This window comes from Macaca fascicularis, chromosome 1, assembly GCF_037993035.2.
Source record: "Macaca fascicularis isolate 582-1 chromosome 1, T2T-MFA8v1.1".
NCBI classification, from domain to species: Eukaryota; Metazoa; Chordata; class Mammalia; order Primates; family Cercopithecidae; genus Macaca; species Macaca fascicularis.
The window spans coordinates 35,613,988-36,752,491 of record NC_088375.1 but is presented as its reverse complement, the minus strand read 5'-3'; the positions used below and the strand labels follow the sequence as shown (position 1 = coordinate 36,752,491).

At 40.3% G+C, this 1,138,504-nt stretch overlaps 8 protein-coding genes, 9 long non-coding RNA genes and 6 pseudogenes across 69 annotated transcripts in view; 10 read left to right on the top strand and 13 right to left on the bottom strand.

Annotated features, from left to right (window-relative positions):
• Positions 1 to 11,322: 11,322 nt before the first annotated feature.
• On the top strand, positions 11,323 to 132,927 carry ABL2 (ABL proto-oncogene 2, non-receptor tyrosine kinase). Of its 9 annotated transcripts, none has more exons than XM_005540110.5 (13): positions 11,323 to 11,747; positions 104,956 to 105,018; positions 106,861 to 107,031; positions 112,134 to 112,429; positions 116,905 to 117,177; positions 118,504 to 118,588; positions 120,334 to 120,511; positions 121,589 to 121,773; positions 125,168 to 125,320; positions 127,797 to 127,886; positions 130,043 to 130,216; positions 131,088 to 131,321; positions 131,631 to 132,927. In XM_005540110.5, exons 1-13 carry the CDS (start codon positions 11,591 to 11,593, stop codon positions 132,809 to 132,811), a joined length of 3,240 nt encoding a protein of 1,079 aa, XP_005540167.1. In that variant the 5' UTR covers positions 11,323 to 11,590; the 3' UTR covers positions 132,812 to 132,927. The 9 variants fall into 9 exon arrangements, with proteins under 9 accessions (XP_005540167.1, XP_005540168.1, XP_005540164.1 ...); XM_065531268.2 differs by lacking the exon at positions 11,323 to 11,747 and adding an exon at positions 98,454 to 98,595; XM_005540111.5 differs by lacking the exon at positions 104,956 to 105,018.
• LOC102118504 (UDP-GalNAc:beta-1,3-N-acetylgalactosaminyltransferase 1-like) lies at positions 18,549 to 19,846 on the bottom strand (annotated as a pseudogene).
• Positions 55,752 to 56,609, bottom strand: LOC102118886 (protein SET pseudogene; annotated as a pseudogene).
• Positions 132,928 to 143,844: 10,917 nt separating the features above from the next.
• TOR3A (torsin family 3 member A) lies at positions 143,845 to 158,034 on the bottom strand. 2 transcript variants are annotated; one of them, XR_012428013.1, is made up of 7 exons: positions 157,703 to 158,034; positions 157,046 to 157,159; positions 153,951 to 154,216; positions 151,795 to 151,973; positions 145,987 to 146,151; positions 145,634 to 145,758; positions 143,845 to 144,879 (listed from the first exon to the last, which is right to left on the bottom strand). XR_012428013.1 is itself a non-coding variant. In XM_005540105.5 (6 exons), the coding sequence occupies exons 1-6, from the start codon at positions 157,974 to 157,976 to the stop codon at positions 144,629 to 144,631; spliced, it is 1,209 nt and encodes a 402-aa protein (XP_005540162.3). In that variant the 5' UTR covers positions 157,977 to 158,034; the 3' UTR covers positions 143,845 to 144,628. The 2 variants fall into 2 exon arrangements, 1 of the variants encoding a protein (XP_005540162.3); XM_005540105.5 differs by lacking the exon at positions 145,987 to 146,151.
• On the bottom strand, positions 147,776 to 149,038 carry LOC135967715 (uncharacterized). Its single transcript, XR_012428038.1, has 3 exons — positions 148,941 to 149,038; positions 148,048 to 148,157; positions 147,776 to 147,941 (listed from the first exon to the last, which is right to left on the bottom strand). It is a non-coding gene; the product is annotated as an uncharacterized lncRNA (long non-coding RNA).
• A 5,561-nt stretch (positions 158,035 to 163,595) lies between the features above and the next one.
• FAM20B (FAM20B glycosaminoglycan xylosylkinase) lies at positions 163,596 to 212,892 on the bottom strand. Of its 4 annotated transcripts, none has more exons than XM_045393324.2 (8): positions 212,836 to 212,892; positions 195,415 to 195,924; positions 189,321 to 189,407; positions 185,091 to 185,200; positions 175,635 to 175,806; positions 175,235 to 175,426; positions 172,883 to 172,942; positions 163,596 to 168,154 (listed from the first exon to the last, which is right to left on the bottom strand). In XM_045393324.2, exons 2-8 carry the CDS (start codon positions 195,789 to 195,791, stop codon positions 167,923 to 167,925), a joined length of 1,230 nt encoding a protein of 409 aa, XP_045249259.1. In that variant the 5' UTR covers positions 195,792 to 195,924; positions 212,836 to 212,892; the 3' UTR covers positions 163,596 to 167,922. The 4 variants fall into 4 exon arrangements, with proteins under 4 accessions (XP_045249259.1, XP_045249250.1, XP_073880822.1 ...); XM_045393315.2 differs by lacking the exon at positions 212,836 to 212,892 and adding an exon at positions 212,600 to 212,827; XM_074024721.1 differs by lacking the exons at positions 185,091 to 185,200; positions 189,321 to 189,407; positions 195,415 to 195,924; positions 212,836 to 212,892 and adding an exon at positions 180,934 to 181,052.
• LOC107128956 (small ribosomal subunit protein eS26 pseudogene) lies at positions 201,940 to 202,332 on the top strand (annotated as a pseudogene).
• An 80,315-nt stretch (positions 212,893 to 293,207) lies between the features above and the next one.
• Positions 293,208 to 298,651, top strand: LOC135967589 (uncharacterized). Its single transcript, XR_010581751.2, has 2 exons — positions 293,208 to 293,318; positions 294,065 to 298,651. It is a non-coding gene; the product is annotated as an uncharacterized lncRNA (long non-coding RNA).
• An 11,355-nt stretch (positions 298,652 to 310,006) lies between these two features.
• Positions 310,007 to 514,137, bottom strand: RALGPS2 (Ral GEF with PH domain and SH3 binding motif 2). 13 transcript variants are annotated; one of them, XM_065530848.2, is made up of 20 exons: positions 513,361 to 514,137; positions 443,596 to 443,735; positions 437,904 to 438,008; positions 436,820 to 436,870; positions 415,831 to 415,914; positions 412,404 to 412,493; positions 403,352 to 403,444; positions 391,527 to 391,653; positions 352,915 to 353,052; positions 351,590 to 351,680; positions 346,968 to 347,035; positions 345,287 to 345,422; positions 344,376 to 344,527; positions 341,106 to 341,160; positions 338,562 to 338,639; positions 336,869 to 336,974; positions 334,061 to 334,153; positions 329,666 to 329,771; positions 324,671 to 324,762; positions 310,007 to 315,520 (listed from the first exon to the last, which is right to left on the bottom strand). In XM_065530848.2, the coding sequence occupies exons 2-20, from the start codon at positions 443,650 to 443,652 to the stop codon at positions 315,491 to 315,493; spliced, it is 1,752 nt and encodes a 583-aa protein (XP_065386920.1). In that variant the 5' UTR covers positions 443,653 to 443,735; positions 513,361 to 514,137; the 3' UTR covers positions 310,007 to 315,490. The 13 variants fall into 13 exon arrangements, with proteins under 13 accessions (XP_065386920.1, XP_005540155.1, XP_045249181.1 ...); XM_005540098.4 differs by lacking the exon at positions 513,361 to 514,137 and adding an exon at positions 496,029 to 496,181; XM_045393246.2 differs by lacking the exon at positions 513,361 to 514,137 and adding an exon at positions 495,643 to 495,711.
• ANGPTL1 (angiopoietin like 1) lies at positions 359,871 to 380,061 on the top strand. Its single transcript, XM_005540096.4, has 5 exons — positions 359,871 to 360,207; positions 365,155 to 366,003; positions 376,916 to 377,109; positions 377,758 to 378,028; positions 379,379 to 380,061. Exons 2-5 carry the CDS (start codon positions 365,181 to 365,183, stop codon positions 379,564 to 379,566), a joined length of 1,476 nt encoding a protein of 491 aa, XP_005540153.1. The 5' UTR covers positions 359,871 to 360,207; positions 365,155 to 365,180; the 3' UTR covers positions 379,567 to 380,061.
• Positions 473,078 to 474,290, top strand: LOC102115539 (tyrosine-protein phosphatase non-receptor type 2 pseudogene; annotated as a pseudogene).
• On the top strand, positions 495,070 to 497,514 carry LOC135967563 (uncharacterized; annotated as a pseudogene).
• A 307-nt stretch (positions 514,138 to 514,444) lies between the features above and the next one.
• On the bottom strand, positions 514,445 to 515,601 carry LOC141409116 (uncharacterized). The gene is made up of 2 exons (XR_012427829.1): positions 515,467 to 515,601; positions 514,445 to 514,664 (listed from the first exon to the last, which is right to left on the bottom strand). It is a non-coding gene; the product is annotated as an uncharacterized lncRNA (long non-coding RNA).
• A 53,612-nt stretch (positions 515,602 to 569,213) lies between these two features.
• On the bottom strand, positions 569,214 to 678,290 carry LOC102114766 (uncharacterized). Its single transcript, XR_010581621.2, has 3 exons — positions 678,159 to 678,290; positions 673,885 to 673,954; positions 569,214 to 569,761 (listed from the first exon to the last, which is right to left on the bottom strand). It is a non-coding gene; the product is annotated as an uncharacterized lncRNA (long non-coding RNA).
• Positions 678,291 to 695,906: 17,616 nt separating this feature from the next.
• On the bottom strand, positions 695,907 to 708,721 carry TEX35 (testis expressed 35). Of its 4 annotated transcripts, XM_045393227.3 has the most exons (9): positions 708,021 to 708,721; positions 707,054 to 707,212; positions 706,486 to 706,554; positions 705,349 to 705,405; positions 704,595 to 704,654; positions 700,535 to 700,599; positions 700,100 to 700,298; positions 699,729 to 699,772; positions 695,907 to 698,666 (listed from the first exon to the last, which is right to left on the bottom strand). In XM_045393227.3, exons 1-9 carry the CDS (start codon positions 708,057 to 708,059, stop codon positions 698,561 to 698,563), a joined length of 798 nt encoding a protein of 265 aa, XP_045249162.1. In that variant the 5' UTR covers positions 708,060 to 708,721; the 3' UTR covers positions 695,907 to 698,560. The 4 variants fall into 4 exon arrangements, with proteins under 4 accessions (XP_045249162.1, XP_065386765.1, XP_073882391.1 ...); XM_065530693.2 differs by having other exon boundaries at positions 695,907 to 699,772; positions 707,162 to 707,212; positions 707,997 to 708,721; XM_074026290.1 differs by lacking the exons at positions 707,054 to 707,212; positions 708,021 to 708,721 and adding an exon at positions 706,684 to 706,879 and having other exon boundaries at positions 695,907 to 700,298.
• Positions 708,722 to 722,374: 13,653 nt separating this feature from the next.
• Positions 722,375 to 1,111,678, bottom strand: RASAL2 (RAS protein activator like 2). 21 transcript variants are annotated; one of them, XM_005540081.5, is made up of 19 exons: positions 1,111,079 to 1,111,678; positions 922,460 to 922,587; positions 908,800 to 908,926; positions 832,284 to 832,390; positions 800,459 to 800,568; positions 781,449 to 781,602; positions 779,413 to 779,511; positions 777,813 to 778,367; positions 775,388 to 775,532; positions 769,373 to 769,517; positions 768,468 to 768,704; positions 766,495 to 766,696; positions 764,248 to 764,447; positions 762,606 to 763,467; positions 756,403 to 756,537; positions 754,377 to 754,579; positions 753,076 to 753,163; positions 749,769 to 749,799; positions 741,596 to 747,414 (listed from the first exon to the last, which is right to left on the bottom strand). In XM_005540081.5, exons 1-19 carry the CDS (start codon positions 1,111,278 to 1,111,280, stop codon positions 747,272 to 747,274), a joined length of 3,873 nt encoding a protein of 1,290 aa, XP_005540138.1. In that variant the 5' UTR covers positions 1,111,281 to 1,111,678; the 3' UTR covers positions 741,596 to 747,271. The 21 variants fall into 21 exon arrangements, with proteins under 21 accessions (XP_065386338.1, XP_005540138.1, XP_073878821.1 ...); XM_074022720.1 differs by having other exon boundaries at positions 764,248 to 764,426; XM_065530266.1 differs by lacking the exons at positions 741,596 to 747,414; positions 749,769 to 749,799; positions 1,111,079 to 1,111,678 and adding exons at positions 722,375 to 722,952; positions 957,688 to 958,380.
• Positions 725,564 to 726,265, top strand: LOC141409082 (putative C-type lectin domain family 20 member A; annotated as a pseudogene).
• On the top strand, positions 726,801 to 741,845 carry CLEC20A (C-type lectin domain containing 20A). Its single transcript, XM_074027053.1, has 8 exons — positions 726,801 to 727,149; positions 728,058 to 728,123; positions 730,191 to 730,556; positions 732,002 to 732,075; positions 733,289 to 734,132; positions 737,284 to 737,388; positions 738,165 to 738,250; positions 740,839 to 741,845. Exons 1-8 carry the CDS (start codon positions 726,801 to 726,803, stop codon positions 740,917 to 740,919), a joined length of 1,971 nt encoding a protein of 656 aa, XP_073883154.1. The 3' UTR covers positions 740,920 to 741,845.
• On the top strand, positions 777,432 to 800,798 carry LOC123573685 (uncharacterized). 5 transcript variants are annotated; one of them, XR_006698420.2, is made up of 5 exons: positions 777,432 to 777,498; positions 779,130 to 779,196; positions 783,976 to 784,091; positions 791,000 to 791,908; positions 800,443 to 800,798. It is a non-coding gene; the product is annotated as an uncharacterized lncRNA (long non-coding RNA). The 5 variants fall into 5 exon arrangements; XR_012427520.1 differs by lacking the exon at positions 791,000 to 791,908; XR_010581560.1 differs by lacking the exons at positions 783,976 to 784,091; positions 791,000 to 791,908; positions 800,443 to 800,798 and adding exons at positions 780,721 to 780,798; positions 781,459 to 783,374.
• On the top strand, positions 784,098 to 786,460 carry LOC135967441 (uncharacterized). The gene is made up of 2 exons (XR_010581584.1): positions 784,098 to 784,255; positions 784,365 to 786,460. It is a non-coding gene; the product is annotated as an uncharacterized lncRNA (long non-coding RNA).
• On the bottom strand, positions 867,188 to 878,962 carry LOC135967436 (uncharacterized). Its single transcript, XR_010581574.2, has 2 exons — positions 878,161 to 878,962; positions 867,188 to 878,130 (listed from the first exon to the last, which is right to left on the bottom strand). It is a non-coding gene; the product is annotated as an uncharacterized lncRNA (long non-coding RNA).
• LOC135967446 (uncharacterized) lies at positions 1,043,790 to 1,057,246 on the bottom strand. Its single transcript, XR_010581587.2, has 2 exons — positions 1,055,779 to 1,057,246; positions 1,043,790 to 1,044,629 (listed from the first exon to the last, which is right to left on the bottom strand). It is a non-coding gene; the product is annotated as an uncharacterized lncRNA (long non-coding RNA).
• Positions 1,111,679 to 1,129,676: 17,998 nt separating the features above from the next.
• Positions 1,129,677 to 1,138,504, bottom strand: part of LOC135967385 (uncharacterized) — a 16,569-nt gene continuing 7,741 nt past the window's right edge. The window contains exons 2-3 of one of the 2 annotated variants that reach the window (XR_010581466.2): positions 1,131,091 to 1,131,214; positions 1,129,677 to 1,130,375 (exon numbers count right to left, since the gene is read on the bottom strand). This is a non-coding gene — a long non-coding RNA (uncharacterized lncRNA). Of the gene's footprint in view, positions 1,130,376 to 1,131,090; positions 1,136,933 to 1,138,504 lie in introns of those variants that run through there. The other variant, XR_012427142.1, reaches the window with a different exon arrangement.

The following is a 1,138,504-nucleotide window of genomic DNA, read 5'->3' as shown; positions in this document are numbered from 1 at the left end:
GTCTCTCAACACTGTAGCGTTGGGGATTAAGTTTACAACACATAAGCTTTAGGGGACACATTCAAATCACAGCATTCTGCCCCTGGCCCTCCAAATTCATGTTTTTCTCACAATGCAAAATACATTCTTTCCATCCCAATAGTCCCCAACATCTAACTTTTTCCAGCATCAACTCAAAAATCCAAAGTCCAGAGTCTCTTCTAAATCAATATGAGTGGGACTCAAGGCAAGATTGGTCCTGAGGTAAATTCCTCTCCCATTGTGAGCCTGTGAAATTAAAAAACTAAGTGTTTTCAAAATACACTTCAAAATACATTTGTTTGCCAAATACAGGCATAGAATAAACATTCCCCTTCCAAACTGGAGAAATGGGCAAGAAGAAAGGGGTAACTGGTCCCAAGTAAGTCCAGAATCCAACAGGGAAAGCAACATTAATTATTAAAGCTGGGGAATAATCTCCTTTGACTCTATGTCCTGCATCCAGGGCACATGGAGGCAAGGGTTGGGCTCCCAAGGCCTCGGGCGGTAACGCTCATGTATTGGAGTCTCGTACCTGCAGGTTCTCTAATCTGCAATTGCGTACTGGCTCTACAGTCCTTGGGTTTCAAAAAAATTACCTGAAACTTTTTTTTAAATCCGAAGTCCCTAAGACCTAGGAAGAATTTACTGTTGTTGTTTCTGTGACTCAAGGTATCACGTGATAGACTGTAGAAAGTGTGACTGTTGGTGGCTGGGCGCAGTGGTTTATGCCTGTAATCCCAGCACTTTGTGAGGCTGAGGTGGGCGGATCACTTGGAGGTCAGGAGTTCAAGACCAGCCTGGCCAACGTGGTGAAACCCCATCTCTACTAAAAATACAAAAATTAGCAGGGTGTGGTGGCACGTGCCTTGTAATCCCAGCTACTCTGGAGGCTGAGGCACAAGAATCACTTGAACCCGGGAGGTGGAGGTTGCAGTGAGCCGAGATCGTGCCACTGTACTTCAGCCTGAGCAACAGAGTGAGACTCCATCTCAAAAAAAAAAAGAAAAAAAAAAAAAGAAAGTGTGACTGTTGGTAGGACCTGTCAGAATCAGCTCTCTATTATGAGGGGCCGACTCATCTATCATCAAATTTCCCCTTTTGTTTGCTAACAAGACATTTAGTTGCAACCTCAGAATCAGGAGATATAAATGTATTCAGTTTCATAGAGCAATCAAGGAATGCGTGCTAATCCATGTTAGTTTTTGTGATATGCCCAAATCAATTCACCAGCAACTGTTTCAGACTGAGCATTGGTGTCTTTTGAGGAGATGCAAAAGTTTTTCATTGATGCAGAAGTACTTACCTTTCTCATTCTGGACTTGTGAGATTTAGTCTCCAAGTTAGTACTTTCACTGGCCAACTCCAAATTATTTCCTGCAAATTGTGTGGTATGCTGTTTTGGTTATTTGCCTCTTACATCCTGTTTTATGGGCCCTTCTATCTATATTGCATTAAAACGGCACAGTAGCTTAGTCTTGTTTTGCAATGATATCAAGGTAATGCTGGCATACGTATTGTAATTGTTCTTTTTCGTTATTTGAACTTTTAGAAAACATGGTCACAATATTAAAAGTTAAACTAGTACTATCCTGATACAAAACACAATCGTTAATCCACAGGCAAAGTCAAAGACAGAATATTACAAAACACAAAAATAACCCACCTAAACTGCATCCCTTGGAGTAAGGCAACAATGGAAGGTCTGTTCTTGTGAACTGCTAATCAGAGTGACCAACATCAGCCTGGGGAACTGAGCGGGGAGCAGCAACCAGCGACTACAGAATTTATGTCTAATCTACTTGACACTAACGACAGTGTTGCTTTCAGCCTCTATTTTGGGGGACATCACAAGGCTTTTGCCTGGGACTTTTCCTGTTGCTGGCAAGGGGCTTCCCAGGACCTGGGATTTTCATGCTCGGCCACTCCTTTCACATAATTGCCTTTCTCACTCTATTCAGGTGCTCACACAAGATTGTTGCTCTGTGGGGACGCTCTATTCAGCCTACTTGGACTCTAACGTTTCTTCCTCCTGGCTGACTGTCCTCCCAACATGGATTCTCCTTTACCCTGTCTGGGCTGTCCCTCTATAAGTATAGTGCTTAATACACAAACAAGTCACAAGGCCAGTACAGATTCAAAGGGTTTAAAGTGTGGGGATATAGATTTTACCTCTTGACAAAAAGACCAGCAAGGCCAGGCGTGGGTGACAGTGCAAGACTCCATCTCAAAAAAAAAAAACCAGCAAAATATTATGGCCATGTTTTCAACCTGCCACAGGGCTTTAATGTTTTTTTGTGTGTGTTTTTTTCGAGACAGAGTTTTGCTTTTGTTGCCCAGGCTGGGGTGCAATGGTGCGATCTCAGCTTACTGCAACCTCTACCTCCCGGGTTCAAGCGATTCTCCTGCCTCAGCTTCCCAAGTAGCTAGGATTATGCGCATGCACCACCACACCTGGATAATTTTGTATTTTTTAGTAGAGACGGGGTTTCACCATGTTGGTCAGGCTGGCCTTGAACTACCGACCTCAAGTGATCCACCTGCCTCGGCCTCCCAAAGTGCTAGGATTACAGGCGTGAGCCACCATGCCTGGCCTTTAATTTTTTTTTTTTTAAATAATTAACTAGCTATATGGCTTTGGGTTATGACAAAAGCGTAGATTCTTAGAAACAGACGGGACCAGGCCAATCTTAAGTCCCACTACTTAATACATTTCCTCTGCCCTCTGCCACCCCCAGCTCCTCTTCTTTTCCCATGTGATGAGATGTTCCTGGATAAGCTCATCAAGCCTCTGTGCCCTGCTTAGGCTGTTTCCTCTCACTTGAAAGCCAGTACCTCCTCCCCCTGCCCCATCTTTTTATTGAAGTATAGTGTTCATACAGAAAAGTGCATATGCTTACCCACTAAATATGTACAATTATTATGTTCCAATTAAAAATAATTTTAACAGAAAAGTATTTATGTGTGTACATTTGACCCCTGAACAACACGGGTTTGAACTCCAAGGGTGTAGTTATATGTAGAGTTTTTAAATCAAAGGCTGATGGCTTCAAGGGATGTGAAATATGCACATACATAAGTTAACTTTTTGTATAGGAGGGTTCTGCAGGGCGCGCTGGGCAACTTGAGTATGCACGAATTTTGGTATACATGAGGGGTTCTAGAACCAATCCTTCATGTATACAGAGGGACAACTGTATATATATGTGTGTGTGTGTGTATATATATATGCATGCATACACACACATATAGAAATCACATAAAATATATATCTCTCTCATAAGTTTACTGCTTGACAGATTTTGCAAAGTGAACACTTCAGGTCATTAGCATCTGAAAGCAGAACATTACCAATACCTCAGAAGCCCTATTCATGTCTGTGTCTAAATTTCTTCGTTTTAAAAGGGCACCAGTTATATTGGATGACTTCACTTTAACTCGATTACTTCTGTAAAGACCCTATTTCCAAAGAAGTTAACTTTCTGTGGTACTAGGAGTTAGGGCTTCAACTCCTAGTTTTTGGGGAACACAATTCAACCCATCGAATAGGTCATGTTAGAATTCAAGACATCCGAGATTTGATGAAATCATGTTTATAATCCATTTTTTGCTTAAGCTAGTTTGAGCTGATTATCTGGTATAATCACAATGTAACCAATACAATCAATACAAATGCTCTGGTGCAACCATGTTTGCCTAATGCGAATTACTTACACATAATTAGTAAACTGGAGAACGGTGTCAGTAGAACAAGTAACTTGTGTTACTTCACTTGGACTTTTCTCAGCATGTTAATGTTTTGAAGTGATATGTAATAAACATCCTCACAATCAGAGAAAGCTTTTAGCAATTTATGAAGACTTAAAAAAAACATAACTGAACCCTGCAGAAGTGCCGACTTTATCGTGAATACAAGTGCCTCCCTTCAGTGTATAAGCAACTAGTTTGGTGGCTTCAGGAACCACCAAACTTTCTACTGAGCTCTTTAGAAAGCTGCCAAGAGCAGATGAAGAAGGTGCAAAGACAATGTCCTGTGTTCTCCTTTTAGAGGGTTTTCCAGACCTTCCTCAGGATCCTAGTTTCCTCTCCACTTCGTAAGTGCATCTCTTGTGACTCTGCTTTCTGCCAAAAACGGCAAGCTAAATTTGTTTCTCAATGTTCCCTAAAAGGCAGTGCTCTTCCCATTTTTCTGAGGTAACTCCTACTTATCTCTTACCTCTTCCCCTTTGCCTGCCCCTGGGAGAAGTTCCACATCTTCTCAATTACCTTACCTTCAAACAGTTATGTCTTTCCACAGCAACCCCTTATCCCCCATCAACACTTATTACATGTTATTGTAATTACTTGTTTATGGCTGTTTTCCTCACTAGAGCATAAGCAGGTTGGTCTTAATCACCAGTGTATCTCCAGTAACTAGCACAGTGCCTGGAATACAGAAAGTACTCATTAAATATGAATTAAATCTGCTGGGCATGGTGGCTCATGCCTGTAATCCCAGCACTTTGGGAGGCAGAGGTGAGAAGATCACTCGAGGCCAGGAGTTCAAGACCAGCCTGTCCAACATGGTGAAACCCCATCTCTACTAAAAATACAAAAAATTTAGCCGGGTGTGTTGGTGGGCGCCTGTAATCCCAGCTACTCAGGAGGCTGAGGCAGGAGAATCACTTGAACCTGGGAGGCGGAGGTTTCAGTGAGCTGATATGGTGTCACTGTGCTCTACCTTGGGCCACAGAGCCAGACTCCATCTCAAATAATAATAATAATTAAATAAAATAGAATGTTAGAAATCTCAATTTTCTATCTTTTGATAATTTGGTTGTAGTAATTTGCTAAGGCTGCCATAACAAAGTACCACAGACTGGGTGGCTTAGACAATAGAAGTTTATTTTGTTACAGTTCTGGAAGCTGGACGTCCAAGATCAAGGTTGGTTTCTCCTGAGATCTCTCCTTGGTTTGTAGATGGCCACCTTCTCCCTGTGTCTTCGCAAGGTCTTCCCTCTGTGTGTGTCTGTGTCTAGATTTCCTCTTCTTATAAGGACACCAGTCCTATTGGATTAGGGATCATCCTAATGGACTCATTTTAACTTGGTCACTTCTTTAAAGACCCTATCTCCAAAGACAGTTACATTCTGAGGTACTGCAGGTTAGGACTTCAATATTTGAATTTTGTGGTAGGGGGACCCAATTCAGATCATAAGGGCCTTACGGAGGAGAGCTGAGGCACTCCAACCGGCAGCAGCACCAACGGCCAGACGTGTGCATTCAGTCATCATGCCCCTTCTAGCCCAGCCAATGCTATTATATGAACCAAGGTAAGTTCAGCAGAACTGTCCAGCCAATCCATAGAATTGTAAGAAGTAATAAATCACTCCTGTTTTAAGCCACTAGATTTTGAGGGATGTTTTGTTATGCAGCAATAGAGAACTGAAACAACACATCTCACATAAATAATAAACTAGGCCCAGGACCACTGCACTACTACAGTTAGTGATAGGCTACATGTTAAATGGATTGTTTAGTCAGCTATTTCATTACCTTTGAAAGGGAAATGAGTACTAATTTATTAATTTTAAATGAATAGATATTATTGCTACTGGTAACATTTATACAGCACTTGGCCAATTGTTTGAAGTAGTCTCTTAATAATTTATAAGGTTTTAAGGTTTTTTAAATCAAAGAAATGTTGCATCATACACTCTTGGGGCTAAAAGGAACAAGAGGTCATTTAATCTGTCTCCCTACTTTCAAAGAGAATGACTAATTCGGTGCCAGCCACATAAAAATTTTCTAACTCCTCCTCCCCCTCATTATCTCATCCAAAAAGACTTTTACAGTGTCAATCTGTAAATGGAACTGTATTTGGCACTGTACAGGTCTTTAAAGATTTAATGCAACAAAGCAGAGACAAATCACATAAACAAAGTCCAAAGAACTGCATACATAAACCGTTTAAGAAAAATGCTGGCCAGGCAGCAGTGGCTCACACCTGTAATCCCAGCACTGTGGGAGGCTGAGGCGGCTGGATCACGAGGTGAGGAGTTCAAGACCAGCCTGGCCAAGATGGTGAAACCTTGTGTCTACTAAAAATACAAAAATTAGCAGGGTGTGGTGGTGCATGCCTGTAATCCCAGCTACTCAGGAGGCTGAGGCAGAAGAATTGCTTGAACTTGGGAGGTGGAGGTTGCCGTGAGCCGAGATCATGCCACTGCACTACAGCCTGGGTGACAGAGTGAGACTCCACCTCAAAAAACAAAAAAAAAAAAGAAAAAGAAAAATGTTATACATAAAATTGCAACAAAATTTTTTTCTCTCAGTTTATCTACATAAACATTTTCAGCCCAAGTAAATATAAATAGATAAACATAACTATATAAGCATATGCATATATTCAGGAAAATAAAAGATTTGGGGAAACATGATAGCTTTCAAATATGTGAAGGACTTCATGTGGAATGAAGATTAGATTTGTTCTGTGTAGCTACATGGTAGAATTAGAACTGGGGTGAAACAGGTGGAAGTTTCAGGGGAACATTTTTCAGTTTATCTTTAGGAAGAATGTTTTAATAATTAGAACCCTTTGAAAGAAATGGATACCCTCACTGGAATTACTGCAGAGAGGATTCCAGGAGATTAGCCTAGATGACCTCTAAGTTTCTTTCCAACTCTGACACTTGAGTCATGTGTCATAACAAAACATATCTGAGGGATATAGAGAAAGGTAAGTGAATTTTACAACAAAAGAATTGTTACCAACTGTGGTTGTTTAAGGCCTGTACTGAGTAGAGTCCAAGGAAACTGTTAGGTCTGTATTGATAAGTCTGAGGTTCTCTTATCAAGGAGGCAGGATCTGAATAGAATACTGAAGGGGACAGGAGAATCCTGTAAGGGAGTCACCCGAGACTTTTACTAGGGAGAATATAATTACTGCAAAAGTCATAGCTAAAAGGGATACATCTCAGAAATAGGCTAATTGGATAAAGCATGTATGCCTGCCATAGGAGGGGTGGAGGTTGGAGGAACAGGAGACGGAAGAACATTAGGCAATTATAATCCAGGTTATCCTGGAAAATAACTTCGAAACACTAGGTGAAATGTCTATTTTATTTGAAACAGAGACTCCCTCTGTCACCCAGGCTGGGGGGTGCAGTGTCGCAGTCTCCTCTCACTGCAACTTCTGCCTCCTGGGCTCAAGCAATTCTCCTGCCTCAGGCTCCGGAGTAGCTGGGATTATAGACGTGTGCCTCCAAGCTCAGCTAGTTTTTGCACCATGTTGGCCTGGCTGGTCTCAAACTCCTGACCTCAAGTGATCCGCCCACCTTGGTCTTCCAAAGTGCTGGGATTACAGACATGAGCCACTGTGCCCGGCCTGTTAGGTGAAAATTTTAGACTTAGACTTTGTACATAATGAAGGAGAGGAAGAATGTGGTCAAAGCTACGAGAGAAGTAGTTTCTGTTGAGTGAGTTGCTTGGTGCTAAAGGTAAGGAGTCTCTAGGAAGAAAGGGCTAGTAGCAGGAGAAACCAGCACAGCGATGACTTGAGCCTAAGCTAACACTGTGTCTTACATAATGCTGTTTATACAGATGAAGAGGTAGATATGAGAGACACTGTAAAACCGTAAAAAGTATGGCAATAGCCTAGAAACACAGACCGGTGAAGTCAGGGATTAGTGAGGCATTACAGCTCCTTCCTTCTGGAAAGAGTGGTATTGCTCCTGTAATAAGGATGATGAGGATGAAGAATATCTGTGTCTTCAGCACGCCTTGTTGCTGTTGGTGATGTGTCTGATCTTTTATGCTGGCCTCTGGCCATTGCTCACATAAGGCTGTCCCTGTGCTATGTGCACCATCTCTGCTACTTTCTTTCCCTGATTTCGGCCCCTGCCTGGAGCTCTCAGCTCTCTCAATTCAGTCTAAAACAGAATATTTGGGATTATTTTGGATGTTGAGTTGTTGTGGCAGTAACCGCTGCTTATGGTAATGAACCTTAGGTAATTCTCAGGCAAGTCACTTTGGCTTGCTTATACTGAGGTGAAATAGTTTCCTGTACCTAATTAACCAAGTCTCTCTAGTCTATTTCCCTACTCTCCCTATTCTGAAAGTTCTCTTCACTTTAAAAATGAAAGAGTAGAGCTGGGCACCATGGCTCACACCTATAATCCTAGCACTTTGGGAGGCTGAGGTGGGTGGATTGCCTGAGCTCAGGAGTTCGAGAACAGCCTGAGCAACAACAGTGAAACCCTATCTCTACTAAAATACAAAAAAGTAGCCAGGCGTGGCGGCGTGTGCCTGTAGTCCCAGCTACTCGGGAGGCTGAGGCAGGAGAATTGCTTGAACCTGGGAGGCAGAGGTTGCAGTGAGCAGAGATGGCGCCACTGTACTCCAGCCTGAGACTCTGTTTCCAAAAAAAAAGAAAGAGTAGAAAACGCTGGCAAGATAATGGATGTAAACTAAGTTTCCACTTACATAGTTGCTTTAGTCTATATAGGATCTTAAGAATCAACGGTAGAGGAAATCTTCATATGTAAAACAAAGGTATTATGTAATACTTCACGTATACTTTGAAGGTGTTACCCAGGTAGGTATGACGAATAAAGGGATTATATGATTCTACAAGTTTTTATTGGTTGGCTGGTGTTTTTGTTTTTAGTTATATACAGGGTGGCAGGTAGAGGGGGCTCACCTGAATAAATACTTTATAATTTGTCCCATGATCTAAGTATATATACATATATATATATAATTTGAAAAAGTTAGGCTTGTAAAACCTAAAATCATTATGTTTTTTGTATTAATAGTATATGCATATATGACACTAGTTATATGCCAAATGTTGTTTTAAGTACTGTATATATCTATAGACTAATTTAATTTTCACAATATTCCTATAAGGTAGATACTGTTTGTTATCATCATCAGTTTACAGGTAATGTACTGAGACACAAAAAGGTTATGTGCTTTGCCCAGATCAAATAGTTCATAAGTATCAGGGCCGAGTGATGAACCCAAGCAGTCTGGCTTCAGAGTCCCTGCCCTTAGCCACTGCACTCTACTACAGGCTGAGCATCCCTTATCAGAAATGTTCAGACCACAAGTGTTTCAGATTTGCGAATATTTACATACACATAATGAGATATCTTGGGGATGCGACCCAAGTCTAAACACAAAATTCATTTATGTTTCATATATACCTTTATAGACATAGCTTGAATGTAATTTAATACAATATTTAAAAAATTTTGTGCATGAAACAAAGTTATGTTAAGTACTTATGTGTGAAATGTTCCACCTATGGCGTCATATTGGTGCTCAAAAAATTTTGAATTTTGCAGCATTTTGGATTTTGGATTTTCAGATTTGAGATGGTGAACCCATATATTCACCTATTTTTTTTTTTTTTTTTTTTTGAAACGGAGTCTTGCTCTGTCACCCAGGCTGGAGTGCAGTGGCCGGATCTCAGCTCACTGCAAGCTCCGCCTCCCGGGTTTACGCCATTCTCCTGCCTCAGCCTCCCGAGTAGCTGGGACTACAGGCGCCCGCCACCTCGCCCGGCTAGTTTTTTTGTATTTTTTAGTAGAGACGGGGTTTCACCTTGTTAGCCGGGATCGTCTCTCGATCTCCTGGCCTCGTGATCCGCCCGTCTCGGCCTCCCAAAGTGCTGGGATTACAGGCTTGAGCCACCGCGCCCGGCCATATTCACCTATTTTTATATAGTATGCATGAATTAGCAGAGAAACCAAACCATTACCCCCAAATTAAAATTTTCTCCCATGATGAAAATCAAACAGTGAACCAAATTCTGGCTCTGTGACATCTTTATCCCTTGTGAATGAATTTTTTTCAGTAGTTGCAAACACTGGGAATTAGAAGAAAAGAAAGGTATTTTAAACACAGGGAAATTTTAATCCAAATGGAAAATTCATATTTTATCCAGTGTTTACACATAGTGTTTCCGGAAGTTCCCATTTTGGAGGTAATTTCAGTTATTTCTGGCCACACCCTGGATGGCAATGGAATAATTTCATAGTGCTTTTATAACAGGCAATATCTACGTCAGTGGATGGTTCATCTAAGTTCAACCTGGTTCAGGAAAGATATGCAAAGGAGAGCTCCATCCACCTCCTCTCCCAACCCTACCTTTCCAGTGGTTGTTTTGTTCCTTCTTTGCAGTGGCTCCCGTCCTGTCTAATTTAAGCAAAATTTCAGTGTTTTTTTTTTTTTTTTTTTACCTCCATTAACTTATACTTTTCATAAAGCAAATTGGGAAGCCAAAAGAATAACAGGAGAATGATCGAGCTTTTTGAGAATTAAAAAATTTGAATTAACATTAAGATGCAAGTAAGCACCGTGGGAGAGGGGCATGGCGAGTCAATTGTATATAGTATACGTGTGTGTATAAAACACTTCTTTCCTGCCTCATTCACCCTCTTTAGACCGCATAAGCTAACATGAGTAAGTTCTGACTCAGAAACAGGGTCAAAGATGTATATTTTTTCTCCTTTGTCATCAAAAGAAGACCTGACCACGTGCACAGTGTATAAAGGATGCCAGTGGGAAGATTAACTTTACTGTCAGGCATTGTAAGGGAAACAGAAACTCACATGTGGTGAGATAGGAGTTCAAGAGGAATTCATGGTAATATAATATGAGGAATGGGGCTACAATTGCGTCCCCAATGAGACTATAGAAGGCACACAATCCAGGCGAGTGCGATTTAACATCATGAAATAATCTCCAAAAATTAAAATCAAATAAGGTAGCATTTTACTCTCTTCTTGTAAATTTTATACCATTTTAATTTTTACTGGAGGCCTGCTGCTGACAAGGGTATTTAAAGGGATCCCCCTGGGCATTTCAGAGATCCTCAACTGGATGGCAAGGACCAAATAAATGCCTTGTGCTTTTCTGCCCCACCTGTGCCTGCACCTGAGGGGCGCACGCGGGGGCACTCAGCCCTCGACTCACTGATTTGACAGGTGGAAGTGGGATGGGGAAGGCCGGAGACCGACCAACCCCAAAGGCAGTAGCGTGTGGAGCCGAACGTGGGAGGGGGTCGGCTGAGGCGGATTGAGGGGTGGGATGCCGAGGTGCGGCGACAGGACTCGGAGGACGAAAGACTGCAGCAGCGGTGGTCGCCAACTGAGGTGGGCACTGGGGGACCCACCCTGCGAAGAGGCGGGGGCGGGGGCGCGGCGCGGCAAGGCGGGGCGGCAGCCGGGAAGCCCTCCTTCCCAGCGGCGGAGGTGACTGGCGGGCGGGGGGCGGGGGGCGGGAGACGCTCTGTCCCACGCTTTCCCAGCGCTCGGTGGTTTAAAGATGGCGGCGGCGGCAGCGGCGGCGTTTGGGGCGCGGAGCCGCGGGAGGAGGAGGGAAAAGCAGAATCTGTGAGTCGCCTGGAGGCAGTGCGGCGGCTGCCGTGAGGAGTCCGGGTGCGGAGCCGCCGGCGCCCCAGCCTCTCAGGGCCAGGGTCTGGGCTGGGAGGGAGAGGCCGGAGCAGCGCCAGGAGCCCGAGGCCGGAGTCGAGGAGGAATGTGACCAGGGGTCGGCGGGGGCGCGGGAGTACGCGAGAGCAGGGATGGGGCAGCAGGTGGGCCGCGTCGGGGAGGCTCCGGGGCTCCAGCAGCCTCAGCCCCGCGGGATCCGGGGCAGCAGTGCAGCCAGGCCCTCCGGCCGCAGGCGGGACCCGGCGGGGCGCACCACAGAGACCGGCTTCAATATCTTCACCCAGCATGGTGAGTGTGTCCGGGAGCCGGCGTGAGGGCGTGCGGGAGGCCGGGGGTGGGGTCGGGGCGGGGTGGGTGACGGACGGGCTGCCCGGGGGGTCGGGGGTGGAGGGTGCCTGAGAGTGGGGGCGGAATCTGCTGCCATCTGGTTCAGTCCTGGGAGGCGAGTCACACCCCTCCCCCCTCGCGTCTCCAGCTTGGCTGGCAGATCCCGGGGGCGGAGAAGGAAAGAGAAGTGGGCTTGGGGACCCTGGATGGTCTGTCCTCTACTCTGGGACGGGACTATGCGGCTGGAGAAAGAGAGTGAATGGCAGCTTCAGGAGAGGGAAGGATGAAGGGCAGTATGAGCTCAGTCCCAGAGGTGGGAGCATAAACCCGTCGTTAGTGAAGGGGAAATGGGTTGTGTCCTAAGGGACTGGGAAATAGGAACCGAATTTCAGGAGATTGTGGCGTAGAAGGTAATGTGTTTACGTCAGGTGATGAGCAGTGTCACGATAGTGAACTGTGGAGTGCCCAGAAATGCCTTTCTGTAGGAAAGATGAAGGTAGCATCTCATCACTTTTGACATGCTTTTGTGGTTTGTTTTGTTTTGTATTTCGTTTTTACTAGAAGTGAAAGGCTTTGCCAAAGCCTCTGTACTATGCTTCAGAGTAGGACACACAATTCTGAGATTGCTGGCAAGGGTTAGAGGTTGGTGGGCATGGTTAGGACTTCAGTCAGTATTTTTCCCCTTCGTAGTGTGTGTGTGTTCGCGTGCCCATATACATACTTACATGTATGTGTGCTCCCTGTAGTCTGAAACCTATTATTTTGATCTCATTGTCAATGTATTTTTAGAATAGTTGTCTCCAAACTGTTGTTGTTTTTTTTTTTTTTTTGAGACAGAGTCTCGCTTTAGTGCGCATTATGGAGTGCAATGGCGGGACCTCGGCTCACTGCAGTCTCCGCCTCCCGGATTCAAGTGATTCTCCTGCCTCCCGAGTAGCTGGGACTGCAGGTGCGCACCACCACGCCTGGCTAATTTTTGTATTTTTGGTAGAGACGGGGTTTTGTCATGTTGGCCAGGCTGGTCTCGAACTCCTGACCTCAGGTGATCCGCCTGCCTTGGCCTCCCAAAGTGCTGGGATTACGGGTGTGGGCCACCTTTCCTTGCCGCAACTCTTTTTTTTTTTTTTTTGAGACAGAGTCTCATTCTGTCACCCAGGCTGGAGTGCAGTGGCACGATCTTGGCCCACTGCAACCTCCGCCTCCCAGGTTCAAGTGATTCTCCTGCCTCAGCCTCCTGAGTAGCTGGGATTACAGGCGCCCGCCACCATGCCTGGCTAATGTTTTGTATTTTTAGTAGAGATGGGGTTTCACTATGTTGGCTAGGCTGGTGTGGAACGCCTGACTCATGATCCACCCGCCTCAGTCTCCCAAAGTGCTGGGATTACAGGCATGAGCCACTGCGCCTGGCCACATGTCTCCTATTAAAGATGTGCTTGAGTGTCTCTTTCAGGTATATGAACACTTTGTGAAGGTGATATATGAGCTAATCTTTATTAAAATGACTTCCTAAAACATAGGATGGAAGAATGGATTAGTAGTTTACAGGGAAGAAATCATCCAAGTAAGCTTCACTTTGTGGGAAGTGTTACTATGCATTAAACTTGGCCTAGTAGGCAGTGATGATCCTCCTCCTCTACTATCTTATTCGGTATATAAGATTTTCCAAGAAAGAGGAAGTAGTGAAGAATGGAATAGGAAGACATTTTGAGGATTTGGATCCATGGAGAGGGAGAACAGGTTGGGCAGAAGAAACAACTTGAGCAAGAACATGGGAATAGATATAATTTGATGATAGGATAGTGAGGAGACATCTGTCAGGAATGAAGCATCATTATGAGTTGGAAGAAAAAGATCATAGAGCAAAAATTGGAAGAGTCGAGTTCTGGTTCTGGCTCCACCTGGCTGGGTGATTTTAGTCACCATCTTTGGGTTTCTTTATCTGTAAAGTGAGGAGGTTGGACTGGATGATCTCTAAGATACTTTCTGATTTTAAGATTTTATGATTCTAATTAAGAAGCAGTAGAAAGAAAATTTTGATAGGCTGGATGGGACTGGGTTATGGAAAATCTGGCAGAGAAGTTTATATTCGTTTACCTGCTTGGCTAGTCTTCACCTGAAAGACTGGCCTTGAGTGGTGGCAGTGGAAATAGGAGGAGTAATTTCAAGGGGCCTTTCATTCATTCAACAAACAAGGGGTTTTTTTGAGCACCTATTACATACTAGGTTGTGGGAATGTTGCTGTGAACATAACAGAGTCCCTGCCCTTTGGAACTTAAAGGACTTTATGATTTGATAGAGGATGAAAGAAGAGAGATCACTTTGGAGTATTTGTTAAGGGCATGAACTCTGGACCCATTTTTCCTGGATTTGAAACCTTGCTTGGCTGCTTATGAGCTTTGTGACCTGGGACAAGTTATTTAACTTTTTTGTGCCTTGGACTCTTCATTTGTAAAGTGGTGATAATAATAGTATCTAGTATTAAATGAATAGTGGCTGGGCACGTAGTATGAGCTAAATGTGTGCTAGCTGCTGCCATTACTAATACTACTGTTATTATTAAAAATAGGGATAATTCAGCTGGGTGCGATGGCTCATGCCTGTAATCCCAGCACTGTGGGAGGCCGAGGTGGGTGGATCACGAGGTCGGGAGTTTGAGACCAGCCTGAGCAACATGGTGAAACCTTGTCTGTACTAAAAATACAAAAATTAGTTGGGCATGGTGACACGTGCCTGTAGTACTAGCCACTCAGGAGATTGAGACAGGAGAATCACTTGAACCCGGGAGGCAGAGGTTGCAGTGAGCCAAGATCGTGCCACTGCACTCCAGCCTGGGCGACACAGCAAGACTCTGTCTCAAAAAAAAAAAAAAAAAAAAAATAGGGATAATTCAAAGATGACACCAGGATTCAGAACCTGGCTAACTGGAATGATGATGATTCTATTGACAAGTTTGGAAGTTAGAAGCTGATTGAAAAAATGGGAATAGGGCAAGTTTATTGCCAAAGACTAGTATGAAAAGAAAGGAATTAGCAAATAATATAGGAAACAAAGATGAAGTGAGTACTGTTTTTTAGACAGATGAGTTTTAAAACTTTTTTTCTGTAGATCATAGTTTCTTAACCTTGCCGGCATTGTTATTTTGGGTTGGCTAATTCTGTGTTGTGGGGGGCCGTCTTGTGCATTGTAGGATGTTTAGCAGCATCCCTGGACTCTACCCACTAGATGCCAGTAGCACCCTCTTTTTGCCCCTTACTTGTCACAAGTAAAAATGCCTACAGACATTGTTCAATCTCTTGGGGGGAGTGGAATTGCCCCTAGTTGAGGACACCACTTAGAAATGTGATAGATTCTGAACTGAATGAATGAATGAACTAGATTCATAAGCTTCTCAGTGGATGTATCATTTGACATTAACATGGTAAATCTAGATGCTCGAATCTAGTGTACAAATTACTGTCTTGAGTTTGCAGTATTAAGGTATTAGCACATAATTTCATATATGAACGTTAGGTCTGTTAGACTCCTGAGGTTTTTTTTGTAGGTTTTAATGTAAGCCAAATAATACATTTAGTTAATCAGTAAAAAGGTACATGCATTATGGAAATGGTTTGTCAGAGTCCAGGACTTTTCTTTCTTTAGCTAAAATGGTCATTTTTCATTGTTAATAATATGTGGGTAAGCTGTGGTGATAATTGGCCTTGCCAAAAGTGATTTTTGTGAATATACTTTAGAAGGAACAAAATAGGGCCGTTTTTGGTATGAAAGGAGTGAGTGCTGTGTGACTTTTCTGAGCTCTGCTATTTTTTTTTTTTTGTAAACACTTACTTTTATTTATGTTTTATTTTAGAGAAAAGTCTTGCTCTGCCACCCAGGCTGGAGTGCTGTGCTGCGATCATAGATCACTGCAGCCTTAAACTCCTGGACTCAAGTAATCCTCCTGCCTCAGCCTCCCGAGGAGCTGAGACTACAGGCACATGCTACCACACCTGGGTAATTTTTTGTATTTTTTTTTTTTTTTTTTTTGTAGAGACGGAGGTCTCACTATGTTGCTCAGCTGTTCTCAAACTCCTAGGCTCAAGTGATACTCTGCCTCAGCCTCCCAAAATACTGGGATTATAGGTGTGAGCCACCGCGAGAGGCAAGCTCTGCCATTAAACCTTTTTGGTGAGCTGATGTTTTGTGACTAATAATCTAGGGTTGAATACTTACTTGTCTGTATCACATATATCTTTTAACAGTTGAATGATTTTACTTCAGCTTCCGTCTCTCATTTTCTAAAAATTCTATTAAAATTTAACATTAGGCTGGGCACAGTGGCTCACACCTGTAATCCCAGCACTTTGGGAGGCTGATGTGGGTGGATCACCTGAGGTCAGGAGTTCGAGATCAGCCTGGCCAACATGGTGAAACCCCGCCTCTACTAAAAAAATACAAAAATTAGCCAGGTGTGGTGGCGGGCACCTGTAATCCCAGCTACTTGGGAGGCTGAGGCAGGAGAACCCCCTGAACTCAGGAGGCAGGGTTTGCAGTGAGCCGAGATCGTGCCACTGCACTCCAGCCTGGGCGACAGAGCAAGACTCCCTCTCTAATAAAACAAACAAACAAACAAACAAAAAACCTTAAATTATGAAGTTTGGAATAACAAAAATTTTTCCTTAAACTCATTATTTTAAGTGATCTGATTTATTTATTTATTTATTTTATTTTGGATCTGTGTTTTTTTTGTTTTTTTTGTTTTTTTTTTTGTAGTGAGGTAGGGTCTCACTCTGTTGCCCAAGCTGGAGTGCATTGGCGAGATAATGGCTCACTGCAGCCTGGGACCTCCCAGGCTCAAGTGATCCTGTCACCTCTCAGCCTCCTGAATACCTGGGACTGTAGGTGTGTGCCACCATGCCTTTCTCTCTCTGTCTCTTTTTTTTTTTGGTAGAGAGAGAGTTTTGCCATGTTGCCCATGCTGGTTTTGAACTCCTGGGCTCAAGTGATCTGCCTGCCTTGCACTCCCAAAGTTCTGGGATTACAGGTGTGAGCCACCACACCCGGCCAGTAGTTCATGTGGAATGAAGGCTGTCAGCACCCCAGGTTGAAAACGATACTATGGAAAGGACAGGAAGGCTGTTGCAAGGGAATTTTAATTATGGTGACTTAATATAAGAACTAAACTTCATTTTTTATTTTTATTTATTTTTATTTTTTTCTTGAGCACCAATCCTGAAGACTAAACTTTTAAAAATAAGTCAGCTGTTAGATTTTTATTAACCTCCAAATCTGTGTAAGTTATAGATGTGTAGTGGGGGTCCGTATTTTTAGCAAAGTAGTAAGTTGTAATACAGATTCTGTTATCGTAGCCCAGTTGGCAGTAAAATTCCAAGTAAAGTGATGAAGTCTGAAGTTTCTCCATAAGGGTCTTCAGCCTGCTTTATTCAATAGTTTATTTATTTACTTAGGTGGGTTTTTTTTTTTTTTTTTTTTTTTTTGAGACAGGATCTTGCTCTGTTGCCCAGGCTGGAGTGCTGTGGTGTGATGATAGCTCACTGTAGCCTCAAACTCCTGGCTGAAGCCATTCCTGACTCAGCCTTCTGGGAAGTTGGGACTATAGGTGTGTGCCACCATGCCTGGCTAACTTTTAAATTTTTCTGTAGAGACGGGATTTTGCTGTACTGCCCAGGCTGGTCTTGAATTCCTAGGCTCAAATGATTCTCCCACCTTGGCCTCCCAAAGTGCTGGGATTACAGGCATGAGGCCCTGCATCTGGGGCCTCATTTCTTTTTTTTTTTTTTTTTGAGAGGGAGCCTTGCTGTGTCTTCCAGCCTGGAGTGCAGTGGCGTGATCTTGGCTCACTGCAACCTCCACCTCCTGGATTCAAGCAATTCTCCTGCCTCAGCCTCCGGAGTAGCCGGGATTACAGGCAGCTACCACCACGCCCGGCTAATTTTTGTGTTTTATTAGAGATGGGGTTTCACCATGTTGGTCAGGCTTGTCTTGAACTCCTGGCCTCGAATGATCCACCCCCCTCAGCCTCTCAAAGTGTTGGGATTACAGGCGTAAGCCACTGTGCCTGGCCTTTGTTGTTGTTGTTGTTGTTGTTGTTTTAAAGGTATTTAATTCCTCTGAATATCATCTTTAAAGGACCTGACTTGATTTTTGTCAAAATAAATCATAAGATGTAACCAGTCTGTGGGTTCTTCATGAGTTTCAGGCCAGGCGCGGTGGCTCACACTGGTAATCCCAGTACTTTGGGAGGCTGAGGCGGGCGGATGACAAGGTCAGGAGATCAAGACCATTCTGGCCAACATGGTGAAACCCTGTCTCTACTAAAAATACAAAAATTAGCTGAACGTGGTGGCGTGCACCTGTAATCCCACCTATTCAGGAGGCTGAGAGGCAGGAGAATCACTTGAACCTGGGAGGCAGAGGTTGCAGTGAGCCGAGATCGTGTTACTGCACTCCACCCTGGGCAATGAGCAAAAATCCCGTCTCAAAAAAAAAGTTAGACAGGCATGGTGGCGGGCACCTGTAATCCCAGCTACTCGGGAGGCTGAGGCTGGAGAATCACTTGAACCCGGGGGGCAGAGGTTGCACTGAGCTGAGATGACACCACTGCACTCCAGCCTGGGGGACAGGGCGAGACTCCATATCAAAAAAAAAAAAGAGTTAAGTGTAAGGCAGTAAGTACACTGACCTCCCCATGAATTTTTCACGGCACAAACTTTAACACTTTCTGCAGAGTATCCTGTTCGTCTAGGCTTTTCATAGAATGTGAAGTTAATGGCATGTGATGTTACTTAGCGTAATCTGCTAAAAAGTGATCGTCTGCTTGGAAGAAAAGCTGTGGGCTGCAATCACACATCCAAATTGACAGACATCTGAATGGATTCTATATAAAAAGAAAAGATTTGTGTCTTCTGGAATATGAATGTCCACTTTTAATAAATTCAAACAGATCCTGACATAAACATCATGGATTTTACGTGACCCATGATTTCATGGATTCTTGGCACCAAATCTCTGGGCATTGTATAACCCAACCCACTGCAGTAGGGAGGAAACAGCTTGAAAGGACACTCCTGGTAGGAAATATGGGTTTTTTTTTTTTTGGCGGGTAAAATCCTCTATGGGAATAATTATCAATTAGAGGATAACCTGTGAAAAACTTCTCTGAGTGGTTTAAGTTTAAAAGATTTTACACTGAATTGCCAGTATTGATGAAAACATAAGTGTCTGTCTTCATGATGTAGTTGACAATGGGGCAAAACTCAGTTACCCACCTGAATGCCATAATAGGTTGTTTTTGTGGTTTGTTTGAGACGGAGTCTTGCTCTGTCACCCAGGCTGGAGTGCAGTGGTGCGATCGCAGCTCACTGCAACCTGTCTCCTGGGTTCAAGCGATTCTCCGGCCTCCGCCACCCAAGTAGCTGGGATTACAGGCACATGTCATCACGCCTGGCTAATTTTTGTGTTTTCAGTACAGATGGATTTTCACCTTATTGGCCCGGCTGGTCTCAAACTCCTGGCCTCAAGTAATTCACCCTTCTTGACCTCCCAACGTGCTGGGACTACAGATGTGAGCCACTGTGCCCAGCCAGTCTTTAAGGTCAGGTTTTTGTATGTGTCTAAAAACTCTTGTTGGATTACGTCACCATAAAGAAGATGTTAATCCGCTGAGGACAGTGCTAACAGTTTGTCTTCTCTTTTAGCCTGTTGGCCTAATAAGAAAAATGTAAGAACCTCATATCCCCATCGAGACTTTTTTCACCCCAAGGAACTCTAATGGCCTGTCTGACTTTCACATCTGAGGGGTGGGAGGTCACTAGGATAACCAGAATTGGATTTTGATGAGAGCACTTTGAATGCTCTCAAAGTGTGAAGTAAAAGCCTCATCTGTAAATTGGCTCATACTTGTAAAAGTACGTCCAGTCTACACATTCTGTCACATTGTAGTGGGGAAGACTGAGAGGTACCACATCAGGAGGAGAGTCAGGAGCGGCAGTGGCAGGAGACCCCATGTGAGAGATCTCAGTGGGAAGGGCAGTCTGGAGAGCCAGGGCCATCCATAGCAGCTCGGAAGCTTGTGAACTGCAAGTTCTTCTTGACTGATTTCTTCTGAGTGAAAAGACCTTCAGTTTCACCAGTTGAACATTCAGCAGTATGTAGTTGTCAAAACTAATGCTACTAAAAACCAGACTTTCAGATTGGCTTAAACTTCTGCCATATACGGCTTATAAAACACACACCTGTAGAATTTCAGAAGAGATTAAAGCACAAGCTGAAGTTTGTTTTCTGCATTCCATGCTTTAGTCAAAACACTCAAGATTTGCTGTGAACTACTCCATAAATAGAAAAAAAGACATGGTTTGGTAATTTCTTCCTTGGTAGTAGATTTTCCTGACAAAGCAACCACCTCCTAAACAAGGCACTCTCCTGTGTAGCACACACCCAGCTCACAAGTGGCAGGCAGCTGGTGCTCAACCTGCTTTAAACAGAAAACAAAAACCAAACCAGAAAAACCAGCATCCCCCCACCATTGTATGTTTTTGTTCTTCTTTGCTTCAGTCTCTTTCAAAATAGGGAATGATGATAATATTTGTGTAGTTTTTAAAGCTTTTGAAGACCTTTATGTCTTTCATCTCTTTTGACCTTTACAAATACTCTGAAATAGGTGAAGCAGGTATTAATCTTCCCATTTTGTAGATGAAGAGGAGTTTAGAAAATTAAGTGACTTCTTGAGGTCACATAGCTGTTAAAGGATAGACCTGGGACTGATAGTTTTGTCTCCAAGTCTTGCCATAGTGTAGAGATTTAGAGAATGTGGGTTTTAAAATCAGTTATAATTGGATATAAATCCTGCTTTGTGTCTGACATTGGTACATGGTTTATCCCTCACAACAGGTTGTTGCAATAATTAAATGATAAAATTGTACGAGACTCTTAAGGAAGTGCCAGGTACTGTGGTGCTCAATAAATATCAGTTTTATTGTCATTATTTACCTCAAGATGATTGTGAAGATTATATGAGTTGAATGTGAAAATGTTTTGTAAACCTAAGCACTGCCATTGTTACTGCGATGGCATGCCAAAGCGTAGAATTGCCTTAGCATTTATATTTATTACTTTATTTTCTCTTCTTATTAAGTTACTCTTATTAGAGGATTTTCAGAAAGCAGTAAAAGGTAAGGGAATTTTGGGGATCTGAAATCACAGGAGAATCTGAAATCACTTTAGGTCTACCTTCCTTGTAAGGTAAGTCATACCTTCTCTAGACCATTTATTTGTCTTTGTCTTAGGGATTGGGTGTCAGTATATGTAGTGCATGGTTCTTACAGACATCTTTTTCTTCCATCAAATAACTTAAACCAGAAACACTGGCAAATGCAAATTTAAAGTTGATAGAGACTTCATTCTAAGTTGGCCCATTTGTTTGCTGGTTAATAGTTAATGACTTTTTTTTTTTTTTTTTTTTTTTTTTTATTTCTTCAGCAGATTTATTTTGAAGAGGCATAACCTACAAGAGAAATCATAATATTGTAACCAAAGCAATTGTACCTTATGCCTGAGCAGATTTAAAGGCTTTCTATAAAGATCCCAGAGATTTGTAAAGACTGACAATATAATCAATAGTTTTATTATTTAACTAATCAGTAAACCTACTTTCCAAGGCTATAAATTCTTAGGAAGTTCTTGAGTGCTGAAATGTAGTCCCAGGGTAGTCTGCCTTAATGTGATGTGTACAGCTCTGCCTCCAGCAGAAGAAAATGAATTCAAGTAACGGATGAATAAACCAGCTATATTGCAATTTAAAACTAATGTCGTGATAATGACTGGTCATTGGTTAATGACTTTTTAAAATGACTTTGTTGTAACCTTCTTTATCTGACATCCTTTAAGACCTTTTTTTTTTCTTCTCTGTTTTCTTCTTTTGTTCTCTTCTTTTTTTCTTTTACCTCTGGATGTAAAGTTTCTTCTTAAAAGCTTGTTTAGGACAGGCATGGTAGCTCACGCCTGTAATCCCAGCATTTTGGGAGGCCGAAGCAGGTGAATTGCTTTAAGCTCAGGAGTTCAAGACCAGCCTGGGCAACATGGCGAAACCTTGTCTCTACAAAAAATACAAAACCTAGCCAGGTATGCTAGTGTACACCTGTAGTTCCAGCTACTGGGGAGGCTAAGGTGAGAGGATCACTTGAGGCCAGGAGGTTGAGGCTGCAGTGAACCATAATCATGTCACTGCACTCCAGCCTGGGTGACAGAATGAGAACCTGTCTCAAAAAGAAAAAAACTTGTTTAGTACGATTATCTTCTTGAAGTTGTGAGTCAAATGGGCTTTTTCTTAATATGGCACTGCATATATAGAGACTTCAAAATACTTCAGAACCTTTTCAATGTTAACAAATGTCTTCTGGACTAGGTAAATATGTAGCTACTTCAAATCATATAGGACAGTTCTGAAACTTGAGTGTGGAGAGCTTGTAAAAGCAGATTGCTGGGTCCCACCTCCAGGTTTTCTGATTTAGGGCTGAGGAGGAGCTCAATAATATGCATTTCTGGCAAATTTTCAGGTGTTATAGGTGCTGCTGGCTGGGGACCATGCTTTGAGAATCCCCTGGTCATGTGAGATTAAGAAGAGTACTTGGCCTGGCATGGTGGCTCACACCTGTAATCCCAGCACTTTGGGAGGCCAAGGCAGGCGGATCACAATGTCAGGAGATCAAGACCATCTTGGGCAACATGGTGAAACCCCATCTCTACTAAAAATACAAAAATTAACCGGGTGTGGCAGCATGTGCCTGTAGTCCCAGCTACTCGGGTGGTTGAGGCAGGAGAACTGCTTGAACCAGAGAGGCAGAGGCTGCAGTGGGCTGCAATCACACATACCACTACATACACTACGAGATCATACCACTACACTCCAGCCTGGGCAACAGAGCAAGACTCTGTCTTGAAAGAAAAAAAAGAAGAGTACTTGATCAGAGGTGATTCAATGACTGTCAGAAAACAGGATGTAATGTACTCTCTTCAAAACTAGTTCAGAAATTCATTTGTTCCTAGCCTGTTAGTGTCCACATGCAAGTCACCACAGTCTTACACCATTTTTTTGGTGGTTTATCTTTATAAGTTCATACATTAGAGGTCTCTTGAGAGACACATTTTTGAAAGAATCTGGAGTTACCAGGGAAAGGGGAAGTAGGAAACAGTTCTGCTGATTCATTCTTGAGCAGATTGGGCTTCAGTTCCTGGAAGAATTAGGTAATGAAATAATTGGCATTTATTGAGGGCTGTGTGCCAGTCATGTTCTAAGTACTCAATATCTGTTTTTTCTTTTAAAACTCGTAAAACCCTAGTTGCTCAAATTAAAAAATATTAGAGACCAAAGAAGATGGGATGTCTATTTGTGATTCTATAGTTTTGGTATATGATGGTACCTAGTTATCTTTTAGAATATGTGTGTTTGTAGTTATACATATGTATGTATACATACACAAAGATTTTTAGGCATTTTTTACCCTATCCGTATTGACCAGTGATGAGGTTTTCAGACTGGTAGGCCAGGGTTAGATTGTATGTGGCTATGGGTTGAGTCTTAGATATATATGATGGTCTAATGAAGGAGAGGTAGGCACTCACCGTACCATTTGGAATCTCGTGGTAATGTTGAACTACTGTCTTAATCTTTAGGCCTAGTGTTACTAATATTTCATTTTATTTTATTTTTGAGACGGAGTCTTGCTCTGTTGCCGAGGCTGGAGTGCAATGGCGTGATCGAGGCTCACTGCAACCTCCACCCCCCGGGTTCAAGTGATTCTCCTGCCTGAGCCTCCTGAGTAGCTGGGACCACAGGCGTGCGCCATCACACCTGGCTAATTTTTGTATTTTTAGTAGAGATAGGGTTTCACCATGTTGGCCAGGCTAGTCTCGAACTCCTGATCTCAGATGACTCATCCACCTTGGCATCCCAAAGTGCTGGGATTACAGATTACAAGTGTGAGCCACCGCACCCAGCTGAGCCACACGCCGAGTGGCCTTTTTTTTTTTTTTGAGACGGAGTCTGGCTCTGTCACCCAGGCTGGAGTGCAATGGTGCTATCTTGGCTCACTGCAATCTCGGCCTCTTGGGTTCAGCCTCGATCTCCTGAGTTCAAGCGATTTTCCTTCCTCAGCCTCCCACAGAGGTGGGATTACAGGTGCGTGCCACCATGCCTGGCTAATTTTTGTATTTTTAGTAGGGACAGGGTTTCACCCCATTGACCAGGCTGGTCTTGAGCTCCTGACCTCAAGTGAGCCACCCGCCTTGGCCTCCCAAAGTGTTGGCATTACAGGCGTGAGCCACCGCACCTGGCCTCCAATGATCTCATATTAGAATCTATGTAACTGGCCAGGCGAGGTGGCTCATGCCTGTAATCCCCAGCACTCTGGGATGCCGAGGCAGGTGGATCATGAGGTCAGGCCTTCAAGACCAGCCTGACCAATGTGGTGAAACCCCGTCTCTACTAAAAATACAAAAATTAGCTGGGTGTGGTGGTGCACGCCTGTAGTTGCAGCTACTCAGGAGGCTGAGGCAGAAGAATTGCTTGAACCTGGGAGGTGGAGGTTGCAGGCCCAGATCACACCACTGCACTCCAGCCAAAAAAAGAAGAATCTATGTAACCACATAATATATTTAGCTTATTATTGCAATATGCAACTTATAAAGACCTTTTCCCCCAAGTAATATGGCAGGAGAATTTAAAAAAAATTTTAGCTTAACACTCCAGAGCATTTTCTGTTTTTTTATTCATTTATTCTATACTAATTGCCTATGTTGATGGCTCTGAGAGAATTTTTAGATACAATTTAGACAGAACTGCTATCTAAAAGATTGTTGCTGATCAAATAGATGTTGATGAACATCCTTACGAAACAACTAAAAAGAGATTTGTGTGTCTGTGTTTGTGAGGATTTTTTGTGCAAAAACTCTTGGTTACCAATCATTGCCTTTTTGGATTGAGTGCATAATTTCAGTATGTAAATTTGTTGTCATTATACTAATTAAAACATTCTGTAAGTATTTTCATATGAAATTCACTCAAATAAATGCATGGATAAATACACATTAAATATATTACTATCCAAAGTTTAAACTTAGTTGCTTAAAAATATAAAAACAACACTGAGCCTTTTTCCCACTTTGCTTGTTGCTGTAAATGTGCTGATTCTGCTGTGATAGAACTGCCGGCTTCTCCATAGTGAACTCTGCCAGCATTGGCTTTTGATCCAGCAGAACACTAAAGCTGGGCAGGCCCAGGCCATTTGTATTCTCGGGTTTGCTTTCTAGGGAGAAGTGTTCAGAAACCTTTCACTTCATGCGGATAAGGTCAAAGAAAATGTTCTGGAGCTTAGTATAATATGTAATATGTACACATGCAATTTTGTTAACATGTTTTTCTCTGTGTGCTAATTCCAGCAAATTAAAATAACAATACTGAGTTAGGACTGAAGATTACCACTTAGCATTTTGTTTCTAGGTAATTACTAAGAAAACATTAAAAAAAAAACCTGACAATACTAAGAAGTACAATCTGTATCACTCATCTGTTCCTTATAGGAAAGAAAGGTTGATACACAAAAGTTTTTGTTACAGTAGCCTTCTTTTACTTATTTTGAAATTGGCATTTTTCTTTTCTTCTTCTTCTTTTTTTTTTTTTTTTTTTTTTGACACAGAGTCTCACTCTGTTGCCTAGGCTGGAGTGCGGTGGCACAATCTCAGCTCACTACAACCTCTGCCTCTGAGTAGCTGGGATTATAGGCGTGCGCCACCACGCCCGGCTGATTTTTGTATTTTTAGTAAAGAAAGGGTTATGCCATATTGTCCAGGCTGGTTTCAGACTCCAGGCCTCAAGTGATCCACCTGCCTTCGCCTCCTAAAGTTCTGGGATTACAGGCATGAGCCACAGCGCCTGGCCATGCATTTTTCAATTACATAAAAATATACAAAGGTATCTCAAGGTTAAAAAAATAATAATTCAGAAGCATATAGACTAGACATGAAAGTACCCTTTGACATTCTTGGCCCAATACATATTCTCTTTTTAGAAGAAACTACCGTTTGTGGTTTGATAGGTGTTTTCCACACCCAGCCATTTCAGAACTTTCTATATATTTACATATATATGAGTATATATATTAATACTTCTCTTGCTGTTTCATAAATGGCATTATACTGTATGAATTTTCTCCCCAGTTTTTTTCTTTTTTTCTCGTAGACCGAGTCTTGTTCTGTCGCCCAGGCTGGAGTGCAGTGGTACGATCTCTGCTCGTTGCAACGTCCACCTCCTGGGTTCAAGCGATTCTCCTGCCTCAGCCTCCCGAGCAGCTGGGACTATAGACATGTGCCACCACACCTGGCTAATTTTTGTAATTTTAGTAGAGAAGGGATTTCACCATGTTAGCCAGGCTGGTCTCAAACACCTGATCTCAGGCAATCTGCCCACCGCGGTCTCCCCAAGTGCTGGGATTACGGGCATGAGCCACCATGCCGGACCCCCAGTTTTTGTGTGTGTGTTTGTCTGGAAGATCTTTCTATTCCAGTGTTTGTAGATTACTCATCCTTTTTGACAGCTTTATAGTGTCCCATCCTCTAGCCATATATTTAACCACTTTCTTACTGATGAATACTTGTTTATAAGATTATTTAAATCTTCTCCATCTTTCCTGTGTTTTTTCTTTATATTTGTAATTTGAATCCATCCGAAGGGTATATATATTTGAGCCTGGAACCAACTTAATGTTTTTCCATCGTATTAATTTATGCATAGGCCATCAGTTCTCCACAGATTTGAAAAGCCATATTTATCATATATTATATTCTCATATATATATAGGTTGTTTTAAAACTCTATTGTTCCATTGATCTTTGTCTCCTCCTGCACATTGTTAATATACTATTTTAATTATTGTAAGCTTGTATAGTGTATATGTATATCTGATTAGTTCCCCAATCATGTTGTTGTTCTTAAAATTTTATTTAGATGTTGCATCTTTTTTTTTTTTTTTTTTGAGATGGAGTCTCGCTCTATCACCCAGGCTGGAGTGCAGTGGCGCCATGTCAGCTCACTGGAAGCTCCGCCTCCCAGGTTCATGCCATTCTCCTGCCTCAGCCTCCCAAGTAGCTGGGACTACAGGTGCCTGCCATGCCTGGCTAATTTTTTTGTATTTTCAGTAGAGATGGGGTTCACCGTGTTAGCCAGGATGGTGTCGATCTACTTACCTCGTGATCCACCCGCCTCGGACTCCCAAAGTGCTGGGATTATAGGCGTGAGCCACCACACCTGGCTTAGATGTTGCATCGTATATCTTCCAAAGATCTTTAGGATTATGTTGTTAAGATTTAGGAGATTTTGATGGTCATTATGTCAAATTATAGGTTAATTTTTCATTATTGTGTTCTTATGGCCAAGAACATGACATCCCTTTGCCAGTCCAGGCAAATATTTTTTTGCCCCTCAGTAAAAGATTTTTCATTTTCTTCATCCTGTTTTTGGACATTACTTGGTAGGTTTATTAGTGGACATTTTATGATTTTTGTTTTAAGTGTAATCTTTCCTAATTGCTTATTGCTAACATATAGGAAGCCTTGATTTTGTATGTCCATCTTGAGTCTAGGTTTGGTTGCCTTACTTGTATTGCATCTAATAACTTTGTACTGATATTTTTATTTTCTTGAAACTGATATTTCTAGAGAGTTTTGTTTTGTTTTGTTTAAGAGATAGAGTCTTACTCTGTCACCCAGGCTGGAGTACAGTAGCATGATCATAGCTCCCTGCAGCCTCCTGGGCTCAAGCAATCCTCCTGCCTACAGCATGCCAAGGTACTGGGATTACAGGTGTGAGCCACCATGCCTGAACTCTTTTTAGTTATTTTTACCACAATAATACATGCAGGCAGTTTTAGAAGTCAAAGAATATGACAAGGTTTAAAATGGAAAAAAAAATTAGCAGCACCTGTCCATTTCCTCCCTATGTTGGTACTGTCCAGGATGGCAGCTAGTAGCCACTGTGGCTCTTTGAGCACTTGAAATGTCCTTTGTCCTAACTGAGAAGTATTGGCCAGAAGTGGTGACTCATGCCTGTAATCCTAGCAGTTTGGAAGGCTGAGGTGGGAGGATCACCTGAGCCCAGGAGTTTGAGACCAGCCTGGGCAATATAGTGAGACCCTTTCTGTATTTAAAAATAAATAAATACAAATAAGCTAATTGAGAAGTACTGTAATAAAATACACATTGTGTTTCAAAAACTCAGTATGGAAAAAATGAATATAAAGTACTGCATTAATTTTTTTATATTGATTACATGTTTTAAATAATATTTTAGATAACAGACTAATATATATTAAAATTAATTTTTTGAATTTAAATTTTTGATGTAGTTATTAGAAAAGGTAAAATGGCATTTGCAGCTTGCATTATATTTCTTTCTTTTTTTTTTTTTTTTTTTTTTTTTTGAGACTGAGTCTGGCTCTGTCGCCCAGGCTGGAGTGCAGTGGCCGGATCTCAGCTCACTGCAAGCTCCGCCTCCCGGGTTCCCGCCATTCTTCTGCCTCAGCCTCCGGAGTAGCTGGGACCACAGGCACCCGCCACCTCGCCCGGCTAGTTTTTTGTATTTTTTAGTAGAGACGGGGTTTCACCGTGTTAGCCAGGATGGTCTCGATCTCCTGACCTTGTGATCCGCCCGTCTCAGCCTCCCAAAGTGCTGGGATTACAGGCTTGAGCCACCGTGCCCGGCTTTTTTTTTTTTTTTTTTGAGACGGAGTTTCACCTTGTTGCCCAGGCTGGATTGCGATAGTGTGATCTTGGCTCACCACAACCTCTGCCTCCCGGATTCAAGCGATTCTCCTGCCTCAGCCTCCCGAGTAGCTGGGATTACAGGCATGCACCACCACGCCTGGCTAATTTTGTATTTTTGGTAGAGACGGGGTTTCTCCATGTTGGTCAGGCTGGTCTTGAGCTCCGGACCTCAGGTGATCCTCTTGCCTCGGCCTCCCAAAGTGCTTGGAGTACAGGCATGAGCCACCGCGCCCAGCCAGCTTGCGTTGTATTTCCCCTTTTTTTTTTTGAGATGGAGTTTTGCCCTTGTTGCTCAGGCTGGAGTGCAATGGCGCGATCTTGGCTCACCAGAACCTCTGCCTCCCGAGTTCAAGCAATTCTCCTGCCTCAGCCTCCCGAGTAGCTGGGATTACAGGCATATGCCACCATGCCTGGCTAATTTTGTATTTTTAGTAGAGACAGGGTTTCTCCATGTTGGTCAGGCTGGTCTCAAACTCCTGACTTCAGGTGATCCACCCGCTTTGGCCTCCCAAAGTGCTGTGATTACAGGCATGAGCCACCATGCCCTGCCCAACTTGCATTATATTTCTAATGAACAGTGCTGCTTTAGATGGTAAGCCCTGTGAGAACAGGAACTTGGTCTTGTTCACCCCTGTAGTCCCTGTACCTTTAATGGTGCCAGTCACTCAGTAGTATTTAAATGAATTGATATATTCAGCAAGTAGGATGATATGGTTTGGCTCTGTGTCCCCACCCAAATCTCACCTTGAATTGTAATAATCCCCACGTGTCAAGGGTGGGACCAGGTGGAGATAATTAAATCATGGAGGCAGTTTCTCCCATGCTGTTCTCCTGATGGTGAGTTCTCACCAGGTCTGATAGTTTTATAAGGGGCTTTCCTACTTCACTTGGCTATTGTCTCTCCTGCTGCCCTGTGAAGAGGTGCTGTCTGCCATGATTTTAAGTTTCTTGAGGCCTCCCCAGCCATGTAGAACTGGGAGTCAATTAAACCTCTTTCCTTTATAAATTATCCAGTCTCTGGTATTTCTTCATAGCAGCGTGAGAATGGACAAATACATAGGGAGAGAGTATTTTCTTCATTGTACACTCAGAGATATTGTACCTGGCATGTTACAATGCAGATTTTATTCCACGGAGGTGTTTGAACCAATCTGAATTTTCTTTGCAGTTATTGATTGGTAAACAGTTATTTTAATTTTAATTTTTTTTTGAGAGGGAGTCTTGCTCTGTCACGCAGGCTGTGGTGCCATCTTGGCTCACTGCAACCTCCATCACCCAGGTTCACAGTGTTGAACCGGCTGGTCTCGAACTTCTGACCTCAATTGATCCACTCGCCTCGGCCTTCCAAAGTGCTAGGATTACAGGTGTGAGCCACCATACCTGGCCTAAATTTGGTTTTATTCTCCAGTATATATTTTTCCTTTGATTACTGTATTTTTAGTTTAATTGCACTTATAAACATTTTATTTTTATTTTTATTTTTTGAGACAGGATCTCACTCTGTTGCTAAGGCTGGGGTGCAGTGGTACAGGCTTACTGCAGCCTTGTTCTCCTAGGCTCAAGTGGTTCTCCCACTTCAGCCCCCTGAATAGCTGAGACTATAGGCACATACCACCCCACCTGGTTAAATTAAAAAAATATTTTTTTAGGGATTGCATCTCCTTTGTTGCCCAGGTATGTCTCAAACTCCTGGGCTCAAAGCAATTCTCCCACCTCAGCCTCCCAAAGTGCTGGGATAACAGATGTGAGCCACCAGGTCCAGCCTAATTGCACTTTTAAGTCTTAGACTGGAAACTTCTTGAAGTCCCATCTTTATCACTATATGTCTTGTTTTCTGTTTTATTTTGTTCTTTCATTAACCCTGCTATTTGGAAAAATTCTAATGCTTTTATAAGTTCTTTGGTCTAATTGTTTCAAGTCTTCTGTTTTCTGAAATTATTAACTATCTTTAAAGAGAAAAGTCATCTTGGCTATATGCTGTGGTTGTCAAGGTGGCGTCAGCTCTGAGCAAATATTTTTCCAAGCTTCCAAGCTTGAATATTCTTAAGTCTGAGGTCATGCTCATCTGTTTATATTTAAATATCTGGCAGTATATGGAATACTTTTATTTTTGTTTATTTATTTATTTTTTTTGAGACAGTCTTGCTCTGTTGCCCAGGCTGGAGTGCAGTGGTATGATCTCGGCTTACTGCAGCCTCCACCTCCCAGGTTCGAGCAATTCTCCTGCCTTAGCCTCCCGAGTAGCTGGGATTACAGGTGCCCGCCACTACGCCCGGCTCATTTTTTTTGTATTTTGTTGTAGAGGTGGGGTTTCACTGCATTAGCCAGGATGGTCTCGATCTCCTGACCTCGTGATCCGCCTACCTTGGCCTCCCAAAGTGCTGGGATTACAGGCATGTGCCACCACACCTGGCGAAATATTTTTATCCTTTAAAACTTTTCCTCTTAAAGGTTTTTTTTTTTTTTTTTTTTTTTTTTCGGTGAGATAAAGTCTTGCTCTGTCACTGCTAGAGTGCAGGTGACACGATCTGAGCTCACTGCAACCTCCACCTCCCGTGTTCAAGCGATTCTCCTGCCTCAGCCTACCATGTAGCTAGGTTTATAGGTGTGTACCACCACGCCCAGCTAATTTTTGTATTTTTGGTAGAGACAGGCTTCACCATATTGGCCAGGCTGGTCTCGAACTCCTGACCTCAGGTGATCTGTCCACCTCAGCCTCTCAAAGTGCTGGGATTATAGGTGTGAGCCACCATGCCTGGCCGGTGTTGCTTTTTAAAATCATTTTGTTTCTCATTTCAAGTATTTGCTTTTAACATATTTCTGTCCTGGTACAGTGGCTCATGCCACTTTAGGAGGCTAAGGGGGAAGATCGCTTGAGGCAGGAGTTTGAGACCATCCTGGGCAACATAGCAAGACCCCTGTCTTTAAAGATAAAATTAAAAGTTAGCTGTGTGCCTGTAGTCCTAGCTACTAGGGAGGCCGAGGTGGGAGGATTGCTTGACCCCAAGAGTTTGAGGTTACAGTGAGGTATGATTGTGCCACTGCACTCCAGTCTGGGTGGCAGAGTGAGACCCTGTCTCTAAAAACAAAAATAAAAAAAATGTTTCTTATTACTTGAAATCTTTGGCTGCAGTTTAAGAGCTGGCCATTTTGGGTCATTTCTCTGAATCTCTGAATTTCTCTGAATCTCCTGCTGGTTTGGTTTTCTTTTTCCTGAGAGTGAGTATTTGTATGAGGGTGTTGGTTGTTTTTAAGATAAAATTTTTGATTTTGGTAGCTAGAGAGACATAGGTATGAAAATTTAGAACTAGAAGAGACTGTAGAAGTCATATATTCTAATACACTTGAATTACAGATGGGTCAATGATACTTGGGTAGTTGAAACAAGTTGATTATGGACCCATAGCTTAACAGTAAATGTATGAGGAGAAAAAGTAGTATCTTTTCCTCATCCATTGCTAGGTTCATGGCTGAGACCACTACGGCAAAGGACAGATTAATGAGAAGAACATACAGGTTTATTTAAGTTTTATGTGACATGGAGCCTTCAGAAATGAAGACCCAAATAAACAGGGAAACTTGTGTGTTTTTATGGTTAGGTTTGATGGAGAGTGGACAGTGTGTAGAAGTCTGATCGGACAAAGGGAGAATGATCTAATGATAATAACCTAGGGGGAACTTAGCAAGGCTTGTTTGGTCAGATTGTTCTCAATGTCCCTGTGTCTTCAGAGAGAAGGACATTCCTTTCCTCTGAGTAAAGGGAGGGTACCTCTGGAATCGAGGGTCTTATAACCTGCTTCCGAGAAGATCAGGTAATTGTTGTATGGTCTGCTTCAGCGGAGAGGGGCTGGAGAAGGTCAGAGAGACCTCTTCGCTTCTGCTGGTTCCTCAAATGCCAAGGTGCTGTATTTTGGACTAGTGTGCCCTAAACCCAGTCTTAGAGCACAGAACGACTAGAATCTAACCCATTTTTCTAGATTTAGTTTCTAGTTATTTTTTGTTAGTGTCTATTTTTCGCTTTTGGTAGTATTATTACATTGTTTATTGAGCATTTATGTGCCAACATTTCTGTAAACTTTATCTCATTTAATTCTTAGCTGATAAATGATGAAAACAGTTTTTAGAACGAGGCATGTATAACTCCAGAAGTTACACTCTTAACCATTGTGCTTTAGTGGTAGAATGGTTTAGGGACTGGGTGCTTGTGTGTCAGACACTATCCTGCTATTTCATTTAATTCTCAGAACTGCTCTAAGAGCTGAACATACTCTCTGGCTTTACAGACAAGGACATTTGGCTAAGAGAGATTGTCTTCTGCCTTCAGGCCACACAGCTAGTAGGTTGCAGAGCTTGATTATAAGTTTTGTGGTTTCCCAATTCTCTGCTGCATCTAAGGGGAGATATCCCACATTGATATTCCAGTCCAAAGCCTTCATGATAATATGATAAGAGAAATCAAATATATACATGCAGCCATAAAAAAGAACAAAATAATGGCCTTTGCAGCAACATGGATGCAGCTGGAGGCCATTATCCTAAGTGAATTAATACAGGAACAGAAAACCAAATACCCCATGTTCTCACTACAAGTGGGAGCTGAGCATTGAGTACAAATGGACATAAAGATGGGAATAATAGACACTGGGAACTACTAGAGGGGAAAGAATGGGAGCAGCAAGGGTTGAAAAACCTGTTGGGCACTGTGCTTACTACTTGGGTGACAGGATTATTCGTACCCCAAACCTTAGTGATGCACAATTTACCCATGTGACAAATCTGCACATGTACACCCTGAACTTAAAAGTTGAAAAAATATATATAACATATACAATTCACTTTATTAAGGGTTAATATAACTGATTTATTTTGAGACTAGTCTTCGTGTACTATTTTTGTGCCTTTCTCAGATATTTTGTAGACATGAGTCTGAAGTAAATATTTCTAAAGGCAAAGTAGGTAACTGCTATTACTAGAAAAATACTTATTCAAAAAAAAAAGGATATTTAAGAGATTATTAGAATGATTTTCCTGACCTAGTTTTCTTACACTAATAATTCGTGAAGCATTTAATAAATTTTCTGATTGTTTTCAGTGACAACATTAGAGATGTAATCATTTATAAGCATGCTGTTAATAGCATGGACTCTGGTGACAGTCCATTTGGGTTTAGATCCTGTGTTAAATTTCTGATTTTGGTAGCTTGACATAGGTATAAAAAAATTTACAACCTGAAGAGACCTTAGAAATAATGTATTCCTGGGCAAGTTATTCATTCTCTATGTGTCTCTTTTCTCACCAGTAAAATAGGTATGCTAATAATACCTACCTCATAGAGTTGTGAGAATTAAGGAATTATTACATGTAAAATTATCAGGGAGTGCATGATGAATCTTAAGTACTCAAAAAGTGATAGCCATTATTGCTTTTTAAACATTAATTTTTAACATTTTTATTGGTTGACATAGGTTTCAGACAATTGTAAATAAATTTAAAAACAATCTAAAAAATGTTGAGGCTGAGATAATTTTGAGACCTTAATACAGGGTAGTATATTGTGTCAGACTTGTTCTGTGCCTAGGGTTTATTAGCAGATTTCTGTGCTTCTGGACTTATAATGTATAGTTGTTTTTTGCTTTAATACTAACATTCTGATTGGGTATGTCCAGCACTTCACTTAGGTAAATCACAATCTTTCCTCTCTCACAAATGACGCTTTGAAATGATCCTAAAATAGCTTCTTATTCAGATAGATAGAACAGCTAGTGGTAGAGGCCCTAAAAAGAAGAAGAAGAAGAAGAAAAAAAGGAATGGAGAATCAGAGGAGCTAACTTCAGAAGGTAATGGAAGGGACTGTTGTTATATGGGCATACTGGAGATCACGACACTTCATGGACAGGCATCATTGTACAGCTGTGCCTGATGGAAACTGGAGCTGGCAAGCTATTAGAAATTAAGACTGCATATTCTGTCTCTCTCAGGAACTGCAAGGTTTGGCATTTCTTTTTCGCTCTGTACATCTGTTCAGTTTTCCTTTCTTCCAGCTGGCTTTTTCAGTTTCAGCTTGTATGTGGAGTGTAATGGCTGCTCTGCTCCTTTATCAAGAGAATTCTCAATCTATTATTTCGGCATTTATCCCTGCTGCTAAATGGCTCAGTCTTTTTAAAAAAATTTAAATGATTTGTTTGTTTATTGAAGGGTCAGTACATTTATGTGGTCCAAAATTCAAAAGATGCAGTTTGAAGTCTTCCTTCCACTCCTTTTCCTCAGCCACCCAAATTTTGGCAATCCAAATCACCAGTTCCTTGTGTATACTTTCAGAGATATATTATGCATATGTACCTGTATCCATGTATATTCTCCCTATTCTTTTTTTTCCCCCTAGATCAATGGATGCTATTATGTAGCTTATGTTGGAAATTCTTTCATGTCAGTAAATAAAAAACTTGCTTTTATTATTTTTTTTAAATGGATGCATGGTGTTTCATTATGTGGATGAATTATATAATTATTTTGTTTTCAATTTTTGCTGTTGTAAACAGTGTCCTAGTACAAACCCTGATATGTGTCATTTTAGACATGTGCTAGTATGGCTGTTGAATAGATGCTTTGAATTTGGAATTGCTTATGGAAAGAGGATGGGGATTTCAGAATAACTATGTATTGAATAAGCTTTTATCCACCTTTTTGTATGCTAAATCCTGTGTGCATTTGATTCTATTTCTGCACTTTATGTTCTCTTAATTTGCTTGTCAAATAATGTGCTGATATCACACTGTTTTAATTGTACTTTTATAATGTACATGTATACATTATAATGTATAATGGTAGTTAAGGGTATAGACTTGAACTAAACTGCCTAGCTTTGAGTCTTGTCTTTACCACTTTCTTAGCTGTGTGACCTTGGGCATGTTATTCAACATCCCTGTAATTCAATGTCCTTATTTGTAAAATAGAGATGATAATGATACCTATCTAATAGAGGGCTGATGCAAGGATTAAATGAGTTAAGCTATATAAAGTGCTTAGAAAAGTGCTTAGCATGTAGTTGGTGCTGTATAAGTATTAGGTCTTTATTTTTTTGCTGTTATCGGCAGGGCTAGTTCCTCTTCATTGCTATTTTTTTCAGAATATTCCTGGCTGTTGTTGTTTACTTATATTCTATTTTAACTTTAGAATCAGTTGGTCTGTGTAATCAGGATAGACTAGGTGGTAAGTTAGTACCCACAATAACAATCCCCCTTACCCGCCCTCCCTCATCTCAATGGATTAACATATCCAAAGTTCGTCACTTGTAATACATGTCCCATATGGATCAGGAGGTGGGTCTTACCCCCTCAGACCCCCCGAAGGAGGTGGGAGGTGGGCTATGCCCATTTTTTGTCACCCAGAGACCCAGGCTGACAAGAGTCTTCAACCATCTTTCTAGAAAGCTGGCAGTTACCATTGCAGAGAGAAACAGTGCTGAGTCAAGTACTGGTGGAAACTTTAAAAGCCAGAAGGGATGTATATCACTTCCTTTTATATCTCACTGGCCAAAGCAAGTCATATGGCCTCATGTAATGCCGGGGGTCATGGAGAAAGTGCAGTTTTGTTATGTGCCTGGGAGGGCAGCTGGAAATATTTGATGAAGAGTTGTAATGGGCCGGGCGCGGTGGTTTATGCCTGTAATCCCAGCACTTCGGGAGGCTAAGGTGGGCAGATCACGAGGTCGAAAGTTTGAGACCAGCCTGACCAACATGGTGAAACCCCTTCTGTACTAAAAATATTAAAAATTAGCTGGGCATGGTGGTACGCACTTGTAATCCCAGCTACTCAGGAGGCTGAGGCAGGAGAATCTCTTGAACCCAGGAGGTGGCGGTTGCAGTGAGCCAAGATTGCGCCACTGCACTCCAGCCTGGGTGACAGAGTGAGACTCAGTCTCAAAAAAAAAAAAAGAGTTGTAAGGACTTTGCTCTGCTGGTTGCTAAATATTTGGGTCACCTGTTATGTTACATGCAGCACTCAGTCCCTTCCTTAGAGACACTACTCATGTTTCTATCTAGTAACTACATTTATCTGAAACTCTAGAATAAGTGATGTTCAGAGTCTATTAATCAGATTCAGAGGAGGTTTCTCTTGGTCCAGACAACTGTGAATGAAACAAAGAAGTTATCAGTTGGTCTAAAAGAATCATCTTAGTTTTTTTGTTTGTTTGTTTTTTTGTTTTGTTTTGTTTTTTGAGACAGGGTCTTGCTCTGTCACCCAGATTGGAGTGCAGTGGCGCGATCTTGGCTCACTGCACTCTGCCTCTCAGGTTCAAGCGATTCTCAAGCCTTAGCCTCCCGAGTAGCTGGGATTGCAGGCATGCGCCACCACGTCCGGTTAATTTTTGTATTTTTTAGTAGAGGGGGGGTTTTGCCATTTTGGCCAGGCTGGTCTTGAACTCCTGGCCTCAAGTGATCTGCCCGCCTAGGCCTCCCAAAGTGCTAGGATTACAGGTGTGAGCCACCAGACCCAGCTCATCTTAGTATTTTTTTAGGTTCCTTGCTGGGTGGTAGGAGTAGAGATGCAGAGGGAACTTTCACTTTTAACTCTACATATATCTGTGTTATTTGAATTTTTTTTTGCAGTGAGCAGATAGTATGTAAAAGGAAATATTTTGCCGGGGGTGGTGGCTTATGCCTGTAATCCCAGCCCTTTGGGAGGCCGAGGCAGGTGGATCACCTGAGGTCAGGAGTTCGAGACCAGTCTGGCCAACATGACAAAACCCCATCTCTACTAAAAATACAAAAATTAGCTGGGCATGGTAATGCCCACCTGTAATCCCAGCTACTTGGGAGGCTGAGGTAGGAGAATTGCTTGAACCTGGGAGGTGGAGGTTGCAGTGAGCTGAGATCGGGCCCCTGTACTCTAGCCTGGGCGACAGAGCAAGACTCCATCTCTAAATAAATAAATTAAGTAAATAAATATGTAAATGGAAATATTTTAAAAGCCTAAAATATTTAATCCTCAAATCAGCTCTTTCTATTAGATAGGTATCATTATCATCTCCATTTTACAAATAAGGACATTGAATTACTGGGATATTAAGTAACGTGTGCAAGGCCACACAGCCAAGGAAGTGGTAAAGACAAGAGTCAAAGCTAGGCAGTTTAGCTAAGGTGTACTCCCTTAACCACCATGCTATGCTGCCTGTTATAAAAATACAGTATTTAAAACAGTGTGATACTGGCACGTAGTTTGACAAAAGAATTCTCTTATCCCAATTCCATACTAAATGAAATAATGTATAGTATGTGGGGCCAGAGCTGGAACATGAGACCTGAGACCTAACTCTAACCTCTTGCCTACCAAGATGTCTTTCTTAATGCATGGGCTTCTGTGAATAGCTTGTAACAATAAAAATAGAGGGTTTTTTTTTTTCTTATTTGCAATGAACATAGCAATAAAAAAAGACTGTTTACCTTGAGAAGAATGATCTTTGGGATAATAATACTTGAAAGTGAGGGATGATCCAGGAAAGTTACCTGGAGAGGATGACCTCAGTGAGAGGGAAGTCTGTACTGATAGGGAAGGTGATGGTACATACTAACTGGTTTCCAATTTGAAGATCTTTTCTGGAGTACTTAGTTGTATTTTATTTATTTTGATCACTGAGTTTTAAGGAAACAGCTTACAAAGGCAACAGAAGAGAGGAAAACATTCTTTGTGCAAGTATAAAATGTTTATTAAAACACAGATTTTGTTTTGTCTTTAGGAAAAAGAAAATATAAGCCATTTATTTACTACATTCTTTACTTCTCTGATAGGAAATGAAAAAAATAATTTTTTCTTTTTACAAATGCAGTATGTTTTGTTACGGGAAAAAAATAAGCAAAAACTGAAACAAACAAACCCCATATCCACTTTCCTACTGGGAGACAACAATCTAATAATAAAGTTCTGGGGTGTGTATCCTTTTAAAGCCTCTTTCATGTGTATCATTTTGTATTGCTAACCAAAACATATACAAGGCAATTTTTTGTTGTCATTTTTCTGAATCTTCTGAACTGGAGATCTTAAATTGAAGGAGAAAGGGTTTTTGGTGGTTGGTTTTTGTTTTTATCTCTTTTTAGAACTTACTTCACATTTATTTCTTTTCACACTATTTAACATCCAGTACTTTTGCCTTACAGTTTTTATTGTTATTTGTTTCCTCTGTTAGATTCAGTTCCTTGAAGGCGTCTGTATTCTTCATTCTGTTGAGCTCATATTAAGTTTACATAAGGACAGGACATATGTTAACAGAAGTGATTATAGGGGGAAAAGGCAGTTATTTCAGGGTACAGATCAATCACTAATTCACTTACAATCCAGTGCTACTTAATTTGCTGGTGTAACCAAAAACTAAGGAAGTACACATTTGTATACAGGTATTTAAGCTCCTTTCCTATTTTTAAGCTGAGATAAAGTATTCTTGTGATGTTTTTTCTGTGACCCGTTGAATAGAACATACTCAGTCTAAGGTACTGTTAACTATTGAAAACAAAAATGTGTAGGAGGACAGCAAGGTTAATTCCTTTTAAAATGTCGTGAGTTAATTTCTTTTAAGAAGAGGGAAGCGTGGGTTTCCTGTCTAGTTTTTAGGTGGTGATTTTTAAAAGAATGGCACTTCCATAGTGTTAGCAGCTAATCTGCAGATGTGCATATTAATTGGTAATAAGCAGAAGTAAGAGCCACGTTTTTCTTTTCTTTGCTAAAAAAGTATTAATAGTTACCGATTCTGTTACAGTATAGAAGACCAATAATGATATATATGTTAAATTGTATCAAATGATATTTATCCCAGTGTGCTAAGATTAATTTTTTTTTTTTACCATCTTTAAATCTTAAAAGAATTTTTCTCATAGGTATTCTACTTAAGTATAGACAAATAATTTGACCATCCCATAGTGTATCCACCGTATTTGTGGCTTGTAAAAGTTTTAAAAGTTGGGCGTAAGTAGCTGATAAATTACAAAAAAGATACAAATTTCAGTAAGGTAATTTTAATTAAAATGACAGGAAATGGGGGTGCATTTTGAATAGAAAAACACAGAACTCCAAAAACAAGACAAAAAACCATGTTATTTCCAAAGAGAACATCTCAGTTGTGCAGAAAGAATTAACATAGCAGGCCTGATTGAGACTGATAATCCTTAGCGAGGTCTGCTTCCAAAGTTGACCCTTGGCTGGCATCTAGGAACTTGGATTTGGGGAGGTTTCCTACCATTTCCAGAACCAAAAGGAGTGGCCCATTGTGCCTAAGCTGTTTGTATAAACAATGTGGTTTACACAGAACACCTTTCTGTCTGGGAGTCTGGAATTTTGCTGTGTAGTAGGCAGAGGGTGTTTATGTGATCAACCCCTAAGCAGAACCTTGGAGACAGCATTTTACACATGTTGTTATAACTCATTGCTGGAGGAAGTAAGTGTGTCTTGTGTGACTCCACTGGGAGAAGACTTTTGGGCACTTGGGCCTGGTTTTCTCTGGACATTGCCTCATGCACCTTTTTCCTTTGCTGATTTTGCTTTATATCCCTTTGCTATGATAAAGCACAGCCATGAGTACAACTATGTGCTGAGTTTTCTGAGTCCTAGTGAATCATCCAATCTGAGGGTGTTCTTGAAGACTCCCCACACAATAGTGGATCAGATAAGTTTATAATTGGAATCTACCATGTGCATGCAAAATCTCTACAAGGAAGTTCTCAATGGGAAGGTATCATTTTTTGGGTTTAAGTTGTGCCCAAATAGGGTAGGAGATAGAATATGTGAAACTAAAATTAAGTTTGGGATCTGAAGGAGAGAAAAAAAGGCTCTTAATTTGTGACTGACAAACTTCTGTTTAACTTCTGTTTAACTTTTATCTTTGTGAAACTATATCTTGGTGTCTAGCTATCTGATAAGGTTCTGTACTGTATAGAAATATATTATTCAGGAAGGAGAACTGAAAGTGAGACAACGTAAATGTAACTCAAGAAAGCATTGTGGGCCGGGCACTGTGGCCCATGCCTGTAATCACAGTACTTTGGGAGGCTGAGGTAGGTAGATCACCTGAGTTCAAGGTCAGGAGTTCAAGACCAGTCTGGCCAACATGGCAAAACCTCATGTCTACTAAAAATATAAAAATTATCCAGGTGGAGTGGTGTGCGCCTATAATCCTAACTACTTGGGAGGCTGAGGCACAATAATCTCTTGAACCTGGGAGAACGAGGTTGCAGTGAGCCGAGATTGCCACCACTGCACTCCAGCCTGGGAGACAGAGGGAGACTCCGTCTAAAAAAAAAAAAAAAGAAAAAAAGGCATTGGGGGCCAGGTGCAGTGCACTGCTCATGCTTGTAATCCTAGCACTTTGGGAGGCTGAGGCAGGAGGATCGCTTGAGCCCAGGAGTTTGAGACCAGCTTAGGCAACACAGTGAGACCCTGACTCTACCAAAAATTAAATGTTGGCTGGCATGGAGGTACATGTCTGTAGTCCTAGCTACTCGGGAGGCTGAGGTGAGAGGATTGCTTGAGCCCAGAAGTTCAAGGCTGCAGTGAGCTGTGATCATTGCCACTGCACTCTAGCCTGGGTGACAGAGAGAGACCCTGTGTCCAAAAAAAAAAAAAAAAAGAAAGCATTGTGATGTAGAAAGTGCATGGATTTTGGAACTAGATAGGTTTGTGTTAAAATTATGGTATTAACTGTGTGATTGTTTGAACTAATTATTTCTTCATTTATAAAATGAGGATAATGCCTGTTGCATAGAGTGGTTTGAGAATTAAATTAGATAATGTATATAAAACTTCTACCACTACATCTTTCATATAATAACTCAAAATGTTAAGAGTACATTTTCTGTGAAGATGTAGAGAGATTGGAGAAGTTTAAAGGGGGAGAAAAAGAGAGAAGGTAAAGTTTGTGTTTCTCTTCTTCTGTTTGTTGTTTGATGTGAGGTTGCATAGGAAAATTAGTAGGAGAGAAGAAACATTAAGTTAGAGAATGGAATTTTAAATGGACCTCCACAGTCACCCACTGAGACTTTGTACAGTTTAAGAACTAGGAATATCATAAGTACAAAGTCATTAAGAGGATGGGAGAGGCATGGAAACTGTTTCCATACCTTTACAGTGAGGCTGTCATGAATTATTGACACCTGTGTGTTAGTAGGTTTCAGTAACTGATTTAAACACATCCAATCTCTATTCCCTCATCACGAATGCTTCCAGATAATAATGGGATAATTTGCCAGGCACGGTGGCTCATACCTGTAATCCCAGCACTTTGGGAGGCCGAGGCGGAAGGATCACCTGAGGTCAGGATTTCGAGACCAGCCTGGCATGGCGAAACCCCCATCTCTACTTATAATGCAAACATTAGCTGGGCATGGTGGTGCATGCCTGTAATCCCAGCTACTAGGGGGGCTGAGGCAGGAGAATTGCTTGGACCTGGGAGGTGGAGTTTGCAGTGAGCAGAGATTGTGCCACTGCACTCCAGCTTGGGCAACAGAGCAAGACTCCATCTTAAAAAAAAAAAAAAAAAAAGGATAATTTGGATAATTTTATAGACATGATACCCTATTACCATTCCTAGAGTTCATGTTGAGAAAAGATAGTGGCATCTTGAAACAGATTGTGTGATTCTGGCATATGTGGCCTTTTTTTTTTTTGGAGACGGAATCTTGCTCTGTTGCCCAGGCTGGAGTACAGTGGCATGATCTTGGCTCACTGCAGCCTCTTACCCCGGGTTCCAGCGATTCTCTTGCCTCAGCCTCCTGGGTAGCTGGGATTACAGGCGCCTGACACCATGCCTGGCTAATTCTTGTATTTTTAGTTGAGACGGGGGTTTCACCATGTTGACCAGGCTGGTCTCAATCTCCTGACCTCAGGTGATCCGCCCACCTCGACCTCCCAAAGTGCTGGGATTACAGGCGTGAGCCACTGTGCCCGGCCTAGGTGGGTTTTTTAAAAATAACTTTTAAAATCTTGAAATAGTTTCAGGTTTACAGAAAAGTTGCAAGAATAGCACAAACAAGTCTCATGTACTTTTTGCCTAGATTCCCTAATTGTCAACATTTTGTCTCATTTATTTTATCGTATTCTCTCCCTTTTTACCTTTCCTTCTTTTTCCTTTTCTTTTAAACTAGGAGTATGTATCAAAATCACCTGGAAAACTTTTTTTTTGACGCAGGGTTTCACTCTGTCATCCAGGCTGGAGTGCAGTGGCGTGGCATAGCTCGTTGCAGCTTTGACCCCCTCAGGCTCAGGTGACCCTCCCACTTCAGCCTGTCACGTAGCCGGGACTATAGGCGTGTGCCACTGTGCCCAGCTAATTTTTGTATTTTTAGTAGAGACATGGTTTCACCATGTTTCCCAGGCTTGTCTCAAATTGCTGGGCTCAAGTGATCTGCCCACTTCAGCCTCCTAAAGTGCTAGGATTACAGGTGTGAGCCACTGTACCCAGCAGAAAACTTTTTTTTTTTTTTTTTTGGAGACAGTTTTGCTCTCGTCACCCAGGCTGGAATGCAATGGTGTGATCTTGGCTCACTGCAACCTCTACCTCCTGGGTTTAAACAATTCTTCTGTCTCAGCTTCCCAATTAGCTGGGACTACAGGCACATACCACCACGCCTGGCTAATTTTTGTATTTTTAGTAGAGAAGGGGTTTCGCCATATTGATCAAGGTAGTCTCAAACTCCTGACCTCAGGGGATCCACCCTCCCTGGACTCCCAAAGTGCTGGGATTTCAAGTGTGAGCCACTTTGCCTGGCCTTTTTTGTTTTTTAAATGTGTGTTTTTTTTAACCAAGCAGGTGTATTCTGGAGGAAAACCAGACACCCTTCCTGCTTAAGAATTAGTTAACTATAATGTATTGGTGAGTTGAGTTTATAGTCTTTTGGTGGGGGTAAAAGGGCCCTCAAAATCATAGCAGGTTTAGTTGTACGGCCTTGAAGAGTATTTGATTTACTCTTTAGCTTTTTCAATATATATATATTTTTTTTATTATCCCTTGGGTGCCATTGTTGCTATTGAGAAACTGTTGGTATAATTGTCCTTACTGTAGACAATCTGTCATTTCTATCTGGTGGTTAAAATTTTTTTGTCTTTAGTGTCTTGCATTTTCACTGGAAAGTGACTAGGTATAGATTTCTTTTCCTACTAGCAATTCTTTGTGCTTCCAGAAACTATAGCAGTTTTTGGAAAAGTCTCAGCAATTATATCTTCAAATATTGCCTCTTTCTCATTTTTCTTTTCTTTCCCTCTTGAATGGTATTTAGATATGTTGGACATTCTATTCTGTCCTCATGTTGCATAACTTCTGTTTGATATATTCAATTTTTGTATCACCATGCTACATTTTGTGTATTCACAGTCCTCTTTAGCTGATCTAATCTGATATTCATCCATTGAACTAATTTCAATTATTGTGTCTTTTATTTCTGCAGGTTCTGTTTGATTCTCTGTAAAATCTGATCTTATTAAAAAATGGTGGTAAAATACATATAACATAAAATGTACCGTTTTAACCATTTGAAATTTTTTTTTTTTTTTTGACTGAGTTTTGCTCTTGCTACCCAGGCTGGATTGCAGTGGTGCGATCTTGGCTCACTACAACCTCTACCTCCTGGGTTCAAGCGATTCTCCTGCCTCAGCCTCCCGAGTAGCTGGGATTATAGGCACCTGCTACCACACCCGGCTAATTTTTGTATTTCTAGTAGAGATAGGGTTTCGCCATATTGGCCAGGCTGGTCTCAAACTCCTGGCCTCAAGTGATCCGCCCACCTCGGCTTCCTGAAGTGCTGGGATTACAAGTGTGAGCCATCGCTCTTTTCATATTGTTGTGTAACCATACATGACCACCGTCCATCTCCAGAACTCTTTTCTTCTTCCGCACTGAAGCTCTGCATCTGTTAAACTATAATTCACCGTTTGCCCTTTTCCTCCAGCCCTTGGCAACCACATTTTACTTTCTGCCTTTATGAGTCTGATTACTCTAGGTTCCTCATATAAATGGAATCATACAGTATTTGCCCTTTTGTCACTGGCTCATTTCATTTAACTTAATGTCTTCAAGGTACATCCGTGTTGTAATGTGTGTGAGAATTTCTTTTTCTTTTTTTTTTTTTTTTTTTTTGAGACGGAGTCTTGCTCTGTCACCCAGGCTGGAGTGCAGTGGCCGGATCTCAGCTCACTGCAAGCTCCGCCTCCCGGGTTTACGCCATTCTCCTGCCTCAGCCTCCCGAGTAGCTGGGACTACAGGCGCCCGCCACCGCGCCCGGCTAGTTTTTTGTATTTTTAGTAGAGACGGGGTTTCACTGTGTTAGCCAGGATGGTCTCGATCTCCTGACCTCGTGATCCGCCCGCCTCGGCCTCCCAAAGTGCTGGGATTACAGGCTTGAGCCACCGCGCCCGGCCTTTTTTTTTTTTTTTTAAGGCTGAATGATATTTAATGGTGTGTACCTAGCCCATTTTCTTTATCCACTCATCTCTTTGTGGACTACTTTGGTTGCTTCCACCTTTTGGCTGTTGTGACTGATGCTGCAGTAAACATGGACATGCAAGTATCTCTGAGTTCCTGCTTTCAATTCTTTTGAATATATATACAGAAGTGGAATTGTTGGATCATACAGTAATTCTATGTTTAATTTTTCTGAGGAATCACTATACTGTCTTCCATAGTGGCTTTACCATTTTATATTCCCACCAGTAATGCACAAGGGTTCCAGTTTCTCCATACCCTCACCAACATTTGTTATTTTCTTTGTTTTATAATGCCATATTCTTCTTACTATCATTGCCTTCTTTTTTTCTTTAGGCATATTAAACACAACATATTTGTTGCTGAGTAACCAGTTATCCCCAAATTTAGCAGCTTAAAACAAACAACTTTTATTCTGAGTGTTAGAAATCTGAGAGTGTCTTAGCTGGGTGTTTCTAGCTCAGGGTTTCTCACAAGGTTCCAGTCATACTGCTAGCTGGAGCCCTTGTATTCTTCAGTGGATTTTAATTATTTGCAGAAATATGAAGTGTTTTGTGTGTTGAGTTTTAATTTGTGTGTAAATAGAATGTTGATACCTTAAAAATGGTTTTTTAGAAATCTTTATTCCATGTTAGCATAAATTATATATGTAAAAAAAAAAAAATCATTTTCAAGCCTCCTGGCTTGAAACCCCTGGCTCTTTAGAAAGCACTCTGCTTAATGTTCGTGATTTGATTGTTGACATTTAGTTCAGTGAAGTAGTTTAATTTCCATAAAAACTTCCTTTGCCTTAAGTTATGTCATTAGGAAACTATTAAGGATGATTGGTTTTTCAATTACTAAATTCATGCTCATGTAACAAGATTCTTGAAAGAGGTTATTATATTTGAAACACTGGAAATGGTATTTGCCAAAAAAAAATGTGTTTCTACCTTGCAGGACCTTCATTGTAGTCAAAATTATGAAATTTATAAAAACTAATGTTAACTCTGTTTTGACTATAGGAAAAAAGTTATTTAGGTGAGATTATAAAAAAGTGAATTTATTATGACAAGAGTTTGATTTAGTAAGACAAGAAACTGTTCCTCACCAGTCCACTAGGGGATACTCCAGTACTTAGGAAGAAAATCCAGTTTCTGCTGTAACTTAAAAATTAGGCCAGGATCGAGACCATCCTGGCTAACAAGGTGAAACCCCGTCTTTACTAAAAAACATACAAAAAATTAGCCAGGCCACGTGGTGGTGGGCGTCTGTAGTCCCAGCTACTCGGGAGGCTGAGGCAGGAGAATGGCGTGAACCTGGGAGGTGGAGCTTGCAGTGAGTTGAGATTGCGCCACTGCACTCCAGTCTGGGCGACTGAGTGAGACTCCATCTAAAAAAAAAAACAAAAAACAACAAAAACAGGTCAGGCATGGTGGTTCACACCTGTAATCCCAGCACTTTGGGAGGCCAAGGCGGGCGGATCACTTGAGGTCAGGAGTTCGAGAGTAGCTTGGTGAACATGGTGAAACCCCGTCTCTACTAAAAATACAAAAAATTAGCCGGGTGTGGTGGCAGGCACCTGTAATCCCAGCTATTTGGGAGCCTGAGGCAGGATAATTGCTTGAACCCAGGAGATGGAGGTTGCCAGTGAGTCAAGATCGCGCCGTTACACTCCAGCCTGGGTGACAGAACGAGACTCTGTCTCAAAAAAGAAACAAATAAACAAAAAAATTAAATCTCACTTGCTTACCTGGAAAAAAAAAAAAAAGCAGACATTTAGGGCTGGTTTGAGTTACTGATTTGACGATAATATTCACCTTTAGAAAGAGCCAACTACATTTTTTAAGTTTAGAAATTTTGTATGATTTCATTGGCCACTTTTTCTGGTAGTGTTGCCTCAAATTGACTTCTTTGAGTACTTTAGAAAAACTGATTATTATATTTTTTTCTTGATACATGAAAATTATGGATCCCTTTTTTTTTTTTTTTTGCAAGTTGTGCCCTTTTTTGGAAATTCAGAAAGGCTGATATTTGGTGTGAGTTTGTTATAATTTTCTCTATCATACCATGTATGCTGTTTAAATGTTTATCTAAGAAAAGTATGAAATATGATACGACCTTTAATACAGACAACAACACAGAAGATAATTCCTTCAGTTACCAAAAATATTTTAAGAGTTTAATGTTATCTTGATTTCTTTCTAGTAATTTAAGTAGTACTTCAAATAGACATAATGCAGTGTGACTTAACGCTTTAAAGAAAAATATGTAAAAAATTCTGTACTTGAAATAGCAAAATTTTAAGAAAATAATTCAGGCTCTTGTATTTATTAGGAAGAAGTTATCAGACTTAATGTTTCAGAACATACTTTGATTAACCAAAATTTATTGATTTACTTTTCCTAACCTAGTTTTAAAATTTTTTCTATGTGATATGATTGTACAATTTTTCTGCATGCCATGTGTTTCATTCTTTTATGTCTAGCACATAAGTAATTAAAGGTTAAGTGAATTGTCAGATTTAACTCAACCTGCTTGAGTTAATGTACTTGATTTTTCTGGTGCTTACAAGTACAACAAATGGGTGAAGTTGTGTGCCCTTATGACAACATGACTTGGAAAATGGAAATTCAGGCAGTGTGGGACAAGAACAGGGATATTTTATTTGTCCAGTGAAAATAAAAGTGGTCTAGGATTTATTGAGAGTTTGTTGTAATTCGAGCTTGAGTGATAATTTTATAGGATGTTATGGAGATAACAGTGTTGGTGGAACGGTTGCATTTGACATTCTTTTTTTTTTTTTTTGGAAACGGAGGCTTGCTCTGTTGCCCAGACTGGAGTACAGTGGCACTATATCTCGGCTCACTGCATCCTCCGCCTCCCGGGTTCACCCCATTCTCCTGCCTCAGCCTCCTGAGGAGTTGGGACTACAGGCGTCTGCTGCCACGCCTGGCTAATTTTTAAAATATTTTTAGTAGAGACGGGGTTTCACCATGTTAGCCAGGATTGTCTTGATGTCCTGACCTTGTGATCCATGCGCCTCGGCCTCCCAGAGTGCTGGGATTACAGGTGTGAGCCACCGCGCCTGGCCACATTTGACATTCTCTTATCATATTTTTTGGTTTGTCTCTGTCTCCCTAATGAAATGAAATAGGAAACAGCTAGAGAGTGGTGGGATATTAGTAGTTGTGCATTTGGATAGATTGACTAGCATGCTCAAGATGCCAGCTGTATCTACCTTTGGGAGAGTGAGAGCCAAGGTATTCCTGTGGATTGTTTTTCATAGCTAAATCTATAACTACTGAGTATAGGGATTGTTTTTCATAACTAAATCTATAACTACTGAGTATAGAGTCTCTGCTATATACAGTGACTAACCAAGGAGTGAAATATGATTGGTTCAAATATTTTGTTATATTTTGACTATAGGGGAATGGTAAAATGTCACAAAGTATCAGTTACTCTTCTACTTTATACTTTGTTTGCAATTAAATGTATTTTTCTTTTTTTTTTTTGAGATGGAGTCTCACTCAGTCGCCCAGGCTGGAGTGCAGTGCCCGGATATCAGCTCACTGCAAGCTCCGCCTCCCGGGTTCACACCATTCTCCTGCCTCAGCCTCCCGAGTAGCTGGGACTACAGGCGCCCGCCACCTCGCCTGGCTAGTTTTTTGTATTTTTTAGTAGAGATGGGGTTTCACCGGGTTAGCCAGGATGGGTATTTTTCTTAAAGAGAATATAAAAGCAAAAGAAAAACCATTTGTAATGCTTTTGCTTAGGTCCAACCTTAATTTGTATATGACAGTTTCCAGTTGTCAGATTTTCTGTCTCATTTCAGTTGAGTTAGTAATTGCTCCATCTGTCATTTAATAGGACACAGACTGTTTCTTAGTAATTTTTTGAAAACTCTGTAGTGATTTTTAAAAATCTTAACAGAGTGTTGATTATTTAAATGATAGCAGAATATGTGTATGTAATAGTGATTTCAGAGGCTGGGCACGGTGGCTCGTGTCTGTAATCCCAGCACTTTGGGAGGCCGAGGTGGGTGGATATCACCTGAGATCAGGAGTTCGAGACCAGCCTGGACAACATGGTGAAACCCTGTCTCTACTAAAAATACAAAAAATTAGCCAGGCGTGGTGGCACATGCCTGTAATCCCACCTACTTGGCAGGATGAGGCAGGAGAATTGCTTGAACCCAGGAGACAGAGGTTGCAGTGAGCCGAGATTGCGCCTTTGCATTCCAGCCTGGGCGTTAAGAGCGAAACTCCATCTCAAACGAACAAAAAACGGATTTCATACAGAAAGGTTAAGGTTCTCATACTATCATAGAACATCTAATAATTTAATGCAGAAGAGTTGGAAAAGTATCCAGCCTTATTTGATTTTGAAAGTTAAGTGCAATCGTCTATTACCTTATAGCTGGCAGAAATCAGTGCTTATTCTTTCTAACTTTGGGTTTATAATCCTCATCCTTTGTGATATAGTGAGAATTATAAAGTACTGGGAAGACCATTAGTCTATTATTGGTCCATGAAGGATTTCATTACTGTCATCATTCTGGGTTTTCTTTTCTGAAAGTGACCTTCTTCCTGTGGCCTTGGCAGTTGAGAGGACCACTGTTTTCAAGAGAACTGGGAGTGGCTTCCTATCTAAATAGGGACTAGCTGTGGTTAGAAGGGGAAGTGAGAAGTGGCTGGATTGCTGCTTCTACTTTTTCCTACTCAACCCTTCTTCCGCCCAACTGTATTACCAGGCCTAGGACCTTAAATTCTGGATATAATGGACCATATCCTGGAATATTTTGTTATGGGAACTTTGGTGACAGAGTTTCTTATAACAGTGAAACTTTATGTGATATTGTGAAATATATATTTGGTCTTTATTCTGTTTCCTGGCCAAAAAAAAAAACCTCCTAAAATTCTAGGACTCTCCCTAGTGATTAGAGCGTCTTTTGTATGCTAATGAGATGACTGGAGGCTGGGGACCCCTAGATAGCTTCAGGATGGGGACTGGTCATCTGAAAGACTGAGGAGAGGCTGATAGAAGGTCGGGACTTCAGCACTCCTCACCCCCCCATCCCACCCCCACCCCCACATCTCTGTGGAGGGGAGAGAGGCTGAAAGTTAACCTCATCAACAATGGCCAGTGATTTAATCAACTATGCCTATGTAATGAAGCCTTCACAAAACCTGAAAGTACTGGGTTCAGAGAGCTTTGGAAGAGCTGAACACATGGAAGTTACTGAAGGACTGCGCTCAGCCACTCTTCTCCCACACCTTGCTCTGTGTCTTTTTATTTGGCTGTTCATCTGTATCCTTTGTAATATCCTTTATAATAAATCAGTAAACGTATGTAAAGTGTTTCCCTGAGTTCTGTGAGCCACTCTTGCAAATTAATCTAACCAAGGAAGGGGTTGTGGAAACCCCAGTTTATTGCCAATCAATCAGAAATGGCATCTGAAGTCTAGGACAGTCATGTGGGCCTGAGCCCTGGACTTGTGGAATCTGACACTATCTCTAGGTAGATAGAATTAGAATTGAGTTAAATTGTAAGACACCCAGCTTGTGCGCTGCTTGCTTGGTGTGTGGAGGAAATAACCCCACACATCTGGTGTCAAATATTGTGCTGAGTGGTGAGAGTAGGCAAAAACACTTGGGGATTTTGTTTTTCCTATCCTCAGACTCCACTTACTGTTTGGTGGCTGTGTCACCCTTTATGAATGAACAGATGAATGTAGGTAAGGACTTCCTACTGACAAGGCGATTGCTAATTAAGATGTAATATGATACAAAAGTAGGGAACATTTAAGAAAGTAACATTTAACTTCTTGTGCTTTGAGAAATTCCCGGAGAGTCTTATTAAAATACCCTAGAACAGGGCTGGGCGTGGTGGCTCACGCCTGTAACCCCAGCACTTTGGGAGGCCAAGGTGGGCGGATCACCTGAAGTCAGGAGTTTGAGACCAGCTTGGCCAACATGGTGAAAACCCATCTCTATTAAAAATACAAAATTAGCTGGCTGTGGTGGTGCATACCTGTATTCCCAGCTACTCGGGAGGCTGAGACAGGAGAATCACTTGAACCTGGGAAACGAAGGTTGCAGTGAGCCCAGATCACACCATTGCACTCCAGCCTGGGCAACAAGAGTGAAACTCTGTGTCAAAACAACAACAACAACAAAAAGCACCAGAAAACAACATGAAGATTGTCATGTTTTGGCCATTAGTGTTCCATATCCTGAGAATGCAGAATTAAATTGGAAAGTTAACGTAATTCAGTCATTGTTATAACCTGTTAAATTAACATGTTGCATTTTGTTTAATTTTGAAAAATTAACTCATTAATATAGTTCAAGATTTAAGGGGTATACATTTAATCTCCCTGTATTTCTCTCCCTTTATCCTCTTCTTTAGAGGCAATCAATATTCTCAGCTTAAATATGCTTCTAACATTTATTATTTAAAGGACTTCTTTGGTGGGTATGAATAAGTAAAGTTGATAACATGGATTCTAGAGTCAGACATTTTAAATTTTCATCTGCTCAACAGTTATTGAGCACCTACGAGGTAGTTTTTTGGCACTGGAAATAACAGCACTGAACAAATCACAGCCTTCATGGAAATTACATTATAGTGGGTGGAAGCAGGTGCTAACTAAATATTGATTTACTATATAATGAGATGATGAGTGGTAGGGAGGAAGATAGTACTGGGTAAAGGGAGAGAGAGTGATATAGAAGTGCTGTTTTATTTTTTATTTTATTTTATTTTTTTGAGAAAGAGTCTTCCTCTGTTGTCCAGGCTGGAGTGTGGTGGTGTGATCTCGGCTTACTGCAACCTCCACCTCCCGGGTTCAAACAATTCTCCTGCCTCAGCCCCCTGAATAGCTGGGATTACAGGCGTGTGCCACCACGCCCCACTATTTTTTTTTTTTTTTTTTTTGCATTTTTAGTAGAGATGGGGTTTTGCCATATTGGCCAGGCTGTTCTCCAACTCCTGCCCTTTGGTGATCCACCCATCTTGGCTTCCCACAGTGCTAGGATTACAGGCCTGTGTCACCATGCCCAGTGAATGTGCTGTTTTAGATTAGATGGCTGGGGAAAGCCTCTGATGGGGTAACATTGAGCAGATAATTACTGTCTGAAAGAGTCAAACTTGTGACTTTTGAGATAAAAACGTTTCAGGAAGAGGACCATTGAGGACAAAAGTCTGGAGACTGTATTTACAGTAGAGATGTATATCCTTCCAGAATGGCGGAAGAGGCTAGACTGGCTGGAGAGGAAAGCTGAAGGAGAATGGTAGGGGATAATATATAAGAGAAAAAAGAAAGTAAAAGAATTGTGTGGGAGTAGTGTTGGGGATTGCTGATGACTGGTTATGTAGGGTTTGTATACCATAATAAGGAAGGAGGATTTTATTCTGAGTGGGATGGGAATCTTTTGGAGAGTTTAGATTTATAGGGTTCAGTCTAGCTGCTTTGTGGAGAGTAAACTCTGGGGGGCAAGGGTGAAAGCAGAGAGATTAGTTATGACTCTGAAATAGCCATAGAGTGTACTAGCCAACACTATACTAGATACAGTGAGCTTTATCAAATTTAGTTAGTATTATTTTTCCCCTAGATTTGATTTTTACCTCTTGAGGAATGGAGGTAAGAAGTAAAAATGAATTCATAATGAACATTTATATTTGTAAATGATAACTTTAGGAATTATAGTTAAAACTCTGGAGGGATTCAAATTTGTACAGATCCCATATTTCAAGAAATATGGTAAAATTCCCCAAAGAAACTCCAATACCTTTTATAGTTATATTATAGCATACAATAATTTTTTTTCTTAGGCCTTCCAAAAAAGGGCTGTGTTGCACAGTTTTGACAAATTAAATATTGGGTGCTATTTTTTCCTCTCCATTTTGACTAGATGACATTTTGAATTTGAAACTTCCTTGGTTTCTCCAATGTATATCAAAGTGCTAGAAAGTATTTAAAAGGCAAAATCCTTAGACTTTAAGCAACCTAGTTGCTAGTGATGAAAATAAATGGAATATAAAAATGTCAACTTGGAAAATTTAAACTGACAGAATAATATGTTTGAATTTGCTGGCAAACCTGCTACATCTGGTATTGCAGAAAGGAGGTGGAACATGGGAAATCTGAAATTTGAGGATCTCAGAACTCCTAATACCTACTGGGTGAATGAAGTCCCTTGAGTCAGAAATGAAATCACATGTAAGAGAGACAGAGAGACCAGACATGGTAAAGATGTAGAAAATGGAAAACCAAAGTGGACACTGCAAAGTATGCTAAAATATAAATGGTAATGGGGCCGGGCGTGGTGGCTCACAATGGTAATCCCAGCACTTTGTGGGGGCAGGCAGATCACTTGCAGTCAGGAGTTCGAGACCAGCCTGGCCAACATGGCGTAGCCCAGTCTCTACTAAAAATACAAAAATTAGCCAGGCATGGTGGCATGCACCTGTGGTGCCAGCTGCTTGGGAGGCTGAGGCCCAATAATTGCTTGAACCTGGCAGGCGGAGGTTGCAGTGAGCCTAGGTTGCGCCACTGCACTCCAGTCTGGGTGACAGAATGAGACTCTGTAAATAAATAAATAAATAGTATTGGAAGCAGAAGAGAAATGGGAAATGAAAGTTAAAGGGAAAGCCCGCCATATTGACAATACTTTAAATAAATATTTGCTGGATCCAGTCAGGTTTAAGAAAGAAGTTGAGGCCAGGCGTGGTGGCTCACCCCTTTAATCCCAACACTTTGGGAGGCTGAGGCGGGTGGATCATCTGAGGTCAGGAATTTGAGACCAGCCTGAGCAACATGGTGAAACCCCGTCTCTACTAAAAATACAAAAAAAAATTAGCTGGGCATGGTGGTGGGCACCTGTAATCCCAGCTACTTGGGAGGCTGAGGCAGGAGAGTCGCTTGAACTCAGGAAGCGGAGATTTCAGTGAGCCAAGATCATGCCATTGCACTCCCACCTGGGCAACAAGAGTGAAACTCCGTCTCAAAAAAACAAAAAAACAAAAAAGTTGAAATGGCTGGTAAACCCATGCACACATGCTCAAAAAGAATTGTGAAATAAGTTCCAAGGCTTGTATATATTATTCATTAAGTAGTTGTAGCCCAGAAGAGGGCATTGCTGATTTTTTTATTTTATTTTTTTTAAGACAGAGTCTCCCTCTGTCACCCAGGCTGGAGTGCAGTGGTGCGATCTCGCCTCACTGTAACTTCTGCCTCCCAGGTTCAAGCAATTCTCCTGCCTCAGCCTCCTGAGTAGCTGGGATTATAGACATGCCCCACCATACCCAGCTAATTTTTTTGTATTTTTAGTAGAGACAGGGTTTCATCATGTTGTCCGGGCTGGTCTCAAACTCCTGGCCTTAAGTGATCTCCCCACCTGGGGCTCCCAAAGTACTGGGATTACAGGTGTGAGCTACTGCACCTGGCCCATTGCTAATTTTCTCTACTCTCAATTTCTATTAATTTGGTTTGCTTGTCTAGGCTTCCTAAAATAGGACTTATAAAAGTAGCTATTAAGTATTTCAAGTTAATGGTTTAGAAGATAATTTTTTAAATTAAAAAAATAGTATTACAGAAGTAACTTTATCCAGGGAAAGCATTGTATATTCTTATTATTAAATTCTCATTATATCTCTTCATGAGTTTTTATTATTGCTAATAAAATAATGTATGTACAGCTACCTCTTTTAGTTAAAAACAATATAATGCTACCTTTAACTCAAACTTATGTACTTTTAATTTCTATTTAAAATAAGAAAATGTAATATGACATACCTCACTTTGGGTCATGGAATCATAAGATGTTTGAGCTGAAAAGTTTTTTCCATTGTGAACACATTTAGTTTTGTAGCAAAGCAACTTATACAAAGCAACTTGTACACTTTTAACTTTTAAAACTGAGCATCATCTTTCCAGTGAAACAAGAAGAAAAATTTTTAAAATAAACAGGATGAAAATTACAATAGAGAATGTCAATTCCAAATAAGATACTACAGGTTTTGCTGATTCTTCCATTGAGTGGCAGGGCTCAAGTCATCATTAGGAGAGAATTTATTTTAAAAGTATTACCTTAAACTGCAAGGATGTGTGTCAGACATCTCAATTTAACATGCCAAAAGAGAAGCCATGTTGTCAAAATGCCCGCTTAACCCACCCAACCATCTCAAATCCACCCTTTGCTGACCTTCTCTAACCCCAGTTTTTAGAGTTTTCTTTCCCCTTTTTAAATAAGAGAAAGTAGACAGATGCATATTGGTAAATGCTAACTGTCCATATTCACATAGAGACACAGTGTACTCTCTGAGTCCAGTATACAGAAAAAGGAGGAAAGGAACTAGAATTCTGTGCCCTACCACACAGGGGCCTAGCACCCTCCAGGTTCCAGAAGAGTGAAGGGAGCAGGTTTTTCTTTTTTCCAACAGAGCTCGGTGGTGGTGATTCCATACAGTTTTTGTTCAGACAGGAAGGGATAAAAATGAATTTGGAACAGAAAGGGGTAGAGACTCTTATCCCATAATATTCTGCTCAAAGTATTTACCCCCCAAATAAGTTGAGAACCATGGTGTAGAGAAAAGAGACCTCAAGAGCAGGGCAAGTGAGCCCCAAGAGGGGCAAAAAAATAAAGACTGCAACTTGCTCCCAGGGACTGGAGAAAATTTTAAAAAGGAAGGTTGAATCCATCAATGTTCTATTAGTCATCTTCTCCTTCATCCTACTATCATTCCTCCCCTTCATCATCATCATCATCTTCTTCCTCATCCCCTTCCTCAGTATCTTCTAATCCTCTTCCTCCTCCTCCTTCTTCTCCTCCTCTTCCTCTTCTCCTTCTCCTCGTTCATCGTCCATATCGGGAACCAAGTAGTACTGTAATGGGATGGGACAAATGTCATCTTTGATTACCTTTCCTAACTCATCAGCACCCGCATCAGAATGGTCAGTAAACCAGGTGAAGAAGCTCTCTGGTGCCTCATGCTGCCTCTTCCTGCTGGCTTTATTCTGTGTTTGACTTGAATGTTTCATCACATCCTTTCCAGATTCCATTTGATTTCAGTGGACTTTGAAGATGGAATACCACTCTCATTCAGATGAAATTCTTTGAAGAGAACTTTATTTTCAAAGGAAGGATTTTCATCAAACTAAAAGTCTATTCTGTAACCTGACTTAGTATCTTCAAATTCTGTCACTTCAGCTTTGGTCAGATAATGCAGTCCCTCTTCGTCCTTCTCCCTAAGCAGCGCAGACACTTGAGGATGGTTGACAAACGTTATAACCCCAAAACTTGGAATTTTGGCGATAAATTCTCACCTCTTCTGAAAAAAATGGTTGACAGTTTATTTTCTGTTCTGCTTTCAAAATCTCCTCCCTCAGTTCATTAAGCCTGTTTATTTCATTTTGTACTTCATCAGTATGTTCAGTTGCTTCCTGCTGTTCTTTTTCTCTTCTTCGGCAAGTCTAGAGAGGCTGATGATGTCTCTTCCAGTCTCAGAACAGGAGATGGTCTTGGTTTCTTCTTTTGAGGCGGGAGTGGAGACTGGCATTTAGGGGCCATGCTGCTAGGAAAGTTCGAGAATCAGACCACAAGTCTCCTTGCTCGTCAGGAGGAAGCTCAGAAAACTCTGAAATAATTTTAGAGTGATCTTTTCCCCTGCTCCCTAATTTTACAGATGAAGAAATGGAAACACAGTAAAATTCCCATATCTAGTTATGGCAGAGAAAAGACCAGAACTTTGGTCTTCTGGCTTCTGGTTTAGTGCTCTACGTTTTAACTTACGTTTGTATTATACTTTTTTTTTTTTTTTTTTTTTTGAGACGGAGTCTTGCTCTGTCGTCCGGGCTGGAGTGCAGTGGCCGGATCTCAGCTCACTGCAAGCTCCGCCTCCCGGGTTTACGCCGTTCTCCTGCCTCAGCCTCCCGTGTAGCTGGGACTACAGGCGCCCGCCACCTCGCCCAGCTAGTTTTTTGTATTTTTTAGTAGAGACGGGGTTTCACCGTGTTAGCCAGGACGGTCTCGATCTCCTGACCTCGTGATCCGCCTGTCTCGGCCTCCCAAAGTGCTGGGATTACAGGCTTGAGCCACCGCGCCCGGCCTACTTTTTTTTTTTTTTTTTTTATCATTTCAGTTTTACATGAACAAAGACAGGAATTATCTTTTTTTGTTAGATTGTTGCTTTGTGATTAATTGACCTGAGGTGAGTGCTTTATGCATACATAGAAAGATGCACTCTTCTTGTTGAGAAGGTTAACAGCCTTGTGACTGTCTTCCTTTAAGTGAAAATCAACCTGTACTTTCTAGGGATACATATTTATTTAAACTTTCTAATGTTTTTGTGGTTGTTATAAATTTAAGTGGTACAAGTACAGTTTTGTTACGTCGTGGTGAAGTCTGGGCTTTTAGTGGGACCATCACCTGAATAATATAAGTCATACACATTAAGTAATTTCTCATCCCTCACCTCCCGCCCCGCCCTCTGAGTCTCCAGTGTCCTATTCTACACGTTATGTCCATGTGTACACATTATTTAGCTTCCACTTGTGAGAACATGCAGTTCTCTATTTGGGAGGCTGAGTAGGAGATCATTTGAGCCCAGGAGATCGAGGCTGCAGTTAGTCGTGATCTTGCCACTGCACTCTGGCCTGGGTGACAGAGTGAGACACTGTCTCAAAAAAAAAAAAAACAAACTTAGTTATTTGTTAAATCAAGAGCCCCAGTGATTCTTACCAGCAATACTATGACAGTCCACTTCCAGTTTTCTGTACCTCAAAAAAAAAAAAAACTGATATCCTAAAATATTCCTAATATCCTAATATATTCCATAAATCAGATATCCTACAAAGCCAAACTGGTGTTCTTGTTAAAATTAATAAGTCTATAAGCTGTTAACCAAAAAAGTTTCCACTAACACTGCATACTTAACTCTCCTAAATAAATTTAAATATGCAAAATGTTAAATCAAAATAATAAAACAATAAACACAACCATAAAGCAGGCAATTAAGATTAAAAGGTTTATGAATGTCTATCAAAGGATAAACGGATAAAGAAAATGTAATATCTGTATACAGTGGAATACTATTCAGCTATAAAAATGAACGAAATCATGTCTGTTTTGGCAACATGGGTGGAACTGGAAGCCATTATCTTAAGTGAAACAGCTCAGAAACAGAAAGTCAAATACCCTGGAAGATCCTCTCTGATTACTTTAATTTTCTAAGCCAGGTCATTGGCTTAGTAAGAAAGGAAGCTATTAGGAGTTTGAAAAGAGAGGAGAGCATATAATTGTCTAGAAAAGTGGGAAAGCGAATGGACTAGAGAAATATAGTATGATCACCAGGCAGTGTTAAGGGCTCATTTGAGGCTAAAGGTTCTGAGTTAAAAGTGAGGCCAGTCAGCTTGGTTTTGTGCTTTTTTTCTCCAGCCGCCTTCACTTTAGGAGTAGGAGAATAGTTGAATTTACCTGGCTTGTGGTTCTGCAAAGTGAGTATGTCCAAGTGATAGAGGAGCAAGTGATTGTAATGATGGACCATGGAACTTAAGCTGGTAAGGAGAGGAGAGGACTTCACAGGATGAGGAACAGTGAAAAGATGGTTTGAAGATAGGCCAGGTGCGGTGGCTTACGCCTGTAATCACAGGACTTTGGGAGGCTGAGGCAGGCGGATCACAAGGTCAGGAGATCAAGACCATCCTGGTCAACATAGTGAAACCTCATCTCTACTAAAAATACAAAAGAATAAAAAAATAAAAAATAAAAATTAGCCGGGCATGGTGGCACATGCCTATAGTCCCAGCTACTTGGGAGGTTGAGGCAGGAGAATTGCTTGAACCCGGGAGGCAGAAGTTGCAGTGAGCCGAGATCACGCCGTTGCATTCCAACCCGGGCGACAGAGTGAGACTCTGTCTCAAAAATAAAAATAAAATAAAAATTAAGAAAAGATAGTTCAAAGATAGTGGTCAGTAGATGGGAGATCTGGTGGGGTCGCAAGATTATATTAATTTATGTATTAGAAAGGATGAGCTGGAAATATAAAACGGTATTCAAAAAGAGTTGCATGAAATTGAGATTATTGAGTGGGTGCATTAGAGTGTGCTGATTTAGGGTTACATTTGAGTGTGCTGATTTAGGGTTACATTTAGCTCTTTGCTTTTCACAGCAACACCATGATATAGATGGTGTAAGCATCATTAATCTTGTTTCATAGATGAGAAAACTGAAGCTCAGAGAGGTTGGGCAGTTTTCCCAAGGTCACAAAGCTGCTGATAGGTTAGCTATTTAGGACTCAGACCCCATTACTCTGATTCTCAGTGCTCACTCCTCTACCATACTGTATCAGTTTTCTGAAAGTTAGTAACTTATTTCCCTATCTTTACACCTAGATTGCAATCTCAAGTCAAAACTTTTGACAAATATACATTTCCAAAATTATTTTCCTCTTCAGAAATCTTCAGACTCTTAATCTTAGGGCAGTGTTGGAGGGGTTTACTGCCACTATTTTTACCTAGCTGATCTTATTGAAAACACACATGTATTAGAGGCTTAAATATGACAGTTTTGTTTAGACTGCCTTTCATAATGGGGCTTAAGGTGGGTGGAGGATGGAACAAAGAGGAATGTACTGTTCTTTCAGCAGCATGCCTGGACAGACAGCTGTACTGTTAGAATGTGTCCAAATCCACGTGCATTCTTTTTGGTGGCAGTTTGCACCATTGCAAGTCTCAAGGATAGTTGGTTATTGGATGTTGTCCATTTGGGACATGATTCTCTTCTCTCCCCCAGTGAAATAATTATCACACTTTTTGCATTTTTGCACATTTAGCTTTGTGGTAGGGGGCGGACTTGGAAGAATTCTTTAAATGTGAAGGAAGAATGGGGGAATTATTATTAAATATACTCTGAACTGATCTTTATCATTTAAATGACAGAATAGAAAAATGTTTCACCTAAATTTCAGACAGTTTTTTTCTTTTAAAAAATTATTTTAAATTGTGATAAAATACACACAACATAAAATTTACTTTGTTATCAGATGTTTTAATATCCTCTAGTATTATTTTGTTGGTATAATATTCTGTTTAAAGTATGAATAGTTCCCTGGTGGTGACCCTTATGCACCTTGACCACAGGAACTCTCTTTCTTCTCTGTTACTTTTCTGTTTCCTACCTACTACTGGTACTGGACCTTTTTATTCCACTAGTGAAGTCTGATGATAGAACATGGGGGGAGAGAGGTGGTAGGCCTTAGCAGCAGAGTCTCATGCAGTATCTGTGAAACATGGGGCATATCAGCTCCTTCCTCTCCTCTGGAGCCTTCATGGCAGCTCCTCAGAGGGAACGTATAAGAAAGCCTGAGTCAGGGAGTATACAACTCTGATCTTCTTGCTTCCTTGCTTACTAGCTTTTATTGATTTCTTACCATCTTTAGAGTGAGGTCCAAACTCCTTAACAGAGCATCCAAGGCTTTCATAATTTGATGCATTCCCAATCTCATACATGCTCCTGAGGCTGTAGCCATGCTAAAGTACAGGTGGGCCTGTAAATATGGCCTGTCTCTGGCATACAGTAGTTGGTCCAGAAGTATTTCCTTTTTTTTTTTTTTTTTTTTTGAGACAGGGTCTCGCTCTGTCACCCAGGCTGGAGTGCAGTACTCAGGCTGGAGTGCATGGCTCACTGCAGCCTCAACCTCCACCTCCGTAGGCTCAAGTGATCCTCCCACCTCAGCCTCCCAGGTAGCTGGGACTACAGGCGTGTGCCACCACACCTGGCTAATTTTTATTTTTATTTTTGTATTTTTAGGAGAGACAAGGTTTCACCATGTTGTGCAGGCTGGTCTTGAACCCCTGACCTCAAGCCATCCTCCTGCTTCGGCCTCCCAAAGTCCTGGGATTACAAGCATAAGCCACTATGCCCAGCCAAGAAATATTTCTTGAATGAATGAATATAGTATTAATACATATCACAGTTGTACTATTTTATATGCTAACCTGCTTTTATTCAATGGCTAGTTCTTGAGTTTCCTTTAAGACTCAGGCCAAGAATCCTCTTTCAAGAGGCCTTCTCTGCTTTTGTCTATACTAGTAGACACTCTTGCTGTATGATACCAGAAACATTCAGGCCATATCTCTGTATTATAATAGCTGATTTACTTTTTTGTTTTTCCCATATTAGTACATGAGGTTCTTGAGGGCCAGGGACCATGTCTTACTTATCTTAGTAACCCCTGATTCTGGGCCTGTTCTTCCTAGGTACTTTCTATTACAAAAAAATAGATAAGATAGCTGTTGCTCTTGGTTCCTAATATTTACATTATATAATGTTATATATTGAATATCCCTGGCTTTTAAATTTTATTTTCTTGCCTTTTCAAGGTCCAAATTGCTTAGACACTTGACTTGTGAAATAGTCAGTATTCCAATGAGTATAAATCATGATAGTCATAATTAGTATAATGTGATTGCCTATTATGGGATTGGGACGTTGGGTAGGAAGCTTAGAATTGCAGAGTTAATCCTCATGTGGAGGAATTATCTGAGCACTTTAAATAATTGGACAACATTATATAAGCCTTACCCTTCTAGGTCTGAGTTTTGCACATTTTAAACTGGTGACTCATTAAATTGTATTCCTACTTAGGATGTAACTATGGTTAATGTAGTCGTGTTTCCTAATTTCCACTGTTTTATCAATGCTCCTTTTCTTTTATACTCTGACGTCAAAAGTTATGTAATCTGGGTATTCCTCAGATTTAGTGATTTAGTCAGTGGGTATTAACATTATTTGTTCCTATAAGAAGGCTTTATTTTAGATATTCTTCTCTTTCTTGAGACAACATCTTGCTCTGTCACCCAGGCTGGAGTGCAGTGGCGTGATCGTGGCTCCTCAGCTCACTGCAACCTCCACCTCCCGGTTCAAGCAATTCTTCTACTTCAGCCTCCTGAGTAGCTGGGATTACAGGCACGTGCCGCCCCCGCCCCACCCCACCCACCACACCCAGCTAATGTTTGTATTTTTAGTAGAGACGGAGTTTTACCATGTTGGCCAGGCTTGTCTCGAAACTCCTGGCCTCAAGTGATCCACCTGCCTTGGCCTCCCAAAGTGCTGGGATTACAGGCAGGAGCCACCATGCCCGCCCTGTGTTCTTACTTTTTAAAGTCCAGATCTTTGTTTTGCCTTAAGTTTTTATTCTCTGTGTTCCTAATTTTAGTTATAAGGTCATTTAGTTGAAACAGTGAACAAGGACACTATAAGCTTACTAAAAATGCCTTGGATTTTTGGAGCATGAATGTGCGTACTCTAAAGATTTCTTACACAAACAATTTTTTTTTTTTTTGAGGCACAATCTTTCTCTGTCACCCAGTCTGGAATGCAGTGGCGGGATCTCGGCTCACTGCAACCTCCACCTCCCAGGTTCAAGCAAGGAATCCTCTTACCTTAGCCTCTCAAGTAGCTGAGACTGCAGGTGCATGCTACCACACCCAGCACAGACAGGGTTTCACCTAGTACAGACAGGGTTTCACCGTGTTGGCCAGGCTGGTCTGGAACTCCTTATCTCAAGTGATCTACACGCCTCAGCCTCCCAAAGTGCTGGGATTACAGGCATGAGCTGCTGCATCTGGCCAGTACAAGCTTTAATATAGTTGTTACTTTCAGTAGAATTTTGGCATGTTGGAATTTGAACCTTTTATTACCAAAATTTGTGTATTCCATTTTATGTAATTATATCCCTGCAGAAATATTAGTGTAGGCATATTTACATAGCACCTTAAATACATAGCAGAATGTTTTACACATACAATGAGTAGGGAGACCAGAGTCTTGGATCCCATATTGTGGGTATTCTATTAGAAGTCTATCATGCCCAAATGGACCATAATTCATTAAGGAAAAGAAGTTTTAATAGCAGTTTTTCCCTTGATTACTGATGACTGAGGTATGAGAAAGTTCTTATTCTCCAACCAGAAAGCTACTTTTATACTGGTTTCATAACCTCTTAATAAGTAGTCTCTCTAACTTTGCAGAAAAGGACTGTCCACTTTTTATTCTTAAGTATTTTAAAAGTTGATTTTGGCGCCTGTGGTTTCCCAGATAGTCCCTAAAATGCTAGATTTACAAAAGAGGTAACTGTTTTACCACCCCCAATTAAATGAATTAATTGCAGTTAAATCCCAGGTTCCTTAATCTACTGTTTCTTGAAGTTTTATTGGATAAGGAAGGAAATAGTAGTAACAACTGACTGCCCTTCTGAATTCTGCTGTTAGTCCCAGGGCAAGATGCTCCCAGAAACAGTCTCCCTGAGGATGACTGTAGTTGAAGGGGGATGGTATGCCACGACTATTCTTGGAACTTGTCTTGGCTGTTTCTGTGCCTCTTTGGCAGAGGCCAGAAGGGCTGGGTTGAATCTCGGGGCATCTTTGGAATAATCAGGATGCTTAGTGTAGAAGCCTGGCTTGCAACTAGGGTTCAGTGGTCTGATAGTGTTTGTTGGCTTGTTTTTTGTTTATTTCTCATATTGTTTTTAATCCCTGTTCTCCTTGTCAGAAATAGGAACCTACAACTCACTTGCTCATCTCTCCTAGGCTAGGGTGTTAAATCTTCCTCTTCTATTGATTCATTCACTCTCTTAAGTATTAGACATCAAAAGCAAAATTTTATTTCTTAAAAAGTATACCTGTTTATAGTTATCTTAGGATAAGAAAATGTAACGACTCTCATCTGTGCATGTTGGCTCACGCCTGTAATCCCAGCACTTTGGGAGGCCGAGGTGGGCGGATCACCTGAGGTCAGGAGTTCGAGACCAGCCAGACCAACATGGTGAAACCCCATCTCTACTAAAAATACAAAAATTAGCCAGGCATGGTGGCAAGCACCTGTAGTCCCAGCTACTTGGGAGGCTGAGGCAGGAGAATTGCTTGAACCTGGGAGGCGGAGGTTGCAGTGAGCCAAGATCACACCACTGTACTCCAGCCTGGGTGACAGAATGAGAATCTGTCTGAAGGAAAAGAAAAAAAAGAATATGTAACAGCAGTAAAAACAAATAGTGACTGCTGCTAATAAAAGCCTTATTATTTTTGTTTTCTTGAATAGCACTTGAATATGCCAGATATTTGCCTTCAGCTCCCAAGGTGAGATAATCTTAAATAGAACTTTATAACAACCTTTTATACATATATTTTAAAAGGAGTGATTGATTTTGATCAATTTCTTAGAAACTTTTTAAAAAAAATTTTTGTGGGTACATAATCGGTGTATATATTTATAGGGTATAGAGGATATTTTGATACAGGAATACAGTGTGTAATAGGGTATCCTATTAAACATTGGGAAAGTAGGGTATCTATCACCTCAGGCATTTATTCTTTGTGTCGCAAACAATCCAGTTATACTCTTTTAGTTATTTCAAAATATATGATTAAATTATTAACTAGAGTCACCCTGTTGTGCTATCAAATACTAGATCTTATTCTGTTTTTCTGTACCCATTAACCATCCCCCCTGCCCCCCAACTAATGAACTTGTGACTGTAGAGACTGTGGCAAGAATGTGTCTACTTGGCCAGGTGTGGTGGCTCACACCTGTAATCCCAGCGCTTTGGGGGGCCAAGGCAGGCGGGTCACTTGAGGTCAGGAGTTGAGAGACTAGCCTGGCCAACATGGTGAAACCCTGTCTCTACTAAAAATACAAAAATTAGCTGGGCGTGGTGGCTCACACCTGTAATCCCAGTTACTTGGGAGGCTGAGGCAGGAGAATTGCTTGAGCCCGGGAGATAGAGGTTGTAGTGAGTCGAGATTGTGCCACTGCACTCCAGCCTTGGTGACAAAGTGAGACTCTGTCTCAAAAAAAAAAAAAAAAAAGAATGTGTCTACTTGTCTAGCATGCAGTCTCTTTTGTTAATTTGCTTCATCATTCCCTTTCATCAGCCTTTAGACTCACCGCCTAGGGCATGAGCTCACATTCTCATTTATTAGACTTACAAGACAGTGGCATGCCAGACAGTAGTAAAACCTCCCTAGGATATCTGTCTGCTAAGAGACTAAAATTAAGAGCTAGATATTTTCTCCCTTAAGGACATCCATTTAAGGAGAGTGGTTCCCCCACTATCCTACCCCGAAAGTAGCTCATTTATTTCATTTAGGTAACTCAGACTTGTCTGTTGTAATATTCTAATTAAGCCTTCAGATGTTAACTAAGCTTTTATTATTGTGAAACATTCTTGGCAGTGGAAGTCTGGTCTCTGCTAGTTCCAAGTGACTGGTGGTGGCTTTTCTGTCCTGGGCAGGGCAGGGAACAGAGGACCCATTCAAGGGGACCAGGGAAAAGGGTAAAGTTGCTGGCTGAACAACTATCAGCCTGGTCTAACATCTTGCCTCTCTTTCTCTCTCTGTCATTGACATCTTATTGCTCTTGTGGCTATGTTTGGTACCTTACCTAGTTCTGCTAAAAACATAACTAACTCATATCTTTTCTCCTGTTTTTGAAATAAAAAGTGCTCTAAGAAATTTCAGCTGGACATGGTGGCTCATGCTTGTAATCCTAGTACTTTTGGGAGGGTGAAGCAAAAGGATTGCTTGAGGCCAGGAGTTCAGGATCAGCCTGGGCAACATAGCAAGACCTAGTCTGTATTTTAAAATATATTTTTTTAAAAATGAAAAACTCCATGGGGGAAAGGTACTAAAAGGTCAGGGGATAGGCACCCTTTTATATTTCTCTACTTTGTCCTTTTTGCTTAGAACCAATAGATTTTTTTTTTTTTTTTTTTTTTTTGAGACAGAGTCTCTATTCCGTCACCCAGGCTGGAGTACAGTGGCACGATCTGGCCTCACTACAACCTCCACTTCCCAAGTTCAAGTGATTCTCCTGCCTCAACCTTCTGAGTACCTGGGATTACAGGTGTGCGCCACCACTTTGAGGTCTCAAGCTCCTGACCTCAAGTGATCCACCCGCCTCAACCTCCCAAAGGGCTGGGATTATAGGCATAAGCCACTGTGCTCAGCCCCAATAGAAAATTTGAGGAGTATAAAAAAGTTGTAGAAGGTTTTAAGACTGTGCCAGGGCTGAAGTAATATGAAGTAATAGTCATTCATATGTATATACATATATATACATATGTGTATACATGTGTGTATACACACACATATATATATTTCAAAGTATTAGGCTCCCACGTAGCTGGGATTACAGGCATGTGCCACCATGCCTGGCTAATTTTTTGTATTTTTAGTAGAGACGGGGTTTTTCCATGTTGGTCAGGCTAGTCTCGAACTCTGGATCTCAGGTGATCTGCCTGCCTCGGCCTCCCAAAGTGCTGGGATTACAGGCGTGAGCCACCGCGCCCCAGCCTTACCAATGTATTTGAAACCATTTTCTTTTCTTTCTTTTTTCTTTTCTTTTTTTTCTTTTCTTTTTTTTTTCTTTTTTTTTTTTTTTTGCTCTTTTGCCCAGGCTGGAGTGCAGTGACATGATCTCGGCTCATTGCAGCCTCTCACTCCTGGGTTCAAGTGATTCTCCTGACTCAGTCTCCTGAGTAGCTGGGACTACACGGGCCAGGATGGTCTCGATTTCCTGACCTCATGATCCTCCCACCTCGGCCTCCCGAAGTGCTGGGATTACAGGCGTGAGCCACTGCACCTGGCCAGAAGCCATTTTCTTTTTCTTGCAAGTGGCAATATCATACATACTTCAGGGTTTTCTTGAGAGGGTAGGTGGCATTGTAATTATTCCTTTAAAACATTTTTATGTTTTGTTTTCATATAGTCACATCCAGTCAGTGTTCAAATCTCATTCTTTTTCAGCTTTTTAAATTAATATCCAGGTAAGATCTATACATCACAATGATACATTTAATAATTGTTATAATACTTAATAATATGTCCAATGGAATTGATCCATTATCTTAATTCTCTTTTGGTCTGTAGATTCTCTGCCTAAAATAATTAGCTTGGTATTGTTTGGAGCAAAGTAAATTGTTATTCTAAAAAGCTATCAAAAGCCTTTCTGGCTGGGCATGTTGGCTCACGCCTGTAATCCCAGCACTTTGGGAGGCCAAGGTGGGCGAATCATGAGGTCAGGAGATCTAGACCATCGTGGCCGACACGGTGAAACCCCCTCTCTACCAAAAATACGAAAGTTAGCTGAGTGTGGTGGCGCATGCCTGTAATCCCAGCTACTGGAGAGGCTGAGGCAGGAGAATTGCTTGAGCCAGAGAGACGGAGGTTGCAGTTAGTGCACTCCAACCTGGTGACAGTGGAGTCTCAAAAAAATAAATAAATAAAATAAAATCACAGCCTTTCTAACTTTAATAGTTTGTGACTAAGTTATTCTAATTGTATGAGCTATTTCCTAAAACATACTTTCAAAATACTTCTTGATAGTTTTGGAAGAATGTATGTGGAATGAAGACTTTTCTGTTAACTTACGGTTTTTGTTTTTGTTTTTGTTTTGAGGCCGAGTTTCACTCTTGTCGCCCCGGCTGGAGTGTAATGCCACGATCTCCGCTCACTACAACCTCTGCCTCCCAGGTTCCAGCGATTCTCCTGCCTCAGCCTCCCGAGTAGCTGGGACTACAGGCACCCGCCACCAAGCCCAGCTAATTTTTGTATTTTTAGTAAAGACAGTGTTTCGCCATGTTGGCCAGGCTAGTCTCGAACTCCTGGCCTCAAGTGATCCATCCGCCTCGGCCTCTCAAAGTGCTGGGATTACAAGCGTGAGCCACTGTGCCTGGCCGAACTTATGATTTTTAATAGTTTATACATATTCAGATAGGGCTTACTGAATCCATATTTTACAGTGCAAAGTACCACATAATATTCTGGGTGGACATTTGTCTAACCCTGTTAATTTAGTATCTTCAGAAGAGATTTGCCACTTTTAGACCATATGTATTTATAAGAGGGATAGAATAGGCTTTCTTGCATAATTTGAGGAATACCAGCAGTGTCTCTTTGCCTACTTGTTAATGCCTAAAATTCTCTTTTTCGGGGAAGTTGCTTTTATTTTTAACTCTGTATCCTATTAAGATATAAATATTTCTATGGTCAGGGAGATTAACAACCATTTTTTGTGCATTAACATCTTAGTACAAGTTATTTATCAGATTATCTTTAAATTCTAAAGCTCTAGAGTACAGACCTTGCCCTGGATGAATGAACACCCTCAACTTTTAGCTCCTATGTAGGTAAAATAAATTGAATTCATTCTCTTTCTCCTGTTACCACTCAGCAATCAAAGATAAAGTCACTTCAGTCTTTAGATTGAAAAAGATTTAGGACAATGTGCATACACATATACATTTGCGTATGTGTATATACAGAGAGTGGTAGAGGTATCATGAAGGGTTAATAGATAGTAGGACAAATTCAGCAAGAGATCAGTAAAGGAGGGTGCCTGCCAATCAAGGCCTACTTTATAATCTTCCCTGGGGCAAGACCTAATTAAGGAATTTCCTTTTCTTGAAGTGTAGCATATTACCAACTTTTAATTCTAGTCTTTCGTGTTTGAAAATGCTGATAATCTGTTATTTAAGATTTTTAAAGTAAATTTATTTGCTTTGTACTTTACGGTGAATTATTTTGGGCTCTAGCTCTGTGACTACCTTCAGTAAGGACAAATGTATTTATTTGTGGTATATATTGGGATTTTTTTCCCCTTTTGTTCTTGGGGAAATATTCTAATGAAGAAGAAACATCTTTGACCAGTGGTTAAATGGTGGTTAGGTTTGAGTTTTTTTCTCCCATCAATGATTTTATTCTTTTTCAAAAATGAAGAAATAAATTAGGCAAGAGTTTCCTGGATACATGAAAACATGGACATGAAAAGTCAGGCTAGTTGTGGTGGCTCATGTCTGTAATCCCAGCAGTGGAAGGCCAAGGCGGGAGATTGCTTAAGGCAAAGGGTTTGGACAACAGAGTGAGACCCCATCTCTACAAAAAAAACAAAATAATTAGCTGGGCATGGTGGCAAGTGCCTATAGTCCCAACTACTTGGGAGGCTGGGTTGGGAGGATTGCTCGAGCCTCGGAGTTTGAGGCTGCAGTAAGCCATGATCGTGCCACTGTACTCCAACCTGAGCTGTGATGGTGCTACTGCACTGAAGCCTGGGTGACAGTGAGACCCTGTCTCTTTAAAAGAAAGTCATTCTTTGAGGTTTCACAGAGTTCCTCACAGAATTTTATTTATATTTCTTTATACCTACATGTAGCATAATTACATACTATATTTCATAGCAGTGTAAAATCAACTTCTTCTAGCAAAATCTCTAATGCAGATATTAAGCTCCTTGAGAGTTGTCTCTGTATCTTTTGGTTTTGTATTCCGATTAGTATCTAGCTAACAGTAACATCCTGCTATAAGTGGGGTATAAAATGTGGCATATTGTTATTAATAGGTTAGGGAAATCATCAGTGTGATTTTGCACAGATGGCCAGTAGTTATAGAGACAATCACCAGTTGTATCAGAACTTCAGCCTCCTGGTTAGAATAGTTGCTCAGAGTTTTTTCAGTGAATGAGGATTTCTGTTTTTATTAATTATGCTAATACAAATTATTTAAGTTCCCGCTTTTCACTTAATTGTTATTCTCATATACAACTATGTTGGGGATTATTATTATTTTTTTAAGAAAGGTATTATTGCCAGACAAGGTGGCTCACGCCTGTGATCCCAACACTTTGCTCAGGAGTTTGAGAGTAGCCTGGCCAACATGGTGAAACCCTGTCTCTACTGAAAATACAAAAATTAGGCCAGGCGCAGTGGCTCATGCCTGTAATCCCAGCATTTTGGGAGGCTGATGCGGGCAGATCGCCTGAGGTCAGGAGTTTGAGACCAGACTGGCCAACATGGTGAAACCCTCTCCTACTAAAAATACAAAAATTAGCTGGGCGTGGTGGTGGGCGCCTGTAATCCCAGCCACTCAGGAGGCTGAAGCAGGAGAATTGCTTGAACCCTGGAGATGGAGGTTGCAGTGACCTGAGATTGTGCCACTGCACTCCAGCGTGGGTGACAGAGCGAGACTCCATCTCTAAATAAGTAAATAAATACAAATACAAAAATTAGCCGGGCATGGTGATACGGGCCTGTAATCCGAGCTACTCGGGAGGCTGAGGCGGGAGAATCGCTTTAACACGGGAGGTGGAGGTTACAGTGAGCCTAGATTGTGCCACTGCACTCCAGCCTGGGTGACAGAGTAAGACTGTGACTAAAAAAAAAAAAAGCATTCTTTAATGTTTGGTTACAATGACTAAACTAATCTTTCTTTGTTACCAGACTGCCATGGTTTGATTATGTCCCCCAAAGCTTGCGTGTTGGAAACTTAATTGCTATTGAAAAAGTAGTGGGAGGTGGGATCTTTAAGAGGTTATTAGGTCATGAGGGTGGAGCCTTCATGAATGGATTAATCTCGTTATGGGGGAGTGGGTTAGTTATTTCGGGAGTTGGCTCCAAATAAAAGTGTGAGTACTGTTGAGTATGCTTTCTCACCATAAGATGCCTCCTGCCATGGGTTGACCTTCACCAGATGTTGGTGCTATGCCCTTGGACTCCTAGTCTCTAGAACTGTGAGCCAAATAAGCGTGGGTTTTTTTTTTTTTGGTTATTTTTTGAGACAGAATCTCTCTGTCACCCAGGCTGGTGTGCAGTGTGGTGATGATAGCTCACTGCAGCCTTAAAATCCTGGACTCAAGCTCCTCCCACCTCAGCCTCCTGAGTAGATGGGACTATAGGCACAGGTTACTGTGCCCAGCCAAATTTTTAATGTTTTGTAGAGATGAGATCTCACTTTTTTGTTGTTCAGGCTGGTCTTAAACTCCTGGCCTCAACTCAGCCTCCCAAAGTATTGGGATTACAAGCATGAGCCATTGTGTCAGCCCTATATTCTTTAAAAATTACCCAATCTGTGGCATGATGTTATTGCAGCGAAAATGGATAAAGACATAGGCTTTTCTGTAGAGTTGGATAGAGTTAAAATGTTGTTCTTAAATAATTCAACAAGAACTACGTCAGCTTATTTCCTGTATTTGACTTTCCCCACTTATGTTTCTCATACCTGTTTAATGTCTCCTAGTCTTAACTGTTACTGTTTCCCATAGTGGTGGTAAGCCTGGTGAAAGACTAGTAAAACCCCATTTTTGGGCAAAAGGGTTTACTCCTGTTTGTGTTACACTGACATTTCATTTCTATTTTATGATTTTCATTTCTAAATCTCAACTCTCTGAAAGAATTAGGCAAGCAGAAAATGGGAGAAAATTCTAAATCTGGGGTCTTTTTAATACTCTCCAATATTACTAACCATTTCTGTCTAAAGATGCAGGTAGTATCCAGATGAAATTAGACTATATCATTCTCTGTGAATATTGTGGAGAAATGCAAGTCTTGACTGCAAGGCACTGTGAGTTGCTTATCGAATATTTTTGGCATTATTGATATTACTAAATGAACTAGAATTTCATTGAAAATTTAAAGCCTTAGAAATTGGACTACGAAGTCACGCTAGTTAGTGTCATATAGTGGTGTTCTTCATACTTTTTTGTTCACATACTTCCTAAAAGAGCTTCTGAAAGCTATGTATGTGGGAAGAGGATGTGACTCTAAAGAGATAGCACGAGGGACATGTATCTACTTTGTGTCCTGTATAAGCAGGTGGTGAGTCCATAAATCTGTACATGTATTAAAATTCATAGAACAGTACACAAAAAGAAAGAAAATAGCTATCTTCTCTGTTGCACGTGCTTTGCAAGAGCATCTAAGAGCTTTGGGTGACATCTAAAACCTTTTTCACTACAACTTTTAAAAAGTGCTAATTCTATCATTTTTGGTGTGTTATAAATACAGTCAGTCCTTCACATGTCCAGGTTCTGCATCTTGGTTGGATTCAACCAAGCACAGATTGAGAATATTTGAGGGAAAAAAAACAATAAAAAGTAAACAGGAAAAAAATAACAAATACAGTATAACAACTATTTATGTAGAATCTACATTGTATTAGATATTATCAGTAATCTAGAGATGATTAAAAGTATACCAGAAGATGTGCATAGGTTATGTGCAAATACCATGCTATTTTATATAAAGAACTTAAAGATCTGTGGATTTTGGTATCTGCTAGGGTCCCTGTGGAAACTGTGGTACAGTTGTAATGACATTTTAAAATGAAACTACTTCAGCATTATTTTAACTGTATCCAGGAACCTGATATTGCAGGAATTTGTTACTTACCATTATCCATTTAAAAATATACATGAACAAGCTCTTCTTTAACAGCTGAAAGTTGTAACTTATCCCTGTTTTCATTTGGATTTGTATTTCTCTTTTAATTTTGTTGTCGTTGTTGTTGTTGTTGTTTGTTTGTTTGTTTTTGAGATGGAGTCTTGCTCTGTCACCCATGCTGGAGTGCAGTGGCACAATCTCGGCTCAATGCAACCTCTGCCTCCCGGGTTAAAGTTTCTCCTGTGTCAGTCTCCCGAGTAGCTGGAATTACAGGTGCCTGCCACCACACCCCTCAGAGTTTTGTATTTTTTGGTAGAGACTGAGTTTCGCCATGTTGGCCAGTCTGATCTCGAACTCCTGGCCTCAAGTGATCTGCCCACTTCGGTGCCCGGCCTGTATTTATTTCTGTTTTTAAAAAAATGTTTAATTGTTACATATTTTTACATTTCTTGGGTATATGTGATTATTACATGCATAGAATGAGTAATGATTAAATCAGAGTATTTGGGGTGTCCCTCACCTTAGGTATTTATCATTTCTATATGTTGGGAACATTTCATATCCTCTCTTTTAGCTACCTAGAAATGTGAAATACGTTGTTGGTAACTGTAGTCACTCCACTCTGTTATTGAACATTAGAACTTTTAACCTTCTTACAGTAAGTTTATACCCATTAACTAATCTGTCTTCATTCCCACCTCCCACTCTTTACAGCCATCTACAATTTTATATTCTCGCTCCGTGAGATCAACCCTCACATAAAAGTGAGAACATGTGGTATTTGTCTTTTTGTGCCTGGCTTATTTCACTTAACATAATGACCCTCAGTTCCATCCATGTTGCTGCAGATGACATGATTTCATTCTTTTTTTATGGCCAAATAGATTTCCCTTGTGCATATGTGGTATGTACACCATATTTTCTCTATCCATTCGTTGATTTATAGACACTTAGGTTAATTCCATATCTTTCCTGTTATGTATAATGCTGAAACAAACATGTGAATGCAGGTAGTCTTTTGATATATGAATTTCTTTTCCTTTGGATTAATACCTAGTAGTGGGATTGCAGGAACGTATGGTAGTTCTGTTTTTAATTTTTCGAGAAATCTCCAACTGTTTTTCATAGTAGCTGTACTAATTTACATTCCCGCCAACAGCATATGAGAGTTCCCTTTTCTCTGCATTCTTACCAGCATCTGTTATTTTTTGTCTTTCTAATAGCAGCCATTCCAAGTGGGGTAATGTAATATTTCATTGTGGTTTTGATTTGCATTTTCCTGATGGTTAGTGATATAGGACATTTTTTCTTTTTCTCTTTCTTCTTTTTTTTTTTGAGATGAAGTCTCATTCTGTCGCCCAGGCTGGAGTGCAGTGGCTCGATTTTGGCTCACTGCAACCTCCACCTTCCAGGTTTAAGCGATTCTCCTGCCTCAGCCTCCAGAGTAGCTGGGATTACAGGCAGGCACCACGATGCCCGGCTCATTTTTGTATTTAGTAGAGACGGATTTCACCATGTTAGTCAGGCTGGTCTCGAACTCCTGACCTCGTGATCCACCTGCTTTGGCCTCCCAAAGTGCTGGAATTACAGACATGAGCCATCGCGCCCTGCCAAGAGCATTTTTTCGTATACCTGTTAGCTATTTGAGAAATGTCTATCCATGTCCTTTTTCACTTTTTTAATGAGTTTTTTGTTTTGTTTTGTTTTTGTTTTTAAGTATTGAGTTGAATTCTTTGTATATTTTGGGTATTAGTTCCTTGTAAGATGAATAGTTTGCAAATATTTTCTCCCATTCAACAGGTTGTCGCTTAACTCTGTTGATTGTTCCCTTTGCTGTGCAGAAGCTTTTTGGCTTAATGTAGCTCCATTTGTCTATTTTTGTTTTTGCTGTCTGTGTTTTTGAGGTCTTAGCTATAAAATCTTTGCCTAGATCAATGTCCTGAAGCATTTTTCCTATGTTTTCTTCTAGTAGTTTTCTAGTGTCAGGTCTTACGTTTAAAAGTCTTGAATCTGGGCCAGGTGTGCTGGCTCACGCCTGTAACCCCAGCACTTAGGGAGGCCGAGGTGGGCAGATCACCTGAGGTCAGGAGTTCAAGACTAATCTGGCCAACATGGTAAAACCCCGGCTCTACTATAAATACAAAAAATTAGCTGGGCATGGTAGCACGTGCCTGTAATCCCAGCTACTTGGGAGGCTGAGGCAGGATAATCGCTTGAACCCAGGAGGCAGAGGTTGCAGTGAGTCGAGGTCACACCACTACACTCCAGCCTGTGCAACAAGAGCGAAACTCAGTCTGGGGGGGAAAAAAAAAGTCTTGTATCCGGCTGGGATTATATACTGAGGTAGAAAATCATGATTTAGCTATTATCTCAATGATCTAGTGTGTATTGTGTGTGTTTTTGTATTTCCCTGGCATAACTGTCCCCTCCCCCATGATCCAGAAAAGTAAAAGTATGTATTTATCCAGAAGAAGCACTCTTGTAAATTGCTACTGTTATGCTAATGGCTTCTCATTGCCAACAAAATAAATCTGAACTTTGTAGTGTGACATTCAAGGCTGTCTGAGATCTGGTCCTTGCTTACCTCTCCTACGTTCATATTCTTAGCATATCATTTCATGTACACATACCCTCAGCACAAAAAACAAATGGAAAATCTGGGGCTGTACTAGTTTTTTCTTTAATTTCCAAAACGTATTATGGAGTTTTGTTGTCGTCAGTCACCCTTTACCTGGAATGCCTTCTTCCTCATTCACTTTACCTGCTTCAAATGGTTGATATAAAAATGACTTGCTGGTGCCTTTAAACTGGAGATGGTACATGGAGACACAGATCTTATCCTTCCAGTTTGCTGGTATATACCTGGTTCTTGTTACAGTAGTTGGCACACGGTGGATGTTCACTAAATATTTGAATAATTAATATATTGATAAATTATTATTGATAGTTACGCATTTATAACTTTTACATGCTGTGTCGTAATGTCTACACCTCATCTCATCATGTAGCTATTATCATCTCACATCATCACTGGAAGAAGGGTGAGTACAGTGCAAGATACATTTGAGACATAGATCACATTCACCTAACTTCTACAATATAAATGGTAATTATTATATTTATTCTATTTTATTGTTAATCTCTTGCCTTACCTAATTTATGAATTAAACTTTATCATAGGCTTATTTATGTAGGAAAAAAGCATAGTATATATAGGGTTTGGTCCTATCCAACGTTTCAGGAATCCACTGGGGATCTTGGAATGTATCTCATGAGAGCAGGGGGAGACTACTCTACACAGATACATTCGTATATATTTCATGCCCAGAAACTATAGTGTATGAGTAAGCAGTTGTTGCATGCTTCCATAGTCTCAGGGAAACAGCTGACTGCTTGGGTTACAAAGGATTGTATTGTAGATCTTTAGGAATGATCTAGTTTTATTTGCAAGTCCCTCCTCAGGAATGTCAGCTCTGAACTTGAAGTCACTGTACCAGGTGCTAGCAACATTGACTTTGGGAATTCCATTAGGGAAAGAGGATTGGCACATTCCTTTCATCCCTTAGATATTTCATTATCTTTTGCCTAAATAACATAGGCAGTGGTGTTTTTCTGAAGATGTGAAGATCTTGGAATGCCGAATTCCACGTATTTTATGTGTTTAGGAAGGACCTTTCACCTAAACTTTTGTTACAATTCTGAGCAGAAGGTAATTATATCTAAAATAAGTGTGGAAATTTAAAATTCAAGGGAAGCTGCAAAATTCTCATATGTAGTTATTATTGCAATTTAGTGTCCTGTGATAATGACATTCATGACATGACTTTATTATTTACATATAACTGGCATGAAAATGTGCTTCAACACATTTTCTGCTTTTTTTCTCTTAATGTAAAAAATAATCACACAGTAAAATGGATTTTGTTGGTTTATTGTATGGTTCTATGAATTTTAACACATGTAAAATTTGTATAACCCCACAAATAGCGGAACAGTTTCGTCACCCCAAAAGACTGTCTCACGCTTTCCCTCTGTAGTCACATATTACCCCCCATTTAATCCTTGGCAGCCACCGATGTGTTCTCCATCACTGGAGTTTTGTCTTTCAGCAGTGTCATATAGCTCGAATCATATAGTATGAGACCTTTTGAGATTGGCTTCTGTGGGAGACTCAGCATAATGCCTTTGAGATTCATCCAACTTGTGTCTATCAATACTTCATTCCTTTGTATTGTTGAGTGGTATTCCATAGTATGGATGTACCACACTTTGTTTATCCCTTCATTCATTGAAGGGCATTTAAGTTGTTTCCAGTTTGGGATAATTTTCTTTTCTTTTTTTGTTTTTTGAGACAGAGTCTCACTTTGTCATCCAGACTGGAGTGCAGTGGCGCAATCACAGCTCACTGCAACCTCTGCCTCCTGGGTTCAAGCGATTCTCCTGCCTCAGCCTCTCAAGTCACTGGGATTACAGGTGCCTGCCACAATGCCCAGCTAATTTTTGTATTTTTAGTAGAGACAGGGTTTCACCATGTTGGCCAGGCTGGTCTCGAACTCCTGACCCCAAGTGATCCACCCGCCTCAGCCTCCCAGAGTGTTGGAGTTACAGATGTTAACCGCTGCGCCTGGCCCAGTTTGAGACAATTTTCAATAGAGCTGCCATAAACATTTGTGTTCAGGTTTTTGTGTGAACTTAAGTTTCCATTTCTCCAGTGTAAATACTCAAAAATGGGTTTGCCAGGTCATATGGTAAGTGTTTGACTTTATAACAAACTGCCCAACTGCTTTCCAGGGTGGCTACACCATTTTGTATTCCCCTCAGCAACATATAAGAGTTCCAGTTGTTCTGCTTGCTTGTCAGCACTTGATGTCAGTATTTTCTGTCTTAGCCATTCCAATAGGCATATAGTGGTGTCTCATTGTGGTTTTAATTTGTATTTTCTTAATGGCTGTTGAACATCTTTTCATGTGCTTATTTGCTATTTGTATAAGCTTTTTGTTGAAATGTCTGTTCAAGTTCTCTTCTGGTTTTTTAATGGGTTGTTTTCTTAGAGCCTCAACTCATTTTTGCTTGGGCTTTGCACCAACAGTAATGTTTCTTGTTACCATTGCTTTTCTTGTTTTCTTTCCTTTCCACTCCATCCCATAGGACTCTCTTTGATATTTTTTTCTTATTAAAAAGACAATATTGCAGGACTTCAGAGACAGACTGTTGGCTAGGTTTTAAATGCAGGTTCTGCTATAATTCACCTTGTGATCTCAGACAAGTTAATTACTTGATAGGATTATTATAAGAATTAGATAAACTTAAATGATGTATATGAAGCGCTTGACATATAGCTGTATTTAAACCTTTCTTTTTTCTCTCAGTTCTTATCTCAAGAGTCCATTCCCTATAATACTAGTTTTCTGAGATGCTTAGTGAAAAGAATATCTGTGAGAAAAGAAATCTGAGATATGTTACATGCTCTAGCTATCTTTTGGGTTTTTTTTTTTTAGACAGAGTCTCTCTCTGTTGCTCAGGCTGGAATGCAGTGGCATGATCTCGGCTCACTGCAACCTCTCCCTCCTGGGTTCAAGCAATTCTCCTGCCTCAGCCTCCCAGGTAGCTGCGATTACAGACATACATCACCATGCCCGGCTAATTTTTTTGTATTTTTAGTAGAGAAGGGATTTCACCATATTGGTCTGGCTGGTCTTGAGCTCCTGACCTCAGGTGATCTGCCTGCCTTGGCCTCCCAAAGTGCTAGGATTACAGGTGTGAGCCACCACGCCCTGCCTCTAGCTATCTTTTGGATGGTTTCTAGGAATGTGAATGTATTAATGGCTTTTATAAGTTAGCCATTTCTTTATTGTTGGACTTGTTACATTCAGCATTTTCCAATGTTATTTGACTGTGGAACACTTGTGACATCTATTTAGCCTACTTTTATGGAACACACTTTGGAAATCCTGACTCATTCAGCATGTGTGTTAGTCTATTTTGTGTTGTTATAACAGAATACCTGAGACTGGGTAATTTATAATGAACAGAAGTTCAATTCTCAGAGTTCTGGAGGCTGGGAGGTCCAAGATCAAGGGGCTGGCATCTGTCTTGCTGCATCATGGCAGGAGACATCACCTGGTGGAAGGGCAAAGAGAGGGAGAAAGAGAGCACGAGGGGTAGAACTCTCAGCCTCAAGCTATTTTATGCTGCCATTAATCCATTTATGAGAGTAGAACCCTCATGTCCTAAACACCTCCCATTAGGCCCCATCTCCCAACCCTGTTGCATTGAGGATCAAGTTTCTAACATACAAGCTTTGGGGAACATATTCAAACCACAGCAGCATGTTACCTCAGTATGGCACCTGATAAGTACTCGTTATTTCTTTATTGAGAGAGGGTCTTGCTCTGTCATACAGGCTGGAGTACATTAGCACAGTCTCAGCTAACTGCAGCCTTGACCTCCCAGGCTCAAGAAGTCCTCCTGTCTCAGCCTCTAAAGTAGTTTGGACCACAGGCACGCGCCACCACGCCTAGCTAATTTTGTTCATTTTTTGTAGAGATGAGGTCTCACTATGTTTCCCAGGCTGGTCATAAACTCCGGAGATTTTCCCCCCTTGGTCTCCCAAAGTGCCAGGATTACAGGTGTGAGCCACCACACCTGGCCAGGTACTCAGTATTTATCAAACATATTAATGCATGATATCATTTAGTTTTTAAATCTGTTTTTCCTTTTTTTTTTTCTTTTCTTTTGAGGCAGGGTCTCACTGTTATCCAGGCTAGTCTTGAACTCCTGAGCTCAAGTGATCCTCCTGCCTGAGCCTCCCAAGGAGCTGAAATTACAGATGTGCACCATTGTGCCAGGCTTAAATCTTGTAAATAAGCTTTCAAAAATACTGTAATTCATACCTTGAGATGGGTATGTAGCTTATCAAGCCTTTTGCTTTTTTTAAAGAAAAAAATGTTCTCTGTTAATGACCCTTTATCCCTATTTGTATAGGAAGTTCTAGGCATTTTGGTCCCTAGACTGCTAGCATCAGTATCACCTCTGAATGATATTAGAAATGCAGGCTGGGCATGGTGGCTCACACCTGTAATCCCAGCACTTTGGGAGGCTGAGGTGGGAGTATTGCTTGAGGCCAGGTGTTTGAGACCAGCCTTTGCAACAGAGACCCTGTCTCTACAAAAAAAAGAAAAAACTAGCCAGGTGTGGTGGCTTGTGCTTATAATGATATCTCATTGTGGTTTTAATTTGTATTTTCTTTCTTTTTTTTTTTAAGACGGAGTCTCGCTCTGCCGCCCAGGCTGGAATGCAGTGGCCGGATCTCAGCTCACTGCAAGCTCTGCCTCCTGGGTTTACGCCATTCTCCTGCCTCAGCCTCCCAAGTAGCTGGGACTACAGGCGCCCGCCAGGTCGCCCGGCTAGTTTTTTGTATTTTTTAGTAGGGACGGGGTTTCACCGTGTTAGCCAGGATGGTCTCAATCTCCTGACCTCGTGATCCGCCTGTCTCGGCCTCCCAAAGTGCTGGGATTACAGGCTTGAGCCACCGCCCCGGCTATATTTTCTTAATGGCTGTTGAGCATCTTTTTATGACCCCCCACTTCCCCCCTACCTCACCACACAGAATTATTTGGCTCCAAATGTCAATAGTGTTGTGATTGAAAAACTCTGGATTAAATGATTACATTTGGAAAATTGTAAATCATCGTATATGGTACATAATGTTTGTTTTATTATTAAGAATATAACTAAGATATTTTTAAAAGACTCATATCTCAGTATGTCAAACATGAATTTTTATCATAAAATATAGCATATAAGGAAGATGAAGGAAATTGGAGCAAATCTGTACAATCTTGGACAAGTTATTTACCTGATAGGATTAGTATGAGAATTAGATAATTTAGATATGTATTAATTATATACATACTAATCTAATAATTATATACTTATATTTGTTCCAAAAGTTTGGAATTCCAACTTAAGTGGCATTTTGATATATAGGAATGATGTAGAAGTATATACTTTAAAAAAAGGTTTTATTTTTTATTTTAAAATGTATTTTATTTTTAGAGATGGGGGTCTCACTGTGTTGCCCAGGCTGGTCTTGAACTCCTGGCCTCGGGTGATCCTCCTACCTCAGCCTCCCAAATAATTGGGATTGCAGATGTAAGCCACCACCCCTGGCTGAAGTAGATACTTAATATTTATGAGTATTAATAGTTGTATGAATATTATGTAAGTTATATATAAGTATGGTATATAAGATATATATATATAAAAATACAAGTTATATATGTTTTTGTTTTGGTTTTTGAGGTGGAGTCTCACTCTGTCACCCAGGCTGGAGTGCAGTGGTGCCATCTTGGCTCACTGTAACCTCTGCCTCCCGGGTTCAAGCAATTCTCCTGCCTCAGCCTCCCCTGTAGCTGGGTCTACAGGTGCATGCCATCACACCCTGCTAATTTTTGTATTTTTAGTAGAGACGGGGTTTCACCATGTTGGCCAGGCCAGTCTCGAACTCCTGACCTCGGTTCATACGCCTGCCTTGGCCTCCCAAAGTGCTAGGATTACAGGCATGAGGCCCCACACCCAGCCTATATGTGTTATATAGGTTATATATACAAGTTATACATGTAAGTATGCAAGTATTTTTATAAGACATTATTTTGTATTAATATAAGCAGTTTCAGAAAAGCGTGTACTTCATTACATCATTTAAACCCATATTATTTGAGAGATTAACAAAATTCTGTATTAATCTATATTGGTCAAGTATAAATCAGTGTAGCAGCCCATGGCTATTAATCAGAATTTTAGGAAGTCTTCAAGGTAATGATAGTTTCAAAAACAACCAAGAATGACACATTTTGAAGTGACAGGCTACCATATTTTCTAGCTCTTTCTTAAACAGATGTATCTCTTAAATTCATGGTCAGAAAATCAACAAATCAGCAGAACCAGAAATCCCATCATAAACAGCTGTTGCTGATAGTTTATGGAATGATGTCAGTATATTTGAGCCAGTATGCTGACTAGGAGTACTTATTCCTTCACCAGCAAGCTGTGATAATCTTCATGTGTTCTGTGACTATTTTACTATGTGTTACATTGCTTGTGGAGCAGTAGTGTAGACCCTCTTTATGAATTGGAAAACTGATTGACCTTAGACCACAGGTTCTAAGGATTACAGATTAAAGAGATTAACTGTACTTAGAGCATGTATTTTATTCACATTAAATTGAATCTAGGTTACATCCAAGTATCCAGTGCAGTCTTATAGTTAGAAAAGGCAGAAACTTCATTGTTAAGGTCTGAAGATAAGGTCTGGTATATACTCCTACCTAATCTTTTCATCTTCATCAATAAAATAAACCAACATTTATAGAGCCCTTGTTTTTATTTTGTTTTATGATCTTTAGTTGTAATTATGCCTTTAATTGTTATGTCATTTCTGTTAGAGTTAGTATTGTTATACTGTTCACTTTTAGATGAGGAAACTGAAGAAATGATCTTAACTTGATCACAGATGTAGTAAGTGGTAGAATTAGGATTCAGACCCAGGGAATCTGGCTCTAGCATCTGTGTTCTTAACTACCATGCTCTACTGCTGATTTATACTCATATAACAGCTGCCATGCAGCTATTATAATTAAATGAATTTCATATTGCCTCACACTTTACATGTGTTAGGTACTCAATAAATGGGAGATGATATTATTATATTCTCATTAAGCACAACTGGAAAGAGTTTTACAAGGCATGACTCTTAACCATCTCTTTAAAAACTAGAAATTACATATTCAAATCAGGACTGTATGCTTTAAATTTTTTCCCACATAATAAGAGTACGGGCTATATTGAGATAATGATTTTTTTCTGTTAATATGCCATACTATATATCGATTTCCATATGTTGAACTAACCTTGCACTCTAGGGACAAATCATAGTTGGTATAGCAAATAATCTTATTAACCTGCTAGATTTGGTTTGCTAGTATTAAATAATTTATTGAGGACTTTTGCATCTGTATTCATAAGGAATATTGTTCTTTTTGTGTGTGTGTGTGTGCTACCCTTGTCTGGCTTTATCTTTTCTTAAATTCATTCTTCACTATCCACTCCCTCATCATGGAAAAGGCTGTTAGTCACTCATTTCTAGCCTTAGGTTGGAGGCCGTTTCACTGCATTAAGTGCAGAGAGACAATCAGGTGGTTGTGGGGGTCCCTTAAACTTTCTGGTTTTGATAGTCCAAGACAATTGATCTGTGAAACAGGAGGCAGAATTCCAAATCCTATTCCAGAATTGTATTTCTACACCTTACCACATGGTCTGTTCATCTGCAAAATGGGATAATATAACCTTTTTAGCAGAGTTAACATGAGGATTCATGGTAATATATGTAAAGCACCTGGTTTATATAACCAAGTTTTCAACACCTGTTATGTGTTATTTCTCTCCCATTCTGTATCTTCTAAATTGCTCTTGGATATGGTGGTGCTCAAAAGTCCAGAATTTAATTTTTCCTGTTGTGGAGTTAGTATCTCATTGCTTTTCTCTACCTTTTGCCTGTTCTTTCCTGTCCCCAATCCTAGTCCTCACAATCTGGCTAAGTGTTCAGGAAGAAATCTGATGTCTGATTTATATCCTTTCCTAGACTCTCCTGTAATCTCCTTTTATTTGTGAACACCATATTCCGCCCTTCTGCCATCAAGATAGAATCAGTGGAAATCTAGCAAAACTGAAAAAGAAAATTGAAATGAGCCATAGTTTTGAGATGGTTTAAATACACAAAGTCATTCCTCTTTTAGCCTGGGCCCAGCTATCCTGGTGAAGAAATGCTAGTAGCTCCTACGCTTAAAGAGTCTGTAATTTGGGCCAGGTGCAGTGCCTCATGCCTGTTATCCCAGCACTTTGGGAGACTGATGCAGGAAGATCGCTTGAGGCCAGGAGTTTGAGGCTGCAGTGAGCCTTGATTGCACCATTGCACTCCAGCCTGGACAACAGAGGCAGACTCTGTCTAAAAAAAAAAAAAGATTGTCTTTTGGATAACTTTAAAGGGTCTTTCCTTCCTACCTGATCAATGGACTAGTGCACTGGAAAGACGTTACAGGTTAAGTATCCCTTATTTGAAATGCTTGGGACCAAAAATGTTTCGAATTTTGGATGTGTTTCAGATTTTGGAATATTTGCATGCCAGTTCAGTATCCCTATTTTTTTTTTTTTTTTTTTTTTTTTTTTGGAGACAGAGTCTTCCTCTGTCACCCAGCCTGGAGTGCAGTGACATGATATTGGCTTACTGCAACCTCTGCCTCCTGGGTTCAAGTGATTTTTCCTGCCTCAGCCTCCCGAGTAGCTGAGATTACAGGCACACGCCATCATGCCCAGCTAAGTTTTTGTATTTTTAGTAGAGACTAGGGTTTCACCATGTTGGCCAGGCTGGTCTCAAACTCTTGACCTCACGTGATCTGCTTGCCTCAGCCTCCCGAAGTTCTGGGATTATAGGCGTGACCGTGCCCAGACAGTATCCCTAATTTGAATATCGAAAATCCTAAATGCTACAGTGAACATTTTCCTTGAGTGTCATGTTCACAGAAAGATTTTGGAGCATTTTAGGTTTTTGGATTAAGAATACTCAACCTGTATTGGTAGTGGTGGTGGAGTTAAAGCAGAGTTTTTGCTGCCTCATGATTTTTACCTCTTCATAAATTAAGCCAGTGATAACAGTGAATTTTATTATGCGTCATTCACTGTTTGATACTGACAGAGCATATTTATTTATTTATTTAGAGACAGAATCTCACTCTGTTGCCCAAGCTGGAGTGCAGTGGTGCCATCTCGGCTCACTGCAGCCTCTGTTTCCCTGGTTCACGCAGTTCTCCTGTGTCAACTTTCCAAGTGACTTGGACTACAGGTGCCGCCACCATGCCCAGCTAATTTTTTTGTGTTTTTAATAGAGACAGGGTTTCGTCATTTTGACTAGGATGGTCTTTGAACTCCTAGCCTCAAGTGATCCATCCTCCTTGGCTCCCAAAGTGCTGGGATTACAGGTGTGAGCCACTGTGCCTGGCCTCGTAGAGTTTTATTAACTAAAATATGTAATGAAAATTTTCCAGTGCTTTTGTAACTTTTGTGATAGTCTTGCTTGAAGCTGGAGAAAAATGGTGTTCAGCAGTGAAAGCACAGGGACCGAATCCTGAGCATGCTTTTATAGATTATTTGAGCAACAACAAAACTATATTAGTGTGTCCTAAACCAAAATTTTGTAATTTGAAGTATGGTTTTTTCCTTCTTACTTCTAACACTCATTCTGTATGGACGATCAGAATTCTATTGTTTTGGGTAGCCAGTAGCTGCTGAAATAAGAGTAGTGAATAGGTGCTTTGTTTCTCTTGGTTAAGGCAATTTGAATTCAGCCAGCAGGAGATGGCTTGCAGCCATTACCCAAATATATATAGGGAGTGTATATACATATAGACATACCTCTTCTTAAATATTGGAGAACTAGCTCTGCAGGTCTGAAACAAGAAGAACCTGTTTTGTGTTTGTTTGTTTTTTTTTTTTTTTTTTTTTTTGAGACGGAGTCTTCACTCTGTCGCCCAGGCTGGAGTGCAGTGGCACCATCTCGGCTCACTGCAAGCTCCGCCTCCCGGGTTCGCGCCATTCTCCTGCCTCAGCCTCCGGAGTAGCTGGGACTACAGGCGCCCGCCACCGCGCCCGGCTAATTTTTTGTATTTTAGTAGAGACGGGGTTTCACCGTGTTAGCCAGGATGGTCTCGATCTACTGACCTCGTGATCTGCCCGTCTCGGCCTCCCAAAGTGCAGGGATTACAGGCGTGAGCCACCGCGCCCGGCCTTGTTTTTGTTTTTAACATCATATGAAAAGCTTGTGCCGGGCGCGGTGGCTCAAGCCTGTAATCCCAGCACTTTGGGAGGCCGAGACGGGCGGATCACGAGGTCAGGAGATCGAGAGACGATCCCCGCTAACACGGTGAAACCCCGTCTCTACTAAAAAATACAAAAAAATAGCCGGGCGAGGTGGCGGGCGCCTGTAGTCCCAGCTACTCGGGAGGCTGAGGCAGGAGAATGGCGTAAACCCGGGAGGCGGAGCTTGCAGTGAGCTGAGATCCGGCCACTGCACTCCAGCCTGGGTGACAGAGCAAGACTCCGTCTCAAAAAAAAAAAAAAAAAAAAAAAAAAAAAAGAAAAGCTTGTTACATTAGTACATTATCTACAGTGCGGCAACAGGTGTGCTGAAAGAATAAGGTTAGGGAAACTTTATAAGAAATATTTCCTAATGAATACCCACACACACATTGTCTTTTTTGGTGAGATGTTTGTGAGGTGAGCCATATATTGGGGAAGATATTTGTTCAGCTCATCCTTTTTTTGAGGAGAAACCAAAGGGAAGGACACTGTCTATTCAATTTTTGGTCCAAATAAGGTACTTCCAAGAAGGAAATTGTCCAGTCATACTAGAGAGAAAGTTACATTTTTTTTGGATGGATTCTAAGTTCTGGCATGAGCTGTATAAATTTTTTTTTTTTTTTTTTTAATTGAGGTGGAGTCTCGCTCTGTCTCCCAGACTGGAGTGCAGTCAGTGGCCCGATCTTGGCTCATTGCAACCTCCTCCACCTGGGTTCAAGTGATTCTCATGCCTCAGCCTCCCAAGTAGCTGGGACTAAAGGCGCATGCCACCACGCCTGGCTAATTTTTTTGTATTTTTAATAGAGACAGGGTTTCGCCACATTGGCCAGGCTGGTCTCAAACTCCTGATCTCAGGTAATCTGCCTGCCTCGGCCTCCCAAAGTGCTGGGATTACAGGTGTGAGCCACTGCGCCCGGCCGAGCTGTATAAATTTTAAAAGCTGTTTTCTGAGTCATTGTGTATCCACTTTGGAAAAATTTGTGATTACTTTGTTGCTGGGAGTAAATGGCAGACATTTCCAGTTTCCTTTGATGAAATGGATTGTTTCGTAAGCACATGCACATCATTCCGATTAGTCTCTAAGGTTTAACTCTTAAATGTCATCACATGTATAGGCAGATGAATCAAGATCAGCCCACTTTGGGGCCTGGCTGTTTTCAAAGTCTTCACCAGAAGATAAGAAAAGGAGTTTTTCAGTTCTTTTTGTACCACTCTCTATTGCACTAGAGAGGCAGCCTGGTATAGTGAAAAGAGCGTGGGCTTTGGAATTAGAAAAGACCTAGGGTTTCGAATCCTGGTTTCACCAACTAGCTCTGGGACTTAAACAAGTTAATTGACATTTCCAAGTATTTGTAAGTTATGATAATAATGCCTGTCTTTCAGGACAAGACTGTAGGTAATGATGTTATAAATTACAGTATATCAAAAGTACTTGGGGCTGCTATGTGCAAGGTACAGTGATTAAATACAGAGGAAAATCCGTGATTATACTGTCAAATGCTAACAGCTGTTTAAAGATGAGTCTTTCCCAAATGTGAATACTGTAATAATTATCTGAGAACAACTATACCTTTAATAAGGCAAATAATAATCTAATAAATAATGAGAAGTGATGCTATTAAGGAGATGATATTAAGAGGTTCTTTTGGCCAGAACACAAGAATTCCTATGTTCTACCCTAGGTCAGTCCTTCAGCCAGTATTCTGTTTCAAGAATGAAATCTGCACATGGTACTAAGCAAGGCAGAATTACACTTTCTGTCATCATCATCAGCAGTAGGTTTGGCCTCAAGCCCCAGTGAAGAAACATAATTGGTTAGGACCGAATTGGAGATCTTACCTTTCTAGTTGCATGAAAGGGCCATACTTCTAATAAGAGGCAGGAGGAAAACACAGTAGACACAATATGTGGCTCAGTCAGTTTCCGAATATAATAAATTATAGCAAGTCCTCTATTTCCTTGAGGATAGAGTCGAAAGACAAGATCCTGATTGTTCCTTGTGAGAAGAATGAAGAGCTGGGTGAGGAGAGAGGAGATGTGGAACATCTCTTTCATAGAGACCAACACATAATTAAGTGTAACATTTAAAAACTAAAAACTCATTGGAATAAATTTCTGAAGTATTTAAACTTCGAAAACTTTGCTATTTGACTTGGGGAACTTGTGGGGATTATTTATACTTTTGGGCAGTTGCTTTTTGGCCATAATGTGATAGATGAATGTTGTAGCAGTTCAGGCAAGGAAATAATGAGCTGAATTAAGATAGTGGTACAAAATGAAGAGGAACGGATGGATTTGAGAGACATTTAAGAGGTATGATTCATAGGATATACTTATAGAGCGAATTAGGGAAGAAAGAGGACTCTAGAATGATCTTGATGTTTCTGGGTTGGATGCCTGGATATGCCATTAGCAACAAAACACACACATGTACATGTGCGTAAAACAGAAGAGAAACAAACCAGGAGTAGGATCAAAATGGATTTTTGTTGCCTTTAGGATATCCGAAAGTACCTACTTATCCATAGGCTATAGGAATCAAGCAATCTGTTAATCAGGAAAGTGTTCTGGGCTGGTGACATTTGGGAGCTATGGTAGGTTGAAAAGTATCCCCTCAAAAGATCCATGTCCTAATCCGTGGAACCTATGAATGTTACCTCTCATGGCAAAAATAAAGTTGGGGGTGGGGGAAATTTGTGGTCTTTACATGTGATAGGGAGCTTATCCTGGATTATTGAGTTGAACCCTAAATGCTGCCATCACGTATGACAGAGGGAGATTTCACACATGCATAGGAGAAGGCAATGTGAACCTGGAACAGCGAGAGATTTGAAGATCCTGGCCTTGACGATTGGAGGGATTACAAGCCAAAGAATATTGGCAGCCACTAGAAGCTGGAAGGGGAAAGAAATGGATTCTCCTTGGAGTCTCCCACTGACACCTTTATTTTGTCCCAGTGTTGCTCATTTCAGACTTCTGGCCTCCCAAACTATGAGAGAATGCATTTCTGTCGGGTTAAGCCATCTAGTATATGGTTATAGCAGCTGCAGAAAACTAATACAGGAACCAGTAGCCTAGAGTTTATAATTAAAAGAATTGGGTGTGAATGACTTCACCTAGGGAGGATGCATGAAATGAACAGGAAAGAGTAATGAGGTTAGAAATTTCTGTTATCCGGCACCATCCAGAAATGTATTCTTCTGGATTAGAAAGTATTTCAGAAGTTGAGTATAAAATCTTATAATTATTGCCACTCTTCTCATTGATAAAAATGTTTTTGAATGCTAATAACTTCTTTTGTTTTCTGTAAAATGTTGAGCGATGTTTAGTACTTCTGAATTTGTATCCTTAATGGAAATACCTCACTTACATTCTAGTCTTGTTCTGGCAACTCTTTCTTTGATATCTGGGTGTTACTTTATATTCATTTTGCTCCAAACCAGAGATTTAATATTTGTTTCCTTTCCTATATTCTTTATTTCCAGATAATTATCAAATCCCTTCTCCAAAAGATTTTTTGAATCTGTCTGTTCTCCATTCTGTGGCCAGGCCTTTATCATCACACTTTAATTTTCTGCAGCAGATTTTTAGTTATTCTCTGCAACTTCAGGTGGTTTCTGAGAAGTCTTATAGATCAGTATTGTTTAAATAGCACATTGTGCTACTACTACTCACAAACCTAGAATGATTCCTTGTTGCTTACTGTGATAAGTCTGAATTCTTTGGTCTGAATGTCAAGAAAATGTCATTTGGCCCACATATATTTCACCTTATTTACTTACACACACACACGCACGTACGCACACAAACACATGCAGTCATCTCTAATCAGGCCAAATTCATCGTGCAAAAAACTCAGTGAGCTGGATTAAGGAATGTACCACCTGAGCTCCTCTTCAGGGAGTTGGTTTCTGAAGGTTCACAGGAAATGTAACAAGATGAAGAAATGATTTACTAAAAATACTCTCAGAGAAAGTATGTAGCTTTGGGAAATATTTTCATAAGCAGTTTGGGCTAGTGTGTGGACCACCAAAGGACATGCCAAACTGACACTTGAGATCAGTAATTCTGATTAACTGCAGGGCTTTTAGCTGAGTCAAGACTCCAAGTTAGGGACAAAGGTGAATTCTTCAGAACCGGAGCAGAGGTATAATGTAAACTTGAGGCTTCTCCCTGAGTAAATGTTGAACACACATTGGTATTGGTTTGAAGAAGTATTAATTATTAGCCTACCCAGGTTTCCACATCTTGATCTGGCCTTGAATTTGGACTACCTTTCCCCACTATGTCTTTGTTTATATTGTTTTTTTCTGCTTAGAAAAATGTGTTCTTCCTTTATCTGTAATAGAAGACTTAGAATCCAGCAGGTTGATGTCTATGGTTATATAATCAGAAAAGGCTCCTACTCTAGCAGGAGGAAATGCATCCTGTTTGAACCTTAAAGTGTATGGTTTGGATAGGTATAGAGCATGCATTTTCAACGGGGGTGATAACAACTTAGATATTTACAATGGTTTGTGATACTCCAAAGCTCAATGCTACGCTAAAAAATTTTTATCGTTTCAGCATTTAATTTCTCTTGTTAGGGAGAAATTGAATTAAAATCAATGAATTATATTTACTTAAATTTAATTTTATTCCATAGAGTAATGGTTATGAAAAAAAAAAAAGTTGAGAAACATTGATGTAGAAAAAGAGAAAAATGCTGTTATAGCTTTCACTTTTTGTGGCAAGAAGTCTCACGTACTGAAGTTTTAAAATGAGTTAATCCTTTTTTTTGTCAATTATTAGCAAAGCACTTTGCTGACTTCATTGGAAGCATTCATTCTGTACCTATAGAAACTTGAGAAAAAAATACATAAAAACAGGGTGTATAAATTATAGTAAATATAGTATAGAGGATGTCCCATATTAGTATAACAATTGCTATTTTAGGCAATGGGTGCTTTGAGCTTAGGCAAAGGAGGAGATTACTTGATCTAAAATGACCAGAGGTCAGGTTCAAGGAGAATCTAGGAACTGAAACTATACCTTGAAAGAAATACAGGATTTGAATACACAGAGGGGGAGAATAAGCATAGTTGTGATTAAAACACCATCTTGATTTTTTGTGAATGTGAGTGTATGAGAGGTAGGGAACTATCCTCTTTAACTATAGTCATACCTTGGAGATATTGCAAGTTTGGTTTCACACCACTGCAGTGAAGTGAGTAGCACCATAAAATGAGTCAAACAATTTTTTTTGTTTGTTTCCCAGTGCATATAAAAGTCGTGTTTGTGCTACACTGTGGTCTACCAAGTATGTAATTAGCATTATATCTATTAAAAAAGGACATGCCTTAATTGAAAAATACTTTATTGCTAAAAAATGCTGATGATCATCTAAGACTTTAGCAAGTTGTTTTTTTGGTGGAAGGCCTGGCCCCAACATTGATGGCTGCTGAGATTGGGGTGGTGGTTGCTAAAAGTTGGGAAGTTGGGGTGGCTGTGGCAATTTCTTAAAATAAGACAACAATGAAGTTTACCAAATCCATTGACATTTTCTTTCATGAACGATTTCTCTGTAGAATGCAGTGCTTTTTGATAGCATTTTACCTACAGTAGAACTTCTTTGAAAATTAGAGTCAATCCTCTCAAATCCTGCTGCTGTGAACTAAGTTTATGTAATAGTCTAAATTCTTTGTCATAATTCAACAGTATTCCCAGCATCTTCACCAGGAGTAGATTCCATCTCACGAAACCACTTTCTCTGCCCACTCACAAGAAGCCACTCCTCATCCGTTCAGGTTTTGTCATGAGATTGCAACAATTGAGTCACATCTTCAGACTCCACTTGTAATTCTAGTTCTCTTGTCTTTTCCACCACATCTGCAGTGACTTTCTCCCCTGGAGTCTTGAACTCCTCAAAGTTACGCATGAGGATTGGAATCAACTTATTCCAAACTCCTCTTAATGTTGCTATTTTGACCTCTTCCCATGAATGATGAATGCTCTTAATGGCATCTAGAATGGTAGATCCTTTCTAAAAGATTCTCAATTTATTTTAACAGATCCATCAGAGAACTCATTATGGCAGCTATTACTGTACAAAATGTTTTGTTTCATTTTTGAAATGGGGTCTTGCTTTGCTGCCCAGGCTGGAGTGCAGTGTACCATGACTCACTGCAGTTTTGACCTCCTGGACTCAAGTGATCCTCCCACCTCAGCCTCCCTAATAGTTGGGACTACAGGTGTGCACCACCATGCCTGGATAATTTAAAAAAAAAAAAAAATTTTTTTTTTTGGTGTAGATGGGGTCTCATTATGTTGCCCAAGCTGGTCTTGAACTCCTGGCCTAAAGCAGCCCTCCCACCCCAGCCTCCCAAAGTACTGGGATTGCAGGCATGAGACACCATGCCTGGCCCAAAATGTATTTCCTAAGTAATAAGACTTGAAAGTTGAAATTACTCCTTGATTTATGGACTGCAGAATGGATGTCATGTTCACAGGCATGAAAACAACGTTTCATTAAATGTACCAGGTGACCAAGTGCGTTATCAATGAGCAGTAATATTTGGAAAGGAATCTTTTTTATTCTAAGCTGTAGGTCTCAACAGTGGGCTTAAAATATTCACTAAACCATGCTGTACATGGATGTGCTCTTATCCAGGCTTCGTTGTTCCATTTATAGAGCATAAGTGGAGTAGATTTAGTGTAACTCTTAAAGGTCCTAAGATTTTCAAAATGGTAAATGAGCACTGACTTCAGTTTAAAGTCACCAGCAACATTCACCGCTAACCAGAGAATCAACCTGTCCTTTGAAGCTAGACATTCTCCTCTCTAGCTATGAAAGTCCTAGATGTCATCTTATTCCAATTGAAGGATGTTTCATCTACACTGAAAATCTGTAGTTTAGTGTGGCCACATTCATCAGTGATCTTAGCTGGATTTTCTTATTTGCTGCAGCTTCTAAATCAGCACTTGCTGCTTCACCTTGTACTTTTGTGTTAAGGAGATGGCTTCTTTTCCTCAAATCTCATGAAACAACCTCTGCTAGCTTCAAACTTTTCTTCTGCAGCTTCCTTACCTCTCAGCCTTCACAGAATTGAAGAGAGTTGGGGCCTTGCTTTGGATTAGGCTTTGGTTTAAGGCAATATTGTGACTGGTTTGCAAACCACTCAGATTCTCCATTATCAGCAATAAGGCTGTTGTTTCACTTTCTTAACATGTTTGGGTTTACTAGAGTAGCACTTTTAATTTTCTTCAGGAACTTTTCCTTTGCATTCACAACTTGGCTAACTTGTACGAGAGACATCGTTTTTTAGCCTATCTCAACTTTTGACATTCTTGCCCACTGAACTTATTCCTTTCTACTTTTTGGTTTAAAGTTAGAGACATGCAACTCTTCCTTTCACTGGAACACTTAGAGGCCATTATAAATTGGTCTAATTTCTTTTCTTTTTTACTTTTTTTTTTTTTCCCAAGACGGAGTCTTGCTCTGTTGCCTAGGTTGGAGCGCGGTGCAGTGATCTCAGCTCACTGCAACCTCTGCCTCCCAGATTCAAGCAATTCTACTGCCTCAGCCTCCTGAGTAGCTGGGATTACAGGTATGTGCCACCACGCCCAGCTCATTTTTGTATTTTCAGTAGAAATGGGGTTTCACCATGTTGGCCAGGCTGGTCTCGAACTCCTGACCTTGTGATCTGTCCACCTCAGCCTCCCAAAGTGCTGAGATTACAGGTGTGAGCCACTGCGCCCAGTTTTGGCCTAATTTTAATATTGTTGTGTCTCAGGGAGTAGGGAGGCTTGAGGAGAGGGAGTGAGACAGGGAAACAGCTGATCAGTGGAGTGGTCATGATTAATTTTACTGTCTCATATGGTGCAGTTTGTGGCACCCCAAAACAATGACAGTAGTCAAAGGTCACTGATCACAGATCACCATAATAAATATGATAACAATGAAAAAATTTGAAATATTGTGAGAATTACCACAAGGTGACACAGAAACATGAAGTGAGCACTTGATGGAAAAATGGTGCTGGCCAGGTGCGGTGGTTCACACCTGTAATACCAGCACTTTGGGAGGCCGAAGTGGGCAGATCGCTTTGAGCTAGGAGTTCGAGACCAGCCTGGTCTCGAATGTGGTGAAGCCACTTCTCTACAAAAAAATACAAAAATTAGCCGGGGGTGGTGGCCCACGCATGTGGTCCCAGCTACTCAGGAGGCTAAGGCTGGAGGATTGCTTGAACCTGAGAGGTGGAGGTTGCAGTGAGCTGAGATCACACCACTGCACTCCAGCCTGGGCAATAGAGTGAGACTTTGTCTCAAAAAAAAAAAAAAAAAGAAAAAGAAAAAAGAAAAGAAAAATGGTGCTGATAGACTTGCTCAATGCAGGGTTGCCACAAACCTTCAATTTGTGAAAAACACAGCATCTGCAAAGCACAGTAAAGCAAAGAATAATAAAACAACATGTACTTATACTATTATTGACTAACCTAAAGAGAGTTAGTCTTGCAAAAGTTGAGGCCCCTCTATTGCTTTTTTAAAAAGAGTTTATAGATTTGGAGGGTACAAGTGCAGTTCTTCCATGGGCATATTGTCTAGTGGTGAAGTCTGGGCTTCTAGTATAACCATCACCTGAATAGCATACATGACATGGGACCCAATAGGTAGTATTCCACCTTTTACAGTCTCCAAAATATATTATTCCATTCTGTAGGTCCATGTGTACCCATTGTTTAGCTCCCACTTACAATGAGAACATAGGGGTTTTGGCTTTCTGGTTTTGAGTCATTTCACTTAGGGTGATGACCTCTAGTTCCAACCGTGTTGCTGCAAAATACGTGATTTTATTCTTCTTTATGGCTAAGTAGTATTCTGTGGTATATCTGTACCATATTTTAAAAAATCCAGTCATCTATTGATGGGCACTTAGGTTAATTCCATGATTTTACTATTGTGAATAGTGCTGCAATAAATACATGGAGTGCAAGTGTCTTTTTGATAGAATGATTTCTTTTCCTTTGGGTAGATATCCAGTAGTGGGATTGCTGGAAATATAGTTCTACTTGTAGTTCTTTGAGAAATCTCTATATTTTCCATAGAGGTTGTGCTAACTTACATTTCCACCAACAGTAAATAAGTGTTCCCTTTCCTCTGCATCCTTGCCAACATCTGTTGGTTTTTTGTTTTTGTTTTTTTTAAATAATGGCCATTTTGACTGGTGCAAAATTATATCTTACTGTGGTTTTAATTTGCATTTCTTTGATTAGTGATTTGACCATTTATTCGTATGTTTGTAAGCCACTTATATGTCGTCTTTTGGAAAATGTCTGTTCATGATCTTTGCCTACTTTTTTTACTTTTTTTTTTTTTTTTTTTTTTTAAAGACAGGATCTGGCTCTGTCATGTGGGCTGGAGTGCAGTGGCGTGATCTTGGCTCATTACAGCCTCAACCTCCCAGGCTCAGGCCATCTCTGGGCTGATAAGAGTCTATAGTTGTCACCAGTAAAGGAGAATTTGTATCCTGTCTTTAGGTAGAAAAGCAAGAGGATATGGGGAGATTTTCCCCTATTCATTACTTTAGGCTCAAAAATAATTTTTATGTCAGAGACATATTTTGGGGTGATATATCTTTTTCCTTTCCTTTTTCCTCATGGCAGAAGGCAAAGGAGAAGCAGGCACCTTCCTCACAGGGTGGCAGGATTTAGTGAGTACAAGCAGAGGAAATGCCAGATGTTTATAAAAATCATCACATCTTGTGAGACTCACTATCACGAGAACAGCATGGGGGAAAATGCCCCCATGATCCGATTACCTCCGCCTGGTCCCGCCCTTGACACGTAGGGATTTATGGGGATTACAATTCAACATGAGATTTTGGGTAGGGACACAGCCAAACCATATCACTTGGGTCTCAAACCCAAGATATCTCATTATATATATGCAGATATTCCAAAATCTGAAAAAATTTAAAACCTGAAACACTTCAGGTCTCAAGCGTTTTGGATAAGGTATACTCAACCTGTACTACTGCTGCTTCTGAGTGAATTACATGGCCATCTACCCAGTTACAGTAAAGCCTAAAACCTGGCAGCCTTTGTTTATTTTCTCCTCCTCTCTTATGTTATATCCAAGTAATCTTTAAGCCCTATTGATTCCCTCTTCAAACCATATCGTTAAGTACTTCCACTTTTCTTTGTCTCCACTGCCACCATCCTGTTCTTAGCTGACATGATCCCATTGCTGAACTTCTGCATAGTTTTCTGCTTCTCATTTGGTTCTCAATGTAAGTCATTTTTTTTTTTTTCATGTAATAATGGTCTTTTAAAAAATGGAAATCAGCAGCCTGGCCAACATGGCAAAACCCCGTCTCTACTAAAAATACAAAACTTAGCCAGGCATGGTGGTGCACACCTTGTAATCCCAGCTACTCAGGAGGCTGAGGCAGGACAATCACTTGAACCTGGGAGGTAGAGGGTGCAGTGAGCCAAGATCATGCCACTGTACTCCAGCCTGGGAGACAGAGCAAGACCCTGTCTGAAAAAAAAAAAAAAAGATCAGACCATGTGGCCACCCTGCTTAAAACTGGTCACTGGATTTCCATTGTACTTGGAATAGAATCCTAAATCCTTAAGCACTTGATTTGGCCAGCCCCTGTCTACCTTACTTTGTTTCATGCTCATCTTCTGACTTCCTTAACAGTAGCCACACTTCTTATTTCCTGTACATACCAGGTTCTTTTCCTACCTCAGGGTTTTTGCATTGCACTTGCTACATTCTCTACTCAGAATGCCCCTGCTCGTCCTCATCTTTGCTTAGATTCTTCTTTTGCTTCTGGCCTTAGTTTGTCACGTTCGTTAAAGTAATGCACTTTCCTACCTCAACCTATTAGAGATTTGAAAAAACTCTTAATTCTCTTTTGAAAAGTACTTATTTTTAAGTAAAAATACGTTGTTAACGTAATGGGTTTATTGTTATTTTAGAATTAATATATATTCAAATTTCTCAGTAAAAATTTCAGGTTTAATTTCAAATGTGGTAAATACTGATAGCTATAACAAACAAAAGGCCTTTGGAAACCTTAATAATTTTAATTTTTAATTATGACAAAGTATCACAGAATTTACTATTTTAACTATTCCTAGATGTACAGTCCAGTAGGATTAAATATATTCATAATGTTACATAGCTACCCATTTGCAGAACTAGACTTCCAGAACTAGAAAAATTCTAAATATTTCATGTAAGTAGAATTATATAATATTTGCCTTGATATGTCTTGCTTATTTCACTTAGCATCATATTTTCAAGGCCCATGTACATTGTAACATATATCAAAATTTCATTCTTTTTATGGCTAAGTAATATTTCATTATATGTATAGGCCACCTTTTGTTTATCCATTTATCTCCTCTTTATTCCAAATTATGATATAAGTAATTGAAAATGTAACTACTAATTATTGGTAATTTAAATAGAAGATTTATTGATTAAATAGTAAATCATATAGTATAGAGTCTACATATGGATGTTGAAGGTCCTTTCCCATACATTTTTTTCTATAATCTGGAGAATGAGATATTCAATGTGGTATTTGAAATTCTTAGTCATAATTGTGGTTACCTTTAGTCATCTAACTCTTTATTTGTCCCTTGATGTTGAAAGTACTGGCTTTATAAAAGGATAATTTTATTGAAAACATAAGCTTTGTTATTTTAAATAGTTAATAATTACCTACATTAAAGTTATTCTTTCTCTAATAAGGTTAAGTTACCATTTTATTTTTCAATTTTCTCTAAGGCTGTTTCAGTCCTGTCATCCTATTATCTTACCCTGTTACTTTTATTGACCTAGAACGGGCTGGTGCATATTAGGTGTTTAATAAATATTTATTGAGTGAATGAGTTCTCAGTTACACAATTAAACACTCTTTTTTTTTTGAGACAGAGTCTCACACTGTCGCCCAGGCTGGAGTGCAGTGGCGCGATCTCGACTCACTGCAAGCTCCACCTCCTGGGTTCACGCCATTCTCCTGCCTCAGCCTCCCAAGTAGCTGGGACTACAGGTGCCCACCACCATACCCGGCTGATTTTTTGTATTTTTAGTAGAGACAGGGTTTCACCGTGTTAGCCAGGATAGTCTGGATCTCCTGACCTCATGATCCACATGCCTCCGCCTCCCAAAGTGCCGGGAGTACAGACGTGAGCCGCGGTGCCCGGCCTACACTCTTTAATGTTATTTATGTAGATCATACATTAAAGTCATCTATTATTTGTAGGTTTTGCTAGTTTAATTCTCACAAAGTACTATCATTTTTAGGTTTTTAAATTTTATTTAGCTTTGTTCCTGTTTATTAACAAAGATTGGACTTTTTACTTTAAAAACTTTTAACACAGGCTGGGCATGGTGGCTCACGCCTGTAATCCCAGCATTTTGGGGGGCCGAGGCAGGTGGATCACGAGGTCAGGAGTTTGAGACCAGCCTAGCCAACATAGTGAAACCCCGTCTCTTCTAAAAATACAAAAAACTGGGCGTGGTGGCGGGCACCTGTAATCCCAGCTACCTGGGAGGCTGAGGCAGGAGAATTACTTGAACCCGGGAGGTGGAGATTGCAGTGAGCCGAGATCACGCCACTGCACTCTAGCCTGGGCGACAGAGCGAGACTCTGTCTCAAAAAAAAAATAAATAAATAAAAATAAAAATAAATAAATAAACTTTTAACACTCAAAAGTTTTCAACACTGTATTGCTATGTTTTTAACCTTTATTACACTGTAGAGCCAAATTATTAGCAAAAGCAGTTATTTCTTGGCTTCTGTGCTCGTGAATCAGATCACAGCTATTTCTTTGACTTTGGCTTTGTGGTTTCTTGAACTATTTAAGTGATGTAAAGATGAGTCTTGTTAGGCGTTTCCTTTCTTTTAAAAGTGTATTTCATGTTTTATTGTAAACAGGTTTTCTCCAAGGAAACTTTTCTCTATAATCTCACCTCATCATTTCCCTATAAAATAGAGATATATTAATTTCTACATTATTTTATTATTAGGCTGTTTGTTGTACATATGTATGTTGGTTTTTATTTTACTTCTATTTTAAAAGTATTCCCAGAGATTTTGAAGTAACTCCATTCTGACTCAGTCTTTTGTGGATTACTGGAAATGTTCCTTTAGGTCACTCTCCACCCACTTTGGGAATTGTGAATGCTCTACCATTTTATTGGTTCCCTCTGGCCACTGAGTACATGAGTAAATGTCACATGCATGTGGTATTGCTTGTCAGAGAATGGAATTCTAAGACTTCCTCTTTACACAGAACAGTTTAACTTTTGTGCTTCTGGGCGGAGGTATGGTCCTTGGGACAGTTCTCCTTCCACCTAATAGTTATGGCAGAGATCAGGACACTTCACTTTGCTGCCTGTGCACTGAGGCCTCAGAGTCTACTCTACCCGACATGACAGGTATGGTTCAGAGTTGATAGTTTCGGGGAGGCTTGATAACCACATTAATCAAGTGTGAATGAAGATTTCAAAAAAATTCATCTTACCTACTACTGTTTTTTGTCTTCATTCTTGGTCAGTGAAAGTTTGTGTGGTTTCTTGGGGGAATATCTCATAGTAGGATCTCAATAAATACTTACTGAATGGAAGAATGTATGGATAATATGTAATATTTTGTAATAGTAAGATACAGATGGGAAGAACTTAAGCTATATTGAAAACTGTTGAATAATTTACCTTACATAATTTTTAAAAGAAGTTATTAAAACTTATTAGCTTCTTAGAGAATATACAGTCAGATAAAATAGAATTCTGACAAGATAAATGTTTATAAAATACTTGAAAATGCCTAAACTGAAAATTTTTAATATTAATTTCTCCAATTACTACCTGACAAATTTCTAATTAAACTGATAAAAGTTATTGAATGACTAATTGGTGAAAAGTGTTTTTAATACAATTAAACATTAAGCTTAGGAATTTTCTCAGTTTGAGTTTTATTATTTTGGGTTTTAACTTTTTTAATCATGATAATTTACTTTGTACAAGTGGCTATTCTGTTTTGCTTTATTTTTGTTGTAGCCTGCAAATGTAGCAATAGAAAAAAAAATGCCTTTTCTTAATTGTGATAATATATTTCTGTTACCTAGGTTCTTTACATGAGTGAAAATCAGTCTTCTTTTATCCCATCTTAAGTCTCTGATCTACCTCTATAGCAGTGAATAATGGAAGATTAGTTAACTTGATATCTAAGTTACCTAATTTATAGTAGTCATTTCATTTTGTTCAAAAATAAACCATTCCCAGCCCACACACTTGCATTTGGGTGTGTACAGTACATCTGAATCATCCAGGCATGTCTGTCTTAATCAATGAGGAAAGTGACATAGACTATAGCTACTGGGTAACACTGTGACACTTACTTGCTCTTCCCACAGGCTTTTGTTTTCTTTTGTTTTTGCCTTTATCCCTTGTTCCCCCTCATTTAGTTCCTTTACTCTTTATGATTCAAAATATGTTCCTTCTTAGCTTCAGAAAAATGTTAGGATGTTTTTCTCTTTGGAAAAGTTTTCCTTTTGTTTGGTGCTAATGGGTAGAATGGTGTTTAAGTGGATATCCTGTGCAGACAGATTGTGCAGGAAATTGACCCTAAGTTTGAGAACAAAAGAGGAGTGGGAAGAAGGAAGAAGGGAAGGAAATAAGATCTTTTGACTCAACCTAAAAGACTGTAAAACCAGAGATGGGAAGAAGGGAAATGGGGAATAAAAAGGATTATTTTCTAAGTTGTGGTTCTTTTAGTACTTTGGCCTCAAAAATTACTTTTATCCTACAGTTATTACTTTGCATATTTCAGAAATATAATATTGTTTGGCCTGTATATGTCTTTTAAATTTACATAAAATTGTGCTGTAGGTCTCATTCTGTTTTCTCCTTTTGTCAGATAACACAACTTTCAGGAAGCTGACTTGTCTTTAAGAGTCCTCTTTTGGATTCAGAGTTCCCCCTTATTATAAACATGTCCTTGAGTATTGACAGTCTGTCACTCGACTGTCATCAGTGCAGAATTCCTATTAATCTAATTTTTTTTTTTAAAGCAGGGTTTTGTTCCGTTGCCCAGATCAGAGTGCAATGGTGTGATCTTGGCTCACTGCAGCCTCAACCTCCCAGGCTCAGGCAATCCTACCTCAGCCTCCTGGGTAGCTGGGACTACAGTTGTGTGCCAGTATGCCCAGCCAATATTTAATGGTTTTTTTTTTTCCTTTTTTTGAGACTGAGTCTTGCTTTGTCACCCAAGTTGGACTGCAGCAGTCTGATCTCAGCTCGCTGCAGCCTCCGCCTCCCGGGTTCAAGCAATTCTCCTGCCTCAGCCTCCCGAGTAGTTGGCATTACAGGCTCCTGTCACCACGCCCAGTCAGGGTTTTGCCATGTTGGCCAGGCTGGTCTCGAACTCCTGACCTCAGGTGATCCACCTCGGCCTCCCAAAGTGCTGGGATTACAGGTGCGAGTCACCATACCCGGCCCAATTTTTAAATTTTTTATAGTGATGAAGTCTCATGATGTTGCCCAGGCTGGTCTTGAACTCCTGGCCTCAAGCGATCCTCCCACCTTGGCTTCTCAAAGTGCTGAGTTTATAGGCATGAGCTACTGTGCCTGGCCTGTGTTCATCCAGTTTAAATGTTTATCTAATTTTAAGTCTGAAACCTTGCCTGACTCTAGAGTTTTGTTTTATATTCTGTCCTTTCAGAGCGTCCTCTGTGAGTGAGTATGTTTACATAGTTCATTCATTCAGCAAATCTTTTTTGAGAGCCTGTTATATGTAGGCACTGTTCTGGAGTCACTGTTCAGTGAACAAAACAGACAAAAATCCTAGTCCTCATAAAACTTACATTTTAGCAGGGAGACTTAGATACATGAATATAATAATAAATAAGTAAATTACACGATATGTTTGGTGGTAGTAAGAGGTATGGAGGTAAAATAAATCAGGAAAGGAGTCAGTGGGGGATGTGAGAGTGTTATCAAGAATAGATGTACTTTAAAACAGAATAATCAGAGAATGCCATAACAAGAAGGTAACATTTGGTGAAATGTCATGGGGAAGAGTGTTTTAGGCAGAAGGAGAAGCCAGTGCAAAGGTCCTGAGGCAGAAGTGTGCCTGCTTTGTTCAAGCAGTAGCATTGATGTCAGTGGCCAGAATGAGGTGGAAGAATAGTAGCAGGAGATGCTGGGCAAGACCAGTTGTGAAGGACTTTGCAGGGCCTTTAAGGATTTTAGCTTTTACTATAAAATGGGGAGCCTTTGAAGAGTCTTGAACGGAGGAGTAGCAATCTGACTTATGCTCTGACAGATGGCTGGTATGTTGAGAATAAACAGTAGGGAACAAGCATGGAAGCATGGAAATCAGGAGTCTAGTGAAATAATCTCCTCAGTGGTTCCAACCTTTTTGGCACCAGGGACCAGTTTCATGGAAGTCAGTTTTTTCACAGACTGGGGTGGGGAGCAGTGGTTTCACATGAAACTGTTCCACCTCAGATCATCAGGCATTAGATTATCCTAAGGAGCATTCAACCTAGATGCCTTGCATGAGCAGTTCACAGTAGGTTTCGGCTCCTGTGAGAATCAAATGCCTCCACTAATCTGCCGGGAGGTGCAGCTCAGGAGGTAATGCTTGCTGGCCCACTGCTCACTTGCTGCTGCGTGGCCCTGTTCCTAACAGGCCACAGACCAATACCTGTCTGTGGCCCAGGGGTTGGGGACCTCTTATCTAGATGATGGTGGTCATGAAGTGGTACTGAATGAGAAGTGGTTAGATTCTGGGTATATTTTTGAAGGCAGTGCCAATAGAATTTCTGAATGGATTGGATGTCGTATGTGAGAGCAAGAAAGGAGACATAAAGGATTCCATGGTTTTTGGCCTCAGCATTTGAAAAGATGGAATTGTCATTAACTGAAATGAGGAATTCTGTAAGAGAAACAAATTTTGAGGGAAGCATGGATGATAGTTTTGCATATTGAGTCCCAGTGGTGTTATTAGTGATTTCTCATCTTTATACTCTGAAGCCCAGCACAGTGCCTTGCATGTGGTAGTCACTCAAATTGCTAGGGGCTTCTTTTTCCCCAGTAAACATTTAAAATAGTTAAACAGGCTGGCCGTGGTGGCTGGTGCTTGTAATCCCAGTACTTTGGGAGGCTGAGACAGGTGGATCGCTTGAGCTCAGGAGTTTGAGACCAGCCTGGACATGGCGAGACCTTGTCTCAATAATAATAATAATAAAACAATATCTGACAGCCATTGGAAAACTCTCCTAAACTGGCAACATTTTGGAGCTTGTAAAGCCCCCTGGGTCATTCTCCGGGGCTGTATTCAAAGTAACTGAATTATCAGCATGACTAATATCCAGGCAGGGGGCAGGTTTCATAGTGAGATTTAATGCTGTGTGCTTAAAACACCCCAGCTGTTTTCAGAAATACAAGAAATCTTAAGTTGCACTGTGGATTCCCTGAGTGTCCATCCTGAGAGCTTGGGCTGTTCCAGATGCAGCAGGCGCTGACATGGGAGGAACTGGTACCACCTGACACCAGAGGGGTTCATGGAGGCGTCAGTTTAATTAATCATTCTTCTTAAACTTGCTGTTGATGTAAGGCACCTGGTCCAGAATTGGCCTCCAGTCACTGACCCACACCAGCCCCACAGTGCCCATGGCGCCCCTTATGTCCACTGTGGGAATCCAGTTCTTGGCCAGCTCCTGGTTGTGTGAGCCCAGGAAGCTGCTCAATATTGCATTACCGTCCTCACCCTCCGGGTGATCAAATTACTGTTTTGTAAACTTTAATATACTGAGTTTCACAAAGTAAGGTATAACTATATGACATTTGCTGGTTTTGTCCTGATAGAGGTTAAGAGTTGGCTTCTGCTTATTACTATTTCTAACTTGGTCGTTGATAGTACCAAAGTTCTTTTTACTGTTGAGTTTTTATCTTATAATTTCAAACAAGGGGAACTTTTCCTGTACTACAAAGAATTAAATATACTTAAACTGTTTGATAATCATTAAACAGAGTATTTATAAAACATTGTAATGTGTTACCAGTGTCACTGGCAAAAAAAAAATATATATATATATATTATAATATATATATAAGTGTGGATTATGGAGTGTTCAGTAATAGATGCTAATAAATATGGATATTTTCTGTACTTTCTTGGCATTTTTTTCACTTAATAAAGGATTGGCATTGTATAGCCCAGTGGAAATTCTGCTAGAGTAGATAGTTTTTGCATTGGAATAAAGACCTATATGATACATGCAACCAGTTTGAAGAATGTTTTTTGCAATATGGATTTTTGTTGATTTGATCATCCCAAATTGGCTATAGTGAATACAGCTGTTCCCGTTCACTATAATTCTGTATTTAAATTAGGAACAACATAACTACTTTAACTCTTCATGATGTCAGAACATTTCTTTAAGTTTATCATAGTGTTCTTAATGTAAAACAAAATTGAATTAACTGGAATTTTAAATATATATTCTTTTAGAGAGGGGAATATGAAACTCTGAAACTGTTTGGAGAATTACAGAACCAAACTACAACAGGAATTTCTGTGTGTATATCATGTAGAAGTTATGAAGCCTTTTTTTTTTTTTTTTTTTTAAAGACAGGGTTTTACTCTGTTACCCAGGCTGGAGTACGGTGGCAATCTCAGCTCACTGTAACCTCCACCTCCCGGGCTCAAGCAGTTCTCCTGCCTCACCCTTCTAGGTAGCTGGAATTATAGGCACGTGCCACCAGACCTGGCTAATTTTTCTATTTTTAGTAGAGATGGGGTTTTTCACCATGTTGGTCAGGCTGGTCTCAAACTCCTGACCTCAGGTGATCCACCCTCCCTCCCCGGTCTCCCAAAGTGCTGGGATTACAGGCCTGAGCCACCGCGCCTGGCCAAAGCCAATTTTAAAGCATTGTTTAATGTGATTTTAAGATTAAGATACATCTTGTTTCCTGTCACTTATATGTTTGTGTAATTTGGGCATTTGTTTAGCTAACAGTTATTAAACACATATTATGTAACTCTTGGTAGGAAAAGAATACCATTCCAGATACAAGGAGCATGTTATGGTGTTTGGGGAACAAACATACGTAGAATGTATTATTAATACAGAGATAAAGGTAGAGTATTAAGGCAGCAACTGTGATGCTTTTGACATCACAGAGAGAAGGTGCAGTATCCCCCATTATCCACAGTTTTGCCTTATGCAGTTTCAGTTACTGGCACTCCACCCCAGTCTGAAAGTATTAAGATATTTTGAGGGAAAAAGAGAGATACCACATTCACATATATTTTATTACAATATATTATAATTGTTCTGTTTTATTATTGTTGATCTCTTACTGAGCCTAATTTATAAATTAAATTGTATCATGGTTATGTATGTATAGGAAAAACGTAGTATATAGTGAGTTTGGTACTATTCTGATTTTAATCATCCACTGTGGGTCTTGAAACATATTCCTCATGGATAAGGGGAACTACTATAAATTGGAGCTGAGTATTACAAGTAGAAATCAACCAGTCAAAAGAAAAGTGGGGTGACCAGTTAGTCTGGACTGTGTGAACCAAAGCCAGAAGGTGAGAAGCAACATGGTGTATATTAAAGTTTACAATCTGAGGTATGGAGTGGGGAGAGGCAAAGCTGGAGGAGTAGGTGGAGATCTGATCATGAAAGGCCTTTGAAGGCCATGAAAAGGAGACTTTAGCTTGATGTTAAACTATTGAAGAGGCTTAAGAAAAGTGATGTGGTCAATTTTTTTCTTAAATAGATCACTTTGCCAGCTGTGTGGAGGATGGATTTGAGGGAGACAAGACTGGAGGCAGTAGTCCAGGTGAGAGATGTTGAGATGTTGTGGATTTGAACTAAGGCATTGGCAGTAGAGATGGAGAACAGGGAATGGATCTGAAAATAAATGGAACCACAAATTCAAGTTTTTTCCTGTCATATATGATAAAACCGTTTTTATATTAAAAATAAGTTGGCCTGGCTGGGTGTTGGCTCACGCCTGTAATCCCAGCACTTTGGGAGGCCAAGGCGGGAGGATCACAAGGTCAGGTTCAAGACCAGCCTGGCCAACATGGTGAAATCTCATCTCTACTAAAAATACAATACTTAGCTGGACTTGGTGGCATGCACCTGTAATCCCAGCTACTCGGGAGGCTGAGGCAATAGAATTGCTTGAACCTGGGAGACAAAGGTTGCAGTGAGCAGAGATTGCACCAGTGCATTCCAGGCTGGGCAACAAAACAGGACTCCATCGCAGTGGGGGAGTGGGGGGTTGGGAGGTGGGCATGGGTGGGGAATAAGTCGGCTGGGTGCAGTGGCTCACACCTGTAATCCCAGCACTTTGGGAAGCCGAGGCGGGTGAATCACCTGAGATCAGGAGTTCGAGATCAGCCTGGCCAACGTGGTAAAACCCTGTCTCTACTAAAAATACAAGAAAATTAGTTGGGTGTGGTGGCGGGTGCCTGTAATCCCAGCTACTTGGGAGGCTGAGGCAGGAGAATCACCTGAACTCGGGAGGCGGGGGTTTCAGTGAGCCGAGATAATGCCATTGCACTCCAGCCTGGGCAACAAAAGTGAAACTCCATCTCAGAAATAATAATAATAATAATAATAATAATAATAATAATAATAGGAGGAAGAGAGACATAAAAATGTTGTTATATGACATAGACATTTGGATAGTTTGCCTTTGTAGACAGGCACTAAAAACAGTCTGATCAAGAAAATCGATACTGGAAAAACTGTGTTTTTTGTGTAATCGATCTGGGCCGTGAGAAACAGGTGATCTTTAAGATGGTATAGGGATCACCTGTGCTATGTACTATAAATAAATTTAGAAACTGTAAAGTCTTGAGAAAAAAACAGGTCATAAAAGGCTTGGACCACATTGAGTAGAAACTCAATAAATGCCCGATGATAGTAATATTTTCTAGGCTGTTCAATTAAGTTATTGATACTTACAAAAAAATCACTGCTCAGGAAAACAAAATAGTGTTTAAAAATGTCATTCAGGCTGGGTGCTGTCATGTTTCTTTTGTTTTTTTTTTTTTTTTAAACAAAAGAAGATTATTTTTCGCCATGTTGGCCAAAACAAGATTATTTTTCTAAAAGCACTTTTTAAATAATTTTTTCTATACTTAGAGGGCCTGGATTTATACAATATTACCTAATTCTGAAAAATAATCCCTGTTGTCTTTTCTACAGTTTGTTTTTTGTGGAGAGAGAAAGGGAATAAGGGTAGTTTGGGTGGACTTGTAAGAAACTTATAATCATTTCTTCCTTAAAACTACAACCACCACTATAACAAAATATCCTATATGTTTTATAAAGTTAGTAACCATTTCTCTTTGAGATTCTTTTTTCCATTTTGAGAAAACTGCGTTTCCTATTAGTTTATGTCTGATTTTGGTGAGTGCCTATAAATCACGGCTAAACTCTCATTTTGTGGTCTTTTCTCTGACTACCTTGTTACATTTTTAACAAGTAAATTGCTTCCTCATGCTTAGGAGAGACAGTGCCTATTTGCTCATTCTTCATAACACTTTATACTGTGCAGTTCTTTCCTACTCTGGAGCCAGCAGCTGAAATACTATGTATATACTGAATTCAAACAAATGTTTTGCTGTTGAACTCACCATGAATTCTCTTCCCTTCTTATGTCTTTCAGAAGCTTTGCATCGTCCCTATGGTTGTGATGTTGAACCCCAGGCACTAAATGAAGCTATCAGGTGGAGCTCCAAGGAGAACTTGCTCGGAGCCACCGAGAGTGACCCTAATCTCTTTGTTGCACTTTATGATTTTGTAGCAAGTGGTGATAACACACTCAGCATCACTAAAGGTGAGGTTTCTATGTAACATGCTTTCACTTTTCAGTTTTCATTATTGATTAAGAGATAAAGGGGCCTGGCCAGGCTCGATGGCTCACACCTATAATTCCAGCACTTTGGGAGACCGAGGCGGGCGGATCACCTGAGATCAGGAGTTTGACACCAGCCTAGTCAACATTGCGAAACCCTGTCTCTAATAAAAATATGAAAAAAATTCGTTGGGCATGGTAGCACATGCCTGTAGTCCCAGCTACTCGGGAGGCTGAGGCATGAGAATTGCTTGAACTTGGGAGTCAGAGGTTGCAGTGAGCTGAGATCACACCACTGCACTCCAGCCTGGGTGACAGAGTGAGACTCCATCTCAAAAAAAAAAAAATCCTGAAATACATTTTTCCCCCCCCAGCAGTGGTTTTCATACATTCAAAAGGCAAGAATAAGCTTAGGCAGACTAGCAAATCAGTTCAGGTACACAAGGATAATGTCCCCATAATCCTATTTCTTTATCATAAAAGTTACTTTTTTTGCCCTTGCCCTCGCTTGCTCTCTCTCTCTCTCCTCTCTCTCTCTCACACACACACACAAAATCAATAATGGTTGATTTTATTTGGTCATGTTCTTAATCCTATTTCTTTATCATAAAAGTTACTTTTTTTGCTCTTGCCCTCGCTCTCTCTCTCTCTCTCTCTCTCTCTCTCTCTCATACACACACACACACACACACACACACACACACACACACACACGCAAAATCAATAATGGTTGATTTTATTTTATTTGGTCATGTTCTTAATGTTCCATTTTATAAGAATTTACCACGGAAATAAACTACCACTCTCTTGAATTACTATAATGGAAATCAAATAAACCTTTCCTACCATTCCTTTCACTGATCTATATAAACACAAACAATAGACATTTATGTTGTCTAGGCCAGTGCTACTCAGAAATGGTCCACAACAAGGTAAGATGCTTATGCCAGAATGTGAAACACTAGACTACTATCTTCATGCAGAAAGCCTTGCTCCAAAGGGTTAAAACTGAACTAAATAATAAATAGCGTGCTTAGTGATGTAGTTGGTTTACATTTGGTTGCAGTTCTTAATCTCACTGTGGACTAGTAATGAATGAACAGTCCTCACATATAGACAGTCAAGTTCACAGACAACATTCTGAGTAGCAGTGAGGTCTGGCAACATGGCTCATCTTAGCCACAGTTCAATTAGAATAGGTGTGGCCAGGCACGGTGGCTCACGCCTGTAATCTAGCACTTTGGGAAGCCGAGGCTTTCGGAATCTCTGAGCTCAGGAATTCGAGACCAGCCTGGGCAACACGGTGAAACCCCGTCTCTACTAAAATACAAAAGACATTAGCCATGTGTGGCGGCGTGTGCCTGTAGTCCCAGCTACTCGGGAGGCTGAGGCAGGAGAATTGAACCCAGGAGGCCGAGGTTGCATTGAGCTGAGATGGTGCCACTGCACTCCAGCCTGGGCGACAGAACGAGATGCCATCTCTTAAAAAAATAAAAACAAAAGAATAGGTGTATAGTGAGTCTAGCCTTCGTGGTAGTTGCATTTGTTGGCCAACTGTATATAGAACAGAATTAAAAGTAAAAGTGCATTATCTCCTAGTGTCAGTTTTACTTACTGCTTTTGGACAGTTTTGGGGACAGGATGATATATGTTATGTATGTAGGGGTTGTGTTTATGCAGTCGTAGGAAAATTTTATGTAAAGTTTGAGGATAGAACAAAATATATCAAAGAATTTTTTTTTTTTTTTCTTTGAGATGGAGTCTCACTCCGTTGCCCAGACTGGAGTGCAGTGGTGCTATCTCGGCTCACTGCAAGCTCTGCCTCCCGGGTTCAAGCGATTCTGCTGCCTCAGCCTCTTGAGTAGCTGGGATTACAGGCGTGCACCACCACACCCGGTTAATTTTTGTATTTTTAGTAGACAGGGTTTCTCCCATGTTGGTCAGGATGGCCTCGAACTCCTGACCTGTAATCCGCCTGCTTCAGCTTCCCAAAGTGCTGGGATTACAGGTGTGAGCCACCACACCCAGCCAGAAAGTTAATATTGTGTGGTAGTCTCTTTGGGCTACAGTATACTTGATTTTACCTTTACTGATTCTTCACTGGAGAAATTTGTGAAGTGATGACTCGGAAATTCTTTCATAGGAACGTTTTCCTGTTGTTTTTTCAAGATAGCCCAGTCATCAAGGAAACATTGATAAAGAAAGACTGTTGAGGCGGGGCGCGGTGGCTCACGCCTGTAATCCCAGCACTTTGGGAGGCCGAGGCAGGTGGATCACAAGGTCAGGAGATCGAGACCACGGTGAAACCCCGTCTCTACTAAAAATACAAAAAATTAGCCGGGCGCGGTGGCGGGCGCCTGTAGTCCCAGCTACTCGGGAGGCTGAGGCAGGAGAATGGCGTAAACCCAGGAGGTGGAGCTTGCAGTGAGCCGAGATCGCGCCACTGCACTCCAGCCTGGGCGACAGAGCGAGACTCCGTCTCAAAAAACAAAAAACAAAAAAACAAAAAAAAAGAATGTTGATTCTTCAGTTATCAGTTATGACTGGCCTTTATCTTATGACCAACAGTGGTTTCTTTTAAAATCCACAGAATGCCAAATTTTTATATCTGGTTCTCACTAATTTAAAATGATGTCATGCTAAAGCTGTTTTATTATTTTAAAAGACAAGAAAATATATTTTAAAAATAAAGCAACACTTTAGTTTTTGATTGAAAATGATATTTTGCTTGAATTTTTTTTTTTTTTTTTAATTCTACCAGCCAAACACGGTGGCTCATGCCTGTAATCTCAGCACTTTGGGAGGTTGAGGCTGGAGGATTGCTTGAGCCCAGGAGTTCAAAACCAGCCTAGTCAATGTAGTGAGACCCCTGTCTTTACAAAATTTTAAAAATTAGCCAGGTGCAGTGGCATGCATCTGTAGACCCAGGTACTTGGGGGGCTGAGGTCTTAGGATCACTTGAGCCTGAGAAATTGAGGTTACAGTGATCTGTGTTTGCACTGCTGCACTGCTACGTGGCGACAGAGGGAGACCTGTTTCAAGACAAACAAAAAAGTTCTCCCTAGGATTGCTCTGTCAGTTTGGCCAATGTTTGAATCCGTACTAGTCATCCCCCTGTCATTTTCCATGGTAGTCAAAACTTCCAGGGTAGAAAAATTTTCCTGATAACTGAAAAAAAAAGAGAACAACAAACAAAAAATCCTGGGGTCTTTGACTGTATCTTCATTATGATAGCCTGTCATTACCAATTCTTTTTAAGGAAGCAACAATATTTTTAAAATGTATATAGATATATATACAAAGTAGTTACAGGCTTTATTTTTAGTTCATGTGGACTAATAGAGAAAAGCTACAGAGCAACAGGTTTTCTTCAGTTTTTCCAGCAGGATTTTTTTTTTCTTCCTGTAAATATGATTGGCGAGTATTTATCTGTGCCCTTACGCATATCCACTGCTACACCAGACTCCTATCTGTATATATGTATATTTTATGTACCCATAGGTGTATATATGTACGTATACTCGTGTTTTTTCCTCATTATCTCATATCCACGTGTCTAAGGTGAGATGGTGTCTAATAGAAAGTTATTCTATGGAAACATTTCTGAAGGCCACTGAAAAAGGACAGATGGTTATAAGGATAATTATTTTGAGTTTTCCTAAAAACTTTTCCCTGATACTTCTGGCTGTGTGCTTCTTTTTTTTTTTTTTTTTTTTTTTTTTTTTTTGGCAGCCACTCTCGGTCGCCCAGGTTGGAGTACAGTGGTGCAATCTTGGCTCACTGCAACCTTAGCTTCCTGGGTTCAAGCGATTCTCCTGCCTCAGCCTCCCAAGTAGCTGGGATTATAGGCATGCGCCACCACGCCTGGCTAATTTTTTGTATTTTTGGTAGAGACAGAGTTTCGCCATGTCGGCCAGGCTAGTCTCGAACTCCTGACCTTAGGTGATCCGCCTCTCTCGACCTCCCAAAGTGCTGGGATTACAGGCGTGAGACACCATGCTCAGCCATGGCCATGTACTTTTGATTGACTTCGCTGCTTTCTACTTTCTGACACTGAAGAAGTAGATGTGAATGCTATAGGAAGGGTTGCATCTCTTAGAGATAAGAACCTGAGGTACTATAAGGATTCTTTAGATTAACATTTATTTATCACTAGTGATATTTCTTTCACTGTCTCTGTTTTGCCAAAGAAACCTAATTTGTGCTGCAAGTATCGGGGCAAGTTATATGTTGAAGTCTGAGCTTGATGTTCCCAATTTTGATGAAAAAATTAAGAACGTTGAAGTTGACGGCAAAGATACACTGAGTGACTCGGGTTTTGGTTTCCAACTTTAAGAGTGAGCTTGCCATTCCACGCACTGATTTTAGTGTGGAATGGAAAGGAGTGATTCATTCTTTGTGGGAACTAGGAAGGAAATAAGAAAACTATAGCTATTTTTAAACTTGTATTCTGGAAGGGGTTGTGTTTTGGGAGTCCTAACTGCCCATTCCCTCACCCCACTGAACAGTTTTCTCGCTGAAAACTCTGTGGTCTGTGTTTTTTTGTTTGTTTGTTCATTTTTTGTTTTTGTTTTTGTTTTACATCAGTGGTTTTGTTGCCTTGGTGCCAAGTGAAATTTAGAAGTCACTTTGTATCTCACATGTCTTATCCCTAATCCTTGATGGTTGTTAACATTGAATCATATATAAGATACATTCCTTGATAAACTGTTTTCAGGGAAAGTGAATTTTCTTCTTTTGAAGAGTGAGCACTGTATCCTTTTCCAGCCATTTTAATAACCTGTCTGCCATACATAGAGTTTCCTAAGGGTATTTTTTAAGTTGTATATAGACTTTTAAAACCCTGTAGTAAATGCCAGAAAACCATTTCCGACCATGCTTGTGTGGTTAAGCTAAAAGTTAAAGAGAGCAATCAGGATATAATGAACAGCCAAGTTTGTTTTCATTATTTAAAAACAAATTTGGCATAAAAGTTCAAGATTCTTTTTTTTTTTTTAATGAGTTTAAAGTTTGACAATACACTGCTTCAGTTAAAATAAAGTCTTAACATCGTTTCTTTCATCCTGTGATGACCTTATGGCTAGGTGAAAAGCTACGAGTTCTTGGTTACAACCAGAATGGTGAGTGGAGTGAAGTTCGCTCTAAGAATGGGCAGGGCTGGGTGCCAAGCAACTACATCACCCCAGTGAACAGCCTGGAAAAACACTCCTGGTACCATGGACCTGTGTCACGCAGTGCAGCTGAGTATCTGCTCAGCAGTCTCATCAATGGCAGCTTCCTGGTGCGAGAAAGTGAGAGTAGCCCTGGGCAGCTGTCCATCTCGCTCAGGTACGAGGGACGTGTGTATCACTACAGGATTAACACCACTGCAGATGGCAAGGTAAGACTCGCTGGTCAGCACCTTTAAGCATGGACTGGCTGCTTTGTGAAATAATATTCAACGTGACTGAAGTGAAGTAATAGGTTTTATGTCTGACATGAAATAAAATATTCACTAGCTTTGTGAGTTTGGGCTTTTTGGCATGTTAGAGCTTGTTCTCTTGAAAAGAATATGGTAATAGAAATTTAAAAAACAGTATTATATTAATATTTTAAAGATAAGCTAGATTTGAAGGTGAAGAATGAAGGGAACTGCTGTATAAGTTAGCTGTTCTAATAATCAGTACACAAATACACACCCAGTGCACTGGTATAGAATTTATCAGTTAACATTGTATCATTGAAAATTAGAATATGGGGGCCGAGACGGGCGGATCACGAGGTCAGCAGATCGAGACCATCCTGGCTAACACGGTGAAACCCCGCCTCTACTAAAAAATACAAAAAACTAGCCGGGCGAGGTGGCGGGTGCCTGTAGTCCCAGCTACTTGGGAGGCTGAGGCAGGAGAATGGCGTGAACCTGGGAGGCGCAGCTTGCAGTGAGCTGAGATCCGGCCACTGCACTCCAGCCTGGGCGACAGAGCGAGATTCCGTCTCAACAAAAAAAAAAAAAAAAAAAAAAAAAGAAAATTAGAATAATATCTACCAGAAAGTTCACAGAGTAAGAGACTTTTGAGCCTGGTGTCGATCACTAATGTATATTAACTGAAACAGATCATTCAGTCATTGAACAGTTTGTATATTGGGAACACCAGCCATGTTAATTAGGTAGAATGGGTTTGTTACAGTGTGTTTATACATTATAAACTACAGAACATGAGCTTATGTCTGTTGCTTTTTTGTTGTGCAGTAAATTTAGGTTGAATTATTTCTTGTGTTCTCCTCTATGTGATAGGCATGCTGTGGGGGAAGCAAAGGCTTTGGAGCAAGCAGTTCTGATTGTGACCTTACATAAGTCTCAGTTTCCCTGTCTGTAATTAGCTCCCACTTTATTGGGTTGTTGTAAGGATTAAATGAAGTAATTTCTGTAAGACATAATGACTGATACGAAGTAGGAAGTAAGTAAATTTTTAGTTTTCTTTCACTTTTGCACCACCATATAGACATAGTATGTTTCCTCTTGGCCAAACAGAACAGAATCAGATGTGTAGTAATGTAAGAGTGACTCAGCAGTTCTAGTTATTTACCTAATAGAAATGAGTGCATATGTATGCCAGAAGACATGTATAGGAATGTTCATAGCAGCATTGCTTCTGATAGCCAAAACCTAGAAACACCCACAGATCTAACAGCAGTAGAATGGGTTAATAAATTGTGGTATATTCATAAAATGCAATTTCATTCAACAACAGAACTGAACACAGTACTGCTACACACAACACCATCAGGTAAAACTGTGGCCCTCCAGCCATCTGCTTTTTCTTGTAAATAACATTTTATTGGAATATAGCCACTCTCATTTGTTCATGTATTGTCTATGGTTTCTATTACTAGGCAGCGCTGAGTGGTTCTGACAGACACACTATGGCCACAGCCTAAAATATTTATTATCTGGCCCTTATGAAGAGTTTGCTGGCCCCTACTGTAGATGAATATCAGCTGACTCAACTTCAGCAAAGTTGAAGGATTAGTATTAGCTGGGGGATGAGAATGTGGGGAGTGGGAAGGACTCCTAATAGGTATGAGATGATGAGAATGTTCTAGAGTTAGTGGTGATGGTTGGACAACTTTGAGAATATGCTAAAACCACTAAATTGTATACCTTAAAATGATGAATATTATGGTATGTGAAATATAATGCAAGTTTAAAAAATTTTAAAGTTTAAATTTTAAAATTTTTAAGTTGGGTGGAAGAAAATAGACGTAATACATACTGTGTGATTCTGTTTGTATATAGTTCAGAAGCAGAGGCCAGGCACAGTGGCTCACACCTGTAATCCCAGCACTTTGGGAAGCTGAGACGGGCCTCATCACTGGAGGTCAGGAGGTCAGGAGACCAGCCTGGCCAACACGATGAAACCCCATCTCTACTACAAATACAAAAATTAGCCTGACATGGTGGCGCACGCCTGTAATCCCAGTTACTCAGTTACTCAGGAGGCTGAGGCAGGAGAACTGGTTGAACCCGGGAGGCGGAGGTTGCAGTGAGCCAGGATCGTGCCACTGCACTCCAGCCTGGGCAACAGAGTGAGACTCTGTCTCAAAAAAAAAAAAGGAAGCAGAAGCTAATCTAAGGTGTTAGAAGTCAGCATAGTGGCTATCTTTGCAAGGGTAAATAGCTGGAGAGCATAAGGGAGGCTTCTGGGGTGCTGGTCATGTTATAATTCTTGGTGTGGGTGACGTTTACATGGGTGAGTTTACTTTGTAAAAATTATAAATTTTCCATTTATGAATTTTATGAATACTTTTATGTATACACTAAAACAAAAGCTTCTTTCTTTGTTTGTTTGTTTTTGTTTTGAGACGGAGTCTCGCTCTGTTGCCCAGGCTGGAGTGCAGTGGCGCGATCTTGGCTCACTGCAAGCTCTGCCTCCCGCGTTCACGCCATTCTCCTGCCTCAGCCTCCTGAGTAGCTGGGACTACAGGCACCCACCACCATGCCTGGCTAATTTTTTGTATTTTTAGTAGAGATGGCGTTTCACCGTGTTAACCAGGATGGTCTCGATCTCCTGACCTCGTGATCTGCCTGCCTTGGCCTCCCAAAGTGTTGGGATTACAGGCGTGAGCCACCGTGCCCGGCCAAAAGTGTCTTTAAAAAAAATAAATAACAGGTTAGGCGTGGTGGCTCATGCCTGTAATCCCAACACTTGGGGAGGCCAAGGTGGGTGGATCACTTGAACCCAGGAGTTCAAGACCAGCCTGAGGAACATAGTGAAACCTCGTCTCTACAAAAAATTTTAAAAATGAACTGGCCATGGTGGTATATGTCTGTGGTCCTAGCTACCCGGGAAGCTGAGGCAGGAGGATCACCTGAACCTGGGAGGTCAAGGCTGCAGTGAGTCATGATTATGTCACTGCCCCCCCAGGCTGGGCAATTCAGTGAGATCCTTATTTCTCAAAAATAAAAATTAAAGCTCCCTTGGGAGAGAAGGCCAGAGAATTCCCTCTTACTTTATATTTCTTATTGCTTAGCAAATTAACTATGTTGTAAGCAATTCTGTGAAATCCAATGTGGCTTTTTTTGTTTTTTGTTTTTTAAGACGGAGTCTTGCTCTGTCACCCAGGCTAGAATGCAGTGACATGATCTCAGCTCACTGCAACCTCTGCCTCCCAGGTTCAAGCAATCCTTCCACCTTAGCCTCCCAAGTAGCTGGGACTACAGGTGCACACCACCACGCCTAGCTAATTTTTGTATTTTTAGTAGAGAGGGGGTTTCACCATAATGGCCAGGCTGGTCTCAACTCTTGACCTCAAGTGACCCGCCAGCCTCAGCCTCCCAAAGTGCTGGCCACTGGTAAATTGTGGCTCTTTCTTTAATGGCCTAGACACTCAAATGTACATCGTAATTAAAATTATGAAATATTTGAATACTCTTACCAAAAACATCTAAATCAGTGGTTTTCAAGTTATGTTCTTTACAAGAGGAAGGTGATATTTTGTAAATTTTTACAAAAGACCAAGTCCTTGCTTGCTTACTTTGATCAGGGCATCTCTTCTTTACCTATCTTCTGTAGTTGAGTCCACAGTCTTGTGGCTTAAAAATATTTGAAGACTGGCCGGGCGCGGTGGCTCACACCTGTAATCCCAGCAATTTGGGAGACTGGGGCAGACAGATCACTTGAGGTTAGGAGTCCCTGACCAGCCTGGCTAACATGGTGAAACCCTGTCTTTACTAAAAATACAAAGAAAAAAATTAGCCAGGCGTGGTGGCGCATGCCTGTAATCCCAGGTACTTGGGAGGTTGAGGCAGAAGAATTACTTGAACCCGGGAGGTAGAGGTTGCAGTGAGCTGAGGTTGTGACACTGCACTCCAGCCTGGGCAACAGAGTGAGACTCTGTCTCAAAAAAAAAAAAACAAACCATATATATATATATATGAAAATACATATATATATGAAAAAATATATATATTTGAAGACCAATGAGCTTGATGATCCAGAGAGAGATCTTGGAAGGTTTTCCCCAAGACTAATTTAGGAAGAATAGGAAAGGCAGATTAAGTAAGATTAAACTGAAGTTCTATGTTTACCCTTGCAGTCATCATTTAACTTTTAAATTTACCTCAATTAAGATAAACTTTTGCTGGGTATAGTGACCCAGTCTGTAATCTCAGCACCTTGGCAGGCCCAGGCAGAAGGATTGCTTGAGGCTGGCGTTTGAGACCTCCCTGGGCAATATAGTGAGACCCTGTCTGCAGAAAAAAAAAATTTTTTTTTAAAGATAGCCTCCTATCTTCAGGCCAGTGAAATATGGGCTTTAAAAAAACAATTCTTAATCTCTTTTCAAGTTGTTTAGCTTTTCTGCTTTTCTTACCAGGTATATGTGACTGCTGAGAGCCGCTTCAGCACCTTGGCAGAGCTTGTACACCATCACTCCACAGTGGCTGATGGGCTGGTGACAACATTACACTACCCAGCACCCAAGTGTAATAAGCCTACGGTCTATGGTGTGTCCCCCATCCACGACAAATGGGAAATGGAACGAACGGATATTACCATGAAGCACAAACTTGGGGGCGGTCAGTATGGAGAGGTTTACGTTGGCGTCTGGAAGAAATACAGCCTTACAGTTGCTGTGAAAACATTGAAGGTGGGTTGCTGAGAATTACAGTTTTCAGGCATCTTTTTCTTTTGTGCTCAATCACTTGGAAATATGAGCATGCTCTTCTTTAACTTTGGAACACTTTCCACCCACTGGTGCCAAGCACATCAGCAAATTGTGATGATTAACCCTAGTGCCATTGCTGACAATGCAGAGGTAGATTATTCACTGCAATGCAATGAAACCCACATGTGGGAAAGGTCTGTCTCTGGAGGCTGTTGATGTAGATCTTAGTGGGAGGTTAGAAGCAAATTAAAAGTTATAAAAGCAAAATAAGCTCTTTTGCTTCCTGAGATCGACCCCTGCTGGACAGAATTCTATGTGCCTTGTCTGAGAATCATGGGCCTCTTTCTTGTTCTGTCCTTCCTCTCCCTTGTTGTTGTTCCTCCTGTCTCTTTGCAGTTAGAGCACTTCTTAACATTCACAGAAATCTTTTTCCTGGTACTACTATATGTCTCCTTTAAACCTCCCAGTATCAAATTATAAGGTTTTCACTCACTTGATTGTCCCAGACCCTCAGTAACTGTCTCTAGTATATCACTCATAAGGGCTATTCTTCAGCTAATAAGTAGTAGTCAGTTCTGTTTCTTAAGCATATTCTGAGTGTAAAGCAATATATAAGGCCTTGCTCTCTAAGAAGATTATGATCTAATCAAGAAGATAAGTATGTAAGCAGCTAAGTGCTAGGTCTCCTCATTCAAAGCCTGAGATATCTGAAGAAATAAATTGTGAGAGAACTGAAGTATCCAATACAGGGCTCCTGTGTTTCAGTTGATTATAGGACATGATTGCTGAATTTTGCTTCTCCTGCTAATTTTTACTCCAGGACATTTTTCTTTCTAAGTTGGACTTCTTAAAATAATAATCATTTCGGCTGGGTGTGGTGGCTTATGCCTGTAGTCCCAGCAATTTGGGAAGCCCAGGCGGGCCGATCACCTGAGGTCAGGAGACCATCCTGGCCAACATGGCAAAACCCCGTCTCTACTAAAAATACAGAAAGTAGCCAGGCATGGTGGTGCATGCCTGTAATCCCAGCTACTTGGGAGGCTGAGCCAGGAGAATCGCTTGAACCCAGGAGGCAGAGGTTGCAGTGAGATCGTACCACTTCACCCCAACCTGGGTAACAGAGTGAGACCCTGTCTCAAAAAAATAAATTGAAATAAAAATTATTTCTTGTAATATGCTAAAATATTCAAAAGATACTTCTTTTTACTGTTAAAGCTGAAGCTTTAGGATTGTGAGATGAATCAAATGATTTTAAGTTGGGGGTTTGTCCCTCTCGTTTTCTTCTTTCTTACCTTTCCCTTTTTCCAGGAAGATACCATGGAGGTAGAAGAGTTCCTAAAAGAAGCTGCAGTAATGAAGGAAATCAAGCATCCTAATCTGGTACAACTTTTAGGTGAGGAACCTTGCCTGAACCATAGATATCCTCCAAAAATGCTTGTCCTGTAACCCCTTCTTATCTCCAAATGCCCTCTTTTTTTTTTTTTTTAGAGACAGGGTCTCACTCTGTTGTCCAGGCTGCTGTTGAAGTGATTTTCCCATGTGGGCCTTTCAGTATGTTGGAATTACAGGCATGAGCCACCATGCCCAGCCTTCCCCCGCTCCCCCAGCCCCAAAGCTTTCTTTTCAGTCACCATGGTGGAAGCTGCAGGTTTAAATCCACTTCCATAAGTACTTATTTTAATCAGTAGGTTCCATGTTTTAAAATGGCCCAAGAAGCAGTGGCCTGATTGATTTTAGTATATAAAACTGCTCAGTTTGTACTAATTGCCCCAGATTCAAAGTTCAGAAGTGTTCAAAATGGTACTGAACCAAAAACTCATGAAATGTTTTTGCAAAATAAAGAGACATTGAAGGACTGTTGAAGCAAATTAAAAACTGTGACCACACCCATCAGTTTACCTTTACAAGCAGGAAATGCTGTACTATGTTAGATTGGCTTCTCACTGTTCAGGTCACAAAGAACTCTTTTACTAAGCTCTTTTACTTTTTAAAAATAGGGCCAGATTTTTTTTTTTTTTTTGGATGGGGGTGTTTTTTGTTGTGGTTTTTTTTTTTTTTTTTTTTTTTTTTTTTTGATATAGAGTCTTACTCTGTCACCCTGGCTGGAGTGCAGTGGCATGATCCTGGCTCACTGCAACCTCTGCCTCCCAGGTTCAAGCTATTCTCGTGCCTCAACGTGCATCACCACACCCAGCTAATTTTTGTAGTAGAGACAGGATTTTGCTATGTTGGCCAGTCAAGTCTTGAACTGCTGGTCTCAAGCGATCTGTCTGCCTCAGCCTCCCAAAGTGCTAGGATTACAGGCGTGAACCACTGCACCCGACCTCTTGTTGGTTTTTTATAAGGAATCTGCCATATATCAGTGAATTCCTTGACTATGGAAACAATGAAAATCATTTTACAAAGCAGTATTACAGGTGGGGCTCACATAGTCTTCAGCATGTGCACAATTGCTATTACTTTTGAGTAAGTATTGTTAGCCTGCAGTTGAGGAGGAGAATCAAAAGTGTACAAAAGTCTGGACATGTTGGTTTTCTTGGCCCCTTATAGAATTAATACAAGCACGCTGCTTTTGCTCAAACAGACAAATACTCAGAGGCATATGAATTCCCAGAGAACAGGCCAGGCGCGGTGGCTCAAGCCTGTAATCCCAGCACTTTGGGAGGCCGAGGCGGGCGGATCACTAGGTCAGGAGATCGAGACCATCCTGGCTAACACGGTGAAACCCCGTCTCTACTAAAAAATACAAAAAACTAGCCGGGCGAGGTGGTGGGCACCTGTAGTCCCAGCTACTCAGGAGGCTGAGACAGGAGAATGGCCCGAACCCGGGAGGCGGAGCTTGCAGTGAGCTGAGATCCGGCCACTGCACTCCAGCCTGGGCGACAGAGCGAGACTCCGTCTCAAAAAAAAAAAAAAAAAAAAAAAAGAATTCCCAGAGAACAATATAGTGGAAGCAAGGACTCCCATATAAACCAGCTTCTTAATTTTTGCTTATTAATTTCAGAGAATGTGGTGGTAAAAAGGGAAAAGATTACTGCCGAACTAGACCTGAAAAATTGTCAAATTATTCTTGACGAAAGTGGTTTGAAGTGTTTGAATGTACATTAACAAAAACAAGCACTATTCTTCAATTTTTAGGTGTCTGTACTTTGGAGCCACCATTTTACATTGTGACTGAATACATGCCATATGGGAATTTGCTGGATTACCTCCGAGAATGCAACCGAGAAGAGGTGACTGCAGTTGTGCTTCTCTACATGGCCACTCAGATTTCTTCTGCAATGGAGTACTTAGAGAAGAAGAATTTCATCCATAGGTGTGTAAAACTTACCTCTGACTAACCATGAAGCCATCCTGCTTGACATGCAGATAAAAGGAAGAATGTGAGAACCTTCCCAGAAAATTTCGGATGATTCAAGAAAGTAATTTCGTATTTCACAGGGCCCATTATAATGTCACTTCTAACTTGTAAACAAACGTACTGTACTCTGATTAAAGTATTAATAAGGGGCCTTTGCTGTTCTCAAAACTGAGAACTCTCTTTGGGAAAAAAAAAAAAATTACAATAGTGATGGGGTCTTGCTATGTTGACCAGGCTAGTCTCAAACTACCAGCCTCAAGTGATCTTCCCATCTTAGCCTTCCGAAGTGCTGGGATTATAGGTGTGGGCCACCATGCCTGGCCAGAGAGCTCTCTTTATTTTGCCCAGCACTGTATCCAAGATCCTTTTTCACCATCTAGTGGCTTTTTTTTTTCCCCTTCTTGAGACAGTCTGGCTCCATCGCCCAGGCTGGAATGCAGTGATGCAATCTTAGCTTGCTGCACTCTCTGCCTCCTGGGCTCAAGCCATCCTCCCACCTCAGCCTCCTGAGTGGCTGGGACTATAGGAATGTGCCACCATGCCCGGCTAAGTGTTTTTGTTTTGTTTTGTTTTGTTTTTTTGTTTTTTTTGTAGACAGGGTTTCCCCATGTTGCCCGGGCTGGTCCTGCACTCTTGAGCTCAGGAGATACACCCACCTTGGCCTCCCAAAGTGCTAGGATTACAAGCATGAGCCACCACACCTGGCCTAGTGGCTGAGTGTTTAAAATAGTTTTCTGCCTTAGTAAATAACTTAAAGTCTTGTAGAAAAGCATCTATTGCTCACCTATCCCAGTGTACTTATAAATAGGGACCCATTTTATAAAGCCTGCTTTATTCTGCTTCTTGATGAGTGCTCTACAGTGATATATCATTAGTGGGCTTTCTAAGATGTTAGTGATTGTCGGAAAATACTACCATATTTGTCAGCACTTACTTAACTCTGCCTGTAACACAAAGAACCAAGAATAGAGTGTTCACGACCATTTTCCTCACCGTCTGAATGGAATCACATTAGGGTTCTCTTTCCCACAGAGATCTTGCAGCTCGTAACTGCCTAGTGGGAGAAAACCATGTGGTAAAAGTGGCTGACTTTGGCTTAAGTAGATTGATGACTGGAGACACTTATACTGCTCATGCTGGAGCCAAATTTCCTATTAAGTGGACAGCACCAGAGAGTCTTGCCTACAATACCTTCTCAATTAAATCTGACGTCTGGGGTAAGGTTGAAAGGGACTTTTTTTGGTGTCATTTTATTTTTTTTTTAAATGTCTTGATTCTTTAGAGCTTCTCTTACGATGTTCAGTGTCCTCTACCTTTACCTGCCATTCTTCTTCAGTTATTCAGCAAGTATTTGTTAAATACCTCCTAGCTGCCAGGACTGTGCTAAGAACTTTGCATAAACAGAAGTATAGGCCTGGTGTGGTGGCTCACGTTTGTAATTACAGCACTTTGGGCCGAGATGGGCAGATCACTTGAGGTCAACAGTTCGAGACCAGCCTGGCCAACATGGTGAACTCCCATCTCTACTAACTACAAAAATTAGCCAGGCGTGGTGGCACATACCAGTAATCCCAGCTATTCAGGAGGCTGAAGGCTGAGGCAGGGGAATTGCTTGAACCAGGAAGGCAGAGGTTGCAGTGAGACAAGATGGCGCCACTGCACTCCAGCCTGGGCAATAGAGCGAGACTCTGTCTCAAAAAAAAAAAAAAAAAAAAAAAAGTGTAAAGAACAAAGTTTAGGGCCAGGCACAGTGGCTCATGCCTGTCATCCCAGCAGTTTGGGAGGCCGAGGCAGGTGGATCACCTGAGGTCGGGAGTTCAAGACCAGCCAGACCAACATGGAAAAACCCCGTCTCTACTAAACATACAAAATTAGCTGGGTGTGGTGACGCATGCCTGTAATCCCAGCTACTCAGGAGGCTGAGGCAGGAGAATCACTTGAACCCAGAAGGTGGAGGTTGTGGTGAGCCGAGATCACACCATTGTACTCCAGCCTGGGCAACAAGAACAAATCTCCGTCTCAAACAAAAAAGAGGGAGAGAAAGTAAGTTAGTTTTAAAAAAGAAGTCCCTGCCTTCAGAGAGCTCACAGTCTAGATCTCATATTACATTGGAGTGCTGATAATCCTCTCTGTAAAGCATCTTATTTCCACATTAGGTTTGTTTTGTTTTGTTTGTTTGTTTGTTTGTTTTTGAGATGGAGCCTTGCTCTGTTGTCCAGGCTGGAGTGCAGTGGCACAATCTTAGCTCGCTGCAACCTCCATCTCTCGGGTTGAAGTGATTCTCCTGCCTTAGCCTCCAGAGTTGCTGGGACTACAGGCATGCATCACCATGCCCAGCTCATTTTTGTCATTATAGTAGAGATGAGGTTTTGCCATGTTGGCCAGGCTGGTCTCGAACTCCTGACCTCAAATGATCCACCTGCCTTGGCCTCCCGAAGTGTTGGGATTACAAGCATGAGCCGTTGTGCCCAGCCTCACATTAGGTTTTGTCACTCATTTGCAGAGTACTGTGACACAGAGCTTTGTTTTTTTTTCAAGGGAAGCGTGATGAGGTTTCTATTGGGGGAACCCGCCCCCAGTATTTCACCGTAGATTCTTTCTATTTTCCGTAAGTGTTGGCCGGCTGAGAAATAAAGAGAAAGTGTACGAAGAGAGGAATTTTACAGCCGGGCTTCCAGGGGTGACATCACATATCGGTAGGATGGTGATTCCCATCTGAGCTGCAAAACCAGCAGGTTTTATTAAGGATTTCAAAAGGGGAGGGAGTGAGAGAACAGGGAGTAGGTCACAAGATCACATGCTTCAAAGTGCAAAAAGGAGAACAAAGATCACATGCTTCTGAGGAAACAGGACAAGGGCAAATCAGAAACTCCTGATAAGGGTCCAACAAAGATCACAAGGCAAAGGTCAAAAGCAAAGATCACAAAGCAAAGGGCAAAGTAGAATTACTGATAAGGGTCTATGTTCAGCGGTGCACGTATTGTCTTTATAAACATCTTAACAGAAAACAGGGTTCGAGAGCAGAGAACTGGTCTGACCTCAAATTTACCAGGGTGGGTTTTTTCCCACTCTAGTAAGCCTGAGGGTACTGCAGGAGACCAGGGCGTATTTCAGTCCTTATCTCAACTGCATAAGACAGATACTCACCGAGTGGCCGTTTATAGACTTCCCCGCAGGAATTCATTCCTTTCCCAGAATATTAATCCTTGCTAGGAAAAGAGTTTAGCAATATCTTCCCTGCTTGCATGTCCATTTATAGGCTCTCTGCAAGAAGAAAAATATGACTCTATTCTGCCCGACCCCGCAGGCAGTCAGACCTTATAGTTGTCTTCCCTTGTTCCCTAAAATCGCTGTTACTCTGTTTTTTTGCAAGGTGCACTGATTTCATATTGTTCAAACACACATGTTTTACGATCGGTTTGTACAGTTAACACGATAGTGGTCCTGAGGTGACGTACATCCTCAGCTTACGAAGATAACAGGATTAAGAGATTATTAAAGACAGGCATAAGAAATTATAAAAGCATTAATTTTGGGAACTGATAAATGTCCATATTAAAATGAAATCTTCACAATTTATGTTCCTCTGCCGCGGCTCCAGCCGGTCCCTCCATTTGGGGTCCCTGACTTCCTGCAACAGGTTTCATCTAGAATTTGTCTTAACTGATCTGGTTTCTACTGCTCTGAGAAGTAATATGACTTGGCTTCATAGACTGAAAAATCTGGAAATTTGGATTGTGGACCAATAGAAATAGTCATAGGATTCTAAGTCACTTTTAACTAGAAATCTCAAACTCAAATAACTGTGACAAAAATCAAATTTTTTTCTGCTCTGAATTTTATCTGATTTTAAATGAATCTGTTTTTATTTTACTCCTCTTATATTAGCTGACTTTAAAACTATTATACTTATTAGATACAATGGTTCTCCCTTATCCTCAGGAGAATACATTCTAAGACCCCCCTTGGAAGCCTGAAGCCAAGGATAGTGTCAAGCCCTGGGTATATAATCTTTATTTGATCTGATAACCGAGAGGTCTTCTCAGTGACTAAGGGGTGGGTAGCATCTATGTTGTGGATATGTTGAGTAAAAGGATGATTTGCGTGTGAGGTGGGAAGAAGAAGCATGGCTTGAGATTTCATCATGCAACTCAGGGCAGCATGCAATTTAAAACTTTAGAATTTATTTCTGGAATTTTCTATTTAATATTTTTGGCCCTTGGATGACTGTGAGTAGCTGAAACTATGGGAAGTGAAACCATGGCATAAGGGGTGACTACTGTATATCAAAAACTTTTCTAAGAATAGTTGAATTATGCCTCAGACTTCTTAAATGGTCATAGTTTATTTTCCCTCATTATAGTAAAGGAAAGCTAAATAAAAATTGGGAAATTTAAATAAAACTGTCTTGAGATTATCTGTAGCATTCCTGTTGCAAATATTTTAGAAGGACAAGCCGTGCTGTAAGAATTGATGAGTATATTATATATTAATGTTGTTGTAGTAGTATGTGAACGTTGCCTAAAATTTGAAAGAGAATCACCTGATTATCTAAAATAAAAAATAAATCGGAGAAGAAACACTAAGTGCTTATTTTAATTCCTTATGCAGCTTTTGGGGTACTGTTGTGGGAAATTGCTACCTATGGAATGTCACCGTATCCAGGTATTGACCTGTCTCAGGTCTATGACCTACTAGAAAAAGGATATCGAATGGAACAGCCTGAGGGATGCCCCCCTAAGGTTTATGAACTTATGAGAGCATGTGAGTATTTTTGCATGTTTTAATTTTGAAGGCATAAGCTAGCAGTTCAGAATAGTTAACAAAATTAGAAATATTTCTCCTCTCAGTGTTGTTAGATTGAATCCAGCCTCATGACATTTAAAGAATTTATCATTGATCAGGCAGTTGTCATATCATATACCATTGAATCTTACTGGAATCCTAAGCATAGTTGTTATGGCCTAAATATTGACCCAGTTTCTCAGAGACATTTGCATATTTAATAAGATAAGAAATTGAGTTTAGAGATTAAGGTGGGGAGGACTGTTTTCAACTAGATAAAAATGGTTGCTAAAGACTATGAAGAATGCATAAAAATAACCTCTGTGGTGGATAAACAGAAGCATCTGATTGCTTGCAGATGAAAAGGTAGGAAAGTGAGTAGTGAATTAAATTGCAAGGTTTGTTTGTTTGCTTGTTTGTTTTTGTTGGTGTTATTTTTGAAACAGTCTTGCTTTGTTGCCCAGACTGGAGTGCAGTGACACGATTTTGGCTCACTGAAACCTCTACCTCCTGGGTTCAAGTGATTCTCGTGCCTCAGCCCCTGAGTAGCTGGAACCACAGGCACACACACCATGCCCAGCTAATTTTACTTTTTTTTTTTTGAGACGGAGTCTCGCTATGTTGCCCATGCTGGAGTGCAGTGGTGCAGTCTCTGCAACCTCCGACCCCCTGGTTCAAGCGATTCTCCTGCCTCAGCCTCCCAAGTAGCTGGGATTACAGGCGCCTACCACCATGCCTGGCTAATTTTTGTATTTTGGGTAGAGATGGGGTTTTACCATGTTGGCCAGGCTGGTCTCGAACTCCTGACCTCAAGTGATGCACCTGCCTTAGCCTCCCAAAGTGCTGGGATTATAGGTGTGAGCCACCACGCCCGGCCTAATTTTTGTATTTTTAGTAGAGTCAAGGTTTCACCATGTTGACCAGGGTAGTCTCAAACTCTTGGTCTCAACTAATCTGTCCACCTTAGTCTTCCAAAATGCTGGGATTACAGGTGTGGGCCACCGGGCCTGGACCCAATTGCAGTTGTGTTTAAACGTAAGTCTGTGTTCTTTCCTCATTGAACATTGACGTTCTCTGTTGCACTTTGTCAAAAATGAACTCTGAGCTCCTCCTTTTTGATATCCTTTTATATTTCTGAATATATACAGTTGATTATTTGTATGGTTAGGCTGAGTTTGAAGACAGGTTTTACTTCTGTTATTTTCAAGTGGAAGAAAACTTGCCATTTTCTAAACCATCTCCCTGTTTCTCCTCATCCTTTTAGTAGAGGGAATAGGAGCTGAGGCTAAATTGAAGCCCCAGCCTTAGAAAGTGGGTTCATGGCCAGGTGTGGTGGCTCACACCTATAATTCTAGCAGTTTGGGAGGCCGAAGTGAGCAGATTGCTTGAGCTCAGGAGTTCAAAAGCAACCTGAGCAATGTGGCAAAATCCTGTCTATATAAAAAAATACAGTAGTTTGAGATTGCTGTGTGCGCTCACTTTGGCTGGGCGCAGTGGCTCATGCCTGTAATCCCAGCACTTTGGGAGGCTGAGGTGAGTGGATCGCCTGAGGTCAGGAGTTTGAGACCAGCATGGCCAACATGGCGAAACCCCCGTCTCTACTAAAAATATAAAAATTAACCGGACGTGGTGGCATGTGCCTGTAGCCCCAGCTACTCTGGAGGCTGAGGCTGGAGAATCACTTGAACCCAGGAGGCGGAGGTTGCAGTGAGCTGAGATTACGCCACTGCACTCCAGCCTGGGTGACAGAGTAAGACTCCGTCTCAAAAAAAAAAAAAAAAAAATATTATCCAGGTGTGGTGTTGCACACCCATAGTCCCAGCTACTTGGGGAGCTGAGGCAGGAGGATTGTTTGAACCCAGGAGGTCAAGGCTGCAGTGAGCCGAGATCGTGCCACTGCACTCCAGCTGGGTGACAAAGCAAGACCCTGTCTCAAAGAAAAAGGAAAAAGGAATTTAGAAAGTGGGTTCAGGCCGGGCGCGGTGGCTCAAGCCTGTAATCCCAGCACTTTGGGAGGCCGAGACGGGTGGATCACGAGGTCAGGAGATCGAGACCGTCCTGGCTAACATGGTGAAACCCCGTCTCTACTAAAAAAAAAATACAAAAAAACTAGCCAGGCGATGTGGCGGACGCCTGTAGTCCCAGCTACTCGGGAGGCTGAGGCAGGAGAATGGCGTGAACCCGGGAGGCGAAGCTTGCAGTGAGCTGAGATCCGGCCACTGCACTCCAGCCTGGGCGACAGAGTGAGACTCCGTCTCAAAAAAAAAAAAAAAAAAAAAAAAAAAAGAAAGTGGGTTCATTATACCTCTGAGTCTAGAGCTATGTTGCTATCATTGTGAACATGCTGTAACTCTAATAAGTATACATCATGATGCATAGACCTCGTTATTAGATATACCACTGGATATTGAACTTCTGCAAGGAGTTTTTAATATTTTCTTCTTCTGTTACACAGGCTGGAAGTGGAGCCCTGCCGATAGGCCCTCTTTTGCTGAAACACACCAAGCTTTTGAAACCATGTTCCATGACTCCAGCATTTCTGAAGGTGAGAATCTGTTGGATTTACTGTTGGTGACTAGTTCTGGGTAGTGGTGGTGGTGGCGATAATGGTAATTACATTTAAAAAATGATCAACTTTTGTAGTTTTGGACTCTGTTTCATGGTATTGAATTAATTTTTGACCTTTATTATTGCTATGTTGCTATTTTGCTATTTTCAGTGCATCTTTGTGTCTCAAAAAATTGAAATTATATTTTAATTAGAAATTTATTCAGCCTCCCTATCAGTAACCTTAGTAAGTGTGGTAGCTCTTTAAGCATCAATACTTAGAATGTAGGGAAGAAAAAAGGAAAAAATAAGTGTAAACTACATCTACAAAGCAGAACCAAGTTGTAAAAACGATAACCAGACATTCCATTTCTGGAAATAGATCTTAAGGAAATAATTAAGAATATAAACAAAGATTTAACTACAAGGACATTGCATCAAAGTATAGTTTATAATAGTGAGAAATTATGAACAACTGAAATATCTACTGGACTGTAAATTATTACATCCATATAGCTGAATATTTAAAATGATATTCATATATGTGTGTGTGTGTGTGTGTATATGCACACATTTTTTTTTTTTGAGACAGAGTCTCACTCTATCGCCTAGGCTGGAGTGCAGTGGTGTGATGTCGGCTCACTGCAGTCTTCGTCTCTCAGGTTCAAGCAATTCTCATGCTTCAGCCTCCCGAGTAGCTGGGATGGCAGGCGCCTGCTACCACACCTGGCTAATTTTTGTATTTTCAGTAGAGATGGGGTTTTGCCATGTCGGCTAGGCTGATCTCGAACTCCTGACCTTAAGTGATCCACCCTCCTCTGCCTCCCAAAGTGCTGGGATTACAGGTGTGAGCCCCAGCTCCCGGCCTTCTTGGATATATTGACATGGAAAGGAGTTAAAGGTTAACTTAGTAAATGAGGATATCCAGATGTCCAATAACCGTGCTCAACATTACTCATCATAGAGAAATACAAAATAAAACCACAATGAGATACCAATCCACGGCCTACCAGAAAGGCTTAAATTAAAATCAGACTGGCCTGGCACAGTGCTTCACGCCTGTAATCCCAGCACTTTGGGAGGCCTAGGTGGATGGATCACTTGAGGTCAGCAGTTGGAGACTAGCCTGGCCAACATGGTGAAACCCTGTCTGTACTAAAAATACAAAAACTAGCCAAGCATGGTGGGTGCCTGTAATCCCAGATACTTGGGAGGCTGAGGCAGGAGAGTCACTTGAACCCGGAAGATGGAGGTTGCAGTGAGCTGAGATCGCACTGCTGCACTCTAGCCGGGGCGACAGAACAAGACTCCCTGTCAAAAAAAAAGACTGGGCACTGTGGCTCACACCTGTAATCCCAGCACTTTGGGAGGCTGAGGCAAGCAGATCACAAGTTCAGGAGTTCAAGACCAGCCTGGCCAACATGGTGAAACCCCATCTCTACTAAAAATACAAAGAATAACTGGGTGTGGTGGCTTGCTTCTGTAATCCCAGCTATTCAGGAGGCTGAGGCAGGAGAATCATTTGAACCTGGGAGGCAGAAGTTGCAATGAGCCGAGATCACGCCATTGCACTCCAGCCTGGGCAGCAGGGTGAGACTCCATCTCCCAAAAAAAAAAAAAAAAAATCAAGCCAAAAATAATAACATCAAATTTTAGCAAGCATGCAGAGTAAACACAGCTTTCATGTGAAATAGTATTGCCATTGGGGGACAGGTTGGCAGGGCCTAATAAACCTGAATGCACATATACCCTGTGATCCACCAGTTCTCCTACGTTGTGCCGATCAGACGTGCATAACATTGTGAACCAAAAGACACATAGCAGGATGATGCTAGCAACGTATTCATAGTAACTCCAAACTGGAAACAACCTAAACATCCATCAGGAGGAGAACGGGCGGATTGTGGTATATTCACACATTGGCATGTTGCACAGCAATGAGAACCGCTGCCACATATAGCAGCATGGACAAATCTACAGAGACGGTACTGGGCGAAGGAAGCCAGACAAAAGAGTACATACTTTGTGATTCCGTGTATGTATTTTAGTACTCTACTTGCCAGTTCTTTCTCAGTTGTGTGCCTTTTCTGAAAAGAACTCCCTTTTTCTGTTATGAAATTGTACTTTTTATTGGTCCCCTTATCTTCCTCACAGAGGTAGCTGAGGAGCTTGGGAGAGCCGCCTCCTCGTCATCTGTTGTTCCGTACCTGCCCCGGCTACCTATACTTCCTTCCAAGACTCGGACACTGAAGAAACAGGTGGAGAACAAGGAGAACATTGAAGGGGCACAGGATGCCACAGAAAATTCTGCTTCCAGTTTAGCACCAGGTATGGGTCTCTCGGCAGGTAGAATCAAAATAGAAACTGCTTTGTTGAAAGAAGCATGGAGTATGAGGCTTTTATGTTCACTTTCATGCCCGTCTTCCTGGAGGGAAGCATGGCGTCTCTTTTACCCACCCACAAAGCCCTTGGCTCCGCATTGCCAGTGTTGGTCGTCCTGATCTTTCCATCCAACATACAACTCTGGCTCCAGTTTCATCTCCTTAACCCTGGGTTCCCAAGTAGGTATCATCTTTACAGTTCCATCAAAAACTTCGCTGAACCTGATAGAGGAGAAGAGGTTGTGGGTGGTTTTTAAAGAAAGGATGAGTGTTGAGGTAATAACCGGCGGGTTATCTCCTCCCTGGCTTTTTTTTTTTCTTTTATTTTGAGATGGAGTCTCACTCTGTCGCCCAGGCTGGAGTGCAGTGGCCGGATCTTGGCTCATTGCAAGCTCCGCCTCCTGGGTTCACGCCATTCTCCTGCCTCAAACTCCCGAGTAGCTGGGACTACAAGTGCCCGCCACCACGCCCAGCTAATTTTTTGTATTTTTAGTAGAGATGGGGTTTCACCGTGTTAGCCAGGATGGTCTTGATCTCTTGACCTCCTGATCCTCCTGCCTTGGCCTCCCAAAGTGCTAGGATTACAGGCGTGAGCCGCCGTGCCCGGCCCCCTGTCTCCCCTGATTTTTAAAACTCATATCACGTTTGGAACACCAGTCACTGTGAAATGATAATGTATTTATTATTTATCTCTGAGTCCTGCCAACACCTGACACTTGATAAATGCTGACAAAACTCTTATAATGCTGCCTCGGTAATTCAAATGTGATAGATTCACTTCTTGTCTTTTAAGTTACTGATCGGCCATTTCTTGTCAGGGTTCGTCAGAGGTGCACAGGCCTCCAGTGGATCCCCAGCACTGCCTCGAAAGCAAAGAGACAAGTCACCCAGCAGCCTCTTGGAAGATGCCAAAGAGACATGCTTCACCAGGGATAGGAAGGGGGGCTTCTTCAGCTCCTTCATGAAAAAGAGAAATGCTCCCACACCCCCCAAACGCAGCAGCTCCTTCCGAGAAATGGAGAATCAGCCCCATAAGAAATACGAACTCACGGGTAACTTCTCATCTGTTGCTTCTCTACAGCATGCTGATGGGTTCTCTTTCACTCCTGCCCAGCAAGAGGCGAATCTGGTGCCACCCAAGTGCTATGGGGGGAGCTTTGCACAGAGGAACCTCTGTAATGACGACGGTGGTGGGGGTGGGGGCAGTGGCACTGCTGGGGGTGGGTGGTCTGGCATCACAGGCTTCTTTACACCACGCTTAATCAAAAAGACACTGGGCTTACGAGCAGGTAAACCCACAGCCAGTGATGACACTTCCAAGCCTTTTCCAAGGTCAAACTCTACATCTTCCATGTCCTCAGGGCTTCCAGAGCAGGATAGGATGGCAATGACCCTTCCCAGGAACTGCCAGAGGTCCAAACTCCAGCTGGAAAGGACAGTGTCCACCTCTTCTCAGCCAGAAGAGAATGTGGACAGGGCCAATGACATGCTTCCAAAAAAATCAGAGGAAGGTGCTGCTCCAAGCAGGGAGAGACCAAAAGCCAAGTTATTGCCCAGAGGAGCCACAGCTCTTCCTCTCAGAACGCCCTCTGGGGATCTAGCCATTACAGAGAAGGACCCTCCAGGGGTGGGAGTGGCTGGAGTGGCAGCTGCCCCCAAGGGCAAAGAGAAGAATGGTGGGGCACGACTTGGGATGGCTGGAGTTCTAGAGGATGGAGAGCAGCCAGGCTGGCCTTCTCCAGCCAAGGCTGCCCCCGTCCTCCCAACCACTCACAACCACAAAGTGCCAGTCCTTATCTCACCCACTCTGAAACACACTCCAGCTGACGTGCAGCTCATTGGCACAGACTCTCAGGGGAATAAATTCAAGCTCTTATCTGAGCATCAGGTCACATCCTCTGGAGACAAGGACCGACCCCGACGGGTAAAACCAAAGTGTGCCCCACCCCCACCACCAGTGATGAGACTACTGCAGCATCCGTCCATCTGCTCAGACCCTACAGAAGAGCCGACTGCCCCGACTGCAGGACAGTCCACGTCAGAAACACAGGAAGGAGGAAAGAAGGCAGCTCTGGGTGCAGTGCCCGTCGGTGGGAAAGCTGGGAGGCCAGTGATGCCTCCACCTCAAGTGCCTCTGCCCACATCGTCCATCTCGCCAGCCAAAATGGCCAACGGCACAGCAGGTACTAAAGTGGCTCTGAGAAAAACCAAACAGGCCGCTGAGAAAATCTCAGCAGACAAAATCAGCAAAGAGGCCCTGCTGGAATGTGCTGACCTACTGTCCAGTGCAATCACGGAACCTGTGCCCAACAGCCAGCTGGTAGACACTGGACACCAGCTGCTCGACTACTGCTCAGGCTATGTGGACTGCATCCCTCAGACTCGCAACAAATTTGCCTTCCGAGAGGCTGTGAGCAAACTGGAGCTAAGCCTGCAGGAGCTCCAGGTGTCTTCAGCGGCTGCTGGTGTGCCCGGGGCAAACCCCGTCCTTAATAACTTACTGTCATGTGTACAGGAAATCAGTGATGTGGTGCAGAGGTAGCCACTGTTAGCCTGGTGGGAAAGTGCACACATTTCTGAGGGGAGAGGGAAAGGGACTTGTTTTCCTGTGTTCTTGTTTTCAGAAAATGAAAGACTCATACTTGAGTGTGTTTATGTGAAGTACCTCAGATCCCTGAGTTCTCACGTTTACAGTTTCATCTCAAAAATAAGAAGCAAACCACATAAGTATAGGAGAGGTAAATTAAGTGGGGGCGAGGCAGTCGTGGACAGGGTTGGAAACTGCACTGGAAAATAGGGAACATGTGTATGTCATAAGGAAGGCAATGCAGCCCATCCCTACCTGGGATGCTGGGAGGTGCTAGGCAGGGCTGCTCTCAGCAAGACCGCAGCAGCTGCACCCAGACCTGGGGCTCTGGTAGGTACCAATGGTGATTATGCTCCAATTTACCTAATGAATTTGGTGGGACAGAAGAAAGGAAAGCTGGGAATATACCCAGAGAAATTTTTGTTCAGGACTGTTGGAAGCAGATGTTAGCCTTGCTTGCTTCCACAAGGCCATTGCTGCTGTAATAAGAACTGCAAATCAGAGCACTACAACACAAAACTGGGAAATGTGGCCCTACCTGAATGCCTCTGTCCTGTTTTCCGCTGGTGTATTAGTGCAGGAAGTAAAGAATGCTGGAAAGTTGAAGCAGGGGATTGAAAACCTTCTGAAATCTTACACAGATTAGCAGAAGTCACTTCTCCCAGTCTGGTATATTATTTCATAATGGACCAGGATCGGCTTCCTGCTTGTTGGTGGCTATCTGTAAACCATAAGTACAGGGGTCTCCCTAGTGGTTCTTCTCTGTCTTTTGCTGGGCAGGCTGTCTTCCTTTATTCCTGGTAGCATTCAGAACATTAACCAGTGTTGATTTTGAAAATAGTAGTCCCTGCAGATTCTCACAAGGGAATGAATCCTGTTGGGATACAGTTCCCCTGCATACTGACACACTGGCCAAGGACTTGAGCAGCTGTGTATTTTTCTTTATTAACTAAAATACCAGGGAGATGGTCTTTTCTTGAAACCCGGTGGCCTGTGACTGAGAGGAAAAGCTGGCTTGGTCCTAATGGCTGTTTCTCTACCTTTCCCCTCCCTTATCACCTTGAGCCCAATCTAGGTAGAGAATAGGGAGAGGCATTCTCCTCTGTGTGGATTTGAAGTGAATCACCCCCATGTTATTCTCATGTGCTTTTCTTCTCTCACATATTCCTCCCTACCCCCCACCCAATCATTGTGCTTATTTGTACAGATCTTATTGGGAATATTCTTTATTTATTTTGTCATTTCACTTCTATTTTAAGAATGCATAATTGAAGAGTAGTCATTTTCAGGGAGCACCAGTTAGACCCTGGGAACCTAATGACTTAATCCTTAAATATGTTTTGCCCTTGAAAAATAGGCCTTTTCCTTCCCTACTTAGTTATAATTGTGGAAGCTAATTAGGATGGCATGGAAGTGAATCTAATGAGTTAGGTATTATTAATGTTCTTGGTATTGGGTCTAATTCCAATTACTGCTTCATTCTCTTTTTAGAGCTTTATGAATACTTCCCCCATCCTCCCCAAGGAGAGCTCAATACACACGTATTTTTATTTTGTTCTCTCAAAGGAATATTAGCTTAGGAAGATAGGAATTCAACATTGAGCAGTGAGTTTTCTTCCTGGCTCTGTCACTGATACAGTGTCAAACCACAGCCCCATCTCTTAATCTGTTCAATTAAGGTAATAGTGCATGTTCTCAAGGGTGTTGCAAATAAGTGTACAGCTGTCCCTTTGAGAGCCTCTCTGGAAAGCTCTTTCAGTGCAGTGTTGTCATGCTGAATGGTTTTTCATTCTCTTATTTGCTGAGTAGAAAATATTAATGAAATTAAGAATTGCTGCGATTATATTAATTGGGCTGGAATACTAAGGGGGAAACTATGTTTTGAATTGAGTTTGGCATTTTTGACCAAGAACAAAGTTGAGTTTTCACTGGAAAGAAAGGAAACCTTGATTCTTACCATTGCTGCTCCAAAGGAGGCCCAGGTTAAGAAGATTAGAGGAGACAAGCGGTGCTGGGCATTCCTGGCAGGTGTTGGGTGATCCCCGCAGTACGTCGCCTGCAGCTGCAGCACAGGCAGCTAGTGATCAGGTTCATCTCCTCGTAGAGGTTGGAAGAGAACTCAGATGTGAAAACCAGCCGTCCTTTTCCCACCTTCTTTCCTGCCATTCTCGCTCATCATACTTGTCCATAAACTTGAAGAACTCGTTTTAGCAGTTAGCCTTTTAAGGTCGAGGATGGGAAAGCTAAAACTTCAGAATATTATTATGCTGCTTTTTAGGTTTATCCCTGTTGTTGTGGGATGCAAGTTAAGGGATTATAATTGTTTTTCAGGGTTTTTTTGTTCTTTGTTTTTTAAGCAAGGGCTCTATTTTCCCTTGAGAGTTCTGGAAATAAGCCTTGGAGAAACACTACTGAGTGTATGTAGGCTCCCTGGTTTTCTCGCCCAACAACAATCTGAAGGGTAGGGGTGGGGGCTGTGTCTTACTCAGGGGCAGCACCTAGCTCTGTCTTGCCTACAGTGGGTGCACAATACATAAATGGAATTGATTTTTGTCAACACTGTCGAGTGGCATTGACTGTTGGAGCACACCCCATCCACATGATGCTTGAACTATGTAACTTCAGGGGTTGAGGGCTCAAGGTTCAGGTTAAAGAGGCACTGTCAACTTACTGTACAAGCATAATTTAGGTTTTTCCTTTTTCTACTTGAAAAGGACCAGCTTAAACACAAACCCTTATGTAAATTAAAAGGTTTGAATCCAAAGCAGAGAAAACTGCTTCTAGAAACTAAAAGTGTAGTTTAATTTTAGCTATTCTAAAAGCAGTGAGAAAAGGCCCACGTACAAGGCATTGACAATTTTCTAACGTGGTTATGCTGTGTATCTGGATGCACAGATTGTGTATTGGGCTGCCACTGCTTGATTCCTTTCATGTACAGATAATATTATTTCAGTTTAGATTTCCTACTTTAAAATGCCGTGATTTGTGTTGAATACATCTTGATTGTGCTTTACCTAAAGTATTTTCTTAAAAGGCTTTGTGTAAAATTTAAATGTATATATTTTCCTGTAGACTTCCATCATGATTTTCAGAGATTAGCCTTAAAAAATTTGGCCCTAAGAAACTCATTCAGTGTTTTTCTAGATGACCTCTGTACGTAGAGGTCGTTACAATGGAGACCCTTTACCAGCAGCATTTTAGGATTTAAATTAGTTGGAGAGTTTCTTAGGATTCAACTGAAAGTTGGCCAGTAAAATATTTCCCAGGTAATAAAGCATGCTGACTTTGCGAAGGCACTGCCCATTTTTGTTTAACTAAAGTCATGGAGATTTTGAGTTTAAAGGATGCAGTATAGATAGTGGTTTAGTGTTTAGGCTCTAATGCCGGCCTAAAAGGCAAGTCATTTAACCTTGGGAGCCTCAGTTTCCTCATTGTAAAACAGGGATAATAATAGTAACTACCTCAGGGTTGTTGTAAGGATTAAATGAGATGATATTTGTAAGATACTTAGCTCAAGTGCCTGGCACACAATGAGCACACTCTATAAATGTTAAACTGCTACTACTATTATTAACACCCAGTCTAGGGATGCACAGCAGGATCCCCTAGGGGGAAAAAAAAACCAAACTGACGGAATAGCCCCACTCCACAGAATTCCCAGTGGACTGGGGTCTCGGCCAGTGTATTCTCCAGTGATCTCACCAGGTGTTTCAAACACCCACTGCTATCTGAAAACTATTAGTACCCCAACCCTTTTCTTTATAGATTAAGAAACTAGCAGAAGATGGTTCAGTAACTTGCCCATTGTCTCAACAGTTAATTAGTGGCAGAGCCAGGACTAGAATTCAAGTCTCTTGACTTTATGGTTGTGGGGTCTTTCCACCATACCTGCTGCCATGTGAGACACTGCAAAAAAGTGGCTCAGAATGACAATCAGCCTGTGTGGTGTTGCACACTTTGTAAAGCACATGCTCCTGACACTCTGACCTTAAGGGATTTGAATGTGGAGTAATGGGGACACGAGCAAAGCAAGCACTCAGTAGAATTCAGTCATTTAAACAATCATATGGGGTCATTCTTTTGGACAGACCTCAGCAACACAGCAATGTGCACTTTGTAGTAAAGAAAACCAACTTGAGTTGTTAAAAAACCTAGTTAGTCCTACATTCCTTTTTCTTAAAAAAAACTTTATTGTTCACATTGTTTTAATAACTATGAGATAATGTATATGAGAGCACTTTGAGAAAATATCAACTGTAATATAACTATAAGGTGGTAGTATTGTCTGTTTAAAAGATAACAGTTGATTCAATGTGGATGGACCCTGTGGGGGACCTGAAAATGCAGATATGTAAGAATCACCTCTGTCCTGTATCACAGTTAGAAATATGAAACTGCTTAACGAATATGAGCAGGTGTAGCAAGTGTTTTGCTAAAGTTGTAGTTCAGAGCTGAATTACTTCAGGGAACTAGGGACCAACTTTTTGGTTTAATTCCGATCTTTAAAAAGTAAGAATGTGTACTCACTCCAGAACACAGAAGCTCTTCCAGGGACCTTGACTCAAGAAGGATGAGGCCCTCTTCTCCATTTGTCCACTATATGCTTGGCCATTTATCCTAAATGTGGTGGGAGCAGACTTGTTATCTGTTATGTTGACAGTGTCTTTTTTAACCTATGTCCTGCATAGTTTTGTTAGGTTTACAGGGGGAAGTGGATGGCCATAAAACCAGTGCACTCTGGGAATTACTTTTCTAGGATTTCCTACCAGTTATAAATGACATTGACATTTGTCATCTATCTTTTTTTTTCTTTTTCTAAAAAGAGTAGCTGAATTTAATTCACCTATAAAATACTTGAAAGGAAATTGCATTGGTGGCCACTTTTGAATGATAGTTACATTTCATGATGACCCCTCCTGCTCCCTTCCATTTTGCTACTGATGTCATTGTTATTATCAGGCTGTGCCCCTACCAGGAGTTCATATTGGGTTGACGGGGTTATCTATATTTTTGTTCTTGATTTTTGAGTTTCATCGTCTTGCATTAAATTGTTCCCCCTGGATTTGGGGTTCATCTCTGTGCCCTAAGGATCTGCTATGACCAATCCTCTTTTTGTAGGTGGGTCTCTGGCTTAAGTATTGATAGGCTTCAGCGGTTTGTATCTCTGTCTTAGCTTATATCAAGCCAGTAGTAGCTCACTTCCTTTGTAAATGCCTACTTCAGTCTGGAATCCGTAGGAGTATGTGAGAACTTCTGAAACGTCTCCCACTCTTTAACAGTCAGGATATCTATATCATTTGGATAGAGTTCCGGTTTTTCAACTACTAGACTTTTGCAAGGCTTGCTTCCCGCCCCGCCCCCGCCCCAGCAAGCCAGTAGTAATCGTTATTGTTACTTGCTCTGTTCAGCACAACTGTGGTTCACTTGAACTTCACTGTCATTCCCTGTGCTCCTCTCTTACTGGGAAGTATGGGTAGGATTCAGGGCTGTGGGCGGGCTGCGCCTGCTCCAGAGCACTCACCCCCAGACTCCTAGTCCAGCCTGTCTTTTGGGAAGTTTATTGCAATGTCCACAAGGATGAATTTCTGCTTTTCATGCCACCTCTGTGAGGTATGTATTCTATCTTGAGTATGTACAAGATGATACCTTTTGGCCGGGCTTGGTGGCTCATGCCTATAATCCCAGCACTTTGGGAGACCAAGATGGTCAGATCACTTGAGGTCAGGAGTTTGAGACCAGCCTGGCCAACATGGCGAAACCCCATCTCTACTAAAAATGTAAAAATTAGCCAGGTATGGTAGTACACACTAATCCCAGTTACTCCCGAGGCTGACGCAGAAGAATTGCTTGAACCCAGGAGGCGGAGGTTGCAGTGAGCTGAGATTGCGCCGCTGCACTCCAGCCTAAGTGACAGAGTGAGACACATCAAGAAAAAACAAAAACAAGATGATACCTTCATTTCTGACTCAATATCCTAGATCCAAAGGACAGGAAATTAGGGAAGACTTCACCCTGTGGGATCAGGATAAAAAGATCCCATACTCCTCCCCAGGTAAGGAGGCCTTGTGGCAGATCATGATTGAAAGCTGACTTGGAATGGCAGAAACTGCTGAGAGGCCACCCTTGGAGATTTGTGCCTTCAAAGATAGATTTCATGAGTCTTACAGAGGAAAAACTCGTCAGCTGGGTTGATTTTGCATGATTATTGAACGAGAACTGGTAGACACGAGCTTCTCAGGTGGCAGTGGCCAGAGCCTACATCTGTGAGAATCCCCCACTTGAAGTGGTTTCCTGAGAGTGCTCACTCAGCAATGGCTGCGTTTCTCAAGCCCACCTGTGAGGCCTCACTGGACCCTTCCCTCCAAGTGCACTTACTTCTTCATCCCCATGTACATCTCTAACTTTGAAATTGTTTACCTCTCCTAGAAAAATCTTACCTTTTACCCTGAGCAGAGTAGCAAAGCCCTGTTCACTCAGAGGGAGCAGCTGGCATGTTGAAGGGGAAAGGCCAGGCACAGCATTGTCCTCAGACCACCCCATATCTGGAGCAGAATTGTGATACATGTCATCTGTGTCTGTTCTGGAAGATTCTTTGTTCATCATTGTACTCGCATCAGCAGATTTTCAGGGTCCTCCTTGTCATTCCAGGCTACTGAGCTGAACCCTTAGAAGCTGGGGTCTCCGAGCATGCTAAGTAACCTTTTAGGACACGCTGGAGGCAAACTGTGGAATGCTAGCAGGCTTTATGAAAGGAAGTATAGGGAGTTTGTGTAGTCGGAACTTGCTTAGATTTGCTTCTGAATCTCAGAGCGGGAGTTTTAAATCATGTAATTAGGCACCATCAACTTTAGCTGGAGAATGGGACTTAAATGTTCACATGTATGTATACTTAATTTTCAGCAATTATAGCACAACAAAAAATATGCAAATTTATTGTTTTAGAAGGTATTGCAGGACTAGGAACGCTTTAGGGTCATCAACAGTAAACCTCAGATACTGTTCTGCATGATTCAGAAGTACCATACCAGGTATTGTGAGTGGCAAGAAGGCCAGGAGACAGAGATGCTTCTGGTAGATGAAGGCCAGAGAAACCAGCTCTCCTCCATTTGACAGCAATTTTTCACTGTGGCCACTTGGACTCCATTATGTTTTGAGAGGAATTTATTGAGATCTTGAGAAATCACCATGATTAGGATGATTGTCAATTAGTATTCAGAAACTAGAAAGGAACAATGAGATACTCATTGTTCTTTAGGGCATATGTTTGAAAACCCTTTCATCTCAGATCTGTATAGCTGGTCTGCGTTTGTGTCCGTAGTGCACGTGCACTGCCGTCGTGCCCATTTAAGAACGGGGGAGTAAGTAAAAGAGGAATCACTCAGATCTTTCCTTGGGTGAACAGCGGTGGTGTGGTTGGTGTGTTGACTGTGAACAGGCTGACTTAGCTGTTGATGCATACTCAGAACCCCCATCTCCTCCCAGACTCTGCACTTTTCCTTCTCTGCAGTCTGATTCTCTAATGACTGTCACTGGACAAACCCCAGTTTTATGCTTGCTTAGTAAAAATAAGTTTAAACATTTCATGGTGGTTGACAGAGCTTTGTCCCAAAACATGCGGATTCAGATTCTTTAAAACTCGTTGAACATTTATACCAAAGGTCCCGCCCTGCAGGTGTGTATGTGGTGCACAGAGAGTGGGGTTTGGAGCATCGGGCACTGTGTGCATTGCTAAGGGGACATAGTGAGACAACGTGGGACTTTAACTAAAAACACATCAGTCGTGGGCCACGCTACCAGTGTTGTCAGGTATTTGTTCTTCATTGTTGTTGTAATATATTTTCTGTTGTTTTTCTAATTTAATTCTCTCCCTCTGTTGTCTGACTGTGAACTGCTAACAGTGTTAAACTTGATGTAAATAAATGAGGCCCTTGAAAGGGACTGCTCTCTCTGTCTTCTCACAAGGTTTGCCAAGTTGTGTTTTGTTTTAAATAAAGGTTGCAATATTTTATTGGCAAAGTAGGCTGGAGATTGGAGTGTTTATCCCATGATTTCAGTTGACAGGGAATCTAAGCAGCGTTTCTTTCTCTCTACGTAATACGGATGTCTGTAAAGTAAAGAAGCTGCTTTTAGCAAGCAGCCCTCTGGCACATTCTTTAGAATGTCCTCTGTGGGGGTGAATACTCATCCGTTGATGGATTACATTTTTGGAAGTGAACAAAAGGCATCATCTGGAGTCCAGGCTGCTGTGCATAAGGTGAGTAATGTGTTTGTATGTGTGTCTTCAACATGAAGCGACTGTCAAGTGAAATTTAATTCTCTCAAAATCCATTCTGAGGACAACTCCAAGTAAGTTCTAAGTGTTTTGAGTCAATGTAGCATTTATAGAGTGGGTGTAGAACCCCACAGGATAACGTTCCATTCTGGTTGATGTGGTCTTCAGTTTTTTATGAATGAGTTACTGCTTTTAGAAGTAACCTTAACTAGGTATGGGTAGAATATACACAAGTTGTGCATACATGAGGCCCAATTAAACTGGCTGGTAAGCAGCAGTTTATACACCTCCTCACATTCCACCTTCAGTCCTTTTCTCCCACTCATTTTTGGTTGTCTAGAAAGTCTTGTTTTTAGAATCTTCCAAGAATCTCTCAATGTGATTTAACTTACAATTTTTTTTTTTTTTTTTTGAGATGGAGTTTCCTTTCGTTGCCCAGGCTGGAGTGCAGTGGCATGATCTCGGCTCACTGCAACCTCTGCCTCCCGGGTTCAAGCAGTTCTGCTGCCTCAGCCTCCCAAGTAGCTGGGACTACAGGTGCGTGCTACCATGCCCAGCTAATTTTTGTAGTTTTAGTAGAGACAGGCTTTCACCATATTGGCCAGGCTGATCTCGAACTCCTGACCTCAAGTGATCCACCCACCTCGGCCTTCCACAGTGCTGGGATGAGTTCGCCCACTGCCTAGACAGAGCCAGTTTATCAAGACAGAAGAATTGCGATGGTGAAAGAATAATTCACGCAGAGCTGGCTGTGCCAGAGACCGGAGTTTTATTATTACCCAAATCAGTCTCTCAGAAAATGGGGGGGGTCAGAGTTTTTAAGGATAATTTGGTGAGTAAAATCATGGAGAATCGAAGCTGTTCTCTTCTGCTGAGTCAGTTCCTAGGTGGGGGCCACAGAACTGGTTGGCAGGTCCAGGTGGGGCCATCTGGTTGTTAGAAATGAAAAACCTGGAAAGACATCAAAAAGGCCAATCTTAGGTTCACAATAGTGACATTAACCTTCAAGAGTAATTGGGGAAGTTGCAAATCTTATGACCTCCAGAATAATGGCTGGTAAGAATTCCAGTTCCTCTCATCTTGGCTTAGTGGCCTTTCATTTGTTTTACAAGAACGGTTTAGCCTTTTTGGGAAGGGCTATTTAAACAAACTATACACAAAAATCCTTCCCAAAGCTAGTTTGGCCTATGCCCAGGAATGAACAAGGACAGTTTAGAGGTTAGCAACAAGATGGGGTCAGGTCTGATATGTCACTCATAGTTTTCTCAGTTTATGATTTTTGCAAAAGCGGTTTCATAGGCACTTTATAAAAATGAACTCATGTCATCCAGCGACCCTATGAGGTAGGTACGGTTATGCTGGAGTGGACACGGAGGCTAAACTGCTTTCCCGTGGCCTCACAGTGGTAAGTGGTGAAACCATGGCTCCAGCCCTGGCAGTCTGGCTCCAGAGAATGTGTTTGGAACCACTATATTCTGCTGCTTGTCCTGGTTCCCCAGGTGGGAGGTTCAGATCCTCTGTTTATGACGCCAAACACAGCTGGCCAGTGCTGGAACGGATGCCACCTGTTCTGTCTCTGAGACTTACCCTTTAACAAGTGTGTTCAGTGCGTTTAGAGCCTGGTGTGCAGTAGCATCGGGTGGCTTGCATCTTCTGGGATGCTCGAGACGGAAAACCTGTAAGTAGCTAACACTGGCTCCATCCGATTGTATAGTTAGGCTGAGTCCACTTTTATCCCTTGAGTGGTATGAAACTAAAACCCTTTTATTTCATTGATTTGAATATTTGAGTACCTAATGTGGCTCAGGGTAGGTACTTTCTAACCTTGAGGCAGTTGAGTAAATGAGCACAATAAACTGTTCAATGTGGAAGAGACAGAAGTGTTTCATTTGATAAGAACTAAAGGGGAGAGGGTTGAGGAAGGCTTTTTGTTTTTTGAGATGTAGTTTCACTTGTCACCCAGGCTGGAGTGCAATGGTGCGATCTCAGACCATTGCACCCACCACCTCCTGGGCTCAAGTGATTCTCCTGCCTCAGCCTCCCGCGTAGCTGCGACTATAGGCTCATGCCACCACACCTGGTTAATTTTTTTTAATAGAGACGGGGTTTCACCAGCTTTGCCAGGCTGGTCTTGAACTCCTGATGTCAGGTAATCTGTGAGGAAGGCTTAAATTAAGAAAGGACACGAGATGATAAAAGAAAGAAAAGGCTAGGCACAGTGGCTCATGCCTGTAAGCCCAATACTTTGGGAGGCTGAGGCAGGAAGATAGCTCAGGAGTTCCAGACCAGCCTGGGCAACATAGTGAGCCCCTGACTGTGTGTGTGTGTGTGTGTGTGTGTGTAATATGTAAAAAACAGGGAAGAAGGAAGGGGAAAGGCACATAATGAACACTTTGTTTAGGCACAATGCTACATGTCTACACGGTGCCATTTAATCCTCAAAAATGACTGCTTTTCTTTTTACAGCTGAGAGTACAGGAGTGAACATTTTCACATGTAAGAGCAATGTGCTGTGGAAGCCTCTTCAGTAGGAGGTTGGCATGACTTGGTTCCACCGATGCGGTCCCAAAGCAAATTGACTAGATGGGCAGACCAGCCACATACCCTGCTAGCTCCATGTGTGCCAGCATCTACCCTGTCTCTGCCAGGCCTTACCAGGATTATCAGGTTTGAAATTTTGCTAGATCTCAGAAACAGTAAGAAAGTAGGCCAAGGATTTTAGAAAAATCAAAAATTTTAATCTTTACATTAACACGTCAAGACCCCCAATTGTCTTTGAAAAGATTCCCCCCTCCCCCACCAAAATCTGTAGACCATAAGTCTTGGCCTACACTGACCTGATTTGTAAAACACCTTCCTCTGTGTACTTTTCCCTTCAGCCTCAGGCTCTTGGCTGATTGCTCACAACAGAAGCAGCCCGGCTTTCCTCTGGGAGTCCCAATTTGAAAGCCCACCAGCCCGTAAACCTAGAGTGTACTCGCCACTCCTGGGTCACAGAACTTCGTTCTCCCCAGCTCTCTAACCCAAGGACTCTACAGCCTTTGAGGCCCAACACCCAAGCTCTTCCTTGCAGAAGAGCTGAGATGCTAAGGAGACCATCTGGAGTGTCATAATAAGCCTTTGGGATTTGCTGAGCTCCCACACGCCTGTCTTCAACCACCTGGCCCACTTTCTTCAACCACATTCCACTTTGGAATGCGTGTCTTTAAGGCACCAAGTGATCTTAAGAATGGGGTCTGTTTTTGAATCCAGCAATCCAAGTTCCTATCTCGGTGGAACCCCCCAAAAAAAAAAAAAAAAAGAAAAGGAAAAAAAAGAAAAAGGATTGGCTCAGCTTCTAATGTAAGGCCTGCCTTTTACACACCAGTTGTGTGTTAGTGACTGCTGGATGCCAGTCCACAGCCCCTCAAACAGCTCACAGTCCCAAACAGGGTGCTCCTACAGGTCCCAGGGTCCCGTTAGTGGAAGAAAGGGAGCTCCAGGAAGTCTTCCTCTAGCCTTCATGACAGGAAGTAGTTAATCCTCTGGGAAATAGACTTGCAGCCCTGGGAAGAAAAGAGTCGTTCCTCCTTGGGGACATACACCATCATCTGGGCAATTTCATCCAGTGTCTCTTCTGTATACAGGAGCTCCTGGCTCAGGAAGGCATCCCGTGCACACAGCCTCACGTGACGGTACTCCAGTGGCAGGAAGGGGATGAAGGAGTCAATCAGGTTTTCCTTCACAAGACGGCTGTGGCCAAAGCCATTGTCTGAAATCAAGACCAAAGTTACATGGAGTCTGACCTAGGACTGAACTTAGCTGGAATTTAGAGGGGGGTGGGGGGTTGCTGTTTGTTTCTTTTAAACAGGGGCTTGCTCAACCAGGCTGGAGTACAGTGGTGTGATCTGGGCTCCTTGCAGCCTCCACCTCCTGGGTTCAAGGGATCCTCCCATCTCAGCCTGTGAGTAACTGGGACCACAGGCGCACACCACACCTGGCTGTTTTTTGTATTTTTTGGAGAGAGGGTTTCACCATGTTGGCCATGCTGGTCTAGATCTCCTGGACTCAAGTTAGCCGCCCGCCTCAGCCTTCCAAAGTGCTGGGACTACAGGTGTGAGCCACCGCACCTGGCCCCAACTGGAGTTTTAAGGTGCCCCCAAACTGAAGGGCGGGGTGAGGTGGGCTCTCTTCTCTCAACTCTAGGAGTGCTGTCTGCAGTGTGTGTCAAGAACTCTACAGCTGTGTCTCCTTTAGGTAAAGTCTTGAAGTGAGACTCAGAGTCTCAGGCTTCAGAGACCACTGCGCCTGTTGTTGGGGCCCGTGCAAACTCCTCTTCCAAGTATTTCCAGAAAAGGAGCTCAGGCACGTTTCTTGTGCCTACCCAAGGTTGACAATGTGAGATGATTATGGGCTGCCCTCTGTGTTCCCAAGTACCCTATCTACCTCATAAACACACATTCCAACAAACAAACTAATTATCACCAGCTGTGGCTCACCAGAGGCATACTGAGTCACTTACTTACCTGTGGTCTCCACAATCTCTGCCTGGAGGTGGGGCTCCAGGTGTTCCATCGTAATTTCTTCCCGGGACCATCCAGCCTTGAGCAACTTTAGGACCACCTCATTGATTATATCGCCCCTGAGATTACTGAAAGAGACAAGAGCTTGTTAACCCATTTCTTTATATTTAGCTTCCATATGTGTTATCTCACCGCTGAAACCAATGCATTGGTGCCTGGAAGAATACAGGCTGAGGGGCGTGGACCTCTCTCTTCCAGGAGACCTTGTCACAACCTCACAACCTAAAGGTCTGCACAGAAGACACTGTCCAGCTTTGCCACCCATTCTCTCTTGTTCCCTTTTGACGCACACTTACTGAGACTGTGCTAAGTGCAGGGAGCATGAAGATGGTAAGATGTGGTTCTTTACTTCTGTGTGGTCTGAGGGGCATCCGTGTATTCGGTTCCAGGACAGTGTGGCAAGCGCTAATGGAGGAGTGAGTGAGTTCTAAGGAGAAGGCTTCAGAGGGAGGACGAGGCTTCTGAGCAAATAAAGAACAATTAGTGACCATCAGACACTCGACAAGGAAGGGATGTGTCCAGGCCTGGGTGCGCCAGAGGAGCATAGGCATGAAAGGTTGGCCAAGGCTAGGGTGAGAAGGCCTTTGTCTGCCATGTACATGGACTTGAGCTTATGGACCATGGAGAAGGGATGGAAAGAAGGATTTAAGAATTAGTTATGGAGGCACAATTGAAAAACCCTGTAACTGATAGATGTGAGAAGTGAAAGGAGGTCATGAAACAACAAGTGTTAGCCTCAAGCTGCTTGCTGTCCCCCTTAACAGAGGTGGAACATGGAAGGGTAGAGATGAAAGCCTGGTTTTACACACATTTGAGTGTTTTTTGCTTGCCTGTGATCTCTCTCAGGTTGTGCTATCACTGGGCAACTAGAATTACAGGTGTGAAGCACAGAAAGCAATTTGGGTTAGAGACAGGAGGGAGAAAGGGGATAGAGAGAGAAGAGCAACCGTAGAGCCACCAGCAGGGAAGCTGGGACAGAGGTGGTGGAGACGTGGACCTCCTCCGTCCTCCCCAGCCCAGGCGTACTTCTCCCCCACCTCACTGAGCTGTCCTCCCTCCCTGGGCTGCAGCCTCTGCCAGCTCCACCAGCTCCTGAAACCGAGGCCTTGCCCAGCTCCACATCAGTGCACTCGCACTTCCCTGTGCTTTCTCTCTCTTTGGAGACGGAGTCTCATTGTGTCACCCAGATTGGAGTACAGTGGTGTGATTTTGGTTCACTGCAGCCTCAACCTCCCCAGGCTCAGCTAATCCTCTCACCTCAACCTCCTAAGTAGCTGAGACTGCAGGTACATGCCACTCTACCCAGATTTGTTTTTTTTTTTTTTTTTCTTGAGACGGAGTTTCACTCTTGTTGCCCAGGCTGGAGTGCAGTGGCATGATCTCAGCTCACAGCAGCCTCTGCCTCCTGGATTCAAGAGATTCTCCTGTCTCAGCCTCCCAAGTAGCTGGGATTACAGGCACGTGCCACAATGCCCAGCTAATTTTTGTATTTTTAGTAGAGACAGGGTTTCACCATATTGGCCAGGCTGGTCTTGAACTCCTGCCCTCAGCTGATCTGCTCGCCTCAGCCTCCCAAAGTGCTGGGATGACAGGTGTGCCTGGTGCTATTTAAAAAATTTTTTTTTTGTAGAGACAAGGTCTCACTATGTTCCTCAGGCTGGTCTCGAACTCCTAGGCTCAAGTGATCCTCCTACCTCAGCCCCCCTTGCGTTTTCCTCAGGTCCAGTAGAATGAGGTAGGGTAAAGGACAGGGAAGGCAGGTGGCAGGTTAAGGTGTGGGGAACCAGTATCTCCATCTCTTTCCCTCCTTACCCGGCTCTGAAAGCCCCCATGACACCCACCAGTATATTAACTCACATCTTTGCTCATTTAGCCTGTGACCACACCCTGTTGTTCCATGGGGGCTCCTGGGAAGTGAGGGGAGCTGTGTGGTTCTCTCCCTCCCTGCCTCCGCCATTGGGTAGACGCTAAAGCTGGGCAGGCATCCTTCCCTGCCATGCAGGTAAGCCCGGACTGCCAAGTTGTCCAACTGGGTGCCTCATCGTAGGGGGAGGTGCCAATGTGTTTTTCACAACCAGAATTTACCAGGGGTTGAGAGCTCCCAGCTGGAGGAGCCCGGCAGGAACAAGGGCCATCTGCAGTGCTTGCTCAAGGTCAGTTGCTCAGCCAGGCCTCCCCCGAGAAGCAGCTCACAACCCTCTTCCACTTGCCGACACTGCCGCTGCTGCAGGAAGGCCTTCCAGGCACATACCTGTGCACACAGGAGCAGCCACCATTGCGTAAGCTGAGGTAAGAGTCTGCTGCCAGGGTGTTGGCCCATCCTGCATTCCCCACAGGAGGCAGGTAGCACTGTTTACCTTGGCAGAGGCTGAAGGCAGGATCTGGGATGCTGTGAAACCCCACAGTGATACTCCCTCACCCCAGCCCAGGGGCACGGACTCCAGGGCCGTCTCCATCCTGTAAGGTGCTGATGCGGGTAAAGAGAGGTCCCATCACATGGGGCAGGAAGCTGGGCCTATTTATTTCTGTAACCCCAGTGCTTTGCACATATCAGGCACACGGCCTTTAGTAAATAAAGGGACATCTCTGCACATGTGTCTGCACCATCTCCACCCTTCTCAAGCTCTCCTGTTTTGTCTCACAGCCAAAGTCCCTTTTCTTCCACCACTTTACAGGCTTTAATCTCACCCACCGACCCATAACCTGGGGCCCCTCTCTATGCGCCACCCCTCCCGTCTTCAGGGTCGCCACTCCAGCACCAGCGTTCTACCTTCAGACAGACTGTCTTCCCGGAGCACCTCCATCCCCTTCCACAGCCACCTGCCTCACTGGGAAGTCTGGAGGAGCCAGAAGGCACCTCTCTCAACCAGCCCTCTCCCCTGCCTCCAGCCCCTGCCAGGGCTGCTCTCACCAGCCTTATCCCTAAGACCCCAAAGGAAGGGGACTTAAGGCCTCACCAGAGAGAACTGGTGGTTACTGGTAACAAACCCCATGCTAACTGCTCTGTCTTTCCTAAAGAACAGACATAGACTCGATCATCTCTTTGAGCCTTAGTGTCCTCATTTATAAAGTAAGGACTGGACCAATCTAAGCTGTCCTCTCGTTAGTCAACAGGCAGCCAACAGACACGGGGCTGGGGCGCAAGGCCCACGACTCCACGAATAATTTCTATTTGTGTAGTTCTATAATTTTTCAAAGTCCTTTCTTTCCTTTTCCTGACAACAGCACAAAGGAAACAGGCTTTAACTACCCTAGTCACTTTGCAGCTCCCATGAGAACAGGGCAGCAGCTCCGATCGCAGAGTTCCACGTTCCTGTCCTGCCGTGTGAGCCCATTCTTGCAGCCTTCTATATTTGGCAGAAGTGGGCGAAGTAATGTTACTTTTCTGATGCCCAGCCACCGGCCCCGATTCCCTGGCCCGGATGAAGGACAGGCTCTGAGCACCACACTCAACTCCCTGCTTCAGCTCCCACCTCCTCTCTCCTGCCACCAGGGGGAGGCCAGCAAAACCACTGGCGACTCACTTCAAATGGCAGGTTTAGGATTTATTTCAGAATTAAACTGCTGCTCTTCCTACAGTGTGACTTGGTCACTCTAGCAGTTTGAATCAGCTGTGCTTTTCTCTCATGCCCTAGAATCCTTATTACAAGGGATGATTAATTGAAGCTCATTATAGAGATCAAGTCCAGAAACTCCAATATCAACACAGTGTCTCCTCCCAGCCATCGCCGGACTACCTGAGAACCTCAGAGGTTGAGAGGCTGCCACCCTGGACAGCCTGGGGATAGACTATGTCAGCCCAGCCCTCGGCTGGAGGGGGACCTCTGGCTCGTAAAGGCTGGGCACAGGCCCACACCAGAGCCACTAGAACCCAAGGCCACATCTTTTTAATCTGTCCTTTACATTCTTGTCAGTTACACATCCTCCTCCCTGGAGCTCAAAGGCTCCTAGGAGACCTCCCCACCCTGCTGTGGCATGGAGGAGTCTGGCAGACGGCTTTCCCGCAGGCCCCGCCCCATGCCGCCCACAATCACGTGGCCTCGGACAGTCCACCGAGGCTGGGTCACGGGGAGAAAGGCCAGGCGGCTGGTGAGGGGCTGGAGGGTGCTGCCGTCGGGTCGACGGCCAAAATACTACAAAGGCTAACATTTGCCTAGAGACTGCAAGGTCACCGGGTCCCATTAGGCAATCATGGCCCAGGTGAGGTTTTCCAAGCTGAGAAGTGGGTGGGAGAGTCTGTGTGGCTGGCACCACCTGAAGCCAGGAGACCCCTGACGGGGAAAGGGAGGAGGAAGACACTCAGTGCAAGAGAGATCCCTGTGGAAGCGAAAGGGAGGCCCGAGGCTGGGTCACCACGCTTCGCTCCGTGCCGTGGGAAGGACTGGCTTCCACATCGGTGGTTCAGAGGGTCCCCTGACTCCCCAACCCAGGGCTCAAGGGGAGAAACCACAGAGCACCCAGGTGACTCCTCTGTTTGGGCTCATATGCATGTTGCAGCCTCCACCTGACTCCCTATAACAGGAGGAGAGGTGAGCCCAGCTGCCTCCGAAGGTGGGAAATAAACAGTACAGAACGTGGGGATAAAAACTAATTAGAAGAATGTACTGTCCTCACCTCCTGGTTCTGGGCACTCAAATCATGCAAGAGAGCTCTCTCTTAAAAGCCACCCTGGGCGCCCCGCTCCCCTCCCACTTCGCAATGCATTCTAAGTCTCCACAGCTTCACCTACAGACCAGGAGGGCTGCCTGCCACCACACAGAAATCCCAAGTCAGCAATGGTTTAAACCTGTTTCACTTTTTTGAGACAGAGTTTCTCTCGTTGCCCAGGTTAGAGTGCAATGGCATGGTCTCAGCTCACTGCAACCTCTGCCTCCCAGGTTCAGGTGATTCTCCTGCCTCAGCCTCCCTAGTAGCTGGGATTCCAGGCGCCTGCCACTACACCCAGCTAATTTTTGTATTTTTAGTAGAAACAGGCTGGTCTCGAACTCCTGACCTCAGGTGATCCACCCGCCTCAGCCTCCCAAAGTGCTGGGATTATAGGTGTGAGCCACCGCACCTGGCCCGTTTCAGTTCTTCTTGTGAATCCACACTGAAACAAGATGTGCCCTCCACAGCTCACCCCTTCACCCCTCCACACTCCCCAAGCTAGGATGAAAATCAGCATCTCCCCACCAACTTCCCCATCCTCACAAAGTGCACCCTGCAGCTTGGGAAAACCCCCCAGCAAGCAAGTGCTGGCCTGGGGAAGGCGAGGCCGGAGTGGAGTTGGGAAGAAAGCACTTGGTTTGACTCCTACCGAGGCTCGAGCTATTGTGAAGCCTTCGAATTGGGTCAACAAGGACCCAAACTCAACTTGTAACAGACGCAGGACTCCCCCAGTTGGAGCCTCTGCAAAAAGATGAGGTTGGACAAGTTATTTCTAAGTTGTCTTCCCGCAAAGACATGTCAACAAAAGTACAGGACCCACAGTGCCGTGATTCAGTGACTGGGTCGTGCGTGGCAGTGTCACAACTGAACTACAGGTACTCAGAGGAAGCATGGGTTTCTCTCAACCCGTATGCCCTGGATTTTAAGCCAGTAATGACTTCTCATGATTGGAGCAGAAATAGACCTTCCAAGGCTGGAGGAAGAAATGGCCATGTTGGACTTGATGGGAGACTATGCCGTTCTCTAATCAGGCTTGCCTTGGGAATTTGTTTCAAAAAATCTGTCACCCAGATTGGAGTGCAGTGGCCCGATCTCAGCTCACTGCAACCCCCACCTCCTGGGTTCAAGCGATTCTCCCACCTCAGCCTCCCGAATATCTAGGACCACACGTCACCACGCCCAGCTAATTTTTGTACTTTTTGTAGAGATAGGGTTTCGCTGTGTTGCCCAGGCTGGTCTTGAACTCCTGGACTCAAGGGACCCGGCCACCTTGGCCTCCCAAAGTGCTGGGATTACAGGTGTGAGCCATCACAGCTGGCTGCTGCTTTCTGTACCAGAGTTTGTGCTGTTTTTTCTTGAGGAAAAGGTTCTGAACCTGGGGGCGTGTGGAAGCCTCCACTGCCAGCTAGTATCTTCCCCTCCCCCAGCCCTCCTGACTGCTGTTCCCCAGAACCCACCTGAGAAACAGAAAGATAGTCCACGTAAACTCGGCCCTGTGGCCCTCAGGGGCCCGGCGTTCTAAGTGTGGCTCAAGCACCTCCAGCAGCCCTGGGTGTAGCTTCTCAGCCTCATCGAAGATGAACAGGGTCTGGTGGCAGAGCTGCTGCGTCTCCCGGATCTGGCCCATCAGCTGCTCCTGCATGGGATATAGGGAGCAGCTGGGGAACTGGCGACTCCTTCCGCCTCTGGCCTTGAGGGCGTGGTTTCCCCTGGGCATGTGCAATGGACTCCTTGGGGCTGGGTTTCACCCCCTCGAACCTATCAAATCCAAGCTCTGGGGGAAGGCCTAGGACATTTGCATCTGACCAGCTCTCAGGTGATTCTCAAGCACCCTGAGGGTTGAAAGCTAAACAAGGTGAAGCCAGCCTGGGGACTAGGAAAGAGCCTAGAAAGGAGTGGGGAGAAGCCCTTCTGCCCTTGAGAAGGGGCCCCTGCTCCAGCCCTGCTTTCTCCTCTCCAGGACTAGGTCCCATCCCCGAGCTAATAATGTCCACACTGCCTGCAAAATTTCATTACTTCTACAACAAAAAAATCCAGGCGCAACTTCCCTGTTTAAGCTCGGGGTCTATTCCCAGGGGGTGGGTAGGAGTTGGGCTTTAACACAGGGGTGATGGGCAAGAAGAGGCTCATGTGCCTAGAGGCAGTCACAGTCCCCTGCCCTGAACTCCCGGGTGCACAGCGCCCACGGGCACCCTGGCTGGGCCGAGATCTCAGGGGGGAAGTCTGCTGAAGGACTCACTGGGCCCAACCAACATCCGACTTCGCTCCTGCAAGGGGCTGCGGAGGGTTCTTTGTCCCAGGCAAGATAGTAAACCTTCAAGTGAAAAGATGGTTCTTTGCAATGTTCATCAAAATGGGCAGGGAATATATTATTCAGGCCCAGCTCCCACCCCAGAGCCCACACTCCTGTCTACTGGGTGCACCTGTGTGGGGGAAAGTGTGAGGTGTAGGGCTGTGCACATGCCAGTTTTCAGAGCGGGGAAGCTGGGGCTGCAGCAGTTTTGCCACAGTCTAAGCCAAATAGTTCTTCCTGGAGAGGCCAGCTCAGCCTGCCCCTGCCCTCCAAAGCCATATGGAAACTGCCAGGAGACGTGGGCAGTCCCTGTCCTCAGACACTGACATAATCTTCCCAGGTGAACACATTCCAGATATCAGAACAGAAAGCCAAAGACAGGTGCAGTCATTTCTGTCCGGCTCTTCTGGTATGTTTTCAATACTACATGGCTGAATTAGTAGAAGAAACCCAAACGGCAGAACAGCCAAGGAAATTTCTGTCCATCCACTTGCTGTTATATAATAAGCCGACACGGGAAGACGTGGAAAATCATATAAGATAGGATAGGCCTGTTTTTTTTTTTTTGAGACGGAGTCTCACTCTGTCGTGCAGTGGTGCGATCTCGGCTCACTGCAAGCTCCAACCCCTGGGTTCACGCCATTCTCCTGCCTCAGCCTCCCCAGCAGCTGGGACTACAGGCGCCCGCCACCACGCCCGGCTAATTTTTTGTATTTTTAGTAGAGACGGGGTTTCACCATCTTAGCCAGGATGGTCTCGATCTTCTGACCTTGTGATCTGCCCACCTCAGCCTCCCAAAGTGTTGGGATTACAGGCGTGAGCCACTGCGCCCGGCCAATAGGCCTGTTTTTTAAAAAGGCAGGATATGCCACTCTCTGTCCAATGTAGTTACAATGACAGCCTGGGGAAACGTTCCGCACCAAAGGCAGCACATAAAATGCTAACTCTCCTTAGTTGACAAGGGTGTGCCCATGTGGACAGTCCGATAGTTTTTGCTTTTCTCTGTTCTACACTGCCTGTGACATTTCAATACTTCTACAACAAAAATCAACATGCAGCGTCCCTGCTTAAGTGCAGCGTCCAGCCTCTCGAGTGTGACTATTCGGGGGACAGAGCAGTGGGGGGGTTTGGAACACCAGTCCCCACCAGATGCTCAGGGCCTCCGTGAGGAGTGGACCGAGTGAGTGGCTCTGTCACAGGTTCTGCCACCTGTCCCCACCTCCCCAGGCTTCTCCAGAGCCCACTTCCTTGCAAGGAAGGGCTGGCAGAAGGGTCTTCCTCCCAGCACAGAGGCCTCACCCCAGCCCTGGTCGGCCTCACCTTGTACAGGTCCACATATTTGCGGTGAGGAAAGTGGAACGTGGCGATGAACATCCTGACACAGTCACTCATCAGCCCATCCCGATACAGGTTCTCCACCAGCATCCGTGCCACGAAGTTCTTGCCTGTGCCAGACCAGCCGTGGAACGACAGAGCAAGGGCCTTGTCTGGCTGGGGCGTCTCTAAGTAGCCCCTCACTGTTCTTAGGACCAGCTGCCGGACCAAATGCTGGCCATGCAGCCGCACGTTCAGGTCCCACTCTAAGCCTAAGGACGAGAAAGAGGCAGTCACAGCAAAAGGCACACAGAGGCGCATCCACCACAGCAGCCAGCAGCCCGGAAACCAAGCAACTCTGAATCTCTCTTGGTTGGGATCAGTTACTTCTCCTGTTTGGCATAATAAGCAGACAGAAGGCAGACTTTGTAGCAGAAGGGATGCAAGGACTACTTTCTTTCCTTTTTCTTTTTTGAGAGGAAGTCTTGCTCTGTCACCCAGGCTAGAGTGCAGTGGTGCAATCTCGGCTCTGCCTCCCTGGTTCAAGCGATTCTCCTGCCTCAGTCTCCTGAATGGCTGGGATTACAGGTGCCCGCCACCATGCCCGGCTAACTTTTGTATTTTTAGTAGAGATGGGGTTCACCGTGTTGGCTAGGCTGGTCTGGAACTCCTGACCTCGTGATCCACCCGCCTCGTCCTCCCGAAGTGCTGGGATTACAGGCGTGAACCACCATGCCTGGCCTCAAGGACTACTTTTTGAAGAGTTTGGGAAATAAAGATGGGACTTAGGGAGACAGAGGAATCACCCTTCCTGAAGATCCTGCACATACCCAGAGCAGTTGGCACAGACCTGTCTGGGGAGGAATCCTGTCCCCCATGTCCTGAGGCTGCTCCCATCCCTTGGTTTCAGGGCTCCCTGTTTCATGCAGAAGCTTGATTTTATTCATTCTCATTCAATTCAGCCGACACTTGTTGAGAGCAGCTCCAGTGTGCAAAGCCCTCTGCTAGGCCTAACTTCCTCTCAGACCTGAGGTTGTAGGATTTGGAGATGGGGCTACCAGGAGCCACAGTGGAGGCAGGGAGGGTGTGCTGCCAGCTGTGGGTGAGCACTCCAAATCCAGGATCAATTGGTTGAACACCTCAAGCCAGCCCAGAGCGTGTATTCTGGAGCCTTGGGAGGTCAAGGTCTATGATAAAACGTTGAGGGTATCACACATTGCTCCAAAAGTAGTAGTGACATAGAAGAAAATTAACATTTGCTGTTTTCTCTGTATTCAGAACTGGGCTAAGTGTTTTACATTTAGTCTTCACAATTCTGCAAGGCAGGCATTATTATTCCCATTTAAAGCTGAAGAAACTGGCTGGGCGAGGTGGCTCACGCCTGTAATCCCAGCACTTTGGGAGGCCGAGGTGGGTGGATCACCTGAGGTCAGGAGTTCGAGATCAGCCTGGTCAATGTGGCAAAACCCCATCTCTACTAAAAATACAAAAATGAGCCAAGCATGGTGGCGTGCGCCTATAATCCCAGCTACTTGGGAGGCTGAGGGAAGAGAATAGCTTGAACCTGGGAGGCGGAGGTTGCAGTGAGCCGAGATCACGCCACCGCACTCCAGCCTGGGTGACAGAGACTGACTTGGTCTCAAAATAAATAAATAAATAAAATAAAATACAGCTGAGGAAATGGACACTTGGGAAGGACTCTGCCAGCAAGGAAGAGGCAAGACTAGGAATCCAGTGGAGGAGTCTCTGATTCCCCGGCCGCAACAATTTGGATATCCAGGCCTTTGTCGAACAGGCATGTTGAGGGCAGAACGTAGTTGAGGGCAGAAAGTAACTCGCTAATTGCCACCTAGGGTCTTATCCAAGTCAGCAGTGATCCAAATTCAGACTTCCTGACCTGTATGTACTCCTATCTTCTGTCCTGAGCCAGACTGTGTCCCTAAAAACACTGTGTTATTGGCATTTTGGCCAATTAAGTGACCTAAATATCTAAGGTGGGCCTCATTTATGGAGACTGAAGGAGCTGGGATCAGAACTCTGGGTAAGAAATTGCTCCTGGGGAAAAGAGAGGAAGCTTTTGCAAATGTCTGAATAGGTTTCAGAACATGGGGCCAAAGATGACCTTGTGAGAGTGAAAATGCAAATCAACTGCAATATGCAAATCAAGTCACCCAAACTAATTAGAAAATACTGGTTGCCGGGTGCAGTGGCTCACACCTGTAATCCCAGCACTTTGGGAGGCCGAGGTGGGCAGATCACAAGGTCAGGAGTTCAAGACCAGCCTGGCCAACATGGTGAAACCACGTCTCTACTAAAACTACAGAAATTAGCCGGACGTGGTGGTGGGCACCTGTAATCCCAGCTACTCGGGAGGCTGAGGCAGGAAAATTGCTTGAACCCGGGAGGCAGAGGGTGCAGTAAGCTGAGATCGCACCACTGCACTCCAGTGTGGATGCAAAGCAAGACTCTGTCTCAAAAAAAAAAGAAAGGGACACTTGTAATCATAACCCAGAATTTCTGATCAGTTCTCTCACTGGATAGTTCCAGCCCCTCTGAGAGGTCCCTGTTTCTGTTTAGAGTGAAACAAGGTGCTCTGGGCCTGACTCTCCTAGAGATCAAAGGAGATGTTGGATTATGAGTTAATCCCTTTGAAACTCTTAGCACAGTGCCTGGTATGTATAACAGATATTAGGTATTCTCTTCTCCTTGGAAACGCTCTCAGGGATGCGGGAGGACATGGTGGGGGTAGCTGACAAATGAGCAGAGGAAAACCTGTTTAGACAGGGGACACACGGTGGTAATGATGGGCCTGTTCCCTCCTCCCAGCTTAGCTGAGTGTGATGTGTTCATGGCATTCCCATGGATCCTCAAGATGCACGAAACAGCTCAGTTTGCCTGGGCTATTAAGCTAGAGGCTAAAAAGGGGCTTCCCTGACTCTCAAGCATTTGGTACTCCTTCAAAACCTCAGACTGTGGCAGAAGTTCCTGCTTGTGGGGAGGTTGGACAGGATGACGAAAGGTCCCTTGCATCTAACCATTTCCCCTGGACTGCGTCCCCTCCCCACAGATCCCTAGTCCCTTGAAGCCATGCGAGGTCCAACCTGTAAAGTTGTTGGAGATTCTGCAATCCCCACCGGGGCAGCAGTCTTGGAAGCTGCAGTACCACGTGGTCAGGAGATCCAAGTACCGCTGGCCCAACAGGGAAAGGCGCCAGCCTGGAAAAGGAAGAGCTGTGAGACCGAGAGGAGACCATCCGGAGCTCGACAGTGATGCGGCAACGTTGCCACACAATTTGTCAGGGACAGAGCGACACCCAGAACTCAGATTCCAACTGCCAGCCCCAGCTCAGCCCACTGTCGGTCCTCAAGCCCTGCGTCCAAAAGCAGCAAGGGAGACGGCAGTCACCAGGCATGTCCACAGCGGACGCTGTCAAGAGCAGCACCTTCGAATAACGCCAGGGTGGGCTGGGAGACGGCACAGGCGGTGCAAGCGAGTCTGGAAAGCGCGGGGATGAGGGGCGGCAGGGGACGGGCAGCCAGGCCGCAGGGGGCGGCACCGGGGATGCGAGTGGGGCCGGAGCGGTGATGGGGCTCCCTGCTCCGCGGAGGCTGCCCCCGCCTACAGCCGGTACCGGCGGCTGAGCGGAGCAGAACTGCGGGCCCTGACGTCGCCCGGGGGCAGGAGCGAGGCGACCACAGCCGCGCCCGGATCGCACTCTGCTCCGCAGCGAACGGCGGGCCGCGGGGACGGGGTCTTACCCAGGGGCCTCGCGGCTGCCTCCTCGTCCTCGTCACAGTCGTCCGGCCACACCTGGCAGCTGAAGAGCGTCCAGTACCGCTTGGAGAGGGCGCCGGCCGCCCTGAGCTGCTCCTGCAGGCGCTGGAAGCCCGGCCAGGCCCAGGCCGAGCCCGGCTCGTCGGTTCCCTCCCACGGCCTGGAGGTGCCGCGGGGCTCAGGCGCGCCCGGGAGCAGCAGCAGCAACAGCAGCAACAGGAGAAAGAGCCAAAGCTGGCGCCACGAGCCGCGAAGCATGGCCGGCCCCAAGCTGCGGGACCTTCTGGCTGCCGGCCTAGCCAGGCTCCCTTAAGCCGGGGGCTGTCGGGCGGGGACCGCACTTCCGAGGCGGGAGTGAACCCGGGATTGGTGTTGCTCTGGCGACCGGCGGGCCGGGCTGAGTGCGCACTGGCAGCCTCCGTACACGTGACCCAGGCGGGAACCCGAAACCCTGGCGGGGGTCCTGAGAGGCAGTCCGGAGACTGACTTCAGGCAAGGTGCAACTAAATGGCTTCCTGGAAGCAGTTTATTCTGGGTCGTGATTGTGGTTGCAAAGGTGAAATCAGGCTTTGAAATGGCCACTGTCAATCACTCGGCTAGGACTTTCGGACGGACCTGGTGGCCCATCAGAGGCCTACCGAATAAGGACACTCCTGCTCTGCCTCGCGTTTGCAGATCAACTTCTCGCCAACCTGTTAGAGGAAGCCGGGACACCGTCTCAGCCAGGAGCATTAGGCAGGCCAGGAGAGTCAGCTGAGTGAAGAGGCCCTGGAAAGAAGGGCGCAGCTGGGTGCCTGTCTGGCCGAGGTTGCCCTGGCTCCTCCGCAGAGGGAAATGAAACCGCAGCAAAACACCAGCAGGTTTCCACAGTTTGGGAGTCCACGAAAAGCAAGAGGAAGCTGATTGACGGGCCCCAGTCTGGAAGTGTTTGGATTTTGGAAACCCCCCGAGTCACGGGTAAATCATAAGGCGTCATGTCAATGTAATTATATCTCATAAAAAGGTGAAGTACTGTGTGCACTTTCTTGACTAGGTTTGCAACTTTCAAGTGCTGGGGCTGAGTAGCCCATCCGACACCACTGGCAAAAGACTACAGGCCTCTTTCCCTCAGCGCTCTATTCTCCATAGCGAGCAGCTTGGAACAAGGCTGTTAGATTTCAGAAGAGCTTAATGCATTGTTTAAAATCACCTGGCTTACTTCAGCCAATGGCCAAAAAGCCATCTTGTCTTAGGAGAAAACTGCTGTCTAGAGAGATCAGAGGACTTGGCTAATGTCGTCATGTTTAGTGGCTTTGAGGGTGGGCCCTCCAGACAGCAAGGTGAATCTGAGCACCATGTGTCACAAATGTCACAGGCAACTTGACTCATCTCTTCACCCCCGTCTCTTAGATCACACCCAGTGCCAGGTCTGCTCCATTCTCAGCAGCACACCAAATTTGCGCCTTTCATTCAAACAGCTACAGAAACTAGACAAGCACCTTTGCTGGACACAAGGTTGAGATGAAAAGTAAAATGTTCGTAGTGTCTCAGCCATTCGGTGTGATGTCAAAAACTTTTCAGAGAAGCAGCCATGGCACCAGCCCAGCACTGTGTACATTAAGCTTGTGGAGTCCACCAGAGACAATTAACAGCACATACACCACAGTGCTTACTGGAAAACCAAACAAATTAGGCCGGGTGCGGTGGCTTAGGCTTGTAATCCTAGTACTTTAGAAGGCCGAGGAGGGCGGATCACCCGAAATCAGGAGTTCGAGACCAGCCTGGCCAACATGGCGAAACCCAGTCTCTACTAAAAATACAAAAATTAGCGGAGTGTGATGGCGCGCATCTGTAATCCCCGCTACTCAGGAGGCTAAGGCAGGAGAATGGCTTGAATCCAGGGCGCGGAGGTTGCAGTGAGCCAAGATCGTGCCACTGCACTCCAGCCTGGGTGACAGCACAAGACTCCATCTCAAAAAAAAAAAAAATTAACTCACTCAACAAATGTCGCTTCAGTCTGAATGGCAGTCTATCATAGTGATTACCATTTTCTATTTGTGCAACCCTGTGTGTTACTGAACGGTCCCACGCCTGTTTCCTCACCTATAAAAAGGGATAATAAAATAGTCCCCTCATAGGGCTGCTGTGAAGATTAAATGAGCTCATTCAATGAGCACATCATCAACACTCAATATGTGGCCACTTTTATTTTTGTATCTACCCAGCCCTGGAGGAGGCTCTGGGTGGTCTACACAGGAGGTGAGGATGGCTTTAGTTAATACTGGTGAAGTTTATAAGTGAATTTATGGTGAAAAAATTAATAGTAACAATTGTTTATTAAAACAATCCAAGTTTTAAGATTTTGTGGAAACAATTATCTTTGCTTGGAACTTTCGTGTAGGGCTACCTCCTCATTTCTGAGATGTTCTGACTTGGATTTAGCATCCCATGGTAAATAAAGTAGGTTAGCTGGGAAGTTCTTCGACAACCGACTTGATTTCAAGACATTTTTATTATTTATTTATTTAGAGACGGAGTCCTGCTCTGTCACCCAGGCTGGAGTGCAGTGGTGCAATCTTGGCTCACTGCAAGCTCTGTCTCCCTGGTGCAAGCGATTCTTCTGCCTCAGCCTCCTGAGTAGCTGGGATTACAGGCGTTCAGCACCACGCCCCGCTAATTTTTTTTTTTTTTCCTGTATTTTTAGTAGAGACGGGGTTTTGCCATGTTGGCCAGGCTGGTGTTGAACTCCTGGCCTCAAGTGATCTGCCCGCCTCAGCCTCCCAAAGTGTTGGGATTACAGGCGTGAGCCACCACGCCCGGCTGACATTTTTCGCTATAAAAAAAAAAAAAAAAAGAAGTAAACAGTTTTTCACCAGTCAGTCCCGTGTAGAAACAATAAATCCAAACACCAGTTTCTAGACAAGTCTCTTGAGTATTTCAATAAATACTCCTTTTGGTCTCAGGGCTTGAAGGCTGTGCTCATTTTAAAGGTCTGGGAGCAGTATCGTGGATGATGGGGACATCTAGAGACTGTTGGGAAAACTACAGACAGCTATGATTCTTTAGCAAGCATTACGGTGCTACTCAAGAGTGGTTCCAGAACCCCAGCACTGGCATCACCCAGGAGAGCTTGACAGAAATGCAGAATCTCAGGCCTCAGACATACTGAATCAAAACCTGCACTTTTAAAGTCTTTCTGTGCAGGGAGCCGTGGCTCATGCCTGTAATCCCAGCACTTTGGGAGGCTGAGGCAGGAGGGTCGCTTGAAGCCAGAGTTTGAGATCAGCCTGGGCAATAAGGCTAGATCCCTTGTCTCTCTACCAAAAATAAAAATAAAAAATAAGCTGCATGTGGTGGTGCACGCCTGTAATCCTAGCTACTTGAGAGGCTGAGGGAGGAGGATTGCTTGAGCTCAGGAGTTTGAGACTGCCAATGAGCTATGATTGTGCCATTGTACTCCAGCCTGCAACGGAGCAAGACTGTCAATCCAAAAAAAAAAAAAAAAAGCCTAAGGCCAAATTGGCACACAACACCTTTATTGATATCATCTGAGTATGACCTAGCCTTACAATAGACATCTTCCCAACCCCGCCGAAGGCAGTCAGAACCATCTGCCTTGGAAACACTCTGGGTCAAAAGCAAGTCTCGGCCGGGCACGGTGACTCATGCCTGTAATCCCAGCACTTTGGGAGGCTGAGGCACTTGAGGTCAAGCACTTGAGACCAATCAGCCTGACCAATATGGAGAAACCCCGTCTCTACTAAAAATATAAAAATTAGCCAGGCGTGGTGGCACGTGACTGTCGTCCCAGCTACTTGGGAGGCTGAGGCAGGAGAATTGCTTGAACCTGGGAAGCGGAGGTTGCAGTGAGCTAAGACCGCGCCATTGCACTCCAGCCTGGGTGTTGGAGCGAGATTCGGTCTCAAAAACAACAAAACAAAAGCAAGTCTCCATATTTAAATAACCCTGCATGAGAAACAAACATTACAGGAATGTTTCCCAGCTCATCTATGTTCCTTTAACATCTATACAGCACTCCAGGTGGACTGAGAATGTCCTTAAGAGACAGGGCACACACACATTTCCTAGAACAATGAGAAACCCCTGAAACAGTATTTCTGGTGACCCAGGTACTGAAAGTACAGGCCCAGAAGGCCCTGTATTCACTAAGCAAATAGTTCTGCATTTCCGGAGTCAGGGGTTCTATACACACCTCTTGTCAAGCCTGGCCTGGATCAATCTCCACTTTTTCAATGTAGGTCCTGCCTAATCCAACCCCTCCCAATCCCCACCTCCATGATCCTCTCCTGTTTCTTATTCTCACTGCAATTAATTTATATAATTCCTGAGGGACTTGGTGCGTGGCAAGCAGTTTTTTTTTCTGCCAGGTCTAGACTGCAGGCTCTTTGAGGGAAAAAGACAGTCACTATCACGTCAGTAGTATACCACAGCTCACCGCACAATGGCCCAAAGATCTACTGACAACAGACCAAACATCTCACAAACTGTGATTTAATACCATTATTCCTTGGGGCTTATACCTTACAAAACCCTACCCATGGAAATCCAGTGGTTATGACCATTCCTATTTTACAAAATGAAGGCTGCTAAAAATCAGTCTCATAAGCAAACATACTAGGTAAAATTACCCAGTAACAGAGCCCTACACTCCCTACTCCCAGCTACCTTTTTCAAGCTCTAATACCAGTTGTTCTGATATGCTTGAGAAGCAAATGAATCCTGAACTCTAGCCTGGAAAAGAATTTGTATGTGGTGAGTCAGTGAGACACACAGACCAGGCTCTACTAGCCTCCCACATGTATTCACACACAAATGACAAAAACTATCACAAATATGCTGCAAATAAAACTTTTTTTTTTTTTTTTTTGAGAGAGAGTTTCCCTCGTCGCCCAGGCTGAAGTGCAACGGCACGATCTTGGCTCACTGCAACCTCCGCTTCCCGGGTTCAAGCGATTCTCCTGCCTCAGCCTCTGAGTAGCTGGGATTATGGGCGCTTGCCATCACGCCCAGCTTTTTTTGTTGTTGTTGTTGAGACTGAGATTCGGTCTCAAAAACAACAAAACAAAAGCAAGTCTCCATATTTAAATAACCCTGCATGAGAAACAAACATTACAGGAATGTTTCTCAGCTCATCTGTTTCGCTCTTATTGCCCAGGCTGGAGTGCAATCACGCAATCTCAGCTCACCGCAACCTCCACTTCCCGGGTTCAAGCAAGTCTCCTGCCTCGGCCTCCCGAGTAGCTGTGATTACAGGCATGCGCCACCATGCCCAGCTAATTCTGTATTTTTAGTAGAGAAGGGGTTTCACCATGTTGGCTGGGCTGGTCTCAAACTCCTGACCTCAGGTGACCCACAGGCCTCAGCCTCCAAAAGTGCTGGGATTAAAGACGTGAGCCACGGCGCCTGGCCCAATAAAAATCTTAAGAGCTTTGTTCAGTTATCTGGTTGAGGTTTATGATGCTGGATTCCATCTGAAAAGTTAAAAATCTAGGTGTCCTAAGAATTACTATTAGGGCAACTGGCCTTCTCTTCCTACCTTTTTTGTAGTATGCTGACAAGTGCTTCAGGATTCATAATCCTTTACCTCTAAGGAAGCTGCAAAAATGGAATTAACTATTAAATATATAAAAAGCACCTAAGAATGATCCCATGAAAAATTTTGGTACAGTTACAATCTAGTATGAACCGTTTGAAGACTGGTGAGGAAATCTGCAGGTCTAATCCACCAGGTACTATGAAACAATCCCTGTGGAAGTTTAAGTGGTCACAAAAGATGTAATCTTCTTCTGTCCCCTAACAAAACAGGAAGGAAACTGAAATAGGAACCACTGGAAATATCCTGAAGGGAGAAAGAGGAGGAAAAGATCAGACATCATATTTATTAAAATCTTTATTCATTTTCTTTTTTCAGAATTGAAACCCATAGAACACATTAGAAATTTAGATGCATATCTGTCTTGTTTGGTATCTTACCAAGTACAATCTCTGTGCAACAGCTCTGAGAGGAAATCCTTGGCAGATCAAAAGACAGGGTAGTGGCTCCCACACTTTCCATTTAAGCAAATAAATTAGCTTCCGAGTAAGTTGTTCCCAGTTTCACCCAACATTTTGTGTTTATGAGAAACACCTTAGTTCCTAAAAACCTGTGGTAGTCCAGTACCCAGTCCCTCCTACCTTGTCACCACCCAGACTTGAGGAATTGAAGGGAAAAAAACTGGCCTTCCCCTGTAGAATGAGTTTCCCAAAGACAGGTTTGCCTGGCTCACTAGTAGGCCTGGCCTGTGCTGGCACACTAGAGCTGCTCAGTAGGTATTTGCTGATGAATAGTCTTTATGTTAATTAGGGTCCACTCTCAGAGACTGAGAACCTTTCACTAGCTGCAAGCCCTTCAGCAATTTAAGTCAGTGTTCCCCTTTGTTAAAATAAATATGTTTTTCTTGCTAGAATACATATACGACTATATACATTACATATACCTTTACTCATGTTTCCTGAAGCTCAAACTCACAGGATGAGGCATATAAGATAGCTTACTGACGATGCTGTTTTATCATCATTGAGGTGTGGCCATTTACTGGTCAAAGAATACACGGGTGAAGAAGAAGAAAGGCTGAAGAAATATGGCGGATGGAAAGGGAAGGAAAGGCAAAAGCATTTTCTTTTTTTAGAAAAAAAAGATGGATTTCTTTGGAAGACAATGCTGGCTTTGGATGACATTGAAAAATTGCCATGTATAGGATTCATCTTTCCCAAAATAATATGCAATTAATGTACCTGAATTCTTCCATTTCCTTCTTAAATTTCATTTGACATATTAATCCTGAGTGCAAACAGGGGGCAATGCCTTATTAATACATTCTTGAATAATACTCTGAGCAAATCAGATCCTATGAATTTGTTTTACACAGAAAATTATTTACACCTCCCCCAAACCCACAATGCAGCCTCATATTAAAGAAAGTTTTATAACAAAACCTTTACACTCAAATTTATCCATTCAAACTTTAGAATAAACATTTTGTAACAAGTGGGAAGAGGGCAGGAAATGGCCATGAGTTCGGATTTTCCTAGTTTTGTAGTATTAAAATGTCTCCACGTCTACCTTTGGATGTTTGGTAGGCATACCTTACAGCTGATCCAAACCCTGCAACGACTTGATTGTAACAGCCTTAGATTCTAATAGAGAAAGTAGGACAGTGTGACAACACTTAAAAAAAAATCCACCTCCTTTTTTTTCTTCTTTTTTTTAAGACAGAGACAATTCTTCTGCCTCAGCCTCCCGAGTAGCTGGGACTACAGGCGTATGCCACCATGCCCTGCTAATTTTTGCATTTTCAGTAGAGACAGGGTCTCACCATGTTGGTCAGGCTGGTCTCGAACTCCTGGCCTCAGGTGATCTGCCCAACTCGGCCTCCCAAAGTGCTGGAATGACAGGCATGAGTCACTGCACCCGGCCCCGACCTATTCTTTCAAACAGTGTTTGAAATTTTAGCGCTTTCTGAATTTTAGAGCTGTAAGTTTATGGTTGGTTTTCTCCAAGATTTGCCTAAACATACTTTTCCAGCTTACTGAAATCCTGACTTAGAACAAAAATTTATATTCTCAGTGCCATGTCACACCACTCTATTAGCTCAATTCTAACTTTATGGATTAGAGTTCTAAATTTTATGGATGAAAATTCTAAATTTATGATCAGAATGCCTTTTAAGATCACGAGTCTGAAAACAGATGCGAATAAAATGAAATGATATATTTTCTGCAAATGCTTTCAAGAAAGGATTGAGACATTTTCTTTCCTGCCTGCTTTTTTCCTTAGCAGAATCTCTGCCTTCAGTGTTATGAAGTTCCTAGTTTCAGACTTCTTATTCATTTCAGTGTGGCATACTAAAGGCATCATGTATTTGAAAGACCACAAATCCATAACAGTTCAACTAACCTTTACAGGGAGAGCAGAGCTGATATCTTTCTATTGTCTCCTCCCAGCTGGCTCCTGGAAGCTTGTGGGTGAGCACTAACCAAGGTATTCTCATACTGAGCTATGAATTTCCCTGGACACACAACAGTGAGTAGCCTTAAAACTGAAATCAATGCCTCCTTTGGTTAACACGAATTCTGTGTTTTGTGCTAGTCTCTGTCTTCTTAAATTCAATACACCCTTTTTATAACCCAGCCCATTGTTCTCTTCATCTCAAAATGTATATAAAATGTACAAAAGTTTCCTAATTTCATGCTATTTAAAAATAGTTACAGGTTACTCAGTTATCTTTCAATGCAAGAAAACTGGGCATAAATTCTAAAGCTGTTTTTGAGAGTGGGTGCCTAAAACTAGTTTCCAATGGCTGGCATTAAATGTATTCAACCACACTGTTTAAATATTCGCCTCTGCTTGACAGGAATGAAAAGCTGGAACGCACCTTGACAAGATGCAGGAGCAAAGCACATAGCTCTGAGTCCACAGGTGAGCGGGCACATCAGCCCTGTCTTCCTTTGCCCCTGTGTTCTACTGCAACTACTTACACGTCGACATCACTTTGCCAGAACACAAAATGAAAACTGTGCTTTACAACCTGAAATTTGAGAGTGCTAAGAGGAGAAAGAAGCATAATATAACATCATGGGTTCAGAACTCCAGACAAGACTGAATGATGGAATTAGCATTTGACATAAATCAAAATCTTAAGGCTCTTCCTTTTAACCTCCTCAATTTCAAGGCTCAGAAGGCTTAAAATCTTGGCTGGGTATGGTGGCTCATGCCTGTAATCCCAGTACTTTGGGAGGCCGAGGCAGGTGGATCACCTGAGGCCCGGAGTTTGAGATCAGCCTGGCCAACAAGGTGAAACCCTGTCTCTACTAAAAATATAAAAATCAGCTGGGCGTGGTGGTGGGCACCTGTAATCCCAGCTACTCTGGAGGCTGAAGCAAGAGAATCGCTTGAACCCAGGAGGCAGAGGTTGCAGTGAGCCGAGATCATGCAACTGCACTCTAGCCTGGGCAACAGAGTGTGTCTTGGTCCCAAAAAAAAAAAAAAAAAAAAAAAGAAGGCGGCGGCTTAAAATCTTTGTTTCCAGTCTTCCGTGGCCCCAAATCACAAGATAAGTCCAGTCCAGCCACCAGTAAGGTATACACTCTCACCTGTAGGAGTGTCCCTTTCTTAGGAGAAAGGGGCAAAAAGGTTGCTGATCTCTTGGGAACAGCAGCTTCAGTGACAAAATACCCTAAAGGCAGAGGTGGAAATTCATTTCAGAAGAGGAATGAGGATGACAGAGACCACAGGCTACCTGTTATTCAAGGTATTATTTCAGTTTGCTTTGTTAATTTGGGAAGGACTGCTTTCGGCAAAAGGGGAAAAAATTAGTCTCCTTAGAGAATCATGCTTAGATTGTAATAGCATTTTCTCCAGACAACTTTTTGGTTAATTGGGATACAACTATGAGAATGCAGAATTTACTTAGGTGCAAAGTCATGTTTGCTTTTTACACACCTTAAGATCCTAAATACAAGGGAACCTGTTTTTCAATTTCAATCATCTGCCCGATTCTGGTTCCACCAGTGGGTCTCTCTCTCTTCTTCCCTCCTCTAAGATCATCAAAACAATACTACCCAATGGCTTAAAAGCCCAAACACCTTTCTGTTTTTGTCCTTCCCTCCAATTCTGTCTGAAACATGTATCTCCTCCAACAGAGTGTGCTATTTTGGCTTGATGGAATGCAAGGTTTTATTTGCTGCCACTCTGTAGGACAGTAAGCATTCTGATTTAACTAGTTCTGGTTAAAAAAAAAAAAAAAAAAAGACACAAGAGATTGCAAAGTGTTTCCACAAAATCCACAGGCGGGAGAAAGGACTGCAAGGTTCAATTCAAAACACATGCTCCAGAGCCAACCCCAGTATTCGTCTATCCAAATGTCACACCTGTTTGTCCTTTGGCATGGGAATTAAGACTGACCAACTGTGATGCCCAGTGCTAAAATGGGCAATTGCCGAGGAGGTCAGAAGGCGATTCAGCAGGAATGTCTCTATGCTCTGAAACTTGTGGTCTTTGCTTTAGTTTCCACTACAGAAAACACCAAAGACATCCAAGGCCACCCTGTCCCCTGTCACCAGAACTTGCTGCTGGCCACTTCCAATCCATCTCATACCATTTGGAATTGATTGTGCTGTTTCTCTATCTTTGTAAAAAGAAGTTTCACTTATTTTGTGTCGAGAATTACAAGTGTGAGAGAGGCATCCTGTCTTCCACCAGTACTGTGTCCACCCCAAACTGGTCGGTACACTGCTTCACAGTGGCCAGGACACTCAGGAGCCGCTGATCCACGGCGTCCAGATGAGGATCAGAGAGCACTGGGGAGATGGGGTCATGGGCCATGGCAGATTTTAAGGCAGACTTTAGCACACCATTCTTTAGGTAGTTCAGTCTGTTCCAGGTAGAAACCCGAATGCTGGAAGAAAAAGTTATAGAACAAGTTACTTAAAACCTCTCATTATCAAACGGAATTTGAAAGCCTGCTAGGCAGACAAAAGTAAAAAAAAATTAGGTAAAATACTTTAAATCATTTTTGTTTTAGAATTACCACTACATAATGAGTAAGCAACATTACATGTTTTGATATTGTTTCTGTGTAACTAATCAGAGATATGTACAGAGATTTACACACATGTTCACCACAGTGCTGTTTGTAACAGGAAAAATGTTAAACAATCTGAACGTCTAATGATTGGGAAATAGTTAAATTATGGTTCATCCATTGAAAGGAATACCATGCAGCCGTTAAAAACAATTTTGAAAATTTAGTGGAATGGGAAATGCCTATGGTATGATGCTGGGTGGGGGGAAAAGGTTGGAGGAAAACCCTGTTTCACTTCAAATCTGTAGGAAAACAAAATACACACACACGGATTGGAATGAAGTACACTACAATGTTAACAAGAGGATGTATCCTTAGACGTTAATGGGTACTATAAGCTTCCTTCTTCTTGTGTTTCTGAAGTCTAAAACAATTTCTCCTACGAAAAAATTATTTTAAGGATACCTATCTGCCTTAATTATTTCACCAACTGCTACCGTTTGAATGTCTGTCCCCTCCAAAATACATGTTGAAATTGCCATTGTAACAGTATCAAGGTGGAGTCTTTAAGAGGTCATTAGGCCATGAGTGCTCTGCCCTCATGGGTGGAACTAATGTTGCTATGAAAAGGCAAGTTCAAGGCCTGGAGAGGTGGCTCATGCCTGTAATCCCAACACTATGGGAGGCCGAGGTGGGCCCTGAGATTGGGAGTTCGAGACCAGCCTGGCCAACATGGTAAAACCCCATCTCTACTAAAAATGCAAAAATTAGCTGGGCATGGTGGCACGTGCCTTTAATCCCAGCTACTTGGGAGGCTGAGGCACGAGAATCATTTGAACCTGGGAGGTAGAGGTTGCAGTGAGCTGAGATTGCGCCACTGCACTCCAGCCTGGGCAACAGAGTGAGACTCCATCTCAAAAAAAAAAAAAAAAAAGGCGAGTTCAGCCCCTTGTTGCCCTCTCTCTTTGCCCTTTTGCCTTCTGCCATGTGACATGACAACACAGCAAGAAGTCCCTTGTCAGATGCTGGCACCTTGATATTTAACGTTCCAGCCTCCAGAACTGTGAACCAATAAATTTCTGTTCATTATAAATTACCCAGTCTGGCCAGGTGTGGTGGCTCATGCCTGTAATCCCAGCACTCTGGGAGGCCCAAGGGGGCAGATCACTTGAGGTCAGGAGTTCGAGACCAGCCTGGGCCACATGGTGAAACCCCATCTCTACTACAAATACAAAAATTACCCAGGCATGGTGGTGAACGCCTGTAATCCCAGCTACTTGGGAGGCTGAGACAAGAGAATCACTTGAACCTGGGAGGTGGAGGTTGCAGTGAGCCGAGATCGCGCCACCGCACTCCAGCCTGGGCGACAGAGCAAGACTCCCTCTCAAAATAAGATAAAATAAAATAAAACAAGTTACCCAGTCTGTGGTATCCTGTTATAGCAGCACAAAACAAACAAGACACCAACTATAGAGTATCTTTTATTTATCTGAGAAGAAAAGTTCTTAGCTCTCTGTGGGCAAAGTAGGAATTACTAGGTACGCAGAAATGTTTGATTCTGTAAAAGGCAGCCTGTTGTGCAACAATTTAAAAGCTAAGGAAGACTGTTGCATAAAGCATGCATGGAAGGGACAAACAGGCACAGACGGAGTACAGTTATTTTTTATTCTGAAATATATTACAAATGCCCAGAGCATCAGAGCTTCCTCTGTGACTAAGTTATCACATTATTTCCTCTCAGCTCCAAATTCACTCTTCAAAATATGCTCTGCTGGCCAGGCACAGTGGCTCACGTCTGTAATCCCAACACTTTGGGAGGCCATGGTGGGCAGATCACCTGAGGTCAGGAGTTCCAGACCAGCCCCACCAACATGGTGAAACCCCATCTCTACTAAAAACACAAAAAATTAGCTGGGCGTGGTGGCGGGCACCTGTAATCCCAGCTACTCAGGAGGCTGAGGCAGGAGAATCACCCGAACCCAGGAGACGGAGATTGCAGTGAGCCGAGATCATGCCACTGTACTCCAGCCCGGGCGACAGAGCGAGACTCCATCTCAAAAAACCAAACAAAACCAAAATGTGCTCTGCTACAACGGATGGGATTCATTTAAGCATCTTTCCCCTAAAGCTTTCTCACTAGAGGGCGCTAAGGGCACACTGCAAGGGGAAGGGGCTCTCCAAATGCTTCTGTGGGTCGATAGTGGTGTTGGGGAGGCACAGAGGTCATCCAGTGAAGCCCTGTCTAGCCACATTCCCAGAAAGTGTGGGTCCTTGGTGACCCCAAGCCTTAGCCTGGCCTGGGGATAACTCTCCTGAGGCCCTCTCAACATGGAAACCAGAGATTTGAAGGTCATCTGCTCACCCTGGCCCCAATTCCCTCTGAAGGCCCACATGTGTGCCTCACCTGCAGCACGGAAGGTTCCTACTGGATTCTCTCTCTCCCTCTGCATGTCATGACACCAGCTATGGCTTGAATGTACACCCAGCCTGCACTCTGGAGAATTGCTTCTGGCTTGTTCAGCACCTGCAAACTAGCAAACTTCTCTGCTATCTGGTGGGTTGAGCTAAACCTTCTCCACTGAAGTCCAAACTCCAGTCATTGGGAGGGGATCCCCTTCCAAGTTTGTCCTTCCTTGGGTACTCTCCCTCAGCCCTAGTTTTCTTTTACAGTCACTCCTGTTATTGGAATTTAATAATTCTTTATATTGGGTTGGGCTCAGTGGCTCACGCCTGTAATGCCAGCACTTTGGGAGGCCAAGGCGGGCAGAGCACAAGGTCAGGAGTTCTAGACCAGCCTGGCCAACATGGTGAAACCCCGTCTCTAATAAAAATACAAAAATTAGCCAGGTGTGGTGACAGGCACCTGTAATCCCAGCTACTTGGGAGGCTGACTCAGGAGAATAGCTTGAACACGGGAGGTGGAGGTTGCAGTGAGCCGAGATCGCTCCACTGTACTCCAGCCTGGGTGACACAGCAAGACTCCGTCTCAAAAAAAAAAAAAAAAAAAACAAGTATTTATATTAAACACCTCTGTTTAACACACTGTGTCTTTTTTATCTCCTGATTGAACCAGACTGATAAAACTACCACAAAAACATCTTCAAAGACAAACGCACAATTCTTGATTGTATATATCACTAGTTCCCATCATTAATAAAGACAATTAAGGACTGCCTGGGTAAACTGTTACTTTCTACAGAATTTTGTTGTTATTTAAAAAAAGAAAGAAGAGAAAGAGACTAGTTGCTAGGGCAGTCTTATGTGATATGATGTTGCTGGGAGCTGACCAGTATTAAGTGGTGCTTTTGAACTTGCTTTTCTATGAAGCTAAGCAAGGTGAATCCCAGCTGATTCTTCATGTGCATGCTCTAAAATTACACCAGGATGGTCGGGCGCGGTGGTTCACACCTGTAATCCTAGCACTTTGGAAGGCTGAGGCAGGTGGATCACTTGAGGTCAGTAGTTCCAGATCAGCCTGGCCAACATAGTGAAACCCATCTCTACTGCAAATACAAAAATTAGCTGGGTTTGGTGGCAGGTGCCTGTAGTCCCAGCTACTCGGGAGGCTGAGGCACAAGAATTGCTTGAACCCGAGAGGCAGAGGTTGCCATAAGCTGAGATTGCGCCGCGGCACTCCCACCTGGGTGACAGACGCAGACGCTGTCTCAAATTTTAAAAATAATAATAATAAAAAAATAAAATAATTTCAGGAATGATGAAAAGAAGCTTCTTAGACTTTAGCTCATTTTCTTGACTCGTTTTTCAATTTCTCTGTTCCCGGTTTTTTTAAAAAACCAATTACTATTTATTTTCTATTTTTGTGAGACAGAGTCTCACTCAGTCATCCAGACTGGAGTGCAATGGCGCAATCTCGGCTCACTGCAACCTCCGCCTCCCAGGTTCAAGCAATTCTCCTGTCTCAGCCTCCTAAGTAGCTGGAATACTGGTGCCTGCCACCATGCCCGGCTCATTTTTGTATTTTTATTAGAGATGGGGTTTCGTCATGTTGGCCAGGCTGGTCTCGAACTCCTGACCTCAGGTGATCCACTCACCTCGGCCTCCCAAATTCCTGGAATTACAGGAGTGAGTCACTGTGCCTGGCCAAAATCAATTATTATTTATGGAAAAAGTTACTTTTGGTTTAATTTCAAACTGAAATATGCGAACCCCAGGTGGTATGTGATGGGTGAGTGAGAGGACTTGAAACCACAAGGTAACCAGGTGTAGTAACCAGGGATGCAGATTTTACTCAGTTTGTTTTTTGTTGTTTTTTTTTTTTGGCGGTGGGGTGGGTGATTATATTCTGCTATTAAACCAAACATAGACATGTATTACTGAATACATACACTCTTCTATTCATACAAAATTTGAGATGAATTCTGAGCTGTGGGTTATCTGCCTTCACTTTTCCCTGATATCCCATTTCAGGATCTCCAGAGGTTCATATCCCATTTCAGGATCTCCAGAGGTTCTAGGTTGGAGAAGTATGAAAAGCACGGCTCAGGCATCAGAAAGTCTGAGGGCCAAGAAAATGTTTGTACTGTTACCTGAGCCTGGAAAGGAAGGCAATGCAGGCACATGTATTTGCTATGCACAACTTACATGCAACACTGATAGAGAGGGGCAAGAATGCTTCTTTCATCCAGCGAGGGGTTCCCAAAGCTGAAAATTAAATTAAAACTTAGTGAATTCGGTGGAAGTACCATTCTTAGCATCAAAGCAATAGCAAATTCTATATGAAACTCAACTGTGATCCTAGATAATTTCACGCTCCAGCAGCTCAAATCACTTAAATTGAAAACAAGCGGGGCATGACCAATTAGACACAGGATCCCTAACAGCCTGTACTAAAATATCTGACAACAAATATACTCATTTACAAGGGACCTTTTCCTGCCAAGATATTAGAAGGTACTGGAGCATAATTATGGCAAACACAGTGTGGAGTTCACAGACCAAAGGGAGAACTTGAAGACCCCTAAGCCTGCAAAGGTTTTAAGGACCAGAGAGAGAAATAAAGGCCATTTATATTAGATTCCCACAAACAAGCAGATGACCACTACTTGTAAAAAGAAGTCACACTTGTTCTACTCCCAAATTACCAATATCCTATTCCCTACAAGTAAGTATATGTACCGATTCAAATTGGAAAAACTGTTCACAGAGGCTGAGGAAACTGATTCACAGCGGATGCAAAAATTACCTTAGCAGCAATTCAGAGTTAGAAAAGGAGAACTGATTCTAGAAAACTGTCAACCTTTCCCTCTTTCCAGAGGTTCACCTTAATAGCTGGAGTCTGGTAGTTCTTAGTACAGTGTAGGTCCTCCAGTAATTCAAGGCAAAGGCAACTGCTATTGTCTGAATGTTTGTGTCCCCCTCAAATTCATAATCCCTGGTGTAACAGTCCAACAGTATTAAGAGGTAGGGCCTTTGGGAGATGATTAAGCCATGAGGGAAGAGCCCACATCAACGGGTTTAGTGCCCTTATAAATGAGGTCAGAGGGAGCATGTTCACCTCTTCTGCCATATGAGGACACATAGAAGGCACCATCTGAGGAACAGGCCTTCACCAGACACTGAATCTGCTGGCACCTTCATCTTAAGAGTTCTCAGCCTCTGAAACTAAGCAATACATTTCCAATGCTTATGAATTACCCAGTCCAAGGGATTTTGTATAGCAGCCTGAATGGACAAAGCAACTATTTTGATATATACCAAATAACAAATATCATGTGTATCACAGGATGAGTGCTATGTGCTTTGCTGTAATGGGGTAGAGGGAGAGGCAGTGTTTGCTGGTCTTTCATTTTCTGTGGTCGTCACCATCTTTCGCGAAGCACAAGGCGCCTGGTGTTCAGTATAAGATGGTGGCATCATTAGCAAATGCTGCCCAAGCACTCTGCTGAGGAGCCATGTCTTAGCTTATTTCCAACAACCAATGTTAACAGTAGTGACCTAGGGCCTGGAAAATTCTGTACTCCAAGGAAGCATTCTATTTAGTAAGTATTTATTAAATGCAACTAAAAGGGTGGCACTACGCCTGTAATCCCAGCACTTTGAGAAGCCGAGGCGAGTGGAGCACTTGAGGTCAGGAGTTCAAGACCAGCCTAGCCAACATGGTGAAACCCCGTCTCTACTAAAAATACAAAATTAGCGGGTGCCTGTAGTCCCAGCTACTCAGGAGACTGAGGCTGGAGAATCGCTTGAACCCAGGAGGCAGAGGTTGCAGTGAGCTGAGATTGTGCCACTGCACTCCAGCCTGGGCAACAGAGCAAGATTCCACCTCAAAAAAAATTTTTTTAAAAAGTGTGGCACTAAAGTGGCCACCATGGAGAATGCAGAATATGAAATGGAAATACAATGTGCTCTCCAAATAGCTCAGGCCTAAAAAAATAAGGACATTCTATTTATTCAAAATGAATAAACTTTTCTTATTCAAGATAAAAGTAACTTGTCGTTATATATAAAATCCACACTAGGCAACAGCTCTTCTTCCCATGATAGCAAAAGTATGGGCCTAGACTAACATAAAAATAGCAAAACATCCTATCAAATAAATTAATTTTTTAATTGCAGGAACCTTTGGATAGAATAAATTTAATAACAAATTACACTCCATTACATCTGTATCTCTCAAGTTTCTAAACACCAAATATCATAGCCAAGAAAGAATGATGTAGGTAGTAACAAATGAATGACCCTGGTTTCCAGTTGTCTGAGAAGAGGCTCATAGAGTCTTAGACTCCTTGGAAAGAATTGCTTTTCCATTTTTTGAAGTACTGAGATCCCTGAGAGTAGAGAGAACGACAGGTACCAATAGCAAAGACTCCAAGTGGAAAAAGAAGGACGCCACCTATCAACTGTATTCTGGATGTTCTCCAGGATGCTCTGGAAAATGCCCTTCTTTCATACACAGAAACCCCTCCCTGACAAGGACAGTCCTGCTGGTCTCACCTTTTGGCATTATCAAGAAGGATGAGCATACTAGCGCCTTCATCATCTTGAAAGCTCTCATAGTGATGGCGGTCAGCATTGCCAATCAGGTAATCAAAGACAGCTGTGTCAATGATGTCCAAGAGGCGCGGGCCAGAGTCATAAGGGGATGTTTTCTTCACAGCATCACAGTAGCTCTCGTCATACTCCCACCTGGAGACAAGCAGCATCACCAGCACTGAGTGTCAACACTGTACCTGGCACTGTTACATACAAAGAGAAGACAGAGTTCCTACCTACTGGGTTTGCCCCTGACTCCACAGTTCTTTTTACTCTTGGACAGAAGTGCTGGTTCCTTTACAGAATTGGCACCTGGCTAGGCAAAGGGGAGAATTAAGTAATGGCTCATAGGAGCATTTACCTGGCCAATTTGCCTTCTCGGTAAGTCCTGCCCCATGGGTGACGGTGTTTCTGCAGAGGCCACACATCTGGAAGCCAAAGTGTGACAGATCCCTCCATTGTGTCTCCATCAGCACAAGCTGGTTCTGTTTCTCGGCAGTAATAGCACTTCCCATAAAAACAAGTATTGTTTCCTACAGGACAGAAAGGAGCCAAATACACTTAAGGAAATAATGAAGACTCCAAATTCTCTCCCAAATAATGCAGAACAGAGTAGCTAAGTAAATAGGCATGGTGAAAACAAAGACCCTGAGTTTACTATATTTCAAACATTTATTTTCCTGGATAGGTAATAAAAAAAGCACACAGTATAAAAAAAATTCAAAAAGTACAAAAGGATATACACCCAAAAGCAAGTTGCCCTTGCCTCCTGTATCCTTTCTACCCAGTCTCTCTCTCTGGCATCAACTACCATCACCAGGATCCTTCAAATTCACTTTGTTTGTTTTGAGACGGGGTCTGGCTTTGTCATCCAAGCTGGAGTGCAGTGGCGTGATCTCAGCTCATTGCAACCTCTGCCTCTGGGGCTCAAGACATCCTTCCATCTCAGCCTCCTGAGTAGCTGGAACTATAGGTGTATGCCTCCATGCCCAGCTAATTTTTTATTTTTCTGGTAGAGATGGGGTTTTGCCATGTTGGCCAGGCTGGGCTCAAATTCCTGGACTCAAGTGATCTGCCCACCTCAGCCTCTCAAAATGCTGGGATTATAGGCATGAGCCACCATGTCCGGCCTCTAAACTCACTAATTTTCCTTTTTTTTTTTTTTTTTTTTTTTGAGACTGAGTCTTGCTCTGTCACCCAGGCTGGAGTGCAATGGCACAATCTTGACTCACTGCAACCTCCGCCTCCCAGGTTCAAGCAAGTCTCCCATCTCAGCCTCCTGAGTAGCTGGTATTACAGGCACATGCCACCACGCTTGGCTAATTTTTGTATTTTCAGTAGAGACATGGTTTCACCAATTGGCCAGGCTGGTCTCGAACTCCTGACCTCAGGTGATCCACCCACCTTGGCCTCCCAAAGTGCTGGGATTACAGGTGTGAGCTACCGCGCCTGGCCTGAACTCAACTTTAATTAAAGGAAAGTAACGTCCTCCTCTTCTTCATTAGGACTGAGATCTTGGCCAGAGTGCCCAGGGGAAGGCAAAAAGGTCAGGTACTAGGCCAAGTGTGGCCAAGAGTTTGGTTACATAGAGGGGGAGGTATAGAGGAAGGGGGGAAGTTGAGCAAATAAGTAGACAGACTGAGTGTAACAGTAACCAGGCTTCTCACCAGTGGAGAAGAGAGTTAAACATACAGAAAGAGAGAAAGCCAGGATAAATCCTGCAGTGGTGAATTAGAATTGGAAATACTAGTTTGAATTGATGGGTTTTTTGTTTGTTTGTTTTTTGTTTTGTTTTTTTTGAGATGGAGTCTCTCTCTCTTGCCCAGGCTGGAGTGCAGTGGCGTGATCTCGGCTCACTGAAACCTCTGCCTCCTGGGTTCAAGCAATTCTCCAGCCTCAGCCTCCCGAGTAGCTGGGACTACAGTCGCATGCCACCACGCCAGCTAATTTTTGTATTTTTATTAGAGATGGGGTTTCACCATATTGGACAGGCTGGTCTCGGAACTCCTGACCTCATGATCCACCCGCCTCAGCCTCCCAGAGTGCTGGGATTACAGGCATGAGCCACTGTGCCAGGCCTGAATTGATGGGTTTAATACACAGATACAGAAAAAGATACGCCTGTATCCTTTTAATGTGAAGAAATAGCTGACTTCAGGCCTGGGTTAGAGAAAGTACAAGATGAGCCTGGACCACAGCATTATGCTAGTTGCAAGAAAGTGCTTGGAGAATGATGGGACCATTCTAAAATGACACAGGAACTAGTTTGTAGAGGTTCCCACTGGCCAAATGTGGAACAGTTTAAGCATCTGAATAATTATAAATGGTAATAAATTGTAGCTCATAGTGAGTTCATGGTGATATAAATAAACACATGAATGTGTGGAGGCGGGGGAGTTCTACCCTTCAACGGAATGACAACTAATAGGTCTAGAAGCAATGATAGAATGAAAAAAATCATTTGAAGGCCAGGAACTGTGGCTTACATCTGTAATCTCAGCACTTTGGGAGGCCGAGGGAGAAGGATCACTTGAGACCAGCCTGGACAACACAATGAAACCGTCTCTATAAAAATAAAAGTAAAAACATTAGCCAGGCATGGTGGCGCACGCCTGTAGTCAAAGCCACTCAGGAGGCTGAGGTAGAAGGATTGCTTGAGAGCAGGAGGTTGAGGCTGCAGTGGGCCATGATCGTGCCACTGTACTCCAGCCTGGGTGACAGAGACTCTGTCTCAAAAAAAATAAAAATACAAAAATTATCATTTGGTGATACTGCTGAGAGAGAGCATTAAAAAAAAAAAATCACCATTTGGCAACTATCATAATAAGTGAACTCCTGATCACTTGAGGTCAGGAATTTGAGACCAGCCTGGCCAACATGGTGAAACCCCGTCTCTACTAAAAATACAAAATTAGCCGGGAGTAGTGGTATGCACCTGTAATTCCAACTACTCGGAAGGCTGAGGCAGGAGAATTGCTGGAACCTGAGAGGCAAAGGTTGCAGTGAGCTGAGATTGTGCCACTGCACTCCAGCCTGAGTGACAGAGCATCTCGGGGGAAAAAAAAAAAAAATTTGAGAGAGAGTATTTACATCTCATGTCACAGAAGACTATCCGCCCTACGGATGAACTCCTATACAGCGATAAGACCAATGACACAGCAGAAAATGAGCAAAGGATATGCAAAGACAGTTAATAGAAAATACAAATAGCTCTCAAACAAAAAGATGCTACATATGAAATACACAAAATCAAAAGTTTAATAACATATTGTTGGTGAAGCTAGGAGAAAGAGTCACTCTCATATATTTCTATGGGAATATAAACTGGTTAAACATCTATATAGGATAATGTGGCCACACCTATCGCCCTTTGACGTAGCACTCCCATTTCTAGAAATGCTTGCTCATGTGTGAAATAATACGTATGGGGGTTCCCCAACCATTTTGGCACCAGGGACTGGTTTTGTGGAAGACAATTTTCCACAGACAGGGGTTGGGGGCTGGGTGGCAATGGTTTCAGGATGAAACTGCTCCATGTCAGATCATCAGGTATTAGATTCTCATAAGGAACGCGCAGCCTAGATCCTTCACATGCGCAGTTCACAATAGGGCTTGTGCTCCTATGAGAATATAATGCCGCCACTGATCTGACAAGGAGCTGGTGCTGAGGCGGTAATGCTTGCTCACCCCTCACCTCATGCTGTGCGGCCCAGTTCCTACCATGACACAGACTGGTACTATTCCGCAGCCCAGGGGTTGGGGACCCCTGACATATATACAAGGTAATTCTGGGCAACACTGGTTGTAAAAACAAAATACCGGAACAACATATAAGTCCAATAAAATTCTGGTTATATGAATTATGGTAAACCCAAATAATGAAACACTTTGTAGTGTAAAACAACAAGCTCATTGTACATGATACAGATTTCTAGGATGTATTCAGTAAAAAGAGTAAGATGCAAAAGTATGCAAAGTGGGCCATATGTTGTATAAAATGGTAGAGATAGATAAAAATATATATTCATACACAAAAAGACATAAGGAAATTACTAATTAGAGGTTGCCACTCAGAGAAAGGGGAAGGAACTGGACGGACAAGAAAATTTTTCATTGAATTTCACAGAATTTTTTTTTTTTTTTTTTTTTTTGAGATACAATCTTGCTCTGTCTCCCAGGGTAGAGTGCAGTGGCATGATCTTGGCTCACTGCAACCTCTGCTTCCCGAGTTCAAGTGATTTTCCTGCATCAGCCTCCCAAGTAGCTGGGATTACAGACGAGCACCACCACACCTGGCTAATTTCTGTATTTTCAGTAGAGACGAAGTTTCACTATGTTGGCCAGGCTGGTCTCAAACTCCTGGCCTCATGTGATCCTCCTGCCTCAGCCTCCCAAAGTGCTGGAGTTAAAGGCGTGAGCCACCACACCCGGCCTGAATTTCCCTGAATTTTGAATTGTGTGAATCCATTACTGATTCAAAAAAAATTCAAAGCCCTAAAACAAACAAAATATTGCCTGGTATAGGAAACCTGTTTCCTACAGGATAAAATACAAACTCTTGAGTTTGGTAAATAAGAATCTTCATAACTGGAAGGGAGAATGTGGAGTCTGAGGTCAGGTTCCTGGGGTTAACATTTAGACTAGTTTAATCATGAGATTGCAAGACTCTGGGCATGTAATTTAGTCTCTCTAAGCAACTTCTGTAAAATGGAGACAACAATACTACCTCCTCCACCACTAGGTTGTGAAGAGTAAATGAGGCAATCCATGGCGGCAATGCTTAGCACAGTGCCTGACATATTGTCAGACACCAATTGATGCCAGCTACTTATTTTTAATAACATGGTTCAATCTACCTTTCCAGAGTTCAATATCCCCATTTCAGTGCCATGAACTGAGGCTTTGAATCTCTATTTCCTGGATTGCCAAACTTTTAAAAACTGGTCTTCTGACCACCTCAGTCTCCATGCTCTCCTTGGGTGAACTACCAACTGTGACAATAAAATATGTGGCTTCAGCCAAGCCTTTTCTCCTAAACTGTAGGCTTTAGCTCCTAAATGATTAGTCTACACTTACTCCTGGATGTTCCTGTCAAGGAAACAAAATATCCAAAATTAAATTCATTATCTTTCTCTGCTCCACCTCCCTAAATATGCTCCTCTCCCTACATTCCTAAAATAGTTAACAGCTCCACTAATCACTTGTCATCCAATCCAGAAACCTAGGAGTCATTCTTAATTTTTTATTCTCTCTCAATTGCTCTCCCAGCCCAAATGTTCACCAAATTCTTTCCATTCCAATTCTTGAATAGCTCTTAAATCTTTCTATTCCCTGTCCCTGCTTTAGTTCTCTTATTACATATGATTTCACAGCACTTCCAGAGTGCTCTCAGCTCTTCATTCTCCCCTTCCCAATGCACCCTTGACAATGCTGCCACAATTTGCTCTTGAAATTCATATCTGATTTTTCCATATTCGAACTCTTTTAATGGCTTTCTAGTGCCTAAAGAGAAAGTCTCAACTCCTAAGCATGGTACACAGGCCCTCCAGTGACACTGTCCTGACCAGCTGTCTTCCTCACTGGCCAGCCCCACATATCCTTTCCTTCAGCTAAACAGCACAGTCTCCTGAGCTTGTTGCTTTTCTCTCATTGCTCCTCACCTCTGTCCATGCTCTGTCCTCTTCCTGGAACAGGGTCAACTCATAGGGCCTGTAAGCTCGATGGGAAAAAAATTACATCTTTATTTTCACTAACTTCTACTAAAAATTAGCATCTCCTTCTATTATGATGGCAGGGAGCAAACCGTCATGGGACTTTGTCTCTACAAGAAATCACAGATTTTTCATATCATACTAGCATTGTTGCAGATAATCTCAAAATACTGTTTATAATCATAGTTTGAAATCACAATAGTGACTAATCTCTGATAGAGCTTATTTAATGTGTTAAACAACAAAGCACATATTACTGTATCTAAACTTGCTTTTTAAAATTTTTGATACTGAAATTATACTTCAATATTATTGGTTTCATTTATAAATCTATGTATTTTAATTTATGTATGTATTTAAAACCTTTATTTTTAGAAAGGATCCATAAGCTTCTCCAGACTGCCAAAGGTATCTATAGCACAAAAAATGTTAAATACAAACCCAAAATATTCTTTCCCACTGTATCTACCTAAGGGACTGCTATTTTCCCTTTAAGACTTGGTTAAAATATCACCTTCACTAATTAACTGTCATCCTGGCCATAACTTCTAGGCCATCTCCCTATTCCCACTCCCACTCCCACCACCACAGTCCACAGACTCTTTGTACATGTCTGGCTCCCCATTAGACAAAGATCCTTGAAGATAGGAAGGTCATTCAGTTTTGCATATTCAGCACTTAGCTCAGCGCCTGTCAAACAGAAGTGAAATAAAGTTGTACTGAATAAATAAAGACTATAAACTAATGAAAGATTTTAGAGTCTTAAAATCTGAGTTTGGATCCTGGCTAACAATTAGTAGTTTTGTGACTTTGGGAAAGTCATTAGCCACTTCTAAGCCTCCACTCTTAGGTATAAAATGTGGGCAACACCTCACCTACTTATTGCATGCTATCATCAAAAGGATCAGATAAAGTAACAGTGTGAACATACTTGTGTAGGTTGCTGGGGCTACATAGATTTTAGTTATTCTTGTATTATATACCAACTTACTTAATATTATTATATCAACTTACTTAATAATACATTTTAAAAATTGCAACAAGAGAATGAAATGACAAGTTATACATTTGAAGAAAATATTTTCTTTCTTTTTTTTTTTTTTTTTTGAGACAGAGTCTCACTCTGTCACCCAGGCTGGAGTTACAGTGGCATGATCTCAGCTCACTGCAACCTCTGCGTCCTGGGTTCAAGCAATTCTCCTGCCTCAGCCTCCCGAGTAGCTGGGATTACAGGTGTGTGTCACCATGCCCAGCTAATTTTTGTGTTTTTAGTAGAGACAGGGTTTCACCATATTGGCCAGGCTGGTCTCGAACTCCTGACCTCAAGTGATCTGCCCACCTCGGCCTCCCAAAGTGCTGGGATTACAGGCATGAGCCACCATGTCCAGCTGGAGAAGTATTTTCAAAAGACATATCTGACAAAGGACTGTTAGCCATACTATAGGAAGAACGCCTAAAACTTGACAGTAAGAAAACGACCAACCTAACTTAAATATGAGCCAAAGACCTTAACAGACACCTCAACAAAGATATACAGATGACAGATAAACATATGAAAAGATGCTCTACATTATATGTCATCAGGGAGATGCAAACTAAAACAATGAGATACACCTATTAGAATAGTCAAAATCCAAAATATGACATCAAATGCTGCCAAGGATGAGGAGCAACAGGAACTCTCACTCTCTGCTGGTGGGAATGCAAAATGGTACAGCCACTTTGGAAGACAGTTTGGCAGTTTCTTACAAAACTAAATGTACTCTTTTTTTTTTTTTTTTTTTTGAGACGGAGTCTTTGCTCTGTAGCCCGGACTGGAGTGCAGTGGCCGGATCTCAGCTCACTGCAAGCTCCGCCTCCCGGGTTTGCGCCATTCTCCTGCCTCAGCCTCCGGAGTAGCTGGGACTACAGGCGCCCGCCACCTCGCCCGGCTAGTTTTTTGTATTTTTAGTAGAGACGGGGTTTCACCGTGTTAGCCAGGATGGTCTCGATCTCCTGACCTCGTGATCCGCCCGTCTCGGCCTCCCAAAGTGCTGGGATTACAGGCTTGAGCCACCGCGCCCGGCCTAATGTACTCTTAATATAATCCAGAAATCACACTCCTTGGTATTTACCCAAAAGAGCTAAAAACTTATGTCAATACAGAAAGCTATACACAGATGTTTATGGCAGCTTTACTCACAATTACCCAAACATGGAAGCAACCAAGATGCCATTCAATAGGTAAATGGATAAACTGTGGTATATCAGACAATGGAACATTAGTCAGCAATAACAAGAAATGAGAAATCAAACCATGAAAAGACATGGAGGAACCTTAAATGTATATTATTAAGTGAAAGAAACCACTCTGAAAAAGCTATATACTGTGATTCAACTATGTAACATTCTCGAAAAGGCAAAATTATGCAGACAGTAAAAAGATCAGTAGTTGCAAGCGGATTGGAGAGAGGGGTGGAGAATGATAAGTAGAACACAGAGGATTTTTAGACCAGTGAAAATACTCTGTGTGATACTATAATGATGTATACATGTCATTAAACATTTGTCCAAACCCACAGAATGTGCAACACCAAGAGTGAACCCGAATGTAAACTATGGACTCTGGGTGATTATGATGTGTCAACGTGGGCTCATCAATTTTAACAACTGTACCACTGTGATGTGGGATGTTGATAATGGGGGAAACTATGCGTGTGAGGGGCAGGGGTTATTTGGGAAATCTCTGCACCTTCCTCTCAGTTTTGCTGTGAACCTAAAGCTGCTCTAAAAACAATAAAGTCTTAAAAACACAACAATAACAACAAGGTGATGCTGAGGTCAGATGATTATTAAAAACTTCACCTCCAGTCAAATCCCTCTACCCGCCCTATTACTTTCCAGTCTTTATGCCCTTGTTCTCATTAATATTCCCATTATTTTGCCAATGCCCTTTCCTCTTTGCTGCCTTGGTAACTCATACTGGTTCTTCAATACTCAGTTCAAGTGTTAATAACCTCCTCTACAAACCCTCTGCTTTTCCCTTCCCCACACTTCATACAATGTATGAGTTAACCATACATGAGCCTTTGAAGAGCAGGTACCCTGACTTATTCTTCTTGGACTCTTTCCCTCAATCCCAGCACCCACCAGGAATTCATGTTTGCTAAGCATAAAATTGAACAACCAAAGGTAATTAGAAAATATCTGATACAATATCTAACACTGTATGCTTTCGGTTATCTATAAGAAAAGTACAGCCCAAGCCTTATAAGTTGAAATTCTGAATGATGAATCTGTCATAAGTCCTTTAAATATTCAGTTTTTCCTCATTTTAAATGTGAATCCACTCACTCTAGCAAAAAGCAAGGTGAAGTTCATCTTGCAATGTCTGTTTCAACAGTCACACCCTAATGCAGAGCACTGTATCACTGAAAAAGAGTCAAGGTGAAGAGGTGGAAACAAGAAACCACAGCCCTTTTGGATTCTTCCCATTCTCATCTTGCTCACAAGAACAGGAGTGAGAATTTTAGCTCAGGTCTCTTACCTCAGAGTTAAGATAATGGAAAACAGAGGCCAGGGGCAACATAGCCAGTTCCAGGCACGATGAGTTATAGGTTAACCCTTGAAGAAGTAGTAGGCCTATTGACCTTCCAGGTCCAAATACAACCTTACAAAAGAATTTCTGAGCCTCCCAAAGAGTTGCCTTAAGATTTCCTCAATTCTAAGGAGATGGAGACAGTTTCCAAGAAAACATATATATACACATATGTAAAAACAACTGAGCCAATGATATACAAACAATAACCAATTTAGGCCAAATTCTGAGTTTGAGACTTAATAGCTCTAAGAGAAAGCAGAAGGAAATAATCACCTGCTTTCACTATCACTAAATTACCTCACTTCCTATGTCACAGACAACACAAGAGTACACAGGAAAATTTCAATTTCCTGCCATCTCCTTTAGACTCATTTTCCCAAATAACGTGAGAGCTGGTTGTCTGATTTGCTTTTGTATTCCCTTAAGTTCTTTAATTCCTAAAAGTCAGAAACCAGCTTGCTCAACAATGCCCCATTTTAACTTCTTAATCACTCCCCTATATAAATGTCCTCTACAATCTTCTTACCTACAGTTAGGAAGGTGCTCAACAGCTGCTCCGTGGCAACAGGTTTAATCTCTGTCCGAAGATTAACAAATCTGCCAACCACCAAGGGGGCTCGGCGGAAACCCAGAATCCTGGTTTGGAAGATTGAAAAATAGAAGAGAAAAATCTTAGGGGATGTTTTTTAAATAACAGTCTTAAAAATTATAGTTCATCACGTCAAATGTGTAAAGGGTTTTAGCTAGTAGGTAAATCTAATTTTTTAGAGGCACATATTTTTAGGAATTTAATGTCAAGGTGTGTGTAATTTAATATACACTTCAGTAAAAAGAATAAGACAAATCTGATAAAATGTGAACAACTGTTAAATCTACAGAGTGGGTATATGGGCTCATTATACTATTCTTTCTACTTTTGTAGGTTAGAAATTTTTTCATAATAAAAATTAAAAATATATTTTAGGAAAGCATTAGAAAAAAAATGGAACCCAAACTCACATATGGGTTCAAATCTTTAAATAAAACAGCACATTGATTAAAAAAAAAAAAAAAAAGCAGACTGATCTAAAAGGATAAACCCACAGAGCAAATTAAATAAATAATTTGAAGATACCTCTAATAATCTAAAAGGTTGAAAACAATAATTTATTTTAAAAAATGAAATTTCCTGGCTAAAAAAATACACTAACTGACCAAAAGTTGGAGAGGCAGAATTTGGAACACACAGAAAATTTATAATGAAGAAAATAAAAATCACCTATAATTCCACAACCCCAAAATAATTACAGGTACTGACATTTTGGCATATCAGCATGTTTTCCCTTTAAGTGTGGGTATATAAACACACACTCACACTTATGTATACACATACAATTGAGATTACATCGTAAGCAGTTTTATATCTTGCTTTTTACTCATCATTGTATCATGAACCTTTTCCCAGTCATTTGAAAGCCTTTACAAATGGGTATTGTTTAGGGCTTCTGATTCTGTCCTAAACCCAGTCTTAGAAAAACCACAAAGGCAAGTCAACAGATTTGTCAAAATAACATAGAAATCCAGAGATCCCCCCTGAGGTAAGGAAAGGTGGTTAAATCTGACTGTAATGAAGAAATAGCAACCCAAAGCAAAAAAGTATCAGGATCCACAAATGAAAAAGGTTGGGAAGCGTTTTTTTTGTGTGTGTGTTTGTTTGGTTGGTTGGCTGGTTAGTTGGTTTTTGAGTCTCACTCTGTTGCCCAGGCCGGAGTGCAGTGGCATGATCATAGCTCCCTGCAGCCTGGAACTCCTGGGCTCAAGTGATCCTCTCACCTTAGCCTCCCTGTTAGCCAGGACTACAAACACATGCCTAGATTGGGAAGTATTTTTTTCTCCCCATTGAAAATTGCCAAGCCCAAGAACAACAGCCAGTTTAGCATTGAAGGGCAATGTTACTGTAGCACTTGAGGCTGGCTACAGTGACACTTAACAAAAGTGACAGGAGGATTGGCAAGAGAACATCTTTCAGACTTTGAGGTAGGGAAGGACTTTTAAATACAAGACTCCCAAAGCACAAGTCACAAACTGAAACATTATAGTTAGTTAACATCAAAAGTACACAAGTACTCTAAGTTAACAAATAGGTGTCCTGCTGTGAAAAGACAAACTTTGCCAGTAATGGGGAAATACAAAATAACAATGAAATATCACTTTACATATATATCAACAAAACTTACTGTGTTGGGTAATACAAAACACTGGTACAGAAATGAGGAATTTTATGCCTGTTGGTGTCCAACAAACAGGATGGAGGGGTTGGGGATGAAGAAAAGAGGCAAACAGATAAGGTGTTGGAAAGCCTGATTCTAGTGTGCCATTAAGTGAGGAGTAGGATTTATCCAACTGTACACCACTAGGTCTTAAAAGGGGCAGCAAAAATTCATGGTATTGTACACATGTATCTAAGCTTTTCCATATCAATAGATGTTTAGGTTACAACCAGTTTTTCACTACTGAAAATGCTACAGCTAAGACTGTTGTATATATATCTTTGAGTTTTGTATTCTTTCTCTAGGGTACTTCCTAGAAATGTCTTAGATATGTGTATAAAAAAGCAGTTATTTGTTCAAACAATATAAACATTCCTTAATGTTGATACATTTATCCTTAATTTTGATATACAATGCTAGGGTTCTTAACAAAAAGACTGAAACAATTAACAATGCCATAAGCAGCATATGAATCTCAATGTATTCCTCCCAATAAAGTATTATCTTTTTTTTAAGCTTTGCCATTTTCAACAGGTAAAAACAGTATCTCAACTGAATTTTAAAAAATTTCTGGTGAGGATGTACTTCCCCCTGCCCCCACATATTTATTAGCAATTGATAGTGTTTGTGCTCTTAACCCATTTTCTAACAGAGTTTTAACATACATATATAGATTTGTATAAATACATATTAAGGCTATTAATACTCAGATTATATTAGATTCAAGTGTTTTCTCCGTTTGTTGTTTGCTTTTAAATTTTGTTTGCTGTTTCTTATGTTCATTATTTTATTTAGTCAAGACTATTGAATTTGTGATTTTTATGTTACTGCTTTTATGTTTACAAAATCCTAATTCAGAAAAAGACAAACATTTCATCTTTTTTTTTTTTCTGGTTTCCTTATAAATTCATTTTTAGGCTAAGCGTGGTGACTCATACCTGTAATCCCAGCACTTTGGGAGGCTGAGGTGGGCGGATCACCTCAGGTCAGGAGGTCCAGACCAGCCTGACCAACATGGTGAAACCCCGTGTCTACTAAAAATACAAAAAATTAGCTGGGTGTGGTGGCATGTACCTGTAGTCCCAGCTACTCCGTAGGCTGAGAAAGGAGAATCGCTTGAACCCGGGAGGTGGAGGTTGCAGTAAGCCAAGATCAGGCTATTGCACTCCAATCTGGAGGACAGAGTGAGACTCTGTCTCAAAAAATTTATTTATTTATTATTTTATTTTATTTTATTGAGACAGCGTCCCACTCTGTTGCTCAGGCTGGAGTGCAATGGTGTAATCACATCTCACTGCAGCCTTGATCTCCCAGGCTCAGGCAATCCTTCCTCCTCAGCCTCCCCACTAGTTGAAACTACAGGCACACACCACCACACTCAGCTAATTTTTGTATTTTTTTTTAGTAGAAACGGGGCTTTACCATGTTGACCAAGCTGGTCTGGAACTCCTGGGCTCAAGTGATTCACCCACCTCAGCCTCCTAAAGTGTTGGGATTACAAGCATGAGCCACTGCATCAGTCATAAATTAATTTTTTAAAACAAATATTGTGAGCAATTTCTTTTAAAGTTGGCCAATATGGCCTGATGAAAGAGCTGGTCAGCAGAGTAACTGGGATACCAGACAGTTCAGCTGCAAGGTTCCTGACTAGTAACCTGCTGGGAAAAAAAAAAAAAAAAAATAGAGTTTTCCTAATTAACTTACAAACTTATAATTCACATCTATTTTCTTTCTTTCTTTTTTTTTTTTAAAGACAGAGTCTCACTCTGTCACCCACGCTGGAGTGCAGTGGCACGATCTTGGCTCACTGCAACCTCTGCCTCCCAGGTTCAAGCGATTCTCCTGCCGCAGCCTCCCAAGTAGCTGGGACTACAGGTGCCTGTCACCACGCCCAGCTAATTCTGTGTATTTTAGTAGAGACAGGGTTTCACCATGTTGCCCAGGCTGGTCTCGAACTCCTGAGCTCATGCAATCTGCCCACCTTGGCCTCCCAAAGTGCTGGGATTACAGGTGTGAGCCACTGCGCCCGGCTCTTTCCTTTTGTAATTATTCTGGTTTTTGAAGCTGTGCATAGTTTGTATAAAGAACAATAAAACTCATAATATATTTCATGCTATATGTTTCCAGCACATGGGGATAAGTCAGCATTACTTACTTAAAACAAATACATAACAAAACAACAGGACGGCTAGGCCCAATTAATGACTAGTTCAATTCAGATATTTAAGTTCAAAGTTTATTTACCAAGAATATCTTCACTGATGATAATAACAGAGCAGGCCAGAAATGAAATGACCTAAAGAAGCACGGAATTAAAATACTTTAGTATTCCCAGTGCCAACCAAATTATGAGACTCATACAAGTGTAATGGAACTAGTCAATTAGCTATCTAAAAGGGGTAACAAGTTACTTATTAGTGTTGCATCCTTTTGAAGGAGTCCATGAGTCCTCTTCAAGATATTTGAAAGTAAACAAAATGAACATAACCTGCTGTGACCATACGTACCTGTCCAAGTGAAAGGCTGCTACCTCTGCATTGTGTCTATCATAACCGGCATATGGTTCCCCTTCCACCACATAGTCTCGGCTATACCTGCAAAGTGAATGGGAAGCACAGATGTATACATGGATTACACCAGTAACAGGTGACAGCACAAGTGGTAGAATACGAGCTTTAGCAAGCCTGATTCTGCTATAGTCACCTTCTCTGTCAACCCTGAGAACAACTGTGGATTAGCATGAATTGCCGGTAGATGGAGTGAAGATGAGGTAGAGAAGGAAACTAGAATTCTCTATCTACGTCAGCAATCATTCTAAGAACAAAACACGGAAGATGTCATTTTGCCCCACTAAAGGGCTTTTGATGTAGTTTAAGTACAGATACAAGGTAGTTTTCTAGAAGACAAGGACTGTCTTTGTACCACCAGCACACTGTTATTAAGCACATAGTTGGTGCTTAATAAATGTCTACTAAAACGTTTATTAGACTGACCTGAAGAAATGAAGAAAAACGTGTAATTAAAACTTTTGCTGGCCAGGCACGGTGGCTCACACCTGTAATCCCAGCACTTTGGCAGGCCAAGGTGGGTGGATCACTTGAGGTCGGTAGTTCAAGACCAGCCTGGCCAACATGGTGAAACCCTGTCTCTACTAAAAAATACCAAAATTACCCGGGTGTGGTGGTGAATGCCTGTAATCCCAGCTGCTCAGGAGGCTGAGTCAGGAGAATCGCTTGAACCTGGGAGGCAGAGGTTGCAGTGAGCCGAGACTGTGCCACTGCACTCCAGCATGGGCAACGGAGTGAGGCTCTGTCTCAAAAAACAAAAAACTTTTGCTTACCAGAATGGCTGTGGCAAAGCTTATAAGAGAAATTTAAATTTGGGGGAAAATGGTCTGATATAACTCAATCTTTATTAATGGGAAGGTAATGGTGCTTTTGAAAAAAGTTGTTTGAATAACCATTCTTGTTCTTTTTTTTAAGTTTATGATGTACAAGGAGTCCTGGACTGGCAGTGGGAAGTGGGTATGGCTGCCATTACTTGACTGGGTAAGCTTGAGCAAAACTTTTCTCTTCTCTGGGTCTCAGATTCCTTATTTACAATATTAGGGACTGGACTAAGAAGTAATTTCTAAGGTCTCTTTCCTCTTAAACTGCATTCTGATGATTTTCTATCATATGCATGACATAAGCAAAGGATAATGAAGACTGGCATATTTCTTTCTACTAATCATTTTAAAAGATAGAATTTAAATGTGTTAATTGGGAAGAAAAAAAGCACTTAATTCACCTATGTTCTCTACTGGTCTCCTGCATTTCCCGAATCTAAAGGAGACCTTTTAGACTTTACAATGGACCTATGAAATAGAAATCAATTGAGACTGATATGGAGAAGAAAAGTTCCACTAAGGATAGTTGGCTCTCCCATGCTAAAACAGCAATAGGGAAGTGGAAAACAGTATAAAAGGCAGTGAACCTCAACTTAAATGACCTTAGAATATACAGTGAAATCATCTCCACAAAACATATCTTCAAGGTAAAATGATGAAGCATTTGTTAGAAGACAGCCACGTTGATCACCATCTGGTTGCACACCAGTTTCTTCTTAGCATGGTCAATATACCCAAATGTATTTGTTTGTTTGTTCCTAGTGCAAAGGATTACTTAGGAATAATTTTTTAAAAGGTTTATATTAGCTACCTCTAAATTAAAAGTCAAATTTGAAATACCACTGCAGCAAAAAGCTGACACTATTCAGGTACTGTTCTCTCTACTACAGCTGTAGGCTATCCTTGAATACTTTATTTTTAGTACTCCAGGGCAGCCACAGGAAGGTATGTGGTGAAGTGCAGTACGTTCCTTTCAGTGAAACATTAGAGAGCTTTCCAATCCATCTAAAGGCTGCTCGGAGTAAAATGCAAAAGCTTAGAGAAATACAGGAATTTCGGGAGTGGGCAGGAGAGGAAAAGACGGCGGGAAGAGAAAAGGAGTAAGAATCAAAAGAACTACATTGAAGTCAGGCCTGAATCCTTAGCACATGTTTTGGTTATGTGAAATACGGAACTCTGGATGTCATTTTTCTCACCTGTAAAATGGACAGTTGAACTAGCTGATCTCCAAGGTCCCTTTTAGTACTTCCTAAGATTACTCATTCACTTCTACGTAGCCGCTCCTAGGCCCCTGCCTTCTTGTTCTTTTTCCAACATAACTGCCGTTTTTGCCTGTGAAAATCAATTACTTCTAGAATGGAAATAGCTACATTAAAAAAAAAAAAATTACCCTTACTTACAATGTAAGGCAAAATGTGTAAATAAAAGTGTCACTGTATTCCTATATATATCATCTACCTATGCTGTACGCAACTTGTATCCCTGAGAGTAGGACATGGATAACCAGGCTCCAGAAATGTTAAAACCACAAGTGGCTATTAGAGAAAGGACTTAGATTCTCCTCTTACCAGAGAGTGATCCATCTTAAGCCACTGACAGAGCAGCAAAATTCATACAGTAACTGCCAATAAATCATTCCTATCCTTCTGCTGAAGGACGTCAGAGTCTGACCAAGGACATTAATCTGCACTTACACCAGGACAAAATAGCCTCTGAAGCCCTAGGGGTCAGAACAGCATTTTGCTGGGTGTTTAGGGACTAGAGTCAATTTCTGCAAGCACTTAAACTTACACCCACTTTCCCCAGCCTGCGATAGTTGCTAATATAAAGCAGCACAAGTCAGTATGTACACCGACTAAGAAAGTTAACACCTATGGCAGGGGCCGAAAAAAACCTTGCTGAGTTGGAGAGGAGAGTGCCCTGGAGCTGGGAGTGGACACAGGCTGTTTAGGAGATGATGGGGGAGCACGGGGCCAGAGTTTGACAGAAACAAAGAGCAAAGGTAGGATAATGCTGAGCAGAGAGAGGGAGACCAGACAGTCAGGGGCTTGACCTTAGGCTGTGGAGGCTGGGTTTTGTCTGGTGGGCAATGGGAAGTCCCTGGATGGTTTAAAGCTGGGGAACAAAGTGATAATATGAATCTTCTGGGGAAGAACGGAAGTGGTTTCCAGGATGGTCTGGAGGAGGGAGGTAATGAGAAGGCTGCAGTGGTAGTAAGAGATATAAGATGAAGCAAGAAGTGACTAAGGTTATGCATTTATCTGTTGCTACCTCCCCTACTCATCAGTCTGGCCTCTCCTCCCTCCACTTACATCTTGTCCGAACATTTCAAGCCTATCCTGCAAAGTACCTGGTTTAACACTGCACACTCTTGGGAATATCTGTCTTCTAACACACTTCCTGCTGTCCCATCTCCCCTTCAATTCCCTAGTGTACAAGTGGTGGGTGTGACGAGGATCTCTTTTTTTTTTTTTTTTTTTTTTTGAGACAAGAGTTTCGCTCTTGTTGCCCACGCTGGAGTGCAAATGGCACGATCTCAGCTCACTACAACTTCTGCCTCCTGGGTTCAAACGAATCTTCTGCCTCAGCCTCCAGAGTAGCTGGCATTACAGGCACGCGCCTGGCGAATTTTTTGTATTTTTAGTAGAAATGGGGTTTCAGCATGTTAGCCAGGCTGGTCTCGAACTCCTGACCTCAGGGGATCCACCCACCTCGGTCTCCCAAAGTGCTGGGATTACAGGTGTGAGCCCCTGCATCCAGCTGGATCTCCTCTTATTTAAACACAAAATGCTCACAACTCATCTCTTTATTTTATTTTATATTTTTGAGATGGAGTTTTGCTCCTGTTGCCCAGGCTGCAGTGCAATGGCGCAATCTCGGCTCACTGCAACCTCTGCCTCCCAGGTTCAAGTCATTCTCCTGCCTCAGCCTCCTGAGTAGCTAGGATTACAGGCACACACCAAACGACCGGCTAACTTTTTGTATTTTTAGTAGAGATGGGGTTTCGCCATGTTGGCCAGGCTGGTCTCAAACTCCTGACCTCAAGTGATCCGCCCACCTCAGCCTCCCAAAGTGCTGGGATTACAGGTGTGAGCCAGTGTGCCTGACCATCTCTTTATATGCAAATTTTTTTTTATCTTTAGTTTGCCTTTTTCCATCACTCCGTTTATGCTGCTAATCTCTCAGGCCAAGAAGTCAAAGACTATACTTCAAAGCTAAATGTGATTTTTGATGATGGGTGCTCCACGTCATCACTTATGGGAAACAAACAAACTTAAGTGAATTCCATGTGTGTGGCAGAATACAAGCTGCTTACAACTCTAACAAATCTGGGTTCAAACTTCCGTACCACTGATTAATGTGAAATGACCTTGTCAAGTTAGTTACACTCTCTAAACCTCAGTTTCTTATTCTGAAAAAAGAACTGAAACTGTACACAAAGGTTAAACCTTCCTATAAGGGTTTAAAGGATTAACAGATACAAAAGTACTTAGTGTAATCCCTGGCAAATAGTGTGCGTTAAACAGAAATTAGATCCCAGGCCCACATAACCACTTTTTTTTTGAGACAGGGTCTCACTCTGTCACCCAGGCTGGAGGGCAGTGGCATGAGCACGGCTTGTTGCGGCCTCAAACTCTTGTACTCAAGCAATCTTCCTGCCCTCCCACCTCGGCCTTCCAAGTAGCTGAGACTACAGGTGCACACCACCACACCTGGCTAATTTTTTATTTTTTATAGAGATGGAGTCTCATTACGTTGCCCAGGAGTGATCCACCCACCTCAGCCTCCCAAAGTGCTGGGATTACAGGCATGAGCCACCAAGCCCAGTCCCAATCAAATTTTTATTCTCTGAAAGTCTACCACATTTTTTAACTTTCCTAATTTCCACATCACTGACATATATTTCTCAGTTCCAGACCAATAGTGATCCCTTCGATTTCTGGGCTCCCTATACATTCATGCTCTGACTGCCTTTTATTTACTAATAGTTGGGTAAGAAAGGGAGTTGAACTTTGTACATCTTTTCCGTACATTTATTCTGCCACTCCAGAAAGAAATCTAAAGTCATGTTATAATTTTTTCAAAAGTTCTACTGAGGAATTAAAATAATGTTTAGTACACAAAAGATTTCAGACATTACAAACTTTGGGAATATTCATTGGTAACTAACTCCTGGCAAAAGAATACAAATCACCATCATGATGTTAACCTAATTCAGATTCATACACTCAGAAAACGTTTTTAGAAAATTAACTATACCCTCCAAGCTGTCTTGTGTAGAGAAATAAATAAATAAATAAATAAAAATAATTATGTCACAGAATTGTCACACAAATTATCTCTGTAGATCCCTAGGAAGTCCAAAGGGATCATGAACAACATACATATTTAGTTACTAAGGTAACTAAAATGGCCCAATTCTTTACTTAAAACAGGTGAAAGAAACAATGAGAGATGTATAGAATAGCTGTGGTCTGAAACACTGACACCAAACCCTGGTGAGGATGTGGAGCAACAGGAACTCTCATGCATTGCTGGTAGAAACACAAAATGGTATAGCTACTTTGGAAGATAGTTTAGCAGTTTTTTACAAAATGAAACGTACTCTTACCATGTGGTCCAGCAATTATGCTTCTGGTATCTATCCAAATGAGTTGAAAATTTATGTTCACACAAAAACCTGCACATGGATGTTTATAGCAGCTTAATTCACAATTGCCCCAAACTTGGAAGCAACCAAGATGTCGTTCAGTAAGTGAATGGATAATTAAGCTGTGGTACATCTAGACAATGGAATATTATTCAGTGATAAAAACAAATGAACTATCATGCCACAAAAAGATATGTAAAAATCTTAAATGCACTTTACTAAGTGAAAGAAGCCAATGTGAAAGGGCTTACATACTGTGATTGCAACTATATGACATTCAGGAAAAGGCAAAACTACGGAGACAGTAAAAAGACCAGTGAGTTACCAGGTGTTCCGGGGCAGAGAGGGAAAAATGAGTAGGTAGGACACAGGAAAACTATTCTGTATGATACTATAAACACAGATTCATGTTAAGTGCTAGAAAAGACTTTAGAGATCTAGTCTACCCCTCTTATTTTACTGAAGAGACTTCCAAGAGAAGATGATAAAATAAATCTTATATAAATCCCAAGTTAAATCAATCAACCAACTAGCACATGCAGTTTCCCAGATGAAAACTTACCGCTTAGGTTTGAAAACAACTTTCTGTCCTCCTTCAAGTATCAGTAAGGCTTTCAGCTGTGTCCCTTTATAACCCACATCAGCTTTAATGATTTTCTTGGTGGCCATGGCATGCATGATTGCCCCCAGCTCTGGTGTCTCTTCAGGGTACACTTCCCGGGGAACCACCCACTGGGCTGCAATCTCCCAGGGAGACTGCAAGGTATGGTCCAGCTTGGGCGCCAGCTCCACCCGCAAGCCAGTCATCATTCGGTGAAAGGCCCTCTGGTCCTCCCGGTTGGCAGCTGATGTATCTAAGTTGTCAATCAGGAAAACTTTGGTGAAGATAAAAATGACAAGGAGAATTGCTAACAGCACGACTCGCTGCTTTAGCTTCATGTTGACCTCTTTTCCTTCTCCCCTGACCCACTCTTGCTCACTTATTAAGGAGAGCTGGTGGTGATGGTTAGCAAGAAGATACCATGATTATACACATTGGTCCATTTCTTCACTGATGCACCTTCCACAGTTCCTGCAAGCCCAAATACAAAGCAAAATTTGATCAAAAATTCTGTCCTTCCACCACTGAATCTTTTGCAAGCCTCTAATACATGACTCACCCTTTTAGGCTTGCTAACCTTGAGCTCAAGAAGGTTCAATAATTTAAAATTAACTAGTCTGGAGAGGGACCTAAAGATGGCAGCAGCGGCCCATCTGGAGCAGCTGCTGCAAAGAAGCCAGCTGCAGTGGGAGAGGCATGGCCAGGGCTGCACACTCCATGGAGCTGGCAGGAGCTGGGAACAGGCGGGAGCCCTGCCCTCTTCCAAGTTGTTGGAGCACGGGCCCCACGCTCCTGGGTGCAGCTGCAGCCCCCAGCCACAGCTACACCCACAGGCTCAGAAATGCCACTCCTGCTGCCTGGCCTCTCCCCACTCCCAGCACCCACTCTGGGGTGGAGCAAAATTGTGGCTGAGCCCAGGTGATGCTGTGACCTGGCCAGGTGTACATGTGGTTGGGGCAGTGCTGATACACCAGGCCCCTGCTGTCTCAGCCCACTCTGGACTTTGGGGACCAATGAGCATGGGAGGGAGGCCAAGGGAGGAATGAGGCCGGTTCAGTGTAGGCCTGCAGGCATCCCTTGCTATGAACAGCCTGGGCACTGTGGATGACATGAACGGTGGCAGGAGGCAGGCTCCTGGGCGGAAAGGGGTGCGTTTCCGGTGAAGCCCCATCTTCAAGCCAGGGACGGCCTGAGGCATGGGGGCTAGGCTGTCAGTTCTGGTTAAGAGTCCACAGACCAGAGTGAGAACTTATGGTGCTTTTTCTGGGCCCACCCATGGCCACCCATGGCCAATCAGCACACACTGCCTCTCTTCTGAGCTCATAAAAACCCTGGACTCAGCCAGACTCAAACAGATGTTGGGACAACCTGCATGCAAAAGGGATCTACCCACTGTGGGTCTCCTCTCCACTGAGAGCTAGACACTCATCAGAACGACATGGCTGCAGAAAGAACTACCCACTTTGGGTCTCCAGAGAGCTGTTCTATTGCTCAATGAAGCTCCTCTCCAGTATGCTCACCCCCCAGTTGTCTGCATACTTCATTCTTTCTGGGCATGGGACAAGAACTCAGGACCTACCAAATGGCGGGACTGAAAGAGCTGTAACGCAAACAGGGCTGAAACACCCCCTCTGCTCACCATGTGGTAGGCAATCAGAAAGAGAGAAGAGCTGGGGCCCTTTGGGGAGCTCAGACCTAGGGTCTCCCCAAGCCAGGGCTGTGACGCCCTCTTTGGAGTTCTGAAGTTCCTGGTGTCTCCAAGTTTCTGGATGCCCCCATGTTCCCCTTGTCCGGACGTGGGCACCCGCAGCAGAAGCTGCATGTGATACTCTGGTCCAGCTGCAGCCTCACACAGAACCGGCAGCTGTGCTTATGCCTGGAAATGGCTACCCCACCACAGCAGCCAGAGTGCCTGGCTGTGTGCAGTGGCCAGACACCGTGCTAGCTTGTCCACACACCCTTCGCTGCTCTGCACCTGGCTTGCCCTTGGCAGGTATGGGATCCAGGCTGGTAGTACAAGCTGAGCACAGCCTGCAAGACTGAGTGGGCAGAATGAGCCCAGTGGGCACGAGCACTATTCAGGCAGAAGGTGCCGCGGCCATGGCCACAGAGGTTTCTCACTGGCAAAATGACACCCCAAGGATCCCATGACACTAATAAGCAAGCACTACATATACTGAAAATTTTAAAGCAAATATTTCTATTTTAATTGGAATGCAAGCCATCTAGGAGCCATGAGGTTGGCTACACGTGCCTAATAACCAAAACAATGAGAAAAAAAAACACAACAAAAACAAAAGAGCAAGCTATACATAATTGTTTAACTCTCATTTTTTTTAACTTTCAAAATCCATCAAGGATTTTTGCATATCCCAAACCACCAGTATTTGGTAACTTTCCAATTCTCATTCTGGTAAGACAACAATTCCTAAAAATGCCAGAGGGTGCAGAGGAGAGTAATAGCTGTCTCTGAGTCCAAGTACTCAGCGATCCTGGACGTGTCATATCCGTTGCTCATGTATTTAAATACAACCCCAGACACATATTTCTACTTAGTCCTTCACCAATTATTTTTCAAAATTAAAATACCTGCAAACCATTGATAATCAAAACTGTGTACTTTAAGTAAAAGGAAAAAATATTCCCATACCATCTAGCTATTAGCAGAATATAACCAGAAAACTAATAAAACCTGGTACTATGGCAACACTACTACATCTGGAATGGTCAGGCACATAACAAGGATATTCATGTCACAGACATAAAGAAGTGCTCCTTTTAGCATGGGGCTGACCACACTCTGGGCAATTGTTAAGTTAAAAGACTCCAAATACAAGATTTTTGCAACGGTGTCAAGAACATACAATTCTGTCTCATTTGCATCCTGAGAGGTTGCTTTCTCCTCCATAAGGCCATTTAAAAACATGCACAGGCTTGCTCTGCTCTGTGCCTACAGACAGCACAGCACTGAGGTAAGACAAAGATGACAAGAAGATAACAGGATGTTGCTTCACTCTCCAATTCATTTAACAACTCAAACCATTAATCCAAAAAATAAAAGCAATACAAAAAAATAGAGCAAATGATTCAGGCTGAGACACTCCCCCTTAAACATGATACTGCTCCCCTAATAACAGCTGGAAACATAATCAAAAGCAGCCCATCAGAGCAACAATGTATTCTAAAGGCAACACCTTGCAGTGAGCCAGCTGAATGAAGTTTATTCTCAGTGATTAACCACTCCTTTTCTGTTCATTTCATGAAGGAAGCAGAAAGTGAGAGTTAATTTCAAATTCCAATTATCCCCCGCCACCTGTTTTGTTTCATCATCATCTCCCAGGGTAGGCAACACTATTAGCTGAAACAAAGGCAATTCAAGTGCATCTAAAATGTAATTGTGATGGTATCAAGTTTGGTGTGGAACTCAGTAAAACAGTTCCCTGTGATTACTGATAACAGCAGTGCAAGCAGAGAAGATTTCAGAGATTTTTGCTAGTTCTAATGCAACCTAAACCACACAACTTTTTCAAGTACTTGTTCAACGGTACACTTCTCGGGTTGCAGAGATAAAAGGCAATATGGAAATCTAGTTGTATTGACAATCATTTCCTCAGCACCTCCAGATGCAACTAGCTACAAATGCAATACAATTCTGGCACAAAGGGGTCAGCTTAATAGGCTTTTACTTTCTATAGAACATCCTTCAGGACTAAAGTCTGGTTAACCCATAAATTTTTTTTTTCTTTTTTTTTGAGATGGAGTTTGGCTTTTGTTGCCCAGGCTGGAATGCAATAGTGCAATCTTGGCTCATCACAACCTCTGCCTCCCGGGTTCAAGTGATTCTCCTGCCTCAGCCTCCCAAGTAGCTGGGATTACAGGCATGCGCCACCACGCCTGGCTAATTTTGTATTTTTAGTAGAGACAGGGTTTCTCCATGTTGATCAAGCTGGTCTTGAACTCCCGATCTCAGGTGATCTGCCCGCCTCGGCCTCCCAAAGTGCTGGGATTACAGGCATGAACCACTGCGCCCGGCCAACCCATAAACTTTTAATGGTATTGCTCATTCATTTAGAATGAAGAAAATCCTCCCCCTCATGCTATATAAATATATCCAAACATTTTGCACAAACGTTAGAGCTGTGGTTTTTTTGTTTTGTTTTTAATCATCGATGCAATAAGAAGTTCTAACAGCTCCAAAATTCAGATAAGGAAAACAGTCCAATTCCACAATCCAAGTTTGTCCTTTTAAGTTTTGAAATTTATTTCAAAACTTCTCCTTTTGAAGAGGCCTCAGAAGAACACATTCATCAATTCAGGGCCACAAACAATTCACTCAATCAGGTTAGAAATTTACATTAAGGGAACTGGCTGGGGGCAGTGCCTCATGCCTGTAATCCCAACACTTTGGGAGGCCAAGGCAGGGGGATCACCTAAGGTCAGGAGTTCAAGACCAGTCTGGACAACACAAAAATTAGCTGGGCGTGGTGGTGAGCACCTGTAATCCCAGCTACTCAAGAGGCTGAGGCAGGAGACAATCGCTTGAACCTGGGAGGCAGAGGTTGCAGTGAGCTGAGACAGTGCCACTGCACTCCTGCCTGGGTGACAGAGCAACGTTCTGTCTCACAAAATACATAAATAAATAAATAAATAAATAAATAAATAAATAAAAAGAAAGAAATCAAGCAAGCAAGCAAGAAAGAGATTTATATTAAGGGAACTGAAGGGTTCAATTGTATTATTTCACTACTTCTGCAGAGTCTAAGTGAGGGCAGCTTAAAAAAAAAGTGACTAAACAAGTGTTCATGTTTGTGATTATAGTCACCACATCCTGGTAGAATGAGTAACAGTGCAATTTGTCATTGTTCTTTATAACCATCTTTCATTTCCACAGCCACCAACTTCAGTGCTCATCACCTTCCTTTGGACCACAGAAAGAACTGATGCCTGAGCCTCCAGGTTCTCCAATCCAGCCTAAATAATGCAGCCAAAATCATTTTTCAAATCACTCAACGACCTCTGATTCTAGATTCCTTGGCAAGGCATTAAAGCTGTATCCTAAATAGCTTCCAATCTAGACATCAATCCCATTGTTCCTCTTCTCAGCTTTAGCCATAAGGGATCAACTGAACATGCCGTGGTCCTCCTCTTGATGTGTAGGTGCCCTTTGGTTCTGTCATTCCTTACACTGTAGTCCCTCAAAATTCCTCTTTCTCTTACCCTTTCTTCCAATCTCCTCCTCATAAAGTCTAAGCCTCCTTTTAAGGCTTATCTCCAAGGCCATCTCTAAGACAATTTTTGGTCCCTCCTCACACTCTTAAAGTCACTTCTCCCTCCTTTCGGCCAGTACTTAACTACATTTGGCCTTGTATAATAGCTTATTGTATATAGTTCTTAATTCTCCTTTCAGAATCTTGGCTCCTTAGAATGATCCCCTTCACTCCTTTATATGTGAGAGAGGAGAAAGTATCCAAGACAGGGTTTTCACGACATATAATCTTTCCTTTTTAATTTGGGACAAGGAGCATACTATATTCTGCAAACTGGACTTTTCCAAAGATTCCGCATTTCAGACACTAAGGAAATAAAAGCAAATTCACTGTGTATATTCAAACTATTCACAAAAACCTCACTAACATTCCCAGAAGAATGTGCCTGCTCTATATCACACCCTCAGCTCCTCCGATAAATGCTTCAAACAGTGCAACAATGTCCAGTTATATTACGGTCATTTATTTTAATGTTTCTGTTATGCAGAACAGAAACTACCTCAAAGAACAAATAAACTCAAGGTAATAACATAACTTTAAAAGTGTTAAATATAAAAAAGGCAGTACAAATGGCATAACTGTAAATAGTTTTCACATGAAAAGCTGGCATAAACTCCCAACCTGGAGTTCTGGAAAGCAGACCTTTATAAGGAATTTTCCTACTGAACCCTGGTTTCAGCCTTAGCGCCATCAGCTACATGAGGCTTGCTACGGAGGCTAATTTACTTATTTACTTTCTTTTTTTATTTTGAAACAGAGTCTCGCTCTATCGCCCAGGCTAGAGTGCAGTGGTGCTATCTCGGCTCACTGCAACCTCCACCTCCTGGGTTCAAGCAATTGTCCTGCCTCAGCCTCCCAAGTAGCTGGGATTACAGGTGTGAGCCACCACACCCGGCTAAGTTTCGTATTTTTAGTAGAGACGGCGTTTTGCCATGTTGGGCAGGCTGGTCTTGAACTCCTGACCTCAAGTGATCTGCCCACCTCGGCCCCCCAAAGTGCTGGGATTATAGGTGTGAGCCACCACACCCAGCTGGCTAATTCACTTTCATTCTACACACACACACACACACACACACACACTCATCTCATTTGATAAATATTGTATAAGGGCAAACTTAAGACTATTAATAAAGTTGTTTTCTGAGAAGAGATATAGATTCCACAGAAAAAAAGTGAGGTCTTAATGTAAAGTCTTCTTTCAAGAATCTCCTCTCCGGTCCATGCCTCCAAGATGACAAAGAAAATAAGGAACAAAGATCATGTCAAAAACGGCCACAGCCATGTGCAACCTATTTGCTGCATGAACTGTGCCTGATGTGTGCCCAAGGACAAGGCCATTAAGAAATTCATCATTCAAAATACAGTGGAGGCCACAGCAGTCAGGGACATTTCTGAAGAAGCGTCTTTGATGCCTGTATGCTTCCCAAGCTGTTTGTGAAGCTACTTTACTGTTTGAGTTGTGCAATTCACAGCAAAGTAATCAGGAATCAATCTCATGAAGCCCACAAGGACCGAACACCTCTACCTGGATTTAGACCTGTGGGTTCTGCCCCACAACCCCCACCAAAGCCTGTGTAAGGAGCTGAGTCCTTAAAGACTGAAGACAGACCATTCTCTGGAGAAAAATAAAATGGAAATTGTACTTAAAAAAAATCTGGCTGATGGTGGAGGAACATTTACAGAAAAGCATGTTGGTGTGGGGGTCTACAGATCATGTGATAAATCTCAATGTATGTGGCTGCTGAGGAACATGAGAACACCTGGCCTTAACACTTACTACCTTACTAGAGAGTCCTACAAGCCACCAATGAGATTCCAAGCCTTATTAGAAGTATCCCCTTGAATTGCCCTTTGATTAAGTGACAAGCTCACAATACTACCTCTGAGGTCATAGAGAAGAAATAAATACCAACCTCTGCTCATAGCAACTAAAAGTGAAAGCTATGGTAAAAGTAAACGTAAGTTTCACTTTTTGTGTTTCTAATTTAACGATCAAATGAGGTTCTTATGATTTAAGCAGAATGTAACATGCCTTGTAAACATAAAGCACCACAAGGGAAATGTTCGATAAGAATGTTTCAAGCAGAAGACTAATAACAAAGGAGATCTGAGGCAAAGGGGTGGGATTTCCTAACTGGTATAGAATTATATTTATGCACACAATCTCTTTGCCCTTGATCCTGAGTAGGAACCACAAGGATCTTTTTACAAAATTCTTTGGTAATTGTGGGTTTCAGTAAAACTCTGAAGGTTTGGTGAGTATAGGAGGTAAGACTTGAATTTAAGTTTTTTGTTGACTGTCTAGAAAGACAGACACTAACAATTTCTTCTATCAAGAGGTGGAGTCAGGGCCAAACACGCTGGTTTACACCTGTAATCCTAGCACTTTGGGAGGCTGAGGCAGAAGGATTGCTTGAGCCCAGGAATTCAAGACCAGCCTGGGTAACACAGCAAGATGCTGTCTCTATTATTTAAAAAAAAAAAAAAAAAAAAAGAGAGAGAGAGACAGAGAGAGAGGTGGAGTCTGTTTTTCCTCCCTGTGAATCTGGGCTGGCTTTGTAACTTGCTCTGACAACAGAATGTTGTGGAAGTGACTGCGTGCCAGTTCTGGGCCTTGGCCTTAAGAGATCTGGCAGCTTCTACTTTCACGGGATCTAGCTACCATGTAAAGAAGCTCAAGCTAAGACTACCAAATGACAAGTGATCTATATGGAGAGAGAGGTCCAGCCAACCCTTGGCTATCCTGGGCACCCCAGCTGAAGTGCCAGACATGAAGATGACACTTGCAAGGACATTCCAGTCCCAGTTGTGGTCTGGCAGAATATAGTCACTGTTGTGACCCCAGCCTATATGATGTGAGCAGGAACATGTGAGACCAGATGACCTATAAAATTATAAGAAATAATAGGCCAGGCACGGTGGCTCACACCTGTACTCCCAGTACTCTGGGTGGGAGGCCAAGGTGAGCAGATCACCTGAGGTCAGGAGTTTGAGACCAGCCTGGCCAACATGGTGAAACCCCATCTCCACTAAAATACAAAAAATGAGCCAGGCATGGTGGCTCACGCCTGTAGCCCCAGCTACTCGAGAGGCTGAGGCAGGAGAATCGCTTGAACCCAGGAGGCGGAGGTTGCAGTGAGTCAACATCATGCCATTGCACTCCAGCCTGGTGACAGAGCAAGAGTCTGTCAAAGAGAGGAAAGGGGAGGAGAGGGGAGGGCAGGGGAGGGCAGGGGAGGGCAGGGGAGGGGAGGGGAGGGGAGGGGAGGGGAGGAGAACGAACAAATCATTGTCTTAAGCCACTATTATTTTGAGGTAGTCCGTAAAACCCAACATTCTCACATCTCTTCTGCCCCCATCAACTCCTTTTGGGGATACTAAAAATACCAGGGGAGAAGACATAGGGAAATAAATTATGTGACTAAAAACAATTATCTCAGGGAGGGGGTAATCACTAAATTAACCATTAAGTACAAATAAAAATTGATTTGATATATTGTTAGGTCATATTTGTAAATGATTATTAATGGCTTCTGAGGAGCGATATACTTGTTATAAAAGTCATATGTCATTTATATTTTTCTGTCTTCATTGTGTATATTTAGAAAGATACATAATTAACAAAGTCTCTTAAAGGCACCACAAGAAGAAATATATTCTCAACTGGATCATTTACTAAAATCCACTTGCATACTTCAGAGCCCTACTTAGACTTAAAGCACAGAGCAATCAAGGCTAACCTGACACATTCACACATCGACAAAAGTCTGGTTTATAAAGCCTAACTTCTATACTTCGGCCAAAGCATAAATAGCAAAAATCACATCTTTAAGTGCAAAAAAGGTTAGACACACACACACTTTTACCGTGGACTGTCTGGTATACTGTCCTTTTGATTTTTAACTAGCAGTGACAGTAGGGTACTGTGCATATTATTATTAGCTGTTACGAATTTACATCCCCTGTTCCCTAGAAATAAATGTAGTCTCTCCTGACGGTTAGTGGCAGTGATAAGTAAAATTAACAGCATTCAAAAATCTTTTAGTATTGTGTGACAGTCAAGATGTCCAGAAAGTCAAAACCTCCAATATAAAACAGCATTAAGTGTTTATTATCTCAGTAAATGCTGAGTACCCTGGGAAAACCAGCCCACTCCTGCTTTGCTGCCTGCCACAACAGCACGCTATTCTTCCTTTCATCTTCACATGAGGGTCTTCAACTAAAAATAAAAACTAATACCAAGTAATAGCATTAATCAGTTTCTACAGATATGTTTTCTTCCTTTCTCTGCTAATTCTCCATTCAAGAAATAGCTTCTTAATTCACCTTTTTATTTTAAATATAAGCTTTCTGTAGCAGAGGGGTTAAAAGCATGTCCTCTGGATTCAGAATGCTGGATGCTTCCTTTACCACCTAATGCGGGTCTTGGGAAAGAGATTTAACTTCTGACCTCTCTGGGTCTCAGTTTCTGCATATAAAAAAAAAAAAAAAAAAAAAAAAAGAAACAAGAATACTATTACCTAACTCACAGGGTTGTTAAAAATGAATGAGCTGGCCGGGCGCGGTGGCTCAAGCCTGTAATCCCAGCACTTTGGGAGGCAGAGACGGGCGGATCACGAGGTTAGGAGATCGAGACCATCCTGGCTAATACAGTGAAACCCCGTCTCTACTAAAAAAAAAATACAAAAAACTAGCCGGGCGAGGTGGCGGGCGCCTGTAGTCCCAGCTACTCGGGAGGCTGAGGCAGGAGAATGGCGCAAACCCGGGAGGCGGAGCTTGCAGTGAGCTGAGATCCGGCCACTGCACTCCAGCCTGGGTGACAAAGCGAGACTCTGTCTCAACAAAAAAAAAAAAAAAAAAAAAAAAAGAATGAGCCAGCTACTCGGGAGGCTGAGGTTGCAGTGAGCCAAGATCATGCCACTGCACTCCAGCCTGGGCGACAGAGCAAGATCCTGTCTCAAAAAAAAAAAAAAAAAGATTGAGATCTCTACATGTATTGTGCTAAGATTAGTGCCTGGATGACCCACAGCAATCACTTGTTAGTCATTATCACCACACCAAAACACAAAGATGACCTCCTGAGAGGAGAAAAATGACAAAGAAAACCCTCATTGGAATCAATACACCATAATGTTGTCTTCTTGGTTACATAGTGAGGGGCCAAATCCACATATTGCATTACTAAGAGTTTAGTAGTAATTAGTAGTCTTGTATTTCTGAACCAAATCCTTGCCTAAATTTGAGAAGTAGATAAGACTATGCAAATAGATATCTTCAGAGTGAGTGTCATGCAAAGCAGAAGACTGGGAGGCTGTCACTAATTTGGCCAACCTGTTTCTCTTCTCTACAAAGTTCAATTCTACCACATTCAATGTAACTGAAACAGATGGGAAGCATGAACTTTTCCCATTTCACAAAAAAAGGCTAAAATAGAATGCCTTTCACAACTGTTTTCAGTTTGGAAAATTAGTTCTGTGTTTTAAAGATGACAGCTTTTCATGTGCTAAAGCCCTTAAGATAAGCCTTAAGAGTAATTTAAGAGTACAGGTATACAAAATCTAATTCTCACATAATCCAAATTGGTCCAAGTGTCAGGTTTTCCTTACTGTTTTCACTTCCATTTAAACATTTATTTACATCTGTAAACTCAGAATCCCTTATGTGAAATTCTCTAACAAGTTCCCTCTGAAGGAAGGAAACTAAGACCATCACCAGGCATTAATGAAGCATTAAGGTAGTCTTTCTTGCTAGATGTGAAAGTACAAATGAAATAGGCAGTAACTGAATAATTTCAATAAGTAAACTGAAAAAAAATAAATCCCTGCAACCTGTCCCATTTAAATCTTGATTTAGGGCAACGCTCTTCCGTGAAAAATGAAAAGAAAAAAACTTTAGCTCATACTGCTGGCAAGTTCTGTTCTAAAAAACCCACACACACAGTAATCTTGACACTACGTGGAAATGAGTAACAATTTGCATTTTCCTTTAAATAAACCAGGTATAATGAAACTTCCCAAGTTCCAGGTATTTCACAGCTCAACTGTCAGTATAGAACCACCATTTAAGGCTAGATCATAGAAGGTAATTCCTGCATAGTGCTGAAATACAGAATTACAAATAAAACAACATTTTCCTTCAGCTTTTCATATGCCTTCCATCTTTAGTGTTCAATTCATTACAGTTCTTGGAAAACCACATAAACTTTATACAACAATAGACCTCGCATTTTTAGCCTTATATTCTATGGTATGTCAAGCTGACAGCCCACACAGATCACTTTCAGAAACAGTAGAACCTCAAACAGATCTGTGCTGAAATTACAGCTAGGTGGCTCCAGGCAAGATCCCTCTGTTATAATATGAACACACATACACACACACATTTTTTTTTTTTTGGCACATCTGTCTCTTTTAATATACTGTGAGTTTTTTGAGGATGGGATAGATTTTATTCATGTTTTGTACTTCCAAGTAACTTAGCACAGTGCAGGGCCTGTAAGAGGTATCTGATAAGTGTTTGTGGAATAAAAGGAGAGAAGGGCAAGGGAGAAAGACCTTTAGGGTTATAAGAATTTCTTCTAAACTGGCAACTCTCTGGTTTAAAGACTGCCTCTTTCAGAGACATGGGGAAATAAGTCCTACAATGAATTCGGGTATACAGTATATAAAAGATGCAGAAATATCGAATATGTATACCAATTATATGCACTCAATTTAAAGTTGCCACCTTCTGTATATCCTGCTTCCACCTTTCAAGAACACCGCTACTGCCAACCTGGTTCCTATTATTGGCTGGGATTGAGAGTAAGGACAATTTGGAAATGCTAAAAGGAAGAAAGGAGGTTGTCTAACACACTGCCCAAGGATGATACAAGACAGGACTGAAATCAGATCTTCAAGTATTATTGGCAGTGCTTTCCAAAACAAGAATGCACACGAGTAAGTACTTTCATATTATTTTGGTTTTTTTCTACAGAAAGAACTACAGGAACATAAATGCACCTATACAGAGCACAAGTTCACAATCTACACCAACGATAAGAAACAAACAAAAAAGGTCTCTGGGCAACAAAAACAGTGGTTACAAAGTTCATACCCTAATACTCAGAGAAGAAAAGGTAGAACATAACTAAGCCTATTTAGCTGCTTTACGTTCAATGTCAGGAAGCTCCTACTCCACAGATAAGAAGCTGCAAATTTATTTTAATTTTTTATTTTAATTTTTTTTTCATTTTTTTATTATTATTATACTTTAAGTTCTAGGGTACATGTGCATAACGTGCAGGTTTGTTACATATGTATACTTGTGCCATGTTGCTGTGCTGCACCCATCAACTCGTCAGCACCCATCAACTCATCAGCACCCATCAACTCATCATTTACATCAGGTATAACTCCCAATGCAATCCCTCCCCCCTCCCCCCTCCCCTCTCCCCATGATAGGCCCCAGTGTGTGATGTTCCCCTTCCCCAGTCCAAGTGATCTCATTGTTCAGTTCCCACCTATGAGTGAGAACATGCGGTGTTTGGTTTTCTGTTCTTGTGATAGTTTGCTAGAAGCTGCAAATTTAAAAGAGGGCAGCAGGGATACTAACAGTAGCAAAAGAGCAGCTTTCCACCACCGAAAGAAGACACAGACTGACAACTGAATCCTACTCAAGTAGATTCAATAATTCAAAAACCAGAGAGGACAACCTACATTTTAAAATAATCTCAGAGCCTCACTCAACTACTGCCAGTCTGCTAGTAACAATAACCAAAGCATATAATACATTGTAAAACATTTTTCCACAAAAGGTATAACTAAAAAAAATTTTGGCATATAATACCTTATTTCCCAACAACATTAGGTAAATGAGGCATTGCTATGTATATAAAGCGGAAAGTTAACATTTGAGAGCATGGAATGATAGACTTCACTGCCTCCCTCTGTACTTGGTTCTGTCCTCTTTACACATTCATAATTTCATATTCCTTGACCTGCCTTTATAACATGCCCAAGTTAGCACCCTCTTCTCTAAAGGGGTTATCTTGCCAGAAAGTACAGACCTTAAACATTTACCAAAGTTCAAGGTCTCTTTTCTGCATCAGCTTACATTTTTCTTATCTCGTACTGGGATGACAGATGCACCCCCCAGATTCTTTACATCGGAGATAGGCATTTCTTCTCTTGTTTTTGATAAGAAAGACCAAATCAGAAGTGAGATCTTTGCATGATGTTCTCTTCTAGGCAGCTCGAGCAGTCATGTTGACATTATAAGTTAGTCAGGAGCTCGTTTCAATAGCAAAGTAAGCTTCTGTTCTGCAGCGCAGGCCTATGTTAATAAATTCATTAGTACTTGGGGTTACAGCGACAGCTGAAGGAAAACAGGAAGATATATGTAGGTGTAGAAGAAGGAACTGCTGGAGAAGTACTCTAAGAAGGGAAAACTCCCCTCTTCCACCTTCAAAATAAGGGACAAGGGCAGTCAGGTCAATGCTATTGGCATGCCCATTACCAAGAGCTCTAAGTTCTATTAATGCAAAAACACTGGCTATCAATCCAACTGCCCAATTAGCCTAGCCAGAACAGACTGCAGGAGCAAGGTTGTGAAACTGCACCTGACTGGAACCTGCACAGGCTACTCCCAGGCTGCAGGTGGCTTAGAACACCATATAATCACAGAAGCAAATAACACACCTCTACAGCATGTTTTGAACAGTAATCTGAAACACATTTTCTAGGCTTTTTTTCTTTTGACAAAAAGAGGAACTAAACAATTTAGTATGTACATTAGAATATTTCCCCTTCCCTCATACTGTTGTCCATTTATTCATTCAACTGACAAATATTTATTGTACACCTTCTACATATAGGCACTGTCAGGTGCAGAGAGAAAAATACACAGATACACAGATTACTGTAACAATTACAACCAACTGCAGGGCCTCATTGTAACTGTGCTCCGCATCCCAATCCACAAAACCACCCGGCACGTAGTCCCAGAAGGACCTGACATTCAGATTCGGAAGACAGTCTACTTTTTTTTTTTTTTTGGTTGTTTTTTGGTTCACACCTGTAATCCCAGCACTTTGGGAGGCCGAGGCAGGCGGATCATGGTCAAGAGATCGAGACCATCCTGGCCAATACGGCGAAACCCCGCCTCTACTAAAAATACAAAAATTAGCTGTGCGTGGTGGTGCACACCTGTAGTCCCAGCTACTCAGGAGGCTGAGGTAGAAGAATCGCTTGAACCCAGGAGGCAGAGGTTGCAGTGAGCCAAGATTGCATCACTGCACTCCAGCCTGGTGACAGAGCGAGACTCCGTCTCAAAAAACAACCAAAAAAACAAAGCAGACTGTCTTCTGAATCTGAATGTCAGGTCCTTCTGGGACTACGTGCCGGGTGGTTTTGTGGATTGGGATGGGGAGCACAGTTACAATGAGGCCCTGCAGTTGGTTGTAATTGTTACAGTAATCTGTGTATCTGTGTATTTTTCTCTCTGCACCTGACAGTGCCTGTATGTAGAAGGTGTACAATAAATATTTGTCAGTTGAATGAATAAACGGACAACAGTATGAGGGAAGGGGAAATATTCTAATGTACATACTAAATTGTTTAGTTCCTTTGTCAAAAAAAAAAAAAAAAGCCTAGAAAATGTGTTTCAGATTACTGTTCAAAACATGCTGTAGAGGTGTGTTATTTGCTTCTGTGATTATATGGTGTTCTAAGCCACCTGCAGCCTGGGAGTAGCCTGTGTAGGTTCCAGTCAGGTGCAGCTTCACAACCTTGCTCCTGCAGTCTGTTCTGGCTAGGCTAATTGGGCAGTTGGATTGATAGCCAGTGTTTTTGCATTAATAGAAGTATCTGGCTTTAGGGTTTTACACCAATGAAATGACAGACACACAAAGTGTAGGAAGCTGAAGTCTGCCCTGAAAGTAAAGGAACAGAAAATTTCATTTAGGAATTTAAAATTCAGAAGAGATAAGAAGCAGAAACTTTAAGGCTGTGTGAAAGGGCTGGAATCTACAAATGGAAATCGAGAGAATGAACTAAAAGTCAAGAAATTATCAATTTAACATAATTCCATGATATAAAAGATCATAAAAATAAAGATGATAGAAACAGTGATTTCTTTTTCTCTAATCTTAAGAACCAAAAAGAAAAGCAGGGCATGTGTTTTCTAGCTTCCATTAATTCACCAAAACATAGCTATTGTTCTGCTAGTTCTAGAGAAACGAATAGCGCGTACCAATGTCACATTTTCACCAGCCAGAAAAGAAATGCTGTGAACTCCAAGACGTCTTGATCATATTTATGATCCATATTTATCACTGCACTTTATCATCAGTGGGGCTGAGAGTCTGAATTATTACACTTGTGTGTGCCTTTTTAATTCTCCTTTGATAAGCAATTTCAAATGGGAAAGGGACTCCTGCTGACTGATTCCATTGTACGGTTCTAGAGGCCAAAGTCCAACATCTTTGCAAACTTTAGAAAAGTTATTAATAGAAAACACTGATTTTAAATCTCCCTGAGATTGGCTATGAGTCTGGGCAAATAATTTAGCATCTTCACCATTTGTACCTCAGTTTCGCAAAGACAGTCGTGATAACAAATCCTATTTGAGGAACTGCTCTAAGCTTAGCTCAAAGATCCTGCATAAACTCAAATGTTTGTAATACATAAGCACACTGAGATCCCTAACCAGATTTTTAGAAATCAACGCCAGTGAAATTTATGCAAGAATTTACAATGCAAGAAGGATAGGCGTGGCTAATAAACGGCAATCTTAACTTGTACCAGATTATAGATTTATAAAGTCCTACAATTTAAAGGCTAAAGGCTAAAAAAACCCCACATTCCTACTTCACTTCCAAGTGAGAAATCAAACCTCCAGAGGGAAGCTGGCTGGGTGGGGAAGATGCTGATATCTGGCACTAGACCCAAGTCGCAATACCAAGCAACTCTCATTTTCCCAAATTAGAAACTCCTTATCCATCCCAATGATGGTATGGCCTTTAAAAGGACTAATAATTCCATAAAGACTAACCAAGCCCTGTTACCCCTACTTTCCCTCCAATTCATCCTTCTACCCCTTGTCTTCCTATCCGGAGACTGGCAGGTTAACAGAAGTCAGATTAGAATGAATCTCTTATCAGAACCCACAATCAAGGACGCAGCTCGACAACTATTCACATTCATCATTAAGGGCAACGTATCGGTCCGCTCTTAATCGCGGGGCCGTCACACCCGGAAATGAAATCTCAAGCGCAGCCCACTGAGGGCTAACATAGCATTCCCTAAGTTGTGCCCTTCTGCGAGCGCCCGGCGCACGACCCCAAGAGACCGCGGGCCCCGGGTACGGTTGCCCCGCCTCCCGCCTCCGGCCTGCAGGTCACTCGCGCTTCCCGGCCACGAGGCGGGCCCAGCAAAGACCCCGTGAGGGCGCGTTCCCTGGGCTGTCGCAACGGGCGCTCCGGGAAACACAAGAGAGACACCGGGGCCAATCGCCTCTGGGGACCGCGGAAGGGGACGAGAGACGGTCACTAGAAGGACCCCTGGCAGCCTGAGGCGGCCCCAGGTGGGGCCCGCGCCTCAGGTGGGCCAGGGAGGTGGCGGCCGAGGCCGCGTCCCTTCAGCCGCGACCGCAGGCAGCGACGCGCGGCCCGAGCTGGTCTCCCAGGAAGCCTCGGGCCCTCGCCCGGGACCCGCCCGCGGCCACTTGGGGACGGCTCAGGGCACCGGTGCCCGGCCCCTCAGGGAGGCGCCCCGCCCCCAGGCGGCCCCAGCCCAGCGCGCGCCACGCACCGCGCCCCGCCCGCGTGCCGGTCCGCATTTTCCCGCCCGCCGCGCCGGGGGCGGGGGTCGCGCGCCCTCCCCCGCCCCCAAGCCACTCACCTGTCGGGCCCTAGGCTCGCTCCATGGCCGCCCGCGCGGTGCGGTGCGGCGCGGGCCCGGCCGCCCCCGCCGCCTCCGGGGAGGGGCAGCCCCACGCCGCGCTCACCGCCCCCAGCCGCCGCCGCCACTGCGGCTCCCGCCCACCCCCGGCCCGGCCATTCCCAGGCCACCTCTCCCCGCGCAGAGCGGCAGTCCCACACCCACCCCCCGCCTCCGCGGCCCCCGACTGTTGGTACCGTCCTAGCGTAATGCCTGCCCCGCGGCCAATCCCAGCGCTCGCTCGGCGCGGCCCCGCCCCTGCCCCAGTAGGCGGCCCCTACCGGACCCGCGCCGGACGGCCCCCCTTAACCTCTTCCGTACCAGGCCCGTCCGCTTAACTCCCTCGGCGCCGGCGCCGGTGCCGGTCTCTACACCTCTCGGCCGCGCCGCCCCGCCCGCTTACATAAACTGGCCTCTCGCTTCTCACTTCCTTCGCTCTTTCTTTTTTCTTTTCCTTTATTTGTCCTCCATCCCCCTCACCCCATCTTTGCTTTTTCTTTCCTGCTTTTCTTGGGTAGGTAGGCAGCCAGGCAGCAGGACTGGAGAGTTGCGGTCCCCTAGGTCAGCTTCTGTTTGTGAGAAGCATTTTCCTTCCTCCTGTTGCTTTTTTAATTTGCCTTGACTTCTGCTCGGAGCTTCTGCCTATCTAAATGTATCCCCCGCCTCTTTTGCCCAGAAAAAGGCTAGCCTTCCCACTGAGTGCAAATGGCTCTTCCTTCGGACCAGAGCAGAGCGTCCTGCTACATACTTTCAGGAGTATCTCACAAAATTATGATTCATTTACTGTAATATTAGTTGTTTTACATCTGTCTTTTGCTAAGGACCGTAAGCCCCATGAGGACAGGTCAGTCGCCCCTGGGTCGCCAATGCCCGACCGCAGTGCACCCAGTGGGCGCGGATAAATGGTGTGAATGAAAGATTCTCCCTTCCATTTGTTTGCTTTCCGCTGACTTTATACAGAGCGCCACTGTGTCCATCCATTTATTCACCATGTACTAAAGCGCAAACTTAGTGTGACTGACCCTGAAATATAATGCAGATTACTCCATGGAATAAGATGCGTGAGGGGGAAAGACTGAGCTGACACCTTTTTCTTCAGGCCACATAGTTCATTTAATCAGTAAGGTGTACTGAACAGAATTCTTTCTTACTGGCTGTATGATATCGGATGTGCCAGTTAACTTTGCTGAGCATCAGTTTCCTTAACTGGAAAATGGGAGTTAATAACTTCACAGGGTTATTGTGAGGATTAAGTTAGGAAATGTGAGGGGAAAGTACTCTAAGATTGTTGTGTAGGATTAGCTGTTATTCATCTGTGTATTTACTGAGCATTTACTATCAGGAGATCCTAGAGAAATAATTGGGCTTGACACCCGCTCCAGACAATGTAGTTAGGGAGGCAGTATCCATCTCTGCAGGGGGCGTACAGTCAAATGCAGAAGGCTTTGTATCAGCCTTTTGCTGCGTGTAGTTGAAAAGGTTTGGAGGTTTAGAGGTCGTTTTCTGGCCAGGGAATATATAATTCTTGGGAAAATGAGCTGGGTGATAATGAGAATCTACCTTATTTCTCTGCACAGGAAGATCGGTCTGCCTGCAGTTGGCTAATATCCCTGAACCTTGCTCACTACATCAGGAGATCATAAAGCAAAAGGGTAAATCAACAGTTCCTTTAAGACACTTTACTCAAAAGGATTCTCCTTTCTTGCCTGTAACTCTGACAAGGACAGTGAGGGTGAATGTCACTGTTCAGGAAAAGGCCAGCTTATCCTGCAGCCTCAGCTCCCTGGGCGGATGATCCCTTCTGTCTTTAAGGATTTTCAGGTGGGGCAGGGGGCAGTCATTGCCTCTCCAAGCATCCCACTTCAGTGCTTAATTTCGCATCATCTATCCATCCCACCTACTGCAGGACAGATACACTTCCTCCTTTTCTGTCCTCGGAGAAGGAGAGCCATGGGTTCAGGGCCTCTCTGTGAAAGGCTTTCAGACGACAAAATTGTTCTGCCCCCAAGTTTTCCCTTCTCCGTGCTGCATTACCCAGACCCTTCTCGAGTATATGCATAGCACCAGCACCGTACCTGACACTCCACAATGTCAGTTTCTGCCCTCTCCCCCTGTACTGGGTTATTTTCCAACCAATCAACAGTCAATATATTCTAAGTATTATGAGGGATGCAATCACTTAAGAAAGGCATTTACATGACTAGCACACAGGAAGCAGCTGCAAGGAATAGGGACACTTAATGCAGCACAGACTCTGTGATCACTGAAAGAATCACAGTCCAGGAAAACAGTGTGGGCTGGTATTGAGGTGAGCAAAAAAAAAAAAAAAATATGGGTAGGAGAAGAGAGGAATAATATGAACCAAAGTTAGGCAGTGCTCTGTGAACTTACAGCTGCCATCTTCAGCAGATAGGCATGACAGGAGAATTGTTCATTTGTTTGTTTATTCATTCATTCGCTGATGCATACATTCATTCATTTAATGAATGTCTACCAAATGCCAGGCACTGAGTTACCAGACCATGCAAAGATGAAGAAAGCCTGGTTCCCATTCTTGAGAAGCTGGCAGGAACCCCAGTTAAGGAGGTCTGAGCACTTTGTCAAAACTCCTGTGTTGCTCCTTTTACCACTCATACGATGTATGGTTCTACGTGTCTTTATCTAATCTCCTCTTCATCTTTCTTCCTTGTTCCCAAACTGCAAGGATTTTTAAAGACATACACTATTTCATTTTTATTCCCACTTGTAGAGTGCCTCATACAAAGTACCTTCTCCACATTGATGTGTTGAAGCTTATTGAGTTAAATACCAGAGCAGGAATTTGGCTGTCCCCCTCCAGCCAAGGGTGGTAGGCATCCTTAGCAGAAGGAAGGATAGTAGCCCCAATGTGGAACCCCAATCTTGGAATTAGCCTCAGTGTGGAACCCACCAGAAGCTTGTCTGTGGCCTGCAGAATTCAATAGGAACACCTGTGCTTGGCATTTACTGCCATAGTCACCTTTTCAGGCCCATTTTCTGCTAATTCCTTATCCTCCACCCTAAGGGGCTCACTTGCTCGCCTTTCCCTGCCCTTATGGTTGTGATCACATTGATTCTTCCTCCAGGAAATCCACCTCACTCCCACCAGTAAAAATGTTATACAGCTTTCAGTGCTTCTTGTTCATGAAGCCTTTCATAGCCTTCCCAACTGCACATGCTTTCCTTGGCTTCTGAGACCCAGCACTTTATTTGTAACTGTCTTGCAGTGGGGTGTATTGAAGTCTTTGGGGATCTGTCTGACCCCGTTCCCTGGGTTGTATTGACATCTGCGTCTTCTGTAACACTAACACGGCACATGGCCCATGGTAGCCATGCAATGCTTGAAAGGAAAGTTTGAGAACAGGTACTGCAGAGCAGGGAATTGAGCCCCAGAGACTTGTTTCTTGGTCCCTTCATCATTGTAAGCATTTTCCTTAAACTGTTTCAGAACTTCCAAGTCTCTGCCAATGTGTCAAGCCCTAGGACTCCAATAACAGTCCAGCAATCCCAAGTTAGAAGGAGGATATTGTCTCAAGGTGCTTTTGCATACACGAAGGCAAAATACACACGCATGCATGCACACACAGTTTCTTTTAACCTAGGTAATACAGCTATCATGATGGATCCCTCTGAAACTAATTAAGTTAATTCTACATCAAGCAAGTTGAGAGGAGCCCTAGGAAAGCTCACGCTTTCCAAGGTTCCAAGGTGCCAGGAGCCTGGGGTGTGACAGGGAAGGCTAGTGAGTAAAGGAGCACATGTATCTCTTTGTTTCCTTCCAGGAGCATGTGCCCTGCCTCAGCTGCTTCCCAGGCAGGTTTGTTCTCTGCACTGGGCTGTCTGTGGACAGCTGCTTCTGCATTTCTTTCCCAATGGGGCAAACTCCTTTCTTTCATTTTGCCACCAGCTCTGCAGAGCTATTCCCAGCCCGCCTCTTGCTTATAGCAACGGACTGCCCACTTACCCCATCACGTGGCACCCCTGTCAATGCCATCTGAGCAAACAACTCACATCCCAGGGACAGCATCATGAGCCACATACATACACAGGCACACCCAGCTTCTCTGCTGAGACATTCGGGCTGCGGATTCTGAAAGTGGTGGGAATCTTTCGGTTATTTTTTCACTCTAGCAATATTATTTTTAAGAAAAGCTTTATTGAGATATACATACCACAAAACTCACTTGCTTAAAATATACTCAATGTCTTTTAGTATATTTACAGAGTTGAGCAACCGTTAACATAATCTAATTTTAGCACATTTTCATCACTCCCAAAAGTAATACGGGTTGTTTTCTCTTTTATTCTGAAAATATATTTACCTAATTTTGTTCTTTAAATCTGCACAGTAAAAGCAAAAGAAAAATACATTAATGGATATGTTAGATTTCTAGAGTTAGTAAGAAATGCAGAGAAGTTGTGGCTCTCAAAGCTGTGTTTCACTTAACTGTCATGTATGGCTATAGAAATTTGTTTAACTACCCCAAAATGTACACTTTTTTGTGGTATATATGCTTCAGTAAATGTCCAGGGCCACATCTTTGACATTTTCCAGTTTGTTGTGAATTTCTCTAATGCCACATATGACTCTTCAAGGGATTGGGTGGAGACAATACTGCAAATTCCGCATTGCTAATTCCCACAAGGCAATACTTTTGTAATATGCCTAGGATGGTACCACAGGCATATTGGTATTTAATACACATTGTTTTGTTGTTGTGATGGAAGCTCTTTAATGTTTATTGACTCAATTCAATGCACGAAGTAATTGCAGCCACATGGAAGTTCTGGGTTCCTCAGACTTCTCTTTGAGACCCTGCTTGGAAAGCCAGGAAGCTTCTACCATCCATGGATAATGCGGTAAGGAGTTCAGCAGAAGGCTGTCTGAGCCTCTCTCATGGCTGGCTGAGGGATGTGCTAGAAGACAGTTCTCAGCCTGGCTGCAGAGGAGCTTTTTTTTTTTTTTTTTTTTTCTGACAAAGTCTCCCTCTGTCGCCCAGGCCGGAGTGCAGAGGCGCAATCTCAGCTCACTGCAACCTCTGCCTCCTGAGTTCAAGAGATTCTCCTGCCTCAGCCTCCTGAGTAGCTAGGACTACGGGCGCGTGCCACCATGCCTGGCTAATTTTTGTATTTTTAGTAGAGATGGGGTTTTGCCACATTGGCCAGGCTGTCCTCAAACTCCTGACTTCAAGTGATCCTCCTGCCTTGGCCTCCCAAAGTGCTGGGATTACAGGCTTGAGCCACTGTGCCCAGCCCAGAGGAGCTTTTTAAATAGCTCTATGCCTGTCCCCATCTGCAAAGATTTGAATTTAATAGTCTTGTGGTGAGATCCTAGCAAGAATATTTTTTAAAACCTCCAGTTTATTCTAAGTTGCAACCAAGGCTGAGAACCACTGTCCTGCTAGTGACTAAGCCAGGGCCATGTTAATAGGTTGAATCATGTGAAATTGTCATCTTTATAGGGCAAAGTTGAACATGGACAATTTTATATAGTTCAATCTAATATACAGGCAATTGGGTTTTATTCTCAAGGCAAGATAGCTTGGTCTTTTTGGTAACCTTCTATAGGAAGCCAGCCATTTCTCTCCAAGTGCTTATCCTGCTGTGAGCAAGCATGAGAAAGATGTGACAAGAAAGTCAGTGCTCTGTTGCTCAATATGCCGCCCCTTGGTGGACCAGACCCCCTACATCTTTCCTTCCAGTGGGGCTTAGACATATAGAAGCCTGTGGCTGTCAGGCATGAAGGGAAATGAGCAAAGCAGGCCAAAGGTGAGGCAACCAGAAGGATTGAGGGAACATGACGTACCAGAGAGCCTGATCCCTCCTTCAAAGGCATTTACATTTCTGTGTGTGTGTGTGTGTGTGTGTGTGTGTGTGTGTGTGTACACACACATACACAGAGCAGGCCAAATCATAGACATCTATGGGTTGAAATCTAGTCTTCAGTCCTACAGTTTGTGATCCTCTCCTGGAAGGTAGATGTTTGTGGCACAGGGAGGTGACCCAGAACAGAGGAGGACAAGGTACTCAACACAGTGGGACTATAAGCCCAGAGAGAAAGAACCAGTACCTCACTGATGCCTGCTATACCCCTCCGGGCCCATGGGTGAAATGGTGAGGTATGGCATGTAGGTAGGGAGATCCCTCAGGCAAGGGAATACAGGGGACCACTGAAGGGAATGTGCTAGGATTTTCAGAGATGTTAGCAAAGCTTTGGAAGAAATGGTAATACCAGGCTGGTATTTCACCATGGCAATGCACAAGAAAGGGTCTCGGCCTGGCACGGTAGCTCACGCCTGTAATCCAAGCACTTATGGAGACCGAGGTGGGCAGATCACCTGAGATCGGGAGTTCGAGACCAGCCTGACCAACATGGAGAAACCCTGTCTCTACTAAAAATACAAAATTAGCTGGGCATGGTGGTGCAAGCCTGTAATCCTAGGTACTTGGGAGGCTGAGGCAGGAGAATCACTTGAACCCAGGAGGCAGAGGTTGAGGTAGGCCAAAATCGCACCATTGCACTCCAGTCTGCGCAACAAGAGCAAAACTACATAACTCCATCAATAAAAAGAAAGAGAGAAAGAGAGAGAGAGAGAAAAAGGGGGAGGGAGAGAGAGAGAGAAAGAAAGAGAAAGAAAAAAGAAAGGAGAAAGAAAGAAAGAAAAAGGGTCTCACTTAATGTGACCACTACTCATCCTACCAAAACCATCAGTTGTCTTAGACTCATCTTTCTCACCCCCACCTCTGATTAGCATGAAGTTCTGCTGACTATGGCTGCTAGAGACTTCGCAATCCACCTCCTTCCTTCCAGCCATCCAACCACTGCTCATATTCAGGCACCATTTTCTCCCCATTGGATTATGACAACGGTTAATTTTATGTGTCAACTTGATTGGGCCATGTAATGCCCAGATAAATATCATTTCCAGATATATCTGTTAGGGTGTTTCTGGAAAAGATTAGCATTTGAATTGGTGAACTGAGTCAAGCAGATGGCCCTCCCCAGTGTGGGTGGACTGTATCCAATCTGTTCAGGGTATAAACAGAACAAAAAGGTAGAAGAAGGTTGAATTTGGTCTCTGACTACTTTAGCTGGGATGTGGGTCTTCCCCTGCCCTTGCTACCCCTGCTTCTCAGGCCTTCAGATCTGGACTGGAATCTATACCATTGGCCATCTGGCTGTCAGGTTATACCACCAGCTTTCCTGGGTCCCCAGCTTGCAGTCAGCAGATTGTGGGACTTCTTAACTTCCATATTCACATGAGCCAATACCTTCTTATAAGTCCCTTTCTAGAGAGATGTATATATATAGATCCTATTGGTTCTGTTTCTCTAGAGAACCTTGACTGATACAGATTTCATGCTATGGACTGAGTGTTTGTGTCCCTACAAACTCATAACTTAATGGTATATGATGAACAACTTCTATATTATTACATATTTTTACTATAACATTTTCTTAAATCACAACATTTTTCAAAGATCTTTGGGGCCAGGCATGGTGGCTGATGCCTGCAGTCCCAGCACTTTGGGAGGCCGAGGCAGGCGGATCACCTGAGGTCAGGAGTTTGAGGCCAACCTGGCCAACATAGTGAAACTCTGTCTCTACTAAAAATAAAAAAATTAGCCGGGCGTGATGGCGGGCACCCGTAATCCTAGCCACTCGGGAGGCTGAGGCATGAAAATTGCTTGAACCTGGGAGGCGGAGTTTGCAGTGAGCTGAGATCGCACCATTGCACTCCAGCCTGGGCAACAGAGTGAAACTCCATTTCAAAAAAAAAAGATCTTTGGTATTCCATGCTGAGGTTATACTGAAGTTTGTTTAGCCTGTTCCTTGTAAGTTAGACATTTAGGCTGCTTGCATTGAGAATTTTTTAATAAAGGTCATGGGGCAGACATGCATAACAGAGATGGCGGTGATCTCCCAGGACCCAGGCACATGTGACACAGAGGGAACTTGTTATGGATACAGCACAGTTCCACTCCAAAGGCTCCTGGAGAATCCATAAGCAGCTGGAATTCTCCTCTTTGATGATTCATCCAGATGTCAAGGGCAGAACACCCTCTGGCCTTCTTAGCTAGCTGCCTGCTCATCAGTGGCTTATCCAAGAAAAGGCAAAGTTCATTATCTTTCACACGTCTGCAGTTTTTCATTTTTCTCCTTTCTCCTCTTTCCCCACTTCTTATTTTGGCTCTGATGTATGAACTAAAGCTGTTATTGGTTTCCCCTGTATACAAGTAAATGGTGCCCTAATAATTAACCCTGTGTCTTTGAATTATTCTTTGATACTATTATACACAGTCTTTCTGTGCTCATTCTTGTAGCTAAATGGTGTGCTTATTCAGGACCGTGTTCTATGGCACTAACTTCTGGTGGATGCTGTGTGACTGTATTGGCCCATTTGACTCCAGCCCATAATGTGAAGGAAGGCAGTTTTCAGCATCACAGGTTATAAAATGCACCAAAGAATGACATAATGATACAAATAAATATAGAATGCTCAATGAAAAGCTAAGTACTGGAGAAACTTACAAGGAAAATGAAAATAATTCCAGCCCTTCAGGTCTTACCTTCCTCCATACACAAACACAGACTGGCAATTCACAAGTAAATGCAAGGTTTTCAACATCCAACAGTTTGTAGTCATGAAGAAAAAAGTCAAAAGTAAAACACTCCATACAGTGCCTTTCCTTGTCCTTTTTAAAACTCAAAAGAGGCACAAGCAACAACATTCTCCTTCTGAGTTGAAACCAACAGGAGCTGAGGCTGTCCTGGGACAGTGGTCCTTTTATGAACTGGGAGCGAAGACTGGGCTTATTCACAGGACTTGTGGGGCAGTTGGACCATACCCTTTCTGGGCTGCTTGCCAGTGTGTGGTTTGGGCTGGGCCTTGATGGGACTGCTGACCTCCAGAGGGCAACATGAGGTGTGCTTTTGAACCAGCCTTCCTTCGGGGAAGCTTTAATGTCAAGTATGAGATGTGGCTCTTGATAGATTTTCAATCCTCATTTCCTGAGCTGCTGCTGTGTGCTGGGCATGGGGACAATAAGGACACCTTGCTGGCCTGTGCAGGATCCCAGTCCAGTGGGGAGATTGACACATAGGCCCAGAATCACAGTAAAATCTTTTCATGCCATCATTTGTATAACAGACATCTACTGGTCAGCTCTTTATACCAGCTCCACGATTCCAAAAGAAGAAGGGTTTCGTAGAGGCTATCTGGTTGGAAAGGGGTAGCTAGGGCACTAGATGGAAGCAGTTTTTTCATAGATTATACACTGCAGGCTATAAATATAGCAAAATTTTCCAAAGGTGTTTTTATTCATATACATATGATTAAAAAAATGTTTCTCAGTTTCCATGTCATTACATATATTGCCACACTCTAAAATGGGTTTTTCTTATTTGATTATTACTTGGGGTGGTAGGGGAGGCACTAATAGACATAATAGATAGTAAGAGGCAGTACATTCTCCCTAAATGACTCCTCAGGCTGCATTAAGTACAGAGGATGCCATCTAACACTGCCTCGAAGCAAGCAGGGGCTTGCCATGCAGGAGGGGAGTCAGCAAGCAAATGCAAAATGCAGTACAACTTAGCAAGTGTTGCTCATTCATCTGCTTAATGGCTCATTCTTTTAGTGTTTATTGAGTGCCTACTGCAGCCAGCTACAGTGCTGGGCCCTGAGGGTGCTCATTCTCGGAACTCACAGGGCAGTGAGATCCTAGGAGAAGGGTTGCATGATAAAACACAGGTGGTCCCATTAAATTTGAATTTCAAGAACAATTTTTTGGTGTAAGTTTGTCCTATGCAATGTTTTTATTTGCTAAGTCTCACAACCCTACCAAGGCGAGACCATATAGAATGCAGAATGCTCACGGCCGGGCTCGGTGCCTCACGCCTGTAATCCCAGCACTTTGGGAGGCTGAGGTGGGTGGATCACCTGAGTTCAGGAGTTTGAGACCATCCTGGCCCACATAGTGAAACACTGTCTCCACTAAAAATACAAAAATTAGCCTGGTGTAGTGGCGCACACCTGTAATCCCAGCTACTTGGAAAGCTGAGGCAGGAGGATCACTTGAACCTGGGAGGCAGAGGTTGCAGCGAGCCGAGATCACGCCACTGCACTCCAGTTTAAAAAAATTAACCTGGCGTGGTGGCATGCACCTGTAGTCCCAGCTGCTTGGGAGGCTGAAGTGGGAGAATTGATTGAACCTGGGAGGTGGAGGTTGCAGTAAGCCGAGATCACACTACGCGCTCTAGCGTGGGTGACAGAGCAAGACCCTGTCTCAAAAACAAAACAAACAAACAAAAAAGAATGCAGAGTGCTCAGTACACAGAGGATGAGGAGGAATTCCTCAGGTATCTGCTTACGTGGCATGCCCTCAGCAAGGCTGCCATGAGCATCTTATCATTCTGTAGTCCTTTACCTTAATCATTCTGAAATTATATAGGATGATAAGGAAGGATTATCAGCCTTGCCCGGGTGAATGTACTCCCCAAGAGCAGGGTCCTTATCTGTCCTAATTCCCAGCACATAGGTGGGGCATAACTACTTGTGGAATGAATGAATGTTCCTGGGGCAGATGGATGGCATGGTGGTCAGGAAAGGCTTCACAGAGAGGTGGATTGGAGTAGGGCCTAAAGAAAATGAGGGGTTTACTAGGTGGACAGAGGGGAGGGAGGGACACTCCAGGCAGAGGGATCAGTGTAAGCAGAGACATGGAGGAATGGAAGAGCCAGTGGCAGGATTGTTTTTTTTTTTTTTTTTTTTAGAGACAGTGTCTTGCTCTGTCACCCAGGCTGGAGTGCAATGATGTAATCTCGGCTCACTGCAACTTCCACCTCCCAGGTTTGAGTAATTCTGCTGCCTCAGCCTCCTGAGTAGCTGAGACTACAGGCATGTGCCACCATGCCCAGGTAATTTTTGTATTTTTGGTAGAGAGGGGGTTTCACCATGTTGGCCAGGATGGTCTTAAACTCCTGACCTCAGGTGATCCACCTGCCTTGGCCTTCCAAAGTGCTGGGATTACAGGCATGAGCCACCGTGCCCGGCCCCAAGTGACCAGGTTTTATAGGAGTGCTGGGGATGTGTCTGGGAAGCAGTAGGGATCAGGGAAAACGGCAAGGGCCTGACCAGGTTCTTGTGAGCCTGCCTAGGTGAGGGAACCAAGTGGGTTTTAGGAGGAGGGGAATTGAAGAGGTGTGGGGTCAGAGCAGAGAGGGCAACCCAGAAGCTATCCGCCTAGCAATGGTCTGGGCAAGAGGGGCTGAAGGTCTGAAGCAGGCGGGGATGGTGAGAGTGAGGAGATCATTTGTGGGTATTTAGGAGAAAGAATCAGTAGGACTTGGGTGTAGAAAGTTCTACAAGCCAAGGTAACAGATACTGCCACATTTGGGGGAGAAAGGATGACATTCCAGGAGGGCAGGGGCAAAGCCCTGGGAGAGAGAAAGGAGTTCTGAGCTCAGCAAGCAGCATGTGCATACAGGCTGAGGCGCAATGGGCATGACCCTGTGGGGGCATGGCGGGTACTGTATGATCCAGGGTGACCCTGAAGGCCCTGTTCCGTAATTCCCTCTATGTGGATTCATAGCAGCTCATGGCCCTGGCCCCACCAGCTGGGAGGAGCTGTGGGTTATGGGTAAGAAGGATCTAGTGGGTGATAAGTTATCTTGTGTGCCCCCAGAGGGACTCTTCACTGGCTTGATGTCAGCAAATTCTTCCTTGGGGAGTTGTGGCAGCTCCAGCTATTTCCGAGTGGTAAGGTCCAAAGATTAAAAGGCGAACACACAAGAATGGACAGTGAGCTAATGGCATTTCATAGGACGGTGGTCATTCCAAAGCCACGTGAACAGTAGGATAAGTAATTAAGCTCATGAATGTCTGCCCTCAACTAGGTCTTATCCTAGTTCTCAAAGGCCTCTGCCATCTTCTCTTCCTGCTCGCTCTTGGAGGAAGGATGGCCAGAGCCCATGACAGGGAGCAGAGTTTTGTTCTGGGTTGTGTGTGGTTGATGGCTTTCTTTTCTTTCTTTTTTTTTTTTTTTGCTTTTATTTGAAAATGACGGGGTTTTTTTGGTTTTTGGTTTTGGGTTTGTGTGTGTGAGACAGAATCTCACCCTGTCACCCAGGCTGGAGTGTAGTGAAACGATCTTGGCTCGCTGCAGCCTCCACCTCCCCGGTTCAAGCAATTCTCCTGCCTCAGCCTCCCAAGTAGCTGGGACTGCAGGCACCCACCACCATGCCTGGCTAATTTTTGAATTTTTAGTAGAGATGGGGTTTTGGAGTTTCACAATGTTGGCCAGGTTGTTCTCGAACTCCTGACCTCAGGTGATCCGCCTGCCTGGGCCTCCCAAAGTGCTGGGATTATGGGCTTCAGCCACCATGTCCAGCCAAATTTTACCTGAAAAATGTTTTATTTGCATAAAGTAAAATTAACTTTTTGATATACACTGCATGCATTTTTCACAGGTATAGATTTTTGTAACCATCACCTCAGGCAAGATACAGAACAATTCTAACACCCTAAAGATTTCTCTCATGCTGCTTCTTTGTATTCAGACCTTCCCCCATTCCTAAACTCTGGCAACTACTGATCTGCATTCTGTTCTTATATGTTTTTGTCTTTTTCAGAATGTCATAAAAATGGAATCATATAGTATGTAACCTTTTGAGACTGGGTTTTCACTCAGCATAATGCATTTGAGATTCAGGCATGTTGTTGCATATATCAGTAGTCCATTCTTATTTATTTATTTATTTATTTTTTGAGATGGAGTCTCGCTCTGTCGCCTAGGCTGGAGTGCAGTGGTGCGATCTTGGCTCACTGCAAGCTCTGCCTCCCTGGTTCATGCCATTCTCCCACCTCAGCCTCCCAAGTAGCTGGGACTACAGGTGCCTGCCACCACGCCCGGCTAATTTTTTTGTGTTTTTAGTAGAGAAGGGGTTTCACCGTGTTAGCCAAGATGGTCTCGATCTCCTGACCTTGTGATCTGCCCGCCTTGGCCTCCCAAAGTGCTGGGATTACAGGTGTGAGCCACCGCGCCCGGCCCCAAGTCCATTCTTTTTCTTTGCTAAGTGATATTTTATTGTATAGATGTAACAGTTGTTTCAAAGACATTTGGGTTGTGGCCAGTTTTTGACAAGTATGAGCAATGCTGGCATAAATATTTATATACAGGCTTTCATGTCAAATAAGTTTTTCTTTCTCTAGGATAAATACCTAAAAGTGGATTGTTGGGTCAAATGGTAGGTGAAGGTTTAACTTTTTAAGAAAATGCCTGTTTTCTAGAAAAGCTATACCATTTTTCATATGAGAGGGCAGAATTTTGCCAATCTTCCTTTCATTTATTCCTTCTCTTTCTTTCCTTCTTTCCTTTCTTCCTTTGTTTCTTCTTTCTTTCTTTTAAACTTACATTTTTATTGAAGTGTAACTCACATGCCCTCTTAAATGCACTATCTTAAGTGTGTGACTAAGATATTTTTACATGTATATACATCAATGTAACCACCACCCAGGTACAGAACATTTCCAGCACCTCGTCCTAGTTCATACTTCACAATCTTGCAAAGGATTGCCGTCCTGACTTCAACCACCATAGATTGGTGTTGCCTATTTAGAACTTCAGGTAAACGGGATCATACATTTGAGATCATGCATTTGAGATTCAGACATGTTGTTGCATATATCAGTAGTCCATTCTTATTTATTTATAAAAAATAAATAATATATGTATATTTATTAAATATATATTAAATATTAAATATTTATATTAATATAAATTAAATATTACTATTAGATATATTAAATAGACATATTTATTTATAAATAAATACTATAAATAAATATGCTCTTGTGACTGGCCTCTCTTAACTCTACATTATGGGAAATTCATCCAGGCTGATGTGTGCTGCAACATCTCATTCTTTTCTTTATTGCTGAGTTGTGTTGCATTGTATGAATATGCCTCAATATATTTATTCACTCTCCTGGGATAGACATTTGGGTTGAGTCCAATTTTTGGCTATTAGGAATAAAGCTGCTGTGAACATTCTTTTCTGGATGTTTCAACATGTTTTTGGTGGACACAGCTCTCATTTCTGTTGGGTGTATTCCCAGGAGTGAAACTGCTGGGTATGTTTGGATACCGCCGAGCAGTTTACCAAGTGATTGGCCAATTTACAGTCCCAGCAGGCAATGGATTAGATATACAGTTGCACTGCATCCCAACACTTGGTATTGTGAGTCTTTTTCATTTGGGCTATTCTGGTGGAAGTCTAATGGTTTCTCATTGCGGTTTTAATTTTTATTTTCATATGTCAGATAACTAATGCTGTTGAACATCTTTGTATATGTTTCTTGGCCAGTTGAATGTCCTCTTTGGTGAGGTGCCTGTTTAAACCTGTAGCCTGTTTTTATTTATTTATTTTTTTGAGATGGAGTCTCACCCTGTTGCCCAGGCTGGAGTACAAAGGCGTGATCTCGGCTCACTGCAACCTCCACCTCCTGGGTTCAAACGATTCTCCTGCCTCAGCCTTCCAAGTAGCTGGGATTACAGGCGCGCACCACCATAACCAGCTAATTTTTGTATTTTTAGTAGAGGCAGGGTTTCACCATGTTGGCCGGGCTGGTTTTGAACCCCTGACCCCGTGATCCACCTGCCTTGGCCTCCGAAAGTGCTGGGATTACAGGAATGAGCCACCACGCCTGGCCTAAACCTGTAGTCTATTTTTTGATTGAGTTATCTGTGTGGACCTTTCTTTTTTTTTTTCCTCCCACTTCAGCTTCTGAGTAGCTGGGACCACAGGCATGTGCCACCATGCTAATTTTTTGAATTTTTGGTAGAGATGGGGTTTCATCATGTTGCCCAGGCTGGTCTCAAACTTCTGAGCTCAAGTGATCCTCCTGCCTTAGCCTTCCAAAGTGCTGAGATTACAAGTGTGAGTCACTGCACCTGACTAGTATTGACCTTTCTTTGTAGAAGAATGGAGGCCATATAAAGCATCTAACTTATCTGATGATCATCTCAGAAAGAAAATTAGCATTGGCCCAGCGGCAAAAATTGCTTTTGGGGATGTGAGTGAGGGCAAGGGATGGGAGAGCAGTCCTCTCAGAAACCTTGCTTACAGGCCTAGAGTCCTGCAGTGTGGCCAAGGCAGTTCTGGGTAGTTGGCCCACCCACCTCAAAGGCCCTGACACCCCTTTTCCCATTCCTGGCCTTTTTCACAAGTCTCTTTGGTAAATATTGGGAGACTGGGCGTCCTGGGAAGCAAACCTCACCTCCTCTTGCCCCTGGGCCTGTGACCATATCTGTCTTTTTAAGTTACATCTCTATCCCTTGTCTTTTGGGATGTAGCCTAATTATTTTTTAAAAAATTTACTGGAGGAATATATTTACACAAAAGTTTAAAAGTCATAAGCTTATAGATTAATAAATTATCACAAAGTGAACACACCCATGTAACAGCCATCCAAGCCAAGAAATGTTAACATTACCAGCATCCCGGAAATTCGGACCTAACCCTCCCAATCTATCTTCTTTGGCTTTCTCGAAGGTGACCTCTATCCTGGCTTTTAAAAGCAACATAGATGACTTTTGCCTGTTTTTGAACTTTGTATAAATGGCTATGTAAACGGATTCATGCCGCTGTGTTTTTCTCCTATCTGGCTTTTTTACTGAACATGATGCTTAGGAAAGCTGTGCACAGAGTAGCATGTGGTTGTAGACGATGTATCCTTCTTTTTTTTTTGAGACAGAGTCTTGCTCTGTCACCCAGGCTGGAGTGCAGTGATGCCATCTCGGCTTACTGCAACCTCTGTCTCCCAGGTCCAAGTGATTCTCCTGCTTCAGCCTCCCCCAGTAGCTGGGATTACAGGCATGGGCCACCATGCCCAGCTAATTTTTTTTGTATTTTTAGTAGAGATGGGGTTTCGCCATGTTGGCCAGGCTGGTCTCGAACTCCTGACCTCAAATGATCCGCCCACCTCAGCCTCCCAAAGTGCTGGGATTACAGCTGTGAGCCGCTGTGCGCAGTCCATTTATCCTTCTTGCTTAGAGTACTCCCTTGTGTAAATACACCACAGTGTTGTTATCCATCCCACTCTTGCTGGACATGTGGGTTGTTTTCAGTTTTGGTTGTGACCAAAAGTGTTATGATGAACCTTCTTATACATGTCTTTTAATGCACATGTGCACAAACTTTACTTATATACCTGGGCGTGGAATTGCTGGCTGATAAGGTATATGTGTGTCCGGTGTAGTGAATACTGTCAAAGATTTGTCCAGAGTAGCTGTACCACCTTACGCTCTCAGCAGCAGCACATGACAGTTCCTGGTGCTCCTTGAGCTATCGTCAGTTTTCAAATTTTAGCTGTTCTGGTGGGAATCATTGCTTTTAACCATTCCAGTTGTGACAACTAGTGGAAGGAGGGGCCAGAACTCCCACCCAGTTCCACAGACAAGGTTTCCCGAAGGTGAGGGTGGGTATATTTCAAGAGCCAGCCCCTTGGTCCACTTCTCCTTGATCTTCTCCCTGCCATTCAGAAGTCGTGAGATGTTCAACTTCACTTAGGTTAAATACAATTTAGTAATTCCACTTGCCAATCAGCAGGGACCTTGAAATTCCAATTTAATTTATAAATTAAGCACAAGTACAAGCAATATGGCTAAATAGGTTGGAGTCAGAGGTTGGCAGGCTCTCTTAAGCCTTTTAAAATGAGAGACAATATATAATTCATATTTAAATGGGCCCAACACAGTGACTGGGACATAATAGATGCTCCGTGTTAGTTTTCATTAGTAAAAATCGCATCTTAGATTATCCTGGAAGGGAAATGATAGTTGCTTGAAATAACTGTAGCCCTGGTCTTACAAATGTCACTAATGGCTGTCCCCAGGACATGCCATTCAGACACTCATCTCCGGGCCCTCCTCCCTTTCTAGCTTCAGGAACAAGGATCAACAAAGGCTATGGAGAAGGAGATGTTGCTGCCTGTGGATTCTGGTTGGAAGGCTCAGAGGGCGTGTGTGTGGTCGTGTATGTGCATCTGTGTTTCTGTCCACACTCACATATATACACACACCCTATTTAGGGTGGGGCAAATCAGACCGTCTGCTCCCCTTCACTCCCCCAAAAGCTTTTCCTTCACCATTTCAGCATTGCACATTATCTCTTGAGATAGTTTTCCTTTTCTGTCCCTGTGTAGCAGTGTAGCAGCGGGCAAAGTGTATTTTTAGTAGAGGTAGGGTGTCACCATGTTACAATTCCAGTGCTGCCAAAGCATAGCTATGTGAACCCGGCCAAGTTGTTAAATCTCTCTTAGCCTCTGTTTCCTCCTCTGCAAAACGGTCTAATGCTAGTGGTCATTACACTGTTCTGAGGACTAACAGAGTAGGGCATGTGATTAAAGTCAGCCACTGTTGTGGTGCTTATTGTTAGAGCGGCTGCCCTGCTTCCGGCTTTGCCTGTTGAGAGTTGCTGTTTAGAGAGGGGAGTGTTGGAGTGAAGCATCCTCTCTTAGAGGTGGACACTCTGTGCATCCTGTTTCAGAAATTCTGCACGTGTTCATTTGTTTAGCAAGAACATAGCATTCCTTTTTGGCTGGGCGCAGTGGCTCACACCTGTAATCCCAACACTTTGGGAGGCTGAGGTGGGTGAATCATTTGGGGTCAGGAGTTTGAGACCAGCAAGGTCAACATAGTGAAACTGTCTCTACTAAAAATATAAAAAGGCCTATAATCCCAGCTAGTTGGGAGGCTGAGGTGGGAGAATCTCTTGATCCCGGGAGGTAGAGGTTGCAGTGAGCCAAGATTGTACCGCTGCACTCCAGCCTGGGTGACAGAGTGAGACTCTATCTCAAAAAAAAAAAAAAAAAAGTGTGTGTATATATATATTTATCATTCTCCCCATTGGAATATAAGCTGTATGAGGTTAGGGATTTTGCCTATCTTACTTACTGCTATATTCCCAATGCCTAGAACAGTGCTAGATACATATTGAGGGTTCAATAAATGTTTGTGGAATGAATGGCTATTGCTTGAAAGGCACCAGTCTGTTACTGCTCATAGAGTTGAAGTCAATAACCCTGGATGGGAGTGGAAGGAACATGGCTGGGAGCTAGATGAGCAAGTAAGGTCCAGGGAGCAAAAGGGGACAAGAGATCTCTGGATGCAGCAGTCTCTGGAAGACAGGATGGGGTAGCTGGCAAAGAAGACCTCATAGGCACATCTGCTAGGTCCCAGGCAGATGAAATCTCCAACGTGTAGTTCACACCTAGTGATCAATCCTCCTTCAAGCCCCAGGGTCTTTCCTCACTGCTAAAAACAGCCTGACCCAAACAACAGGAGCCTCTCTTGGCTCTGCTTATTTCGCTGAAGTCTGCTTTGCCCACCTAAAATCAAGCCCTAACCAACCAGAGTCTAGATGCAATTAAACTTCCTCTTAATGGAAAGATGGGGAGGGTCTCTTTCTCCAAGGTCTGGATTTAGCAGAGAGAAGAAAATGTACAAAATCCCATTAATGACCAAGACTTCATGGAGGGCACCAGATGTGAGCTGTGGTTGACTTCCCACAGAAAACAATGAAGTGAAAATTTCCCTCATTACTGAAGCTTCAATTTCCCTGAAGTTTGGGAGAATAAGGGAGTTATTAAATATTAACACAGTAGCCTGGATAGTAATGATAACATGGATATGAGTGAGCTCAATTATTTGTTCTAGCTTGGAGGCAAAGCAAAAATCAACGCCATTCCAAGTGCATTCATCTCTTTCATTGATTTTTTTTTTTTTTTTTGAGACGGAGTCTCACTCTGTCGCCCAGGCTAGAGTGCAGTGGCCGGATCTCAGCTCACTGCAAGCTTCGCCTCCCGGGTTCACGCCATTCTCCTGCCTCAGCCTCCCGAGTAGCTGGGACTACAGGCGTCCGCCACATCGCCCGGCTAGTTTTTTTGTATTTTTTTTTAGTAGAGACGGGGTTTCACCATGTTAGCCAGGATGGTCTCGATCTCCTGACCTCGTGATCCACCCGTCTCGGCCTCCCAAAGTGCTGGGATTACAGGCTTGAGCCACCGCGCCCGGCCTCATTGATTTTTTAAACATTGACTCGGCACCTCCTTTGCATTAGACACTGTGCTAGGGACCTGGCATAGAGAAATGAGTAAGACTGAACACAAGGTCATCAGTAGGTGAGTTTTACCAGTCTGGGTCAGGGATGTGCCATCAAAGAACGCCATCACAGTTTTTTTTTTTTTTTTTTGAGACGGAATCTCGTTCTGTCGCCCAGGTTGGTGTGCAGTGGCACGATCTTGGCTCACTGCAACCTCAGCCTCCCAGGTTCAAGTGATTCTCATTCCTCAGCCTCCTGAGTAGCTGGGATTACAGGCGTGTGCCATCTTGCCCAGCTAATTTTTGTATTTTTAGTAGAGATGGGGTTTCGCCATCTTGGCCAGGCTGGCCTTGAATTCCTGACCTCAGGTGATCTGCCTGCCTCGGCCTCCCAAAATGCTAGGATTACAGGCGTGAGCCATCATACCCAGCCTACATCACCTTTCTTATTGTCAGCCTCAGAAATTTTGATCTTGCCATGATGCGGCTGTATTCCCTTCACGCAGTGGCTGTCCTGACTCTGAAACCCACTTTGATTTTCTGATTCTGTTTAGAGCTCCAACCTCTGGTCCTGCTTCTTATTTCTTTCTTTATTTTTTTTGAGACAGAGTCTTGTTCTCTTGTCCAGGCTGGGATGCAGTGGCGCAATCTTGGCACACTGCAACCTCCGCCTCCCGGGGCTCAAGCAATTCTCCTGTCTCAGCCTCCTAAGTAACTGGGATTACAGGTGCCCGCTACCACGCCCAGCTAATTTTTGTATTTTTATTAGAGATGGAGTTTCACCATGTTGGCCAGGCTGGTCTTGAACTCCTGACCGCAGGTGATCCACCTGCTTCAGCCTCCCAAAGTGCTGGGATTACAGGTGTGAGCCACCGCGCCCGGTCCTGCTTCTGAGGATAACGAGAACTGAAAGCTTGTTAGGGGAACCAGGTGAGCCCCTCTTTTGGTTTTCTCAAGCTTCTCTCTCACTTACATGAAAGAAGCTTCTCTGGTGAACAACCTTGCTAAGTGAACACACTGTGTCTCCTTTGAGGTTGCTCTTCCCACTCTATTTCTCATGCCTGTGAATGTTCATCCCTGTTTATCCCATTGTTCAGGCCAGAAAACCCAGGCGGTATTCCTTTCTCCCTGCCACCTGCTGCTGGTTGTCACCCAGAGATCTCAGAATGTTAAAGCAGTACTGGGTCTGAGCAGATGTGTGTGGGCAGTGGAGCAGAGAAGGGCTCATTCTCAACTCCTGAGGTCCCTGGGGTTGCCTCAGACTGTCACTAGACTGACACCCCGGGTCCTACAAAGTCAGCTCTTTAGCCTCCAGCCCTGAGTTACCCCTTTAGTCCCATTGGGGTGGGGCCTAGATATCTCACCATCCCGCCCACTTCCCTGTTCTCTCCCCTTTCTTTTGAGGTATCCCTGCACAAAACAAGCAACACCCTTCCCCACCCTCCCAAAACCCACTTCTGCCTCATTCATGTGGCCAGTATACACAGGCTTCCATTCATATAATCTCATGCAAGTAACTACTTTGGAGAAGTAGTCTCCAGCGTTGCAGGCAAAGCTGAAGCTTAGACAATGAACTGATATTTGGTGATCGAATGAATGACTCTCTATTTTCAACACCTTTGGATCACATACCCATTCACCCTTCTCCCCTATACACGGCAGAGTTCCAGTGTCTAAATCTGCTTTCTTCTTAACGATTTAAATGGATTCTCTCATGTGACACTGAATCTTTCTTGGGACACAGTGACCTTTACAGAGGATTCCGGGAGCAAATGCAGCACAGCTCTACATAAGGCGAAACAATATGCGTTGTTTTTTTTTTGACATGTATTTTCAGTGATTTGCTTCTTTTCTGCTAACTAATGTAACCTGGCAGGATTTTCATTCAATCATTCAACAAAAATATGTTGAGAATTTACTCTGTGCCAATCACTGTGCTAGGGGCTGGTGTACAAAAATGAACAAAACACAGTTCAATCTCAGCCCTTGAAAAACTCTACACTGACGAGGCAGCGCGATAAGTGCTGTAGGGCGGGGGCGGACAGGGACAGTCGCCTAAGGAGGTACATGGGAGAGGCACTTATCTCAGGCTTTATTTTTTTAAGCTTTTTATTCTGGCTAGGTATGGTGGCTAACTCCTGTAATCCCAGTACTTTGGGAGGCCAAGGTGGGAGGACTGCCTGAGCCCAGGAACTCAAGGCAACTTGGGCAACATAGCAAGAGCCTATCTCTATTAAAAACTTTTTTTAAAAAGTTTTTTATTTTGAAAACTTCCAAACAAATACAAATATTGAGAGGACAGTACAATGAGCTCTCATGTGTTCATCACCCAGCTTCAATGACAATCAAAATGATTGATATTTTGCCATTTTTGTTTCATGTACCTGCTGCCATATATTTTCTTGAGTATTTTAAGACAAATCCCAGCTATCTTATCATTTTATCCATTTCTATTTCCTTTTTTTTTTGAGAGGGTCTCACTCTGTCACCCAGTCGGGAATTCAGTGGCGCAATCACAGCTCACTGCAGCCTTGATCGCCCCAGCTCTGGTGATCCTCTCACCTCAGCCCCCTGAGTAGCTGGGACTACAGGCATGCACCACTACACCCAGCTACTTTTTGTATTTTTTGTAGAGGCAGGATCTCACTATGTTGCCCAAGCTGGTCTCAAACTCCTGGGCTCAAGCGATCCTTGGCCTCCCAAAGTGCTGGGATTACAGGTGTGAACTACTGTGCCTGGCCCGTTTCACCCATTTCTTTCTTTTTTTTTTTTTTTTTTTGAGACAGAGTCTCGCCCTGTTGCCCAGGCTGGAGTACGGTGGTGTCATCTTGGCTCACTGCAGCTTCCGCCTCTCAGGTTTAAGCGATTCTTGTGCCTTAGCCTCCCAAGTAGCTGGGATTACAGGTGTGCACCACCACGCCTGGCTAATTTTTGTATTTTTAGTAGAGATGGGGTTTTTGCCATGTTGCCCAGGCTGGATTCAAACTCCTGACCTCAGGTGATCTGCCTGCCTTGGTCTCCCAAAGTGCTGAGATTATAGGTGTGAACCACTGTGCCTGGTCCCATTTCGCCCATTTCTATTTGCATCTCTAACAGATGAGACATCCCCTAATCAGTCTCAAAGGGGTCAGGAGTACTTCATGGAGGCAGAAGCACCTAAACTGAGGCCTGGAGAGGAAGTAGGCTTGTCAACCAGGTGAAAGATACAGGAGGGGGGCTTAGGGAAGAAGGGGAAAAGTTTCAGATCAAAGGAAGTTTGGCTGTGGTCAAAGGTGAGGGGAACGTGGTGTGTTTAGCACCTCGTTACTCACCTATGGTCTGTGGACCTGGAAGATTCATACCACCTGGGAGCTTCTTACAGCTTCAGAACCTGCAGCCCCAAACCAGGTTGGTGAAATGGAATCTGTATTTTATCAAAAGCCCCTGGTGATTAGTTTACCAATCAAGGTCCTCCAGATCTGAGAGGCTGGCTGTTTAGGGAACTGCCTATAATCTCAGCATTTGGGGAGGCCAAGGCATGGAACCAAGGCTGAAGTTCCATGTCACAGGAGGGAAGAATGGCAAGTGATGTGGTGAGAGCAAGGGGTGAGGTTAGGAGGCCTGCGACGCCAAGACACACATACCATTTTTATCCTGAGACCAGAGAAGAGTTGCTCAGTTTTGAGCAGTGGGTGATGGGATCCAATTTGCCTTGAGGCCATGGCTCTGCTACAGCAGGGGGAGTGGATTGAGCTGGGGGAGATGGGAACAAGTTAGGCTTTAGTTCCCTTAGAAGCTGCAGGTTGCACTTTGGAGCCCAGCGGCCATGGTGTATTTTTATCATGTTCAAACTCCAGCTTGGCTTTTCACACACTGAGTGGCTGTGACTTAAGACACAGCTATTTAACTTTTCTGAGCCTCTCCTTCCTCATTTGTCCTAGGCATGGCACCTTCTTTTCATGAGTCCTCAATCACAGCGTCAACAAAAAAAATGAATGTCCAGAACAGAATCTGATTTTGATGTGTTAGGAATTCAGATGGAATCAGAAATGCTACAACTGACTGACTCTATACCGACTCCTCTTCCTAGCCCAGATAGCAGAACTCAGGCCCCTTTCCTTCCACACAGCTGTGTGGTCAGAGAAAGAGCCCAGAATTGGGGCTTAGGAGTCCAGCTTCTAGAAAATTCAGCTCAGTGCTCCACCTAACCTGAAATCTCCGCCGAAAAGCAGCTCCACTCTCCAGCCCTCCAAGTCCGTTCCATACCTGCCTGCCTGCCTCTGCTTGGGCTGTCTCCTGCACCTGAAGTGCACGTGTGCATGCGCGTGTTTACTCCACATTATGTTTGGGACACTGTGCTCAGTGTTTTGGTTGAGTGAGAAACACTCCTTCTCACCCCGTCAAAATCCATCCTGCCCTTTGAGCTCATCTCCTACACGGGTTACCCATCTGAGCTCAAATGGCCTATGAAGTCATAGCCTAGTAATTGCACAGAGTTGAGAGCAACTGGTGGGGACATTTCGCCAGGGGAGAACGAGTCAGCAGGCCATGATGGGGCCAGGTCCTCTCCCCAGGGTCTTGTGAGGTGAGCAGGGACAGAGAAAGGTCAAAGGACCGTGCTGGGGCCTTTCCTCTCTCCCTGTGCTGCACCTCCAAATATGGCCACACGGGGTCAGCATCCTTTCATGCTTGAGTTGGTAAAAGTGGGGCAGGACAGCCCTGCTCCACCCCACCGCTCTCTCTGCGGGGTCTTTCTGCAGAGTTGGAGCTAATTGTACAAAAACTTCCCCGAGGCTGGGAGCAATGTAATCTTTTAGGCCAGAATGACCCAAGGTCAGGGTGAAGAAGAGCAGGAGATTGTTTTCACAGTCATGTGGTTTCACTGAGAGGGGCCCCCAGAGCCCTGCTTGGATGCCCGGCACAGGCCGGCTCAGAGCTCTCTGGCTCATTAGTAAGCACTCATTCGGGCAGACGGCTGGGGAGGCGGGAAGACCAGGCACAGCAGGGAAGACGTCTGAATTACGCACGCTTAAGTCTCTCAGGAACATTCAGGGGTCCCAATCCGCAGCAGACTATTCCTGCTGGTCCCGTTTTTTGTTTTTGTTTTTGTTTTGGAGATGGGGTATTGCTCTGTCACCCAGGCTGGGGTGCAGTGGGATGATCGCAGCTCACTGCAGCCTCGGCTTCCCGGCCTCAAGCTGCTCTCAGCCTCCCGAGTAGCTGGGACTGTAGGCATGTGCCACCATGCCTGGGTTTTTAAAAACTATTTTTTGAGATAGGGTCTCGCTCCGTCGCCCAAGCTGAAGTGCAGTGGCACCATCTTGGCTCACTGCAACCTCCACCTCCCGGGTTGAATCAAGCAATTCTCCTGCCACAGCCTCCTGGGTATCTGGGATTATAGCTGTGCGCCACCACGCCCTGCTCATTTTTGTATTTTTAGTAGATATGGAGATACGGGGTTTCACCATGTTGGCCAGGCTGGTCACAAACTCCTGATCTCAAGCGATCCTCCCACCTCGGCCTCCCAAAGTGCTGGGATCACAGGTGTGAGCCACCGCGCCCGGCCCCACGCCGGGCTTTTTAAAAGTTTTTCTAGAGGCAAGGTTTCCCTATGTTGCCCAGGCTGGTCTTGAACTCCTGGGCTCAAGCAATCCTCCTGCCTTGGCCTCCCAAAATGCTGAGATTATAGGCATGAACCACTGGGTCTGCTCACCGGTCCTGTTTTTAAAGTCTACAGCGGACTCAGCCTCAAGTACTGCTGCTGGTGGTTGAGACCTCAGCCCAGGCCACAAGGGCCTGGGGCTCGCCCTTCACAGGAGGGTGGTGGGTACTGACACAATGGCCAACCACCCTGTCGGGCAGGACTTTGCTGGGGGAAAAGTCCCCGGAGGTCTAATCCAGCAAGTGCCTGTCTCACTAGCTCACACACCCTCCTGCTCCCCAGAGGAGCCAAGAGTCCCTCAGCCTTAAGTTGGTGATGGCTCTCAGGCCTGAGGTGAGGGCTGGGTTGGGGACTTTGGGGAAGAGCGGGTTAGGGACCCCGGGGGCTGCTGAGGGCTGAGAATATCTGCTGGTATAAATCTCTGGGCCCCACGCCAGAGTCCAGGCACAGATCCAGTTTTGTGAATCTGAAGCTTATATAATTTGGAGATCTCTTCAAGAAAAATAACATAAAATAAAAAAATACAAAATTGAGTATAAAAGTAAATATTTAGAATGAGAAAACAGATGACATCAAGTTATAAATTTTTAAAGGCTGACAAATACCACAAACATCACAAAATCCAGCAAATTCACATTTTTATTAACTGATACACTTCTATAATATTTTTCCATGTGCTTTTGGCTGCCTACTCTTTGATGACCACTTCAAATGCCAACACTTTCGTAGTGCCATTTTCTATAGAAATAATAGAAAGATAATTTAGTGTTTTTTCCAGCACAGTTGACCAAAAATTTCTGTAATATTGCTATAAGTTTATGCTTAACTCAAGAATTTGATACATTCTATTTTTTCAATCCCAACAAATAAAAAAAAAAGTATGATGTGTTTATAATTGTATTCGCAGCAGTGTTAAGAATAGTTACAAAAGGTCAGGTGTGGTGGCTCACACCTGTAATCCCAGCGCTTTGGGAAGCCGAGGCGGGCAGATCACCTGAGGTCTGGAGTTCGAGACCAGCCCGACCAACAAAGAAAAACCCTGTATCTACTAAAAATACAAAAAACTATCCAGGCGTGGTGGTGTATGCCTGTAACCCCAACTACTCAGGAGGCTGAGGCAGGAGAATTGCTTGAACCCAGGAGGCAGAGGTTGCACTGAGCTGAGATTGCACCATTGCACTCCAGCCTGGGCAACAACAGTGAAACTCCGTCTCAGGAAAAAAAATTAAAAGGCCAGGCACAATGGCTCATGCCTGTAATCCCAGCACTTCGGGAGGCCAAGGAGGGCAGATCACGAGATCAAGAGATCAAGACCATCCTGGCCAACATGGTGAAAACCCATCTCTACTAAAAATACAAAAATTAGCTAGGCATGGTGGCATGCGCTTGTAGTCCCAGCTACTCAGGAGGCTGAGGCAGGGTAACTGCTTGAACCCGAGAGGTGGAGGTTGCAGTGAGCTGAGATTCCGTCACTGCACTGGCAACAGAGGGAGACTCCATCTCAAAAAAAAAAAGAAAAAAAAAGAAAAAAAATCACGGCAAGGGAGAGTATCCTGGAAGAAGAAAATGTTGACTAGACATCAGTGAGAATCGAACCCTGCCTTTTACATTTACCATAGCTGAAATAATTTTCTACAAACTAGCTTCCAACTCCATATGTTTTCAACATTCTTTCTGTTCCACTTCCCACCGACTTTCGGTGCCAGGTGTTGAAAGTCACATTTATATTTCGATAGGAACTTTGGTATGAAGTCAACACAGTAGACAACAGAGATGCCCCTAGAAGCCATTCCTTCACTGAGGGAGGGGTGCTGCTAGAAACTATACTTGAAAGTGATTGCAAATCACGTAAGTAAACGTACTCTCAACTCAATTTCTCCTTAGATAGAGACTAAAAATGCCCACAGCCACTCCAAATACCACCCGACAAGAAAGGAAGTGTGACCGAGGGATGTCAGGGAGGGCGAAGACTGTAGTCTTAATATATATATATATATTTTTTTGAGGCGAGTCTTGCTCTGTCGTCCAGGCTCGAGGGCAGTGGCTTGATCTCTGCTCACTGCAACCTCTGCCTTCTGGGTTCAAGCGATTCTCCTGCCTCAGCCTCCCAAGTAGCTGGGATTACAGGTGCCCACCATCTCACACAGCTGATTTTTGTAGTTTTAGTAGAGACAGGGTTTCGCCATGTTGGCCAGGTCTCGAACTCCTGACCTCAGGTGATCTGCCTGCCTCGGCCTCCCAAAGTGCTGGGATTACTTACAGTTGTGAGCCACCACACCTGGCCTGTAATCTTAATTTTTTATTTTTATTTTTTTAGAGATGGGTGGCTCACTAGGTTGTCCAGGCTGATCCTGAACTCATGGCCTCAAGTGAGCCCCCAGGCTCAGCCTCCTGAGTGGCTGTAGTTGGATTGTGGTTAATATATCTCACTTTTCCAAATTTTACAAATTTTAAACAAATGTCTAGGGGCCTCTCCCAGGAACTTGGAAGGGTCCTTGCAAGCGAGGGGTGCTGAGGCTTAAGTTTCATTAGTTTCATGCCAAATCTCCCCCTGCCTGGGACCCATGATTCTTCCCTCCCTTTTCCCCTTCCTCCCTCCTGCAGAAATTGCCTGCTTTCTTTGCTCTCTGCTTCCCAACTCCTGTTGCTTCTGGTGTAGGAGTTTCTTCCCTTTCCAGACAGAAGGCAGAGCAGGTCTCAGTCCGCAGCCTCTCTGGGGCTCTGCCCTTCCTTCCAGTAAACGTACCGTCCGTCTAAGCTTTCCGCTGATTTGACGACTAGGACAGCAGAGAGGGAATAGAACGGATTCTTCTAACGTGCCTTTACCTTCTTCTTTCTACTTGGGTGCCACAGAGTGACAAAGTCACACATAGATGTAAGTGACACACTGTTAACTGTGACCCAAGGGCTGACGTGAGTCCTAATATTTCAGAGGAAAACAGATCTGAGATCTCCTGGGAAATAATACAGGGTTACATCGTGCCTGGGCGGCTGTGGGTGTGTGGGGGCCAGGGGACTTCTAACACGCAGCAACCAGGGCCTAACCCACTGCTTTCGCTGCTCCCATGCACGTTCCCATTTATGATATTATTTTATTTAACAAGATTCTTCCTATAGCAATCAGGCAAAGATCATGGCCTAGTGTTCCCATGCATGGATTTCTTCTGGGCGTTTTTTTTTTTTGGAAATCATATATTTTTTCAAATCCCAAAACCTGAGAAAAGTGAATTTGATAAAACAGGCAAAAGGATGATAATTCTATGAGCACTGAAGTTTAATCAACATAGAGAAATTTCCAATTTGAAGGACTCCATTGACATCAAGTCAAAATTCAGAGCAGGAAAATGCTGACAACTCCAAATTGAAGGTTAAGGTGGACGTTATTGGGAATGGGCACAGGAATGCATAGGAGAGACATGGTCACCATATAATCTCGCTTATGTGTAGCTGTTGCAATATTATGAGTGCATGTTTGTGGCTCTACTTGGTGCTATGAGTTATTGTTGCAAATAAAATAATATTAATAGGTTTATGTACTTTTTATACACAGTTTTAACAAATCCTATGAGTGGAGTTCCAAGAAATAACAAGTTTTGAAAACAAATATAATTTCCTAAATTGGCAATTTCAAAGCATGCTTCTGTGTAGTTCTGTTCACTTTACTAGAAGATTCGAACATTGCATTATTCAGTACAGGCATACCTTGTTTTATGGCACTTTGCAGAAATATTGCACTGGTTTCAAATTGAAGGTTTGTGGTAACCCTGCATTGAGCAAATCTATTGGTGCCATTTTTCCAACAGCATGTTGATCACTTTTTGTCTCTGTGTCACATTTTGGTAATTCTTGCAATATTTCAAATTTTTTATTATTATTTTATCTGTTATGGTGATCTGTGAGCAGTGATTTTTGATGTTATCAGTGTGATTTTTTGTTGCTGGTTTTGTTTATTTTTTAGAGACAGCCTTGTTATATTGCCCAGGCTGGCCTTGAACTCCTGGGCTCAAGCAATCCTCCTGCCTCAGCTTCTCAAGTAGCTGGGACTATAGGCACACACCACAGTGCCTGGCTTTGGTATAATTGTTTTGAAGCTCCACAAACTGCATCCATACAAGATGGTGAACTTAATTGATAGACGTTGTATGTGTTCTGACTGCTCCACCCACCAGCCATTCCCCCATCTTTCTCTCTCTGTGCCTCCCTCCTCCCTCCTTGGACCTATTCCCCAAGACACAGCAATACTGAAATTAGGCCAATTAATAACCTTACAATGACCTCTAAGTGTATGAGTGGAAGGAAGAGTCACACATCTCTCACTTTAAATCCAAAGCTAGGAATGATTAAGCATAGTGAGGAAAGCAGGTCAAAAGCTGAGATAGGCTGAAACTTAGGTCTCTTGTGCCACACTGGTAGCCAAGTTGTAAGTGCAAAGGAACGGTTCTTTTTTTTTTTTTTTTTTTTGAGACGGAGTCTCACTCTGTCGCCCAGGCTGGAGTGCAGTGGCCGGATCTCAGCTCACTGCAAGCTCCGCCTCCCGGGTTTACGTCATTCTCCTGCCTCAGCCTCCCGAGTAGCTGGGACTACAGGCGCCCGCCACCTCGCCCGGCTAGTTTTTTGTATTTTTTAGTAGAGACGGGGTTTCGCCGGATTAGCCAGGATGGTCTCGATCTCCTGACCTTGTGATCCGCCCGTCTCGGCCTCCCAAAGTGCTGGGATTACAGGCTTGAGCCACCGCGCCCGGCCTAAAGGAACGGTTCTTAAAAGAAATTAAAAGTGCTATTCCAGTGACCATACAAATGATTAAAAAGCAAAACAGCCCTATTGCCGATATGGAGAAAGTTTGACTGGTCTGCACAGAAGATCAAACCAGCCACAACATTCCCTTAACTCAAAGCCTAATCCAGAGCAAGACTCTAACTCTCTTCAGTTCTATGAAGGCTAAGAGAGGTGAGGAAGCTGCAGAACAGTACTTGGAAGCAGAGATTGGTTCATGAGGTTTCAAAGGCCATCTCCATCACATAAGAATTCAAGGTGAAGCAGCAGGTGCTGATTTAGAAGTTGCAGCAAGTTATCCAGAAGATCCAGCTAAGATCACTGATGAAGGTGGCTACACTAAACACATTTGCAATGTAGGTTAAATAGCCTCTTTTTAGAAAAAGATGCCATCAGGGACTTTTATAGCTAGATAAGTCAATGCCTGGCTTCAAAGCTTCAAAGGACAGGCTGACTCTCTTCTTTAGGGCTAATGCCCCTGATGACTTAAAGTTGAAGCCAAGGCTCATTTGCCTTTCTAAAAATCCTAGTGCTGGCCCAGCGCTGTGGCTCATACCTGTAATCCTAGCACTTTGGGAGGCCAAGGTGGGCGGATCACGAGGTCAGGGGATTGAGACCATCCTGGCTAACATGGTGAAACCCCGTCTCTACTAAAAATACAAAAAAATTAGCTGGGCATGGTGGCAGGCGTCTGTAGTCCCAGCTACTCGGGAGGCTGAGGCAGGAGAATGGTGTGAACCTTAGAGGCAGAGTTTGCAGTGAGCCGAGATCATGCCACTGCACTCCAGCCTGGGCTAGAGAGCCAGACTCCATCTCAAAAAAAAAAAAAAAAAAAAAAAAAAGAAAGAAAGAAAATCTGAGTGTCCTTAAGAGTTGCTAAATCTACTCTGCTTGTGCTCTATAAATGGAACAGATGGAGCCCATCTGTTTACAGTATGGTGTACTGAATATTTTAAGCCCACTGTTGAGACCTACTGCTCAGAAAAAGATTCCTTTCAAAATATTACTGCCCACTGACAATGCACTTAAGAACTCTGATGGAGATGCACAAGGAGTAATGTTGCTTTCACACTCTGCAGTCCATAAATCAAGGATTAATTTCAACTTTCAAGTCTTGCTATTTAAAAAATACATTTTGTAAGGCCATAGCTTTTGTAAGGCCATAGTCCCAGATAGTAATTTCTCTGATGGATCTGGACAAAGTAAACTGAAAACCTTCTGGAAAAGATCCACCATTCTAAGATGCTGTTAATAACATTTGCAGGCCAGGCATGGTGGCTCACCCTTGCAATCCCAGCACTTTGGGAGGCTGAGGCAGGAGGATCACTTGAGTCCGGGAGTTTGAGACTGGCCTGGGCAACACGGCAAGACTCTGTCTCTATAAAAAATTTAAAAATTAGCTGGGCATCGTGGTGAGCACCTGTAATCCTAGCTACTCAGGAGGTCGAGGCGGGAAGATTGCTTGAGCCCAGGAGTTTGAGGCTGCAGTGAGCTATGATCATACCACTGCACTCCAGCCTGGGCAACAGAGCGAGACATTGTCTCAAAAAAGAAAAAAGGTGTCAACTTCTAAGAACAAAGATAAGTGATGTCAACAACTGTTTCGAAGACAAAATGGAGTAAGTAGAGGAAGCCTGTGAGACGCAAGGAAGCAGAGGCAGGTGCCATCTCCCTCAGAAGGCAGAGGAGAGGGCAGGAAGGGGTGAAGTCTGTATAAGGTACAGTCAGAGCCCACCTCTCCTCCCCTCACCCCTTGTGGGATGTAGGAAGTTCATTCTCTGGAGAAACAGGACAGACAGACAGACCTGGATTCCAGGGAACTAAGCCCAGCAGAGGGAGGAGAAAAGCGTGCACTGAAATCAAGGCAATAGAGTGAAAGTCCCCATCCTGTGTCCTGAGACCCCAGGGACCCTCTTTCACCCAGTTCTGAGCAGCCCAGCTGCTACTTTCCAGTGGGAGATCAGAGGATTCTCTGGAAAAACTGGCCAGCCCAGGAGAAAAGACCTATAGCTACTAAAACTGGATTCTCCCAACAAAATAGGTAGGTCTCGGTCTGGCCACTCTGTAGAGAAGCCCAGCAGCCCTTGTGCCTTGTCCCCATGCTCAGAGCAGCCCCACTCAACCACCTGGATAGCCTGGGGTCACCAGAGGAGAAGAAAGTCACTGGTAAGCAAACAGCAAACTTCCTGTGTTCAGATTTTAGGGAAAATGTTCAGAAATCACTTTATTGATAACAACCACCCGTTGCTGCAGCAGTAGGAGAATATGTAGAATTATTCTTATGTGAGAGGGGCATGTGCTGAGTTTTGAAAACCATGCTTTTTATGAAAAAAACATCGCTTTGAATCATTAATATTTTATTTTGCTGTCGATTTATGATTATTATAATTATTTAAACAAAATTTCACAAATTTGGTGACTAGTTCAAGAGTAGGAGTGTTTAGGCTGGGCGCAGTGGCTCACACCTGTAATTGCAGCACTTTGGGAGGCCAAGGAGGCGGATCACCTGAGGTCAGGAGTTTGAGACCAGCCTGGCCAACATGGCAAAACCCTGTCTCTACTAAAAATACAAAAATCAGCCGGGCATGGTGGCAGGCACCTGTAATGCCAGCTGTTCTGGAGGCTGAGGCAGGAGAATCGTTTGAACCCGGGAGGCGGAGGTTGCGGTGAGCTGAGACTGTGCCATTGCACTCCAGCCTGGGCGACAAGAGTGAGACTCCGTCTCAAAAAAACAAAAAAACAAAAAACAAAACAAAACAAACAAAAAACAAAAGGAGTGCTTATAATGTGTTTCTTATATTAAAAACAAATTTTAATTCAAATGAAGTTTCTTACTATTCTTTGGGTGTCAGGCGATCCAAAGAACAGAAAATATAGTGTATAGGAAAATGCAATCTGATTTGGAATTTAAAATTCTACACTAATGAATTTACCCAGCAAAGCACTTTACTGAAAAGAAAACCTCTATTTTCTTCTTAAAGAGGAGCATGTATTTTTATTATCCTTTTTTTTTTTTTTTTTTCCCGAGACAGGGTCTCACTCTGTTACCCAGGCTGGAGTGCAGTGGTGTGATCATAGCTCACTGCAGCCTTGAACTCCTGAGCTCTAGTGATCCTCCCATGTCTACCTCTTGAATACCTGGGACTACAGGTATGCATCATCATGCCCAGCTAATTTTTTCACTTTTAGAAGACATAGGGTCTTGCTGTGTTGCCTAGGCTGGTCTTGAACTGACCTCAAGTGATCCTCCTGCCTCAGCCTCCCAAAGTGCTGGGATTACAAGCGTGAGTGACTGCGCCCACCCAGGGAGGTTTATTTTTGTGTACTTTTTGTTTTGTTTTGTTTGGCTTATGTATTTTTTTTTTTATCCGTACCAGACAGCCTCCAACGTTCAAGAGAGGGCCCAAAGCAAATGCACAAATAACATCACTGCAAAGGAGTTCAGGAAACAAAGATAATGTAAGGTACAGAAAAAAACTTTAAAACAGTTGTCATCATCCTCTGAAAGATAAGATCCATAAAATAAAGATGCTTCTTTTTTTTTTTTAAATAGGAACACCCAGAGAACAAGTCACTCTTGGAAATGAAAAACATGATAGTCACAATAAATTTAGTGAGAGAGTTGGAATACAAAATTCATGGAACTCTCCAAAGAAGTAAAACAAAAAGAGATGGAAAATAAGAAAGGTCAAATATCATACTTAAGAAGTTTCAGTGGGAGAGACCAGAGAAAACTGAGGAGAGATTATCAATAAACTACTATAAAAAACATTTTCAGCACTGAGGCCATAAATCAATAGTTTGAAGGAGCCACAGAATACCCAACAAGAATGATGAAAACAGACTCTCACCAAGGCACTGAATCTTGAATTGTCAGAGTATCAAGAATAAAGAGATGATCCCAGTAGCCAGGGGTGTAGAGAAAAGAAGTCACATACTGAGATCAGTAATGGGATGAGGTTTCTCACCTGCAGCACTGGCAGGTAGAAGACCTTCAAAGTTACAGGGAATGTCTTCCTCCAATTCAATCCCAGCCAAACTTGGAAATCTCATTATTATTATTATTATTGAGACAGGGTCTCACTATGTTGCTTAGGCTGGTCTCAAACTCCTGGCCTCAAGTGATTCTCCCGCCTCAGCCTCCCAAAGTGCTGGAATTACAGGCGTGAGCTACTGAGCCTGGCCTAAACTTGAAATCTTATAAAGACAGACTAAAGGCATTTTCAGACATGTAAGACTTTAAAACGATTTTCAACCCCCCAACCCTTTTCTCAGGAAACTACTGGAACAGGAGCTCCGCCAAAATGCAGGGGTAAACCAAGAAAGAGAAAGACGGGGAGACAAGCAGCTCAGGAGAGGGATGAAAATCTCCAGAATAAGGTCGAGGGGAAGTTCTGAGATGGCAGCTCTGAGCTCTCAGAGCCAGATAAGAGCAGGAGGCTGTGGCTGGGGGAGGGATATCTCAGAGGAAAAAAGGGGTCCATTACCTGGCCATCTAATTACACGGAGGGGTGAGGGGGCAGTTCTGAGAAAAATGAGTGATGGGTACATAGAAAAGAAAGCAAACAAAAAAGGCAATTATGTGTTGTCTTTCAAAATTATTGATTATATTGTTTGTTCTTATAGATTTAGGGGTACAAGTGTAGTTGTGTTACATGGAAATATTGCCTGATTGTATAGTCTGGGTTTTAGTGTACTCATCACTCAGATAGTGTACGTCGTACTCAATAGGTAATATTTCATCCCTCACCCGCCTCCTCACCCTCCCACTTTTCGGAGTCTCCGGTGTCTATGATTCACTTTGTATGGCTATGTGTACACATTGTTTAGCTCCCACGTATAAGTGAGAACATGTGGTTTTTGACTTTCTGTTTCTGAGTCATTTCACTTAGGATAACAGCCTCCAGGTCCATCCATGTTGCTGCAAAAGACATGGTTTTATTCTTTTTATAGCTGAGTAGTATTCCATGGTGTATCTATATCACATTTTAGGATCCAATCATCTGTTGATGAACACTTAGGTTGATTCCATGATTTTGTTATTAGAAATAGTGCTGCAATAAACATAGTGCAGGTGGCTTTTGGATAAAATGATTTATTTTCCTTTGAGAAAGATATCCAGTAGTGGGACTGGTGGATCAAAGGGTAGTTCCCTTTTTAGTTCTTTGAGAAATCTCCATACTATTTTCCAGAGAGACTGTACTAATTTACATCCTACCAACAGTGTATAAGTGTTCCCTTTTCTCTGCATCTCTTCTCTTTTTTTTTTTTTTTTGAGACGGAGTCTCGCTTTGTCACCCAGGCTGGAGTGCAGTGGCATGATCTCAGCTTACTGCAAGCTCTGCCTCCCGGGTTCAGGCCATTCTCCTGCCTCAGCCTCCTGTGTAGCTGGGACTACAGGTGCTCGCCACCACACCTGGCTAATTTTTTTGTATTTTTAGTAGAGATGGGGTTTCACCGTGTTAGCCAGGATGGTCTTGATCTCCTGACCTCGTGATCCGGCCGCCTCGGCCTCCCAAAGTGCTGGGATTACAGGCGTGAGCCATCGCGCCCGGCCTTCTATGCATCTTTGCCAACACCTGTTGTTTAACAATGGAAAAAAAAAAAAAGGCAATTCTGAATATGGGGGTAGGGTAGAGGTGAGGACTCTGTATAGGAAAGAAAATATAATCTGACATCACAAGACTCAGCTAGGAACAGTGTTTACTTAGCAATAATACAAATACTGAATCTTGATTTTTATATATTGCCATACAACTTACTGTGAGATGGAAGAGTGGAAGTGTGTGCATGTGTGTGGGAGACAGGGGAGGTTGGTGTAAGAGATAAATCCCAACTGGGTGTGGTGGCTCACCCCTGTAATTCAGCACTTTGGGAGGCTGAGGCAGGAGGATTACTTGAGCTCAGGAGTTTGAGTCCAGCCTGGGTAACATACGGCTACCAAAAATTTAAAAATTAGCCAGGCATGGTGGCATGTGCCTGTTGTCCCAGCTACTTGGGAGGCTGAGATAGGAGGATTGCTTGAGCCCAGGAAGTCGAGGTTGCAGTGAGCCATGATTGCACCACTGCACTCCAGCCTGGGCAACAGAGCAAGACTCTGTCTCAAAAAAAAAAAAAAAAAAAAAAAAGGAGAGCGAGAAAGATAAATTAAATCCTTATCTTTTATGGTGGAAGTCAATAAAGTCTGCAATGAAAAATAGATCAGAGCCTTTAAATATGAAGGCAAATTTTGAAAATAGATACATAATCATCATACAAGTTTCTGGGGTACATGTCCTATTTTGATACATGTATACAAGGTGTAATGAACAATCAAGCCAAAGTAATTGGAATATCTACTACCTCAAACATATATCATTTCCTTGTGTTGGGAACATTTTAAATATTTTCTTCTAGTTGTTTTGAAATTTACAACAAATTATTTTTAACTATATTCACCCCAGTGTGCTATTAAACACTAGGACTTAGTTTTTCTTTTTTTTTTTCTTTCTTTTTTTTTTTTTTGAGACGGAGTCTCGCTCTGCCGCCCAGGCTGGAGTGCAGTGGCCAGATCTCGGCTCACTGCAAGCTCTGCCTCCCGGGTTCACGCCATTCTCCTGCCTCAGCCTCCTGAGTAGCTGGGACTACAGGCGCCCGCCACCTCGCCCGGCTAGTTTTTTGTATTTTTTTTTTTAGTAGAGACGGGGTTTCACCGTGTCAGCCAGGATGGTCTCGATCTCCTGACCTCGTGATCCACCCGTCTCGGCCTCCCAAAGTGCTGGGATTACAGGCTTGAGCCACCGCGCCCGGCCTAGAACTTAGTTTTTCTATGTAACTGTATGTTTGCACCCATTAGCCAACATCTCTTTATCTCCCCATCCTTCTCAGTCACTAGTATTTATCATTCTACTCTCTACCTCCATGAGATCAGTGTTCTTAGCTCCCACATATGAGTGAGAACATGTGATATTTGCTTTTCCGTTCCTGGCTTATTTCACTTAACAGAATGTCTTCCAGTTCCATCCCTGTTGCTAAAAGTGACAGGATTTCACTTTTTATGGCCGAATAGTATTTCACTGTGTATATAAGCCACATTTTCTTTATCTGTTCATCCACTGATGGACACTTAGGACGGTTTCATATTGTCAGTATTGTGAATAATGCTGTAATAAACATAGGGGTGCAGGTACCCCTTCAACATACTGATTTTCTTTCCTTTGGATAAATACCCAGTAGCAGGACTGCTGAACGAATCATAAGGTGGTTCTATTTTTAGTTTTTTCAGAAACCTCTGTACTGTGTTCTGTAATGGCTGCACTACTTCGCGTTCCCATTAACAGCGTATGAGTTCCCTTTTCTCTGCATTCTCATCAGCATTTGTTAACTTTTGCCTTTTTGGTAAGAGCCCGTATTAGGCCATTTTACATTGCTATAATGCCAGTAATTTATATTGCTGGCTGGGTAATTTATAAAGAAAAGAGGTTTAATTGGCTCACAGATCTGCAGGCTGTACAGGAAGCATGGCGCTGGCATCTGTTCCTGGTGAGGGCCTCAAGAAGCTTAAAATCATGGTGGAAGGTGAAGAGAACATACCTGTATCAGAAGGTGAGAGCAGGAGCAAGTGAGAGAGGGAGGAGGTAACACACACTTTTAAACAACTAGATCTTGCATGAACTCAGAGCAAGAACTCACTCATCACCAAAGGGACTGAGCCATTCATGAGGCATATTCCCCCATGATCCAAACACGTGCCATCAGGCCCCACTCCAACACTGGTGATCGCATTTCAACGTGAGATTTGGAGGGGACAAATATCCAAACCATATTGTAGCATTCTAACTGGTGTGAGATATCTAATTGTGGTTTGCATTTCCTTGATGATCAGTGATATTAAGTGTGCTTTTGAGGTGGAGTCTCACTCTGTCACCTAGGCAGTGGCGTGATCTCTGCTCCCTGCAACCTCTGCCTCCCAGGTTCAAGCAATCCTCCCACCTCAGTCTCCCGAGTAGCTGGGATTACAGGTGTGCACCACCATGTCCAGCTAATTTTTGTATTTTTAGTAGAGATGGGGTCTCACCATGTTGGCCAGGCTGGTCACAAACTCCTGACTTCAGATGATCTGCCCGCCTCGTCCTCCCAAAGTGCTGGGATTACAGGTGTGAGCCACTGCACCTGGTTGATATTGAGCATTTTTTCATATTCAATAGTATTCATCAGTAGTATGATGCCTCCTGCTATTCAATATATATTCTTTGGTCATTTGTATATTTTATTTTGAGGAATGTGTATAATTCTAGATTCTTTGTCCATTTTTAGTGTTTTTGTTTTTGGTGTTGAGTTCCTGGTATATTCTAGATGTTACCCCTTGTGAAATGAGTAGTTTGCACGTATTTTCCCCCATTCTGTAGGTTGTCTCTTCACTCTCTTGATTGTTTCCTTTGTTGGGGGAAGCTTTTTACTTTAATATAGTCCCATTTGTCTATTTTCTTTGGCTGCACTTTTGAAACCTTAGACATAAAATCTTTGCTTAGACCAATGGGCTGAAGCATATTTTCCTTATGTTTTCTTCTAGCATTTTTATAGTTTTGGGTCTTACTTTTAAGTCTTTAATCCATTTTGAGTTGATTTTTGTATATGGTGAGAATAGGGGCCTAGTTTCATTCTTCTGCATGTGGATATCCAGTTTCTCAGCACCATTTATTGAAGAAGGTGTCCTTTTCCCAATGCATGTTCTTGGTGCCTTTGTCAAAAATTAGTTGTCTTTAAATATGTGGATTTCTGGATTCTCTATTCTGTTCCATTGTTCTATGTGTCTGTTTTTATACCAACACTATGCTGTTCTGGTTACTCTAACTCTATAGCTTTGTCGTGTATTTTGAAGTCAGGTAGTATGATGCCTCCTGCTATTTTTTTTATATATATATCGCTTTAGCTATTTAGGGTCTTTTGTGGTTCCATATGTATTTTAGGATTGTTTTTCTATTCCCGTGAAGAATGTCATTGGTATTTTGATAGGGATTACATTGAACCCATAAATTGCTTTAGTCATTTTGATAACATTAATTTTTCTAATCCCTGAGCATGGGATGGATTTTCATTTGTTTGTGTTTTCTTCCGTTTCTTTTATCAGTGTTTTGTAGTTTTAATTGTGAAGGTCTTTTGCATCCTTGGTTAAGTTTATTCCTTTTATTTTTTTAGCTGTTGTAAATGCAGTTCATTTCTTGATTTTTCAGTTCATTTATTATTGCAGTATAGAAACACTACGGATTTTTATATGTTTATTTTGTATCCTGCAACTTTACTGGATTTGTTTATCAGTTATAACAGTTTTTGGTGGAGTCTAGGCTTTTCTATATATAAGGTCATGCCATCTGCAATAAGGGACAATTTGATTTTCTCTTTCCAAATTTGGACGTCCTTTCTTTTTCTTCCTAGTTGCTCTGGCTAAGACTTCCAGTATTACGTTAAATAGGGGTGGTGAAAGTGGACTTCCTTGTCTTGTTCCAGTTTTTAGAGGAAGGGGTTTCAACCTTTCTCTATTTAGTATGATGTTAGTTGTGGGTTTGTCATATATAGCCTTTATTATATTGAAGTGTGTTCCTTCTGCGCCTAATTTGTTGAGAATTTTATCATGAAGGAACGTTAAATTTTATCACATGCTATTTCTGTGTCTATTGAGATGATTATATGGTTTTTATCCTTCATTCTGTTAATGTGATGCATCATATTTATTGCTTTGCATATGTTGAAACATCCTTGCATCCTTGGGATAAGTCCCATTTCATCATGGTGTATTATCTTTTTGATGTGCTATTGAATTTGACTTGGCAGTATTTTGTTAAAAAGTTTGAATTTATGTTCATAAAGGATGGTGGCCTGAAGTTTTCTTTTGTTGTTGTTGTATTCTTATCTGGTTTTGGTATCAGGGCAATGCTGGCCTCATAGAATGAGTTAGGAAGAATTCCCTCCTCTTCACTTTTTGGAATAGCTTGAGAAGAATTGGTGTTAAATCTGTTTAAAAAGATTGGTAGGCTGAGTGCAGTGGCTCAGATCTGTAGTCCCAGCATTTTGGGAGGTTGAGGTGGGAGGGTTGCTTGAGGCCAGGAGCTGGAGACCAGCCTGGGCAACATAACAAGACCCTGTAGCTACAAAAAAATAATTAGCTGGGCATGATGGTATGCACCTATAGTCCTAGTGACTCAGGAGGCTGACGTGGGAGAATCACTTGAGCCTGAGTTTGAGGCTGCAGTGAGTTATGATCACACCACTGCACTCCAGACTGAGTGACAGAGTGAGACCATGTCTCTAAAAAAATTTAATTAAAATTGGTAGAATTTTGCAATAAAGCTATCTGGTCCTGGGATTTTTTTGCTGGGAAACTTTTTATTACTGATTCAATCTCATTACTTGTTATTGGTCTTTTCAGTTCTATTTCTTCCTGGTGCAATTTTGATAGGTTATATGTGTCTAGGAATTTATCCATGTCCTCTAGGTTTTCTAATTTGTTAGCATATAATTTTTCATAGTAGTCTCTAAAGATCTTTTGTATTATTATTTTTCTTTTTGAGACAGAGTTTTGCTCTGTCACCCAGACTAGAGTGCAGTGGTACAATCTTGACTCACTGCAACCTCTGCCTCCTGGGTTCAAGTGATTCTCGTGCCTCAGCCTCCCAAGTAGCTGGGATTACAGGCGCCTGCCACCATACTCGGCCAATTTGTTGTATTTTTAGTAGAGACAGGGATTCACCATGTTGGCTGGACTGGTCACAAACTCCTGACCTCAAGTGATCCTCCCAAAGTGCTGGGATTACAGGCACGAGCCACAGCACCTGGCCGATCTTTTGTATTTCTGTGATATCAGTTGTAATGTCTCCTTTTTCATTTCTAATTTTATTTATTTGGGTCTTCTTTTTTTCTTGGTTAGTTTAGTAATTTATTGATTTTGTTTATATTTTCAAATAACCAACTTTTTCATTTTTTGATCCTTTGTATTCTTTTTTAGCATCTATTTCATTTAGTTCTGTTCTGATCTTTATTTCCTTTCTTCTACTAACTTTGGGGTTGGTTTATTCTTGCTTTTCTAGTTCCTTGAGGTGCATCACTAGGTTCATTATTTGAAAGTTTTCTACTTTTTTGGATGTAGGTGTTTATTGCTATAAATTTCCCTTTGAGTACTGTTTTTGCTGTATCACATAAGTTTTGGTATGTTGTATTTCCATTTTCATTTGTTTCAAGAAATGTTTTTATTTCCTTTTTAATTTCTTCTTTGACTCAGTGGTTGTTTAGGAGCATGTTGTTTAATTTTCATGTATTTGCATGGTTTCCAAAGTTAAAAGTGGAGTGTTAAAGTTACCAATTATCATTGTATGGGGGGTCTGTCTCTTCCTTGAGTTCTAATATTATTTTATATATCTGGGTGCTTCAGTGTTGGGTACATATGTATTTACAATTGTTATTTCCTTTTGTTGAATCGATCCCTTTATCATTATATAATGACCTTCTTTGTTTCCTTTTAGAGCTTTTGACTTGAAGTTTGTTTTATCTGATAAAAGTGTGGTTACTTGGCCGGGCGCGGTGGCTCAAGCCTGTAATCCCAGCACTTTGGGAGGCCGAGACGGGCGGATCACGAGGTCAGGAGATCGAGACCATCCTGGCTAACACGGTGAAACCCCGTCTCTACTAAAAATACAAAAAACTAGCCGGGCGAGGTGGCGGGCGCCTGTAGTCCCAGCTACTCCGGAGGCTGAGGCAGGAGAATGGCATAAACCTGGGAGGCGGAGCTTGCAGTGAGCTGAGATCCGGCCACTGCACTCCAGCCCGGGCTACAGAGCAAGACTCCGTCTCAAAAAAAAAAAAAAAAAAAAAAAAAAGTGTGGTTACTCCTGTTTGGTTTTGGTTTCCATTTATGTAGAATGCCTTTTTCCATCCCTTTGCTTTCAACCTATGTGTGGCTTTTCAGGAGAAGTGAGTTTCTTGTAGGCAACATATAGTTGGGCCTTTTTTTTAAAAAAAAAACACACCCTATTCAGTCACTCTGTGTCTTCTAATTGGATAATTAAGTCCATTTGCATTCAGTATTATTATTGACAGGTAAGGATTTGCTACTACCATTTTGTTACTTGTTTCCTGGTAGTATATTTTAATTCCCTGTTTTTTCAGTGAATCTATTACAGGTTTTTGCTTTATAGTTACCATAAGGCTTAGCTTTAGCTGTAGTAAATTATTTTAAAGGCTTATCTTTAGCTATAATAAATTATTAAGATGACATCTTAATTTTGATTGCAAAAAAAGAGAGAAAAAAAAGATACTTACCTCCATTCCCCTCTGCGTTTTGATTTTTTGTTGTCAATTTGAGTCTTTTTATATTGTCTCTCTTAACAAATTGTAGTTATTCTTTTTGACAGGTGTATCTTTTAGTGTTCACACTAAAGATATGAGTGGCTTACATACCACAATTACTAAATTACTATATTATTCTGAATTTGTGTATGTACATACTTTCTTTTCTTTTCTTTTTCTTTTTCTTTTTCTTTTTTTTTGAGACAGAGTCTTGCTCTGTCACCCAGGCTGGAGTGCAGTGGTGCGATCTTGGCTCACCGCAACCTCTGCCTCCCGGGTTCAAATGATTCTTGCATCTCAGCTTCCCTAGTAGCTGGGATTACAGATGCCCGCCACCATACCTGGCTAATTTGAGTAGAGACGGGGTTTCACTATGTTGGCCAGGCTGGTCTTAAACTCTTGAACTCAAGTGATCCACCCACCTCAGACTCCCAAAGTGCTGGGATTACAGGCTTGAGCCACTGAGCCTGACTATATATGTACTTTTGCCAGTGAGTTTTATATCTTCAAATGCTTTCTTTTTGCATATTAGCATCCTTTTATTTCAGATGGAAGAACTCCTTTTTCACATATCTTGTAAGACAGGTCTGGTGGTGATAAATTCCTTCAGCTTTTGTTTGCCTGAGCAAGTCTTTATCTCTCCTTCGTGTTTGAAAGATAGCTTTACTGGATACAGTATTCTCATTTGTAATTTTTTTTTTCTTCATCACTTTGACTATGGCATCCCACTCTCTCCTGGCCTCTAAGATTTCCACTGAGAAGTTCACTATTAGATGTACTGGAGAATTTTTTTTTCTTTCCTTTTTTTTTTTTTTTTTGACAGTCTTGCTTATTATACTCCAGGCTGGAGTATAATGGTGTGATCTCTGCTCACTGCAACCTCCACCTCCCAGGTTCAAGCTCTTCTCCCTTCCTCAGCCTCCTGAGTAGCTAGGATTACAGGCACCAGCCACCATGCCCAGCTAATTTTTGTATTGTTCAGCAGAGACGGAGTTTTGCCATGTCGGCCAGGCTGGTCTTGAACTCCTGACCTCAGGTGATCCTCTGACCTCAGCCTCCCAAAGTGCTGGGATTACAGGTGTCAGCCACTGCACCTGGTCTGGAACTTCTTTATGTTATTTGTTTCTTTTTTCTTGCCCCTTTTAGGATCCTCTTTTTCTTGTTGAACTGTGAAAATCTGATTTGTATATGCCTTGGGGTAGTCTATTTGGGTTCAATCTGCTTGGTGCTCTTTGACCGTCCTGTAACTGGATATTAACAACTTTCTTTAGGTTTGGAAAGTTTTCTGATATATTTTTTTTCTTCTCCCCACTCCATGATATTATTTCTTTGAATAAACTTTCTACCCCTTTTTCTGTCTCTACTCCCTCTTTAAGGTCAATGACTCTCACATTTGCTCTTTTGAAGCTATTTTTTAATTCTTGTGTTTTTCCTTTTTCTCCTCTGTGTATTTTCAAATAGCCTGATTCTTTCTTCTGTTTGATCAGTTCTTCTACTGAAGATGTCAAATGCATTTTTTACTTGATCTGTCATATTATATTTTTCAGGTCCAGGATTTCTATTTATTTTCAAATTTTCAATCTTTTTGTTAAATTTCTCTGATAAATTTCTGAATTGTTTTTCTGTGTCTGTGTGTGTGTTTAAGTTGACTGAACTTCCTCAAAACAGCTATTTTGAATTCCTTGGCTGAGAGGTCACACATCTCCATCTCTCCAGGGTCATTACTGGTACTTTATTTAGTCGATTTAGTGAGGCCATATTTTCTGAATGTTTTTGATGCCTGTGTACATTCATCAATATCTGGGCATTGATGAAGTAGATACTTATTCCAGTCTTCACTGTCAGGCCTTGTTTGCATCTGTTCTTCAGGGAGCCTTCCAGTAATTCAAAAGGGACCACCTGTTGAGTTCACTAAATCTGTGGTCAATGCAGCCACTTTGCGGTAGAGGGGGCCCTAATCCAAGGTTCACTGTGAGTCTTGCAAACTCCAAGATCGCCAACCCTGATGTACTTCTGGAAAATCGGAGATAGTTCCCTGAGTTTCCACACTAAGGTCCTTGCTCACCTCCCTCTTTACCCCAAGTGGAGGGATTCTGTCTCTGCTGTGCACTGTCTAGAATTGGGGGAGGGCTGACATGGACATATCCATGGCCTCTGCAGCTGGCACTGTGCTAGGTCATACCAAAGCCTACAGTCTCCCTGACCAGTGCAGTATCAGGGCTAGCTCAATGCCTGCAGCTGCTACTGCCTTAATACTGCTGATACTTATTCAAAGGCCAAGGTCACTTTGGTCAGCTGGTAGTGAAGCAGGCTGGGACTTGGGTTTTTCCTGCCAGGGTGATGGATTCCCTTCTGTCCCAGGACAAGTCTAGAAGTATGTCCAGGTACGGGTTCAGCCCTGTATTTTGTTTCACTGTGGCAAAACTGGCACTAGATTCATAGGCAAAGTCTCCTGTACTCTTCTTTCTTCCCAAGTAGAGGGAGTCTCTCTGAACTGCACTGCCTGGAGCTGGGAGAAGGGTGATATGGGCACTCCTGTGGCAGCCACCACTGATGTCATACTGTGTCTGGAATTTATTCCTTCTTGTGGGTTCTTGGTCTCGCTGACTTCAAGAATGAAGCCATGGACCTTCGCAGTGAGTGTTACAGCTCTTAAGGATGGTGTGTCCGGAGTTTGTTCCTTCAGATGTTCAGATGTGTCCAGAGTTTCTTCCTTCCGATGGGTTTGTGGTCTCACTGACTTCAGGAGTGAAGCTGTAGACCCTCACGGTGAGTGTTACAGCTCTTAAAGGTGGCACGTCCGGAGTTGTTTGTTCTTCCCAGTGGGTTTGTGGTCTCACTGACTTCAGGAATGAAGCCGCAGACCCTCGCGGTGAGTGTTACAGCTCATAAAGGTAGTGCGGACCCAAAGAGTGAGCAGCAGCAAGATTTATTGTGAAGAGTGAAAGAACAATGCTTCCATAGCACGCAAGGGGACTCCAGCAGGTTGCCGCTGCTGGCTGAGGTGGCCAGCATTTTTTTATTCCCTTATTTGGCACCACCCACATCCTGCTGATTGGTCCATTTTACAGAGTACTGATTGGTGCATTTACAATCCTTTAGCTAGATACGGAGTGCTGATTGGTGCATTTACAATCCGTTAACTAGACACAGAGCACTGATTGGTGCATTTACAAACCTTTAGCTAGACAGAAAAGTTATCCAAGTCCCCACACGACCCAGGAAGTACAGCTGGCTTCACCTCTCAATACTGGCTCACTTTTCAACCCATGGCCTCTCAGATCAGCACAGTACTGGGTCTCATCCAAGGACCAAGGTTTCTAAAGCCTGCCTGCCAGCCACTGAAGTTTATTTGGGGCCTGATGCCACTTTAGTTTCCTGGTGATGAAGTGGACAGGGACTCTGGCTCCTCCTGCCTGGGCGGTATACTCCCCTCTGGCCTGGGCTAGGTCTAAATTCTCCCTCTGTGGGCCCCAGCCTGGAATTTCAGGCTGCAGTAGCTCTGTATGGAGCTTTGTTCCACTGTGGTGGGGCTGGCACTAAGTTCTAATTCGAAGTTCCACACTCACTTCCTTTTCTCTTCCCCAAGCAGGCACTTTCTGTCTCCTACCATCCTGACTGGGGTTGGGGTAGGGATGGTTTAGGCAATGTGAGACTGTCCTTCCTACCTTCTCCAATGCATCTGTTTGGAAGGTGCTTTTTTGTGTGGATGGTTGCTCAATTTGATGTTCCTGCAGAGGGACAATTACTGGGAGATTCTATTCAGCCACCTTGCTTTGCCCCTTGATAGGATTTGGCTCTGTGCCCCCACCCAAATCTCATCTTGAATTATACTCCCATAATTCCCACATGTTGTGGGAGGGAGCTGGTAGAAGATAACTGAATCATGGGGGCTGCTTCTCCTATACTGTTCTCATGGTGGTGAATAAGTCTCATGAGATCTGATGGTTTTATGAGGGGAAACCCCTTTTGCTTGGCTCTCATTTTCTCTCTTGCCACCACCATGTAAGAAGTGCCTTTTACCTTCTGCTATGATTGTGAGGCCTCCCTGGCCATGTGGAACTGTGAATGCATTAAACCTCTATTTTTTGTAAATTGTCCAGTTTCAGGTATGTCTTTGGCAGCAGCATGAAAACAGACTAATACACCCCTCTCCAAGGTAAATTTTTACAAATAGTTAAAACTAAAAATAGGTTGCCCTTGAGATTGGAGCTCAGAGCTGGATAAGAGTGACAAAGGACTGTTGTTCTAAGCCTTGAAGTACTATTTAACTTTATTATTATGCAAATAATATTAATGCAATTGATATGTATTAATTATACTAAAAACAAAAATTAATGCAATTCTCCAAAATTTTGCCCCCTTCAATTTTATACTTTATACTGGAATCATGAATCCAGTTTATCATGAATCTAAGGAAGTTTCAAGTCCCCTGAAACCCACCAGAGTTCCCGAAGACAGCCCCTTTACTCTCCTGAGAGAGAGAAAGTTAGCCACTAGCTCACCAGTGGGTCAAGTTTGGGGCTTATTCCCCCACTTTTCTTCTAAATTGCTGGGCTCCTGCCAGACTTGGTTCTTTACTGCATCAAATCAGCAAACCCTAAATCTCCTGCCTGCTCCCCACCCTAATAATGCAGTTCAGCCAAACTGACTTTGCAGGAAGACTCATTAAACTGGAGAAACCTACAAAGTGGCGGGGTCGGGGGGAGGGTAGAAACACACACACACCTCGGACCACAAGCATCTTCGATTGCTTTTGTCTCTGGAGACAGCAGAATGGACGGGCTGCCCTGGGAGACTGAGCAGATGGGAAACCCATTACGGATGTGAGCTTTAGAGGAAGAAGGACATTTGGAGACCCATACACTTCGGGAGTTTGGGGGTATTCATGTGTTGCCTGGAAACCAGAGACCAAATAGGAAACAGGAAACCCCAGGAGAGAGAGGCTGAAATATTTCGGCATCATTTCCAGAGGTGAAGGCTGCTCTCCAATGCCTGAGGGCGGCTCTGGTCCTTATTTCTCCTCCAGCCTCAGATCATCAGAACTCCTTCCCCCTCATCCCTCCTTACCCCTCAATCTCACTTTGCACCTCTTAGAGTACAATGTACAAAGATTGTTGGAGCCCGTAGACACACACACACACACACACACACGAAGCTGCAAAGCCATTTTCTGGCACTGATTTCTGATGAAACTGAGAGTCTAACAGAAATATCGACTCACACCTCCAGGTTTCCTGCAGCTGAGGCAGCTGCCTGTGTGGAGCATCGACTTACCACTTCCATTTGTGTGACCTGGGTGAGGCTGGGTCTGTCTGAGTCCATCCCAGAATCAGCAGCTGGAGCTGATTGTGGCCAAGCCTAGAGAATTCTCAGGGCACAAAGGAGTCCGGAGCATAAAACCTGAGTGACCTCCACCCTGGGGCCCCTGCTGAACACGACAACTGTGTCTTTCTCTGCTACAGAAACAGGCCTGAAAAAATGCATCTCCTTCCATACACCTTGCTGGTCCCTGGCACTCATGCTTGGTCTCTCTACTGTATCCCTCTCTCTGTCACTCCAAACCCATATGGAACCCCACTCCCTCTCTATCTAAAGACCTCCGCAGGGGCTCCAGTTTTTTTGTGCTCACCCCTCCTCCTCCACACCCCATAGCTTTTTTTTTTTTTTTTTGAGATGGAGTTTTTGCTCTTGTCACCCAGGCTGGAGTGCAGTGGCACGATCTTGGCTCACTGCAACCTCCGCCTCCTGGGTTCAAGTGATTCTCCTGCCTCAGCCTCCCAAGTAACTGGGATTACAGGCACTCGCCACCATGCCTGGCTAATTTTTGTACTTTTAGTAGAGACGGGGTTTCGCCATGTTGGCCAGGCTGGTCTCAAACTCCTGACCTCAGGTGATCTGCCCATCTCGGCCTCCCAAAGTGTTGGGATTACAGGTGTGAGCCACTGCACCTGGCCCCCTGTAGCTCTCTGACTGTATTTCTCATTTGGCACAAGTGTCTGCACACTGCATATTTGGGGCGTGTGTATGGTATGAATTTCAAGCATCAGTAGGCCTTGATTTCTGTCATCGATTAGAGTTGGGGCGACCTAGATTCTCTTAGCCTCAGTTTCTTCATCTAGAAAAATGTGAACAATTCTTTCCTCTCAGTGGTGCTATGAGGATTAGGAGGTATAAAATATCTGGGTCTTGAATAAACTCTTCTCCAAAGAAGATATACAAATAGTTAACAAGTACAAGAAAAAAATGCTCAATATTATTCATCATTAGGGAGATGAAAATTAAAACCACAATAAGATACCACTTTACACTTACAAGAATGGCTATAATAATAAAACACGAAAAACAGTGTTAACAAGGATATGGACAGATTGGAACATTTGTACATTGCTGGTGGGAACGTAAAATGGTGCAGCATGTGTGGGAAACAGTTTGGCACTTCATTAAAAAGTTAAGCATCAGCCAGACGTGGGTGGCTCACGCCTGTAATCCCAGCACTCTGGGAGGCCGAGGCAGGCGGATCATGCGAGGTTAGGGGTTCGAGACCAGACTGGACAACACAGGGAAATACCATCTCTACAACAATTTTTTAAAAAATTAGCCAGGTGTGGTGGCACATGCCTGTGGTCCCAGCTACTTGGGAGACTGAGGGAGGAGGATCACCTGAGTCCAGGAGGCCAAGGCTGCAGTGGGCCATGATCTGGCCACTGCACTCCAGCCTGGGCTACAGACAGACCCTGTCTAGAAAAAAAAAAAAAAAGGAGCATCAGATTATCATATAACCCAGCAATTCTGCTCCTAGAATACCCCAAAGAATCAAAAACAGGTATTCAAACAAAAACTTGTACATGAATGTTCAAAGCAGCGTTATTCACAATAGCCCAAAGGTGGAAACAATCCAAATGTCTATCAGCGGTTAATGGATAAATTCAATGTGGCCTAGTCATACCAGGTAATATTATTCAGCCAAGAAGGAAGTACTGATCCATGCTACAACATGGATGAGCTTATGCCAAGCAAAGAAGTTAGAAACAAAATGTCAAATATTGTCTGGTTCTACTTATATGAAATACATAGAATAGGTAAATCCATAGAAACAGAGAGCATATTAGTGGTTGACAGGGACTGAGGGGAGAGGGAGAGAGGGGAATGATTGTTTAATGTGTACAGGGTTTCTCCTTGAGGTGATGAAAATGTTTTGGAACTAGATGGAAGTGATGGTTACACAACAGTGTGAATGTATGAAATGCCACTAAATTATATACTTTAAAATGATTAACTTTACATGAATTTCACCTCAATTTTTAACAGTCCCCACCACAGGCCCGTGTTTGATGATGAATAAAGATCTTTGGGTTGGGCATGGTGGCTCATGCCTGTAAACCCAGCATTTTGGGAGGCTGAGGAGGGCGGATCACTTGAGGTCAGGAGTTTGAGACCAGCCTGGCCAACATGATAAAACCCCATCTCTACTAAAAATACAAAAAATCAGCTGAACATGATTGCACACACCTGTAATCCCAGCTACTCGGGAGGCTGAGGAAGGAGAATCGCTTGAACCCGGGAGGTGGAGGTTGCAGTGAGCCAAGATCACACCACTGCACTCCTGTCTGAGCGACAGAGCGAGACTCTGTCTCAAAACAACGACAACGACAACAAAAATCTTTGGTTCTTGAAGTTAGCTGCACATAGGAGTCACCAGTTAATACTGATGTCTGGGTCTTACACCCAAATATTCTGATTTCATTGGCCTGAGCAGTGACCTGAACATGCAGATTTGTGAAAGCTTTCTTCCCCGCTGATCCTAATGTGCAACAAAGTCTGGGAACCCCCACCTTAGAGCATTCCCACCAGGCAGATGTGAGAGGAGAATGGAAACAGAGCTCAGTTTCTCTCAGGCTTGTAGAAACAATGGTGCTAGCATCTGTACACTTGAATGCTTAGAGGCGTGTGTGTGCATGTGTGTGTGTTAGAGGGGGGTTTTGGTTTCTACCTTGCAGGCCAGGCCCTCTTGGTACCAAGAGGTTTAGTTGGTAAGACTGAGGCTTCAACATTCTCATCTCCTAAAGGCCTTGAAGACCAGAGACTTACAATTTCTGCCCAGGTTCCAGGCCCTTACCTTCCAGACATCCCACCTGGCCTTCCAGGAGCAAGCCAGCTGCCAGGATCACCCATAGCCCTGCATCTTCCTTTCTGTTTCCACCTAGCTGGGCACCTCTCCTCCCAGCTTTCAGGCTTGCTGAGGGCTCCTGGCCAGCTGGAAGGGGCGCACTGGCTGCCCTAGCACAGATTGTGCGTCCTTGTATCTCACATGGGCAGGGACTGACCTTTTACTCGAGCGTGTGAATGTGAAGACAGTGAAAAGCTACATCTGTCTGTGAACACATGAAAGTCTACCCCAGGCCTCTGGAGTGTGGGGTGACTGAGTGGAGTATACCCATGGCCACTTGTCTATGTGGATGAGGGTCACTGAAGGCTGCCAGGCTCGGCCATAAAAACTTCTGCCTTGGAGGAGTCCCACGTATTTCCTACGTAAGTCACCTGTGGAGCCAACCCCAAAAGGCTGGATTAAACCAGAGGAGGTGGGGTGTCTAATTCTTCTGGAAGCAGAGTATTGGAAAATTCTCAATATGCTTTTCAAATGGCTCCTTCTGGGGGCAGCTACTCTAGACTTAATCCTGACCAAGCACAAAAAATCAGAAAGTGCTGATGGCAGATCTTGTGAGGAGGTGACTATGCCCTCTTAGTGTCCATGAAAACCAGAGTGCACAGCCCAGATTCAAAGGCAGGAGACTATCCAAGGGTGCGCAGACTGCAGGGGCAGGCCATTGGGCCACCTTGTTGTCCAGCTGCCATGCTCAGCATTCATTTCCAGAACTGCCGCTTGTCAGCTCTTCCATGCCCCTCTCCGCACGTCTCTGGCCACCCAATCTCCCCCTCTCCCAGAGTTCCTTGTGTTGCCAAGTAGCACAACCATCCAGTCCCCTGATAGTGAACCAGAGTCCCTTTCACCCCACTCTCCCTCCCCTGCTCCCACCCCCACACATTCCATCGCAGAAAGTCCTGCTTCTTCCCCATCCTAAGTACCTCCACTCTTCCCCAACCCACCATCATGGTTTCACTCTAGGCCACCATCATCCCATGCATGGGCTACCACAGGACCCCCCTTTAACTAACTAGGCTCCTGGACTGGCCCTGCCAGCACATCCCACACCCACTCCAGAGTGAGTGAGCCACGGAGTGACTGGGCCCTGTCCTCCCCTGCCTACCATCCCCTGCGGGCTCCCTGAGTCTTCCACAGGGTCCTGGCCAAGCTCCTGAGTGTGGTACAGCAGGTCACTGCCTCCCAGGGCCATTCCCTGACCACCCAATCCAAAGGGGCTCCCAGGTGTGCCCCATTGCAGGGCTGAGGGATTTTTGTTGTTGTTTTAAGAGACAGGGTCTTGCTCTTTCACCCAGGCTGGAGTGCAGTGGTACAATCACGGTTCACTGCAGTCTTGACCTCCTGGGCTCAAATGATCCACCTACCTCAGCCTCCCAAGTAGCTAGGACTACAAGTAAGCACTACCATGCCTGGCTAGTTTTGTATGTTTTTGTAGAGACAGGGTTTTGCCATGTTGCCCAGGCTGGTCTCGAGCTCACGGGCTCAAGTGACCCTCCTGCCTTGGTCTCCCAAAGTGCTGGGAATATAGGTGTGAGCCACTATTTTCTCCATAGAATTTCTCCTTACTATTTTCTTATGTATTTGTCTCCCTCCACCTTGACACCTCTTCTTGTTTCTGCTTCTGTGGTGTATTTTTCACACCTGTAGTTATTTACTTGTCTTCTCTTTACTTACATTGAACTTTTATGGAATTACTGATACTTGACTTTTAGATCTAAAAAAAAAAAAAAAAAAAAAAAGCAATTTCAGGAGATTCTGCCCAATGGATTTTGGGTGACTTTGTTGTGTCTTGATGTTCTGAGCACTTGGCACTGGATTTTAACTAGTCAGTCCCACGCACTAAGCCTTAGGACAGGACTTCAGAAAGTCCAGAGGAAAGGAAGGCGTGACTCCAGAGACAAAGATAAGAAATGTGAGGAGAAAAGGGAGTGCCCAGAGGACACCAGCAATGACCTCCATGAAGGAGAGGGACATGTTTAAATAAACACAACACTTCTTAGAGAGCTCTTAGTGCAAAAGAACCTGCATCAGTCCTAGGACCGGGGACAGAGAAGCAAAGACAAGCTCATGAGGACAAGAACTTTCAAAAACAGTGTCAGAAAAGCTAAAGCTGAGCTTTGCAAAAACAAGTGTTTTTGTTTGATTATTTTCTGTATTGGTGGTGTTGTCTATTCATTCCTATTGCTGTGAAAACACATTACCACAGACTTAGAGGCTTAAAACATCACAGATGTATAATCTCATGGCTCTGAGGTCAGAAGGCTGACATGGGTCTCACTGGACTGAAAATCAAGCTGTCACCATAACTGCATCCCTTCCTTCTGGAGGCTCTAAGGGAGAATCTGTTCCCTTGAATTTCCCAGCTTTCTAGAAGTTGCCCATGTGCCTTGGCTGGGCCCCTTCCTCGCATTCTTGTAGCCAGAAATGTTGGGCCATGTCTTTCCACTCTGCCATCTCTTGGGCTCTCCCTCTTCTGTTTCCCTCTCCTGCTTTTCTTTCCTTTTGAGATAGGGTCTTGCTCTCTTGCCCAGGGTAGAGCACAGTAGCATGATCTTGGCTCACTGCAGCCTTCGCTTCCCAGGCTCAAAAGATTCTTGTGCCTCAGCCTCCCACATAGCTGGGATTACAGGTGCGTCTGGCTAATTTTTCTATTTTTAGTAGAGATGGGGTTTCACCATGTTGGCCAGGCTGGTCTCGAATTCCTTACCTCAAGTGATCTGCCTGTCTTGGCCTCCCAAAGTGCTGGGATTACAGGTGTGAGTCACCACGCCTGGCCCCCTCTCCCACTTATAAGGACCCTTGTGATAGGATCCACCAGAATAACCCAAGCCACCATCCCTATTTTAAGGGCAGCCGATTAGCAACTTTAATTCTCTCTGTGTTCCTTAATTCTATCTATATCTTCTTTGCTATGTAATATAACACATTCATTCGTGGATTCTGGAGATGAGGACGCAACTTCTTTAGGAAGCCTTTCTATCACAGTTTTGTTTGGAAGAAGATTAATATGAAAGATGAATAAGAAAGGGTAGACCTGCTGCTTTGGGAAGGTGGGAAATCTTAGCAGATGAGTGCTTTGTATTTCTCATGACCCTGTTTGTTGTATATATGTGTGTACACAGGGCCTCTCCTACTAGACATTAGGCTCCTGAGGGGTAGTGACTGCCTTGTTCATTTTTGTATCAGCATCTAGCATAGTGCCTGGCATGTTGTAGGTGCTTAACAAACATTTGTGGAGGGAAAGAAGGAAGGAGAGAAGGAAGAAGGGGAGAGAGAGGGAAGGAAGGAATTAAGTTGACTGTTGGTCATCTCTTCCCATATGAAGGGGTTGTGATCATTTATATTGTTGTGTAACAAGCCACTCCAACATTTAGTAGCTTAAAGCAATAATCATTGTATTTTCTCATGATTCTGTGGGTTAAGGATTCAGGCAGGGCTCAGCTGGGTGGCTCTTCTTCTCCATGTTATTGGCTGGGGCCATTTACTTGGCTGTATTTAGCTGGTGGCTTGGCTGGCCTGGAAGGTCAAGAAGGATTCATCTGTATGTCTGATGCTTCAGTGCTCCAGCAGGTGGCATCTCCCCCTCCATGTGGCTTGAACTTCCTCTCAGATTGATGGTCATGGGATGGTTAGATTTCTTACCTCACAGCATGTTTTCAAGAGAGAGCATTTCAACTGACAAAGACTTGCAAGAAGCTGTGAATCTCTTAAGGCCCAGTCTCAGAAGTTACATGATGCCATTTCCACTAAGTTCTTTCGGTCAAAACTGGTCACAGGGCCAGCCCAGATTCACAGACTCACTGGAAGCAGTAACTCAGGTTCTCTGGGGGTGCTCCTAGTGGCTGTGTGATGCAGTGAAACAATCCTAAACTTTAGAGGCAGGAAACCTGGTTTAAATCTCGCCCCCCTCACTTACCAGGTGTCACATCACCTAGCTGCTCGAGATGAGGATAACAGCATCACCTCTTTCAGAGCACTATTGTGAGCCTCGAGTGAGATAATGCATTTGAAAGTGCTCTACAAAGGCCAGGCCAGTTATTATGAGTGGCAGAACTAGACACTGGGCCAGACATCTAACCCACGTCCTTCTCATCCCTTCCCACTATCCTTAGGAAGAAGCAATAAATACGTATTCATTGAGGGCCAGTGGACACAGGCCACCCTCTCTGTGGAGGGATTCTTTCTCATCCTAAATAAGCTGCAGGTTATGACATTGCCTTGTAACTCAGTAGGTCTTGGGCTTCTGTTGCTGAGGACAGGGAATAGGGTTTCCAGGAGAAAGTGGAGTTTTTTTGTTTTTGCTAGGGGAGGTGTCTGATTTAAATCCAGGCAGGAAATAAGAGCAGCAAGAAACATTTCTTTTCAAAAGGCTTTAAACTAACAATGTCCTTACCCTGCAACATCCCCCAGCCACTCCTTACCCATGAGTAGCACAGAATAAATCCTGACCCCACAGCCATTGCATATTTGCCCAAGACTGTGGCTACAGACAGCCCAGCGTGGAGAGGCCAGCAAGGCTGACCAAGTGCCAGCCATTTCAGGTTTAACAAACAAACCTGCCGCAGAGAATTGGGTCATGTGTGTTCTTACCACAGAGGGTGACTGAACGGCCATTTCTCTCCTAACTGGTCTCCAAGCTTCCCCTGTAGTCTGTTCTCCACACAGCAACCAGTTATCCTTTTAAATCTTAAGTCAGGGCCGGATGCAGTGGCTCACACCTATAATCCCAGAACTTTGGGAGGCTGAGGCAGGTGGATCACGAGGTCAGGAGTTTGAGACCAGCCTGGCCAACATGATGAAACCCTGTCTCTACTAAAAATACAAAAAATTAGCCAGGCATGGTGGCGCATGCCTCTAATCCCAGCTACTTGGGAGGCTGAGGCAGGAGAATCACTTGAACCCAGGAGGTGGAGGTTGCAGTGAGAGGAGATGGTGCCACTGCACTCCAGTCTGGGTGACAGCATGAGACTCCATCTCAAAAAAAAAAAAAAAATCTTAAGTTAGAACTCTCCAGTGGCCCTTCAGCACATCAGGGTAGAAGCCCACATCCTCAGCTATGAAGCCCTGCTGGGCCTGGCCTCTCTCTCACTCTCAAATGCTCACCTTTCCTCCCTCCCTCACTCCCCTCGTGGAACACACCAGGCTTTGGGTTTTGCATAGGCTGTCCCCCACATCTAGAACACTCTTCCTCCAGATATCGGTGTGGCTCACCCTCTCACTTCCTTCAAGTCTTTGCTCAAATTTCACCTTCTCAATGCGGCCCACTCTGACCATCCTATTTAAAATTGTAGCCTAGGGCGGGCATGATGGCTCATGGCTATAATCCCAGCACTTTGGGAGGCCGAGGCGGGAAGATCACTTGAGGTCAGTGGTTTGAGACCAGCCTGGCCAACATGGGGATACCCCGTCTCTACTAAAAATATAAAAATTAGCTGGCTGTGGTGATGCACACCTGTAATCCCAGCTACGTGGGAGGCTGAGGCATGTGAATTGCTAGAACCCAGGAGGAGAGGTTGCAGTGAGCCAAGATCATGTTATTACACTCTAGCCTGGGTCTCACGACAGAGTGAGACTCTGTGTCAAAAATAAATAAATAAAATAAAATTGCAGCCTTTAACTTATTACCTTTATTGTCTTTCTCCCTTCACTAGAAGGTAAGCTCTATGAGGGCAGGGAGTCTGTTTTGTTCACTGATGTATCTCAAAGCGTCTAGAGCAGTTGCTGATTTGTGGTGCTCCCTGAAGTTCTCTGCTGCTATTTCCAGTATTCCCCTTTCTGGGCACATGGCAAAATTACACTCTCCCTACTCCTCTAAGACAGCCACATGATTTGGTTTGGTTCCTGAACTGAAAATTAAAGTAACTTGGCACTTCCAGCAGGAATGTTTAAGAACCAATGTGTGACTTGCTCCAACTCCCCCTTTGTCCTGTTATTGATGGGTGATGCCTCCCCGGGTGGTGGGACTTTGTCAGCCCTCATCCCTCAGTGAGGAGCAGGTGGAACAGAGCCCCTGGAATCGGAGATGGACAGAGAGCATTGGCAAGAAAGGGGCTTTGCTGGCCAGGCATGGTGGCTCACACCTGTAATCCCAGCACTTTGGGAGGCCGAGGAGGGTGGATCGTCTGAGATCAGGAGTTTAAGACCAGCCTGGCCAACATAGTGAAACCCTGTCTCAACTAGAAAATACAAAAAAATTAGCTGGGAGTGGTGGTGGGTACCTGTAATCCCAGCTACTTCGGGAGGCTGAGGCCGAAGAATCACTTGAACCTGGGAGGCGGAGGTTGCCATGAGACGAGATTGCGCCACTGTACTCCAGCCTGGGCAACAAGAGCGAAACTCTGTCTTAAAACAAAAAGAAGCCGGGCGCGGTGGCTCAAGCCTGTAATCCCAGCACTTTGGGAGGCTGAGGCGGGCGGATCACAAGGTCAGGAGATCGAGACCACAGTGAAACCCCGTCTCTACTAAAAAAATACAAAAAAAAAATTAGCCGGGCGCGGTGGCGGGCGCCTGTAGTCCCAGCTACTCAGGAGGCTGAGGCAGGAGAATGGCGGGAACCCGGGAGGCGGAGCTTGCAGTGAGCCGAGATCGCGCCACTGCACTCCAGCCTGGGCAACAGCGTGAGACTCCGTCTCAAAAAAAACAAAAAGAAACAGGGACTTTGCTGCTGTCAGTTACTGAGATAGTGGGGATGTTTGTTATTACAGAATAACCTAGCTCATCCTGATGCAGTAGGCCCTCAATTAATATTTAATAAATTGACAATGAATCCTTTTGTAGTCCTTATAAAATCCTGAGTTAAAAGAGCCCACTCTAGGGGTGTGTGTGTGTGTGTGTGTGTGTGTGTGTATTTATATATATATAAATTTATATATATATATATAAATAAAATAAATGATAATAATTATGGCTATTTTTTGAGTGGCAAGCACTTAAAATTTTGCAAGTCACGGATCTAAGTATTTATCATTTACTTCCCCACTTAATTCTCTCAATAACCCTATGACATAAGCGCTATTATCATTTCCATTTTTCAGATGAGGAAACTGAGGCCCAGAGAGGTTAGGAAAGAGGTTGGTGTCAGACCCACTGGACTCCACTTGAATTTAATGAACATTCTGGAGCTCACAGTGGGTGAACCCAGGCAAGCAGCCCCCAGGGGGCCGCAGTTGAGCTGTGCCACCTGGCCAGTGGAATACCTGTGGTCACCATTTCCTCTGCCAATCGATGTGCAGCCCCTGGGTGGAGAGCAAGCAGAGGTGTGGGCCTAGTTTCAGGGAGGCGGAAGGCACTTGGCTAACCTGGCATGTGGGGTGATGGGTCACCTGGATGCCTCGTGTCTGGTTACCATCTTAGGATGTTTTAAGTGCTTTGGCTTCCAGTAAAATTTCCCCAAAATGTACTTTTGGGGGAAAAAACACCCAATCAGAAAAAAAAAAAAATCCAACCCCATTCTTGCCCTTTAATTTTTAAATCCATGTGTATTCTTTGGGAAAATTCAGTCCATATGTTTCTCAGTCTTTTATACATTGAAATGTTTCCTAGGGAGTATTTGACTTCCAGAAGCCTCCGAACCTCCCCCCACTTTCCTGTCCCTGTCTTCTGCATTGCCCCATCTCTCCCAACACTTTCAAAACAGGAATTCACATCCTGGCAAAGGCAAACTGTGGGGGAAGCGCTCGGGCTATACTCGAAGAAGTCTGAAGCCTGAATGACCCTGGGCCACTGAGATGCCCAAAGGAGCATCCCCCAGGGCCTGTCACCTCCGAGCCTCACAGCAAGTCAGGCAGGACGCTCTCATCCTTCCCGCGTGTGTCCACTCCACTCCCCGCACACTGCTTTTGGAACAATGGATGCCGGAGTTAGGACAGCCAGAAAGTACAAAGATGCATGTGAAACCAGATGGGGAGTCACATTTTGTTGGGGGCTGGATCCTGGGCGCATGAGAGTCTCACAGCTCTGCCCACTCCTGATGGTGGCTCTTCCTGAGTGAGGGCTGGGTGGCAGGGGACCTGTGTGCAGTGCAGCAGGTCTGAAGTGCAGGCTGCACTGGGGCTTTAAGCCAAGCTGCAGGAGGTGGAAGTCATAATAATTATTAATGCTTGCCATTTGTGTAGCACTTCATAGTTTAAAAAATGCTGTCAGCAGTGTGATGTAGCCAGTTGTTTTGGGGCCAGAAAACTTTGATTTGGATTATTTGTCCTAGCTGTGCAACCTGGACAAATCGTCTCATCTGTCTGAGCCTCAATTTATTCCGCTGTGAAATGGGAACGATAACAACTCCCGCCTCATATGTTAGCTGTGAGTCTCCCGAGGAAACGTCCGTGAACACCCTTTCAAGCTGTGAAGTGCTAACAGCTAAGGTGCTGCTGCGGAGGTGACGCCGCCACTCACTCAGTCTCAAACCTTGATGTGCAAGGGCATGACCTACTTAAGGATGACACATGAACTTTCAACTTTCCATTCTTTATTTTAATCTAAAAAGAAAACAGATGGTACCACTGTCTGACTTCTTGGGTGCTCCCCATGGTCAAAACTATGTGTGGGTCTCCAGATTCTGGACGCCAGGGCCCATTTCCAGGAGGCACCACGGAGCCTCCTTGGGGAGAGCTTGTCCTAAGGGAAGAAGGCAGGGCATGGGTGTCTGATAGAGAAGGGTGGCTTTGAGTGCCTCTGGGGAATCAGACCAAGAGACAAAAAGGATGGAATGGCTTCCGTGGGTGCTCCCTGAGCCCCCAGGAGCACAGGGCAGCTGAGCAGAGGCTCACATAAAGAGGCTGTATTGGTCCATTTTCATGCTGCTAATAAAGATATATCTGAGACTGGGCAATTTACAAATGAAAGAGGTTTAATGAACTCACAGCTCCACGTGGCTGGGGAGGCCTCACAATCATGGCAGAAGGTGAAAGGCACATTTCACATGGCAGTGGATGAGAGAAGAATGACCCCCAAGCAAAAAAGGTTCCCCGTATAAAACCATCAGATCTCGTGAGAGTTATTCACTACCACAAGAACAGTATGGGGGAAACGGCCCCCATGATTCAGTTATGTCCCACTGGCTCCCTCCCACAACATGAGGGAATTGTGAAAGCTACAATTCAAGATGAGATTTGGGTGGGGACGCAGAGCCAAACCACATCAGAAGTCTAGTATGGAGACGCCTCAGCAGCCCACCCACAGTGGCCCTGTGTCCCTCCCTGGGCTCGGTGGTAGACGACTTTGCAGGGAATGGAAGGAGGCACAGCAGGGGTGGGGCGGGCGCCACAGTACTGTCCCGACATGCATTGACACAACCTGAGGACTCTGAGGATAATGGGGTATTGATGTGGGCATCCCATAACAGCAGGTAGAGGCAGACTGGGAAGCAGTGTTGATCCTGCGACAGTGACTTTATTTGGCTCAGGAGCATGTGTGTGGGAAATTGGGTCCCCAAGACAGAGCTCGAGAGCCTTAGCATGGCACATGGGGTGTGGCCGGGTCCCTGTCTGTGCCTCCCCCGGCGGCATCCTGGTCCTGCCTCTTACAGCTCTGTGTCTTTGCCCAGTCTGCTCCTTGGCCTGAAGGTTCTCCTCCTGGAAACTGCCCCTGGCGACACACACATGAACACATGGTACACGTGGGGTGCAGCCTTCCACGTGTACTGCTGGCCTTTTCCGATCCTTTGCTAAAATGCACCCCCTGCCTCCAGCGAGCCACCTTCCAGCCCAGCACCAACAACTACACCTGGATGCTTGACAGCAGGCCTTGTGTCCAACTCCTCTCTTTCCCTCAGGGCCCAGCACAGTGCTTGATAAATACTGGTGCAAAGCATGTATAAAAATGAATTAATAGGTGGAGAGGATGAGGGACTCACCCAGGATTCAGACCAAGATGAAAGATGAAAATCCACATCTTCTGAAGCAACAGCATTTCTGTGCTCTCGCCCTTCTAGCTGCCTCCGGGGCTCCTGTGGAGGGATGACGGCCTGGGACACACGGCCCCACGAGCCCTGTTTGCAGCCAGCACTCTCATTTGGCCTGGGGTGGCCAGGACAGCAGTCACCCAACCTGCATCACTCCAGCCAGGGCCTGCCTGCCCGCTGCAGGGGCCTTAGCTTTGCAAGCTGCCCTGGGCATCCCTGGCCATCCCTGGCCACTCCTGGCTTTGATTCTACTCAAGGTTCTCAGCGGACGTCTTTCTGAGCAGGAATGAAAGTCTGACAAGACTGAGGAAGCGGCAGCCAATCCAATGCAGGCCTCCTGAGGAGCTGCCTCCAGCTGAGAGGCGTTTTTGCTGCACATTAAGATCACCTGGGGAGCTTTGAAACCCACCAATGCCCAGGCTCCCCCCACTTTATCAATTATGTCAGACTCTCTGGGGGTAGGACGCAGGCATCAGTCTTTACAACTCCCCAGGTGACTCCAATGTGTAACTAAATTTGAAAAAAGATGATCTAGGGAACGTTAAAGAAATACCCATGTCCTGGTCTCACCCCTAAATTAGGCTGTCTCTGAGCTGGGCGTGGTGGCCCATGCCCGCAATCTCAGCTACTCACAGGAGGCTGAGGTGGGAGGCTCACTTAAACCCAGGAGTCCGAGTCCAGCCTGGGCAACATAGTGAGGCCCCTGTTTCAGAAAATAAAAGATTTAAAAATGTTATGCTCTTGCTGGATGTCTGACCATCATTTCCTGTGGTTTTAACAGGTCTCCAGGTGATCCCAATGTGTAGATGAGGCAAGAACCGCCCATCAAGCCTGAAGCATTCATTGTGCCAATGGAATCTGCAGCCCAGAGAGATCGAGGCCCTTGCCTGAGGGCATGTACTACACGGAGAGACCAGGCCATGAGCTCAGCTCCAGGGTCCTGGATCCTAATCCAAGGTTCTTCCTGTCACAAGGCAGAGGACACACATGGGGACTCCTCGCTACTCATTTCAGTTTAGGTGTTGGGTTGCCACATTTAGTATAAAGAGGTTGCAAAGCCACTCTTGATCAGAGAGCTTACACAGGGTAACCTATCTGCTCCCCTCGACTTTTATCAAACCCAAGGGCAAATCCTTTGGAGAGATATTACCCAACTCTGGGAACAGAGTTAGAGTTCTTGTGGCATGACTACTGACACAGATGGTGATGTTAAAATGCAAACTTACACTGGGTAAAACTGGAAGAAAGAACAATTCCCAGAGGAATTTTCTGGGCTGCACACACCCTGGGGTCTCCTGGAACCTGCCTGAGGTTTCTAGTGTCTTTTTTTTTTTTGAGACGGAGTTTCGCTTGTCGCCCAGGCTGGAGTGCAGTGGTGTGATCTCAGCTCACTGCAACCTCTGCCTACTAGGTTCAAGCAATTCTCCCGCCCCAGCCTCCGGAGTAGCTGGGATTACAGCTGCCTGTCACCACGCCCAGCTAATTTTTGTATTTTTAGTAAAGACGAGTTTTTGCCGTGTTGGCCAGGCTATTATCGAACTCCTGACCTCAGGTGATCCTCCCACCTCAGCCTCCCAAAGTGCTGGGATTACAGGCATGAGCCACTGTGCCTGGGCTCTAGTGTCTTTTGTCCTGATTCATAGCACTTTTTTCTGTCCTTCCTGCCATGTGGTTCAGTGGGAGCATCGTGGACTTGGAACAGGCTGCCTGGGTTTCCTGCCACCTCCACCAAAAATAGGTGTGAAAGCCAACATGTATTGCCATGTGCAGGCACTGTACTTGCAGATCCATGACCTCTCTTCACACACACGAGAATTAATACTCAGGTAGGGATCATTAAATGCCCATTTCATAGATGAGAAAACTAAGATTAATAGTTTGCTCCAGGTTACCTGGGTAGTGATAGAGCTGGGATCTCAGCTGAGGATGCAAAGTCCATGCTTTCTCCCCTAAAGCACCCCGAACCCCAGCATGGGTCCTACCCAGACAAAATCCTCCTTGTCTTTTTTTGTTGTTGTTTGTTTTGAGACAGTCTCTCTCTGTCACCCAGGCTGGAATGCAGTGGCATGACCTCAGCTTACTGCAACCTCCGCCTGCCGGATTCAAGTGATTCTTCTGCCTCCGCCTCCCGAGTAGCTGGGATTACAGGCACCTGCCACCACGCCTGGCTAATTTTTTGTATTTTTAGTAGAGAGGGGTTTCCATGTTGGCCAGGCTGGTCTCAAACTCCTGACCTCAGGTGATCCGCCTGCCTTGGCCTCCCAAAGTGCTGGGATAACAGGCGTGAGCCACCACGACTGGTATCTTTTTTTTTTTTTTTAAGACAGAGTCTCGTTGTGTTGCTCAGGCTGGAGTGCAATGGTGCCATCTTGGCTCACTGCAACCTCTGCCTCCTGGATTCCAGCGATTCTGTGCCTCAGCCTCCTGAGTAGCTGGGACCACAGGCACACGCAACCACACTTGGCTAATTTTTGTCTTTTTAGTCAAGACAGGGTTTTGCCATATTGGCTAGGCTGGTCTCGAACTTCTGGCCTCGAGTGATCCTCCTGCCTTGGCCTCCCAAAGCGCTGGGATTACAGGCAGGAACCACCATGCCTGGCCCCTCCTTGTCTTTTGAGACCTCAGTGACTCGCTTCCTGACCTTTTAACCCACACTGTAGCCTGGATTGAGCCTGGTCTGTCTGTCTGTTCCATGGAATGGGGCAACAGGGGATTGGGTACCATCTCTAACTAACTCTTGACTGCTGGGCATCTGGCCCATAAGGGTAGCCCAGAAAAGTGTGGTGCCTTCTATGACCACCTGGGCCCCCGGTGCCTGAATTCTCCGCCCTGTGAGGGCACAAGCCTGGTGCTGAGGCAGCAGAGACTTTGCTCCACTCTGCCCTGTCCAAGACCTCATCTCCTAGAGTTTCCTCTTAAATTTAAGAGGTCTCCTTCCCAGGAGGCTTCTTTCAGATCCAAATATACAGTCAGGGGAAGGTAACTCCAAGCCATGATCATCTTGACATGAACTTACTTGGAAGAGGATGGAGGACTGGCACTTTTATTTTTATGTGACATTTTTATTATTAACATAACTTTGCAATAACATTAAAGGAATTTAAAAGCATGCCGTGCATAACCCCTTCTACTCCTCTTACACAATTGTTTTCATTTATCTGTGCCCCTTTCTAACTTTAGTAGGAGAAATACACATTTTTTACTTATTTCTAATCACAGTGTTTATAAACAATTTTATATTCTGCTTATTTTACTTAGGACCAGCTTATAAATGTGTTTTTAGACGCTCGTCTTCATGTTGATCCATTCTAACATCTGTAGAGTCTTCCATAACATTTTTATGCTGTAGTTAAATTGTTCCTCAATAGTTGAAGATCGAGGCTCATCTTATAAATAATTTTGTGATGAACATCTTTGTACATACATCTTTCTTTTTAGGGGGAGTTATTTCTTTTTTTTTTTTTTTGAGACAGAGTCTCGCTCTGTTGCCCAGGCTGGAGTGCAGTGGCCGGATCTTGGCTCACTGCAAGCTCCGCCTCCCGGGTTTACTCCATTCTCCTGCCTCAGCCTCCCGAGTAGCTGGGACTACAGGCACCTGCCACCTCGCCCGGCTAGTTTTTTGTATTTTTTAGTAGAGACGGGGTTTCACCGGGTTAGCTAGGATGGTCTCGATCTGCTGACCTCGTGATCTGCCCGTCTCGGCCTCCCAAAGTGCTGGGATTACAGGCTTGAGCCACTGCGCCCGGCCAGGAGTTATTTCTTTAGGTATGTTTTGGAGGGGCAGAGAGGCCAGGACTGGTGAGGAGCTGTGAGATTGGAAGGGGTGTGTGAGGAGGAATGGAAGGTCGAGGAAGGGAAGGAAGAGAAACATTTGCTCACACAGAAGCTTCCCAACCACCACCTGACAGGCAGTTACCCGCACCAGACATCACTAGGAACTTCTGTGCCATCTCTGGCTCTGAAAACCTTTGCCCTCTTCTCTGCCTACATTTATAAAAGTTGGCCATGAGGAAAGACCTCACCTGTGAACCCTACTTATTTAGAGCACAAGGCTGCAGAGCAGTGCATGCATCTATGTGTGCTTGAAGAAGAGAACAGAGGCTGGGTGCAATGGCTCACATCTATAATCCCAGCAGTCGGTATGCCAAGGCAGGTGGATTGCTTGAGTCCATGAATTTGAGAACAGCCGGGGCAACATGGTGAAACCCCATCTCTACATAAAATAAAAAATTAGCCAAGCGTGGTGGTGCTACTCGGGAGGCTGAGGTGGGAGGCTAGCTTGGGCCCAGGCGGTTGAGGCTGGAGTGAGCAGAGCTTGTACCACTGCACGCCAGCCTGGAGAATGGAAGGAAGCATGAGCTGGTCTTGTTTTCCTTGTGAAGGTTGGGCTGAGGATGGAATGTAATACACGCAGAAATGCCGGCTTAGACCTATTAAGGAAGTACCCTGTGCTGGATGCTAAGTGCTTTGTGTAAATGATCTCACTGCATGCTCCCACGCGGCGAGGCAGGTGTCGCACATCCTCTCCAGGCGCTGGTCGGTGGTGATCACAAGGTTTAATCCACATATGTCTGACTTACTTCACTTCCAAGCCCAAGTGGCAAGGAAGACTTAAGTCATTTCCCAACAACTTCGGGAGGCAGCTGGAACTCTAACCCACACCCCCACCCAGGCTGGAAGAGAGGCTGTGCTGTCAGTGGCGCAGGGTGGCGGTGAGGTGGCAGGCAGAAGTGCCTGGGAGAACTGAGGAAGGCAGCGGCGAAGTTGGCTAGAGGATGTTCTCTAAACGCCGAAGAGGAATTTCTCATCCTTCCAGTTGGGGCCGTAATTGTTAACGCACATGTTCTGTGCCTGTGTCCTGTGTCAGAAGCTGCTGGAAGGCAGGGTCCGGTCTCATTCTACCGTGGTCCTGAGTGGTGACCAGGACCCCGTTACTGTGGGCTGGAAGCAACGGTGGCCGGTCTCTGCTGCGAGGACAGGTGGGGTCCCAGGTGGGTCAGGAAATGGTAAGGGCACCCCCAGTAGGGGAGAGAGTATGAGCTCAGGCTGGGGGAGGGGAACGGGGCCAGGAGGAGATGGAACTCTCGAGGTTGGGTCCCTCCTGGGGAAAGGTGAGAATGAAGGCTGGGAACAGGGCCCCTGAGCGAGCTTTTGGCCTCCGGAAAGATCCTTCTCCAGGTCTGATTTTCTCTGGCTCAGAGCCGAGAACAGCGATGGCCCGAGGCGGCTGATTACATTTGGCACTTTCTTGCAATCAGGGAAGGGGAAGAAATAACCCAATGCTAGATTAGGTAAACAACCAGGATCCAAGTCGCCACGTCCAGACCCTGAGTGAAAACAGGCTGCAGTTCAAACAGCACTTCCAGATGAGCACAGTCTTGCGGATGCTCCGAGGGAGGGAGGCGGTGGTGCCTTCTCTGCGGGTGGGGCCCAGATGCAGCCCTGGCCAAGGCAGAGTCTTGGGGGGCAGGTGGTGCTCGGGCCAGACCAGTCCCACAGCACCCCCACAGCACCCCCACAGCACCCCCACGGCACCCCCACAGCACCCCCACGGCACCACCACAGCACCCCCACAGCACCCCCAAAATTGCTGCATGGGAGGTGGGAGAAGATCTTTCCTCTGCAAACCCTCCTCTATTCCTCACCCCTGCTGTCCCTCCAGAGACTCCAGAACCTACCAGGAAATGCTGGGAGGCAGAGACCATCTTCTGGAATGGCCAGGGCTTGTTCTAGAAGCCTCTGTGGCCTTGGTTCTGGGTCCCCAACACCCTTGCCTTGTTCTCCAGAGCTGGCAGTGGGGAGACATGGTCAGCCCTCTCTCTGGGTCCCACCTCCTGGGCTGTTTGCTAATTTGAGTTGGAACTCTGGTGTTAAGTAAAAACACCAGTGATTCCTGGCAAGGACTCACACAAAATGAGAATGAGAAGTGCCTCCAAGTCTTCCCAAGCCATGTAAGCAAACAACTCAAGCTGTTGACGGCCTCTGGAGAATACTCCTTGGCAACAGACAGTCCAAACCACCTGCCTGGGCTTGGGAGCTTCCTCTGCCTGTGGTTCGTGTTAGACATCCCAGCCCATGCATCCGACAGACCGCTGGATATTTCCATCTGAATGGAGACACCTCAAGCTCAAGGTCAAAACCAAGCTGACTCCAGGCCCCTCAGGTGTCTGTGTCTCCACTCTGTTCTCTCCCTGGGCTGGCACCTCCTTCCACCTGGAGACTAGGGCCAGGCACATGGGATGCACCTTGACCTCCTCTGTCCAGACACCAAATAATGCCCAGCTCCATGCCATCCTCTCCACCTCCACTGCTGCATCCCTGGTTCAAGGCTCTCGTTCTGAATGGCTGCAGCCCACTCTTGAGTGACCTTCCTGCTTCTCTGTCCTGACCTCTGTCCTGTCCTCCAGCCTTGACCCAGCTACAGGGGAGTCCCTGCCAAATGCAAAGTTGATCATGCATCCACCCCCACTCCCATAGAATATACACCAGAGAAAGCAGTTGAAAACCAAATCCTTGTAGGGCAGCCTTCTTACAAGAGTCAAGTGGTGGCACAGTTTCTGCTAGTCAGAAAATAATCTCTGCCCGGCTTCCTTCCCCTGACAGGAAGGGATGGGGAGAAAAGGTGAGGGCTGAATTTATGGCTTATTGTGTAGGTCTGCATGGAGAAGGTCTTAGTGGCCTCTGAAGGCTCATACTGTGAGAAACGTGGGTGGAACCCGCCAGGCACGCTGTGTGAAATTGGAAAGAGTAGCATGAACACAACCTTACAAGAAAATATTTTTCTGTCTCCGTTACCACCAAAGCAGCACGCTTACCCCGTTTCCCCACCTCCCCTGCTCTACCTCACATGCACCCAGCACTCAGATTGTGATCTTTCTCCATTAAAAGGAACCAGGATTATTTGGAGGAGAGCTGATTCCATATCTTGAAGCAGGAAACAATCAGAATGGGTCTGGAACGTCTTATTGCCAGGAGGTGAGGATGTTTTTAGGAAGTCAGGTGCAGCACTGCCAGGACAAAGGAGTCAAACCAAGGGTGCTCCGGAGCCACGCCTTGACATTTGAACATTAATTGGAACAGGTTGAGCTAAAGACAGACTGGATTCATTACAATCCTCAAAAATCTTTAAGTGTACAGAGAAGCGGTTGGAGATTAAAAGGAGGGTGGATCTAATGGAATATGTTCATTTGTATTGACTTTTTTTTTTTTTTGAGACACAGTCTCGCTCTGTTGCCCAGGCTGGAGTGCAGTGGTACCGTCTCGGCTCACAGCAACCTCCGCCTCCCAGGTTCAAGCGATTCTTCTGCCTCAGCCTCCCAAGTAGCTGGGATCACAGGCATGCACCACCACGCCCAGCTAAATTTTGTATTTTTAGTAGAGATGGGGTTTCACCATGTTTCCCAGGCTGGTCTCGAACTCCTGGCCTCAGGTGATCCGCCTGCCTTGGCCTCCCAAAGTGCTGGGGTACAGGCTTGAGCCCCCGTGCCCGGCTGTGTATTGACTTTTATAAGTAGGGCATTTCCTATGAGCAGGTCTTTTGTTTGTTCTGTTAATTGCGTATTTGTATATGAAGATAGATATGTGTCTGTCTCTGCTGTGTAAGCGGGAAAGAAGAAATGCAGGGAACTCTGAGTCAGCCAATTTGGGGAAAACTAGGCACTGTCCCAGGACAGTGTTTCTCAGCCTGGGGGTCACACATAACAACTGGGTAAAGAAGGGTCCCTCATGTGTTCCCAAGGGGCCTGGAGAGAAGCACAAACTTCATAGACTCCATGCCTCCTCCCTCAGCGGATGAAACTTCACGACGGCCCCTACAAGTCATTATACAACACCAGTGAGGACACACACGTTTTTAATAATCTAACGGTCCAGGTCACCAATATATCATGATGACAGGGCAATGGACTGTGTAATGCTGCCAAGTGAGATGTGAACTCATCTCATTCCAGGGGGAAAATTCAATGTTGCAAAACCCAAACACCTTTCCAAAAGGTGTGGACTTTAAACGTCTTAATGAAGTAACAAGGTTTAATGATGAAAAGGGAGCTCCCCTTATTTGAATCGTCTTGGACTTCGCAACCCAGCCTCATATCCTCACCCAGAATCAACTGTTCAACCACCCAGACTCTGCAATCCCAGCAGTTTGAAGTGGTTCTTTTTCTTCTTCTTGTGGTCTGGTAAGATTGTTAAAAACCCTAGGAAGGTAAAAATAGTACTTGGTAAAAATCACTGAAATCCTAGGAAGGTGTCAAAATTGGCACCCCAGGAAGGTGTGGAACTTAGGATAAAAAAGCGAAATCCACTGTATTAGCACTTTTATAACAGGCTTTGCTGTAAGGGTATTAAACAGTTCAGAATCATGACTTTTTCTGAGTTTTATATATTTAATACCTTTAGAGTATATAACTTCTTAAGAGGAGCTGCTCTTTATGAATTTAATTAAATGTTTGGTTGGAGGTGTTTGCTTAACTTTGCAATCAAGCTAAATATTTGTGAAAATGCAATTTGCTAAATGCATGATTTTTTTTAATGGGACAGGGTCTCACTCTGTCACCCTGGCTGGAGTGCTATCATGTGACCATGGGTCACTGCAGACTCAACCTTCCGGGCTCAAGTGATCCTGCCACCTCAATCTCCTGAGTAGCTGGGACCACAGCCTTGTGCCACCACATCTGGCTAACTGTTTTTTGGTTTTTAAAGAGATGATGTCTTGGCTGGGCACGGTGCCTCATGCCTGTAATCCCAGCACTTTGGGAGGCCGAGGCGGGTGGATCACTTGAGGCCAGGAGTTTGAGACCGGCTTGGCCAATGTGATGAAACCCTGTCTCTATTAAAAACACAAAAATTAGCTGGGCATGGTGGTGCATGCTTGTAGTCCCAGCTACTCAGGAGGCTGAAGCACGAGAATTGCTTAAACCTGGAAGGTGGAGGTTGCAGCGAGCTGAGATTGTGCCAATAAACTCCAGCCTGGGCAACAGAGCGAGACTCTGTCTCGAAAAAATAAATAAATAAAATAAAAAATAAAAAAGAGATGAGGTCTTTTTATATTGCCCAGGCTGGTCTCAAACTCCTGGACTCAAGGGATCCTTCTGCCTTAGCCTCCCAAGTACTATACTGGGATTGCAAATGTGAACCACCACACCTGGTCATGATTGTTTTTTTTTCCCCTGAGATGGAGTCTCGCTCTGTCGCCCAGGCTGGAGCACGATCTCGGCTCACTGCAACCTCCGCGTCTCAGGTTCAAATGATTCTTCTGCCTCAGCCTTCCAAGTAGCTGGGACTACAGGCATGCACCACCACACCTGGCTAATTTTTGTATTTTTAGTAGAGACAGGGTTCCACTATAGTGGCCAGGCTGGTCTCAATCTCCTGACCTCGTGATCCACCCGCCTCAGCCTCCCAAAGTGCTGGGATTACAGGTGTGAGCCACCACACCTGGCCAATTTTGTTTTTTAATATACTTTATTTTGTAGTATATTACATATATATATAGTATATAATATACGTAGTATATTACAGTATATGTTAGGTTCACAGCAAAATTGAGCAGAAAGTACAGAGGATTCCCATGTATGCCCTGCCCTCACACACGATCTCCTCCACTGTCAACTTCCCAAATCACAGTGGTACTTATACTGACACAGGATCATCACCCAGAGTCCACAGTTTACATTACCATTCACTCTTGGTGCTGTACATTCGATGGGTTTGGGAAAATGTATAATCACATGTATCCACTATTATAGTATCATATAGAATAATTTCACTGCCCTAAAAATCCTCTGTGCTCCGTCTATTCATCCTCCCCTCGCCCCTAGTCCCTGGCAACCACTGTTCTTTTCTTTTTTTTTTTTTTTTTGAGACAGAGTCTTGCTCTGTTGTCTAGACTGGAGTGCAGTGGTGCGATCTTGGCTCACTGCAAGCTCCACCTCCTGGGTCCACACCATTCTCCTGCCTCAGCCTCCCAAGTAGCTGGGACTACAGGTGCCCACCACCACGCCAGGCTATTTTTTTTGTATTTTTAGTAGAGACGGGGTCTCACCGTGTCAGCCAGGATGGTCTCGAACTCCTGACCTCGTGATCCGCCCGCCTCGGCCTCCCAAAGTGCTGGGATTACAGGCGTAAGCCACCGTGCCCGGTCACCACTGTTCTTTTTACTCTCTCCATAGTTTTGCCTTTTCCAGAATGTCCTATCATTGGAACGATTCAGTATATGGGCTTTGCAGATTGGCTTCTTTTACTTAGCGATACGCATTTCAGTCTTCTCCATGCCTTTTCATGGCTTGACAGCTCATTTGTTTTTATTATTATTATTATTATTATTATTTTTTTTTTTTTTGAGACAGAGTCTCGGTCTGTCGCCCAGGCTGGAGCGCAGTGGTGCAATCTCGGCTCACTGCAAGCTCCGCCTCCCGGGTTCACGCCATTCTCCTGCCTCAGCCTCCCGAGTAGCTGGGACTACAGGCGCCCGCCACCGTGCCCGGCTAATTTTTTCTATTTTTAGTAGAGACGGGGTTTCACCATGGTCTCGATCTACTGACCTTGTGATCCACCCACCTCGGCCTCCCAAAGTGCTGGGATTACAGGAGTGAGCCACGGCGCCCGGCCAGCTCATTTGTTTTTATCACTAAATAATATTTCATTGTCTGCGTATACCACAGTTTAGCCATTCATTTACTGAAGGACATCTTGACTGATTCCAAGTTTTGGCAATTATGAATAAAGCTGCTGTAAACATCTGTGTGCAGTTTTTGTTTTTTTTTTTAAATGGACATTAATTTGCAATTCATTTGGGTACATACCAAGAGGCACGATTGCTGGGTCATACGGAAAGAGGATGTTTAGTTTTATAGGAACTGCCAAAGTGTCTCCCAATGTGGCCGTACCATTCTGCATTCCCACCAGCAATGAATGAGAGTTCCTGTTGCTCCTCATCCTTGCCAGCATTTGGCGTTTTGGATTTTGGCCATTCTAATAGGTGTGAAGTGGGACCTTGTTTGAAATACATGTACTAGCTATGTAGTGTGTGACTATTTAGAGCAATGTTCATAGTTTAAGGAGTGATGATTGTTAAAAATGCTTAAGATTAATAATGGGCATTAAGCCAGGTATAAACAGTAGTTGGTTTTCCTCTCCATGCCCAGGAATTCTACAGATTTGCAGCACCTTGAATATGACAGGAACAGTGCAGGACTGTGTGCGGGTGGAGGTGGCTAGGGACCACATTCTCTCCATGGTAGACTAGCAGTATTTTGAGGGGAGGGTCAAGGGAAGATGGGTCAATCAAGATTGGAGAGGGTGGACACAGGACTCGGGGCGGGGGTGGCTAGGGAGGGCCGCATTGCTCTCCATGATGGTCTAGAAGTATTTTGAGGGGAGTGTCAAGGAGAAAAGGGTCAATCAAGGTTGGAGAGCATGGGGGAAAGAGCAATATGGCAGAAGATCAAAGCCCAGGATTGTGTCAATGGCCAAGGAAAAATTTAATAGGGTGGTTTAGTATTTTGTTTGATGTGATTAGCATTGCTGTGATGTGAACCTTCTTTTGTTTTAATAAGTTGGCTACACTATAAACGCCTTACGTGAGTGGTTTTATGAAACTCCAGGAAAAATGTCCATGCCTGCATCCATGAGGGACAGAAAGAAGGAACAGCCATGGGCAGGGGGAGGTGAGTGAGACTGAGACACTTGGGGCAACAGCCTGAAGTGACTTCATTAATGTGGTTTCCCTCCCTCCAAGGACTGCTTAGGGATGGTGTGCCAAGGAAGTGGGTGAAAAGGTAACAGGTGACATATGATGCAGGCGTGTTCGAGCCAGCCCTTATCAGCTTGCAAGTTGATTGTTAAATTTGCAGGAATTTTTGTGAGCTGGACATCAAACCATTGGTAGAGTGAAGCCAACCACGATGGGAGGTATTCTAATATTTACACCAGAGACACTGGTACAAACATTACAAATCACCACTCACTGCCCCCACCCCTGCCCACAGCTTGTTAAACATTGACCAGCGCACCACCACGTATGAGGCCATTTTTTTTCTTTTTTGTCCTCCCTTTTTAGAGACAGGGTCTTGCTCTGTCACCCAGGCTGGAGTACAGTGGCTCAATCATAGCTCACTGTAGCCTCAAACTCCTTGTCTCAAGCATTCCTCCCACCTCAGCCTCCTGAGTAGCTAGGACTACAGGTGTGTGCCACCACACCTCACTAATTTAAAACATTTTTTTTTTGTAGAGATGGGGTCTTGCTATGTTGCCCAGGCTGGTCTTGAACTCCTGGCCTCAAGCAATCCTCCAACCTCGGCCTCCCAAAGTGCTGGGACTACAGGCATGAGCCACTGCACCCAACCATTAGTCCATTTCTGATCTTGCTGCCGTCCTCTTTCCAGGCTCATTTTGTGTTACTTCCTGTTTTCACTCTGATGCCAAAGCAGTCACAGTTTCTACCTCCTGGTCTTCTGCAAATGCACTGCACTTACCCTGGCTCCTTTCCAGTTTTCAACTCAAATATCACCTCCTGGGGCTGCTGCCAGCACAGACAGTGCTTGAACACCTTAGGAAAAGGTGTCTGACCCCATGGGGCCCCTCCTTGCGCTCCCCTCCCATCCTCTCCCCTACAGTTTGAGGCCCTTGAGTTGGGCCTGCACATTCACTCCTTCTGAATGAGGAGAGCCTGGTGTGGGCCGCACCCTCTCAGCTTCTGCAGAACTAACCTCTCCTGGTGGTGTCGTGCCTCAGGGACAGCCATGGTGGGACCAAGTGGCGGCTGATGCCATCTTTGAAGTTAGAGGGAACAGTCTGCAGAGCTTCCCTGGATGAGGCGAGGTGAGGGGCAGCAGGGGGTGCATGCGGATGACAGGGAGTGAAAGAGAAGACCCCTCATGTGCTGAGGCCTGAAGCCCCGCTCTGGTGTGGCAGGATTCCTGGCCTGAGCCTGCCTCTGCTAGGGAGGGAGGAACAAATATCCCAGTGTGAACTGGTCCCCAGGGCTCTGGGATGGCTCCAAGGTGTCCCTGCATCAGGTCACGCTGTCTCTGGACCACCCTCTGTCTGCTGTTGCTCCCGGTCAGAGCCATTTTCTGACTTGTCAGCAGGACTGGAAATGGCGACTTGAATGAAAAATGCAAGCCGCAGGGAGAATTTTTAGGGCTGCAGAGAGAACTGCTCTCGCGGCTTTTACAAGGCTCTCTTTTCCCAAAGACGGCGCCATTCCAGAGCATTTAAAACTTGTCCCTGCCCTCAGCTCCGCCAATTCCTGTTAGAAGGGAGGGGAGGGAAGATGAAGAGAAAAACAGGGGAAGACGCCTGCTGAGTCAGCCCTGGGAACCGAAAGACGAGCCGGCCCCTGCACGCCCTGCCTCCCCTCGGTTCACCAAGGACAGGCAGCAGTCAGGAGGGGCTGCCAGAGACTGTGCCCTCTCACCCGCTGCCTTACTCGGAGCAGCGCCCATCACAAACCCTATTGACTTTAGAATGCTGTGTGTTGTTTAAAAATTCGTTTGACACAAGCCAGTCTTCCTCAGGGTGGTCGTTGTCGCCACCCCCAGCAGGAGAGTGCTTTGGGAACCGAGAGAGTAAGCGCAGCAGAGAGGAGTAAGCAGCAGAGAGGAGTCCTGCCCAGGCGCCTGGCCTGCCCTGGGCCTGGTTGGGATGCGTGCTTCAGTTACCTTACCTCTCTGGTTTCAGATTCCCCTCTGAGTGGCCAAGATTTCTTTTCCTGGAAAGCCGAGCACCTGTTTTTCCCGAGCCTCTGGTGCCCGAGCCATCACCACTGCTTTCCTGGGAACCACTCCAGGGTGGTTGACTTGGTACCTTGCAGAAACCCTTTTGCTCAAAAAACACCTACCTCTGAGCCAGGCGTGCCTGCCAGGAGAGACCTGGGAATATGAAATTCCTTAGCAGGTTTGCTCTGAGGTTGAAAGCAACTAAATGGCTGACTGCGATCATGTGGAGCTTCTTGTCCTTCTGACCTGAGAAACTCAAGCATCACGTATTTTCTTGTGTTTTCTTTCTCCCTTTTCTGCTTATGACTAAAATAGGTGCTAAAATAGGCCACCGTCCTGCTGCCTCCATCGAAACACACTATGGCTCTAAGACGAAAAGATGCAACTCTTTTTATGACTCGTGGACCTGGGGTCATCCCTCAGTGCTTATTGTGCTCTTGACATAAATGATGACCCTGCAAACAGCTACTGGTGCTTCCTGTAGGCCAGCATTGTGTTAAGCAATGTACAGGCACCATCTTATTTAATCGTTTCAACTACCTGGTGAGGAAGGGAAGTATTATTTTTACCATCATTTTCTAGGTGAGAAAAGCAAGCCTCAGAAAGTTACGAAGTTGATCACACAGCTCATATGCAGTGGTGTTGGAATGTAGACTCAAATATTTCTACAATACTGCCTTCCTGTGACTTGTAAATTCAGTCCAGTTGTGAAGTGCAAAGTCTTGCTTGGACTGGTGATATGGTTTGGCTCTCTGTCCTTACCCAAATCTCACCTTGAACTGTAGTAATCGCCACGTGTCATGGGGGGACCCGGTGGGAGGTGACTGAATCATGGAAGCGGGTTTTTCCTGTGCTGTTCTCATCATAGTGAATAAGTCTCACGAGATATGATGGTTTTACAAAGGGGAGTTCCCCTACACATGCGCTCTTGCCTGCTGCCATATGAGACTATAAGACGTGTCTTGCTACCCCTTTGGCTTGCACCGTGATTGTGAGGCCTCCCGAGCCATGTAAAACTGAGTTGGTTAAACCCCTTTCCTTTATAAATTACCCAGTTTTGGGTATGTCTTTGTTAGCAGCATGAGAACAGATTAATATAACTGGTCTTTGGACAATAGACAAACTATAACACCAGCCCTCTTTTTTTTTTTCTTCTTTTTTCTTTTTTTTTTTTTTTTGAGATGGAGTCTTATTTGTTGCTCAGGCTGGAGTACAGTGGCGCAATCTCGGCTCACTGCAACCTGCACCTCCCAGGTTCAAGCAATTCTCCTGCCTCGGCTTCCCGAGTAGCTGGGATTACAGGCGCCCACCACCACGCCCAGCTAATTTTTGTATTTTTAGTAGAGACGGGGTTTCACCCTGTTGACCAGGCTAGTCTCAAACTCCTGGCCTCAAGTGATCCACTTGCCTCGGCCTCCCAAAGTGCTGGGATTACAGGTGTGAGCTACCACGCTTGGCCTAATCCTCTTTTAAGAAAGTAGAAAATCTCATCCCTAGACAATCTCTGTCAATACATTATTAAAAGGTAAAATCAGTGTAAGTTTACAGTTGCTGACAGACATTGAACTTCTTTGGCCTGGGTTTTTCTTTCCAAGCTGTGTTTTCCCCCTTCCATGTTGTACCCAGGCAGTATGATGATGCACCATCTGAAGTCGATGTTATCGTAGTCAACACAGAGAGACTATTAGCAATTTCATGTGATTCAACGTAATCACAGATATTGCAACTTGAGAAGGAAGCCTTTACTATCTTTACCACTCCATCTCCCCAATCCCTCAAGCAGTAACTCTTCCTGCCCCAATTTTACCCTCACTTCAAGTTCTAGCTAAAATAATGCCACCTCCTCCGAGAAGCTGTTCCTGAATTCTCAACTGGAAACAGTCTTTCCAGAACTTCCATAGCTCCTGATTTGTACGTCTCCTCACTATCTTCTGGACATCTTGGTTGGTTGTGTATATGTGTGCATGCTTTTGCCTGGTCAAGGAGCCATGTCTAATTTTTGTTTTTTCTTTTTTGAGATGGAATTTCACTCTTGTTGCCCAGGTTGGAGTGCAAAGGTGCAATCTCAGCTCAAAGCAACCTCCATCTCCTGGGTTCAAGCTATTCTCCTGCCTCAGCCTCTGGAGTAGCTGGGATTACAGGCGCCCACCACCACACCTGGCTAATTTTTTGTACTTTAAGTAGAGATGGGGTTTCACCATGTTGGCCAGGCCAGTCTCAAACTCCTGACCTCAGGTGATCTGCCTGCCTTGGCCTCCCAGAGTGCTGGGATTATAGGTGTGTGCCACCATGCCTGGCCAGCCATGTCTAATTTGTCCCTATCCGATCAGCTTTTAGCATAATATCTGGCACATGGTAGCTGCTGGTTAAGAGTTTACTGAGCTCAGCTGTGTGACTTTCTGCTCTTGTGGTGGCAGTGTCTATCCCGGGGCTTCACACTGTAGCTGTAGGATAATCTGAACAGAAAATGGGGAATGGGGGGTAGTCCTCCCAATCTCTCCCACCCCCACCCCCGTGCCCTCCTGGGAAATGGGTGGCAAAGGTGCACCTCTGGCCCTGCTTGGGTGGCGAGTAGCCAGGGAGCCCTCTCTGAGTGAGATTGAATGAAAGACTCAGGTGAGGATGACTTTAGATGTGCCAGGGACAGGGCGCTTTTAATGTCATTCTACCCCAGAGAAACATCTCCCGAATCTGGCTGATTGACAGAGCCACAGCCACAATTTCAGTCCCTGCCTCATGTACCGTCTCAGGAAGTGGTCTGCTGGCGGGTGAGTTGGAAGGTGGGGGCTCTGCATTTTCCCCACTGACTACATTCTGGAAAGGATCCCCTGGCAGCCCTTCCCTCCCAGGCTTGATTAAAATGGAAGGGATTAGTGAATTTGTGTTTCCTCCAGAGAGGCGAAATCCACACAAACTGAGTCGGCTTCGTCTCTAGAAAATGTTCATGGTAGAAGACTGCATGCTCTTGAGTAGCTCATCTCAAGAGCTGTGGTTTCCTCTTTGTATCTCCTGGCTTAAAAGCATGACAGGAAAAGGGGGAAGCCAGGATTTGAAGTAGCTGACAATATCCATCTCTTTGTGGGCAACTCCCCAGTGCAGACTCCAGATCCAGTGCAGTGGAGCCATCACATGGGACACATGGGGCATGGGGGAGAACACAGGCAGAGATGGAGGGTTGCCGGGTCTTCCAGGCACCAGCTGTGTGACCTGGGCAGCAGGACCCCTCCAGGTCACGCTGCACCTCACTTTCACCACCTCTCTTGTCTGCCAGCCTCAAGTGAGAATGCAGATGGCGCAGGCAATACTGCTGAAAACAATTTCAGGGGCACAAAACCCAACCGCAAACACACATAAGAAAGTACTTAGAAAAATCATAACGAGCTGCATGAATGTAAAGAATCAATATTGTCGACTCAGTCTTTAACTCGCTTACTGAATGGTTAGGAGATGCTAGGCAGTATGGGCAGTGCCTGGACACAGATGGAAGCTCCTGGCCCTCGAGGAAGTCAGACGGCAGTGGGGAGACAGACAAAGACAAGAGGAATCACCAAGGCTAAGCAAAGACCCAGGCGTGAAAGCATGCGGGAGCACGCAAGAGACTGTGTGTTGAGGAGCAGGTAAAGCGGCAGGGGTGACCCAGGGGTGACCCGGGGGTGACCCAGGGGTGAAAACAGCATGGGGAAGGCAAGGGCTTCCAAGCACGGGAGCAGCACAGGCAAAGGCCCTGTGTCAGGGAGACAATGATGCCTGTGGGGGCCTCCAGCTGTCACTCATGGTGGGTGGGAGGGCACAGGGCAAGGGCTGCAAGGCCAGAGCCTGTGAAGGTGGGCAGGGTCAGATCATGGAGGGCCTTGGAAGCCATGCAAGTTGCTCCAGTGTGCTCTGGAAACGAGGAGGCCGCTGCAGGTTTTTATTTGTATTTATGTATTTTGGAGGCAGTCTTTCTGTGCCGCCCAGGCTGGAGTGAAGTGGCGCGATCTCACTGCAACCTCTGCCTCCTGGGTTCAAGCAATTCTCATGCCTCAGCCTCCTGAATAGCTGGGATTAGGCGTGCACCACCATGCCCGGCTAATTTATTTTTGTATTTTTAGTAGAAACGGGGTTTCACCATGTTGCCGTGGCTGGTCTTAAACTCCTGATCTCAGGCAATTGGCCCACCTTAGCCTCCTAACGTGCGGGGTTAGAGGCGTGAGCCACTGCGCCCAGACCCCTGCAGGTTTTTAACAGGCACGTGGCAGGAGCGCACGTGGGGTTCACGGAAGATCCCTGTGACTGCAGTGTGCCCACATGGAGGCGGAGAGCCTGCTGAGGAGCCAGCCTAGCCCCATCGGTAGGAAGCAAGGTAGTGGAAAGCCAAACTGAGATGCAGTGGGCGTGGCACCTGTGTGAACAGCAGTCAGGAAATTTAAGTGTGAAGGAAGCTGCATGTGGAGACTTGGTAAGTAATTGGATGAATGGGTTTAGGGAAGGTAGGAGGCTGGGATGCCTGTGGGACATGGGCTGGTGAGAACCTGGTGCTATTTTCAGAACTGGGGATGCAGGGGGAGAGTCAGGTTAGGGAGGGAGATGAAGAGTTCTGTTTTGAGTATCCTGAACTAACTTCCTTTTAAGTGGAAAATAGCATTTCCCCTGCTTTATACTATTAATTTGTTTCATTGCAATGTCCTTTGCTGCAAAAAAGGACATTGCAATGAAACAAATTAATAGTATAAATTCAGGACATCCAGAAAAATGTATCAGTGAATAAAACTTTTTCAGAACACCCAGAAAAATACATAAGTGAATAAAAATTCTTAATTCTGTTACTTGGAGATAGTCAATTAACATATTGGTGACTGTTCTTCCAAATCTTTTTTCTCTGCACATGTAATTTTAAAAAACATAATTAGGGGCCGGGTGTGGTGGCTCACACCTGTAATCCCAGCACTTTGGGAGGCTGAGGCAGGTGGATCACCTGAGGTCAGGAGTTCAACACCAGCCTGGGCAAAATGGTGAAATGCTGTCTCTACTAAAAATACAACAATTAGCTGGGCGTGGTGGTGTGCGCCTGTAATCTCAGCTACTAGGGAGGCTGAGGCAGGAGAATTGCTTGAACCCGGGAGGTAGAGGTTTCAGTGAGCTGAGATTGTGCCATTTCACTCCAGCCTGGGTGACAAGAGTGAAACTGCATCTCAAAAAACAAACAAACAAAAAACAAAACACATAATTAGGATAGAGTATAATATCTTAAAAAACTTTTGGTGCTCAGGTGTACCCTAGATCAATACAATCAGAGTCGCTGGGGGATGCGGACCAGGCCTCAGTGTTTTTAAAGCTGTCCAGATGATTGTCTGTGCAGTCAGGGTCGAGCACCAGCCCCTTAGAGATGAGGCAGTACAAGGAAGGAGGGCACAGACAGCCTGTGTCGATTCCATGCTGCTTCTGCCTTCCTCCACGCTTTCCTTCAGAAAGGAACCAAAATCTATGCAGTAACAAGAGTCATTGACCCTAGGCATTGTAGACTTCTATGCAATAGAATCAGACCCAGTCATGATTCAAAGACTTGAGGAAAAGGCAGGACTTTTGGATAATCTTCTCAAGCCCAGTGGAGGCTTTGCCTTGGGTGATGGATGGTGAGGAGCCACGTCAGTGGTTGAGTCATTGCATTAACACTTCCAGGCTCAGGCTTTCTAGCTGGCCATTGGAACTGAGGATGTCATTAGTCTCTTAGCAAGGTTAACTTTGGGTAATATGAAGAAAAGGGATTATAAACTCTTGGAATCAGCATTCAGCTTCTTAGAGAAAGAAAAAGAAGGCGAAGAGGAAAAAGAGTGCCTCTGATTCGCATTAGAGCTTCGAGTCCAAGAATTGTAAACATGTGTAGGCTGCCAAATCTCACTCTAAATATATTCCAATGATCTCATGTTTTCATATGCAGTGGAATAAAAAGAGGCATTTTTATTCATCTCGGATGACAGCATCTTGAGCTTTTATGGGAGTGTTGTAGGAGTATTAATTTAACCAAGAGCTGCAATCAATATTTCAACCATTCAGAGTCACCGCAACAGGCACATTAGACACTGAATGACAATCATCTTGTCATTGCAAGTTGGACCCTCAAAAGTGTTCCCAAATATCAACGGCAAATCCCCCACCCCAGGGGGAGAATCCCCCCTCAAAGATCCTCCGAGGAGAGCCAAGACAGGCACTGGAGAGAGCAGCGCACATATTTCGAGGTGATTAACATTTCGGTTTTGGCCTCCTCATCTGCAAGGGCTTCGTCTGTTACTCGTTTTCTCTTTGGCCAAAGAGACCACATCCAGTGTCCCGAAGGAGAAGTCTGGAAATTTTTCGGAAAGCCCTTTTAGGAGAAGCCCAGTGAGAGGACAAGTAAAGCTCCATTCCTTTTATGGCCAAGATCTCACAGTGTGAGACACAAAAAAGAGCAAGAGCAAGAGCAAGAGAGTGGAGAGCACGTTCTCTCTGATCCTCTGCTCCCGGGACTGTGGAGCTCACACAGTCTCCCACCTTGAGCTGAACAGAGTTGACACAAACACCAGGGACCCTTTCAGTGGCCCCTGGGGTGACGGGAGGGTCCAGCACCCCACTTTCCCTCACCCCCGGGGTTAGCCTTCACTCCGCTCTGGCATCTTCGTCCCAGCCCTGCGAGCACATAAATCAAGCAGCAGGGTAGCTCGGAAACATGACGAATACCTTGGCTGGCTCCTGCTTGAAAAGACAAGGGGGAGAGAAGAGGGATTCTAAAGTAACCCAGCCTTGGCTGGAAACGCGGCCAGAATTTAGTGTTCCTGGAGCTGGCCCCAGCTGCTCAGACAGGAGCTGCCAGGGGAGCCTTCCCTGGGGGCAGCCCCAGCCCTCCACGCTCTGGAGGAGGAAAAAGCTTTGGTGTCTGTCAAGAACATTATTCAAAAATTCTTGGACACTTCTAAGCCCTTGCTGTGAGCATGGAGACGGGGGGGCTGAGGGAAGCTTTGCCTAGGCTGGGATGGCCCTTGGGTTTAGCCCCAGGTTTGTGTGCTGCTGTATTCATGGATACTGCCCCAGAGGTGGGTGTGATGCCTGTGTGTGCATGTGCATGTATGTAGGGGACCGGTGAGGTCAGAGAGCCCACTTAAGGACATGGCTTTAAGTACACGGCCAGCTTTCAGTCTGGGGGCCTGCGAGTGTTGCGGCTGTTGGCGTCTCCCTTTCTCTGTTTCCTAGTTCCATAGCTCCCAGTGGCTCTGGTCTCTCCATTCATTCTTTTCAGTGGGGCAGGGCCCTGTTGGAATGACTCTTCAAGAGTCTGCTCTGCCCACCCTGCCCAGGGCCTCCCAGCAGCAAAAGCCAAGGGTTCTAGGAATTGCCCTCCTGCCTCCTCTGTCTGCCGGGCCCACTGCAGGGGCTCCTGAGTGTCCTGGCTCTCCCGTGAGGTGCCACAGGGGCAGGACCGCACAAGGGACTAGTTCAGCCTTCAAGGAGCTTCAGTGTAGAGATTCTCTTTGTTTTGTTCTTGAGGGTCATGAAGAGATCATTCCAATTGCCACCGACAAGAGATTCTAGGAGGCACCTGAACAGCGGAGGCCACGGAGAGGCTGCTTCCGCACAGAACTCTGTAGGGATGAGGCCTCAGGTGCGACGGGCTCTGAGCACAGGAGCATTACAGGCTCAGAAGGGCTGCCTCCCTAAAAAACATTAATCGCATTAAAATATTCACTGCCCTCTCCAAAATCTCAACACTTAAAAGCATTTTTTATGTTTCTTTTCTTTTTTTCATTTATTTATTTATTATTATTATTATTTTTTTTTTAAGGGAAGAAGCACCATGGGGACTCTCACTGCGAAGAAGACAGACCATTATCACCACTCCTCCCCTCTGTTTCCCCAAAGCCCCCTCCTGACCCCAGCGTCAATCTTCCACGCTGGCTGGTAATTAGCTTTCCTCAGGGCAGGGGCGGATCACCAACTCAGGCCTCCATCCAGGGGTTTCCTGTCACCAAAGTTGCACTAATGCAAATCCATTTTTCATTAGGAGAAAATAAAACTCACAAGTGACATCAACTGAAAAATGTTCTTTGAGAGCAAGTTATTTCCATTTAAAGCTAAGCACATGACAGCTGGTGACTTTTAATGGAAAGTAAAATTTGCTGGGCTGAATTACTATCAAACCACTTGAGAATTTGTTTTTAATTTTCCTTTTTGGAGAAAGGCAGTGTTCTGGAGTCCAGCAGAGCAGATGAGGAATGGAAAGGTCTGGTCTCGTCTCTAATTGCGGCCTCAAAAGACCCTGGACAATCCTCAGTAAAGTCATGTCCCAAGATTTAGTTACATTAATTTTCTTTACTCTGTACTTGAAACTCATTTAATAAGCTGGTTAGAAAACAAACTTTCTGTACCACCTTTCATTTGGGCCCCCAAAACCAAAAGTTGTATGTATACCGAAAACTATCCACATTTTCCCCACTTAATTGAAAATATCTGGTACAGCAGAACCTGGTGGGCATTTGCTATGGATTGAATGTGCCCCTGCCATTCACATACTGAAGCCCTCACTCGCAGTGTGATGATATTTATTAGGCGGCGGGGCCTCTGGTAGATTTAAATGAGAGCATGAACGTGGGGTCTCCATTTCTGGATTAGTATCCTTATAAGAAGAGGATGAGACCAGAGCTCACTCTCCCCACCACGTGAGGACACAGTGAGAAGGTGGCTGTCTGCAAGCCAAGAAAAGAGCCCTCACCCAAACAGAATCTGCTGGTATCTTGATGTTGGATTTTCCAGCCTCCAGGACTGTGAGAAATAAATGTGTGTTGTTTAAACCACCCAGTCTATGGTATTTTGTTATAGTAGCTGGGGCTGACTACAACAGAAGTGGGCTAGAAGGAACTCTGTTATCATGAGCTCCAGGGATGAGCTGTCTATACACTTGTGCTGCACCAGACATGAAAGAGGAGTGGTGTGGAACTTGCTGTTCTGTGCAACCTGTTTCAGAGCAATATAAATTCAGTTCTCTTGTCTTCCAGAATCTTCTAGCACTTCTGGAATCTATAACATATGTCCATATGGATAATAGCACCTCTGGAATTTGGGGACAAGGTCAAAGGGTGTCAGGATTTGAAGGGGAAGCCATAAGAATCTTCACAATATAAATTGAGATTAAACACGTGCAGATGCAACCCATCCTTGGGGTGGTTTTGCAAACGCATTGCTGAGGATTTCATGGTTTGCTACATCAAGATTAGATACCCAAAGTTTGTTGGAAGATTAAATTACAAAAAGTAATGACAAGGTAAGATGTAATAAGTCATGTGATTTGATGAGAATTAAAGGCATGAAAGAGTCTGTAAAGAGCCTAGAAGAAGAGAGGTGAAGAGTAAGAGTCCAGCTGGTGTTTCCCCAGGGGGGTCAGGAAAAGGTAAAAACATTCCAGACTCTGCCACAATCTGAGCCACATACCCTTGAAGACTTCTTTTACCCTGATTCCCGTTTAACAAGCAATTTTCTAAATGCAAGTTCAGTTTTCCTGGTACACAGCAGAAAGGGGTCCCCTGCATAGTAATTAGAAAGGAGTGTCTCTGGTTGTACATTACTTCAACTGGCATGCCAGTTTTCCCATCAGTCTACTACGGGAGTTTGGTTGGCAAGAGTCCATTCCTTGAGGCCTGGTCAACATTGTGTGGGCTGATTACAACATGGGGTTTCTGAAACTTCAAAGTTAAGGGCTAGATCTGGACCCAGGCCTCTACCAAGCCACAGATGCCCTTTGAGGCTCCGCCTGATCAGGTAGCCAGTCATGGAACATCATCATGTGGCAACTCCACACCCATAGCTATCACGGCTGCCACTTGCAAACACGTTACTTTGTATGTATTTTGTTTTTCTTAAACAACTCCTTCCTCCCATTTCTCCTCCCTCAAATTGTGGGATTTTCTGCTGCAGGGTCTTGTCTCTCCTCTTTCATACATTAATGTGTAAGAACTTGACCACAGGGCCACTCAATATATTGAATGACTTTGTTGGCAAAGATACTTGAAAAGATGATAGGTGCAAATATAATTTATTTATTTTCTTTGGAATCCAGCTGTAAAATACATAGTTAAAATAGAAGCTAAAATGTTCTGTTGTTTGATCTCAGTTTCTATCTAAACTGAATTGACTCTCCATTCCATCGTACTTGCTTAGAGACAGACGAGAAACTCCTGTCACCATGCCTTTCCGTACTCTGTCCTATGGCTTTGCTTCCATTTAATCTGTCCTCCACTTGCCATTAAGATGTTATTTGGGACTGGTCAGAGCTTGCACCTGTTTTAGTTTATTCCCAATTATATAGTTATAGGTAATCATTATAGCCAGTTCTCCATTATGGAACTACAAACCTCTCAATCATCCTATAACAAAAATTTGCTGGACTGGAAAGTCATGGTAACAGGCCAGGCACGATGGCACACACCTGTAGTCCCTGCACTCGAGTGGCTGAGGTGAGAGGATTACTTGAGCCTCGGAGTTCATGTCTGCAGTAAGCTACAATCGTGCCTGTGAATAGCCATGGCACTCCAGCCGGTGCAACAGAGCGAGGCTTCGTCTCATAAAAAACACATTGAAAAAGGAAACTCACAGTAACAGAGCAGCAGGCTTACCATGTGGTCTCAGCAGCCCTGGGAGAAGGAGTGTATGCAGGAAATAAGGAGCTTCAGCCAGGGGCACGAGAGGCAGAATGTTGGCTGCAGTGATGGCTAGATGTGTGAGTGTGGGTAAGGCCCTTCAACCGAGACTGTTTCCTTATTTACAACAATGCAGGTATCCATCCCTATCTCATGGGACTGGTGAGGGTGACGTAACACGACATGTGTCAAATCCACAGCACGCTGTCTGGCATGGATAGAGCAGTTAAATGTTAGTTCCTCCTCTCTTTCGATGTTCAGGACATACAGGGATGGGATGAGGGAGCTCTTGTGTGAAGGCCCTTCCAGTATTCCCAGGACTTGACCTCTATGGAAGGGATCCAAAAGCATCCTAAATTCCTATCCAGGGGCTCTGCTATAGCTTGGCTCCAAGATATCATAGTATAAACACAAAGGGGAAGAAAAGTCTGTCTGTACCATTTATAGAATAAGAAACTATGAAGTCATGCTTCACCGTCAGATGGAAACAACTTCTGGCTCTTTTTTAAGGAAGTTGCGTATGTCCAACTTACCTGGCAAGGATCCCCAGAGAGACAGCACACTTCAAACTTGCTTGATTTCACCTTCAGCTATCTGCTGGCGTCTAATGTTTCACAGAGAAAGAGGAGAATAGCCACTCTCAATAGCGGGTCCCAGCTGACCAAGGGTGCAGAATATTCATACTGGCGGTTCCCATCTGCTGAGCGGTTACAAGCGCCAGGCCCTGTGCTTTGCGTCTTCCATGCATGATCTTATTCAACCTCACAATAAACTTAGGAAGGAGGAGCTTTCTCATGCTGTTTTTGCAGACAAGGAAATACACTTGGGAGGGTAAGTGTGGTGGACAGGAAGAGTCGAGTGATGTGGGCAGCTGAACATGGAGGGAGAGGGGGCCAGAGTCCCACTCTTCTCCAAGAAGGGTGCTGTGTCATCAGTGAGGGCCAACGCATCCACTGGCAGACCAGTTAATCAGCATTACTAGTCCTACTGCCTAGCAGAGGGCAGGGCTCCTGGGCAAGGAGACAGAGGAGCCTTCATCCTTCAAAATGCCTCTCACTCGTTTCCTACCTGTGATCCCACTTTGGGAGAGACGCTTGCTCTCTCTCTCCTGAAACATAGCTGCTTCCTGCCTGGTCTCCCAGCTTCCATTCTCTAACTCCTCCTTCTGGCACTTAAAGTCCTGAGCAATTTGGCTCCAACCTACTTTTCCAACTTTATGTGTTCCCCCACTTCTCAATGTGAGCTCTTCCCAGCCTCAACTGTATACTTCCAGTTCTTGCTTGCAATTCTTCTCCTCTGGTCCTAAATCCTACCCACCCACGAACTCTCCTCTTCCACTTGGCCTTCCCCGGCCTCTCAGGGCCACAGTGTTTCTCCTGAATGTGAAGAACTTTCCTAGTGTAGCATGTGCGTCCAGCACATTTACGCAATTCAGGATTGCTCGTGTTAACCACTCTGTTTTGTGTTTGTAGTGAAGCTGTAAAACTCCAGGGACCAGATGCAGCACAATGGAAGGCCTACTGGGAGGCTCTGTCCCGGGAACAGACGTTGGAAAAGAAAAAAAAAAAAAAAGGTTATATTTCCATGTTGACAGCACACGGATTTCTTCAGCTGAAAACTGTCATTAGCAAGGAAAATTAAAGTAGGAAGCTGCTGGGTTGTTCTTTCTTTGAGTTTCATAATAAATCACAAAGTCATTTGTGGAGCTTTTGTGCGGCTGGTTCTGGGCACCAAAATTGCAAGTTACAGCTCTGAAAGCCAGTGTCCACCAGGGCCGGGAATCAGACCAGAGTTTGAATCCTGGCTCCACCTCCTTACTGGATGACTGCAGGCAAATTCTTCAGCCTCTCCAAGTTCTCTGGTTGTAATTCATGAAGAAGTATCTCTACTGCATAGCGTTGTTATAAAGAATAAATTAGACACAATGTATAAAATAAGCTTAGAATCAAGACATTAGAACCAATGACTATATGATGAATTGAACTGACTGACTTTCACAAAATGTGTTGGGAGCTTAGAATGGTATTGGTAGGAATGTAGTGAGGACCTGAGGTGGGGTGAACAGGAGAACAGCTGCCTGGTTGCCTTTGCTTAGGATGAGTTTGGGCTCTGGGTGCAGGGATTAGGTGATGGGGAGGTAGTTGCCACTGGACAGGGAAATGTGTTACTTCTTCCCAGCAGCCTCAGGGGACACTCTCCTCACTGACTGTGAGATCCCCTTGGTCAGGGACTGCCTCCCCTTCCCCAGAACCTAGCACAGACCAGAAGTTCAGCACATACTGGTTTTCACTGAACATTCCCAATTACTTACTTTCCAAGAATAAAAGAAGCAGCTCTTTCTAGACTGACTTGCTAAGCAAAAAATGGATAATTAAGATGTTGCAAGGAAGTCGCTGGCAAAAGTCCAAGGAGCTGCTTTTCTTAAACCCTGCACGGAGGTGCAGGGGGTGACATATTTTGACAGCTATTACATAGCTCAGGGCAGATGGAAGAACAACAAGCACAAAAGAGAACTTGACTTTGGCTTTGGCCAAAGAGAACTTTTGGCTTTGTTTGGCAACTGTTTACTGGATACCATAGTAGCATGCCTTGCCCTAGTGTGGTGTGAAAGCTGCCCCTCAGCCAGTGGAGAACGAAAATACTTGAGTAAAAGCCTAATTATTTAAAAATACATCAAAACAAAAGCAAAGAGGGAAACAATCTGGCTTCAATGTTTATGAGATTCCAGAGTCTCTGAAGAAGCTGGTACTGCTAAGGAAGGGAAGACAGGGCCCCAAGGGGGCTGAGGGCGTGGCTGCGTCCCCAGGGCCTGCTGAGAGGACCAAACTGACCCCAAGAGGCAGTGTGTCAGCCTCACAGCTGACTTGAGCACCAGCAGGGCCCTGGATCTGGTTTACCAAAGTAAAGGAAGGAAACGTTCCCTTTCCAGCAGAGCTGTGGGGTTCGGGACAGAGGCGGGTCAGGACCCTCCGAGATGGAAGGATACTGCGTTGCTTTGCCAGTGAACTCTGGTTTGGTTTGGGGGTATTTCATCTTTAAGGACTGTGAAGGTCCCATTTGTTCCCTGCTTTAATAAAAAATAACACAAGAAACAGGTGTTTCTCTCCCTTATTTTGAGACCACTAATCAATACCATCTGATCATAGTTTTAAAAATTAATAAATTGGGCTACACAAGCAGAAATGTATTTTTTAAGCTATATTATTACTTACCAGCACATGTAAAAGTCTTAAAGGTGGCTGATTTTTCCCCCTTTCTTCTTCTTCTTTTTCCCTCCTTCTCTCCTCCCTCCCTCTCCTCTCTCCCTTCTTTTTCTCCTTTCTCTCCTTTTTTCTTCTTCCCCATCTTTCTCCCATTTTTCTTTTTCCTCTTTCTTGAAAGCCCAGAGAAGTAAAGCTCTTCTAGGGTTAGTTCAGCAGCACAAGAAAATAATTATGGGCCTAGGTTCTTTCCATCTCTCCCTTCTGTTCTCTGAGGACCAGCTTTGCTCAAGGGCCAGCCTTATCTTGGTCATAAGATGGGATGCCCAGTTCTAGGCATCACATGACAACACCTGGGTTGGTAAAGAAACATCAGTCAGAAGACCCCACTATAGTGGGGTGCCTCATGCCTGTGATTCAGCACTTTGGGAGGCTGAGGCGGGTGGATCATCTGAGGTCAGGAGTTTGAGACCAGCCTGATCAACATGGTGAAACCTCGTCTCTACTAAAAATACAAAAATTAGCCAGGCATGGTGGTGCATGCCTGTAATCTCAGCTACCCAGGAGGCTGAGGCACAAGAATCACTTGAACCTGGGAGGTGGAGGATGCAGTGAGCAGAGATTCTGCCATTGCACTCCAGCCGGGGCAACAAGAGTGAAACACGGTCTCAAAAAAAAAAAAAAAGGCTATAGTGAGTGGTGGGGACTATATAGTGAACTGGAGGAAATGGCCCTATTTAATGCATTCAAATACAAAACAATTTTTTCTTTCTGTAGTTTCAAAATATTTTGTTATTGTTAGGGAGGGGGAAAGAGAATTATGGATGTTTTCAAATAATCCTTTTGCGAGTAACTACAAAAGGTTTTGCGAGTAACTACCGCTGCAAGCAGTCAAAACATTGTTAATGTTCCAATTTTGCAGAAGTCAGCATGGAAATTCAGGGGAGGTTAGGTGATCCGCCCCAGATGGAACTGTTAGAAGAAAGGGGTCCTGATCCAGACCCCAAGAGAGGGCTCTTGGATCTTGGGCAAGGAAGAATTCAGGGCCAGTCCATAGAGTAAAGTGAAAAGAAGTTTACTAAGAAAGTAGAGGAATAAAAGAATGGTTACACCACAGACAGAGCAGCCTCAACGGTTGCTGGTTGCCCAGTTTTATGGTTATTTCTTGGTGATATGCTAAACAAGGGGTGGATTATTCATTATTCATGCATCCCCTCTTTAGACCATGTACAGTAACTCCCTAACGCTGCCATGGTATTTGTAAACTGTCATGGCGCTGGTGAGACTGTAGCAGTGAGGATGACCAGAGGTCACTGTCATTGCCATCTTGCTTTTGGTGGGTTTTGGCCAGCTTTTTTACTACAACCTGTTTTATAAGCCAGGTCTTTACGGCCTACTATATCTTGTGCCAACCCCCTATCTCATCCTGCGACTTAGAATGCCTTAACCGTCTGGGAATGCAGCTGCCCAGTAGGTCTGTCTCATTTTACCCAGCCCCTGTTCAAGATGGAGTTGCTCCGGTTCAAACACCTCTGACGGAATGGGAGGAAAGGCATTGTCAGCCCCAGGCTCTCTCTGCTGCTTCATGGCTGCTCAGGAAACTCGTTGCTGCCCAGGTGTGAGCTCTACCTCCTTTGCAAGATCCTGAGCTTCCTAAGGGTTGGGTGGTGTCTTCTTTTTTGCCCTTTAATCCTCCAACTCATATAATCATGATATTGAAGGGGCCCCATTCACATTCACGCATAGCTCAGGATGGACCCTCTGATGCTTCCCTTTCTAATCCCATTTTTAATTTCTGCATTTTAATAAGGCCTCCAGGGATTCTGTTGCCCCCTAAAGTTTGAGAACCACTGTCCTAAAGGCTCTGTAATGCTTATAGACCAACAATCTAAATATTGGTTCTCAACCTGAGCTAGATACTCAAGTCACCTGGGGGAGCTTTCAAAAATTACTAATGCCTGGATCCTGGCCTGGCCTCCCACCCACAGATTCTGATAGAACTGGTCTGGTGTGCGGCCTGAGAACTGGGACTTTTAAAAACTCCCTAGGTGATTCTAAATTGCAGCCAAACTTAAGAACCACTGATCTAAATAAAATATGAAGGGAGACAATGCACTGTAAATGAAAGATTAAGTAGAAATCCAAAAGTGAGACACACACTGACAAAAAAAGAAAAAAAAAAAAGGCTAACATGAAAGATTCAACTCTAACAATAGAAGTATAAGGGAAGAGAGAGTATCTGGTTTAGGCACTACTGGAGGTATTTCCCTTCCATATTTAAAGGAGCCTGGAAAGCTCGTGACCTCCTTCAGGAACAGGTGTATGTACTGATGGTTTCTAAATTCTTGTCGGTTAGTGTTACTGGAAAAATCCTCTTCACTGCTTCAAAATGCACAGCTCAGTATGTTATGAAACACTCTCATCATTTGATATGTTCTCTTAACTGTCCTTTTCCCTTTCCTGTGAGTTGAGAGAGAGGGAGTGGGTAAAATAAGCTTGTGCTGTAACAGGGAACCGCTTGTCACTTTCAAACAATAGTAAGATGTGGCCCTGGGAGTCCCATGACTGCAGAAGCCCTCCTGCTACCAGTCAGCTCAAAGAACAAAGAGCACTTGGAGACTACTTTAACCAACATGAACACAGAATAAAAGGCTCTTTTTAGAGAACAAAAAACATAGAGACAGAAATGAGTTCTCCTTTAAGAGGGGAATCAGTTTTAAGTAAAAGCAAGGAAGCATATAGAATCTGTTACTCAAGTGTAGTATTTTGATTTGGAATGAGACAGAATTTCATTAACTGTACCCCAGCAAGTTAGTCCAGAATCAGAGGTCTCAATTCAAATTGCACCAGGCCATATCTGGATATTTTCTTAGGCTGTCTAACTCAAAGATCCAGGGAGATACAATCACCCTCAAAAGTGTAGTCATTTCTCTTTTAAAACGGAAATTCTAACCCTATGTTTTCGCGGTTAAAATTTGTTAAAACATGATTTAGGTTACGTAAAGTCATAAAACATGGCTACTAGAGGACTTACAGCTGGCAGGGGGCTCACTGATTGTACCTATTGTTAATTGCTTACAAATCTCCAGGTTTTTCTTCTAACTCAATTAAAAAATGTCCACTTTTCACATTAAAATCTCATAGTCGTCTCTGGCAGTAAAAATGACGGCCTGCTTGTTTGTCTTTCTCCCACAACAGCTTAACACAGATGCCAATGGTTTCTGAAAAGCTTGGGTCTGACCATCAGGCAATAATAAAGCAAATTCAGCAGCTGTTACTTTCGGTTTAACTTGGGCTGTGGGCAAGTCAGGTGCAAATTTTAGTGTGTAGCAGGCCCTGGCCTCAGATTCTGATTTGGCTGGTGGGGTGGCATTCAGAAGTCTGCATTTTATACAAGGCCCTCCAGCGATCTAACCCATGTGGCTAAAATACTCCTCTTAATAATCAACAATAGGCTGGGCGCAGTGGCTCATGCGTGTAATCCTGGCACTTTGGAAAGCCAAGGCGGGAGGATCACTTGAGGCCAAGATCAGTCTGGGCAACATGGCAACTCCCTGTCTCTATAAAAACAAAACAAAACAAAATAAGGCCGGTGCAGTGACTCACGCCTGTACTTCAACACTTTGGGAGGTCGAGGCGGGTGGATCACTTGAGGCCAGGAGTTTGAGACCAGTTTGGCCAACATGGTGAAACCCTGTCTCTACTAAAAATGCAAAAATTAGGTGGGCATGGTAGCGTACACCTGTAATCCCAGCTACTCAGGAGGCCGAGGCACGAGAATCGCTTGAACCCAGGAGATGAAGGTTTCACTGAGCCAAGATAGCGCCACTGCAGTGCAGCCTGGGCGACAGAACGAGACTCTGTCTCAAAACAAAAACCCAAACAACTGCACCCCCTCCCCGTCACCCCCCAAAAAACCCCAAACAATAAATGGGAATTTTTATTTATTTATTTTTTATTTTTTAGACTCACTCTGTCACCCAGGCTGGAGTGCAGTGGTGCCATCTTGACTCACTGCAACCTCTGCCTCCCGGGTTCAAGCGATTCTCCTGCTTCAGCCTCCCGAGTAGCTGGGATTACAGGTGCCTGCCACTACACTTGGTTAATTTTTGTATTTTTAGTAGAGATGGGGTTTCACCATGCTGGAAAGGCTGGTATCAAACTCCTGACCTCAGGTGATCTGCCCACCTCAGCCTCCCAAAGTGCTGGGATTACAGGTGTGAGACACCGCACCCGACCACGGGAATTGTTCTATAGGTAGCTTTCTTTATGTTTTTCTCTCCTTGCTAGTTTGTTCATAAGGAATATGCCTCATTTATTTCTATATTCGATATACAGGTGAAGATACTCCTTAGTTCACTGTGACTTAATTCATAGGTAACTGCAAAGACCTGACTCTTGTGACTAGTTTTATAACTGTTTTGTAACTGTTCCATGTAGAATTTCCCCCCATTCCTAATCTCACTCCCAGTGCCTGATTCCAAGAGCAGCTAGCACGTTACAGCGTAACAATGACACTAACTCTCCCCCCAGTGACCAAGTGTTTCCTATGCACTAGCCCTGCTCTAGCGCTTGAGATTTATCAGCTAAGTTTAGCCTTACAACTCTATGACATGGGTTCTGACACTGCGCACATTTTACTGATGAGGAAATTGAGAGATGAAGTCACCTGCTCCAGGTCCTGCCACTAGTTAAGTGACAGAACCAGGCAGTTGAATTCTGGCATCAGAATCCTTATTCCTGTGCTCTATACACATACACGATTTCCCTAATACTGCCCAGATGTTCTTTGGCATGGCCTCACCAGTTTATACCCTCACCTGAGTGCATTGAGGATTCCAGTTTCCCCCAAACCATAACCGGTATTATCTGGCTATTTTTCACCAATTTGATAGAACATATATAACATGACAGCTCTCACCTTGCACTTCTCTACTAGTGAGGTTGAGTATTTTTTTCATGATTTAGACTTCCCTTTATAAATAGTCTGTTCATATCCGTTTGCCCATTTTCCCTCATTTTATTTTGCAAAAATGTCCTGTATCTTCTTGACATTAATATTTTGCTCTTATAAACTCCAAAAGTTTTCTTCCAAATTTTCACCAGTCTGTTAACTTTGTGTTGTCAATTGAACAGAAACCCTGTTTTTGTATTTACGGAAGGGCTTTGAGGGATTTAAGTTCTTTCCCACCCAGGTTCACAGAGATTTCCTTTCACTGTCTTTGTAGCTTTACCTTTAACAATCCAATCAGGTCTTTAAATTTCTCCACATCCTCACCAAATACCAGTTTACTTATTTTTTGATAGTAGCCATCCCAATGGGTGGGATGTGGTATCTCACTGTACCCTTGATTTGCATTTCCCTAATTATTACTGATACTTAAGCATTTTTAAAAATGTATTTATTGGCAGTCTTCTTCAGAGAAATGTGTATTCAAGTTCTCTGCCCATTTCTGAATTATTTCTGTTGCTGAGTTTCAGTTCTCTATACATTCTGGGTATTAATCCCTTATCAGCTAGATGATTTGCATATGCCTTCTCCCGTTCTGTGGGTGGCTTTCTTACTGTTTATATTGTCCATGACACACATCTTAAATTTTCATTAAGTCCAATTTGTTGCCTGTGCCTTTAGTGTCATATCTATAAAGTCACTGCCAATTTCAATGATGTGAAGCTTTTGCCCTATGTCATCTTCAGTAAGACTTATAGACCCAGGTCTTACATTAAGGTCTTTGATTCATTTTGAGTTAATTTTTGTATACAGTGTTAGGTAAGCATCCAACTTCATTCTTTTGCATGTGGATATACAGTTCCCCAGCGCCATTTGAAAAGACTCCTTTCCTTATGGGTGTCTTGGCACCCTGTCAAAAATCATTTGACCATATATGCGAGGGTTTATTTCTAGGCTCTCTACTCTATCCTGTAGGTTTATGTTTTTACGCTAGTACCACAGTACTTTGATTACTGTAGCTTTGTAGTAAGTTTTGAAATCAGAAAATAAGTCTTTCAGCTTTGTTCTTTTTAAAGATGTTTTGGTTATTAGGTGTTCCTTGAGATTCCATATGAATTTTAGAATGGGGTTTTCTATTTTTCTATTTCTGTAGAAAACACTATAATAGGGATTGCATTGAATCTATACATCGATTTGGGTAGTACTGACATCTTAACAATATTGTCTTTCAATCCAGGAGCAGGCGATATGTTTCCATTTATTTGCCTTTAATTTTTTTTGGCAATGTTTTACAGTTTTCATTGCACAAATATTTTACCTCTTTGGTTAAGTTAGTTCCTATTTTATTCTTTTTGATGCTACGGAATTTTGTAATTTTCAGATAGCTCATTGTTAGCATATAGAAATGTGACTGACTTTTGTGTTGACTTTGTATCCTGCTACTTTGCTGGGTTCATTTATTTGTTCTAATAGTGTGTATGTGTAATCTTTAGGGTTTTCTACATATACAATCATATCATCTGTGAACAGAGATAATTTTATCTTTCCCTTTCCAATTATGGCTAGAACTTCCAGTACCATGTTCAATAGAAGTGGTGAAAGTGTACATTCTTGCTTTGTTCCTGATCTCAGAGGAAAAGCTTTCAGTCTTTCACCATTCAGTGTATTTGCTGTGGGTTTTCCATATATGGCTTTTATTATGTTGAGGTAGAATCTATTAGTTTGTTGTTATTATTTTTTTAATCATGAAAGGGTGTTGAATTTTGTCAAACACTTTTTCTGCATCCCCTGAGATTTTTTTCCTTCATTCTGTTAATATGGTGTATTACATTGATTTTCATGTTGAACCATCCTTGCATTTCAGGAATAAATCCCACTCAGTCATGTTACATAATCCTTGTAATATGCTGCTGAAAGTAAAACTATAGTGTTTTGTTAAGTATTTCTGCATAAATTGCTCATAATAGATATTGGTCTGTGGTTTTCTTGCAGTGTCTGTGTCTGACTTTGGTATCAGGATAATGCTAGCCTCATAGAATAAATTAGGAAGTGTTCCCTCAGCTTTAATTTTTTGCAAAAATTTTAGAAGGATTGGTACTAATTTGTCTTTAAATGTTTTATCATTCACCATGAAGCCATCAGGTTCATGGTCTTTCTTTTTTGGGAGGTTTCTGATTACTGATCTATAAGCTCCTTACTAGTTATAGGTCTCTTCAGATGTTCTTTGTGATTTTATCTTGGTACATTTTGAGTTTCTGGAAATTTGTCCATTTTCTAGGTTATTCAATTTGTTGGCATATATTTGTTCTAAGTACTCTCTTATAATCATTTTTACAGCTAATTCGACCAAATAAAAAATAATGTAACCACTGCATCACAAGTCTATGTGGAGTAAGGACTATTATTTTTATGCTTTTAGCTCTGACAGCACTAGAGTATATGTTAAGGGTCTTAGATTGGGCAAAGGTTTGAGGAAAGTGAAAAATCAACCTTCAGAGCCTGAGACTGAAAGAAACTAGGCTAGGATTACAGGAATTGAGTCAAAGACAGATGTTTTTATTAAATTTGGAGATGGGAATTTGATAGGTGAGACATGCATTTTTTACTCTATAGTTATTCTGTAATTGAACTTTTTATAATGTGGATATAACACTATTCTAAGAACAAAAAGTAAATAGCTTCTGGTTTAATTAAAGCTCAGATTAGTCAAATAAACAATGCAGCCTGACATATTGATAACCTATTTTGTCCTACTGCTATTGGGGTTATCTTTTCAGACTTGGAATAATCACACAGAGGTAGACAAACGTATCTGCAGGTCTGCACTATTTAGAATGTCCCCTAAAATCTATTTTAGGTTGAAACATGTAGCTTTTAACTCAACAAATACTTGAAGAATAACACATTATGGTCCAGGCCATGAATATATTCCCATTCTATTAATTTATCCCCTCTGGCCAGTAGGTTAAACTTCTGTAAGAAAGGTTAACTTCCAGGGAAAAGTTAACTGAACTCTTTCCTACAACCAAGCTCAATATATTCAACTTATGAGATACAGTAAGTCACTCACATAGAGCAGGATTTCACAACCTTGGCATTATTGACATTTTGGAACAGATAATTCTTTGTTGGGGGGTAGCCTGTACACCGTAGGATGTTTAGCAGCATCCCTTACCTCTCTACCTACTAGATGCCAGAAGAACCCTCTCCCAGTTGTGACAACCAAAAATGTCTGTCGACACTGACAAGTATCTCCTAGGGGACAAAATCACTTCCAGTTGAGAATCAGTTACATAGAGTAAGAAAATTAATTACACGCAGATACTCTAAATTTTGCAATATCCCTGTGACCCACTATTTTATTTAGTTTTGACTGGTAAGTGGTGGCTGAGAGCAAATGCCACTTATTTTCTGCCTAAGACTATAAACATACTTTACAAGAAAAAGGAGAAATTTAAGTGGATGGTTGGCCTAAAAATACAATAAAGATTATACTTGGGCTACACTAGAACATACTTGGGGTTCATTCTAGAGCTGTGTTATATTCTGAGGTTTTCTGAGGAGACTGGGTAATTAAGTTCTTTGGCATTCTACCACTGTTTCTAATCCAATATTGTACTGGAGTCCTAGCCAAAGAAGGGTAAAACAAGAAAAAAAGGTACAAAGATTGGAAAGGAAGACACAACTATTCTTATTTGCCGCTAATATAATTCCAACAGATCTCTGGACAAACCATTATAACTAGGTAAGGGAGTTCAACAAAGTTGCTAGATGTAAGGATCAACATAAAGACCAATGACATTCCTATACACAATAATCAATGAGGAAATGTAACAAAAACGTCGTATTCACAATAGAAAGAAAAACTAACTTACTTAGACATGAACTAATAAAAAATGTTAAGAGACTACTCGGGAGAAAACTGTAAAGCACTACTGAAGGACATTAAAAACCCTAAATAAATGGAGAGACATGTTTACAGATGAAAGGAGTAAATTTTTCAAAACTGTTAATTCTCAAATTAACCTATAAATCCAAAGTAATTTCAATAAAAATAACAACAGTGTTTTCATGGAGCATAACAAACTGATCCCAGAATTTACAGCAAAGACAAAATCAAGAAGAGCTAAGGTAATTTTGAAGAACATACAATTAGCTCACCAGATACCAACTTATACAGCTACATAGTAATGAAGAAAATATGGTATTGGTTGGGACAAACAACTATTGAAATAGGAAAGGGGACCTAGGAAATTCTGCATACATGGGAAACTGACGTATGACAAAGGTGGTACTAGATGAGGTAACGACAGGTTGGCCCCATCAAAGAAGTGTCATTCTCCTCTTTTGGTGCAAGCAAAGGGACAGTGAGAATTTTCAAAGGGCACTATGGAGGTGAGAAAACTGCTGAAAACTGAATTACGGTTTGCCAAAATATTGGGCTTGTCTTGGATGGGGGTTCCTAAACCATGCAGTGGCTAAGCTAAAGTGGAATCCTCAAGCATAACTAATACCCAGCCAAAAGCCTACAGCAGACTCCACACAGGTGTTTCTGTACCTCTTCCAATTTAAAGCTCCATGGGTTGGAAGATGGATTGTTTTCAGAAATGGTAAAAAGAAAAAAAAATGTTATGTATTAGCAAAGAGAGCCTCTTTGGGGACTACTGCTATCGTATCACATACTCAGAGTGGGAGATGTAGTTGGAAATGTTCTGCCCTTACTCTCTATTCCCCACAACCCCATTTGTCCACATGCGAGGTGGCACATTCTTTTCTTGGGCTAGAGAAGAGTAACTAAAGTTTTTTCAGAACTTTCCCTGTACCAACAATAGCCTTGCTGACTACCTTAGAAAGGGGAAAAAATCAACTTAAAGTTTATTTGCACCTTAAAAGTTAATGATAAAAATGCAAATACAGTAACAGAAACATCCTCACACAATCTATGATTTTAAGTAATTTATTTCAATAGAAATATTTCAGAAAACTGTACTTAAATTCATTTTAAGTTAGCTTATGCAGACACACTGAAGATCGCACACTCACATTTGCACATTAAAAAGAAACAAAAAGTGAGAGAGGAACCAAGCTGCACATCACTCAAGGAGGTCATAGTGCAATCGAGTGCTTCATCATTAGAGTACCTCAAGTTAATTGGGATAAAGAATAAAAATGGCTTGTGTTTTCAGATATATTATTATCACTGGGTACCTGTCCCTACAGATGTTTGATCTCCTTTAGATTATATTGTGAACCAGTTCCCCACCCCTTCCCCACACACGTGTACTTCGGTAGGATGTAAAACAATGAATTTGTCAATAATCAAGGTACAGAAACTCTTGAGAGTCTGCTGACTTATTATCAGCTGTTTCACCATAACTATTAAGTTAGTAATGACTGGACTATATATATGTGAGTAGTTCTAGTAGGTCATATCTTCAGGGGAAACAATATTTGTTATCTGGTATCTAAAGCACGGCTAATATTTATGAAGTTTCTGCTTTTCTATTAAGACAAAAAAGAGCCCAATCCCGAAACACTGTAATTATGTATTCTTTTAATCCCACCATCACTTCTGTAGTACAAATGGCCAGGGTCAAAATTCAAATTCTGCTAACAATCCTCAAGGACCAGTTAACTCTTTCACTTGGCTTGAATGACTACTTGCCTACTGTAGAACATACTAGCCCTTTAAAAAAATGTGAAAAGAACATCTTGACTCAAGTTAACATCCGGTAGCTCCAGGTCTCCCAATAATCTGAGAGAAGAAAAATATTTCCAAGCTTTGCTTTCACTGAGAAAACTAGCTTAATCTCTTAACTTTCTTTTAATTTATATAAGATATTTTTACTTTCTTGCATATTTTCAAGAAAATAATAACTGGCAGGTTAAGTGACTACTTGTTTGTTTTGAGTGTTACTTAAATGCAAAAATAAATGGAAATAAATCTCATTTCTGGCCAAAGGGATTTTTATTACAAGATTTCAGTACATTTAACAAAACTCAAGTATTTCTGGTTGTATCTTATTCTTTTAGGGCTTTTCCAAAAGGCCTTACAATTAAATGTATGCTCAAAACATCAACAACAAAATAAAACCGAACTTGGCTGAAGAGTGCTCTTCAAATTCGTTTTTAAGAGTGCTTATCTACAGGTTGACTGGGGTGGGTTTATTTTTAATCTTCTACTCTAAAAGGACAGAAGCAGGGTGGGAGCTTGTTTAAAAAGACTCAAAAACCAAGGAGGACTGAAACAATTACCTACAGAGGTTTCTGTAAAGACTTTGTTAGACTTGGGGTGAGAAAGATTAAGCTGGTGGAGAGAGGGATAGCACACACTCCTGAAATAAGAGGAGCAAGAGGGCACGTGATTATTGTCATACTTGATGCCCTAAAATTGCTCTTCAAATAATAAGGCACTGACCAAATTTTCTCCCCACTAAAACTTGAGACAAAGGTGTAATCAAATTGCTTTCAATAAGCAAAAGAGTTTTTATGCCTGGAACTCTTTCATTAGAACCCTCCAAATTGGGGGAAAAAAATGTCATTTTAGACACAAGCCATTTTTAGTGGAGCAAAATCAAAGGTACTTAAATCATTTTGAAAAGGTTCACATGGAAAGTAATTCATCATCAATGCAATAAAATAGCAATATTTGTATCTCAAAGCTTAGAAAAAACAGAATACTACTCTGGCTGCAAAATCATATATTTACTATGTTTGAAAGAAATAATACAAAAGAGAGAAAATAAAAGCAAACCCTAAAAGGTCACTAAAGAAGTCAGACCAACCTCATCACTTGCTTTGTATCATCTCATGCAACAGCAGTATTATTATTCCACCTGGACACAGTTAAACTCATCTTCATTTTCAAAAAGGGATCCAATTATTTCAAAAGCCTTTGAAGCAGAGGATTTACTTTATTAAAGATTATCTTCTGTTAGGCAACACTGGTACCCCTTGTTTGCAGAAGATGATTACGTGGTGGTTTAAAAACTGGTTGTAAAGGAATGTGCCTCAAAAAAACAGGAAGGAAATCAATACTAGATCTATTCATTTAAAAAGCCAATGGATTAAACCTGTTACTATTGATTTTCGATTAGTATGATGCCCTATAGTTTTGTTTTCAGTAGTAAAGGTATACAGCTTACAATTTAACTTCAAAAAGAAATAAAAGACTTATGCTCAAGTCATTTGGCCAAAAGATCAACAGGTTGCTCTTTGAGGGCCCCAGTTTAAGCTCATAAGGAGTCTGTAAACATGTTTTCCATTCTTTTTTCCTCCTGTACCAATAGTGCTTCCTAGGCTCCTCATAAATCTTCTAGAAGAGGAATAAAGCCACTTACACAAACTTTGCAGTTATAAACACCCTGACTTTTGATATACATTAAGAACCAATACCAACACAGTCCACATAGAAGGTAGTGCAATAGTTACCTGGCATTTTCCACACAGAAAAAATATTTGAAATTGAAGCACATGCCCAGGGAGAAAAAAATACTGAAATTCAAATTGTTTGGATCCCTTTTTGTAATGTTTACCCAAATAATATTTACATAGTGAAGAAAACAAAATAGGAAGGTGTGTTTGATCAGTTCTTGTTCAATTCTTACTGTCTGGAGGTAAAAATCATATTCTGAAAAACAGCAGAGCCTGAACAGAGTGGGCATGAGGCCAAAAACAGTGCTCTGGAAGGTCATTCTGTAGTTATTTTCACAGGCTGTATAACATGCCAATCATTATGCTTATCATAAACAGGCTTAAATTTAAATTACAACTGAATTTCTAATGAGTTCTTCTTGGCTAACGGCGAAACAAATGACCTTAATGCTGATGAACATTTTGAGCTTTTGAGTCACTTATTTACAATTGAGGGTAGGCTTAATAAGAAGATTCATCTTCCCACGAATGAACTATCTAAATATTTAATATATTTTGGTAACATATTTTCTTTGAATTATTATCAGTTATTATTTGGTGAATTATAGATAAAAAATTCACCTACACTATTTTAACTCACTTTTCTGTTCTCAATTTACTTCAAATGCTAAAATAATCTTAAAAAGCAATGCCTAATTTTTTGAATGAATAAATTTTAAAGACAGAAAAACAACAATGACTTCTTCACTGTTAAGAAATTTAGTCAGTCCGAGGCCACAAGTCTATCTACAAACTATTAACCAAATTTGAACACTATATTATTCAAAGCAAGCATCCATTAATATTTAGAGCTGAAAATATCAAACACATCTTCCAGCTTAGCTCTCTCCCTTTGGCAAAACTATGTGATGTCAGGCTCTGACTTCCAACTGCATATTTCCCCAGATATGGTTAACCTACAATATGTCTACGTTAGCTTATTTATGACAAACAAATGAAATAAAAAAAAATCCACAGGGTTCTCATTCACAATACTTTTTAAAAAAGCACATACACTGTTAAAAACACTATTTCTGAAGAGAAATAAACAAATTAAGAAATTAAAAAAAAATGCAAAACAAAAGTAAGATGTGCAAGGTCTACGTAGTAATACTGCTGGCTAAGCAGGTGGTGGCTTTCTATTACCCAACATGGGTTAAGCTTAGAGCATTAATTGAAAAATCATTCAGCAGAGGAAACTTTTGCCCTCTCCAGCCTACGTCACTAACCCCCAGAAATAATGGTATTTCTGCTATACAAGAAGCATATTTGAACTCTTAACATCTTTTCCAAACGTAAAACTAAATTAAAAAACTTAACACTCAAAAAAAGCTCTTCTCTTTTCCTTTGGATGGATTTTAAGCTATTTATTGTATAAGCAATATTTTCGATTGAAGTTTCATGGACTCAAGGGCAAAATACTTATAATAAAAAAGTATACAATTCTCTAAGAATATGAATGTGAGAAATTTTATGTGAAGCCCAAAGTAACAGATGTCTATTAGTAGATATCGGTCACAAAGCATTACCTTACTCTGGGCCACTGCTAAAATTTATTATGTCTCAAGAGTTTATAACATTCAACACATAGCCTTTGTTTGAGTGTCATTGTTCATTAAAATTCTAAGGCATCTCACCTTCAAACTTTTTTTTAAAATAATTTGACATTTACTTTAGAAATTAAATGCATTATTGCATAGAAGAGTTCTCATAAAACTGCTTGGTCAACTACTGACAAAATGTGGCTTCAAGTCAGAGACCTACTACAGTAAATTTTCAGAAAAATGTTTTGGTATGTTTATGGTAAATCACACAAGAAGTATAAAGTTTAGATACTCAAAATTTCCAGAATCTGACATTTTCACCTTTATCCCTCTTAAAATTATTCTGTATGTCTTATAACAAAATACATACGTACATCTATATGTGTTACCTTTTAAACAAATATGATCCTGTATCTCATATTGAACAAGAAGAGAAAATGAATAATAAAAAAATAACTGGCATTATGCACATTAAACACTGTAAAGAAAATATCCTGACAAAATATCAATGTGTCTTGATGATAAAAACCACCTGTGACTGGGAGAAGGGAAAATCCAATTAACTTGGGAAAAGATCTAATTATTGTAAAATCTCAGAAAATTTAGGTTGGGATTATAGTTTTTTACTTAAGCAGATCCGTGGTCCAACAATGAATTCATATAGAAAGCTAAACTTTAACCCTAGTTAGAAAAAACCATGTTTTCTGGAACCTACTTAAAAAAAAGTGTCTGGCAAATGAACACTCAGCCTTTGTACCTCCTGCAGGAAATAATGTTCCCCTTACAGTACTACATTTCAGAAGTTTAGTGTTTAAAAAATTCTCCCCTCATCCAAAACAAAACAAACACCCCCACCCAATCTCAAACAAACCCAACAACTCACATGACTAACACTTCTCATTCCTACACTCTCGCTGTGAGAAAGCCAGTGAGGCTGCAGACTACTAGAGGGAGAACAAACCTTGCAGGTGGGCTGCTGGTACAATCCCTGCTAAGTCTCTTCACCTCGGTTCAAAACCAGCTCCTGATGGAATCCGCAAGAATACGTTTTTCCTTTTTAAAGTATATCTAAAAAAGGCAATTCCCCCCTCTAAAATTATTACAAAGTTAAAAGAAATGCAAATTAGCTACGATCTATTCCAAGCACAGCACCGCCAGAAGATTCACACACACTATTTGGTGTTTCATGTTGGTTTTCCTTTCATTCTTTTAAGGCAGTGGTTTCCACAGGTCAGTTCTGAGATAAGAAGCATGGTTCATGGCAGTTTGTTCTGCAACTCCAATTTGTTCTCTGGGAATATCTCAATTCATTCCCTGAAATTAGTGCTTTTTTGGTTCAGAATTCCAAAGACTGAGACAGAGCCGCTGGGCTCTTCCTGGCACAGGATGGTTTATAGCTGGCGCTCTTTTATCAGGTCCCCATGCTCACATAGAAGCAATAGTTCACCTCTCTTTTTTTTTCTCAGGCTTCTACTCAAAAGTCATCAAGTTTGTAGGAACCTAAAAAATATAAGCATTAAAAACTGAGTTTAAAAGTTGTTTTTCAAAGGAGTATTTCTTATCTTTCCTTGTTATTTAGGCAAGCCTAAATCTTTCCACTTAAGTATCTTTTAAAAGGAACTTGATATAAGGAGCTTCAATAGTTTATGAATAATTAACATGCTAGAACATTTTCAAGAGAAACCACTGCAATGAGTTAATAGTCTTTCTAGTAAAATGACATCTATACAGGAGAAGGGGCAGAGACAGTATCTTTCTTGTCTAACACGGGGGCTCAGTATACGTTTACTGAGTGAATAAACGAATAGAGCAAGACTATGACTCTGGTAGGGTGAGATTCCATACACTTGTCATTATTTATTTTCTCATTACATATTACAAAAATTCCTAGGTGCACATTTTTAAAATCAGCAAAAATAATTTTATAACAAACATTACTAAGAATTTATTTGTAAAATCATGATGAAAGTAAGTACAGAAGAACAAAATTCCTTATTAGAGTTTCACTAGTTAAAACAAATCCTCAAAACCAGTTTTCCAAAGTTGTACTGGTAGAGGTATTCACATGTCAGTGGTCTTTTCTGTCCTTAAGACAGTTGAACAGCTCTCACACTTTAGCAACCTCTCTCTGAAACCTATTATACGCAAAAACATGAATATCTTACAAGTGGCAGCTTCTGAATAAAAAATTATGTTGGACAGTATAATCATAACTGAATTATAAATCAAATACAACACAAATGTTCAAGTGCTTAAAGTACACATTTTCAGGCCTGATTATAAAAAACTCAAATTTGGCCGGGCACGGTGGCTCACGCCTGTAATCCCAGCACTTTGGGAGGCTGAGGCAGACAGATCACTTGAGGTCAGGAGTTCAAGACCAGCCTGGCCAACATGGTGAAACCCCATCTCTATTGAAAATACAAAAATTAGCTGGGCGTGTGGCGAGTGCCTGTAATCCCACCTACTCAGGAGGCTGAGGCAGGAGAACGGCTTGAACCTGGGAGGCAGACGTTGCAGTGAACCAAGATCACATCATTGTACTCTAGGCTGTGCAACAAGAGTGAAACTCTGTCTCAAAAAAAAACAGAAAACAAAAAACAAAAAACTCATATTTAAGTAAAGTAAAGGTTCATTTCTTTTTAAGTTGCCTGAATGTGGTTTAAGGTATTTTGCATTTGAGTCAGAGTTTTCTACTAAAACTTTCACAGGTTCTACTTATAAATTTGCCACTGTTCTAATTCTTTTAAGTATAGAAACAAACATTTATACACATCTGGTTGACTTGTTCCACAGAAATACTCACTAATACAGTAAAAGAAATTGAACCTTTAAGCTGGTATATGTATATATTATCTATATTCATCTTGGAATCTGAGATTTAAAAAAAGAGAGAGTCTTAATACCCTAAATTACATTTAAAGAAAATGTATAGAAATGAAGTGAATTCTGAAAGGCTTAGTCTAGACAAAGCCAGATCTGTTTCTTTCAATCTGCCCCAGACACTAACTTGACAAGGCAAAAAAATAATTTTTGCTCTATGGCATTTCATGTTCTTTATGGAGGTTGCTAAAAATGGTACCAAATACTGCTATTAGTGTTTCATATATATTTGAAACAATAAAAATTATGAGAGAACAAAGCCCATTCCAACAATATTTAAAAAAAACGGCCTTGGGATCGGGACAAGATGGCCAACTAGACATAGCCGGGAAGAGTTTCTCCCACCAAGAGAGATCTGAGTATCTAGTAGACCAGCATACTCCAAGCCTATCTTCTGAGAGGATGCACTGAGAGTGGGTGGAGAGATGATGCAGAACCAGGGTTGAAAAGCAAAGAAGCTAGGAACCCTGCACAGGGTTATGGAGTGCTGGGACTCATTCCTGAATAGCTCCTAAGGAAGGGGTGAGTAAAGTAACTGTGGAATGGCCCACTCTCACCACAAACCGCTGGGATCCTAGTGGCAGGAGATCCCATGATCCTCCGGGATATTTGAGTTACCAGAGAGAACTGCCTGGAGAGCTGGCAGAGACAGAGCTTAGGTCTACATGGAGCACAGGGGGTATGGTGTGGGGAAAGCTGCAAAGGAACATGGCCATAGGTGCCCACCCACCAAGGCCCTTCATACTCCTCCAGGTAGCTCTGACCTTTGTTAACTATCATATTTGGAGAGAGCAGAGCTGTCTTTCCCATGAGACTAGGGTGAGTCTGAGCTGCATGTCCTGTTGTCTGCTGGCCCCTCCCAAGGTCCCTGTTCGGCCACTCCCATGAGAGCAGGCACACAGTGTAGCTTCCACTATTCTGTTGGAATGCTTTTGCAGGTGACTGTCACCACAGTGCTTTTACCAGTGGCCCCCACTAACCTACCAGAACACTTTCACTAGTGACCCCTGAGGAAGTGCTTTTGCCAGTAACCCCTGATGGAGAGGTTTTGCCAGTAGCCTGGGAGCACCTTGGTCCACCCAGTGCAGCTGGTGGTTGACCTCAAGAGGCCAGAGGAAAAAGCCAGCGGCCTGGTCCCAGCCCCTTGGGAGTTACAGCACACAGCCCAGGAGTGCCAAGCTGAACCTTGGCTCTCTGAAGGCATCCAGAAAAGAAGTCAATTGACTATACCCAACTTAGACCACAGTCGAACCCTGAAGGGAAATAAAGAACATAAGAACAAATACCACCACCCAAAAGTCAGCAACTTCAAAGGATAAAGGAACATCAGCTCTCACAGATGAGGAAGAACCAATGCAAGAACTCTAGCAACTCTAAAAACCACAGTGTCTTCTTACCTTCAGACAACTACAATAGCTTCCCAGCAATGGTTCTTAACCAGACTGAAATGACTGAAATGACAGACATAGGATTTAGAATCTGAATAGCAAGGAAACTCAGTGAGATACAGGAGCAAGTGAAACCCAATTTAAGGAAAACAGTAAAACAATCCAAGAGTTGAAAGACAACACAGCCATTTTAAGAAAGAACCAAACTGAACTGCTGGAATTAAAAAATTCACTCTAGGAATTTCTTTTTCTTTTCTTTCCTTCTTCTTTTTTTTTTTTTTTTTGAGATGGAGTCTTGCTCTGTTGCCCAGGTTGGAGTGCACTGGCATGATATCGGCTCATTGCAACCTCTGCCTCCCAGGTTCAAGCGATTCTCCTGTCTCAGCCTCCCTGGTGGCTGGGACTACAGTAGTGGCTGGGACTACAGGTGTGCACCAACGTGCCCGGTTAATTTTTTTATTTTTAGTAGAGACGGGGTTTCACCATATTGGCCAGGCTGGTCCCGAACTCCTGACCTCAAGTGATCTGCCTGCCTCAGCCTCCCAAAGTGCTAGGATTACAGGCGAGAGCCACAGCGCCCAGCCTAGGAATTTCATAATACAATTGGAAGCATTAACAACAGAATAGACCAAACCAAGGAAAGAATCTCAGAACTCGAAGAGTACTCCTTCAAATTAACAGAGACCACAATAAAGAAAAAAGTTTTAAAAATAAGCAAAATCTTTGATAAATAGGGGATTATGTAAAGAGACTAAACCTATGACTCACTGGTGTTACTGCAAGAAAAGGAGAGAGAGTAAGCAACCTGGAAAACGTATTTGAGGAAACAGTCCACAAAAATTATCCCAATCTTGCTACAGAAGTTGATGTGCAAACTCAAGAAATTCATAGACTCCCCACAAGATACTATACAAGATGACCATCCCTAAAACACTTAATCATCAGATTCTCCAAGGTCAATGCAAAAGAAAAAAATCTTAAATGGAGCTTGAGAAAAGGGGCAGTAAAGGGAACCGCATCAGGTTAACAGTGGACCTTTCAGTAGAAACCTTACAAGCCAGAAGAGGCTGGGGACCTATTTTTAAGCATCCTTAAAGAAAAGAAATTCCAACCAAAAATTTCATATCCCACCAAACTAAGCTTCATATGTGAAGGAGATAGAAAATCCTTTTCAGACAAGCAAAGACTAAGGAATTCACTATCATCAGACTTGCCTTACAAGAGGTCCTTTAAGGAGTGCTACTTGTGGAAATGAAAGAAAAATAACTGCCACCACAAAAACACACTTAAGCATATAGTCCACTGACACTATAAAGCAACTATACAATGAAGTCTACATAACAAGCAGCTAACAACATGATGACAGGATTAAATCCTCACACATCAATAGTAACCTTGAATGTAAATGGGCTAAAAAGGCAAAGTGGCAAGCTGGACAAAGAAGCAAGACCCAACTGTCTGTTTTCTTCAAGAGAACCATCTCACATGTAACAACATACAGAGGCTCAAAGTAAAGGTATGGAGAAAGACTTATCAAGCAATGGAAAACAAAAAAGAACAAGGGTTGCTAGTCCTATATTAGATAAAACAGATTATAAACTAACAATGGTCAAAAAGGACAAAGAAGGGCATTACATAATGACGAAGGGTTCAATTCATCTAGAAGACTAAACTATGCTAAAGATATATGTACCCAACATTGGAGCATCTAGATTTAGAAAACAAGTTCTTAGAGACCTACTTAGATAACTACACAATGGAAGACTTCAACACCCCACTGATAGTGTCAGGCAGATCACCGAGGCAGAAAACTAACAAAAATGTTCTGGACTTAAGCTCAATATTTAACAAACTAGATCCAATAGACATCTACAGAATACTTCATTCAACAACACAAGAATATACATTCTTCTCATTGGCACAAGACACATTCTCTAAGATTAACCACATGCTTAGCCATAAAACAAGTGCCAACATAGTCAAAAAAATCGAAATCATACCAACCATACCCTCACACTACAGTACAATAAAACTACAAATCAATACCAAGAAGGTTTCTTAAAACCATAGAATTATATGGTACTTAACTTTCTTCCAAATGACTTTTGGGTAAAGAATGAAATTATGAGAGAAATCAAAAAACGATTTAAAACTAAGGAAAACAGAGACACAACATACCAGACTTAATACCTATGTCAAGAAGTTAGAAAGAGCTCAAATTAACAACCTAACATCACACCTGGAGGAACCAGAAAAACAAAAGGAAACCAACCCCACAGCTAGCAGAAAAAAAGAACCAAAATCAGAGCAGAAGTGAATGAAATTGAGATGCAAAAATGCATACGAAAGAGCAATGAAACCAAAAGTTGGTTCTTTAAAAGAAAAAACAAGATCGATAGACTGGTAGCAAGATTAACAAAGAAAGTAAGAGAAAAGATCCAAATAATCACAATCAGAAATTACAAAGGCGACATACAATTGACTCCACAGAAATACAAAAAATCCTCAGACTAACACTTATATGCACACAAACTAGAAAACCTAAAAGAAATGGATAAATTCCTGGAAACACACAACCTCTGAAGATTGAATGAGGAAGAAACTGAATCCCTAAAAAGACCAATAATGAGTTCCAAAACTGAATCAGTAATAAACAACCTACCAACCCAAAAAAGCCTTGGACTAGACAGATTTCACAGTTGAATTCTACTAGATGTACAAAAAAGAGGTAGTACCAATCCTACTGAAAACATTCTGAAAAATCGAGAAAGAAAAGACTCCTCCCTAACTCATTCCATGAAGCCAACATCATTCTGATACCAAAAACTAGCAGAGACACAATGAAAAAAATAGAACTGCAGGTCAATATACTTGAAGAACACAGACACAAAAATCCTCAACAAAATATTAGCAAGCTGAATCCAGTAGCATATCAGAAAGTTAATTCACCACAATCAAGTAGACTTTACTCCTGAGATGCAAGGTTGGTTCCCAGATGCAAATCAATAAATGTGATTCACCACATAAACAGAATTAAAAATAGAAAACCATATGATCATCTCAAAAGACGCAAAAAAGGCTTCTGATAAAATTCAACACCCTTTCATGTTAAAAGCCCTCAACAAATTAGGCACTGAAAGAACATATCTCAAAATAGTAAAAGTCATCTATGGCAAACCCACAGCAACATCATTCTGAACGGGCAAAAGCTGGAAGAATTCCCTTATAGAACTGGAACAAGGATGCCCACTTTCACCACTCCTATTCAACCTAGTACTTACTGGAGGTCCCAGCCAGAGCAATCAGACAAGAGAAATAAAAGGCGTTCAAATAGAAAGAGGAAGTCAAACCATCTCTCTTCAGACTATATGATGTTATATCTAGAAAACCCCAGTCTCTGCCCCCAAAGCTCCTAGATCTGATGAACAACTTCAGCAAACTCTCAGTATACAAAATCAATGTACAAAAATCAAGAGCATTTCTATACACCAGTAACATTCAAACTGAGAGCCAAATCAAGAACACAATTCCATTTACAATAGCCACAAAAAGAAAAAAGTACCTAGGGATACAGCTAATCAAGGAGGTGAAAGATCTCTACTATGAGAATTACAAAACATTGCTCAAAGTAATCAGAGATGACACAAACAAAGGGAAAAGTATTCCATGCTCATGGATTGGAAGAATCAATACTGTTAAATGTCCATATTGTCCAAAGCAATCTACAGATTCAATGCTATTCCTATTAAACTACCAACGACATTCTTCAAAGAATTAGAAAAAAACATTCTAAAATTCATATGGAACAACGACAACAACAAAAACAAACAAACAAAACAAAACAAAACAAAACAAAAAAAGGCCCAAATAGCCAAAGCAATTCTAAGTAAAAAGAACAAAGCTGGAGGCATTATACTACCTGATTTCAAACTATACTACAAGGCTACAGTAACCAAAAAATAGCATGGTACTGGTACAAAAACAGATACCAATGGAACAGGATAGAATCAATGGAACAGGATAGAGAGACCAGAAATAATGCCTCACACCTACCACCATCTGATCTTTGACAAAGCTGACAAAAACAAGCAATGGTGAAAAGACTCCCTATTCAACATACTGCTGGGATAACTGGATAGCCATATACAGAAGATTAAAACTGGATCCCTTCTTTATACTGTACATAAAAATCAACTCAAAATGGATTAAAGACTTAGATGCAAAACCTAAAACTATAAAAACCCTGAAAGATAACCTAGGACACACCATTCTGGACACAGGCCCTGGCAAAGATTTCATGATGAAGACTCCAAAAGCAGTTGCAACAAAAACAAACCCTGACAAACAGGACCTAATTAGCGAGCTTCTGCACAGCAAAAGAAACTATCAGCAGAATAAACCAACATTCCTAGAGAAGGGGAGAAAATATTTTCAAACTATGTATCTGAAAAAGGTCTAATATCTAGAATCTATAAGGAACTTAAACAAATTTACAGGCAAAAGACAACTCCATTAAAAAGTGGGCAAAGGACATGAACAGACACTTCTCAAGAGAAGAAATACACATGGCCAACAAGCATTTGAAAAATGCCCAATATCACTAATTGCCAGAGAAATGCAAATTAAAACTGCAATGAGATACCATCTCACACCACTCAGAATAGCTAAGTCAAAAAATAACAGATGTTGGCAAGGTTGCAGAGAAAAGGGAATGCTTATACACTTGGTAGGAATGTAAGTTCAGCCACCGTGGAAAGCAGTTTGGACATTTCTCAAAGATCTTAAAACAACTACCATTCAACCCAGCAATTCCATTACTGAGCATATACTCAAAGGAAAATAAATTGTTCTACCAAAAAGACACATGTATGTTCATCCCAGCAGTACACACTATATAGTAAAGACATGGAATCAACTTAGGTGCCCATCAACAGTGGATTGGATAAAGAAATTGTGGTACATATATGCTATGGAGTACTACACAGTGATTTTTAAAAAACAGTGAAATCATGTCCTTGGCAGCAACATGAATGCAGTTGGAGGCCACTAAGTGAAATAATGCAGGAACAGAAAACCAAATACTGCATGTTCTCACTTATAAGTGGGAGCTAAATACACCTAGACACAAAGATGGGAACAATCGACGCTGAGCATTACCAGAGCGGGGAGGGTGGGAGAGGGGTGACGGTTGAAAAACCAGTGGGTACCCTGCTCGCTACCTGGGTGATGGGATCATTTATACACCAAACCTCAGTGACACGCAGTATACCCATGTAACAAACTTGCACAAGTACCCTCTGAACCCAAAAGTCAAAAAACAAACAAAAAGAATGGATTTAAAGGATGAAGAAAGTTTGAATCCACCATTTTTTATTTGTGTGACCCATGTAGGTCATTTTGTATGGCGGAGCCTTAGTTTAAATGATCAAGAAAAGGTAATAACTTACATCTTGATATGACACGGTGAAAAATACTTCTGTAAGCTTTCTAAGCTGATATAGTGCATCATATTCAGTATTACTTACTGATAAAGCTAACTATGTACTTCTGTATTACCAATATGCTAAGTCAATGATTTTCAAATATATTTAACAAACAACTGGTTCCACAAGTCTACATAAATTTCTGTAAATGCGGCTATGTTTTTTATGTCTGCTCTACCAATCTGTGGTTCAACTTTAACTGTGCAACAAGGTTTGGGGAAAACAACACAATGGATTCCTGCTCTTCTGCAGCTGAAAGCCTTTCAATTAGACCATTTTTGTTTCAGTAAAATAAAAGCAAATAAAATCCAAATGGTTTTTGGTTTCACTACCACCACAGAAACCCACATCAATTTGTCAACAGATCAAATAAAGATGAATTTGAATAATTTTTATTAATTTAATATGCCATCTAATTTTTATCCTTTAGAGAACTATACTCTTGACTACTATACTGCCTACCTTTCTCTGCTTTGAACACACCTTAAGCTTGTTCCAGTTTCAGGCTCCCTGTACTTGCTCTTCCCTTAAACAGTACTCTGCTCTCCTCTTCTTATAGCTCATTCCTTCTTGTGGTTCATGTCAGTACCATCTCCTCAGGGAGATTTTTATGTTATCAAAAGTTGTCTGTACTCCCATTGCTCTGCATCACATACTTCTATTTTGTTTTCTTTATATAGTTCTGACTGTTTGATATTTTGTTACTTGTTTGATGATTATTGTCTAGCTCCTCACTAAAATGTAGACCTTCATGTCTTATTAACTGTAGTCAACAAGAATAAAATCACCACCATTCTCCTAGTTAACTCAGAACTAGTTTGTTTATTTCTCTTGGAACTCTTTTACATATATTCCCAAATTATGGACTATTCTGAGAATTAAGGAGAAATGCTTACCTGTTGTTTGTTACTTTGGCAGGCTGCACTCAAATGCTTAAACCATAGCATTGCATTCATTCTATTGCCAGCTTGAAACTTGTATGAATTTCCTAAAATTATCCAAAACAAGGGGGAAATAATAAAAATGTAAGGACAATGACACATAATACTTATGCCAGATATTAATGAACAAATTAAACATGACTAGAGTTTTCAGTTTTAGAATTCTATTCACTTAACACCTCCATTTTATTGTATTTCCTATTTTTATTGTATTTCCAATACAATAAAGAATTCTTGATGCAACACATTTACATGCTATCATATATTCAGAAAGTCACTTTTGCTGCTTATGAATTAGAAGAAATAATTTTGTCTCCTTAAATGTTCTTAAGAATAAAATACACCTAAATAAAATAACTGTGTGGCATCTCAAATCTGTGTGGATAAGACTGCAGAATATTGGTTCTGAATACTTACTACTTAGATATCTAAATAATAGATTTTTTTTTTTTTTTTTTTTTTTTTTTTTTTGTGATGGAGTCTCGCTCTGTCACCCAGGCTGAGTACAGTGGCGTGATCTCAGCTCACTGCAACCTCTGCCTCCCAGTTTTAAGAGATTCTTGTGCCTCAGCCTCCCAAGAAGCTGGGATTACAGGTGTGCACCACGATGCCTAGCGAAGTTTTCTGTATTTTTAGTAGAGACGGAGTTTCACCATGTTGGCCAGGCTGGTCTTGAATTCTTGACTTCAAGTGATCTGCCTGCCTTGGCCTCCCAAAGTGCTGGGATTTACAGGCATGAGTCCTCACACCCACATCCGGCCTAAATATTAGTAGATGTTAAGTTTTAACATGCCAAAATGCTTCAACATGTTTAACACTTAAACACTCGCTATTTAGTATAATTAAGGATTAGTCATATAACATTGATAGACTATGCTTTTAGTCTTTAGTTATAAGACATTTGTCAAGGTTATTACAGATTTCCAGTTCTGCTGAGGGCCCTTGGGGAAAGTCTACGAGGCAACTTTTTCTCTTTTAAGAAATTAGAAATTCATTTGAGCTGTCCGTATTTAGTAGTTCCTATATTGACTTTAATTCAAGACTGACATATAATGAGGATATTTTAAATGGTTACATGTATTAAGGTGAGGAAGCAATAAGTTGAGAAAAGAAAGGATCCATGTACTATAGGCTGCTCTAAATTAAGCTTTATTTCCTTTTTTCACTGACCTAAGTTCTTTTTTTTTTTTTTTTTTTTTTTTGAGATGGAGTCTCGCTCTGTCACCCAGGCTGGAGTGCAGTGGCTGGATCTCAGCTCACTGCAAGCTCCGCCTCCCAGGTTTACGCCATTCTCCGGCCTCAGCCTCCCGAGTAGCTGGGACTACAGGCGCCCGCCACCTCGCCCGGCTAGTTTTTTGTATTTCTTAATAGAGACGGGGTTTCACCGTGTTAGCCAGGATGGTCTCGATCTCCTGACCTCGTGATCCGCCCGTCTCGGCCTCCCAAAGTGCTGGGATTACAGGCTTGAGCCACCGCGCCCGGCCAGTTCTTTTTATTTCACAATTTTTGCTGAATTCTATTCTTTCCTTAATAACTGTATTCAATGGCTCAAGAACCTAACTATATTTAAGCATTATTCAGCTTTTCCTTGAGACTCTAACACTCAAATAACTTTTTCACTTTCCGAAGTAATTGTTTCTTCACCAAATGTTTAATTAGTCAAGTAACATTGTTACACTTGCTGAACTCAGACACAGACATTAGGTCAATGTGAAAAGAAGGCATATCTACAATTAATCTGGTCACAGCTACAATTTACATACTCACTCCTCCCCTGCAAAAAACCATTAGTACAGATAGACCTCATAAAATTTTGGCTACCTGAAGTAGTTCTATTAGGCAAGCTAAGAAAAACGGAAGAAAACAAAGAATCTGTTAACTAAATCCAATGAAAATGCTCTCATCTTAAAATTTAATTTCATTAATTATGCCTTTGACATGGGAAGAAGGCTGGGGTTTTGAATTCAAAATTTTGAGTAGGCTTTTATACACCAACAGCAACCAAACAGAGAATCAAATCAAGAACTCAAAGCTTTTTATAATAGCTACAAAATAAAACAAAAAAACCACTTAGGAATATACCTAACAAAGGAGTCGAAAGAGCTCTACAAGGAAACTACAAAACACTGCTGAGAAAAATCACTGATGACACAAACAAATGGAAACACATCCCATGCTCATGGATGGATAGAATCAATATTGTGAAAATGACCATACTGCCAAAAGCAATCTACAAATTCAATGCAATAGCCATCAAAATATCCCTATCATTCTTCACAGAATTAGAAAAAACAATTCTAAAATTCATATACAACCAAAAAAGAGCCCACCACAGTCGAAGCAAGATGAAGCAAAAAGAACAAATCTGGAGGCATCACATTACCTGATTTCAAACTATACTATAAGTCCATAGTCACCAAAACAGCATGGTACTGGTATGAAACTAGGCACATAGACCAATGGAATAACATAGAGAACTCAGAAGTAAACCCAAATACTTACAGCCAACTAATCTTCAACAAAGCAAACAAAAACATAAAGTGGGGAAAGGACACCCTTTTTAACTAATGGTGCTGGGATAACTGGCTAGCCGCATGTAGGAGAATGAAACTGGATCCTTATCTCTCACCTTATACAAAAATCAACTCAAGATGAATTAAGGACTTAAATCTAAGACCTGAAACTATAAAAATTCTAGACAACAACATTGGAGAAACCCTTCTAGACACTGGCTTAGGCAAGGATTTCATGACCAAGAACCCAAAAACAAATGCAATAGAAACAAAGATAAATAGTTGGGACCTACTTAAACTAAAGAGCTTTTGCATAGAAAAAGGAACAGTCAGCAGAGTAAACAGACAACCCACAGAGTGGGAGAAAATCTTCACAATCTATACATCTGACAAAGGACTAATAACCAGAATCTACAATGAACTCAAACAAATCAGTAAGAAAAAAACCAGTCCCACCGAGAAGTGGACTAAGGACATGAATAGACAATTCTCAAAAGAAGATATACAAATGGCCAACAAACAAATGAAAAAATGCTCAACATCACTAATGATCAGGGAAATGCAAATCAAAACTACAATGCAATACTACTTTACTCCTGCAAGAATGGCCATAATCAAAAAAATCAAAAAACAGTAGATGTTGGCACGGATGCGGTAAACATGCAACACTTCTACACTGCTGGTGGGAATGTAAACTAGTACAGCCACTATGGAATACAGTGTGGAGATTCCTCAAGGAACTAAAAGGAGAACTACCATTTGATCTAGCAATCTCACTACTGAGTATCCACTCAGAGGAAAAGAAGTCATTATATGAAAAAGATACGTGCATGCGCATGTTTATAGCAGCACAATTCACAATTGAAAAATCGTGGAACCAAGCCAAATGTCCATCAATTGACGAGTGGATAAAGAAACTGTGGTATATGTATGTCACAGAATACTACGCAGCCATAAGCAGGAATGAATTAATAGCATTTCCAGTGACCTGGATGAGATTGAAGACTATTATTCTAAGTGAAGTAATTGAGGAATGGAAAACCAAACATCATATGTTCTCACTGATATGTGGGAGCTAAGTTATGAGGATGCAAAAGCATAAGAATGATACAATGGACTTTTGGGACTTGGGGGGGAAAGTGGGAAGGGGGACAAATGATAAAAGACTACAAACAGAGTGCAGTGTATGCTGCTCGGGTGATGGGTGCACCAAAATCTCACAAATCACCACTAAAAAACTTATTCATGTAACCAAATACCACCTGTACCCCAACAACTTATGGGAAAAAAATGTTGAGTAGGGTGTATTTATTCTGTAAATCAATCTACTTAATCTAAAAACAAGACATTTTGGTATTATTATTTTTTCCTGCCTCCAATATATTTGCTTACTTGTTTACTTAAAACACTGAAACATCACAAAAGTGGGATATCTGTTGATACAAAATAGCATCTGAACAGAGGTCAAAATATAGTTGTGAAGTCAATAAAAGGTAACATAATATAGTATTCCAGTTGTGAGCTACTGAAAGTATCTTCTTTCTGGTACTGGTCAACTGCTAGCAGTTATGATGTAAGAAAAGCAACCACTTGAGGATATTTTCTGATGAGCTTTGTGGTATCCACTACAGTCACAGGTAGAGTAAGGATGTACGATGTGATTCTACATGGCCCATCCTCCAATTTCTCATATCTACTTTATAAACTCCAATGGTCAATAGCCAGTTATTTTATTCATAAGTGTCTCTCTACATACTGTATGTAAAATATTATAATTAACTTGGAAAGTAATCTGAGCCAAATATATTCAGAAAGTCACTGTTTTGTTGCTTATGGATTAAAATAAGTAATTTTGTTTTTAAATATTCTTTAGAATAAAATACATCTAAATAAATACAGTAATTGTGTGGCATCTCTAGATCTGTGTGGATAAGACTGCACAATATTGGTTCTGAATAATTAAAAGTGATAGAATAAATATTTAAAGGAAAACTGCCACTTTCAGAACTTAAGAATAATAATCCATTTCAAGGTATTGATGAAGGAAGGAGTATGGACTATATGGCAAGTCTCTAAAAATTTGAAGTAACAGTGGGGTTATATATTCTCAAATTCCCTCCCTCCTTTCCTAGTTAGGTCTCTAGGGATTAGCTGGGCTTTCTGATTTTCAAGCATATGCCCATGTAGCAAAGAAAATAAGCTCCAAAAATACTATTAAAATACATAATGGGACAAAAGTATTTCCCAATAGATAAAACTATACAAACACTTTCCCTCTTGAGTATTCCAGTGAAACTAGGTTTTGGCTCATCAAGTTCTTCATGTATGCATAAAACATTCTATATAGACATATATACATACACACATACATACATACATATACACAAACACATATATACATGCAGTATCATAAGCCCCAGTTATTCTAACAATTCACCTTTCTCAGAGTCAGTCAGCAGGAAGAGATCAGGATGTTCAGGGTCATCAGCCATCATCACCATCCATCCTACCACAGATACGTTCTTATTGGATGTTGATTTGAACTGAGAGAAAAAAAGATAATTAGTGGAAACAGAAAATTTATGGCTTATTCTAAGCAAAACTTCGGTGTTAGGGAGTGTATTTTCAGTTTCTCCTAATGAAAGATGAGATTTGTGACTTCATGCTGGGTCTTGGTCAGCCTGGGTCCTTTCACTGCTAAATTTCATCCTAGGCATGCCTTCTTCAGATAATCTCCTACTTTCCAGACCTTCCCAGCTTCAACTCTTCATCAAAACCTAACTGCTCTATTCTCCATTCCCAGAGAGCATAATATGTTTGTGAATATGATATATTAATCTGTTGTTTTTTTCTGAATTACTGTACTACTCCTTATAGGAAGGACATTTGCATTTTAGTAGCTATGTTATCTTAAATCTGATGATGTAACAAATCAGAGAGTTCTTTTTTTTTTGAGACAGTTTCACTCTGTTGCCCAGGCTGTGGTGCAGTGGTGTGATCTCAGCTCACTGCAACCAGGTAATTCTTAATGACAATACTCTTACTTGCATTTTTCAAAAAAGAGGGGTATTCTTAGCATGTCTATTACTTTTGTAGTTAACTATTCTTTTGTTATTATTATTTTAGCTACAACTTCCTTTTTTTTTAAATCCTGAGAAAGGGCAGTTATAAAAGAAGAACAGGTTGGCTTAAGCTAGTGCTTAAGAACATGTATGTGAAGCCATTCAGGTACTGTTTAAAAATGAAGCAGTGCATTGTATAAGGAAGTGTACATGGTAAAACACTAAAAAATAAGGTGACAATTAACAAGAAATTCAGGACAGTGATAGGCTGTCGATATGGTTGACAGGAAAGAAGTGGATGCCTCCGGGAAGGCTGTGATAGTTCTAGTAACGTTCTGTTTCTCACACCGGGTGGAGAGTATACAAGTGTTCATTTTATTATGCTTTAAAATGTACATGTACACTACCTATCTTTTGTATGTATGATATGCTTCACGATTAAAGGAAATGGGAAAAAGAATGAACATGGCACATTTATAACAACATGAAATTGAAATATGAAAGCTAAAGAAATCAATAAGTTTTAGTACTGGGAAGAATGAAATTGGCCCTACCACAGGACTGTTGATTTGACAGCTCATAATGTACTTCAACATGAATAGTATGATCTTCTAATATTCTTTTCCTAAGCCTAAAAACCTCTACCTCAATTCCTTTTTTCAAAAAATAAAAAGTAACTCAAGCAACATAAACTGCTTCAGAAACAGGGATGAAACTAGAGTGCAAATGCCCCTTGACCACCCGCTGAATCCCATCACATTCCCTAGACATAATCATCACTTGAGGTGACAACCTCCAGACCTTATTCTATGCATTTATTTTATCAGAGGCTTGTGTCATTGTTGCTGCTGGTTTTTACCTATTAATGGGGGATATATTTACTCTCTGACTTGTGTTTTTCACCTATCAGTAACCATTTCCTTATTGATGAGTATTTTGGATATTTCCAGATTTCTGTTGTCATAAATATTATAGAAATGTTCTTCTACAGATAATCTTTGTGCACTTGTTCAAACATTTCTGTAGGACAGATTCTCAGATGAGGAATTTCTGGTTATTATCAAGCTAAATACTGACTAGGACTGGCCACCATAAAAACAATACCAATTTAGATTTCTACCAGCCATGGATGACAGTCTGTTTCCCCATATCATGACCAATGCTATATCATCAATCCTTTAAATTTTTGTCTAATGGCAAGAAAGTGTCTCCCTTAATTTGCATTTTTAAATAGTTAGTGAGGTTGATCACCCTACCCACACAAACTCCGTTCTTCATAGGCAAAAAAAATATATACTTTATAGAATACTAAAATAGGGTATACGGACTTCCATATGTCCCACTTCTGCGTTTATATACATACATGAACAGGTATATTTTAATCTATGATTTTTTTTCTCCTCCAGCTTTTTATTTTGAAAAAATTCAAACTGTATAGAAGTTGAGAATGCCACGATTAGCCATATATCCTTAATCTACATTTTTGTATTTGTTTGATCTCTCTGAACATTCAAATGCAAATTGCAGCTATCATAACATTGAACCCTAAATATTTCAATGTGTCTTTTAATAACAAGAATATATTCCTATACAATCACAACATAATTATCATTTCTAAGAAACTGGACAACCATATAAAGTCCATATTACATTTTCTTACATTGTTCCAATAATAACCTGTATAGCTTTTCAAATTTTTTCTCCAATATAACTCCAGGATTCAACTAAAACATACACTGCATTTAGTTGTCAAGTCTCCTTTAATCTAGAACAGTCCTCCTGTCCCCCTGCCCTTACTCCACCTGCCAAGTTTTGGTCTTTTTAAGAATCTAGGCCAGCTGTCTCTTAGAATGTCCCACAATTTGGATTTGATTATTTCCTCGTAAGATTCAGGTTAAATTATTTTGGCAAAAATACAATATAGGTGGTGTTATGTTTAAATAGTGATTTTAATCCTTTGTCTGTTGCTTACATATAGCAGATATTTTCCTCCAATCTATTTGTATTTTAACTTTATTTGAAAATAATTAAAATTTTTTTCTTCCATTTAGTTCTGTGCCATATCTTTTCTATCTCAAAATTAATACTACAGATCTAGACCTGTCTCTATACACTCTATCCTGTTCTTCAAATTTATTCTTTAATTATATTTTAATTTAATTAGAAAAGATGAGAAATGTAGTCAATTTCCTTGGTACTCAATAAGATTTTCTCCCAACACACTATGCTTTAATTTCCAAACATTTTGCATACATTACCGATCAGAAACCTCATATAATTAAAAACCCAAACTATAACATAATAGTAACTTTTTATGCATAAGCAACAATGCAAAGCATAAAACAATATTTAACATATCCATTAGATGACAAATTCAGTTATAACTTCTTTAATTTGGACTTTTTCTAATTGAAACTAAGAAAAAACAAAAACCCCAAAAACCACTTTATTTTGAATAATGACTTTTCTATAATAGTCAGCTAAGTGAAATCTAGCCAGCAAGACCTCAGTGTGGCTATGTGAAAAGTTACTTTCTACATCTGAAGATAAAGGATTTAACTGAACTGAATGAATCCAACTTTTTTCTCCCTTTGAGAACAGCAGTACTAACTCTACAAATTGTTTCAGCAAAACTAATCTGTGTAAATGTTGTAGGGTATATAGGCATTATTGTCAATTTGACCAGAATACAAAAAATATTCACAGTAGAAATCTCCATGATCATTCACTCAAGTCCTTTATCTCAATGCAAGAGCTATCTAAACAATTATATAATAATAGTGAGCAAAAAACTAGTACTTAAGAATACATATGATCCCACTGAGGTACAGTTAAAAAATGAAACCATGAATTAATTAGGGAAACATATATGCTAACACTCTGAAGAAAAGCAAGACAATGAGTCATGATGGTCAGGAGAGTGGCAGGTGGTGGGTATGGTTGATAAAGAAAGGCAATGCTATCTTATGGTACTTCCCACATTCATTTAAACCAAAAATGTTCTTTTCTATACCTCCGGTTTGATTAAAGGGCTAAAACTGTGAGAATAAAGAAGAGTTTCTCTGAATTACTCTGAATTACTCTTAACCAAATTACAGTATCATTTGGTTAAGTTTTAAGTAGAAAAAGGACATAGATTTTTCTTCACTGGCTTACCTTTCCTCAGTAGGATAAACCACTTAATTTTTCTCCCCAAAAATATGTGACTTAGAAGTAAAATTCCTCTCAAATTTTATTAATGCAACATAGAAAATCATTCTTCCTTTCAAAGATTCTATGTAAAAACAAACAGCATGAAAAGAGATTTATAGGAAAATTCTACAGGGTGAAAAAAAGGCTTCTTTTAAGTAATCTGAAGCACAAGAAAGTGACTGAAGTAACTGTTGTAACTGATCATTCCTCTTCATTGTTGGGAAGAATCACTAAACCAGAGACTGAGGTGGAAAGAACTTTAGATGTTGGCCCCACATTTCCACATTTTGCTGGTTAGGAAAGGAAATTCCAAGGCAATAGTTTTGAACAATATTGAACAGGAAACCCAGATCTGAGAAAGCTTTGGTGACAAGATAGATAAGCTTAATGTGCAGTTTTGACATCTGCAATGGAAAAATGGTATTCAAAAAAGAAATAAATGTAAAAACTTTTGGACTAGAAGATAGGAAAAAACAAGAGCAAACCCCAAAAACCTTTGTATCCCATTAGGACTGCTTTCTTTAGAACCATGAACAGTCTGTGAAACCATGCTAAAAATGTAGAGAACAAATACTTACATGTTTTCGTTCTGTAGCCTTTAGAGATTTGGCAGCATAGTAAAAAAGCTGTGTCCCACACAAAGCTGCCCAATATTTTGTCCAAGATGCTACCTGGATAGGACAAACACATGAATATACTATTAAAATGCTCCTGGTTTCTTAGATTCTTTACATTCTAAGTGCCAATGATCAAGTCCACTTCACTTCAACCAAAGGACTAACCTCAGAGTTGAGCTGTATCACTTCTGAAATCTTAATACCAAATACTCCTGTCACTTCCATCTAACTACCTACCTGTTTGCAGATCCACATACTCAGTCTTTCTTCCAGCTACAATAAAATAGTTAACCCCGATTCTATCTAAAGACAAACTCAACTCTCTTTTTATGCCCTAGATTCCAACTATCTCCAAGAAGTTTGCTTTTGCAATTAACTCCACTGCTTCTCAATCTCTCTCCCTCTACCATCCTTATACAAATGAACCTTAAAATCCCTTTAAAATCCCTCCTTTGACCTATCTCCTTACACCCCAGACACCAACCAATTTCTCTGCTCCTTTTCACAGTGTAACTTCTTGCAAGGGAGTCTCTAAATCTTGCCTCTACTTCTGTTTTGCCCATTTTCTACTCAACTCACTTCATTTGGCTTTTGGGTCATCAAGGTCACTGATGATTGTTAATTTTAGCAAAGCCTCCGTCCTCATCATAGCCAGCCTCTTAGCAGCATCTGACCCAGCTGGCCACTCTTTCGTTTCTGAAGTATTGTAACTGCTAGGCTTCTGGGATAACAGTTCCTTAATTTTCCTTTATACTCTTCTTTGTGGGAGACCTTCAACGCTACAGAGCCCCATCTCCAACCCTGTTTTCTTCTCTAGCTATACTTTCTTCTTAATCTATCATCCAGATCCATATTTCAAATACTATCTATCTGTATGCTAATGACTCCCAAATCTCTCTCCCTGCCACCTCTCTGCTAACCTCATGATCCACACTGTTTCAAGAGCCACAATGACATCTCCACTTGAATGTTTAATAAGCATATCAAACTGAACTTGGCCAAGACTGACCTGCCCCCTATTTCAATAAATGTCCCCAACATCCACCCACCTCAGTCCCCAAACCTAGAAGTTATCTTTGTTTTCATGCTTTCTCTTATACATCACACTTAATTTATCATCAAACAACTCCAGCTTTTGCCTCCTACCTGATCTCCTCCACCTTCCCCAATTTCAATGGGGAAACTGAAATGCGTAAACTATACAAGCCTTCTTGTCTCCTGAACTCTAGATAGTCACACAGCTAACTTACCTACCTCATTCAGATCTCAGCTCAAATGTTTTGCCACGGTGGCATCCCTCCTTGTTCCATCATTCTGTATCCTATGACCTTATTTTAAAGCCTTATTCTCTATTTCTCCTCACTGGAATGTAATCCAGGAGGAAGACACTTTGCCTCACCTTGTTCACTGCTCTATTTCTAGCATTCAGCACACAAAAGGTATGGTAATGCTTCAACTGACATGCAATTCTGTGTTCATTAGCCTGTCTAAGAGATTCCTGATTTGTATGTGCCTTTGGCTTACTGTGATATAAGCAGCAAAGTAAGATTACTTATATGAAGCCCCCATTTCTTCAAAAGCTTTAAGTGTGAATATATATCAAAGGTTTTATATTTCAAATTTGAGAAAGGGAAAAAAATTGTTCCTTAGTAGTCAAACTACTATGCTGGTGTTCAGGAAGAATAAACTTCTTTGGTACATATTAAGAGCTCAGTTCCACCAGTCTTCCTTTTTTTCCCCCCAATATACTTATGGTTTGGAAAGCATTTTATATTTGTGTTCTATTTTATGTAGAAAACAAAACTGTATTACAGGCATTTAAATAAAATGATAAAGCATAATCAAATTCCAGTTTTTAGGGTTGTTACTTTTTATTTTCTACTTTACCTAAACTTAATACTAAAACACTTCTTCATGATATACTTTCAGGGTTTTCTAAGAAATAATTTTGTATAAGAACTATAACGGGGGTAAAAAAAAGTACAGGATTTAAGCACCCTTAACACATGATTTAACAGAAATCTATATGGCACATATAATAACACTTTATGTTAAGAAAACATGGTAAAGCAAATGTGTACAATAGTTTCCCTCTTATCTGTGGTTTCAGTTACCCACAGGCAACGATAGTTTAAAAAAATTTTTGGAAAATATGAGAAGTAAACAACTCATAGATTTTAAAATCACGTGTTGTTCTGAGTAATACAGTTCTAATCTGTCCTTCTGTGGACACAATCATCCCTTTCTTTGTCCAGCATCTCCACACTATATGTGTTACCCTTGTAGCCCACTCCCTACTGCTTCCTTAAGTGAAAAGAAAAGTTCTTGGCTTAAGGAAAGAAAAATTAGACGCTAAGGTTGCTGAGATCCATGGTAAGAACAAATTTTCTATGTGTGAAATTACGTAAAGAAGGAAAAAGAAATTCATGCTAGTTTTGCTATTGCATCTCAAACTGCAAAAGTTATGGCCACTGTGTGGGGTTAAGTGCTTAGTTAAGACAGAAAAGGTATTATATTTGCAGATGGAAGATATGAACAGAAACATGTTCCAAATGATGGTAATGTGGTTTGGTACTATCTGAGGTTTCAGTAATCCCCTGAGGGTCTTGAAATGGATGACCCAAGGATAAGCGGGGAGGACCTTATTTAATATTATTTCAAGTCTACTATAATCAGGCTTTATTTTAATTGTTCTAGCACTTTACAGAGTCTTATATACATTTGTATATTTTTAGAGGTGTATTAAAATATCATATGATGAAATCTTACTGTAGGCTTTTTGCCTTCTTTTAACAAAGTTTTTCTCCTGAGAACACCTTGAATAGTAACAGCTCCTGGATATAAATGTACTGCCAAATCTTCTGATTCTGCAGAACTATAATGATGAAGAAAAGAACACATAAGAGCTTTTGTCTATAATAGTCATTAATTAGGTACTTAAAAAAATGTAATTATTCTTAATTTTAAAACTTTGTTACTTTATTCAGAGCTGAGGCGACACTGACAATTTTAAAGGTTTATTAATCTTGAAATTTATAAGCTGTCACAAAAAGTTGATTAGAAAGTTATTAAAGTCAGCAGATGGTTAAAAAACACACTTTATTACATATTTGAACAAGTATAATTTAGAAAGAATGCAGTAATTCACTTAGTAAATATTAAATTAAAAATTTAAGATTTATTTTCTTCTTAACATGCCACACTGCAACACTCTTGTAACCTTATTTTCCCCATAGAAACTTTAAGTCCTGGTAGGAAAAATGAGGATTCTATTTGTTAAAAGCATTTAAGTATAATAAAACTGAAAATAAAAAGAGAAGCTCAAAAAGAAAAAAAGAAAACTCATGCTTAATTTAATTCTAAAATAGCAGAAAGTAATAAAGTCAATAATAATATATTTTAAAAACTAGCTTTCTGCAATACATTTTAATAACATTTAAATGGTGTCAATGGTAATTTGCTCTCCACGAAAGGAAAAAACTCAAACCCCAAGATTTCCTTTTCATGTATCTTTAAAAAAAAAATCACAAAATAACCAACACTTTAATATCTTTCCCTAATTGATTTAAGGTCCAATGTTTAATACAATAATTAATGATTTCTACATGAGCCAATTAAACATACATGCTGATAAAAATGTCACTGGTGACTTGACATAAGCTGCAGAATTCCTATAAGAGCAATGAAAACTAAAGTTTGCCAGTTTATTCCTTTGGGATTATTTAGGTGTCTTCAAAGTGACTTAAGAACCTATAAACCAGTAGAAATTTCATGCTAGAGCTATTTATATTCAGGGAGGTATATGCAGGGAGATAAGACACCATCAAACTGATGTAAAGTTTGCTTCTGAAGTTTAGTATTTTGTTGTATTATGAATTGATTACCCACCACCACTAAACCCCACGTTCCCAATCAATACACCACCCTTATCTGCCTCCACAGCTAATAACAGTCCAAAAGAGACCTGGTTTAACTAGATGAACAACTGAACAAATATGAATTTAAATATACAAATGATTATTTTATGAAACAGACTTGTCTACATTCAGGACCTGTAGTTTATCTGAAAAACTTTTTAAAAAGACAAATCAAATGTAAATTTATTAGCAAAGTAAATGCTTTGATTACAACTTATGAATAAATAAGCAGATTTTTATATTGTTCATTCAAAAACTATCAGCATTAGAAAGACCTGTGCAGTTTAAAGGCTACCAACTTGGAAGCATTTTAAAATATGTAACATTAAGATGCAAGTTTTGGCAATTAGCTCTGTGGATCAGAAAGAATAGTTGAAATTTATCTTCACATTAGATCTCGGAAAGAAAGTTTTTCTGGGTAATTTGTTTAGTTTTTAAATCAATTAGTTGAGAAAGAAGAGAAATAATGTCAGACCACACCCATGTAAGCCAATCACCAACACCATAAGGGAGTTCTGTGACCCCTGAATGCAGGGGAATTGTACCTGCTGGCCTTCATGTGACTTCGATAGCCATTTCGTGCCACTCTTGTCACCGGGCCGAGAGAATGGTATAATCTGTTCCTGTTGGATTCCATTATAAATTGTATGTATTACATATACTTTTATTCACACAGCCATTATCAATACCTAGAACAGTATAATAGTTTCTTCTTGTAATATAGCTTTCTAAATCTTACAAAAGGATAGTATGTGTGATTGTTCCTCTTTCTTTTTTAAAGCATGCAGCATAGATTTAAAAAATTTTTTTCTTCTACTGTTGACTCTAGAAATACTTAGAGGTATTTAGTACACATCATATATTTATATATATATTCACTTTCACAAATCTGCTAAAAGAATTAAAGAGCTATTTATAGCCAAATAATAAAAAAAAACCTGAAAAATACTTCAAATTTGCTTACATTTCTATACCACTTCTTGGATTCCAGTTTAAATATGATGCCCGGATTTATATAAGTAATTCATTTTTATTATATGTCCCTATGAAGACACCTAAAAACAATGTGGCTTGTAAACTTAAAACTCATGAGGAAAACTTTATTTTCCTCTTTATCCTTTATAGTAAATAAAACTAATAAAAGAAATGAACTGAGTAATATAGGCATTATTTCTACATTAACTGACAAAGCCAATAAATGATAAAAATGATGAGTTAATAATTATCCAAAATGGTACATAATAGTTAAAAACAAAAAAAATAAAAACAGACACATAAAAATACTGATACTTCTTTGCCTAGGAAAACCCGAAAGTAGCACTGTTGATAAATGATATTTTGAAGAAAAAGCATTATTTTAGCAACTTGTATTTGATGTCTATCTAGAAAATAAGAACAGAAAATGGTATGTTAACATTCAGAGTACATTTTTCAACTTCACTATCCATGAGTAGTACTTTAAATCTTAGTTCTTTATTCACTTTCTATTATTTCATGTCTGAATCTTGCTGGGCAGCATTCATTTCACTGTTCTCAAAACGTTCCAAGAGCCCACTAATTTAAACTTGGAATAAGAAAAGTAGATTTTTTAGCCACAAATGTCTGCAAAGCAAAACATCTGTTATAAAGGAAAAAAATTGTTTTGAGATGTGAAGGTAACATCATTAAATACTGTCTTCATAAGTAACCTGTTGGGATGAGAACAGATTATTTAACACACCACCATTCTGGTTACTCATAAGTCAAGCAATCTAAAAAACAATTTGGTTAATCAATATTTTTTAAATATAAAGATTACAATATACTCTATAATCAACTTCTGATGGTATTACATTCTTTCTAGAGGGAAAGACAATTTGAACAAATTCAGACAACATATCAAAGGCAATTCTTGTGTTTTTCACATTTCAGGCAAACCCAAATGAATAGATCAAAAGTAAAGGTTGGAAGGAAAATAATACAAAAATAAATAAAAATAATTTGTTTTTACTTATTATTATCTCACAAAACAAAGAGAACAAAAGTTGGGAACGCTGATAATTAGAGTAGAAAGGATTCAAAGTACTTTGCAATGTAGAACTTATAAACAAAATCTTAACCACATAATAGTGAGAAATCTTTATGAAGTCACATAAAAAGGAAGGATCTATTTTTCCAATTAAACAGCATGAAATTTATGATTTCAAATAAAATTTGATTTAAACTTGTTTTCTAAAATTGTGACTGATAAGGAGTTAGGCAAATAAACATTTTCAACTTCAGTATTAATATGACATTTAACATTCAATCTAAATGACCCTCTTTTTGAGTAATGAATACAGGTATTTTTAGAAACTTACTTAGTTCATATACAAAAGGGGAGCAATTATTTTGGTCAAGAGCCAAATATCTTATGAGTCTGAAATGGCAGAACTGAAATGGTCAGTGAAAACATAAGAATCCTAATGGACATTTAATAAATAATTATTTGCCTTGTTCAGTCACATTCTTCAGATCTTATATGTACTTAGACCTCAATATAGCATGATATAGCAGACGATAGCTTTAACAGCTTAAAGCAACAAAGGAAGGAGAAGGGAGCACAACTTACAGTATTTCAGTATGAAAGTGTACTCTGAAAATTTTGAGTTTATGACAGTTTAAATTCAAACCTCAACTTGCTTTACTTGTATAGTTTAAAATTTATTAAATCATTTTGTCTTTGACAAAGTAGCAGAGAATAAAGTTGACTCTTCCACTAAATGCCTTAAAATTACTTAAATGAACCAGAACTTAAGGAAATAATCTTTTGAATACCTAAGCAGGTTACTTGTCGATGACTGGTTATTATTTTTAAGCTATAATTTTAAATGTATTAAAATTCAAATACATGTGTCATCCCACCAAATAAACATTTAGAGATAAGACTATCATTCATTCTCATTACTTACATATCGAAACTTAAATATCAACTTCTAATTTCTTTTACCAGTAGAAAACTTAATCGCTTACAGATATGTAGTAAATATTATCTCTTAATTTTGTATTATCACATTATTTAACCCAGACAAAATAAACTCAAAGTAGTTCAAATGGACAATTTATCTTACCTTTCAAAAGCAGGCCATGAGGTCTCTTCACTTAGTTCAGAACCATCACTGCTACCTAAAATGAAAAGTTATTCTAGTTTTTAAACATCAGAATTATCTCTCTTAGTTTGCATTTCACAATTTAAAAATAAATTAATGAACCTATGCTCATAAAATGACAATCACATTGTGGGTGAACATATCCACATATTAATTCTTTATTCTAATATTACTGCTGTATTTTGCAATATATTGGAATGCAGTTGACACGACAACCTAAAATAACAAAATAGCATAAAACATTTTTGCTTGCCTACTTGTAGCTGAAATTCATTATGTCAATAAACAATTTTTCCTACCATTAGTGAAAATAAAATAACACAAAGTTTCTTATTAGATTTGTCATAATTTAGGACCAATATAATTATAAAATCCTTGGAGATTCATGGCACACTTCTTTCTCTTGTATCAAAGTCCATTACTACCCTAAGTATAAAAAGCCTAATGAAATCCAATTCTTTGTCTCTAGAGACAAAGTTAAAGAGGATGGAATCTCTAAATTTAAAAAACCAAAAACTGGCGCTATAAAAATGTAACAATTTTCTCTTTGGCCAAAAGATCAGTTAAAATAAAATGGTCTTCAAACAGAATGTTTAAAATTAGCTAGAGGGGAAAAAAAAAACAACAAAAAAACTATGGGGAATGAATTCAGAGTCCAAAACAGCTTAGTTGACTTAAATGTTACTTTAAAGATAATTCTGGCTCTCAATAAAATTAGGATGACTAATAGGTCAAGTTAAATTGTCTATCAGACAGGGTTCTAAGAAGAGAGACTATTTTACAAGCAGGATTCTGAAAGACTCAAATTCTAATGCTGTAAGGTAAGCATCAGATACCTGTAATGGATGCTGTAAGGTATCCATTAGACTCATCTCTCTTAGAGACGATGGATTAATACCCTTCTACGGGTTTGCAATGGCACTAGTTATGTACCATCCTTGGATAAACTGAGATAACAATCACTGAAATAATCTTCTGTATTGTATGGTTCAGAAGAAGAACCAGAGGTAACCTGTGCTGGTGGTGGGGTTTTGTACATTATCTACAATATCTTTTGATTTGTGGCACTATGTGGTAAAGACTGAAAATTTAAGCATAATTAGTATAACTTATTTGTAGAAAATGTAAGCATGAAGCTCAGAGTTAATCTGCTTCCCTTAGTTAGCTACGTGAGACTACTCAAGATTATCTAGGATAGATATCACATTAGAAAATGTTTGAAGCCATTGTTCTAAGCACTGGTTAATTTTCCCACAGTATTTTCAAAGCCTTCACTGAAGATTAATATTGCATGTAAAAGTTAAAGCTAAGAAAAAAAAAAACTCTTGTGTATGTTAATACCTATCATCTTATGGTAATAGACTTACTCTTTTTATCATATTGTTAAAGCTTTAAAACAAAAATCCTCGAAAGTAAATGCCTATGTGTAATGTTCTTAATTTACAAACTAGGATGCAACGATCTTTTACCGTTGACCTACTTAGCCTTAGAATAATTAAAAAATAAACACAAATGCAAAAATCTGCTCTAAAAGAGAAAAGTCTCCACACTGAAATGCTAACTATAACTCAATAAAATAACTAAACAACAATCTTGTGGTAACCAAAAGGACATCTATGAAAAGTAAAAGCTATAAACTATAGAATAATTCTCACTATAACACTTATGATGAGCAAGAATAAAATATTACATACTTGAGAGTTGTAATTTTAAAAATTACTTTGTGCTTTAAGTGGCATGCCAAATTCTTATGTGTAGAAAATTTTTGACTGAAAAAAGGTTCTTTCCTTTGCAAAATTATTCTTCAGACTGAAATTAATATTTGCATATAGGCACTCAGAACATTAATAAGAGGTATTTCAGGTGACAAACTTGTCTTTTAAAAAAATTTTATCATTTATTCACTTGCATTTTTATATAAAAAGGGGACTATCAGAATAAACAACTGCTGAATGGTAATGGAGAGCTCTGAAATAATGATTCCTGTGCCTCAGCATCCTAAGTAGCTGGGATTACAGGCATGCACTATTACACCCCAATGATTTTTGTATTTTTAGTAGAGATGGGGTTTTGCCATGTTGGCCAGGCTCATTTTAAACTCCTGACCTCAAGAGATCTGCCCATCTGGGACTCCCAAAGTGCTGGGATTACAGGCGTGAGCCACCCTGCCCCGGCCTGTATGAATAATTTCTAATTGTAAAAAGAAATAATGTTCATCTAGAAGACTCAAAAATTAAAAGTTTAGGAAGTAAAAACAAATCCCTCTCTTAATCTCACATCCCTTTCTAATATGGTCCCAATTTTCTGCTCTTCTTCACATTAGCTATTTCTGTTTCCTCACCTCTCATTTTCAAATCTACTCCAAACCAGGCCTTGCCCTGACACTTCCATGAAGCAACTCTTACCAAGGTCACCAATGACTTTTATTTTGCCAAATCACCTCCGTCAATTCCCTGTTCTCATCTTAGCTCTCTTTTTTTGCATTTGATATTCACACATTCAGTACTTTCCTCCTCCTTGAGATACTTCATCTACTGGGCTTTTGTTTTTTTCCCCCTACTTCATTGATCTCTCTTTTTTAGTTTCCTTTGATGACCCATCCTTCATTTAAAAAATAATCAGACTTCTAAATGTGAGAATGTTTTCTTATTTATGTACACTCTCTCTTTAGGTACCCTCAACCAATCATGGCTTATAAATATGCTACCTCTCATATATCTTCAGACCTGACCTTAACCCTCTGAGCTCCAGATTCATATATTCAGCAACCTACCTGACATCTCCATAGGGACTAAACATGTCCAAAACAGAACTGATTCCCCAAATTCAGTCCCCCTTCACAAACACTTCACTGCCCACAGATTACTCTGTCTTCTCTACCTTGGTAATAGCATCATCATCTAATTATTATGCTTGTTTAACCCAAATAGCCTGAAGTCATCCTTAACTCCACACTCTTCCTCCTCCCCATATTCAAATCACATGCAGTTAACTAATTCAACCAGTCCATATGTTCTTTTTCCACCTTCTTCAAATGCTTCCCCTTCTGGAGTTAAAAACAGCAAGCACTTTTAAAATCATTACAAATTATTAACTTCATCCTGTATTTAACTGCTACTTTGTTTTCTAACCAAATTTTCTCTATGTGTGGTGGGGTTTTTTTCCAGTCAAGTTTTGTTAACATTTTTATTTAATGTTAAATTACAACCCTCTCAGAGAAGTATTTCTCACCTATTGATATTCCACTAGAAAGAGTAGAACTTTCAGCTTGGCCTCGAGATGGCGCATGGGGCTCCATGACGCTATCATCTAACAGATGTCTTGGCCCTGCATTTGGAAATGTTGCACTCTTAAATTCTGCGGTGTTCATTTTATGAATGAAACTGGAAACAAAGAGAAAAAAAAGTCATATCTTTTATTATTGTTACTAATTTAAAAACTGCTCTTTATATAAAGATTTAGGACATAAAAGATTTACCTGCTAACTGTCATACTCAGATCTTACCATAAAAGCCTCAAATGAACAGTTCAGGGAAAATGTTTTAGGAAACCTGGCCATATCTATCTATATAATTAGAGCATATTTTAAAATAATTTCATTTTGAGCCTCATGTCTATTAAAAAAATTGTTTCCACATTCACTTTTGGAGAACGGTTATTAAATTTCCAGAGAAATCATGGCAAAAGTGAACATGTGTCCCCATTTTGAAAAAACAATATACTGCAAAACTAATGAAGCTAAACAAAAGGTCAGTTTTCTTTATATTTAGGAATAAAGAAAATAATTTTTACAGCTGTCACTTTTGACATTTTGGTTAAGACAGTGACTGTCTTGATATAAAGGTTATAATTTTTTTAAAAAGTTATATTGCTATCCTGATTTTATTTATGATGGCCCTCTGTAATGTTCATGTATAGTCCCCAAATATAAATGCATTGTTGACAAAATCCCATTTCCAAATTCAGGTAAAGTAAGAAATAAACGCTTTTAGGCAAATAAGACATTTTACTGAATCAGAAAACGGCTATTAAGAAAAAAGAAAACTATTCAAGGGTACCATTTTCTACTGAACTAATAAATAGACAATAAATTCAATTATAAACAATTTAAAAATTTGAAAGATAAAATTAAAAATGCTGACTTATAACCCAAGCTATGGCACTTCCTGTGTCCATGTGGAATCAGATTCCGAGGGGATGGTGGTGTCTGTGGGAGCAAGGCTCCTTCAGCTGCCACACTTTTTCGTCCACTCTGTGGAGATGCTCCTACTTCAGGACCTAAGGGTTAAATTTAAACAGATTTTCAAATGATTACTTTATTTTTCAATCCCTGATATAAAATACTAAATGTGGTTCAAATTTTGAGATAGTACTGATGTTAGTTCTATTTCATTGACTTGAAGATGAGAAATATATTCTAAGTCCTAAAACACAAAATCCCAAACCATACAAAATCCATTAACTTTTATCTTAGTTATACTAAGTAGAGGCAGTGTAAATATTTTCTCCATTTACATAGGAAGAAGCAGAATTAGAATAGACTAGCTTTCACATCACAGACAAAATCTGGACTAAACACCCAGGTCTTCTGAGTCCTAGGTTCACTGCTCTTTTAATTTTACACATTACTTCTTTACTCCTAGTTTCAACTTCCTCTTAGATAAAGAATGTGTCGGGTAGGTCAAACACTCAAATTAGAAATTAAATCTATACCGACACTGTTCAGGCTTATGGGAATAAATAATAGAATATTATGAAAGAACAAAACAGCACTTTAAGAATAAAAAGAAAAGCAAATTTAAGAAATTTAAACTGCAGTGTTTTTTCTGCTTGGAATATTCTTCCCCATAGATATTGTCATGGTTTGTTTCTTCACTTCTTCACATCTTATTAGATTAGCTGTCAAATATTTTTAGAATATACATGAAACTTAGCGCGAAGGCCTATATTGGGAATTTAAAAAAGGTACCTATCAGGGATTTCTTAAATAATGACAATTTTATGTTTTTTAAGAAATTACTTGTGGTATATGCATAATATCCCCGTTATAATGTAACAGGTAAAGTAAGGAACTATGATTTTTATATTAAAGTGAACATTTGAAAAAATTATGCCACTAAAATTGACTTCTATAATTATTCAAATTAGCAGACTTTCCCATTAGACCACAGAAATTTCTAGTGTAATCAACCTTCATTGCCCAGGACAGTGCATTCTTAATTAAAAATGAATATTCATAACTACTTATCTATTATTTTCCATCTCTTGTATCTATCTATTTTCCTTGATTACGTAGCATATTTGTTTGTACGCTACTGACAAACTATAGCAACCTTTTTCTTTTTTTTTGAGATGGAGTCTCGCTCTGTCGCCCAGGCTGGAGAGCAGTGGCATGATCTCGGCTCATTGCAAGCTCTGCCTCCTGGGTTCACACCATTCTCCTGCCTCAGTCTCCTAAGCAGCTGCTACTACAGGCGTCTGCCACCACGCCCGGCTAATTTTTTTGTATTTTTTTGTGTGTGTTTTTTTAGTAGAGGCAGGGTTTCACCGTGTTAGCCAGGATGGTCTCGATCTCCTGACCTCATGATCCGCCCGCCTTGGCCTCCCAAAGAGCTGGGATTATTACAGGTGTGAGCCATGGAGCCCGGCCAGCAACTTTTAAATTTAAAAAGAAAAAAAAAAAAACCCAGAAAGGACTTTAATATCAAAATAAATTTTACATGCAGTATAAGAAGTACGAAATTTTTATTTACTTTGGAGTATATTCTTCCTTATTAGGTTATCTGATTTAGATTTGGTAACAAGAGAAAACTATGTACTGACCTACTAAATCTTCTCTGGAAGCAGCAGAACGTGGGGTGCTCGTCCCTGGTTCTATCTTTAATGAAAGCCTGAATTTTAAAAAGACAAAATACATACAATGATTAACATTTGACAAAATAAGATTAAAGTTGTGTATTTTCTCACAAAAAAACTAAAAACATTTTTATGAAATAATCTGACCTATATATTTTTCTTCAAGAGCAATCTTCTTCTTTTTAAGAGACAGGGAATCTCACTTAAGCCTCAAACTCGTGGGCTCAAGTGATCCTTCCACCTTGGCCTCCCCAAGTGCTGGGATTACAGGCATGAGCCACCAAGCCTGGCCAAGGGCAATTTTTAATTAAGATGTTAAGTCTCTTATCTCTTTCATACAAAGCTGATCTTATGGTTATTCTAGGAAATATTAGGAAGGGACAATATATTAAAAAGTTGTATTTAAAAACACAAAAATCTCCCCCAGTTACCCCAAAGTTGCCAAACCATGGAACACATTTAAAGATACTTGATGAATGACTAAATGATGATTCAACTTAGAGCTTACACTGATACCTGACACTTGATTCAGAAACTTTCATATGTATTATTAAATATATTATGCAAATTATTTCTAAAAACACCTTATTTAAAACTAACCATCTAACAAACCAGCTGACAAAACTCTTCAAAAGAAAGATCTACACAAATAAAAAGGTTGTTTGGAAAATTTCTAATAAGTTCCTGTCCTAAGTCAGAGTTTATTATTTGGTACTTAAGTTCCATTTAGGATAATATGTCCAGTTCTGAGTTTCACAGTGAAAGAGATCATGATTTCTATCAGTGGAAGCTATTTCAGAAAATAGGACACTAAAGTAGTTGTAGAAAATGCTTTGATATGATACATGAAGCCTAATATTGCTGAGTCTGTCTGAAATTTAATAAAAACTGTTTAGTATTCTACTAAAATTTTAAAATTGCACAATACAAATGGCATTTATAATGATAAACAAATCTACTGTAAGTTCTTATTAATTATATTCCAGTTATTTGATAATATAAAATGCATATGTTGAATAAATGATTAACCAGACTCTTTTCTCTTTTTATGAAAATGTTTAATTATTTAGGCTACAAACTATACTGCATTCATTCATTGGACAAGTATTTACTGAACACCTGTATTGGGCACTGTGCTCAGAACTGGAATATAACAGAGATTACGGCAGACGCGGTATGCCCATCCTTCTGAAGCTTACAGTCTAGTGGATGAAAGAAAAGTAGTAAATGAAATAACTACCATTTCCCAACGACACCAACATAGAAAGGGAAAGAAAGGGAGCTTATTGGGCGAATCACACTGCTATTGGTAGCAGCTAGAAACTGACAGCAATATAAAAAGTAGAAGCATCTTTAAAAAGCACTGAAGGCTAGTCTGAGTGCCAGCTGCTTACAACATCGTCAAAGCACCACATAATAAGAGAGATGCTGATTCATTAAGAAAAGATATGTTCAGTATTAAAATAAAAACCAGAAAAATTTTCATCCTGATCAAAAGACATGTAATTTGTAATATCTATACTGGCTGCCTATGTAGATCAAGTTGCCCAAAATAGACCTTTTGTAAGTGACATGCCATTTCTATTTACAAATTTTTCATCATAAAAGGCATTTTTTTCTAACAAAATGTTTTCTTTTAATTTTTTCTAATAATTTTAATGACATCTTAAAATGCTCTATTCTTCATACACACTAAATTATTAGGCTTATGCAACAAACACACTGCATTTTTAGAAAAATCATCTGTCAGCTGGATGTGGTGGCTCACGCCTGTAATCCTAGCACTTTGGGAGGCTGAAGCGGGTGGATCATCTGAGGTCAGGAGTTCAAGATCAGCCTGGCCAACATAGTGAAACCCCATCTCTACTAAAAATACACAAATTAGCCAGGCATGATGGTGGGCACCTGTAATCCCAGCTACTCGGGAGGCTGAGGCAGAAGAATCACTTGAACCCGGTGGGGTGGAGGTTGCAGTGAGCTGAGATCGCACCACTGCCCTGCCCTCCAAACTGGGAAACAGAGTGAAATTCCGTCTCCAAAAAAAAAAAAAAAAAAAAGGAAAAGGAAAAGAAAAACAATGTCTTCTCTAAGTCCCGTATGATGTTCCAATAACATCAAATGACTCATCGTTCCTCATGCAAAGACACTGTTTCTCATCCCATTCCTTTGATCATTCCATTCCCCAGCATGCTTTTCCTCACCCTTCACGTGGGACTAACTCCTACTCACCTGTTAAGATTCAGCCTCAGATGACGCTGTCTCCTGAAGCTGTTTGTATTTCCCTTCTTTTTAGTTTTCCTATGAAAATCTGGGTTAGGTCCCCCCACTTACCTATGTTTCCACAGCATCCTTGGCATATTTTTATTATAGTACTGTTTGAAATGTCTTATAATCATCTGTTTTGCGGATGTATCTTACATGAGACTGAGCTTCTTGAGGGCAAGAACAGTATCTTATTTTTATAATCCCAGCAACTAGCACAGTAACTGGCCTATAACAAAACCTTAGTAAATATCTGTCAATGTAATGGAAGGGCTGCTCTGGTTCTAGCTCCTCATGAAAACAAAAATCAGTATAATAGTATCAGTTTTCCTACAAAAATGAAGGCACTATATGATATGTCAGTTTATAGAATGTCGGAACTACTTCGTGGCTTCACTGGCTAAGTCTACCCTTTTAGCAAAGTAAAAACTAGCTTTAATAAATACTGTATTATAATTTTACAGTAGTCACAAAAAATTTGCCATCCTCTATAAAAATTGCGCAAAATTTTCTTAGATTTTACTTCAATCTAATAAACTTTAAATTCTTTTAAATTCAGTAAGTTTCTTGAGCCAGATAAATATCTAATAGCTACTTACTCACATTTTGAATTTTAAGATATCTGTTCTACACCTCACTGGACAAAACTTAAGTATTTACTAGGCATGAGTTCTATGTCAGTAATTAGAGAGAAGGGAAAAATAGTGGTAAGTATAAGACACAGACCATCGAACTTGAAAAACTTACAACCCAGGGCAACAGATTTGTGAACAACTCCAGCCTTAAAAAGCTTTTTCATTGACTTTACACATTTTCAAGTAAGTAACCACGTAGAAACTTTTTGTAGAATAAAAATTGGTACAGAAATATAAAGTGTTGACATTATGGTGTGAGAGAAAAGATGGTAATAAATGCATTTTCAAACATTAGTAAAATTTTAGATGCATTTAGAAAAATTATTCCTAGATGTTTTCCAGAATTTCTACAGCCATTTACTGGGACTAATTCTGTTCTACAAAAATTTTTTAAAATTGTCAAAATCTGGAACAAGGAAGTTAATAATCATTACCAAAGGAAGACAAAAAAAATTTCTATGTAATGCATTAACATTGAAAAATAATCTAGTCTTTTACTTTGATAAATTTTTGAAACATGACCTTTTATTGGAAAAAATATTTGTGAAAGTGCAAAATTCAATTTGAAAGCTTGGAAACAACTGGGATAATAAAGCTAAGTAAACTTTTTAAACAAAGTAACAAATGAAGCTAAAAGAAAAGTGACAAACTTCAAGAGAAATAAGCTCTTTATCCTCCCACCTTAAAAAAAAAAAATCCCAGCAGTTATGATGTAAAGTATATCAATAAAAGACGAAAAGGTTAATAATTTAAAAATTTCCTCTCCCATCTTTGGGAAGTACTGTGGATATAAGGAGATAAAAATGAGATAAAAATGGATATCAGCTATTTTAAAAGTGATTTCAAACAATCTTTTTTTTTTTTTTTTTTTTTTTGAGATGGAGTTTTGCTCTTTTTGCCCAGGCTGGAGTGCAATGGTGCACTCTCGGCTCACTGCAACCTCTGCCTCCTGGGTTCTAGTGATTCTCCTGCCTCAGCCTCCCAAGTAGCTGGGATTACAGGCATGCACCACCATGCCTGGCTAATTTTGTATTTTTAGTACAGACAGTGTTTCACTATATTGGCCAGGCTGGTCTCGAACTCCCGACCTCAAGTGATCCACCTGCCTCGGCCTCCCAAAGTGCTGGGATTACAGGTGTGAGTCATTGTGCCCCACTGTGCCCGGCCTCAAAAATCTTTAACAAAGAACTTGCTATAATATAGAGAAAAGGATAAGTGTGGTGCTACATTGGAGAAATGTCTCTTCTCCAGAGAGAAGATGGACCAGTAGTCTCCCAATCCGCAAAAACAATTAAAAACAAACAATGATGTGTCAATAATTAGCATTAAGCAGTAATTTTTCTATTTTAAAAAGTTTCACTAATTTTTCTGTCTATTAAAAGATAAATTCTGTAAGGATTCAATGATTGAATATGGGGGAAAAGAAGAAATTTAAATTAGAACTATCAAACGTTAGCTCTCTACAAACAGAGATAAAAATATTAAAAAGAACAGATGAGGTATTTGTATATTGGCTCAATCATAACAAGTGACTAAAAAGTAATACATGTTAGTATCTTTACTGCTATAAACCTACCACTGGATTAGGCCTTTGTATGGTACCATGTAGGATTTAGATGTTTAAATACATAGGGATAGAAAGGTGGAGGACAGGACAAAGTTATACAAACCACTTTTGAAGATCCAACCTACTTGTAATTATCGTCTTCCACAAATTTTTGTAGTTCTTCTATATATTGAACGGAGTTCAGATATTTTTGGACATGAGGCAACATGGGAATATCTAGGCAAAAGGTGATAAATAATTATCTGATAAAGCACATCTTAACCAGAACTTTAAAAATTAAGCTGAAAATAACTTAAAGGTAAATTAAGGCCGCATGGCAGCAAAATTTAAATTAACTCTAGAAGGACATTACTGAGATAAACTTTAATTGAAACTGAAGGTAATTTAGAAAATTACAGTTGCATACTGTTTGTCTAGATTTTTTTTTTAGTAGTTCCAATTATAAAGTCCCATATATTTGAGAAATTTCATAGAAAAAGATCAGGAACTATTCTAAACTAAACAGAAGAGGTGAAGGCAGTTATTTTTCTTTTAAAGAAACCTGGTTCCCATTTATAAATATGGTTTATCTCCTCCCCTTATAAGTCTCAAGCAAGATTAATTTAACAACGCAACTTGATGCTATGTTTAAAATATTGAGAAAAGGACAAAATAAGGAATTATTTGATTTAACTTTCAGTAAGATTCTATCTCCACACAGATAGTTTTAGGAAGTTTTTGAGGTTTTCTAAAAAGTACAGATGCATGAAGTAAAAGTTAGCTTTAAGATAAATTCACTTGAAGTAATCATATAATGTAAAACTCAGTTTTTTAACCCATAAAAATTACGTATTAACAGCCTAACTTTATTCCCTATCAAACTGGAAGTATCTAAACATAAAAAAAAAAAAAAAAAAAAAAAGTCCTTTCTCATCATTTGGGCTTATGTGGCTGTTTCTATATTTGTCATTCCATAAAATACACATTGGGCGAAAATTGGTTATTTACTCGATAATCTGACTCAAGAAAGTTGGTCAACTGTCACGAAGATCAAGGGTCTCAGCTAAACTTTCCTAATTGAAAGCTGTAAGAATGATTTACATAACAGATCAGGGAGATCAAATGAGATAATAGAAAATGACTTTGTCAACTATAAAGGGCCAAATAGCTGTGAGGTAGTAATATTAAATAGTGTCCTTGTGCTGTGAGAAAGTTGCTGTAAAATAGCAGAAAAGCAAAATATAAAAATAAAAATTTTAAATATTAAATACTTAAATTCTTAAAAGCAAGATCTTAAACAGGATGCTACGTACTAAATGGCAAAATAAAACAAGCATTATTTTCCTTTATGTTAGAATGGAAATAAGAAATTGATGTCCCCTGCTGTGTGAAAAGTATCATCAATGTGTGTAAATAAATCACTGGAATTACAGCAATGTTAATGGCTAGGCATTATCCCCCAGAAACTTACCATATTCACAAGACTGTTGTAAATCAGAAATTATTCGAAGGATATTATTCATTAAATTTGATCTCTGCTCATTTTCTAGAATGCTGCCAGTTGATGGGTATGCTGAATCAATGTATGTTAAATCTGACAAATAGATACCTGAAACAAAATGAGATAAATGTTTTCTTAGTTGTAGCTTGGGAGACTATGACAAAGAAAAGAGGAGAAAAGGTTGTTTATAGATATATTCCACGTATGCCACATTTAAAATATATTGCTATTAATACACTGAAGCCTCGGTAACATATGGTTACTGGGGTCTAGCTTTCCATACAGTTGGGGTCAGACATACACCAATTTTTTGTAATAATATGCTATTTTGTAAATGTCTTCTTGTGATTTCATTTTCTTTTCTTTTTTTTTTTTTTTTGAGATGGAGTCTCGCTCTGTAGGCCAGGCTGGAGTGCAGTGGCTGGATCTCAGCTCACTGCAAGCTCCGCCTCCCGGGTTTACGCCATTCTCCTGCCTCAGCCTCCCGAGTAGCTGGAACTACAGGCGCCCGCCACCTCACCAGGCTAGTTTTCTGTATTTTTTTTTTAGTAGAGATGGGGTTTCACCGTGTTAGCCAGGATGGTTTCGATCTGCTGACCTCGTGATCCGCCCGTCTCGGCCTCCCAAAGTGCTGGGATTACAGGCTTGAGCCACCGCGCCTGGCCTGATTTCATTTTCAAGTATAGTTTGAGGCTAGAGTTAGAAACCCCAGCACATATGGGAATTAATGGAAACGAGCTGAGTTCTTCAATTGGCTCTGCCTCTGACTAGTTTCATAATGGAGAGTTATTTTAAACTCAGAACCTCAGATTTAAAACCTATACAAGCATCCATTTTCCAAGGTGTGTTACAACTTGAAGATATTAATTTAGCCAGCAGCCCAGCCACTGCCTGACATAGGGAAATTATTTAATATTTGTTTTATACTCTCTTGCCTTGGGTTGATAACTATCATTTGAGTCTTAACTACTTTGAAAATTATCTCAATCTGGTAGAAATGTTTTACATTTTAAAGATCAACAAATGAATTTCTGAAAGGGTTCATGTGACTACAAATTGAAGTTAACTATTTCTTACCCTCCATGCTCTTTGCACCAACAAAAATAACACATCCTCTAAAATTTGGTTGTACTAGTCCTTAACATGAAAGGTCACTTATTTAGGATTATTTCTGGAGAGTTCACAATGCACATGTGAAATGTATTAGACAACTATAGCTGGAGATTAAAGAAAAACATACTTTCCTACTTTTACCCTATTACTTCATGTTCACGAACTCTCAGGGTAAATGCAACCAAAATGACATACCCACTGCCTTCTAAATAAACCCTGTTTTTACTCAGCTTTTTCTTATACCTTAAATGTTTTCTAGACTTATCTCTGCCTATCCAAATCTTATATTTTGCTTATCTAATTCAGTGTCAAGATTCTCTAGTTTTCTCACAGATTCCAAGAAAGGAATTCAGACACTGTCTAGTCTAATCCTCTCCTTTTAGAGATGAAGAACCTGAAATATATAGATGGTAAAGGGACGTGTCTAATGCCATACAACCTGTTAGTGACAGAGTTGGATCTCAGATGTTTCACTTATAGCCCAATTAAAAAAAAATTACTTATATTCTGTTTAAAAATCATACATTATCTGTGCATACTATTCACGTAATGACCTTTGTGACTTCAAAATCTCATTATTTAAGTTTTTTTTTTTTTAACATTTATATCTTATCTATTCAAGACTGCAAACTCATTTAAGGCAGTTGCTCTATCTTGCACTCCAAGAGAAAGAAAATCTTGTGCAATGTTTTGACGATAGGTGTTTAACATAAAAGGTTGGCATGGCAATCTTTTTATTCATCCTAGTATCATTCATTTTCCACTCAGTAAATATTTACAGTATTCTTTAAGTCACCTATCGTTCTTTTTTTCTTTAGATAACCTTAACTTTATTTCCCTATGACTCCAAATGAATCTGAGGTTCCAAATGAAGCTGAGGTTCTTCCCACTTTGTCCAATCTCAGAGGAAGAAGAATCCCTGTCTTCTTCCCAAATCTCAATTGTAATTTTGAATGCAATCATTGCTGCCTCCTTCCAGACAACCACTGTTGCCTCTACTATCATTCACCCCTACTGGCTCCTTTCCCAGAGTCAATATACACATTTTTTTTAATCATTTTTTTTTTAAATCATTTTTCCCCCCCAAGACAGAGTCTTGCTCTGTCAAAGGCTGGAATGCAGTGGCGCGATCTTGGCTCACTGCAACCTCTGCCTTCTGGGTTCAAGTGATTCTCGTGCCTCAGCTACCCGAGTAGCTGGGATTACAGGCATGCACAACCATGCCTGGTTAGTTTTTGCATTTTTAGTAGAGACGGGTTTCACCATGTTGGCCAGGCTGGTCTCGAACTCCTGGTCTCAAGTGATCCACACGCCTCAGCCTCCCAAAGTGCTAGGATTACAGGCACGAGTCACTGCACCTGGCCCAATACACATGTTTAAATCTCCCCTACTTATAAAACAAAATCTAAGCAACTCTTCCTTCAAATCTGATCCCACTCCTCAAGATAACATCCTTGTTCTCCCTTCAACACACACCTTAGAAGAGAAACATAGAATAGTACACTTATTTTATTCTTTACTTTATTTTTAATGTAATATTTGATACACATAAAAGTTTTTATGTGTCAGGAAAATTGTGAAAAACTTTGAGATTGGGGGAAAAAAAAAGATTCCTGGGTATCTTGTCTCCAGTACATCCGTTTGGTTCTTCTGAGTTATTTCACAACTCTGCACAGCTGTTGAAAACTGGTAATAAAAATTATTGTTCATAAACATGCCAAAGAATTATGTCCAGTGGGATCTAATGAATGTTGACTTATGTTGACCAATTTTGCAACTATTTGTAAATTTACTTCAGCATTCCTGATTGCATATGAGTGTTACTTTGAATTCACCCTTGACATATTTTTGATTCCCTTATAAATTTAATAATTTAAATGAAAATTCTGACACATATTCATTTCATATTTGTGTGAGAATCGTGATTTCACAAAAATTATTGCTGGGAACGGTGGCTCACGCCTGTAATCTCAGCACTTCAGGAGGCTAGGTGGGCGGACTGCTTGAGCCCAAGAATTTAAGACCAGTCTGGGCAACACGGTGAGATCCCGCTCCTAAGAAAAAATTATCAACATATGTGACACCTGTTGTTATCAAACAATATAATAAACACTTGTGAAAGACCAGTCAACTTATGACTACAACATCCCTAAGGAGAACTAAAAGATTCCTCGAAGAAATGGCATGGAGATGTTGGCATAGGTACATCAATAACAGCAATAAAAGATATATAAAAGTAGCACAGAAAAGCTTAAAGAGGAGTTTCATAAAAATTCTGTGCAAAAAAAAGTCATTCCTTGCTGATGGGATCAGAGAAAGCTTCAAGAAAGAAGTGGGATTTGAGCGGGGTACTAATGTGCCAGTTCTTGCCATTCTTCCATCCTATCATTAAACTCAGATGACAACTCACCTGTACTAGACTGTGCTGTCCAATATAACCACTTGCCACATGTAATTACTGTTTCGTGTGTGTATTCTGAATTGAGATGTATTTGAATATAAAACAGACAAGATTTTGAAGAGTTAATATGAAAAATTAATGTAAAATATCCATTAACTTTATTGGTTACATGTTAATATTTTCATATGTTGGGGTAAATACTACTTTAAAAAAGAACTACGACTTCATCAATACTGTTGTATCTATCTGTATGTTCCTTCTCTACTGCATCTCCTTGCTTCCTGTCCAGAAGTAATCACTACCCTGAACCTCATTTTTTCCCCAGACATCTGTCTGTATTCCTTCTTTTGCCTATTTTTGAGCTTTAAAAATCATATTTTAATGTATATGTGGATTAAATAATAGTATTTGTAATGTCAGAAAAGTGCCTAGTACGGGAGCCTAAGGCAGAAGAATGGTGTGAACCTGGGAGGCAGAGCTTATAGTGAGCCGAGATCGTGCCACTGCACTCCAGCCTGGGTGACAGGGCGAGATTCCGTCTCAAAAAAAAAAAAGAAAAGTGTCTAGTACATACTAAGTCACTTATAAGCATTTATTAAATAAAATTTTAAAATATGCATTTATTTATACTTATAAGCATTTATTAAATAAAATTTAAAAATATGGTCTTCTGTGGTTGCTTTGTCTATTTTGTTTCTAAGACTTATCCAAGCTGTTAAATGCCGCTGTAATTCCTTATAATGAGAACAAGCTAATGTGTGACTATTTTACAATTAACTCATTCATTTTATTTGATAGACTTTTGAATTACTCCCATCCCACCTCCAACCATGTTGCTACAGACATTCTTATACACATTTCCCAGCACACATGTACAAAATTTCTTCAGGATATATAGACACGCCTAGGAGCAAAACTGCCAAATGCTAAAGTATATTAATATTCAACTTTACAAGATGGTGTCACATTATTTTTCAAAGCTATTATCAATTCACACTCCCACTGATGGTATATAAGCTTCTGCTGACCCACATTTGTGCTAACAATTGGTATTATCAATCTCAATTTTGTCAATCTTCTGTATAAAATGGTATCTCTCTGTGTCTTAATTTTTATTTCCTTGATTAGTAATCCGTTTAAACATTTATATTTCTATGTAATAAATGTTTCTGTCCATTTTTTCTTTTGGGTTGTCTTTTTCTTATGGATTTCTAATTTCTTGATGTTTTGTGGACACTAATTTGTCAGTTAAATTTTATCCAGTCACCCTTCAACACACTAAATAATCTGAAATCTGTATCTATCACCTATTTTGGCAATGGCATTAACAACTGTCTCATTCTAAGTCTTAAAACAGCTCTCTTGGTCTCCCCTCCTTATGTAATCTCTCTGCAGTATTGTAACCATTCTCTTCTAGTTCCCAGGTTTTCCCCACCTTGAACTTTCCTATCTTTCCTCTAAGCCCTCACCATTCTTCTTTTTCCTCATGTTTCTTGAAAGCTGGTTTCCTGGAAATTGGTATCATGGTCTGTCATTAATCTTCCCTTACATTCTACATGTACTTTCTCTAGTATCTTAGTTCCATAGCTTTAGCTACTACCTAATTGCTGATGACTTTTGAATCTCTCTATATAACTGAGATCCTGACTTTCATTTCCAATTTAACATATCTAGCCATAATTTGTCCCTAAATACCTGTCATTCCAATTTCCTACCCTGGTTAGTGATATTACTAAGTGCTGAAGTTAGAAAGCTCCAAACTGCTGAAATTTAAAAGCTCAGGAAGAATTTACTATCTCTTATTTTTCCCAGATTTAAACCATTAGTGACTACAACATAATTACCGAATGCTCAAGAAATGATACATAATATAAATCAGAGGCCAGAAGCTGGCAGCACATCTGTCCCAATGTTTTTTAAAATCAGGAAGTATTACAGGAAAAATCTAAATGGCTCTTTTTTCCTGAATAATGGGAAGATCTGGCAACACTGTCTCATAATCCTTCATGGCCACAGGTACAGCTGAGAAGGTGCAGGCAGATCCCTTTAAATTAACCAAAAGGATGCCAACTTGCCATAAACTTCATTTCTCTCCAGTATCTTATTACTGATTTACTTCACTGATTTCTATTACCTGCTCCATTCTTCTTGTGAGCATTTGCCTTTCTAGGCCCTTGTGTTTGCAACCTCTGATATACCTATATATGGCACAGGAATTCAAAGAAATGACTCTGTGAAAGAGGTAGAAAATAAGCTCAGACTTTAAATAAACGATGTGGATCAACAGTGTGGCCTAACAGAAAGAGAAAAACAGCACAAGCTATAGCAATAAGGAAGGGACGTACAGAAAGCCCAAAAGTTTTATCTAAAAGCAGCTTACAGCAACTAGGTAATCAATGACAGACAGTGTGGCATAATGCTTTGGCATTAGATTCAAATTCCAGTTCCACTACTTAGTACTTAAGTGCTAAGTTAAGTTACTTAAGCCTAAATTTGTGTTTCTTCAGCTACTGAGTTACTTAACATTTCTTCAATTAATGAAATACAATAGTATAGTTGTACTCAACACTTACTAATTTCTTCCAACACCCTATTTTCATAGCAGAAGAACCTTGCCAGAGGCAGGTAAAGTGATTTGTCTAAGTTCACATAGCTAGTGGAGAGTCAGAGCTTCCTTGTTTTTTACTTAGTTCAGGGTTATGTTTGTTTTTAAACCACACCACATCAATTAATAAGAATGACCTTATACAGAGAAGAGAGGTCATTTTGTAGAATAGGAGGATATGACATTATGTAACATCAGAATTTTAATATTTAAAAGTATTAAGTATCTGAAAGAATTTCACTCACGTTTGGTAATTATATATAAAAGCTGTTTCATCTTAAGATACATTACACAGTAAGACATAACATACTATAACAACATCAAGTTTCTTGTAAGTTTAAAACCTTCATTAGCAACTTAATAAGTAAAATGTTTACAAATTCTTCTAGGCTATAAAGAGTATTACATTACTTAGGTGGCTGCCTCCTGACAAAGTCTAGCTCTTGTTCTTTGTTAACAAAAACCAAACTCATCAGCCTGCAACTATTTCTAAGTGAAGTTGAGCACTATTTTTTTTCGGTATTCAACTTAAAAGATCTCTGGCCAGCAGACTAAAATGTTTGTTTTATAATTGCCCGCTGAACTATGATAGTTTGTTTCCAGATGGTGCCCTTCCTTCAACCTGCACACAATCTCTCCTTGTTTGAAACTATTCAACCTCCTGCTGATCCCACCCCCCTATTTAAGGCTACAAAGAGGAAATCCTAAGGAGGAGATTCCCGCCCCCAGTCTCCAGCAATTTTTGGTGATGTAATATGTGGGCTGAACTTGAGTCTACTGAGAAAGAGGGAATCACTATTCAGGGGTACTGTATATACAATCTGGGTCAGCTGCAGCTGGTTACTGCATTTCTCCATGTGGCAGACAGAGCAAAGCCACAACGCTTTCTCTGCTGGATTAAAGACGGCCCACAGACCCGAACTTCTACTATACTACTTAAAATTACACAGGTGGCTCGTCAAATTCAATTGATTAGTATTGTAAAAGGAAAAAGAAGTTCCTTCTTACAGCTTGGATTCAACGGTTCAAAACAAAAATGCAGCTGCCATTAAAGTCACAGATGAACAAACTTCTACACTGATTTTTAAAATCAAGAATAAGGGCAGCAAGTTTCTGGATTCACTGTATCAACAGATACAAAAAGGTATTTAATATTTCTTTCATTTATAAATATTATGTATAGTAAATGCATAACTATTTTATATTTGTAGTAGAAATTTCAGAATCTTTTACTAAACAAAGACCTTTAGAATATACTAGTTTATCTTATCTGAAAAAGGTTTTATCTTGCAACTTGACATAAAAACATTAAGTACTGTGCGATGGTTAATGCATTATTTGAGGTTCAATTTAATGATATTTAGTGTATATGATTACAGACTGATACATGCATCCCATGCTGGGTTTCTGAAAACAAGTGCTTTAGTGACAGTAGAAAGACATTTTAACAAGTAACAGATTAAATGTATAAGGTTTATAGCACAATGATTAAAAACAAAGGAATACAAACTAAATAGTCATGAACGCAATTAGTTTCTCTTCTTGCAGCTACAGTGTGTGTGCTGAAGACATACATGAACTGTTGGATTTCTCAGAGTGTAGTCATAAAACAAAGCTAAGATATAAAAATAGTTGAAAGTCTTTGCAACAAAATCTCAATTACAGTATAACCAAATATTAACCAGAAATTCTTGTACAGATTTAAGAGTAATCTATGGCATTTCTTGTTCCAACTCAAAATTTTAAATAGCTTTCCAGGCTTACATGTAACAGTAATTTAATTTGGATGACAGAAATTAACTTGCTACAAATGGAATTACGTGGAAAAGCGAAGTTATTGATATACACATAAAAGCATTATGTAAGTAGTCAGTATTAACAACAGAAAATAAGAACCCAGAAGATGTAATTAATTAAATACATGACTAAAAGGCTAGAAATATGTAATATTTTTAGATAGAAATAATTTTGTTAAGCACACATAAGAGGTTTCCTTCAATATTCTATCTGGGAGCTTTTTTTACATGCATTATAAAAACTATTAAAGATAAAATTACTCGTTACCAATAGTATGCCTTAAACCAAAGACACTTACGTTTGTTAGATCTGGGGCTCCTCTGGCCTTGTAAAAATTAAAGATATTAATGGTTAAGAATCTTGAACAAGCAAATAATGGTAAAGCTAAAATTTTTTCCAACTTTGCTTTCGTGTCCTTTCCTTAAAGATTTAAAACTGTATAAATACTGGCAGGATTTCTGTTAAACACACATTTTACAAGAAATTCTAACAAAATTCCCAAGCAATAGTGGATCTGAAATACTGTCATCTCTCTTTTTTATTGTTACATGCTATGGAAAGTGCAGGACTTTATTAAGCCTCAGTTCTTACTGACACTGTCTTAAGGCAAGCATTTAATCTGAACCCCAAATCACACAGATAACTATTTATCCTTTTCTTAAATATATCCAGGCGATTAGATTGTTTTCAAGTCTCTTCCCAGAACATATTTCACAATCTAGAAATTCTTTATCTAACATATCCTGAATGCTTCATAAATTTAACTTCGTTGCCTCATGTTGTTTTCAGTGCATGACACAGCCAGTTAAATGCCTCTATGAGTTTACCATCTGAAAGGAGGCAAATCTTGACTTTCGTTTCTTGTCTCTACTAGCTGGCAATATAGCAACTATGAAGAGAAATGCTACTAATAAAATTAACCCAATGCATAGAAGACCTTTTTTTCTCTTTTAAAAATAACTAAGTAAAGACTTAGATTTAAACATAAGTATTCTATAACTAATTTATAACATTCTCTTGGGGCCTAGGAAAATTTTAACATATACAGCAAGTTTTATGAGGTAACACAGATTTATGGATCTTTCGCTTCAAAACAGAATATATGTGAGAAAATATTAAATAAGAGAATGTTTTTAGAAAACATAACAGTAAATGTATTTTTAAAACCAGTTCTTTACTCCTGACGTAGCTAGTCTACTACTTAAGAAATGTGGCTCCTTGCCCTGCTTTAAGTGACAGTGAAGCCAATATTTTTGTATTATTAAAAAAATTGTATTTATTTAAAAAATAAACTTTTAGTTGCCTCCTTTAAATGCTAATTTAGATCACTTTTTCTTGTGGTAAACAGTGATTTATCTTATGATTTAATCTTATAGGAACCACAATGAGCCAAGGCAGAATACACACAAGGAAGCTGCTTTTATTTTAATTTAGATTAGCATTTTGGTGTTTTTTGTTCTTCAATGACAATACTGATGCTAAGTCCTAACAGCAGTCTTGGATGATGAACTTTTAGCTGTTCTATAAAAATCTGTGTCTGGTATTAATACGAGCTGTTCAATCAGAATATTACTAATAAAATTCTATTTGTTTTAGAGTTTTATATTACTTCCTGCATTCTCCCTGCTTTGGTAGTTTATTTCATAGCAAATATTATTTAAGTAAAATAATTTTCTGATCTAAGAGTTTCCATTCTAGTATTAAAACGAACGGACTTTAGCAGTAGGTAAGTTAAATTAAATATATAGGAAAAATGATACACATGTGCCCAGGAGCATGACAGCTTTTGTTGTCTTGTCCCTAGTTTTTTAAATAACCCATATCTAAATTCCACGAATCTGGAGATATAATAAATATTTTATCGGTTTTTGGTATAGGTAACATATATAGTAAAAGTCTATTTTTAAAAATAAAATAGATGACTGTTTCTGTCTGAATTTTCTATATACGTCAGAAAGCAAGTTATGAAAACATAAAAAGCTAAAAAAAAACCCACGTGTGCTTTGGCTATCAGTCAGCAAAAGAAGGCCTCGATAGAAATACAGATTGTTATGGCCTCCCTATCTTTTGTTTTCATTCCCTCTCTTGTTGGTAAAATAATAATAATTCTCCATACTCCATCCATATTTGCCTTATTTTCATTATCTACCCGTTTTGAAGACACTATTCAACTGAAAAATACCAAAAACAAAAGAACATGGTTTTAGAAAGTGAAAGTAGCAGTAGTCTTCATGACGATAGCAGAAAAGTCTATATTTCATTGACATGACCTTTGTTTTTGGGAGGGGTCCATAATCATAGGTTAGATATATAACTACCAGCTGACAAAGTACATATGGAGGGAAAGACACTGCAGCAGAAAAGTCTGAGATGTAAAAAATGATTTGGCAGAACTTGGACACAAATTCTACCAAAAATTATCCATAAACACTTTTGTATAATTAAGTAACCAGTCAATGAAAATGGATATAAACCAGGAAAAGGCTGTGAAAAACAAGAAACATAAACTTAAGACTCCTCTGTGGTTATGATATGACTAGGGTAAAAATCACAGGTTTAGAAAAGTTAGGAGTAGAAGGTTTGAATCCCATTTGAGTGATTTAGCTTCTCAAGGATTTTACTCCTTTATAAAATGATACAGCATTACTTCAGTGTTGTAAATGCAAATAGTTAACATGTGTTAAGCTACATAAATATAAGGGTTTGAAAACATGAACTCTGAAGTCCTCAGCCGGGATTCAAATTCTCGCTCCATCACTATGAACCTGTGTGACTCTTGATAATAAGGTGCTTAACTTTTGGATGCCAAGTTTTCCATCTGAAAGTGGGGATCATAATAATCTACTTCATAGGGTTGTGGCGATAAGTAAAACATGAAAATGGCTTAAAACAGTGCCTAACACTGAACAAGCACTCAATAAACATTAATTACTGTTATTGTTGTGTTGTTATTAATAACAGGCATAAACGACTTAGGAGTTGGTTTCTTAAATCAAGAAACAGGTACTTATGTGGAAATTTGGACAGAAAAGCTCTGTCTTAGGGTATCCACTGCCATCCTTCAAAAATGGCAGATAGGTATCAAATTCGCAAGAGTGAAAAGGTGGCCTGTAATAGACCAGCTCGTTAGTAGATCTGATGGAGTGAACATACCTTACCCATTCTACTGCTGCTACTTTTGTGGGAGGTAACTAAAGAGAAAGGAAAAAGTATTGGCTCTTGAAACTGTTACCTCAGAAGAATTTGTACTATAAAGAAGTATTTCTCATCTGCTACAGCAAAAATGAAACATTCCAAGCACATATTTTAGTATATGTGCTGCTGCTATAAATACTGACTATGGGCCAGAGAACCCGATCTAGACCTAGTTCTAATCCTTGTGTGGCCTTAGCCTTCAACATGCAGAGTACAAATAGGTTCTTGAATGACAGGGTCTCTAAGGCGTTTCCAACTCTGACATTCATATTCAATTACAGATATGTTTCTTTCCTTGGTAATGTACGTAGAAAATTACTAACATTGTACTAAAATACAGTTCAGTAGAACTTCTGTTAGAAGAACAAATCTGCTGAATCATCTATAAGCTTAGAGTACATATAATTATGGTTCAGGAAATATAATTACCCACAATGACTGTGAGCATTCTATCATTCTAAAACCTGTCACTAATCCCAAAAGGAGATGCTATAAAAATAAAAAGCATATGATGCTAAAACTATCTGGGTTTAGATTTGTCTAAAATCTTTAACTTTATTGAACATTTTAATGAAGAAGACATAATTTATTACAGAGGACCAATTTAATTGGAATTGCATGGTATGAATCTAAAACATTGGCTAGTAAAGTCACCTGGTAATTGTAATACTGGTTAGACAAGAATGTTTTAATTAATGCCTTACAAACACTGTGTACCATTTTCATAGTCTTAAGGTAGTGAGCTTTTTAAAGGTAAGAAAGCTATCTTATCAGGGTCTCAAAAGCCTCAACAGCACTAGCAATGTACCTTTGCACAGAGTGGACACTGACCAAAATCTGCTCAATAAACTGGGGAACAAAAAGCATTACAATAAGGTGATAGCTGAAAGAGCTATTCTCTGAAACCTAATTTTTAAACAAATGCCAAAGTACTACAACTTAATATTAAAATTAAGAAATTAATAAAGTTAATTCTAGCCTAATTTATTAACACCAATATTCAGTTTTCCCTCAGATAGTTTTTAATATTACTGACTTTAATGTAGATTAACATGAATTCTTTTTGCTTTTTCCCCTTCACTGATTTGTTTTTCAAAAGACATCATTTTACAACCTCATTTCAAAATGAAGGCTTTTACCTGGACCCTAGGTGTGCTATTCTTCCTACTAGTGGACGTTGGACATTGCAGAGGTGGACAATTCAAAATTAAAAAAATAAACCAGAGAAGATACCCTCGCGCCACAGATGGTAAAGAGGAAGCAAAGAAATGTGCATACACATTCCTGGTACCTGAACAAAGAATAACAGGGCCAATCTGTGTCAACACCAAAGGGCAAGATGCAAGTACCATTAAAGACATGATCACCAGGATGGACCTTGAAAACCTGAAGGATGTGCTCTCCAGGCAGAAGCGGGAGATAGATGTTCTGCAACTGGTGGTGGATGTAGATGGAAACATTGTGAATGAGGTAAAGCTGCTGAGAAAGGAAAGCCGTAACATGAACTCTCGTGTTACTCAACTCTACATGCAACTATTACATGAGATTATCCGTAAGAGGGATAATTCACTTGAACTTTCCCAATTGGAAAACAAAATCCTCAATGTCACCACAGAAATGTTGAAGATGGCAACAAGGTACAGGGAACTAGAGGTGAAATATGCTTCCTTGACAGATCTTGTCAATAACCAATCTGTGATGATCACTTTGTTGGAAGAACAGTGCTTGAGGATATTTTCCCGACAAGACACCCATGTGTCTCCCCCACTTGTCCAGGTGGTGCCACAACATATTCCTAACAGCCATCAGTATACTCCTGGTCTGCTGGGAGGTAACGAGATTCAGAGGGATCCAGGTTATCCCAGAGATTTAATGCCACCACCTGATCTGGCAACTTCTCCCACCAAAAGCCCTTTCAAGATACCACCGGTAACTTTCATCAATGAAGGTGAGTAAACTCTTACTGTAAAACGTGGGAGTATGAGGTTAATATTTTTATGCTTTATCAAACAATGCTCATAATAAATGCTTATTCTTCATTTTGTGATGTTATTATACATGTACATTAAAATTTCTATTTTTGTTTTTTATTAATATAATCAAGAATTGAACTTAAATACATCTCCTCTTCCAGCTCTGAATTTCTAGAAGGTTATAAAAACTTAGTGTACTCTGTGAAAAAAAACAGTCTTCCATCCAAATTCTTATAATTGAGGGGCTACTATTCTTGAATAAATCCATGTTCCCCTCCGAACCACTCCTGTGCGCCATAACCATCCTATCAGCTTCTAGCTGGGTCGTCGCTGCTACCCAACAATTCTTTTATTTACCTCCTGCTGCTTGTACCATCATCTTCTTCAAAAGAAATACGTAAAATTTTGCTTTCACTCTCTTCAAGCTGTAATCACACCTCATTATCTTCACTCTCAGCAGATGACTCATCTACTACCATACTGAGTAAGTCTAATCAGGTCCTGAGTTTTGTTCTTTCTTATCTTGAAAGCATCTGTACAAAAGCCATACCTCTTGCCCTCAGCCTCAAGAAGAAAAGGTATCGCTCCTATTTCCAAGGCTAAACAATTAGTACTGCGTATACTAAGAAACATAAATGTTCATTACTATAAAAAAAAACTATTGCATTGATCATGCATGATTCCAAACTCCACTTTTAAATTTCATTTCTTTCTCTCTTCATGCATTCAACATCAGTCACTGATCTAGCTGTCCAGAAAGCAAAGATGAATAATTCATCTTTGTTTCAGTTTACTAAACCCACTGCTAACTTTCTGATATTTATTTTACACTTGTATCCATTTTCTTATAACTCATTCCCCAGAATCCTTTACAAGCTGATTTGCTTCCTAAGAGTGGAAGGGAAAACCCAAATGCCCCAAAGCAATGAGTAAATAAATTGCAGCTCATTCACTCATTGAAAAGGCAGGTCATAAAACACATACTATGAAATAATTTTAAACAGTAACAATAAAAACAAAGAATAAAACTAGAAAGAAATATATCACGAAGTGGTTTCATCTCTATAAGTGAATACCACTTGGCTGTTCACAGCCCTGCTTTCCTGGCCTTCTCCATTTTAATATTCTTCCTTCCTTCCTATTTCTTTAAGTCCTTCACTGGCATCTTCTTCCTTCTATGCCTTAAAGTCTTTCTTCAAGATACTCTACTTTAGAATATTTGGCTTCAAGTATCACCACTGCTCAGATGATTCCTGAATGGAGCTCTCCCTCCTGATTTAACCAAAGCTAGATGTTAGCATTTGGATATTTCACCATTACCTCAAATGCTACTTTTGAGGTATGTTATTGAACATGCTCAAATGTTCATATGTTCATATTGAACATATTCAAATGTTATTGAAACACCTTCTTTCAGCTTATCTGTCAATTTAGCAGATCTCAAGGCTTAACTCAAATAATACCTTTGATGTTATGACTTCCCAGATTCAAACAAACATACCTAGGTGGCTCTTTCCCCAAATCACTGACTATTTCTTAAACATGTTTTCTATATGATATTACATTGAAGTTAGTTATTGATACGTCTGTCTACTTGTTGGTCTGAATGCTTCTGGAAGATAGTTAACTGTCTTTTCACCACTTGATCTCAACATCTCTGTTTTGGTTAATGTTGTCACCCCTTTCCAAATGAGGTTGGCTCATCTTTGACACTTCCCCAGCTGCCCCATACATAGGCCACTGAATTCTACCCAGGTCTCCTTTTTGGTCTCCTGTGTGCATGTCCCTCATTTCTATTCAGACCCGGAACTCTCGTTTACATTCAAATGATCCACAGCAGCAGCCAGAAGGCAGAGACTCCATAGGCTACCAGCTGTGTGATCTTCAGGGAAAGAAAATTATCTGTGCCTCAATTTCCTTACCTGTGAAATGGGAATAACAGTATTTACCTCGTAAGATTTAACAATTGAAGAGTGCTTAGAACAGTGCCTGGCACTCAAATGTTAGTTCTTACTATGAACTGTATAATAGCTTGCCAACTGGTGTAACTCTGTTTTCTCTCTCCATCAAAATATATTTACATTGCCAGCAGATCCATCTTCTTAAACTACTTACATATCTGCTTTCTGCAAACAGAAAAAGTCCAATTTGCTTAGTCTGGCTAAGTATAATGTCCTCCTAAAGACTCAAGCCTACTTTCCTAGTGGACCTTCCACTAGTTTCCTTCACAAAAACCATCTGTTCCAATAAAATAAATCCACTCATTTTCCCCTAAATATTTTCCAAGCTTTCGGCCTACTCAAAGAATAAGGTTCAAGCCAAACCAACCATCCATCCATCCAACCAACCAAATAAATAAAATGCAACTCCTCCTTGAGGCCCTTGTTGACTCCCACAGGTTTGAAGTGATTGTTCCTCTCCATGAATACCTCTACTCTCTGTAACACATGTAAGACATTATGTATAGTCCCTCTTGAATTATCAGTTATCTTTACATACACTCAGCATACATCTAACTAAGATGCTTTTCAACTATATTATAAGCTCCTTCCTGGTAGATGGTTACTGTGTCTTATCTCATACTTATCTGCAGTTGCTAAATATGTGTTAGCTGATTTGGTAACATTTTTATAGAGCTTCTTAAAATTGTCATTCCAAAGACCCTCATGAAAGTAATATGTTATATCATACTGGATTTGTTCATTTTATACTGTTCTAAGTTACAGTAGCAATAGGCCAGAGTATCATTAAATTAGGTAAATAATGATCATTATTAATATCCTCGCTGGGCATGGTGGCTCATACCTGTAATCTCAATACTTTGGGAGGCTGAAGCAGATGGGATCACTTGAGGTCAGGAGTTTGAGACCATCCTGGCCAACATGGTGAAACCCTGTCACTACTAAAAATACAAAAATTAGTTTGGCGTGGTGGCGTGTGCCTGTAATCTCAGCTATTCAGGAGGCTGAGGCAGGAGAATCACTTGAACCTGGGGGGCGGAGGTTGTAGTGAGCTGAGATCGTACCACTGCACTCCAGCCTGGGCGACAGAGTGAGACTCAAACAACAACAACAACAAACAAACAAACCTCAACCCCTTTGATTTCCAAAGGAAAATGCGGTGTATTAAGTGATCCACTGGGTACAGAAATGAAAAACAGAAAATTGCTTTTGATATCCTTTAAAAAATTTTGTTTTATGTAAGCTTTTATATAATTTATCAGTAGTTTGTATATGTAAGTTATAAACAAACATAATTGAGCTGTGTGAATTTTTTTTAACTGATGAGGTATACGATTAAGTAAGTATGAAGACAACTGCCAAGGAGTATTCTACGTGATCCCTGAAGCCTGAGTGGATGGCATAACCAATTCTAGCAGAAATCATTATTCACATTTTTAAACACTGACAAACTTTTCTAAGAAAATGTTTATACAAAATGAAACATACCAATTCTATGTTTTATTATACACTGAGCATTAGTAAAAAAAAAACCCACTAATGCTACAGAATTAAACCTCATGTTACGGATTTAGTATGTCAAAAGTCCTCTTAAACACATTTTGTTTTAATGAAAAAATGGTGAACTTATTCCCAATAAACCTTTCTTTAATGCAAAAATTAAGGGCATGTAACTTTTTTCTGTTATTCATTATTTGTTTTATGTAAACATTAACTTTTTACTTATTTTACTCTATAAATGTTGATCTCTTAAATTCAAAGGCATAATTTGCTACACCATAAGAATTACTACACTAATTAGTACATTAATGAACACATAAGGGAAAGAGCATGGAATTAAGAACCACTGGTTCCACCATTACCTTTGTTATGTAACCTTGGGTAAGTCACTGCCAGTTTGTGTTTTCTCATGTGTCCAATGAGAGTGCTGGACTGGATTATTCTAATATCCTTTTCAAATTCTAATATTGTGTGATTCTTACTAAATTAAATTACTACAAGCAACAACAAATAGGCTAGCTATTTTCTTTACATAATGTGCTCAATTATTCACTTATGTTATTTTTACGTCTCTCTGGAAAAAGATGTCTCAGGCTGTTAAGGTGCTTGCACAAAAAGGGTAAAGATGGATGGCTACTGGTGTACTTATGTATGCTCTGGCACCAAGAAATTCCTATTACTGTACTTTACATGTAGGTACGTGGTCATTCTAAAGTCTCTACGTGCATAAGGTGAAAATAAACAACAATGTATATTTTAAGAGGTGTTTAGCCAGTTACAAAAGATAAACACTGTATGATTCTACTTATATGAAGTACTTAGAGTGGTCAAATTCATAGACAGAAAGTAGAATTGTGGTTGCCAGAGGTTATGGGGAGGGTGAATGGGGAGTTGTTTAATGGTTAATAGTTACAGTTTTGCAAGATGAAGAGTTCTGGAGAAGGATGGTGGTGATGGCTGTACAATATAAATGTTCTTAATGCCAATAAACTGTACATTTAAAAATGGTGAAGATGGTAAATTATTATGCATATCACATTTTATAAAAGGTGTTATGACCATCTTTTATTTTCTTTAAAAATGGTTATAAGAAAAATTTACCTCAAAAAAACCCATGAATTTATAAAACATAGTATTTAGATAAAAAAACATTTTTCAAACACATTACCTTCTTCTCTACCTTAAAAACAAAATGTTTGAGAATGTAATAATCAGCCTGACAAGCTGCAATCAATGAAATTCTTGACTGTTAATGTTATTTGGTGCCTGCATTTTGGGTTAGTCTTTTATAAAATAAAACATTACTCTTTTACAAATAGCATATTTATAAAAATAAGTTTATTCTTTGTAGGAGAGCTGAGTGGAGAAAGTTCCTTCACCATGCGTAAAAGCATAGATCTGAATATCAGTAAACTTGGATTCTGGCAAAGCTTTCTGGGGTTCAGTAGCCTCTTTTGTAAATAAATTGTTGTGATGATTAAACGAGGGGGTGCAGGTAGAAGTGTTTTGTGTATGATCTGGCATGGTTTGACCACCGTTAATTATTACATATGTTATACACTTCCCTTTATGTGTCTTTCCTTGTCATATTAGGTTTATGAGGACATAAATGGTAAGCTTAAAAAATTAAAACTTTGTAGTGGCGGGCGCCTGTAATCCCAGCTACTTGGGAGGCTGAGGCAGGAGAATCGCTTGAACTTGGGAGGCGGAGGTTGCAGTGAGCCGAGATCACGACACTGCACTTCAACCTGGCGACAGAGTGAGACTCCGTCTCAAAAACAAACAAACAAACAAACAAACAAACAAACAAAAAAAGTTAAACTTGGAAAGTAGTCATTAGAAACTAAAAATATGCTTTTTAGTGGTAGGGTTATTTTAAATCACCAAATATTTACATTTTTCAAATTATTTATAATGCTTCTTAACATACCTTTTAGGTATAATTGGTTTCAGTGGAATACTTATACTAACATTTAATACAAAACAAACAAAACAAAAAAACTAGTTAAGCCAAGGTGCTGTTGGAAAATGACTGTATTAGCCAGTTATGAGAAAATAATTGATAAATTCTTTAATAATTAAAAAAATAAAAGTTTGGTTTGCTAAATACAGTTTAAACATACAGATTAATAAATTAGGTAATTCATATTATTACAGAAAGACCCTACTGTCACTTTAGAAAGTATTTGTCTCAAACGTCCCACTCCAGAAATGTTGAATATATTTATCTGAAAGTTAATGCACAACCCAACTGAAAAGTTTACTTCTCAAAAGATCCTACTTGGTAACCAATAATTTGAAAGCTCTGAATTGGTTTACTGTTTCTCTTGTCACAAAAAGGATTCTCTTTGTAATTTTATAATTAAAAAGTTCTTTTTACAGAAAAAGAACACATATGTTACAGATGGCTCCCAGTAAAGCTGCTATTCAAAGTATGAAATCCTTTTTTCTTTTTTAACTCGCTGTTCTATTCAAGATATGGGTTCTTAATAAATACGTCTTGGGAAATAATGTGGCATGACTGGTCAACATTTTTCTTTCTGTAAATCAGAGGTATTAATACGGTTTCATTAGCCCTATGTAAACTTTAATCCTCACATAAACTGAGGAACAGAGAGACTGGTTCTTCAAATTCAATGTACAGAATTCCAGCTGCCTGCTTTGAGAAGACTCTTGCAAAAAAAAGTTAATACTATGCTTAGTTTAAAAGAAAGGTAATTCCACTTTATACCTTTTGAATCACCATGAACAAATTCCTGATTCACATATCGATCAATTTATTTCTGAAAATATGCAAACCTTTAAACTAAATCTGGCTTCTCAAGAATAAAGCTTAAAATTTTCTATTTGTCATTTAACAATTTCTATCAAGCAATGTTTTTTATGGTACAGAAAAAGCAGTGAAAACATTTAAGATAGGGACAATAGATAAGTCTAATTTTAGGGCAGAAAGTAAATAGGATTTGCAAGTAATAATGAGAAAATATTTCTGCTAGGATCAACAACATACACTGGACTAGGACAGGTTAATGGTATGTTTATAAACACAAATAAATATTGAATTCTGATATTTAATATCTTTACTGAGGAGAAAAAAGTAGCTTTATGCACTGCTAAATTTTATTCATATGTTCTGGAAAAGAACTTCAACTACATTTTCCTAAGTCTAGCAGATATCCAACTGTAAACACAAAGCCCACTGCAAAAAATGGGTTGAAAATTAAAGCTGAAGGTGATCTTAAATTTGCATAATTGAAGTCTTATCAAATCAAAGCTGGATTCAGAAAACTCAGAACTCTCCATTTGGCTTTAAACAGCTGAATGTCTATTAAATAGCAGAAAATGAGTATAGCTCTATGGAACAAATGATACTTGACAAATATTCTGTCAACATTCAGAACACTGATGTTTCTAAATATTCTGCAGCAAAGCAAATAATCTAATAAAAGTCCAACCTTTGAATATATACTTAAATGTAAACTGTCAAAACTATACTCAAATGAATGCATAGTAAACATTTATGAAAATGATATTCATAGAATAAGCAATACAAAGATAACATTTACAGAATATGCAAATTTATAAAATGAGATAAATATTTATATGTTGTAACAAAACTACTTTCATGTGTGCATTAACTATAATACTAACAGGTTTTAAAGTAAGAGCGATGCTCCTTAGAGATCTCAGCTAGTTCTTAGACTTTGCTACCACATGCCCTACATAACTCCATCAAAGTACTTGTCATATTATAGTGGAATTCTCTCTTTCTTGCGACTTCTCCCACCCTGCACTTGACTCTAAGGTTGTTTCTTTATCCCTTGAGCCTAAAACAGTCCTTAGCCTATAGTAGATGCAGAAAGGACATTTCTTGAAAGAATAATGCAGAATTAAGGGAATTCTGGGAACCACGCCTACTAGGAATCACGTAGTTTTGTAACTACATATCTGAATTTCTAAGGGGGCTCAAACTGTGAATACACACTGAAAGATAAAGTCCTTGTCTATGAATACTGTAAGTAAACAAATATACTACCTGCATTACATGAAATAATCTAAGAATGAACCTGGCAGTCATAATTCACTTTTCCTTCCATCTCACTCCCACATAAGAAATTAAAATTCTGTAAATTTCATCTTTTCTGAAATACAAGCTCTTTACCCTTCTTCCTACTTGACTACAATGCATGTTTCCTATAATGTGAAGTAGCCCATATGTGACCAGTGAAAAGGAGAATAGTGGTAGCAAAACAGAGAGGTTATATTGGTTTACATGGGATTTTTTCCAAACATATTAATGTTTTGTGCCACAGGTAACTGCAGCTGAATATAAATTATGTTAATAGCTAAAATTAGCTACTATTTTTAATGCATGTATTTGCAGAACATGAGGTTTTTCAGTAATATTTATCTGCAGTAGAAATGACTGTACATTCATCTTTGGTGAGCTATATTAAATTTATTAAATAAGCAGATATTAAATAAGCTACTTAAATTATTAAATAAGCTACAATTATGTGTTAAGATGAGGAATAAAAGAGAAATGAAAGAACAGACAATTACCGATGATGACTACTTTGTTAGGTATAGTGTTAAGGGCTCTGAATACTTTCACTAAGTTGAGTCTATCCCAGGAACACAAGGTTGGTTTAACATTCAAAATACAATCAATGTAAAGGCTGGGTGGAGTGGCTCATGCCTGTAATCCCAACACTTTGGGAGGCTGAAGTCAGAGGATCACTTGAGACCAGGAGTTCAAGACCAGCCTGGGAAATATACCAAGACCCCATTTCTCCAGAAAAAAAAAAAAAACAAAATTAGCCAGGCATGGTGGCACGTGCCTGTAGTCCTAGGTACTTGGGAGGCTGAGGTGGGAGGATCACTTGAGCCCAGGAGTTTGAGGCTGTGGTGAGCTATGATTATACCACTGCGCTCCAGCCTGGGCAACAGACTCCAAAAAAACAAAACCCAAAACCACATATATACATGTGTGTGTGTGTGTGTGTGTGTGTGTGTGTGTATATATATATATCTGGCAAAGTATAAATAACACATTTCTCAAAATTTCAATAATCCTCTTATCCTTATAGTACAGAAATTCTTATAAGAACTTTACTTAACTCTCACATATTTCTAGTAAAATATAAAATTTGACAATAAGAATTTTTATACATTCTTTGTTCTAATATACATATTTTATATATTTTCTTCTAATATATACACTTTTTTGTTCTAATATTGATTAGATATAATATACATAATATATATGTATATTCAATGTAATTCGTGTACTAACAACAAAAAGAAAAACCCTATCATCATCTCAGTAGGCAGATAAAAAGCCTTTGATTCCTGTGATGTATCTAGTTAGAAAAGAAATTAAAAAAGAAAAAAAGATTTTAAAAGCCTTTGAAAAAATCCAAAATCCATTCATGATAAAAACTCAGCAAACTTGACTGAAAGGACAGTAATTTTAAAGTAGTGGTTATAGCTATTTTCAATATCTTAAAGGAAAATCCGTTTATAATGAATGCAAGATAGGGCATCTCAAAAGAGCAATAAAAACTATGAAAAAAAGAATCAAACTGAAACTCTAGAACTAAAAAATACAATACTTAAATATAACCCAAGAAAGACACCATAAATAAGGCTTTCCAGTTTCTCTAATTTTTACTAGTCTATTTATGGACATTGCATTATAATTTTTAAAAATTTAAGACAGAAAAATATCAATGAACTATAATAAACATGTGGACTAGAGAAACTGATGTCCTCTTGATTTTTGTGTGTAGTTTTCAGTTTCCTTGTATTTAAAATGAGTAATTTAATTAACAAAAAATTATGGACAGTTTCCTAAGGGTTTAAACACTGATGACATGAAGTCAAAAAAAAAAAAAAAAAAAAAAAAAAAGAAAAAAGTCTCTGTCCTCAAGGAATAATCTACAAGGAAGAGCTCGTAGTCTCTAAGAACCCCTTCTATTGTTGTAGTTGTGGAACTACCCAATGAGATTAATTCTATCCCAATAAGACCCAAAAGGAATACCGAACATATCTGGCAAAGTACAGATAACACATTTCTCAAAATTTCAACAATCTTATTAACCTTATAGTACAGAAATTCTTGTAAGGACTTTACTTGACTGAACTCTCACATATTTCTAGTAAAATATAAAATTTGACAATCAGAATTTTTATACATTTTTTGTTCTAAGAGATCTTTAGGGTAATTCTTTTTTCTAAATCCGTTAATATATTTTGCATGTTTATAAAAAAGGCTTGAAACACTGGAGAAGGATGAAACTAAAGAATATTCACTAGATCCAAAAATGTGGAAATCGCAAGTTCAAGAGTCAGAAACCCTAAAAGCAATTTCACAAAATTTGTAAAATTTGAAGAAATTATAAGTGGATTAAAAATGGAAAATACCTAAAACTATGAAATAACATGAGGGCAAATGCATGCAACACAGCAGTTCAGAGCAGAGACTCTGGGATTAGATAGGGATTTATGTCTAGGGTTTACCATTTTCTATGACCCATGACCTTAATTAATTGTTCTATCTCTAGAACATCTATAAAGTATCACCAGATAACTGTAGGTTAAATGAGAAAACTAGTATTAGTCATATAGATTGATACAACTCTTTAGATAGGCATTTATGCTAACATTCCTGAAATGTGTTCTCATGGGCTGTTAGTAAGTGTTGTTGGGGGAAATTTAAGATTCTATGAGTTTGGGCATCTGGTTTATTTCAGGGCTTCTCAGTCTTTAATATGTAAATGCACATTGAGAATTTCCAAAAGGGAAACATAATATTTTGCATTTCTAAAACTTATTTGACTGACCCCATTTGCAATGAGTATCTCAAGGTACTAGTATGTTCCACTGAAATCAAATTTCCAAAACTGTGACTTGGGTACTATGTAGGACTATGAATAAATTGATATCCTCTAATCCAATAGATTGATCCCTCAGCATTTTTATAATATTAAAAAGTGAATTCAATAAGAATGAAGACACTTTGTGCAGTGTTTTTATAATAGCAAAAATCGTAAGACCTCAATGTCCAATGATAGAGAGATAAAAATATATCAATGTCAAGGACTATTATGCAGCCAGAATGGAGACTACAGCTGCATGAAAATGTTAAGACAATCCAATTTTCTACGTGTATTAGGATTATAACAATATAAAATATATATATATATATGGACAAAGAAAAGAACAGATGAAAACAAAACAAATTAATGTTCCAGATAGAACTGGAGTCACCCTTTTATTTAGTTTATATTTTATAATATTCTATATATGATAGACAGTGGTTAACTGTAAACAAAGACACAAAGGTAAGAATCTTGATTAAAAACTTTTAATACGTCTCTTCTCATATTAAGTTTGCTGATAATAAATGATATTTAAATTATAGGACCATTCAAAGACTGTCAGCAAGCAAAAGAAGCTGGGCATTCGGTCAGTGGGATTTATATGATTAAACCTGAAAACAGCAATGGACCAATGCAGTTATGGTGTGAAAACAGTTTGGATCCTGGGGGTTGGACTGTTATTCAGAAAAGAACAGATGGCTCTGTCAACTTCTTCAGAAATTGGGAAAATTATAAGGTAAATCAGTGATGCAGTCCTAAGGGAGGTAAAACAAACCCATTCTTGCAATAATGCAAGAAACAAGATGCTATGCAATAAATAAGATACACAGTTAAAAATAACTATCCATATGTTTTTTCATTATCTACATCTGTCAAAAAAATGATTCTCATCTCTAGTTTTAAAGTGAAAATTAAATTATAAAAAGAAAACAGAAGATATACTTTAAAATGATCCCTTTCAGTTTGGATGACTTATACTTACTACTTTACAAAAATTACTATTAGGAAAGAAATGTTGGGCTCTTTAAATGAACATGAGAGAGACCAGGAACCCTTTTTAAGGATCTGGGTAGTATACTAGCTAATATTTTTAGTAGCTATGGATAAATTTTATTCTCATTTGCCTTTGTCTTAATTTGTAGGATTTGAAGCTAGGTCTGCAAATGATTACTGACACATTAGAAGCAAAAAAAAAAAAAAAAAAAAAAAAAAAAAACAGAATGACAATGTGTGGCTTATAAACCTCAAGTGACCAACTAAAATGGAAGCTCACATTATCACTTAAATGGCCAATATCTTTATGCTATTGAATGTTTAACACTTATCTATAAAAATGTTTACTATATACTTATTTATGCACTCATGTTTCTTCACTTATTAACAGAAAGGGTTTGGAAACATTGACGGAGAATATTGGCTTGGACTGGAAAATATCTATATGCTTAGCAATCAAGATAATTACAAGTTACTGATTGAATTAGAAGACTGGAGTGATAAAAAAGTCTATGCAGAATACAGCAGCTTTCGTCTGGAACCCGAAAGTGAATTCTATAGACTGCGCCTGGGAACTTACCAGGGAAATGCAGGGGATTCTATGATGTGGCATAATGGTAAACAATTCACCACACTGGACAGAGACAAAGATATGTATGCAGGTAAGTATGAAAAACTTTCATTCTTTGTAGAATAATCATCTTCTATACATTAAATAGAATCTACTAATATATATGCTACTAAAGTCTTTTCAAAAAGGTCAGTTTTGGTCACTGTAACAGGAAGTATAACCTACTGAAAGAAATAGCTTTTAAGATCTCTTCTATAAGGCAATCCCAAAGTGTGATCTATGTGAAAAACAAAGTTCTAGGAAAAAAACACAAAGCAAAACAGAAACACATTCATCTGGAAATAAAGTGCAAGTGCCTACAATTCATAACAACTTAACACCTACCATGTGCCAGGCACTGTTGTAGGTGCTAGGGATATAACAGTGAATAAAGTTCCTGCCCTTTGGAGCTTACTCACTGGAGGAGAGACAAAACAATTTGTTAGGTGGCAATAAGTACTCTCAAAAATAAAACTGAGTAAGAAAATAGAAAGTGGTGGGCAGCAAGGCCTGGGATGGGGGCTATTTTATATGGGTTCGCCAGGAAAAGCTACTGTGAGGAAGTAACATTTGAATAAAGACTCGCAAGGAGTGAAGGATGCAAGCCATCTGGATACATGGTGTAAGAGCATTTCTTTGAGGGGGAAAACCAAGATGACTGTAACATGTGGCACAGGAATAACAAAAAAGCTTGATTCAAAGGGGAAATTAGTATTTTCATTAGAAAGAAACAACTAGACCATCCACATAATTTCAAATTTAGTTTTCATATGCTTTTGACTTTTTAACCCAGCTTTCTGGTCCTGATAAACAGATTCTCCCCCAACAATTCTCCCCTATCCCTGCCCCAAACTGGTTTTTCTCTCCAGCTGTATTTTGGCAAACAGCACACAGGTCTTTATTTTAACCAATTTCACACTGGTAAACAAGAAAAGAAGAGAGATATGACCATAACTTATGTCTTATTTACAGAAACCCATTTGACTGCTGGTTTTATTTTACTTTGTATTATTTTTTGCTATTTTATTTTGAAAATTCAGTTTTCCTCAGACTTTTACCTTCTTCTGTATCTTTCCTTCCCAATTTCTTCCTCTGTAACTCTTTCACATATAAACACTGCTTGCATCTACTCTGCTACCTAGAAAATTAAATCCCCCTTTTTAAAAAAAGGCACATTTTAAGCAAGCAAAGAGCAAGATTTAAAAAAAGGCAATTCAAGTAATCTTTCAAGTAGTTGATGCAACAGCAATAAAAAAAGTGAAGACATTTAAAACTGCTAAGATAAAGGTAACTGGAATTAGTAAGGGAAGTTCAAATTAAAGGCAGAATAAGTTTTTGATGATTGCAGAGTACCACACCTAGAAGAAACTTTTACGTTTATATCTATATTTTTTCCTCAAAGGAAACTGCGCCCACTTTCATAAAGGAGGCTGGTGGTACAATGCCTGTGCACATTCTAACCTAAATGGAGTATGGTACAGAGGAGGCCATTACAGAAGCAAGCACCAAGATGGAATTTTCTGGGCCGAATACAGAGGCGGGTCATACTCCTTAAGAGCAGTTCAGATGATGATCAAGCCTATTGACTGAAGAGAGACACTCGCCAATTTAAATGACACAGAACTTTGTACTTTTCAGTTCTTAAAAATGTAAATGTTACATGTATATTACCTGGCACAATTTATTTCTACACATAAAGTTTTTAAAATGAATTTTACCTTAACTATAAAAGGGGAACCTATAAATGTAGTTTCATCTGTTGTCAATTACTGCAGAAAATTATGTGTTTCCACGTCCTAGTTATTTTAAAAATTATGTTGACTAAATACAGTTTGTTTCCTAAAATGTAAATATTTGCAAATCTTAGCTATATTTTAAAACATAACTAAATAACATGTTCAAGATCCTTAACAATTTATTTAAAATCTAAGATTGCTCTAACTTCTAGTGAAAAAAATATTTTTAAAATTTCAGCCAAATAATGCATTTTATTTATAAAAATATAGACAGAAAATTAGAGAGAAACCTCTAGTTTTGCCAATAGAAAATACTTCTTCCATTGAATAAAAGCTATTTCAAACTGAATTTGTGCCTTTCACATGGAATGATTAAATCTGAATTCTTAACAACATATCCTATGCTGATTTTCCCAAAACAACATGACCCATAGTATTAAATACATATCATTTTTAAAAATAAAAACCCCCCACAAATAATGCATGCATTATTTAAATGGTCAATTTATAAAGACAAATCTATGAATGAATTTCTCAGTTTTCTCATATTTCTTCATATGATATGCTGAACACCAAAATCTCCAGAAATGCATTTTATGTAGTTTTAAAATCAGCAAAATATTAGTATTACAAAAATGCAGAATATTTAGTGTGCTACAGATCTGAATTATAATTCTAATTTATTACTACTTTTTTTCTAATTTACTGATCTTACTATTATAAAGAAAACAAACCCCATCCTATCTGCAATTCAAATCAGAAAGTTTGGACAGCTTTCCAAGTATTAGTGCATACTTTGAACAGGTGGGACTAAAATTCAAGGAATTGGCTGTTTTCCCAATACTGAGAATTCAACAGCTCCAGAGCAGAAGCCACAGGGGCATAGCTAGTCCAAACTGCTAATTTCATTTTACAGTGTGTGTAAAGCTTAGTCTCACAGTGTCTCTGCAATCAACAACTTTACTAGTGACTTTCTGGAACAATTTCCTTCCAGAAACATATTTACTGCTTAGAGGTGACTTTTCCTTAATTTATTTGTGAAGTTAAAATTTTAAAGATATCTCATGAAACTTTTGCTTAAGCAAAAAGAAAATCTTGAATTGAAATGTGTGAGGCAAACTATGCATGGGAATGGTTTAATGTGAAGATAATCATTTGAACAACTCAAGTCCCTCAACATGACCAATGTTTTTCATCTGCCACATTTCAAAATAAAACTTTTGGTGAAACAAATTAAACAAAATATCCAAACCTCATAGTGGCATTATTCTTTGTTTTACCTGTGGTCCTCTTAAACTGGTTTTTCAGTCCCTCTCCTCTTCCTCCAGAACCGAAGAATCTGTAATAAGATTCCTGGAAGGAACTGGGCATCTAACTGCTATACCAAATCTTAAGTGAATAAAACTGTACCAAGGCATCTCAGTTATTGAAAGCACTATATCATTTCATTTAAACACCCAAAACTTTATCAAAGACAAGTCTTACAGAATTTTCACAGAAGAACATTATTAAAACTAGAATGTGAAAGTCAACACACAACCTTGGAAAACTAGGCTGAATGCTAAACTGCCTTAGCCAATGGGCCCATTCTGCTCTCCTTCAGAGAGCTGATTTATTTTACTCTGAAGTTCCTAGACAGCATAATAACTTGGGCAACTAAGTTTCTTGAGAGAAGAAAATAAGAAGTGGTATTATATGATAGTTAGCTCAGGTTCTGAAGTCAGAACTGCTTGGGTCCCTGGCCCAGCTCTACTACTTGCTAGTTGTGTTACCTTGAGCAATTTATAAACTCCTGGCTCAGCTTTCCTGGCTATAAAATGGAGTATAATATCTAGCTCATGTGGTTTTTGTGACGATCAAATAAATGAGTTGATACAGGTAAAACATTAAGAATAATGCTTGACACATGTAAGTACTCAGTAGATTTAAACTATCATATTATTACTACTCATCTACGTACTTTCTGCAATACAAATCATAGCACCTTGCATAGAGTATGTGATTAACAAATGTGTTTTAAAAACAATATCCGGGCTGGGCGCAGTGGCTTACGCCTGTAATCCCAAGACTTTGGGAGGCCGAGGCAGGTGGATCACTTGAGTTCAGGAGTTCGAGACCAGCCTGGCCAACATGGTAAAACCCCATCTCTACTGAAAACACAAAAATTAGCCAGGTGTGGCACGTGCCTGTAATCCCAGCTACTCGGGAGGCTGAGGCAGGAGAATTGCTTGCAGTGGGCTGAGATTACGCCTCTGCACTCAAGCCTGGGGGATACAGTGAGACTCCTTCTCAAAAAAACAAGACAAAACAAAACAATATCCAAGTTTTTGGATATGAAATTACATTGATACATTATCTTCACTTGCAAATCTAACAGAGCCATGCCAGCTGTTACATCAGGCAAGTAAGCGGCTGGACTACAAATAAAAAGAAACTCTTCTTAGAGACATAGTATGAACTTCAGCCTAAAGACAGTCTTGCGAAAGACCAGGTTAGCTCATTTGTGTGATAGGCAGGGTCCAAGAGCTATCTACTTTGCAGGTCATCTAGGAATAAAGATGGGTTTGCCTTATCTTTGGCAAGATTGAACAACCTTCCCTTAGAGCTGGTTTATAGAAGGATTCTTTTTTAAATTTTTCTGTCTTTTTTTTTTTTAAGACAGGGTCCCACTATGTCACCCAGGTTGGAGTGCAGTGGCACGATCTTAGCTCACTGTAACCTCGAACTCCTGGGCTCAAGCAATCCTCCTACCTTAGCCTCCTGAGTAGCTGGGACTACAGGAGCATGCCACCATGCCCAGCTAATTTTTGTATTTTCTTTGTAGAGATGGGGTCTCACTATGTTGCCCAGGCTGGTCTCAAACTCCTGGCCTCAAGTGATTCTCCCACCTTGGCCTCCCTAAGCACTGGGATTACAGGTGTGAGCCACTATGTCTAGTCAAGAAAGGTTTTTTATATTGTTACTGTTAATAAGTTAATGAATTTTATCCTACAATAGATTTAGACTCTATTCTGGACTAAATGGGAGGCCATGATTGCCTAGAACACTTGACCTCTCTGAAGCAGATTTTAAAAGTTTGAGATTTTGGAAAATGCCAAAATTAGATAGCAACTTGAAATTTGGTAGACACCTACAAATACACTATCTCTGGGCTTCATGCCTGGTAGTATAAAGATCAATTTTCATTCTGTTGTTTATTTAACTCTGAGTCATGATAGGAGAGTGCTATTCTCTTAGCATTGTATTTTTTAGGGCTCCTGCTGGTAATATAAGAAGAATAAACCTTCTGCAATCATAAAAACATTTCAAATAACTTATAAATCTGTCCTAAAATAATATGGTTTACATGTATTTAACTTAATCTTTGTAGTAAGTTAAAGATTATACCCTAACAAGTTTTTAGTCTTTTTATTCTAGTGTCTGTGAAAGATAACCAAGTAAGAAAAGAATGATTCCACTTACAATGCTATGACCTTGCCCTGAAAAAAAGGCCATCTTATCTTAAACTAGCTCACTTTTCAGTTTTTTTTTTCTTCTTGACACAGAGTTTTGCTCTTGTTGCACAGGCTGAAGTGCAATGGCACGATCTTGGCTCACTGCAACCTCCGCCTCCCGGGTTCAAGCTATTCTCCTGCCTCAGCCTCCCCAGTAGCTGGGATTACAGGTGTTTGCCACCACACCCAGCTAATTTTTGTATTTTCAGTAGAGATGGCATTTCACCATGTTGGCCAGGCTAGTCTCGAACTCCTGACCTCAGGTGATCCGCCTGCCTTGGCCTTCCAAAGTGCTGGGATTAGAGGCATGAGTCACCATGCCCAGCCACTTTTTAGTTTTATCAGTGGAGTTAACTGGTATCAAATTATAATTCCATACATAATTATAGGAAAGACTGATGAACTCAAAATTTTAACCTAAACACAGATACCCCAAATTTTAATGTAATCCATCATGCTTTCTTTGAGCTGTGAATGAAATGCATATCTTTATAGCAAGTCAATTTAATCTCCTTTGTCTCAGTTTTTTCACCCGTAAAATACAAATAATATCATTTACTTTATAAAACTGCTGTTACGTATTAATCTATATAAAGTACAGTGTCAGCTATATAGGCCTAAGTGTTGAATAAATGTTACTGAAATTATTATTTTCCTGCCAAAGCTTGCTTAAAAAAATTACAAAACTGAAATATTCAGAGTTGGAAACACCACTGGCAAAACTGTTGTTAGGGGGGAATCTGATTCCATTTACAATTAGCATGCAGATCTGTATAGCTGCTATTCTTATTTTTTTAGAAAGACAAGGCACTTAAAGAAAACACTATGAACATGGGGATGAAATTAACACAACCCCACCCCCAGCTCTTTTATTTCAGAAGTCTTTGGTCTAAAGTAAACTTCAGAAAACATATCAACAAAGAACTTAGAAGAATTTTAAATATATAAAAGAGTGAGGGTACAAAAATATATATAAATGAAGTAATGGAAAATGGGGATGTAATTCTGGCTACAGAAAAGGGGCTAGCTGCCATGTGGTCAGAGCTTATTCTCAAATCCAAAAGAAATTCAGTGAAGATGCTTTACTGCTGTTTCAGCATACAATATATAACAACATATAATTAAAAGAATAGGGTAATCTATAATGTATGTTACTGACAAATCAAATTAAAGAAAGAAAAATGGAATAAAACTTAAAAAATTAAAAGCCAATGACATTTTTTGATCATTAGGCATTTTTGAGATCAGTGTCAAAGCCTCACATATTGAAGAAAAATTATATCAAAGGAGAGGAAAAATCTCCTTTTAATTCCTACAGATGAGCAAAAAGACTTGGACTTTGTTGAAATGATCTGAATAGAAATATGAATTAAAAACTCTTATTTTTGAAAATATTTTTACATGAGTTAGAAATTTCTAAAACTAAATAACTATATTCTACTGAATATTTAACAATTCAATCTATGCAAAAACGACTGAAAACCAAATCGGTAAGATTCTTATCATGTTAGATACGCTTTAAAAATGTCATTAACTATGATGAGGACACTACTAAGAACGTAAGGCACAAGGCAATGATATGCATCTCTACCAGGATATAGAAAAGAGGAGAGATCATTCATGAGGTAATGATATCCTGGACCTTTGTTATTACAGAGGTATTAAGTTCTATAAAGGCAGGGACAAAGCCCATTGTAATCTCCTGCTATATATTTAGCAACAAGCACAGTGCTAAGTAAATACTAGGTGCCAGCTGAGGCACCAAAAACAAAACAAAATAACAACAACAAAAAAAATCAGGGGTGGGTAAGGAGTTGAGTTGATCCATGCAAATACGCCACACAAATACATTTATTGTTTAAACAGAAATTAAATCAAAATTACTGAAACAATGGGAAGAGCCAGAAAGGGATAATTAGTTGAACCAAAAAACATTTATTATATGACTACTTTTGTTCTAGATGCTATAAGGATAAACCCTTAAACCAAGACAAATAGGGGCTTACATTCTGTTGAGGAGGAGACAGATTAATGAAAATATCATAAATAGGGTGCTTTGCAGAGAGCAGTAGGCTAGGAACACTATATTACAGAGGGTTATAAGAACAGCATTTCTCTTCTAACAAAAAAGTCCTATTATGAAAACCTGACATATTAAATTAAAAATTAAATGGGGAAGGGGAAGGAGAAATCTCTCTCCAATAGGAAAACCGAGTCATATCTAGATCCATCAAAAGAGTATATTCTACAGAGGGCTAGAGATTTTACAAAAACTTTTCTGTTACATTCTGCTTCTACTTAATAGGAAACAGTATAGAGTACTGCAACAATTTACTGATTTCCATGGTTCAAAAAATACGTTTTTTTTTTTTTTTTTTTGAGATGGAGTCTTGCTCTGTCACCCAAGCTGGAGTGCCACGGTGTGATCTCGGCTCAATGCAGCCTCCACCTCCTGGGTTCAAGCAATTCTCCTGCTTCAGCCTCCTGAGTAGCTGGGAGTACAGGCATGTGCCACCACACCCAGCTAATTTTTTGCATTTTTTAGTAGAGACATGGTTTTGCCATGTTGGCCAGGCTGGTCTTGAACTCCTGACCTCAGGTGATCCACCTGCCTCAGCCTCCCAAAGTGCTGGGATTACAGGCATAAACCACCGCAACTAGCCAAAATATGCTTTCTTGGTCGAGCTACTACATCTTTGTAGTACATAAAGTAGAAATGTGGCTTAGAAAAGGCACATTAAAGAATATTTATCATGTTTCATACAACTAAATTATTTTTTTCACAATCTTCTAGTTTTCTCTCATCAGCAAAATAAAACTCCCCATGCCAAATTCTTCAACAAGCCCCTTAAGACTGTTCTCCAACGACAAGAACAAATAAGGGTTGTTAATGACTTTCAGATTTAAAAGCAATAATTCTCCTATAAAGCAATTTTTTCCTTGAGATTTGCCAACTATTCCTCTCTAGACACATTATATCCTTATTCTAAGAATTTTTCACGATATTGTCCAAGCTGACTAATTTTTCCCTTGAATGCAAACCAACAGAAGAGACAATTTTTTAAGGGATGATGTGTTGAGAGCCAAGAAAACATTTCTACTTCTTATAATTTAATCCACATTGAACTACAGATAAATTTGGTGGTATCAAAATAAGAGTTCTGTCAGCATATAGGCCTCTACCCCCTTTTATAAGCTTCACAAAAATTGGTAGCTTTTGGTTCTCATTTTTAGGGGAGAAAAAACTATTAGTTTGGACCATATCCCTCATGTTAAGAAATCATTAGCTGTTACCTTTTTTCTATGCACTTTCATTCTTTCATTGATATATTCTTTCCATAAGAACCTCTGCAGACATAATGAATAAAGCATAGCATTATGCAAACTCTGTATACTTGAAGAGGAATAGTTAAATGAAGCTACCAATATGCATAATGAGTATTATCTTTTAATTGTCTTTAGGGCAACTTCTAACCTATCAAATGCACAGCATTTATAAATGCTGAAGTTTTTGTCAACTGTACTAAGCCTAGCTTCACACAAATAGAAAAGGATTCTGAAATCAAGACAAATTAAATTTAAAAATTACAAGCAAATTAATTTTAAATTAGAAAACAATATAAAAAAGTAAATATTAACAAGATATAAACTACTGTTAAATCTTCATTCTTCAGTATACTTCAGTACTGAAGATAAGCAATAAAAAAACCCGTATGTAGATGATGTAAATCAAGCAGTAAAAAAGTTGTAAAACAGATTTGTGTCACATTTTCTTAGGAAAACTATGTATATTTTAATAGATTAAATACATTTAATCTCAAGGTTTGCTATAAGGCAAAGCGGTCATTACATTAAAAGGATGATTTTCATACCGGAAACGAACTGAATCATAAAAACTCATCTGATAAATGTTTCATTTTCCATTCCCATGTCTACCAAATATTTATGCCAAGGAGTCCCCAATAATCTCACAATCAAGATGCTTCTGCACATACCCAGATAGGGATGAACTATATGAAGAATACCAATATCTAAAATTATGCACATTCTATAGTGTATGTTCTCTTTTAATGTCTTAATTTCCTTCCGTTTTTTTTCCCTTTTGATTTCTAATTCTTGGATAACCCTCAGACACATGCATTTTACTAGTGAATATGAGAAGCAGAGGAGGAGGAAGGAGAAATGCATTAAAACACCAGGCTGTAGTGTGGTACCGCAGTGTTAATAATACTACACTCACTTGTCACTGGTAGAGTAAGCTATAGGAAATAAGATGGGGATCAAGTTTGGGGGAAGGAGGAGAGATGATGAATTCCCTTCTGCACATGTTGAATGTAAGATACCTGTAGATTTTTCTCACTTAGTATCTAAAAATGTTAGAAGGCCCCAGGGATTAAGTAGATAGCTAAGATACAAAGATAGATATAAAATATACAATGATATACAAAGTTAGACAGATTTAGTCTAGATTTGGAAGATCAGGGAATATATATAAAACACCTGATGAGATCACTCCGATTGTATAGAGTAAGAAAAGAAGTGGACTGGCTGAGCCCAGTGGCTCACACCTGTAATTCCAGCACTTTGGGAGGCTGAAGTGGGAAGACTGCTTGAGGCCAGGAGTTTGAGATCAGCCTGGGCAACATGGCGAGACCCCATGTCGACAAAAAATTTTTTTAAATTAGCCGTGCTTGGTGGTACACACCTGTAGTCTCAGCGACTCCAGAGGCTGAGGTGGGAGGATTGCTTGAGCCCAGGAGTTTGAAGCTGCAGTGAGCTGACTGTGCCACTGCACTCCAGCCTGGATGACAGAGTCTCCAAAAAACAAAAACAAAAACAAAAACAAAGAAAAGTGGACTGACACCTCTCAAGAATACATTTAAGAGATGAAGCTAGAGTAAGAGCAGCCAATAAAACAAAAGCCAGAAACGCAGAAGGGAAGCCAAGAAAGACTGGTGCTACTTGGGGAGAATTTCAAGGAGAAATAACTGACACCAAGTCTCACACAATTAAGATGGGGCTTGAGAAACACCTATTAAATGTTTCAACCAGGAAGTCACTGGTGACAGGAAAATTTCTAGAGAGTAAAGATGGAGAAAAAGGAGACAAGAAGAATAGGATACTTTTAAATTAGCTTAATTATAAAGTGAAGCAGAACTACATGGCAAGAGTGAAACATAAGATCCTGCATCATGAGAACATATAAAATGAAAGAGAACTGAAAAAAGAAGGAGTCATTGGAGATGACAGGAAAAATCGAAGATACAGGAAAAACAATGCTTGTAATATTTTCTCCAGATTAACATCTGTACCTCAACATTTTCCTCATTTGCTTTAACCCACAGGTATGATTACTTTTTGTTTCAGGTACCAGGGCTGAGAAAGAAGAGGTATATTCTCCAATAGAAAACCTTTCCTGATTCCACTGAACTCCAACTTGGCTAGTGCTTTCTTCCCCAACTTTCTGTGTGTGTGTGCATGAGAGTGCCTGAGTGTACCTAAGCACATATACAGATGCACACAGCTTCAATCCTGTACTGATGTCTCCACTGTGGAAAAATGTCAAGAAGGTCCAAGAGTACAAGAAGTTCCCCAACTAGAAATGACAGCATAAGGATTCCTATTATTTTATTTTCTCATTTTGAAAGGAAAATAATCTTAATTCTTTTCCAGAAGATATAAATTATGAAATTTAGTTCGAGAAAAACATATTTCAATGAGAAAAGGAAAGCAATCATAAAATTGGTAAATTTTAAAATGAGAGCTCAGCAGGTATAATTGGAGCTCTCTAGGTTAAGACTTCAGAATGCAGACCTGTCAGTAACTAGGTCTTAGGACTATGAGCCAGGTCTTCCATCTTTCTGGATCTTGGTTTTCTCGATATTAAAATAAGTTAATTAGAAGACATCACTACAGCTGGGTGTGATCACTCATGCCTATAATCCTGGCACTTTGGGAGGCTGAGGTGGGCGGATCACTTGAGGTCAGGGAATCAAGACTAGACTGGCCAACATAGCAAAACCCCCTCTCTACTAAAAATACGAAAATTAGCTGGGTGTGGTGGTGCACGCCTGTAATCCCAGTTACATGGGAGGCTGAGGCAGCAGAATCACTTGAACCCAGGAGGTGGAGGTGGCAGTAAGCTGAGACCGTGCCACTGCAATCCAGCCTGGACAACAAGAGTGAGACTGGGTCGCAAAAAAAAAAAAAAAAAAAAAAAGAAAGAAGATACCACAATGCTCTCATCCAGCCTTAAGAAGAACATGATTCTAGTCCTATGCATGCTATTTCTTTTTTTTGTTTGTTTTCTGAGACAGAGTCTTGCTCTGTCGCCCAGGCTGGAGTGCAGTGGCACGATCTCGGCTCACCACAAGCTCCGCCTCCTGGGTTCACGCCATTCTCCTGCTTCAGCCTCCCAAGTAGCTGGGACTACAGGTGCCTGCCACCACGTCTGGCTAATTTTTTTTTGTATTTTTAGTAGAGACGGGGTTTCACCATGGTCTCGATCTCCTGACCTGGTGATCCACCTGCCTTGGCCTCCCAAAGTGCTGGGATCACAGGCGTGAGCCACCGCGACCGGCCTATGCATGCTATTTCTAGGTAGAGAACAAGGCTCAAAGAAGAAAATTCAATGACTTGAAAAATTAGGACTGTAGAGTCACTGTGGAATTGAGGATTGCCAATTCTCAGTCTAAATATTCTTCACACTATAAAAAGTATACATTCTTCTGAATTGTGAAGGCATTATTTTTGAAAATATTCCCTATTCCTTCTCTCCTTGAATTATATTTGCAAGCATGGGCACAGCCAAGGCTATGGTAAAACACAGAGCACCACACTAGGTGTGGTGGCTCATGCCTATAATCCCAGCACTTTGGGAGGCTGAGACGGGCGAATCACTTGAGGCCAGGAGTTCAAGACCAGCCTGGCCAACATGGCAAAACCCCATCTCTATTAGAAATACAAAAATTAGCTGGGTGTGGTGGTGCACGCCTGTAATCCCAGTTACTTGGGAGGCTGAAGCAGGAGAATCACTTGAACGTGGAAGGCAGAGGCTGCAGTGAACAGAGATCGCACGTCTGTGCTCCAGCCTGGGAAACAGAGCGAGACTGTCTCAAAAAACAAACAAAACAAAACAAAGAATGACAGCAACAACACAAAAATGTAAAGCGCATACAGAATGTCTTTCTCCTAATAGTCAGCTTAGAGCCTCTCTGATAAGAGTCATGCTTACTATGGTCCTAAGTTATTTACCAAAGAAACAGGATAAAATATTCTGGGATGCAGTGGCCATTAACTCTACTGTGCTTAGGGGTATTCTGCCTTCAACACAAGGTACACAATAGGTCCCCATTCTCTGCAATCCTAGGGTGTCCCACAATATTCTAAAGAGTTAAACTCTTCTCTGGGAAAGTAAGGTTGACGTTCTATAGTAGCTAAATGGGCATGTATCAACTGCCTTTGTCTCTTCTTTGTCTTCTAGTCACTGAGACTGTAAAGACTTCAAGGTGACACTGTAATCACTCTCAGAAATAGCTATCTTGAAATTCAGTGTAATTTCATAAAACACAAAATCTGGGGGAGGACCAGAAAACACCAAATCTTCATCATTTGATTACTCTCTACATAGGATCAAATCATTTCATTTTAATATATACTAGGTATGTATCATATATTTTCCTTATGCCTGATTTACGTATCTATTTAAAAGAACAATTTATTTGGGTCTTCTTTTCATTCAAACACCTAACAAAGCATTATTCCTATTTCGTTAAAAATAATCTTACAATGTTATTGGTTAAATACTTCTTGAACTTATAAGCTGTCAGATATATAATAAAGAGATAAATTCTTAATTAGACGAGATGCGAAATACAGAACTGTCTCAGCACGAAGCTAAATTGCGACAGCGAATCAACTCATTTCATTCTGGTAAACAATACCAATATGCATTGAGCCTACTTCAGAATTCACACTAAAATATCTCCTCACTATATATAAGGACTTTGATCAATTTCCTTAATGTATTAAACATCATTACAAACTATTATATTCTTTAAAAGCATTACTAAAACAGTTAAAAAATATTGTTTTACTATATGGTCCTACTCTAAGAAAACATAATAGACTATGAAAAACCTTTAGGGCAAAAGACTAATATGAAAATACATTCCAGGTAACAGGGTAACAACTATCTTTAGTCAAATTTTTTCAGCTTACCAAAGGATACAAACATTTAAAAAATACCTTGAATTTCACATAAATTACTGATTAAGGAAGAGGAACAACTAGAAACAAAAAACACAGTGACATAACTCACCTAAATAGGGAATGCAAGGTGTCATCTTTAAGCTACTTATATAGTCTCTGAGTCTTTTGTAGTTATCTTCTTTACTCATTACATATTCTAATTTTTCAAAGGTAGTTTTGTCTTTTCGACTTAATAACTAAAAAACAAACAGAAAAACCTAAGTTATTTACAAATCTCATTTTGTTGTAGCAAAGACCTGAACTGAAGTTGCATTTACTGTGAATATGGATTTTAATTTCAAAGTTATATCTTCTTTAATTATATCTTTGTAGTATATAAATAAAACAAAATCAGATTCGTCTATTAATCCAAATTCATTATTCGTATGTTCATAAAATTAAGTAAAAAATTATAACATTTTCATGTTTACTATTTTAAAGTAATCAATTTTTATTAATCACCTTCCTAATTTTAGAAAATTATGCATTCATATTTAGCTCAAATGTCCAAGTATTTTAATGAACTGTCCCTTGCCACCTCAAAGATAAAGATCATTCTTGCATAATCATTAAGAAATAAACACCAAATTTTGTGATTAACCCTTTTTCTTGATAAATCTAGTCATGGCTAGTCCTAATAACTTTAAAATCCTGTAATTCCTTACATTTTTTGATTTCTGACATTTTCTTCTCTTTGATCAGTGCTATATAACATACAGCATAACTAAAAGATACTGTTATAAGACACTTGAGAGGTAGATTTGTAGTAAGTGCCCTATGAGATCAATGTAAATAATCAAGGGGAGTTAAAAAAAAAAGCAGTCAGTCACTCACAATGGTGTTCACTAAAAGGTTCAGGAAATAGTTTTTCAAATCATTCCAAAGACTGAAAAAATTATTTTTTTTATTTAAACATATGAAGTTTCCATTTCATTACTAAATAAGATTTCACTTTATTTCATATTAAAATATTGGTGTTGTTTTACAGCCTGCAAAACATTTCCACCTATATAAGTCTCATCTACTTTTCCTATGAGATTAACAAAAGAGTATGAGTATTAATTTAGAAATGAGGAGACTGAGATCACAAGGTTAGCAAGTAGTGGAATACAATACTCTCTCTTACTCACTCACTCACAAAGATGTATGTCCTTGTTTTTCAGGGTCTTATAGTCTGGTTTTGGAGATAAGAGTATTCTGACACCTAATCCACTACTCTTTCTAGTATTATAAGTAGTACAGTTGGGATCTATTGTTCAGAGGCTCAAAGATGCAGATTATCTTCAGATAATCTGTATTAGAAAAATGTTTCAACAGTATTGCTCCCTCTTCAAAATACAATGTCAAGGGGTCCTTTGCTTTAATGTTTTAGATGGATATTCCACGGTCTAAAACAGTGGTTTTACAATTTTCTCTTACTTCACTTTTAACATACTTGATTAGCAGCCTCAAGATTAGGTGCAAATGTTTGCTTGTTGCCTGTAAATCTAACTAGCTCTTTCCCACTTAAGGAAGTATTTGGATATGTAAAATATAGCTATGTGACACAGGGATAATGATAAACCTGCCTTTTTTTTTTCCCAAGTCAATCATTCAACAACTTTGGCACAATATCAGGAGAAACAAATTACTTGGAACTCGTAACTAATCTTGCCACAGCTGAAACACAGAACTGTTGTAACAAACTATATGGTCTAACACATAAAAAATAACATGATTTTGTAATTTTCATAATAAATCAATAATCAGATAAATAGAATTCAATCCGAGCTGTAGTAGGAGAGACTTGTTTCCAGAAGACTAGAGGAAGAATATGTATGTAAAGAACTCATTAGATGTTAATATAGGTATTTCCTGAGTGATAGCTCAGAAACTCTATTAACTGAGAAGTCTTGATTTTCTTTCTTCTTTTCAAATTTTCTTTTGATGTTTATAATGTTATCTTTATAAAGTCACTTTCTATATCTTCCCTTCCAAAAAATGCTGAGGGCAGGGGGGGACAAAACACTTCACAGTATTCTAACTCCACATGTCCTTGGCACCAAGAGCATGACAAATGCGGGCAAGGCTCTTCACACTTTCATTGGTATTAACGAAATAGGAGACACACAGAATTCTAGATGTTCCTGACCAGATATCTGACACCACCTTACCACCACAATCTGTTTTGGGGGAAAACCTAGATGAATGCCTGCTCATGTCAGTCACCCCAGGAAACACAAACTCCCAGATTATTCCTCATCACCTTGATTTGTATCTTCACACAATATGTATGAATGTGTGTATCTGCATAAATGAATACTTCATCTTAGACCTGGGGTGCAGATTAATTATAATCTTTTGTTTGTGACACTCAATTATCATTAGAGCCTGGTATGGCTTTGTTAAACGGATTTAAACTTTATAACGAATACACATGACTCACCTTCCATCCAATTGCCTTGACTGCCTTTAAGAGGTAACCAGTAACCACTACTCTGAATGTTCTGTTTATCATTCCCCTCAAATTTTATTTCATTTTTGGCAAATTTTATTCCCTTTTAACTTTTATTTCATTTTTAGTCTTTGGCAATTACTTTGTTCATTAACATTGTGATATTAAAGCTTCATCCATGAAGTTGTGGGAAGCCATAGTTCATTCATTTTCACTGCTTCTATGTGTATCCTCTCCTCTCCAAAATACTTTTATGATGTTAATTTTTCTACTTTTTTTTCTTTTTTCTTTGTTAGAGTTCTTTATATATTTTGGATACAAATTCTTGTGTTGGACACATTCTAGTTGGACAACTGTTGTATGTATCTCCCCCCCACTGCATCCTCTTTACAATTTTAAGATATCTTTTGATGAACAGAAATTCTTAATTTAACATGACAAAATTTATTATCTTTTCTTTCATTGTTGGAGCTTTCTGTATCTTATCTAAAAAATCCTTACTTATCCCAAGCCAGAAATCTATTCAGCCAAACCAGAGAGATATTCACATATATTTTTCCTTCTAAAAAACTGAAGTTTTTCATTTCACATTTAAGCCCTTGAGTCATAAGGATTTTTGTAAATGGTGTAAGGGGCCTGATTTCATTTTTTTTCCCCAAACTGGTGACCAATTTTGCAGCTCCAATTATTAAACAGTCCCTCATTTCTTCAACTTACAATGCCATCTCTGTCATACACATATCAGAATTCTGTAAAAACAAGGAGGTATTTCTGGGTTCTTCATTCTGTTTCATTGGTAGATACGTCTAAAACTGCAAGAATCATACACTGTCCAAAGAATATAGTATATCCTGACATCTGTTAGGGCAAATGCTTATGTCCCCAACTCCCATTGTCTTCTTCAGCTATTCCTGAACCTTTGAATTTCCATATACACTTTACAATCAATCTTCCACCAGCAGTACTGAGGTATAATTGACAAATTTAAATTGCATATACTTGAGGTGTACATGTTTTAATACATATATATATAAAATGAAATTATTATCAAGCTATCATGCTAATTCACATATCCATCATCTCACAAAGTTAGTTAGTTCTTATGTATTTGTATGGTAAGAACATTTAAGATTCACTCTCTCATGTCTCACTCTCTTGAGACATGGTGGCTCAAGCTTGTAATCCTAGCACTACAGGAGGCCAAGGCAGGCAGATCACTTGAGGTCAGGAGTTTGAGACCAGCCTGGCCAACAAGGCAAAACACTGCCTCTACTAAAAATATAAAAATTAGCTGGGCAAGATGGTGGGCGCCTGTAATCCCAGCTACTCAGGAGGCTGAGGCAGGAGAATCGCTTGAGCCGGGAGGTGGAGAATGCAGTGAGCCAAGATTGCGCCACCTCACTACAGCCTGGGTGATAGAGCGAGACTCCATCTCAAAAAAATAAAAATTAAAAAAAAAAATAAGTAAATAATAAAATAAAAAAAGATCCACTCTCTTAGAAAAATTCAAGCATACAATATAGTCTTATTAACTACAGTCAACTACAGTCCTCATGCTGTACATTAGATCTCCAGAACTTATTCTCTCTCCATTAGTGGGTTCCTAACCTATTTGGCACCAGCGACTAGTTTTGTGGAAGACAATCTTTCCATGAACATGAATGGGGAAAGGTTTTGGGATGAAACTGTTCCACCTCAGATCATCAGGCATTAGATTCTCAGTAGGAGCACACAACCTAGATCCTTCACATGCGCAGTTCACAAATAGGGTTCACGCACCTATGAGAATCTAATGCTGCCGATGATCTGACAGGAGACAGACCTCATGCAGTAATGCTCACTTGCCTGCTGCCCACCTTCTGCTGTGGCCTGGTTCCTAACAGACCACGGACCAGTACTGGTCAGCAGCCCGGGGTTTGGTTACCCCTGTTCTAGATAACCAAAGCTTTGTACCTACTGACCCAACATTTCCCCTGCACCTCAGCAACCATTCTTCTACTTTTTGCTTCTATGAGTTCAGTTAAGATTTCACAGATAAGTGAAACTGTACAGTAGCATTTGTCTTTCTGTATCTAGCTTATTTCACTGAGGATAATGATCTCCAAATTCATCCATGCTGCTGTAAACGTAAGGCTGAATAGTATTCCATTGTGTATATAAACCACATTTTCTTTATCCATTCATCTGCTAACGGACATTTAGGTTGGTTCCATATTTTGGCTATTGTGAATAATACTGCAATGAACATAGGAGTGCAGATATCTCTTTGACACATCAATTTCAATTTCTCTGGATACATACTCAGAAATGGGATTGCTGGATCATGTAATTGTTCTATTATTATTTTTGGGGGAATCTCCATACTATTTTCCATGACTGTACCAATTTACATTCCCACCAACACTGTACAAGAGTTCCCTTTTCTCCACATCTTTACCAATACTTGTAAGTTATCTTTTGGCTTTTTGATAATAGCTATTCTAACAGGTGTGAGATCATGTATTATGTGGTTTTGATTTGCATTGCCCTGATGATTAGTGATGTTGAGCACCTTTTCATGTACCTGTGGGACATGTGTATGTCTTCTTTTGAGAAATGTATTCAGATCCTTTGCCCATTTTTTAATTGGGTTTTTTTTTGTTATCACATTGTCTGAGCTCCTTATACAGTCATGTGCTGCATAAAGACTTGTCAGTCAAGAACAAACTGCATACACAACAGTGGTCCCATAAGATTATAATACTGTACTTTTTACTGTGCCTTTTCCATGTTTAAATATACAAATACCACCGTGTTATAACTACCTACTCAGCACAGTAACACGGTGTACAGGCTTGTAGTCTAGAAGCAATAGGCTGTACCATATAGCCTAGGTGTATTGTAGGCTATGCCATCTGGGTTTGTGTGATTACACTCTATGATGTTTGAACAACAAAAAGGGCATCAAACAACACATTTCTCAGAAAGTATCCTCAGCGTTAAGCCATATATGACTGTATTTTGTATATTAATCCCTTATCAGATGTATTGTTTGCAAATATCTTCTCCCATTCCATAAACTGTCTTCTTTGCTGTACAAAAGCTTTTTAGTTTGATGCAATCCCATTTGTATATTTTTGCTTTCATTACCTGTACTTTTGGGGTCATAGCCAAAAAATTGTTGTCCAGATCCAATGTCAAGAAGCTTTTCCCCTGTGTTTTCTTCCAGTAGTTTTACAGTTTTAGGCCTCATGTTTAAGTACTAAATATGTTTTGAGTTCATTTTTGCAGATGGTATGAGGTAAGGGTCCAGTTTCATTCTTTTGCATGTGGACATCCAGTTTTTCTGACACAATTTATTGAAGAAACTATCATTTCCCCATTGTGTGTTCTTGTTATCTTTGTTGAAGATCAATTGACTGCAAATGTGTGTATTATTTTTGGGCTCTTTATTTTGCTCCATTGGTCTACAAGTCTATTTTTTGCTAACCATAATATTGTGATTACTATAGCTTTACAGTGTATTTTTAAAATCAGAGAGTATGATGTCTCTAGTTTTGCTGTTGCTCAAGATTGCTTTGGCTATTCTGAGATTTTTGTGATTACACGTGAATTTTAGAACTGTTTTTTCTATTTCTGTGATAAATGTCATGGAAATTTTGATAGTGACTGTACTGAATCTGTAGATTTATTTGGGCTGTATGGACATTTTAACAATATGAATTCTTCCAATGCACAAACACAGGATACCCTTCCATTTATTTGTATCTTATTCAATTTCTTTCATTAATGTTTTATAGTTTTCTGTGTATAGATTTTTCACCTCCTTGGTTAAACTTAATTTTTCAGATAGTTCGTTATTAATGTAAAGGAATGAAACTGATTTTTGTATGTTGATTTTATATCTTGGAATGTTACTAAATTCACTTATTTAGTAACATTCAGTTTATTTTACAGTTCCAAAAACTGGTTAGAACTCCAATAGTTCTATCCACGAACACGGGCTATTGCTCCCTCTATTTAGTTCTTTTTTAATGACTTCCTGTAAAGTTTTATAACTTTCTGCATATAGGTCTTACATATTTTATTCCACTTATTGTTTGATATTTTGTTTCTTTTGTTGATATTGTAAATGATGTCCTTTTAAATAATATTTGTTGTTTCAAATATAACCGATTTTGTATTGTTCACATATTCAACCACTTTAAGTAAACTATTTTTTAAAAACTGTGGTAAAATATATACATAACATACAATTAACCATTTTCAGGTGGCCATTTCAAGGATATCACCAACATCCATATTCAAAACTTTTTCATCTTCTCAAAATGAAACTCCATATTCATTAAATAATAACTCCCAAATCCCATTTCTCCCCATCCCTGGCAACCACCAATCTAGATTCTGTCTGTATGAATTTGATTACTCTAGGTACCTCATCTAAGTAGAATTACAGGAATTATACAGTATTTGTTCTTTTGTATCTGGCTTATTTCACTTAGCATAATGTCTGAAGGTTTTTTTTTTTTTTTTTTGAGACGGAGTCTCGCTCTGTCGCCCAGGCTGGAGTGCAGTGGCCAGATCTCAGCTCACTGCAAGCTCCGCCTCCCGGGTTCCCGCCATTCTCCTGCCTCAGCCTCCCGAGTAGCTGGGACCACAGGCACCGCCACCTCGCCCGGCTAATTTTTTGTGTTTATAGTAGAGACGGGGTTTCGCCGTGTTAGCCAGGATGGTCTCAATCTCCTGACCTTGTGATCCGCCTGTCTCGGCCTCCCAAAGTGCTGGGATTACAGGCTTGAGCCACCGCGCCCGGCCCATGTCTGAAGGTTTATTCATGGTGCAGCATGTATCAGAATTTCATTGCTTTTTAAGAGAGATGAATATTCCATTGTATGTATATACTACATTTTGTCTATTCATTCATCCACTGATAGACGTTTGGGTTGCTTCTACCTTTTGACTACTGTGAATAAGGATGTTACGAACATTAAAACATATACAATAACAATTGTATGTTGAATACAACAGTGAAATTGAGCATCCTTTTCCTTGATGTTAAAGAAAATGCTCCTAATATTTTCCCTATATAGAATGTTGTTGTCTTTTTGGTACATTCTCTTTACCGGTTAAAACAAAACAAAATCATCCCAAACCTTTCCAACTGTATCCTCTTGAATTCATCGTCCATCCTCTGCAAAATCCCCATCCTTAACATTTTCTGTAAGCATTCCCTTCCTTTTCTTATAAACCTTGTAACATATGCCTGGAGGTAGGTTAGGTGTAATCTTTGCTCCTTACTCTTCACAATTTCTTCCAGCTCATTATCTCACCCTGCTCCCTAAAATCCTCCAGCTTCTCTTAAGGTGAAGGCACTAGGGTCAGTGCTGTCCAATAGAATTTTGTGCGATGGTGAAAATCTATGCCTGTGCGGTCCAACATGATAGCCACTAGCCACATGTGACTACTGAGCACTTGCAATGTGGCCAGTATGATCAAGGAAATAAATTTTTAATTTTATTTAATTTTAGTGATTTAAGTTTAATAGCCACATGTAGCTAATGGCTATCATATTAAACAAGAGAACCCTAGATTACAACACTTAATGTTACTGTCATTTATAGATCTATAAGTCATCTTTCCCCTGTATCTTAAAGATTTTGGTAGTTGGAGAAAAAAAAATCCATGAACCGAAATTATTCTTATCATAAATCTTGGTGATTGCCATTTCATGGAGATAATACTCCCAATATTCTGGTTTCTTAGTTTCTGGACTTCTGCTCCAACGATCTTATCTTCTACCACCCTTAGCTTTCACTCCCTTTCTCATTCTGAATCCAGTGATTATTTGACTCCACTGTGGCTTTCAAACCAGTGACCAGCCTACCTTTTCACTGTTCATTATCTCCCTCCTTTTACTTGGTTTAGTTTCTTTGTCTGTCAATAAAACAACTCATATTTTCTGTCTTTCACCTCTTGTGCTACCCTTAACCCCTCTGGTATAAAAGCCTCAAAAAATCCCAACTCTGGTTAAACACAACTCTTGGCACTATTGAAAGCTTATGCTGAATATCTGAACCTGGCTGGAGAATACATAACTCTGCTGACTGGTTTTACTTTAAAGATACATAAGATCTATCAAACCTATTAGGTTTTCTTAGTTAATGGACTCTCACACTCTACAGATGACTTTTATATCCTCTCCTCTTTCTTCAAACCTCCAACACCTCTCCCATAACATTCTCAACTAAAGACCTTGCTTTTTTATGTCTGAGGAAACAAAACAATCAGTAGAACTTCTAAGAACCCCATCACAAAATCTACCAACTTACTTGCATCTGTAACTAAATGTGTTCCCTTCCCTGCTGTTAAAATGGATAAATTCTTTTTATTTTTGAGACAGAGCTCTGTCACCCAGGCTGGAGTGCAGTCACGCGATCTCGGCTCACTGCAAACTCCACCTCCCAGGTTCATACCATTCTCCCGCCTCAGCCTCCCGAGTAGCTGGGACTTCAGGGGCCCGCCACCACGCAGGGCTAATTTTTTTGTATTTTTGGTAGAGACGGGGTTTCACCATGTTAGGCAGGATGGTCTCCATCTCCTGACCTCGTGATCTTCCCGACTCGGCCTCCCAAAGTGCTGGGATTACAGGGGTGACCCACCGCACCCGGCCTAAAATGGATAACCTCTTACTGATACACTAGAGTACTATATCTAATTCTCTTTCATCTAATCAAGCGTATCACTGGTGTAATCCCTCATTCTCTTGTCATTTTTTTCATTCTACTAGATTATTGCCACCAACATAAAACATATTGCCATTGATGCCATTTCCAAAAACAAAACAAAATACCACAAATCTTTGGTCTCACATTCCCTTCCAGATACCATATTTCTCTACAAACCACACTGCAGCCCTCTACAGTAAAATTCCTCAAGAGCATTCTCTATACTTGCTGTCCCACTTCTTCACCACCATTCTCTCAACTCCAGTCAGTTTTTCACCCCACTTCTCTACTGAAATCACTCTTCCTGAGGTCACTAATCCTTTCCAATTATCAGGTCATCAAAAACTTTGTGCCTTATTTGAATTATTAGTAGCATTTGACAAAGGTGATCAATCTTTACTGAAACATTTTCTTTACTTGACTGAAAAATGTGTCCTACCCGTAATTTCCTTTGTTGATTCCTCCTCATTTTTCCAATCTCTACTTGGGAATCCTGGAGGCTCCCAGGGCTTTTCATCTATGCGCCCTCTTTAGATGATTACCATCTAGCTTCAAATAGTTTACACTGATCATTATAACAATCTTTCTCTAGCCCCAACCACTCCCTTAAACTTGTACATCTAACTCTGACCTTACAGTTCACATGGATGTTTACTAGCCAACTCAAACACAGTATGTGTAAAATAGAACTCCAGCCCACAATGGTCCTTCTCTATACCTCTCCGAATATGAGTAAACAGCACCTCCATTATCTGATTCATGCTACCTCTTTGAAATAATCTCCTACCACCGGGTACCTTCCTAGCTTATTCTACTGTCAACACTGACCACTCTGCCATTTGAATGTATCTGGGCCTTTTACTTGTTATTACCTCTACTTGGAACTCTCTTCTCCCAGATATCCAAATAAATGGTTTCCTCAATTCCTCCAGGTCTCTACTGAACTGTCATTTATCAAAGATTCTCTTACCATGTTACATAACAGTACTGTCCTGCCTTCCTTTCTATTTTTCTTCAGAGCATTTATCGCTATTTAAGTCATTTATTTATTTGCAATTTACTTTTCCCCAGCAGAATGTTAGCTGTATGAGAATCGAACATTGTCTAGATCATTCACTACTGTATGTCAAGCAATTACAGAGTGCATAGCACAATATGAAATATTTTAAAATAAAAACCATCAAAAGTTTTATTCAGATAAATAATGAAGCTGTTACCAAATAACAAGTATTATTTTCCATGCAAATACATAAGGGAAGCAATGAAAATATCTTCAAGGAAAATAAAAATTAACTTCAGAAAAATGTACCTCATTACCAAACCAAATCATAAATAGAAGTATAGGACTGGGTGTAATGGTTCATGCCTGTAATCCCAGCACTCTGGCTAAGGCGGGAGGACCGCTTGAGGTCAGGTGTTTGAAAACAGCCTGGACAACACAGTGAGACCCCATCACTATAAAAACTTTTTAAAAAATTAGTCTGGCACGGTGGCATGTGCCTGTAGTCCAGTTACTTGGGAGGCTGAGGCTGGAGGATCCTCCGAGCCCAGGAGTTGGAGGCTGCAGTAAGCTATGATCATGCTACACTCCAGCCTGGGTACAAAAAATAAAAATAGAATTTTTTTTCCACAGAGTATAACTCTTTTCCCTAAAACTTTAAAGATATAATTCATAACTGTATATTTATAATCATTTCCATTCCTCCACGAAATTCAAATTTTAAGAAAAGACAATAAGGCCATAATTACTAAAAAGAATTTTTAAAGAAAACTCTTCACACTCAGGTGTTTCTATAAAAAAGAAAAAAGAAATATAAAAAGGATCACAAGCTTTTCCATACTAATGTTTTTCCAATATAGAAATCTACACTGGTTTTCATGAGAAACATCTGTCTCTTCAGATACTATAAAAAGCAAAAGCAGCCCTTTGTTAATTAAAAACAGTTATATTTTAGTAATAAAAAAATATTTTAAAAAGTCAATCATGATTTTAGCACAGGACCTTAAAAACACATTGATCCTTTGTACAAAATGTAATAGATTCTAAACAAAATCATCGCTCTTTAACATTTAAGAATAGTACTGAATATAAATAAATTTAATTGAATATAAAATTTTATTTATATAAAATCTAAATGAAAAATACCTGAAAAGATTGAGTACAGTATCATGTTACTCAAATATGAAAATACACAAATTTGCAGAGGTCAAAATTCATACTCTGATCTTGTATAAGTAATAGAACCAAATATGATTAACATAACAGTATCAGCATGTGCAGCAACAGCACATAATTCCATGTTAATCATCAAGTTTTCCATTATTCCTAAGGAAAAAACTTAAGATTAATAATGGAAATTGAAATCAGTAAATTTTTTTTGAAACCTATGATTTAGATATTCCTCAAACTTTCCAAAAGCATAATCTTTATGATTAAATGCAATTTTTTTTGTATTTATACCTTCCCATCAGCTGAATATTAAACACTATGTTGTCAAAGATACTGAAAGTGTTCCAACAAAAATGATTCTCTAAGGAGCAAAAACCAAGCACCAAACTGCACCCCAAAATTACCTTACACCCAGTGCACTGCTTAAGGAAAAAAAATGTAGGTATCAAAGAATAGAGTACAAAGCAATTTAAAAATCCTTATCGATTATCATTATATTAACCTTAATAAGAATTACAAAGGAAATGAATACATCTTTCCTTTCCATAGGAAATCTAACCTTTCATTAACTAAAGAATATTACTCACCGCCCATGTTTTAGTCAACCTGAAAATTGGGGCACTCTGTAAGCCAGAAACCACTGCCATAAGTGCATGAAGGTTATTCAGCTCATACAGTTTCTGAAGATTAAAAAAAAAATGGGGGAGAGGGATGAAAAAGAAACAACATGAATACAAGAAAAATTTAGACTAACAAGTACAATCTTGGCAACTGGTAGTGTTAAGCATATACTACCTTCATTACTAAGATCTGTCTTTAGAGTACCCACTATGTTTACACTAAGTTGCTTTGGTGCACAACAGAACTTACATGTTCTACTGTGGCACTGTCCCCAAGCTCTGGGAATAAATCTACCTCTAGCTGAGTAATATATTAAGAAAACCAAGGTTATGTCTCATTATCAAGTTTACATGGTATGATCACAAAAGCTGGTTTCTAGTAAACAGTCTCCCTTATACTGAACTATTACTAAGCCTCTGCTTTATGTTTCAAGTTTCAAGAAAGGGTCAACATCCAGGATTCTGATTTGGTTTCCCATCCAGTACTCCCATTATTCCACGGCAAGGGTGAAACCTGCCTTTCACAGTACAGTCCTCCTCAATTTTCTGCTTCCTCCTACCCAAATTCCCAGATCCTTTTTCCCTCATTCATGCTGAGACACTGATTTTACAGTCTGCATGCAGAAAACTCCTACCTAACACTAGTTCCCAGTACTTTCCCATGAGATCTGCACATTTATTGCTGATTTCCCAGATTTTTAAATACTACCTGACGCTTACATCCCGCAAGTCCTGTCTAAAAATTAGTCATTTTACAACTGTCCTAATCCTACTACCAGGTAAGTCCCAGGTCTAGAAAATGCTGCGGATAGAGCATTTAATTGAAAGCCCGAAGAAAACAAAATAAATTAATAACACAAAACATAATATAAATCTTCACACAAGGTTATACAATCTAACTGGGAAACCATTCAACGGATGTATTTTAATCATTTATTATACTAGGCACCATATTACACAGCATATACAAAAATGAAAAAGACCTATCAAGAAGCTTCAGTCTAGTGAGACAGACATGAAAACAAATACAAATCCAATTTGCATATTTCTAGAACAAAAGTATATACAGCGTTCTATAAATAAAAGTATATGTAGGGTTCTACAGAATAATCAGCCTCTAACTTTGAGAGATTCTGATTTCCAGAAATGACACTTGAGAGTGAGGGGCTATGAGAAAGAGGGACTACAATACACAAAAAGCACAAAGCCATGAAGGTGTCTGGAAGCTGAGTATCAGAAGTATCAGAGTATCAGAAGAAGAGAACAGAAAGGGCCATTTTTACATGTGAAGCCTCTTTAGAGGCTAGACTTACTTTCATGAGCAGTAAGAACTCCAGTGGAGGATCTGGAGAATTTTAAAATTTGAGAATGATATAACTGAATGCCAGGCATCAGTTCACAACCCTTTATCTGCAATTCTGAGATCTCAAACCTGAAAAGTCAAAGTTTTGTTTATTTGGTAAGTGTGGTCTCAAGTTCACTAGGCGGGAAAATCTAACCTGATGTGAGGCTAATGACAGACTTTACTGATCTCACTTAAGGTGAATAATTACATGTTTTGCTCCAAAAATATTAAATGTGTTTGATTTCAAGGTAATACATAAGCAGGAGGTGGAGGTGATTGCAATGAAAATGCCACAGATGGTATATGAACTACATACACCACCTTTCTAAAATCTGGAAAAAAAAGTGTATTCCTAAATATATCTGGCCCCAAATGCTTTGGGTAAGATATTATGGATGTGTACTACATTTTTGAAAGATCAGGGAGCAGAAGGTGGCATATACAGAAAGGGAATCAGTTCAGAGACTACAGTGAGAGATGATGAGAAGGATCTGACACGTCAGTGTCAGCGGAGTTGAAGAGGGGGAATGGATTCAAAATTTAGTAAAGGCTACATACCAGAAGTCTGGCAAATTAGACACCTTGACCTACTCTTCCAATGAAAATAATTAGAACACTGGGTAAGATATGAAATACATCTTATGAAAATTCATTGTAAAGCTAGCAATAAAATTAAGAATACTTAGGACCCTAAAACTAAGAGAAGGAGAATCCAGAGATGTAAGCTGAACACCAAAGCTGACAATCCCTTGGAGGACATACGAAAATCTGGTTAGCTTTCCAAGCTTCAGGGGACACATTGCCCAGGGCCTGCCTAACCTGTGGTGGGGGTTCCAATAAGAGACTCTCATTGCCTAAAGCAGAGACACTGAAGGACTCATAGCCTGAGTGTAAGGGCAGGAGAGAAATAATCCTCACCCACCATCAAGAGACTGCCAGGCAACAATGCCTGTTGTGAACCTTAGTGCTAAGTGAAGAGGGGAGGGGTATTATGGAAGTTTATAGCCCAAATAACTACTTCATAGTAAGAATAAACAGAGGCCGGGCGTGGTGACTCACACTTGTAATCCCAGCACTTCCGGAGGCTGAGGAAGGTGGACTGCTTGAGCCCAGGAGTTCAAGACCAGCCTGGGCAACATGGCAAAACCTTGTCTCTACAAAAAAAAACAAAAAAAAACAAAAAACCACGGAAATTAACCAGGTACGTGGTGGCACGTGCCTGTAGTCCCAGCTACTCAGGAGGCTGAGATGGGAGGACTGCTTAAGCCCAGGAGTCAGAGGTTGCGATGAACCGTGATTGTGCCACTGTACTCCAGCCTGGGCGACCCAGGAAGACCCTGTCTCAAAAAAAAAAAAAAAAAAACAAACAAAAAAAACGATAAAAACCTCATGCTGAATAGTAGCTTCTGCTACTAGTAGCAGATGTAGAACATGAGAAACCATTGCTAAAGCCATAACGGCAAGAAAACAAAATAGATAAACTTAGAAAGAAAACCATTTTATTAAAAACACTGGAGAGTTGTGGACACAAAGAACACAAATAACTAAATTCCAAAGTAAAAAAACAACAACAGCCTTTAAACAGTTTTTTTCCCCCTGAGGGCATATGCTGAATCTCTACAAGGCTAGGCAAAGATGAAGCCTCCAATAGGCAGATTTTGCTAAAGTAAGAAGAAACCAGTGCTTTTACAACCTTGTGGGCTGGTATAACAGACTAGAATCCGCAGGAGTTTCAAACCTAGAGTTGGCTCTGTGTCCACTGATTCACTCCTAACGGAACTTTCTTTACTGTGTGTCAGTGCTGGAGGCTGACAGCTGGGTTAGAAAGCAGAGAGGGATCTCTGGGACTTAGATCCCAGGGTCCTACTAGAGCAAGAGGCCTGTACCACACAAAGTACAGATTTCGCCCTGAGTCATTTGTGACCAGAGATGACTTGAAACTATCTAAAGCTAAAACTCAACCCTATCCACTTCAATTCCTAATGGGATCAGAAAAATCAGTTTCTCTCTTTTTTTTCTTTTTTGAGACGTGGTCTCGCTCTGTTGCCCAGGCTGGAGTGCAGTGGCATGATCTCGGCTCACTGCAACCTCCGCCTACCAGGTTCAAGTGATTCTCCTGCCTCAGCCTCCCGCGTAGCTGGGACTACAGGTGAGCTCCACCATGCATGGCTAATTTTTGTATTTTTAGTAGAGACAAGGTTTCACTATGTTGACCAGCTGGTCTCGAACTCCTGACCTCAGGTGATCTGCCTGACTTGGCCTCCCAGGGTGATAGGATTACAAGCGTGAGCCACCACGCCCAGCCAGAAAAATCAGCTTCTCATTCTCGTTCCCCCACAGAGGACTGGGCTTAAACACCCTGGGAGAAGAAAGTATTTACTCCAGTCTCTACCATTCTTTTAGATATAATGTTTAAAGGTAGAAAAGTCAGAAAGGAAGAAGTCAAATCTGCCTTTATTTTCCGATAACATGATTGCATATGTAGTACCAAACAATTAGAAAATGAGACGGAAAAACATTTACAATAATATCAGAACACTGGCTGTCTACTAGAAATAATGATATGCAATATGCAAGAGTGCTTCACTGAAAATAAAGTACTGCCGAGAAAAATTTAAAAAAACTTAAACAGAGGTATATCATGTTTGTGGATTGAAAGTCTTAATATTGTTATCAGTTCTTCCCAAAGTGATCTATAAGTTCAATAAAACCTCAATCAAAAATGCAAGCAGGCCATGTTGCAGAAATTGATAAGCTACTTCTAAAATTTCTACAGATATAAAATGGAGATAGCATAGACAAGACAATCTTGAAGAAGAAAAAAAAATTAGAACATTATCAGATTTCAAGGCTTACTACAAAGCTATAGTAATTAAGACAAAGAGATATTGGAATAAGAACAGACAAATAAATCAACGGAACAGAAATATACCTACACATATTTGATCAAGTAATTTCCAACCAAAATGTCAAAGCAGTTAAACAGACAAAAGAATGGAATTAGCACAATTAGATATATATATATATTTTTTAAATTGAGATGGAGTCTCTGTTGCCCAGGCTGGAGTGCAGTGGTGTGATCTTGGCTCACCACAACCTCTGCCTCCCGGGTTCAAGTGATTCTCCTGCCTCAGTGTGGGTGACAGGAGCAAAACTCCATCTCCAAAAAAAACCATTTCAAACTATAATACTTCTAGGAGTGATCAAAGGAAAATGTCTTTATGACCCTGGATTAGGAAAGGATTTATTAAACAAGACACAAAAAACACTAACCACAAAGACAAAAATAACAAATTGGACCTTGTCAACACTGAACAGTTCTGCTCACTAACCAAAAGACAGCATTAAGAAAATAAAAAGGCAAGTCATAGACTGGGAAAAAATACATATTTCTGAAAAGGGTTTGTATTCAGAATACATTAAAAAAAATCCCTACAACTTGATAAGACAAACAATCCTATTAAAAATATGGGCAAAAGATTTGGAAAGGATAGTATCACAAAACAAAATATCCGAATGCTCCACATACATATGAAAAGATACTCAATCATGACTATAATCAGAAAAATACAAATTAAAACCACAATAAGATACTACTACACACCCAAAAGAAAGGCCAAATTTAAAAAAAAAATTAAACACCAAGTACTGGCAAGATGTGTGGAGACTCTTATTGCTGACTGAAATTTAAAGTGGTAAAACCAACAGGGTTATGTTGGAAAATAACAATATTTGGCAGTTTCTAATAAAGTTAAAACATATTCCTAATCTATAACCCAGCAAGTCCACCATTCCTAGGTATAATACAAGAAAACTCAATGCATATTCCACAAAAATGTTCATAACAGCTTTATTCATAAAAGCCAAAGTAAAAACAAATGTTCATTAATAAGAAAATGATATACTGTGGAATATCCATACACTGGAAATCTACTTAGCAATAAAAGAATTATAGATAACATGCAACGTGGATGAATCTCAACAACATGGTAAGCAAGAGTAGCCAACCACAAGCAACAGCTTTCTGTAGGATCCCACTTATATAAACTCCCAGAACAGCGTTCATCTATACTGTGGCAGTGGGGTGTGTTGGCGGGGCAGTACGGAGAAAATGTTGTTTGGGCAAGTGCTTGAAGGAACTTTGTTGTAACATGAAAGGGCCTTATGAGAAATGGGCCCTTACCAGACACTGAATCTGCTGACACCTTGACATTGGACTTAATCCTCACAGTTCTCTAGAATGTTTGTTGTTTATAAATGTTTTTTACAAGCCACCTAGTTTATGGTATTTGTGTTATAGCAGCCAGAACAGACCAAGACAGAAATTAAGGATCAGTAAATCTGACTACTAAAATTAAGAACATGTAAATCAGAAAATATGAAAAAATTGATAAGACAAGCCACAAATAGGAAGATACATGCAAAGCTTATGAGAACTGGCATCTAGTTATATAAAGAACTCCTATAAAAATCAATAAAAGACTTCCAGGTACGGTGGCTCATGCCTGTAATCCCAGCACTTTGGGAGGCCGAGGTGGGCGGATCACCTGAGGTCAGGAGTTCAAGACCAGCCCGGCCAATATGGCAAAACCCCGTCCTACTAAAAAAATATATATATATATACAAAAATTAACTGGGCATGGTGGTGTGAGCCTGTAATCCCAGCTACTTGGGAGGCTGAGGCTGGAGAATCACATGAACCCAGGAGGTGGAGGTGCAGTGAACCAAGATTGCACCACTGCACTATAGCCTAGGTGACAGAGTGAGACTCCATCTCAAAAAAACAAAAACAAAAAACCACACACACACACACACACACACACACACACACACACACACAAAATAAAAGACCAATACCAAAACAGAAAACTGCTGAAAGATCTTAAACAGACCTTTCAAGAGAGAAAACCTAAATGGCCAACATAAAAAAAGATGTTTACTCCTACTGGATTCAATGAAAGGCAATTAAAACTAAAACGAGATACATTTCACAACCACCAGAATTGGCAACAATGAAAAATTTTGACAATATCAGATGGTGACATGGATGTAGAGCAACAGGCATCTTCATACATTGCTAGTGAGCATATATAAATGTAACCAGTTTGGAGGTTATCTATAACAAAGCTAAAGAGATGAGGGGCCGGGTACAGTAGCTTGCACTTGTAATCCCAGCACTTTGGGAGCCCAACATGGGAGGATCACTTGAGCACAGGAGTTCAAGACCAGCCTGGGCAACATAATGAGACCTTGTCTCTACAAAACAACAACAACAACAAAACAGAAATTAGCCAGGGGTGGTGGCATATGCCTGTAATCCCAACTACTTGGGAGGCTGAGGTGGGAAGACTGCCTGGGCCCAGGAGGTCAAGGATGCAGTGAGTTGGGATTACACCACTGGCCTTCAGCCCAGGAGACAGAACAAGATCCTGTCTAAACAAAAGAGAGAGAGCCTCAGTAATTTCACTGCTAGTACAAACTCTGTATTTTAGGGCATCAATCGTCACATAAGCACCAAGAGACCCATACAAGAATGCTTATGGCAGCAGGGTTTATAATAGCAAAAATCTGGAAATAACCCAAAGTACACTGAATAACCTGTGATATGTACAAATAGGATACTCTATAACAGAGCTACTCCCAAAACCATTAAGTAACGCTGCTGAGTTATGAAAGTACAAAAGTAAATATAGAATAATTCAATTTAAACAAAATCCAAAAGCATGTATTTGCAACAATATATAATTCAGAAACATACATACTGTAAAAGAAAAACGAAATTCAAGGCAATGGTTCCCACTGTAGTAGAAGGGAAGGAGGTGGCATATGAAGAGGCATATGAAAATTTCCAGTGGTCAGTGGGTGCATGGGTATCCACATTATCATTCTTTTGATACTTTAAATATTCTTATATTCTTTTGTATGTATGTGATGGTAAGTTTGATGTGTCAACTTGGCTAGACTATTAGTATCAGTTATTTAACCAAACCCTAATCTAGGTGTTGCCATAAAGATATTTTGTAGATGCGGTTAATATCTACTATCAGTAGATTGTACAATAGACCTGTACAATCAGGAGGCAGAGTTTGCAGTGAGCCGAGATCCCGCCACTGCACTCCAGCCTGGGCCACAGAGTGCAACTCCATCTCCAAAAAAAAAAAAAAAAAAAAAAGTATTTATCTAACATATCATCACAAAGAATTTTAAAAAAATATTTTGACACTTTTGCAAAATATCAAAATTGTAGAAGGCTAGCTCTGCCACCTAGTGCCATAGAATGTTAGAACACAATTGCTCCCATGTTCTTAAGGAAAATAGGAAACAGTTATGACTCATAATAATTGTAAACATGGTACCCTCATTTTATTCTGCCTTCTTTCATTCACAGGTGAGGAAAGTTATGTATTTATTACAAGAGTAACGAATGAACGTGGCTACAATTACCATACTTCTTAGAGAACTTTAAAGGAAACCAAAAATATCCTAAAATATACTTCTTTGACATATTTTGAGATGGCTATTCAGAGGGCCTACAGACAGAAATAGCCCTGAAAAGTTGCCTTTTGTAGAGAAGATTCGCATTTGTAGAATCTACATTGGTGAAATGAACAGCTAGGCTTTCTCTGAGCATCCTCTCCCTTGTCCAGATCTAGGAAAGATTAACTCAACCATAGGCTAACCCCAACTACTCTTTCTGAGGGTAGCTCTGAGATTATCTGAGATATTTCCTTGAGGTATCTGTCTTTGCTTAATATGTTTTTCTCCCTTTGCTCTCCCATAACCTGTAACGCCACCTCTCCCAGAGCTCAGGGAAACTTGGTCTCAGGACTTTGTTCTCTGGGCTCATCCATTTTCCCTGAAAATCACTTACTCTTAAGTACCTCCTCCCCAAAAACTCTCCTCTCCCCAGTGAAGAAGATATTTAAGCATCAACCATTTGGCCCTGCTTTGAGTTTATACTTTGTATGACTCCTATGCACACGTAATAAATCTGCTATGCTTTTCTCTCATTAACCTGTCTTTTGTTAAAAGGCTGCCAGCCTTGACCCTTTAAGAAGAGCTCACTCCCCCTTTCTGCCCCTACAACTAAATTCAGAGTTGTTACAAGTTTTAATAAAATCTTGGTATCCTTTGTAGAATATCCTGTATCACCCTTCTAATTTCCAACTACCTTTGAAATCCATGCTCTATTTCTCTTGCTGTATTTATTATCTATGTCACACAATAACTGTTCAGTTAACAATGTGGCAACATCACATATACCATTCTCTTAAAAATAAAGTCTTATTCTTCACATGGTTCACTTCGGAAGTGAAGTAGTATTCTCCTACTTAATCCTTATGGCTTTCCTCATCACCTGCAGAATAGTCCAGTATTTTATAAATATCATACTTTACCATAATCCAATCTTTTTCTACTTATTCAGTAAAACAGATGACATAATTCAGTTACTCAGAGAGTAGGAGGAAGAATATAAAAGAAAGGGTAGGAAAACAGGAAGAATAAAGAAAAAGGCAGAGAAAGTAGGCAACCAATTTAAAAAAATTGACTTATATAAATGAACCTTATTTTTCCAGTATCAGTAAACAGTGAATAAAGCATCATGAATATTTATTCACTTACAAACATTTATGAATGGTTGAACTCAAAAATAAAAACACAAGTTTTTCTTACCTTAGCAGTTTTAATATAGTGGCTCAAAACTTCTGCTCTAATTTTTAATGTTTGAGCATGAAGAATCTCTCTAACAACCCAAAAGCTTACCTGTAAATAAAAATTTTAGATAACTATCACTATGATTTTTAATTTGTAAGGTTTTTTTTGCTGTATTCTAAAAATTTTTGGCAGAATTAGGTAGGCTCTAAAATTAAACATTGTAAAAGATGCTACTTATAGCAGGTTCTTCTGTGGCTGTGTAATTCTACATGACCGTTTATTTAGATTGAGTAGAATCATAAGTGAAGATTCCCAAGTAGGGTTTTCTTGGTGTAAATAAAACAAAATATCAAAAGAAAAAAATATATATCTAAGTTAACATTCTAACATTAAAACTGCATTTCAAAAATTTTGTAATGCTTTCAAATAAAACCATCTTGATTTAAAAAATAATTAAAACTAATTTATTAGAAGGCAGATTAGATATAATATTAAAATACTCTACTCTGAACAGTTTGCTTATTATATGATACAATATGTCCACGTAATACACTTTAATTCACGTACTATGAAAACAAAGTCAAAGCACTGTAAGTTGGTTCACTTATACAAATCTAAATACAGAATATAGTTCGAAATTATTGTGCAAAAAATAATGCCACCGCCTCATATTTCTTCACATTTTTAATGAGAAATATTTCAGATTTTACTTGCAATTTTCATCTGTAAACAAATGTCATTATGTATTTTACATATATTTTACAAATATATATGTAAATATAAAGTATACATATTTTACAAAGTCACCTTAATACTTGTTACTGTACTTAGGCTACTAATAGTAATAATCCTCCCCAATTCTAACAAGGTTTACTCTGAAAAAAAAAAAAAAAGTTATGCTATGGGAATCTTAATAACCTTAGCAAATATCAACTATTCAAATCTATTCAAATCTCAAATCTATTCAAATATCAAATATATTCAAATATCAACTATTCAAATTTAGATTTGAATATCAACTATTCAAATTCAAATCTAAAGCGCATGTTCACCAACTTTAATTTAACTTTAATTAAGTTCACCAACTTAATTAAATTTAACATCAGGCAAATTTTAAGACAAATATTATGGTGATTTGTTTTGTTCTGGAGACAGAGTCTTGTTCTGTTGCCCAGGCTGGAGTGTAGTTGGGTGATCTCGGCTAACTGCAACCTTTGCCTCCCAGGCTCAAGTGATTCTCCTGCTTTAGCCTCCTAAGTAGCTGAGACCACAGGTGTGAGCCACCATGCCCAGCCAATTTCTGTATTTTTTTTACTTGAGACAGGGTTTTGCCATGTTGCCCAAGCTGGTCTCAAACTCCTGAGCTCAAGTGATCCACCAGCCTCTGCCTCCCAAAGTGCTGGGATTACAGGCATGAGCCACTACACCTGGCCAACACGATTTGTTGTTTTTTTTTTTTGTTTTTTTTTTTAAGACAAGGTCTCAGTATGTTGTCCAAGCTGGTCTTGAACTCTTGGGCTCAAGTTCTCCTGTCTCAGCCCCCCAGCAGCTGGAACTACAGGCACTTGCCACTGCACCTGGCTTAGACAATTTGTCTATGGTGCTTTTAAGCATACATTCTTTGTCACTCTCTCATCCAAAGTTAGGACGTGTATCACTTCTTACTGAATCTGGGCAAGCTTGTGACTGCTTTGATGAAGAAAGTATTAGTGAAAGTGACACTGACTTCCAGGACGAGGTCATAAAAGACCATGCAGCTTCCTGCCTTGATTGCTGGAACATTCTCTTGGAGAGCCCTAAGCTACTATGTAATAAATCCAGCCACCCTGAGACCCCTATACTGGAAGGCTAAGTGTACATGCTCCCCAAATGACAGTCTGTTAAAGCCAACCACATTTAAGAACGCTGACCCAGAGTAACTAACACCAAGACACGGTTTCATAAAATTACTGGACTCATAAGAAAAAATATTTTTGCTATAAGCCCCTAAAATTGCTGGGTTACATATCACAAACTTCTTTTTTTTAAAATGTATTTCTGAACGGGAAGAAAAATAAAGGATTTCTTCTAGAGATCAAAAAATAAGGAAATAAAAGCAAAGCAGTGGTTATAAGAGTGGGTACTGTAGCTGCCCGTGGAGGATTTCCTATCTCAGTGACATAGGGGCTTGGGAATTAATGCTCCTTCAAAGACATAATACAAGGCCTCACACCTCTCCACTCCTCCGTTTCTATCTAATGCTACTCAAAGGTCTATAATCTCAGTGAAAAGGTAGACTAAAACAATTCACTTATTTTTCAATTCCCTTGAAAAAGGGAGACAACATACAAGTGCATCTATAATAATGTAGGCTCTGGGTGGTCAAAAGAAAAAAAGAAAAACTCTTTCATAAGAATTTGTAGACTGGGCATGGTGGCTTATGCTTACAATCACAGTGCCTTGAGAGGCTGAGGCAGGAGGATCGCTTGAGGCCAGGAGTTCGAGACCAGCTTGGGCAACATAGTGAGACCTCATCTCCACAAAATAATCTTTTTAAATTAGTCTGGCATGGTGGTGCATGCCTGTAGTCCTAGCTCCCTGAAAGGCTGAGTCAAGAGGACTGGTTGAGCCCAAGAATTTGAGGTTGCAGTGAGCTATGACTGCACCACTGTACTCCAGTTTGGGTGACAGATAGAAGCCCTGTCTCTAAAAAAAGAAAAAATTAATTTAACTTTAAAAGAAGAATTTGTTAACTATAGGCTGCCTTTAACTGGATTTGGTATCTAAATTTTTACTACAGAGAAGTACAAAGATGCCCCAAGCACAACAATAAACATAAAAAAACAGTCTCAGGTCTGCGACAGCCCTGGTTATGAGCAAAAGCAAACAAAGAGCCTCTTAGAATATGTATTCCCTCAATTGAGGCAGCAGCAAAATTCTCATGGATAAAGCTTAAACAGACACGAGCTTTCAAGCCAAAGATACAAAATCCATTATATATCTTTGAAAAAACCACTTTAAGAATGAGCAGAAATATAGTAGTATCCCAAGAAGTTCCAATAATAACACAGAAACTACATTGAAAATTTATAAATTTTAAAAATAAAATAAAAATAAGAAAAGAGCATGGCTGGTGTAAAAGCATACAGATTTGAAACAGATAAAACACACCTAAAGACAATCAGTGAACTGAAATGTAGATCTAAGGAAATCACTCAGAATGGAGGACAAAAACAAAGAAAATATGTAAGGTAAGAGACAAGGAGGAAAGAACGTCAAGTTCCAATAAATTTTCAACAGGAATTACAGAGAAAAAAAAAACAGAGATCATGCACAGAGACAATACTTGAGAGATACTGGCTGAAAATATTCCAGAACTGATGTAAAAAGTTAAATTATTTCTTAAGGAAAAAGTGTATCTTGAGGAACTAAATTTCAGATACAGCATCAAAATTTATAAACTCACATGATTGAATCTTCTTGTGAAGGCAACTGCATTTGGTGCAGAACTGTACTTTTCTTTTTTATTCCATCCACAACTTGAAAGCTCCTGGAAAATTAAGGTGAAAATTAAATATTAGTAATAGTCCAGTTTTCTTGGCAGATTAAGGCTTTCAAAACATTAAAGACAGTTTGTGTTCTTTTCTAGAATCACTTTATTTAATGGGAACATACATAATATTATATCCATTCAGTTAAATCACAGAAGCAAATTTGATTAGCAGGACGTAAGAGAGCACAATGACTGAAAACATAGGCAAATTTACATTCCACAGGCAGAATACTGGCGGATTCTTCTCTGAAAAGATTTGAATCCCAAGAGGAAAAGATTCACAGATGAAGATGAGCATCCCACAACATACAGTGAAAACTACTAGTTGTCAAGCTCCATTCAGTCGCCCAGAGCTCCCAATCAGTTTTCTAGTATCTCACTCTTTGAGCTAACAGTCAATCACTCCAAACATTTGAAGAAACCTTTAATAAAACGGATCATGATCCCCCAAAGTGCCTGTTGACAGAATACGAAGGGCCCACAAACTTGTATAAAAAAATTAAAATTCATTTTACACTAACCTCTAACTGAAATAAGACAGTTCTTTTAGTTATAAATGTAGGCTACAGATTACAGTGGTATTGGCAATGCATGTGATGTAGTTACCAATCAAAATCACTGCTATTTTCGTATCACATTACAGTTGATGCAGATACCTTAAAAATACAATTTACACTCATCACTACTTCAAAGTTATGGTAGTTGTTTTATTTGAGACAGGGTCTTCCTCTGTTGCCCAGACTGGAGTATATTGGTAGGATTACAGTTCGCTACAGCTTCAATCTCCCTGGCTCAAGCAATTCTTCCACCTCAGCCTTCCAAGTAGCTGGGGCTAAATGTGTGTACCACCATACTCGATTAATTTTGTTTTTATTTTTGTAGAGACAGGGTCTCACTACGTTGGCCAGACTGGTTTGGAAGTCCTATGCTGAAGCAATTCTCCTGCCTCAGCCTCTCAAAGTACTGATTACAGGCATGAATCATCACACCCAGATATGGTAGTATTTAAGACTGGCCTCTAGATTTTACTACATTAACAAAGAAGCACATGCATTGCTGTATAACAGCTTTAAAAAATATTTTGATGAGTATATTTTAATAGAACTGATTTCCTTTTAAAGAAGGGCTAGCGTTTCATAGGCTTCAGTCTGCCGGATGGGCCCAAGGTCCGAAACAGGTTAACAAACCTCTATAATACAACAATAGCCACGGAGAGAGAGAAACCACAAGAAAAAAGAAAAAGAACTCTGAGGAAATAGAGTTAGGGCAGAAAACAGAAGTCGAGTTAGGGCAGGGAACAAAGAAAACTGAGAAAAGAAGCCAAAACCATATAATTATTATTTTTTAATATATGAAAAAAGACATTGTACCCATTAAGCAAAAACAGGAGGATATATAAAAAGAAATATACAGAGAACAAAATAGAGCTTTTAGAAATAAAAAATACAGGATAAATTTGAAAGTCAGTAGAAGAGTTGTGAAATAAAGGTGACTAAATCTTTTAAACAAAAAGTTAATGATAGCAGTAAAATGTTTTTATGCTAATTTGAAGACCGTAAGAGTCAACATCTGAATAACAGGAATTTTAAGAGGAAACAGAGAAAACTGAGCAGAGATTCAAACACAAAACAACAAAAATAGCACATATAGGAAAAAAGGTATCAGAAGGCATCAGATGTCTTAATAGCAGCACTGGAAGTTAAAAGACAACTGAAGCAATGCCTTCAATTTTGAAGAATTCAATTTTCTAGAATTCTATATCCAACACGAATATCAATTAAGTTTGACAGTAGACTACAGAAATTTTTAGACATGAACATCTCAGAGAATGTGCCTTCTATGTACCTACTCTCAGAGAACTAGTAGAGTATGTGTTCTATCATAACAAACTAGCAAAGAAAAAGGAAGATATGAGACCCAGGAAACTGAAGAGCCAATATAGAAAAAAAAAATATTGGGAATCCTCTGATTAACAGCAATGGGAGATCCTGGGGCAAAGCTACAAGCAGACCTTTAAGAAGAAGAGTCAAGAAAGGAGCAAGAAGATAGAAATTCCAACAGACATCTGTCTCTGAAAGTGAAAAAAAAAAAAAAAAATTCCTTATGTGTTTGGAAATATTAAGAAGAGACATTCAGTACATTCACTTGTGGCAAAAATTTAGTGATGGATACGAAGAAAACTAAAGTACATTTTAGCTCAAAGAAAACAAAACTTGAGTAAATCATCACAGTTTAATTGTAAAGAATATAGTTAGTTAAAACTATGATATAACTGTATGCGCAAAAGAAGGAGAAGTGAATTATATAAATGGGGAGGAGAGAATATAAGACAGTGAAATCATCTTCTATAGTAAAGAGTCAATGTATCATACTTAAAATAGAAAAATCAAGGAAAAGTAAAGATTTAGATATATTATGTGAAAAACAGACATAAATTCCTCGGAGGAGAAACAGCTAAGAGATCTGGATGGGAGTGGGGCTCCAGGATCGAGGTTGGAAAGATGAGAATAACTGAGTTAGGGTTTTGCTATATTTTGTTCTCTTATGCAAATATTTGACTTCTTAAACATGGTACATGCCTAACTTCAATAAAATCTTAACATAGAAACCAAAAACAAACAAAAGAAAAAACAAAAAACAAATAGATTGAGTCAGGGGAAGATTGAGGAAACAGTTAAGATGATACTATGGTCCTTCAAGAAAAAGGTAATGTTCCTCAACCAGGGCACTGTCAGTGGATATGGAAAAAAATGATAGCGATTCAAGACATTCTGGAGGCAGACAGGACTTCGTCAAGAATTGGACTCATGTGATGTAAGCTAAAAACGAAGTCTGCAGAAGTACTAAGATTTCAGGTTTCTTCCTTGAGCAACTGAGATAGGGAATACTGAGAGGAGAGATGACAATTATTTCTACATAGTAGATAAGGAGCGACTGCTCTGGAGATAAAAACTGCCTTTTTAAGTCTTAAAATTAGATCGTATCTTTCAAGCTTGAAATTTCTGAAAGAAATAATGAAATGATAAAAAGAATTCTATAGTAAAAATAAAAATTTCTGGATATTCAATTAGCCTAGCTATATGATCATTTTATGTTATCTCCCTGTAAAAGAAGAAAACAATTGGTAGTCAAAATTATATTCACACAAAAAGGATATGATGACAATGATACTGAAAACATCAAACTGCTAGAAACATTTTTGTTCTTTCCAAAATCACAGCTTACACACACAACTACATAAAGATGTCATATTTTAGGATAAATGTCCTAAGATGAAATCCCTAAATAACTGAATCTGTTTTTAGCCAATTACTATAGTTACGAAATTTATATTAATGCTATAATCAAAGTGTCTATCAAATTAAACTTATCAAACCACTTGAAGTAGCCGTTTGACAAAGAAGTCAAACTCAATTATAGACCTTTACACAAAAGGCTAATTTCATTTTCCTATTGTAAGTAATGCTATAATTACAATTAATATCCTTGCACCTTTTCTGACATTTCTGATCATGTCTCAAAAATATAGTCCTAAAAGAAATCACGAGGTCACAGCGTATGAACCTTTTCAAGGCTTTGCTACCTGTCAAACTGCCCTCCTGAAACTGAATCATTTACACTCCCACGGAAATGAATGTAAGTTTCACAACAGTCTTATCAAAATGAGATATTTAGTTGACCCTTGAACAACATGGGTTTGAGCTGTGTGGGTCCACTCACACATAGATTTTTTTCAAAAAATATTTTGGAAATTTTGTCTTGAAAACTTGCTACAATTTGAAAAAAACTTGCAGACAAACCGCATGGCTTGGAAATATCGAAAAATTAAGAAAAAGCTAGGGATGGCATGAATGTATAAAATACTAGTCTATTGTATCATTTACTGCCATAAAATACACACAGATGTATTATAAAAAGTTAACATTTATCAAAATTTATGCACACCAACAGACCTTACATGCTGCCATATGCAGTCCAGAGAAATGTAACATACACAAAGGTGCAATATTAAACCATAACTGCATAAAACTAACTGTAGTACATACTGTTCTACTATAATAATTTTGTAACCACCTCATGTTGCTCTTATAGTGAGTTCAAGTGTTGAGAGTATTCCCTTAAAACACCCTGTGATGACACTACTCATATCCACATGAGCAGTTCCTATTGCCAGTACATTTTGTTATCACAGTAAAATGTGATCTCTCACAGTCTTCATGTTATTTTTCATCATGTTTAGTGCAATATCCTAAACCTTGAATAACACCACGGGACCCATAAGAAGTACCACTAGAGATGCTGGAAGTGTTCCTAAGAAGCAAAGGAAAGTCATGACATTACGAGAACAAGTTGAATTGCTTGATATGTACATAAACTGAGGTCCTGCTGCCATTTCAGTCAATACATCTTATAAACAGACTATGTAAACTTATGATATACAATACAGTACTGTAAATGTATTTTTCCTAATAACATTTTCTTTTTTCTAGCTTACTTTAAGATTATATAATACATATAACATACAAAATATGTGTTAATCGACTGTTTATGTTATCAATAAGGCTTCCAGTCAATGGTAGGCTAGGAGTGGCTGAGTTTTATGTGCAAATTTTCGACTTCTGGGAGGTTGGTGTTTCTAACTCCAGAGACATTGAAGGGTAAAGTGTAGTTCTGATTATTGTTGTATTAGATAGGCTAGTGATGTAACATTGTTTCATGAATCAGTTTCAGAACTGATTCAGAACTGATTCTGATACAGAAACTACCATCTATTATGAGGTTCAAAAACACCTTGTCTTGTTTCTAATTATAAGCTTCTTTAGAATGGAAGGCTTCAAATGGAATTTTAACCCAGCTGCTTCCAAAGAATTTGACTACACACCTCTCCCTCCCTCCCTCCCTCCATCCCTTCTACCCATCAAGTCATCTTTTGTTAATTCCTCTGGTGTGGTGTTTATCAGCTCTTGAATTTTTCCAAGATCCGTATCTTGAAACTTGTAGCTCCCTACCTTCTTTGCTATATCCACAATCTCTTTCATGATTTCCTTTCAGTCACCTTCCAACAGTTTTCTTCAAATGACAAAGCATTTATTCCATTAAATTAAAGATGCAGAAATGTTCTAAGAATTGGATGGACTTTCCAAAACCTCTTGGCATTTATTTGAAGAGTCAGAAAAGTATTACAAAATTTTTTAATGTAAAAATGAAGCCACAATCCACCATACTTTTGTCTGGCTTCCTTATTTATCATGATAAATTATAATGATGAAATAGGATCAAATGGGTTGATATGTATAAAGCCTTTAGATTGGCACATAATAATCTCTGTATTAGTGTTAACTATTATTATTATTATTATTATTGCTACTATTAAGACATCTGTTTTCAGGATTGGAAGGACTTTTAAAACATAGTAGATTAAATTACATAGCAAAGTATACGTACTGGCTACCTTAAAAAAATAAACAACAAAAAAGACCCACATATACACATAAAGAAGATTGGGAAGGCTGGGCACAGTGGCCCACGCCTGTAATCCTAACACTTTGGGAGGCTGAGGTGGGTGGATCACTTGAGGTCAGGAGTTCAAGACCAGCCTGACCAACATGGTAAATCCCATCTCTACTAAAAATACAAAAATTAGCTGGGCTCAGTGGCACATGCCTGTAACTCAGCTACTTGGGAGGCTAAGGCAGGAGAATCACTTGAACCCAGGAGGTGGAGGTTAAAGATTGGGAAGATGTTTATATACGTTTTCTTTGGGGTTTATAGGTGATTCACAGCCCCCTCTCTACCCTTATTTTCTCTCTACTTCACATCAAACAACTTTAGTCTCAAATTGGGGAAATTAAGTCAACCATATATAGAAAGAGTAGTAAATACAGTTGACCCTCAAACAACTCAGGGGTTAGGGGCACTGACCCTCCAAGCAGTTGAAAACCCATATCTAACTTTTAAAATTATGCACATATAACATTTGACTCCCCCAAAACCACTAATAGCCTACTGTTGACCAGTCTTACTGAAAACATCAACAGGTGATTAACACGTATTTTGCATGTGATATGTATAACACACTATATTTTTACAATAAAGTAAGCTAGAGAAAATAAAATGTTATTAAGAAAATCATAAGGAAGAGAATTTACTATTAAGTGGAAGTGGATCATCATTAAGGTCTTTATTATTGCATCTTCATGGTATATAGGCTGAAGGGGTTGGTCTTGTTGTTTCAGTGGTGGCAGAGGTGAAAAGAAGGCCAGAAAGGCAGGGACGCTTGGCATAACTTTACAAAAACATATGTAATTTAGGTCTGACTTTTTTTGCTTTTTCTATTTCTCTAAAGATGTTCCCATATGGTACCGTACAATCTTTCTTCCGCAGTTTCCTTTAGTTTCAGTGCCCGTATCATAGAAGGGTCCATGTTGTTAAAGAAGTCAAACGCAGTCTTGAATCACTGGAACTCTTCTGCTGGACTGTCTAATGTCAGTTTGTTTTCTGGTGCTGCTTTTTCTACATCTTCCTCATCATCTGGCACTGGTTCGAAGTGTTCATCTCCATCAAGTCATCTTTTGTTAATTCCTCTGGTATGGTCTTTATTAGCTCTTGAATTTCTCCAAGATCCATATCTTGAAACTCTCAGCTCCCTACATTTTTTTGCCATATCTACAATCTCTTTCATGATTTCTTTGACTGGCTCTATCATAAAACCAGTGAATTCACATGTAACATCTAGACATAGTTTTCTCCAGCTATTTATTGTTTTGGGCTTCATGGCTTTTTCTTTAACAATGATGGCATCTTCAATAGTGCAATCCTTTTAGACTTTGATGATGTTCTATAACGGTTTTCTTCCATATCACTGACAATCCTTTTCATAAAGTATTGTGTGTAATGAGCCTTTGGTGTTGAACTCATGGGGCTCTGGGTGGCCAGGGGCATTGTTCAGAATCAAAAGAACTTTAAAAGGCAGTCCCTTACTAGCAAGGTTCTTCCTGGCTTCAGAGACAAAGCATCAATGGAACCAATCCAGAAAAGGGGTTCTCATTTTCCAGGCTTTCTTATTGCACATCCAAAGACTGGCAGCTGGTGTTTACCTTTTCCCTTCAAGACTCAGGGTTTAGCAGCTTTATAGGTAAGGGCAGTCCTGATCATAAACCCAACCGCAATTGCACAAAACAGTAGAGTTAGCCTATCCCCATCTGCCTTAAATTGTGGTGCTTGCCTCTCTTTCTTGCTAATATATGTCCTTTGTGGCATTTTTTTTTCCAGAGTAGGGCACTTTCATCTGTATTAAAAACTTGTTTGGACTGGGCGCAGTGGCTTGTAATCCCAGCACTTAAGGAGGCCGAGGCAGACGGATCATGAGGTCAGGAGTTCGAGACCAGCCTGACCAACATGGTGAAACCCAGTCTCTACTAAAAATACAAAAAATTAGCCAAGCATGGTGATGCATGCCTGTAATCCCAGCTACTTGGGAGTCTGAAGCAGGAAAATCACTTGAACCCGGGAGGTGGAGGTTACAGGGAGCAGAGATTGCACCACTGCACTCCAGCTTGAGCAACAGAGCAAGACTCCATCTCAGAACAACAACAACAACAAAAACTCGTTCAAGCAGATACTCATTCTCCTTAATGATTTTCTCAATGGTGTCTGGGAGCCTGTCTGCTGCTGCTTGGTAGGCAGAAGCTGCTTCTCCTGTTATGTTGACATTTTTTAAGCAAAACTTCTTTCTAAAATTATCAAACTATCCTTTGCTGGCATTAAATTCTCCAGCTTTAGATCCTTAATCTTCCTTTTAAGTTGTCATATAATGACTTTGCTTTTTCTTGAATCATATTCGAGTCTATGGGTATACTTTCTCATAGCAATCCTGGACCCATTTAAAAAGCTGCATTTTCAATACAAGATAAAAGACACAATATTTCACAAAAAGTGTGGGATTTCCATACCTGCTGGTGTATGAAAAGTGATGATTTCACAAATTTCCTTTTTTTTTTTTTTTTTTAAAACAATGGTCCTTACATAGGATTCATTTATCTTGAAATGGCAGACAACTGCAGCTGCAGACCTCAATCTATGGTACATACCAAGCAATTCAACTCATTCTTGTAATGTCGTAACTTGTCTCTGCTTCTCAGAAGCACTTCCAGCATCATTAATGGTACTTCTTATGGGTCTCATGGTGTTATCCAAGGTTTAGGATATTACACCAAATACAGTGAGAGATCACATTTTACTGTGATAACGCAATTTACTGGAGCGAGAAACTGCTCATGTGGAGATGATTAGCATCATCATTTTCAGCAGATACTCTCAACAGATACTCTCAACTTGAGCTCACTGTAACAGCAACACGAGGTGGTTACAAAACTACTATAACAGATCTGTATGGACTACAGTTAATTTTATGCAGTTATGATTTAATACTGCATCTTTATGTTTGTTAATATTTCTCTCGATCACATATGGCAGAACACAAGGTCTTTGTGTAAGTCTTGATAAATATTCACTTTTCTTAATTCATTTGGATATATTTTATGGTAGTAAAAGATAAAACAGACTAGTATCTACATGTATTTTACACAGTCATGCCATCCCCTTTTCTTAATTTTTTGATACTTCTAAGCTATGTAGTAAGTTTTTTACAAATTGTTGCAAATCTTCAAGACAAAATTTCCAAAATATTTATTGAAAAAAATCTGTGTATGAGTGGATTCTCACAGTTCAACAAGATGAAGAACAGATTTGTGGCTGCCAGGGTTAAGGGTGGTGAGGAGTAGGGGAGGAGTAATGGGATGGGTGTGACTATAAAGAGGTAGCACAGGGAGAGATCTTTGTGGTAATGCAATAGTTCTGTATCTTGACTGAGGTAGTGGTTAGACAAATCTATATATATGACAAAAATCACAGAATTATACAGACATGTATTATAAAAATATCAATTTCCTGGTTTTGATATTGTACTATAGTTATATAAGATGTAACTGCTGAGGAAAACTGAATGAAGAGTAAGTAAATGGGACTTTTCTGGACTATTTTTGTAACTTCATATGAGCCTCTAATTATCTCTGTAATATTTTGTTGCAACTTCTTGTAAATCTATTATCTCAAAATAAAAAGTTTAAAAACGGCAATAAAAAAAACTACATAATGAATTATGAAGCTAAAATTACATTGGGACTCCAAGAACTAACCCACTACTTTCTTCTTAAACTGTGACATACATTTATGGTTACCTGGCATTAAAGGAATTTTGCCCTGCCCCACCTCTACCTCTCAAGAGCTGCTAAATTTATCTGTGATTTAAAAAAAAAAAAATTGCTTTTCCCTTTGTCTTTATCTCTTTCCATTTCAGATTCTAAGATCTTCCTCCAAGTCACACTAGAATACAATCCAGGAAATAAATTACACCACAGGTGTCATCTTGTATATTGACAGTTCAGCCTGGTCAAGAGTTAGTCTATACTAAACTATCTCCTATGAACATCAAAAGGTTGAAGTAAACTCAGCAACTCAAAGGATGCTTTTTTCAAGGGTCTGACTTAGGAATAAAACTATTTTGTGTATACTATGTAAATAAGCCTCCATTTTAGCGAAGGCTAAATTAAATTTAGCAGTCCTGACTCCCCTTAAAATTTGTTCCAATGGATTTAACTTGCAATTTTAAAATCACGTAGTAAAGAGAAATTTTCCAATAGTAAATAATATATAAAGGCAATTTCTTAACAGTCATTAAAAGTGTATTTGAAAGAATATTCATTGATTAAACTATGAAACTACTAAGCCAAATTGTCACTTGCATTTATTTTGGAAGCACAGGGAGGGCAAACTCCCATGACTGATGACCACCTACCCTATGAAAGAATTACTGAATTCACAGGAGTCACAGCTTCCTTAAATCTTGTAGGTTTGTTCTGCAAAGAAATTATTGATCTAAATTTCATCTTGTAGGTTCCAATACTCTTAAAAGGAATGTTCTAAGGGTGATGTTGTAGGGATACCTACAGATAGAAGAGAGAAAAGGCCAATATAGACTAGCATGTAGATAGAGATTGAGGGAAGAAAAGAAAAAGCGATGAAATCTGTAAATGACTGGAGGTAGGGAGGGCAATGGGGCTGAGAGATCCTAACAAAGAGAGGATAATTATTGCTGAGACATCTCTGTGCTCAAAAGAGGACAGCTTTAGAGGAATACGGTATATCCATTAGCATTCTGCCTAATATGGTTGGTTATCTACAAAGAAGTCTCAGTCACACATGAAGTGCTCACTACTATTCCTATACCTTAACCCACAAAATAAACTTTAAAACTAACTCCTAGGTATTAAGATATAAAAAAAAAACTCTTCTATTTTCTAATGTACTCACATCCTCTTTTCTCTTCCTTCCTCTCAATATGTTAAAGCTGCCCACATAATGAGATCACAGATACAGGCAGGAGCTTTCTTTTACTATCAGTGATGTCATATACACCTACACTACCAAACACTTTTCTTCTCTACCTTCCTTAATCCTAATCTAAGCCTTACCTTACTATATATTAAAGAAGTTCATACTGATGAATAGCAGTAATACAAACTGACAAAACAGCTGCAACTTGCTTTTAACAGAGCAATTAGTTTATTCTGGTCTATATCGCAGAACAATTTCAAGTCTACAAGTCTTCTTTGCTTTCTTGAAATCTCTCTATTTATGAATTGTTTATATTTTAATTTTAAAGCAAATGATTAATTTTCATTGAAACAAGGATAGAATTATGATATTTCTGATGCTGCAACTTTGGATGTTTCCAAGATTATATTACCTTGACATACACTAAAAGGTTTGCACTAGAAGCTTTTTATATATACTGTCAGAAATATCTCAAATGTTAAATTTTTCGAAATATTTTAATAAGATACCGGCCAGGTGTGGGGGCTACACCTGTAATCCAGCACTTTGGGAGGCTGAGGTGGGTGGATCACCTTAGGTCAGGTGTTCGAGACAAGCCTGGCCAACATGGTGAAACCCTGTCTCTACTAAAAATACAAAAATTAGCCAGGTGTGGTGGTGCACGCCTGTAATCCCAGCTACTCAAGAGGCTGAGGCATGAGAATCACTTGAACTCGGGAGGCAGAGGTTGCAGTGAGCCAAGATCGCACCACTGCACTCCAGTCTGGGGGACAGAGTAAGACTGTCTCAAAAAACAAACAAACAAACAAAAAAAACCACCAAGAAATATGTTAATTAATAAGATTCAGAATTATCTATTATGTTCTTTCCCTCATTTAACCAACATTCTTCCTTGATCCCTAGTGATCCCAGTTATATAGAGGGACTTATTATTCTTTGTATTTAATGTCTGTTTGTTGATATAATCTAAATGACTGACTTAATGTATTAATCTGTGAGAATAAATAAAGTATAAAACTTTTTTTTTGTTGTTTTGTTTTGTTTTTCAGACAGTCTCACTCCATCACCCAGGCTGGACTGCAATGGCACAACCTCGGCTCACTGCAACCTCCACCTTCCTGGTTCAAGCGATTCTTGTGTGTCAGTCACCTGAGTAGCTGGAATTACAGGCATGTACCACCATGCCTGGCTAAGTTTTGTATTTTTAGTAGAGATGGGGCTTTTCCATGTTGGCCAGGCTGGTCTTGAACTCCTAGCCTCAAGTGATCCACCTGTTTCTGCCTTCCAATGTGCTGAGATTACAGGCGTGAGCCACCACGCCCAGCCTAAAACTTTCTTCTTTGAATGCTCTGTATGTCAGACTTTCAGGTACAGCCTGTCACCTTATGAATACTTGATTACCTCATAAAAGAGGCAAACATTACCTAATTAATAACTACAGCACAAATTTCAAGCACAGTTGATCCCCTACTTAATACTTACCAAAAGCACCAGAGAATTGCTACTGGAAAGAAAACCAGACTGCAAACCACCTTTTTGTCATAACTCACCCTGTGCTTAGTAAAGAGAGTTCATTCTGAAGAGAAACCCTATTAGTGTAATCAATGTAGCAATGCCTTCTGGAGAAATACAAGCTTTATAGAACATCAGAGAATTTATAACAGACAAAAATATAAAACAAAAATCCTATAAATGTAGTAACATGGAAAAACCTTCAGAATACAGTCAATGCTTCTGCAACATGAAAGAACTCACACTGGAGAGAAGCCCTATAAATAAATGTGTAAGAGCCTTCTAAAAGAAAACAAACCTTCATGATCTAAGCCAGGTGTGGTAGCTCACACCTGCAATCCCAGCACTTTGGGAGGCTAAGGCAGATTACTTTAGGTGAGGAGTTTGAGACCAATCTGACCCAAATGGTGAAACCCTGTCTCTACCAAAAAATACAAAAATTAGCTGGGGTGTGGTGGCATGTGCCTGTAGTCCCAGCTTTTCCGGAGGCTGAAGCATGACAATCACCTGAACCCAGGAGGCAGAGGTTGCAGTGAACCCATATCACATCACTGCTCCCCAGCCTGGGTGACAGTGTGAGATCATGTCTCAAAAAAAGAAAAGGGAAAAGGAAAGGGAAAGGGAAAGAGAAGGGAAAAGAAAACAAACCTTCATGATCAAAAGAGAAATCATATTGAGGAGAACTATGTATATAAGAAACGTGGAAAAACTTTAGTAAGTGCTGAGCTTTGACTGAATACCAGAAATCATACTAGAAATTAATGAAACTACAGAATCCTTTGGCAAAACTTCTGCCCTACTCAGCACTGGAAAATTCATACTAGAGAAGAAACCTGAAAACACAGTCTAAATTATGGGAAGAACAAACCTTTCTGTAGAAAGGATGCTATTTTATAAAAGTCACATTGGGTGGATAACAGACTTTTGCAAAAATGACTCCAAAATGATAAACAATGGAAGATCATATGCCTACAGGCTATATAGTATGAAGTTTCGAAATGGTCATTTATCAATCTCTAATAGTAAACAGGTGAGAAGGTATTATTCTAAGGCACTAGAGATACCAGTGAATGGAATAGTCAAAGATTCCTGCCCACATGGAATTTATATTCTTGAAAGGGGATGACAAACCCCAATGTGTACGTGCTTGACTTGTGACAGCCCCCCAATCTTTATCACCTATTAAGACTCCTGGGCTGGGCATGGTGGCTGACGCCTGTAATACCAGCACTGTGGGAGGATCACTTGAGCTCAGGAGTTCAAGACCAGTCTGGGCAATATTGTGAGACCTTATCTCTTTAAAAAAAACAAAAAAAAAAACAAAAAAACAAAAAAAACAAAAACACTTCTGTAGTTTTTATCGACATTCTTATTTATTAAAGTCTTATAACTATTAACTGCAGCTGAACTCTGAAACTACCCACTTCCAGGAATTTCTCAGAGATCTATAAAGTATTTTAAAGATCAACCAGTCTAAATATCCTTTATTTAGATTTTTTAAAAATTTCAAGGCCAAAGACAAGAAATAGATTGTATTAGCAGCATAATTTATAAATGGCAAAGCTGAAACAAAAATACAAGTCTTCTGGCTCCTTGCTCTTATGGTTTGGCTACTAAAAAACTATCTTCTGTAATTTAAAGGGCTGTTAAATAAATTTTAAAATAAGTGAAAGTATGTAATTAAGGATTTATTGAGCACCCATTCAGAGAGCTGTGTGCTGGACACTGATTTTAAAAGGGGGGAGGGGCAGCAGCAAAATATATGGCAATTTGTCTTCAGAACTGCTTTAAACTAAAAAAGAAAAGAAGGAAAGTGAGAGAGCAACTGTGTGAAAGTAAGAGTTGCAAGGGTATATTAATAGTGGTTGAATGTAGATGATGGAACTTTTCCCCTTCTTTATAATCACTATAATTACAGTTTACAATCACAACCGTGTTACTGTATTTTCTCCCCACCACTAAGAGACTACATATCGAGAGGAAGGAGGAACAGTAAAAACCAAGGTTTTGTGGGAAAGAGATCAGTATCCATAGAAGTATCCAAATTTGATCATGCTCCTTGGGCCAATGGGCAAATGGAATGTCTTAGGATTTCTGTAGCACCAGCATGGAAACAGCAGGGCACAGTATTGAGGCCAGAGTGGAGAGGGAGCTGTCATCATATATATAACTGACTGAGCTGAGACCAATCTCAGTCCCGACAACCACAGACAGACACTAAAGAATACTCCTATTTCTAGAGCCAATGAGCTGCAGCCTTGTAATATCATTTTATTCTTTCAATAAACAACCTTCAGAGTTGACAGGAGAAAAGAAGGGGAGAAAATTTAGGAGATAAAGTTAATGGGAGATACTGGAGAACAGGAGAAGAAGGATAGAGAAAGAAGTGGAAAGGCTGAATTTTAGGTTTCTCACTTGTATTAAAAATGGATGGTTCAGAGCACTCAGACAGAGAACCTTAAAAAACATAACAAAATGTGAGTGAACATTTTTTTCTATGTAATTAGATTCCTACTAAGTAGTTTTTAAAATGACTGGTAAAGTTTTATGGTGAATTCTTTTCCTTGGTAAACATATTTTGCCTTTCGTCTCTATCATTACACAAAAAACTAAAAAATAAAGTACCAAAACCTGTTTTCTTGTTCTTCAATCTGAGGTAATTTCAAGTGTGTTACAGAATTGGAGAAAAACCAGGTTTAGCATTATGTTTGCTTCAGATCTGCTTTTAAAGATGTGATTTTACTTATCCAGTATTTTACCAATGACTAAGGACAATCTTTATACAAAGAAAAGTAATTTTTAACACTTCAGAAATAAGACAGTTTCTACAGTGAAATAAAAGACTTGGAATTTTTCTTTTATTCCCCTGAGCAATTCTGAATATATAGTACAACAGACATTGTAGGTGAGCAGCTTTATTTCTGAGCAAACAACTGTATTTCTTATAGTTGCCCTATAGTTTCTTCTTCCAAGAATGAGTATAGGTAGAACACGTTTAGCTAAATTCTGCTTGACACGCAAGAGTTGAAAATGCAGAATTCCATAAACTAGTAAGAATTACCAGGTCCTGCTTAGGAAATTAAATCAGGAGTGGGAGATATATATTATACGTAACTCAGAAATTGCCTACATTATAGAAAGCTGAGACTTGCGAGGTTCAATCACCAATCTGCAACTAAAATCACTATACCACATAGTTGGATTCAGTATCTATATTCTTCAAAATTGAAATTTAGTTCATATTTTAATAAAAATAAACCATCACCTAAAATAATGTTCCATGTGGAAACCCATAAAAATGAGCATTGATTTAAATAGTTTTCAGCCTGGTGTGCTGGCTCACACTGGTAATCCTAGCACTTTGGGAAGCCGAGGCGGGGGATCGCTTGAGCCCAGGCATTCAAGACCAGCCTGGGCAATGTAGTAAGACCTTGTCTCTACCCCTCCCACCAAAAAATAAGAAAAAAGAAAAAGAAAAAATTAGGCAGGTATGGTGGTGCATGCCTGTAGTCTTAGTTACTTGGCAGGCTGAGGTGGGAAAACCACTTGAGCCCAGGAGATCAAGGATGCAGTGGGCCGTAATCATGCCACTGCAATCCCACCTGGGCAACACAGTGAGACTCTGTCTCAAAAAACAAAAACAAAAACAAAATACACTGAAGATCTTGTAAACGGTTTTATAAAGTGTATGTATAGTTTTAATAAAAATTTATATACAATGATATATGAAGTAGAGACTTCAATATTGATATAATGGACAGAAACATAAAATTAATTTACTAGTTATAGACTCAGTTATAATCTTTGCATAATATCTGAGGTTTAATTTTGATTTAACAATAAGAATTCCTTTATCCCCCAGTGAAGGTAATATTCTAATGTATACTATATAAAGAGACAGACATCATTTTCATCATTTTATATTAATAAAGATTAATACACTAAACTGGCTGACATCATGGGTTAAACAACCTATTTTTAACTTATCAGTAGCAAGAGTTTTGACATAATAAACGGTATCTGTACAATCATTTTGGAAAACAAATTAGCAGTAGTTGATAAATTTAAAGATGCTCTATAATCCAGTGATTAATGCACTAAAGTGTATATATCAACATAGATGCTAATCAACAATGTTGACCATCAAAAGCATGCTAAAAAGACCAAAACAATACAACACCATCTACATAAAATATTTAAAACTGCAATAGCATGTGTTAAGGGATACCTATACTTAAAGAAAAAATATAACTAAATAGACAGGAATGATATAGACCAATACTGGATGGTGGTTACCTTGGTGGGAGAATGCAGAAGGCCTTTATTAGTACTGGTTAGGTACAAGGAATTTACCTTATTATTTACTATGCTTTGTTATATGTCTTTAATATATCATACTAAATTTCAAAAACATTTTTCTGCCAGATAACAAAGGCTTTTTTCTACTGGCCAGATTTAATACACTCCTAGTGTTCACATGAGACTAATACATTAAGAATATTTTGGCTGGGCACAGTGGCTCACACCTGTAATCCCAGCACTTTGGGAGGCCAAGGCAGGAGATCACTTGAGCCTTGGAGTTTGAGACCAGCCTGGGCAGCATAACGAGACCTTGTCTCTAAAAAAATTAAAATAAAAAATTAGCCAGGCATGGTGGCACGTGTGTATGGTCCCAGCTACTTGGGAGGCTGAGGTGGGAGGATTGTTTGGGCCTGGGAGGTCCTGGATGCAGTGAGGCGTCATTGCGCCACTGCACTACAACCTGGGGAATAGAGCCAGACTCTGTCTCCAAAATAAAAAAACTAAAAGTATTTTGGTGCTACATCATTTCTTCCAATAGTTACTGCTGTCAATTTTTAAAAACACTCTCTCATTGGGCAGACGTTTACTAAATACTATGTTCATCCTCTCATTCTAAATATTGAGCTTCCACTACGTGCCAGTCAGATAAAACAGTAAGCAAAAATTGTCAGTCTCTGCCCTCACGTAGCTCAAGATCTAGTGGAGAGGCAAGCAAATCAAGTATCTGTATTCACTCTCTTGATAATCTCACCCACACTTTTAAATACCACCTCTACGCTGACATGTCCATATTTCTAGACTGGATTGGAAATATATACCAGTATACATTCCCTAACTCAACATTCTCCTTGGCTGTCTAACAGGCATGTTAAAGTAAGTATGTCCAAAGCCAAACTCCTGCTCTTGCCTCAAAATCTGTTCCTCTAGCCTTTCTCCACAAGGGTGCATTGTACATTATATTTTATATGAATAGCAGCCCCAGGAGTTGTATAGGACAACAATAATAATTTTTTATCCCAGAGAATATCAACTACATGCATCTGGCTTCAGGCCAAAAACCTTGGGGTCATCCTAGACTCGTTTCACATACAATGTCTGGCAACTTCTCATTTATCTCTTCCATTCCCACCCTGATCTAAGCCACCTTCATCTCTCACGTGGTCTCCCTGATTCAGTCCTTGGTACCACCTCTTCTTCCCCTATGCTCACTTTGCCACATACCCTAGTCAGCAGTCCGAAAGAGCTACTTAAGGCGGGGCGCAGTGGCTCACACCTGTAATCCTAGCATTTGGGGAGGCCAACGTGGGTGGATCACTTGAGGCCAGAAGTTTGAGACCAGCCTGGCCAACATGGTGAAACCCTGTCTCTACTAAAAATACAAAAATTAGCTGGGCATGGTGGCACGCACCTGGAGTCCTAGCTACTAGGGAGGCTGAGGTAGGATAATCACTTGAACCCGGGAGGCGGAGGGTGCAGTAAGCTGCACACCACTGCACTCCAGCCTGGGTGACAGAGCAAGATTGTCAAAAAAAAAAAAAAAAAAAAAAAGGAAAGAAAAAAAAAGAGTGACTTAAAACCTAACGCAGAAAATGTCACTATCTGCTCACAATGCTCTAATGGCTTCCCATCTTTTTCACAATGGTGTTCAGGGCCCTACAACATCTAGCTCTCACCCTACCTCTCATCTTGTGGTACATTCCCTCCCTTGCTTACTCACTGTAGCTCACTGGCCTTTGCCCTGGCTTTCCCTTTGCCTGGAATACTATTTCCCCAAACACCCATATGGCTTGCTCTCTCACTCACCTCCTTTAGGTCTTAACGCAGATGTCATCTTCTCAGTAAGGTCTTCCTGATCATCCTATCTAAAGTTGCAACTCCCACTACCCTCACACTTCCTATTCTCTTCTCTCTCTGTTTTTCATGACACTGTATAGCTAACCTCACTCAAATATCAGATCCATGAGGGCAGGAATTTTAGTGTTTGCTTACTACTATACCTTCTAAACTAAACTAGATTTTTACAATAGAATATAACAGGCATACAATAGGCATCCAGTAAATATTTGTTAAATCACAACACAAATGTAAAATTGCAATTGACAAGTCCAGTGAAAAAGCAGAGTGCTAGGTGACCCTGTAGAAAGACAAAAAGCTTACCCGAGAAAGTCAAACTAGAGCTGAGAACTGACAGATGAGTAGGAGTTAATTAGGATGTGCACAGGTTCAGCAGTGAGAGGGGCTAAAGGAAGGCTGGTATACCTTAGACCAGAAAGAGATAGGAAAGATGCAAGATGGAGTTGCAGAAGGTAGAAAAAGGTAAAACTGTGAAGAGATCTGTAAACCATATTAAGATGGTTCTTATCCTCAGAGAAACAGGAAGCCAAAGAAGTGTTTTAAGCAGAGCGATCATATGAACAGATTCAACAGATGCTGAAAAGATTACCATGGCTACTGGATAAAAAAGCATTTCGAGGGGTCAAAGTAAATGCAGGTAGATCAAGTAACAGGTCACTGCAATAACTCACTTGAGAGAAGATGGTATTTCACTTTGGGGTGTTGGGAGTAGAGACAGACTGGATAGATAAGATACTTAGGAGGCTAAAAAAAAATCAATGGGATAAAATAAAAGGAGTGAAGGTCAAGGGAATTTTAAGGTTTATTTCTAAGTTTCACAAAGTACTATCAGATGCCGCAAGGGAATACAAAGTTCCCATAGACGTGAAGTCTATGTCTTCAAGTAGTATTATCTGGATCTTCAATGCTCCTAGCCACCAATGGCTACTCCAAATAAAGATGTACTAATTGTTGTATATGTTGGATTTGAAAGCTTAGTGGAGAAAAAAGAATGTAAGATATCTCAGTAATTTTTTACACTGATTACAAGTTGAAACGATAATATTTTCTATGTAGGTTACATAAAATCATTAAAATCAATTTCACCTTTCTTTTTACCTTATAATGTGGCTACCAGAAGACACAGTTATACAAATGGTTTATACTATATTTCTACTAGACAGCACTGATCTCATCAGCAATACAACTGTTGCAGTTCATTCAAAAGGAAAAAAATACACCTAAGGAGAAGACACGTGAATTTTAGGTCAAAATACAATTTGTATAAAGAATTTCAATTTTTTGATTGTTTTTCAGGGAGGTGAAGAAATAAATATTTCTGGTTTTTTTTTTTTTTTGCCATTTAAATACAAAAGTCATTTTCTATTTGTGCTTTATTTATAGAATATATTGTTCTTCTATTGCTAATCCAATGGTTCTATTTAGAAAGCCCTCTGTGGTATGGGGGAAAAGTTAGGAAAACACAGAATTGTGGAAATGATGGGAACTAAGAGATCATTGAGGCCTACCCCTTCATTTATAGGTACCAAACTTGAGATACCAAGACAGTAAGTAACTTACTTGAAAATCACAGGACTAATACGATTTAAATCATGTAGGACATAAATGGAAACTTATAGTCATTACAGTGTTCAGGGCCACTACAGACTTGTAAATATCACAATGAATACACTATATTTTGTTACCAAAAGAACTAAAAATGTATCTATTTTATAGTAGTGAATTTCAGGATTATCAATGACTTTGTTTGGAATACAAAATCACATTGAAATACTAGATAAGAGGTTAAAAAAAAATCAGATTTGAGAGTCTGAAACCCAGTTCCACCACTTAGTTGTGTACCAAAGACAATGATCACTGTTTCCTCATCAGTAAAACAGAGATACCATCATACTCAGGATGTGAAAATGATAGGAACACTATACACACACCCCCACCCAATGCTTATAGTGGACAGATGTATAATGCCAGTCCCTTTGTTTTCATTAGAAACAAATGATGTGTTTCTTGATCCTTTCTCTTCTCTCCAAAATGTCAATGTAGTCATATTATTAAGTCACAAAATAAAGATGTAAGGGAAAAGATTACTAGAGTTAGTGGTGAAACCCAGTTTCAAATTTCCATCTCCCCATTAAAAAGCTTCAAAGTAATAGGTAAATCATTCAGCTTCCCTAAGTCTATTTCCTTTAGTAAGTAATGGAGCCAAATCAATCAAAATGATTCAAATACAGCTGACCTGTAAACAACACATGGGTCTACTTATACACATATTTTCTTCCACCTCTACCACCCCTGAGATAGCAGAACAAATCTCTCTTCCTCCTCAGCCTACTAGATGTGAGGATAATGAGGACAAAGCCTTTTATGATGATCCGCTTCCACTTAATGAATAGTAAATACATTCTCTCTTCCTTATGATTTTCTTAGTAACATTTTCTCTCTAGTTTATTGTAAGAACCGAGTAATTAATACATATAACATAGAAAATATGCATTAGTTGATTGTTTATGTTACCAGTAAGGCTTTTGGTCAACAGCAGGCTATTTGAAATTAAGTTTGTGGGGAATCAAGTTATAGAAAGAGTTTTCACTGAGCAAGGGTCAGTGCTCCCAACCTCCACTTTGTTCAAGGGTCAAGTATAGGCCCATCTATGACTCAATAATGTACTGCTATGAATGCTACATGGGTTTCTGAGGCCCAAATAGTATGTAGATAAGTTACAACACAAGCTTTAAACATTTTAAAATAAATATGAAGTATAATTTGACATTTCTAATACACATTAATTTGAGATTGATCGTTTTCTATATTTAAAAGGAACATTCTCAAAACTACTTACATCTGGTTGAATAGCTTTAAATACTGGAACATCCATTAATGTTATCTGACCCTGAAATATAAAGTGAAAATGATAATTTCTTCTTTGGAATCCAATACCATAACACGTAACCTAAATTAAAATTATATTCTATACTAAAATATTACCGAATACTCAATTTTATAAGGGCTTATGGAAAATAAAATTTAGCCCCTGTACCATTAAATAGAATTATTTCTAATTATCTCATGGCTATCTGTATTTTCTTGGAAGATAAATTGTGTAAAGTTAAAAAATAAAAATAATTTTAAAAATTTGGACAGTCACATTAAATTATAATCAAAAAATAAAAACCAGGTAAGTTCATGCAGCAGTGTTCTTGTTATGATGATTAAATTACAGCTCCTCAAACAGTGGTATAAAATCAGGTATTACTAAAAAGGTTTTCTTCCTAACTTAAAAAGAATATAATGAAACTACACTAAAGCCAACATTATATCTAAGAGCTTTATATGCTATGGACCTATCCCACTTATGGCTACAGACATAAAACAAAATTCAACACTGTCAAGGAATAATATGCTATGACCAAGCACAGTTTATCTCTGGAATGCAGGAACGGTTTAACATTAGGAAATCAATATATTCTGTTAACAAATTAAAGGAGAATGAGAAAACAAATTTATATTAAGAAACAAATGTTTTTCTAGATACCTTTCATCCAACAACACCTTCACATTTCATTTTTCAATTTTTTAATTAAAAAAAAACCGTAAAAATGTTTCTTAGATATGTCAATAAAATATAGTTGGCTTAGAGAAATGGTATAGAGGGATGAAAGCAATTACCATAATGGTAAATACATATTGCTACTTAGCAAATTGAAGTGTAACTTATAAAGCTGTCCTTAAAAAAAATGTACAGCTTTTCTTACTTTTCCCACTTCATCCCTCTGTTTGCTCCACAGCTGTACCATCTTTCCCAATAATTCCCATATCCAGCTTTTTAAAAGCCATCTCTTTTGCTGGACCTACAAATTCTAACTCAATAGCACCAACATGTAAATTATGTGCAAAACTGGAGAAGGCAGAGGTAGGAGGCTTACCGCATATTCTTCTGGTGTAACCTTAAGAACATCAAATACCACAGCATCAAAGCTTTTCTTCAACTCAGAACCTTTGTCACTTAAGGATTCAGAGCTGCTACTTTTCTGTTAAAGTGAAAGAAAATGCAGCCTTTTTAATCCTGTCTCACATTCAAGTGACAGAAACTAGACTGGCCTTAAAAACTGAGAAAACAAAACAGAAGGTTAACAAATGCTGCAGAAAAGCTGAGCAGAATATGCTGCTTAGTTGTTAGAGTACCAGATAAAGGGTTGGACAACTTGAAATCTAAAACTGTGACTTTCAATTTTTAGGTTCTTGAATGAGTTATTTTCTTGTGTGTCAGTTTCCTCATCCTGACAACCTATCATTTCCTATAGAAATAAATGATTTTTAACTAGTTCAATGATTCTCAAATAAGGTAAAGGGAAGTCAGGGGAGAAGGCTATACACCTATTTAAAATTTTTAAAACTAATTTTTAGTAAGAAAAAGACAAATTAGCTTTATAACATAAGTCATCAGAAAATATTCAGAATGCTGTTAATTACAGAGTTACACATAATCCATTCTTAGTTATGTGATCTGTCTGTGATAGTACAATTAATACTATTCTACCTATTATATTACAAATTTAAGTTTTCCCTGCTTAAAAATTACTGTTTCAAGTTTGAATATGCTGTGGCTATAGGCAGAATGAATGGTGGATTTTGGCCCTGAAAATCTTATTACTGTTAAAAATTTTCCACTTCGTCTGTGCCATGACATAATAATATATTCTGTATCAGTTGGCTAAATTCAGAGGAACATCAATATGAGAATATTTAGATCAGGCTCTTTTAAATGGTAGGAGGATATGAGGCTACAGGTAACAGCAAAAAAATTAACCAAAGTTTCAATTAGCACAGTACACAGATCAACCTACTAGCTATTATATATTAGTTTTAAGCACTTGTCATTATGCCTCATTTTTGCTTTTCCTCTCTTTTAGTAGCAGCTAAATACTAAATATCGAGCCATGATCATTACAAAGAAAGGGATCTGTCATTAACTTTGAAAAATTCTCAACTATTATTACTTCAAATATTTCTTCTGCTTCTTTCTCCTGTCCTTCTGGTGTTCCCATTATGCATATGCTACACCTTTCGTCACTGTCCCACAGTCCTGGGCTATTCTGTTCCTTTTTTTTTTCATTCTATTTTCTCTTTGCATTTCAGTTTGGGAAGTTTTACTGACATGTCTTCCAGCTCACTGATTCTTTCCTTGGCTGTCTACTGGTCACCAGTCTACTGGTACTGGTTAGCTCACCAAAGGCATTCTTCATTTTTGTCACAGTGCTTTTGAATTCTAGTATTTCTTTTCGATTCTTAATAGTTTCAATATCCCTGTCTATATTATCCATTTGTTCTCGCATGTTATACGCTTTTTTTCATTAGAGCCTTTGGCATATTAATGACAGTTATTTTAACTCCCAGTCTGATAATTGCGAAATCTCTGCCATATGAGAGTGGTTCTGTTGCTTGATTTATCTCTTCAAATTGTGTTTTTTTCCTTGCCTTTTAGCATGGCTTGTAATTTTTTGTTGAAAGCTAGAAATGGTACATTGGGTAATAGGAACTCAGGTTGAATAGGCCTTTACTACTGTTAAGGGTTTATTTTTTATCATGCTAGGCATTATACTGTGCTTATAATTTGGTATTGTTATAGGTGTCTGAGTCTTCAATTTCCTCTAGTATCCTTATTTTTTTATCCTCTGTTGTCTTTGGGTTTCCCTAGAAATCCCTTCTTAGTTTCAGCCTTGCAGCCTTCAGCTGAAATCTTAGTATTATACAGAAGCCCTGCTGATGTGGTGGGGGTAGGCAGAGTATGTGTGTGTATTTGAGGGGTTGCTGGGGAGAGAGTGTCCTATAGTCCTATTATTCGGTTTTAGTCTTTCACTGAGTGTGTCCCCAGACTGTGAACTTCACAAATGATTCTCTGTCCCCCTGGCTCTGCTTAGGTGAGACAGGAAGTCTGGAAGGGCTTGAAGTTGAGGCTTTTTCCTCTCCCAAGTGAGTTAGGCTCTGGTGAAGTAGTTCCCCTTGAGGGCAGGTGGAGAACAGAATGCTCTGGGCATATTTCAATATGTTTACTTTCTATCTGGGTGTATTTCAAAATGGCTATTTCTTTCCTCCCCCTGCTAGAAGCAGAAGGGAATTTTTTTCTGTCTTTACTGTGAGAAGCTTGTGGGCATCTTAGAGGTAATAAAAATCAGAAAAGTAGAGGGTGAGAAGAAGCCAAGACTGGACCCCCAAGGAGTTTTTAACTCTCAAGCTAGTCCACACACAGTATCCAGCAGTTCATCAATTAGGGTTTACGTGGCTCCACTGACTTCTGCTCCTGTAAGCTGTGATTCTCTATTTGCCTATCTCTCCAGGTTTCAGGGCATCACTGTTAAATGTGCTCTGTGATAGCAATTCTCTGATAGAGCTAAGAGGAGTTATTGATTTTCAGTTTAGCTTTTTTCCCATTGTGAGGACAGGAGTGAATTCTAAGCTCTTTATAAATCCAAGCAGAAACCTGAATTCCAGTGAATGAATCCAAGCAGAAACTTCAATAAAGCAGAAACCTCATAAATAAAATGGAGTTTCACTTCTTGTGTTTAATCTCTGTAACTATGACTAGTTTATAGTATGTCAACAATATTATTTTATGTCCCAAAACTAATACAAAATTTTATTCATAATGTTAAGTATTCAAATAGACATCAGTTAAGCAGTATACACTAATCCAATAGCTGTCCAAATAACTAGATGCATTCTGTCAGGTGAACACATGAATCATAAACATAAATCAGTAATTTTCTCCAAGTTTTTAACTCAGCCAAGTTAGTAAATCATCATGACAATTTTATTGCTTATCAAAAAGAATGAACACTTCTCTTTTTTCCTTCTTAATGCCATTAGAGGCTTAAAAAATTACTAGTGTGCATTTTGACGTGCTTCCCTAATACCAGTAATAAATTGGTAATGATAAGACACAATGCAATAATGTTCACCAGGAGAACAGCAGTAATTCATTCAAGGCATGACTCAAAAACTACTGATACTTCTAAATGTCTGAAAACAAGTTCACTGTAATTCTCCTACTAACAGAAACTTCAAACACAGGTTAAATATAAAAGGTAATGAGAAAGGATAAGTCAGCCAACCAAGATAAAGTATTTTATCCATTCTGTAAACTTATCACTTCTATAAGAAATTTGTACTTTGATGTTACTAGATCTGTATTTTAAGAGAAGGTGGAAAAATACAAAATTTTAATTTTATTTTCTTGCCACAATAAATGGACAATTTAAAGGGTGGTAAGTAATTTAAGTAATTCATTCTTACTTTACATCTGCTAATTATACTACTCTGAAGCCTGGTGTAATTAATTCACTTTTAGTAAAGTCAACAGAATTGTTTGTACAAGTGAATGACCTATTTTATTTAACAAATATTTGTATTCTGCTTCCTATGATACTAGAACAGGTATTTCTGAATAGTTAAAAATATACACATATATACACATATGTAACATATTCAAGAAATATGGTTACAAATATATGAAGAAAACAAACATATATTACAAACATATATATAAATATAATCCTATTGTTGTAAATATAAAAAAGCTATGTATAAATTTATGGAAAAAATTATAGAAAGAGATTTTTCTAAGTGACAGTTTTAAAAATAGGAAAGCTCCCATCTGTTTAAGGGATTAGGAAAAGCTTTATTAAAAGCATAGCATTTGAAATATGTTTGAAAGACAAAATGTTTTGTGTGTGCAGTGATGGGGAGGGGACACACCAGAATTGGAAGAAAAATTCCAGCTAGAAAAATTGGTATAGGCAAAGTTATGACAGAAGAAGGAAAATGTAATGGTTTATACAGACACCAGCAAATGTAGTATTCTCTCATTAGACTATAAAGTTTCAAGTAGAGGACGAGTAGGGATTAAATCCAAAAATTTGGGGCCATTTTGAAGAAAGTCTTGAATAAAAGGCCGAGTGACCATTTGAATTTAATTAGTAGGCAATGAGGAACCACAGACAGTTTTGGGAAAAGATAAAGTTTAAGAGTTGTATTTTAAGAATACTAATCTTAAATTTCAGTCAAAGGACCAGAAACAACAGAAAATCTAAGTGCAATACCAAATATAAGGCCATGGCACTAATCTAGACAAGAAATAATAAATGACCAAGCTAAGATGGTAGTACAGTAACAGAAATAAGGAGAAAAGTACTGGATCCCAGAGATAAAGCACAGTGGACAGGCTCTAAGATAGCTGCTGAAGATCTCTATCTCTTGGTATTCTCACCCCTGTGTGATCCTCTCCCCTTGAGTGTGGGCAGAACCTGTGACTTGTTTCTAATCAGCAGAATATGGAAAATGAGATGAGATGTCACTTCCATGAATACATTATATAAGATTGTAACTTCCGTCTTGCTAGTGGACTCTCTCTGCTATGATGAGACAATGGTTGTGGTGGGCAAAACAAAGTTAATTAACAACACATTGGCTGGGCGCGGTGGCTCATGTCTGTAATCCCAGGACTCTGGGAGGCCAAGGCAGGTGGACCACCTGATGTCAAAAGTTCAAGACCAGCCTGACCAACATGATAAAAACCCCATCTCAACTAAAAATACAAAACTTAGCCAGGTGTGGTGGCAAGCGCCTGTAATCCCAGCTACTGGGGAGGCTGAGGCAGGAGAATTGCTTGAACCCGGGAGGCAGAGGTTGCAGAAGGCCAAGATCGTACCACTGCACTCCAGCCTGGGCGACAAAAGCAAAACTCTGTCTCAAACCCCCCCACAAAAAAACCACACATCTAAAGATTTAAACTTAGATGGCTATGGAAATGTGATGCTATTAATGTAAGTTAGATAAAAGGCTTGGACTATTTTCTTTACAGTTGTGGAGCAGAACAGTAATAAGAAACTTGATATTGTGGACATTACAAATGTCTGGTCTATCAAAAATGCTTAATAAAATTCATGAGGGAAGCCAGGACTAGAGATAAAAATAAATAATCTACATAAGAAAAACAATGGAAACCACAGACTTAGAATATTTTCAGTGATATCAAGGCCTAAGTAACTGGCTGGGGCAAAATGGAGCCCATTTTGGAATGGAGTTGAGGCTATTAAGGAACTTTGAGGTCAAGGTGTTAAAGGGTCATAAACATTATTCTCTTCCAATATACTAAGAGAAAAAGAAAGAAGAAATATAGAAGCCAGATGCTAAAGTTACTAAGGAAAGCAGGCAAGTTCTCTAGATCTATACACAAAGAAAAATAAGAAAAAAGTTGGGGCAAAAATACAATCATAATATATTCACTAGAGGTGTGAGCATCTAGTTCAGTCTTCACATCTTCATCTTAAATGCTAAACTTTAACCCAAGAACCAAATGTTTCTTTTAAAAATAAAGAGTTTTGAGTTACCATTATTTGCCATTATTTTTCAAGTATCTTAAGTAGATAAGGATTAAGTATATCTATGATGCACAGCAAACATATGAATCACTAAAGTAAAAGTTAAAATATGTGTACTTCTGCACATGTACTTCTGCACTAAATGCACTTCTGATTTAAGTATGTGAACAAACATAATGCTTGAAAACTTAGAAAGCCAGGTAAGAAAGTTTATACCTAAGCTTCTTAAGTATCTTACCTCAGAAGCAGTAGCTGCAATATTGACATTGCTTGCCTGCCCGTTCATTAGGTCCATGCTTTCCTCATCAGTCCCTGACCTTATGTTAACAGCAACAGAGGACTGACTGCCTCATGTCCAAGGCCACAAATACATTATTCCTGTAAAAAATAAAAAAGTTAAACAAATGTCCTCCCTCGAAGTTTAAGAAAACAACTCTATGCCTACCACCATGACAAGAAACAAAATATTTCAACTTCACTAAACTCTATTATTTTAGCTCAGCCACTAAATCCAGATTGAGGACAATCTTGTATGCTCTTTTCAAACAACTAGAAACACCAAATAAACAGTATTCAATAGATGTTACTGTTATGTTCTTCATAAGCAAATCAAAAGCATAACTTTTCACTAAGTGGTTATTGTGAGGGAAAAAAATCAAATGTACAACTTTTTTAAAGTAAATAAAATGTGTAAAAAAAAAAAAAACGCATGGCAAAGTAACACATACCACAACACAATAAATTTTTAGTGATCCAAATGACACCCGTAAATCAACAATACTGAATACGCTTAGGGAAGATACATCATACCCACATAATAAAGAAACACAGAACTTCTGAGGACACAGGGCAAATAAGGAGCCAAGAGCAAGTTTCAAGCCATCAAAATTCTAGTCAAATACTCTTTCCACAACACAGATTTTCTACTTTACTGGAAGTCAGAGTACTTACTTCAAGTTCTAATATCTTTCCATAAATAACTTGCCATATAAACTGAGTAGGTAACTTTACCTCCCTAGGTTAGAATTTCTTCCTCTCTGTAAAATGACAGCGGTAAATGAACTTTAAGATCCCTTTTCAACTTTAAAGATCTATGATGTATTTCATAAGAGAAATGTTAAGTGTCTATAAATTAGGTACTCTATGTTATATTCACTTTAAAAGCTGAGTTTTAAATGTCAATAATAATTACTTCAATGCTAAGTTTCCCTTCTCTGGAGAAGCAATATAGGATATAGTGATTTAAAAGTACAAATTTTGGAACCACATTACCTCTGTGTAAACCCAGGAAATTTTAACTTTTCTGTACTCAGTTTTCTCATCTATAAAATAGGGATAATAAGTACCTACACTTCATAGAGTTGTGGTGAAGAGAAATGAGATAATATACACAAAACACCTAAAACAGTGTGGGTACTAGTAAATATGCTATTAATATGATGCAATGAAGATGCAGATGCTACTACCTACTTAATCCCCATAAGGCTTAAATTCAACAGAGTCTCTTAAATAAAAAAGAAAAGACAACACCTTAGAAATATATCTTTGGGAAGCAATTGTTGCTGAGTATCACTAAAAATCCTAATTGCAAACACAATGAATGAGAATGGCTAAGATCTGTTTCCTAGATGTAGTAAAACATGCTCTTGGTTTTGAAATGCTTAAAAATTATTACTAATGATAGCAGCCTTCAGTCACATCTTGAATTTATCTTAATTTATTCAGATACAGCCTAGGCACCTGCTAAGAGCAGAACATTGCGCTAGAATTTTTTAAATAGAAATATATTCAAAATCATGAAGTTTTAAAACCATTTAACAGCACCCACTTAGAAAATCAATGTGAAAATGAATAAACTATAAAACAATTTCCTCCTACCTAAACTATCTCATTCTATAAGCTTCATTATCCTTATATTATTAAGAATCAACTTATATTTATACTGCTATACAACAAAACCAGCTTGATAATCCAGCTTCTCTGAACAGAGTCTCTCAGTTTGCAAGATATTTTTCAAATTATTTCATTTCACTCCAGTTTCTAGGCAAGATTAAGTATAACATGAATTTATAAATCAGGGGTGCCCCCTAGTGCTAAGAAAAAGACTTTAATAGTTAAAGGAGTTATATCTTTAACTTACTTTACATATCAAAATATACAATTTATTACTATTACTTAAAAAAAGGTAATACAGACCAGGAACAATATTAAAATATTTGTAAACTATAAGCATGAAGAATCACGTTTTCTCTTTTTTTTTTTTTTTTTGAGACAGAATTTTGCTTGTTGCCCAGGCTGGCATGCAATGGCATGATCTCAGCTCACTGCAACATCCGCCTCCCAGGTTCAAGCAATTCTCCTGCCTCAGCCTCCTGAATAGCTGGGATTATAGGCACAAGCCACCACACCCAGCTAATTTTGGATATTTTTAATAGAGACAGGGTTTCACCATGTTGGCCAGGCTGGTCTCAAACTCCTGACCTCAGGTGATCTGCCAGCCTTGGCCTCCCAAAGTGCTGGGATTACAGACCTGAGCCACTGCACCTGGCCTTCTCTGCTTTTAAAATAAAATGTCACTCATATATTTCATGAAAATTAAGGTTATAATGAAATCCATTACATATTTTAAAATACAGCAAAGCATACCTTAAAGAATATAAACTCTTCATAACTACTTACAAATGTACATGTCAATAGTATTTAATAATGTTGAAGAGTAACAGAGAGGCTTATATGATATTACAAAAATACTACAAGTGCTAAAAGAGATACAGGTTTATTATTTTAGTATGTGCCTCAAAGACTTTTCTATACTTTGCACCCAGAAAAGCTCACATTAAATATACCAAATATATGCTTTAATATTTTATTTACTTTTGTTAGCGTTATAAATGACAAGATCTTTCAACATGACTACCAACATCACAACAGCCATTTTTTAAAGAGATGGTGTCTTGCTCTGTCGCGCGGGCTGGAGCACGTAGCACAATCTTAGCTCACTGCAGCCTCCAATTCCTGGGGTCAAGCAATTCTCCCACCACCTCAGCTTTCTGAGTAGCTGGGACTTCAGGTGTGCAACACCATGCCAGGCTAATTTTTTACATTTTTTAAGAGACAGGGTATCACTATTACATCGCCATCTATAAAATAGCAGACATTATTTCTCAAAGTGTAAAGAAAAGTTTAAAAATAGGCTGGTGCAGTGGCTCACGCCTGTAATCCCAGCACTTTGGGAAGCCAAGACAGGTGGATCACCTGAGGTCAGGAGTTCGAGACCAGCCTGGCCAACATGGTGAAACTCCATCTCTATTAAAAATACAAAAAATTAGCCGGGTGTGGTGGACCGCGCCTGTAATCCCAGCTTCTTGGGAGGCTGAGGTAGGAGAATCGCTTGAACCCGGGAGGTGGAGGTTGCAGTGAGCCGAGATTGCATCACTGCACTCCAGCCTGGGAGACAGAGCGAGACTCTGTCTCAAAAAAGAGTTTAAAAATAACAAAGTTACTTCATTCATTTGAGTTAAAATTGTTTTGCCTTCAGTCAATAAAAAGAGATCCTACATCTAAGTCTTCCAGATATAATTTTGTCAAATTTGAACTAAACTATGAAAGTACTGGCAGATTCATTTGTAAACTGTCCCACATCTACATAGAGAGGTTATATTTCCATATACCTAAACAGCTTGAAACTAAACAACTTGTGGGGGAAGACAGACTTTCAAATGATTAAATATTAAAGGGAGAAAAATCTATAAAATAATGCATTTAAAGGTTACGCTTTATCTCCTGTATAGAAAGTTCACTCAAGATAATTTGCTAAGTAATCCTAATAGACAAGAGCTGAGATCTCCTAAGATACCTGACCCAAAATATGAATATAGGTTAACTAGAAATTCAGGTAATAGAAAAGAAGTTCCAAATAAAAAGATAAACTGTGCTCCAAATATTTTGTGTTTTTGTTTTTGGTGGGTATGAAGGTATTTTGGCCAGATGCTCTACTCAAAAGACTACCCCATAAAAGTTCACTTAACTCATAATAGTCTGTATTTGCAATAAGACAAACAAAAAAACTAACATCCAGATACAATATTAGCAGTTAAAGCATGAAAACAACCCAAGTGAATCAGAAATAGGTTTAAATATTTGACAAAAGTGTGCTACTGTGGACCTAGAAATGGTCAGAGAAAGGAATATAGCACATTAGTATGGAACAGCAGAACAGAAAAACAACATGGTAGTGCTGATGGCATAAGACAGACATCGAGATTTCATGGTTGGAGGCTCTTGGGTGGAAGAGATTCCCTAAGCCCTAGGGGATAGCCATTAAGGATCTCTTGTACCTGAATGTGAGGCTAAACTGAACATCACAGAATAATCTATAGGCAAAGGACTGCTACACAATGGAAAACTATGCAGCCATTAAAATACTGTAATACTTACTGACACATGAAAAATATTTATAATATACTGCTATATAAATGAAGCAATTTACCAAACAGTATGTAAGGTATAATCCTTTTTGGTAATCATTATTATAACATAAAGAAGAGAGATGCACCAACATACACTAAAATGTGGTTATCGCTAGGTTCATAAGACAATTTTTCCCTAACTTTAGCTTACCTGTATATTTTTTAATTTCCTACAAAGACATTAATTAGAAAAAAGTAAAAGAACAAAAACAGTTTTTTCCTCACAGACTGCTTATTAGTTACAAGAAAAAAAAAATAAGTAACTATACTGTGAAGAACTGGACAATCCCTTAACTGTGTAGATCAAAATTATTATCACCAATGGGGAAAAGAGAGACATCATGTGCCTCCGGATGTGATGATACTCTGGGAAGGACACAACATAACTGACAAGAAGTTAAGCTGGGAACCCATAACTGAAATCTAATCTCAAGGACATGGACAAATCTCATCTGAGGAACATTTGATAAATATATTCTACAAAAAACGCGACTGTTATGAGAAAGGCCGAGGAACTATTACAATTTAAAGGAAATGCAAGAGATACGGCAACTAAAGGTCCTGTATTGGATGGTAGTAAATGCTTTAACAGATATTATTGGTAATTCACAAAATTGAAATATAGACTGTATATTACTGTATCAATTTCCTACATGTGACAATTTCCTGTAGTTATTAATACATAAAAGGAGGCTGGGCGCAGTGGCTCATGCCCGTAATCCCAGCACTTTGGGAGGCCGAGGCAGTTGGATCACCTGAGATCAGGAGTTCGAGACCAGCCTGGCCAACATGGTGAAACCCTGTCTCTACGAAAAATACAAAATTTAGCTGGGCATGGTGGCAGGCGCCTGTAATCCCAGCTACTCCAGAGGCTGAGGCAGGAGAATAGCTTGAACCTGGGAGCAGGAGGTTGCAGTGAACCAAGATCGTGCCATTGCACTCCACCCTGGGCAACAAGAGCAAAACTACGTCTCAAAAAAAAAAAAAAATTACATAAAAGAACACCTTTGTTTTTAAGAAACACAGAAATACTAAGAGGTAAAAGGGTGGCCAGGCCTGGTGGCTCACACCTGTAATCCCAGCACTTTGGGAGGCTGCAGTGGGTGGATCACCTGAGGTTAGGAGTTCGAGACCTGCCTGGCCAACATGGTGAAACCCTGTCTCTACTAAAAATACAAAAATTAGCCAGGCCTGGTGGCGGGTGCCTATTGGACCAGCTACTCGGGAGCCTGAGGACGCAGTGAGCCAAGATCACTGCACTCCAGCCTGGGCGACAGAGCGCGACTCTATCTCAAAAAAAAAAAAAAAAAGGAAAAGAAAAGAAAAGAAAAAAAAAGGTATGAAGTATGCAAACTAATCTTAAATATTTCAGGAAAACAGTATGTATATGTGTGACAGAGAAAATAAAGTGAATATAAAGATAATGTGGCATCGTTTTTCCCCCAACATGGTTGATTAGAGGCTTTTAGCATGCATCAGCCACTTGGAAATATCAGAATAGTGCATAAAGATCAACTGCGGGCTTCGCATGGTGGCTCAAGTCTGTAATTCCAGCACTTGGGGAGGCCGAGATGGGTGGATTGCTTCGCTTGAGTTTAGGAGTTCAAGACCAGCCCGGCTGACACGGTAAAATCCCATCCCTAAAAATACAAACAAAAAATCAGCCCGGCATGGTGAGGCGCACCTGTAGTCCTACCTACTTATGACACTGAAGCAGAAGACTCACCTGAGCCTGTGAGGCCGAGGTTGCAGTGAGCTGTGATCATGTCACAGCACTCCAGCCTAGGCAAGAAAGTAAGACCTTCTCTCAAAAAAAAAAAAAAAAAAAAAAAAAAAAAAAAAAAAAGGCAATCGACTCTGTAAGCTTTAATTCAGGAAGGAAAACAGAAACCCAGTGGAATCATAAACGACACCCAGATCCCGGGAAGGAGAACAGAGGCTGATAAAAGTAAGTGAGGCCCCAGTATTCAAGAAAGGCAGAGAGCCTCCCTTTGTGACACCTTTTCCCTGGGGATCTGAGCAACCCAAGCCAAGGAACAGAACATTGCTGCTCCTAATCCCTGAAGCTAACTGGGGTGTTGGAACTGTGCTTTCCTCCAATGCAGGCCCTGGATGGCGGGGAGAGCTGCTACAGCTGCACTTTCTCCTGGACAATGAGACTTGCGGCCAGGGCCAGCTTGATGACCTGAAACCAGTCTCTGTATATTACTGCTGGGTGCCCCAGCATGCTCTCCTAAGATCATGGTGCAGCAGGGCCCTCTCCACTCCACCCCAGGCATAAATCTAGGCATTCAGAACACCCAGTTGCCTGGACCAGCAGCCTGTGCCACCCTACCCTTCATGGACATTGATCATGGTGCAGCAGGGCCCTCTCTGCTCCATAACCAGGCAGATCTCCAGGTATTCAGAGCATCCCTTTACATGGATCAGCAGGCTGAACCACCCTACCCTTTCTGTGCATAGATTATGGTGCAGTAGGGCCCTCTCTGCTTCACACTTAGGCAGATCTCCAAACATATGGAGCACGTGCTTGCATGGACTAGCAGCCTGAATCACCCCATCCTTCCTGCACATGGTGGGTCCTCTCCACTTCATGTCCAGGCAGATCTCCAGGCATTCAAAGCACCCACTTGCCTGCTTTGGCAGCCTGACCTGCCCCACCCTTTCTGGGTATATATCGTGGTGCAGCAGGGCCTCTCTGCTCTATGCCCAGGAAGATCTCCAGGCATTCAAAGCATCTGTTTGCTAGGATTGGTAGCCTGAACAGCCCCACCATTCCTGTGCAGAGATCCAGGTGCAGGGGGTCCCCATCTCTGCTTCATATCCAGGCAGATCTCCAGGCATTTGGAGCACCTGCTCATCTGGAACAGCAGAGTGAGCCACCCTACCATTCCTGTGCAGAGATCCTGGTGCATGGGGGGCTATCTCTGCTCCACGCCCAGGCCCCAGGCATATCTCCAAGCATGTGGAAAATCCACTCTCCTGGATTATGAGTGTCGGCCGCCCCTATCTATGTGCAGAGAACTTGGGGTCAAGGAGGTTTCTCAGCTCCATACTTGGACACACTTCTGGACATTTGGTGGCCACCCACTGGATTCTCCTTTGGCCTTGGTTCTTGTGCCTGCCACTGGGGGAACTGTAGGTGAACCTGCTTGGTCCAGCCCTGCCCACCTTCCACCTCTCCTCACACCTCCCCAGGGCTGAGGAGGGAGCACAGACCACTGTTTACTCCACAAATCAGCCCACTGCCTGAGGCAACAGACAACATCTCCCAGTAAACAAAGATCAAGTGTACACCGAGCCACTTTGGCCACAGATAGCGCTTACCCGTAAGCGCCCTCTACTGGCTGATAGGCAGAACTGCATATCCCAATTAAAAATCTGCCAATAGAAGTGCTTATGGTTATAGAAGCAAAGTCAAGACCCTATCCAGCATTCTTTATAGTCACACCCCCTAGGGAGTGGGGAAAGAGAAGGAAGAAAAAATCAATAATATCACAGAGAAAGAAAAAAAAATTCTGCCTGCACAAAAATAATTACAAAAATTAGAAGTGCCAATGTCTCCAGATGAGAAGGAACCAGTACAAGAATTCTGCACCATGAAAAATCTGAATACAGTGACACCACCAAAGGATCACAAAAGCTCTCCAGCAATGGTCCCTAACCAAAATGGAAACTCAGAAATGACAGATAAAGAATTCAAAGCATGGACTGCAAGGAAGCTCAATAAGATCCAAGACAAGGTCAAGTATCAACACAAAGAAACTTCTAAGGCAATCTAGGAAATAAAGGAAGAGATAAACATCTTAAAAAGAAATCAGGCCAGATACAGTAGCTCACATCTATAATCCCAGCACTTTAGGAGACTGAGGTGGGGGAATCGCTATGAGCCCAGGAGTTCAAAACAGCTTCTGGCCCATAGTTGTGCTCTGAGGGAACTCAGCTGGATGGCACAGCCTCCCGTTATCCCAGAAAGCTCCTACGCAGCAGGACAGGCATCCCCACCCACCTCTGCTACTGGTAGCCAGGCAAGTTGCACCTGCTACAGCTTCCAGCCCAGTGGTCCTACTTCAGCCTGAATCTGTTGAGGAGCACAGCCTCCTGCCTTCCTGGAAACACCCAGATGACAGAGTGGTCAACTCCACCCACTCCTGGCCTGGCCTTTTGCAGTCAGACAGACCATACCTGCAACAGGTAGCGGGACTACCCAGGAGTCTCGCTTCTGCCTGAATTCTATAGGCAGGGACAACACTGTGATTCCTGGGGAGTACATGAAGAGCAGAATAGGGCTTACCCGGCAAGGATACAGCCTTTGCATGAGGCAGCCCCATGGACCAGAACATCCAATAAAAGAAATGCAGGCATAGAGGCAGTAAACAGAGGGGGCTCCTCCACAAGAGGAGACTAGACTCAAAGTCAGTCGACTGAACCCACCTTACACCATAATCAAACCCCCAAGGGCATCCAAGAAGATAAAAGCCAAAAAAAAAAAAAAAAAAAAAAAAAGCCAAAGGACAGCAACTGCAGAGACTGAAGAAATATCAGCCCGCATGGATAAGAAATAATTAGTACAAAAAACTCCAGAAACTCAAAAGGCCAGACTGTCCTGTCTTCTTAACCCCAACTACATTAGTTCCCCAGCAATTATTCATAACCTGGCTGAAATGACAGAAATAGAACTCAGAATATGTACAGGATGAAGATAATTGACATTCAGGAAATAGTCAAAGCCCAATCGAAAAATTCTAAGAAATACAATAAAACAATACAGGAGATAAAAGATGAAATGGTCATTTTAAGAAAGAACCAAACTGAGCTGATGGAAATGAAAAACTCACTTCAAGAATTTCAGAATACAATCACAAGTCTTAACAGCAAAATCAACCAAGATGAGAAAAGAATTTCAGAGCTCAAAGACCTGCTTTCCAAAATAACTCAGACAAAAACAAAACAAAAAAAAACAATAAATATGTGATTATGTAAAGACAGCAACTCTACGACTCACTGGCATCCCTGAAAGGGAGAAAAAACAGGCAACTTGGAAAACATTTCAAGATATTGTCTGTGAAAATTTCCTCAACCTCACTAAAGAGATCAACATTCAAATTCAGGAAATGCAGAGAATCCCTGAAAAATACTACACAAGAAGACCAACCCCCAGACACACAGTCATCAGATTCTCCAAGGTCAAAATGAAAGAAACCATGTTAAAGGCAGCCAGAGAGAGCAGGTAGGTCACCTACCAAGGGAACCCCATCAGGCTAATGGCTGTACTTTGAGCGGAAAACCTACAAGCCATAAGAGATTATGGGCCTATGTATTGGTTAGTTCTCACACTGCTATAAAGACACACTAACTGGGTGTGGTGGCTTACACCTGTAATCCCAGCACTTTGGGAGGCTGAGGTGGGCAGATCACTTGAGGTCAGCAGTTCGAGACCAGCCTGGCCAACACGGTGAAACCCTGTCTCTACTAAAAGTGCAAGAAAAAAAAAATTAGCCAGGCGTGGTAGTGGACACCTGTAATTCCAGCTACTCAGGAGGCTGAGGTAGGAAAATCGCTTGAGCCCAGGAGGTGGTTGTGCAATGAGCTGAGATTGTGCCACTGAACTCCAGCCTGGGCGACAGAGCAAGACTCCGTCTCAAAAAAAAAAAAAAAAAAAAAAAAGACATACCTGAGACTGGGTAATTTATAAAGAAAAGACGTTTAATCAGCTCTGATTCTACAGGCTGCACAGGCTTCTGCTTCTGGGGAGGCCTCAGGACACTTACAATCATAGCAGAAGGCAAATGGGAAGCAAGCATATCTTCACATGGCCAGCAGGAGAGAGAAAGCACAAAGTAGGGATCTGGTTGTTTTACACTGTCAAACAACCAGATCTCATGAGAACTCTATCATGAGACAGCACTAGGGGGATGGTCCTAAAGCATCAGAAACCACCCCCAAGATCCAATCACCTCCCACCAGGCCCCACCACCAACACTGGGGGTTACAATTCAACATGAGATTTGGGTGGGGACACAGAGCCAAACCATATCAGCCTATATTCAGCATTCTTAAAGAAAAAAATTTCTAACCAAGAACTTCATATGTAGCCAAACTAAACTTCATAAGCGAAGAAGAAATAATATCCTTTTCAGAAAAGCAAATGCTAAGGGATTTCGTTACCACCAGATCTGTCTTACAAAAAGTCCTGAAGGCAGTGCTAAACATGGAAAGGAAAGACAGTTACTGGCCACTATAAAAATACACTTAAGTACACAGGCTAGTAACACTATAAAGGCACCACACAAGTCTGCATAACCACCAGCTGGCAACATGACAAAAGGAAATAATCCACACATCTCAATACTTACCTTGAATGTAAATGAACTAAATGCTCCAATTAAAAGGCACAGAGTAGCAAACTGGATAAAGAAGCAAGACCTAACTATATGCTGTCTTCAAGAGACCCATCTCAAATGCAATGGCGCCCACAAGCTCCAAGTAAAAGGATGGAGAAAAATGTACCAAGCAAACAGAAAACAGAAAAAAGCAGAGGTTGCTATTCTAATTTCAGACAAAACAGACTTTAAACAAAGATTAAAAAAAAAAAAGATTAAAAAAAGGGCATTACATAATGGTAAAGGGCTCAGTTCAACAAGACCTAATTATACTAAATACATACACACCCAAAACCGGAGCAGCCAGATCCATAAAGCAAGTTCTTAGAGACCTATGAAGAGACACAGACAAACACACAATAATAGTGGGAGATTTCAACACCTCACTGACAATAGGCAGATCATTCAGGACCTGAACTCAACACTTGATCAAATAGACCTAACAGACATTTACAGAACATTCCACATAAAGACAAGAGAATATATATTCTTCTCATCTGAACAAGGCACATACTTTAAAATCAACCCACAATCGGACATAACACAATCCTCATTACATTAAAAAAAAAAAAAACAAACCCCAAATCATACAAAGCATACTCTCATACCACAGTGTAATTAAAACAGAAATCAATACTAAAGAAATTCAGTCGAAACTGTATAATTACATGAAAATTAAGCAATCTGTTCTTGAATGACTTAGGGGTAAATAATGAAATTAAGGCAGAAATTAAGAAATTCTTTCAAACTAATGAGAACAAAGTACGAAGGTACAAAAATCAGTAGCATTCCTCTACACCAACATCCAAACTGAGAGCCAAAGCAAAAATGTAATCCTATTCACAATAGCCACAAAAAGAATTTAAAAACTAGGAATACAGCTAACTAGAGAGGTTTACTATCTTTACAATGAAGATTATAAAACACTGCTCAAAGAAACAGAGAGGACACAAACAAATGTAAAAGCATTCCATGTTCATGGCTAGGAAGACTCAATATTGTTGGCCAATGGCCACACTGCCCAAAGCAATCTAAAGATTCAATGGTATTACTATCAAACTACCAATGACATTCTTCACAGGATTAGAAAAAACTATTTTAAAATTCATGCGGAACCTCAAAAGAGCCCAAATAGTGAAGGCAAACCTAAGCAAAAAGAACAAAGCAGGAAGCACCACATTACTCAACTTCAAATTATACCACAAAACTACAGTAACCAAAACAGCACAATACTTTTACAAAAACAGGCACACAAACCAATGGAACAGAACAGAGAGCACAGAAATAAGGCCATACACTTACAATCTGATCTTTGACAAAGCTGACAAAAACAAGCAATGGGGAAAAGACTCCCTATTCAATAAATGGTGATGGGGTAAGTAGATAACCATATGCAGAAGACTGCAACTGTACCCCTTCCTTACACCATATACAAATACAAAAATCAACTCGAGATGGAGTAAAGACTTAAAGGTAAAACTTAAAACCATAAAAACCCTGGAATGATAACCTAGGAAATATCATTCTGGACATAGGCCCTGGCAAAGATACCACAACAAAGACTCCAAAAGCAATTGCAACAAAAACTGACAAATGAGACCCAATTAAACTAAAGAGCTTCTGCACAGCAAAAGAAACTATCAGAGTAATTAGATACCCTAGAAAATGGAAGACAATATTTTCAAACTACACAACTGAAAAATATCTAATATCTAGAATCTATAAGGAACTTACACAAATTTACAAGCAAAATACAACCCCATTAAAAAGTGGGCAAAGGACATGAACAGATACTTCTCAGAAGACCTAAACATGGGTAATAAGTATATGAAAAAATGCCCAACATCACTAATCATTAGAGAAAAGCAAATCAAAACCATAATGAGATAGCATCTCACACCAGTCAGAATGGCTATCATTAAAAAGTCAAGAAATAACAGATGCCAGCAAGGCTGTAGAGAACTGGGAATGTTTATACACTGCTGGTGGGAATGTAAATTATTCAGCCACTGTGGAAAGCAACTTAGCAATTTCTCAGAGATCCCAAAGCAGAACTGCCATTCAACCCACAATTCCACTATTTGGTATATACCCAAAAGAACATAAATTGTTCCAACACAAAGACATATGCACATGTATGTTCACTGCAGCACTACTTGCAATTGCAAAGACATGGAATCAACCTAAATGCCTACTAACAGTAGAATGAATAAAGAAAATATGGCACATATACATCATGGAATACTACACAGTCATAGAAAAGAGTGACATCATGTCCTTTGCAAAAACATGGATGGAGCTGGAGGCCATTATCCTAAGCGAACACAGGAACAGAAAACAAAATATTGCATATTCTCACTTATAAATGGGAGTTAAACACTGAGTACAGTGGGTACAAAGAGGGGAACGACGACACCAGGGCCTACTTGAGGGTGGAGGGTGGAAGAAGAGTATTGAGAAACTACCTACTGGGTACTATGCTTATTACCTGGGCAACAAAACAAATCTTTACACCAAACCCCTCAAAACACAATTGACCTACATAACAAACCTGCATACATACCCCTGAACCCAAAATAAAATAAAATTTAAAAAGCAATCAGAGCTTCTGGAATTAAAGAACTTAAGAAATTTAAAAACAGGAGGCCAAGGCGGGTGGATCATTTGAGGTCAGGAGTTTGAGACCTGCCTGGCCAACATGGTGAGACCCCATCTTTACTAAAAATACAAAAATTAGTCAGGCATGATGGCATGTGCCTGTAATCCCAGCTACTTGGGAGGCTGAGGCAGGAGAATCACTTGAACCTGGGAGGCAGAGGTTGCAGTAAGCCACGATTGCACCATTACACTCCAGAATGGGCAAAAGAGCAAGACTCTGCCTAGAAAACAAACAAACAAAGCACAATTGAAAGCTTTATCAATAAACTGAACCAAAGAGAAGAACGAATTTCAGAGCTTAGAGACCAGAGTCCCAAACAAACCCGGTCACGCAAAAATAAAGCAAAAAGAATTTTTTAAAACAAATAAAGGTGGGCCGGGTGTGGTGGCTCATGTTTGTAATCCCAGCACCTTGGAAGGCCGAGGTAGGCAGATCACTTGAGGCCAGGAGATCGAGACCAGCCTGGCAAACATGGCTGAAACACTGTCTCTACTAAAAACACAAAAATTAGCCAGGCATGGTGGCACATATCTGTAATGTCAGCTACCTGGGAGGCTGAGCCACAAGAATCGCTTGAACCTGGGAGGCAAAGGTTGCAGTTAGCCCAGATTGTGCCACTGCACTACAGCCTAGGTGACAGAGCAAGACTTTCAAAAAAAAAAAAAAAAAACCAATAAAGTCTTTGAGAAATATGGGAGTATGTAAACTGACCAAACCTACTGGCACTCCTGAAAGAGACAGAGAAGAAGAAAACCACCTGGAAAATATATTTGAGAAAAATAATTCAAGAAAATTTCCCTAATCTTGCTAAAGAGATAAATATCCAGGTACAAGAAATCCAGAGCACCTGTGAGACACTATCCAAAAAGAACATCACCAAGGCATATCATCACCAGACTGTCGAAGGTCAATGCTAAGGAAATAATCTTAGAGACAAATAGGGAAACAGGTCAGATCACGTACAAAAGGAACCCCATCAGTCTAACAGCAGAGTTCTCAAGATACAGAGTGGCACACTGGATAAGAAAAACAAGACCCGGCCAGGCGCGGTGGCTCACGTCTGTAATCCCAGCACTTTAGGAGGCCAAGGCAGGCAGATTACGAGGTCAGGAGATCGAGATCATCCTGGCTAACACAGTGAAACCCCGTCTCTACTAAAGAATACAAAAAATTAGCCAGGCGTAGTGGCAAGTGCCTATAGTCCCAGCTACTCAGGAGGCTGAGGCAGGAGAATGGCGTGAACCCAGGAGGCAGAGGTTGCAGTGAGCCGAGATTGCGCCACTGCACTCCAGCCTGGGTGACAGAGCAAGACTCTGTCTCAAAAAACAAAACAAAACAAAACAAAACAAACAAAAAGAAAAGACTCATCCATCTGCTGTCTTCAAGAGACCTATCTCACATCTAATGACACCCATAGGCTCAAAGTAAAGAGCTGGAGAAAGATCATGCAAAGGGAACACAAAAAAGAGCAGGGGTTACTATTCTTATATCACAGAAAACAGACTTTAAGCCAAAAACAGTAAAAAAAAGACAAGGGCATTACAAAGTGACAAAATATTCAATTCAACAAGACTTAACTGTCCTAAATATATACACACTCAAAATTAGAGCACCCAGATTCATAAAACAAGTACCTTTAAACCTAAGAAAAGACTTAGCCACACAAGTAGTAGTGGGAAACTTCAACATCCCCATGACAACATTAGATCATTGAGGCAAAAACCTAAAAAATTATGGACTTACATTTGACACAGACCAACTGGACCTAACAGACACACACAGAATACTCCATCAACCATATGTTCCAGAACAGGACAAGGATGCCCACTATCACCACTGTTATTCAACACAGTACTGGAAGTCCTAGCTAGTGCAATCAGACAAGAGAAAGAAAGAAAAAGCATTCAACTTGGAAAGGAAGAAGGCTAATTATCCTTGTTTACAGATAATATTATCTTATTTTTGGAAAAACCTAAAGACTCCACCAAAAAACTATTAGGACTGATAAACATTCAGTAAAGTTGCAGGGTGTAAAATGAACATACAAAAATCAGTAGCATTTCTATATGCTAACAGTAAACAATCTGAAAAAGAAATTTTAAAAAGTTATCCCATTTATAAGAACCACAAATAAAATTAAATACATAGGAAGTAACTTAACCAAAGAAGTAAAAGATGTCTACAATGAAACTATAAAACACTGATGAAAGAAATTGAGGAGGATGCCAAAAAAAATGGAAAGATATTCCATGTTAACTGACTCAAAGAATCAATATTTTTAACTTGTACACACTAACTAATTTACAGATTCCAGGCAATGCAATTCCCTATCAACATACCAATAATATTCTTCATGGAAATAGAAAAAACAATCCTAAAATTTATATGGAACCACAGAAGACACAGAATAGCTAAAGCAATCCTGGGGGACGGGGAAAAGAAAGAACAAAACTGAGGAATCCTATTACTTGACTTCAAATTATACTACAGAGCTACAGTAACCAAAATAGCTTGGTACTGGCATAAAAACATACAAATAGACCAACTGCACAGAACAGAGAATCCAGAAACAAATCCATACACCTACAGTGAACTCATTTTCAACAAAGGTGCCAAGAACATTCATTGGCAATGGGGAAAGGATAGGGCTGGGAAAACTAGCTATCCATGTGCAGAAGAATGGAACTAGACCCCTAAGTCTCACCTTATACAAAAATCAAACCAAAATGGATTACAGACTTAAATCGAAGACCTCAAACTATGAAACTACTACAAGAAAACACTTGGAAAACCCTCCAGGGCATTGGTCTGGGAGAAAATCTATTGATTAACACCCCATAAGCACAGGCAATTAAAATAAAAATGGACAAATAGAATCGTATCAAGTTAAAAAGCTTTTGCACAGCAAAGGAAACAATCAACAAAGAGAAGACTCACAGAATGGAAGAAAATATTTGCAGCCTACCCATCTGACAAGGGATTAATAACTAGAACATATAAGGAGCTCAAACAACTCTACAGAAAAAAAAAAATCTAATAATCTGATTTTTTTTAATGGGCAAAAGATCTGAATAGACATTTCTCAAAAGAAAACATATAAATGGTAAAGAGGCATATGAAAAAGTTCTCAACATCACTGTAAGTGTCCATCAACAGATGAATGAATGGATAAAGAAAATATTATACATATACATCATGGAGTACTATTCAGCCATAAAAAGACTGAGATCCTGTCATTTACAACAACATGGATGGAACTGGAGGTCATTATGTTAAGTGAAATAAGCCAGACACAGAAAGATAAACACTTTATGTTCTCACTTATTTGTGGGAGCTAAAAATCAAAACAATTGAACTCATGGAGATAGAGAGTAGAAGGATGGTTACCAGAGGCTGAGAAGGGCAGTTGAGGGGATGAGGGCAGGGGGTGGGGGGGTGCGTAAGGAAATGACAGATAATGGGTATAAAAAGAAAGAATGAGTAAGATCTAGTATTTGATAGCACTACAGGGTGACTATAGTCAGTAATAATTTAATTGTACATTTTAAAATAACTAAAAGAGTATAATTGGATTGCTTGTACAAAGGATAAATGCTTGAGGGGATGGATACCCCATTTACCATGATGTGATTATTACTCACTGTATGCCTCCATCTAAATAGCTCATGTACTGCCTAAATGTATACACCTACTATATACCTCCAAAAATTAAAAATTAAAAGAATCAATGAAACCAAAAGTTGGTTCTTTGAAAGGTTATATGAGATTGACAGACCACCAGATAGATAAACTTAGAAGAAATGAGATCCAAATAAGCACAACCAGAATTGACAAAAGTGACATTACAACCAATTCCACAGAAATACAAAAGATCCTCAAAGACTATTATGAACACCTGTACACACACAAACTAAAAAATCTAGAGAAAATGGAATTCCTGGAAATTCCTGGAAAATCACAACCCCCCCAAGACTGAATTAGAAAGAAACGGAAACCCTAAACACACCAATATCAAATTCTAAAACTGAATAATAAAAAACCTACCAACCTAAAAAGGCCCTAGACCAGATGGATTCACAAATTTTACCAGACATACAAAGAAAAACTGGTAACAGTCTTCCCGAAACTACTCCAAAAAAATCAAGGAGGGGGGACTCCTCCCTAACTCATTCTATGAAGCCAGCATCACCTTGATACCAAAACCGGGCAAAAACACAACAAAACAAGTAAACTACAGGCCAATATCCCTGATGAACATAGACGTAAAAATCTTCAACACACTACTAGCAGTACACCAAAAAGTTAATTCGCCATGATTAAGCAGGCTTCATTCTTGTGATGCAAGGTTGGTTCCACATATGCAAATCAATAAATGTGATTCACCACATAAACAGAATTAAAAATAAAAACCCCACGATCATCTCAATAGATACAGAATAAGCTTTTGATAAAATCCAACATCCCTTATGATAAAAACCCTCAAAAAAACTAGGCATCAAAGGAACATACCTAAGAGCCATCTATGGCAAACCCACAGCCAATCATACTGAACAGACAAAAGCTAAAAGTGTTCCCCTTGACAGGTGGAACAAGACAAGGATACCCACTCTCACTTACATAGTACTGGAAGTCCTTGTCAGAACAATCGCACAGGAGAAAGAAATAAAAGGCATCCAAATAGGAAAAAAAGAAGTCCAACTAGCTCTCTTCACTGACCATGTGATTCTATACCTAGAAAACCCTAAAGACTGCAAAAGGGATCCTACAACTGATAAATGACTTCAGTAAAGTTTCAAGATACAAAGTCAATATACAAAAATCATAACATTTCCATACACCAATAACGTTCAAGATGAGAGCCAAATCAAGAACACAATTCCATTTTCGATAGAATCAACAACAACAAAATACCTAGGAATACACAGAAACAAACAAATACCAAGGAGGTGAAAGATCTCTACAAAAACTACGAAACACTGCTGAAAGAAATCACCTGACGCAAACAAATGGGTAAGCATTCCATGCTGCTGGTTTGAAAGAATCCAAAAAATTAAGAAGGAGGGACTCCTCCCTAAACTCATTCTATGAAGTCAGCATCACCTTGATACCAAAACCTGGCGAAAACACAACAAAACAACTAAACTACAGGCCAAATAGCCTGTGGTAAATAAACGACATGGCCAAATTAAAATGGCCACATTGCTCAAAGCAATCTGCAGATTCAACACTATTTCTATAAAGCTACAAACATCATTTTTCACAGAACCAGAAAAAAACTATTCTAAAATTCACATGGAACAACAACAAAAATCCAAAAACACAAAGCAATCCTAAGCAAAAAGAACAAAGTGTGATGCATCACACACCTGAGTTCAAACTATACCATAACACTACCGTAGGTAACCAAAACAGCACGGTACTAGTACAAAACAGACATATAGACCAATGGAACATAATGGAGAACCCATAAATAAAACCAACAGCTACAGCCATCTGATCCTGTATAAAGCTGACAAAAATGAGCAATTGGAAAAGTCTTCCTATTTAATAAATAGTGCTGGGATAGCTGGCTAGCCATATGCAGAACAATGAAATTGTACCCCTACCTTTCACCATATACAAAAATTAACAAGATGGATTTAAAGATTTAAATGTAAAACCTAAAATTATAAGAATCCTAGAAAAAAAATCTAGGAAACGCCATTCTGGACATGTGCCTTGTGAAATAACTTAACGACTAAGTCCTCAAAAGCAAATGTAACAAAAACAAAAATTGACAACTGGGACCTAATTAAACTAAGAGCTCTTCCACAAGAAAACAATCAACAGGGTCAACAGATAACCTATAGAATGGGAGAAAATACTGACTGACTACGCATCTGACAAAGGTCTAATATTCAAAATTTATAAGGAATGTAAACAATTGAACAAGCAAAAAAAAAAAAAGGGCAAAAGATACAAACAGACACTTCCTAAAAGAAGACATACAAGTGGCCAACAAACATATGAAAAAAATGTTCAACATCACTAATCATTAGAGAAATGTAAATCAAAACCACAATCAGATACCATCTTACACCAGTGAGAACAGGTATTATTAAAAAGTCAAGAAATAACAGATGTTGGAGGCTATGGAGAAAAGGGAAGGCTTATACACTGTTGGTGGGGATGTTAATAGTTCAGCCACTATGGAAAGCAGTTTGGAAATTTCTCATATAAGTTAAAATAGAACTACCATTTGACACAGCAACCCCATTACTGGGTAAAACATTCAAAAGAAAATAAATTGTTCTTACCAAAAGACACATGCACTCATATGTTCATCACAGCACTATTCACAATAGCAAAGACATACAGAATCAAGCTAGGTACCCATCAATGGTGGACTAGATAAAGAAAATGTGGTCCATGTACACCACGGAATATTATGCAGCCATAAAAAAAGAAGGAAATCATGTCCTTTGCAGCAACATGGATGCAGCTAGAGGCCATTATCCTCAGCAAATTAACACAGGAACAAAAAAGCAAATACTGCCATGTTCTCACTTATAAGTGGGAGCTAATCAATGGGTACTCGTGGACATAAAGATGGCAATGATACTGGGCACTACTAGAAGGAGGAGTGAGGGAAAGGGGGAAGGGTTGAAAAACTAACTACTGGGTACTATGCTCACTACCAAGGTGATGGGATCAATCATACCCCAAACCTCAGCATCACACAATATACCCCAGGAACAAATCTACTACACATATACCCCACGAATCTAAAATAAAAACTGAAATTAAAAAAGAAAAAATCACACACACATTGGAAAAAAATAAAAAGAAAAAAGGAAATGTGACAAAATGTTAAAAACTGGTGAGCTGGCCAGGCACAGTGGCTCATGCCTGTAATCTCAGCATTTTAGGAGGCCAAGACAGGCACATCACCTGAGGTCAGGAGCTCAAGACCAGCCTGGCCAACAAGGGGAAACCCCATCTCTACTAAAAACACAAAAATCAGCCAGGCATGGTGGCATATGCCTGTAGTTTCAGCTACGAGGGAGGCTGAGGCAGGATAATCACTTGAACCTGGGAGGCACAAGTAGATATGCACCACTGCACTCCAGCCTAGGCAACAGAGTGAGACTTTGTCTCACAACAAACAAACAAACAAACAAACAAAAACTGGTAAATTTAGGTAGAAGGTATATAGGAGTTCTCTTATTATTTTGAATAACTTTATATGTCAACTTGACTGAACCACATGGTGCCCAGACATCTGGTCAAACACTATTCTGGGTGTGTCTGTGAAGGTATTTCTGGATTAGATAAAAATTTGAATTAGTAGATTGAGTAAGGCAGATTGTCCACCCAATGTGGCAGAACTCATCTGCTGAGAGTATGAATAGAACAAAAAGGCTGAACGAGTGCTTTAACTGAACACTGGTGTTTTCCTCCCTTTGGACTCAAGACTGAAACATCAAAACTCTTCTCAGGTCTAGAACCTACTGGCTTCTGGACTAGAACTTATACCACTGTCAGGCCTTCACACTCAGTCAGGAATTACATATTAATTATTTTGGGTCTCCAGCGTACCAATGGCATATCTTGGGACTTCTCAGCCTCCAGGATCATGTGAGCCAATTCCTTATAGTATATATAAGAAAGTATGTAGTATGTGTAATTAATTATGTAGTATGTGTAATAAATAAGGATTATGTATATAAAATAAAATATATATACACATCCTATTCATTCTGTTTCTCTGGAGAACCCTAACACACTATTATTTTAACTTTATTATTAGTTTGAAATTATTTAAAAATAAAAAGGGAGGGAAACTGTAAATTCTCCCAAGTTATACAGAAGCTCCTCAACTTAAAAACCTTCCACCTGCAGGCTGGGCACGGTGGCTCACGCCTGTAATCCCAGCACTTTGGGAGGCCAAGACGGGCGGATCACGAGGTCAGGAGATCAAGACCGTACTGGCTAACATGGTGAAACCCCGTCTCTACTAAAAATACAAAAAATTAGCCAGGCATGGTGGCAGGTGCCTGTAGTCCCAGCTACTCGGGAGGCTGAGGCAGGAGAATGGCATGAACCCGGGAGGCGGAGGTTGCAGTGAGCCAAGATTGCGCCACTGCACTCCAGCCTGGGCAACAGAGCGAGACTCCGTCGAAAAAAAAAAAAAAAAAAACAAACAAACCTTCAACCTGCAAATTTTCATAGAAACCAACAAAGCTGCACACCCAATAAACAGCACAACTCTAATGCAGGTACTGTTAAAACTGAAGTGTTTTATGGTCTTTTCCTCCTGTTTAAAGCATTTGGTACATAAGTATCTCTAACTCCACTCCATAATAAAACGGAGACGCCTGGTCCCCAACATTTTTGTTTGATAGTATTATGGTGAACGTTATGCTACAACATAAATTTTAAAAGAAAAAGTACAATTGTTACCACCAACAGATGGCGTTAGTGATCACTTGTTTAGCGTCAATCTGGACTTGAGACAAAATAAGCTGAAGAACAGCTTTTTGGACCTAAGCTCATATATCCATAAATATTTTTGCCTCGTGCTAATAATACAGATGAATATTATTTAGGAGATGGAAGATATCTTAGAGATCTCAACTTAGGGTGCATTTCAAACCCCAGGTCTTTTAATGCTTGCCTCGTCTCAGGGCCCACGTCCCAGCCCTGAATACCATAGAGAATTATGGCTGTAGGAATTCATTGTAAAGTGATGAGAAAGTGTTGTATCTTTCAAATGTGTAAGAATGAAAGAATATGAAGGCAGAAAAAAAAAGGACAAATTTGCTAACCCACTGCTTTGTTCCAATCCTGATTTTACAAAAGACAACACCAATCCAATGCCAAGGTCATGTGATCTTGCCAAGGCCACATAACCAATTAATGGCACAGGTAGATCTTAAATTCAAGTCTTCCGTTTGCTAATCCTTGGCACTTTCCGTCAGCCCTTCTTGAATGTTTAAATGCTATGGAAATGTGTGAGTGGCCGGGTGTAAAATAACTGGTTTCTCTCCTTCTTCATTTCTGATAAAAGTTTTTTAGTTGAGTAAGATGACAAAGGAAACAGTATGTACAAAGGAACAGTGAAATCCCTTCTCATATTCAGTGGACTGCCAGTAGTTCAAGTACAGTACAGAGGGCAAATGCAAACGGAGGTGGGAAGCATCAGGAAGTGAGTCTGAAGAAATAAAGGGCAATGTTTGTGACAATAATAGGAAAGCCTGGACTGTACACAATGAAAAGGTAGAGTCCATATTAATGGACTATTAAATTATATCTTACAAATTCCATTCAGATGGATATACACAGAAACAGAAAGAGAGACAGAAAAAGAGAGAGACCATACTGAATTCAGAAGTCTCAACAAATGGATACCTAAGCAATGACTTCAACTACAATAGACCCTTGGTATAAGTTTATGAAGTATTTTTTCCAAGACAACTTGAAAGATTTCCAAATTGGAGAATACTACTATGGCATATAAAACATTAAAGTATAATTATTTTTTAACTCCTACAGACCTTTAATAATTCTAAGAAGATTTAAATAATTTATACTTATTCACATTACTATGTAAACTGTAAAGGTGACTCATATGAATCATGAATTAAAGCCATCACGAAATGTTACATTTTATTCTTTAATTTACTCTAAATTCTTCCTTCTACAGCTATTGCTTTTTGCTTCTCTTTGATCACCAGCAGTAGGAGTTGGCTCCAGCTGTAGAAAGATAGTGCTGGCAACAAAAGTTACTATGGCCAGGCCACATGGCTCACACCTGTAATCTCAGCACTTTGGGAGAGGGAAGTGGGAGCGCCACTTGAGCCCAGGAGTTCAAGACCAGCCTAGGCCACAAAGCGAGACCTCCATCTCTACAAAAAAAAAGAAAAAATTAAAAATTAGCTGGGCATGGTGGTTCATGCCTATAGTCCTATAGTCCCAGTTACTTGGAAGGCTGGGGTGAGAGAACTGCTTCAGCTTGGGATTGGTCAAGGCTGCAGTGGGCCAAGACTGCACCACTGCACGCCAGCCTGGGCAACAGAGTGAGACCCTGTCTCAAAAACAAAAAAACAAAAATTACTACACAAATAGTACAGATTAGCAAATCACATTGAGATTTACCCACTCGGTAGTAGACTAGGACCAATCTGGGCTCAGCAAATTACAAACTATCATATGCCATGCATCCTCCCTGTCATTCATGGAATACTGAGAACCCACAATTATAAGTGTTAATTTGTGAAAGCCAGGAATCTATTCTATCAGCAACTGACTACGAAAAAAAAAGTTTTTTGCTCTAATAGTAAAGATCCCTCTGGTCTTTTAAAAGTAACAATACCTATAACAACATAAATATTTGCATAGTGACTTGTAGCTTACCCACACAGTTTAATTTCACCAGAAGGATTTCAAGAAATGTTCTAGTAAATTTATGACCTAGTTTTTCAGCACAACATTTTTATTAAGAACTGAGAGTACCAGGTCTCTGAACATACACTTACTCCTTCCTGCATAAGTTCCAGAAGCCACCCAATGACCAGAAGAAGGGAATTTCCTGTATAAGTATTGAGGTGTTACAGAGATTCAAACACTGCTCGTCATTTATTCTAACACCCCTCCAAGATAAATATTATTTATCAATAATGTAATCAATTTAAGAAACTGATAATCAGTTTAGAAAAGGAGGCGTAGAGAGGTTCAGAAGGTTATGGAATAGTGTTCTCTCTCAAGAAGAGCAAATAAAGCTTTCCAATAAACCTTCCTTCCATCTTCCTCCCCAATCCAAAAAAAGGTGTCCCTATTTGTTTCATTTGCTAGAATTTCTTCATATTTACTTCTGTCTGCCAAGGAAGAGATGTCAGGAATATCTTCACAGAGAATCTGATATCTGAGATGAGTCTTAACAAGTAGAAAATGGGCATATGGAAGGGAAATTTATGGTAAGGGCAATCCTGGCACAAGGAAATGCTATTTGCAAAGCCACAAGAATGGAAGAAATTGCCACAACGGAGGAATGTTGGTTCTTTGTAGAAAAAAGCACAACGGGTTGGGGAGGTGGAGTGCATGGGGTGTGTGTGTGTGTGTGTGTGTGTGTGTGTGTGTGTGTGTGAACATGGAAGATAAACTACAAAGATAGACTCTAGCCAGCTCATGAAGCACTTACGACAGCATGGAAAGAAATGCACTTTAATGTAAATCAAGATTTCCTAACTAAGAGACATGCATAATACTTTAGGGCCATACATTGCCCAATTCCCCCGAAGTATGAAAACTGTGTACATGAACACACACAAAAATAAACTCATTTTCCTGGGTCCATAGCTATTAGTGATTTTCAAAGGGACTCAGGAATAAAAAGCAGTTAAGAACCAGTGCTCTGGGCGACTGGGAGTCCCTGCATAATTATAGACAGAGAAGTGTACCACAATACTTTTATTTTAGAAAGGTAACTTAGGTAACATTTGTGGACATTGATGAATTTGAGAACCTTAAATGCAGAAGGAGCAATAAGGAGGTTTATTATCCTACTGCAGCCAAGAAATTATAAATACGAACATTAAAAAACCTAATTCCAGAGACTTTTCAAAGTAAAAGTGCCTGAATTCATCAACCAGCTGCATGCAGACTGTGAGAGAGAAAAAAGCTAAGGTTGCCTTATTCTACTTCTTAAAGTTCACGTCATTCACTTATTACATACCATCATCAGTAAAAGCCATTACACACAGCACAGTAGCTGCAAGTGAAAGGGTGCCACTCTCTTTTATTTGCAATAAGCCACCACTGGAAAATTAAGCAGAAAATGTCAAATATCCCAAAGAGGAAACACTGGTGGCCTAGAACAGCGTTTGGCAAACTGGCCCACAAGCTAAATCCAGCCCCATTTTTGTAAATAAAATTTTAACAGAACACAGCCACTCATCCATTTATGTGTTGTCTATGGCTGCTTTCAAACTACAAAGGCAGAACTGAATAGCTGCAACAGAGACTTGCATGGCCTGCAAAGCATAGATTATTTACTCTTTGGGCCTTTAGAGGTTTGCCAACCTCTCACCTAGAACAAAAATGGATAGATTCTACTTCAGAAAGTACTGTTTTGTTTGTTTGTTTATTTATTTATTTATTTTTGAGACGGAGTCTCACTCTGTCACCAAGGCTGGTGTACAGTGGCGTGATATTGGCTCACTGCAACCTCAACCTCAGGCTCAAGAGATCCTCCTGCCTCAGCCCTCCACGTAGCTGGGACTACAGGTGTGTGCCACCATGCTCGGCTAATTTGTGTGTGTGTGTGTGTGTGTGTGTGTGTTGTTGTTGTTGTTTTTGTAGGGATGGGGTTTTGCCACACTGCCCAGCCTGGTCTTGAACTCCCGAGCTCAGGCAATCCGCTTGCCTCAGCCTTCCAAAGTGCTGGAATTGCAGGCGTGAGCCACTGCACCCAGCCAGAAAGCATTGCTTTAGTGCAATAGATGTAAGTAATATGCAAAGTAAGGTACTCTCTACCTCTGTGCATGGATCAAATCCAGTCATATAGCCATCAGTCTTCTGGAGCAGCTGTAGATAACTGCAAGAGCAGCAAGCTACTTCTAAGATCCTCATCAAAATGAACTTACAAAATCCCAAGTATTACTCCGTTTAGAAAAATACCACTCCTCAAACACAACATATTAGGGGCCAACGTTTCAAACCAATCCAAATCATTGTCCTTCCCCCTATTCTTCCATTCATATCTACCTTCTCTCTCCTCAAGGTTCTCTTTTAAAATGGAAAAAGAAGAAAATACTAAAGATCCAAGGGTTATCGGTAAAACTGCTAAAGTTAGATCTAAGAACCAGGATCTTGGCCTATTTATGGAACACTGGAAAAAAAGCTGGCTAGGTAGGCATTCAAAATTAATAAATCTTAAATCTAAATTTCAGATGTTGAATAGCCACCAATTATTTTTTAAAAAACTAATTTTTAGTCTATCAATTAAAATTAAGCTCTACTGGTGGCCTCTATCAGACTAGGTTGGGGAATGAGGTGTACAAGTGGTAATATTTCAACATCTTTTTTCAAAGGATATGAAAACAAGTACTGCAACACATCCAAATAGAACTCCAGGTGGCTACGCAAAAATAATTATTTCATGAATCAAAGAGTCTCATGAACACATCATCCACACATCCCCAAAGGCCTAATACACAATTTTCTTTTTTTTTTTTTTTTTTTTTTTGAGACGGAGTCTCACTCTGTCGCCCAGGCTGGAGTGCAGTGGCCGGATCTCAGCTCACTGCAAGCTCCGCCTCCCGGGTTTACGTCATTCTCCTGCCTCAGCCTCCCGAGTAGCTGGGACTACAGGCGCCCGCCACCTTGCCCGGCTAGTTTTTTGTATTTTTTAGTAGAGACGGGGTTTCACCGGATTAGCCAGGATGGTCTCGATCTCCTGACCTTGTGATCCGCCCGTCTCGGCCTCCCAAAGTGCTGGGATTACAGGCTTGAGCCACCGCGCCCGGCCACAATTTTCTTAAAAGGTTTTTGTTTAGCAACTTGTTTTGGCAGTAACATATTCAACACATGAACATGTAATAACACATGATTAAATAATAAACAACTAAAATTGACTTTAGATACTCCAAATCAGGGTTTCTCAACCTTGGCACTGCTAACATCTGGAACTAGATAATTCTTTGTTGAGGAGGACTTTGCTGTGCATTGCAGGCTGTGTGGAAGTATCTCTGGCCTCTACCCAGTGGATTCCAGTAACAGTTGTGAAATCAAATGTCTCCAAGACAACAGTCTCCAGCTGAAAACCACTACTCCAAAGGAATTTTATTTCTTAATGATTTCTAAAAACAAAATTTCTTTCAACTTTTTCTGCTTTGTATATATTAAAGTATATGAAAAATGAAGTAATGATGCATGTGATAGTTAATACTGTCAACTTGATTGGATTGAAGGATTCAAAGTATTGATTCTGGGTGTGTCTGTGAGCGTGTTGTGAGCGTGTTGCCAAAAGAGATTAACATTTGAGACAGTGGGCTGGGAAAAGCAGACCCACCCTTAATCCAGGTGGGCACAATCTAGTCGGCTGCCAGTGTGGCTGGAACATAAGCAGGCAGAAAAATGTGAAGAAGAGACTGGCCTAGCCTCCTAGCCTACACCTTTCTCCCATGCTGGAGGCTTCCCACCCTCAAACATCAGACTCCAAGTTCTTCAGTTTTGGAACTCAAACTGGCTCTCCTTGCTCCTCAGCCTGCAGACAGCCTATTGTGGGACCTGGTGATCCTGTGAGTTAATACTTAATAAACTCCTCTTAATATATATATATCTATTCCATTAGTTCAGTCCCTCTAGAGAACACTAATGCATGTTATATAAAGTTTGTAATCAATCTTTTATCATTTTCTATCTGTAGTAAATCTTTATTGCACATATATATATATATATATATATATATATTTTTTTTTTTTTTAAGATAAAGTTTTTGCTCTGTTGCCCTGGCTGGAGTGCAATGGCGTGATCTCGGCTCACTGCAACCTCTGCTTCCTGGGATCAAGTGATTCTCCTGCCTCAGTCTCCCGAGTAGCTGGAATTACAGGCACCAGCTAATTTTTGTATTTTCAGTAAAGACAAGGATTCACCATGTTGGCCACACTGGTCTCAAACTCTGGACCTCCGGTGATCCACCCACCTTGGCCTCCCAAAGTGCTAGGATTATTAGGCTTGAGCCACTGCACTCAGCCTGCATGAATTTAAAAATTTTTAAAAACAGATTTGGTCCAAAAACAAAAGCTAAATTTTAGTCTATCAATTAAGTGATAGACTAAATGGGTTGTTGGTGGTGTGTACCTGTAAGCAAGAGGACAGCTTGAGCCCAGGAGTTCAACACTAGCCTAGGCAACATAGCAAGACTCCATCCCTATCAATGTAAAACAAACAAACAAACAAACAAAAAACAACAAAAAACCTTTATTTATATATATAGGTTACATGTAATAAATTATATAGTTCAAACTATATATATAGTATACACCTATGAAAAATCAAGATAGGGAACATACTTAGTCACCACCAAAGTGCCTACCTTCTTTTTTTTTTTTTTTTTTTTTTGAGATGGAGTCTTGCTCTGTCACCCAGGCTGGAATGCAGTGGTGCCATCTCGGCTCACTACAACCTCCGCCTCCTGTTCAAGCGATTCTCCTGCCTCAGCCTCCTGAGTAGCTGGGATTACAGGTGTCTGCCACCACAACTGGCTGATTTTTGTATTTTTAGTAGAGATGGGGTTTCACTATGTTGACCAGGCTGGTCTTGAACTCCCGACCTCAGGTGATCCACCTGCCTCAGCCTCCCAAACTGCTGGGATTACAGGTGTGAGTCACCGTGCCCAGCCAGTGCCTGCCTTCTTTTGCTCTGCATAATTATTTTGAGATTCATCCCTGTTGTTGTGACTATCAATAAATAGTTCATTCATTTATATTGCTAAATAGTATAGTTACATCACAATTTGTTTATCCATTTTTTCCAGTTTGTGACTATCATAAATAAAGCTGCTGTGAACGTTAGTGCACGAGTCTTTTCAGTAAATACCTAGGAGTGGAACTGCTGGTAGGTGTACGTTAAGGTTTTTTTGTTTGTTTGTTTGTTTGTTTTTTGAGATAGAGTCTTACTCTGTCGCCCAGGCTGGAGTGTAGTGGCGCAATCTTGGCTCACCACAACCTCCGCCTCCCGGGTTCAAGGTATTATCCTGCCTCAGCCTCCCGAGTAGCTGGGATTACAGGCATATGCCATGATGCCTGGCTAATTTTTATATTTTCAGCAGAGACAGGGTTTCACCATGTTGGCCAGGCTGGTCTTGAACTCCTGACCTCAGGTGATCCACCTGCCTCAGCCTCCCAAAGTGCTGGGATTACAGGCGTGAGACATGGTGCCCGGCCTGTATGTTAACATTTTAAGAAACAACCAAACTGTCTCCTAAAGTAGTTGAACTGTTTTACAGTCCTAACAGCAAAGTATAGAGTCCTAGTCTTTCACATCTTTGCTAACACTTGGTATGGTCAGTCTTTCAGGTAAGCAGTGCTAGTTCACTGATTTTAGTTCCCATTTCTTTAGTGACTATTAACATGATAATTAATATAATACAGGCTCTCCGTGGATCGTGCGGGGCCTGAGCCTCTCTGCTGGCGCAGGTTCTGCTCACACCAGCTCGCTCCTGCTGCCATGCCCACCACCATTGAGCGGGAGTTAAAGGAGTTGGATGCTCAGCATCGCTGGCAGCCGCTGTACTTGATGATCACAGTTGTGTTAAACTGCAAAATGCTGAGAATGATCATATTAATGCCAGCTTAGTTGACATAGAAGAAGCACAAAGAAGTTACATCTTAACACAGGGTCCACTTCCTAACACATGCTGCCATTTCTGGCTTATGGTTTGGCAGCAGAAGACCAAAGCAGTTGTCATGCTGAACCACATTGTGAAAAAAGAATCAGTTAAACATGCACAGTACTGGCCAACAGATGACCAAGAGATGCTGTAAAGAAACAGGATTCAATGTGAAGCTCTTGTCAGAAGATATGAAGTCATATTATACAGTACATCTACTACAATTAGAAAATATCAACAGTGGTGAAACCAGAACAATATCTCACTTTCATTATACTACCTGGCCAGATTTTGGAGTCCCTAAATCACCAGCTTCATTTCTCAATTTCTTGTTTAAAGTGAGAAAATCTGGCTCATTGAACCTTGACCACGGGCCTGCAGTGATCCACTGTAGTGCAGGCATTGGGCACTCCGGCATCTTCTCTCTGGTAGACACTTGTCTTGTTTTGATGGAAAAAGGAGACGATATTTACATTAAACAAGTGTTACTGAACATGAGAAAATACCGAATGGGTCTTATCTCAGACCCCAGATCAACTGAGATTCTCATACATGGCTATAATATAAGGAGCAAATGTATAAAGGGAGATTCTAGTATACAGAAATGATGGAAAGAACTTTCTAAGAAGACTTATCTCGTAGCTTTTGATCATTCACCAAACAAAATAATGACTGAAAAATACAATGGGAACAGAATAGGTCTAGAAGAATAAAAACTGACAGGTGACTGATGTACAGGCCTTTCTTCTAACATGCAAGATACAATGGAGGAGAACAATGAGAGCGCTCTACGGAAATGTATTCGAGAGGAAAGAAAGGCCACCACAGCTCAGAAGGTGCAGCAGATGAAACAGAGGCTAAATGAGAATGAACGAAAAAGAAAAAGGCCAAGATTGACAGACACCTAATATTTATGACTTGAGAATATTCTGCAGCTATAAATTTTGAACCACTGATGTGCAAAGCAATACCTGAAGCCCACTCTGGAAACTAAAGTGAGGCTTGCTAACCCTCTAGATTGCCTCACAGTTGTTTGTTTACAAAGTAAACTTTACATCTAGGGGATGAAGAGCACCCACCAGCATAAGACTTTGCAGAACCTTTAATGTGATGTGTTGTGAAGTGTTTATAATATGTGTATGAAACGCAGAAAGACATACAAGAAACAAATTAGGAAAGATTACTTTGTATTGTACTGCCATTCCTACTGTATTTTTATACTTTTTGGCAGCATTAAATACTATTGTTAAATAAAAATATATATATATAAAGACTAAACATCTTTTCATATACTTAGCATATCTTCTGTGGTGAGGTATCTATCAAATATTTTGCAAATTTTAAAAAATTGGATTGTTGGTGTTTAGTTGAGAGTTCATTAGTATATATTCTATATACAAGGTCTTAATCACACATTTGATTTGCAAGTATTTTCTCCTATCCTGCAGCCTGTCTTTTCATTCTCTTAAGAATTCTTTTTTCAGCTGGGCATGGTGGCTCACACCTGTAATCCCAGCACTTTGGGAGTCTGAGGTGGGTGGATCACCTGAGGTCAGGAGTTTGAGACCAGCCTGGCCAACATAGTGAAACCCCATCTCTACTAAAAATACAAAAATTAGCCAGGTGTGGTGGGTGGCACATGCCTGTAGTCCCAGCTACTTGGGAAGCTGAGGCAGAATTGCTTGAACCCAGGAAGTGAAAGTTGCAGTGAACCAAGATCACACCACTGCAGTCCAGCCTGGGTGACAGAAAGAATCTCAAAAAAAACAAAACAAAAAAAAAAAGAATTCCCCTTGGAAGAGCACATTTTCAATTTGATTTAAAAAAATCATTTTATCAATGTGCTATTTTATGGATCATGCTTTTGGTGTTATAACTAAAAATTTTGCCTGACTCAAAATAAAGATTTTGTCCTAATTTTGCCAAAAGTTTGTAATTTTAGGCTTTACCATTTAGGTCTTTGATTCATTTTGAGTTCATTTTCACAAACAGTGCAAGATACAGACTGAAGTTCATTTGTTTGCATTTGGATATCCAATTGTGCCAGCATTATTTGTTGAATAGACTATCCTTTCTCTGCTGAACTGCCTTTGCACCTTGTCAAAATTCAGTTGTCCATTTATGTACTGGCTTACTGCTGGATTCTGCTCTGTTCCATAGATCTATTTTGCCATTCTTATACAAATACAACATTGTTTTGACCACTATAGATTTATAATAAATTGTGATGTTAGATAGCATTAGACCTCCAACTTTGTTCTTCTTTTTTCAAAGCTGTTTTGGCTATTCTACGTCCTTTACGTTTCCACATGAATTTCAGAATCAGCTTGTCAATTTCTATCCCCCTGCCCCAAAAAAAGCCTGCTAGCATTTTCATTGGAATCGCATTGATCAATTTAGGGATAATTGTCATCTTAGCAACAATGAGTCTTCTCACCCATAAACGAAGAATATCTCCCCACTTATCTAAGTCTTCTTTACTTTCTTTCTACAATGCTGTGTAGTTTACAGTATTTCATATCTGATACTATTATCAATGGTACTGCTTTTTATCACATTTCAATTTCTAACTGCTCATTGCTAAATAAATACAATTGATATTTATAGACTGACTCTGTAATCCACAACTTTATTAAATTCACTTAGTCCCAAAAATTTTGCAGCAAGTTCCATCAGATTTTCTACAAACAATCATGTCGTCTACAAAGAAGATACTTTACTTCCTCCTTTCCAATCTGGATGCCTTTTCTTTTCTTTTTTTTTTTGAGATGGAGTCTCACTTTCTCGCCCCGGCTGGAGTACAGTGGTGCGCCCTCCCAGTTTCAACTGATCCTCCTGCCTCACCCTCCTGAATACCTGGGATTACAGGCACCCGCCACCATGCTGGGTTAATTTTTTTGTATTTTTAGTAGAGATGGGGTTTCACCATGTTGGCCAGGACGGTCTCGAACTCCTGAACTCAAGTGATCCACCCCTGCTCTCCAGCCTCTCTAAGTGTTGGCATTATAGGCGTGAGCCAGCACACCCAGTCTATTTATTTTTCTTGACTGTATTGGCTGCAATGCAACTCCAGCACACTGTGAAACAGAAGTGGTGAGAGTAGCCATCTGTTTTGTTGCTGGTCTTAGGGAAAAATCATTCAGTCTTTCACCATTAAATATGATGCCACCTACAGTTTTTTTAGAGACATCCTTCACTGGGCTGAAGAAGTTCCTTTCTAATCCTAGTTTTCTCAAAGTGACTACCCAGAATGAAGGTTAGATTATCAAATGCTTGCCTCCCCTGTCCCCAATTTTCTGAGATGATCATATAGTTTTTCTTTTTTACTTATTGTAGTGAATTACAATGATTGCGCTTTTTAAATGTTAAACCAACTTTGCATTTCTGAAATAAACCCCAGTTAATTATGATGTATTTTTAAATAAACTGTTACATTCAATTTGTTAAAATATGGTTAGAACTTTTTTATGTATGCTCATGTGAGATATTTCTGTGTAATCTTCTTGTCTCATAATGTCTATCTAGTTTGAGTAAGAAAGTAATGCTACGCTCACAAAGTACGTGAGGAAGTATTTCTTCTTCTGCAATTTTCTGGAAGTGTTTATATAGAACTGGTCTTAATTCTTCCTTAAACGTTTAACAGAATTTACTTGTGAAGTCATCTGGGTCTGAAGTTATTTATTTATTTATTTTTTGGTGTGGAAATACTGTAATCACAAATTCAATTTCTTTAACAGATACAGGGTTATTTCAGGTTGTCTATTCTTGAGTGAAGCTTGGTAGTATGTGTCTTTCAAAAAATTTGTCCAATTCATCTCTGTTTTAAAATGTATAGGCATAAGGTTATTCACAGTATTCCTGTTACCCTTTTATATCTGTAGACTCTGTAATGATGCCACTTCTGTCATTCCTGATTTCAATCAGTATAGCTAGAGCTTCATCAATTTTATCGATGTTGCCACAGAACAAATTTTTTAACTTAAATTGGTTCTGTGGCAACACCAATAAAATCAATTTTCATTGATTTTTGTCTAATTAGTAGAAAGTTTAAAAACAATAATTTCCACACTGATCTTTATCATTTCCTTTACTGTAATTGCTTTCATTTTACATCAAAATCATTTTCATTGATTCTTTCTAATGAGGAGAAAGTTAAACAATAATAATATCCACACTGATCTTTAGTATTCCCTTTCCTGTAATTAGTTTAATCTGCTTTTCCTCTAATGCCTTAAGGTAGAAAATGTAAGTGAATGATTTGAGATCTTCTTTTCTTATGTAGGCATTCAGGGCTATAAATTCTGTCTGAGTTCTACTTCAATAGTATCCCACAAATTCTTTTTTACTTACTTATTCTGTTAAGAGACAGGGTCTCACTCTGTTGCCCCAAGCTGCAGTGGCGTAATCATAGTTCACTGGCCTCAATTTCCTGGGCTCAAGTGATTCTCCTTTCCAGTAGCTAGGACTACAGGTATATGTCACCATGCCTGGCTAATTTTTAAATTTTTTTTTTTTGTAAAGACAGGGTTTTGCTATGTTGCCCAACCTGGCCTTGAACTCCTGGCCATAAATGATCCTCCCACTTCAGACTCCCAAAGTGTTGGGATTACAGGCATGAGCCACCACAACCAGTACCACAAATTCTGATACGTTGTTTTCATCTTGATTCAGTTCAAAAGACTTTATAATCTCCCTTTTGATCTCTTCCTTGAACCATAAATTATTTTAAATTCTGTTGTTTAGTTTCCAAAGACTAGATTTTCCCCCATTTTGTTAACAGTTTCAAATTGAATTACACTGTGATCAGAGAACATCGTCTGAAGGATCTCAATCCTTTTAAATTATTGAGACTTTTTTGTGGCCCAAAATATAGACCATCATGAAAAATGTTCTGTAGATATTTGAGTAAACTGAGCATAATCTGTTATCGTCGGGTGGAGATTCTCCAAATATTAATTGAGTTAAATTGGCTGACAGTATTGTTTAAGCCTACTATATATACCTATGATTTTCTGTCCGCTTATTATATCATTTATTGAAAGAAGAGTAAGTATCCAACTCAAATTGGGGATATGACAATTTCTCCTTTGAATACTATCAGTTTTTGTTTAAAGTATTTTGAAATTCTGATATTAAGGGCATAAATGTTTAGAACTATTACATCCTCTTGATTAACTGTCCTCTTTATCATTTTATAATGGCATCCTTTATCCCTGGAAATACTCTTTGCTTGGGTCTTGTCGGATATTAATACAGCCACATAATGCTCTTTTGACTATTACAAGCATGGTGTATCTTTTTCCATCTTTTACTTTTAGCTTATTTGTGTCTTAATATTTAAAGTAGGCTTCTTGCAGGCAGGAGATGGTTAACTCTTGTTTTCTTATCCAATGTCACCATTTCTGCTGCTTTTTTTTTTTTTCCTTTGACAGAATCTCACTCTGTTGCCAGGCTGGAGTGCAGTGGCACGATCTCGGCTCACTGCCACCTCCATCTCCCAGGATCAAGCAATTCTCCTCCCTCGGCCTCCTGAGTAGCTGGGACTACAGGCATGCGTCACCATGTCCGGCTTATTTTTGTATTTTTAGTAGAGACAGGGTCTCACCATGTTGGCCAGGATGGTCTCAATCTCCTGATCTCATGATCTGCCCACCTCAGCCTCCCAAAATGTTGGGATTACAGGCATGAGCCACTGCGCCCAGCCCATTTCTGCTTCTTAATGTGTTTAGGTGTTCTAGATTTTATAGGTTTAAGTCTATTATATTTTGCTATCTGCTTCATATTTGTCCCATTTTTTTCTCTTTTTATGCGTTCTTCTGAATAAATAAGTGTAGTTTCTAATTCCATTTTATCTCCTTTGTTGGCTTCTTAGCTACAACTCATTGTTTCACAGAATTGTGTTAGGATTTATAGTAAACCTTTAACTTTTCCTTCAGATGATATACCACTTCATGTACAGTACAGGAACGTTACCAAGTATCACATCTTGCCCACCTAAGTTTCTAGACTTGCAGTATACTACGTCTTTGTCAAAATGGGAGAGAAGCAAGTACTAGAAAAACATAAAAGAAATAGTAACAACAAACTGAGACCTCCTCCTTAACTTCTTTTAAAAAGGAAGAATTGAAAAGGAATTAGATATTTAAAAATTAAAACTCTGTAACTGAACCACCTGGGTTTGAATTCTATTTCTGTCCCTTACATATTGTATAACCTTGGGCAAGTTGGTTAGCCTCTCTGTGCCTTAGTTTCTACATCTTTACAATGAAGGTAACAGAAACATCCAATGAGTTAATACAGGTAAAATGCTTAGAACACCAAGCATCTATTAAATGCTGAATATATTATTATTCACACTGTTTAAGACAGTATTTTCTAACTCCTTATACCTTATCTTGTTTACCCAGCCCCCACTCACACAAGATTACTCTGCTCTAAGTGAATCAGCAAGGAGATTAACTATAGTTAGACTCTTTTAGTTGCAAAAAAAATCAAATTACCTCAAATATCATTACATATATGATACTACTTATTGAACATTTGTTATACGCTTAGCATTGTTCTAAGCTTTCCGTGTGTCATTCTCACTTAATCCTCACATCAATCCAGTGAGAAAAGGCATTGTTATGATGCTCATTTTACAGATGAGAAAGATTTGAGACAGAGAGGTTAAGCAGTTTGTCCAAGGTTGCAGGGGCTGGTAAAACAGCCAGAATTCTAATGTCAAATGTCTAACACCAAAGCCTACAATCTTTCCTAGGGGTGGGGAGGAATGAATGTAGTCTCAAGAAGGGCAGGAGCCACAGAAGTACTAAAGGAAGAACAGCATCTACAGTGCCAGAAACTAGAATCTTCACTCTCGTGTTGTGTGCCTCTCTCTCAAACCACATGGTTTCTCTCAGAATTTTGCACTTCTCTCAGCACATATGCCCTACTCTTTTATAGTTACCAAATGGCTTCCTCATCTCCTTTATCATTTCTGTAATTCATAGCTTCTGTTTACATCTACTTTCCATTCCTTTAAACTTTAGTTTTACAGGACTCTACACCAACACATCTTTCCAGCTTCAGCTCCCATGGCTCGATAGCAAATTAACTCCATGTTTTCTATAACTGACTATAAATTTTCCCAACCAGACAATCTTGGGTTTTTAGGTGGCTGATGAATTAGCAGCCCTTAGGTCAAATGCCCACTGCTGGATCAATCCACTGCAATACAGTTTTATATGGTTAAAAAAAAATTGCTATTGAGGTCTGTTCTTCTGCAATGTACTGTAGAAAAAGCAGATTTCCTCCAAAGGAACTGTGGGCAAGCCAGAATTATAAATTACATACCTAGGATACTGGCTCAGATAAATCACTACTACTCTGGGACTCAAAAGTCTTGCCAGGATTTCTAATCTACTTAGTTATAGTAATTAAGTAGTTATAAATACAAATTTTGGTTGTTACTAAGGGAATCATATAATTCACAGCATCACACAAGACATGAAATACAGGTCCAGTGACTATTAAGTCAAAGGTTGCCATACTCCATCAAGAGTACCACAACCGAGGAGGAAAACCCACTATCGTCTATTATTTCAAATACTGTTCAGGGTCAGAAGTAGTATCAATGACCCTATTCATCCTTACAGCTGTATCTATTAGGCCGTATTGGAATCAAGCAGATGAGGGGGCTAGGTTTGTTAACTTGATTCCTACAGCCAGTTCAGCTGTCCAAACTGTTTAGATAAACAAGTGCAGCACAGATGGCTTCATTAGTACTGCTTGTTCCCTTAAGTCCAAACCTTCAAAGTGGTATCTTTAAAAACCTTTTGGCAATGAGTTCTATCTGTCACCTTTTGGCTCTCTTGAAGAAAGGAAATAGAGTGACATGCTAAGCTACTGAAAAACAATATGTACTATCATTTCAATTCTAATTTCCCCTGCTTCATTTCTAAGGACTGAATATTTAGTCCTACCGCATCAAATGTACTGTATTTCCCGCCACATTCCAAACAAATCCTTCAATCCAAATCGTGCCAACAAAACCTAGTTCTTGCTGCCACATCTCGAGTCATGCTGTTTCAATAATCAGTACGTTCTTTCCACCTAAATGAAACACATTCCTTAAGGACCACTCCTCCTGTCCTCATTGAGCCTCTTCTTCTGTGAACTGCTAATGCTCTTCAATCTGACACAAAACAACATATTGTTTTATGTTATTTACTGTGGTTTCACATGTAAGACTGCCTCTCACCAAGAAGACATGAACAACAATACTTCCATGATAACACTCTCAAGTACTGTGCTTACAAGAAAACATTAAAAAATGCCAGTGACCAAAACAAGCAAGTCAGAAGTAGTTTCTTATCTGTAAGATATTCTCAAAATGTTTCTCTTTAAGTAGACTTATTCCTGTCCCTCTAGCTTTAAGAGATAGGATCTAAACTACACAAACATACAAAAATATATCAGCATATCAAAATTGCAAAAAAAAAAAAAAAAACCTTACTAATCACCCACCTACAAACCCCTAAATTATCTATGAATATTTCAGCACACACACAAAACTGTAGCTTAAGAAAAGCAACAGAAAACATACAGATTTGTCATGTAAGCTAATTCCAGAAGGCAAAAAAATGTTCTAGACAAATCCTGGAAATCTAAATCAGGACTGGAAGAGGTATACAAATAATTTACTCCAGTAACCCTAGAGATCTAGAATAACCACAGATGCAACAGAATCTGGGCTATAATTACATTTGATATTCAAAATTCTGAAAGAAAGAGTAAAAGAAATCCTTACAATGATCCTATGAGAAGGCACTATTACACCCATTTACAAATAAAAAACCTGAATGTTAAGTAACTTGCCCAGATTCATACAGACTTTCATCAAAGAATTATAACCATTGCCTATCCTTAAAAAATGTATTTAATTTTAACTTAGTAAACTATATGACTGATCCCAAGAACATGTAGATACTCATTAGAAATTTAAGGAAACATAAAATTCAAATTTAGTTTTGACGTTCACATTCCTTACAATGCAAATTTAAGACATACATCTATTAGCTGACCTTCGTGGCTCACACTTGTAATCCTAGCACTCTGGGAGGCCAAGGCGGGTAGACTGCCTAAGCTCAGGAGTTCGAGACCAGCCTGGGTAACATGGTGAAACCCTGTCTCTACTAAAATACAAAAAATTAGCCGGGCATGGCAGCATGCGCCTGTAATCCCAGCTACTTGGGAGGCTGAGACAGGAGAATCGCTTGAACCTGGGAGGTGGATGTTGCAGTGAGCCAAGATCGTGCCACTGCACTCCAGCGTGGGCGATGGAGTGAGACTCCATCTCAAAAATATATATATATATTCATCTATTAGAAAATAAAACTGATAATTTTTGACTAGACCCAACCAAAATCCAAAGGCATATTGTTTTCCTCGCCAGCTCATTTGAGCATATCACTACTTGTTCTAAAATCATTAATGTGGCCAAGCGTGGTGGCTCACGCTGTAATCCCAGCATTCTGGGAGGCTGAGGCAGGAGGATCACTTGAGCCCAGGAGTTTAAAACCAGCCTAGGCAACATAGTAGAGATTATGTCTCTACAAAAGACAAAAAAAAATTAGCCAGGTTTGGTGGTGTGCACCCATAGTCACAGCTACTTGGGAGGCTGAGGCAGGAGGATCACTTGAGCCTGGGAGGTCAAGGCTGCAGTGAGCTGTGATCATGCTATTGGATTCCAGTCTGGGTGACAGAGTAAGACTCTGTCTCAAAAGAAAAAAAAAATCATTAATATCATTTAACTTTTTGACAACTGTTTAACCATCTGGGTAAAAAGACAAAAATTAGATCCTACATTAAAATAAGATGAATTAAAAATGAAAAATATTTAAGCCATAAAAATACTAGAAGTAAACACAGGTGAATTTTAAAATATATTTTGACAAAGGAAAAGCTTTCTAGGACTCACAATAGAAACAGAAACAAGAGATTGATCATCTGGTTAAAGGTGGCACTGGCCAGATGCAGTGGCTCACGCCTGTAATCCCAGCACTTTGGGAGGCTGAGATGGGTGGATCACGAGGTCAGGAGTTCAAGACCAGCCTGGCCAAGATGGTGAAACCCCGTCTCTACTAAAAATACAAAAAAATTAGCTAGGCGTGGTGACGGGCACCTGCAATCCCAGCTACTCGGGAGGCTGAGGCAGAGAATTGCTTGAACCTGGGAGGTGGAGGTTGCAGTGAGCCGAGATCATGCCACCACCATTCCTGCCTGGGCGACAGAGCAAGACTTTGTCTCAAAAAAAAAAAAAAGGCGCAAGACAGTGAAATACATGTATTTCATCAATTCTTAGATGTGCATTTTCTTACCTTTTAAAATCTCTGAAATTAGGATTAGGATGCCTCTTAAAATCGAATGCCATTTCTTATTTTTAGATGTACATAAATAGTGCATCTTGCAACTGAAGCCATTTTAGATTCAATGAAATACAGTAAGTTGGGTGACAAAAGATAAAACAGGGAAAAGTAAAACAAGAGACAAAGAGCCAATATTTTTAATACATAAAGACTTCTTACACATTAATGTGAACTAGTAGGGTGCTTCAACTGCATTGATTAATTTCTTAAGTTAGGGATTAACTGTATTATTCTTCATATGCTTTTGGTTTTGTTTTTTAAAACAGGGTCTCCCTCTGTTGCCCAGGCTGAAGTGCAGTGGCTCGATCATGGCCACTGCAGCCTTGACCTCCCGGACTTTAATTCTCTAGCCTCGGCCTCCTGAGTAGCTGGGACTACAGACACACACCACCTTGCCTGGCTAATATTTTTGTAGAGACAGGGTTTCACCACATTGCCCAGGCTGGTCTTAAACTTCTGGGCTCAAGCAATCCGCCTACCTTGGCCTCCCAAAGTGCTGAGATTACAGCTGTGAGCCACCGCGCCTGACTCTATACACTTTTTTGCATAACTATTTCATTAAAAGACTTTTAAAAGATTGAACAAAAAGAATGGGTAGGATGTGAAGAGAAAACTGGAGAAAGTAGTATAATATCACACATGTGAAAACAGTACTTTCATTGAAAATGTTTAAAATGCAAATCAAGTGCAGTGGCTCACATCTTTAATCCCAGCACTTTGGGAGGCCAAGGTGGCTGGATCACTTGAGGTCAGGAGTTCAAGAATAGCCTGGCCAATAAGGTGAAGCTCTGACTCTACTGAAAATACAAAAATTAGCCAGGCATGGTGGCGGACACCTGTAATCCCAGCTACCTGGGAGGCTGAGGCAGGAGAATTGCTTGAACCCAGGAGGCGGAGGCTGCAGTGAGCCGAGATCACCACAGCACTCCAGGCTGGGCCACAGAGTGAGACTGTCTCAAAAAAAAAAAAAAAAAAACACACACAAATTAAAAGAATTAGAGAGCACTTATTACATAACACATCAACACATATAGATTTTTAAAGCTAACTGCCAAGTGAGTAAGAGCATAGAGAAACAAACATGCACACCATAAGCGAGTATGCAAACATCTTTAACCTCCAAATAACTTTCTTTTTAGGAATTCATCAAAAGGAAACCTATAAAAAAAAGATATTACAGGAAGAGCTATAAAAAAAAGATGTTAACTCTATCACTGTTAATACTATCTAAAAGAAACAACCTAAATGCTCATCAAGAGTTTAAATGATGATACAGATGATACATTCACACAATACAATGCCACCATTAAAAATGATAGTAGAGAGAAACTACCTTTGAATGCAACATAATTATCCCCAGAAGTATACAAATACTTTTGATGTAAGTACAATATTTTGCTTATTTTTATTTTTTATGGTTTCATTTGTTTTACTTTTGAGACATACAAACATAATGTACATATCTAAGGTATTCTGTGTGATGAATTTTACCATGTAGACACCCACGTAACCACCAATCAAATATGGTAAAACCCCGCCTCTACTAAAAAAAAAAAAAAAAAGGCTGGGCGCGGTGGCTCAAGCCTGTAATCCCAGCACTTTGGGAGGCCGAGGTGGGTGGATCACGAGGTCAGGAGATCGAGGCCATCCTGGCTAACATGGTGAAACCCCGTCTCTACTAAAAATACAAAAAAAAACAAAAAAAAAACAAAAAAAAAACTAGCCGGGCATGGTGGCAGGCGCCTGTAGTCCCAGCTACTCGGAGGCTGAGGCAGGAGAATGGCGTGAACCCGGAAGGCGGAGCTTGCAGTGAGCCGAGATCGCGCCACTGCACTCCAGCCTGGGCGACACAGCGAGACTCCGTCTCAAAAAAAAAAAAAAAAAGCTGGGCATGGTGGCGTACGCCTACAATCCCAACTACTCAGGACGCTAAGGCAGGAGAACTGCTTGACCCGGGAGGCGGAGGTTGCAGTGAGCTGAGATCACGCCACTGCACTCCAGCCCGGGCTACAGTCTCAAAAAAAAAAAAAAAAAAAAGAAAAGAAAAGAAAAGAAAACATAGACATTTCCAGCACTCTAGAAGATTCCTCTTTGTTGTCCCTCTTACCCTTCTAGCCCCAACTCCTAAACACCATGCTCATGCTTCTATCACCACACATGAGTTTGACCTTGCCCTAAACTTTATGTAAATGAAGACATGAAATAACTACTTCTATTAATTATTAATCTACTATTTTAATTCTATTAATTAATCTACTATTAGGCATCCTAATTTCAGTATGACTTCCTGAAGTACATACTCTTTTGTGTCTGGTTTCTTTTGCTCACCATTTTATCTGTGATATTCACCCATGTTTGCTGAGTACAGCCACAGTTCATTCTTTTCCACTACTGTACAGTGTTACACTATAAGGCTATACCACAAATTATTTATCCCATTTTTTTGTTGTTGCTGACAGACTGGGAGTGATGACGAAGTTGCTATGGACATGCCCTGTTTGCTATGGCTTTGGCGGTTTCATAACTTATTTTTATTTTATTGCCTCTTAATTTCATTTTAACTACTTCTATTAATAAAATAAAAAGGATCAAACAACTAGAAAAAATAAAGAAAAAAAGATCTGCTATCCCACCACACAGACAACTACTCTTAACATTTTTAACATTTATAGTTTACATAACTGAGATCTTGCTATACATGCTATTTTTTTTTATAAATCAACTCCTTTAGTTATTTTCTCCCTTTTTTCTCTCCCTCTCCCTATTTTAGACCAACAAGAAAATGAACATTTATGGCCGGGCGCGGTGGCTCAAGCCTGTAATCCCAGCACTTTGGGAGGCTGAGACGGGCGAATCACGAGGTCAGGAGATCGAGACCATCCTGGCTAACACGGTGAAACCCCGTCTCTACTAAAAAATACAAAAAAAACTAGCCGGGCGAGGTGGTAGGCGCCTGTAGTCCCAGCTACTCGGGAGGCTGAGGCAGGAGAATGGCGTAAACCCGGGAGGCGGAGCTTGCAGTGAGCTGAGATCCGGCCACTGCACTCCAGCCTGGGCGACAGAGCGAGACTCTGTCTCAAAAAAAAAAATAAAAAAGAAAGAAAATGAACATTTACATTTAGTGTGCAACATTTTCCACCTTACAAAATCGTCTAAACACATACAGACATAAAGGTTTCGGAGTTATTTGCTTCATACAAATACTTGGTATATCCCTCTTCATCTTGCTCTTCTCAAATATTATGGCAACACCGTCACATCACTGATTATTTTTCCTACCTTTAACAGCTTTGCTGAGATATAATTCACATACCATACAATTCACCCATTGAAAATGTACAAGTCAATGGTTTCTAGCATATTCACAGATGTACAACCATCAACACAGTCAATTTTAGAACATTTTCATCATCTCAGAAAGAAATCCATGCCCTTTAGCTACCACCCCCTTACCCCTGCTACTGGCCTAAGACAATAATCTGTTTTCTACCTCTATCTGCTGTTCTAGGAGAGGAACTACTGGGTCATATGGCAACTCTATGTTAAATCATTTGAAGAAATGCCTCATGGTCTTCCAAAGAAGCTACATCCATTTACATTCCCACGAGTGTATGAGGATCCCAACTTCTTAATATCCTTGCCTACACTTATTATCTAACTTTTTCATTCAAGTCAGCCCAGTGGTGTCAAGTGGTATCTCACTGTGGTTTTGATTTCATTTTCCTGATAGCTAATAACGTCAAGCATCTTTTCATGTGCTTATTGGCCACTTGTTTATCTTTGAGAAATTTCTATTCAGCTCCTTTGCCTGATTTTAAACTGAGTTGTCTTTTTATTACTGAGTTATAAGAGCGTTTATACATTCTGACTATAAGTTTCTTGTTACATACAACTTGCAAATATTTTCTCCAATTCTGTGTATTGTCTTTTCACATTCTTGATGGCATCCTTTGGAGCACAAAAAATTTAATTTTCAAGTTCAATTTACCTCTTGTTTGCTTTGTTGCTCCTGCTTTTGGTGTCATATATAAGAATCCTTCACCTATTCCAAGGTCATAAGGATTTACCCCTATGTTTTCTTCTGATGCACATATATACTGATTTCTATTAGGTCTATGCCTAGACATGAAATTGGTGTATCACAGAGCACATACAGATACAGTTTTAGGCAAATGCTGCCAAAGAATTTTCCAAAGTGGCTGCACCAATTTTCAAACCCACTTGAAATGTATAAAGGTTCCAAATGCTCTACATTCTTGTCAACACTTTGTATTTCAGATTTTTTAATTAACACCATTCTGGTGGGTATGTAGTGGTATCATATTATAGTTTTAATGTACAGTTTTCTGAAAATTATGTATCAGTACTTTTTAACCTTGGCCATCTGAACAATTCATTTTCTAAAAAGCCTGTTCCAGTCTTTCGCCCATTTGTTTTAAAGCTGGGTTGTCTGAATTCTTTTGTATTGATTTGCATACTTTTAAATATACTCTATATACAAGTCCTCTGACAGATATAAGTATTGCAAACACCTCTTCCAGTGTGCTACTTGCCTTTTTTTCCTCTTAATAGTATTCTTTAATGAACAGACGTTCTTATTTAACGAAATACAGTCTTTTCTGGTTAGTACTTTTTGCATCCTGGTTTAAAAAGCCTTTGCCTCCAAGAGGGTCATACAGATAATTTTCCATGTCTTGTTTTAGAAATTTTCATATTAAATCTATAGCTCCTTCAAGGAGCAAAGAAATCTCTATTTACAGAACTATTTCTGATAATGGGGGGAAAAAAGAAAGCTTCACAACTGATTTCATGAAGTCAGCGTAATTTTGAATTCAAAATACACCCATATAAACCTCACTGATAAATGTAGATCTTAAAGAACTCTAAGACACCAGCAAGTCAAATTCAGCAGTGTGGGTGAAAAAATGCACCACAGCTAAATATGGTTTAACTCAGGAATGCAAAGATGGTTCAACAGGAGATAATCTATTAATGTAATACATCCTATTAACAGATTAATGGAAAAGATGATCATCTCTACCTGCAAAGAAAAAGCACCTGAAGAATTCAACACTTTTCTTTTAAAAAAAAAAAAAAAAAAAAAAAAAAAAAAAAACTCTTAGAAAACTAGTATGACAAAGCATATCTACCAAAAGTCTTAAGTTATTTATCAAAACTAATATTAAGGCATTATAATTAATGATGAAACGTTAAAGGTACTCCTATTAAAATCAGGAATGTGGCTGAACACAGTGGCTCACACCTGTAATCCCAGCACTTTGGGAGGCCAACGCGGGCGGATCATGAGGTCAGGAGATCAAGACCATCCTGGCTAACATGGTAAAACCGTCTCTACTTAAAAAACAAAAAATTAGCTGAGTGTGGTGGCACGGGCCGGTAGTTCCAGCTACTTGGGAGGCTGAGACAGGAGAATTGCCTAAACCCAGGAGGCAGAGGTTGCAGTGAGCTGAGATCACACCACTGCACTCCAGCCTAGGCAACAGAGTGAGACTTCATCTCAAAAAAAAAAAAAAAAAAAAAAAAAAAAATCAGGAACAAAAAATTCAGAATCATGTATCTCAAGGGAGCCCTTACTACTGCCTGGCAATCATACTCTACCTCTTCTATTCACTTTTTTACTTTTTGACAAATGGCTATGTCATGTATTATTCCTTCTCAAACCTCTAATACTTATTCCCATTCTTCCTTACTCTCAGATGATGAGCTTGGTCTCTATACACAAAGGTAAACTGAAACACTCATGAGAATGTTCTCAAGCTACCACCATGATGTGTCTATCCATATACTTGTCTTTTCTCCTATTTCTATAGTAACTCTTGCTACTCCTGGTAAAGCAAAGGCTAATCCTTTTGCTTGTACAAGATCAGGTGTCAGCAAACCACAGTCCACACTGCTTATGTCTGCTTTCATTTGACAACAGCAAAGCTGAGTAGCAGTAATGGATTGTATTGCCCAAAATGCCTAAAATACTATCTAACCTTCAAAGAAAAAGTCTGCTGACCTCTAAACGAGATCATATCTCCTCTCCATATAATCATGAACGCTGCTGGTTGCAAGTGCTCACTAAATTCAGTGCAGAAGAAATAAAGTAAAATCCCTACAAGATACATAAAATATCAGGGACATATCAGACATACTGAAGACAAAAGATCTTAGGGCCAGATCACGTATGAAGCATGAAGATTTTGAATGGCATAAGACTTTTCAACAACCACTTCAAACTAGAAAATCAGGCCAGACATGGTGGCTCACACCTGTAATCCCAGTACTCTGAGAGGCCAAGGTAGGTGGATCACTTGAGTCAGGAGTTTGAGACTCGTCTGGCCAACATGGTGAAATGCCCTCTCTACTAAAAATACAAAAATTAGCCTGGTGTGGTGGCGTACGCTTGTAATCCCAGCTACCTGGGAGGCTGAGGCAGGAAGATCACTTGAACCCATGAGGCAGAGGGTGCACTGAGCCAAGATCACATCACTGCACTCCAGCCTGGGGGACAGAGGAGACTCTGTCTCAAAAACACAAAAACCAAAACAACTAGAAAATTATAATCATCTGTTAAATTTGGAGAGAAAATGATTTTTACCTTGGAATTCTATACCTATCCCTGCCACATTATCAACCAGGTGTCAAGGCAGAAGGAAAATATTTTCAGCAATACACACATCTCAAAAATTTTACCTCTTCATATACTCTTTCTTGAAAGTTACCAAAGGATGCATTTCACTAAAACAAAGGAGTAAATCAAGAAAGTGGAGGACATGGATCCAGAGATCACAGGCTCCAACACAGAAAATGGCAAAAAGAATTCTCAGAATCAGCTGGTGCAGTGGCTCACGCCTGCAATCCCAGCACTCTGGGAGCCCGAGGTGGGTGAATCACTGGAGGTTGGGAGTTCGAGACCAGCCTGACCAACATGGAGAAACCTGTCTCTACTAAAAATACAAAACTAGCCAGGTGTGGTGGCGCATGCCTGTAACCCCAGCTACTTGTGAGGCTGAGGCAGGAGAACTGCTTGAACCCGGGAAGGAGAGGTTGTGGTGAGCTGAGATCATGCCATTGCACTCCAGCCTGGGCAACAAGAGCAAAACTCTGTCTCCAAAAAAAAAAAAAAAAAAAAAGAATTCTCAGAATCATGATGAAGGGAAGTCACAAGTATAGCTACACAGAATAAGTGGTGGGCAAAGTGCAGATTTGAGCAAGAAGATAAGAGAGCTCAAGAAGAATTTCATTCTTTTTTAAAAAACTGAGTGGTCAATTAATTACCTGATGTGTTTGATGATATTGGGACACTTTGTAGAAAAAAAATCAGAGACAAATAGGAAACTAAGAAATAAAAAGAAAAAAATCAACTCCAAGAAATATAATCATAGTACACTGTAAGGTTCCACTGTAAACATATTTACAAAGTCATAATAATGTAAACAAACACTGATTTAATCAAAAGCATGACTATATTTGGAAGACAGTGGGAAAGAAATTTCAAGGTGGCACAAGAATCCTAAAGCATAGACTCATCTACCACAGAAGAAAGCCAAGAGATAACATCTAAAATTGAAAAACAGGGCCAGGCATGGTGGCTCACACCTGTAATCCCTGCACGTAGGGAGGCCGGGGAGAGCAGGTCAAGAGTTGAGGTCAGGAGTTCGCAGCCTGGCCAACATGGTGAAACCCCATCTCTACTAAAAATACAAAAATTAGCCAGGCGTGGTGGCACATGCCTGTAATCTCAGCTACCTGGGAAGCTGAGGCAGGAGAATCAGTTGAACCCAAGAAGCGGAGGCTGCAGTATGCCAAGATCATGCCACTGCACTTCAGCCTGGGCGACAGAGCAATACTCCATCTCAAAAAATAAATAAATGAAATTGAAAAACAAACAGTAAAAGTATATCATTTTTAAGTTATGTAAATAAATATCAGAAGAAGCACCTATGGATGCTCTGAGAGCAGGACACAGGAGGGAAAGTCATAAAGAGATGAGACAGAGGACTGGAGTTTTAATTACAGGTTATCTGAGTACCTGGCTTGGGGCCAGAAAAATTCAGATTTCAAATCTTGTTGAATTTCAGATTTTGTCAGATTTTGGAAGACTTGCATTGCCAGTTGGGCATCCCAAATCCAAATATTTAAAACTCAAAATGCTCCAATGAACATTTTCTTTGAGAGTCATGCTGGCACTCAAAAAGTTTAACATTTTGGATTTCAGATTTTTAGATTCGGGATGCTCAACCTGTATAACCCTTGTAGTACAATTTTCTTTTTAACTGCACAGCTGTATAAGTCAAATATTAATTTTTTTAAAAAAGGGAACAAAACCAGGGGTCCTTTGTTATTCATAACAATTAATACCCCACAAATATCTGAGCATCACTATGTGTCAGATACTTTTCTAGGTGCTAGGAAGACAACAGTGGACAAAATAAGCCCTTGCTCTCATGAAGCTTACAATCAGAGAGGGAGGCAGATAATAAACAAATGTATGTTCTAATGTCAGATAAAGCAATGATGTAAAAATAAATAAATAAAGCAAGGCAAAGGCACAGAGTACGATGGGGGATGCTATTTAATACGGTTTTCAGAAAAGACTTCTTCCAGAACAACAAAAGGAAATCAAACTAAAGAAAATCTGTTCTGAAAAAAAAAAAGGTCATGTAAGTGAAATAACAGAAAACTATCAATTAAATTCAAGATGAGAGATTCAAGTCTTTCACACTCCAAAATAATGTATTATTCAAAAGCCAGAACCAAAAGTTTCTCTGTAATGAAATAAACTGCCAAGCCTCCTCAAGCTAAGTCATATGAACACTGCTATATCCACATATCTGTATGTCTATATAGATCCTTCCCATATCCCTAACTAGGTACTTAGTAAAGTAACTATGTAAATTTATATTCAAACTTTTTTCTTTCCATAGAATAGGTAAATGTAACACATTTTAAATTCCAGTGTTTTATTTCTATTATGTAGTTAAAAGTTTTCCTAAATCAAAAGCTCAAGACATTAAATCAAAAAAGATTCCACATTAATTCCACGGTACTAAAATTTATCACACCCAATCTTTATTCTCTCACTAAAAAGGAAACAACAGGAAATTTAAGACACATTTAAAGAAACAATTTATAGGGTAATGCAATACATTCATTTTCCTCTCCAAGGAACCTCAGGCTGGGGTAGTTTCAAGCTATTTGAATTATCTTTCATTGAAAATCAACTTAAAAAAAAGTAGTCAGATTAAAGTGACAATTTTATTCCAAATACAGGCATTACACAATATCTCATATTCAAAAAATGGATACATTTCAACATATCTTATTCTCAAACCGTGTATCATTAAAATTAAAAGTAAACCCAAACTATGTGTCTATTTTACACAGCAAAAAAAAAAAAAAAAAAAAAAAAAGCATGCTTTGGGAGAAAATAAATGGGTTTAAGTTTAACTCACAAAAGAAAACAAATTTGATTAAATAAATTTCAATTAATAGTTTAAGGTTTAAAAGTTATTTTAAAAATTTCTGGAAAACCAGATTGTCAAGGAATTGGTTCACTCATAGCCAGCCAGAAAGAAAACGGTGATATTTTAAATTTTTAGACCAAAAAAAAATTTAGATTCCCTTATAAATAAGTGCCAAGAGAGAATATTTTCAGCAAACATTTCATTTAACTACATAAACCAAAAGAATAAGGCTGTCTAACCACATGTAAACTATGCATCATCTGACTTCAGGTAGAATATTTATCTTTGGTATACTTGGTAACCAGAAACCCAAAGTATATAAACATAGGCATATTTGTCAATGCTTTTGTTCTCCAGGCAATAATTCCCACTATCCTCAGAAAGAGAAAAACAATATCCTTAACCAAAAAGTTATCAGAGGAGTTTCTACTTCTTAAACTTTTAAACTAACATTTTTGCCCACTTATTATTAAACTCCATCAGGGCACAGACCTGTCTCTTCCCCTGTTGTGTCCCCAACCTCTAGGGGACTAACTGGCACCAAGTAGGTACCCAATAAATACGTGCAGAATGAACTGAGCCTCTGGAAAAAGCGTAAGTGTTTTAAGTTGCAATAGGACAATTTCACCTATATAGCCATCATTCACTACACTCAACTCTAATGACGTAATAAAAAGACTCGTACCAGGTATTTAAAAACACACACACAAATATATTACTCACATATGTATCTGACTCACAAAGCCAGTTTTTCAGTTATATTTTCTCTCAGGAAAATTTGTTGTATTCTTTCGAGTATTACATATAAATATTAGAAAAGCATGTTGTGTCCTGACAAATGCAAGTGTTATCTTCAAATTTATGTTGCAATCTGAAAAAAATCTAGGCAAACTAAACAGTATTTCCAGGGTCCTGCCCCAAAGTATTACTAAAAGTCAAATTCCTTAATTCAATGAAAAGTGAAATAAGGCACAGTGGCTCACGCCTGTAGTCCCAGCTCCTTGGGAGCCTGAAGCGGGAGGATCGCTTGAGCTCAGGAGTTTGAGACTAGCCTCAGCCAAATAAGGAGAATCTACCTTAAAAGAAAAAAAAAAAAAAAAAAAAAAAGTGGAATATAATGGAAAAAATGTACATCTTACCGTTTAAAAACTATGCCGAATTTTAAAAAGAAAAAATGAACTAGGCTTAAAATACACTGAAATTATTTATCCCAAATGGCATTAATGCCTTTACATCTTGATATTTAGATCTGCCTAAAAAGACCTTTGAAGCTACATGATAAACTTCATGCCTACAAAGCTTGAGTTAGAGGTTATCTTTGTTAAAATAATACTGTTTGGATATTTAGTTCTGGAAGTTTCCTCATAATTCTAAAGTAAGATATTTAGCAGTAAGAGTAATACACTTATATGTACGATTCTATAGCACTTGTTCTATAGCACTTGTACAAGCATAATTATATTGAGTGGAACAGGCTTTATAAGCAAGCTATGATCTAACAGCAATACTCTGCAAACACGGACTGAAAAGTTTCCTAACATTCTGATGGTCATCTTCAAAGAAACCTGAACAGGAATCTATCTAATGGTCGATACAGAAAAATACCCAAGACAACTCACAAACACTGGTAAGAAAACAAGGCTCTCTATAGCAACTAAAGTGCTGGGGAAAAAAAATCCAGGGAGCATAAACGATAAAGCTCAATTAACTGCTGCCTGTAGGTTTCTACTTTATGGTCTTAAATACACACTAGGCATTAGGTATTTCTTTTAGAGCTTTTTTTTTCTTTTTAACAGAAATTTAGTATTTCAATTGCCCCTCCTCCACAGCTAACATCAGTGCCCTTTCTTCCTCCTCCCTTACCCCTCCCAGCTCAAACAAATTAACATTTGTACTAGGTACCTCCTATCAGCTCGCAGCTTCTTCCCAAACACGCCCACGTACACTGAAACTGGCCTGCGTCTACAAAACACACAGCTACAGGAAAAGAGCTTGGGCGGGGGGGGGGAGCTGGGGGGGGGGAATAATTCGCTCCGCACAGGTTTACGGCTATTTTCCAGAAATTAGCTCCTCGCTCATGGCTCGCGTTTCTTCCAAATCACCTCCAAAGCACGGTGTTTATGAGCCTACCTAATCCGATACTGCAATGGAATTCCGGATATTTGCAGATAGATCTCCCGGCTTTGCAAGTGTTTGATGAGATACGTTCCGAATCTCCTTTTTTCTAGAGCCCGGTTCCTGGCTGTACAGCAAGCCGACCTGAGGCTGCGGCCCCTGCCCCACACCCGGGCCGCGCGACCGGCCCGAGGCCAGCGCAGGACGCAGCCCCTCCGGGGCCGGGGCTGGCGGAGCAGCTTGGGCTGCGGGCCGCTCTGCAACAGGTCACCCTGACCGCGAGTCCGCGGGTTCGCGGGCAGCCAACTCTGCGGCCAGGCTTCTGGGCGCAGCCGCCGGGGCCAGGGGAGGGGGTGTGGCCCGGCTTCTGCTGGTCCTGGCTCCGAGGTCCGGGATCCGGCTCACCTGAAGGGAGGCTGACGCGCCGCTGGGCGTCAGAACAGCGCGGGTGGAGGCTGGGGGCTTCCGCCACCCAAGAGGGAGAGCGAGGCGGGTTCAAGGGGTCGCCGCGCCCCCGGCTTCAGGACGGCGCCCCCAAGCGGGGACCCCACAACCGCTCCGACTCTGAGAACCCGCGACCGAGGAAGGCGCGCCCCCCAGCGCCCCTCTACCTCAGCCCCAGCTCCGCAACCCGCTCCCTGCGCGCAGGGAGAGCAGCCCCGGGGCCCGCGGCCGGCAGAGCCACACTCCGCAGCGCCGCCGCCGCCGCCATTCCCCGCGCCGCCCGGGGGGCGCCGCGCACCCACCCTCCCTCCCTCCCCCGCATCGCCCCGCGGCCTGAGCCCACCGACCTGTGCAGCCGCGGCTGTCGCCTCAGAGGATGGAAAGACGACGCCGGCCTCACGCTTCGCCGCCACGGCCGCCGCCTAGAGTAACGCTCGCCGACCCGAACAGTCACCGTCTCTCATTCAGCGCCCGCAGCCGCCGCCGCCGCTGCTGCCGCCGCTCGGGGGAGGAGAGTGAGCTGGAACCACCCCGTCCGCGCCAGGGGTGGGGGAAGAGAGCGGACCTGGCGAGGGCGCGCGCCAAGCGGGCGGGGCGGAGCCGCGCGCGCGCGCGCGCGCACCAACGGAGCGCGCTCGCGGGGCCCCTGAGCGCTGCAGCCGTCAGGGTCTTAACCTCGCGCTTCCCGCCCGCAGCTTTTCGGCCCAGCGGAGCCCAACTGCCGCCGGGGATCGGTGTCCGCAGCGCGCGCAGCCAGCCGCAACCCCCACCGCCCGGCGCCTGCTGAAAGAAGCGGCTCCCACCGGCCAAAGAAGGGGGCGGGAAGGGGTGGGAGGATGGACAGGTGGGGCGTCCGCCACCGCCTGGCCACCCGCTCCCGGCACGCGGCCCTCTGTGAAATCCGCGGTGATGTCTGTGGCCTTCAGCGCCCGGCTCTTCACCTTTAAGGCCAAAGTCTGGAAGCACTTGGCCCAAAGATCAAATATTCAGCCCACGCCAGCGGTGTTTTTAGAAATCACTGCGGACAAATGAGGGGGCTCCAGATGTGGCGAGTCACCCCACTGCCCTAGATAGGGTCATAAATTATGGTGATCAGTATCCTCACACATTAAGATTCGGGAGGTGTTAGAAGTAGGCCTTTGTAGATGTCACGCAGGGTCCTACCCTTGACTTAAGGGGCAAATGACAGAAATTGGGCGGAAAGGTGTTTCAGAGAGTGTACTAAATGGGTGGCCTACTTAAAACTAGCACCATTTGATGCAGTGACTGTTAACGGAAGGTTTTAAGTGAGCCGCCTTTGTATCTGCTGTCATTAGACCATTTGGAAATGGATAATTATTTGATGATCTGCAGTTCTTTCTCTAGGCAATGTGCAGTAGAATATGGAAAGAATACTATGTACCAGCATTAAGTGTAAAACATTTCAGGACCAATAATTCACTATTCCCATTTGGTTTCTTTCCTCCCTTTAATAACCGCTAAACAGAACTGATTAATCTTGAACGTTGAAGAATGCTAATTATTTCCTCCTTTGATTGCTTTGTGTCATAGCCCTTTTACTCTAGTTGGGGAAGCAAGAATGCCCTTCAACCCCCTTCTCTCAAATAGGCTTACTTCTTTAAAGCACCCCAACGCAAAGTTAAGTCAAAAAGAGAAACAGCAAGGATAGGCAACAAAGTTCATAGTGTTTCATTTTTATTCCATTTTACTTTCAAAGAAAGTCTTGAATCATGACGAAATCACTAGAAGAAGTAGAGCAATCAAAAGAAGAAAAAAAGCGTTCCCCCGCCACCAATATTTCAAATGACAAGAGTCCAAAAAAGAAAAGAAAAAGGAAGATGATTGGTAAAAAGGAGGGAAATGCATTATGTATACAGAAAGTATTCCCGTAGATGTTAGTTGCTTCAAGTCCCAAATAAACAACAACAAACTGAATTAGCACTTCAGTTTGTTGGAGGACAAACCCCTTCCAGTTATTGAGTTGGGTAAATGTCTAGTCTTTTAAAAGTGTGACTAAGAGATTAAGGAAAATGTTATTGGCTATATGCCAACAATAATACATACAACATACATACCATTATCACACATAATTAAGTGCTCTTGAGAAATAGGAAAACTGAGGAATGGAACTCTTATGTTGTTAAATGTCATACAATTACTTGAAACTTGAATTAGGGTTTCATAGATATAAATAAGCCAGGGTCCCTACATCTGCCAATAATTTTCACAGCTTATTGTAAAAGCAGTGAAGTTTTCACTTGGACTTTGAAAAGAAAAAACCATGTGACTCATGAGCAAGGCCATGGATATACTAAATTCTTATGCCTACTGAATTCGAGTTTGAATAATTAGCCCAAATCTCTTTCTCACGTTGATAACTTATAAAACAATACTTTTATTAACCTTAAGAGTTGTGTTAAGTTCAAATTTGTGAACTTGGTAAGATTAAGAATTTGTATATAGGCCGGGCATGATGGCTCACACTTGTAAGCCCAACACTTTGGGAGGCTGAGGCGGGTGGATCACCTGAGGTCAGGAGTTCGAGCCCAGCCTGACCAACATGGTGAAGCTGGTCTCTACTAAAAATACAAAAAAATTAGCCGGGCTTGGTGGTTGGCGCCTGTAATTCCAGCTATTCAGGAGGCTGAGGCAGGGGAATCACTTGAACCCGGGAGGCAGAGGTTGCAGTGAGCCAAGATTGCGCCACTACACTCCAGCCTGGGCAACAGACAGAGATCCTACCTCAAAAGAATAAAAGAAGTTGTATATAAAAATATAGAAAAAGGCCGGGCACAGTGGCTCAAGCCTGTAATCCCAGCACTTTGGGAGGCCAAGACGGGCGGATCACGAGGTCAGGAGATCAAGACCATCCTGGCTAACGCGGTGAAACCCCGTCTCTACTAAAAAATACAAAAAATCTAGCCGGGCAAGGTGGCAGGCGCCTGTAGTCCCAGCTACTCGGGAGGCTGAGGCAGGAGAATGGTGTAAATCCAGGAGGCGGAGCTTGCAGTGAGCTGAGATCCGGCCACTGCACTCCAGCCTGGGCGACAGAGCGAGACTCCCTCTCAAAAAATATATATGTATAGAAAAAAATATAGAAAAAAGTTTGTCCTCAATCTCTCTTATAAAATAAGTGTCCCTTCCCATTCATTGATAAATGAAAGCAGTGGCTTTTCACACCAAATTTTCTTTACCAGAGCACTTTTATCACAATTAAATTCTGTGCATTGCTTTATGGATTCCAATTGCTTTTGCCAAAATACAAGAAATATGCAAAGTCTTAGTATAACAAAAAGTACTAATGTATAAAATAGAAATGCCATTATGTAAAATAGAAATCAATAAGAATTGAATATGCTTAAAAGTCATTTCAGAGGAATCACCATTATGTAATAGTTTTATTACTATCCATCAAAATTATTTCCAAGGGGCAAGCCAAGGAACTAATTTAGATATAGAACAAACAGTTCAAAGAGACCACCACTGCAATAAACCAATCAACAACACAATTCATTACAGCTGTCAAAACAAAATCAAACTGGCATGGTAAGAAAGCTTATTTTTTCAGTAATACCTAATTCTATTACAACCAAAAGAATTTCAGTAATAACATATACCTTTGTTATTTCTCTAACCTTTAATCTCTTTTTTCAAATATATATAGTTGCTGGACATTTTGAAGAAATGTGTTGGTTGTGTTTACGATATCACAATTTAAAATATAGTCAAAGTTAGCATTCCCAAAATTCACCTTGTGGGAAAGGACGCGTAAGGGAACTTCCAAGGGCTAGACAGACATTTTCCAGAAAACTGACACTACAGTAGAAGGAGAGCCTGCCGTAATTCCCAATCAAGAGAGATACGTCACAAGTCTCCAGATACCAACAACAAAGATAATCAACAGTCCGTTCAAATCTGAGCAGCATATTAATTTTACAGTTTACATTTACAGTGAAGTTGCATCTCACAGGGCAACTCTATGTGGGGTGTTGAGCAGCAGGGATTTATTTGCTTAATAATCGTTAATGTTTTCCTAGAATAATTCTTCAAAAGGCCGGAAAGTATATAAATGTTTGCATACACTTATGCTTTTCAATATTAACTTTAAAGATAGTTTTAGTAGGCCGGGAGCGGTGACTCACGCCTGTAATCCCAGCACTTTGGGAGGCCAAGGCGGGCAGATCACGAGGTCAGGAGATTGAGACCATCCTGGCTAACATAGTGAAACCCTGTCTCTACTAAAAATACAAAAAAAAAAAAAAATTTAACTGGGCATGGTGGTGGGCGCCTGTAGTCCCAGCTACTCGGAGAATCGCTTGAACCTGGGAGGCAGAGCTTTGCAGTGAGCCAAGATCGTGCCACTGCACTCCAGCCTGGGCGACAGAGCAAGACTCCGTCTCAAAAAAAAAAAAGATAGTTTTAGTAATGACTTGTTTATCTGACAGTATTAGGAAAGGGGGCAGTAAGGGATTGGATATAATTAGATATTCTAAATAACAGATTTTCATCTTGAAGTACTAGAAACAATTTAAACCATTTTTATTTATTTTTCCTGAAATATCACCAACTCTGTCTTAAAGTAATAAAACACAGTACAGTTGTCTTGGTATCCACAGGAACTTCCAGGATACCCAAATCCATGGATGTTCAAGTCCCTGATATAAAATGGCAGAGTAGGCCAGGTGCAGTGGCTCATGCCTGTAATCCCAGCACTTTGAGAGGCCGAGGTGGGCAGATCACGAGATCAAGAAATCGAGACCAGCCTGGCCAACATGGTGAAACTCTGCCTCTACTAAAAATACAAAAATTAGCTGGGCATGGTAGCGGGCACCTGTAGTCCCAGCTACTGGGGAGGCTGAGGCAGGAGAATCGCTTGAACCCAGGAGGCAGACATTGCAGTGAGCCGAGATCGCACCACCGCACTCCAGCCTGGCAACAGAGCGAGACTCTGTCTCAAAAAAAAATAAATACATAAAATGGCAGAGTTATTTGCATATAACCTGTGCGTATCCTCCCGTATACTTCAAATCATCTCTAGATTACTCATAATCTCGAATACAATGTAAGTGCTATGTAAATCATTGTTAAACCATATTTTTAAATTTATATTATTTTTTATTGTTGCATTGTTATTTTTAATTTTTTTCCCTAATATTTTCCATCTATGGATGTGGAACCCATTGACATGGAAGGCCAACTGTATAGCTGAACCTATTTCTGATAGCCTAGAGTTACCTCAGGAATAGGTAAAGATAAAAAACAAAGCTATAGTACCAAGATATCTTCAGGAGCCAACAAGTACTGTACTTGGTACTCTTCACCATACGCTAAGTAATCACAGCCTTCTATGTTCCTGCATTCTTCTGAGTCTAATGGATTTGGTGGCCCTCATAATTGATCTTTCTGCTGTGCCTTCTTGGTCTTGCCTCTGTTGCTACAGACTAGCTCTGCAAACACATTTCACACACACACACCTCCCCTTGAATTGTCTTATGTTAGAGTGGGCTGGGAAACTAAATAACCAATGTTTAAAAATGCATATAAGGCCAGGCACGGTGGGTCATGCCCGTAATCCCAGCACTTTGGGAGGCCAAGGTGGGCGGATCACCTGAGGTCAGGAGTTTGAGACCAGCCTGGCCAACATGATGAAATCGTCTCTACTAAAAATACAAAAAATTAGCCAGGCAAGGTGGTGGGCGCCTGTAATCCCAGCTACTCAGGAGGCTAATGCAGGAGAATCAGTTGAACCCGAGAAGTGGAGGTTGCAGTCAGCCGAGATCTTGCCACTGCACTCTAGCCTGGGCAACAAAAGCAAAACTCCATCTCAAAATATATAAATAAATAAGCATATAAAATAAGAAAAGGCTAAAACAACTCTGATATTTTGGGAGCATTTACTTAGTGTAAAGACCTTTCACTTGCTTTGATATTTTCATCTGTATTTTGGATCATTACATTTACCAGATAACTTTTTTTCCAGATAAGTGAATTACTACTATATTCTACTTCCTTTATAACATTTTTAGGCATTATTCTTTACATTTAATGAATGAAAGGAAAGGATTTTGGATGAGTGTTCATCTCTATAGTTTTCTTTTTATATATTCTGCATGTTAAAATAGGTTAGAAATTTTTTTAAAAACAGGAATTCATAAATGCATACCAATAATTAATTGATAAAACAAATGAAGCAAAAGGAAATACTCTTGCTTATGGTAGAGTGTTGAGAGATTGCTGAAGTTAGAAAATCATCATTTTGCAACCAGTTAGGGCAAAGATTGGGTAAGGCAAAAACCATCTTATATCTAAACATAGGAAGACATGTTGATGAGGAACAAGATATTTGCATGATCTTACAGTATTTTTCCATAGACTTCTTACTAGTTGCAAGGAAAGGAGTAATTATACACTGGATAAATTGGACAAAACCCTCACCAGGTGATCAAAATTAACATCACTGATGAGGGACAGATGGACATCATTTGCCTCCAGATGTGATTCCCCGAAGACACAGCATCTAATGAGGAAATGAGGAATCCAATGAGGAAATACCAGACAAATCCCAAGTGAGGAACGTTTTGTTTTGTTTTTTAAAAGGGGTAGGGTGCTGTATCCTTCAAAGATGTCACTGTCATAAAAGACAAAGGCTGTGAAAATATTCCAGCTGAAGAGCCATGACAGCTAAACGTAATATGAGATACTAGACTGGATTCTTTCCTGGAGGAGGAAGAAAATGCTATATAGGACACTATTCAGTTAATTAGAAAACTGATGGTAGACTGATTAGATAAAAATATTTCATCAATGTTAAAGTCACTGAAACTGGTAACTGTGCTGTGGTTATGTCTCTATTCTGAGATAATATATACTAAAGTATTTCAGAATAAAGGGCCAGGACGTAGGTATGGTTCTAAAAAAAAAATACACACATATATAGTGACAGAGAAAACAGAAATGATAAAAAGGTAAAATGTTAATAATAGGCGACTCTGGGTAAACAGTAGATATTCTTTGCAGTCTTTCTATAATTTTGAAATTAGTTCAAAATAGAACGGTTTATTTAAGGTTACAGTTTTAAAGAAGCAGGAGGAGCAGAAGTAAGCAATCCATAGACTATAACATCAGAATAATTTTAAATGACCACCTTACTGCAAGATCCCATATGCTTTCTGAAGTTGTTGACTGCTTCCATGAAATTGCCTCATCTTTCAGGTTAAAATTAGAGAGACAAGATGTCTTATAATTGAGGAGGCATCTTATTCACCTTTTCATTTTATAAATAAGGGAACTGAGGCTTAGAGATTCAAGAGACTGGCTCAAAGCCCCTTAACCAGTTATGACAGAGGACAATCTTGATTCTACTTCTACCTCTACAACTGCTAAGCTGCTACGGCCAGTTTCTATCACTTTCTCTCTTTTCTCCTTCCTGACTTTGCGTTTCCTAATAGCTTTGTACTGTCTTCTTTCTATGATTATACAAGGAACCTATATGTGGCCTTACTCTTTGAACTATCACTGCTCCACTGGTAATTCTTACCCAGGCTTCTGTAGCACATCCCTCATTGCCCCTATGATGTCTACATTAGGACATTTCATCATCAGTTCAACCTCTACAGGTTCAAACTGAAAAAAACCATGGAAGAAAAAATTGTAACGGCTAAGAAAATCTATTCATCCTTACCAATAATCAAAGAAATGCACATTAAAACAAGATTTGTTTTGCCTAATAGCTTGCCCAATTAATAAGATTTGTAATATTTTGTTCTAGCAAGGATATGGGCTACAGACTCTTTCATACCCTGGTTAGTGTAAATAAGCATATCTCTTTCATGGACAATTTGCCAAAATCAATGAAAAACATAAATGTACATAGACTTTGACCCAGCAATTTCACACATAGGTATTTGTCTTACAAAAATACTGTGATACTGTTCAAAGAGACATACAAGACTGTTCATTAAGCATTGTAATAGCAAAAATTGGAATATTATATGTCCATCAACAAGCGAGTCAGTAAATACAAAATCACAGTATTTTTTTACAATGAAAAGATAGCTCTATATGAACCAATATTGGAAAAAAAGTTGAAGAGAAATATGCATACTATGATTTCATTTCCTTTTATGTACATAGAAATCAGCCTAGAAAGCTATACAACAGATTATTACAAGATAATAGAATTGGGGGATGGAGAAGAGGACTTTCATTTTCTACTTTATACATTTCTATTGTTTGTTGTTGTTGGAGGGTTTTGTTGCTACAAGCATGTATATCTTCTATAAAAACAACAAAGGTGTTGCTTTCTTTTTTTTTTTTTTTTTTTTTTGAGACGGAGTCTCGCTCTGTCGCCCAGGCTGGAGTGCAGTGGCGCGATCTTGGCTCACTGCAAGCTCCGCCTCCCGGGTTCACGCCATTCTCCTGCCTCAGCCTCCCGAGTAGCTGGGACTACAGGCGCCCACAACCGCGCCCGGCTAATTTTTTGTATTTTTAGTAGAGACGGGGTTTCACCGTGGTCTCGATCTCCTGACCTTGTGATCCGCCCACCTCGGCCTCCCAAAGTGCTGGGATTACAGGCGTGAGCCACCGCGCCCGGCCGTTGCTTTCTTTTTAAACTGAAAATATTTAATTCCTTAATCATCATCCCCTCCAACATCACTGTTTCCATTATTTCTTTTCTCTCTCAGGCTTTAAAATGACCTTTAACTCTTTTTCTCTCCTTCGTCATGTATCCATTTAATCCGGATTCTTGTAAAAAAATTTTACTGCAATTATTAGCACCAACCACATATGTAGAAAGGTAATTCTAATTGATCTCTTAGATTTAGCTACTCCTCACACCTTTCTTTTCACACACCTTTTCCTACACCACTATTTTCATTGTGTCACACGTCTTCCTCATCCCCCTCACTTCCCAATTCAAAAATCCCCAGCTGTTGCTTTTGATTTAGTAAGGTGATATCTAGGGACTAACGTAAGCCCAGTCTCCCCTACTAATTCACCTCATCACCACTCTACACACTAGCCAAACCATTCTTTTATGTATTCAATAAGCGAACACTTACTCTCTGATCACCAAATACCCTCCTACTCCTATCATTTCACCCCAGTGCACCTTTTCCATACCCTTTCTGTCTGTCTGTTCTAAGACTTTCTTTAGGATCTGACTTAAGACCCACCTCTACTCCTTCCAAGAGGATGTGCTGATTGACACATCTATTTCACACTGACATCTCCTTTCTCCAAACTCCTGTTGAGGTTTTCACTGGCATCCTGTCTCACTTTGGCAATTTATTATGTAATGCCTTACAGTTTTGTCAAAGTGTGAACTTCTCATATCCCCCAACAGACTGTAAATTCCTGGAAAGCACGATCCCTGATTTTTTCCCTGGATTCATTTTTGCTGAGCATTTACAATAGACACACAACACATTAGATGCCTCACTTATGTCACCTTATTTAGTTCTCACAACAACCTTGAAAGGTAGATATTTTTGCCACATTTTGGTATTGGGACAAGGTTAAATGACTTGTCCAAGGTCATGCTGCTAGGAAATGGCAAAGTTAGTTATCAGATCCAAGCAGACCAATTCACAGTCTCTATGCTCTATTGCCTCCCTATAAAACTGCGTTTCCCATGTATTCATCAGTTAACAACACAATGTCACAGATGTCAATGAGGCTTGGAAGATACTCATTGAATATAATATGCTTTGTGCTAACAATCAGCAATCCAACATGTGCTACCCGGTACATATCTAATACAGGTTTAGTATTTTCTATAATTTAGTCCTGTTATAGACACTTATTCAAGAGCTCCGCAGAGTAAAACTAGTTTCAAAATCTTAATACTTTTAGAATAATGGGAAAGTTAAATTGGAAAAAAATGGCATTAGGTCCAATTCCTTATTTTGTCCACCCAAGTGAATTAAAAATATATGTTTCAGGAGATAATTTTCTACCATAATAGCACAGTAATAAAGTTAGTTATCACATTACAGATGGGAAAGGCTTACTGCATAACCACTGAGTCTACTTCCCTGGAGAGACGCAATTCTATCTGTGGTTTCACATTCCAGAAAGAAATATTCTTACTCCTTCTGGAAATTAGTAACATAAGCATTTTTAAGTACTTATGTTAGATCAACCAGTAAATTTTATATAATTTTTACTACATTTAATTGAGACTTCACTCAGCAAGAAAGACTTTCTTAATTATGATACAATCCAACATATACAGGTTTGATATTAATTGTTGAGTGCTGGCAATTGTATTTGTCACTAAAAGGCACTATATCTATAACAGAGTAGTTATTAATTAAGATTATTAGACTTGGGAAAGTATAACTGGTAATAAAATTAGTTACAAATTGACTTTCAAACTACAACTCTAGTTAGAAAACATGACTTCAAAAATAAAAACAGCGTGATATGTTAGTCATTTTTCAAAAAATTGGTACGAATATACTGATATGTATTACACTATAAATGTTAACAGTATACACATTGAACCTAAAATAAAATCACTTTAAAACTAATGCGTTTTAGGACTGAGTTACATCTAAACATAAATACCCACAAAGACATACTTATATTTCAGTACTTTCTGTTCCTATCAATGTTATTAATTTTGAAATATACCCACAACAGAGGCAGTGCTTCTGGCAGATAAAAACCAAATTTACTGACCACCTTCTATACTTGGTAAATTGAATATACATGTTTATCCATGCTACCTCCCAAAATTTCCCTAAAATTATAATAAAGAACAAAAAGAATGGAAGAGATGGAAACAAATGCTAAATTTTGGAAGACAGAGAAAAAGACAAATAGTAATTGAGTTAGTAAACCAGAGAAAAATGAAATCCACTGCCTATAGAGGTGAAAGGCAAAAATAAGCCAGCTGATCTGCACAGCAGAACTTTGGAAATTTTGGGAATTGGAGACACCAGATACTAAGGAAAATGGGGATGAGAAGTCCCTCTAAAAACAATATTGGATAAAAGTCTGTAAAAAGAACAGTTGCAGCCTCCGTATTTGTACCACACCATCTCCACCCCAAAGGGAGAATGCACTTTTGCTCTGTGGAGATTTAAACCGGAGAGATTGAGGAGATGTATCCGACTCTTAATTATGAGCAAGCAGTGAAGGACCACCAAACATTTTAGGAAAGTCTCTCACATGCTAGGCAAAGAGCATCTCCCAGTCCCAACCAACACCCACCCCCACACCAGCCCCGAACATACCTGCCCCCTCCGGAAAACAAAAGGCAGAAATAGAAATTTTTTTAAGTTTAATTAATATCTATGGAAAGATACAACATTGCATTCATTAACATTGCATTCAAATAAGGCTACGATGCTATGAAAAACTTACAATCAAAGAACAGAAAAAGGCTCTTACAAATTATAAATATAATAGCTAACATAAAGATGTTAACAGGAAGTTGGAAAGTAAATTGAAGTTTCCCAGAGAGTAAAAGACTCTAGGTCAGGCATGGTGGCTCAAAGCCTGTAATCCCAGCACTTTGGGAGGCCTAGGTAGGAGGACTGCTTGAGCCCAGGAGTTCGAGACCAGCCTGGGCAACAAAGTGAGAAGCTGTCTCTACAAAAAAAAAATACAAAGATTAGCCAGGTGTGGTCGCGTGTGCTTGTGGTCCCAACCACTTGGGAGACCGAAGCGAGATCACTTGAGCCTGGGAGGTTGAGGCTGCGGTGAGCTATGACTATACCACTGCATTCCAGCCTGGGCCACAGAGTGAGATCTTGTCTCTAAACAAACAAACAAAAAACTCCAGACCTAACCATATTGTAACTCTACACTGAGCTAAGAATGTAGGCAAATCAGTGCTTTATAAACTGCTGATGGGAAAGAAATTGGTAAAATTTCTACTGAGGACAGTTTGGCAATTTCTCTCAAAAAAAGTTACAAATTCCATTTCTAGGAATTTTATCCTCATTTGTGTTTAAAAAGAGGTATATGCAAAGACAGTAAAAGACTAAATATACTTAATGTCATCAATAGGAGACTGTTCAAAAAATTACATTACACCCATACACTGGAATGCTGTGCAGCCATTTTAAAAATGAGGTTGCTCTAGATGACCTGCATGGAATGATTTCTAAGGCATACTGGAAAAAGCAAGATATGGAACTTTGTGCTTAAATAAGAGAGCACATTTCTAGAAGAATACACCTGAGTTGACAATGATGATTACCTCCGACAAGGGGAACTGAGGGCTGGGGCATGGGTAAGAGGGAGACTAAGTTTTCAATGTTTGCCCTTTTGTATCTTTTTAATTTTGTATCTATTTTTTAAAACTATTTTTAATCTATAGGGTTAATGCTTCCATTTATCTTCATTAAAATGTATTCATCTCTAATCAAAATAAGGTTTATAACTCTCATCTGATTTATTCCTAAATCCTTTAGGATCTTTTGGTTAAAGCGTCCAAAATTAGAGCCTGAACTATAATAACCAATACCCTTGAATTGAACATGGCATCTTATTATAATCAATTAAGGTATACTGTCCTCTTTTTGGTTTTAATTATATGGCAATACTGATAACTGGTGATCCTATTTTATCATAGTCATTGTGCATGTACCTCTTGTCCTACACTTCTGCCATGACCTATAGCCTCTAGTAAAATGGTGGTCCTGAGTGACTGTGAACCTGTACATGCCTCCCTTGACCTGCAAAGGTGATGGAGGACCTAGGCCAAGCTCAATCTTCCTGCCTCTTCCGGAAATTTGGAAAAGGGTCACTGAGAAACAGTCAGTTAGCCTTGGAGCCAAACCACAAGGTTATGTAGTGCTCAATTAATGGCAGAAAAGACACAAGTAAACAGAGAAAGAAAGCCAGTCTCCAGAGAGAAGTACAAGGCTGATGAGGGACAGAAACCACATGAGAGATGATTCCTGTCTTTCCAATTCCAGACCCATTGGCCTTTTTTTGCTTGTATATCCTGGTGCTTGTCTGCTATGTCTGTTTCTTCAGCTGGTGCGAGTAGTTTTCTATTCCTTGTGCCAAACCATTCCCTCCCTCCTTCCCTCCTCCCTTCCTCCCTTCCTTCCTTCCTTCTGTTGCTCAGGCTGCAGTGGAGTAGCATGATCATGGCTCACTGCAGCCTTGACCTGCTGGACTCAGGTGATCCTCCCACCTCAGTCTCCTGAGTAGCTGCGGCTACAGATGCGTACCACCACACCCAGCTAATTATGATACAGAGTCCTTCTTTTTCTTTCTCTTTCTTTCTTTTTCTTTCTTTCCTTTCTTTCTTCTTTTTTTCTTTTTCTTTCTCTTTTCTTTCTCTTTCTCTTTTTTCTTCTTTCCTTCCCTCCCTCCCTTTCTCCCTTCCTCCCTCCCTTCCTTCTTCCCTTCCTTCTCTCTCCCTCCCTCCTTCCCTCTCTCCTCTTCTTTCTTTCCTTCCTTCCTTCCTTCCTTCTTTCAAATGGGGTCTTGCTGTGTTGCTCAGGCTGCAGTGCAGTGGCATGATCATGGCTCACTGTGGCCTTGACCTGCTGGGCTCAGGTGATCCTCCCACCTCAGTCTCCTGAGTAGCTGGGGCTACAGACGCGCACCACCACACCCAGCTAATTATGATACAGAGTCCTTTTTCTTTCTCTTCTTTCTATTTCTTTCTTCTTTCTCTTTTCTTTTTCTTTCTTTTCTTTCTCTTTCTCTTTTTTTCCTCCTTCTTTCCTTCCCTCCCTCCCTTTCTCCCTTCCTTCTCTCCCTCCCTCCCCTTCTTTCTCTTTCTTTCTTTCTTTCAAATGGGGTCTTGCTCTGTTGCTCAGGCTTGTGCAGTGGCATGATCATGGCTCACTGCGGTCTTGACTTGCTGGGCTCAGGTGATCCTCCCACCTCAGTCTCCTGAGTAGCTGGGGCTACAGACACGCACCACCACACCCAGCTAATTAAAAAAATTTTTGTACAGAAGGATGCCACTGTGTTGCCCAGGCTGATCTTGAACTCCTGGGCTCAAGCAATCCTCCTGCCTTGACTTCCCCAAGGGCTAAGATGTAGACTATTTTCCAGCCTCCTTATTAAAGACTGGTCTTTTATTTATTAATACTTCTCAATATTTATCCCAGTAGAAATAATATAATAATGGGAGCATGGTGATGTGGAAGTTAGTCATCGTTCTCCCAGTAAACCACAGTAAACAACTCAACCTTGCTTTCTGTATCCAGTTTCTTTTACTTTAAAATTAGGATGAGAACATTTGCCTTACCTTCTTTATAACTTTAGTCTGAGGATTAAATTATATTACAAAAGCAAAGATAACTTTGAAAAGTGTTTTAAGGCTGGGCACTTTGGGAGGCTGAGGCAGGCAGATCACTTGAGGTCAGGAGTTCAAGACCAGCCAGGTCAACATGATGAAACCCCATCTTTACTAAAAATACAAAAATTAGCCGGGCATGGTGGCAGCCACCTGTAATCCCAGCTACCTGGGAGGCTGAGGCAGAAGAATTTTTTGAGCCTGGGAGGTGGAGGTTGCAGTGAGCTGAGATCACACCATTGTACTGCAGCCTGAGCGACAAAGCCAGACTCTGTCTCAAAAAAAAAAAAAAAAAAAAGTTAAAAAATATCAGGTATTATAAGTAGTATTATGGTTATGTGTCATAATATCAATTTCAGAGCACTTCCTGAAATCAATGAAGTTAATTTGAGTGTTTGGTGTTAACTTGAAGTTGTAAGACCTGCAGGGTCTTAGTTGTCTCCATTTTCTTTCCTTTGTTTCCAAATTGCTGACCTGTATCAATACATCAATGTGCAGGCTGGGCTGTGTTTGCCTAGTTCCAGATTTGTCCCTCAACACTATCTTTCAGACACCTTCCAATTCTCTGCTTCCCCAACCCCTGGCTAGCCTTGTCCTACCCTTGTCCTACCCATGTCCAGGTCAGGCTCCTGGAAAATGAAGCGGGCCCACCTTGTCTGGAAAGGGAATTCAAACAAACTTACCTGGGTAGCACTTAATCAACCCACCCCATTCTCTCCTGAGTTGTTCACATGATAAACCCATGTCAGACTCCAAACTCGCATTGTAAAATCTCACTCTCCTGCCACATCTCTGCAATATCTTAGAGAGACAGCCACTTCATCATATCGGATCAATTAATCATCTTTCAACATCTATCCCCCTTCAGGAAGGACAAAACTCCATCCCATCCTTCTTACAAACATGTGCTCTTTTCTGACTTCTTTTCCTTGGATATTTATTTCAATTTGATATTACCTGAATACATCTATTTCCCATTATGCAGGGCACCAGTATGATTTTCTCAGGTTTCATACAACCCCCTAGCGACAGCCAAATGGATGCTTAAGCTACAAATGAGTTAGGTTTCAAATGAGATATGAATCCTACTCAATTAACTGTATAAAATTTGTTATATAACCAGCAAACAGAAGTTTAAGTCTAAAAATAGTATTCAAGATCTAGGACAAGAGGTGGAGACAAAAATCAGGAAGAATATGAAATCCTCAGGAAAAGAAATAATTAAACTACTAGGTTAGTATTTGTTTTCTACAGAAAAACTTCCAACATAACCCATGCTATAGTGGAATTTAGAACATACCCATAAGAAAGTAAGTTTCCTCCCTGAATGTCATCAGGAAGAAACTAAAAGTGTAAACTTGGAAACTGCAGCATGCTAAAAATCTCTCTTCACATGGAAAAAAAGAATGTGTTATAATAGAAAAAATTATAAAAAGAGGAGTCTGGAAAAATAATTGTCTGGACACAAAAGTGATCATATAGTTAATACAAATATTCTTAGAGTGGAAAATGTCAATCTTTCTGACTCATACCAAACAATGTCTTGATATACAATCTATTCCTAAAATGAATCTCTCTACCAGGAATGGTGAGGGGTGGAGATGGAGAGAGGAGAGTCAGGGGTTTTACGGATGATCAGTTCTGTTGTTTAGCTATGTAATCTAATAAATTCTTATTCTGATTCATTTCTTGCTCATTTAATGAGAGTCTCATCAGCCTCTGAGCAGCCTGATTAAATTTTTCATCCTGCAAAGCCAAGGTAGAACTAATCCCAATAGCTATTGTACCCCATGAGGCCCTTCCTAAAGGACTAGATTCCCCTCATGTTCCTCATGTTCATTGTTACATTTGGCATCTGGGCTCCTTTGTGCACGAAAGACTAACCCATTTTTTAAGTGTGCTTATCATTGTGTTGCCAGTTGGCACTGCCCTTCCAGGGCACTCTCTGTCTTGTATTTCATTAATGTATAACTTCTTATAATAGACTATAAGTTCCTTGAGGATAAAGGTGCCTTCGAATTTGTAGTCCTTTATTACCACCATCCCAATGTCTTGCACAGAGAAAATTTTCACTAAAAGGTTTTCATACATAACAAATCAAGGTGAACAATACTGATAATGCACAAGTCACTTTACCAAAGTCCTCAAATTAAAATTTCCACAATCATAAACCACGATTCCTTCAAAATCCAGGTCATGGCTCACTTTCTCCAGAAAACATTCTCTTTTATCCCTTGTTTCCTTAATTCTTATTCTTGATTTTTATTAGGGATATAACAGTGTATACCTTGATTAAAGAAGCTGTTTTTAATGTTATACATGTTTCTTTTTTTCTCTTTCTTTCTTTTTTTTTTTTTTGACAGAGTCTCACTCTGTCACCCAGGCTGGAGTGCAGTGATGTGATCTCGGCTCACTGCAACCTCCACCTCCCAGGTGCAAGCTATTTTCCTGCCTCAGCCTCCTGAGTAGCTGGAATTACAGGTGCACACCACCACTCCCAGCTAATTTTTGTATTTTTAGTAGAGTCGATGTTTTGCCATATTGGCCATGCTGGTCTTGAACTCCTGACCTCAGTGATCCACCCGCCTAATCTTCTCAAAGTGCTGGGATTACAGGCATGAGCCACCGTGCCCGGCCTGCTGTACCTGTTTTAAAGACATATTATAAGCAGATGCTTTCTCTTCCCAGTTAGTTTCTAAGTATTTTTGAAAGTAAGGAACCATATCTTCAATTTCCTCACACCATTCATACACGATTCTGCATACAGTTTTAACTAATATTTATCCAGTGCTTTCCAGGTGCCAGGTGGTTTTTAAACACTTCCTATGGATTTAATCATTCAACCCTCATGGCAACGCTACAGTACTAGACATAAGTAACTAACTCAAGGTCACACAAACAGAAAGTGGCAGCACCAGGATTTGATCTCAGGCAATGTTGCTCTAGGGCCCCTTGTCTTAACCACTCTACTGCCTCCTAAACAAAAAAACATTAATATAAATCTGCTTTATTGCCCTGTAGACAGAAAACATTACAGTGGCTTCAGGAACAATTGGTTTAATCTAAAAAGTTTATTAAAGCCATGCTTTTTGGTAAATGGTGGTTTGTGCTGTAGTCAGACAGAAGAGATTTTTCTGCTGCTTTTGTTTCTCTCTTTGCTCCTTTTATTATTTATACTGCTAAAATAGCTGCCTTACTACCATAATGTGGTTCTGTTTTTCATGGAAAAGCTTGCATTACCACCAAGTTATCCATAACGCCACAACTTCTTGGCAGGTTGGTCATTTCTGACACTTGTGTATGTCTCAGAATGTCAGTCCCAAGGCCCCTTGCTGCTCCTGCCTCACATACAACAGCAACAACAGATTTACCTGAGGGTGGGTCTCAGCTCTGCTACTTACCAGCTGTGGAACCTTTTTTCTTTTTTCTTTTTTTAGTTGGAATCTGCTCTGTTTCCCAGACTGAAGTGCAGTGGTACGATCTCGGCTCACTGCAATCTCTGCCTCCTGGGTTCAAGCGATGCTCCTGCCTCAGCCTCCCAAGTAGCTGGGATTACAGGCGCGCACCACCACAGCTGGCTGATTTTTGTATTTTTAGTAGAGATGGGGTTTCACCATGTTGACCAGGCTGGTCTCGAACTCCTGACCTCATGTGATCCGCCCACCTTGGCCTCCCAAATTGCTGGGATTACGGGCGTGAGCCACCGCGCCCAGCCCCAGCTGTGGAGACTTGGGCAAATCATTGAAATCGTCTTCACCTCAGTTCTTCATCAGACAAACAAGGACAATAAAATCTTCATGAGAATGTTACTGTGAGGTTCAGAGATGATGTAGGGAAAGTAACTAGCACAGCCTCTGGCATACAGTAGGTGCTGAATTAACAGTAGTTGTTATTATTCTCTTAGCAATTCATACAGGTATTGCTGCACAAGAATGATCAACATAGAGCTGTTCTTAAAGATCTGCCCACTCACTGAGCCTCCTGTTACTGTAGCTTTTTTGTTGTGTTGTTGTTAAAACTGCTTGGATTATAAATCTCACAGATTCTTGTACCCCATTAATCAGTGAAAGGATATAGTGTCTTTATGGATTTGCATATTATTGCTTTAGATCCCAGTTACTCCAGAGAATTTTCTGCAAGGCAGCTGGTCATTTCACCTTCCTTGGTTAGCCCCACAGCTGTCAAATAGAGAGAACAATGACATCATTGATTTGGGATGTTTCTTGCAAGTAAAGAATAATAAATTAAAATTTTCCTATCACTCTCCTAATGCAAAGTTGTCTATAACTGTGTCTCATAAGTCCTTAATAATTTTTTTTTTTTTTTTTTTTTTTGAGACAGAGTCTCACTCTGTCACCCAGGCTGGAGTGCAGTGGTGTGATCTGGGCTCACTGCAACCTCCGCCGCCCGGGTTCAAGCGATTCTCCTGCCTCAGCCTCCCTGGTTAGCTGGGATTACAGGCATGTGCCACCACGACCCGGCTAATTTTTGTATTTTTAGTAGAGATGGGGTTTCACCATGTTGGTCAGGCTGGTCTCAAACTCCTGACCTCAGGTGATCCACCTGCCTCTGCCTCCCAAAGTGTTGGGATTACAGGCATGAGCCACCACACCTGGCCAGATCCTTAATACTCTGAACAATTCAGGGCAGATTGTACAAATCCATCTCTGTCAATGAGGAATTATGATTTGGGTTGTTGCAATACCTAAAAGGAAAAAGACAACAAGTTATTGACAGTATGATCGATTTTAAGATTAAGCAGTGTCAAACAAAATAATCTTGCATTTGGAGGAGACTTGAAGATCTCCCCATTTTCCTCCCTTCTTCCACCTCCTCCTACTTGATATTTGGATTCCTTTATAAAGAATGACAAAATGTCATTCAGCCTCTGCTTCACCCCCACCATGCAGCTCATGAAGACAAGACAGCTTGCAATTACCAATCTCTAGTTGGCCAATGCTGTTCATAAATTCAGATTGTTATCTTTTTAAAAGTAAGCATTTCAGTGGCATATTATGCTCTTTAGCCCATTAAATGCACATCGCTATTCTTATTTCATTGAACATCATTAGTTATGAAGGTAAAGCTAGTAAATTAGGGTTGTAGAGACCTGGGGACCTGGGCTGTAGCTGGAGTTGTGTCACTAGTACAGACAAGTCAACCACAGCAAGCTCCAGTTTATTCAATTGTGAAATGCTGGCTCTCCGTCTGACCTGCCCAGCTGCAACCTCCCCGCTCAGCAGACGGCAGGCCCCAACTTACAAATGGATCTTGTTCCAAAAGACCATGGAAGCTTGTTATTTGGAACTCAGAAACTATTTTCCTGTTGGAACAACATCATAAATGACGGCTGGGATCTCAGGTTTGTCCACAGCAATCTACTTCATTCATAAAGGTAGTTAAATTATGATATCATTCCAAGGGTAAGAGGGATGAAAAAGAATTTCTTTTTCCCTTTCTGGATGCAAGTCAACACTAGAAAAAACTTTGAAATATGTGCTGTTTACCTGGGCACCTTCCTACTTCCATTCCTTTTCCTGTCTTCCATCTTCTTAATGTCCTTTAGGGACCCAAAGGCTCCAACCCACACCTGTTTCACTCTACAAAGTTACTAACTTGCTCTCTCCTCTCCATTTCCACCCCACCATTCTACTGCTCTTCCACCCCCATCTTCCATCTATAACCCCGCTGGTCTTCACCCTACCCCCACCTTATCCTCCCATCCAACTTCCACTCCTTCAGTGAAGCTGTCCTCAGCTAGATTAGGAAGAAGGAAATCTGATTTAAATGATCTGTAAATACCTAAGCTTAATAAGAGCTGACACTTACATAGTACTTCCTGTGTGCCTGGCACTATTTTAAGCATGTATCAACTCTCTAGATTCTCAACAACCCTGTGAGAGAGGTGTTATTATCTACATACCACAAATGAGGAAACTGAGGCACAGAGAGGTTAAGTGACTTGCCCAAGGTCATAACGCTATAGTCCGTGGTAGAGGTGGTATTTGAATCCATGCAGTCTGATACTGGAGCCGGTGATCTGATGCTCATTTTAAAGAAGCCTATTTTCTTCTTTAAAATGAAATGCTTAACCCAACTGAGTCTCTACATCTTAAGCAGCATAACAGAGAAGTGAAAAACATTTAAGTAGTGTCAGAGAAGATATTCTGGGACAGGCAGGCACAAGGCCAGAGTGAAAAATGAGAATGTGGCCAGGCGCAGTGGCTCACGCCTGTAATCCTAGCACTTTGGGAGGCCGAGGCGGGCGGATCACGAGGTCAGGAGTTTGAGACCAGCCTGGCCAACATGGTGAAACCCCATCTCTACTAAAAACATAAAATAATTAGCTGGGCATGGTGGCAGGCGCCTGTAATCTCAGCTACTTGGGAGGCTGAGGCAGGAGAATCACTTGAACCTGGGAAGGTGGAGGTTGCAATGAGCTGAGATGGCACCACTGCACTCCAGTCTGGGCAACAAGAGCGAGACTCCGTCTCAGGGGAAAAAAAAATGAGAATGCTTTGCAGTGCTCAATTAGGTGATGAAAACGAATAAATGGTGGCTTTACCATTGGTGGTTTAGATTGGACTCTTTCCTCACAGGCACAACCTATAGGAATGTTCTTCCTATTCACAGAAAAAAAGTTATCTCCTGTGTTTCTTGATTCTCCCATTCTACCTTTCTCTTCCCAGTTTTGAAATAGATACAAGAAAAGGTTGACATTTCTCATAAGAGACCTATAATACAGGCAGCAGTGTCAGTGCCAATAGTAAATGGAAATCAGACCGGGTGCCTTGGTGTGCTGAGGCTCTCTCTGTGGCAACCAGAGAGCATGTATCCTCTCTAGAGAGACAACAGCTTCTCAGACCCAGGTGTTTTTTGGTAGGCAGGCAAGCAGACAATTTCACTCCAGAGCCTGGGCTCTTAACTGCTGTGTTATCCTGCCTGGGTTCAAGTCACACTTGGACAATGTTTTTAACATACTTCATTGTAAATGTATTGACTTTCACAGTTAATGGTTACATCTGTGAACAAATTAGAAAGATGTCTGTACTTATTACAACTCCTTCAGTTGCAAGTGCCATGAACCAGTTCAAATTATCTGTAAAACACACACGTGTATTGGGATGTAAGGACACAATGTCAGACATGAACTAAATCTAGGGACCCAAGCAATATAATTAAGCCCCCTCTTTCCATCTTTCAGATCTTCTGTTGGTGTGTAGATCTCATCTATTTCTACAGATGAGAAGATAGCACCCCAGAAACACATCCTTCCAGCCCATAAATCTCAAAATGAGGACAGGCTTCCACCCCAACTCCAGTTGAAAAGTACCAGTGGAGGACTTTGACTGGCTCATTTGGGGTTGTGTGTCCACCCCTGAGCCAATCACTTGACCTGAGGAGCCGGATTTCTTTGATTAGCCAGGTCTAGTTTATTTACTTGTCACCATGATTTGGGGAGTAGGTGGCAGAGTACTGTGACTGATAACCCCGCCATGCTCTAATAAAATTGGAAGGCTTTGGTCAATCAAAACTATAGCTGTCTACTATAATGTTCAATGTTATCTCTAGCTGGAAAATTAGGGAAATTAAAGAGACAAATAATAGCTTACATTGGATAACTCAAAAAGCCAGAACCAGCTTTAGGATAAACACTTTGTGTACTTAGTGTATGCCTTACTGGCTATGACAAATGTCTAAATAAAAAGTGAAAAATTCATTCAGTCAGAAAGAAGTTTCAAAATATTTATTTTGGTGTCTTACAAAAATATAGGTAATTAGTCGACTGACTCTTTTTTAAAAATCTGGATGTTTTAATACTATATAAACCCAATTTAATGCCATTTAGAATCTAGAACAAGTAACCCTGAATCATAATTACATGATTTAAAAAAATTGGATTTTAATAGGTAATTTATGGTCTTGCCATATCATGTTTCCACTCAACAAGCTAGAGCTAAACCAGAGAACTAATGTAAGATAGAAGGGAGAAACTGCATTGCCATTACATTTCCATAATAGAGTTGAACAAAGAACTAAAATCAAGATATGCTTTATTTAAAAATTTGAAAATCGGCCGGGCGCGGTGGCTCAAGCCTGTAATCCCAGCACTTTGGGAGGCCGAGACGGGCGGATCACGAGGTCAGGAGATCGAGACCATCCTGGCTAACACAATGAAACCCCGTCTCCACTAAAAATACAAAAAAATTAGCCGGGCGTGGTGGCGGCGCCTGTAGTCCCAGCTACTCGGGAGGCTGAGGCAGGAGAATGGCGGGAACCCGGGAGGCGGAGCTTGCAGTGAGCCGAGATCGCGCCACTGCACTCCAGCCTGGGCGACAGAGTGAGACTCCGCCTCAAAAAAAAAAAAAAAAAAAAAAAAAAAAAAAAAAAAAAAAAAAAAAAAAAAATTTGAAAATCATTGAAGTCTTTGTAAGTCTTTGCTATAATTTCCCACCACATTTAATTGGTATTTTGTGCAATGAAATACAAAAATGTCAAGGGAATTTTCTCTTCAAAGTTAATGCCTTGTCTGTTTCTCTTTCAGCATATTCACTATCAACAGAGTGTGCTAAAATCTCCAAATTCTCGGTTGTGATATGCTATGCAAGAGTAAAATAAACATTTAATTTTATATTGTTAAGTCAGACTTATTTCCCTACTTGTTAACAAAGTAAACTTATTGAAGTTATACCATGAGCCAGGCCTTCATGCTAAGCATTGTACACATATAACTCTTTTAATCCTCACCACAATCTTAAGAGAAAGAAACCATTTTACAGGTGAAGAAACAGGCATTGCTGTAATCCTTAAAACAATCATCTGAGGTAGATAACATTTTAGTCCTCTACACTGATGAGGAAACTAAGGCTCAGAGTGGTTATGAAAATTACCCAAGTTCACAGAGCTAATAAGGGATAAAACTGAGATTTGAACCCAAGCAGTCTGGGTTCAAATTTCAGTTTTGGCCAGGCATGGTGGCTCACGCTTGTAACCCCAGCACTTTGGGAGGCCGAGGTGGGTGGATCACTTGAGGTCAGGAATTTGAGACCAGCCTGGCCAACATGGTGAAACCCCATCTCTACTAACAATACAAAAATTAGCTTGGCGTGGTGGTGCACTCCTGAAATCCTAGCTACTTGAGAGGCTGAGGCAGAAGAATCACTTGAATCCAGGAGGCAGAGGTTGCAGTGAGCTAAGATTGTGCCACTGCACTCCAGCCTGGGCAACACAGCGAGACTCTGCCTCAGAAAAATAAAATAAAATAATAAAAATAAAAATCTCAGTTTTATCCCTTATTAGCTTGATTTTGTGCTTACACTCTTAATCACTATTGTTTTACTTCTTCCAATTGCTTAATAGTTAGTATATATAATATCAAATATACAACCTATAACTGTTGGTAGTTAATGCTTAACCATAAAACATGTGTTAAACCTTGTTTTAGGATATCCTTGGTCAAATTCTTCTCTATAGATCTGTAGTTACCACAGCACCACTCTTCCCATTTCTCTTTTTGGAAAAAAAAAAGTGGAAATAACTAATAGTAACAATTACTGTTTTCAAGTAAAATACGCCAAGATCTGTGTGTACTTTTCTCAAAAAGACGAATTTCACAATATTGCAATAATACAACATGGAATGCTTACATGTGCCTGTGGAAAAAAAACTCTATGACCCAACTTGTGTCAGTTTCTTGTTTAATATTACAATAAAGAGCAGAGAAGGATCTGCTCATTAGGTCATTTGGACCCACCTCCAAATAGAATTAAGACTGGGACCTCTCCATAACTAATCATTTTTGCACCAAAAAGAAGGTCTCACTCCCTTTCCATTTGAAGCAGCTGTTTGTGGGCAAAAATTCTTGTGTCTTGCATAACTCCCTTTCCAAAAAGTAAATGTGGCACATCCAGGATTGCTTGCATATATAAAAGTGAGGGGTGGTGGAGGGGAGGGCGACAGGGAGAAAAAGTACCACAGGCAGCAGCTAAAATCTTTGCGACTTTGTAGAATTTGTTCAGACTTCTTTTGTGACAAGATTGCAGCCTGAAAGGGCCCCACCTGGAATGACAATTGGTTCCAGGGAAGCCTTCTTAATGATTAATCAAAGCACCTTAAATCCGTGGGTCTTCCTACCTTTTAATGTTTTACCTATATTTCTGTTAAGAGTGAAGTTTCAAGTTAGAAACAGTGTTGGTTTCATGTTGGGATAGTTGAAATTCAGAACATTTGAAGCAGTACAGGCAAATAATTCTTATTCTTTTAAATGAAACTATAATATTTTAAAGTATAAAATTTTAAAAACATTTCATAAAACTAGTAAAAATTGTATGTGATTTATTTTAAAATTGGCATGATTTGTTTGATAAGTGCATCAGTATACTTCAAATAGTATATAACTATGTCCAAATATATATCAAATATGATATAGTCAAGTCATATCATAAAACTATTCTAATTTTGGTAAATTGTCACCTGATTCTAGTTTATAAAATATTTAATATGTGTTCTCTTTTATTAGCAAGAAATAAACTTACTTAACCTTATGATGAAAACTGTATGTCAACTTAAATATGTGCAAAAGAACACATTTTTCAAAATTCTTATATAATGTGCATAAGCTACAAAGCTTGAAGATCACAGCTCTACAGAATAAAATCCTGACTTCCAAAACCCTTTATAATCTGACCCCCTACTACCTCTTCAATTTTGGTCTCTTTCACATCTTTGTGTGAGGTTTTAAAAAATCTTAGGCAAGATAAATGCAAATTTAAAAAATCATATTTACATATCTCGTGTAACTGCAGAACAGCAAAGTGAAAGAGATCTCAAAAAAAGATGGGGGGCGGGACACATTATCTTCAAAGGAATGAAAATTAGACTAAACAGCAACAGTGAAAGTCAGAAGGTGGTAAATCGTATCTTCACTGGGTTGAGAGAAAATAATCTTCAACCTAAAATTGTGTAGCCAGAAAAAAATCTTTCCAGAATTTGAGTTTGCCAATTTAATGGGGAAAATTCTAAAGAATATATTTCAAGCAAAAGTAACAATTTCAAATGGAAAGCCTGAGATGCAAGAAGAAATGAGCAAAAATGTGATAAATATGTGAGTAAACATAAATCTAAACTACATACAACAATAACAACACCCTATGGGGTTCAAAACCAATAAAGAATAAGTGCAATAAGTGCCCATCTACAATAACATGTAAGTCAAGGGATAAATAGAAATAGAATGTTCAAATGTTCTTATGTTATTTAAGAGAGAAATAAAGGTATTGATAAATGTTAGACTTTGATGCAGACTAAAATGTCTTAGTCACTAAAATATTAAGATTAGAGTGTATAACTTTCTAATTATTATAAGAAAGAACAGATGGAAGGAGAAAGATATATTCAATCAGTCTAAAAAAGGGCCAGAAAAGATAGAAAAAAACACAGTGGAAGAAAAAACAAGACAAATAGCACAAAATAAGATGGTAGAACTAAGCCAAAGATAGCCACAATTAATATAGGTTATTACTATATAATTATATTATGCCAGATAACATATTTATTGATTCTCTTCATATAGTCCAACTAAATTACTAATAAATATCAAGGAGATAACTAGTAAAAACGCACCCATTTGAAAATTAACAAACACATTTTGAAATAGCTCAGAAAGCAAAGACAATAATGAAAACGAGAAAATATTTGTAATTGAATCATAATGAAAATACTGCAGCAGTACTCAGAGAAAAGAAGAAAGTTTGAAAGTTAATGAGCTAAACACACAGCTAAAGCAGCACAGATCCAAAGAAAGTAGAAAAAAGAAATAATTCAGTTAAGAAAGCATAAACTAATAGGAAAACTATATTAGATAAAATCGACAAAGTCAAAGTTTTCTGAAAAGATGAGCAAAATGGACAGAATTCTGGTAACTTATCAAGAAAAAGAAAAGAGAACATCAATAAACAATATTGGGAATGAAAAAGGGTTCATGTTGTAGACATTGCGGACACTAAAAGGTGAGAGAATACCCTGAACAACGAACATGTCAAGAGATTTGAAAACTTCGGTAAAATGGAAACCTTTCTTGGAGAGTATAACTTAAAACTTCCTCAAGAAGATATAAGAAACTAAGTCTACTATTTTAAAAAATAAAAAATACTTAGAAATCTTCCAATGAAACCAAACTAAAGCAAACATATACCATCACCACTACCTCCACCAGTTTTGCTGCCAAACATTCAAGGAACACATCACTCCAATATTTAAAAACTTATTCTAGGCTGGGCTTGGTGGCTCACACTGTAATACCAGCACTTTGAGAGGCTAAGGCGGGTGGATCACGAGGTCAGGAGTTGGAGACCAGTCTGGCCAATATGGTGAAACTCCGTCTCTACTAAAAAATACAAAAATTAGCTGGGCGCGGTGGCACGTGCCTGTAATCCCAGCTACTCGGGAGGCGGGGGCAGGAGAATTGCCAGAACCCAGGAGGCAGAGGTTGCAGTGAGCCAAGATCATGCCAACGCACTCCAGCCTAGGCGACAGAGCGAGACTCCGTTTAAAAAAAAACTTATTCTATATTATAGCAAAGGAGAAAATAATTTATAATGTTTGGCTAACATACCCTTGGAATCAAAACTAGTAAGGACAGAACAAGAAATAAAAAGCTCAGTCTCAATTATGAACACAGTGGCAAAAATATAATACCAAGCTAATTATTCATAACTGACTCCAGCAGGTTGAATTTACCCCGAAATATAAGATACCTTAACATTAGGAAATTGATTAATATAATTCACCACATCAACAGATAAAATGAGAATAATCACATGATTATTATAAAAAATAAAGAAAAAGATTTGGCTAAAATTCAGTGTTCATCCATGATAATAATTTCAGCAAGTCAAGAAAACAGACTATGTTATCGTTTAGAAAAAACATGTGAAGTATTTTATTTCTCCTCGCATCAAGAGGTCCACTCAATTTTTGTTCCCCTTGAAAGTGAGCTTTCCTAGTGATTTCCTTTGACCAACAGAATACAATGGAAGTCACCTGTGTGATTTCTGAGTCTAGGCTTTGAGAGGTCTGTGGCTTCAACTCTACTTAGAAGCCCTAAACTAGCTGGGCGTGGTGGCTTACGTCTGTAATCCCAGCACTTTGGGAGGCCAAGGCGGGTGGATCACCTGAGGTCAGGAGTTCGAGACCAGCCTGGCCAACATGGTGAAACTCTGTCTCTACTAAAAAAAAAAAAAATACAAAAATTAGCCAGGTGTAGTGGTGGGCACCTGTAATCCCAGCTATTTGAGAGGCTGAGGCAGGAGCATTGCTTAAACTCGGGAGGTGGAGGTTGCAGTGAGCCGAAATCATGCCATTGCACTCCAGCCTGGGTGACAGAGCAAGACCTCATCTCGAAAAAAAAAATAAATAAAAAGGCATGAAAAATAAAGCTCATGACATCCTCATCTCAGACTCCCAGCCTGCAAAACTGTGAGAAATAAATGTCTATTGTTTAAGCCAAAAAAAAAGCTTACAAATAAACGTAACAACAGAAGTATATTATATCAAAAATTGTTTTTAAGTTTATTGAAATCATTAAAGATGGCCTATAAAAATGGAAAGACATACTATTTTACATTTTAGAAGTCTCAATTTTATAAGCATGTAAGTTCTACCCAAATTGTTCTAAAAATTCCATGTAATTTCAATCAAAATGACAACACAGGGTTTTGTTTTTTTCTTTTGGAATTTAATAAGCTAATTTAAGAATATATATACAGGAACAAGTGGCCAAGAACAGTCTGAAGAAAAACATAGTTGGAGGTAGGGCAGGAGTAACTGCCTTATGAGACAGCAAGACTTACTATGAAGCCAAAGTAATTAGGAGTGTGGTATTAGTTCAGGAATAGACAAATTGGCCAATAAAATGGAATAAAGAACCTATATACAGACCTACATAGATGTGAAAAACTGAATTATATCAGCACTGTCAGTGCTGGGAAGTCAATGTGGTATTAGGACAATTGTTTACCCATAAGGAAATAATTAATTTGGACCTCTACCTTATACTGTACCCCACCTCCCTAATCAATTCCAGGTGGATTATATATTTAAAAGTAAAAGGCAAAACTATAAAACTTTTAGAAAATAATAGAGGATAGGCTAGGCGCGGTGGCTCACACCTTTAATCCCATCACTTTGGGAGGCTGAGGTAGGTGGATCACTTGAGGTCAGGAGTTCAAAACCAGCCTGGCTAACATGGCGAAAACTTGTCTCTACTTAAAATACAAAAATTTGCCGGGAGTGGTGGCAAACACCTGTAATCCCAGCTACTCGGGAGGCTGAGACAAGAGAATCGCTTGAACCCAGGAGGGGGAGGCTGCAGTGAGCTGAGATCATGCCACTGCACTCCAGCCTGGGTGACAGACTGAGACTTTGTCTCAAAAAATAAATAAATACATAAATAAGTAATGTCTTCACAATCTCAGTGTAGTGAAGAATTTCTTGAACCAGACTTTAAAATCACAAACTCAAAAGAAAAATGTTAATATTTTTAATTACATATATATATTTAAAACCCTGGTCATTAAAGACAAGCCACAAACTTGGAGAACAAATCTGTAAAACATAATGGCAAATAATTTTTAACCAGAATGTAAACAACCCTTACAAAGCTTGATATAAAAAAGGGAAAAACATTAGAATAGGAACTTCACAAAAGAAACCTGAATGCTCAGTAAAAACATGTAAAGATGCTTAACTTTTTTTGTAATCAGGAAGATGAAAGTTAAGATTACAATGTGACACTGCTATGAAACCAGTTTGACTACAACTAAAAATACAATAATATTAAGTGTTGACAAGTATATTGAGCAACAGGAAGAAACTCTCATAAACAACCAATAAGCATGTAAATTGGAACAATAATTTTAGAAAACTATTAGTATTATCTAATAAGGTTGAAGAGGATGTATCTTATAACCTAGCAATTCCACTGCTAGATAAATATTAATACCTCAGAGAAACTTACACGTGTACTAGGAGACACGCACAAGAAAGATCAGAGCAGCATGATTTGCAAAAGCCAAAACCAAGAAACAACCTAAGTGTTTATCAATAGTAAAATGGATAAATCAACAGTGGTATATTTCATAAAACAAAGTACCATACAGTAGTGAAAATTAATGAATTACAAATATATGCATGAATCTGAGGAACATGATTTTGGTAAAAGAGCAGGTCACACATGAATACCAACTGCATGATCTCATTTGTAGAAAGTTCAAATACATGCAAAAGTAAACAATATAGTGTTTAGGGATAAAAACTACAAAGGAAAGTAAAGGAATGTTCTTTACAAAATTTGGGACAGTCCTTGCCTCTGAGGGGGAAAGGAAGAGGAAGTACAGGGAGGAGTTCACAGGTTAAATTTTAGTTTTTAAACTTGAAGGTAGAAGGTTGGGTGAAGGATAACTATCTTATCTGTCAATCTATCTATCTATCTTTTTTTTTTTTTTTTTTTTTTTTTTTTTGAGATGGAGTCTGGCTCTGTCGCCTAGGCTGGAATGCAGTGGTGCAATGTCGGCTCACTGCAACCTCTGCCTGCTGGGTTCAAGCGATTCTCCTGCCTCAGCCTCCCAAGTAGCCGGGATTACAGGCATGCGTCACCACACCCGGCTAATTTTTGTATTTTTAGTGAAGACAGGATTTCACTATGTTGGCCAGGCTGGTCTTGAACTCCTGACCTCAGGTGATCCACTGCCTTGCATTCCAAAGTGTTAAGATTATAGCCGTGAGCCACTGTGCCCAGCCCAATCTGCCAATCTATCTATCTATCTAGTCTATCAGTCTATCCTATATCTATCTATCTATCTATCTATCTATCTATCTATCTATCCCTTTTACGGTTAGTATTCTCTTCAATCCACTCAATATTTACTAAAGATTTAGTCAAGTGTTCAAAAATACCCTCACATTTAATCAGGATGACCTGAGGTCATCCTCAGTTGCATCAAGTCATCCTGATTAAACAAATCTCTGTGTTTGTTTGCAACTAACAAAGCCTAAACTAACCAGTTGTGGTGGACTTTGCAAAAAGAAGGTCTTGGAAAGAGAATGATCTGATCTGCTTAGCCTCTCTAAAAGGAATGCAGCCAGACTTAGTGGTACGCGCCTGTAGTCCCAGCTACTCAGAATGCTGAGTTAAGAGGATCCCTTGAGACCTGGAGTTCAAAGTGTAGTGCACTATAATGGCACCAGTGAATATTCACTACCCTCCAACCTGGGCAACAAAGTGAGACCCCATGTCTTCAAAAAAATAAACAAACAGGTTGGGAGCGAAAGCTCGTGCCTGTATTCCCAGCACTTGAGGGCCAAGGCAGGTGGACTGCTTGGGCCCAGGAGTTTGAGGCCAGCCTGGGCAACATGGCAAACCCCATCTTTACAAAAAATACAAAAATTAACTGGATGTGGTGGCGCATGCCTGCAGTCTCAGCTACTCTGGAGGCTGAAGTGAGAGGGTCCTTGAGCCTGGGAGGCAGAGGTTGCAACGAACTGAGATCGTGCCACTGCGCTCCAGCCTAGGCGACAAAGTGAGACCCTGTCTCAAAAAATTAATAGGCTGGCTGCAGTGGCTCATGCCTGTAATCCCAGCACTTTGGGAGGCTGAGGCAGGCAGATCACTTGAGGCCAGGAGTTCAAGACCAGCCTGGCCAATATGGCAAAACCCTGTTTCTACTGAAAATACAAACATTAGCCAGCCATGGCAGTGTGCTCTTGCAATCCCAGCTACTTGGGAGGCTGAGGCATGATCAGGAGGCTGAGCTGGGTGTGGTGGCTCACATCTGTAATCCCAGCACTTTGGAAGGCCGAGACGGGTGGATCACTTGAGATCCGGAGTTTGAGACTAGCCTGGCCAAAATGGTGGAACCCTGTCTCTACTAAAAATACAAAAATTAGACAGGCATGATGGCAGGCACCTGTAATCTCAGCTACTTGAGAGGCTGAGGTAGGGGAATCGCTTGAACCTGGGAGGCAGAGGTTGCAGTGAGCTGAGATTGTACCATTGCACTCCTGGACAACAGAGCAAGACTCCATCCAAAAAAAAAAAAAAAAGAAAAGAAAAGAAGTCTGAGGCAGGAGAATCGTTTGAGCTCAGGAGGCAGAGCTTGCAATGAGCCAAGATCATGTCACTGAACTCCAGCCTGGGAGACAGAGGGGAAACTGTCTCAAAAATTAAAAAAAATAAATAAATAAGTAAATAAATACAAATAAAAAATAAACAAATCAAAGGAATGCAGAGAGCAAGAATTTGGCAGTGTCTGTCAAATCTCACCACACACACACCATTTTATATTCTACTCCCATAATACCTTCTACCTCATTCCATTCATATTAATTTGTATTTTCCATATTTTTCACTTCTCTGTATTTTGAGTGGGTTCCTAGTTTCTCTCAATGGGAGAAAGTACATCTTCCATTGCAGCATTCCTGGGACTGGGGATTTTTCCCAGGCAAAATTTACCAGCAATAGAGTTAAAGCCTCCTCTTTGGTTTTGTAAAAATCTCAAGGCCCTTGAAGAGAATTATGAAGAGTGTCCTAGAGGAAAGAGAAGAGGGCAAATACTTTTTTTTCTTTCTTTCTTTCTTTTTTTTTTTTTTAACTTTCGGAGAGAAATGGTAATTCTCTCCAGAAATTCCCCTGGATGGAGAACAGAGGAGCCACGGGGAATGTCACATCGCTCAGCAGCAGTTTCCGGGAAGCAGCAGGAGAGGCTGGCTGCATGTTGTATCTAAGGGCGAGGATCTCAGCACCAGGGGCCCAGCCTCAGCAAAGATTCCTTGACCTGAGCACTGGGCTGTGGAAGGAGAATGCTGCTGGCTTTTAAGTGACCATAGGCTGGGTCCATGACATCATTGCCATTTTCAATTTATAGAGAGAGAACTGGAAGCTAATTCAGTCTTCTAGTTTGGCTGATCCAAAAAACCCAAAAAATTAAATTATTGATGACAGGGGTGCACAAAATACTTAACTTTTCACACAAATATATTCATAGTTTATAATACTGCAATACAAATACATAGATTCTAGTAAGTTCTACTCTTCCTCATTCTCATCAAGAAAAAAAAATCGTGACACGTTTATAATTGTATGTATTGGATAACCGTATGTATTACATAATTTCTTCCTGATGGCAGAAAACTCGCAATTTGAACAGGCATTCAAGATTACTGAAATTTCTACTTGCAACATTACATATGTGAAGGCTAGAAGGGTTTCCCACAGATTAGCTTCTGACTCTACATTTCAAATCTTCTCTTTTGTTCCACTTACCTTCAATGCTAACAGGACATGTTCATGTCGCAATCTGGCTTTCTGACCATTGAGATCCTTGGGTCTCAATACCAGGTGAGCTGTCTCAGTGGCAGCAGAAGCATTCCCCAAAGGCATTCTGACATGGGGAAGTCAGCCCTCTAAACCCCAACATAATGTAGCTCCAGCTCACCTTCTCATTTGCCAGATCCCCAAAATGCTTGAGATACTTCAATGCCACCCTACTCAAGAGGAAGTGTGACCGAGGAAGTCAGCACACAAAGAGACAGTAGTCTTAACCAACTGCATGTAAAATATCTTACTTTTGCAAATCTTACAAAAAGTATGAATGTATGAACGTATTATCAAGGCCCCTCCAACAGCCTTGAAAAGGTCCTTGTAAGCGAGGGCCATGAAACTTAAGCTTTAATGGCCCAGTAAATCTCCTAGTGGGCTTGTAAATGTTCACTGAATGAGTAAATGAATCAAATGTGAAGCACTTGTAGCCTAGAACTTTTTGTAGGGTAGAAATTCTTCATCTTATCCTATCTATCAGGGCCTGGATATGATGTCTTTTACTAATTCCATGCTCCTCAAATCTTCTGAATAAAAAAAATTTCCCCAGGTACCTTGATATAGGAGAGGTGGTGCCTAGACAGCAGGCCTGAGCATCCCAGTTGTGAAGAAAGTACATCTCCCATTGCAAATAGATAAGTTGTCAATCTGGATTGAATATCAGACTATCAGGAGTTTGGGAGTTTGGTTTTTGCAGTTGGGTCCTGAGAACGTGACACTTCTGAGCATCCCGACAAAACTGAGTTTCAGAATTTACCAAGCCAATGTGCCTACATGGAAATGCGGCACCCAGTGTACTGCCACCCGAAAAGCCAGGTCACTGCAGCTAGGTTGGCCTTTCGTAGGGAGATGCATCTAACTCAACAAGCATATGGCAAAACTGCCACTTTGAAGACTCAAAATAATATTCAAATTGGGTGAGAATTATAGATTAACTGGATTTTATACAGGAGGATCTTAAAAAGGAGGGGTTGCTCTTTTGCCACTGCCTTTCCACACTTTAAAAATAATTAATGCTTGGCTGGGCGTGGTGGCTCATGCCTGTAATCCCAGCACTTTGGGAGGCCAACACCAGCAGATCACTTGAGGACTGGAGTTAGAGACCAGCCCGACCAACATGGTAAAACTCCTGCCTCTGTAATCCCAGCTACTCCAGAGGCTGAGGCAGGAGAATTGCTTGAACCCAGGAGGCAGAGGTTGCAGTGAGCTAAGATTGCACTCCAGCCTGGGTGACAGAGTGAGATGAGACCCCGTCTCAAAATACATGCATACATACATATATACATAATGCTGTTTTCTTTTCTTTTCTTTTTTGAGACAGAGTCTTTCTCTGTCACCCAGGCTGGAGTGCAATGGTGTGATCTCGGCTCACTGCAACCTCCACCTCCCAGGTTCAAACAATTTTCCTGCCTCAGCCTCCCAAGTAGCTAGGATTGCAGGTGCCCGCCACCATGCCCGGCTAAATTTTGTATTTTTAGTAGAGATGGGTTTCGCCATGTTGGCCAGGCTGGTCTCGAACTCCTGATCTCAGGTGATGCACCCACTCCGGCCTCCCAGAGTGTTGGGATTACAGGGTGCCACTGTGCCCAGCCCACAATTCTGTTTTCATAATAACTAAAAATTATTTTAAAAATTTACTGGCCGGGCGCGGTGGCTCACGCCTGTAATTCCAGCACTTTGGGAGACCGAGGCAGGTGGATCACAAGGTCAGGAGGTTGAGACCATCCTGGTAAACACGGTGAAACCTCATTTCTACTAAAAATACAAAAAATTAGCTGGGCATGGTGGCGGGTGCCTGTAGTCCCAGCTACTCAGGAGGCTGAGGCAGGAGAATGGTGTGAACCCGGGAGGCAGAGGTTGCACTGAGCCAAGATCGCGCCACTGCACTCCAGCCTGGGCAACAGAGCCAGACTTTGTCTAAAAAAAGAAAAAAAAAAAAAAAAATTTACTTGCCAGTGTGTGCGGCCAGAATTTTTTTTTCTTTTTTTCTTTTTTCAGCTATGGGACAAGCAGTTCTTAAACCCGCTGGGAGAAAACAGAAGAACAGAAACCTCTAAGCAATTGCTTTAAAACTGCACAGGGACGCATCAGCTATTGTTTCGAGATCATGGTCAAATTCTTCACGCCTTCAAGCTTTAACTTTTGGGGAAAGAGAAAAGGACTGTGGTTACATTCACCATGTAACAGCAGATCCCATATTCTTATGGAAGTTTTAGAACTGGAAGTTGAGAGATCATTGAATCATCCAATTCCGTCATCTTACAGACAAGAAACCACGTACCTACAGTAAATTACTCCTGCAAGGTCACATGGCTATGATAGGCATGTGGACTCTGGAACGGGCTTAGGATATTATTTTAGCCCAAGAAATCCAGAATCGACCATCACAGAGCCTGTAAAAGAAGATATATGGTGAGCCAGCCGCTGTCCCGGATTGTTTGCAGAAAGGCACTCAGATCCCCAACAGCTCTGCCAAATTAACAGCTGGTAACAGTTGGAAGCAACTGTCAGTTCTAGAATTTTGAGCTTACGAAAATCTTGTAATTAATGACATTAGGGAACCGTTGCTCCTCCTGGTCCCATCCATCATTCACTGGACGGTGACTGGGACCACCAGCTGTCGCATACAAACTTATTCCTAGCTAGAACAGAAACTGGATTTGGAAGACGATAAAACCAGTATCAACCAAGGGCAGATTGGCATTTAGAAGAAAAGTCCGCAGAAGAGGTTAACCTTGTGTTTTGAAAGAAGGGATAGGAAAAGAAGAAAAAGAAAGTATGGCAATATAAGCTGACAAGGCCCAACTACATATCTCCTTGGGGAAAAAAGTGACAATAAAAGGAAACGATAATGGAATATCTCTGGCAGGAAAAGTAAGGAAGGAACTGATAATTGCCTCCCAGGAGGGAAACCAAGTGTTAGGAGTTTGGGCATGGAAAAGACTTGACTGAATTACCTTTCATACATTTAGACTTTTGAATCATACATTTTTAACCTTTTTTTTTTTTCAATGTAACTTTTAAAAAGAAAATAACAAGGGAATATTTCTTAAGATTATAGTGGTTTTAAAACAATCCTTGTGAAGGAAGAATAGGATCAGTTCAATAAAATCCAGACTTAACCTGACTCTTTTGAAGAGATTCAGAGACAGCGTGGCCAAGGGTGTGCTGCCTTAGGCCTGGTGCAGGAACAGCTGGCTTCGACTGGAGCATTACATTCTGATAGAAGGCCAATGCACATTCCTCATTCTTCTCTAATATTGCTTGCTGTAATACCTCTCTGAAACTAAATATTTCCTTTTTTGGAGAAGGATTAAATATAGGCAGAATCCTATTTTAACAACTATCATCACACTGTCCGGTTCAATATAACAAAGTTTCTTTCCTAGCCAACAGTTCATACTAGCATGGTTTTGTTTATATTTGTTGGTATGCATAGAGGCAACAGTAAAGGATTTTATACACACACACATGCATGTATATATTTTCTTGAGAAATTATATATATACATACATTTTATGCATGTATGTGTATATATACAGATGAAAATATTCAGAGACACAGCATTATCAGGACTCAGAACTACAGAGGTGGTGTCAAATAGGATATAAAGTAGTTAATGTGTTATGTAGGATGTAGCAGCAGAGGTGAGTGTGTAGCACAGAAAAACACAGCATTCAAGAAGCAGTATAGCATAGCAATTTAAGGCATGGACTCTGGAGTCAGGCTACATATGAATCCCAGTTTTACAACTTGATTAGCAATGCAACTTTTAGCAAGTCATTTACCCCCTTTGTGACTCAGTGTTAGCATCTGTAAAATGGGGCTAATGATAGCATAAGTCTCAAAGTCTTATTACAAAGATTAGTTAATAGATAAGATGTCTGGAATAGTGATTGGTCACATGGTAAGAACTACCATAAATAAGTATTAGCTATTGTCATTCTACAAAGAAAAATTTGGTAATGTGGACCATGCCACATTCCCTTTGGCCCCTAAATAGATTTTTTTTTTTTTTTTTTTTTGAGACAGAGTCTTGTTCTGTTGCCCAGGCTGGAGTACAATGGCACGGTCTGGGTTCACTGCAACCTCCACCTCCTGGGTTCAAGTAATCCTCCTGCCTCAGCCTCCCAAGTAGCTGGGATTACAGGTGCCTGCCACCATGTCCAGCTAATTTTTGTATTTTTAGTAGAAACAGGGTTTCCCCATCTTGGTCACGCTGGTCTCAAACTCCCGACCTCAGGTGATCCATCCATCTCGGTCTCCCAAAGTGCTGGGATTACAGGCATGGGCCACCGTGCCCAGCCCCCTAGATAAATATTATCACCCATGTGCGAGGATACATTTTAACAGTCTCATCATGACCTGGGTGAAATAGTCCTCAAGACAATCCACTCCCTCTCTCTTAGTTCCATGCTCACCCAGCAGTTGTCTTGATTACTAATCCAGCTTTCCAATTTTCTACCCCTAGGAAAGGGAATGTTCTGAATGAGATGCAGGTCATCTATCTCCTGCACAGGGTCTTCTCCACTGAAAAATGAAAGCACTGGCATTTTCTGATTTACATGTCCATCTCATGTGAGTGTTCTACTGAATCTGCACCTCTGGGAATACACTCAGAAAGTCTAGTTTATGGACCTGCCCAAACTGAGGTCCAGAATCTGGACCTTGGTAAAGTTACCGAGGAAATGCCAACCCAGAGGCCTCTTGGGGGTGCATGAGCTGTGTTCTTCCCCAGGAAAGACCTCTGGTGCTCTTACTTCATCGCTGATGGCAACCACTCAACATGGTTGCAAAACATGGTGGTTACTTTGCTTAGAAATTTTTTTTTAACAGTACTTATGTATAGTAATTCTTCTGAAAATCTGCAATTTGTTAAATACACATGTCAAAATTAAACTAAGCAAAGAGTTGGTAATTCTGTTTTTTGAAAGCTAAAGCAGAAACAGAAGGGACTTTGAACTTTTTATAGAAAAGGAACAAGTCAAAAGTATATTCTGAAATATACTTTCTATTTTCTCCTGCAAGCTCCTGGGTGTTTAGGGTTTGCGTTCCCAAATGATTTGTAAAATAGGTAGTTTTCTGGTGACAGTTGTTGGAATTGGGATGATCAAAATTCCAGTACAGTTTCAAGTTCAGACATAACAGCAATACATTCAGGTCCAGGCTCATTAGAAAGCCTCTGTGGCCTGCCATAGTCAATCTCATCTACAATAGTAGGTTGTGTTCTGGGAACCTGGTAAGCAGGTCACTGACGAACTGGAGTCTGTCCAAAGGCAGGCAACTCCAGGGAAGAACCATCTCACACATATCAGTCGGGATATTTTCAGTCGCAAGTAACAAAACACTAGACTCAAACTGGGCTAAGCAAAACAGTTTGTTGACTTGTAGTTGAAATCACATAATTCTGAAGTAGAATTGAATTCAAACAAGGCCTTTCTGGGAGTTCACATGATACAAGAAGTACTCAGATTTTTCTCTCCATCTCTCCACCTGCTTTCTGAATATTGGTGCCTTTTTCAGGTAGGCTCTTCCCTTTGTGGTCCAAGATAAATGTCAGCAATTCCCAAGGTTCCATGCATCCTCATCTTCATCTCACACTTTAAACTAGCATTTCTAGTTCAACTCCCGAGATTTGTTCTGATTGGACTAGTGTAGGTCAAACGCCCACCCCCTGAACACATCTCTGTGGCCAGGAAAGAGGAGCGTTAGCCTAAGTCATACACTCCACCCTTGGAGCAGGGGCAGCGTCAGCTTCTCCAGAACCAGATGGAGCCCCATTCAGAAATCAGGAGCTATTGGGTAAGGGAAGAAAAAAATAAATGCTGCAAGAGGTAACCAATAAAGGTATGTGCTTCATTACATGAGGAACATTTGAAGGAATAGTGTCCTTAGCTTAAAGATGAATAGACATGAAAAGGACAAGGTAGTTTAACATTTGAAAGTGTCATTTGGAGGAAGTGTTAGATTTACTCTGTGTAATTCTAGTACTGACGGTTATGGGGATGCAGATTTTGATTAAATTTAAGTAATTCACCCACAAGGGAAAAAAATACATTCATAACAAAAGGGCATATAATGAAACTTGAAAATCTTTCTCCTTCTTTCCTTTCCTTTCCTGTGTCTCACCTTCCTCCATCTCTACTCTCCAGAGATAGCCTGTATGAGCTGTTTAATGAAAACCTTTCTTAAGATTAGAGTTACCCATAAGGACTTGGCTATGTCTTCAAGTATTGATTGCCCCATTGTCTCAGATAGGATATTTTAAAGATTTCTACTTTAGGTGGAACATGGACCAAGTCACTATAAGTAACTATAAGATACTAGTACTCCATGTTTGAGGCAGCACGATTTAAAGATGAGCTGAGACAATTTAAGGGGGAATTCCTGCTTATAAAAAGGTAAGAAAAATTTGAGACATTCAAGAGTAAATGTTGTTTGTTGATGGAACAAAAGAACTGTGAAATCCCCTTTCCCTAAAACCAAAGCAATGATGGCAGTTGGAATGAGTAAGGTAAGGAGCATAAATAACCAGGTAGGAGGATGAATGAAATTGAGGTGAGTAGACATGAAGTTCAGTCCAGTCAAAAAGTACCTGAGGCCAGGTGAGGTGGCTCACACCTGTAATCCCAGCACTTTGGGAGGCTAAGGTGGGAGGATCACTTGAGCTCAGGAGTTTGAGACCAGCCTGGGCAATATGCCAAAACCCCATCTCTACAAAAACAAACAAACAACCAAAAAAAAATTAGCCAGGTGTAGTGGCTTGTGCCTGCAGTCCCAGATACTCAGGAGGCTGAGACAGGAGAATCGCTTAAGTGTGGGAGGCGGAGGTTGCAGTGAGCCAAGATCGTGCCACTGCACTCCAGCCTGGGTGACAGGAGTGAAACCCTGTCTCAAATAAATAAATAAATAAATAAAACAAATAAAAAATTTTTTAAAAAAAAGCACCTTGAACCAGATCACAGAGGCAGGAATTAGCAGAAAACTCAGGAGAAGCAACAACACTCACACAGATGGCCAAAGCCCCTCTGGCCTATGAAAAGGCTGGTTTGACTGAAAGTTATTCGGGATCTTTCCTTTACACATGAATAATTAAACATATCCCATGTATATTCTGAGCTAAAGTAGAAAGAGCAGAAAATTACTTAACTTTCTCAAAATTATTTCACAGCTGAACTTGTTCCAATTTACTCCTAATATGTTCATGAAATAGTAGTGGTTGTAATTTAATGTTTCCAGTGTGATCAGAATCAGAAGCAAACAAAATATTCTAAATTTGCTCTTTCGTAGACCGTAAGAGTAACAGAAATGAGATTATGTCTTGCAGGCCTAGTAAATAAGTAAACCTTAAATATATAAATAAATAAATAAATAAATAACATTCATGAGGGGTTGACTCTGTTTCACATTCAATACATCTATCTAGCATTCAACACATCTGATTTAATGAAAATTTCAGAAAACCCTATGAAGTTATTATTATCTCTATTTCACAGATGAAAAATGAGGCCTGGAAAAGTTAAATAACGTTAAATAATCACGCAGCTAATAAGTAGTGGAAACAGGCCAGGCGTGGTGGCTCACGCCTGTAATCCCAGCACTTTGGGAGGCTGGGGCTGGTGGATCACCTGAGGTCAGGAGTTCAAGACCAGCCTGGCCAACATTGCAAACCCCGTCTCTGCTAAAAATACAAAAAATAGCCAGATGTGGCGGCGGGTACCTGTAATTCCAGCTACTCAGGAGGCTGAGGCAGGAGAATCGCTTGAACCCAGGAGGTGGGTGTTGCAGTGAGCCGAGATCGCGCCATTGCACTCTAGCCTGGGCGACAGAGTGAGGCTCCATCTCAAAAAAAAAAAAAAAAAAAAAAAGTACTGGAACCAGAATTGGGACCCAGTTCTATCTGACTAAATCCATATCCTTTCCATATCCCCCTGCCTTTATGTATGTGAATGTATAGACAGAGAATGTTCATGACTCTACATGGTCGAATATCATGCATGTGTACAGAGCAATCTCAAAACAGAAGTTTTTAGTTCTTTCTAAAAACAAACAAATTTATCCAGGGGAGAAGATCATCATAAAGACATAAACATGCCTACTGGATTTTCAAAGGCTCCTGTAAGTTCTTTAGTACTTAGATATCTGGACTGCAAAATAGTCTTATTTTTTTCCTTTTGTTGTGGATTTATTTTTCAAGGAGTTGTATAGCAATGACACATTGGATTGTTATTTCTGAGGCTTGTTTTGAAATATGTATTGAAGTCTTATGAACTCTGCAGTTCCTGTGGTCACACATTTTTTCTTAATGACTGTTAAATGATGTGTTTTTTTCAAAAACTCTAAGAGAGTATGACCTTTACCCAACAGGTTTCAATTTTCAAAAAGTATTTCTTTACTTTTACAGTAAGCTAGATATTTCTTTTCATTTCCCTAGTTTCCCATTCACTTTAGCAGACTTTCATGTGCTCAGCCTCTATGCTAAGGCCTGTGAGGGCTTCAAAAGGAGGACACATGGATTGGTTAAGTTTTCTAGTATCAGCTCCTCAGAGAGCCTGGCCTTCACCACCCAAGCAGACACCCTCCCCCATGCCCACCCTCATCATTCTCTTAATAAGTTACGCTTTTCATCTCTTCGTTTCTTCTCACAATCTGTAATTGTTTAGTTTATCTACTTGTTTATTGACTGTTGTCCTCACATACTTTTTTTTTTTTTTTTTTTTTTGACGCAGAGTCTTGCTCTGTCACCCAGGCTGGTATGCAGTGATGCGATCTCGGCTCACTCTATCTCCCAGGTTCAAGCGGTTCTCCTGCCTTGACCTCCTGAGTAGCTGGGATTACAGGCATGCGCAACCACACTCAGTTAATTTTTTTTTTGTATTTTTAGTAGAGACAGGGTTTCTCCATGTTGGCCAGGCTGGTTTCAAGCTCCCAGCCTCAGGTGATCTGCTCGCCTCAGCCTCCCAAAGTGTTGGGATTACAGGCATGAGCCACCACGCCCGGCCGACATGACACAAGTTCTGAGAGGGCAGAGATCTCGTCTGTCTTCCTCACTGCTGTGTCCCCCAGCAACTTAGCACAGTACTTGGCACAGAAAGCGCTGAATAAAAATTGTTGAATGACCGAATGAGTAAATGGATGCCTCCAGAACCTAGCAATGTCTACCACATGGTAGGCGCTCCATGAACCTTTTCTCATAATGAATGAAGTCATCAAGAAAGGAGACAGGATTTGACCTGGTCCTATAGAGAGGCATTCAACCTTTTGTCTGTACAGAACAGGCATTTTTTTTTTTTTTCTGGCAAATGCTCCTTAAAACCATGTGGGGGCTACTAATCATGAAGTACTTCAGAGGTACGGCACATGCTCAGGTTGAGTTAATCAGTGTTCTTCTTTCCTCTGGGCACATTGACTGGTCCCTGGAAAGGCACAAAGTCCCACCCAGGTCATTCAGTGTCTTTTTACCACTTATCTTCAAACTTAAGCAGAAGAAAGATATTCCTTTTTTCTCTAGTCAGAGAGCTGCAAGGATATGTGCCCAAGGCAGCTATGTCTTCAAGGTTGGTCTGAGAGGATGATGCCAACAGGCAGAAATTCAAAGGCAGGGGATGGTAAGTGAGCCCCAGTGACCAAGGGCCAGAGAACACGTCTTTTTCAAGGCTTAACTGTTCAGCTTCAAATCTATGAGTGAATCTTGTGTCTTATCGTAAATAACCTCCCTAAAAAACAAAAAGCTAAGTGGTTAGGTTGAATCTGAGAATCTCAAGTAATAAAAATATGGGTAGGGAGACAGGAGTAGGGATGGGCTTTTGGACAAAAGCACAAAGGTTAGATTAAATATGATTTTTAGGAAAGTTCATAATGAAACACTTAAATGATAGATGTTTATGACCTTCAGCCAATGTATATTACTGCTATCTCTAGTATGACCCTCATTTATACAGTTAGCTTTTTCCATTAAAATAGGAAATGGAATGTGATGACATAAGGAAATACTTAGGATATAAAACTAAGTGGGAAAAGATAGATATGTATACAGATACAGCTAGAATACAACTATATAGAGGACAAAGATGCAGTAAAATTGCAGAGTCATGGATTTTGATTTGAATTCAGTTTCAATTTACTAGGGTGTGAACTTCAGCATATTAATATCTTTCAGCTTTTATTTTTCTAATCTGTAAATTAGGGATAATATTTCTGAGGCTTTTTGAGAGATAAAATGAAATATAGTATGTAAAACCCCTAGCACAGTGCCTGGCATTTAATAGATGTTAGTGTTCCATCCTGTTAAAAAATAGTAAAACTCGCTGCCTTGAAAACTAGAAGACCTAAGTCTAAATGTTAACAGTACTTGTGTTTAGATTCACCCAACAAATGTTTATTGAAGGCCAACAAGGTACAGGCACTAGGGATAAAACAGTGAACAAAGTGGACAAAGTCCTTGACCTCATGGAGCCTAAATTCTGGGTAGGGATATAGACAATGAACAAAGACATAAATTAAACAGGGATTCACACATCCTGAAGTGCTGAAGATCAGAAGAAGCCGGCATTTGTGTATGTGGAGGTGGTAGTGCAACAAGTTTAAACCAGATGTCCTGAAAAGCCTCACCAAGAAAGTGATATTTGAGCAAAGACTTGAAGGTGAAGGATGGTAGGACTACAGATACTTTTCCTTTTTTCCTATATCTACTTTTCTGATTTTTAAAATGAGCATTTACATGTTATTGTCTTTAATTTCTTATTTTGAAAAAGGGTTTAACTTTTTCTAGTCTTATTAAGGTATAATTGAAAAATAAAAATTGTATATCTCTAAGATGTACAATGTGATGATTTTATCCACATAATAAAGATTTGAAAATATATATATGTTTTTATATGTATACATACACAGTGAAATGATTACCACAATCAAGCTGATTAACATATCCATTACCTCACATTGTCACCTGTGGTGAGAACACTTAAGATCTATGCACACAGCAAATTTCAAGTATACAGTAGGTCAGGTGTGGTGGTTCACGCCTGTAATTCCAGCACTTTGGGAGGCTGAGGCGGGCGGATCACTTGAGGTCAGGAGTTTGAGACCAGCCTGGCCAACATGGTGAAACCCCATTTACTAAAAATACAAAAATTAACTGGGTGTGGTGGAGCATGCCTGTAGTCCCAGGTACTCGGGAGGCTGAGGTGGGAGAATCACTTGAGCCCGGGAGGCAGAGGTTGCAATGAACTGAGTTTGTGCCACTGCACTCCAGCCTGGGTTATGGAGCAAGACTCCATCTCAAAAAAAAAAAAAAAAAAAAAAAGGATGCAATAGTCACCATGCTGTATGTAAATTCCCAGGATTTATTAATCTTAGAACTGAAAGTTTGTACCTTTTGGTTAACATCTCCCTCCACAACCCTTCCCCCTCACCTCAGCCCCCTGGCAACCACCATTCTACTCTCTGCTTCTATGAGTTTGACTTGTTTAGATTCCACATATAAGTGAGATAATATTTGTCTTTCTATATCTGGCTTAATTCACTCAGCATAATCTCCTCCAGGTTAAAGCCTGTTATCAAAAATCGTGGGATCTTCCTCCTTTTTCATGGCTGAATGATATTCCAATACGTGTGTGTGTGTCTGTGTGTGTGTGTGCACATGTGTGTATGTATAACATTTTGTTTATCCATTCATCTGTTGGCAGACCCTTGAATTATTTCCATATCTTGGCTATTGTGAATAATGCTCAATGAGAATGGGAGTGCAGATACAGCTTGAACATACCTTATCTGAAATGTTTGGGGCCAGAAATGTTTTGGATTTCAGATTTTGAACTATTTCCAGATTATGAGATATCTTAGGGATGGGAGCCAAGTCTAAACACAAAGTTCATTTATGTTTCATATATACATTATACACATAGCCTGAAGGTAATTTTATGCACTATTTTAAATAATTTTGTGCACGAAACAAAATTTGTGTACACTGAACCATCAGAAAGCACAGGTGTCACGATCTCAGCCACCCATGTGGACAATCTGTGGTTGTTTGGCATCATCATCATCCTTGACTGAATTTATATGCTACTAATAAGCAATCATTTCCTCAGACTTATTCACACATAAGTACTTAACAATAAAAAATGTGACATATCATTAATACAGTGAAAAAATAATGTGTTCAGGGTAACTAAGCAGCACAGTGGCATCACCAGAATACCCGTATCAGCTGTGAAACAATGACAATGACAAACAAAGCAAATGTTTTTGCTTCTCTGTCTACAATGCTGCGTTTCAAAAATTACAACTGTACATTGTATTTATTTCTCTCTCCCTTCCTTCCTTCCTTCTCTCCCTTCCTTCTTTCTTTCTTTTCTTTCTTTTTCACAGAGTTTTGCTCTTGTTGCTCAGGCTGGAGTATAATGGCGCGATCTCAGCTCACCGCAACCTCTGCCTCCCAGGTTCAAGTGATTCTCCTGCATCAGCCTCCCAAGTAGCTGGGACTTTTTATTTTTAGTAGATATGGGGTTTCTCCATGTTGGTCAGGTCTCAAACTCCCGACCTCAGGTAATCCACCCGCCTTGGCCTCCCAAAGTGTTGGGATTACAGGCGTGAGCCACCACGCCTAGCCTGTATTTCTTTTTTTTAGGTGAGAAGAAACATCAAAAGAAGTTGAAGGACCAGGAAGTGGGTCCTCTAGGGATGAGGGGGCATCTGCTGGCTTTTTAAAGTGTTTCCTCCAGATTGGTCTGCTTCATTAACCACGGTTTTTGTCTTAGAAGTCTCTCTTGATTTTATAAACAGACATTATTTCTTGTTCAATTATGAATGCACACTGCTCAAATCCTTCAATAAGCTCATCACACATTTCCACCATGTCATCTGTAGGCACTTTCTCTGCAGTGTTAGTAACATCATCTTTATCATCACTATGATCACAATCACCTTGATTCAGAATCATTTTCACTATTTTACCATAAATCTGTGAATGAACAACTGGAGCCTCAGTATTGATGTTAAAAACGTCTTCAATATTCACTTCTTCCAGCTTACTTAGAGACTCCAAAGGTATATGTTTTGCATATGTAAGGAGGTCGGGCATCATTTTATTCTCACTTGACATATGGAATTCTTTAGAGTCACCATCTTGTTCATCATCATCACTGAACATAGTTGCAGGACACAGGTTATGCCAGGCCAGTGGCTTTAGTCACTGTGTGCCAAGCATTGCAAAAGCATATATAGCATATATAGCTAAACTCCTTTTGAAAACTTTCCACACCCACACCTCTGTCCACTGCTCTTAGCACGCTGTTGAAGAAAGTGTTTTTATATTTACTCTTACCTAAGAATTTCCTGGTCATGTGGTTGAAATAATGGAGTCACATTTGGGGGAAAGTACATGGCGTAAACTTTATTTTTGACGAGAATTTCAGCTGGAGGATGAGAATGAGCATAATAGTTGTCAAGGAATAATGAAATCTTCCAATTGCCATCCAGTCCAGCTTCCCTGCAGTGAACACATGCCACTGATACAAATTGTTTGTGAAATCAATCAGAAAAGATATCCCTGGTGATCCATGCCTTTTTGTTAATATAATCACAGATTGGTATAAAATTCACTTTTTGGAAACAGTGAGGATGCAAGCTTTTCCCTACCTCAGCAACTTTACACTTATGTAACTTATGCATACCTGCTGCATTGGAACATCCCAGCATAGTTATTCTGTCCTTGACATTCTTCTTAATTCCTGTAGGAGCTGTCTCATTCTCAGTGGTCAGTGTCTTTCTGGGGCAACAATGCCAAAATAGCGATGTCTCATTAGCATTGTTGCTACAGTTTGGATGTTTGTCCCCTCCAAATCTTATGTTGAAGTTTGATCACCAGTGTTGGAGGTGGGAACTAATGGAAGCTGTTTGAGTCAGGCAGTGTGGGGCGGGGGTTTGCAGATCCCTCATAAATAGATTCATGGCTTCCCTGAGGGGAAAAGGCATGAGTGAGTTCTCACTGTACTATAGAGCTGATTGTTAAAAAGAGCCTGGGACCTCCCCCACCCCTGCTTCTTCTCTTGCCTTGTGATTTCTGCACAAGCTGGCTCTCACTTCACTTTCCACCATGAGGGGAAGCAATCTGAGGACCTCATCAGAAGCAGATGTTGGCACCGTATTTTTTGTACAGCCTGAAGACCCATGAGCCAAATAAACCTCTTTACTCTGTAAATTCCCCAGCCTCAGGTATTCCTTTATAGCAACACAAAATGGACTTAGACAATTACAAGCTTGTTCTGGCATCAGATTTTCATCAGTGATGACCTTGACAAATTCATCAATGAATTTCTCTACTGCTTTGTGATCAGCAGATGCTTTACCACAAAATATCTTCAAAAATTTAATACCACATCTTTTTAAAAATTTCTGCAACCAGCCTATTGAATATTCACAGCTCCCTCCAATTTTCAGTTCATTGTTGATAGATCTTTGCTTGTTTCATGATCAGCATACCATTAAGTAGCATGTGTTCACTGCAATGCTGACAGATCCACTCTTTCAATACATAATCGAGATCTTCATTTTTAGCTTTATGCTTTTCTATTTTTCATAACTTCTATTTACTACTTTAAGCATAGAACTTCAATAATTTATCCTTCTGTTTCTTCAGGTCATATATGGTGGCCATGCCAACACAATACTCTTCTATAAGACATTTCACACTTACACTGCTGTCCAGTTTCTCCAATAGCTTGACTTTCTTTCTTTCTTTCTTTCTTTTTTTTTTTTTTGAAGCAGAGTCTCCCTCTGTCGCTCAGACTGGAGTGTGCAGTGGTGCGATCTCTGCTCACTGCAACCTTCACCTCCCAGGTTCAAGCAATCCTCCCCTCTCAGCCTCCCAAGTAGCTAGGATTACATGTGTGCACCACCATGCCTGGACACTTTTTTTTTTTTTTGGATTTTTAGTAGAAACATCATTTCACCATGTTGGCCAGGCTGGTCTTGAACTCCTAACTTCAAGTGATCTGCCCACCTCAGCCTCCCAAAGTGCTAGGATTATAGGTGTGAGCTACTGTGCCTGGCCTGCAACCTCCTCCTCCCAGGCTCAAGCCATCCTCCCACCTCAGCTTCCTACCACCATGACTTATTAATTTTTGTAATTTTTTTTTTTGATAGTCTTGCTCTGTCACCCAGGCTGGAGTACAGTGGTATGATCTTGGCTCACTGCAACCTCCACCTCCCAGGTTCAAGTGATTCTCCTACCTCAGCCTCCCGAGTAGCTGGGACTACATCACATACACAGTTAATTTGATGGACTAACTAGTGGAAAAGTTAGTCCATTTCAAGTTAACTTTGTGTGTGATGTAAGATAAGGGTCCAATTTCATTATTTTACATTAGAAAATTCAGTTTTCCCAAGGCCATTTATTGAAGAGATAATCCATTCCCTATTATGTATTCTTAGTGCCCTTATCAAAGATTCGTTGACTATATATGCATGGAGTTTTTCCTGGGCTCTCTATTGGTCTGTGTGTCTGTTTTTATGCCATTGCCATATTGTTTTGATTACTATAGCTTCGTAATATTATTTAAAATCAAGAAATGTGTGCCTCTACCTTTGTTCTTCTTATTCAAAATTGCTTTGGCCATTCAGGGTCTTTTGTGGTTCCACATAAATATTCAGACAGTTTTTTTCTATTTCTGTGAAAAACATCATTGGAATTTTCATTGGGATTGCATTGAATCTATTGAGTACTTTGGGTAGTATGGCTATCTTAACAATATGAATTCTTCCAGTTCATGAACACAGAATATCTTTCCGTTTTATTTGTGTCTTCTTTCATTTCTGTCATCAGTGTTATAATTTTCTGCGTACAAATCTTACACCTCCTTGGTTTAAGTATTTTATTCTTTCTCATGCTATTGTAAATGGGATTGTTTTCTTCTTTTTCAGATAGTTTGTTATTAGTGTATAGAAATGCAACTGATTTTTGTATGATGATTTTCTATCCTGGAACTTTACTGAATTTTAAAATTATTTCCAACAGTTTTTTTTTGGAGGAGTTTTATGGTATCCTACATATAAGATCATGTCATCCACAAATGGAGACAATTTCACTTCTTCCTTTCCTATTTGGATGACTGTTACTCCTTTTTCTTGCTTAATTGCTCTGGCTAGGACTTCCAGTACTATGTTAGATAGAAGTAATGACAGTGGGCATGCTTGTCTTGTTCTTGATATTAGAAAGGAAGCTATCAGTTTTCCACCAGTGAATATGATGTTACCTGTGTGTTTGTAATATATGACCTTTATTACATTGACATACATTCCTTCTATACCTAATTTGTAGAGAATTTTTATCATAAAAGGATGTTAAATGCTTTTTCTGCATCAATTGAAATGATCATATGATTTTTACCTTAACCCTGTTAATGTGGTTTATTACATTTATTGATTTGTGTATGCTGAACCATCCATGCATACCAATGATAAATTCCACTTGATCATAGTGTATGCTCCTTTTAATGTGCTGTTGAATTCAGCCAGTTAATATATATTTTTTTTAATTTAAATTTTTTTGAGACAGAGTTTCACTCCATCACCCAGGCTGGAGTGCCACTGTGCAATCTCAGCTCACTGCAACCTCCACCTCCCAGGTTTAAGCGATTCTTGTGTCTCAGCCTCCTAAGTAGCTGGGACTACAGGCATGTATCACCACGCCCAGCCAATTTTTGTTTTGTTTTGTTTTGTTTTGCTTCTTGAAACAGTCTTGCTCTGCCATCCAGGCTGAAATGTAGTGATGCAATCTCAGCTCACTGCAGCCTCTGCCTCCTGGGCTCAAGCTATTCTCATGCCTCAGCCTCCCAAGTAGCTGGGATTACAGGTGTGCACCATCACACCCAGCTAACTTTTGTATTTCTAGTAGAGACATAGTTTTATCATATTGGCCAGGCTAGTCTCGAACTCCTGACTTCAGGTGATCCACCCGCCTCGGCCTCCCAAAGTGCTGGGATTACAAGTGGGAGTCATCGTGCCTGGCCCAATGTTTGTATTTTCAGTAAAGACAGGGTTTCACCATGTTGGCCAGGCTGGTCTAAACTCCTGGCCTCAAGTGTTTATCTGCCCACCTTGGCATCCCCAAGTGAGCCACTGTGCCCGGCCTCAGCCTGCAAAAATTTTATTGAGAATTTTTCCACCTATGTTCAGTATTAGCCTGTAAGTTTCTTTTCTTTTAGTGTTCTTTTTTTTTTTTTTTTGAGACGGAGTCTGGCTCTGTCGCCCAGGCTGGAGTGCAGTGGCGCGATCTCGGCTCACTGCAAGCTCTGCCTCCCGGGTTCACGCCATTCTCCTGCCTCAGCCTCCCGAGTAGCTGGGACTACAGGCGCCCACAACCGCGCCTGGCTAATTTTTTGTATTTTTTTTAGTAGAGACAGGGTTTCACCGTGGTCTCGATCTCCTGACCTTGTGATCCGCCCGCCTCGGCCTCCCAAAGTGCTGGGATTACAGGCGTGAGCCACCGCGCCCGGCCCTTTTAGTGTTCTTATCTAACTTTGATGCAAGGTTAATACCAGCCTTGTAAAATGAGTTTGTAAATGTTCCTCCCTCTTAATTTTTTTTTTAGAAAAGTTTTAGAAGAATTGGTGTTTATTCTTTTCTGTTTGGTAGAATCCACCTAATCTTTTGTATTTTTGTGGTATCAGTTGTAACTATTCCTTTGTCATTTCTGATTGTAATTTTTTGGGTCATCTTTCTTTTTTCTTGGTTAGTTTACTAAAGGTTTGTCAATTTTGTTTATCTTTTTAAAAAACCAACTCTTAGTTTCTTTGATCTTTTAAATTGTCTTTCTGTTCTCTATGTCATTTACTTCCGCTCTAATTTTTGTTATTTTTCTCCCTTCTGCTAACTTTGGGCTTAGTTTGTCTTTTTTTTTTTTTTTTTTGAGACAGAGTCTCACTCTATTGCCCAGTCTAGAGTGAAGTGGCACAATCTCAGCTCACTGCAGCCTCTGCCTTCTGGCTTCAAGGAATTCTCCTGCCTCAGCCTCCTGAGCGTGCCTGTCACCAGGCCTGGCTGATTTTTGTATTTTTAGTAGGGATGGGGTTTCACCATGTTGGCCAGGCTGGTCTCGAACTCCTGACCTCAAGTGATCTGCCTGCCTCGACCTCCCAAACTGCTGAGGTTATAGGCATGAGCCACTGCACCTGGCTCTGAGATCTTTCTTTTTAAAATTTAGGTATTTATCTCTATAAATTCCTCTGTTAGAACTGCTTTTGTTGCATCCCGTATGTTTGGTATGTTATGTTTCTATTTCTGTTTGTTTGAAGATAGTTTTTTATTTCTTCTTTGACCCATTGGTTGTTCAAGAGCATGTTGTTTAATTTTTATTAATACTATTTGTGAATTTTCCAATTTTCCCTTTGTTATTAATTTATAGTTTTATATTATTGATTTCAGGAAAGATACTTGATATGATTTCAGTCTTCTTTAATTTGTTAAGACTTGTGCTATGGCTTAATATATGATCTATCCTAGAGAATGCTCCATTGCTCTTGAGAGGAATGTGAATTCTGCTGCTGTTGAGTGAAATGTTCCATGTGTGTATGTTAGGCCCATTTGGTTTATAGTATTATTCAAGTCTACTGTTTCCTTATTGATTTTTTGTATGAATGATCTATCCATTGTTGAAAGTGGCATATGGCCAGGCATGGTGGCTCATGCCTATAATCCCAGCACTTTGGGAGGCCGAGGCAAGCAGATGACCTGAGGTCAGGAATTTGAGACCAGCCTGGCCAACATGGTGAAACCCTGTCTCTACTAAAAATACCAAAATTAGCTGGGCATGCTGGCACAATTCTGTAATCCCAGCTACTCAGGAGGCTGAGGCATGAGAATCACTTGAATTCAGGAGGCCGAGTTTGTAGTGAGCTGAGATCGCGCCACTACACTCCAGCCTGGGTGACAGAGCAAGACTCTGTCTCAAAATTAAAAAAAAAAAAAAAAAAAAAAAAAAGCGGCATATTGAATTCTCCTATTATTGTATTGCTATTTTTCTCTTTAGTCTTGTTAATATTTCCTTTATATGTTTAGTTTCTCTGACATTGGGTGCATATATATTTGTAACTTTTATATTCTCTTGATGAATTGACTCCTTTATCATAGTATAATGACCTTCTTGGTTTCTTGTGACAGATTTTGACTGAAAGTCTGTTTTGGCTGATATAAATATAGCCACTTCTGCTCTCCTGTGGTTACTATTTGCAAAGAATATATGTTCCCATCCATTCACTTTTAGCCTATGTAGGCTAAAGTGAGTCTACTGTAGTCAGTATCTTATTCGATCTTGTTTTATTTTTTAATTTTCTTAATTTTTTATTTTTTGAGATGGAGTTTGCTCTTGTTGCCCAGGCTGGAGTACAATGGCGCGATCTCAGCTCACTGCAACCTCCGCCTCCCAGGTTCAATCCATTCTCCTGCCTCAGTCTCCTGAGTAGCTGGGATTACAGGCATGCACCACCACACCCAACTAACTTTGTACTTTTAGTAGAGATGGGGTTTCTCCATGTTGGTCAGGCTAGTCTCGAACTCCTGACTTCAGGTTATCCGCCCGCCTTGGCCTACCAAAGTGCTAGGATTACAGCCGTAAGCCATTGCGCCTGGCCTTGTTTTATTTTTAAAATCTATTCAACCACTCTGTGTCTTTTGATTGCAGAATTTAAACCATTTATATTTAAAGTAATTCTTGATAGGTAAAGACTTACTATTGCCATTTGTTAATTGTTTTCTGACAGCTTTGTAATTCCTTTGTTTCTTCCTTTCTCTCTTATTGTCTTTCTTTGTGATTTAATTTTTTGGTAGTGCTATGTTTTGATTTTGTACCCTTTTATCCATTATGTATCTGCTAGATTTTTTTCTTTTTGGTTGCCATGAGGATTACATAAAATATTTTATAGTTATAATGGTCTATTTTAACCTGATAACAAATTAACTTCAATTGCATACAAATACTTTACATTTTTACTTCTCTTCCACCTTGCATTTTATGCTGCTGATGTCACATTTAACATCATTTTATTGTGTCTATTAACAAATTATTATAACTATAGTTATTTTAAATATTTTTGTCTTTTTTTTTTTTCTGAGTCAGATTTTCACTCTTGTTGCCCAGGCTGGAGTGCAGTGGTGCGATCTTGGCTCACTACAACCTCTGCCTCCCGAGTTCAAGTGATTCTCGGGCCTCAGCCTCCTGAGTAGCTGGGATTACAGGCATGTGCTGCCATGCCTGACTAATTTTTTGTATTTTTAGTAGAGATGGGGTTTCACCATGTTGGCCAGGCTAGTCTTGAACTCCTGACCTCAGGTGATCTGCCTGCCTCGGCCTCCCAAAGTGCTGAGATTACAGGCATGAGCCACTGTGCCTGGCTATATTTTTGTCTTTTAACTTTTATACTAGAAGTGAAAATGATTTACCTACTGCTATTATAGTATTAGAGTATTCTGAACTTGACTATGTATTTACCTTTACCAGTGACTTTTGTGCTTTCATATATTTTTATGTTGCTACTTAGCATCCTTTTGTTTCAACTTGCAGAACTCCCTTTAGCATTTTTTGTTAAAGGATGGCTTTTCTGGGATTAGTATTTTGGTTGGCAGGGTTTTTTTTTTTTTCATTTTATTTCGTTTTTGGTTTTTTAAGCACTTTGAATATATCTGCTGAGAAATCTAGGATAGCCTAATTGAGGTCCCGTGTATGTGAAGAGTTTCTCTTGCTGCTTTCAAAATTTTCTCTGTGTTTGATTTTTGATGATTTGACCATGTGTCTTGGACTAGCCTTCTTTGGATTGATCTTGCTTGGGAATTTTGAGCTTTCACGAGTCTTGATATCCACTTCCCTCCCAAGATTTGGGAACTTTTCAGCCACTATTGTTTTAAATAAGATTTCTACTCCTTTCTCTTTTTCTCTTCTTCTGGGACTTGCATAATGCACACATTTATTCAATGGTGTCTCATGTGTCTTATATTCTTTTGTCACTTTTTAAATTTGTTTTTCCTTTTTATTCCTCTAATTGGCTCTGGTCCGAAGTGTCTCCTCAAGGGTCTACAGTTGGATCCTCAGACAGAGAGCCTGTTACTAGGTGAATAGATACGTGTGGCTCCCTTCAGGTCTCTGGTAGGACTCCTACTAGGTCACTGGGATGGGTCCCTAGACAGGCGGTGATGGCTCCAAATGTTAGCTGAGAGGGGCTGGAACTGAGTCACATGGCTGTTTCAGGATCCACAGCTGTGACTGAGGTCTAATCTATCTAGGGACTTGACAAGAGAAAGTCTTTATCTGCTTTTACTGGCAGAAGTGACTGCACCTTCAAACGCGCAGATATAAATGCAAGGCTACATGAATCATGAAGAAACAGGCAAAATGACACCATCAAAGGAAACTAATAAAGATCCAATAACTAATCCCCAAAGCAGGCTGGAGCTGGGTCACAGGGCTGCTTCAGGACCTGCAGTTGAACTGAAGTCAGTGGGACTGCCTCCAGGGGGACTGCCCTGGAAAGACAGCTCCTGAACAATGGCTGAGAGGGACTGAAGCTGGGTCATGGACTGCTTTAGGGTTCATAGTCAGGACCTAGGTCAGCCAGCCTGTTATCTGAGGCATGGGCAGGGGTGTCTCCTCCTAAGTCCCTTGATGGATGGTGCTGGTGGGGAGGACCTAGGCCAAATAGGGCTGTATCTCAGTCCATTGGCAGATGGGGCTATTTCTGGGTTTATAACGAGGATCATGGTCAGTGAATCTTCCACCTGGACATGGGCCTGCCTTCTTAAAATGGCTTACCTAGGTCTTGGGCTCCACCTGAGCAACCTCCTACGTAGATCCCAAAGCTCTCACAAAGACACTTTTGTCTGTGGATGGCTGCCAAATTATTGTTGCTATGGGGGGATATGAGCAGGGACCTCCTATTCAACCATTTTGCTGGCATCATTCTACAAATTGATTATTTTTTTGAGACTGAGTCTCCCACTGTCGCCCAGGCTGGAGTGCAACGGCACGATCTCGGCTCACTGCAACATCTGCCTCCCAGGTCCAAGCGATTTTGCTGACTCAGCCTCCCGAGTAGCTGGGACTACAGGCATGCACCACCACGCCTGGCTAATTTTTTGTATTTTTAGTAAGACAGGGTTTCACTATGTTGGCCAGGCTGGTCTCAAACTCCTGACCTTGTGATCCACCTGCCTTGGCCTCCCAAAGTGCTGGGATTACAGGCATGAGCCACTTCACCTGGCCAAACTGATTTTTAGATTTAAAAAATACAAATGAGGCGGCTGGGCACAGTGGCTCATGCTTGTAATCCCAGCACTCTGGGAGGCTGAGGTGGGCAGATCACCTGAGGTCAGGAGTTCAAGACCAGCCTGGCCAACATGGTGAAACCCCATCTCTACTAAACATACAAAAATTAGCCCGGTGTGGTGGCAAACGCCTGTAATCCCAGGTACTCGGGAGGCTGAGGCAAGAGAATCGCTTGAACTCAGGAGGCAGAGGTTGCAGTGAGCTGAGATTGTGCCATTGCATTCCAACCTGGGGGACAAGGGCAAGAGTTCATCTCAAAAAAACAAAAAACAAAAAAAAATACATATATGAAAACCAAAACAATTGTATTAAAAGCATGTATTATTATAACTAATTTACTAATGGTTCCTAGCTCTAAAAAATGTTTTTCTTTACACTATTCTGAAAACATCATAATATTCCTAGAAGGCAAGTAATATTTTATGCCTGTTTTACAAATGTAAAATGAATTTCCTCAAGGTCATACAATTAGTAAATGTTAGAATGGATTCTAGAGTTCAGACTTTCATGCCACAGATCCCATGTTCTCGGGTAAATTCATACTTCTTACGGTCCCTATACACAGAATCATTTATCTTCTCCCAAAATTTACCTATTCAGCTATACCTTCAGAGGCAGTACTCAATTTTAACAATGTAACAGTTATTTATTACAGCCACTGGAGTGAGAACTACAACAATATAATAGTCCCTACACATATGGGAATCTACGTAAATTTTTTTGAGTGGGGTTGTATTATTTAAAAGGCCATATAGAAATGACCTTAACGTGCTATTTAGTATGATGCTTTTTAAATGGTACCCTATTCCAAATGTTTTCTACTAAAATGTTTTCCCTAGAATGAAAATTGAAAACAAGAGGGCACTAACATCTATCAGTGTCATGTTCTGGGATGATGTGAAAATAGCCATTGTGCTCGTTGGCACTTTTTTACAAAAGTGAGAGTTAGAAAATGTACCTTGAGCTTGTTAGATGTGAGGGAGTAAATGAGATATTCCATTTTTCTAAGAGCCTAATCCCCACTAGGTATTTCTCATCCTGACTTCCTTTATAATTTTTCTGCTCATTTCTGTGACCATTTTAACTCAAACCCAGAATTTATGTTTCAATACAGAATCAAAACATACAAATAAACTAAATACAACGGTGCACTACAACTAAAATATACAGTTATAATAAAATATCCTCATAAAAATATTGGCTTCGAGTTGTTAGAATTAACTTTGTGGTTTTCAACAAAAACACACTTTTTCTATTTGTTAGACAAATCCTGAAAGTATCTGAGTCTTTGAAATAGCAGTACTAAAACAAAGTAAGAATGACCTCTTGTTCCTGTTATTCAACACCACCAACACTACAACCAAAAAAAAAGAAAGAAAAAAAGAAAAAGAAAAGAAAGAGAGAGAATAAGAAAAAAGAAAATTTCTTAGCTGAGAACCAAAATATTTGCCTCAAGAAGACTGCAGTATTTTCACAGAACACGACACAAAGCAGATGTTCAATACCTGTTAGTTGAATCTTCATTTGAATCCAAATCTGAACGGATGGTAGAAAATTTGTGAACTGTAGCACTCATCAATTCTGCCATTTACACAACCTCTTTTGTGACTATTTCCTCAACTGATAAGACTTCATTGATTTAGGTATTAAACCCAATAGAACACTGTTTTTCAATTAAGCACTCAATATATTCGTAGCCTCATATATGTTTTAGAAGATTTGTCTTAATTAGCTTCCCTTTAAATCTCTCTTTTCCTCTCAAACCTCAGACAAGAGTCAGAGTCAGGGTGGAAGCTTTTTCAGGTCAGGATCTATTTATAAAGGGCATGGTGTGTTTAAACTTGTGTCATTGTCAAAACTTGTAGGAAAATGTTCAAATATTTAAAAAGCAAACTAGATCATTTGAAGGGCAAAGAGAAATAGCTTTGATCCATAGATTTTACCAAGAACTATTTGCATGTTGTATTTTGCAGAGCCTGCACATTTATCTGCAGATTATGAAATGTTTTGTGAACACTAAAGCAGAAAACTCCCCAAAGTAGACAATCTTCTGTCTTCCCTTGTTACAACTTCTCTAAGCTGTGATTCTTGTTTCTGTGCTCTTTAGATGTCAGCAGTGGTAAGAATAGACTCTTTACATGGAGGGAGGAGGATCTGACTGAGAACAGGAGAAGCGGCACATGCCATGCTACCCAAAGGGCAGTTTCTGTCTCTCCCCTTCCTTCCTTCCTTCCTTCCTTCCCTCCCTCCTTCCTTCCTTCCTTCCTTCCTTCCTTCCTTCCTTCCTTCCTTCCTTCCTTCCTTCCTTCCTTCCTCCTTCCTTCCTTCCTCCCTTCCTCCCTTCCTCCCTCCCTCCCTCTCTCAATCTTTCTCTCTTTCTTCTTCTTCTTCTTCTTTTTTTTTTTTTGAGATGGATCTCACACTGTTGCCCAGGCTAAAGCTCGGTGGCATGATCTCGGCTCACTGCAACCTGCGCCTCCTGGGTTCAAGCACTTCTCCCACATCAGCCTCCCGAATAGCTGGAATTACAGGCCTGCACCACCATGCCCGGCTAATTTTTCTATTTTTAGTGGAGATGGGGTTTTGCCACGTTGGCCAGGCTGGTCTTTAACTTCTGACTTTAAGTGATCTGCCCACCTTGGCCTCCCAAAGTGCTGGGATTCCTGGGATTACAGGCATGAGCCACTGCACTTGGCTGATGACTCCACTTTTTAAATCTCTTTTTTAAAAGAAAAAAAAATTGAGCTCAACTGCATGAAATCCACTTTTTAAATCTCTGTGGAAGTAAGAGTAAGAATACCTATGGGGAAAATCATGGCAGGAAAGGTTAAAACCAAAGGGGCTACTTCCCTTCATCTCTCCACCAAAAACTAAAAACTTCAACAACACTTGAATCAACGGGCTTTGAAATTGACTGATCCTCCATCAGTTCTTTGGGTGAGAAATTGGTCTGGGCCATTTCCTTAGTAGAGTAGATCTACTAAGTTATTTCAAATACAGCAACAATCCAGGACTAGCCCATGTTAGATGACTGTGGCTTTTATAAACTTATTTTGTGTGTGGTAAAATATGCATATCATAGCATTTCCTATTTTAATAATTTTTAAGCATACAAGTCAGTGGCATTAATTACATTCATAACAAGTTCATTTAACATATCTTAGTTGAGTGTACGATATAGGGCATGCATACTGTCTGATCTTAAAAACAAAGGTCCCTGGTTTCTTGAAACTTTCTTCATTCTAGCAGAGAGAGGCAGAAAACGAATAGTAAACCTAATAAATAAATAGATTAGGTGGCATGTTAGTAGGTGCCAAAGGCTATGGTTAGGTCCTGGGGCACAGCGTGCCCATTGTCTGAAGGCTTCTGCATCTTTCAAACAGGCCAGAGACCATTGCTTATCTTCTACCTCCAAAGTCCCACTTTCAAAGACTATTAGTGAACTTGGAGAGTTCACTGGTGTATTAGTAGTTCGTTTTCATGCTGCTAATAAAGACATACCCAAAACTGGGAACAAAAAGAGGTTTAACTGGACTTAACAGTTCCACATGGCTGGGGAGGCCTCAGAATCACGGCGCGGGGTGAAACGCACTTCTTCCACCGCGGCAGCAACACAGAAATGAGCAAGCAGCAAAAGCGGAAGCCCCTGATAAACCCATCAGATCTCGTGAGACTTATTCACTATCAAGAGAATAGCACGGGAAAGACCAGCCCCCATGATTCAATTACCTCCCCCGGAGTCCCTCCCACAACACTGGGGGATTCTGGGAGATGCAATCGAAGTTGAGATTTGAATGGGGACACAGCCAAACCGTATCAACTGGTTACCTGACTAATTAATAAAGAAAATGTGTTCCTTTGAACTGATCTATACGATAACTAAATATACAACAAACGCTGATGGCAGTTGCGGCTGTCAGTTAAAAAGTGTAAAGGTTCTTGCTACACATAGTGTGTTTTCCCCAGACAATAGTCTTCACTTAGAGAATAAATGTGAAGACACATTATTTAAACAGAAAGCCATGCTTTTTTCCACCAATAATGTGATTTTTTAATAAAAGAATTATATAGAAATATATACGTTTTGAAAATTCTGTCACCTCAAAACCTAAAGTAGCCAAGGACAGAAGAGATGAGGAATGCAGTGATTTATTATACTCTGCAATGACAATGGAAAAGGGATTTTGAAATGCTTTCTTTTGTCAAGTGCAATGATTCCTATAATATATTGAGCTTCTGCTTAGGCTCTTTCAGGTAGCAAGGAACACATATACTGTAACAGAAGTTTATTATAAGCACATATGTGGAAAGGAAATAATAAGCACATGATTATGAAACTAGACCACACCTTGATCATGATCAAAATTAACATTACCAATGCAGGACAGATGGACATTTGTGCCTCCAGTTGTGATACTTCAAAAAGGACACAACATCACTAATGTAGTATTCCAACCAGAAATGCATAACCTGGGAGAATATCAGGTAATATCAAGTTGAGGGATGGTCAGTAAAGTATCTGACTTGATTTCTTTAAAAATGGCAATGTTATGAAAGACATAACATTGAAAGGCTGAGCAACAGTTCCAGATTAAAGGAGACTGAAGAGTAGCATGACCAACTCTTCACCCGTTCACCTAGGACTGAGTAGTTTCCCAGGATGCAGGACTTTCAGTGCTAAACTGGAGAAGGTCTGGGCAAACAGGGTTATTCTGAATTGATGACTTGATCACCCTGCTGAGGAGACATAATCATTAAATGCAATATGTAAAACATGTGATCCTGGACTGGATCATGGATTGGAGTGAAAAAAAAAAACCACGCTACAAGTACATTATTGGGATAATTCACAGAATTAGAATATCAACTTAATATATGGTGAAGTATACAAAAGATAAAACTTACCATTTTAACTATTTGTAGATGTACAGCTCAGTGGCATTAAATGCATTCACAATATTGTACAACCATCATCACCATCCATCTCTAGAACGTTTTCATCTTTCCATACATGAACTCTATACCTGTCAAATAATAACTCCCCATTTTCTCCTCCTCCCAGCTCCTGGTCACCACCATTCTACTTTCTGTCTCTAGGAGTTTGCCTATTCTAGGTATCTCATGTAGGTGAAATCATATAGTATTTGTCCTTTTATATCCAGTTTATTTCACTTAGCGTAATATTTTCAAGGTCTCTTTATGTTATAGCTTGTGCCAGAATTCCATTCCTTTTTAAGGCTGAATCATTTTCCATTGTATGTACGTATCACTTTTTTTTTTTTTTTTTTGAGATGAAATCTCACTCTGTCATCCAGGCTGGAGTGCAGTGGCATGATCATGGCTCACTGCAACCTCCACCTCCCAGGTTCAAGTGATTCTCCTGCCTCAGCCTCCTGAGTAGCTGGGATTACAGGTGCTCGCCATCACACCTGGCTCATTTTTGTATTTTTAGTAGAGATGGGGTTTCACCATGTTGGCCAGGCTAGTTTTGAACTCCTGACCTCAGGTGATCTGCCTGCCTCGGCCTTCCAAAGTGCTGGGATTACAGGCGTGAGCCACTGCACCTGGCTACATTTTGTTCATTCAGTCATCTGTTGATGAACATTTGGGTTGTTTCTACCTTTTGGCTGTTGTGAATATTGCTGCTATGAACATTGGTGTAGAAATGTGGGGTTTAACTTTGAAGTATTATATCAATGTAAAATTTCCTGAATTGGAGCTGTGTACCATGACTGTGTAAGAAAATATCTAAGGAAATACACACTGAAATATTAAGAGAAAAAGTGATACATGCATCCTAGTCTCAAATGCTTCAGCAAAAAAACGAGAAAGAGAAAGAAAATGTGGCAAAATGTTAAAAATTGGTGAATCTGGGTAAAGGGTATGAGTACTTTGCAATATTCTTGCAACTTTGCAACTTTTCTGTAACTTAATTTTTGTTTAAGTACAAGAGAAAGGAAGGAAGCAAGGGAGAAATTTAATTTATGATATACGGGCCTTGTGGAGAAAGAAGAATCTATGAAAAGCTGGTCCTCACAGAGGATGCAATGTCATCAGGGGAATGATGCAATGTCATCGGGAAAGATAACGTAGTATTCATCACAGCTTACTTGGGTATCTTGTCCCTATGAACAGAAGTTGGCGACTATACCTATTTCTAGTGCTCTGCTCTTTCAGTTTCCCAACTACTCTCTGCTTCTGCCGCTACCAACCATTCTCCATCCTGTCCTCTCTTCCTCTTGTCTTCAGCTTGCTCATAGCTTCTATTTTCTTACGGCTTCTACTGCCTCTTCTCTGTGCATGTGTTGACTGCTGCTGCCATATTCCTCCAATCCGGGCAGTTGTTGTGGTATACAGCGTGACAACCTTTGCATAGGAGGGCTGCAACCATGTAACATAAGTGTCTTGCTTGGCCAGTCTAGTCCAACTAAAAGACTATGGTTGGAGCACTAGGTGTGGTTTAGTGAGTTGGTGGTGAGAAAAAGCAAAACTCCAAATCTCCCCTGAGGCATTGTGACCCATGTTTGATTAACCTTGGAAATGTAAGGAAAAAAATAGAAACTGTGTATATGAAAGTTCAGTAGAATTGGAGGAGATAAGATTTCACCGTAGTTTTGGAGAACATTTTAAGGTTGAGTATTGGAAAAATTTGTCTCTCTCTCCCTCCCTCACTTCATTCCTTCCTTTTTCCCCTTATTTCCTTCCACAAAAGTTCATTATGTACAAGGCATTATCATAGAGGCCATGGGGAATCTAAATTGTGTAAGATGTGGTCCCGGCTACAAGAAGCTTATAATCTAGGGTAGTGTATTTTAAACTACAGGCTGCAACCCATTAGTGATTAGTAGATTGTGAAATCAAATCGGTGCATCTGACCAGCGTTTAAAAACACTGAAATTCAATAGAAAGCTCTTACAGTCCATCACACTTAGTCATGGTAAATATTGTTGAATGAATGTTTTTATAGGTGTGTATATGTGTACACAGGATTGTGATATAAAATGTATTTCTGCTGTGGGTTATAGAAAAAATAGTCTGAAAGCCATTGATCCAGTAGACCTTAAGCCTATAGCTTCAGTTATCATCCCAGTGCTGATTTCTATCTCCAGCCTAGAACTTCTTCCTGCTCCACACACGGCTTTTCAACTCCCAGCTGGACATCTCAAACTAAACATATCCCAAATTGCCCATATCATCTTCCTCCCTAAAATGTTTCCGTTCCCTACATTGAATGTTGGTTAACAACATCCACATCCATCTGGTCATTCAGGACAGAAGCCTGAGAGGTATCTAAAGTGTCTTCTTGTGCGCCTTCTCCACTCATTCTTCACGTTCAATTGGCCAATCTGCCTCTCCTCTCTATCCTTATTAGCACGTTTTGGTTTAGGACCTGTATAATTTATCTCCTAGTTTCCAGCCATAGCTTATTTACTGGTCTCCTTTTCTTCAGTCTTGTTTCCTAACTCCTGTCCAACAAGTCTGTGTCCTACACTTATTCTCAAGTAATCTTTTAAAAATGCTGAGGTGAGTCCGGTGCACTGGCTCACACCTATAAGCCCAGCACTTTGGGAGGTTGAGGCAGGAGGATCACTTGAGCCCAGGAGTTTGAGGCCAGCCTGGGCAACATAGTGAGACCTTGTCTCTACAAATAATATTATTTTAAAATATTAGCCAGGCATGGTGGTGGTTATGTGCCTGTGGTACCAGCTATGCATAAGGCTAAGGCAAAAGGATCGCCTAAGCCCAGGAGGGCTGTGATTGTGGCACAGTACTCCAGCCTAGGCAACAGAGTGAGACCCTGTCTCAATCTAAAAAAAAAAAAAAAAAAAAAAAAAAAAAATGCTAACATGACATTTTTTTCTGGTTGAAAAGTCTTTGATGGTTCCCCACTGCTTTGAGAAAAAATGTCCAAACATGAGAGCCAACATCTTTCTTGATCTACTTTTGCTGCCTTCATCAGCCTCAGTGCCTCATCCTCTCTTAGCCTTACCCCTGATTCTAGTGGTACCAACTAGCTCAGGTGCTCTCATATTTCAGGGACTTTGACTCCTGCCTTGAATGTGCTTGCTTTGTTTCTTCACCTGTGTCTAAATCTTACCCCTCTTTCCCAGCACAGCTCTAACGTCACCTGGTCTTGGGACCCTTTCTGACTGCCCTCCAAGGTTCTCCTTGCATCCTAAGCACTCTGCTGTTCTAGCTAATGGCGTGGTCACTGTTGTTTGGGTTGTCTTGATTATGACCTAGTTGCTAGCAAGGACTCTGTTTTGGTCATCTTTATAAAACAAGCAACTAGCCCAGTACTTGACACACTAGGCACTGACCAAACATCTGTTGAAAAAATGAATGAAGATGAAATCTCTCAACAGTTCACTCCTTGATTATAATGATAGTATCAAAAAAATGTTAAATAATTCTTGACAATACTGTTGTTTTCAAAAGTCTTTAGAACTAGAGAGTGACTGCTTGGCTAGATGTGCTTTGTCTCTTTCTGTTTCTATCAGTCCTTTTTCCACCATCCCCTTCTCTGTCTAGTTCCTATGAGACTAAGAGAACATTGCCATCTGCTTATAGGAAACATCCAGGAATTCTCCCACCAACAGATTCCTGTTAAAAAACACACACACAACCAGAAAAGACAAGAAAAGAAGACAAGAATGCAATGTGCATTGTGTTTATTTTATCTTAAACCCACTTTGTTGTTCTTATTGTCTATCTGTATTGTGTTCTAGGCCTTAGGGAAGGATGTCAGGTCCTTTCGTTGCTTACTTTGGATGTAAACATGCCCGGAAGCAGCGGGCCTGGTCCAGAGTGACTTTGAAGGAAACTTTCAGTCCAGACCCCATAATGCAGGGTCCCAAAGTCACCATATGAATTCATTTGCCCCCACAGAACTATCTCAGTTTCCTCTTTATTCTAGGCACTGGGGATATAGTGACAAAGAAAATGTGGCCCCTGTCTGGAGAAGAAAGGGATCATTTGTTTTTTTCCTTTGTATATTCTTCGTTGTCCTGGACTTTTGTTTTCTCAGTGTTTTTTTCTTGACATAAGTGAGAGGTAGCCATTTCTAAGTAATACAGCATTTTTTTTTCTTTTTTTTTTTTTTTACAAAGGGTTCCACCTCTATGTGACCAGGCAGAGCTTGTGTGTGTGTGTGTGTGTGTGTGTGTGTGTGTGTGTGTGTGTGAGAGAGAGAGAGAGAGAGAGAGAGAGAGAGAGAGACCCAGTCTCACTCTGTCACCCAGGCTGAAGTGCAGTGGCGTAATCTTGGTTCACTGCAACCTCCATCTCCCGGGCTCAAGCGATTCTTGTGCCTCAGCCTCCCTAGTAGCTGGGACTACAGGCATGCGCCACCATGCCTGGCTAATTTTTTGAATTTTTAGTTGAGACGGGTTTTCACTATGTTGGCCAGGCTGGTCTCGAACTCCTGACTTCAAGTGATCTGCCTGGCTTAGCCTCCCAAAGTGTTGGGATTACAGGCATGAGCCACTGCGCCCGCCCGACAGAGCTATTCTTATTGCAAAAGTTTGGAGTCCAGAAATGAGAGCCCCAAGGCTTACTATACTACTTATCCAAAATAAACAGATGTGGAGGGAAAATGTTCTCTGGAGTTTTTTCATATGTAACATGGGTGTGATGTTATCTCCTTCACATATGAAGACTCACTGAGCACCCAGCAGAGAGGTGGGTACCCAGGGATGTAACATCTGCTAGATGTAAGCCTTCTTCCTAGTGCATCAGAAAATAGGAGGGACTGAGGCCAGCGTAGAGGAAGGTAGCACATCCCAGTGTTCCCATCACCCATGGTGATGCTGTGGTGTATGACACAGTAGGAGGCACAATGGAGGCATTTTCTTTTTTCAAATGCAATAACTGGCCTAGTTACAAGCTTGGGAATAAAGTCAATGCTGAAGCACTCTTTAAAATGTTGCTTTGGTGATACATAATGAGATGCCTTTCTCTTCTTTGAGGAGAGGTGGAAGCCAGGGTTTAACCATCCAATTAGTCACTTGATCTTAATAGAAAAAAAAATGAGTGGGTCTTTTGGGATTTGCTGTGCTTATCTAGGTCATTTCCAGCTTCTAGTCACAGTAAATCCATTCTACACAGCTGGAACATTAGCAACATCTGGATTTCTCAAAAGGTCATGTGTGTGCATCATTAGAGCAAGACTACAAAGTATCACTTTGAATCATAATGAATATTCCACTTCCAAAAGCAAGGATGATTTTAAGGCAGCTGCAGTAGAACTAAGGAGGCGATTTACTTGAAATTCAATTGTGATCACTTTTTGGTGATTAAAAACCTAACATTTTCCCAACAATATCTCCAACGTGCTTTCAGAAAGCCCCCCAGTGCCATGCCTTCATACAAGAACCAATACTTAACTGCATTCTATAGCAGCAAACAATTATTTCTAACCAGTGCATATGTGAGGTCCTCCTGACTGGGCCCATTCTCAGATTCAGCTGTGAACTCTAAGCTTATGAGACATATTCCAGGAGCAAAGGGGCTTCTCCTTGGGATTTCTACTTACACTGTGGGGAAATCTAATTGTAGCACCCTTTATCTGTTCCCAAGATACTTTCCCTGAGTATTGTGCCGGCAGGAGAACACTCCTTTATTCCCAGCTTCAGTCACGACATGACACCACACTCATCCTTGACACCTTGACACCCCACTGGAAAATGTCACGTCCCCATCAAATAACTCCTCTATGTGACACATTCAACATTTGCTCGGATCTGACCCTTTTTAACCTATTCAACCTCAGTTCCTTTTTGCATCTGTCATTCCTCTGCCTCTATTAGATCAGTTTATTTTTATTGCCACACGAATCTTGGGGTTTCCCCCACCTACCTTATGCTAGGCCCTTTCTTCCTTTTTTTTGCCTGCGCAAATATTTCCAGCCCTTCCAAAGCCCCAAATAGAATCTTTGTTTTGTTTTTGCTTTTTGTTGTTGTTGTTGTTGTTTTGTTTTTAGTGTACCAATACTCATTATTCTTCTGATTCCCAAAACCCCTTTGTTATTAATAGTTGATACCCATTCCTCATTTGTTCTTTCATTCTTGCAACAAATATTTGCTAAGAACCCACTATTAGTGATATAGTTTGGATATTTGTCCCTGACTCACTCTCATGTTGGATTGTAATCCCCAGTGCTGGAGGTGGGACCTGGTGGGAGGTGTTTGGGTCATGTGGGCAGATCCCTTATGGACTGGTGCTGTCTTCATGATAGTGAGTGAGTTCTTATGAGATCTGGTAATTTAAAAGTGTGTGGCAACTGCCCTACTCTCTCTCTTGCACCTGGTCCCACCATGTGAGACACCTGCTTCCCCTTCACCTTCTGCCACGATTGTGAGCTTCCTGAGGCCTCCCTGGAAGTCAAGCAGATGCCAGCACCAGTCTTCCTATAAAGGCTGCAGAACCATAAGCCAATTAAACCTTTTTTCTTCTAAATTACCTAGTCTCATGTATTTCTTTATAGCAACACAAAAACAACCTAATACAGTTAGTGACCATTCTAGAACTCAGGATGCTATGGTGAGTAAGACAGTCTTTGCCCTCTTAGAGATTTTATTCTAGTATGACAGACAGATAATCAGGCAGTAAATAAATAAGTAGTATAACAGACTGAGACAAATGTTGTGAGAAAAAATTAAAAGGCAGGGTAAGGGATAGTGTGTGACCACAGGAATAAGACCATTTTCCATATGGTGATAGGGAAAGGCCTCTTTGAGGAGGAGACACTTGTGTTTGAGGAGAGACTTAAATCGTGAGAAGAAATCAACCATAAGCTGGCCGAGCGCGGCAGCTCACACCTGTAATCCCCGCACTTTGGGAGGCCAAGGTGGGCAGATAACCTGAGGTCAGGAGTTCAAGACCAGCCTGGCCAACATGGTAAAACCCCATCTCTCCTAAAAATACAAAAATTAACTGGGCATGGTGGCAGGCGCCTGTAATCCCAGCTACTCGGGAGTCTGAGGCAGGAGAATGGCTTGAACCCGGGAGGCGGAGGTTGCAGTAAGCTGAGATTGTGCCATTGCAGTCCAGCCTGGGCAACAGAGCAAGACTCTGTCTCAAAAAGAAAAAAAAAAAAAAAAGAAAAGACAAGAAATCAACCATAAGCTAACCCAAGAGAAGAAAGGGAAAGGGAACAGGAAGTGAAGTCCCTGAGGCAGGAGTGTTCTAGAAAGATGAGGGGTGTTCTAGGAGAACAACAAGAAGGCTAACATGGGCAGAGTGTAGTACGAGATGAAGATGCATGGGAGGCAGAAGTGAGAACCTGCAGGGCTTTGAGGGAGAGAAGAATCAAGTGCAACTCCTTAGGGTGGGTGCCGTGGCTCATGCCTGTAATCCCAGAACTTTGGGAGACCAAGACAGGTGGATCACTTGAGGCCAGGAGTTCAAGACCAGCCTGGCCATCATGGCAAAACCCTGTCTCTGCTAAAAATACAAAAATTAGCTGGGCAAGGTGGCACATGCCTGTAATCCAGCTACTTGGGAGACGGAGGCAGGCGAATTGCTTGAACTCAGGAGGCAGAGGTTGCAGTGAGCCAAGGTTGTGCCACTACACTCCTGCCTGGGCAACAAAATGAGACACTGTCTCAAAAACAAAACAAAGAGCAACTTCTTAATGTTAAGTCTAAGTGCCTGGATAGATGATGTTACCACGTCCTGGTAGGGAAAGCTTGGGGAAGGAAGTGAATGCAAATTTGCATGGGGTTATTGAATCTGGAAACAAGAATTCCTTTTTGGACATGTGAAGTTTGAGAGCCCTTGAGACATCCAAGTGTAGCTGTTGGGTAGACAGTGGGATATGTAAGACTCTGAAGCCCAAGGAGCCATCAGGCTAGAGATACAAGCTGGGCATTCACTTAAGCTTAGGGATGGGAATGTAAATTGAGAAGAGGCCAGAACCCCAGAGCCCACCAACGTTTAAAGGTTAGGAAGGAGGAGCTAGAAGGAAACTCCAAACATGTGGCCCTCGAGGTATCCCACATATTCAGACACATCCATGGTGGTGTGTGGCGTGCTAATAGTTTCACGTGCGCTGGACTTACCATGAAAACCAAGGCTGCAAACTTCCTGAGACCGCTCATATTTCTCCATGAGAGCAGGGCTAAAGGTCCAAAGTGTTTTATTGGTGTATAGTCTTGGCACAGTCCCTGTTGACCATGTATTTCTTAGAGCAAGGAGTGTACACTGCCAGGCTATTGAGGGAAATGTGGCTACTTCCTTTCTCAAGAACTGTATCTTTGAGTTAGTTAAGAATTCTCAGACTTACTTTACTGGCAGTGAACTGGTGCACAGAGAGATTAACTGATTTATGCCAGGCCCAAACTGAGTCAACAGCCATCCCGAGGCCACACTGCAGTGTTGATTAAATTATGGACTAAGGATTGCCAGCATCTCAGCCACCTGGAGTGCTGCTTTAAAAAAAAAAAAAAAAAAGGCCAGGAGCGGTGGCTCACGCCTGTAATCTCAGCACTTTGGGAGGGCCGAGGCGGGCAGATCACGAAGTCAGGAGATTGAGACCATCCTGGCTAACATGGTGAAACCCTGTCTCTACTAAAAATACAAAAAAATTAGCTGGGCATGGTGGTGGGTGCCTGTAGTCCCAGCTACTCAGGAGGCTGAGGCAGGAGAATGGCATGAACCCAGGAGGTGGAGGTTGCAGTGAGCCGAGATTGCGCCACTGCACTCCAGGCTGGGAAACAGAGCGAGACTCCATCTTAAAAAAAAAAAAAAAAAAAAAAAAAAAAAAAAAAAGGCTAACATATATGGGTTATCTATTAAGTGCTTTACAAATGGCAACTCTTAATCCTCCAAACAACTCCATGCAAGAGGCGTATTATCACCAATTTACAGAGGAGGAAACAGACATGAGAGAGTTCCATAGGTAGCAAAGGGGCAGAATAGTCTAGTTCCACGCTCCCAACCACAATGCCATACAGCTTGCTGAAACAGAATCTCTGGAAACGGGACACAGGAGTGGTCTGTATTTAGAAACATTTCTGGGGGCATTTTTGCGTACTGTATATGAAATCTTGAGAACCGAAGTTTCACTGGATCTCCAGTTTGTTCTTTGAAGCTCAGGAAAACCTTAACATTTGCTCTACTATTTTTTTTTAACATCTCTAAGTATCCATGTTTAAGTAAATGTATTAGTTTCAGACTATTCTTGGTAGTATTTTGTTAAACATAGGTACAACTTACTGCACAGTTTGTCATTTCAAGAGGTAAAGCATATGACTGCACATGAAACCGGCTGGCATTGTCTAATATGTTGACAACAATTACCTAACAATTATTGACATTGTTGCATCCTACTGTCAACAGGAATAACGTGTCTCTTTTTCCCTGTGTTTATGACTGGACACATGTGCCTACTGAGATCCATAAACAGTAGTGAAATAAATCAATCCTATGGCCAGTGCAGTAGCATGCATGACTCCATGGTGGCAGTTTGCCTTGCTGGCTGAGAGGAGGTGGTACTCTGACACGTCTCGGCTCTGCACTCCTCAGCCTAGTAAAGATACGGCCTTTTGATGCATGGGATGTCCCAGAGAGCTCAGACATTATTGTCTGCCGACCTTTGTGGATGGTCTCAAGAACTTATGGGGTGGAAGGGAAATGAAGTCATATAAGTATTTAAAAAAAAGAAAGAAAATAAATAAGTCCAGTTCTCATTTGAAAAATAGACACATGTTGAATATCCAAGGCCTTTAGATCACAGGAGATAACATTAAACAAACTCCTTTCTGTTAACAAGAAATTGTGTTTTACTGTCACAGATCTCCACCCAGATTGGCCCTTGAATTTGCATTATTCACACAGTGAGACTGGTTTCACCTGTTTGCAATTGTTTAACTATTAGTCATCAGTTCAGAGGTTGCTTAAGCTGATTTCGCCAGCAGTTTATCTTATATACATTTTATTTATTTATATATTTATATATTTTTGAGACAAGAGTCTCAATCTGTCGCCCAGGCTGGAGTGCAGTGGCACCATCTTGGTCACTGTAACCTCCAGCTCCCAGGTTCAAGCAATTCTCCTGCCTCAGCCTCCCAAGTAGCTGGGATTACAGGTGTGCACCACCATGCCAGGCTAATTTTTTTTTTTTGGTACTTTTGTAGTAGAGACGGGGTTTCACCACATCAGCTAGTCTGGTCTCTAACTCCTGACCTCAGGTGATCTGCCTGCCTCGGCCTCCAAAAGTGCTGGGATAACAGGCATGAGCCACTGCACCTGGTCCTTATACACATTTAAAAATTACACATTAGAAATCAACAAAGGTGACACACCTGTTATATATTGTCAAAGGAGAAAAAAGATCTAAAAACAATTTGGAAGAGAAGTGAGGCCATTACACCAGGGAGAACTAACATCTTAGTCTTTTTTATGAAAAGAAAGAAAAATAAATATATGGGGTGGAGGATTTGTTATCAGGTTTAGAAACAAGAAAGAAAGAAAGAAAGAAAGAGAAAGAAAGAAAGAAAGAAAGAAAGAAAGAAAGAAAGAAAGAAAGAAAGAGAGAGATACCCAATTAAGTTTGAATTTCAGATAAACAAGGAATAATTTCTTAGTATAAGTATGTCCCTTAGTATAAGTATATCCCTGAGATATACTTATGGTGAAAAATTATTTACTATTTATCTGAAATTCAAATTTAAGTGAGTGTCCTGTATTCTCTCTGGCAACCCTACTTAAGTAGTGCCTTTTTAATCTAAGTTTGAAAAAAATCCTTTTAGAAAACAGATGTCTTCAGGAAACTGGGTCATGGATTCAACAGCATAAATACTTGCCAATTACGTTGCACAGTGTCATGGGATTATATATTTATTAAATATAAATAAACTAGCAATAATAGTGACTGAAACTTACTTTGATTTGAAAACCCATCCATTTTATTTATCTTTTTTTTTTTTTTTTTTTTTTTTTGAGACAAAGTTTTGCTCTGTTTCCCAGGCTGGGGTGCAGTGAAGCGGTCTCAGTTCACTGCAACTTCTACCTCCCTGACTCGTGCAATTCTCCTGCCTCAGCTTCCTGAGTAGCTGGGATTACAGGTGCCACCACCACACCTGCCTAATTTTTGTATTTTTAGTAGAGAGGGGGTTTCACCATGTCGGCCAGGCTGGTCTTGAACTCCTGACCTCAGGTGATCCAACACCTGAGATAAACTGACTGGGCTTCTGCTCCCTGCAACAAAAGGAGCCTGATTACTACAGCTCTGTACCTTCAGGTAAATAAAACAACTCAGATTCTCAAGTTGGAATCTTTACCATCCTAATTTGAGAAGCAATAAAGAATCAAATCACCAGACAATATGTACTCACAGTTATCAAATACTGCCTTTACAGAGCTATTAGTTGCCTTAGGGAAACAAGGCAAAAAGTCATTAAGTGGGTGAAATGTTTGCATTTCTGTTCACATCTGCTGCAAAGAGCTGACACTAGTTTAAAACCTATAGACTGGAAGCAAACTGCTTTCCAGTTTGAGTATTATCTGTTATTCAGCTATTAGCAACATTGTTTTTTCTTTTTTTTTTACTTTACAAGAAATTTAAATAAAACTTTCTTTACCCTGAGTGGATTTCACGTTTGGGTCAACACTGGCCTTTTATTACCTACATAGTCCTCAAAGAGCAGCAATTAATTTCAAGTGTCTGAGGAGGAAATGAGTTCTCACAATTATATTTTGAAAGTGTTTTTGAAATTATCCATGGTATATTAAGGGAGATTTATCTGCTGGCTAATGGAAATTTAAACCTAGCATTCAAGAGAGAGGTTAGGACTATAGGTATAGAGACTGGGAAGTCATTGGCATATAGGTGATAATTAAAGCTGGAGGTAATTAAAACAAGTGGGAAGGGGGATTGTGTACAGTGAAAAGACAAGAAGACAAAGGTTACTATCTAGGGACTTTTCCCCAAATCCACCATCATCAGATTCACTTGTGGAACCTGTTGTTCTCAGGTCCTACCTTGGACCTATTGAGCCTAGAAGGTTGAGGCAAGGGAGACCCCAGGAGTCTGCATTTTGAAAAAGCATCTTAGGTGATCCTTATGCAACCCCACAGAGCCAAGGGTATATTTGCCTCAGTCAAAAAAAAGGATATCAAAAAAAGAAACGTATGAGTTGCCTCCTGGATGGTGGCTGCTGTTGGTTAAAGCTACATTTGCACATCTATCAGTGGTTCCTGGCACACAGGACTCAAGAACTGCAATATTCTTGAGGCCACTGGGACCTCCAAACATCAGAAATTAGTTAAAAATACTTAAATGGAATTGGTCACAGCCTTGGTTCCTTGTCCCTGCACTGAACTCTCCCATCACCCTACTATGAACCACCTAGAGTATACAAGGATCATTTGTGAATTGCCATAGTGGATTCTTCTGGGGATTTCTTGGTAGGGTTTTTTCCTTGACTTAGTCACAGCAGTGGGTTGAAGGTAGAGGATCCGAGGTGGTGGCCAACTCAGAGGCTATGTAAAGTACAAGAACATGACTCAACAATGAGTGATACATTGTCACTAAGTGCCCTGTGCCCAGCTTGGCCTTTGTACCAAGGCCTCCTCTGTGCCCTCTGCCAGTAGGTTGAGGAAGCCATAATCATACAGGCCAGAACTCAAGCACTATGAGAGATTTGGGAGTACTGGCAGGCCATAGACCTCTGAACCCAAAGTTACCTTTCTAGAGGTTTGTGAGGGGGATTGCACTGGCCATTGGCCACTGGGGCTGCCTGAAAGTTCCAGAATGTGGCCCCAGATGCACTCCAGGGGGTTGGGAAGGTATGCCTGGAGGGTTTATTTGAAGAGGGCAAGCTGTGTGCCACCAGAAAGAATAACTTATGCCTAACAGCTGCAACTGGCCTGGCACAGACCAGGAGGCAATGAGTCAGGTCAAACCAGTTCTAATAGTGCTTGCTTCCAGTGGTGCTTGGCAGTCAATCCTATAAGATGCTTTGATCTTTTTAACTGGTGACTATTTCGTAAAGAACTATTTTTATAATATATGGTATTTTTGCTTAAGTAATTTCATCTTCAGCTCACGATGAATTTGAAGAAGTGACTTTCCACAGAACTGGATGTTGCTCAGGAGTGACAGGTTGCTAACATGTAGGAGTGGGGTGGAGTTTCTTGGCGTGGAGCATGTTTCTGTAGGGGATTGATTATGGGTAGCTGTGAAGATCCTAGAATTGCTATAAATGTATATGGGGTTATTTTGAAATAAAAATGCTTATAACTTGTTGTCAGCATTGAACAATTGGGGCTGTTAAGTGCAAGTTTACATCATTGGGATAAAATGTATATGTTCTCTCCCTTTACCCTCCCAAGGGAGCAGATGTAAATCTTACCTGAAGAGTAACTTGCACTTTCCTTCTGGAGGGCGGGGTAAGCAAGCCTTGGGCAGCTTTACTGTGAGCCTTGGTAATAGCTATTTCATATATTGTGAGGGGCAGCTGCTTCAAACGGTTTTGCCTTCAGAGAAAAGCACCGGAGACAGACAATAAAGCATGAAGTGGGTGTGTGTGCAAGCACGCTTACAAATGTGGCACGCATAAATGTTTATGCTTATTTCTCCTTGTTATACACACTCATTGTAAATATTTCCAAGATCATAGAAATATAAACCCATCTTTTACAGACAAGCAGGATTAACAGCTTAAATATTCTTGAAATTTTAGATACACAATCACATGGATGATCAAGAAACTGCTCTCCATAAAAGGTTAGGGATCATACAAATCCCTGGGAAAACACATTTCCTGTGGGAGGGATGAGATAAATGCTTGTAATAAGATGTATTAACCATCCTCAGAGACAGATCCAAACAGGCAAAAATCAACAGCAAACTGGGATGCGACTGCTGGGGTAGCTAGACGTCACCCTTGTATGCACACCAGAAGCCAAGAGATTTACCGAGCTCCCAGATGCAGGCACATCCTTCCTTTCTTTAAATCCGATTTTCTTGCCATCTGTTCCTTTACTCCAGCCTTGGCTGTAAACAAAGTTTATGCACAGCGATGCGTTGTGTTGCCAGGCAGCTCTCCTCGCTCCTCTGCAGCAAAGTCAGTTCTGGAGTGAAATCTGTGGGCTTCATTATCCATTTTCTCTAATAATATAAATTGTGAGAGAATAGAAATTGGTCTTATAAATTGGATTTTCAACTTCATTTGGGGAACATGGTATGACACACACTGTCTGGTTTTGAAAATTCTGTAAGGAAACATCTAAATGAGTTGGGAGGATTTAAGTCATAGAAAAGGATTTCCCTGGCCCTCAAGAACGGTAAGGACATTGTGAAGGGGGCAGTCTCAAGGGCCACAGTAAATCGGTCAAGGAGAAACTGACGCAGCAGCTGCAGTGCGAAGGAACTTGCTGCCTCCAAGGTTGCAATTTGACATGGGGCGGGGTACGTGGCGGGGTGGAGGCAGGAGGAGTGCAAGATGACTTAGAGATGTGTGTCTAGGAAGTGAGCTGGTGGCCCTGAGAATGTACTAGCAGCTGTGAGGAGGGATTAGCTGACCTTTGGCCTCAAGCTATATAATATTTATCATGCACTCTTCCTGGGAGAAGCTTGGAGCGGGACACATCTTTGAATGGATTCGGTTAATCCTTTTACTGTCCTATGAGTAATTAGAGAAGTAGAGAGAAGCAAACAGAAAAAAAAATTCCACATTTAAAGGGGTCACTGCCATGGCAAAGCAGAAAATAACATTCACTCTGCTAAGCAACAACAGGAAAAGTCAACCTTGTGATCCTTGCCCACCGATTCTCAGAGTCCAGGCAGTGGCAGAAGCGGGCAGAATTCCCTCAGAGTGTGCATTCTGATCACCGCGGGTAACTGTTCATTCAGTCCCCACCATGGTGGGGGAAAGGGACTTGCCTGTTAGCTTTTGCCATTGCAGCTGGGACTGATGACATATAGGGATGATTAAGCAAAGAGGTGAATACATTGAGCATAATGAGAGTCACATTTCTTGCTGTCAGAAGGGAATTATAAATACTGAAAGAGGAATGGCTTGAACAAGCCCTGTGCTATTAGATTGGAAGAAGAGGAATCAATGTGAACTCATAGCTTTATGTAGACATTGACGTAGATGTTGATGTAGGCACCAATGTGTGCAGATGTTTATGTGTGTGTGCATATTCCCTGATCTGTGATTTTGCTTTCCTCAATTTCAGTTACCTGAGGTCAGCCTTGGTCCAAAAACATTACATGGACAATTCTGGAAATAAACAATTCATGAGTTTTAAATTGTGTGCCATCCTGCTCTGTCCTGCCTAGGATTTGAATCCTCCCTTTGTTCAACATACCCACGCTGTCTACGCTCCTGCCATTATTCACTTAGTAGCTGTGTTGGTTTTCAGACCAACTGTCAGGTCTCACAGTGCTTGTGTTGAAGTAACCCTCATTTTACTTAATAATAACCCCAAAGCACAAGAGTAGCAATGCTGGCAGTTGGGATATGCCAAAGAGAAGCTATAAAGTGCTTTTAAGTAAAAAGGTGAAAGTTCTCCTTAATAAGGAAAGAGAAAATTATATGCCGAGATTGCTGAGATCCACAGTAAGAACGAATCTTCCATCTGTGAAATTGTGAAAAAGGAAAAAGAAACTGCTAGTTTTGCTATCACACCTCAAACTGCAAAAGTTACAGCCACGTTGTTTAGTTATGATGGAGAAGGCATTACATTTGTGGATGGAGGACGCGGGCAGAAGTGCGTTCTAACAGCAATCGGGTTGGGTACTATTCACAGTTTCAGGCAACTACTGGGGGTTTGGAACCCATTTCCCACAGATAAGGAGGGACTACTGTATACACACAGAGATACATATACACATACATGTATATACTTATAAAATATGTAAATAGATATATACATATATATTTCCTAGTTCTGTGTGCTGTGAGGGCTGGAGGGAAAACACCTGGTAGCGATGAGCACCCCTAGCTTGCAGGGCTTGGCTTCTAAATATTATTCTCCATTTAAAGGAACCAGGGTTCCTTAGAGAAATGGTTGACTCTAGGGCTGACGTACATAAAATGAAAGATGAGACAGGGACATCTTGTACTACAAAGTAAGGAAATGTCCAAAGCATGGTAGGGACATATCAAAAGGTCACAAGATCTGCCTTAAAAGAGTTCCCAATGGGCCGGGCTCGGTGCCTCACGCCTGTAATCCCAGCACTTTGGGAGGCCGAGGTAGGTGGATCACGAGGTCAGGAGTTTGAGAACAATCTGGCCAATATGGTGAAATCCCATCTCTACTAAAAAATACAAAAATTAACTGGGCGTGGTGGTGCACACCTGTAGTCCCAGCTTCTTGGGAGGCTGAGGCAGGAGAATCGCTTGAACCTGGGAGGCGGAGGTTGCAGTGAGCTGAGATCGCGCCACTGCACTCCAGCCTGGGTGACAGAGTGAGACTCTGTCTCAAAAAAAAAAAAAAAAAAAAAAAAAAAAGAGCTCCCGATGGTCAGGTCTGGGCAATTTGAGTATCTGAACAAATGATAGTTACCTATTTTTAACTCTTTGAATAAAATAGGAATCTGTGAATCTACATTGATTAAAAAAATGCATAAATGGAGAAGAAAGGAAAGCTCTATCTGATAATGGAAGCCTTAAGGTGTCTCCTCATGAAATACTTAGGGATGACTCAGTGGAGATACCCATGAGACACTATCTTTACCAAAACCAGTGATAGGACAATTTGGCATAATATGCCTCCTGATAGATGCACTGAGAAGGGCAAGGCATTGCTTCTGAGGTGCTCTTGCTACAAACGCATAAATCACGAGGAAACGTCAGACACACCCACCTTGCGGGGCATTCTACAAAGTACGTACTTCAAAAAAATGTCAAGGTTGTGAAAGATAAAGAAAAACTGAGCAATTGTTCCAAAGTGAAGGAGATTAAAGAGAAATTATAACTATAAAAAGCCTGTACCTGTACAAGATATTATTGCAACAACAGGGGAAATTTGAATGGGGTCTGTGAATTATGTGGTAAAGCTGGATCAATGTTAATGTTCTGGTTTGTTCATTGTCAATGTTAATTGATGGTCTGAATGTGTAAGAAAATGTCCTTGTTTACAGGAAATACACACTGAAGGATTAAAGGGTAAGTAAGGGGGCATCATGTCTGTGACTTTTTCTGTCAAGTGGTCCAGGAAAAAACAAAAACAACTTTAATGCTTGTGTGTGTTTATTAGAAAGAATAAGGCAGATGTGATTAAATGGTCACAATTGGTAATCTGGGTGAGCACTAGTGCTTGGAGTACTTGGAGCTCCAAGTACTATTTTTACAATTTTTCTATGACTTTTAAATTTTGAGAAAAAAAAAAAAAAGGCTGGGTGTGGTAGCTCACGCCTGTAATCCCAGCACTTTGGGAGGCCAGGGCGGGTGAATCACCTGAGGTCAGGAGTTCGAGACCACCCTGGCCAACAGGCTGGTTAGTGAAACCCCGTCTCTACTAAAAATACCAAAATTAGCTAGGCTTGGTGGTGGGCACCTGTAACCCCAACTACTCAGGAGGCTGAGGCAGGAGAATTGCTTGAATCTGGGAGGTGGAGTTTGCAGTAAGCTGAGACAGTGCCATTGCAACTCCAGCCTGGGTGACAAGAGTGAAACTCCGTCTCAATAAATAAATAAATGCATAAATAATAAATAAATTAAAACAGAAAAAACTATCTACTATGAATCTCTATGTACACGGACCACGGTGAATCAAACTGAGCAGTTCAATTCAAATCAAGCCCAGTGATTACAAAGTAACAGTTAAGTTTAAGGTACTATGCTGCTTTACAAGACTCAATCCCTGCCCTCAGGTTACTCACAGAGGGTAAGGAGAACACAGTGAAACAGCGTAGGGTGGGAAATGGGATGGGAGTGCTAGACAAATAACACCAATAGTAAAACTGCTGCAGACATTCAAAGGAGCCAGAAACCTTCCTAGAGGAGGTGGTGCTTGCAGAGGTCCTGGATGGGATTTGGGCAAGATTGGTGGTTCTTTTCAGCAGAGAATCACAGGATTTAGGCATTTCTGAGACTTCTGTCTCTCTTTTCTTCTCCATCAGCATGCAGGCTGGTCTGTTTCTCACCTCCACACTCTTGCTCCTACTGCTGCTTCTGCCTGGAATGTGGGCAGTTAGTGAGCTTGTAGGATCCATTGCATCCGTTTTTCAAGACTTAGCTCATGCCTTTTGCTCTGGATTTTCTGATAAGCTCACTCCCCTCCAGAAACAAAAGTCCTTTTCTCCCTTGTACCTCTACTGTTTTTAGTGCATGTATCGCTCCACACGTGGCTCTTTATGGCACTGGTCAGTTCATCCGTGCATCCCTCCCAGCCTGCAGTCTCCTTGTCGGCTTTGTATGTTTCTATCTCCAGTGTCTGGCCATAGTGGAGGCTCAAAAATTGTTAAAAATAATCAAATTAACCTAAGACTTCCCCAAACCATATTTCTTTCCTTTCTTTCCATTTTTACTCCTAGGCTAACCAAAGGCTTCCTTCCTTCCCTCTTTCCCTCCTTCCTCTTTCCCTCCCTCCCTCCCTCCCTCCCTCCTTCCTTCCTTCCTCCTTCCTTCCTCCTCCTTCCTTCCTTCCTTCCTTCCTTCCTTCCTTCCTTCCTTCCTTCCTTCCTTCCTTCTCTCCCTCTCTCCCTCCCTCCCTCTTTCTTTCTCTGTTTCTCTCTTTCTTTCTTTCTTTTTTTTGAGATGGAGTCTTGCTCTGTTGCCCGGACTGGAGTACAGTGGCATGATTTCGGCTCACTGCAAACTCCGCCTCCCAAGGTTCAAGCAATTCTCCTGCCTCAGCCTCCCAAGTAGCTGCAACTACAGGCGCCCACCACCATGCCTGGCTAATTTTTTGTATTTTTAGTCGAGATCGGTTTTTGCCATGTTGGCCAGTCTGGTCTCAAACTCCTGGCCCCAGGTGATCTGCCAGCCTCGGCCTCCCAAAGTGCTGGGATTACAGGCATAAGTCATGGCGCCCGGCCTCTAAAGGTTTTCTTTACTAAATAAAATTGAATAAAGTACATGAGCTTTTAAATTTCAAATAGTGCGAATCTAAATTTAGGGAAGAATATTTTCTTCTCTACCCTGAGACCACCAGTGAAGGTAGAGGGAAAGATGGACTAGCATGTCCAGCATGTTAGTAATACCAACAAGATCTGCCATAGCAGTGTCTTACATTCTTGGTTTATTAATGATCCAGTGACTAACCCACACAGAAATATGCGAGCTACTCTTTGGGGTTACAGTAGGGAAGACACCATAATGACCACAGCTGAGCGTAAGATTTCCCAAACAAAACTGTGTTAACCGCTGGTGCTCAGGAGCTTCTTACATCAAAGTAGGATATTTATATAAGGCCAACAGACCTCCTATCCACAATATTATTATTACAGTAATAATTAGCAATTGCCAACATTCCTACAAGCACCCTTCATCCAGGCACCCTAAGCACCCAACAAATGTCACAAACTCTGTTTGCATAGATGCCACCTGACCTGTCTGTGGAATGAGGCAGCATGTGGAGGCAGAAACAGCTGCTACCCCTGAGCCCTGGCCTATTACTGAGGCTCTAGTTACAAAGCCAAATGCCTCCTCTCCTTCCCTCTCCATGGTAATTGCAGTTTGAGGTTTGAAAGAACATCTTTTGTGAGTCAATTTATTTTCCACCTCTTACTATACACCAAGTATGAGATTGCTGTCTGCTTAGGAGCTGTAAGCCATCAATCTGCTGAAGAATGTTGAGGGATTTCTAAGTGGAAAAGTTTCTCCTTGCTGTAGTTAACAAGTAAGTGATAAAGCTTTCCTTTGTCTTCTGTCTTCAACAAATTTTAAACATTTGTTCCTGCCGAGTGTTGCTTCACCCTTGAGAGAGCAGCCTCCTCACCCCATAGGCAAGGTGGCAGCTGTTGGAAGAGTTTTCAACACCAGATTATTTTAAGGCATTTGTAAAGTGGGTGAAAACTAACTCTAGTGAAAAAAGAAAAGCCCTTAAAATAAACTTTTAGAAATAAATCAGAATAACATTCAAGCCCTGCAGCACAGCTGGCTCCTCCAAAACCTAGAATTTTACTTGTTACGCAGAAGCATTTGCAAAATTCCATCCTGAAAACCATGTTATGGGCCATTCTTAAAAAAGTATAATACCAATCATTTTCATATGCTCTTCAGCAGAGTGACATCTGACCAATAGCAGGACAGCAAAAAGACTACTGTAATTACAGTTCCTGGTTTCAGCAGCTTCACTCTGAGACGATAAAACAAAAAAAGCTCATTGGCATATGTTGCATAATTTCTAAGTGTGTACTAGTGGTAAATACCAGCTTGATTCCATATCTTGTTGACATGGCCTTAAGGCAAATTTAAAAACAAAACAGTTTTCATTTCTACACATAATAGAGTACAGCATATTTCTCTGTCTTATACGACCATTCACTGACACTGCGTCATACGATTGAGTAAAAGTAAATGAAGATGCTTACAACTCCCACTGCTACATGTGCAGAGTCATTCACCATCAGCCCAGCCTCATGAAGCCCATAAGAAGAGGGTAGTGCTTCTTACCCTCCATCAACAGATGAAGGCCCACAGAAGATGCATGGCAGCCAGTCCTGCAGCAGGATTCTCATGGTCCTAAATTTAGCCCATTGAGTCATGACATCTCTCCCGGTGGGGTATTATGGCTTTAAAAATGATTGTTCATGCAGCAAATCGTTATGATAAACAATCTAATAATTCATGATGAAGGAACTAGAAATTCAGGCTAGCAACAAGTGTGTGACAGCTTGAATTTTCACCAGCTGTATTCCTTGGCCTCTGGCCAGGATAGCATCTGACCTTTAAGCTAACCAAGCACGTGGGTATTGCTTATCAGCACTCAGAACCAAAAAACTGCTGTGGTACTTTAGAGATACAGAATTTCATTAGAGAGGGAAAAGGGTGAAGAAAACGTTTTGAAATGGACTTATTTCTTCTTAGATATGGCTCTGAGGGTGAAAAGCATCAATACTATTAATGTTGATTAATAGTATTTGTTGAGTACTTAATTATGAGTCTATCCCTGTATATAGATTCTGTGGAGAGTCAGAAAGGGTTAAGATATAGTTTTTAAGCTCAAAGATGTTCTACGTAGTTGTGGAGAATATGAACACAGAAGATGCAGTCTGAACAGCTGGCAAACTTTGGTCTATGGGTGAAATCCAGCTGGCCACCTGTTTTAGTTGCAGATCATGGGCTAAGAATAGTTTATTTTTAAATGATTGGAAAAAATCAAAAGAAGAACACGTTTTATGACATGTGAAAATTACATGAAATTCAAATTTCAATGTCCACAAATAAGATTTTATTGGCACATAGCCACATTCACTGATTTAGTGGTTGTCTATGGCTGCTTTCATGCTACAGTGGGCACAAGAGTGGCGTAATTGTGACAGAGACCATATGGGCCACAAAACCTAAAATATTTACAATCTAGTCCTTGACAGCAAAAGTTTGCTGACCCTTGAGTTAGGTAATACTCTAATGGTGCTAAGGGGGGTGATTTGGAGCCAGTTGAAGAACCAGAGGACTTCCACAAAGGAAGAAATGACTTTGAGTGAGAATAAAACTTCAAGGTTGAAGTACGTCCAAATGGAGCTTAAAGGATAAAGACATTGAGTATCATGGTGAGGGGGGAAGGGCAGCCAGATGTGGCCTGGCAGCTTGACTCCACTGCTGAGTGCAATGTGACCTCAGAAAGTTCTTTGACTTTTCTATATCTCAGTTTCCTCAGCTGTTGAGTGAAAATAATAATATCTACCTCCCAGGGCTGTTGTAAAACTCACAGCCAGATTTCATATGCAAAGCAGTTAGCACATTGCCTGGTATGGAGCTAGTGTGTCATAAATATTAGCTGTCAATAATAGTGACTGCAATTCATTCTCACACTTAGTATCTATTAATAAAAACAAGTCTACATTTCACATAAACAGTAAGCCTCTTAGGGGTTATTAGTGAATAAACTTTTAAAATATTTCTCATAAGATGAATTTGTGCCATTGAATTTTATGAAGTTATTTAAAATGGTGTCGTAAAAGAAGAATAGCACAGGAAAATATTCCCAGGGTATTCTGTGAAAAGAAAAACAAAACTATGTTATGAATAATCCCCTCAATTTAAGATATTAGAGTGAGAACAACAACAAAAGCATACCCCCTTCCTGATAGGCATTGTTTTACAGCACACTAAAGCACACTGTCTTATTGTGGTCACTTCAGTTTTAGAAGCCCAGAAATATTATTTTGCCAGTGTATCCAGATTTGAAACCCTCTATGAGAATCTGGTGAAAGCTATTGCCCCCTCTCCTTGATAAATGCACACTGCAAGGGCACACTCACACTTTTGCACGTAATCTTAGGGCTTAATGGATCCCTTGAAGCCTGCCCTTGGTTTACAGGTTAAGAACTCCTGCTTCAGTTGCTCATTCTTACAAAACCCACACGATATTGATATACGAACCAGAATGCCAAATTACTAATTTATGAAGAAGAAATAATGTCAAATGGACTAAAATCCTGGCATTGGCCGATCCGCTCATTATCTTGCTATGCAAAAGCTACACAGATCGCCAAAGCACAATTAAAAGTGAGGATGGAATCATAGAGAAGGGAATTCAAGAATGGTCTTAATGGCTCTTGTCGCCAAGCTATGATAGTCCGATGGATCTGTCTCCGCTGTCGAGGTAACTCTTGCCAAGGATGCTGGAACAGCCAGTCCAGGCTCTTTCCTGTGAACAATCCTTGATGTCTGTACTCTGTGCTTGCAGATGCAGTGAAGGCTAACTCCTTCTGTTATCACTCTTCCCAAAGAAAGTTACAATGGAAAGAGTAGAACCCCGGGTTTAGACATGCTAATTTCCTCATGCTATACCTAGGCTCTTCCATTAGGAAATGTCAGCCACATACACATTCCAGTTTAAGGCGGGTTAGTTGTGTTGATCTTTCATAATTTCCTTCTCAGAAGGGATCTTTATCTTCAACTTTAGGAGGCACCTTACTGTCCCCCCACCTCTTCACTTTCTCTAGTCCATCCTGACTGCTGTGCCTACACCCTATTAACCTCAACAGAAAAGGCATCAAGTTCAAGAGGCCAAAGAAGAGACACAGAGCCAGAAATGAGATCTGTGGAGGTTTTACTAGGGGGTGACATACAAGGGAGAGAGTCCAGTGGTGGACAAGATAACCCCAGGGCCCAGTGGGGGCAGACTAGGCAGAAGAACCAAAACCGCTTGCAAAAGGCATGCAATTTAGGTAGTGTTTTCACTCAGCACCCTTTCCCTAACAACCTGCACCTGGCACACCCTTTCCCTAACAACCTGCACCTGGCACACCCTTTCCCTAACAACCTCCACCTGGCAACCTTCATCAACCCAAAGTTGGGGCCTCCATCTCCTGTAGAGCCTGTTTCATGGGACGGAACGATGGTTGGGACAAGGGCAGGCAGGGCTCAGATGCTCCTCATAGACAACGAATGAATCCTCGAGTTGGCCACACCTGGATTCTCTAGCTTAGAACACAAATTCGATGCATCCGCCATACAGGGTCATTCTAAGGGTGTGCTTAAGTTATTGCTGTCAGGTGTCTTTACCCTACATGGACCAAAAAGGAAGAAAAGAATCCCTAGTGTTTCCTTCCTTCTCCCCTTCTTTCTATCCTCCCCTTCCCTCCTTTTATTTTGAGGTATTTCAAAAACCTTTTATTTTGCAATAGTGTAAGACATAAGTTTTTGTTTTGTTTTGTTTTGTTTTTTGTTTGTTTGTTTTTTTGAGATGGAGTTTCGCTCTTGTCGCCCAGGCTAGAATACAGTGGTGCAATCTCAGCTCACTGCAACCTCTGCCTCCTGGGGTTCAAGCGATTCTCCTGCCTCAGCCTCCCGTGTAGCTGGGATTACAGGTGCCTGCCTCCACGCCTGGCTAATTTTTGTATTTTTAGTAGAGACAGGGTTTCACCATTTTGGCCAGGCTGGTCTCAAATACCTGACCTCAGGTGATCCACCCTCCTTGGCCTCCCAAAGTACTGGGATTACAGGCATGAGCCACAGCCCTCAACCAAGACATAAATTTTAGCCAGACACGGTGGCTCACGCCTGTAATCCCAGCACTTTGGGAGGCCGAGGTGGGTGAATCACGAGGTCAGGAGATCGAGACCATCGTGGCTAACACAGTGAAACCCCGTCTCTACTAAAAATACAAAAAATTAGCTGGGCGTGGTGGCGAGCGCCTGTAGTCCCAGCTACTCAGGAGGCTGAGGCAGGAGAATGACGTGAACCCGGGAGGTGGAGCTTGCAGTGAGCTGAGATTGCACCACTGCACTCCAGCCTGGGAGACTGAGCGAGATTCCGTCTCAAAAAAAAAAAAAAAAAAAAAAAAGACGTAAATTTTAAACGTAGTAGTTTTCTTCCTTTATCTCTTTCAAATGACTTTTATTTTAAAGAAGTTCAAGATTTACAAGAAGTCTTAAAAATAGTATAGAAGGTTCTCGTGTATACTTCACCCAGCTTCCCCCAGTGAAAATAATTCACATAACATAGTACAGGTTCAAAACCACATTACAATGGTATGATATTCACTCAGGTACAGACGATACAGATTTTACTAGTTTTCACATTCACCGTGTGTGTGTGTTGGAGGGGGCATTCTATGATATTTTAGCACATGTGTAGAATGAGAAACCAACTCCACAATCAAGACATGAAACTTCCTTATGTTATTCCTGAATAACCAGTGATTTTCTTTATATACTCTATTCTCAGTGTTATAATAGAAATCTTAGTTCAGCCAACTTATACAAATAAACTCACGGACAATAGTTGTGACGTCATCAACCTCCTTCTCTGGTAAACATATTTAATATGACCAAGGCCTCAATAGCAATTTTTAGACTCTAATTATCTTGGGCTTTATTTCTGAATCTCAATATTTTTTGTCACTTGGCAAAAAATTTTAAATGTATATTCTTGCTATTGTGTAAAAACAGTCTAGAAAAGGTTAGGATTTCTTTAGAAAATATTTTCAAAAAGGTTAGGATTTCTGACCACAGTTTCTTTAACTATAGTGGCATAATAAAAAAAAAAATTCTAAGGTAAATTTTGTGTGACGTGTTGGTGTATATCTTCTTTAACCTTACACTTGTTTTGTTTTTTCCCTAAACTTGTTTCCTCTGGCCTCCGAGGTTTTCTATATACATGTCCTTTGTGCTAACTTTTTACCTTAATGAGTTTCATGTGGGCACATTTGGGACCAATGTACGCTTATGGAAAATACCACCTGAGGTTGCACTCTTGCGAAATCTATTTTTGAGGAGTTCAGTTTCCTGGCAAATCTTCTGAGCTGTATACTGTTGTTTGCCTCAGAGTTTACATAAATACCTTTGCATGACCATTCCCTGAGATAGTTAAAAATCATACTGATGAGCTAAGTATTTTAAATAAATAGATAATGACACATGTGTATATTGAGTGTACACATCATAAACGACTACTCAAGGTAACTGTAGAGAATAAAAGTGACATTCAACCCAGGAAAACATAGCTGAAACATTCTCAGTGACCTCATTGAATCTTAGAGTAAAAAAACTGGAAGTGGATCAAAGATTAGAGGATACTTGTCTTATGTCTTAGGGAGGAGAAGTAACCCACAATTGCTGGCAGGAATGTAAAATGACAAAGCCACTTTGGAAAGCAGTTTGGCAGTTTACAGTTGAAAGTTAAATATGAAATGGCCTGGCAATTCCACTCCCAAATTTCCTAAGAGAAATGAAAACATATGACCACAAAAAGACTAACATGAGAATGTTCGTAGCAGTGTTATTAATAATCACCAAAAGCTGGAAACAGCCTAAATGTCCATCAGCTGGTAAATCGTACATAAAATGTGCTATACTCACATGATGGAATACTACTCAGAAACGGAAAAGGAATAAAGTACTGGCACACGCTATGTGATGGATGAACCTCAAAAACATTACGCTCAGTAAAAGAAGTTAGACACAAGAGACCACATATTGTATGATTCCATTTGCATGAAATATCTGGAAAAGGCACATTTATAAGACAGACAGTGATAGTGATTGCCTGGGGCTAGGGATGGGAATAGGGATGAGGGCATATGGGATCTTACAGGGAAGATGAAAATGTTCTAAGACTGGTTTAAAGAGATGGCTGTGCCATTTGGTAAAGTAAAAATAAGTGAATTGTACAATCGAAATGGAAAATATACTTTGATAATGCTGTTTTAAAAAAGAAAGTGATGCATATCTTTCTGGAATCAGCAAGCTCTCTAAGGGCCCTTAGAAACCCTGCACATGATAAGGGATTTTTCAGATCTCAACAAATCACTCTCTGGGTGTCAGCTATCTTCACAGTCTTTCTCTCTTTAGAAGGTGTTCTTCCCTTCTAGTTTCTGGCTTGGGGCTGGAAAAGGTTTATAGTTCTGGCTAGTACTTGAGAGAAAGGACCAGCACTTTTGTTTCCTATTCCACCTTCTGCGTCTTGGAATGGGAAGGGCCAATTCTGCAGGCTCCTGATGGAAAAATCTTCCTGGTAGCAAGACAAGCTTATTTTTAAGTCCGTTGTGGGGTAAACCCGGCCTGAGGAATGGGAAAGCGCTGAGTGGAGGCCTGAGGAGTGAGTGCTCTGGAGACCTAAGGGAAGGAAGGGGCTGGTTTGGGGCCTACAAGTTTCCCTTTGGGAGGAGCCCAGGGGGTGCGGTGGGCACCCAGACCTAGGGAGAAATCTCACACTGTGATGAGAATCTGCCCATCTTACCCAGGGACTTTTGTTACTGTCAATGGTCCTGTCTCATCTAGGACAGGCTTAAGACAACAAGGCCAGAGGAAGCGAGGTTGATGAGCAGGGGACATGCGTAGCAGTGTAGACCAGGAGAGGAGCCCAGAAAGCAGAGATCCAGTCACAATGCCCAGCAGTGTCCGGAAGAGGATAACTGGACTAGGAATGTATATTGTGCGCACATGGGACTGTTTATATATTCATATATATCACTTTTAAGCTCTGTGTTCTTGAGCAAATTACTTACCTTCTCTGTATCAGTTATCTATGACTATGTCTATTTCAAAGTATACATATGCTACATCATTAGTATCCTAAAACTTAGTGACTTACAACAATAGTTCTGTAGTTGCTGACTATGGTTCTTCCACTGTCCTTTTCTAAGTGGCTGCACACTCAGGAAAAGGGGAGGGGCTGAGATGTTGAGCCAGCTGGGCTTCTGTCACCATGTGCTTCTTTTTAGTCATCAGTTTGATCTGGGGTTCTTTTCTTTTCTTTTTTTGTTTTCTGCAACAGAGTCTCGCTCTTTTGCCCAGGCTGGAGTGCAGTAGTGAGATCTCGGCTCACTGCAACCTCCACCTCCTGGGTTCAAGCGATTCCCCTGCCTCAGCCTCCTGAGTAGCTGGGATTATAGGCACCCACCACCAGGCCTGGCTAATTTTTTGTAATTTTAGTAGAGATGGGGTTTCACCATGTTGGCCAGGCTGGTCTTGAATTCCTGTCCTCAAGTGATCTGCCCACCTCAGCCTCCCAAAGTGCTGGGATTACAGGCGTGAGCCACCATGCCTGGCCCTGGTCCAGGATTCTTAAATGGTGTCTAGCTTCCAAAAGGAAGAATTGATCAAACCACCGCTTAAGTCATGTTTGCTGATGTGCCATTGGCCAAAGCAAATCACCCGGGTAACCCAGGAATCAATGTAGGAGGGGGCTGCATGAGGATGTGAATTCTAGGAGGCCTGATTCATCTGGGGACTATCAGCATAATAGTCCATCACACTTCCCAAGCCTCAGCTTCTTCGTCTGTAAAATGGGGATATAATACTAGTTTATTAGGCTTCTTATGGAGAATAAATGAGGTAATGTAAGTAAAGCATCTATCACAATGTCTGGCCTTTAGTATTGATGACTGCCTTTTCATTATCATTAACATTGGTATTATGTGACTACTATATTTTCTCCTCAGTGTTTATCAGAGGCAGATGTGAGAGTGAAAACTGGAGGGCCTGATCTAATCTAGGAAGTCTGGGAAAAGCTTTTCGAGAAAATGGTATTTGAACTGAGATCTGATAGATACATTAAAAGTTTCAGCAGTTTGGGAGGCAGAGGCGGGCAGATCGCGAGGTCAGGAGAACGAGACCATCCTGGCTAACATGGTGAAACCTCATCTCTAGTAAAAATACAAGAAAATTAACCAGGCGTGGTGGTGGGCGCCTGCGGTCCCACCTACTTGGGAGACTGAGGCGGGAGAATGGCGTGAACCCATGAGGCGGAGCTTGCAGTGAGCCGAGATCGTGCCACTGCACTGCAGCCTGGGTGACAGAGCAAGACTCCATCTCAAAAAAAAAAAAAAGTTTCCTAGGCTAAAGGGATCAGTGGGGAAGAGCATTCTAGGTAAGGGAAAAGTGTATGCAAAGGCCCTGCGGTTGGGGTAGTATGTGGCGACTGCCAGTCATGAAAACAGATGATTATATTAAATACAATGCTAGCACTGCAAATCTAGAGCTATTCCCGGGGCATTATGAGCAGGCCCACATTTAACATCTGCAGGGCCCAGGGCAAGAGTATAAAGAGAGGCCCATGGACTATATGTCTAAGTATTTAAAAGTTATAAGCCAAGCTAATGAACTATCAATGAACTATGTCCTCTCCTCCCACCTTGTCAGATAATCAGATATATCCCTAGCTCAGCCCCTTGGGGCTTTCCCACCTCTAGCTCCATCCTGTTCCACAGAGTCAGGTGCATGTGGACTCCTGGGACCGCAGATCCAAGCTCTCTGGCAGCAAATGGTTTTTGCCTGGTCCCTCTTCATTCCCCCCGGAGCGTGTTCACCAGCAGCGTGGTCCACTTTTAGGATGGACCTACAGAAGAGGGCTCTGGGCTTTTTAAGGAGGGTATTCTGGGATGTTGGGTACCTAGAATATCGTCCGAAAGAGAAGGCCTCTGGGCGGGCACTATTTGTCCTGTAAGGAGGGGTCAGTCAAAAAGAGGGTCAGAGGGAGGCCCCCTAAAATCACAGGACCCAAAGCAGAACAATACTGTTTATTGGTTATGGGAACCCAGGGAAAATAATCGAGGCCAGTGAAAGGAAGGCAGGGCGAAGAAAGGATTCCTGGAGGTAGAAATGTTTGAACCCAATATATTCCTGCAGAGGAAGCATCTGTTGCAAAACCGAAGTACATGACATAATAAATCTAATGTTCCTCGAAATCAAATATGAAATATTACAACCAGGTAGCAGCTGTTTTAGCTTTGGTTAAGAAGGTATTTCTCTTTTAACCACTTCGTTTGGCAAGATTACCATGTTCTGATAGACTGCGGTTTCCGTTGAGATGTCGCTCTACCAGGCTCAAATATGGCTTGGTAGAGAGCAGTTAGAGGTCCATGTACTCATTTCTAAGTTATCAGGAGGATAAGAAAAAAAATTTTTTTTTTTTTTTTTTGAGACAAGGTCTCACTCTGTCACGCAGGCCAGAGTGCAGAGGCACGATCACGGCTCACTTCAGCTTCCATCTCCTGGGGTCAAGTGAGCCTCCCACCTCAGCCTCCCGAGTAGCTGGGACTACAGGTGAGTGTCACCATGCCCAGCTAATTTTTAAATTTTTTGTAGAGATGGAGTCTCCCTATGTTGCACAGGCTGGTCTCCAATTCCTGGGCTCAAGCGATCCTCCCACCTCAGCCTCCCTAGTCTGCACCACCACGCCTGGCTACTTTTATTTATTTATTTATTTTAGTAGAGACAAGGTCTCACTACATTGCTCAGGATGTGAAAGATATTCTTAACTCAAGCGCTACACTATGAAAACCTTTTTTCTGAGATGGAGTCTTGCTCTGTTGCCCAGGTTGGAGTGCGGTGGTGCGATCTTTGCTTACTGCAACTTCCACCTCCCGGGCTCAAGTGATTCTCCTGCCTCAGCCTCCTGAATAGCTGGGATTACAGGTGCCTGCCACCATGCCTGGCTAATTTTTGTATTTTTAGTAGAGACAGGATTTCACCATGTTGGCGAGGCTGGTCTCGAACTCCTGATCTCAAATGATCCGCCCGCCTTGACCTCCCAAAGTGTTGGTATTACAGGTGTGAGCCACCGCGCCCGGCTGAAAACTTTTTAATGGCTCACACGATTAGGTCTAATGCAGTCCTTGGTGTGGAATACCCATTGGCTAAGGGTGGGGTGGGAGAGAAGATGGTTGAGATAATATAGATTGGAATGCAGAAATGGCAGCATTGGCACCCTTGTTTTCCTTCAAATTCTGACTGCTGTCAGTGAGGCAGTCGTTCCATTGTCCCTCCTTTCCTCCCTTATGTCAGGATAGCGGTCCTTTATATTTCAGGACTACAATACTTGACAGACGGAAGGATTTGTTCTCGTATGTATTTATTTATTTTACTGTGAAAATGCTAATCGTGCATTTGTTTGTGGAAGTCCAAGGGAAGGGAGGGAAATGTAAGCTATGGTGGAAAGATTAAATGCACTAAAGAAAGCCAGGAAACCTTGTATTTTTAAATATATCTATCTTGGTCATTTGGCCCAGGGGGAAATAGCAATGTCAGGAATGAACTACTAATTACCAGCAACATCCCAGAAGAGAGACTGAGAGAGTCCATGCTGGGAGGGGCGTGGGGCAAAGGCATGTGACCCTTGAGCTGAGAAGTCTCCTCCGCAGCTTAGTCCAAGAGCCCTCGCAAGAAAAGGGCAGCTTCCCAGGGAATTTCCTCCTAATTCTTCTTGCCCCATCCAAGTCCCATCAAGAAGGGGACGATATAAAGATAGATGAGGCCAAACATCTGGAATGGAGAAGGAAAGAGAAAAAAAAAAAAAAACCCAGAGCTTGGCAGTTTGGAAGACTGCGGGACTGTGGGTGGGGAGGCGAAGTAGAGGGGAAAGTCATACATAGATATTCAATTTTCGGAGAATTTCATGGTATCATTACTGTATTATCCATAGTGAATTTTACTGAGTGCTTACTATGTTTCCAGCGGTGTGAAAGCTTACAAGTCTCGGCTCTATGGGGAATATACACAACACCCTATGAAGAAAGTGCTATTATTAGCCCATTTTACTGGTGAAAACAAACAGGCTTAAAGAGGGTGGGTTCAGGGTAGTAGGGAAGATGATGGGGTTCATTCTAGGACATGGTGACTTTCAAGGGACATCAGTTCTAAGAGGGAATCCTGGCTGGGTGCAATGACTCATGCCTGTAATCTCAACACTTTGGGAGGCTGAGGTGGGAGGAATGCTCAAGGCCAGGAGTTCGAGACCATCCTTGGCAACATAGCCAGACCCTCATCTCTATGAAAATTTTCTTAACTTCATGTCTAAAACACCAAAAGCAACGGCAGCAAAAGCCAAAATTGACAAATGGGATCTAATTAAACTAAAGAGCTTCTGCACAGCAAAAGAAACTACCATCAGAGTCAACAGGCAACCTACAGAATGGGAGAAAATTTTTGCAATCTACTCATCTGACAAAGGGCTAATATCCAGAACCTACAAAGAACTCAAACAAATTTACAAGAAAAAAACAAACAGCCCCATCAAAAAGTGGGCAAAGGATATGAACAGACATTTCTCAAAAGAAGACATTCATACAGCCAACAGACACATGAAAAAATGCTCATCATCACTGGCCATCAGAGAAATGCAAATGAAAACCACAATGAGATACCATCTCACACCAGTTAGAATGGCGATCATTAAAAAGTCAGGAAACAACAGGTGCTGGAGAGGATGTGGAGAAATAGGAACACTTTTACACTGTTGGTGGGATTGTAAACTAGTTCAACCATTATGGAAAACAGTATGGCGATTCCTCAAGGATCTAGAACTAGATGTACCATATGACCCAGCCATCCCATTACTGGGTATATACCCAAAGGATTATAAATCATGCTGCTATAAAGACACATGCACATGTATGTTTATTGCGGCACTATTCACAATAGCAAAGACTTGGAATCAACCCCAATGTCCATCAGTGACAGACTGGATTAAGAAAATGTGGCACATATACACCATGGAATACTATGCAGCCATAAAAAAGGATGAGTTTGTGTCCTTTGTAGGGACATGGATGCAGCTGGAAACCATCATTCTTAGCAAACTATCACAAGAACAGAAAACCAAACACCACATGTTCTCACTCATAGGTGGGAACTGAACAATGAGATCACTTGGACTCAGGAAGGGGAACATCACACACCGGGGCCTATCATGGGGAGGGGGGAGGGGGGAGGGGGGAGGGGGGAGGGGGGAGGGATTGCATTGGGAGTTATACCTGATGTAAATGACGAGTTGATGGGTGCTGACGAGTTGATGGGTGCAGCACAGCAACATGGCACAAGTATACATATGTAACAAACCTGCACATTATGCACATGTACCCTAGAACTTAAAGTATAAAAAAAAAAAAAAATCACTAGGTTACAGTGGCTTGTGCCTGTAGTTCCAGCTTCTCAGGAGGCTGAGGTGGGAGGATCTCTTGAGCCTAGGAGTTTGAGGCTGCAGCGAGCTATGACTGCACCACTGCACTCCAGCCTGGGCGACTGAGTGTGACCCTGCCTCTCAATAAATAAATAAATAAGTACACAAACAAACAAACATAAAAGTAGATCTCCAGGATAGTAAAAAAATTAGAAATTGAAGTTGGAGGATGATGCGGGAGGGGTTACAGTCAGGGAAAGGAAGGACATAGTGCATATAGATTTGCACTAAATAGCCTTTTGCATTTCTCGAGTTTTGAATCATATAGGTGTATTGTTTAAGAAATTAAAATGTACAAATAAAAAAATCGGAAATTAAAGTTAAGGAATGTTCAGAACTAAAAAAGTAGGTTTGGGAGTCAGGTGGTGTTGAAGATGAGGGAGTAGGTGTGATGGGAACCTCTAAGAACCAGGGCACAGTGGCAATCCAATCACCAAGATGGGAGAGATTTTGTTTGTTTTTGTTTTTAATCAGCCAATCAGAAGCAAGCTTAATACTCTGTTGGGCCACAGCTTAGACTCTTAACAGACAAGAGTTGGCTGAGTTTGTAGAATGATTTAGAAGGTACTGGGAGAGACTCTCACCACCCGAGTAATCCAGGAAACATTTATCCTGCAGAGAAGTCTGAGGTAAACCTTTCTATAGCTAGTAATAGAAACATGCCAGAGTGATTCACAGCCTTATTTCCTCCTAGAAGCAACTGGCTCAAGCATTTTAGTAAGAAGCCAAGGCAGATAAGCCACTGCATGGAACTTAATTATGCATCACTCGGTTTCTTTAATGTTTCCTTAGCTAAGTAGGGTTATTAAATGTTCTACATTTAATCTGTACCTATTGCAAGCAGAGGTTGAGTCTGAATGCCCAGGAGAACTGTTCCTCCAAAGTTCCAGCACTCCTGGTTTCCTGGCCAGCCCTTTGTCAGCACCAAATAAATGATGAATGACTTGGGGGAAGGCTGTCCTTTTTGGGAATCGGTTGTCTTCAGCAGGAGAGACAAATGAGAACCACAGAACATTAAGGCTAAAGGGACCTTAGTAATCAACTAGGGCAGCGGTTCTCAAACTTGAGCATACATCAGGATCTTTTGAAGGGCTTGTTAAAACATGGGCTCTATTCCCAGTATCTGATTCAGGTCTGGGGTGGGACATGTGCATTTGCATTTCTAACAACTTCCCAGATGATGCTGTTTTAGAAGCACCACACTTTGAAGACCACTGAGCCAATGCAAATGAAAAACTGAGGCCCAGAGAGTTTAAATCACTTGTCCTTGATGCCCCAGCTAGTAATGCTGGAACTAGAATTTCAATTTCCCTCCCTTTCCCTCATCCTTAAATACTTTAATGTGTATTTCCTTTTTTTTTTTTTTTTTTTTTTTTGAGACAGAGTCTCGCTCTGTCACCCAGGCTGGAGTGCAGTGGCCGGATCTCAGCTCACTACAAGCTCTGCCTCCCAGGTTTACGCCATTCTCCTGCCTCAGCCTCCCAAATAGCTGGGACTACAGGCGCCCGCCACCTCGCCCGGCTAGTTTTTTGTATTTTTAGTAGAGACAGGGTTTCACCGTGTTAGCCAGGCTGGTCTCGATCTCCTGACCTCGTGATCCGCCCGTCTCGGCCTCCCATAGTGCTGGGATTACAGGCTTGAGCCACCGTGCCCAGCCTAATGTGTATTTCCTAAAAGCAAGAACACTTTCTTTCATAACCACAGTACAGTTATAATATCAGGAAATTAACATTAAAACAACACTATTAACTAATCTACAGACCTTATTCAAATTTTGTCAATTATCCCACTAATGTCCTTTATCTGGCCCAAGATCCAATTCAGATTCAAACAGATGTAGTTGTCATGTCTCTTCAGTTTCCTTTCATCTGGAATAACTCCTCTGTCTTTCTTTGTCTTTTAGGACCTTAACACTTTGGAAGAGTATTGGTCAGTCATTTTGAAGAACAGCCCTAGATTTGGGTTTGTTGGAGTTTTCTTGTGGTTAAATTCAAGTTCTGTGTCTTTAGCATAGACACAGCACAGTACAGCCATGGTGTAGTGTCCTTCTCAGGGCATGATATCAGGAGGCACATGAGGTTGCTAGAATCCGACTGTAAGGAAAAGTTTTCCCTTTGCCCCCATTCATTCATTCATTCATTCATGTTAGCATGGGCTCCTGGGTTTTATTTTCTTTTATTTCATTTTTTTGGACACAGAGTCTTGCTCTGTTTCTCAGGCTGGAGTGCAGTGGTGCGATCTTGATTCACTGCAACCTCTGCCTCCTGGGTTCAAGCAATTCTCATACCTCAGCCTCCTGAGTAGCTGGCACTACAGGCGCACACCACCATGCCCAGTTAATTTTTTGTATTTTAGTAGAGACAGGGCTTCACCATGTTGCTCAGGCTGGTCTCGAACTCTTGAGCTCAGGCAATCGGCCTGCCTTAGCCTCCCAAAGTGCTAGGATTATAAGCGTGAGCTTCTGCGCCCAGCCCTGGATTCTTTTTGTAAAAAATTCTAGAATTCATATCTCTTGCTACCCAAGTCAGTTCTTTTCCCACTATATGACCCTGCTGCTAATACCATTATTTCAGAGATGATTTATTAGTTTATCACATTCATTCAAAATTGACATATTTCAAAACATGTTGTACATGATATCATGTGTATATTTATACAGGTTTCATTTGTTGATTAAAATAATTAGTTTTAAAAATGGATTAAATACTATAACAAAACTATCTAATAGAAATATCATGCAAGTTGTAAATTAGAGCCACATGTATAGTCTTCTTTTTTTTTTTTTTTTTTTTGAAACGGAGTTTTGCTCTTGTTGCCCAGGTTGGAGTGTAGTGGCATGATCTTGGCTCACTGCAACCTCCATCTCCCAGGTTCAAGCAATTCTCCTGTCTCAGTCTCCAGAGCAGCTGGGACTACAGGCATGCACCACCAGGCCCAGCAAATTTTTGTATTTCTGGTAGAGATGGGGTTTCACCATATGGTCCAGGCTGGTCTCAAACTCTGGGGCTCAAGTGATCCACCCGCCTTGGCCTCCCAAAGTGCTGGGATTACAGGTGTGAGCCACCACACCCGTCCCACATGTGTAGTCTTACATTTCTTCAGCCCATAAACTTTATGGTGTTCTCCCCTTGCCAGTGCAGGTTCCAAGCTATAGCCAAGGAATCCCAGAAGTCTTAAGGGGTACTAGAACAATTGCTCTGGGTGATATTTTCCGGGGTTATAATAACAGTCTGAAAATCTGCCTTAAAGCCATTGTGTTCATCATCTTCATTCTCTTTAGGCCTGTGTGTGCTGAGTCTAACCACGCTCATGCTGTGGTGCTTAAGCTAAGGGAGGACCCCACCTCAAGGTCAGATCATGGGAGAAGGGGCCAGCAGAGCTGGCCATGACCAAACCTAGATTTCTATGAAGGGGGGGGGAAAAAAGAGCTGCCTTAGTTGACAAACTCTCTCTGTGATTGTCCTCTCCCTCCATTGTCCCTGGGATACAGGAAGAGGGACACTTGACTTGCATTGGTGTTTGGTTGTATGAGTCCAAAGGAGAATACCAGCTCACAAGTAAATATTTGCCATTTTTGGCTACTAATTACATTATATGATGAGAAAAGCCCAAACATTTACCACATTCTTGATTTCATTATCATGCCATTGTGCAAGAAAAATAAATCAGCTATTTAGCAGAAGCAAGATGTGACTTAAAAAAAAAGAAAACCCAAACACAGTTTGCTTCTTAGAAACATACATTGTTGACTCAGAATCATAAAGAAATTAAAATGTCATTGGGTTCCATACACCTCTTTGTCCTCTAAGATGCATTCTGAGGGAACTTCCTCTCAGGATTTAGCCACTTATGACCAATATTAGAATTAATTGCGAATAAGACACCAAATCAAGCAGTTTGAAATACCTAATGAAGTGGTTCTTACATTAGTATGATACTGTCCCACAATGGGGTATTTGACAGAAGTTTTTTTTTTTTTTCCTGGTTGTCACAATCAGTAAGGTGGGATGCTATGGGCATTTAATAGACAGGGGCCACTATGTGAAATGTCCTGCCAGGGATGGGACAGTTCCATAGAGCATGACTTGCTGTGCCTAAAAGGCCAACAACATCCTGTGGAGATATAACCAAAGGGTTCCCCCAAGAATTTAGAATTGGACTAAGATTCCAACCCAGTATAACTGCTCTCTTGAACTGGAGAGCTGTGTCTCCAGGAGATGTTAGGAACTATTGGCCGTGGCCATTATTTAGTTTGGGGGTTGGAAAGAGAACCAATCTGCAGTGAGAGATGACTGATACAGATAAGTAAAAAGAGATAGGGAAAAGTGACCAAATGAGACTGTTGCCCACATTCTCATTCAAGTCCCTGGTTCTTCTTGCAGATTCAGGAGAATCTGCAATCCTGCTGTTGGTTTCTGTGACACCTTGTTGCTTGCAAACAAGAGTTCTTACTTTGGAGAGACTCACTTCTGCACTGCCATCTTCTGCCACATGGACTGAGCAACAGAAAGAGCCAGTCTGCAGAGGGAAAAAGAAAAGCCAAGAGAAGAAGAGAGGCAGCACTGGGTGCTGCCTACAAGCCTTAAGGTCTGGTCAGTTTCTGAGGCCCAGCCATCTCTGGACCAATCAAACTTGGCCTGAGAGGTCAGTCCTAAGAAGCAGGTCTTTCCAGAAACTGCATTGTGATTTGATGGGGAAGTGGGCGGGGGGCAGTTCCAGAAGAGGAGGAGATGCTGGGCAACAAATTTCAGAATAATTCTCTGCATCTCCAGTTAGGAATTTGGCCCAGACTGAGATGGGAGTTTGGCCCAGACTAATCCCTGGAAGGGATTACTGTGAGATCACTCACTGAGGTCAGGGGATGAAGCCATTTTAGCATAGGCCTGACTGCCAGGGGGTTGCATCTGTGAATTAGAGGTCAGTTAAGGAAATATCTGTGAGCTGAAAGTAAGAAAGTCACTTTCTTTAAAAGGAAAACAAAAAATCAAACCCTTCACATTCAAGAGAAAACATGACTTGGTATATTAGCCTTGCTTTCTTCATTAGCTTTTATCCGCTTGAGCAGTGTACTCCAGTTTGTGTTGAAGATAGTAGGTTTCATTTCCATTACTATTGTAACTTGATGAGATAAAGCCGAAAGCGGTTTAGTGGTGTGTTTCTGTGGGCTAGTGCTTAATTGCACGGTTATAGCTTCTTTAACTACAAAGGAAGATTAGAGAGGGAAAAAACAATTCCAAGAAATTTTGGTTTTGCTAGTCAGCAAATCATTTAACAATGACGAGGACATGGCTTCAGAATAGGTGGTTTCCATTTTTACCTGCCATTTACAGGCAGTGAGCCTGGACAGGTGAAGGAAGTGTGGTGGATGACATCGTGTTCTGCTCATAGACACTGGCATGGCTTGGGCTGTAGTAGCTGAGTTTTTCCTTGCAAGGCCTCTGTCCCACTCTTGCTTTACTTGGATTTCAAAGAGGATGCTGGGCTTTCGACAGTTAATGACTAGAACTTTTATCACTGATGGTGCCCTAGGTACTTCTCCACCCATCATTCCCTTAACAGAGTCCTCTCATCTCTACATCTTCAGAATTTTCTGACTTAAAACATGAATTATTTAAAAATTTTATCTCAATTTCAGGAATGAAAATATTTCTTAAAGCAAAAATTAGGCTGGGCGCAGTGGCTCATGCCTGTAAATCCCAGCACTTCGGGAGGCTGAGGTGGGTGGATTGCCTGAGGTCAGGAGTTCAAGACCAGCCTGACCAATATGGTGAAACTTCGTCTCTACTAAAAATACAAAAATTGGCCAGGCATGGTGGCAGGCGCCTGTAGTCTCAGCTTGGGAGGCTGAGGTAGGAGAATCGCTTGAACCTGGGAGGCAGAGGTTGCAGCGAGCCGAGATCGTGCCACTGCACTCCAGCCTGGGTGACAGAGCGAGACTCTGTCTCAAAAAAAAAAGCAAAACTCAAGTCTTGTGAAATACTCATCTGATTAAACCCCTACAGCTTGCTAAAGGCAGCTGTTTCCCATGTTAAGATGTTTCCGGCCAGGCGCAGTGGCTCACGCCTGTAATCCCAGCACTTTGGGAGGCCGAGACGGGCGGATCATGAGGTCAGGAGATCGAGACCATCCTGGCTAACACGGTGAAACCCCGTCTCTACTAAAAAAATACAAAAAAAAAAAAACAAAAAAAAAAAACTAGCCGGGCGTGGTGGCGGGTGCCTGTAGTCCCAGCTACTCGGGAGGCTGAGGCAGGAGAATGGCATAAACCCGGGAGGCAGAACTTGCAGTGAGCTAAGATCCGGCCACTGCACTCCAGCCTGGGCGACAGAGCGAGACTCTGTCTCAAAAAAAAAAAAAAAAAAAAAAAGATGTCTCCAACAACAGAATGTCATCAACTCAGTCGTCCTTCTTCTTTCTTTTTTCCTTTCAGTCGTCCTCGTTCTTTTTTTTTGTCAAGACAGAGTCTGATTCGTCGTCCAGGTTGGAGTGCAGTGGTGCGATCTCAGCTCATTGCAACTTCTACTTCCCAGATTCAGGTGATTCTCATGCCTCAGCCTCCCAAGTAACTGGGATTACAGGCATGCACCACCACACCCAGGTAATTTTTGTGTGTGTGTGTGTGTGTATTTTTAGTAGAGACAGGGTTTTGCCAAGTTGGCCAGGCTGGTCTTGAACTCCTGTCCTCAAGTGATCTGCTTACCTCAGCCTCTCAAAGTGCTAGGATTACAGGTGTGAGCCACCATGCCCAGCCATCCTTGTTATTCAACCCTACCACACTTTAAAATCTCTGACAGGGAGTAAGTAGTTACCTGACACATGGTAGGCAATCAGTAACTATTAGTTTAATTGAATTGAAGCAAAGCCTGAGCTCTAATCCTATCTGTGTCATTAGCTACGAGAGTGAGCTGGGCCTTGCCTTTTGCAATTGTTATAGGAGAAGACTGAAGGACTATCTTATCTCTAAGGTCTCTTGTAAATCTAAAATCTATGAGGAGTAAAATGTTTTGTAGTGCAGTTAGTTTTCAGAGCCATTTCTCAAGGTCTATGTCTAACTTTTGAGAATTCGTTGCACTCCCGACCCCATACCAGCCCCTGGTTCACTCATTACATGCAACAGCAGTCTTCCCTCTGACCCTTGTATAGACCAAGTTCTCCTGCCTCTCTGAGCAAGAGAATTTCCTCTTGCTGTTTCCCCTGTCTGGGCTGCTATCCTCTTTGCACTTTACAAAGTTGGTTGCTTTTCATTACTGGGGCCGTAGCTGAAATGTCAGCTCTTTAGAAGCCTTATCTAGAGTAAGCATTTCTCCCAGCCTGACGCTCCCCGTGACCTCATCCTATTTATTTTTCTATAGTGCTTAATATATAGCTATATATATATATAGCTATATAGCTTATAATATATAGCTATCTTCTATGTTTGCTGGCTCATTATTACCCTCCGCCGATAGACTACAAGTTCCACAAAAGCAGGGAATTGTCCATATTCTTTTTCACTACATCTTCAGAATCAGACTTTGGGAAGCCACAGAATACCTTTTCTGAAATAGAAAAGTCTGCTTCTTCCTCTGAGAACACCCAGCCCCTTGCTGGACATTGGTTTGGTGAGCCAGACATGGCCTGGATTTCAACCACTCCTTGCCCCCTGACCAGGTACCCTTGTTCAGTGAACAACCTATACAACTGTATACACTCTCCCTGCCCAACACTACACAAGGTGCCTGGCAGAATATAGAAACATAATATTAGTTGGATGAATAAATCAACTTTATTGAGGTATAATTTATAATACCTACAATGAAATGCACCATTTTAACTGTTCGGTTCAATAAGTTTTGACAAATGCACACACCCAGGTAACCACCGCTATAATCAAGATATAGAAATTCCATTAACACCAAAACCTCCCCTGTGCCCTTTTGCAGTTGTCTTTCCTCCCACACTCCTGCTCCCTGGCTTCAAGCAATCATGGAATCATTTAATTCTAGTTATATCTCACCTCTTCCCAAAAGAATTTTAAAATGGCCTTAAAATGGAATAAATATATCAAAATCAATAAAAAAGACGGAAAATTAGGAGAAAGCAAGATGAAGAGGAGAAAGGCAGACATCCCAACCCATAGGGTCGATAGAGCTTCTGTGACTGAGCTTGAAGGTTGGGGCTTGGCTGCAGCCTCCTTAAAACCAACATAAAGAGGGAAAAGTGGTGCTTAAATGACCAACTGAGAGGAGGAAGCTATTCCTCACATAGATGATCAGATAGAAGTTTCTGGAAGATGCTCTGCACTGTGTCCTGGATGACTATTTCATAGCAAATGCAGCAGGAATATTCATTTGTCTGTTTTGTCTGCACAATCGTCTATAAACATTTCTATAGCAAATATTAAAGTTTCTGCCCTAAAAAAGATTATCTCAACTGGGCTTTTCAAAGAAGTGGGAGAGTAAACAATTCAAAGTTATCTTCTCTAGCAAGGGTCTGGAACTTGGGAATTACTCCCTTATGGGCAGAGGCATTTGCTTTGAAACCCAGGTGAGCATGTGGGAGGTTAATGTTCAGTTATGAAACTTAAAAGGGCCTGGACAGGATCCCTGTCTAGATCAAAGGCCTCCCCATCCTGCCTGGAGGCTGGCTGTCAGGGTGGGGGAGGTGTCTGAGGAAAAGCCAGGATTATCCTTAGGATCCAGTTTCGGAGCTGGGCCAACATGAGCCAGGGCTCCGTTGAGATGCCAAATTTCCACATAGTAGAACATTAAAAGTAACACTTTTAATATGAAAGTGGGCAAGTGTTGACAGCTTCCCACTTCAGCCATAGAAATTTCTTTGTAATGTCCTTGGAGGACTTAGTTCTCTCTCTCTTTTTTTTTTTTTTTGAGACCAAGTCTAGCTCTTTTGCCCAGGCTGGAGTGTAGTGGCGCAATCTTGGCTCACTGCAACCTCTGCCTCCTGAGTTCAAGCGATTTTCCTGCCTCAGTCTCCCAAGTAGCTGGTATTACAGGTGCCCGCCCACCACCATGCCCAGCTATTTTTTGTATTTTTAGTAGAGATGGGATTTCACTGTGTTGGTCAGGCTGGTCTTGAACTCCTGACCTCGTGATCTGCCCACCTCAGCCAAAGTGCTGGGATTACAAGCATGAGCCACCAGGCCTGGCCGGAAGACTAAGTTCTAAGCTGTGTCTCCCTTGCCCATTGATGGGTTAGAGAGGTCCTGGAACTAATGGCCCCTTCCCTATTGGATTCTGAGTCCATGGAGAAATAAGACAAAATGGTAAGGCAGATGGGACCAAAATACATCTGATGTTGGGAAATGTGGCTTGTGTCTGTGGGCAAGTGAGTTTCCTGGGTCTGAGCCCCAGAATTAACCTTTCCTACCTTGTCATTGGCAATGCCCGGGCAGCACAGGCTTCTGTAAGAAGTAGGACAAGAATGAACTGAGAACATGTGGTCCCTGGTGGAAACATGCTCCCAAAGGGGTGAGGAGAGAACGAGAGAGAGAGAGAGAGAGAGAGAGAGAAGTGAGGGCTGGGCAACCCTGTCATTTCACCTTCCAAACCCCCTAAACCTTCCAGCCAGGGGAGGCATTTCCCTTCCCCTGGACTACCAGAACAATTTATTCCCTGTGTGTCTAGTGGGATGAAATCGACACAAAAGCACCATTAGAAGGATTGAAGGCATGTCATTAACATGTTTGATAATGTTGGCAGCAGCCTACCGTAAACAGTAATTTTTGTGTAACATTTTTGGTTGTTGAAGTTAAACTCTTCTTTCTGAAAATGGATAAATGCCAACACTATTCTCTTCTGTCTGCTTTTTGATAATAAAACTATACCTGCTATTAATTATGGCAGGGGGTGGGTCTATGCTATTTAAAAGTGGTATAAGCCATTAACATCTACATCAAAAGAAACAAGGGGCTGGGCATGGTGGCTCACAGCTGTAATCCCAGCACTTTGGGAGGCCAAGGCGGGAGGATCATTTGAGCCCAGGAATTTGAGACCAGCCTGGGCAACAAAGTGAGACCCCATCTCTATAAAAAATACAAAAAGTCGGGCATGGTGGGATGTGCTTGTAGTCCCAGCTACTCAGAAGGCTGACCTAGGATTGCTTGAGCTGTGGGAAGTTAAAGCTGCAGCGAGCTGTGATGGTGACACTGCACTCCAGCCTAAGCATCAGAGAAAGACTCTGTCTCAAAAAAAAGGAAAAGAGTGGATGGCCCAAAAGCACCCTTATTTTACATTGCCTAACACTCATCTGGTCCTTCAAAGTCCTTCTTCCACACCCTGATTCAGTGGTTGGTATTATAAACAAGATTTTGCAAGAGCCTTAAAAACAGTGATCTCGATATGCTCCTGTTGCTTGGTCTGCAGTTGGGAGACCGAGGTCAATGGTATGCTGGCAAACGCATAAAAATTAGCTAGCTCTCTGAAATAAAGTCCTGATTTACAGCCTTTTCTTTCCTTTTTTTTTTTTCTTTTCTTTTTTTTTTTTTTTTTTTTTTGAGACAGTGTCTCACTCCGTCACCCAGGCTGGAGTGCAGTAATGCGATCTCAGCTCACTGCAACCTCTGCCTCCCAGGTTCAAGCAGTTCTCCTGCCTCAGCCTCCCGAGTAGCTGGGACTACAGGTACCCACCACCAGGCCGGCTAAATTTTGTATTTTTAGTAGACACATGGTTTCTCCATGTTGGCCATGGTTAGTCTCGAACTCCTAACCTCAAGTGATCCGCCCGCCTCAGCCTCCCAAAGTGCTGGATTACAGACGTGAGCCACCGCGCCCAGCTGATTTACAGTCTTTTCAATTTCCAATTTCTGTGGGGCAAACACTCTCTCCATGGCTGATTTCATGCTACCAATGTGATGTTACTAAATGCAGAGTTGGGTAGAAAAACACAAGAGCACACTATTTTATGTTGTTTCTGCCATACAGATACAATAGGCCTAAATAATCTCAAGATAATAGGTATTAGATATTAATAAAATATTAGTAAATAAAATATTGATAAAATAGAAAGTTACACATTTTATGCATTTATTACATTTGTTTTTAATATAATTTAGTTGTAAGCATATTTAATTTCATTGTGAATAATGATTATTTTTTAACAACCAGTTTGCAAAATTCCCAAAAATTTAAAGATCAGTTCTCATGAGCTAGTTAAGTGGTTCCAGCACTTCGCTGGTTCTGGTTAACCTAATGAAGAGTCAAAGAAAGATCAATTTCTCTATGAGGATAAAAAGCACCAATTGGTGGTCAATACTGCAAAGTCAACCTTGGACAGAGCCCCAAACCTACCATTTTTTAGGAACAGAGCTTAATGTTTTTTTTTTTTTTTTTGAGGCGGAGTCTCGCTCTGTAGCCCGGGCTGGAGTGCAGTGGCCGGATCTCAGCTCACTGCAAGCTCCGCCTCCCAGGTTTACGCCATTCTCCTGCCTCAGCCTCCCGAGTAGCTGGGACTACAGGCGCCCGCCACCTTGCCCGGCTAGTTTTTTTTGTATTTTTTAGTAGAGACGGGGTTTCACGGTGTTCGCCAGGATGGTCTCGATCTGCTGACCTCGTGATCCACCCGTCTCGGCCTCCCAAAGTGCTGGGATTACAGGCTTGAGCCACCGCGCCCGGCCAGAGCTTAATGTTTTTGATGGTCTACCCAGCAAACTTAAGAGGTCTACAATTTTGAGAAAGCAGAGAATTTTCCCTTTGAAAAAAGGAGATAAATTGTACTTTGAGTCAATCTAGAGCAAGCTTGTCCAACCCGTGGTGACTGCAATGGCTTTGGATGTGGCCCAACATGAGTTCCTAAACTTTCTTACAACATTATGAGATTTTTTGTGATTTATTTTTATATTTATTTATTTATTTATTTTTACCTCGTCAGCTATCGTTAGTGTTACTGTATTTCATGTGTGGCCCCAGACAATGCTCCTTCCTATGTGGCCCAGGGAAGCCAAATGATTGAACACCCCTGAGAGGGAGGAGCAATTTGACAAGGATTAGAGCCCATCGGTTAGAACACATTGACAATTTAGGCCAGGCATGGTGGCTCACGCCTGTAACCACAGCACTTTGGGAGGCTGAGGTGGGTGGATCACTTGAAGCCAAGAATTCAACACCAGCCTAGCCAACATGGTGAAACCCCATATCTCCAAAAAAACAAAAACTAGCTGGGCTTGGTGGAATGCACCTGTAACGCCAGCTACTAGGGAGGCTGAGGCAGGAGAATCGCTTGAACCTGTGAGGCAGAGGCTGCAGCGAGCTGAGATTGGGGCACTGCACTCCGGCCTGGGTAACAGAGTGAGTGAGACTCCGTCTCAAAAACAAAACAAAAACAGAAAGAACACACTGACAATTTTGATGACACACATTTTAACATTTTGATGTCAAATGTGGGTCGTGAGCTTTCTGCATTTGTGCAGCATTTCATCAGGAGTGTCGTGGCTGCAGGGGCCATCGAGGACCTGCTGTGATGCTGAGGGGTGAGGCAATGAGGGCCCATGCAGGGAGGCGGGTGGGTGACTAGGAAGGAAAGGCCAAGGCGGTGACGCAACAGACCCTCTACTAGGCAGAGCATCAGTCACCTCCTCACACACACAAATCTGGAAATCTGTTCATGAATTTGAAAGGAGACTTCCCCCCCCAAAGATATTCAGCAAATGGAGATGATGGTACCAGAACAACAAATATGCATTTCTTTCTTCTTTTAAAAAAGAAACACAATGATGTTGCCTCTGACATGTCTCTGTGTAGAGTGAGGAGAGGAGTGTGTCTGAAGTCACACACCTCTGAGCAGTTTTTCTCCCTTGGACAAATCACTAAACTTCTCCAGCCCAACTCCTCCTCTGGTATGAGTGACTATCCAATGTGTGCGAAAGGCCAATGCGTGTGTCCAATGTGTGTGAGTGTTCAATGTGTATGAAAGTACCTCACAAACACTAATGCACTAGCCACCCTTTAAAACTAATATGCTGCCTTTGCAAGTAAATTTCCCTGTCTTTTTAAACATCCTTGTTGCCAGCGTCTACTGGACTGTGAAACGGGAAATTGCCTCGTGCCCCCACTCTGTTCGCTCACTACCACCCCCGTGGAGAACGACCATTTCTCTGAGAGGCCGTTTCCTCATCTCCAAAAGGGAAGCCTGGACAGTTGGTTGCCATTAACATTAGAAACCTCCTTCACGCCTCTCTTTTTGCTCTCTTACTGACAGCTTTATCTGTGCTTTGACCTAAAAGCTAACTGATTTTTTTATGCATCTGTGAGGTATCATGTCTTATCAGAGGGCATCTTCAGAGAAGTGACATTTCCATCTGTTTTCACACCTTGGTGGGTGGGTGAACAAGGGATAGTTCTGTTTCCCCCTTCAGGTTTCTGAACCAAATCCATGAAAACAAACAAAAAAAGATCACAAATCAGAGCGAGTTGTAAATCACTGAATGTCCTGAAAAGTGACCTGTGGTTCTTCGTCACTTAGTCTGTTTACTAAGTTCAAGGTCTGATGTGGTCTGGATGTTTGTCCCCTCCAGATCTCATGCTGAAATGTGACCTCCAGTGTTGGAGGTGGGGCCCAGTGGGAGGTGTTGGATCATGTGGGTGGATCCCTCGTGAATGGCTTGGTGCCCTCCCCATGGTAATGAGTGAGTTGCTGCTCTGTTAGCTCACTTGAGAGCTGGTTGTTGGTAGAGGAGCCCGGCGCCTCCTCCTCTCTCTCTCTCGCCATGTGATACACTGTCTCTCCCTTTACCTTCTGCCATGATTGTAAGCTTCCTGAGGCCTCCCCACAAGCCAAGCAGATACTGCTGCCATGCTTTTACAGCCTCCAGAACTGTGAGCCAAATAAACCTCTTTTCTTTATAAATTACCCAGCCTCAGGTATTCCTTTATAGCAATGCAAATGAACCAATACAAGATCATTTTGGGTGTAGCAGAACATCACGCTGTTTTTTCAGTCCTAGGACAGCAAGTGAGTGCAAAGCATATGTTCTAGTTAGGTTTTACACCCCTAGGGCTCCAACATGAATTCAATATGTATGTTCTGATTCATTCACATTCTACTCATTAAATAACCATTTGATATCTAAGAAGTCTTCAAGTTTTAATGAAAAATCTCTTCAAAGTGTTCTTTTCTTTGAATCCAGCAGTCATATTTTCCATTATTAAGAATAAGAATTAATAATGGTCCATAGAGTTTGTGTATATTTGAAACATTGCCAGCCAGAATCCCGTGTTTCTCAACTTCAGGGTTCCTTCAAAACATCTAATCACATAATCATAATTTTTAAAAATATTTATACATGGTGTCTGTGTGTGTCAACCATGGGCATGTGCCAGCAATTGTGCTAGGCACTTTGCATTGTCACTAACATTTATAACAATGGTCGAAGGAAGGTATTACTTCTTTCATTAACAGGCAAGGAAGCCGAGGCTCAGAAGGTTTTATGACTTGCCCAAGGCCAGAGCTGACAAGTCAAAAAACAATTCTATTGAACTCTCTCTATTTGAATCCCCTTAGTTAATTTTCTTTAATTTAGAAAATATTTATCAAGTGCTTGTATGTGCCGGGTGCTATCCCAAGCCTGAAGAGAAAATCTTGAGGGGCTCCCAGTGAAAATTCTCTCATTTTTATCCTTCAACATGTGATTGGAGATGGCAGGTAAAAAGGAGTTTCTGAGGTTGTATCAATTAGGGTGTATTTGATTGCAAGTAACAGGAAACCCAACTCAAACTGCCTCTAGTTATCTGCTAATATCCATTTTCTTTTTCTACTAGGAGCACAATCTCCAAGGTTTAGCCAGTCATGTGGCCTCCCAGAATAAAGACATTTCTCAGCCTCATCTGAAGCTAGGTGTGGCCGTGTAATTACGTCCTAGCATACAAGCAGAAATGCTATATGTCTCTTCTGGGAAGGATCATTTCCTTTTCTCCTTCTTGCTGACTGGATTTGGGTGTGAAGGCTGGAGTTGGAGAAGCCATCTTGGACGGGGGGAATACATTGTGTTAATGTATCTGACAGAGCTACCAGACAGAAGGTATGCTCCCCCTGGACATTTTTTTTGGCCTGGGAAATAAATAAAACCTAAACTTGTTGAAGCCACTCTTGTTTGGGGTTTCTGGTTACTTGCAACTGAACCTGATCCTAACTCATACACTGCTCACATAGCTGGAAGTGCAGAGGTAGGGTGGGCTCCGTGTTGGTTTGACTTGGCAGCTCGGTCTTTGTTCTGCTTTTGGTGTCAGTCTCATTTTAATACTGCCTTTCTCTCATGGGACAAGATGGCTGCTAACAAAAAGATAGTTAGTACATGCTTCCTTATCAATTTTCAGAGAGAGAGAGAGAGAGAATCATGTCTAGAAGCCCTCATAAAAATGATGAAGCTCCTTCCCCAGAAGCCCTCTGACATCTTGCTTTTCATCGCCCTGAATTAGGTCAAATGTAGCCAGGGGATTGCCATGACTGATTGGTTTAGTTCTGACAGAACCAATCACCGTGGCAAGGGAATCAGACTTACATAAATTGACTTGGACTAATCAGGGTCCACCCCTGGAGGTGGAATAGTCTGTCTTCCTTCCTTCCTTCCTTCCTTCCTTCCTTCCTTCCTTCCTTCCTTCCTTCCTTCCTTCCTTCCTTCCTTCCTTCCTTTTTCTTTCTTCCTTTCTTCCTTTCTTTCCTTTCTTTCCTTTCTCTCTCTCTCTCTCTCTCTCTCTTTTGTTACTTTTTTTGAGACAGTCTCGCTGTGTCACCCAGGCTGGAGTGCAATGGTACAATCTCGGCTCACTGCAACCTCCGCCTCCTGGGTTCAAGCAATTCTTCCACCTTAGCCTCCTGAGTAGCTGGGATTACAAGCATGCACCACTATGCCCAGCTAATTTTTGTATTTTTAGTAGAGATGGTTTCGCCATGTTGGCCAGGCTGGTCTCAAACTCCTGGCCTCAAGTGATCCGCCCACCTCAGCCTCCCAAAGTGTTGGAATTACAGGCATGAGCCACGGCACCCAGCTGGATAATCTTTCTTTTTAAATTCAGGATAACAGACGAATTTAGGGTCAGTATAGTTAATCCTTGGCATCAGTGAATTTAACCTTCCCAGTTTGCACTGCTTTGAAAGACTCCAGTGGTCTACAACGGTGAAGGGGTGGTACAACACCTTCCTTCTGTGGGTGCTAAGAGGATTCAATGACATACATTGTCCCTCTATTTCAGGAACTAGAGACTGGGGGACTAGGAAGAGTCATTTTACTGGTGAGTCCCCAGACTGGTGCCATGCAGTCCCCAGATAAATGAACCCCTTAGAAATGAGCAGAGTCGTCAGTACTACCTTCTCCCAGGCTAGTGTGTCTTAGGGAGGGCTGCTACCTGAGAATTTCTCCTCCAGCCCCCACCCACCTCTGCTCCAAGGCTGCTTGAGGTGTCTATAATTTCTGGAAGCTTTATTCTTCAGGGTCAAGACATCTTCTTGCCAGAAAGTCCCCAATAACCTGGGAGGAGCAACATATTAAACCCAGCAGAGGCCGGGCGCAGTGGCTCACGCCTGTAATCCCAGCACTTTGGGAGACCGAGGCGGGCGGATCACGAGGTCAGGAGATCGAGACCACCCTGACCAACACGGTGAAACCCCATCTCCACTAAAAATACAAAAATTAGCCGGCGTGGTGGCGGGCACCTGTAGTCCCAGCTACTCGGGAGGCTGAGGCAGGAGAATGGCGTGAACCTGGGACGCGGAGCTTGCAGTGAGCCAAGATCGTGCCACTGCACTCCAACCTGGGCGACAGAGCGAGACTCCATCTCAAATAAAAATAAAAATAAACCCAGCAGAAATGTATTGATTACTAAAATTAGAAAATTAGGAAAATTGGAAAAATTATAAAATTAAAAACCCCTCTTACTCATCCCCGCCATTTTCTCTACCATTACAAACAATGGGCCAGTGGGCAGTCAGGGTGTCGTCATAGAAAAGAACAAGTTCCCTGTTCAGGCTAATCAGAAAGGGCAGGATGGGATATCACGGGGGGGGCCCTAAGTCCCTGCTGAGGATAGAAGGCAGGGATAATAGGCATGATCACAAAGTGGAGATCATGGAGACATTAAAGTCAAATTCAGTGATTTAATAATTTAGCCCTGGGCTAGCCCCACGTAATCTATGCTGAGTGACAACATTGCTATCATTTGATTCCATGGCTATTGATAGACAACAGCTCTATTACTTCCCTTCTTGGATACACCAGTGGTTTCCAGCATCTTTGAAACTTTGTTTCTTGCTCATCCATCTGGCCTGTGGCATGCCCACATGGCTGAGTACACAGCCTTGTTAAAATGATAAGACTCCATCAATCTCCCCAAAATGGAAAAAACCAAACCAAACCAAACAAAAAAACAGAAGAAGAACATTCATTCAGCACAGAAATCATGTCAGAGGAGTGAGGCCAGAAACACTGGCCCAAAATAGGATTAGAGGGAGCTAAGTTGCAGTGGAAAGCAAAAGGTCTTTCTTACTTTCAACCAATTCTAGAAGCAACTTTTACAATGAACATCTTTTTCTCTAGTAAATTTATGTGGGCACTATTTTTCAGTACACCATCCATTCATTAGCTTATTTAAGCTTATCACTTATATCAATGAGATATGTTGGATATTTAATCTCAAACTGTCAGGATCCAATTTATTCTTCTGAAGGGCCATTTCTGAAGTTCTTTTGAAGTGTCTTATTTCACCTTTACCCCAGTATTTCTCCAAGTGTCATCCCTGGACTATTCATATACAAATCACATAACAGGAGAAAGAATAATGGTGGTGGTGGTGGTGAGTATTAAAAATGCAGCTGAGGGCCGGGCGCGGTGGCTCAAGCCTGTAATCCCAGCACTTTGGGAGGCCGAGACGGGCGGATCACAAGGTCAGGAGATCGAGACCATCCTGGCTAACCCGGTGAAACCCCGTCTCTACTAAAAAATACAAAAAACTAGCCGGGCGAGGTGCGGGCGCCTGTAGTCCCAGCTACTCCGGAGGCTGAGGCAGGAGAATGGCGTGAACCCGGAAGGCGGAGCTTGCAGTGAGCTGAAATCCGGCCACTGCACTCCAGCCTGGGTGACAGAGCGAGACTCCGTCTCAAAAAAAAAAAAAAAAAAAAAAAAAAAAAAATGCAGCTGAGGCGGGCGGATCACTTGAGGTCAGGAGTTTGAGACCTGCCTGGCCAACATGGCAAAACCCTGTATCTACTAAAAACAAAAATTAGCCAGGTGTGGTGGTGCGTGCCTGTAATCCCAGCTACTCAGGAGACTGAGGCACGAGAATTGCTTGAACCTGGGAGGCAGAGGTTGCAGTGGGCTGAGATCGTGCCCCTGCATGACAGCCTAGGTGACAGAGTGAGACTCTGTCCCAAACAAAATAAAAACCAGATGTCTGGGCTCTACCTGGAACCTACTAAATTAGACTCTGTGGAAGTAGAGCCTGGAAGTGAACATTGAAAACCAGCAAGTCATGTGATTTTAATGTACTTCAAGGTTTAAGCACATTGACTCCTGTACAGTGCCAATAATAGTAATACCTTAGAGCTTATAGGGCTCCATGCTTTACAAAGACTTTTGTGTAACATCTCATTTGAGCCTCACCATAACCCTCAGGGAAGAATATCAGAACAGGTAGTATCATTCCATTTATGAAGACCACAGCTGTATGCTATCCAGTAACTTTTGTGAGGTCACACACAATAAAATGGGGTAGGCTGGACTGCATCTCAGGTCTTGTAGCATCAACGTTGGTGCTCCTGCCATTACCCTGGATGATACTGACATTCCAATTTACTAAATAAGAAATCCAAATTCAGGTCGTGCGCGGTGGCTCACGCTTGTAATCCCAGTAGTTTGGGAGGCCGAGGCAGGTGGATCACTTGAGGCCAGGAGTTGGAGACCAGCCTGGCCAACATGGTGAAACCCTGTCTCTACTAAAAATACAAAACTTGGCTGGATGTGGTGGTGTGCACCTCTGGTCCCAGCTACTCAGGAGGTTGAGGCAGGAGAAGCCCTTGAACCTGGGAGGTGGAGGCTGCAGTGAGCTGCTGAGATCACACTACTGCACTCCAGCCTGGGCAACAGAGCGAGACTCCGTCTCAAAAAAAAAAAAAAAAAAAGAAAACAAAGAAAAGAAAATCCAAATTCAGGCCACTGTCTTAAGGGAAAGACAACAGACATAGAGCACCCACAGGAAGGAGCACATTTTGTGGCAAGAGAAAACACGGTAAAAACTTGGAAGACATCAATAACCAGCATACTTACTGCCATTAGTGGCCTAATAATAATGCTGAATTTGTTCAAACTACAATTATAATCAATTACATATTTACTATATATTTAGATTTAGAATGGTTGACTCAATGAACTTGAGCAGGAATGATCAAGTTTTTACCATAGTGAACCATGTGATCAGAAATTCAATTAAGTGAATGCCACCTTAGTTTACTTTTAAGAATGACAGTGTTGGACGGGTACGGTGGCTGTACGCCCGTAATCCCAGCACTTTGGGAGGCTGAGGTGGGCGGATCACCTGAAGTCAGGAGTTCAAGAGCAGCCCGGCCAACTTGGTGAAACCCTGTCTCTACTAAAAATACAAAAAAATTAAAAAATAAATAAAAAATAAAAAATTAGCTGGGCATGGTAGCAGGCGCCTGTAATCTCAGCTACTTGGGAGGCTGAGGCAGGAGAATGGCTTGAACCTGGAGGGAGAAGTTGCAGTAAGCCAAGGTCATGCCACTTGCACTCCAGCCTGGGTGACAGAGCAAGACTCATCTCAAAAAATAAACAAACAAAAAACCAAACAAAAAAAGGAATGACAGTGTTAAATGAGAATCCATGTAACTCAAACCTGAGTCAAGGACATAGGAGGAATTGATACCTACTGTCCTTTTGTCAGAAATCCATAAGTCCCAGTTTCATTTTGAATTTTAGTGGAAGTAAATCTGAGGAACTCAAAATTATCTCATGAATTATGATTCAGTTCAGTTAGAATTATTAGCTAATCCAAGCCTGTTAAAGAGACACACACTGGTGATTAGTTTTGCAAACACAGTGTCAGGCAAATGAATAGTCCCTGAGGAACCCCTAGTTATAAGATACACCTGTTTTCCTCCTCTAACTCTCAGTGGCCACACCGTGGAGGCAGATGGGTCCCATTTAGCCTTGGACCCTTCTTCGCCAGCCATTGGATTTACATCATAATGCTGTGGAGACCCAGGTGATGTGTTGGGTCCCATCTGGAACTGCTAGTTAGGCCTTGCCTCATAGCTAGAGATTGCAAGGACAGCCATCTTGTGGCCTAATCCAACATGAATAGCCAGTTCAGAAACATCAGAGAGGCCCGACCCCTCTCTGGAATGGCTTCAGGAAGCCATCTCTGGTTAAGACACTGCATAAACTGAATAAGTCCTTTGTTAACTCAGACTCCGCATAAATTTTTATGTCACACTTGGTGAAAAATGCAGATTACACTACTGGGCTTATACCACTGTAATGAAGACATCTGGCTAATGGGCCCTTGGGGATTTATTATAGTCAGTCCTGAGTTAGAATGAATCCAAGCTGTTTGGGCGCAACCTGGCTACACTACATGATTATATTTCTGTAAGTGCTGGTTAGCCTGTGTGTTTTTCCATGACCCCATTTGTCTAATTTCCTCTGTTTTTATTTTTATTATTTTGATACCCAGATATTTATCTTTCTCTACCACTGAGATAAAGAATAGCTTGGTTTTCAAAATAGTTTGTGGTTAATCATTTTTTGGTCGTCTGGATTTGCTGAAATGTATGATGTGCGTAATCGGTATAGTGTTTCACGGCACTTGAGGTGCAATAAATATTACTTTGTTTTTCTGGCTCATCAAATTCATCTCCAGTATTCTCTGAGCCCAAGAGCAGTCATCTGGGGAGGGGTCCTCCCTCTCTATCACCCCTCTCTTTAGTTGTCCCAGGCTTCCAGGGCTTACTCAGTCTAGGAGGATGGGAAGAAAAGCCCCTGTCATTAATCCATTTGGTCACTGCAGAAGATGCTCTCACCCAAGCCTGCATGGGCCTCTGATGGCTGGGAGCCCTGCAGCTATACTTGCTCCTCACTAGACCAGACAGCTGCTCCTGAGCCAAGGAGTTGGAGGTCCAGCTTCAACAACATCCACACAGCCATCCGCCATTCAAGGTCCTATCAGCTCCCGGGCACTGTCTCTCCCCAATTCTAAATGCCTCATGGCCCTGGTCCTACCTCCACCCTCAGCCTTCTCCTGCCTGGAACCAGTGCTCCCAAGACTTGGTCCTTAAGCACCAAACGTGTCTCTTGGGAGCGGGGGACATAAAAACACTGAAGCTGGCTGCCTTCTCCGAGGTTAGGGAAGAATTCCCTTCAGTTCAATCCACAGCAACAACAATAAAACCTCCACAAAACCAAAAACCACACAAAAAAGGACACAACACTAGATAATTTCTCAACAATCCACTCTAAGTAGGATATATATGGCTATAATTCTTCCTGAGTTTTCTCTACAATTTTACTTAACTAATGTTTCTTTTTTCCATTTTTGTTTTGTTTTGTTTGTTTTTTGAGACGAAGTCTTGCTCTTGCGGCCCAGGCTGGAGTGCAATGGCGTGATCTCGGCTCACTCCAACCACTGCCTCCCGGGTTCATGCCACTCTCCTGAGTAGCTGGGAATACAGGTGCCCGCCACCATGCCTGGCTAATTTTTGTACTTTTTTTTTTTTTTTTTTTTTTTGTAATTTTGTACCTTTAGTAGGGGTTTCACCATGTTGGCCAGACTGATCTCCAACTCCTGACCTCAGGTGATCCGCCCACTCGGCCTTCCAAAGTGCTGGGATTACAGGCATGAGCCACTGCACCTGGCCTCTTTTTTCCATTGTTATACTGCTTATGTTCCTCCCGCCCCTCTCCCTATATATTTTCAACTGAAGCAGTTGAATCTATTTCTGGAATACTCATTTTATTCAATTAGTGATTTTTTTTCTTCTCCCCGTTTTGAAGTTGATACCGTACAATTTTCATGAAGATTTAGTTGTTACAGGTTTCAATAATAGGGTCTACCAAAACTGAAAAAACAAAAAAAGAGATTTTGTTATTCTTTACAGCTCTTTTGGACTAATTTCACATTATTTGTCAAGTTGTATAAATGATCTTCGGGAACTTTAATTGCATTAAATTCACTCATTTAAGATATGTTATCTTTACTGTATCCTTTTCTCAACCAGAAGCAGAGTAAATGACTGCCATTTTTTAATGTCTCCCTTTGTGTTTCCTATTATGGTGTTTTACATTTCTTAGAATAAGATAGTTTCTTCATTCCAAGTTGAGTCAATACTGAAGAATGTATGTTGTTTTATTACTGTTCTAGAATGGAATCTTTTTGTGTGTGTATCACCAGTACAAAGAACAACACCAAATTTTGTGGAGTTAGCCTGTACTCCAGAGCTCCTCATCTCCTCTCGCCTCTTGGGCTTCATAAATACATAATAATATCATCTCTCAACACTACTTTCTTCCTTTCCTGTGTAGCTCCCTCCATTTGCCCTTCTCCGACATTACTGTCAGCATTGCAGTACTGTGCTAAGTGTAATGATGGCAGAGGCAGACTGGCTTTGTTTCTACTTTGAAGGGATTCTCTATTTTATATAATACTGGATTTTAGCTTTAGTTTCTTTATGAAAGAAACTTTAACAGAGAAACTCTCCTTGTTCAAATATTTAGTTTTCAAAAAGAATAGTTGTTGAATTGGTTTGAATAATTTTTTGGTAGCTGTTGTGATAATGAAGTTATTTTACAAATTTATCATATTAGCATGATAATTTAAAACCTATCACTTGAATAGATATGCGGACAATACGGTAATATCTGGACTTGACTCACAACTCAAAGCAAAACAAAACAAAACAAAACAAAACAAAACAAAAACAAAGAAGCCAGCAAGTAAACAAACCAATTAGTAGCTCAGAAAAGCCCATACTTCTTTATGAAAGAAGCACAGTTTATTTAGGAGTGTTTCTTTCCTTTAGGAGGCCCACCACTGGCAGTCTTTGAAATGTGCTCAGTGGTTTACCCAGACCACTTTTTTTTGTTTTGTTTTGTTTTTTTGAGACAGTGTTTCACTCTGCCGCCCAGGCTGGAGTGCAGTAGTGGGATCTCGGCTCACTGCAACCTCCAACTTCGGCCTCCCAGGTTCAAGCGATTCTCCTGCCTCAGCCTCCCGAGTAGCTGGAATTACAGGCATGCACCACCACACCCGGCTAATTTTTGTGTTTTTAGTGGGCACAGGGTTTCACCACGTTGGCCAGGCTGGTCTCAAACTCCTGACCTCAAGTGATCCGCCCACTTCAGCCTCCCAAAGTGCTAGGATTACAAGTATGAGCCACCGCACTTGGCCCAGACTACTTCTTACCCCTGTCTCCTGGACAATGTGAAGGCGCCTTTGCAAAATTATGACTAAGACAGTGGAAGGGATCTAACCTAACCGATTCCATCTTGCTTCTAAGCTCCAAGCTGTCTTTGTTCATTCCTGGGCGTAGGCTGAACTAACTTTGGGAGAAAGTTGGCAGTTTATAATTTAACAAAGACGGTAACAGCCCTTTCCCAAAGCAGACCTCCTTCTTGCCTGGGGACTAGATTAACATTAGCCACAAGATTAGAAATAATGGTTTAGGAGTCATGTAGCTGGAGGCTACAAGACTCTGACCCTCCCTAAACTGCTCCTAAGATCAGTGCTTGAGATATTTTGCAGACCTAGCTTTGATGGATCAACTGGCACCACCCGGATCGATAAACTGGCTCATCTAATCTTGTGGCCCCCACCCAGGAACTGACTCAGTTCGAGAAGACAGCTTCCACTCCCTGTGATTTCATCCCTGACCAGTCAGCACTCCTGGCTCACTGGCTCCCCTACCTACCAAGTTATCCTTAAAAGCTTTACTCCCGAAATGCTCGGGAGACTGATTTGAGTAATAATAAAACTCTGGTCTCCTGCACAGCCGGCTCTGCGTGAGTTACTCTTTCTCTATTGCAATTCCTGTCTTGATGAACGAGCTCTGTCTAGGCAGCAGGAAAGGTGAACCCCTTGGGCGGTTGCAAGTGTATGTGCATCGGAACAAATACCAGAGGAAAAACATCAAATTGTTTTTGGGTAATTCCTATTTTTAGCTGGGTAATTCTCATTTTTACCATTATACTCTTCTTTTTTTTTTCTTTTAGACAGGGTCTCACTCTGTTGCCAAGGCTGAGTTCAATGGTGCAATCATGGCTCATGGCAGCCTCAATCTCCCAGCTCAAGCAATCCTCTGACCTCAGCCTCCTGAGTATCTGGGATCACAGGTGTGCACCACCATGCCCAGATACTTTTTATATTTTGTGTAGAGACAAGGGTCTCACTATGCTGCCCAGGCTGGTCTCAAACTCTTAGACTCAAGCGATCCTCCTGCCTCAGCCTCCCAAAGTGCTGAGATTATAGGCATGAGCCACCATGCCTTGCCTATTATACACTTCTACGTCTTCTAAATAGTCTACCATAAAATTGTATTAATTTTAAGTGAGAGCAATAAATGTTTTTTAATTATAAAAAGTATATATTCTCGTGGTCAAATAGCCAAATAGTATTCTTCCAGAATTTTTCTATGCATATAGAAGTATAATTTCACTTAAAAAAAAAAACCACACAAATAAAGGCAGGCTGCGCATATTGTTCTCCACCTTGTTTTTTCACTTGCAATGTCTTGGTCATACTTTCATATTAAAACCTCTGTATCTACTTCATTCTTTATAGCAGTTGCAGGGGATTCCATTGAATGGTTGTATCATGACTGACTTAGCAAATCCATTTTTCAGATGTATTTAAGATGCTTTGAGGTGTTTTGCTATTATAAATACACTATGTATCCTTATACATTGCACATACATTTTATTATATATGAACAATACCTAGCAATGAAATTACTAGGTGAAAGGGCACGTATATTTACAACTTTGGTAGGTATTGCCAAACTGCCTTCACCTTCAGTAACTATGGGTTAAAATTTTTTTTTAACCTTTGCCAGTTGAATATATGTAAAAATAAGGGATTCTTTTACAAAATACTTATAAAGAAAAATGTTCCATCATTGAGCAATACAAAGTATGTATTTCAACAGTCCAAAATACATCAGATAATTATACAATTCTTTTAGCCAAGATTGTGAAACTCAGGGTTGTAATATTTTCTGAGTATACATTTATGAAAAACTACTGTTTATTGTTAATTGTTAGTGTGTATCTAGTAATGAAAGCCCAGCCCTATTTATAGTAGAACATGAGAGTTATCTTATGACCTAAAATTGCTATAATTCATGGTACGAGGCAGTCACTAAAATTTTCATCCCTGTGATTGAATAACCCAAAAGAATGCGCCATGGTTGCAAAGCATAGTTGAAAAGAAGGAAGATTTTCAGAGGGAGCCATTCTCAGGGCTGGGGCTGAAGCCTGACCACTGTCCACAGGACAGATGAGCACAGAATACACTTTTTAAGATTAGCACCACAATGCTTATGTAGTCTGATAGTCAGTCTTTTCTCCACCACTCAGTATCATATCATGAGCATTTTTCTATGTCATTAGTCAATAGTAAAAATATTTTTTCGCCGGGCACAGTGGCTCATGCCTGTAATCCCTGCACTTTGAGAGGCCAAGGCGGGAGGATCACCTGAGGTCAGGAGTTTGAGATCAGCCTGGGTAACACGGTGAAACCCCGTCACTACTAAAAATACAAAATTAGCCGGGCGTGGTGGCACATGCCTATAATCCCAGCTACTCGGGAGGCTGAGGCAGGAGAATCGCTTGAACCTGGGAGGCGGAGGATGCGGTGAGCCGAGATCACATCATTGCACTCCAGCCTGGGCAACAAGGGTAAATCTCCATCTCACCAAAATAAATAAATAACAATAAAATGTCCGGCATTATTCAATCTTTCTCTATATTATAATTCAAGGCAGTTTTAGCTTAAGCTTTCCATTGTTGGGTAGCCCAGTGCCCTGGAATAAGAATAGACTTCAGAATTAGACTTCAGAATCTATGTTCAAGTCATGCTTCTGCCAGTTAGTTATGTGATCTTAGGCAAGTTGCATAACCAGACTGAACCACATTTTCGTCTTCAGTAATCTGGGTAAAATAAAAGCCAGCTCTCCCCCACACTACGATACTGTGAAGATTGGAGGAAGTATCACAGGCAAAGTGCTTTTTTTTTTTTTTCTGAGACAGAGTCTTTCTCTGTCACCCAAGCTGGAGTTCAGTGGCATGATCTTTGCTCACTGCAGCCTCTGCCTCCTAGATTCAAGCAATTCTCACATCTCGGCCTCCTGAGAAGCTGGGACTACAGGTGTACGCCACCACACCCAGCTAATTTGTTGTATTTTCATAGAGATAGGGTTTCACCATGTTGGCCAACCTGGTCTCAACCTCAGGTAATCTACCCGCCTCGGCCTCCCAAAGTGCTGAATTTACAGGCGTGAAAGCACAGTGCCCGGCCGCAAAGTGCTTTTTGCATTGCTAAGTAGTAAGAAGTGACTCATTGCTTTAACTTAGGTCTGCTGACTCCCCCTTCTCCTTACTTGAGTGATTGAGGTCCTCTAAGAGGAACCCCCTCTTGAGCAGTGAAGACCAGACTTTTAATCTGTCACTTAAAGACTGTCACAGTCTGAACCAAACTTAGGCCTGTCTGCTGATCCCGGTATCTTGCCACCATTTCAGTCCATTTCTTGCACTTTCACATACAAGCATAATTTTCAGTACCTTGCTGATATTGCCATTTGCCCTTTATTTTCCCTTATGCCTGGCCCAGTGCCAACTTCCCTGTGAGGACTTCCCTGACACGGAAGACTACTATGGTTTCCTCCTCTGGGCTCACACAGCCCTTGGTCTCTATTGCTGACCTACACATGGTTATCACATATTTCAAGAATCCCTTGACTCTCGGGGCATAGTTATCACCCTTTTAGGTTGTCTGCTAATCCTATGGCTCTTCTCTATTTTTTTTTCAAGACTTGCCTCTTATGCAGCAACCCTATTTGGCCACAGCTGATGGACAAGGGTGAGCCCCTGGGCCAATAAGATTCTCTCTTCAGGGACTTTAGAACTGACAACCAGGATGCTGGTCAGTATCACTGGAAGTGAGAACATGGCCTTCAGGAGTTGACTCAGCCTTTGTGAAGTGCCCATTTTTGGCCCACCCAGGTACACAGAGGTAGAGAATGTTGTCTGCCAAGGAGGTCCAAAAGCAATGAACAGACACCAGAAGCCACGTAACCCAGTGAGAGAGAATGACTGAAAGAAAGCACCTTGGTACCTGAGACCTTTCTAATTCAGGGTTCGAGTGCTTGAGAGGCCCAGCTATAGTTTTGGCAGCTTTGGGCTCTGTGAACTATCCCTGTATAAATAAATGTCTCCCTTTTGCTTAAGAAAGATGGACATCATAAAATCATGTGAATGTTCAGTAATAGAGACACATCCGAAGTTTCATGGGGCACCTGGAGGTGAGGGAAAGTAGTCAGGAATGGCTTCCTGTAGAAGGTGATGTTGGTTGGACCAGTAGGGAGGGCACTTCAGACAGCGGGAACAGCATAAGCAATGCTGGGAGCTGCAAGCAGTTCAGTGTTGCTAGCACATAAAGGCATGGACTGGCCAGGAGTGAGGCTGGCCAGGGAGGGTGGTGGCCAGGGGCCCAGTCAGGGAGCATCTTGGGTGCCACGGGAAGGAGGCTGGACTTTATCCTGCAGGTCAGGGGTTCTCAACCATGTCTGTACATTAGGATTTCCTGGGGAATTTTAAAAAGAAATACGGTTGCTTTCTCCCATCCAGTCCACTTAACTCAGAATCTCTGGGGATGGAAGCAGGAACTGATTTTTTTTTTTTTTAAGTGCTCACGTGATTCTAATGAGCAGATAGGGTGGAGAACCTGACAGGATGCCTTGAAGGGGTTTAAGTGAGATACAAACATTTTTTTTGTTTTTTTTTTTTTAGACGAAGTTTCGCTCTTGTTGCCCAGGCTGGAGCACAATGGCGTGATCTCGGCTCACTGCAAACTCTGCCTCCGGGGTTCAAGCAATTATCCTGCCTCAGCCTCCCAATTAGCTGGGATTATAGGCACCCACCACCATGCCCAGCTAATTTTTGTATATTTAGTAGAGACGGGGTTTCACCATGTTGGCCAGGCTGGTCTTGAACTTCTGACCTCAGGTGATCCGCCCACCTCGGCCTCCCAAAGTGCTGGGATTAGAGGTTTGAGCCACCGTGCCTGGCCCACAAACATGGTTTTAGAAAGATCACCATAGATGCTAGACTTTGAGGATGAGACGGAAGGCAGGGCGACTGTGGGCAAACTGCTGCAGTGTGTGGGGAGATGCTGAAGAGAACCTGAAATAGGACAGAATGAAGGGGAAGTTTGCAAACACTATTTAGGAGATAAAATAGTTTTCAGTTTAAGATTTGGTGACTGGAGAGAGAGGAAAAGTAGTCAGGGTTGCCCTGAGGGTCCTAGCTTGGGTGACTAAAATTGCCCCAGGCAGCACTCACCAAGGGTTAGCTGTGGATGTGTGGAATACGAGGCGAGGCGGTGCCTGGTAAAGATCAGGCAGCTGACTAGACCTAAGGTGGAAACAAATTTCAGTTTCACGGCTCATTGAGTGTTGTCATCTATTTTTATCATTTATTGAGGAGAGCCTCCAAAAAAAAGGTCACTTTTGTAGGTTACAAGGTGTTATGGGTGTTGAAAGCAGAGTGAGCCCCACCCCAGACCACCTCCTGAGACAGGGTGTGATGTGTGTCTCCAAGTGCCTTGAAGTCAGGTGACTTCTCAGAGAGGTCTAAAATTAGCAGAGCAGCTGTGCTTAGTGGGTGGCAACACCTCAGCTCACTAGGCCAAGAATGGGGCCTTCCTGCCATGGGCTCTGTTGTGTGAGTAGGTCAGGAATTAAAGCAAGAATCTGTTTCTCTGGAGAATTTCCCCAGGAGCTGCATGTAGTGCCAGTGTGCTCAAAGAGAAGAGAAAATGTCTTCTGTTGCCAGGTGGAAGGGAAAGAACAGGGAGGGGTATATTGGAAAGAAGCTTCATAGAAGGGCTGACTTATAAGAACGTTCACTGTGGAAATGATGCCCTTAATGACAGGTGAGGAGTGCAGAGGAGCTCGCATTGGGGAGTCAGTTCTGACAATGGGAAACCTGCCGTGGGCTGTGTTTTGCACAGAAGAATGCTGTGCGGGTGCTTTTTTTTTTTTTTTTTTTTTTTTTTTTTTTTTTTTTGGAGAGGGAGTCCCTGCTCTGTCTCTCAGGCTGGAGTGAACTGGCGCCATCTCAGTTCACTACAAGCTCCGCCTCCCGGGTTCATGGCATTCTCCTGCCTCAGCCTCCCGAGTAGCTGGGACTACAGGTGCCCGCCACCACGCCTGGCTAATTTTTTTTTCTTTTTCTTTTTTTTTTTTTTTTTTTAGTAGAGGTGGGGTTTCACTGTGTTAGCCAGGATGGTCTCAATCTCCTGACCTCATGATCTGCCTGCCTTACCCTCCCAAAGTGCTGGGATTACAGGCGTGAGCCACCGCGCCTGGCCTGTAGATGCTTTCTTATTGTGGGTTTTCCCTCTCGGGGGTGGTTCAACCTGGCCCCCAGATCAGGCCTCTGCTGCCAACTCTGTCAACCCAAGAGATTCGGGGAGGGGGCCAGGCGGGCAGGTAGAAGTAGAGGGAGAGGAATCTCTTCATCACGTTTTTTTTTTTTAAACCCAGTATAGATGTATATAACATATTAAGCATACATTTTAATAGTTTTATATAAAAACTAACCCTCAAGACATATAAAAGCCTGGAGAGGAGATTGGAGGGGAAGGGTAGTAAATGACACAATATTTCGTTGTGGTTCCATTAGGTTGGAGTCTCCCTTCCTTGAGTTTTGCCTACTGATTATTCTACACACACAGGAACAATGACTGAGAAAATGAAAAAATGGCAAGATATAGGACTCACTACCTAACTGAAAAATTAAACTGTAGGGGTATTATATATCCAGGAGTATTAATTTATATGGCATTTATCTGGGGATTTTTTTCCTACAAAATACCACCATAATCCCAGATGATACCAGAAGATATTTAATAGCAAGATTAAAAAATTAATCTTAACATGTCCTTTATGTTAATGCCCTCCATTTGCACAAGGAATCCCCAATCTCCATCCAGAGATCCCAGCTATCTCCATAACCACGGGAAGTTGGTGAGATTGCCTGGAGCAGCCGCTGTGAAAGGCAGGGAGAAGTACAAAAGGAGGAAGCAGATGGGATGCTCCTAGAGCACCTACGGACTGAAAAGGAAGACTTCTGGGCTGGGTCTCAGGGATCATGTTGAGTTCAAGGAAAGAAACTCCCCAAGAAGCTGTGTCCGTTTGGCCTGTATGGGAGCAGATGTGCATTATCTTGGCCAAGCTGCTTCTCTGAGCTCCGAAAGACTTGCTTTGCTTGAGATAGTCTCTTTTGGCCGGGTGCAGTGGCTCACACCTATAATCCCAGCACTTTGGGAGGCCAAGGTGGGTGGATCACAAGGTCAAGAGATCCAGACCATCCTGGCCAACATGGTGAAACCCTGTCTTTACTAAAAATACAAAAAAATTAGCTGGGCATAGTGGCACATGCCTGTAGTCCCAGCTACTTGGGAGGCTGAGGCAGGAGAATCACTTGAACCCGGGAGGTGGAGGTTGCGGTAAGCCGAGATTGTGCCACTGCACTCCAGCCTGGTGACAGAGTGAGACTCCATCTCAAAAAAAAAAAAAAAAAAAAAAAAAAAAAGCAAAGAAAGAAAGAGTCTCTTTTGTAATCTTGGTTGTGTTTTCTAGTGAGTTCTTGGATGCATTTAGGAGGTGCTTCCATAACTAGGAGACCAAGAGGGCAGCAATTCACTCATGAGGGAGGGCAGAGAGAGTCCCAGAGAGGAGGGAAAACTGCAGATGGAGCTGAGTGCTAGAGGCAAGAACTCAAAGAGAAAGAGGGGACAGATGAGATTGACGATGCCATGCAACCCCTCCTTTCAAAGCTGAGTATTTAACATTGTTGAATAATCAGCATTCAACACTTTTATTTTATAACTGGTAAAGACCTTTATAATCCTCCAGTGGCCAAGAAGACCCACTGGGCCAGTCTGCTTTGTGACTCTCCCTCATATCTAATGAAATGGGCAAGGCACTCCCAGAGACAGGTCCTGGGCCCTTGGGTCAGGTATCTGCCCCTGCTTTTGAACTTCTTTTTGCCTCCTTCAGTCCTCTGCCCCTTATAGCCAGGCTTCAGGGTGTAGTGAATGTCCATGTGGTTGCTTATACCTCAAAGCTGCTTCTGGACAGCCTGAACCAATCTCGCGCTATTCAAGAAGTAAAAGAGAAGGATTTCCAACTATACACCTGGCTTTGTGAATCGTCTATGGGAGCTATTTATTAGGAGCCTCCACAGAAAAACCTATTTCCCACTGTTATATATGCTCACTTTTCATCCATTCAGATGTAGAGGCTAAAATGTAAAACCTAATATAAACTCAAAAAGGAGGTATACAAGCATTTCTGCATCTATCACTTGCAATGCTCTTTTTACCTGGACAAATCAAGAGCGAACCTGTTCTTATTTGAGGTCACAGGAATGGCATATCTTTTGTGGCATTTCAGGCTCAGCTTATGGAGAGTTTCTTGAAGTGGTGAACCAGGATGTTTAGGTGATAACTTGCAAAAGGGATGAGTGAAGTAACTACAATGAAGACTGACGATCTAAATTCAGGATTCCATTCTTGTTCCTATATGGTTGAACATTTGGAGACACTCCCAGGATCTCCATTTGTTTCTCCATAACTTTAAAAGAAACCAACATTTATTAACTAGTTCTATGCACCATGCTGAATGCTTTATATAGATATATGTGCAGAATTTAGTCCTCAAAACAATTCTGTGAGATAGGTGTGGGTAGCCCCATTTTACAGATGAGGACTCCCGGAGCCCCTGAGAGGTTAAGTAACTCGCCCAAAGTCTGAGTGCTGGTGAGTGGTGGGTCTAAGATTTTAAACCAGCTCATCGGATGCCAAGTCCACATACTTTATGCATGTTACCTTTTGGGGAAGAACTAATGCCTCTTTTTGTAAGGTTTGAGAGAACAAATAAGAAAGTACATATTAAAAGCTTTGAGAGTTGGGAATCAAGGTATTGTAAGCCTTAGATTCTTAAGTATGGTGAAAAGAAAATTGAAAGGGATCAGTTAAAATCTCACAAGATCAAAATGTATTGCTCAGGGACTCTCAACATTAGAAATTGTAAGTAGAAACATGGATCTCAGCCTTTTTATCCACAGGTAAGAGGCTGAAGAGGCTCAGTTTTGCTGCAGATTCCAAACTGATGAATGTGTGTGATGGCTTTCCAAGTGAGAAGAGCTCTCTGAGTCTTGAAAAAATGGTTTATGACCACAATTTAAAGGAGGACTATTCGTGAAGGAAATATGGACTTTCAACTGTTTAAAACAGATTTTAAGAAAGAAACCATGACTGTTTTACAAAAGTCTTATGTGATGGACAGAGATAGCCATGTTAGTTTCCATTTTCTGCGGAAAGGGGGTATCTCTTTTTTTTTTTTTTTTTTTTTTTTTTTTTTTTTTTTTTTTTTTTTGAGACGGAGTCTCGCTCTGTCGCCCAGGCTGGAGTGCAGTGGCCGGATCTCCGCTCACTGCAAGCTCCGCCTCCCGGGTTTACGCCATTCTCCCGCCTCAGCCTCCCGAGTAGCTGAGACTACAGGCGCCCGCCACCTCGCCCGGCTAGTTTTATGTACTTCTTTTTAGTAGAGACGGGGTTTCACCGTGTTAGCCAGGATGGTCTCGATCTCCTGACCTCGTGATCCGCCCGTCTCGGCCTCCCAAAGTGCTGGGATTACAGGCGTGAGCCACCGCGCCCGGCCATAAAGGGGGTATCTCAATTAATTCAAATCAATCCGACAGTCCTCAGGGTTTGGAGACCTCTGTCATTCTTCAGATTTAGCCAGGCCATGGTATAACATGTACATGCCTTAGATGTCTTAAGAAAGTCATGTCACTCCAGAGAAAATGTGAACACCTCACAGAAGCTCTGGGGACAGTCCACTGACTTCAATTATTTTGGAAAGAAAGTGAAAGCTCGGGAGTGGTCTTTGAGTTGTGACACCCCTCCTTGCATTTGCAGGGACTGGCCTCAGATCAACCTAGGCTCTCTGGATAAGCTGGCTTCAGAGCATTTGGTTCTGAAGTGATCTAAACAAAGACATATTTTTTATGGCTATTCTAAAAAGATAACTGGAGCCGAGCATGGTGGCTCACGCCTGTAATCCCAGCACCTTGGGAGGCTGAGGCAGGCAGATCACCTGAGCTCAGGAGTTTGAGACCAGCCCGGCCAACATGGTGAAACCCTGTCTCTACTAAAAATACAAAAATTAACCGAGTGTGGTGGCAGATGCCTGTAATCCCAGCTACTCAGGAGGCTGAGGCAAGAGAATCACTTGGACCGGAAGGCAGAGGTTGCAGTGAGCTGAGATCGCGCCACTGTACTTGAGCCTGGGCGACAAAGCAAGACTCCGCCTCAAAATAAATAGATAGATAAACAGATAGCTAGCTAGCCAGCTAGCTATCTGGTCTACCCTGTCCTCTGATGTTAGATGCCACAGAAATAGAGAAAATGCGATGTCTTCTTTTCACTGTCTAACTCTGTTGGATAACAAGATTTTCCTGTTTGACTGTGTTTTTCATGTTGTTAACTCCACATGTAGAATATGTCAGAGCCATGAAGGTGTTTGGCTGAGAATCTTGGAGGCTGGGGTTGTAAACTGAATGTGTAGCCTCCTTCTATGGGAGAAGGAGTATTCACAGAATGTGAGTGCTGAGTGTGGGAGATAATTTGAGGTAGGCAGCGTCTGAAATAGTTCCTGACAACCCAGTGTGATGACTCACACTTTGGGAGGCCGAGGCAGGAGTTTGAGACCAGCCTCGGCAACATCATCAGACCCCATCTCGACAAAATAAAATAAAATAAATTAGCTTTGCATAGTGGCACATGCCTGTATCCTAGCTAGACTGAGGCAGGAGGATTGCTTGAGCCAGGAGTTCGAGGCTGCAGGGAGCTACGATTGCATCCCTGGACTCTGGCCTGGGCAACAGAGTGAGACCCTGTCTCTTAAAAAAAAAATTACATTAAAATTGAAATGAATAAAATCATAAACAAAATAGCTCCTGATGATTTCCGCCTTCTAGTATTCATGCTCTTGTGCAGTTGCCTATAGCCTCCCTGGGGTATGGGCTAGGCTTAGTGAGTCAATTCTAATGAACAGAATATGGCAAATGTGATGGGATATCACTTTTTAATGTATTTATTTATTTTGAGATAGAGTCTTGCTCTGTCAGTCAGACTGGAGTGCAGTAGTGCAATCACAGCTCACTGCAGCTTTGAAATCCTGGTCTCAAGCCGTCTTTCTGCCTCAGCCTCCTGAGTAGCTAGAACTACAGGCATGTGCCACCACAATGTGCTAATTTTTTATTCTAGGAGAGATGGGGTCTCACTATGTTGCCCAGGCTGGTCTGAAACTCCTCGGCTCAAGTGATCTTCCTATCTTCTCCTTCCAAAGTGCTGGGATTATAGGCGTAAGCCACTGAGCCTGGCCAGAATGTTACTTTCCTGACCAGATTACATGTAGACTCTGACTTCTGTCTTGCTTGCCCTCTCCTATTCTATATCTTTGATCTTCTGTAGTTTGAATATGATATGCCCAGGTATAGTTTTGGGATTTTTTTGCTTGTTTTTGCATTTGTCCTTCTTGGTGTTCTCTAAGCTTCCTGGATTTGTCGCTTGGTGTCTGACATTGTTTCGTGGAAATTCTTAGTCATTGTTTCAAATAATTCTTCTGTACTTTTTCTCTTTCTTCTCTTTCTGGTATTCTCACTGTGCATGTGTTATATCTTTTGTTGTTTTCCACCAGTACTTGGATATTCTGTTTTTGTTTTGTTTTGTTTCCAGTCTGTCTTCTCTTTGCTTTTCAGTTTTGGAGATTTCTATTGATGTAACCTCAAGCTCAGAAATTCCTCACCCATGTCCAGTCTACTATTAAGACCTTCAAAGGCATTCTGCGTCTCCCTTAGTAGTTTTGATCTCTAGCATTTCTTTTAGGTTCTGTCTTAGGATTTTCATCTCTCTGCTTACATTGCTCAACTGTTCTTGCATGCTGTCTGCTTTCTCCATTAGAGCCTTTAATAGACTGATCATAGATATTTTAAATTCCCATTCTGATAATTCCAACATCTCTGCCATATTTGGTTCTAATGCTTGCTTTGTCTCTCTAAACTGTATTTTTTGACTTTTAGTATGACTTGTAATTTTTTCTTGTTAGCTGGTCATGGTGTACTGGGTAAAAGGAACTGCTTTAAACAGACCTCTAGTAATGGAGGGGTGAAGTGAGGAAGGCATTCTGTGAACCTGTGATTAGTCTCAGCCTCTTAGTGAGTCTGTGCCTCTGAACTCACACGTACTTCTCAGTCCTTCGTCTCCTCCCCACCTTAGGTGGGACAGGATGGCTAGAGTTGCTGGAGTGGGGTATTTCCCTCCCCCAGGTCGGGTAGGCTGTGATAAAATCTCAGGGGCTTAGGCTCTGGTTGAATAGTTTCTCCTGAGGGAAGGCCTTGTTAAGAACAGGATGCTCTGTGCTTTTCAAAATGGTTCCTTTCCCCCTCCCTTTGCCAGAAGCATGAGGGCATTTTTCTCTGATATTTAATGTGAGAACCTGGTCAAGATTTTGCAGGTAAATTTCACGAAAGTGTGGATGGAGCCCCCCTTATGTCTGGGTCCCCCTGGAGTCTTTTTACTCTCAGACTTGTCCACACGGAGCCAAAAGTAATTCATCATTTACAGTCTGGATTTTTCTACCTTGGCACTAGTTCGCACGGAGATTTCTGCTCATGAATTTCTGCTCTGGTAGGTAAGTTGTGATTCTCTGTATCCATCTGTCTGTCTCTCCAATTTTGGGGCAGTGGTTGTCCCTGGGACCTCACTTCTCTTAGAGTTCTAAGAAGAGTTGATTATTCAGTTTGTTCAGCTTTTTGCTTGTTGTTCGGGGGCAGTGGCATCTCCCAAGCTTCCAAGTACCAGAAACCAGAAGTGTCTCTTGCTAGCTCAATTGAAGCCTGTCGCCATGTTATGAGCTGCCCTATGGAGAGACCCAGATATCGAGAAACTGAGGGAGGCCTCTAGCCAACAGCCAGCAAGGAACTGAGGCCCTTATTCCAACTGAGACCCTTAATCTGGGTCTCTGAGAGGGATTGAATTCTGCCTAACAATCACTTGGGTGAGCTAGAAAGTTGGTCCTGCCAGGTGGAGCCCTGAGCGATCATGGCCCCAGCTGACGCCTCCACTGTAGCCTCAGGGAGACTCTGACATAGGGGGTTTGGCCACACAGTGCCTGGGTTGCTAACTACAGACTTCACGAGATCATCAAAGTTCTTTGTTTCAAGCTGCTAAGCTTTGAGTTAATTTGTCTGTCTTTTAAGATAATGAATATTTCATCCAGTCCAATTTCTGTATTCTCAGAGAGCTGATAGAGACCTGGAGAATGTCAGTCCTTTTCCTACGCTCTCACACACTTGGACCAGATTTGAAGCCAGGCCCCTGAATTTCCTGGCCTGGGCCCTCCCATCTCTTTGAATGCCCTTCTGCAATTTGACATTACATAGATTTGCCTGGCATGGTTTTGTTTCAACTCCCTTTAAGCGAGCTCACACTTTTTCCTAATAGAATATCGATATCTCCATTTCTACCTGGCCAGGAAGAGGACAGGGCAGAGTGTGCAAGCCTGATCTCCAAGCCACTCTGCTCCTCCCTGGCTCCCAGGCTCCTTCTCCCGATCGATCCCCATTCCAGGTACTGGGCTTGGTCTTCTGCTCTGAAAGGCCCTGAAATTGCCAAATCTCCATGGACAGTAGATTCGAGTGTTTTCCAGCCTTTCTCTGTCCTCCTACCATGTAGAGCTTTCTTCTCCTGTTAATCCTTAGTGGAAATGAACAGCAGCCTCTCCTGATCCCCATTCTTCTCAAGTCACGTATGTTATGTGCCTTCCTTTAGCCCTGAGTCCTCTGAGGAGAGGCTATGGAGGCGGCTCTGGGATGGAGAGGACAGTCCCAGAGGCACAGATTTCAATGTCCAGGCTGAGGATAAGAGGAGGATGGGGTAGGGTGAGCCTAAGTGAAGCTGGGCGCAGAGGGTGTGGCTGGGCCTGGGAGAGACTTGGCCTGAGGGAAGCCAGTGGCCCAGGCAGAGGTGGAGAAAAATAGGGAATATGTGCGGGGTAAGAGGAAGGGCTGGAGTTGTCAAATGTGCATAGGAGCAATGGTTTGAGGGTCAAAACCAGGCTGCTGGGCAGGAGTTGTTTGAAGCATGGAAGCAGGGCAGCAACCAGCTTTAAAAAAGGGCAAGGCTAGATGGGGGACCAGGAACTTAGGCCTCAAACACAGGTATCAGCTGCAAGTAGCTTGATGAAGCTTGATACTAAAGCAGCTATCTGCCCGGTGGCCTGTTCGCTTCTACTTACAGCACGAACCAAACTTCAGGCACGGACGTCCTTCATTTTCAGTGATTTTCCACCCCATATCAAGTTCCCTCACTCAGAATAAGGAAGAAGCAGGGTCGGGGTTGTTCGCCTTTCATCCTCCACAGACTGGCTCCTCAGCGGTCTGTGGGGTGAGAGTGAGGGGCCTGGCTGAGGTGGTGGTGGGTTGTGGTGTCATGGGCTGCACACTTTCCATGTCTCCTGGCACAGCTGTGTCCGATCATGACAAGGAAAGAGAGAGGAGGTGCCCATATGTTTGGCTGCTTCGGGATTTTGGGGAGCTGTGACTGATGAAGCCAAGAGGACAGTAGCTCCTTAAGATGCCAGATGAATCCACAGAAAACTCATTTGACCCCAGAGAGGTTGGCAAGCAGGAGAGACCATCTACATCTTCCTGCCAGCTGGTGGATGTTCCAACTAATTTATAGACCATTTTACAACCTGCTTTTTTTTTTTTTTTCCTGAGATGGAGTCTCACTCTGTCGCCCAGGCTGGAGTGCAATGGTGTGAGCTCGGCTCACTGTAACCTCCACCTCCGAGTTCAAGTGATTCTACAGCCTCAGCCTCCCGAGTAGCTGGGATTACAGGCACCTGCCACCACGCCTGGCAATTTTTTTTTTTTTTTTTTTTTTTTTTTTTTTTTGTCTTTTTAGTAGAGACGGGGTTTCACCATCTTGGCCAGGCTGGTCTTGAACTCCTGATCTCGTGATCCACCCACCTCGGCCTCCCAAAGTGCTGGGATTACAAGCGTGAGCCACCGTGCCCGACAATTTTTCAGCCTCTTGTTACTGAAGTGATCCTTGTGTGGAACAGAGCAGAAGTCACAAAATGATACAGTGTAATATTGTGAACTATAGGTCTTTGTCCTGTTTTCTGACAAACAGCTCCCTAAACTTTAAGAATAAGGGTTTTTACAATAAGAGTGTCTTTCAGCCGGGCATAGTGGTTCATGCCTATAATCCCAGCACTTTGGGAGGCCAAGGCGGGTGATCACTTGAGGCCAGGAGTTCGAGACCAGCCTGGCCAACATGGTGAAACCCCATCTCTACAAAAAATACAAAAATCAGCGTGGTGGCATGCACCTGTAATCCCAGCTACTTGGGAGGCTGAGGCAGGAGAATCGCTTGAACCCAGGAGGTGGAGGTTCCAGTGAGCTGAGATCGCGCCACTGCACTCCAGCCTGGGTGACAGAGCCAGACTCAGTCTCAAAGAAAAAAAAAAAAGGGCCAGGTGCGGTGGCTCAGGCCTGTAATCCCAACACTTTGGGAGGCCGAGGTGGGCAGATCATGAGGTCCTGAGATTGAGACCATCCTGGCTAACACGGTGAAACCCCATCTCTACTAAAAATACAAAAAATTAGCTGGGCATAGTGGTGGGCACCTGTAGTTCCAGCTGCTCGGGAGGCTGAGACAGGAGAATGGTGTGAATCCGGAAGGCGGAGCTTGCAGTGAGTGGAGGCAACAGAGGGAGACTACGTCTCAAAAAAAAAAAAAAAAAAGTGTATCTTTTGTATGCTAATGAAATGACTGGTAGCTGGCAGACCCTTGGTAGCTTCAGGATGGGGGCTCGTCACTAGAAAGACCAAGACAGGATAAGAGGTATGGGACTTTCAATACCCCCCTCTTCCAACTTCCAGGCAGGAAAGAGGGCCTGAAGGTTAAGTTGATCACCAGTGGCCAATGATGTAATCAATCATGTCTATGCAATGAATCCGCCATAAGCACCCAAAAGGAAGGGGTTCAGAGAGCTTCCGATTGCTGGACACATGGATGTTCCTGGAGTGTGGTGTGTCCAGAGAGGGCATGGAAGCTCTGTGTCCCTTCCCCACACTTTGTTCTATGCAACTCTATCTGGCCGTTCATTTCTATCCTTTATCATATGCTTTATTAATAAACCAGTAAATGTAAGTAGCGTGTTTCCCCGAGTTCTGTCAGCCACTCTTGCAAATTAATTGAGCCTGAGGAGAAGGTTGTGGGAACCCTGGCTTATGGCTGGTTGATCAGAAGCACGGGTCACAACCTGGGTCTTGTGATTGGCATCTGAAGTGGGGACAGTCTTATGGGACCGAGCCCCAAACCTGTGGGATCTGATGCTGTCTGCAGGTACACGGTGTCAGAATTGAATTAGAGGTGGTTAGCGTCTGCTGGAGAATTGCTCTGTATGTGGGACATCCCCTCCCGAATCTGGCATCAGAAGTGTTGTGTTGAGTGGTAAGAATGGAGAAGGAAAAAGCACTTTGGGGTTTTTTCCTCTCTTTAGGCAGCCTAGTGGGTCCTACCCTTGGACAAAAGTATTTGACCCAGCTCACTACTTACAAAAATAAAAATAAAGCCATTTAAAAATCAGGATACTTAGTTCAGATTTCTGGTTTTCCTGGCTGCATTGGGCCTCATTTCCTTATGATATAATATCAAGTGCTGGCACTGAGGTGGGTGGCCTCCTTCGGGATGAAGCAAGCACTCCCTCTAGTCCAGGACTCCATGGCCCTTAGGCACATGGCAGATGCATAGCACTTGAACCCTACCTGTTTCTTCCATTCACTTTCTCTTCCTTGCCCCTGTAGACAGCTGAGATTTTAGCCCATGCAACTGAAGAACAAACCTTGCCCAGAAGAGGATATAGACATCACACTACAAAAACCAAAATTCCTATACTTAAAATACATTTTTAAACACCTGGGAAAGGATTTTCATATTTCTCCCTAATTACATGTCTGCTCCATTTTATTCTTTCTTCTCATTGCACTTTCAAGAGCTCTTGTAATAGAAATTGCCTGAAAGAGACAACTGGGCTTATATAATTAGCATAACAATATTGGTCAAGATAAATTAGCTTTGCATAAACATGTAATGATCAGAGGGAACCATTTCTCATTAACTAAAAGAAGTCATACAAGGTAGATTGTGTCAAGAGATGCTAGTTTGGTCAAAAGTAATCTGCTCTGATTAAGATACAAATAAACTAGCTGAATTATAACAAGAGAGCTGCTGCTAAACTCACTGTTGATTTCATGAGACAAAGGAGTGGAGGCTACTGTTGATGATTCCTGAGAGTCACATCCAAGAAGAGGCAGAGTAACTTCCATCTACCGACAAGTTATTAGCTATTCAAATGAAGTTTCCTAAATTCAATAGATACAGTGGATGTTTTGCTTCTGCCCTGCATGTTTTTCAATATGCCCCTTATGTGATTGCACTTAACTAGCCTGATACAAAGCAAATCCCCACATATACTTCTCAATATATTCTAACTGAACTTGAAAATGTGCTTCTCGAAAAGATGACTCGGGGAACAGTGAATTCTAGTTTCTAGTTTGGCTTAACTGCTATTTTGCTCTATAAAATTGAACAGGTGATTTCCTTTCTGGGTCCTCATTTTTCAAGTCTCTCACTCTGCAGGAATCATGAAAACAAGTGCTTGAGCTCTAGGACTTCACAGAGGCCTTTTTTATTAAGGCAAAGACATAGGGAAGAGAGGCTCTGAGGGTAGGCGGCCTGGAAATCCCTTTGAGTATTGAGCTATTGCAGTCACATCTGCCTCGGAGTACTCTCCTGGATGTCACAAGGGGTTTTGGTTTTTGGAGAGTCACATGAGGAAAGGGAGTTAGCTTTAAAAAGCAGGTAAGCTGGGCATGGTGGCTCACGCCTGTAATCTCAATACTTTGGGAGGCTGAGGCAGGTGGATCACTTGAGGTCAGGAGTTTGAGACCAGCCTGGCCAATATGACAAAACCCCACCTCTATTAGAAATACAAAAATTATCCAGGTGCCGTGGCGCATGCCTGTAGTCCCAGCTACTTGGGAGGCCGAGGCACAAGAATCACTTAAACCCGGGAGACAGAGGTTGCAGTTCTTCTTACACAACTCTGCCTCCTGGCCCACAGTGATGGACCCACGGTCGGGAATGGACCACACAGTGGGCCAGCTATAGAGCCTGAGACTGGGTAAGGGATGGACATCTGACCCAAGTAGGGACAGTGCAGTGCGTGCTTGGAATTGATGACCTAGGGACCAGAGAGCAGTGCTCATTGTCTCTTTGTGGTGGGGTTAGCAGCTCTGAAGTCATCGGGATGGCATTTCCCGCCAGGTGGAGGAAGCTGGTCTGTAGTTGAAGAACTGATACCCACACCCAGAGCTGCAGAGAGAGGGTGCATAACAGCAGCATGCCAGATCCATTTCCAGCTCTTCTGAACTGAGATCACGCCACTGCACTCCAGCCTGGGCAACAGAATGGGACTCTGTCTCAAAAAAAATTAATTAATTTTTAAAAATAAATAAAAATCAGGTAAATTCCAAAAATCTTAGGTAATGAAGCAGAAGAAAAGAACATGGATCAGTACAGTGTTTCTAATGAGAATGAGGAAGTAGGTTTAAAAAGGATTTAACCATAAAACTACAACTTAATTATTCAAACATATATTCTATGGCAGTCTCTATGGATGGGCAACTGGTTCTATGGCATGACTGGGGAGTACCAGCAAACTGACTCTCTTAGGAAAGGAATCGAATCCATTTCCACTTGCTATTACAGTAGTGTCCTGCGTTAATTTAATCAACAGACATAATGAACCTACTACAATGCAGGGACCCAGCCTAATACATGTTAATAACTGACCAATGCCGTACTCTCAATATGAGGTTTCTTCTATTTAATGTGTCTCCTATCTGCCTACCACTGGGACTGAAGTCTTATTAAAAATGAATTTGAAGTTGTATATGTGCGTGAGATGGACAAGCAAAGTGAAAACAGAACATCTTTGTGTATGTGAGGACCTCCAAGACAATGATGCAAGTTGCAGGCTTATGCTCATATCACCCTCATTTTGCTGGCGTGCAATATGTCGTCTCTCTAACCTCACCCCAAATAGCTGTTTTTAAATTTGGTTTTGTTTCTAATGTAACACAAGGTTTTTTTCCCTTCTTTAGAAGATATCAGGCACTATATGCATCACGGGATGTGGGAGACATTAAAATCCTAGCATTTGCCCCTACAAATTCCTCTTATTTTCTCCCATTCCCAGTGTGAACATTTCCTTCCAACTCAGCCAAAGGTGAAATGCTCAGTTCTTTATTGTTTTCTTTTAAATAATCCATACTTGGTGAGGTAGGCAGTTTTTGGAAAAAAACAAGGAAAGAACTCAAACAAGGAGAAGACTTATTTTTATAGATTTGTTAGTGCGGGACAATCATGCTGGAGCTTGGGCAGGACTGAGCTGCTGAGGGAAGATCGACCACAGGGACCAGGGGAACCCCCTGGACGCCACCCAATGTCCAAGGCGGGAAGGAAGAGTCATTAGCCTGCCTTGCCCCTGGGAGATGAGTGCCAAAGCCAGTTTAGCTGCAGACAGGAGGGTTGTTTCTTCCTCCTCTTCCTTCTCTTCTTCTTAAAACAACCTTTTCCTGACCAAGGACTCAGACAGGGTGGAACATGTTTTCTCTCTTCTGGTTAGAAAAACAAATACCAGTGCTGCACCTCTGGCTTCTCTTTTCTGGTTCATCACAGAGGCCCGTATCTGCCTTGCTTGAGGAGGAGAGAAACTACCATGCCAAAGGCCCTTCATCACCTGGTTGCATTTCCCAGTCTAATTCTGTTTCTAGGATAGCCGTCCCCGTCCCCAGGCCTTGGTAGGGAAACACCTCACTTCAAAGCATGGAACTTTGAATGTTGCTGACCCCCAGGACTTGCACTGTATCACTCTGGGGGTATTTTCTTTGAATACAATCCAGTCTCAGATTCCCACATCCCAAGAAGCTGCTCTCTGTCTGATGGAACATTCTGCTGCTGTTCACTGTGAGCCTGTCTTATTTTGTTCTTTTCATTATGGAATGTTTTCATCAGGGGCCTATGAGTTGAAAAGGCTTCATGCTGAGTAAAAGGGTGGCTTTGTCTTTCCCCCTTTCCTGACCTCTGTCAGGAGTTCTTTCTGGGCTCCACAGAAGACATAATGGGAGAAATGCTGAGAGCTGTACTGATGGAATATTGGGATTTGCAAAGAAATTCCTGTTGAGGCTGCCTGGTTGTATTAAAATGTCATCTCTATTTTGGATGTGACTAGCTTGTTTAGTTAATGCTAGAGGGGAAAACAGAATTTGTTCTCGAGGGAGAGAAGCAGAAGGAGGAAACAGGCATACAGACAACTGACAATGTTCCAGCCACTTTGTCACAAATAGCTAAATCCACCGTTATTAGGATCCAAAGAATATCACTCAATTTGAGTCCCATCAGCATGATGCTGGGCTCCAGCAAGGTGGCCATAAGCCTCCTCAATATAGAGATCAAATGCAAAATTCATTCTGTAACTCAGATTCTTAGGAAGAGAAGTATGTTTCTTAACATTTGTTATTAATTATGTCTCAGGCACTGGGCTTGCTGCTTTGTGTTATTTAATTGAATCCTCACAACAGCTTCATGCAAGGCATAATACCTACGCATGGATGGATTTATTTATTTTTATTTCATTCACATGACTTATTTTTTTTATTATTATTATACTTTAAGTTCTAGGGTACATGTGCACAACATGCAGGTTTGATACATAGGTATATATGTGCCGTGTTGGTTTGGTGCGCCCATCAACTCATCATTTACATTAAGTATTTCTCCTAATGCTATCCCTCCCCGCTCCCCTGCCCCCAACAACAGGCCCCAGTGTGTGATGTTCCCTGCCTTGTATCCAAATGATCTCATTGTTCAATTCCCACTTATGAGTGAGAACATGTGGTGTTTGGTTTTCTATCCTTGTAATAATTTGCTGAGAATGATGGTTTCCAGCTTCATCCATGTCCCTGCAAAGGACATGAACTCATCCTTTTTTTATGGCTGTATAGTATTCCATGGTGTATATGTGCCACATTTTCTTAATCCAGTCTATCATTGATGGACATTTGGGTTGGTTCCAAGACTTTGCTATTGTAAATAGTGCCGCAATAAACGTATGTGTGCATGTGTCTTTAATGCAGCATGATTTATAATCCTTTGGGTATATATCCAGTAATGGGATTGCGGGGTCAAATGGTATTTCTAGTTCTAGATCCTTGAGGGATCGCCACGCTGTCTTCCACAATGGTTGAACTAGTTTACACTCCCACCAAAAGTATAAAAGCATTCCTGTTTCTCCACATCCTCTCCAGCATCTGTTGTTTCCCAGCTTTTTAATGATTGCCATTCTCACCGGTGTGAGACAGTATCTCATTGTGGTTTTGACTGGCATTTCTCTAATGATCGGTGATGTTGAGCTTTTTTTTCATATGTTTGTTGACTATATAAATGTCTTCTTTTGAGAAGTGTCTGTTCATATCCTTTGCCCACTTTTTGATGGAGTTTTTTTTTTTTTTTTCCTTGTAAACTTGTTTGAGTTCTTTGTAGATTCTGGATATTAGCCCTTTGTCAGATGGGTAGATTGCAAAAATTTTCTCCCATTCTGTAGGTTGCCTGTTCACTGTGATGGTAGTTTCTTTTGCCGTGCAGAAGCTCTTTAGTTTAATTAGATCCCATTTGTCTATTTTGGCTTTTGCTGCCCTTGCTTTTGGTGTTTTAGTCATCATGTGACTCGTGTTCTTACTGAATCGGGCTGCTACTTAAATGTGTCCTTTGACAAGGCTTTCCTGAGCCCCGGACCCATAACCACAGTGCCTGTCATTCTCTGTCTTATTCAAATAGCCCCTTTGATACTGTTACTGTCTGGATGAATTCCTTATTCCAATTTGTTAATTCTCTCTTCAACTATGTTTAGTCTAGAATCTAACCCACTGAGTGGCCCCCTGCCCCCTGTCAGTGGCTGCGTTTTTCTTCTCTGTGGTTTTTAATTTTTAAAACTACCTGTGCTTATTTTATTTCTGCCTGATTTGGTGGCATATATCTCTTTTAAGGATGTAATTTCTTTACCCATCTCTTCAAGGATTTTAAATATACATATTTTCAAGTCTTTTTAACATTTAAAATTTTGTGTCTTTCTAGAAAAACTCATATTGCAATTATTGATTTTATTAGCTATCTTTCTTGGTGTAAGATTTCCTCATGTGTTTTAAGATCGAGTTTCTAAGGTCATCATGGGCAGAAGGTTTACCGCTGCCTCTCTATTTTTTTTCTCTCTCTGTGTGCATCCTCTTTATGGGGCTGTGCTTGAGTCCACTCTAGGCACTAAGCTACACTCCAGGCAGTGGTTGGCAACAGATTTCCTGGCCTCCTCTCCCTAGCCAGGAAAACCCTGCCCTGGCTTCTGGGTGCACACCCTGAGCATGGCTCTGGTTCCCCTGCTTCATGTGGAGCCCTTTTATCCTGTGGAGCCTATCCACCCGCAGAAGTCAAATTCACATCTGCTATTACCTACTCTGAGATTTAGAGCTCAGCAGGTCCTCTACTCATTGTTTTGCATTTTGAGTCTGTTCCAGGTCCATGGACATGCGTATCTCACTTTGGGGGCATGGATATGACTTTTAAATCATCTTTTATATGTTATGTTATCACTGCTGTGTGTTGGTGCAGAGGGAGCTTCAAAGCAGTCACTTACAATGCCATCAAATTAGATGAACAAAGGCTAGAAACTAGGAAAAATATTTATAGTGGGCTGGTGCTGAGGGTTGAAAAGTGGACAATTATGTATAGGTTGAAAGAACAATTAACCTGAAGAATTTCTGAGTTCAAATATCATGGGTGAGTCTATGTGCAGGAACCTCAGTTATTAAAATGGAAAGAAAAACCATAAAACTGGAGTTGGGTTGAAAGTCCACAATTTCTCAGGTCTTCCCTTCTTTCCCAAATTCCCTCTCTCTTACCACCTTACATATTGGTAATTACCCCTAGGGTGACTAACCATTCTAGTTTACCTAGGACTGTCCTAGTTTTAGAACTGTAAGTCCTGTTCCCTAGGAAAGCTCTCAGTCTTAGGCAAGCCCAAACCCAGGTAGTTCAAGTAGCCTCTCTGTTAGCAGAAGGATAGATTGTACCTTGGTCAAGGATGAGTAGAGAGGTAAAAAATGAATTATGTGTGGGAAAATCTATGGAACAAGATAAAGGGAACATCATCCCAAAAACTCAGAGGAAGAACATATCTCTGAAAATGTTTGACTGCAGGAACAGAAGATTTGGAGAAATGTGTGACATCCTTAATAGACAAAAAAAAAAAAAAAAAAAAATTAACAGAAACCCAAAGAAACACCTAATCATCCCTGTTTGACATTATCTCATATGCAGAAAAACATAGAGTCTACTAAAAAACTCTTACAACTGATAAATTCAGCAGAGTTGCAGGATACAAAATCAACATACAAAAAGCAGTAGCATTTTTTAAACACAAACAACAAACTAGTTGAAAAAGAACTCAAGAAGGCAATCCCATTTATAATAGCTATGAAAAAGAAAACCTAGGAATAAATTTAACCAAGGAGGCAAAAGACCTCTACAAAGGAAACTACAAAACACTGATGAAAGAAATTGAAGAGGATACAAACAAATGGAAGGACATCTCGTGCTCATGAACCAAATGAATTAATATTGTTAAAATGACAATACTACGACAAGCAATCTACAGATGCAATGTAATTCTTATCAAAATACCAATGTCATTTTTCACAGAATTAGAAAAAACACTCCTAAAATTTGTATGGAATCAAAAAAGAACTCTATAGTCAAAGCAATCCCTGAGCAAAAAGAACAAAACTGGAAGCATCACACTACCTGACTTCAAAATATTACAAGGCTCTAGTAACCAAAGGAGCATGGTATTGGTGTAAAAACAGACACATTGACTAATGAAACAGAATAAGGAATCCAGAAATTAATACATGTATTTACAGCCAACTCATTTTTGACAAAGGTGCCAAGAACACTCACTGGGGAAAGGATAGTCTCTTCAATAAATAGTTCTGGAAAGACTGGATGTTCGTATGCCGAAGAATGAAACTAGACCTCCCATCTCTCACATTATATAAAAATCAATTCGAAATGATAAAAGATTTAAATGTTAGACCCAAAACAATAAAACTACTAGGAGAAAACACAGGGGAAACACTTCAGGGCATTGGTCTGGGAAAAGATTTATAAATAAGACCTCAAAAGCACAGGCAACAAAAGCAAAAATTTTAAAATGGGATTATCTTCCACACAGCAAAGGAAACAATCAACAGAATGAAAAGACAACCTGCATAATGGGAGAAAATATTTACAAACTACTGGTTCCACAGGGGATTAATATCCAGAATATGCAAGGAACTCAAACATCTCAGCAGAAAAAAAAAATCTGATTAAAAATGGGCAAATGAACTGAACAGACATTTCTCAATAGAAGACATACAAATGGCCAACAAATATATGAAAAAATGCTCAACATCACTAATCGTCAGGGAAATGCAAATCAAAACCACAATGAGGTGTCATCTCACTCCAGTTAGACTGGCTATTATCAAAAAGACAAAAAATGACAATGACTGGTAAGGATGAGGAGAAAAGGGAACTCTTATACACTGTTAGGTTTTTTGTTTGTTTGCTTTGTGAGGAACCCCCATAATATTCTCCATAGTGGCTGTATTAACTTACATTCCCACCAACAGTGTATAAGAGGAATGTAAATTAATACAGCCACTATGGAAAACGATATGGGGGTTCCTCCAAAAACAAACAAACAAAAAACAACTACAAAGAGAACTACTGGTAGTCAATCTAACAATCCCACTACTGGGCATTTATCCAAGAGCAAGGATATCAGTATTTTGAAGAAGTAGCTGCACCCCTATGTTTATTGCACTTTTTACAATAGCCAAGATATGGAATCAACTTAGGTGTCCAGCAACAGATGAATGGATAAAGAAAATGTGGTATATATCTACACAAGGGAATACTATTCAGCCATAAAAAAGAATGAAATCTTGTCATTTGCAGCAACATAGAACTGGAAGACATGTTAAATGAAATAGTCCAGGAATAGAAAGTTAAACACTACATGTTCTCACTCATATGTGGAAGCTAAAAAAAAAAAAAAAAGGTGATTTCATAGAAGGAAAAAGTAGAACAGAATCCTAGAGGCTGGTAAGGGTAGGAGGAAGGGAGAGACAGGGAGAGATTTATTAAAGAATACAGAATCACAGATAGAGAGGAGGAATAAGTTCTAGTGTTCTATACCACTGTTGAATGACCATATTTAACAATAATGTATAGTTTCAAATAGCTAGAAAGAGGATACTGAATGTTTCCAACACAAAGAAATAATAAATGTTTGAGATGATGAATATGCTAATTACCCCGACTTGATTACTACACATTATATGTATAAAAACACCACTACGTACTCCATGAATATGTAGTTATTATGTGTCAAATTTTAAAAATTAAATTTTTAAAAAGAATGAACCATAGGACTTTTGAGTGCCTTTAACTTCTGAGTGTGTATCAGGGAGCAGGACTGCACTCGATGCTGGAGTTGGGCGATGGCTAAAACATAGCTCCTGACCATCAGGGGCTCCCAGTGCAATGATCCCATTCCAACGTCATGACTTATTCCAAATTGAATTCTAACCATGAGCTATGATGTCATGAGGTCCTACTGTATTTAAAAGTGGTTTTCAGACATAGTCATTCTATTTTGGGAAAAAATTAAATTACCATCTCCTAAGTAAGTAAATGGAGCAGAGAGTGCACAGAGAAATAGAAGCCGATGAATGTTTTCTTGAGCTCTGTGGTGTTTGATGAAAGATAACCCTTCATCGTTTAGAAGACACATTTCTTCTTGCTTATAGGGAAGTGATGGAAGGTGCCCAGGAAGAGAGGTAAAGGAATGACAATGAAGGCTGCTCTATCCAGCATTCATCTCTTGGGTTGAGCTGTGAGCTCCATGAGAACTCAGATGAATTGACTTTGCATCGGCACAGGAACCTGTCAGGGAAGCTCACCATGGTTTCTGATGTTAACAACTCTTGATCCAAGCCTGCCCAGTTTCCTACTTCCAGTCTTCCCTGGCCCTCCTCTGAAGATGGAAACTAAGCCAACAGGCTGAGAACTTCCTATCCTCTCTTCCTATCTCCAAGGAAATAGCAGCTCACAGCAGAAGAGTGCAGGGGGGCAGGGAACAGTTATTTCTCAAGTCATTAATACAGTTCTTCTTACACGACTCTGCCTCCTGGCCCATAGTGATGGACCCACGGTCGGGAATGGACCACACAGTGGGCCAGCTATAGAGCCTGAGACTGGGTAAGGGATGGACATCTGACCCAAGTAGGGACAGTGCAGTGCGTGCTTGGAATTGATGACCTAGGGACCAGAGAGCAGTGCTCATTGTCTCTTTGTGGCGGGGTTAGCAGCTCTGAAGTCATCGGGATGGCATTTCCCGCCAGGTGGAGGAAGCTGGTCTGTAGTTGAAGAACTGATACCCACACCCAGAGCTGCAGAGAGAGGGTGCATAACAGCAGCATGCCAGATCTATTTCCAGCTCTTCTGAGGTGCAGCCACACCTTGACCTTCCCGCAGTCCTCTTAGCCTTCCAAATACATTTACCTTTGAGTGTAAATGAATTTAAGGTAGGTATTGACATTTATAACCAAAAAATATATACATACTAATTGTTATACCCCTTTATGTGTTTTGGTTTGTTTTTGTTTGTTTGTTTTGAGACAGAGTCTCATTCTGTTGCTCAGGCTGGAGTGCAGTGGCGCGACCTCAGCTCACTGCAACCTCCACCTCCTGGGTTCAAGCGATTCTCCTGCCTTAGCCTCCCAAATAGCTGGGATTACAGGTGCCCGCCACCACGTCTGGCTAATTTTTATATGCTTGGTAGAGATGGGGTTTCACCATGTTGGCCAGGCTGGTCTCAAACTCCTGACCTCAAGTGATACACTCTCCTTGGCCTCCCAAAGTGCTAGGATTATAGGTATGAGCCACCACACCCAGCCCCCCAAAAGTTACTTTTTTCTGATTATAAAAATGATGCTCATTTAAAAAACTTTTCAAACAATATTGAAAGTATCATATATAAAGTAAAAATTACTACCCTCCCACCCACCAGCCATAGGCATTGCCAGCTAATATTTTTCCAGGCACTTTTTTCTTTTGAAAGATAGATAAATAATTTTAAAAGAGTGAGTACATGCAATTTTGTAACACATCATTTCATTTAATCATATGTTTTAGCCGGGTGCCATTGCTTACGCCTGTAATCCCAGCACTTTGGGAGGCCAAGGTGGGCGGATCACGAGGTCAAGAGATCGAGACCATCCTGGCCAACATGGTGAAACCCCGTCTCTACTAAAAAATACAAAAAATTAACTGGGCATGGTGGCGTGTGCCTGTAGTCCCAGCTACTCAGGAGGCTGAGGCAGGAGAATCGCTTGAAACCGGAAGGCAGAGGTTGCAGTGAGCCAAGATAGCGCCACTGCACTCCAGCCTGGGCAACAAGAGCGAAACTCCATCTCAGAGAAAAAAAAAAAAAAAGTTTTACATATCTTTATAGAATAATACTTACAAATTTATATTTTTAAAATAGATACATGATATTTTATGGTATTAAGGCACTCTGATTTACTCAGTCAGCCCCCTTTGTTCGACATTTAGGTTATTTCAATAATTTCACTATGAAAAAGAACACAACAGGCCAGGGATGGTGGCTGACGCCTGTAATTCCAGCACTTTGGGAGGCCAAGGTAGATGGATCACTTGAGGTCAGGAGTTCAAGACCAGCCTGGCCAACATGGTGAAACCCTGTCTCTACTAAAAATACAAAAAATTAGCTGGGCATGGTGGTGCACACCTGTAGTCCCAGCTACTCAGGAGGCTGAGGCAGAAGAATCACTTGAACCCAGGAGGCAGAGGTGGCAGTGAGCCAAGATCGCACCACTGTACTCCAGCCTGGGTGACAGAGCAAGACTCTGTCTCAAACAATTAATTAGTTAATAAATCTTTAAAGAAGAGCACAACAATGAACATCCTTATATGTACATTTTGTAACATTTGATTATCTCTTTAGAGAACATTTCTGATTTCTTTAATACTGTTGTTTGCCTTACGGAACAACTTTTGGTACCTCCTCCTGGGGCCGGTCCTATCAGTTTCATGCATGCCCTCTTGATTCACTGCCTCATTCTTTCACACTAGCAATGAATATTCACTGAGAGTATATTATGTGCCAGCCACTCTACTAGGTTTTGGGGAAATGTGGATAAGTTTTGGGTTTTATCCTAAGGATGAAGGAGAAACTAGTGTCTATTGAACTCTGACTCTGTGCCAAGCACTATAGAGGATTCTCTATCTCATTTATTCTCCATTAAAAACAAGAACAACCCTGAGCAGCAGACAGTACTATCTCTCTGTATAAGTGAGGAAAAAGGAGATCAGAAAGCTTGAGTAGCTTGTCCAAGATCATATAGTTAGTAAGTACAAAGCTGGGATTTGAACCCAGGTCTGTGTGATTTTTTTGTGTCACACACAGTTTACAAAGAGAGATGTGAAAATGAATAACAAAAGTCAAGTCATACGTGCTTTATAAAATCTGAACAAAGGGATTTATTTAGGCCCATCAGCCGTGATGATCAGAGAGGCCGACTTCAGACAAGTCTTTTCTCTGTAGCAGGCAGCTTTTTAACAGTCCAGGATAAAAAGACAAAACCAAACATTAAATGATTTGCCCTGACTCTTCACAGCGCCAGGAGACCCTCAATAAGCCAGAATATTTGCTGGCCGGGAAGCTAGGGAAAGGTAGGAGGCTGTTTCTAAACAGCTCAGGGAAGCCAAAACCAGCAAAGATTGGAATAGCATTTAGGGAGCAGGCAGAGCCATATAGAAAGAAGAGACTGGAGGAAAAGGACAAACTGTTGGGAGGTCCTAGGACTCAGGCTGGTGGGAGTGACACCCTGAATGGCCTTGCACTATGAACAGGTGATGTGCCAACATAGGCCAACCCGTAGGGTGAGTGTGCATCTCATTGGAGGCCAGGTTGGGAGGAGCCTGGAAGCACTGCTTACCAGGCACTGGGCTGCAGCAGCTGATGAAGCTTGGGTGGGCTGAGTCAGTCCGCTGAGGGCTTTAGATTTGCCTGGACAAGATTCACGGAGTTGACCAGGCAGCATCCCATGAAGTCAGTCCAGGAAGAACGTCCCCAAATTGACAGCCCTCAGCTCTTCCTTTCCACATCTAAGAAAGAACCTGAAGTGCGGAGCATGCGCTTGCTGGGAGTTCACTGGGAAATGGCCACACCCACGGGGCTGGTGTCTCCACTCCTTTCCTTGCTTGTACTTGTTCCTTGTGTTATAGCTGAGCACTCCCCACTCCCCAGTGTAGGGATCATGGCAGAGTGTAGTGACTTGCCAACTTACTTTAACCCTCCTTTTTCTTTTTTTTTAACAAACAAAGTCTTATATACTAAAATTTTTAATATATAAGGCAAGTAAGATTGTAGCTGCTCTCATCTGAGTGATCAGGAAAGCCAGTATCCTTTCCCTCTCTGAAGATGTTCTGTTGTGTACACAGTTTAAATATCACTGACATAGGACCAGGTGTGGTGGCTCATGCTTGTAATCCCAACGCTTTGGGAGGCCGAGATAGGAGGATCACTTGAAGCCAGGAGTTCGAGACCAACCTGGCCAACACAGTGAAACCCCATCTCTACTAAAAATAGAGAAAATTAGCTAGGCATGGTGGTGCATGCCTGTAATCCCAGCTACTTAGGAGGCTGAGGCATGAGAATCACTTGAACCTGGGAGGCGGAGGTTGCAGTGAGCTGAGATTGCACTACTGTACTCCAGCCTGGGCGATAGAGTGAGACTTCATCTGAAAAAAGAAAAAAAAAGAAGGAAGGAAAGAAGGAAGGAAGAAAGGAAGGAAGGAAGGAAGGAAGGAAGGAGAGAGAGAAAGAGAGAAACAGAGAGAGAGAGAGAAAGAAGGAAAGAAAGAAAGAAAGAAAGAAAGAAAGAAAGAAAGAAAGAAAGAAAGAAAGAAAGAAAGAAAAGAAAGAAAGAAAGAGAAAGAAAGAAAGAGAAAGAAATAAATCTGACATCACTGGAAGAGCCCAGAATTTAAAGTTAGAACACTCAGGTTCTAATCCCAGCTCTGCCATGTAAAAAGAGTGTGGCTTTCAGGAAGTCATTTAGCCTCTCATAGACTATTTTTTCATCTGTGAAATGAAGATAATTCTTGTCTACTTCAGATGTGGTTGTGAACATCAAGCACAAACGTGTTGGGAAAGCAGCTGTAAAATGCCACATAAATGTGAAATATTCCTTTCCTTGGCTTTTCCACGTTGGCATAGCCCCATGTCTTCTCCACATCCAGGGGCTAGGGGACAAAGCCATGCCATTTGGGACCAAACAGTATGATCCACTCGCTTTTCTGGTTTCCAAAGAGAGATGGTCATTTGAAGGTATCTTTCCTTGGGTTTTTCTCCTCCACGTTGTCATTCCTGGATTGCCCTTTTCACTTTTCTCTGCCAGTCAGACGCATTCTGTGTCTCAGTCCACCGCATCCAGAGACCCAAATCTGCTGCCCACAAGAGCACTCACCTGGGTCGTAGTCTCTTCCACACAGGTGCTCCTTGTGTGCCAGCTGATTATTGTTTAGATTTTATAACTCTCTGGAAAATCCATCTTAGCAGAGAATAACAAGGTCATTTCCTCTACTTCTCCAAGCTTACCCCAGGTCCATACAAAAGAAAAGCACCAACTCTCTTCTCTGGGTTGCATCAGGGAAACTGTTATTTCTAGCAGTTCTCCTATTGTTCAGTGCTTTATGTTGCAGCATTATACGTGGAAAAAATATCCGAGAGAGTGACAGTGTACTCCTTCCTCTTGAGGCCAGAGATGTTAGGAATGAACATGGTGTTGGTAGGGAAACTGGTTTAATTCTGGGATTCAACAGAGAGGACCATGTCAATTCCTCACGGTCCTGGGCAGACTTAAATAACGGTCTTAATGTGGAGGTGGTTTTGTACATTCTGGTGCCTGTGCTGTTCCCAGCTTTTCCACCAGCAGCCCACACTGCTGAGGGTTGCCTTCTATAGTAGTCCCCTCTTAGCCTCAGTTGCACTTTCTATGGTTTCAGTTACCCATGGTCAACCATGGTCTGCAAATAGGTGAATACGATACAATTAGATGTTTTGAGACAGAAAGAGCCCCCATTCACATAACTCATTACAGCATAGCATTATAATTGTTCTATTTTATTATTAGTTGTTGTTATCAATCTCTTACTGTGTCTAATTTGTAAATTAAACTTCATCATGGGTATATATGCATAGGGAGAAACAGTATATATAGGGTTTGGTACTACCCAAGGTTTCAGGCATCTACTGAGGATCTTGGATGTCATACAATACAGTAGTCCCCCTTTGAATGAAGTGAAGACTACTTAAAATAAGGGAGGACTACTGTATTGCACAGCACTAAGGGTAGGAAACCGACGAGAGTGGCATGAGTTGTATCTCCACATTCCCAGCTATATATACCACCTATAGACCAAAGGCATGTGGGTCTGGGTATTGTGTTAAATGGGATAGACTTTGATTTCTGGGTAGGATCTCAACTGGTGTTATTGTGATATCTACTAGTAGAATGGTTTCAGGCCTGTGACATCAATAGTCCCCCCCTTAAGAGAGAGCCAGTGGGCTCACCTGAAGAGCCAATGGTTTTGATGACCCATTGTGGGCAGAACAGGAATTGGACTTCATTTGATTGACTGATTGATTGATTGAGAAAGGGGTCTTGCTCTGTTGACCAGGCTGGTCTTGAACTCTTGGCCTCAAGTTATCCTCCTGCCTCAGACTCCCAAAGTGCTAGGATTACAGGTGTGAACTACCGTGCCTGGCCAGAAATCGGACTTCAAATGGGGGCAACCAATCTGCCACACATCATACAGACTAATAGAGTTTAATTTAGTGGCTGCTTACTCAGAAGGGATTTATTTCTTCTTTTCCCATCTGTTTGGATATTTCCTATAGGTTAGAGTCCATCTGACTTTAGTGGAACTGTGGAGACTCTTGCTGGAACTGTGCAGCGCATCTTTGCATTTTCTTTTGAGTGACATAGTCCAGTGAAGAGGAAGAATAAATGAGGTGAAAGGAGAGAGGCCACTAGCAGGGAACTCTAGATTTCCTGGCAGCAAGATCTGCTCCTCTTGCCAGAGGGGCACTTGGGGCTTTACTGTTTGGCCTCTTCGCACTGCTCATATCTGTTTCTTGATATTCCTCAAAAATGTACCAGTCGCTCTAAGGCCAGACATCACGACTCTGCATTCTTTCAGGGAGTGACATAGAAAGAGAGGCTTCTTTTTCTCTCCTATTCTCTTCACTCCTGCAACCCAACCCTGTATCTTTCCATCGTGCCAAGGAAGCATCACACACACTGCTCCATAGCCCCTACTCCATAGTCCTCACAGGCAGGGCCTCCTGTCCTCCCATCTGCCTGGCATCACTCAGTGCACAGGTCCCAGTGGGGCATCCTGATGCCTGGGCTCACTAGCTTTCAAGTAGAAGACCCAAGAGAACTCACTGGGAAATGGGTGTAAAATATGTTTGGTGCCCAAATTAACATTTCATTCTGGTTATGCACCATCAAAGGGCCAGAGAGCAGATGGGATAATTAAAATCTCAAGACAATTGGTTCTAACTTCCTTCCCCATTAGACCTTTCACCAGTGCAATTAATTTCCCCATTTTTCTCCTTTTATTTTCTTTAATCAACCTCTGTTTAGGGAGCTAATGAACCATGACAAGAACAAAAGGCCGGCAGCCAAGAGGAGGGGGAAACAGGAGCTGGCAGACGGGACCGGACCGCGGCTCCTAAGCTGGTTGTTTCCCTTCTCAAAGGCGCAAGTAAGTGTCGCTGCCCTTTACTCTGCTCAAAACTTTAGGCCTCCTCTGCGAGGCTGCTCCCCTCCATGGGACCCACCCACAAGGGTAGAAATGCAGAAAGCAAGGCTTTGCCTCTAGGGTGGGAGGGGAGGGAGGAGCTGGTTGCCAAGGGAACAAGGAATCCCTTTTGAGAGTCTAGGATGTTCTCAGCCTCAGAACTGGCTAGTGAGCTGGCCAAACATGCAAATCCCCACAGGTGCAGGATGTAAAAGAGAAGTGGCCCTGGGCGAGGCTGCAGGGGCAGCTGGCCGCGCATTTTGCATATGCTCGTATGAAGCTAAAGTTAGGCTCCGGTTCACCCCAGGTGTAGGGGCCACATTTAGCTATTCCTCACCATTGAGCCAGGGGCTTGCCGCATTATTTGGCTAGGGCAGGGTCTGGCTTGCCCTCTGAGTCCTGAATTGGGTACTGGGCCATTGCTGTATTCCGGTAAGGTTAAGGTAATCACAACTACTCTTTCCCTTCCCCAAACCAAGTCTGAACATCATCAATTTAACACCTAAAATGGACTTGAAGGATTATCTCCATCCCAGAGCTAAGACATCACCAAGATTACATAGTAGCAGACCCCAGTCTGGTTTGCTCACAGACTTCGCCTGTACCATTTCTGCTAACCAGTCTTCTACAGCATCACTTGCTCTGCTTGGCACCCCTTCCAGCCTCTGACCCCTAGAAGGGCCTTCCTTTTTGTGGCCCAGCCTCATCCCCATACCTGATACTCAGCTTCTCTGGCCTCCCATTTTTCTATCTTCTTTGGCCACAGTTTGAATTCTTATTCCAATGAGCTGCCTTGAGCCACGTGGCTTACTCCTAGGACCTCACCCAGTTCCCCGTGTGTGCAGGGCCCAGGGGTCTGGAGGAGGGAGAGGGTGTCGATCAGAGACTGGCACGGGGAGAGGAGGTGTAGGCTGTTAGTGCTGAGGGGATGCCTGTGCCCCTCAGGTCTTGTTTCTTCCTCCACCAGCTGCCCCCTCCTCCCAGAAGTGGGATCTGAGCCACCCCTGGGGTCCAGGCCAGGAACAAAGGCCCTGTGTGCCACACTCCAGGGCATCTGTGTTGTGCTAAAGGCATGATGCCCTCTTTCTTTTTTCTTTTATAAAGAGTTCAGGATGTGCCCTGCGGAGGAGGGATGGGGAGGGAATGGTGATGGTCAGAGGATGTGAAGCATCCAGTTAGGGCCGGAAATGGCCATGTGTCAGTGGGTGTCGGGGCGGGTGAAGTCTTTAGTGATCTCTGAGACCTTGTGCTAGTGGGGTAGGATGGGAGGATGGAGTAGGGAGAGATGAGGCCTCCTACCCCATCTTTACGTTGGGCAGCCACCCAGTCCCGGTGAGGAAGAGCACATTCCTGTTTTTGGTTCTGGAGCTTAAGGGCTGTTCTCTTATCAGGAGAAAGCTGTAGATTCTAATGCTTCCAAATCAGAGACAGAGGCTGGCTGTGACTGGATTCTGGTCACTAGAATCACAGTGAGGAAGGCTGAAGCCTGTGGCGGGGAAGTGTCTGGGAAATCATTGCCTGTAATCCTCCTGGGCTATTTTTTTTACATGGTGGTTTTTCCTAGTTCGTTGACAGTGATGACAACAGAGCTGGCCACCTTGCTGAGTACGCTGGATGGCACACAGTGACAACAAATGACACAGAAGCCTCTATTCTCAAGGACTCGAGGAATTAAATATCTGATGGAGAAGAGAAGACAGGACCCAGGCACAAACAGCGCAATCTGTAGGAACAAATACAAGAATCACATACTCCACAGCCCCATGAACGGTGGACATAGATAGCAAAGGGCTCCCCAGCAGCCCTGGCAGGCGCGTACACAGCCACAGCTATGCGGGCCCTTAGGTCAGCTCTCTCAGATGATCTGAAACCACTTCAGTCTGTCTGAAGCTCTCATGAACATTTCCGGTTAAATATTGTTTTCAATAATTTATTCTGGAGATGTTCGCTCCCCTGGGAATCACTTTGCAGCACATCCCCTCCAGAGACCAGCTGCAGACATCAGGCGCCAGGATAGAAGAGTCACTCTGTGTAGACAGTGGACCAGGAATAAGGTTGCCTCCAAAAAATAATAGCTGACATCCACCCCACCCTCCGCTCTTCAATCAAGCCAGTCAGGCAATGAACCTTTTCACACCTGAAGGATGATTTTTGCTTTTGTCTGATTCTGCTGTATTAAAGGAAACAAGTGTTGAGAAAGGTACAAAAGAAAACTGCGGCCTTTCCCTGATTCACTGGGAACAGGCATAGAGGAGATTTTCTTCTTAGGGAAGTCGAAGTGGGAGAACGGAATCGGGGGTTCTGTTCCCTGGTTAGCTCTTTGTTCTGGGGGGCTGTCCTATGCATTGCAGGATGTTTAGCAGCCCGCCAGCCTCTGTGACTATGCACTTTCTCTGCTTGTGACCATTAACAGTGTCTCCTGACACTGCCCAAAATCTCCCTGTGGGCAGTATCACCTGCAGCTGAGAGTCAGTGCCACAGATTAAAGGGGATGGAGTCCCAGGCAGCACCAGAGATGCCCCCGGCAACCTGCTTTGGAAAGGGTTCGACTCCTGAAATAGAAACAAACCCCAGGAGTGTCTGTAGGTCACGAAATTCAGCATGGCTAAAATTTGAGTGTTGCACACTGCTTTCTCAAGAAAAAAAAGTGGGTGATTTCCAGTGTTGACATAAACGACTTTTATAAAGCTTGCTAGTTGGATGTACACAAACATAAAATTGGGTGTACATCCCTTGTACGTTTTCTACAACTACAAAATCAAAATAAGTTCATGATTTGACAAATCAAATATAAAACCAATAAAACTCAAGTTAACATTAATTTAATGAGACAGATAGTGTGATTTTGTGGAGTCAAATTGCCCCCTTGCTTGGTAACTGAGGCACCAAGTTAGTTCTCCGAGCGGGGCATGCCTTACACCTGCATTGTCTCACGACTTAAATCTCATGTAGCATCGTCTCTTCAAACTCCTATGGAAACACTGGTTGTGGGCCTTCTGTGAGCTCACTTGGCAAATACATACTCTACTCACTAAGGCCACCTGTGTTTTCTTCTGATTGGCAATTAACAGTTGACAACTGGCAATTAAAATAGCGCATCTAGGTTGCATTGTGATTGTGAACACGGAGCAAGGCTGGCACTGTACACTCAAAGGTGGACATAGGGAGGACCCCAAATATGCTTATATTCTTTAGAGTCTTGTCCAAATGAAAAGAACTTTACATTTTAAAAATGGCAGAGTTCCAACAGAGAACTCCCAGTAATATGTTAAGAGACTCTCAGAGGAGCAGATCCAGTCTGGGCCTCTCTACAGATGAGAAACCAAGCCTAGAGAATTGCCTGGGGAGAGAGATGCAGAAGAGCAGAGCTGGCTGGGAAGCAGCCCTCGCCTGGGAGCCGGTGCTCCTTCCTCTCCTCTGGCTGTCCTTCCAGCACAACACTGCAGAATTCGGATGCACAGCCGTGCATAGATTTGGCTTGTTGTTTTAAATGTTCATTCAACTGAATTGAATACTTAAAGTTCACTTTTTAAAGGTACTAAATTGAATTAGGGAGTTTCTTTTTTTAGACTTTGATCTTTTAGTATTTAGTAGTATGACTAGAAAGCATCGTGCATGTGTATGTATGTGTGCGTGGAACATAACGTACATCCACAAACTATGGATATAAAGATCCAGTTCAGTGAATGGTGATGAAGTAAAAACCCATGAAACCACAGCCAGGTCAAGAAATAGAACACTTCCAGAGTGCGGAAGTCTCAGAGTAAGCTTGGTCACAATTCTTTTTCTCCTCTAAAAGTAACCACCATCCTCACTTTTATTATAACAGTTTCCTTACTTTTCTCTAGAGTTTTACTATCTCTATGTGCATCCCTAAACAATGTAGTTTAGCTTTGCCCATTTATAAGCTTTATATCAATGGACCCTGACTCTGAGTATTTGTGTCTTGCTTCTTTTCTTCAACATTATATTTATTAACTCCAACCATGCTGTTGTAAGTGGCTCTAATTCTTATGCTTTCTATGACAGGCCAGCATTTGGTTTGGTTCCAGCTTGGGGCTATTACAAACATTGCTTCTCTACACATTCTTGTATACATCCTGGTCCACCGCATCTGCACGTACACCTGCCTCAGTGGCATTTTCCCACATCAGAATTTCTCCACTTGTGAATAGTGCGTGTGAATCTTTAACCTTAGTAGAGAATGGCAACTATTTTCCAAAACTTTGCTTCAATTTAAACTCCCAAAAGCAGGCTGGGTGCGGTGACCACACCTGTAATCTCAGCACTTTGGGAGGCTGAGGTGGGAGGATTGATTGAGCCCAGGAATTCAAGGCCAGCTTGAACACTACAGTGGGACCCCATGTCTACAAAAAAAGAAAAAAAATAGCTGGGTGTGGTGGTACATGCCTGTAGTCCCAGCTACTTGGAAGGTGGAGGCTGCAGTGAGCCGTGATCGTGCCACCACACTCCAGCCTGGGTGACAGAGCAAGACCCTGACTCAAAAAATAAATAAAAACAAACTCCCAACAGCAGCAGTTCTCACTATATTCCATCCTCAATAGCACTTGTTATTGTCAAACTTTAAAACTTCAGCTGATCAGGTGGCTGGGTAGTGAGTAACATTTCACTGTGAGTTTAATTTGCATTTCCCTGATTACTAAACAAAACCAAGCATCTTTTACTATGTTAACTGGCCACATGAATTTCCTGTTATGTGCCTCTTTAAATCTTTTGACATCTTTCTATTGCCAAATTTAAATTTCCTTTGTAAATAAATTTCATATTCATTAAAATTACATTTGACAGAAAAGTATGTCAGTCTTCCAGGGTACCTCTGCACACCTGAGAACTGTATATAGCTAAAGGTAAAATGTCTAAGATCTGTAAGCTTATAAAAGCGATTTTTTTTTTTACTATAAGTCATTGAAAAGATTATAACAATAGTTCACAGAAAAACACGCATTTAGATCCTTTTTTCTTATCTCTATTTTCAAATCTAACATCCTTTTATTGAATTTGTCCCCTCGTTTCCCTATACTTTCATAGAGAACAAACATACTCCTATATATCACAGTCCTTTGTTAAAATCAAGTGCAACTAAGGTTATTTATTATTCTATTCTGTACTTCTCATGCTGTGTGCGACATGCATTGTTAGGAGTTAGCTAAATGTCAATAATAAAGTAGTGACACTATTGTATATATGACCTTTGCAGCTGAGATAATATTAAGTAAAATATAAACGGCTACAATAGTTATATATATCTAATAAAAATAAATAAACAGCTCACCCAAGCCTGACATTTAGCTTTTGCTCACCTTATCTCCTTTAGACATTTGGGTATGAGCTCACTGGCAAAGAGTGAAGCCCATATAATCTACCATTAAATAAATTATTCAGTAATCTGTGATGTCCTGGTAACATGAGAATCCCCTATTTAAAAAAAAATAGCTGCACTGCTTACAGAGGCACATGTCTGCTATTTATAGTCTTTATGGAAGTTGCTTTGCTAGCAAATCCAACTAGAACTCCCCGGAAATCTACAAGGATTGATGTTTATTGCAGGGTTATTACACTAAGCTATTTTGCACACGTGTAGGTGAGTGATGCACACACATGCAGAGGACCAGCGGAGAAAGCCCAAGCAGGTATGAGGTATTTGTTAGCTCTGCCTCATTTTCCTCTTAACACTCAGGAAACTCAAATAGGGACAAAGTAACTACAGGTCACCCACAGATCCAGTGATATGTATTCCTGACTGTATCCAGGCAACTGGGTTCCTACTTTTTTCTAAGAAGACATGTTAGTTTTCTGCTAACAATGTCAGATTTCTCTCACAGACAAAGCAGACCCAGGGACACTGAGTCCCCCTTTTTACTTCCCCTTTTCCCCCAGGTGCGAGCATGATGTCCTGAAGACAGGAGGGGACGTGGGTTGCAGGGAGTCAAGGAATCAGGAGGCAGGTTGCAGATCAGAGTGGGGCAGATGGCCTACATGAATTCTCATTCTGGGAGGGCTGGAAAAGAAACAGCCAGGTTAGCTGGGCACAGTGGCTCACACCTGTAATTCCAGCACTTTAGGAGGTCAAGATGGGCAGATCACTTGAGGCAGGAGTTTGAGACCAGCCTGGCCAACACAGTAAAACCCCATATCTACTAAAAATACAAAAATTAGCCGGGCATGATATTGTGCGCCTGTAATTCCAACTACTTGGGAGACTGAGACACAAGAATCGCCTGAACCCAGGAGGTGGAGGTGGAGGTTGCAGTGAGCCGAGATGGTGCCACTGCACTCCAGCCTGGGTGACTGAGACTGTGTCTCAACAACAAAAAAAGAAAGAAACAGCCAGGGGTCTATTTTTTCATAGTCTTAATTAATTTTTTGATTAGAAATATATTTTATAAATATAGAAACATAATTGGTATGTGGATGAAGCAATTCTCTTTATAACAGGCCTAGAATAGCCAATTAACTCCATTTTCATGAAGTATATGTTGTGTTAACTTTTGAGCTGACAATTATCAAAAAGGTTTCATCAAGTGAAACTTGACATCAAGTCATGCGTCAAAAGTACGCATAGACAGAATTCTTGGCATACTGAAAAAGTATGGACAGGCAAGTGAAATGAAATTATGTGAAATACTACTTGGATTTTTCTAACATGTTACACAGTTATTCAGTAATTAAAATGTTTCTGAAAAATAAAAATATAAAAGCTGCACAAATATTAACAAAAGTTGAAAAGTACAGATCATTTTTAAAATTAAATAACTTCAATGAAATTTTGCTACACACCTATCAGAAAGGTTAAAATTTAAAATAGTGACCATATCAATTGCTGATAAGGATGCAGAAAAACTGAATCACTCATACATTGCTGGTGGGTATAGCCACTCTAGAGAACATTTTGGAAGTTTCTTATAAAACTAAACATGCAATTACCATAAACCCCAGCAATTTCACTCTTGGGTACTTATCCCAGAAACATAAAAACATATTTTATGTTCACACAAAACCCTATATACAAATGTTCACAGCAGCATTATTTATAATAGGCCCTGGAAACAACCCAGATGTCTCAGTGGGCAAATGGTTAAACAAACTAGTGCATCTAGACGTTGGACTACTACCCAGCAATAAAAAGGGAGCAAACCATGGATACACACAAAAACCTGGATGGATTTCAAGTGAAAAAGCCAATCCCAAAGAATTATGTATGTTATGAATTTATTTGCATAACGTTCTTGAAACCACAAAATTAGTGTGAGAGAGTATAGCTTAGTGATTGGCAGGGGTTAGGGCCAGGGGGTGGAGGAGGAAAGGAAAGGGCAATAGATTATGTTACAAAAAGGCAACATGAGAGATGGTGATTGATATACAAACCTCCACATGTGATAAAATGGCATAGAATTAAATACACATGCACGTGCACACACACACACACACACAGGAGTACATGTAAGACAGGAGGGAAATCTGATCAAGATCTGTGGATTGTACCATCAATTTCCTGGTTGTAATACTGCACATACTAGAGTTTTGTAAGATGTTACCATTGGAAGGAAACTGGATAAAAGACACATTGTATCTCTCTGTATTATTTCTTACAACCCGATGTGAATCTATAATTACCTCTATTTAATTAAATTTTAAAAAGTTAAATGGAATCTAGTATTCTCGTGATATATCTGTTAACCTTGTACAGAAAAAGAACCCAGGTATGTAGTCAAAGAAAGAGCAGTGGGGAAGCCTGAAAAAAGTTCAAAGTGCAGGATAAAGGCAGAGCTGGAGCTGTTCCTGTACCTGTGGTGTGTATGGGGCGCCGGGGAGAGAAGGTATCAGCACAGGTCATTTTTTAGGGTGCCAGGCAGGGTTGAGGAGGGAGTTCTTAGCAGTAGAAACTCACTGTGTGCTAACAGCAGTGAGGAGAGTCCTAGCAGCAAGGGTGGAAACAGATAGGCGGCTTCCTATGGGTGCCCAAGGTCCAACCATGAGATTTTTTAACTCAGAAACCCAAACATACACCATTTGATAAAGCTAAAATTACTTTAGCTGCTGGAAGCAAATCTGTATTTTTTTGTGATCGACTCAAACCACAGACAGAGCAGTGGATTGTCTTTGGGTAGGTGTGAATGGGGCTGTATTAGTCGCCAGAGTTTCAATTGTGCTTCTGTTTAGTTATCAAACTGCAATTCCATTGATACCCCCTCTTGAGTGTCTCCTCTGTGAGCAACATGAAAAGAACCTCTACTTAAATAGAAAACTTGTCCTGAATTTGGAACTACAACATGCCCTTACTTATTCAGGACTCAATTAACTCAGCTTGAGGATAATCCATGGTGAAGAAAAATAAGAGCTGACAAAGAAAAGAAATGGGTGAGTCAAGACAGGCACTGGGGTCTCTTCCCACAGACCTTGGGTAGGTTCAGTGGAACCTTGAGGCCTGGGTTTAACTGGGCCTAACCCCACCCCAGGGATGTATGGGGGTAAAAGGGACTAACACTAACCTCCTGACTGGTTGGAAGGGCCTGGGAGTCTGGGAGATTAGTGGGAAAAACAAACAAAAGGTACTTACAGTCCCACTCAACACAGCAACTTTTTTTTTTTTTTTTTTTTTTTTTTTTTTTTTGAGACGGAGTCTCGCTCTGTCGCCCAGGCTGGAGTGCAGTGGCCGGATCTCAGCTCACTGCAAGCTCCGCCTCCCGGGTTCACACCATTCTCCTGCCTCAGCCTCCCGAGTAGCTGGGACTACAGGCGCCTGCCACCTCGCCCGGCTAGTTTTTTGTATTTTTTAGTAGAGACGGGGTTTCACCGTGTTAGCCAGGATGGTCTCGATCTTCTGACCTCGTGATCTGCCCGTCTCGGCCTCCCAAAGTGCTGGGATTACAGGCTTGAGCCACCGCGCCCGACCCACAGCAACTTTTAATACTGGTTTCTTAATGGCAATTCACAGCCTTGACCTAACTGGTTCCTTAATCCTGCTCCAGTATACAAGCAAGTTCTACAGTGTTTGTTCCTTAATAGCTCTCTTTCTGATTATCTAGCATTTTGGTTCATTTGCTGACCTTCAGACATTTATTGTTGTCCTGGTTGTTTAAAGGGCACTTTACTTAGGTATCTAAATTGGCTTCTTCTACATGTTTTCAGCTTAAACATTTAGGTCTATTTTTTGTCACTCCTCCTGGTGGCCCACCAGGGTAAGATAGATGGTTTGGGGCAACTAAGGGGGAAAGGATGAGCTCTGGGGCCAGACAGATCTGCACTAGCAGCTACATGACCTCAGAGTTCTTTACCTTCTCTGAACCTCAGTTTCCTGTTGTGCAAGGCAAAGGGATTTAGGGTCAGGTTTTATTTATTTATTTAGAGATAGAGTCTTGTCTGTCACCAGGCTGGAGTGCAGTGGCACAATCTCGGCTCACTGCAACCTCTGCCTCCCGGGTTCAAGTGATTCTCCTGCCTCAGCCTCCCGAGTAGCTGGGACTACAGGCACATGCTACCATGCCCAGTTAATTTTTTTGTATTTTTAGTAGAGACGGGGTTTCACCATGTTGGCCAGGATGGTCTCAATCTCCTGACCTCGTGATCCACCTGTCTTGGCCTCCCAAAGTGCTGGATTACAGGCGTGAGCCACCGCGCCCGGCCAGGCTGCCTGATTTTAATCCTAGCATCACTACCTATGGTGATTTATGCTCAGGTACAGGATTTAGGGTCAGGCTGCCTGATTTTAATCCTAGCACCACTACCTACTGCTTGGATGTCCTTGGGTAAATTACTGAACTTCTCTAAACCTCAGTTTCTTCACCTGTAAGATGAAGGCAGCAGAGACAGCTAGCTTCCCTCATTCCTTGGTTAAAAAAACCCTTCATTTTTAGTTGCACACATGGTCTCTAAATAAAGGCCACATTTTTCAATCTTTCTGAAAAGCAGAAAGACAACACCAAGGCAAAGTTGTCGACTACCTGGCTTCATGTTGAAGGCATGCCCCAACACTCACTCGGAGCCCTTGGCAAAGACTGGGAGACTTGCTGGCTCCAGTTGTTTAAGAAAAATCTCTGTTCATCATCAGCTGACCATTAAACTAACTGAGCAGGGACTTCAGTGGCCTCGCCTGACAAAGAAAACAGAGTTCAGAAGAGTAAATAAACAAACGAACAAAAACAACAGCACCATCAAAACAAACCTGGGGAGGGTGGAGAATCTGATTTCCAGAGTTGCCACATTATATTATTTAAAATGTCTAGTTTGGGCAGAGCATGGTGGCTTATGCCTATAACCCTAGCACTTTGGGAGGCAGAGGCTCACTGCAACCTCTGTGCTTTGGGTTCAAGCAATTCTTGTGCCTCAGCTTCCGAGCAGATGGGATTATAGGTGCCCGCCACCATGCCCAGCTAATTTCTGTATTTTTAGTAGAGACAGGGTTTCACCATATTGGCCAGACTGGTCTCAAACTCCTGACCTCAGGTGATCCTCCTGCCTTGGCCTCCCAAAGTGCTGGGGATTACAGGCATGAGCCACTGTGCCTGGCCCAGTTATTTTAAATATATTCAAATATATATTTGAAAACCATGTCTAAAAAACTGAAGGAAAACATCTCTAAAGAACCTGGCTAGGTGCAATGGCTCACGCCTGTAATCCCAGCACTTTTGAGAGGCTGAGGCAGGTGGACCACTTGAGGTCAGGAGTTCAAGAACAGCCTGGCCAACATGGTGAACCCTGTTTCTACTAAAAATACAAAAATTGGCTGAGCGCAGTGGCTCATGCCTGTAATCCCAGCACTTTGGGAGGCCGAGGTGGGGAGATCACAAGGTCAGGAGTTCAAGACCAGCCTGTCCAATATGGTGAAACCCCGTCTCTACCAAAAAATACAAAAATTAGCCAGTTGTGGTGGCACGCACCTATAATCCCAGCTACTCAGGAGGCTGAGGCAGGAGAATCACCTGAACCCAGGAGTTGGAGGTCGCAGTGAGCTGAGATCACACCACTGCACTCCAGCCTGGGTGACAGAGCGAGACTCCGTCTCAAAAAAAAAAAAAAAAAAAGATACATAATTTATTTTTAAAAATCAATTAGAAATCCTGGCATTAACATACAAAATTCGCAAGAGGAACATCAGGAAAGGTGTGAGCAGGAAGAAGAAAGAATTAGGAAACTTGAAGATAGGCCAACTGTGGTTATCCAATCTCAGAAACAGAAAGAAAAAGAATGAAGGAAAATGAACAGATCCTCAAAGACTTGTGTGGGACACCATCAAGTGTTAATATGCATAACTGAAGTACCAGAAAGAGGCAAGGAAGACAAAGGGGGGAAAAAAGTACTTGAAGACATAAGGACTCAATACTTAACAGATTTGATGAAAAACATGAATTTACACATCCACGAAGCTCAACAAACTCCAAGTGGAATAAATTTAAAATATCCACAACTAGACACTTCAAAATCAAACTGTCAAAAGCCATAGACAAAGAATCTTGAAAACAGCAAAAAAAAAAAGTAACTCATCACATACATAGGATCCTCAAGATTAACACTTAAACGCTCCAATTAAAAGACAGATATTGGCAGAATGAATTTTAAAAATCATAGAACTATATGTTCTTTGTAAGGGACAATGTAGATTCAAAGACAGAAACAGTCTGAAAGCAAAAGAAGGGAAAAAGATACACCATATAAACAATAACCAAAAGAGAACTGGAATAGAAATACTAACATCAGATAAAAAATACAAATAAATTATACTATATTATGCTAATATGTGACAAATTTTTTCCTAGAGAAAAAAAAGGAAATTTTATGATAAAAGAGTCAATCAAAAAAATTTCAAATATATATGCACTTCTCAACAGAGTTCCAAAATATATGAAGAAAAAAATGACAGAATTGAAAAGTTAAATAGGCCGGGCGCGGTGGCTCACGCCTGTGATCCCAGCACTTTGGGAGGCCGAGACGGGCGGATCACGAGGTCAGGAGATCGAGACCATCCTGGCTAACACAGTGAAACCCCGTCTCTACTAAAAAATACAAAAAACTAGCCGGGCGAGGTGGCGGGCGCCTGTAGTCCCAGCTACTCGGGAGGCTGAGGCAGGAGAATGGCGTAGACCCGGGAGGCGGAGATTGCAGTGAGCTGAGATCCGGCCACTGCACTCCAGCCTGGGCGACAGAGCGAGACTCCGTCTCAAAAAAAAAAAAAAGAAAGAAAAGTTAAATAAACAATTCAACAATAGTAGTTGAAGATTTCAATATCCCACTTTCAATGATAAATATAAAAACTAAGTAGAAGATCCACAAGGAAACAGAAGATTTGAATAACACTACAAGCCAATTAGATGTGACAGATATCCACAGAAAACTCCACACGACACCAGCAAAATACACATTCTTTTCTTTTTTTTTCTTTTTCTTTCTTTTTTTTGGCTAGGCTGGTCTCGAACTCCTGACCTCAGGATTCACCCACCTTGGCCTCCCAAAGTGCTGGGATTACAGGCGTGAGCCACCGTACCTGGTCTACATATTCTTTTCAAATGTGCATGAATCTTTCACAGGATGGACCCTGTATTAGGCCAGAAAACAACTCTCTAATTTTAAGAGGACTGAAATCATACAAAGTATGTCCTCTAACCACAGTGGAAGTAGAAATCAACAACAGAAGAAAATGTGGGAAATTCACAAATATGTAGAAATTAGACAACCGATAGGTCAAATAAGAAATAAGAGATATTAGCAAAGTCTTTGATATGAATGAAAACAAAACACATCATACCAAATCTTATGGGATGCAACAAAAACAGTGTTTACAGGGGAAAATTATAGCTGTAAATGCCTATATTAAAAGGGAAAAAAGATCTCAAATCAATGACCCAACCTTCCACTTTAAGAAATTAGAAAAGAAGAGCAAATTAAATCCAAAGCAAGCCAAAGGAAGAAAGTAATAAAGGTGAATAGAAATAAATGAAATGGGGGAGAAAAAAATAGAAAAAAAAAATCAACAAACCTAAAAGTTAGTTCTTCAAAAAAGTAAAAAAATTGACAAAACTTTAGCTACACTGTCCAAAAAAAAAAAAATCCAGAAAACTCAATTATTAAAATCAGAGATGAAAGAGGGGACATTGCACTGAACTTAGAGAAATAGAAAGGATTATAAGGGAATACTATGAACAATTGTATTCCAACAAATTAGATAACCTAGGCTGGGCACAGTGGCTCATGCCTATAATCCCAGCACTTTGGGAGCCTGAGGCAGGCAGATTACATGAGGTCAGGAGTTTGACACCAGCCTGGCCAATATGATGAAACCCTGTCTCTACTAAAAATACAAAAATTGGCTGGGCATGGTGGAGCATGCCTATAATCCCAGCTATTCGGGAGGCTGAGGCAGAATAATCACTTGAACCCGGGAGGTGGAGGTTGCAGTGAGCCAAGATCACGCTACTATATTCCAACCTGGGCCACAGAGCAAGACTCTGTCTCAAAAAATAAATAAATAAAATAAAAAATTAGATAACCTAAACAAACTGAACACATTTTTAGAAAGACACAGACTATCGGCCGGGCGCGGTGGCTCAAGCCTGTAATCCCAGCACTTTGGGAGGCTGAGGCGGGCGGATCACAAGGTCAGGAGATCGAGACCACAGTGAAACCCCGTCTCTACTAAAAAAAAATACAAAAATTAGCCGGGCGCGGTGGCGGGCGCCTGTAGTCCCAGCTACTCAGGAGGCTGAGGCAGGAGAATGGCGGGAACCCGGGAGGCGGAGCTTGCAGTGAGCCGAGATCGCGCCACTGCACTCCAGCCTGGGCAACAGCGTGAGACTCCGTCTCAAAAAAAAAAAAAAAAAAAAAAAAAGAAAGACACAGACTATCAAAGCTGACTCAAGAGGAAATAGAAAAAATCTAAGCCAGGCACAATGGTCTGTGCCAGTAATCTCAGCAATTTTGGAGGCTAAGGTGGGAGGAATGATTGAGCCCAGAAGTTCAAGACCAGCCTGAGAAACATAGCAAGACTCCGTCTCTAAAAAGAATTATTATTATTATTATTATTATTATTTTTTTTTTTTTTTTGCCAGGTACAGTGGCTTACGCCTATAATCCTAGTATTTTGAGAGGTGGAGGCAGGCAGATCACCTGAGGTCAGGAGTTCCAGACCAGCCTGTCCAACATGGTGAAACCCCATCTCTACTAAAAATACACAAATTTTCCAGGCATGGTGGTGTATGCCTGTAATCCCAGCTACCTGGGAGGCTGAGGCAGGAAAATTGCTGGAACCCAGTAGGTGGAGGGTGCAGTGAGCCAAGACCATGCCACTACACTCCAGCCTGGGTGACAGAGCGAGACTCTGTCCCAAACACAAAGAGAGAGAGAGAGAGAGAGAGAGAAAGGAAGGAAGGAAGGAAGGGAGGGAGGGAGGGAGGGAGGGAGGGAGGGTGGGAGGGAGGGAGGGAGGGTGGGAGGGAGGGAGGGAAGAGAAGAGAAAGAAAGAAAGGGAGAAAGAAAGAGAGAGAGAGAGACAGACAGAAAGAGAGACAGAAAGAAGGAAAGAAAGAAAAAGAAAGAAAGAGAAAGAAAGAAAGAAAGAAAGAAAGAAAGAAAGAAAGAAAGAAAGAAAGAAAGAAAGAAAGGAAGGAAGGAGCAAGGAAGGAAGAAAGGAGCAAGGAAGGAAGAAAGGAAGGAAGGAAGGCAAAGAAAGAAGAAAGAAAAGAAAGACTAATCAGACCTATAACAAGAGAGTGAATTATTAATCAAAAATCTTCCCACAAAGAAAAGCCCTGGATCAGATGGTTTTATTGGTAAATGCTACCAAACGTTTGTAGAAGAATTAGAAACAATCCTACACAAACTCTTTCAAAAATAAACAGAAGAGAAGGGAACACTCCTAATTCATTCTATGAGAACAGTAGTACCCTGATACCAAAGGCAGAAAAAGACATCACAAGAAAACCACATGACCAATATCCCCCATAAATATAAAAGCAAAAATTCTCAACAAAATACTAGTAAACTGAATCCAGCAACATATAAAAAAAGGTTATATTACTAACTACTCCATAGAGTTGCTGTGATAAGCGAGTTAGTAGATGCATAGGGGCTGCCCATAGGAAGTGCTCCATAAATGTTGATTTCTTCTTCCTGTTTTCTCATGAATGGATGTGCCAGGAAGTACTATGTTCACCAATATCTGGATTCCCTCTTTTATGTATAGTTGATCTCATTACTCATGGATCTGTATTTGTGAATTCACCTACTTGTTAAAATTTATTTGTAATTCTGAAATCAATACTCATGTTCCTTTCTTGGTCATTTATAGGCATGTGCAGAGTGATGGAAAAATCTGTGTTGCCTGACAAACAGCTGTCAGTGAAACAAGGCTATATTTTGCCTTATTTTTTTAGTTCTCATATTACAAACAAGTATCCTTTTTGGGGACCTATTCAGTGACAAACTTTTTACTTTTTTTTCTTTCTGCTGGTTATTTCAGTTTCCCAGATGTAATGCCATAATGCTGATGTTTGTAAGCACAAAAAGCCTATGATGTGCCTCATGGAGAAAATACAGGTATTAGATAAGCTTTGTTTAGGCATGAATTATAGTGCTTTTGGCCATGAGTTCAATGTTAAGGAATCAACAATATGTATTTAAAAAATAAGACGTCTTTAAATAGACACACATAAAACAAGGTTATATATTGATTAGGTGTGTCCAGGGGCTTATAGGAACCTAACCCTGTATTTCCCTTAGGAGCAATGGTTCAATATTCTCTAAGTCAGTGTTCATAACAACTTTGTAAAACATAACTACCACACATAATGAGAATTGGCTGTACATGTACCTGCTGTGATAGATTAAAACACGTGGTGACAACATTTGCAACCCCTCCATTAAAAGACTATTTCCCCATACCTTCAATCTGGGCCGGCCTGTGACTAGCCTTGACCAATAAAATATGGCAGAGTTTTGTGCAATTTTTGGAGTCTGGATCTCACAGCTTTTGCCTTTGTCCTCTTGGAACACTGTCCTGAGATCATGATGTAAGGAAGTGAGCTGAGACCGCCCACTGGAGGATGAGAAGCCACACGGGGAAGAACCAACACACCCCAGCCAACAGCCAGAAACAATCGCTACACATGTGAATGAGGACCATCTTGGACTTTCCAGCACAATCCTCCAACTACATACAGCTGTATGAATAAGCACAGTCCAAACCAGCAAAAGAGTTGCCCAGCTGACAGATCACTTGAGGTCAGGAGTTTGAGACTAGCCTGGCCAACAGGTTGAAACCCTGTCTCTACTAAAAATACAAAAAATTAGCCAGGCATGGTGGCAGGCACCTGTAATCCCAGCTACTTGGGAGGCGGAGGCAGGATAATTGCTTGAACCCTGGAGGCGGAGATTTCAGTGAGCCGAGATCGTGCCAGTGCACTCCAGACTGGGCAACAGAACCAGATCCTGTCTTGGACAAAAAAAAAAAAAAAACAGAGTTGCCCAGCTGAATCACAGAACCATGAGAAGTAATAAACTGTGTTGTTTTGGGGTGGTTTGTTTTACAGGAATCAATAACTGGTATACCTACCTGCTTGGAGTTCAGTATGGCTACGGGACTTGCTTTTGCAAATTAAATATTACACATGTTGCTTCCAGGTGGAAGCATGTAATTGCTCTTCCCCTACTGTGGCAATCAAGGAAGGGTATTTTGATAAAGAAAAGCTGTGAGATCGAATGGTGTGCTAAGTCATCATGCAAGAACAGTTGCCCTGGATAGCAGCCACCCAAACCCAAAAGCAGACCAGGGTGAGCTATGAATAAACTATCGTATAAATCCTAAGATTTGGGGGATGTTTGTTACTGTGGCATATCTAGCCCATTTTGACTACCAGAACTGGAGATTTTAATAGATATTTTTTCTTTTACTTTCTTTCCTTCTTTTTGTTTTTGCTTTTGTTTCTGTTTTTGTTTTTGTTTTGAGCCAGGGTCTTGCACTGTCACCCAGGCTGGAATGCAGTGGTGCGATCTTGGCTCACTGCAACCTCCACCTCCCAGATGCAAGCACTTCTCCCACGACAGCCTCCCAGGTAGCTGGTGCTACAGGTGCCACCATGCCTGGCTAATTTTTGTGTTTTTAGTAGAGACAGCGTTTCACCATGTTGACCAGGCTGGTCTGGAACTCCTGGCCTCAAATGATCTGCCCATCTCAGCCTCCTAGAGTGCTGGGATTACAGGCATGAACCACTGCGCCTGGCCTAATAGACATTTCCTATGCTAAGGTTTTTTCCTACTCACACAAGAATTTCTAGACCTATCTGGAAAAAGGAAAAAAATGCTTGAATGTAGACTGACAGGTCAATGCCAGGCTGGGTGTCTGGGATTAATTACAAATATTCATCTGCCCCTTTGCATCCATTCATTTCACATATATTTGTTAGTGTCCTTACCGGTTAATTGTACAGAAGATGCTCTTGGACCACCCTGGTGATAATCTGATAGCCCTTTGCAGAACAAAGAGGTGATCCTGAACCAGGTCAGTGGATATAGCGTGCAGAAAACAGAACACCAGTCAGCTGACCTTGCTGTCTTTGCTGAGCTGTGTCCCATTATCACAGTCAAGTTCACCTTACAGCTCAATTGGCATGCAACAATTTTCTCACATGTCAAATGAAATAAGAAAATGTGTCCTGAGATCTAAATGGTAGCTGATTAAAAAACAAACAAAAAGGACCTAGTTACTTTTACAGACAGGGCCCTGCAAGGGGGCAGACACTAGTTAGGTTTTACAAATTTTAATGCCTGAGATGTTTCTACACAGCATGCCCTTAGCTTAACAACACGAGACTGATTTAACACAAACAGGGAGATCTTTGCTGAGAAAATAGGCATGGACTTTGGTCTTGCTGTCAAAGATGGAAGTGCCCCTTGGCACATATAGAGACAGAAGGCAGATTTATATGTGCAACCGGACAGGGCTGAGGGGATTAAATTACACTTAGCAGCTTCGGTACCCATTTGGACTCACGGTGAATGGCATTTTTGTTCTACATTGCTGTCATTATTCTCAGCTGCTTCAGATTGGTGTCAATCAGCATTAGAAATTACACCACTGAAGACTCAGGTATTTCTGACTTTCCTTCTCATTCATTTTACCAAGTGGGAATTGTTCATGATCTTTTCTGCAGAACAATAGCTTCCTTCCTATGGCTGCAGTCCAAGCCTCTGTAACAGTGTAATTCATTTTCCAGAACTGCTTGGTCCACAGTTTCCATTGACTGTGGTCACAGACTTTTCCCTTCCCCAGCTACTCCTTTTTCTACAATTCGGGATTTTGTGGCTCAAACTTTGGGACACTGACAAGGACTCAACTGGAGCCAGACCAGAAGAAATGGATTTGAATCTGAATTAAAAGAGGAGTGATTTAAAAGATGTGAAGGACAACTTTTTTTTTTTTTTTTTGAGATGGAGTTTCATTCTGTCACCCGGGCTGGAGTACAGTGGTACACTTTTGGCTCACTGCAGCCTCTGCCTCCTGGGTTCAAGTAATTTTCCTGCCTCAGCCTCCCGAGTAGCTGGGATTTCAGGTGCTCACCACCACATCCGGCTAATTTTTGTATTTTTAGTAGAGATGGGGTTTTATCATGTTGGCCAGGCTGGTCTCAAACTCCTGACCTCAGGTGATCTGCCTGCCTTGGCCTCCCAAAGTGCTGGGATTATAGGCATGAGCCATGAAGGAGGACATCTTGATAAACATGTATCTTCAGATTAGGAGATTGGTGCCTCTTCCCCAGTGAAATCTGTGGTGTGTGACCTGCATATGACCAGGAGCACTCAGCTGCTCCCTACCTTCATCTCAAGCCCAACCAGTTACCTCCCACTGCTACCCCATCAGTGCCAAACGCACCCGTTAGTAACATTAATTTGACAGAGGCTTGCATGGGGAAACAGGGACGAGGAAAGGTGAATGAATGCATATCACATGGCCACCTTCCATCCTGTTCATCATCTCCTCCTCTGAAGTTCCTCTCCACAGTCTCCTTTTCTGCCTCTCCAGCCCCGGCTCACTCCACTCCCATCCCCCGGTTCCGCTCTCAAAATCTCATCAACTCATACGCCCCTCAGACAACCAGAAACCACTGAACAGCATTCACCAAACGAAAGCCCTGTGGGTGCTGAGTGCGACCCTTATGCCCCTGGGGATGCAGGTACCCCACCACAAGGGAACCTCCAAAATAGGAGGTCAAGTGAGGAGCTACCCTGGGCCTTTCTTCTGCTCTGAACTCTGGAGCAGGCCCTCAGCATCCCAAGGCCCCCTCAACCCCGCTTGGAAACATCGGGTTGGGCCTCCACTGGGCCTCGGGTTAGTCCCTGATGGCTGCGTGGTTCTGCGACTGACTTTCTCAGTGAGTTAAACAAATAGCGTTACTGAGAACACAAGCAGCTGTCAGAAGGCAGGACGCTTTCCCTGGAGAGAAAAGTGCTTATGAAAACCAAGAATAAAGGGAACAGTGACAAGCCAAAAAGAATGGCAACGGTGTTGAATAGAAAGTACTTGGAACTAGAAGACACAATTTCTTGTTGCAGATGGCTTCAGGGTGGCTGTCCTGGGCCCGGAGGAAATCATTCAGGTTTTGTGAACCTTTGCTTCCAATTTAAAAATGGAGATGCCTCTTTCTACCTCATGGGGTCACTGTGAGGCTAACATGAGGCGCTGCCTAGGAAAGGAGGATAAGGGGGATAAGGGGAAACAGGGCTTAGCAACATGAGGGAGCCGACATGTACTTCCGTTCAGCCTGAACCTAGAGCCTCTAGGATACAGTTAGACCAGCTTTTCCCCTGCAACAAGTGTTTACAGTTCCCGACATGTTGCTACTTGTGAGGAGCTTACTCATTGCTTCAAAAGAAAGCTCCTTTTATTGTGAAATTTTTGCCCTTGCAAATCATTATAGCTAAAAAAAATAGAGGCCAGGAGTGGTGGCTCACCCCTGTAATCCCAGCACTTTGGGAGGCTGAGGCCGGCAGATCACCTGAGGTCAGGAGTTCGAGACCAGCCTGGCCAACATGGTGAAACCCAGTCTCCACTAAAAATACAAAAATTAGCTGGGCGTGGTGGCGGGCACCTGTAATCCCAGCTACTCCAGAGGCTGAGGCAGGAGAATCGCTTAAACCTGGGAGGCAGAGGTTGCAGTGAGCCAAGATTGTGCCACTGCACTCCAGCCCTCCAGCCTGGGCAACAAAGCAAGACTCCATCTCAAAAAAAAAAAAAAAGAGAAGAATCCCTGATATGTCAAAATTCTCCCTAGTATAGTCCCAAGGCAAAATAGTTCAAGGGACAGATGAGCTTCAGGGAGCAAAAGGAACCAGAACTGGATTTGAATTTGGGGCCAGAAAACTGGTGGGAAACTTTCTGGAAACACAGCTGAGGGTCAGAGCCCAAGAGGGGCCAAGAAAGAAGCCAAGAGTATCTCAAGAAGGCTGGTGGGGGGCGGCGGCAGGAAGGAAGGGGGAAGCATAACAGCCTCTCACTTTGTAGAGCACAGCAGAGTTTTAAAGGTGCCTGTGCATTGGTTATTTCCTTGAACTCTCAGGTGAATCCCATGTTGTATTACTTTGACCCTCATGGAATTGCCATATTGGCTCAGAGAGTTAAGTGACTTGCACAAGGTCACACACAGTAAGTATTAAGAGCGTGGCAGAGAGATGAGGTCTGGTAGTTTGTAAAGTGAAGAAGTCTGAATTTTTTCCCCCACAACTTCTCAAAGACTTTTCTTTTTACTGTCATATGTTGCTGAGTACAGACGCCAGCCTAGAGAAAGAAGTTGTAAATGGCATTTGGAGGTCTGGTGGAGCTGGGGTTTCAGTGGGATGGCAAAAAGGTAACCACCTTTTTCACCCCTAACTCCCTGTTTATCACTGAACAAAACCCAGTTGATTAGCAAGTTTAGGAACAAGTTTGTCTCCTTGTGGGAGGCCTCTCTGAGCCAATATGGCAATTTCGTGAGGGTCAACATAATATGTACCAAACAGGATTCTTGTGAAAATTCAAGGAAATAACCAATGCACAGCATTTTTAACATTCTGGTGTGCTCTATGAGGTGAGAGGCTGTTATTATGATTCCCTCTCTCTTCCTGTCACCCCACCCACCATCCAGGCTCCTTGGTCCCACATGTCCTCCAGCCTTGGCCGCTGCTACCATCCCCCCTGCACTTCACTCCTGGGAGGACACCGGGCTTCTGTATGTTTCTATTGTGCCTGACGCCAGGCCAGCCCTGAATGAGTGCGACAGGCATGAGGTGTGTCTACTCGGGGAGACAAGGCAGCAGAACCTCAGGGGGATTAACGCCCCGCAGAGAGACCTGTGACCAGTGACAGACAGGAGACAGCAAACAGCCTTCAGACATTCCTTTTCTCTCCTCTCCCACTCCGAGGTGTGGGAGATGGGTCCATGTGGCCTGTCTGGAAGGCTGCAGGGTATATTTTCTCCCATCCCTCCCGTCCAAGTACTAACCAGACCTGATCCTGCTTAGCTTCTGAGATCAGACGAGATCAGGCATGTTCAGGGTGGTATTGCTGTGGACAGGGTGTATTTTCTTGTAAAGCTGTTCCCAGCTTGGTAATACCCCTTCCTTCCCTCTTGCGGCCTTGGTATTGCCCCTCCCAGTTAAGCCTTAACACAGAAACTTTGCCTCAGGGACTTTTTTTTTTCTAGAGAGTCTAGGTTAAGACAATCACTTTGACCCAAATTCTCATTTCCTACCCAGTCTGTGGAAAGATCTGTCATCTTCATGAACACGAAGTCTTTGGACTCAAAGCACAGGACCCCGTCCCTTGGTGAGGCCTGCAGCCACGGTGAGGACGGATGGATGACATTTGCAAGAATGCCATTCTGTGCAAAGCTACCAGACGCTTTGGCTGAAGATGGAGGCAGGAGAAGAAAAATTTCTCAGGTGAAGTTCACTGGGTAAAATGGTTTTCTCAGGCCCAGGGGTGCCACTCACGGTGATATGGACTTCTTTAATACAAAAGGGTCAACTTTGTAAGAAAATAGCAACTTAAATCAAAATCTCTAAAAGTAGGGAGCCATTTATATCCAGAAATTATTCACATCTATAAAAAGATTGGCCGGGCACAGTGGCTCATGCCTGTAATCCCAGCACTTTGGGAGGCCGAGGCGGGCGGATCACGATGTCAGGAGATCGAGACCTGGCTAACACAGTGAAACCCCATCTCTACTAAAAATGCAAAAAATTAGCCAGGTATGGTGGCGCATGCCTGTAGTCCCAGCTACTAGGGAGGCTGAGGCAGAAGAATGGCGTGAACCCGGGAGACGGAGCTTGCAGTGAGCTAAGATCATGCCACTGCACTCCGGCTTGGGTCACAGAACAAGACTCCATCTCAAAAAAAAAAAAAAAAAATTAATGCTACCCCTATTTAATAACAGATAAAAAAGAAAAATAACTTCTACATGGTACATGACAGTCCATTGTGTAAATCATTTTAAAAGAAGAAGAGGCCAGGTGCCTCTCTTCTACCCACCACATCTCACAGCAGGACAGGAAGGAAAAGGAATTTGTCTGCTGGCTCTTTGCTGTCTCCTGGGCAAAGTCTCCTAGCATTCCCAAAGTGCTAGGATTACAGGCGTGAGCATCGCTTGAGCCCAGGAGTTTAAGACCAGCCAGGACAACATGATGAAACCCCATCTCCACAAAAAATACAAAAATTAGCCAGGAGTGGTGTGTGTCCCTGTAGTCCCTCCACTTGAAGACCTCCACTTGAGCCTGGAAGGTTAAGGCTGCAGTGATCCATGATCACACCACTGCACTCCAGCCTGGGTGATGGAGTGAGAGTGAGACTCTGTATCCAAAACAGACAGACAGACAGACAGAAAAACCCACAAGAAGAAGAAGAAGAAAAATGTCCATGTGGAGTCCAGGCATTTACAAATTCCATAAAGGGGAGGGCTCTGGAAATGTCAGGTGTAGTTACCACTAAATGGGTTTGGGTTAAAAGGCAATCCTTTGGGATCAGCCACCATTTCCACTCTCTGTCCTCCTCCAGGAATCTGTCACACCTGACATTTGGTAACTTTATCAGCTGGGGCCATGGAGAAGTTGTGTTTGGGACTAGGGTGCATCTGTAACCTGAGCATTCCCAGGGAGTGGCCCTGGCTTGTCCCCAGGCTGAGAGCTGCTATCAGGAAAGCAGGGCCAGCTGGTGCCAGCTGGAGGAGAGGGAGCCCAGGACCTCTCCCCTACATGTGTGAAGAGCCGCAGATCCCGTGGACGCCAGCTCCCAGAAAAGCAGGTGCTGGTCAGGAGGTGCCCCCGCGGGCAGCCTCTTCCCTGCGCTCCTCCTTTTCTCCCCACCCAGCCAGGGCCCATCCTCATAAGCTCGCTCCCTGTTCTCTCCCTGGAATCCAGCTTCTCTTCCTCTCTATGGTGGTGGCTGCTTCAGCCAGGCCTTTGCCAACTCTCACCCACAATCCAAGTTCCATACTGATGTGGCCACCAGCTTAGCTTCTCTCTAGTCCAGTGTTTGATAAGGTCTGCCAACTGTCAGAATCATGAGGTGAGCGGGCAAGTACACAGGCTTAAAATGCAAATTCTCAGGCCCTGCCCTGGCCTAGCGAATGAGAATTTCCAGGCAGGGCACAGGAACCTTTACCTTCAACCAGCTGTCTAGGAGATTCTGCTGCAGGCTAATCATTCTTTCCTTGGCTGCCATCTACTTTTATGTAAACATAGATGGGCTCATATCACCCCCTTGCTTTAGGTAGCTGGGGTGGGGATGGGATGGGCTGCTTGTGTCCAGATGTGCCAGATGAACTGGTGGGGTTGAGCCACCCCGTCTCTTTACTAAGAGCCGGAGATGCTGCCTGACCTGAGAAATAATTCGTCTTAAGAGACAGGGCAGGCTGGACCTCGTGACGAGGATCAGCCCCAGGAAGGGCCAGTGCTTGGCACTAACTCGGCCCTTGGTTAGAGCCAAATAGATACCTGGCCCTAATTTACTACTCCTAAAGACAGAGGGAGTCATAAGTAAAATCTGGACGTACGATTGCACTAAACATTGCTTAATGCACTCACGTACGCACATGCAATCACGTGCAGCAGCACTTTTTAGAGGCCCCTTTAGGAAAGCATTTCTCCCACTTCCACACAGGGTGACTCTGGCCCCCCGAGGACTCTGTGTGTTGGGATGCCTGGCTGGAGAAGGTAAAGACCAGCGCTAAAGGGCAGCAATGCCTGCCAACCAGGACCTCACCACTTTAAAATGAAGGCTTTCTCCCCTCCCATAGCTAACCCCTACCTGTCAATTTAGCTTCATCAACCCCCTCCCCAAGCAGGCACCCTGATTTCCAGTCATTCCAAACCAAATGATTCCCCTGTATCCCCTGCATGGGATTAGGCTACAAACTTCAGTGGCAGAACAATTCGTGGTTAAGGAACTTAAACCCTTATGGAGAAAAACAGACAGTTGGGAGTTGAGACAAGAGATAAGCTAGAAAAACTTCTGTAAACACTCATATAACCAGGACACCACACAGAATAAAGACAACGTTTGTGATATTTGCTCATTTTATTAATTTCCATTAGAATTTGTAGACAGTGGAATCTTCCTTCCCTGTATTTTAAAGGAAATGCTTGTCAATGAATTTTGCTTTGCCCCTGTATTATAAACACGAAGGTACTGTCCTTGATTTTTAAACTCAGAATGGTTAGCTGTTGCCGTGTTCACAGGTCCCACAGCTGCAGTGTCACCTGGGGAAATGGTAACTTGGATGTTTGCACAGAAAACATGGAGTTGTCCTCTTGCCAGAGGCACAGAGTCCTTTTTGCTTCTGGTCTTTGGGCCAAAGCTTGCACCATCTCTGCCTCCGCCATCTCTGATCCCACCACAGTTAGTTCCAAGGCCAGAGGCAGCTCCCTGTAACTTCCGCAGAAGCATCTAATGGACAAGACTTCAGCCTGTACTCATCTCTGTGGAAGGAGGCGGATGCCACGACTGCTCACCCTTTTCACTCACCTTATTCTCATCTTCCTATAATCTGGTCCCCACAGAGTAGTCAGAGTAATAATTGGAAAGTATAAATCAGTCTTATCATGTCCCTACTTAAGATCTTCCAATGACTTCCCATTCTCCTTGGAAGAGAATCCAAGCATTTGGCCATGCCTAAACGGCCCACATGGCCTGACCTCTGTGACTTCTTCATCTTCCTCTCCTACTTTTCTTCCTCTTCTCTAGCTCAGTGATATTGGCACCCTCTTGCTCCTCTTCCAGCACATCAGGGTCCTTCCTGCCCCAGGGCCTTTGTACTTGCTCCGTCTGGAGTGTCCTCCCCACCTGGTGCTTCCCATCGCTGGCTCCTTCCCAGGTCAGATGTCCTGACCTCAGAGAGGCCTTCCCTAACCACCTCTTTAAACAGCCCCTTTTCTTCTCTCACACTTAATCTCTTTACCTTGCTTTATTTTCTCAGCACAAATCGCCATCTGCAACTCTTGCAATTGTTTATCTATGTGTTTACAGACTGTCTCCTCTGACTAGAATGTCAACTCCCAGAGGCCAGGAACCTGCTCTCCTTGTTCATGGGTGTGTCCCCAGGACCCAGCCCAGTGCCTGGCACACAATTAGCACTCAACAAGGGCATACTGTAAACAAATGTATCCAGACCTTGAGGTGAGGTGGCTTAGGAAGGCTGGGCCTTGGAAGTGGCACATGCACCTGGAGGCACTTGGATTGATGAGATTACCAGACCTTGTGGCTTGGACAGGTGAGCAACACTTCCTGGTGAAGGTGCAAGCATAGCCACCAATAGTGGGGGCTCTCCTCTGTCACCTTTCCAATCTCTTGTCTCCTTCTAATCCATATCTGATTCCCATTCTCCACCTTTCTCAGAATATTTTCTCATTCAAACCTATTTTCTTCACCTTTTTGGTTTTATGATGTCATGATGTCATTCATATAATTTAGAATATGCCATTACTTTACTTGCAGTTGGGAAAGCTACTAGATCCTAAACTGCCTTCTAATACAGAGAGAGAGTCACTTTCAATATTGCCAAAAGTTAGAGGCACTTTTCTTTTTGGCTATTTATGAGCCTTGTACAATGACTAGTTAGATGAGTTTACTGTAAAATATCTTTAAAAGGATAAAATATACTTATATGATTCCTTTATGAAACAGCTCACAAATCATGTAAAAATGAACTGTTTCAGGGAAAATAAGCTGGCACTTAGATCCTTAACCAATTTTCTTTTGTGTTTGCATACACGTCTGTCTGCGATATTATAAACTTCACTCAATTGCCCTCCCGCAACATCAGATTCTTAATTAAATGAACACCACTGCTACAATTCTCTGATAAATAAAATAGCATTTCCACATGAATTAAAAATGCCAACTTGTTAATAGCGTCCCCGAGGTTTTGTTACAAAATCATCACTCTTTTTTGTCATTGTTCAGGCATAAAAAGACCATGTTACAATCTGGAAATAAGAATGTTCTTCAGGCAATTGATTCTCAAGTGCAGACTTAATATTCCATAAGACAGCTCTCCCCCTCATTCCTATTATAATACATGACAACAGTTAATTGCTTAGAAACGTTTCTCTTATTGTTTCATTTTATTGAAACTCACCAAATTCAGATGAGCTGGAAGAGGAAGCTGGCCTGAACTGATTTGAGAAGTTACATTAAAAAATACTGGGTAGCAAACTTCTTAGAGGTGGACAGCCTGTTGTACCTGTCTTTGCTTTCCTAGCATTTAGCTAGGTAATTCGGGCAAGGCACTTGGAGGCCTTCATTTTCCTTCTCTATAAAATGGTCACAATCCTAGGCCTGTTGTGAAGACTAAATGCTTGGAACTGAGGAACTAGCATGTAATAAACATCTCACAAATGTTACCGGCTTAAAACGACTCAGTAATTATTATCTGCCACCCAGGCTGGAGGGCAGTGGCTGATCTCGGCTCACTAATCTCTGCCTCCCAGGTTCAAGCAGTTCTCCTGCCTCAGCCTCCCAAGTAGCTGGGATTACAGGCACATGCTACCACACCCAGCTAATTTTTGTATTTTTAGTAGAGACGGGGTTTCACCATGTTGGCCAGGCTGTCTCGAACTCCTGACCTCAGGTGATCCACCCACCTTGGCCTCCCAAGGTGCTGGGATTACAGGCGTGAGCCACCGTGCCTGGCTTTCAACAACTTAAAATGCTCCCCAAGACTTTCCAAGAAGAGATCCTTTTCCAAGAAGAGATCATCCTTCAAAGAATGGATGATTCATTTATAATTCACAGCCCCACTTGCATACCAACAATTATTCTGGTTAAGCCCTTTAAAGAGCTGATTTCTTAATTAAACCTAATATTCCCTTTGCACTTGTTTGTCCTTCGAATTTTCTTAGTAAATAGTTTCTTTTAAGCAGTGCAGACGAACGCTCCAATCTAGCCTAACCAAGTACATTTACTCATATATTAAATGAGTGGCATCTACAAGAATGATGCTATGCTGTTTTTTGTTGTTGTTGCTATTTTTGTTTGTTTGTTTGTTTTGAGATGGAGTCTCGCTCTGTCTCCAGGCTGGAGTGCAGTGGCACCATCTCAGCTCACTACAAACTCCACCTCTTGGGTTCAAGCGATTCTTCTGCCTCAGCCTCCCCAGTAGCTGGGACTACAGGCGCAGCTAATTTTTGTATTTATGCTGTTTTAAAGCAATAGAACAATACCAAGAATGGTCACCACAAATAATGCACACTTGTTTTTGAGGAGGAACCTAGGTATATTCAGTTCGATGTCAGCCGCCTTCCTCTCCTAATCACCCCCCTTTGCCTTATACTCCCTTGTTTAAATTAACGCATTCTTGGAATAGAGTCTTTTAATTCATTACAGGGACCTGCAGTTTGCACTTTGTTTTTCATAATTTATCCAGAAAGTCCTCATGGTTTTGTTTTTAAGCTTAGCTAGGCATTTCATTATTTTGGTGACTTGTTTCTTGGCACCACATAGGTGACAGCAAGATGATAATTAAACAGGGCTTTGAGGGATTGAGTGGGCCAAGACATACCCAGGCTGCCTGGAACATGTGTGGGGCCTGGAACAAGAGACCCAACAGAAGCCCACATTCCTTATGCTGGGAGGCATCTCCTCACCCCTGCCACTCCAGCCAGGTGACCTCTGCCCACCAGGGGCCTCCAGCACTGCCACCGTCTGCTGGCATTACCTTTTATATCCTGCAGAGGAACACGAGGCTGGGGAGTCCAGTTCAAATGCAGAATTTGTGGCCTCTCTGGAACTCCACACTAAATGTAGTGGCACAAGGTGATAGTCCCTGGTGCCCAGCCTATAGCCCAGCCCCCTTCTCTTCCCACCAGGCTCCGGTGCCATGAAAGCTCTTCCATACAGGCATGTGGACACCCCAGCTCCACAGCAGAGCTCTGTCAGAACCCTGCAAATAGCTGCGCCTTGACCATTCCAATGAAACAGGAGTGGGCACAATGCTGTGGTTTGAATGTCCAAAACTCATGCTGAAACTGACTCCCCAGTGCAACAGTATTAAGAGGTGGGGCCTTTAGGGAGTGATTAGCACCTTATAAAAGGGATTGAGGGAGTGAGTTTGGACACTTTCTGCCCTTCTGTCTTTTCTGTCATTCGAGAACATACATTCATCCCTTTTGGAAGATCCAGCACTGAGGCACCATTTTGGTTTTTTGTTTGTCTTTCGAGACAGTCTTGCTCTGTTGCCCAGGCTGGAGTGCAGTGGTGCAATCTTGGCTCACTGAAAACTCTGTCTCCCGGGTTCAAGCAATTCTCCTGCCTCAGCCTCCCAAGTAGCTGGAATTACAGGCATGCATCACCATGCTCGGCTTATTTTTTGTATTTTTAGTAGCGATGAGGTTTTGCCATGTTGGCCAGCCTGGTCTCAGGCTCCTGACTTCAGGTGATCTGCCCGCCTCAGCCTCCCAAAGTGCTGGGATTATAGGTATCAGCCACCATGCCCAGCCCCAAGGCACCATTTTGGAAGCAGAGAGCAGCCCTCGCCAGACACCAAACCAGCTGGTGCCTTGATCTTGGATTTCCCAGCCTCCAGAACTGTGAGAAATAAATGTCTATTGTTTATACATTTTCCAGTCTCAGGTATTCTGTTATAGCAGCAGGCTAAGACCATTCCATGGAAATACAGGTGTGCACACCGACAACACAGTCCACCCAGGGCGGACAAACCCAGCAAGCGACTCATGAAGCCCTAGCTATGCAGAGAATGTTCTAGAAGGATGGCCTATGGGCTTGGCCCTTGAAATTGCTGTCCCAAGGCTGGGATTCCTCTTACCTGGGTCTGAAGGCAATGCCTACTAGGTCTGTTCATTCTTCTCATTGAAAAAGCAGCTCCTGCCCCCAATCTGTGTGGTGAAGAAGGGAGTGCAGTCAAATGTAAGAGGGTGGGTTATTTAAAACACTATGGTATATTCTCTACATTAGAAAAACCTCAGATGGGCTGGGTGCAGTGGCTCACGCTTATAATCTCAGCACTTTGGGAGGCCGAGTTGGGTGGATCACTTGAGGTCAGGAATTCAAGACCAGCCTGGCCAATAGGGTAAAACCTGGTCTCTACTAAAAATACCAAAATTAGCCAGGCATGGTGGCATGCGCCTGTAGTCCCAGCTACTCGGGAGGCTCAGGCAGAATTGCTTGAACCAGGGAAGCAGAGGTTGCATTGAGCCGATATCACACCGTTAGACTTCAGCCTGGGTATCGCAGCAAGACTCCGTCGCCAAAAAAAAAAAAAAAAACCCGAAGAAGAAGAAAAACCTCAGATGACATCAGTGAACAGAGAAAGCTGAGATTCTAGTGTTGCTCGTGAGCTTACCTCGAGGAGGCCGGACCGAAACCAGGTCTCAAATGCAGTAGGGATATGCATCTGCTGTTTTTTAAAAATATTTTTTAAAGTATATTTTTAAAATACAGACAGGGTCTCACTTTGTTCCTCAGGCTGGTATCAAACTCCTGACCTCAAGCAATCCTCCTGCCTCCTCCTCCCAAACTGCTGTCATTACAGGGATGAGCCACTGTGCCCAGCCCATTGTAGTTTTTATTAGAATTTATGATAAACTTTTCATTTCATGGCATTGTCAATTATATCAGGTATTTTCTTGGTCATTTTTTCTTTAAGTTTTTGTCTGGAAACCTGCTCTGGGGAGACCTCAGTTTTCTGCCCCCCTGCTTTGTGTGTGGCCCTCCAACTAAAGACAAGCCCCTTAAAGATCACCACTCCCATGACTTGCCTCTACCACAGGTACTTGAACGGCTTCTAAAACTTTTAGATCATCTCTGCCATATTCAAGGGCCATGGAAGTTTCAGAAGTTTCCAAAGCAAAATGTTTTGTCTGAAACAAGTTGCTTTGGACTTTACACGATACAGGCACTTTCCTCTGGGCCCCATAATTGTCCCCTCAGTCATTTGCTTGGTGTTATGACATGTAACAAATCAGAGTGCGAAGGCCTTAGTTTTCTCTTTGTCAGCATTCTGGGATGCCCTGGGGGTAACAGGAAATGCACCCACAGGTCCATGCAGCTGTCTTGTAGGTACTTTTCTTACCTGTGGGCCAGATCCTGTCCTATGTAATGTTGATGTTTGTAACTGTAGAGTTTATTTTTTGGTTTAGGGCACGAAATAATTGGCTTAAGACCACCAGAATTGAAGCAGAGAAGGTGGGGACACATTTCTTGGCCCTTTGATGAACGAACTGAAGATCACTGTTCTGGCTTTCCAACTGCAGAAGCTGCGATGTGGCGGGAAGAGTTGGGACTGTGCAGCCGGGCTAGCTCTCCCATGTCCCTCGTCCACCCTTCATTGCCCACTCACTTGCCGAGAGCTGCTGAGGTTGAAGCACCCAGGATATCCAGGTGGGCCACATTCGGCGGGGCATTGTGACTTGGCACCAAGTCTTTCAGCCTCCCTCCATCTCACTTTCTTTACCTGCAAATAACAACACCGCAGACCCCTCACAAGCAGAACTGGTTCAGCTGGTGCTTGGTAGGTAGTCAAAATCAACCTTCAAGAGTCGGTGTCCTGGAGCTCAGCAGCTGTCCCGGGCCTGGAAGATGGGGCGTGCTCCTGCTCCGTCTCCTTGTGTGGTTCTGGAGTGGGGGATCTGCACAGCCTGTGGGGTCCCCAGAGAGCCTGGGGCTGCTGCAGAGCAAGTTCTCTGTTGTTGGCAAATAAAGCCACAGCAGAGATGACTCCAGTAAGTTGAGCACCCTCTGAACAAAGAAGGAAATGTATTCTCTTTCCCGAGGCCTATTAAATATCGGAAAAAACACTGCCAGATTTAACTTCAAAATATAATTTTTCCAGTATGGCTGGAGTGCACTCCCCGGCCATCCAGAGGCTTCTAAATGCACTGGGGGCTCAGTTACGACCCTCACCAAGTTGTCTCGTCTCGTCTCGCCTGGAACCCACTGGCCCTCACAGAGTTGAGAGAATATTCATTTTCTTGAACTCTTAAGGACAGTTTCTCGCTTGCCATGATTCCACGGAACTGGGCAGCCCGCATCTCAGAGATAGGAAGTCAGAGAAATTCTATACATAGGCTACATTTGCTGAGAAGACAAAGAGACTATTTTCCATTTCTCACTTCTCTCTCAAAGTGCAAAAACAACGGGCCAGTCTGGCCTAGTCACTGCTTTCTGTCTCTGAAGTGTTCCAGGCGCCAGCACCAGCCTTCCTCTTCATTAATGTTCCATGATGACTCCTTCCAGGTGCTGGGGATCCAGCCCACGGGGTTATTAGAGGGCAGACACCAACAGGGAAGGTGTTGTTGACTCACCCTCACAAATATCATTCCTTACATTGTCAGGGCAATTACAAAACACGACTTTAAAAAATGCAATAATAAAATATCCAACTGAAGACTTTCAGTATAATTAATCCGCCAACTTTATATTTTGAGAAGGTCGAGAGCCGTGAGGGAGAATAAACCTTAGAGAAATGCATTGTTTTTAAGTTCTTTCAATAAAGACATGTAGGCATTTTCTAATGTTTTTCCCAAAAAGAACATCTACCCCTCTAATTCCACAAGAGCTATAAAGAATTAAAGAAATTGTGATTAACAGCCCTGCATCTGGAGCTCATGAAGCTCAGAGGATTGGGAATGAAGTGGCAAGTTTAGGTTCGAATCAGAACTTCTGGATTTAAGAAAACAAACCAGGCCAGGCGCAGTGGCTCACAGCTGTAATCCCAGCACTTTGGGAGGCCGAGGCGGGAGGATCACCTGAGGTCAGGAGCTGGAGACCAGCCTGCCCAACATGAGAAACCCTGTCTCTACTAAGAATAAAAAAATTAGCCAGGCATGGTGGTGCACGCCTGTTAATCCCCACTACTTGGGAGTTTGAGGAAGGAGAATCGTTTGAACCTGGGAAGCAGAGGTTGCAGTGAGCCGAGATGGAGCCACTGCACCTCCAGCCTGGGCCACAGAGCAAGACTCTGTCTCAAACAAACAAACAAACAACAACAAAATGCAAATTCTGGCCGGGCATGGCGGCTCATATCTGTAATGCCAGCACCTTGGGAGGCCAAGGTAGCGTATCACTTGAGGTCAGGAGTTCAAGACCAGCCTGGCCAACATGGTGAAACCCCGTCTCTACTAAAAATACAAAAATTAGCCAGGTGTGGTGTTGTGCACCTGTAGTCCCAGCTACTCGGAAGGCTGAGGCAGGAGAATCGCCTGAACCTGGGTGACAGAGGTTGCGGTGAGCACAGATTGTGCCACTGCACCCCAACCTGAGTGACAGAGTGACTCCATTAAAAAACACACACACACACACACACACACACGCAGATTGCAGATTCCTGGGCCCCATCCTCGCCTTTCTGAATTGGAGCCTTTCACCCTTTAAGAATGAGAGGGTGAAATCTGCATGTCATACAGATAGCCCAGGGTCTATTAATCTGATGTTGCTCCCCAGCTCCCTCCAACACCATCAGAGGGTGCACGGATTAGGCCACTGCCGAGTGCAGAGAAGGATCCTAGGTGCCGCGTGGCTGTGCCAAAGCAGCAGAAACAGGTGGTGTGCCTTAAGATGCATGCTCCAAAGCTGTCCGCAAGGCCTCTGGTACAAGCTTCCAGGTCTGCGTCTCGGTTTCCCCGACAGTGTCCATGCGACACTGTCACCAGTTTCTCCTCTCACAGGCAGAAAATTAAATTCGGATTGAGCAAATGATTCCCTGCCCGGGTGTGGAAGAAGGGTCAAGTCCTAAGTATGGAGAGAGCGCCGGCTCCTGCCAGGATCCGCGAAGCTCGGGAGGAGAGGCCAAGCCACCAGGCACCCGGAGGGATAGGAGGCGGCGGGAGGGCGGAGCCCAGTGCCTGCAGGCCGGGCGCTCCACGCCTCCCCTCCCCCTGCACACCCTATTCCCCTCCGGTTGCCCCGCCCGGGGAAGCCCCCTCCCACACCCGCCCGTCAGCATCTGCACGAGAGCCGCGAGCCCTGGCCGCAGAGCTCGGGGTGGGCCGCTCACCCCATACGGCGGCCGCAGCCCGGCCCTGACCACGGGCCGCCTGAGCCCTCCGTTCGCTCGGCGCGAGCGCCGCCACCCGCCCTTACCCCCATCCAGTCCGAGGCCAGCCCCGTAAGCTCCGAGCCTGCTCCGTGAGAAGCCTTTTCCCCAGGAGGAGAGTTACTGGAAAGCAAGAGGAAGCCGAGGAGAGGCGGCGGCTGCAGCGCGCGGGGCCGGGCGGGGGCGCGGGGGCGTCCGGCCACGGACTGGGCAGCGCGGTGTCCCCTCAGCCCGGGACACGGCGCGGCGCCAGCGCCACCCAGCGGACACAGCGGGAATTGCGCTCCCTCCCTACCCGGGGCTCCGGACACAGACCAAGAACGATGACTGCAGCTGAATAAACGCTCGGGACGAGGCCGCTATCGTCCTTCTGCCGGGAGTGAGTCAAATCTCAGCAAAAGAAGAAACAGCCTTGGCCGTAATTCCAAGAGTGCTGATGAAGACGGTGACATCTGACATTTCAATGGCACTTACCATTTCCCCCGGTGTGCGCTTTCCGGGCCAGTGGAGCGCTGCGCCGCTGGTGCAGGACCTGGAGGTCTGCAGGACTGTGACCAGTCGGAGTCTCGGAGTCCTGGGTTAAACATCAGTCGGGAGCATTAGTTCATTCCCTGAGCTCCCCTTGCCCTTCACCCTTCGGTCCCTGCCCCGCCCCTTGCCTGCAGCCCGGGTGGCTCTCCCGGGGCCCTCGTGGCCCCTCTCTCCCAGCCCTCCAAATGGTGAAGGGTTGTTTCCGCTGGTGACTTCCACCTGTGGGAGCAGAGAAAGGAAGCGGGGCAGGGGAGAAGGGGAAGGCCAGGCGATTCCCCTCCTTGCGCTGCAAGCCGGGTGGCAATAGAACACCTGCAGCCCTCCCCGGCGCCCTGCGAATAGGTGGGAGTGGGAATGCCACCAGGGCAGAGCCCCTCCAGCTGGCTGGGGTCTGCACCTCCTCGCCAGCCCGGCCACCGCAAAACGGTGCTCACCTCCCTGCTGAAGTGTAGGAGCCTCTTGGAGCACCACTTGTAGAAAATCAAGTCCCTGGAAAGAAGCAAAATTAATCCGTTTGTTTCTCTATTTATTTTTGCTTCCCCACACCCAGTATTCACTTCATCCAAGGCTGCCCAGTGTCACCTCCCACCCAGAGGAATCTCCCCTCTCCACCCCAGGCCAACACCTCTGCCTTCAGCCGTGGCCTCCACTCTGGCATTACTCTGGGCAGAGGGCTCAGGAGGGCTCAAGGAGGACCAATGACATTCAGAGTGGCCAGAGTAAAGGGAGGGAGGGGAAGTGGTGGACGAGGCATGCAGAGGGCACGGGGTGGGGGCTCTCAGCATAGCAAGGGCTGTGATGGGCTTGAGTCTGACAGGGGAGCAATGACCTGACCTAGGGTTTTGAAAGATCACTTTGACTGCCACCTGGACAGCTGGTGTGGGGAGGAGGGCCATGGTAGATGCAGGGGGAGCAGTTAGGAGACCACCACAAGTGACCATGCGGCTCAGGCGAGTCTGGCGGCAATAGAGATGGGGAGAGGAGGTCAGATTTGGGATCTGTATCTGAAGGTGGAATGGACAGGAATTGCTGGTGGGCTTGGGTGTGGTGCATGAGGGAAAGAGAAATAAGCATCATTCTTAGGATTTGTCCTGAGCAACTGGAAGAATAAGAACAACAGTGGCTAATACGGTTAGCCAGGCGCTCCTCTAAACACTTCACATAAACTGTTTAGATGTCAACACTCCTATGAACTAGGCGTTAGTACTTCCCACATTTTACAGAAGAGGCAATTGAGGCCCAGAGAGTTCAATCAGTTTGCATAAAGTCCCACCGTTAGCAAATGGAAAAGCTGGGATTTGGACCCAGCGCTTCACCACTGCACACTTCCCCAGCTTTACAGAAAGAAGAATGCTGTGAACTGAGCTAGATGAGCCCCGGGGGAGGAATGGGGTTTTTCCGTGGGGGTGTGAATCAAGAGTTCTAGTTGGAATGAATTCAGGCTGAGGTGCCTTTTAAACATCCAAGTAGAGATATTTAGCTCAGCAGATGGATGTATGACTCAGGCCCTGGTGGCAAGGGGGAGCATTTGGGGCTGGCGTGTTTAGCATGGAGAGGAGACAGGAGAATAGGACAGAAGGCTAGGAAGTGGGATTAAGTGCCGTGCATGAATGGATGAGGACAGAAATGGATATTTTAGAGCATCCTGACAAGCCCTGGAGTGTCGGGTGAGGAGAGTGTTTAGGAGATATTGTTCTAGAGCAGTGCTTGCTTTTGTTTGAGGATTCAATAAAGTCTCTCACCTTGTTCCAGAAAAAGTACCTGTGCACACATGCAACATTTTGCATACAATTTCAGGGTGTCTGTGAGTCCCCAGAGGATATGCATGGGCCATTCTATTTCTATCAAATCTCACTTCACCCACCAGCCACAATCAAATTTCACTGCATCTCACAAGTCCTGACCAGACCTCTGATGTATCACCCCACCCTCTCTGTCCGCATGAGATAGGAGCTGCACTCCTCTGGAGGGTCTGAATCCAGACGGTTTTGAATTGAGACAGTTTTGAATGTCTATGTAGAACACAGCTCGCCCCGCAGGTATTGCCTGTGTACATGTCTCATTTGGATATGGTTCTCCTGAGGAATAAGAGGATGAACCCACAAAGTCTTTTGCTCTCTTATTCACCTGGGAGGTGATGTTATTCATCTATTTCCTAGGTTTATTTGTTTGTTTGTTTTCGTTGTTTTTTTTTTTTTTTTTTTTTTGGCGTTTTTTGTTTTTATGTTTTGAGACGAAGTCTTGCTCTGTTGCCCAGGCTGGAGTGCAAGTGGCATGATCTCAGCTCACTGCAACCCCTGCCTCCCGGGTTCAAGCAATTCTCCTGCCTCAGCCTCCCAAGTAACCGGGATTACAGGTGTGCACCACCACACCTGGCTAATTTTTGTATTTTTAGTGGAGACCGGGTTTCACCATGTCGGCCAGGCTGGTCTCGAACTCCTGACCTCAAGTGATCCACCTTCCTCAGCTCCCCATAGTGCTGGGATTATAGGCATGAGCCACTGTGCCTGGCCTTATTTCCTAGGTTTAAAGACAAAACTAGCTCATTCCATTGTTTCCATCAACATAATTTCTTCCCCAGTATATAATGGGCATTTGTTGCTATTGTTTTGTTTGTTTTGGCTGTCCACCTTCCAGCACCCATTCTATTTGGGAGGATTCCCCAGTGACTCTTGGCCGGAATCCATCAGCCTCTCTGGAAATGGAAGGAATGGAAGGAACCAGGTGTCCCTCTTGTCCCCGACCCCTGCAGAGCTCGCAGCCTTTCTATCCTGCCCAGCCTAGTGGGCAGCCTAGGTTTGAAGGCTCAGGTGCAGGGACAGAAGAGAACTTATTTTTGGCCATGGCAGCTAGGCCAGGAGTTCATCTGTGAGAGTAGCATCCCGTGTCCTGTGGCAGCAGTCCTGGCCATGGTATCCTAACCACAGTGTGTCCACGGCTTGGCCTCGCCTGCATCTCCTGCTGCCAGCCTACCTTGATACCTACCCATTTTCCCCATGCGGTTCTCCAGCCTTCCGACTGATTAGTTCTGCACGTGTCCCCATGTTCATTGCCTGCACGAGTCAGCCAGGTCAGCTCTGTCGCTTCCACCAAGACCTCTCGCTGCAGTGGCTGTGCTGAGCTTGCAGCTGACGCCTTGCTCTGCTCTACAGTGTCAGTGCTTGGGATTCTTCTTCTGTTTGGGTTCCCTGAAGGTGGGATTCCTGGCCTATAGAAGCATTGCTGTGTGCCACATGCCAGATCCTTGCAGTTGCCTGTGAAGCTCAGAGCCCTCCATATTGAGGGAGGAAAGCTTCCCTTCCAGCAAAGTCTCCTGACTTCCAGCAAAGTCTCGTGACTTCCAGCAAAGTCTCGTGACTTCCAGCGAAAGCGACTATGCGGCAGCCAGACCAATTACAGAGGTCACAACAACCACCCCTGTCCCAGTGACAATCCTGTGATTTTCTTGGCTCAAAATGAAGTTTGACAAGTCTTGTTTTATACTCTTGTCATCACTGGGATTTCTTCTGACTTTACAAGACCAACAGGAATTGGAGTCAGACTCACGGGAGCCTGAGAGCCTCCCCATCCCACACCGCTGTGGAAGCCATGCCTGGGTGGGGCCAGGGCCGCAGAGGGGGAAGCTGGGAGTGGCTGGGCAAGGATAGAGGCAGCTCAGCTTCCCCTAAGACTGGGGTGGCCTGAGGGGCCCCCTGCACTATGCTGGAACATACCATCCTTTCCAAGAAAGGAAAACGGCAGCTTCTGACTCGTGACTGTGTCCTCCTGCAGACAAGTACACAGCTTATCCCCTCAGAGTGTCTGAGTGCTGAGCTCACATCTCGTGGTGGGATGTGCAGCCATGTCGCTGCTCCATCCCATGGGCATGGCGGTGATTCTGTTAGTGCATACTCTTTAGGGTCCTTTATGGTTAATAAAACATTGAACCACTTCCATACTGGTTGGTAAACAGCCGCTGCCCTGAGCCACCCCCACCCCCAACTCAGTGGCCACCTGCCCATCATTTTCCTGGTCCTTTCCCAGGACTGTACCCACAACCCAGCAGCTAAGGGTCGTACCTGGCACAGGTTCTGGTGGGTCAGGGCCCGTGGTTAAGTATTGGGGGGTATCACCCTACCCACGAGTGTTCTCAGCACGCACTCAATCCTGCCTCTTCTCTGGTCCCCACACACTCAGCCACCCTGTAGCACCTCTTCCCACCACCAAATTAATATCATGCTCATCCTTCTCACCTCATCCTAGCCACACCTCCTTCAGGAAACAGTCCTGAGTTCATAGCCCCTGCACCTCCCCCTCACCCCCAGAGCACTCCGCCTCCTACAGATTGTACTTCCCAAATATGTCTCTCTCAAAGCTCTTTATGAGTCTTCAATATCTCCTTGGCTGGCTGGCCAACTGATTGGTTACAGAGCCTTGCCTTCTCATTGCCTGGTAGCAGATAAGTGAGGCCGGGACTCTGGGGCCAGAGGCAGAGAGGCAGAGGTCCCAGGACACACCTGAGAAGGCCGCCTGAGAAGGGAAGTTTCTGAAAGAGGCCAAGGAAGAGGGACCCCAATGCTGGGGCGCTGTGAGCAGTGCTGGGCTGGTCAGTGGTCAGAACAGATAAAGCTGGTGGGGCTCAGGCAAAGAGGTCAAAGTGCGGGTCACACCTGGAGCAGAAGGAGGGCATGACGCAAGGCCAGCTCAGCCACAAACCCCGTGTTGGGTGCAGGTGCCTTCCCTCTGGGCCAAGATGGCCTGGAAGTGACCGGCCCCTGCTGGACAGGCAAAAGGTTAAGCAACACTCATCCCAGCTTCGAGCTGTCCCTCCCACCCACCTGAGTGTCAAGGAAGTTGCAGGGAGGGAGGCCTTGCTCTGTGCCACAGCTAATACCTGAGAATAGAATTTGGGAAACTTGAATCACAGCTTCCCATAATGTGTTGCGATTGCTTAGAAACTGCGTGTCTCCCTTCCCCCAGTTGCCAGGGATCAGTGGCTCCTGACGCGTTTGCTTTAAATCTCTCTGTTCCCTGCCAATTAGCCAGTTTGACTTTCTGCTGTGGCAGGGATGAAAGTCACTATTCAGCGCTAGACACGGATCCTGGGGGAGGAATCTCATTGCCGTGGAGATGGAATCTGGGCTTGGCACTGCCTGTTTAGCTGCTGGGTGTTATTTTGGGTTGACTCACAGCCCAGCATGAAGCAGGAGGCCAATCTTCGTGCACCCCACAACTTTTCCCTCCCCAGCTTTATCCAGACTGTCTTCTGCTGACCAGCTGTTTATCCTTGTACTTGATATGCGCTTGCCAAAGCCTGCAGCAAAGGAGCCCACAGCTCAGTCCAAAGCAGCCAACCTTCAGCCTACTAGGATCTTAGCCACACCCCAGACTCCCAGAGAGAAGTGACTCACGTTGGACACAGTGGCTTCAAATGACCTCAGGTGACTCACAGCAAACAGACTAAAGGTGACACCCAGTGTCTCACCTATCAACTCAATTTGTCATTTACCCAGCCATGGCTACCACCCTTTCCCAGCTCATTCACCCAGCTGTTTTTAAATATGGGCACACCAGCTTAAATCCCAACCTTGCCTGTCCTAACACCACAAGTCTCAACTCTGGCTGCAGGTTAGACTCACCTGGGGAACATTCGAAACCACTGAAACCCCAGGACTCCCTCCTGCAGAGATCTCATGTAATTGGTCCAGGGTGGGCCTGGGCATCCGTATGTTTTCAGAGCTCCCCAGGTGGGATTTTTATTTGTTTGTTTTGTAGAGATGGTGTTTCCCCATCTTGACCAGCCTGGTCTCAAACTCCTGAGTTTAAGCAATCCACCCACCTCAGCCTCCCAAAGTGCTGGGATCACAGGCGTGCGCCACCGTGCCCAGCCCCCAGGTGGTTTTAATGTTCAATGATCCCGAGAACCAGGGCTCTGCCATCCAATTCTGTGAGGGAGGAGGATGCTGGACAGATATGCTATTTTCATATCCAATTCAGTCACCAGCACATCTGCAGCCTGGCTCATCCCTTCAGTAGAGGACCTTCTGGTATGAACACTTGCTCATTTCTGACCCAAAATCTTCCATAAATTTTTCTGTATCCAACTCTTTATCCTTGGGTTTTAGTGATCTGTAAGTTGCTGCTTAATTTTCTGGACTAGGAATTGAGAGTCTTAGCTGGTGAAACACACATTACCAAAAAACCTAGTTATGGAAAAACTGGCTGAGATGAGAAAGATCTTGTTCTTACATAATTATGGATTCTCAATCTGTTTCATTTTGTTTGTATTTGTTTCTCTGGAGAAATACTTTGTTATACATCACATATATTTTTTGATCTATATATATCTTTGTTTTAGCTTTATTAACTTTGGAGACTTGAATATACACAAAAGTAGACAGGACAGTATCATGAACTACTACAAACCTACCCGCTCCCCTGCACCAACAATGGCTAAACCAGCCCCTTCCCCACACCCATCAGTTTACTCCATCTTCTATTATTTTCAAACAGCGATCATACTATTTCATCTGTGAATGTTTTAGCAGATCACTTGAAAAGAACTTCCTGTGTATCCTAACCACCGTTCTACTACACAGCAAAACTAATTAGCAATTAATTCCTAGAATTTAAATTTCCCAGTTGTCTCAGAACTGTGCTATGTGAATTATTAAAAAGAATTTGAGCCAGGCACAGTGGCTCATGCCTGTAATCCCAGCACTTTGGGAGGCCAAGGCAGGTGGATCACCTGAGGTCAGGAGTTCGAGACCAGCCTGGCCAACAGGGTGAAACCCCGTCTCTACTAAAAATACAAAAATTAGCTGGGCGTGGTGGTAAGTGCCTGTAATCGCAGTTACCTGGGAGGCTGAGGCAGGAGAATCACTTGAATGCGGAAGGCAGAGGTTGCCGTGAGCCGAGATGGCACCATTGCACTCCAGCCTGGGCAACAAGAGTAAAACTCTGTCTCAAAAAAAAAAAAAAAAAAAAAGAATTTGAATCAGGGTACAGATAAGATGCAGATGTTAAAACTGGCTGACATAGGTTACCCCTCCAATTTTTTTTTTTTTTTTTTTTTTTTGAGATAGAGTCTTGCACTGTTGCCTAGGCTAGAGTGTAATGACTTGATCTCGGCTCACTGCAGCCACCACCTCCCGGGTTCCAGTGATTCTCCTGCCTCAGCTTCCCAGGTAACTGGGATTACAGGTGCTCACCACCACGCCTGGCTAATTTTTGTATTTTTAGTAGAGACGGGGTTTCACCCTGTTGGCCAGGCTGGTCTCGAACTCCTGACCTCAGGTGATCCACCCACTTTGGCCTCCCAGTGTTCTAGGATTACAGGTGTGAGCCACCGTGCCTGGCCTCCATGTTCCATTTTTGAGGAACTGCCAAACTGTTTTCCAAAGCAGTGTCACCATTTGACATATTCAGTTTGGTGAGTTTTTACACATAGTACACACCCATATCCCCGTCATGAGATCAGGAATAGGGCATCGGCACTCTAGAATCCTCCCTGTCATCCTTGCACTCTAAAGGTAACCCTATTTTGACTTCTCTCACTCTGGATTAATTCTGATGGGCGGCATTAAGAGGTGATCCGAGGAATGCTTCCACTGGAGAATGCAGCATTAGCAAAGGCACAATGGCTGAGGCAGGGCAACCCCAGCTTTACATTCTGCAGGACAGAGACCCAGATTCTCCTGTGGTCCCACAGAGGCCTGGTGAGCAGGCAGTTCTCCTCTTCCCCTGCCCCGCTTCCTGCACAGCCAGCAGAACTTTTCAAAGGAACAGCAAGCAGGTGGGCTTCTTAATTGGGATCCCCTGGGAGGCAGAGGAGGGGAACCACGTGCACGATGACTAAGTTTCTTCCTAGTGGAGGACTTTAGCATGCAGTGCCATGGGGAAACCTGGCTTGCGGTGAGAAAGGAATCTGTCCTTGCATGGCCCTAGCACAGCTGTCCTCCCCGGGTATGTTAGGCTCTGCTCACCTCCTACCGCAGGCTCTTTAGGAAAGACCCAGGCCCCCGGAGCCCAGCCCACAGCCGCTGAGGCAGGACTTTCTGAGCAAGGCTCCTGACCGCAGGGAACTGCTGTGTGGGCAATTTGGCAGCACAGCCATCTGTTCTGTGGGGCAAAATGCTGGAGAACCAGCTGGAGAACCGTGCTACCCAGGGAGGGCTCTCAGGTGGTGGCCCCTGGAGAGTCAGGCCTGCCGCGCCCATTACCTGGAGGCCTTTCTCCCAGCTCAGCAGTTCTCTGGCTTCCAGCCTTTTCCCTGAACTGACCTTCTCTCTCTGGCCTCACCCAAGCACATATGCAGAATGACACTGAAATCACTCAAACTGCTAGAGATATTTACCCGATCTGAAAACCCCCTACCTTTCCATCCCAGCCCCTAACTCTCAGAAGTTGCTCCTGCCAGCTCCTTTAAGAGATTGTGAGAGCACCACCCCCTACCCACCCCTGCTGGTACTCAGGCCTTGCTTCCAAATACCATCCTCAGCACAGCCTGAAATTGTCAATCCCCTCCAGCCCACTGCCTGGGAACTTACCAATTAGAGGTTAATTTGGGTACTCATTAAAAGATGCAAACAGGCTGCGTATAATGGCTCACTTGAGCTCAAAAGGGAGGATCACTTGAGCTCAAAAGGGATTGGAGACTGGCCAGGGCAACATAGTGAGATCTCCGTCTCTACAATAAAAAATATTTTTAAATTAGCTGGGCTTGTGCTTGTAGCCCCAGCTACTCAGGAGGCTGAGGCAGGAGGATCACTTGAACCCAGGAGGTTGAGGCAGCAGTGAGCCATGATTGTGTCACTGCATTCTCGCCAGGGCAACAGAGCAAGACCCTGTTTCTACAAAAACATTTGTTTCAGTCAAAAAAAAAAAAAAAAAAAGATGTGCAAACGTCCCTGAGAGGGCTGGTCTGTCACATATCAGGGTGCTTTCTTTTAACAGACTGAGCTCTACTAACACCGAGCTGGGAAGAGCAGCAGCTGCAGACACACGGGGGCTTTGGGGCACGTCACACAATGCTGTGCTCTGCAGAGATAAGTCCTGGATCCGGGTCTAGAAAGGGAAACAGGATGATGCCAAAACCAAACCTTTTATGGTTCGGTATTTTGCATACACCAGGGCCGGGTGCAGTGGCTTCGCCTGCAATCCTGCGCTTTGGCTGAGGCTTGAGGCAGGAGGATCACTTGAGGCCAGGAGTTTGAGACCAACCTGGACAACATAGTGAGACCCTGTTTCTACAAAAACATTAAAAATTAGCCAGGTAGGTTGGCATGCACCTGTAGTCTCAACTACTCAGTACTATTTTTTTACTTAGGAGGAAAAATAATGAAATAATCATAAATATATATACAACAATGGGATTGAAACCCAGCTTCTCTTCCTCTCCAGTCCTCTCGCTCCTACTTGTCTTCCTTTCTCTCTCTTCTTCTCCACACTGTCCTTCCCCTATTCCTTTTGTCTGACCCTAGAACAGAAAATAGTCTCATTCCATTTTCTCTCAAGATGTAAAAAGGTGTTTTTTGTTTTGTTTTGTTTTTGTTTTTGCGGGGGAGGGGGGTGCCGCCAGCCTTGGAATCTAACCATTGTCACAGCATGATTTTAGGGAAAAACATTTCTTCCAGCGCTGTACCTGGCTCATTGCAAACAAATGCTAGTTAAGAAAATAAATGAATGAAGTCCCTTTATTGTGAGTTCCAAATACCGGATTTGGGGTGTCCTTCTGGAACTGATCCCTCTGTGAGGGGCCACTGGCTTTCCTGTAGGCACAGATCAGCAGTGCCAGTCTTCCTGAGTTCCCTGAAAATTCCAAACACGAAGCCATGGTGGGACCGCGTGGGACGCAGGGTCTAGACTTCCAGTCTGGTCTCATTTTCTTGTTTGCATCCTTGCCGCTTTTCCTTCTGGAGAGTTCAGTGGGCAGGGACCGATGGGGCCACAGCGCCCTCTGCTGGCGAGTTCTCACAGTCGACTTTTGCCTGCCCGAGTTTATACATACAGCGCCGTTGGATTTGGAGGGTTTGGGGCAGGCTGGGAACGGGGATTTCTGGTTTTATTCCAGGTCCACTCCTTAGTGAATGTCAAGACCAAAGGTGGCTCCTGGTAATAAAATGAGTGTCAGGGTGGCTCCCAGGCATTAATAACCTACAGGAGAGTAGGTTTTGCTTTTGTTTTAACAGCCTTCCTGGTCCAAGTGCCTGAGAAGTGTCGAGTGGAAATGGCTTCTCGCCCAGGCTCAGCGCTGTACCTCTGATGTCAAACTGACTGTCTGCCTGCTGCTCCCTACGTGAACGGGGAGCGTTTTCTCCAACAGCCCTGTCCACGACAGGCCTGGCTGCCACAGAGGCAGGGGCTGAGCCTTCCTTATGTACACGAAATGTGGCCCTTCCACAGAGGCCCGCGGGCAGCTGAAGAGGAAGCCTAAAGCCTCACTACCTGCAGCAGGCCCTTTTCAGCCTTTCAGGATTGCAACAGCAGATAGGGGAGCGCGCCCAGGTGGGGCAGGGAGCGGTAATGGCAGGGGAATAATCCCCAGGCTGTGGGCAGCCCCTTGTTCAGAGCGAGGCCCCCTGTTTTCTATACAGCAGACCCCATTGCTTATAGTGGTGACTTCAGTGCGTCCTGGGCTCACCCAGGAAGTATTGTGAAAATGCAGATTCTGATTCAGTAGGTCTGGGATGGAGCCTGAGATGCTGCATCTCCCACAGGCTCCCAGGCAGTGCTGATGCTGCCGGGCCGGGGACCACATCGAGAGGAGCCAGAGTGTCGAGGAAACAGGTTCTGAAGTCAGAATGCTAGGATTCGAATTTCAGCTCTGTCACTTATCCTGTGACCTTGGACAGATTATGTTCATTACCTTCTCACTGAGTCTGTTTCATCCTGTATAAAATGGCAAGAATGACAGTTTCAGTGGCTTCATAGAATGACAGAGGGACTTCACAGGTTATCATAAGTATAAAATGAAATAAATAGCCAGGCATGGTGGCTCACGCCTGTAATCCCAGCACTTTGGGAGGCCGAGGCAGACGGATCACAAGGTCAGGAGTTCAAGACCAACCTGGCCAACATGGTGAAACCCTGTCTCTACTAAAAATACAAAAATTAGCTGGGTGTGGTGGTGGGCACCTGTAATCCCAGCTACTCGGGAGGCTGAGGCAGGAGAACTGCTTGAACCCAGGAGGTGGAGGTTGCAGTGAGCAGAGATCACACCACTGTACTCCAGCCTGGGTGACAGAGCAAGACTCTGTCTTGAAAGAAAAAAAAAATGAAATAAATAATATTGGAAAAGCTCTTAGCCCAGAACCCTCAGTGCCCAGTAGGTGGTAAGTCTCTTGACATCCATGTGGCCTTTCGACCAGCTGCTTATCGATCTCCTGCTATGTGCCTGGCACTGTTCTGGGACCTGGGATATAGCAGTGACAGAAACAAAATCTCCACGCTCAAAAAGCTTACATTCTCGTAGAAAAACACAGACAATAAACAAGTACGTAAACTGTATAGTATGTGAGTTGGTGATGAGTGTGCTGGAGAGGAAAATAAAGCAGAGTAAGAAAGATAAGGAATGCTGGGTCTGGGGGCCACTGAGAAGGTAACTTGGAGGCGAGGGAGCTGGCCGGCTGGAAGGCTGAGAATTCTAGTGGTGGTGGTGGCAGGGTGGTGAGACGGAGGCAGTATTTGTAAGTGCAGAGGCCCTGAGGCAAGAGGGTATGTGCTGTGTTTGAAGAAAAACAAAGAAACCAGCATGACTAGAAAGTGCAAGTGAAATATTGTACAGGGTTAGGGATGGGGAAGGCAGCAGGGCAGATCCTGTAGGGCTTTGTGAACCACTGATTTTGCATTTTGCTCTGTGAGAGGTGGGAAAACACTGGAAAGTTCTGAGCTGAAGAGTGACGTGTTCTAACTTACGTTTTCAAAGGACAGCTTCAGCTTGCTGAGACTAGACTGTGGCAAGTTAGGGTAGCACCCCTTGGGAAGGTGGGTGGGCAGCCCGTTGCCATGGAATTGGGGGATCCTCAGAGCTGCTGAGTTTAAGAGAGATGGATCTGGGTTCCAGTCAGAAGGGTTGGATGCCTGAGCCCATCCTCAGCCACCTTCTGGACTGGCCTGTGGCCTGTGACCCGGGAGAAGGAATGCTGTATAAGTGGGCACTGGGCCAGGGCCATGGCAGCGATGGGATGGATGACACAGTCTGGCCTCCACCTGGGCCTCCCCTCTTCATTGCTTCCAGATGATTCACCCTCATGTTTCTCTGATGACCGCATGAGTCAGGGCCTGGGGCTGTGCACCTGTTACCTGTGGGAGGGCTGGGGTGAGCCAACTGCACCTCACTCTGTTGTCATTGGTCACCAGGTTGACAGGAGTGAGATGCTGTGTTACAAGGGACCCACCCCGTCCTCTAGAATAGCCAGTCCTGATCCCCACACCACTCACATTTTCCTATTGTTTGATTTCCTGCCTCCTCTCAAAATAGCTGTAGGTCATTTGTTTATTTTTTAAGGTAGATCAAAATTCATTTCATTGCAGGCCTGGCCATGATGAGTGTTAATCAATGTGTCAGGAAACTGGGTCTGTGAACTGAAGGCCTTTCATCCAGGAAAGGCAACTCTGACCTCATGGTTACTGTTGACACAGCAGTCTTTTAAAAATCTAATTCCTCCATAGATACTCATTGAATTCTCACAACACTCCTATTTAGATGTTATCACCCCCACATTCTGGAGGAAAAGGCTGAGTCTCAGAGAGGCTAAGTGACTCATCTGCAGCATCCACCAATTTGTATCTGGATCTGGCTGGCTGCGACCTCTGAGCTCCTCCTATCTCACCTGCTGTCTCTGAAAGAGCTGCTGGCCCCGGAGGGCCACAGGGCAAAGGGAGCAAAGTGCTGGGCCGGGAGCCAGAAAACCTGGGCTGTGGTCCTGGCCTGGCCACAGCGGAGGGTGCCTCGCCACACGCCTCTGGACCTCAAACCCCTCACCTGTAAATGGAAGAGATTGATCGGACCATCTCCAAGATTTCTTCTGTGTGGCCTTAGTTAAGGCTTGTTTGGTGATAACAGAAGCCCACTCTGCCTAAACAGGAATGGGTGATACAGTCCAGAGGCCAGGGAGTCCCTCAGAGCTAAGGTGGGAGCTACAACTGGACCAAGAGGGCCTGGGACCCAGAGAGTTTTGGCTCTTGCAGACCCCTCTCCGGACTGCAGGGCCTTTCTCTCCACTCCTCCACCTGATTCTTCTCTTTCTGCGAACTGGTTTTCTCTTCCAAGAGATCAGCTTTTTCTGCATCTTCAGCTAATGGTGGCAGACGGCAACCCAGCTCCCAGTTACACATCTTCAGCTCTGGGGCCAACTGAGCTCTCCCCAGATTCCACTTCCAAACCCCCAGGGAAAGGAATCCAGCTGGGCGAGCTGGGTTGGGCGTCCACCCCGGTCCAGTCAACCGGCTCCTGATTCTGTCCAGGAGGGCAGGGTCCCAGAGCACAGAAGTAGGGGCCTGGGTCAGGGAGATGCCCCCCATGGCTCTGTACACAGGACAGGAATCGTATTTTTAGGAAAAGAGACAAAGTTAAGTATCATTCTGTTCCAGAGGAGGTGACATTGAGACCTACGAAGAAAGCACAAGCTTGCCAGTAAAGCTGGCCTGCGCGCAGTGTCCGCAGGAACGTCTGGTGGTGGCTCCCTGCAGGTCTCTCCCCAGGGGCACAGGAAACAGCTTTTTGACAGCCAGGCAACCCTGTCCCTGAAACTCACACAGCTGTCCTGTCACCTGTGAGTTGGGTGATGTGGGAGTGGGGCATGAGGGAGCTTGGGAAAGGTCAAGGGATGGGGACAGCAGAGACCACTGCCACCAGTCCTCAGCACTGAACTAGAGCTGCATCATCATTTCCATAAAGGAGATAGTGCCTCAGCAGATCGTGGCAGCTCGGTTTCCCTGATGACCTTGCTTCTGTTCTTAAAACTGGCACCTCCGTAGGCTGGGAGGCAGCCTTGCTCATCCCATCCGCCAGCCTGGCACAGACACGGTGACGTATGTATATTTCCAGACATGATCTGGGATGGACCCTGGATAGTATGGAGAATTTTCTTGGGATCTCCCCCAAACCTGCACAGTCCCGGAGGGCTCCATGTGACAGGAGACCCCTGTTGGCTCCCAGGGACCCTCGGGGATGTCCACAGTCCCAAGGCCACAGAGCCAAGAGGGCAGGAGTGGGTCAGGAGAGCCAACACGTGAATACCTCAGGCTAGGCAACAAGAGTTCAACCAAAAAATACTTCCTCAGCCCCTGCCAAGTGCAGGGCTCTGACTTCCATGCTAAGGATGAAGGTGAAGACAGCATAAGCTCTGCCTCTAGAAACTGACAATCTGCACGGAGAGGAAAGGCATACATGGGCTGGAACAGTAAGGTGGGAAACGCCTCTACCCGGCTGAGTGACCTAGTCCTTGGGTCCCTGAGGAGATGTTAGAGCAGAGGGCAGTGCAGCGGGGATGATGGGAGATTCCTGGAGCTCAGAGAAGAAGGAGAGTGAAGGTATGGACATGGGAATGTGAAGGGCACATTTGGGACCCTAGAGTATAGGGTTTACAGATAGGAACAGGGGGAGAAAAGGCGAAAAATAATATAAGAAATGCAAGGCCTTGAACGGCAGGTTAAAGAGTGTGTCTGTTATCCCATCAGTAATCAGCCCTGGGGGTGGTTTTTGAGCAAGAGGGTGAGTTGCAGAGTAAAGCAGTAGTTCGGGAGGAAATCTCTGGAAGTGGCGTGGACAATGGATTCCAGGCTGTGACAAGAAACTCCTGGAGTCGAGGGCACTGGGTCAGAAGCTACTGGACATAGCTCAGGACCCAGACACTAAGATTAGAGTGTGTATGGGAGAGGGGGAATTCAGGAATAAACACGGGAAATGGTTAAAGGCTCCATGGGACCTGGTTGCTCATTTGCTGTGGACGATGGAGAAGATGTAAAGCTCTAATGACTAACGTGGGACCAAGGGCAGAAGAAGGGCATGCTCTCCACAGCCACGCAGCCATCAGGTGGCAGGGGCAGGGCGCAATCGATGGATTCTGCACAGTCTCTGCCCTTAAGGAACTCACATTCTCTTTTTTCATCCTCAGCTCTTCAGGAAAGGCCCTAAGAAGCCATCAAAGATACGTCATGGAGGAAGCCATCGAGGAAACTTTGTAACCGGCACTTTACCTATATTCTCAGAAATCCTCAAAATAACCAAAGGAGCTCTGGGACCAGCTGCTCAGGGCAGGGGACTCTGAGCTCCACAGCACTCCAGGTTTCCTCCAGGGATATCTAGTCCAGGGCACCAAGTGGACAGGCAAACAGACAGGCTGGTGAAAGCCCTGTGGGGGGTGAGGTCCAGCCTTTGGCCAGAAATCAGCCGGTGCTCTAGCTATCAGAGAACTGAGCAAGGACAAGGACTCCCGTCAGCAAATCAGGCAGAGAAGGGTTTGGGGACACGGGGGAGTTTGGTTTTGGCTGTGTTGAAGTTGACAGGATGATGAGGCCCTGAAACAACAGGTAGATCCAAGCTTGGGTGACAGGTCAGGGCTTGAGTCCAAGGCTTGGGGTCGCCTGCCAGGGACCGTGATTTGAGGCCACTGTTCAAGTTCATGCTTTTTTTTTTTTTTTAAAGACAGAGTCTCACTCTGTCACCCAGGCTGCAGTGCAGTGGTGCAATCTCGGCTGACCGCAACCTCCGCTTTCCGGGTTCAAGTGATTCTCCTGCCTCAGCCTCCCGAGTAGCTGGGATTACAGGCGCCCACCACCAGGCCCAGCTAATTTTTGTATTTTTAGTAGAGATGGGGTTTCTCCATGTTGGTCAGGCTGGTCTCAAACTCCTGACCTCAAGTGATCCGCCTGCCTCGGCCTCCCAAAGTGCTGGGATTACAGGCATGAGACACTGCAGTCAGCCAAGTTCATGGTGCTTTAGAGCAAAGTTGACATTTGTACCTCTTAAACAAATTTACATTGCCTTCTCAACCAGTTTATCTGGGAGGAATAACAAGCTGCCATGTGAATACTGATGAGAAAGGAGGTGGGAGAGGCATTTGATCATCAGTCAAGTTATGATTATGGACACCCAATCAAGAAAGAAACGTGAAGTCAGTGTTCCTGAACATGAAGAACAAGACCAGGGCTTGGGTTTTGGAGTCACATGGACTTTTTTTTGTTCCAGCTCATTTGTCTTTTTGCCCATTAATAAATTAATCTAGACTCTAGATTCCAGAGCCAGTTTGATCTCTTTCAGGAGGGCCTGTGTCAGTTTGGCTCTGACCTTCTGATCCTGAGGGTTGGTACTAAGTGCTACATACTCATTCACTGAGCAGTGTGTTAATTCTAGGGTTGCTGTGTTGAGCGAGACAGACTCGATTTCTACCTTCCAACTCTAAGAAGCAAGTGAAGTAGGTCCCTAGAAAAATGTCAAGTAATTCAGGGAAAACCCTAGGGGTCATCCATATTGAGAATGGAGGCAGATGCTGTTGTCTGAAAGTTTATGTCCCTCAGAACTTGTATGCTGAACCCTAACCTCCAAGGGGATGGATGGTATTAGAGGTGGGGGATTGGGTCATGATGGCAGCGCCCTCATGAATGGAATTAGTGCTCCTTATAAAAGAGAGATCTCTTCCCCTTCTACCATGTGAAGACACAGTGAGCCAGGAAATGCCTGCATTAGAAAGCAAATCTGTCAGTGCCTTGAGCTTGAACTTTACAGCCTGCAGGACTGTGAGAAATAAATGTCTGTAGTTTTTAAGCCACTCCGTTTATGATATTTTGATTTAGCAACCCAAACTACTAAGACAATGGAGGAATAGTAGCCAAGAGAGATACAAAAGAAGTTAGGGGTAGAAGAACAGGAGTCAAGGAAGCTGGGGAATTCAAGGAAGATGGATTACTCACCAGGGTCAAAAGCAGGAACTCAATCAGAAGAACAAGAGCTGCAGAAGAGTCAATAGAATTGGCTGTCAGGAGGTGACCAGCTTCCTTTAGGGGAGCAGCTTCAAGAGAAAAGCAGGCAGAGGACAGATGTTCAGGGCTAAGCAGAGTGGGCATGGGGAGGCAGGCAGGCCTTTCGTACACTCCTCAGTGAAGAGGAAGCAGCGTAACCCACCGGGTGCTGTGGACTAAGGTAAGTGTTTAAATATAGGGAAGCATGGACAGAGGGCAACTGGGAAAATGGCTTTTACTTAGATTATTTTAAAGAACAATCTGGACTACCAACAGGAGAATAGAAAAATAGATTATGAGGTAGACACAAGATAGAAACTTCATGGCAGTTAAAAAATAATGAATTACTGCTATATACAAACAATATGCATGAGTTGTACAACTTTGAGCAAAATAATACATAACATATGATTCCATTTATGTCAGCTTTAAGAACAGGCAAAATAACACATAATGGTAGAGATTAGAATAATAGTAACCTGGACATGGGGCAGATGTGAGCTGGGAAGAGGGGCTGGAAGTGTTCTAGAACAATTCCAGTCATGTATCTGTATATAAAAATTCACCAAGTTGCACATTTGTGCGCATAACCATATAAATCTCAATGTTTCAAGTCTTTAAAACAATGAACAGGAGATAGACACATTCTTATCTCTTGCGGAGTAACAAATTACCTCAAGACTTAGCAACTTAAAAACAACAAGCATTTATTATTTCATGGCTGCTGCAGGCCAGGTGTCTAGGAGAAGCTTCACTGAGCGGTTCTGGCTCAGGATCTTCTCAGGCAGTTGCAGGCAAGAGGTCAGCCAGGGTTGCCATCATCTGAAGGCTCTACTGGGGCTGGAGGATTCACTTCCAAGTCAAATGGCTCACTCAAATGGCTAATGGCAGGAGGCCTCAATTTCTTGCCATGTAGCCTTCTTCACAGGATTGCTTGGGCATCCTTACAACATGGCAGCCAGCTTCACCCAGAATGAGTGTCCAAAAGAGAGCAAGATGGAAACCACCATGTCTTCTATGACTTAATCTCAGAAGTAATACACATCACTTCTGCCACGTTCCATTCGTTAGAAGCAAGTCACTCTGTCTAGCCCACAGTTAAGAGGAGAGGAATTGGGTTCCTCTTGAAGGAAAGAGTATAAAAGGAGTATTAAATAATTTGTGGGCCTAGTTTAAAACCACCACAGCACAGAACTGAATAGTGTAGTGTTCCCAAGTGTTTGGAGGCTTGATAGTCAAGGGACAGGGTCTGGGAAGTCCCCTTTGATGGGCAGAATAACATCCTGCAAAGATGTCCATGTTGTAAGTCCCTGAACCTGTGAATATGTTATGTTCCATGGCCAAGGGGAATTAGGGTTGCTAATTGGTTAACCTTAAAATAAAAAGATTAGTTCAGATTATCCAGGTGGGCTCAGTGTAATCACAAGGGTCCTTAAACGTGGAAGCAAGAGGCAGAAGAGTCAGTGTCAGAGTGATGAGGCACGAGAAAGATCCCACGGCCATTGTTGGCCTTGAAGATGGGAGGGATCATCAGCCAAGGAAGGCAGGTGGCCTCCAGAAGGCAGGAAAGGCCAGGAGCAGATTTTCCCCTAGAGCTTCCAGAAGGAATGCCGTTGTGCTGTCACCTTGATTTGAGCCTAATAAGATCCACGTTAGGCCCATTTCTTGTTGTCTTAAGCCATTAAATTTGTGGTGATCTGTGACAGCAGCAATAGGGAACTAATACAGAGCTCTGCCCACCCTTCTCCTTTTCCCCATTTCTGATCCATTTCTGCTTTCATCACATGCTTATGATTATTGTACTTATTTCTACACTGTCCATATTGTTATTCTGCATGTTTGCTGTCTCACCTTTAAAGCTATAAGCTCCTTGTAAACAAGGCCTACATGTGTTTTGAGTTTTGTTTTTTAGATGTTTATCTGAAGCACCAAATACATTGCTCATCAATTTGCAGCTATTAAGAACCTGACCTGGAGAAAAGGGAATATTTGTCCACTGTTGGTGGGAATGTACAGCCACTATGGAGAACAGTTTGGGGGTTGTTCCTCAAGAAACTAAAAATTGAGCTACCATAGATCCAGCAGTCCCACTGCTGTGGATATACCTACAAGAAAGAAAATCAGCATATTGAAGAGATAGCTGCACTCCCACGTTTGTTGCATCACCTTTCACAATAGCCAAGATTCGGAAGCAACCTAAGTGTCCATCAACAGATGAATGAGGAAAATATCATACACACACAGAATGGAGGACTATTCAGCCATAAAAAGAATGAACTCCTGTCATTTGCAACGATGTGGATGGAACTGGAGATCATTATGTTTAGTGAAATAAGCCAGGCACAGAAAGACAAACATCACATGTTCTCACTTATTTGTGGGATCTGAAAATGAAAACAATGAAACTCCTGGATACAAAGAGTAGAAGGATGGCTACCAGAGGCTGAGAAGGGTAGTGGGGGGCTTGGGGGCAAGGTAGGGATGGTTAAGGGGAAAAAAAGATAGAATAAGACCTACTATTTAACAGCACTACAGGGTGACTACAGTCAATAACTGTACATTTCAAATAACTTACAGAGTAATTGGATTGTTTGTAACTCAAAGGATAAATGCTTGAAGGGATGGATACCCCATTCTCCATGGCATGCTTGTTTCACCTTGCATGCCTTTGTCAAAATATTTCATGTACCCCATAAATATATACACTTACTATGAACCCACAAAATTAACTATAATAATAAAATTCCAAAAAAAAAAGAACTTGGCCAGTTATTTATTAGATGGTAGAAGCAGCCAGCTTAGCGAAGAGATGAAACAAGGAGGAACTGGTGTGAAATAAAATATGAAATCCCATAATTCCTCCTCCTTCAAATTGAAGCCAAAGAATCACACCGAGGGCAGGATAGTTTCTGAAACACTGTTTGCTCTGTATCTTCTTTACTCTCATTTCAAGCTGGCAGTTAAGCTTCACCTTCCCTCAGTCTGGGACTTTGGGGCAGGCGCAGCGTGGCCCACAGAAGGTTGGGTGGTCACTGGCTCCTCTCCACCTTTGTAAAGGCCTGAGGCCTCTGAAGGAAGGTTCCCTTTGGGGGTGGAGGGAGGGAGAGGAAACCTTCAAGGGGGTGAGAAGGGTGGATCTCCAGAACCCAAGAAAGCCACCCAGTTCCTATGAGCAGCAGGGACCTGAGTCCTGCTTGGTGACAAGACCTCAGAGGGGTGTGGTGCAGGCAGAACTCAAGGCCGAGGGGTTCCCTGCATCACCCAAGACACCCAGGCCCCATGCACAGGTGGAAGCTGATTACGTGGAGGGAGCGAGTGGGCGGGCCAGGCAGCAGGGTCTCTCCTGAGACCACACAGACTGATGTCTGCTATCATCAGGGGCCCTCCCCATGCTCTGACCTGGGACCTTTGCAGACCCAGGTAGAATGGAGGGAGCTGGTGGTTGGGAGGACCCTAAGATGACTAAGATGGAATTTCCCACCAATCCATCAGGAAGCAGGGGGAAGTGTTGGAGTCTGAAATACCCTGATACAGAACCAAAAAGAATCGACCTCCACATACTCGAGTTTTGGACTGGAACTCAAAACCATGACATCCCCTTTGGCTTTGAATGAAGGCTTTTAATCTCCAATGGAGGCCTGGGGTTGGGGTGGTATTTAAGAGGACAAGAAGCCCTGACTGTGCAGCTTAAGGAGCGGGGAGGTGATGAACCGGACCTGCTGGTAGGTTCTGCGGCTGCGCTAGGTTGGAAACATATTCGATGTCACTGGGGTTGAGGTACAGATAAATCACAAGGCAGCTCCAGAAGCCAAGGGTGAAAAGGGTGCCCAGACTTGGTGTGAATATTTCCCGCTGGATGGGGAGAAAGGGCAGGACCTGAGGCAAGGTCAGTTCCGCCGCTGGTGGTGCACCCTCCCCACCGTGGGAGCCCCGGGCAGCAGCCTCTAGGCTGGGCGACCCAAGTCCTCCTTCCTGGTGCCACATCCTCTACGACTGAGTGTGCTGGGTGGCAGCGTCTGCTAACAGTCCCTACTCCCTGCGTAACCTCAGGAGGGGTGTGATGTGAATGCGGCTGGGAGCACATGGCCTTGGGCAAAACAAGGCACCCAACTGAGACAAGGCACATCTCGTATGGCTCTACCTACCCCTGATTGTAGTTGTTCTTTAGAGCACACAACAAACATTTCTCCTGCAGAGGACAGAAGCGGTACAAGAAAGATCAGTTTCCCCTGGTCCAAGGAAGGCAGCCTGCGAGGAACCTCATCTGCCCTTGCTAAAGGGAAGGACAGAGTAAGAGGGTGGAGCCGGCGGGCAGGCGCATCCAGGGGCAAGTGCTGCACGGTCACAGCTAAGGAGGCGCCACCGGCATAGAAGGCAAGGCAGGTCAGGGAGGGCGCAGGCTCGGGCGCACCCAGAAGTCCCTTCACTATGATACAGCACAAGCTCGGGGAAGTCACCAGGGAGCAGGAGCCAGGGGCCTGGCGCCAGTGCTGGGCTCGGGCAGGGCTTCACTTACACAGCAGGGCCCGCACTCATGAAGGGGATCCAGTGAGCCCTGTTTTTTTTGTGGTGCCATCGTCTTCTTGTGAAGAGCACAGGGTGCTCCATTGGCTCCACCCGCTCCATCCATTTTCTTGGGCCTGAGCTGTGGTTCTCTGTGAGTCTTTCCCATCAGCCTGAGTTCCTGCTGTTCCTTTGGTGCTCTTCTAAGGGGGCTGGGGGAGGAGGGCCAGGGAGGGGCGGAGAGTTGGGGAGACATTTTCCAACATGACAAGGAGATAACCAGTACACAGGTGGCCGTGGAAGGCCTTGACTCCAAGTCACAGGGGCAGTAGGAGCCAAGACAATTCCTCCAAGAGTCTGGGTGTCCTCTGAACCCAAAAGGGATTCAACAAAGGGAAGGGAGGAGACCCTTTAGGGATGAGGAGAGACGAGTGCAGGTTACACTTACAGCTTATAGTTCTTCTGTGTATTTATTAAAATGTCCATCTTCTCATCCATATCTTTCTGCATTTCCTTCAAGAGAGAATTCAGAACTAGCATCTGCGTTTTGAAGGGCTTTGGAAATACCTTCCTCCCGCCTCTCTGCAAACCATTCTGCGTCTTACTTCCTCAAGAATCCTCGCTAGACTTGGGTGAGGTGGCTTTTGGAGTGTTCATGACATATACAGCTTCTCCCCTTCCTCATCCCCATTCCCCAATGAGACAAAAGCACAGGCAGAGACATTAGGGGACTTTCCGAAGTCTTTAGGTGAGCCAGAGGCCAGCTACTGTTTTACCTGATCTCACACTTTCGATAAAACCAATGCTTGTCTTGGTTTGATGCCTATAAAATGATGGAACCAAGAAGACCAATCTTGTGACCCCAAAGACACTTTGCAATGTTTTGACCCTTGCCATGCACCCAGATCCTACGTATTTGTGTTTGCTTCATCTTTTACCTAATTCCTGGCAAAGATGGTCAACAACAAGTAAAACTGACAGCAGCTAAAGGGATACATCACATGTATTATTCACTCAGAACAGAAAGAATAATACAATTTTGACAAAGTTTTGATCTATAAAATTCGACCTGGGTAAATCGAATGGAAATAGTGGACATTCTAAGATGGTAGAAGCCATAATTGACAATATTTGTTACAGACAAAAACAGGTTTGAGTTGTCATAAAATAGAAATAAAAGGAATTTATTCCAATAAAATAATTTTCATTAAAAATGAAAGATTTGGTAACAGTTTAATTGATGTACGATAGAAAATTGATCAAGAAATCACACTGTCTGCATAGAGATGATTTTATAAAATACCTTCTTGAAAAGCATTTTTAAATGTTAATACAAATTTGAATAAAATATTTGTATTCATAGAGTCAAAATATCCTTGAAGTCAATGTCCCCTAGGTCCAAAACATCAGAGTCAAAATGTCCCATATTCTTACATGTTTCACCAACATGTACCCCTTCAAAATCATCATGTTCCAAACCGATTTCATTTTCCCAAGCTAGCTCTATCTCCCCACTGGCATTGTCATTGTCACCACTTTCTTCTAATCATCCAGATTAAAATTTGGTGTCATCACAGATGCTTGCCTCTCGAGACTTCAGTCTCCGTACTGAATCGGTCACCAGGAACTGTTATTTTTCCTTCAGTGCATCTTTCAGATTTATCTTTTCCTTCTTTCCCTACACCTGGTCCAGCTCTGGTGTTGCTACTGCCAGGCATCTCCACCTGCTCCCCGGGCCCCGCCCAGGCAGCCTTGCGAACAAACACCTGCTGGGCTAAGCTTTTTGAAGTGCTGCTCCCAGCATGTTCTTTGATTAAGAATCTCCAGAGGCCTCTTGCTGCTCACAGAACCAAGTCCTAGCTTGTCTGCGTGTCTTTCAAAAGCCATCATTACCTACAGCCTTTGTGCCCATTCATTTTTTTCCCCTCAGTTTCCCCCAGTGGTCCCACTTCATGACTGATCCCGTGCTGACCACCATATACAATAGCTCCTCCTGCCTCCTGCCCTGCTCAAGCTGTTCCCCTGCCTGAAATCGCCTCCTTTATGCCTTTCCATACCCAGCCTCCCCACCAACAAAACACTTACTTTGTTTGGATTTTAACAGAGAAATAATTAATGCATGTCCTTTGTAGAAAATTTGGACAACACAGAGGGATATAAAAGTATGAATATTCTCATCCAGAAATAACTGCTATGAACCCCTTTGGTATATTTTTTTCCAGTCTTTTTTCCGTATATTTACTTACTTTTTTTTTTTTTTTTAACCTAGCTGAGATCAGCCTATGTATATTACTTGCATCTTGTTTTTTTAGTTCTCATTATAAATATTCTTTCTAAACATTTTCTTTAATAGTTCCTAACTTTTATTATATAAATATTTCATAATTTATTTGGCTATTCCCCTACTGTTGAAAATTGAGGTTGTTTCCAAATTTTTATTATTACAAATAATCCTGTGATGAACGTCTTTTTATGTATACCCATGATGGCATTTCTGATTATTCTCTTTTTTTTTTTTTTTTTTGAGACGGAGTCTCGCTGTGTCGCCCAGGCTGAAGTGCAGTGGCGCGATCTCGGCTCACTGCAAGCTCCGCCTCCCGGGTTCACGCCATTCTCCTGCCTCAGCCTCCCGAGTAGCTGGGACTAGAGGCGCCCACAACCGCGCCCGGCTAATTTTTTGTATTTTTAGTAGAGACGGGGTTTCACCGTGGTCTCGATCTCCTGACCTTGTGATCCGCCCGCCTCAGCCTCCCAAAGTGCTGGGATTACAGGCGTGAGCCACCGCGCCCGGCCCTGATTATTCTCATAGGTTAAATTCTGAGAAGTGAAATTGATAAATCAAGAGGTTGATTTTTTTATGTCTAGTATCTAACAATGTTCCAGTTTTGTACAAATTTGCACTCTAATTAACAGCATAAGAGCATTTATGTCTTGTACTATAATTGTCATAAATTAAAAATTTGCTTATTTGAGTGTAACAATAATTGTTCATTTGCATGTATTTAATTATGAGGTCAGGCCTTCGTTAATATGTTTATTGCTTTTTAGTTATATTCTCTTCTGTGGATTGTCTGTTCACACTCTTGTCTATTTTCCTACTTAGTTCTTATTGATTTGTGTGAACTTTACATGTTATGGATAAAAACCTTTTTTCTGTGCTTACATTTGTGGAAATATGTTCCCCCCAAACTGTTTTTTTAATTCTGTAAATATAAATGATTTTTGTGTCATAATTCTTTTAAAAAATCTTACATAGCTAAATATATCAATATTTCCTTTGTAATTGCTTCCATTGTATTTATATTTAGAACTTCCATTTACATATTTACTTAAAATTTCTTCTTATTGGTTTTTATTATTTAAAATCACTTCATAGACTATTTAACTTTACAGTGTTACGTGGCTTAAGGTTTTCCTTCATATAGTCAAACAATGTTTCTAATATTAATACCTAATCCTTTCCTTCTCACTAACATCAAAAAATCACCTTTATCATATTGTAAATTCTATAGAGCTGTGGTTCTCAACCTTGAGTATACACTGGAATCACCTGGGCAACTAAAAACCACTGGTGCCTGGACCTCATTCTAAGAGCTTTGACTTAATTGTTATGAGGTGTAGCCTGGACATGGGGAGGGTGTAGGTGAAAGCCTTTCCAGGTGATTCTAATGTGTAGCCAAGGTTAGTAACTGCTGCTAAAGTGTTTAGGACCTGGGTCTCATCCACGGGCAAGCATCTGAATCAAAACGGAGTTTTAAGCAACTCCGGCCCACCCTGGAGATGTTTATTCAGTTCCTCCGGGAAAGGGTGTCAGTAAATAGAGTTTTAAAATTCTCACAACTGATTCTCATTACATCCCAGGCAGAGAGGCTGTTGAGGCGTTATCTATCCCATTTCATTCATGTGTTTGGTTATCCTTGGACTGATTTAATAACTTTGTTTTTATAGTGAATTTTGATATCTGGTAAGGCTAGTGTCCCCTTACAGCTCTTGAAAAATGGGTACCTATTTGCTTTTGCCAGTTCATGCTTCTACATCAGTGCCTCTCAATCTTTCCCCTGGGAACTTGTCTAAAATACAAGGGCCCAGCACCATCTGAACATGAGCCCAGGCTCTGTTTTATTAGTGTTCCAGGCGATTCTGAAACACACCACATGTTGTGAATCACTGCTCTAGAATCTAGTTCATCCTAGTAATTTTTTGAGTTAAAAAAGAATCTTATTGGGCTCTTGATGAGATTTGCATTAAGCTTCCGATGCAGTCTTCAAGGCTTGAGACTTACTTTCTCTGTAAGGACTTCGCTGCTTACTCCAACTCTCATTCAGTTCTCACGCCTCTAAGCCCCTAACTAGCAAACAACCAATTAAGTATTTGGCTTGCAATTCTGTCTTGCAATGGAATTTGGGACTACTAGCAGATAATAAGCTCCTGGACGGCAGGGTCTGCTGGTATCTCTTCCACAGTTTCCAGTATGACTGGTCCATGGAAGGCACTCAAGTAATGCTTACCTTCATAATTTCCACAAATTCGTGAAGTTTATCAAAATCCTTGTCCATTAGATCCTTTATCTAACAAGGAAGAAAGGCATGGCTTGACAAAGCACAGAGCGTGTTATTGAGGTTAGTTGTGGCGTCTTTGGGGCATTTTAAGCAAAGGGCAGCAGCTGCTCCTCTGGCATGGACTAATAACGGCCTGTTAGAGTCACTTTCTTCTCAAGGAGTCTGTGAAGGGACTAGGGTGCAAGCACCATCAAGTCAGCACCGCCACCAGCCTTGGCACCGCTTAGATCTGGCTACTGCAAGGCTGCATGTGGAGCTCAGACCACAGCTTCAATTACACTTTCTTGCTTGATTATTCCCTTTTTTCCTAAGGATGCTACAGGTGTTGGTTGTATCATAGAAATGAGAGGGTTCCTGCTTTGCAACTTGCTCGGGGGAGGCGCATAAGGAAGACGGGGTTGGTCCCTGACTACCCCTAAATTCACTTTCCAAATCAGCCCCTCTCACTCAACTTCATCACTAAGGTGACGTCACCCACCCTTATCAAAGGGACACTTTAGGGAGTCCTCAGTCACTCAAAAATTGGGTTTAGGCATCAAACAAGTAAGAAGTGAATAACCTAACACTGAAGCTCTCTGGGTATTAGGACTGAGTTACATTTTTCCATGCAATTCCTGCTTTCCTTCACTATTCAAAGTTAAGGATTGCATTTTTCCTGAAGCTACACTTTTCCTCCATGATATGGAAGGCCTCATCTCGTTACCTGTTTTATCTCCTCCATTTTCTCCTTGAGCTCTTCTCTCACTTCCCTGAGTTCATTCTGAGGAAATAAAATGGAGAAGAGAAGGAGGAAAGAAAGACCTAGGATGGAGGGGAAACTGTCAACAGGAGGAAAGAAAAGATCCCGGGGCATTGTCAGAGAAAAGCTTCCAACAGGGAGGAAACAAAGGATGTTGTTGAGACAATAGGATAGACCAGGTGCACTGGCTCACACCTGTAATCCCACCACTTTGGGAGGCCAAGGCTGGGGGATCCCTCGAAACAAGGAGTTTGAGACCAGCCTGGGCAACATTGCGAGACCCCCCCATCTCAAAATTAATTAATTAATTAATGTTTTAAAAAGACTATAAGTGGGACCTACAGGCATCATGTCTCTGCCAAAAAATGCACAGCCTGAATCTCATCATGAGGAATCCAACAGACAAAGCCAAATTGAGTGTTATCCCACAATGTAAGTGATCTGTAATCTGTAAAAATGTCAATGTCCCTAGACCAGGTGTGGTGGCTCAAACCTGTAATCCCAGCACTTCAGGAGGCCAAGGCCGACAGATCAGCTGAGGTCAGGAGTTCGAAACCAACATGGTGAAACCCCATGTCTACTAAAAATACAAAAATCAGCCAGGCGTGGGGGCAGGTGCCTATAGTCCCAGAAAGTTGGGAGGCTGAGGCAGGAGAACTGCTTGAACCTGGGAGGCAGAGGCTGCAGTGAGCCGAGATCGCACCACTGCACTCCAGCCTGGGTGACAGAGGGAGACCCTGTCTCAAAAAATAAAATAAAAATAAATAAATGTCAGTGTCCCCAAAGACAAAGAACTGTTCTGTTCCAGATTATCGAAAAGACACCTGGTAACTAGAGGCAATGTGTGATCCTGGATCAGACCCTGGACCAGAAAACGTCTCCTTTCTGTTGTCAGGAAATACACGTGTGGGACAACTGGTGAAATTAGAACAAAGGCTATAGATGAGTCTTGTCTCTGAGTTAACTTCCAGATTTCGGTAATTGCACTGTGCCTACATAAGAGGATATTCTTGTATTTAGGAAATAGGCACTGAGGACTTGGAGAAAACTTACTCTCAAGTGGTTCGGAGTATAGACATGCCTCCGAGTTCACGCACTCACCTTTAGGTCCTGTGTCACTCCTGCTTTGGTAAACCGCCCTTCTTGTTTGACTGCTTTGTAATCAAATGTCTGCGGATTGAAACAGGAACACAGACTGTTGGGAATTGCAGAGGGGGTGGAAGTGCAGAGGCAGAAGAGATCCCCCGTGTTTCTGTTCCTCCCTTATGGTTAGGGCAAGGGGAAAGCTGGGGGCCCCACCTGTGCAGAAGGTTCCTCTCTCCTCTTCCCTCTTTCAGCTCATCTGGTTCCACTCCCCTGCTGGCCCACAGGGCCTCGGCTCCTTTTGTCCCAGGCTCATTCCTACCTTGGGCCTCAGTGCATGCTGCCTCCTCTGCCTAGAAGGCTCTTACTCTGCCTTTGCAAGGCCAGCGTCTTGTCCTTCAGCTCTCAGCTCAAAGGAAGGCCTTTCCCTACCACCCACTTTACGGCAGCCACTAGCCACACCTCCTGTCTTAATTCCCAGAAGAGCAGGTGACACTGCTGAATGAGTCCTGGTTCATTTATGCATCTGATTGGTTACAGTGTGAAGTTCTATGAGAGCAAGAACTCTCAGTGCATCCCCCAGCACCTGGCACAGGTCTTGGCCACTAGGATCAGCAAATGACCCCTGACTCCAGGTCACTTCCCCATGGATCTCAGGCCTGGCTGCTGGCATGGCCTCAAAAGAGCTTCTTACTTTGGTCGGCTCTGGCTTCAATTCCAGGCAAACTGCCTTGTAGTTCTTGCTCTGCCAAAAGAGGAGACTGGGATTCAGCCTGGCAGGCATCAGGACTGGGGAGGAGAACATCTGGCCCTTGCACGGGAACGCTGCAGCCCCGCCCCCCTCCCCGGCACCCCCACCCCACCATGCAACCCTGCCTGCCCAACTGGCTTGAGCTCAGGCTCACAGACCCCGCAGCACCCGGATCCGATTCCTGACAACTCACATCTTGTGGTGCTGTCCTCTTCCTATGGGCGTGTGTCTGCCTGTTTCGCAGGCAGCCCTGTCCCTGCTGGAGGGGCCAGCGTGGAGACAGCACTTTAGGACAACTAGAAGCAAGCCCCAGAGTGTTGTTTCCAGAGCAAGGGCTTCGGCCACGGGCAGATTTGCGCTCTAATCTCAGCTGACCTCTCTACCAGCTCTGTCATTTTGGGTGAGTTGCTTAGCCTCTCTGAGCCCCCATTTCCTCATCTATAAAATCGAGGTGATGATCATACTTATCTAATAAGGTTATTGTGAGCCTTAGCCTTGCTGGTTAGATGCGGGCCTGGCAGGCCTGGCCTGGGCCATGGTACCATGAGTGCTCCCTCGGCAGTGCTCCTCGTCCCCAGAGGGAGGCAGCAGAGGCCTCTGTCCTTCCCACCCCAGGGCCAGGGATTAATCTCACACCCTGTCCAGACAGAGAGGCTGCTTTATGCTCAGAACAGAGAAAAAAAACAAAAAAAACAAAAACCAGAGATTCATGGGAGTGTTCTCTGTATCCCCTGCCCTGCCACCATCTCCATTCAGTAGGAGCTCAGAGAGGACCCACACTGTCCAGCCATGTCTCTTTTACCAGATGTGTTTTCTTCAGTTCTGCCCTCTTGGCCGACATGATGGAGGAGGCCAGGGTGTTCTTCAACTCCCCACAATAGCCCCCGGGACCAGGCCACTGTCCTAAGCAACATACAGGTCAAGGTGAGGGCAGGGTGACCACCCCTTTGTGTACGGAACAGCTGAGGTCACAATGCCCAGGACCCACATGGTGGTCCAGAGTGTCACCACAGCTTCAGGCCTGGGGGGTTTTGGCCACTGAGATGAGGGGCTCAGGCCAGGTTTCAGAGTCCCACCAGGCCTCCCTCTTGCAACAGGAAGAAAGTCCACACTGAGGGGGACCATAGCCTGCTACGGCTGAAGTGCAAGGCACATGTCAGAAGCAGAGGCTCCTTCTGCAGCAGGACTCACCTACTTACTCAGAGGGACATCCTCCAGGGACAGCCACCTCCTCCTCTGAGCGCACAGCCATGTCCTCTGCTGTGCACTCCTCATGCGAATGGACCCCACCTCGGACTGGAAGCCACCTTGGGTTGGCGGATGCCCTGAAGTCGCTCTGGTTCAACGTGCATGCACTGTTTGACTTAACCTGGGATACTCTGTATGAGGTGGGGTAGCCAATCTCAGCAGGACGGTTTCTGATGCCTCTGCCCTCACACTGCCCCTGTCCCACAACCACCCCCCGAGCCCTGCCCACCTAAAAAGTCTATTTTCCTTGTTCTTCTATCATCCTGGAAGAGAGCTGGGACAGAAGCTAAAGATAAGAAGCTTTTGGGGCAAATAAAGAAGAATACTAAAGAAAAGGCCATTCTGAGGGTAGCCATAGTTTGTGCTAAAGTAGACAGTCAGGGGAACATGTCACCCCATGGGATAAAAAATCACTGGGGATCTGGATTGGTGAAATTGATTTCTCTTTCCTCTTATCACTGGGCATTCACTTCCTTCTTCCCTCTCATTTCAGCTGCTAGTTGCACAGAAAAGGCCAGCATGGACATCTGAGGACAGACAGCACAGGAGTACAGGAACTAATGCAAATTGCATGTGAATGACATCTCCACACAGGCCGCTACTGATCACACTCACCCTCCCGTTTCACGTGCCTGCTTGGGCCTATCCTTCCTGGAGGCTGCTGGCACCTCTGGAGCCACTGCAGCGCTTCTGATGCATTTCCTCGGTGGTGATTTCCCAGCCCCGACACTGGTGACAGCTGTGGGTCTTACTCCACCGCAGCCAGAGGAGAATGTGTCTGCCACTGCATCAGGGGAAGGAGAGGGAGTTGGGGGTGGTCACCAGCTTCCCAGGCCTCACTTTCCCCACTTATAAATGAGGGGCTGGAACTTTTCAGTTTCCTTGGACCGTTTAATTCAGCCCTCCCAGATCTGATGGCTTTGTGGTAGGAATGCCCTTTCTCCAAGGGAATTACAGCGAAAACAACTGACTCCACCTCAACATCCACCAGCCCCGTGAAAATGGGCACCACCTCCTTCTGCTAGTTTTGGCTTGGGGGCCTCCTGGACCTGCAGCAGAGCTTCCCTTGCATGGCTGAGCAGTTGTTAAATGAGCTGCCTTCTAGCCAAGCATAGGATATGAGCCCACTGGCCTATCTATTAGGAAAGAAGGTCTAAGAGAAATCAGTGTCTCAATGCAAAACCACTTTATAAAGCAAAAAATTATCTATGTATGTACACACGGTATTATCACTTGGGCAGAATTTTAACTACAGACCCACAGCTCTGGGCTTGTGCCTTCTCACAGCGTTTACTATTTATGTTTTCAAACATTGTACACCATTGTTTTATCAATATGTTCTGGAGGGACTGGGGAAATCCATGCGGCGATCCTGAATAATGATTATTTACTTATCAAGAGACAGGATCTTGCTCTTCCTCCCAGCCTGGAATGCAGTGGTATGATCATGGCTTATTGCCGTCTTGAACTCCTGGGCTCAAGAAATTCTCCTGCCTCAGCATCCTGTGTAGCTGGGACCACAGGCATGCATCACCCCACTCCCAGCTAATTTTTAAAAATTTTGGGGGATACAAGGTCTCACTATGTTGCCCAGGCTGGTCTCGAACTCCTGAGCTCAAGGGATCTTCCCACTTCGGCCTCCCAGAGCCACCATGCCCAGTCTGAATAATGATTCTCATATTCTTGCAAGAAGCTTTTGCACCTGCAAGAGAAACTAGGTTGAAGCAGTGTTGCAGTGTTGGTATTGCTGTGGTGTAACTTTGTTCTAGGTAAGCCATAGGACGTTCTTACTTGAAGAATGCCAGACACGCTTTTCCTAATCTCCCTTCAGAGCAAAACCCATCTGTACCAGGGCAAGCAGCGTAGAGCCCACTGCTGTTCCATCAGAGTTTGGGGGAAAAGGAATATTCACAACAGACAGAAAGAAGAAGCCACCTGTCTCTGTTCTCCAAGTTGATATCATTTGGGTTTCATTTTCTTTACCAGGGTCCTGCTTTGTTTTCAGTTTTATGGATACAGTGTTGTGTGGGGAGGGTGCGGTCGGGGGGAATTTTAAAATGGTCTTAGGCCTCTGAGTTTGGCCTCCTGTGATTCTGGGTCTGGCCCATGATGAGGTCCTGGCTCAGCCACTCCCCACGTCAAGGCCCAGAGAACATGAAGAGAACGTCACGTGTGCCGAAGGGCCTATTTGACCACCAGGGGACCAATGTTCTAAAGCCCTTTGATTAGGGTGGAACATTTCATAAAGACCCAGAATCCCACAGGCTTTGCTGTCCAGCCAAACTCAAACAGACACGGCTCAATACATGTGACCTAGACGACTCACACTTAGAATGCCCTGGCTCTTCACATCCCAACGGACTGCAGTATCTGGGTGGCTGCCCTCAGCCAGAGAGGATCTCTGGCTCGCAGCCCCGAGAGAACCTCTTACATACCATTTTTAGAGATCTCACATGATTGATTCCTGTGTTGTCCTACTTGACTGATTTGTAGACACCTTGGAAAGCTTTACTCTGTGCAGGGTAGAGATAGCTTTTATCATTGGCACACTGATTACTACGCAATTTCTGATCATTTTTATCATAGTGTATCAGACCTTGGCTAGAATCATAATCCTATTATGTTGTTTCTTTGGAAAACTTATATCCAGTTTTTATCATATGAACTTCCCGGTACCTCCATTTCAGGAACAAAACAACATAACAGTCTGAACAGATCATTGTAAATCTCCGGCTATTTCAATACAGCCAATGACAAGTGAAAATTCTGAGCAAATGTATTGTGGAAGGATCTTATCTTCTGTAAGTTCACCATGAACTTACAGAAGATAAGCATGGCACATGCTTGCCAGGGCCTCCCAAGACCCAGGGGAACCTGTTACTCTTCCCACAACCAACCATCACAGGGCACCTGCCGTGTGAGATAAAGCCAACACCGCCAGCCAGCAGAGGCTCTCCCTGCTCCTGCCAAACAGGGCTCCTGAGGCCTCCTTACTTAGCCGGTTCCCTTTACCCTCTTTGGATGGAACCCAAAGAGAGTATGGCGATGATTTCACGCCTGTCTCTCTCAGCTTCCCTGCTGGAAGGTGCTCTGCAGTTGCAATTCCCTCCCCTAATAGCCTCCTCTCCATCTCTGACAGCTTCAAATTCCCATCCATCACCGAAACAATCAAACTGAGTGGCACAGTAGCCTCTTGGGACTTGCCTTGTTGGGGGACTGTACTTCACACGGGGTCCATGGAGAGTGGAACGTCTCAGATGGGAGGGCTCCTTGGGTTAGTCCTGGGAATAGACCTCATCTCTCCCACTCACATTCCTTTGGCTGGAACATAATCGCAAGGCCGTATCTCACTGCAAAAAGGCTGGGAAATATGGCCAGTTTCTCCCAAGAATAAGAGGAGACAGGCTGATGGGGCAGGTAGCTAATCTCGGCCATGCTTTCCTGACACATTGCGTCTTCCTTATTCTACTCTAACATGTCTCCTCATAAAACAACTTGATTTAGAGTTCTTCCACTCTTAGGGTAAAAGGGAGGTAGCTTACAAGGTCCAAAAGGGAAGCCAGTAGCTGCATGTGGTGGTGCATGCCTGTGGTCCCAGCTACTTCAGAGGCTTAGGTGGAAGGATCACTTGAGCCCAGGAGGTCAAGGCTGCAGTGAGCTAGGATCACACCACTGCACTCCAGCCTGGGCAACAGAATGAGACCCTGTCTAACTAAAAAAAAAAAAACAGGAAACTTACATTGGACACTCAAACAGAATGAAATCTCCCAGCAAATGTGAACTGGAAGAGTTAGGATTAGGGTTAGGGACTTGCTTCTGTGTCACCCGAATGACCAGTGGGCTGGAGCATTGAGACAGAGACTGGAATAATGATCCTGTTTGTCCAGGGCTTTCCCGTGCAATAGTTCCAGTATATCTCAGTCTCAGTCTAAGCCAGTCTCATTTTGTGGAAGGCCCTGCAAACCTCCCTCCCCACCACAGGCTTCTCCCCTCCTGCGGCACGGAATGTGGGTCTGGTCTACACTTCCCTTGCTGTTCTAAGCCCTCTGAGTAGCACTGAGGCCCAACCAAGTTGCCTCAGCTTTGCCGGCCCCTTCCTGGGGGTTGTGCCCTGCTGCTGTCCTCTTGGCTGAGAATCCATAATCTGCTTCAGCTGAACCTTTGTGTCCAGCCCCGTGAAGCCATCTGAACTTGATTCCTGCCCGGAGATGCCAAATGCTGGGCCCCACCCACCAAACATGGCAATGACTCAGATTGAGCCAAGTCTTTCAGAACCTGGAGATACTGACTGCTGATTGGCATCCGGTGGGGTCAGCCTGGCCATTGACTCTTTTACATCTGGTTTACATCTGGTTTCCCTCCTTCCCTTGAACGTTCTGCCCCAGAGGTCATTAGGACCTCAGAGCTGAGCCTATGTGAAGATTGGCCCAAGAAGTTTGAATCTTCTTCTCTTGGTAGGGGTTTGGGCCTGGGCTGGAGACAGAGCATCTTTTTTTTTTTTTTTTTTATTTGAGACAGAGTTTCACTCTTTTTACCCAGGCTGGAGTGCAGTGGCGTGATCTCAACTCACTGCAACTTCCACCTGCCAGGTTCAAGCTATTCTCCTGCTTCAGCCTCCCAAGTAGCTAGGATTACAGGAGCCCACCACTACGCCTGGCTAATTTTTTTGTATTTTTAGTACAGACAGAGTTTTACCATGTTGGCCAAACTGGTCACAAACTCCTGACCTCAGGTGATTCGCCCACATTGGCCTCCCAAAGTACTGAGATTATAAGCATGAGCCACCGCACCTGGCCTAGAGCATCTCTTACCTGGGGCTGTGGGGTGGTAAAAGTGAGGAAACTTGTAAAGCCAAGAGTCACGTAGAGAGCTGAGGTCAATGTACTAAAGAAAACTGGTTAAATGTGTCTCCAGAGGGGCCAAAGGCAGACCCTGAGAGCGCTGGTGAAGAGACTCAGGGGAGACGAGAGAAGTGAGGGAACTGATGCTGGCATAGACATGGCCAGCCTGGGAGGTTCTCATCGGTGACTGAGGGGTGAGTAGGGAGAATCCAGGTACATTTAAAGACGAAGAATTAAGCAGCTTCCGAGGGGATTTGATCCTTTCTTCTTGTTGCATCACTGAGCCCCATGTAGGGCTGTGGAAGAGGCGTAAGTGACATTACTCTTCTGGGTGGCAGCATGTATGAAAATTGCCCTCTAGGGAAAGACAACTTGAATTGAATCGAACACTAGAGTAAGCTGCACTCATTTGCCAAATCCCCTAAACACACATGTGAATTTATTTTTATCTAATTATTGATTAAACCCCATTGATCCCCTTCTTGATCTCCTTCTTCGAGGGATCCCCCATCCCTCGAAAGACCATGATGATCATCCAGAGAAACCCAGCCAGAGAAACACGGATCCTGGCGCCTGCCTGGCTCTCAGCCCCACAGCTCGCCGGCAGGCCCAGGCTCCGGGCCAGGCTGGTCTCAGCAAGCAGCTCTAGTTCAACATGCAGGTGACGCCACACCCATTCCCCTGTTCATTCAGCACAGGCTTCCTGAGCATTTACCTTGCACCGAGCACTCTGCAAGGCACCAGAGGCACACGGGTAATTAAGACACGGTGCTGGCTTCTGGGAACTCACCATCCATGAGGCTCACAGAGGCATCATTGGACCATTTTTAGCACAAGATGGTGTGATGCTTGTGGTAGGCCCAGGGAACTGAGGGAGCCCAGAGGAGGGCACAGCCCAGCTATTGGGGCTGGGTCTCTGCCATGTTCATCTGGACCTCATTCCTGGCCTGGTGAGCTTCCCAATACCCTAGCTCCCTTAAATCCTAGCTCCTCTAAATCCTAGCTCCCCTAAATCCTAGCTCCCCTAAATCCCAGCTCCTCTAAATCCCAGCTCCTCTGAATCCTAGCTCCTCTAAATCCTAGCTCCCCTAAATCCTAACTCCTCTAAATCCTAATTCTTCTAAATCCTAACTCCTCTAAATCCTAATTCTTCTAAATCCTAGCTCCTCTAAATCCTAGCTCCTCTAAATCCTAGCTCCCCTAAATCCTAGCTCCCCTGAATCCTAGCTCCCCTAAATCCTAACTACCCTAAATCCCAGCTCCTCTAAATTCTAGCTCCCCTAAATCCCAGCTCCCCTAAATCCCAGCTCCTCTAAATCCCAGCTCCCCTAAATCCCAGCTCCTCTAAATCCCAGCTCCCCCAAATCCTAGATCCCCTCAATCCTAGCTCCTGTGAATTCTAGTTCCCCTAAATCCTAACTCCCCTAAATCCTAGCTCCTCTAAATCCTAGCTCCCCTAAATCCCAGATCCCCTAAATCCTAGCTCCCCTGAATCCTAGCTCCCCTAAATCCTAACTGCCCTAAATCCCAGCTCCTCTAAATCCTAGCTCCCCTAAATCCCAGCTCCCCTAAATCCTAGCTCCCCTAAATCCTAGCTCCTCTGAATCCTAGCTCCCTTAAATCCTAACTCCTCTAAATCCTAGTTCCCCTAGATCCTAACTCCTCTAAATCCCAGCTTCCCTAAATCCTAACTCCTCTAAATCCCAGCTCCTCTAAATCCTAGCTCCCCTAGATCCTGACTCCTCTAAATCCTAGCTCCCCTAGATCCTAGCTTCTCTGAATCCCAGCTTCTCTGAATCCATTGCAGGAGCCAGGCTGGGCCACTGAATGCCAGGCTTTGCCAGTGCCAGCCCCTGCCTGAGCCTCTGAAGATGGCACACCCCCTCCGCTCATTACGGGGAGCTCCTGTCCACGCTGAGCCCTGGGGGGCAGTGTGCACTTGTCGTATCAAATGGCTCTTCCTTCCGGCAGAGACTGCTCACCTGTCCCAGCAGGCATGCTGCATACCAAATCAGGCCTCTGTCTGCTCCACTGGCCCAAGCGCACCTTTGCCTGGCCTTGTCACTGCACACAGCAGTTTGGATGGGACGGAAATCTACACATCCTCTAAGATTGTTGAACAAGAAGGTGTTCGCTGAGCTGTGTGTGTGTCAGACTGCTGTTTCACCACATGGGGGTCTGGGCAGCTAACATATTTTTGTTTTTGGAGGTCTTATCGTTCCTGCCTCAGGAAATGATGGGCTTTCATAAACACAGCAGCCCTTGGATTCCGAGTATTGTCTCCTTCAGCTCTCAGTGCTCAGAGAATAAGAAAAATGGGAGCCGGCTGGGCACAGTGGGTCACACCTATAATCCCAGCACTTTGGGAGGCCAAGGTGGGTCACCTGAGGACAGGAGTTTGAGACCAGCCTGGCCAACATGGTGAAACCCCATCTCTCCTAAAAATACAAAAATTAGCTGGGCATGGTGGCATGCACCTGTAAACCAGCTACTCAGGAGGCTGAGGCAGGAGAATGGCTTGAACCCAGCAGGCGGAGGTTGCAGTGGGCCGCGATTGTACCACTACACTCCAGCCTGGGCAACAGAGCGAAACTCTGTCTAAAAAAAGAAAGAAACAAAAAAAGAGAAATGGGGGCCACAGAAGTCCACATGAAGGACACTGTGCAGTGCCGGCCTGGCCTCCGTGAGACTCCTCTCACTGACGCAGTGACCTTACCTGGCCTTCCTCCTGCTGCTCCTCCGGACATCCCACTGTGCCTCCCACTTGACCCGTCGCTTCATCTCCTGAGCAGAGCGCATCTCCTCCCTCAGCTGTGGCACTCACGGCCCGGCCTCAGGGTAGCTGACCACCGGGTGGACTACAGGACCCTCCTCTGCTGACCCTCCTTCCTGGGCAGTCCGAGCAGCAGCTCCGGGGCTCCCAGGCACCTCCACTCAGACCCTGTCCCCTGGCTGTTGGGATGCCAGCTCCTCTCTTCCTCCCTTTGTCCTTGCAGTTCCCCCAGCCCCATGGCTCCTGATACCAAGGCAAAGTCTCCCAGAAGGACATTTCTCTCTCCGGGCTCAGCGATAGGAATGGGCGCATTCAAAAGGCCCCACCTCCTCCTGCTTTCATTCATGGTGCTTCCTCCCCTGGCACCTGGCTCATATGAGGGTATTTGTCCAAACCTCACCCCCCACACTTTTTTCCAGGATGAAATATCCCGTTTTTCAGATTCCCTTGAGCAGCCCTCAGCCATAGCTGCGCCCACCATGGTCCCTCCTGAGCTCACTCTCAGACGTTCTCTCGAGTGCAAACCCCAGCTCCAGGTACGGCCCCTCCCGGGGAAGCCCCCAGCCCCGCCTCTGCAGCCTCCTACCGCCCCTCAGTGCGTTTCCATAGCTTGGCTCACGCCAAATGAGAGAGCAGCTTAGGGGCCAGGGACACATGACACCATTTCCTTGTGGAAGGGCGGATGGCTCAGGCTTAAAGAGATGCTGATCTGTGCCGTTGCTTGATGAGGAGCTTGGGCTTGCATCCTCTGGTTCAGTGTGTTTCGGTGGCCCTGCCAGTCTTCTTGCTTGTGGCTCCCTAGAGTCAATGGTTTGTCTGCTGGGATACAGGGAACCACTGTCATAAACCACGTAGTGGCTTGAGCAAGCATTGTGTGTGTGTGTGTGTGTGTGTGTGTGTGTGTGTTTCTTGGAGACAGAGTCTCGCTCTGTCGCCCAGGCTGGAGTGTGGTGACATGATTTCAGCTCACTGCAGCCTCCGCCTCCCGGGTTCAAGAAATTCTCCTGCCCCAGCCTCCCAACTAGCTGGGACTACAGATGCACACCACCACACCTGGCAGTTTTTTGTATTTTAGTAGGGATGGGGTTTCACCGTGTTGCCCAGGCTGGTCTCGAACTTCTAATCTCAGGCAATCTGCCTGCCTCCGCCTCCCAAAGTGCTGAGATTACAGGCATGAGTCACCACACCTGGCCTTGTGTGTGTTTATTTAACCCACATGACTACCCTAAGAAGTAAACACTGCTGCTCTTCCCATTTTGCAGGTGAGGAAACTGTTTAACTCAGAGGCTAACTTTTCTGAAGTCACAGCTCAATGGGGGAGGCATGGCTACACAGCCAGCACGTTTGCCCTGCACCCCAGACTCTCCCCGGAGGGGCACATACCCTCTGCCTTCCTTGCCTGGGGAGTAGAGGAGTGGACTGTGTTGACCGCTGCACCCTGTGACAGCATTTCCCACTTGACATTTGTAAAATTGTGGCTTAAAAAAATGAGTAAGTAGACACGATCCCTGCTTTCCCAGGCCATGCCCCGCTGCAGGAGGGTCGCCTGCACAGTGCAGACGGAGGGACTCCATTCTTTCCCCCTGATGACTCAGCTGCCCTGAGGTGGGGCCTGGAATAGCAGCCTTGAGAAATGAGCCTGGGCTGTAACATCACACAGCCCTGCTCTAAACTCCAGGTCCTTGCCATACCAGTTACATGGCCTTGGGCAGGTTTCTTAACCTCTCTGAACTTGTGTCCTCACTTGTAAAATGGGATATTATACAGTACCTACCTCATAGGGTTTTAACATTTTATTTATTAGAATTAAAAAAGGCAAAGTATGTAAAGGGTGTGGCACACGCACCTTGTGAACCGTAACTGCCCCCACAGGCCCCTAGCTCTTGAGGATGATAGCGTCCAGTCCTCACTCCTGTGCCAGGATCTCTCAGGGTAGGAAGTCCACTTAGCAGAGACACCAGTGATTCCCTTTTTGAATGGCTCCACTCCCACACCCAGGGCTCTGGGCCCAGTTCAGAAGTATGTTGGGGTGGGAGTTGGGGGGTGGAGGAGGCTTCAGGGACAGGTGTTCATGTGGCAGTCCCTGCATTGTCCCTGAAGCCAGCTTTTTCAGAGGCACCCATCACATGTGGCATGTACCCAACCCATCCCCTCCTTCCCCCTTCATGACTACTTGAAATAAATAAAACATTGAGAGGAAAGTAATCATGTATCTACAAAGCTATTGGATGAAATACTTGCTGAAGAAAATTACATGAAGCAGAACAGAAAAGACCAAAACAGTTATATAAAACAAAAGGAATTTAGCAATTTGAAAGGCAGGAGGATCAGAATCAGAGATAATATACATATTAAGTTAATGGGAAGAAAAATAGTCAAATGAGGTAAGTAATATTAACTCAATATTTGGTTGTAAAGGAATCAAGTAGAATTGTTTGCATTTAAGACTAGTTATTAAAACAGCACTTAAACCAGGGGAAGGGAGTGGAATAAATGAAAGATACAAGCAGCAGTAGCTCAGAAGGCAAGAGTGCACCCTTCCTCTCCCTCCCCAACCGGCAAAAAGGGCTCTTCAGGTTGAAGGAAGCAGGGCTGGCTGCCCAGTACCGAGTGCTTGCCCCTAGGGAGCGCCCAAGAACAGAGGCTCTTGCCAAGGAATCCAAGTGTCCCAGAAATACCCCAGTGACCTGCCCCAGCTGCTCCCCCTGCTTTCCCTGCCAGCATAGGGATTTAGAGAAGAACTTTTCCCTCGGGCAGAAATGGCCCCACGAGGCACAGGTGACTTCACGGGTCATGTCCAAATCCACACAATCATCAGCAGTAAATCATTTTTATCCAACCATTCATTCAGTCAACATATACCGACTGCCCCTCCTTGCCAGGCACTGCAACCCACACTTACAACAGAGGATGTGGAAATAGATTTGGGTTATAAGCCGAATAAACAGTTCAGAGCAGGGAGCAGGAATAAAGGGAATGAGCTCCCCACCGCAGACACCCTACCTTTCAGGGTGGGCAGGAGCTCCTAAGAGCTGCCCCTCCATCCAACGGGACATGGCCTGTGGCTCTGCAGTGTCCACAAAATGAACAAAGTGCAGACGAGCTTGGGGTCCAGCGGTCCTTGAGGATGATCGCAGCCCACGCAGCTGACAGAGGCTTCTGAGGACACAGGTGCTGTCCCTGTACTGCCCTCAGAGCACAGTCCTGGTCTCCAGTTCACAGTGCCTCCCACAGGGAGAGGAGAAAACCTTCCTTTCTCTGAAGAAGTGGAAGGAAGGCTAGCTGAGCCTCTTCTATGGGTCTGGGATGAGGTTGAGTGCTTTATAGACATGAGGCAGGATAAGCTTGTTAGCTAGTGATTTGTGTTTTTCCCCAGAGCCCTAGGCAGGAGTAGGACCTCAGAAAGGAGCAGCCGTGTAGGGGTCCCAGATTCTCAGAACATCCTCCGTCACTGGGGTGGCTCATCCGTGGCAGAGCTGGCTGACCTGAAGTGACCCTAAGGACTGGAAATGGGTGTCTCAGTGGTGAGCAGTGCAGACAGGCCCAAGGCAAGACCCAGGCTCTTGTTCTTTCTCTACAGTCTGTGAGTGTGTGTGTAAGACAGTGTGTGTCAGGGGAACAGTCCTGAAAAAAGAGGGGCTCTAATTTCTTCCTTGCTTGGCAGGGTGAGCGCTCAGAATGAAAGCTAAGTTGCTTTACTTGTTACCAAGGTAGCAGAATAACTGGGATTCTCATACACTGGGGTAGGAGTAGAAAATGAGACAGCCACTCTAGAAAAGAAAGTGTTTCCTGCCCACTGGAGTTTGTAAAGTGCATCATAATCATAGCAAAGAATCCTCACGATACCATAACGCCATTGTCAAATAGCTATGATGACTCTCATCTTGTAGACGAAGAATCGAGGCTCAGAGAAAATCACTGACGCTGGCCACAGGGCTGTTTCTACTGTGCCTGCTCCAATGGTTGGCAGCGGTACTGCGGCCACGGCACACAACTTTAGCAAGAGCACTGTGGGAAACACAGCTCCCACGTTGGGAATGCAGATCTGGTGGTTCTGGGAGAAATGTGTGGACTGTAGGAAAGTGAAAGTTGTCTGTCTATAAAGAAGGGTTCCTTGAGCCTGGGTAAAAATGGCATTCCCATGTTAGGGGATAGGAAAAGAGCTGCTGGGAGTTTCCCTGAACCGTTTGGCTTCCTGTAGCTCATGCAAACCAAGTGTTTGTTCCTGGGCCGCTTAGGAAGCCTGCTCCTCCCTCACTCTTGGTTCCTTTGACCCTTGCCTAGATTTCCTGGCACAGCCACCAGTGAAACTCACATCCCGGGAGCCAGGGCTGCCCTCCCCCGCCCTCACCATTGGCCCTCTGTGTCTCATCCAAGCCATCGCCTTCATTCGTGTATTTAAGGTCTCTATGTACCAGGCAGAACACTGCGTAGGAGCTGCGATCCAAAGAGAATAATCATAGCAAATGCTACTGTAGTAGTCAGGGTTCCCTAGAGGGACAGGACTAATAGGATAGATGTATACATAAAGGGGAGTTTATTAAGGAGTATTGACTCACACGGTCACAAGGTGAGGTCCCACAATAGGTCGTCTGCAAGCTGAGGAAAAAGGAGGCCAGTCCAAATCCTAAAGCTGAAGAACTTGGAGTCCAGTGTTCGAGGGCAGGAGGCACCCAGCACGGGAGAACGACGCGGGTTGAGGCTAAGCCAGTCTAGTTTTCCACGTTCTTCTGCCTGCTTTTATTCTGGCCGTGCTGGCAGCTGATTAGATTGTGCCTACCCAGATTGAGGGTGGCTCTGCCTTTCCCAGTTCCACTGACTCAAATGTCAGTCTCCTCTGGCAGCACCCTCACAGACACAGCCAGGATCAATACTTTGTATCCTTCAATACAGTCAAGTTGACACTAATGATAACCATAACGCTTGTCATTTACTGAAAGGTTTTGTTGGGCTTGTGAGGGGCGAGTGCTTTGTGACTTTGGCACAGTCCCTGCTCTCAAGGAGCTCACAGTCAGGAAGGAAAGAAACGCAGGTGGAATTTCAGCCTGGAGTTCCTGTGCTGCCCTCAGGGAGTGCTGGGCCTGAGCTGGCGTGAGGCTGCAGGGCCCTTCCTGGAGAGACTTGAGGGAGACGCCTGGGGGAGTGGCTCAATGGAAAGGTCGCTGGCAGGGCGGCATCTTCCACGTCAGGATTGTCAGGTTCTCTTCTGTCCCCAGAGAGTGGTCCTGGGAGGCCCTGGCCCAAGCAGGACCTGCTTCTGGGAGGAAGTCATTCAAGGCCACTGCTGCACAAGGGAAACTGTGGCAGGACATTTTTGTGGCTGCATGAACAATTTCTCCCCTCTTTCCCTTTTGCCCATTCAGAGGGGCCGTTTGCCCTTCCATCAGGGAAGGGTGAGAAGGGGTGGAGTGCAGGAAAAAAGAGCCTTCCAGACTGTGTTTCCGAAAGCTTTGCCCTTAGGGCAACAGAGAGGGTCTTGCCCTGTCTCCCGGGCTGGAGGGCAGTGGTACAATCACAACTCACTGCAGCCTCAACCTCCCAGGCTCAAGCGATCCTCCTACCTCAGCCTCCTGACTAGCTGAGACTACAGACGTGTGCCACCATGCCCAGCTAATTTTTAATTTTTGTACAGATGGAGTCTCACTATGTTGCCCAGGCTGGTCTCAAATTCCTGGGCACAAGCGATCCTTCTGCCTTGGTTTCTCAAAGTGCTGGGACTATAGGTGCCTGCCACTGTGCCGGCCCAGTCCTGTGCTTAATTTTGGAGCCAGAGCCTCGATGGGGCGTGGGGGTCTCTGACCGTGCAGAAGCAGAATTGTTGGGGCCATCACCTCCCAACCTCATGCTTTTCAGTGTCCTAAGCTTGAATTGCTGTCTCACCACTGCCTGCGGGGTAGTCCTGAGCAGGCTGTTTCACTTCTCCGAGCCACAGTCTCTCCCCTGGGAACCAGGGAAAATGGCAGCCTCTCCCTCATGTGGTTGCTGTGAGGAGGGGTAGGAGGTGAGTCTAGCAAAGCGTGGTCCACAATTTCCAGCTCCTTCTCCCTCCTCACCTCCTTCTTCCCCTTCCTTCCTTTCTGCCCCTTGCTTCTCTGACCCTGAGGACGCAGGGGTCAAGCCTCACCCTGCCCTCTGCTTCCCTACTCCCTTTCTCCCCCAGCAGCCAGCCCCAAGGATGCGTTCCTTCCGTCCCCGATCTGCTTATTAATTACCAGATCCATGTTGCCTTCCATCTAAGTTGCAGGAGGACCTCTGAAGATGCTCTGAAAAATCAACTGGCAAAAGGCAGATTAATTGGAGGAAAATCATACAAATTTATTTAACATGTGTCCCCAGGAGCCTTCAGAAGGCAGACCCAAAGATAGAGGGAGAAATTGTTCATTTTTGTGCTTAGGTTCATCAAAGTGTGGGCAGCTGTGTAGAAACATGATTGGACAAAGGGTCTGATCTAATGTGAATAGACTGAGTGGGGAAACCCGGCCAGGCCTGTCTGTCTAGTTTCTTCTCGGTCTCTCTGAGCATGAAGTCCTTCCTTCTGGGCGTGGAGCAGGGTCCTCTCTGGAATGGGGGTTTCATGACCTACAGTCAAACGATGATCCCTTCAGATCATTTCTTTACAGCCAGTTTCTGCACAGCAAGGCAAGGGTAAGTTAGAGTAATGTTTTTAGGTTTTATGGCTGACTTGGGGAAAAGGGGTTCTAGTTCCTATGACTGGCTTTGGGGAGAGTGGGGCTGAGAGACAGGAAAGCAGGAGAAGGTCAGAGAAAAACTTTTGCTTCTGAGGCCTTCATTTTCGGACACCGTTTTCTGAGTCCCCACACAGGCCTCTCTTCCGCATCCTCCAGGCTGCAGCTCCAGCACCTCACACCCTGCTGGCAGCAACAGACACTGGATAAGTATTTGTTTAGTAAAATCCAGCAGTTTGGGTTGCAAAGAGGAACAGAGTAAAGAGCAAGGAATAAAAGGCCAGAAGGTCAGACGCAGCCTCTGCCACAGTCCCCGCCAGCTCCGGGGCTTGTCCCGTGCCCAGCCAACACCCAGTCATCGCCCAGCCAGTGCCCAGCCATGCTGCCCCAGGCGCTGCTGCTCTCCTTCTGTGCAGCAGGTGAGGCCCCCGGCCTGGAGGAGGGTGCCTGGCTCCATGCTCCCCAGGGCTGGAGGCTGAGGGAAGGCGGCACTCCCCTGAAGTTCCCAGATTTCCAGGTTGGAGGGGAGGCAAGGTAGAAAGAAATGAATACTTTTCAACCCTCAGAACAGGGGTGGGAAGGGAGCTTCGCCCTCATCACCCCTGACCAGACAGTACTCAGTCAGCACCCAGAAGGCAGCAGTCAGAAACAATGCGGCTCCAGCAGCTTCCATTCTAGCGGGGCTAAGACATTCCTCAAGGAGACGGCCTCGCAGGCCACTTCAGAAGCGTGTGTGATGCAGGGAAGAACATCACCAGGGTGTGGACAGGGACGGGCATTGTGGGGGTCTGTGGACCAGGGGGCGGCAAGGGTTCTCGGAGGAAGGGAGCCATGGGTGAGTCTGAGGGAGAGAAGGAGCCGCCAAGACAGCCAGGAAAAGCCCTGGCTGGGAGGGTGGCGGCTGCTGATGCGGGTGGGAGGGGAGGGCGAAGGGCCCCATGGCTGCGGCCCAGGTGGCAGTGGGCGGTCAGGTCTTAGGCCCTCTGGCTGCAGAGCGGGGGTGTGTGGGGACTGCCGAGGGCAGAGGGGCCTCGGGCCAGGTGTCGGCGGCACGCAGAGAAGGGCGAAGTTCAAGGCAATGGAACTGACTAGAGGCCACAGAGAGACAGAGGTTGCCACCAGGGCTCCCGGGTGGGGCTGGAGAGGCCGGTGGGAGGGGCACCCTGCATGGCGCTGGGGGGCGGGGGTGGACACCGCCCTCAAATCAATTATGTGGGCCACAGCCAGTCATTAAACAAAAAAATAAGCAGAATGCTTTTCTCAGCGACAGGAAGCATCCTCCGCTGTGGTGGGTGTGAGGAGCTGGTTCTCCTTGGCAAGTGCCTCCTCAGCTCTGGCCCCTGGCTTTGCTGCCACGGCCTGTGCCCAGCTCCTCATTCTCATTCTCCTCTCCTGGGGCATCTAGCTTGAAGGGTTCCTTGTGTCCCGGACCTCCAAGGTCCTAGCACCAAGCCTTTCATTCCTCTCTGCCTCCCTCCACAGGCAGACCCAGGGCAGAGCAGAGCAGCCTGGACCAACCACATTTACTGGGACCATGGAGTCAAGGAAGGAAGGAACACAGATCTTGGGGCTTAGGGTGGCTTCCTGGGAGACGTTTGATTTGCTCATTAGTTCCTCCCTCCCCTTCCTTCCTTCTTTCCTTCCTTCCTTCCTTCCTCCCTCCCTCCCTCCCCACCTCCCTTCCTTCCTTCCTTTCTTTCTTCCTTCCTTCCTGTCTTCCTCTCTCCCTTCTGTCTTCCTTCCTTTCTTCCTCTCTCCCTTCTCCCTTCCTTCCTTCCTGTCTTCCTCTCTCCCTTCTCCCTTCCTTCCTTCCTGTCTTCCTCTCTCCCTTCTCCCTTCCTTCCTTCCTTCCTTCCTGTCTTCCTCTCTCCCTTCTCCCTTCCTTCCTTCCTTCCTGTCTTCCTCTCTCCCTTCTGTCTTCCTTCCTTCCTTTCTTCCTCTTTCCCTTTCTTCCTTCCTTCTTTGCTTCCTTCCTTCCTTCCTGTCTTCCTCTCTCCCTTCTGTCTTCTTTCTTCCTTTCTTCCTCTCTCCCTTCTCCCTTCCTTCTTTCTTTCCTTCCTTCCTTCCTTCGTCTTCGTCTCTCCCTCCTCCCTCCCTCCCTTCCTCCCTCCCTTCTTTCCTTCCTTCCTTCCTTCCTTCCTTCCTTCCTTCCTTCCTTCCTTCCTTCCTTCCTTCCTTCCTTCCTTCCCTCTTTTTCAATACATTGAGCCCTTGTGGTCAGCATTGTGCTTGGCCCTAGGAATATAATGATGAATACGGCTCGTTCTTTGCTCCTAAATTGCCTATACCAGGTGGTACAGATAGACAAACAAAAAGGTCTCTTCCCTGAAAGCTTTTAAAAAATTCTGATGCTAGTCCCAGCGGCAGATCTTTGCTCTAGGGTGGGTCTGGAAATTGGTGTATTTGAAAAGCTCCCTAGGTGATTCCAGGGTGCAGCTCTGGTTATGGGTCCCCGATGGAGGGGCAGTGCCCTGCCATGGATATGGGCCTGGAGCTGGGAGCCTGCCCAGGGTTCTTGAGTCTGGGCTGTATTCCTTCCCACTGGGTGGCCTTGGCTATGCCTCTTTAACTCTCTGTGACTTGGTTCCTTCATTTGTAAAACAGGCAGAGTGATGCCTTAGGCAGCTGGAAGAATCCCGTGAGCTGATGGCATATGGCGGGTACTCAGCAAGCTTTGTCTGTCGTTATCAAGCACTGACAAAGGTGCACTGCAGCATATAGGAAAGGCATCTCACCTTTTCTGTAGAAAGGATGGGGCAGAAGGGTGAGGAGTTAGCTGGGCAAAGGGACTGGGGAGATGAGGGAATGGGAGAATAGGAATTGTGGGTTGAGGGAGCTGGAGGAGGTGGCTGGCTCTTCAAGAACAAGAGAACAGCTCATGCCAAGGCTGGGAGGTAGAGCTGGATATGACTGATGGGCCAGCGACAAAGCACAGAGTGGGCAGGAAGAGGCTGGGAAGTCCCACCAGGGTGTGGCTGAAAGCTCTTTGAGGGCTAGGGGCTGGGCTGGGGACAGCCGTGCTGTGACAGCCTCTCCTGCTCCAGCCCTGCAGCTGGTGAGCAGTAAGAGGGACTTGGTTCTGGTGAAGGAGGCACTGAGCTGGTACGACGCCCAGCAGCACTGCCGGCTGCACTACACAGACCTTGCTGACCTGCGGCCAAGTGACCTGTTGAATCTCTACTCCCTCATGACCAGCACCCAGGCTTGGATTGGCCTCTTCTTCGACGCAAGTACTTCTGGCCTGAGATGGTCCAGCGGCTCCACCTACACAGCCCTGGAGTGGGTTCAGACGCTGCCCGAATTCGGGGTGGGCATCTGTGCCACGCTGTACACTCGGCTGAAATTCCCCTCCATAGGGGCCAACTCCTGCACAGCCCAGAATCCCTTCTTCTGCTACTATGGTGTGTTCACATTCATATTTCAGGCTTGGTCTTCCCCCTAGGGGCCTCGCTCTGTTGCCCAGGCTGGAGAGCAGTGGCGGGATCATAGCTCACTGTAACCTCCAACCCCCGGACTCAAGTGATTCTCCTGCCCCAGGCTCCTGAGCAGCTGGGACTACAGGTGCCTGCCACCACACCTGGCTAATTAAAAAACAAACAAACAAACAAACAAACAAACTTAATAGAGACAGGGTCTCACTATGTTGTCCAGGCTGGTCTCAAATTCTTGCCTTCAAGTGATCCTCCTGCCTCAAGTCTCCCAAAGTGCTGGGATTATAGGCATGAGCCATTGGGCCTGGCCCAGGGTTGCTTTTCAATAGCAAGTGATGGGGCAGGGAGAGAGAGAGAGAGAAGCACCCTTTCAGAGGATAACTGGTCATGACTTTACTGTTTTTGCAACATCACTTTCTCTCTGTGGCCTCTGTTTCTATTTCCTCTGCATACCTACTCTGAACACCCCATTAGAAAAAATGGGTGTAAGTCAGGATAGAATAAAAATAAAATCTGGAAAATTCCTTTCTTGCCAGTTAAGGATTTGGAGGAAGGAGAAAAAGAAAGGGAGCCAAGAGGGAAAGACAGGCTGGGGTTCGGGGGATGCATGTGTACCTATGCAGAAGCAAGAGCAGAATTCAGTGTCTCCTTCTCAGAAAGCACAGGTGGATGGTTAGGGTCTCAGAGCTGGGCAGGAGGGGAGCAGCCGTCCTCTGGGAGATCCCCTGCTTCCCGCTAAGTGGGGAGTGGGAGCCAACTCCTCGGGCATCGTTGCGGGAAATCCACCATCGGTACGCCATGCGCAAGGCTCCAGCTGTTGGAGAACAGCAGCCGCCTCCTTGTGTTCCACCGGGCCCCTCTCTGTCCCGGCTACCAGTGCCTCTGACTCCTGTCTTGTTGCTGTTGGGCAGATCATACGTGGGCTGGTTGTGGCATGCACAGCACTTGCCCGGTAAGAGTGTCACTTCCTGCTTTTCCCTCTGTCGGCCACGGCTCAATCCAACTCTGTGCCATCCTCACCTCTCAAATAGGGTTATGGAGGACCAACCTCACATATGCCCAACACAGCCACATGGCGCCTGCCCCGGGACCTTGAGAAGTAGCAAGTGGTGGCTGCCTAGATTTAAATGCTGGGTTCCCAAGGGAGCAAAGAGATTCCCACGGGTGGTAAGTGTGCCTCGGACCAGGAGGCCTGCAAAGGGAGGGGTGTGCCTATGGAGTTGTCCCCTGCTCCCCACACTGTCCCCACACTCCACCAAGATGGGTCCTGACCCCTCACCTCTCTCCAGTTCTGCACCTCTGCTGCTAGCACATGGGGTCAAGTCAGCGCTGTCTCTCCTCTGGGTCTGCCCTTGCCCCCTAAAGTCTGTTCTCTACACAGAGTGAGCTTTTAAAAAGGTTAATCAGATCACTTCCCTGTAAACAAAAGAATCAGTAGGCCCTGACAGCACTTAGAATCCTGTCCTTCTTTAGCCATCGGGCCTCGCCTCCCCTCTTTGGCCTCATCTCCTACTCCTGCCCCAGCCACATGACTTCCTTCGGCTCCTTCTCACTGCAGAAGCTTTGCTGTGCTCTGCTTGGGCAGCTCCTCCCACCTCTCTGCAAGATTTGCTCCCTCTCATATTCTCTTCAAGAGCAAGGACTCTGCTTGTCTTATTTCTGTCATTTTTCCCAGGGCGTAGAATAGCGTCTGCGACCCAGTAGGTGCCTAGTATGTATTGAATGGATTGAATCAATGTAGAAAGGGATGGACGAGCCTGTCTGCCCCCGAGCTAGGTTTTCCCAGCGGTAACTGGGCAGCTCCTGCCTGCAGAGGATCCTGGGCCTCCCCGTAACTCATGGTCTGTTTCTGTTTTACAGACCCTGACGTCGGGCACCTCATCTCCACGAAGCCCTCTGTCGGCCTGACCACCTCTCCAAAGCCAGGTACACACCTGCTCCCCATTCCCTTTTCTGGGAATTTGGCTTGTTTTGCCTTGGACCTCTCCATCAGGACCAACCAGCAGGATCCCCACCCCCAGGGCCCCTCTGTTCCCCTGACTCCTGCCTGGCTGTCCAGGAGGGATTTCCAGGCTTTGCTGTCCCCTGACTGAACCCCACGGAGACAGTCATTGTCTTTATTTTTATTTTTTATTTTTTTAAGACATGGATGGTCTTACTCTGTCTCCCAGCCTGGTGTGCAGTGGCACACTCACAGCTCACTCAACATTCCTGGAGGGTGATCCTCCTGCCTCAGCCTCCTGAATAGCTGGGACTACAGGCACATGCCACCATGCCCAGCTAAGTTTTTGTATTTTTAGTAGAGATGGGGTTTTGTCATATTGCTCAGGCTGGTCTCGAACTCCTGGGCTCTAGCGATCCACCTGCCTTGGCCTCCCAAAATGCTGAGATTACAGGTATGAACCACACAGCTGGCCATTGTCTTTATTATTCTGATGGGCCCAGAGGGGAGGGTGACTGGCTCAAAGTCTCCAATCAGAGACTGAAATCAGAGAGTGGATGAGCCCTTGGTTGCAGCCCAGCTGTCACTCTGGGGTTGGGGACTGGGTGGTTTCTCTTCACAGCCCAAGTACTTGCTCATCCATCTGGGGGTGGGGGCGGCTTCTCTGAAATAGTCCCCTCCGGTATTACTGCCTTGGTATCTTTTAAAAAGTTTCGTCCTATCTGATACGGATAAGTTCTATGACAGAGGCGATATACTCACTCACTCTGCTCTGAGGAGTGGCTTTTCTGCATGGTATGGAGTACAGAGTTGTAGAGTGAAGATGGCGTGGGCTTCCCATGTTCGAATCTCTAGTATGGCCCGAGTTCGGGCAGGTTGTCGCCTCCCTCAGCCTCCTTCTCATCTGTGAACTGAGGTTAATGACACCAACTTCTCAGGATAGTAGTGGGGTTTTCAAAGATGACACAGGCCACATGCATAGCTCAGGGCTGGCACATACAAGGGGTTTAATCAAGAGTAACTTTAAAACATCAGTTGAGATAGGGAAAGTGTTAGGGAAATTGGAGGCAAATCTTGATGGGCTTAGGTGAAAGGCCCATGTCCAAGTTTGGGAGGCTCCATTTGAATCTGAGGATGTGACTCCCGTCTCGGCAAACAGGAGTGTTTCCTCTTCTGGGCCCCCAGAATCAATGCCTCAGGCCGAGTCCCAGTCACTCATATCGTTTCCAATCTTCCATTGTCTGGAATCTCAGATGTGTGGGCTCATGTGCTGCAAGATGGGACAGGCCCGGCGAGGAGCTGGGTAGGCTGGGCTTGTCCTACCTCAGGACCTGGCCCAGTCCAGCCTCGGGCAGGGACTGGCAGAGGTGGCTGTGGGAGGCCGGCATCTCAGTCTGTCCGGCTCCCCTGGAAGGCAAGGCCACTGAACCTGCTCCGCCTCCTGTCTACCGGGCCCGTGCCTCCAGGCTGGCCTCTTCTCCCTGGCTCTCCAGGCACGGTGAGCCTAGGAAGATCACACTCTTCCTCTAGTCTGCTCAGTCCTGAATTCGCCTGAGAGCCAGTGGGGGCAGGCACAACCCCTAGAAATCATACTCGAGGGTGACCCCAAACCAAGATTATTCTGTCTTCCTCATAATCTCCCCCGAAATGGTCACTACCATCTTGCCAAGTGCTTACTATTAATATATCACTGTGCTAAACCATTTGTATATGTGATTTCATGTAATCCTGACCTTAGGTACTATTATTACCCCATTGTATAGATGAAGAAATTAAGACTTAAACTGAACTTGTGAGGCCATATAACTACACGAACTCTTAAGCCCTGCTTTCCCTAATGTCTTCCTCACCTGCCGCTATATCTCATCCATTCTTCCTACTTGGTATTTAGTCTACCTATAAAATTGTTGTTGTTTTGATCAAACCTAACACTCAAGGACGAGGGACAAGGGCCCATGTCAGACCAGAATTCTATCCCTAAGGATGATGAGGGCTGGGCTGTCAGAGACCCAGACCCTCAGGCCTGTGAGCTCCACATTCTCTGACCCCAGCTGTGGTCCAGATTGGTGGTCAGACCTTCACGCGATTTGACCAAGTGATGACATGGTCCTCGGCCCTGCTGTACTGCCGCAGCCACCACACGGACCTGGCCGACCTGCAGATGGTGACAGACAAGACAGGCAAGGAGGCTTTGAGATCCATCATGAGTGAGACTGAAGCCTGGATTGGCCTCTACCTCAATGCGAACTCTGGATCTCTGAGCTGGTCCAGTGACCTGGGGGCCAGCATCCCCTCCTGGCTGCAGGTGCCGATGATGGTGAGAGGACTGTGCGCAGCTCTCGGCATCTATATGACCTACTCCCCAAGAGTGTACTCAGTGAACTGCTCTTCCCCGCTGCCCTTCATCTGCTTCTATGGTGAGTGAGAGTCTGCTCTTGCTGGCCCTCGGCCCACTGAGGGTAAAACGAGGTGGGAAATGGGTTTATTTGGCAGCAGGTGATATTGAGGATAGTTCCAAGGAAGCACTTCTAGACTCTGAGGGAAACTGAGTTCTGGAGCAGGCTCCTGAGAACCTTGCATTATAAACTTGTGAGGAAGTTGTATTATTTTAATTCTGGGGATCTTTAAATAATGGAACAGACTTCATCCAGGCTGAGGGCACTGGCAATTAGCAAGAACAATTCATTATTGGACAATGAAGTTAAAAGTCTGAGCTTTGGAATCAGACAGTTTACCACTTGCTAGAAATAAGGTGGGCAGCATCTTGGAGCTTCCTTCTCCTTATCTGGGAAACCTATTGAACAAAATGAATTGATGGCACCCACCTTATAGGATGGCTTTGAGGGCTGAGTGAGAAAGTGAATGTAAGGCGTAGAGTAGAAACCCTGGCACAGAGTGGGCCCCTGGTGGATGGGAGCCACTGTCATTGTTCTGTCCCTGTGAATGCATGGGAGCCCAAGCCTGCCTGGCACCCGCATCCTGTGTGATGGGCGTCCTTCTGCCTTGCTCTTTCCTTCTCTCCTTTCCCCTTCCCCCACCTCTCTTTTTTTGTAAGTTTTATTGAGCTATAGTTCCCATCTTAAAATTTACTTTTAATTTTTAAATTAATTAATTAATTAATTAATTTTTGAGACAGAGTCTCACTCTGTCTCCCTGGTTGGAGTGCAGTGGCATGATCTCAGCTCACTGCAACCTCCACCTCCTGGGTTCAGGCAATTATCATGCCTCAGCGTCCTGAGTAGCTGGGATTACAGGTGCCGGCCACCACGCCTGGCTAATTTTTATATTTTTAGTAGAGATGGGGTTTCACCGTGTTGGCCAGGCTGGTCTTGAACTCCTGACCTCAGGTGATCCACCCGCCTTGGACTCCCAAGGTGTTGGGATTGCAGGCTCACGTGAGCCACTGCATCTGGCCAAAATTTACCTTTTTAAAGGGTACAATGCAGTGGCTTTTAATACATTCATCACTAATCTAATTGTAGGACATTTTCATCACCCCCCACCCCAAAGAAACCCCTTACCTGGTAGCAGTCACCCCCTCCCCTCCCCGGCAATCACAGACCTACTTTCTGTTTCTGTGGATTTGCTTGTTCTTGGCTGTTTCTTTTTGTGTTTTGGATTTGATGAGACACATGATCCTTATCCATAAAGACACTCTTCCTCTCTGAGGGGCTGCTTGCTGTGAGGATTGGAGATGTGTCTCCTGCAGGGATTGGCACATGGCAGGTGTGCAACAACTGTGCCCTCCTGAGTTTGGCTACCATGATGGGTAACCAAATGCGGGGCCATCAGAGCCTGGGGTGGCTGCTCACCTGCTGGGTGTTGCAGACTCTGCCCTCACACTCACTCTGTTTTCTTGCAGACCCCTCCACTGGACACCGGGCATCAGCAGAGTTGCCTCCACTCTTCCGCACTTCCCCAACTTCCCCAACAGAAGTGACAGAGGAAACAACTTCCAGGCCAGGCAGAGGTGTTTTGAGCCTGTCCTTGGCTGGATCTGGGTCTTCAGGGTCTGGGGAAGTGGCAAGGGTGGCTTGCAGGCTGCATAGGCCCCTCCTAGAAGGGCCAGTGAATGCCTAGAAAAGGGGTGAGCTAAGGGGGCAGCAGTCAAGGGCCACTTATACAGACGGGAGTTTCCCTCTGCTTCCCACCCTGCTGGTCCAGCCAGGGATGGGGGAAGGAGGACTGGGCCACATCAAACTCCCTTTTCTTGGAATTGGGCCACTGAATTTGCAGCTCCAGGGCCAAGAGACCCAGGAGAGGCTGTACAGTCTCTCAGGTGAGAGGATGAGATCCTGGCTTGGGAGACCGAGGGGAAGACACCCGAGCAGTACTCCTGAGGAGGAATCCTCAGAGAGGTCCTGAGGCTCAGCATCAGAGGGAGGCACTGCAAAGTCCCTCCGAATTGCAGGCTCCTCTGCAGGGAGAGGATGAGGGATGAGCTGTTGTCATTATGTGTGGGGAGGTGGCTGGGAAGGACAGTGACCGCATTCCTATAGCACTTTAAAATTCCTGAAACATCTTCACAGCTATTACCTCATTTTACTTCCCAAGAGTTCTGAGGCTAACTAGAATAATTGAGGGCAAAATCACCGTTTTCCTGGCCTTCTTACAGATTCCTGTGTCACACAAAGGGATTATTGCCTTTTTTGAGCACACAGAGAAGTGAGGGCACTTGATCAAGGTCGAGCAGAGCCTCGTTCATTCACTCGTTAAAAAGTGTGGATGGAATCTTGTGCTAGCTCAGGCACAGCCACCAGGCAAGATTTTGGGGAGGGAAGGCTTGTTCTGAAGCTTCTCACCGCCAGCTGGGAAGAGGCTGGTGCTTGGTATAGTCACAGGTGTGGTGGGGACACTGAGAAGGGGAGCATCCCGCCCCTATAATTGTCCAGAGGATTTCCCGGAGGAGGTGACTTTATAACCATCGGAAGGATGAGGAGGATTTAACTTGCAGTGTTGTGGGGTGCGGGGCTGGGTGAGGACTGCAGGTGGAAGGAGCTGCAGGTGGGGTGGGGACAGTCAGCACTGGAGAGTGTGGGAGCCCAGATCCTGCCGGCCGGGCCCTCTGTGAGTCGCCAGGGACCTCACCCTGAAAGCGATAGAGCCCAGGCCGGCCGTGGTCAGATTTGGGTCAGAAGCTGGGTGACAGCCTGTCTTCTTCTCATCTAAGTCTATCCTGGCACCTGCCTGGCTGCCCCAGGCTCACCGGCCACCTGGGCCGCGCTATGGGGTTCAGGAAGCCCTCCCTGCTCGCCCCTGTCTGCACTGGGTTGGGCAAGGCCAGGCACGGAAGAGGCACAGGCCCGGGGAGACACCGCGCGACGCCACTCGTCACTCGTCGGCGCCCTCGGCTTTGGGAGGGGTCCTGGGCGCAGCGGACCCCACAGAAGTCTTCTCTCCGGCCCTAGGGACCAGCACCGGCCTCGTGGGCGCCTCGCGGGGCCCGGCTTCAGCCGCGCGGCTCACGCAGAGGGGCAGCCTGGAGCCCCGCGAGCCCGGCCCCCGCACCCCCTACCCGCGCACTTCCGCCTCCGCGGGCTCCGCGGCCCTCCAGCCCCAGGGGGCGGTGACATCCGGCCCTCCAGACAATCTCGCGGCCCCGGGGAGCACCTTGGTTCCCGGGGAAAGACCCAGGAAGCCGGCGGTCACTGTCCAGAATGGGTCTTCGCACCCCGCACCCTCGGCGACCCAGCCCCCCAGCCCTGCTGCGGCCTCTTGGGGGAGCCTCTCTGTCCCCCAGGAAGTAGCTGCGACTCTTCTGGCCTCTGCTTCGAGCCCCACGCTCGACTCCACCCGCGATGCCCCAGCTACTCCCAGGATAGCAGCACCCCCTGGGTCTGCCACATCCAGCCGGACCAAAGAAAGCATTTCGGACTCATTTGGCTCAGGCAGCCCAGCTGTGCCCCAAAGGACAACTGCACCCCCTGACTCTGCAGCCCTGAGTCAAAACACCCGCCCGGAGGCAGCTGGGAGCTCGCCAGAGACCCAAACAGGTGCCTGTACGCGTTGCTGTAAATTAGGACCTCCATCCCAGGCAGGCCCAAGCACCTCGGCGAGTTCCTCTTTTGGGGCAACCAGGCCTGCTTCCATGCATAGGGTGCAGGCCAGGGAGTTGAGGATGAGAGGTGGAGTGTGGTGTGGGGGCGTTGTGTGCTGGGACACAGTCTCCCACTCCGGCTGCATTCCGGCGCATTCTACAGGGGTCCTGTCTGGCCAGAGCCAGCTCACTGTCTCGTCCTCCCTGGGTAATTTAGGATGGAGATGGAGGTGAAGTGGGGTGATCTGGGGGAGAAATAATCCATTTTGGTTCTAAAAGCGAGTCTGACAGTCAAGAGTGGGAATATATTGGCTCCAGTACCTACTGTGTGGTCTTACGCAATTTTCCTAACTTCTCTGAACCTTATTTTTCTCATCTCTCAGTGCCTGGCATCTGGCAGACACTCAATAAATGGTAGTTATTACCATTTTAATCTCAGTTCTCTAGTGAAATGTTTAGTGAATCATTCCTTCTCCCACCTCTCTCCTTACCTTAATATATGGGGCTGGCCTCATTCTCATTTTATTAATTATAAATGATTACAATTATGAATTATTGAGATTGCAGAATCTCACAGGGCAGGGGCTGTTCTGTATTTCTTTGTATCTCTCTGGGGACTAGGATAGTGCACATTGGTAGATAATTTAATTTGACAATAATTTCCTGAGTACTTGTTTTGAAGAAGGCATTGAACTGTGGATACCAAGATGAGCAGGGCTGTTTCCTGTTTTTAGAAGCACATGGTCTCCTAGGAACTAATGGAGACCGTCAGGACAGTTTGGAAAGTGCTGCACCAGAAGTGTGAACCAAGAGCTGTGGCAGGAAAACAATTCATTTCATTCTGCCTGGAAGGTGGTAATAGGATAGAAGGTGTAACAATGGAGGATTTCATCTGGCAGAAAAGTATAGAAAGTTCTTCCTGGCAGAAGGAACAGCATGTGTAAAGACAGATGTCAAACTGTATGGTTTGCTAGGGAATGACAAGCAGTTTGATGTGACTGGTGTAGGCCACATATTGGGGAAGGGAGTGGTAGGGGATGAGGAGAAAGGGGTACACTGGGGGCAAAATCTGAAGGAGTTGATCCCCCAGCCAATGGAGCCATCAGAGGTTTACAGCAGGTGAGCAAAATGCTCAGATCTGCATTTCCAGAAGCAAGGTGCTTAGGATGATGTAGGACAATGCTTATATTAGGGTGCTAAGGGAAAAAAGCATTATCAACATTATGTACATAATACAGTCACAACAAGGCTGAAAGGAAATGTCAATGCTTAGGAATCAAGTCTGGAAGAAGATGTGTGACAATGTTAACAGTGACTATATTCAGGGGATGAAAATACGGATGTTCCCTCCTCTTCTGTGTTTCTGAATTTTACACATTTATCACTTTATTAAAGAAATTAATGATGCTTTGGGTGGGGAAAGAGGCCTTTGAAGGCACAGCCAGTCAGAAAAGGAGAAACAGGAAACGTGTATGTGGGGAAATAATATTGCACAGTCTGGGTAGGTGGAACCGAGGCCTGCTGTGGAGCACTGGAGTGGGAAGGGACATGACAGGGAATTGATTTTACATTGTTCACGAGTGACGTTAACTGAAGTACCAATACAAATACATTTTTAAAAATGCTCAGCTTTGTTCACTGAATCACACAAATGCAAAATTTATAAAGATGGTTACTTTTTATTGCTTTTTGTTTTGTTTTTGTTTTTAGAGACAAGGTCTCACTCTGTTGCCCAGGCTGGAGAGCAGTGGCATGATCATAGCTCACTGCAGCCTTGAACTCCTGGGTTCAAGCGATCCTCCTACCTCAGCCTCCCAAGTAGCTAGAACTATATGCATACACCACCATGCCTGGCAATTTTTTTTTTAAAGACAGGATCTCGTTATGTTGCACAGCTGGCCTTGAACTCCTGGCCTCAAGTGATCATCCTGCCTCACCCTCCCAGTGTTGAGATTACAGGTGTGAGATTACAGGTATCCAAAAGATGCAGTTTTAAAATTTATTTTTGTACTTACCAGTGTAGCAAAGATTTGAAAGGTGATAATGCTGAGAATGTGGGAAAAACAGTGATCTTGGCACAGTAGGTATGCCGACTGGGGCTATTACTCTGGTATCAGAATTTGTGTCAGTTTTAACATGTGCATAATCTTTCATACAGAAATTCTACCTTTGGAAATTGATTAAGGAAATAATAATATGAGGTACACACATACATATGCACCCTCCACACACACAGCTGCTTGTTGCCGCATTGTTTATTACAGTGCAAAGGTGGAAACAATGTCATGTCCACTGAAAGCAGATTGGTTACATAAGTTATGGTACATTCAGTGAAATACTACTAAGCAGCCTTTAAAGCAAACAAGAGAGATCTTTACACATTCAAATTAACAAATTCGTGAGTGTGAAGGACCTTCTACAGCAAAGTGTTAATCATGGGTGTCCCTGGGTTGGGGAGGGGATAAATTTGCTTAAATGTTTTACAATAATATATTCCAAATAAAAGGATTATTTCCATACTTGAAAGAATAAAAAGACATCTGCAAGGCACTGACAGGACTTTGGTGACTGAACATGAGAGCAGGTGAGACGGAGCAAGGGAGCCACTGAGGACACCAGGGTCTCTGGCTGGAGCGCCTCCGGGCATGGCCAGCCATACAGGAAGAGAGGGGGTGCTGGGGGAGAGCCTACACTTGGTTTGGGATAGAGATGGCGATGTTCAGGGTCCCTGGGTGCCATGGTGGGGGCTTTGTGTAGCTGGCAGACAAAATAAGGACATTAGGCCCTTTGGAGCATAGGCTACTGAACAAAAAAAAATTTGATGAGGAAAAACCTCCTAACATTGCCCAAGCCCCACAGATCCTGCTGCCAGGGGTGCTTTCTGAAAGATGATAGTGTAGCAGCTCAAGTGCTGGGTTACAAGAGCCTGTGGGGGTGAGTCAGGGATTGGCAGGAATTGAGCTTCCCACATCGCTGGCTTCTGCAGCAACTGTGTGCCTAGTAGTGGCTGTCCTTTCCTGCCTTTTAGCTCAGGGGCAATCACCAGCATCAGGCCACCTTACTCCTGGCTGTATTTGCAATAAATCTTCTATTTTCCTTTCCTGTAGCTGTGACCAGTGTAGGGAGTGGCACTGATAGAAGAGATACAGCCGCTGCCACAGAGGCCCAACATCTGAGTTCAGAATCTAAAAAAACATCAGCACAAAAATCAGGTAACTGCTTCTGTCTACCAAGTTCCTACTCTTACCAGAGGAGCAGTTAAATCTCGACAGTCACTCCTTGGCACAGGGCCCTTGAGACCTTTTCATGAAAGACAACACGAAATGTTGGGAATAGGGATAGGAATAAAGAGGTGGATTCTAGTTTATGCTCCGTGACTATTATGAAAATTTAGGGGACAAGTCTCTGAATTTCTATTTCTCTTCTGCGAAGGGGATGTGGAAAAAACGACCTTGCCTATACCATAGGGTTGTTGTGAGCACCCAATGAGATAATTATAAACTTCATAAACAATAAAATATAATGCACATACAGTCTTATTTTGAGATTGTAGTTCCTGTAATGATTATGGATGGCTCATGGGCAAAGGCTGAATTTATTTAAAGAGTCAGAGAACTTCTTTAGAATTTTCTGTGGTGGGGAGCTCAAGGAGAGGTGAGTATTTCCAGGATGGTGTGGAGTATCCACTTACTGGATTAAAATAAGGAGAAAAATACAGAGGAAACAAAAAAGAAAATAATTGCCTGACGGGTAGCCAGGCTGTGGAAGAGCCTGCATTACCCAAAGCCATGGGACTCTTTCTTCAGCCACTAATTGGTTGGTCCTAATTGTCGCTAAGCATTCTTCTGCTCAGCAGTTTCTTTCTTCTTTTTGAAATCCCAAATCGGCATGTAGCATCTATGGTGTCCACTGGGTACTCCTGACTGCTAAGAGCTTGAAATGGCAATAGGATAATATTCCCCCGAACAGGCAGCACCTTCTTTTCCAGGGCACCCTTTTGGAATCCTGAAAGCAGACTTTACCATCTCAACTCTGATGGACCCAGAAGAGATGAAAGACCAATTTCTGAGACAGGTGAGACTTCTGCCCACTCTTCTAATTCTGATCAGTCAGATGATTTGACATTGCAAGACAATCTTAAAAAGCCAATATATTAAGGTGGAAAACCTGTGGAATATGACCTCATCTTGCTCCACTGCCATCACTTTGGCTCATGGTCACAAGTTGGTTATGTGGCACGATCTTTTTGGATCTTTTCTTACCCTCTCCAATGTCTTTCCTAAGCTTTTTTTTTTTTTTTTTTTTTTTTTGGTCAAGACAGCACAGAAGGATCTGAGTTTGGGTCTTAGTTTTGCCCTTATCCATTGTGTAGCTTTGGCCAACTTAGTCTTTCTGAGCCTCAGTTTCCTCATGAAACAGGAATGATAATGTCTAACTCATATGGTTGGTGTTATGATTAAATGATATATTCCATATAAAGTGCTTAGCCAATAATCTGACACATAGTTGGTGCTCAATAAACCTTAGCTATTTTGAGTCAGGGTCTTGTTTTGTCCACCTTGGCTGCAGTGCAATGGTGCGATTATAGCTCACTGAAACCTCAAACTCCTGGGCTCAAGCAGTCCTCCTGCCTTAGTCTCTCAAAGGGCTGGGATTATAAGCGTGAGCCACTATGCCTGGCCGGCTATTATTATTATCAACATTATCACTGTAGTGTTCTGAATATATACTTATTCCAGACTTTTTTGGTTCTTAGAAACTATTGTGCCATGGGAGACTGTGAAGAGGAAGAATTGTTCCTAAATACTAAGAGAAAAGCTTCAAGCTGGTTTTTAAACATGGTCTAAGGACACATTTCTCAATTATATCAGATAATAACCACAGGATATCAGTGCTAGAGAGTACCCTATAGACTATTTAGCCACAATCTTAATTTTACAGAAAAGGAAACATTGGCATTTATCTGTTAGTTCATTGCAATTTATTCATAGGCCAAACAAATATCACCCTGGCAATTCATTCTAGAATTTCACAAAATCAAGTTTCTAGAAAGACCAGCAATATGTGTGTGTGAGTATATAATGTATATGTGTTTATTATAAATTTTACTGATATAAAGAATGTATAGCACACAATTTACAAATTATAATAAAATATACAATACTCTTTATTGTAATTTCATAGAACCAACTGAATCTTACAAAATACTCATGATTTTGGAAAATTCACATGAGCACATGACTGCATGCTTGCCAGGAGTGGAGGGGGGACTGGAGAGCTTTCAGTACATTTTGCTACTGAAAGGACAAGTACGAATGGTGTAATTTAGCATCTGATAACTTTCAAGTAATAAGACTTCAGTGCTGAATATTAGGTCAGAAAAGTTAAGAACCTTTTTTTTTTTTTTTTGGTAGGGGTTGGTAAGGTAGGCAAAGGAACTTTGAGTTCTCTATGTTGTTTACTTTTTTTTTTTTGAGACGGAGTCTCCCTCTGTCGCCCAGGCTGGAGTGCAGTGGTACGATCTTGGCTCACTACAAGCTCCGTCTCCCGGGTTCACGCCATCCTCCTGCCTCAGCCTCCCGAGCAGCTGGGACTACAGGTGCCCGCCACCACACCCGGCTAATTTTTTGTATTTTTAGTAAAGACGGGGTTTCACCCTGTTAGCCAGGATCTCCTGACCTCATGATCCGCCTGCCTTGGCCTCCTAAAGTGCTGGGATTATAGGCATGAGCCACCGCGCGCGGCCTGTTGTTTACTCTTTAAAAGTCAAATGTAGCATATTTGATTCTGGCCTGGGTCCTTCAGCACTCCTCAAGGGTATACTCATTGAAGCTTCTGACACCAAACTAGAAGCCATCTACCTTCTGCTTTAAATTGAAGCCAGTGGGGAAACTGAGGTCAAAATAGGGAATTCCGTCTTCTGGTCAGCTTTGTCAGAATGTATCTATTCCGTAAATGGGATGACCATGTTAATGGAGAGAATTTCTACATCACAGACTTAAAGGACGGCTTGGTGGGGACAAGGCGTATGTGGGGGAAGGCTGAGTATATATTGTCAGTTTTAGTAGAATTTTAAATTCCAAATAGAAGGTAAGGAAACACCTGTAACCAGCTTACCCTAGTTTCAGGATTGGGGACAGAAAACATTTTCAGACACCTACACACAGTGCTCACAGCTTGATTTGGACTAGTGGTTCTTACCCCCTGGCTCTTCGGAATCCTCTGGCAAGGTTAAAAAGAAAAAAGAAAGAAAGAAAGAAAAAAAAAAGCCGAGCCTGGTCCAATCCTTAGAGAGATTCTATTTAATTGTTCAATGGTGGAGCTCAGGAGGTACTCCTGTTTTTTTTTTTTTGTTTTTTATTTTTTATTTTTTAACTCCCCAGTGATTCTGATGAATAATCAGGATTGAAAACCACTAATGTAGTCATCTGTTTTAGTGTTCTGTCATTAAATATATATATATATTTTTTGCTAACAAAATTGAGTTATATATTTTCCTACTGGTAAAATGCTAATAAAAAAAGTCAGGCAGCTGGAGGGAGGCTAAAAACAATTACGGGGTATGGATATGCATAAAGCGTATATGGATGGATAGTTTATGGCTAAGAGGACCATGAGGTAAAAAGACCGCATCAACACTTTCTCTCTTTTTGATGTTTCAGATCCAGGAAGTCTTAAAGCTTACATTAGGTCACGAACAATTCAGACTGAAATGGGTCAGCTTCGAAGTGAACAAAAAATAGCACAGTTCTATGGATATGCGGTTTCCCTTTCATGAAATCTTCTCTGGATTTTGAGTAAATTTTAATTTTGTAATCCCTAGTAGAACAAGATTAGGAAGAACTCGAGATGTGCCAAAAAGCATAGAACTACAACTAACACAAAATAAGACTACACATGAAACCTGCATCCCTGGATTTTACAGAATGAAACAGGGATGCAGGAGAAGATGAGTGTATTTGGGAACAATAATCTTGGGAATGACAAATGAACTTCTATTAAGAATTTAAAATAAAAAACCTGAACCAAACACCAAAAATCCTGAAAACAAACTCCATTAATTTAACTAGAAAATTACAAGAGGATGGTAGCGGTCTAGGAAGCTAAGTGGGGCTACACTTCCTAATAAACCAAAGGAAACTTTACCTGTCACAAGTTATTAAAGAGATTTCAAATTCTGCAGAATTTGAAAGTAACAATTTTATCACAATACATGTTAATGCTAGTTATTTTTCCTAAATTGAAATCTTACTACATGGAAGTTGGAAAATTCTAAGACAGACTGTTCTTAATGTTAAAATATATTTTCAGAATAATATTCTGGCATACATTTCCTTTCTTGTTTCTCTCCAAGTGTCCTGGTCACCCAGGTGCACGCTAGAAGACAGCAATATGTCAAATATAGTAGCAACTTTAGTCTGAAATGTTTAAAGTTAAAGTTTATTTATATTCTTTGTAGGAATATCAATAAAAGACCTCAAATGTATCTATATCTGTACATGTACAAGAACCGTCAAAAATTATTCACAGAACAAAAATAAATCTTCTTTAGAACAAACCCAGGTAATGAAATGCAGATATGGATCTCACATACGGAACAATCTAAATGCTACTAGCACAAAAATATGGCTTTAAAAATAAAATAAAATCTTGGGTTTTGTTTTTCTAAGGTGTATTTCTCTTTCTTGAAATAAAAAATAAATTATTTAGAGCTATCATTGTAAAATAGTTGTGTGTTAACACACTCTTATTAAGGCCCTGGAGATGAAAAACAAAATCAAATTTAGAATGTAAATTCCTCGCCGGTGTAACTCAGGTTAATGTGTTGCTGTCTGCTTAAGTTAATATAACTAGGAAATGTCTAAGCACCAGTCAAAATTTAACCTAATTTACTATTTAACTTTTCTGAAGGTGGTCATTGAGTCAATTAGTATTTAACCTTTTGTTGAACTGGGAAATTGAAATGTTTCCCTTGAAAATTTGGAAATCACATAAAATGATATTTACACATAAATATCTGTACCCCCACAAAGATGATGGAGGTCCGTAAAACACAACTTCTGTGGAAATCTCTCTACAACAACAAATAAATCTGGTTTTAAGTCTCAAACTAAAAAAAAACCAAAAACTTTCTAGGGTCAAATGAGGGTATTTAAGTGGAAGATAGAACTGAGTAGGAAATGAAAATGCATGCTGAAATGCAGGCAAAGACTACCGCTTTCCTTTCCTCGGGAGCTCACTGCATTTCCCAAGTCTTGCTGTGTTGGTTACTCAAGCACTTGAGGCTTAACTGATCAGGAACTGAAACTACTTATTTCTGGACCCTACTCTCAGATCAGTGATATTCAACTTTATTTCTATGATTCCCCATGGTATCAATGATATCTAGGGTTCTTGAGACAATGCCAAACCAAGTCAATTTCAAGTCACTTTAACTTATATATACATATAACACATATACTACATTTTTAAGGATGATAGAATGACTGTCATAAAATCTAAAAAACGAGAGCACAAAATCTGAAAATCTCAAAGTTTGGGAATCATTGCTCAATAAAATGGATTAACATTCAGAAAAAGGAAGCGCCAGGAATTCTGTTTTGTGTGGGTGTGTGCATGTGTTGTCTACAGAGACTGCCTTTCTATGTATCTATGTATTTTAAGAGTGGGCAAGGGATATAAATCTTCCTGTTTCCTGGAAACTCTGGGCTACTGAGAAGGCTCTGCTTATGCATTCATTCCCTTATGGGTCATGTCTCTTCCTCAGGTTCTTTCACTCCTCCTAAGATGTTTATTCTATCTCATGCAAATTTCATCACTTTTGTCCTTCCTAAACCCAAGAGTGTACATAATTGGGTCATGACAATGAGAATGCTTCTAGAACTAGTAACAATCATTCAAACATGAAAAGAGACTCTAAATAGAAATTCAACACTCCAACACTTCTTGCTTTTAAGAAACTAAATCCTTCAACTGACGTATTGAAAAAACAAAGTATCTCAAATTATCGGCCCCCAGGTAAGGGGTAGGAAGGCAACTATTTACTGCTCTATTTACTGCTGGGGTAAGCAGGAGATTTCACTATTAGACTTGAAAAAGGGAAGGGGAATGGAGAAGGGAGCCCTTTTGGCTTTCCACAGTTGATAGGAGAAGGTGGCCTCCAAAGGTGTAGCTGAAAATGCAGTGAAGCTGTGGCATGTGGCTGTTGGGTTTGGCCCTGTGACAAGTCTAGCCTGGTGTCAAGCATGTGTGGGGCTCAAGGTCACAATGGAGTAGACTGATGGGACTGAGGTAATGCTGAAGAGGGTTCCTTTCCCACGCTCAGTCCCATAACCAGCCTTCTCAGGAACTCCAAGCTAGAGATGACTAAAACTAACCCTTGATGGAAGGGGAAACAAATATGAATGCAAACTCACTTGATGGCAGTAATTTTGCTCTGGGACTACTCTGTTCTCAATCTGGTGTACCTCTGAGAACACAGTGAAAGCCAGGGTCTACAGAACCACAGACGCATAAACAAAGGCCCTGGGTAGACTAAGATCTGAAAAGCTGTACTTCCAAAGTCAAGCTCATTCTTAAGGGCATATAGTTAATGCTCATAGCAGTCTTAGGTAATCTTTCTTTTTCTTTCATAGTCTTAACACCATCACAGAGAAACACAGAAGCAGACCAGTCAGAGAAAGCTAATTCTGACCAACTTGATACCATATGAAAAAAAGCAAAAAGCTATAGCAGCATGATTACCTCACTTTACCACATTTTTCTTACCGTTAGACTGCCATAAATCCAAACAGTACCTTGGTGATAGTGCTTGGAACACGGTAAGTGCTCAAGTGCTTGTTATAGTTACCTAGTTATAATCTCTCCTCTGACATGGCTTTTATTGCAGAGACTCAGGGAATATGAGGACCTGATGGAAATGTGACTCTTTTTGCTGCTTCAGCTCAGATTGCTTATTGCTTCAGTAATATAAAAGGGGAACATGAAGCTCTTTTCTGACTCCTACCAACACTGTCCTCATTAATGGTCAAGTCTGTTGTCAGCTTGACATGCACTTTACAAGCACTTCACCTGAATTCCAAATTCCACTCAACCCTCATCTATCCTGCGACCCACAATGTGGTATTGTTTTGAGGGAAACAGGAAGTGCAAGACATTGCTATCTTAATCTATTTGCCCCTCTTCAGCCTTGTACCTCCTCCCAGCAAAACAAAGTTATTTGAACTGAGGGAAAGCCAATTAAGAAATAGCTCCATAAAAATTATCACCTGTTGGTGGCTTCTCTTCTTAAAAAATCCTTCAGAGTAAGTTCTACAGATTGCAGCATTCTCTAAAGAAATACTGAGAAAAATGTTTGGACAGGAGCAGGCTCACAGGATAACCTAACATTTAACATCTGTCAACAACTCTGAACTTTTAGTTTACCTGTAATGCTCTTACTATTATTATTTTTTGCTATTTCTTCTTCATTCAAGATAACCTGCTAGTAGAAGGCTGCATAATCTGTCCAAATGTTTTGGGCATTAAATCTTCCAGTGAAGACAGCCCTCTAAGGAGCTCCCATAATGCTAATAAGATACATTCTATCCATCAAAAGCACATTTGATTTTTTTTTTTGGGCTTCTCTCAATTCCCAATATAGGTAATTTTATCAGCCCTCTGTAATCCATAATCAGCACTTAAGAGCTTCCAAACCTCAATGGCAAGACATCACCCACATTACATACTTAAGGCCAATGAAACTGACAATTCTCTTACCAGGTTTTCTGTGGCACAACTGAAGGCTTTTACAAAGAATGAATTAAACATGGCTTGAGCTGAGAATAGCCAGAAACAATAACAGATCTATGCTTACATCCCTCCTCCTTCAACAAAGGACACTACACTTTGCAAGTTAGCTCTTTTTCCTAATAAAGTAAGTGATTTTGACCACAGTGTGCCCTCCGCTTGGAGAGAAGGTGTAAGAATTTGCAAAACAAATACCAAAGGTGAAGAAAATGTAAAAGTGCCAAAACAGCTGGATATAAAGTGTGCAGATCAGATAAACACAGTGAGAAACTCCCATTTTAGATCTCTGTCTGGCAGAAACAGGGATTGCTATGAAATAAACAGTTTTAAAAGGTTGTGGCTTATGTGGCCATGGTGAGGTTGCTGAAACATAAAGTCCAACACAAAGATCCACCTGAGAGAGGGCAGAGATCAAGAGGTTGGAATGCAAGCCTGGGACTCGGTGAAAAGGAGGGCTTGGTGTCTGTCGGCATCACTCAAAAGAGGGCACTATACATGTTCCCTTATAAATAATCTGTTATGGGGAAACACTCACTTGATGCATATGGCTCCCTCAGGTCCTTTTTTTTCCATCCCCTTTTTCTAGAAAAAAAAATTCTTTAAAGCTTGTAATTTAAAATCAACATCAACTTATTCGAGAAACATTGTTGCTTTCTCAATATAAAACAACTGCTTAGATCTTGCTTAAAGAGGTTCAGGACCCTTTTAACATTATATCTGAACAGCATAGAAGGCATGAACTTTTCCTATTTGTGCAGTTATATGTACATATGTATGAATATATATGTGTATATATATTTGTATATATAATGTCTGTTTAACATGTAACACGCCATACTTCTGGTAATCAAGGTTGCATTCAAGATGATATTTCACACCTTTGGAAAAAAGGAAATGAATTCATTTCCATGACTTTTTCTGTTCTATAATAATAAGGCTATAGATGACAAGTGTTGAAACTGGGTCATTATTGTCAGATCTACCAGCATGGGAATAACAATTGGAATGTGCCATCCTGACACTTTCAATTTTTTTCTTTTTCTTTTTTTAAACATGAGCAATCATCACTTTTAAGAGAGTGATGCTTCAAATTTGGATTTCCTTTCTTTATTGAGGGGATAAGGGGAAGAAGCACTTTAAAAGTTAAAGATGGAGATAAAATTACCCCCCATAGATTTGCTAGTACAATGGATAAAGTCTTTATCCCAAACAAAAATTATAACGTAACACACAGAAAAAAATTTTAATAGGAAATATTCAGAGATTCCAGCTATGGTATGGTTAGCCCTTTTCTGTATGGAAGAAAGGGTGTTGATTTGGATGGCTTATGGACAGCTATTTAAATAACCTCTCCAGGGGAGAGTAAACCCTGTTGGTGACGACGGCTCCCACCATGGGGAGGAAAGCGCAGTGAATGTGTGAAGATGAAGATGGTACGTGGAGAGACAAATATTTATAGCTTTGTAAACTCTAAAGAGGAAAAAGAACACCCTTTATTACCATTGGGGTTAAAAAAAAAGCCCCTATCTAAAAGAGAAGATTCCCATCTGCTGTAGACAGAGGAAATAAACATATTGACAGGAGTTCCATCGAAATTACTCCTAAAGTCCAGTTTTGATGCAACAGCTTTTGTCTGTGTCCTCTGAAACAGTGAATCCCCAAATCAGATTAGCTTCCAACCAGAACCAGTCTTGGTTGATCAGTGGAATAAATTATTGTTTTGTATGGATCTTGGTATTTGCATGTTTTCTGAAAGGACAAGGGGGCCAGAGTGGGGTTTTTAAACTAGTAGATGAATCCCTGAAAAATTCCTTCTCACAATGTCCTATTGCACTCCATGTGCTTCTATCAGATAGATGCTTGGTCTCTACCTACTGAACCTACAGGCTCGTGTCTCACTCACACAACAGTTCCTACTTTACTTCCTCTAACAACTGCAGTGCTTTCAACAAGAGGAAAACAATAATAAAAATAGCAATAATCAAAAAGGTAATCTACATTATTAACTTCCTTTTGGTATATTACAGTGATATTTTCTGTACATGGCCCAGAACTAAGTTCCCTATGTACATAGAGATGTGGGGGAAAAGCATTGACCTCGGAAGTCACTGCCTTATGCCCTGAAAGACAAGGTTCCTTTCTTCATTCAAGAGTTTCTCACCACATTGCCATTGTGAAGTAGCAACATTCTGTAAACCTGGAGGGGCTAGGTAAAGGTCTGGGGATAGGAGAGTGGATCAGTTTCCTTCTGTCTCCTTCCACAGTCTGTCTATTCACAAAGCCCATCAGCAGCTGCTGTTTTTGAATTCACCATTCTCCGTGATGGAAAGCTTGGTGGGGTTGGTGGGGGAGATGCCATTGCGGACCTGCATGCTGTACCGCTCCTTCACTTGGGTCAGCGCGCTCATCAGTCTGGTGTTGGCTGAATCCAGGGACACGATCCGTTTTTCCTACAACACACCAATCATGCCTTTATTCAGGCTATAGGCAGGAGGTAACACGCTTTCTTTACTGAGTGACTAGTCCAGTGCTTTCTCTCAAACAGCCGTATGCATGGTGCTTCCCAAATGGAACGTCTCTGCCTCTTTCTCCACACTGGTCAGGTTCAGCTTCCCCTGAGCCCAATGGGTCTGTTTATTTTTTGTCTCTCTCTCTCTCTTTTTCTTTCAGCATAGCAGGGCTTTTTATTAAAAATCTCTTGGGACATTAGACTTTCATGTAAAAGTGATACCATGTGTTACTTGAGACTATGCAACAGAGGTATCAAGCTGCCTTACTTACTATACTAAGTGCTTTAGGTCAAAATTGAAACATGGAAATTAGGTGGCAAAGAAAGAAGCACCAGAGGTTTCATTTCGTAGAGGAGAAGAGCATGTGATCTATGGGTTCTTAGCCCCCAAACAGGGTATATCAGTCACATTTGGAAAGAATTCACATTGTGCTCAAAATTAAAACAATACATGGTGGCAGTGTAGAGTCACCAACAAGGTGAGGATGCAACAGCAAGAGGGGAAAAAAGCAGCCAAAAAGCTCAGACCAAGGAGTTACTTGAATATGGGGAGGGAGATGTGGCCGAAAAGGGAATGCCATCAACATAACACATGAGAACAAACAGAGAACACAGGCTCCTAGACCCATTCCAGCTCAGAGTTACTCCAGGAGGGCTGCCCAATACGGAGATTGCTTTCATTTTACTTTTGAGTCTCTGAAAAAAAATGCTTTAGAAACAATATTTGGAAACCAAGCATTGGTGAATATACACACACAAAAACCAAGGGGGAAAAAAGAGGGAAAAAAATAGGCAGTCTAACTAAAGGAAGTAGGACTACCTAAAATTTTTTTATAAAATCATTTAACCAAAACATTATCAGTCTGATAAAGATTAGGTTAGAAGAGATACCCTAATCTTAGCTTCAGCAGCTCAGTAAATCATTCCAGAACCTTTCTAACATGAAGTCTATAGTTTTCAGAAAACAACACAGGAAACAGTCTTTACCTATGCCTGTAAAATTAAAAAGAAAATAGCATATGGGGAATACCTCCAAAGCCAAAAGGAGCTTTACTACCTTAGGGGTCTTTTAAATTGACCCTGAGAAAAGCATGGTAAAGTTTAGTCATGGTAAAGTTCACAGAGGAGGTAGCAGGGCTGAGGGCTGGTGCTGCTCCTTGCTATTAAAACAGCAGCTACCCAGGGCTGTCACGTAGTGCTACACTTTGGGACACATGCTACTGGGAGCAAGAAGAGTGAAGACCATGGCCCTGGGGGAAAATCTAGGTAAAATCACATACCACCTGGCATCAAATAATACTTCCCTTTACTCTCCTGCTTTCTGGGGGCAGGAAAGCAGGATCTGTAAGGTAGCAGTGCTGGTGGTCACAGTTTCAAAGTATATTAAAAAAAAGAAACAACAACAAACTAGCTCTTGCTTGTCATTATCACTTAAAAAAAAAATCTTTCTTTCCCTGATGGAGAACTCAAGTGGTAAGATATACAAAATCAGCATTATTAATGACCCCATGCATCTGGTATAAAATGCTTTTCATTTTGGGAAAGTAATTCATTTTAAGGATAGGCAAAACTAAAGGAAAGAGCTGCAAGGCTTCTAAAAAATAATAATTAAAAAAATTATAACCAAAGAAGTTTACTGGGATAACAAATACAGATCTTTGAAAAGCCAATAGGTAAGAACCGGCCAGTGAATACTAGAAAACAAGAGGTAAGAGCTAAATATGATATTCCCCCCTCCCTACCCGCATTATTAGGAATGATCTCTAAACTGAGTAACTGATAATTTCTTGAATGATTAAAGAAAAGATATTTCAGAATTGGGATAAATTATAAGGCCTCAATACTAAGGAAATTAGGATTCTCCAGGGTTCATCCAAAAATAAATCATTCATGAAAAACTTGATTTTTAAAGGGTCAAAAAGAAGGCTAAGAATGACTGTAATTACTTATTGCCTAAAAAGGTAACAACTGAAGACAAACAGCCCCACTACTAAACAGCAGAAGGTTTCCACATAAAGAAGCTCCCTTTGTATTTCCCCCTATTGCCAACCACTCAAAATAAAACAAAATAGTTAAAAAAAATCAAATAGAGACTTATGAAAGTCAAGTTCAGTTGGCAAAAGATGCTCGGATATTTCAATTCTGCCTGGATTGTAAGGGAAAGCAATCTAGTCCACACCTGACAGGAAGGATTTCCATGTGGGGAGTGGCAGGAGCTGGAATGTGTAGGAGGCCAGTGCACTGGACCAGGGCTGGGAACTGCTCAGCTAGAGAACGGACGCGGGGTTTACTTGCCTGTTTGAATAATCTCATCTCCATTTATGACCTGTAATTTAACACAGCGGAGATATCACTTGCAACAGTAACTAGGCAGCTGCTTTGCTTCTCATAGGAGGAAGCCCTTCTCTGTTCTCCACCTGAGTCACATAGAGAGATCCTGGGAGCCACAGTGTCTCCTCATGCTCAGGGGTGAAAGGTAGCACATTCTCTGGTCTGATATTTAAGAAATGGATCCTTATTATCACCACTAGGATCCCTATGGCCCCTAAGCTACAAGGTCCAGGATAGGTGCTTCTGCCACTCACCAAAAGGAGGGCTCATCCTTTTGCAGTTCCTGTTAGAAAGCGGCTGATGCAGGCCTGTGCCTTGTAGCATGAAATAAGAAGAGGCAGACCTTGAATTCAGGGACAAGATTTTCCTGGTGGGAGCACAGGGCTGCTGACAGAGATGAAAACCAGTTTACTGGGCACCTGTCTGGTAGTGTTTTGGGAAGTGTTGACCTAAGAGTTACTTCTCTGGGAAGCTTTCACACCAAACATGTCTTCATTCTATTAAATGATGCCAGAAGGGCTGCTCTGCTCCATCATTCACTTAAGAGAGAAGATTTATCCTTACAAAAGAAAGGATCTGATACAAAAGTCATTCATTACAAAGAATGCCAAAAGATGTTTAAAGTCATTTGTTATAATAAGATTTTAATGTATCAATAAGCCAACAGTTGGAGTTGAGAAACCTTCCTTTTAAGGACATTATAATTTTTAAAAATTTAACTATAGTATTTAGGATTTGTGCTATGCATGGTGCAGAGGTTTTCCAAATATAGTTTAGCGAATTCTCCCAACTATTCTCTAGGGATCCACAGTGGGTTTCTGGTAGAATAATTTATTATATAGTAATATCTGTGTTTGGGTAGGTAATTTATTATATTTAACCAATCATAGTATGATTTGATTCATTAGTTGAGAGTGGTCCTTGCTGTTGAGTGGTCAGTGGAAGCAGCTGGATATTCATCTATGAAAGGTGCCTTGATTCTACCAAAATAGTCCAGAGAACCAAACCATTTCAAAACCACTGCCTTGAAGTATGGACGCAAAATATTAACTAGCTTAGCCAGACGACCAGTCTGACAGTGACTGATGGTTTGAGGATAACATTTCTCCCATTCCTGCACATGACCCCCTCCTGGTTAACTGAGAGACAGTCCTTACTTCCCAGAGCATTTGAGTCCTAATAAATCAGATTCCCTCCCTGGCTTTTACCTCCTATGCCTAGCAGGTGACTTCTGCTTTGTACCCAGTCGCCTAGCCCTAATATAAAATTAGGGGGTGGGATAGAAATCTTCAGGAGCTAATCATGAGGCTGTCCTGTCAGCCCGTGTACAGAACCACAGCTGTGGCACACCCAAGCTCCCTCTGCTTAAGACTATTTTTTTTTTTTTTTCCAAGACAGGGTCTCACTTTGTCGCTCAGGCTGGAGTGCACTGGTGCAAATACGGCTCACCACATTTTGACCTCCTGGGCTCAAGCTATCCTCCCACCTCAGCCCCCCAAGTAGCTGGGACTACAGGCATGAGCCACCATGACTGACTAATTTTTGCATTTTTTGTAGAGATGGGTCTCACCATGTTACCCAGGCTGGTCTCGAAATCCTGAGCTCAAGCAATCTGCCTGCCTCAGCCTCCCAAAGTGCTGGGATTACAGGCATCAACCACCTTGCCTGGCCAAGAATGATACTTTTAAACCAGCTGAAATTATTTAAAAAGTATTTTATTGCTTAGCACTAACATCTCTCCTTGTGTGGTTATTGATAGAACTTTTCTTGCTTTATATTGCTATACTGAAATTTCCAAAGTGAAAACCTACCAACATTAGTTTTCCTGACTCAATTGCCTTATTTATCCAGGCAGTTTTTCTTAAGTCTCTGGGATGAATTTTTATAGTGTGAATAGTGAGACGGCCTAGTCTCCACTACCCTTACCTCACCTACCCTGGGGGCATCTAGAAAGATTTCTTTCAAAGGACCAAGTAAGATAATTACTACAGACCTTTCTTCTGATTCTCAGCATGTCTAAGTATCCAGAAACAATAGAGTTCAAGAATCCAAAATATTTTAAGGAACTGTGCTGATTGAGACAGCATCCTCACAACTCTCACCTGACTTCCAAGTCTACTGTGTTTAAAGAAGTGTGAGGCCCATGAAGCATTCTTTCCATGACTGCGCTTTCAGCCTCACTCTCAATTTTGTTGAAAAATAAACCCCATTCCACATGGACTCTGTAAGGAATCTAGACTGTTAAGTACATGTTTAAGCATACGGGGGGCTCTAAAATATGTTGATTACTAGCTGATACCTAGAGAAGGGAGTAGGCTATCTATGCATCAAATCCTTGCTCTCATTTTTTATTTCACAGCTTAGGGTTATGATATGGCATTTAAGGTTGAAAAATGCAAACCTAGATTGGCTATCTTCAGGGAAGCAACACATTCAGTGGCTAGATCAGCCACTATCAAAACTATCAAAACTGTACCTGCTTTTTGTTATTTGCTTCACCATAAGAAATACAACCATATTTTGCAATGATAAAATAAAAAGGAGTTAGAAACATTTCTTGCCTCCTGGATTTTGTTCTAATCATTGACATGTCCCTATGAGGTGCTCTTGGCAGCCTTTATCTCATTGGTGTCACAGGTGTGAGCTACAGTGAGCAGAAGCCTAGGTTCTGATTTCAACAACCTTTTCTTTTTTTAAAGTTTTATCAAAAGATGCTCTCTAAGCACAGCACCAACAAAGAAGAGCGGCCAAGCACATTCCAAGCAGCAATGCCAAACCCTAAACCAAAACAACAACAAGGAAAGGTACCTTTTTACAACCTTGTCTTTCCCTGGCAATTCCATTACTGTCTGGGGCAAAAGGTTGATGGCAGTGGACGTGACTGACAAGACCATGAACAGCACAGCCAAGCAATGGTCAGTGGAGGTCACAAGCCAGACACATGCAGTGCACTTTTCACAACTACCCCCTTAGAAAATGCCCTCCTTTCCATAAGGAAAGAAGCAAACCACATCATGCACTAGGTTGAGATTTGTCAAGCAACTGCACTAAACACGCTAATACTTTGCTGAGTAAACAGACTTCTCACCAGTGAAAGAAAGGAAAAGTAATGGAGGTCACATAGACACTCATTTAATCTTCAAAACGTAATGTCCAGAACTTTTCAATGACCCATTTTCTGGTACCTGCCTTGGCATTTGCAAGGGTGTGAAGTCAGGAAATAATAGTTATTATAAACAAGTGCCTTCTATTAGATTCAAAGCCTGCTTACCTGTGCATCAATTATTTTCTGCTTTGCATCAATAACTGCTTGCATCTCAGCATGATCCTTCTTCAGTTCTTCTTCCACAGCCATTAGCCTAGAATGTGGCAGGGAGGAAATATCAACATCTTCAAAGAGAGGGCTAACTAGTGTAGAGAACAGGAAAACTCAATATCCTCTGCCCTTCTTAATAAGACACCTGCAACCATCTTTTCTTTCTTCTCTGCCACCTTGGAATAAGACATCTAAGGTCAATTTTTCTCCTTGTGCCTGGATCCCACACATTTTCATCTCCTTTGGAACAGTAATCCCATAATCATTTCCTCCCTCATCTCTCTCAGATTCCTTCCTGAGCACAATTTATTTCATCTTAAAATATCAAATCAACAAAAACCAAACAACCCTCTCTTAATCTCAAGTTACCCTATACCTGGCCCACTTTCTCTTCCCTTGCACAGCTAAGTTTCCTCAATGAGTACTCTATACGTAGTATGTCTAGCTTGTTTCCTGTCCACCATTCACATCTTAACTCATTGATGTTTAATTCTGCCAGTCTACCCAAACACCTCTCAGTAAGATGGTCAAATTACCTCCACACTATTTAAACAACAAACAGTTCTGTTTACTTGACTTGTCCATAGCATTTTACAAATATTGAGGCATAGTGGTTATGAGCATGGAATCTGGAGTCCGGGGTTCAAATCCTGGTGCATCACTAACTATGTGACCTTGGGCAAGTGACTTAATGAATTTGTTGCCTGTTTCTTTATTTGTAAAACGAGAATAATAATGCGTAGGTGGAGGCTGTGATAAAGATTAAACAAACTATTATGTGTAAAGTGCTTAGAAAGGTGTGTGTCCCATGGTGAGTGCTATACAAGTGTTTGGTAAACTTTACCCTCCCTTTTTCTCCCTTGGCATCTGCAGCACTCTCAAAAGAGGTCCTCTGGCCCCAAAGATATTCCATAAAATTCCTTTCCATATTTCTGGACTCATTTTGAAAGATTAATTTAGTCTTGGGCATTGGATATTTACATTTTTAAAACCCAGTTCTCTAAGATTTCTCAAGTAAATCACCAAGTTTTAGTTTTTTCTAATTGTTATGGTTAAAGAAAAACAGATTACCTTCATAGGAAGTGCCCAAGGTCTCATATTTAGGATATTTTAAGAGATACAGTCAATCATCACATTTGTACTCAGTACAACAAGGATAAAAATAGCTTTTGCTGCCATTCCTTCAAGGTTCTGTGGATCATCTCAATTCTTTGTCTCCCTAACTAGCCCACATCTGCTGCCAGGTGATGTCTAACCTGCTGATGATGCTTTTCATCTGGCTGTCCTTCTCTTCCTGCTGTCTTCGGAGCCGCTCCTCGCTGTCCTCCAGTCGGGCCTTGTATTCCAGCAGCAGCTTCTGCATCTGCTGCTCCTGCACCAGCAAGCGGCGTTCATATTCCTCCAGTCGCCGGCTGGACACTCTCAGGCGCTCCTTCAGTTTAGTAATTTCTTGTTCATACTAGGGCAGACGAGGCAAGGAGAGAAAAACTGGAGTTACACTGCTTTTAGAAATCAATGATTTTCTTTTCTTTCCTTTTTTTTTTTTTCTTTTTTTAACAAAAGAAACCCTAAGCAGTGTAGCTACATGCTGGCTGTGCTGTCATTCCCTATACTGTTCTTAATATTCTTTAAAATTATCAACTGGCATAAATGTTAATGGAGCATTGCCTTCCTTACTAAAATTACATTTTAAATCTTAACTTGGCATTCCAAATTCTACATATGTATGTATCTCTCTCTACACTAGGCTACCATTGGTATAAGCCACATCCAATCTGTGATGGTATCAAATGAGAGAGGAAAAAAAAATAGATGAAGTACTTAAAAGTCTGACAAATCACTTAAAATAAGCCAAAAGTCAGTTGTCCATAAGAGAAAAAGATTCTGTGTCATCATCTGCACTGTAGGATCTCTGACGTGTTGTAGCTCATCAGACTGCCATTCCTTTGTTCTACTAGAATCACCCCTTTAGAGAACAAGCAACATTTCTATAATGTTAACCCTCTAAATCAATAAATAGACTTTCATGGCAGAGGTTATTGCTGCTTTCTTCCCAACTATAAAAGTGTAAAATATTCCAGTCACAGCACTAAACAAAGGCCTACATGTTCTCTAGGGCCAATTAATATTGCTTCTTGGCCCATTTTCATAATATGACTCACCTGCCCAATTTTGTACTGCCTGCTGGAACATACATGTCTGTGTTCTAAGAAGCTTCACATAAATTCAGTGACTCCATTAGTTACATGGCCCTTTCCTGTACTGTAGTTGCTGTGGCTGGGGTTTGAGTACACTGGAATCATCATGCTGATAAAAAGAAGCTAATTGTCTGGTTGTCAATTAAATAATACAATTCTATATATGATGTCAAGGTTCTTGTTTGATAACCCCTTTTCTCCTTGTCAACTTTTCTTTAAAAAACAAAAACAGGCCGGGCGCGGTGGCTCAAGCCTGTAATCCCAGCACTTTGGGAGGCCGAGGCGGGTGGATCACGAGGTCAGGAGATCGAGACTATCCTGGCTAACATGGTGAAACCCCGTCTCTACTAAAAATACAAAAACTAGCCGGGCGTGGTGGCGGGCGCCTGTAGTCTCAGCTACTTGGGAGGCTGAGGCGGGAGAATGGCATGAACCCGGGAGGCGGAGCTTGCAGTGAGCCGAGATCACGCCACTGCACTCCAGCCTGGGAGACACAGCGAGACTCCGTCTCAAAAAAAAAAAAAAAAAAAAAAACAACAACAACAACAACAACAACAAAAACAACAAAATCTAAACAACAGATAATATCCTTTTAACAATCATCTATAGAGTTATACTTTCTTTATCCAGAAAAGGCAAAAACAAACAAACAAACAAACAAAAAAACGAAAACAAAACAAACTAAACTAAAATCAAAACCAAATTGTTACCAAGATTAAAAAAAAAGTCTTCCCCTAGGGTGATTTTGTCCTTGGGTGAAGACCAACAAGTTTATGGAAACATGAAATATTTACCTAAAATGACTAGAAATGAATAGCAGAGTGTTCTCTAGATTAAGGCATCTACATTAAAAATAAAAATAGTAGCTGCCACCCCCCAGCAAGATGAACATTTTCCACGTATATTCACACACACACATCCACACACACCATGGACCTATTTTACATAGATATGTGTAGGATGATTAACATAAGGGGTAGAGGTGAAGATGGGGGTGGGAGGAGTTTATGTTCTTAGCTAGATAATCCTTTTAGAGGCCTGCCATTTTGGGATCAGTAAGTCAATGAAGCAGACTAGGTTCTACCTTCTCAGCATGCTTGGCTTCATCTTGATTTTGCTCAGTTTCTTCCACATCCTCTTCATACTGCCCATTGTTCAGAACCCAGGCTGCTGTCCTCTCTACTGGGGACATTGTGGCAGAGTCCACAGGTGACTGAACCTGCATCAGAAACAGTTATTAGCATTTCCCCTAACAGCTCACCCATGTGCTATGTTTCACAAACAGCTATTCTTGGAAGATGTTAACTGTGATCTCTCAGTTTTCTAATTAATGCTCTTAGCTTTAAGTATTATTTTACTAATGCCAAGGCTAGGGGTAGGGAAAGAGAATATACATTTATATAAGTGCAAACCATTCTGAATAGAAAGTTGTATATAACATATCCAAAAGGCATCCTTATTCTCCCTCTAAAGAAAGTCAAAGCCTTAAAATTGTTAATTTGCCCAGTGGTGCAAATACTGGTAGGTAACAAATTGCCTGCTGAAATTAATAAATGACCTCTACCATAAAAGTCTATTGATGATAAAATAACAGGAAGAAAGCATAACCTGATGGTCAAAACATCTGTTTAGCCTAGACACAATCAGAAACCAAAAAACTGATTAGTGCTAAACAAACTCACAAAGTGCCCATTTATAATCAGAATGGCAAATATTAGGTTGGTGCAAAAGTAATTATGGGTTAAATGGCAAAACCCACAATTACTTTTGCACCAATCTACTTAGTTTTCATATTAATGATTTAGAGAAAAAGAAGGACAAGTGATGCTGGTTATCTTTACAGAACACTGACTTCATGATGGATTAAGACCACTCAAAGGTCCTTATACTGGAAAATTTCTTGAATACAGGATCAAAACGATGGATACTGGGTAGTCTATTTTCCTAATCTACTGAATAGAGATACCAACACTGTCACTACCACCTATCTCGATCATCTCATAGGGAGCTGTGAGGATAAGACAATATATATGAAAACTCTTTGGAAACTTCAGAGTGCTACAGAGAGGTTAGATGTCAGTCATTACTATATTTATGTTTCAAAAACTGGCACTAGATATTACAATTTATATTAGGCTACTGAACATTAGTACTTTCCCCACAAACAATGATGGAAACACACAATTTTTTCCCCATCTGTCCTGCCTCAGAAAGAGAGAGTAAGCTACAGAGAGAGTGCAAAACTTGGCATGTGAGTTAGCCTTTTATAATTAAATAGAGGGATTTGCATTTTGAGGACCAGAATTCTATAATTTCATAATTGAAGGGCATTTTCTCTCCCATCACAGCTATTACATCTTAAGGATCTTTATATCATTCTGAAATAGAACTCAGTTAAACTCTAAATAAATATTTTAAAAGAAGGGGTATTTTGATAAACTGGAGAGTGAGGAAGACCAGATTAAAAAACTGACTGCAGAGACTAAAAGGTTATCAGAGATGGGTTGGGAGAGACTTTAAAACTTGCACATGCAAAAGTAACACAGGGACATTTCTTAAAGATGTGAAGAAGGATCTGGTTTAGCTGATTTACAGATTACTGATATATATCAATAAAAATAGCTTCATGTCTGAGGATGGATGTGCACAGTTTATATAAATAGACATGCACACACTAAGCAATTGTGAATGAACTTCTAGAAATTTCTACTATTTTATTGGTCAAATCTTATTTTCAGCCACTTCCTAATATATCCTAGCACTTTCCTTGGCATACAGTAGGTGGTCAAAATAATAAAAATAAAAGTGACAAAATAGATCAATCCTAACTATTCCTTCTATTAATGATAAAGTCTTCACAAAATTGTAAAAAGGCTAGAAATATTGAATAAATAAAAAATAGTTATTGTGCTGGATTGAAAGGAAACAGAGGTGATTTTTGTTTCATGATTTTTTTTTGTTGTAATATGTTCTTCAAATGAAAAAACTATATACTATCTTTTATATATTCTTGGTCTTATAAGTGTTGCTCTTATTTTCCAATTAGTCAATCTAATGGGCATCATATCATACAGTTCTTTTAAATGATACTGACTAGTTAAATGCACAACAGATACTCAATAAAATATTATTCATTTATTATTCTGGATTATCTTTAGAATTAATTACTAAAATATAATTTATTACTAAGAGAATATTCTCTGTTTTTCCCCTAATCCTTTGGAAGGGCACCAAAGGATTCTTTTCAATGATTGTTCCATCTCCTTATAAGCCGGATAAACAGCAAAAAATATCTCTAGTTTATAGTCCAAGAAATTGAGGGAGGAGGTAAGTGGTTCAGATCCCATCTTGCCTAGGAATAGCCTTAGAAAGAGAATTTATATCCACTTTCAACATGATCATCAAAGATAACGAAACAAAAACAACAAAATCTAAACAACAGATAATATCCTTTTAACAATCATCTATAGAGCTATACAGCAGGAATTCCCATTAGGAATATCTTCCCTTTGAGATAAAGCTGCATAGGGTCTCCCTGGAAAAACAGTAATGCTTTAGGGCAAAAGAGCCTGACGCAGCAGTTTCACTGAGACTACAATTAGTCACAGCCTGGCTATGCTGAGGCCAGTTCCTTGGTCCTTGCTAGTATTTACTAGATATAAACAAGACCAATTGGTTTCAGCTTCAGAGTGTGAAATAGTCGGATTCCTATAAACGAATTTCTGCTATCAATACCAAAGAAAGGGCTGATTAAATTAATCCATAAACTTTGGGAGTTCTTGAAGAGGTTGGTTAGGAGACAGCTCAACAAATCCAAATGTGAAAACTGCAGCATCATATTAATAGACTTGTCAATTATCTATTTTAAAAGGTCTCTTCAAATTCAAATTTCTAAGATTAGGGTACATGATAAATCTGAATGACTCATATATTATACAAAAAGTCTATTATTTGTACAAAGTACATGATACATAAAAAACAAAATAGAGAGGAAAATAAGAAAAAAGCAATCCAAACAGAGGCTGAAATGGGTTAAAAAATTAAGACAGTTTCTTGAAAAAAAATTTATCTGTAAATTTTTTCACCAGGATTTTATTTCCTTCCTACTCATTAGACGTAGAAGACCGAAGCCAGTTACTGTGCAGACAATGGCCACTACTTTTTGCTGAGATATAAATGGAATTTGCAGGCACAAAGCTACTGATAATTACAGCCACCTACAGAACAATCCCCACAAAGAAATCCTCTAGTTTCTGGGAGAGAATTCCCCAACACAATTTGCAATTAAAATATGTAAAGGAATTTGCCTTAAAAATGTGCTGATTATATAGAACTTCAGAGGCTTCATGGGAGTGAGATGAACAAAGCAAGTAAGAAACAGAAAGATAAGAAATAAAAAACTATGCCAGGCGTGGTGGCTCATGCCTGTAATCCCAGCACTTTGGGAGGCCAAGGCAGGTGGATCACTTGAGGTCAGGAGTTCGAGACCAAGCTGGCCAATGTGGTGAAACTCTGCCACTACTAAAAATACAAAAATTAGCCAGGCGTAGGGGCGGGCACCTGTAATCCCAGCTACTCAGGAGGCTGAGACAGGAGAATTGCTTGAACCCGGGAGGCGGAGGTTACAGTGAGCTGAGATCGCACCACTGCACTCCAGCCTAGGCAACAGAGCAAGACTCTGTTTTGAAAAAAAACAAAAAACAAAAAACTAACGATGTAAGTTCAAAACAATGAACCAAAAGCCAGTGTAGGAAAAAAAAAAAGAAACTTGAACAATCAAAATAAAGTGATTTATGCTTCAACTGATATGACAGTGGCACCACCAGCAAAAGTATAAACTAAGATTAATATTCAAAGCTGTACCTGGACATCTCACTGTGCCTGTACCCCACTTCATGCCAAAAAATATATATGTGACTCATTAATGGCTGTGACACAAAAACTAATTTTTATATTGGTTGTTTGGAGACTGTATGCATTTCCCACCTCCCATCCATCCAGGCAGTCCTCTATTTATAACCCACAGAAACATTTATTATGTGCTTATGTGATAGCTATTACATTTTCCTAAAGAAAAAATGTTATAAATGACAATTGGCTCCAGATGACCACAAAAAAGGCTATGTAATTTATAATATTAATAAACAATCAGCCTGAGTCATGGGCCTTCATGGAGTCACAGAGGACTCCATGATACAGAAGGAAAGGGTAAGCAGAATAAAAAAAAGAATCTTTATTTTCCTTTTCTGTACAGGGCTGGGCCCAAGCACACTTTTGAAAAGCAGGTGGAGGACACTTTTCCTGTCCTGTCCCTCTCTGCCAGATCTCATGCCCTTCACTAACCTTATCTTCAGTGCCCTTGTGCTGCTTTAAGTCCCTGAGTAGATATGTGCTTCTACACAGTATTCTGATTTCTAAAATTATGTATTTTTCCTTTCTCCACCCAATGAACACCTTAATTTTCTGAAAGTAGTTGATCTCAACTAGAGTCTAGCACAAAAGTGATGGGAGGAAACTACTTCACAATAAGGTGGGCATGACTGATAGCCTCCTAACACATACATTTTATGTTTATATATACACACACATTTATGTATAAAAAATACATATGATACATATAAAAGATACGTATTTTTCCTTTTCTTCAAATACAAATGCTTACTAAATCAAATCTTTGGGAAATATAACAAAATAAAAATGAAAAATTTAAGACTGTAGAAAAACTTTATTACTCAGTAAAAAATGACCAAGTAGGAGGTTTAGCCCAGGAAGTCTGCTTCCAGAAACAGTTTGTTAGTCATGCTTTTCATCCCTTCTTCTATTTCTGTATCCAAGGATTCTATAAATAATCCAATTAAAAAAATCAAAGTAGGTGTAAGGGGCTCTGATCATAGCAGACTGGAGGCAGACGCAGCCATATCAGTAAGTGCCTAAACTGTAAAAATGCAAATATATTACAGATACAAATTAGGATTTTATTGCAGTCTCCCTCCCCAGTTATTTTGCTGCATAAAAGGATTTGTCATAGAACTCTTTTAATCTCAAACTTTCTAGTACTATCATTAGGTTTCAAAAAAAATTCAATTAACACAATGCTTTTTCAGGAGAAAAATCTTTTTAGATGAAAGATATAAAAAGATATATATTATATATATGAAAAATTACATGAATGTGTATATATATATTTAACAGTAGTTTGTTTCAAAGGGAAAAATATGTATTGATGCTTCAAAATGTAATATGTAAGGAAGAAATGATTAATTTCTGGGCAAAGCTTTTTATTTGTCAAGAAAAAAATCAGAAAATCTTATATTATGATTGGATGTGATGTTAGCTGGGCTTGTCCATGTAAATAGAAATGTAAGGGATCTGCAAATGTTCAGAATACTTCCTTTTCCACCTGTGCTTCTATCTTTTTTTTTTTTTTTTTTTTTTTTTTTTTTGAGACGGAGTCTCGCTCTGTCTCCCGGGCTGGAGTTGCAGTGGCCGGATCTCAGCTCACTGCAAGCTCCGCCTTCCGGGTTCACGCCATTCTCCTGCCTCAGCCTCCCGAGTAGCTGGGACTACAGGCGCCGCCACCTCGCCCGGCTAGTTTTTTGTATTTTTTAGTAGAGACGGGGTTTCACCATGTTCACCAGGATGGTCTCGATCTCCTGACCTCGTGATCCACCCGTCTCGGCCTCCCAAAGTGCTGGGATTACAGGCTTGAGCCACCGCGCCCGGCCCTGTGCTTCTATCTTTTTAATCTTTCCTTTACCTTGACTCTCTATGTGTTCAAGTGTTTATTTTTCTAGCCATTTCCAGGAAAAGGCACATGGGACTTTGTATTTCCAGAGAGAGTTGAGGGATGGAATGGAGAGCAGTCACATTAAACTCTTGGCTCAGAATGCAAACCTTTATTCTGGAAGCTTAAGAAAAAAAATTAAGAGGGATTAATTTTCAGATTCCCAAAATAATAGTTGGTTTTGCCTACAGATTTTAAGTATCTAATTATTCATTCAACATCACCGATTTGTTCTAAGTGTAAACTGAGGTAGTAGCTCTGCTGCTTGAAGAGAAGGGGGCCCCTGCGTGTTTGTTAGACTTTTAAGGGTAATGAGTCAAACTTCATTCTGCAGTCTCACTTAGGCAGAAGCTTCCCCAAATTTTCCTTTCCTCTTTCCATTTAAAGGTTGCTTTTAAGTGGAAATATTGTTAACAATAGGATTTCCCAATGATTTACGTATAAAGAACCAAAGAAACAGATGGACCAAGTAGAAGCCACGCCCCTTCAGCACTCGTGCCTACCTGCTGTGTCTGTTGTCTCTGGATTGCTCTCACTTTGGGAACAGGGCTCTCTCTGGAGGAAGAGGACTGCTGCCGGGACCGGCTCCCATTCTGCACAGGTTCGGCCACCAGGGCTGCGGACGCCACTGACATGCTCCCGGTGCTACGTAAGGAAGCACTATGTGGCAGGGATGGTGGGGCTTTGGCTCGGGCACCTAACCCACCCTGGTCCACTTTTCGGATCTGGGCCTGCCCAGTACTATTTTGTCGTGGCAAAGCAAGAGGTATGTGTCTGTCTGGCACAGTGTGCCGCCTGGAGAAGTCCTCACTCTGAGTGCTACGTTTAGTGAAATCTTCCATGCTGCTATTGCTGGGTCCACTAAGCTTGAAGTCTTCACTGTTACTTTGGCTTCTGGAACTGGCAGTGCTTAGGTTCTCCAAACTGGAATCTATAGAGGCCTTTGGCATTGCTGGAATTGGGTTATTGAGGTGATAGACAGGGTTCTGGAATGACAAGGGCTGAAGGCCACCTGGCTGGTTCAAGGCTGGGTGCAGGGGCCTTCTCACTTGGGGTGCACTTTGGGGAGTGCTCTGGGTTTCCCGCAGCTGTTTGATGCTGGCCACCTGGGTTATGGAAAGCTGGCTTCCGGTCAAGCGTATAGGCACATCAAGCATGACAGATGCATGCTCCACTTGAGCAGCATGAGTGTCCTGGAGGTCCATGAGGGAGACGCTCCGACCATTAGGAAGGCTACTTTCCCTTTCATCCTTTTCAGAATAAGTCATGCTCTGAGAGGAGGCTTGCTGAACCAGCAATAATGTTTTCCCTCTGAAGTAGCTGTCTGTGTTGTCCTGGCTTGGAGATTTTAGTTTATGCAAATCACTGTAGAAAAGGAAAGGACACTTAATTTCTCTTGAGACAACTTCAACATGGCTAAGATGCCTCAATTCAGGCATGTGAACTCCTCTGAAGGTTCTTATGTGGATACATACATTTCTTTGGAAACTCAGATTTTATATAATTAGGGAATTATTACAATTGTTAGAATAAAATCCAGCATTTTTACTTTTTCCCCAAAAGTAGAGAATAACACTGTAGATACCAACCCATCACTGTCTTCAGTTTTAACCAGGATTCCAATAATTTCCTAGTTAGGTTTTAAACCTTCCTGAAATATTCCAATTCATACTTACTTATCTAAACCTTCAAGAGAAGTTCTAAGTACACAACTGCAAGGTCCCTGCTAAAGGCACAAATCTTGCCAATCCATAACACAGTCTAAGCATCAACATTGTATCTACCTGTCCAGCTGACATAGCCAGCTATAAAATGGTTTTCACCGAGGTTCTCCATGGTTTTTGAATGCTATAACGTATAGAAACATGAATTTCATAAAGCCTTTGGTCTTCCACTAAGCAAGACAGAAATTTTAAAAATATGCTGGGGAATATATTATAACTCTCTATACTACCATTCTAGAAAATAAGTTATCCCAGATCTTGTGCATTATAATGACAAATAATTGAACTGCTCTCAGGTCAGATGAGTCTTCAATTGCTCATAATTTTAAACTTGTAAATTCAAAAAACAGGTTGAATATACTTCTGCTAAATCTGAACATTATATTTCTCTGAGATATTGGTCACGTCCTCTCTTTCATACCTGTCAGTGGGGTCTTCAAATATTTTCTGCAGCCCAGAGGAGAGGCTTCCACTGACATTTGGACTGGAGTTATGTTCAGTGAAGCGTCTCAGTTGCTGTTGTATTGGCGTAGGATTAGTCAATGACTTGGTAATATCAGCAAGAACACGAGGGAGAGGCCCCAATTTTGCCACGGTCGCCTGTAGGAAGGAATTTTCACCCTAATTGGATAATAAGCATTGCGACATCCACCATAGATTGTTTTTGGCACAACGATGGCCATTGATGGAGGGGTGCAGGTTGGAGGGAAGGGTAGGTATTTGCATATGGGAGTGGCAGGTTCATAATGCATTGTTATGGAGCAGCAGAACCATGGCGTCGAGATGAATGGAGGAGGCGAAACAGGGTGCAGCAGACATCGAGGAAAGAAAGGAAATTGAAATCAGGATTATGCAAATAAAAATTAAAAGACATGCTCAAAACTACCAAACTAATGCCATTCCAACTAAAATAGACATGCGAAGCAAACTAAATCTCTGGGAGGCTAGTAGATCAAGGTGGGGGAGGGTAGAGGAAGAACCAAATTCCTTCTAACCAAAAGAACTTCAAGACCAGAGGATCAGCTAGTATGATAAACTTTCAAAGAAAAGGGATCATGTGAGAAAAGAAATGCATGCCAACATATAAGAAGGTGCTGCATTCAGGAATCCAGAGTACTGCAGGGCACACAGATGATACTGCCATCCACTATCCCAGTCAATCTCGGGAATCCCGACCCACTGCCAACTGAGTTTCCATCAGAAAGACAATTTTTGTTGTTAATTTAACAATAAAATCAGGTAAACTTTCTCTATGAGATATGTCTAGATGTATTCCTGGTTCCCAGGACCAAACACAGATTAAAAAGGAGAAAGTGTATTTACACAGCAAAGTGCGTTAAAAAGACCTTGATCCTGAATAAACCAAGCCCATTTCACAGGAAAACTGAACCTGCATCCCACTGAGATGCAGTTATTCAACAAAGACTAACTCTTTAATACTTGCTTTATCCATTTCAATCATTTTTTTCTTTAGGGAATTCTTACTCTCATGGGGTCTTAGGGGTCCCCTTCAACTGTCAGTCAGTTTGACATAGCTGCCTTTGGGTCTCTGCCTTCTCAACAATCAACAGACTCTTTTACCCTACTCAAACAGGTATAGATGCCACCAATGCCTTTACTTGCTCAACAATGTTGGGCTATGATTCATATGAAAAGGATTTACCTTTGGCATAGTTGCAACTTAAAACTCTAGCTAGCATTTCTAAAAGTGAAAAAAGGTCCTCGAGAATAAGGAAGAGTTTACTGTTTCCCAAATGTTTTAAGCATTGGAGGACACACTACCACTTATGTTTCCTCAGCAAAATGGCCTTTGTTAATACGTTTTATTCCCCTTCAAATTTTACTGGTATATCACTTTTATTGATAGGAAAATAGAGGAAAACAAATCATTATCACAGAAAAATAACTGTCTTTTGAAGTTATTCTAACATACCACCACACATATTTATAAAATGCCTGTAGCAAACAAAAACATCAATAAATAATTATTGTAATAAGCCTAGCCAAAGTCTATTAGACTATTTTTTACTACCAAATCTATTCCTTTTTGTTAAATTCCATAAGGAAGAAAATGATTGGCATGGTGTATATTTACTTATTAATACGGTACATAATAAAATTCTTAGCAAACAAATGATTAAAAATAATTGTTTTCTGTATTCTTAATTCACATCTGTAAAGAAAAAAACAGTGATTTTTAGCACTAATAATTATATGAAACTCTATGACTTGTATAGTAAAAAAATTTGTTTCATGGGTAAAGTTACTTAAAACATGATAAACCTAGTACTTTCTTAGCTAAATCTATACTTTTATTAGAAGTTACTATATGAGGTTTCATCTTATCCTGTTAGACATGCATAAGGCTGTATATACCAATATATTAGTTTCTAATAAAGTTTTCAGATATGCACTCTGTATATATAAATTTAGAGAAATATACTCCATTAATTCAGATAAATATTAAAAACATATATTAATAATGTCATGGTTTTCTAGAATTTCATGGTTGTCGGTCCCATATGTTACTCAGAAATGATGACCACTCTCAGATTTCTAGGGTAAAAGGTTGCTTTCAATTAGCAGAAAGAGTGAGTGCTATCACTCCATAGGTACTTTCCAGAATTCAGGTACATTAAAGTCTCTATCTTCCGTCAACCTACTTTACCTTATCAAGTTGGGAAACTACTTCCCACAGTAAGGAATGCAAAACTGAAAGCTCTCGGCCCAGATCAATGTAACCATCAAAGCCTGGGGTGTTTGAGATGGTGTCTGGATTAGAGATCTCCAAAAGAAAGCGCTTCATTCCACCCCATTCATGTTCTAAAAAATCATTCATGAATGCCATGTATTCCTCTTTGTTACCAAACCTGAAGTAGAGGATGAGAAAATGAGAAAGAACATATTCAAGAGAGAGATGATCATTTTGCTTTGACTTTACACAGAATTATGACATTTTTTTTTAATTTTGTGGAGGGAATGACTAATTTATTATCTATAAGTAATAAATGCTATAACATACTTTCTTAATATCACTTTAATATTCCAATGCTTTGAATAGCTTTCTATTCTCTAAAGGGTAAAGCCAAACCTCTTTTTTTTTTTTTTTTACTTCTGGTATTTGAATTTCTCTGTAATATAGGCCTCACTTACCTACCAAATGCTCACCAGTACAAACCTTCAATACTGCTAGTTTCTTCAAAGTCTCCCAAATATATTATACATTTTTGTCTTCTCCAAGCTTTTGCCCATGCTATTTACTTGCACTAGAGAAAAACTTCTTTCCTTTGCCTATCTAGATTCTACCTATCTTCAGGGCCTAGTTTAAGTCCATAAAACCTGTTCCAAAATAAAATATAAATATTTTTTAGCTCAAATATGGATAAATATGTGTATTTCTGCATTGGCTTATATATAAATTATACAAAATTAAAATAGTACACCTCTAAAAAGCCACTATTTATACTAGAAAACAATCTGCTCGTTTTTTTCTTCTTCAATACATTGCTAATAGAAACTTGTTTTTAAGCATCAATATTGAATAAATCTTGGTCAATTTTGTAAATGTGAATTCCTTCCCAGACATTTCTTTAACTTATTTTCTATAAATTATAAAAATAACATAAACTTACTGAAAAAAGTTTGAAACAATGAAAAGTAGAAAGAAAAAAGTGTGGATGTCTCATTCAAGCTACCCAAATATATCTGCTGTTTATATTTTAGTACATTTCCTTCCCAACTGTTTTCTCCTAATTTTCTTTTGAAAAATTTTAAACCTACAGAAAAGTTGAAAGAATATACAATGAATACCCATATGCCTTTCATCTACATTAACCAACTGTTATTTTTGCCAAGTTTGCTTTCACACCCTCTCTTTCTATACAGATTTTTTTTTTTTCCTTTCTGGAACCATTTTAAACCAAGTTGCAGACATCACCTCTAAATAGTTTAGTGTCCATTTCTTCAGAATAAGGAATATCTCTTACATAAACCAATGCCATTATCACACTAAAACTTTTAAAAACACTATTCACGAATTATCTTATCTACAGTCTATATTTAAATTCCACTCATTGCCCCCAAAAGGACATATATTTTTTCCAACTTAAGATCCAAATAAGTTTCAAGTACTGCATTCGATCTCTTTTAATCTAGAACAGCCCCCCTCCATCTTTTGCATTTTTCATAAAATTGTCTTTTTTGAAGTGGTCAGGATAATTGTCTTAAGACAATGTAACCACATAATTTGTCTTTTCTTCCCAACTTTTTTTATAGTTAGATTCATATTGCTGGGGTAACAGTATACATACCACTTTTTATTCTGCCCTTTTTTTCCCTACTAAAGCATTTTTATCAGCACTTTTAATTTAATTTTCTCTTAATGCTCTATATTATTGGATAGTCTTTGTAAGCAGCTTGTAGTACCTGCAAATATTCCATTGAATGCATGTATCATAGGTTACTTAACCACTCCTCTACGAAGTGATTATTTAACTTGTTTCCAATTTTTTGCTATATTTATTAATATCACAGTGAAAATCTGGTAACATGAGTGATGAGGTTCCCAACCCTCATCCAAATTTTAGGCTTCGAGTATTTTTTAAACTGTGTTTTTAAAGTGGTTACAATAGTATCACCTACTTGGCAAAGTTGGCCAGGTTCTGAATGACCTTGGCAATAAGAGTTAGAGTCCGAGATGTGCGGTCATCAGGATACTCCTGCATAAGGTTGAAAAGACTGGGAGACATAATGGCTGGACACAAAAAACGGAGAAATAATGAGGCACTGATGAGCCTCTCGCTGATGTCTTGCTTGCCACGGTTCAGGCACTGCTGCTTCCATGATGCAAACACTTCTTTCAACTCACGAGGGAAAACACTAGGGAAGGAAAAAAGTACCAAAACCTCTAAACACAGTACCAGAACCCAAAGCACAAGTGATTCCACCCTGATCCAACATATCTCTGCTTAAGAGTCAGGCTGTGAGGAGGACCTAGTAGAAATTCTGGGATGAGGTTTTACCTGATTCATGGCTGAGAGGCGGTGGAAAAATTCACAGAGGCCAGATGGAGACTGGAAACCCAAGGCTACAAAACTCTGGATTAGTTTAAATTTAGTTTTGCAAAGTGGGAAAATGGCATGAGGCTCCTGACTAAACCATCTGGTTTAGTATAACTCACCATAGTCTCTCTAAAGACTGTTCATCAAAAATCTTCCAAAGTTTCACCAATTGCTAGAGTTAGTGCAATGATCAAAATTCATGAACACATCTGTTCAACACTAGTAAATATTTTAGAAATAAAAAGAAATACTTTTGGTATTAGAGGCTATAGTACTAATATTCTGGGGAGAGATTATATTTATGTAGATAGCCAGTTAAAAAGTACTTCTGCTTACAATGGAGATTTCAATTTTAGATGGGACTGTATTCGGGAAACTTTCAATTTCTCTCCAAGACCCTCCCCTTTGGTTGTAAAATAATTGTTAACATTGTGATGACTTTTACATGAAAAGATGTTCCACAGGCAGAGGATGAGATAAGCTCACCAGTAAGAGTTGATGATCTTGCAGAAAGCCAGCTCACAGCACATTTTCAGGTTGCTCTGATGGTCTATCAGTTCACTAGATGAACATTTGCTGGGATCCACTTCACAGTTCTCATCTGACTCATACAAAGCTTTGATAAACTCCCCTATTAGAAGAGAGAAGATGAAAATATAGCTATAAACAGTGTCTTCCTGAATATAATAAAAGGACTTATGATTTCTGTCCTAAAATGTATAATGGGGAATTCTTTTCTAGATCTGACAGGGAGGGCACAAAAGATGGCCCATGAAGCCTCATTGCTTTGGAACCCAAGAGTTGTCACATCCTACATACCATGTTTATTTTTCTTATCCTGGAAGTGGAATAACAGCAATCACTAACATCATCGTCATAGTATTTATAAAAATGGTAATGATACTACTAAAAAAATGTATTAAACTAAATATATGTTTAATTAGTCATAAACTCGTTATTTGTTTTAAGGCTCGCTCTACTTAGGGGACTATTATTGTTATTGCAGAAGAACAAATGACCCAAGCTTGATTGAATAGTCCACTGAAGGTTTTAAGTGCTAATGTTGGTGCCAAATACAGATGCAAGTAAGGTTCTCTATGCTTACCTCTTGTAACGGAGACAGTCATTCAACACTGCACAATATTACAGCAGATCTCCTTACATAATCTGTATATGCTTTTCCATATAAATTTAGTTTAGAAGCCCTGTTCATATGGCCTATGTTCTAGAAAGATACACCCACTATTCCCTGAAAGAACAAATTCCTACCTTACCTGTTTATCCTCTAGTACACACCATAGCTTGTATATCTTCGACTACTTCGTATTTCATATTGTTTGTGTTTGTTTCATTTCTAGGATGAATACCTTTGGAGATTAGGTACTAGGTTTTATTCATGTTCAAATCTTGACTCTTCTGAATAGCTCCCAAAATGTTACAGGTGCTCAATAAATATTTATCAGAGATGGCAGTATGTATTCTTGGTTTTTTATAGGTCTTTATGAAAGAGGAGTGGATCTTTCAAAGATTCTCCTAAATATGCGTTTATTACTTGAGGTTCAGGCTAGTTATAACAGACTTCATGAAAGTGAACAATAATGCCTGCAAAACTAAGTAGCAGCAGCAGCAGCAGAAAGAGCATTTCTATCAAAGCAGTTAGTTTTTAGATAAATGAAAGCTTTTAAAAATACCTGTGACAGGGGATGAGAAGTGATAATTTTGAGGAAAAATGCTTAGAGAACAGGAAACAATGTGGTATACAGAAAGGAAAGTGGTGCACAGAAAAATTAAAGGCACTGAGGTCAGACACACTGACTGTGGGCCTTGGAAAAGTCACTTAATTAGTCTGAGTTTCAGCTGTCTTATTTGTAAAACAGTGTTAATAGTAAACATCCTGCAGAGCTGTGGTGAAGAACAGACATAATGCATGGAAAGCATGTAATATGGCACCTGGCTCTTAGTAGGAGCACCATACAAAAAGTATTTTAATGTAAAAATCATGCAACTTTTGAATAATTTTTTGTCAAGTGAAATGGCCAAAACTAATAAGAGGCTTTTAAAAATGTTACCAATTCTCACAAGATATGTATTCAATATGTTCTCTATGTCTCCTGAGCTATGTTTCCACAAATGAACTTCATTTAAAGAGTACCTAAATTTAAAACTAAGAAATCAGTGTCAAATATCCCATGTAAAAACTGGCCAAACTCTACACCTGTATCCTAAATATTCTGTTTAGTGACTTCTTTTAGGTTATATGTATTCAAGGGAAAAATACTAATATTAATAAAAAACATGAATATTAACAATATTTTTAATTCTTCAAGAAAAGCGCCAGATAGATAACTCCAGGGACCAGAAGTAAATTAATTGTCTATAGTACCAGCATAAAAAGTTTTTGTCCCTGATTATTACATATTTAAAATGCTCCAAAATAGAAAAATAATACTTTAACTGTTGAAACAATAACCAGTGTTTGAACATGTAGAATGTACCATATTGAAAGGAGAGGCTTTTATTGATTTGTAACTAGAAGGTGCTTAACTGATCAAAATTACCAAGAGAGATTAAAAAACCCACTTGTTTGCCTTCTTGCATTTGAAAAAAACCAGAGCCAAAGGGGGTGCTTGTTATGTTGTTTACATGTTAAGTTTGTGCCCAGAATGTTCTATGACGTATTTTCTATGTAAATCATTAAGTCATTATTATCTAGCATAAAAATTACACATGTAGGAATAAGTCAACAAGGATGGACATATTACTGCTGAAAGGAATTTGCCTCCATTGCTAAAAGTGGAAATCAGGTCTTCTCAGGGCTTTCTTTTGTATATCTCACAGATAGTATTTCCTGTGTGTCACAGGATACCAAGGTGCAATCTGATTTCAAATGGAAAGGTAAAATAGGATAACAGATGGAAGATTTAAGTCTAAACAATGCAGAGTCTGTGCAGAAAGAGTAACGCTTTAATTAAGATAAGGACTGGCTAAGAAGCAGACAGATATTGTACAATATTACTGGCACCTTTTAAAATCAATTCTCTCTGAAAATTCTTCAAGCAGTCTGGAAACAGCATCTATTTTCTGCCCAAAGTATATGAAATATAGCAAAACTTTAATGAGAAGACAATACAGCCCCTGTCCTGAAGAAGCTTACCAATTAATTCTGTTTATGCTCTTAGAAGCAGCAGCCATTTTTACTACTGTGGCCCTTGCTCTTGGATTATAAATATTATTACAGAGATTTCTGAGGGGTTACTTGAATTTCTTCCCATATCCACTGAATTAATTTTCATGCCTCATTGAGCCTATCGGCCATTTAATCATTCACTGTCCTATCAAAGGACTGGTACCCACTTTTCGTTTTGGAAATTATTTCATTCAGAAATTCTGTTTAGCAGACTGAATTTTCAAATACGAATATTTGATTTCAAAGAAGCAGGTAGTCAATAAATATTCACTCCTATCTCCATAGAATGGAGAATACGGTTTGAGATGCTTTTTTGTTTTTTGGTGGACTTTTATAACAAAACACAAATCATTAAAGCAAATCATGAGATATAATTTATGACTGTAATAAGCTCTTTATGTAAATGACACTATAAACTTCTTTGTACTTTTCTTAAGCTCTTTATACCATTCTTAATGTCTATATGATTAGAGAAAAAATATGACGATAAACAGGAAGACAAAAAATCTACTTCAGAGCAGAAACTAATTGTAGTAGCTACTATAATGTGTCTGCTTCATGTAAACACACTGATCCTGTTTCTTGAATGGCGACTCACTCTATTCCTTACAGCCTGGCTCCTCTCCTCCTGAAACCAGTGTGAGCGACCAGCAGTGATATTTAAAGTGCCAAATGCAATATCCATTCTTTTTCTTTACCTTCCATAATTTTCTATTGATGCTTTCTTCTCTATTGGTGTCTAGGACTCAGTATTTTCCTGTTTTCTTTCTTTTTGGATGCTCTCTCTTTCTCTGATCACTTCTCTGATTCCTCTTCTTCATTCTACACCATAAACCCAGGTGCACTCTAAGATCTATCCTTGGCCCGGTTCTCTTCCTGCTCTGGTAATCTTGCAGCTTCATTTAACCTCTCCACGTCCGTAAATTAGTCTCAAATTTCCAACAGCCAGCTAGACAGGTATCTTAGATTTCCTATCTAAAACCCCTGAGATTTCCTACTAGAACTTCAAATTGAATATATATGTAATTTCCCCTGTTTCACGCCTACTACTTCTGTGGTTTCTATTCCTGTTAAGAATCTAGTCATCCCCCTAGTCACTCACAAAACCCCACAATTCTCTGTAATATTTGTTCCCTCCTTCCTTCCTACAAACTGAAAAATTTGCCAAGTTCCATCAGTTCAACCTTACTATTTCTCATATCCATCTTCTTCTCTATTCTTACTTGCGTGATTACCCTCATTCAGAGTCTCATTCTTTCTTATTACAATGGCTTTTTTTTTTTTTTTGAGAAGGAGTTTTGCTCTTGTCTCCCAGGCTGGAGTGCAATGGCATAATCTTGGCTTACGGCAACCTCCACCTCTCTGGTTCAAGCAATTCTTCTGCCTCAGCCTCTTTAGTAGTTGGAATTACAGGTGCCCACCACCATGCCTGGCTAATTTTTGTATTTTTAGTAGAGATGGGGTTTCAGCATGTTGGCCAGGCTGGTCTCGAACTCCTGACCTTGGGTGATCCGCCTACCTTGGCCTCCTAAAGTGTTGGGATTACAAGCGTGAGCCACCGCACCCAGCCTACAATGGCTTCTTAATTGATTGGCTTTCAGTAGGCTTTCTTCACCTTTTTTTTAAAGACAAGGTCTTTCTCTGTCACCCAGGCTGGAGGGCAGTGATGTGAACATAGCTCACTGCAGCCTCGAACTCCTGGGCTCAAGCAATCCTCTTACCTTGGCCTCCCAAGTAGCTGGGACTACAGACGTGAGCCACCATGCCTGGATACAACTCGTCTTAGTCTGCTAAGTTAATTCCACTGAAAACACCCTGCTCAAAACTTTCAGTGGCTCTCCAATGATTACTGTAAACTTTAAATCTTCACCCAGGCATTTGAGGTATTCACAAACTGGTTCTAATTATTGTTTAATCTTTTTGTTTATTGTTCACATGTTTCTTTCATGTCTTTTTCTAGCTAAATGGTTTTATTCCACACATTCCTGGTTCTGTTTCACCTCTATGTCTTTTTGTTCATGTGTCCTTTTCCCCATGCTACTTCTTATCTTATCTGCTCTTGCTCAATGTCTATTTTTAACCTTTCTATTCTTCAAACTACATACTAACATAAATGCATTTCACACAGAAAGTTTGACAATTCTATCAGCTGGATTCAATTTTTAAAAATTCTTTGCAAGAACACAGAATGTCTCTTTTTGAGACATTTACTATTACTATTTACACTTACTATTTACAAATAGTAATTTACACTATTGCAAACTCCTTGAGGGTAAAAATCTCTCCAATCATTCAACATATTTTTACTTTCTACTCTTGATAGTCACACGTGGCTGTTGAGCATTAGAAATGGTTTATGCAAATTAAAATGTGTGATACATGTGAAATACACACTGATTTTCAAAAAGAATAAAAAAGTAAAACACCTAATTAATAACTTTTATTCTTTTAAGCCATTAAATAGTATTTGGATATACTGGGTCAAACGAATTATGTTATCAATTTCACCTGTTTCTCTTCATCCTTTTTAATACTGTGACTACTAGAAAATTTAAAATTACTCAAAAAATAAAAATAAATAAAATTACTCACACATGGGTCATATTATATTTCTATTGGACAGTGCTGCTCAACAGTCTGTGCAGGTAGTGGGGATATGGAGGTAAAACAAAGGGCTAGTTTCTTCAAGGAACTCACATCTGCTCTATCGGGATGTATATTAAAGTGACCAGCACAGTGCCTTACTCTAGTGGTTAATGCCTCAATTTCACGACCAAATCTGGAACTGCAAGTGTGTAGCCTAGTCAGCAAGAGCTACTGATTGGACAAAAATTAGTTATGTTAAAAATTCTAGAAACCTCAAAGGCAGAAATTTGTGGGGGAGTTGTGGGAAGTGGCAAGACTTTCTTCACTTTTGATTAGAGTTTTGCATGCATGATAACAAATGTCAGGGTAACACTCTCAAGCCTAGGTAATATCATCAGCATATAAACACCCAACACTTTGGGGAAAACAGACCATCTCAGATCTATCAATGGACACTGCTGATATTACTGTGCATCCTGGAATCATGAGGCTGGGGACCCGGAGTAGCAGTGTATGCTGACAGGGTTTCTGTTTCTACATTTATTGTTATTTCTCCACTGGTGAGTACTGCAGAGACTTCTTATGGCCACGATTCAAACCTTAACACCTGAGTCAACTAGAACTAAATAACATGCAGAATTTGAGCTCAATTCATTTGTCTCATGGGGGTGAAATAACTTAAAATCGAAAGGTAAAGAAAAGAAAATAGATGTTTTTCTCTTTCATACCCAGTGCGTCATGAAGATACTGTTGTCCCACCAACTTGAGGTACTCCTCAATGGATTTGGTGGCAATAGTGTTCTCTCTGAAGATCAAGACATCATGTTCTCCACAACGATCCACCTCAGACATCACCAAGTCAGTCAGAAAATCCTGGTAGAATAATGTTCAATAAGGCAGAAAGCAACTGAATAAATAATATACATTAGAAGAGACTGCTGAAATATCAGACATCCTGGAAATGTTGCTTTAAAACTAAAGCTATCAGATTCATCTGAAAGGAAAAAAAGCAATCAGGATAAAATCTTAGGTGTTACTACCCCTACATTTAAAATTTCCTCAAAGATTTTCCATTGCACTTTTGATAAAGGCCATAATTCTCAATGTAGTCTACAAGTCCCTATATTTTCTGGTTTCTGTCTACCTTTCAAGACTTGTACCTTTTCTTTTTAGGTCCTTTAATACACCAAGCCCTTTCTAACACACAGAATGTTCTCTATTTACCAAAAAGCCTTTTTTTTCCCCCCCAAATACTGTTTTCAGTTCTGCTCTGCTCCCACCCTTGCTTCCACCCCTACTATCATGTAGCTCATTCCTGGGATCCTTTGGATTTTAATTCACACATCATTTCCTCAGTGAAGGCGTCCCTGACCAACATTGCCCCTGAACTCCATTAGTGAGCTGCACTTGCTCCATTTCATAGTATCATCTCTCTTTTTATCCTCTGCAGTTCTCACTGTAATCTTATTTATTTCTGTAATTACTTGATTAATATTTATTTTCCCCAGAAAACCAGTTTCTGTTTTTGTTTACCACCATATCTCCAGTACCTAACAGTTTCTGGCATATATTAGGTGTTCAATATATAATAGCTACAAATCGGTCCACAGTGTCAATGTAGAGTCTACTGAACTCATCACTTGAAGTCACTGTCTAGGCTATCTTTCTGTCTGCCCGCCCATCCATCCAACCAGAAGGACAGCATAAGGGGAAATAAAGGTGCAAAGAAACAGCTGCTTCATTCCTCAACAGTCTTAAATAACTTCTTGTAAAGCTCAATACTGGTTGTTCAGTTTGAAATGTGATAACATCGTATATTTTGAATGCTATATAATTATTGGATATTTCAAGGGCTGCAAATGCCAAAATAGGAGGAATATGCTGATTTACTTTTACTTTAAAATTAAGCATTTTAAATGTCAATGGGACTTACTCTGGGGCAGTTTAACAGTATAACAGAGTTGTAGACTTAGGAATCACTATTAAACTTAATGCTAAGAGACAGGAGGAAACTCTTGGGGGTAACGGTAACATTCTGTATCTTGATCATAGTGGTGGTTTCAATGGGTGCAAAATCAGTCAAAGCTTACTGAACTTTTCCACTTTAAATGGGTGTTTATTCTACCTAAAGCGTATGTAAATCAATATTGTTATTTAAAAAAGCCTTACATATATTCTGAACCTTGAGCAACTGAAAAGTAGAAACATATCCATACAATTCAAAATTTCAGTGACACCTCGCTCCAAACTTGTAAGTTTTTTAAATGACAGAATGCCCAAGATTATCATTAGTAGATTGAAACACAAAAGTTATAATCCATAGAAGCCAGATAAGAGACTAAATATTGAATATATTGATATATTCTGACATATCAAGAAATAGTAATAGTACTTTATTTTGTTTGGTTCTAAATACATTATTCTAGCTGTGAATTTCTTTGGATCTGAGAAGTAATTTTATCATGACCAGTTTGCATACAGTATAATGGTAACTCTTCGTAGTTAAGTGAATATCCTTCATAGGTCAAAGACTCTCTCAACTGATTTTTGTTCTTCCTATAACCAGCACATTTCTCCTTTAAAAAAAAATATTCCCGAGTTTTTACTTCTATCCAACGTGAAGTAAGATAAGTGTATCATGAAACAGCTACCAATTGTATAATATCCCTTGGATTTTTATTCTAAATATAGATTTTAATCCCACAAAGACTCTTGCTAATACCCAATATGCTTCTGGAATACCTCCTTCTGTGCCTAAAGGATAGCGCCATCAGTTAATCTTAAACAAAGTACAGTGAGGAAGAAAACCACCATACAACACTCTAGAACTAAATTAAAGGTAAGGAACCTTGAACATGCTGTAGGGTTATCATGCCAATTCTACTATTTATTTTGTCAGACAAGAAAGGGCTGGCTGTGTTATCTATGTTTCATGCAAATGGACTTTAAGTATTTGTTGGTCTCTCCATTTTACTTGTTTAGTTTTCTAATCTTCGTCTTTTCTGGATCTAATAGGTTTTCTTCTTAATTCTTCTTGTTTTTACCAGTAGTAAAGCACATTTCTCTAATTTGGGTTTCTACAGTATCCATTATTTTGGTTTATGAAAGGTAGGGAAGAGATTTCAGGTACTGCAATCCCCCTTTTTTACTTACCTTGGCTCTGCCAGTACTTTGAAGAATGTGCACTAAGGCACAAGCCAACTCCTCTTTATTTCTCACACTAATTACTGGCTCAAGGACAGAACACAGCATGGTGTAGTTGCTGGTGACAAATTCTGCAAATTCTTTATATTGCTCCATAGGCAGAATGGTGATAGTTTGGAAACGTGATTTAATCCGAATAGAAGGTCCTCCTGTCTTTCCTTTGTTGGGTGTAGGTGTACTCACCGGATACCACTTTTCTACAAATTGGCGACCAGTCACACTGGCAGTGGGGATGTTGACTAGCCCTACATAATTATTCTTGTCTTTTTTTTTCTTTTTTTCCACATCCTTGTAAATGTGAACTGTGATACTATGAAGAGGTGGAAGGCTAAAGAATTCAAAATGTTCGCCCCAGAAAATATTGTCTGCTTTGGTCTTGCTGGTTGTACGAGCAAAGAGGGTATCATCAAGGCACAGTTCGCAGAAATATTTCTTTTTAGGGGCAAGGTCCTTGGCTTCAATGATCCATAAACGAAGAACATTTTCAGCTCGCCTGCAATTGTCCTATAAAGAAGCAACAAAGTTGAATTTCAGAGCTGACATTGCAGGAAAAAAAATGTTTTTTTCTTAAGTTGGCAATGTTCATTAGGTACTCTATTAAGGGGAGTCAACAAATAATGGGATTGCTATCTCATTGCTTAGGTTAACGGCAAGCTCTAAACAAGAATGCATTAGAATCTTGAAGAATTACATATAGTTCATTCTATATATTAGTTCATTACATATAGTTCATTCTATTTTATTTACTTGGGTTAAGAAAATATCATTTTGTAATGGTAAGTTTTCATATAACCAGCTTAATTTCTGCAAATAAAAGAGATAAATTGTTAAGAAGTTTGTATTCTAGTCCCTCTTCTATCATGTACTAGCTTCTGACATGGCTAATTCACCTAACTTTTCAGAGTCCTTTTATCCATGCTGGTAGAACCATGGCAATAATATTTGCCAATAATATCTGCAGTAAGACTATTTTTAGCTTAGAATGATAATACAGTTTGGATATTTGTCCCTGTCCAAATTTTATGTTGAATTGTAATCCCCAATGCTAGAGGTGGGGCTTGGTGGGAGGCGTTTGGATCATGGGGGCAGTTTCCACATGGCTTGGTTCCATCTTCCTGATACTGAGTTCCTGTGAAATCCGGTGGTTTAAAAGTGTGTAGCACCTTCCCCCCAAATCACTCACATACACATTGTCTCTCTCGCCTTGCTCTTGCTTTCACCATGTGATATGCCTGCTCCCCGTCTGCCTTCTGCCATGACTGTAAGCTTCCTGATGACTTCCTAGAGGCTGAGCAGATAACAGCACCATGCTTCCTATAAAGCCAGCAGAACTGTGAGCCAATTAAACTGCTTTTCTTGATAAATTACTCAGTCTCAGATATTTCTCTATAGCAATACAATAATGGCTTACTACAAATGGTGTAACATATAAATGTGCTTTAAAACTCTCAAGCTGTAGACAAATTAAGGTATTACTACCACACTTACCTGCTATTAACTAACTGCTTACAAAGTTATACATTTTTTTGATACTTGAAGCTACTATTACCTTATTAGGTTGAACTGTCCTGCGAAGGTTTTCCATCCACTTATCTCTCTCAGAAGCGGAGTTACAGCTGAAACATTTACTTCCACTTAAGTAGGTAACCTTCAACATAAAAATTAGACATAAGAAAAAGAAAACACTGGATTTCAGGGCTCTATCATTTGGGTTCATAGCATACCTCTAACTCTTAAATGATAAGGTCAAAATGTCCTGGAATTAGGATGGATAGATGGATGGATGGATAGATAAGAAAAACATGGTCTCAGATCCCGAACTACTCATGCTGTGGTTAGAAAAATAACATAATGAGCGACATCCTTACCAATACTAAAAAATTAATATACTAATTTAGTGTTATTGTTAGTCTCGTCCTCTGATGAAAATGTACTAAGAGTCCAATTTTATTGAAAGTAGACAGGCCAAAAGGAATGCAGAGCTGTGAGTTAGACATATGCTATGAACCCAAATCATACCATAAGAAACTAAGATGATCTTTACTAGTTTTTTGATACCTATATCTACCTCTACATCTGCTTTTTGGTTAGGTGGCATCCACATCCATTTCCAGGTATGAGAACAAAGGCCATTTTAAATTCAGCCGAGGAAATTAAAACTGGCCTATGGTTCAGAAAATCAAAATTAAAGGCCTTTTAGGCAATACCTTAAATTACCTGCAAATAAATATGTTCAACTTTTAGTTAATAAAAAATAGGTAATAAAGGATGAGAGTTTCTGAAACAGCTTATCAGATTTCTTGAGACTGTCTTCACTATATCATAGAAGGGTACTAAATGAAATCAAAGAGTTACTAATATTGAATTACTATCTTTGGAACCCATTTTTCCTCCACTAGGCAACCAGCCTGTTGATTTCTAGTCATTTATTAGGTTAACCTGACCACTATTAACATAGTCCTTTAAAAATGAAATATGTTGTTATATACTTAGCACCTAACTCTGGGCTTGGTATACAGCCTAATGTACTGAGTTCCACAAACATGAGACAGTTCAACTGATTTTTATAAAAAAGAACACCAATAAATGTCCTGCCTAAATTGCTGAAGTTTGCTCACTTATTAACTCAATCTCTGGTCACAACCTAATAAATCCAATCAGATTATATGTTCTGTCCAACACAGCAGCTACTAGCCTCACATGGCTATTCCAGTTGAGATGTGCTGTAAGTGTAAACACACATCAGATTTGAAGACTTAGTTTTAAAAAAAAGGAAACAATTTCTCTGATAGTGAACATGTTGAAATGATAATATTTTGGATATGCATGCAGCTTGTACTATATTTCTTTTGGACAGTGCTGGTCCATCAGAAGAGGAACCAAACATCTTTTGACTTCTACAACGTCTAGTATAGGACTCATCTCTAGTCACTTAGTAAGCTCTTATTAATTAATCAAGTCTCAGCCCTAATAATTCTATGTATGTATAAATATATGTATATATAGTTTTTAAATTTTACTTGTAACTGGCCAGTAGTATATATTTGAAAGGGAGAAATTACCTTATGATAGTTGGCAATTTTGTTTATCCAAAAATCAGGCACCTGCAATGTGCTGGGGTCTGGGTTAGGTACAGGGGATTTCAAAAATACATAAGACATTTAGGTCAAAATGTCCTGGATGGATGGATGGATAAATAAGAAAAACATGGTCTCAGATCTTGAACCACTCATGCTGTGGTTAGAAAAATAACATGATGAATGTCATTCTTACCAATACTAAAAATTAATATACTAATGTAATGTTATTATTAGTCTTGTCCCCGATGAAAATGTACTAAGAATCAAATTTTACTGAAAGGAGACAAAGCCAAAAGGAATGCAAAGCTATCTTCAATAACTTTAGCTGCAAATGTGATTAGATGAATAGATTTCTAACTTTTTCTCTGTAAGTAGATAATTTCTAGCAACTGAAAACCAGTTAATTAAATCATACAACTGCACAGTAATGAAATCGCAAAATTACTAGACAGAAAATCCAATTGTTGTTTAACTATTCTTCCTTTTTTCTACACTTTATTTTTACCTCAAAGCAGAAGTCTTGTCCAAGGATGCTACTATGAAGTGGTTTCACTGATACAGGTTCCCCTCTACCAAGATCTAGACATTCCACTGCGCTGCATGGGCTCAGCAAGGATTCATGGGAACGTGACTCTTTTAGTTTAGGCAGCCCACGAGACCTAAAAGTAGAAAAAGATATTTAAGATAGTGTAACTTGGCCAGCAAGGAAATGAAGGTCTAATGCAACGGAGGATAACAATAAATGTACAAATGCCTAAGGGAAGAAATAAAGGAGGAACAAATTAATAGTTAATCTACAGTTACAGTAATAGTAATCATATTTATGTGGCAAATATATTCTCTCTATAAAACTATGTGAGTACACACACACTTTTTTTCAATATAGCATAAAAATATACTATAATTTTACTAGTCTTAAGTGAGCTTCAAATCCCATTACAGACATTGTTTTTTATTCTCATTCCTACCTTGGAAGATGGAGAGACATACACTCTTTTTTTTTTGAGACGGAGTCTCACTCTGTCGCCCAGGCTGGCGTGCAGTGGCCGGATCTCAGCTCACTGCAAGCTCCGCCTCCCGGGTTTATGCCATTCTCCTGCCTCAGCCTCCCGAGTAGCTGGAACCACAGACGCCCGCCACCTCGCCCGGCTAGTTTTTTGTATTTTTTAGTAGAGACGGGGTTTCACCGGGAGGATGGTCTCGATCTCCTGACCTCGTGATCCACCTGTCTCGGCCTCCCAAAGTGCTGGGATTACAGGCTTGAGCCACCATGCCTGGCCGAAACATACACTCTTTAAGGTTATCTTATATATTCTTTCTTAAGCAAAGGTATTGTCAAAAGACAAATTATTTCTTTTTGTTTTTCATGTTATAGCTTTATCCTCTTATATCACTGACAAAATAGTAGTGGCTGAATCTTCATTTTGTTTCTTTCTACTTTGGCAGAACACACACACACACAGAGTCAAAGCTAAGCTTTTTAGCACAAGACCTTGTCTTTCAAAAGTCCTGATTTCCCTCTCAATATAGAATTCTTTTCTGGCAGGCTTTTGGTTCTATACATGCTTTACTGTATAAGTATGAATAAAGAATAAAATGCCTTGAAGAAACCTCCCACCATGGAAAAAAATTCTCATCTAGAAGAGAGATCTTTGTCAGCACCGTTCAGTCATCCTGGCTGATTTTGTTTCCTAGTTGTTTATAAGAAGAATGCTAGGAATCATGACTCTTGGCACTACAAGAGCCAGTACTTCACTGCCTTCCTCTTGAAAGAATTAAAGGAGTCAAACATATGAAGTACAACATTCTTGAATGCCAAACTGGATGGCCATGCAGTTTGACTCAATAATTATAGTATCTGTTGCAGGAAACACCCAGAGTTACATACATATATTTCAAGCAGAAGTACTTAGTAATAAGGATAAAAAGAAATGCCTTGTGTAAAGACAATAGTTTTTATAAAACACAGTAAATAAGCAGCTTCATTAAATTCCTTGAAATAACTACATTAACACTAAAAGGAACTTAAATATTTAATGTCAGAATAGCTTTTGGTTAAATTACAAAGTAAAAAGATATAAGAAACTAGCACTAAGGCTGCTTTCTCCTTTCTACCTTTATTCTAACATTGTTTAATCAAATTTCATAAAATAAGAAAAATCTTAAGCTTACAAGGATTTTAGTTCTTCTTTCCACACACACACAAAAATAAGCCACCATTTAAAGTTTAGGCTGCAAAACATGTGTTCTGATATTTAGTAATTTTTAAAGTAAAAAAGTCAACATTTACATTTCTTGTTGATAGTACAAAGTATGCGCAAAAGGGACAAATGCTACCTAATGTTTTGTATTTTAAAATGACAATGTTTATTTTTCTGATATTGGTCAAGAACAAAAAATTAAAATATTTAAAAATAAAAAAACAAAAAAATTACAGTGTAAGCTCCATATTTATTTCCCTTTGTTCTATGTATAAGACAATGACATGTTATGTACTGCAAATATAGTACCTCAACTATAAATAATTAAATGTTAGAAAGATTATACTTTAATTATCATATAATCTTTCCCAATATGCTATATGGGAAGCCTGATTCAGGAAACTGGACACTGCAATCTTTCTTAAACAAAACAACAATTCTAGCCCATTTTTCCCAGGAGGAGTTGCTGGACGGAAAAATCCTCTCATGCTCTGGGGTGAGCATTTCAACAGGAAAGATTAAGGCATGTTTAAAACAGAAGGAGGTATGACAAAGGCTTACTTTTATTTTTTAAATTCTCTAGGAAAAATTTCTAAAGCATAAATTAATTTTATTTCAAACAAAATAAATGTCTACCTACATGAAGCAATGGTAGAGCCACCTGGCAGTGCAACCCCAAATCATAGCGATGCCACATGTCCCGGTATAGCAAGTCACTTTCTGAGCTATATGTCAGAAAACAATTCTCTGTTTAGAAGACGAGAACAAACAGAAGATGGCTTCTTTGTTGCCTTTGGTTACTGATAACATCTTTGAATAAATGTTTTCCAGGTGTTATTTCAAGCCTTCCATAGAAGCAGAAGAGAAACACAAACAACAGATCAAGACTTCATCTATCCAATTTGTAGGATAGGTAATATTCCTTCAGGCTGCACCTAGCCCCTCAGGTAACAAATAAGGCACCTGGGCTCTAGGCTGGGCCTGTTGCCATGGTGCTACACGTATAAGGAGATTAGAGCTGGAAGGCACCAACGAGAAACTATGTTGAATAACGCAAGGGGCATGCTCTGCAAACGTGGCAAAGTTGACTACTTTAAGACAGGAAGGAATGGTGAGGCTTCTATCCATTTCTATGAACAAGTTCACAGTAAAAGGCAATAGAAAAGAGATGAGGCCAACTCTAGGAGTGGAAGATAATCTCTTATTAAAACCTCTACTAGGTGGCTCACGCCTGTAATCCCAGCACTTTGGGAGGCCGAGGTGGGCAGACCACTTGAGCTTAGGAATTCAAGATCAGCCTGGGCAACAAGGTGAAACTCCATCTCTACCAAAAATACAAAATAAATAAAAAATAAAAAGTAAAACCTCTGCTAGGAACTAACCTGAGAAACTTTAGCTTGCTTCATATACAATTCCCACGCCTTTACCAGAAGCTATTTCCTATATCTCATCTTGCAAGTACAAAGCTTTCTCTCACATGTGTTCTGTTTCCTTTACAGTGCCTACTGGTGGTTTAATGTTTCTAGGTATTATTTTACTGAAACTTACCTGGGTTATATATATTTTTTTCTTTTAGAGAAAGATGGTGAAAACTATTTTTTTTTCACTGCATTTCCAGTGCTGAACAAGTTTCATTTTGATACTTAGGTCTAACTTCAAATGTAGCCATAAGAGGATTTAAAACTAAGCCACTTGGAACTATAACTCCAAACTCCTCCTAGTTACCAAAATTTCAATTAATACATAGTTCAGAATCTCATATTTTTTAGCATTTTTATGTGTGTGTACTGAATTGAAAACCAAAGTTGCTAATATGTTCAACATTATTACTGAATAAATAAGCAAGCCCTCCCTGTATTGGGAAGAAAGTGTCTCCGAGAAGACAGAAGTAATTCCCAGAGAAGCATAGTAAACAGGAAGATCAAACAGCCTGGGAATGGCTTGGGACAGGGGAGGCATTATTTATACAAATATTTCAATATAATAGCATTAGTAACCCCAAGTTTCTTCTAATTCATGTTTACCTCCTCCTGAATTGGTTTTTCTTAGATCTACTAACTACAGAGTTTTAGTAGTCCTGTGTGGCACCAGAGTTTACTCCTCTAATGGAAAGCAGAATGTGGATTTATTGGGAGAATAATGAGTTTAAAATAACGATTCCCAGTCCAATCTGACAATGGCCTTCATCAAAAAATCTAACCCATCCTTGAAAGTGGACTTTGTGAATCCCTTGACTACGGGCCAGGTTCTCTCCCTGACTATTTTCCATACTGCCCCATCATCCCAAACACCATGTAAGAATAATTCATGTATTGATTTAAATGAAAAAACTGCTTCCCAGAGGCAGTTTTACTTCTAATTAAGGAACACCATATTCTTTATATTCTTATCTTAAAGTGAGCAGACAATCTTGATTTGTGTGTAAACTTCAAGACCTCTAGCAATGTGATAGGTAATGGTTAAAATCTAATTGCTTTGCTGATGAAAATTACCTGCTGCTTCTGACTTATTTAAGAAATAAACTACAAGGCAGGTGAGGCTTTCTATTACTCAATAAAGTGAATGAGTATTATACTGCTTGAATCCTTACCACTATACGAATCAGTCTTAAAAGATAAAAGTGAAGGGCTGGGAGATGGGGAGCCAACATACACATAACAGCAAATACACTGGTGAAGAAAACGGGAATAAAATAACACTGATTAGTGCAATTTTAAGTAAAACACAGCTGGATTTTCTCAGCTTAACTGGCCAATTTTTCAAAATGCCACATTTCCCCCACAGCTCCAATGAGGCTTGGTGGTGCTAGCTCAATCTGCCACATGTTTACAGATGTAGTTCCAAATTTAGGAATTGGGAAACTTTTAATTAAAAATGCTTATTGCCACATAAAATCCTGGACTCCAGTGCAGGTGAGTTTCTGCTTGGCTTGGCAGTTACGATTCCAGACTGCTTCAGTGAATTCCTGATGAGACAGCTCAGCCAGTAAGCTGGGTGCAGCAACATACTGTTGTATTTATCAGTATGCATTTCTAAGGCACTCACCTTGTTTGAAAATGTCCTAGGTAGTAATTAACAAAATTGGGTATCCTAATACTCTATCAGCAAGTTTATATAGTGTCTAATCAGTTTTTTAAAAATTGAATTTGAGCTTTCACTTTGGGAAAAATGTAGCTTTACCTGCTCCCTAGATTTTATTATTTTCCAATTAAGTATTTTGTGAAAATATTCAACTGATGTTTGCCATTTGAAAGTGCAGATCCTTTCTTGTATCATAATTTTAAAGGTTTCCCTCCCTGGATTAAAAAAAAAGAAATTAGAACTCATTTACCAGAGCTCTACTTATGTGCAAAGACTTGTTCGCCCTGAGGATCCTGACAGCACCGGCTGAACTGGTTTACCTGCTGTAGTTAAAGCCAGTAGTCTCTACTGCTTATATTACTCACTGATTTTTATGTTAGCTTAAAAATACACACCACACCATTCACACTAGAAAGCTATTTATGGAAACATAACATATAGGTCCTACTTCTCCCTGCTCTCAACCTCTAGGACAGGATGGTCTAATGGGACCAGCTGGTAATGATGAAGAAGGATGTCAGCCTGAGTTGTCACTCAGAATGAGAAACTCATGGTAAAGAAATGTATCAGCATAGACAAAAATATCCTTACTTACTTTGTACTTGTTACATATACATGTAGATATACAGTGAAGGTGGATACAGAAGGAAGACTAGATTATAAACATTAAGACATGTTCTAGGGAGTAGAAAATCCAACTTGCCTCCAAGATGATAGACACTAGGGAATAATTCCTTTACAGAAACTATACCATGTTATAACACATCTTTTTGTCCTTAAATTGCAAATGTAATATAATCTACTAGTACCTATTAAACAAATTCAATATAAACACAACTATATTGAATTTTAAAAAACAGAAACTAAACCAAACCAAACCAAACTTGTAATCCAACTCAAGTAACATACCAGTAACAGTGGACAGACTATAGCTTTTATTTCCTTATTTCTGATTTCAGTTGCCAGACTTTTAGTCTCATAATTGCCATAAAAGTAATGGGTAAAAGAAGGATAAGAGAGGAAAAAAACTGGTGAAGTTCAATAACATTGACTTTTTTTTTTTTTGAGACATAGTCTCACTCTTGTCCAGGCTAGAGTACAGTGGTGCAATCTCAGCTCACTGCAACTTCCGCCTCCTGGGTTCAAGTGATCTTCGTGCCTCAACTTCCCAAGTAGTTGGGATTACAGACGTGCACCACCTCTCCCAGCTAACTTTTGTATTTTTAGTAGAGACGGGGTTTTACCATGTTGGCCAGGCTGGTCTCGAACTCCTGACCTCAGGTGATCCTCCTGCCTCAGCCTTCCAAAGTGCTGGGATTACAGGTGTGAGCCAACATGCTTGGCAACATTGACTTTTTAATAATTCCTAAACTCATAAATGACTTGCTTTCCCATTAGTTTCTCATTTGGTTGTATACATGAATATATGTAAGAATCCATCAATCTAACCAATAATTAAGTGGTGTGCATTATGGGTCAGGCACTATACTAGAGGTAGATGCAAGGAATACAAAGGTGAAGACTTAAAGCATGGTCTGTGTACTCACACACAATTTATAATCTAGTGAGTTAACAATCCATTATAATACAATGTGACAAGACTTATGAAAAAGGATGCCAAAAAAGGCTCTATGAGCACTAAGTAGAGGATTTTAAGGTGGGGGTGGTTCAGAGAAGACTTCTTGGAGAAAACAGTAACATAAAGTTGTAACCATCTTCATGGGGAGGGGATGAATTTCATTATATGCAGGTGTGGAGATCTAGAGACAACGCATAGCATGTGAAAAGGCCTGTATGAGAGTATGCAAGGCTGTGGTGTTCAGACAGTGAAAGAAATTCAGCAGCGTGGATGTTAGAAGGAGGAGGCTGGGGTGTTGCAGTGGGTGAGGCCTGGTGAATAATGAGGTTTGAGAGAGATCACAGACTTGTAGTCATGTGTGGGTATTTAAATTTGATCACAATACCAGTAGATGTACATCGGAAGGCTTTAGGTGGTAGAGGGGGAATTACATGGTAAGATGTGTGTCTCAGTAAAACTACCTTGGCTAAGGAGTGGAGAAAGAAAGGAGTACACAGAGAGTGGAGAGAAAAGAAATGAAAGACCTGGAAACCAGTTCATTGATTATGGTAGTAATCTGAGTAAAGATAATGAATTAGACTAACAGATATGGGGACGAAGTAGATGGCACAGAGAGAGATTTAAGAGGTAAATACGCTTTGATGACTGGAATGCTAGAGGAACTGGGGAGAGGGTAGAGTCCAGGACAACTGCTCATTTCCAGCTTGAAATACTGGGTGAAAGACGATGATGTCCTTCACAGGGATAGGAAAGGAGGCAATGCTGGTTGAGATGACAGTACAAATAAAATCAAGTTTTATACAAGTTGAGTTTGAGGTTCCTGTGGGGGTAGATGTGAACGTGAAACAGAACACACATATTGAGAAGACAACCTAAAAACATAACCTGAGGCATGTTAACATTTAAAGCTACAAAACTGACAAAAGACACTGAAGAATTTGAGAGAGAAGAAAAACCACATGACAGAAGGCCCGGAAAGAGGGGTCTCAAGAAAGGTGGCCACTGAATTTGAGAATTGAATTTAGAGGTAATTGGAGACGCTGGCAAGAGCAGTTTCAGAAAAGAGGACAAAAATGAGATTTCAGTGGGTTGAGAAAATGAATGAAATATGAGGAAGTGAAGATTAACTCCACAAGTCTGATTGTAAAGGGGTGACAACAGTAAAATAAGTAGAGGGAGACATGGGTTTGAAACAGTTTTTTTAAAAAATTAATCATCTTTTAATTTTTCTCCTTAAACAATAAGTGATAAATACTCTTGGCAAAAAATTCCAGGAGTTCAGAAGGATAGAAGGTAAATAATAAAAAAAGGGTACCTCCCACAACCTCCTATAGAAAGGAGGCCATTAACAGTTTTTGTGAACCCAGAAATATTTTATACAAAGGTACCCATATATGTATATAATTATATAAATATATGTAATACATATTACATATATTTATATAACAATATATTTGTATGTATTTAAAAATATATATTTAAATATAAACATATATCTATATATACATATTCATTTACATAAATGGGATGGTACAATACTGTTTTTAAGAGAATATTTTGGACTTCTATCCATATTGGAACATACAGATATACTTTGTCTCTTTGTAATGACCACATAGTATTCCTTTACATGAACTTGTAATAATTTACAGTCCTTGACGACCATCTAAGTTTCCTTTTTTTGTGATTAGCAACAAAATTCAGAATATCTTAGTACATATTATCTTCATGCACATGTGCATATATTCATACTCTGAATTCTCAGATGTGAAATTGCTAGATCCAAGGGCATATGCATTTAAATTTCTGATACAGCTCAATTACCCTCCATAAACACAACACCAATTTAAGTGTCTATCAGCAGTGCATGTTTCTACATGCTATCTTCAACATGAGATGTGGCTGAACTTCAAAATCTCTTGCCTGTATAATTAGTAAAAAATGGTATTTGATTATGGGTTTAGTGTGCATTTCTTTAATTATGAGATTGAGGACATTTGTACATGTTTATTGGCAATCTCAGTTCCCTTTTCTGTGAATTATAAACTGCTATTCCATGTTCTTAAACCATTTTCCTAATTGTTAAAATTAACTGATATGTAAACACTCTGTATATTAAGTAAATTAGTTCTTTTTCTGTCATATTTATAATTATTTCCCCCCAGTTTATGTTGACAAAGAGTTTTTAAATTCCAAGGTCATAAGAAATAAGCTATATTTTCTTTTAGAGTTTTAAAGTTTTCATTCAATCCATTTGGATTTTTTGGCAGAGGAGGAGAGATAAAAAGAGTACAGTAAGGAGTCAGCTTTATATTTTTCCAAATTGCAAAAATATGATCATAAATTGGCTCAATTATTACTGTACAGTATTCTGCTGGTATAAGAGGGGTGTGTGTGTGTGTGTGTGCGCGTGTATGTGTGTGTAATTTTTTGCCTTTGTTTTTCCCTTCTTTCTTATTTTGTCAGCAAGTTAGGATTCCTATCAACACACACAACAAAGAGTATAATAGAAAAAAACACTCAAACTGAAGCCAAAAGCCCTACATATTCACATCAGCTCGAACCACTTATTAGCTATGTGACATACAGTAAATAATTTATTCTTTCTGAACCTTAGTTACCTCATTTAAGATATGTGTAGATAATGTGGATAATGATTTTTCTTCTTATATCTCACACAGTTGTGACAATCAAATGCAGTAATCTATAATTTCACATCTATTTCATAAACTGCAGTACAATTCAAATGTGAAGAAGTATGATTATAGACATAGACTTTTCTTGCAGTGATATGATATGCATTAGTTCATTTTATGTAAATTATTCATCTGGTTGAGATCAGGAAAGCTATTCTTGAATACACTCTTCACTGGAAGAATACAAAGATGGAGTAAATGTATAGAAATATTTTTTTCTATTAAGATAAAGCATTCTAATGAATTTAAAATGCTATCATGATGCAATTAGAAACTTCAATTGGGTTTTAGTTCATAAAAGTAAGGGATCCTTAATTGGCCCAAGGCTGTAAATCTGGAATAGGAAACTCTATAATCGATAGCTAGCCTGTATTGATTAATTAATGGCCTGGAGTCCAGTAATTTCTGAGAAGCTGTCATATCCACATAGACCATATTTTAAAAGATTGTAATTCTTTATTATCTGGAAGTCAGTTTTGACTCTCCTCTTCTGTTTCAGGCCAACAAATGTGTACTGAGTTCCTCAATAGGACAGCCATTGTGCTAGGGGATGAGGATACAAAGATTGTACCCTGGAGGATCTTTCAATCTGCTGCAGTAAGCAGACATATGAAAAGATAAATTCAATAGGAAGCAGTTAGTCCTAGAATAAAGGATGCAGAGTTGGCCACAGGTAGTTGGGGGGGTGGCGTAGGCACTTAGTCTAGGATGATATGTGGGAAGAATACCAAAAAGAAGGGAGGGAGCATGTAACTCCTGACTTGGGTACTGTTGCATGAGGATAAACTAGAAGTAAGCTTGACAAAGGACAGGGTACAGGAATAGGAAATGACATTTGGGTTAGAGGAGACAGTAAGATCAAAAGCAGAGAAATAAGAAGCAGTATGGCAAGTATAATATTATAAAGAAGACTTTTGGCAGGAGTGACAGGATACAATATTGAGAGGGAAAGACTGAGCCATGCTGCATTTTGAAAGGTAGCTAAAGATTACAGATTTATAGAAGTATTACATACATAGGCAATGAGATATGAAAATTGAAGTTTCAATTGAGACACCTAGATAAAACAGATTCTGTATACCAACGTCAAGTATCAGACAAACTGCAGCATTTACAAAGGAAATGTTTTAGAACCAGTTCCACTACCTTGATCCTCTCAGTTATGTCAAGACTATAAAAAGTGGTCAGAGAATGGAGAATGGGAAAGATTTTGTGAGAAACAATTTTTGAAAGAAGTTGTGAGGCGCATCCTCCTGCTACCTACAAGGAAGAAGATTTGTGGAGGTTTCCTGTGGACCGTAAGACTGTGTGATGAAGAAACTAAAGCATCAAGAACTCCTTGCTAGAAAGGATTCGCAAGTGAGCACTTTGAAGAGAAATGTATTTGTCAAAGTCAATAAAACCACAGGTGAGAGCTCCTCAGGGATAAATCTCTGAAAAAGTCCCCAAATCGCCCCATGAGAGAAAAGTCAGCTTTAAATTTCTGTTAGGCTCAGAGCATTATGGAAGGCTAAGATAGTAGTAGTAGGATTTTCTTCTCCTCTTTCTCATCTTTTTTTTTTTTTTTTTTTTTTTGCTTCTCCTTCCCCAAAACCTGGAGGGTACCTAAAAACATGGTTAGTAGGCTAGAGGGGAAAAGCAGATGAGAGAAGAAAGTAGTCTACCATACTTCCTTCTCCAAAGGCAGGCAGACTGCCTGTAAGTGGTTTGGCTGGGGCAAGTTTGTAGTTTTGATTGGAATCTTGTAATATCTTAAACTGGGCAGGGTGCCATGGCTCATGCCCATAATCCCAGCACTTTAGGAGGCTAAGGCAGGAGGCCTGCTTGAGCCCAGGAGTTCAAGGTTACAGTGAGCTATGATGGCACCACTGCACGCTAGCCTGAGCAACAGAGCAAGACCTTGTCTCTTAAAAAAAAAAAAATATATATATATATTTAATATATATGTAGAATATATATATATAGAGAGAACACCAATAAGTTCTGAATTAAGATCTTTTATTTAAAGCAATCACAGATGAACTCTAAATGGATCATAGACTTATATATAAAAATTAAAATCATAAAACTTCTAAAAGAAAACATAAGTGAAAATCTCTTGGGACACAAAAAATTCCCCTGCAAACATTGCTTATCAGGATGTAAAATGGCACAGCCTCTCTGGAAAATAGTTTGGTAGTTTCTTATAAACCTAAACATGTACATACCATAGAACCCAGCAATTATACTCTTGGGCATTTACCCCACAGAAGGGAAAACATGTTCACAAAAACCTGTATCTAACTGTTCACAGCAGCTTTATTCATATGAGTAATAGCAAAAACTGGAAACAACCCGAGTCTTTCAATGGGTGAATGGTTAAACAAACCGTAGTACATCCATACAATGAAATACTACTCAGCAACAGAAGAAACAAACTACTGATACATGTAACAATTTGGATGGACCTCAAGGGTATATGTTTAGCAAAAAAAAGGCAATCTCAACCAATTATATACTATATGATTCTATTAAACACTATTCTTAAAATGACAGAACGATAGAGATGAGAAACAAATTAGTAGTTTTTTAAGAGATGTGATAGGTGTGGGGAGGTGGATATGATTATAAAGGGGTAGCAGAGGGAGTTCTTTCTTGGTAATGAAAGAGTTCTTTATCTTGATCACGGTAGTAGTTACACAAATCTATACATATGATTAAATTGGACAGAACTACACACACACACACACACACACACAAATGAATGCATGTAAAATTGATGAAAACTGAATAAAGTCTGCAGTTTATTTAATATTACCATACCAATGTCCATTACCTGGTTTTGATATTATACTACAGTTATAAGACCTCACTATTGGGGAAAGCTGGGGGGAAGGGTCTGCAGAACTCTATGTACTATTTTTGCAACTTTCTTCATATAATTTCAAAATAAAAAGTTAAACAATTCTAATTAATAAGGAGAAACTCAAGAAGCAAAGAATATCGTTCCATAATTCCACCTACCAATGAACACCATACTTACTTTCAGGTATCTTTTGACAATAGAAAAAGTAGACTAGTTAAAACCATACTTTGTTAGCAGGCCTTAGAATTGAGAACATTACTGTGAAGGTTTTTATTTGAGGGAAGTTTGGAGTGGGTGAGAATATTCTATTCCATATGCTCATCTTTACCTTTAGTCTTTGGTAAATTTAAGTAGCACTTCCAAAGCAAGGCTGGCAAGAGGCATTTGGAATCTTGGAATGCCTGACAATATAGTACCACTGTTTTCAGTCATTTCCTAGTTTTAAGTGCATTTGAATGAAAGGCAGAAACATCATAGAGTCTTTTTGTGTCCCAACACCCTCCTACATGACATGGCTTTAATGTGGAAATGCTGCCAATATTGATTCTAGGAAATCACTTTACTGGCTTTTATCTGATTAGATGGCTTTGGAACAATGATGACTTTGTGACATCCTATTGATTTTGCCTTTAAAACGTTCCTCTTATCTTGTCTCTGCCTCTCCATTTCCACCGCTACTATTCGCCTAGGAGCCTTCAATATATCTTCTTATAGCTTTTTGTTAACTGGTCTCTCAAACTTAGTATCTGCAAACTAAGTTACCTGAAATTCCACTGCTGGATTAATCCATCCATAGCAAAACTCTGATTAGGCCATTTCCTTGATCAAAAATGTTTAAAAGGTTCTTTGTTGCTTATACGCTAAAATCCAAACTCCTCAGTTTGACATTCAAGATCTGCTCTGGGTGTGGAATACTGGATTGAAAATAATTTCCACTCAGAATTTTCAAGACATTGCTCCACTAACGTCTGGTTTTCATTATTTCTACTATGAATTCCAACATCATCCCCTGATCCCCAACATTCCTTTGTATGTAACCTATTTTTTCTTTCTAGAAGATTTTAATATATATTTTTTTAAACCTTAGCATTCAGATATTTCAAGGTGATACATATTTATTTGCCTATTCTTGGCATTTCCATTTCTTATACATGGAATCATACAATATGTAGTATTCTGTGACTGACTGGCTTATTATTATTATTATTATTATTATTATTATTATTGAGACATAATAATGTCTCCCAGGCTGGAGCGCAGTGGCACGATCACGGCTGACTGCAGCCTTGACCTCCTGGGCTCAAGCAATCCTCCTACTTCAGTGTTTTCAAGGTTGAAAACATGTATACACATTGCAACATGTACCAGTACTCTTTTTATTGCTGATGAATATTCTATTGTATGGGTATATCATGTTTTTGTATATCTGTTGATCAGTTGATGGACATTTGGGTTGTTATCACTTTTTGCCTATTATGAATAATGTTGTTATGAACATTCACACACAAGTTTTTATATGAATATATATTTTTATTTCTCTTGGATCTACGTAGGAATGAATTTATCAGCTGGGATTTTAATAGGCAAAAAGGACCTACAGATACAAATGTAGCTATCTGTAGGTCCGTTTCTCCAGGGTGGTTCAATTTCTCCAAACTGCTATGTGACAGGGGTAAGTCTGGCTGCTGACTTTCTAGAGTTGGGTGGAAGCTGAACCTTTCCAGAGTAGGTGGGTAAATCAACTTCCTATGCAGAGACTGATAGCTGTCTTACCAATGTCCATCCCTCTCTCTTTCCTTAAGAACAGATTCCTATATTATTGGGCCCACCAATATATCCAGGTATAAAGTTTCCCAGGCTCCCTTAGAAAAAGGTGGCAATGAGACAAGAAGTCAAAGTCAACTAGGTATGGTTTCAGAGAGATTGCTTTAAAGGGAGATAACTCAGCTGGAAGGCATGTGTCTTTTTATGGGCCCATCTTTTCCGGTATCTAAAACAAATATGTTATGGTTGGAGCTCTAGTAGCTATCTTATGTCTATAAGGAGATTCTTGAATATCCTAAAGATGGCAGACTTGAACAGGACTGTCCACTTTCAGACAGAAGTGAAAAAAAAATTTTTTTACCTTGTTTCAGTCATTTCTATTTTGGGTATCTGTTAATTGGCAACTAAACTGAATCCTAAGTATAGACTTCTTTTTAGAATTTCCTTTTGTAGGTAACTAATCTGTTTGTCCTCTAAGTGAGAATTATAGATTAAATAATCTATCCCTCATATTTTTCCTAGTTTCATTAAAGATGGAGTTCATATTTATTTCTCATATTAAGTAATTTTTAAGACAAAAAAGCAGAACTGTTTTCACCTATTAAGTTAAAAACTGGAATTTTACCTTTCCAAACTTATTTCCTACCTTGCCCCTTTACATGTTAATACCTTGAACTATTCAGTAATTCTCTTCAAGCTCCATAATTTCCTACTTTCTACTTTTGCTCATTATTTCCATTCCAAGGAAAGTTCTGTGTGTGTCTATTTCTATGTTGAAAGTACATAGACCTGTAAGATCCAACTAACAGGCCACTGCCCTCTAAGGTCTCTCCTGATCCACTCAACAAGAAGTAATTTTATCTTCACCAATACCATTTCTTCCTTGACACTTACCTGTTTTACTGGACTCCTCGAGGTTGAGGCCTGTATCTTTGGTTCTCTATGCTATATTCTCTGTAGCATACGGCATAGTAGCTTGTACATAACCGTCACATACTGAATGTGTTACTGTATATCAACACATTTGGATTTTAGAAACATTATTTGGTAAAACTATGGTATTTTCCACAGCTTGCTTTTTTTAGATAAAATTAACTGATTTAAAAATGTTTTTCTGCTATCTTAAAGTGGTAACTCAGACCTCCTAAGAATAATTTTATCTTTTAAAAATATGAGGGCTGTGCATGGTGGCTCATACTTATAATCCCAGACTCTGGGAGGCCAAGGCGGGCAAATCGCTTGAGCCCAGGAGTTTGAGACCAGCCTAGGGAACATGACAAAATCCCATCTCTACAAAAAGCATAAAAATAAGCCAGGGATGGAAGTGTGTGGCTGTAGTCCCAGCTACTCAGGAGCCTGAGGCAGGAGGATTAAGTAAGCTTGAGAAGTCCAAGCTGCAGTGAGCCGTGATTGTGCCACTGCACTCCAGCCTGGGTGACAGAAAAATACACTGTCTCGAAAAATAAAAATAAAAATGTTATGAGTGAAGATAAGCTTTGTGGTTTATCTCAAAAACCTTGAAGATTTCTGGCTGGAGGCAGTGGCTTATGCCTATAATCCCAGCTACTCAGGAGGCTAGGGCAGGAGAATTGCTTGAACCCAGGAGGTGGAGGTTGCAATAAGCTGAGATTGCACCACTGCACTCCAGCCTGGGCAACAGAGTGAGACTCTGTATCAAAAAAAACCAAAAAACAAAACAAAACAAAAAAACAAAAACAAACAAAACCACACACACAACACTTTGAAAATTTCAAAATATCATGTCCACTATTTCATTATCCTCTGGATTGCTCCAGATAGAATATTTCTCCCTCTTGAAGAAGGGAAAAATAAAGTGATTTGCACATCATCATAAAGAAGAATGTAATAAGAAACAGGTCCCTCACCTCTTGAGTTCAGTGTTCTGATCAAATTTGATCAGATAAGCCCCGCTTCCCACCCAAAAAGACTGACATATCAGAGAAAGGAAAATTGAAAACTTCCATGTAACTTGAAGACATTATTTTAAAACACAAGAAACAGATGGGGAGAAAATTTTTAGCAACATGCATAGTAGTGGCTTACTATCCGTAGTAATAAAAAGTGCTATTCCAAATCATAAGAAATAGGATAAACAACTCAACAGAAAAATGGGCGAAGGAAACAGGTAAGTCACAGAAGAAGAAAACATATAACAGGATATTCAGTATACTAAGTATTATCAAAATACAAATTAAAACAAAGAAATTACCCCCCCGTCCCATGTTTTAGAGAGGTAATATACAGTAAAGGTTACATATACAGACTCTAAAGCCAATCTTCCTGGGTTTGAACCTCAGTTCTCTCATTATCCAAGCTCTATAACCTCAGGCAACTTATGAATTTCTCTGTGTCTCAGTTTTCTCATTTTCAAAATAGGAGTAATGACAGTGACTATCTCATAGGGTGGTTGTGATGATTAAATGAGTTAGCTTATATAAAGTACTTAGAATATATCTGTCACATAATAAATACTACATAAGTGTTTATTATTTCTATTCTTTCAATATATTGACAAAATGGAAAAGGTTGTCTGAAGGATAAAAGTAACCTTAATTTGTTGGTGGGAAAGGTCCTTTTTTGAAGGAAAATTTGATAACGTACATACTCTATACCAAGCAGTGCTACTTCTGAAATCCAACCCAGCCACTAGTACAAAAACGCACATGTTCAAAAATGTTCATGACATCTCTATTTTGTATCAAAAAAGGGAAACAATGTAAATATCCATCAATAGAGAAGTGACATACATTATTATAAAAACACTGTAGCATACAAATATTCAGTTGTTAAAAAGAATGATGTGGACTGACATTTACTGACATATGGAGAGTACAAAATATTTATACTAAAAAGGAAGTCACAAAGTAATATGCATAATATGATCCCATTTATATTAAAATATGGAAACATATACTTGGGTTCCCTTTATGTATGGAGTTTTAAAGAGGTTTGAAAATATAAAAATTGTTAATAAGGTTATTTATGTGGGGAGATAGGAAAGATAAAGAGGGTCTTTAGTTCTTTTTATTTACATACTGAAACTTTTTCCCCTCCAAAACAACAAAGACAAGTGAGTATTTTAATTTATAATTTAAAAACAGAAAAAAAAAGAGCTGCTTACTACCTCTAACTGGAGGTTCCACAGATTGGATAAAAGAATAGAAATGTTTTGCTACTTAGATTTAGACACTGTATAACATTTTGAAAGAAGTGGCTGACTTCAGCAATTGATGCATCTGACCCAGGAAAATCAGAGGTCTTCAGAAAATACTTGGTCACACCTATAAGGGCACTAATTCAAAGAACTCAGCTGATGAGTATCTTGTACCTTAGCTCTATTTATCTGACTGTTCAAACGATCTGAAGGCAAGAGAGTCTTTTTTAAAACTGGAACACATTCAAATTACATTGAGTACATCCCTATACAAGAAAAAGTTTTTTGAAAAATTTCTGTGTAGGAAATCTCTGCAATTCAAATGGAGTTGATAAATTAAAAGGGTTACTTAATATTTGAGATTTACTACCACTTTTTTATTGTGCTGTACTTAAGAAAGAAAGACTTTGCTATTGATTAAAGCATAACAGCATAAAAGTCACAAATAATACATTTCGATCACTGGAAAGGCTAAAAATACAGTAACCATATAATAGAAATACAAGAGACTCTGGGAGAAAATGATCTCTTGGTAATTCAGTCAAACAATTCCCATGGGCAACCTAAAACAAAATGAAATAGGAGAGAGCCCTTTGTTTGAAATAAAGAAGTTAATATTTAGTGCAAGGTTAAAAAATAAGGTAAACTTATAAAAAAAACTTGTCTCCCAAGTTTCTACATGATGCTGCAGGATTTAAGAAAATGGCTATTGAATTGGGACTGTTTTATTTGCTGCACAACATCTTTGTTCTTAAGAATCAATAATCTGAAAAAAATTGTTATTCTATTTTTTGAGACATTAATAAAATGCTTTGAATTCCTGGAATGATGAAAATTATAGAATAATAGGAAACTAAGAAAAATATTTCAAAAATATTTTTTATGATTACCTTAAAACAAAGAGGTATAAAAGAGATAATAAATATACTGCAAATTGGGCTGACTTGCAAATTTCACAGAGCACCTTTAATGTAGTTCAAGAAGGGCTAATAAAGCAGTAGTCCCCCATCAAGTTCCTTCATTTACAAAATAAAGACAGTAATCATCTGCTCGGCAAATCTATAATTTTATTTCTGTTTTCTAGGTAGATAAGTGAAAAACAGTCACTTACCAGAAAAAAAAAAAAAGTAAAACATAAATAAGAGTATCAAATATGAGAGGCAGACCTGAGTTCAAATCCCAGCTCTACTACTTACTAGCTGTGTGACCCTGGGCAAGTTTCTCAAACGTTTTATGCCTCAGTTTCTCATCTATAAAATGAGGATAATAATAGTATCTAGGGTTGTTGTATTACATGAGACTACATTTAACATGTGTGGCACAGAATAGGTACTTAATAAATATTGGTGGTAGCGAAGATGTGCTGATGCTGATACCACAAGCACTACTTCCAAAATTCTGAACATTATCGAGACATGACGTGTCAAAAATGTGTCAGCACACATTCAATGATTTTTGAAGGATATTATCCTTAGGGAGCTATATATTTGAGGTTTACTCAGGCTAATCGTCTTAACTATTGAAATCCATCCAGGCTTCCTTTTCAGCACACGTCTTCTAGATGTAATTGCAAACCAACAAGGCCAATTTCATACGCTTTACATACAGAACATAGCAGTAAAAAGCATAGACTATGGAGCCAAACTGCCCAAGTTCAAATACCATTTTTGCTATTTACTAGCTGTATGACCCTGGGCAAGATTATTTAACCTCTCTGTACTTCAGATTCTTCATCTATAAAATGGTGATAATAATAGTATTTATCATATAGAGTTATTATAAAGATGAAACAAGATAACATGTATGAAGCATTCTGTGACAGTGCTAAAACTGTTTAGCTATCATCATCATCATTCTTTATAGTCATTCTACCAAAAACAAAACAAAAGATACACCTCCGACCACTATAACTTGATTCTATAGAAACAGCTTAACTGACCCTGAAATTAGTTTTTATGTATCCACAAACTCTCCAATATTATAAGATTCTTAAACTGGTTGGGTATTTGAGTCAATATTTTGCATCTTGCCTTAATATGAACGTGACATAAAAGTCAATTTTTTATTGTATTTTTCTATTTGTCATTGATTGAAATTCAGAACAGACCAAAATGCCTTAACAAAATTCATTCTCAAACTGCTTTTTTTTTGTTTTAAGAAAGTTAACTTCCTACCTGTCATCTGTACTGCGAAGGGATGGAAGCCGAAAGCTCGTGTTTCTGTCAAGCTTTGACTGACTTTTGGTCCTCTTGATGGAGCCTTTCAGGCGCTTGCTGAAGAATCCCTAGAAGGAAAGGCAGAAGGTAATGGGAGAGAGAACAAAAAGGGAACGTCACTCTTCCACACTGTCTCTGCAACAGGTATTTAGATTTGTACAATAAAGACCAGAAATAGAACTTAGCTTTTAAGCTCTTCAATTTTGTAAATAAGAGTTGCTTGAAACCACCTGGCAATGTGATGAGAAAATTTTCTTCTGTGAGAATTGGGATAATTAAACTTTCCAATAGCACCTAATTTCTTATTTCTTAATGTTTATATTAGTTATAGAAGAAAAAAAAAACTTCTAATTTTACTGGTAGATTTCCCAAAGCACAACAATATAACATGGACAAATATATTCCTTTCTATGAAGATGGTACCAACAATTTCAGTACAAATGACCTCTAGTGATTTCCCAAACTAAGGGAAAACAGGCAAAGAAAATGGCATGTGCAAAGGCCCCCAGGTGAGAAGGCACTTGGTGCACTGGAGAAATTAAAAGATACTGATAGAAGAAAAAAAGCTTTATTCTAAGATATATAAAAAGGAGTTAACTAAGTTGTAAAATACAATGTATTGGTGGTCTCGGAAGTGTTAAAACTCGGTCTGTGTCACCTTGGATATGGCATTATAAAATTAAGTAATGAATGTGGATAAACTATTTTAAAATGAAGTATAGATAATTTATGAAATTGTTAAAGCTTCCAGACTTTAACAAAGTGCTTTACAGTCTTTGGCCCCTGCCTGCCTCCTGCCAGTTTTACCAAACTATCTAGAGTTCTCTGAACATCTTCCTTGACTCTGCACCTGGCAAATAATGAGCACTTAACAAAAGTTTGTTGAATAAAAGAATAAATGCAAAAATGAATGATGGTCACTACTTTCAAGAAATTTACAATTCTATCATTGGCAGGTGAAAGGAATCTTATAGAAGCATATTAAAATTTCTCAGTCAGACATGGTGGCTCATGCCTATAGTTCCAGCATTTTGAAAAGGCTGAGGTGAGAGTATAGCTTGAAGCCAGGAATTCAAGACCAGCCTGGGCAACATGGCGAGACCCCATCTCTACAAAAATAAAATAAAATAAAATAAAATTTAGCCAGCCATGGTAGCACATGCCTGTAGTCCCAGCCACTCAGGAGGATGAAGTGGGAGGATTGCTTGAGCTCAGGAGTTCAAGGCTGCAGTAAGTGATGACTGTACCACTGCACTCCAGCTGGGGCAATAGAATGAAACCCTAACTCAAAAACAAATAAAATAAAATAAAATAAAATAAAATAAAATAAAATAAAATATCTCAAGCAAAGATTCTAATTCAAAGAAAAATACTCTGACACATGGCGAATGACTCTAATCATCTTGAGATGAATTCATTTTATATAAGCTGTGTACAATAAACATTTCTGTAATGAAGAAAAAGAAATACTAGGCCAATATTAGCACATCGAATCTTTTATATTCCTTTAGTAACTACCAAAGCCCACTGTTTTGGGGTGAAGGCTATATTTATCAGGATAAGCTAGGTTATGCTTATCTAATTACTCCCCAATCTTAGTGGCATAAAATATGTTACATGTCCATGAGCAGGTCAACTGGCAGTTGGGGGAGTTCCTGTCTATGCTGTCCTCATTCAGGAACTTAGGCTAAGGGAGGCTCTCTATCTGGGCTTCTACAGTTTTTGCAGCAGGATAAAGGTAAAATAGCAAATTATGTACATGTACTAGCTCTTAAAGCTTCATGTCAATTTTGGTCTCATTTCACTGACAAAACAATCACATGACCATATCTAACTTTAATGGAGGAAGGGATATACAGTACTACCAGGTACTCAGAAAGGGAACTGAAAATACTTGGTGAACGTCAGTGTAGACTGCTACAGTGTTTTACCAAGCCAAATTATTTTTTAAACATGCAGGCATTGCTCCTTTGATTAGAGGAAAATGAAAACAAACATACCCAATCAGAAGCAGAACTATTTAGATTACTGAAAGGTAATACTTATAATGCTATATCCTATTGTTTTGGCCACCCAAGGAGAAAGTGTAAAAACTCCTAGTATATATCACACAGATCTAATACCCTAGAGGCTGTTTTTCACTCCAACTTATTATAGGTATGTAGAGATTGACTGAAGGCAAGGGAAAAAGGCTCAATGTGAAGATGATGAGGATGAAGATCTTTATGATGATTCACTTCCACCTAATAGTAAATAGTATATTTTCTCTTCCTTATGATTTTCTCAATAACACTTTCTTTTCTCTAGTTGACAACTTTAAGAATGCAACATACAATACATATATCATGCAAAATATGTGTTAATTGACTGTATATGTTATTGGCAAGGCTTCCAGTCAACAGTAGGCTAACACTAGTTAAGTTTTGGGAGAGTCAAAAGTTACATGAAAATTTTCAACTGCACAGCGGGTGGTGTCTCTAACCCCCATGTTGTTCAAGGGTCAACTGTACAATTTTGGTGTCATTAGGGAGAGTCACTGTCATTAGTCATAGTCATTAGTACATAAAGGCAAAGGCTTTATGTACTATTTTCTATGACTCAATCAGAATGAGTCACCACATCTGCTAATAAATGTAGTCAGCAAACCAGGCTTAAGTTTATAGAATTTTAATAGGATTGCTTAGTGTTGTTTCAAAAACCTAGGTTGAGATCCAGGCCAAGGAGTCGACCAAAAATGATACATACATTTCTAACAAAAATGCAGTTAAGCATTTGACTGAGACAGTATTAGTAGACGTTCACTTATCTAGTAATTTAATTCTACCTTTTTTGTGGCACTTTTTTTTTTTTGAGACGGAGTTTCACTCTTGTTGCCTGGGCTGGAATGCAATGGTGCAATCTCGGCTCGGCTCACTGCAACCTCCGCCTCCCAGGTTCAAGCTATTCTCCTGCCTCAGCCTCCCGAGTAGCTGGGATTACAGGCATGTGCCACCACACCTGGCTAATTTTGTATTTTTGATAGAGATGGGGTTTTCCCATGTTGGTCAGGCTGGTCTCGAACTCCCAACCTCAGGTGATCCACCTGCCTTGGCGCCCCAAAGTGCTGGGATTACAGGCGTGAGCCACCACATCCAGCCTTGTGGCACATATTATATCATACCTCATATGACAGAATATGATATACTGTATTTAATAAAATTTATGCCTATTTGTTGTAGAGAACTCTACTAGGAGTTGTAAGGAAATCAAAGATAAACACAAACTCTGCCCTCAAGGAACTTGTCATTTAATACAGAATTTAGACACTAAATATAAATTTATACACAGACTTATTAGTAGACTGGACATGGCTGAGGAAAGAATCTCTAAGCATGAGGATATATCAATAGAAACATCCAAAACTGAAAAGCAAGCAAACAAAAATACCCAGAAAAGAATATCCAAAGACTACAGGACAACTACAAAAGGCATAACATGTGTAATGGGAATACCAAAAGGAGAAAAGAGAAATAAATAGCAGAAAATCAGAAACAATAATGACTGAGAATTTCCCCAAATTAATATACCAAACCAAAGATCCAGGAAGCTCAGAGAATACCAAGCAGCATAGATGTCAAAAAAACCCCTAAAAGAAAAAAAATCCCAACCCCCAAAACTACACTGAGGCATATCATTTTCAAACTGCAGAAAAACAAAGAGAAAGAAAAAATCCTAAAGAAGCCAGAAGGAAAAAACATCTTATGTACAGAGGAACAAAAATAAGCATTACATCTGGCTTCTCCTCAGAAACCATACAAACTAGAGAATGGAGTGAAATATTAAAGTGTTGAGAGGGAAAAAAAAGAACCCAGACTATCAACCTAGAATTCTATAACCTGCAAAACTATCCTTCAAAAGTGAAGGCGAAATAAAGCTTTCTCACATACATGAAAAAATTGAGGAAATTTGTTGCCAGTAGACCAGCCTTGCAAAAAATGTTTAAAGAAGTTCCTTAGAGAGAAAGAACAATATAGGTCAGAAATTGGACCTTCTTAAGAAAAGGAAGAGTATAGAAGCAATAAGTGAAAATAAAACAACCTTTTGCTTTTCTTCTTAATTGATTTAATATCAAAATAATAACAATAATGTATTTATGCATGCTTATGTATGTATGCTTATGTATATATGATATATATGCTTATGTATACTTATATATAAGGGAAATGAATACTAATGATACAAATGACAAGATGGAAGAATTAAGATTATTTTATTATAAGGTGCTCATACTATCTAGGAAGCTGTATAGTGTTATGTGAAAATGGACTTGGGTTAGTTATAAACTTAAAAAACTGCAAGGGAAACCACTAATTTTTTAAAAAAATAAGCATAACTGATATGCTAAGAAAGGAGAGAAAATGGAATCATATAAGTCATTCAGTTACAATCGTGAAAGGTTGTAACAGTGGAAGACAAAAATAAGGACACAGAACAAAGGCAACAAATAGAAAACAGTTAACAAATATGGTTAGAAACCCAACTAAATCAATAATCACTCTGAATGTCAATAGTCTAAATACACCAATTAAAAGAGACTGTCAGTGTGGATCAGAAAACAAGACCCAACTATATATCATCTACAAGAAACTCACTTTAAATATAAAAGCACATAAAGATTAATAGTAAATGGATGGAAAAAATATACTATGCCAACACTAATCAAAAGAAAGCAGGCATAGCTATATTAATTTCAGACAGAGCAGATATTAGAGCAAGAAAACTTAACAAGGATAAAGAAGGGCATTACATAATGATAAATGGGTCAATTCTCCAAGAAGACAGCCTTAATGTACACATGCCTAATAACGGAGTGTAAAGAGACATGAGGTAAAACTGGTAAGAGTTGCTAGGAGTAACAGATAAATCTATATAGTTGAAGACTGCAACACCTATCTATCAGAAATGGACAGATCTAGCAGGCAGAAAATCAGTGAGGACATAGCTGAACTCCAAAACACCATGTAATCAACTGAATATAATTGACATCTATAGACTACTTTATCCAACAACAGCAGAATAGAGGTTCCTCAAGCTCATATGGAACATTCACCAAGACAGATCCAATTCTGGGCATAAAACACACATTAATAAATTTAAAGAAAAGAGATCATACAATGTCTTCTTTCAAACCATAATGGAATTAAACTAGAAATCAGTAATAGAAAGATGACTAGAAAACCCCAAAATATGTGGGAATTAAACAACATACTTCTAAACAACACATGACTCAAAAAAGAAATCTCAAGAGAAATTAAAAAACACTTTGAACTGAATGAAATAAAAATGAAAACACAACATCAAAATTTTGTGGTATGCAGTAAAAATAGTGCTTAGAGGAAAATTTATAGCATTGAATGCATATACTAGAAAAGGAGAAAGATCTAAACCCAATACTAAGTTTCTACCTTAGAAAACTAGAAAAAAAAGAGCAAATTAAATCCAAAGCAAACACAAGAAAAGAAATAAAAATTAGTGCAGAACCAATGAAATTGAAAACAATAAATCAATAGACAAAATCAATAAAATCAAAAGTTGGTTCCTCATGAAGAACAATAAAATTTGTAAGTCTCTAGCCAGGCTAAGAAAAAAATAGAGAGTACCCAAATGACTAATATTAGATATAAAAGAGGGGACATCACAATGGGTCTTATGGACATTAAAATGGTGCAAAGGGATTTGATAATCTAGGTGAAACAGATCAATTCCTTGAAAGACACGATCTGCCAAACTTATACAGGAAGAAATAGACAATATGAATAGGGCTATATCTATTAAAGAAATTGAGTCAATAATTAATAACCTTACAAAACAAAAGCACTAGGCCCAGATGGGTTCCACTGGTGAATTCCATGAAATATTAAAGGAAGAAATGATACCAATTCTCTACAATGTCTTTCAGAAGATAGAAGCAGAGAGAATATTTCTTAACTTAGTTTTAGATTCACAGCAAAACTGAATAAAAGATATAAAGATTTCCAATGTTCCTCCCCTTCCCTCTACACATGCATAGCCACTCCTACTAACATCCCCTACCAAACTGGAATATTTGTCACAATTGACGAATTTACATTGACATCATCATCACCCATATTCCATAGTTTACTTTAGGGTTTCCTATTGGTGTTGTGCATTCTACAGGTTTGGACAAATGTATGGTGACATGTATCCACAATTACAGTATTATGCAGACCACATTTACTACTCAAAATCCTCTGTGCTCTGCCTCTTCATCCCGCAGCACCTCCCACACCCCAACCCCTGGCAAACAGTGATCTTTTTACCGATTCCATAGTTTTACCTTTTCTAGAATGTCATACATTGATAGTCCCCCATTTAAGATGGTTTGAACAATTTTTTGATTTATGATGGGTTTATCAGGATGTTAAATACTTTCCAATTTAGGATATTTTTTACTTACAATGGGCTTATTTGGACATAACCCCATTGTAAGTCAAGGAGCATCTGTGGTTGGAATCATACTGCAGCCTTTTTAGATTGGCTTGTTTCACTTAGTAATACGTACTTAAGGTTCCTCTGGGTCTGTTCTGTTTTTTGTTTTTTGTTTATTCTGCAGTCTTCTTTTTCTTTGCTTTTCAGTCTTGTCAGTTTCTAGTGAGATGTCCTCAAACTCAGAAATTCTTTCCTCAATTGTGTCCTGTCTACTAATATGCACATAAAAGGCATTCTTCATTTCTGCTACAGTGTTTTTGATTTCCAGCATTTCCTTTTGTTTCTTTTTTATAATTTCTATCTCTCTTCCTACATTGTCCACCTGTTCTTGCATGCTATCTGCTTTATCCATTAGAGCCCTTAGTATATTAATCATAATTGCATTAAATTTCTGATCTGATAATTTCAATATTATGTGAGGCTGGTTCTGATGCTTGCTCTGTCTCTTTAAACTGTTTTCTGCCTTTTAGTATGTTCAGTAATTTTTTTCTTGCTAGCTGTATATGCTGTACTAGGTGACAGGAACTGCAGTAAACAGGCTTTTAGTAATGCAGTAGTAAGGTGGGGGAAAACATTCTGAAGTCCTGTTAGATCTCAGTGTTTTAATGAGTCTGTGTTTCTGGACTGTGAACTTCGTAAGTGCTTCTCAGTGCCCCTCACCTCACCCACTCCACTTAGGTGGAAGGGGATGGCTAGAGAGGGCTGGAATTGGGGATTTTCCTTCCTTCTTATCAGTTAGGAACCTGGTAGGACTCCAGGAGGTAAAATTTTTTAAAATTGTGGCCTCTCCATTAATGAATACCCCTGCAGTTTTTATCTCTCAGACTTGGACACACAAAGCCTCCAGTATTTCATAAATTACAGTTGAGGTTTTCCTATCTGGAAACAAGAAGTCTTGCATTTAAACTTTTGAGGAGATGGCATAATGTTATATTTACGTTAACATCTACCACAATGTCTAAACTTTAGTAAGTCCTTGACAAATATATACATGAAATTATGGCTGATTTAGGAACACAGATAAGAAAAAGGTTAAGATTGTACAGAGTGGTCAGTAACACTTCTTGGAGGTAGTGAAACCTTTCAAAATTTTGTGGCCATCTCCTTGAGGTAAATGAAGCATTTTTTTGTTTGTTTGTTTTTTTGTTTTTTGAGACGAGTCTCGCTCTGTCGCCCAGGCTGGAGTGCAGTGGCCGGATCTCAGCTCACTGCAAGCTCCGCCTCCCGGGTTTACGCCATTCTCCTGCCTCAGCCTCCCGAGTAGCTGGGACTACAGGCGCCCATCACCTCGCTCGGCTAGTTTTTTGTATTTTTTAGTAGAGACGGGGCTTCACCGGGTTAGCCAGTATGGTCTCGATCTCCTGACCTCATGATCCGCCCGTCTCGGCCTCCCAAAGTGCTGGGATTACAGGCTTGAGCCACTGCGCCCCGTCGAAGCATGGTTTTAACCCGAGAAACTGTTTCTCTCAGAGCTCTAGTTAGTTGAAGTTTTTTCATTCTCCATTACCCAATATTCAGTGGTACCCAGGAAGAGGTAGCTGGACTTTACCTAGCTTACCATGACTGTTTCCAAATCGATCTTCCATGAAATCATGGTTTGGAGTAAATGCATATTTTTTAAGGTACACACCATCTTGATTTAGTATTCTTCATCTCTCTTTGTTGCTCTCATGTTTCAATCTCTCTTTCACTTTCCTTTATTCATTAAGAACTTTAGCCCCTAGCTTGTAATATTTTTCTGTCTCTTAACACCATGCTAGAAAATAACCAAATAGTGATGTCTAGTACCCTAGCTTCATAATTCCTTGACTCCATTACTCAGTATCCTCCCCTTCAGCCACCCACTTTTTTTTTTTTTTTTTAACACGATGGCAAATTATTAACAGAAAATAGTTTGAGGAGTCCTGTTCACAGACTGTGACCATGGCAACCCCACTTTCCATGGGTGCTGTCAGAGGGGATGGGGGTGACATCCTCAATCCGCCCAATCTTCATACCCAAGTGGGCAAGGGCTCTGAAGGCCGACTGGCCCCAGGTCCAGGGGTCTTGGTCGTATTTCCTCCTGTGGCCCAGAGTTTGATGTGTAGGGCAGCGATACCTAGCTCCTTGCACCTCTGGGACACATCCTGGGCAGCCAACATAGCAGCACATGGCGAGGATTCATCTCGGTCTGCCTTCACCTTCATCCCACCAGTCACATAGCAGATGGTTTCTTTGCCAGAAAGATCAGTGACATGGACAAAAGTGTCACTGAAGGTTGCAAAAATATGGCAGACACCAAATACATTTCTCTCCTTCAGCCACCTGAGGTGTGCCATTTCTGCATGTCGTCTCTCCACCCACTCATTTTTTTAAATTCAATTTTTATTTTTATTCAATAGTTTTAGGGCAACAGATCGTGTTCGATTGCATGGAAAAGTTCTTTAGTGGTGATCTGTGAGATTTTGGGGCACCCATCACCTGAGCCGTATAGACCGTACCCAATGTGTAGTCTTTTTTTTTTCTTTTTGAGATGGAGTCTTGCTCTGTCGCCCAGGCTGGAGTGCAGTGGCAGCATCTCAGCTCACTGCAACAATGTGTAGTCTTTTATCCCTCACCCATCTCCCACCCTTCCTCCCAAGTCCCCAGAGTCCATTATATCATTCTTATGCCTTTGTGTCCTCACAGCTTAGCTTCCACTTATAAGTGAGAACATACAATGTTTGGTTTTCCATTCCTGAGTTATTTCACTAAGAATAATGGTCTCCAACTCCATCCAGGCTGCTGCAAATGCCATTATTTCATTCTTTTATTTCATTCCTTGTGACTGAGTAGTATTCCACGGTGTGTGGAATACTTTTCTTTATCCACTCATTAGGTGATAGGCATTTAGACTGGTTCCATATTTTTGCAATTGTGAATTGTGCTACTATATACATGTGTGCAAGCGTCTTTTTCATATGACTTCTTTTCCTCTGGGTAGATATCTAGTAGTGGGATTGCTGGATCAAATGGCAGTTCTACTTTTAGTTCTTTAAGGAATCTGTATATTGTTTTCCATAGTGGTTGTACTAGTTTACATTCCCACTAGCAGTGTAAAAGTGTTCCCTTTTTACCACATCCATGTCAATATCTGTTATTTTTTTATTTTTAATTATGGTCATTCTTGCAGGAGTAAGGTGGTTATCTCATTGTGGTTTTGATTTGCATTTCCCTGATAATTTGTGATGCTGAGCATTTTTTTTTCACGTTTGTTGGCCATTTGTATATCTTCTTTTGAGAATTGTGTATTCATGTCCTTTGCTCACTTTTTGACGGGATTATTTGTTTTTTTTCTTGATTTAAGTTCCTGGTAGATTCTGGATATTAGTCGTTTGGCAGATGCAGTTTGCGAACATTTTCTCTCACTCTGTGGGTTGTCTGTTTACTGATTCTGATATCTTTTGCTGTGCAGAAGCTTTTTAGTTTTATTAGGTCCCATCTATTTATCATTACTTTTGTTGCATTTGCTTTTGGGTTCTTGGTCATGAAGTCTTTGCCTAAGTCAATGTCTAGAAGAGTTTTTCCAATGTTATCTTCTAGAATTCTTATGGTTTCAGGTCTTAGATGTAAGTCTTTGATCCATCTTGAGTTGATTTTTGTATAACGTGAGAGATGAGGATCCAGCTTCATTCTTCTATATTTTAGCCACCCACTGTTCTATCTACACACTAGATTTTATCATCATTCAGAGATCCTCAGACATCTTAAACAGCAATTTTTTTTTCTCTGATTTCCTCCCTAATCACATGTCTTTCATATATCTCTTTCTCCACATTAATCTACTCTTGAACCTAACAGAAACCTTCACTTTCTGGACCCCCTCATTTTCTCCCTGTCCCTTGTTTTTTCCTGCTCTCTTTTCCTTCTCCCTAGATTCCACAGCTAATCATCTGACGCTATTCAATTACCAACACCCTCTATTTTCTTAATGATTAGCTATCCAAAATAAAAGTTAAAACAATGTTTAAGTCAATCTTCCTGGTGCCATGACGAAGCTCTTTAGGAAGACCACACAGCTGTACAGGATGAAACCACAAAAAAATTCACTGTTTCCAAGCTTGGTTTGGCTTCTACTATCCCTCCATCCTGGACCAACCATGTAATGAGCCTTCCCGCATTATCCTCTTCTGTGAAACAACAAAGTACATGTCAAGCCCAGTTGCCCATTGCCCCCTTCTGAGCAATTCCTTACATATTCAGGTCACTGTGCTTTCTGCCATGCAATCTTTCTGCCCTGGATCCATCTGACTGGTGAAGGGATGGATAATTAACCCAAAGGTACCTAAAAGCAGCTAAGAATGGCCCTGGTAAGAGTTCTGCCTATATTAGAGTATCATCTGGTAACGACTTACTATTCCAGCCTGATCCCTGGTCATTCCACTTCATACTTCATCCTCCACTAACTTGAAATACCTGCAATTCTCTATATTCACCATGCATGTTTACCACTGCTCATATTCTCTTCCTTCTCCCTGGCTGAATCATTCTTTTTGATAGAGTTGAGGAAAGATCTCTTTTAGGGTGTCTTTTTTGACATTACCTGACCCTGCCCTAGATTACGTGCCCCTCTTCTGTGCCTTATAGAGAGATAGCCTTACATTTAGCACAGTGCATGCCCACTTATGTGTCATCCTCACTAAACCCTGCAATCTTTGTGTTCCCAGGGCAGGTCTGCTACCTGGTATTTAGTAGGGGCTCAAAAATTGCTTTCAGAACTGAAAAATCATATGCCGTGTGTCCTCAGATCATCTGAGAACTCACTCACTCACTATCATGAGAACAGCATAGGGGAAATCCTCTCCCATGACGCAATCTTCTCCCACCACCTCCCATGGTTTAAAAGTGTAGCACTTCCCAGCTTGCTCTCTCTTGCCTCCACTTGAAGAAGGTCCTTCTTCTCCTTCCGCTATAACTGTAAATTTCCTGAGGCCTCCTAGTCATGCTTCCTGTTAAGGCTGTGGAACTGTGAGTCAATTAAACCTCTTTCCTCATAAATTACTCAGTCTCAGGTAGTTTTTTATAGTAGTGTGAAAACAGACTAATACAGAAGATACATGACTTTACCAAGGTCACACAGATGCTAAATGGCAGAGGAGAACTTTAAGTCTACGTAGCCCCACATTGGAACCCTTCCTTTCTAACCACTGTGCTATATGAATTCTCGACATTCTAATTCCACATCAAATACTTTAAGTACTATAACAACTTATTTTCCCCATATGTATTATATGTAACTTCTACACATACCTTATTATAGAATTATGTATCATAAACAGCCAGAAATGTAATATGACAATTCAAAATATGAGGGAAAAAAAGAAAAAAAAAAACCCCACAAAAAACCTAAAAAACAAAAAAACTGCTAGTGTGGCATTTGACTTACAAGAATTTGCCCCAAGGATTCCTAGCTATATAATTAAACTGAAGTAAAATCAAAACCTTATTGAAATGGCTTTTACATGTAACTGATTCTGTGGTCACTGAGTATAAAATTTTAAAATCCAAATATAAAATTTAAAAATAGATGGATACCAAGAGAAAAATGCTTTTTTCTCTTTCACAGTTATTATATCCATGCCTTATAAAAATGGGAAGAGTGTGAATGATGTTTCAGTCTAAATGGAAACAAAGGAAAGAAAGAACGTAAATAAACTGATTTCATCCTTCTGACACCAACCTAATCTGAAAGCATACTAATCAAACACTCAAAACAAATCCTACTCTATCCAATTTTTTGAAATGCTGTTGCTACCATTTACAAGTCTTAAAAATAGTAAAAAGCTCATTTTTTTAAAAAAAGCTACATTGTCATAGCAATTGATACAACTAAAATGATTTAATTAGTTGGTACTCATTATTTTCTTTCAAAATAAGGCTTAAAATTAGCAACAGTCAGTGAAAGAAAAAGCCAAATATTGCCTTTCTCTGGAGCTTGGTAAATGTTAAGACGATGATAACTGAAGTTGTTGGCCACCTGCAAACTGGAGTATTCCCTGAAGACTGAACTTGGCTAGCTGGGAATGACTGGTAACTGAAATAAAACTGCTGCTATGCAACTGCTCTCAGAAGCCTCAGTGGCGGTAATAAGGGACACTGCCTTGCCAGCATCCTAGCAGTGCTGTGTTCTCTTAAGACAGGTAGAAGTGGAGACAGAGAAACATGTTATCACCTTTCACATGAAAAATGTAGGGATATGCAACAAAACCCTGCTTTAATTCTGCTTGAGACTTTTTCACATCAGTGATCACACAGGGATTAGGGATAATGTTATAGCAATTCTAAGTGGTTAAGTATTTTTAAATGGCAATTTCTCAAAATGTTACCTGATTCACAGTACAAAAATGCCACCTTGTCAACTAGAAAGGACCCAGGTGAGAACTGTTTTCATTCTTGCTTTTCAAATTTTAGTTTATTAGTATATTAAAATCTCTATGTATTTTACATATTTTAGTTTGTTTTATTATGGATTGTAAATACCTGAGAAAAAAAGCTGTGTCATATATAAATAATTCCCTTCCTTGCTCTCTTAATATAACTTAGGAACTTGTAGATATTCACTAAATGTTGACTAAAATGTGATTCTAAAAAATTAACAAGGAAAAAGGAGAAGAGTAACTAAAAACGTTAAAGTTTACTTTCTAGTCTTTATATTTTACTTAGTTTGTCTTCTGGTTATTTGGAAGTCCAAACAGGAAGGGAAACTGTAGATGACAAGAATAACAAAACAAGAAATAGTTGCAAAGTGCATTATAGTTTAGTTTTAGTATGGGTAGTTTATCCTCTGGCAGGCTTTTTGTTTTTGTTTTTCAAATTTAAGCATCAAAAGGAAAGAGAAAAGGTTCTGTCATAAATCACAATTGTTTTTCTAGCCCAGATCTGATATATCGGAATCTTGGGGATTGGGGCACAGTGATCTACATTTTTAACAAGCATTCAATGTTATTTTTTTAATTAAGCTAACTAAAACTTTTACTATGAAACTTTTAAACATACAAAGCACAGAAATTAATAAACACATATCCATTAATCAGATATAACTGATGTTGACACATTGATGTCATTATGCTATATTACGTATAATTATTGTTAAAATATAAAACATATATTATAGGTATTATGTTATAACATGTTAAAACACATATTGACATGTTAAGATCTGCTAGAGGGACCAATGGAAGATATCTAGCATACTTTATTAACTAACTACATTCTTAGAGACATTTTCATGCATGTGTCATGTCAGATTTTTATTACCTTCTTGTTACATTATTTCAAACCTTTTATGTCCAACTTTTTATGTATTTTGTTTTAAAACATTTCTTTTAAAACAGGTTTATTGAGGTGTAATTTACAAAACACAAATCTCTATTTTTGCATGTACAGTTTGATGAGTTTTGATAAATGTATGCTGCACCAATACAAGTGAGATACGGAACATTTCCATCACCCCAAAAGTTTTCATGCCTTTCTGTAGCCAGTCAATCCCTTCTTCTCACCCTCAGCCCCTGGAAACCACTAATCTGACTTGTTCCTATAATTTTATCTTTTCCACAATGTCATATAAATGGAATTATGCACTATGTAGTCTTTCTTTACTTAGAATACTGTTTTTGAAATTTATGCATGCTGTTGCATGTATAGTTTCCTCCTTTTTATTCCACTGTAAGGGTATACCAAAATTTGTTTAACCATTTCTCAACTCATGGACATTCAAGTTGTTTCCAGTTTTGGGATATTAAAAATAAAGTTGCCATAAACATTTACAAACAAGTCTTTATGTGGACATATAGTTTGGGAACCACTGAGTTAAAAGCTTGGTTGGAAATTCACAAATAACAAGACGACATGGCAACTTTTTAAGGGGATGTTAATGAGGTAGAGTGGGGAAAGGACACTGAGGAGGGAAGGAATCCTTAGTTATTTTTCCTTTAGATATGAAGTAATTTCAGATTTACAAAAAATTTGGAAAAATAGTATAGAGTTTTCCCTTGCTGAGCTTCCCCTAATGTTATTATCTTATATAACCATAGTATGATTATGAAAACTAAGAAATTAACATAGGTACTATACTCACCTAAACACAGCCCTAATTCTAATTTCACCAGTTTTCCACTGTATCATTTTTCAACTGCCATTTTAACAAATTAAAACAAATGTGGTTTAAACAGTACAAATTTATGATCTTACAGTTCTGTAGGTCAGAATTCCAACACAGGTCTCATCCGGCTAAAATCAAAGTGTCAGCAGGTCTGCATTCCTTTCTGAAGCCTCTAGGGGAGAATCTGTCTTATGCCTTTTCAAGCTTTTAAGGCCACCCACATTCCTTGGCTCATGGCCTTTCCTCCATCTTCAAAGCCAGCAATGTTGCATCTCTATGAAAGCTTTTCAGCTTTTAAGGTCTCGTGATCAGACTGGATCCATCTGGATAATTTAGGATAATGTTCCTATCTCAAGGTCCTTAGTCTTAATCCTAATTACAGAAGTCCCTTTTGCCACATAAGATAACATATTCACAATTTCCATGTATTAGGATGTGGACATCTTGGGAGATGGGGGAGGAACCACTATTCTACTTTCCACATATAGTTTAGTCACCCTCTTATGAATGTGCATATAGGCTGTTTACAATATTTTGCAATTAAAAAACAATGCTGCATAAATAACTTTGTGCATATGTATTTTCATAATGGTGGAGATGTACCTTCAGCTTGGATTCCTAGAAATGGGATGCTGGGTCAAAAGGTAAGTGTATATGTAATCTTGCCGAATCCCCTCTAGAAGGGTTGTACCAGTTTGCCTTCAACAATGTATGAGAGTGTTTGTTTCCCACAACCTTGCCAACTGAATCGTTGTCATCCTTTATAGTCTGTGTCAGACTGAAAGGTGAAATAATATTTCTATGTTGTTTTAAATGTGCATTTAAACATTTAAATGTTTAAATGTTGTTTTAAAATGTGCATTTCTCGGCTGGGTGCTGTGGCTCATCCCTCTAATCCTAGCCCTTCAAGAGGATGAGGCAGGAGGATTGCTTGATCCTAGGAGTATGAAACCAGCCTGGCCAACATGGTGAGACCTTGTCTCTACAAACAATACAGAAATTAGCTGGGTGTGGTGGCGTGTACCTGTAGACCTGGCTACTCAGGAGGCTGAGGTGGGAAGATCCTTTGAACCTGGGAGGCGGAGGTTCCAGTGAGCGGAGGTTGTGCCACTGCACTCCAGCCTGGGCGACAGAGCGAGACTCCAAAAAAAAAAGGACCAGGCGAGGTCGCTCACGCCTGTACTCCCAGCACTTTGGGAGGCCGAGGCGGGCAGATCACGAGGTCAAGAGATTGAGACCATCCTGGCCAACATGGTGAAAATCTGTCTCTACTAAAAATACAAAAACTAGCTGGGCGTGGTGGTGCGTGCTTGTAGTCTCAGCTGCTGCAGAGGCTGAGGCAGGAGAATCGCTTGAACCCAGGAGGCAGAAGTTGCAGTGAGCCGAGATGTCACCACTGCACTCCAGCCTGGCGACAGAGCGAGATGCATCTCAAAAAACAAACACACAAACAAAAAATTGCATTTCTCCGATTATAAGTGAATTTGAACATTGTTTTCATATGTTCAGAAACATTTTTACCTATTACCTATTCATGTCTTTTCTTCAGGAAAACTTTTCTTCAGTGTTCCTACTGGGTCTTAGTCACTTGTACCTTAATTTTTTTTTTTTTTTTTTTTTGAGAAGGGGTCTCGCTCTGTCAACCCGGCTGGAGTGCAATGGCACGATCTCGGCTCACTGCAACCTCCACCTCCCAGGTTTAAGCAATTCTCCTGCCTCAGCCTCCCAAGTAGCTGGGATTACAGGTGCCCACCACCACGCCAGCTAATTTTTTGTATTTTTAGTAGAGATGGGGTTTCAGTATGTTGGACAGGGTGGTCTTGAACTCCTGACCTGGTGATCTGCCTACTTCGGCCTCCCAAAATGCTGGGATTACAGGCATGAGCCACTGCGCCAGCCTTAATAGTTTCTTATATGTTGTAAATATTTTCTGCCAATTGATTCATTGGTTGTCTTTCAGCTTTAACCTTCTTATACTTTTTGTCATGCAATTATTTAAAAACTTTCTTTTGTGTAATCAAATTTATCAATCGATTTTTAAAAATTGCCTCTGGCTTTTCAGTAACCATCATAGAAAGTTTTTCCCTGCATTAAGGTTAGAGAATTCATCCATGTTTCCTAGTAGGTATACTTTTTTTTTTTCACATTTTAGATCCCTAATCCATTTGGAGTTTACTCTTGTATAAGGTATGAGATATACATCTAATATTACCTTTTTCCACATGGTTACTCAGTTGTCCTTATATTATTTATTTCAAATACCAATTCCTGAGAAAACCATTCCTGATTACTGTAATGTCTCTCACACTTGTGATTATGTAAACTTTTTATTTATACTACTGTTTTCCCCTATCTTGACCTATAATTAATTCTATTCCTGTTTTATATGCCCTATGAATCTTAACTCCTGAAGGCAAACAGAAAACAAACACATTGAGCTCATCTTTGTATTTCTGTAATGCTTTGCATACAGTGGACTAAATATGTATTTGCAGAATGCTGATAATGATTAACATGAATTATTTAGAAAAGTTGAATTCACTCAAGAAAGTAGGGAAATAACACACAGGAGGGAAAACCCCTTAAAATTATTAAAACAAAACTAAATCTGGTGGTTAAGGAAGAAAAGTTTAGTATCTGGAAAATTCACTTCTGTAGAACACTTCAGTTCCTGATAATGAGGTATACACTGATTTTTTAAAAATTTTATTGTAAATTGAATGTCATACTCTATAGAGTATAGTATATTGATTTTCTTATGACTAACAGAGACTGTGCTAATCTCACTCAAGTTCACAAAGTATGAATATTAAGGATGATGGCTGTAATGAATATAATAATGAGAAATGATGGGTCAAAACAAAGACCTCAAAGTGAGGTCTATTAGCCTATTGGACAGTCTCTCAGAGGTTATCATGGAAGGCCTGAAAAAAGCATTAGATAACATAATGTGAAATACATTTTTTTCGTTGTCAGGGGAGATGGACTAGATGAATTTAATTGAAGTTTTCCATCTCTCATTTATAGGACTCTAAGAATAACAGCATCAGAGAAGGAGGGGGGCTTTTGAGCCTATTAGTTATTGAAAAAGATAAAATTCTTACTGCCTCTGTTGAAACAAAATGTACCAAAAATCCACATTATGGATGGTCATGAGCAAAAGGTATAATGTGAAACAATGTAATTACTGTTACTAATGTCTATCAGGATAGGACTTTTTTTTCCTAAGGATATAAAATGAAGGGGAAAAGAAGTAGGGAAATGCATTACTGAAAAGACTGTATTAGACATATTTTATTACTTCTAGAGGCTATTTCCTAACTATACTCTTTGTACTGTTTGTAATACTGCAGTTTTTTCATCGTAAATTCGGCACCAAAATATTAACAAATTGGTCCTTAATATATATAATATATATGTTGGTCCTTTTTTTTTTAGATGAAGTCTCGCTCTGTTGCCCAGGCTGGAGTGCAGTGGCGTTATCTCAGCTCACTGCTCACTCCAGGTTCAAGTGATCCTACCGAGTAGCTGGGATTACAGGCGCATGCCACCACACCTGGCTAATTTTTTGTATTTTTAGTAGAGATGGTCTTTCAACATGTTGGCTAGGCTGGTCTTGAACTTCCGACCTCAAGTGATCTGCCCACCTTGGCCTCCCAAAGTGCTGGGATTACAGGCATCAGCCACCACATCCAGTTTATAGTATCTTTTTATCTGCAAACTTCCAAAGATCTTAAAATATTTGTATATTTCATTACTACAAAAAAATCATAGGTGTTAGAGGAAGTCAAACAATTTGCTCTCGATCATACAAGTGAGATGCTAGCTGAACAACAGTAAAAAATACAGTTCTTTTATCATTCCTTTGCCTATTCTAGGTACAAATCCTTGAAAGCTAATAATATGAAATCTTTGTTCTGACACTCTGACAGAGTTAAAAAGGCAGGGTGACGCAGGCCCTAAATCTTATGATCAGAAAAGCTCAGGGTCTTTTTCAACTGTAACCACCTTATTTTAATGAAAAAGTTTACGAATAACAACTGTCTCACTGACTGCATAATATGTAAGCCCAGGTAGCTAGGACAGATTATCAGGTTTTCATCTTCACTTCTGCTGACTGTATTGTCTTTTTTCCCCATTTACCTTAATTTATTTATTATTAGTATTAGTATTTTTTAGAGATGGGGTCTCGCTATGTTGCTCAAGCTGGAGTTCAGTGGCTATTCACAGAATGATCATCCGCACTACGGCCTTGAACTCCTGGGCTCAAGTGAACCTCTTGCCTCAGGCTCCCAAGCAGCTTGGGACTACTGGCATGTACCACCATGCCCAGCCCCATGGAACTTTTAAAGAGTTGAGAGGCAGACCACATTCTTACACATTCAATTATACCTTAAATGAGAAGCAAACTAAGATACTCTCCATGAGTTTCTCTATCATTATTCTCATAGGACTTCCAAAGAAGTTCTTGCTACACACTACATTCCATCCTTCTTAATTCTATTTCACTTAACAGATTTATTGTAGATCCTTTATAAAAACCAGTACACAATGTTGATTAATTAAAAACGACCAACTAATGATGAAGAAACTATGGCATAAGAGGTCAATATCTTTGCAATGTGCATACTTTCGGTAATCATGAATACCACCCATATATTAAATCAGTTTTCATAAACAGATTAGGAAAACTAAAAGGTCAGTGCTGAAGTTATGAGATGAATAAGATACAGTTCTTGTCTTCTAGGAGAGTGGTTTCTAAATTATTTTGACTATTGGCTGGGTGGGATGGCTCACGCCCGTAATTCCAGCACTTTGGGAGGCCGAGGTGGGTGGATCACCTGAGGTCAGGAGTTCAAGACCAGCCTGGCCAACACGGTGAAACCCCGTCTCTACTAAAAATAGAAAAATTAGCCAGGCATGGTGGCACGTACCTGTAATCCCAGTTACTCGGGAAGCTGAGGCAGGAGAATCGCTGGAACATGGGAGGCGGAGGTTGTAGTGAGCTGAGATTATACCACTGCATTCCAGCCTGAGTGACTGAGACTCCGTCTCAAAATTAATTAATTAATTTTGACTATGAAATAAATAAAATATTGTTGAGTGTGCCTTCCTAATAAAATATACTTATAAAATGATTTTCTGATGTATGACTATAAAACATTCAATAACATAAAATTTTTAAAGAGCAAATTAAAAAAAAAAAATCAAACATATATTTCCTTTCTGCATCCCCCTCAAATGAATTGTCTGTGTATCCTCTGAAGTATACACAACCTATTCTGGAGACCACCAACTAGAATATCACAGAGGAGGAAAGACAACCCTACCATATAATAGTATCAGTGCTATAATGGATAAACGTACACTCCTGTGGAAGGACAGAGACGGCCAAGGTTAATGCTGCCTAGAAGAGGTAAGGAAACACTGGAATTGAGTCTTAATGGATGAGAATACTTTTAGCAAGGATGGAAGGTGAACTTCCTAGGCAGAAATGTGTAAAGAGACCATAGAAAACTTGCTTGGGGAACTCTCAGATTTGGTAAAGATGGAACTCAGGACTGAAGAGAGTTGGGGGTGAAAATGAGGATACTGAGCATTAGGAAATGAGTCTGGAAGGGCAGTAAAAAATTAGACAATGAAAGCTCTCAGTGCCAATTTAACTTTGGTTTTATCATCCTGCAACACAAGTTCAACTCAAAAGCCTTCAGCAGGTGACTGACACTTTTTGAAGTAAAAGGTAGTTCTGTCTGAAGACATTCAAATGACGGGAAAGAGAAGGGGAAAGGAAGAGAGAGGAGGAAGAAACCACTGAGTAAGCCAAATAAAATGTATGAAACTAGTCTTGTTCATGGGCATGGAATCGTAGAGAGCTAAAAGACATCAAGCAAGGGAGGCCCAAGTAATGATGGAGTTTAGATTTTAGAGACCACTCTGGTAGCAGAGCGAAGGCTAAAGTTGATGAGTAGGAATTGGAGACCAGGAGATGAGTTAAGAATCTCTATTGCACTAGACAGGACCTGCAGCGTAATTAGAGGGGCTCAGTGCAAAATGAAAAGCTGGGGGTACTGTTCAAAAAGCAGGAAGACAATGTCATTAAACCTACTATTATAAATTAGGAAACTTTTCCCTTTCTTCAGTAGTTTTTGTCTCCACTTGCCATGCAGCCTTTTATTTACTATTTAATGTCACACTTCCTCCAGTACCAGGAAAAACTACAGGTAAGTATAAACCTTCAGAGGTGCCAGGGGCCCCAGACTATGACTCAGCAGTGGGTGTCTACTGGCTACCAGGTTCCACCATGCCAGCCACCAAACCTGTGTGTCATACCATGCAGGGAGGCTGAGGCTTCTTCCCTTCCCGTGGCTGCCCCTGCAACTCACTAGGTACCTGGCTTGGAGATAGGCAAGAGGCTTGTCCCTTCACTCCCCCGCCCTACCCCCACTCCCCCAACACAGCTGTGGCTTCTGTCTACCTGTAAGACATCCCTGGAGATGACAGGCAGGGGCAAGGACTGCCCTTACCAAGCCCTGCTCCAAGACACCATGGGTTGTGCTGTCTAATCCCTATCTTTCTCGCACAGAGAGAGGGAGGTTGAATGAGATCAGGGAGTGGGGAAGTGGGCAACAGATAATTCATTCCAGGAAGGCAGCAGGAGGTGGTACCATGCCCAAGGTCCCCACGAATGCTCCATTGTCCCATTTAACTTCACTTAGAAAATACAAATCCAGAGATCAATCACTAAGAACTTTGAGATGGCAACCATACAGCATTGAACTTCATGCACAGAGTCTTTCTAAGTGTAGGCCCTGTGTACTGCACTGGTCTCATGCTTACAAAGCTGACCCTGGTACTAGTTCAGGGAAGGAACCACAAGTACTGACAAGTGAAGTCAGTAAATGGCAGTGGGCTGGAAAAGGGAATGAATGAATTTGAAGAGAGGTAGACAAGATCTGGTGACAATATTTGAGAGAAAGGGAAGAGTATTTATGACTCTTAGGGTTTTGGCTCTCGGAACTGAAGAAATGTACAGCTCTACAAAGGGAAATTCAAGGGAAAATTTTTTAAGAAAAACATAAAGTAAATACAGTTTGGGGCAAGCTGAGTTTAAATTACCATGGGACATTAGAACCAAGCCATAGTATAATACAGAGGACTGAATGAAAGAATGTTTGCCAAAACAGCATCCTTTTCTATTTCCTGATTTGTTGATATTAATTTCATTGCTATACAAATATCATAAAAACACTCCTCTAATATGAAATCTCAGCATTATCCCATTAAACAAACCCATATATAAGACATCTTATAAGAATGCAGAGGCACAGGTGGACTATATTAAAAATACAAAAGGTCAAACAATTTAACAGCTATGAATTTGTAGAAGAAACTATAACATATGCTATACAAATATGAAGACATAAAAATTTGTTGATAATTTGTAAAAATTAAAAAATATTCCACATATATTACACTACTGTAAATTAGCTTTTTTCTCTTTAAATATTATGCTTCTATTTCTACATCCTTGAGTAAAAGTAGATAGTACTATCTCCCTTATAGTAGGCCAAATTATGGTAGTTTGTATAAAAATGCAAATATGCAAAGTATCAGTAATGATTACCTAAAAAAAACTGTAGAAAATAAGCAGCCAATATGTAATATATTACATATCTAAAATATATCTAAAACATTATTTCAATTTATAATCAATAGTAAAGTGTTAATAATATTTTCAAATTTTTTATCCTAAGTCTTCTAGGCCTGGTGTTTTACTTTTTAAAAAGTTTTACTGAGATATAATTCATATACCATAAATTCACCCTTTTAAAGCGTGCAACTCTGTTGGGCATGGTGACTCATGCCTGTAATCCCAGCACTTTAGAAGACCAAAGCAGGACGACCGCTTGAGCCCAGGAGTTTGAGACAAACCTGGGCAACATAAGCAAGATCCCATCTCTCCAAAAGTTTAAAAAAAAAAAAAAATTAGCCAGGTGCAGTGGCATGCGCTTATGGTTCCAGCTTCACAGCTGAGGTGGGAGGTTCGTTTGAGCCTGGGTGGTTGAGGCTGCAGTGAGCCATGATCGTGCCATTGCAGTCCAACCTGGGTGACAGAGCGAGACCCTATCTAAAAAAAAATCAGTAAAAAATAAAGGATGCAACTCAGTGGTTTTTGTATATCCCCAAAGCTGTGCAACCATCACCACAGTCTAATTCCTGAACACTTTCATTACCTAAAAGGAAACCCTATGCCCATTAGCAGTCACTTCCCATTTCTCCCTCACCCAGCTCATGAGAAACACTAATCTCTTTTTTGGTCTGTATAGATTTGCCTATTCTGAACATCTCATATAAACGGAATCATATAACATGTGGCCTTTTGTGTATGGCTTCTTTCACTTAGCATAATATTTTCAAGGTTCATTCATGTTGTGGCATGTATCAGTATCTCATTCCTTTTTCATGGCTGAATAATAAGCCATTGTATGGTTAAATCATATTTTCTATATCTGTTCTTCTGTTGATAGACATTTGGGTTATGACTACTTTGTGGCTATCATAAATAATGCTGCTATAAACATCTATGTACATTTTATGTGGACATATATTTTCAATTTTCTTGTGTATATACCTGAAAGTAGAATTGCTACATCATATACAAACTCTATATGTAATGTTTTGAGGAGCTGTCAAAGTGGCCATACCATTTTACATTCCAATTTCTCCACATTCTCACCAATACTTATTATTGTCTCTCTTTTTGATTGTGGTCGTCCTAGTGGGCATCAAGTGGTGTTTCATTGTGGTTTTGATTTGTATTTTCTTAATGACTAATGATATTGACCATCTTTTCATGTGTGTATTGACCATTTGTATATTTTCTTTGGAGAAATGTCTATTCAAATTCTTCTACAGCCTTTTTTTTTTTTTTTTACCAGCTACTCAACAATCTGACAAAAAATTTTGTATTGATATTATAATCAAATAATACTGTTGGAATGAAGTTTCTTTAAATTGAAATTAGTAGATGTTCAATATAAAAGAAACAAAGCATTTAAAAATCCAGCGGAATGGTACCGGCATTGGTTATGAAATTAAAGGGCCTTATGGTAGAAAGGCACACCACAGGTATTATTGTTTACCAGCAATTCTCATACCTTGCTGAGTATAAGTACAGCTGAGAAGAGCAAAATATATATATATATTTTTGCATAGCTAACTCTAGCTTAATCATGAAGGTGGCAAATTTTCTTTTCTACACTCTGGCTTCAGAACTTCTATAAAAGAGGTTATACTTAGTAGCTAATTATATGCTCCCTTAAGTGGGCATTAGGCCTTCAAAGTGTTTATTTCTCATTGTGAAGTGAGAGGTCTTGTGTTTCCCCTTGCTCATTAAAGCTGAGGAGAAATATCTTTGCTTTGAGAGGAAAGGGGTTTATGGTACATCTTCTATAAGAATGAGCTGTAAGTGAGTATCATCCTCTCTCTCAAACAGCCCTCTTCTCCTGGGTAGGGTAAGTAGGAATCTCCAGTAGTTAGTGCTGCTGCAAGCCCATTTCTAGGAATTACCACAGATTGAGGAGGGCTTCCCTCATTCTTTAATTCTTTCAAGTTTAGAGTCTTAGCAGTATTTCCTAACCAAGCCTGCTCTCTTTTCCTCCAGGTATTTGCCAGTTCCCACCCTGTTTCCTTAAGGAGTTGTATCTAGCCTTATTCTTTTTTTTTTTCTCTGCTCTGAGCCCCTTGGTTCTAAATTATATATTTTCTAAGATATTTATCATTAGAGGATTTTAAAATTATGCCCTTTCTGATTACAAAATGACTTAAAGATATAGTTAATATCTACAGGCCATAATTTTCTGACATCCCCATGATTATTATATGATTTCTACCTTTGGTAATAACATTTTCATAGACATACAATGAATATATTTATATTTATATATTCATACACGTGTGTGTGTGTATATGTATATATATATGTGTGTGTATATATATATACTGTTCATTAAAATAGGTCTCACTGGAGGGCAATCCTATTATGGATTTTAACTCCATGCAGATGATTAGTGAAAAGAGGGAAGAAACACGGATATAGAGTCTTTGAGCATCATGGAAAATAAGTTTTAAATATCCTCCTGGAATACAATAACACTGAGAATACGAAAGTTGAAATTGTATTGTAGCTTGGATGCTATGAATTGAATTTCAATATTTCACCCTAAAATCTGAGATTCTTAGGCTGGTCAGAGGTAAAGCAAGTATTTTGTAAATTTACATTGGTCATCTGAACTGATCATGGCAAACACAGAAGGGCAACTAATAGGCAATGCAGCAATTAGTATATCAGTAACAAAGGCCACTGAGAAAATACTGCTTCTTAGTTTCTTATGTCAGACTTGAAGGTAGCAAAGAAAGCACTGATATTCACAGGTAAGACACTGACTAAAATGAGTTCCTAATACTTTATCAATCATTTAGACAAATGGTTTACAACCCTAGCTGCATATTAGAATCATCTTGGACCTTTAAAAAAATACAGAAGACTGGGCTCTCATCTAGAAATTTTGATTTAACTGGTCTGAGGTGGAGTCTAAGCATCAGTATATTTTTTGAAGTTCCTTAGGTGATTTTTACATATGGCCAGAGTTGAAAACCTAGTTCGGACAATGGACACTTATTAGTCTTTATTAAATAGTGGACGTGAAGTTTTCTGTCTCTTTGTTTAACGTGGAAAAACACTTACATAGGATCTTATAGAGGATTCAAAACAGAAACCAATAGCAATTGAATCTGATCATCTTGATACTTAAGACACATTTCTTTTTACACAGGACTTTAGTCTATATCTTATTTCCCAGGGCTTTACTTTCTTCTAAAAACTATGTAAAGGTTTGGTTTTTTGACCAATGTTTTGTTTCTAGTATATTTATTTGATTGGGAATGCTTAGGTGTCACAGTGACAAGAGCACAAGGAGAGTTACACAGGAATACTCAGCTACTGCCTTAGTTCAATTATGCTTTCTGGTTGTCTTGGCATAATTTTTGGTGCCTGAATTCTTTCAGAGCCAAGCTCAAAGCAAACACAAACGAAGCAGCTGCAACTGTATTATGTTATACTTACATGAAAGGCCAACTTAGACTATTGTGTTATGAAAATCAGAACACTAAACCTAGCACCTGGCCCAGAACACAAGCAGCTCCCCCTTAGCCAAAGCCAAACTGATGGTATCATATAAGTAGAAGTGATTTAAAAAATCATAAATATCAATAGTCACTTTATAAATAGAGTATAAAGAAAGAAGCCTGTTCCAAAATATCAGGCACCGTGAAACAAATATACACAATCACAAGACATAATCATTTTCTCTTTCCGAATTAAACTTAAGTATGTACCTGGATAACTTTTCATTATGTATTCAATTGTTCCTCATCATCCCAGTAATTTCATTTAAATGAAAGTCTAGCACGATATTAAAGAAAAAATGAAAAATGATCTTTCAAAGAGGAGAAAATGTCAAATGACTAAAGCTGTTTTTGAAGAACAGTCAAAACTCAGATGTGCAAAAACATTGTGAATTTATACATATGTATAACACCTGAAAGGTTCCAAGAAATAGCCACAGAAACAAATCATTAAATAATAAAGATTTCTATGTAGTTTCAGTTACCAATATAAGTAGACAAAGTATACACTATATAACTAAAACACCATAGTTCTGAATTTCAAATATTAATTAAAATGTCTCTTTAAGGAAAAAAATCTATCCATTCTGCCGGGTATACTCTTATCCCACATGATCTCTTATTAAATGTTTATTAAATGTAATTAAATATTTAATATTCCATTTGACTAGAGACATTATCAGTAATATCAAGAGAATATATGTGAGATAAACTCATTTGATTCTGGTCTTTGATAATTCATGCATATTTTATCTATTCAACAATTATTTGTTGAATGTTTGCTCTGTGGGAGGTACTGTGTTAGGCACTGGGGTAGTTATGAAGATGACCGGAACAGATATCTGTTATCTAATGAGGAACAGAGACCTACAAACAAATAATTGCAACTGGAATTACGGTATATGTGAAGAAATATGAATGAGAATGAAGGAAAGAAGAAACTCTCCTGTAGACCAGGGGTCCTCAACCCCAGGGCCATGGACCAGTACTGGTCTGTGGCCTGTTAGGAAATGGGCGGCACAGCAGGAGGTGAGCGGCAGGTGAGTGAGTAAAACATCATCTGTATTTACAGCTGCTCCCCATCACTTGCAGCCTGAGCTCTGCCTCCTGCCAGATCAGCAGTGGCATTAGATTCTCGTAGAAGCACATACCCTATTGTGAACTGTGCATGTGAGGGATCTAGGTTGTGTGTTCCTGATGAGAATGTACTGCCTAAGGATCTGTCACTGTCTACCATCACCCCCAGATGGGACCATCTAGTTGCAGAAAAACAAACTCAGGGTTCCCACTGACTGTACGTTATGGTGAGTTGTATAATTATTTCATTATATATTACAACCTAATAATAACAAATAAAGTGCACAATAAAGATAATGCATTTGAATCACCCCCAAACCATCCCCCACAATCCAACCCTGGTCCGTGGAAAAACTGTCTTCCACAAAACTGGTCCCTGGTGCCAGAAAGGTTGGGGACCACTGCTGTAGATCACTACTTTTTCTTACGGCTATGATAGATAAGAGTACAAATACATTTAAATATTGCTGAAAAGCAAGACACTGCGTTAACTTATAGGTTCAGTAGCCAAATAAATTTCCTCTTCTTCCCTCATTTTGAATGTTACTATACATGAATACCCTGCTGTACCAGTTGCCTATTTTAAGTTTTTAAAAGCATAAATTTTTGTGAATGAGGAAGACTTACAAAGGTTTTTCAGGGTTCCCTGCTTTGAGCTCACTGTTATAGTTATTCTTCTTTCTGCCTTACTTGGCATCAACCAGCAGGATATGAGTGATCTTTACCCTCTGGCTTCTCCTTGATCTCCTTAAGGCTAAATATTATTCTAGAAAAATCAGTAGTATCAGCTGAAAGGCCAGGGGTGAGTGCTGGGCTGGCCTTCTATTGAATGATAGCCCCTTACCTATCACCCTGAGTTGGAATAGTGACAGCAAGAGGAAAAAAGACTCACTCAGGAGAAGAGTCAAGTAATTTACCCATATTTCACAGTATTCATGCCACTTTGTTTAGCTTTAGAGCCAAAGACAAATATTCCAGTAAACACATCTTTAATGCTTTAGCAGCAAGTATAATTTAGTTAAGTTTGATGAACAAACTCAATCACAGTCTTGCCCCCACCTACCTTTCCGGTCTTCTCACCTGCCATTTTTGCTCACATACTTTTCAATTCCTGTCTCACTGAGTTCTTTCTATAATCCCTGGAAGCACCAGTCATCCCATGACTGTGTGTCTATCAAAAAAGCCATTCCCGCAGCCTGGAGTACTTTCTTCCCCTGTCCATTAGTTTTTTTTCAGCCTTTGAAACTCTACTCAAATGCTGCTCCTTGTCAAAGCCTTAACTTACACATTGGGCTGCTAATAACTTGTGTTATCATGCTCACCTACCTCTTTATGAATCTGGTCATTTTTCTATCTCGTGCTACTAGGCTATATATAGGGTCTCAGAATGGAAAACTTTGTTGTACCAAGCACAGTATGCCAAGAAGGTATCAATTGATGAATCGTCAATACTTTGCCCAAAGTAAGCATTCAATAAGTGTGTCATTGTAAATAATTTCATTTAGGACTTGTTAAAATCTATTTTATCTGCTCTCAGTAAGTCTGAAAATGGAGCTCGGAAGAATAAGGTCCTTTCTGAGGGTCCGCTACTATAATTTTGGGGTCCAATTGATGAGTGGTAAACCTACTGCTCACCATAGTAATGACATCTGAATCCTGGAACCACTGGTACTTGTGGTAAAATACTGGTTCTGTCTCTTCATCAAGTTAACATAGAAACGATCTGAGATATTGTATAAACAACTCTAAGTTAAATATCTCAAAGTCTGACTCCTTTTTGTACTGCTTTCCCAAATTCGGAGAGTACACTGTGATATTAATTATAAATGTATTGTGTGTTGACCTGAAAATTAGACATTCTTCTAATTAGTAATATATATTTAAGTGATGTAAATCACACTACTATTGGTATTACATGAAAATTAAAAAAAATACAATGTATTTCTACAGATATCCAAGTACTGCAGTGCCTCATTTAGCCAGCATATTTTGATTTCTCTTTAAAAAACATATAAATTATTTATCTAGCATGATCAAGGAATGAGGTACTTCACAAACCACTTTTCTGGATAACAAGTTTTATAAACATCACATATCTTCAACATTTTAAATATTCTCAATGGACACATGTCATATAACACAGTTCCACTTTTTAAAAAAATAGCAAAATAAATATAATCTCACTTTTTCTTGATGACTCAGGATCATTATTATCAATGTTAATTTCTGCACTATAGACCACCCTGGAACACAGTAATATCCTTAAGGTCTAATTTAAATGTAAGGCTGTTTGCCTTTATCCTAAGTGAATTCGGATTGTTTTTATCATTCTCTGCTTTTCATTTTCCCTGCCTCGTCCTTTTACTTAGTGAAATTTCTTTGTTGTTGTTGTAATCAGTGTGTTCTAATGGTTATTTTTCAGAAAACTCTTTAGGTGAGGTCCTGTGAATGGTTACATTCTCCTAGAGAGTTAAGTGCATGGGTGCATGGGCTTTGTGACTGTCATTTGCTAGTCAGAGGCCCTTTTCTTCCCTCATTATTTCTAAATCTACAACATGGCTGAGACTGCCAGAAGAGTAAGTGGTTTGTAAGTAATGTTAGCTTTCATATGTGTTTATCATTATGTTTATAATTTTCACTCAAGAATTATTAGTCATATTATTAAGATACATCTTAAATTAGTCATCAACTTAAATAAAAATTATGGTTCTTAATTAATTCAGATTTTCAAAGCCTGGCCATGAACTTTAGACTCAATATAGGATATGCTTTGATGTTACCATATTGCAGAGGGATATTCATCCTGTTACCAACTTTTTCAAAAAAATTTAAGAGTCACCATTCCATTCTAGCATGATGGTGTGAAAACTTCAAATTCTAACTCAATCCTTTTCACCAAACTTTGCATACTGACAGTCAGTTTTACTCTATTCTTTCTGCATCATCAAAAAACAAGAGGAGGAGGTGAAAAATAAATGTTTTTCTTCATTCATGAGAAAAATAAAATAAAAAATAGGTAGCTATGTTTATGGAACAAAAAATTTAGTAAAAGACACTAAATCTGATATTTAAAAATTCCTGTCATAATTTGCTTAGAATATTAATCCAATACTTGCTTGTAATCTTTGAAAATGAGAACATTTGTAAAAATTTGAAAGGTGTCACAGTAACTGCTATTCATAAACTCTTCAAGGTCCTGAGATACAACAAGGGAAAATCTTGCTCCTCAGGGTTAACACAAAATAAAACACTCATTTTGGTTATCTTATGAATGAATGCCAATTTATATATGTCAAAAAATCAATTCCACTTAAAAGGTCATCCCAACTTTTAAAAAAGTATTAGAATAAAGACAGGCTATACCATATTAATTTGGCTGAATTAAGAGAAATCTTTTTTATTCCAAATAGAAAAGTCTATTTCTACCTTATACTGATTTTCATTGTGCCTAGAATAATGACTAATCTCATGAAGCAATTCTTTTCAAGTATAAAAATAATTAATTTTAATAAAATGATATGATTAGGAAATAAATATATTTCTTATCCAAGAAAATAGGTGATTTAAAATATTGGTTACTCATAGTTATATCAAAAAAGTCCAAAATAGGTCTGTAACTGATAGTCAGCTGACCTGATCACATATGACCCTTCCATCTTAGTACTTTTTTTTCTTTAAAGAGATGGGGTCTTGTTTTGTGGCCCAGGCTTGAGTGCAGTGGCACAATTATGGCTCACTGCAGTCTTGACCTCTTAGGCACAAGCAATCCTCCTACCTTGGCCTCCCCTGGGACCACAAGCACACACTACTATGCCCAGCTAATTTTTTTTTTTTTTCATTTTTTATAGAGGCAGGGTCTCACTATGTTGCCTAGGCTGGTCTTGAACTCCTGGCCTCAAGCAATCCTCCCACTTCAGTCTCCCAAGATGCTAGGATTACAGTGTGAACCACTGAGCCCAGCCTCTTTTGTATTTAATGCTGATTCTCAATACTGCCTGGTCAATTTAAGCAGTTACTTTCTTTCAACGTATTTCTTAAGCACTTCCATGGTCATCTAAAAGATAGCTTAAGCAAAGCGCAGACCAAGTCTTAGGATTAGAATTCACAATTGTCTAATTCTCTGTGAATTTAGTCTGCAACTTTATGAGTCTCAGCACTCTCTGCTTATGCTCCAGCTTTGAAAAATAAAAAAAATTACATCCCATTCCTAAAAAAACCTCCCACCAGCTTATTTACAGCATTGTGATAGGTTTTTGCTAGCAACTTGATAAAAAAATGTCTGCAAGGATTTGAACTCTACAGTTGAAAGGAATATGAACTTATTCATATTTTGTGAATATTTTTACATATTTTGTGAGTACCCTGTGAGTAAAAATAATATTCCCTAAAACCTCATAAATATTATACTGAAAGTAGTGGACAGCCGGGCATGGTGGCTGAAGCCTGGAATCCCAACACTTTGGGAGGCCGAGGCAGGTGGATCACTTGAGGTTAGGAGTTTGAGACCAGCCTAGCCAACGTGGTAAAACCCTGCCTCTACTAAAAGCACAAAAATTAACTGGGCATGATGGCATGCGCCTGTAATCCCAGCTACTCTGGAGGCTGAGGCAGGAGAATTGTTTGAACTTGGCAGGTGGAGGCTGCAGTGAGTGTTATTGTGCCACAGCACTCCATCCTGGGTGACAGATTGAGACTCAGTCTCAAAAAAAAAAAAAAAAAAAAGAAAGAAAAAAAGAAAGTAGTTGATATTAACCACAGTTGATTTATACAAGTTGATGAGTCTGTACTTTAATCACAGAATTATAAAGAAATTCTTGAAGAGAAAAATGTTTGGATTCCTTAGTAGCTGTCTCTAACTCTAAGAAGAAAGGAGAAAAGTAAAATATTCTTATAAAGAAGATAAACACTTACTGGTACTTTGAAGGGTGAGGTATTTGCAGTGTCCATGGAGTTGGGTTTCTCTGATGTACTGGTCCCTGAGATACTGCGTCTACGAGGGGACCTTTCTGCTGGTACCTCTGGAAGAAAGGAGGAAGGCTGAAACATCATTAAGAACCCCAAATTTAGGATATTCCACTAAACTGTAAAGTTATTGGTTTTTCACAACAAACCAGCATGCTTTAAAGGTACATTATATTCTATCTCACATAATTTGTCTATCTTTGAGGTGCTTAAACTATCAAGACACTAGAGAGACTTGGTCATAGTTAAGAATCTGCTTTAGTGTGACAGACTATATTTTCATCTGAGCACATATAAAAATAATTTCCTCTGAGCTATGTTTAATATCTTTAAGTTCACTTAGTAGTTGTATCTCACAGTATATAAATCTACTTCTCTATGTGTTAGCAATGTAGGAGTTAATAGAATAAAATGGAAATTCTAATATTCTTGTGAACAAAATAGAGTCTAATGTTGCATATGATTTGATGGTGTTTGCACAAAGGTCAAAGTTAGTTCTGTGCAGATAAGATGATTCACCAGACTGCAACAAAAGGGCCATGAGAAGACTGAAAGCTGCTGCCAAGATAAAATAACATATATGCCTATGCAGATATAAAAATAGATCAGCTTCTCCTTGTTCTGGCAATATGACCTTACTAAGATCTTACTCTGGAATCCTAAATCTGTTCAAACTGACCTAACAAGCTGAGGAATTTTGCAGATAATGTGATCTTCTCCCATTTAATTACTATATACTGTATTAAGGCTACATTTTTAAGATTTTTTCATAGAGTGATATATATATATACATGTGTATATATATATACATACACACGCACACATAGATGATAGATATATAGGTATTATACCTTTATCACAACTGCTTCCCATCGCCACTTCAACTGACAGACATAAAGGAATCCAGCTTCTCAGATAACATTAGATAATCTCAACATGGACAAGGAAAAAAAAAAGCCACATCCTAAAAAAAGTATTCTGTGTTATCTTCCAGATCTTATAAAATAAGGAGTAAATTGTAACTCCGGAGACTGACATTTTGATTCCTGCTGTTCTCCCTTTAAAAGACAGATGCAGTTTAAACTTCCATTTCTGGCCTCCTGGCCCCTGGGATCCGTGCTACTTCCACTTAAGAGAGAGCGTTTTTTCTCTCGCTCCCTCTCTGTGTCTTGCTCTTCCCCCTCCCTCTCCACAGCTTGCAGAGAGAGCAAGCAAGAAAGAAACACACAGGACTGCAGCTATTCAATCAATCGTTCTGACTGCACATCCTCATTAGTTACTTTCGGGCTATTAACAGACGCCCAACCACTGCCTTCCCTCAGTTACTGAAAATTTCACTGTATTACACTAATCTGCAACAAGCAAAAACATTTACTGAAATGTATATTCAGCTAGTGCCAAAAGGACACCATTTTACACAGACCCAGTAATGCACACAAATCAATTCCTCCTATGAAAATTTACTATCTTTGCATGCTGGACACTGATTTTCTTTTCCATGACTAAACATACCTTCTCTGTGACATCTTGACTGGTAAGGCATAAACCAAATTGGAACATTCCTAAAGATTCAGAGGCTGACAACATAGCATCTTATATGCTTGCAGTACAAGAGAGTTCCATACTACTACTGTATTTTAAAATTAAGACCAGTAACTCTAAGTCCCTTAACTTCTCTCTAACCATCGCTAGTTAAATGAGCCTTAATGTACAAAGCCGTTTTCAGAATTAGGCACACATGACTTCTAATGCACATCTCTGAAAAATGGCAGCATAATTAGCTCAGATTCATGGGAATGGCACAAAGCACTGAATTTAAGTAAATCAGCTTGTTGGAGCACATTGAACAGAAAGACTTCCAGACTTCAGGAATATGACTTTACAGAGTAATTACCTAAGTTAGATGACTCTACGTGGCTAGGGGCAAGGCAGGCAGGGAATGGGGCTGGTGAAGGTAGAAAAAATATCTCACCTTTCCTCTAATAATTACCTATAAAGGTAACCTCATATCAAATTAGAAGATACTGGAGATTTAATATTACAATATAATATGTTTTAATTTCTGAATAATTGACAGAGAAACCAAACTGGAAGAAAAATAAGTTTCATTAGCTGGGATAAAATGATCTAGTAAACCATTTCCTTAATTTGCAATGTTCTGGCTAAGGAAAAAAACTGAAATTAATTTCTTCACTTTCTTCCAAACATCCAAGTTTAGCTTTCGGGCATACAAACTCATTAAATGAATATGTTACAAAGCTTTTAATTATTTGAAATTATATTGACTAAAATTAGTGGCCACATTTCAAACTCCAATAAATATGGTATTGTTATACTTGTTTTTTCTCTTTTTAAATTCTCTTTCTGTATCATGGGAAAAAATACAATGCTGATGTAGCTTATAGGATGCATTATTGGGTCCAGAAAGAAGATATTAAATCATTCCTGAAGTTTGAACAATTTCCACTAAAGAGGGGAAAGAAAAGAAATAAGGTAAGCTAAATTACCTAACGAAAAGAAGTTTACAGCCGCTTTCTCAACCCCCACAAGAATACCACTCATCTGCTCGTGTAGAATAGGCCATTGGAGAATCCCAATTCTTTAGTTCTCAGAAGATTCATAACTACTTCAAAGCATACAGAAAAATAAATACCCCAAGTACCAATGTCCACTTAGAAGCAAGGTAGCAGCATTAGCAAGAGCGGAAGGAGCAACCTGCTGGATTAGTCACAGGATGGACTGCATATTAAACTTGTGCCTTTAACTTGAAATCTGTAAGCAGAAAGGAAAGTTGCTACTATGCTCTAAGAGCTGCATTTCTGCTCAGTTTGAAGGAAAATCTATACTAGTTCCAGTAGACCAAAATTAGACAGCTGTATCCTCTACCCTCACTCATGCTACATACTATTGCATTATTTTCACTTGCTGTAAAATTAATATTCTTTTCATAGTGACAATATTTAATTACAGTCATTTTAAAATATGCTCATTCTCTAAGACTGATGAGACAAGAGAGATACAATATTGTTTCAGATAAAGGCCTGAAACTGCCTCACTTTCTCATCTCTAAAAATAATATTTTTCATCTTCAGATTGAAAGGCAAAAAGAGTTATAAAAAGCCTGGTTAAGTTTTAAATTTATCTCTTCATTTCCTTTGCCATTGGATATGACCTCAGATGATGTGACGACTTATATTGATGAGAGATAACCTCCAATAGAGCCGCATATAGAATGATGTATTGAACAAAGAGAACATCTGGATGTTTTTCTTAGCAGCTCTACCAATGATATGTACGATTCTGTGTAAGCCATTTCACCTTTCCTGTCCTGGTCTTCACCATTTAATAAACTGGGTTATCCAGACCAAACAGAGATAAAGACAAGATTAATGAGTTTATATGCTTTGATGCAAAGTTAGCTTTCTGGGAGGAAGAACCTTTTAAAATCCAAAATAGAGTAGTATCATTTCCTCAACATACACATTTTCCTCTATGTCAATGCGCTTTCTTTGGAAAGTGTGGCAAAGAAATTGAAAACTGGATAATTATAGGGGCAAATGTACTTTTGGTGGAGGATATTCCTGTTCAACAAACAGGAGTCAATTTCTGCCTTAGAACCTAATAGTGTATACACTGCCTTTGGTTCACTTACCAGGGAATAAATGCCAAAAATTCCTATCATGTATTTCGGAGGACGCTAAGGAGTAAGTTAGAAGGTGACAAGTGTTTTGGGGGAAATAAAAAGTAGTCAGGGAGATGAAGAAGTAGAGTAATTTTAAATAGGTAGTTGCATTGCAAAAGTGAGGTATGAGTCAATACTTCAGGAGGTAAGAAGTCAGCCTTGCAGGTTTAACATGGAAGAAGACTACAGGTAGAGGGAGGCTAGCACAAAGCTTCTAAGGTAAAGTGCAGCAAAGAGGCCAGTGGGATTGATGCCAGTGAGTGGGAACAAATAGTAGGAGATAAAGTCTGAGAGGAACTGGGGCAGACGTGTTCAGATAATACTGGCCAATACAAGGACAGTGACAGAAGAAAATGTATATGCTAAGGAAATGACATTATAATACTATTACATTTTAGATTTAAAGAACCCCTTTCTTCCAAAAAGCTAATTTTGCACCAAAACACATAAACTCATTAATCTTCTTTTGTAAGGTCTTTTTTTAACTCTAAAAGAAAAACCACTTGCTCAGACATGTGTCGCCAAAAGGTACTAATCATATTGAAAGTCCATAGATATACACTTACTGGTATTTCTTAACTCTTTTATTTGTCTTTCTTTTTTTTTGAGACAGTCGCCCAGGCTGGAGTGCAGTGGTATGATATGGGCTCACTACAACCTCCACCTCTGGGATTCAAGTGATACTCCCACCTCAGCCTCCTGAGTAGCTGGGACTATAAGTGTGTGCCACCATGCCCGTTTCTAGAGAGGTTGTTTCATCATCTTACCCAGGCTAGTCTCTAACTCCTGGGCAAATGATCCACCCGCCTTGGCCTCCCAAAGTGTGAGGGTTACAGGCTTGAGAGCACTGCACCAGGCCAATTTTCTCTTCAGGATTTTGAATAATGAATGTGATTCAGAATAAATCTGGAATATTATTATGTTTGGAAAGAGAGTAAAGTGAAATGTTTATCATATTAACTGAGGGTTAGGTTCCAAAAGCCTCTGAAAATATCTTAAATGAGAAAGGTATCTGCTATACAATGTCATTACTGTATGGTCAAATATCTATAGGCATCAATTACATTAATTACATTTACTTTTTGTTCAATCTTGTTTAACCGAAGTTCATATGCCATACAATATTTGCATATACTTAACTAATATAAATAACATAAATTTCTTATAATGTCTACCATTTTTAGAATTAGTTACCATAGTGTAAAAAACAGGTAAAGATAATAATTTATTTTTTTTCTTTTAAAAGAAAGTGTTATACTATAAAAGCTATTTAAGCACCTCTTTGTGAATAATTTGTCTAGGGAAAATATTTTGATTATAATTTTAGCTCGTATTGAGTGTGTGTGTGTGTGTGTGTGTGTGTGTGTGTGTGTGTGTGTTTTTAGACGTGGACTCAGTCGCCCAAGCTGGAGTGGAATGGCGCAATCTCAGCTCATTGCAGCCTGTACCTCCCATGCTCAAACGATCCTCCCACTTCAGCCTCCTGACTAGCTGGGACCACAGGTGGGCACCACCACACCCAGCTTATTTTAGCTCATGTTGAGAATTTATGTGCTAAGTACTGCGTCTAGTATCTACCTTACTTAATCTTTACTTAGCCCCTGAGATAGTAACAATTATTACTCTCTATGAGGATGGAGGCAAAATTTAAAGGGGAATAAAGTAAGTTCAGATAATTCAGCAAGAAAGGTAAATAAAATGTAGAAATACATTTATAGCTTTAATTTGGTGAACAATTACGTAAGAAACTAAAATATCATAGTAAAATTCTCAAGTTATAATAGAACAGAAAAATATTACATGTCACAGATGCAGTTTCTTTGGCATATATAGGATGTCTAAGCACTTCACATTAATGGCAACCCGAAACAATTCCTAGTAATTTTTTGCACAGAATTATAAAACATGAATAAATGTGAATACTTTTTCAATTATAATTATTCACATGCCTCTTTAACATTTTTGATATCTGTAGGTAGCAAACAAATTTCTAATGTTTTTCTCATAAAGCAAATTCTTCAGTTTACTTCAAAAGCCTTTTTAAAAATCAACATTTCAACAAAACATGATAAAACATTGAATACAAACCAAACTGTGTTTATGTACCCATTCAAGTCACTGAAATTTTGGCATATATAGTGTTGCTGTGAATGAGGCCACTTCACTATAATCTATTTTCCCTTGCATTGTGTAAATAATGACAACATTAAATAGGATGTGGTAAGTCGGTGGCTCAAGTTATTAATGAATGAGATAAGCAAATAACTTCTCTCTCCATGCTGTGAATTCTGAATTAGGAACATTCTTCTTCCATAGGATGCACAGAAGACATTTAAGAAACAGAATAGGAAGGATGAAATAGGAGGAGGAAACGGGTTTGTAGCTCTTCAGTAAAGAGGGACTTTAATAACAAACGGCAAACTGTGAAACAAAAAAGGCTTTCATGAAAATGAGGTTTCATATTTTTTTGCTGGAGGACTCCTAAAGCTAATGGGAACTTAAAAGACAGAGTTAGAAAAATATTATAAAGAAAAAGTGACAAGAGCAAAGAGAAGAAAATCATATACTGCATTTATATGGCTGCTAACATGATAGCACCTGGGTGTTTTTATAAACTTCATCCACCATTTTCAGTAGGATACCTTCTGCTGTATCCCACTTTCACTGCCTTAAAGCCTATGCACTGTCAGCCACAAGCATTCAGCTGCTCTGAAATACAAATCCCCAGAGCCACTTTAATTCACCCAATTTGTATCACTCAGACTGCAGTACTTCACTCAAACAAGTAGTCCTTTCAAGTTTGCATGCCCCACACTTCAATATGCACAAATTGGTGCTAAGTACATAAATGTGGTAAATTCTTATAAAGTAAAGCCATCCAGTCTCCCCACCATTTCCTTGCTTCAGTAACTTTATTATTATTTTTTAAAAATATTTCTTCTTGTTAACATAATACAAAAACAATTTTTTTCCCGGTCAAGGAATCTGAACACCACCCACAAGTGTTTCATTTCTTCAACTTAGGGCTTCACACGACAATATTGGATGAGATGGTAGAGAATACTTTCAGAGCAAACAACATTCTCAACTGAAAGGCCAAGAAAATAGCTCAGGGATGTTTATGTGTTATCTTAAGTTTCAGATAGAAAACATATATCTAGTTCTTAGTGATGACAACTGGGCATCTTAATGATGATGATAAAAACATAATGATAAGTACAACACCAAATTGTCATGTTTGGTGCAAAAGTAATTGTGGCTTTTACAACTTAAAAAATGCGAAACCACAATTACTTTTGTACCAACCTTATATTATGCCTTATTATTTACTACATGTTTTATATAAGTTATCTCTTTAATCCTCAGAACAATCCTTTGGAGGTGGAACTATCAACTTTATTTTACAGATAAAGAAACAAGATGTTCTATTACTCTGCCCATGTTTGCACAGCTGGTAAAAACGGTAGGGGCAGGATAAGAATCCATGCAGTTTGGCTTTAGAGACTGCTTTTAATTGTCATGCATTCTATCCTGTTCTCCATGTGTTTTGTACAATGGGCTGCAATGGAGAAAAAAATAAGATGAATAATCACGGAGACTCCAGTTTTCTTCATATTTTAAAGAGAATTAAGTCATACTCTTAAGGTGTTTTCTGCACAAAAAACCTATAAAGAAAAACTCAATCCTTGAATGCTGATGTTGATAAAAACATTGTAGCCAAGAAACACAGAGAGGTGAGGCAAAACAATAACAAGGGACAAAAGTTTACTAACTTAATGACAAAAGTTAATGGTGAAAAAATGTGAACAAAACAGGAAACAACTTAAAAAGAATATCTACTACTGATCCCTTGAATAAAAAAGTGACGAGTCCTCCAAAATAAAGCATGTCTTTCAATAAGACTAATCTTCAGTATACCTATGTGGGGAGATAAGTACTTAGATAAGCTGTATGAGATGAACAGAGATAAAAAGCATTAAGATTTTAGGTTTTGCAAAGAACAATTACTAAACAACAAAGCTTTGCTCAGCATAAAACGACTATTTTGAACATGTCAGTCCAATTATTTATAAGGTATTAATCTCACAACTTCAGTTTGGTGAGTTTTATTTTGTCATCAGCTGTGGAAGATAATCTCTTCTAATCTATAGATAGGGTCTAACACCTTTAAACATTTTCTGTAACTGATTTAATAATATATACTCATTATTAATATGCTTCATATATAACTTTTCCTGTAACTGATTTAGTAATATATTCTCATTGTTAATATGCTTCCTATATAATTGGGAGTATAATGATAGGTTTATTCATACCATCATTTTGGTATTTAATGAACACTAAAAAAAAAAGATTTAGTCTTGATTATGCCAGAGCCTCTGTTTGGGTTTTATTTCCCAAACAAATATTAAGAGAAGACATTAAAAAGTGAAAACATACAAATATGTAAACCTGTAATATAAAGATGAAAACTTAATAATTTACCGAGAAGTAAATATGCACATGACACAGTACAAAAACAAAATCGTTTACATTCAACATCACCCATTTGTGAAGGTAATAAAAAAGAAAGGAGCCTATGATGTTATTTGCCCCCCTTTAGCCAACAAGCACTGCTAAGTGTCTCTTCGAAATGGCTGTTGGCTTCGTTTTGTCTTATTTCCACTACCATCCACCATCCTAATCTAGGGCTTTTTATCTTCTCATGCAGATTATGGCAGGAAGCTCCTAACTGCTCTTACTGACTGACTCCAGTCTCTCCCTGCTTAAAGCTAGCCTACTCATCATTACCAGATTAATCTCCCTAAAACATTACTTTCTGGATGAAATTTCCTTCCTAGAGATCTTTAGATAGTCAGACATTAGAAAAAAATCACCTGGCCCTACTTTGCATATTTAGTCCTTTCTGCCAACAATTTTTAACAATTTGTCTCAGTCAGATGATCTCTAATCTCAAACTGGGATTCTCCCATGTCTACTTTTGCTAATGGTTTTCACTTACCTATCTGCCAACTCTTAGATGACCTTCAATATCAACTTCGATTCATCTACTTCCACAAAACCAGGCCTAATTACTCACATTTCTTTGATTTCCAATTAATACATTTATGTAAGTTTAAATTATTTGATTATATGTTTTCTAGTTTTGGGTACCAAACTAAACTATATTCCTGACTAATATTGATACTAGTGTTCCATAATGGAGGTCTTATGTCGTTGCAAGATTGGAATCATCTTGTGATCGTGTCTAAATTTTTAAACAAATTTTAACAGGTAGAATTCTCTCTGTTTTAAGTATTTCTCTCACAATGTTTTATAAACCATTTGCACCCATTCTTGCTTGTCTGCAGGGAGTATTAAGATAGAATAAAAGATAATAAATAATGGTAAATACATTTTAACAACTAAAAAATAGTTAAGCGGCCCGGCGCGGTGGCTCACAGCTGTAATTCCAGCACTTCGGGAGGCCGAGGCGGGCGGATCACGAGGTCAGGCGATTGAGACCATCCTGGCTAACACGGTGAAACCCCGTCTCTGCCAAAAACACAAAAATTAGCCAGGCGTAATAGCGGGCACCTGCAGTCCCAGCTATTCGGAGGCTGAGGCAGGAGATTGGCACCAACCCGGGAGGCGGAGCTTGCAGTTAGTTGAGATCGCGCCACTGCACTCCAGCCTGGGCGACAGAGCAAGACTCCGTCTCAAAAAAAAAAAAAAAAAAAAAGCATACTTTGTCCGGACACTTTCCCCTACCCCCACTCAACAGACACATATGCTTATAATCATGACTCTATTAGGTAAAGCTATATGGAACTGCCTTTTTTTGGTAGATTAAAATGGTAAAATACCAGCAATTTCATATGGTTCAATTTAATACACAATAAATTCATACATTCATTTTCTAGTTACCTCTAACTCACACATGGAATTAAATTCTACCATCTGGTTGAGTTTAAGACCACTCTCCTTTATGTATATTAAATTGATATTTTTTCTTCTAATTTTTTTCTTTTCATTTTGATCTTTCTATTGGTGGCAAGGCTATCAAAGAAAAATTGAGATTATGATAAATAAGCCTCATGGGAAATTAGGTTTAAAAGTTTTGAGGATTTTCCTTCTATGCATCATTCTATTTTAAAAGGTCACAAATTGGCTGGGCACGGTGACTCATGCCTGTAATTCTAGCACTTTGGGAGGCTGAGGCGGGTGCATCACTTGAGTTCAGGAGTTTGAGACCAGCCTGGGCAACCTGGTGAGAAACCCCATCTTTACAAAAAATACAAAAAATAGCTCCGCGTGGCGGCGTGCGCCCGCACCTGTAGTCCCAGCTACTACGGGTAGGGGGCGCTGAGGCTGGGGGGCAGGGCGCTGAGGTGGAAGAGGCAGGGCTTGACTGACAGAATGAGACCCTGTCTCAAATCGAGTCACAAATTTCCAAATTTTATTGAGAAGCACACTTAAATATAATTACATTTAAGTCTTCATATTCATTTTCTTTCGATATCTGTTCAGCTTAATTTCCTTTAGTTTTTAAATTCTATATCCCTAAAAGGAAAATTTTTGCAAGAACATCTTCTGTTCTACACTTTTTCTGTTCTAAGGAAATCCCCTAAACAAAGGATGTAAGACTTAAAAACTCTAAGGGAACCATGTCCACCTGTGAGACTCAATATGGATTCAATAGCCATACTGAGGTACTTTTTGTTTTTAAATTTAGATATCAGAATGCTAATTTATTCACTTGCTATGAAAAACTGAATTATCACTGATTGGAAATATTAATGCAAGTGTGCTTTGACATTAATTACTTTTCTGAAGTCAAGCTGTATGAGAAATTAAAACATAAACAGTGGTAGTTTTAAACTACTGATTTCATTTCTCTTTCCCTTCCTTCCCTCACTTCCCTCCTCATCCTCCCCTCCCTCCCTCCCTCCCTCCCTCCCTCCCTTCCTCCCTCTCTCTCTCTCTCTCTCTCTCTCTCTCACCTCTCTCTCTCTCTCTTTCGAGACAGGGTCTTGCTCTGTCACTCCAGCTGGAGAGTAAAGTGGCAGGATCACAGCTCACTGCCTCAAACTTCTGGTCTCAAGTGATCCTCCCAACTCAGCCTCCCCAGTAGCTGGGACTACAGGTGTGCTCCACTATGTCTAGCCTCTATTTCTTTAACGGAGGTCGCAGGCCTAATTATTTTTTTTTATTGCTTCTACAATTTTAAGTTACATTTTTCTTAAAATGTCCACTTGTCTAAATTTCCAAATATATTATCAATAAGGTTTTTTTATTTTTATTTTTTCAATTCTCTATAAATTATACCCTTTTTCATGTCAACATTGTTTATATATTTTCTTTTTAGCAAATCTTGTCTTTATTGAACAAGGAACAACTCTTGGCTTTATTGATTCTGTTTATTTCTATTTTCCATTTCATCATTATCTACTCCTATTTTCATTTTCTTTCCCTAAACTTTCTTTGGGTTTATTAGTTTTTTAACTTGTTGAGTTAAATGCTTAGCTCATTAATTTGTAGCCTTTGCCCTTTTCAATGTAAAAGACTATACATTTCATTTAAGAATTATTTTAGTAATATTCCACAAGTTTTGATATATACTATTTTCAGTATTGCTTAGTATTTTATAATTTCCATTATGTTTTCTTTTTGACTAACAAGTTATTTACAAGTAACTTTAAAACATTCCAAAAATAAAGGTTTTTAATGTAAATTTTTGTTACTAATTTCTAACTTAAACTGTTATTAGAGAATGCAATTTGTATAACTTTGAAATTTGTTGAGATTTGTTTTATGACCTGGTCTATTGCCAGTTTTTATAAAAATTCTGTATGTGCTTGAGAAGACTAATTGTTGGAGTCAGGTTTCTATATATGTCCATTAAACCAAGCTTACTGCGTTTTTGAATATTCTCTATATCCTTACTAATTTTTATAGATAAAGGATTGTAGAATTATCCATTTCTTTTTATATATCTGCCCATTTTTGCCATATAAAATTTGAGGTTTTGTTATTGGGTACATGTAAGATTGTTAGGTCTTCCTAGTGATTTTTATATTTTATCATTTTTAGGGACCTCCTTTATTCCAGTAACTTTTTTGATAGTCTTATTCTATTTCACTGGCTACACCAGCTTTCTTTTCCCAAGCCTTTACTTTTAACTTTCCTAGGTCCCTGTGTTTTAGATCTCTCTCTCATTCATAGCATTAAAAAAATCCAGTCTGACCATATTTATCTTTTAACATTTTCACATATAATTGATGATATAATTGGATTTTATTTTTACCATCTTACTGTATTTTCTATTTATTTTTTCCCATTTTTTTCCGATTTTCTTTTTTTAAAATCAGGTTAAAAAAATTCCATTTTCTTCTGTATTGCTTTTGAAAATATACACTCTATTTTTTATTCTTTTAGTAGTTGTCCTTAACATTTTAACACGTATACTTAAAGCCTAAAGTTAATCACGATTTCTATCCTTCTCTTGAATAATTCAACAATCTTAAAATACTTCAGTTCCAATTACCCACTTCCTATCTCTGACATATTAATGTTGTCCACTGTTTCAGTTTTACCTTATCAGGACTGTGATTATGAATTCTCAGGATGTTTTCCCCCTCCCACTTCACCTACCAGTCCAGGTTAAGATAAATAAGATTTGTCTATATTTGTCAATGAGATTTTTTTCTAACTTCCACTTTCACTGAAGGTGTAACTCATTCAGAGGCCCAGTCCTATGGGGAAGAATGACATAGGCCTTTCAGTTCTAATTCTTCACTTTGTTAGACCCTTGGCCCATCTCCTATATTATAGCCATTAAAACTTACTCTAAAATTCTAAAATTGGTAAATGCCCCCAGGAGAGTTTACTGTCTAGATTTTGAGGTTTTTTTTTTTTTTTTCCCCCTCTCCTTAGGGACTTCCTTTCCTTCCTGAGAGTTCAGCCGTTTAGTTAAAAGTGTTTGTTACATTAATGTGACATTTCTAATTGTCTCTATATTATTTTTTAGGGTATCTAGTCTGGCATGTTACCAGAAATTAGAGTTTCAATTTTTGAATATGTTTCTCCCTTGATGTTAGGTGTAATTTTGGGAATCAGATAATAGTTGCCAATGCCAAATAATTAACTATAGTCAACAGAGTCATTTAGAAACTTAAAATGTTTAGGATTTGTCAAAATTACATTATTCGTTCATAGAACTATTCTATCACATAAATTACTTCACTTAATGAAGTAAAATGAAATCATTTAAATTCCATTTAGAAAAGGCAAAGTGGAAAAAAGTATACACTGAGTATTTTCCTTCTTATTCTAGAATTTGGAAACACAATCATTATCCACTGAATAATAATTTCAAATGTTATCAAAGTACCTGAAATAGTTATGAGAGTAGAGAATACTAGTAGAATAAGAGGGGAAAACAGCTGGCTCTGACAGAATAATTTCAATAATTTTGAAAAGGCCTGAGTCTCAAATCTTTGGGTATCTGGATAGCATTCATTCATTCAAAAAGTATCTGTTAAGTACCTATTCGGTGCTATTCTGGAAGATGCCAAAATATTAAGAGAAGATCCTTCTCATCTGGCAGTAGCAGGGAAGTATTTGATGGGCACACAAATAACAACATAAATGGGTACACAAATAGCTAACTCTGCAAGACTGGGTGTGATAAATGGCAGAAGATTAATACAGTAGCTGTTATCTCCCCATCTCCCTACATTCCATTGCTAAATCTCGGCATGCATATTTGGTTCCTGTATGAGTTTTTCCTTTCTCCCTTCAAAAAGTTAATCCTATGCCTTTAATTCCACTCTCACCTCCAAACCCATAAAATATTTTGTTTTCTTAGTCTTTATCCTTGTAGGTTCAAGATCTTGCTCTCTCCTCCACTTAAAAATATGTATGAGTCTCCTCAATTTAGTTTTTAAAAGGGTACATGCTTCTGTCAGTCACAGATTTCTTCAGGCAAAAGGCTTAACCTGTGATTTCCACTCTCTCACCTCCTACTGTCATTCTCAGTATTATAAAATCTGACTTCTCCCTCTTCAACTTTACTCAAATAGCATTAACACTTTCACAGGTTATCAATAGTCTCTTACATTATCAAGCCCAGTGGTTTTTTTTCTGACTTCTCTTTGGCTTTTTTTCTGACTTCTCTTTGGCTTTTGTAGCCACTGACACTACTGACCACATTGTTAACCTTTTCTACCTTAGCACCTGTGATATCGCACCATCCTGGCTTTCCTCCCACATTTACGGTCATTTGCTCTGTGTCTCCTCTTTTTCTCCACCCACCCCCAAATGTTGATATTCTTCAAGTTTCAGCTGCTGCCCTCTCTTTTTTCTTGACAAGCTCTTGATAGATGACCTACAGATGCTCAGAATATCAACTATCTTTCTTCTCTAGATGAACAGCTCCTACCTGTGACTTCATTTCTAATTACCAGACCTGTTTTTTCTGTCTAGATGTGGATTAGTCTTCTAAAACTCAAAATATCTCAACAGAACTCATCTTACTAAAAAATTGGCTCCCTTTCTCAACTTATTTCTGCTAATAGTATCACTATTCTTCCAAGTTCAAAAATTATCTTTGATTCATTTTGTTCCCCATTCCTCTGCACAAACATTCATTTGCACAAGGAGTATTCCAGGTGCTGAAAAGACAGAGGATTAAGCCCTCCTTGTGAAGGCATTCACAGTCTGGTTTTAATACACAAACCAACAATTATAATAACACAGGAATAAAAAAGTAGAGGCACTTATTTCATACTTTTACTATTGCAATAGCTTTCAAACCGATTTAACTGCTTCTAGCCTCTTTCCCTTTAGTGTCACTTTCAGATATCTAAAAAAATATTTTGATCATATCTTCCTCTTGCTCAAGGATCTTTCATTCTTCTTTATGGCTTTCAGGATAAAACTGTCACTTATTAGCCTGTCTCATTAGTCCTACACAGTGAGTTTCCAAATACCCTTCAAATGTTATCTCTTATTCCTTCTTTACATGAATTCTGCATTCTTCTTGAGACAGTTTGCTCATCGGACATGAAATTATTTAATATTCTTCATGACACTGCTTTCATACAGAAAACCCCACCATTTCCATAAAAATCTTTCAGGATTCAGATTAAATCCTATCTCTGTAAGGTAATTTTCAATGTTTTTAAATGTCCTTTCTTCAAACTCCCAAAGCAATTTTTACCTGGATAAATAATTTCACAATTAGGAACTGCCTTATATTCGTTTTCTCCATTGTTGTCTGAATTAACATTTAATTTTTCTCATTTAACTTGTGCATAGTTCATGTTTTCTCCCCAGCCAAACTCTATGCCTCTCACAGAGATACACTTCTCTGTATCCAGCCACAGCATCTAGCAGTGTCTAGAACATTGTATTTGTTTATAAGAAAGTTTTGAAACAAGGGCAGAGTTTTAAAAAGCTGAATTTAGAAAGCTGAGTTTGAACACTGCTGACAGAAGAAACAAGGTACGAAAGGGCAATATTTGTTCCAAGATAGGAAGGAAATCAATTTGGTTGGAAGGGAGGCTTGGAGATTTTCTCCTCTAAAATGAATAGAGAGTCAGGTGTGAAAGGCCAAACTAAGTTTCACACTAAGGTGTTTTAAATTTATCTGACAGGTGATGAAGAAACCATGGAGTGTTTTTGAACAGCTTAATAACAGTGCACAGTTGTATGAAGTTTCATCTAACTAGCAGTGAGCTACGTTATTGGGAAGGCCTGAATATCAGTTAGGTGGTTACTATACAGAAGTAAGTAGTAGATCCTAACCAGCACAAAGTACTTTTCTTGCATCGCTGGTTCTGGAGGGAAATCTGCCTTAAAATTCCTTAGGCAAACAAAGCATAATTTGAAAGGTACCAAAAGACACAGTGTCTCTTGTTTCTACTCATCCTAGATTCACCATAAAGTTGATTTAGTTTTCTTGTTCTTCTCTTGGCATCTTCATTGGGAAAAGCATATTGTCATTAATGGTAATTACATTAGCAAATGACTCAACACAGTTGAGTTAATCCTCGAACTACCACAAGTTACATCTCAGATAGTTTTGATCCTCATTCCTGCGGAGGAGCTCAGTAAAATTCCTGTTTATCCACAGATGGAGGTGTTTGCTGCCTATGGTCAGGAGAGAGCTTCAATCCTAAAAATAAGATTTGCTGACTTTCACAGCTTAGCACTGCCACAGCAGAACATGGGATACATTGCTATCTATTCACTCAGCAACTAAACTTATTATGGTCCTTGAGCAGAATCAGGACTCTCACTTACTTATGTTTTTATCTATAATCTGAAGGTTCCATTAGGTGGATAATTGGGAATTGACTACCCAGAAGTCAACATCATAATTTATGGACATTTGCATTTTTTTCTTCTAAGCAAGTTCTAACATTCTTCGTCTTTATTACCTCCATTTATCCATCTGTGGATAAATAGGAATTTACTAACTCCCCTAATCAGAGGACAGGAACAAGGATGGGTGGGGGCACTACTCATCTTTATTAACCAAATTCATTTCAGGTATAGTGGGATAATGCCCTCCCCACAAAAAAAGGATAGAAATAAATTAATCTTTAGGCTAGATAATTAGAATTCATAAAGGTATGCCAGAGCACAGAAAATATGTTTAATGATAACTCTGCCTTCCTTTCCCATGATGTAGTAGAGTCTAAGTGGTTGGTTTTACTTAGGGGTATCTGTATTTGTTTCTTCACTGATGTTTCTCTATGTGTATGTATGCGTGTGTCAGGGGAGAGGAATGGGAAGCAAGCAGAATGAGATAGACTTCAGAGAAATGAAGGCTTAAGAGGTACACATATTTCTTAAAGTCATCCAAATGCCCAAGATAAATAAGGCCATGGTAGACAAATTAAGAGTCGGATTAATATCTAAATATATGTACCTAGGAAGACTTAATTAGGATGAACCTTTACATCTAAACTGCAAAAAAAAAAAAAAAAAAAAGAAGCAGAATGCTAAGATTGACAAAGGAATTGAAAAAGAAACTTATGCTAACTACAAGAAAGATTTTCAAATAATAGTAGAGATATCTTTTGGACTGGCAGAAGACTATCCATAGGTCATACAGAATATTCATGAGGAATAAATTAGAAAATTAGAAGATCAACTGAATTTTGTCCATTTATAATAAAGGCATACTTATATCTAGGAAAATGTAAAATTTATAAGAAAGATAAATTTGAAGGCTATAATTAATCTAACGAAAGTATTCACAAATAGGCTTTTAAATGAGTATCAAGCTCTTCTATCACATTTAAGATATGACTGGATTTACAACCTAACTTTCCTAATAATTTGTTTATTATATCAATAACCCCAAGACAAACAATTGCTTTACTTAGACATTTATTAGAAAGCATTCATAAACGTAAAGTTAAAGTAATCGGAGGTCCATGTGTCCTATTTTATATAGTCAGTAGAAATCATATATAAACATTACAAATATTTCACACCTTGCATAAAAGCTACTTCTCGATTTGTACATTGGCTTTTCATGCACACAAAGCCTATTCCCACTCTCACATAGCACGCCTCACCATCACTGTATTGAGAGTAAAGTAAAACAATAATATTATTTTGGTTGGCAGAAGTTGTCTAAATACCACGAACAGCTGGCCAGATGACATGGTAAGCCTTGAATGGAGCTAGCACTCTTTGTTAAGGCAAAGCAATCTCTCTCTTCTCATAGCGAGTGTTGGTGGCACTATTTCTATAGACAAGCAAAATTTGAAAAGCAAACGACTTAAACATATTCCCTTAATTCCTCTTCTCCTTTTAAAAATGCAAAAGTGAATTTAGAGAATTTGGGGTCCTATTCCCAAAAGTAAGAAAAGTTCAGACAATAAAGGGTTAAAAGAACAAGCAAGCCCTACCGTACCCAGAAATGACAGAAGGCTCTTCTCTTCTTCGGTGCTACTATCCAACCACTCCGCCACATCACCGGGGGAAAGGAGACTCATTCTCCAGCCAGAAAACTTTTCCATACAGAGCACAATTACTGAATGATGAAGTGAGAAAAAAAGGATACAGAGACTAAATTCTTGGGGGTCCAACACTTAAATTGCTGGCTAGGCAATAATGATGAAAGAGAAAATGTGATCCTCCCTCCACTCTGAATTCTGTCTCTGTGACATCAATCTAATACAACGGGGGTGGGGAGGGGGAAAGAAATAGGGTTAAAAGAGGGTGGTATAAGAGAAGAGAAGGGAGATTTGTCCTTCTGTCTCTTGGTGTTATGCTTCAGTCTGAAAGAAAAAGCCAGGATAACACTGAATAATGAAGTGTGTTTAATGACAGGAAAAAGCATACGAAAATAAAGAATAAAGACACTCAAAGAAAAAGAAACAGGTTCCTACACTGGAAGCAGCTTAGATAACCAGACAGCACAATAGCTAATCAGTTAAGTAAAGCATATCAAACAAAAACAAAGACAAAAGAACAAATTCAGCATTTTGTTTTGTTTTGAGGAGAAAGGTTTTCAAATTTCCTTCCAGTTCTCCGCAAGAACTGAAGCCCCCTTCCCCTTCCTGCTTTAGCTATTTCAACAGCCCCCTTTACGAAGATTTCCTGCAAGAAAAGGCAGGTTGATAAATCTGTGAATAGGAAGCTCTCATCCCTCCTTTCTTCTCCTCCTCCCATTCCTCCCCCCACCTCGCATGGCGACTGCACTGATCGACAATAATGGAATCTGTAACTGACTGCCAACAGCAACATTAAGGATATTACAAGTCCACTTCATAAGAATTCGAGCTGGTGGTCGGAACTTGGGGGCAATTCTGGGCTTCTAGTCAATAGCTGTCTTTCTTTGCGAGGAAAGAAAGGAAGTGTGAGTGCGCGCGCGTGTGTGTGTGTGTGTGTGTGTGTGAAGGAAAGAAGGCTGAAATCTGAAAGAAGTAAGAGAAGTAAGCTTGTTGGGCTGAAGGTACAGAGATCAACATAGAGAATGACTGTTCTGCAACATCACTGTGAAGGAATCAGATTCAGATGAATTTTTTACATCATTTACATTACATATTTTCATGGTTTGACTTAAGATTATTTCACAGGTTTATATCTTATTACTAGGCAGAGAAAAATCAAGCAGAAGAGGTATGTTCACAGATCCATAAATCATTAATATCCTTGTTCTCTGGAGATTAATTAGGCTTGTTACTAAGAGAAAACAATATTCTTAATAAAAGATAGAGCTTTTTTCCCCCTGTATTAGCAAAACATTAGCTCTTTTCCTAAGAATCCGATCTTTGCTTCTATTCTAGTAGTCTGCTTTCAGTGAGAGATTCTCATTGATTAAGAGTTACTACCTCCTTAACATATCCTGAATCTATACCCTTTTCTCCATGTTTACTTCAGTCTTATTTATTTTTAATCTAGACTCTAGTTCATTCTGACTGTAAGTTACCTGAGGACATGGACCTGGACCTAGTTTTATATGAATCTTTGTAATCCTAGTGGCTAGAGCAGTGCTTGGCACTTAGATGGCGCTCATCAAATACTAACTGAAGTTTTAGATGGCAGCTCTAGAAGTTTTACCAGGTTCAACACTGGCAGGAGATGCCAGGCTGAATATTTTAGGACCTCATTTAAAAAGTAATCATTTTGACAATTACTTAAAAGTAGTTACAGTGACAGTACCACACGATTGAGAAAATAAAAACTGTCGAAAAAGGTATTATGAATTCATATGTCTAAATGAGTTTCTATTACTCAAAATAACTATAAAAAATTGAAAAGTAGTATAAAAATAGGTGTAAAAGACATTTTATTAAAATCCACAGGCTATGCATGCTTAATATCAAAGCATGAATTGCTAATTCCTTTGTAATAACTTCATGATGTACCAGTATCTCTGGAGCTCTGGGATTGGAAATCAGTAGCCTAAAGGATTACATTCAAACTTCCTGGTGTGACGGGGCTTCTGCTTTTTTCTTGTCAGGGACCCCCAGACTCCTCTCGACTCAGTCATTCTGTATTATTTACCTCACGTGTTTCACGTGTTCCACTGAAAGTGGCAGGAAAAAAAGTCATGTGTGTTTTGTTCATTTGTCTAGAACAATTAGACAACGGTTTTGTTTTGTTCAACTGCCTAAAACATTCTCTGACACAGTAGAAGCTCAAAGATTTTTGCTGAATGACTTTGGTACCTCTTGTGTGGTATCACTCTACCATACACATCTGACAATACTGAACTGTTCCCTTGAGACTCAGCTCAAACGTCACCTCTCCAGGTCTTCCCTGACATCTTAAAGTAGAATTAATGGCTCTCACGTCCGTACTTTCATTGTTACTACTATTATTTTATTAAAATTACTTGTTTACATGATGTTTTTCTCAACAATATCTCATACCTTTAGAAGACAAAATTTCTGTTCTACTAAGTTTTTAAAAAATTGTAATGCCTAGCATATAGTAGATTTACAACTGTTTACTAAATTATTATTGAAAGTGAGATTATAATTCCTTGTATTGCAGATATCTTAATACTGAAGAATCACACATATTCCTGATTTAAGGATTCATACCATTGGTCTTCACATTTAACAACCAAAATAACTTTGTTAAGAAAAAATTAAATCTCTTATTTATTTTAACAAAGAAAACACTGTATAGTTAGAAAGGTCATCAAAACAATCCAGCCCTATGAATTTGCCTTCTGTATACTGACAGTTAGAAAATGAGGCACCTAGGCCAGGCGCTGTGGCTCACGCCTGTAATCCCAGCATTTTGGGAGGCTGAGGCAGGCAGATCACTTGAGGTCAGGAGTTCAAGGTGAGCCTGGCCAACATGGTGAAACCCTGTTTCTACTAAAACTACAAAAAAACTAGCCAGGCATGGTGGCGCACGCCTGTAATCCCAGCTACTTGGGAGACTGAGGCAGGAGAATTGCTTGAACCCAGCAGGCAGAGGTTGCAGTGAGCCGAGATCGCGCCACTGCACCCCAGCCTGGGTGACACAGCGAGACTCCATCTCAAAAAAAAGAAAATGAGGCACCCAAGAAAAAGTTCTAGATTGAAATTTTGTCATAATATATAAGGCATTACACTGTTTTCCTCTTTTTATAATCAGAACATAGCATGAATTAGTCCTTCCTTAAAAATAAAATATTGAAACTTACCTGAAAATGTAAAACTCTATAGTGGGCTGTACATTTTGCTAAAATGTGAGTCAAGGGCATCAAAATACTGTAAATAGGGCTGTTAGAAATAATGCTTGAAGGTTAGGCATGGTGGTTCATGCCTATAATCCCAGCATTTTGGGAGGCTGAAGAACCCAGGAGTTTGATAACACCATGGGCAACATAGTGAGACCCCACTTCTACGAAAAATACAAAAATTAGCGGATGTGGTGACACATGCCTGTAGTCTCACTTACTTGGGAGGCTGAGGCAGGAGGATCGCTTGAGCCCAGGAGTTTGAGGCTGCAGTGAGGTATGACTGTGCTACTGTGCTGCAGCCTAGGTGATGGAGTGAGACCCTGTTTCTAAGGGGGTTAAAAAAAAAGAAAAGAAAAGAAAAAAAGAATGCTTGACTATAATTTTCTACATAAAAAACAAAATCCCATACATTTTGGCAGTTTATCATGGTGTCTTATGTGTAGTAAGTACTTACTATTTAACTTTATTCATTACTTACTTAAAAATATAGAAAGTGTCTGGAGAATGACTGGTGACTTACAGTTCCTATTTGAGGGCACATGCATTTCCTGTGTGTACACACATGTCTGTATATATGTATATATACATGTGCATGTGCTACTTACTGGGTTGTCATTTACTGTTTACTAGGCACTTCACTAAGTGCTTTATACACATTATCTCAGTTAAAATTCTTAAGCAACCATGTGAGAGAAGTATTCTATTCATTTTCAGATGAGAAACCGAAAATCATAGAACTTAACTTGTCCAACAGAACACAGCCAGTCCAGGAAATGAAATGTAAACTTCTGAAGGTTTGGTCATGATTCTCTACTGTATTCCACATTCCATATTCCACAAAGACCAATTTAGGCAGGGGTCAACAAATGCACTTTTTCTGTGGAGGGCCAGATAGTAAATATTTTAAATTTTGTGGGTCATATAATCTGTTGCAACTACTTTAACTCTGCTATTACAGCACAAAAGCAACCATAGAAAATACACAGACTAATGGGCATGGCTGTATTCCAATACAAATTTATTTACAAAAATAGGCATGGGCCATACCTACATGATCCCTGATTTATGTCAGCACTGCCCGTTCAGGCAACATATTTTCAGTACTTAATGTATGTCTGGATATCTACCAAGTCCTTATCATTGAAAAGTAAAATAACTATGATCTGCCTGGGTCAAATAAAGTTTTATTTTCATTTTAATAACTGAATGATTGTCTTTATTATTTTGCTTTCAAGACACAAATTATTGCTTTCCTTCTACTCCTTTAGTTTCATGGTCCCATGAGATACTTAATTTTTATTTTAATAAAGGGCATAAAATACGTAGCCCTTTCTTCAATTACTTAGTATTCCTGATTTTTGTTATAGCTGCCTGTACTTACACTTTCAGATTCATTCATTCAACAACATCAGTGCCAATATGTGCCAAGCATTATTTTAGGCCCTAACATACAGTTGTGAACAAAAGCAACAAAACCTCTGTCTTCATGGAGCTTATATTTTATGGGGAAGAGAAATAGCAAGATAAAAAAGTAAAATATATATTGTGTTACATGGTAAATAATGCCAAGGAGAAGGGTAAAGCAAATAGGTAATTTGGGGGAGGTTTACAATTTCAGAGAGGGTAGCCAGGGAAAGCCTTGCTGAGAGGTTGACATTTGACGAAACAGTTAAAGGTCGTGAGTTTTAGGAAGAAGGAACTACCAATAAAAAGGCTAGAGGCAAGAACAGCCGGGAGGCAGTGCAGCTAGACCGGAATGAGGAGGGAAAAAGTAAAAGGAGATCAGACTGTGGAGTAATAGGAAGCCAGATCACGTAATGTTAGGGGTCTTTGGCTTACCTTTAATTACACAGGAAGACTCTGAGGCAAGAGTGATGGGCAAGGTTTTACTTTTTAAAAATAAGAGCTATATTGAAATATAATTCACATACTATAAAATTCCTCCTTTTTAAGTGATTTTTAATACATCCACATTTATGTAGCCATTACTACTATTTAATCACAGAACATTTTCATGGCCCGTAAAAGAAACTCTGTGTCCATTAGCAGTCACTCTGTATACTCCCCAGCCCCTAAGCCCCTAACAAATACTCATCTAACTTTTGACACTATGCATTTGCCTATTCTGGACATTTTATACAACTGAAATCATATAATATGTGGTCTTTTATGCCTGGTTTCTTTTACTTAGGTTCATCCATGTTTTAGTGAGTACTTCATTCCTTTTTATGGCCGAAAATATTCCACTAATGGACATTTGGGTTGTTTCTACCTTTTAATATTATGAAGAATGCTGTCATGAACAATTTGTGTACAAGTTTTTGTGTGGAAGCCTTATATTTCAAAAGGATGTCCAAATAAGATGTTTTCTATAATCTGTTTTTTTTTTTTTTTGTCGGGGTGGGGGAGGTACCAAGTAATTTTAAAATGTGATAGCGGATCAGTGTTATCTTCTAATTTTACAATCACCATATTTTCTTCCTAACTCCTCTGGGATTTCCATCCTTCTTGAAGAAACCAAAACCATTAACTCAGTCTCTTTCCTCCTGCTTTAGTATTCTTGCACATAGGAAAATATTAATGCTAGATATTCAAGAATGAACAAAGGCAAGTAATACGTGATCTTTTCCTAAACTGGTAACTAAAGTTGAAGATTTTTTAGTAACTTTATATAAATAGTATAAGAAACTCCTGAATATCTTTTTTCCAGATTTACCAACGGTTTACATTTTGCCAACTTTGCTGAATCACTCTGTGTATATTTTTATTATATATATGCATTTTTACTGACTCATTTGAGGAAGCTGGAGACATTATTCCCTTTACCAGCAACTGTTTCAGTGTGCATTTTCTAAAACAAAGGACATTCTCTTACAAAACCAAGAACAAAAATTATAATCGAGAAATTTAACTCTGATGTTGGTTGACATTTTAAGGATAAAATTAGGTATGCTACTCCATGCATAATCTACTATACAAATTATATTTCAGTATCATAAAAAGACATTTATTTGAACAACAAAGTGTCTTCAAGCAATGGTGACTGAGAAATCATGGGTACTGACTGCAAGTATAATTCAAAGTAATAATCTATATCATATTAAAATAATGTCTCAAATATTTGGAGGATTACTACTGAACTTATGGACATTCAATACACTATTGTGATAAAGGATTGGAAGCAAGAATAACTAGTTTTCTAAAAGGCAACTAGGCCGGGCACGGTGACTCATGCCTGTAATCCCAGCACTGTGGGAGGCTGAGGTGGGTGGATCACCTGAGGTCAGGAGATCGAGACTAGCCTGGCCAACATGGTGAAACCCCATCTCTACTAAAAATACAAAAAATTACCTGGGCATAGCGGTGCGTGCCTGTAGTCCCAGCTACTAGGGAGGCTGAGGCAGGAGAATCACTTGATCCCAGGAGACAGAGGTTGCAGTGAGCTGAGATCGTGCCACTGCACTCCAGCCTGGGTGACAGTGAGACTCCATCAACATAACATAACATAACATAACATAACATAACATAACATAACATAACAGGCAACTAGAGGATAGATACAATGATTGCATCCCTATCTTGATACTCCTTTGTACACATACAATATTTTTCCTCAAAGAAGCTTAAATATCAAACTATAACTTTCCTTGTATTTTAGTGAGGAGATACAGTATTGTATGATCATATAAGGTATTATATGATTAGAGCCGATGAAACTAATGAAGCTAAGATGAATTTTCATTTATCTAGATTTAGGAAGCAATACTTAGACATGCAGAGCCACAGTGTAACAAGGATGTTAGTATCAGAAGAAGTATTCCCATCATATGAATATTTAATATATACATAGAAGGTGCTTTGATTTCAGTGAAAAAGGGCATCAAGATGTAAAGTAATAAAAAAAAAAGCAAGGTAGTCAACAGTATTATAAAACATGTACTCAATAGAAATGTTCCATTCAAAGCTAAAGGCAGACTCTGAAGATGTTAATGACTATCTAAAATTAAAGAGAATCAGATTCTTTAAATACTAAAGCTATTCTTCTAAGAAAAAAATGTAAATAAAGTGACAGCTGTTGTTAATGAACAGATAACTCCTTCTCAAGAAGACCCAGAAAGTAGCTAATGCAGAATTATTCTTGAAATATTTTTTCTCTAATATAAAGTTAAATTTTACATTTTACTCATAGTATATACAATTCTTGAAGCCTATCACTTTTAGCACCTAACAAAATACCAAGCAAATAGTAGCTAGCTAATATTTATTGAGTAGATGCGTAGATGGATATATAAACCCAATATATCTATGATTAGCACCGCTCTATAAGTAATTAGGGTAACATCTCCTGCAGTTTGTCTCTAGGCCTAGCAATAATTTGAATATTTGTATCAACAATAATAATAGATCAAATGTATTCTGCATTTACAATGTACTAGGTAGTACGTGAGGGGCTATTAACCTCTCATTTACTCCTCATAGCAACCCTATAAAGTTGTAGTAACATTTTTCCCATTTTATAAGTAAGTAAACTAAGGTTTAGAGAAAACAAAGGTTTAGAGAAGTGACGAAGTCATACAGCCAGTATTGGAGGTTGGGTGAAGACTTAGATATTCTTATTTCAGAGCCGACACTCAGAACCACATTCCATATTGGAGTTTCTTCTATAACATTTTTAGATATTTTGGGTGAGGTATGAAGGGTGAAGGTGAACAGTTATTTAATGAGAAGTAAAACTCTTCCTTGATCAGTGATCTGAGACACTACAACAGAGTTAAGTAAATTGTGTAGGAATCCAGAGTCAGTGGCAAAATAAAAAGGCCAGACCCCATAGTTTCTAATGTGAAGAAATGGAAAAATTAAGTTGAATTTTATAGCATATAGATGTTTGTTTTACTCCTTGCCACCAATAAATAACGTTTATAGTCTGTTTTTCACAAGTATCTCTTAACAAAAGGATTTCACTGAACATTAGTCAATGCTGGGCACATAGTAAGTGCTTAATATTTGTTAAATAAGCAAAATTTTTCCATACCTGATCAGGGTATTTGACACGGTTATTTGCTCCTATGAGCGTTTAATGAGGCTGTTTAATGCTTTGTCTAATTTTACATTGAAAACTATGTTAATTTAAATCTACCTTTGGATGTGTGGAACAAGATAAAAGTTAATAGCCTTTTGCACAGCAAACGAAACAATCAACAAAATGAAAAGGAAGCCTACAGATTAGGAGAAAATATTTGCAAACCATATATCTGATAAGGGGTTAATATCAAAAATATATAACAATGCAATGCCAAACAATTGAATAACCTAATTAAAAAATGGGCAAAGAACCTGAATAAACATTTCTCAAAAGACATAAAAATGGCCAACAGGTATATGAAAAGATGCTCAACATCGTTAATCACCAGGGAAATGAAAATCAAAACCACGATGAGATATCACTTCACACCTTTTAGGATGGCTATTATCAAAGAGACAAGAGATAACAAGTGTTAGTAAGAGTGCAAGGAAAAGGGGACTCTTGTACACTGCTGGTGGAAATGCAGATTTGTGTAGCCAGTGTGGAAAACAGTATGGAGGTTTCTTAAGGAATTAAAAATAGAACTAGCAATATGACCCTGCAATCCCCCCTCTTCTGAGTATCTACTCAAAGGAAATGAAATCACAATCTTATAAAAATATCTGCATTCCCATATTTATTGCACCATTATTCACAACACAAGTTATGGAAGCAACTGAAATGCCTGTTGATGAATAAAGAAACTATGATGTGGGTGGGTGTGTACGTAATGAAATATTATTCATCCTTGAAAAAGAGAGAGATCCTGCCATTTGCAAAAACTTGAATGAACCTAGAGGACATTATGCTAAGTGAAATACGCCAGACACACTGCATGATCTCACTTATATGTGGAATTAAAAAAAAACAAAAACAAACGTAACAACGAACATACAGCAACAAAGAGCAGAATAGTGGTTACCTGAAGCAGAGAAAATGGGAAGAATTAGGTCAAAGGGTATAAAGTTGCAGCTATGTAGGCTAAATCTAGAGATCTAGTGTACAACATGAGGACTATGGTTAATAATATTTTATACTGGAAATTTCCAAGGGAGTAGATTTTAGATACTCTTACTACAAAGGAAAAGAGAGGGGAAGAGAGGGAGGGAGGGTGGGAGGGAGGGGGGAAGAGAGGGAGGGAGAGAAGGAGGGAGGGAGGGAGGGAAAGAGGGAAGGAGGGAGGGAGGAAGGCATATGAGATAACAGATATGTTAATTTGCTGGACTGTAGTAATCATTTCACTATGTATATCAAAACATCATGTTATAGACCTTAAGTCATATACAGTAATCCCTCTGTATCCATGGAGGATTGGTTCCAGGACCTCCTACAGATACCAATATCCATGGATGCTTAAATCCCTGATAAAAGAGGGCATAGTATTTGTACATAACCTATGCACAACCTTCCATATACTTTAAATCATCTCTAGATTACTTGTAATACCTAATACAATGTAAATCCTATGTAAATTGTTACTATACTGTATTATTTAGGGCAGGGATCCCCAACCCCCAGGCCACGGACTGGGACTGGTTTATGGCCTGGTAGGAAGTAGGTCACATAGCAGGAGGTGAGTGGCAGGTGAACAAGCATTACCGCTGGAGCTCCACCTCCTGTTAGATCAGTGGTGGCATCAGATTCTCATAGGAGCACATACCCTATTGTAAACTGCACATGTGAGGGATCTAGGGTTCGTGTTCCTTATGAGAATCTAATGCCTGATGATCTGTCACTGTTTCCCATCACCCCCAGATGGGACCATCTAGTTGCAGGGAAACGAGCTCAGGCTCCCACAGATTCTACATTACGGTGAGTTGTACAATTATTTCATTATATATTACAATGTAATAATAATAGAAATAAAATGCACAATAAGTATAATGTGCTTGAATTACACTAAAACCAACCCCCACACCCCACTCCCTCCTGTCCATGGAAAAATTATCTTCCGTGAAACCAGGCCCTGGTGGCAAAAAGGTTGGGGACCACTGGTTTAAGGAATAGTGATGAGAACAAAAGTCTGTACATGTTCAGTACAGATGCATTTTTTTTTGGAAATTTTTGATACATGGTTGGTTGAATCCACACATGCAGAACCCAGGGATATGAAGGGCCAACTGTTCAATTAAAAAAAGCTAATGGGTACTAATGGCTATGGAAAATGTATACATTATTACAGAAATGTTTTGGCAAATCAAAAAAAAAGTCAAGGGTTTTCATACCTTTCTTTTTTTACATTAAAAGCTGCAACTATCAAAAATGTTCAATACATTTATCACCTGGATTGTTGTAACACTATATCTGATGTATCCAGAAAACACCTCTGACTGAAAAACAAACACCACAATCAACTCATTAATTTCCTTCTGGTTAGTATTTGAATCTGTTGTAAATTGGGCTGTAGTTGGATACAACAGTTGCACCAACAGATATGTAAAACATGCCCCATTTGATCTTGAATGAGTTTAAATGGCAGAACTATTTTACAGAACTACATTATTATCTACTTCAGAAATTCATTAACATTACAATAAAATACATTACATTTGTGGAATATAGAGACAAATTTGAAAAAGATTTGTTCTCAAGAAGCTCATGGTCTGTACTTCTTAAATATTATATCAATAGAAAATTTAACTTCATATCTCTAGTATATTTATTCATAAATGATATACATGGGCTCCAAATCTATAAAGCAAATATTAGTGAAGTATACTTTTCCTTATTTCAGATAAAAACCAAAGGGATAAAAGTTTCATTATTTTCTTCCCACCCATACCTACAAACCAATGAACACCAAACATTGCCAGCAACCCACTGAAAGCAAGGTGAAAAGGTATGCAACAGATTCGTTCTCACAGCCCTCTGAAGGAAACAACCCCGTTGACACCTTCTAATCTCCAGAACCATGAAACGATACATTTCTGTTGTCTAAGCCACCCAGTCAGTGGTTCTTTGTTATCGCAGCCCTGGTAAAATAAAACCCTGAACAAGGTACTACAGTGGAGCAGCCTGTAACCTTGGGCTGACTGGAAGAACAAGAATGCAAAGGAAAGATATAGTTGATTACTATGAGCTAAGTAGACACCAAAAAAGAGAACCAGGTCTATATCATGGATGCTGGATCTCCAACACCAAAGAACTATACAGTGGGGATGCTCCCTATGGGTCCCTCTGAAGAGTTTGCACCCTTCTACCTATAAGAGAACCAGCATTGGAACACACACAGAAGGCATTCAAATTCATGGCCAATGTTAGCTAGAAAAGCAGCAATAACCAACAGAGGCTTGTAATTTCATGTCTGGGTAAGTAAAAACTGTGGCATCAGACCAGAACGCCTTTTCTCCAATCCTGTCTCCCTACTCCAATGCCAGAAAGGTTAGAAGTTGAAGAGGGTAGAGCAGGGGTGGTGGAGTGAAAGAACTGGCTGGATATCTCCTACTCCATGGTGGGGGTGGGGGGTGGAGTTAAATAGGATATGAGACAAAATTTTAATCAAATAGATTAAATTAACTTTAATTATTGAAAGTAAAGTAAAAAACTATTGGCTCCCCATCATAGAGATCAGCTTTCTAGTAGTGATAGCACAATTGTGGGCAAGAACTGGGGAAAATAAAACCCCCACTCTTCACCCCTTATACCCAGAGGCAGACTCATGTGTTGTGGGACCTGAAGCTTATATAATTTGTGAGTCCATATTTTAAAAAAACCCACAAAATTGCAAACACGAATCTTTTTTTTCTTCTATCATTGATTAAGGTCTCATATGCTAAAAAGATCTTAAGGTTTGTGGTCAACAGAGGCTGCTGTAAGAGAGAGGAGAAACTAATTCAACAACAGTAACATCAAAGGTTTATCAAAGATCTACAGTCATTTATAATAAAATCAGAGTTCACCATCATCATCTGATTACGGCATAGAATAAATGGTAGTAAGTTGCTGCCTTGCTTTCCTTAATTGCATCGTCATTTTTCAGCAGTCGTGTAATTAGTCGGCATGAAGAGAGACTCCAAGTTTTTCTGCACAGAGTTAATAAATAACAAAAATTTAAATATCTTAGGAAATTCCAAAATGATGTTTTGTAAAATGAAAGTAGATAAGCCGAGTAAAAGGATAAGCGCGAGGTCAGTGTGCTGGATGACAAAACGCAAAAAATTCTAAGGCTTTGAGAATACTGCAAAGAACAAATTTGTATTTTCGATGACCTGCTATATTTAAGTTTCTTGGCTTTACTTTTGTGACTTGGGAGAAATGAACAAATATTTTAATACAATATCATTATGACACTGTATTAAGAGATTAAAACGTAAAAACAAAATGATTATATCAACACATGCTGAAAAGGCAACTGACAACATCCTGTACCGTTTCTATTAAGAAATCTCAGAACACAGGAAGATTTTGTAAAGTATACAAAATTACAGCTAGATAAGAGGAGTTAAGTTCTAGTACTCTGTACCACTGTAGGATGACTGTAGTTAACAATAATATAATGTATAGTTCCAAATAGCTAGAAGGAGGATACTGAATGTTCCTAAGAGGAAGAAATAATAAACGTTTGAGATGATGGATATGTTAATTACCCTGATCTGATCACTACACATCTTATGTATCAAAACATCACTATGCACCCTGTAAATATGTACAATTATTACATGTCAATTTAAGAAATAAAATTAAAATTAAAAAAAGAAATCTTAGAATACAGGCATATGTGGCATACTGAACTGTATATAAGATGGTAGTCACATAAGATTATAAAATCATATTTTTACTGTACCTTTTCTGTGTTTCCATTCACAAATACTTATCATTGTGTTATACCTGCCTACTGTATTCAGTATAGTAACATATAGTACAGGTTTGCAGCCTAGGAGCAATAGGGGTTAGAACCCAAAGAGGGTAGGGCAGGAGTGGAAGGACTGGCTGAATATCTGCCACCCCACCCAGGGTGGTGGGGATGGAGGTATATTATTATTGCCTTGACTATACCAAACTTTCTTAGCTTAAAGAAGAATACAGACCAGAAATCAATAGCAATATTATAGATAGATATAAAACATTAAAAACATTTTTGTTAAAGTTAGGAATAACATAAAGATATCCAACTCACCACTATTTTTCAACAGGATGTGGGTTCACCAGGGTTATATGTTACTGGTAGGAGGTCCTAGCCAAGGTGGTAAGACAAGATAAGGAGTAAGAGACATAGGTATTGAAAGAAGGAAACAAATGATAATTATTTGCAGAAAATAAGGTGTATCCCTAAGTGGGGATGGCAGAGGGAGACAAGACAAACAACTGAAAAACAATTAATAAAAGGATTTATTAAGATGGTTAGAATAAATATAAATATACAGAAATTAAGAGTTTTCCTGTATACCAGTAGTTATCAATTAGGAAAAATTAATGGGAAAAATGATCCCATCCAAAAAGCAGTAAGAACTACAAACTAGGGACAAGCTTTATTAGAAAAATTAAGATATTTGCAGGAAACCATGAAACTATAGATAACAGGGTGCTGTTAGATCACTGAGGGAAAAGAAGGATTGTTCAATAAACATAGCAGGAAAGAGTCATCAATATGAAAAAAGTGTATAAACCAGCTCCTGGGATTACAGAGTTAAGTGTCAAGAAAAAAATTTTAAAATTAACAAAAAATATCTGGAGACACTGGAGATACGAAATGATTTTTTAAACAAGAAACAAGGCCAGGTGTGGTGCCTCACACCTGCAATCCCAGCACTTTGGGAGGCTAAGAAAGGCGGATCACTTGAGGTCTGGAGTTCAAGACCAGCCTGGCCAACATGGCAAAACCCAGTCTCTACTAAAAATATGAAAATTAGCCAGGCATGGTGGCATGTGCCTGTAATTCCAGCTACTCAGGAGGCTGAGGCACAAGAATTGCTGGAACCCAGGAGAAGGTTGCAGTGAGCCAAGAAGGCGCTACTATTCTCCAGCCTCAGTGACAGAGTGAGACTCTGTCTCTTAAAAAAAAAAAGAAAAAGAAAAATAAACAAAAGGAAACAAACAAGAAGTATTGACTATAAAAGACTGGAGACGTTGGCCATTATATTAAAATTATAAACTTTTGTCCATCTGTAGACCTTAAATAAAGAAAGTAAAAAGACCAGTCAGAAATTGAGAAATGATATTCACAAGACCCACAATTTTTCACAGGATTACTATCAAGAACATAGAAAGAACTTCTATCTCTTAATAGGTTAAGCATGACCAACTCAACAGAAAAGTGGGCAAGAGATATAAAGAAGAGGTTCACAAAAGCATAACATATATAGCCATAGACTTATGAAAAATGTTCGGTACTACTGGTAGTCAGGATATGAAAAATCAACCATCTTATCTTCATCCCATGAGAAACACTAAAAATTCTGACAATACCAAGTATTAATATTGGGCAGAATGTAGACGACTCAAGATTTCATATATACTGCTGGTGGGAAACAGTCTGGCATTGCTGAAGTTGAACATTTATATACCCTAAGCCCAGAGATTCTACTCCTATGTATATACCAAAGAGGAACTTATAAAGGAGAAAAGAAGACATTTGCAAGGATGTTCGTAGCAGCACTGACACCAAGAGCAAAACTCTTAACAAAGGAAATACAATATACTTCAATAAGAGACTGAACCTGAATACCAACCCTAACCCCAACTCTTAATCTAAATTTGTTGTTACAGTTAAACAATGTAAAAATTATACAGTAGTCAAATAGATAAACTATAGCAAAAAATGGAGAGATGAGTAATATAATATTTAAATGGAAAAAGTTCAAAAGAATATATAAAATATGCTCTTTATATAAAGTTAAAAATGACTAGAATTTTAAAATGTTTATGAAAGTAAATTCTCTCCCAAATAATCTATACATTCATTGTAATTCCAACTGAAATCCCAACACACATTTTTTGTTTTTGGCTAGGAGTATAGAGGGACTTGATACTACCATTCATTTGGAAAAGGAAATACATGAATAAAAGGCCAAATACCTTTTGAAAGGAAGAACTAATTAGAATTTCCTATATCAGTAAGAGAAAAACATTATAATCATTAAAACACTGTGACACTGACATAGAAATAGATCAGCTTAATAGAAAAAGACATATGAACACTTAGCTGATCATAAAGGGTACCTTTTACATCACTGTGCAAAGAACTGACCATTCAAAAAAAAAAAAAAAAAAAAGGCACTGAGACAACTAGCTATGCGGCTGAAAAAAAAAAATCTCATTTAACATAACCAAAAATAAATTCCAGACAAAGACACAAACTGAAGTTGAAAAAGGCCTTTCTAAGCATGACACAAAAGCCAGAAATTACAATGGAAAAGAGAGAAAGACTGAACAATAAAAAATTAAAAGCTTCAAATAGAAAAGACAGGCTGAACAAATTTGCAAGGCTATTTAACAGCATCTATCAAAATATGAAATGCAAATTATCTTTTGATTCTATTTCTAGAAACCAATCCTACAGAAATACCAGCACAAGCAAATGAACATGGATATATGTACAAAGATGCTTAATTCAAAGTTGGCAACTGCAAAAAAACAAAAGCACTCCAAGTATTCAAAAGGAGGGGAACAGATAAATCTATGGTGGAATAAGATGCAGCATTTAAGGATAACAAGTATAGATATCTTCAATATATGCCTTTATTTTTATTGTGAAATATGATACTCCACAGAGAATAGCATAAAACATAAATGTAGATTTTAATGAATTATAATACTGTCATAGCAAGAATTAGAACATTGTCTGCAACAAATAATTTCCCAAATACTCCATCCTGATCCCAATTCCCTTCACCCTATAGATAACCACTATACCTATTTCCAGAGTAAACATTCCTTGCTTTTATTTAGTTTTAGCACTGAAATGTGCATATCTCAACACATGATTTCTTTTTCCTTTTCTTGAATTTTATATAAATAGTATAATAAGACACATTTTTGATTTTGATTTACTAAATATTATATTTTAAAGATTTATTAATGTTGCTGTGTGTCACTGTAGTTTGTTCATTTTACTACATGATGATGTCACCTTTTTAAAACTCATTTTACTGATTTTTTTCCAGGTTATATCTATTTTGGGGCTATAATGGATGCTTGTTTATTCTTGTACATGCATCCTCATGTACATAAGCATGTATTTATATTGAGTTAGCATTACTTTCAATTTTATTAGATAATGCTAAAGTGTTCTCCAATGTAACTGTACAAATTTTCACTCCCACTAGCAATGTAGGAGTTCCCATTGCTCTATATGCTTGACAACTTTAGTATCATCAGATTTTAAATTTTAGCCAATCTGGAGATTGTGTGGGGGTATCTTGTGTGTGTGTGTGTGTCTGTGTGTGTGTTTGTCACCCAGGCTGGAGGAGTGCAGTGGCGCAATCTCGGCTCACTGCAGCCTCAGCCTCCTGGGATCAAGCGATTCTCTGCCTCAGCCTCCTGAGTAGCTGGGATTACAGGTGCCTGCCACCATCCTGGCTAATTTTTTTTGTATTTTTAGTAGAGATAGGGTTTCACCATCTTGGCCAGGCTGGTCTTGAACTCCTGACCTCGTGATCCACCTGCCTCGGCCCCCCAAAGTGTTGGGATTACAGGCATGAGCCACCGCGCCTGGCCCCTTTGTTGTGGTTTTAACTTGGGATTCCTTGGTAAGGCTGAGCACCTCTTTAAATGTATACAGCCATTTGGTTATATTCTTTTGTGAAGTGCCTATTAAGTCGCTGCCCATTTTTCTATTGGGTTTTGTCTTTCTTATCAATTTGTCGGGATGCTTGAAATATTCTGGTATAATTTCTTTGTTGGTTTATATAGCTTGACTTTTTGCATTTTCAGTAGTGTCTTTTGATGAACAGAAGTTATTAATATGAATAAACATTATCACCTTTTTCTTCTTTATAATTAGTGCTTTTTTCTATTTGATTTAATAATTACTTCTCTATCCTCAGGTCATGAAGATGCTATAATATATTCTAAAAGTGGTATTATTACTATTTGGTAGTTTACATGTAGGTCTATAATTTAGATGGAATTCATTTTTATGTAAATTGTTAAGAAATAATCCACTTCCACTTTATTTTTCCATATGGATCTCCAGATGAGCCAGGATCATTTATTGAAAAGACCTTAATTTCCCCACCACTCTGCAGTGTCAATTTTATCATAAGTAAAATGTACATATAGGCACAGGTCTGTTTCTGGACTCTTTACTCTGTTTCATTGGTCTATTTTTAACACTAATACCACTTTGTCTCAATTAATATAGTTTTACAAAAAGCCTTAATAGCTGACAGAGCAAGTGCTCCTAAATTATGTTTCTAAAAGAGTTTTTGGCTATCCTAATATATACAAATATATAGATAGCTAGAGAGAGAGAGAGAGAGAAAGACAGACAGACAGGGTCTTGCTCTGTCACCCAGGCTGGAGTGCAGGGGTGTGATCACAGCTCACTGCAATCTAGAATTCCTGGCTCAAGTGATCCTCCCTGCTTCAGTCTCCCAAGTAGCTGGGACCACAGGCATGTGCCACTACGTCCAGCTAATTTTCAATTTTTTTGTAGAGATGGGGTCTCATCATGTTGCCCAGGCATCATAAGATTTTTAAAATTGGAATTGCATTGACTCTACAAAGGAATTTAGGGTAAAAGTTAACACCACAAAAACCAGTTTTCCAACTCCAGAAGCATGGTATATATCTACTTTCAATTATTCTTAAATTTCTCCTAATAAAGCTTTATAGTTTACTTTTTAGATGTTTTACACATCTTTTAAATGATTTACTCCTAGGTTATTGACATTTTGTTACTGTAAACAGTATTTTAAAAAATTCACTTTCAGTTTATTGTTGATCTATAGAAATGCAATTAGGTTTTGTTTCTGGATCTTGTTATCTACCAACTTGCTAAACTCAATGCCTGTAAACTTTTTAATGGATTTTCTAAACAATCACATCACTTGTAAAGTTTCTAATTTTCCAGTCCTTACATATTTTCTTGCCTTACTGTATTGATTGAGACCTTTACTACAATGTGGAATAGCAAGGGTGATAACGGACATCCTAGCCTTGGTCCTCATCTAAAAGGGAAAGCTTTTCACCATTACACATATTTGTTGAGGGGTTTTTGTACATATCACTAATCAGAGTAAAGAAATTCTTTTCTATTGTTGTTTGGCTAAGAGTTCTTATGAATAGTTGTTAAATTTTATTAAATGTCGTTTTTGCTCAATTGAGATGATTGTAAGATTTTTCTCCTTTAGTTCATTAATGGTAAACTATTCTAACTTTCTAATATTAAATCTACTTTGCATTTGTGTTATAAAGCCAATTTTAGTCATAATGTATTATTCCATTTGCTAATATTTTGTTTAGGATTTCTGGAACTATATTAATGAGTAATACTCTCTGTAATTGTCCTTTCATGATGTATCATTGCTAGGTGGTATAAAAGTAGGTGATGTGTATAGTCTCTTTTACTGAAAAAATTTTGTAATCTGAAAATGTATCTTTTTTTTTTTGACAGGGCTTCATTTTTGTCACCCAAGCTGGAGCGCAGTGGCACAATCTTGGTTCACACTGTAGCCTTGACCTCCTAGGCTCCAGTGAACCACCCACCTCAGCCTCCTGAGTAGCTAGGACTACAGGCATAAGCCACCACACCCTTGTATAATTCTCTACCCTCAGGGCCTGGAATCTGTAATATGATGGGACAACCACGCCACTGATTAGGTTATATTTTATGGCCTAGGTGATGGTACAGTCACTATCATGATTACAGTTGTGTTACACTGGATTACATCATAGCCAAAAAATTAGTACTGAAGAGTTGGGCATTGCTATAAAGATACCTTAAAATACGGAAGAAGCTTTGGAATTGGGTTAACTGGTAGAAGCTGGAAGAGTGTGGAGGGTTCAGAAGAAGACAGGAAGATGAGGAAAGTTTGGAACTCTCTAGAGACTGGTTAAATGGTTGTGACCAAAATGCTGATAGTGATATAAACAGTGAAATCCAGGCTGAAGAAGTCTCAGATGGAGATGAGGAACTTACTGGGTACTGGAGCTAAGGTCACTTTTGTTATACATTAGCAAAGAACCTGGGGGCCTTCTGCCCCTGCTCTAGGGATCTATGGAACTTTGAACTTGAGCATGATGATTTAGTGTATCTGGCAGAAGAAATTTCTAAGCATCAAAGTAATCAAGATGTGGCCTGGTTGCTTCTAACAACCTATGCTCATATGCATGAGCAAAGACATGACGTAAAACTGGAACTTATATTTAAAAGGGAAATGGAGAGTAAAAGCTTGAAACATTAGCAGCCTGGCCATGTGGTAGAAGAGAAAAGCTCATTTTCAGGGGAGGAATTCAAGCAGGTTGCAGAAATTTGCATAAGTAAAAAGGAGCAAAGTACTGATGGCCAAGACACTAGGGAAAAGGCCTTGAGGGCATTTCTAAGACCTTGGTGGCAGCCCCTCCCATCACAGGCTTGTAAGCCTAAGAGAACAAAATGGTTCTGTGGGTCAGGCCCAGGGCCTGCTGCCCCAGGCAGCCTCAGGACACTGCTCTCTGTGTCCCAGCTGTCTAACTCCAGCCATGGCTCAAAGGGACCCAGGTACAGCTCAGGCTGCTGCTTCAGATAGTACAAGCTGAAAGCCTTAAATACATGGTGTTAAGCCTGTGGGTACACAGAGTTCAAGAGCTGAGGGTTGGGAGCCGGTGCCTAGATTTCAGAGAATGTATGGAAAAGCCTGGATGTCCAGGCAGAAGCCTAATGCTGGGGCAGAGCTCTCATGGAGAACCTCTACTAGGGCAGTGCAGAGGACAAATGTGGGGTTGGAGCCACTACAGTGAATCCCCACTGGGGTGCTACCTAGTGGAGCTGTAAGAAGAACCATCCTACAGACTCTGGAATGGTAGAGCCAGCAACAACTTATACCCTGCACCTGGAAAAACTGCCAGCACTCAACAACAGCCCATGAGAACAGCACAGGAGCTGACCCCTGAAAGGCCATAGGAGTGGATTGCCCAAGGCCTTAGGAGTCCACCTCTCACATCAGTGTGTCCTGGATGTAGGAAATAGAGTCAAAGATTATTTTGGAGCCTTAAGATTAAATTCTTCTCCCATTTGCCCCAAGAATACTTGTTGACAGAGCCTGCAGTTTCACCATTTACCCCAAGATAACTTTGCCATGAAATATCTCATTTTTATTATTATTTTCATATTGCTCTAGTATATCAACTTTGAAAACAAAAGACATCATTCTATTTATAGCATTCTGTTTTTAGTACTGGTATTTCCATTTACAAAATATAGTAATTCTCGATTGCTAAAAATGTCAAATCCTAGAAAACGTAGCATTCCTATGTGTGATGTTAACGTCATTCTGCAACAGTTGTTGGCCAAAGATTCGTTTGATGAATTCAATTTTTCTGAAATAGACAATTCTGATGATTCAGATGATTCTGATGTTAGTTCTATTTAGAACTAACTCCAAGAACAGTTTTAATATTTTGTTTTCACATTGAAAATCAGTCAGATTTGCTTCAGCCTCAAAGAGTATGTTTATGCAAAATTAAATGAGTGCTGGCAGCGAGCTGCACTTCTTGTTTTCTAAATGGGAAAAGGGTTAATGGCTGCTCCGCTGGGTTTCAGACTTGTATGGGGCCTGTAGCCCCTTTCTTTTGGCCAATTTCTCCCTTTTGGAATGGGATTATTTACCCAATGCCTATACTTTCATCGTATCTTGGAAGTAACTAACTTGTGTTTGATTATACAGGCTCATAGGCAAAAGGGACTACTAGCCTTCTCTAAGACTCTGGGCTTTGGACTTTTGAGTTAATACTGGAACGAGTCAAGACTTCAAGGATTGTTGGGAAGGCATGACTGTATTTTGAAATGTGAGAAGAACATGAGATTTGGGAGGGGCCAAGGGTGGAATGATATGGTTCGGATCTGTGTCCTTGCCCAAATCTCATGTCAAATTATAATCTCCAATGCGGGAAGTGGAGCCTGGTGGGAGGTGACTGGGTCATGGGGACAGTTTTTCATGGTTTAACACCATGCCACCTTGGTCCTGTCATCAGGATAGTGAGTTCTCATAAGATCTGGTTGTTTAAAAGTGTGTAGCACCTCCCCAACCCAAGTCTTGCTCCTGCCTACATTTAAGAAGCCTGATCTCGTTTTGCCTTCTGTCATGAATAAAAGCTCCCTGAAACTTCCCCAGAAGCAGATGCTGCCATGCTTCCTGTACAGCCTGCAGAACTATGAGCCAATTAAACCTCTTTTCTTTATAAATTACCCAGTCTCAGGTAATTCTTTTTAGCCATGCAAGAATGAACTCATACATCCAATCAGAGTAAGAGTCTCTCACTGGCTTTGAAGAAGTAAGTGCCAAGTAGTGAGGGGGCCATGGAAATGGGACATAACAGTGGCCTCTAGAAGCTGGGAGTGACTCCTTGCCAACAGCAAGGCAAAAAACAGGGATCTCAGCCCTACCACTGCAAGAAACTGAATTCTGCTGACAACCTGAACAAGTTTGAAAGAGGACTCTGAGCTCCAGATGCGAACGTGGTCTGACTGATATGTTTGTTTTGGCCCTGAGCAGAGAACTAGCTGCATTCTGCCTAGACTTCTGATGTATAGAAACTGAAATAGGCTGGGAGTCGTGGCTCACACCTGTAATCCCAGCCCTTTGGGAGGCCAAGATGGGAGGACTGTTTGAGGCCAGGAGTTTAAGACCAGTTTGGGCAAGATAGCAAGACCCCATCTCTACAAAAAAAATTTTTTTTAATTAGCCAGGTGTAGTCTTGTGTACCTATAGTTCCAGCTACTCAGAAGGCTGAGAGGTGGGAGGATCACTTGAGTCAAGGGGTTTGAGGTTACAATGAGCTATGATCAGTTGGGCCACTGCACTCCACCCTGGTTGACAGAGAAAGACCCTGTCTCAAGAGAAAAAGAGAAAGAAAGAAAAAAAGAACAGTGTACAAATAACATACATACAGGTCAATATGTTTTCACAAATGGAATTCATGCTAGTAACCAGCATCTGAACCAGAAAACACCACCACTACAGAACATTACCACCAGCCAGAGGCCTCTCTTATATATCCTTGGCAGTCATTACCCCCATATGGATAATCACTATCCTGATTTCCATCACCCTAGATCAGTTTGAACTCTATATAAATGGAATCACTCAGTGAGTATTATTTTGAGACTTTTCATGCTCAACATACATTTGTAAGATTCATGCATTCTGTCACATGAAGTAGTGGTTTGTTCTTTTTCATTGCTGTATAGAATTCCATTTTATAAGCAAACCACAATTTATTCATTCTACTGCTGATGAGCATTTGGGTAGTTTCAAATTTTTAGCTGTTATAAATAGTGCTGTTATAAGCATGTTTGTACAGGTCTTCTGATGAACCTAGGTATACATTTCGATTGGGTACATAAACAGGAGTGTAACTGCTGGGTCACTAAGCATTGTTCAGCTTTAGGAGATACTGTCAAATAGCTGTTCAAAGTAATTGTACAAGTTTACACTCCCGTCAATATGGTATGAAAACTACTTTTGTTCCAGATACTTATCAACATTGGGTATTTTCTTTTTTCTCATTTCAGATATTTTGATGGGTATGTAATCCTATTTTGGTTTAAATTTGCATTTCCCTGATGACTAACAATAGCTGCACACCTTGTCATATACTAAATGGTAATCTGGATTGCCTCTTTTGTAAAATGAGCATTCCAGTCTTGCTTTTTTCTCACTGATGTGTAGGAGTCAGTTATATATTATGATCAAACGTTAAAATTTAAAACTTTATTTTTTCAGACTATCAGAGAAAATGTAACATAAGCAACATCTGAACTAAATCTGAAGAGCCTTAAGACAGTTTCTATTCTCCCGTAATACAGGTTTGACAGGGGGAAAGAGAAACAAAAATTCTACCTTTAAATGTTTAATCCAAGAACAAAGTAAAATGAAAATGGGTTTCACGACACTGACCCTGGGAGAAACCTACTGGGAAGCTGTCATAAATCACAGCACTTTACAGCAATAGTCACACTCTTCAAGCTCACTATTTCTTGATAATTAAGATTTTACTGTTAAATACATTTTGCAGTTTGTTCACAGTAAGATAGTTTCTGAGAAAAACAGGTAAATCATTGTTTGGATATTCCTTTTAAAAAAGAACAGATCAAAGCCTGGCTTCTGGTTTTAAACACTCTTCCATTAAAAAAAATCAAATGAAACCAAAATAAAATAGTGTCACAAGTGTTGGACTAAACAGTTCTACTGAGGCACTGGGGACAAATAGCTATAATTCCACTAGACTTCTACCTTTTGTAGTACAATAAATTTCCTCTGCCTAGTACATTTTGATCTTGTATAAGCTAAAAAATATTTCCAAGGGAGACTAGTTTTCATTCCTTGTAATGATAGCAGTAACTCCTAGGGTTTCTTCTTTATACTACATTTTTGGTTAATAAAAATGGTCTATACCATTTCTCAGAGATGAGAAGAGAATGGTAAGGGCTTTAGTTGATTTTTAAAAGCTACTTTAAAAAATTATCTTTAAAAGTTGATCATTAATCATTTTCCAAGTGCTGTTTTTTAATAATAGGGGAAGGAAATAAATAAAACTAAACATACTAAAAGCATATTTCAAAATTTTAGCAATTATACCCAGGCAAGTAAATGATGCTACTCATATAATAGCGTATTTATTGTTTCAGGAAACTACAGTGACATTTCACTGGACTTCAGGTGGAGGAAAAATGCTTCAAGGAAAACGTCAGGATGTATATAGCGATTTCTTTTCCCTTCCTTCTTTCTTTCTTTTTTTTTTTTTTCTTCAAGGTTTTGCTCTGTCACCCAGGCTAGAGTACAGTGATGTGACCATAGCTCACTGCAGTCTTGATTCCTGGGCTCAAGCAATCCTCTCACCTCAGCCTTCTCAGTAGCTGGGACTAGAGGTGCATGCCACCCTGTCTGGCCGATTTTTAAATTTTCTGTAGAGAGGAAGTCTCGCTGTGTTGCCAGGCCTGGCCTCAAACAATCCTACTGATTCAGCCTCCCAAAGTGTTGAGATTACAGGTGTGAGCCACCAAACCTGGCTGATGTAGCAAATTATATGAAAGATAAAATATTTTAATTATTAAAAAAATCTCCTTAAATTTCAGCTGTACAAGAGAGATTCACAAATAAAGCAGACCAAATTCTGTGTGAAGAAATTCCTCTACCACATGTTGAAAGCATTTAAATAATCTATTTCCCCTTTGAGTGATTAGTTTCCCATACTTTGAGAAAATGCTGATAAGAAATATTCTATAACCATACTGGACACACTCTTAGAAATGAGCTCTTGGTACACAGAAGATGATTATCCTTCCCTGTTAATAGACTTATCACATTTTCCCTTGTCCTTTGACTGAATAAACTCAATTCTATGTACTCACACAAGCTAGATTTTTGGTGGCTCTTCTTGCACTCATTTTGACAAATCACTTCTCTTTTTTATTTCATTTTACTTATTTACTTGAAACTTCATATTCCAGGTATTCCTGGAAAGAAGAGCAATTGAAGTAGGGACTCAGACATCTTATCTTCTCCTATCTGACTCGAGAAGCACACACAACCCAATTGAAGTATTTCAGCAAAAAAGTTACAAACCAGAATCTTAAAAACGGAAAGAATACCCATTTTCCTAATCTTCATATAAACTAAAGGTAGTATTTATGAATAGTTACACAACAGTGCTGTTATAACATTTTTCAAAGGTACTCCGTAATCTCTGGAATTGGATTCAGGACATCAGTTAGCAACTTGTTTAACAGGCTAGCTATCCTAGGCAACACCTGATCCTGAACGACACCTGCTTTATTCCAGCAGCTCAAGTTGCTTACTTTCCAAGATCTGACATTAGAAAAAGGAAGCAGAACCAGCTATCTTCTCTTCTTCTAAGAACAGGTCTACACAAACCTAAACTAATTTTCCAAGGTGCTTTTCAGCAACTCATTTACTCAAAAAATATTGCAAACCTGAGAATGACAGAAATGTGGAGTTCTATAGAGTCATATTATTAACAGGATCTCCTCAATGGTTCCCTCTTCATGTGCTTGAGCTAATAGTATTTCCAATTCAGCTTCATGACACGGTTTGAGTAGGGGCAAGGGGGTACCAGAGAGGACAAAGGCCTTCATCTGAATTTTAATCACTGACTTAGTAAGTCTCTCTTACTTGTCAAGTATGTACAAAGAAAGTATTCTGAGTGGCATTGCTTAAGGCTTCCAAACACAAGCTGAGATCATACCCACAATTAAATGTGGAATTTTGATAGATGGAATTCCTATCAGCACTTAAAAATAACCCTGGCTAAAAGAGAATTCATATCGCTGAGTCATGACTCATTTTCTTGAATCATTGTTCACTAGGAACAACAGGACAAAAATTTTTGCTTCTGATTCTGCACGTAAGAATCAGTTATTTTAAGAAAGTTTATGCAACTCAAATATAAGAATCCGGTGAACCTTATTTCACAATACAGCAGTCACCTCCTTCTCACTAAAACTGATATACAGGGAACTGAAAACAAGAATGACCATGAACAACCACTAGGGAGCGTGAAAGAACAGAAGAGAACAAAAAGAGTCTGTAACAAACACTTTTTCTCTTTAGAGACTGCAGAAGGTCAAGACTGGAGCAGAAGGGGAAACACAACCATGTTGTTTACATAAAAGGATTCTCAGAGTCTTGGGTGGATAACTGGGTAACTTTCATGAGTAAAAGAATTAACTTGACAGCTCAGAACAATTTATATGTCCAGCTTCAAGTCCCTGCCCCTGGTCCCTATCTTTTGCCTTCATTTTTCTTTGAAGATATTCCATTCTTGGGGATTTAACTGGGATACATAAGAATTATGTATTACATAGAATTATGCCCAAGAGGTAGAAAGAAATTGCAACAGCAAAGAGAGCAGTTTCTTTCAATGAGTCAAAAGTCTTGATCAACTATAGCCAAATCTTTTTCAGAAAATGTTGTCATTATATAGTAGAGCTCTTTACCTTCTTTGAAAATTTAATATACAAACAATATTTATATATAGATTGTTCATGGGAAAAATTTTAAAAGCAGTATCAAGGGGAAAATCATGAATAGTGAAAATAGGTCTGCCTTCAAGAAAACACTGGTCAAAAGAAAATTATTTCACATACATATGAGAGTTTCTTTTTCATGCCACTTATATTTCACTCTACTCACTCTATTCCCATTTAGAATTTGTCTTCATTTAAGGTGATGGGTATCCCAAGTATACTGATGTGATCTTTCCAAATTGTGTAAATGTATTAAACTATCAAATGAATCCCATAACTATCTACATGTATTATACACCAATAAAAACTTGTTTAAAAATAAAATTTGTCTTTAGCCACAAAGTGGGCACCTTTTTATTTTATTTTATTTTTAACACGGAAAGCATAAACCTGCATAATCTGACATTTGTTTTCAGAATTAAAAAAGAAGTGAATTTCCTTTGAGTATTTTTCTCTTTGTAGTGCATGGTAGTGAGTTTTATCATGATTAGCTTGGTTAATAAAATAGTTTCTTTTAACTTAGATCAGTAAAATACCAGCAATAGATTAATGACTTCTGATCATTTCTGGCATCAGAAAATATACTCAGGTCAAAGGCCCATTTTACTCTCTCATTCTATCATATAATATACACACACAACATAATATACATAGATATATCATGGCAGTCCTTTCACATATTAAAAGCAGGATAAAAGCTGAGAGAAGAATCTAAGCTTTGTGTAATACAACATGAATACTGTTAAGTTGGATACAGCATTATGTCCTTATTCTCACAGCCATGGGTCCTCTTAAAAACAGTGTGCTTAAATAATGGATTCTCCAGTAAGACAAACAGTCTCTTCTTTCCTACTGGGTGGAGAATTCACTTGGTAATTTGGTTTCCGATATAGCCGAGAGGAGTAAGGAAACTATTCCTTATAACTTACTGCCCATCCTACACAGACTTGTAAATCAGAACTGCACTTACGTAGACCCAGCCAAAAACTGGAATGAGCAGGTCAGGCTTTAATACAAAAGGACAACATCCCTTTACTGTGCTTATAGCGAAATCAAGCTAACTTGTTCCCAGGAGTTGTAAAGAGCCATGACAGATTCTGTTGACAGTGGCTATCTTTACTATTTAGCTCACTAGAATAGTGTGGCCTCTCATCCCCACAATGGTTTCCAGAAAAATGGAAAGGGCAGCAACCTTTTTTAGGGACTAAATGAAAATGTATGAAGACAGATGTTCCCTGTCTGTTGTGGCTCTCAAATCTCTTCACTTAAATTATCCTCTAACACATAATTCAAGAGGTGAAATAACGGAAGATCCTTATAAGCAGAGAGAAACAGAAATTGAAAGGAAGCAATGGGTCAAAATAGTTGGATGATTTAAAAATATTATCTCATATTTTTCTTTGAGTAAACATAAGAAAGGCAGTGAATATAATTTGCTTTCAGTAAAATAGACACATTACAAAAATAGATATTTGCATACAGAAAAAAGTTTACTAACATTTACACAGAAAACTGACAAGTCCTAAAGTCTTTTAAAAAATTAAAAGCAGCATAATTAAATAAAAGCAGCATACAAACTATAGTAATTTTCCTTCACTGAAAGCCATTTTTTCCTCTTGATAAATATTTTGTTATATGTTTTTGGTTTTGGTCAAGAGTATGTATCAACAGTGATTTGACGACATCTATTCTCAATACCTCCTCCCCATAAGATTTCAATCTAGGTTTATGATGTACCTGGTCTATTTAGGCAATAATTCATTGTACCTGAGGCTAGCAGATGTAGTATAGGTAAAATATAAGTCTGTATATAATTGGTTCTATGAAAAACACGTTAAACTGAGAATAAGGAGATCTGGGTTTTCATTTCAATTCTGTTCCTAATTCTGACCTTGCGCAAGTACCTTAGACCACAAAATTTTCATTGAAAATGGAGAGACTAGACTATAGATAATCTCCAAGTCTCTTTCAGATTTAACTTTCAATAAGTCAATAAACTTTTTTACTTGTCATCTTGGCAGAGGATATTAAAAGCCTACCTTGGGCAAAAGTAACAAAGTTTTCTTTCGAATGCTCTTACTGCTGTCTATCGATCAAACCTGTTGAACTTTTGAATGACACAGATTGATTATGTGTTACTGAGGTTCAAGCAAGGCTGTTAACATCTTGTTGATGGTCAATACATTCTGTCTCACTCAGAGAGAAATGAGCTTTACCTGTTCCCAGGTATCTTTATATTTCATAAAGAATTTTAGGAAAGATACAGAATAAGGATCCATTTCATATTATTAACAGAACAAGTACATGCTGCAGTGTTAATATTTTGCTGTGGTCATTATTCTTTTAATTTATCTGAGTTTATTAGATGGCTATTCTTGTGCTGGATTTTGTACTGGAATGCTAACAGACAGCTTCCACACAGTATTTCTGTGAACTCACAGCAATAAAAACCAACCTATTTTTTTAAAGCCAATAATCATAAAGGTAAATAGTCACTGCATTTGTGTAATTTTTAAAAAGCCACATTCCCCTTAAATACGTGACTTTTCATTTCAGTCTCAGACTCTAGGGACTCTTACCTGGGGTCTGCATCCTGTGAAGTTTCTGGGTGAGCTAACATGATCTTTCCGGCACGCCAGTCAGAAACGCAAAACACTTTGTATACTGTACTCGCTCTCCTGTGCTCGCTCTCCTGCTCTCTCCCTTTTCGCTCTCACTTCGTGCCTCAGACAGTTTGGAATGCAGAAAAGCCAGAGCCAATGCCAGTTAAACTCAATCCTCGCCCCAACCCCACCCCCAATCCTGTTCTTTTGCTAGAGAGCACTAAACAATAGCCACCCTTCCTTACTCATTCACTGGGCTTTCTTTCGCAGCACTGGGTACAGTCAGTCTACTTCAGGAGAAGCAATGTGATTTACCAAGCTAAGTAATCATTTTTTCTATCACAAAGGATGGGAGGGTGGATGTGTGCATCTGTGCACTTTAAGAAGTGATTTTTTCATAAGCAGTCTAAAATAAAACTAAGTTCAGAGATTCTTATTTTGAATGTTTTATTATGTTAAATTTAAATATAAACTCTTCAGAGTATAAAAACCAGGTAAATCTTACAGTTGACGCAGAGATAGAAGTCTGTTAACACATACACATTACTATCTTAAACTACCTTATTATACCGATCACTTTAATTCCCTATATTACCATAAGGGAAATATCTAAAATTTAGAAAAGGAACAAAGTTTTATTTCCCTAAAGCCCTTCATTCAGGTCTTAAGCTATAACTTCATTTTTTAAAAGATACTTTTAAAAAATGTAATACTTTATTCATACAGAAATGCCCTGTATTATATGGACGCTATAGTATATAGTCTGTAGCTGTGTTGAGGACAGTGTTGACTACTAAAGGCAAAGTTTTAAAATGAAAAGTTCATCTACTGTTAGGCAAGTCCCATTAAGTTAGGAAGTTACTGGATCCCTAGAAGTTGATGCTTGCTTTTCCTCCTCAAAAATTTTTTAAGTTATTGACAGATAAAAATCAGCTCTGCTATAATCAACAGATTTACTGTTGAGATTAAAACTGAGAATTTCATTTTTGAAATAAAGAATAATCAAACTGAGTGGCTCTGCAAAATTAATTCCCTACTAGATGCAATGGAATTATAGATAGTATTACTATTCTCAATCATCATTTTAGTTTGTTTTAAAATCAGTCATATTTCTAGGGTTTTTGTTTTTCTATATTCCCCCAATAAAAAGGCAAGTCAACTATTATTAATATGATGACCTAACATATTATACAGGTGCTCAGTTGCTGAATTTAGCATATCAGAACTCATCAATGAAAAAATTCACAGTTTGAATCACAGTGGACTACACCTGCCACCTTAAAGCACTGGAACAGAAGAGACATGAAAACAACACAGTATTAATGTATCATCTACCTTTTAGCAAACAGCTGATGGAAACACATACACTGTATCTATCATCTATCTACCCGTTTATATTTATGTATATATGTACTATGTATCTTACACATTAGCTACGTATTATACACATTAAGATGAGGAGCACATAGTCATCTAGTATAAAAATAGCTAAATCATTGTGATAAGTTCTGAGAAGGACAAGAACAAGGTGCTATGTTTGTGTATAATATGAATACCATGGTTTCATAAGTTGGTAACTAAGTATTGAAACTCACTGATGATGTTATTTATGTTTGAATTATAAGGTCATGGAATTCCAGAACCGGAAGACATCTTTAAAATCATCTGGTCCAACCACTCATTCACTGCTTGAATTTTTCTTATTATTCACTTGATCATTGCTAATATTTGACTATTTTTTGACTTACAAACACAGCATTTTATATAGTTCAACCTAACACAAACATTTATTGAGTGTAGTGCTGGGCTAGGACCACATAAGATGGATTAGTCAAGACAACCCTACCCAACTCTTTATACAGGGGAGAAATGTGAAACCAAATAATTATAACATAGTGATTATCTGTAGAAATAAAATGGCTAAAGTGGCCTCACCTATCCAAAATGAACAGGCTTGGTGCTGAGTTGAGTGGTCAAATTGTGTGATCTAATGCACCAATTCAAAACTCCATCAAACTCTGTGAGGCTATTCCTAACCAATGAGGGATTCACTGCATAGGCATGAATTTCAGCCACTTTCTAGCTTGAGCTCACGGCTAAATAGTGAAGCATTTACTTGTGCTTCTCCAGCTTCTTGGAGAACTTACTCATGCTGCAGGAGAAGATTAAAATTTTACCAGTCACTTCAGTCTCTATCCCAAAAGCTGCGTTTCCCTGGCCATGGTACCACAGCACATGGCTATGGGTTCATAGACATTGAAGGTTAAGTAGAAATTACTCTGAGAAGCAACTTCTATTGACCACGATCCCACCTGTTAGAAACAGGTCCTAACTGGGTAAATGATGAAAGGGCTATCTTTCCTTGGTGTTTAATTCTATTGGCTTCAGTTAGTTACTTGCGACTGCACAAAATGGAGATGAATTCCTTAACGTTCTTATTTCAGCACATAACATACACAGTGCTAGGCTCTGGCATAAGAAAATAGATATGATATGGCCCCTGTCCTCAAGTTATGCTACAGTCCTCCTAAGTCTAAATACTTTAAAAAGGTTTGATGAGTGAAATATATTCATCCATCCATCTATCATTTATGAAATACTGACTAATGTCAGGCATTTTCCTAAACTCTGGGGATAAGTGGGAAATAAGACAAAGTCCCTGCTATCACCCCACCTTTACCATGTATATATTTATTGGAACAATATACTGGATTTTCAAAGGGACATTCCACTTATATGCTTTTTTCATTTGTTTCAGCAACTGGAGAGAACTGTATCACTCAGAATCTGAGTGGTGGCAGAGACTATAATTGCCTTGTTCGCTGCTATATCTGCAACGCTAAATACACTGTCTGCCACATAGTAAGTGCTTACTAAGTATCTGTTGAATAAATAAATGGTTTGAAAACAGGGATAAGTAAACTCCTGGAGGCTACATCTATGATAGTTTCAAAATTCAATATCAACAAATATTGTGTTTCTAAAAGGCTGTGAGTTTTTTTTCCTAGTTATGAATCAACCAAATAGTATACTTGCTGAATTTTGAAGAACGTAGATAATGTATTTTCCCTCCATCCCATATAAAAGTAATATTATGGGATTCTGACTTTGGTACAGGTATACAATTCCATATGCTAGCCATTAAGGAGTTCTGAAACCAGGCTGGGCGCGGTGGCTCACGCCTGCAATCCCAGCACTTTGGGAGGCCGAGGTGGGTGATTGCTTGAGGTTAGGAGTTCGAGACCAGCCTGACCAACATGGTAAAACCCCAACTCTACTAAAAATACAATAATTAGCCAGGCATGGTGGCACATGCCTGTAATCCCACCTACTCAGGAGGCTGAGGCAAGAGAATCGCTTGAACCCAGGAGGCAGATGTTGCAGTGAGCCGAGATCATGCCACTGCAATCCAGCCTGGGTAACAGCAAGACTCTGTCTCAAAAAACAAACAAACAAATAATAAAAAAGAAATTCTGAAACCATAAATATATGATCTTTTTGAAAATCAATAGGCACAAAAATAATAAGATAGCTGTATATAATTAAAAATTACAGCTGGGCACAATGGGTCACACCTGTAATCCCAGCACTTTGGGAGGCCCAGGCGGGTGGCTCGCCTGAGGTGATGAGTTCAAGACCAGCCTGGCCAACATGGTGAAACCCCGTCTCGACTAAAAATACAAAAATTAGCCAGGCGTGGTGGCAGGCGCCTATAATCCCAGCTACTCAGGAGGTTGAGGCAGGAGAATTGCTTGAACCTGCGAGAAGGAGGTTGCAGTGAGCCGAGATTGTGCCACTGCACTCCAGCCTGGGTGATAAGAGCAAAACTCTGTCTCAAAAAAAAAAAAAAAAAAAAAATTACTTGCATATCAATTTTATTGCTTATCAAATAAATTAATGAACAACAAGCCACCCTGTTGACCCCCATATTCTCCTCCTCCAAGCAGAAAACATCTCAAAGCAAACCAACTGAGGTTATTTCAGGCTGTAAGTGCGCTGGCTCTTGTGCTTACATGTGCTTTCTCTTTTGAACAGCAGATGATCATAAACTCAGCTTCTTTTAACCATAAACACAGTGTCTTTTCATGTTTACCCATAAAAAAGATTGGCATTCTGATATGTGGGTCTTCCCACTACATTCTTTTGAGAGTTCATATTTAAAAAGAAAACCATTGTTTATAATTTGAATGACAAACACCAAAGTCACCCACTTATTCAGAAATGCCATTAAAACTTTATTTAATTTCATTTTTATATGATGGGATGCCAGCACAATATACAGACACACATACATACATACCTCTGCTCTCTGATAAAGAGGCATTATAAAGATCAGAAGACTTGTTAATTCATGTGGTTAGCAAAGTACTTACAAGTGTTTAGAAAGGGCCATGTCAAACAAGTAACAATTATGATAGTCACAAAATATTTTTAAAACTTCTGGCTAAGCATTAGAGCTTTACTTTGCTCTTCCCACTAAGATGACTTAGTAGACTGCATTTTTTTTTTTTTTTTCTGGAATGGCAATTGGCTAGGAGGAAGTATTATAGGGAGTAGGCAAAATTAAATATCAGTCCCCTGGTATTGAGTTGAGAAACTAAGGCTTTCATGTGAATAAGACCACAGTTCAAAAATAAATAAATAAATAAATAAATAATACTACTAATAATAAGCAAAATCTAAATGGGAAAACACAAGGAAATCTTTTCCTACTTTTATTTCATCATACGAGTAAGATTATACTAAAAGAACAAAACCAACACTTCTATTTCTACAAAAAAATTCCTAAATAAACAATGAAAAGCAACTAAAAATATTTTGGGATAGTGTTGGATATTACTGGATACTATCTTTGAATGTGCTCAGAGAGCCAAGGACATGCCTGTGATATTGGATCTCATTTAAAAAGGGAGTTTAAACAAATTTATTTTCTTCAGTGGCTTTAAAAATATATATATATTTATATATAATACATATATTTTTATATATATACATACATAATTATACATATACATACACATAATTATCTGTTAGGCTTATGGATTTCCTATTAAGCTAATGTGCTGTCACAACAAAAGCACTAGTCCATTTTTCTCATATAATGCAGATAACATTCAGTTTCAGTAAAAATAACGGTCATTAGGCATTTGGTTTCGCCTTCGTTTTAAAGAATATTTGCAACTATGGGCTACTGTTTTTATAAAATCTATTTAGAAAAAGCATAGACCTTATAGTACAATCAGTCCTTGGCTTACCACTGATACAAAGACATATATATGTACTATATAATTCAAAATACTACTGCAGGCAGTTAACTTCATCCAATTTCCATTATTTTCTTACAACTAACTGAAGCACACCAATATCCAGCAGGAGTCTAAAGACTGTCATCAAGCCTTAAAAAAAAAAAAAAAAAAAGAAAAGAAAAAGGAAAATTCTAACAGCAATTTCCTAGGGAAACAGAGTTCTAAAACATAAAACCTAAGAAGTAAATTATACTGTTTTTCCCATTTTACAGATGAGGAAATGGAGACACAAGTTAAGTGAGTAACTTGCCCAAGGTTACAAAGTGGTAGAGCCAGAATTCATGCTTTAGCTGGCTCTTGGAGTGCTTTCCCTTCACCACTATGGTACACTAAACTACTCCAAATTTATCTTTAATTGGCATTTTGGGTTCTTTTTTTCCTCTTCATAGCTTTCCATACTTTCCAAATTTTCTATAATATTATTAATTTTATAAAGGAGCTTACATATTGTTCCAAATTAGGTTTATCAGAAGCTATTGCTCTTTTCCTCAGTGTGTATTCATCTAGATGTAGCAACATATATATTTATTGGAATAATGTATTGAATTTTCAAAAGGACATTCCACTTATGTGCTTTTTCATTTGTTTCAGCAACTGGAGAGGGCTGTATCACTCAGAATCTGAGAGGCAGCTCCTGACTTGAAAATGATCATTCTATGTAGTGTGTGAGCAGTTTCCAAACCTCTGTGTCCTAGAATATGGAAGGGCCAGGGAGAGGAAGATCTGTGTGTGTGTGTGTGTGTGTGTGTGTGTGTGTGTGTGTGTGTGTGTGTGTGTGTGTGTGTGTTTTAAGGGAGAAGGGAATAGATTGAGTAAGGAAAGGAGAGGAACATATTCTCAGTATCAGTAGTCTGGCACCAAATTTTGTGTTGTTTGGAAGAAATCAAATTCAAGAGAAAATTAGGGGCCCCTTTCCTCAGTTCAGTGGCTATTTTCCTCCTCCATTTAAAACATACTTAATATTAAATAGGCCAATGAATTTAATCAGACACTATCTTTTATATAAAGAAAGAAAGAGAAGAAAAACCAGTATTACAAATATATAGTCTTTGGTTTGTAGATATGCTATATTGTTTTTCTGTAGAATATTATCCTTTAGCCAAACCTTTGACAATTACGGTCCTGATTATTTTTTAAAAGAAAATAAATTCCCCAAAGGAAAATTTAAGTTCTTAAGGGAAAAAAAAAAAATTAACCTGTGGTATTTCTACTTATTACTTCTGATCCATTAGGGTAGTGATAGTGACAAAAATAAGACTCTTTTATTCAATTATTTTTCAGGCTCCAAAAGGACAATCTTGTTCTATTTTATGATTCTGGTTATATTACATTTTTATTCCAAATATTATATTTTAAAATATATTGCCCTTTTTTTCTTTTTTAAAGACAGAGTCTCGCTCTGTCGCCACATTGTAGTGCAGTGGTGCGATCTCAGCTCACTGCAACCTCTGCCTCCCGGGTTCAAGTGATTCTCTTGCCTCAGCCTCCCTAGTAGCTGGGACTACAGGTGTGCAGCACCACACTCAGCTAATTCTTGTATTTTTAGTAGAGTGGGGGTTTCACCATGTTGGCCAGGATGGTCTCGATTTCTTGACCTCGTGGGTCCGTCCCCCTTGACTTCCCAAAGTGCTGGGATTACAGGCATGAGCCACCGCACCCGGCCTGCCTCCTATTTTTTTAGAAGGATTATTTTTTAAAGTTCCTATACAATGACATGCATTTTTTTTTTATCTTTTAAAAGTTGCGTCTGGGTGCAGTGGCTCACGCCTGTAATCCCAGCACTCTGGGAGGCTGAGGCAGGCAGATCACCGAAGGTCAGGAGTTTGAGACCAGCCTGGCTAACATGGTGAAACCCTGACTCTTATCTATTAAAAATACAAAAATCAGCCAGGCATGGTGGTGCATGCCTGTAATTCCAGCTACTTGGGAGGCTGAGGCAGGAGAATGGCTTGAACTCGGAAGCAGAGGTTGCAGTGACCCAAGATAATGCCATTGCACTCCGGCCTGGGTGACAAGAGCAAAACTCTGTTTAAAAAAAAAAAAAAAAAAAAGTTGCAATAAATGAATGATCTTTTACCAAGTATAAGACATTGTGGACATGAGAAACAAACCAATAAATAATCATTTTTAGTTTTTGAAAATATCATTAAATAAGAAAAATAACTTTCAAGAGGTTAAAAATTCCCTCTAAATTTCTGCACATGCAGTAAAAAATTATTACTATTATTAAAAAAATTCAACACGATAAGAAATGAATTAGCTATTATACCCAGAAAAGGCAAAAACAATGTTATAAAAAGCATGGAATTATGCAAGGCCTATAATCAATTCATGATCAATTCCAAAACAATGATCCCACAAAGAAAACATGATGTAGTTCAAAAACACAACTACTACATTCAAAGACTGATTTACTGTTGCTTTAAAAACAAGCCAAATTTTTCTGCCTACCACAATGGTTAACATATTTTCTCTTGGCAATAAAACATGATATCTAAATTTATTACTGCTGAAAATACAGACAAAATAAATTACTACTAATGAAAAACTGAAAAATCCTCTAAGAGAAGTTTGTTTCAGTGAGTAGAGAAGTAATTCTAAGAAAAGATAATTTGTTTTTTAATATAGTCAAGAATTATGATTATTTACTATTATGATTATATACTATTTTGTAACCTATCTTCAACAATAGTTACTATCAACAGGTAAATGTGCCCCACGGGTAAAGTAAACTCAGCATATCACTTGGGTTTTTGAATTCATTTAAAACTAAATAATGTATCTAACATGCTGGTCTTAATCCATTTATGCCACAGGCTGCAATTTTTTTTTTTTTTTGCAAAAAAATGAGATTTTGGTAATGACCTTGAACAATAGGATATAAATAACTCCCACAAGTTTAGTGTTCCAATAATGGAACACTAGGCATAAATGAGTTAAAACGTCATATTGACAAAAAACAAAAATAGGTGAAAAATAGTTTCATCTCAGTAAAGTCTAATATTTGAGTGATATTTTATGGATGACAAAATTCAGAGAATAAAAGAGATATTAATAAATCTGATAAGGAAATATTCATTAGTGACTAAAGGCAGATTCAAACAGCCACTATTAATTTCTCAAGGCCACACATGAGAAATTAGACAGGGATACCTTTGTATAAGAATTGGAGACAACTTTTTCTCCCTTATACAAGGAAATAAAGAGTGGTTTCCATGTGACTGGCAAAGTGTCAGGCCACAACATTGATTTTGAGAATATAGGTTTTTTGTTTTGTTTTGTTTTTCTTTATTGCTGAGGCTAGAGTGCAGTGGCGCAATCTCGGCTCACCACAACTTCTGCCTCCTGGGTTCAAGTGATTCTCCTGCCTCAGCCTCCTGAGTAGCTGGGATTACAGGTGCCCACCACCGCCCCTGGCTAATTTGTGTGTGTGTGTTTAGTAGAGACGAGGTTTCACCACGTTGGCCAGGCTGGTCTTGAACTCCTGACCTCAGGTGATCTGCCCGCCTTGGCCTCCCAAAGTGCTGGGATTATAGGCATGAGCTACCGTGTCTGGCTGAGAATATAGGTTTTTCTGTAGAGAAAATCTAGGCTTGAATTAGAAAAATTCTATTATTATTGGGCTATGCTTTATCATATACCATCATTTATTGCACAATTAAAATCATAATCCAGAAAACATTTAAAATTTACTAAAATTTTTATGATGCGTGTTTTAAATTTTACATATCTATATATGTAAACATGAAATTAATGAGAATATAATCAATTGAATAATGTTGAAAGTATATTGTACACTCTTATTTGACATTTAACTGAACTCAATATTTATTGAATGCTATTAAATGCCAAAAATGTTCTTTGTATAGAAATTCTTTAAATGATGCATGAAGTGGCCAGGCATGGTGGCTCACACCTGTAATCCCAGCATTTTGGGAGGCCAAGGTGGGCAGATGATAAGGTCAGGAGTTTGAGACCAGCCTGGCCAACATAGTGAAACTCTGTCTCTACTAAAAACACACAAAAAAATTAGCCAGGCATGGTGGCAGGCGCCTGTAATCCTAGCTATTTGGGAGGCTGAGGTAGGAGAATAGCTTGAACCGGGGAGGCAGAGGTTGTAGTCAGCCGAGATCGGCCACTGTACTCCAGCCTGGATGACAGTGCGAGACTCCGTCTCAAAAAAAAAAAAAAAAAAAAAAAAAAAAAAAAAAAAAAGATGCATGAAGTTACGTCTCTAATACACATGATTTCACTCATCACAGTTTGTCCTATGATTGCTAATAGCAACAAAAACCCTGTATAGTCTCTTTTTATATTTTTAAATAGATTACTACACATTTTTCCTCCACTAAATAACAGCAAAATAGACGACAAACAAATTGATTTTTATAAGGGCATAGGGATTCAACCACTGACAATATCAAGGACATGGGAGTATAGAACTCTGACTCTTAGTCACGTGTGGTGCTGCGCACCTGTGCTCCCAGCTACTCAGGAGGCTGAGGCAGGTGGATTGCTTGAGCCTAGGAGGTTGAGGCTGCAGTTTGCAGCACTGTACCTTGGCCTGGGTGACAAAGCAAAACCCTGTCTCAAAAAATAAAAATAAAAAATAAAACAGAACTCTGCCTCTTTTGCTCACCACTTGTAAGGTACTACGTTGGCAGATAGAAGAGCACAGTGGTTAAGAGGACTGACTTTAGAGCCAAATTCCTAGGTTCAAATACCAGCTATGTCATTTACTACTTATGATGTCTTGGACAAGCACTGTCTCAGTTTCACTAAGTGCTAGCAAACAAACAAACAAAGACGTATAATAACAGTATCCACCTTATAGGGTTATGTGAATAAATATTTGCAAAGTGCTTAGAACAGTACTTGGCACAAACCACTACATAAATATTTGTTAAGTAAAATAAAATAAAAACAGTATTCTGGGGGAGAGCCACTGTTATTAAATGCCAAACATAGTCATTGTATAGAAATTCTATAAATGAAGACGACAGGCAAAAAAAAGGAAAATGAGAACAATTTTTATCATCTGCCCCTCATCTGACACAGTATTTTTTCCCTCAAAAACCTTACCTCTTTATAGACTGCTTCATTCACTAGGACCCACAAGCTATTATTGATCAGATTCTCCGAAATCTTTTTCTTTTCCTTCCATTTACAGAAATGTTTAATTCTTTTACCAGGGAACACTTCTAATCTGCTATTTCATGGCCCCGACTACAGCCCACTGCAACTACAATTATGTGAAAAAGTTTATAACTTGGTCAAAAAGAACTCCACTTTACCAAGAGTACCGTTCACTGTTTAGTCTTTTGTTCCATCCACAGAGAATATGTATTAGAAATAAGACACTACATACACTATGTTGTAATCACAGACACCTTGGTAAAAAAAATGCAGACATCATAAATCACCCAAGGAGAGATGTAAATAGAATACTTTTGTGAAATAATTTCTCAGGTATGCAGGACAGTAGCTTGCAGAATCTTAGATATATATTACAAGCAGAACCATTAGGACAAAATAATACATTACTTATGTTACTCATATTGTGATCTACCATTAGCCCAATCTTCCAAATTTATCCAATCAAACAATTTTGAGAAAAGATTTGTGCAGGGCTTACTAGTCATCTGGTAACACTGCTGTAACACAGGGGAACTATAATAAACTAGTACCTTAACTTGAGCATTCAATAATATTTATCCTTCCCCCTACCCCCACTAATGGCTCTGATTAAAACAACTTAGTCAACAATGTAATTAACCAAAATTTACTGAATGTATATTTATTACTAACTTATAATACTAATATATACCAGAGCCTTCCATCCTTTTACCCCAGTTTGGACTGGATGCTCACTCAGTCAGCTACATAGCTGCCATCCAGAGACTTCCTTTTACCAAGCTTCTGGGGATAACCCTTGTCTTTCTCTTGTCCCTTTTTTTAAGAGACAGGATCTCGCTCTGTCACCTAAGCTGGAGCACAGTGGTGTGATCATAGTTCACTGCAACCTCGAATTCCTAGGCTTAAGTGATCCTCCTGAGTAGCTGGAACTTCAGTCTGGTCCTTTAGTATAAGAAGTATAAGATTTACTTATAAGATTTACTTACACTTATACTTTAGTATTTACTTATATTTAGTATTTAGTATTTACTTATAAGATTTACTTATACTTATACTTTAGTATAAGAAGTATAAGATTTACCCCTTCTTATCCTTGACAGATACATTAGCTTGGAATATAATAACAGTTTAGGCATCATGTTCACTTGGAATTTTAAGGGCAGTGCTCCAACGTCTCAGCCTCTAATATTACTATCAAGAAGTCAGATGCTGCTCTTATTCAAATCCTTTATAGGGTATTTTTTGTTTCTGCTTTAAATCCCTGAAAACTTTTAGAAGGGTCTCTCCCATTGTGGATGTTCTGAAATTTCCTGAAGATGTGCCTTCAAGGGGGTCTGTATTTATTCACAATGTTGAGCACTTCACAGGCCTATTAAACTGGAATTTCATAGGCCTATTAAACTGGAAATTCAAGGAACTCAAATGTCAGTTCTGGGACATTTTCTTTCAGATCTTCATCAAATGTTCCTTAATCAGTGAGGCCTTCTCTGATGATCTCATATAAAAATAGCATTCCTTTGCTCCCTTCTCCACCCACAGCACTCCCTACATCTTTTACCTTACCTTTTTTCTCCATTGCATTTGTCACCATGTGGTATATTGTAAAGGTGTTTGCTTTGCCAGTCCAGTCCCACCAGAATGTAAGTTCCCTGAAGGCAGAGGCTTTTATCTGTACTGTTGGCTATTTTTGAATGCTTTGTTCAACAGGCCAGAACAGTGTGTGGCACATAATAGGAATTAAAAAATATATATTTGAGGAATGAAAGGCTGTACTCCCTAGGTTAGGCAATTTGCTAAGTCAATCACTCTGCGGGGCTCTGAATCAGGGAACAAATATAGCTGGGGAGAGGAAGAAAAGAGAGACAAGGTCTCACAGCTGCCTTTTAGTATTTATAAATCACTCATAACCAGAAATACCCTATTGGTAATTGTGATTTGTATAAAGTAGTAGGGAAATACCATGATGAGGTGGATTTAAAGTCATACAGACCTGGGTTTGAATTCTGGTTCTACCACTTATTTGGCATCAGTACTCTTCTCTATAAAATAAGGGTACTAATAATACTTGTTTCATAGGATGACTGCCAGGAATAAATGAGATAAAATATATCCAGAACTTAGCATTGTCACTGTTTTGTCATCATTATGTTTACCTAGTTATATCACTTATTGTTTCTTCACATTTATAACTATTCTTTATTTTTATTCTAAAAACATAGATGAATTTGAGATGGCAATCGGTGATACTAAGTAATAAGAATTACAGAATAAGTAAGATCTAATATATGATAGCACAACAAAGTAACTACAGTCAGCAACAATTTGTTGTACATTTTAGAATAACAATTGGAATGTTCATAACACAAATAAATGATTAATACTTGAGGTGACAGATACCACTTACCCTGATGTGATTATTACACATTATATGCCTGTATCAAAATATCTCACGTACCCCATAAATATATACACCTACTATGTACCCATACAAATTAAAAATTAAAAAAAAGTAAAAAGAAATAGGAGTAAGAGACTCAATTAAAAGTAGCAGATTCATGGTACTGTATACTGGAAACGAGATAGGAGATGAGATAGTCTGTATAGCAGAAAAAATAACCAGATGTATCATCTCCCTAGTGCTACCATAACAAATTACCACAAACAGAGCGACTTAAAAACCATGGAAATTTATGCTCTCATAATTTTCTGGAAGTCAGAAGTCCAAAACCAAGGTATAGGCAGAGCCACCCTTCCTTGGAAGTCTGCAGGGGAGAAGACTTGCTTGCCTCCTCCAGTTTCTGGTGGCTTCCGGCATTCCCTGGCTTGTTTCTGCCTTACTCCAATCATTGCCTCTGTCTTCACAAGGCCTTCTTCTCCATGTCTATGTCTTCCCCTCTTCTGTCTCTTATGAGGAAATTTGTCACTGGATTAGGACCCACCTAGATATCCAGGATGTTCTTACCTTGAGATTTTTAATTATATCTACAAAGACCTTTTCTCTAAATAAGGTCACTCTCGGGACTGGCCATTTCTATACTGTTTTTCTAGGTACAAGAACCCACAAGGTTGTCTTTCTGCCAATTATGCTTTCTGATTCAACAATGAACTGTGGCTGGACACAGTGGCTCATGTCTGTAATCCCAGAACTTTGGAAGGCTGATGCAGGTGGATTGCTTGAGCCCAGGAATTTGAGACTAGCCTGGGCAACGTGAAGAAATACTGTCTCTATAAAAAAAATACAAAAAAATTAGCTAGGTGTGGTGGTGTGCGCCTGTAGTCCCAGCTACTCAGGAGGCTGAAGTGGGAGGATTGCTTGAACTCAAGAGGTCGAGGCTGCAGTGAGACAAGCTCATGCCACTGCACTCCAGCCAGGGTGACAGAGTAAGACCCTTTCTCGAAATATAAATAAATAAAATAAAAATAAAATAAACTGTGTTTTATTAATTATATTCTCCCTGGTAAATTAATAATTTTCTGATATCTAAGATTCTAATTTAAAAATAGTTTATAGCCTGAAGAATGTTACTTATAATCTAAATGAATACTAGGAAATACTATAGTTTTAAAAAGCTACTTAAGAGGACCTCCATGGGAGCAACTAAATTTGGATATATACACATACTGACATTTTTTAAAGAGTTTGATAATTTTAATTTCATTCAAAATAGAAAAGAAATGCTAAGTTAGAATGAGATTGTTCTATTGACCTGGACAGTATTACTACATGAAACTTGTCCTTTATTAAGAGCCTTTCAATATTTATATTGTAGCATGGTTTAAACCATAGGGATAATGCTATTTTTGGTTGTCTCCAGAAAGAACGAATCATCACTTAAAACGTGATAAAAAGTCTATAAGACAAGATAACATAGGTAAAATGGGAGAAAAAGGGGGTTATAGAAAGGAAAACAAAATTGGTCGGGAGTGGTGGCTCACCACTGTAATCCTAGCACTTTGGGAGGCTGAGGCGGGTAGATCACCTGAGGTTGGGAGTTCGAGACCAGCCTGACCAACATGGAGAAACCCCATCTCTACTAAAAATAAAAAATTAGCCGGGCATGGTAGCACATGCCTGTAATCCCAGCTACTTGGGAGGCTGAAGCAGGAGAATTGCCTGAACCTGGGAGGCGGAGGTTGTAGTGAGATTGTACCATTGCACTCCAGCCTGGGCAACAAGAGCGAAACTCCACCTCAAAAATAAATAAAATGAAATAAAAAATTAATTAGATATTCTTTTCTGAGACATAAACTTTTAGTACAATAACCAATTCTGAAACAGCAGAGCATTATTACAAATAAAATGGAAATAGCATACCATAAATTTTGAAAGACAAATACATACTAAAAGGTGACTTCTTAGAGTCTAATAACATTTCTTTTGAAAATCCACTTATTATTCTCACTTATTAGCAGTAATTATGAGGGAGGTAGATTTCTGTTAATGAAATTTTGAACCTATTCTCATATTCCCTGATGAGAACCGATACCATATACCTTTGATCTATGATGAATTCTTTCTAACGTGGAAAACATATAAGCCAGCCTTTTACGTGGGTACATGAGATTCTGCAAAATTAATTTTTCTTGGAAAAGTTTAAAAAATTCTTATTTATTAATTCGTTTCTTTATTTTTAGAGGCAGGGTCTTGGTGTCACTCTGTCACCAGGCTGGAGTGCAGCAGCATAATCATAGCTAGTGTAGACTATTTAATCATAGCTATATGTAGAATCAAACTCCTTGGCTCAAGTGATCCTCCCACCTCTGCCTCCCAAGTAGCTGGGTCTACAGGCACACACTAACATGCTTGGCTAATTTTTTCATTTTTTGTAGAGATGGGGTCTCATTATGTTTCCTAGGCTGGTCTCAAACACCTGACCTCAAGCAATCTTTCTGTTAAAGTGGTAGGATTACAGAGCCATGGTACCCAGCTAATTCTAACTTATTAACTTGAGTAACACATTTAGTTATAAAAGCTCATTTTTTACTGTAACTAACTGTATCACTGATGTCAAACCTTATTAGAAGAGGCCTAGTTTTCTCTTTTCTCCTATTCCACATACAGTTTCTTTCAGGGAGCCTATCTACCACTGTGAAACTTTCTAGCCTTTAGTGGCTACTCCAAGGCTATTTCTATCCAACTGTTATATGTACTGCTAATGATATTCTGCTTTTAAATGTATTTTTTTCTCTTCTTATTTTAAGTCACACCCAATGTATTATCTCATTAGCTCTATCCCTAGCTCATCTGGTTCCTAATACATATATCTGAATGAATACTTCTCTACAATTCCTACCTTTAAAAATTAATTACAAAAGATTTGTTTAAATACGTTTTTGACTCTTTGGTGGCACTACTCTGATTAAAGTGGGAGGGAAAAAACCTAAAGGCCTTTAAGGGGAAAAAATGAACTGATAATTATCTTTCCTCTATTACTGGTTCTCTTTCTAATTCAGTCGCGTTTACTTCCTTCTCATCCTGTGAATTCATGTTCTAGTCACTGTTTTCTACCTTGAATTTTTCCTATGTTATTCTCTACTCTTCAGAGTTAGAAAGAACATGTCAAACACAGACAAAATAGGAAGTTTGTAAGGAGAATGTTTTTAAAAAATGAAAAGAATGGAGGCTTCCTGTTGTGCTATATTAAATATCAATTAAAATGAGGAAAAATGTTAACATGCAAATATCTGAAGACAACTGGAAAGAAAATGGCTTTAAATTTTACAGAAATAAAAGTAACCAGAACAATCCAATGAACACAACAGCTTCATGAGAAACTAGGGAGCTTTCTTGATTAAGCATTTTTACTATAGAGATCAGTTGGCAGGTGGGTGCCAAGGGGGTCATAACAAACCAAAAACTTCATCCCTCGAGACAGTTACAGTCTGTTTTGCATATAAAATTAAACTAGATTTTCCACCAATCTGATTTATAAATCCTTCTGCTTGAAATGTAAACTTAAAAGGCTTTGGTAAACAGCACAGCCAATCTTGGGCTACCTAAAAAGAGAGCATATGCACATGTACAATTAAACAATATTTAGCTAATTTTTCTCAACTTATCTAAATTACTTATTTTTCCTTTCAGAAAAGGTTCCGGGCAGTCAAGGGTCTAGGTCAAGTCTCCAAACATATTTCAAGATGCATTATAAACAAGCCCACTCCCATCTTTCTACTTTGATTACATAACAGACTGGTGAATTATGACTATACTTTAGAAGAAAGTAAGTGCAAGTGAAAATGGAAAAAACAAATGAGCAATGTGACAAGATATAGGGATAGAATGCTTTAAGAGATGCCACACCTCAAATTTCTTTTTTTCTTTTCTTTTCTTTTCCTTTTTTTTTCTTTTTCTTTTTTTTTTCTAGAGATCGGGTCTTGCTCTGTCACCCAGGCTGGAGTGCAGTGGTGCAATCTGCAGCCTCGAACTCCTGGACCAAATCAATCCTCCCACCTTAGCCTCCCAAGTAGTTGGGATTACAGGAGTGAGCTACTATGCCCAGTTTCAAATTTTTGTAGTAGGTTAAACCTGTCCAAGCAAGATGAGAAACATAACACCTAATCTATTATCTCACTGGTTCCATGATTTTATGAATCAGAGTGAACTGAAGTTTGTCTCAAATCAAAGTTTATGTTACTGTTCCTGCATTGTTCTTTTGAATCATAATAAAAATCTCCTCCGACAAGGAAACTGAGGTTCAGGATTAATGATGATAAGATACGGAATTTGAATTCAGGTTAAGACAACTTCAAAGCTGGTGCCATTTTCCACTACCCAGCACTGTCACTGGTAAAGGTATCCTTCCAGACAGAATGTGTTCTAGTTACAGGTATGCATTTTCTTTCCTGAAACAGTAAACCCTCTATCTGTGAAATAACTGCTAAACCTTCTTGTGTGGTTTTTGTATACTAATTGATCTCTTAACAACCTAATACATGTTTTTGCTATAAATAACCTAATATTCATTTTGTGAAATGCAGCAAAAAGGATAAAATGGTCATTTCCTTTCATTAAGATAATTTATTTTCTCTTACCATTCTCTATAAGAAAATAATTAATAAAAGTGATTTACTATTAATAAAATCTTAAAAATAAACACAAATATCTTGCTCACTAACATAACTATGGTTACGATATTAACCAACAGCAAGGAGTTCAGATCTGACATTCACAACCATGTACACTTGATACTGTGACTTGTTAACTTGGACAATGGCATTTACCAAATTTGTATTTATCAAAACCAATAGTTATGACTATATTGCTTATAGCCCTGTGGCTGTGCAATGATATTTAGTAATTCTCTGATTTCATTACTAAACAATTTTCTCTAAAGTGGGTATGGTTTTCCCTTCAGGATAAAAAAGAATTACCCACATCTAAGATTATTTTTCACTTTGACATGCTCCACCTGAAAGTCAAGAAAGTTTCTCTAATATGTCTAGTATCAGTCATTTGCTCAATAACCAGTCATTCACTCAGCCTGCAATTATGTACAAAACAACCTGCTATGGTGATACCAAGGTGAGTAAGATACAATCTTGCCATCTAAGAGGTTCCAATCTAGTAAAGATGATACATACCAATAACTTACTGAAAATATAAGAACATACATCCAAACATCAGAAGTACAAAAAATACTGTTTATCACAGATAAAAATGCTAGTGAATTCCGATCAGTGAATGAAGAAAAAGATTGCCAAGAGGTGATATCTAATTGGGCCCTTAGGATAAATGGGATTTCTACATATGGAAGGTAGAAATGAAGGTGGAAGAACAGAGTAAGACATTACAGGTTTATGCCCTATGTGAACAAAAGCCCACGTGTATTGAGAATGCCTAGTGAATCTGAAGCAGTCCTATGTGGCCAGAATCCATAATACGTACCTGTGGTGGGTAAAAAAAAAAAAAAAAAAAAAAAAAGATGACCTTAAAGAGCTAAATCTTGGTCAGAATATATACGACCTTTAGTGTCACTGTAAATTTGAACCTCATCTTATAGATCAATGGAGACACAGTAAAAGTGTTTAAACAAGGAAAGTAGTATGATTCAATTAGTGCTCTAAGATAATGACAAATGAGCAGTAAAATGAGTTAATACAGAAGGATAAAAATAGAAACAGGAATAGGTAGATGAGTTGTTATTTAGGTAGAAATAAAAGAGTAATGTAAAGTTAGAATGACTAGAAGGATATTAACAGAACCATATTATTAACATATTAACAGAACCAGTCATCACATGAGAACAGGTTTTGGGGAGGGAAGGAACAAACAAAGGAAACTAATCAAAGATAATGGCTTCAGTTTTGAACATTCTAGTACAGCTGTTCAGATGACCAATTGGGAATTCAGATCTGGAACTGAGAAGAAAAGTAGAAGCCAAAAATAGAGATTTAAAAGGTATTGGCCCAGGGATGACATTTGGAAACATGAATATAGGTGAAGTCAACTACCGAGAAAGGACAAAGCAAAAGAAGGCGGCTAAGGATAAGACATTTAAACATCTGCATTTAAAAGGTGGGAAATACTTTAAAAAGTACAGTGAGGCAGGACATAAGCAATAGAGGAAAAAATGTCACACAAGTCAAGAAAGAGAAGCTTTAAGGGAAGTTGATCATTAAAACCACGAAGAGAGTTAGAAGATGACGAGGACTAAAGTTATGAAACTTGGCCAGATGCGGTGGCTTGTACCTGTATTCCCAGCACTCTGGGAGGCTGAGGTGGGAGTATCACTTCAGGTGAGGAGTTTGAGACCAGCCTGGGCAACACAGTAAGACCCCATCTCTACCAAAAAAAATTTTTTTTTGAGATAGAGTTTCACTCTTGTTGCCCAGACTGGAGTGCAATGGCACGATCTCGGCTCACCACAACCTCCGCCTTCTGGGTTCAAGCAATTCTCCTGCCTCAGCCTCTGAGTAGTTGGGATTACAGGTATGCACCACCACACCCGGTTAATTTTGTATTTTCAGTAGAGATGGGGTTTCACCATGTTGGTAAGGCTGGTCTCAAACTCCCGACCTCAGGTGATCTGCCTGCCTTGGCCTCCCATAGTGCTGGGATTACAGGTGTGAGCCACTGCTTTATTGATATTTTAAATTTTTTCTATTTTACACATTATCTATTGACTTTCCACTATGAAAGATGAGAATGTGAATCTTTCCTCCTCTATCACCATCCCAGTAGGTGCATACATATTCCTATTCTCTCACCCTCCCTATATAGTTAAATAGTAATTTTGGTAAGGGCAAACAATATTATGACTATATATGTTACTTAAACTCCAGCCACAGAGTAAATCCTATGTAGACTGTAGCATAGTGGTCAGGAGCATAGATCTTGAAGGCATACTTCCAGGGTTCAAATCCTATTTTTGCCACTTATTGGCTGTCTAGCTATTTAGGCAAGTTACTTCACCTCTCTATGCCTCAGTTTCCTTATCCATAAAATATTCATTGTAACATTATCTACCTCTTGGGTTTACAAGGATTAAAAAGTTCACATCTGTAAAGTGCCTAAAATGTTAAAAGGTGCTATAGAAGTATTCTCTTTGTCCTGAACTACTTTTTTGTTTCTCTTATAGTGTTCTCTTGTATTATTCATTTGCTCAGATATCTATGTGCTTATTGTTAATTCAACCACAAATGCGCTTCCTATTGTTTCCATTGATTGAGTTAATTTATCAATTTTGTGTTCTTGGAAAGTCTCACTACAGTTTTATCAGCTGCTCCAGTCTGAACTGGCTGTCTTCATTCTACATCTTGTACTGAGCTGTTAAACTTGGTTCTGTCTTTAGCATTCTACTAAAAGTTCCCTTTTTCTCTCCCCTGTGCTGAATCTCCTGTCCTCATTCTTAGTAAAACATATCTTTCATTAGCTTCAGGAAAAACGATGTGTAGGAGGCAACCTTTTTTAAGTCTTGCATGTCTGAAAATGTCTTTATGATATTCTCATACTTGACTAATGGTTTATAGCTAAATATACAATTCTGGACTGGAAAAAAATTTCCTTCAGAATTTTGAGGGCATTCCTCATCGTTCTCTAGCTTCCGATATTGCTTATTGTAAGTCCAAAGTCTTTCTGATCCTTTGTATGTACTCCGATTTCCCTTTCTTTGCAGGTTTGTAAGACTGTTTCTTTGTCATTAGAGACAATTTAAAATTTCATGAAATGTGCCTTGTCATGGGAACTCAGTAAGCCCTTTCAATCTGGAAACACATATCTTTCAGTGGTGGGAAATTTCCTGAAATTATTTCGCTACGGTTTTGCTCCCTTTCTTTGCCTTTTTCTGGAATTGTTGTTTCGATGTTCAGCTTCCTAGACTGGTACTCTCATTATTTTATTTATTTATTTTCTCTCTACTTTCTATTTTCTCAATTCCATTTTCCAACCCTTCTATTGAGTTTTATATTCTAATTTTTTAATAGACAAAAGCTCAACTTTGTAAAACATTCTGTTCTTGTTTCATATATGTAATATCCTATCTTTCTGAGGATATCAATCATTTTTTTAAAGCTTTCTGTCCCCTGCCTAGTCTCTATACCTCCATGTTGCTTTTTTCCTTTTTTCTTTCTTTTCTTCTTCTTCTTCCTCTTCTTCCTCTTCCTCCTCTTCTTCCTCTTCTTCCTTCTCCTCCTCCTTTTTTGTATGCTCTAGTCTCTCGCTTTCAGGCTTCTCTTCAGATGTCCACTAGTCTTCAGGCTTCTCTTCAGATGTCCACTAGTCTTGGGAAAGTTGGTATCCTTAAATCTTTCTTCTTGGGCTAAATACCCCAAGGAGTATTCTACTAATCTCCTGCCTGTAGGGTAAAGGCAAGTGAGAGAAGAAAGGTGGAGGAGTCCCATTATTCAGTGTGCACATATTCACCTAATTCCCTCATATGTGGTAAAATGCCCTGTTCTCAATTTTGCCTAGTATCTCCCAATCCAAAGATCCTTGGGCTTTTTTTTTTTTCCTCCAAAGAGTACACTTGGAGTCTTATACTAAGGTGGAGGTATAGGTAGGAAGAAAGTTGTTCAGTGGAATGGGGAAGAGGAGGAGACCTGGGGATCTGCTACCACATGTGTCTGGCTCAATTCCTGAGCTATTTGAAGATTCTAGGGTAAAGGTCAGCTTCATTTTTGGCCTTCTTCATAGCCAGATTAAGATTTGGCTTTCTTAAGTAAGCTACGTCATTTGCCACACTCTGTTTGCTTTTCAGCTTTCAATTTGTGTGTGTGTGTGTGTGTGTGTGTGTGTGTGTGTGTGTGTGTGTGTGTGTGGCTGTTTTCTTCTTTCTCATTCTCCATATCCTTGACGCATCAAGTCTTTAAAATAAAATACCTTTACTAGGTTTGGTGGAGTTTCTGGGAGGAGTATAATTAGATGCTTGCGTTCAATCTGCCATTCATCTTCTCCAGATGTCCAGGCTGAAACTAAAAATCATTCCTACTTTCCACCTGATTCTCCAACCACCACAGTGGTTTACTAAGACTAACTTGGCCTTAGGGCTGATTAAGAGGAGCCTCTAGCGTGGGTATCACATTTTAGAGTACTCTACTCTGGTCTTCTTGGGCACCCATTTCCACAGAACTTGACTGTACAAACTGAGAACAGCAACCACAACAATAGCCTACACAAATAACTTCCACAAATTAGAAGGGGAATCCTTTATTGAAGAAACTTTACTGCCATCTACTGGAAATTTTATGAAACAGCTACAAATCAATGATAACAAGTGACAGGTAATAGGGTAACAGTTTGCGTAACCATTAAGTGGCTGCACTGCTTTGGAGCCACCTTCACAGAAGTTAACAAATCTCTACTGTGCTAAAATATGGATGATAAAAGAACAAATTCAGAATCCAAACTTCAAATTACAGCAGGAATTGTGGTCTAGCACCTCAACTTGGAATTGAGAACTGAAGTCCCAATCGAAAAAAATGTTACTGCTAATCAAAATCTAGCTCATAAAATCAAGCAGTAAAATTGATTTTACTAGGTTAGTTTGAGAACTTTTGGATTTTTTCAAGGTAAAGTGTTATATTCATTATAGTATTTGAAACCTAGTTTTATCTTTTTGTGTGTGTTACCATGTTTTCGAGAGTAGTGTCCCCAAACACTTTGTCTCCACTTGCATAGTGTACTGATTTTTAGGACTCCATATGTCACATTATAACAGATGGCTATTTTATCCCATAATCAAGCCAATTCTTCCAGAATATTATCATCAGTATTACCACGTACATCTTCCCGAATCTTGTTTCAAAGAATAAATATATAGTCACTCACGGTTTTTAAGAAAACCCAAAACTACTCAACCAAAACCTTGAGGAACATTTTTCCAGGGTTTTCTAGCTTAATTATTCATAATGATTCTGATAATTCTTGAGCTCATTTGAGTTCTCCTCAAATTACTTGCATATCACTGCAATCTATTAATGTGGAATACAAATATAATGCCTAGATATTATGCAGCTGTTTTAATGTGAGCTTTCTTATAGATAGTAGTGAAATAATCTTACTTTACAGGAGAGGAACAAGACATGACATTTTAAGGAAATTTCAAAGAAAATCACTGGCTACTATTATCCATTGAGCTCCAACTTTCAAAGCTAGAAATATCAGGATATTATTTTTATAAAGATTTTGATCATTTATATGTATTAATATATCACCAGAAAGTTCAAAGTCTGCTTCTGTTGGTTAAGTAAATATACACATTAATTTAACAGCCAATCTAAATATTGAGTACTACCATACACAGACATTTTTTATCAGTATTTTTACCCTATTTTTAAAAGGGAAGGATATATCTCTTATAATATTAAATCTTCATTACTCACATATCCCATCTGCCAATGCTATTACCATCCAGTAGTTTCATAGAAGATTCTAGCATCTTGAAAATATTTCATAAATTATCTAGATATTTTTAACAATGTCTTGGGAATAAAAACAGAGTCCTTACTAATTTACAAATAAAGTTAGAATTAAGGCTAATTTAACACAAAGAGCCAGGGTTAAAACCAAGGTTTCCCAGCCTGAGCAACATAGTGACACCCTGTCTCTACAATAAATTAAAAAAAAAAAAAAAAGCCAGGCATGGTGGTGAGTGCCTATAGTACCAGTTACTTGGCAGGTGGAGATGGGAGAATCAGTTGAGCCTGGGAAGTTGAGGCTGCAGCGAGTCATGATTACACCACACCACTGTAATCTAGCCTGGGCAACAGAGTGAGACACTGTCTCAAAAACAAAACAAAGCAAAACAAACAAATAAAAAAAACCCCAGCTAATGTTTGAATAATCAATATCCTTTATTAATTTTGATCAAAAGCTTTAACCTTTATAATATTTTTATAAATACTCTAGAGAACATATTCTACTTTAATATTACTTTTCTTCAAAGTTTTCTCAAGTTTTTAGTCACTTAGAGGTCTATAAACTTAGGAAAAGATGGTACAAAGTAAAAGGTTGGCTTTTCCTCAGAGTTTTCCAACTTAATTTCCTTTTTTGGTCTTTATGCATATAAACATAAAAATTTTAGATAGCTAGCTTTGACTCTAAAAGACTTTCGATATATTATTTCCTAAGGCTTGCTAGAATATATCAGAGGCATACTATGTTAAATTATAATTTTAAATATATTTATCAAATGTTTATGGGTTTTGGAGGTCTCTAGGATAATAAAACAAATTTACTATCATAGGCACAGTTTTCATAAAAATCCAGACATTCTGTAAGTAAGATCATGGGATAACTTTAATATTCTATCATAATATATTAAAATAGAGGCATGAGATCTCTGCAGCCTTGAGTTACTAGATGTTCGGTTTTGAATTTACCAGTTCAATCCGAACTTTCTGCTTGAGAACTGAGAAAGCCTTGGACTTATGAATGTTTGGCATTTTCTAATTAAATCAGCTTTATGATCACGTTTATGATGTTACATGCAAACAAGTATCCTTGTTCATTTCAGGTTCATACTGCAGTTTGCCCATTTGGGCACGAAAACATGAACTTTACAGGAATGTCAAAGAAATACAACAAAAAGACTGGAGGGAGTTCCCGATTCACCTTGTACTATATACCAGCCAAGCAGTAAGCAATATGCAGTAGCAGAGATGAATTTTCTTCCGTAAATGCACAGTTCACAAAAATGTCCACTCTTCAGCTTTCACTTTTCCCCTTTCTCAGAGTTCTAGCAAGATATTTCATAGCTTTGGTTTTTTTAAAAAAAGTTGAATTTGTAGGTTACATTGACATTGAAAATGACTATTTACTAATTCTAGTTCACACAGTCAACTAATATGCCTTCCAGTATTATTTGTATACAAAGAACCCTACTACCTGAAGAAATAATTTCCTTTTGAAAATTCAGCAAGCCATGCTTTGCATCATTTGAATTTAGATAATCTTTTGATGAATAAATTAAAACCTGGATACTGTTACCTGGGGAAAATAGTTTTATCCTAGGTTTTCTAAATCTGGAAGTGGGTACTTTAGACATGATGCACACGTGCCTTAAGAAAACATCTCATTTTCAGTGGAAAAAAATTTGATGAATCAAAATCTATGTCAACTTTAGTCTCCTTGGTAACCTGTAAACTGCTGAATGCAACAGTCTGAGAACTCTTGTCAATAAGAAGTAAATTCTGTGCTTAAGTATTCCCTTCTTTTTCACCATACACATTTGTCTCAATTTGCTTATTTGGAACCAAAATTTTGGATTTTCATCTTTCCTCTGTTGACATACAGAAATGCCACTGATTTTTGTATGCTGATTTTGTATCCTGCAACTTTACTGACTTTGTTTATCAGTCCTAATAGCTTTTTGGTGGAGTCTTTAGGTTTTTCCAAATACAAGATCTTATCATCTGCAAACAAGGATAAGTTGGCTTCTTCCTTTCTAATTTGGTTGCCCTTTATTTCCTTCTCTTGTCTGATTGCTCTAGCTAGGACTTCCAGTACTATAATGAATAAGAGTGGTAAAAGTGCGCATCCTTGTCATATTCCAGATCTAAGAGGAAAGGCTTTCAGTTTTTCCATAGGCAAACGTTTAAAAAGAGCTGTCTTCATTTGCTGTTTTGATTTCCTTATCACACTGTCTTCGAAACCCATTTCAGTAGGGCTTCTGCTGCCACATACCATTAAAACTGCAGTTCCTAATCTTACCAAGAACCTTAATGTCACTAAATCAAATGTGTGGTTTTTGTTTTGTTTTATTTTTGAGACAAGGTCTCACTCTGTTGCCCAGGCTAGAGTGCAGTGGTGTGATCTCAGCTCACTGTAGCTCAACCTCCCAGGCTCAAGAGATCCTCCCACATCAGCCTTCAGAGTAGCTGAGATTACAGATATATGCCACCATACCTGGCTAATTTTTTTATTTTGTAGAGATAGGGTCTCACTGTGTTGTCTAGGCTGGTCTCATACTCCTAGATTTAAGTGATCCTCTGGCTTCAGCCTCCCAATGTGCTGGGATTATAGGTGTGAGCCATCATACCTGGCCTAATTATTTTCGTTAGTCCTCATCTTAGTGGCTCTTTTGGTAGCATACAACAGAGTTGGCTATGCAGTTCTTAATCATCCTTACTATGTACCTTGTAATAGTATAGACCACGTATGTGACAGCACAATTTAGCTTGTTTTTCTTCATCTTTTTAAAATTTTCTTTAAGTATAACACACATATGCTCAATGAATTATCACAAAGTGAACACATTTGTGTAATTCCTACCCAAGTCAACAAATAGAACACTACTGGCACTCCAGAACCCACCTTTATATTCCTCCCAATCACTATTCGTGCCTCCTCCTCAAAAGTAACCACCATCCTAATATCTAATACCATAGATTAGTTTTAACTGTTTTGGAACTTCATATAAATGGAATCAAACAGTATGTACTATTTTGTGTCTGTTCTTCAGTGAACTGTTCGTTAAAATATCTGTTCAAGCCTCTTGCTCATTTTCTATGAGGAAGCATTTATATATACTAGATAAAAGCCCTTTGTTCATTACAGGTGTTGCAAATATATTATTCTCCTCTGTGGTTTGCCTTTTCACTCTCTTAATGATGTATTGATTGATAGAATTCTTAATCTTAATATAGTCCAATGTATCAATTATTTCCATTATGAATAGCGTTTTTTGTATTGTTTAAGACAAATTTGTCCAAGCCACGGTCCATGGGCTCCATGCAGCCCAGGATGATTTTGAATGCAGTCCAACAAAATTCTTAAACTTTCTTAAAACATTATGAGATTTTCGCACAAACCTTTTTTTTTTTTTTTTTTAGCTCATCAGCTATTGTTAGTGTTAGTGCATTTTGGGTGTGACCCAAGACAATTCTTCTTCTGATGTGGCCCAGGGAAGCCAAAAGATTGGACACTCCTGACTTAAGAAATCTTTCTTTATCCAAGATCATGAAAATATCCTACATTATTTCTACAAGTTTTATTTTATTTTATTTTTTATTTTTTATTTTGAGACAGAGTCTCGCTCTGTCTCTCAGGCTGGAATGCAGTGGCGCGACCTCGGCTCACTGCAAGCTCTGCCTCCTGGGTTCATGCCATTCTCCTGCCTCAGCCTCCTGAGTAGCTGGGACTACAAGCACCTGCCACCACGCCTGGCTGATTTTTTGTATTTTTAGTAGAGACAAGGTTTCACCATATTGACCAGGCTGGTCTTGAACTCCTGACCTCGTGATCTGCCCACCTCGGCCTCCCAAAGTGCTGGGATTACAGGCGTGAGCCACCATGCCTGGCCTATTATACTTTTAAAATAGATCTTGATACAAGTAGATTAAGTCTTCTCACCTTGTTTTCTCCTACTATGGCTATACTTGGTCTATGGCATTTCAAGATGAATTTTAGAATCAACTTGCCAATTTTGTATGTGTATGTGGTGGTAAGGTTGGGGTACAGAAATTTTGAAATTCATTGAAATTTTGATCTTAAAGAGAACCGACATTATATTAAGTCCTCTAAACCATCATCATGGTTATATAGCCCTCAATTTATTTAAATCTTTTTTTCTTTTATATTTTAAAGTTCTTTATGTACAAGTCTTTCACATCTCTTATTAGATCTTTTCCCCTAGGAATTTGTTATGATGCTATAATAAACAGGATATTTAAATTTTTTCATTTCCTGTTTATCGCTAGTATATAGAAATACAATCAATTTTTGTACACTAACTTACATTCTAGTTTCTATGTGTATTCATCCTATCTTGCTAACTACATAAAAAATGTTCTAAGAGCAGAAGTCTTATATCTCTTTTCACTCTTCACGACTGGCATAGAATGTTACATATACAGCAATTATTCAATGAAATACTTGACAGCAGAAATTTTGGCTAAAGACAAATCACTTGGCGATAATAATAAAAAAAAGAACAATTACCTAATTCAAGATTAGACTGGCATATAAGCAAGAATGGCTCTAGAAGTAGTGTTTTTCCCTATAATATTTATGACGATAGCCTTTAGTGCGAATTTAGGACATTTGCTCTGAAAACAATCATGGACTGTCATGAGTCAGAATGGCTACTGGACTTCTTGTTAAGCACAAAAGATAAGGACTGGCTCTAGACCAGACACCTCTGTCACCTTATCTTAGTTTGTCTTTGGAGCCAGTACCTCGAACACTGTAGATATTTAACAATTTCCTATATAGTTCCCTCTTCTATAACATTATAATAATTCTTGAGACTATAGTTGTACTTCCTCAAAATCTATTGACTTTTATGGGTCAAAGATTGAAGAGCGAAAGGTTCCTAGAGAACTAGTAAAGACAATAGTCAGGCTGGGCACGGTGGCTCATGCTTTATTCCCAGCACTTTGGGAAGCCAAGGCAGGCAAATCATCAGTGGTCGGGAGCTCGAAACAAGCCTGGCAAACATGGTGAAACCCCGTCTCTATTAAATATACAAAAATTACCCGGGCATGACGGTGCATGCCTGTAATCCCAGCTACTCGGGAGGCTGAGGCAGGAGAATTGCTTGAACCAAGTAGATGGAGGCTGCAGTGAGCCGAGATCGCGCCACTGCACTCCAGCCTGAGCAACGGAGCAAGACTCCGTCTCAAAAAAAAAAAAAGAAAAAAAGACAATAGTCAACATATCACTGCAAATAATGAAAGCAAAGGAACTGAAAGAAGGTGACTCTAAGCCAGTTCCATGTACATAGAAGTTGCATGTGAAATATAAACAGGCTATAAAATGGTTACACCCAGACAGGTTTTTAGTAGAATTTAGGCCCACACCTAAACTGGTTTCAACATATGTTAAAGAAGTACAGTGGAAATAAGATGAGAGAAAAATCTGACTTCTCCAAGGTGGCTCCTTGGAAAAAAGTGCTTGCTAACTCAACTAATTTCTAAGAAAACAGCAACTATTATACAATAAAAAGAAAAATAAAAGATTCAAATTCTGCCCAAAAGGATTCAAATTCCAGCCAAAAGTTCTGGGTTCCACTTAGAAATGAAGAAAAAGGCAACCCCCTTCAAAATCCCAAACCAAACCCTGATTTTAGAAAACATAACCAAAATTATAGAATTATCCATACTGATCACCATAGAGACAATAAATGATTCTACCTACTTATCAAATGTCAAAAGTCTAAGGTTCACTAAGCAAATAATAACACAACAATATAAAGCACCAAAACAATTCCTACCTTTCAAATTCCTTCATTATTCTATTTAATCTTACTTATGTTCTTTTAAAATTACCTGACCAGCCTGATTATTTAAATATCCATTATTAAAAATGAAAACAGTTAACAGAATACATGTGATAGGGAATGAGGGAAGAGCTAGCTGCTTTGATATTGACATTAACTCCTTTAGTATATAACAATGAAAGTAAGGTTTCTTTAGTAACCTTACTGGAAAAATGGAAGTAGGGTTTCTCCCTTTTGTCACCCACTCCAACCATAGTCCAGCATATGACTTTTGTGAGATATGCAAGATTAACTTAGCTGAATTAGCCTGATCTAATATTACATTGTACAAGATAACAACAGTAGCTATCTGAAGTTCCAACACATACTGCTCCCTTATGAACCTCAGTGCTTCAACAAGATCACCAAATACTCTCTCAAAATCTACAGCTGAGCAATAAACCCAGAAGCAACACATTATCCCATCTGCCTAGGACTAAACAGCAAGCTTACTAGTGCTCACATAAAGTCTACCTCCTTAAAATAACTTTGCTATCAGTTGGTTATAAAGAACAGAACTCTCTATTGACCTCTAACTCTCGCTTAATGTGCCATTGATTTCAACGCACTTAACAGGAAATGCAGGATGTTCTGTTTTACTCAGTAACAAGTCCATAAATTAAGGGATAAAGGCTAGGAATTTATTTCCTTTTCACAGTAGCTTACCCAGTTTAGTGGCGCCCTCTGGTGGGTACTCAGGAAACTGACCCTCGGAAGGGACGCTGACAGTTCTCCTCAGGCATCGCCCTTTGGTGGAATCTGTCTGCTGCTCCTGTCCCCCTTCCACAGGTATCTAGTTAATCAAAAGCAAAAGATGAAACTTAATAGTGAACTCACCATAACTACCTTCTGATTGAATAATGGTTTTAGTCAATGAAGACAGGAGTGTGTAACAAAGAGTAAGGTAAGAGAAATATAGAAATAAAGTATATACAATGGTAAGGTATTACCAACCCCTTCACAGGAAGTTTTCCTTTAAAAAGAAAACTGGGCCGAGTGCGGTGGCTCACGCCTGTAATCCCAGCACTTTGGGAGGCCAAGGTGGGTGGATAACGAGGTCAAAAGATCGAAATCATCCTGGCCAACATGGTGAAACCCCGTCTCTACTAAAAATACAAAAATTAGCTGGGCATGGTGGTGCCCACCTTCAGTCCCAGCTACTTCGGAGGCTGAGGCAGGAGAATTGCTTGAACCTGGGAGGCAGAGGTTGCAGTAAGCTGAGATCGCACCACTGCACTCCAGCCTGGCGACACAGCAAGACTGAATCTCAAAAAAAAAAAAAAAAAAAGAAAGAAAAAGAAAACTGAAACATCAGGAAAGGTGAGTATGTAAATTAGCAAACATGAAGTATGTACAAATCATATCCAGGTGTGTACTTGCTCCTGGAGCTCAGAAAACAAAACACCCCCACAAATAAAAGGTCCTTCTATATCAGAAACTGGCTCACAAGCTCCAATTTTGCCCAATGTTTAATAAAATAAATGGAAATAAAAGTTGATCAGAAAGATTTAGCCTCAAAATTACCTTTTTTTCTTTTATTTTTATTATACTTTAAGTTCTGGGGTACATGTGCACAACATACAGGTTTGTTACATATGTATACATGTGCCATGTTGGTGTGTCTCAAAATTATCTTAAAAGATTTCATTAAAGGTAGTAAAATCACCCAAATTTCCTTCAATTTTAGAATTGAGCACTTATACATAGTTAATAAATCACATTTTCAGTGGAAACTTATATAGATACCAACATAAAATGGCATATTTCTTCCAAAGGTAAGATTGTTTTTATAATCCTAATAAACATTTTTTCTGACATAATTTCAGAAACATATCAAGAGGTTATTTGCATATGTGGAATGAGAACTATGAATAGTAACAAAAAAAATCTCTAATGCCAATAACTATTTTAAAACTTACAAAGCAGGTTATCATTGTAGAGTAATGGGATGGTTCAAAGTTGTGTTTTTTTTTTGGTTTTTGGGTTTTTCTTTTTCTGGTAATGCTAAGTATTCAGTAATGAAATTTTACTAGTAGCTTTTTATCAGAATTAAGAATTGTAACATCCTAAATAGTTTGGCAAAGTATGTCATAATTAATCACAATTCCTAATTTATTATGGCTCTAATACTGTTTTCAATACATTTCAATAATGAAACACTGAGTTATTACATGTGCAAGTCTAATGAATTGATGTGTGTGACATTATGAAGGAGACATTATTATTATCTCCTTTTAAGAGATGGGGAATGAATGATTTATTTCTCCAAATGATTATAATGGACACGTATCACATCAATGGATCCAGCAAAAGTAGGACAGGTGTAGGCTTAAGTGTACATGCCTTCTGCTTTGCTTCCGTAATCCAACTTCTGTGACTCGGGTCAAGGAGATGATGGCAAGGAAAACTCTCTCTCTGTTACTGAGAATCCGAGGAGCAAATTCCTAATGCCTCCATCAGCATTTAAAATTTTCATACTCCTTATAGGACCCCCAATTCTCCCATTTCCTTATTACCATAACTATGGTTATTCTTTGCACATTGAGAAATTGAAGGGCAGAAGAAATAAAAAATTACAAAAATAAGCCAAGGCCAAAAAATAGCATCAATAAAGACATGAACTCTTCCAAAAGTACTCTGTAATACAAAACTTCACAAACAGTAATCTAAGTCATCTGTCCCTTACAGGATGGAAATTTTATTATCTCTACTTAAATAATTAAAAGAGTATCACTGATAGGTTTAAATGACTATCTCCTATTAAAAAAGGCAAAACATATCCTGTATATGCCTTAAAAGTCAGAAGAATGAGAGTAAATTTGGAAAAAATAGTCTGGTTCTTTGAAGAAATAGTTGAATCTAAATAAACATAACTATTTGATAATAGTTCTAAAAATGCCTATTATCTTAAATAATAAAGGCCTAAACCATGCAGAAAAAAAGTAGTAGTTTCTTATGGTGTTTTAGGAGAAAATATTTTTTCTATGCAAATTTATGAAGGCCATATCCAGAAAAAGTAAAAATGACTTCTATGAGGACATACTTTGTCTCTGCTATATCAAAGGAGAGAATAAATACAATATATCAAACTTTTATTTGGGCCTAAAATTCATTCAATTATTTTCTCAAAGTTTTAATGTAGACACTTTATTTCCCAGTATTAAAACTTAAAATATGATAAAAGGTTGTATTCAAAGTATCACTCTTAAAGGTTAGGGCATTTTACTCCTCATTCAGGATACAAAGAACGTAATGTAACCTTTATTCTAAACTGCATTTTTTTTTTTTTGAGACAGGGTCTTGCTGTGTCGCCCAGGCTGGAGTGCAGTGGTGTGATCTCGGCTCACTGCAAGCTCCACCTCCTGGGTTCACGCCATTCTCCTGCCTCAGCCTCCCGAGTAGCTGGGACTACAGGCGCCTGCCACCACGCCCGGCTAATTTTTTGTATTTTTTAGTATAGATGGGGTTTCACCATGTTAGCCAGGATGGTCTCGATCTCCTGACCTTGTGATCCACCTGCCTCAGTCTCCCAAAGTGCTGGGACTACAGGCGTGAGCCACTGCTTCCGGCCTAAACTGTATTTCTTAAGAATTTTTTTTTTTTTTTTTTTGAGACGGAGTCTTGCTCTTGTTGCTCAGGCTGGAGTGCAATGGCGCGATCTCGGCTCACTGCAACCTCCGCCTCCCGAGTTCAAGCGATTCTCCTGCCTCAGCCTCCCAGCACTTTGGGAGGCTGAGGTGGGTGGATCACCAGAGGTCAAGAGTTCAAGATCAGCCTGACCAACATGGTGAAACCCCGTTTCTACTAAATACAAAAAAAATCAGTTGGGCGTGGTGGTGCATGCCTGTAATCCCAGCTACTTGGGAGGCTGAGGCAGGAGAACTGCTTGAACCTGCGAGGTGGAGGATACAATGAGCTGAGACTGCGCCACTGCACTCCTGCCTGGGCAACAAGAGCAGAACTCTGTCTCCAAAAAAAAAAAAAAAAAATCAAGGCCAGGTACAGTGGGGCTCCCACCTGTAATCCCAGCACTTTGGGAGGCTGAGGTGGGAGAATCTCTTGAGGCCAAAAGTTCAAGACCCTGGGCAACAAAGTGAGATCCCCATCTCTAAAAAAATAAAAAATAAAAATTAGCCAGTTGTAGTGGCATGCACCTGTAGTCCCAGCTACTCGGGAGGCTGAGGCAAGAGGATCACTTAGGCACAGGAATCAAAGGCTGCCATGAGCTATGAACACATCACTGTACTCCAGCCTGCGTGACAGAGTGAGACCCTGTCTCTCAAAAACAAACAAACAAAATCAAGCACTTTAATTTCATTCCATTTTAGAGGAAGAAAGTATAAAAGCAGTAAATGACATCTCAGGTATCTAAGATGTGTTAATAACAAAGCCAGACTAGATCTCTGGCTCCCTGTCCTCTTTGTTAATTCCAAACCGTTCATGAAAATCAAAAAGTAATGTGGCACACATTTTACACACACACACACACACACACACACACACTTATTTTCTGTAAAACTGCCTTTCATATTGTTTAGAAATGTATGGAAATTAATGCTGATTTCAATCTGAACTCATACAGATTAAACAAATAGTCAAGTACAAGAACTCAAGATTATGCTAACTAGTGTCAGAAAGCTCTTATTTCTTTTCCTAAAGAATGCTAAAAAGATGCTCAGGACTACTATGTGCTTAAGAGGACTTTTCAGTACTTTAAAGAAAAAAAATTCCTCAACTTTCTTATTTCCTTAAGGCACTGGTTCTCAAAACAAGTGGTCTAGGTACCAGCAGCAACAGCATAACCCAGGAACTTGTTAGAAAACCACATTCTCACTCCCCACCCCAGACCTACTGCATCAGAAACTCAGGGTAGAGCTGGGCAATCTGTGTTTTAACAAGCCTCCAACTGATTCTGATGCTCACTAAGGTTGCGAACCACTGCCTTAAGATGTTGTTTTCTCTCCTTCCTGTCATGGATAAGCATCTCAAAGCGTCATGTATAACAGATGTTCCCAACCTTGGCTGCAACTTATAATTATATATGGGAACTTTAAAAAATACCAATGCTGTTCTCACTCATAAATGGGAGTTGAACAATGATGGACACAGAGAGGTGAACAACAGACACCACAGCCTGTTGGGGGGTGAGGGGTGATGAGAGGGAACTTAGAGGATGGGTCAATAGGTGCAGCAAACCACCATGGCACACATGTACCTATGTAACAAACCTGCATGTTCTGCACATGTATCCTGTTTTCATTTTTTTTTTAGGAGAAAAAAATATGCCAATGCTTAGACCACTCCAGACATTCTAGACATGCAAGGTTGAGAACCACTGATCTATACTCTGTATCTCCAATTCTAATTATTCACTTATTAGTCCCTGGCTACCAGTACTAAGTGTGAAGGTATAAATAAATCATTTGGCTTTAATAAACCTTAATTTCCACAACTTTGAGATATGATCTTTCTGGTATCTCAGCTGGATTCCTGGAGTGGTCAGGTTTTAAACAGATTTCTCACTGGCAGGGTCAGATCTCTGTCATTGCTCAGCATGACCACTAGTATCTTTATTCTGTTTTCAATACTTCAGTTTCTCTCTGGAAAACCTATGTAGTCTTTCCCTCGATATGTGCACTTCAGCCGTTGGCCAAAGACTGGTATCCTACCCAGCAGGTTCCAGCCCTTTCAGATGCAAAATTCTGTTCTGTGCCTCCTTAGCTCAGTGAGTCTACTGTACTCTGGCTGACCTGGCCTCCAGATTACAGCACCACAGCTGGGAAATAGTACGCAGCAGACACCTGGGCAATGGTGACCACCACAGTGGCTGCCTATTGTCCAATGCCTGAAAATAGCTGTGCTTGCACGCACATGCTGTCTTTCGATGGATGGATGGATGGATCGATCGATCGATAGAGAGGGGGTGGTGTCCTATTTTTTGTTTTTTACAGTGGGAGGGCCAGTCTTGTACCAGTCATTCTGTCATAGCTGGTTCCAAAAGCCTCTATTTATCTCTTAACCAAACTCCTGAAAGAGTTTCTTCACTGGTATCTGCCTGCGACCTTCTGCTCCTTAAACCTATCCTTTACATAGTTATCATAATAGTTCCAAAATGCAAATATGATCATGTCATTCTGAGGTTTAAAGCCTTTCAGCAGTTCTTTGCCTCTAGTAGTGGTTTTCAAAGAAGTGGTGGTGTGTTTGTGTATGGAAGTATGTGGGGGTAGGGGGGAGTATCTCTGCTTCAACCTGAACATCATTTTCAGTATATCTGTTGTACAGGGCTTCTGCATAAGCTTTTCTACAAAGAAAGTGTCCTTCTGTTTAAAAAAGGGTTTAAAAACTACTATCCTATAAAGTGGAAGCTCCCTAATACAGTATACCAGATTTTCTACATCTGGCCACTGTCTTTGTCTTTGTGCTCAGTTTTAGACTTCACTCTAGAAATACCAAATTGCTTGCAGTTTTTTTAGTACATTCCCTATTTTGTATGTAGTTCAGTGCCATGGCTCAGTTTGTTCTCTTATCCTGAAATGCTTTCCCTCTTTCTTTTCTATTCTACATCTGTAAGGTAAACTCCTGTTCATCCTGAGGCTTAGGATAGGCATTGCCTTTCCCAGGAATCTTCCTCCTCTATCAGTCCCCTAAGGGAAGGCTAAGGTACACTTCCATTTAGTTCTCCAGTAACACATCTTTCTCTGTCATTACACTTATTGTGTTAAATTATAATTATTCATTCATGCAACTAATTCCATGTAAGTTAACCGCTTGTACTTTACCAGTAAATCCCCAAACCTTAAAAAAGTTCACAAATAAATCAATGAGAGGTAGAGATGGGGGGCATTTTAGGCAAAGGAAAAAGCATAACATCAGCCAAGAAATTGGTAAGTATATGACTTTTTTGTTTTGTTTTGGAATAGGGAGTAGGCCAATTTGGCTCGAGCCTCTTAAGAGGGAAAAAAGGGACAGAACACCAAAATATATTATGAACATGTTAGGAGGGGTGAAATACCAGACCATGCATGGGGAGCACTGAGAAGACACTCAAGCTTTTAGATCTGAGGAATGGCAGTCTCCTAATTGTTCTCTTTCCTGTGTCTTGCTCTTCCAATACATCCTACAGATTAATATTTATAACACCTAACTTGGATCAAATTGCTTCTTTTATTAAGCTTTCCTTTGGTAATTCCCCATTGCCAGTGGCATCTTAATGACATATTTAGTTAGGCCAAGGTTCTTTTTATAATAAATGGATTTCTTTCTCTTATTCTATCCATTTACTTGTGTTGTTTATCAAATGTCACTTTAAAATTGTCTTATTTTTACCACTAAATTTGTTATGGGGAAAAAGAGGAAAGAAGATCTGTCTTGTTCTTTGTAACTCCTGACATAGTGAATAACATATAAGGGCATATTATATATCTATTGAATAATTTAAAAGTGGTTTTGAATGAAATATGCCATAGGTAGCTCACCCCAGAATAAAGAACAGTTAATTTTTAGCTATTTGCACAAAGACTGATATTTTCATCAACATATCTGAGTGTAAACACTTTCAAAAGAAAAATGTTTTAAAATATTTAAAAGTGTCATTTTAAATGCCCTGCTGCCTATACACTAGAATCCAGCCTTAAACATTCCAAATATAGAAAGTAGAGTTTGCATTAAGAAAAACGGAGTCGAATGTACCATGCCTAATAGACTGTTATTGTCAAAAGAAATAAACTCATAAATTCAGGTTTCTTTTGTATTTTTTATAATGGCTGTATCTCAGAGGGGTTCATGTTTGTCTTCTCTATCATTTCCCTCAACTCCTTAATCTCAAGTTTACTTGGTCTCATCTCTTGCAAGCAAAATGAAAGTCAAATGACCTCCGGTGCCCTCTTTGAACTGGGTTGGTATCAAGCCAGTCAGGGCCTTTCCTGGCACCCAGGCAAGGAAGTATATTTCATAGCACATAAGCAATGTCTATTTGGCACAATTTGCATGAAGCAGTTTACTGAACCAATAAGTTATTTCTCAAGGTGACACTCGCAGTAAGCTTCTCTTTCAGCATTCTGCCCCAATCTACCCTTCTGCTACATTCCCAGATTTGTAATTGGAATATTTAACACTCTTCCTATGTATACTCCTCAAATAGACTTTTCCCCAGTTCTGACAAGAAACATGTAGAGTTAAGAGAAAGCATTAAAAGATCCCACACACTGACTTAATACATAAGTGATACTAGACTAATATAATCCTCCCACATTCCAGCAGTGCCTGGCTAAGGATCAGTTTAAATCCTTACAGAATTCTTTTAATTAATCTTTTTAACACAGCAATAAACACCCCCATGATGATGTGATTAAAGTTTAAAATCACCTTTTTAGGTAATTTTAGCAGGAAATTCCTTAAACTCATTTTAAGAAATTCTAAATTATTCAATGCAAAAGTCCAAGGATAAGAGTTAAATTCTTTATAAATTTTTGGGTTTTTTTTTTGAGACAAAGTCTCACCCAGTTGCCAAGGATGGAGTGCAATGGTGCGATCTCAACTCACTGCAACCTCCACCTCCCGAGTTTAAAGGATTTCTCCTGCCTCAGCCTCCCGAGTAGCTGGGATTACAGGCACCCGACACCACGCCAAGCTAATTTTTGTATTTTTAGTAGAGAAAGGGTATCACCATATTGGTCAGGCTGGTCTCAAACTCCTGACCTCGTGATCCGCCTGCCTTGGCCTCCCAAAGTGCTGGGATTACAGGCGTGAGCCACCACGCCCATCCCACATTCTTTATAATTCTTAAGTGTGGGTGAAAGGTAGAAGGGTGACAGCATATTCTGGTCCCTACACAAAAAATGGATTTATAATCTTTTCATGTAATGAAATTAACAGAAAGTTAAACTTATTCAAGTAAAGCAATGTAAAGCAATGGCTTTACATTTTCTTTTCCTAGAGATTTAATTCAATTTTCCCAATATAATAATGGCAGAACATAAACACCTGTCTGAGGGCATTAAACTGTTTTTGTAAACTGTTTTGTAAATTTATCCCTTCATTATTCCTCACCTGGTCTACTGCAACAATCTTGTAACTTATCTATTTGGTTCTAAACCCTTTCACTTCATTTTCCATATAATCAACAGAGTTACTTCTCTAAGAAGCAAATCTGATGATGTTATTACCTTGCTAAATACCCTTTCCCTGGTCCAGATCATTTCCAGAATAAAATCCAAATTCTTCATCATAGCCTTCAAGGTTCTTCATTACCTAGTTCCTGCTAGCTATCACTTTTCCTCTTGCAAACTATGTTTCATGAACTCTGAATGTTTTGCAGTTTGCCAAAGAGACATATGTTTCTTGACTTGGTATCATTATACACACTCCGAACGCCCTTCCCTTCTTTTTCTCCTCATGAGCCCCTATTTGTCCCTTAAGATACAGCCCAAGCATAAATTTCTCTGTAAAACACATGTATTGGCATTCTCCACTCCATACTATAATCCATCCTAGGCCGTATCTCAGTTAATCTCTTATGGTTATGTTACAATTAAAAAATAAACTTGGCTGGGTACGGTGGCTCACACCTATAATCCCAGCACTTTGGGAGGCCGAGGTGGGTGGATCACAAGGTCAGGAGATCAAGACCATCCTGGCTAACATGGTGAAACCCTATCTCTACTAAAAACACAAAAAAATTAGCCAAGTGTGGTGGCGGGCGCCTGTAGTCCCAGCTGCTTGGGAGGCTGAGGCAGGAGAATGGAGTGAACCCGGGTGGCGGAGCCTGCAGTGAGCTGAGATTGCGCCACTGCACTCCAGCCTGGATGACACAGTGAGACTCTGTCTCAAAAACAAAAAACAAACAAACAAACAAAAAATAAAAATAAACTTACTGAAGCAAAATTTATATAACATAAAATGTACTATTTTAAAGTGAATAATTCATCGGCATTTAGTACGTTCACAATGTTGTGCAATTATCACTGCTATCTAATTTCAAATGGTTTTAACTTTATTTTACCTCAGTATGTCTCAACAAAACTGCATCTTTGTGACTACAATACTACACATAATGATAGGTGCTCAATAAATAAAGATGGAATCATGTATTCAACTGTGGAAAAGCACCCCATCAATTATTTTTCTCCTCTTTTTATTAGTTTTAGAAAAATAAAGAATTAAGCTGCATGTTCTGGGTAGATATATCATAGAAAGAAAGGATAGAATACATCTTCTATTCAACTTACATTAAGGAAATAGACATTCAGAAATAAAAGTTTATAATTTGGCTCTTGCAACATTCATTCAACAAATATTTATTGAGAGTTTCCTATGTTTCATCAGGAACTGTTTGAAGAACTGGTGGATACATCCTTGAACAAAATAGACAAAATATTTGCTCCAAAGCTTATATTCTAGTAGGAGATGAGGGACAGTAAACATAATATATAAATTATATGGCATTTTAGCAGGTGGCAAGCACTATAAAACATATATTAGAGCCAGGTAATTAGGTCAGAAGTTCTAGATAGAGATGTGGGGAGCAGTAGTGATTTAAAATAGGTTAGTGAGGGTTGGCCTTACTACGTATGTGGTATGTAAGCAAAGAGATGAAGGAGGTGAGAAAATGAGCCATGCAAATATAAGAGGGAAGAATGTTCCATGCAAAGAAAAAGCCAAGACTAAGGCCTTTGGGAAGATGTACTCATGAAATAATGACAAAGACAGTACATCTGGAAAGTAACAAGTTGGGGAAGCTTTTGGCCTTTGAAACTTGGAAGGATGGAGTTGCCATTAATGGAGATAACTTACCTCTGATAAGTTATGAAGTGAAGATTAGGGCTGAAGTGTGGGGCATGTTGGAAATGACTCTTACATATCCAAGTCGAGATGTGTAATGCACAGATGGATATACGAGTCTAGAGAAGAGAGATGGTCTGGTGCAGTGGCTCATGCCTGTAATTCCAGCACTTTGGGATGCTGAGGTGGGAGGATCACTTGAGCCAAAGAGTTACAGACCAGCTTGGGCAACATAGTGAGACTCGATCTCTTTAAGAGAGAGAGAACAGTGCTATGTATTTTTAAGATATCAAATTAGGAATCGTCAGCATTAGAGGACATTTACAGTCTCAAGACGATAAATGAGATGAGATCCCTAAGGAAGTAAGGTCCCAGGACTGAACTCTATGGCACTTCCATGTGAAGATTTGGAGAGAAGAAGAGAAATCTGTAAAGATGACTCAAAAGAAACTTCCAGAGAGGCAGGAAAGAAAAAGAGCACAGTGTCATGGAAGCCAAATAAGAAAAGTAACTTTAGGAGAAGAAATGAGTGATCGTCTACAATAAATGCCATTAACAGATTAAGATGAGAACTGAGAACTGACCTGTGAATTTAACAATGGGAAGGTCACTAGTGAGCTTAAGAAGCACAATTCTGGCAGGGATGTGGGTAAGAGTTTGATTGGAATAGATTTAAGGGAGAACAGGAATTAAAGACAATGAGCATAGAAGTTTTGAGAATTTTTGTTATAAAGGAGAGAAGAGAAAGGGATGGGATCTGGAGGTACAAGTGAGGTTAATACAGGCTTTATTTTTTTCAGATGAGAAAAAAAGCTAGGCTCGGAGGCTCACACCTGTGATCCCAGCACTTTGGAAAGCTGAGGCAGGTGGATCACCTGAGGTCAGGAGTTCGAGACCAGCCTGGCCAACATTGTGAAACCCCATCTCTACTAAAAATACAAAAAACTAGCTGGGCATGGTGGCAGGTGCCTGTAATCCCGGCTACTTGGGAGGCTGAGGCAGGAGAATCGCTTGAACTCAGGAGACGGAGGTTGCAGTGAGCCGAGATCATACCATTGCACTCTAGCCTGAGCAACAAGAAAGAGACTCCGTCTCAAAAAAATAAAAAAATAAAAATAAATAAATAAATAAATAAAGATAATTACAATGTGAGACGCAAAGTTTGGATTAAAGGGAAAACAAGGGAGAACAGACAGCAGCCATGAAAGAGGAAGGCACCTATCACAGACATTATAAGTACGAGGAAAAACAGCTATCCACTGACAAAACTTTATGGAAGGTAGTGTCCTCAGGGAAGATCTCAGTTCTTGTAAGACTAACAAGTTAAGGATCCCTTCAGAGAAGAGGTGGAAGAAACAGCTGGTTTTGCTGATGATGAACCTGGAATTGCAGTGGACATAGTGAAAGGATTTCAAGAGGTGGGGAAGGATGAGTGGAAGATAGTGTCAGAGAAGAGAATACACAGAGCCACAGGGAGAGTACATACAGCGTGGGGGATAAGGGTTCCCCAGGTGTTTAGGGTTACTCATGATGACTGGCATAAAAAGGGATAAAGTACATAAGATGTTGTTATAGAAAGTTATTTATCATGGAGAGTTATTTTATGAGACAAAAGGTGGCCCAAGCGCAGGTAACTCAATTGATTAATTTGCACCTTGGTTCTGGAAAAGGCATGCTTCTTGACTTTCTGTTATCTACACTTAAAGCTATTTCATCTCTTACATCTACATCTAAACTGAATAAAATGTAGGTAAGGGCAAAAAGATGGCAAACGATTTGTTTATATTACTCCTTATTAATAGCTCTGAGAAAAGACTGCTGACAGTACATTTGGTTAAAATGAAGATTTTGAATAGTTTGGATAATTAGAAATGTTCTATACTAATATTTTTACTTTACCAATTTTTATTATGTATCTACTTAATATAAACACAGCAACATAAACAACTTATTCTAGAAAAGTCTGACCTTTATTCAGTTATTTTAATAAAATTAAGTTTAAGAATATTAAAATACTGGAAAAGGGTTATAGGTAGGGAGATGATAACAAAAGTAAAAGATATTTTCAATGGCAAGAGAAAAAGAATAACAAGTTCTTCATGGAGGCATATTAACAAGGCCCTTGAAAGTAAGCAATGCCTATTAAAATACAAGAAGAAACTGAAATTGTTTTTATTGGTATTATCTTTACCACATCAAAAAATGCTGAGAAAGAGAAGGGACAGGTAAAAGAAGGGACAGGGAAGGAAGGAAGAGCAAGAGAAAAGAAAGGGGAGGTAGGGATCCACAGATGAGAATTAAGAAATGTGTTTCCTATTCTTTGCTTCTTTTGAACTCACCTTTCTGGAAGGTGACTTACTGAATGGATATTCTACCTACATCTTTCTAGTTATTTATATAGTTTTGGCAATTAATCTTTCTCCTTCATTGAATCATATCTTCTCCTTCCCTTTCATTATTCCTCTTCTTTGTCAATATTATATTCACTTATTTTTTTAAATGGTGGAAATTGGGAATTACGATGATTTTATGCAGTAGTTTTACCATACCAAATCTGAATGATAACAATTATCTGATTAATCACCAATAAGCAAATAAATGAGATGGCTGTGGAAGGATTTGTAAACTGTAACAGTCGGAGAAATAAAATAGTAATAGCATGTGATAAGTTTAAGAGTTTTTTAATTTAGAAGAACAGAAAGTACACCTAGAACTAGACGTCTGTCATGGTTACATTCTGTCTACCTCGCCAGATCTATTCTACTCTCTACCCTTCTTGACCTTGCTATGTTTCAGGAAGCTGACCTCTACAGCATACATCAAAAAGCAATCTTTTTCTGCCTTTGAGTTCGATTTGGCCAACAGGTGACACTGGCAAGAAATCAGAAGGCAGAAGAAAAGAGCTGGAGTGTTTATTCTGTCTTACTTCCTCCCTGCTGGCCATTTTTGTTTGGTATAGATAGAGACTGTGTTCTTTTGTGCATAACCACAGCAACTGTCAAGCAGCTCTCTCATGCAGCTACAGTTCTCTAGGCTACAGAAACATCACTTTCTTCCCTTGCCTTGGAAGCCTAGGGTGGTAACTGTTTTCTGCGATTGCTAGCTCGTGGGTGCTTCCTCATCCTTTGATAGGTCCTTTATGCTGCCCACACTCTGCAAATAGTCCCTTCGATAAACTCTTTCAATTAATCCAATTAATGACATTGGTTTTTGCTAGGAAGTAGACTGATGTAATTTCCAATGGCCCCTCTAGACCATTTTCAGGGCCAGGCCTATATAATCCAACCCCTTCCCATTCCAAACTCCTCAGTTTAACTCAGTGTCTCTTCCACTGTTTCTTAGTGAAAATCCAGCCCTATCTTGTGAAACCCACTCCTTCATGAAGATAACATATCTTTATGATATTAGCAGCCTTTTAGACTTACCTATATCTTCATCAAGCCTTTAATTTTATAATACAACTTATCAAAATGCAAACAAAAACTAAGTAATTTCAGGAATTTACTCAGAAAAGGAAAGTAACTTTCCTGAATAATATCCACCTCACCTCCTTCTCCTTGTTGAGCAATACCAACTGGCTGTCTGTGAGGATGCAATACTTCCGCTCCCATGTTGTTGTCTCTGTGTAGGGTGACTGACCACAAGACAGACGATGCGTGGGTGGCCCTTTCACATCTGCATGACAAAAGGGAAAAAAAGTGACAAATCATTATCTTGCTTAGTAAACCAGTACTTCAAATGTAAAATTCTTCCAAATCAAATAAAGAGGTGAGCCTAAACATGAATCTCAATGGTAAATTTAAAGTTTCCTCTGAAGAAAATGAAAACTGTTATATACAAAATAAGGAAAAAATAGCCCTACAACCTTCAGAGAAGAGGGCTGAAACACTCTGGGAAGAACTGTTAGTGCAAACTTTACACAGTAAGTACCACTGTACATAAACTATAATAATGAGAGGTTGCTTCAGAGCTTAACCAGTATCATTCAAAATACAGAGACAGAGTAACTCAGACACCTTCTCTAGTCTTTAGGAGAAAGATGATGTGACATGTACACTTTGAGAACACTGTTAACCCAGAACTCTGAGAGTAAATTTATCAGCAGACAAGGCCTTCCAAATGGCTTTACACTCATAAGAATTGAAAATGTTTAAACAACAGCATCATATTACCACTAGAGGCCAGCAAGATCTTAAAAACATAGAAAATAATTTTCTTAAGGAAAGATCTAAATATATTACCATGATGTTTCTTAAAGGTGGAGGTACCCGATATTAAAGCAAAATGTCTCAGCAATTCCCAACTGTCTCATTTCCTTATAAAATACCAAGTGGTTACTAACATCTTTGTCATTTTCAATTTTTTTTGATATAAAATGTTTGCTCATTTGGGCTGTTGGAACTGGGCACATATTTTAATGTATAAGTACACATTAAATCTATTTAAAAAAGCTTTTATGACAGTATGAAATATATTAAAAGTTCTTCAGGCATGAAGAACTAATTCTTCTCAGGAATATACTATAAAGACAACTTAACATGGATTATCACTACTTAGTTATTACGCTAAAGGAAAAACTCAAATTGAAATAATTAGAAAACCAACACCCAGGAGGGCAGGGGAGTCGTAAATCATAAAAAAGCACATTATATCTATTATATGAGTATTTTTCAGTATCATTGCTTTCTATAGAATTTTTGTCTTCTGACACAGGATGATAGGTATATTACTGGCATTGGCTTGACTTCAAGGAAAGCCAAATCATTTCCTAGGTGTCTTATACTATAATTGACCAAATATGCCTAATTACAGCTGGAGCTCTGTAGAACGTCAGCAACAAGTCAGTTGCTATGTTTCTCTTCGTAGAACTATGTAGGTCTCTCTTTATAAATCCCTTTATGTGTTCAATATTGTCTTCATTGTTTCTTCTGGTTTAACTTCCTGTCCTCTCTAAGGCTATCTAAACTTACTGCACAGCATGTTTCGGGGTTCATCAACTCTCCCCAAAGATAATTCAAGGTCCAATAACCAATAGTGTTATTAGGGCTTGTTTAGACATGTTATTAATTCTTAGAAGTTCACTGTTTTGTCTTTTCTTCCCTTATTTTCTGTTTGTATCTCCTCCGCACTATGCACAGCATTACATGCTACGTCTGTAGCATCTCCAATCCACACCAACCCTCTCTCCCCTATCCTCAACCCTCCCCTTGTAGTCTAAGCATCTTAAATTATTTTGTTAGAACTACATCTTCAGTTCTTCCAAAGTTTTCTTTTGACTTCAAAATCTCAAAATTATCACCAAAAAGCTCAATGAAACTGACTCTGAATACTTTTGTACACATATAGCATATTCTTGCCTACATGTAAAAGCCATGTCAAAACTGATTTTCTCCACATTATTTGGACAAAAATATGGGTTACAATTTTACCACATATAGGTCTATTTTTAGAGTCAAATACCAAGATGACTTCAACAGAAAGAGATGTACCTACTTTATGTGGAAATATGAATAGTTTTGTGGTCTAAACAATTAGAAACTTTGACAAAATTAGACAATTTATGGTCATTCAAATAACTAGCTTTATTATATAAGTTAGCCATGGGTGACCTAAACTGCCCACTGTAAGTTGTACTGTAAATTAACTTTAGCAAGAAGACACTGATAAACCCTGTCCATAAAAATTGTAATATAGGATACTGCATTAATAGTATAACCCAGGTTTCCTGACAAAATATAAATCTATATCAACACTGAATTAAAGAAAATCTAAATTCTCTTTTCTGTGAGAATATTCTCCCTTTGTCCAACCTGATCCTTTTTCTAATTTCTTCATGGTATTGTGAAAACAAGACAAGGTCTCAAAAAAAAAAAAAAAAAAACAACATTCTGGAACCCTGAACCACCCTCCTCTAGTGCTAAAGATAAGAAGAAATAGAGAGCAATGAAATAGGGAGCAATACTTCTATATTAAAAAAAAAAAATCTGTCTGTCTAAACAGAGGGATTTATTAGCTATCCTATAGATTTTATTGCTTCTTTTTCTAATGCTCATTTTTGGCCTTTTTAAAGAATGTATACCAAGGAAAAAAAATAAGAAAAAAAAGTGATAGTTTCTGTTCCTTTTAGTACTTCTCTATTATCTGAAAGGCATTTTAAGTAATAAAGTGATATTTTTTTAAAATAACCTATATTTAATTTATATAGGTTAAGTTATATCATGTCCTCATTTCCAGGGCTAAATGAAGGTTTAAAAGCACGTAAGCAAGGCCTGTATACTGAGACTATATGCATTACCAGGACAAGCTCAAATTTTTGCCCTATTTCACCTTGCCAATCCTATCAATCTTTATTTTTTGCTCTAGTGACTTACTTTTAATTTCTGACTTCCAATTATTTTTAGTATCTAAAATTCACCAAAGAAAAGAATAACTAACTTAAATATGCATTAGAAGAAATAAGTCCTGCTGGGATATCAGGGCATGCCTCTACAGTCCCAGCTACTCGGGAGCTGAGATCACTTGAGTTCAGAAGATCAAAGCTGTAGGGTGCATGCCTGTGCTCTCAATAGCCACTGCACTCAAACCTGGGCAACATAGTCCAACCCAGTCTCCTAAAAGAGATAAGTCCCTTAATTTACCTGTGCCTACAGCCTGAAAAATCAGGCTTTTGTTTGAAAGGATTCAACCAAGTACCCACCATAGCTGCCTGCCTGACCATTTTCTTCCTTTTTCCTCTCTCAATAGGTTCATGATTTTACCAATTGCATTTAACATATCATGTCAGAATTTTTAAAAACATGAGACTAGTAAATGAAGTGATTCAAAAGCGACTCAGATGAACTTCTAAGGAGCTGTAAGATACAAAAATAAAATTTCCCACAGCAATTTTTTTCTTACACATTCTTCGTATTTTGGCCATAGACTTACTGTCCTTTCTCTCTTATCCCTATTTCTGCTTTCTATCAGATCCCTTTAATTACTCTCCTGCTATAAAATTTTTGAGGCACTTTTCCTAAGTATGGAAGAGAAAAGTTGCTTATCCTCTAAGAAAAAAGTTGGAGTGTGTCTGTGTGTGTGTTCCTGTACTGAAATTTCCAGTTCTATCATATCATTCAGTTTGTTATTTTTGTCAAAGTCCCTTAATTTCCATACTGAGCCAAGTCTGCTTAAGCAACTATATGGCCTAGTTAACTGAATGGAGTCTTATGAATGGTGCCAACAGTAAGATGACAAATGGCAGTCCATCACAGCCTGTTCTTCAATCCCAATAGATCAGTCATATCTACAGTTCATACTAAACCTCTTAAACAGAAAAATATAAAATATTCAAAATAAGTCACTTACATACTAATCCTTTGAAGGAAATAAAGGCCTATCTACAATTTTTTCTTAAATAAATACTGTGCTAATTTAAGAAAAGTGTAGCTAAGCATGGTGGCTCACGCCTGTAATCCTAGCACTTTGGGAGCTCAGGAGGATCCTTTGAGCTCCATGGGCAACAAAGTCGGATACCTGGCTCTACAAAAAGACTACAAAAATCAGCCAGGTTTGGTGGCTTACACCTGTAGTCCCAACTACTCAGGAGGCTGTGGCAGGAGGACTGCTTGAGCCTGGGAGGTTAAGGCTGTGGTGAGTTGTGATTGTGTTACTGTATTCCAGCCTGGGCGACAGAGCAAGACCCTGTCTCAGAAAGAAAAGAAAGAGAAAAGCATAAGCAAAACTAGCATGGCACTTAAAATATGACCACAGTATTGTATTACTAAGTAATCAAAACTCAAGATCATTTTCATGTCTCATGTTTCTGTTAACAGAAAAATGAACTACACTAAGACTTAATCTCAAATACCATTTAATGCACATTCCTTTTGTTATATTTAGTATCTCTCCCTATATTAATATATCCTCATGCTTGTCTCTTTTTGAATTAGATCTCAACACTTTCCTTTAGGGGCAGCTGGTGTGGGAAAAGAATCAGAACTTTTCAAGGAATGTGATTCTTAGTGGAGAAGGTGTAAAAGAGGGAACTCAGACACTAATTTCACTATTGAGAAATCAGTTTCTGAGTTTTTAGCCATTGGTTACACAACCAATGCTGTGATATCACCTCTCTATCTAAAAAAGCAGAAGAAGGCAGGCTACATTAGAAATAAAAGTTGTCAAGAGTATGGCAGCATTAAAAATCTTCAATAGCTCTATCTCTATTTATAATATCAAGTGCAATAGAATCCAGAACTACATATGCATCTTTTCTGAATTGGGACCCATTTGAATCACAAATCACTGAGCTTACAGTGAAAACTATCAAGGTGATAATACAAGCATCTCTAAAGAGCTCTTCTTAGAGCTCCAGTTTTCTCATCTTTAAAATGGAATAATGTGGTTTCTACTATGTAGGAATGTGGTGAAGATTAAATGAGAAATATCAAGCATTACAAACAGTGCTTGGCATACTGTAAAGCCCTCAATAAACAACAGCACTTATTATTATCTTAACTTCACACATCTGAAACAATGGGTTCATTTGTTACTCCTATTGAAAATTTTCAGATGCTAAAAATATTGTAATAAAATGTGATAGAAAAAACTGATTTAAACTGTGAATGATCTTCAGGATTATATGATGAATGTAAATAAACCTTTCCTTGGACATATTCTGGGGAAAAAAAATACTGCACAGGTTTGCTCTAACAAAAACATACTTCCATCTGATACCATCGGACAGACTCTAGTATATCGCTGTGCCAGAAATCTACATATTATTCTTAATACAAACTTTACAAAGGAAAAGACAACAAATCCAGAGCCTTTTGGCTAGAGAAACAGTTACAAGCAGAAATGAAATATAAGGGCCGAAACACATTCTTTTATTTAGGTCTATTTGTTCAGCTTAATGTACACCATTTAGGTCAGTCTACCAATTCCCTCTCGAATTAAAAAAAAAAAAATGAGTGGGGGGCGGGGGGATGAGAAGAGAGAAAAAAATCTTTTTAGTGGCACTGTTTTATTCTAACCAGTTAGTTCAAACAGTCCCAGCTCTAAAAGTCTCTTACCACTCACAGTTGATGGCTAAACTTGAGAGGATTAATTGATCCTCTTCATCTATTTTTCTACAGGTTTCAATTGGGACAAAAATGTGTATATACTTCTCAAATGCAATCACAAGAATACAAAACAATGACAAATTTGATTGGTGACATATTTTGCTTTTTTAAAAAAAGTTGAATCCAAACTCATAAGATTTAAAGAAGGAATAGTAAGGTTGTCACTCTTTCTTAAAATTAAACCCTGAGAAAATACACACACACAAATTAAGCCTTAAATCCTATGGGCATTCAGTTGCTTTTCCAAAACTATCTGAACTCCTCTGTAGGTCCGCAAACAAGACGTTCATTGTGTGGATCTGTAAATTGTATGATGTCATTGAAACACAAGCACCAATTGGTATTATAAACAGTTTGTGTTTCCAAGGATACTAGGAACTTTAAAGACCCTGCATTTATACAAAGCCCAAGAGCACGACCTTCCTAACAATACAAGGAGCCTTCCACTTTCTCTTTTTAGTCACTGTTTCCAGCAGAGAAAGGATACTGATTTTGCTCCTAATAATTCTTCCAAATAATATACTTGGAACATTCCTCAATTATTCATTATTCATTTTTATATTCTTAATATAATGACACCAAAAAAAGAGGATTAAGAATTTACATAGCCCTAGCAGGCCCCTAATAGACTCTCAAAAGGCTAGCTAGGCTGGAGTCCTTTAAGAAAACTTCATGATATAGATTTTTTGTAATGCAAGGCATATAAATACTTTTTTTTTTTTTTTTTTTTTCCCTGAGACACAGTCTCATTCGCCCCGGCTAGAGTACAGTGGTGCAATCTCGACTCACTGCAACCTCCGCCTCCTGGGTTCAAGCAATTCTCTGCCTCAGACTCCCGAGTAGCTGGGATTACAGGTGCCCAGCACTATGCCCAGCTTCTTTTTTGTATTTTTAGTAGAGACTGGGTTTCACCATCTTAGCCAGGCTGGTCTTGAACTCCTGACCTCGTGATCCACCAGCCTCAGCCTCCCAAAATGCTGGGTTATAGGCGTGAGCCACTGCGCCCATCTAACACTTCTAATTAATCCTTACAGTCATGTTCCTCTGTATTATGGAGTACTCTTTTAGTAACACACAGCACTTGTGTGCATTTCCTGGAAAAATTACTTTTCTTTACCTACTATTCATCTTGAACTCACGTATAAAAATTCAGTATATAAACTTGTTTATGTTAGCCAGAGTAACTACTGCAACATAAAAACACAGGTTGAATATAGGGTGATTATGATTATATTATTGTTAAAAGTCAAAAAGGTTATATATGTCTTTATAAAGGTATATAAAAAAAGATATGTAGAGTTAAATTGTTATAAAAGGTCTGTAGCTAAGCTCTTCTCTAATATGTATTCAGAGGTAGGCCTAAATATTTATATTATGCTCACATCAAATTTATTTGTGGAATGTGTTTTCCATGAGTTACAAACATGAAAGTTTGGACAATTCCAGAGTTCTTATTTTTCTACTTAGGAGATCAATATTTTAATCAAGTATTTCTCAAAATACAGATTGGAAACTGACAAGGAAAAAAGGGAGAATTCACAGGGACTAAAATTAGAGAGCTCCAAAGAGCTGTTTAATAATGATGGCAGCAGCAAGGAACTCCACCCTAGGCGACAGAGCAAGACTCCATCTGAAAAGAATGACCTCCACACCTTCTGGCTTCTCTCCTTACTGCATTTCACATTCAGACTATCATAACGCCAAGATTATAGAACAACAACAATTTCTATTGAGCATTCATATTTCATCAATTTATAAAACACTGAATATCAGTCTAAGTACAACAACAAGAACAAACTGCCAACTTTGGGAACAAATCACCGATTTCTGATAAGCTTACAACTGATGGGTGTGGAAGTAAGTGGGCATGTTGGAGAGCAGTCCTCTCCAACATGTTCAATGCACCATGAGCATCAGTTAGTAGGTTTCACAGAAGGAGTGGAGAAATTTGGGGGAATTAATTACGTCAGTTAATTCAGCAAGTCTTATAAAATACTCTTGATATTTTAGTGAAGTTAGTTATTTAGGATATAGAGTTTGACTTAAGGAAATAAAATAATGGGAAATATTTTACCTGTAAGTGAATTTGTTTTTTCTTATTTGAAAGACTTTTTTAAAAACTTTGTATGAATGATTCACCTAATAGTCTTAATGAGAACTCAACAATTGTTAACAAAAGTCAAGACTGTAGGGAAAAATAAAACTAGAAACACACATGAAATAAAAGGTGCCAGACTTTCTTGAATCTTCCAGTTTGCTAAAATTATTATCTCATATACACACACACACACATATATATATATATATATTTTTTTTTTTTTTTTTTTTTTTTTTTTTTGAGACTAGTCTCACTCTGTCACCCAGGCTGGAGTGCAGTGGCGCAATCTTGGCTCCACTGCAACCTACGCCTCCTGGGTTCAAGCAGTTCTGTCTCAGCCTCCCGAGTGGCTGGGATTACAGGCGCCAGCCACCACACCCAGCTAAGTTTTTTGTATTTTTAGTGGAGATGGGGTTTTACCATCTTGGCCAGGCTAGTCTTGAACTACTGACCTCGTGATCCACCCGCCTCAGCCTCCCAAAGTGCTGGGGTTACAGGCATGAGCCACCACGCCCAGCCTCAAATATAGTTTTAAAAGAAAATTTACATCTATTACTAAGGTAAAACAAACCTTACATTTCAGGTAATTTGTAAGATCATTAGGTCTAAAATAAAAGACTATTTTTCAGTAATTCAAACTGTTAAGGTTGTTTATGGCTGTACTCTATACCCTGAAGTCTAAATACAATGATTAACAAAATAAACATCATTAGTGATATCAAAACATGCATGGGTGAGTGACTCATCCCTGTAATCTCAGCACTCTGAGAGGCCAAGGAGGGAGGACGACTTGGGCCCAGTATTTCAAGACCAGCATGGGCAACAAAGTGAGATCCCATCTCAACAAAAATATCAAAATATTAGCTGGGTATGGGAGCACACACCTGTAGTCCCAGCTACTGAGGAGGCAGAGGCAGGCCTGGAGGCCAAGGCTACAATGAGCCATGTTCGTACCACTGCACTCCAGCCTGAGTTGCAGAGAGAGACCTGGCCTCTAAAAACAAAACAAAACATGTAGTTTACCTAGGAAGACAGGCATCGTTTAATAACAGCTTTATGAAGACATAACTCACATAGCACATAATTTAGCCATTTAAAGTGTACAATTCAACAGTCTGTACTTTATTCACAGATAGGTGCAATCAACATAGATGATTTTAGAACATTTTGGTCACCTCAAAAAGAAGTTTCATTGCCCTTTACACATCCATCCAACCATCCCTATCAGCCCTAAGAAACTACTAATCTGCTTCCTGTCTCTAAATTTCCTTAGTCTGGATATTTCATATGAATGGAATCATATAATACATGTGATCTTTCACTTAACATAATATAATCAAGATTCATTCGTGTTTAGAAAGTGTTAGTACTACATTTTTTTTTTTTTTGAGACAGAGTCTCACTCTGTCACCCAGGCTGGAGTGCAGTGGCGCGATCTCGGCTCACTGCAAGCTCCTCCTCCCAGGTTCATGCCATTCTCCTGCCTCAGCCTCCCTAGTAGCTGGGACTACAGGCATCCACCACTGCACCCGGCTAATTTTTTTGTGTTTTTAGTAGAGATGGGGTTTCACCACGCTGGCCAGGATGGTGTCGATCTCCGGACCTCATGATCCGCCCGCCTCAGCCTCCCAAAGTGCTGGAATTACAGGCGTGAGCCACCGCGCCCAGCCCTAGTACTACATTCGTTTTAGGGCTATTATTCTATTGTATAGGTATACTACATTTTATTTATACATTCCTCAGTTGATGAACATTTCGGTTGTTTCCACCTTTTGGCAGTTATGAATAATGTGGCTATAAACATTCATGTATGAGTTTTTATGAGGACATACATTTTCATTTCTCTTGGTTATGTATCTTGGAGTGGAATTGCTGAGTCATTTAGAAATGCTATTTTAATTGTTTGAAGAACTGCCAGGCAGTCTTTCAAAGCAGCTACACAATTTTATGTCAGCAATGTATAAGGGTTAAAATTTCTCCATATACAAGTCAACACTTATTATCTGACTTTTTGATTCTAGATATTCCTAATAGCAGGATGTGGTATCTCATTGATTTTTTTTTTTTTTTTTTGAGAGGGAGTCTGGCTTCGTCACCCAGACTGGAGTGCAGTGGTGCGATCTCAGCTCACTACAAGCTCCACCTCCCGGGTTCACGCCATTCTCCTGCCTCAGCCTCCTGAGTAGCTGGACTACAGGCGCCCGCCACCACGCCTGGCTAATTTATTTTATTTTTTTTAGTAGAGACGGGGTTTCACCGTGTTAGCTAGGATGGTCTCGATCTCCTGACCTCGTGATCTGCCCACCTCGGCCTCCCAAAGTGCTGGGATTACAGGTGTGAGCCACTGCGCCCGGCAGTATCTCACTGTTGTATTGATTTGTATTTCCCTAATGATTAATGATGCTGAGCATCTTTTCATGTGCTTACTGGCTATTTGTATATCGTCCTTAGAGAACTATCTATTCAGACCATTTGCCTGTTTTTAAAATTGGCTTGTCTTTTTATTACTGAGATGTAAGAGTTTTTGTATGTTATAGAAACAAGTCCCAAATTAGGTAATTAATTTGCAAATATTTTCTTCCATTCTGTGGGGATGTCCTTTTACTGTCGTCTTTTTTTTTTTTTGCCATGGAGTCTTGCTCTGTCGCCCAGGGTGGGGTGCAGTGGCGCCATCTCGGCAAACTCCACCTCCCAGGTTCAAGTGATTCTTCTGCCTCAGCCTCCCGAGTAGCTGGGACTACAGGTGTGTGCCACCATGCCTGGCTAATTTTTAGTATTTTTAGTAGAGACAGGGTTTCACCGTTTAGCCAGCATCGTCTCCATCTCCTGACCTCATGATCCACCCACCTTGGCCTCCCAAAGTGCTGGGATTACAGGCGTGAGCCACAGCGCCCGGCCCTCCTTTCACTGTCTTGATGGTATCATTTGGTTTTAAATATTGATGAAGTCCAATTATTTATTTTTTCTTTTGTTCTTCTTGCTTTTGATGTCACTTCTAGAAATACTTTGCCAATCCAAAGTCATGAAGATTTACCTATATATTAATTTTTTTTTTCTGTATTGAGACAGGGTCTCACTCTGTTGCCCAGGCTGGAGTGCAGTGGCATGTGGTTCATTGCAGCCTCAACTCACAGGCTCAGGTGGTTCTCCCATCTCAGCCTCCCGAGTACCTGGGACTACAAACACATGCCACCACACCTAATTTTTTGTATTTTTGGTAGAAGTGGGTTTTGCCATGTTGCCCAGGTTGTTCTTCAACTCCTGGGCTCAAGCAGGTGGGAAGCCACCTGCCTTGGTTTCCCAAAGTGCTGGGATTACAGGCAGGAGCCACCATGCCCAGCCTATATTAATTTTTATAAAGTTATTATAGTTTTACCTCTTATGATGAGTGGTCTTGATAACTTTGTCAAAAATTAGTTTTATTAGACACTTGATTTTGTTTCTAGACTTAATTCTATTTACACACACACACACACAGACACACACACAGACACACACATACATCCCTGAGCCAGTACCACACTGTCTTTATTCTTGATTGATTACTACTACTTTGTATTAAGTTGTAACATTGAAAAGTGTTCTTTTTATCCCCTAGGATTGTTGTGGTTATTCTGGGTCGCTTGCAATTTTAGAATCAGTTTGTCAATATCCACAAAAAAGTCAGCTGGGATTCTGACAGAGATTGTATTGAATCTGTAGATCATTTTGTGAGTATTGTTGCCATCTTAACAACACTATGTCTTCTAATCAATGAACACGGGATGTTTTTCCATTTATTTAAATGTAATTTCTTTCAACAGTGTTTTGTGGTTTTCAAAGGTTTTGCACTTCTTTTGTTAAATTCCTAAGTGTCTTATTCTCTTTGATATTTTATGAATAAAATTGTCTTAAATTTTTAGATTATTCATTGCAAGTATATAAAAATACCATTGGGCCAGGCACAGTGGCTCATGCCCGTAATCTAGCACTTTGGGAGGCAGAGGCATGTGGATCACCTGAGATCAGGAGTTCGAAACCAGCCTGGGAAACACGGTGAAACCCTGTCTCTACTAAAATACAAAAAATTAGCTGAGTGTGGTGGCGTATGCCTGTAGTCCCAGCTACTTCCAGGCAGGAGAATTGCTTGAACCCAGGAAGCAGAGGTTGCAATGAGCTGAGATCATGCCACAGCACTCCAGCCTGGGCGACAGAGCAAGACTCTGTCTCAAACAAAAACAAAAACATTGATTTTTCTATATACTGATTTTGTATCCCATAATCAAGCTGAAGTTGTATATTTACTGTATATTTTAGTGGATTTCTTAGGATATTACACACATGTGAATATGTCACTTGCAAACAGAGATAGTTTTACTTGTTGGTTTACAATCTGGATGCTTTTTATTACTTTATGTTGCCTAATTGCCCTGATTAGAATTTCCAAGAAGATGCTGGATAGAAGTAGTGAGAGCAAACATCCTTATCTTTTTCATGTTAGGAAGAAAGTATCTAATGTTTCCTCATTAAGTATGATATTAGCCGTGAATGTTTGTTGATGGCCTTTATGAGGCTGAGAAAGTTCCCATTTACTTGTTGAGTGTTTTTTTTATCATGAAAGGTGTTGAATCTCATCAAATGCTCTTTCTGTTTTTATTGGAAGAATCACATTTTTGTCCTTTATTCTATTAATATGATATATTACGCTCATTGATTTTCTTATGTTCAAACAATGTAGCATTCCTGGGATACATCCCACTTGGTCATAGTTTATAATACTTAGATGTTGCTGGATTCAATTTGTTAGTATTTTATTGAGGATGCTCCTCTATTTCCAATGAGAGGATTCCTTTGTTGTTATTGTTTAGTCTATTTTCTCTGATGTTAGAATAGCCAATTCAGCCTTCTTCTTGTTGCTTCTTGTATGATACATGTTTTTCCATCCTTTTACTTACAACCTATTTGCATTTCTTAAAGTGTGTCTCCTGTAGAAAACGTATGGTTGATTCCTATTTTTAATCCAGTCTCACAAGGGCTTTCTTTTGATTGGATTGTGTAACCCATTCACATTTCATATTATTGACATAACTGAATTTATATCTACTATTTTACCTTTTGTTTTCTATTTATCTCGTTTTGTTGTTGTTGTTCTATTTTTCTTTTACTTTCTTTTGCATTAAGTGAATATTTTCTAATAAATTTAAATTATTTTTCACTTTTTAAAAAAGTTATTGCTTCCTCATTTCTCTAGGGCTTACCATACATATCTCACCGGAATCATCTTCAGTTTTGTACTAATTTAATTCCAATGAGATATAGAAATGTTACTCCCATACAGCTCTATTCTCTTTTTCCACTTTATTGTTATACATATTACATGTATTAATATTATAAGCCCAGTAATATTAATAAATTGCTATAATTACTTTATAATCATTGCTTTAGTCCAATACAGCTTTATTCCCACCCATGTCTTTTGTGCTGTAATTGGCAAATATACTACAAATATATTACGTTTCTATATGTTATGAATCCAATAATAATAATATACATATTATTTTATGCAATTGCTTTTTCAATAGAAAAAGAAAGGAGAAAATAAGCATTTATACTATCTTTTAAAATGACATACTTAGCTTTATTGGAGCTCTTTGGTTTTTTTCATTTGGATTTGAATTACTGTCTGGAGTTACTTGCTTTCAGCCTGAAGAACTTCCTTTAGTATTTCCTCTACAGCATGTCTGCTGGTGACAATTTATCTCAGTTTTTGTTTCTCTGGAGATATCTTTATATCATTCTGATTTTGCTTATATCTCAACAAAGATAATTTTGTTACAGATAAGATGTTTGGTTGACAGTTTTTTTGTTCTTTTGGGATTTTTTCTGGAGTACTTTGAATATGTTATCGTATTGTCTTCTGGCCTCCTTTTTCTTCCCCCCACAGAGAAGACGCTAATCTCACTGGAGCTTCCTTGTAAATAATGAGTAGTTCTTCTGTAGCTGATTTCAAGATTTTCTCCTTGTACTTCACTGACAGTATTTTTACTATTATGTGCCTATGAATTTCTTTGTGTTTATCCTACTTGGAGTCCACTGAGCTATCTGGCTGTGCAGCTTATTGTTTTTCAATAAATTGGGGGAGTTTTCTGCTACTGTTTCTTTGAATATTTTTCTGTTTCTTTCTTTTTCTCCTCTCCTTCTGTACTCCTGTGAAGAAAGCATTCCAACAAGGAGCTGAGGAAAGAGGGAAGCTTGTGTTCTTGCCTTGGTTGCCAATATTTGGTTGCAACAGTCTCAGTGAGCTCAGTAGTGGGAGGCCAGGAGCAGTTTCAAGTATTACAGACTCTTGCTTTTTCTTAGCATATTTGTGTAAGTTTTCTTGAATTTTTGTAGTTTTTCTTCATTTATTGTATGCCTTTATGACCATTTCCAAAGGCTTTAAAATAACTGTTTTCTTTATAAGTTTCAATGATTTCACTGAGAAACAGATTAGTAGGTATCCTCAGACTGCAATGCCAAAAGTTGATCTAATCCAGACATTAACTTTTAAAGACCCTCGGCATGTAATTACAGTTATGATACATGGAAATGTACAAAATATTGTGAATATATAATTTGGGGAGACAATCTAGTTTTGGGGATCAGGGAACATTTCTCTAAGAAAGTGACATTTCAATTGAGCTCTGAAGGATAAACAGACATTGCCTAGAAGAATAAAATAAGGGGGAAGAAGGAGCAGCAAAAGATCTCAGACAGAGACAACAGTATTTGACTTGAGGTGAAAAGGAACATGGCACATCTGGGAACTGAAAGTAGGCCAGTCATTGGAGCAGAAATATGAGGGAGACGAATGGCTCCAAGTAAAGCTGGAGAAGCAGAGGCCAGAGTATGTTATAAATTTTAAGCCTAATTTCAAGAAGAATGGACAACCAATGGATAGTTTTGAACAGAAGAGTTACAGGATCAGATTTGTCTCTTTGAAAGATCATTCTGGCTACATGTCAGGCCTCTGAGCCCAAGCTAAGCCATCATATCCCGTGTGACATGCACGTATACGCCCAGATGGCCCAAAGCAAGTGAAGAATCACAGAAGAAGTGAAAATGGCCAGTCCTGCCTTAACTGATGACATTACCTTGTGAAATTCCTTCCCCTGGCTCATCCTGGCTCAAAAAGCTCCCCCACTGAGCACCTTGTGACCCCACCCCTGCCCGCCAGAGAACAACCCCTTTGACTGTAATTTTCCTTTACCCACCCAAATCTTATAAAACGGCCCCACCCCTATATCTCCCTTCACTGACTCTCTTTTCAGACTCAGCCAGCCTGCACGCAGGTGAAATAAACAGCCTTGTTGCTCATACAAAGCCTGTTTGGTGGTTTCTTCACACTGACACGAATGAAACTACACATAGACAATTGACTCAAAAAAATCTCAAATGTAGGCACACTTTTGCTTAGAAGCTATCATAGGTTGAATTGTATGCCCTCCAAAAATATGTTAAAGTTACGGCCCTTGGTATCTGTGATTGTGACCCTATGGAAATACGGGTCATTGCAGATACAATCTAGTTAAGGTAAAGTCATATTGGAGTAGGATGAGTCTGAAATCTAATGATCCAAATCATTATAATAAAAGAAAAATTTGAAGTCACAGAAGAGACACACAAAGAAGGCAGCCATGGGACACTGGAGACAGAAACTGAGGAGATGAAGCTGAACGTCAAGAAACACCAAAGATTGTCAGTAACCACCAGAAGCAAGGAGTGGGGCATGGAACAGATTTTCCCTCAGAGTGTTCAAAAAGAACCAACCTTGCTGACACCTAGATTTTAAGCTTCTAGCCTCCTGAACTGAGAGAAGAAATTTCTATCGCTTTAAGCTACCTCTTTGTGGTAATTCCTTACAGTAGTCTTAGAAAACGAATACAGAGGCTATTACAGTAATCCAGGCAAGGATTACCAGTTACTGGTAGATTGAGTTGGGGGAGAGAGAAATGAAGGTTGTAATAGAGAAATATTTAGGTGGCAAAAAGGGCAAGAATTGCTGACGAACTGGATTTAGTGACAGGGAAAGCAAGGTGTTAAAGATGGCCACTTGATTTCTGGATTATCCAATCAGATGGTAGATTTTGATTTCAGGATTTTCTTGCATCAGACCCTTTTCTATCGTCGTAAACTTTTTCCCTTTAATTCATATCTAAAGATTCCTCCTTGAGCTTTACAGGCCAAAAACTGCATTCTGATCTTAATGATTTCATTTCTATTTCATTTCTCTTTATTTAGTAGCGTTTTAGAGATCCGCAACTGAAACAAAAAGATAAAGAACTAGACTGCCAATTCCAAAGCATCACACCATCAGCCTGAAAGTACTCTCTTCTTAAAAACAAAATAAATTTTTTATTTTCTAATCTCCATACAACTATAAACATGAAAACAGGGACTGTTCACATTTTACTTAAATATTAATGTTCATACTGCCATATTGCTGGGATAGATTATATCTCTTCCTATTCCAACATTTTCTTCCTAGTATAAGTGAATAGTGAGATTTCAGAGTGAGTATTCTATCTGAATAGTCATAATTTACCCCTGGATTTTTATTATTTCAATGTAAAATGCAAAATTAATAGGTTTAGAATATATTTTTCCACATAATTTTATTTTAAAATATTGAATTAAACTCCTCAGAATTAATTTTAAAATAAAACTCACTCAGGCTCAATCATAATCTCAAGGTGGATTATAAAGACATTAGAACAAAAAGCTCCTCCACCCCCAGATAAATTTTCTGTTGATAAAATTTTTCAAGCACTTTATTCTCTTAAATAACATAATTTTTCAATGTTTTTGAACCCCAACCAGAAATGAATTTGGCAAATCTGAAACCTTTATGTGTATGTCTTTTCTGATCTGACCATCTGACACTTAGAGCCTCATATAAAAACATTTAGTTAACTGTAGCTAATTTAAAATAGTTAAAATGTTATATAACATTCTATTTCAAGCACTGACTATATTTGCAACCACCTTTACAAGCTCAATTCATTATTGAGGATGAAAGAATAAAGTAAATAGTTATGTTTTTACTTTCCCTACTAGACTGATAATCATCTGAAGAAAAAGACTGTTTTACTTTTTTAATGTGCCATGCACATGGTAGCCACTTGATCAATAATTATTGAACTGAATTAACATACAATTCTACTGTGGCAGAAGGACAGGCTACATGATCTTTCAAGGTTCTAGCCCATGTTTTATCAATTAATTAATCAACCATTTCCTGTTCCCACTTTCATCCTTTTTCTTTCCTTTAAAAAGTACCAAAGCTCATTTCAATTAAAACTATATAGATAAATGAGGAATTATGTTCAGTCATTAACTATAATTTATACATACTTATTTTTACATATAGTTTTCGTATACTGTGGCAGCAAGTATCTACATTTCTTAAGTGATGAGGAAATCACAAAAGGGAGTGTTCTAACGGAAGCATCAACACTCCCACACTGTACATATATAGTAATTTTTGATTGCTAGTTAAGCAGATTTTTTAAAATTGTATGAGCAAATTATTGTCAATGGAGAGACGAATAAAGTTATAAGCTTACATTGTACCTTTCTCCCACAGACGTAAAGCATTTTCCAACATCTTCTTTACCATCTCCCATGAAGTAGGCAGATGGCAAGATTCTCCTAGCTTTAGATGGCTAGATTTAGACACAAAAAGGTTAACCAGTTTCCCAAAGAGTCCAAGTGAGTCAGGAACAAAACAGAAAAAGAACCCTAAATTCCTGATTCTTAGTTTCATACAAAAACTATCAGACCTCACTTAACTCTTGCTTTCTCTGATCTTAGAATTTTATTAAATAGTAACAAAAGTTATTAACAGTAGCAGCAAACATGACACTTACTAAATTCTACCCCTTGACTGTACTAAGAGGTTTACATTCTCCTGTAAGCCTCAAAGTACCCCTGTGACTTTATTTTACTCATCTGTAAAATAAGTACTAGAAGACTAGTACTTATTTCATTAGAAGACTTTATGGTCTTTCAATTTCAAAATAACGTGACTAAATAAATACAGTGTAAAGACATGTATATAGTAAGGTGTTTGCTTATAAGCATTCACTGCAGTCCCCATAGTTGTAAACTTTTATAAAGAAATAAGGTTTTCTGGATTTGGCAAGATGGCCTAATAGAAACAGCTCTGGTCTGCAGCTCCCAGCGAGACCAACGCAGAAGGCGGGTGATTTCTGCATTTCCAACTGCGTGGTGCCTGGAACCCCAGTGAGAGAGCACTGTTCACTCCCCTGGAAAGGGGTCTAAAGCCAGGGAGCCAAGTGGTCTCGATCAGCGGGTCACACTCCCAAGGAGCTCAGCAAGCTAAGAACCACTGGCTTGAAATTCTTGCTGCCAGGACAGCAGTCTGAAGTCCACCTGGGATGATCAAGCTCGGTGGGGTTGGGGGGCCTGCCATTGCTAAGGCTTGAGTAGGTGGTTTTCCCCTGACAGCGCTAAGGAGGCCTGGAAGTTTGGACTGGGCAGAACTCAACACAGCACGGCAAAGTGGCTGTGGCCTGACTGCCTCTCTAGATTCCTCTTCACTGGGCAGGGCATCTCTGAAAGAAAGGCAGCAGCCCCAGTAAGAGGCTTATTGATAAAACTCCCATCTCCCTGGGACAGAGCACCTGGGGGAAGGGGCGGCGGCTGTAGGCAGAGCTTCAGCAGACTTAAACTTTCCGGCCTACTGGCTCTGAAGAGAGCAAACGGATCCTGACAAGGAGGGCTCTTCCAGCACAATACTCGAGCTCTCCTAAGGGACAGACTGCCTCTTCAACTGGGTCCCTGACTCCCGAGCCTTCTGACTGGGAGAGACCTCACAACAGGGGTTGACAGACCCCTCATACAGGAGAGTCCCGGCATCAGGCCAGTGCCCCTCTGGGACAAAGCTTCCAGAGGAAGGAACAGGTGGCAATTTTTGCTGTTCTGCAGCTTCCACTGGTGACAGCCAGGCAAACAGGGTCTGGAGTGGACCTCCAGCAAACTGCAGCAGACCTGCAGAAGAGAGGCCTGACCGTCAGAAGAAACACTAACAAACGGGAAGCAATAACATCAAAATCAACAAAAAGGCCCCCACACAGAAAACCCATCCAAAGGTCATTGGCCTCAAAGATCAAAGGTAGATAAATCCATGAAAATGAGGAAAAACCAGGGCAAAAATGCTAAAAATTCCAAAAAACAAAATGCCTCTTCTCCAAATGATCACAACTCCTCTCCAGCAAGGGCACAAAACTGGACAGAGAATGAGTTTGATGAACTGACAGGAGTAGGCTTCAGAAGGTGGGTAATAACATATTCCTCTGAGCTAAAGGAGCTTGTTCTAATCCAATGCAAGGAAGCTAAGAACCTTGACAAAAGGTTACAGGAACTGCTAACTAGAATAACCAGTTTAGAGAAGAACATAAATGACCTGATGGAGCTGAAAAACACAGCATGAGAACTTCATGAAGCATACACAAGTTATCTATAGCTGAATCGATCAACCAGAAGAAAGGATATCAGAGATTGAAGACCAACTTAATGAAAAAAGACGTGAAGACAAGATTAGAGAAAAAAAAATGAAAAGGAATGAACAAAGCCTCCAAGAAATATGGGACTACATGAAAAGGCCAAACCTATGATTGATTGGGGTCCCTGAAAGTGACAGACAGACTGGAACCAAGTTCGAAAACACACTTTAGGATATTATCCAGGAGAACTTCCCCAACCTAGGAAGACAGGCCAACATTCAAATTCAGGAAATACAGAGAACACCACTAAGATACTCCTCGAGAAGAGCAACCTCAAGACACATAATCAGATTCTCCAAAGTTGAAATGAAGGAAAAAATGTTAAGGGCAGCCAGAGAGAAAGGTCAGGTTACCTACAAAGGGAAGCCCATCAGACTAACAGCAGATCTCTCGGCAGAAACCCTGCAAGCCAGAAGACAGTGGGGGCCAATATTCAACATTCTTAAAGAAAAGAATTTTCAACCCAGATTTTCATATTCAGTCAAACTAAACTTCATAAGTGAAGGAGAAATAAAATCCTTTACAGACAAGCAAATGCTGAGAAATTTGTCACCATGAGGCCTTATAAGAGCGCCTGAAGGAAGCACTAAATATGGAAAGGAAAAACTGGTACCAATCACTGAAAAAACATATCAAAATATAAAGAACAACAGCACTATAAAGAAACTGCATCAACTAATGTGCAAAATAAACAGCTAGCATCATGATGACAGGATCAAATTCACACGCTGACGATATTAACCTTAAATGTAATGGGCTAAATGTCTCAATTAAAAGACACAAACTGGTAAACTAGATAAAGGGTCAAGACCCATTGATGTGCTGTATTCAAGAGACTCATCTCACATGCAAAGACACACATAGGCTCAAAATAAAGGGAGGGAGGAATATTTATCAAACAAATGGAAAGCAAAAAAAGCAGGGTTACAATCCTAGTCCCTGATAAAACAGACTTTAAACCAACAAAGATCAAAAAAGACAAAGAAGGGCATTACATAATGGTAAAGGGATCAATGCAACAAGAAGAACTGACTATTCTAAATATATAAGCACTCAATACTGGAGCACCCAGATTCATAAAGCAAGTTCTTAGAAATCTACAAAGAGACTTAGACTCCCACACAGTAATAGTTGCAGATTTTAACACCCCACTGTCAATATTAAATAGATCAACAAGACAGAAAATTAACAAGGATATTCAGGACTTGAACTCAGCTCTGGACCAAGTGGAACTAATAGCTATCTACAGAACTCTCCACCCCAACTCAACAGAATATACATTCTTCTAAGCACCACAAAGCACTTATTCTAAAATTGACCACATAATTGGAAGTAAAACGCTCCTCAGTAAATGCAAAAGAAAAAAAAATCATAACAAGCAGCCTCTAAGACCACCGTGCAATCAAATTAGAACTCAGGATTAAGAAATTCACTCAAAACCACACAACAACATGGAAACTGAACAACCTGCTCCTGGGTAAATAACGAAATTAAGGCAGAAATAATGCAGTTCTTTGAAACCAATGAGAACGAAGAGACAACATACCGGAATCTCTGGGATACGGCTAAGGCAGTGTTTAGAGGGAAATTTATATACTAAATGCCCATATCAGAAAGTGGGAAAGATCTAAAATCAATACCCTAATATCACAATTAAAAGAACTAGAAAAGCAAGAGGAAACAAATTCAAAAGCTAGCAGAAGGCAATAAATAACTAAGATCAGTGCAGAACTGAAGGAGATAGAGACACGAAAAACTCTCCAAAAAAATCAATGAATCCAGGAGCTGGTTTTTCGAAAAGATTAACAAAATAGACCACTAGACAGACGAATAAGAAAAGAGAGAAGAATCAAATAGACACAATAAAAAAATGATAAAGGGGATATCACCACTGATCCCACATAAATATAAGCGACCATCAGAGAATACTATGAACACCTCTATGCAAATAAACTAGAAAATCTAGAAGAAATGGATAAATTCCTGGACACATACAGCCTCCCAAGACTAAACCAGGAAGAAGTCAAATCTCTGAATAGACCAATAACAAGTTCTGAAACTGAGGCAGTAATTAATAGCTTACCAACCAAAAAAAGCCCAGGACCAGATGGATCCACAGCTGAATTCTACCAGAGGTACAAAGGGGAGCTGGTACCATTCCTTCTGAAACTATTCCAAACAATACAAAAAAAGGGACTTCCTCCTAACTCATTTTATGAGATCAGCATCATTCTGATTCCAAAACCTGGCCAAGACACAACAGAAAAAGAAAATTTCAGGCCAATATCCCTGATGAACAGGGATGTGATAATCCTCAGTAAATACTGGCAAACTGATTCAGCAGCACATCAAAAAGCTTATGCACCACGATCAAGGCAGCTTCATCCCTGGGATGCGAGGCTGGTTTAACATATACAAATCAATAAACATAATTCATCACATAAACAGAACCAATGACAAAAACCACATGATTATCTCAATAGATGCAGAAAAGGCCTTCGACAAAATTCAAAACCCCTTTATGCTAAAAACTCTCAATAAACTAAGTATTGATGGAACATATCTCAAAATAATAAGAGCTATTTATGACAAACTCATAGCCAATATTATACTGAATGGGCAAAAAGTGGAAGCATTTCCTTTGAAAACCAGCACAAGACAAGGATGCCCTTTCTCACCACTCCTATTCAACATAATATTGGAAGTTCTGACCACAGCAATCAGGCAAGAGAAAGAAATAAAGTGTATTCAAAAAGGAAGAGAGGAAGTCAAATTGTCTGTTTGCAGATGACATGATTGTATATTTAGAAAACTCCATCGTCTCAGCTCCAAAACTCCTTAAGCTGATAAACAACTTCAGCAAATTCTCAGGATACAAAATCAATGTGCAAAAATCACAAGTATTCCTATACACTAATAACAGACAAGCAGAGAGCCAAATCATGAATGAACTCCCATTCACAACTGCTACAAAGAAAATAAAATACCTAGGAATACAACTTACAAGGGATGTGAAGGACCTCTTCAAGGAGAACTACGAACCACTGCTCAAGGAAATAAGGGAGGACAAAAACAAATGAAAAAAAAAATTCCGTGCTCATGGATAGGAACAATCAATATCGTGAAAATGACCATAATGCCCAAAGTAATTTATAAATTCAATGCTATTCCTATCAAGCTACCATTGACTTTCTTCACAGAACTAGAAAAAACAACTTTAAATTTCATATGGAACCAAACAAGAGCCTGTATAGCCAAGACAATCTTAAGCAAAAAGAACAATGCTGGAGGCATCATGCTACCCAACACTATACTACAAGGCTACAGTAACCAAACACCATGGTACTGTTACCAAAACAGATATACAGTCCAATGGAACAGAACAGAGGCCTCAGAAATGACACCACACATCTACAACCATCTGATCTTTGACAAACCTGACCAAAAAAAGCAATGGGGAAAGGATTCCACATTTAATAAATGGTGCTGGGAAAACTGGCTAGCCATATGTAGAAAACAGAAACTGGACCCCTTCATTACACCTCACACAAAAATTAACTCAAGATAGATTAAATAATTAAATGTAAAACCTAAAACCATAAAAACCCTAGAAGAAAACCTAGGCAATACCATTCAGGATAGAGGCATTGGGCAAAGACTTCATGACTAAAACACAAAAAGCAACTGCAACAAAAGCCAATTGACAAATGGGATCTAATTAAACTAAAGAGCTTCTGCTTAGCACAAGAAACTATCATCAGAGTAAACAGGCAACCTACAGAACAGGAGACAATTTTTTTTGCAATCTATCCATCTGACAAAGAACTAATATCCAGAATCTACAAGGAACTTAAACAAATTTACAAGAAAAAAACAACCTCATCAAAAAGTGGGCGAAGGATATGAACAGACACTTCTCAAAAGAAGACATGAATGCAGCTGACAAACATACGAAAAAAAGCTCATCACCACTGGTCATTAGAGAAATGCAAATCACAACCACAGTGAAATACCATCTCATGGCAGTTAGCATGGTGATCATTCAAAAGTCTGGAAACAACACATGCTGGTGAGGGTGCGGAGAAATAAGAACGCTTTTACATTGTTGGTGGGGGTGTAAATTAGTTCAGCCACTGTGGATGATGGTGTGGCGATTCCTCAAGGATCTAGAACCAGAAATACCATTTGACCCAGGAATCCCATTACTGGGCATATACCCAAAGGATTATAAATCATTCTACTATAAAGACACATGCACATATATGTTTATTGCAGCACCACTTACAATAGCAAAGACTTGGAACCAACCCAAATGCCCATCAATGATAGACTGGATAAAGAAAATGTGGCACATATACAATGGAATACTATGCAGCCATAAAGAAGAATAAGTTCGTGTCCTTTGGAGGGACATGGATGAAGCTGGAAACCATCATCCTCAGCAAACTAACACAGGAACAGAAAACCAAACACTGCAAGTTCTCACTCATAAGTGGGAGGTGAATAATGAGAACACATGGACACAGGGAGGGGATCATCACACACTAGGGCCTGTCAGGAGATGAGGGGAAAGGGGAAGGAGAGCATTAGGACAAATATCTAATGCATATGGGGCTTAAAACCTAGATGACGGGTTGATGGGTGCAGCAAACCACCATGGCACATGTATACCTATGTAACAAACCTGCACGTTCAGCACATATATCCCAGAACTTAAAGTACAATAAAAACAAAAAGAAATTTTAAAAAAGAAAAAGAAACAGGCCGGGCACGGTGGCTCATACCTGTAATCCCAGCACTTTGGGAGGCCAAGGCTGGTGGACTACGAGGTCAGAAGTTCAAGACCAGCCTGACCAATACGGTGAAACCCCATCTCTACTAAAAATACAAAAATTAGCCGGGTGTGGTGGCGGGTGCCTGTAGTCCCAGGTACTTGGGAAGCTGAGGTAGGGGAATCACTTGAATTCGGCAGGCAGAGGTTGCAGTGAGCCAAGATCACGCCACTGCAGTCCAGTCTGGGTGACAGAGCGAAAAAGGAAGGAAGGAAGGAAGGAAGGAAGGAAGGAAGGAAGGAAGGAAGGAAGGAAGGAAGGAAGGGAGGGAGGGAGGGAGGGAGGGAGGGAGGGAGGAGGGAGGGAGGGAGGGAGGGAGGAGGGAGGGAGGGAGGGAGGGAGGGAGGGAGGGAGGAAAGGTAGGAAGGAAGGAAGGAAGGAAGGAAGGAAGGAAGGAAGGAAGGAAGGAAGGAAGGAAGGAAGGAGAAACAAAAGTTTACCAAGTACAAAAATATTCCTTAGTGAACTGACCCCTTATACAACTTAATCCCCACTTGAATACTATCCATCCCTGTGCCTTTTTTTATCATTGTTGAATATTGCATAAGTGCAAACTGATTGAAGGGTCAAACTGCTAATCTTGCAAAAAGATAAAATTTCACAGAGCCGATGACTGATGCTGGAAAGTGCTCAGATTCCATGTAAAAAGCACTAATAAGTGAGGAATAGAAGAGTTATACCATTTAACAATTGCAGACATTTGACATGGATGATGACAAGCTAGGCACTCTAAATGAAAATGATATGAATAACAAAAGATTAAGAAAAAGTCTTGGGCCAGACAAGATGGTGCAGACTCGTTTCTCCTGACTGTTCCTCACTAAATACAGCAAAATTTTGAAATAATACAAAAGACAGTCATAGAAGAACTCTGTAAAAAGAAAAATGACTGATTTGCTAGGGGCCCTAGGACAAGGAGGACCAAAATTGTGGCAGGACACCTGAGGACCCTGCCTCCCAATGCATTAAAAGACAGCAACCCAGGCCTGACCTCAAACCCAGGAACAGAAAATAGCCTACCTGCAGCTATGCATTTTGGTGTTGTCTTTTTTTTTTTTTTTTTTTTGACAACAACAAGCAAGCCCAGCATCACTAACAAGGGGTAATGATGGGGAGGCCAACAGACAATAAGCAGCCAGGGAAAGCATTCTTCTTCCCCTCCAGATCTGGGACTCTCCTTCCCCAGTGAGAGACTCGGGTAGCCAGGTAGATATCAGAAAGGGGGATGCACCATAACCAGGGCTCGGGCTGGGAAGTGTTCCTCATTTTCACAGGCTGGGAGATCCTGCCAAAACGGCCCAGCCCGAGAAGCCTCATTTTCCCCAGTGGGCCAGAGATTCCCTTCTGCCTCCTAGAGGCACCAGATGGCCTATCCTGGGGAAGCTCATTCCCTGCTTTGGGCAGCACCAGTAGGGACCAGTAGGAACTCCAGATAAACTAAGCAGACAAAAATAGTACTGCAAAATCTCTGAAAATTAAATTGTCATTGGAACCACAGCTCACTAATGTAAGCTTGGAGCTGCAGGCTAAACTTGAGTAGGGCAATTCCCTGCTAAAATAAAAGATTTAAATAAAACCCAGAGTTCCCTAGCATCATAACCAAAATGTTCAAGATTCAATAAATTTTTTAAAAATCAACACAACAAGAACCAGGAAAATCTCAACTTGAATGAAAAAAGACAATCAACTGAGAAAAACCAGATATTAAAATTATCTGACAAGTTTAAATTGGATGTCATAAAATGCTTCACAATCAATTAGAAATTATCTGGAAACAAATTAAGAAAAAAGAAAACCTTATAAAAGAAATAGAAGTTATAGAGCTACTCGGGAGGGTGAGGTGTGAGGATCACTTGAGCCTGGAAGGTCCTAAGGCTGCAGTGAGCTTTGATGGCACCACTGCACTCCAGCCTGGGTGGCAGAGTGAGGTCCTGTCTCAAACATAAATAAATAAGATCCAACACCTGTATCACCAGAGATCTAGGAGAGAAGAAAGTAGAACTAAAAGAGTATTCAAAGAAATAATGGTGAAAACCTCCCAAATTGGGCAAAAGACATAAACCTACAGATTCAAGAACATAAGTGGGCCAGGCACGGTGGCTTACACCTGTAATCCCATCACAGCACTTTAAGAAGCCGAGGGTGGAGGACTGCTTGAGCCCAGGAGTGGGGGGGTGGGGGGTGGGGGGAGGGAAGGGGGGGTGAGAGAGAGAGAGAGAGAGAGGAGAGAGAGAGATGAAAGAGAGAGAGAGGGAGAGAGGAGAGGGAGAGGGAGAGAGAGAGAGAGAGAGAGAGAGAGAGAGAGAGAATGAATTATAAAAATTGTCATTAGCAGACCTATGCATAAAGAATGGCTAAAGGGATTTCTTCAAAGAGAAAAGATATGTTAAAAGATATGTTAAAATCTTAGAGTATCAGGAAGGAAGCAGAAATATGGGAACATATAACTATCCTCATGAGTTTTATAAACCATATATATTGATTGAAGCAATAATTAGAATACCATCTGATATTCAAGATAGTGATACTTAAAAGTGGGGAAAGGCAGAGGGTCTAAATGGAGAGTTTACTACCTGTCATTCACTCAAAGTAGTAAAATGTTGATAACAATAAACTGTGATGTCACATACGAATACTGTAATACCTATAGCAACCACTAAGAAAACTATCCAAAGAGATACACTCAAAAATACTATAAATAAATCAAGAAACAAACCTGTGGGTGAAAAAAAGCAGTTCTCCATCCTTGTGCTCTGACCAGTGCTCCCTGCATGAGGGAAAATTGAATTGAAGAGAGAGCTAGAGGTAAACACCACCACAGCAAGAGAAGACAGAGCCTCCAGATTGAAAAAAGTTTCCAGACTAAGCAACAGCCATTGCCTCTGCATATACTTCTTTGCATGCATATATGTATGTGTTTGTGGAAGGGGGAGAAATTAATCTGTACTATTATTTCCTGCATTTAACAGCCAAATGAAGAGTAAGTTTTTCCAAGATAACACACTGATAAGTTGGTATGTTATCTCCACACCTTTGCACACCTTTCTGAGTGCAATACTTTGGTCATCTATTTCTGAGAGAGGAAGGTGAAGTATTATGTAAATGTTATTTAATCCTGATGCTCATGATCAAGGCTCAATGTATTCTAGTTAAAGTAAAGATGGATAGAGATATCAGATCAGTGGAGGATTGAAGTCTGATTCTCAGACTAACTCTCCATTTCCAAATCCACAGCTGCCTAAAAGACGAAAAAAGAGCTTACCTATGGAAATTTAATATGTATCCCTAAAGTATTTCTCCTCACACATAAACCTATTACTTTCTCCACAATACACTATCAACACATGTGAAAGGGATTGAAAATTACAAAGAACCAAAACAAACATAGTACTTTTGTAGCTTATTTCCTAACACAGCTTGGAGAGCTTTCCATATCTGTACATATACAGCTCTTCATTCTTTCATTCTTTCATACAGTGACTCAACATTCTGTGTACTTATCTCAAGTATATGAATCACATCAATAATACTCATTTAGGGTATATAAGTTCTAATTATATAGCACACCAAAAGGAAGCATAAATATCAAAACCTAAATATTCATGTATATTCATAAATTCATCCTATTTTAAAATTTTATTTATAAATCATTTTCCTCAAAATTCCACCTCATACTTTATGTTCTGCACTCTTATTTAAAAGCCATACTGGTCAATTAGAACAATGTGACAGTAAGCTACACCAGAGGGCTTATGTTTCTAATCAATAAAAAGGTCATGAATAAAAATATAAATATGTATAAATGAAATAATTATAATAGAAATAAAAAGGAATCTTAAAAACTAACAAAGTCTTCTAATAATATTCCTAAAAAACATTGTAATAAAATAATTATCCAAAGTAAAATATGAAGTGAAGGATATCAATTTGCAGTCACACAATTTTGTTCAGGAAAAAAATACTCCAAAAAGTTGTTTAATAATAAGCTTAACAAATTCATTTTAATAACTAGTACATAGTTACAATTATAAAGTAAATTTTGTTTAAAAAACCAAAAAGTTTATTTTCATAAATTTTCGTTTAAGATAAATTCCCAATATCCTCTCCAGCAACACATGTAAAATTTTGACACTTGCTTTAAATAATTTAAAGTGGTCTTTTTCCAATGCCATTTGCTCTTGGATAAAACTTCCCTTTATATTCTCATATTTAAAATAAAGTCTAATGCTAAGAAAAAAAAATGATAAAAATAAGAAAATGGACCTATTGTGTTTAAATGAATGTTCTTTATTGGTAAAGAAATACAATAAACACTAACATCTGAAGTGATAGGGTTGGTATTTATTGATAAAGAAATACAATAAACAGTAACATCTGAAGTGACAGAGTTTACAAGAAAGTATTAAGTTCCTTTTGTCTAAAATGATACATCTAGAATTCTATGAACAGGAAAACATTATTCAAAGAAATACTGTCTACGTCTAGGGACTAATAGCAATATCTGAGGTATCACTAACAGTCCAATAAATTGAAATAACAGGCTAGAGAGGATTAATAAGCCAGCAACTCCATAATTTCCACTAGCAACTGACCTTGTTAACTGTGGACAAAATATGTTCATAAAACACTATGCTTGAAAAGCAATGCCCTAATGTGACATCGCATGACAAAAAACAATTACAAAAGTTTATATTAAATACAAAATAATCAAATATAAAAGTCTGTGTAAAGGCAAATATTTTATGTTTTATTATAGGCTAAGGAATAGCAAGGCAACACAATGTTAAAATAATTTATAAAATAAAAATTCTAAATAAAAATACCATTCATCTGTTTTTAATAAGCTAGGAAAATGCCTTTATTACCTTATTTTAGGGGCAGAACACCTCTATCCAGCTCAAGGGCCAGTCATATTACAAAAGGGCTTGTTTTTAAGAACCATGGTTTAGGATGCCATCAAGAGGATAGAGGTAAATAAAACTTAAATACTAGAGTATCACTGCCTAATGTGTCCACACATTAGAATCATCACACAATCTTAAACATATTCCTTACTCTGAGATTCTGGCATGTACTACTGTGATATGGATGGTGTCCATGAGATAGAGTCCTCAAAAGTCCCTTGGATAGAGAGTACTATCTAATCACTTTGAATTAAAAATGTTTACTGTTAAGTAGCTTAAAATACCACACTACTACTTGGAAATAGTAATCATGCCTTTCTCAAAGAAAGATTTATTAAAGAACAGAATCACTAAGTACCGGTGACAACTATCACTCAGATGTATTTTGAGTGATTTATTGCATATTATTCTGTCAGTTGTATAACATCTTCACTAGTAATTACAATACATCTACAGTATGTAAAGCATTGCACTAAACATATAACAGGCATGGATTCGGACTTTCCTTTTAAAAAAGCTTGGATCTGGGAAGAAAACCCACAAATGCTGACAGTAACTCTTATGTTCTAACCACCAGATACCACTTTACTTCAGAACAACAAACCACACACATAGCATTCAAAATACTCTTTACTTTGACCAAGGTTCTGGTTATATACTATGCTAAATTATAACTGAATCAATATCCCTTAAGCTTCAAACTATTTTGACATTTTGGTGACAAAATCTAAAAACATGGATAGAATAGGGTTTCTACTTTGTAAAGGTGAATAAGTAATCATCATCAAATCCAAAAATTAAGGGCAAAATTTTTTAAAGAAATTTCAATGAAAATTCCACATGAGAATGACAGGAAAAATGCCTGTGGTTTACTGACTCAAGCTCAGTCACTAAGAACCTGTGTACTCACAAGGATACGGTTTCATAATCATAGATCCAGAGTCATTACTCATCTTACTCTTCTCTTTGCTTCCTCACAAAGACAAACTGGCTTTGAGCGTGAGAAATTGACTAAAAACCTGCCTGAGGCAGATAAAAATATGACAATCATCCTGGAAATGCAGACAAATCGTACTGTTCACTGCAATCAAGCTACCAGTTGAAAACTCTAGATCACATTGAGCTATATTTATATTTTGAGCAGAGGTGTGGGAAATTACTAACTACAGAAGGTATTTCACTAAGATTACAATTTTATTTACATATATATATATAGTGATTGCTAATAGGTACTTGATGTGATCAAAGTCTGTGTGTGTGTATATATATACACACATACACACAGAAATATTTTACTGAATACATGGATATAAAACTATAATAAAATAGCAACACCATTACATGTTCAGATAACAAATGGAAAATTTAATGTGACTTAAGGTCACAAAACACCAAATCATTATTCTGGAGGTAGAATACACTGTTTGCAAAATACAAGGTTAAATACCCAGGCAAAATTAAAACATATATTCATGTAAAAATTTGTTCATGAATGTTCATAGTAGCATAATTCATAATAGCACAAACATGGAAACAATCCAAATGTCCACCAAATGATGAACATATAAATAAAATATAGTATATCCAAGCAATAGAATGTCAGTGATAAAAATAAAGTACTGCTGCTATAACATGGAGGAGCCATGAAACCATTATGCTAAGTAAAAGAAGCTAGACACAAAATGTCACATATTGTACAATTCCATTTATATATCATCTATAGGCAAATCTGTAGAGATAGTGCATTACTGGTTGCCTAGGTCTGATGGATGGGACCTTTAAGAGTAAACAGGAAGTGCCTGCTAATAGGTAATTGGTGTGATGAAATGTTCTAAAATTGTGGTGTGGTTATACAGCTTTGTAAAAGTACTAAAAATAAACTGTACAAAAGAGCAAATACTGTAATTCCACTTATATGAGATACCTAGGAGTCAAATTCTTAGAGACAGAAAGTAGAATGGTGGTTACCAGGGTCTAGGGTGAGGCAAGAATGGAGAGTTAGTGTTTAATGGGTACAGAGTTTCAGTACGGGAAGATAAAATAGTCTGGAGATGGATGATGGTGATGGTTGCACAACAATGTGAATCTATCTACTTATAGCCACTGAACTGTATACTTAAAAATGGTTAAAGTGGTAAATTTTTTGGTATGTGCATGCTATCACAATAAAAAGGTAATTGAATTGTGTATATTAATTAGATGAACTGTATGTTATGTAAATTATATCTCAAAAAAGCTGTTAAAAATAAATATGGTGTGTATGTATGTATATGTAAAAGTAAGACTATTAAACTTACCATCACTATTGGTAAACACCAAGTCTATACTCGTAAACCAGTGGCTCTGCTAACAGACACTGGTTAGACTGGAATAAGATGTCCAGATATGTTGAGGCTGGGATGCTAGTCTCAACATTCTCATTACTCTCCCACTACATCCCTAGCCTGTATGATTTCACCCACTCCGGTGGCTTCAATGTCCATGTGCTGATGGCTTCCAAATGTATATCCTCATATGGGAACTAACCTCTGCTGCTAAACTCCTGTCCCTTTATTCCTCAATACTGCTTGGAGTGATGTTCCCAAGTTCCTGAAAACCTCTCAAACATCATGTGCTCAAAGTGGGCCCCCAAATGGAGGAAGATAGAATCATAAGAGACCTGGGACCCACAACTTACTAGCTGTGTAGTCTTGGAGAAGTAACTGAAACTTTCTGAGGCTCTAATTCCTTACTTTAAAAATGAGAATAACACTACCTCACAGGATTATTTGGAGGATTAAACCAGATAAAATGCATTTAAAGTACTCAGGGAGGCTGGGCACAGTGGCTCACACCCGTAATTCCAGCATTTACGGAGGCTGAGGCAGGTGGATCACTTGAGATCAGGAGTTTGAGACCAGCCTGACCAACATGGTGAAAACCCGACTCTACTAAAAATACAAAAATTAACTGGGCTTGGTGCTGCACACCTGTAATCCCAGCTACTCAGGAGGCTGAGGCAGGAGAACCGCTTGAACCTGGGAGGTGGAGGTTGCAGTGAGCCAAGATTGCACCACTGTACTCCAGCCTAGGCAACAAAGCGAGACTCTGTCTCAAAAAAATAAATAAATAAATAAATAAAAAGTAGTGTCCAATATAAAATATCACAGATTAATTTTTGCTCATAAGTAAAAGCTACAGAAGCCTAGTGTTTTCTGCAAGTCATACCCTAAAGTTTTTTTTTGGTTTTTTTTTTGAGACGGAGTCTCGCTCTGTTCCCCAGGCTAGAATGCAGTGACTGGATCTCAGCTCACTCCAAGCTCCACCTCCCAGGTTCATACCATTCTCCTGCCTCAGCCTCCCTAGTAGCTGGGACTTACAGGCACCTGCCACCACACCTGGCTAATTTTTTGTATTTTTAGTAGAGACGGGGTTTCACCGAGTTAGCCAGGATGCTCTCGATCGCCTGACCTCGTGATCCGTCCATCTCGGCCTCCCAAAGTGCTGGGATTACAGGTGTGAGCCACCGCACCCGGCCTACCCTAAAGTTTTAAACAGTGAAATAAACTACCAATCATAATGCTTAAAGCAAACCTTTTCTGTTATTTGTTTTCCTTTGTGAAGACTTCACTGGAAAACAATAAGCAACTGAAAACCAAAGAATTACTAATCTGTATAGGCTTGAGGAGCAAAGAAATGACCCAGTTGCCACATGGATAAAAAAATAACACTTAGTGGGTAGTCTAAGCCCTTAAAATCCAGAATCTCTGATTTTTGGAAGCTGAGTGTAACTGCAAATTCTAAAGCTGAGAGACAGGTACAAGGTTATTATAGTATCATACTATGAAGAGATAAATTCTCTTATAGGTTAAGGGTAGCTTAGCCCTCAAGATTATTAGGCATAACATAAAAAAACAACAACTATGCAGCTGATGTAACAATTAGCTACCATGACCACACTCGGTCAGATCCTTTGCAACTAATATCTGAACAAAAGAGACTATCTTCTGGTTATCTGAAGGTTTGGTAATCAATAGCTTTCCAATTCCAATATCTGGAAAATGGATATTAAAAAAATACTAGCAGGCAGGAGAAAGTAGGGTAACAGCTAAATAATCTTTTTTGGAAAATTATTTCCAAATAATCTTTTATGGAAAATTGGGATATTTTAGAGAAATAATAAATTGGCTAGGAAACTTTATTCATTAGGATACTAGCTCTTGCCTATAAATTTACTTCTTAATTTGTTAACTTAGTGAATTTAACTTTAATTACTTTCTCTTAGATAAGAAAATCAAACTAGTCATTTATTTGGTAGTCTTTTGTTGTGGGAAATGAGGGATGAAGAAAGGCTCACAACTGCAAAAGGTCAGAAAACCAGTGATGTAGACACTAGGCCAGAAAGAAGTTACTGCCAAAAGAGAAAAGGAGACCTCTGCATAGGCACTTGATCCAGTCTTTATAATAAACAGTACATTTCAGTCTTAAGAGCTTAATCCTCCTCTCAAACACACACACACACACACACACATACACACACACACACACACACACACACACGAAGCACTGAGGAGATAGCAGAGGAACTGTTTTATAAATGTTGTTATATGACTGGTAGGACGCTAATGCACTGTTTTTTAGTTATTAGAATCTAAATTCCTTGAAACAGCACCTTAAACTTAAACTCTGTATGTGCTTCCACATACATATTATTCCATGACTAGAAGGATAAGATAGTAGGAAACAATACAGAACATTTTATATTTCCTTAAGCAGACCATATATGCGTAAAATGCAGGGACACCAACCACCTCACAGCACCTCACACATCGTAGACCATCAAAAATAGCTTGGTATATTTGCTAAAAACTGAAAGTTTGCACTACGAAAGTCCAAAAATGATTATAAATGCAAAAATTTAAAGTATTGCTTCTTTTATCAAATGCACACATGCTAACCATTTAGAGGAACTGACTGTAAGATTTTAAACTCTTAACTTCCTTTGACATTCTTTTACTTTGATCACCTTATGATCACCTGGCAAGGAAACAGACATTACAAATATCCAAGAAAGTGAAACAACCAAGTCTTTCAAAAATTTTACTGGAATGTTAATAAAGGCACATTAAGGAGGAAGATTTTCCTCTAGGTAATTATCTATTTGCCAAGAGTAAGGAGAAAATATATATGTTTAAGAGCATCATTAAAATTCACTGAGCAAAGGAACATCTAGGGAGGGCAGGGTTTACAGGAAATACTGAATTTTTGGCATACATTAATTTGGAAAATTACTTAAGTTTTCACTGAAATGATCTCATTAGCATTCTTCAACTTTATTTTAAAATAAATTAAATTATATTTCAATAACAAAATTCTTCAACAGTTCTCAGTTTTAGAAAGGGTTTAAACCTTTGATGATACGTTCAATCTCCTAATAATGAGAGGCTGAAATTTTCTTAATGGTAAGAGCTTGTCAGAAAATGATCTCAACTGGTCATGAAGATACTACCAAGCTTCTAGTGTTAAGGTTTTTTAAAAACCATAGGCCTCAAGTCATAACCAAAATTGTTCACCAGATACGGTCAACCATTTTTAAGGCAATCAGTTAAAAAAATTAAGCATTGTGGGCTTTTTGGCTTTAACAATGCTATAATCAATATGAAATACATTTAAAAATTTTAAACAGCCCCAAATGAGATTTTTAAAAATTTGAAAATCCTATTATCTTAAATGAATCAAACACAAATTTCTATTTTGTCACCTAAACAGATATTCAAGATTTGCATGCTTGGCTTCCATATTCAAATGGAGTATTTTTATGATATAAGCAAATTAAAATCCCAACTTTTTAAGAGCTATCAGTGTAATTCTGTTCCACATTTCTCACTAATAACATTAATTTAAAAATAATGTTTATGAAGAGATAATAGTAGAAATACATTTTAAATTCTCAATTGTCATGAAAAATTATTTGAATATTTTCCCCTCCAAATTGCACTTAAACTGGAAAAGTAGATCAGTGGAGACAAATGAGCATTAAAAATAATTTTTTCACATGGGCCCCAAAATTGAGTTCAAGAATTAACATCATAAAAAAATTCCTTAATTAACCAAATTCGTTAACTTCTTGCTATTACTATAAGTCATTAAAAGGTTTCTAAAGCAGTGATGATCACTTTTTAAAAATTGTGCTAATATATTTGTTTTATAATGAGAAAATGAAAAGCTTCACCTGATTATAAAACAAATAATTAAAATTTCAACAGTAACTAAATCTGAGCCATCCCACTTTTCCCCTTATTCATTTCAATATACCTTCTCTTACTGGCTCATTGGTTGATTCTCCTTTTAGACTCAGCATCCTGGAGAAGCCATTGGAAAGAGTAGAGAAAATGCCACGGATGAAATATCCCTGCTGTTCAGACTCCACTGACCCAACTGAAGTTGGCCACAGTCTAACAAATCGGATACTGCAGTGGGGTTCTGGTTCTGAAACAGATCTGGTGAATGGTGCTCGAAGTGACCGACTGTTGACCAGGTGTGGCTTCTCTGTTGATGTTCCAAGGACCTCATTAGCAGAGGAGGAAGCATTATTACTAACCATCTTTGGCAGGATGACCTTCTGTTGTTGTCGTTCAAACAGGTCTACTTTATTACTCTGCAATCTCTCCCTTTTGTTCCCTTTCCACCTAAAACTCAGATGTCTCTGCCACCGATAAGCACCCAGTGGCTCTCCTAGATTGGAAACAGCAGATTCATTTTTCTTCCTCTTGCTTTTCACTGGACCACACCATGGATAACTCTTTAAACTTGTTCCTATCTCTGAATCTGCATAAGCAGGTTCTGACAAAGATCTTCGATAGCCTGGAGGACAAGGTGATGTTTGTTTCTTAAAGATGCTCATCTTCCCCAACTCCAGTCTTTAACAGCCTTAAGCTTCCTCTACTATGCAGTCTTTGCAGTTGAACCACACATGTCTGTGTAGTCCAAAACATCTGACTGCTTAAGCAGCTTTCTTTGTGTGGCTTTGAACCACAGCAGATGTTGCTGCTTAAGAGCTGGTGTCATGTTATTACGCCATTTTCCCAGATCTCAAAAACTTTAGCAGCACCTAAAAGCCTCTTGCCTGAAGCAAAGTATCATCGGAATAGAGAGAAAGTCAAGATTTTCAAAAGATCACCTCACTTCCTGCAGTAGGTTACATTTCTGTAATAGGCTTTCAGCAAATGATTTTTTTTTTAAGTGAAATAACAACAACCCACTAACACCTTTATGGACCAGTAGTAGTTAAGTGTTCACCATGCAAATGATAGTAAGTTAAAAACAGATTGTGAAGAAAATCAAATTACTCAAGCTGATATCGACACTTTCCAGAAGAAGAAAAAAAAACTTGCCTAGTCTTGGAGTGACAACTCTTCAGAAGAGTTTTGATGGTCTGCATTTTAGAAGTTTAATTTCAAGTAAATCAATGCTATTTATTTTACATCTCTCAAAGTTAATATTGTTTTACAACCAATAGATAAAATTCAAGCTGGTATTGTAAGAGGAGGAAAAAAGCCAAAAGAAAGCCAACACCATTTTTAGTGTAAATACATTATAGTATGAAGAATTTAAAAAGCATAAATAGGAAGAAAAAGAGCAGAGGCAGAAGGTATTTGCTATAAACTATAGCAAAGGAAAAGGAAAATCTTGAGGCAAGATCTTGTGGCAACTGGAACATAGGAACGTACATACTTTAAAAATTTCTGGGAGAGGAAAGTTTGCTATATAAATCTAATTGGGATAAGTTGGCTGGAAAAATATTCCCTATCTGTTTAACCAAAGAAATTCCTTTATTCCTCTTTGTGCTCCTTACAACTTTAAGAAAGAGCTGACTACTTAAAATTTGTTAAAGCAAGTACCTTATACTGAACCAAGATCACGAATGCCAAGTTTTTGCTGGTTAAGTTCTTTTCAACTGTCTGCTCATAAACCCCTGAAAGTAAGGGTTTCAAATGGAAAGCCTGACAGACTTCAGACTACCAATAAAACAGATATAACAGGGCAATCAAAGTCACCCTGCAAGTTGTTTTAAAAAATGATTTCATCTGGCAAACTAAAAAAAAAGATCCACTTATTTGTAGAATGTTTTACAATGAAAAACAGTTCTCACACTAAGTCTTTTTCTTATTATGGTCGAAATCGTAATGAAAACCAACACACTTATTGCTTTAAACATATTACAATGTTCTATTTATCACTATTATCATCAACCAATAACTGCATTTGATTTGTTTATATAGTCTCTAAATTTACATATTTGTATATTAAAGAAATGAAGTATTTGGCTTTCTCAAAAACATATCAAATTAGAGAATCTTACAATCGTACATTTTCCCCTTATTTAAAAGAAAACTTAGAAATGTGAAAATGCACAAGGAAAGAAACAATAAATATCAAGTTCTAATTTCTATTTATGGCACATCACATCATTCACAAAAAATAATCTGTGAGGAGAAAAAAAGACGTAAATGTAGAGTATAAAATTATAAAGCTTGTAAAAAAAAACTGAGTGAATATTTCTGTGACCTGAGGGTGAGCAAAGATTTCTTAGGGCACAGAAAGCAAAACCATGACAGGAAAATGGTAATAAGTATGATTTCATAAATTTAACAGCTTCTGTTCAATAGAAGACATCATTAAGAAAATCAACATGCAAGCCACAAAATGAGAAAAAATATTCACAATACAAAAATTTCAAATAATTTATACCAGAATATACAAAGCACTTCTACAACTTACTGGTAAAAAGAAAAACCAATTTTTAAAAAGTCGATAAGAGTTGAACAAACTCTTCACACACACACACACACACAAAATTAATGGCGGACAAGCATATGAAAAAAGAATTAATCTTATCACAGTAGGTAAAAAGTCAGGCATGAACAGGACAGAAGAGGGCCCACCCCCTACCAGGAATGTCAGGTGACCACCAGGTGATGGTCAGGCAGTTGTTAACTGTCTCTCCAAAATAGTAATTGGTTGCAGCCAGCACCAGGGAAAGGCAGTTTCCCAACAGATAGAAACACATGAAATTGGTGATCAGCAGCTTCCCGATAAGATCTCAAGAACTGGGTGAATGGGCTCAAGCATGCACACTAAAAGGCAAAATGGCAGAGTTTAACTGGTATATGACCTTCTGGGGACATTCCACCGGTAAAGGGAAGAATGCCTCAGGTAAGCATGTGTACAACTCCAGTAAACACACTTCCCAAGTGCTAGCAGGCCCCTGTGCAGGCGGGCAGCCTACCCCAAGGGAAGAATCAAGGGGAAAGGGACGCAAGACCCCAGAAGCATGCCAACATATAAAATCCTAAGTCCACGATCGAATGGGGGCACTTGTCCTCCAAGATGTCCACTTGGCCCTCTTCCAAGTATATTTTACTTTCTTTTCATCATTGCTCTAAAGCTTTTTAATAAACTTTCACTCCTGCTCTAAAACTTGCCTCAGTCTCCTCTTCTGCCTTATGCCCCTCAAATTCTTTCTTCTGAGGAGGCAAGAATTAAGGTTGCTGCAGACCTATATGGGTGCCCCGCCAGTAACTCAGACACCCACCACTGATAACAATCTCATTAGTAATTGGGGAAATGCAAATTAAAGCCATAATGAGATATTACTCACATCCACTAGAATGGCTAACACTTAAAAAGCTGATAAAACCACATGTTGGTGAAGAAAGGAGTAAATACATTGAAGAGAATGAATGAATGAATGAATGAATGAATGAATGAACCAATCGATCAATCAATCAATGAGCAAGTGACTAAATGGTGATATTGGAACAAACTGACAGAACTCTCATGATTGGTAATGGGAGCACAAAATGGTACAATTTCTATGGAATATGTTTGCAGTTTTTTTAAAAAAAAAGTTAAGTATACATCTGCCCTATGAACTAACAATTCCACTTACAGGTATTTACTCAAGAGAAATTAAAAATAGACATACTTGTACCTAAATGTTCACAGCAGCTTTATTTATAATAGTCATAAAATAAAACAACCCAAATGTACATCACAAAAGAATGGATACATTGTGGTGTTTTCATACAATGGAATACTACTCAGCCGTAAAAAGAATAAACTACTACTCATTCGCAAAACAATGAGGATGCATCTCACAGATATTATGCCAAAAAAAGATCCTAGACACAACAGTATACACTATATGATTCTATTTATACAAAGTTCTAAACCAAACAAAACTAATCTATTATAGAAAAAAAAGAAAATCAGAAAAGCAGTTCTCAGTGGTAGATGGCATTATTATTAACCAGAAAGGAGAACCAGGAAGCTTTTCGTGAAGGAAACTTTCTAAGCTTTGATAGGGATCTGGATTATGAGGGTTTATGTATTTTCAAAACCCATCCAATGTTCCCTTAAAGTTTACCATTTCATCATAATTAAATTTTACCTTGAAAACTATACGCAACACTGAACTCTATCTAGTTAGCAGATTTGCTTAATCAGTGTTATACATTAGCCACTCAGAAACCACTTTCTGTGTATTATTGGCTTGAAGAAAGGAGTAAATACATTGAAGAGAATGAATGAATGAATGAATGAATGAATGAATGAATGAATGAACCAATCAATCAATCAATCAATGAGCAAGTGACTAAATGGTGATATGGGAACAAACTGACATTATGTGCCTCCTGATATGATGAACAGTGAGGGATACAACATCATTTGTGTGTCATTCCTGCAAAAAAATGCATAGCCTACATCTAATCATGAGCAAAGTCAGACAATCCCCTCCCCCTCCCCCCCCCCAAAAAAAAGTTCTACAAAATAACCATCCTCCTCCCTTCAGAAATGTCAGGATCAGAACAAAGAAAGATCACGGAATTGTTTCAGTTTCAGAGACTAATGACAGACAATTTAAAGCAATGCATGATTTTGGACTGGATAATGAACTTGGGAAAAATAGTTATGAAAGACATTATTGGGACAACTGTCAAATTTTGAATGTGGATTATGGGTCAGGCTATTATATAACTACAAAAATCTTAAAATTCTCATTTGGATAATTTTACTATGGTTATGTAAGAGAAAGTTATCATGTTCTTAATGTACTCACAGAAGGATTTAGGGATAGAGGGTCACAATGTTTCCAACTTATTCTCAAAATGACTCAGGAAAAACTGCATATAAAGGTAGATAAAATATGATAAAGCAAAAGGGGCAAACTGTACACAGTTGTTGAATCTAAGTAAAGGATTTATGGGAGTTTCTTGTACTGTTGCAAATTTCTACAGGTTTGAAATTACATCGAAATAAAACAATACACAAATATTTTTAAATTTCACAACCTCTTGGAGTCTATAATATAGATTTTTATAATTAATACTGTAATGTTCCCTCTTTGAGAGTATCTTTCAAGTAGTATAACAAAATATCTTGCTTCATAGATTTTATGAGGCAGAGAAGTTAATCAAGATCACCCTATTAACTTATCTTAGTGGAAAATTAAATTAGAGCTATAATTTTGAGAAAAGTTGCAAAGTGGGAAAAGAATTTGAGTCCTGAAATCCACATTGTAAAATTCAGAGACTCATTGTTAAATGAAAAACTATTCTTATATACCAAGAGGTATGGTTAAAGGTAACAAGGATTATGGTAGTTTGTAAACCATCAACTCAATTGTTTTGAAAAACTACTAAAATTGTTTCCCCCCACCCCCCGCGGGATGGAGTCTCGCCCTGTTGTCCAGGAGTGCAGTGGCACGCTTGGCTCACTGCAACCTCCGTCTCCCGGGTTCAAGCAATTCTCTGCCCCAGCCTCCCAAGTAGCTGGGATTACAGGCACCCACAACCATGCCCAGCCAATTTTTTTTTTTTTTTTTTGAGACGGAGTCTCGCTCTATCGCCCAGGCTGGGGTGCAGTGGCCGGATCTCAGCTCACTGCAAGCTCTGCCTCCCGGGTTTATGCCATTCTCCTGCCTCAGTCTCCCGAGTAGCTGGGACTACAGGCGCCCGCCACCTCGCCCGGCTAGTTTTTTTTGTATTTTTTAGTAGAGATGGGGTTTCACCATCTTGGCCAGGCTGGTCTTGAACTCCTGACCTTGTGATTCACCCACCTCGGCCTCCCAAAGTGCTGGGTTTACAGGCATGAGCCACCGTACCCGGCCCACAATTCTTTTTACCATAAGCTTCCCTATTTAATTCAGGAATATGGAGATGAAAAATATTAAATAACAGGAAAAGAATCAAATAAAATTAGAAGGCAGAAAGAACCATGGACTGAGGAAGAGACACACTATACAAGCAAGAACCAAAGAAATAAAGGTGAAGATTCAGATCTCTCACAGCTAGTTAAAATTTAATTTGACAAGTGCTCAAAATTATCTTTTATTATTAACAAAAGCCTAATATCACTTACGTTAGTTATTTCTCCAAGTTTTATCCTTAATCTGACTTTAAAACAATAACTTGACACTTTGTTTTCTGAATTTTCTCAAATATATATAATGAATTTAGGAATTTAAAAAAAAACATTCACAGGATGTATAATCTCTTAGAAACAATGATACTAGAACCACTGGATTACTACATTCATTAAGAATTCTTTCTACTATAAAAGTTGGCTGCTGACTGAAATGTCAGAACTAGAACATTTCTGCCACTTCCAATAGCAACTAATTACTTTTACATTTTTCCAATAACAATTTATAACATTTAAAGCACAGCTTTAAGAATCATTCTGGTTGCTATGTCAAAATGACATTTAAATTCTCTGAATAAATATGCAACTACTTAAGTTCACAGAGAGTCATGTATTTCAAATAGTTATTAAGCACCTATCAGGCACTATATTAGGACGAGAGGAACAACAACAACAAAACAACCAGACACTGTCCCTGCCTTCCTGGAACTTCCCGTTATCAGGAAAGGCTGACATTAGGAAGGGGAAAATGTAAGGTGTTAGGGAAGTGTGCAGCAAGGAGATTTTTACGGAGTATAAAGTGTAAAGGATGGAGCCAATGTCTTGTGATCCACAGTCAGTTCTGCCATAATGTAATATGAATTCCTTAAAATTCCCTGCACTAAGCAAAACTGCACACTAAAACCACAGGGCTTATGGGGAAGATGGAGTTAGGGGAATAACCGTTCAGAAACTTAGACGACATGTAAGACAAGACGCTAATAAAAACTGTAGCACCATTTTAAATGGCTAAGAAACACATAAATACAAAAATAGGGTGTTTTTTTTTTTAACCAGAAGTTTGCTTGTGAAAGTAGGCATCAGAATGGTTACAGTTTTTTATATTTTCTGAGGTGGTAGAAGGAGGGTTACCTGAAGTGTACAGCAAGTAAAGCTGTAACACCACAGTGGGCAGGTGTGGCTTGTAACGTGTGGAGAACTCAGGCAGCTGGTAGTTGTTTCAGATGTATGTATTTTGAGTATTCCTATGTGGCTTGCTTCAGCTGGATACAGTTGTGGGTTTTTTTTTGGTTTTTTTTTTGGTTTTTTTGAGACAGTCTCACTCTGTCACCTAGGCTGGAGTGCAGTGGCATGATCTCGGCTCACTGCAACCTCCACCTCCGGGGTTCAAGTGATTCTTCTGCTTCAGCCTCCCAAAAAGCTGGGATTACTGGCATGTGCCACCATACCTGGCTAATTTTTGTGTTTTTGCAGGGACGGGGTTTCACCATGTTGGCCAGGCTGGTCTTGAACTCCTGGCCTTAGGTGATCCGCCTGCCTTGGCCTCCCAAAGTGGTGGGATTATAGGCGTGAGCCACTGCATCTGGCCCTGGATACAGTTTTCTGTATTCAGTTAGTGATTCTTAAAGACAAATGGCATATAAGTCAACACAAAATTCACATAATGCTTAAATTCTTCCTTAATATCAATTGTGTAGTACAAATCTGTGCTTTCAAAGCAAGTATTACAACACAACCAACTGTATTTTCTCTTCTCTTCCACATAGCTGGTGTGGTAAAAACCAGGTAAAAATCAACAAAAGAACCTACCATTGCAAGGCACAATAAAAACAGTGAAAATGGCTTTTATCCTTAGTAAATTCAGCTCTTTAGTTCAAACATTTGTACGTTTTTCTTTTCTTCCTCTTCTCTTAATCAAAACAAGAAACAAAGGACCAAACTCATGATGTGGGCACAAAGAAACACGCCTCCAAAAACAATGCAACAAATCTTCTTCCAGACCAGGGCTTCTCACATTATAATGTGTGAATCAATTACTAGGAGATCGTATTAAGATGCAGATTTCAATTTACTACTTGTGGAGTAGGGCCTGAGATTCTACATTTCTAAGCTCCTAAATGATAACTACGCTACTGGTCCATGGACCAAATTGTGAATAACAAGCTGTAGATAGATTTTAAACTAAAAGAACTAAGTTCTCAAGGCTCCTCTATAATCAGTCCAGTTCACCAAAAGAGAAAACTGTATCAAGATTTCAGGGCAAAATGAGAACATTTGCCTGAAATGTCTGTCAGATTGTAGAGACCTATGCAGTGCTCATGATAGTGTGCTACGAAAGAATCGAAGATGGAGTAATCCTAGCCAAACCTCCTTGAAGACAAAGATTATCTATAGCATATAAATAAAGCACAATAAAAAGTCCAACAATCTTTTGCACTTACATTCTTATCAATGAGCATATACATATATACAGGTTATATGTGTGTGTGTGTACAGTATGAAAGGAAAGAAGGCAAATGCTAATGACCATCAACAGAAAAGTGACTAAATAAATCATAGTGCATATACATACATACAACAAGAAACACACATATATTTATACATGCTACAGAGACACACATGCTTTTATAACAGTGATTACTTGTGGGGAGTACAGCTGAGAAATCACCTTAGACCTTTAAAGTTTTAACCACGACTATATACTACATTCATAATAGTGACAAGAAAAAAATGTAAGAGATAAATTTATATGGAAAGGAATCCAAGAGATAAGATAGAAAAGCAAAATATACCATAAAAAGTAGAACATGATCCTATTTTTATTTAAAAGAATAACATATCAGTATGTGCATGGTAGAACCATATGCATCAAAAGAAAATGTGTTGTTATTTTCTTTTAGGGTAGAATTTCATTTTGTATATTATTAATTTCTATCACATATCAAATTTTATAAATATGTGCTTTCATTCCTTTTGAAAGCAGAAAAGTTAAGTAAAAATATATATATATTTAAAATCTACCCACAGCAAAAATAAAAGCCTTAACACTAATCTACAGAATCAGAATTACGGAACAGAGAACTGGACAAGTCATCACAGACCAGCTTCACTAAGTCTCTCATATTATAAATAATCCAACAAAGCCAGACAAAAGGGGCTTGTGCCTTACAAGTTAACAGCTAAAAGAGAAAAACACAGGTATATCCTAATTTCCAGTTCAGGATTCCATGCCTGCTTAAATTAGCATTTTCTAAACTATGATCCACAGAATTTAATTGAGAAATTCAGGCTTAAAGAGTATAGTTATGGCACTAAATCTTAGCTATTCTAGGATTAGTGTAAATGCTAAAAGTCTTTTAAAAAGTTTAAAATAGGATATCAGTTTCTCATTAGAATGTGCATATTAGGGAAACAAGTACAGATGAAAAGGCAAAATGTGAGCTTTCTCAGCTTAGAAATAGTCTGCTGCCACTTCCTATTTTATGACACACCTTTTCTATAGGAATATTCTATTGTATTATACATATCACACTTGCTCTTTCGTATTAGAATACATGATAGATGCTACAATTAACAAAGAGCATTCTAGAATTCTGTTACTAGAAGAGACTACATATCTCTTAGATCAACTCATAAAGATCTTTAAAAATAGGACTCATTTCTATTAACCAGAAGACGACATCTTTCAAAAGTACAAAGTCCTTGTCTATACGAAGCTAAATAATTAATAACAAAACATCCTCTTCCCATTTCCTATCACTGGAGCACATGTGCTTCCCAATCAAACACTTCCTGCAGCAAAAACTACCTTTCTACCTGACATGTACACAACCGCTTCTCATTTAAGAGACAAAGACATGTGTAGAAGGGCCAAATAAAGATTTTTTAAGTGTTGGAATAAATGATTTATTTGAATAAGAAAGCATTTTTAAACAAACAAACAAACAAAAAACAGGTGACTCCTAAAGCCATAATGAACACCTATAAAAAAAAAAAAAAATTCTAGTTTTCCCCTAACCTCTGAACACACTTCTGATTCTTTTGAGGTTCAATATTTTCTATCTAGTCTCTAAGTGTTGGGAGACTTTCAAAGCTGGGTCCTTGACATCCTCTGTCCATATTCTCATCAGGCACATCATCATTCACAATTAACACATCTACTTATACCTCCAATTCAGACTTTGTCTTCTTTGAGCAACATACTCATATATTCAATATAACACTTAACAGCTATCTCAAGTTCAAAATGTATAAAACCTAAACTAGGATCTTTCTTTTTAAAATCTGGTCTTATTCTAGCATTGCTTATCCTAATAAATGGGACCACATTCATCTAGCTGTACAAGCCCCAAACCTTAGTTATCACCATCTCTCACCACTCAATATCCAATGAATCTTATTGATTTCCCCTCCTGAGTATTATCTAACCTATCTACTTCTCACCATTCTCCCCTAAATAAATCTACCATCATCCCTCACCTGGATTACAAGAGCCTCCTAAATTTATCAACCCACATCTACTAGGACCACCAAAAAACATTTTTCCTATTGCAGTCAGAATAATCTTTTCAAAATACAAATTTATCTCATCTTGTCTGGAACTATTCAATGGTTTCCCACTTACAACCAAGACAAAATTTCTTAATATAGCCTACTCATACCCAGTCTACCCCTTTAAGGCTCCCTCATAAGGACATACTTGAATTATTTCAGTTCTTCATACCTGTCACTCTCCTTCCCACCACAGGGCTCTTGCTCATCCTGTTCTCTAACTGGAAGGTATACGATCTTCCTTCTATCATTATCATGCTTCAGATTTCAGTTCAAGTGTCACTTCCTTGGGGAAGTCTTTCCTTACCCCACTGACCAGGTCAAATCTCCCTATTACAGGCCTTTACAGCCCAATGCATCTCTCCATCACAGCTGTAGCACTGTAATTGTGTATTTCCTCGTGAAATTATTAATCAATGCCTGTTTTACCCACTAGGCTATAACATCCATGTTTGTTTTGATTCTTCGTAGTGTCTCAGGTGCTTAGCAAATTGTAAGCACACAATAAATATTTGTTGAATTAATTAATAAAAAAAGAGAGAGATCTAAAATAAAAGTACCTAACTTCAGAGTAGTAATGAGAAAATCAGTAAGCACTTATTTGAGTTTAACATTATCTCCGATACCAGGAAGATTACATCAAAATACAGATCATGGATGAGGAGGCAGTTAAATGCACTACAGGGAGTCGTTTTCCCTATACCAAGTAATTTTTTGTTTCTTAAAGGATATGGACAGAATATTAAAAGAGGAAAAAAGAATAATGTAAAACAGGAGGATAAGGAGATGGCAAGAAATACTACTAAAATTTTCTTCCCAGAAATGCCCATTTAGTAGATGTACAAACTATTATCTGACCTGTTCAAGTTTTTTATAAATTTTTTTAACATTAGCATCACAATTTAGGGAAAATTTTAGAGCATAGATACCTACAAGCTCCTAACAAGCTTTATATGTTCTTTAATGAATATACACTTAGAAAATAAATATTCTCATAATCTGAAACAAATATCAACATTGGACATCTGATAAATAATCAAGCAATTGGTTCTAAGGTAGAACCTTAGCTAAGCACCAAAAATTGAGGATTCCAGAGACAGAGAGATTAGGAATATTTTCTTATTATAAGATACATGCACTATCTGTAAAATGATATAGTATTACTTGAAAGTAGACTTGAATTAATTGTAAATGTATACTGCAAACTCAAAAGCAAACAATTTTAAAAGTTAAAAAAAAAAGATAATTGACATGCTAAGAAACAAACAAAATGGACTCAAACAAAATGCTCAATTAAAACCAGAAAAAGAGTGGAAGACATATAAGGAAAAAAGAACAAAGACAATGAATACAAATAGGAAGTAATAGGGTAGATATTAATAATCCAAATACATCAATAATCACTTTTACACACTGATAATCTAAATCCAATTTAAAAATAGAGATTGTTAGAGTAAATCATAAAACAAAACCTAACTATATGTTATCTACGAGAAATACATTTTAAATATAAAGACACACATAGATTAAAAGTTAATGGAGAAAGCTATACTGTGCTAACACAAATCAAAAGCTGGAGTCACTATATTAACTTCAGCCCAGCAGACTACAGAGAAAGAAAAATTATCAGAGGTAAAGAAAGGATAAAGGAGTCAATTCTCCAAGAAAACAATCTTTAATGTGTATGCACTTAACAACAGAGCACCAAGAGACAGAAAGCAAAAATTAAGAGATGCAACGAGAAATACATGAATCCACTATTATACTTGGAAATTTCAACAGCCCTCTTATCAGAAATGAACAGATCCAGTGGGCAGAAAATTAGTGAGAATATAGTTGACCTCAACAGCACCAGCAATTCATTGAAGGTACCTGACATCTACAGACTACTTCATTCAACAACAGCAGAACACACATTCTTCTCAAGCTCACATGGAACATTCATCAAGATAGGCCACATTCTAGGTCATAAAACACACCTTAACAAATTTAAAGTAGAAATCATACAATGTCTGCTCTCAGACTACACCAGAATTAAACTAGAAATCAATAACACAAAGACAGCTGATAAATCCTCAAACATATAAAGATAAAGCAACATACTTTCAAGTACATGTTATCAAAGAAATCTCAAGAGAAATTTAAATATATTGCAAACTAAGTAAAAATGATGATACATCTTATCAGAATTTGTGGGATGCAGTGAAAACTGTACTTATAGGGAAGTCTATAACATTGAAATGCATATCCTAAAAAAAGGTCTAAAATCAATAATTGAAGCTTCTACCTTAGGATACTAGAAAAAGAAAAGCAAATTAAATACAAAGTAAGTAGAATAAATAAAATTAGATGAGCAATCAATGAAATCAATTAAAAATGGGCAAAAATCTCAACAGCCCCCTAACCAAACAAGACATACAAATGGTAAATAAGCATATGAAAAGATGCTCCACAAAGTATTTCATTAGGGAATCAATTACAAGTTCAAACAATGACATACCATTACAAACCTATTAAAATGACAACAATCTTAAACACTAAAACTACCAAATGCTGGCAAGGATGTGAAGCAACAGGAACTCTCATGCACTGCTGGTGGGAACACAAAAATGGTACAGCTACTTTAAAAGACGATTTGGCAGTTTCTTTAAAAACTAAACATACTCTTAACGTACAATTCAGCAATCGTACTCTTTGGTGTTTACCCAAATGAGCTGAAAGCTTATGTCCACACAAAAACCTCCACATGAATGTTTATAGCAACTTTATTCATAATTGCCAAAACTTGGAAGCAACCAAGATGTCTTTCAGTAGACAAATGGCTAAATAAACCTTGGTACATCCAGACAACTGAATATTATTCAGTGCTAAAAAGAAATGAGCCATCAAGCTATGAAAAGACATGGAAGAACCTTAAATACATACTACTAAGTGAAAAAAGCCAATCTGAAAAGGCTACATACTGTATGATTCCAACTACAGGCATATCTTAATTTTTTTTTAGCACTTTGCAGATACTGCATTTTGTATAAAATTAAGGTTTGTGGCAACCCTGTGTCAATCAAGTCTGTTGGCACCATTTTTCCAGCAGCACGTGCTCGCTTTGTATCTCTGTATTACCTGTGGTAATTCTCATATTACTTCAAATATTTTCATTATTATTGTATCCATTATGGTAATCTTTGATGTTACTACTGTAATTGTTTGGGGGCACCACAAACCTACACAAGATAGCAAACATAACCAAAAAACCCTTTTGTGTTCTGACTGCTCCATCAACTGGCCATTCCTTGCCTCTTTTCTTCCCCTTGGGCCTCCCTATTTGCTGAGACATGACGATGTGGAAATTAGGGCAATTAGTCAACCTACATGTTAGTCTAATTTGTGTCTCTATAAAGGAATACCTCAGGTTGAGTAATTTATTAAAAAAAGAAGTCTGTTCAGCTCACAGTTCTGCAGCCTATAAAGGCATGGCACAGCATCTGTTCTGCTTCTGGTGACAGCCTCAGGAAGCTTTACAATCATGGTGGAAGGCAAAGGTGGAACAGACATATCACATGATGAGAGAGAGAAAGAGAGGAGAGGACATGCCATACTCTTTTAAACAACCATATCTCACGTGAACTCAGAGCGAGAACTCACTCATAACTGAGACAAGGGTACCAGCCATTCATGAGGTATCCACCCGCTCCTATTAATCAAACACCTCCTGCTAGGCCTCACCTCCAACATTGGAGGTCACATGTTAACACAATATTTGGAGGGGATGAAATATCGAAACCATATCACCCCTACAATGGCATCTAAGTGTTCACGTGAAAGGAAGAGTCACATATCTCACTTTAAATCAAAAGTTAGAAATGATTAAGCTTAGTGAGGAAGGCAAATCAAAAGCCAAGATAGGCCTCTTACACCAAATAGCCAGGTTGTGAATTAAATGGAAACATTTCTTCTTTTTTTTTTTTTTTTTTTCCTGAGGCAGAGTCTTACTCTGTCACTTAGGCTGGAGTGTTATGGTGCAATCACAGCTCACTGTAGCCTTGACCAATGACGCTCCCACCACAGCCTCCTGGTAGCTGGGACTACGTGTGTGCACTGCCAAGCCTGGCTAATTTTTCTACTTTTTGTAGAAATAGGGTTTGTTGCCCAGGCTGGTCTCAAACCCTGAGCTCAAGTGATCCACCAGCCTCAGCCTCCCAAAGTACTGGGATTACAGGTGTGAGCCACCACACCTGGCCTGAAAAGTTTTTGAAGGAAATTAAAAGTGCTACTCTACAGGGATCACATGAAAGATAAGAAAGCAAAACAACAAAGTTTGGGTGGTCTGGATAGAAGATAAAACCAGCTACATTTCCTTAAACCAAAGCCTAATCCAGAGCAAGGCCCTAACTCTCTTCAATTCTATGTAGGTTGAAAGAAGTTAAGAAGCTACAGAAGAAAAGTTTGAAGCTAGCAGAAGTTGGCTTATAAGGTTTAAAGAAAGAAGCCATCTCCAGAACATAAAAGAACAAGGTGAAGCAGCAAGTGCTAATGCAGAAACTGTACCAAGTTATCCAGAAGATCTAAGACCACTGATGAACACTAAGAACACTGATGAACATTGTACACTAAACAGATTTTCAACATAGATGAAACAGCCTGCTATTGGAAGAAAATACCATCTAGGACTTTTCATAGCTAGAGAAGTCAGTGCCTAGCTTAAAAGCTTCAAAGGATAGGCTGATTCTGTTGTTAGGGGCTAATACAGCTGGTGACTTTAAGTTGAAGCCAATGCTCATTTCCTATTCCAAAAAATCCTAGGGCCTGTATGAATTATGCTAAGTCTACTCTGCCTTTGCTCTATCAATAAAATAACAAAGCCTGGGTGACCGCACATCTGTTTTAAGCATGACATACTGAATTTTGTTGTGTGTGTGTGTGTGTTTTTTTTTTTTTTTTTGAGACAGAGTCTCGCTCTTGTCGCCCAGGCTGGAGTGTAATGGCGCTATCTTAACTCACTGCAACCTCCTCCTCCCGGATTCAAGCAATTCTCCTGCCTCAGCCTCTCAAGTAGCGGGGATTATAGGAGTGTGCCACTATGTCCAGCTAACTTTGTATTTTTAGTAGAGATGAGGTTTCACCATGTTGGCCAGACTGGTCTCCAACTCCTGACCTCAGGTGATCCGCCCACCTCAGCCTTCCAAAGTGCTAGCATTACAGGCATGAGCCACCACACCTGGCTGCATACTGAATATTTTAAGCCCCACTGTTGAGACCTGTTGCTCAGAGAAAAAGATTCCTTTAAAAATATTACTGCTTACTGACAATGTACTTAGTTACCCCAAGAGCTCTGATGGAGATATACAAGTAGATTAATGTTGTTTTCATGACTAATATGACATCCATAATATCAACATTAACAGGTATCTGGAAGAAGTTGATTCCAACTTTCATGGATGACTTTGAAAGGTTTAAGACTTCAGTGAAGGACATAATGCAGATGTGTTAGAAACAGCAAGAGAACAGGAATTAAAGTGGAGCCTGAAGGTGTGACTGAATTGCTATAATCTCAAAACTTGAACAGATGAGGAGTTGCTTCTTGTGGATAAGCAAAGAAAGTGGTTTCTTGAGATGGAAGTTTATTCCACCTTGAGATAGAAGTTTATTACATAAACTTAGTTGATATAGCAGTGGAAGAGTTTGAAGGGACTGATTCCAGTTTTGAAAGAAATTCTGTGGGTACAATGCTATCAAACAGTACTACATACTAAAGAGAAATCTTTCATAAAGGAAAGGTTGATCAATAGGGCAAACTTGTCATCTTAAGAAATTGCCACAGCCAAAGATGGCCGAATAGGAACAGCTCCAGTCTCCAACTCCCAGCGCGAGCGACACAGAAGACCGGTGATTTCTGCATCTTCAACTGAGGTACTGGGTTAATCTCACTAGGGAGAGCCGGACAATCCGTGCTGGTCAGCAGCTGCAGCCCAACCAGCGAGAGCTGAAGCAGGGCGAGGCATCGCCTCACCTGGGAAGCGCAAGGAGAAAGGGAATCCGTTTTCCTAGCCCGGGGAACTGAGACACACAACACCTGGAAAATCGGGTAACTCCCACCCCAATACTCCACTTTAAGCAAACAGGCACACCAGGAGATTATATCCCACACCTGGCCGGGAGGGTCCCACGCCCAGGAAGCCTCCCTCATTGCTAGCACAGCAGTCTGAGATCTAACTGCAAGGCAGCAGCGAGGCTGGGGGAGGGGCGCCCGCCATTGCTGAGGCTTAAGTAGGTAAACAAAGCCTCTGGGAAGCGCGAACTGGGTGGAGCTCACAGCAGCTCAAGGAAACCTGCCTGTCTCTGTAGACTCCACCTCTGGGGACAGGGCACAGTAAACAACAACAAAAGCCAAAAGCAGCAGAAACCTCTGCAGACACAAACGACTCTGTCTGACAGCTTTGAAGAGAGCAGTGGATCTCCCAACACGGAGATTGAGATCTGAGAAGGGACAGACTGCCTGCTCAAGTGGGTCCCTGAACCCTGAGTAGCCTAACTGGGAGACATCCCCCACTAGGGGCAGTCTGACACCCCACACCTCACAGGGTGGAGTACACCCCTGAGAGGAAGCCTCCAAAGCAAGAATCAGACAGGTACACTCGCTGTTCAGCAATATTCTATCTTCTGCAGCCTCTGCTGCTGACACCCAGGCAAACAGGGTCTCGAGTGGACCTCAAGCAATCTCCAACAGACCTACAGCTGAGGGTCCTGACTGTTAGAAGGAAAACTATCAAACAGGAAGGACACCTACACCAAAACCCCATCAGTACATCACCATCATCATCAAAGACCAGAGGCAGATAAAACCACAAAGATGGGGAAAAAGCAGGGCAGAAAAGCTGGAAATTCAAAAACTAAGAGCGCATCTCCCCCGGCAAAGGAGCGCAGCTCATCGCCAGCAACGGATCAAAGCTTGACGGAGAATGACTTTGACGAGATGAGAGAAGAAGGCTTCAGTCCATCAAACTTCTCAGAGCTAAAGGAGGAATTACGTACCCAGCGCAAAGAAACTAAAAATCTTGAAAAAAAAGTGGAAGAATTGATGGCTAGAGTAATTATTGCAGAGAAGGTCATAAACGAAATGAAAGAGATGAAAACCATGATACGAGAAATACGTGACAAATGCACACGCTTCAGTAACCGACTCGATCAACTGGAAGAAAGAGTATCAGTGATTGAGGATCAAATGAACGAAATGAAGCGAGAAGAGAAACCAAAAGAAAAAAGAAGAAAAAGAAATGAACAAAGCCTGCAAGAAGTATGGGATTATGTAAAAAGACCAAATCTACGTCTGATTGGGGTGCGTGAATGTGAGGGGGAAAATGGAACCAAGTTGGAAAACACTCTTCAGGATATCATCCAGGAGAACTTCCCCAACCTAGTAGGGCAGGCCAACATTCAAATCCAGGAAATACAGAGAACGCCACAAAGATACTCCTCGAGAAGAGCAACTCCAAGACACATAATTGCCAGATTCACCAAAGTTGAAACGAAGGAAAAAATCTTAAGGGCAGCCAGAGAGAAAGGTCGGGTTACCCACAAAGGGAAGCCCATCAGACTAACAGCAGATCTCTCGGCAGAAACTCTACAAGCCAGAAGACAGTGGGGGCCAATATTCAACATTCTTAAAGAAAAGAATTTTAAACCCAGAATTTCATATCCAGCCAAACTAAGTTTCATAAGTGAAGGAGAAATAAAATCCTTTACAGATAAGCAAATGCTTAGAGATTTTGTCACCACTAGGCCTGCCTTACAAGAGACCCTGAAGGAAGCACTAAACATGGAAAGGAACAACCGGTACCAGCCGTTGCAAAACCATGCCAAAATGTAAAGACCATTTAGGCTAGGAAGAAACTGCATCAACTAACGAGCAAAATAACCAGTTAATATCATAATGGCAGGATCAAGTTCACACATAACAATATTAACCTTAAATGTAAATGGACTAAATGCTCCAATTAAAAGACACAGACTGGCAAACTGGATAAAGAGTCAAGACCCATCAGTCTGCTGTATTCAGGAGACCCATCTCACACGCAGAGACATACATAGGCTCAAAATAAAGGGATGGAGGAAGATTTACCAAGCAAATGGAGAACAAAAAAAAGCAGGGGTTGCAATACTAGTCTCTGATAAAATAGACTTTAAACCATCAAAGATCAAAAGAGACAAAGAAAGCCATTATATAATGGTAAAGGGATCAATTCAACAGGAAGGGATAACTATCCTAAATATGTATGCACCCAATACAGGAGCACCCAGATTCATAAAGCAAGTCCTTAGAGACTTACAAAGAGACTTAGACTCCCATACAATAATAATGGGAGACTTCAACACTCCACTGTCAACATTAGACAGATCAACGAGACAGAAAGTTAACAAGGATATCCAGGAATTGAACTCAGCTCTGCAGCAAGCAGACCTAATAGACATCTATAGAACTCTCCACCCCAAATCAACAGAATATACATTCTTCTCAGCACCACATCGCACTTATTCCAAAATTGACCACATAATTGGAAGTAAAGCGCTCCTCAGCAAATGTACAAGAACAGAAATTGTAACAAACTGTCTCTCAGACCACAGTGCAATCAAACTAGAACTCAGGACTAAGAAACTCAATCAAAACCGCTCAACTACATGGAAACTGAACAACCTGCTCCTGAATGACTACTGGGTACACAACGAAATGAAGGCAGAAATAAAGATGTTCTTTGAAACCAATGAGAACAAAGATACAACATACCAGAATCTCTGGGACACATTTAAAGCAGTGTGTAGAGGGAAATTTATAGCACTAAATGCCCACAAGAGAAAGCAGGAAAGATCTAAAATTGACACTCTAACATCACAATTAAAAGAACTAGAGAAGCAAGAGCAAACACATTCAAAACCTAGCAGAAGGCAAGAAATAACTAAGATCAGAGCAGAACTGAAGGAGATAGAGACACAAAAAACCCTCCAAAAAATCAATGAATCCAGGAGTTGGTTTTTTGAAAAGATCAACAAAATTGACAGACCACTAGCAAGACTAATAAAGAAGAAAAGAGAGAAGAATCAAATCGACGCAATTAAAAATGATAAAGGGGATATCACCACCGACCCCACAGAAATACAAACTACCATCAGAGAATACTATAAACACCTCTACGCAAATAAACTAGAAAATCTAGAAGAAATGGATAATTTCCTGGACACGTACACTCTTCCAAGACTAAACCAGGAAGAAGTTGAATCCCTGAATAGACCAATAGCAGGCTCTGAAATTGAGGCAATAATTAATAGCCTTCCAACCAAAAAAAGTCCAGGACCAGATGGATTCACAGCTGAATTCTACCAGAGGTATAAAGAGGAGCTGGTACCATTCCTTCTGAAACTATTCCAATCAATAGAAAAAGAGGGAATCCTCCCTAACTCATTTTATGAGGCCAACATCATCCTGATACCAAAGCCTGGCAGAGACACAACAAAAAAAGAGAATTTTAGACCAATATCCCTGATGAACATCGATGCAAAAATCCTCAATAAAATACTGGCAACCCGGATTCAGCAGCACATCAAAAAGCTTATCCACCATGATCAAGTGGGCTTCATCCCTGGGATGCAAGGCTGGTTCAACATTTGCAAATCAATAAACATAATCCAGCATATAAACAGAACCAAAGACAAGAACCACATGATTATCTCAATAGATGCAGAAAAGGCTTTTGACAAAATTCAACAGCCCTTCATGCTAAAAACGCTCAATAAATTCGGTATTGATGGAACGTACCTCAAAATAATAAGAGCTATTTATAACAAACCCACAGCCAATATCATACTGAAGGGGCAAAAACTGGAAAAATTCCCTTTGAAAACTGGCACAAGACAGGGATGCCCTCTCTCACCACTCCTATTCAACATAGTGTTGGAAGTTCTGGCTAGGGCAATCAGGCAAGAGAAAGAAATCAATGGTATTCAGTTAGGAAAAGAAGAAGTCAAATTGTCCCTCTTTGCAGATGACATGATTGTATATTTAGAAAATCCCATTGTCTCAGCCCAAAATCTCCTTAAGCTGATAAGCAACTTCAGCAAAGTCTCAGATACAAAATCAATGTGCAAAAATCACAAGCATTCTTATACACCAGTAACAGACCAACAGAGAGCCAAATCAGGAATGAACTTCCATTCACAATGGCTTCAAAGAGAATAAAATACCTAGGAATCCAACTTACAAGGGATGTAAAGGACCTCTTCAAGGAGAACTACAAACCACTGCTCAGTGAAATAAAAGAGGACACAAACAAATGGAAGAACATACCATGCTCATGGATAGGAAGAATCAATATCGTGAAAATGGCCATACTGCCCAAGGTTATTTATAGATTCAATGCCATCCCCATCAAGCTACCAATGAGTTTCTTCACAGAATTGGAAAAAACTGTTTTAAAGTTCATATGGAACCAAAAAAGAGCCCGCATCTCCAAGACAATCCTAAGTCAAAAGAACAAAGCTGGAGGCATCACGCTACCTGACTTCAAACTATACTACAAGGCTACAGTAACCAAAACAGCATGGTACTGGTACCAAAACAGAGATATAGACCAATGGAACAGAACAGAGTCCTCAGAAATAATACTACACATCTATAGCCATCTGATCTTTGACAAACCTGAGAGAAACAAGAAATGGGGAAAGGATTCCCTATTTAATAAATGGTGCTGGGAAAATTGGCTAGCCATAAGTAGAAAGCTGAAACTGGATCCTTTCCTTACTCCTTATACGAAAATTAATTCAAGATGGATTAGAGACTTAAATGTTAGACCTAATACCATAAAAACCCTAGAGGAAAACCTAGGTAGTACCATTCAGGACATAGGCATGGGCAAAGACTTCATGTCTAAAACACCAAAAGCAACAGCAGCAAAAGCCAAAATTGACAAATGGGATCTCATTAAACTAAAGAGCTTCTGCACAGCAAAAGAAACTACCATCAGAGTGAACAGGCAACCTACAGAATGGGAGAAAATTTTTGCAATCTACTCATCTGACAAAGGGCTAATATCCAGAACCTACAAAGAACTCAAACAAATTTACAAGAAAAAAACAAACAACCCCATCAAAAAGTGGGCAAAGGATATGAACAGACATTTCTCAAAAGAAGACATTCATACAGCCAACAGACACATGAAAAAATGCTCATCATCACTGGCCATCAGAGAAATGCAAATCAAAACCACAATGAGATACCATCTCACACCAGTTAGAATGGCAATCATTAAAAAGTCAGGAAACGGATGTGGAGAAATAGGAACACTTTTACACTGTTGGTGGGATTGTAAACTAGTTCAACCATTATGGAAAACAGTATGGCGATTCCTCAAGGATCTAGAACTAGATGTAGCATATGACCCAGCCATCCCATTACTGGGTATATACCCAAAGGATTATAAATCATGCTGCTATAAAGACACATGCACACGTATGTTTATTGCGGCACTATTCACAATAGCAAAGACTGGAATCAACCCAAATGTCCATCAGTGACTGGATTAAGAAAATGTGGCACATATACACCATGGAATACTATGCAGCCATAAAAAAGGATGAGTTTGTGTCCTTTGTAGGGACATGGATGCAGCTGGAAACCATCATTCTTAGCAAACTATCACAAGAACAGAAAACCAAACACTGCATGTTCTCACTCATAGGTGGGAACTGAACAATGAGATCACTTGGACTCGGGAAGGGGAACATCACACACCGGGGCCTATCATGGGGAGGGGGGAGGGGGGAGGGATTGCATTGGGAGTTATACCTGATGTAAATGACGAGTTGATGGGTGCTGACAAGTTGATGGTTGCAGCACAGCAACATGGCACAAGTATACATATGTAACAAACCTGCACATTATCCACATGTACCCTAGAACTTAAAGTATAATAATAAAAAATAATTTTAAAAAAATGTTAAGCAACCTAAAAAAAAAAAAGAAATTGCCACAGCTATCCCAATGTTCAGCAACCATTACCCTGAGCAGCTAGCAGCCATCAACATTGAGGAAAGAACCTTCAACAAAAAGATTACAACTCTCTGAAGGCTCAGACGATCATTAGCAGTTTTTACCAGTTAAAAAAATTTTTAATTCAGGTATGTACATTTTTTAGACATAATGCACAACTTTTATATGGACTGAGAAACAAAAAAATTCATGTGACTCACTTTATTGGGACATTTGCTTTACTGCAGTGGTCTGGAACTGAACATACAATGTCTGCAGTATGCCTGCAGCTTGTCAAAACTCATAAACGTACAAGACCAAGAGTGAACCCTTATAGAATCTTAAGAACTTTGGGTGGTGATGATGTGTCGATGTGGGTTCATCTGTTTTAACAAATGTACCACTCTACTGTGAGAAGTTCTAGTAGGAGGGCTTTGGGGAGGCAGCAGGGGTTATATGAGACTTCTTTGTATTTTCTGCTCATTTTTTCTGTCAACCAAATAACATTCTAAAAAATAAAGTCTACTTTAAAAAAACTGAGGGTGCAACTTCTTACTTGCTGCTTCATGTTTCCCACAGAACACTTTTATAATTAGTATAGCCTCCACATTTGCTTCAACCTTGAACACTATCTTCTTCAACTTCTGATTTCAAAAAAGTGGTTCAAAACCAATAACCGTCCAGGAACAGTGGCATGCACCTGTAATCCCAGCTACTCAGGAGGCTGAGGCAAGAGAATCGCTTGGACCCAGGAGGCAGAGGCTGCAGTGAGCCAAGATTGTGCCACTGCACTTCAGCCTGGGCGACAGAGTGAGACTCTGTCTTAAACAAACAAACAAACTGATAACCAATATAATTATTTAAATTAGTTATCCTGAATTCAGCAACCAAAAAAACAAAAGAGTCAATGGATGGCTGGATAGGTAAGGAACATTATTTTTACTCTAACTGGTTGCTTAGACTAGATAAAACAGTCTTCCTTAAACCAAAAATAATAGTAAATCCAAATAATTGCATTCTGTAATTTTACAGCTGCAGTTATACATACATCTAGAAATGTCTTTTTGAATCATTAAAGTTAAGAAAGTAAACACAGGCATAAGGAATAGAACATAAAATGTCACAAATTTCTTCTCTTCCTTATGAAATCAGTCTCATTATAAAGCACTGTAAATTAACGACAAGATCGAGCCTTTTTAAAAATCTCACAGTGGATTTTCATATGATTTATAACTCTTCATATTTAACACAAATTGAAGACATGAAGTAAAAAACACAAAATGAGTTTGATGATATGTTATCAAGACTAGAAAATTCTGTAACTAACATCTGAGATCCAGTCTTTCCTAAGGACTTCTAAATCAACCCAATCTTTTCCTCTCATTGTCAACCTCTAAAATGATTATTAGAGCAAAAAGTCTCAAGAGCATTTTAATTCTCTTCTAAGCTACTATTTATTATTATCAGTTGAGAGAACACAAAATATGTTCCACTGAATAGATTTAGTTACTTTGCTGAAATTATTTTGTAAAAGGACAAATCTTTATTTTCTTGGACCTTTTTTCTCATATAAGTAATATATTCATAATTTGAACTTTAAGTAAGGCTAGATGGATATTGCAAAGGTCTTCTGGTCTAATTATTCCTAATCACTGATTCACTGATAATTCTTTGTGTCTTCAGCTTGTTTAGGGATTAAATGAAATTACCCCTAAATTGTCAAAGCTGACATATTTAAACAAAATAAACATAATACTTTTTCTCCTTTTCTGAGGAGAGGAGTAGAGCTAGGGAGAAGAAACTATCTTTATGACCTATTAAGACTTTCTAATCCTGCTACCTATTAGAAAAGTGCCTGGTACCCTGAGATAATGAGTATAACTTTTATAGTCACACAGACATAGTGTATTCATAAGTAATACTAGTTGGTATAATGAACGCTCAAGTCTTAGCAAAGATTTAGTTGAACAAAACAGAAGCTTATTTTCCACCCACATAAAGTCCAATGGAGTATTCAGGATCCAGGGTTCTTCCATGCCCTAGGACTTCCCACTCTTTCACAGCATCTTCTCCATCCAACAAGTATACCAGAGAAGAAGAGAGAGAACCCATGGGAGGTTTTGTGGTGCCAGCTTCAAAATGGCTTACATCAGTTCCACCCAAGTTCCCTTGGTTAGATCTCAGACACATGGCCACTGCTAATGAAAGACAGACTAAGAAATGTAGCTTAGCTATATGCCCAGAGTGAAGAAACAAAGAAACAAACAAAAAGCAGATTTGGTGAGCGCCTAATCCATCTCTGCCACACTTGAATACAAATACTGGCCTGCTATGTACCAGTTGGGTGATTTAATGCAAGTTAACTGTTACACATGAGATACTGAACTTACACATGAGATAACATTTGAAGAAAAAGTTCCACAGCTAAAACAAAGTTTGAAAACATCTGTACTACAGCAACAGCAAAGTTCCCCTTACAGAAAACGTTAGACACCCATAAATTCATGACGCCAACAGTTAGTACGTCCCATTTAATATGCTATCTTCTTGGAGACCAGATAACCTTACTAGGGATAAATGCAAAATAAAAATACATAGTCGAGGTGATATTACTGATTAAAATGTGTGAGTTTCAGCCAATGGCATCTACTACGAGAAACACACTTGGGTGCCCAAAAGGTATTTGTTTTTATCTTTGGCTTAGCATTCAGGTATTTTCTATGATCTGGTTAAGTAAGGTTTCCAAATATCTAAGTCCCAAATAAGTCAAGTTACATGTATGGCTACAGTAACTACTACTACAAGACACAAGTTAATCTTCTTATCTTCCTGAAATTACTTATTTATTCATTCATTCATTCATTCATTCATTCATTCATTCATTCATTCATTCTAAGGTTCTCGCTCAGTCACCCAGGCTGGAGAGCAGTGGCATGATGATAGTTCATTCACTACAGCCTTGAACTCCTAGACTCAAGTGATCTACCTGCCTCAGCCTCCCAAGTAGCTAGGACTACAGACACGGATTACCATGCCCAGCTAGTTTTTGTTTTGTTTTGTCCTGTCTTGCTTTTGTAGAGGTAGTCGTATGATGTGGTCCAGACTGGTCTTGAACTTCTGGCCTCAAGCAATCCCAAAGTGTTGGAATTACAGGTATGACCTACCAGGCCCAACCTCTTTCTGAATTCAGATAGAAATATATTCTTTTCAGGGTTTGTGTTTGGGGTTTTTTTTCCCCCTATATAAAGTCCTCATATATATAGTAAAAAGTTCAGTGAGTTCTCATGTATTTGTATTTACCACTCAATTCAGCACATAGATTTCCAGGATCCCAGAAGGTTCCCTTATACTCTTTTTCAGTTTTTTGTTGCTCCTTCTCCCCTACTCCCCCAGGAACCTACAGGTAACTTATTTTCACTTCTGTCATACAGATTAGTTTTACTCTTTTTAAATATTAATTCATATAAATAAAATTCATTTATCATTTATAGATAAAATTATACATTATGTACTCCTTTGCCTTGCTTCTTATGCTTATCATTATGTCTGAGATTCATCCACATTGCTGTATATAAGTTGATTATTTTGTTGCCATGTATTTCACTGTACCATGATTTAACTGTTCCACTGTTGATGAACATTTGATCATATCCAGTTCTTATCTATGATAAAGCTGCCATTAATATTCCTATACAGACTTTTGGTAGATGTCTACTTTCTCATAGTTATGTTCCTAGACATGGAGTTGCTGGTCATAGGGTAGTCACATGTGTAATTTTAGTGAATATGGCTAGGTACAGTGGCTCATGCCTATAATCCCTGCACTTTGGGAAGCCGAGGCAGGAGAATCGCTCGCACCCAGGAGTTTGAGATTGGCCTGGAGAATATAGTGAGACCTCGTTTCTATAGCAAACGAAAGAAAAAGAAATTGAACTGGGCATGGTAGCATGCACCTGTAGTCCCAGCTACTCTGGAGACTGAGGTGGCAGTATTGCTTAAGCCAGGGAGGTCAAGGCTGTGGTGAGCTGAGATCACCCCACTGCACTCCAGTCTGGGCAACAGAGTGAGACTCTGTCTCTTAAAAAAAAAAAAAGTGCATAATACCAGTTTTCCAAAGTGGGTGCACCTAGTTGGGGATACAATTAAACCATCTTGGAGACAGACTGCTTTGTACTTTCAAAAGTCAGGAAAGTACACACAGCTTTTCTCAGAAAATCATTTCATTGTCTGGTGATTATGCCTAAATATAATTCTTTATTGACTGAATACAGTGGGCACCAATGAGACTCAAATACCTTCAATGTTATGATTATTTAAAGACTTAGACAGAAGTGGCCAGGCATGGTGGCTCATGGCTCACGCCTGTAATCCCAACACTTTGGGAGGCTGAGGTGGATGGATCACGAGGTCAGAAGTTTGAGACCAGCCTGGCCAATATGGTGAAACCCTGTCTCTACTAAAAATACAAAAATTAGTTGGGTGTGGTGGTGCATACCTGTAGTCCCACCTACTCGGGAGGCTGAGGCAGAAGAATCGTTTGAACCTAGGAGGCGGAGGTTGCAGTGAGCCAAGATCGTGCCACTGCACTTCAGCCTAGGTGACAGAGTGAGAGACTCCGTCTCAAAAAAAAAAAAAAAAAAAAAAAAAAAGGAGTTAGAAATCTACATCATCTCACTGTTTCGTGTTGTTTATTATACCGCCGTCTCTTACCAGTTCCTTCCTGTCAGCTGGCATGATCATGAAAAGATCGCAAAGCTCACATATGATGAGGACCTTTGCAATCTGAAAATTTTATATTTGTTTCAGTTATTTATGCTTGTTATAGTTCATTACATTTTGTGTTTGGGAATTCTTTGTAATTCATTCCTTAAACAAATATATATTGAATGCATACTGCCTTGTAATGGAACAAACGAGCTGAACTGTTTATTCTGCCATTTTTTGGGGCAACTTTTACAATTTTTCAGGGTCACTTTCACTTTAGACATTCTTTCCCAAAGTGTAGACCATATCTACATCTCCTAGAATCCTAGAAGTACAGAAAAGAAGGGACCTCATAAACTATATACTATACCTCCTCATTTTATAGTTCATTTGAACATTAAGTGGGATAGAATAAAAAATACTGCTCAAGCCACAACATTCATTCAGTGACCTCAACTGACATTTTTAAAAGCATTTATTGTATTATCGAATTCATGCTAAGGATGAGGGATAAATAACAATGCATTCTATATTCCCTAAATGGCCTCCATTTAGTTAGGGAAAGCAGACATGGACACAAATAACTGTTATGATGGTTGGTTTGTGCAAAAATATAAAGTACATACAGAATTCACTGGGGACAAAATGGAAACCATAGTCTACCCTGTGGGGAATGAGAGAAAGGGAGAGTAAATGAAGAAAGCTCTATAGAAAAAAAAAAAGTCAATTTTCCTAGGTTTTATAGGATGAGGGTTTTTTTAGGTTAAGGGGATAGAGTTTGAGGGTAGAAGAAAAGCTTTACCAGCAAAGAGAACAGCATGGGCAAATACATGAAGACATAAAACAGCATGATCCATTTCAGGTACTGATATAAGAATTCAGAGTACGGGGTGAGAAGCAATGGGAGACAACACTGTAGAGGCAGATCAAGGGAAGAATAGTGAGTTTCTTCCTTACTGAAGAATTTGGACTTCATCTTATAAATAATGAAGAGCTACTGAAAAGTTTAAATAGGCTAGTAATGTGATCATGTTTGTGCTTTTTAAAGAAAGCTCTTTCTGGCAATGAGCAGGAAATTTGATTGGAAAGAGATAAGGATCAAGACAGGGAGGTGAGCTAGGAAGCAATCAGAAGTGAAATGATGAGAACCTGAACTAAGAGTGGGGTCAGAGCTGGCTCCAAGACCTATCAAAGACTCCACATATGCAACAACTAACCACGTGGTGAAGAAGTTCTTGGCTGAAAAGTCAACAATCCAGAGAAGTGAGCATGGTATCAGAAGCAGTTCTTGCTTGGGGGCTTTTGTTACCTAGAAGAGGTCCTCAGAAACTGAGCTGTGTCTTTAATAGGCACATGGAGCTAAAGGGATAAAAGCCAGAGACCAGGGTTGACAAGGTTCAAACCCCAGGTGACCAATCCCTGTCCCTTTAGCCCATGTTAGACTGGGACTCTACAGAGCTACACCCGAGGACTATAGGTTAACCATAAGTAAATGAGATTTCTAAAGAGGCTACCTTCAAGTCTTCTAGGTAGTTCATCAAAAATCTCCAGCCCAAAACTGAATTATGTTCTACAGCACTAGAACCTTTGGTGTTTGGACAGAGCAAACAAAAATTTTATTAAGAGAAATGCATTATCCTAAGCCCAAAATGATTTCTAGATATAAATTTTCAAATAGGTCCACAGGTCTTTATCTAAACTTTCAGGCCAAATATGTTTCAGAATTCAGAAGATTTTAGATTTTAGAAAGGTAATATGGCACACACACCATAATACTATGTTGTATCACCAATGGAATGTTTGGCGGCACCTGTTATCAGTCTGAAGCAAACTTTAACAACATTCCCACAAAGTAGGATAAGACTAAACAACTCTGTGTCACTTCACAGCAGGTTTGGCCAACAAATGAGTCACAAAAAACTTTTAAGTTATTTGAACTTTTTTGACTTTGAAATTGTAGATAAGGGACTATAATTCTGTATAATGTTCAACACACAATCAAAGATAAGGAAGTCCCCAAGGATAAAAGAAATCATAAGTACTAACAAGTAAAATCAACAGGCAACAAAAACATATTAACAGAAACATTAACAGAGATATGATGTGTTTGAATTACAAGGCCAGGTCAATGTAATTATATGCTTACAATATATAAAACAATAAAATCCAAGCTTGAAAGTTTGGCAGAAAACTAAAAATTATAAAGTGTCAAAGTAGATGAGAAAAAGAACTAAATACAAATCCTAGAAGTAAGAAAAACCATTAGATACTGCTAAAGAGAGAATAAGGTCACAGGAAACTATCTAGAATAAAGCATGAAAAGACAAAAACATGAAAAATACAAATATAGGAGAGTAAAGTGACCTAACAGTCACAGGGAGAAAATTTAACATGTTAAATTGAATTACCAAAAGAAAAGGAGAGAAAGAATGGAGAAGGGGTGTCATTTAAAAAGACAATGACTAATAATTTTCCACATTTGATAAAAGATACCAATCCATAGTTTCAAGAAACCCAAAGAATTCAAATAGAAATAAATAAAAAGAAATCCAGAAAATGACGATGAAGTAAGAAAGAGAAAGAAGGCTCCTAAAACAGGCAGAAATTAGAAAAACAAAATATACACAGATCAGTCTAGGTCTGATATCTGATTAATAAGAGTCCGAGAAACACAGAATGGAAAAATGGATGTTAGCATATGAGAGAGAAAAAGAGAGAAAAGGAGATATAAACAGATGAATTATCCAGAAATGAAACACAAGTCTTCAGACTAAAAGCCCATGAATGAAAAAAGAACCAACCAGAGCACATTATCATGCTATTTCAAAACAATGGGAATAAAGACATGAGCTTAAAACTTCAGAAGAGAGGTGAATATTAAGGTCACCTATATAGGAATGGAAAAAGATGAGAAGACACTGACTACTTGGGAGTTACACTGAATGCCTCTAAAATATTGAAAGCCTATTACACCAAAACAACATGCAAGGATTCAGAAATATTGATCCCAGTGCACTATTTCTTAGGAAGCTACTTGATAATATGCCTCAGCAAAATGAAAATTAATTCAAGAAAGAGAAAGAAATGAGATCCAGGACAAAATCATCCAATCCATAAAAGCAGATATGGGAAGTCTCATGGCTAAGTCATATAGCAGGTCTGGAGAGCAACCAATGGAGACAAAAGATAATGGACGCAAACTCCAGAATATCTCCAAAAACAGCAAAATGTGTGTGGGGTGGGATAATTTAATATAAAATTATATAAGAGCACTTGATGTCATGGCATACTTGAAAAAATGAGAATATGAAAGACAATACGAAAAGACAATTAAAAATTTAAGGAAAAATTGAATAAGATGCACCAGGAAAAAAATATAACCAAAGTACCATACAATTATTTTTAAAAAAAAATCTTTTTTTCCCTGATTTTATTGGGGGAACCCACCCCCAATATTTCAATGTAAGTTCTTTCTATTCTCCGTAAGTGTCGGCCGGCTGAGAAATAAAGAGAAAGAGTACAAAGAGAGGAATTTTACAGCTGGGCCACCGAGGGTGATATCACATATCGGTAGGACCGTGATGCCCACCTGAGCCTCAAACCAGCAAGTTTTTTATTAAGGGTTTCAAAAGGGGAGGGAGTATAACAACAGAGAGTAGGTACAAAGATCACATGCTTCAAAGCGCAAAAAGCAGAACAAAGATCACATGCTTCTGAGGGAACAGGACAAAAGGCAAAAACAGAACTACTGACAAGGGTCCAACAAAGATCACAAGTCAAAGGGCAAAAGCAGAACTACTGATAACAGTCTATGTTCAGCAGTGCATGTATTGTCTTGATAAACATCTTAAACAACAGAAAACAGGGTCAAGAACAGAGAACCAGTCTGACCACAAATTTACCAGGGTGGAGTTTTTTCCCCCACCCTAGTAAGCCTGAGGGTACTGCAGGAGACCAGGGAGTATCTCAATCCTTATCTCAACCTCATAAGACAGATACTCTCAGAGCGGCCGTTTATAGACCTCCCCTCAGGAATGCATTCCTTTCCCAGGGTATTAATATTAATATTAATATTCCTTGCTAGCAAAAGAATTTAGCGATATCTCTCCTACTTGCACACCCGTTTATAGGCTCTCTGCAAGAAGAAAAATAGGGCTCTTTTTGCCCGACCCCGCAGGTAGTCAGACCTTATGGCTGTCTTCCCTTGTTCCCTAAAAATCACTGTTATTCTGTTCTTTTTCAAGGTGCACTGATTTCATATTGTTCAAACACACATGTTTTACAATCAATCTGTACAGTTAACACAGTTATCACAGTGGTCCTGAGGTGACATACATCCTCAGCTTATGAAGATAACAAGATTAAGAGATTGAAGTAAAGATAGGCATAAGAAATTATGAAAGTATTATTTGGGAACTGATAAATGTCCATGAAATCTTCACAACTGATGTTCCTCTGCCATGGCTCCAGCCGGTCCCTCCGTTTGGGGTCCCTGACTTACAACAACATGATTTGACTAAAATGTGTGCTATAGCTATATGGGGGATGCTACAGGGGAACTTTCTGGTATAAGAGTTCTAATGTTTTTATCATAAGAGAAAATAAATAGATAATACCTAAAATGAATAAGTTTAAAAGTAGAGGATATTATCAGGTTATTTATGCTTGTGGGGGTGGGGAGAGGACTGTTTTTTATTATAAGCTGTATGATATAAGTTATTAACCATGTGCATTTTTGAGTCTGATAAAACTTGTTTTAATAACAAAAAGGTATCATCCAAAAATTCCACCACTCAATACCTTAGCCCATTTCTTTCTAGCATATTTGTCCCTCATTATCCATGGGGAATCGGTTTCAGGATTCCCTTCAATACCAAAATATGAGGATGCTCGAGTCTTTTACATAAAATGTTGTAGTATTTGCACATAATCTGTACCCATGCACCTGTATGTTTTACATCATCTCCAGATTACTTATAACGTCTAACACAATATAAATGCTACATCAATAGTTGTTATACTGTATTTTGTATCTGTGTTATTTGTATTGTTATTATTACATTTTCTAATATCTTCAATCCATAGTTGGTTGAATCTGCAGATGTGGGACCTGAGGATACAGAGGACCAACTGTATTTATTTTTTCCCGTATGTGTGTGTATATTTCTTTAGATTTAAGGTCAGAATGTTTTTCTTTTTACATAACATCAGTATTTCCAATCATCATTTAAATGCTTTAAAATCATTACTTTTTTTTTTTTTTTTTTTTTTTGAGACAGGGTCTCGCTCTGTCACCCACTGCAGCCTCAAACTCCTGACCTCAAACAATCCTCTTGCCTCAGCCTCCCGAGTAGCTGGGACTACAGGCGTGTACCACCATGCCCAGCTAATACTTTTTTTTTATTTTTAGGAGAGACAAGGTCTTGCTACATAGTGCAGGCTGGTCTCAAACTCCTAAGCTTAAGCAATTCCACTGGCTTGGCCTCCCAAAGTGCTAGGACTACAGGAGTAAGCCACCTTGTCTGGCTGAGATCATTACTTTTAATGTCTGAATTACATTACATTGAGTGGAGTACTATAATTTATTCAGCCATTCCACTATTGATGAACTTTTTTTTAAAGGTTACTCCAAGTTTTTCATTTGTTTGCTTTGTTTTTACTGTTAGAAGTAACATTATAAAAATTTTTAATATAGATCTTTGTCAAATCTTTACTTTTCTCAGGTATATTGTTAGAATTACTGGTTCAAGGGACATAAAAAAGTTTAAGGCTTTCACCAAAGAGTAGTAACTAGGATGGAAAAACTGATAAAGAAGACAGTGATGAACTGTAAAGAACAAGGACTGGCCGGGTGCGGTGGCTCATGTCTGTAACCCCAGCACTTTGGGAAGCTGAAGTGGGCTGATCACAAGGTCAGGAGATCGAGACCATCCTGGCTAACATGGTGAAACCCCATCTCTACTAAAAATACAAAAAATTAGCCAGGCGTGATGGTGGGCACCCATCGTCCCAGCTACTCAGGAGGCTGAGGCAGGAGAATGGCGTGAACCCGGGAGGCGGAGCTTGCAGTGAGCCAAGATCGCGCCATTGCACTCCAGCCTGGGCAACAGAGCGAGACCTCGTCTGAAAAAAAAAAAAAAAAAAAAAAGAACAAGGACCTTGTAGCCAGGAAGCTTTCTATGTCCAGTATTAGTTCTATTCCTTATTAGCCATGCAACTATATTTTGACTTGTCACTTAACTTTCTTCCTCATCTGGAAGATGAAAATACTTTTCTCATAGGGTTATTATAAACATTGATTAAGATAACATAGCAAGGCCAGGCGCGGTGGCTCAAGCCTGTAATCCCAGCACTGTGGGAGGCCGAGACGGGTGGATCACGAGGTCAGGAGATCAAAACCATCCTGGCTCACACAGTGAAACCCCGTCTCTACTAAAAAAAATACAAAAAAACTAGCCGGGCGAGGTGGCAGGCGCCTGTAGTCCCAGCTACTCGGGAGGCTGAGGCAGGAGAATGGCCTAAACCTGGGAGGCGGAGCTTGCAGTGAGCCGAGATCCAGCCACCGCGCTCCAGCTTGGGCGACAGAGCGAGACTCGGTCTCAAAAAAAAAAAAAAAAAAAAGAGATAACATAGCAAATATCAAGTGTCACATCTATTATCAATAATCCTTAGCTGAGAGTTTTAACTAGTAGAAAGGGAAAGCTTGATTATACAAGACAGAAAAGATCAGTGTAGCAAGACCTGGTAGTGGATGGGAAGGTGAAGGAAATTCTAGAAAGGAATATAATTTAGCCATTTGGTCTCTCAAATGGGATCTTTCTGTAAGAGCAAAACAGAATGCTACTCCTCTTTCCTGTCTGGCTTTCTTTACCCCTATCTTTCCTGAAACTTTCTTCTCAAGATGGCTTTTCTCGGTAGACAGGAGTTCAGAGAGGACAGAGTACATAGAGCAAGAGAAATACACCAAAAAGAATGATCCATTTAAGAGAAGGGCAAAGAACTAGAGCTAAGGAGAAAGCGGAAGGAGAACAGAGTGTCAGGATAACAATGTCAAGGAAATGAGAGGAAAAAAGAATTTCAAGGAGAGAATGGTCCATAATGTCACACAGAAGAAGTCAATAATGTTGTAGAGTTAAAAGTTGCCATTAGATTTATCAGCTAGGAAATTTGTAATTTCAATAAAACGGTAAGTATGGGTGGCAAGTTCCTATAGGCTAAGAAGTAAGTGGTTGGTGAGGATGTATACATCTAAAGTGATCTAACGTAAAGCAGCAAAGGTGTGAACATGAGTCTTTTTTTTTTTTTGAGACGGAGTCTCACTCTGTCACCCAGGCTGGAGTGCAGTGGTGCGATCTTAGCTCACTGCAAGCTCCGCCTCCCGGGTTCCTGCCTTTCTCCTGCCTCAGCCTCCCGAGTAGCTGAGACTACAGGTGTCCGCTACCATGCCTGGCTAATTTTTTGTATTCTTTAGTAGAGATGGGGTTTCACCATGTTGGCCAGGATGGTCTCGATCTCCTGACCTTGTGATCAGCCTGCCTCGTCCTCCCAAAGTGCTGGGATTATAGGCATGAGCCACCGCACCTGATCCATTAGTCTTTTTTGGAAATTATTGGTTAACAAGGTTGGTGACCCATGACTCTGCTTTTGGTTTTTAATTAAAGCACTCAAGAAAAAGTCACTTTATAAAAATTTCTCTAAGATCTGGTATAGCCTGTTAATTCACACAAGCATGTATTTTTCTATAAACAATTTTCTGTGCTGGCACTGTGCCTTACACCTATAATCACAGCACTTTGGGAGGCTGAGGCGGGCAAATCACCTGAGGTCAGGAGTTCGAGACCAGCCTGGCCAACAAGGTGAAACCCAGTCTCTACCAAAAATACAAAAATTAGCTGGGTGTGGTAGTGTACACCTATAATCCCAGATACTCGAGAGGCTGAGGCACGAGAATTGCTTGAACCTGGGAGATGGAGGATGCACTGAGCCAAGATCACACCACTGCACTCCAGCCTCGGCAACAGAGCAAGACTCCGTCTCAGTTTATGAATGACAGCAAAGATACTTTGACTTTATTGTTTAAACACCAGATGATATTTTCAGCTAGCAATTCTAATAATTCTTTTCTCTTTTTTACGATGGATATATGGTAGATCCTAGTTATGGTCAAGGAATGAATTTGGAAGCCTTAACATGTTCCTCTGATTATGAAATACCATTGTATTTCATTTTCTGGAAGAAAGCACATGCTAAATCACAACTGAAATTAAATGGCAAATGATTCACCTTTAACTTTATAAGCATTTTGTACATAATTGAAAAAACCCATGAAACAATTTCATACATTGCTTTTCTGTACAGAATACAGGATGGATTTACTCAAATCTTAAAGTCAAGGTGCTTCAGATTTCAATGTTTTGCTTTTTAATTTATACAAAATTTCAATATTTGGTTTACAAACCATCTCTTACTTTCAATTATTTAATTCCATCATCAACATCAGCAAGTAGTTTTGTTTTGGGTATCACTTTTAAAATACAAAATACTCCAGTTTGTGTAACTGCCTAAGAAGGGTAGGCCATACTATGTATCCTTGAGGAACGGGGTCAAACTATCAAAGATGCAGAGATGAACAGTGTTGGTATAAGGCTTCACTTACTTAGTGCAGCATCTGGCTTCTTCTCATGAACGTCCTAGTATGTATTAACCATCAATATTAACTATCGCAAGTTCACCCCTTGTCAACTTGAACCCATATGCATCTCCTGAGATCATAACCTTCAAATAAAGACAAGGTCATAATTATGCCTAACATAATACAACTATCCTTTGTACAACCAGAGATGCACCAATCCCCAACCCAAATGTTATTACGAAAAGTTAACAACACTTAAATGCTGATACAATGAAGATATTTTCTTAATACAAGTGTATACATGTACAAATATGATTTTAGCAAAAGGAGAAAATATTCATGACAATTATGGTCCTCATTTCTGCAACTGGCCACGTGGTCGTAGCTGGTATTGATAACCTTGTTCTACTACTACCAATTCTGTATTCCCTTTGCCTTCAGCAAGCACCTCAGCAGGTTGTGGTTTTTTTTCCTGGTGGAGTGACCCAAACCTTCACTCCTGAAGGGTCTGGGCCATTTGTAGTCTTGCCTGGATTGGGCTGTTGTAGTTTCCCATTCACCTTAATCACACAGTATGATAATACTAAGAGATGCCCCAAGGGATCTCCTGTATTCTACACATACTCTTCCTTACCTACATTGTGGAGTAGTAGACTAATTTCATCTTGATAGTCCAGTCAATCACAGTAATTACCAGCCAACACAGTAACTTCCTTCTTAGCCTGTTAACTTAAAGGTAGGAGGAACCCAAAGTGTCCAGGTGGCAATCTTAACTTCCAGTTTAATGGAATCATTGTTGTGCCTTCTGGTGGCAGTGTTCTTCCCTCTGGAACTAAGACCTCTAGGCCAGCAGAATATAATGCTGCTGGAATAGGAAGCAAAAAATTGTGCTAGTGGATCACTAGGGATGACAGTGAATGGTGCCACTTCCATTTCCACCCCTTGATTCCTGGATCTGTGAATCCTGGCTATGCAAGAAACAGTACCATACATTAGATGCTGATTCAGAGCATGCACGGCCTTCTGGAGAACTCTGCCCCAGCCCTGCAAAGTATTCTCATCTAGATGGCATTGTAATTGTGACTTCAAAAGGCCATTCCACCATTCTGTCAATCCAGCTGCTTCAGGATGATGAGGAACATGGTAAGACCAGTGAATTCCATGAGCATAAGCCCACTGTCACACATCCTTAGCCATAAAGTGAGTGCCTTGGTCAGAGGCAATGCTGTGTTGAATGCATGATGGTGGATAAGGCATTCCTTGAGTCCACATATGGTAATCTTGGCAGAAGCATTATGTGCAGATAGGCAAGCCCATATCCAGAGTGTCTATTCCAGTGAGGACAAACCTCTGCCCTTTCCATGATGGAAGAGGTCCAATATAATCAACTTACTACCAACTAGCTGGCTGATCACCCAGAGGAATGGTGCCATTTTGAGGGCTCAGTTTTGGTCTCTGCTGCTGGTAAACTGGGCACTCAGCAGTGGCCATAGCCAAGTCAGCCTTGGTGAGTGGAAGTCCATGTTGCTGAGCCCATGCACAACCTCCATCCGTCACCATGCCCACTTTGTTCATGGGCCCATTGGGCAATGTCACAGGTGGCTGAGGAAACAGGCTGAGTGGTGCATACAGAACGAGTCATCCCATCCACTTGATTATGAAAACCCTCCTCTACTGAGGTCACCCTTTGGTAAGCACTCACATGGGATACAAATATCTTCAGTTCTTGACCACTCAGAGAGGCCCTCTTCCCCAGATTTCTTTGTCACCAATTTTCCAATCATGCTTCTTCCAAGTCCATGACCATCCGGCCAAACCACTGACTACAGCCCATGAATCAGTATATAATCACACATCTGACCATTTCTCCTTCCATGCAAAGTGCACAACCAGGTGCACTGCTCGAAGTTCTGCCCACTGGGAAGATTGACCTTCACCGCTATCCTTCAGGGATGTCCTAGAAAGGGGCTGGAGTGCTGTAGCTGTCCACTTTCAGGTGGTGCCTGCATATCATGCAGAACCATCTGTGAACCAGGCCCTAGTCTTCGCTTCCTCTGTCAACTGATCATAGGGAACTCCCCATGAGGCCATCAGTGCAGGCTGAGGGCGAGAAAGTAGGGTGGCAGGAGTGAAAACCATGGGCATTTGAGCCACTTCCTCATGTAACTTACTTGTGCCTTCAGGACCTGCTCGAACCCGATCACGTATATACCACTTCCATTTGATGATGGAATGCCGCTATGCATGACCCACGTTATAGCGAGATGGGTCAGAAAGCACCCAGTTCATGACAGGCAGTTCAGGTCACATGGTGACTTGATGACCCCCAATCAAATGTTCAGTTTCCACCAAAGCCCAGTAACACGCCAAGAGCTGTCTCTCAAAAGGAGAGTAGTTATCTGCAGAAGATGGCAGGGCCATGCTCCAAAATCCTAGAGGCCTCTGCTGTAATTCACCTATGGGGCCTTCCAAAGGCTCACAAACAGCATCCCTATCTGCCACTGACACCTCAAGCACCACTGGATCTGTTGGGTCATATGGCCCAAGTGGCAGAGCAGCTTCCACAGCAGCCTGGACCTGTTGCAGAGCCTTCTCCTGTTCCGGACCCCACTCAAAACTGGCAGCCATTTGGGTCATTCGATAAATGGGCCAGAGTAACACACCCAAATGAGGAATATGTTGCCTCCAAAATCCAAATATGCCCACTAGGCATTGTGCCTCTTTCTTGGTTGTAGGAGGGGCCAAATGCAGCAACTTATCCTTCACCTCAGAAAGAATATCTCGACAAGCCCCACACCACCTGACCTCTAGAAATTTCACTGAGGTAGAAAGTCCCTGAATTTTAGTCGGATTTATTTCCCATCTTCTGGCATGCAAATGTCTCACCAATAAGTCCAGTGTGTTTGCTAATTCTCGCTCACTGGATCCAATCAGCATAATGTCACCAATGTAATGGACCAGTGTAACATCTTGTGGAAGATAAAATTGATCAAGGTCGAGAGAACAAGATTATGAAACAAAGCCAGAGAGTTGATATACCCCTGAGGTAGGACAGTAAAGGTATACTGCTGGCCTTGCCAACTGAAGGCAAATTGCTTCTAGTGGGCCTTATGGACAGAAATAGAGAAAAAGGCATTTGTCGAATCAATGGCTACATACCAGGTACCAGAAGATGTGCTAATTTGCTAAAGCAATGAAATCACATCTGGCACAGCAGCTGCAACTGGAGTCAGCACTTGGTTAAGCTTGATAATCCACTGTCATTCTCCAAGATCCATCTGTCTTCTGCACCGGCCAAACAGGAGAGTTGAACAGGGATGTGGTGGGAATCACCACCCCTGTGTCTTTCAAGTCCACGACAGTGGCACTCTCTGCAATCCCTCCAGGGATGCGATATTGTTTTTGATTTATTATTTTTCTAGGTAGAGGCAGCTCTAACGGCTTCCATTTGGCCTTTCGCACCAAAATAGCCCTCACCCTACCAGTCATGGAGCCAATGTGGGGGTTCTGCCAGCTGCTAAGTATGTCTATGCCAATTATGCATTCTGGCACTGGGGAAATGACCACATGATGAGTCCAGGGACCCACTGAACCCACTGTTAAGTCAAACCTGAGCTAAAACTCCATTAATTACCTGACGTCCATAAGGCACTACTTTAACTGGAGGACCACAATGATGTTTTAGGTCCCCTGGAATCAACATCAGCTCAGAGCCAGTATCCAGTAGTCCCTGAAATGTCTGATCATTTCCCTTTCTCCAATGCACAGTTACCCTGGTAAAAGGCCAGAGGTCTCTTTGGGGAAGCAGGGAGAAAGATTTATAAATTGTCAGTAGAGGGATCCTTCTTCAAGGGGACCTGGCCTCCCCTTCATTCAAGGGATCCTGGGTCTGTAAACTAGCTCAAGTCTGGAAACTGAGGAGCCATGATTCTGTTTTTATTATTCAAATTCTTCTTTTGTCCACTTGACCTGGATGTTTTCTGCTTATATAAATTAAATAGGAATGCAGTAGGCTTTTATCAGTTTCACTTCTAGAAACACCATGATTAATTAGCCAATGGCAGAGCTCTACACGAGTCAAACTATTCTGATTGCTGCTTTGCCTCTGCTGTCCATTATGATAGCTATGCTCACCTTGCTTTTGACAGCTGAGTGCTGCCACTTGGCCCCTGCCACATTGGAATCCAATTATTCCCATTGCATTAAATTTTGTAGTTGAGCGACTGCAGTTCCCACAGTTAGATCTGGCATACCGAGAAAAGCAATCCATATGGAGCTCTTCAAAGATGCAGACGCTGCCCTCACAAATCCATGTCACAAATAATTGGTCAAAGGTATATCTTCTGGACTCTTCCAGCTGGGATGAGTAGGTCTAAAGTGACTAATCCACTCCAGGATCCCAATCTCCCTAATACCTTGGATCCCTTCCTCTACATTAAACCAAGGGAGATTAGGCATTTTCAGCTCACTCACAGTGGGCCACCTTTTAATTCACATTTCACCTAACCAAGCAAATGAACTATTAGAATCTTTTTTTTAACTCCCCAAGCTGCCACATAAATGCAGGATCCCTACTTAGTGGGCCCAAATCAATAAATTCAGCCTGATCCAACTCTACGTTCCTTCCATCACCACCCCACACCCTTAATAACCATTCCCATGCCTGTTCTCCAGATTTCTGCTTATATAAATTAGAGAACTCAACAGTTTTTTTCAAGTGTAACACACCTCCTTGTGGGTCACACTCTGAACCTCACCTCTAGAAGCTTATTGGAACTTTAATTAGAGATCTGGAAGCAAACAGGGTGTTGGAAGTGGGTCCTGAGGAGAATCAACATTGTCTTGCCAGGCACTGGTCTCAGAGGAAGCCATCACTGTTGCCTTAGGCAGCGCATCTCCTCAAACAAAGGTGGAAAGGATGATGGCAGCATGGGTTGGGGAACAGATGCTGTCACTATTGGGGTTGAGGAAGCTGTTTCTTCTGGTAAAAAGGGTTCCTCAGAATTTACAAGGTCAGTGTCCCCAGCTTCATCAGGGTCCTCCCACGCATCCCCATTCCAAGTTGGAGGGTACCATTCTTTTCCAGTCAATGCCCTCACTTTAACAGTAGACACCTGGCGAGGCTGTGAATGCACCTTTTCTTGCAGGTCAGTCACTCGCATAAGAGCTTCTGTCTGTTTTCCCACAATTTCAACTATTTCTCTACAGGAGATAAGACTCTCAATCACAGCAATCTTAACAGATTTGAGGCTCAGTATCTGCTTCTGAAGCCGAGAGTTAGAAGCCCCGTGTTCATTATTTTCTTTCATCACTTTGCCCAGTTAGAAGCAACTAACCAACTTCATTATGTTCTTTGGTTCCCCGTATATGGTCAAACGTATTATGTATAAAGTCACTAAACTCTTTGCCCCTCATGAGCAGTGCATCAGGAATGCCAAATGGATTTATTTTGCATAACTCTCTAAACAGTTCACACCAAGGACTATCAGTTCTCCGTATTATTAGAAGCAGTGTCCTTAGCATTTTTGGGTCTAATCATAATAAGCAGCCAACTCCAGAAACTCCAGAACCGACAAAAGAACTCCATCCTTAATATTCTGATCCTCTAGAACCACTCTTGGTACCAAAATTTGTATCAGTCAGGGTTCCCTAGAGGAACAGAGCTAATAGGACAGATGTATATACAAAGGGGAGTACATTAAGGAGTATTAACTCACCCAATCACAAGGTACCACAATAGGCTGTCTGCAAGCTGAGGAGCAAGGAAGCTGGTCCAAGTCCCAAAGCTCGAGAACCTCGAGCCAACGTTTGAGGGCAGGAAGCATGCAGCACAGGAGAAAAATGTAGGATGGGAGGCTAAGCCAGTCTAATCTCTCCACGTTCTTCTGCCTGCTTTTTATTCTGGCCATGCTGGCAGCTGATTAGATGGTGCCCACCCATGTTAAGGGTTGGTCTGCCTCTCCCAGTCCACTGACTCAAATGTTAATCTCCTTTGGCAACACCCTCACAGATACACCTGGGAACAATACTTTGCATCCTTCAATCCAATTAATTTGACACTATTAACCATCACATGGTGGTTGTGGCTAAAATTTTTGTCTCCAAAAAAAATCACAGAAGATTGGTTGTCATGAAACACACATATTCACATGTGCACATATTCAATGTTGTATGTATCTGCAGTTCATTTTTACTATTGTAAAATATATTCCAATTTATGAATTTATCAGCATTTAACCAATCTACTGATAATGAACATTTGAGTTATCTCCAATTTTTTGGTATTATGAACAATGTTCCTGTGAACTTTCTTATATATGTCTCTTGGTACACATATTTAAGAATTTCTCGGGGGGTCCATTCCAAGATGGCCAAATAGGAACAGCTCTTGACTGCAGCTCCCAGCATGATTGATGCAGAAGATGGGTGATTTCTGCATTTCCAACTGAGGTACCTGGTTCATCTCATTGGGACTGGTCGGAAAGTGGGCACAGCCCACGGAGGGCAAGCTGAAGCAGGGCGGGGCATCACCTAACCCAGGAAGTGCAAGGGGTCAGGGAATTTCCCTTTCCTAGCCACTGGAAGCCTTGACAGACCGCACTGGGAAAACCAGAACACTGTCACCTACACATTGTACTTTTCCAACGGTCTTAGCAAAGGACACACCAGGACATTATATCCCGCACCTGGCTTAGCAGGTCGCATGTCCACAGAGCCTTGCTCACTGCTAGTCCCAGATCGAACTGCAGGGCAGCAAGCCTGGCTGGTGGAGGGGCATCCACCATGCTGAGGCTTGAGTAGGTAAACAAAGCAGCCTGGAAGCTCGAACTGGGTGGAGCCCACCACAGCTCAATGAGGCCTGCTTGCCTCTGTAGACGCCACCTCTGGGGGAAGGGCATAGCTGAACAAAATGCAACAGAAACTTCTGTAGACTTAAAGGTCCCTGTCTGACAGCCCTGAAGAGATCAGTGGTTATCCCAGCACAGTGTTTGAGCTCTGGGAATGGCAGACTGCCCCCTCAAGTGGGTCCCTGACTCCCGTGTAGCCTAACTGGGAGACACCTCCCAGTAGGGGCTGACTGACACTTCATACAGCCAGGTGCCCCTCTGAGAAGAAGCTTCCAGAGAAAGCATCAGACAGCAATATTTGCTGTTGTGCAACATGTGCTGTTCTGCAGCCTCCACTGGTGATACCCAGATAAACACGGTCTGGAGTGGACCTCCAGCAAACTCCAACAGACCTGCAGCTGAGGGACCTGACTGTTAGAAGGAAAACTAACAAACAGAAAGGAATAGCATCAACATCAACAAAAAGGACATCCACAGCAAAACCCCATCTGTAGGTCACCATGATCAAAGACCAAAGGTAGTAGATAAAACCACAAAGATGAGGAGAAACCAGAGCAGAAAAGCTGAAAATTCTAAAAACCACAACGCCCATTCACCTCCAAAGGATTGCAGCTCCTCACTAGCAACAGAACAAAGCAGGACAGAGAATGACTTTTGACGAGCTGACAAAAGTAAGCTTTGGAAAGTCAGTAATAACAAACTTCTCTGAGCTACAGGAGGATGTCTGAAGGTATCGCAAGAAAGCTAAAAACCTTGAAAAAAGATTAGATGAATGGCTAACTAGAATAAACAGTGTAGAAAAGACCTTAAATGACCTGATGGAGCTGAAAACCATGGCATGAGAACTACATGACACATACACAAGCTTCAGTAGTCGATTCAATCAAGTGGAAGAAAGGGTATCAGCGATTGAAGATCAAATTAATGAAATGAAGTGAGAAGAGAAGTTTAGAGAAAAAAGAGTAAAAAGAAATGAACAAAGCCTTGAAGAAATATGGGACTATGTGAAAAGACCAAATCTACATTTGATTTGCGTACCCGAAAGTGACAGGGAGAATGGAACCAAGCTGGAAAACACTCTTCAGGATATTATCCAAGAGAACTTCCCCAACCTAGCAAGGCAGGCCAACATTCAAATTCAGGAAATACAGAGAACACCACAAAGATACTCCTCGAGCAACCCCAAGACACAAAATTATCAGATTCACCAAGATTGAAATGAAGGAAAACATGCTAAGGGCAGCCAGAAAGAAAGGTTGGGTTACTCACAAAGGGAAGCCCATTAGACTAACAGCGGATCTCTCGGCAGAAACCCTACAAGCCAGAAGAGTGGAAGCCAATATTCAACATTCTTAAAGAAAAGAATTTTCAACCCAGAATTTCATATTCAGCCAAACTAAACTTCCTAAGTGAAGGAGAAATAAAATCCTTTACAGACAAGCAAATGCTGAGAGATTCTGTCACCACCAGGCCTGCTTTACAAGAGCTCCTGAAGGAAGCACAGAACATGGAAAGGAACAACCGATACCAGCCACTGCAAAAACATGCCAAATTGTAAAGACCATCAACATTAGGAAGAAAGTGCATCAACTAATGGGCAAAATAACCAGCTAACATCATAATCCAGGAGCTGGTTTTTTGAAAAGATCAACAAAATTGATAGAATGCTAGCAAAACTAATAAAGAAGAAAAGACAGAAGAATCAAATAGATGCAATAAAATATGATAAACGGGATATCACCACAGATCCCACAGAAATACAAACTACCATCAGGGAATACTATAAACACCTCTACGCTAATAAACTAGAAAATCTAGAAGAAATGGATAAATTCCTGGAAACATACACCCTCCCAAGACTAAATCAGGAAGAAGTTGAATCCCTGAATAGACCAATAGCAGGCTCTGAAATTGAGGCAATAATTAATAGCCTACCAACCAAAAAAAGTCCAGGACCAGACAGATTCACAGCCAAATTCTACCAGTGGTACAAAGAGGAGCTGGTACCATTCCTTCTGAAACTATTCCAATCAATAGAAAAAGAGGGAATCCTGCCTAATTCATTTTACGAGTCCAGCATCATCCAGATACCAAAGCCTGGCAGAGACACAACAAAAAAAGAGAATTTTAGACCAATATCCCTGATGAACATCGATGCAAAAATCCTCAATAAAATACTGGCAAACCGAATCCAGCAGCACATCAAAAAGCTTATCCACCACGATCAAGTTGGCTTCATCCTTGGGATGCAAGGCTGGTTCAACATATGCAAATCAATAAATGTAATCCATCACATAAACAGAACCAAAGACAAAAACCACATGATTATCTCAATAGATGCAGAAAAGGCCTTTGACAAAATTCAACAGCCCTTCATGCTAAAAACTCTCAATAAACTAGGTATTGATGGAAGGAATCTCAAAATAATAAGAGTTATTTATGACAAACCCACAGCCAGTAGCATACTGAATGGGCAAAAAGCTACAAGCATTCCTTTTGAAAACCGGCACAAGACAGGGATGCTCTCTCTCACCACTCCTGTTCAACATAGTGTTGAATAGTTTGGTCTGGCCAGGGCAATTAGGCAAAAGAAAGAAAGATGCAGATGACATGGCTGTATACTTAGAAAACCCCATTGTCTCAGCCCAAAATCTCCTTAAGCTGATTAGCAACTTCAGCAAAGTCTCAGGATACAAAATCAATGTGCAAAAATTACAAGCATTCTTATACACCAGTAACAGACAAACAGAGAGCCAAATCATGAGTGAACTCCCATTCACAATTGCTACAAAGAGAATAAAATACCTAGGAATCCAACTTACAAAGGATGTGAAGGATCTCTTCAAGGAGAACTACAAACCACTGCTCAACGAAATAAAAGAGGACACAAAGAAATGGAAGAACATTCCATGCTCATGGACAGGAAGAATCAATATCATGAAAATGGCTATATGTCCAAGGTAATTTATAGATTCAATGCCATCCCTGTCAAGCTACCAATGACTTTCTTCACAGAATTGGAAAAAAATACTTTAAAGTTCATATGGAACCAAAAAAGAGCCCGCATTGCCAAGACAATCCTAAGTCAAAAGAACAAAGCTGGAGGCACCATGCTACCTGACTTCAAACTACTACAGGGCTACAGTAACCAAAACAGCATGGTACTGGTACCAAAACAGAGCTATAGACCAATGGAACAGAACAGAGGTCTCAGAAATAACACCACGCATCTACAACCATCTGATCTTTGGCAAACTTGGCAAAAACAAGAAATAGGGAAAGGATTCCCTATTTAATAAATGGTGCTGGGAAAATTGGCTAGCCATAAGTAGAATGCTGAAACTGGATCCCTTCCTTATACTTTACACAAAAATCAATTCAAGATGGATTAAAGACTTAAATGTTAGACCTAAAACCATAAAAACCCTAGAAGAAAACCTAGGCAATACCATTCAGGACATAGGCATGGGCAAAGACTTCATGACTAAAACACCAAAAGCAATGGCAACAAAAGCCAAAATTGACAAATGGGATCTAATTAAACTAAAGAGCTTCTACACAGCAAAAGAAACTACCATCAGAGTGAACAGGCAACCTACAGAATGGGAGAAAATTTATGCAATCTACTCTTCTGACAAAGGGCTAATATCCAGAATCTACAAAGAACTTACACAAATTTACATGAAAAAGCCAAACAACCCCATCAAAATGTGGGCAAAGGATATGAACAACCACTTTTCAAAAGAAGACATTTATGCAGGTAACAGACACATGAAAAAACGCTCATTATCACTGGTCATCAGAGAAATGGAAATCAAAACCACAATGAGATACCATCTCACACCAGTTAGAATGGCGATCATTAAAAAGTAAGGAAATAACAGGTGCTAGAGAGGATGTGGAGAAATATGAATGCTTTTACACTGTTGGTGGGAGTGTAAACTAGTTCGACCATTGTGGAAGACAGTGTGGTGATTCCTCAAGGATCTAGAACTAGAAATACCATTTGGCCGAGCAATCCCATCACTGGGTATATACCCAAAGGATTATAAATCATGCTACTATAAAGACACGTGCACATGTACGTTTATTGTGGCACTATTCACAATAGCAAAGACTTGGAACCAACCCAAATGTCCATCAATGATAGACTGGATTAAGAAAATGTGGCACATATATACTATGGAATACTATACAGCCATAAAAAAAGGATAAGTTCATGTCCTTTGTAGTGACACGGATGAAGCTGGAAACCATCATTCTGAGCAAACTATTGCAAGGACAGAAAACCAAACACAGCATGTTCTCACTCATAGGTGGGAACTGAACAATGAGAATACTTGGACACAGGGCAGGGAACATCACACACTGGGGCCTGTCATTGGGTGGGGGAATGGGGGACAGATAATATTAGGAGAAATAACTAATGTAAATGACGAGTTAATGGGTGCAGCAAACCAAAATGGCAGATGTATACATATGTAACAAACCTGCACATTGTGCACATGTACCCTAGAACTTAAAGTATAATAATTAAAAAAAAAAAGAATTTCTCTAGGATAAATAGGCACAAATAAAATTGCCGAGTCTTAAGCTATGAGCATGTTTCACCTTTTTTTTTTTTTTTTTTTTTTTTTTTTGAGACAGAGCCTCGCTCTGTTGCCCAGGCTGGGTGCAGTGGCACAATCTTGGCTCACTGCTGCCTCCCTTTCCCGGGTTCAAACGATCCTCCTGCCTCAGCCTCCCGAGTAGCTGGGACTACAGGTACGCACCACCGCACCTGGCTAATTTTTTTTTTTTTTTTGAGACAGAGTCTCGCTCTGTCACTCATGCTGGAGTGCAATGGCACAATCTCGGCTCACTGCAACCTCTGCCTTCCAGGTTCAAGCAATTCTCCTGCCCCAGTCTCCTGAGTAGCTAGGATTACAGACATATGCCACCAAGCCCAGCTAATTTTTGTGTTTTTAGTAGAGACGAAGTTTCACCATGTTGGTCACGCTAGTCTTGAACTGACCTCATGATCCACCCACCTCGGCCTCCCAAAGTTCTGGGATTGCAGGCGTGAGCCACCATGCCTGGCCACACCTTGCTAATTTTTGTATTTTAGTAGTGACAACGTTTCATCATGTTGGCCAGGCTGGTCTTGAACTCCTGACCTCAAGTGATCTGCCCATCTCTGCCTCCCAAAGTGCTGGTATTACAGGTGTGAGCCACTGTGCCTGGCCGAGCATGTTTAATAGGAATGTCAAGGTATTTTTCAAAGGGCTTGTACCAATTTGCAGTCCTATAAGATAAAAATGAATTCCTATTGTTTTACACATCCTTCATCACTAATGTCAACATTTTTTAATGTTTACTATTCAGATGGTATATGAGAGTATTTCTTTGTGGTTTAAAGTTGCATTTTTCTAATTACTAATGAAGGTGAACATCTTCTGTTGTAGTTACCAGTAAGCTGTGTTTCCTTTCTTATGAGGTCTCACTTGAAGTCCTTTACAGTTATCCCTTAGTATCTGTGGAGAACTGGTTCCAAGATCTGCACATCCACATACCAGAATCCAAGGATGCTTAAGTCTCTTATATAAGATGGTGTAGTATTTGCATACAGCCCAGGCACATCCTCCTGTATTTTTTAAATTATCTCTAGGTTACTTATAGTACCTAATACAATGCTTTCATATCACTTCACTGGCATGTATTCAAGGTAGTACTCAGCATGCAGCAAATTCAAGTTTTGATTTTTGGAACTTTCTGGAATTTTTTCCCCTAATATTTTCAATCCATGGTTGGTTGACTCCAAGGATGAGGAACCCATGGATACAGAAGGCTGACGACACTCATTTTCCATTGATTGGTTTGCCTTTCTCTCTTAAAAGTTCTTTATTCTGAATTTTAATCTTTTGTTTTATATGTTGCAAATATCTTCTCACTTTGTACCTTGACTTTCCCCTTTCTTTATAGTATCAGTTATTTTAAACATGTTTTTAATTTATATGAATGGTCCCCAAATTTGTAAAGCAATATATTTTTAGGTATATATAATACCATTAGCAACTATTTATTTTTTTAAATTAATGAGAAGAAGCACCCCAAGGAGAGGGTAGAACTTTTGAGAATTTAAGACCCTACCTTATCTCTTAAATATAACACCTATAACATTCTACATTTGTTCTTCTTTCATTTATATTTTCATTTAATAATATTATATAATATCCTCAAATATTTATGAGATATAGAATTTTCACGTCTTTGGTCTCGGGGTAGTAGATTTGTATCTTTACTAGGATATGGAATCCAAAGATTTCCACAGGTCTCTAGAATAGTATGGGAAATATATATAAATAGTATGGCTAGAAGGATGACTGTCAATAACTATTATCCTTTTATGATTACAATAACAGCCTTGAGATAGTAGATTCAGTGTCTTTAATTCCAAGCTCATCATAATTAGCTTATTTTTCTTAAGTGTCATGCTTTCAATAGATCTAGAAAATGTGTAGTTTGATGAGTAATTTTGTTTAGTTCTGATGTCATAAAAAATGATCCATCTTCTATATCAGTATTTTTGAGAGGAAAAATATCAAGTATGCTAAAGGAAAATAATATCTACCATTTATCAAATACTACATAGTGACATCTTATATTTATTATTTTTAATTCTCACAGAACTCTAAGAGGTAGGCTTTACAAATGAGGAAAGTGAAGCTTTTTCTTCATTTATATTCTTATATACTTCATTCTATTGTGTGGCTTTGGGAGCCATACAATAAGTACCAGAGCAATAGTTATTAAGTGGTACAGCAATATTTAGCAAGACGTAGAGAACAATCAAACACAAGCCTAGTAACTGCCAACCTTACTCTAATTCACATTGCATATTATTGAAAAGATCACTAACAATTAGCTATTCAAATGCAGTTAATTAAATAGGAAATATTTAATAAACACCTACTATGGAAAAAATACTATATTGACTGCCGGCAAATTAGAAGTAATCTAGATTGTATGCTAGAATATAACCTTTAAAATCAGGAAAATATTAGGTCTCACTGGTCCCACCCACACCTGTCTAGTTGACTGCCTTTGAGCAAGTCATTTAATACCTCTTAGCCCCACTTTACTTAAATATAAATGAAACTACAGTGGAAATGCACTGTGTATGTTTATCTATGCTGAGTGAAATAGAAGCAGGAATTGAATTAGGCTTTAAAGTAAATGAGGAAAGCAAAATTAGATACATTCAAAATAACCCTTCAAAATTCTTAAATCACTCAAACTACAGTTTCAAAGATACCATCCCTTACTGGATCCTATACAACTATTTTTATTTTTATGTTTCATCATTTGAACATGGCAAGTTGAACAGTAAAAATGGTTGGGCATGTTATACCAAAACTATCTACATTTAAAATCATTCTTTGTGTCAGGTGCAGAGTAGTTAGGTTATTCATTGGAGGAGCATCTTTTCTTTGCTTGGTGACTGCGGAAGCAGTGCAGCAGTTGGAGAGGTGGCCTAAGACTTCGGCGCTGGGTAACAGAAGATGGCCCAAACCAAGTAGATTGCTAGTAAATCCACTGGTGAGGAAACCTCCTGCAAACAGCTAGCCACTAAAGTTGCCAGGAAGAGCAGCCCCTCTACCGATGATAAAAACAAAACAACACAACAAAAACAAAGCAACAACAACAACAAAAACCATAAAAACATCACTACAGGCCCAGGACCTTGGGGCTTGGAGAAATTCATCATTACCGGAAATTCACCAAGCTTCTCCTGTACTTCCAGAGGCAAGTGAGGCATAGTTGGTGGATGTGTTGGAAGACGCTACTCTGTGTGCTATCCACGCTAAGAAATGCCCAAAGACATACAGTTGGTTTGCTGCATATGGGGAGAGTGAGTTTAAGTGAAGGCAGTTTTAATGGAGTTTTGTACTAAACGCTGTAAAATAATTTGTGACATTTTTGTAAGAAATGACATATAATATGCTGCATTTATACTTAAGTCATTCCATATTTCACTCAGGATAAATGTGAAAAGTGATTGTTCACAGGCCTCAGTAATGAGACATTGCTCAGGAATGATAATAAGTTGCTAATATACAGAAGGGACGGGTGATAGTTCTTGCTTCTCATGATGTATGTTTCTATATGTTAATGAGCTGCTGGGTAGATATTAAGACACTAAAATTGACAAATAAATGTGTACAGTCCTTTGGTAATAAAATTAGTTATGATCTGATCCAAGTGTTTAATGATTGGGCCTCAGTCTGACCGTACATCACTGTGATTGAATGTGGGCTTTTTCAAGGGTGAAGATATGTCTTAACCATAGTGTAACTTACAGTTTCCTAAAACAAAAAAAGTCAAGTTGGTATCTACAGAATACACCAGGTGCATTTGTAATAGCTATTTTATATATCATAGTGTCAATATTTTAAAATTAAATGTTTTATATTCACCCCAAAAAAAATTCTTTGTGTCAAGTACTTGTGGTAAATTATGTTTAAGTTTCATGTATTATGAGGCAATCTAAGTGTTTAGGTACAAGGAAAAAAAGAATAACTCCGCTCCAAACAGGGCATTTAAATCTAGGTAGGGAAATAATATATCAACTATCTGTGCCAGCTGCTAAGAAAGAACAGGGTGAAGGAGGGAAAGAAAGAAAAGGAAGGCAAAGAAAAGAAAAAACTTTTTTAAAAAGAAACTTTAAAGAATTTCCAAATAGAATTAAGTTTTACAAAGCATCATGTCATAAAATCATGTCCTCAGTTTTTCAACAGTGCTGATTTAATTTTTATTATTTTCAATATAAAAATTCATTATCTTATGAACAAAAGTAATTTATTTTACTGTTGTAAGGCTTTCCCAAAAATAATTTTCCAATCAGAAAAAGGGGGGTTGGGGCAGAAAAGAAAGTTTGTTATTTATTGTGGTCTTTAACATTCAATAACCTGACCTGCATTTATCATATGATCCATATTTAAAGAGCATTATGCTGCTAGGAGATAGAGATAAAATACACCAGACGATTATCAGTCAATGTTTGTGAAGGAAAATCAACAGATATAACTGTCACACGAATCCACACTGATTTATTTGTCATGGCAGAAAAACCTGAAAATTTTGGGATGAGTTCCCTCAAACGTGATCCAGATTTAAATATATTTTTTCAGTGCTTCCTGTTTGGTTATGTAAAAATTTGACCATACCAAGAGCCTTCGTTTTTTAAAAAAATATAATTTCCCTGATTCTCTAATTGTGACTCAGTCTGGCTGTCTCTATCTCCCTTCTACCAAGGATCGGCTTCTCTGTGGGAACTGGAAAAGTGCACATACCCAAGAAGCAATGCAAGATCTCACTTTCCCCAGGGGCAGTGCCAACACCCTAGGACTTTAGACTTCTGTACTTCCTCCTCCTAAACCAGCGCCTTGGAGACAGAATGCAAAGGAAATAGTTGACCAGACTCAGAGGAGGAAGTACTGCAAGAAATAAATTCATTTGCCTACTTAGATACAGATCAAAAACTGAAGAAGACTGTAGGCTGCTAAATTCCTTATCATCTTCTTCCCTTTTAGAAACTCGTTTCTACCTTTAGAAGCTAAATGTGTCCGTTTATTGAGAAGTTGATGAAGCTAGCTTAACATCATATGCACGTGTGTGTGTGTATATACACACATACACTAATGGTTTTATTGTTTAAAGAAAATAAATCTACTTCACATTTATATAGATGTGTCTTCTACAACTGCTGTCCTAAGCATTTCCATAGATTGCCTCAGAAGAAGCAAAGATTTGAAAAGCATTCTGTATTTGAACACTTTTAATTTTAAAATAATTTATTCACATTTTTAAAAGTTCTTCTTTGTTCATGCTGCTATTGCACTTCTACCTAATGCATTGTTTTTGTCTTTTAGTTAATTTTATGTATTTCTCTTCGCATTCTCCAAGGTGCCTAACAGAGTAGACAATAGACTGTCATCAAATATATAGTGAAATAAAGTAGTATGATAAGATATCAAATATCTACAGTTGGAGAGGCAGGGAAAAGAAAAAAGATAGCACAGAGTACCATGAAACTCTGGGGGCATTAGTTTTCAACACCCTTTCCCATCCCCACCTCCTACCCCCTCATTGTTAAAAATTATTTAAATCAGCATTGCTAGCAAGTTCTCTTAAGTGGTTTTGAGTTTTTATTTAGGTCCATATGCTCCTTCACCTCCACAGTCTGTGTTACACAGTTATGAAATGTATGCATGTGTTCAGTTGTCTATCAAGGGTTATTTTTATAATAATTAGATTCACATAAGTCTAACTTATGTGAAAAGACTGAGAAACTGTCTTTTCTTTCTGCAAAATGAAGCTTTCCTTTATCCAGTGTATGCTGTTATTAAAGCCTCAGGATTTTGCTACAATTCATTCGTTTTTTATTTCATTCATTTAATAGACATTTACTTATTGTCTGTGTGCCACAAAGCTTTCTAGGTCTTAAGGACTATTTTTACATTTTCTTTAAATGAAATTAATGAATTTACATCATAGTTGCTACACTAGAGGCCCTCTGGGGATACTGCAAGAGTATAGGCTAGGAATTACCCAAGTCAGCTTGGGAAAGTCAAGGAAAGCTTTAAAGACCAGACAGCATTTGAGAGTAAGCAGAAATCTATACTGAGCAAAAGCTAGTGTGTAAACGGCAGAAAAATAAATTATATTTCATATAATTTCTACTGAAATTTGTGCTACCCAAAGTTTGGTTCACAGGCTTCTGATGATCCACAAACTGTTACTAGGCTATGTCAAGATGGATACAAAAATAGACGAAGAGTATTTAGAAACCTTTATTGCAATTTGACAGTAATATTATGTCTGTTGAATCTAATTTTTAAAATTACAGCTTGTTTTTGTATGTGTTTTTTTTCATTTATCTATTCATTTATATTATATTTAACAAAATTATTGGCTCACAACATACTGAAATTTTTTAAAAGCACATACAGTTTGAGAAGTGCTACTATTAACTGCATCAAATTCTGCCTGTAACTCTAAGGTTGTTCCCACTTTTAAGCTCCTTTTGAGTTCTAGAGTGTACGCTAAGAGGTTTTTCCACTGACTTCAGGAAGAACCTTATATCATTTGGATGATTTTAATTAAGGATCATGCTAACAATTCAGCTAGGCTGACCAAAAGCATCCTAAGTATCTCAGTGGAGTTAGCAGCAGCTGATTCACATTCTGTGGCACAGATTATCAAAAGAAAAAGCAACTAGATGGTGACAGAATACTATTCTATTTAATTCTCCTAATACCTGAAGCCATTAATCCTTACTATTCTTTTGAGAGACAAGTCTTACATCTCTTGGTATCATCTTTATTTAAAGAACTCAAGAGAATTCTTATAAAAATAAGAGTTTAATTCACATACAAATTCAACTAAGGATAGGTCTTCACCACGTAAAAACCTATGATCTAAAATGGACAACTCACAGTGACTGTTTATTCCGGCTATATATAGGGGAATTTTTTTTTTTTTTTTTTTGCAAACTATGAAATTACAACAAAGTTTAACATGCATAAGATCATGCATATGAGAAGCACACCAATTTGGAAATGAAACACTCAAGTCAGAATCTCTTACAAAAATCATTAGATCATGGACTCCTTGTTCTTTACTTTGCACATAGTTTATTCTAGCTACATAGATTCCTTCCTGTCAGTCTCATCAGTAGCAGCTTTCTTTTTAGATTTCAATGAATCAGGACGCCACCACAATTCATAAAATATCAAAAGATTTGGTAGGAATTATGAAACAAAAATTAGAACTTAATGAACATATTCAGATAATCTCAAGTGTAAAACCACACACAAATATTTTAGATACTACCCTGTGGTAAGGCCTTACACATTTTCTTACCTCTTTTCCTCTAACTGTTCAGAGTACTCTTTTGGTTTTATAAAATTAAGTACCTTCAGTTCTCTTAGCGCCTATTTTTGAGATATTGGAAAATATAGACATATACATAAGAAAACCAGGTAGTCAGCCAACAGTGAGATGAAAAAGAAAATAAACAGGCTAGACTCACTTCTTTGCGATCCATCCTTCAAGGAAAAAGAAATACACAGTATATACCTGTGTTTCTCAAAATCATTTTAGACCAGATAATTCTTTCTGTGGAAGGTGGGGTAGGGGGCTGAAGGAAAGCTGCCCTGTGAACTCTAGGATGTTTATTTAGCAGCATCCCTGGCGTCTACCCACTAGATGTCAGTAGCATACCCTTGCCCCCTTGCCATGACACTCAACATGCCCCCAGTTGAGAACCACTGGTTCACAGCACAAAGTAGTAGTTTCAATTTTGTTTTCCCAACATGTACCATCAGTTTAAAAAAAAATTGGACATACATCTCTATCTAGGCATATTTATAAGTTACATTCGTGGACTGCTGTAAATATACATTGCAAAAGATAGAAACATAAATTTAAACACAATGAGATAAAAACATATAAATAGATGTGCTAATACTTTTATCCTGAACCCCAGAGGGATTATCTTTGTACACCCAGGGATGTATACACCATACTTTTGAGACAACTGGTACAGATTATTTTCAGATTTGATTATTTTATTGGCTCAGTTACTGTTATTTACAGTGAGACTTTGAAGTCATTGGGTTGTGTAGAACACATTCGTGCCATTTATAAACTAGGTAAGATCACTCCAATATACAATGTAACAGAAATGCTGTGGCCTTTCACTGAAGAGTGAAATAACTCTAAAGCTTCCAGAAAAAATGTATTAGTTAAATATTTGGTTCTACTGAAAAGTATTCTCATAAGACCAATGACTCAGGATGAATTCTCTGGTTTACTCTGGTCTGTCTTTCTCCTGTATCTAGTACTTATATTCAAAAAAGGACAGAGAGATGTCGGCATTTCTATCACAAAGTCCTACAACCCTATTTACAAATGGACCCCACTAATGTAGCAAGAATTGGTTATCATATTCTCACATGACAATCAAGGAATATCATATTCCTTGACAATCAAGGTTATCATATTCTCACATGACAATCAAGGAATATAAGAACAGTAATTATGGCTATTGCTGAAGGTCTCTTATTTTATGCCATAATGATTAGCCATGAAACAGTAGTTTGGGAGAATATTATCAATCATTCATGTAGTAACTCATGGTTGACAATGATGGAGCTGGGATCTGTGTCATCACTCCAGATTTTACACAGGTAACATAAATCAATATTTGAAGCAAATCACAATAATTGCTATTGTTATTTGCCTTTATCTTGAATGCTTCTAACTACCATATGGGTCTCAATTTTATAACTGGCACCAGTGAATATGGCTCTACATTAAGCAAACTCAGTGGTCCCATCAGAGAAATAGTATTCATAGCTTTTTAGAGGGTATAAAATTTAGAAATTAGGTACTTTTAGTGACTTCTGTGGTTCATCACTCTCAAGCAAAACAATTTAAGCTAATATACAGATATCTGTAAATAATGAAAAGTATAATTTGCCTTCTAAATAGTAACACTCATTCAATAAATGTTGAATTAGGATCACAGAATTTAAGCTTAAGAATCACAGAATCTGAATGTAAGCTTAAGAATTTTACTACTTCTAAGTTTTATTTGAACATGCCTTTGACAGGAAATACTTTAAATAATCTGCAAAGTAAAATTACTTTAGCGGCAGACCTTTTGGTGATGTAATTAATATTGTACTAAAAATGAAACTGCCATCATCCATTTCCTACTGTGACCAAGTGACTGATACTCAACTTGCCCTCCTATAAACATCTAGAAAACCAGACAAAATACATGAAACAACTTTTTTTCAGATACTAACACAGAGAGCACAGGACTGTGATCTCTAAGAAAAGGAAAACCTATTAATAAACCCTATGATAATCCCAGATTTTAAGCAGGAGGCATGTTTTAAAAACTGATACAAGGAGACGAACACAGGCAGAAAACAATGTCCTCAATAAATTTGAGGAGACAGAAATGGGAGTTCAGGGAGACTGAGACTGGTAGAATTTTCAGGGTAAAATACCAAAGAAAAGGGAGTTACAAATACACAATGATCCAGAAATGTATAGAAATCCCCTTGGGTTATTGGTTGAATATTAAAGTGCATGTGAGTTGGATTAAACTTCATGACTAAAGGCAAAGAAAACTGCTAGAGAGATATAAGCTGAAAACTTCCATAACTTACTCAAGGCTGGAGGTCATTTGGGATCCTTCAAGTCAAAGAGGAAGAGACTTTGTTGAATACCCAGAGCATTGTATAGCTATCTTCCAAAAGATTACACATTGGTATTAATAGTAAGAGTAAATTAGCCCCAGAAAAAAAAGCATACTTTGGGGCCAGGTGCTATGGCTCACACCTGTAATTCTAGTGCTTTGAGATGCCAAGGTGGAAGGACTCCTTGAGGCCAGGAGTTCAAGGTTACAGTGGAGCTATGACCATATTTCTGCAGAGTGAGACTCTGTCTCTTAGGAAAAAAAAAGTAAAAAGGGTACTTTAGATCCACCCTAATAAAGCTTTCAATCAAGCCTCAAAACTAGCAAGCTGATTCTCAAGAAGTTTAAACCCAGTCATAATTAAAGAAAGACAACAAAAACCAAACCATCAACAATGTAAAAACTGTTACCCATGTAACAGTTTTTCTGGTTGTGGTTCACAAAAGGTGAAAACAAAAGGTCCACAACCAGAAAAAAGAAAATCAGTTAGTAGGTACAATACCTACTGAAATGACAGACATGATAGAATTAGGAAAGACTATAGAACAGCTATTATAAACACATTAAATGATTTAAATGAAGGTGCTAACAAGGAGAGAAGTGAAAGATATTTTTTAGAGAAACAAATAAAAGTTCTAGAATTTAAAAATACAGTATCTAACATGAAACATTTGCTTAATGAATAGAACAATACATTAAATACCACAAAAGAAAATATCAGTAAACAGTAAGATATAGCAACCTAAAATACACCAATTGAAAAACAGAGTGGGGGAAAAAGGGCTGAAAACAGTGGCCAGTGGCCTATGGAGGTTATCAAGTAATCCCTGGTGAGAAAAATAGAAAGGGAGGAGAAACAAATATAGTTGAAGAAATAAGCCGGGTACAGTGGATCACGCCTATAATCCCAGCACTTTGGGAGGCCGAGGCAGGAGAATTGCTTTAGGCCAGAAGTTTGAGACCAACCTGGGCAACACAGAGACCCTTGTCTCCACAAAAAATTAAAATGAAAAATTGGTAAGACATGGTGGCACATGCTTGTAGTCCTAACTACTCAGAAAGTTGAGACATGAGGATCACTTGAGCCCAGGAGTTGAGGCTGAAGTGAACTATGATTGTACCACTGTTACCTAGCATGGGTGACACAGAGAGACCCTGCCCACCTAACCCCTCAAAAAAAGAAAGAAAGAAAAAAGAAAAAGGAAGAAAGAAAGCTGAAATGTTGTTGAAATTTGAACTAAAAATCCATAAAACCAGCAACAAATCCCAAGCAGGATAAAACCAAGAAAACCACATCAAGACACATAACATTAAATTGCTGAAAACTGGTTATAAAGAAACAAAATAATAATAGACAGAGGAGGGTAAGTATTACATGCAGGGGAACAAATAGGAGAATGACTGCTGATTACTACTCATCGGAAGGAATCAAGCCTCAAGATGATGGAACAAGACTTTAAATGTACAGAAAGAAAAGAAATGAAATTCCATAATTAGTAAAACATGCCATTCCCTTCAAAAATGAAGGCAAAGTACTTTTTTTAAAAGCTGAGTGAATTCACTTCCAATACCTTATTTAAGCCTAATGTAAGCAGAAGTAAAAAATAACAGAGTAGAAATCAATGGAAATGAAAACGGAAAATCAACAGAGAAAAATAAACAAAACCAGAAGCTAGTTCTTTGAATAGATCAACAAAATTGGTAAATCTCTATGCAGTATAACAAAATATAAAGGAGAGAAGATAAATTGTCAGTATCAGAAAAAACAAAGAGAAAAGTCATCACTACTGATCACATGGACATTACGAGGACAATAATGAATGTTACAAACAACTCTTTGTCCATAAATTTGATAATTTAAATGAAAAATTCCTTAAAAGATGTAATTTACCAAAATTCACACAAAAAGAAATAGATAACTTTAATAGCTGTATATTTATTAATGAAATTGAATAAATAATAAACTTTCAAAAAACAAAGTACCAGGTCCAGAGAGTTTCAATGGTAAATTCTACTGAACATTTAAGGAATAAGCAACAACAGTTCTCCACAATCTCTTCCAGAAAACAGAAGCAGATGGAACACTCTTAACTCAATCTATGAAGCCAGCATTACCCTAATACCAAAACCAGAGAGAGACATTACAAGAAAGGAAAACAATAGAACAATATCTCTCATAAACATGAATATAAAGACCCTCAACAAAATATTAGCAAATCATATCCAACATTTTATAAAAAGAATTATATAACATAACCAAGTGAGATTCTAGGTATGCAAGGCTGGTTCAACAGTTCAAATCAATAAATGTAATCTACCATATAAACAGGATAAAGAAGAAAAATCATAGAATCATATCAACTGAAGACCAAAAAGGGAGCTGGGAAAAAAGTCCAACACCCATTCATGATTTAACAAACCCCCTCACTCCCCATGACAAGAGTACATCTATGTTAACAAACCTTCTTATATACCCCCGAGCCAAAAAAATTTTTTTTAAACCTTCTCAGCAAATTTCCTCAACTTTGTAAAAAACATATACAAAAAACCTCTAACTAACATACTTAATGATGAGAGACTGGCCACTTTCTCTCTAAGATGGAGAACAAGACAAAGATGTTATCCATCTCTCACCATTCCTCTAACCATTCCTCTTTAGCATCCTACCATAAGTCCTAACTAGAGCAATAGTTAGGAAAAGAAATAAACCTGCCTTTATTTGCAAATGACATGACTGTCTGTAGAAAAAAAATGTAAAGAATCTACTAAAAACCTCTTGGAACCAATAAGCAGTTATAGCAAGGTCACAGGATACAATGTTAATAAGCAAAAGTCTAGTGATTTCCTTTATGCCAGCAACAAACAACTACAATCTGAAAACTTAAAAAAGAAAAAAAAAAACCATTTACAATGGCACCCCCACACACACAACTAAAAGAGAATAGAAAATACTTCAGTATAAACCTAAAAAAATAGGTACAGAATCTGTATGCAAAAGCTACGGAATATCGATGAAAGAAATCAAAGAAGATCTAAATAAGAGAAATTCTAAATTCATGGATTGGAAGACTCAATTTTGAAAAGATGTCAATTCTTACCAATGTGTTCTAAATATTCAACACAATCTCAATTACATTTCCAGCAAGTTATTTTGTGGATAACAAACTATCCCTAAAGTTTATATGAAAAAAGAAAAGACCTAGAATAACCAACACAATACTGAAAAAGAACAAAGTTGAAGAATCACACTGAAGTAGATCTTAAGACCTACTACAAAGCTACAGTAATCAAGAGAGCATAGTATTGACAAAAAAAGAAAAAGCAATGAAACAGAATAGAGACTGGAAAAAGATACACACTTATATAGTCAACTGGTTTTTGACAAAAGGAAACAAGTAATTCAATGGAGAAATAATAGTATTTCAACAAATAATGCTGAAACATTGGATGCCTGTATGTAAAACAATAAAAATAAACACAAACCTAACATCCTTCACAAAAATAAACTAAAAATGGAACATAGATCTAAACGTAAAATGTAAAAGTATAAAACTTATTTAAAAAAAAAAAAAAAAAAAAAAACAAGGCGGGGCGCGCCCAAGATGGCCAAATAGGAACAGCTCTAGCCTCCAGCTCCCAGCAGGAGCGACAAAGAAGACGGGTGATTTCTGCATTTTCAACTGAGGTACCCTGTTCATCTCACTGGGGCATGTCAGACACTTGGCGCTGGTCCGCGGGTGCAGCCGGACCAGCAAGAGCTGAAGCAGGGTGAGGCATCGCCCCACCTGGGAAGTGCAAGGGGGAAGGGAATTCCTTTTCCTAGCCAAAGGAAATTGAGACACACAACACCCGGAAAATCGCGTAACTCCCACCCTAATACTGCACTTTACCAAGGGTCATAGGAAACAGCACACCAGGAGATTATATCCCACACCTGGCCCAGAGGGTCCCACGCCCAGGAAGCCTCCCTCATTGCTAGCACAGCAGTCTGAGATCTAACTGCAAGGCGGCAGCCAGGCTGGGGGAGGGGCACCCGCCATTGCTGAGGCTTAAGTAGGTAAACAAAGCCACTGGGAAGCTCGAATTCTGTGGAGCCTACCATAGCTCAAGCAGGCCAGCCTGCCTCTGTAGACTCCTCCTCTGGGGACAGGGCAAAGCTAAACAAGCAGCAGCAGAAACCTCAGCAGAGGTAAAGGCCCCTGTCTGGCAGCTTTGAAGAGAGCAGTGGATCTCCCAGCACGGAGGCTGAAATCTGAGAACCGACAGACTGCCTGCTCAAGTGGGTCCCTGACCCCTGAGTAGCCTAAATGGGAGACATACCCCCACTAGGTGCAGACCTACACCTCACACCTCACACAGTGGGGTACACCCCTGAGTCGAAGCTTCCAGAGCAAGAATCAGACAGCAACACTCGCTGTTCAGCAATATTCTATCTTCTGCAGCCTCCACTGCTGATACCCAGGCAAACAGGGTCTGGAGTGGACCTCAAGCAAACTCCAACAGACCTACAGCTAAGGGTCCTGACTGTCAGAAGGAAAACTAACAAACAGAAAGGATACCCACACCAAAACCCCATCAGTACATCACCATCATCAAAGACCAAAGGCAGATAAAACCGCAAAGATGAGGAAAAAGCAGTGCAGAAAAGCTGGAAATTCAAAAAATCAGAGAGCATCTCCCCCTCCAAAGGAACGCAGCTCATCGCCAGCAACGGAACAAAGCTGGACGGAAAATGACTTTGACGAGATGAGAGAAGAAAGTTTCAATCGATCAAATATCTCAGAGCAAAAGGAGGAACTACGCAACCAGCGCAAAGAAACTAAAAATCTTGAAAAAAGAATGGATGAATGGATAACTAGAATAATCAATGCAGAGAAGACCTTAAAAGAACTGACAGAGATGAAAACCATAACATGAGAACTACGTGACAAATGTACAAGCTTCAGTAACCGACTCAATCAACTGGAAGAAAGAGTATCAGCGACTGAAGATCAAAAGAATGAAATGAAGCGAGAAGAGAAGTGTACAGAAAAAAGAGTAAAAAGAAATGAACAAAGGCTCCAAGAAATATGGGATTATGTGAAAAGACTAGATCTACATCTGATTGGTGTGCCTGAAAGTGACGGGGAAAATGGAACCAAGTTGGAAAACACTCTGCAGGGTATCATTCAGGAGAACTTCCCCAACCTAGTAAGGCAGGCCAACATTCAAATTCAGGAAATACAGAGAACGCCTCAAAGATACTCCTTGAGAAGAGCAACTCCAAGACACACAATTGTCAGATTCACCAAAGTTGAAATGAAGGAATAAATGTTAAGGGCAGCCAGAGAGAAAGGTCGGGTTACCCACAAAGGGAAGCCCATCAGACTAACAGCAGATCTCTCAGCAGAAACTCTACAAGCCAGAAGGGAGTGGGGGCCAATATTCAACATTCTTAAAGAAAAGAATTTTCAACCCAGAATTTCATATCCAGCCAAACTAAGTTTCATAAGTGAAGGAGAAATAAAATCCTTTACAGACAAGCAAATGCTTAGAGATTCTGACACCACCAGGCCTGCCCTACAAGAGATCCTGAAGGAAGCACTAAACATGGGAAGGAACAATAGGTACCAGCCATTGCAAAAACATGTCAAAATGTAAAGTCCATCGATGCTAGGAAGAAACTGCATCAACTAGTGAGCAAAATAAACAGCTAATATCATAATGGCAGGATCAAGTTCACACATAACAATATTAACCTTAAATGTAAATGGACTAAACAGTCCAATTCAAAGACACAGACTGTCAAATTGGGTAAAGAGTCAAGACCCATCAGTTTGCTGTATTCAGGAGACCCATCTCACATGCAGAGACACACATAGGCTCAAAATAAAGGGATGGAGGAAGCTGAACCAAGCAAATGGAAAACAAAAAAAAAACAGGGGTTGCAATACTAGTCTCTGATAAAACAGACTTTAAACCATCAAAGATCAAAAGAGACAACGCCATTACATAATGGTAAAGGGATCAATTCATCAGGAAGAGCTAACTATCCTAAATATATATGCACCCAATACAGGAGAACCCAGATTCATGAAGCAAGTCCTTAGAGATTTACAAGACACTTAGACTCCCATACAATAATAATGGGAGACTTTAACACCCCACTGCCAACATTAGACAGATCAATGAGACAGAAAGTTAATAAGGATATCCAGGAATTGAACTCAACTCTGCACCAAGCAGACCTAATAGACATCTACAGAACTCTCCACCCCAAATCAACAGAATATACATTCTTCTCAGCACCACATCACACTTATTCCAAAATTGACCACATAGTTGCAAGTAAAGCACTCCTCAGCAAATGTAAAAGAACAGAAATTATAACAAACTGTCTCTCAGACCACAGTGCAATCAAACTAGAACTCAGGACTAAGAAACTCAATCAAAACCGCTAAACTACATGGAAACTGAACAACCTGCTCCTGAATGACTACTGGGTACATAATGAAATGAAGGCAGAAATAAAGATGTTCTTTGAAACCAATGAGAACAAAGATGCAACATGCCAGAATCTCTGGGACACATTTAAAGCAGTGTGTAGAGGGAAAATTATAGCACTAAATGACCACAAGAGAAAGCAGGAAAGATCTAAAATTGACACCCTACCATCACAATTAAAAGAACTAGAGAAGCAAGAGCAAACACATTCAAAAGCTAGCAGAAGGCAAGAAATAACTAAGACCAGAGCAGAATTGAAGACACAAAAAACCCTCCAAAAAAATCAATGAATCCAGGAGCTGGTTTTTTGAAAAACTGAAAGACCGCTAGCAAGACTAATAAATAAGAAAAGAGAGAAGAATCAAATAGACGCAATTAAAAATGATAAAGGGGATATCACCACCGACCCCACAGAAATACAAACTACCATCAGAGAATACTATAAACACCTCTACGCAAATAAACTAGAAAGCCTATAAGAAATGGATAATTTCCTGGACACTTACAGTCTCCCAGGACTAAACCAGGAAGAAGCTGAATCCCTGAATAGACCAATAACAGACTCTGAAATTGAGGCAATAATTAATAGCCTACCATCCAAAAACAGTCCAGGACCAGACAGATTCATAGCCAAATTCTACCAGAGGTACAAGGAGGAGTTGGTACCATCCCTTCTGAAACTATTCCAATCAATAGAAAAAGAGGGAATCCTCCCTAACTCATTTTATGAGGCCAACATCATCCTGATACCAAAGCCTGACAGAGACACAACAAAAAAAGAATTTTAGACCAATATCCTTGATAAACATTGATGCAAAAATCCTCAATAAAATACTGGCAAACCGAATTCAGCAGCACATCAAAAAGTTTATCCACCATGATCAAGTGGGCTTCATCCCTGGGATGCAAGGCTGGTTCAACATATGCAAATCGATAAACGTAATCCAGCATATAAACAGAACCAAAGACAAAAACCACCTGATTATCTCAATAGATGCAGAAAAGGCCTTTGACAAAATTCAACAGCCCTTCATGCTGAAAACTCTCAATAAATTTGGTATTGATGGAACGTATCTCAGAATAATAAGAGCTATTTATGACAAATCCACAGCCAATATCATACTGAATGGGGAAAAACTGAAAGCATTCCCTTTGAAAACTGGCACAAGACAGGGATGCCCTCTCTCACCACTCCTATTCAACATAGTGTTGGAAATTCTGGCCAGGGCAATCAGGCAAGAGAAAGAAATAAAGGGTATTCAATTAGGAAAAGAAGAAGTCAAATTGTCCCTGTTCGCAGATGACGTGATTGTATATTTTGAAAACCCCATCATCTCAGGCCAAAATCTCCTTAAGCTGATAAGCAACTTCAGCAAAGTCTCAGGATACAAAATCAATATGCAAAACTCACAAGCATTCTTATACACCAGTAACAAACAGCCAAATCATGAACTCCCATTCACAACAGCTTCAAAGAGAATAAAATACCTAGGAATCCAACTGACAAGGGATGTAAAGGACCTCTTCAAGGAGAACTACAAACCACTGCTCAGTGAAATAAAAGAGGACACAAACAAATGGAAGAACATACCATGCTCATGGATAGGAAGAATCAATATTGTGAAAATGGCCATACTGCCAAAGGTAATTTGTAGATTCAATGCCATTCCCATTAAGCTACCAATGACTTTCTTCACAGAATTGGAAAAAACTGCTTTAAAGTTCATATGCAACCAAAAAAGACCCCGCATTGCCAAGACAATCCTAAGCCAAAAGAACAAAGCTGGAGGCATCACGTTACCTGACTTCAAACTATACTACAAGGCTACAGTAACCAAAACAGCATGGTACTGGTACCAAAACAGAGATATAGACCAATGGAACAGAACAGAAGTCTCAGAAATAATACTACACATCTACAGCCATCTGATCTTTGACAAACCTGACAAAAACAGAAATGGGGAAAGCATTCCCTATTTAATAAATGGTGCTGGGAAAATTGGCTAGCCATAAGTAGAAAGCTGAAACTGGATCCTTTCCTTACTCCTTATACAAAAATTTATTCAAGATGGATTCGAGACTTAAATGTTAGACCTAAAACCATAAAAACCCTAGAAGAAAACCTAGGTAATACCATTCAGGACATAGGCATGGGCAAGGACTTCATGTCTAAAACACCAAAAGCAATGGCAACAAAAGCCAAAATTGACAAATGGGATCTAATTAAACTAAAGAGCTTCTACACAGCAAAAGAAACTACCATCAGAGTGAACAGGCAACCTACAGAATGGGAGAAAATTTTTGCAATCTACTTATCTGACAAAGGGCTAATATCCAGAACCCATAAAGAAATCAATCAAATTTACAAGAAAAAAACAAACAACCCCATCAAAAAGTGGGCAAAGGATATGAACAGACACTTCTCAAAAGAAGACATTCATACAGCCAACAGACACATGAAAAAATGCTCATCATCACTCGCCATCAAAGAAATACAAATCAAGACCACAATGAGATACCATCTCACACCAGTTAGGATGGCAATCATTAAAAAATCAGGAAACGACAGGTGCTGGAGAGGATGTGGAGAAATAGGAACACTTTTACACTGTTGGTGGGATTGTAAACTAGTTCAACCATTGTGGAAAACAGTGTGGCGATTCCTCAAGGATCTAGAACTCGAAATACCATTTGACCCAGCCATTCCATTACTGGGAATATACCCAAAGGATTATAAATCATGTTGCTATAAAGACACATGCACATGTATGTTTATTGCAGCACTATTCACAATAGCAAAGACTTGGAATCAACCCAAATGTCCATCAGTGACAGACTGGATTAAGAAAATGTGGCACATATACACCATGGAATACTATGCAGCCAGCCATAAAAAAGGATGAGTTCGCGTCCTTTGTAGGGACATGGATGCAGCTGGAAACCATCATTCTCAGCAAACTTCGCAAGAACAGAAAACCAAACACCGCATGTTCTCACTCATAGGTGGGAATTGAACAATGAGATCGCTTGGACACAGGAAGGGGAACATCACACTCCGATCCTATTGTGGGGAGGGGGGAGGGGGGAGGGATAGCATTAGGAGATATACCTAATGTAAATGACAAGTTAATGGGTGCAGCATACCAACATGGCACATGTATACATATGTAACAAACTTGCACATTGTGCACATGTACCCTAGAACTTAAAGTATTAAAAAAAAAGAAACAGGAAAAATTCTACGTGACCTGGATTTTGATGAGTTTTTAGATGTAACATCAAAAGCACACTCCATGAAAAAATTAATTTGCAGGATTTAATTAAAATTAAATTCTTTGCAAAACACGCTGGTAAGAGAATCAAAAGACAAGATATAAACCGGAAGAAAATATCTGCAAAACACATATCTGACAAAGGACTTGTATCCAAAATATACAAAGACTATAAAGTTCACCAATATAAAAACAGATAACTCAATTTTTAAAATGTGCAAAAGGTCTGACACAGATAGCAAATATGCATATAAAAAATGATCAACATCATCTTTCATTAGGGGAATGCAACAATGAGATTTGTTGTTTTAACACTACATACCTATTTGAATGGCTAAAATCAAAACTACTAACCAATTGCTGGTGAGGATACGGAGCAATAAGAACTCTCATTCATTGCTGGTAGTAATGCAAAATGGTACATTTTGGAGTACAGTTTGGCAATTTCAGAAAAAGTTAAACACAGTCTTACTATATAATCCAGCAATCATGCTCCTAGGTATTTACGTAACTGTTTGAAAACTTATGTCCACACAAAAACCAACACATGAATGTATTTTATACCAACTTTATTAATAATCACCAAAAACTAGAAGCAACAAAAATGTCCCTCAATAGGTACATAAATACTATTCGGTGATGCAAAGGAGTGAGATATTAAGCCACATAAAGACATGGATAAATCCTAAAGGCATATTACTACATGAAAGAAGTCAGTTTGAGCAGTCTATATACTCTACGATTTTCCAGAATGTGATATTCTGGAAAAGGCAAAACTGGAGAGATGGTAAACATATAAGTTGGTTGCCAAAAGAAGGGAGTGGGTCGGGGGTACTGAACAGGTGAAGTACAGGATATTCTTGCCAGTGGAACTATTCCCTATGATACAGTAATCATGGATATATGATACTATATATTTGTTACAATCCATAGAACTTCGCAGCACAAAGTGTGAATCTTAAAGGATACAAATTTAAAATAAATTCTTTAGGAGGTCTGGGAAGCCTAGGATTGAATGCAGAATGTGACAAAACAATCTATCTGTAATACAAATGTGTGAAACAATCTTACTGAAGATGGTGGGTGGGAAAGGGTGCTGTCCTAAAATCCCTGGAAACTAGTGAAGTCTGTAAGATTAAATATGAAAGACATTATATGTAAGCACCATACTCTAGTTCAGGGGTCCCTAACTAGTACCAGTCCATGGCCTGTTAGGGCCTGTTAGGGCCTGTTAACAACTGGGCCACACAGCAGGAGGTGAGCAGTGGGTGTGTGAGCAATACTGCCTGAGCTCCACCTCCTGTCAGATCAGTGGCGGCATTCGATTCTCATGGGATTGCAAACCCCGTTGTGAACTGCTCATGCAAGGGTTCTAGGCTGCACACTCCTTACAAGAATCTAATGCCTGACGACCTGAGGTGGAACAGTTTGATCCCGAAACCATTCCCCCCACCTAACCACCCCCACCCCAGTCCATGGAAAAATTGTCTTCCATAAAACAAAAAGATACCCTCAAGGAGGTGGAACATAATACATCACTCATTAAGTGTGCTCAGCACAGTGACTTCCAAAGAATACAGGATGGAAATAAGAGGGAAAAAAGTAACTTTACAGCAGAGAAACCTAGCAAACACTATCTCAACAAGGTGATCAACATCAACAATGTTAAGTCATGTTGAGAATGTGTACCCTTGACATGATGTAATGAAAATGGCACTTTACCTCTGTCTCCATCTAAATAAAAACCTTAAACTGAATCTAACTATGATTCAAAAAAAAAAAAAAAAAAAAAAAAACCTGCAAATCCCAGTTGAGACAAAATCTTATCAATACTTTTCAAAACTGTCAAGGTCATAAAAAATAAAGAACATCTGAGAGACTATCACAGCCAAGATGGATCTGATCTCAGAAGATATGACAACCAAAGTTAATGTGGTATCCTAGATGGAATCCTGAAACAGAAAAAGAATGTTAAGTAAAAATCTGAATCAAATAGGAACTTTATTTAATAATAATTGTTAATATTGTTTCATTAAGTGTGATGAATGTACTATATTAATGAGGATGTTAATATAAGTAACAGGGAAACTGGGTGTGAAGTATATGGGAACTCTCTGTACTCTCTATAAATCAAAAACTATTCTACCATTAATATTTATTTTTAAATATCATAAAAACATCAGTAACACAAAAAACTGGTTCTTTGAAAAGATTAACAAACTGAAAAATCTTTAGCCAGATTAATTAAGGAAAAAAGAGACAAGTTACAAAGTATCAATGTCATAAATGAAATGGGGACATTACTACAGATTCCATAAACACTAAAAGGTTAAGAAAATAGTAAGAATAGCATTATGTCATTAGGTCGAACAACTTAGAAGAAATATGTATCTGTTTCTTATGTGATATGAAACCTGAGAAGCAGAATTAAATTTCAGTAGTTTCTTCTCCCCAGCTTCAATTATGTCTTTAATAAATTGTGCGTTGTTTTTTTTTTTAATAAAGTAACTTTTCAGGATTATTATAGTATTTTTGTGCATAAACATCCTAGATACTACTAGCTGAGAGGCTAATTAAAAATTGTGGTTAGAGTAGCAATAATGCCTTTTCTTCTCAGAATTTTTTTTTTCTTTTTTCTTTTTTTTGTGAGACAAGAGTCTCACTCCATCGCCCAGGCTGGAATGTAATGCTGTTATCTCAGCTCACTGAAACCTCCACCTTCTGGGCTCAAGCGATTCTCTCACCTCAGCCTCCCGAGAAGCTGGTACTATAGATGTGCCACTATGCTTGGCTACTTTTTGTGGGTTTTTGTTGTTGTTGTTGTTGTTTTGTGGGGGGGTAGAGATGAGGTTTCACCATGTTGCCTGGGCTGGTTTTGAATTCCTGGACTCAAGGGATCCATCCACCTGCCTTGGCCTCTCAAAATGCAGGTATTACAGGAATGAGCCACCATGCCCAGCCTCTCAGTATCATATTTTAGTACCAGATTAATTCTGCAAAAATGGTAAAGGGAAAGAATTATTTCTAAAATTAATAATGTATTATCTTCCCTGTGTGTCCTGCTACTTAGCTCAACTGTGACTATATGCCTTATGAAAGAAGCTAAGTATCATTAAGATAACTCAAAACATTTCAGTAAAATACATGACCTTTATGTGATTGCTTATAAACATATGGAAAGACTTTTTAATCTGGAACCTTATGTATCTCAAAACTACATATAGTGACAGGGTTATACTGTAGATTAGAGAATCCAGATTAATAGGTATTCTATAATCAAACTCTAAAAAATTCCAGTGAATGATCTTTCATTCTAGATGTCCTCTGGAACTAGCTTCCTCTCCCCTTGTTATTTATAACAACAAGCAATTTCGTAAACGTTGAATGTACAATGGCATATTTGGCTTTCTTTTCTATCCCCAGAAAATTATGGTTATTTTCTATTTCATATGAATAAGAGATTGTTATTTATTATCTAGATTAGCTACTTTGTTGGGCTGCTTTGTGTGCAGCAGCGTTGTCATTAGTTGAAGTTGTATGAATGAGGGTGATAAGAATAGATCATCAGTTGCAGGAAGTTTGTCAAAACACAATTCCCCTTAAGATGTGGTAGTCATTATTATCATTTCTATATACTGAGTGTCCTCTTGAAAGTGATAAAAACACAGCCGACTGCTGCCTATTTTGATAAAACTTGTGTTATCACTTTATAAGACTTGTTTTTCTTCCTCCACCTCCAAACAATCTACATCAGTTGCTCTCAATTTTCAATCTTAAAGCTCCTTTCTTCCTCCCCCAACTTTGCTCACTACCTGTCCTCTCTCCTTTCTCTTATCCTGTCTCTTCTAAGCTCTTTCTTTCCTTCTCAAGTTGAAGAGGTGGACTCTTTGCTACTCTTTTATCCAGTAAAGAAAAGGAGTATTGCAGAAAAAGCACAGGCTTTAGAATTAGACTGATACGAGTGTGAATGTCAGCATTATCAAAGAAAAGTTACTTCATTTTTATGTGCCTCAGTCAGTGATGTTTCAGAACCAGATCACACTGGCTGGAGAACCAATTGTGCTCATCTCTTCTTCCCAAATCCCCTTCACTGACTTCACGCTGGTAGCTTGAAATCAGCCATAATAGGAATATTTACACCACAGAAATCAGCAAACACTACAAATCAGAACTTTTACCCCAGTTTTTAAAACATTCACCAACATATCATCAGCTTCAGTTTCCACCTCTCTAAAATAGGGCTAATAACACCAACCCTGCAAATATGTCGTAAGGACTTCAAATAGTATCAGTAAAACGCCTAGCAAAATTCTAGCCACATAAAAGGCACTTAGCATGTGGTATATAGCAAAAAGTTATGGCACTATAAATGAAGTCTGGCTATATGAAAGTACAGCATAAATAATAAGTAATGAAGTCAATCATGTAAAAGTATAATAAAGCAGCTGAACTTTATTTTAGTAGAGGTGCTGAGTCCTTTAGGATTTTTAAATGGAAAGAATACAGAATTCTATATACTGTTCCTCAATTAATGAGAACAATTTTTTTGCATCTTCTCCTGTTTTTCAGGTTTCTTTTTATTATGATCTCTTGTGTTCAGGTTGTCAGCCACTACTACATATCCCATAAATACAAACTGTTTGAGTACTAGTAGCTGGCACAAATTCAGAAAAGCACAAGACCCGTGGAAAAAGCACTGCAAAGGAGAAATCATACATATAGGTAACTTGGTAATACAATTTAGTAATATATGTTTGAGGCTTTCACAATTCTTTTTATTTATGGTTTCAGAAATTTGAGCAAAATTCCTCAACTATAATTTATGTGTAATAAATTGACTTGCAATATCTCATATAAAAATTACCTGGAGGCTTCCAAAATGTCTCAGAGAAAAAAAGTAGTTATGAATCTGTCTAGAAATATATTATTTTTCCTCCCTTCACTAAGTAATGATTTGAATGATTTTTTTTATCTTGGCCCCCATAAATGAATGTGAGGTCTTCATTTCAGATTATCATCATGTTGCTAACATCACATAAATGGAATAAATTATTTAATTAATTTTTAAATTTTCGATTTCTTTGTTTTAAGTTGGTATACACATTTCCCACTTAGACCCTTATATCCTCTGATACTGATTTATTATTCCTATTGAATTTTTTTACGGTGATCTTATGTCTAAATGTTTGGACTATTGTTAAGAAGCACTCAAACTGCATTTTTACTAATGACACAAGTCTTATGATAACTGATGATTCTAAAGCCAATTCAATAAGCAACACTCAATACAAAATTTGAAAACTATAATCACAAAAGAGAAATAATCCCTACAATATAGAGGTTCAAGTTTCTCCACTGAATAGTTTGAAACTTCATCAAGAGGGGAAATGCTTTTCTAGTCTAAAACATAACTGTGATGTAGGGCATTATCCATTATTAATCACAAAAACTATTTACAGAATGTTTCACAATTATCATTTTCTGTAGTCATTTAAGTTAGTTATTTATACTATAGTTGTAGGTCTACTCCTTGCATACCTCTCTGGAATCATCTTACACTGCCCAGTCTCCTTACTTTCCTGGCTCAGAATTATCCCCTTCCTTCAGTTTTTCTAATACACCCTCTTTCCTCACTCCATGGGGACCTTCCCAAGCTATTCCCTCAAACTGGAATGTTCTTCCAGTGCTTTCTCCACTTTAATCCCAACTCAAAGATCAATTTCTCAGAGTTTTCCTGTATTTCTCAGTGAAGGTATTGTTCCTTTTTAATATATTTGTTCTATTAGAAGCATGTTTCTTTCCTTTACAGTACTTACCAGTTTATATTTATGCATTTGTCTGTTTAACTTTAGGCTCCTTGAGAGCAATAACCTTGTCAATCCCTCCTTACCATTATCGCATCAGCAAGTAGCACGGTCTCTGGCACATAATAGGTGAATATTTAATGAATTATATACATAGATTACTACAAATTAAGCTGCGAGGTATACAAATCAACATTAGATGCAATTTAAGATCACAGCATAATTGCTGAATCCCAAGTAACACTGATCTAGATAACTTAAGATCATACTGAGACCTACAGCTACCATTCAAAAGTATTAAACTCCAAATATGTAATTCAGGCCTTATGTTTTTTCAAACAGCATGGAAATTTTAATTCTCAGGCAGTATCACACACTGAACTCATGGTACTGTCCTCACAACTACTCATGTTACCCACTGTTCCTTTAAACAACTAAAGAAAATATTCAGCTGAAGAATATTCTGGAACTAGCAAAATTTAGACTAATTTTCTGTATAAAGGCCTATACCGGTAGAATCCCTGAAATAGAATTTTGAAATTGCACTTGATAGCCAGGCATGGTGCTCACACCTGTAATCCCAGCACTTTGGGAGGCTGTGGTGGGAAGACAGTTTGAGGCCAATAGTTCAATATCAGCCTAAGCAACATAGTGAAACCCTCTCTCCACAAAATAATAAAAAAAGAATTAGCCAGGTATGGTGGCATAGGCCTGTAGTCCCAGCTGCTCAGGAGGCTAAGGTGGGAGGATCACTTGAGCATGGGAGTTTGAGGCCACAGTGAGCTATGATCACACCAATGCACTCCAGCCTGGACAAATGAGGGAGGGAGTCTGTCTGTCTGTCTCTCTCTCTCTCCCTCTTCCTCAAAAAAAAAAAAAAATGGCTTAATATATAGTTACTAACTCTGATGAGTTGGTTATGTCTGTCTGAAGCAAGTATTAAGAAGATTCTGAGGCTGCGTCTAAGCTCGGTGAAACAGAACTATGAGAATGGGAGAAAATATTTGCAAGCTATGCATCTGACAAACAACTAATATCCAGTATCTACAAACAACTCAAATCAGCAAGAAAAATAAAATAAATTAAAATAATCCCATCAAAAAGTGGGCAAAAGACAGGAACAGACATTTCTCAAAAGAAGATATACAAATGGCCAAGAAACATGAAAAAATGCTCAACATCACTAATCATCAGGGAAATGCAATTTAAAACCACAAGGGGACACCACCTTACTCCTGCAAGAATGCCTACAACTAAAAAGTCAAAAAACAATAGATGTTGGCATGGATGTGGTGACAGGGGAATGCTTATACACTGCTGGTTGGAATGTAAATTAGTAGTACAACCTCTATGGTAAACAGTATGGAGATTTCTTAAAGAACTAAAAGTAGATCTACCATTCCATCCAGCAATAGCATTAACTGGATATCTACCCAAAGGAAAGGAAGTCATTACATCAAAAGACACCTGCATATGTATGTTTATTGTTGCATAATTCACAATTGCAAAGATATGGCACTAACCTAAGTGCCCATCGACCAATGAGTGAATAAAGAAAATGTGGTATATATACACCATGGAATACTACTCAGCCATTAAAACAACAACAAAATAATGTCTTCTGCAGCAACCTGGATGAAACTGGAGGACATTATTCTAAATGAAGTTAACTCAGGGATGGAAAACCAAATACCATATGTTCTCTCTTATAACTGGGATCTAAACAATGGGTACACAAAGGCATTCACAGTGATATAATGGACTCAGGAAACTCAGAAGTGGGAGGTTGGGAGTGGGGAGAGAGACAAAAAAACCCCCTACATATAGGGTACAATGTACACCACTTGGGTGATGGGTGCACTAAAATCTCAGACTTCACCACTATATAATTCATCTATGTAGCCAAAAACCACTTGTACCCTAAAAGTTGTTGAAATTTAAAAGAAAAAAGTTTAAAATAAATAAATTAAATAAGTATGTTTAATTGGTGAAAAAAGGGCATAGTTATCACACACTCACACACACACACACACATAACGACGTGTATACATAGAATACTTCTGGATGGATATAGTTCCAACAGTTGTTAGCTCTGGGAGAGTCCTGTGAAATTTCGAAGTCTAGGTTAGAAGAAGTAGGTCTCCCTTTCATCATAAACCCTTGCAGGTATCACAATGTTTTCTACTCTCATATATGACTTTTCCCCCAAAAAAAGTTAATGAAAATGTTCAAAGTTAAATTAACAGCATTAATCATTCCCATAACTTAACTATAAGGGAAAAAAACACATGTCAAAATCATGGCAATGAAAGGGACCTAAGATAATACTTTCCTATTTTATTAATGAGAAAACTAAAATAGTTAAGATAATTTTGTTGTTAAGATAATTCCAAAGGCAATAGTCAATTCAGTGACATTAGCTCTAAAATCTACGACCTCCTTATTCCCAGTAATCTGCCATGTACTATATGATTCTATCTCATCTTAGTAAGTTACAGTAAAACTTGTCTAAAAGCTTCTTGCAGCCTAGATAAGCAATACATAGCAATCACAATTTGACAATAATTTATACCAACTTGAAAACAGGTAGCTCAGAAGCTGCAATCTGGCAAGGATGATTATTTTTTAAAGCAAGCTCAGGAAAGAGCTGAATTTAGCACATGGAGGAACTAGCTATTGCCTTCAATTGTCCTTGGAAAGTAAATGCCAAAGTCAAAGGGTTCATGCATGAACACTCTACACTGTTTAAATCCAGAGGCAGAAGCAGGAAATTAATTAGCCTCTCATTTGTTATCTGTGGCCTTCTTGACTGACCTAATAATAACTCATCTCCAACATTTAGAGAATTTGGTCTAGAAACAGTTTAAACTTCATCTAACCTATGCAACTCATTTTATCAGGTGCTAACCTGATAAGAAAAGTACCCATTACTCTTCTTCTTCCACAATATTCTTGGAAGTGTATGTTAGGCCATCATTCGATTACATGTGTTAGAAAAGTACAGCATTTGTTTCTGCAAAAGTTGATGACAGTTTTTAAAATTTTCCAGCTTAATAGAGCAGAAACTGTATTACCATGCAAACTTTAATCTTGGACAGTAAATAAAAAGAAAAAATGACAAATATTTAAAGAATTCTGAAACCAGCTTCCAAGTAATTAGGATATAGAAAGACGTAAGATGAGGGACACAGACAAAGTATCCTAAAAAGACTACTAGGAAAAGAACTATAAGACCTAAATTAAGCATTTAGAGAAAGGTCTAAGTATATTGCTGACATTTTCCAAGGACAGAAAAAGATTATATGCTAATATGTTTTTCATGTCATGCTAAATTATTAGGGGACAAAGGTTCTTCTTGAAAACTTTTTGGAATAAGTAACAAGCAAAAGGAAGAGGCTGTATCAACTAAGTAAAATCTGTCCTAATGTCAACTGCCTCACTTAAAAGTAATTTGCACAGAGTATGAATTACAGTCTTAAATATGGAAATAACTAATAGTGGGGAGGGGAAAGTTAAGAAGCAAAGTGTTGATTACAATATGAATCTTTAAAAAAAAAAAAAAGCTTGTTTTTCATAACTGATATCCTAGAAAGCTTTACCCAACCATTAAAATTCCTCTCATGTCATGTGAAAGGATAAAGACCCAATGACAATATGTTAGCTTTCCTTCTGCATTTGAATGCCACAGTTTCAAAACATCTACATTTTTCAAAAATGTATTTCAGGATTTGAATCCTTACTTCTGTGAAAAAGGAAAGAAGCAGTGGTAAAGGTAAGGCTACTCTAATCTTAGTCAATCTCAGGGTGTGCCACCAAGGTTCACAGAAAGAGAATAGGCTCCTTCCATACCTGTTAGACTCCATCATGACCTGAGGCACTCCTTTACAGATCTACTGAAAATCATCTCCTCAGAAAAATGTACCCAAGAACACACATATGAAATGTGTAATATCAGGAAATACCCAAACACCAAATTAGGACCTTTGCCCTAAAAAACAACAACAGGCAAATGTTATATTTAGATGTACATTACAATGTAATGGTAGCCTTTTATGTTTCACTTATTCTATGCATTCTATGACAAAGGCCATTATCTCAGGAAACATGAATACCAAGAATAGGCCACACTGCCTTACTGGAGACACACTGGACTGTTAAAACCATTTTCCCATTGATCATTCCTCCGGGGCAGTGGTTCAAAATAGGGGCTATGCACCCCTGTAGGTGGCACAGTGGCATTTGTGTGTGTTTGGTTACTACAGTAACTAGAGGTTGCTATGGAAATGCAGAGTTCTCTCCTCCCCAAAACACTGGGGAGGAAGGGATGGAGAAAAGGACACGTATGTTAGAATGGAATGCATGGATATTCCCACAAAGTGAAAAACGTCCTACCACACACGCATGTAGGTGAAAACCCATTTATAATTATCTAAGTCTGAAACTAAAATCTGTTTTACACATAAATATAAGATATTTTTACACAATTTTAAGATACACTGAATTTCTAAGAATGCAATTACCAGATAAATGGATGAATACTGTATTTTGTTTTGTTTGGAACTTTACCAAGGTTGTTGACCTTTTTGAAAAATCATGTCACCAATGACAACACTATTTGTGGTATTTGAGCTGCCAGTGAAAGATACCTTTTTTAATCTGCATTTGGAAATATTGCAATTATGATGATTCTACATATAGGTGCAAGGACTTCACTACCTCATTATGTCTCCTAGTGTATATGCTTAAGCATTTACATACTGAAATACAAATTATTTTATTCTAAATTATTTTCCTTATTATTTCTCATTTATATTACTTAGGTATTACTGTATAATCACTTTTGACTTATGTTCGCGTGGTTTTCACTATATGTCAATTTTACTTCAGGATAGGCTAAAGAGAGCATCACAAAATATTTGCTACAACAAATGGGCAATAGGTCCGATAGGATTGAGAACCACTGATCTAGGGAAAACAATATTAGATTTAAATGAAAAAGCTGTCAAATGTCTTTACAAACAGAATATTAAATGGTAGCTTATAGGATTAATCTGTAGAATATTTTTATCTAACTCATTATGCTAGAGGCGGGGATTACAGCTAGTTTCTCTACTGAGACCACCACCATTTCTACACATTACTTAGGCCACAGTCAGAGGCAGCCATTCCCCTCACATTAACCTTTGACAAACTATTATCTGGGCCAATTTGTAGATATAATTGATTTTACAAAACTGAATGTGAAAAAGATGGCATGGTAAAACGGTATGAAGGACTCGCAAATTCATGAAATAGAATGTCTTTTATTTCATGATGAAATAGATGAAATGTCTTTCATCTCCTATTTTCATTGACAACCTCTCCACACAGGTAACAGTCAGTAACAGTTTCAAACTTTGTTAGGCCTTGTCCTGGTCCAAGGTTTGAAAAGGACTATCATGAATGAATGAATGGAACGAAAGGAAGAATAGAGAGCGAAAAAAGGAAAGGGAAACGTTGGTAAGGCAACATATGAAATAGAGCATGAAAAAGCTCTCCAGGAACATATCAAGTTTATATACCCATAAACTTATTAATTCAAAACATATTAGCCATGATAAATCCTTTCGAAAATACTTGAATGACAGACCCAAGTAAGAAGGCGAATTTATAGAGATGGTTACTCATGGTATATTCCCATAAGAGACTGTGAAACAGAAAGCAATGAAAACTTGGGAAGGTTACTACTCCTAGCACTTTAGTCTTAAATCTCTCTCCTCCAACCTCATCCCTTAGGCCAAAGCTTCATAAAACATCTCCAAACAGGCTACCTCATTAAAATAGCTTATATTAAGTACTGGACAAAGAACTTTGCCACAGAAACTATTTATAACCTATTCTCTATAGCAGGAATATGATCCACACCAAGCTGTTCACCCCATCTATACAAGTAAAATATTTTCTGAATAGGCTCACTTTCAAAATGGTTAGTCCTTTTCTCCCTCAAAACTACTAACTACTAGGGCTTCAAAACTATGAATTTCCCAGTATTTTAAACAGGCAACTCAAGTATCAATTACTTTCATTCTTTTGTGGGGAAAGCTACTCAGAATATATATGACTGTCTGCAGTTAGCCTTTATTCTGATTACAGGAACCAGTTACTGGTTAAATTGCCTGAACTACCGGTGTCTCTTTCTGAAAACAAAACCAGCACCCTTGTGAAAATAAGAGTGAGCAGGTACAATGTGCTGAAAGATCATATTATTTAAAAGGCCTAATGTTTCATTCCTCTTCTTTTCAACTCATGTCTTAAGGAGGAGAAATTACTTTTGGATGGCACAGACATAATATAGATAAAAATATTCCATATATTCTGTGGGATTTTCCAAGGAAAACCAATGTGGAATGGTGTATAAGTTTACTGACTGTTGATTAATAATTATTGATTAACTTAAGGACATAAAGACAAGCAAACTTACACTGAATTAAGAGCATGTGCCAAGAAATTGAAATGAAATGAATTCGCTGCCCCCATTCAAACCAGCTGAGACAAAGCTCCATAAAAAATAAGTGAGAAATGACAAAGGAAGAAATGAAATCACGAACAACTCAAATCAACAAAACTAAAAAACAAAAAAGAAACTGATAACTTTAAATTAAAGCACCTGGGCTGGTATGTATGTGCCTCATGTTTGTGACTACATTCATTTGTGTTTAATTGCAAAGAATTGTTGATGAATAAATGTTTAATATTTAAAACCTAAAAAACTGAAAAAGAGTTACAGATAGATAAGAACTCATGGATATATAATATATATATAAAAAGACCATGAAATATGAATAAATAGAATGTCCTTCAGAGAAAAAAAGCAAATAAGAACTTTAAGAAATGAACAACCACCTCCAAGTAAAAACCACCAAAGAATTCCTCTTGAAAAATATGCTATAAAAAGGAGAAAATATTTAGTTATACATATGAGTAAATATTAAAAATAGTTTAATCCTCCTAAAAATTGTTTCCAATTACATATCCCCTCTCTGATTATATATTTTATTAAAATGAAAGAAAAAACTATGACTTAGCTCTTCCCACATTAGCAGCATCCTCTATTACGCTACTACCAAAATATATATATATATATTAAAAAAATATATCTTTACATACTTCCTCCAGGAAAAGACCACAGAATTTCTCTATCTCAATTTAGCTAGTACCTGGGACAATTTGCTGTATCTTATAAATACTAAAATAGGGAGAGGAAACTTTTTCATTTACTTCATAAACATTTGGTTCTCCAGTCAACAATGTATTTTCTATAAAATGCAGGTCAAGAATCCACTTTCAAATGTCTTGATCTTTCTCAGCAACCAAGTAACAAGAACTGCCTATTTTCAATGTATCCTATTAAGAAATAAAGAGCAATTTAAACTAAACAAGAAAAGATAAATCTAAAATAAATGACAAAGGGGAGGATAGAGAAGGATATAGTCATACACTGAAGAAATTAAGTGGAAATAAATGTATTCATAATCACTTAGCCAAACTGTTAATGTTTTAAACCTTCCCATTATTCCATGATGTGTATCTCTTTAAAGTATAAAGTAGAATGTTAAGAAGGCAGCTCTCTGGCAAGCGTAAACACCCTAATAATTTTTACAAGTTGCTTTTGGTAAGGCCCATACACCTAACTCCACCCTCATTTTAAAACTGTATTGTCACATAATTAAATACCACAGCCTTCATTTTAAAGGCTCTATGTAGAATTGCAACTGTGGTCTACATTCAGAACTCAGCATATAGGTTACATACTCTGAAGGATAATTTCAACAATAAATAGAATGACTGGGAAAGGTACAAACTTGAAAAATGTGAAGAGGACTCTTCAATTAATAAACGTGACCCAAGTAGGACCAATAAGACTTCTTCATATCTCTTGGCTTGTACCTCCTCAAAGGGTAATGATCTCTTGGATTATTTAATAGTTAGCATCCTTATGATGTACCCAAAGGTAAGCAATTAGTGTCAATTGTAATGATTAAAAAGAACATCTTTTAAAAATAAACTCAACTGAGTAAATGAAGCCACTTGAAAAGTCAACCAGATATATTTTATATATTTTACCTAAAAGAGATGTAAAAATAAATGAACACTTCCTCAAAATAAAATCTTCTAATAAGAAGTGTCGCCAAAGATCCCTTGGGGTTTTTCTAAGTTGTGTGAATACAATTTGTCAATCATAGAGGGAAGAAAGAGTAACCACCACAATTAAATAAGACTTGGAAATATTCAAATATAAAGACTATACATTAGGAGTATTTTTCCTATACTTGGTAAGTAGGTAGTCATAAAAATGTCAGAAAATTGACAAATAGTACATTTTTAAAGGAAAAGTAGGCAACTGTGCATATCGATGTTAAAAAGTTTCATAATTAAAGATTATATCTTCTATTGCTCTCATACACAATAAATATTGCCTCAATAAAAGATGAAAACTAAGTTTAACTTCATTGATCTTTCTTCATTGTCTTGGAAATCTTCAATGTTACATAAAAACAGTTTTGCAGTTAAAAAATGAATAAATCTATAGAACTACAATTAACTGGAACATTATCAAATATGTTCAAAAACATATTAAAATTAGACTTCGGTGTATATATAGGAGCTGCAAAACACTCGGTGACAAACGCTAAAATTCCACACGGTAAAGAACAGGAATAAGAGTGGCTATAAAGAGTTCATTCTGTGTGACTCACAACCCACCCCTCACGTGATGGTGCAGACAGTCCCACTGACTGCTGTGAGATTGAACATAAGCCTGCAAGCAAAAGCCTTGCAAACACACAGCCCAGTGTGCATTTCAACTAGCCTATAGAGCTAGCAGTGCTATTGTTGAGACTCTGCAGGCCACAAAAAGATGGAACATACCACAATTTCAACTTTTAAAATGAGACTCTGGTTCTAGAGAATATCATACTCAAAATAGGAGTGCCCTCATAGATTACTAGTAAAAACTTCTGATTACAAACTTCAAATCTTTATAAAGTACTTTACAAAAAACAATCCTCTAGAAATTAAGCTAAAGGTATAAAATGGAAACAAAAGAGTTATAGTAGTAATATTTCTGATAAACTTTTCTTCTTGGGGATATGTATCTATATTTACATATAATAGATGCAGTATTTTTGCAGTCATAAAATACTCTATTTTCTGGTCTACAGTTTTTTTTGGCTTCTCACAGGGTCTAAAACAAGACTAAATCTCAGCTATTTGTGTGTTATCTTCAATTTCAACTTTAATAAATGTTTGTTAAAACTGGGGAGAGTATTTAAGTTTAAAAGTGTACAGGATTTTATAAAGACTAGAACATATGCAGGTGGGTGCTAAAAGAATTTTCTGCCTGTTTTGCCAGAAGCAGGATGCCATCTGCTTGTGCCATGAATCAAGCTAACCTTCAGCAGTTTCTGAAGTTGAGAGGAAAATCTGGTTGTTAGTTAATATTGAAAACACACTCTAATCCAAGAAGAACTGTTATTTTTGTAAATGCTCTTAGATCCAGTTAAAACCTTGCACTCCCCCTTAAAAGCAGTGATCTGTTTATCCTTTTCTCATACAACAACATCTGATCCTTGAGCAACACAGGTTATAATCACACAGGTCCACATACATGTGAATTTCTTTCAATAAATGTATTTGAAAATTTTTGGAGATTTGTGACAATTTGAAAAAACGTGCAGGCAAACCATGTAGCCTAGAAATTTTAAAAAAAGAAGAAGAAGAAAGAAAAGAAAATGTTAGGCATGTCATCAGTGGGTAAAATATATGTAAATACTAGTCTATTTGTATATTAATCAATCGTTTATGTTATCAGTAAGGTTTCCAGTCAACCGTAGGTTATTAGTAGTTAAGTTTTGGAAGAGTCAAAAGTTACATGCAAATTTTTGACTGCAAGGCAGGGAGCATTATAGACACCCCAATACCCATTTCGTCCAAGGATCAACTATACTTTAAAAAGAAAAATCAAATTAATGCAAATCCCTGCTTTCTAAATAGTATTCTGTATTAACTGAAATTTTATTATTTTGATTCATTACCTGAAAAGTAAGCACAGCTTTATATTTGAAACTATTTCTGTCTTGTATAGTACAGATATCAACAAATAAGACAAGTAAAATCATTTATATGAAGAAGTTTCACAGTAGCCAATTAGAAAACATGATTCTCTGATTCTGTTATTGCTTTATCTGTCTGTCTCTCTAATTTAAACTTAAAGTCCACAGTCATTATGTGCTATGTTTAAATAGTATAAGACACAAAAAACTAGTGGTTTATGAACATTCTAACTTACTGTACATATTATTAAAGCCTAAAGAAAACTGTGAAAATGGAAAACATCCTGCCAGATCTTGTTACGGGAAGAAAGTCTCATTGGATTTATCAGTTAGGAATTTTTTTGTTTGTTTGAACATTTTAAGTAATAACCTTCCTCAGACTAGGGGCTAGAAAGAACTTTAATAAAATTCTGTGAAAATCCATGTAAATGACTGAAAGTTAACTTGAAAATGACTCCTAATAATTGATTTTTAAAATTTAATTCCGCAGTTTTCCTTTTGAATAAGCATAACAACAGGGGACTTTTAAAACTATGCAGAACTTTCAGCCACATCCTAATCATATCAGGCACCTACAACCTAACATAAATTAGGCACCATTTGTCAATTTTCTGACATTTTTATGACTACCTACTTACCTAGTGTAGGAAAAAATACTCCTAATGTATATAGTCTATATATTTGAGTATTTCCAAGTCTTATTTAATTGTGATGGTTACTCTTTCTTCCCTCTATGATTGACAAATTGTATTCACACAGCTTAGAAAAATCCCAAGGGATCTTTGGCGACACTTCTTATTAGAAGATTTTATTTTGAGGAAGTGTTCATTTATTTTTACATCTCTTTTAGATAAGATATACAAAATATATCTGGTTGACTTTTCAAGAGGCTTCATTTACTCTGATGAGTTTATTTTTTAAAGATGTTCTTTTTAATAATTACAATTGACACTAATTGCTTACCTTTGGGTATATCATAAGGATGCTAACTATTAAATAATCCAAAAGATCATTACCCTTTGAGGAGGTACAAGCCAAGAGACATTAGCTCCATGAGGATTTTAGTTCCATGAGGATATCTATCATTTCATAGAAAACTTTCACCTGAAAACTGTTGCCACTTGGATGGCATGCCTTGAATTTTAAATTAAATGATCACATTAATATTGTGTTACACAGCTATTATTTTCACATTTTGCAACAGTGAGACTGATCACAAACACACAATCCATTTAAAAAAATTCCTCTGATCTCCCTTATTTATAGCACAAGGAACAGGTCTCGTTTTACTTTCAGGAAGCCGAAAACAATCAATTTGGCTTTGGTGAGATCAGGGAACACTTATGGGAAAACTGGTTTTGTTGATACCAGGAGTGGAGGTGGGTAAAGTGAGTTTGGTGAGTATGTATGTGCACATATGTACAAAGATGGGGGGAAAATGCAGCTTATAAATGTACTTCCCACTATCTATTCATCTATGACTAACGCCTTTAAAATACACCACACCACCAAGTATTAGGTTTATGTTGGTCATGGTTAAAAGACGGTGAGCAGGGCAACTTTGGACAAGAGACATTAACTTTCTCTGGACCTCAGCTTCTTTATCTGTAAAATCAGCAGTAAGATCTACTTTAGCTTGTAAGGTTCCTTTCAGTTCTGAAACTCAAACATTCATTGAATATCAATTTTTAGAACATAAAGATGAATAAAACATAGCTCTGGCTCTAAAAGTTGACTCAGTAAAAAAACTCAATCACCATGTCCACCATTCCTAAATAAAATATATTGTGTTTGCATTTGTGTGTACATTACAGTCATCCCTTAGCATCCTTGAAGGATTAGTTCCAGGACTTCCCTTGAAGACCCAAATCCACAAATGCTCAAGTCTCTGACATAAAATGGCATAGAATTTGCTGTATAACCTATGGCACATCCTCTTGTATACTTCAAATCATCTCTGGATTACTTATAATATCTAACACAATGTAAATGTTATGTAATAGTTACATTGTTTAGGGAATAATGAGAAGAAAAAAGTGCATACGTGATAAGTACAGATGCAACTTTTTTCCTGAATACTTGCTCTTTGATTGGTTGAATCCACAGATGCAGAACTCACAGATGCAGAGGGCTAACTGTATATATACATTCATATGTAACTATAGACATATATACACATATATGTGTAACTACAGATACACACACACATATATATGTATACACACGCACGTACAGTTGTACTTTGATATCTGTGGGTGATTGGCTCCAGGATGTCTCTCAGATAACAAAATCCATGTGCTCAAGACCCTTATATAAATTGGCACAGTATTTGCATGTAACCTACATCTTCCTGTATACTTTAAGTCATCTCTAGATTACTTATAACTAATATAATATAAATGCAATGTAAATAGTTATATAATTTTTTTCTGTATTATTTTTTAGTGTTATAACGTTTTCTTTTTATTGTTTTTTTCCAATTCATAGTTGGTTGAATCCACAGACTCAGAATCTGCAGCAGATACAGAGGGCCCACTGTACACACACACACACACACACACACACACACGTTTGAAGAACAAAGTATGTGTTCTGAAAAACTTAAAACTGTGGTCTCAAGAAATGGAAAAAAATCAGTGAAAATTGACAACATATCACTCCACCAAAATAGGTAATTTATCAACTATATCACCACTCAAGAAAGCTTTTAATACCATGCTTAATATCCAGCAATATATATTTCTCCCTCCTTTAAAACAAAGAAAAAAATTCTTTATGCACAGAAGAAAATGACATCCAGAAATTTACTGATAGTTTATTTTCAGGAAACCATTTAGAGCAAGGAAGGGGAAATACAGTTTAAAACACGCACGCACACGCACACACACACACACACACACACACAAATGCTAATTATCATTGTAATTCTTGCTGAGATGCTTAAAAATTAAATACATTTCCCCTGAAGATTTTGGGCCTGTTCCATTTGGAATTAACCAGCTTTTTCAATAATAGGAATTAAAAGACATTAATCTGTCTGATTGCTGGCATAATGATGATTGCAAAAATGGAAATAACATGTTATAATTGGAGTCCTGAACTCAGAAAAGTACCGCATTTCTGACCACCCCTAGAAATAAAAATTGATGTCAGTAATGAGTATTGGGAGTCCTAGAGCTAATTTCTATGTCTATCAGTCATCCTACCTTCCTTTTATACAGTTTTTTAACTTTTTATTTTGAAACAGTTTCAGACACATAAAAAAGTTGAAAGAATTGTACAAATAATTCCTGTACACTCTTCATCCAGATTCCCCAAATGTTCACATTTTGCCATATATGCTTTATTACTTTCCCTTTTTTAAACAAAAACAAGAAAATGAATAAAATACTTAGGAATAAACAAAACAAGTGAAAGACTTGTATCCTGAAAACTACTAAACATTGCAAGAAAAACCTAAATAAATGAAAAGACATCTCTATTTATGGATTACTAGGTTTAATGTTGTTATAAAGGCAATATTCCCTAAATTGATCTACAAATTAAACAAAATCTCTATTAAAATCTCAAATTGTTTTATTATGCACAAATTGATAAGCTTATAGTGAATGACAAGGGCCTCCGAATAGCTAAAACAACCTAGAAAAAGAAAAACAAAGTTAGAGTACTCACATTTTTCCAATCTCAAAACTTAACACAAAGTTACAATAATTAACATTATATGGTACAAACATAGGATAGACATATAGATCATAAAAATAAAAGTAAACTCATACATTTGTGAGCAATCGATTTTGACACAGGGGCCAAGACAAATTTGGGAACAGTCTTTTCAATAAATGATGTTGGGTTAATAGGATATCCACATGCAGAAGTATAAAGTTAGATCCTACTTCACACCATATACAAAAACCGACTTATCACAGGATCAAAGACCTAAATATATATGCTAAAACTAGAACACTTTTAGAAGAAAACATAAGCACAATTCTGTTTGACCTTGGAATAGGTAATGGTTTACTGGCTATGACACAAAAAAGCTCATGTAAGAAAAAAGAAAAAAGAAACTGGACTTCATAAAAATTTAAAATATATCCTTCAAAAGCTAACATCAAGAAAGTGTAAAGAAAGATACAGTGGCTCATGCCTGTAATCCTAGCATTTTGGGAGGCTGACGTAGGCAGATCACGAGGTCAGGAGTTCAAGACTAGCCTGCCAACATGGTGAAACCCCGCCTCTACTAAAAATACAAAAATTAGCCGGGTGTGGTGTGCGCCTGTAATCCCAGCTACTCGGGAGGCTGAGGCAGAAGAATTGCTTGAACCCAGGAGGTGGAGGTTTCAGTGAGCCGAGACCTCACCACTGCACTCCAGCTGAGGCAACAGAGCAAGACTCCATCTAGGAAAATAAAAAACAAAGATAGTGTAAAAATCTGCAAAAGGGAGGAAATGTTTTTCAAATCATGTATCTGATAAGGTTCTAGTATCAAGTATATATAAAGAAATCTCAGCGGGGCACAGTGGCTCATAATCCCAGCACATTGGAAGGCTGAGGCGGGTGGATCACCTAAGGTCAGGAGTTCAAGCCCTGGCCAACATGGTAAAACGCTGTCTCTACTAAAAATGCAGAAATTAGCTGAGCATGGTGGCTCATGCTTGTAATCCTAGTTACTTGAGAGGCTGAGGCAGGAAGATCACTTGAACCCAGGAGGCGGAGGTTGTGGTAAGCTGAGATTGCGCCACTGCACTCCAGCCTGAGTGACAGAAAGAGACTCAGTCTCAAAATATATATATATATATATATATATAAAATATATACATATATAAAATATACATATTATATATACATATATATAAATAAATCTTATAAATCAACAATCAGGCCAGGCACGGTGACTCACGCCTGTAGTCTCAGCACTCTGGGAGTCCGAGGCAGGAGGATCATGAGGTCAGGAGATCAAGACCATCCTGGCTAACACAGTGAAACCCTATCTCTACTAAAAAATACAAAATATTAGCCGGCCGTGGTGGCGGGCGCCTGTAGTCCCAGCTAATCGGGAGGCTGAGGCAGGAGAATGGCACGAACCCGGGGGCGGAGCTTGCAGTGAGCCGAGATCACACCACTGCACTCCAGCCTCAGCAACAGAGCGAGACTACATCTAAAAATAAATAAATAAATAAATAAATAAATAAATAAATAAATAAAATAAATCAACAATCAAAAGACAAATAACCCAATTTAAATATGGCAAACAATCTGAACAGACATTTCTTCAAAGAAGACACCCAGTGTCTCAAACACATGAAAAGATACACAGCACTATTAGTCACCAAGGAAATACAAAATCAAAACCACAAAGAGATGCCACTTCACACCCACTAGGAAGGCTATAATAAAAAAGACAGATGATAAGAAGTGTTGACAAGGATGTGGAAAAAGTGGAATCCTTATTCATTGCTGGTGGGAATATAAAATGGTGCATTAGGCAGTTCTTCAAAATGTTAAGTCCAGAGTTACCACATGACCCAGACATTTCATTCCTAGGCATACACCCAAGAAAACTGAAAATGTGTCAACAACAAACTTGTTCACAAATGTTCATATCAGTATTATTCATAATAGTCAAATGGTAGAAAAAACCCAAATGTTCATCAACTGATGAAAGTGTAATATTCAAATAATGACTGGAATGATATTCAGCCATAAAATGAAATAATATGGATGAATCTTGAAAATATTATGCTAAGTGAAAGAAGCCAGGCACAAAGGCCATACTGTATGATTCTATTTATGTGAAAAGTACAGAGTAGGTAGGCAACTCCATAAAGACAGAAAGTAAATTAGCGGTTGCCAGGGCCTGGTGGAGGGGAAATGAACAATGACAATGCACAAGGGGTTTCCCTTCAGGGTGATCAAAGTTCTGGAACTAGACGGTAGTGATTGTTGCAAAAGATATTGTACAAAGTACTAAAAACTACTTAATTGTATGTTTTAAAAGAAAAAAAGGTACTATATTTATATCTTTTTTTTAAGTATTTGAGGGAAAAAAAAAGTGTTAGAAAACTCTGTGAGTAAAAAGAGAAAGAAAAGAGAAAATAGCAAGACAGACACTTGGGGGAACTCTCACCTATGTGGAATAAAGAGGAAGAAGAGGCCAGAGAAGCAATCAGAGAGAAAACGGAGTTTATAAAATCAAATGGAACACTATTAGGGTCAGAAGTCTCAAAATCTTTCGGAAAATCATTCTGAGTGATGAGCATGCTTAATACAAGTCTCACCCAGTTTAAATTCGCTCTCTTAAAAAGAAGCCTGCTTACTACTCCATCCTGCTTCTCCGGTTGGAGACCAATCCTGAACATTATTAAAAATAATTAAGCTACGTTTCTTTCACACTGTTCCATAAGTCAGGCTTTCAATATCTGTCTGATCTTTTCTTCATTAGATAGGATTAATAAAGATTGACTCAATAGATTTATTTGTTTTCATTATTATTTTTTTTTTGAGACAGAGTTTTGCTCTTATAGTCCAGGCTGGAATGTAGTGGCTCAATCTCAGCTCACTACAACCTCTGCCTCCCGAGTTCAAGCGATTCTCCTGCCTCAGTCGCCCAAGTAGCTGGGATTACAGACACCCGCCACCACACCCAGCTAATTTTTGTATTTTTAGTAGAAACCAGGTTTCACCATGTTGGCCAGGCTGGTCTCGAACTCCTGACCTCAGGTGATCCACCCACCTCGGCCTCCCAAAGTACTGGGATTACAGGCGTGAGCCAACGCGCCCGGCCCACAGTAGTATTTTATGGAATATATGCAGAAGAGCAAAAACAAAAACAAAAGTTTCTTGTTTTTCAAAAATAGTCTAATAAGCGAGAGCATTTTAGAAAAGAACAAGTGGATGTATAAATCAGTTTGTTTTCAAACACTTTCCCTGTACCATTTTGTGTTATGTTATTTTCTAGGGCATCAGAAACCGCTATGCTGTAAGCAGACTGGACAGCCAAGAGATAGTCTTGGCACTACTCTGAAATAAGATATGTCAGGTCTACCCTTCTATACTGCGTGACCGGCCTAGTTAAGAGTAGATATATACATGACAGTAAAGAGATACAGCATCAACATGGATGCTAGGTGTTATCACCTCATTAGCAATGTTTCCTGTGTCAATGATATGCATGCTAAATAAAAAAGACTAACATATGAAAAGATAAAGAATTCAAAAATAAAACCAAGCTAAGCAGTATGATACCAATTTGCACAATTAAGTTGGAAAGACCAAACAGTACAAGCTTACACATTCACTTTTAAAACTATTTTATTTTCTAAAAATAATTCCTAAATTATTTGTTATTTCTATTCTAAAATTCAAATTATATTTTACCTTATTGGTTCCAAAGTAATCAAAACCTCTATAAGACTGTATTTTGAGCTCTCAGGGTAATATTATCCAGTAATCTGGATTTAAGCCTGAGCATCTAGAAGTCATCAAGAAACATTTCTATCACAATACTTTAATATTTGCATAAAGTATATTTGTCTCATGCCCTTTAGCCTCACAAATATCAGAGTGATTGATACCTATTAAAAGAAAGTTACAAGGCACATATTTTTCTCCTAAGAAGAATAAGCATCAAATAAATTTTAAGAGAGAAGTCCATTTACATATTTCAACAAAGAGCAACTTAGGGATTTGAATTACAAGGGGAGAAAACATGAGGGATCAAAATAATAGGTGCTTCCAATATTTTAAGAAAACTGCCATAATACTAACGATTCTTCTATTAGCTTTGTCTACAATAAGAATCACTACCATTTATGGAGTACTTGCTATGTGCTAGATGCTACATATAAATTATCTCATTTAATCCTCAAAAATAATATTTTCCCTATTTTACAAATTAGGTAAATAAGACTTAGTCAACTACTTTGTTGAAGGACACACAAGGTATAAGGCAGAACAGGATTCTGAACCCAAGTTGGTCTAAGAATCACTACCATTTATGGAGTACTTACTACATGCTAGGTGCTTCATATAAATTGTCCCACTTAATCCTCAAAAATAATATTTTCCCTATTTTGCAAATTAGGTAAATAAGACTTGGTCAACTACTTTGTTGAAGGACACACAAGGTATGAGACAGAACAGGATTTTGAACCCAAGTTGATCTAATTCCAAAGCCTATTCCTTTGCTATACTATGATGCACATCCTCCATTCTTTTAAAGGAAGGCTGCAAACTCAAAAATGCAAATGGGGCCTTGTAATTAAAATAAAATACATGCTGTGAGTTAAATAGAGAATAAAGTGGTTTTGCAACCAAGTATATACCTGCCTACCTAACCCGGTCTCTTGATATATATTGTAAAAACATAACAAAGCAGTCAAACAAAATACATCCACTGGCCACTAATCTGCTGAACCCATTTTTTAAAATCACCAACTGATAATCAATAGAAGATGAAGAGCAATCCTAGCAAGAAGGTGTTTTTTTAAATGTCATTTTCACATGAGATGTGTAGGGTTGAAACCAGTTACCAATGAGCAAGTGAATAAAATACTGATATTTTTTATGGTAACTCCTTTACTTTTGCCCCTTATATACAAACCTTGTAGCAATAATAAACTCTGTAGAAAAGTATCATTTAATATTGACTGTTTTCTACTTTTATACTTAGTATTTCCAAAGATGCACTTGAAGGGTGAATGTACGCAAGTGTAAAAACAGACTTCTTACCTAACAGATTTACATGCAATAATGGTCGTTATGTACTCAGGGAGTTAAAAGATATAATCAAATCCCTAATTATTGCTCTGAGAGCACTATTAACTACCTGAACACCACCCCTACTCTAAACCAGCAACCCAGGGAGCAGCAGATAACCCTCATAGGCACCCCAACTCCCTGTAGCCTTGGGAATTAGAATCAGGTATTTCTCCTTCCTACAGCCTACAGTCCTCCCACTGACAATTCCCCACTCCACACAAGGGCAAAACCTAGGTGGTAAAATGGCAGAGGTGTGACAGAAAAGGAAGGGCATGGGGAAAGTCTGAGTAGATGGACACCACTGTTAAATTCCAAGCTCTGGCTGGGCAGTGGTCCATAGAAGCACTTGGCAATCTAGGATTCCCAGGAGGCTCCTCCATAAGGCACAGCACAGTAAAAATACTTAGACTACTGCCAGACCAAGTCCCTACTCTAAAAAACACTGTCAGTGGTCTAGGGCTGAAGTGCCAAAATGCAATAGATCAAAATTATCAAGACTCAGGAAATAGAACATAGAAAATTCAGTTCCATATGCAGAAGAGAGTTCAGGAAGTCAATATATAATGTTTAAAAATATTATTTTTATGACAGTCAAGGCCCACCAAATGTGTACAAACACTAAACAAAAGAGGTTACCCATAATGTCAGGTATTATAAGAATAAGTTATACAACTAAGTAGGTATTTAGACTAAATAAAACTGCTGATTTATAGACTGAATAATACATTATTGATCTGGGCACTCACTAAATGACACTGCCAAACACTGCCAAGGATTTTATACATAACCACATTTTCAACCTATCCTAATATCATATTTGCTTCTATTTTAATGAGTATTATGTACCTAAGTATATCACTGTATCAGGCTTTTAACACTGACCTTAATCACTATGTTTTTAAAAAAATATTTATTAGAAAGTGGAATAATATTTCATGTCTTTAGCTCATTTTCTCTGTTCTCTATCTACTCAACAGGTCACGTTAAATGTCTGCCATCTAAAAATCCATCACTAGAATTATTGAGTGGTTCAAAAAGAAGTATATACTTTAGTTGAAGTTTGTGACTCATATATACACTTTCATGTGTATTTCTTTCAAATAAAAAAATATGCATCTGAGCACAGCTGACATTCTGACACAGAAAATATACATCTTCCCTAGTCTCACCCATAACTTACTATTATAACAACCAAAGTGTCACATTGACACTCATATCATATTCATAGTTTATTGTTTATAAGGAATCCATTAAACCAACACATTACTCCTATGTATTCTAGAACTACCTGATATAATGTGAAGGGGGAAAGGGTAGAAATCACACAATTAATCCTTATTTAGAGATAATTTTTATAGCATATAAAGTGAAAAATAAATTCAAATAAATGAGAGAGAATTCTAAAAACAATAATTTAAATCACCATTGTTCCTAAAGCAATAGCTTGATTTCTTTGCATTCAAGTATAAGCTTTCAGCAGCAAATACTGAATAATATGGTAGCTTAATTTATCTTTAATCTGCTTCAAATTAAATCATTTTTAAACTTCCAGTTAGAAATTCTCGAGCTGTGAGTTTCTATTACTGCACAGCAATTATAAGCTCCCAGCTGTGCAATAAATATTACCTGAACAGAACTTCTTAAAATACCCTTTACAATTAAATACCTAGTAATCATTAAACAAGGCAAGAAATAGAAGGTTTGGGGTTTCGGGGGGAGATGAGCGAGCAAACATTGTTTTACAACAGGTTTCTGGAAACTATAAACTCAAATAGCAGATTACTAATTACTGGGAAGGAGATGGGATCTTGGTTCTAAGAATCTCTGTAACAACTTGGATATAGATGTTATAGAGCCTAACTAAATTATTCCTTGCAAAGACAGAGGTGTAATATTCTCAGCAAAGTCCTGTAGAGTACACCCAGTCAGTTGACAGTCATCTATGGTAAAGTCATTCATGGGGGCTTTCAGTAGAACAGAGGGAGAAATTCCAACATATTCGGCATACTCTCTAAAGAAAAAGGAAAAAAAAAAAAAAAAGACTGGCAAGACGACAGTGATCCAGCAAGATATGTCTCCTACATCACAAAAGATGTAGGAGGCTGCTTTAGAACTGGCTAAAAAAGTTCCCTGGAAGACAGTAACAGATTTTTTTTTTAAGGCAACATAAATTATAACAATAGGATGTCAACATCATACTTTTTTTTTTTTTGCTGGTTTATAAAGTACTGAGTGAGCTATGTTCTTCAGGGGTAAAAAAAAAAACTTTCTAAAAATGTCTTAAATGTTTAAAATAAAGGGTAAGTTTATCAGGGGAAATGTACATAAATAATAATTTAAAATTTTTATTAGAAGACAGACAGCATGAAACTTGATGATACTCAGAATTTAGTCTAGATCAGAATGATATGTATGTCCAAGAATTTTGGAATATTAGAGTATTTTCTAATGACCCCGGGGGCAATAGAAGAATACAGAATCAAAATCCTATTTCCTGGTACTATAGCTAGATTATATACCCAAACTCTCCTTTAATTAATAATTATTAATCTGGCCGGGCATGGTGGCTCACACTTGTAATCCCAGCACTTTGGGAAGCCGAGGCGGGTGGATCACCTGAGGTCAGGAGTTCAAGACCAGGCTGACCAACATGGAGAAACCCCATCTCTACTAAAAATACAAAATTAGCTGGGCACGGTGGCGCATGCCTGTAATCTCAGGTACTCAGGAGGTTGAGGCAGGAGAATCGCTTGAATGCGGGAGGCGGAGGTTGTGGTGAGCCGAGATGGCACCCTTGCACTCCAGCCTGGGCAACAAGAGTGAAACTCCGTCTCAAATAATAATAATAATAATAATAAATCTATTATACCAATGGCTGATATCCCAATAAAAAGAGACAGGCATACACTATGTGCCCCCTAACAGAAGTACACAATAACTTAAGATGTGCTCTTGCAATGTTTTTTCAAAGAAGATATATGAATGGCCAACATGCACATGCAAAGATGTTCAACTTAATTAGTCATCAGGGAAATGCAAATTAAAGCAACAATTTAATATCATTCTTCACCCAAAAGAATGGTTATAATAAAAGTTATACATTAACAAATGTTGTCACAGATGTGGAGAAAGTAAAGCACTCATACATTGCTGATAGGAGTGTAAAACAGTGCAACCACTTTGGAAACAGTTTGGCAGATCCTTAAAAAATTAATCATAGGCCAGGCAGTATGGCTCACTGCTGTAATCCCAGCACTTTGGGAAGCCAAGACCAGAGGATTGCTTGAGCCCAGGAGTTCAACACCAGCCTGGGCAATACAGGGAGACCCGTCTCCACAAAAAATTTTTAAAATTAGCTAAATGTGGTGACGCATGGTTGTAGTCCCAGCTACTTAAAAGGCTGAGATGGGAGGATCACTGGAGCCAAGGAGTTCAAGGCTGCAGTGAGCCATGACAGTGCCACTGTACTCCAGCCTGAAGTACAGAGCAAGACCCCATCTCTTTAAAAAAACAAACAAAAACATTAATCAGGCCATGCATGGTGGCTCACACCTGTAATCCCAGCACTTTGGGAGGCTGAGGCAGGTGGATCGCCTGAGGTCAGGAGTTCGAGACCAGCCTGACCAACATGGTGAAACCCCGTCTCTACTAAAGTACAAAAATTATCCGGGCATGGTGGCGGGCGCCTGTAATCCCAGCTACTCAGGAGACTGAGGCAGGAGAATTGCTTGCATCCGGGAGGTGGAGGTTGCAGTAAGCCAAGATCACACCATTGCATTCCAGCCTGGATAACAAGAACGAAACTCCATCTCAAAAAAAAAAAAATGTTAATCATAGAATTACATTATCTAGCAATTCAATTCCTTGATGTCTATATACACAAGAAAAATAAAAACTTGTGTTGCACAAAAATTTGTACACCAAAGTTTACAGTAGCATTATTCTTAGCCAAAAACGTATATTAATTGGTGAAAGGCCAAACAAAATACGGTGTATTCATACAATGGAATACTATTCAGCATTAAGAAAGAACCAGTCATTGACACATGCTACAACATGGATGAACCTCAAAACTATGCTCAGTGAAAGAAGCCAGATACAACAGAACACATATTGTATGATTCCATCTATATTAAGAATCCCCAAAAAGCCAATTTATAAAGACAGAAGTAGATTAGTGGTTGTCTAGGTCTGAGGGTGAGTATAAGGACTTACTATAAATAGGCACAAAGTTTATTTTCAGAGTAATCAAAATGTTCTATTGAATTAGACTGCTGTAACAGTTGTAAAACTGTAACTATAGTAACTATACATAGTTCACTTAAAACCAGTGTATTTTATATTAAATATTATGTACATTTCACCTCAATAAAGCTTATTTTTTTTAAAGTCATCTTACCAAAAAATGTCTAAATCAGATTAAGCTTGCAGATCTAACTACAGGGAGAACGTGCAGGGAGCAAGATGAACATATTAATGATACCACAAGGATAAAATAAGCAAAATCTAGACTATGGGAAACTATACAAGATAATCAACCCTGTTTCTTTGACAAAACATTGCAAAAAGGGGGTTGGGAGAGAGAAAGAATCTATAAATTAAGAGAGATCTAGAAATATAACAATTACCAAAATATATGAAATTAATCTGCATCACATTCAAATACATTAAACTGTAAGACAACAGGGGAAATAAATATTTATTGGATATTATTTTTAAGAAATGATTATTAATTTGGAGGGATAGAATAAATATGTTGTGCTGAGTCCTTATCTTTTAGATATATATACTGAATTATTTACTGAAATAATGTCTGAGATTTGCTTCAAAATAATCTGAAAGGGTGTGACTAGAAAGTAAACAGTTCAAATGAATCAAGACTGGCCATGAGTTGACCACCGTGGAAGCTGAGTAATGGTTACATAGGACTTATTATTTTCTCCACTTTTCTGTATGTATAAAATTTTCTACCAAAAAAGGTGTTTGTTTTGTTTTGATTTTTTAAGAAGGAGTCTAGCTCTGTTGCCAGGCTAGAGTGCAGTGGCGCAATCTCGGCTCACTGCAACCTCCGCCTCCCAAGCTCAAGTGATTCTCCTGCCTCAGCCTCCCAAGTAGCTGGGACTACAGGTGCCTGCCATCATGCTTGGCTAATTGCAGGCACCAGTCGCAAGTCCTGGAGAGGCTACCCATACTTCTGACTGACCAGCTATAAATCAGGGGTCTCCACAACAACCTCTTCATGCTCAGTAGTTTGCTAGAAAGACTCACAAAATACTGTACTTATATTTACGGTTTATTATAAGAGATACAACCCAAGAACAGTCAAGTGAAGGAGATGCATAGGGCAAGTTAAGATAGGGAAGAGGGACACACAGTTCCCATGCCCTCTCCATGTGAACGAACCTCCCAGTACCTCCATGTGTTCAATCCAGTTCACCCAACACTGCTGCTTAAGGAAGAGCTCCTATAGGACTCAATCTCCAGCTTCTACTTCCCCAAGAGGTTGGTTAGTGAAACTGAAAATTTCCATCCTCTAATCACATGGTCTGTCTGGTGACCAACCACATCCTGAGGCAATTCAGTGGCTCCACTCTAAGTCACCTCACCAGCATAAATTTAGGTGTAATCAAAAGGAACTTCTTATGACTAACAAAACACTCTCCTAACACTCAGGAAACTCCATGAGTCCGAGGAACTCTGTGCCAGGAACACAGACAAAGACCAAACATAAAATTTACTATACCTCAGCCAGGATATTAAGTTCCTCTCCAGGTGGGCCTTTCCACAGGACTATACAGACATCCTCTGGGTACAGTGGAACAGCTGGCTTCCTCCAGAAAGAACAATCCAAGTACCAAGGCAGAAGTTTGTAATTCTTTTCATGACCCAGCCTCAGAAGTCACAAATCATCACCATCCACTGTATTCTATTGCTGACATAGAGTCAACCAGCCATAATTCAGTGTGGAAGGGGACTACACTAGCATGGAAATACCAGGAGCCTTGGCTCATTGGAGGCCATTTTGGAGATTAGCTACCACGATATACAATTGATTCTGGTTATAGCAATAGTTATGTTCTACCATGTCACTGCAAACACTGAATTAGCCAATACTGAACCACTTAGCGAATATGAGAAATACAAGGTTAGGTTCCTGTAAGCCTCTGGTCACAACATTTTCATCAACTGATCAATATATAATCTTGTTTAATGTGTGTTTCTCTTTAAAGTACCTTCTTTTATTTTATTTTATTTTTGAGATGAAGTCTCGCTCTGTCGCCCAGGCTGGAGTGAAGTGGTGAGATCTCGGCTCACTGCAACCTCCGTTTACTGGGTTCAAGCAATTTTCCTGCCTCAGCCTCTGAGTAGCTAGGACCACAGGCACATGCCACCACACCCGGCTAATTTTTGTATTTTTAGTAGAGACAGGGTTTCACCATGTTGGCCAGGCTGTTCTCAAACTCCTGAACTCAAGTGATCCACCTACCTCGGTCTTCCAAAGTGCTGGGATTACTTACAGGTGTAAGCTAACATGCCCGGCTGCTAAAGTACCTTATTTTATATTATTGATTCATTAACATTGAACTCATGGTCAACAGTCTAAATAAGGCTTATTCAAAACACATATTTTCTCCAAAAGGTACAGCGTAGCCTTCTTGCACTTACAAACACTAGACAACACTTCAGCACTTCATATGGTACCATTTAAACAGCCATACCACCAAGAAAAAGCACAAAAAAAGTGAAAAAATCATGCCACTAAATAGCAAAAAGGATGCTTATTTACTGTGTAACAGCTGGAACAGGAAGGCAGAGTGTTGCTTTTTTCCCACCTCATCTGGGAAGATGAATGACTGGTAACTCAAATTTTTTGCTGCTCTGCAAGTAGCCACAAAAACAACACAAGTATTAATCTGGGGGTTAAAAATATAATTCAACAAGTAGGTGAATTTGCAAACACAGAATCCATGAATAATGATGAATAACGAGGATCCAATGAATATACAAACAGACAATACCAGAGAAGCAACAGGTTTTAGAAGTGTTCAATATTTTTATATTGAAATACTTGAATTAAATTCCTAAAGTCCACATCAATATAACAGCAGGTAACATTTTATCTTCTATGGAGAAAACCAGTAGATTCTTATTTTGGTTTAAAAAAGACCTAACAGGCCAAGAGCACAGTGGATCACGCCTATAATCCCAGCAATTTGGGAGGCCAAGGCAGGTGGATCACCTGAGGTCAGGATTTTGAGACCGGTCTGCCCAATATGGTGAAACCCTATCTCTACTAAAAATACAAAAATTAGCCAGGCGTGAGGGCTAATCCCCACTACTTGGGAGTCTAAGGTGGGAGAATCGCTTGAATCCAGGAGGCGGAGGTTGCAGTGAGCCGAGATCGTGCTGCTGCACTCCAGCCTGGACGACAAAGTAAGACTCTGTCTCAAATAAATCAATAAATAACTTAACAGTTAAGTCCAATATACTGTAATTTCTTAATTTAATCAGTCAACAATACAGAGAATTTTATTTTTAAAAACATCACAGAAAATCTATTAAAAGATGAAAAGCTTCATAATCGAGCTTATCTAATAAATTGACAAGGAACTCATTTACAATTCTAGCTCTCCTAAAATAGGATGGTACCTTTAAAAATGGAAAAAGTAGAAGATGAACCATCTAAAGCAGAAACCAATACTAATAAGAACTCACAATACTTACATACTGGGGGTTGTGGCAGTTTCTAAATCTGGTACAGTAACAATCATTCCTAGTCTAATTGTTTCCGTTAGTTAATGAAGGAGGATCAATGGTCAAATAACAGATAATTAAGTATCACAGTGATCCTATTTGCATGTTAAATGTAATTTATTTTTAAGTACAACAGAGAATCATTCAGACTGCATTATTTGATCAAATCTGCCTTCCATCTAGAAAGGTGGTAGAACGAAAGATGATAGGAAACATATTTAAACAGAATACAGGACAGTTTTGATTTCACACAAAGAAGAAAGAACATTCTTGACTACTTTCTTCCAATTTGGCTCACAGAGAAGACATGGACTCTGTGACAGTCAAAGTTTGGCAAAAAGGTAAATTAAAAATTAATGCACAATACAGAAAAAGACAAAGACAGCAACTACTATGAGGTAAATAACAGAAAATTACGAGATGACAAGCAGAAAGAAAGAATACAATGATTAAAGAGGTACTGGCAAAAATATTGAGGTTAAGAAAAAAATGAATTAAACCCACAACAATTTTAGAGTATTTTATACTGACAATTTGTACAACCAGAAACAAAAAAAAAAATCTACCTTTGTTATGGTTTAACTTAATCAGATTTTGGCATACTCCTTAAGATAACAGATTAAAATTCCTACAAATGCCTAGTATATTCCCTTTTATAGAGTAAACACATACATACAAAAATCTAAGAACATAAACTCTTCTTATATTATCTGTAAATTTAGAATCTCTAAAAGGCTTAATTTTCATATCATTAATACCCAAATTAGTGAGTAATTTGGAGACAGTTTATGTCCTAGAATAATCTAACTCAACAAGGGTATTTTTACATGGGTTTGGATCATTCATATGGTACAATCCTCCTTAATAAAATACTTTTGTCATCTATACTCAGGAAAAAAGAAGGGAGGGAAGGGGAAAAGAGAGGAAGAAAGAGAGAGAATTAGAACAGGAACCCAGCTGTCACAGTCATGTAAGTGTACAGTAACAACTTTGAGTAGCCATGGACAACTGTCCAAATCTCCAAATCTAATTCAGTTAATAGTAAAGGGGTTGGGCGAGGTGTCTCATGCCTGTAATCCTAACAATTTGGGAGGCTGAGGTGGTGTATTGCTCGAGCTCGGAAGTTTGAGACCAGCCTGGGCAACATGGCAATCCTGTCTCTACAAAAAATACAAAGTAGCCAGGCATGCTGGTCCACACCTGCAGTCCAAGCTGCTTGGGGGCTGAGGCGGGAAGATCACATGAGCCCAGGAGGTTGAAGCTGCAGTGGGCCAAGATCACATCACTGCACTCTAGCCTAGCTGACAAAGTGAGACTCTATCTCAAAAAATAAACAAATAAATAAATAAATAAGAATGAAATATATTAACCACATTAAGCCTGTTGACTATGCGTTTAACAAAATTACTGTGCTTAAATTCACCACTTAAGAGATGTTAACCAAATGGCTTTCCTCCAGACATTACATAGTGTATAAATAAAACTTGCACCGCAGGGGTCAAAACCGAAAGTCAAAGCACTTTACCAAGCCTTATTACTTCTTTAATCCCTTACTCATGGTTAAGCCCCCTTTAAAAAAAAAAAAGTGAGCAAAGAAAATAAATGAACACAGGAGAAATGTCAGTTACTCCAGTGTAGATGCTTATAGTCAACTAACATCTCAATCACTCATTTAATTTTTTTAAATTAATTAATTTATTTATTTTGAGATGGAGTCTCACTCTGCTGCCGAGGCTGGAGTGCAGTGGCGTTCTCAGCTCACTGCAACCTCCGCCTCCTGGATTCAAGTGATTCTCCTGCCTCCGCCTCCGCCTTCCAAGCAGCTGGGATGACAGGCATGTACCACCATGCCTGGCTAATTTTTTGTATTTTTAGTAGAGGCGGGTTTTCACCATGCTGGCCAGACTGGTCTCGAACCCCTGACCTCAGGTGATCCACCCGCTTTGGCCTCCCAAAGTGTTGGGATTACAGGCGTGAGCCACCAAGCCCAGCCCAATCACTCAATCATTTTATAGTAAAGCTGGAAAGTGAAATCCACACAACTTTGGGAATAAGTTGCTCCGTAAGGTGAACTTCCTCCTGTTGCACATATGTATACAACCTAGTTATATTACTATTACTGAAGGCATCTCAGACAACCAACGAAAGATCAGCTTGCCTCGTATAATCCCATTTATTTGCCAAAGGGAGCCTATGTGCTCATATATATTTTAATGGTTTGTTCATATTCACTTACCACTTTACTGTTTATATAAACTAGCTTTTCTTTACTTTACTTTTTTTTTTTTGAGACGGAGTCTCATTATGTAGTCCAAGCCAGAGTGCAGTGGTACAACTGCAACCTCCACCTCAAGCGATCCCCCTGCCTCAGCCTCCCAAGTAGCTGGGACTATAGGCACGCCCCACCACGCCCAGCTAAGTTTTTGTATTTTTAGTAGAGGCGGGGTTCCGCCAAGTTGCCCAGGGAGGTCTGTAACTCCTGAGCTCAGGCGATCCGCCCACCTCGGCCTCCCTAAGTGCTGGAATTACAGGCATGAGCTACCGCGCCCAGCCATAAATTAGCTTTAAAAGGGCAGAATAGGCGATAGAGATGAAGACAATTAGAATATTCAATCCTCCGAATATAAAAGTTCAAAATAAAACGATTGTGTTGTCTACCAAAAGTATCTACATTGACAAAACCAATTTTAAGAAAGACTTAATTACAGCTAAAATTTGTAACCTCATAAATTATTCAAGTTGTATGAAATAAATGAACCGATCTTAAAGATGGAAACAGCCAAAGGCTACTGCTAAAAGGAAACATTTCATGCTATTAAGTAATTTTGGCATTCATGCCAACCCTTTATATAGACATCTCCACCTGCGGGTTAGCCTGACACACACCTGCTGAGACCAAGTTGATGTGGAAAAGGTTACTGCCATCCATCACAGTGAAAATTAATAGCTTTATAATACTTGAAGAAATAATGGCATGGCACAGCAATCTTGTAGCAAATATAATTTGTTACCAAAAAAAAGCGTAGGCAAAGTCCATCCATAACATTCCCTTCTCATGGCCACCTACATGTTAATTCATTATTCAAATGCCAAAGACAGCAGCAGGCACACAAACTCAGCCAATAAGTCACCATTATAAAAGCTGCATAAACATTTCCTGTTCAATCACCTAAGAATAATAGAATGAGACAAGAAGATGTTTTCCAAGTATCTCAGTAATAAAACCTTTAACAGCTTTGAAAACAGCATGATTACATGCAAAAATGGCCGCAACCAGTATTTTTTGAGCATCTCATGGAATAATTTATATATCCCAAATTTTCTCTAATTATTTTTGAACATAAGAAAACAAAGAATGCAATCTGACTATAAGTGGTAAGCATTATATAGCTAAATAAAGACTGCAAGACTTCACCTACATCAATTTGCAAAGGATAAACTCAAAATCCTCTTAGGACTACAGAGCTTGAATATAACAAGTAAATAAGGACAACCATTCCTCTCTGTTGTGAAAAATCAAAGTATAATCTGTATTATTTTCTGGAAGTACCTTTTTAAAGCCCTCTGAATATAACTCCATGGCAACTGTCTGTGTTTTTTCCAATAGGAACTTAAAAAAGAAATCTTGCTAATGGAAAATATACTGAAAATTTGCAATAATCAATAAAATTTGCAGAATTACCTATCTTATCTCAGTAGAAACAAAAACTATTACTTCTCTCACTATAGAAAAGAATGCTATTTTCCTATCCAATATACACTCTCTCTTCCTTCCTCAATAATGGATCCCCAATTTTATTTGGAGTAGCAATTCATCTAGGTTAGTTTCCCGGTTTCCCTTATAGTTAGGTATGACCGTGTGTGTGTTTTGGCTAATGGGTGCAAATGTGTGGGACTTTCTGGGAAAGTCACTTATAGGTAGTTGGCTTAACTGAAGCGTGGAGTCACTGGTCCATTTCCTCTTTGCTGCTACCTAAGAATACTGATGTAATGGCAGAAGGTCCTGTAGGCACAGTTGTCCATAAGGTCAACTGGCCATGCCAGAAGATGATAGGAAGAAGAGAAAACTGGTCCCTAATGACTACCTGTTCCTGTCTCCAGTCTTCTTTTACAAACTTCTATTTTGTTTAAGTCACTTTTATTTTTGGTTTTTGTTTTATGCTGTCTAACTTAAAACTAATATACTCCCTTTTTTATTCTTTTTTTAATCAAAGTCACAATTTGGACCCTAACGTAATCCTGCTCAGAGCGAGGGAAAAAAGGCAAGCCTTTTCAAACATAACTCTGTCTACCAGCCAGCTATTATGGCAAGGGAAAAAAGAAAGCATCTAGATAAATATCTATCAAAATTAACTATAAGAGAAATATTCTCTTTCCTTATTAGCCCTTATTTTTTAAGATACTAGAAAATAAGTTACTATAAAAAGTGGTGGTCTGGGGGCTGAAAACAAAACAAAACAAAATCCTCTTTTCTACATTTTTTAGTTTTCTGGCATATTTTTGAAGATTTTACAGTCCATAATGAGTCAAATGCCTATTTGTTTTTTGAATAAACAATGGACTTGTCATCTGATATATGTTTTTAAACTTAAGTATTACAGAAAACATCACTATCCATTTGTAAAAAACTCATTCTGGAAAATACCTTTCCCTTGTGTTTGCTATAAAATAACTTTCCATAGAGCTTTTTGGTAATTTTGGCATGAAAAACGACAGCATTCATTTATTTCGACTTCAAAATCAATGGCCCAGAACTTAAAACATATTTTTACAAAGATGTTAAACTTACTATATCAGGTAATAACAAAAGGATACTAAATAATAACAGTTCTAACCTAACTCCTGTTGTATGAGTATGCAATTATTCTAGCTGACAGCTCTGAAGAAGCACTAAATTTTTCAGGTCATCTAAAATATGTGTGTATAGTTGCTATGTATAAATCCATGGGCAAATCTCCTAGAATGATTTAGCAAAAGACTAAAGCACATTGCTTCTAAAAACTCAATAGTGATTATTTAAACTGATAACCATTAACTGCATTATTCCAAAGTTACATTACATAACCATTTATAAACAACGGTTTACTCACTGGTCATTTAATAGTTCCTCTACAATTCTTTTACCGCATTCCCAAAATGGGATGTCAAAAATACTTAAATAACCTTAAAAAGTCAAAAAAGCAAATATTAATTAATTCACTGCTTCTCAAATATTTAGAGATTACCTAGTATGTGTCAAGCACAGTGATGACACACAGTATTAGGCAACAGACAGAAATTCTTCTTTCATAAAGCTTTCAAAGTGGAGGAAAGATAAACAATTTTAAAATAGTTTTAAAAATCAATACAGAATGTGAAGAGCTGTAAATGAAACAGAATAACACGGTTTTTAAAAAGGGGAAATTGTAATATATGTTGAACTCATTCCACAGAATGTTTTGTTGGCCCACAAAGAGTCTTAAAAATCAAGATTAGCCAGCCAAGGGGGTAGCAGAAAAATACAGGACTGGTGTCAGAGAAGCTGAGAGAAGAGAGGAAGTGATGAACTTTCTCTCTGTACAGAACCTATCTGTGCAGAGAGGTTAAGTAGGAGGACAGAAAGTGTCCACTGGGCTCAGCAACATGGAGTTCATGGTGACTTTGTCAAGAGCATATTAGAGCATTAGTCACACTGGAGTCAGTAAATGAGAGAGAAAGGAAAATAGAAACTGACCACACAGACAACTCTTGAGACATTCGACAGTGACAAGAATAATAACGAGAGTGAAAAGAAATTATTCTTGGTAGTAGGTAATAATGATACTATAACACCACCTATGATATAACACCTATGACATAACCACCTATAAGGAAACTTCATTTCTTTCATTTCATCATAGGCTCAATGATAGGTGTTTTTGGTTTTGCTTTAGATACCTGTCTCCATTTCAGGTTTCCCTTTCTCTTTTGAAAATTTATTTTTAATTGTATAAGTAATACATGAATGTATTCTACTTGTCAAAAAAAAAAATAGAGATAAAGCAAAGTTATCCTTTAACTACCCCACTTCCCAATCCCAGTTGCATCAGAGGGCTTACACTTACCAATCTCATGTATATCTTTTTCTATATATTTGCATACACTGATACATATGTAGAACCATATATTTGGTTCTTTAGGTATAATTTGTTTACATAAATGTTAACATATTCTATCGATCATTCTGCAATTTGCTTTAGTCCCCTAAAGTATCTTGGGAATCTTTCCATATAAATGCATATAGATCTAGAATAGCAAGTTAATTTAATGATTTGGGTTTTTTTTAAAATCTGCTTCAAAAAACTGCAGCAAGGGCCTGCATAAAAAACACCCTTTTAAAAAATCTGTCTTCCACTCATTCTCAATGAAGGTAGTATCACTCACAATAGGGCAAATGGAATGCAAAAATCTTAGCTATGAAAATGGCTTATGACCCTCCAAAGGCCATAAATATAAATACATTACATCTATGATATTATATACACTACATCTATATTAAAATTATCATAATTAAATATACATTACATCTATATAAAAATAATATACATTATAAATAAATATACATCTATGATATTAAAATTTAATGTTGGGTGATATGGTTTGAATATGTGTTCCTTCCAAATCTCATGTTGAAATGTGGTCTCCAGTCAGGCCTTTTCAAAACTATGAAGCAGATAGTCAGGGCCTGTGAAGTGTGCCAAAGAAATAATCTCCTGCCTTATCGCCAAACAGGAGAACAAAGAACAGGCCATTACCCAGGAGAAGACTGGCAACTAGATTTTTACCCACATGCCCAAAACTCAAGGATTTCAGTATCTACTAGTCTGGGTAGACATTTTCACTGGTTGGGCAGAGGCCTTCCCTTGTAGGACAGAAAAGGCCCAAGAGGTAATAAAGGCACTAATCCATGAAATAATTCCCAGATTTGGACTTCCCGAGGTTTCCAAATGGCCCCGCTTTCAAGGCTGCAGTAACCCAGGGAGTATCCTAGGCATTAGGCATACAGTATTACTTACACTGTGCCTGGAGGCCGCAATCCTCAGGAAAAGTCGAAAAAATGAAAGAAACAAACAACATCTAAAAAAGCTAACCCAAGAAACCCACCTTACATGGCCTGCTCTGTGGCCTATAGCCTAAGAATCCGAAACTCTCCCCAAAAAGCAGGACTTAGCCCACATGAAAAGCTGTATGGACGGCCCTTCCTAACCAATGACCTTGTGCTTGACTGAGAGATAGCCAACTTAGTTGCAGACATCACCTCCTTAGCCAAATATCAACAAGTTCTTAAAACATTACAGGGAACCTGTTCCTGAGAGGAGGAAAAGGAACTATTCCACCCTGGTGACATGGTATTAGTCAAGTCCCTTCCCTCTAACTCCCCATCCCTAGACACATCCCGGGAAGGACCCTACCCAGTCATTTTATCTACACCAACAGTGATTAAAGTGGCTGGAGTGGAGTCCTGGATACATCACACTGGAGTCAAACCCTGGATAGTGCCAAAGGAACTCAAAAACCCAGGAGACAACGCTAGCTATTCCTGTGAACCTCTAGAGGATCTGAGCCTGCTCTGCAAGCGACAACTGTGAGGAAATAACTAGAATCATAGATCCTCATGGCCCTCCCTTGTCGTATTTTTCTTTTTACTGTTCTCTTACCCGCTTTCACTCTCACTGCACCTCCTCCATGCTGCTGTACTACCAGTAGCTCCCCTTACCAAGTGCTTCTGTGGAGAATGTAGCTTCCTGGAAATATTGATGCCCCACCACATAATGGTTTTTCTAAAGGAAACCCCACTTTCACCACCCACACCCATATGCCCCTGCATTTCAGCCCATACATTTCAATCCCTGTATCTTTAACCTCCTCGTTAAGTTTGTCTCTTCCAGAATCAAAGCTGTAAAACTACAAATCGTTTTCAAATGGAGTCCCAGATGCAGTCCATTACTAAGATCTACCGCAGACCCCTGGACCAGCCTGCTAGCCCATGCTCCGACGTTAATGGCATTGAAGGCACCTCTCCGCACCCCGAGGAAATCTCAAATGCATGACCCCTACTACACCCCAGTTCAGCAGGAAGCAGTTAGAGCGGTTGTTGGCCAACTTCCCCAATAGCACCTGGGTTTTTCTGTTGAGAGCAGGGACTGAGAGACAGGATTAGCCGGATTTCCTAGGCCGACTAAGAATTCCTAAACCTAGCCGGGGAACGTGACCGCACCTACCTTTAAACACGGGGCTTGTAACTCAGCTCACATCCGACCAATCAAGTAGTAAAGAGAGCTCATTAAAATACCAATTAGTCTAAAAACAGGAGATAAAGAAATAATCAAATCATCTATCACCTGAGAGCACAGGGGAAGGGACAGTGATTGGGATATAAACCCCAGGCATTCGAGCAGAGAGTGGGCAACCTCCTTTGGGTCCCCTCCCATTGTATGGGAGCTCTGTTTTCACTCTATTAAATTTTACAACTGCAAAAAAAAAAAAAAAAAAAAAAAAGGTGGTCTCCAGTGTTGGAGGTGGGGCCTGGTCAGAGGTGTCTGGATCACAGGGGTGGATCCTCATGAATGGCTTGGCACCATTCCCTCGGTGATAAGTGAGCTCTCGCTCTGAGTTCACATAAGACCTGGTTGTTTAAAAAGTATGTAGTGCCTCCCCCACTCTTTCTTGCTCCTACTCTGGCCATGTGATGTGCCTGCTGCCCTTTTGCCTTCTGCTTCCTGAGGCCCTCACCAGAATCTGATGCAGGTGCCATGCTTGTATAGCCTACAGAACCATGAGCCAATTAAACCTCTTTTCTTTATAAATTAACAGTCTCAGGTATTTCTTTATAGCAATGTAAGAAAGACCTAATACACTGGAGGTCTAAAGGACTTCTTAGGATTTCGCTTTTCAAGTAAAATATGTGAGGAGTTCACAAATTTAAAATTATGAAAAACTGGAAGCAAACAAGATGTCCTTTAACAGGTAAATGTATAAACTGTGGTACATCCAATACAATGGAGATTCACTGATTTTTTTAAATGAGCTATCAAGCCACAAAAAGTTATGGAGGAACCTTTTAATTGCATATTGCTAAACGAAAAAGGCCAGTTTGAACAGGCTACATACTGTCTGACTCCAACCATATGACATTCTGGAAAAGGCAAAACTATAGAGACAATAAACATATCCATGATTGACAGGGTTTCAGGCAGAGGAGAGAATGGATGAAGAGGAGAAACACAGGGTATTTTTAGGGCAGTAAGCTATCCTATATAATACTCTAATGGTAAAGTATTATGCGTTTGTCAAAACCATATAACTGTATAATACAAAGAGAGAAACCTAATGTAAACTGATAATGTATCAATACTGGTTCATCAACTGTAACAAATGTACCACACTAAGATAGAAGAAATTGTGCGTGTTTGGGGGAGAGTGGTACTTGGAAACTCTCTGTACTTTCTGCAAAATTTTTCTGTAAACCTCAAACTGCTCTAAAAAAATAAAGTCTATTTTAAAAAACAAAAAGGGTCATTGGAGGAGCAATAACAAAAAAAAGATTGAGAAACACTGCTCTAGTCTTAAAAGATAATTATTCAAATTTTAAACTTCCAATCTGCTTTCATAGGTAATACAATAATGAAGAACTGGGTTCAAATTCTGACATTTACAATTAAGGTGACAAGTTCTTTCACCTCTTAGCATTAAAAAGTAGAGGAAAGAATAAGACAGACTTTTAAAAGGGTATTTGTAAAAAGAAAAATATGTATAGCAAAGTAAATACAAGTGCACATATAAAGTGCTCTGGTTTTCACAAAGAGGAGCTCAATAAAAGGTACCCTGACTTTTCATCATGAAATATCAAGATTTGTGTACATTTCATTCCCATAAAAGGTAATAGGGTGTTTAGATAATTTTATCACTAATTTACTACAAAGGAAATCACCCTGGAAAAATACACATTAAAAAAAAAACTTATGACAACTGACAATTTCATATAATTTCAACATAGAGTTCACGTGGTATAGTATCAATAAATGAATAAATAAATAAATAAATAAATAACTTCCCTGCAGATTCTTCACCAATCATAGGTAACTTTCCAACTTGGTAAAAACTGGAAAATATTTTATCAATAACTCTGTGCTATACTGGGAATTAAAGTGAAGAATATGGAGTAATAGTAAGGAGCAACTTTTAAAAATTCAAAAACACTGTTATCACTCTGAAATTTTCTACTTTTAAGTCAGAAACAGTATATATATCAGTGAAAAGGTCAGTAAAAAGTTTATAGCTATAATCAGACAATGAACAATTATAACACTAATCTATTAGATTTAGTGTAAATCATCTGGAAATCACAATTAGAGCAAAAACTGAAATGTTCCATTTTTCACAAATATGGTCCTCTCAGAAAAAAATGCTCCCTTATTCCCATGAGAGAAAGAAATCTAAACAGAAAGTATATACCGCTAGAGATTAACAATTCTTCCAAAAAGTTGAGATCCACTAGATATTTTTATTAAAATCCACTCCCTAATATTAATACCAGAAATACATAATATAAGATACAGTAGAAACTTACATCTTAAATACAGAAGACATTCTGCTTTTACCACCCTCAATTACCTCTTCTACCCAGTAATCTTCTCTACTTTGCATTTATTATATATCTATAATAAGGAATTTACCTTTCTTTTTCAAAATGTCCAATAAAACATGCTTTGTGGTCCACAGATAGAGGGTATTATATAATCTTAAAGTTATAAATAAATCAGCCAATCACTGCTATATTTCTAATAGATATTAAAAATAGCTAACACATATAGCATTTACTAGGTGGAAGGAACTGTTCTAAGTACCTTATATATATTAATTGATTTGATCCTCACAAAAGTTCTTTGAGGTATGGGTCGGGCACGGTGGCTCACAACTGTAATTCCAGCCCTTTGGGAGGCCAAGGCGGGTAGATCACGAGGTCAGGAGATCGAGACCATCCTGGCTAACACGGTGAAACCCCGTCTCTACTAAAAATACATTTAAAAAATTAGCCAGGCATGGTGGCGGGCGCCTGTAGTCCCAGCTACTCAGGAGGCTGAGGCAGGAGAATGGCGTGAACCCGGCAGGCGGAGCTTGCAGTGAGCTGAGATCACGCCACTGCACTCCAGCCTGGGCGACAGACCGAGACTCCGTCTCAAAAAAAAAGTCCTTTGAGGTATGTACTATCACCAACTCCATTAGGATGATCAGATGCAGTGACCTTACCAAAAGGTATAAATTAAGAATTTTCATATAATTTCAAGTCTACTGTCACGTGACTGATAGTAAAATACAGCAATCACAAACATGTGTCCTGATTTCAGAGCCCTTAGAATGTGAAAAAAAATGTATGCAGCTCAGAATCAAATTAAATAGGGCATTTTCATACCATTTTAGAGATGAGAGAAATGAGAAAGAGGTTATACAGCTCACTCAAGATTATATGGCTCATACATATAATCTCTCTGTTATGAAGAGAGACCAGCACAGTGATGTCTATGATGCCTTAGTGTATATGATAAAATCAGTTCTAATTCATGAAACTATTCTGAAAAAGTATTTTATGTAAAACTTTTATATTTGAGATATACTCATATGTGGCATAAAAGAATCACCATTATGATAACAATGTACAAAAGTATACGATATCATTCATCTGACTATTTCAGGGAACTTCAGGAGAATCAGTTCATCACTTTAGCATGGTTATCAATTTTTATTCTTTTTTATAAAGGTGGCCAAAAGATCTTCAGATTCCAAACAATTCTCTCCCTGGGCAGTCAAATAAAGACATCCTTCACCATTTTTCTATTCCCATAATAATCTGAATTCTTAACTCAAGTATCCAAAAATATAATATTTTTCTTCTTCTTCCTTCTGCATAGCTAACAGAAGGTAGAAAATACATGTGGCACTTCTCCTGACAGCTTCTGGAAAGCACTGAGCAGGACAGAAGTGAGAGCATCTCTGTTTCCTCAGTGCCTTTGGCAATCCAGAACACCTGCCCTTATTCATTGGAGTAAGAACAATCTCTATAAAATATGAAGCAGAAATGGCAACTAAAAACAGTACCAATGTTAGATTCTTTATATATTCTTCTACAGTTTAAAAAAAGTTATTTGGTATACATTTAACTAAATCATCTGAGTCACAATCATGATTTCTTTGGCCAAAAATAAATCATTTCACAAAATCTTTAAGTCTACTTTTTGTTGACTATTTGAAAGCATCAGAAAGCATCTGAGGCTTTCTTCCTAAAACCACTGACAAAACTTTTCATTCTGTGAAATGAAATTCCAAAACTTTTAAAAAGTCATTTAAAAGTTAACAGCAGCTAATAAATTAGTGTCCAATATTATGCCCTAGTATATACCTCAGATGACAGAAGCATAGGCAATAGACTTCTCTTAGCACCAACAGAAAAAAAGGTGCTGGGGCTGTATGTGCCTTAGAAGTGTTCCAGAAAATCTGCTTCAGCAACAGTAAAAATGATGCCACACTCCACAGAAAAACAACAGAGGGAGACAGTAGAACTAACTTCAAATGCTCAATCCCCAACTTCCTTAAAAATGCAGTAATTGGGAGAGAGAGGACAGAGGAAAATATAACTTCAACTCCATGAGCAGAAGCAAAACAGAGAAGGGAAAGTTCTATCTCAGTCCCTGCAGCTCTTTTTAAGTTTCTTACTGAGAAAGGATCATAGATCTACATGGATCTTTTCTACTCAAGTTTATTCTATGGCTTTTGAAAAGAGAATAAAATCCTGAAACTCAGTAATAAACATTAGATTCTAAGACTCTGAATAACAAGAGAAAAATAAATTCCTCCATGGAAGTTAACTGCAGCTTACTGTCTCAAAATTTGGGAAAGCAGAATTATAGCCCTTGTGGATTTAAACTCTCCAGTGGTTTCAACTACATTAAAAATTAAATACAAATAAATGTTTGTCACAACCTCAAAGGCCCTTAAGATCTGGCTCCTACTTACCTCTCCAATCTTATCCCCACTACATCTGATTAAAGGACAAAAGCCTTCAATTAGTTCTCAAAATTGTCAAGCTTTTCTTTTTCTAAAGCTCTGAACGTATTATTCTCACTGCAGGGATAGGACTAGACCTTTATGTCACAGTTTAGATATATCTCGTGAGGGACACCTTTTCTTTTCTGGTTGTCTTATATTTTCATCTTTTTTTTTTTTTTTTTGAGATAGAGTCTCACTTTGTCACCCAGGCTAGAGTATAGTGGTGCAATCTTGGCTCACTGTAACCTCCCTGCTATGGGTTCAAGGAATTCTCCTTCCTCAGCCTCCTGAGTAGCTGGGATTACTGGCACCCACCACCACCCCCCAGTAATTTTTGTATTTTTTGGTAGAGACAGGGTTTCACCCTGTTGGTCAGGCTGGTCTCGAACTCCTGACCTCAAGTGATCCTCCCGCCTCAGCCTCCCAAAATGCTGGGACTACAGGCACGAGCCACCACACCTGGCCAAATCCTTTAAGGGGAAAAAACAGAGTATCTAAGAAATACTGAGAAACCCTTCACATAATTTCTTTTAATCTTCACAAGAAACCTTAGATACTATTCTTATAGATGAGGAAATAGATTTGATATGAAGATTAAGCAGCTGGTCCATGGTCCCATAGGTAAAGCAAAGATTCAAGCCCAAATGTGTCTAATTCCAAGTCTACAAAATTTCTGCTACATTATATTGCCTCTCTGTTTGAAAGAAAACTATCTTACCAGAAGGAAATGCTTAATTAAATACAGAGCTACAAAAGGACAGTGGTTTACATAAAAATCTATAAACTGAAAATCTGGATAATTAATTTCATATTCACTATCTGTATTTCTTTTAACATTCGCAATCCTAGCTAACTGGGATTATGCTAGATTTAAGAAACAATGGCTACTTATTCTACAGACCCAAAGAGTTCATGTGGCTGATATAGTTTGTCTCTGAATCCCCACCCAAATCTCATCTTGAATTGGACTCCCATAATTCCCAAGTGTTGTGGGAGGTACCTGGTGGGAGATAACTGAATCATGGGGGCGGTTTCCCCATACTGTTCTCATGTTAGTGCGTAAGTCTCACGAGATCTGATGGTTTTATCAGGGGTTTCTGCTTTTGCGTCCTCATTCTCTCTGCGCCTACTGCCATCGTGTAAGATAGGACTTCCTCCTCTTTGCCTTCTGCCATTATTGTGAGGCTTCCCCAGCCACGTGGAACTGTAAGTCCAATTAAATCTTTCTTTTTTAAATTGCCCAGTCTCTGGTATGTGTTTATCAGCAGCATGAAAATGGACTGATACAATGGTGTACATAAAATGCTATTTCTTTTCTATACTTTATATAGTTGCTATAATAGGTAAATCAAGTAGTTAAACTATAGCATTTCTCAGTTTACCCTTAGGAATTCAGCTAATACGTATTCGGGAATGGCTTTTTTTTTTTTTTTTTTTTTTTTAATGAAGAGACAAGATTTTTAACATTCTCCAATTAAGGTTAATAAATTGGGATAATATTTAGGCCAAATTAATTTGAAAAAGCCATTCACAAGTATCTGGAAATACAAGGGGACTCCAAAAAGTTTGTGGAAAAATGGAATTAGATGAAAATAAAAAGTATAAACTTTATTTCTCAACATAAGCTCCATCAAGGTCAAGACACCTGCAGGCAATAATAACACACATTTAGTCCATCCTTAAAGAACTGAGGGTCCTGCGTTAACCATGTCAATGCAGTCTTTTTACATTTTTAACTGAAGAAAAATGGATACGCTTTATAGATGTTTTAAGATTAGGAAACAAAAAAGCCAGAAAGAGCCAAATCAGGACTGTAGGGTGGATGCCTAATACATGTGCATCAAAACTATCCCAAAATTGACCTTGCTTGATGAGAAGAATGAGCAAGAGCACTGTCATGGTGGAGGAGGACTCTGGCAAAGCTTTCCTGGGCATTTTTCTGCTCAAGCTTTAGCTAACTTTCTTAAAATACTCTTATAATAAGCAGATGTTGGCATTCATTGACCCTCCCAAAAGTCAATAAGCAAAATGCCTTGAGTATCCCAAAAAAAGTATTGCCATGACCTTTGTTCTTGATCAGCCTGCTTCTGCTCTGACTTCCACCTCCTGGTAGCCAGTGATTTGATTGTACTTTGTCTTCAAGATGTACCGGTAAAATCATGTTCATTTATTGTAACAATTCTGCAAAGAAATCCTTCAGAATGTTGATCCCACCTGTTTGAAATTTCCAGTGAAAGCTCTGCTCTTGTCTGCAATCGATCTGGGAGCAACAGTTTTGGCACCCATTGAGCAGAGTCAGAATTGTGTAAAACAAACCAGCTGAAATGTCTATGGTGTTGGCTATTGTTTTTGCTGTTAATCATCGGTCTCCTTCAACTAGAACATGAAAAAGATTAATTGATGTCAATTGTCTGCCCCTATAGCAGGCTTCACCTTTAACATCTTCTTATCCTTCTTTTTTTTTTTTTTTTTGAGACAGGGTCTCACTTTGCCACCCAGGCTGGAGTGCTGTGCCACGATCACGGCTCACTACAGCCTCAACCTTCCAGGCTCAAGCAATCCTCCCACCTCAGCCTCCCAAGCAGCTGGGACTACTCACTCTAGGCCATGTCCTGAGATTACTCGAACAGCTCTATAGAGAGGTCCACATGATTAACAACTAAGGCTTTCTGCCAACAACCAGTGAGGAAGTAAAGTCTCCTGACAATAGCCATCCTCCCACCCCAAAGAGGCCTTCGGATGACTTCAGCCTTGCCAACATGTTGCCTACAATGTTAGGAGGAATCCCTGAGCCAGAACAACTCTGCTAACTGGCTCCTAAATTTCTGATGCACAAAACTATGTGAGATAATAGATAAATGTTCATTGTTTTAAGCTGCTAAGTTTGGGGGTAGTTTGCTATACAGCAATAGATAAAAAATTTAAGTATCTCTCAATTATCAAATTTCTCACATTGTTTGTACCTCAACTTTTTTCCTTTCCCAACATTCATTAGAATCTTGAGGAGCAAGGCAGCTATTAATTAGAAAAGGTATCTCCACATGATCCTGTCACACCCTTCCCTGATTTGACAGTCACTCATAAAGAACATAATTAGCTGAAAAGAAATGAGGTGCCCTTTAGATGTTAAGTACAGTAAGAAAGAGAGGCACGGACAAACTTAGCACTCAGGCTCTCCTATTACTTACTGGTTTGACTTACTTAAACCTCAGGGGGATTCCCTCTACTCTCTCTTTTACATTTGTCCTGTGGAAATGCTTTCCTGGGAGCAGGGCAAGAGCCCTAACCAGAATTTTTATGAAAACCTAATAACCCTAAAGTACCTAATTACATACCAGACAAATTTTCAAAACTTTTTTAGACAGTGAGTTATAAAGCAACTTACATTACTTCCCTGCCGCCACACATTCCCCCACTCCTTACCACAAAACAAAGTAATTGAAAAAAAAAAAAAAAAAGAAGTAACAGGGAGCAGAATGTTTTCTGGTGACATTTAAGATAAAGAAAGTTAAATAACTTCCTTGCTCACATACCTATCCTGCTATTCATAGAGTTGCTAGGTTTACCTGTGGCTGACACAGTGTCACCAAAGTGATCATGGAAAGGCAGATAACAGGCTTTTTGTTTCATGCCATGATAATATTTATGACAAAAAAGCAGGGGGAGCAAAATGTATAAGAGTAACACTAATGCCTCAGACAAGTTTACTAAAGGGTTGAAGTGAGGAGAGGAAGAAAGGGATGCAGTAGAAGCAGGACAGAGGACAAAGCACTGAGCTCTAAAACATACCAAACTGCACTCTTAATTCATGGATTTCACTTCCCTGCCTCAAACTCTTCTAAAAGTATCATTTAAATTTCTGAATTGTAGGCTGGGCACAGTGGCTCATGCCTATAATCCCAGCACTCTAGGAGGCCAACGCGGGTGGATCACCTGAGGTTAGAAGTTTGAGACCAGCCTAGCCGACATGGTGAAACCTTATCTCTACTAAAAATACAAAAATTAGCTAGATATGGTGGCGTGTACCTGTGGTCCCAACTACTTGGGAGGGTGAGGCAGGAGAATCGCTTGAACACGGGAGGCAGAGGTTGCAGAAAGCCAAGATCACGCCACTGCACTCCATCCCGGGCAACAGAGCAAGACTCCGTCTCAAAAAAAAAAAAAAAAAAAAAAAAATCTGAATTGTAAAAGGTGAAACAAAACAACAAAAATGACGTAAAAATCAGTTATAGTACACATCCTCCAAACCTAAAAAAAAAAAAAAGAATCCACCTTGCTATTCAAATTCTACCTCCAAGTTAAATACCCAAACAGATTTCTCCTCAACTTTAAAAAGGTGTCATTCATAATTGCAAAACCACCATTACTTTTGCACCAACCTAGTAACTACTTTGTATAACTACAGGTAAATTACTGGGTGATTTATGTTCTCCTCATATATGACCCTATTCACTTCTAGATTAGAAACTACACTAACAAGCTTCCTTCTATGATCTTCAAGCCCACAGAAGATCAGAAAGAAATAAGAAAACAGGTAACAAGTATGGTACACCAACAGTAGTAAATTATTTTTTTAAGAAAACAGAGGCCAGTCACAGTGGCTCACACCTATAATCCCAGCACTTTAGGAGGCCAAGGCAGGAGGATCACTTGAGACCAAAAGCTCAGGAACAGCCTTGGCAACATAGTAAGACTCTGTCTTTACAAAAAAAAAAAAAAAAAAAATTAATGTTTTAAATTAGCCAGGCATAGTGGTGTACACTTGTAGTCCCAGCTACTCAAGAGGCTGAGGTAGGAAGATCGCTTGAGCCCAGGAGTTTGAGGCTACACTTCAGTGTGGGTGGCAGAGCAAGACTCTAAAGAGAAGGGAAAGAAAAGGGGGAAAGGAGGAAGAGAAAGAGGGAAAGGAAGAGGGAGGGGAAGGGAGGAAGAAAAGAGGCCTGACAATGAGGAAGGAAACAAAAATCATAAAACATGGCTATAAAGACTCAAAACAAAATAGCCTAATTGGAATTTTAGTATAGGGATAAACAGTTGCACCATGTTCAAAACTACTGAGGGCATTCAGGTAGCATGTAATTGTTACTTTTATAAACATGTCAAGTTAATACAATGTAATATTTAAGAGTTCAGGCTCTGTGGTCGGACTGCCCAGAATTCACAGTAGCATTCAGCTACTCATATTTCATGTGGCCTCAAGAAAATTAACATCATTTTACTTCCTTGGGGATAACTAACCCACCCCCCAGTCTAACATTTAACTTGTGCATGATGAGGAAATAAGACAGTTGACACAGAATGTTCAGCTAAGTGTCAGGTTTTTGGAAAAACCACCACCACCTCACAAGAGTTACTAAAAGAATGTTAAATTAAGTTTGGTGGATACTTTCCAAGAGGGAAGAGAATGAACTGAAATATATCCTAGCTGGGTGTAGTAGCTCACATCTGTAATCTCAGCATTTTGGGAAGCCAAGGCAGGAGGACTGCTTGAGATCAGGAGTTTGAGACCAGCCTCGGCAATAAAGACGTACCCTGTCTCCTAAAAAAAAAAAAAAAAAAAAAAAAAATTAGCCAGGCTTGGTACTGCATGACTATAGTGCCAGATACTCAGGAGGCTGAGGCGGGAGGATCACTTGAGCCTGGGAGTTCAAGCCTGAAGCCTGCAGTGAGCTATAATTGTGCCACTGCAGTCCAGTCTGGGCCACAGAGTGAAACCCTGTCTATACCTAAATAAATAAATATTTCCATCTAAGAGGCTTGCCATTAAAGGGCTCTTGGCACTTACTGGGTTTTACTCTAATTATTTGGAATTTTAAAATATAGTGAAAGGAATATACGATAGGAAAAACCAAGTCAGAAGACCAAGATTAATATTTGATTACATCTGCCAAACAAGGTGAAGAAAAACAAATCTTTAGTCTAGAGGTTTATTCTGTTTCCCCCTAAAGTTAGCATCTAACGACCAGGACTAAATCAAAGATACTAGATGTTACATATGGTTTCTTTACATTTTCCATATGATAAACTATTCAATATATACTGTAGTCAAGATCGCATTAGAGAACCAACTTGTACACAATATATAATAAGTAAAATAATAAATTCTCTCCCCCACACAGAGGTGGTATAGTTGAGATTATGTAAGATTTTCTAGGGGGGAAAAAAGTGCTCCTTCAAACATCAGATGTCAAAACAAATAGAGTGGCTCAGGGGGATATTTCAGAGCAACTTAAGATAAAACAGAAAAGAAACTTAATTGAGCATTTTTCTTTTAACCTTCATCCTCCAAATGTCCAAAGTCATATGACCCGCCAATTGTCAATCACATATTACATCTCCATGTGTTGAAATCTGGGTAGAAGTCAATGACCACAGGCCCAGTGACAATGAAATAAAGATATGGCAATTGGCTTTTTAAAAAATCAAGTTTGAGACATTATCGGAAATGCGCTATACAGTAATTGTTTTACAAATTGCCCTGCTGAATTTGAATATGATATGGAAAAGACCTGTTCTATACTTGAAATGAAGATTTTCCTTAATTATGCAAATGTCTGTATATCATAAAAAGGGAAAGTCTGTACTACTAACACTTATGTTAATTCTAAAATATAAATCTGGCCAATGAGTCTTGGTGTTTTAATTATTCTAATTTAATGTGCTAGTGTCAAAAAGAAAAAAACATGTTTCCGTATGCATACATGTATCAAACATTCATTTTCAACAAAGATGCCAAGACCACTCAATGAGGAAAGGAAAATCTTTTCTAACAATGATGCCAGGATAACTGGATACCCACATGCTAAAAAGTAATCTTATGGGCTCTTACCTCATAACCATACACACAAATTAACTTAAAATGGATCACGGATCTAAATTTAAAAACTAAAACTGTAAAATTTCTTTAAAAAAAAAAAAACGAGAACATGTTCATGACCTTCAATTAAGCTGTGTTCTTAGATATGATACTAAAACTGTGAATCATAAAAGAAAAACTTGACAAACTGAACTTCATCAAAATTTTAAACTTTTACACTCCAAAACACATCAAGAAATAAACAGGCCACAGACTAAAAGAAAACATATTAAAATCACCTATCTTTATAAAGATCTTTTATTCAGAATATAAAGAATTAATACAACTCATTAAGCAGACAGACAGCCCAATTTAAAAATGGGCAAAACATATGAAGTGCTACTTCACTAAAGAAGATATACAAATATCTAGTAAGCACACAACGAGGTGTTCAACATCATTAGTAATCACAAAAAAATGCAAGTTAAAATCACAGTGAAATGCCACTTTACATACATTAGGATGGCTATTAGAAAATGAAAAAAGTAACAGAAAAATAAGTGTTGGGGAGGATATGGAGAACTCAGAGCCCTTATACAATACTGGAGGAAATGCAGAATGGTGCAGCTGCTATAGAAAACAATTCGGCATTTCTTCAAAAGGTTAAACATAGAGTGACTATATGACCCAGCCATTCCAGTCTTAGGTATATGCCAAAGAGAACTGAAGCCTATGTATCTTTACCTATAAAACATATGTATGTTCATACTGTATAAAGCATATGTATGTTAACATAAAAACTTGTACATGAATGTTCATAGTAACATTATTCATAATAGCCAAACAACCCAAATGTCCATCTACTAATGAATGAATTAATTAATAAACAAAGTATGGCATATCTATACAATAGAATCTTATTCAGCCAAAAAAAAGAATGAAGTACTAATTCATGTTACAACATAGGTGAACCCTGAAAACACTATGGTGAAAGAACCCAGTCACAAAAAGCCACATATTTTACGATTCTATGTATTGAAATGTCCAGAAATGGCACACTTAGGGGAATCAGAAAGCAGATCAGTGGTTGCCTAGGGCTGGGAGTGGGGATTAACTGCAAACAGATACAAAGGAATTTGTGGGAATAATGGAAATGTTCTAAAACTGGACTGAAATGATGGTTATACGACTTTATAAATTTACTAATAAGCAGTGAATTGTACAATTATGAATGAATTTTATGGTACATAAATTACACCTCAATAAAGTTACTTAACAAAAAAAGATGTGCAGACTATTATGTTTCAAATAACGACGACAAAATCATTTCCTTCTCTCTGTTGTAACATCACCAATGTGAGATTCTGAGTAACTCATTTAATTTTCACAACAAACTAACAAGTAGAATTCTATTACTACCTTCATATCACAAACCAGGGAACTGAGACAGGGAGATTAAGTAATATGTTATTCAGTTAATATATGGCATGACCAGAATTAGAACTCCTATTTATCTGACTTCAAATAATAAAAATTGATAGGCACTTCATTTGTTTACAAAAAGCATAAGCATTTTTTTCTACAGATCAATTTTTTGAATTCTGAGGTTTTAAAGGAAAGAAATTCTTCAGACACCAAAGAGATCATAAATACTTGGATAGTGATGTAGAAAGAACACTTCACGGAGGCCAGAAGAACCATAATTACTAAATCAGTAATTTAGTCACTAGAGCAATCATTTCCTATTCTTAATTTTTTATATTTAGAGGCAATGCTCTTTATCTGGCTCTCTCTTCTTCTACTAGTCATTTACAGTAAACTTCTATTCTTTAAAAAGAAATTAACAATGACAAAATTCAACTGAAATAATGTACAATTCTCCTGATCAGAGATTGAGAGGGAAATGTATAGGCTATGGGGGTACATGTATGAAAACTAGATTCTAGAATAAGTATGCAGATACTAGATATTAAAGGTGATCTTTTAAAGATCATCACTAGAGGAATATATCTCCAGCCTAAAAGTAACAAAGTTAAAAAATGTAATGTTCACTCCATGTCCTCTGTAAGCCTTGAGTTTTCTTTCTATCAGGTAATTCTCTCAAATACAAGGTTTCAAAAAAGATAGGCTCTTTCCAGATAATTTATCCCTGAAATTTAAAAAATCAGAGAAAACACCATCAATGACAAAGGAATGATGTATTATGATTACTTACTATGAAAAACAGCAAAGAAGAGTTAATGCTGTTCTTGCTATTCTCATAGGGAAAAAGAGGATTGCAATTACCATTTCCTTGTGCCTTTAAATGCTTCTATTTCAGAATAGAAAATATTTTTTTCCTGCTGCCTAATTTTTAACAGGCTTTGTATTTCTCTAAAACTCAAGAATAATTCGAAGCCAAGAGAAAACACTGAACTTAATAAATATACTATAATTAAGTACCGGGTAATAACAAATATTAAAAGGAATGCTAATTAAAAACCAGGTATAACCTTTGATAAGTCTCTGTCTTCAAGCCACTATACTGTGACACATTCCAAACATTCTGGAAATATTAAAATTAATCATTATAGATTGAGTCAACTCAACCTATAGTTTGTGGGTCACAAGATGACTGAGGCGAAAGAAGCTACAAAATGAAGGACAAAAAATTAGACAGCAATCCTACCTTAAGTATTTCAGAAAGAAAGACAGTATTAATCTAGCTGCTGTAAGTGGGTGTTTGCTTCTTTTCTGCTGAAGGCCAGGCCTCAAACCACTGACTGAGTCAGTTTTACTCAGAGAAGTCATGAGGCAGCAGACTGGACACGACAGCATGCTGTGTAAGGAATGACATACCCCATTTCTGAGCACAAACCTGAAGCATCACAACAATGTTAATAAAAGTCATTTACAGGAATCGAATGAACGTCACTGCTCCCTTCTTATCTTCCCCGCCCCCCCATCATCTCCCATGGAATATGAATATCAACTTCCAAACAATAATGCAAGTAGAAATCTGAAAAAGGCAGCTAGGCTGTAAAGTGTACTCACTCTTGAGCTTTCCCACATTTTTATTTAAATAGGTTTCAGAAATAAGTGACAGAATTTTAATAAACTATTCAATGTAACTACCTGTAAATGGCTAACAGTGTTTTTTAAAAGGTAATGACTAAAATAAGTGTTCCTTTAAATCTTACTCATGTAGGGTGCAAATGCACAGTGCACAGCCCATCCCAGCTGTTCAATATTATGCAACAATATGGCCAGAGTCTAGAATCCTGATTATGCCAGTCAGGATTGCCTTGCTAGTCAACCTAGTCAAATAAATAGATGAATATTTCTACTTGTAGCATTTATTTACTATCTACAACCTTAAAAAATATACATTATATATCTTTACATGTGTTTGAGACTTGTCATTGCAACTAGACAACAGGCTATTTGAGGGCAGAAACCAGGTCTTCTGCTTTCTAGTATTGAGTATGGGAAAATAACATAGGCTCCAGAGCCATATCACCTGGTTTCAAATCCAAACTCCTCCACCAGCTTTTTGACCTTGGCCAAGATACTTATCCTCCCTATGTCTCAGTTTTCTTATTTGCAAAATAGAGGTAAAAGCATATGACTGCTGTAAAATTTATACAAGTAATAAGTTTATACAAGTAATAATACTAGAAAGTGTCTGGCACATAGTAAGCATTATAAAATATCAGTTATTATAACTAACTGTATCCCTACAATGCCTACCTAGCACCAGCCCTTGCTCCTTAAGTAGGTGTTCAAGTATCTGCCAACTGGCCAAAAATACATACAACTGTATCAATACAATACAATTTCTCTCATTGTCACCATCTAATTTATGAAAAATGAGCTCTCTGCTATTCTGAATATCTTCTTTAATTCTTCAAGATGTTTTATGCAATTAGTCTAAAATGTAGGTTTATATGTCCCTACTTTTCAATCTAGTTGAAAAGGAAATTAAAAATAACAAAACAAGTTCTTCACCTGTTTGTTCTCCATCTGTTTGACAGTCTCAGATACTAAATGTGAGAAAGCAGAAGCCTTGTCAATGTAATTTTAAGCTGCTTAAAATATCACGTCGATTATCAGAATACAGGAAAGTATAATGTCATTCTTCTGAAAAATAATTAAGTTCTTAATTTCAATAGCAAAAAATAAAATACCATGATTGTAAGCTTTCTGAGGCCCTTACCAGAAGCAGATGCTGGCACCACATGTCCTGTACAGCCTGAAGAACTCTGAGACAATTAAACTTCTTTTCTTTATAAATTACCCAGCCTTAGGTATTCCTTCATAGCAATGCAAAATGGACTAATATAGTAAGCATATATTCTACGTTGCATATGAAGAGATGCCATTCCAATGCCCTAGGAAATAATTTAGTGAAAGAAATTTAAAATAAGGTAGTAAAATATATTCTGAACAATCACCACCAGATAATTCAATGTCCCCTAAAATATAAAGCAAAAATGATCTGAAATGTAAAACATTTACTAAACATATGCCACAGAAATTGGCCAAAATGCTGCATATTTGCTAGAGGAAATAAGATTTAAGGAAGCATTTGGAGTGACCAAACTTCCTTGACATACTTTTTCTAACTGATGTTTGGGCATTAATTCTCCCAGGATATTTGTATGACTGCCAATTCATGAGAACCTAAAAATGATAGGAGATAATTTCTCAAAGTCTGAGATAAAACATTTTCAAACCCAAGATTTTTACCTCGCTATAACATTTCTTTGGTGATGAATTAACAGAAAAAAAGCTTATGGAGAAAGGAAATTCTACCACTGAAATATTACCACATTTCAAAAGTTAACCCATTTTAATAAAGCTGATTAAAAATGTGTTTTTTAAAAAACCAAAACAACTGATAGAAGCTGGTAACAAAATTAGAGAGTCTCTCCCAAAAGGAAGGCGGCACAATTCTGAAAGAGAGGCTATTGTCTCATACCAGATATGTCAAATAGGTTATCATACATAAAATACAAATAACATTTTTTTATTAAAAATCTTGCTAAAGCTGTTGACAGAAAACTTACGTTTAATCAGAATGTCTTTGCAAAATAAACATCCTAATAAAAGAGTAACCTAACGGTAAAATAACCACAACTTACTAAGCTACTCATTTATAAAAACATTTGCCTCTTGTCCACTAAACTCTTATCTACAGAGAATATGGACTGCAAACTAAATTACATTTTAGAAAACATTTCTCTAAGGCAGAGTTTTTCAGCCTAGGTACCCTTGATATTTAGGACAGGATAAGTCCTCGGTATGAGGGGCCCCGTGCACTGTAGCATGTTTAGCAGTACTCTGGGCTCCACCCACAAGATATCAATGGCTCCCCACTCCCCCATTCCAGTTGTGACAACCAAAAATGTCTGCAGATTTTGTCAAATGTCCCCTGGAGGGCAAAACTCCCCTAGGCTGAGAACTACTACTCTAAGGATTGAACAGCTTTGACAGAACTTCAGACTCTCTCCTATTCTCTCTACATAAAATTTAATAAAAATTAGCTACCACTTCTTCCAGTGATTTTCACATTTTATGCCTAAAGCCCTGGAGTTCCTAGGAAATGTCTCAGGAACACTTACGGGGTATGTAACCAGAGCAGGTTTACTTTCATTTTCTGGGGTTCTGGATATTTCCTTTGGGTGGGAAAAAGTTTGGAAATCCTGACATAGATAAGTATGTCATTAATAGTGTATTTTGGGCCAGGCAAGGTGGCTCATGCCTGTAATCCCAGCACTTTGGAAGGCCGAAGCAGGAGGATCGCTTGAGCCCAGGAGTTCAAGGAGTTCAGCCTAGGCAACATGACAAAATCCCACCTCTCCAAAAAATACAAAAATTAGTGGGGCATCATGGCATGCACCTGTAGTCCCAGCTACTCAGAAGGCTGAGGCAAGAGGATTAATTGAGCCAAGAGGTTGAGGCTACAGTGAGCCATGACTGCACCACTGCATTCCAGCCTGGGTGACAGAAAAAACAAAACTATTACATTTTATACAACATTGAATTTAAAACCTCACTTTTTTTTTCTGTCACGTCTCTTTATTTTTAAATTCAGGACCAAGTTCAGAAAACCTGACATCTGGAAGAGCTCTAGGAGAGAGGACAGTGCAGTGGGGACCACAAGGCAAGTTTGAACATGTAGCTTATCTATATTTCCTTAGCTCAACAGGAACTGTAAATGTACTTTTTAGAAGCATTACAGTACTTTCCACTTTGGTTAAACAAAAATTAGATATTCAAAGCCCTGAATTATAAAATTCAAGACCAAGTTTCCTCCTCAGGAGAAACTAATAAATGAAATTAATGCTGTAATTATGTGTTAGCTTTTAAAACTCCAAAAATTCATTCAATTCATAAATCGAAAACAGATACCCTTGCTCTCTCTCGGCCTTCGAAGATCTCATAATTTAATCATCTTAAACAGGAGAGCAATATATATAACATGTTGAATGTTCTATGTGAGGAGATCTCAACTTTTAATGTATATCCAAATTACCTGGGTGCTTGTTAAATGCAATTCCTAGGCAGTTCCCAGATACTCTGATTGGTGAGAGATCGGGGCAGGAAGGGTCCAAGGATCTGAATTTTTAACAAGCATTCCAGGTGATTTTTACACAGATGATCTGAAAAACTCATTTTGTAAAATACTGGTCAATATGCTGAATTTGGTACACACATTATATAGTGTTATCATGAAATTATATCCTTTTCTATCCCTAGACTGTACCATACTTGGTATTACCACTAGTCTCTGGTCAACTCATCTAAGATCTAAAAATTAATTTTAAATACTATATAATTAAAATCAGAGTAGTGTGTGAGCAAAAAAAAAAAAAAAAAAAAGGAAAGTAAATATTACAGATTCATTGTATGATGAATAGCTAGGCTATAAAATTTGACAAATCCAAACCATTAATCTTTCCCTTGTGAAAAAAACATTTATCCCAGCTATAATTTTATATATTATAAAACATTCCAAAAAAAACAAAAACTGTACTGGTTATGAAAATCCTAGCTCCTTGATAAAGGTTTTCATGCACCACAAACATACTTGGCTCTAACAAATAGTACAGTCAGTTCATGAATCAGTCTTTTGATTTATTTTCTTCCTGGACACACATTAAGTTGATGTTCTAGGATGCAAATAGATAAATGACTTCTAGTGTCATTTCTGAAATCCAGTCATCATTACTGCATTCCTACTATAGTCTGAACACCTGAAAATATTTCAGCAAATGGCCATGTCAATTTCATCTTCTCCATTTCTGACCCAAACACAGTCAAAGCAGGCAGCATCATTTTCTTTTTGACTTAATGTGTATTCCCAAACACTCAATTTTTTCCACTCCAATGTTGGCTTTATAAGACATATAAACAATCCCACAGTTGTCATATTTTTTCTTACACCAGACAAAAATCAGATTGGTGATAAAGCACACTGATGCTTTCACATTTCACCTAACATTCCAAACTGATTTTAATGCACATTTCATGAATCTCAGGCTGGTGGTACATTCAGTCATTGATTATTTCAGCAGTAACAACAAGAGTCAGCTCCATAGATTCCATGCTCCTTTGAAAAGACTCAGCATGTCCTTTGTTTTCAAGATACAGAATACCATAAATAAAAACGAGGCAGTCTAACAATGACTTGGTCCTAGATCAAGGACCAAGCTGAGCTGAGCCAGGCTGAGCTCTTAAAGAGCCTCCAAAAGCCTCCAAAAAAAACCCAGGAAACAGTTAATTAGGAAGACTAAAACCAAAAATGAGGTGATTGCATTGAAAAATGGCAAATAAAAAAAAAAGTGGGGATAGGTTTTTTCTATTTGTTCTTGTTTTGTTTTAAGCTATACACAGAGTAACATGAAAGAAACTCAGAGAGGTTCAGGGTTGGGGGAAAAGACGGTAATAACCACAAAAAGGCTGGGCATGGTGGCTCGTGCCTGTAATCCCAGCACTTTGGGAGGCCAACTGGGCAGATTACCCGAGGTCAGGAAATTCGAGACCAGCCTGGCCAACATGGCAAAACCTCAGCTCTACTAAAAATACAAAACTTTGCCAGGTATGGTGGTGCGCACCTGTAATCCCAGCTACTTAGGAAGCTGAGGCAGGAGAATCACCTGAACCTAGGAGATGGAGGTTGCCGTGAGCCGAGATTGCACTACTGCACTCCAGCCTGGGCAACAGAGTGAGACTCTGTCCCCCTCCGACCAAAACAAAAAAAAAAAAAGAAAACAACCAATGATGAAGAGAAAGCAGAAACACTTTATTTCTATTAGAAGAGAGGTTGAGAAATCAAACAGTGGATTAGTCTCTAACTGAGCAAATCACAGCCTATTTTAGCCTCAGTTTCTTCATCTATAACCTTGTGTATTTCACAAAGTTGCTATGAGGAATACTGAGGAAAATGTATATCATGTACATCAAAGTAATACATAAATACAACTTTCTAATACCTTAGTGAACAAAATACATTTTTAAAGGAAACATTAAGAGAAAACTGGAACAAGAGATAAGAAAGAATTTATTCACAAAACCTTTGAAAGTGATCTTGTAAAAGGAAAATGTACTGATTTTTATAAAGCAGTTGGGGTAGATTTCAAAAGCTAGAAACCAGTAAGTCTGACGATACTCACCTGGAAAAACTTGAAAATGTATTATGAAAACTTGAGGAAAAGGAAATTACTGGGACCCTGCAACTGATTCTCTAAAACAGGAGTCCCTAAACCCTGGTTCCTGTTAGGAACTGGGCCACACAGGAGGAGATGAGCAGCAGGCAAGCAAGCGCAAGCACAGCTGTTCCCCATGGTTCACATTCCTGCCTGAGCTCCACCTCCTGTCAGATCAGCAGCAACATTAGATTCTCATAGGAGCACGAACCCTACTGTGAACTGAACATGCAAGGGATCTAGGTTGTGTTCGCCTTATAAGAATCTAATGCCTGATGATCTGAAGTGGAGCTGAGGTAGTAATGCCAGTGCTGGGGAGTGGCTGCAAATACAGACTAACCTCAGCAGAGAGGTTTGACTGCACAGGGACCATAATAAATCAACTGCTTGCAGACTCATATCAAAACCCTATCAGTAAGTGGCAAGTGACAATTAAGTTACATCTGGTGGCAGGCATTATACTGGCAGTGAGTTGATGTACTTCAATGGTACAGCCGCATCCAGTGGAAGGCTTTAAGTCAGAATCTGACACTTATTTTAGTCCGCGTGTAGCCCAACATTATTTTATTTACCACTTCCATCTATGCCTCTTTCCTGCACTGTGCACTTGTCTCAGTCACAGTTTTGGTAAGCCCACAAGCTAACCCTAGCCAAAATGAGTAAAAATAAACATTACTGGAGAGCTTCTCTGAAAACAGGAAAAGACCCAATGGTGAAACAGCAGGGGACTCTAAGATTGCCAACAAAAAAGAAATCTGCACTTAAAACACCAAGAGTCCTACTTAAATTATGAGTTCATTGCAACAGGTGATTCACATTCTCCAAGTCACTTTGTATAATATTTGGTGAGTAGCTATCAAATAAAGCCGTGAAACCTTCAAAACTGCTTCGCCACATGGAGACCAAGCGCCCTGCATTAAAAGACAAGACTTTGGAGATTTTCAAAAGAAAAAAATGTGAATATCAACTACAGAAGCAATTACTGAAGGCTACCACTTCATCAAATGTGTCTGCACTGAGAGCATCTTTCTTAGTAGCTAACGGCATTGCTAAAGGTGAGAAATCCTTTAATACTGGTGAAGAGCTGATCCTGTCTGCTGTTAAGGACAGTTGTCATGAACTTTCAGGAGAGGCTGCAGTTCAAAGGGTGGCACATGTTCCTCTTTTGGCTAGCACCATAACTAGATGAACTGATGAAATAGTAGAGGATATTGAGGCACAATTGTTAGAGAGGATTAATGAGTCACCATGGTAGGAACTCCAGATTGACAAGTCTACCGATGTTGACAACAAGGCAACAGTGCTTGTTTTTGTGTGATGTATTTTTCAGGAGGATATCCATGAAAATATGTTATATGTACTTCTGTTGCCACCCAACACCATAGCTGCAGAACTATTCAAGTCTTTGAATGATTACATATCAGGAAAACTGAACTGATCACTTTGTGTTGGTATATGCAAGGATGGAGTGGCTGCCATGACAGGGCGACTTTATGGTTTCACTAGTTGGGTTAAAGAGGTCACTTCTGAATGTTGAGTCTATGCACTGTGTCATCCATGGAGAAATGCTGGCTAGCTGAAAAATGTCACCTGAACTTAACAACATTTTGCAGGATGTGATTAAAATGATCAACCACATTAACGTACATGCCCTTAACTCACGCCTGCTCACGCAACTTTGTGAGGGAATGGACACAGAACACACGCATCTTCTTTTACACACAGAAGTGAGATGGCTTTCTAAAGGTAGATGCCTGGCCAAAGTTTTTGAGTTATAAGAGCTGCTCCAGAGATTTCTCTTAGAAAAACAGTCACCAGTGGCAGCACATTTCAGTGAAACACAATGGGTCACAAAACTTGCTCACTTGGCTGGGCACGGTGGCTCACGCCTGTAATCCCAGCACTTTGGGAGGCCGAGGTGGGTGGATCACCTGAGGTCTGGAGTTCGAGACCAGCCTGGCCAACATGGTGAAACCCTATCTCTACTAAAAATACAAAAATTAGCTGGGCCTGGTGGCGGGTGCCTGTAATCCCAGCTACTTGGAAGGCTGAGACAGAAAAATCGCTTGAACCAGGGAGGTGGAGGCTGCAGTGAGCCGAGATCACAAAACTGCACTGCAGCCTGGGCAACAAGAGCGAAACTCCGTCTCAAAAAATACACAACAACCACCAAAAAAAAACTTGCTCAATTGTGTGACATATTCAACCTGCTCAACAAACTCAATCTGTCATTTCGGGAGAGAATGACAACTGTGTTCAAGTCAACAGATAAAGTGGCTGCATTCAAAGCCAAACTGGAATTATGGGATTTCTGAAATGTTTCAAACATTAGCAGAGATTTTGAAAGACACTAAGCCAGGGCCTTCTTTCTCCCAGTTGGTGCATGATCACCTATCTCAGCTTTCAAAAGAGTTGAAGTATTACTTCCCAACCACAAAAGATCCCCAAACTGGGAAGGAATAGATCCACAACCCATTTGTGAATAAGCCAAGTGAACTGACTTTGTCCATGCTAGAATAGGATCAATTGCTAGAGACTGCAAATGACGGCGACCTTAAAAGTATGTTTGAGACAACTTCAAATTTCCATTCCTCTGAATTAAAATCAAAGCAGAATATTCTGAAACTGCCACAAAAGCGCTGAAAAGTCTGCTTCCATTTCCAACTTCCTATCTTTGTGAAGCAGGGTTTTCTGCAGTGACAGCAACCAAAACCAGATTATAGAGTAGACTAAAGATAAGCAACACGCTGTGTGTGTCACTGTCTCCCATCACCCCCAGATGAGACCATCTAGTTGCAGGACAACAAGCTCAGGGCTTCCACTAATTCTACATTATGGTGAGTTGTATAATTATTTCATTATATATTACAATGTAATAATAACGGAAATAAAGTACACAATAAATGTAATGTGCCTGAATCGTTCCCACTCACCCCCTCCCCATCCGTGGAGAGGAGGTCTCTTCCATGAAACCAGTCCCTGGAGCCAAAAAGGTTGAAAACCACTGCTCTTTAAAATAAGTTAAAAGAACATGAAAGAATATATATATATATATTTTTTTTGAGACAGAGTCTTGTTCTTATCGCCCAGGCTGGAGCGCAATGGCACAATCTCAGCTACTGCAACCTCCACCTCCTGGGTTCAAGCAATTCTCCTGCCTCAACCTCCCAAGTAGCTGGGATTACAGAGGCCAGCCACCACGCCCAGCTAATTTTTTGTATTTAGTCGAGATGGAGTTTCACCATGTTGGTCAGGCTGGTCTCAAACTCCTGACCTCAGGTGATCCACCCATCTTGGCCTCTCAAAGTACTGGGATTACAGGTTTGAGTCACCACTCCTGGCCAAGAATATTATTATATTCTATCTTAGTCTATTTGGGTCACTATAACAAAATATCTTAGACTGCATAATTTACAAATAATAGAAATTTATTTCTCACATTTCTGGAGGCCTGGAAGTCCAAGATCAAGACCCCATTAGATTCAGTGTCTGGTGAAGGTTCACTTTCTGTTTCATGGACAGTGCCTCTTGCTGCATTCTCACATGGCAGAAAAGTCCAAACAGCTAGCTCCTTTGCATGCTTTTTATAAGGGCACTAATCCCATTCACAAGGATTAAGTCACCCTCTACCTCCAAAGGCCCCACCTCTTAACACTATCACAATGGTGATTAACTTTCAACATATGAATTTGGAGGGGGACATCAGCATTCAGACCGTAGCATATTCCAAATTCTAACTGTGCTTTATTTATAAGATCACACTATTTCCTTCAAAGTACATTTTAAACGTAAGTAAACCTATTTGAAAATGCATCTTTACTAGTTACTTCAAAGACAAATTTAAAGTCTGTTTTAAACTAAAATATTAAAACATCATAAAATGCTTAAACAGAATGGTTAGAGTTGAGTTCATCTCAGAAATTGAACCTGATTGAGATGCTAGCCCCAAAAGCTACTCAGGTTAAATCATAAAAAAAACTACTATTTACAACCGTATCAATCACTTTATTACTCAAATGCTTCCAGTTAACTTTATTAGAGAAAGTATAAGGGAATATTTTGATTTTTGTAAACACAAAATAGCCTCATTCCAACATCTTAATAAGTGTTCTTCAATGTATGGCATAAATCTGTAAATTAAGAACAACAATACCTTTCTTACCCATCTAACAGGTCTGTTATGAAAACAGAATGATATATATTATGTATGAATGTTTTAAGTAGTTATTAAGCCCTATAAAAGTGTTAGGCATTATTTAAGTCTATGTTTGGCTCTTCGCTTTCAGACTGATAAAAATTATAAAATTTAGCTATCTAGGCCGGACACAGTGGCGCACGCCTGTAATCTGTAACCACAGCACTTTGGGAGGCCGAGCGGGTGGATCACGAGGTCAGGAGATCAAGACCATCCTGGCTAACATGGTGAAACCCCATCTCTACTAAAAATACAAAAAAATTAGCCAGGCTTGGCAGCGGGTGCCTTTAATCCCAGCTACTCACGAGGCTGACGTAGGAGAATGGCGTGAACCCGGGAGGTGGAGCTTGCAGAGAGCCAAGATCACACCACTGAACTCTAGCCTGGGCAACAGAGTAAGACTCTGTCTCAAAAAAATAAATAAATAAAAATTAAAATGTAAAAAAATAAAAAAATTAACAATCTACTTTATTAAGAAACTTCGAGCAAAGATTCATATATAACTGAAGTAGTTCCCCTTTAAAAAAAAAAGTAATGTTTAATAATGGTTAATAATCTAAATAATGGAATCATAAGAAATTTTCCTACTATTATACTACTCTAGTGATTCTTCTTGTTTGTAGATACCTCAATGTGCATAACAGTTCTGATATACTGAACTAGGTATACTCTTTCATAGACTACCCATCTCCATAAGGCTATAGCATGTGTTCATTAAAGAAACCATTACTTTTAGTTGTGAACTATTAAAATGAATAAAGCTCCCTTTCAACGAGTAGTTTCTACTACAATAAAGAAAATAAAACATATATACAAATAAGAATACAACAAGTTAGATAATAAAAAAGCACCATAATAGAAATATAAACGAAGTTTAATAGAAATTCAGAAAAGGGAAAGGTTTTTTCTAGCCATGAGGGAAAAGCAAGCAAAGAGACATCAAGAAAGACTCCAGGGAAGAAGTTCTATTTGTGCTGGGTACTAACAGATGAATACGATTTTAAAACATCCCTAAATAAAATGCACATTCCCCTGGAAGAAAAATGTTTCCAGTTTAGGGAAAAAACTCTCAGTAAATAGTACCAACATCCCTCTAGTTTTCATTCACCATTAAATCAAAAGTTACCCTTCACACATCTCTCTATCTCTCCCCATATTTGCCTGCCCCCATAACCATTCCTCACCGAGTCTTATTAATATTAACCTTCAAAATATTTTTCAAATTCTGTCCACTTCTCTTTTCTCTACCATCTCCCTAGCCCAAATTACCACCATGTTTTACCCAGTCTACAAAGCAGCCTTCTGGCTGATCTTCCTGCTCCACAGGAATCTATTTTCTACACCACAACCAGAGTGGTCTTTTTGAAAACAAAGACATTAGGCATCACCTTCCAGACCCAAATCTTTGGCACAGCTGTATTCCTCTAGCCTTATATTATACCAGGTACCATCTCACTATCTGTGCTCCAGGCTTTACTCAGAGTTCCTCAAAGCTGCCATGCTGGCTAACACCAGAACCTTTGCAGGTGTTATCCCCTTCATCTGGAATACTTACCCACTATTAACTCCCACTACCTAGTTAACTCCTATTCACCCTTTTGGTCTTAATACAAATGTCACTTCCTCAAGAAGGTCTTCCCTACTCTCCCACACTAAATTAGATCTCCCACACAAATAAATAAAATTGATAAACCAGACTGATTGGGGACAAAACAGGGAAAACATAAACTAACAATATCAGGAATGAAAGAGGTAACATCATTAAGGATTCTAAAGATAAGGAAATATTACGAACAATTTTACGTTAATACATTTGACAATTTAGACAAAATAGACATATTCCTTCAAAGACACAGACAATAAAAGAACACTCAAGAAGAAACAAATAACCTAAATAGCCCTATATCTATTAAGGAAATTGGATTTGAAGTGAATTACCCTCCAACAAAGAAAAGTCCGGCTCTAGATGGCTTCTCTGATAAACTGTACCAAATATATAAGGAAGAAATAATACTAATACTACACAAACTCTTCCAGAAAGTGGAAAAAAAGTAATATTTTATAATGTATACTATGAAGTTAGCATATTCTGAAACCAAAGACATAAGAAGAAAACTAAAAACCAATATTCTTCATGAATATAGGTACAAAAATCTTAACATAATTTTAGCAAATCAAATCAACACATAAAAAGAATAATAACACATCAAGACCAAGTAAGGTTTATGCCAGGACTGTAAATTGTTTTAAAACTCAAAAATCAAGGTTATTCACAATATTAACGAACAAAAAAGAGAAACCATATGTTCTTCTCCATAGATACAGGAAATGCATTTGACAAAAATCCAACATCCACTCCTAATTTAAAATTGAAAAAAGCTCTCAGAAACTAAAAATAGGAGGGAACATCTTTAAACTAATAAAGGAGATCTGTATTTTTTAACAAACAACAAAAAAAACCTAAGGCTAACATCATACTTAAATGGCAAAAAACTGACTGCTTTTTACCTAAGATCAGGTTGATGGCAAGGATGTCTACTCTCACCACTTCTATTAAACATTATACTGGAAGTTCTAGCCAATGTAATCAAGCAAGAAATAAAAGGCATCCTGATGGCAAAAAGAAATAATCTACCTTTATTTGCAGACAACATGACCCTCCGTTTAGAAAAGTCAATGGAATCCACATACACACACAAAAATACTAGAAATAATAAATGAGTTTAGCAAGGTACAAGATAAAAATGTAAAAAATTATTGTATGCCTATATACTAGCAAAAAATAATTGGAAATTCAAAATTTTAAACCATACATTTATAATATTATCAAAAATTATGAAATACTTAAGGGTAAATCCAACAAAAGATATACCAGATCTATATACTGAAATCTTTGTAGTAAGAAATCAAAGACAAACCACATGGAGAAATGCATTGTGCTCCCAGACTGAAAGACTTAATATTGTTAAGATAGTAAGTCTCCCCAAAATTGACCTATAGATTTAACACAATCCCAATCAAAATCTTGCAGGCTCTTTTTCTGTAAAAGTGACAAAGTGATTCTAAAATTTCTGGCCAGGTGTGGTGGCTCACAGCTATAATTCCAGCATGTTTGGAGGCCAAGGTTGGGGGTTCACTTGAGGCCAGGAGTTTCAGACCAGCCTGGGCAACACAGCAAGACTCTACCTCTAAACACACACACACACACTCGCGGGCACGCGCACGCACATACACACACACAAAATCAGCCTGGTATGGTGGTGCACGCCTGCAGTCCTAGCAACTCAGGAATCTGAGGTGGGAAGATTGCTTGAGCCCAGGAGTTCAAAGCTACAGTAATGATCACACCACTGAGCTCCAGCCTGGGTGACAGAACAAGACCTATGGGTACGCAAATGACTTAGAGTACAAAGTAACTTTGAAAAAAAAGTCAGGATTGTATATCTCACCTTAATTTATTATTAATCTATAGTAATCAAAACAGTATGCTTGTAAATCAAGATAGACAACAGATCAATGGAACAGAATAGTCCAGATATAAACCCACACATATATTTCATTTTCAACAAAGATACAAAGGCACCTGAGTGCTGAAAGGACTTTTCAACAAATGGTGCTACAACAATCAGATATCCACTTAAAAAAAGAATTTCAATTCTTATTCTGTACCATACACAAAAATACAATCAAAATGGATCACAGGACAAAAATTATAAAACTTTTAAAGAAAAAACTAGAAGGAAATCTTTGTGAAATTGGGCTAGACCCTGATTTCTTTTCCTTTTCTTTTTTTTTTTTTTCTGAGATGGAGTCTTGCTCTGTCACCCAGGCTGGAGTGCAATAGCACGATTTCGGCTCACTGCAACCTCCACCTTCTGGGTTCAAGCAATTCTCCTGCCTCAGCCTCCTGAGTACTTGGGATTATAAGCGCACACCACCACGCCCAGCTAACTTTTGTATTTTCAGTAGAGACGGGGTTTCACCATGTCGGTCAGGCTGGTCTCGAACTCCTGACCTCATGATCCACCTGCCTCGGCCTCCTAAAGTGCTGGGATTACAGGCATGAGCCACTGTGCCCAGCCACCAACGATTTCTTAAATAAAATAGCAAAAGTACAATCCAGGAAAGCAAAAGAAAATAGGGATAAATCAACCTCATCAAAATTAAGAATTAAAATTCTTAGAAAGGTATTTTTAAGAGAATAAGACCAGCCACAGAATGAGGAAAATAATAATTACAGATCACATATCTGACAAATGACATATCCAAAATATAGGAGGAATTCATACAATAGATAAGACAAAACCAATTTTAAAATAGACAAAAGAGGCCAGGCGCGGTAGCTCAAACCTGTAATTCCAGCACTTTGGGAGGTGGAGGCAGGCAGATCACCTGAGGTCAGGAGTTCAAGACCAGCCTGGCCAACATGGTGAAACTGTCTCTACAATACAAAAATTAGCTGGGCATGATGGCAGGTGCCTGTAATCCCAGCTACTCGGGAGGCTGAGGTGGGAGAATCGCTTGAACCTGGGAGGCAGAGGTTGCAGTGAACTGAAATCATGCCATCGCACTCCAGCCTGGGTGACAGAGCAAGACTCCATCTTAAAATAAAATAAAAGAAAATAGACAAAAGATTGAACATTTTACTAAAGATATATGAATATCCAATAAGCATATGAAAAGATGCTCAACAGTATTAGTCATTAGGGAAATGCAAATTGAAACCACAATGGCTATTGAAATGGCTAAAATTAAGTATCGATGAGGATGTGGAAATGGAACTTACATACACTGCTGGAAGGAAAACGTAGAAATGGAACCTACGTACACTGTTGGCAGGAAAATGTGATAATGGAACCTGCCATACACTGCTAGTGGGAAAATGGTACATGGGAAAACGGTACAACCACTTAGGAAAACAATTCAGCAGTTTCTTAAAATATTAAACAAGGCCAGGTGTGATGGCTCATGCATGTAATCCCAGTACTTTGGGAGGCCGAGGCTGAAGGATCACTTGAGCCCAGGAGTTTGAGATCAGCCCGGGCAACATGGCAAAACTATGCCTCTACAAAAAAATACAAAACAATTAGCCAGGTGTGGTGGTGTGTGCAAAGACTAGCACACAAATGTTCACAACAACTTTATCTGTCATAGTCAAAAACTAAAAACAACCCAAATGTTCACCAAAGGTGAACTGGCAAATAATTGTAGAGTATCAATGGGATACTATCAGCAATACAAAAGAATTAACTATTGATACATGCAACAATATGAATGAATCTCAAAATATGCTGAAAGAAGCCAAACAAAAAATTAGTATATATCATACAATTCCACCTACAGTTGATCTTCCATAAATTCCACATCCATGGATTGAACCAACTGCAAATCAAAAATACTCCGTAAAAAGAAAAAAATACAACTATAAAAAATGTAGATACAAATTTTAAAAAACAATACAGTATGGCCAGGTGTAGTGGCTCAACCTTGTAATCCCAGCAAATCCCAAATTTGGGAGGCTGAGGCAGACAGATTACCTGAGCTCGGGAGTTCAAGACCAGCCTGGGCAACATGATGAAACCACATCTCTACAAAAAATACAAAAAATTAGCCAGGCATGGTAGTGTGTGCTTTAATCCCAGCTACTCTGGAGGCTGAGGCATAAGAATAGCATGAACCTGGAAGGTGGAGGTTGCAGTGAGCCAGGATCATACCACTATACTCCCTGGGTGACAGAGCGAGATTCTGTCTCAAAAAAAGATATATATATACACATACACACACACACAAATATATATATATATATATAGAAAGAGAGTATAAAAACTATTCACAAAGAATGTACATTGTATTAGGTATTTTATGTAATCTAGGAATGGTTTAAAGTATATGGAAGGATAAGCCTAAACTATATGCAAATAGTATGCCATTTTATATATGGAACTTGAGCATCTGAGGATTTTGGTACCTGTTGGGACCCTGGAACCAATCCCCTGGTAAATACTGAAGGATGAATGTACATAAAATTCTTCAAAATCCAAACTAATCTGTACAGATAGAAAGGAGATTAGTAGCTGTCCAGTGTTAGGCTGGGGAAAGGGGGGAATTACAAAGGGATGCAAATAAACTTTTTAGACAAAATAAGTGTTCATTTTCTTGATTGTGGTAATGGTTTCATGGTTACTTATTTCAAATACATCAAATTACACTTTAAAGATGTGTAGTTTGTTGTTTCAATTATCTTACTGAATCCGTTTTTTTGTTTGTTTGTTTTAGAGATGGTGTCTCACTCTGTAGCTCAGGCTGAAGTGCAGTAGCATGATCACAGTTCACTGTAGACTTGAACTCCTGGGCTCAAGCAATCCTCCTGCTTCAGCGTCCCAAGTAGCTAGGACTACAAGTGCAGGCCACGACACCTGGCTAATTTATTTTTTGTAGAGACAGGTTTTCACTATGTTGCCCAGGCTGGTCTCCAACTCCTGGCCTAAGAGATTCTTCAGCCTTAGCCTCCCACAATACTAGGATTATAGACGTGAGCCAACCAGGCCTCACCAAAATCTGGTTTCTAAAAAGATATATGAATTGGTCAGAATGAAATACTGTAACTCACTTCCTGTTGCTACATTGGCCAAAACAGAATCGCAGATTTTTAAGAACTGCAACCTATTTGTAAGAAATTGAGTTAAATTTCAAAACTGATTCACAGTTTTGTGTGTATGAATCATGCTTTAAGTTTCTGAGTCCTTGAAATCCAAACCCTGGCATATAAATTATGAATTATAAAGCATATGTACCATAAGTATAGTCAGGCTCAAGAGGAACTTAGAGAAAGAGAACTAGGCTCACTAAGAGCCCACAGTGTTCCTGAGCTTTCAGAAAAGAACATGTGAAGGTGAGTAGACAAGCATGCACCTATAATCCCAGCATTCTGGGAGACTAAGGCAAGAGAATTGCTTGACTTCAGGAGTTTAAGACCAGCCTGGGCAACACAGCAAGATCCTCATCTAGGAAAAAACAAAACAAAACAAAAAACCTGTGAATTCTATCAATGTCCTAAAATATCTCCCATAGGGCCAAGCTCTGAACAACATTTTGGCTGACCTGCTTCTGTGAAAGTGAATTCTCTTTCCTAGAATTACTAATATTAAAGTAGGGAGCCACCTGAATAAATCCTGGAGTAAATAAAGGTATGTCCCAGATGAATACAACTTGTGGTTCTTAAGATTGTGTGGTTTCTTAACTATCAGTAGTTTCACTGGCTTGATCAAACATAAGTAATAGGCCTAGAAAGGTATGGTTTTATAGAAAAAAAAAGTTCATATTTTATATTACTGCTAAAAATATATGAATTTTAGAGAGCTAACAGACTTTGTTTAACCTTTTTAAAATAAAGAACTATTCAAATGGCTCACCCACATAGAGCTTCCTCATATTATCTACAGTTAATAAAACTTACAAAACTCGATGAAGACATTCTGTAAAATCATGACATCCAAAGCGTATCAAGCATCACAAATGTAATTATTTTACAGTCATGGTGCTAATATAAAACTCATAAGTAAACTACAGGATTGGGATACAAATTAACAAACATCATACTGAATACTTTTTATAATAACTACTAGCATTCTTTATTTGTGAGAAGTCAAATTATATAGTGATTAAGAGCACAGATTTGAGAGGAACTGTCTAGATTTGAATCCCACATCAGCCACGTGCTTTCTGTATGATGCTGGACAAGTTCCTCTACATCTTTATGCCTCCAATTTCTCATCTATAAAATGATAAAAACAACAGTATTTACCTGATAGTGTAGTTATAAAGATTAAATAAGTTAACAGGCATAAAGCACTTAGAACTGTGCCAGGTTCACAGTAAACACTTAACAAGTTTTCTCATTATCATCATTATTATCATGCTCATGACTATCACAGTTATGAGAGTTAAGATTAATATGTAGAATTAACACCATCAGTGACAATCTAAAAAATACCAATATATCTACTGAGAATTCATGCAAAAAAATAAGGGCTTGAATAGACATGTCTCCAAAGAAGATATACAAATGGCCAATAAGCAATTAAAAAGATGCTCAATATCATTAATCATTATGTAAATACAAATAAAAACCACAATGGAATATCACTTCACACCTACTAGGATGGTTAAACCAAAAATGAATAATAAATGTTGGCAAGGAAGTGGAGTAATTGGAACCCTTGTGCATTGCTGGTAAGGATGTAAAAGGGTACATACAGCTGCTGTACCAAAACAGTTTGGCAGTTTCTCAAAAGGCTAAATATAGAACAACCATATGCCCAGCATTTCCACCCCTAGGTATATAAGAATGGAAAGCAGAGACTCAAACAGATATTTGTATACCAAAGCTCATAGCAGCATTATTCAAAACAGACAAAATGTGGAAACAACCCAAATGTCCATCAACAGATGAATGGATAAAAAATGTAGTTTACGCATACACAGGAATATTTATTTAGCCATAAAAAATGAAATTTTTATACATATTACAAGAATGGACCTTGAGGCCATTAAGCTTAGTGAATAAGTCAGACATAGGAGGACAAATGTATGATTTCACCTATATGAGGTACCAAGAATAGGCAAATTCATGGAGACAGAAAGAATAGAGGTTACCAGCTGCTAAGAGGAGGGGAAAGGGAGAGTCATTGTTTAATGGGAAGTTTGAAGACGATGAAAACATTTGGGGTATAGGTAGTGGTGATGGTTACACAACACTGTGAATGTATTTAATGTCATTAAATTGTACACTTATGAGGGGTTAAAATGAAAGTTTGCTATATTTACCATAATAAAAAAAAAACACACAAAATAATTTATTGGTTACTCTATCTAACATCCTCACTTTTATTCCTGCAGTTCACCAAAGAACTCAACATCTGTTGTTATCCACATGGGTCTCAAAGAGGCAGAGAAGATACGATAAGACATACTGTTAAATTCTAAGACAACTTAGAAAAGCACAAAAATACCTGTAATACATTTTAACACAAATATGTTAAATTTAAAACAGTAAATGTGAACTTCAATAATAGAGAAAACTACTGGATTGGGAGCCAAATAGTAATCATCTCACTTCCCCAAGAATCATTAGGAGTCACTAACTTTTTCACAATTATTTCCCTGATAAAATGAAGAAATGACTTACCATGTTTAATAAGTTTGTTGGGAGAAAAAAATGCAAGGTTTTTCGAGATTGTAGGGAAAAAGCAACTCTAAAAACATATAATTTCATACAATATGCTCACAGGTAAACAGAATAATATTACTGGATATATATGGGGAAATTTATTACGCTGGTTAAGCTACAGGAAAAGAAAGATGATCAGCTAATAGATATTTCAAAGTCAAGCCTCTCTCAAGGTGACACTCTGGCATGACAATCTCAGTATAGACCACAACTACAACCTAAAATGCAAATAACTGAAAATATTCTCTTAAGCTTATTTTGGCTGAACTTGCAAAAGAATGACTGAAGACTTTCTGACCTGAACAAAACAGGAAGAAATCTGACTATATCTGGGGTATCTTTCTATTTCAACAGAAATCACCATATGATATTGTTCTTTCTTAACCATGTTATCAAGCTAGATTCAAAAACAGGAATATAAATTTTATTTTCTATAAAAAGGAAAACTACTATGAAGTCTTTGTGAAACTAGACAACATTAAAAGTAAAGTTGTTGTTTTAGACATTACAACATATCTTTTGTTAGTTGGTAGCTACTGTACTGACCATCTTATTCAAGGTCCATACATTGATACAGAGTAATCACCAACCACTTGGACAAAAAGCAGCCATTTCAAAATAGGAACATGCAATAGAAAGGCCTTGGGTTTCCTCACTCAAGGGCATTCTTGAAATTTACAAATACACATAAAGTTGTACACAGTCAAGCCTAAGGGAACCATGGAGGGAAATCTGTAATTGTGGATATGCTATACTTGAGCACAAACTAGAACATGCAAATATAGATTATAGCCAGGCAAAGAGATTTTTAATGCTGACAGTCACTACCCTGGAGATGGTGTAAAGGCTATCCTTTCTGGAAAATTATTACATAAAATATGACAGTAAAAAATTTTCATTACAAGAACTGAAAAACAAAACAAGAATAATCTTCACCTTGTCAGTGTATCCCTCAGATCAACAGAGTTATAGATTAACTCCTAACAATAATGTCATCTACAGCGATTTCATGTTTCCATGAACTAAATTAGTAAAATGCTTTAAAACTACAATTGATTTTTACTGAGTTCAAAAAGAAAATGTGGCCAAGTATAGCAGCTCATGCCTATAACCATAGCACTTTGGAAGGCTGGGGCAGGAGGATTGCTTGAGCTCAGGAGTTTGGAACCAGCCTGAGCAACATAGTGAGACCTCGTCTCTAAAAAAAGTAAACAAAAAACTAGCTGGGTGCGGTGGTGCATACCTGAAGTACCAGCTACTTAGTAGAAGGTAGGAGGATCCCTTGAGCCTGGGAGGTCCAGGCTACATTGAGCCAAGATAGTGCCACAGCACTCCAGCGTGAGTGACTGAACAAGACTCTGTCTCAAAAAAAAAAAAAAAAAAAAAACCCAAAAAACAAAAAGAGAATGTGTCTAGTAATTTCATACACTTCAAAAACTGACAAAAATACTGCCATACTTTCCCATTATATCATATCCTTCATATGTCTTCATTATTTAGTACTTATTTATGGAGCAAGATATTTGCATATTCTATCCTGCCTGAATTAAACAAATTTTTCTACAAACCTCCAGAGTATTAACTGGATAAGGAATCATTTTTTCATTTCACTTTCAAACCACTCTAAATCATTGTTATAAGTTAAACAGTTCGTTCTTTTTCTAAGTATGCTCCTTTCTGGCCTAGCAAGACAAGCTTATGCTTATGTATTACATGCTAAACAGCTAACTGGTAAAAGAAAATTTGGTTAACTTTGTTAATGGTCTATATAAAATATGATTTTTTTCCATAGTCTAATTCCTATTCCCGTCATTGTTTTTTCTGAAGAAAAGATTTTAAATTACTTTAGTCATTAATATTAGTTCTTGTTGCCATTACTTGGATTCAGCTTTGTTTAACATTATGATAAACTTTCCTCAGAACATACCTAAATTAATCCCATGCTATAAAACTGGCTCATTTACACAGTATTATAGAAGACATACAACTCAATCACTCATCCAGGTAAAACTAAATGAAACCATATTCAAACCATGTTCAAAAGAACTTTCATGAATGTCAACTCCTTCTAGCTGAGATAAGTGACCAACTGTGTGCTTCTTGGAATACCTAAAACATATGTCTGCATCAAGTTATTTCAGTTGGAGGGTCTGACATACTACAAATAAGTCAATGGTCATGGATTTGACCTTTTGCAGACCAATTGCTTTGAGTCTATACTCCTGCCCTTCCCTCATTCACTTGGAAATATGCCATTAATCAAAAGGAGTACCATTTGAACAACAACTAAGTTTTTGAAGGACAGTCTTAAAGGCATAAGGACTCAAGGCATTTAATATGTGCTAAGTAACGTTTAAGGTATTATATAAAATTTATGTAAAAAGATTTTAATACCTTTAATACATTGAAGGTAGCAACACAGCAGTAGAACTTAAAATTATAAGCTATATTTCACATACTAGAGGCAGGAATTACTTTCCAGGAAGTCTTCACCAATTTGGCACTAAGTCTCAGGCCTTTAAAAACATTTCATATTCTTCTAGGAATTCAGCGTAAGAAAACATTCAGAAGTTTGGTTCAAAGATTTGTGCACAAGGACAAATCAGTAAAGTGTTAAAATTTTTGAAAAATGTTAACATCTAAAATAGAATAATGGTTAAATGTTAGTCATTAAAAATTATATTTTCATATTGTAAAGTCTCAATAATAAAGCTGTGTGATACTGGCACATGAATATAAACAGACCAATAGAAGAGAATAGAAAATCTTGAAATAAACCAAAATATAAATGCCAATCTTGTATTGAACAAAGAAGTCTTCTTAAATCAGTAGGAAAAAGTTGGATTCTTCAACAAATGATGGTAGGACAACTGGAAAGCCATCTTTTAAAAAATGAAATTGGATCCGTATCTCATATTTAATACCAGACTGGATCAAAGATTTGAATGTAAAAAATAAAACCAAAGAAATACTAGATAAACCAAGAGATAATTATTTTATAACCTTAGAATAGGAAAACCCATTCCTTTTTTTGTCCCCCAAGGGTATTTAGGTACTTAGGGTATATAGAGGGGCAAAAAAAAAAGAATGGGCTTTCCTATTCTGAGGTTATAAAATAAAGGTCCAGAGAACTCCTAGGAAAGGCCATTCTAACTATGACATAAAACCAAAAAGCCATAAAAGAAAAACCTGATACATTCAATTGTATAAGAATCATTTCTTCATAAGGGTGGGGGGAATACCATAAGAAAAATGAAAATACTGACAACTGTTGCAGATAAAAGGTTCTTTACTTAAATACTAAGAGTACCTTAGCATGCTTTAATATACTTATAGTTCCTACAAATCACTACGAAAAAGATCCAAGAACCCAATAAAAATGGGCAAAAGGTATGTACAGTTCACAGAAAAGGTTATATTTAAATGGCTCTTAAAAATGAAAAGATGTTCAATCACGCTTAATGTAAGAGATATTAAAAAATTAAATTAAGACACCATTTTTACCTGTCAGATTGCCTGATTCAAAATTTCGTGATAATTCACTGTGTGTGGGGAGACAGGCACTCTCATATGTTGCGGGCGAAGTACAGATAGGTAGGGCAATTTGGCAATATCTTTCAAAATTACAAATACACGCACGTACCTTTGACCTAGCTATTCTATGAATTTTTCTTACCGATATACTCATACACAAGCAAAATGGCTTATACTCAAGATTATTCACTTCAGAATCATGTGCACTAGCAAAACTTGGGGAATAACTAAATGAGTTATGGTTAATTCAGGCATTATGCAGCCATAAAAAGAACGAGTGACCTCTTTACAAAATGAAAGGAAAATATGTCTGAGATACATTAATAAGAGACGGGCAGAGGAGGAAGGAAGAAGGAATCTCAAAGTGCAGATAAAAATTAATTCTAATGAGTTATCATATGTGTAAAAATAGAGAAAAATGCATATATACAGTAAAAACCTATGATATCACTTCAGATATAAAGCAATTTACTGGCTCCAGACCCCCAGAACTCATGGCCAACTTCATTTGCAGGTTTGTTCTGGTCATTTCACTAACCTTACAGAAATACAATCCTGAATTTTTTGTTTTGGCAGGATTTTACATAACTATCTATCTCTATATTTGTTTCTATGCACATGGAATAGGTATGGAAAGATACATAACAATTCCAAGTATTTGTTGATTGGGAAGAGGGATAATGCCTGCCGGATGGCAAGTTGTAGAGGCAAGGAGGAAAGGTAAGAGAGATCGCATGGAATATCTTTTTATACTCTGAATTTTGGAACAAAGGAATGTATTACCTATTTTTTAAAATAAATTAATAAAAATATATTTGGAAAAATGTGTTAATGTTTTCAATAATATGAGAAAATACACTTAAGAGAAAAAAGTAGAATGTAAAATATATACAGTATGATACCAAATATGTATTAATAAAAAAAAATCTGTACACAAAAAAGACTGGAATAAAACACAATAAAATATTAAAAGAATAATTATCTCAGCCAGGTATGGTAGCACAGTCATGTGGTCCCAGCTATTCGGGAGGCTGAGGTGGAAGGATCCCCTGAGCCCAGGCAACGGAGATTACGTAAGCTAGGACTGCGCCACTGCACTCTAACCCAGGCATGAGCTGTGACTGGCCCACTGCATTACTCTGGGCAACAGAATGAGACCCTGTCTCTAAAACACAATATTAAAAAAAAAAAATAGTTATCTCTAAGAGGTGGAATTATAAATGATTTTAAGTTTGGCTTTTCCTAAAATTCTAATTCTTTATATTAAGCACAAATTATATTCATAATCAGAAAAAGGGTATTAATTTTTAATGACAGGAATCAGAGGTTAGAAATTCAAGTGGAAGGTACAAAGTTATTAGGCATTATTCAGGGTTCTAAGCATCATACACGAAATTCAAATTTCCTTCAGACATCACTTCCAATCACAGCACCAAAAAAAGTACGGATAATGAGCTTAGGAAAAATATGAAAAAAAAATCTCATCTGTCCTCTGGTCTATCTCTTAAGGATTATTATGAAATTATTCTCATCCTCCTACTTTATGGATGTTTTGTCCATTTTTGTTTTCTGTTACCTAGGTAATGGTATTTCCAGCATTTCCCTTAAAAGGCTGTGAAACGAACAATCTGGTATTTCTCACTGTCGAGTTTTCCTGACCTTCAGCTTTCAGAGGCCATCTCCCTAAGGGAAAGCAGTAAGATCTAGAAGCTAAATCAGGAGGCTCAGGAATCTGAAGTTAAGAGTTCCAATCCTGACAAACTGTAGAGTCTGTCTCCAATTTTGGGAATAAGCTAAACTTCCTGAGCCAGTTTCTTTAATGAGAAAACCTAAAGGTTTGCTTTGAAAAATATCAAAACCTATTGACTTCAAGGTTTCATTTTAACTTTTCAGACTATTCGTCTGAATTTTGTTTTCTTTTCTATGTTGAATATTTTCCTCTCACTAAATTTTTCACTCTCTCAATCAGTATCTGTAAGTATTACCAATCCCTTAGACTCAGGGATGGAAGTAAGGAGTACTTTTAGAAAGTCTGCTACAAGTGACACAATGTGAACGGAACTTGAGCAATGTTGAAGATAATTTATGGAGGGGTAAAAATAAAATCAGGATCTAAATTGAACCCTTATGAGCAAAGCCAACAAAGACAATTAATTGATATTACTAACACCCAGTAAGGGAAGGTAAAATTCAGACGTCTCATATCTGAACCCAGCTGTAGAGATTAGGAAAACGATAACTTCCGTATCATAGTCTAGTAGCAAAGGAAATGTTGTTATGCCTTCAAGGGTTCAATTTTTATTTCTTTTGTTTACTGTATACTCACTAACACCACTGCACTGGGCCTCTCAAGACTTCTCTTTTTCCTTCTATTTGTGTACCACATTACTTCTTGATGGCTGCCCTCTCACTATAAAATCAACTACACGAAATTTGCAAAATTTGCAAAATCAACTACAGAAAATTTGCAGGGTTTTCTACATACTAGCCTTAGAAGTACTTGACAGCCTTTGGGAAGAAAGGAATTTTTACAAACATCAGACAGCAATCATCCCTCTGCCAAGACAGGGTGAAGCAATTTTAGTAGTGCCCTTAGCACACTTCAAACTCCTCCTCCTGGTTAACAAGACCAAACAACTCTCTAGTTGGTTAAAAGTTTTTCCAATAGGGAGGGACAACGGAGCAAACAGGTGAAGTTTTTCTGAATTAACTGTCATTAGTTGAATGCTTTTTTGTGGTTCACCTACTTAAAAGGTGATCAGATCTCTTTGTGCTACTGAAGAAAGCAACTGCAAAGAACAATTACATAAACCCTCTATTTCAACTTACCTCATCCTTCCTTCTAATGAAACAAAGGATCAGAAACCACTACCTTGCCACCATTTCCTTAGTAATCTTAGTAAAGCCTACTATGTCATGTGACTCTCATCTTTTTCTTAGCAAACCACAGAAATTTCATTCAATATAGTAGGACACAACTGTATATACCAATTTTTTTTTTTTTTTTTTTTTTTTTTTTTTTTGAGACTGAGTCTCACTCTGTTGCCCAGGCTGGAGTGCAGGACACAATCTCGGCTCACTGCCAGCTCCACCTCCCAGGTTCATGCCATTCTCCTGCCTCAGCCTCCTGAGTAGCTGGGATTACAGGCACGTGCCACCATGCCCTGCTAATTTTTGTTTTTTTTGTTTTTTGTATTTTTAGTAGAGACAAAGTTTCACCATTTTGGCCAGGCTGGTCTCAAACTCCTGACCTCAGGTGATCCGCCCACCTTGGCCTCCTAAAGTGTTGGAATTATGGGCATGAGCCACTGTGCCCAGCCCATTTTTTAAAATGTGTTCAGTAAATGTTATTACCTGAAAAAGATAAAGGATATCCACACAAACTATTCTCAAAGAGGGGTGTTCTAGAACTTTATATTATTTATGTCCGAAGATGTGTACAGATCCTCAATTCCATATCTGCAATTCCTAAATCAAAAAAGCTCTGAAAAGCAAAAGATTTTATGAAACTTTTCTTGCAGTAAAGTCTGACCTGCACTGACATAAGGCTATTTATAGTCTTTATACCACTTGGTATGAATTTTTTTTTTTTTTTGAGACAGTCTCACTTTGTCACCCAGGCTGGAGTACAATGGCGCAATCACAGCTCACTGCAATCTCCGCCTCCTGGGTTCAAGCTGTTCTCCTGCCTCAGCCTCCTAAGTAGCTGGGATTACAGGTGCATGCCACCACGCCTGGCTAATTTCTTTGTACCTTAGTGGAAATGGGGTTTCACCATGTTGGCCAGGCTGGTCTTGAACTCCTAATCTCAAGCGATCCACCTGTCTTGGCCTCCCAAAGTGCTGGGATTACAGGCATGAGCCACCACGCCCGGCCTATTCATTTGTTTCCCTGCAGAAATGTTAACTAACTGTCTAGTCCAAATGGTTGTGGAAAAGAGATTGTGGATGTATAATTCTATTCCCCAAAAATATTTTCACTGTTTGAAAATCAAATAGCAATAAACCAACATGATAGAGGGTAGAACAATACTAAGATGTTATAAATGAAAGTATCATCTACATTAATAGAGCACACAATTTATATAAGACATACAAATTTTCTCTCAAAAGAAGAAAAAAGGGAGCCATTTAAAGTCACTTAAACAGTACATGCCTAGGCATTCTTAGAAGTTCTTTCTGATTTCAATGAAAAACTCTCTACTCTTAATGTGTTTTAAGGTATTTGGAAATCACTGGAAACTAATAACATCAACAAGCCCATGCCACATCCTAAGTATTGAATTCAAGCTTAAGATTCCAAACATTTCTAAAATATGACTACTCAGGTATAAAGATTCAATCAATAGTACCTGAAGAAATTAAAACATTTAAGTAACATGAACATGTTTGGGGATGTATTTTATACACATTCACTGATTTTCTTCTAGCAATACTAGTTGCAACATTTTAAATAAATTTAGAGACATACCCTCCAGAAATGTAACTTTTAAAAATCTCATCCTGTGTCGTAATTGGTGAGGCATAAGCAGTATCACATAATACAACCAGATAAGACTTCTGTCTCATCAGCTCATATTCACTTCATGAACTTTTATTAATTCTTACCAAATTCCCGCTACCACATTTCTGGAATTAAAAGGTACTTAATGATGTATGACTAATTCCCTTTTTCTTCTGTTTGCTTAAATAGTACTAGCCCTTTGAAATTTTCCAGCAGGTCTCTACGTTGTTATCAATAAACAATGAGCTGCATACACGCTTAATGCTAATAATGTTGATGCTATTCATTTTCTTAACAGAATATTTTACCTAATTCCTTCTGATAATACTAAAATGTAAAAGTACAAGATTTCTTGTTGATCCCTTTCTTGTGCTGATTATATTTCCCTTCTAACTCTCCAAGAGCATATCTGAACACATACTTGCAGATCTGTCACACTGATGAGTGCAGAGCTCCACCGCAAGGAGTCCTAGAGATTGGGATCTTAAATTTCTCCCAGAGTGTCCTACACTCCCCACCCATTCATGGTAAAGTATTTAATTTTAATGTTCTCATTGTTTACCAGAAAGCACAGACAGTGAGGCTGGCTTCGCCACTCCCGTTTCCTTTCGCTATGCTGCTGAGCTTTTTCAGCCAATTGACTTTGCTTTGAGGCTATAAATATCTGAAAAATGTTCTGCATTTGATGCTCTTGGATTCTGTATCCATATTTAGCTGTTTGTGGCATGCCTTTGTTTAAGCTATTCTACCACCCATACAATCTGTCAGGTTGAGATCTGGATGGTCAAAGGACAAATGGATCAACATTCAACAGACATTGACTTACTATGAGCAAGGTACCAATCTGGCAGACAAGTTGACAATGAAGGGGGTGGCAAGATAGGAATACAAAGATAAACAAGGCTCCCTGATGTCAAAAATTGTATAGTCTTGACAAGGCATGGGCACAATTTATAATACTGGAATACAACAAATGAAACATTTTACAACTAAAAGAAAATGAAGATTAGGACAGACAGCATAAATATTTTTCTCTCAGCCACGTCTCAAAAATGTGCATTAGTTTGTGTTCTAAATATAGATCCACCTATTATAAAGCTCTGAACATATTCCAGAAAAGTTTTCCAAATCATGGCAATACACAAAACCCTGAGTATATGTATTATGACAATATATACATATGTACACAATATATATGTATTATCAACCAAGGAGCCAAACCTATCAACAACAAACTCAAAATAGTCCCTAGTCTTCAAACTTTGTGAGGCAAACTAATAAAATATTGTTTCTAAAGGTTCCTGTTAAGATGTTCTTTGGGGGGTTACTTCTGTTGTTGTTTGTTCCCATCATGATTTGAAACAGAAGTATACTGCAGGAGATGTAAACTGCACTTAATAAAGCTCCTAATTATTACCCTATCTTTAGAACCCACATGGCTATGTAGGTTAGGTCTCAAAACTGGATGAGCTAGACCTAAGCAACATCCCCATACTTACTTCCTATCTTGTGAAAACATTCCAAATAAATAAACATCTGCCTTCAATATATCTTCTTTGAAAACTCAGTTCACTGACCTTTTGATAAAATTGCTCCCCAGAATCTCCTGACAATCATGATTTAAATACATAAGTTAAGGGCTTGGTTAATGCCTGGCCCCAAGAGCCAAGATAAAGATTATAGGCCAACCTGTAGGTAAAATAAAGGGCCAAGCCACAGAATCAGACAACTTTAAAACTAAAAGGAACCACAGACACCAATTACTCCAGATTCCACTTTTAAGCTGAAACCTAGAGATTATGAGTTAAAACTACTTGCCCAGAGTTAGACAACCAATCTGTGGCAAAGCCAGAATGAAACCAGGTTCTCCATGCCCAATTATATACTCTAAGTTTCTAGTTGTGTCCTCTAGACTAGGTTCCCAATTTGTAGATTTCCCTAAAACATGTTAGACTACACTCATCAAAGTCTCTTTAAATTGTGAGAACCTAGATGATCCAAGACAATGAAGGTTTTGAACACACAGACAAGAAACAAGAAAAACAAAACTAGTGTATTCTCCAAATTGTTTTTCTACATTCTATTATTTTTATTTCAAAGTTTTTACTTCAAAGTTTTCAAACATACACGCTGTTCATACAATAAGCAACTTAAAACTAGCTAAGGACATAGCCAAGAGTCATCCAATAGTTCTGAAATATTTACATCAAACTAAAGACAACAAAATAGTATCCAGGATGCGCTGCCTCAAAGGAAGGAAAGTAGCAACACTAAACAATAAATAAAAACAACTTCTGTTTAATTGAGAAAACAAAAAAAGTTACAATGCAGTGGAAAGTCTGCATTAGGTCACAGAAATGCAAGGCATGGTATGTATGTGTGTGTGTGATGTCTGATATGATGTCTTGAAATCAACTGAACTATGCAGAAAGAAAACTTCTAAGTCGTGGTCACTCTTGAATAACAAACATATATCCTGTTCACAAGGACGAAAGAAAAAAACATAATGTAAACTTGCTCTCTGTCTCTCTCTCTCTCACACACACACACAATATACAATATATATTTCACAAATCAACCCCTAGGAATGAACTACAAAACAACATACGTTTATAGACGTTTATGTCCTTACAAACGAAGAACGATAGTTAACACCAGGTCCAGAGAACCCAGATAGTTTTGGATACTGAAATACTAAATTATCATATAAACGTATTCTTAGAGTAGCATGGCCCTATTTCTAACATCACACAAAAAAACAGTATGCCAAACAAGTGCGTAAGGAGAGGAAGATGATAGAATGAGAAAACGTTGTAACTACAATATACTCTAATTCATATGCACTTTCAGATTCTCATCAACCTTTGTTATAAATGACCAGCTAAGTGGGATTAGCAGGCAGACCGAAAATAGGGCACCAAAGTTTGTAATATAATTTGCTGAGAACAAACTGGGAGACCTTGCATCGTCTTCCACTCCTTTGCTTTAAGTCTTCCGGTAAGTAGAGTAACATCAAGAAACAACCAGCAAAATACAGAGTGGTACAGAAATAAATCCTTAAGACCTAGTTATAAGAAGAATTGCTCGATTTTTATGATTAAAAGGGCCACTAGTGATGATTTAATCCAATCCGCTCACTTTACAGATGAGGAATCACAAGCCAAAAATGTGACTCGATCTGCCGCAAATCACACAGCCATTTAGTGGTAGAACTGAGGCAAGAACTTGGATCTCTGGACTCCTAGTTCTATGATCTTTCTAACAGTGATGGACATGAAGTCTTGAAATCAACTGAACTATACAGAAAGAAACCTTCTAAGTCTTGGTCACTCTTGAACAGTAAGCATATACTCTGTTCAGAAAGATGAAAGAAAAAAACATAAGGTACTTGATCACTAAAGGCTTAGATGCACACGACTGCACGATAACATCTTAACATTGTGTTTGATCCCAGGTGCTTCAAATTTGCCATCTTATACTCAGCCACATTACTAATGTCTTTTGTAGTCACGTGAGCTAGGCGATAAACATCTTGCCGTTTCAATATTTTGGAAAGCCACAGCTCAGTCCTGAATGCCAGGCTATAAATCCTTAAGCTATGAGTTTTCAAAACCAGCATGGTTTTAGTGCTGCCACAAGGCTCACACTAATAGAATCTCATCATTCAGTTTTAATTAAAGAGGTGGTTACCAGGAATGCAGAAAGGGAAAGTTTTAGTGTGTTCATCACTTTTAACCTGCTGAGTGGCAACCCAGTCACTTTACAACGAGATTCAGAAACAATAGTGTAATCTGAAACAATCCACACCCGTTGGAATAAGTGGTTGCTTTTAGAGAGTGAGGTTCAGGCAGAGGTTATAGATTAGTCTGCTCCCATCAAATACATAGTTTGGATTTTTTTTCATTCATTAGCTTATTCTCTGCTTTTTCATAATATCTTGGCTTCCAGTCTTGCCTCATTCAACAAGAAAAAGAGACGAAAACCCATTCACTTGGTTTCAAGGAGTTTTCCATCATACCTTCTTGAAGACTGATTGCCTGGCAGTTCCGCTGGAGTAATCGCCTAAGCATTACCTTGGATAGGCCAACTCCCGCATTAAACTTACTGCAGGTGTCTGAAAAGGTCCAAAGACCATACTGAGTCACATCCCTGCCCAAGTGAGTCTGAAGAAACTTGTCAGAAATGCACCCCCAGAACAAAAGGGATGTGGAAAACTGACCTAGCACGGATGATGACTGGGAATGAGCCTGAGACTTAGGGAATGAATTTCAGCCCAAGCAAAAATAGGAAACACCAGCCTGTAAGACGGCCTGTGATCCTTACCGTACACCCGGACCCAGCTCTGTTGTTGGCACACGGACTCCAGAAGGATCCGATCCAACATGCCACCGGCCACGGCTCCACTGACTGGGACAACCGCGTCCAGTTCCTCCGGGGGCAGCGGCGAGTCGGACTCCAACGCCGGGAACATCTCCGGCCAGGACAGCGCCTCCGCGGCTCCTCCGGACGACGGAGAGAGCTCCATGGTGCCCCGGGGCGGGGGGGGTGGGGGGACGAGGCGGCGGCTTCGGGGCGGGCGGGCGCGCGGCTCCGCGTCCTGCCTGCGGGAAGGGGAGGAGGAGGAGAGCGCGCCGCGAGGGCAGGGACCCGAGCGGCAGCCGAAGCAGACACCTCTCACCTCCTTCCCGGTTGCCCACTGCCCAAGGCTCGGGCGCTGCAGCCCACCTGCAGCCGGCGGGCGGGACCCAGGCCGGGAGGAGGATCCAGCGTGGCCCCGACCAAGGGTGGGTCCGGGCTCAGGTGTGTGTGGGTCTCTCCCGGGAGAGGACGCAGAAGAACCCGGGAGGGGAGGCTCGCCCTCCCACCTCCTCGGAGCCGCCTTCTTCAGCCCCGCTGGCGTCTCTCGCGGTCAGACCAAGCTCTGGCTGGGGATGGAGCGGGGCCGGGCAGGGCTGGGCTTGGGGGCGTCGCCGCCAGGGGCCGCCCCCTCTGACCGGCTCCAGCCGCCGCCGCCGCCTCAGAAGCTCCGAGTGCCAGTTCCCTCAGCCTGAGGAGGGATGGGGGGCGATGGCTCCGGGTTCTAGCCCGCCTGTCCTCGGCCCCCACTTCTGGAATGAGCCGGCCCGCCCCCTAACTCTCAGGCCACAGCTCCGGCCGCAGCTCTGGCTCCGGCTCCGCGGCGGATCCCACAAGCCCGGCAGCCGCGGCGGTGGCGGTGGCAGTGGCGGCGGCAGGCGGCATCCCAGGGTGATAGGCTGAAGCAATCGAGCGCCGAGAGCCCGGCCGCGTGTGCACTCGAGTAACGAAGCGGGGGAGGGACTGCGCCAAAGGCAGGAAAAGTCGGACACCGAATTATTCATCCGGCCTGTCCCGCCTACTTTCCAAATACCCTCCCGGGGAGAGCAGGGTATTGAGCGGTCCGGGTCTCTGCAAAGTAAAGACCGTTTGAGAAGGCGGGGAGGTAAAGGGATGCGGGAAATTTAAACAGAAAAGAAAGGAGCTTCCCTTCCTTCTCACACCTTTCCTATTTATTTGTTTCTTTCTTTCTTTATGGGCCAACGTTTCTTTCTTATTGGACGAAGAGATGGAAGAAGCTGCTTTATCTTACAGTCACCCAAGGGGGACCGCCGCCTTCCTTCCCAGAGTGGAGTGGCAGTGGGTCCGGGATTCTGGGATATGCACAGGGTCTGCACCCTGCGCCCTGTCCGCGCTGAAGCTGGACTTGTCATTGGTTTACAACAGCATGGTGAAGAAGTGTGGTGTGGATGGATGGACGGGCCTCGCAGGCACATGAAATGCTCAAAAGCCCAGTATTAACCAAACATGTTTCTCCGTTTTGTCTTTGATCTTTGTGCAGTGTGTTGGCTTTTTTCCTTTAATGATGTCACTTGTATTTTATTTTTGGTTTATTTGTAGACTGTCCCTGTCCTTGGCCGTGGCTTTACTTTTATGTCCAAGGCGAGATTCACCAGTTTAGGTTTAAGAAATTTCTGACAAGTTAACAATAATTTCAAACTTGAACAATAATAACTTAAACCGTGCCTTGCACATAGTAGATCTCCAACAGTGTTTCTTGTATGTGGCTACCTAATGTGGAACGAGATTTTTCGTAACGCTATTTTTAATACTTTTTGGGAGGTTCTTTAGTCCCCCCCCCCCCCTACTTTGCACAAAGAGACTGATCTACAAGGGGTCCTGTTAATTTTCTGGTTTTGTGATGTCCTGGCATATTTTGTGAGTTTCTTCGAACTCTTATTTAGAGTAATAGTATTTCAAAGCAAGAAATGTTTTAGAGATAACCTCATTCTGCCTCTTGTTTAACAGGTGAGGAAACTGAGGAAAAACCAGCTTACCTGGCAAATCAACCACAAGTACAGATAGTTCCACAATGACTTGATGGATATTACTTCAACTTTGTTCCCTCAAGAACCTTTTGTGATTAAGCTTGTTGATCTGTGGCTTGATGGTTTACTGGAATGGTCATTTTTAATATCTAGGACCCTGCTTCCTTGCTTACTTGACTGGCTGCATAGTCAGTCTTCCGTGTGTAAACAATAGTGTGTGCTTTAGTGGATAAGAGATGTTGAAGTCAGGAGATTGCCGAGCTCAGCACTGAGCAGACCTAGAGCATTTGTATTTATACTAAATTAATGCCATGGTAACATAAGTTAGAGAGCAAGTGAAAATGGCATCAAATGTACAAAGTTGAGTATCTCTTTACTAGTCAATGTATAAGGAATTTATTTACCCAAGCAATTATCTTAAAAACAGCATTACAAGTGGTATGCGAAACGTTTCCAGGATTTATTTCCACATTTGCTCTTTCCGTGGCATCATCCATTCCTGAGCTCAAGAAAAGGCCTCTGCCAACCCGCAGTAATCCTGCTTTTTTAACTGTAAGTTCTGGGATACGTGTGCAGAACATGCAGGTTTGTTACACAGGTAGACATGTGCCATGGTGGTTTGCTGCACCCATCAACCCATCATCTAGGTTTTAAGCCCTGCATTCGTTAGGTATTTGTCCTGATGCTCTTCCTCCACTTTCCCCCATCCCCCGACAGGACCCAGTATGTGATATTACCCTTCCTGTGTCCATGTGTTCTCATTGTTCAACTCCCACTTATGAGTGAGAACAGGCAGAGTTTGGTTTTCTGTCGTGTTACTTTGCTGAGAATGATGGCTTCCAGCTTCATCCACGTCCCCGCAAAGGACATGAACTCATTCCTTTTTATGGCTGCGTAGTATTCCATGGTGTATATGTGCCACATTTTCTTTATCCAGTCTATCATCAGTGGGCATTTGGGTTGGTTCCAAGTCTTTGCTATTGTAAATAGCGCTGCAATAAACAGATGTTTGCATGTGTCTTTATAGTAGAATGATTTATAATCCTTTGGGTATATACCCAGTAATGGGATTGCTGAGTCAAATGGTATCTCTGGTTCTAGATCCTTGAGGAATTGCCACACTGTCTTCCACAATGGTTGAACTAATTTACACTCCCACCAACAGTGTAAAAGCGTTCCTATTTCTCCATAGCCTTGGCAGAATCTGTTGTTTCCTGACTTTTTAATAATCACCATTCTCACTGGCGTGAGATGGTATCTCATTGTGGTTTTGATTTGCATTTCTCTAATGACCAATGATGATGAGCTTTTTTTCATGTTTATTGGCTGCATAAATGTCTTCTTTTGAGAAGTGTCTGTTCATATCCTTTGCCCACTTTTTGATGTTTTTTTTTTTTTCTTGTAAATGTAAGTTCCTTGTAGATTCTGGATATTGGCCCTTTGTCAGATGGGTAGATTGCAAAAACTTTCTCCCATTCTGTAGGTTGCCTGTTCGCTCTGATGATAATTTCTTTTGCTATGCAGAAGCTCTTTGGTTTAATTAGATCCCATTTGTCAATTTTGGCTTTTGTTGCAATTGATTTTGGTGTTTTAGTCATGAAGTCTTTGCCTATGCCTATGTCCTGAATGGTATTGCCTAGATTTTCTTCTAGGGTTTTTATGGTTTGGGGTTTTACATTTAAGTCTTTAATCTATCATGAATAATCTTACTTTTTAAATCCAAACCCTCCAGATACTGGTCCCTGCTTCACCTCTCTATCCTGACCCTAGACTAGCAGCAGGTTATTATCTAATTGCCTAAGTAGTAGTATGTCTGAAATTTATCTAATGTTCATAACTTAAAAATAGAATACTTTCACAGGCCAGGCACAGTGGCTGACACCTATAATCCTAGTGCTTTTGGAGGCTGAGGCAGGAGGACCACTTGAGCCCCAAGAGTTTGTGACCAGCTTGGACAACATAGTGAGACCCTCATCTCTACAAAAAAATAGAAAAAAAATTAGCTGGGCCTGGTGGAAAACACCTGTAGTCCCAGCTACTCAGGAAGCTGAGGCAGGAGAATCACTTGAGGCCAGGAGTTTGAGACTCCCATGAACCATAAGGGCACCACTACACTCCAGCTGGGGCAACAGCATGAGACCCTGTCTCAAAAAAAAAGAAAAAGAAAAGAAAGAAAGAAAATCCTTTCACAACCTGAACAATAATTATGTGAGATAAGTAGAACCAGTATTTTAAAATCACCATTTAGAAAATTTAAAAAAAAAAATTAAGCATAGAATTTTATTAAGCAACCTACCTAAACATGGCTACTTAGGAGATTGAGATTAAAACTCAACTCTCCTAATTTTTAATTTCATTAATGGATCTGGATTCCTGAAGAGTTTTCTTTGGTGTTCTGACATTTGTGGAACCACAAATAATATTTCATGGTTTTTGCAAATTATCATTTAAGAAAAATATTGAAGAAAATATCCCAAAAAATAAGAAAGAAAAAACAAAAAAGTTGTAAACCAATTTGCATTGCTGGGAGGCAGTTAATCCTGCTTGAACTTACACCAGTGATATCTCCCCGGAGCCAACTCAGATTTTAATGTGAATATAAATCCTTGGCTGATGAAGTCTTAGTTAACACTGTAGTTTACAAACAGCCCTTTATGTGTGAACAAGAAAGCTAAAGTCTCACTCCCCTGCCTGCCTTCTCCCCTCCTTTTTCCTCCAGGTTCTATAGCTTTGAACACTAAGCTCCCAGAGGTGATCTACATATTTACTATCATTGGAATTCATAACATCAAGAATCAAACCTAAGTCCCCGGATAAGTGGGAACTCAAAATTGGGTAACTATTGAGGGGAAGAAGTAATAGGTTTCCTCTATCTAAAAAACAAATGCTGGCACAAATCTGAGGTTTCTAAAAGACAGAACGAGGCCTTTGGTTCTGAATACACATTGCCAGTAATAAAGAGAAATATACACTACCAATAGTCAATATAAGGGGAGATGAGGGTTTGGAATCTTGGCTGTCATAAAACAGGACCAGGTGTGGGTCCGGTTTTCTTCTTCATTCACTTGTTAGTGCGCGCGCGCGCACACACACACACACACACACACACACACACACACATACACACAGACACACACACACACACACACACACACACACACACATACACACAGACACACACACACACACACACACACACACACACACACAAGGTTCCCTCTTCACTAATGCTGTTAAGTATTTTCTTTCCTTCTAAGGCAGGGTCTTGCTCTGTCGCCCAGGCTGGAGTGCAGTAGCGTGATCTTGGCTCACTGCAACTTCCACCTCCCAGGCTCAAGTAATTCTCCGACCTCAACCTCCCAAGTAGCTGGGACTACAGGTGTGTGCCACCATGCCTGGCTAATTTTGCATTTTTTGTAGAGATGGGGTTGCCCCATGTTGCCCAGGCTGGTCTCGAACTCCTGGGCTCAAGTGATCCACCTGCCTTGACTTCCCAAAATGCTGGGATTACAGGAGTGAGCCACCGAGCCCGGCCAGCTATTTTCTTAGAGCCATTCCCTTCTAGACTATGTAGGCACCACCTCTAAGCAGCTAATCCCCAAAACAGTAATGCAATTTTTAAACTGTGATTAGCCAGCTCCTCCCTTTCAATATCCCCTCTCCCTTTAGACACAGTGATGCAACACTCTCCTGATTATATTCTATAACACTGACTACGCCCAGTCTATCATAAGGAAGAATTCAGACATTTCCCAAGATTCTGCCATCTGTCTTCCTCTCACCTCACTCCCTAATTCCCTGGAGATCTACCCACTTCTGTGATTTCAGCTGTCACTTGGATAGTGTTGACTTTGAGAAACTCATCTTCAGCTTTATCCACAGTACGAGGGTCCTATCAGGAGTTTGTAAATGTTGAACACCTCAACCAAGATATGCTTCCTGGACTTCCAACTCGATGCGTGGAAAGTGACATCTTCATGATCTCCTTATCCCTTGCCCAAACACCCTTGCCTTCTTGAATTGGTTTTTTATGCTAGTAAAACTAGTGGGTTCTGCCTCAAACTTGCTTATACATGGAGTTACCTTTGAGTCCTCTCCTCCATCCTAGCTTGCATAAATCCAACCTGTGCTTTGCATTCGTATTGACCTAGTTAGCTTTCACCAGGATTATCGCATTAGCTTGTTAGCTGTCCTCCTTCCCCTGCCACCTTTCCATCTCCAATACTTTCTACTTTCTGTTGTAGGTGAATTATTCTACAGCACAGTTCAGACCAAATCACATCCAAGCTCAAAAAAAACCAGCTCCTTATTGCCTACTAAGTAAAATATATGCTTTACAGAGCTTAAAAGGGCCTTCCAAATGTAGTCCCAAACCAATGTTGCTGCCTCGCTCATTGCATGTGCTCAGCGAACCCAATAGGCTCTCTGTTCTACAAATACATCCAACACTTTCCTTGCCCCTTGCCTCTGCTTGATTGTTTCTTCCACCTGGAATGGGAGTTTCTAGGGTCCCCATCAAATACCACTGTCCTCCTCCATCAAGTCATTCCCTATTCTCCAAGCTGGCAATTAGCCTCCTCTGAGTTCCTGTAGCATTTGTTTCTGTCTTCTGGAACCAATCACAGTATATATTATGGAATAGTCCTTTGTATCACTCTTTTTTTTTTTTTTTTTTTTTTTTTGAGATGAAGTCTCGCTGTCTTGCCCAGGCTGAAGTGCAGTGGCACGATCTCGGCTCACTACAAGCTCTGCCTCCCGGGTTCACGCCATTCTCCTGCCTCAGCCTCCTGAGTAGCTGGGACTACAGGTGCCCGCCACCATGCCCAGCTAATTTTTTTTATTTTTTTATTTTTTTGTATTTTTAGTAGAGACAGGGTTTCACTGTGTTAGCCAGGATGATCTCGATCTCCTGACCTCGTGATCTGCCCTCCTCGGCCTCCCAAAGTGCTGGGATTACAGGAGTGAGCCACCGCGCCCGGCCTGTATAACTCTTACTATCTGCTATTAGGCTATAGGCACCTTGAGGACAGAAACCTTGTTTCTGCCCCACAATGTCTTTCATAAATTAACCCCTCAATGGAACCAGAAGCCAAGAAACAAGAAATTATACTAAGGGTTTTTTCATAGATGTTTGGGGCTGCAAAAGATACTAAAATACCCGTTTAGTAAGTCTAATCACGCAACTCTCATTTTCTCTCCTGCCCCTGTCCATTTTAAAAAGAAACGTTCCTAGGCCCAGGAAAATGACATGATTGTGCTCACAAAACTAATGACAGAGGAAGGATTAGAATTCAGATCTCCTGAATCTCAATTCATTAGCCCCATCAAAAGATTCATTCCTTTCCATCCTTTTCTGTCCTTTAAATGGATATTTTTCTTGTTAATAAAGGTTTTCTCAGTAAAGTAATTTTATTCTTTTATATATTATTTAAGCTTAAAGCATTTGTGCCATATTCCTGGCCCCACATATAACTTTAGCAAAATTATACTTATTTTTTTTTAAACCAAAGGACCAAACAGAGACATCAGAGAAACATCTGGTCTGATTCATCAGGGTAGCAGCAACATTGCTATTTATACACGAGCACAGCCCTATCTTTGTAGCTCTCAGCTGTTCCTCATTGCTCAGTATGTTCCCCTTTTCAACCTTGTCTGTCCCTCATCACGATAGCATCCTGCATCCTGAGTCTTAAGCAGAATCTAATGCAATCATAGAGACTATATTTCCTACTCCCTAGAAGGGGTCTGTCTTGAAAAGGAAATATTTTTCTACTTTCTCAGTCTCTTTATTGAGGCGTATAGGACAACAAGCCTCAAGTGGTTGGGTGGCTGCCATTCATTCCACAGCATTCTGGGTAGAAAGAAATTGGATAGAAACCAAAGCTGTGGCATAAGTCAAATTTGGAAGCAGGTCAGGTAGAAAGGAAGTGAGTATTCTAAATGGGGAAACTGAGGTTAATGAGGAGAATTTAAGGAGCACTGATTCTCCTCATAGCAATTAGAAACTCCATGATCTTAGGGAGTCATCAGGACCGAAGGAAGGCTTAGGAATCTTCTTGGGTTTTGTGAGTACCCTTTTATATCTGGCCCATGTCCTCTAAGAGAAGGCCACTGTTTGTACTAACCAATGACAATATTGTTTGGAAAAGCAGTGGAACAGTCCAGAGACAAACAGATATCTACCAGTCACTTCTGGGAAAAACTCCTCCAAAATCATGACCTCACTTCAGCATTCAATTACAGGCATGCAAAAAAAGTAAAAATACTCAGATGGAATCACAATGGCCCCTGACATCAGGGCCTAATTAAAACCTTAGAGGTCCTAAGCACTGAAAATAATAAGGTGCCTCAACCCACCTAAAAATTTCTTTTGCAAAGTGTTAGGAAGAGCAACAAAGTTCTGTTTTATTTTTTCAGTGATAACCACTACAGAATTTACTTCAGAAATGGCAGATACCAAACTCTTAAAAGTTTTGTATGTATCTTAGTGTATTCCTACTTTTCCAGTGCCCTAAACGCCATATCTGTTGAGTAATCCAGCTCTTCTTGGAATATCCCAAGCCAACCATCTATTAATAAACACTGTCTATGAAGAGTGTAATCTTTAGCAAATTAATGTCTGTGTTTTTCTATTAACTATAGAGACACCAAGTTAGGTAACCTTAGCCAAAGAAAATGATCACTTCCTTAGCTTTGTTATTCTAATGAGTCCTCAAAAATGTGATTAAAAATCAGAACCAAATGATTCTAAAGAAGAGATTTAAAAAAATTATTCCACTGTCCTCCTATTACTCTGAGAGAAATATTAATTGGTCAATATGTGGAGGCTACACAACCATTTTCATTTTTCTCTCATATCTTAAAGATGTCAAGACATTGGTTATAATAGCTAGAGCCTATTTAAGACTTGTGAATAAAGACAAAAATACCCAAAATATATCTTTTGTAAGCTGTCATCTAAATATGGATGAAGAATCTCTTCCCAGTGTTGATCATAATTAATCATTAGTATTGAGAAATAAGAAACCTGGAAGATTTTGTTTTTTTGGTCATTTTTCCGTTAGTTTATAACAGGAAATTATTAGCAGGATAACCAGGGAGGAGCTGGAAGGTTAGAAGCAAGTAGTCAGAAGGTGGGATATCAGAATCTGAGATTGCTAAGGTGTAATGTCTGAGTGATGACAAGATACAAAATGTGGTCCTGAGAGGTGGATGACTAGAGTAGATTGGAGGAGAAGGTCAGAAGGGTTAAGAAGATACGAAAACTAGAAAGCTAAGTTAGTGGAACAGTTGTTAACACCAACTCCTAGGATGGTACTAGGAGGTAAGATAAAGATAAAAACTATTAGGGAGTTAAGTTGCCAAATTTTTGGAGAATGAAGGGAACCAACCAGGAGGGTGGTTAGTGACAAAAAAGAAGAAAGGGTAGAGGGAACCCTTAAGAAAAGAATGAGCATTTACATGAGATTTAAAGAGTGGTGGTCTGGAAGTAAGTAGCAATGGACCGTCAGCCAAATGCTAACCCCTGCATCCCAACTCCCTCTACAGCACAACAGAACAAAGCGTGTGGGAGAATGAACAGCCTCAACTAGAGGATGTTGCAAGGTAAATCCTAGCCTTGAAGTGGGTCCCTCAATTCAAGACAAGTGAAGAGTACATTTCCAAGAAAAAATATTCAGAATGTAGAATATCTTATTTATAATGGGATAATCGTTCCAGATGGCTCAGTGCAAGGTTAATTAAGGGTTTTGTAGTGATAGCCACAAGAGGTGAGAAAGAGGGGTTTCATAGTGATAGGCAGATGTGAGAAAGTACTGAACCATTCATTAAGGGGATGAAGGCAACAGAGAGCACAGGTGACTAGAAACATTGCCCATTCAATCAATGACTGGGGATTAGGGGAATGAAGGAAAGATGGGCTTCAAATATTATAGTTTGGCTCATGGTGAAGCCTGTCACAAAGTTTTTGGAAAGGCCACAAGGACCTTGTTCTTATCCAGGCTCTCTCTCTGTGTCTGGAGCTGAAGCAATGAGCCTAGTGAAGACAGGGCTCTCTCAAGGTTTGTGGCTCAACAGAGGAGTTGTTTTTTCCATTTCATGAGAATTGTACTGTGTAGATACCTTCATTTTATTCCAGTCGATCAGCCTTTCCTAGACCCTCTTAGTTCCATGCTCTGCCTGAGACTAATGATTGATCATCTAAAATACACCAGTCCTGGGCCAGGAGTGGTGGCTCACGCCTGTAATCCCAGGACTTTGGGAGACTGAGGCCGTTGGATCACTTGAGTTTCAGGAGTTCAAGACCAGCCTGGCCAACATGGCGAAACCCCATCTCTACTAAAAATACAAAAATTAGCCAGGCGCGGTGGCACATGCCTGTAATCCCAGCTATTTGGGAGACTGAGGCATGAGAACCGCTTGAGCCTGGGAGGTGGAGGTTGCAGTGAGCTAAGATTGTACCAAGACATTCTGGCCTGGGTGACAGAGCAAGACCTTTTCTCAAAATAAAATAAAATTGAATAAAATTTAAAAAAAATAAAATACACTAGTACCTTTGTTCCCTTGCACCCTGCCCACTGCATCAACTCTGTATCAGTCTCACAGTCTGTTTTTCCTGCTCCTCCTTTGTTTTAGTCTGTTCTCACACTGCTATAAAGATACTACCTGAGACTGGGTAATTTATAAAGAGAAGAGGTTTAATTGACTTACAGTTCCACATGGCTAGGGAGGCCTCAGGAAGTGTACAATCATGGCGAAAGGTGAAGGGGAAGCAAGGCACGTCTTACATGATGATAGAAGAGGGAGAGAGAGAGAGTGCAGAGGAAACTACCACTTTTAAACCATCAGATCCTGTGGGAACTCCCTCACTATCACAAGAACAGCACGGGGGAAACCGCTACAGTGATTCAGTCACCTCCTACCATGTCCCTCCCTCAACAAGTGGGGATTACAATTTGAGTTTAGATTTGGGTGGGGACACAGAGCCAAACCATATCATCCTTCTCAAACAGTGGAGGCCTAGAGAAAATCCCATAACCTGGAGTCTTCTGCTGCTACAGATTCAAGCTCAACTGGGCCCTCAAAGATTCCACCAACCCCTTAATTTGTCTTTGATCAGTTCCCTCTCCCATTCTGCTCAGTGAATAGACCTAACCTTTGTCTTCCCTCCTCAAGACCTTGTCAACTCCCAACTCTCATTCTCAACAAATGTTTCCACCTCCTATTTCAAGGAGAAAAATTGGGGCACTAAGTAAGGTCTCCTTCAACATCTCCATCCCTCCAGTCTTTTCTTTCAGGCCCAGGGGATGAGAGGTCCCTCCTCTTTTTCAAAGGCCAGACACTCCCACCTCTTTTAGGGCTTAAGCAATTATTTTCTCTTTTTTCCTTCAGCCACAACCTCAACACTGACTCCTTTCGATTCATGTGTTCATCTCTCCCATCTAATCAAAAAGTTGGCTGGGCGTGGTGACTCATGCCTGTAATCCCAGCACTTTGGGAGGCCGAGGTGGGTGGATCACTTGAGGTCAGGAGTTCGAGACCAGCCTGGCCAACATAGTGAAACCCCATCTCTACCAAAAATACAAAATGGCTGGGCATGATGATGGGCACCTGTAATCCCAGCTACTCAGGAAGGCTGAGGCAGGAGAATCACTTGAACCTAGGAGACGGTGGTCGCAGTAAGCCAAGATCATGCCACTGCACTCCAGCCTGGGTGACAGAGCGAGACTCTCAAGAAAAACAAAACAAAACGCTACTGACTGATGAAGTGCACTGATGTCTACAACTCTTTCTTTGAAATGCATCTAAAAAAATAGGCTGGATTGATGGATGGATGGATAGATGTAGAATAAACCAAATAAAGCAAAGTGCTCTTTTTGGAATCTAGGAGGTGGGTAAATGAGTGTTCACTGTACAATTCTTTCAACTTTTCTGTGTATTTAAAAATTGTCATAGCTGGGCATGCTGGCTCACGCCTGTAATCCCATCTACTTGGAAGGCTGGGCCAGTAGGATGGCTTGAGCCCAGAAGTTCGAGGCTACAGTGAGCTATGACTGTGCCACTGCACTCCACTGTTGGCAGTAGAGCAAAATCCTCTTTTTCTTTTTTTTTTTTTTGAGACGGAGTCTCGCTCTGTCGCCCAGGCTGGAATGCAGTGGCCGAATCTCAGCTCACTGCAAGCTCCGCCTCCCGGGTTCACGCCATTCTCCTGCCTCAGCCTCCCCAGTAGCTGGGACTACAGGTGCCCGCCACCTCGCCCGGCTAGTTTTTTTTTTTTTTTGTATTTTTTTAGTAGAGATGGGGTTTCACCGTGTTAGCCAGGATGGTCTTGATCTCCTGACCTTGTGATCCACCCGTCTCGGCCTCCCAAAGTGCTGGGATTACAGGCTTGAGCCACTGCGCCTGGCTGCAAAATCCTCTTTTAAAAAATTATCATAATAAGAGTATTGGGATACACAACATTTTTGTGGAAAGGTGGCTTCCAATCCAGCATCTTCCTCAAGCCACCATCCAATCTTTCTTCCTTTCTCTACCTAAACTTTTCTAAAGGGTAGATAATACTCACTATCTTCACTACTTCCTTACCTCCCAGTCGCTAGTTTTCTTCAGATCTTTTAAAAAAGAGATAAAATTGTTTTGTGTCTTTATAAAATTTTTATATATATATATATATATATATATCTCCTAGACTTTACCTTTTGCACTTAGTATTGTTTCATGATTTATCTGCATTGATACTTGTGATTCTATTCCATTCATTTTAACTGCTGTATAGTTGCGTATCATATAGTCCACCCATTAGTTTACATATTCCACAGAAATGGTTGCTTCCAACTTTTTTATTGCAAACAATAAAGCAGTGATCATCCTTAAGGCACTTCTCCTTATGTATGTGTGCATTTCTCTAGACATATGTTCAGAAATTGAATTGCTATGTGTAGGGAATACACATATTCAACTCTACAAATAATTGGAAAATTGCTTTTCATAGTGGTTGTACCAATTTACTTTCCCATCAGAAGATACAAAAGTTTCTTTCTTCACGTTCTTGCCAAGATTTAGCATTATCAGATTTTTAGATTTTGCCATTCTTATGTATATGAAAAGCAATCCAATATTAATTCTGAATTTTCCTCTTTAGAAGAGAGGTTAAACATCTTTTGATGTGCTTGAGAATTTGAGTTTTACTTCTCTGAATTGCCTATTCACATTCTTTTTATTTATTTTTAATTTTTTTGAGACTGAGTCTCGCTCTGTTGCCTATGCTGGAGTACAGTGGCTCAATCATACAACCTTAAACTCCTGGGCTCAAGTGATCCTCCCACCTCAACCTCCCAAGTAGCTGGGACTACAGGTGTGCAGCACCATGCCTGGCTATTTTTAATGTTTTGTACAAATGGAGTCTCACTATGTTGACTTGGCTAGTCTCAGACTTCTGGCCTCAAGTAATCCTCCTGCCTTGGCCTCTCAAAGTGCTGGAATTACAGGCATGAGCCACTGTGCCTGGCCAATTCACATTCTTTAATAATTTTTTTTCCATTGCATTTTTGTCTTTTCCTTAATGGTTTTCCCCATATATATGCCTTACTCTAATCTTTTGAAAGTTTTTTGAATTGTAAACATTTTCTCTTGGTCTTTTAACATAGTTTATGGTATTTTTTCTCACATAGGAATTTATTTTAGGCTGGGTGCAGTGGTTCATGCCTGTAATCTCAGCACTGTGAAAGGCCAAGGCAGGTGGGCGGATCACTTGAGCCCGGGAGTTCAAGACCAGCCTGGGTAACATGGCAAAACCCTGTTTCTATTAAAAATGCAAAAAGGTTAGCCTGGTGTGGTGGCATGTGCTTGTAGTCCCAGCTACTAGGGAAGCTGAGGTGGGAGGATGGCTTCAGCCTGGAAAGTGGAGGTTACAGTGAGCTGAGATTGCACCACTGTACTTCAGCCTGGGCAACAGAGTGAAGAGTGAGACCCTGTCTCACAAGAAGGAAGGAAGGAAGGGAGGAAGCGAAGAAAGGGAGGGAGGGAAGGAAATTTTAATTTATCATCTTTATGTTCATTTATGATGTAAGTTTTTCATGCCTTAAAATCGCCTTCCCTCCTCCAAAGTTATCAATGTATTCTCCTCTACTATATTCCAAAATCTTTATTATTCTGCCTTTCACATTGATAAGTTTAATCCACCTGATATGTATTTATGTATATAGTGAGAAATAAAGATCTAATTTTTCTCTATATGGTAACTAATTGACCTAGCACCACCTATTGAATAGTCCAGCTATTTCCTGCTGCTTTGTGTGTTCTATCACATACCAAGCTCTCCTATGTGTTGCTCTCTGTTCCATTGAACTTTAGATTTATTTATGCTCTAATACCATACCGTCTTAATTCCTCCTCATTCTTATTTTCTTTTTTCAAATTCGTTTTGCCTATTTTTGGCCCTGAACTCTTCAATGGGCATTTTATAATCAAATGTCAAATTCCACAAAGCACTCATTGAGATTCTGATTGTAAAATGTTAACTTTACACATTAATTAGGGAGCATCACCTGGTTATAATATTGAGTTTCCCTTCAAGAACATTATTTATTTCTTCTATTTTGTATTCATTGATAAAGTCTCATAATTTTTTTCCATATAAGTCTTAGACATATTTTGTTAAATCTATTTCTGGGTACATTATGGCTTTTGTTGGGACTACAATTTAGATATTCTTATTATATTTTCTAACTGGTTATTGCTGACACAGAAAAGCACTATATTTTATTTTATTTTATTTATTTATTTATTTTTTTTTTTGAGACGGAGTCTTGCTCTGTCGCCCAGGCTGGAGTGCAGTGGCCGGATCTCAGCTCACTGCAAGCTCCGTCTCCCGGGTTTACGCCATTCTCCTGCCTCAGCCTCCCGAGTAGCTGGGACTACAGGCGCCCACCACCGCGCCCGGCTAATTTTTTGTATTTTTTAGTAGAGACGGGGTTTCACCGTGTTAGCCAGGATGGTCTCGATCTCCTGACCTCGTGATCCACCCGTCTCGGCCTCCCAAAGTGCTGGGATTACAGGCTTGAGCCACCGCGCCCGGCCCACTATATTTTATTTTATTTTGTTTTATTTTATTTTGAGATGGAGTCTTTCTGCGATGCCCAAGCTGGAGTGCAATGGTGTGATCTCAGCTCACTGCAATCTCTGCCTCCCAGGTTCAAGTGATTCTCCTGCTCCAGCCTCCCGAGTAGCTGGGACTACATGCGTGCACCACCACGCCCAGCTGATTTTTGTGCTTTTAGTAGAGACGGGGTTTCACCATATTGGCCAGGCTGGTCTCAAACTCCTGACCTCAAGTGATCCGCCCGCCTTGGCCTTCCAAAGCACTGGGATTACAGGCGCGAGCCACCGTGCCAGGCCAGAAAACACTATTGATTCTTGAACATTGACTTTGTGTCCATCAGTCCTGAAGAACTCTCTTATAAGTATTGATAGGCTGGGCACAGTGGAGCACACCTGTAATCCCAGTACTTTGGAAGGCCAAGGTGGGCGGATCACAAGATCAAGAAATAGAGACCATCCTGGCCAACATGGTGAAACCCCGTCTCTACTAAAAATACAAAAATTAGCTGGGTGTAGTGGTGTGTGCCTGTAATCCCAGCTACTCAGAAGGCTGAGGCAAGAGAATTGCTTGAACCTGGGAGGCGGAGGTTGCAGTGAGCCGAGATTGCACCACTGTACTCCAGCCTGGTGTCAAAGTGAGACTCTGTCCCAAAAAAAAAAAAAAAAATGTTGATAAAATGTCAAAAGATTGTCTTGAATATCCTCTGTAGACAATTATGTTATTTGCATATAATTATTATTTTATTTATTTCTTTTCAATTCCTATGCTTTTATTCCTTATCTTACTGCATTGTTTAGGACCCCCAGAACAATGTGGAATGGATATAATATCATGTCTTGTTCTTGACTTTGAAGAAAGTGTTTCCATCTTTTTCACCATTAAGTACAATATTTGCTGTAGGTTTTTGATATTTAGGATGATCTGATCTATTTCTGGTTTTCTAAGAAGAATATTTTAAAATAAATGAGGGCCAGGCATGGTGGCTCACACCTGTAATCCCAGCACTTTGGGAGGCCAAGGCGGGTGGATCACAAGGTCAGGGGATCAAGACCAGCCTGGCCAACATGGTGAAACCCTGTCTCTACTAAAAATACAAAAATTAGCCAGGTGTGGTGGTGCGCACCTGTAATCCCAGCTACCTGGGAGGATGAGGCTGGAGAATCACTTGAAGCTGGGAGGCAGAGGTTGAAGTGAGCCAAGATCGTGCTACTGCACTCCAGCCTGGCGACAGAGTGAGATTCCATCTCAAAAAAAAAAGAATGTTTTCCTATAGTTATTGAGGTGATCATTTAAGTTCCTCCATTAATTGGATATGATAGTGAATTATACTAATAGATTTCAAAAAATAAAGTATCATTCACTTCTGGGATTAACACCCCTTGATTATACTGTATTTTCAATGAACTTCAAATATTGTGTTTAGTTTTTGTATATCTATATTTATATGTGAGACAAGTCAGTAACTTTCTGTTCTGGTCCTGCCCTTGTTTGGTTTGAATATCCTCTTTTGATATTCAAGGGAGTTGCCTCCCTACTCATTCTTCAGCTCCTTACAACTCTATGACAACAGCTCTCAAAATGACATCTAAGTGAATAAATTGACATCTAAGTGAATATATTTATTTTCCTCTAAGCCCTATGTTACAACACCTGTTGTAATCATTTGACACAATTGATCACTTCCTTCTTAAATTGCATTCTTTATTTTAATACACCACTCTCCTTTTCTTATACATCTCTGATTATTTCTTCTCTACCTTCCTTGTGGGCTCATCTTCTCCCTGGACTCTCCCTTATCTATCACTCTACAGATGTTCCTTAAGTGATCCGAGGCATCTTCAATGTTTCAACTACCACCTGTACAGAGATGAATTCCGGTGCTGTACTTTCAGACCTCTCCCCTCAGTTCTAGTATTTTCTGGCTTATTCTGGCTGTCCCAAAGGCACCCAGAACTTCACGTTTAGAATGAAATTTATCATCTTCTCCATTAAAAAAGTTTTACCTCCTGTTGACACAATCTTAGCTCATGACCCCATTATCCATACTTGTCATCTGAAAGAGAGTTGTTTGGTAGTGTCTCTCCTTCATCTCTGAAATCTAATCGGTTACCATGCCCTGAGAGTTTAACTTCCTAAATATTGCTTGACCTGTTCCCACTTCTCCATCTTCACCATCCACACCTCAGAAAGGCCTCTCTTCGTCTTTCACCTGGTCTAGAACAATTTGCTAACAAATTTCCTTTGTTTTGTCTACCTTAAATACAGATATAACAACAGGTGCAACTACAACCCCTTTCTAACTGTTCTCTCTCTAAACACTGAAGCAATTTAGTTAAAACTCTACTCTTGCCCTTCCACTTTTCTGCCTCAAAACCCGTTAGCCTTTCCACATCACAGACAAGATGGTCTACACGTTTTAGAGATAATACTCAAGAGTCACCACCATCTACCTTTTACCCCTTTCTGTAGCACATTTATAACTGTTTCCAGCAAATCAAAACTTGTAGTTTCCTATGTAGTCTTTGCACTTTTCCCCTTCTATGTCTTTGCCTATGCTGTTCCTTCTGGAAGCCACATCTGCTTCTATTTCCCTCTCCTACATCTAACCTCAATCCAGTTTCCTTCCCATCAAGAATCTGTCTTGACTAATTCTTCATATCCTTAAAGATCCAACTCAGCTGTCAGCTTATTAAAAAGGCCATTCCTGGATGGGCACGGTGGCTCACATCTGTAATCCCAGTGCTTTGCGAGGAATGAGACAGGAGGATCGCTTGAGCCCGAGAGTTCAGGGTTACAGTGAGCTATGATTGCACCACTTTATTTCAGCCTGGACTTCAGCCTGGGCAATAGAGCAAGACCCTGTCTCAAGAAAAAATAAAAACAAAAACAAAAAAAGTCACTCCTAACTCTGATCTCTTCCAAAGACTTCACTAAGTGCCTCTCTCTTCAGTGATCTCATAAAAGCCATGATTCTTTTTATATTTTGCACTTCCTACATTGTATTCCTACATTGTATCATAAGTATTTGCTTTTGTATCCCCACTGAACTGTGAACTCATGGAGAGGAACAACTGGGTTTTTTCATAGTCAAAGTTCCAGAACCTAGCAGAGTATTTGGCAGAGTATTTGTTGAATTCAATGAATAAGTGATTTAGCTGAATTGGATATGCTCTTTGCAGAAAACTTTTGGTTTTTCTATTATTTAAATTTTGGTTTTCACTAGCCTGCTCATACTACATAGATTTGATAAATTTAATTTTTATTGTTCTGGCTAACCAACTCTAAAAATAATAAAAAACAGTGATCTATCACTGTGGCCAGTATGGTCTACGTTGGAGTATGGAACCACAGGGGAAAACAGAAACAAATAAAGCAGGATAGAATGATCAAAGGAGAGGATCAAAATCAAAACACACACCACCTATTGTTTTAGTCATTTGGGGCTGGTATGACAAAGCACCACAGACTCGATGGCTTATACACAAATGAGAAATTTATTTCTCACAGTTTGGAAGGCTGGAAATCCTACATCAGCATGCTGGCAAGGTTGCATTCTGGTGAGGGTCCTCTTCTGGATTGCAGACTACTGTCTTCTCATTGAATCCTCACATGGCAGAAAGAGGGCAAGGAAGCTTCTGGGGTTCTTTTTATAGGGGCACTAATTCCACTCATTAGGGCACCACCCTCATGACCTAATTAACTCCCAAAGACACTACCATCTAATACCATCGCATTGGGGGATGACATACGAATTTGTCAGGGAGAGGACATAGACATTGTCTGTTGCACCTATCATCTCTAACGAGAGTTTTCACTGATACTATGGTGAGGAGTGATTAATATTTGTCAGCAGAATCCTATTGTCAGTGGCTCTTAGATTATTTGTGAAGTCAAATACCACCTTGCAGTTTAATAAACTCACCTGGAAACCTCATCCCAGGTCTTACGGGAAGTCGATTCTCTCCCAAACTCCCTGAGATTTTTCTGGGCTTCCCATTCTCTTGGTACCTCTGGGTTTGATTTCTGGCTTCTGCTGAATTACCATTCTTCACTCTGCAGTATCTTGCAGCTGTTCCTTTATCTTCTTTTGGCACTGACCCAAGAATGGGTTACAGCTCCTCCTCTTTGATTTCCCATCCCAAATTCATGAGAGGCAGCTGTGTGTGGTAGACTGTTCCTGGCAATTCAAAGATAATGTTTGCCATATAGGGAGGCTACATGGCAAATATGCAATACTCTTTAGCAGCCAATTTAAAACTGAAAACTTGATTTCCTTGTTCTATTTCCACCAACCCAAATGTAAGCTTCCTGACATTTTGCTCAGCCTCCTCTCCCACTCTGCCTCCTGCCTTACCACTTCTCTCTTCTTCCCATACCTCCCAATAATTGCTTATACAGAATGATTTTGTGATTTTTTTTCTGCTCTTGGCTCTGCAGAATATGATTTTGTGATCTTTCTATTGTTTTTTCCCCCAACCTATACAGAGCCTCACCTACTACCCCTTAGGCATCTCTCAATATATTATTCTAAATAAAGACAATTACTTACCTAAAAAGAACTCATGTACCAGTTTGCAAAATCATAATTTCTATTTCCCACTACATTTCTATTTAGAGTGTGTATATATTTATGTTTCAGCTAACTATTTAATAAAATCAACATTGATCATTTTAATCCATGTGATTATTTCTTCTCATCTAAATATTTTGTTTTGTCATAAGATCTTAACACTTTAAGTCCAGGCACAGTGGCATATACTTGTAATCTTAGCACTTTGGGAAGCCAAAGTGGGAGAATTGCTTAAACCCAGGAGTTTGAAACTAGCCTGTGCAACATGTTGAGACTCCTGTCTCTACAAAAATAAAAATCAGCTGAGCATGGTGGCACATACCTGTAGTCCTAGCTACTTGGGAGGCTGAGGCAGGAGGATCACTTGAGCCCAGGAGGTTGAGGCTGCAGTAAGCTATGATGGCACTGCTGCACTGCAGCCTGGGTGACAGAGCAAGACTCCATCTCTAAACAAAACAAACCAAAACAAAACACTTTTAGTTATAGCTAATGATTGGTGCCCAAATGAGGTGATACTAAGCAACATAGATTGTCACCCCAGTGTTCAGGTTGGGACAATCAAAATAGTAGTTTTTAAGAATTATGTCTGAACTGGGCCTCAAAATATTCTCAGCTCATTCCTTTTAAATAATACATGTATTTTATACGTGTATATGTGGCCAATCTGAATGGAATACTTCTGAACAACAGCAAATATTGATGGTGCCTAAACTTTTAGAATCCCAGAAATACCCTCTTTTGCAAATACCTGAATTCATTCCTTCCGGCAAATATTTGTTAAGAGCCTACTGTGGGTCAGGCACTATGGTAAACCCTGAGGACTAATGGAGAAGAAAAGAGTTGAACTCTCTGCTCTTGTGGAGCTTATATTCTAGAGGGAAACATGGTCAATAGGAAGGAAATAGGAAGTTACATATAGTGGTAAGTTCTATGAAGAAAGTCAACACGGTGAGTTAATAAAGAACAGGTCGGGGGCGGTAGCTCATGCCTGTAATCCCAACACTTTGGGAGGCTGAGGCAGGCCCGCCTCAGCTTACAATATAACTTTATTGTAAAAATACAATAAAGTTAGCCGGGCGTAGTGGCATGCGCCTGTAGTCCCAGCTGCTTGGGAGACCAAGGCAGGAGAATCACTTGAACCTGGGAGGCAGAGATTAAGTGAGCTGAGATTGTGCCAGGGCACCTCCAGCCTGGGCAACAGAGTGAGACTCTGTCTCAAAAAAAAAAAAAAAAAAAAAAAAACAAGTAGTGGGTGGAGGGAGGTACTCTTGATAGGGTAGTTTCAGATGTCTTCCTTGAGCTTTGCTTGATCTGCTGAGAACTAAAAAACAAAAAGAGAGGGGGAAATCAGTTAAGATTGCATACGCATTCATTGAATTGACTGAAAAAAGAAAAGAGGCAATAGTCCTGGAAAAAGATGGTGGCTTGGACTAGGGTTGTGGCATTTGAAAGAGAAGAAAAAAGATATAGTCAAGATCTATTTGGGAGGTAGATCCATAGTAATATTTGCTGGTGGATTATATATGTGGGATGTGAAAAACAAAATCAGGGATAACTTCTATGTATGTGGCCTGTGAGACTATATAGTTCATTTTGACACTAAGATGAAGAAGACTAGAAGAAGAACAGGTTTGAGTCAGTGTTCCATTATGAACCTATAGGTTTGAAATGTCTCTTGGACTTTCAAATAGAAATATTGGTTTTATGGGGAATGGTTAGTGTGTGTGATATGGTTTGGCTCTGTGTCCCCACCCAAATCTCATCTTGTAGCTCTCATAATTCTCACGTTTTGTGGGAGGGACCCAGTGGGAGATGACTGAATCACGGAGCTCGGTCTTTCCCATACTGTTCTTGTGATAGTGAATGGATCTCATGAGATCTGATGGTTTTTAAAATGGGAGTTTCTCTTCACAAGCTCTCTCTCTTTGCCTGCTACCATCCACGTAAGATGCAACTTGTTCCTCCTTGCATTCTGCCATGATGGTGAGGCCTCCCTAGCCATGTGGAACTGTAAGTCCAATAAACCTCTTTCTTTTGTAAATTGCCCAGTCTCGGGTATGTCTTTATCAGCAGCGTGCAAATGGACTAATGTGGGCTGGAAATACATGTTTGGAGTAGTCAGCACACAGATGCTATTTAAAGTGTCAGAATTGAATGTGCTGTCTTAAAGAGAGAGATATACTTAGAGAAGAAGGCCCAAGACTGAGCACAGAGGCACTCCAACATATAGAGGTCAGGTAGAAAAATAGGAGACAGAAAAGGACTGAGAAGGAGTAGACAGTGAGGCAGGATAAAGCCAAGAGAGTGTGGTGCCTTGAAAGTCAAGGAAGAGTTGGTCAGCAATTAAGTTAGAACAGAGAGGCATGTCCACTACGTATTGTATACCCAGAGCAAGAATCTCCCTAGTCTATAAGCTTTCTTAGCCTGAAAATACAGGTTAGAAAGGGTTTATCACATCAACCCTTTCAGGAAAGATTTTGCATCCTAATTGGGTGCCTGAAGAGGCATCAGGTCAGGGCATGATCGTGTATTATGGGTTTTTCCAGGCTTGTGATTGAACATGCAGTGGTAGTCAGTGAACATGTGACTCTGAGCTGCCTCAATGCTGACATAAATGTGTTGGCTGATTGTTAGTAGATAATTCCAAAAGATCTCTGTGATGAGAACAAAGTGTAAAGACATGATTATAAAATTAGTATGGAAGTTTCACAATTTTCATGGTGAAAGCAGGATTGTCTTTGTCAAATTGTATCCAATTCTTTTTTGCAGAAGACATTGATCATTAGGAGTAAGGAGTGGGTACCTCTTTATCATCTTTGTGGGGTCCCTGTGGGTAAATCTAGCTCCCAATTGAAAGCAGAAGCATTGGTGGTGGAAAGAAACACAACTTTTCATTTTTACGTTACTATAAACAGTAATGACATTCTAGAAACCATTCCTGTCATTTCAAGTCCTGTGCCAATGTAGGATACAGCCATTTTGATAAAGGCTGTTTTATCATAGTCAAGTTTGCTGACACACAGCTTTGGCACAGCCATTTTGATGCCAAGAACATCTTGATGTGGCTGCCTTGATGTGGTTGTTTTGATATGGGAACATTTTGACTCTGCCTAAAAACAAATGAATAAACTTTCGCTTAGAAAAAAAGTATGTTTAAGTAATGCGCCTGAGAAATATCTTTATCCACTCCCTGAGCCCCTCTCACCCTTCAGCCCCCACGAATAGAAGCCAGACTGCAGAGGTAAACAGTAGGACCCTTGAAAGGAAAAAAAATCATCACTGTAGGGGAGAGAAGAGACTGGAACAGGGGACCTGACCCAGCAACACAACCTGAAGGAAAAGAAAGATGGTTCTGGTAAAGCCTAACCGTTTTCAAACCCATCCTGACACAGCTCCTTGAAGAAGTCATCCAACACATTCATACAACACCGAAAGGGGATCAAGGGGCTCTGCTGTAAGACAAACCTCACTCCCATTCAAGAGCTCACAGGAGCTGTGCAGGACTAGGCATTTCTCTGACAAGACATGTACCATTGAATGAAGAACAGCACCACTGAGCAGAAAGATTTAAAAAGCCACAGCACTGCACACCCAAACAGTAGGCAGCAACCACAGACTGCCAAGTGACAGAGTTGGCGGGGGGCGCATGGAGAAATCAGATGATTGAGTTTGGGGTTGATCTAGGGTTGACATTTTGTCATTTGGGTGTAACTAGACACTAGAGCGAGGGAAGCAAAATGCCTCAGGCTTGTTGTCCCACTCACACCATTAGGGATCTAAAGTGTCCTATCTTGTTGCCTCTAGTAGTTGAAAAGAGAATATAAATTGCCTTCCTCTAAAGTAAATCCTTTTCCTCTCTAATAATTCTCTCTTTAAGCAACAATAGAACTGAAATACTTACTCTGGGAAGCCAATTAAATCATTAATATGATTAATGGTATAATTTATCCAGTACCAGGTATTCATATCACTTAAGCTCATGAAATAAAATATTAAATATTTTTAAAAAGATGAATCTGTCTATTTCTGTCATCATTATCTCTTTAAATATTTGAAATGTCATTTAATTGAATTTTTAAATGTTCATGGAGAGTATTGAATGATATGTAATAGGAAAATCTATACGGTGCATGTGATTTGTTTTGTGGAAATATTAATTTCTCCTATCTCCAATGCCATTTACTTCATCTTCCACTGCAAGGATTTTCTGTTTTCTTTTCATTTCAGTCTGTTCTAAATACTCTGATTTTAATTTAGGTCAGCAAATACATATTAAATACTACTATTACCAGTCACTTTGCTAGGTACTATAGAGGAAAAAATATATATATATATGAATCAGAAATATTCCCTGCCTTCAGGGAATATATTGAGGGAGACAGGTTTGACTTTTCGCAAAATACAAAATAAATAAAGATATCATTGGGCACTTTTCTTATGCATTTAAATATCATCTGATACATTTCAGGTGTGGTAAGCTAGCACAATCAAAGTTATTGGGACCACAATGACTGGAGCAATTAAACCCTGTCTGAAGGAAGAAAAGGAAAATGACATTTAACTCTATGAGCCTACTCTGTCATAAGCACTGTGCTAAATATTTTATGTAAATTATCTCATTTAGTCCTCCCAACAACCCAGTTTTACAAAGGATGAAAGAACAGCTCAGTAACATTAGGTAACTTTCCTAAGTCACACAGCTTGTTTGGTATGAAGACCAAATTCAAACCTAGCAGAAGCCATACTCTTTTCAGTCACCTCAAGGAAGATAGTGGTATGGGTTACAGTTGAGTTAAGAGGACAACTGGCAGCTTCTGATTTAGACCAGACTGTAATGTCTGAAAGAAAGACTTTGGGTTAATAAAACTTTATGAAAAGGAGTAAAACAAATAGTAGTCACAATCAATCTAGATCCACCGCTGGGCAATTGGTGGGCACGTGATCACAGGGATCAAAATGACAATTTGTACACATGAATAAAGTGTCCAAGTTGTTGATGAAAGTAACAAAAGAGAGTAATAAAAACATAATGTTTACCTTTCAAAATGACTGTACCCATCCTTTAGCTTCTTGAATCTATAATGGAAGGTTACCTTTTGTTCCAATGAGAAAAATTAATAATAATAATAACATCTATTGAACACTTACCAATGCTGGGCTTCATGCTAAATACATGTGCCCTACATAGATGTAGAATAGAGATTAAGATTTACAACAAGATTCAGCAGGTTCAAATCTTGTTTTCACCGCATGTTAGTTATTACCCGCTACAAGTTACTCAACCTCTCTGGGCCTCAATTCCTTCATCTAAAAAGTGAGGATGTGATAAATAAACACCTGGTAAAAGTTAGCGATTACGCAGGTGGGATATGTTTAACTACTGCACCAGTTGGAAAGGGAGTTTTCTTAGTACACTGGCCCATCAATAAGTCCAGGCTTTCTTCTTTGGGGCTCTCTGCACATAGGGTAAGCAGGACCAAGCAAAGTCTCAGAGCATGGTTGCCATCACTCCTGCTGGAAGGTCCTTGTGTGATGAGAGGATGTCTGTTGTAGAAGAGACACCCTCCACTAATGCCAAAGGCAAGTTGAGAGCCACAGGTGCCGAACAAAGCTCAGGGAAGTGAGGCAGACTGCTCCCACTTGTGCCTGGCTGCTCCAACAATACCCATCATGATATCTGTGATAGCCAGCCTCTGAAATAATTCCCAATGATCACCATCTCCTAGTATTCTCATTCTCATGCAAACCCCTTCCATATTGTACCAGAGATGGTTATATAATAAGACAGAAGAATGTGGCAGAAATGATGGTATGACATCTAAGATTAAGTAATAAAAGATACTGTTGCTTTCATCTTGGTCTCTTTCTCTTTTCTCTCCTTGTCTTTCCTCTCCTCTCTCTTAGATCACTCACTATAAGGAAAGCCAGTTACTATGTCTTGAACGTCCCTACGGAGAGGCCCATGTGGTGAGAAACTGAAGCCTCCTGCTAATAGCCATGTAAATGAGCTTGAAGCAGGTCCTACAGCTCCAATCAAGCCTGTAGATGACTGCAACCCAGCCAGTGGCTTGACTGCAATCTCACGAGAGGCTCAGAGCCACAAACACCCAGTTAAGCCCCTTTTTGACTCCTGCCCCTGAAACTGTGATATAATAAATGTTTGTTTTCTTTGACTACTAAGTTTTGGGGTAAATTGTTACAGAGCAATAGATAACTAATAGAATATCCCCTTTGCTGAGCTGTCCCTTATTCTTACGGGCTTGGTTCTGATTAAGTCTGGACTTCTCTCCAGTGACTCAGACACACACACACACACTTCTCTCAGCTTCTTTCTTTTCTCTCCAGAAAGGAGAGAGTCTTTTCTACTCTTCAGGGCCCATCAGTTGTCTCAGAGACAATTCCTCCCTTGCTATTGGCTTAAAATACATCCCCTGACATCCTTTTCTTAATGGATTTAGGGGGTGTCAAATTAGGAAGATACTTTTTGGTTTTTTTTTCCCCCACCAGTTCCACTCCCTGCTCTGCCCCATTTTCCTTCAAAGAATATACCACAAAGAACAGTTCCAGAAAGAGAATTAGTTAATAACTTAAAAGTTAATATATCAAAAAACATTATTACACCAAATATGTTACCTCCTTTAACAACCCTATGAGATAAGTGTTCTTATCATGACCATTTTACAGGTAAAAAGTTACCTTGCTTTTGATTACATGGATGGCAGGTGGCCCAACCGGGATTGAACCCCCAGGGTGACCACGTCCAGAGTCTGTGCTTTTAACTATCAAGTAATTCTACCTCCTTATACTAGTTATACTGATATAGTGACTATAGATTCTAAAGAAAAAATGATAGGCCAGGCACGGTGGCTCCCGCCTGTAATCCCAGCACTTTGGGAGGCTGAGGCGAGCAGATCATGAGGTCAGGAGATCGAGACCATCCTGGCTAACACGGTGAAACCCCGTCTCTACTAAAAATACAAAAAATTAGCCAGGCGTGGTGGCATGAACCTGTAGTCCCAGCTACTCAGGAGGCTGAGGCAGGAGAATCACTTGAACCTGGGAGGCGGAGGGTGCAGTGAGCTGAGGTCGTGTCACTACACTCCAGCCTGGGTGACAGAGCAAGACTCTGCATCAAAAAAAAAAAAAAAAAAAAAGGAAAAAATGAGATTTGTGGAGTCTGCATATTTACTGTAAATATATCACTTATAATGAATCATTAATTAATATTAATTTCAAGAAATCTTTTTAGGCTATGTCCCAACAAAGAGCTGATATGTCTACGTATGTTTCAAACTTAGCCGTGGAACAGGATAAAGTGCTTTCCCAGGCAAGCTTCTGGGTCTCATACAAAGCAAGGAATTTGTCTAAAAGTCTATGTCACAGTGAAGGAAGTCCTCCTACTTTACTCCAGACCCAGCTGGGCCCCTTGTAACATGTTCCCTTTCTTTCTCCAAAGCAGCATTCTCCCATCTTCTCCACTCTTCAGAAATCTTCAACCATCCCTCCCACCCACAAACATCAATCATGTCCCCATCACTCTCATGACTCAACACCCACTAATAGGGAAAATACAAGCCACCCGATGATAACCACTTCAACTTCCCACCACATGCTAAAGCCTGGCCTCCCACCAGACTATGGAAACATTCCTCTTTTCTGCAGCTAAGGCCCCTGCCTGTTCTTTGGATCTCAAACTCTTACTTTCTCAGGAATCTTGCCCTATTGATTTCTCCCTC

Coding starts and splice junctions, on each gene's coding strand:
- ABL2 (XM_005540107.5), top strand. CDS start 11,591: ATGGGGCAGCAGGTGGGCCGCGTCGGGGAGGCTCCGGGGCTCCAGCAG. Junction 112,430..116,904: donor ACACCACTGCAGATGGCAAG/GTAAGACTCGCT, acceptor TTTTCTTACCAG/GTATATGTGACTGCTGAGAG. Junction 127,887..130,042: donor TGACTCCAGCATTTCTGAAG/GTGAGAATCTGT, acceptor TCTTCCTCACAG/AGGTAGCTGAGGAGCTTGGG.
- TOR3A (XM_005540105.5), bottom strand. CDS start 157,976: ATGCTTCGCGGCTCGTGGCGCCAGCTTTGGCTCTTTCTCCTGTTGCTG. Junction 154,217..157,045: donor AATCTCCAACAACTTTACAG/GTTGGACCTCGC, acceptor TCTCGTCCTTAG/GCTTAGAGTGGGACCTGAAC. Junction 144,880..145,633: donor AGAGATTGTGGAGACCACAG/GTAAGTAAGTGA, acceptor TCTTGATTTCAG/ACAATGGCTTTGGCCACAGC.
- FAM20B (XM_045393324.2), bottom strand. CDS start 195,791: ATGAAGCTAAAGCAGCGAGTCGTGCTGTTAGCAATTCTCCTTGTCATT. Junction 185,201..189,320: donor GCAGCCTTTCACTTGGACAG/GTACGTATGGTC, acceptor CTTCCAAACCAG/GATTCTGGGTTTCCGCCGAG. Junction 175,807..185,090: donor GAGCACCTTCCTAACTGTAG/GTAAGAAGATTG, acceptor TCTGTCCTGTAG/GAAACAATACTTGTTTTTAT.
- ANGPTL1 (XM_005540096.4), top strand. CDS start 365,181: ATGAAGGCTTTTACCTGGACCCTAGGTGTGCTATTCTTCCTACTAGTG. Junction 377,110..377,757: donor GAAATTGGGAAAATTATAAG/GTAAATCAGTGA, acceptor ACTTATTAACAG/AAAGGGTTTGGAAACATTGA. Junction 378,029..379,378: donor AGACAAAGATATGTATGCAG/GTAAGTATGAAA, acceptor TTTTCCTCAAAG/GAAACTGCGCCCACTTTCAT.
- RALGPS2 (XM_065530848.2), bottom strand. CDS start 443,652: ATGGACCTAATGAACGGGCAGGCAAGCAATGTCAATATTGCAGCTACT. Junction 338,640..341,105: donor TCATGGCCTGCTTTTGAAAG/GTAAGATAAATT, acceptor GGAATCCAACAG/GAACAGATTATACCATTCTC. Junction 336,975..338,561: donor AGTCACATGAAGGCCAGCAG/GTACAATTCCCC, acceptor TCATCATTATAG/TTCTGCAGAATCAGAAGATT.
- TEX35 (XM_045393227.3), bottom strand. CDS start 708,059: ATGTCGGCCAAGAGGGCAGAACTGAAGAAAACACATCTG. Junction 700,299..700,534: donor ACACAGAAGAACTATAAGCT/GTAAGTGTAACC, acceptor CTCCTCCCCCAG/CCCCCTTAGAAGAGCACCAA. Junction 698,667..699,728: donor AAGAACAACTACAATCAGGG/GTAGGTAGAGCC, acceptor CCACCCCCAAAG/GGAACCTTCCTTCAGAGGCC.
- CLEC20A (XM_074027053.1), top strand. CDS start 726,801: ATGCATGTGTACCTATGCAGAAGCAAGAGCAGAATTCAGTGTCTCCTT. Junction 730,557..732,001: donor GCCCTTCATCTGCTTCTATG/GTGAGTGAGAGT, acceptor GTTTTCTTGCAG/ACCCCTCCACTGGACACCGG. Junction 732,076..733,288: donor CCCCAACTTCCCCAACAGAA/GTGACAGAGGAA, acceptor GCTGGGTGACAG/CCTGTCTTCTTCTCATCTAA.
- RASAL2 (XM_045393166.3), bottom strand. CDS start 958,276: ATGAGCATCTTTAAGAAACAAACATCACCTTGTCCTCCAGGCTATCGA. Junction 800,569..832,283: donor CCTCACCCTTCAAAGTACCA/GTAAGTGTTTAT, acceptor CTTTCCTTCTAG/GGATTCTTCAGCAAGCGCCT. Junction 769,518..775,387: donor GTATCTTCATGACGCACTGG/GTATGAAAGAGA, acceptor CTCTTCTAATAG/GGGAGTTTATCAAAGCTTTG.